The 1,044,797-nt window shown below is 45.7% G+C and overlaps 3 protein-coding genes across 7 annotated transcripts; 2 read left to right on the top strand and 1 right to left on the bottom strand.

Moving 5' to 3' along the window:
• Positions 1-68,678: 68,678 nt before the first annotated feature.
• RNFT1 (ring finger protein, transmembrane 1) lies at positions 68,679-173,431 on the top strand. The gene is made up of 9 exons (XM_069226439.1): positions 68,679-68,814; positions 72,626-73,047; positions 74,369-74,445; positions 89,820-89,920; positions 129,337-129,490; positions 157,378-157,536; positions 166,949-167,014; positions 168,463-168,564; positions 169,588-173,431. Exons 1-9 carry the CDS (start codon positions 68,726-68,728, stop codon positions 169,720-169,722), a joined length of 1,305 nt encoding a protein of 434 aa, XP_069082540.1. The 5' UTR covers positions 68,679-68,725; the 3' UTR covers positions 169,723-173,431.
• Positions 173,432-276,822: 103,391 nt separating this feature from the next.
• On the bottom strand, positions 276,823-723,176 carry RPS6KB1 (ribosomal protein S6 kinase B1). 2 transcript variants are annotated; one of them, XM_069226435.1, is made up of 15 exons: positions 722,257-722,560; positions 677,167-677,213; positions 633,496-633,616; positions 629,131-629,199; positions 610,817-610,964; positions 583,504-583,561; positions 513,317-513,417; positions 426,437-426,527; positions 426,187-426,277; positions 416,152-416,259; positions 397,645-397,707; positions 396,960-397,037; positions 363,451-363,558; positions 315,882-315,994; positions 276,823-280,181 (listed from the first exon to the last, which is right to left on the bottom strand). In XM_069226435.1, the coding sequence occupies exons 1-15, from the start codon at positions 722,392-722,394 to the stop codon at positions 279,944-279,946; spliced, it is 1,572 nt and encodes a 523-aa protein (XP_069082536.1). In that variant the 5' UTR covers positions 722,395-722,560; the 3' UTR covers positions 276,823-279,943. The 2 variants fall into 2 exon arrangements, with proteins under 2 accessions (XP_069082536.1, XP_069082535.1); XM_069226434.1 differs by lacking the exon at positions 722,257-722,560 and adding an exon at positions 723,157-723,176 and having other exon boundaries at positions 279,804-280,181.
• A 104-nt stretch (positions 723,177-723,280) lies between these two features.
• On the top strand, positions 723,281-845,498 carry TUBD1 (tubulin delta 1). Of its 4 annotated transcripts, XR_011201659.1 has the most exons (11): positions 723,377-723,516; positions 743,518-743,706; positions 744,446-744,639; positions 752,299-752,446; positions 756,071-756,287; positions 768,715-768,946; positions 781,515-781,679; positions 812,632-812,772; positions 823,498-823,671; positions 836,064-836,247; positions 845,028-845,498. XR_011201659.1 is itself a non-coding variant. In XM_069226437.1 (10 exons), exons 3-10 carry the CDS (start codon positions 744,471-744,473, stop codon positions 845,128-845,130), a joined length of 1,359 nt encoding a protein of 452 aa, XP_069082538.1. In that variant the 5' UTR covers positions 723,281-723,664; positions 743,518-743,706; positions 744,446-744,470; the 3' UTR covers positions 845,131-845,498. The 4 variants fall into 4 exon arrangements, 3 of the variants coding, with proteins under 3 accessions (XP_069082538.1, XP_069082537.1, XP_069082539.1); XM_069226437.1 differs by lacking the exon at positions 823,498-823,671 and having other exon boundaries at positions 723,281-723,664; XM_069226436.1 differs by lacking the exon at positions 823,498-823,671.
• The last annotated feature ends 199,299 nt before the right edge of the window (positions 845,499-1,044,797 follow it).

The following is a 1,044,797-nucleotide window of genomic DNA, read 5'->3' as shown; positions in this document are numbered from 1 at the left end:
TAATTGTATAGCAAATTGTCTCGGGACTCGGCTCGTGCACGGGGCTACAAGATCTGTCCCGCCACCTTTGGCTCGGCTCTACTACCCTCCCTGTTAATTTGTTGGCACCCCGCAGACGAAGTGGCCAGCTGCACTCCTCTCGTGAGTCTGTTCCCTAGGCAGGCTGGCTTAGCCTTAGCGCGCTTACACGAACCTAGGAGGGCTTCAGGGAGCAGAGATGTCGGACTTCTACAAGAAGTCGTGTTGAGGAATGATTTCTGAAGTCAGAGGACTGAGATACCAATCAGTGGACCCATGCGGCGCTCGGTGTGCTTCTAGCACGCAGTAACGCTACTTCTGTGAAAATCTGATGCCCCCGCGTGGCCAAATCACGAACACGCAGCTTTGTGTCATACAAAATGGAGCAGCCCAATTTTATTGGTCGTCTGTGTTAACTGTGAAGAGACAACGTGATTTTGCACAATAATTTAAATGTGAAAAAAGCGACATTTGAGAGAGAACCAGATAACATATTCTCTTGCTACGTAAGTAAGAAGAGTAACATCCGTGTGGTCAATTATGTGTCTGCTGTACACATTTATACAGGAACAACAAGAGGCATAAGAAACAGAACCAGGCGGGAAATTATTGAAGAGGGAGGAAAAATAGAACATACAGAAGGTAAAGAAAGGAATAGAAAAGATACAAGAAGAAAACGCGGAGAAGAAAAAAATTAGTGAGTGTATGTCTGTGTGTGGGTTATGTCTTTAAGTGTGCTGCTGGGCCCTGGCACGCTGCAGGTAATTCCTGGCATATGCGGAAGGCACCTATGGGATATGGGTGGGGGTTATTACCCGTGGGGATATTCAGGCATTAGCATTCCAGTGGGTAGTTCTTGGCACACAGGGCCACTTATGGTAAAAAAAACTGGTGCAGATATTTCGGAATTAATTCTTGCCATAAAAGAAAATTGTTATGGATTAGAGCACTCATGATGCAATGCTAGCCTTTGCATACCAGAGTTGTTGACCTACTGGGGCACCCATGGTGTATGGGGTCATTCATGCAAAAATGGTGGCACTGACATATGGTACATTATTATTGGCATAATGAGGGCACACATGGCATATGGGGACACGTGACAAAATGCAGGGCCTAGCCTACATTTGAAAATACGGGGATCATCTACGGCAACATTTTGGCCCTAGTATACTACAGGTAATTTCTAGCATATGGGATGAAACCATAACAAATGTAAAACAAAATGGGATCAGCTCCTTGGCACGTTCAGGCTTCCTTGACACACCAAGAAAGTGGAATATTTAATAAGTGCTCTTTTATGTCATGTTATGTTTATTTGTAGAGCGCACTAAACGCCCATGAGGGTATCCGGGCGCTTGAGAAGGTCTGTTCATGAGTGTCCTATGGCTTTTGAGAACACGTACGTGAAAATTGTGCTTTAAAATGGACAATGTGACCCCATTTCTTTTTCAAAATAATCTGAGGGGATAATTTTCACAAGTGGATAAGCCTTCCGCACTCTGGTAAAACAGTCACACTTCTTTCTAATTTAAATTCAAAATTGGGTCATATGACCCAGCCTCTAACAATAAGTTGATGAACCTTGCTGAATTGAATATCAATATATGGATAGGAAGAAGTGGAATCCCCATTCACAGATTTTACCATTAGCTTTACGTAGGCACCCAAATAAAAGCAGCTATTATCACTAAATCGAAGTACTATGTTTTAAAGACCTTTTCGAATGGCGAATTTGATCTGTGGCCATCAGGCCAATGAGCAGGAGCTCAGCCCACTGCACTTTCTTAAAAACAGATCTATTTGTTGGATCAGTCTTTTAAAATACATTCAAAATACTGTCAACTACTAGCTAAATTTGAGTTATTGAAAAAAAGAACATCTATCAATAACATCTTTGACATATACATTCTACAATTCAATAGATCTTCTTTTACAGAACTGCCAGGATCTTCAGCCCCTGCCAGGCTCCCACAGTTGCACATGACATTACCAACACCTACACCTTTCAAGTGTGGCATTTAAGCACCAAATTTAAGTACAAAGAGCCTGAACCTGCCTACAGACGATCTAATATCATGAGATGCTAGAGAGCCTCTCGTTCGAAAGGAAGGCCAAAGCGGAAAGTGTTAGCCCCTCGTTTCAGGGTAGGTGTAAAGGGTGCAGCCAGTAAGTATTAATTGCGCAGCATGCTGCGTTTAAAAAGTGCACAAATTGCACTCCCATTCCTATTTATGGTCTCCAAAATGTGGCACATGGTAATAGCAAATTATATTCCTATTGTCACATACAGACTGCGAATGGACACTCAGACCATGCTATATCAAGATGCTCATTAATTAAATGTGTTATTCTACAAAGCACATTAGGGGCCAGTGGCCAACACCTCACTGCAGAACTAACTCAAGCATTCATTATTCTACGGGTGATAAAATGAGTATCAATGAGTTAGGTGCTACCACCTATTACTAAGCAACAAGAACAATTAGGTTTCTGTTGTGTGCTGTGCGAATGGTGATCATTTGTTAAACTTTTTTTTACAGTTTTTCAAGTAGTATTTAATAAAACATTGTGTACTTCTTTCAATAACGCAACCAGAGACCTTGTATACACATATCACACATAATTGTCCTTCTGTGTGTCTATATATATATATATATATATGTATATATATATATATATATATATATATACATATATATGTATATATATATATATATATATATAGATAGATAGATAGTTTTAACCATGCACAGTCACGCATAGACATTTAAATTTGGGTGTAAGATGTGTTTAAATAAATATTTTGCCATGAGATCGAAGGCTAGGACAGGGGGAGAGAAGGAGTACACCCTTGTAACACATTACAAGTTGCTGATTTGGCAGGACTTATAGACTTAGCCCCTCATTACGACTTTAGCGGTGTTCCATGAAGACCGCCAAAGACCTGGGTGCCAGGAGACTGCCACTGCTGGCGGTCTCCCGCCCGCCATCTCACGTGTACTGCCAGATTCCCGCACACTTTGGGTGGAAATCCGACAGTATTCGTTCTGGCGGGCGGAGGTGCTCTGGTGGTTCCACCACTGGCCCCGCCCCACCAGTAGGGTACCGCCCACCATATTATGGGCCATAATACGGCCTGGAAGGTTCCTGGTGGCGGGGCGCTGCCGGCGGTGGAAGCGCCCCATCCTGTTCCTTGCTGGACGACCTTCTCACCAGACCAGGTAAGGTGATCATCTAACAGGGGTGGGAGGATGTTGTGTTTGCGTGTTCGAGTGTGTGGTGTTTGCGTGTGTGCATGAATGTGTGTGTGCATGGTTGTATGCATGTCTGAATATTGAGGTGAGTGCGTGTCTGCATGTCAGTGTGTATGCGTGTTTGGATGGGTGTGAGTATGCATGCATGAATGCATGTATGAATGTAGTTGTGAATGCGTGTATGAATGTATTTGTGAGTGTGTGTATGGATGTTGTTGTGAATACGTGCCTGGATGCGTGTGAGTGTATGCGTGTATGCAAGTGTAGGTGAATGGGTGTATGCATGGTGCGTGTGGGTGTCTGTGTGCATGTATGCAGGGAGGGGGGTGGGGATACTGTGGCTGAAGGGGAGGGGTGGGGAGAGGGGTGCTGTGGCTGAAGTGTGGGGTGCGGATGGGGGAGGGAGCGCTGTGGCTGAAGGGGGGAGGGACGTCTAGTGCTTGCTGGGGGGTGGGGGAGCTGTCTACCATTGACAGGGAAGGAATTACCTGCCACCGATAGCCCTTCCGCCATGATTTTCGTGGCGGTGCTACCGCTGTGGAAACCATGTCGGAGGGCTGGCTCCTAATACCACCGGCAGTATTCTGTGGACCGCTGGGTCGGAGATGATCATCTCCGGCCCGGCAGTTCCGACCGCCATGGTGGTATAAGTGGACATGTGGCGAGTTAGCCTCTGCCAACCCGCCACACTCATAATGTGGCGGTCTGACCACCAGTCTGTTGGTGATGGGACCGCCACATTTACCCTGGCGGTCAGAAGACCGTGAGTGTCAAAATGACCGCCTTAATCTCATGGGGGGATGGAGCCCCGTAAAAGATAAAGAGGACATTAAGACTACAATTACATTTGGGAGAAGGAGGAAACATAGATTTCAGATCTAAATCCAAATTTGTTCCCCCAACCGCACATGACAATGTGGAAGTCTTTTCTCCACTTATGGTTATAGAGCTAAGAAAATTACCAGTTGCAAGTTTTGAAAGGAAGAGAGTTAATTATGAATCTAAGACATTTCTTTAAGTTATGAGCAGATGGGGAGCCAGGGAAGATTGTGTGATTCGGGCTTCTGATAAAGGGGGAAATGTTGTCTTGTGGAAGAAAGAGATGTATATGGCTGAAACTTAAAACACAATTGAATGACAGGCAATGTTACTCCAGAATTTCTAAAAAAAAGAATATGAGCAGGTCCAGAATAATTTTCATGGTCAATTAGTTTAATGGAGAGATTTGGAGTTACTGAATGGGGATAAGCTTAATTTCTTAAATGTAGATGAGGTCATATTAGCTATCTTTTAGCTCAATCATAAGATTCACAAAAAAGTTAAAAAAAAAATCCTGGCAGACCCATTATAGCTGTGATTGGAAGCTTGTTTGAGAACACCTCAATTTTTTACAACCATTAGTGAGATTTTTGCCATCATATATTAAGGATGCAACAGAATTCTTGAGATTACTGTTTGATGTGGCATGGGAGGAAGACATGATTATGATGAGTCTGGGTGTGACAACGTTGTACACCGGTATACGTCATGCAGACAGTTTAAGTGCAGTGCAGCATTTTCTGGCGGTTCGCCCTCTTAAATTTTTGGCACACAACACCATGATGTTGAAAATGCTGGAATGGTGTCTGACTGTGAACATTTTTCTCTTTAATGGTGAACTGTTTCAGCAAGAGAGGGGGACTGCGATGGGTACTTGCTTCACCCCAGCTATGCTAATTTGCATTTGTGACGGTGGGAGGAGCAGGGTACTCCACAGCATGGAGATGAGTGAGTGGACTGATCAGATCTTACTTTGGGTAAGATTCATAGATGATTTGTTTGCCCTTTGGAGAGGGGGCGAAGGCACTGCACAGTGATTTGCAGAGGTTGTACACAACAATACCTTGAACATCCATTTCACATGTCAGATGAGCAACACTCAGTTGGATTATCTGGATGTGAGGGTTAAGGTAAAGGGCTCTAAATTGGTGACCACAGTATTTAGGAAACTGATAGCTGGGAATAGTACGCCACATGTGCAAAGTTTCCACCCAGTAGCCTTGAAGCAGAGGAGCATAAGGATTCCTTATAGAGAACTGGTCAGAGCATGTTGGATCTGTAGTACTCAAACAGAGATTGAGATTGCGCAGAATGAGATGGTCTCTACGCTGTAAGATAGTGGCTATTCAGATGACACTTTGGCTATTGTCAAGTCTCAAGCTTCCAACTTGAAGAGGGATAAGATTATTTTTCAACCGAGTAGAAAATATAGAAATAGAAACACCAAAAATGAGAATGTTATTAGATTATCATTAACTATCAAGATAAACACCTACAAGGGAGGAAGGCGCTTAACAAGCATTGGCATCTTATTAAAAATGATCCTATAATAGGTGCCAGTATGGGTAGGAGACCTCAGATTACTTTTAGAAAAACAAAGTCTATGAGAGATTTTTGGTAAAAAGTGGGGTGAATACTAAAAAAGGACAATGGTTGCAACCTGTTCCGGGCTTTTGACGATGTTCAAAAAGGTGAGAATGTTATTAGATTCATCAATAACTATCATGATAAACACCTGCAAGTGAGGAAGGTGCTTAACATGTTTGGCATGTCATTAAAAATGATCCTATAATAGGTGCCAGCATGGGTAGGAGACCTCGGATTACTTTTAGAAAAACAAAGTCTATGAGAGATTTTTTGGGTAAAACGTGAGGTGACTACTAAAGAAGGACAATGGTCGCAACCTGTCCCGGGTTATCCGCAATGTTTGAAACGCAGAGCATGTGAAAAGGGGAAAAATATTACAGAACTGGACACTCCCTTTAAGAAAACATTGAAAATAGGAAAATCGTTAAATTGCAAATCTAAATTTGCAGTTTATGCTTTGGTTTCTCCTTGCCCTAAAACTTATTTTAGTAATTCAGTTCTTCTAGTGCATAATTGTAATAGACCAAGTACCCAAAAGGACCAGGGGTGGAGACAGAGGAAAGGAACTGCAAAGATTCAAGTCCAAATATATACTGGATATGGATAGTAAAGAACCTTTTAGGTTAAACGTGGATAAAGAACTGTAGGTGCACCTTTGATAGTCATGAATGTATTGAAAGAATTGCTATCTGAGATTGTTACGATGTGATTTTGATGTCACATTTTCTTTTAAATCTGTTCTTAGCATAGATGTTTTTGTATGTCTTACAGTGCCAAGAATACCAACTAGTGAATATTTCAGAAATGATAGATAAGTTAATGAAAGGTCATGAGTGGTGTAAAATAATGTTTATTTCAATATGATTCAAGTCATCAATTTGGGATATGTGGTAGATTTACATAATGAGGCGATTTGGGTTTTAAATGGTTGATTGCCCACTTGGGCTCTATGTAGAAATGTCAGAGAGAGTGCTTTGCTCACTTGGGCAGCATTGAAGTGAATATTAGTGAAAATATTTCCTAATCTAACTAAAGTTTAGTATATTTCAAAGAGGAATTGAATGTTTGATGATGTTACAACAAAATGAATATATAAATGCAGCAGAAATATTGATATATTGTTGCCGAGTAGGATATGTTATACATTAAAAGATGGCAGGATATATTAGACAGCATCTTTTGTCCCTTGTTGATTTTCATGTTTTTGACGTTTACAGGTGTTGGGATAAATGGGTAATCACAGTGTAAACAATCTTTTGTCATGACAAAGGCGCTGTGAGCGCCGAACCACGTTGACATTTACTCTGTTGAATAAACTTTAACTGCAAAGTGCTCATGGAGTGCTGCGGCTGTCTTATATGGTGGCAGACAGTCACTTTTACTTATCTCTCTCTCACTCTCTATAAATATATATATATATATATATATATATATATACATATATATATATATATATAGAGAGAGAGAGAGAGAGAGAGAGAGAGAGAGAGAAAGGAGCGTGTGCTGGCAGAGAGCACTGCCAAGTAAACATCAGACTGTCCAAAGGAAATGAAACACGCTCACTTGGACTGCAGGTGTGAAGAGTTTACTCTGGAAACAGACGTGTTTCGGCCGTCACCACAGCCTTGATCACCTACCCAACCAGCTTTGTACACCATGTACATACAACATGTAAGCAGTAAAAACTGACATATCATAACACCCTATAGTAGGCGCCAAATTAAGTGGGATAAATACCCTCTCGCAGACTTTCAGAGACATGAGGCAAAATGTTGTGTAACATTGCATTGGCATGAGTAAGTGTACATACATACTCAACAAATCCTAGTAGAAATGGGTGGAGTGTCCTCACAGTGAAAGAAATGGTAGTATTTCAATTCAACACTTGACGTCAGTTCCCTCTATACTATTAATTAACACAAGGCAGGGAGTTCAGCATGTAAACATTTCTTGAGAGCTAGATCCATCAGGTTTCTGGATCACACACTCATGATTGAGAATATGAAGAGACATTGTCTGGAAAATAATATTTTTCTTTTTGATAGCAATCTGTACATCAGATCTGGGGGTCTGCGATGGGGACCTGTTCCACTCCCAGGTTTTCAAACCTTTTCCTGGGCTGGTGGGAGGAAGAAGTCTTTAGTGACGGTTCCCTAGCCAATGACTTGGATCAAGTGATTCTTTGGCTCAGGTATATTGATGATCATTTCATTATTTGGAAGAGACCTATAAAAAGCACCAAAGACTTTGTGGCAAAGCTTAACAACAATCCCTTGAATCTAGTGTTTACACATACTATCAGCAGTACCAGGATTGAGTACTTAGATGTTCTGGTGGAGATAGTAGAGGAAGCGGTGCAGACACATTTACATAGAAACTCTACAGCTGGTAACAGCCTTCTCCATGCCCAGAGTGGTCACCCTGAGAGTCTGAAGTGGAGTATTCCCTACGGGGAACTACTCAAAGCCAAACGAAATTGCAGCACAGAGGAAACTTTTTTAGGAATGAGAGTATACTTTATGGGTTCTTAACAAGGATTTTAAACGTGTATCACAAGTCGATATAGAGACCATCCTATTCAATATCAGGTTGCCCACACTGGAAAAACTTCAAAAAGGGTCATACTAACATATGATGAGAACTTAGTAGCATCAGACAGACTTTAGGAAAAAATTGGGATATTCTCAAGAATGATTGCATTGTTGGCAAAGAGGTTGTCAAAAGACCACTGATAACTTACAGGAAGGCCAAGACTCTTAGGGACTCCCTTATTTGCAAAAATATTATCCTAACAAAAAACAGGAGTTGTGAGTGAGCCTGAGGCCGGGATCACCAGATCCCACCGGTGCCGCTCGCTGCCACACTCCCTCCCGCCTAGCTGAAATCGAGCGCACTTGGCAACACTCTAAATCTTCCCTGCCGGAGTTGAGGAGGCAGGGAAAACCCTGGGGTCTACAGACTCTGCTGCATCACCCATGACCGCAAAGGCCTGCTGCCTCCGTGGCTGCAGGCCTGATCCTCTGTGCGCAGGACTGTGTGCATGACACCCTGCCATCACCTGCAGGACACCTGAACGGCTGGGTTGCGCACGGCCCATATTGGTGATTGTGGCAGCGGGAGCCAGGGCCGAACGGGGCAGTGTATGGAGGACCCGGGCTGCCGAACGAGTCAGCCCTGCCAGACACAACTGAGACCAGATAGGCCTTTTCCGTTTTTTATAGATGGACCCCCCTTGTCGCTCAGCCGTCTAAATTTTTCTGCCCCTGTGAGGGGAGCTGCAGAGGGGCCCCTCAAGGATTGTATTCACCGGATGGCATGTGGGTGCTCACCCCCCTGGGTGGATGGAGCAATTGAACTTGAGACTCTCTCCAGTGGGGCTGGGGCGTCTCAGGCAACCATCCTCCATTGCTGACTGCCACATGCCGTCCCCTGCTTGCTGTAATTACGGGACATAGAGTGTGCTTCTAACTGTGCATACATCTGATCCCCGCTCAGCATCCAGGGACCATACTCTTGGATCATTCATGGCGCTGGTGGGGCAGAAGGCATATACTTCTGCTCACCATTGGCTTGAGGAGGTACCTATTCATCTAGAACCACTTGGCCCCGCCTCATCCTCTTACGATATAGCCTGCGACCCCCTGGAGGTACTGAGCGGAGAATATATATTTGCAGCCCTTGTTGAGTCCGCCGTGCTGCAGATATGGGCAAATCAGACCCCAAGAAGCGCAGACTTACCTTTGACAGGGCTAAGACCCCGGAGAATCGGGATCCTCCCGCAGATGCTGATGAGGATGTAGGACACCAGTCCTGTGGCACACCCCCCACTGAAATATCTGCTATACTGACCGAGCTGAGCACAGGATTCAGTGCCATGAATTCCCACTTTGACATTCTCGCCACAGTATCAACAAACTGGGGGAATGCCCAAACAGACAAGAAGTAAGAATTGTGAGAACTAAGAGCACAGAGGGGAGGATCTCCGGCCTCGAGGATGGGGCTAAAACCCTGCAAAAATGCACTGACAAGACTGACAAGATGGAACGTCTCCACAAACAGGCAGCAATCAAATGTGAGGATGTAGAGGCTGGTGCCAAATAACAATATCCGCATAGCAGGCACTGCGGAGACCACCAATATGGGCCGACCCAATGCTTTTGAGGAACAACTCCTCATTGACCTATTCGACTGCTCCACTTTCTCTTCCATCTTTGCTGTTGATCGCGCCCATCACTCATTGGGCCCACGACCTGAAGAGGGAGCCCCACCCGCAACCTTGTAGCGCCTACTAAGCCATAGGGACAGAGACAGTGCCTTGCACCTCACCCGTAAACTGGGTCCGCTCCAGTACCAGGGGGCCACCATCTCATTATACCCCGATTTCACGCCTGTGGTGCAGGAAGTGCGCCAGAAGTTCATCAATGTTAAGAACATCCTTGGGAGAAAGGGAGTGAGATATGCCATGCTTTACCCAGCACGTATCAGGGTGGAGCATAATGGAAAAGCCTGCATATTTGACACTCCAGACGATGTAATTACCTACTTCAAATACCTGCACTCTCGGACATCGTCCCCTCGTTGGGAGGCTCCAGATCATTCCAGCCCTGAGCCGGCCCAGAGGTCGCCAACACCAGAACACTCATAACTACAATGAATACCCCGTCAGAGACCCTGCTGCTCTGCTCCTTTTAAAGTTGAGGCCCCATCTATGCCTCCGGGTGTTCAGACTTCTATACAGATCAGGCACAGACCGCTAATATGGCGGCTGATTCACACCTTTGTTTCAAGTATACTTTTCATGTTATGGGCCGATGCCGTTCGGGTTGTCACCGTGCCCCTGTGGTGAACACATACTTGTTCTTTGGGTAATGTTTGTTGTTCAGTTATTGTTTAAGGGGATGCGCCAGATGTTCTATCATATGGTGTGGGCGGGGGTGTTGAGAACTCACTATTATCTTTTCGTTGATGTAAAGTTGTCACTCAGCTTACACTTCCGACATCACAGCATGGATTCCACCTTTCACAACACGAGACCCACTGCGGCACATTGTTTCTACACGTCGTCATCACTTCCATCACCCTGAGTAGGGCACTAGACCTTAAGCTACTATCCTGGAATATACGTGGCATTAATAATCCATGCAAAGGGAAGCAAGTATTGTCCTATCTCAATAGACATGGAGTGGGACTAGCCTCCCTTCAAGAAATGCACGTCTCCCACCACAAACCTGCTCTTTACTAGGACATGGGGAACTCATCGCTATTTGTCCGGATGTAGTTCGTATTCTCGGGGCACCTGCATTCTATCCCCTTCACCCTACATTCCTGCCACTCCAACCCGGAGGGCCACTACGTTTCTGTTCTGGGGACATTGGTGGACAGGTGTATCCTGCACCTTAATATATATTCCTCCAATATGGACGACCTGACTTTGTCAAGAAATCCCAGACTAGTTAGGACAACTTAATGTAGACCATGTCATATTAGTGGGCAACTCCAACATGCCACAATGTTTCCACACTGACACTTCCAGCCCTCACCCCAGAGACAAACCTCGGGCTCGGGGCATTCTCAGCCACCTCAAAGACGCTTACACACTTCCAGATGTTTGGCGCACCTACTATCCATCTAACTCGGGATACACATTCTACTCTTCATTCTGTCTGGTCCAGATTGGACTATTGGTTCATCTTGATACATACATATATGTGGGTTTCGGTGGTGGAGGTCCTCCCTCCCACACTCTCAGATCATATCCCCGTCTTGCTTATGCTACACATACCGTACGTCTGGACTCACCCTGTCGGTTCTCTAGGGATAATCTCTGAGACCTACTGTTCCGGAGCAAAATCCTAAACTCCATAGAGAAGTATTTCTCATTAAACACTGGCACTGTTTACACACAAGCTACTCTTTTGGAGGCCTATAAGGCCTATATATGTAGGGTGTGTCGTAGTCCTCCGTGACATTCGCATGCAGCTGCAAAAAGTCAAGAACAGCTGAAGGATATTGACAATGCTCCCGCAGCAGACGGGGAACTCACTGCATCAGTGCTCCATCTCACTGACTGAATTCCGTGACCTTGCTGATAAAGAACTGGCATACTTAGGGAAGAACGCAAAAGCCCATAGATATTGTGAAGGGGAGCATCGGGATCGAACACACAACTACATTCCCAAACTGAGGGCGGAAGACGGGAGACGCATCATGGGTGATATCAATGTCATCACTGAATTTCAGCAATATTACACACAATTCTATACAGCCTGCATGTCGGACAACCCCACAGCGCTTTCCTCCTACTTGGACGGAATTGCAATGGTCTGGCTTACAGAGGGCCAAAGCCTGTTTCTTAGCGAACCCATCTCACTCGATGGAGTGACTCAGGCCTTCTGATGAAACAGCTTATATCGCCAGCCCAGTCAGATTTTGTACCCCACCGATCGACTTCTCTCAGTCTTAGAACCATCTTTACAGTCTTACACAGAATAGCACCAACCATCCCTGCAGTAGTGGCTTTATTGGACATAGAGAAAGATTTGATTTGTTAGAATGGCCGTTTCTGAGGGCTGTCCTGGGTAGACTGGGCATTCCCCCTTTCCTATCTTTAATCTTGTTGCTGTATACTGATCTAGTGGCACATATTCGGGTAAATGGCTTGATCTCTGACTCATTACACATTACAGGTGGTACCCGACATGGGTTCCCCCTGTACCCTCTCTTTTTTATCCTTTCAATGGACCCATTGATCCGCTACTTACAAGTTCATCATTCAAATAGGGGCCTCCTACTCACCCATGGTCCCCTGCTACTTTCACTTTACAGCAGATGACATCCTGCTCTTCGTACAGCACCTAGCTGATAATCTTGCTCCTATAATGCAAGAAATGACCAGATACAGTAACTATTCGGGTCTCCAGATCAATCTGAACTTTTTCTGTTAACTGATGCTGCCCAACCCGTCTATGAGGAATATCCATTCCAGTAGGTTGTGAATGACACAAAATATCTGGGTATCTGATTACACACAGACAAGAACCAAATATTGCAACTTAATTATGGCCCAGCGATGGCAGACCTCGACACTCAAGTAACCCGATGGATAGGGCTCCCACTGTCCATAGCAGGTCGGGTGGCCATAATTAAAATGGTGATCCTCCCCCGGTTTTTATACTTATTTTTGAATATCCCAATACCACTGACAACAGTGTTTTTTACGCATCCTACGCAGCCACCTTCTGCGCTTGGTATGGGCGGGCGACCTTTGGTCCACTGGGACTCCCTGACTGGCAGCCTCAGTCTAGAGGAAGAACTCAGTGTGCATCTACAGTTGTGTTTTCTGCACAGTGTATGTGTGTATATAGGTGGTTCTGGGAACATCAAAACAGTTTGTATTATCCTTTAGCAGTGCTCCTGATACATTGTTTCCTATTTACAGTGATCTGTTGTTACAATAGTTTATTTCAGGCTTGCTGTATGGAGTGCCAGTACTACTTCTTCACTCTGTGTTTTTGTGAAGCGTCTGTGTTTTACAGGAGGAAAGGAAGGGGTATCCTCTTACACTGGAGTCTTCGGGAGAGGCCCCCTTACCCTTTGTTCAAGTACACATGGGTCTGCACTCATCTACAGATAAAATTTTCTTGGTTTTGTTTTGCTTTCATGGGGGTAATATAGGCACCTCTTTTTGTATATTTAGAATGTGGATTGGAGAAGAAAGTGGGATTATTTTTCCTGTGCGCTGACTGGGGTTATTATTTATTGCCCACTTGGCAGTATTGGTTATAAGACATTGAACATTTATTGGCAATGCACCTGGGAATCATTATCTTTCTGGACCAGCTTGATGTTTTGTATCTTTTTTCTCAGTTTTTCTGACAGTAATACCCTGGATGAAAAGACTCATTTGTTATGTGTTTGTACAAACTTGGTCTATGAACAACATTAACAAGCATTTCTTTTTATATGGTGGACTTATGATCGCGATCTATTTTAGAGTATTATATTTGCCCACTTGGGCTGTAATGAAATACAACCATTTTTTAATTGTGGGTACACTCTATTATTTCCTACTTAGGATGTGTTGAGTTTGTATGTACAGTCATGCAGGCCAATGCAATGTTACGGCAGTTATGACTTTTCTTTTGCTTCATATCTCTGAAAGTCTGTGATAGGCTATTTATCACTCTAAGATGGCACCTACTATAGGGTGTTGTGATATGTCTATATTCACTGTTTACAAGTTGTATATAAGCAGTGTACAAAGCTGACTGGGTATGTGATCAAAGCCACGGTGACTGCAGAAACTCATTTGTTTCCAGAGTAAATTCTTTGCACCTGCAGTCCGAGTAAGCGTGTTGCATTTCCCTTGGAGAGTCTGAGATTATATATATATATATATATATATCAGACTCTCTAAAGTCCTAACTATACCTAGTTGTGAGTGCCACCAGGTACAGTTAGGACTTAGGGTCACGGTTGGACCGCCAGCACAGCCATGGCGGTGCCGCTGGTCCCAATCCACCAGGACAGTGCTGCCCTGGGGATTACGACCCCTCTCTCCACCGGAGTTTACATAGCGGTGCCACCGCCATGTAAATGCTGGCGGAGATGGGGTGCAAGGGGCCCCAGCGGGGCCCCTGCACTGCCCATGCACTTGGCATGGGCAGTGTGGGGGCCCCCTGGCCAGCCCCGTTGCGCAAATCACTTTCTGCTCTGCAGACAGTGATTTGCGCAATGGGTGCTGGTGTATCTGACGCACAACAGCATTGCCGCCTGACGTATTACGAGGGGGGGTGCCAGAGGGACCCCCTCAGAGCAAAAAGCATAAAAAAAAAAAATGTCACTACGAGTCGTGGCGAATCGCGGATCCACTGAAAAAAACAAAAAACAAGTGCCCGCACTTTTTTAATGAAGCCCCTGGGTGAGCCTGGTCTCAGGGGCATTGAAAAAGGAGAGGTATGCATTGGGCCCCCCTCCCTGGGGCGATCAGATTGAATAATGTGGAGGGGCCCCTGCAGCCCTGGGGATCACCTCCTCCCCAGGGCAAAACAATGTTTTAATGTGGGAGAGGCCCTATAGCCTCCCCAGAGCCACAGAATTGCCACCTTCCTGGGGCTAAACTGAATATGTGTGGGGGGAGTGCATGCCCCCTCAGCCTAGGGGACTTCCACCTCCACAAGCAAAGATAAAATTGTACGTGGGGGGCCGCATGGCCCCTCTACAGCCCCAGGAACCACCACCTCCCCAGGGAGAAAATAGAATTGTATGCGGGAGCCTGCACCTCCCCGCACCCCTGAGGAACAGCACTTCCCCGGGGCAAATGTAGAATTGTAGGGGGGGTGTGCGCAGCTACCCAGCAGCCCGGGGACCACCACCTCCCCGTGGCTGTTTACATGTTGGAGGGGGCTGTGTGCCCCCCACTTGTGGAGCCGTAAGTGGCCGCGGGACTGCCACCCCCTAGGGCCAGCTCCTGCTATGTCCCTGAAAAGTCCCACCAAGCAAAAGCAAACATTACTCTGCTTTCTGCAAGCAGAGCTGTCATACAGCTCCTGCTTGCAGAAAGCTGAGTTTTCAACTGTTTCCCTGCACACAAATATGCGTGCAGGGAAACAGATGAAAACATTGCTCTTGCATGCAGGGAGCTGCTATTTCAAGCAGTCCCCTGCTTGCGGGAGCACTGCCGGCTCTCGCGGGAAGCCGGCTAGGACTGCAGGGGCCTAAAGGCTCCCCGCGGTCCTGTCACTCTCTCTCTCTCTCTCTCTCTCTCTCTTCCATCGCAGAAAGTGATGGAAGAGAGAGAGATTGTTATTGCAATGCTCTTTCCATTTAATAACTTCAAAGTGTAGCTCTGGCAACATGTTTGTTTCAAATGGTATAGTCACGTTTTGATAAACAACAGACCAGGGACACTTCTGGGCTAACAGTAAAGCTTTTGGACTGTCACTCAGTAGGTTGAAAGTTCAAATGCTAGTACCTCATGCAGTGTGTCTGTATATTTTTGAGTGGTTTGGCTATTAAACATTTCTAATGGAACATGGAAGCCTTTTTCCCATCAAAATTTGTGGATTGAATATCTTAGCTAAGTCTGGACAAAACACAGTAAGCAGTCGCTTTTAGCCTAGTGGGTTAAGTGTTCAGGTCTAGATGAGTCTGTGGTCATTTCCCTGCCCTAGTTTATTTTCAACTTGAAATATTCAAGGTACGTACTGAAAGGTGATCTCACTCTTTTTAATTGGCAAATACATTTTTCTTTTCAATTTGTCGTGAAATATCTCATGCTAAGTATGTCATTCTTGAAACCCTAAAAAACTCACTATCTCGCTCCCCCTCACTCTCTCCAAAAGCCGTGCCTGGAACAGGGTTAGATGGTAATAGAGGCTTGGCCGGAGGGCCTGACCCCAACCCAGGCCCTATGGCCAATCCCCAAGATTAAGGATTTCTATGTTGAGATACCAGCCCTTCTTCTTGTTGTGCAGTACACTGGTGGTCACTCTGCACTAATGGCAAGATTCTTAAATGCCTATCTACCTGAAATAAAATTTAGAAAAGGTGTTAGGTGTAGGAAGCTGGCCTGGTTTGTTGTGGGTACCTATGGTACTCACACCTTATACCAGGTATCCCCTCTCAGTGAAGTGTAGGCAATGTCTAGAAACCAGGCTCTCCAGAGGTAGCTGTGGATGAGCAGCCAAAGCTTATCTAGGAGACATGCAAAGCTCGTGCAATATGACTACAGTCACACAGTACTTACACACAAGAAATAAAACACTTGGTTGTACAAAAACTAAAGGTACTTTATATACACACACTAATAAACAGTAAGAGGCATAAAAAGGTTAGAAAAAAGTGTAAAATAGCAATAAGCAATAGTAACCCTAGGGGGAGCCCAAACCATATACTAAGAAAGTGGAATGCAAACACAGGGCCCCCTGTAGGTAAGTAAGTCGTATGGAGGGGAGCTGGGAGTACTAGGAAACCACACAGGTAAGTAACACAGTACGCCCCAACGACCAGGATAGCAGGAGTAAAATACTGGATTTCTCCAAAACCACCCCAAAGGAGGAAAAGGAGAAAAAGAAGACACCCAGAACAGCCTGCAAGAAATCCGCAGTGGATTACCGAAGATGGAGACCTGTGGAGAGAGGGGACCAAGTCCAGAAGTGTCTGTGGAGTCCAGGGGGAGTAGGAGATATTACCCGCGCACAGGTCAGCACTGCAGCACAGAACCTGGAGAACAGTTCCTGTTGTGTGCAAAAAGTGTCCCAACCTGGAAGCTGGATTGCAGATGGGTGAAGGATTTCCACTGAAAAGCCTTGACAAAGGCAAATTCGTGGATGAAGGAAAAGAGGTGCTGCAGAGGACCAGCAAGGTCCAAGAGGACTCTACCCAGGAGGGGGAGTCACAGGGGAACCTCCGCACCGCAGAAGGCCCACAGGAGCAGATGCAGTGCCCACAGGACAGGGACACAGAAGTCGCTGAAGCGGCCCACGCAGCACCACAGAAGTAGCTCCCACGTCGTCGGAGGACCACACAGAGGCCCAGGAGTTGCAGGAGGGAGTGCTGGGGGCTGGAGCTACATATTGCCTGAAGTTCCCCTTGGAAGTGAAGCAAACAAGCCTTGGCAGCTGCAAAGAACGCGGTGCTCGGGGGTGCTGTCTTGCGTGGAGTGGAAATGACTTAACACCACCAACGTGCAACAGCTATGAGAGAGAACCAAAGGAGACTCTCCGGACTACGACCCGTGATGCAGGACCCACGACGCTCAGGATGAGAGGAGAGCCACGCAGCCGGTCGTCGTTGCAGTGAGGTACCTGTGGTTACAGGGGAGTGATGCCTTCACCCAAAGGGAGATTCCTTCTTCTCCTTGCGCAGGCTGCAGAGTTGAAGTCCTCTGGGGATGCATGGCCGAGGAAATGTTACAAAGCTGGCAGGAATTCTGGATACAATGTTGCAGAAGAGTCTTCCTCATGGATCTGCAGTTTGTAGGTTCCTGGAGGGTCCAGTTGCGGTTCCGGAGGCCAGAAGTCAAAGCAGAGATTGCAGAGGAGTCCTGCTAGAATCTTGCAAGCCGAATCAGAGGACCCACCCCAGAGGAGGACCCTATATAGCCCAAAGAGGGGGCTTAATGACCTAACCAGGTAACTACCTATTAGAGAGTGCATCTGACGTCACCTTCCTGGCCACTCAGATGCTCCTAGAGTTCCCTGCCACCCTTGGAATTATGATGGCAGAAACCAGGGCCCCTGGGGAGGAGCTCTGCGCACCACCCCTGGGGTGGTGAGGGACAGGGGAGTGGTCACTCCCCTTTTTATTGTCCGGTTACTTGCCAGAGCATAGACTGGGGGTCCCTGAACTGGTGTGGACTAGTTTATGCACGGAGAGCACCAAATGTGCCCTTCAAAGCAAACCAGTGTCTTGGGGAGGCTTCCCCTCCCAAGCCAGTCACACCTATTTCCAAAGGGAGATGGTGTTACCTCCCTCTCCCAAAGGAACTCTTTTGTTCTGCCTTCCTGGGCTTGATCAGATCAAGCAGCAGAAGGGCAGACACCTGTCTGAGGGGTGGCAGCAGCTGGGCTGCCTCGGAGCCCCTGGTAAGACTGGTTGGTGGTAGTAATGCTCAGGGTCCTCTAAGGAGCCCCCAGAGTGCATGGAATCATACTTCCAATACTTGCAAAAGTATTGGGGTATGATTCCAACATGTTTGATACCAAACATGCCCAGGTTCAGAGTTACCGTCATGTAGCTGGACACAGGTGGTGGCCTATGTCCAGTACACATATAAAATGGCGTCCCCGCACTCACGAAGTCCAGTAAAATGGGGCTGGAGTTCGTGGGGGCACCTCTGCTAGTACCTGCACCCTGCCCTCCTGGCTGAGAGGGCCTACTATAGGGGTGACTTACAGTGACCTGGTGCAGTGACCTGTTGTAAACACAGGTGCGTGCACCCGGTTCACACAGACTGCAATGGCAGACCTGCAGAACCCTTTGCATGGGCTCCCTATGGGTGGCAGAGTAACTGCTGCAGCCCATGAGGATCCCCTGGAACCTCAATGCCCTGGGTCCCTAGGTACCATATACTAGGGACTTACATGGGGACACCAGTATGCCAATTGTGGGGAGAAAAGGTTAGTAGCAACCAAATTTAGAGGAGAGAGCATAATCACTGGGATCCTGGCTATCAGGATCCTAGTGAACACAGTCAAACACACTGACAACAGGCAGAAAATGGGGGTAACCATGTCAAGAAAGAGGGCACTTTCCTACACCACTCCCCCCCCCCCAAATGAAGGACAAGAAGGCTAACCTTGCCCAGATGAGTCTTCATTGTCTAAGTGGAAATATCTGGAAAGTCCATCTGCATTGGAGTGGTTACTCCCAGGTCTATGTTCTACCGTAAAGTCCATTCCCTGTAGGGATACGGACCACCTCAACAACTTGGGGTTCTCATAGAAGGGGCTTGTGGTCTGTCTGAACAATGAAGTGAGTGTCAAACAGGTATGGCCTCTGCTCCTTCAAGGCCCAGACCACAGCAAAGGCCTCCATTTCTATAGTTGACCAACACTTCTCTCTAGGGTCAACCTCCTGCTGATAAAAGCAACTGGTTGATCCTGGCTCTCAGCGTTGAGCTGAGAAAGAACTGCCCCCACCTCTACCTCTGAACCATCAGTTTTGGCAATGAATGTCTTGGAGTAATCAGGGCTTTTTTTAACACTGGTGCAGAGCACATGGCCTGTTTGAGGTCCTCAAAAGCTTTTTGACAGCTAGCTGTCCATAAAACTTTCTTGGGTGTCTTTTTGGATGTGAGGTCATTAAGAGGGGTACAATGGAGCCATAATTCTTAATGAACCTCCTGTAATACCCAGTGAGGTCTAGCTCTTACCTGGGTTTGTGTTGTAGGGGGAGCCCAGTTTAAGACAGTCTGGATCTTCCCCCGCAATGGTTGAATCTGGCCTCCACCTACCAGGTGGCCCAAATATACAACTTTTACCTGCCCTATCTGGCACTTAGAGGCCTTGATAGTGAGGCCTGCCTTCTGCAGGTGGACCAGGTGGTCATCCCAGGTGGAGCTAAAGACATCTATGCTGTCAAGATAAGCTGCACTATAGGCTTCCAAACCTTGGAGGACTGTATTCACCAGCCTCTGGACAGTGGCAGGTACATTCTTCAAAACAAAGGGCATAACAGTAAATTGATAATGCCCTCCAATGGTTGAGAATGCAGTTTTTGGTTTTGCTTCCTGTGACAATTTGATCTGCCATGTCAAAGGTGCTTAGATACTTGGCAGATGCCAGTGTATCTGTCAGCTCATCTGCCCTAGGTATAGAGTGAGCATCAGTCTTTGTGACTGTGCCCTCTATAATCTACACAGAACCTCATCTCTTTTATCCCATTTTGTGAGTGAGGTTTTGGTACCAGCACCACTAGGCTAGCCCAGGGGCTGTCAGAGTGCACAGTCACTCCAAGGTCAAGCATCTTTTGCACTTCAGCTCTGATGCAATCTCTAAAATGATCGGGTTGCCTGTAAATTTTACTTTTAACAGGCAGACTGTCCCCTGTGTCAACGGTGTGTTCACACCATGTAGTCTGACCAGGTGTCAATGAAAACAGTTCAGGACCAGGGAGAGGGTAACTCTCTTCTCCCTATCCCTCATCAATCAATCAATCAATCACAATATTTATAGAGCGCACTACGTACCCGTTAGGGTTTCAAGGTGCTGGGGGTGGGGGTGGGGGGGGCTGCTGCTACTGGTCGATGAGCCAGGTCTTGAGGAGTTTCCTGAAGGTGAGAAGATCCTGGGTCTGACGCAGGGGGGTCGGGAGGGTGTTCCAGGTCTTGGCGGCGAGGTAGGAGAAGGATCTGCCGCCGGAGGTCTTGCGTTGGAAGCGGGGAACGATGGCGAGGGCGAGGTTGGCGGAGCGGAGTTGGCGGGAGGGGGCGTAGAAGTTGAGGCTGTTATTCAGGTAGGCTGGTCCGGCGTTGTAGAGTGCCTTGTGAGCGAGGGTGAGGAGCTTGAAGGTGATCCTCTTGTCCACGGGGAGCCAGTGGAGGTCTTTCAGGTGGTGGGAGATGTGGCATCGGCGGGGTACGTCGAGGACCAGTCGGGCGGAGGCGTTTTGGATGCGTTGGAGTCGTCGGATGTCTTTCGCTGGGATGCCTGTGTATAGAGTGTTACCGTAGTCTAGTCTACTGCTGACGAGGGCCTGGGTCACCGTTTTTCTGGTTTCCGTTGGGATCCATTTGTAGATTCTACGGAGCATGCAGAGGGTGTTGTAGCAGGAGGAGGAAACTGCGTTGACCTGCTTGGACATGGTGAGGGCGGAGTTGAGGACGAAACCCAGGATGCGTGCGTGGTTGGCTGGCGTTGGAGGGGGTCCCAGCGCGGTGGGCCACCAGGAGTCGTCCCAGGCCGAGGGGGTGCGTCTGAGGATGAGGACCTCCGTCTTGTCGGAGTTCAACTTCAGGCGGCTATTTCTCATCCATTCGGTGATGGACTTCAATCCCTCATGGAGGTTGGCTTTGGCGGTGTGTGGGTCTTTGGTGAGGGAGAGGATGAGCTGGGTGTCGTCGGCGTAGGAGAGAATGTTGAGGTTGTGCTGACGGGCCAGTTGTGCGAGGGGGCCATGTAGACGTTGAACAGCGTCGGGCTTAGAGAGGAGCCTTGGGGTACGCCGCAGATGATGTTGGTGGCATCGGAGCGGAAGGGTGGAAGTCGGACTCTCTGGGTTCTGCCGGAGAGAAAGGAGGAGATCCAGTGGAGGGCTTTTTCTTGTATTCCGGCTTCGTGGAGGCATGTTAGTAGGGTGCGGTGGCAAACCGTGTCGAAAGCTGCGGAAAGGTCCAGGAGGATGAGGGCTGAAGTTTCGCCCTTGTCCATTTGCTGTCTGATGTCATCTGTGGCGGCGAGGAGAGCAGTCTTGGTGCTGTGGTTGTGTCTGAAACCGGACTGGGAGGGGTCCAGGATGGAGTTGTCCTCAAGGTGGTGGGTGAGCTGAGCGTTGACGATCTTCTCGATGACCTTGCACGGGAAGGGGAGAAGGGAGATCGGGCAGAAGTTTTTGAGGTCGTTGGGGTCTGCCTTGGGTTTCTTGAGGAGGGCGTGGATTTCGGCGTGCTTCCAGCTGTCCGGGAAAGTCGCGGTTTCGAAGGATAAGTTGATGACCTTTCGAAGTTGGGGGGCGATGGTAGAGTCGGCTGTGTTGTAGACATGGTGGGGGCATGGGTCTGAAGGGGATCCTGAGTGGATGGAGTTCATGATCTTGCAAGTTTTCAGCGTCATCTACGTGGGTCCAGGCGGTGTAGCGGTTGATTCATTAGCTACCTGTTGAGTCCTCACCTTATGAATTCTCCCATGCGCCAGCCTTTGAGGCGAACAGGTGAAAACCGACCTCACAATAGCTCAATGAATACATATATACATAAAACCGCAATGTTGCAATAGAATCAAAACCATCATTTATATATACACATAAACACCAAAATGTATATACACTTGTAAAACAAACATCTTAGTGTAACCAGGCAGGCAAAGGGGAGGCGGGTGGGACTGTGGGGAATCCACAGGTAGCTATTGTATCCACCAGAAAAAGCGCTACAGAAGGATAAGTAACTTGTTCTTCTGATGGATACAACTACCTGTGGATTCCTCACCTTATGAATAGAGTCCCAAAGCAGTACTGCACTCGGAGGTGGGTGCCTGACTGGTTACACCAAGAAATCCTGCAATACAGATTGTGCAAAATGGCCGTCCCTCCTAACCTCTGAGTCTAAGCAGTAATGCTTTGCAAAGGTGTGAAGGGACGCCCAAGTTGCTGCCTTGCAAATATCCACCACCGGAACCCCCCTCGCCAGGGCCGAAGTGGCGGACTTAGCCCTGGTGGAATGGACTCTAATACCCTCAGGGGGAACCCCGTTTGCCAACGAGTAGCAAACCTTGATACAGAGAATGACCCACATGGGAGTCGCTCTTTTATGGACTGCTCTGCCCTTCCTCTGTCCAATATGCCCAACGAACAGCTGGTCCTGCAGGCGAAAGTCTTTAGTCCTCTCAATATAAAAACTGAGAGCCCTTTTGGGGTCCAAACGGTGAAGCCTCTCTTCCTCCTTCAAGGGGTGAGGAGGAGGATAGAAAGATCGAAGGGTAATGGTTTGACCCATATGAAAAGGAGTGACAACTTTTGGTAGGAAGCCACCATGGTTTTCAGCACCACTTTATCCGGAAAGAATAAGGTAAAGGGAGCTTTAACAGAAAGAGCCTGAAGCTCACCAACCCACCTAGCCGAGGTTATAGCAATGAGAAAAACCATCTTAAGAACTAGAAACCTTAGCCGGCAAGAATACATGGGTGCGAACGGTGACCCCATTAAAAAAGTTAAAACGAGATTCAGATCCCACTGAGGCATACGAAAAGGAGTGGGAGGAAACCTATTAACTAAACCTTTTAAGAACCTAATAACAATAGGTGATTTAAACAAGGAGGGCTGATCCGGGAGGCAAAGAAAGGCTGACAGTGCCGCCAGCTCTTAACAGTAGCAACTGCACAACCCTTCTGTGCTAAATCTAAAGCAAATAACAGAATATCGGAGAGGTGGGACCTCAAAGGATCAATTTGCTCCTCTCCACACCAAGCCACAAATTTTGCCCACCTGCCGGCATAAACGGTCTTAGTGGAGTGTCGCCTGGCCGATAGAATAACATCCACTACATCTGTGTGGGAGAGAAAAAAAACTCAGGTTGCCCTGTTCAATCTCCAGGCATGAAGGTGCAGGCTCTGGAGGTGGGGGTGTAGAACCTGCCCCTGCGACTGCGAGAGGAGGTCTGCTCAGAGAGGGAGACGGAGCGGAGGGCACAGCGAGAGTTGGAGAATGTCTGTGTACCACACCCTTCTTGGCCAATCCAGGACTATTAAAATGACCTCAGCCCGATCTTGGCGAATCTTCCTCAGAACCTGAGGAATCAAGGTTATGGGGGGAAATGCGTAAAGCAACTGGTTGCACCAAGAGGTCTGAAACGCATCCCCCAAAGCTCCTTGCACCGGATACTGGAGATTGCAGAATGACAGGCAGTGCGCGTTCTCCCGAGTGGCAAACAGATCTATCCGTGGAAAACCCCATATCTGAAAGATGTGCAGGACCAGATCCGAATGGAGATGCCACTCGTGATCAACTGAAAAATGAAGACTCAGAGTGTCCGCATGTTCGTTGAGCACTCCGGCCAGATGATTCGTTACCAAGCAAATCCGATGGTCCCGAAGCCAGGACCAGAGTCGCAGAGCCTCTCTGCAGAGATGTTACGACCCCACTCCTCCCTGCTTGTTTATATACCAGATCGCGGTAGTGTTGTACGCCAGGACCTGAACTGACAGACAGCGAAGGGACAGGAGAAGGCCTTGAGAGCCAGACGTAGAGCCTGCAATTCAAACAGATTGATATGAAAAGTCTGTTCCACTGGAGACCAATGACCCTTGATCTCCAGGTACCCCAGGTGAGCTCCCCACCCTAGAGTGGAAGTATCCGTCATGACCGTGGCCACCGGAGGCGGCAGTGAAAACGGCCTTCCTTGAGAAAGGTTGCTGTCCACAGCCCACCATTGTATATCCGCTGCAGCGTCTCTGGAGATCGTTATCGACTCTTCGAGATCCCCTTTGTGTTGAAACCACTGCTTGCGGAGGCACCATTGGAGAGCCCTCATGTGCCAACGTGCACGAGTGACCAACAGAATGCAAGAAGCGAACAGACCAAGCAGGCGTAGGACCTTGAGGACTGGAACAACCGCTCCATTTTGAAACATTGGAATCAATGCCTGGATGTCCTGAATCTGCTGAGGCGGAGAATAGGCCCGATTCAATGTAGTATCCAGTACTGCCCCTATGAACAGGAGGCGTTGTGAGAGCTCCAGGTGAGACTTGTGTACATTTATGGTAAAACCCAGACTTAACAAAAATACCGATATCCCTTTCCTTCTGAGACTTGCTGCCACCACTGCCATCACCTTCGTGAAGACTCGAGGCGCTGAAGTAAGACCAAACGGAAGGACCGCAAACTGGTAGTGTTGCGACCCCACCACAAACCGGAGATTCTTCCTCTGCAACTTGAGTATAGGGATATGAAAGTAAGCATCCTGCAAGTTGACAGACACTATCCAATCCTCTTTGTTCAACGCCAGAAGTACCTGTGCTAGAGACAGCATCTTGAATTTTTCCTGTTTGAGGAACCAATTCAAAATCCTCAGATGCAGGATTGGTCTCAAACGACCGTCCTTCTTGGGGATCAGGAAGTATCTTGAATAACAACCCTGACCCCTTTCCTGCTCTGGAACCAACGCCGAAGCGAAGTTTTATTCGCCAACTGCTTCATCCTTTTGGATTCCCTGTCCGACAGAATCACAGGGAAAGAGCCTGGTGCAGACCGTGTGGAACAAGAGGCCTGAACAACCAGACTCTTGGGGTAGGATGTTTTGATAAGAACCCCGGATCCCCAGGCGCCACTCTGTACCTCCTTGCCACAGACTATTGACAGCAGGTGACGACACAGGCTTCCTCTATAGATCTAAGATAGGCTGCATGGGACCATCATTAAACGGAAGCAGTGGATCCGCCGACGTAGAAGAAGGGTGCAGGACCTCAGTCAGAATATTTGTTTTGATCTCTGCAGCAGGCAATGGAAGATCCCAAAAATGTGCTGCCTTCCTAATCACAGTATGGAATAAAGCCATCTCTTCCGTAAATTCACCTGGCGAAGAAAGGTCCCATTCCGGGGAAGTGTCAAGCCCACTGGCTGAATCCAACCCTTGATATTCTCCCAAGGGCTCCACAATTTCCCCTTCTTCCAACAACTGCCGCTGGTACTCTTCCTCTTCCAAAAAACTCAAGGCCTTTCTACGCGACCTCAGCCTGGCCTCTAACCTCGGCGTCGACATAGAATTAGCTGCTGTTAATGACACCGGCTTCAAAACTGTAAGGTGCGGAACAGGAGAAGAAGGCTGACTTTGGACTAATCCGGCGCCGGAGCGGATCCCAACGGCGACGCGGACACCTGAGGCTCCATCATCGGTGTCAACTAACGGGGCGATGAGATCGGCGCCATAGGTCTAAAAGGCAACGTCATCGGAACCACAGGACCTCGAGGCGAAGTCATCAGCGACGAACCAGCACCCTCAGCCAGGTAGAAGGGCATAAACGGCGCCGCCTTGTAAAGAGCTGGGAAGCGCAACGAAAATGCTAACGGACCCGTGGGACCAGCCGGTGCACCAGCAGGGGCCATAGCATTAAACATCGAAAACATGGCATTTAAAAATGCAGCTGGATTTGCTCCCGGAGCCAGGAAGGCAGGATACCGCTAGTCTCCATGTTGCACCTGCACTTGCTGAACATCCGAATCCTGTGCAGCAGGTGAAAATTAAGGGCTCTCCGGAGGTGGAACTACCATCAAAGACCGACGGTGCCGGAGAAGCCTGAGGGCTCTGAGGTTGTGGAGGCACAGTTGGACTAACCTCCCACGTCGTACTGTGCCGCCGAGCTGGAGACCTTGATCTTGAACAGCTCCGAGCTGAGCGACGCCGAGAGTCATGACGACGTCGCCTCTTGTGTTTCTTCGACAAAGTGTGAAAAGAGGACCTGTGATGACTCTTATGTCCCTTCTTCGCCTTGGCCAAAAAGAGTTTAGCCTCCCTCTCCTTCAGAGCCTTAAGATTCATGCTCTGGCAGGATACACACTCCTCGACGTCATGCTCGGAGCTTAAACACCAAAGGTAATCATCATAAGAGTCAGTAACCGACATGCGACCCCTGCACTCTCGACTTGGCTTAAATCCCGACTTCCTAGGAGGAGACATTGTAACCAGAACCAGGATTGTAACTAGTAACAAGATGGAACACCTTCAACAGTAGCAAGAGCTAGGAGAAAAACTGGGAAGAAGATTTTCCGGCGGATGCTGGCGCATGGGAGAATTCATAATGTGAGGAATCCACAGGTAGTTGTATCCATCAGAATCATAGCTTTGAGAGTTTTATTAAATCTCTCAACCAAACCATTGGTTTGGGGGTGGTAAGGAGTGGTGAACTTGTAAGGAACACCACATTCCTTCCACATGGCTCTGAGGTATGCAGACATGAAGTTTGTACCTCTGTCTGATACCACCTCTTTTGGAAAGCTCACCTTGGAGAAGATTCCATTTGCCACTGCAGGAACTGTAGTGGTCTTTAGAGGTATGGCCTCTGGATACCTGGTGGCTTTGTCCACCACCACTAGTATAAATCTGTTGCCAGAGGCAGTGGACAGGTCTAGGGGGCCAACAACATCCACCCCAACCCTCTCAAAGGGAACCCCAATCACTGGTAGAGGAATTGGGGGGCCTTTGGGGTGCCACCTGTCTTGGCACTGGCTTGACAAGTGACACAGGAGCGACAACATGCCTTTGTATCTTCTGACATGTGGGGCCAGTGAAGGTATGGAACAAGCCTGTCCCAACTCTTCCTTTGCCCCACGTGACCTGTCAGGAGTATGTCATGTGCCAGTTTAAAAAAAACTCTCTATACTGAAGAGGTACTACCAACCTCGTGGTGGCACCAGGTTTGGGTTCCCTTGCTTCTGAGTATAAGAGATTGTCCTCCCAGTACACCTTGTGGGTGCCACTGACATCCCCTGCTTCCTGAAGAACAGTTTGCTGTCTTAACCCTTCCAGTGTTGGACAGCAGTGCTGTGCCCTACTGAACTCCTCCCTGGCAGGCCCCCCTGCACCTTTAAGTTCAGCTGTATCAGCGTTCAACTCTTCAGGTGTAAGTTCTACCAAGGGAGTTTATTCCTCCTCCTCAAAGGGGGAATCCTCACTGGAGTGTGGGGTAGGGGGCAACTTTTTGCCTTTCCTACCCTTGCCTTTGGGAGCCTCTTGGGCCATTGTTCAAGGCTCCAAGATTCCTTTGTCTTTTTGCTTTTTGGCCTGGGCCCTGGTTCAAGCAAAAATATGCCCTGGGATGCCTAGCATTGCTGCATGGGCCTCCAACTCCAATTCAGCCCAAGCTGAAGACTCCAAGTCATTCCCCAAGAGACACTCTACAGGTAAGTCTGTGGACACTACAATCTTCTGTGGACCAGTAACCCCCCTCCAGATGAAATCAACAACTGCCATAGGGTGGCATATAGTGTTGTTGTGGGCATCAGTAACTTAGTAATGCTGACCAAGTAGGTGTTGCTCGGGGGACACCAGTTTTTCAGTCACCATAGTGACACTGGCACCTATGTCCCTGTAGGCCTCTGCCTGCACACCATTTATCAAAGGCAGCTCCCTGTACTTACCTATATTAAGGGGACAGGCAGCAAGGGTGGCAAAATTAATGCCATCATCTGAGACTAAAACAGCCTCAGTAGTTTCCCTAACTAAGCCAACCCTCGCCACATTTCCTAAAGTGACCCCAGCTATACCCTTGGAATTGCTACTGCTGCCTGACCCACCACTACTGTTGTTACTAGGGGCCCTAATGGCAGAGGTGTGGGGTGTAATGGTGGGTGGTTTGGTGCTTTTGTTAGGGCAGGAGCTGTCTCCTGGCCTATGGCCCTTGTTCCTACAGACATAGCACCAACACTTTTTGTTGTGGGAAGAGGAAGAGGATTTGGACCCACCCCCAGAGGAATTTCGTGGGCCGTATGAAGACTCTATGGTTTTCGTTTTGTCCCCACCCTTGTCCTGAGACTTACCTGCTTCCCTTTTCTTGCTCTTGTCACCCCCAGTGTGACCCTTTCTGCTCACCCTTGTTCTGACCCATTTGTCTGCCTTATTTCCCAATTCTTGGGGAGAGGTCAAATCTGAGTCCCCCAAGTACTGGTGCAACAAATCAGACACACAGTTGTTCAGTATATGCTCTCTTAAAATCAGATTGTACAAGCCCTCAAAGTCACTGACTTTGCTACCATGTAACCAGCCCTCCAAAGCTTTTACAGAGCAGTCCACAAAATCAACCCAATCTTGGGAGGACTCTTTCCTGGTCTTCCTGAACTTAATTCTGTACTGTCCAGTGGCAAGACCAAACTCTTCTAACAGAGCAGACTTTAAATCTGTGTAATTGTCAGCATCTTCCTCTCTGACAGTAAGAAGCCTATCCCTACCCTTGTCAGAGAAGGAGAGCCAAAGAATAGCAGCCCACTGTCTCTGGGGGACCTTCTGAACTTTACAGGCCCTCTCAAGAACAGCAAACCACTTCTGGATGTCATCCCCCACTTTGTATGGGGGAACAACCTTACTAAGATTTCTTAAAATAGTCCTCCCTGACCCCAGGTTCCCTGAAACCAAAGTGACTGCTGCCACCATATGGTGCTAACCCCAATCCCTGCCTCTCTCTCTCCACTGCCAAGGTCTCCCTGTCTAGCGCTAGCTGTTGTTGCTGCAGCCTCAGCTTGGCCTCCTCCAGCCTTAGTTTCCTAAGTTCCCCGTCTAAGGAGTCATCTGGAGTTGAGCAGTTTGTCCCCTCTGTTACAGAGACGACATGAGGGTGGCAGGATGAGGATCTGTCCCTAGGCTTGGTAACCCTCTGAATTAGTCCCCTGGAAACAAAGGTGGGCCTACTGACATGGCCACCCTTGGCACTACCTGTAGTGCTCCCAGTTACACTAGGAGGTTTACTAGAGACCGTGTGATCCTCTGAGGGGCCCTCCTGAGCGTCCTCAGTGTTCAGCTCCTCTCTTTCTAACACTGGGGAGCTAGACTCTTCTTCCTCCTCCTCCTGGTTACCAGCTTCCTCCTGTCATCCTAGAGGAGCAGGCCAAGAAGCAGAGTCTTATTAGGATTCCTCCCTGTCTTCAGGTTCCTACTCTTGCACACTTACCTCAGTTCCTGGAAGGTGAGATCCTCATAGGGAGAATCCATGTTCTGAGATGTGCTAAGTACTGAAGACATGTTAGAGTAGTGTAGAGTGTGCCTAACCTCCCTAACTTCTAGTCTCTTTTTAGAGATGTTTGGATCAGGGTCTATGCCAGACCTCTCTCTTACCCAAACTTTGAGAGACTATCCCTGCTACTATGGTATAAGTGTAAATCTAACTAGTAAGTGGTTTTTCGTGCAGAAAGCACCAAGTAAAAGAGTAGATGGCGCTGCACCACCAATGTAGGAAGCTGGCCTGGTGTGTGGTGGGTACCTATGGTATTTACACCTTATACCGGGTCCAGGTATCCCCTCTCAGTGAAGTGTAGGCAGTGTTTAGAAGCCAGGCTCTCTAGAGGTAGCTGTGGATGAACAGCCAAGGCTTATCTAAGAGACATGCAAAGCTCATGCAATACCACTACAGTCACACAGTACTTACACACAAGAAAGAAAACACTTGGATCTACAAAAACAAAGGTGCTTTATTTTTGGAACACAGTTACAGAAAATACGAGAGAGGCAACCCTCCAATAGGAGGTAAGTAAATACTATATATATATATATATATATATATATATATATATATATATATATATATATATATATATATACACACACACACACACACACACTAATAAACAGTAAGAGGCATAAAAAGGTTAGAAAACAGTGTAAAATAGCAATAAGCAATAGTAGCCCTAGGGGGAGCCCAAACCATATAATAAGAAAGTGGAATGCGAACACAGGGCCCCCACCTAGGTAAGTAAGTCATGTCGAGGGGAGCTGGGAGTACTAGGAACCCACACAGGTAAGTAATACAGTACCCCCCAGCGACCAGGAATGCAGGAGTAAAACACTGGATTTCCCCAAAACCACCCCAAAGGAGGAAAAGAAGAAAAAGAAGACACCCAGAACAGCCTGCAAGAAATCAGCAGTGGATTAATGAAGATGGAGACCTGTGGAGAGAGGAGACCAAGTCCAGATGTGTCTGTGGAGTCCAGGGGGAGTAGGAGATACTACCCAGAGGTACCTTTTGGAGTAGGTAGACGAAGAAGGAAGACAGGTCAGCACTGCAGTACAGACGCTGATGCGTGCAAAAGGTGTCCCACACTGGAAGCTGGATTGCAGATGGGTGTTGGTTGCCACCAACAAGCCTTTGCATACGCAAATTTGTGGTTGGAGGAAAAGAGGTGCTGCCGGGGACCAGCAAGGTCCAGGAGGACTCTACCCAGGAGGGGAATTCACAGGGGACCCTCTGCGTCGCAGGAAGCAGCACCCACAGGACGGGGACACAGAAGTCGCTGAAACGGCCCACACAGCACAACAGACGTTGCTCTCACATCGTCAAAGGACTATGCAGAGGCCCAGGAGTTGCAGGAGAGAGTGCTGGGGGCTGGAGCTACACATTGCAGTTGGTAGAGAAGCAAACAAGCTTTGGCAGCTTCAAAGGACGTTGTGCACGGGGTGTTGTCTTGCGTGGAGTGGAGAGCACCTACCACCACCAAAGTGCGACAGCTGGTAGAGAGGACCAAGTAAGACTCTCCATACCACCACCTGTGATGCAGGACCCACGTCACTCAGGATGAGGGGAGATCCACGCAGCCAGTCGTCGTTGCAGCCAGGTACCCGTGGTTACAGGGGAGTGATGCCTTCACCCCAAGGGAGATTCCTTCTTCTTCTTGTGCAGGCTGAAGAGTTGCAGTCTTCTGAGGATGCAGGGCCAGGGAAATGTTGCAGATCTGGCAGGAACTATGGATACAATGTTGCAGAAGATTCTTCCTCATGGATCTGCAGTTTGTAGGTTCCTGGAGGGTCCAGTTGCGGTTCCAGAGGCCAGAAGTCAAAGCAGAGGTTGCAGAGGAGTCCTGCTGGAGTCTTGCAAACTGAATCTGAGGACCCACCCCAGAGGAAGACATTATATAGCCCAAAGAGGTGGCTTAGTCACCTAACCAGGTAACCACTCAGATGCTCCCAGAGTTCCCTGCCAACCTTGGAATCAAGAAGGCATAACCCAGGGACCCTCTGGAGAAGCTCTGGGCACCACCCTTGGGGTGGTGATAGATAGGGGAGTGGTCACTCCCCTTTCCATTGTCCAGTTTTGCACCAGAGCAGGGACTGGGGGGTCCCTGAACCGGTGTAGACTGGTTTATGCACGGAGAGCACCAAATGTGCCCTTCAAAGCAAACCAGTGGCTTGGGGAGGCTACCCCTCCCAAGCCAGTGATATCTATTTCCAGAGGGAGAGAGTGTTACCTCCCTCTCCCAAAGGAAATCCTGGGCTTGATCAGATCAAGCAGCATGAGGGCAGAAACCTGTCTGAGGGGTGGCACTAGCTGGGCTGCCCAGAAAACCCTGTAAGGCTGGTGGTAGCAATGCTGGGGTCCTCTATGGAGCTCCCAGAGTGCATGGAATCATACTTCCAGTTCTTGCAACAGTATTGGGGTATGATTCCAACATGTTAGATACAAAACATGCCCAGGTTCGGCGTTACCATTATGTAGCTAGACACAGGTAGTGACTTATGTCCACTAAACATATAAAATGGCGTACCCGCACTCACGAAGTCCAGTAAAATGGGCCTGGTGTTTGTGGGGGCACATCTGCTAGTGCAGGGGTGCCATCACACACAGGTACCTGCACCCTGCCCTCTAGGCTGAGAGGGCCTATTATAGGGGGTGACTTACATTGACCGGGTGCAGTGACCTGTGGTGAACATGGGTGTGTGCACCCGGTACACGCAGACTAAAATGGCAGGCCTGCAGAACCCCTTGCAGGGGCTCCCTGTGGGTGGCAGAATAACTGCTGCAGCCCATAGGGATCCACTGGAACCCCAATGCCCTGGGTACCTAGGTACCAAATACTAGGGACTTACATGGGGGCACCAGTATGCTTATTGTGGGGAGATAAGGTTAGTAGCAACCAAATTTGAAGGAGAGAGCATAATCACTGCGGTCCTGATTAGCAGGATACTAGTGAACACAGTCAAACACACTGACAACAGGCAGAAAATGGGGGTAACCATGCCAAGAAAGAGGGCACTTTCCTACATTAGGTTATTGTCAGCAGGTGAGAAATTATTAAGAGGACTCCTTACCCTATCTCTTTCTCCCTTTTGCATGCATTAATGTAAACGGCCTTACCTTCACTCTCCAGTTAATCTGTTTTTGTGGGTCATTTTTTCCAAGGTCTCAAAAAGAAATGGAGAGCTTGGGTGGGACCCGTTTTAAGTCCTGATTTTATTTACTGCAGATGCTGAGCACTAGCAGAACTGGGCCCGCTCAAACCCTTGTTTACTTGCATTCAGGTACCACACTACCTTTTGTTAGCATCCTGGATAGTCTTATGTGAACCACAGAGACACTAGCTGGGATGGTAAGAGTGTAGTTATTCTTGCTAAAGAATGAGGGGGAGGGGTGCATGTATGATTTATAGTCATTACTCAGTAGGATTGGAATTAAAACAATGCACAATGTTAACATTGTTGTATACCGCCAACATGATGCTATTTGTACAATAATGTGTAGTGGAAATCTATGACACCCTCTGCTAACTTTGTTTTATTTACTAGAAGGTGTTTCTAGATTGCTTTCTACCAATGTGTGACACAACACTGATAAAAGACTAATGGCTGAACAGTTTAATCAGTTACTAATTATCATTGTCATTCTTAATAATATAATAATAAGAGTAACAAGAAAATTAACTCTGCTACAATTAACAGTGATAATAATACAATGTGCCGATGTAGCATCTGATACTATTGTGATTGCAGGTACAATAATAAGAGGCAAGTCTGGACAGGCAAATGGACAGCAGGTCCATGCCTGAACAGTGTCTGTAATTATTTGCAATTTTTTCTATTCTGATATCATCATTGTTATTATTAACAACAGTGTTAAAAACAATAATAGCAAAAATAACAAAACAGCAACGAAATAATAATAACAACGATAAGAATAGTAATAAAGATTCTATCATATCCTGATTTAGCATCTGGTACTTTTGTGACACTGTATATTATAATAAGAAAAATGAGGAACAACTGAGTCTTCCCTTCCAGAAGTCGAATGGTTACTGGTTAATGGTTATTACTAAGACTGATGTCAAATTGAGCAGCAAGCTACTGTCAGAGATAGAATATACATTAGAAGGTTGTCAACGAAATAAGTCTACAAACAAAAATCTCAGCTCATTGGTAATAAAGGTATGCCACAGTACCAGGGTCACACCTTTGTGCATATTGTATAGAACACTGGTACACTTTATTTTTCACTTTAATCACTTTGACTGCGCCATCACTTTGGGAGCACCTATGTGTACTGAATCCTGATTTAGAACCATTATCGAACTATAAATTGAATAACATGCATGAATTACATAACAATCTTATCGAGATGAAAGATTTTGGAATATATTGAAACACACACATGCACACCACAAACACAGACACACTTGGCCACAGTCACACAAGAAGACACACAAGCATGTGAATAGAAATGTGTTACCTTGTGCCATGGTTTGCCAGGTAAAAGCGTTTCACTTAGGCTCGACTGTAACCAAGAACTATTCAGAAGCTGTGGTCTCCCAGGCTGAACGGTTCCTAGAAGTTCAGACGTGCCTTCTTTGGAATCCATTTAATTAAATGTTGTTAATTCATATACCACAAATGTGGGCTTTTGATTAGGGGCACTGGAAAAATAAGACAAAAACACATCAGTAAAATTATAAAAAGCTTGTGTATTCTACAGTAAAAGGCATTCTCAATGCTAGAGACACTTCGGTCTTATGGGCACGCTACATACATAAAAGAGGTAACTTACCTGCCCACTAATTGGGGCACATGCTAGCAACAGTCTCCAAAGAAACTGAGGAACATGGGGTTGGATTGTCAATCACTGGCCACTGTTGACCACTGCTGGGCAAATTATGAGCCTGTGGGGATCGGGTTTAAATCTAATACATTGGCTCCCCGCCTGCTCACAGATCCATTTCAAATATCTTTATATCACTCCAGTGTTTAATGTGTGCCACTGGTTGCAGGTGGTGGGCCTCAGCAGCTGTGTCTTTTTTTGGGAATGAAACCTACTTTGATCATCAGACTTCGATCCAGAGCAAGAGAGAGAAACACAAAAAAAGGGAGAACGGAGGAGCAAAAGAAAGATAAGAAAACAGTCACAAAGGCAAAAAGCAAGTATGGAAATCTTCAAGAGGGAGCTAGCTAAAGGTAAAGGACATATAGGGTGGTTAGGGTGGTTAAAGAAAGACAATAGGTGGAATTAAGACTAAGCAGCCTTGGAATTCAGCAATCGTAGCATTCAGCAACACCAGCGGCAGGCTCTAAAGAAAAACCTTCGACTGTTGCAGTCATATAAGCATACTCAAATTAAGCATCGTGTAATGGATATGTCTGCCAACACCATACCACTGCATGTTTCACAGACAAGCTCCTTATAAATAGCTGACTTTGTACATTGGAAACCTAACTGATCTCGGATGAATACAAGATAGATTTTTGTGACAACTACATTAATCCAACATTTTGCCATATGTATTCGTCTGCTGTAAATGTGCTTCGTGGAGATATAAATAAACTATTGAAATTGTCCTCAACTATTTTTCAGAATAAACTAGGAGTTATTTTTATGATGTTTTAAAGTGTGAAGAACCGTGCTTGTATATTTTGTAAACACCTGAGAATATGCAGATATAAAATAGCGGTAAAATGTGCAAATGCATGAACTGTAGTTACATTACTGAATGAGACAGTTTAAAGTTAACAGTATGATGTAGTACAGAGCATGATTTTGAAGTTCATTTTTTACAAAGAATCAATTGGTGTAGTATGTGTGTTTTATAATTATGTCAGTGAACAATAGATAGCTGGATTATTTCTAAAACATAATTTGTACTTTAACCATGGTTAGCAATTTGCATAATAATTTTTGCAAAGACAAGTATGGTAATAGTTCCTCCACCAATTTATTTACTGTGTCTGTATGGCATCCAAATACAAGAACAACGCGTTGCTTAATTGTTCAGTCAAAAGCCAGACATTGTTTCTCCATCAGCCAAGGATTAATCACTTCACATTTCTATGATTGAATCCTTCAGCGAGCCAGAAGTGCCAACTTGCAACTCTCCAGTCTTAGATTTGGATGCCATACAGACAGACACTTAAGAAATTGATGGAAGAACCTCCGCGATAACCAAGAGTTTTTAAGCAATTCCAGTGAAATATTATAAAGAATGCCTCAATAGGAGATTGATACTTGCCATAAATAATTTGGCTTATTAGTGCTACCTACAGAAATACTCTGTCCTGATGATGACCCAATGTTCAATGGATTCTATAGGTTGGGTTGAAAAGTTGAAATAGTTTGATATGGACTGTTTTTAGAAATGGTTAGTGGCTTCTGGAAACCTGGATTGAAGGGGCCATTTTGAAGAAGACGTGTTCTTTTAGCCACACCTTTGTACATATTGTATATAACACTGCTGCGCTTTATTTTTCACTTAATCACTTTCACTGCACCATTATTTTAGGAGCACCTGGATGTATTGAATCTTGACTTAGAACCATTATTGAACTATAAACTGAATAAAATGCATAAATTACATAACAATCCCATCAAGATGAAAGATTTTTAGAATATATTTAAACGACTGCAGTGGAAGTCAAGGGTTACACTTCCACCTTGGGGACCACATTTTTTTGTTATATATCTATGTACCCAGGTCCTGGTGTTTCTGGGTTTGCCTCATTTTTATAAGTACGCACTGTTCTGAAAGCAGCCTCCAGCCCACCAAGAAAATGCCAGAGTAGCAGTATAAAACTACTGTTTTGAAAATAATTCCTCAGCAAATTGTTCCTTGATTTTGCTAATTGGTTCTTCTCCTTCCTAGTGTCGAGGGACACTGGAGATGGTTTGTGTGCTTTATAAATCTTAGCACAGCAGACCTAAGTTCAATCATTTTGTCTACCATGCCAATGAATGTTGCTGCCTCGTTTGAATAAACGAAGAATCAAAAGCCATTATATATTTTCTTTAGTACAGCACACAACTTCGAAAACCTTCAAACACATTCTAATGGTGAATGGTTAAAGGCAGTGATGCCCCCATGTAAGCAAGCAAGCAGCCCATTAGGTAGGCAACAAATCACAGCAGAAGACCAGGCAGACTGCTCTTCCATTAAGCTCTTGTTTATGCAGACAACTGCTTAGGCATACCTGCAAATTTAACCGATTGGATCACTCGAAGCAATAGACATTACGATTAAAGAAAACATGAAATTCCAAAAATCTGCTTACTCCCATAACAAAGAACCTACACCCCGAATATGACTTTCTAAGCTGCTCCTGCTCACACGTGTTCACGCACACACATACACATGAATGCATGCAAGCACATAAGCAAGGCTATAAACACACTCAGCCCAAAGAAAAGCTCTTGTTGTCATCAAACAGCAGACAAGTAACTTTAATTTTGTAGAGTCAAGAAATATTGCGCCAAACTCCAGGTCAGACCAGGCGTTCTGTTGACAAATCTAGAAAAAGATTTTGAAATGTCCCAATAGACTACTCAGTGCATTTTCTTCCCACAAAGGTAGTCAGACACAACGGGCCTGATTTAGAGTTTGGCGAGGGGATTACTCTGTCACAAACTTGACGGATATTCCGTCCGCCGTACCACGATCCCATTATAGCCTATGGGATTCGTAATACAGCTGATAGGACATTTGTGACGCAGTAACCCGTCCACTAAGCTCTAAATCAGGCCGAAAGTCACAAGATCGTATATGCTGGATCCAAGAAATATGGGCCTGAATCACAAAGGTAAGAGTAAAAGTACAGATGAAGTTCTATAACTCTGCTAGAACATATTTTTACATTTCACAAGGTAGGTGTAATATTATGCCTGGAAAGCCACGTAAGGCACAAGTTTCCAGGAATACTACTGCATCGGTCACGTGATGTTTTTAGTACCATCATGACGAATTATACATTTATACAATTCTGCACAGTGGGAAGGCCAGCTTAATATGAAGAGCACCTTGGAACACATTTTCCCTAGGACAATGCCCATCCCCCTCACCCACACAAAATCTAAAACTGGGGCCGATTTCTTTATCCTTCCAATCCTGCAAGGGGAGTTAGACTTGGAAGGAATAAGTCTCCAGCCTTTACCAAACTCAGACATGCATGTGAATGTTAAAATACTTTAAGTACCAATCATGTCTTAAAACGCCCATAACACACTCCTTGCATGGGATTCACTTCTGCAAGTTTCTTCACAGACCTGGAATAGTGATCTTTCTCAGATAAGCAACTGCCTTTTCCATCTGTGAGCAAATAAAATGCATTGTCCTGGCATCATTTGAAACTCACAAAGGGTGATGGGAGTATGCTTGCAATTAGTGTAATCACTGCTTATAAAATGAAAAAATACTTCAGTGAATATGAAGAACCTATTATGAAACATTTATGAAGCATACAAGGAAGAAAATCAATGAGAGTAGTTCTAAACTTTAACCTACCTGTACCCAAACACTAAACCTTCTCCCTTGCACTAACTAAAGCAATAACCCTAGTCCAAACCTTTGTCATAATCCTAAATACAAACCCAATGCTAACACTAAAACCCAGCACAGTGAGCAAGAGACCCATGCCTGGGTGAAACTGAGCTTGGGTTGCTTGTGTTCCAGTTCAGAGGTAGCCTGGCTTGCCGGTTCGAGCTGGACTGTTCCTTTGGTGCAGGGCCAAGACTGATTTGCTTATAGCTGTGCCTAATCTGACGTGGCAAGGTGGGCAAAAGAACGATAGGTTGAAATGCTAAATAGAGCTGTTACCAGTGGTTAGACTAATTACAAGCATCCTCCTATCTCCTTTTGTGCGTTGAGAAATGATGCCAGGACAGTGCATTTTGTTTGCAGACAGATGGAGAAGGCAGTTGCTCATCTGAGAAAGTTCACTAGTCCTTGTGCAATTTATGCTGCCACTGCTTTGCTGCAGTGTGACATCTACAATTCAGATCAGGAGCTTCCATGGTCTCCTTTGAGCCTTGACTCACAACCAGGCTCCCACCTACCACAGAATGAGGACCTACAAAGGGGATGAGTCCCTTCCCTTTGTATCTACTCTGTAGAGATGACTTTCAAGGGAACTGAAGTCAGCTAGGTGATCGGACCCTTGCCAGGAGCACCTGATCTGCAGACGACCATTGTAAAGCCTGACTCACAAATCCACTGCAGCCTTTTAGTGTCATAAGCCAAGTCATGAGCCAAGCCCTTCCACCAGTCATTACATAAGCTGTGCTGCCCTAACAAGAGCTTTGAGAAAGTCAGATAGTAGTCACTGTATATAAGAACTCAAGTGCAAGCCCAGCTGCTCCCAAGCGGGAGCCACAAATTATTTACTCTACTTTAAAAGGAGGCTAGCTAGTTGTTCGAGAAATGGAAATATCACACCCCTCGTAGATCACTCTGGAACTATGTGAGGAACTGACATTCTCTTCCTATCCTTCTTGTTTTGAGATTTCAAGAAATAGGGGCAACCCACAAAAAAACAGGGGCATGTAAACACATTTACAACATGGGTCCCATGTGGGACAATCCATTAAGGATGCAATATTGAACAACCATTCATCAATAAAACAAAACATTGCTCAGGAGAACGAAGAACCAGTGCAATATCATGAAAATTTAAATCCTACTTAAGTCTACAAGTGATTCCAGTTTTTCTTTTTCTTTATCATCGGTGATTTGTTTTATTGATAAATTATTGCCCAGTATTGCATCTTGTGAGAATTGGGTTGTTGGTTAACTGGGGTGTGAGCCCTGGACAAGCAGCAATCACAATTCTTGTCAGGGTAAGCCACAAGTAAACCCCAAATTACCCTGTGCTCACCCTCTAGTAATGTGGCACAGAGCAATCACGCTTAACGTGAAGGCAATGTGTACAGTATTTGTGCCACTAAGTGTGTTGTCTCCTACATACACAGGAGCAGCGTCCCATCTGTGCACTACTATACATCTCAAACGGAGGCTTGTTAAATCTCTTAAAATTTTTCAACCCAATATTCCAAGCTTAATGGATGTGCTCAAACAGTGGTAATCAGGTCAGTAAAGTTTATTATTCATCAAGAACAAATATTTCTTCTTGTATAGTATTCCATCATCCTCTAACAACATTCATCCAGTATATCCAGTATATATATATATATGCATATATATATATATCCAACACCAACAAAGGTGTCTTTTTACACTTCTTTTTGGATAGAAGTAATAAAACTCTCCTGGAGTGCAAACAAATCAATTGTTTTGCAATTGTGGAGGAATGGTCCTTTCCTCATGCTTGCACCCGTGAAATTTGCGCGCCACAAGTTGGACCTTTGGATGGTGTAATATATATATATATATATATATATATATATATATATATATATATATGCTATATATATATATATGCTCAATAATCCCCATGCATTTTGGGCTACTGCCCTCTTAAGGGAATGTATTGCCCTACGAAACAAATAATGTGAATAATAAACAAATGTGGAGTCCCCACGAATGGAAACAAATCTGAAAGTGAATAATAAATGGGTGCCTTAGTTGATAAAACAATAAAGGTTCCATTATTGGATACAACAGGTAAGTGCCACTCTTTGTTCTCTTGTATTAAGTGTGGTTACCTGCAGGTTAATAAAGATTAGCCCACTCATTGGAATGTGCTTAAACCTGAAAACCAGAGTGTGCATGCATAAGGTTAATGTCAGTCGTCAGGTGTTTTTCATAATGGTCCACAATACCCCATTGACCTGCAAGATCAAGTGAAAACCATCTTGCATAGTGCGTAACGCTAAACAAATTTCTTGAGTAAAATGAGCAGTAAAACATGAGAACTGAACATGGGATTGAAAGAAGTGTGATAACTCCAAGTTTATACGTATGTTATTAAAAACCAGCTCATGCAATATATTCTAGTAAGCAAGCACTGAAATTCGGATTCCACAAAATGCACACATGTCATAGTGATAATTACAATCCGAGGGAACGCTGCTCCCGGAGACAATCCTGCTATCAAACATGGACTCTTGAGGGATTGATCTAATTGCAATTCGCTAACCAATAATATGTGAATTATTATTGAGTATGGGAAAAATCCATTACATGCATTGCTTTTTTTCAAATTCCACAAATTCTTCTGAACTCTTCGAACATTGCAGAATATATGTCCTGTTATTTTGAAATCTATATATATACACAAAACACTTTGCAAGTTACCCTCCATCCATTGTCCTTATATGACATCATTTAGTTAATAACGGCCATCATAAAAACATTATTGTGTCCTGGTCCATCAATTTCGGTAGTCCATATTAAAGGGACCAAACGCCAATATCCACATATACACTCTAGTGTTAAGGTCTCCATGCTGATGGTCTCCTGTTACAATTTGTTATTCTGTGGTCTTTCCAAGGATTCCTCATGAAGAAATATGTTGAAACGTTTTGGCCTCCTAATTCTGGCCTCTTCAAGACTATATAAGGATTGTGTATCAGGGCTGCTGTTACTGCTGGACTGAGTTATAGTTGAATGCCTTCATAAAAACACTGGAGGGAACATCAAAATCCCTCATTTCTGTGTGACAGGCCTTTGTAAACATGGCATAGTGCTATGCCTGCAGTATACAACCAGGAGGCAAGTAGTAGGACACGACATGTATTGTGACTTAAATTTATGCTCATGGTCAGAGGGAGATACTTTTGTGCACACAAATAATTCACTAAGAAGGCATTATTCTTTTAAGGTTTTATGATACAAGGAGTACATTGTCTATCTACATTGAGTGTTTCTAAAGCATTTGTTTAGCACTTCAAACAGGAAAACCGTGAAAACATCACACGAAAAGGATCACAGACCAGGTTAGAAAAACATAACTTAATTTGAGAAATAACAACTCTAAAAATCCAATAAGTAGAACTTGAGTTTTTAATTTTTAAACAATAAACTGTAAAATAGCACTGAGAAACCAGAAGCGCCAAACAGGGATATCTGGTTGCACCGGACCAGGAAAAAATAAAATAAAATCAGGCCTACTGCGATGGAGCATAGGCCAGCTACAGGGATCCAGTTTGGCTCACTGAAACAAAGTACCTTAAATGTGGGTTGCATAGCGATTTTTCTGTTTCTAACCATGCAGTAGAGGAGATAGTTCATGGTGGGATCCAGGTGCCGGGGCTTGCGATGCAAAAACTGGTGTCGAGGATGCGTTGGGAAGTCAAGGAGATGCATCAATTCTGATTAGCGCAGAGGCTGCAAAGGAGAATTTTTGGCATAGTCGCCGAGGCTGCTGCCGACGTGGATGCAAGAACTTTGTGCTGAGAAACGTGCTGCAGTGTCGGTTCTGAAGGCGATGTGCTGGTTTCAAGATGCAAGGTAGAGCAGTAATGAGATTCTAGTTGTGCCGGTTCCAATCCACGCAGTAAGGTCATGCGCCGATTTTCACCATGCAACAGCAGTGATGCGTTGATTCTTCTCTTGCAGCAGAGGATGCTTCAATTCCACTGAAGCAAGTACCTTAGGCCCATTTCCAAGGGTCCAGGATTAGGGTAGCACCACTTGGCAGGTGCAAGAGCAGGATGGTTGGAAGTCTGTTATGTCCCTGAGGCTTCAGATCAGGAGGGCCAACCAACCAGCCCTTAGAGTATGCGTTGGAGAGATTATGGTCCAGTCCTTCTCACTCAGAGGCAAGAAGGCAGCAGGTATAGGTTAGCACAGCAAAGCAAGAGTCCAGCAAACAGCAGTCTAGCAGAGTGGCATGCCTTCAGCAGCACAGCAGTCCTTCTTCCTGGCAGAGTATCCACAGGTGTAGAAGTGTACTGAAGTGGTGGTGTTAGAAGTCCAGTACTTATACCCACCTAAGCCTTTAATATGGGGGAGACTTTTAAAGACATGCATTTGAAATGCACACAGCCCGTGCCCTTCCTACCCTGGCTCCAGACTCACTACAGGGGTTTTATGCAGCCCTTTGTGTGTGGACAAGACACAGCCTATTCAGGTGTGAGGCCATGCCCAGCTCCTCCCCCCCCCATCCTGCGTAGGATGGCGTGCCAGGTCACACCTAAGCTCCCATTGTGTGGGGCTGTCTAGGAAGAATACATAAAGCCCTGCTGTCACCGAACCGGACAAGTGAATATAGACAGACTGCACACACCAAACGGATAAAGTAAGAAAATGCCAACTTTTTAAAAGTGGCATTTTCAGAATTGCAATTTGAAATCCGACTCCACCATAAGTTAGGATTTTAAATTGTGATTTCAGAGACACCAAACTCGAAAGGTCCATCTCTTCCAGTTTAAGAATTACTTACAGGATATATTAAGGTAATCCTAATGTTAACCTATGGGAGAGGTAGGCTTTGCAGTAGTGAAAAACGATTTTAAGTGTTTTTCACCACCAGGACAAGTAAAACATAAAAGTACATGTCCAACTTTTTAAATACACTGTTCCTTGCCCTTGGGGGCTCTCTAGGGCCTACATTAGGGGGCGACTTTGATGCACTGCATTAAAAAGGTTTACAGGGCTCTTTAATGGGTTGGCACACTCAGTGCTGCAGGCCCACTAGTAGTTTTTAATTGACTGGTCCTGCCACATGTAGTGCACTTTACTGGGGACTTATAAGTAGATAAAATATGTCAATTGGGTATATGCCTATCTAATCATGTTTTACGGAGAACACAAGCACTTTAGCACTGGTAAAGTGCAGAGTCCTAAAGCCAAAAAAGAATTCAGCAAAATAAAGACGAAGGCAAAAAATCTAGGGACGCCCCTGCAGAAAGAGACATTTCCAACACATTTCTAATGAATTGTTCCACAAAGAACCTTTGTTGTATATGTGCCTTCCTGTTCTGAAGGACTGGTCGAGCAAATCCGGCTCCATAACTGCAAATGATATGCAAATCATTCTTAAAATGGATGGCCAGAAAACATCTGCAACCCTAACGTGCTATCTGACTACACACCATAAATACATGGACGATGAGTAACCACCAAAGCTTTACACCACAAGGAAAAAATAATGACCTGCGAACAATGTCAAAAATACCAACCTACACTGTATGGACCAAGGAACTTGAGATCCTTCTTACATCAAGAGAAATAAAGCATCTAGATGGATTTAGGCCTATCCCTGATTTCACATGTAAAAGAGTAACAAAGAGCACCTTCTACATAATAAAAACAATGTGATGCATCTTCCCACAGCTTGAATACCTACAACAGCCACAAGCAGTTCTCCCACTCATAATCTTGACTATGCTAACAGACTATGGCCCTCATTACAACCCTGGCGGTAAATGCTGCCTACCGCCGTGCTGACGGCCGCCAACATACTGTGACCGCACCGGTATTCGCTACGGGTATTATGACCCACACTGAGAAATCCTCCACAATACAGACACCCACACAAGTCCGCCACACCAAAGGTCAGTGATAAACTAGTGATAGCAAAACCCACACCGTTACACCAACAGGAATGCACCCACAGTATCACGACCCACGAATCACCGCAGCGGTCTTTCAAACGCGGTAAACCATTGGCGGTACACACCGCCGCGCTCAAAATACACACGCATTTACAAAACACCACCACATTGGACAATTCAAACTACACACACCTGACACATATACACACACCACACCCACACACTCACACCACTATAAAACACACACCCACATTATCCACAACCCTTTACAGCGAAAAAAACCATAGCACACAGAGAGAGACAAGCCAGGAGCACCCACTCAATCAGAGGCACAGAACACCATCACCCATACACCATCCACGCACATCACAGCATACAACACAACACATCACCCCACACATCCTCACACATTTCACGCACACCACATCCATGGCACCCCAAAGACACCCCAGGTTCTCAGAGGAGGAGCTAAGGGTCATGGTGGAGAAAATCATCCGGGTAGAGCCACAGCTTTTTGGATCACAGGTGCAGCAGACGTCCATAGCTAGGAAGATGGAGCTATGGCGGAGAATAGTGGACAGGGTCAACGCCGTGGGACAGCACCCCAGAACAAGGGATGACATAAGGAAGAGGTGGAACGACCTACTGGGCAAGGTGCGTTCTGTGGTTGCAAGACACCAGGTAGCCGTACAGAGGAATAGAGGTGGACCCCCACCTCCTCCCCCACAACTAACAACATGGGAAGAGCAAGTCTTGGCGATAATGCATCGGAGGGCCTAGCAGGAGTAGCAGGAGGACTGGACTCTGGTAAGTCATATCTTTACTATTATATCCCCCACCCTACCTGCATGCCAACACATACCCTCACCCTTACCCTCACTCCCATCACTCCATCACCTCACATATACTCCACCATCACAACCCACCCATCCCAATATCAAGCCCTGCATGCAACACCAATGCATGGACCCCCATCACAGACCTGCATGGACACCCATCACCACAGCATGCCCAGTAAATCACCACTCACACAAGGCCAAGCTGACAGGAAATCACAATCATAGAGGGAAACACACCCATGCACAATATGGCCCATGCAGATACACTAACACTGCATTTGCATCCCCACAGGACCCATAGTCAATGTCACCGGAGAGGAGGTGCCAGCTACATCCAGCCCCCCCACAGAAGAGGCCCACAGTGACGACAGCAGCTCTGCACGCCTGGATCTCAATGACCAACCTGGCCCATCCGGGACCTCTGGACAGTCGGGTACCCAGGCACATTCCCAATTCACCACAGAGCCTCCCCCCTCAGGAAACACCACCACAGCACCTACCCAGCGGGCCCATGCCACTGTCCACAGGACACGTCAATCAGCAGTGTGTCCACCACTACAGAGACCCCGGGCAACCCCACAAATCCAGGACCACCATGGACCTGGGGTCAGTGGCAGAGGGCACACGGTTCAGGGGACAGAGGCACAGGACAACAGGGAAGCTGGGAGGACTGCTGTGTGACAGGGGGAGGACAGGCCCAGGGAACCCACTCTCCACGAGGCACTCTCCAACATCCTGGGAGCATACCACCATTCCCAGGAGACGATGGGCCAATACTGGCCAGGCTGCAGGAGACCCAGCAGCTGCAGGAGGTACAGTACCTGGGGATCAGGGAGGACCTAACAAAAATATACACGATCCTGTTCACCATTGCAGAGGTGCTGTCAGACATGGGCAAGACCATGAGGGAGGCTGTGGCACAATAACGGGCGCCTGACACTAGCCAAACCGAGGAACAGCCTTCCACCTCCACTGGTGCTTGTGGACAGGAGGCCCTGCCACAGGACCAACAGGCCACCAGCGTTCAACCCCCTGCAGAAGGAGAACCACCCTGCAAATGGTCCCTGCAATCCAGGCAGAAGACAGAGAACATTGCCAAGACCCCCAGCAGGAAATAAGACTCTCCTGATTGCCACCCTTGTGTCCCACACTGTCACCCTGTCCACCTTGAACTGCCATTACTCCCCTTCCTATGCCCCACTGGACAATGCACCTGTGATACCAAGAGACTGGACTCTACCCTTAACTTCCTTCCACCATCAGCCCACCCCCTTCTACCACCCCCTCTACTTATGAGCACCTAAATAAATACCCTTGGAACAAATACCAATCTGGAGTCTGTCAAATTACTCAAATATGTATTAGTACAACATTATCAAAGCATTGCAAATCAAAGGTACAGTGAAATATACTTTAGGATGACCTCTGGTGGGCAGCAGTACACATAGCAGGAGCCAGAGTGGGGCACAGAGATCTGAAAATGGAGATGCCAAAGGCTACAGTCAGTGGCCATAGACATAGGGAAACAGGCTGTCTTGTACAATGTCCAACAGATAACTGAAATGTTAAGTGAAGTTACAGTGTCTTACCTTTGTGTCACTGGAAGTACTGCAGAATAATATTGAATCTGTTGTCAACATCTTCTTCCTCTGCCTCCTCTTCCTCACTGTCCACAGGCTCCACTGCTGCCACAAGACCATCTCCAGGCTTATCCTCCTGCAGAAAAGGCACCTGGCGCCTCAAGGCCAGGTTGTGCAACATGCAACGATGATCTGGCACACCTTCTTGGGTGAGTAGTACAGGGATCCACCTGTCAGATGGAGGCACCGGAACCTGGCCTTCAGGAGGCTGAAGGTTCTTTCTATAATCCTCCTTGTACGCCCATGTGCCTCATTGTAACGTTCCTCTGCCCTTGTCCTGGCATTCCTCACAGGGGTCAGTAGCCATGGGAGGTTGGGGTAACCAGAGTCACCTGCACATATCGAGGGACAACTGTTAGACACACACTAACCCTTAGGGACAACCCCATACCCAGACACCTACTCATACTGTGTGGGGACCTTTGGCTCACCTATTAGTCACACCCGGTGCCTCTGGAGTTGGCCCATCACATATGGGATGCTGCTATTCCTCAAGATATAGGCGTCATGCACAGAGCCAGGAAATTTGGCATTCACATGGGAGATGTACTGGTCTGCCAAACACACCATCTGCATATTCAATGAGTGATAGCTTTTTCTATTGTTGTAAACTTGTTCATTTCTCCGGGGGGGGGGAGACAAATGCCACATGTGTACCAATGAGGTTGGGGATATGTCCCATGGCATAAAAGTCAGCTTTCACTGTGGCCAAATCCTCCACCTGGGGGAACACAATGTAGCTGCGCATGTGTTTTAGCAGGGCAGACAAAACTCTGGCCAACATGTTAGAGAACATTGGCTGAGACATCCCTGATGCCATGGCCACTGTTGTTTGGAAGGAACCACTTGCCAGGAAGTGGGGCACTGACAGGACCTGCACTAGAGGGGGGATACCTGTGGGTTGGCGGATAGCAGACATCAGGTCTGGCTCCAATTGGGTACACAGTTCTTAGATTGTGGCACGATCAAGTCTGTAGGTAATGATAATGTGTCTGTCCTCCATTGTCGCTAGGTCCACCAGGGGTCTGTACACCGGAGGATGCCGCCATCTCAATATCTGCCCCAGAGGTTGAAGCCTATGGAAGAGAACGGTGAGCAGAGGGTCATATTCACACTTATATTGCACTAATGATGAATTGTTGACTTTTCAGAAACAGTATGTCAGGTGCAGAGGGGGCAGGACTCGCGAATCCGGGGCGGTTCTGGAGTACTTCTTGGAGTTTCTTGTGGACAGTGCCGCTGTCCTCAGGAGTTTCTTAGGCCTCTGGTGGGCAGGCAGTTCTCTGGGGGTTTGGAGAGGTCGCTGGTCCTGTAGGATGCCTAGCCTTTTTGGAGCAGGGCTTCATAAGCTGCAGACAGGCCAGTAGGGCTGGTGCCAAGTCAGTTGGTGTCTGCAGTCTTCTCTGCTGGGGTCGGCTTAGCAGTCCTTCTTCTTGCTTCTCTCTTCTTCTTATTGAGGTCGCCAGGAATCTGGTGAGCTAGGTTCAGGGATGCCCCTAAATACTAGATTTAGGGGCGTTACAGAGGTCAGAGGGCAGTAGCCAATGGGTACTGTCCCTGATGGTGGCTAAACCCTTGATGTGCCCACTCCCTTTGTGGAGGGGGAGCACTTTCCTAACCCTTTTGTTCCCTGCCCTCCAAACCAAGATGGAGCATTCTGCAGGGAAGGGGTCACTTCAGCTCTGGACACCTTAGGGGTGGTCCCAGCCGGAGTGGTCACCCCTTGCTGTTTTCCTAATTTTCCCACTGTACATGCCACAATAAGTCGGGCTTAGACTCAGAGCATCTCCACTAGCTGGAGTGCCCTGGGGCACTGTAACAGGAGGCCTGAGCCTTTGAGGCTCACCACCAAGCATTATAGTTCCTGCAGGGGGAGGTGTGAAGCACCTCCACCCAGAGCAGACTTTGTTTCTGACTCCAGAGGACACAAAGACCCTCACCCCCTGTGGTCAGAAACTCAACTTTTAGTGGCAGGCTGGCACAGACTGCTCAGCCTTACGCTAAAGGTTTGGTTAAAATACAGAGGGCATCTTTAAGATGCCCTCTGGGTGCATAGCAGAATAAATCCAACCCTGGCATTAGTGTGGGTTTTTTGTTTTGAGAAGCCATGAAAATGTGGAGTTCATACTGACAAACTCCCAGCCCATGTACTTAATATTGCCACACTGCACTTACAATGTCTAAGAATGCACTTAGACACTGCAGGGGCATATTGCTCATGCAGCTTTGCCCTCACCTGTGGTACAGTACACCTCGCCTTAGGTCTATAAGGTCTGCTAGAGGGGTGATTTACCTATGCCACATGCAGTGGTTGGTGGGAATGGCACCCTGAGGGGGGTGCCATGTCGACTTTACCTTTTTCTCTCCACCAGTACACACAATCTGCAATGGCAGTGTGCTTGTGCTTGGTGAGGGGTGCCTTAGGGTAGCATTCTACATTCTGCGGCTTAAGGACCCTCCTTGGTCACAGAGCCCTTTGTACCACTGGTACCTTTTACAAGGGATTTAGCTGTGTGCCAGGGGTGTGCTAATTGTGGGGACAATGTTACAGTTTTAGGGAACAAACACTGGTGATGGGGCCTGGTAAGCAAGATCCCAGCACACTCTGAGTCAAGTCAGCATCAATGTCAGGCAAAAAGGGTGTGTGGGATGTAACCATGCCAAAAGGGGCACTTTGCTACAGCACTGCTTTCCCTGCACAAGCCACCAAGCTCTAGAAGTCACTACGAGCCAAGATTCAAATCTTTCAGGAGCATATAAACTTTAGGAGAGAGATGAAAGCATAGCTATTTGCTGCATTATTACATCCTCTCCCAACCTTGAGATAGAAAAAAGAATTGTGATAGATTATGATAGTGCCGTAAAGCACAATCTGCACTTTACAGTTCACAGGTATGGAGTCAGACCAACCAACACACTACCTCCTATATCCTACATTTATGAAGGGCTGAACTATGGCTGCCCTGGGCATTATATAGCAAGGTCTGTCCATATATAAACCTTTTGGTCCACAATAATAGTAATAACATAACACTAGGCAATTGGCAGCTATTTGTGATTCACAGAGGCTGCATAATAACTCCCTTTTACTGCGCTTGCATTCACGTAAAACAAATATCTTACGGGTCTTGTCCATCACTTCGTTCATAATACGATGAAAGCACTACTGTGGTTCCATACCAGCCCATAGACAAGTCACCATCACCTCAACAAGCATGGATTAGCTGAAGATATCTGTTGCATGCTGCTGGACAATTGGATGACTCTAACCGAGTTCACTACTGCAGGTCCCAACTAGGTACATACTATGACCGCTTCTTTACATCTCACAATTACAGACAATGGGATGATAGTGACAAAGCCCTTCCCAACATTTCTCCCCCAACCATGCCTTCTTAGGACTATTAACTTTAAACAAAATAACTCACAATGGACAACCCAGTGCAGAACAAGCTAAGTGGAGAATGATCATAAGAAATACCATAAAGTGGCCTGCTGAATTGTTCAAAGCTGCCAGTATATTGCAACCCATAAACTGTGTGCCTGTCCCCGACACCTCTTCATACACCACACTGTTAAGCACTGCGTTCCATAATACAATGACCACACTACTGTGGTTATCACACACGGCATGGAAACACTTAACACATAGAATCAAAACAAAGACAACACCTATCTAACCGCACACAGTGCGGCATAGCAAGCTACCCATGTAGGCAAGAGCATAAGCGACCCAGGTTAGGGTAGTAAGGGTTATATAAATTTGCAATACAATACAAATGCTTCTGCATGACCTGCGCATGCATGCATTTTCTCTAACTTAGGGCCTATTCAGGAGAGATGGTCAAGAACCATAATCTACAGATGTCGCAACTCCCAAACACAAGTCCAGCAGATACTGTGCATAAGCCACACAGGGAGTCCTAAAAGTAAGAAAAAGAGAAGCAAGCTGTACCTGTAGTTCAGCAATGGTAATCAACTATCTCAAAATCGTACCCTTGACCACCAGTCCACAGGTCAGACACATGCAAATGGTTAACATACTTGAAGGAATCCCCCTCCCAGAAAGCAGCACGAAAGGGGCAGGATCTCACCAGTTGTGTTTGTTTGCAGGGAAGCTTCTGTGGGGTGAATATGGTTTATGGGGCGACCGGATTGAAATGGCTACCTACAAAAACAAAGAGAATACAATGAGTATCTGCCCAACTCAAAGGTATATGCTATCATTAACGAGGAAAAAAATACGAGCCGAAAGAATGTTTGAAAAGGTAGCAGGGTTTGCAGGCAGCAGTGGCCGGGTACTGAAGGGAGCAGTAGCCAAATGTAGAATTTGTTTTTGAATAATAATACATAAGGGCACTTTAACAGCAACAAAAAATATATATTGTCTTGTTAGTGCTTTCAGCATTAGGGTATTAAAGTCGGGGATAGGGTTGGAGATAGGATTAAGCTTACTGTACTTTCAAAAGTTAGTGTTAGAACATATTATGTTAAAGTTTACAGTTAGGAATGAAGTTTGTACTAGGATTGTGGTAATTGTCTATTTTTAGGGATAGTTTTGGAGTTGTTCTTATGCTTATGATGAAGGTTTGGATTAGGGTTATTGCTCTAGTCAGTGCAAAGGAGAAGGTTTAGAGTTTGGGTGCGGCTGGGATAAGGTTTAGGGCTATTGATTTTCATCCTTCCTGTACACTTCATAATGTTTGTTTCATAATAATCAATGCCATTTACGATGTATTTCTTTACATAATGGGTTCTTAATATTCAGTTGTTCACTAAAGTATTTCTTCATTTTGCATTATTGACAATAAAGATCCAGAAGAGAGGGCAGAAGTGATCAAGAGGGAGAGATTTTTGAAGTGTCTGAAGAAAAACGATGCCATATTTTAGGCAGGTTGCAAAACTACAAAAGTGATGTAGTAACAGAAAATGTTAACTTAAATCACAGCTAAGTTGGAAATATCTAACTGCAAATACATGGGGCGGGGGCACTAGCACTTCACATGCAGCAAGCTCGGTCACTACAGCCTCGGAACATGCTTTGTGTGAGATTGAAATATACAACAGCACACACTACCCAGTAAATTAGATGTAATATAGTATACGTATCTCCATGCATCTCCGAGATCGTTCTGCCAATTATTAGACACCATATAAAATCCTAGGGCCTTTCTGCAAAGTCTAGACCAGAAGAGGTCCAATGTTGCTTCCTCCCTGGAAAGGTGCAGTCAGATGGTATTTATCTGCAGTTGTGCCCAAACTTTACTTCTGGCTTGCAGTGCAAAGGTCTGCTGTTCGGGGGCTCGCTGGGGCACACTGCGACAGGGTGGCTGGTTTTCCACTGAGCATTTATCAAATGGCCATCATCAGATGCAGAGATAAAATCTGAAGAAAAGTCATTGAGAATACCCGGGCAGCTACATAAACGTCATCAAACTAGGGAATACTTAAACACAAATACAGAGCACGAATTCTCAAAAACAAAGAATCATGAAAGACAAACAAACCGTCAAAGACAATGAGGTCAACGAACCTGTCTTTTTAAGAAGACAGACACAAGAAGTGTGAGCTGGAAGTCTGGAAAGGGAGAAGATTTTTATCTGTTTCTGCTTACTCCCATTAAAGTGTGCAGGGGGCAGAGTGCGACTGTCTTGATGATACAGACACAGCCTTAAGATTAGGAATTGTTGTACATCAGACAAACAATTCAAAGAAAAGTAAGTGTGGTTATACACAAAATAAATGACTCATTGCAATGGGTATTTCTTATGCGAATTAAGATGGCTGCCAAGCCACACGTTTCAGAGCATTTTAAGAGAACAGATACTTTATTGAGTAGGGATGAGAATAAGGCTGACAGGAATTAAGTGCATAGAATGTTAACAATCTAGCTAATAATAGCCTGATTCGAAGGAATAAAAATGAGGTTCCCCTAATAATAGTCACTGGATTACTTTTAGTGTGTAGGCTGTTTCCCATTATCAGTTTGTGGGTCTCGTGGCCCTTAGTGCTGAAATCTCTGATGGGTCTCCAACACTTTCAAAGTATTGCAGCATTTTTATTGGTGCCCTCTTCCTACCTCAGTCATCTCTAAGCTGTGTATGAATATCTACTCATGGAGGATACAAGCCCTTCACATGGGGCAGCTGTGTTAGTTTGTTTATTGGGGGTATGCTTTGGAGGACCTCTACCTTTTTGTGCTCCATTTCAGGCAAGAGAACTTAAGATTGTCCTAAAATTAATGGCCTTAGGAGTTTATCAGGAGCATTATAAAGAATTGTAAGAGGGTCTCTGGAAAGTAGGCAATGCTGGAAGAGAACTAATTAGGTGTACCCACAAGAACCGAAGGATGGTTGACCTTTTATTGAAGGCTCCGCAGTCATTCTGTGACAGTCTATGTCGCTATTGCGGGTAATTGCACAGTAAACTGAAGACAGGGAGCTGAGGATGATGCTGCAGACCATACAATGACGTATTCTCCTGAATAAACCCTACAATGATACTTGGGATACCTCTGGCTTTTGAAAAACTCTAATGGGAGAGGTCCACCTAGGCCCCCTGGACAAGCATCACCCCCACTGCCTAGCTTGTCGGCTGTTGTGGGGTTTTTGAAGGCTGCACATAGTCTGGCAGCATCATTGCTGCTGCTGATGTAAGAAAGCCATCAAGTATGTTGATGGAGATGAGGATGATGGAAGTAAAGGAGGGAGAGATATGATATTTTGTGCCATAGGACTCCAAGTCACATGTTTTAGCACTCAGTGAGGCTAAAAACCTTTTAGAGTGGCGATGTGTACCAGCAACATAATCCAACAAATGCCCTGAATGTAGTTTTCATGCTGATGATATATATTATCAGATATCATATATGTACTTACTTTGTAAAGCAACCACATCTTGATTGATGTATATGTTAGAAAATCTCTGGAATACTGTGGACTAAACCATTCTCCTGTCCCCTAGCAAATGTATCACTGGTTAAAATTACAAGATACCCTTGAAAGGAATAGGAACTAGATCTCTTCATTTTAGAAGAACTAGCTCATCATCAAATGCTTCTGTACTAATAAATGAAGGCTTCTGCATTGCAATTACCCCATCTTAACAACATGAAGGTGTTGGAAAGTGGATTATTGGAAAGGGCAGCTAAGTACCTACACGTAGCAATAGGCCACTAACCTCCACTTAGGTCTAGTTAGGTCTCAATAAATTAAACCCAGCTCAACCTTTGGTAGCTTGGCATCGAGTGACAAGGCTTAACTTAGGAGACAAGTGTGGAAAACATTTAAAAATCACAAAACAGTTAAAATGCAAAACACAACAAAAATCCTAACACCAATTTATAAAAATAGATTTTATTTTTATCTTTAAAATGACACCAAAATGATTGAAATCGAATAAGGGGAACCAGAGATAAGCATCTTTAAGGAATTAATGTTTTGTAGTGCATAGGAGCAACTAGCGCTCAAAGAGTTAAAAAAGGTCACACTGGAAAGGGACAAAGCCCAGAGTTCAGTCCACCCACGAGGTAACACTGTCACACTTACTTTCAGAAGTGTTTCTTGATTCAGGAAAGTGGTCCACAGCACCAGCCAAGGGTTCAGATGCTCTGGTTTACCTCTTGGGGGTCTGGGACTAAAACTCCCACAATGCACCTCTTCAACTTATGGAGGTGCTCCAAATGTCTCCAAACTTCTGGATCTTCTTCCAGAGATCCTTTGTGGGTCCTTGAAGTGTCCACAACGTGATCCAAGGTTCCAGAAGCTCTGAGTTGCTCCTTGGGAGTTTGGACTACAATTCCCAGAATACACCTGGTCAGAATCCATGAATGGGAGCTGGACGTTGGTCAGCTGGGCTCTTCTTGCAGGACTTGATGCAGGGGACTCTGGACAGCTCCTTTGTACCTGTAGCAAACAGGGAGTCCTTTCTTGAAGCAGTAGGAGACAGGCAAAGTCCTTTTAGTGGTGAAGCCCAAGCGTGCAGCTGGTGCAATCCTTCCGAGTGCAGTGTCCAGGTACAGGTCAGGGGTCCAGCAGGGCAGTCCTTCTTCTTCTTTGTCTTGTTCCTTGTAGTGATCTGAGGTGTGGGTACAGCTCTGCCATATTTATCCTTGCTCCTGGGTGAAAAACAGGGGGTCCTTGGTATCCAATCACAGGCAGGCTCCTTCCCCCTTTGGTGACCACTTCATGGGAAGTGTGGCAAAAATCAGTCCCAGGGAGCAACATTCTTAAAAAATCCAACATGGCTGAAAGTGGTTTTTGGAGGTTAGATCTGGCTGAGCCCACCCACTGGTGTGGCTAAAAATCCTAAGCACACCCCTCTCCTGCCCTCTCCTAATCCAATCAAGAGGGCACCTGTCTGGGGTTGCAGGGTGTGAGGGAGGTCCTGAGGTGCACCAAATGTCCTTCCCTGCCTTTGAAGACCAGTTTCGCTGCTCTCCCCCCATCCTGCTTCACCATCTGCTGAGGCAGATCTCCTCCCCCAGGCACATCTTTGGTGTTCAGCCTAGGCCACTTCATATCTCATCAAGGCAGCCTGACCAGAAGAAGAGCACTACAGAGCTGAAGTTAGCAACTTTCAGGTAGAGATTTAAAACTCTTTACCTGAACTAGTTAATTTGATACCACACTCAAGGTATATGGCACTTAAAGGGACTTTGTTAATTAAAATAAAGCCTCCCCATTTTAGCCTATGGAGGCCATTCACTACGGTGAGGGAAAATCACATTTGGCTATTTTACCTCACCAGGGCTTATAAAACTATCTTTGTAAGGTCCCTGCTTATAGTTATATGGCACCCAACCTCAAGGGCACCTAGGGCACACCTTAGAGGTGACGTGTATGTAACAATAAGGTAGTTTAAGACCTTAGAAATACTTTTAATTCCAAAGTCGAATTTGCATACAACTTTAGTTTAAAAGCAGCCAGCAAGGCAGGCCTGCCTATAAAATGACTCTGGGCGCCTCAGCAGTGCACCTATGGGTGCACTACCTATGCTGGGGTCCCTAAACCTATGTGCCCTACTATATACTAGGGACTTATAGCTAGGATGACATAGCCAATTATAATTAGCCTAATTTGCATACTCATTTTACACAGAGCACAGGCCCTGGGACTGGTTAGCAGTACCCAGGGCACTATCAGAGTCAGGAAAACACCAGCAAAAAGTGAAAAATGGGGGCAAAAAGTTAGGGGGCCTCTGCAATCAGCCCTGTTTTCTCACACAAAGATTTTTGGGGGTGCTGCATTGCCCCCCATAGAGCTTTACTTCCCACGCCACTGTAAAATGATCAATGGCTCCAGTGTAGGGACAATCTGTATACCCAATTTACAGACTAGTCCATTGTATCCGGACAAGTGGAGACAAGGATTATCTTTTGGCAGGTAATCTGCCATAAAAGTGTTCCATTTTTGTGACTGCAGAATTTTATATAGCCTCACTAAATAAAGAAAAATGGTGGAATTTTGTTTCACTCAAATTTCCAGGCATGTAAAAGTTAACAGCAAAATTCCAAGTGCAAGAGATAGCATAATTTTAAAGCTGATAGGTATAAAAGGGTGTTGTTCAGATACAAATATTTTCTGCTCTAACACCTATAAACTCTTAGTAGAAGACAATTTACATTTATTTACAGAAATTGGGCAGGACTATTCTATTACAGAAAAGTAATGGACTGGAAACTCAAATAACAATGAAAATGAGTGGTAACATTTTTTGCACGATTAATGAAACACAGAGGTAGTTAGGTCCAAATTCCCTAGGAAAATGTAATACTTCTCTTTTTTTTCCGGTCCATGACCCCAGCCCAAATAAGCTGCGCAAACATGGAGGTCGACCAAATAGCACTATAACGCGGTCAGTCCTGAGCTGAGGAACCAGCAAAATCTTTTATCACTCAAATTACATTTTATAATGCGAGACTTCGATGACACCAAAGAGATCACTCCTACCACTAAAAGTGCACTGGACTTTACAAAGAACAATACTACTTCCCCTACATCCCTGCAATGAAGTTACCAAAGGGACCACTTCTGCTGAAATAGTGTTGAGAAGAGTTTATGATTATGAAAAACCCAACACTGTAAAATGGCTTCACGGCACAAATAAGCCCTTTTCAAATAAATAAATACATTTGACATGGTATTCTTTGAAGTTTCACTGGTGTCCTGCTGATCTCGAAACCATCAGACTTAATCGATTTTATTCTCTCCTCTATAGCAACATCCCTAGCTCAACCAATCACAGAGCCAGGGCCGGCTTTTGGGCGGTGGGAGTGGTGCGACCGCACCAGGTGCTGACCTCAGGGGGGCGCTGTGTTTAGCAATATCTTCCAAAACTTGCGATTTAAAAGCACCTGCTGAAATGTTTCTTGTGCTTTTAGTCTTCAAGAAATAATTACAATGCCAAGATACCTCTTGTGATTATTGTTCCTGCTAGAGAAAGATGGGAGTTTTGCCTAATGACAGCTTTGGCTCAACATAAAGTAGCATAGAGGATTAAAATGTCTGCTGCAAAAACAGAACTATGGGGCATATTTAAGAAAAGTGGCGCTGAACACAGTGCAGCGACACTTTTCTTGCACCCCTTAGAGCCCCCTAATGCCACCATGTGTGCGTCATATTTAAAATACAGTGCACCATGGTGGAGGTTAGGGGACTAGCGTCAGAATTGTTTTATACTAGTCCGGCGCTTTGCAGGATTAGCGTCAACATTTGTTGACGCTAATCTTACAAAGCACACAGAGGCCCATTGTAGACAATGGAAACCTCCTTTTAATGCCTGCTCTGAGCAGGTGTTAAAAGTGCCGAAAAAAATGACGCAAAGAAATCTATCAGATTTCTTTTGACATTTTTTTGCCCCCCCCAACGGGGGGATGCCCCCTTTGCATACATTATGCCTGGTGCAGGCATAATGTAGCGCAAAGGGTTACAAAGCGTTACATTGCATGCATTGTGCCACTTTACAAATATGATGCAGAGTTTTTGGCCTTCTAATCCCACATTAGCTTAAAAACAATTACATTAAAGTGGCCTTAGAATGGAGCTAGGGACTCTTAAATATGCCCCTATGGGGCATATTTAAAAAAGTGGGGCTGCACACAATGCTGCACCACTTTTCTTGCGCCCCGTAGTGCTCCCCTAATGCCACCATGAGTGCACTGTATTTTAAATACTGGGCAACATGGCAGTAGTTAGGGGACTAGTGTAAGAATATACTTTGCAGGATTAGCTTAAAATGTTTTGATACTAATCCTGCAAAGCACCCAGAGTCCCATTGTAACCAACAGAAGCCTCCTTTTAACGCCTGATCAGAGCAGGCGTTAAAAGTGCAGGAAAAAAATGATGCAAAGAAATAAAGAAATCTGTCAGATTTCTTTGTGCTATCCCCCCTCCCTCCTCCCCCCCAATTGGGGAATGCTACCTTTGCATACATTATCAAATCACGTAACCATAGTCTGGACTATAATGATAGATTGAGGCACCCCATCTTTATCATCAATAGACAACAGCATGTTCAGAACGCGGCCACCAGAGAGCTTCTAAGAACAATCCTCAGATCTAGACTGACCCGACTTCTGACCAGGCACAATTTCACAATACCCTGCAGTCGTACAGCCTGCTTTGAGGTAGACGCGGTCAAGCCCTGGAACTCACTTCCAACAAAACTTTTAAAGTATGGTTTTATTGATTTTACCATTAAACAACATACAGCACTTGTATTCAGTTAGTATATTGTTGCACCTACAACATTGTATGTTATACATGATTTTGATCAAACAACAATGAACATTTTAAACTAACCCAGGTCTGTTGGTGTCATTACTTCTCATTAGGGTGGGATTATGGTTCAGAAGGGCGGTCATGTGTTTTAAGATACATTGATTTCTCCAGATGTGCACAGTTCTTCTCTATAAGGGGTGTCACTGTCTTCTTGGGTGGAACGTTCTCATATGATTACAGGGAGTGCAGAATTATTAGGCAAGTTGTATTTTTGAGGATTAATTTTATTATTGAACAACAACCATGTTCTCAATGAACCCAAAAAACTCATTAATATCAAAGCTGAATATATTTGGAAGTAGTTTTTAGTTTGTTTTTAGTTTTAGCTATGTTAGGGGGATATCTGTGTGTGCAGGTGACTATTACTGTGCATAATTATTAGGCAACTTAACAAAAAAAAATATATACCCATTTCAATTATTTATTATTACCAGTGAAACCAATATAACATCTCAACATTCACAAATATACATTTCTGACATTCAAAAACAAAACAAAAACAAATCAGTGACCAATATAGCCACCTTTCTTTGCAAGGACACTCAAAAGCCTGCCATCCATGGATTCTGTCAGTGTTTTGATCTGTTCACCATCAACATTGCGTGCAGCAGCAACCACAGCCTCCCAGACACTGTTCAGAGAGGTGTACTGTTTTCTCTCCTTGTAAATCTCACATTTGATGATGGACCACAGGTTCTCAATGGGGTTCAGATCAGGTGAACAAGGAGGCCATGTCATTAGATTTCCTTCTTTTATACCCTTTCTTGCCAGCCACGCTGTGGAGTACTTGGACGCGTGTGATGGAGCATTGTCCTGCATGAAAATCATGTTTTTCTTGAAGGATGCACACTTCTTCCTGTACCACTGCTTGAAGAAGGTGTCTTCCAGGAACTGGCAGTAGGACTGGGAGTTGAGCTTGACTCCATCCTCAACCCGAAAAGGCCCCACAAGCTCATCTTTGATGATACCAGCCCAAACCAGTACTCCACCTCCACCTTGCTGGCGTCTGAGTCGGACTGGAGCTCTCTGCCCTTTACCAATCCAGCCACGGGCCCATCCATCTGGCCCATCAAGACTCACTCTCATTTCATCAGTCCATAAAACCTTAGAAAAATCAGTCTTGAGATATTTCTTGGCCCAGTCTTGACGTTTCAGCTTGTGTGTCTTGTTCAGTGGTGGTCGTCTTTCAGCCTTTCTTACCTTGGCCATGTCTCTGAGTATTGCACACCTTGTGCTTTTGGGCACTCCAGTGATGTTGCAGCTCTGAAATATGGCCAAACTGGTGGCAAGTGGCATCGTGGCAGCTGCACGCTTGACTTTTCTCAGTTCATGGGCAGTTATTTTGCGCCTTGGTTTTTCCACACGCTTCTTGCGACCCTGTTGACTATTTTGAATGAAACGCTTGATTGTTCGATGATCACGCTTCAGAAGCTTTGCAATTTTAAGAGTGCTGCATCCCTCTGCAAGATATCTCACTATTTTTGACTTTTCTGGGCCTGTCAAGTCCTTCTTTTGACCCATTTTGCCAAAGGAAAGGAAGTTGCCTAATAATTATGCACACCTGATATAGGGTGTTGATGTCATTAGACCACACCCCTTCTCATTACAGAGATGCACATCACCTAATATGCTTAATTGGTAGTAGGCTTTCGAGCCTATACAGCTTGGAGTAAGACAACATGCATAAAGAGGATGATGTGGTCAAAATACTCATTTGCCTAATAATTCTGCACTCCCTGTATTATAGGAGGCTTTTGTGGTTTTGCGTTCTGGCTTAAGATATCAGTAACCCCCCCATTGGGTACCGGGCCAGGGGGACTTATAATTGTTCCTTTCTGTTAATTTATTATGGAATCTCATGCTGCTGTGATAGCTAAATTCACGGGGTGCATTTGGATTATTTGGAGATCATCAGTGTTTCAGCTTCTGTCCATTTCAGCACTTTTCTCCAATGTAAATGGATTTGTGGGGCATTTAGGGACTTTCGTGTCATGGCTTCTGTCTCTTGTTCTGTGGCACTTTTGTTATTTTCCATATTGTCCAAAGTATTATTAAGAATGCCTTATGTGACCCTTGTAGGTTAAGAATTTTGTTCAATTTTATATGTGTCTGGGTCTCCGTTGTGTTGCTACCTTATGTTTGTCGAATTATTCTTGTAGTGAATCATACATCACAAATTGACCTGTGGATATATAGGATCTTTGCCTAAGGTTGTCAGAGATGTGTAAGGGGCCTCCTTTGTATAGGTCTCTCAATCGTGTGAGTGCCAGTGAGGTCCACATTGTGTTTTCAATGAATTTAGCCAGTTTTTTATACGTGGAGTAGGACCACAATGCACATCTTCTGTGTGTGCTATTTCTTTTTTTGTATGTCTCTGGCACTGCTGCCAGAAATACATAGCTGTTTCTATTAATCTAGTGTGTTTTGTAGCCTTAGTTTGTTTAACAAATAACAAGTCCAGTAGTGGTATTGTATCTACTGACTTTTTAGAAATGGAGGTTTCTCCAATCTAGAGAGGTTGGACCATTCAGCAAACCCTTCTGTCTGTGTTGACAAATAATAAGAATCAAAATCTGGAACTCCCATACCCTCTCTAGTATTAATACTTTAAGTTTTCAATGCAACACTCTAGTTCTACAGCCCCACCCATATGAGGATTATTAGTAGGGTGTTGAGGGCTGTGAACATTCATGGAGGGATTACCACTTGTATATTTGTGAAGAAATGGAGAAAACACAGCAACACAGCCACTTAAGAGAATAATGTTCTACCTATTGTTAATAGTGTTCATTTCTTCCAGAATAGAGTAGAAACTCTAGTTCCTGTAAGTAAGTAACTTGCCTGTGTTCCCATATGCAACCATCATGTCATCATGGCAAGCTTGAAAAACAGAGGTGTTTCATGTTGCCATGCAAGTGATAATGAATCCATGTTGTCAAAATTAAGCATGTCAAAAGGACACAGTGGGACTATAGAAGACTTAGCGATGTTCACTAGATAAGTCACCAAATTTTCCTAGTATTTCCATAACCCGGTCTAGGTCTGTAGGAGCATTACTGAGGTATTTTAAAAACGTTACCTGCATATAGGGAAATTGCATGAGTATGGCCGTTTAACTTAATTCCCCAACTGGGATCTTCTTCACACTCACACATATGGCCAAGGGCCCTATTGCTAGGGCAAACAGGTTTAGGGTATTGGGTAAAACGGCAACTCTGGTGCATTTCCCTCAGTATCAGCCAGGGACTGATTATGATCTGCTTAGCATGAATCCAGGCTGTAGGATCCGAATACAGTATCTGTATCCCAACCATTATTTCTTTTCTGAATCCGATTTCTCACAAGACCTTAAATAAGAATTCCTAATTTTGTGTATTAGAAACTGTGTATATATTCTCCGTAGTTTATCAGCCTCAGCCTACGAGCATAGCAAATTTGGATGACTTCTTTGCATGGTCTTCTCTGGCCCTTGTACTAGTTATTACCCTTAAGTGCATGGTTTGGTTGAAGTGTCCCATTGCCATCACATGAATTGAGAAGCGCTGGAGGTGGTGTGAGGGGAGAAGGAGAAAAACATGTGTTTACAGTTGTGCAGCCACTCCAATGTGTATCCATCAGCAACTTATCTCTAACACCCCGTGTGTTATATATATGGGTGTTAGCCACCACTATGCATGGTATACAAGCTTATATTACTTCATCCTCTGTAACTGTTGTGATTCTGCTATCACTCAGGTGCTCACTTCAGGTGTTATTATTGTCAGTTTCGAATCCAGAAGCTGAGGGTTCAGTATCTGTTGGGATCTGAATGGATATCTCATATGACCACCGGGTTCGAAAAATTAACTAGACCACTTGCATTGGCGAGTCTTATTTGATCAGTTTGAGATAATTTTTAATACTTACTCGTCCCTTCTGGCGAGTTGACACTGAACAGGTGTTCTGTTCAGTTGAAAGGTGGAGGGGCAATAAAAGACGCCTTTAAATCTTGTTCTTATGTCACATTTGCTCTGTGTTCACAGAGAGAGGTCAAAAGTCAGTTTTTCTTACAGTTACTTTTCCTTCTGACTGCAGAGTTCAGAACTTTGTAAGGTGAACTGTGTGACCTGTTGCTTAGCATGTAAAATAAAAGGATATAGGGTGTCAGGTTTTTCCTAACACCCAACAATTAAATGACTAAGTCAGCTGTGCAAACATTTCAAAATATATTTCAGTAGTTGTGAAAGCCCTTTTTTATATTTCTGTGGGATGAAAACATATTTTAATAGGTTGAAAACAAATCAGAATACTTTACATGTTGATGTGCAAAGGATATGTTTTCTGAAGCCCAATTTTTACAGATTGTTAATACACTGTATAGTTTTATCAATAAAGCTGCAAGTTAGGGGAGAGGTTTTTGGACACTTCTTGGAAAGTTACTGTGTGTAGATAACAATATGTAACCACATCATGGTTTAGAAATATATTTATTAAAAGTGAGTGTTTAAACTAATTAAGAAACACTCCTGCCCTGATGGCAATGTTGTTAGTAAACTAAAAGAAGTCCTAGGTTATGTGGGCTAGACGTCAAGGGTATGTGGGCTAGATTCTTGTGATGCATGCAGCAAACTTTAGTCTACTAAATCAAACAAAAGAGTTTTTTTTTAAACTGCAGAAATGCTGAGCTCACATATTTGAAGGTGCAATCTTAGGTGAGAATTAAGAAAAAGGCGACTCTGTAAACTATTTGCCTAGGATCACACAATTTGAGACCCGTTTATGGGTCAAGTACATTACAGTTAGGTCGAGTAGATTTTTTAAGTTACTCGAACTGCAGGTCTAATAACATTTTTATGATTTTTCGAGCCCTGGACCAGGTTGCTGCAGTTGCCTAACTAAATCTTTCATTAGTCTTCTGCACAGCCATTGCTCTTTTGACTGGTCTTTTTTTGTCCTGTTCCCTCAGTTTACAGAGTTGCAAGAGTTTCCTATCTGTGATTCTGTGTGTTGCAGCCAATTGTTCTGCCCATTTCCATGCCAACTTTGGGTCTGTGAAGAAGTGAGATTTATTTTTACATCAGACCATCAGCTCGGCTGCGAAAAGTAACATGATCAAGAGCCTTAAATTACATTTAACTTCTAGGAGGGCCTCTTTGGTGTTGTACTGCAGCAGTGTAAGCCAGAAATATGAAGACAGGGCTAGGTTACACAAGTAGTGTGGGTCTGTTTGACCTGCCTATTGGAGAAGGTGGGCATAGTCCTTTTTGCTGACCAAACAGGTGATCAAAGAAAGAGGCTTCAAGCACGGGAGGGGAGGAGGCTGAACTGCCGGCACTCTATCATGTCTATATTCAAGCCTTTGACAAAGGACTGACAGGAAGGAGGGTGGGTGGGATGTAATGGCTGTGACAAGGGATGTAATGACTGTGACGAGGGTAAGATGGACTAATGGTAAGATGGACTAACTGTATTGAAGATTACTGGGAAGTAACCAGGGTATTACCCCTACCCCCCCTAGTCATTACAACGTGAGGGACACCAAAGTTGAAAGTCTTTTGACAAACTGAAAGGAATGGATCATGGTAGCAATGCAAAACTTTGGTTTTAATGCATGTAAATACCAGAAAGGAACAAAAATGAGAAAAAAGTGATTATAATGCAGAGTTCAAAACACCTGTACCCAAACTCAAATGTAAGTCAGAAACATTATTAAGGTGATAATGATTGACAAACGTATGCTCTGAGGACCAAGTAGCCGCCCTACAGATTTCCTGGATTGATACTCCCTGGGCCTCCGCACAGGAGGTGGCCATTCCTCTCGTAGACCTTCCCTGAACTGGAAGGTTTCCTGAAACATCATGCAAAATTGTAGACTTAATCCATCTACTCAGAGTTACAGAAGTTGCCTTCTTGCCTTTTTCAGGCTGCCCAAAAGTCACAAACACGGAGTAGGTTTTCCTGAACTGCTGAGACCTGGTAATACAAATCAAAAGAGCTTGTTTAACATCAACTGTAATCAACAAATATTCCTTTGGAGAGGACAGAGAGGAAAAGAAAGAAGGAATAATTATTTCCAGGGATCTATGAAAAATAGATTTAATATTTGTAACAAAGGTTTGGTCAGGTCTTAAAACAACCTCATCTTCCAAAACTCGAATGAAGGGATGTCCTGCTTTACTTCAGACGGAGAGGGAATGAAGCTAAAGAATGCGAATAATACAGCACTCTTAAGGGGTCATTACCGCCACTGGCATGGCAGACTGAACTGCCATATAAAGAAGACATGGAGGGCCGCCATAGGCGGCCCTCCTCCACCAGCAGGCTACCTCCGCCAAGCAGCCTGACGGTAGAGGGAATCATTATCCGACAAGGCAGCGCTGCTGCCCCTTGGATAATGATCCCTACTGCCACCAGCCTTTCCCTGGCGGGTTCCCCCACCAGGAAAAGCCTGGTGGAAGGGGTGCTCCGGGGCCCCCCTGGGGGCCCCTGCACTCCCCATGCATTTGGCATGGGCAGTGCAGCGGCCCCTGTGCAGTGCCCCAACGCACAGGTCACTGCTCGATTTACGGGCAGTGATCTGCGCGACGGGTGCAGCTGCAACCACCACACAGAGGCATGGAGCCGCCGGCAATAACTTGCCCATGAATTCTGCTGAGCCAGCCGGCCCAGCAGAATGTACATGATACGGCCGGCGGGGTCCCACGGGGGATTGGCGGTCAGTTAAATGACCGCCAGCATGAACACGGCGGTTAACACCGCCGTCTTCATAATGAGGGCCTAAGTCTGAATAATGAATTTATTAAGGAACTTTCCAGGTCTCAAATACAAATATACTAAAATAATAAAAACAGAAATGGGGTAGTAAGGGTGAGAGGTGCCGCACATCTGGAAAGTAAAGCACAGTACAGTTGTCGAGTGTAAGTACAGTGAGAGTCTGGTGCCAAAATGGTCAAGTGCCTTACTACCCAGTAGGCACAAACTTGAGTACAACAGTACACAGTAACAACAAATGCAATGTGACCACAGCACACAGATGTAAGTAGTCCAATAGCGTAGCAAGGATAAGTATCCCTGGTAGAACAGTTTGGAGTTTGATAAGGAAAACGTGAAGATCCCGAACTTGTTGGAGAAAAATGTCTTTAATTGCAGGCACAGTCTGCCTCAAGAATGCACATTCTTCAAAAAAACAGCCAACACGTGTTTCGTCACTCAGGTGACTTCATCAAGGCTAGGCCGTCCGGCCAGTTAAACACTCCTAGGAAGCTCGTAGTAAGGGAGTAGAACTCTTGCAAAGTAGAAGGTTCATTTGAGGTAGTAGTTTGAGGTCAAGCGAGTGCTTTGGGTACGTGTGGAAACCAGGTAATGTAAAGTAGGCCCTGATAAGCCTAAAAGAGGGAGCGTCATAATGAAGGAAAGATGGCTGCATCCAGCAATTCCTGGACTGCAAGAAAGGATGCATTCAAGACTAAACCACAGGAGAGAACGTTGTGTCCTCTGTCCTAATGACTGCAGCTCCCCCAATGGAGGCCTGCCACCTTCCAAACCCAGCACAAATGGTGAATCAGGCCCCAAAGAATGTGCAGCCCCGGCCTAGCAGGGACTTCCCTCAAACTTGTCCCCTCGCAGGAAACAAAAACCAGGAGGAGCCAGGAATACCAGACCCCTTTATGGCAACTAGGTTGGATAGGTGGAGCTAGCCTTCAAAGACCCTCCTGCTTTTTATTCCTGTCACGAGGCAACATCACCTCATGTTGTAATGACTGGTACGAGGATGAGGAACGTAGAGGTAATGACATGACAACTAGAATAAAGACAACATGAATACTAGTAGATGATGTCTATCCACTTTTTTCACAGGGTGGACGCTGTCTACCCTGCCAAGAGATTGGGCCCCATAAAAATATGCTAAACTTGTCAACACTGAGACACACTCAGCAGCACCTGCATGTTGTCTGCTTTCATAAGGAGCAGCAACGTTCAGGTGGGGAGAAAACCTATTAGATTCCAGCTGGGACCATAACAAAGGCTGAGATTAAGGGGCCATCCAACCTCCTTTTGGTGGAGTATCCTGGCTGGTAGCTATCTGGAGCCTCACAAGTAGATGCAAAGGAGGGGAAACAAAGGCACACAGCTTATTATTTCACATGTAGTTGAGACCCATGCTTTTGCCTTTCTTCAGTCCCTGAATATAAGACCTATGCTTGCACTGTAAGCATGTCAGATATATTGATTTGTCCCAGTATTTACATAAATAACAATTTTAATACTATTATTTTGTTTTATTTCTTTTAAAGTGCTTTAGCGCTACTCATCCAAATGCAGGGTGTTGGAGCACTTGACATCACATGTACACACTGTACGTTGACAATAAATCATACGTGTGTAAATCAATGTACAGGACGTGTTACATAAGACAGAGAGGGTTACAAGATGAAGGAGTCACATGACCTTCTTAGATAACTGTGCTACATTAGAAGGATTACAATTTATGAACCGCAAGTAACAAAAGGATATCTGTGCTAAAAGCAGTAACCCACTTACCCAGTTAAAGTGGACGTGCTTGGGGACTTGTTGACCAATATAAAATCTGTCATCTGTGTTTTACAAAATGTTCTTTGCAGGAGACATATTATCACTCTGTGCTACTTTGATCGAAAACTGGGACTAGACAAAACACAGATCTCTCTAGCAAATATGGTAACCTCCAGAGTTATCTTACCATTATTATTATTCCTTGAGATTTATGAGTCACACAAAGATCTCTGCTGCAAGAGTCTTAATCTCATAAGGTATTTTAATATGCAGACTTTGCAACCAACTAAGTAGAATATATTTACTGCCAAGTGTCTCCTTGTTACTAATTTTTGTGGTAGGGTTTTAAAAAATAAATATTTAAGTTGAGGCCTAAAATCTTTGCATCGCGGTTGCATCACTTTTTGGCACATTCCTGATGCAAAATCTCATTTTTTAAATATTGTAATGTGCTCAAATGTATTCAGTATAGATCTGCTTAACATGTTTGAGGTCTTAGGCTCTAATGTCACTTCTTGTGATGTCACTTCCTGTGAGGTAATGGGCTGTGATGCTACTTCCTGTGCCGGTGGTCTTAAAACTTTTTAACGCTGTGCCTCCCTCCCAGTGAAAAAAAATCATTGGGGGCCCTCTCTGAATTGTTCACAATTATTCTATGCTTAAATATGTCTACATGTATTTAAACATTGAAGTTAAGTTATGTTACTGTTTTAAAAATGCAATCAAATACATAATGCTAAACACACTATTCGGGTCAGATTGGCCTTACTAACGTGTAAAAGTTTCCACTGCGTGATTATCAGAAGTGAGGGTAGCTGTTCTGAAGAGTATTTGGAGTCCCTTCCATTTTGGCACATACTCCCATATAATGGCAAAACATGTTAGTGAAGGTCCGTTACAAAGCTGTTTAATGCTGTTCATTTTTTCAGCTTAAAACAAAGCCCTGTTTTCAATATAATGCTCCACTTGGCCAGAGCCTCATAACCTAAACGCCCCCCCCTCCCACCCCCGGATCACTTGATGCCCCACAGTTTGAATGAAGACCCCTTCCTGTAATGCCATATGCGATGTCACAAGCCGTGGTGGCACGCACTGTGATGTCACGTACCATGATGTCACTTGCATTCTGCCTTTGTCCCCCAACTCTTTTTTTTTAAGGACTTGTGCACTGATACCCACCATGCTGCGTAAATAAGGTGCTACTCCTTTTTGCAATATTCCTTCTTTAACTATTTGTGCAAAATTGTAATATCTGTAGTTACAGTGGTGCACCTTAACTGGACTAAGCAGTCGTACAAAAATAAAAAATAGTGCTAGAACAGGTAAGAGCAATTATTGGAAAGTGCTCAATAAATAATTACAAAATTAAATTGCTAGTCTGTCAATCTAATTCCACTCACGGTGCGTGAAGGGAGCTCCGAAGGACTCTGCGTTTCTAACAGCGTGCCCAGGGCCGGCGGTGACGCGTCACCATAGCAACTGTTAGGAACCTTCGTCCCGTAGCTTGCCTAGCAGTAGTAAATAAGGCGCCATCTTAGCGTGACAGCACGGTTTCCTGAAATCACAGTTAGGTACGGCAAAAAAAAAATCAAAAAAAAAATCAAACATTATAGTCTCAAAACTTCTAGAATTTACAAATAATAGATGTGTTTAACGTTTCCGCAAACAACTAGAAACATTCAAGTTTCAAAAGCTTTGATGTGATCAATTTAAAGATAAATATGATCATAAAACCTACGTGCAGCTAAAATGACTTATTAGTATTATTGCGTTCATCAGGGTAACATACAACTACTCTGGTTCATTCCAGCGTTTTATGTAACTCACCTTTTTTCTACTTGTATAGGACGGTGCCGCCCTCCTTCCCCCAACACACACACACACACATACATACGCCCCCAAATGTGACGTCACTGCGCACACACGGAAGTAGGCGGGGTTTGGATGTCAATTGGGATTAGTCCTCGTCGTCCAACTCTGGGATGGAGACTTGGGGACTTTGGGATCATGAAGCTGCGGCTTCAGAATGAGAGGTGAGAAGGACGTGGACAGTGGAGCGGTAACACAGTGTGCTAATCGTTTTTTAGTTGAATATTTGGACTGCTTCCTCGTTACATCTGTCTGCCAAGGGGGCGAGGGTGTTAATGGGAGATGGAAGGGTATATCCAAAGTTCTCAGTAGAAGTGGGGAAGCCAGAAAATTCGTAGAGAGCGCTAAAACGGGACCAGGGCTCCAGGTGGGCTCTGAGAGTCAAGTCGCGCTTTTATATGATCCGCTTCCTAAATCATACAGCAAATCTCAAGTAGAAATAGGATAAGACTCCTTACAATTAAAAATGCTGTTACCTTAACGCTTGTGTTTTAACAGTAGAGCATTAGATTGCATCGCGTTGTTAACATTAGTTAAAAGTAATAGTTTAGTTTCTGAACACGAACTTTTCCCTACTTACAGTGCCATGGTAACACTCCCATAACCAAATAAAGTGTTGCCAGTTTGTCATGTAGACCGTATATGTGGCGTTTTGTTGCATGTGGAGCAATATTATTGCCTATGAAACTTATGAACGTGAAGTGTTTAGTTAGTAGACGACCTGGAATGAGATTCTTCAGGATTTTCACAGGTTTGACGTTGAAATATAATGAGACATAGTGAACTAAAATGATTTGCTTTGGGTCATACAGTTTGGTCAAGTGGGGAAGCTGATATCAGAATCCACATATCGTGGTTATACATTGTGCTCTTCAGCTCCATCTACAAGGGTCCATCTTCTCTCTACCATTTAACCAAATGACAGTTTTTTTTGTTTCTTTCAGGAGTACACCATATTAAGTAAATAACACATATCATATGTTTAATTAACCTGATACAGAAAATCTTTCTAGAAAAAAAGTATTAAGCTGAGGGAACACCGGTTCAAACATCAGGCGCGGTCGAACACCTCAGTAGTGTTAATTATACCTTTTAGGATAGCAGAGATTTCCTTCAGAGGGTTAAAGGCCTTCCAAAGGTGAAGTACAGATGGTGGTTCAGTTGAGCTGATCGGATACTTTAAGTTTTTATTTCCCTGCAGGGGTTGGTACAACGGTTGATGGACTGATCATGAATAGGCTTGTGAGTACAGCATATAACAGCACTCCACAGCATTTTCCTGATCAGCACATGTGAATATCCATAAGGTACAGAAAACAAAGCAGAAAGGCTTAGTAGTAGCCCTGTTAGCTGGCACTTCATCTACTGCACATGTGGATGGAGGACAGTCAGGTACCGCAAGAATGAGGTCCGAGCACAGGGGCTTGGCTTGTTTTGGTCTCAAACGCCCAGGAAGGCCTGTTGCTGAGCCAGAGCCAGGTATCTAGATTGAGTCTTATTTGGGTGACCCATCTCTAGTCCTGTGGTTGATAACGGCTAGGTTGGTCCAGGAGGCACGTTTAGTCAAAGAACTGCTGTGTTATTCCAAGAGGAGAACTTTGAGTGCTCAACAAATGGTTCCAAAGGGACTAGATTGATGAAATCTCATAAAAAGTCATCCTCTGTCCCCATGGTACATTGATGTATTCCGTGCTGCCACATACAAGTGCATTTGGAGGAAAACCTGTCACAGTTGAGACAAAGCCATCTATTGTTTTGACTATCAACAACTACAGCAACTGAGTAAGTTAGCCCACACCTCTTTTTATATGAAACCTCTAACAACATTGCCTGAGGCACTTTTTCAGTCACAGAAAATATGAGATGATATACCTAACTTTTTTCAGATAAGAACACAAAAATCTATCTAAATTCCCCTACTGCTCCTCTTTTTTGAGTCATTTCTGCTCTTTGTTCCCCATGCCATTTAATAATTAGTTTTTTTTTCGTTGACTGAATTCCCCCCTTTATGTACTGTCCTGGTGCAGGGCCCGTCTGCCGGAGACCAGAACCTCCCCTTCGACAAAGATAGAAAGGTAAACAAAGTGCTCGGCAGAGAGCATGGAATGCCTGGGTGCTTCAGCACAGTAGGCAAACCCCGGGGGAAGTAGCCAGCCCCATGAAGCTTTGTAGGATAAAACCGGGTAGCACGGAGAGCAAAACCAAGCACAGCTGTTGGCTTGAGGGAGGAATATAAATAAAATACAAATGAGCCAATGGCGAAGAATTAGAAACCCTACGGTAGGGGAGGGGTAACATGGAAAGCTACTCGGGAGGTTCAGGACAGGAAGAGAGGACATGGCGTAACTGCCAGAGCTGCGGACTATGGAGCTGAGAAACTGGGTCTTAGTCTTGGCGTCAGCACAACATCCTGTGAGCTTGGACAAATCACTTAATTTCCATATTCCTACAAAAAAATGTGGCCTTGTGTAAAGCAACTAGCTCTTACGTAAAGCGCTCTAATAATACAGTCAGGTGGTGTTTGCACTATATAAAATGGTATTGAAAAAAAAAAAAGAGAACGAGTGAACTGAAAACACGAGCACTTTAGGGAGTGCTATGAGACAAAAGAAACAAATAGTTCCCAAAATAGGATCTGTGGCTGTTTACATAAACTTGGTCCATGCTCTGGTGGGAGTGTCAAACACAGGAGCAGCATGACATATTCATGCCATAGACAAATGGGCACAATGGACTTCAGAGCGATGGTCAAAAAGCAAATTGAAAGTCTGGGGGCGAGCTGAAGCCCACAGACTGAAGTCTACACGTCTCTTTGAGACAGCGTATCTGCTGTCTAGCCAAGACTTAAAAAGTGATCCTAGTATTTTAGCCAGTTTTGTACCTATTTCGCTATTACTACTACCAAATGTCCTAGGGTGACAGCCATGCTGTAAAAGACTGTTGATCATCATCATCCTACACGGCTGGTGGTGGAATATTGCACAGTTATCTCAAGTAACTATAACTCATGCCCTACAGTAACTATACCTTGTGCCCCCGCCATGCACAGTTTTTTCAGCAATTTTTTGTTTACTGCAAATATTGCATTGATGTTATCAAAGATGCCACGAGTGCCGTAATTTGTGAGGTAATTAGCAGTGCATGGCGAAGGTGTGAGTTATAGTTACCCAAGTTTGTGCATTATAGTTACTTGAAATAACGCTAAGTTGAACTTTACAGGTTTTGTGCAAGTAAATTCAGAATCTAACTATGACGTCTCTGTAACCTTTGGTTTTTTAAGTGAATTTTTAAGGTTTTTTAAAATTCGAATTCCTAACGATAATGTCCCTATAACCGATGTTTTTTCAGTGAATTTCCATGGAATTTTTTAAAAGTAATTTTCATGACTATATGTTAATCCAACCACCACCCGCCCAACCCCTATAATCACCCAGCCGTGTGTACCTAACCCCCACTGCTGTGCGCAGCAGGGGTTGGCCGCAGGGACTGGCCTCTCTCAGTTTTTTAGCCCTGGTGGGGGGTCAGGGTGACTCTACCCAGGACCCTTCGCTTTTTTTTTACTTTTTGGAAACATGGTCCTAACTACCGCCACTAGGTAATATATATATCATGATTGTATATGCATCAGAGGAGAGGATGAAACGTTTAGATCACCTATGCTCTTTATTGGCATGTTTCACGAGTAAAACAAATATAGCTAACAAATGAAATAGTATTGTGTTACTAGCCAAAGAATTGCCTTCCTCATGCCATTGTTTTTTTATATTTCTGATTCAATCTGAAAATATGTACTGTATAATTTTGTAATTGTATGTAATGTACATGGCAAGTATATGCTTAAGAAATTTAGTTTTTAATCACTACATTCAATGGCGTGGGCACTTTTGTGATACTTTTTGCACAGCTAAAGATGTGTTGTGTGTGTATATACTGAAAGTCTCTAACATGCCCCCTTTTTTGCTTGCCCCCGTCAAGGCTACGTAGCAGTGAAGCAACCGAATTTGATGAGAAGGCGGCACTCATGATGCAAACAAACTCAAGCCAGACCCATAATCAACCTGCGAATGGAAGTGGTGATAACTCTTCATTGGCTCAACCCCCACCTGTACCAAGATTGCCCCTGGATGTGCCCTCCCATGGCAGTGACCTACACATCCAGCTAGATGTGCCATTGCAGGAAGATGGAGAGAGGCGTGGCTCCAGACGACACAGGCCTAACTCTCACTCCCACACACATGGCCACACCCATACCTCATCATCTGGTGACACAGAAGACACAGAATCTGGGGAGCACAGCAGTGCCATGTCGGAGTTCCGCTATGTCTTCGAGTGGTTACAGAAAAGCCTTCCATACATCCTGATTCTTAGTGCCAAGCTTATTCTGCAGCATTTCCTTGGTAAACTCTTACTAAACATGCAAGTGGGAAGCATTAATTAATTGATGTATTATAAATAAGATGAGTATCTTACTTAAGTCAAATAAGATGACTATATGCTTTATGTCTCATGCACTAATGTTCTCATTTGTTGCGTACACCAACGGATGCACACAATACAAAAGTACAGAAACAATCACCCAGTTTAAAAATAAATTATCAGTATCGTTCTAGGTGACCCTGTAAAGCTTGAGCAAATGTGTTTTTTGCATCCAATTTCAGATTACACCGTTCGTGAAAAATCAATCCTAGATATTTTGTTGCCTGTGGATATTACTCCTGGTAATACGTGGAGAAATTTCCATGCCACAAACAATAAGCAAAGGGGAATAATTCGCAATTAAAAAAGAGTTGTAGAAGCCATTGTCAGACGTTATTTACCTTTGCCTAGTGGAAAACATGGAATCTGGCACAAAAACCAACCTGTTAAAGTGGGGTACGAGATTTTTCTGAATGGTTTCTGCACTTGAAAAACACATAAAATGAGTGGAAATCCACAGTTTCCTGCCCCACTATCCCAATTTATTGAATTAATAGAAGTGCTGACATTATGAGATTTCCCGTAGTTTCACATTGCTTCTGGTACATATCGTTATTTAGATATAACTAATTGGTCCATAGTGCAAGTGATTGTTGAAACGGGTACCATGGAAGGTGAAAGTTATTTTAATTCTGCTAGAGTAAGGCAGTTTTCATTTAAAGAATGCTGTACTGGCAGTCTTGCTTGTTTGACTTGCTAGCAGCAAATGGGATTTCAGGCCATTCACGATCACCTATTTAGTTATTCTAAGCAGCTTCGCAATGTCATTTAGACTCAGAAAACATGTTTTATTTGTAGTGAGTTATTTACTGTTGCTAGTGTTTGATGTTGTATATTTGGTTTTATTTGCCTATTACGTTTGTGTTCACATTTCAAGTCCTACCCTTACCTCTTAAAGTTCTCAAGCTGCCCCGTTGAAGGCATGATTTTTACATGTATGCATAATCCTTTCTTTACGTACCTGTTGGAGGTCTCTGGTTGCCCCAATGGCGGGCGGGAGCAGGCCCACAGCCCCAGGTTTATGCTTGTGTTCTGATTGCAGTTTTAGTTTTCCAGTTATGAGTGCATTGCTCCCAGTAGCAGGAACCAAAGAAAATACAGTTTTTGAGCCACGTACGTAGGGCAGCTTGAGTGCTTTATTTAGTATAAGTTATTTTTAAGTTGATTGCATTTCAATTTTTTTTTTTTTTTTGCTTTGATATAAATGTGTGTTTTTATATATATTTTTTTTATTTCTAATAGGCATTTCTGTTGGGATTGGCCTGCTAACAACTTTTCTGTATGCAAACAAAAGCATTGTTAATCAGGTTTTTCTGAGAGTAAGTAACCACTTTTCTGTTGGGAATCGCCTACTAAAATCTTTTCTGTGTGCAAATAACACATTTTAATTGGGGGTTTCAGAGAGTAAGTGCTGCTTTGAAATTGAAAACAGTTTGATTCGGGTGTCAAGCTTTCCTGAGAGAAAAATAGGATAACTAGTTAGTGTTGGGTTGAATATTTCAGAGTGCTGACTAACAACTTTTTGAGTGAAAGGCAAACTATTCTTTACTTGTTTATCTCCTCCACTCAATACAATTATCATTAGTGGTGCACCGAGCCGAGTAGAACTGTAAAAATACCCTCAGGCAATTAATGTTATATTAATTAGTATAGAGAGCTTTATGACGTGTTAAAGAGTGTTGGAGATGTGTAGTGTTAGGAACTGTAAGCTAGCCGTGTGTGCATATGTGTATATCTGTAACGTGGGTGTACTCTACACGTTCAGCATAAATAAATAAACATACATAATATTCAGACGGCCTCCCAGCAACCTTCTAGCAAGAATCTGGGAACACGGCACTGCATCAGCCAATGGCTACAGCAAAAAGCTTATCCTGCATCCTGATATTTTTGTCGAGGGTTTCTTTTTTAGGTCTTGACTGCCAGACAATGCAAGCAGTCTTGTTGCAAAAGAGGTATCGTGGGCTTACCAAGAACTTAAGGGACTTACAGTTCCTGCATCTCCCCTATTGGAATTAACCTATCACTGTGATAAAGATCTCCCAGTCTCCTCCTTTACAGATTTTTATCAACAAGTTTTGATCAGTTACCTTAAATAGGCTAATGCACCATCTCAACATGCCCACAGTAATGGGGGTTGCCTCCTGGATGCATTGACCACCTGCTCCCACATCCTCCCAGGCAATCAAATAGCATAAGGATACGTATCTGGAGTGTTCATTCCATATTAATGTTTTGGAGGCCTTAATGTTTTGAAGGTCTTCCTGCCTGTATGTTCGATATGTTTCTTACACCTGTTTGACCGTCCAGCCCCTTTAAAGCATGATGTAGATAGGATGCCTGCAGTCTAAATCATTGTACAGTAGACCCATTCCCCCAGATTCCCTATTCTGCATTACTTTAATGTCCAGGTATCGGAAGCAAGTTGCCTTCCACTCAGTACCAACTGTCGAGTCAGTGGTATAACATTAGGCCCTGCAGCCAAGCTCTAAGGGGCCCCCTTATCACAGTACCCTGGCCTGAGAGCTCCTGATTAAGTCCGGGGGAACCTTTATGTACTTTGCAGGGGGTGGGGAGCTTAAGTTTAATTACGCCACTGTGTCGGGTAGCCACTAACTGGTAGAGTCCTAGCCTAACCCAGTGGAAATAGTCTAGATTAGACCTTTCCAAACTTTTTAGAACCACAACCCAATTTTTCGAACAGCAAATTTTTGTGACTCATCTAGATCTAATCTAGCTTCAGTGGACCTAAGGCGGGCAGTTTCTGTAATGTAACTAAAGCATTGTGTGGTAGAGCGCTGTGATTTACATATAGTGCATTTTCCATTGAAATGGCCACCAAATGTGCACATAATAGGCTACAAGAGCAACCCTTAAACCCATAGGAACCTGGGATTTTTTTTTTTTTTTGTGGCTGGCGTTACTCTGGGGTCACATTACACCTTTTTGAATGTCTGTTTTTCTGTCTTTTGTATGGACTGATGAGATAAAACTGCTTTTAATTTTATTTGTGGTTGTCTTGTTTGAGTCCATTATTGACCTTAAAATACACATTATTTTCTGAATGATACCCATGAGAGCCCCTGTTGCTTATAAAGTGAACTAAATTTCAACAGACACAGTTTTACTGATAAAACTATGTAACACACAAGTGATAATGTGTGGGGTTTGGGTTTCAGTGAACAGGTAGCATTTGTGCATCACCAAGTAAAGTGTCTTGATCCTATTAAAATCTTTTTTTCAATCACACTTCCGAATTACAACAAACGTGCTTCATTTGTGCTTTTCCAACTGCTGAATGTGTGCAGTTCATATACAGATGGCAAAACATCCCCACCCTGAGGGCACCCATCCACTTTAGCATTGTGAATAATGATCGTGTCTGTCTATACAGCACGCTGTGCAGAATGTTCTAGGATATTATCTTCCTGGAGCACAGAGCAACAACGTTTGTTTATTTTTTATTTTTATTTATTCTTTTGGTGAAAAGGAGTCCCAGTGTCTGTCTCTGTTACTGAGCATGCTGGCAGGGACATACAAGAGCAGGAGTCATAAAAATAGAGAATTATAAACAACAGCATCAGAGATAGATGGTACTGGTTGTGTCCCAATTGCAGACCAATATAAAGACACTTCAATGTATGTCTCAATTTTCTATCTTTTGATAATTCTCTGTCTTGCTCTCCTACTTTCTGTGTTTCTCTTGCTCCCTCCATGGCCCTCTCTTACATCATCTCACATTTTATTTTTTTGTGAGGAAAGCTTGTAGTGTTTGTTCCCATGCTCTGCCAGTTTTGTGGAAAATAGGCCTGCACAGGCCCTTTCCATGCTGCAACGGTTTTGGGTGAAGGAAGTCTCCAAAGTTGCTATGTTCTGTTTGATGCATGTTCACTGCTCCTACAGATCAATTTGAGAACACCGACTTAACTTTCAACGTCAGATTGCAGGTTCCTTCACACTTAATTAAGATTGTAATTTTTTTACATTTTACATTTCAATTCTTTATTTACACACATTTATTAATCTGTTAAAATTATTATTTACTTTTCTGAACCATCAGAGACCAACTGAGTAGGCGTCACAGACCACAGTTTAAGAACCACTGCTTTAAGTCATGGCTGCTGTTTGATGTAGGGCATCAACCCAAGTGGACCTCTCTGCTACCAGAGTAACTTCCATTTATCACACACTACAGAAAAGAAAGATGATTTGAAATATCACTGCTGCTTCCATACAAAGAGACACTTCCATAAGCTTGGTTAACCAAGAGATCCTTCTTAAAATGGTTAAAAACTGTGTTTTCCTTTTACCTCTTTGAACGAAGGTCTGTTGTAAAACTGACTCTTCCCCTGAAAATTCTTTCCAAGTTTTCATGTTGCTGCCTCACTCTTTGTGTCATGTCATATCATTCCAAAGTTAAATGCTGTCTAAAATGTATCAAAATGTAGGTTTCCTCATCACTTGAGTGCAGCCCCTAAAGGGAAGGGTCGAGTTTTTTTACCGCCTTTGTACTTACTCCCTTATTGAGAGAAATGTTCATTTGTGATGGGTTTTGTGGCAGTTAAATTAGGGGAAAAGGGCATCCCCAAGTCCACTAGCAGTGCAATTGTTTCAATCCATTTTATTGCTTAATACATGGTCCATATTGATCACCTACAATAGTTAGTGCCCTACTCTTCCCTAAACAAATTTATGTGGCAAATTAACTATCTCCTCTACATCCCCCACACCCACATAAACTATACAAAACCTGCTCTTCACACTTTACCAAAGTATAAGCATTTGGAATAGTAAAGTAAGCTGTAATTGGGAGACTGCTACACATATATATATATATATATATATATATATATATATATATATATATATATTTTTTTTTTTTTCACTAAAAAAAACAAAGGTTACAGGGACGTTATAGTTACTCACATTTTTAATGTACAAAACCATAGAAAATCACCTGTTACAGTTACTTATCTCAAGTAACTATATCTCGTGGCCTAACGTAACTATAACCCGCGGCCCCACCATGCACAGTTTTTTTTTTTTGTTGTCAAAAATTTTACTGCAAATATTAAATTGATACTATCAATGATGTTATCAAAAGTGTCATGAGTGCTGTAATTTGTGGGGTTAATTAGCAGTGCATGGTAAAGGCGCGAGTTATAGTTATCTTAGGGCATGAGTTTTATAGTTACTTGCGTTAACAGGTGAGTATCTAAGGTTTTGTACATTTAAAATGTGAGCCTAACTATAACATCCCTGTAACCTTTGGTATTTTAAGAGAATTTCTATGTTTTTAATGTACAGTAATTTCTATTACTATATGTTAATCCAACCACTGCTGTGCAAGGCCTTCAACCATGTGTGGTGGTGGTTGGCAACAGGGCCGCAGGCCAACGCCCTATAAGCATCCAACCATACATCGCGCACAGCAGTGGTTGGCTGCAAGGCAGGGCTGCGGCCAACCCCCCTAACCACCCAACCCAATGCTGCGCACAGCCTTTGGCCTTGAGCAGCAGGAGTTGGCTGCGGCCTATCTGTCTGGGTGTGAGAATAGGTGTGAGAGGGTGTATCTGTGGATGAGAGTGTCTGTCCGGGTGTGAGTGGGTGCATCCGTTTCTGTAGGTCTGTGAGTGGGTACATGGGGGTTTCAGTGGATGTGTGAGTTTCTGGGTCTGTGAGTGGGCGTGTGAGGGTCTGAGTGGGGGAAAGAGATTGAAGAAATTGAGAGAGACAGCAAGTGATAGGGAGAGAGATTTTTAGGCTTTGATTGATGATATACTTAGATTGAGATATTGCTGGACAAATTGAAAAGAAAAGTGTATTTGTCAAATAAAGAGTGAGATCACCTTTCAGTATGAACCTTTTTAAACTTTTGAAGTTTAAAAGAAATTAAAGAAAGAGAATGACCAGGGACACACCTGGATTAGAACCCTCAACTTTCAGTGTCCGGGTCTGTGACCTTAACCTTTAGGCTATAGGTGACTCCTTACTATGATGCTTCCAGACCTACCTATGACAGTCAACCCACGGATGTGATTAGAAAGAAAAGTGAATGTTTCATCACCAGGTACCTTTTAACAGTCAAAACACTACTAAATATATAAACACACTGCCAAGCAACACTAGGATTTGAACCTTCAGCCTACTGAGTGACATCACAAGACCTTGACCATTAGTGACTCTGTTCTACTCTGCATCCAAACAGGAGCAGTATTTTCATCTGCCTTCCACGCACGCATATTTGCGTGCAGGGAAGACAGATGAAAACTCTGCTTTCTGCAAGTGAAAGCTGTTTGACAGCTCTCACTTGTAGAAGGCAGACTTAGTTTGCTTTTGCTTGGTGGGAACTACAGCCTCCACCCCAGGCCCACCATTGGCTCCTAGACGGGGGCCTTGCCCCCCCCACTCCAACTGTGAATTTAGCCCCATGCAGGTGGTGGTCCCCAGGGCTGCGGGGGCCTGACACGGACCCCCCTTTCTTATATATTTTTTTTTTTTCTTTCATGTTTGCCAGGGGGAGGTGGTGGTCCCCGTGGCACCTCGCAATTCAAATAGAATCAAGCCCGGGGGTGGTGGTCCTGGGGACATTGGCGGGGGTGGGGGCACGCAGCACCCCCGCATTGAAATAGAAGATAGCCCCAGGGAGGTGGCAGTCCCTGGGGCACCGAAAGGCCCAGGAGGGGGGCCCTGTGCACCCCTCCTTATTTTTTTACTTTGCCCCAAGGACCTGGGCCACTCGGTGTTCTTTTAAAAAAAAAACAAGTGTGAGAGCCCACGCTTGATTTTGTTTTTTTTTTCTGTCATTTTCTGGCCTGAATTCGCAATTTTTTAATATTTGCAGCAAAAAAAGTAACACATGTATTTATTTATTAATTTTTTTGCCCTGGTGGGGTCCTGGTGTCTCTACCCTGGCCTCCATTTTTTTTTTTCCACTTTTTTTTTTTTTTAGGGACTCTGCTGAAGCCGAGTCCCAAGATGGCTGCCAACACTTCCTTGTTGAAGTTTTGGCAGCCAATCGAACTGTGCATTTCCCTGCACAAGCTCATCATTATTCACAAAGTCATAGCGGCCAAAGATATCCAATTTGGATTTCCTTAAATTTCTCAAACTACTGGACATATTTGCACCAAGTAAGCGAAAGCTTAATCTGCAAACAGAAAGATACCTTTCTGCCAAGTTTGGTGTAGTTCCGCCCAGCGGTTCAGGCTGTAGTTTTGTTCAATGGTCCTATGGCAATTAACATGAGAAATGCAACTCCCCTCCCCCCCAGACACCCCCTCCCTTTGTTTGACGGCACAACATAAATCACCGGCAGACCTTTTTTTTTGGGAAGATTTCGTGAAGATTCGGCAGACGGTGGCAAAGATATTTGCAAGTCAAAAAACACTTTTTCTATGGAAACCTGGTCCTAACTAGAACTATCTAGTGGCGACCACCACTAGGTTATTCCCAATTCAGTACTATATGGCAGGACTGTCCATTGCATGGGATTCTACAACAAACACACAGTTATAAATACGCAAGAAGGGCCCGCTGTAAGGCTGATCTTGTAGACTCCATTGTTAAATGAACTTGTATAGCAACTTAGACAAACTGAGAACTACTTTGATTTTCTAAAAGCACTGAATTCTTTTTGGGTCTGTTAATACTCTGTTCACCTATTTCAGGAATTAGATGTTCCTCTTCTTCTGGTCTCTGCATGTGTGTGTTCCCTGTTTTGCCTGCCATGTTTTCAGTGCCATAAAGCACTTGCTGGGATGTGTTTCACATAGGAATTAAGGATTGTCATCATAAGTACTATTTTCTGTGTTTTATTTAGACTGCTGAATGTTTTTTTTTCTTGTTTTCTCTTATTCGTGAATGGTATATTCCTAACCATTGGGGCAAAAGAAGATATCACTATGTTGAATGATGTAGGCGTGAAAATGGGGGTCTCTCAAAACTCGCTGAGTAAGTTTGTAAGGCTTAGTGAGGTCCCAGAAGAGGGACGCAAGGAGTGAGTCAGAGGTGTGCTGCACATTATTTCTGCTCTCATGTACTGCACCTGTCAACTGTCTCCTAATTTCTGAGTGTGTACTGCTCACCTCCAAATGATGACAGATGTGTGTATTAGAAAGAAATTGCTCAGTTGAAGGACAAGTGGGTTTGTAAGAAATATAAAATGTTTGACCAATGAGTTATATGACTGGAGAAAAATGTCCTTGAATAGAGTACTGGGATGTTATTTGACAGCCTGCTACTCATGTGCTTCATGCTAATGTTTGTAAAATTGCCTTCCTCCGAGCAAAGATTACTGCACAGTAAGCAGAATTATGATACCCTTTTGGTAGTTATAGGTACGAAAGAGGTGTATGTTCATATATATTCTGTCTTTCCTATAGCACCATTATGTTACCTTTCAGCATCCATAGGTCAGATTTGTTCCCAAGCTCTGTGGGAACAGTGAGCCTGGTGTCTATCAGGTGTTGGTGCAACTATTTAAAAAAAATGTAGAATGTGCTCTTTCATAACCAAATTGTACAGCCCAACATTTACTTAGTTGCCCTTCACACAGTTGTTCAGTGGCTTGCTGGAAGAATCCATAACCTCCACCCATGATATGACTGCTTCTGGCTATTCCTGAATCTCAGGCAATACTTCTCAGGTGTCAGATCAGCTTTCTTCATGAGGGTGAACTTCATCTGGTTAGCTACCACATGGGCCAATAAGGTTTCCCTCCCCACAATGGGCATTTGCTTCCATGGACTAGCTAACATGTCTTTCTCTGGGTGGGTCTCTCTGATAAGTGGTTTGTAACAAGAGACAGCCCTGCATCTGCAGTGTCCTCTTCCACCACACAGCTAGGCACCATGTCTTTGGGAATGTTGACTCTTACCTTTCCTAGGCATGTCTCTGTCACTAACACCATTATCACTGAACTCAGAGGCCTTCCTTATGTTCAAGTCCAGTTCCCACTGGCTCCTCATTGGCCAGAAGGGCCTTCCTCTCTAATGCCAGTGTTAGATTTTTCTTCACAGCCAGGGCTGCTTTCCTCTCCTCTGTAGTCGGCCTCATCTCCTCCAAGGCCTGAATAGGCAGTTGTAACTTCAGGTTTCTCTCTGTCTCTGTCTGCGTCACTGTAGTGGATGGCACAATAGGTGTTGCAGTGCACTAATGACATTTAACTTATAGGCCATGTGTATATTTTGTGCCATAATCTACGGATGTTTATGTAAATTAAATGTATTAGGAATGTGACAATTAAACCATGATTAGAGGGGCCACACGTGCACTTTACCACTGGTTTGTTGTGATAACGTGCACAGAGTTCTAAAGCTAGCAAAATATAGGATCCATTCCAGCAAAAGGCGAAAAATCCGGGGTGACCACATAGAAAAGGTGGATTTCCTACAATAAACTCGAATGAAAAAGAGCCACTACTGTCCAGACTGACTTAGGAAAACAGAACATGCTTGATGCAGGAATAAGACCCTTTCCCCCTGAGTAAGATGATCGATCCAGTAGCCAAGCCAACGGTAAACAATGACAGCTTACCATCAGGTGTTTTGAGACTCTCCCACAACTCTGTGGCACAGCGTCAAAATTCCTAAGCACACAGCTGCAGCACAAATTGGAATAAGGTCCTAAAGACTCATCACAAGATAATCCTGTCACCAATAACCACTAAATAATTTTACCGGGCAAATCTATTTCTTTAGCCAACCAACACATATGTGAAAGAGGGGAAACATCATAAAAGTTTAAGGCTCTCCCAATATTTCTGTAGCCTGAACAGCAAAGATTGTTTCACTAGCTTTTAAATCCCCAAGAAAAGGGTAATTGAGGGAATCTGCTGATATGGTTCTGGCCAGCATGGATGTTGGCAATTAAATTTAGAGAACTGAAATCATTTGTAAATTGAGGAATTTGAATAATGAAGGCAAAGCCGGATAGCCTTACATGCTCAGCACAATCAACACTTGTCTGAGTCATCATAGTCAATCCTTCCTCTTGGATGCAAAAAAGGCACAGAGGTATCAAGCATTAGTGAAAAATTCTAAGCTTACCATTGAGCATGATATGGTAAACATTCTAAGGAAAAGTGTGCAATTACAAGTCTGGTCCTTTTTGGTTTGGTCATGGCTTCCTTGGCACTAGCAAAACACTCCTAAAAGCCACTGGTCCCAGCAGTTGCCAAGTTGAAGGCACATTTCACTGATAGCATAGGCTGACACCGGGGTCCACACAGCTCATCACACTAGTTGGGTACAGTGAATGTATTACTCCATCAAGAAATATTAAACAAACCGGGCCAGGCTTCTGGGGGCCTTCTTATGTATATCTATAACAGCCTTAGAGATACTGATGTAAATCTGGACCTTGAATCCAACCATCTAATGTGATTAAGTTAGAAAGTCTCTCAAAAAGCAGCCACTGGAGTAGTTTCTTGATATTAGTCCAAATGCTACCAAATATAGCGAGCAGACTTGGAGCCAGATGTAGGAACATTCCGAATTGCGACCCGCAAATTGCGAGTCAGAGCGACTCGCAATTTGTGAGTCGCAAATTGGAATGTTGGATGGTGTCCCTGACACCATCTGTGACTCGCAAGGGGATCGCAAAGGCCCACCTCATGAATAATCATGACGTGGGTCGCAATTTGCGACCCCCTTGCGAATGGTGGTCCTCACAGGGATGGTGGCCGACCACCATATCTGTGACTGCTTCTTAATAAAGCATTTTTTTTGGTAATGCAGAGACGCATTACAAGAACGAAAAATGAAACGTTTTTGTTTAATTTTTTCAGAGATTGGAGTGGTGCATAGGACCACTGCCTGCTCTGAAAAAATGTTTTCAGTGCCAATCACAACGGGGAAGGGGTCCCGTGGGGACCCCTTCCCTTTTGCGAATGGGTTACCACCCATTTTAAAAGGGTGCAAACTGTGATTGGTTTGCGACCGCATTCGCGGTCACAAACCAATCCTGCATTACACTGCTACTCGCAATTAGGAAGGGAACGCCCCTTCCTAATTGCGACTCGCAAACCCGTTTTGCGATTCGGTAACCAGGTTACCGAATCGCAAAACGAGGTTTGTACATTGCAGCGTGATTTTTGCATGTTGCAAACAGCGAATTTCGCTGTTTGCGACATGCAAACTGTTTTGTACATCTGGCCCTAAAAGCCTTGACTGGAGATAGTTGGCTTATTGGTACTGGTAGTTTAATTTGAAATGTTTTTAGAGATGATCGCAGAGAATGGTTCTGTCAAGGCAACTTGTTTTGGAATATCCCCTTTGATTTCTGTCCGTAACAAGAGAAGACATAACCTAGGTGAAGAATTGACAAACTCTTCACACTTAAATAGAAGCTTTGTACCTGACCTGCCCTTGCTCTACATGCATTTCTCCAATTAGAGATGTGCCTTGTTGGATTGTACACTTATGGCTATGGAGAACTTTGATACAATTGTTGAATTAAAAAAACTGCCAATGATATGTAGTTAGCATTGTCCTAAACACAAAATGCTTAATAGCAGTCACACCAATTATGACAAAGTAATTTTGGCTGGAACAACCTCAGACTCTGAGAATTTGAAGGGAATGAAATGGTCCCCAAGAGAGAAGGTCATATTGTTAAAGTGACAAAACTCAATTGAAACCATCATAATTTCAAGCCCGGGGCTACTCTATTTAGCTTGGACTGCCAAATGGACAGAATCGGTGTCCACATGACTATCTCTTCTTATCAATTGTTTTTCTTGTATGGCATCTCCACACTCCCAGCTTGAAGTTGAAAGAGTTTTAGAGGTAAGGAAGAATTTTGAGATTGTAAAAAGAAACTAAATATGGCACTAAGAAATGCCAGGATAGCAAACAAGAACATACCACGGGTTAAGAAGGTAGGACACCTAAGAGAGGCATATATGAAAATAATTTGGCAAAAATAAATGGGCAAAGGATTTAAGGTGCCTGCAACTCCTTGAGGCCTACTGAGTTAGGAACCAACATATCTTCTGGAACTATGTTAAGAAACTATCCTTAAGGTAAATATGTTCAGAGTGAAATACGTCCATCCAGTATTATGAAATGGCTACATAAAAGGAATGTGTGTATGAGACAGCCCCACACCAGTTGTTGTTCCCACAGTGAGCTTTAATAATACCCAGGCTTTTATCAACACAAGTGAAGTTAAGAATGTATTTAAGACTACCCGTAGTGATGGTGCACCAGGTCCAAATGGCCTACCTGCTGTAATCTTTAAATAAAAAAATGCCCTTTGGTTGGAAATTCAAACTCCTTTATTTGCACATTGCCTGGAAACAAATACTGTCCCTGACAGCTGAAATGGCCGCTGCAGAAGGGCAGTTCTCATTCCCAACATATAAAAAAGAGTTAGTATTGCTCTCCTCCAACTTATTAAATCATACCTCTGATCGACCTGGAAGACAGATGCTTTGCTCAAGTGCTACCATACGAACTTGGAGCATTAAAAAACAAGTTCCTAACCCTTCTATAAAGATGAGCACTAGTGGAGCTGTGGCTTTCACTGAAAACTTTCCAAAATGTCAGATTTAGCACAATGTCACTCGCAGTGCGATCAGCTTGCCAAACAGCACACGCCAAGGTCATGGGAAACTTGAATTTTAATTTGCACGAACAATCCAGAATCATCAGTGATTGTAATTTTTTCTTTTTGAAAAAACGTTTCAAAACATTTACTGTGGCTAGACGTTAACACGATTTCCATAATATGCATGGGGGTATGCTGCCATGAACCCTGGGCCGCATTCGTGGCTTCATTTTTTTTTATCTTGACCCTTGGCTGCATTTCGAAGAAATCATTAACCCTCTCCTGAAACAAATCAACATTCTAATTATGAAACAGGCAAAACTAATATTGTATTATGAAGGTCAATCTGAGGTAGAAAAGAGGAAGCATATGCCGAAATATCTAGATCTTCCACTTAACCTTGAACGAAAGCACACATGAATTGGAATAAGGTTCTGCTTGTTTCCAGTTTTGGGCTTCATCATTGTCTGTTACTAGGTATAGAAAACATGATCTCTCTCTTCTGTTGCTCTGGTGATGACTCTAATTCATATTTTATGCGTCTGCCGGATTTGATTGGACCACTAGGGCTGGATCTAAGATCCTGTTGAATATAAGGAAAAACACTGATGCAGTTATATATGAGTGGTGCTGACCTCTCAACTAACTGGTTGTTTTTAAAAAAATGTATAGAAACCACTTTTAGAAAGCTTTTATGATATTGTTGCTTACTTCATTTGATAGTGTACTGTATCTATCAATGGCAATAACGGATTATAGAACCCTTTTGTTTTTAACTTAACCTTTTCTTTTGTTGTGATTGCAATGATTTTAATTAATTACGCAATATATATGTATATTTGTTTTAATAATGTTGTTTCTTCCTCTGTGGCATTATTTTAAAGGAGTCCTGATTTAGGATGCCTGACTTAGAATTTGGGGGACAGGGGTTATTCCATTGGTGCTTGAATCCAAACTGAGGGTCATCTGCCTGCCAAATTTAGAGATGTCCGCAAGTCCAGTGGACCTCTCTTAACATTTTCAGGAACCACAGTGATGGCGGTTCCTGTCAGTGTATTAAAAGTTTGAATGAGGATAATTATTTTAGTAGAATTGATCCATGCTATAATACTCCTGGGTACCACTGGATCGTGACTATGCTTTTTTTGTTGCTGGAAAATCCAAAAAAGATGGTTATTAAAAAAAAAAAGTTTGATTGAGGTGTCTGTCACAGTGATAGTCCCCTCCATCTTGTTTATAATATGCTTTTGTATTTTCCCTCTTTGTTTTGTAAATACCCATTTATCACCCATGTTGCAGGGATCATTTTGCAGTTCCCACTTCTCCTTACTGCCAGGTTTTACCAGGGTAGTAAACACTGACTGCCATTCTAAATCTGGTGGGTGGCCGAATTGCTTCCATTGACCCTGACTCAGTTGGGCCGTCAGACAAGTATGTCAGTGGCGTAGACGGAGTAGTCTCTTTCGCTGACATACTTAAGATCCACATAGTCACAACAACGAGATGGGAATACTTTATCCACTTTTATATCCCTTCTGGTATCTGTTTCCTACCATGGGTTATTCTGTTCCAGAAGGATTTCCCTTTATCAATGGAAAAAACATACACACTTAATAGTGGCATGCTACATCATTGGCTAGTCCAAAATGCCGCGTTAAGGTGGTACTAAGCGTTCTCAATCGTAGCACCAGAGGAGAACTAGCTCCTTCTGGGACAGGGAGATCAGAATAATTTGTCTTCTGGTCAGTAGGGTACCAGTATGGTAAACAACATAGTTAAAACTACCTCAATATTCATCCAAAGATTTTTCTTTATTAAGTATAATGTTAGGTAGGGTTAAAATGTATTCACCCCTTCCCTCCAAGGGGTGATAACCGTGCCTAGTGGATTTATGGTGAATCCCTGCACCTTATTTGATCTGCCAACATGTTTTGGCCACCAAGAAGGCACCCGCAAGGAAAAACTATTTTTAAGGCGTTCGTCCTCCGGCCTTCTTCAGGGCGGCTGTGTTTTAATCCCTACTGTCTAGCACAGTTGTTCCCAACCTTTTGACTTCTGTGGACCCCCACTTTGTCATTACTGGAGCCTGGAGAATCCCACTGAAATTTTTTGGAATCTGGAGACCCCTCCACTGGGTCATTACTGAAAGCTTGGGACCTTATCAGTTATTATATTTAAATTTTCTAAGCAGTCGCGGACCACCTGAGGAGACTTCGCAGACCCCCAGAGGTCCCCAGACCACAGGTTGGGAACCACTGGTCTAGGATGTCAATTAAATCAAGCATGCAATTAGGTAAGACTGATTCTTACCTTTGCACTCTATACGTCTCCTACAACCATAAATCACAAAGGGATATTTAAGCCAGCCCATCAAATGATTTTTCTATTGTGTAAACTCAACAGCACGTAAATTACACACCAGTGGATAAAAACACTGCACACAGTGCACAACAATAGTGTATAAATACCCAGTGTCAAACAGTAATCCATGTTATGTTATAATTATTATTTTATTGTTCTCTCCTACCATATTGGTTTTACTTACCCTGCGACTGTCAGGGAAGAGCTTCATCAGTCTCTAGGAGGGGGGAGGTTCCCCTATAGTCACACACTATAAGTCAGAATGGATCCCTTAGCAACAGAACCACGTCATGGGAGAATTTATAAGCAAAAGAACCATCATTTTGGAGGTGATATCTCGCCCTCATTAATTCATTCTAACCCCCATATATGCTTGCTTCATTCTTATGATTACATAATCAATGCCATCCATTGTGCTTATTTGTAATGGACCCAATTGGGCTTTGTTAGAAATATCCTTCTTTACTTGATATTCAGTGTTCAGTATAAGACATTAAACAGTGAGTCATCGCATTCACTCCCGACACGCAGATATCTCAAGCATCGTGGTACCAGCCGCGTCAGCATTTTCTGCTTGTAGTGCTTGGTCCAGAATCAGGCTTTGGTCAACTAGCCTCTTGGCCCTTAAAGATATGTTTCTTTACCTTGGCCATTGGTCAGAAGAGGGCCTGCATTCACTCTCAACACCTAAGCAAACATTCAGACAGCTGTGGTATCGGTTGGGTGGGCATGCGCCTCATGGAACCTCCTTTTCTGTATGTCTCGTACACCACCGTTGTCCCTGACTCCGTGAGGCCATCAGACAAATTTTGGCAGATGGACATTGTTAGGTGGAGGGGTACTACATCACTGTTGCAACGGAGTATACTCTCTGCTCAACTTTAAATACGTCCCATAGTCTTCAAAAATATGTTTTTCTTCAGTGTATTTTGCATTTTAAAAAATAGGGGCGTGTTGTTCTCACTCTTGAAATATAAACATCATTGTGTGATCTTTTTTGCTGTGGAATACAGAATAATTTCTTAAAGAAGCCCTTTTGTTTGCAGTATGCACTACCCCAGGAAGTGCTTGCTTGTTCCTTTTTATTGGGGTGTCTTTTCAGTCTCTACAGCCAATGAGATCTATACTACCAACCCACAGTTAGTTGCATATGTTTTCATGGTGTATCTGACCCCTTTAAGTTGAAAGTAAAATTTTTAGGACAAGGAGTAGTATCGCCACACTGTAAGAATTACTGGCAAGCCAGGCACGTTGATATTGTCAGTGCGCCTTCAAAGTTGTTCTCATATACATGCCTCGGAGTGCCTCAAACCTTTGGGGTTGCTTTTTTTAGAGGAAGAGACATTACGTTGACTGAGTACATTCTGTCAGTGGGTCCTGGCATGAGGTAGTGGCCCACCTACTCATCCTCTGTGGTAAGGGGCTTATTCCCTACCACAGGAAGTTATGTTAGAGATTTGTTTATGCACAGCCACAGTGGTTTAAATCTAGTTTGGATGAGAAGTATGGCATGGGTTGATATAAACATCTAAAGGAGAAATATGTAGGGCTAATCTCACATTGGTATTTAGGAACAGGAAGGAATATGTGTATTTTGATAGAAACCTGCAAAATAATTTGAGAGTGGGTACCATCTAATGAATCCAGTGCTAGAAAATTGGCTAGTTGAGCATGTAGACTGAGATTGAATGTGATGAACTTCCCATTACTGGATATATCGTAAAAGGACACTCCAGTCATAAAATGCAATTTTCCAAACATACTTATTTGTGTTTTTCAGGAAAAAAGCTCCAAGCTCCAGTGCCTGTGGTTACTGGTGTTCCTAAGCTCCTCATCCATCCTCCTTTATTACACCTTTCTCACAGAGTCACTTTATTACAGGTAGGTGGTATATCAGCAATGTTATATAAAATGCTATTATTCTCCTGCTATTTTTTAATCAGCTATGTTTTCATTTTTGACATGAAAATGTATTGTTACCCCTGTTTTCCTTTCCTGTTGATCATTTCTCGGTATGAAAAGAGTTAGCAAAGTGTCATGCAAACTGTAACCACCAGCTGCACCAAACACTGTCCAGCAGCGGCCTTCTAGAAGTAATTGATTACTTCCTCCTTTGATACTTGCTCAGATCTTTCAGATCCCTGTACCACCAACTGTTTCCCCCTAGACTTGTGTTGTGTATGTTTATCTCTATCTGCAGACCTTTTTTCCATGTGGATGCAGCTGTATTGACGTTGTGCAGAGCGAACTGTGGGTGTGCAAAGTGCAACTGAGGGTCTGCAGAATGTAGCCAGGGGTGTGTACAGTCCTATTTGAGTCTGTGCACAGCGTGGTTGTGACAAGTGGCTGTAAGTATGCTGAGAGTAACTCAAACATAGGAAGTGGCTGCTGCTGGGCAAGGCTGTAGGAGTGCAAAGCATAAGGGAGGAAAAGTGAATATCATGCTGGCAGGTTTACAGCTTGGTTTTCAGAACTCTAAGTTTTTCAATCTTATGTTGAAGCATGCATCTAAATATGCAGATGCAATGAGCTCTATGGTTTCAACTAAGGACATTAACTGCCAAAGGTTTCAGAGCCACTGCTGCTTGGGGAGTCAGACTTGTCACGTTTGCACCCAAGTTTAATAATGATTGCGGCATGGCCAGTGCATCAAGATGACAGAGGCTCTGATTGTTACCTCCCATTATTCACTTCCAACAGTCACTGTAGAGGGGTGGAGCTACTGCCTGTCACTCCCCCACCGCATCACCTGCACCTTGGCCAGTGCAGCTGCAGGGATTTTCTTTTGCAGCAGCTGGTAGCAGACACAGCACACAGCCACAAGGAGCTCTTCAACATCGTGAAGGAGCTCTCCAACCCCGGCTCCAACGCAAACGACATCCCACCATCACAAGACCTCTACTACTCCCTAGCCACCTTCTTCTACCGCAAGATCGCAGACATCCATGACCGCTTCAGTACTCAGACCCCCCTGTCAACCACTGACCCCACAGACTCACCACCCACCAGCCTCCTGCTCTTCTGGACCCACGTCAACGACACCATCGAAATCATAAACACCATCCACTCCGGCTCACCATCCAACCCCTGCCCTCACCACATCTTCAACAAAGCAAGGTCCATCATCTCACCCCAACTCTGGAAGATCATCAGCAGTTCCTTCAAGTCCGCCACCTTCCCGAAGAGCTGGAAACACACTGAGATCAACGCCCTCCTCAAGAAATCCAAGGTGGACCCAAAGGACCTCAAGAACTTCCTGCCCATCTCCCTGCTCCCCTTCCCGGCAAAAGTCATAGAGAAAATTGTCAACAAACAACTGACCCGTTTCCTCAAGGAAAACAACAATGTGGACCCATCCCAGTCCGGATTCCGCAGCAACCACAGCACCAAAACTGCCCTCCTCACTGCCACCGACGACATCAGAACCATACTGGACAACGGCAAAACCGCAGCCCTCATCCTCCTGGACCTCACAGCTACATTTGACACCGTCTGCCACCACAACCTACACACATGCTTCAGTGACGCAGGAATCCGCAACAGAGCCCTGGACTGGATCACCTCCTTTCTCACCGGCAGAACTCAGAGTCTGCCTGCCTCCATTCCGCACAGAAGCCACCAAAATCATCTGTGGCGTACCCGTGTGCTCGTCCCTCAGCCCAACTCTCTTCAACATCTACATGGCTCTACTCGCTAACATCGCCCAATCTCACAACCTGAACATCATCTCATACGCTGATGACACCCAGCTGATCCTCTCCCCCACCAAGAACACCGCCAAGTCCAACCTCCACAAAAGAATGAAGGCCCTCGCCAAATGGATGAAGAACAGCTGTCAGAAACTGAATTCCGACAAGAGTGAGGTCCTTATCTTCGGCTCCACCCCCTCCGCATGGGATGACTCCTGGTGACCTGCCACACTGGGAACCGCACCTACACCCACCAACCAGGCACGCAACCTGAGATTCATCCTGGACTCTTCACTATGTATGACCCAGCAAGTCAATGCCATCTCCTCCTCCTGCTTCAACACCCTCCACATGCTTCAAAAGATCTACAGATGGATCCCCACTGAAACGAGAAGAACCCAAGCCCTCGTAAGCAGCAAACTGGACTACGGAAATGCTCTCTCACAGGAACCACGGCCAAACTTCAGAAAAGACTGCAACGCATCCAGAACGCCTCCACACCCCTCATCCTGGACATCCCCCGCCACTGCTACATCACAGCCCACCTGAGAGACCTACATTGGCTCCCCGTCAACAAAAGAATCACCTATAAACTCACCCATGCTCACAAGGCACTGCACAGCACTGGACCAGAATACCTCAACAGATGGCTTTTCTTCTACATCCTGACCTGACAGCTTCACTCTGCCGACCTTGCCCTCGCCACCGGCCCACGCATCCGCAGAACAACTACCGTCGGCAGATTGTTCTCGCACCTCACCGCCAAGACGTGGAACACTCTTCCCACCCACCTGCGTCAGACCAAGGACCTCCTTTCCTTCAGGATACATATCAAGACATGGCTATTCGAGTTTTCAGTTGCAGCCTCCCTGACCGCCTCAGTGCCTTGAGACCCTCTCTGGTGAGTTGTGCGCTTTACAAATTCCCTGATTGTTTGAGCCATCCATACAACAGCCCCCAGCCCTTCACGAGTGAAGCAGCACTATTCGCAGTCATTGATGAGTAGGGATGATCCCGGAGGGCTGAATTCATCGAAACAGCAGATAGGGCTGCCTACGCTCACTCCATTTGTAGGCAATGGGGCAGCCGCAGCCATGTTGTTGGCGACATAAAAGGGTATGCTGTCTTGACCCATTAAGAGTAAAGACTGACAGTCAGGCCTGGTTCTAGCAGTGGGGCCGGATGGGCCAGGCCCACCCAAACCTTACCTTTGGCCGTCCAGTCATGGCAGAAGAGGCCGTTGAGAAGACACCTGTGAAGTGCTTCCTCCATCTCAACATCGGAACAATGTAATGTGTTTTTCACTGTCCTTAAAATTGCATTCAGGCGGTGTGAGCCAAATAATTCACAGGGAGAGCCGAGCCAGAGCCAAGCCAAGGGTCTTGCTTGGCTCTTAGAGCCCATGCATGAGCCGAGCCTTGGAAAGGTTTGCAATGTAAAACGTACAACAACAAACATCAAGTAAAATATGATAGTTTCTTCAGAATTCAAAAAAGTATATTTTTGTATCAAATGCTTTGACATGAATATGTCACAATATAGCGCTGTACTGGGAAGTGGTAAAAGTGAGTTTTTAAACATGAGCTTAGAGTAATTCCTGCCCTTGTCCTCACACTGGTGACAGTGCTATTAGTGAACCAATAGGCAAGACAGTTATCACGTGGCCCCTGTTATTATAGAGCAAAATTAATCTATTAAATCAAACACATTGGGTTTTTGTATAGTTGATTTTCAGATTCATGTATTTGAATGTGCTTTTGAGGGCAAATACAAAGAAAAATGAGTTTTGGTGAAATAAAATATTTGCAGAAGATCACACAATTTAGGTGGGGATGCTGCAGTATATCCAGGTTTTAAGTTTTCACTCTGTACAAATTAGACAATAAATGGTTACGAATTTGTCTCCCCTTTATATGTTGACACTTTGTACCTTTTTCTGCAGCTTTCAACGCACAAAGTGGTAAAAACAAAACTTAACAGTTTTTATATATACAAACTCTACCTGAAGGTACTGAAGTGCTTTAGATGAACAGAAGTTACAATACACAAGGTCACAATCATGTCTTTTAGGCACTGGTGATTTACCCAGAATCACAGGTTGCTGAGCTTCAGCTAGCTTGTTCAGTTCCAAAGTTGAAAGCTCCTGTTTAACATCACTTCCTAGGTAGATTTAGGGGGTAGGCAGAAGGTACATGAAATCTCAGCTTGTTATGGGCTTGAAGTTCCAACAGCACCTCAAGCTGAGCCAGAGCTAGAGCCAGACTTCAGGCTCTAGCCTGGATCGAGCTTTCGTGGATCCACCATCTCTGGTTGATAGAGTGGGGACAGAGTTTTACCTGTCAATGATGCAGGAAATGCAGTGACACTAGAGCCCAGGCCTGTGAACGGCCTTCTACACCTCAATTATGGTCTGTGTTGGGGTACTGAGAGAGTTCATCTATTTTAGTTTGTGTAAGATGCACGCAGTAATATTCTGTAGAATGCGGAATTACAATGCCTAATAGAGTAAGGGTCTCATTCATAAAGGTAAACTCACACTTTTGTGTAGGTTTACTATTTATTTTTTGGTATTCACAAACTACAAGGTTATTTTTACTTGCAATGATTCTATAACTCTGTAGATGCCGCAGTCGGGTGGAGTGCGCCGCACATAAAGATAGGACAAGCCTAACTTTTTATGTGCGGACTCTTTGCCACAGGTGCGGAGTCCCGACCGTTATAAAATTATATTTGTAAAATTGGACTTGTAAATAATAAAAAAAGTAAACTTCCACAAAAGTGCAAGTTTACCTTTGTGAATCAGGCGCTAAATATATCTGTATGATTTCTGCCAGATGCTGCGGTGAAGTAAGTAACTGTGTTATCTCAAGTAAGATGTTGTGTTGGGCTGAATTTGTTCTCACCAGTATGGCAGAGTTACAAATGTGAGCATTACATATTCTGATATTTTGTTACAGTACATTGCACATTTCCAGGTTATAGTCGGTGCCACTGGAATTATGCAGTTTTATGGCTCTGGTGTTTTCTGCAAAATTATGCATTTTGCGTGTTTGCCACATGTGCTGCATAATCTGCAGATTTAAAAAAATGTTTCTAGCTCAAACGCATGAAAATTTACTACAAAACATTGCAATTCATGTCGCAGCACCATTGAAGACCCTTTACTAATGTTGATTGTTCACCTTTCAGATGCTTATTGCTATACTTGTGTGTTAAACTTGTACTAATGAGGTGCAACCCAAGGCCCAACAATGTTAACAAGTGTAAAAAAAAAAAAATTACAACATAATGAAGAGACACTATCACAAAATGTTTTCACATTACACTATATAATTTGCCTTTTCTTGATGCATAATTTAGTCCGCTCTGCTGCATAATGTGGTCCTCCCCTACCACATAAATTCAGTGGTCCTGGTGATACTCTTTGTCTATTCGCAATGGGACTGATCAGAATTCAGTCAAATAGAGGGCTTCCACTGGTTATGTATTGTGGGATGATATACACATGGTGGCATTAATGCTAATTGTCTAAATTTACCTCAGAACTAAATAACCCAAGCCAAGAAACTTCATGTAGTCTCCAACTGCAAACTCAACATCACAGCCGAAGAGGGCCCCATAATTGCCTTATGCTTTCACATACTGAAAATGTGGAGGAAGATTTTCAAATGGCTCCTAGTCAACACGTGGAAAATATCACCCACACTCTTGTCATCAGCAACCTAGACTACAAGAACCCCCTCTATGCCGGGATAAACAAGCACTTCATCAGGAGGCTGCAGAACTCGGCAGCCAGAATCACTCCCTGCCTCTCAAAACACTCACATATCTCTCCTCACCTTAATGAGTTACTCTGGCTACCCATGCCCAAATGAACACATTTCAAGGTCCTCACCAAACCTTTCAAGGCACTCTGACCCAGCATACCTCAGCAATCACATCTGCTTTCACCTTCTTTCCACACACCTGGGCAAGACTCCTATTTGCACACATCCCACGCACATGGACAAATAGGTAGTTGAGCATTCTCCTACATCGCTCCTAAAGGGTGAAATGATCTGCCGTTAAACATCCAAGCCTCCTCCTCACTTCTTGAATTCCACAAGAAGACTTGGCTTTTCAGGCAACCACATCAGGCCCTAGGCTTGGCTAATCTCGCACCTGCTCAGCGCCAGGATACCCTGTTGGGTAAGAGTGCGCTATACAAACCAACATAACATGACATGGCATGACATAACCCAGGAGAAGCAAATGTACTCTAAAGAGCATTCAGTTCAGACTGGTACAAAATCCAGCCAGGCTGGAGTATTCTGTATGATTGCTTTGGTTTCTCATGTTGTGTGCCCGTTTGTCTCTGCACCCACATCCATAATATGGACGGGCTAAGAGGTAAAATTATTCATACACCTTATGCAAATGAGGGAACATCCTCTGATTATAGCGCTGGCTATAAATGCGAGCCAGCTCTATCATTAGTACAGCAGGGGCTGCACAAGCATCTGCAGCCCCTTCTGTAACCAGGCACTCTATAATACGGTCCCAGAAGGTTACCTGTTGGACTACAATTACTGATTTTACACTTGTCAAACATGAAAACTGATCTTAGCTGTCGACAATACTGCTTTCTTTTTTCCCCAATTTACTGCTGTCTTTTAAACTTTTTTTTTTTAATCAATGAAAGTGCACCGTAAACAAATTACATGAGAATAAACAAATTCACAGTAAGCAAAGAAATAGGTATTGAGAAAATTGCTAAGAGTAATTAGCCAGTCTTCCTAGTGTGAAATATCAAGACTTAGGTGTGGTAACGCAGACCTCCTGAACCTTGAATGACTGTTACAATCTACTAGGAATCCAAGTGCTTGTGTTGGAGCCTGGCCTGCCGGAAATTATAAAGCTTGCACCTGTTGAGTATAGACATCAGCTCTTACTCTCAAATAACTCTCTAGATGGACTGGATGCCTGTGTGGAAGAAGATATGATGTGAATCTTGGGCTTGTAGGCTACCTCCAGAATTGACAAAAATTGGGCGCACATTGGTCCACCTGAGCATACCCTTGGCTCATCCAGAAGAAAATTCCTGAAACAGGCCTGGAGCGACTGTTGGAGCAAAACAGTTTCAAATGCCCCGTCAGCAACACTAGGGCAGAAGACTCTTTGAAGCCCAGAATTGTGCCCTTAATTTCTGTCCTGTCATCCAGAGTGGACTGCTGGGGTGCTGTGCTAACTACAAGCGCTAGTGTCCTATGGTGAGACACAGTACCAAGTCACACGGGGACGCCTCAGAGTGCTGCCTGAGGTGCTGGGCTGCACATAGACGGCTTGAGGGAGAGGGCTTTCTCTTGAGGCAGTTCAGGCCAGGCAGGCAGAAGACTCTGGGGCCCCAACCGAATGGGCACCAAGCATATCTAGCAGTGTTGTGGACCATGACAGTGCCTTTGTGGGGCAGCCAGAAGGGTGTTTAGATACTGGTGATTCACACGCCCTCGTCTTGCCCCCTGGAAACCTGGAGGCGACCACATAAGAAGAAACCGAACAAATGCAATAAAGATAGTAAACTCAGTTCAGAGTAGCAATGGAAAAGAAGAGAACCGCCAGGAAACCATTCCAACGTACCTGCGAGATACAGTGGGGCTGATCTCTGAACACCTCAGCTCCGCGACAATTTGAACACTTGTCTCAATCGTAAATATGGCTAAGCAATCTACTGGTATGTATGCTCTGTCACTGAATCGGATAGGAGCGAGAGAGGCAGTGAAACTAGTCTGATTACCTATTCAATTATGTGCATTAAGGATGGGGGTTGTGAGGAGGCAAAAGCTTGTGCACCCAACTGGCCAGGCTCCACCTTTTCATTTTAGAGAGCTACTCCCCAAGGGGAGGGGGTCGTTTCCCACTGCTGTTGTAATGGGCAACTTCTGGAAAGAAGGTCTAGGGCGAAGAGGTGTGTTTTAAAGAGGTTTATTTGCTTTTATTATTTGGGTTTAATTAGACAGTACAGCGTACCCTCCCTTCAAGTGTATCTCTTGGAAAGCGAACAGCCTCAACAGCAAAATTAAATAGGGCATGATGTGACAGATTGTAAGGTACTCTAACATAAGAACTCCACTGTTACAAGAGACACACCTTCATGGTGCCTGATGTGACTTCCTTGGACAATAAGGCTACAGTGCTGTCCACCGTGCATAATCTTACATAAAACCATTACTTTTGTAGTCAACCAGATAATACTGGATTCAGATTTATAGCTGTTGTAGGTCGATTTCATGGACGTGTATAGTCCCTAGTGAGAGCATACATTTCCTCTTCCCTCATGGCAGGATCTTGCTGGAGTCCTGACTGTCCTGCATAAGGGTGTAACAGTTATGGGTGGAGACTTCAAAACCATCATGCATAGCGAAATGGATATATGCGGGGTTGAAGAGCCTCAGTTGACAGGCAGAAAAATGTACCTTGCCACATTGGCAGAATCTTTGGGGCACAGGGTAGGGGCACATCTGTCATTTTCATAGCCGGACTACTTTCTGATGCTGGCCAGGGTCCACACCCATTCATTAGATGCATACGGGCACTCAGACACCCCCAGTCACTCACATTTATCCACACAGACACTCCCACTCACTCGCAGACATGCAGACACATACCCCATTTACGCACACATACACGCACTATAACATTCACATACATACATGCACACGTTCACTACCCCTCCTCCCTCCGCATTCACGTCCTCACAGTACTCCCTCCACATTCACGCACTCACAGTAACCCCCTCCTCATACTCACACCCACCCACCCACTCACTTAGACACCACACTCATCCGCAATCATTCACACTCCTACCCCTCCACGCATGCATACATTGCAGACTCCCAACTCTGCACACACAAACCACACACACAGGTGCCCACCCCCCCTTCCTTTCGGACGCCCACTTACCTTCTTCCTTGAGGAGGACGTCTGGAAGGGGATGGGTCCTGATGGTCTTGTACCGCCAGCACCACCAATCCAGCAGGATTCCGCCAAGACGTATTTCGGCTTGTAATACGGCAGATGGAGTCCTGCTGGCGTGGCGGTGCTGACAATGCACTTGCGTCTGCACCACCGGCCGCCAGCACGAGAGCTTACGACTTTCCACCAGTAACATGGCAGACGGCTTCCAGCACTTGTGATGTGGCGGTCTGCAGACCGCTGGCACTGGCAGTATGCTGGCGGGTTTGGCTTCGGCAGTCTCGCAAAAAGACTGCTGAAGTCAAAATGAGGGCCTAAGTCAGGAGGTGAAGATCCTCTGCTCTCACCTGCTTCGCTTGTGTTTACGAATTTGAATCAACAGAAAACCTGAAAGAAAAACAATAATAAAATAAATTACCAATCTAGGTTGCTGCGTCAACCCCTGGACCTCTCCCCACTTAGTTTTGTTGGGGGTGGATGAGGGAATTGGGTGTTCACGGGGGGATAAGATCGTGCTGGGTACTTCTTTAATGGTTGCAAAAAGGGACATAGCGGCACGCTGGAAAGCACTGGACCTTCCTGCAATATCAAGATGGAGGCGAGGGATTGATTGGTGCATCCAGATGGAACGACCAGTGCACAAGGCATGAGGATGCCCCCCAAAACATACTAAGACCTGGTCTAAATGGTTAGAAGACACTGGACTGCACAATGAAATGTGATATTACAGGAATGGCTTATCAGACTATGGAGACACTACCTAGGCATTGCACGAGACATATGTATTATGAGGGGTGTGTGTGGACTAGGTTGGGCGGGGCTCGTTCATACCAGATTTGTAACTGTGACATGTTACCATTTGTACAAAACAATAAAAAAATTGTTTAAAAAAAAAAAATACCAATGAGATGGCTAAAACACATCATTATGGAGTTACCGTTTTGGAAAATTGCGGAAGGGTTGCTCTGAGGAGTTATTTGCTGTCTCTATAAGACTACTTGACCCCAAAAAACTATGTTTTGACACCAAAATGAAGTATATAGGTCTCATGGTTCCTGTAATATTACATCATCACTGCAACACATCCACAATTTTTCAAAATGTTGCCCAGAAAAATCGGCCAGGATTAGCAATGGCTACCTAAGCTAAATTACTTCTCGAATGATACAAAAACACAAACCAAAAATTAAAATCTCTGGACAACAATATTTTTACGAAGGTATATCAAGGGGCCAAGGCTGTTAGACCAGTATAGGGTGAAACTGTGCTCTATTCAAGAGTTTAACCAGCTAGAGGCAAGGATTATTTTGAAGGCGAAAGGCAGACCTGGTATGTCTCGCAATCACTATAAATGCACCAGATACATTTAGTCCAGGGTTTTGGTAAACCTGTAGAGAGAGCTCCAAATTTCAATCTGTTGAATATAAGTGAAGACACAAATGGCTCACAGCATCGAAATAATTTAGTGGTGATTGGTTATCTTGTTGCATAGAGAAACATTGCAAATAACTGGAGAGCAGAGCAATCACAGAGTCATTTGGCATGGGTGAAAACAATGGATAACTGTGAGCAGGTTACAGAAAGGGAAATTTATTGTGCACATGAATGCCCAAACAAGCACGCCAAGCTTTGGATTTCTTGGTGGGACTATTCACATTTAGAAATGCCCTGATTGAAGAATGGTGGGATGGGATTGGATAGGGCAGCAATTGAGCGCAGTGCAGTGATGAAAATAAACAAACTTGGGTTGTGCAGTGCTTTCAGAAAAATCAATACAAATGTTTATTAAAAAAAATGATAATCATCATAGAGAAAAAGAATATATGTCATTTATTACATTTTCTAGCCAAATAATCTGTGTTTGTTCTCTTGATGAAGAGTCTTGGAGCTTCCTTGTGATAAAGGATAACATTTTATTGTGAGTCTGTTACTCCATGTGTTCTTTACCAAGATGTGTAGCCCACACCAACCTGTAAGAGGACTGGAAGCCAAACTTTTAATGTCTGGTACCACCCATCCACGCAAGCGTTGTATGTGAACACCCCCATTATCCCTTTACTACCTACAAAAAGAAACCAGTATGTTTTGCTTGATGGCTGAGGGATAGGGTGGAGGGTGTTGATGGTGAGAGAGATTCTAGGGTAGGTACCTTCATCCTATGTCTTTATCCTGGATGTTTCCCATCCCCAACATGTGTGTTGGTTTTACACTATTAAGAACAGGATAGGGAAGTGGAGAAGAATGTGGCTTTGGGTAGCTAAGTTCTAGGGAAATAGGTTATGACAAACTTCAGGGCCAAAAGGGGAACTCCCCTAGAAATAGTCACACTCGGCATACATAGGGAAATCCAGATTCTCATAGGTATTGACTGAGACAATGCTACCAAAGCCCCAGTAACTTTGTTGTCCTGACACTCCATGTGGAGGATCCAACCCATGCAATGTAGTAATGGGAGATACACGAAGTGCCCTGTCTGGTAATGGTTGCCTTACCAGCTGCCTGGCTATCATCATTGCCACCAAAGTCACAATGAGCCGGTCAGTTGAACAGAACCCTGTTGTTTCTTTCAAGATGAAAACACTAAAGCACACCTGATGATCAATTGAGTGTCTCTCTGGCTGTGGAGGCATTAGCAGTTGGGAAGAAGAGAGTGAGAAAGTCTCCTAGTTTAGTTGAAACTCTTTCAGCACTCTGGGATTAAAGGTGAGGCAAGTTCTCAGGACCACTTTGTGATAGTGGAGTATACCGTAAGCATGTTGAGACTGTAGCTATCATATTGCAATTTCACGGATGATGGATAATTACTTTCCATGCCAGTTCTAATGGACTCCAGGTTTTGAAGGTGTCTGCTAGCACATCCACATCAGTAATCTTTCAAGAAATAAGTCATAATTGCATCCACTAAGCAATGAGTGGCTTGATCTTTGTGTATTGTGCTCTGGTAAAGGACGTCCAAGCAGCTGCCACGACGTCCAAATTCTCAGTGTGGATGCCAGAATGGTTGAAATCCAACTACTCAGGAACCAGGCTTGTAAGTTGAGTGGTAGTGGGGAGGATTATAACACCTTCCTCTCTCCATGGACAACAGGTCCTTTGACTTGGAGAGGTAAATGTTATCCATGTTAATCAGATGGAGAAGGGCGGAGAACCAAAGTTAGTGGGGCCATGTTGGAGCTGCGAGGTTTACAGATTACCTTGGGCTATTTCTGATCTGCAGTACCATCAGAATCGAAGGAATGAGTGCAATGCCCTTGCCCTGTCCAACACCAGCTTGCATGTAGCCCACCATCTTAAAGTTGAAACCAGTGATGGAATAATTGAGGCAGTTTGGAATCCTAAGTGGAAGTGCAGGCGACACAATGTAATTTTAAAAAATTTTTTTTTATTTTCTTGCAATTATCTTCAAGACCGTATAGTACAATAATTATTACATAGATCATAACCTGTCTCGTCTCACTGAGCGGGTAATACACGCACAGTTGTCTATCCATCACTTTCAGTGTTGATTGTGATGTAATTCAACATTAAATTTATCTGTTTATACAAATAAGAACAAAAATAGCCAATGCCCAATCCACTCCAGTGTGTAATCTCTAAGTAAATATTTAGAGTCTCATGTGACCTAGTGTACTGTTATACGCCGCTATTGGATGATTTTGTTTAATTATGTTGTGAGTTGCTCTTGGTTGGCAAAATGTCCCTGTTCATCTTCAGGACTAGCATTAAGTCTCTGTAGCCATCATTCCATCCCTGCACAAAAGGCGGCCAGTATCTTCATCTGTTTATCCAAAATTAGTTGCCTGCGTATCCGCCTATATTCTTCCATCTTTAGGGCTGCCTTTTCAGTGGTTGCCCATTATTCCACTTCCATCTACTATGTGGAGGCCCCTCTGGTGATCGTCAATAGATTGCTGTTGTTTTGCAGTTATTAGTGCCAAACCAATTAACTTGGATCCTACATTCAGTTTGCTTTAGAAACAGGCACACAGTTCATTTGTTTGCTCTGCCTGCAATGCTTTTGAGATCAGTTCTACTATTCAACCAGTAGTTAGCAATGATTAGGGCAGAGCATCATGAAGTTTAGCATGATGATCCATCCCTTTTCAGGATGGGTCACTGTGCCAATCTTTCTGTGTGGTACTGGTTGTGTAATGAACACAACTATCCCTAGAAGAGGAAAAACCTTTATGAGACTCTTTATTAGTTGAATTATTTTTTAATGAATAACTTTATTGCATTTTTTGTAAGACAAAGCAGGTGCCATTCACCATGGCATGGTCCTTACATCCTTTAAATGCTTTTACCATTGGCACTGAAAGGTGAGCATTCAGCCTTCAGAAAGTGTGGACACCAGAACAGACACTCTTTTACCCACGTCCGCTCCCTTAAAAGTTCCTCCATGAAGCCTTCTGTCATCAGGTGCTAAAAGTCCTTTTCTCTGACACCTAAGCTCCCCATGTTTTCTGGTATTTTTGAACCCTAGCTCGGTACACTGGTATCTCAAAGGGTCCTACAGCGATCCATGCCTTGGTCCCAGTTCTCCAAGTTGGGGGACTCTATAGCACGCCATCCTTCTGTAATATTCCTCTCGGCTACAATGAGACCTATAAGAAGGAGCGCCTTCATATATCTATTTAGATTTATGTCTAGTAGGATGTTGAAAAAGGCCATCTTAGGCAATATTATTGGGCAACTCATTGCTTCTGATAAGACATGGAGAGTCACTAATGAGTGCTATAAGGAGGAGATTTTATATTTGCCATTGCAACCATTAGCAGCTTAGTCTGGCATGGCATCTGGATTTTGTAAGTGTGGAGATAGGGGTGTCAGAGTTGAAGATAGCTAAAGGATTGTTGTGTATACATGCAAAGCTCCAACTGGAGTTCAACAAAGAAGCAAGTAGTGTTGTGTCAATGCTTTGTTTCCGATCCTGGGAGGACCTGGCCTGGCAGTTCTGGCTGGATTGTTCCAATGAGGAACAGAGTCAAGACTGATTTGAATATGGCTGGGTTCAAACTGGGGGGGGGGGGGCATGGTGAGCAAAAGAACAATGGATTAAACCCAGATCTGTGACTGGGAGTGAGTGTTTGCATTGTACAGCACTCTGTCCATCATCCTTTTGTGTTGCTAAAGTGTCAATGCTTTCCGCAGCGTGGAAATACATATGGCGTCCCACTATTTGAAGCTTGAGGGACTGTAAATTAAAATATTGTTTTCTTGGCCAGTGTCTATGACTAATGTCTCTGATTTATGTTTGTTCAAACTACTATTTGTTGAGTCATAGGAATTGATATTTTGAAGTACGCGAAGGCAATTATTTACTTTTAAAATAAATGAATGCTACTACTAAGTAACAAGTATTTGTCATGTAACCTTTTCGCTAGCAACCGTTGTTCTCTTTTCATTTGGCTACCCCTGGTTCCAGGTAATGAAAAACATAGCCTCTTTTTTTCTTGTGCGCTTCCATATTGAGAGAATTGTTGCCATGACACAAGGGAGGCTTTACAGGACTGCCCACATATTGTAAGAGGAGTGGGTACATCCCACTCAGGGCACAACAGTCAACAGTATAAGTAGTTGCAGCCATTTATCCAGTCATTAACAACAATTAGCTGTGACGTACTGTAGTAGGCTTGCATATTGTTCATTCTCAGACCTCTGTGAAAATGAGGTTCAATGCATTTGTTCATTGCTACTCTAAAGCTGCCGCCATATTTCCTCAGGAAATTTCTCATCATGGAGTTCAGTTGTTTAAAAACAAATCTTGTACGATGCAGTAGGGAAAGGTTCAGAGTTTGTATAAGAAGTTGGGGAGAGGGGATACCATCTAATTTTCACTACAATCCCCAGTCAAGATAACCGGAGTGGGGCCGAGTAGGTCAAGCCTTTTCGCAGGCGTTTCAGCAGGGTTACTCTATTCCTGCTATCATATTGTCTGATTATTCAAAATCTACATCTCCAGGTAGATAAAGCCTATACTTTCTGTCTTCTATTCCGATGCTAAGCTCATCTTCCACTTATGCTTCCAAAATCGGGGATATTACTGAATTGGACTTCTTAACCCTGAGACAAAAGAAATTTCTGTTTATTTTTAGTATACGTATTGCACACAGGCCTGTCCATTTAGAGTCTATAAACAGAGAAGTAGATTACCAACATAGAGCATTCTTCTCTCTCCCACTGCCCTTGTCCACTCAAATCCCAAGAGCTGAGCATCTCTCCAGAGGCACTATGTCAAGAGCTCTATATATAGGGCAAGGAAACTGGGACAGCATAATTCCATGCCTAGTCTTTTTTCAGTTGAGAGGGGTCTTGAATTAATCTAGTCAACGACGTCAAAGGCTTTCTCAAAATCTATCATAGGTATATGCAAGGGGAATTTAACTGAACTGTCAGTGGTTGTGCAACCTACAGATACTGTTTCTTATGGATCTATTTGGTATAAAATTAATTTGATCTGGATGTACAACATGAACAAGCCAATTTGGAAGATGCTTGACAAGGATTTTCGCCTTTGTTTATAACGTATTTGGATGTGCACGAGGTGCATAAATCTGGCAGTCTGCTGTATTTGTGCATTACAGTAATTCCGGCTTCTCACAGGTTTGGCAGAAGCCACCCCTATGCCACTGATCTCTCTGCACGGAGGCCATTTGTGCCAGGAGTCTTGCCTTGCTGGTGTTGAGTATTTGGGGTAAGGGGTTTGCCGTTCTGGACTTGGCTAAGTGCCCCCGCTATCTCAGTGACTTCTAGAACTTTCTCATGTGAGACCCTGCCTGTTGCTGACAGGCGCTGCATGACCGGTCTGTAGTGAATTTAAATAGGTTTCTGGGAACAGTGGTCACCCTCTGCTGTGCTGACAGGAGCTGCATGACCCGTCTGTAGCAAATTTATATAAGAGCTCTGGTAAAATTCATCAAAGTGAAGGGCATAAGTACCTAAAATGCAAACTAGACTCAACCCACTCCCCCCCCTTCCTACTCTTCTAAAATGTGAAGTAAATGTTGCAGAATTCTAAACACCCCATGTATAAACCAGCTGTAATATAGTGCGTATCAGTACCCTGGAACAACGCAACCCAACATTCTAACTCATTAAATTGAGTATGATGAGGAAGTGCATTTGATTAAAATGGCCTTTTTGTGGCACTCCACAACCCAGGTATAAGATCCCTAAGGTGCATGCAAATATAAAGGCTACATGGCAGGATACCTCCATTATGTGCTGTCTGGCTCAGTTACTCTATTATCCCAGCAAGGTTTTCTCCTCCTAGTCACCTGTCATCATTTATGTGTAATCTGTGCCCATATAAGATTAGTCTCACCTTGAGGAAGGCCTGAGTTCGGACGGGGGTATCTGCAAATGGTTTGCCATCTTGTGTTTTGTACACTGTCCACAGACCATAGCTGGCATTATGGTGTTATGCATTTCTGGGCTGGAGGGTTTCTCTCATGCTTTGCACTATTTACAATGAAGTCTGAGTCTGGTGTGTGTGTTCTGAGTCTGTGGGCAGAGCATATGCCCCCTTTGTGTCTATCTTTTCCAACAGCTGTCCCTGAGGTGAATCGACCCCTTGTGGGGTGCCTTGCCTTGCCTGTCTGTGATTTTCATCCAGTGACCAAAACTTTCCATTTAGCAGCTGAGTCTGCAGGGTGTCGGAGGAGAGTGTACTGCCACTGAAGAGTACTTTGAGTTTTGCTGGGTAGAAGAGCATATATTAAATATTTATAGCTTGTATTTATTTTTCTCCATGAAAGGTCTTTCAAAACTGTTGCACATGTTTGGTGTAATATGGGAATATAAGGATGAGGGATGATTCATGCATTGTTGCACATTGACATGTCCCTCAGTCAGAATGGTGCCTCTGTCCTTGTCGGTCAGCATTCATGCAATTATTGACATTAAGGCACTGGGAGGTGGGACTGGGGATCCATGAATGCAACAAGGCATCTAGGAATTGTTGTGAATGTGTTTCCTTTGTCCCCTTAGGGAGTCACACTAGACGGATGTTGTTCAGATGATCTCTATCCTATGCGTCTTCTCCCCTCCCTTCTCTCCCCCCCCCCCTCACTCTACCAGGAGTTTGGAAGAAGGTGCAAGTCTCCCTGCTCTGTCAACAGTGTTTCACAAGTCTTGATGCAGCTGGACTACATGTGCTCCAACGTCCCCTATTTTGTGTGGTGGGGTATGGTCACTGGTCTGTAGGATAACTGCCATGATAGAAACTTGTGTGGCTCCTCACCCTCAACCTCTATTCCTTACTCTTTTAGGGGGCTGCAGCATGGATAAAGCGGATTTTGCAGGTTTATCAATTTTGGCCTGGTTCTAGAGCTCTTTGTTTAATCTTTGGCAATTGTATGTAGCGTTCCTCCCCACATGGGTTTGGTTTCCACAGGTTGATGGGACAATGATCTCTGCATCCCTCTACATCAGCCGTAGATATTGACTAAGAAGTTAAGTGCAGCACAGGTGAGAGCTGCACTCGGCCTATTAGTCAGCAGACTGCTATGCTTACAATTATTCACAGGGCTTCTAATCACAGCTCAACTGAGTAGGAAGGGAGACCTGTGCCGGCTGTTTAGGATGGATAAGGTTGCAAAAGTAATGGATGGTGAAGGATTTTGACTAAGGCTGTAGACACCTGCATCTGGCATCCCAGGCCTCTAGCCTGACCCCTGCATCCTTCTAGATGCCATCAAAAGGATTTTGCATAGTTCATAGAGAATCCAAGATTGAAGCGGGTACTAACGATCAGAAATAGGATAAACTCTACTGCCTTCCATGAAGATGAAGATGCCTTATGACGATGCCCTGAATAGACCATCATAAGTTAAACACCAAAGCCAAAATCTTGAGGTAGATCCTGTACTGGTTGTGCTAGTTTTCCACCATGTATGTGTTTCTGTAAGAGAGGTAGCTGAAAGCTGCACGTTCACTGGACATTCACTGAACACAGCAAGTTGCTATTTTTACCGACTTCCAGAACCTGAGTCTGCATTAATAGGAACTGATTCATATGCAGAACAGGACAGTGTCTATCACTTTTTTCCTATGAGCAAATATTAGAAGTTATAATATCCCCACCACCCACAGAGGACAGGGCAGGTTCTGTTGATGCTACATGGAAGAGCTTCAAAACCTGCAGAGGTTCCTGGGATACCACGTGGTGTAGTGGTGGCCTGGATGGAGGCAGCTGGGGGAAATTGTACCAGTAAGTGTGCCATTTGGGAGCAGTGGGGGAAACCCACTCAGTACTGTGTCGAATGGGCCACTTGAAAAGTGCCAAAGGTTGAGATGGATCACTGTGAAAATTATTGGAACTTATTAGCATCTGTTGAAGTGTAAGACAAAGCCTCTTGAACCAGCTCCTGAAGGCAGCTCTTGGAGGCTTGGAACAAATGTAGGATCTGGGCTTGGAAGGTTTCAAAGGTTTGGCTGGATAGATGGAGGTTTGTGGTCAGCTAGTATGGCTCAAATGGCACTCTGCGATTTGGCCATGACTGTACCTGACATAATACTGGAGGATTTATTTTGTAGAAGGATAGAACCAGGTCTTCTCTTCAACTGGACGTTTTTATTTTTTTGTAATATATCCTAGTGAGTCCTCCAGTTGAAGCCGGACCCCAATCATCTTACAAAAGAAAAGAACAATCAATCATTTCATATTTAGTATAGCAGTGTGACAAATGAACCACCAAATATATTTATCTCATTCCAGTGGAACACCCTCTGCCCCCCCTTGCTCTGTAGAATCCATGAGTACCGCCTCCTCTACCATCAGTACCTCTATACTCTTGGCATTCGGAGGACCAAATCTTACCATGGTTTTGCAGGCAACCTTTGAATTCAAGTCAAGTAATCTTTAGTCTGGATTCGTAAACAGTCAATTCCAAGAGCATACAATGGTTCAGTCCTTTAGCTCATCTCGCCAGAGACTGGCATGACTGATTCCCCATTTCCTAGCAATATCCCTTTTTGCCACTAACAGCCCCATTTGAAGGAGAGACATTTTGTTTTCATTAGAAATAGTAATAAGTAATAATGTAAGCTTGAGTTCAGGGTCTAACGACCAACCAACATCCCTCCCAATATCTTAAGCACCCTACATCAAAAATGATGGTCTGTGCCGGACCAAATGGTGTAGAGGAAATCTCCTTTTGCTGTCCTGCACCTAATACAGTTAGAGGAGGGTATCTTTCGAAAGTCCCATAATTTTGAGTAATATAAAGTTCGATGGCATATGTTGCTGCAGATACACATGTTGAGCACAGTCCGCTGCCTGGTGTTGGGCTCGGAGTATTACAAGTTGTTTTTCTTAGAAGAAGTCTTTTTTGGTCACGGGACCGAAGGACTCCTCCCTCTTCGGCTCCATTGCGCATGGGCGTCGACTCCATCTTAAATTGTTTTTTTCCGCTGTCGGGTTCGGACGTGTTCCTTTTCGCTCCGTGTTTCGGTTCGGAAAGTTAGTCAGAATCTCGGAAGAAAGCGTCAGTATTGTTCCGTTCGGTATCGGGATAGTTAGGTACATCGACACCGATCATCGGAAGACTTTGGGGTAGCTTCGATCCCCCATCGGGGCCTGGTCGGCCCGACCGCGTGTGACGCCGAAGCCGATGGAACGGACCCCGTTCCGTTTCTGCCCAAAATGTCACAGTAAGTATCCTTATACAGATCAGCACTTGGTCTGTAACTTGTGCTTGTCCCCCGAGCACAAGGAGGATACCTGTGAGGCCTGTCGAGCCTTCCGGTCCAGAAAAACACTCCGGGACCGAAGAGCCAGGCGTCTACAAATGGCGTCCACGCCGACAAAACAACGTTTCGACGACGAAGAGGAAACATTCTCGGTTCCGGATTCAGAATCCGGAGACTCCGACGTCGAACAACAACAACAAACAGTGAGTAAGACGTCGAAAATAAAGACCATCGAAAAAACAAAAGCCCAGGGGACGCCACTGCCAACAGGCCATGGCTCGACCCATAAAACCGGCGACCCGTCGAAGGCGCCGAAAAAGGGCACGCCCATAGCGAAGACACCCGACTCCGGTCGAGGGACCGCCATGGAGCAACCTCGGAGCCGAGATAACGGCTCCGAGAAGCAAAAACAAGATGCCGGCACCGAAAAACATCGGCACCGAGACACACTGCCGAAAGCCACAAAAATTCAGTCGGTACCGAAGCCGAAAAAAGATTCTCTCTCGGCGCCGAAAAGTTCCACACCTCCTTCCTACACAGAGGAACAAGGAATAAGTTGCCAGATGCACAGATTTGGACAAGAGCTCCAAAGTGTAGAATCAGACTACACACAAAAGAGACTGAACATCCAACAAGACACAGGGAAGATATCAACCCTTCCCCCAATAATGAGAAAAAGAAGGATCGGATTTCTCAAGGATGACGCACAACCACAAGCCAAAGTGGTTAAAAAAGTCACGCCTCCGCCCTCTCCACCACAACAGGCATCGCCGGCACAAACTCCGCCACAAATGCACTCACCAGCGCAAACTACTATAAGTCAAGATAATCAGGATCAAGACGCTTGGGACTTATACGACACCCCAGTGCCGGACAATGATCCCGATTCATACCCCACAAAGCCGTCACCGCCAGAGGACAGTACCTCATACTCGCAACTGGTGGCTAGGGCAGCAGAATTCCACAATGTCCAACTGCATTCCGATCCTATAGAGGATGATTTTTTATTTAACACCCTCTCGGCTACACATAGCCAATATCAATGTCTCCCAATGCTACCAGGGATGTTACGGCACGCAAAACACATTTTTGAAGAGCCCGTAAAATCAAGAGCCATCACCCCAAGGGTGGATAAGAAATATAAACCACCACCCACAGACCCAGTGTTTATTACTTCGCAGTTACCACCTGACTCCGTAGTAGTAGGGGCAGCTCGCAAAAGAGCAAATTCCCATACATCTGGCGACGCCCCACCTCCGGACAAAGAAAGCCGAAAATTTGATGCGGCAGGAAAAAGAGTCGCATCACAGGCAGCCAACCAATGGCGCATCGCAAATTCTCAAGCGCTGCTAGCCCGATATGACCGCGCACACTGGGATGAGATGCAACTTCTCATAGACCATCTTCCCCTTGAATACCAAAAAAGGGCGCAGCAAATAGTTGAAGAGGGACAAACGATCTCGAACAATCAAATCCGCTCTTCAATGGACGCAGCCGATACTGCAGCAAGAACAGTCAACACTGCTGTCACCATAAGGAGACACGCATGGCTCCGCACTTCAGGGTTCAAACCTGAAATCCAGCAGGCTGTCCTTAATATGCCCTTCAACGAAAAACAACTTTTTGGCCTTGAAGTGGACACAGCCATTGAAAAACTTAAAAAGGACACAGACACGGCCAAAGCCATGGGCGCACTCTACTCCCCGCAGAGCAGAGGCTCTTTTAGAAAAACTCCATTTAGAGGGGGGTTTCGTGGCCAACCCACAGACACCACCAGCCAACAAACAAGAACCACACCCTATCAGGGTTCATTCCAAAGGGGAGGTTTCAGGGGATATAGAGGGGGTCAATTCCCAAGGAGTAGGGGAAAATTCCAAACTCCAAAAACACCTCCACCTAAACAGTGACTTTCAAGTCACACAACCCCTTCACTCAACACCAGTGGGGGGAAGACTAAGCCAATTCTACCAATCTTGGCAGCAGATTACAACAGACAATTGGGTACTAGCAATAATCCAACATGGCTATTGCATAGAATTCCACAAATTCCCACCAAACATCCCTCCAAAAACACGCAAAATGTCACTACAACATTTAGAACTTTTAGGACTAGAAGTTCAAGCACTACTGCAAAAGGATGCAATAGAATTAGTACCAGTACAACAAAAAAACACAGGAGTTTACTCCCTGTACTTTCTAATTCCAAAAAAAGACAAAACATTAAGACCAATATTAGATCTCAGGACACTAAATACCTACATCATATCGGACCACTTTCACATGGTCACACTACAAGACATCATTCCACTGCTCAAACAGCAAGATTACATGACCACATTAGACCTAAAAGATGCGTACTTTCATATACCGATACATCCTTCTCACAGAAAGTACCTAAGGTTCGTATTCAAAGGAATACATTACCAATTCAAGGTGTTGCCATTCGGAATAACAACTGCACCAAGAGTATTCACAAAATGTCTAGCAGTAGTAGCAGCACATATCAGGAGACAACAAATACATGTGTTTCCTTACCTAGACGATTGGCTAATCAAGACCAACACAGTAAGAAAGTGCACAAACAACACCACATATGTCATACAAACCCTTCACAAACTGGGTTTCTCCATCAACTATACAAAGTCACACCTCGAACCGTGTCAGACACAACAATATCTAGGGGCAACCATCAACACATCAAAAGGAATTGCCACTCCAAGTCCACAAAGAGTTCAAGCATTCCACAAGGTAATAAGTGCTATGTTTCCAAACCAAAAGATACAAGCAAAATTTGTGCTAAAACTTCTAGGCATGATGTCATCATGCATAGCCATTGTCCCAAACGCAAGACTACACATGCGACCCTTACAACAGTGCCTAGCATCACAATGGTCACAAGCACAGGGTTAACTTCTAGATCTGGTGTTGGTAGACCGCCAAACATACCTCTCGCTTCTATGGTGGAACAGCAACAATTTAAACAAAGGGCGGACATTTCAGGACCCAGTGCCTCAATACGTTATAACAACAGATGCTTCCATGACAGGGTGGGGAGCACACCTCAATCACCACAGCATTCAAGGACAATGGGACGTACACCAAACAAAATTTCATATAAATTACCTAGAACTGTTAGCAGTATTTCTAGCGTTAAAAGCCTTTCAACCCATAATAACACACAAATACATTCTTGTCAAAACAGACAACATGACAACAATGTATTATTTAAACAAACAAGGAGGAACACACTCAACACAATTGTGTCTCCTAACACAAAAAATATGGCAGTGGGCGATTCACAACCACATTCGCCTAATAGCACAATTTATTCCAGGGATCCAAAACCAACTAGCAGACAACTTTTCGCGAGATCACCAACAAGTCCACGAATGGGAAATTCACCCCCAAGTTCTGAACAATTACTTTCAAATTTGGGGAACACCCCAGATAGATTTGTTCGCAACAAAAGAAAACGCAAAATGCCAAAACTTCGCATCCAGGTACCCACACCGCGAATTACAAGGCAATGCTCTATGGATGAGTTGGTCAGGGATATTTGCATACGCTTTTCCCCCTCTCCCTCTCCTTCCATATCTAGTAAACAAATTGAGTCAAAACCAACTCAAACTCATACTGATAGCACCCACATGGGCAAGACAACCTTGGTATACAACTCTACTAGACCTTTCACTAGTACCGCATGTCAAACTACCCAACAGACCAGATCTGTTAACACAACACAAACAACAGATCATGCATCCAAACCCAGCATCATTGAATCTAGCAATTTGGCTCCTGAAATCCTAGAATTCGGACACTTAGACCTCACACAAGAATGTATGGAGGTCATAAAACAAGCTAGAAAAGCTTCCACTAGACACTGCTATGCATCTTAGTGGAAAAGATTTGTTTGCTACTGCCATACCAATCAAATCCAACCATTGCATGCCTCTACAAAGGACATAGTGGGATACTTACTACATTTGCAAAAAGCAACCCTCGCTTTTTCATCTATAAAAATACACCTCGCAGCAATATCTGCTTACCTACAAACTACTCATTCATCGTCTCTATTTAGAATACCAGTTATTAAAGCATTCATGGAAGGGCTAAAAAGAATTATACCACCAAGAACACCACCAGTTCCTTCATGGAACCTTAACATCGTCTTAACAAGACTCATGGGTCCACCTTTTGAACCCATGCATTCCTGTGAAATGCAATATTTAACGTGGAAAGTCGCATTTCTCATTGCAATCACATCCCTCAGAAGAGTAAGTGAAATACAGGCATTTACCATACAAGAACCATTTATTCAAATACACAAAAATAAAATAGTTCTAAGAACAAATCCAAAATTTCTACCAAAAGTAATCTCACCATTCCATTTAAATCAAACAGTAGAATTACCAGTGTTCTTCCCACAGCCACATTCCGTGGCTGAAAGGGCACTACATACATTAGACATCAAAAGAGCACTAATGTACTACATTGACAGAACAAAGTTAATCAGGAAAACAAAACAACTGTTCATAGCTTTTCAAAAACCACACATAGGAAATCCAATCTCTAAACAAGGCATTGCTAGATGGATAGTCAGATGTATTCAAACATGCTATCTTAAAGCCAAGAGAGAATTGCCTATTACACCAAAGGCACACTCAACCAGAAAGAAAGGTGCTACAATGGCCTTTCTAGGAAACATTCCTATGAGCGAAATATGTAAGGCTGCAACCTGATCTACGCCTCATAGATTTATTAAACACTACTGTGTAGATGTACTAAATGCACAACAAGCTACAGTGGGCCAAGCTGTACTAAGAACATTATGCCAAACTACTTCAACTCCTACAGGCTAAACCACCGCTTTTAGGGGAGGTAACTGCTTTATAGTCTATGCTCAACATGTGTATCTGCAGCAACATATGCCATCGAACTGAAAATGTCACTTACCCAGTGTACATCTGTTCGTGGCATTAGTCGCTGCAGATTCACATGTGCCCTCCCGCCTCCCCGGGAAGCCTGTAGCTGTTTAGAAGTAAATCTTAAATCTTAAACATTTGTACATTTGTAAATAATTATTATAAACTTTTTATGTACATACGTATTCACTCCATTGCATGGGCACTATTTATAGCAAACAACTCCAGCCTCACCCTCTGCGGGGAAAACAATCTAAGATGGAGTCGACGCCAATGCGCAATGGAGCCGAAGAGGGAGGAGTCCTTCGGTCCCGTGACCAAAAAAGACTTCTTCTAAGAAAAACAACTTGTAATACTCCGAGCCCAACACCAGGCAGCGGACTGTGCTCAACATGTGAATCTGCAGCGACTAATGCCACGAACAGATGTACACTGGGTAAGTGACATTTTCATTATGTGAAGACTACTTAGTTGAATCACTCAGAATTGCATAGCGATGGCAGTCACTCTAGGAGCCATTCTGGCATTTTGGCACTCTTGATGTGAATGACCACATAGATCCCTTTCCCATGCCACCCGTACAATGTCTAATGTATCGGGTGAGCTATTCACAATGATACATTTTATGACCTCCTGGGCCACAAGGCTTGAGGTCTGTAGATTTCCGCCAGTCTACTGATGCCTGGACAGACTGCTGCTGTTCATGTTTTGGGACATCAGCTGTTATGGAAGAGACTTATGGCTACTTTGGCTGGAGTAGAGACATATGGCTACTTTGAGTTAGGAAAGCTTCACGCTTTCACATAGGCAAAGTGTTGCTGCGTCAAATCTCCTGAGCCCACTTGAGGACCTAGATCTTGATGGCCAAAGCAGATTATGATGTGGGAGTTGAAGCTGCCATTTCAGAATAAATGTTTTTCAGGTTGAGCTTTCGAGACCTGTTGTCTATACTTTGTGGGCTTACAACCTGGCACTGCTTTTCATTTTTTGTTTGTGTCCTGTAAAAATCCTTGCTTGCTAAGGGTCAGTACTTCCTCCTTGTCCCTCCTTTTTTTTCCACGGAGCGCTTCCCAAGTACTCTATCCTTATGTTGATCCATGCTGGTATAACTGTTTGCCTGTCTTCCCATGCCCTCCCCTGACCACCACCTCATGCCCTGCTGATTTCTGTTACTATGTGGCAAAGGTAAACAGGGCTGTAAATCTTGTTCTTATCTTGTCACAAATGCAGCTTTTTTTAGGTCGCGCTAAGCCTGCAGAGTAACTTGTTTTGAATTGTATTAATCTCCCCTTGCTGCCGTCTCTCCCCCACCTTTGCCCATGTTTTACTCTGTTGTTTTTTTTGTTTTTATTTTTTGTTGTTTTTTTTTTATGTGTGCACATGACAGTTTTTTTTATTTGGTAGGCACAGTAAAGCCAGTGCCGAGACTCGAACCCTGTTCCCCAGTTCCAAAGTCAGCAGCTCTAATTGTTATGCCACAGCCTCTCTCAAAAACAATCAGCATCTTTTTGGTTTTTTTTGTCTCCGTTTTCCACCATGCATCCACCCTTAACCCCTTTCTCCCTTTTGTTTCCCTGAGAACGGTGAGTGCATGAGAAGGGTTTTTCCTTAATTGTAAGTGTGATGTTAGGAGGTGGGCGCTGGTGATGTGTATAGCGCTTTACTCCATTTCAAGGCCCAAAGCGAGGAGGGTGGTGCACTAAATATGGAGCTTATCAGTAAGGTACTAATTTGGTATTTTTTGTCCTTGTGAAGCGCGCACACACACAGAGATACACACGTCTTGTACTTCTGAACTGAAGCCATTGGCTGTCCCCCCACCATGTGCTAGTCTAGACACACTGGCGGCTCCACGCTGCACTGACTGTTGAGCAAACAGCCTCTCAAGTTTCTTAACTCTTAAAGGTAAAATCCATCCCTTCCAACAAAGTAATTTAATCAGGTTGCACTGAAGCAGTTCACTGCTCCATTCATTCAGTCGCACAAGGCTCACCCCGAATTGAGAATGAGCATGTAGAAATCTCAGCTTTACAGGCTCTTGTTTATATCACACTGACTTCCAAGTGGTCTCTAGGCACTGTCCTATGGGTGTGGGAGATCTCGAGCAGATAGTAATGTATTTACGATGTTTGCTAATGGCCGCTGGTTCAAATATTACAACCTTACTAATACAGAGGTGCAACACACTGCTACAATAATTTATATAGCGCTTGATACCTCAGAAAGTTGGTAAATAATGGAACTGATACTCCAAGGGCTTAGTTTATGGTTCTCAGAAGAACGGACACAGACCAGGGAGGCCAGCTGTCCAGGGACTCGCAGGAGTCTCACTTAGGTGAATGCACCTCAATCTATCATAGTATGTGCTTGTTTTATCCCATCACTAAATTAGACATACAAGTACTCACATGTTCTGATCACTTACTTCCCCCTACTCCTACTACTGGTGATATGTAAGAGTCACCTTGGTTGTTTTTATTTCTCAGTAGGTTGCCAGTTCTGTTTTTACTATTTTTCATAGGTGGCATGTTTTTGATTTTAGCTTTTATAAATGTTGTTTTTTTGTTTTCAGTCCTTAAAAGAAATCTTGTGACCGCTCACATATGCTTTTATGAAGACAAGTTTCAGAGTAACACTTGCCTTGAAACTGTAACTACTATTCCCCAAAACGTTAACACAGCACCTCCAGCCTGAAATCCGGAGTAGACCACCAGTGAGCTGGTCTGCGGTGGCACCCCGTTGCGTTGCTGTTGCAGCATTTGTATTACTACAAGTAAAAAACACAGAACACATACTGTCACTCTGCAAATTCAGCTTTAAAAGACACTTCTCAATAGCTCTTGAAAAGAAAATCTCTTCCCTTTGGGACGAATTGGCTTTTGCAAAGGTTTTTAGCTATGCTGTTTCAGCACCAAGATGTTTTACAGCATAGCTAAAAACCATTGACAAAGTCAGTAGGTCCCAAAGATGAGACCTATGGGAAACAGCCTCAACAACGACATCTAAACCATGCAGTTGTTAACAACGCAAGCTTTACCACGCACTTCTAAACCTTGCATTCGCCTTAACCATGCATGTGTCTTATTCAGGTATGCCTTTACCACAAAAAAATAAGTATTCCGCAGGTAAGTCTGTGTGTGCATATGTGCATATATATATATATATATATATATGTGTGTGTGTGTATATATATATATATATATATATATTTAGTCACCACTAGGCAGTTATAGTTAGGACCATGTTTCCATAGAAAAAACGTTGTGCCTATATCTTATCTTATATATAGCACCGTTTGATGAATTTTTATGACCTTTTCCAAAAAAAGTTGCCCGGTGATTCTGGTTACACACAGAAAGGTTGGGGGTGATCCGTCAAGCGGAGGCCCAAAAAAAAAATGGTGGGGGGGGGGGGGGGGGTCACAAAAAGTTGCGGTTCCCATGTTAATTCCCATAGGACCTTTGTACACGACTACAGCTCGATCCACTAGACGGAATTACACCAAATTTGGCAGAAAACTAGATTTCAGTACACAGATTACACTTTCACTCATTTGGTGTAAATCCCTTTAGTAGTTTAGGAGATATTAAAGTTAAAATAAATTTAAATATCTCTGGTCGCAAATTTGTTGTGGCGAATTCAAAAATGCGCGCAGCAGGAATGCTGTGATAGGCTAGCTGCATCCTGACTAGAAAGTTGCAGCCGCCATTTTATGTTAGGGAAGAGGGTCCCCGGGGCTGAAACTAGAAATTATATGTGGTATAGGGGTCAGGATGGAGGTACCCTGACCCTAGGGGTGCGATATAGTGGTGTTTGAGGGTCAAATTTTGGGTTTTGAGTGATTTTTCTTCACCATGTGCGATATTCAAATATATTGCAGGATATTTGAGGATATGCAACAAAAAAAAAATTAAAAAAACATTCACAGACTCATTCATACACTAATTCATTAACTCATATGTACTCAGACACTCATACACCCACTCAGACCCACTCATAGACTCCCACACCCACTTTCAGGCTCACTCAGACACCTATGCACTGACTTGCAGATTCACTGATAGAGACAGGCCCTGTGGCCAAAGTACGTGTGCGTGGATGGGTGGTTATAAAGGCTTGGCTGCACTGTCTGGCCACATGGCAGGACCTCAGGCCAACACCCGCTCCTGTGGCCAAAGGCCGTGCGCGGCAATGGTTGGATTAACAGATAGTTGACAAATTATAGAAATTCACTGAAAAAACAAAGGTTACAGGGACGTTATAGTTAGGTTCTGAATTTACTTGTACAAAACCATAGAAATTCATCAGTTATAGTTATATATTTCCTAGAACTATAACTCGTGCCCTAAGGTACCTATAATTCACACCTTCGCCATGCACAGCTAATTACTTCACATATTATATCACTGATGACGACATCTTTTGCATCTTTGATGTTATCACTGCAACATTTGCAATAAAATTATTGATAAGAAAACTGTGCATGGCAAGGGAGCTTGTATAGTTACTTGAAATAACTCTATAACTGCTGAATTTATATGGGTTTGTACGAGTAAATTCAGAACCTAGCTATAACATCCCTGTAACCTTTGGTTTTCAAAGTGATTATGTGAATATATATATTATAATGGCAGCTGTGTTTTTAGGGTTTAGGGTGGGTGTGGGTTTTTGGGTGGGAAGGGAATTGCAAGGGTTTAGGGTGGGGAGGGAATTTTTAGGGTTAAGGGTGGGTTTGGGTTTTTGGATGGGAAGAGAATTGTAAGTGTTTAAGGTGGGTTTAGGTTATTGGGTGGGAAGGGGGTTGGAAGGGTTTTGGGAGGGTATGTGAATAATGGTTATTTAGGGAAATATATATCTGTGTGTATGTTTATGTATTTTTATTAAATATACATTTTACATATATATGTATGTATATCTAAAAATATATACACATATATACTTGAATGTATGTGTGTATGAATACATATATAAATATATATTTTAAAAAATCCATATGCCTTTACCATGCATGCCTTTACTTTGAAAATATAAATATGTCTTGGATAACTATAAAGCCTTCACATACACATGTGTTCGATGGCATCTGTCGCTGTAGATACACATGTTCTGCATAGCTCGCCATCTGGTGTTGGGTCGGAGTGTTACAAGTTGTTTTTCTTCGAAGAAGTCTTTCGAATCACGGGACCGAGTGACTCCTCCTTCTGTCTCCATTGCGCATGGGCGTCGACTCCATCTTCGATTGTTTTCTTTCCGCCATCGGGTTCGGACGTGTTCCTGTCGCTCCGAGTTTCGGAACGGAAAGTTAGTTAATATCGGAAGATTTTCGTCGGTATTGTTGCGTTCGGGATCGGCGTAGTTAGATTCAACACCGCATCGAAGATCGACGCGCTCCGGTGCCCTTCGGGGTAGTTTTCGATCCCCCGTCGGGGCCTGGTCGGCCCGACCGCGTGTCGAACAACGTCGATGGAACGGACCCCGTTCCGTTTTTGTCCCAAATGCCACAACAAATACCCGTATACAGACCAACATTTGGTCTGTAACCTGTGCCTGTCACCTGAGCACAGTGAAGAGACTTGCGAGGCCTGTCGTGCGTTCCGGTCCCGAAAGACACTCCACGACCGTCGAGCCAGGAGACTTCAGATGGCGTCCACGCCGACAGCGCACCGAGAGTTCGAGGAACAAGAGGAAGAAGAAACCTTTTCGATCCACGAATCGGACTCCGAGGAATTCGACGATCAAAGAACCGTGAGTAAGACGTCGAAAACAACACAGAAGAAAAGTGACAAGGCCCAGGGGACGCCACTGCCACCAGGCCATGGCTCCACCCATAAATTCAGTGACCGACCATCGGCGCCAAAAAAGGCCAAAACAGTGCCGAGATCGTCCGACTCCGGTCGAGACACCGGCACACAGCCTTCTCGGGATCGAGAAAGTGCTGGAGAAAAGCAACGACACCGAGATAGCGGTGTAGAAGCGGCTCGACGCCGAGACAGCGGCACCGACGAAGATCGACGCCGAGAGGTTTCGACTCCAAAAAAGACAAAAGCCACCTCGGAGCCGAAAAGAGATACAGGCAGGGTTTCGGTGCCGAAACAACCCGGAACCGACCCAGGTCCAGGCTCTTATACAGAGGAACAATCACTGTCCTCTCAGATGCGAAAGCATAGGTTTGAGGAAGAGCTGCAATCCACCGAAGTGGACCATACGCAAAAACGTATTTTCATACAGCAGGGAACGGGAAGAATAAGCACCCTTCCCCCTATTAGGAGAAAAAGGAGACTGGAGTTTCAAACAGACCAGGCGCCACAAACAAAAATGGTGAAAAAGGTGACTCCGCCACCCTCTCCTCCACCTGTAATTAACGTCTCACCAGCGCAAACTCCGTCACATTCCCCGGCTCACACCACCATGAGCCAAGGTGACCAGGATCAAGACGCTTGGGACTTATACAGGGAGTGCAGAATTATTATGCAAGTTGTATTTTTGAGGATTAATTTTATTATTGAACAACAACCATGTTCTCAATGAACCCAAAAAACTCATTAATATCAAAGCTGAATATTTTTGGAAGTAGTTTTTAGTTTGTTTTTAGTTTTAGCCATGTTAGGGGGATATCTGTGTGTGCAGGTGACTATTACTGTGCATAATTATTAGGCAACTTAACAAAAAAAAAATATATACCCATTTCAATTATTTATTATTACCAGTGAAACCAATATAACATCTCAACATTCACAAATATACATTTCTGACATTCAAAAACAAAACAAAAACAAATCAGTGACCAATATAGCCACCTTTCTTTGCAAGGACACTCAAAAGCCTGCCATCCATGGATGCTGTCAGTGTTTTGATCTGTTCACCATCAACATTGCGTGCAGCAGCAACCACAGCCTCCCAGACACTGTTCAGAGAGGTGTACTGTTTTCCCTCCTTGTAAATCTCACATTTGATGATGGACCACAGGTTCTCAATGGGGTTCAGATCAGGTGAACAAGGAGGCCATGTCATTAGATTTCCTTCTTTTATACCCTTTCTTGCCAGCCACGCTGTGGAGTACTTGGACGCGTGTGATGGAGCATTGTCCTGCATGAAAATCATGTTTTTCTTGAAGGATGCAGACTTCTTCCTGTACCACTGCTTGAAGAAGGTGTCTTCCAGGAACTGGCAGTAGGACTGGGAGTTGAGCTTGACTCCATCCTCAACCCGAAAAGGCCCCACAAGCTCATCTTTGATGATACCAGCCCAAACCAGTACTCCACCTCCACCTTGCTGGCGTCTGAGTCGGACTGGAGCTCTCTGCCCTTTACCAATCCAGCCACGGGCCCATCCATCTGGCCCATCAAGACTCACTCTCATTTCATCAGTCCATAAAACCTTAGAAAAATCAGTCTTGAGATATTTCTTGGCCCAGTCTTGACGTTTCAGCTTGTGTGTCTTGTTCAGTGGTGGTCGTCTTTCAGCCTTTCTTACCTTGGCCATGTCTCTGAGTATTGCACACCTTGTGATTTTGGGCACTCCAGTGATGTTGCAGCTCTGAAATATGGCCAAACTGGTGGCAAGTGGCATCGTGGCAGCTGCACGCTTGACTTTTCTCAGTTCATGGGCAGTTATTTTGCGCCTTGGTTTTTCCACACGCTTCTTGCGACCCTGTTGACTATTTTGAATGAAACGCTTGATTGTTCGATGATCACGCTTCAGAAGCTTTGCAATTTTAAGAGTGCTGCATCCCTCTGCAAGATATCTCACTATTTTTGACTTTTCTGAGCCTGTCAAGTCCTTCTTTTGACCCATTTTGCCAAAGGAAAGGAAGTTGCCTAATAATTATGCACACCTGATATAGGGTGTTGATGTCATTAGACCACACCCCTTCTCATTACAGAGATGCACCTCACCTAATATGCTTAATTGGTAGTAGGCTTTCGAGCCTATACAGCTTGGAGTAAGACAACATGCATAAAGAGGATGATGTGGTCAAAATACTCATTTGCCTAATAATTCTGCACTCCCTGTATGACGCCCCAGTGTCGGACAACAGTCCGGAGGCATATCCAACAAAGCCCTCACCACCAGAAGACAGCTCAGCATACTCTCAAGTGGTGGCTAGAGCAGCACAATTCCACAACGTAAACCTCCACTCAGAACAAGTCGAGGATGACTTTTTATTCAACACCCTCTCCTCCACCAACAGCTCCTACCAAAGCCTGCCTATGCTGCCAGGTATGCTTCGGCACGCAAAGGAAATATTCAAGGAGCCGGTCAAAAGTAGGGCAATAACGCCAAGGGTGGAAAAGAAGTATAAGGCACCTCCTACAGACCCTGTCTTCATCACCACACAGCTGCCACCAGATTCCGTCGTAGTAGGAGCAGCTCGGAAAAGAGCCAACTCCCACACATCTGGGGATGCACCACCCCCAGATAAAGAGAGCCGCAAGTTCGATGCAGCTGGGAAAAGAGTCGCAGTACAAGCTGCAAACCAGTGGCGCATCGCTAACTCTCAAGCACTACTTGCGCGCTATGACAGAGCCCATTGGGATGAGATGCAACACCTCATCGAGCATCTTCCCAAGGAACTACAAAAGAGGGCAAAGCAGGTGGTTGAGGAAGGACAGAACATATCAAATAACCAGATACGATCTTCTATGGACGCAGCAGACACAGCTGCAAGAACAATTAATACATCTGTGACCATTAAAAGGCACGCATGGCTAAGAACGTCTGGGTTCAAACCAGAGATACAGCAGGCAGTGCTCAATATGCCATTCAACGAAAAACAACTGTTCGGACCAGAAGTGGACACGGCAATCGAAAAACTTGAAAAAGACACTGACACTGCTAAAGCCATGGGCGCACTCTACTCCCCGCAGAGCAGAGGAACCTACAGCACCTTCCGCAAGACACCCTTTAGAGGGGGGTTTCGGGGTCAGGCCACACAAGCCAGCACCTCGCAGGCAACACCGTCCAGCTACCAGGGACAGTACAGGGGAGGCTTTCGGGGCCAATACAGAGGAGGGCAATTCCCTAGGAATAGAGGAAAATTTCAAAGCCCCAAAACCCCTACAACCAAGCAGTGACTCAGAGGTCACTCACCCCCTCCACACAACACCAGTGGGGGGAAGAATAGGTCATTATTACAAAGCATGGGAGGAAATAACTACAGACACTTGGGTCTTAGCAATTATCCAACATGGTTATTGCATAGAATTCCTACAATTCCCTCCAAACATACCACCAAAAGCACAGAATTTATCAAAACAACATTCAGAACTTCTGGAAATAGAAGTTCAAGCACTATTGCAAAAGAATGCAATCGAATTAGTACCAAACACACAAACAAACACAGGAGTCTATTCACTGTACTTCTTAATACCAAAAAAGGACAAAACACTGAGACCAATCCTAGACCTCAGAATACTAAACACCTACATCAAATCAGACCACTTTCACAGGGTCACGCTACAAGAAGTGTTACCATTGCTAAAACTGCAGGACTACATGACAACCTTAGACCTCAAAGACGCGTATTTCCATATACCAATACATCCGTCGCACAGGAAATACCTACGGTTCGTATTCAAAGGAATACATTACCAATTCAAAGTATTGCCTTTTGGTTTAACAACCGCACCAAGAGTCTTTACAAAATGTCTAGCAGTAGTGGCTGCACACATCAGAAGGCAGCAAATACATGTATTCCCGTATCTAGACGACTGGCTAATCAAAACCAATTCACTAACAAAGTGCTTACAACACACAAATCAAATCATACAAACCCTCTACAAACTAGGTTTCACCGTCAACTTTGCAAAATCCAACATTTTGCCGTGCAAAGTACAACAATACCTCAGAGCCATAATAGACGCAACAAAAGGAGTAGCCACTCCAAGTCCTCAAAGAATTCAAAATTTCAACAAGATCATACAACGCATGTATCCAACACAAACAATACAAGCAAAGTTGATATTACAACTCCTAGGCATGATGTCTTCATGCATAGCCATTGTCCCGAACGCAAGACTACACATGAGGCCCTTACAACAGTGCCTAGCATCACAATGGTCACAAGCACAGGGTCACCTTCTAGATCTGGTGTTGATAGACCGCCAAACTTACCTCTCGCTTCTATGGTGGAACAGTATAAATTTAAACAAAGGGCGGCCATTCCAAGACCCAGTGCCACAATACGTAATAACAACAGATGCTTCCATGACGGGGTGGGGAGCACACCTCGATCAACACAGCATACAAGGACAATGGAACGTACATCAAAAAAACTGCATATAAATCACCTAGAAATGCTAGCAGTTTTTCAAGCATTAAGGGCTTTCCAACCAATTATAACTCACAAATACATTCTTGTCAAAACAGACAACATGACAACAATGTATTATCTAAACAAACAGGGGGGACACACTCAACGCAGTTGAGCCTTCTAGCACAGAAGATATGGCGATGGGCAATTCACAACCACATTCGCCTAATAGCGCAGTTTATTCCAGGGATCCAGAATCAACTTGCAGACAATCTCTCTCGAGATCACCAACAGGTCCACGAATGGGAAATTCACCCCGAAATTCTAACCACTTACTTCAGACTCTGGGGAACACCTCAAATAGACTTGTTTGCAACAAGAGAGAACGCAAAATGCCAAAACTTCGCATCCAGATACCCACACAGGCAGTCCCAAGGCAATGCCCTATGGATGAACTGGTCAGGGATATTTGCCTACGCTTTTCCTCCTCTCCCTCTCCTTCCTTATCTGGTAAACAAATTGAGTCAAAACAAACTCAAACTCATTTTAATAGCACCAACTTGGGCAAGGCAACCCTGGTACACAACACTGCTAGACCTATCAGTAGTACCCCACATCAAATTGCCCAACAGGCCGGATCTGTTAACACAACACAACCAACAGATCAGACATCCAGATCCAGCATCGCTGAATCTAGCAATCTGGCTCCTGAAATCCTAGAATTCGGACACTTACAACTTACCCAAGAATGTATGGACGTCATAAAGCAAGCCAGAAGGCCGTCCACTAGGCACTGCTATGCAAGTAAATGGAAGAGGTTTGTCTGCTACTGCCATCATAATCAGATCCAACCTTTACACGCAACTCCAAAGGACGTAGTGGGTTACTTGCTTCACTTACAAAAATCTAACCTAGCCTTCTCTTCCATTAAAATACACCTTGCGGCAATATCTGCATACCTGCAGACTACCTATTCAACTTCCCTATATAGGATACCAGTCATTAAAGCATTCATGGAAGGCCTTAAAAGAATTATACCACCAAGAACACCACCTGTTCCTTCATGGAACTTGAATGTTGTCTTAACAAGACTCATGGGTCCACCTTTTGAACCCATGCACTCTTGCGAAATACAGTTCCTAACCTGGAAGGTTGCATTTCTCATCGCCATTACATCTCTAAGAAGAGTAAGCGAAATTCAGGCGTTTACAATACAAGAACCTTTTATACAACTACACAAAAATAAAGTCGTCCTAAGGACTAATCCTAAATTTTTACCAAAGGTTATTTCACCGTTCCACCTAAATCAAACAGTGGAACTACCAGTGTTCTTCCCACAGCCAGATTCCGTAGCTGAGAGGGCACTACATACATTAGATGTCAAAAGAGCATTAATGTACTACATTGACAGAACGAAAAACATCAGAAAGACTAAACAACTATTTATTGCATTCCAAAAACCTCATGCAGGAAACCCAATATCAAAACAAGGTATAGCCAGATGGATAGTTAAATGCCTCCAAATCTGCTACCTTAAAGCAAAACGACAACTGTCCATTACACCAAGGGCACACTCAACCAGAAAAAAAGATGCTACCATGGCCTTTCTAGGAAACATCCCAATGCAAGAAATATGTAAGGCAGCCACATGGTCTACGCCACACACGTTCACCAAGCACTACTGTGTAGACGTGTTATCCGCACAGCAAGCCACAGTAGGTCAAGCCGTGTTAAGAACATTATTTCAAACCACTTCCATTCCTACAGGCTGAGCCACCGCTTTTGGGGAGATAACTGCTTACTAGTCTATGCAGAACATGTGTATCTACAGCGACAGATGCCATCGAACTGAAAATGTCACTTACCCAGTGTACATCTGTTCGTGGCATCAGTCGCTGGAGATTCACATGTGCCCACCCACCTCCCCGGGAGCCTGTAGCAGTTTGGAAGTTAGCTTCAACTTTGTACATTTGTATATATATTATTTTAACTTAGTCACTCCATTGCATGGGCACTATTACTACAACACAACTCCTACCTCACCCTCTGCGGGGAAAACAATCGAAGATGGAGTCGACGCCCATGCGCAATGGAGACAGAAGGAGGAGTCACTCGGTCCCGTGACTCGAAAGACTTCTTCGAAGAAAAACAACTTGTAACACTCCGACCCAACACCAGATGGCGAGCTATGCAGAACATGTGAATCTCCAGTGACTGATGCCACGAACAGATGTACACTGGGTAAGTGACATTTTCATTATTTTTCTCTCTCTCTCTCTAGGCTTTATACTTTCCTGCAAAATACTTACATTTTTGTTGTAAAGGTATATGTGTGGTTATGGCATGCGTTGTAAAGGCATGCATGGTTAAGACATGGTCGTTGTTAAGACTGCGTTGTAAAGGCATTCGTTGTTCCTGCATACGTGGTTCGGTCATACAACTGAGACCTATAGGTTTGCCAATGCTTGTTTTGTTGGTGAACTTACATAACAAGTAACAGCCATGACCAAAGCGCATTTACATTTACTGCGGGGGAGGGGTCTCTCAATCGACAGTCTCCTCAGCCTTCGCCTGCACAGTATTGTAGTTCTTGCGAGGTGTTGGTCATCTCTGCTATTGGGGATCTCTGTCCCGGTCCCTTCTCACCCCTCCTTTCCCACAAAGCAAGGCTTCTCTAATAAAGAAGGCTATGAGATGGATGTACGCTGTCCTTCTCCATCGGCCCTGCAGGTGCATCTGCAATAGGACCTGAAGCTGGAAGATTAGGCAAAATCATCACACTTTAAGTATTCGGAAAGACTACTGAGCTAAGGATGAAGGATAACAGAGGAAAAGCCTTTGCTTAAATATGGGGTAGCTAGGATGGCCACTGCAACTCTAGATCCTGCTGCTCTTGATCAGATTGATGGGGCATGCCTGACTATACACAATTTAGTCCAACTTCTGTGAGGGCAGAGTTTAAAAGTGATTAAGTGCAGAGGACAAGAACTCCTGGCATCCTATAGACCCTGAAAAGCCCTGATCTTTGGATTGTGCCATAGCGCGGTCCACTATCAAGATCTGGCGCGGTAGGGAAGATTGCAGACTACGGGGTTCTGTGGACATCTGGTGGGACTTCCAAACAAGACTATTGCTGCTGACTGATCTGCTGGGATGACCACTCAGTGAAGAAAAGTGCCACTTAGTGCGGTTGCTTCTTACTGTGCCTCCTTTGTTTTGAGGAAGTCCAGACGAAACACAGGGGGAGGCAGGCTATTTCTTGTAATGAAGCTTACCAGGTGAGCTGTTGAATCAGAAGAGGTTTTTGAGGGTTTTCCTCTCCTGTGTGCTTGGTGCACATCTCCTGTTCCTTGACAACTAGGTTCAACTAAAACAGGTGGTTAGATGCCAGTAGATGCGAGATAGTTATGCAGCATAACACCTTCACTTTTGCAAGGGTTACTTTCATCACTTGTGTAGGGCCAGTGGGAGCGACCACTACACAAGAATGGGAGAGTTGCTGGATCGAGTGCCTTACTTCCTGTCTGGTACGGAGTGTATTCTGGGATGTGACCGCTGGCCAAAACCATATGCTACCCTCTTTACACTTCTCCGTGAAGATTAAATCCCATGCTCTCCTCTGTGATTGATGAAGTCTCTGGATGCAAGTCGTGGTTCCAGAGATACCCCGAATGAGTGCCAGCACTAAGGCCATCATTATGAGTGACCTGGGAAATGGGCTGGAATTTCTCCACTCCCAGAGTTTTCGATCCCAGAGTACTGGTAACTCTGGGGTTGGGAAACTCCAGCCCATTACAAGTTGGTCCCTCAGGATCCACTAGTAAATGAGGAATTATTGGTTAATCGGTAATCCTAAATCTCATTCCACAGATAATTCCTTGTTTTCCCACCATACTGTTACATGGTGATTTTGGCTGTTTTCAGCAGACACAAATTCTTTGTGAAAGTAAGACATCTGTGGTGCTTTTATGGATCACATAATTCAGATTACCGTCCCCATCTCAATTAAGAGGCCACTTGGAATAAGGTTATAAGTGTAGGTATGCACCAGATAGCTGTTTCTCAGGCAAAAGATATGGAAGATACGGGGTCAGCAGTAACCAACAGTCTGGGACATTATGCACAACATATAAAGCTGGAGCAGTGCATAACAAGGTAGCAGAGTGGACCTGAGACACCCTCATAAAAATCTTAGCGCAAAACTGGTCAAGAGCCCTGCAAAGATATTTACTGAGTAAGAGAAGCAGGTTCTCATTTTTTTTATTTTTTTTTATTGCCAGGCAAAAAAAATAACTGGCTAAATGTGATGTGATAGCTGTTGCCTGGTACTGGTCTTCGCAGGCTCTGTTTACAAAACAGATTCTGGTTCATCTACCTGGCAGCATGCTACTCACATTATAAGAATGGCAAAGAGCCAGGACATAAGAGAGCTGTGTACTTTTAACTGAAAGAGGAAACCCTGTTTATTTTAGGTGGTTCCTTGAGGGGATGTTGGGGATTGGTTTGTCACATTGGGCAGAAAGATGTGCAGCTGGTGGGCATGGTATGTACACCAAGCGATTAAACGCACCATTCCAAGTAATGGGACTTTTGAATAGGCAGATTAGAGGTATGACATCGTCAGGAAGTGCTACATTTTCAAGTACTGTCTTTTTTTCTAGTTTATTTCTTCATTGGGTTGTACATTTGCAGTACATATTCCTGTATTAGAGAATGCACATGCAGTATGTCTTATTGTTTGTGGGATGCACTGTTAAAGTTATTCTTACTTTGTTTTTCCATTTCTTTAAGTTTAATATTTTTAAACCCAACTTTGGGGTTCCTTCAATTCTGGGACGTGCTTTGGATTGTGGGAATCACCGATTTTGTCCTCAAATTCATCTTTATGGGCTTCAAGTGCCTCGTCCTATTGGTGCCTTCCTTTGTGATGTCTTACAAGTACAAGGTAAGAGCAGTGACATGCACATCGTGTGGGAGTCTCAATAAATAATTTGTATTTGTCTAATGGGAATCTGGTATGATTCAGCATTGTTTTCAAATATTCAATTTTGTGCTAAGCATTGCATTCACTTCGGTTGGTGTGGTCTTGCATGCCTCAGCGTTCTGCTTCTATTGTGCTGCCAGTTCCATAGTGTAGTGCCACAGCACTGACTTCTGAGCACAAGCAGGACTTAAAGACAGGGAAAGGTTTCCCAAGTAAATGAGAAGGGTCCCTCAAGGTATGTGATTACCAATATAGGAAGGGGTGCATATTAACAAAGAACTTAATGTTGCTGCAAACCAAACAGCACTTCTAAGCCCTTGGAGCATTCCTCTCAGCGTTTGCTCAGAATGGAAAAGGGAAACATCTTGGACCAAGAGAATTTAATATTTGTTAGCCACTGGAGTATTAAGTTTAATGGACCCCAGGAATTTGAGCCCCCAAAAGCCAATTAGTTATTCCAAATTTAGGTTACAGAAAGCATTCACGACTACAGGTTTTGTTTTGTTTTCTTTTGGTTGACAAACGTTTGACAGTTTTTGTTTAGCTGAGAAGGCTGAGTGTTTCGGAGGGTCAGACCTTTAAATATAAATGGTTGTTTTAACAAGAATAGCATATAAATAGTGCTTGGTCGATTTTTTTTTTTTCTGGGGGATTTTTGTTTCCCACTGCTGATTTCTAAGTTTTTTTTTTTTTTTTTTTTTTTTTTAATATCGGGAAATTTGTCCCAAGGTTTTGCCCATTATCTTTTTATTAAAGATTGTTTCTACTGCGATCTCCCGTCACTAAGTCGGTAGTTTAAGTGTGTTGTTGCTTATTTGTCCTTCGTAGAAGAGAATAGGATGAAGAGTGGTGACAGTTTTAACCTTATACTTTAGGTGAGTTGGATGAGGTGATAACGCACCTACGAAAAAGACACTCCTTCAGACCTGAGCCCTGGGTTCAACTGGGAGCATTGAAGTGATTTTGATAGTCTCACGGTTCTATTGCCTTAGTAATACTAAGGTTAAACTGAGCCATGCCACTGTTTTCTCTGTTCAGCTTGCATGTATGGCTCGACCTAAGCAGTTACTGCCTAAGACAACCCTGGCAGGTCAAACTGCTTACATAGCATATTTCTGTTGGACACATCTATTTGTGGATTCCACACCTTTTGAATGCTCTCAATGCGCCAGCGTTCAACATATATCTGGTCTTTCTAGTTCTCCACATCGACAAGAATTTCACAATGAAAATGGCTCCGCATGCGACTCCTTCTGAAGTCACTGGAGCCATAAGGAGTGCTCGCCGGCATGCTGACGTGAGTTCCCTTTTTTCTGTGCCTTCAACGCTAATAGTTTTTCTACCTCTCTAGGTGTTTTACTGTGTTGAGGGAGCTTCTTTGTTGAGTTTCTCCATGCTACAATGTCTCTGCTGAAGAAGTCGGGCTTTAAGCCTTGTCGAGAGTTTGGAGGTCATATGTCAGTTACTGACCCTTACGAAAATTGCCTCTGGTGCCGGAGTTCCGATCTTGACTTTGGGGGATGCTCTTCTTGCCAGAGTATGAACCCAAAGGCATTGAAGGAAAGAGAAGCAAACTGTTCTTGGCAAAGGCCAAAAAGGAGAAGCAGGGCGTCGAAGATCTGGGCATTGAGGGGAGTTGTCTTCTCATAGGTCTTGGAGATCACATAAGAAGGGTGTTGCCACAGCTCTCGGTGTCGCTGTTCCCGAGATACTAGCCCGAGGACTTTGTCACCAGCTTCCAAGTCTCGCCGACATTCGACCTGGGAGGTGAGCCCCACCCTTTTTTTTCTCTGCAACCAAAGTCGCCAGAGATGTCACTCGTGCCGTCTTTGGTTGAGATCTTTGGCATCGTCCTCAAGTCCTGCGGCGCAGTTTTCTCCTGTTACACCACTGGAGATTGAGTAGCGAGAGTCAAGTCAGGTCCAGCCTCAACAAGAATGTGCAGTATTCCTGACTCCTGGGGCAGATCCATCTGCCTTTTTAAATGCTATGTTCAGCATTTTTAACAGGGTGATGGCCCCCGTTGGTGCACCTGCGGGCCCCACAGGTCCTTTAGCCTTTATTTTGGGCTTCCCAGTGCTGTATAATCAGGCTGCTTTTATGCCTTTTTTGCCCACAGCTCCATCACCTTCGGTGATGACTGCGCTGATACCGACTTCGGATAATACTCGTCCAGCATCAAGTCACTCAACTCCTTCCTGGAGTAAAATCCTGGCACCAGTGGCTTCACCAGCACCGCAACAAACATCCTTGACGTCGACGCACTCTTTATCGACGCCACAATTTGAGTCTAGATTAAGATCTAAAAGGAAGGCCTTGAGGCTGTTGGGGGAGCACCAATATCTGGAGGAGCAACAAGATTTAGAGGAAGGAGAGATCCCTTTACATTCTCATGGACTTCAGGGTATTGAGGTGGGAAGTGGATTGGACACTTCTCCCGAGTGAGAGTTATTGTGACCTGGGGGTAATCTTCCTCCAGAAGTTACTACCTATCATGGTGTGGTCAGGAAGGCTGCAGACGTTTTGGAATTGCCATTACCCACATCAGATCTAAAGTCCAATATGCTGGCTGAGGTTCTCCACTCCTCTGCTACATCGTAACCTTTGCTGCTATTTAACGAGGCTTTGTCGGAGACGGTTCTGGATTTGTGGCAGAAAACTGTGCCTGCTCCAGCTATTTCCAAAGCAATTGCCAGAAGGTATAGGGCAGCGCCAGGTGACCTGCCATTCCTTAGTCAGCATCCGTCACCTGTAAGTGGTAGTACAGGCTTCTTGTTCTTCAATAGCGGCTCCTGGTCCCTTACCCATGGCTCCTTCAGATAGGGAATCGAAACGCATGGAGTAGCCTGCTAAAAAGGTATTTTCATCATGTAGCATGGCTTTGAAATCAGTTAAAACAACATGTGTATTGGGCAGATATATCCATGCACTGATGGACTCTGCTAAGAAGCTGGTTCACAAACTGCCACAAGATGTGCAGGAACATTTTAAGGAGCTGCTGCAGGATAGTAAGGCAGCAACTAAGCAGGGCATCCAATCAGGCCTGGACACTGCAGACTCTGTTGCCAGAGCCATGGGTACATCGGTGGCTAGCAGAAGACATTCATGGCTTAGGGTATAGGGTTTTCTCCTGATGTACAACCCACCTTGATGGATCTCCCTTTTGACGGGCCCAGATTGTTTGGAGAAAGGGTCAAGGAGAGCAAGGCTACGGCTAAGTCTTTAGGTCTTCAGTCATTCTATTCAACCCATAGACCGTTCTGTAGGTTTTTGGGGTTTGGCCACAGCTCCTCCTTTTGTGGGAGGCAGCAGTTCCAGGGTCAACAGCCTGCCAACCCTCTTTATAGGTCATACAGAGGTCGGGGAGACTTAGGAAACATGGTGCTGCCCAGCAGCCTTCCTCCTCCTCATCCTCCTCTGCTGGGAACCTTTCAGGAAAGCAGCCCTAGTTCTCTTCCCTTTCATCAGCATGTGTTGCCTGTGGGGAGGGAGGTTAGTTCATTTTCTCCAAGAGTGGAAGTCAATAACATCAGACTCCTGGGTGTTACGTATTGTAGGAAATAGATATGCCCTTCCCTTTTGGGAGTTTTCCCCCTCCCTTCCCCAGCATACTTTTTGTTCAGAAGATCATCTGCTGTTGCTTCAGCAGGAAGTACAAAATCTGCTTTTAAAGGGCGCAGTGGAGTTGGTTCCAGAGCAGGAAGAGGGTCAGGGATGCTATTCAAGATATTTCCTGATCCCCAAGACAGATGGTCGTTTGCAGCCCATCCTGGACCTGAGGATTTTTTATTGGTTCCTCAAGCAGGAAAAATTCAAGATGCTGACCCTAGCTCAGGTGCCTCTTGCTCTGGATAAGAAAGAGTGGATGGTGTCTATCGACTTGCAGGATGCATATTTTCACCCCCCCATTCTGCAGTCACACAGGCAGTAGCTCCGATTCATGGTAGGGATACATCGCTACCAGTTTGTGGTCCTTCCTTCTTTCCTTTTGGTCTTACTTCCGCACCGCAAGCCTTCACAAAGGTGATGGCAATGGTTGCAGCGCATCTCAGAAGGAGGGGATTATTGGTATTTCCTTACCTGGACAATTGGTTGATAAAAGCCAAGTCCCCAGACTTGGTGCTGCATCATTTTGCAGGTAACAACCCAGTTGTTGTTCAACCTGGCCTTTTGGTTAAACGTGCCCAAATTTCACCTGGAGCCCTCTCAGCCCCTTTTTTTCATAGAAGCAGTACTGGAAACAACATTGAATCATGCCTACCCTCCTCAGAGGATTCAGGACATTCAGGTTATGAATCAGAATGGAGTGGTTGTTCCAGTCTTAAAGGTCTTACGCCTGCTCAGTCTGTTAGCTTCCCGTATTTTTTTGATCACTCACCCACATTGGCACATAAGGGCTCTCTAGTGGTGCCTCTGCAATCAGTGGTTTCAACACAACGGAGCTCTCAAGGAGTCAATAAGAGTCTCCAGGGACACTGCAGTGGATCTTCAGTGGTGGAGTGTGGACTGCAATCTTTCACAAGGGAGGCTGTTTTGGCCTCCATATCCGGTGATCACAGTAATAACGGATGCTTCCACTTTAGGATGGGGAGCACATCTGGGGCATCTCGAGATCAAGGGACTTCCATCTCTAGAAGAACAGATGTTTCACATCAGTCTTACGGCTCAATCTTGAGTTCTGGGTCTCAAGGCCTTCCTCCCTTCCTTTCACAGACAGTCGGTTCAAGTTCTGACAGACAACTCTACCGCAAAACAAACAGGGAGGAGTAGGGTTGTATCTTCTCTGCAGAGAGGCAGTGCGGCTCTGGTCCTGGGCTCAGGACCATTGGATTTGCATAGTAGCAAACCATTAGACCGGAGTTCTCAATGTACATGCAGACAGTCTCAGCCGGCACTTTTCCGCCAACCACGAGTGGCAACTCCATCCGGAGGTGGTTCTTCAGGTCTTCCAGTTATGGGGCACGCCTCAGATAAACCTGTTTGCCACTCACAAGAACCCGCACTGCCCATCTTTCTGCAGTCTCCAGTTTTCAATGCAAGAGGGATTGGGGGAGGGAGTGGGGGGTGCGTGCTTCAGTTGAGCTGGAGCAACCGGCTGCTTTACGCGTTTCCTCCCATACCCTTGATTCCTCGGGTTCTGAGGAAGATTTGTCAAGACTGGGCCCAAGTCATATTAATAGCCCCGTATTGGCGAAAAAGGGTGTGGTGCACAGACTTCCTTCACCTCTCGCTGTGGCCTCCTCTCCCTCACAGGGCAGACCTCCTCCCACAGTTACAGGGGCAGGTTCTAAAACCCCACGTCCAGAGCCTGCACCTGCATGCCTGGAGATTGAAAGGAGCAATCTGAATTCCTTTTCTCTTTCCCCAGAAGTGGTGGATGTTATATTATCGACCAGGCGACACTCCATCAAAACTGTCTATGATGGTAGATGGGCCAAGTTTGTTAAATGGTGTGGGGAGAGGCATGTTGATCCTTTAAAGGCCCATTTGTCCAGTGTTTTTTTCAGTTTGCTCTCTCCTTGGCACAACAAGGTTGTGCAGTTGCGACAGTGAAAGGCTATCTATCTGCACTGTTGGCATTTATTTGTTTACCTGACCAACCCTCTTTATTTAAGTCCCCTGTAGTTCTAAGGTTTCCTAAGGGTTTGACTAATAGGTTTCCTCCCCTCTAGTTAAAAGGTGAGGAATCCACAGGTAGATGTATCCATCAGAAGAACAAGCTACTTACCTATGGTAACGCTTTTTCTGGTGGATACAGTATCTACCTGTGGATTCCTTAATATTACACCCTCCTCCCCGTCGCCTGTCTGGTTAGAAGAATGAAATTGTTTGTATATATGTATTTCTGGCAAGTTCTATGTACAGAATGTATGTTTATGAAGAGGTGCATATATATAATTGTATTGAGTTCACATATGTTGTGCTTGTGATATTGGTGTTCATCTGTTTGCCTCAAAGGCACAGTAAAAAAGTGGGTGAAACTGACATCAGCATGCCGGCGAGGACTCCTTATGGCCTCCGATGACATCAGACGGAGTCGCATTGGAGCCGTTTCATTGTGACGTCCTCGTCGACGTGGAGATCTAGAAAGAAAAGATTTCCATTTAATTATTCAAAAGGTGAGAAATACACAGGTAGACACTGCATCCACCAGAAAAAGCATTACCAAAGGTAAGTAACTTGTTCATTTAGTTAATGTTTGAACTAACTGCACTTCTGCACACAATCAGTAAAGCAGTATATAAGGTCCTATTTAGAGGGGCGTCCTAGCAAGCGAGAGGAATGCTGCATATTGATGGCATGACAGACATTGGCAAAGAGATTACAGACAAGATACCAATGAAGTGAACAAAGAACTTTACAAGGCCAAGCGAAATATACATCTCTAAATTGAGGAGCTAAATAGGGCTAAATAATAGGGGCTAAATAATAAAGGTAAATGAAAATTAAGGAAGACTATGTCTCAGCACTAAATGGTGACTTACAGGAGCCCTAGATGAAAATCACTCACTAAAGTCTGCAAACAAGAATTGACAAAGAAAGTATTAGTGATAGAAAATTTGTGTGATAATTACTAAGACAATTTGTGTGATAATTCTTAAGAAACTGATAGGCCTTTCTGAGGATTAACCACAGCACTGTTCACTGATGAACAAAATGCAGCATCCAGCTACAGTAGGCCTGAATAAGCAAGCCCAAGAGCTGCTGTTGTAACTCCCCCGTAAGGCAGCATCCAGCCACACAAGCAACATAAGTGAACACCAACTGTTCTGGGTTCACCAAACACTACAAAGTACTCTGGTGCCACTGGCAAAGGGCTCAAGGAACTGCCAGAAATATAAACTGGAAACTAGAAAACCATGGTTGGGGAATGTGAAATTGGAAGGCTAAATTGATCATATACTGGTTTTGCAGAGTGGGTCTGGAAGAACACAGCTTTTGTTGAGCCAAATCAAAGTATTTTCACCCTGAGTCCAGAGAAGGGAGTACTAATATACTATTCTTGGCCTAATTTGGTCCTGTGTCAATTAGACTTTGGAAATCCTTGAAAGTGTGGTATTGGGGCTAATAGTTTTCACTGCACTAGTACAATGTATTTTCTCAGATGCATTTTTATAGCTCTTGGTATTATTCAGCTTTGGGAAGGTTGAAAATTGCACAATAATGTCCGGGTTCCCAGTAGAACAGCCCAGTGTATTGTTGGAGCTGTAGAACAGGTATGTTTTCCATGACAAATAACTCTGCCTACCAGTAAATACACTATGAGGAGCAACTTATTTGACATCCTAGTCCTGAATCACAACCTTTACTGCTACACCCTCCTTCCCCCCTCACCCCCCCGTTTCCACCTTGTCCATGTAATCTGAAACAGACACAAGTGTTTCTCTTCAGGTTAACAATGGAGGAACGGGTCGGTGTTGACGGCCCATAAAGTATGGCATACTGATTCATGTTTATCACTTCCGTGCCAATGATACTTATAGTCTATTTTCCTTCAGAGAAATTCAACTTGTGCTGAAGTATCAGATTGTTTCACAGCCTCTGGTATTACCTTTCAATAAGACTAGATTGTCTTTCAGCTGATTGTACAAAGGCATCAGATTATAAAGTCTACTTCCCATCAAAACTGATTATTTTAACTGTGCCTTGATGTGTGCAAGTTTACAGAAAGCTTTCCAGAATAAATTGCTTCTAGGGCTCAGCCTGCTCCCAACCTCTGATTTTTTTGGCTAAGGATGATTTGAAGAGAAATGGAATGTGCTCATGATGCATAGCTGGGTCTTTACGAAGTATACAATGCCACTCAACGGCAGATTAACCACTAGAAACTCTGCAGTTTTGGGCCTGTATAAAAACAAGTCCTGACTGGGTATAAAGTATGAACTCTAGTGCAATAATTTCATAGTTCTGGGTCATTGGTCATCTACCCACAGTGTAGTGATGGATTGAGCTAAATGATGCTGTCATTGCCATTGACTAACTTGTGGTTCAAACATAAGACATACTTTGAGGCACAACCTCTGTTACTGGTAACCAGTGACATTCGCAGCTCCTATTGCTGCTGTGATCACATTTTCTCAATCTCCTTGCCAGTCCTGCATCAGCATTTTGAGCTCTTGACAATAACAGTATATTTCTTTGGATATTCCACATTGAGCTTGTTGAAGTAGTCTAGAGGTACATTTATAATCTAAATGGAGTATCATGCAACAGAAATTACATGCTTAATCTAGAGGAACATAGTACTTTCATCACCTGTGAACTCTGGGCACTTGAACAGTTAACATGGCAAAAGGTTTGCTAAATATAGTGGAGAGTTGGAACTAGTATTAGTGATCATCCTATGGCTTGCACAAGGTACATACAAACATCCTCTTTCTGTAGCAGCATGTGATGTAAATACCTTTTATTTCTCAAGGATCAGACGTCACCCCCTAGCTGGACAAGAATGTTACTTAATTGTTTCTTAAGAATCCGACAATAGTCTGTAATTTCCAACCAACAACATGGATTTGTGTGGTTTAAAAATGAGGAACCACAGAGAAGGAAAGTATCAATTTAATATGTGTGATTAACTCATTTGTGGCTGGTACCTTGTACTAGCTAGTGTAGTGTTTAAAAAACAAAACTGTCAGTATTCCCTGGCTGAGTAGTAACCACCCGCCAGTTAAGTGTGTTATAGCTCCAGCAGTCAATGACGCAAGGTTTATTGTTTACCAAAGACTGGAAGATTCATAACTGGGATCAAGTTGTTGAACTTTGGAAAACACTATGACACTGTAAGGGATCTGGTGATATCTGTAACTACAAGAATAAGATGGAAGAAAAGGTCGAAGCTGTGACTGGGAGAGGGTGGTACTCATAAGTGATACTCATAATTGCTAGTTTGACTGTGAATACAGACTCCACAGAGGGAAATTAGAAGGGCAAGAATCTCTCGGATGGAAAATAGGGCCTGGAGCAATAGAGTCCTCAGTAAAGAATATAAAAGCAAAAGAAAATTGTCAGTGAAGGCGACCTGCAGCCTAGTGGCTGAGGTCATACTAAAGAAGAATCGGAAGAGAATTCCAAGAAGATTTAGAAAATATGGGTGACTGATTTGCTGGTCTTAGGGAACCTCAGGAGGAGCACAGAACAAGCCTACAATGGGAATCTTGCCTGGGGCAGTTTGGGCACTTACTTTTCTGTGAGAACTCCGACTCTGTAGTTTGGGAACAACCCCTGATAAATACCAATGAGATGGTGGAAATTATAGCCCTGGCCATGATGGCATTACAGATGTTACATAGGAAAGCTTGATGATTTGGGCATGGCAGCTCCTGAATGTAAGGGTAAAATACAAAGTAGCCTTTCGCAGGATACCTTGTTCTTCCTATCCCTACACAATTTACGCTATAGAATGCTAAATGTAATCCCCCTAAACTCAATGGCGTGCATGGAAATGCTTTATTATATACCACATATCTTGCCATTTTTAATTCTACACCTATTGAGGTGCACAGTCTGTGGAGGCTTCAGAAAAGTATTTCAAAGCAACTATATCATATATTAATACTACCAAAACATATGTATTGCGAACAGGCCAATAAAAACCACCAATTGTGTGGAAAATGTATGACCTAAAACTGCAAGTGGTTGCAGTGCTTAAATATTTGAGTAATTTCCAACCATAAATCGACAACGCCCAAATGTTTCCAGTAACCATGTTCAGTAAGTTTTCCCAAGGGGTATTGTCAACACTTACTTGTCTCTATCACTTTACCAGTTAATAAGGTGTTTTTAAAAGTAGCCCTCTATTGAAAACCTTTTTTCCTATAGTTGTCCCAGTTGCTATTCTCGGTTGCCCAGGTCTTGTTTTAAAGCATCCCAGACTTTAAAAGTTTTGAAGGGCATGGGTTGCAGATGGAACTCGCAATAGCAGGAATAGAGGCCTAGGCCTTGAGTTGCGGTTGTATTCTCTTGTGTTATTTAATAAGGTGTAAAACTGTTTATCCTCATTAACTAGACATGGTAATCACTCAGTTGCTGATCATTGTTTAGTAGACCTAAGCAAGAGTGAAAAAACAAGTTTTGCATTCAAGACAAGATAAAAGCATAATAAATTGTTACTAAAGTATAGCCTGCATTTGACCCAGAGGCATTTTTAAATGGTTAGAGCTTGATAGTTTCGAAGAAGAGGCTGAAGCAAGTGTTTGAGATGTGTTTACAGCAGAGAAACAATTTATTCAGAATAAAACCTCTTGGGCTCACTTTCTCAATGCGAAGGGGACCTTGCTTGGTAAGTGCCAAGCCCTAACCAGAGTTACAAGCTTCTCTCTTTTTTTTGGATAGGTGTGAAAACTAACTGTCACAGTTGGTCAGGTACAAATATTTTGTCAAATGTGGCTGTCAGTTATGCAAACCAAATGAATTATTACATAATATGCATGTAAGCCCAGCATAAAAGGTAGTGTGAATTAAATTTTTTAAACCCAGCTTATGAAATATAGGCTATGCACTGTTTCCATCTGCATTCCAATATTTACGGTCACGGTTCCCATATTGTTAAATTCCACTAAAAAAACACATCATTATATTGTTTTCTTTATAGTTTTTTTTATTTAATCTGAGCTATTTTTTAACTGTATTGTTTTCATGTAGCTTTGACTTGGTAAATATATACAAGTTATTTATTTTGTAACTTGTAAAAGGACACTTGTTTGTGTATCACTGAAACGTCTTAACAAAATTTCGTACTTACTGTTTATTATTATTGGGAAGTGCATTGCCTAACAAAAAATGTGGGTGCTTTAAACTACTCTGTATGGTCCATAAATGGATCTTCTCTCCTTGCCCTCTACATTCTCAGCACAGATTCAACATCTCTTGCCCTTTGTGTACCAGAGTTTCCTAGACAATCTTCAGTAGGATTAATAGAAAACTAGAACTTTACATTGCTTTATGGTTGCTCCAACATAGGTATACATAAGTTTAGGAAACTTCTCATACTGCATTTATTTTTCCAGGTTTGTTGAATCCCACTAGTAACTTTGAAATGTCACCCTCAAGCAACAGTTGATTTTGCAAAACATTGCTGCACTGGTTTATCCATTTAACACGGAATGCCTTGTCTGGGCTGCGCAATCACCCTGTGGTCTGAGAGCCTAAAAACTTCTAGAGGACACCTACGACACCTGCCCTGCAGAGTGCATGAACGTTACAAATTTGAGCTTAAACAATCAGGTTAAGGGTTAGTGTCCAATCACAAGAGTGCTTGTTGCAGCTGTGTTGTGGCTCTAACAGGCTTGACCCTTAATACGGAATTCAGCTCAACTGCCAACTTCAGATCTTTTTTACTTAAGTGCTCTTAACCTGCCTACAAAAGCCCCTGTAGCACTGCCTATTTCCTAGCACATAATATTGCCCCCTTCAGAGGTTGTCTGGTCATCACCTTGCCTATATGGGAAGAAGTGACTTCACAGTGAACTTGTGAGGTCACAGTAACTAAGGTATCTTAGTTCTTAGAAACAGATTTTCTCCAGATCTGGAGTGGCAGTAACAATGATGCTGAGTTTGCAGCAGTATTTAAAAGAAACCTCAGCGCCATGTTAGAGACAGAAATGTTATGGCTGTTTTTCATATTTTTCCCTCTCCAGTTTGTTTTTATATACATTTATTACAAGATTGGACTACATTTTCAACAAGATATTGTGCTGAAAGAGATTCTTCATGCCCCCTGCTGCAGCCAGCTGCTTGTCACCTTTAACTGTTCGCAGGTAGGAACTATAGAAGTAGTTTTTCATGTGTGGTGAGGTGTGATCCCCACTGTTAAAAATACGTTTCTTGCAGACCACATGACAGTGGTAGTATTATTATAAAATCTGCCACAAGGTGGTGCCTTACAGTAGTAAGACCTTGATATATGTTAATAATTATCTTTTGATTTGCTTATGCACGAAGACTATTTGGCGTGTTGTCGATCTATTTTGCTGCTGACTTTTAAAATGACATGTTTAAAGGTCTTCAGCTGGTAGCCAAGGTTCTTGAAAAAGAGGGAAACTTAATCTTTATCTTCCACACATTTCCCTTCAAACGTTTGATGTTTAGAAAAAAATATGACTGTGTACTGTACACACAAGGACACACATATGGAGACTTAACGGAGAGAGTGAATATTCACCAAATAGGGGTTTATAGAGTGCATTTAGTATCTTAGACTGAACATAATGGTTTAATTATTGTTCTCCACCAATGGTTCTTTTTAAGAGCTGCAAGCTTGAAGTGCTCACATAATCTAGATACGTCTCCAGGAGTAGTAATAGGTATACTTTGAAAACTGTACTATTGGCAGCCCATCCTACTGTTATGGGCTCTGGGTGAAGCACTCATTAAGTTCAAGAAGTAGTGTACCAATGCAGAGGAACATGCCAAGGCATACACCAATAAAGAACAGACACAGAGTAAAGCACAGGAAGAGGATCTTAATGTGAACAAACAGGGAACCGAACCAGTAATGGACAAACACACTGGGTTACCACTATGGCTGTATACAGGTTAGACTCATAACTTCCCACAGCAACAGGAACGCCAAACTCTGTGAAGTTTATTCTTACAGGTAGTCACCCTGCAAACCTCATAGAGAGGAGACTGACGTGATTTTGTATCTGGACCCTGGGGACACAAAGAAGAATTGTGCACTGGACAAGTCCTTATGGGTCCAGCAGGAGACAGTGGTGATTTCTAAGAAAATAGAAACGACACACTGTAACGGTTAAGGCACACAAGACTACATGTTACACAAGGCAACGGGTGAGGATGAAAACCAGGAGCCAACCATGTGAAAAAGGAATACACTTACATAAGTGAGGACAAAATAGCACCCGTACCAGACACAAAATCCCAAGAGAAGTACACTGAGCAAGCACTAAAAAGGAGCCTAGGATCTTTAGCAAATAGTCAGGACCAGGGCATTGTAGGAAAAACTGGAGGACAAATGGGAATTTCAAACACAAAGAACAAGGATTCTAGGAACTGTAGTAAATAATAGAATGTGGAACTTCATGGGAATTAGACTACAAAAGAAACACAGAAAATGGCATATAAACAAGTAATAGTAGCTAGGAGACTTTGGGAAATACAACAGCTATGACAAAAAGAAGGACTAAGCAATGGAAAATTATAACAGGAACAGGAGGAGCACACTAAGAACATTTTGAAGGGAAGCAGCCCCAGGGGCTGCACCTGTCTGAGAGAAAAAGCAGAAGCAGAAAATAAAGAAAGAAAAATGCAGCAGGGCTGAAAGTACATTTGTAGCTAGCTGCACAGGAACAGACACAGGCCCTGGCTGAAGCAAGGCAGGAAATGGTTATGAAAGCAAGCAACAAGAGTTGTGGTACACAGAGGTTAAAACTTCAATACAAATAACAAGGAGCTTCAGTCAGTGGCAGCTTATATACAGTCCCAGGCAGCAGCAAGTCCAGGGTGGAGTCACATGACTTGGCAGCACAAGGCTAGTCACAGGTATGTGCGAGTCCCATCTCTAACAAGTCAGAGAGGAGAAAATCCATTACTGAAGAACAACAGGACTAATCCTAGTAACGAAATACACAGTGGATGCCGGTTTCTGTGAATACTTGGCAGTGCATTCTAGGATCTGTAGTCTATGGTTGCAAATATATGGGTTTCAATGTGTTCAAGACTGAAATGAGAAGCAGGCAGATGTCATGCAGGGACCTTGGCTGTGTGTCAGTGGTGATTGTCAGGCTCTTAGAGCTCCACGTACAGCACCCCTAGAGGTAGAATCATGGAATCATAACACCACCAGTGTTTTCGGACTGCATGTCAGTTATGAGATTAATGTGGGTTGTATTTGTGCCTTCCACATGGATTAGGTGACAAACTATTCCATCAATGTTACCTCCACTTATCACATAGGATCCCTTGAGTGTAAGGGACCCTGTCCACTGTTTGGTGACAATGCTCAACTATAGCATCCATTATAAACTAAGATCTGCGAAGATTCACACATCAGCAGCTAGGTACAACAGTGAGCTGCAACAGTTTAAGCTTTCGTGATCTCCAGCCAGGCTAAACTATGTTTCAGAGTGTAACTTTAAAAAAGCTGCTGGTCATGGAACTAAGTTGTCTTTTTTCCCACCAGCAATTTTCAATCCTTCCAAAGAAGCTTTTCCAATCCTTCCAAAGAAGCTTTTCCAATTGTGTCTAGACCTTTGAACTCTACTTGCTCTGTATTTTGTATTCCTGCTTCCTTAGATCCTGATGAAGATCTTTCTGCCTTTTTTCAACCTAAACAGATCAGATTATGAAGTCTTTTTCAGCCCCTTCATTTTCTTCACTGTTTAGCGGTCTTATTTCGGACTTTTCCTCTGAATTGCTTTTATTGTTTGCTCCTCTTTCCACATCGGAGACTTGCTCTAAACTTCTCTCATTCTGATACATTTAAATTGTAGTTTCTTAAGATCTACTCTTCTTATGCCAAACTCAAACACTTCAACCTCATACCTTTAGGAACCCCCAATAAGCCTAACTGCCTGCCCTCGCCACTGTCCAATTTCATCCTGTCTGCCATGTGGGCATATATTCCTTCCTTCTTGTTTATTCCCTTGCACATTGATCATCCTCTGTTAACGTTCTTCTTGCTCTGCACAGTTCTCCTCCTCAGTGTCTACCTTCCATTCCTCTTTTGGCAAAGCTGACAAGCCTGTCAAGTAGACAACACTGTTTCCCCAATCTCTAGCCTTTTAAGCAAAAAATAACTTCTCCTCACACAGACTTCCTCTCATCTACATTGCCTTTGGGACCCACCTCCACTGTAGGCTAATGATCAGTCTGATTAACAAATTAGTTCCCTTCCAAGTACTGCCTGAAGTGGTGTACCACTGATGTATACAAGTTTCACCCTCCCTGTGGCTGAGTATGGCACCTTCTCACCCCATCCTTCACCTAGAACCAAACACTATTACTTCTCTTCCTTTCCTCATTTGAAGGAGAACTGCACCAAATCCATAAGTACTTGCTTTAGCAATGGCAACAATTGGATCCCTGGTATTAACAGGTTCAGGTGGAACAACTGTGGCAGTCTCTTTCTTCACCTTCTGGGCACACTACCTCCTCCAGACCAATCGTTCTCCTTTATTTATAAGATCACAGTGGAAAAGTCCTTTTGGCAAATTGGGAAGAAAGAACGAGTAGAACTTAGCCAGTCTTAAGAAGCACCTGAGCTCGGCCTCCCCCTGTGGCTCAGATGGTTCAAAAACAGCCTTCGGCAAACTTGTCAAGGCCTCCACCACAGTCTCTGAGACCGCCACCTCTCCTGCCCCCTGCTGCCCCGGGGAGCACCACCTACCCCCCTGCCAGGTAACGGCCGCCCCTGCACGGGGCTTCATTACTATTAAGTGTGCCACAAAGCAGAGTTTTAATCTCTTTTCCCTGTACACAGATATGCGTGCAGGGTACAGAGATGAAAGCTTTGCTTCAGCAAACAGGGACCTGCTACTTAAAGCAGCTCCTTGCTTGCTGAAGCAGTGGGACTGTGGGGAGGTCTTGAGGCTTCCCCGCAGTCCTAGATAGTCCATAAAGGGCACATTATCACATAAAAAATACCAAACATGTAGGGACCACAGGGAAGCGCTTTAGAGATTCCCTGCGGCCCCAGATAGCCCATAAAGAGCTAAAGGGCTAAAAAAAAAAAAAAAAAAAAAAGAATAGCTCTGAGCTTCGAGAGTTCGAGTCCAGCCGCAGTCAGACCCTGAGGCACCCACTCACAGACACACTGACCCACTCATGCACCCACTCACAGACCTGCGCACACACTTTCACTCCCAGAAAGACACTAACAGCCACTGTCAGCCCAAGATAACCCTTTCACACCTATTCTGACACCTAGAGAGTCCGTGGCCAGCTTCCACTACGCATGGCCAAAGGGCTGTGCACAGCATGGGGTTGGATGGTTAGGGGGGTTGCCTGCAGGGTCTGGCTGCAGGCCAGGTCTTGCAGGCAAACTCCACTTCGCACAGGTGAAGGCCGTGCATGGTTGGGTGATTATAGGGGGTTGACCTGTGGCCAACTGCCGCTGCGCACTGCCTTTGGTGGTTGGATTAATGTATAGTAATGAAAATTACTATATGTAAAAAAAAAAATAACAAAAAAACTAGAAATTCTCATAAAAAACCAAAGGTTACAGGGAAGTTATTATTAGACTCACATGTTATAGTTCCAGGTTACCTCAAGTAACTATAACTTGTGCCCTAAGGTAACTATAACTCGCTCACCCTCCATGCTCAGTTTTTTCGTCAAATATTACAGTGATGTTATCAATTATGTTATTAAAGATGTCATGAGTGCAGTAATTTGTGGAGTAATTAGTAGTGCATGGCGAAAGCACGAGTTATGGTCAACTTAGGGCATGAGTTATAGTTGCATGAGGTAACTCTAACTATAACCCTGAGACATAGCAGAAGCCGGCCCTGTGGGTTGGTGGTCCCAAAGGCCATCAGTGGCTCCTGGAGGGGGGCTGCGTGGCTCCCCTCCAATGACAATAGCCCCAGGAAGGTGGTGATCCCCAGGGCTAATGGGGGTCCGAAACAGACCCCGCGTCACTTTTTTTTTATTATTAAAGCCCTGGGGAGGGGGTGATCCCTGAGGCTGTGGCAGGTGGGGGGTGGGGGGTGTTTGGTGCAGTGGGGTTCGTACCCTAGCCCTGTTTCTTTATTTTTTACTTTTTTTCTGGAACTCGCCTGGAACTCACGGATGCTTTGCGCCCCCAGATATACAAATTTGTTTCCCCTTAATTTCTCAATCTCCTGAATGGAATTACACCAAAACAAATAAGCACTCTTTCTTGACCAGGACCTATCTTTCTACCAAATTTGGTGTAATTCCGTCTGGTAGTTTTGGTGCTATTGCTGTTCAAAATCCATATGGAAAAATGAATGGGGAAAACATGTTATGGGACCCCACCCCTTTTTCTCGGACCCCCTGGACGGATCACCCTGAAACTTTCCAGGCAGCAGTTGAACTGACTGTCAAATTGTTGTGGAAAGTTTTGTGAAGATTAATGAAGCAGCGCCAAAGATATAGGCAAGTAAAAAACGTTTTTTTATATAGAAACTCGGTCCTAACTAGAACTACCTAATTGTGACTGCCACTAGGTTTTATTTATATATTTATATATGTTCGATGGCATGTGTAGCTGCAGATACACATGCTGTGCATTAGTCCACCATCTAGTGTTAGGCTCGCAGTGTTACAAGTTGTTTTTCTTCGAAGAAGTGTTTTTTGAGTCACAGGATCGAGTGATTCCTCTTCTTCGGTTCCATTGCGCATGGGCATCGACTCCATTGTTAGATTGTTTTCTTTCCGCCGTCCGGTTCGGACGTGATTCCCCTCGCTCTGAGATTTCGATTCGGAAACTTTGTAAAACGTTCTTTTTGTCGGTATTGTATCGATCGGGTTAATATTCTTCCATCGACACAGCAGTACTGTCGGGAAAACAACTTTGTTCGCCCTTCGGGCGCCCTCACCCAACTCGGGCCTATTTGGGCTGACTGCGTGGAAAGCCTCATGGATCGGACTCCATTCCGATTCTGTGCTCGGTGCCACGCGAAGTACCCATACACAGACCAGCATCTGGTTTGCAACCTCTGCCTTTCCCCAGACCATCGGGAGGAAAACTGCGAGGTCTTTCAATCCTTCCAATCGAAAAAGACTCTGAGACCGAAGAGCAAGAAGGCTCAAAATAGCATTAAAGAGCGGGGAACAGCTCGACGTAGAAGAGGAAGAATTGATGCAGACAGCAGTCTCAGTTCGAGATTCGGAGTCCGAGCAGGAATCCGAGTAAGACAGACCAGTCACAGCCGGACAATATGTGAGTACGTCTGCCCCTGCACCCTCACAAAAGAAAAAACAAAAGGCCTTGGGTACGCCACTGCTGGGAGGCCATGGCTTGGCCCAAAAAAAGACAGTTGGTGACCGACCGACCAGTTCGGCACCGAAAAAGGGCACTCCTCCGAAAACCTCGGAGACAACAAAAAGCTCAGTTTCAGACTCCAGTAGACATCAATTTTCAGAGTTGAAAATAAGAAAGCCAGTTTCGGAGCCGAAACCTTCATCCTCATCATCTTGTTCGATCCCAAAAAAGCACGCATCGGAGCCGAAAAGACCAACATACACAGAGAGGTAGAACCAATTCTACAAATTATGGATGAAAGGCAATCCAGGATCCACATCCATAAAGAAACAGGGAGAATTATTACAGCACCTCCTTTAAAAACAAAGAGGAAGCTAGCTTTTCAGGTGGAATTGAACACTATGCAGCCTCCAGCTAAAGTGCCAAAACAGAAGGAGAAACCACCACCTCCTCAGTCTTCTCCTCCTCTTTCTCCCCACCTACCTACCTCTCCTCCCACCAGCCCTACACCAATGCAGTCACCCACTCATTCAGATGACTCACAACAGGACACTGCTGATCCATGGGATCTTTATGACCCTGATCACATTCCAAGTAATGATCCAGACGGTTACCCCTCTAAACCATCACCACTTGAGGAGGGTACTGTCTATAACCAGGTGATAGGTAGAGCTGCAGCATATTATGGGGTCACCATGCATACAGAGCCACTAGAAGAGAATCTTTTATTCAACACATTATCCTCAACTCATTCTAGGTACCAATGCCTCCCAGTGCTCCCAGGAATGGTAAAACATGCAGATCAGATCTTTAATGAACCAGTAAAGGCACGCATTATAACACCTAGAAAACCTGCACCTTCTGACCCTGATTATATCACACATCAGGTACCACCTGATTCTGTTGTAGTTAGCGCTGCCAGGGAAAGGGCAAATAGTCAGTCCTCAGGAGATGCACCCCCTCCTGATAAAGAAAGCAGGAAGTTCGATGCTGCAGGGAAAAGAGTTGCGTCCCAGGCAGAAAAACAGTGGAGAATAGCCAAATCGCAAGCGCTATTAGCTTGTTATGACAGAGCCCATTGAGACGAGATGCAGGATATAATACAGCATCTCCCCAAAGAACACCAGAAAAGGGCACAACATATAGTGGAGGAAGGGCAAGCCATTACAAACAACCAGATAAGATCTGCCCTAGATGCAGCAGATACCGCTGCTAGGAGTGTCAACACAGCAGTCACTTTACGTAGGCATGCATGGCTCCGATCTTCTGGATATAAGCCAGAAATACAGCAAGCTGTGTTGAATATGCCTTTCGACAAAAAGCATCTTTTTGGGCCAGATGTAGACACATTGATCGAAAAATTACGAAAGGACTCTGACACAGCAAAAGCAATGGGGGCACTCTACTCTGCACCATATAGGGGGTCATTTCGTAAATCTCAGTTTCGAGGTGGTTTCAGAACACAGCCCTCAGAGGCATCAACCTCTCGGACAAAGCCATCGTACCAACCACAATATCAACGTGGTAGTTTTAGAGGCACATGTAGAGGACAATTCCCTGGAAATAGAGGAAAATTCCAGGCCTCTAAGCAGCCTGCACAACACCCAAAACAGTGACTTACCTCATTCCCTTCCACTCCACACATCTCCTGTGGGGGGAAGACTACAACAGTTCCACATAAATTGGCAAAATATTACCACAGACAACTGGGTGCTATCAATTATCTGCAATGGCTATTGCCTAGAATTGATAAACACTCCTCCAAATATTCCACCAAGGTTACACAGAATATCCACAGAACACACAGTTCTGTTACAAAAAGAGGTCCAATCTCTACTACTCAAACAAGCAATAGAATTGGTTCCACAGTCCCAGATAGGAACAGGAGTTTATTCACTATACTTTCTAATTCCCAATAAAGATGGCACCCTCAGGCCAATATTAGACCTCAGGCCCTTCTATCTTTACATCCGGTCAGAACATTTTCACATGGTAACTTTACAGGATGTTATCCCACTACAGCAACACAATTTCATGGCAACATTAGACATCAAAGATGTGTATTTTCACATACCGATCCATCCAGTGCACAGAAAATATCTCAGGTTTGTCATTCAAGGAAAGCATTATCAGTTCAAAGTGTTACCCTTCGGAATAACAGCTCCGAGGGTATTCACAAAATGCCTAGCGGTAGTCGCAGCCTACCCAAGAAGACAACACATTCATGTCTTTCCATAGCTAGACGATTGGCTAATAAAATCAAACAGTCAAACTCAGTGTCAAAACCATGCGCATTGTAATACAAACCCTGCACTCGCTAGGGTTCTCCATAAACTACCAAAAGTCACAACTACAACCTGTGCAAATTCAACAGTATTTAGGGGCAATACTAAATACTCAAAAAGTGCTTGCAAGTCCAAATACGCAAAGAATACAAGCTTTTCACAATATATTGGCATAAATAGACAGGTCAACAGTACACTGTCAAATTGGTCATAAAAGTATTAGGCATGATGGCATTGTGTATTGCAATTGTTCCACATGCAAGACTAAATATGCGGCCCTTGCAACAGTGCCTTGTACAACAATGGTCACAAGCACAGGGTCAACTTCAAGATCTAGTGTTGATACACCGCCAAACATATATGTCCCTTCAGTGGTGGAATTCCACAAATCTAAACAAGGGGCGGTCATTTCAAGACCCTGTGCCTCAGACCATAATTACAACAGATGCATCAATGATTGGTTGGGGAGCTCACCTAAACAATCACAACATTCAAGGGCAATGGGATGTCAAACACAAACAGCTACATATAAAGCACTTGGAGTTATTAGCTGTCTTTCAAGCACTCAAAGCTTTTCAACCTCTTCTCACACAGAAGAATGTTCTTATCAAAACAGACAACATGACAGCCATGTATTATCTCAACAAACAGGGAGAAACACATTCATCCCAACTGTCCCTTCTAGCCCAGAAAATTTGGATTGGGCAATCCACAACCAAATTCATCTATTGGCACAGTACATTCCAGGGATAGACAATCAGTTGGCAGATACCCTCAGCAGAAATCACCAACAAACTCACGAATGGGATATTCATCCTCAAGTACTTCAACAATACTTTCAAAAGTGGGGAACACCAAACATAGACCTGTTTGCAACAAGCGAAAAAAAAAAAAAAAAAAAAACTTTGCATTCAGACACCCACATCCCCTATCCAAGGGCAATGCTCTATGGATCAATTGGTCAGGGATATTTGCATACGCTTTTCCCCCTTTCCCACTCCTTCCGTTTCTAGTCAACAAGTTGCGTCAAACTTCACTCAAAATGATACTCATAGCACCAACATGGGCACATCAACCGTGGTACACAACATTATTAGATCTATCGGTAGTACCACACTCCAAACTCCTATCCAGACCAGATCTGTTGACACAAAACAGAGGTCAAATCAGGCATCCAAATCCCAAGACACTCAATCTAGCAATTTGGCTCCTGAGGTCAGAGTTTGGATATTTATAACTCCCATCAGAATGTATGAAAGTTATTAAGCAAGCAAGACAACCCACTACTAGACAGTGCCATGCAAACAAATGGAAAAGATGTGTATATTACTGTCAATCTAAAAATATAGACCCTCATAGCGTCAATACAATATATTGTATGTTATTTACTTCATTTACAAAAATCTAATTTAGCATTTTCTTCAATAAAAATACATCTTACTACAATTTCAGCATATTTACAAAATATACAACATAGCTTTTTATTTAGAGTTCCTGTCATTAAAGCTTTCATGGAAGGCTTAAAACACATCATTCCACCCAGAACACCCCCAGTTCCTTCTTGGAATCTAATTATAGTGCTTACAAGACTTATGGGACCACCATTTGAGCCTAAGCACTTGTGTCAAATTCAATTTCTAACATGGAAATTTGCCTTCCTAGTAGTAATTACTTCTTTAAGAAGAGTAAGTGAAATCCAGGCCTTTACTCTTGAGGACCCTTTCTTCCAAGTACATAAATATAAAGTTGTACTAAGAACAAATCCAAAATTTCTACCAAAGGTTGTATCACCATTTCATATAAATCAAACGGTGGAACTGCCAGTCTTCTTCCCACAGCCAGATTCTGTGGCAGAAAGAGCTCTACATACATTAGACATTAATGTACTATATAGACGGAACTAAACCATTTAGAAAGACTAAACAACTATTTGTAGCTTTCCAAAAACCACATACAGGCAATCCTATGTCAAAACAAGGTTTAACACGATGGATTGTAAGGTGCATTCAAACATGCTATACCAAAGCAAAAAGACAGCTTTTAGTTACTCCCAAAGCTCATTCTACACGGAAAAAAAGGTGCAACAATGGATTTTTTAGGAAATATACCAATAGCTGAAATATGTAAAGCAGCTACATGGTCAACACCATATCCATTCACTAGACACTACTGTGTAGACGTATTATCACGACAACAAGCCACAGTAGGTCAAGCTGTTCTAAGAACATTATTTCAAACAACTTCAACTCCTATAGGCTGACCATTGCTAATTTATGGGAGGACAAACTGCTTTTTTATGCACAGCATGTGTATCTGCAGCTTCACATGCCATTGAACGGAAAATGTCACTTGTTCTGCTGTAGATTCACATGCACGCTCCCTCCTCCCGGAAGCCTGTAGTCGTTTAAGTTACAAACATTTGTACATATGTATATACATTTACACAGACATCTCTTACTTTAAACCTATATTATCACTCCTTCCTTTAACCTCTGTGGAAAACAATCTAACAATGGAGTCCATGCCCATGCGCAATGGAACCGAAGAGGAGGAGTCACTCGATCCCGTGACTCGAAAAACAATTCTTCGAAGAAAAACAACTTGTAACACTCCGAGCCCAACACTAGATGGTGGACTAAGAAGATGTACACTGGGTAAGTGAAATTTTCCATCTATATATATATACACACACACACACACCCACCCACCCATTAGCCTTGCAAGCCAAAAAAAACTTAGTACTCTTACTCTTCTACCTCAGCTCCTGTTTCAGTGATGCATTTTGCATTGATCCTTATTACTGTGCCTTTATCCCTATTACTGTACCTGTGCAAATAGCCCACACCTTTTTTCAAAGATCACAGCCCTCCTTTAATTGTCATACCCCTGCATCTTAACATAATCTAATGCCCCGTAGCTCATCTGTTAGTACCATCAATCAATGTGTGAAATTCAAACCCCCCCCCCCACTAAATATCACACCTAATTTCCAACTAGTGCAATCTACCATGTAGAAACTGGAGTAGACATGAATGTGATGTGGTAGAGCACAAGACTAACCCCATTAACAAAGAATAACTACAAAAAAAACTAACCATGGGACCTGCAGCAATAAAGCACAACATTACCTTGTCAGGGGTAGTACGCGCTATATAATGTAGTCACAATACAATATTATAATCCACACTAAAACTAATATCATAACACCCATCAGCCACACAGCTGATTGTAGTTCATACAGGCTGACTAAAAAATTGCCATTACTGCTTGACTCTTACACTTGTTTAAAACAAATCTGCTAAGTGTCATAGCCATCACCCTGTAGTGTGTTAGTGCACAGCAATAAACCACCCATTACCATCTGAACAGGTGTGGAATAACTGAAGAGATCAGCCGCATACCACTGGGCAACGGAGGAATCTAATTTAGTTTACCACTGCAGGTCCAAACTAGCTACATATTTAGGCCTCTTCTTGGCATCTCACAATGACAATAATATTTGGGATGATATTAACAAAGTCCATCTCGCCACCTCTCTCCACCATTTCTCCCTCTAACCTATGTCTGTTCAGATGCTCAGCGCTGCCAGTTTACTAAAAAACAAACTATGCGCCTATCTCTCAGACTTCATCCATCACATTGCTAAGTGCAGCATCCCAAAACACGATAACCACACCTCAGTGGTCCTTACAACATGGACATACTTCCCACATGGGAACGTAACAAAGACAATCTTCCAGCCACACATCCTACACGGTGTAGCATGCTACTGATGTAGGCAAGCCGCTAAGTGCCCCCACAACAGGGTAGTAAGCGCTTTATAAATCTTGCAATACAATACAATAAAACGTAGAAACTCTGTATACATGACATTGGATGTAAGTTGTATTTTATTGCAAAAATCCTGTTGCTTGCTTAACCTTTTAAAGACTTCTGGGAGTCGTTTATCCCATGAAGGTCTTTCTGCTTCATTAATCTCCATGATCTCCCTTCTCTGTTAAATCTGTTATGGGTACTTGGGATCTTGCACAATTTCCAAATTGGTTCCTCTGCTTCCTCCACCACAGCATACTCAAGCTGTCTTTGGCCACATAACTAGGGGTCACTTTGCACTTAATTTGGAGATCTGCATTAAACACCTCTATAACCTCAATGAGTTTCTTGCCACATGTCATGGGTTTTACCATGCTCTATCACAGTGTCATATTGCCCATATTCTTCCACTCTTGTACCCCAGTTTGGGTCTAGGGTAATCCTAAATCTGGCATTTCTCCTATAGACGAGTCATTCAAAGTTGCAACACTAATACCGCCAGATCAAACTTTTCTACCATTAATTCACTTTTGGTGACATCCAGACTTTTAACTGAGTTTTTGGTACTACCTGTGGCATTGTACGCTCTGGCAACATCACTTTTCTTTTTGCATCTGCTATAGATTTGTGACTTTGAATTACTTAAAATATTTCTAATACCACTGTCTACATCATTCCATGGGACTGCTTTTCCTATACTCTGTTCCCTGATTCTTTCTCTTCGGATAAAAAGACATATCATTTCCAAAATCGAGCTTCTTATCAGTGGTGGGAACTGAATAACTGCTTAGGTATTTCATTATGGACTTGTGTATTATGAACTCTACCTAAAACGGGTTTCAGAGCAGTCTACAACCAGAGTAAATAAAAACAGTGGCATAGACTACAGAATGACGTGGCATGGGAAGCAAAATAAAGAGAGCAGGTTTGCTGTATGCAGGACTCATTAGCAATAAGTGCAAATAAAGGAATGAAATAGTAGAACTTACTAGCTAAATAAGCAGGGCAATTGAACATAGTGTAACTGAATAAAAGCAAAACACATAGCTATACCTTGAATCAGTAGGAACTTTAAATAACAATTAGTTGTAATGAAGTGCACCATGGGTCCAGGGCAGTGACAAATATGATATAGTAGTTGTGTTTCTGACAAAGTTTGTGAAAAAGAAACACAGTCAGCCAATGCCAGGCAAGCATAGGTTGGCAATGGTAATACAAGGACAGTCAATACACATAAAGGTTGTAGAGTAAACAAAAGTTGGAGAGTAAAGTGGATAGGAAGGAGTTGCGTGAAACAGAAGAAGGTAAGAACGAGGTATGCTATGGAAAGTACAGTCTGAAGGATCTGGGCAGGTCTTAACTGTTTGCCAGTAAGAGATGAACATAGTATAATTTGACAGACATAAAGAAAATGAGTGAGGAAGTATATTTTAGGAGAGTAGGACATCTAAGAAGGAGAAGAGTGTTATTGAGATTGAGAAGCAGCTCATTCCAGATTTGAGTTGAAGAAGCAAATCATTCCAGATTATGCAAGTATAAAAAGGAAAACTAAGAGAGATGTTTCACCTTTGCTACATAGGAAACTTTCAGATAAATATAAGAGAGGTAAGTGGTGGGTGGTTTAGAGGATTAAAGCTTTGTATGCGTGTCACAGTTCTGAAGGAGCAGCATGCCTCAAGCAGGAGGCAATTAACATAAACATGAACAAATATAATATTATACATTTTTTAGTTTAGTTTTGATGACAAAGCTGGCGGTAGCATGAAAAACAGCTGTCAGAGCAGTCTGTTTTTCAGAAGGCCTGCAAGGAGGGCATGTCCATAATCATGTTGGGAGATTACGTTGTCATTATTTGCTGTATTCAGATCTGGAGGGGTGAGCAAGAGTTTTATGTTTTTAATCCAGCTGACTTGTCCGTGGCTTGGATGTGCCCTTTAGGGTTTAGGTTTTTTCTCAAGGAGTGACCAAGAGATTTGACAATACTAGCCAGTTTAGAAGTGATGTCAATATTATATGATAGGTTTGTCAGTTTTTTGTGTTAAGGTGAAGAAATCAATCTTCAAGGCATTGCATTTTCATTGCAAATTTTCCTTCAACTGCATTTGTGGAGGCAGTCCAAGGAAGATTTAGGAGATTTAGGAGATGGAGCTAGGGTATTCCACTTTGAGATGCATGTGAGTATCTCTGGCATAACGATGAAACCAAATGCTAAGATTAAACTGTGAGTGCTCTAAGAGATATAGGCCCTCATTCTAACCGTGGCGTTAGCCGCCCACCATGCAGTAACCGCCATATGGCCGCTCCGCGGTCAAAAGACCGCTGGGGCCATTTCAACTTTCCAGCTGGGCCGGCGGGCGCTAGCCAAGTTAGCACCCGCCGGCCCAGCGGGAAAGGGGCCTGCAACACTGAAGCCAGCTCCGAATGGAGCCGGCGGTGTTGCAGGTGTGCGACGAGTGCAGTAGCACCCGTCGCGCTTTTCACTGTCTGCTAGGCAGACAGTGAAAAGCAGGCTGGGGCCCTGTTAGGAGGCCCCAGGACACCCGTTCCCGCCATCCTGTTCCTGGCGGTAAAAACCGCCTTAAACAGGGTGGCGGGAAGGGGGTTAGAATCCCCATGGCGGCGCTGCTTGCAGCGCCGCCATGGCGGATTTGGGCAACCAGGGAAAATCCGTCGGGAAACTGCCGGACCCGGTTTTCTGACCGCGGCTTTACCCGCCGCGGTCAGAATGGCACAGGAAGCACCGCCAGCGTGTTGGCAGTGCTTCCGTCACCCGCGGACCGCCAGGGTCGGAATGAGGGCCATAATATTGAAACTATTTCAAGCTAGTTCTCTACATGCCCATCCTATTTTCTGAAGTGCTTGTGATAATATTTGGTGTACGGTGTTGAATGTCTCAGTTAAATCCAGTAGGATGATAGGACAAGGGAGGCCTTCATTAAAGGTGATGACAATATTATTAATCACAGACAGTGTAGAAGATTTTGTAATGTGACGAGCCCTGAAACCCAGTTGACGGCAGCCCAGAAGGTCATTCTCCTAGATGTGATTATTTGGAAAGAAACGCATTTCTTGATAACTTGAGTGAGAAAGACGAAACTGTAGATGGAATTGTTGTTGTCAGCTTTAGAGGGATCAAGGATATGCTTGTAAGGAGGTGTTTAAGCATGCTCAACCTTAAGGTAGATGGGCACTACACAATTATCACGAAAGGAATTGGTGCTTCCCCTACAATAAGGAGGAAAGATGGGCCAGGTTATCGGAATCCTAAAAAGGTTTTGCATCTGAGATGGCCGAAAAAATTATTTCTTTAGATGGTAGAGAAAGTACTCAAAAGGCAGACTCACTCACTCATTTTGAACTGGGTAAGCAAGTGAGAAGTTCTGATGGCTCTCCACAACTTTTTGAGTCGCTTAACAGTGTTTTTCGAGGCTGGGACTGGATGAGAACCACTTCAAGGATTAATTGTGGTTTACACAGATGAAATTAAAAATAATGGATTTAGAGAAAAGTTTCTTGTTGGAGGCAAGTAGTTGATTCAATAAGGAAGATATCAGAGAGCTCAAAATGGCTCCATCTAGATGAAACCTTGGTAACAGTATTATGTCTAGATTGTATTGTAGGTAGGAAGTGAATCTAGAACTGATTGGACCAGACCAAGTTGATGAGGTCCAAGGTTTGGACACAATCTTGGTTGACAATAATGATATGGAGCCTTTGCGTTGGTAGGGTGAGACATTTTGAAACAAATTGTTCACTGAGAGACCAGTTTAGAAGTGATCTGATTTGTTAATGTAGTTTTATGCTAATTTACAGAATCACTAACAGTCTGTATTTCTCCCCAGGGCTTCTGCTATATGTTTGTTGAAGAATTTGGCCAGTATTATCGGATCCTTATCCCAGTCCCAGTGTGGTTTCGATACTTGATTGGCTACAAGGAAGCAGACAGTGTTACTGGATGGAGTCTGGGAATACTACTGGCTCTCTTCTACCTCATCCTAAAAGTAGGTGATTGTGTTTATTTTTACATTTCTTGGGAGAAGTTGCTAATCTTTTCACCTTTCAGCTAGCCATTGTTATGGTTCATTAGAACATGCCCTAAATGATTATGTACAATAGTGATATGTTGTAAAGGGAAGAAATATGTCACTTTTACCAAATTTTTATACATTCCCATGGAAGGTCCTGTTCGTTCTGGAATCATGAAGAGTGTTTCTTTTGCATGGATGCACAACAGCACTGCTGAACATAATTGGCTGGGTTTCCCAATACAGAAACAATGCTGCTTTGGTGTTATATATTGAATAACTATTGCCAAATCAAACTGTTGGGTTTAGTTCCTGTGTGGGCCAACTCCATCTTTCATTCTACTAATGACGACAAAATCCCTTATTGCATACATTCTTTGTGCTATGAAAGAGCACAATCTGCATAAACAAGGGCAAATAAAACATATTACTGTACTGATCACTTTTCAGGATGCTGTTTTATATCATGTTGGTATTTGGTATGTCATATATTGTACCTTATGAATACTCCTCCAGGCACCAGACTGTATCTGGAGATGTTTTCATCAGCAGCTGCTGTGCAACGCCACATTTGGTGCCACATTTGGTGCCACATAAATCCAGTTGCAGCTCTGTCTGGAATGTCATGATATTGGCCTGTAAAAGTGCACCTATTGCCGTTTCTTACGTATTTCTCTGTGCCCAATCAATATCATTGTTCATGACGCGGTTGAAATTTTCCCACTGCCTCCCCACCCCCAACAATTAAGGGGCAGTTGGCCCATGCCATCACTGTGCATAAGTAAGGTGATTTCCTGTTCCTCATTAGATGCAATGGTCGTGGGCCACCCCTTGTGGGGATCCTCAGTACCTGCCCAGTTGCCATCTAGCTCCTCTCCTCATCTTGTTTATGTCCCTCCAGCATAAAGCCCAGGTTGCGGGGCAGAAGGATTGCAACCCTAATGCTTCTGGGTGGCAGTTTTCTCGCCCAACCATTGTTGTCTGGTGCCATTTGGCCCCACGAATCCTCTGCTGCTGCCTGAGGTCAGGCTGACCCCACCCTTTTCCATAGCGCATCCCTATTTAGGGACCAACTGACTCCAATCACAACTCTGCTGGTGTGGACTATGACACCTTCAGTACCACCAGGACCCTCAGGGTATCAGGTTACATCACAATCACAGGAGTTAGTCCTTCAATCTAGGTGGGAAGGCTATGCTTGACCCTGTTGAGTAAGATTTTGATCCTCTAGATATGTGTGGCCCGGTTGTCAGAAGTGAGGTGTACACTTACTACTTTCCCCTCCATCTGCCTCCTGAGGTGGCCTAGTTTTTACTCAGTTATGCATAAGGTGGTAGATGTTGTAGAACTGCCATTGCCAACGTTGGAGAGCAAATCCAACCTCTTAACTCAATCAATCAGGGATTTGTAAAGCGCGGCTACTCACCTGTGAGGGTCTCAAGATGGTGGGGGTGCTGAGGATCAGTTGAAGAGCCAGGTCTTGAGATCCTTCTTGAACTGTGACAGAGTGGGGGATCGCCTGAGGTTGGTGGAGGAGGATGTTTCAGGTCTTGGCGGCAATGTGCGAGAAGGATCTTCCTCTGGCTATGGTTTTCCAGATGTGGGGGACGTTGGCGAGGGCCTGGTCGACGGAGCGGAGTAGTCTGGCCGGAGTGTAGAAGGAGAGTCTGTGGTTGAGGTAGGCTGGTCCGACGTCGTGTAGGGTCTTATAGGAGTGGGCCAGGAGCTTGAAGGTGATTTTCCTGTCGATAGGCAGCCAGTGTAGGTCTCCCAGAAGGGCGGAGGTGTAGCTGTGTCGAGGGGTGTTCTTGATGAGACGGGGGAGGCGTTGTGGATGCGTTGTAGTCTTTTTCAGGTCTTGGCTGTGGTTCCGGCGTAGAGTGCATTGCCGTAGTCGAGGCAGCTGCTGACGAGGGCCCGGGTAACTGTTCTTTTGGCTTCCGTAGGGATCCACTTGTAGATTTTACAAAGCATGCACAGGGTGTGGAAGCAACCTGATGAGACGGCGCTCACCTGTCAGTCCATTGAGAGTGATGAGTCTAAGATGACGCTGAGGTTGCGGGCGTAGTCGGTGGTGGTGTTTCCGAGGGCTTAACTGAGGTGTTGCAACCATTGGTGCAAGCTTCTGATGACTTTTAATAAGGGCTTTCTTATACCCAGTTTTGGCAGCCTGGGATAAGTCTACTTCCACTCTGGCGGTAAGCCAACTAGTAGTGAGGAGGTACAGATTATTGGCTCCGGGAGACTGCCTTTGCATGGAACAACTATTGAAAGTTTCTAGATCCAGTCTGTCACCTAGGATTTCAAGAGGTGAATAATCTGCATATAGAGCATCAACCATAAAGATCATTAACAAAAATAAGTAGCCTTTCATTATTTGTTAGACCAGTTGAGTAAATAATGGATCTTGTTGTGGTATGATGTCATATTTTGACTATTCATGAGAAGTAATAGTCATCCTGGTTGCATTCTGGGTGTGACTCAGAGGGGATTTTTAGTACATTGACTATTTGCTTGGGCTGATTTGCCATTTTTGTCTAATAATTGAGGACATTATAGTTATATTTAAGGTGAATAGACCTTGTTTATACATGTGTTACATTCTCGGGGAAGCAAGGAGTATTTAGCAAAACACTTCAACTGTTTTTTTTACAGATCAAATCAGAAGAGAAATAAAACTATTAAACATCATAGAAAGATTGGAATAAACATTGTGGACTATCTTCATTGAAGATTTTAAGCACTGAGCTATCATAAATAATAGAACAAAAAAGTTAAATTAGAAGACCCCATACCCTACTTCCTCAAGGCAATTGATATGCTACAGATGTCATGTCACTAAAGGGGGTCCTGCCTTCACCACCAGTCATCCAGGTACATAAATGAATAGAGTTATTATTTTCTGAGGACAGCCGCCACCACAGCGAGCAGTTTGGTGAAGACTCGCAGAGTAGTGGTAAGGCCTAAAGGAAGAACCACAGGTTGATGGCACTAAGATACCAGTGCTGAGATAATTGCTGTGAGCAATCTTTATTGGAAGATAAAGTAGGTGCACTGGAGATCCAGAGTCACCAACCGTTAGACCTGGCATTCTTGGCATGGTTTCCTCTGACCTTTTGCCTTCTGACCTCCTCTTTTGCTGTCTTCATTTTTGCTGGCTGTAGGATTCTGTGCACTTTGCCACTGCTAACCAGTGCTAAAGTGCAGGTGCTCTGTACTCTAAACTTGGTGATATTGTCTTATCCACAATTGGCAAATTTACTTGTAGGTCCCTAGTAAAGTGCACTGTATGTGCCCGGGCCTGTAAATTAAATGCTACTAGTGGGCCTGTAGCACTCATTGTGCCACCCACTACAGTAACCCTTTGAACATGTTTCAGGCCTGCCACTGCAGAGCCTGTGTTTGCAGTTTTATACTGCCATCTTGACTTGGCAAGTGCATCAACGTCAGATTGCAGTGTATTTAAAAAGTTGGACATGTACTTTTAATTTTAACATGTCCCGGTAGTGAAAAATGATTACATTCGTTTTTCACTACTGCAAGGCCTATCTCTTCCATAGATTAACATTGGGATTACCTTGAAGTAGTTTTTACATTTCTCTCTTTTCCCAATTGGAAATTGCACCTAGAGTTTGGTGTCTCTGGACTCACAATTTAAAATATGACTTCACCATACTTTGTGATTTTATAGTGCATGTCTGAAATGCCACTTTTAGAAAGCTGACATTTTATTACTTTAACCATTCTGTGCCTCTGCCTGTCCCTGAATACACGTCTGTGGTGGGTGACAGCTGGATTTTGTGCATTCCCCCTAGGCAGTCACACACAAAGGTAGCTGGGGTGTGACATTTATATCCTGCTGGCCCATCACCAGGTTGATGGGCCTTTTTGGGCTAAATGGGAGTGTGGAGCTGATACTTGCACCTGAATAGGGCTGTGTCTGTCCCCACACGGAGTGCTGCATAACCCCCTGTAGAGTGTCTGGAGCCAGGGATGGAAGGGTAGGGACCAGCTGCACTTCAAAGGCACAACTGGGTATAAGTACTGGACCCCAAACCCCACCACATCAGCACACTTTTAGATCTGAGGACATTCTGCCTGCAAGAAGGACTGCTGTGCTGCAAAGAGGGACTGACACTCTGCTGAACTGATTTGCTGTGTTGGCCTCTTGCCTGGAAGTGAGGAGGACTGCACTTACCTCTCTACATCCTCTAAAAATCTTAACTGACTTCAAGGGCTTGTTGGCTTGCCTCCTGTTCTGAAGTTTAAAGGCCATCAAAGACTTCCTATAACCTTGCTCAGCTGCCTATCTGTGCCAACTGTGAGTCCTGTCCTGCCAAGAGGTGCCAATCCAGTACCGGGCCTTGAAAGATACCTCTAGCTATTTTCCTGCAAGAAAATTACACTTCAGGGCCATTGTGCCGATTGAAACAGCTGCATCCTCCCTCGATGCCGATGCATTACTGCTGCCGCTGAGGTCGAGGACTTCCCACTGCTGACTGCACGACTCAGGATCAACACATCACCATCAGCTTTGGCGCATCGCCTTCTTTTCAGCTGCCGACAACACTTGGCCTTCAGCACAAAGGGTTTGACGCCACACCTCAAGAACATCGCTATGACGACTGCATGGCTTCTTGACGATACATAACCTCGACTCCACGGAAACAGAGCGGACTCATCGCCTCCTCAATGTTGACGTGACCCTCCATCCAAGGTACTTTTCAGCAGGCCCTGCGTGGGTCCTGTAGCCGGCCTGCTCTCCATCACGGTTGACCTGAGCTTCAGATTTACCCCGGTCTTGTGCGACCGCAAGTAACCTCTTAGCGCTATTGATTTCTAAGCACTCTATTGCAGTTTATTCTTTAAAAATTCTTATCTTAAATTCTATTTACTGGATTTTTGTTAATTTGGTCTTGTTGTACTCATAAAAATATTCTTTATGTTTCTAAACTGGTAAGGAGTCTTTATTGTGGTGTTTTTTTCATTGTGTTACTGTAATTTAAGTGTTACACAAATACTTAACACATCAAGTTAAGCCTGACTGCTCCGTGCCAAGCTACTAGAGGGTGAGCACAGGTTAATTTAGAGTTTGTATCTGACTCACCGTGACTAGGATTGTGGGCCCTACTTGGACAGGGTCCATACCTCTGCCAACTAGAGACCCATTTTCCAACAGAAACCAAGAAGTAAACTGAGTAAAATCCTGTATCTCTCTAATGGCAGGACTTCTATATTCCCTTTGCACAACAGTGCAGGAACTTTAGCTTCCAAGACTGAGGTGTGCACCAGACAGCATTCCTTGCAGAAAGAGAGCGGTCCGGGGGAAAGGGTGTAGGTTTGTGGTTATGCTGGAACATCCAGCAATCTGTTGCCTCCCATTTGGCCACAAAACGAGACCATTCCCTCTAGTGAGGGCCGGTGGGGGAGTTAGGACTAATCAAAGTGTTTTTGAGGTGGAAGATTCAACAAAAATATTGAGGAGGGGCAGGAGATTCTACTGCTGTTGACATTTTCGAGGCACACCTGCCAAGTCAGGTCCTTCCTAAACAGGAATACAAGCAACCTATGATGGATTTCATCCTTATAAGTGCTCATCAGCCAGGTATAGCTTGATTCCAGTGGCACTGTGAGCACGCGACCCACGTCTGGGCATACCTGTCAGACTTAGAGTGTCAACTGCAACATGGATGGAATGCTTGAATTTATCTCAGCCACTGGCAATCGCTCTTGGCCGCATCCCAACCCATTGTTTTTCGCCTGCCATGCCACCTCCGTTTAGACCCAGCAGTATGCAAATCTGTCCTGACCCTGCTCCAGTGGGAACAGTCTAGTCCGAACTGCCAAGCCAGGCCCTCCCTGAACAGGAATACAAGCAACCTAGGACTGGATTTGCCTTGATAAGCACTCATCCGCCAGATACAACTTGATTTCAGTAGACAGTACCTATGTCTGGACATACTCATTGTCTTTCGGGTGTCAGCTGCATCAGCAACTCAGTGATGGATAGAGTGGTTGAGTTAATCTCAGCCACTCGCAATCGCTCAGGGCCGCATCCCAATCCATAATTTTTCACCCACCAAGCTACCTCAGTTGGACCCAGTCATATGGAAATTAGTCTTGACCCTGCTCCAGTGGGAGAAGCCCAGTCCGACATGCCAAGCCAGGTCCTCCTGGAACTGAAATAGAAGCAACCTAGCCAGGAAGAAACGGATCCCGAGGCAGGTGGGACCACAGCTCCCTCATCATTACAAAATGAAGGGTTGAAAGGTGGAAGCTGCAGGGAACAATCTAATGCCCAGAACTTAACCGAAAGCGCAAAGTAAATTATTGGAACTTATGATAGGCCCACAACAGATAAAACTATATCAGTAGAGTGGGGTAGAACTTGTAGAATGCCTGTGAAGCCACAACTATGCTCTGAGCCCCACCCTCCAATGAAATAGGGGAGGGACCTGCATTAAGGTCACCTGTGTGAAAATGGGGATAAATGTAAGAGGCTGGGACATCCCTGATGATTGAGTTCATTCCAAACTAGAAGGAATTAGACTGCAATATTGTGGCTCTCAGAGAATGGTGGGACAGGGGCCTCATCCGCTCCCAAGTTCAACAAGAACATTGGGGAAACTCACATCCATGCCATTGTTGCAGAAGGTGATGTAGAAACTTAAAGCTTGAAAGGAGGACTGGGGTGGTTAAGCCTCTGGATACCCATCAAATATTCTCGACACAGAGAGCCCTAATCAAAACAGCCAGAGATCACTCCACACTGAAGTGAGCAACTCGATAGAAGATGAGGCAGATAAGAGGTAGCAGGGCAGGGGACCTCGAAGTCTTGCACAAGACCCAAAAGGGATAAATCCCTCAAAGACATGCTTCTGAGATTCACTACAATTATCCACACCCCCATTACCGATGAAAAACAGGGCGGATGGAGCTAAATAATGACCATCCATCCAGGGAAAAGGAAGAGATCATCACAGATGTACAGGAATGGTGTATTAGTTGAGAGGGCCGAGAACCCACCTCAAATAATATTTACAAACCTTGCCAGGGTGAACCGCACGTCATTAAATGAACCTATAGCTTGGCATAAAGCAGTCAGGCTCAACTTAGAGGCAATATGTAAAATATTTATCTAGTACTCAAATACTAATAACATTTAAAAACTCAGCACAAGAATAAGTACATTTTAATTTTAAAAAATGACATCAAAAATCCAACAGGTAGAACTGGAGTTCTGAATTTTGTAATGTTTTAAGGTTTAAAATAGCACCAAAAACTATTAAGCGCCAACCGCAGTGATCTGGTTGCTCCTGACTGGAACAAGGGTACATTTAAGGCCAGCTGCGATGAAGTACGGGTCAGGTACAGTGACCAAGTATGTCCCAGTGAAACGTTTTACCTTTGAATTTAGTCTCTGGAATGGAAGTCATTAATCCTCAGTAGGACAAGGTAGCAGGCTGTGACTGAATAGGGCTCCACGTCAGCTGATGGCTGCTGAATGAGGGCTTGGTGAAGCTGTTGACTTTTGGCGGGAAAGCTTTGAATGAGAGAAATTTGAACTTCTTACTCAGGGAAGGTCCCTCACTGGCCAGATACTTTTCGCGCCTTTTCCCAGTGAACAAGCCTTCGGCCACTGACCGTAGATAAAGTGTGTGAAAACAGGAGACATGTTCTCAAAAAGGTTGATTAAAACATTTGAATAGATTCAACGGGTTATAGCCTCTCCAACTCTGAAAGGTTAAGATATTTACAGATAGGGTACTGGATATTGCAAAAGAGAATAAAAGAGGCTGCCACCAGATATTTAACTACTTTCAGGAAACTGCTACAGAAAGTATCTGATGACATATTTGATTTCCAAACATTCTAAAATATTGTAGAAGGAAATACAGGTAATAAAACTTTTACACTGGTTTGTTGGGAGAAAGAGCTGGATTTTTCCCTGTGTTGTGAACAATGAACAACCCTGTTGCATACCACATACAAAATATTATGCATGTGCAAGGAAGAGAAGCAGCTTGTAAGATATTGCATTGCCGCCACTGGATCTCAAGACACCTGCACACCGTTAGACACTTCCATTCCCCACAGAGTTGGAGAGGTGGCAACCTTGAGGGCTCATTCACACACATCCTTTGGACCTGCCTGAAGCATAATGACTTCTAGGACGGGACCTTAAAGCAATAACAGATGCTCCAATACCAAAAGACCCACTTAGTGCACTCCAGGGTTGGGTGCCCGGCACAGGATGGGGAAAAGTTGGTACCTGCACTGCTTTCAGAAACATTCTGCTACTGGGAGCAAAATAAGCAATTCTAGCTAAATGGGGACAATGTCAGGCGCCCACTCTTGATTATTGGTGTGGGAAAATTCGGTTTAGAATGGGAATGGAATAAACTACACATATTCTTCGAAGATGAGGACCATACCTTCGTGAAAACTTGGGGTTCATCCTTGGAATATCTTGACATGCCCTACAGCTGATTGTGAAAAAGCCTAACCATGCCCCTCTAAATCATAAACACAAGAGCTTGTATATTTGTGTGCTCTACCATTACGAGGGTGTCAGTGGGCGCAGTAAAATGGGGGTGTTTGTGTTATTCTACTCTGAAAATTTCAATAAAGCCCTTTGAAACATAAAAAGTAGACATTCCACTGCAAAAGTAGGCATGAGCGAAAACATAGGACCTCACTGCAAACCTGGCGGTCTTAAGGCCGCGATGGCTGTCTGACCTCTGCCAATGTGTCGGTCCGACAGCCACATTACAGCTGTGCCGATTGCACCTCGGTCGGACCGCCAGCACTGCCAGTTTCCCTCCACTGGATGGGCTGGTGGTGCCGGCGATCCTAATCTGCCCTGGGGATTACGAGTCCCTTCTCCGCTGACGATTACATGGTGGTAGCCCTGCTATGTAAAGGTTGGCAGAGACAGGGTGCAGGTTGCCCAAGGGCCAGCCTCGTCGTGATTTTCACTGTCTGCTTGGCAGACAGTCAAAATTGCGACAGGTGCTAGTGCACCCTATATGCACTAGTGCATCGCTACCGGCTCTATTATAAACCTGCATCAGTGTTGCAGGCCGTTTCCCACTGGGCCAGGCTGACCCAGCGGGAAACTCTTGATGGGGCTGCACTGGCATTAACCTGATTGCTGGAGTTTGGCGGACGGCCTTTTCTGTCCGCCAAACTCATAATGACCCATAGTTTTGGGATAAACTAGTCCAATAAATAGTCGGAAAGACCATGTGCCTTTTGAAAAGGATTAATGCCATTTTTTCTCCTGAATTTTACAGTGGAACTATACTACATTAGATATTCTACTAGCAAAATAAATGAAGAGTACCGATAAATCTTCTATTAAAAATAGTGTTTTTTTGTTTTTCAGCTTTTGGACGTTTTTGCACGGTGGAGGACATTCAAGAAGATTTTAAGGGTATTTTATAAGCAGCCAGTAAGTAAAATTTTATATAAAGAAATATTTTTTTAAGAGATGATTTGCATCAAGAATGGAATGGTGAAGTCAATTGTAAATGTATTTACGAGGTTGGTACTTGATTGGAAATGTACATTATGCTCAGAAGCAAGTACTGATAAAAGCATATTGGTGATTGAATGAGTCCAAACCACACACATGTATTCATTAAGAAGCTGATGCAACAATATTGGCTGTCTGTAAAAACTTTGGGAGAAAGATACAAACAGATGGCGGGTGCACAATGTCTTATATCAGCTTTTTTTTTCCAACCAAAGAAGACAGTTTAACGTTTGAGTCCTGGCTTGTAGCCCAGGGGCCACCGGCTTGATTACTGTCCCGATACTTTGGGTGGAATATCCACGCTGTTAGTGTGAGCTACAACCCTCGACCACTTGAAGTCTGCGACCATTCGTATTTTTGTTCCAGCTCCGTTTGAATTATTTATTACAAAAAGCCGCAGACGCAGTGTCTCGGGAGGGGGCAGTCCAGGGTGAGAGGCTGTGCTGAGTCCCCTCTCAACACTAGTCATTGCCCACAGACCCCATGAAGTATACCACCTCATCACTCCTTCTTTGGGCTGGCTTTTTTATGCTAACCTAGCCCTCTACCTAACCTTACCATAACCAGCTGCTAACTTTCATTATGCCCCACTTATTTGGCCATGCCACTTCTTTAGAGTGCTTCTACCTTAACCTACGTTTCTGCTTCTCAGCCGCACCCCTAAGCAGCAGCGGACGCTCTTACCCATCCTGTAGGCGCTGCGGTGTTGTGACAATATCCCAACTCCATATTGAACTTGCAGAAAACAAAGACCTATTGAAACGGTCTTGCTGTGACCCTGTCCGTGTCTGTGCGAGGGTACATTCATCATTAATGATTGGGAAGTTATGGCATCAGTCTCTGAGGCAGGCGATCACTTTCCTGAGCTGGAGATCTGATTGTCTGGATAAAGTGATGCATTGTGTCCTAAAGGATGCCCGCGGCTTTCACTGGCACCGCATCAAGCTCTTACTACTCGGGCACCTTGTATCGTTGATGAAATAGGCTGAAACAGCTTCAGCTTTCACATGATCCAAAATGTTGACACATTTTTCGCAACAGGGAGAGCAGGTTTGTCATACTTGTTGGCTGAAGGTCCTCGCCCAACTTGTCTCCGCCCTGTTGGGGCAATATTAAGATAATTTGAGTAGTATAGAAATGCCGGGATTCCGTGCCAATAATGAGCAGGCTAGCTTAATGCTGTACTGGAATGTTTGCTAAGTAATGATAGTTCAGTGTAGCTACATGTATTCCGTGATAGTCTTCTATTACATATGTTGCGTGCAGTTACTTTCCATGTAATTCTTCCTCCTATGCTTGTTGAATCACGTCTTATTCTGTTACCTTTTGTGTGCCTTTACCTGCGCCTTTTATCCGTTTCACAGCAGTACGGAGTGGCCGCTACCAAGAGGCAGTGTTCTGAAGCAGATGACATTTGTCCGATCTGCCAGGTGGAATTTACCAAGCCAATAGCCCTGGTCTGCCAGGTAAGACAAGACCTTGCATCTTATATATCCAAATTACTGCTTAACAGTGACAGATTACATCACCTGCTTATATTCTTGTTTTAAGAGTTTGATTTACAAACCAGCAGATGAAAGTTTTACTTTATTATTTTTAGTTTTCTCAGTTGGCGCCTCACATTACCAGTGTGTTGTGCTACTCATTTGTCTACATCAGTGCACCCTGATACAGATGCAACATCACTTTCGCATCCACTTGCGCTTTGTGCATCGACCAGACTAATATTTTTTTTAAGTTAGCACAGCATATACGTCACTTATTTGGCATTATTGCAGGCACTCAGTATTAGCATTGACAGCAAGATGCACACTAAGTAGACAACATTTGTGTTGTAGAACACGCAGACACTGTATTTATTAAAGACCACCCACCCACCTACCTTCCTTCTCGCCTTTCCAGGCCCCAGATCTCAGTCGTGCTCCTTTCGTACAGCCGCAGTGTGCAGAGAGCAAATGTTTCATCTCAGCCTGCCACTGTGTCTGACAAAATGATAAACAGAATGGCCACCACCGCGTAATGACGCGCGTGATGTGTGGTGGCGAATGCAAGTGTATACGTTACCACGTACTGCTGGTCATTGCAGCATTTTTCCTTTTTGCCACATGCTGTTCAGCATGGGCGCCAAGCACTGGCAAACTCAATGCCTTTTTAAAGGTGAGAGCTGTTGCCTTTGCCAGTACTCATACTGTAGTGCTAAGGCTCACTTAAATTTAGTATGTGTGCTTGTGATGTATTTTACATGCGGACATAGAAAATAATTTTTGAGAACGATAACATTGCTTGCTTTGTATACGCGTCTGTATAATTTTAATGTGGTAAAGGTCAATTTTTTTTTTTAAATATGAATTTTAAAGAATGTTGTTATTTTTACTTGGATAGTGCTTGATGTGTTGGCGAAGATGTGTCAAACCTCTATGGGATAGATAAGCATTTTTTTTTTTTACTAGACTGCCCACTTAAAGGTTTTTATTTTCTTTCATTTGCAGCATATTTTCTGTGAAGAATGCATCTCTTTGTGGTTCAATCGAGAGAAAACCTGTCCCCTCTGTAGGACAGTAATATCAGATCATGTTTACAAGTGGAAGGACGGTGCCACCTCCCCTCACCTGCAGATTTACTGAGCAGGGCCAAGGGGACATGCTCATTTGGCTCAGTATGTCTACAATATTTAATACAAAGAACATTAGCAATAAAAATGTACAATTAACTACTTTTTTAAAAGGCATTAGCACTTCTAACTTGAGCAATACTTAAAAGTAATTGTAAAATGTTATACAAAGGTTCAACACCTTACTTGTGAGGACTTTCAAAGGTGTTTTATTTTATCTACTATACTATCAAGAACTTGTTTAATGCGTGTTACGTCTGTTTTGCAACAGCTACGGTAAAAAAGGTTTGTGGTGCAAATCATGAGAGAGAATTTTTCAGGTCTTTGTGCATTTGCCCTACTGGAAACTTAAAAACAAAGAGCATTTTAGTAGACCAGCAGTTTGGAAAATCCACTCGTTAGATGGTTTCCGTTTCCCTGCTTCAAAAGGATCACGTGACTAGTTCGGTCAGATTTATTTCCAGAAATATATCGAACAGAATGTCCCTTTAAAACGATAGTATTCATGCTTTACTGTGTGTTTTTCTTGGCCATTGCCTTTTTCTTTGGCTGTTTTACAAGTTGAAAATAATTTACCTTGTTGAATTTTTGATCTTTCTGAACTAGTCAGTGTGTTCCTGGCAGCCTGTAGTATTTTTTGTGGTCAGGTGATGGATTGCCCAGCAGTTTTCACACATTTTGAAATCCTTAGCAGATGATGCTACTTTCCTGCAACTTTGATTTTCTGTTATGTTACTTGAAAGGCTCACATACTTTGGTGTAAAACCCATGAAAGAGCCAAAGCTGTGGAGAAAGTTACTTCCCTTTCACAGTTTTACCTGCTTTTGGCATGAAATCTGCGGAGACCCAGTGTGGGAGAAGAGGAGAAAACCTTTCATGCTCCAGCCTGGAAATGGTCTACAGTGCTTCCAGGATCCAGTGAAAATGTTGCCTGGGGCATGGACTTTTTTAGCGTCCATGATGTAACTTGTGCACTACTGAAAGGTTGTAAAATGACATCTAAGTGTTTTATAAAGGTGCAAGGGATATGAAAAAACATGCAAATCAAGAAGGATGACATATTTTCCATCTGTTTTAAGTTGCGGTGGGAAGAGTTGGTTTTCAGTTGCAACTTATATTGTTAGGTTTTTTTTTTTTATCAGGTTGGAGATTTTGCTTCTGTTTTCATCATGTTAATCTCTCTGCTTTTGTTATTTTTTTATCCTGTTAGGAATAGTAATGATAAAGGCCTTACCATTGTTTCAGTAAGCGGGAAGACTGGAGAAGAAGGGCTGTGTTAATGCCAGTTATGTGTTCAGGATTTAAATGAGCAGAAATGTAAATTTGATGCACGTTCAAGAAAGGTTTCATAATACTTCTCAAACCAAAGACAGCTGATGGAGTTGCAAAAAAAAAAAACTGAGGTACAGCTGCAGTATCTTTTTATAGTGTTCCCGTGCATCTTGTATTACCGAAACTGGCAGGTGGGCTTGGCCTAGCATGGCTGACTGTGCAACACTGAACCTTTAAAATAGCATTTGTTTACACACTGCACCCTTCTAGCTGTCTGTTCCCTTACGTTAGTGTCCTCAAAACGTTTCATTAAAGGCACAGTGGAAACTTGTAATCCACCATTCTCGGCTGTGAGGAGTAACACTTATAATACCGGGAGGCATTACCGCCAGAGTCCTAATAGAGTGGCAGCGATAGGGAAGGGAGGAGGTGATGGGCTTGGGCTTGGTGAGGAGAGATGATTTAGACAAAATCATGTACATGAATTTATCCTTAACCATAACTCCATTTTAGTTTTAGGTGAGTTTCAGAGGTTTTTATTTTTTACTTTTACAAATAACAGACAACCTTAACTTCACTTTAACCTTTGTTTTTGTCAATGGAATGTATATAAATATATCCCTTGCCTATAAAATTAGGTGTGCAGTAAACAATACGCTATTTTGGCTAAGGTTACTCAGTCATTTACTGCCAAAGTGCAAAGGTCACACTCCATGTTACTACCATAGTGTGGGGGTAACTGACCTGAGAAAACAGTCAGCTAGTGCATGTTACCTTGATCTTACAGAGGAAAACAACTCTGCATTAGTCAGGAGGATTATTAAATGTGATTCTCATCTCACTACTTGTTTTAACCCCTAGCATCCTTGTTATGGTTAAATATCTTATTACTACTACATTTTGCATAGTACAAAGGAGCATGGCTTAAAACATATAAGTGCACTAATATGCTGTTCATTCACATTGTTGAGGAAGGTGAGGCGCATCATGGCTCACTCAAGGCGTCAACTTTTTGGAGTCATCACCCCTCCCCACACTCAGCAGCAATGATAAACAGCATAGTGCACTTGCCTCAACTGCATATATAATATGCTCAACTTGTATGTTTATGCTTTATTTTTCAAGCTGAAAGGGTGTGTTTAGCCAGAAGAGGCCTCCAACTTCTCCTCTCTCCCAGTTTAAAATAAATACTTCCATACTCTTACCCCCCCCACCTAAATCAATAGAAACATTTCCAAAAGTGGTGCATAACTACATACAATTTTGAGTTTTTTTGGATTTACTTTCCAGTGAAAACTTTTTTGAGCTGGGAAGTTGCCTGAAAGTATCACAAGGCAGGGCGTTGCTCTCCTGTCCATCAAGGGGCATTCCTTGGGTGGCACATGGGCATTCCCATGCATCCGCCCATGGGTTTTGAGCCAATGCCCATTTACTAGCAATAATAAACGGTGTTTTGCAAACAAAATAAATAAATAAAAAAAGCCACTTGAAACAGGCGTTTCTGAAGGGAAAATGCTTTTGTTTCTCTTGATTTTTCTATGTGCATTTGTACGGCATTCTAGAACACACACCGAAGTGGGGGACATTTTAAAGTGTGTCTAGGTTTACTATTTTGTACTGGAAATGCACCCTTTCAGTACAAAACAAATGCTAGACTCATGCAGACACCTTTGCACCACGTTGCAAAGGTGTGTGCATGGCGATTGGCAGCCTAATTGTGCACCAGCACTAGGGAGCGAGGATAGTGCCATATATTTGTAGTTATGGTACCTTCCTGCTCTCTCCTCATGCAGCGCAGCACAGCAACGTTTGGTAATCTGGGCCTCAGATACTTTTCTGTCAGCCAAGACATGACGAGTGCACATAGGATTTCAAAATCTATACAGTGTTAAATTCTTAGCTGTGTTGAATAAGATGTTCAAAGGTCATTGTTTTACTTATTACTCTTTGATGCTGAAAGTGTGAAATGCCAAGTATAATGCATAACCATTGCCTCAAACCTTTCCATTAGATGAAATGAGAAGGCTCTTTAGCTTTGTCAAAAGTCCATTACCGTAGCATTGTTCGGTCCTAGCATAAATACTTTAACACAGAACCGCTAAAGAAATGCCAAGACCTACAATGAGAAGAATTGGAAAAAAACTAAATCACTGCTGTATACATTTTCAAGATTGTATGTGACCAATGACTTGGCTCAATCAAGCTGAGGCTAACTTAAAATATGATGCACTCATCTTCTGCTTTTAAATTCAAGATTTTATATAAAGTTTATGGGAAAATGAATATAATCACATATTTTTCATATTTTATGTACATTTTAATACATAATCTTATAAATTGATAAAGTAACATGGTGTTAAAGGAATCTTTTAATGACCACAGTGTATTGAATGTATAGTACTTCAACCTGAAAAGCCTGTTGTGTGTTGGTGAATAAAAGGCTATTGATATCTTGTCATCTTTGTTCTGAATGTGAAAAGGTAGACGAAGGCTTCTGACCTCTAACGGTAGCTGCATCCACTTCCAAGTTTACAAACGTGTGCTATGAAACAGAAATAGAAGTTGAAATACTTTATTTCGGCAGTGTGCTCTAAAAGCATGCTTAAAAAAATACTTTATAGAAAACAATACATTAATAAATATAGACGTATATATTACTAACATAAAAATAGTAAAAATGAAATTCTCATAAAAGACAGCAAAGACTAATCGATCTCTAATCTTCTAAGGTGCTCTTTTTCTTATATTACTACGGCCATCTCTGTGAGACTTTTGTTAGCTCCACATAATCAGCTTATAAGTCCTTAAAACCTTTTCGGCAATTAAAAATACCAGTTTAAAACAGTTATGCCCCTCCTACACTACTCCGAATGCTCATTCAGAGCATGGCTTCTGTGTTAGCTATAGAACTAGCCCACTATCGATCCTCGTAAAGTGGCAGTGCAACAACGAGCCTTAGTTTACCAGAGTCCTTAAACTTCATGTGGAATAACTCCCCCAGCCCCCTCCCGAGCCAGAGCCCTATCTCTTCTAATCCACACACCCAGGATAAAATGGCTCATAGGATAGACTAAGGTCTTGTCTGTACTTGTCCTAAACAGGCGCATCGCTACTCAATAATCCCCAGGGATAAGCAAACTGGCCTAAGCCACCGCCGCCTTGAGGCTCGATGACCAGGGCAGACAATAACTATATGATTGACCGTTTCAGGCTTAGATTTACACAGGGGGCATAAGACAGATGGGCCATCTCCTCGCCACGAACTACAGAAAGCGTTTAAGGGCAAGTAGCCGTATCTAAATCGCAGATACAAACCTTTTGCCCTAGGTTGCGTAACATAGTCCAAGAAATCTTCAAACTTGGGCATAACTTTGAATTCCAGATATGTTTCGGTGAAATGACCCAGGTTAGCCCTATACTGTTGGCGCTCCCTAATATACTGCCAGTAAGCCACCTTGACTGCCTGTTTGTCTTCAAGGCGGATTTGGTCCGGCTGTTCCTAGAGTGCCTCAAGCTTTAACTTTTTAAACCATGCAAAGACAAAGCCCAGCCAAGGGACTTTCTGAGCCAAGTCTTGTCTTGGCAGGTGTCTTAGACATGCACTATACGTGGCCAACTCAGGGGTAGACCCATACCCAATAGAGTAGGGGTTTTAGCTGTATTTGATCAATCACCCGATTAATACCTATATCATATCTTAAGGGTATATGCGGGGTACTAGGTGGTATGGCTGCAAGCGCCGTAATAAAATTGTTTTCAGCTATCTCTATCCTATATGAGTTAGCATACCCCCATATTTGTGCTCCATAGGTTGCTGCATTGAGGGCCTTATTTCGATAAGCCTCAAGAGCTGGTGAGATGGAGCGAGTGCTTGTGGCTCTGAAGAATCGAAGAATGGTGTTAGATCTACGTGCTAGTGTTAGGGAACCTTTTACTACTTGGGGGTCCCATTTTAATTTTGGGGACAATGTCATACCTAGATAATCAAATTCTGACACCCTTTCAAGGTTGGAATCACCCACTTTTATGCTCCTCGTTCTGACTGTAGAATTTTCAAAGACCATAAACTTGGTCTTAGAGCAGTTTATCTCCATCCCCCTTTCTCTACAAAAGGACCCAAATTTTAACACCAGGTTTTGCAGTCCCATTGGAGAATTGGAAATTAGCAGTGAGTCGTCTGCAAACAGAAGGATGGGGATTTTCCCATCACAAATGGTGGGAGAATCATTTATACACTGTCCGAGATATTCGGTGATGTCATTCATATATAGAGAAAAAAGCATAGGGGCCAGCACACAACCTTGTCGAGCCCCCCGACCTATCGGAATTCTAGATGTTACTTCTCCTTGCCCACCCCAGCGGACCTGGGCGTAGTTTCCACAATGTAGTCTAAGCAAGATGTCCACTAGACTACTAGGGACTCCCATCTTCCTTAGAACTTGCAACAGTTTATCATGTGGGATTAAGTCAAAAGCAGCTTGCGGATCAACAAAGGCTACATATAACCTCTGACGTTGGAGGAGGACCTGTTTCCAGTACAATACTGAAAACCTAAATACCTGATTGATGGTACTTGTCTTGGGCCGAAATCCTGCCTGCAAGGGCGAGAATATTTCTACGCTAGCCACCCAGCCCAACAGTTTGTCAAGAACCTGCCTAGCAAATATTTTTTTGAGATTATCCAGCAGGCTAATAGGGCAAAAGTTCTCAGGGCAACCCGCGTTTCCTTTTTTGAACAGGAATAATTTTGGCCCCTTTCCAGATATCCGGCATTCTGCCCCCACTTACTATTGCATTAGAAAGAAGATTTATATATCCTGCCCACACTCGTGGTTCAGACTTGTATAGGTCTCTGGGAATTCCATCCAAGAGGTTTCAGACTATCGATAGCTGCCATTGTGTCTTCCATTAAAAAAAAATTAGAGGACTATCTGCCTCACCCAAAGCAATACAAGGGTTCTCTGCCCTTAATGCTATATTAAGGGGCTTCCCTGTGTGTTGATGTGGGGTACCACCAGAAACCTCCCCCTTATCATTTACACTCACTGAATATAAAGCACCAAAGTGTTCCTCCCACTTATCTGGTGCAATGTTGCAGCGCCTCAAAGTACCCAATTCAGCAGTTCCATCTGATATTATGACCCAGAAGGTATGATTATCTCTTAGCTTCAATGCCTTAAGTAGCTTTTGCCAGCTTTCATCATCTTTCTTTCCTTGCCACCCTTTGAGCCTTTTTATACATTGCTCGTGCATACTTGATATCTGCTCGATTACACTCCCTTATGGCGGTTACCAGCGCTCACTTAGCCATCCTACAATCCCAATTAAACCAATGTGGATGTTTTGCTCCCGACCTCTGGCTGCCTCGGTATTCACTAGAGAAAATCAGTTTGTTTATCAAACAGTAGACCATGAGTTTGTAACAAAAGATTGGGGTCTATATGCAGATCTGAAAATTTGCCTAAAAACTGTATGAACCACTGATAGATCCCGGCATGTGCTTCCTGATCAGCCAGGACTTTAGGCCACGTTACTCATCGCTGATTATTAGAGATAGTTGGTTCTGGCAGGTCTGAAAGTCCCTAGTTGGGAGACCTAACAAATTTCCCTCCATTAAGCCATACTTCTAGCGAGCGATGGTCACTCTCAGTGGTGCTAAGTACCTCCATATCTAGCAGGTCCGGCCATAATCGCACATCCAACAAGATATAATCAATCACACTCCTCTGGTGCCCCCTTCTAAAAGTGGGCACTCTCTCTTGATCCAAGTTTGTTCTCCCATTACAGGCACGTAGCCCGTGGGCCGCCACCATTGCCACTAACTGCAGGGCCATGTGGGAAAGATGACTTATTGGCCTACCTACTATCTGTGGGACACCCACATTGCTCTTCCTGTTCCCTGATTACTATGTTGAGGGCAAGACATGGTTCAAATGAGGTACTAAAGTCTCCAGCCACTATTAGGCTAGACTTACTTTTATAAGTTTCCACTAGCTTTTCAAGCATTGCCAAAACCAAGGACTCTGTTTGCTGGCAAAGTATGTGCATACACATTTAATATAACCAATATTAATCCCCTTGGGAATCGTAAGCTAAGCTAATGCCCATTAGGTCGGGGGAGTCTATCCTCAGCAATTCATGCCTACAGACTGTCATTTCTGACCAAGATCATAAGTACCCCCCACCTCCAACCCCTCCCCAATGCCCTGCCCATTTTCCTTGGTGGCAGGGCCTCAGCGCTATAAGTGGTAAGTCATCTAACAAACACCTTATTAACAGCCCATGTTTCTTGGAACACACAGACATCATATTTCCCTATAAGGGAGTTTCATGCTTTGCTAGCTACCTTGGGGTTCAGCCCTACCACATTCCAGGAGATTAGTGATAAGTTTGTCCTGTATTCAGCCACCTTTTCGGGAGGATCACCCCTTTGTCCATCGATATACAAGATGCCCCCCTACAGGAGCCTCTAGGGTTGATTCAGTGACAGCTGGTCCTTGGGGTGTAAGAGTTCCCCTGTCCTTCCGTAACCCTAAAGGACCTAGTCAGTTCAACTGGTCTAGTGTGGGTAGTAATGGTTCCGAATGGGTACCTTAAAGGTAGTATATTGTATACACCCAGTTTGTAGTGATCAGTGTTGGTCAGACAGTATATTCCCAAAACCCCTTGCTACTGGGGGATAAAAAAAACAACCCAGAGGTAACACTCTAATATCTCCCTTCACTTGGTTTTTAGCACCAATCATATTTAACAGGGATTGGACACTGCTAGGTGATTTGAAGTTCACAATTATACAGTCCCCTTGAGAAGCTTTTGGCATAGGTCCCACCCACGCCACCCTTCGGGTAGTGAGAATTTCCCCACAGAGGACCTGTGGCCAGCCCGACTGTTTCCGTAACCAGTGTGCAACTTTATTTAGTAATGAGTTTTGCGACTCATTTGTTCCTCTAGGTAACCGAGGAACATTCTCTAGGATAATAATGTAGGAGGGTACACTCCGGAGGAATGCTAGGTCGTATATCAAAGGTGTCAGTACGCAAACACACAGACCCAGCCACCTCAGATCCACTGCCACGGTCCCTTACCCCTTCCTCATCACCCACACGGTGTCCACTACTTGGGCATTGGAAAAGTCCCTTAAGGGGGTCATTAAATACAGGTGGACCACTTCCTTTACTTGTTGTGTGGTGGATCAACGATTCCTATCCATTCCCTTTTGGGCGTGTTCTCTGGGTGTCAGGGATTCCACCTGGCTCACGGGTCCTGCCACAACCTCCCTCCCTAGGTTTGGTAAAGGAATCTCTGTTGTCGTGGCCAAACTCAAATCGTTTAATCATAACCTCTTTTGAGTTGAGACGCTCGATTAGAGGCTGCAATTTTAAGTCAAGGATGCTACATAATTTTTCTTCCAGCTGTACAAACACCTCCCCCTGAGCCTGCTCTCATCCGTGCCCCTTCCCATTACCTGCCCCCTCTTTTTTAGAATGGATGGAGTGTTGGGCTGCCCCCTCTTTTTTGGAAGGAATAGAGCGTTGGGCTGCCAACTTGATACTTCCACAGCTTAAGCAATTATCATTCCTTTCGGGATCTGGTTGTGTCCTCTTCTCTCTTGTTACCAGCTCATCGCCTGTATTATTTGTGGGAACTAAATCCAGGGCTCCAAACTCAAGGGGATCATACTCCTGTCTCTGAGCCGGATCTGGCTCATCCACGTTCCCCTGAATCCCAACTGCCACAGGATCATCACAGGGTATCACCTCACTACTACCTCCCCTCCGAACGAGCTCTTCATCATTAGAAGCTCCTGTTAATGAGGCCCCCAGCACCCCAAGGGGCGGAGAACGTAGGGAGGATACAGAAAGCAGACGCTCTGCCAGCTCAATTTCTTATCGATTATCCCCACAGCCCTTACTATAAATGTGTCCATACTCGACTTGCAGGGACCTACTTAACCTATAGAGTTTGTAGGCCCGGGGCAGCCTTGCCAGTTGTCTTACGACAAGAAGTCTTAGCTCTAGGCATGCTGCGAGATTAAAGTAAGGGGCCCCAGCAAGCTCCAACCAGAGGCTCAAGCACTTATCTCCTAGCAAACTTCCCACTGCTCATGAGCTTGCAAATAAGAATCGAATAAGTGAGCCCAGCCCCTTTTGTGGCCCCCAACTGCCGGGAGCCGAGATCATTCAGTGCACCTCCGGTCACCGCAGGAGGCGGTATGCAGCTTCCCCTGCCGCCTGGACTTCTGTGGGATATAGTGCGGACACCCCGTTGATTTGCCAAGTTCTTAACTGATGGATGCTAAAGGGGTGGCCCAGGCCGGCCTCCTCCTGGCTCCGATGGGTGTGGACGGCCCACCCTTGGCGAGGGCTTTGCCAAGGTGCATCCTGCGCCGCGTTGTCCCCCTGGCGCTTTATAGCGCTGCTGATGAGGTGATTAGGGGCAGCTGGTGCAATGAGATGGCCGCCTCCTGGGGCCTAGAGCAGTGTGGGACTCGTAGTCCCCCTCCAATGTTCAGCGCGTCCCGCACTGCGTTGTCCCCCTGGCGCCTTAAAGTGCTGCTGGCGAGGTGATTAGGGGCAGCAGGTGCAGTGATATGGCCGCCTCCTGGGGCCTAGCGCAGTCTGGGACTCGTAGTCCCCCTTCCAATGTTCAGCACGTCCTGCACTGCGTTGTCCCCCTGGCGCTTTATAGTGCTGCTGGTGAGATGATTAGCGGCAGCTGGTGCAGTGAGATGGTGGCCTCCTGGGGCCTAGGGCAGTCTGGGACTCATAGTGCCCCTTCCGAGGTTCAGTGCATCCCATTGTAATTTTTTTCATTATGTGCAATCACCATGAAGTCAATTTGGAATTACAAAGGATCTGCACTTGAATTGCATGCCGGGAGTTGAGGAAGATGGAATGAAGTAGCAGCAGTGGGAACCAGAAGAGCTACTACAGTTTTTAAAGTCTCACACAAGGCAACCCACATGCAGTATCTCGTAGAAAACTGTTGTATCTTAAGCAACCTAAAGAGGGCTTAGAGCCCACCCACTACTTACTATTGGTTGCCATCTTTGTCAGTCTCACTTCTTTTGTCTTCATTGGTGAGCAGCAGTCGGGCTGGTTTCATTTTGTCGGCAGGGTTTTGGTTTCATTTTTTTTTTAAATTTATTTATTCAATACACACAGACAACAGCTTCAGGCTGGCACATATCACATGAATCATTACACTCCACCCATTGCCACTTTACTTCATTTTACGCTACTCCACGCCACTCCATTCCAAGATACTCTACACAACTCCATGTCGATGTACTCCACAACATTCCACTCTACTCCACTTTACTTCATGCTACTTCACTCCACCTTACCCTACACTACTCTATTTTAGGCCACACTACTCTGTTACTCTACGACCCTCTACTTTGCTTTACTCTGTACCTCCAGGCCAGTGAGAATGGAAAAGAAGAAACAAGTATATAGCTCAACAGAAAGTGAAACATAAGGAATAAAAGAAGTGAGGAAAAGGCTCACAAATGAAAATAATATATCAAAAGAAGTGCACAACTAAGGCCCATATTTATACTTTGGTAGCGCTGCATTTGCGTAATTTTTTTACTCAAAAGCAGCGCAAACTGTAAGTTTGCTCCGATTTTGCGTCAAAAAACGACGCAAATGCAGTGATAAAGTATAAATATGGGCCTAAATCTCAAACAAGAACAAAATGTCCACAAAAGAAAATCATCTGGAGTGCTAAAAACAGAACCAGATATTTTGCTATATATGTATGTGTTTCAGTTTTTACCTATAATTATTCTTGCCATAAATTAGGTGAGGCATTATTTACATTTAATTATCATGCCTGCTTCAACTTGATATATCAAAACCAATACTACACCTAATCATGCTATGTGATAAAGATTGCTAGCCGCAGATTCCTTACCTTAGAATTATCCCCAGGGATCAGATTGGATCTGGAATTGTTTATGAATAGTCCCCTTACTCACTGGTAGGTGGCACCGGTTGGTTCTGTGTGGCATTGTTGGCTCTGGAAGTGACATATGTAATGCCTATATAGATGACTCCCCACTATGTTAACCTAAGTTCCTTTTTTTTCCCGGACCATCGGCACAGATCTGGATCGAGCTCCCCTTAGTCAATTTTTGACTGACTCAGTTGAACTTTACACCAGTGGGCCTTTTTTCTGCCCTTTTTTTGACTAAGTTTCTCCCCCCCAAACCCCTCCCTCCTCCAAAACAACTGTTTGTAAGCCTGGTGATGCCTGTCGCAGGCAGATCTCCGTGACAGACCACCCCCTAGGTGCGCCTTTGGTACCTGGAGCCCCCACGACTCCAAGTCCTGTCTGGATTGCAAGACCATGAATCTGAAGGCTACCTGTGAATGAAGTATGCTTATACTTATGAATAATGTGCAAAACCAGGGGAATTATACAGTGTCATATTATAGATGCTGTAAATACTCGTCCACATTTTGAACAGTGTTATCTGCCCTTTGTTCACTTACATATCACTGCATATGAGCTGTTAATATATGTAATTTAACAGAAACCATTAGCAGTCCATTGTTCTTTTTTTCAATATTCATGTAATGTAGCAAGAACATTATGTTGCATTAGATGGTGGATTCCTCTGAATCAATAAGGGGTTTCCACGGTTTTAAGTGAGTCCCACGGGACTAATGTGTATGCTTTATAGAGTCTCGGAGGAGTCCCGAACCATACTCGCCCAAGCTATTGGGTATGGTAGAAAAGCAGTAAATTTAACTATTCACTGCAGATTTTATACCACCGTCTGGCTGGGCAGACCCATTGCTTCTATGGTGGGCTTAAACATGACACCTGGCTGAGACCAACTGGCTTTTCAAGGATGTCCAGGCATCCCTTATGGAGATACCCTTTGAGGGCCCTCATCTCTTTGGCAACAAGGTGGATTTGGCGCATGAGCGTTTTTAAGAATAGCAGGGGTACCGCTAGGTTGTTGGGCTCATCATTGCCCCCATAACAACTTCAATCTGCCTATTACTCCTTTGTTGACAACGGGAGGAGTTAGCCACATCCTTTCATCCCTAGCCATCATGACCACCAGGCAACTCAGTCCTTTTGTTGTCAGAGATGCAGCTCCCACAAACCTCGTGGACAGAGGTCTACCCAATCTGTCCCCCACAGTCTCAAAGCCGCTTAATGTCCTCATACCATCATGGGCAACTGGCTGGCAGCACTACCTGCCCCAATGGCAGACAATAAGGTCAGACAAATGGGTGCTTCAGATCAATCAGCTTGGTTAGGCCTTTCCCTGCCACAAACCCTCGTTTCTGTGTCAGTCCTCAGATCAGGTGACAGAGGACCCACCTTTTGCTCTTGCAAGAGGACATCCAAGCACTTCTGGCTAAAGGAGCCATCGAGAAGGTGCCGACGTCACAAGTAGGTTATGATTGCTGTTCACTTTACGTTTTGGTGCCAACAAACAATGGAGGCGTCCATCCTATTCTAGATCTATGCTCTTTCAACTAGTTCCTGGAAAAGCAAACGTTCAAAATGCTCAGGTCCTGTACTCCTGACACTGGATGGTAGTGCTGGACTTGCAAGATGCATACTTCCATATTTCAGTCCGGCCAGCCCACAGACATTACCTATGGTTCATGGCAGGTCAGGAACCGTTCCAATTCCCTGTGCTCCCCTTAGGCCTTGGCAGAACCCCTTGGGTGTTCATGAAGGTGGTGGTTGCAGCCTATCGGCTGGGGATTTCAGTCTTCCGCTACCTCAACAACTGGTTGCTGAAGGCAGGCTTGCCCCCAGACACTCATCTCCCACCTCCAGACCACAGTGGACCTCCTGCTTTTCATAGGGTTCTCCTTCAGTGAACCATTCACACCCGACACTCCCTCAGATGTTCCTGTTCATCTGAGCCAATCTGGACAAAGTGCAGTTTCACACTTATCCTACAGAACAGCGAGTTCAGGATATTTAGGTAATGTACTGATGTTTTAGCCTCTTTCCTGGATCTCAGTGAGAATGGTTCTGAGGCTACTAGGCTTAATGGCCTCTTGCAGGTAAAACATGCCTGCTGGCATATACAAGCTCTGCAGTGAGACCTGAAATCCCAGTGGAAGCAGCATCAGGGAAATCACTTTGATATGCCCACATATCAGAGGGAAGTGCAATAGAGCTGGAGGGGTGGCCGACGAACCTCAATTTGGTCAGCAGTAAATATCCGTCTCTCTCTCTCTCTTCTCCCTCCTCCCTGCCCCCCCGCCCTCCTGCCCATATCCAAAGCTCACAGTAGTGTCAGGTTCATCACTTCTGGGCTAGAGCAGCAATCAGGGAGAGGTGGAAATATCCTTGATCTTGGTCTAGAACAAGCCCTTTTTGTAATTTGGTGTAAATCAGTTTAGTAGTTTTGGCGTTAAACGAAAAATAATATAGATATCTAGGGATGCAGGTCCTTTGTGGATTGATCTGTTGGTGCCCATAGGGGATCTGCGGATTCGCACAAAAAGCAAGTCACTGATTGACTGGCCCAACCTGAAAAGAAAGTTGTGGCTGCCATTTAGTTTTTTTTGGCTGGACCAGAGGGGGAAAACAAACAACAACAAAAAAAAACACATAAGGGGTCAGAATAGAGGTATCCTGGTCCCATTCGACACATGGAAAGGTCTCTGAGGAACCCCTTATGGGCAAAAAGAAAAAAGAAAAAAATGTTTTATGTCAACCCACTGATCCACCACGGGGCACAGTGTGATCCCTCCCCCCACCAGTGTAAATCCACGGTCCATAGAAATTTTGCAGTTATACTTATCTGAAGAAACTGTAACTTGTACCATTAAGTAACTTTAGGTCATGAGTTATAGTTTCTTAACATAAATATAAATAAAACTATATCTGCTGAATTTCTATGATTTTGTGTGGGTAAAACGTGAACCTAACAACATCCCTGCGACCTCTGGACACACATACATACATATATATATATTTACCACTCTCCTCAAGAAAGATTTGTCAAACAGTGCCAAATTATAGTGTTGCCATTGTGAGATTCCAGTTAGGTCAGAGTTTGCATAGGAAGAGCATTTGTTTCGCTAATAACTTTGCCTCCGTTTGACAAATCTACATAAAACTTTACAAAAAATAAATTAATCCACCCTAACTCTTTCAGAGAACATTTTTTGCTGATCCATCAAGTAGGAACCAAGAAAAACATTAGGGTGTCAAAAATGTGATTCCAGTGTAAATCCACTAAGAAAACTTTGGTTTCTTCTACAGTAGTACCAGCTGAACAGCTTTACATCAAATTTGAGAAAATGTTACAATTATACATTGATAGTATGTGTTTTGTTTGTAATTTGGTGCAAACATGTTTTTGAGAAAATACCTTCAAAGAAGAGCTTGGACTGGGCATGAACGGTTAAATGCTCTGAAAAAGTTAAATATATAATGATGGTTGGTCCTGCAGTACCAAAAACGTAAAAAGTAGGGTCTTCTTATTGGATGTGGGAGCTTTTCTCCTGTCAGCCATTTTGGTACCACAGCACCCCTTGTGGTATGCCAGTACCCCAAGAAAGTTTGAAAAATATAAGGGTCTGGTTATAGACCAGAACCTCTGGCCAATTGCCATTGTGCATGCCATAGTAGAGGTTGGCCACCAGGAGTAGGTTTGGAGCAGCTCCAACCCAATGCTGAAGGCTGTATTTAGTTGGGTGTCAGTGTGGGTTGGTTACTTGCAGGAGGTTGGGCATATGCTCAAATTTGAATACAATCAAACTGAAATCTCAGAAATTTACTGAAAAACTTAAGGGTTAAAATTATGTTCTGGTAAAATATTAGCTTACATTCATGAAACCCCTGAAAATACGTTAAAACCAAAGGTAAAAGTGACATTACAAATGAGGTGTTGTATTAATGAAACCCCTGAAAATACGTTAAAACCAAAGGTAAAAGTGACATTACAAATGAGGTGTTGTAATGAGATTGAAAAAAAACTAACATTTAAAAACCAAACACTAACAAGTTATAGTTTACTGAGCTAACTATAGCTTGCGCCCCCTACCGTGCACTGCTTATGACTCCACATATTACAGCATTCATGACATGTTAAACAACATCACTGTTGTCATCCTGTCGTTGTGACAGCGTCCTAAAGGGTTTGTGAATGTGAAGTCATGCCACAAGCTATACCTGTGGCCAATTCTACCACCGGTCGTGTGATAGTGGGCATAACGTTTGTCCACATGCTGGATGCATAACATACTGTCAGTCACCCACATTTGGTGGACCACATAGTCTTTAATGGGGTAGCTTGCTTTTAAAACCTTGAATATCTGCCAGAAAAAGTGTTTGTTCTTTATTCATCTCAATAGCATCAATCTCAATAGCATCAATCCTAAAACCTTCACGGACTCACAATTTTAAGTAAAAAGGTTGACTGGTGTGCATTTGGCATGGATAACCATCTGTAGTTTGGCAAAATACACTTCACATTTCTGAGATAAGCACAATGACATGCAGTCTTAGGTGGTTTTTTTTTTACATTGGGTTGTAAGCATGGGTCTGAGTGTATCACACCTACATTTTACATTAGTTAACAATTTGCAGTGCCTCATAATCTTTAACGAAGTTTTGTCTATTAACATCCACACCATCTAAATGTTCTTGAGATATAGAATGTATCCATAGCACTTTATTACAGCTATTTAACATGGACACATGCCCAAACATCCACTGCTGGATAATCTGTTGTCAATAGGAGCTTTGGCTCTTCTCCTAGATTGTTTGCAACAGGCTTTTGCTTTAAACCACAGCCTACTTTGAAACACCTCTGCAACCCACATTGGTTGCACTCAGCCTTTAGCCTTGTTTAACATGGAGTACTACTTGCACACCAAACTTTACTGGCTTGTAAACAGTGCACTGTAGGAGGCTGGCTATTATGTGGTGGGTACCTAAGGTACTTACACCTTATACTAGGTCCAGGTATCCCCTCTTATTGAATTGTAGGCAATGTCTAGAAGCCAGGTTCTCTAGAGGTAGATATAGATGAGCAGCCAAGGCTTATCTAGGAGACATGCAAAGCTCATGCAGTACCACTGTTGTCACACAGCACTTACAAACATGAAAGTTGTACAAAAATAAAGGTGCATTATTTTTGGAACAAATCACAAAATACTAAACAGGTGACCCCACCCTTAGGAGGTAAGTAATACACTAAATATATACACTAGTAATCATAAAAAGGAATAGAAAAGGTTAGAAAACTGTGCAAATAGCAATAGCCAATAGTGACCCTAGGGAAAGTACAAACAATATACCAAAACAATGGAATGCGAATAAGGTACCCCCACCTAGGTAAGTAAATTGTATAGAGTGGAGCTGGGAGTACTAGAAAACCACAGAGGTAAGTAACACAGTATACCCCCCCCCCCCCCAGCGACCAGGAATGCAGGGGTAAAACACTGGATTTTCCCCAAAAGGAGGAAAAGAAGAAAAAGAAGACACCCAGACAGGACTGCAAGAAAACCAGTGGCGGATTCCTGAAGAAAGAAGACCTGTGGAGAGGGTGGACTGAGTCCAGGAGTCACGGTGGAGTCCAGGAGGGGTAGGAGCTACTACCCACTCAGCTGTGGATGCAGGAGTTGGTCGACGGTGATGAAGAACAGGTCAGCCCTGGAGCCAGAGAAGAGTTCCCGATGGATGCAGATGAAGTCCCCCGCTGGAAGGAAGATTGCAGACTGGTGTTGGTGCAGGAAATCTACCAACAAGCCTTGGCAAAGGCAAACTCGCGGATAGTGGACAAGAGATGCTGCCGGGGACCAGCCGGGGTAAATGTTGCAAAGCTGGCTGGAGACGTGGAAACAAAGTCCCTGATTTATACTTTTGTTTTGCGCCGCATTACCATAATTTATTAACGCAAAAGCGGTGCAAACTTACATAATACAATTGACAGTAATGCAGTGCAAAAAAGTATAAATCAGGGCCAAAGTTCATCCTAGCAGTGTTTGTGGGTTCCTGGAGGGTCCAGTTGCGGGTCCAGTTGCGGTTCCAGTGGCCAGAAGTCAAAGCAGAGGTTACAGAGGAGTCCTGCTGGAACCTTGCAAGCCGAATCTGAGGACCCACCCAAGAGGGAGACCCTAAATAGTCCTGAAATGGGGATTGGTCACCTAACGGGTAAGCACCTATCAGGAGGGGGCTCTGACGTCACCAGCCTGGCCACTCAGATGCTCCAAGAGTTCCAAGCCAACCTTGGAAACGGGATGGCAGAACCTAGGAACCCTCTGGAGGAGCTCTGGGCACCACCCAAGGGGTGGTGATGGACAGGGGAGTGGTCACTCCCCTTTTTATTGTCTAGTTTTGTGCCAGAGCAGGAGACCGGGGGAGGTTGCTGAACTGTTGTAGACTGGTTTATGCATGGTTGCCACCAAATGTGCCCTTCAAAGCAAACCAGTGGCTTGGGAAGGCTACCCTTCCCAAGCCAGTCACACCTATTTCCAAAGGGAGAGGGTGTTACCTCCCTCTCCCAAAGGAAATCCTTTGTTCTGCCTTCCTGGGCTTTATCAGATCAAGCAGCTGGAGGGTAGAAACCTGTCTGAGGGGTGACAGCAGCTGCGCTGCCCGGAAAAGTGTGTAAGACTGGTGGTAGCAATGCTGGGGGTCCTCTAAGGAGCCCCCAGAGTGCAGGAATCATACTCCCAATACTTGCAGCAGAATTGGGGTATGATTCTGACATGTTTGATACCAAACATGCCCAGGTTCGGAGTTACCATTATGTAGCTGGACATAGGTAATGACCTATGCCCAGTACACAGGTAAAATGGTGTCCCCGCACTCACAAGGTCCTGGAAAATGGATCTGGAGTTTATGGGGGCACATCGGCTTGTACAGGGGTGCCATCACCCACAGGTACCTGCATCCTGCCCTCTGGGCTGAGAGGGCCTACCATAGGGGTGACTTATAGTGACCTGTCGCGAAAACGGGTGCATGCAGAACCCTTTGCATGGGCTCCCTTTGGGTGGTAGAATAACGAAAAAGGTACAGTTTAGAGGAGAGAGCAAAACTACTGGGGTCCTGGTTATCAGGAACCCAGTAGACAGTCAAACATACTGTTAACAGGCACAAAATGGGGTAACCATGGCAAGAAATAAGGCACTTTCCTACAAATCACCCCCCCCCCCCCCCCCAAACTAAGGATAAGAAGGCTAACCTTGACCAGATGAGTCTTCATTGTCTAAGTAGAAATATCTGGAAAGTCCATCTGCATTGGAGTGTTTAGTCCCAGGACTATGTTCCACTGTATAGTCCATTCCCTGTAGGGATATGGACCACCTCAACAGTTTGGGGTTTTCTCCCTTCATGTGTTTGAGCCATAGAGGGGGCTTGTGGTCTGTTTGAACAATGAAGTGAGTACCAAACAGGTATGGCCTCAGCTTTTTCAAGGCCTAGACCACAGCAAAGGCCTCCCTTTCTATAGCTGACCAACAATTCTCTCTAGAAATCAACCTTCTGCTAATAAAAGCAGCTGGTTGATCCTGGTCCTCAGTGCTGAGCTGAGAAAGAACTGTCCCCACCCCAACCTCTGAAGCATCAGTTTGGACAATTAATGTTTTAGATTAGACAGGGCTTTTTAACACTGGTGCAGAACACATGGGCTGTTTAAGGTCCTCAAAAGCTTTTTGACAGCTAGCTCTCCATAAAACGTTTTTTTGGCATATGTTTAGATGTGAGGTCATTAAAAGGGGCTACAATGGAGCCATAATTCTTGATGAACCTCCTATAGTACCCAGTGAGGCCTAGAAAGGCTCTTGTCTGTGTGGTAGGGGAAGTCCACTCTAAAACAGTCTGGATCTTCCCCTGCAATGGTCGAATCTGACCTCCACCTACCAGGTACAACCTTCCACTGCCATATCTGGCACTTAGAGGCCTTGATAGGGAGTCCTGCTTTTTGCAGATCCTCCAAAACATCCCAGAGGTGGACCAGGTGGTCATCCCAGGTGGAACTAAAGTCAGCTGTGTCACTGAAATAGGCTGCATTATAGGCTTCCAAACCTTGGAGGACTGTTTTCACCAGCCTCTGAAAAGTGGCAGGTACATTCTTTAAACCATAGAGCACAACAGTAAATTAATAATGCCTTCCAATGGTTGAGAATGCAGTGTTTGGTTTTGCATCCTCTGACAATTTGATCTGCCAATATCCTGCAATCAAGTCAAAGGTGCTTATATACTTGGCAGATACCAGTGTATCTGTCAGCTCATGTGTCCTAGGGATTGGGTGAGCATCAGTCTTTGTGACTGTGTTGAGCCCTCTGTAATCAACACAGAATCTCATCTCTCTTTTTCCATTCTGTGAGTGATGTTTGGATACCAGCACCACTGGGCTAGCCCATGGGCTTCAGAGTGCTCATTCGCTCCTAGGTCTAGCATCTTTTGCACTTCAGCTTTGATGCAATCTCTAACATGATCAGATTGTCTGTAAATTTTACTTTTAACAGACAAGCTGTCCCCTGTGTCAACGGTGTGTTCACACCATGTTGTCTGACCATATGTCAGAGAAAACAGTTCAGAGAACTGGCCCAGGAGATTCCTGCAGTCCTCTTGCTGAGAGTCAGAAAGGCAGTCTGCTAGGACAGCTCCATCCACTGAGCCATCAGCAGCAGTGGCGGAGAAGAGGTCAGGGAGAAGGTCACTTTCTTCTTTCTGTCCCTCATCAGTAACCATGAGCAGGGTCAGATCAGCCCTGTCATAGTAGGGCTTAAGGCAGTTCACATGAAGCACCCTGAGGGGACTTCTGGGAGTGCCAAGGTCCACCAAATAGGTGACCTCACCCTTTTTCTCCACTAAAGTGTGGGGACCACTCGACTTGTAGTGCCGTGGGAGCCACAGGCTCCAGGACCCACACTTTCTACCCTGGCTGCCACCAGGTAGGACAACCTTCTGGTCATAGCACTGCTTCTGCAGTTCTTGGCTGTCCTGAGGGTTTTTAGTGGCCTTTATCATATACTCAGCCAATCTTGATGTAAGGCCAAGACCATAATCCACTACGTCTTGTTTAGAGGGCTTGAGAGGTTTCTCCCAGCCTTCCCTTACAAGTGCAATTGGACCCCTCACAGGGTGTCCAAACAGAAGTTCAAAGGGGCTGGAGCCCACTCCCTTCTGAGGATCCTCGCTGTAGGCAAACAGGAGGCATGGCAGTAGGACATCCCATCTCCACCTGAGTTTTTCAGAGAGTCCCAGAAACATGCCTTTGAGAGTCTTATTGAACCTCTCAACCACATCATTGGTTTGGGGGTGGTAAGGGGTGGTGAACTTGTAAATTACACCATATTCATTCCACATGGCCTTAAGGTATGCAGGCATGAAGTTTGTACCTCTGTCTGATACCACCTCTTTTGGAAAGCCCACCCTGGAGAAGACCACCACCATTATGAATCTGTTTCCAGAGGCAGTGGGTGGGTCTAGGGGACCAACAATATCCACCCCAACCCTCTCAAAGGGAACCCCAACCACTGGTAGTGGAATTAGAGGGGCCTTTTTGGTGCCACCTGTCTTGCCACTGGCTTGACAGGTGACACAGGAGCAACAAAACTCCTTTGTATCTTCAGACATATGTGGCCAGTGAAAGCGTGGGACAAGTTTGTCCCAAGTCTTGCTTTGCCCCAGGTGATCTGCCAGGGGTTTGTCATGTGCCAGGGTCAACAAACATTCTCTATACTGCAGAGGTACTACCAACCTCCTGGTGGCACCAGGTTTGGGTTTCCTTGCTTCTTCTCAATACGCCTTGTGGATGCCACTGACATCCCCTGCTTCCTGAAGGATAGCTTGCTGTCTTAACCCTTCCAGTGAGGGACAGATTTGCTGTGACCTACTGAACTCCTCCCTGGCAGGTCCCCCTGCACCTTCAAGTTCAGCTGTGTCAGCTTTCAACTCTTCAGGTGTAGGTTCTACCAAGGGAGTGGATCCCTCCTCCTCAAAGGGGGAATCCTCACTGGGGGGGGGGGGGCGGGGCGACAACTTTTTGCCCTTTTTACCCTTGGCTTTGGGAGCTTCTTGGGCCATTGCTTTGCTCCAGGCTCCAAGATTCCTTTTGCTTCTTGGCCTGAGCCCTGGTCAAAGTACAAATATGCCCTGAGATGCCCAGCATTGCTGCATGAGCCTTCAACTCCACTTCAGCCCAAACTGAGGTCTCCAAGTCATTCCCCAAGAGACACTCTACAGGTACGTCTGTGGACACTACAACTTTCTTTGGGCCAGTAACTCTCCCCCTCCCCCCCGTCCCCAACACCCAGCTGAAATTAACAACTGCCATGGGCTGGCATACAGTGTTGTTGTGGGAATCATCCACTTGGTACTGATGACCAAGTGGGTATTGCTCAGGGGACACCAGTTTTTCAGTTACCATAGTGACACTGGCACCTGTGTCCCTGTAGGCATCTGCCTGAACACCATTTATCAACGCCAGCTGCCTGTACCTACCCATGTTAAGGGGACAGGCAGCAAGGGTGTCAAAATCAATGCTCCCAGCTAAGACTAAATCAGCCTCAGTAGTTTCCCTAAATAAGCCAGCCCCCATCACACTTCCTAAAGTGAGCCCTGCTACACCCTTGGAATGGCTATTACTGCCTGACCCACCACTACTGTTGTTACTAGGGGTACTAGTGGTAGAGGTGGGGGTTGTAGTGGTGAGTGGTTTGGTGCTTTTCTTAGGGCAGGAACTGTCTCCTGGCCTATGGCCATTGTTTCTACAGACATAGCACCAAGGCTTTTTGTTATGGGTCTACCAAGTACTAGTTCAACAAATTAGACACACAATTATTGAGAATATGCTCTCTCAGAATTAGATTATAAAAGCCCTCAAAGTCACTGACTTTGCTACCATGTAACCATCTCTCCAAAGCATTTACAGAGCAGTCCACACAATTAATCCAATCTTAGGAGGGCTCTTTCTTGGTCTCTCTGAACTTGATCCTGTACTATTCAGTAGTGAGACCAAATCCTCGTAGCAGACCAGATTTCAAAACTGTGTTTCAGCGCCTTGAGACCCTCACGGGTGAGTAGTGCGCTTTACAAATCCCTGATTGATTGATTGATTGTAGTTATCAGCATTCTCCTCTCTGACAGAGAAGGAGAGCCAAAGAATAGCAGCCGACTGTCTCAGGGGACCTTCTGAACTTTACATGCCCTCTCCAGAGGAGCAAACCACTTCTGGATGTCATCCCCCACCTTGTATGGGGGGACAACCTTGCTAAGGTTTCTAGAATCAAAAGAGTCCTCCCTGACCATAGATTCGCTGAAACCAAAGCTGCTTCCACCATGGGGTGCTAACCCCAATCATTGCCTCTCTCACTCTACTGCCAAGACCTCCCTGTCTAGCGCTAGCTGTTGCTGTTGCTGCTGCAGCCTCAGCTTGGCCTCCTCCAGCCTCAGTTTCCTTAGCTCCCTGTCTAGATAATCTTCTGCTGGAGTTGAGCAGTTTGTCCCCTCAGATACTGGGGTGACATGAGTGGCAGGATGAGGATCTGTCCCTAGGCTTTCCAACCCTCTGAACTAGTCCCCTGGTTCCAAAGGGAGGCTTACTGACATGGCCGCCGTTGGCATTACCAGTAGTGCTCCCAGCTACACTAGGGGGTTTACTAGAGACCCTGTGATCCTCGGAGGGACCCTCCTCAGTGTCCCGATCTTCTCTTTATAACATTGTGGGGTCAGAATGTACATCCTCCTCCCTCCCCTCCTGGCTACCAGCTTGATCCTGGTCATCCTGGAGGAGAAGTCCTAGGAGCAGACTCTTATTAAGGTTCCTCCCTGACTTCAGTTTCCTACTCTTACACACTTTCCTCAGTTCCTGAAAGGTAAGGTCCTCATAGTTAGAACCCATGTTTTGAGATGTGCTGCGTACTGCAGACATGTTAGAGTGGTTTAGGGTGTACCTAACCTCACTAACTTCTAGTCTCTCTTAGAGAAGTTTGTAGCAAGGGCTATACCTAGACCTGTCTCTTACCCAAACCCTAGAGACTATTTCCTGAAACTAGATGTATGTATATTTCCCTAGCCAGTAAGTGGTCTTTCCTGTGGAAAGTACCAAGTGACAGAGTGGTAAGGCAATTGCAAGTGCTTATCCCAACGCTGCACCACCAAGATAGGAAGCTGGCCTGGTGTGTGGTGGGTACCCAAGGTACTTACACCTTATACCAGATCCAGGTATCCCTTATTAGTGTAGTGTAGGCAGTGTCTAGAAGACAGGCTCTCTAGAGGTAGCTGTGGATGAGCAGCCAAGGCTTCTCAGAGACATGCAAAGCTCATGCAATACCACTGTAGTCACACAGCACTTACACATTGAAAGAAAAACACTTGGTTGTACAAAAATAAATGTACTTTATTTTTGGAACAAATCACCAATAAATATTAGACAGGTGACCCAGACTTAGGAGGTAAGTAATACAGTAAATATATACACTAGTAATCAGAAACAGCCATAGAAAGGTTAGACAACAATGCAAATAGCAATAACCAATAGTGACCGTAGGGGGAGCCCAAGCCATATACTAAAAAATAGAATGCAAATAAGGTACCCCCACCTAGGTAAGTAAAACGTTTGGGGGGAGCTGGGAGTACTAGAAAACCACAGAGGTGAGTAACAGTACTCCCCAGCGACAAGGAATGCAGGAGTAAAACACTGGATTTTCCCCAAACCACCCAAAAGGAGGAGAAGAAGAAAAAGAAGACACCCAGACAAGACTTCAAGAAAACCAGCGGTAGATTCCTGAAGAAAGAAGACCTGTGGAGAGAGGGGACCAAGTCCAAGAGTCACAGTGGAGTCCAGGAGGAGTAGGAGCAACTACCCACCCAGCTGTGGATGCAGGAGTTGGTCGACAGTGATGAACAGGTCAGCACTGCAGCTCAGTAGCCGTCCCCACTGGAAGGAAGATTGTAGACGGGTGTCGGTGCAGGAATTCCACCAACAAGCCTTGGCAAAGGCAAACTTGCGATTAGTGGAAAAGAGGTGCTGTCACGGACCAGCAAAGCCTAGGAGGATTCAACCCAGGAGGGGGGAGTCACAGGGGACCCTCAGTGTCACAGAAAGTCCACAGGAGCAGAGGCAGCACCCAAAGGAGTCCTACAGGTAGGGGACACAGGAGTCGCAGAAGCCCACGCAGCACTACAAAAGAGGATCCCACGCAGGAAGCTGTGTTTTGCAGGATGGACTGCTGGGGGCTGGAGTTACACATTGCCTGAAGATCCTTTGGAGGAAATGCAAACAAGCCTTGGCAGCTGCAAGCGACTCAGTACACAGGGTTACTGTTGTGCGTGGGAAGGCAAGGGCTTACCTCCACCATAGTTGGACAGCTGGCAGAGAGGACCAGGAGGACTACTCTGGACCACCAACTGTGATGCAGGATCCACCCAGCTCCAGATGAGAGGAGATCCATTCAGCCGGTCGTCGCTTGTTGTAGGTACCTGCAGTTACCGGGAATTGACTCACTCCAATGGAGATTCCTCCTTCTTCTTGTGCAGGCTGAAGAGTTGCAGTCTTCTGAGTATGCATGGCCGGGAAAATGTTGCATAGCTGGCAGGAGACGTAGAAACAAAGTTGTAGAAGAGTCTTCCTCATCTGAAAACCCTGTAAGACTGGTGGTAGCAATGCTGGGCTCCTCTAAGGAGCCCCCAAAGTGCATGGAATCATACTCCCAATTCTTGCAACAGTATTGGGGTATGATTGTGACATGTTTGATACCAAACATGTCTAGGTTCGGAGTTACCATTATGTAGCTGGACAAAGGTAGTGACCTATGTCCAGTACATGCGTAAAATGGCATCCCCACACTCACAAAGTCCAGGAAAATGGATCTGGAGTTTGTGGTGGCACATCTGCTAGTGCAGGGGTGCTCTCACACACAGGTACCTGCACTCTGCCCTATGGGCTGAGAGGCCCTAACATAAGGGTGACATAGTGACCTGGTGTAGTGAACTGTATTGAAAACGGGCGCATGCACCAGTTTCAGGCAAGCTGCAATGGCAGGCCTGCAGAACCCTTTGCATGGGCTCCCTATGGGTGGCAGAATAACTGCTGCAGCCCATAGGGATCCCCTGGAACCCCAATGCCCTGGGTACCTAGGTACCATATACTAGGGACTTAGATGGGAGGGACCAATATGCCAATTGTGGGAAGAAAAAGGTACAATTTAGAGGAGAGAGCAAAACTACTGTGGTCCTGGTTAGCAGGAACCCAGTAGACACAGTCAAACATACTGACAACAGAGAGAAAATGGGGGTAACTATGCACGAAAGAGGGTGCTTTCCTACATGCACCATATAACTTTCAGCATGCAAAACCACACTTGCCTCCAGGGCATTCTATTCACCTACATGGGTACACACAGTAACTCTATGGTGTATATGATTATGATGTCACGTCAGGAGTCAAATAATATGTGAGGTCATACGCAGTGCCTGGCGGGGGTGGGGGGGCGTGCAAATTATAGTTAGCTTTTTAAACTATAACTTGTATTTTTTTTTTTAAACATACATTTTTATCTAATTTTAGCACTTAAATATAAAATTACCTTAACCTTTGTTAGTGCCTGTGTGTGTGTATAATTTATATACATATAAATCTTTTTTATTCGAACTAGTCCCAATTTCCTTTTTATTTACATTATCACATTTGTTTTATTTTGTTTGTTTTTTGTTACTTAGCATACATTGTATTACTTAACCATTTACATCATATTTCATGTCTTTAACCTTTTCTCTATGTATATCCGATTTGTGTGTAAGTATATAATAATGTTAGGAATATAGCCTTTTTTTTTCCTCAAGTTAGTATTACTTCTGTAAACTTACCTGAAATGTAATGTTTAATGCAACTAGTGGGAGTGATCAGGCACTGTAGGTGCGCCGGGGTAAGGGTGATTCCCCTAGACCCATCTTTTAGTGGTGGCACAAGCTGAAGCACAAGGCAGTGTATGGAGAGAGGTCTGGGTGGTTCTGCAACTGGCTCACGGAGCCACTCAGGATTGCTGACGCAGGTGAAACGGTGGGTGTCAGAAGGAGGCCCCCATACTAACTACCAGGGTGCGGGATCGGCACCTGGTCAATAAACATAAAAACACACCTCCCTAAGACCTGAGAACATCTTTCCTATATGGGTAACTGTGTTATACTTGCTCCTAGCGCTAAACATTGGAAGGGAGGAGACAGGAACCTCCTAAAAGGCATTGCATGACTTATTAAATGCCCTGGCATTGGTGATTTCCTAAACATAAGAAATAGAGCGCAATGTCAAAGAAGTTGATCGGATCGAGTGATCCTACGTGTGATCTCCCTTGATTCCCTATGTGGAACAGCACTGGGAAGAGCCGTTTTTGAGGTCCACCAATGGACAACACTATTACCCGGGGGGATCTGGTGAGAGAACCTGAATGGGGTAGGACAAAGCTTCACATTTATCCAATCAAAGATGGAATTGTGTGCCACAGCAGGGGGTCTCAATTTTTTACGCACTGAGAGGTACTTCTGTTCAAGAACATTCTTCCCGAGCTACTAACGAATATGACCACTGTTTTACAGTGCTAAACTTTGCTAACATAACGCTAGTGACCACCCTAAACAGGATTATCAGTAGCGACCACCCAAGCATTTCACGTGACCAACAGCTTTAAATGTATTTTGGAAATACAACATTTTGTCACATCAGACGTTGTTTCTGAAAAAACACATTTTTTTTAATTAAATACCTCTTTCTGTTTTGGGCAAACAAACTCAATTTTCCAGATTAGACTTTCTGAAAACATAACTCTGTTTGGGAAGTAAACTGTCTCAAGCATGTGCAGTACTCGCATGGACAGATCAAATGCTCAGGCATTACAATGATAGGACATGGATTCCTGTACTGTACAAATAATGCTCACCGTTATAATATGACTACCTTTGTGACAAGGCAGGACACAATAATGGCCATGTCTGGCATGTTGTGGGCATCCTGGCCACTATTATATGAAGCGTGGACACTGCTATGTCAGGGATGGCTAAAATTAGACCAGTCATGCTCTTAATATGTTAGTGAGAGCTGCCAGTATGCCACAACTAGACCAAGAATAACCAAAATATATCAAAGATTACCATTATTATGCCTTTATCATTATTATTCCATGAAACTGTGCCAGAGATAGCCTCCTTATGATTGAGGAGAGCATATACTTTTCATTAAACTAGGCATAGCTCCCATGTATTGATATTGTTGTCTGGAGGAGACATAACAGACACAAATATGCACACACACACAACACATTTAAGGAGAATACTAGTCCCAGCTCTAAACCCCGACCATGCTCTCTTAAGCTCCTAGGCTAATCTTGACTCCAACTCTCATTTTCATTCTGGCTCCTGCAATCCCACTCTTTGGTGAGTCCGCACTAGCTACTGCCTGCTCCCTTCTTTCCTTGCCCATTGTTCACACAAAAAGGGTGACTGGTAGAGCTGTGCTTACCACATGGCTAATGTCCTTGTGCCTTTACTAGATTGAGTTGAGAAAGATGGTCATGTGGTGCACCCCATAGGCTGACACAGTATGGCCCATATTTTATACTTTTTTTTTGCGCCGCTTCTGCATCAAAAAATGATGCAAATGTGGCGCACAAAAAGTATAAATTTGGGCCCATGTGTTTGAATATTATCATGAGACTCTAAAATTGGTTTGGCTGGCTGACACTTTAAACGGCTTGAGAAGAGCACTGCTTGTTTCTTTAATGAGAACATCTCTTATAAGTAGGGTACTGGGTTTGGTTTTATTTCCGAGACTTAATTCTATGGTGCTCATGAGCTACCAATACCTCCTTAACTACTACTACTACTCCGACTCCAATCCCTGAGCTAAAGCATCATGGGAAAGCGCTGCTGCCGCCCAAGACGCATCTCAAGCAGTGAGCACAAACAAACTGACCTCTTGTAAGCCATTAAAGACACCAAGACATCATTAGAGGGAAAAATGGAGGAAATCTGGGTTGTTGTGTCACTCTTACATCATGATCTTTGCAAGACAGTACAAAGCAGAGACTTGTATATAAAAGGCAGAGGATAGGGAACAGGTCATGCAAGCATCACTTTCCCATTCTACAGAGGGGTTCAAACACTTGAAGTAGAGAGTTGAAGACGCTAAAGGGAGAGCCTGGAGAAAATGTCAGGATAGTGGGTATTCCAGAGGGTGCAAAGCAGTCTCTCATTACCTGGCTAAAAACTTGGATCTTGCCAAATTCTCTCAATGTTCTGTTGTGAAAATGGCACACAACCCTATAGACCAAGGTCATTCATTGTGATTCTTCTTAACTACATTGACAAATACCATTTTTGGAGTGCGTACCAAAGACAATACTATTTTATACTAGGAAAATAATAATACTCCCAGATTAAACATGCTTACGCTTGGTGCAGCAGCAGTAATTTATGGTAGGCAAGATATGTGTGTGTGTGTGTGTGTGTGTTTTCTCCTGCCAAGCTCTATGCCAGCTTCAATGGCAGGATTTTTTTAACTGCCAGAGGCCGCATGACACTGGGATGAGGACAGAAAGACTCAGAAAGGCACATTTGAATGTCCTGGGCCCACGTCCAGTGGCAATGACAACAAGCAGCCCACGGCCCGAGGGAAAGGAAAACACCAACACCAGGAAAGACGTGAAGGAAGCAACCCCAGACAGTAGCAGCAAGAAGCGAGAGATTCTGCAGAACATGACTCCGGGGAGGAGGCTGATCCTGAGCTCAAAGAAACTATCCATTAGGAGTGTCACTTGCTCTGTCAAGTTAACCAGTTCACTCCTAAAGTTGTAAGCTCCAGACTAAGTGATGCCCTATAACAATATTCAAGACCCACCGATCCTTGTCAACATATTCCCGCTGGCCACCAGAAAGGGCAAAATGCAGGAGCCGGATCCCGATCTAGGTAAGCTTGAGAATCGAACTCAGATGCGGGGAGCAGCAGGACTGGACTTAAGTGTAGTGACTGTGGGTGACAGATGCTTCATAGGGGCAACGTATAGGGAGACAGGGTTGGGTGGTTCGGGTTGTTTTTTAGTTTGGCAGTTAATTCGGTTTTATGACCGCTGCAGCCACGTTGTGGTATAATTCAAACATGTTGGCCCATAGATGACAATGCAGAAATGACGGAGATGGCAAGACAGGGGCTTCTCCAAAGTGCAAACACACAATAGTTTATGAGATCAGGAACACGATTATGCAACCCAATGCTTACTTCTCTGAACAGGCAATCACATACAACATGGGCTTCCCAAGCTCCACAGCACGCAATGTAACCCCAGGGCAATATCTTCTCTCATCTTGGAAAGTGAGTTGGCTACATAAAAAATCAAATGGGAAGCAGTTTTTCTGTATGTCAAAATACATGACCCTGATACACTCCTCCTCAAGGACACTCACCTTTCTGATACTAAATATGACTTCCAATAGCCATGGATGCACAAGGGGTTATCACACAGGATTTACTTGAGGGGTTGCTATATTGCTTCAGAGAACCTTCCCCTTGATTGTTTCAGCAGTAGAGACAGACGCACTGGATTGGCTTCTGATGGTTGGTTGAGTACTTGGAGGACACATATGAACCCTTATTATATACTTTCCCCTTGTGACTGACTGAGAAAACTCCTACCTAGAGCTCAAGCATACTGCTAAATGATCTTCCTCTCCTTTCCCATCCTCCCCAGCCGGACATCCACAGGAGGAGACCTCAACATGCGTCATGTTTAAATGTAACAATTTCAATCTTTTTAACTGCGTTCTGCTATATCGGCCACCTGGGCCAAGAGATAAATTAATCTCAACTCTACGTGATTTTATTGAATCATGCATGGAGTTTGACAATTTCAGCCTCCTGGGTCATTTCAATTTTCATCTAGAGCTACCTGAAAGCAGCGACACTGAACACCTTGTAGACAGCCTTTGCTGTTTTAATCTTATACAGATTGTTAACGCACCCACTCACCAGGCAAACCATGCTCTAGATAGGGTTTTTACCAACTGTCCTGCTCTGAGTTTTACTAAATCCTTGCCTTTAGCATGGACAAACCACAGGGCTAGTTTTCTCTCACTTAAAGACTTAACAACTAGTTCTTTGAAACCCACGACTGCTACTATATTCAAATGTCGCCCATGGAAGAATATTGACCCCGAGGAATTAAACTACCATCTTTGTAGGTCCAAACTTACAATGGGAGACAATATTGAATTAGCTACTACTGATTATGTAAATTGAGTAGATTCTGCAGTCTCTGTACTGGCTACAGAGAAAACAGGGACGAGGCGTAGGGAAAAAAAAACCTCTCAGCTCCTTGATGCGTCCAGGAGATTTAAAAAACTTAAGCAGAAGTGTAGACTTCAAGAACGGAGATGGAGGAAGAAGTATTGTCAGAAAGAAAAAGTTCAATACAAACTTCTCCTTAATGAATATAAAACTTATCACCAAATCCAAATATTTTTGTGAGAAAATTAGCTCTGCAAAAAAAAACTCCACAAGGGAGCTTTTCAAAACTGGTAACTCCTTAGCAAATTTAAACCAAGCTAGCCCTTTTCGTCCCAATCAATCCTTCTGTAACAAACTGGCCGAATTGTCTCAGGCCAAAGTGAGCCAGATCTTCCAAGCTTTCACCGCACGTAAGAGGGATCTTATTCTGAACACTCTCTGGCCTGATATTCCAACTATAGGAAGGCAAGAAGTTAACATAGATAGGGGACATACATTCTTTGAAATGTTCTCCTTTCTCTCAGCATGGGAGGTTGCCAAACTCATCATTTCTACAAAGTCTGGAGCCCCTACGGACCTGTCTCCTCCCCACATCTTGCATCACTTCTCAGACACAGTGTCAATATTTCTTAGAGATCTACTGAATAAGATCTTGACAGAATGACTGTTTCCAGCTGCCTGGAAAAAAGTGTCTGTACTTACTCTGTTTAAAAAAAGTGTCTCTCGTTCCTCAGGATGTTAAAAGTTACCAGCCCATCTTGCGTCTCCCACTGCCAGCAAAGTGATTGGAACAAGCAATGAATGAGGAGACGTTGGCCTTTTTAGATTCAAACCACCTTCTAGACTCTTCCCAACACAGCTGTAGGTCCAAGTCGGCTTTAGTGGCGGCTTCCAAGAAGGGTGGTTGACAAGGGAGTAAAAGCGGCGTTGATTCTTCTCGATCTATCCGCCACCTTTGATATGGTCAACGACTCACTTCTCATCAGCCGCCTGGAGACCATTGGTTTCAGAGATACAGCACTTGCCCTTCTCAGCTCTTTTTGAGGGTCGGAGAGCAAGTTGTTGTCTTTGAAGATTTTCCCTCTGATCCTATCTCCCGTCCATGCGGGTTGCCACAGGAAGAGATTTCTCTTCATCTCGAGTGGTCTGTTCTTTGTTCTATTCGTCTTTATTTTTTCTTCTTTTTTTTCTCTCTTCCGGGTTCTGTTTTCATATTTTATCATGACAATTACTCTCAAGTATCAGATAATTTAGGTCTGTCCGGTAAGACTATATGTCCATCTCAAGATGGTGGAAAAAGTGCCCCGTTTAGAGGAATAGGTTCTTTTGACTGAAAGACCTGTGTCGTCATTTCTGGTCATGTGATACAGATATCATTTTAGTACTGGACTTACCGTTATATCGGTCAGGTAAGACTCTATTGAGAGCACGCACGTTTGTTCATTTTAAACGTGTTCTAGAAGCGGTTGGTGACAGGTTTAGAATGGGTTTGCGGATTATGCTTAGGCATTAGCTCGCAAAATATCACTAGCCGTGTTTCGGCCAGTATTCTTTTAAGTAAATCTACAGTTCAACAAATTGTTAAGAAAAAAAAGTTTTGGACATCACATACTAATGAGTACTATTAGTGTTGCTCTAAAGATTATATGGGCTTGTAGTATGTACTTCCTTTTCCTCATGCTAGTACTTTGGCTACTTTCAAGTTTTTGAATACCGATTCAAGCCTCATCTCCTTCCCAATGTGTGACTTCAGGACATAGCATTATGATAACGTTGTCCTGCACTTTTCGTAACTTATACAGTAGATATGTATCAATCATTTTAGATACTTTCATGCTTCTTTTGAAGTTCAATTTTATCCTGTTACCATTTGCAGACCCACAAATATCTGGTTTTTTATGCTTGACCCAGCGATATGGAATATACACCAGGGGTGGAATAGAGCGGTTAAAGCCATCTAGAAGTATCTGCACTATGAGGGTTGATATGATGCACCTCGGTGAAATTATAACAACATCACCACATCTATCTTTATTTTAATATTACTCCATATGGGTCTTTTTCCAGAATTTGTTCACCGTAGTCTGCTTACTTTCCGTTACCTCCCATCATTTGTATTTCCTATCGGGGAAACAGGAGTTCCAAAGAGGTTAGCTTGCAACCTATAAAACAGAACTGGCTAAAAACGGTTATAAGGGAGATGAATCCTAAGAAGGATGTGTAATTCACCACATGACAACTACTGTGGAGGCTACCCTTTCATTCACTTATTTTTAGTGATATCTATACCACATACACATTCTAATACATGTATATCATGTGGTGTTGGAAACTGCTGTAGCTGAAGACTTGTGATTCACTACTAAAAAGTAATTATTACTGGTCCTCACGAGCCCTATATGTTTTTGTTTCAGATTACAGAGAAAGATATCGTAGACCTGTATATCAGATTGTGAAGAATTTTCTATATATAAGTCATATAAACAATTGTCTCCCCCTGAGAGTTTGGGATTTGGATGTGTCCTGATGAAGGTGGTTCCCTAGGAGGAGTGACACCGAAACGCGTGTCAGCACTTCAATCTTCTTAAATATAAGATCAAAGCCTATCTGGGTGATATATAGTCTCAGGTTAACACATTATATACAGGATGAAATAGACTATCAATTTATGGCACTTTTACTTGACTTATCACCATAAGAATAAAGGCTATTAGGAGATTTGAAGATAGAAATCAACAAAGCACATACAGGATTTAATGGATTATGAATTAATTTAGTATTTTATGTTTGTTATATTATATTTATATATGTTGGATTTTTAACAAACAGTTGAGGGAATATGGGGAATTTCATTGATGGTGAATATATGTGGATGCCTGAGTTTGAATGGGATATGAGTGGTTGTGTGGTGTGGTATGTTTGAGGTCATTATTTATGAGGGGGTTTGTTGTTTTTGCTTATGTTGTATCATTGTTGTTATAATATATTAGATGAAATTATATTAAACAAATTAGAGTTTTTGAATTTGAATAAGTAATTATGAGATTCACATTCGAGCTCGAGAGGCATTTAATTTAATATAGAAGGTCATTGTAAGGAAATGCCTCCTTGGCATGGTTGCCCCCTGACTTTTTGCCTTTGCTGATGCTATGTTTACAATTGAAAGTGTGCTGAGGCCTGCTAACCAGGCCCCAGCACCAGTGTTCTTTCCCTAACCTGTACTTTTGTATCCACAATTGGCAGACCCTGGCATCCAGATAAGTCCCTTGTAACTGGTACTTCTAGTACCAAGGGCCCTGATGCCAAGGAAGGTCTCTAAGGGCTGCAGCATGTCTTATGCCACCCTGGAGACCTCTCACTCAGCACAGACACACTGCTTGCCAGCTTGTGTGTGCTAGTGAGAACAAAACGAGTAAGTCGACATGGCACTCCCCTCAGGGTGCCATGCCAGCCTCTCACTGCCTATGCAAGTATAGGTCAGTCACCCCTCTAGCAGGCCTTACAGCCCTAAGGCAGGGTGCACTATACCATAGGTGAGGGTACCAGTGCATGAGCATGGTACCCCTACAGTGTCTAAACAAAGCCTTAGACATTGTAAGTGCAGGGTAGCCATAAGAGTATATGGTCTGGGAGTCTGTCAAACACGAACTCCACAGCACCATAATGGCTACACTGAAAACTGGGAAGTTTGGTATCAAACTTCTCAGCACAATAAATGCACACTGATGCCAGTGTACATTTTATTGCAAAATACACCCCAGAGGGCACCTTAGAGGTGCCCCCTGAAACTTAACCGACTGTCTGTGTAGGCTGACTAGTTCCAGCAGCCTGCCACACTAGAGACATGTTGCTGGCCCCATGGGGAGAGTGCCTTTGTCACTCTGAGGCCAGTAACAAAGCCTGCACTGGGTGGAGATGCTAACACCTCCCCCAGGCAGGAGCTGTAACACCTGGCGGTGAGCCTCAAAGGCTCACCCCTTTGTCACAGCCCAGCAGGGCACTCCAGCTTAGTGGAGTTGCCCGCCCCCTCCGGCCACGGCCCCCACTTTTGGCGGCAAGGCTGGAGGGAACAAAGAAAGCAACAAGGAGGAGTCACTGACCAGTCAGGACAGCCCCTAAGGTGTCCTGAGCTGAGGTGACTCTAACTTTTAGAAATCCTCCATCTTGCAGATGGAGGATTCCCCCAATAGGGTTAGGATTGTGACCCCCTCCCCTTGGGAGGAGGCACAAAGAGGGTGTACCCACCCTCAGGGCTAGTAGCCATTGGCTACTAACCCCCCAGACCTAAACACGCCCTTAAATTTAGTATTTAAGGGCTACCCTGAACCCTAGAAAATTAGATTCCTGCAACAACAAGAAGAAGGACTGCCCAGCTGAAAACCCCTGCAGAGGAAGACCAGAAGACAACAACTGCCTTGGCTCCAGAAACTCACCGGCCTGTCTCCTGCCTTCCAAAGAACTCTGCTCCAGCGACGCCTTCCAAAGGGACCAGCGACCTCTGAATCCTCTGAGGACTGCCCTGCTTCGACGACGACAAGAAACTCCCGAGGACAGCGGACCTGCTCCAAAAAGACTGCAACTTTGTTTCAAGAAGCAGCTTTAAAGAACCCTGCAACTCCCCGCAAGAAGCGTGAGACTTGCAACACTGCACCCGGCGACCCCGACTCGGCTGGTGGAGAACCAACACCTCAGGGAGGACCCCCGGACTACTCTACGACTGTGAGTACCAAAACCTGTCCCCCCTGAGCCCCCACAGCGCCGCCTGCAGAGGGAATCCCGAGGCTTCCCCTGACCGCGACTCTCTGAAACCTAAGTCCCGACGCCTGGAAAAGACCCTGCACCCGCAGCCCCCAGGACCTGAAGGACCGGACTTTCACTGCAGAAGTGACCCCCAGGAGTCCCTCTCCCTTGCCCAAGTGGAGGTTTCCCCGAGGAAGCCCCCCCTTGCCTGCCTGCAGCGCTGAAGAGATCCCTTGATCTCTCATAGACTAACATTGAAAACCCGACGCTTGTTTCTACACTGCACCCGGCCGCCCCCGCGCTGCTGAGGGTGAAATTTCTGTGTGGGCTTGTGTCCCCCCCGGTGCCCTACAAAACCCCCCTGGTCTGCCCTCCGAAGACGCGGGTACTTACCTGCAAGCAGACCGGAACCGGGGCACCCCCTTCTCTCCATTCTAGCCTATGCGTTTTGGGCACCACTTTGAACTCTGCCCCTGACCGGCCCTGAGCTGCTGGTGTGGTGACTTTGGGGTTGCTCTGAACCCCCAACGGTGGGCTACCTTGGACCAAGAACTGAACCCTGTAAGTGGCTTACTTACCTGGTAAAACTAACAAAAACTTACCTCCCCCAGGAACTGTGAAAATTGCACTGTGTCCACTTTTGAAATAGCTATTTGTGAATAACTTGAAAAGTATACATGCAATTGAAATGATTCAAAGTTCCTAATGTACTTACCTGCAATACCTTTCAAACAAGATATTACATGTTAAATTTGAACCTGTGGTTCTTAAAATAAACTAAGAAAAGATATTTTTCTATAACAAAACCTATTGGCTGGATTTGTCTCTGAGTGTGTGTACCTCATTTATTGTCTATGTGTATGTACAACAAATGCTTAACACTACTCCTTGGATAAGCCTACTGCTCGACCACACTACCACAAAATAGAGCATTAGTATTATCTCTTTTTACCACTATTTTACCTCTAAGGGGAACCCTTGGACTCTGTGCATGCTATTCCTTACTTTGAAATAGCACATACAGAGCCAACTTCCTACATTGGTGGATCAGCGGTGGGGTACAAGACTTTGCATTTGCTGGACTACTCAGCCAATACCTGATCACACGACAAATTCCAAAATTGTCATTAGAAATTGATTTTTGCAATTTGAAAAGTTTTCTAAATTCTTAAAAGACCTGCTAGGGCCTTGTGTTAGATCCTGTTTAGCATTTCTTTTAGAGTTTAAAAGTTTGTAAAAGTTTGAATTAGATCCTAGAACCAGTTTTAGATTCTTAAAAAGTATTCCAACTTTTAGAAGCAAAATGTCTAGCACAGATGTGGCTGTGGTGGAACTCGACACCACACCTTACCTCCATCTACAGATGAGAGAGCTAAGGTCACTCTGTAAACTAAAGAAAATAACCATAAGCCCCAAACCTACCAAAATACAGCTCCAGGAGCTTTTGGCAGAGTTTGAAAAGGCCAACCCCTCTGAGGGTGGCAACTCAGAGGAAGAGGATAGTGAATTGGAGGAAGATTCCCCCCTACCAGTCCTATCTAGGGAGGACAGGGCCTCTCAAGCCCTGACTCCAAAAATACTAGTCAGAGATACTGGCTCCCTCACAGGAGGGACCAGCAACTCTGAAATCACTGAGGATAACCCCAGTGAAGAGGACATCCAGTTAGCCAGGATGGCCAAAAGATTGGCTTTGGAAAGACAGATCCTAGCCATAGAGAGGGAAAGACAAGAGATGGGCCTAGGACCCATCAATGGTGGCAGCAACATAAATAGGGTCAGAGATTCTCCTGACATGTTGAAAATCCCTAAAGGGATTGTAACTAAATATGAAGATGGTGATGACATCACCAAATGGTTCACAGCTTTTGAGAGGGCTTGTGTAACCAGAAAAGTGAACAGATCTCACTGGGGTGCTCTCCTTTGGGAAATGTTCACAGGAAAGTGTAGGGATAGACTCCTCACACTCTCTGGAAAAGATGCAGAATCTTATGACCTCATGAAGGGTACCCTGATTGAGGGCTTTGGATTCTCCACTGAGGAGTATAGGATTAGATTCAGGGGGGCTCAAAAATCCTCGAGCCAGACCTGGGTTGACTTTGTAGACTACTCAGTCAAAACACTAGATGGTTGGATTCAAGGCAGTGGTGTAAGTAATTATGATGGGCTGTACAATTTATTTGTGAAAGAACACCTGTTAAGTAATTGTTTCAATGATAAACTGCATCAGCATCTGGTAGACCTAGGACCAATTTCTCCCCAAGAATTGGGAAAGAAGGCGGACCATTGGGTCAAGACAAGGGTGTCCAAAACTTCCACAGGGGGTGACCAAAAGAAAGGGGTCACAAAACCTCCCCAGGGGAAAGGTGGCGAGACAGCCAAAAATAAAAATAGTAAAGAGTCTTCTACAGGCCCCCAAAAACCTGCACAGGAGGGTGGGCCCAGAGCCTCTTCACAAAACAATCCTGGGTACAAGGGTAAAAACTTTGATCCCAAAAAGGCCTGGTGTCGAAACTGTAGTCAGTCTGGACACCAAACTGGAGACAAGGCCTGTCCCAAGAAAAGTTCCACTCCAAACTCCAATCCAGGTAACACTGGAATGGCTAGTCTCCAAGTGGGATCAACAGTGTGCCCAGAGCAAATCAGGGTCCACACTGAAGCTACTCTAGTCTCTGAGGGTGGGGTGGATTTAGCCACACTAGCTGCCTGGCCGCCTAACATGCAAAAATACAGGCAGCAGCTCTTTATTAATGGGACAAGTGTAGAGGGCCTGAGGGATACAGGTGCCAGTGTCACCATGGTGACAGAGAAACTGGTTTCCCCTGGCCAATACCTGACTAGAAAAACGTATACAGTCACCAATGCTGACAATCAAACTAAAGCACATCCCATGGCAATGGTAACTTTAGAATGGGGAGGGGTCAATGGCCTGAAACAGGTGGTGGTCTCCTCAAACATCCCAGTAGACTGTCTGCTTGGAAATGACCTGGAGTCCTCAGCATGGGCTGAGGTAGAGCTAAAGACCCATGCAGCCATGCTGGGTATCCCTGAACTGGTGTGTGTAAAAACAAGAGCACAATGCAAGGCACAGGGTGAAAAAGTAGAGCTGGAGTCTGGAAAAATGGCCCAGCCTACCAAGAGAAAAGGAAAGTCAGTTGGGAAACCAACTGCAACACAGTCAGAAAAAGAGAACCTCTCTTCTCAGGAAGAAGTTCTGCCCTCTGAGGGAACTGAGCCTTTGGAGCTTGAACCTTATCAGGTTGAGCTCTTAGGCCCAGGGGGACCCTCAAGGGAGGAGCTGTGTAAGGGACAAGAAACCTGTCCCTCTCTTGAAGGCCTTAGGCAGCAAGCTGCTGAAGAGTCCAAGGGCAAGAAAAATGGAACACATAGGGTCTATTGGGAAGATGGACTCCTGTACACTGAGGCCAGAGACCCCAAACCTGGTACCACTAGGAGAGTGGTAGTGCCTCAGTCGTTCAGAGAGTTTATTCTGACCTTAGCCCATGATATTCCCCTTGCTGGGCATTTGGGACAAACCAAGACGTGGGAGAGGTTAGTCAACCACTTCTACTGGCCCAATATGTCCCAGAAGGTTAAGGAGTTTTGCCTCTCCTGCCCCACCTGTCAATCCAGTGGTAAGACAGGTGGGCACCCAAAGGCCCCCCTCATTCCACTTCCAGTGGTGGGGGTCCCCTTTGAAAGAGTGGGTGTGGACATAGTTGGTCCACTGGAACCTCCCACAGCCTCAGGAAATATGTACATCCTAGTAGTAGTGGATCATGCTACTAGGTATCCTGAAGCTATTCCCCTTAGGTCGACTACTGCCCCTGCAGTAGCCAAGGCCCTCATTGGTATCTTTACCAGAGTGGGTTTCCCTAAGGAGGTGGTGTCTGACAGAGGTACCAACTTCATGTCAGCATACCTAAAACACATGTGGAATGAGTGTGGAGTGACTTACAAATTCACTACACCATACCATCCACAAACTAATGGCTTAGTTGAGAGATTCAACAAGACATTAAAAGGCATGATCATGGGGCTCCCAGAAAAACTCAAAAGGAGATGGGATGTCCTCTTGCCATGTCTGCTTTTTGCTTACAGAGAGGTGCCACAGAAGGGAGTAGGATTCTCACCCTTTGAACTTCTGTTTGGTCATCCTGTAAGGGGACCACTTGCTCTTGTTAAAGAAGGCTTGGAGAGACCTCTTCATGAGCCTAAACAAGACATAGTGGACTATGTACTTGGCCTTCGCTCTAGAATGGCAGAGTACATGGAAAAGGCAACCAAAAACCTTGAGGCCAGCCAACAGCTCCAGAAGTTTTGGTATGACCAAAAGGCTGCACTGGTTGAGTTCCAACCAGGACAGAAAGTCTGGGTTCTGGAGCCTGTGGCTCCCAGGGCACTCCAGGACAAATGGAGTGGCCCTTACCCAGTGCTAGAAAGGAAGAGTCAGGTCACCTACCTGGTGGACCTGGGCACAAGCAGGAGCCCCAAGAGGGTGATCCATGTGAACCGCCTTAAGCTCTTCCATGACAGGGCTGATGTGAATCTGTTGATGGTAACAGATGAGGATCAGGAGGCAGAGAGTGAACCTCTCCCTGATCTTCTGTCATCAGACCCAAAAGATGGCTCAGTAGATGGAGTGATCTACTCAGACACCCTCTCTGGCCAACAGCAAGCTGATTGTAGGAGAGTCCTACAACAGTTTCCTGAACTCTTCTCCTTAACCCCTGGTCAGACACACCTGTGTACCCATGATGTGGACACAGGAGACAGCATGCCTGTCAAAAACAAAATCTTTAGACAGTCTGACCATGTTAAGGAAAGCATCAAGGTGGAAGTCCACAAGATGCTGGAATTGGGAGTAATTGAGCGCTCTGACAGCCCCTGGGCTAGCCCAGTGGTCTTAGTCCCCAAACCTCACACCAAAGATGGAAAGAAAGAGATGAGGTTTTGTGTGGATTACAGAGGGCTCAATTCTGTCACCAAGACAGATGCTCATCCAATTCCTAGAGCTGATGAGCTCATAGATAAATTAGGTGCTGACAAATTCTTAAGTACCTTTGACTTGACAGCAGGGTACTGGCAAATAAAAATGGCACCTGGAGCAAAAGAGAAAACAGCATTCTCCACACCTGATGGGCATTATCAGTTTACTGTTATGCCCTTTGGTTTAAAGAATGCCCCTGCCACCTTCCAAAGGTTGGTGAATCAAGTCCTTGCTGGCTTGGAGTCCTTTAGCACAGCTTATCTTGATGATATTGCTGTCTTTAGCTCCACCTGGCAGGATCACCTGGTCCACCTGAAGAAGGTTTTGAAGGCTCTGCAATCTGCAGGCCTCTCTATCAAGGCATCCAAATGCCAGATAGGGCAGGGAACTGTGGTTTACTTGGGCCACCTTGTAGGTGGAGGCCAAGTTCAGCCACTCCAACCCAAGATCCAGACTATTCTGGACTGGGTAGCTCCAAAAACCCAGACTCAAGTCAGGGCATTCCTTGGCTTGACTGGGTATTACAGGAGGTTTGTGAAGGGATATGGATCCATTGTGACAGCCCTCACTGAACTCACCTCCAAGAAAATGCCCAAGAAAGTGAACTGGACTGTGGAATGCCAACAGGCCTTTGACACCCTGAAACAAGCAATGTGCTCAGCACCAGTTCTAAAAGCTCCAGATTATTCTAAGCAGTTCATTGTGCAGACAGATGCCTCTGAACATGGGATAGGGGCAGTTTTGTCCCAAACAAATGATGATGGCCTTGACCAGCCTGTTGCTTTCATTAGCAGGAGGTTACTCCCCAGGGAGCAGCGTTGGAGTGCCATTGAGAGGGAGGCCTTTGCTGTGGTTTGGTCCCTGAAGAAGCTGAGACCATACCTCTTTGGGACTCACTTCCTAGTTCAAACTGACCACAGACCTCTCAAATGGCTGATGCAAATGAAAGGTGAAAATCCTAAACTGTTGAGGTGGTCCATCTCCCTACAGGGAATGGACTTTATAGTGGAACACAGACCTGGGACTGCCCATGCCAATGCAGATGGCCTTTCCAGGTTCTTCCACTTAGAAAATGAAGACTCTCTTGGGAAAGGTTAGTCTCATCCTCTTTCGTTTGGGGGGGGGGGTTGTGTAAGGAAATGCCTCCTTGGCATGGTTGCCCCCTGACTTTTTGCCTTTGCTGATGCTATGTTTACAATTGAAAGTGTGCTGAGGCCTGCTAACCAGGCCCCAGCACCAGTGTTCTTTCCCTAACCTGTACTTTTGTATCCACAATTGGCAGACCCTGGCATCCAGATAAGTCCCTTGTAACTGGTACTTCTAGTACCAAGGGCCCTGATGCCAAGGAAGGTCTCTAAGGGCTGCAGCATGTCTTATGCCACCCTGGAGACCTCTCACTCAGCACAGACACACTGCTTGCCAGCTTGTGTGTGCTAGTGAGGACAAAACGAGTAAGTCGACATGGCACTCCCCTCAGGGTGCCATGCCAGCCTCTCACTGCCTATGCAGTATAGGTAAGACACCCCTCTAGCCGGCCTTACAGCCCTAAGGCAGGGTGCACTATACCATAGGTGAGGGTACCAGTGCATGAGTATGGTACCCCTACAGTGTCTAAACAAAACCTTAGACATTGTAAGTGCAGGGTAGCCATAAGAGTATATGGTCTGGGAGTCTGTCAAACACGAACTCCACAGCACCATAATGGCTACACTGAAAACTGGGAAGTTTGGTATCAAACTTCTCAGCACAATAAATGCACACTGATGCCAGTGTACATTTTATTGCAAAATACACCCCAGAGGGCACCTTAGAGGTGCCCCCTGAAACTTAACCGACTGTCTGTGTAGGCTGACTAGTTCCAGCAGCCTGCCACACTAGAGACATGTTGCTGGCCCCATGGGGAGAGTGCCTTTGTCACTCTGAGGCCAGTAACAAAGCCTGCACTGGGTGGAGATGCTAACACCTCCCCCAGGCAGGAGCTGTAACACCTGGCGGTGAGCCTCAAAGGCTCACCCCTTTGTCACAGCCCAGCAGGGCACTCCAGCTTAGTGGAGTTGCCCGCCCCCTCCGGCCACGGCCCCCACTTTTGGCGGCAAGGCTGGAGGGAACAAAGAAAGCAACAAGGAGGAGTCACTGGCCAGTCAGGACAGCCCCTAAGGTGTCCTGAGCTGAGGTGACTAACTTTTAGAAATCCTCCATCTTGCAGATGGAGGATTCCCCCAATAGGGTTAGGATTGTGACCCCCTCCCCTTGGGAGGAGGCACAAAGAGGGTGTACCCACCCTCAGGGCTAGTAGCCATTGACTACTAACCCCCCAGACCTAAACACGCCCTTAAATTTAGTATTTAAGGGCTACCCTGAACCCTAGAAAATTAGATTCCTGCAACAACAAGAAGAAGGACTGCCCAGCTGAAAACCCCTGCAGAGGAAGACCAGAAGACAACAACTGCCTTGGCTCCAGAAACTCACCGGCCTGTCTCCTGCCTTCCAAAGAACTCTGCTCCAGCGACGCCTTCCAAAGGGACCAGCGACCTCTGCATCCTCTGAGGACTGCCCTGCTTCGACGACGACAAGAAACTCCCGAGGACAGCGGTCCTGCTCCAAAAAGACTGCAACTTTGTTTCAAGAAGCAGCTTTAAAGAACCCTGCAACTCCCCGCAAGAAGCGTGAGACTTGCAACACTGCACCCGGCGACCCCGACTCGGCTGGTGGAGAACCAACACCTCAGGGAGGACCCCCGGACTACTCTACGACTGTGAGTACCAAAACCTGTCCCCCCTGAGCCCCCACAGCGCCGCCTGCAGAGGGAATCCCGAGGCTTCCCCTGACCGCGACTCTCTGAAACCTAAGTCCCGACGCCTGGAAAAGACCCTGCACCCGCAGCCCCCAGGACCTGAAGGACCGGACTTTCACTGCAGAAGTGACCCCCAGGAGTCCCTCTCCCTTGCCCAAGTGGAGGTTTCCCCGAGGAAGCCCCCCCTTGCCTGCCTGCAGCGCTGAAGAGATCCCTTGATCTCTCATAGACTAACATTAAAAACCCGACGCTTGTTTCTACACTGCACCCGGCCGCCCCCGCGCTGCTGAGGGTGAAATTTCTGTGTGGGCTTGTGTCCCCCCCGGTGCCCTACAAAACCCCCCTGGTCTGCCCTCCGAAGACGCGGGTACTTACCTGCAAGCAGACCGGAACCGGGGCACCCCCTTCTCTCCATTCTAGCCTATGCGTTTTGGGCACCACTTTGAACTCTGCCCCTGACCGGCCCTGAGCTGCTGGTGTGGTGACTTTGGGGTTGCTCTGAACCCCCAACGGTGGGCTACCTTGGACCAAGAACTGAACCCTGTAAGTGGCTTACTTACCTGGTAAAACTAACAAAAACTTACCTCCCCCAGGAACTGTGAAAATTGCACTAAGTGTCCACTTTTGAAATAGCTATTTGTGAATAACTTGAAAAGTATACATGCAATTGAAATGATTCAAAGTTCCTAATGTACTTACCTGCAATACCTTTCAAACAAGATATTACATGTTAAATTTGAACCTGTGGTTCTTAAAATAAACTAAGAAAATATATTTTTCTATAACAAAACCTATTGGCTGGATTTGTCTCTGAGTGTGTGTACCTCATTTATTGTCTATGTGTATGTACAACAAATGCTTAACACTACTCCTTGGATAAGCCTACTGCTCGACCACACTACCACAAAATAGAGCATTAGTATTATCTCTTTTTACCACTATTTTACCTCTAAGGGGAACCCTTGGACTCTGTGCATGCTATTCCTTACTTTGAAATAGCACATACAGAGCCAACTTCCTACAGTCATCAATTTAATGTTGGTCATGATTTAAACAGGGTGTCTCATTATTTTAGGAATATTGATTTTGTCCCTGGTGGGGCCACTAAAGTGGGTCAGGGACCCTCTTGTTTAAGTGGCTGCCACAGGACTCTTCACTTAGCCCTACTCTTTTTATTATGTATGGCATCCCCGTTAGCCAATCTTATCTGCTGCTATGGCTTTGTAGTCGTATCTTACATAGATGACACACCGATCATGATGTTAATAACATCTAAAGTGGAGGAAGTGGCCAAACATTTCAGGAAGTGTAGGACTCAAATTGTGAACTGGATAGAGAAAAATTGTTTGAAATTAAAATCAGATAAAACTGAGGTATTACTCTTTGGGAATTATGCCACCTTCTGGGATTCTTACTGGTGGCCGTCTAACTTAGGTTTGCTTCCCTCTCCAGTGCAAAAGGCAGGAAATCAGTGCTTAATTTGTGCTTGTTGCTTCCGGTGCGGAACACGGGCACTCATTTTTGAGGGCCGGCACTTAATATTCTGTCTCATTTATTAATAGCGAACAAAAGACACATTTGGCAAACACGGGGAAGAGAAAAACAAAAAAGCGTCACAAAGGGAGAGAGCAGAAAGCTGCAGGAGTGAGCTGGAAGGGCGGGAGGGGCTGTAAACGGATTAAAGAGGCCCGTGATGGCTTCAGGATTACGCTGTCTCAATATTCCGTGTTCGCACATTTAATTGCAGCAGCCGCATTTTTAAGAGGAGGGCTTTGGGCACCGGCACCTTTTTATTTACATATTAAGCACTGCAAGAAATCTGGGAGTTATTTTTGACAGGAAACTGCTTCTCTGATCAAGTCAATCAAATCACTTCATCCTGCTTTTTTCTACTCAAAATGTGTTTTTTTTTTTTAATCTTCCCATTCATTCCTCCAGATCTTCAAAAGGCTCACTGTGGCATTGCTCAGCCTTGATGGCCGACTGGTCTGGGAAATTATACATTTTAACGCTCTTTGTGGTGGTCCATAAAGCCCTCCATCAGACATGTCCTGACTACTTTCAAAAGATGTTACTTTGGCACACACCGCGTCGTACACTTAGATCAGACTCAACTAAATTAGTTGCTGTTCCCAGAATAAAGGCGGCGAGATGGGGCGGCAGAAGCTTTTCTTTCTTTGCCTCTAAACTATGGAACTCGCTGCCCTGGACATTAAGATCCCAAGCCAATCGGCTTATTTTTAGGAAAGGGCTAAAAACCTGGTTCTTTTCACAGGCCTTCAATTAAATATTACCTGCCACTGCATTTGTGTTGGGAACACCAGCACCAAGGCGCCCTCGGGCATTTGAGCACTTTACAAGCTGGTTACCTACCGCCCAACCTTTGTTGTGCGCACAGACACACCCAGCAGACCCCGGTCTCCTAAATGGCCATCCTCATTGGGCCTGCTCTGTAGCTGTGAATGGAATGGGGAGGCAAGGCAGTAACATGATTACTCGGCCCAATCCAATGCGCTTTGCGTATGGATTATACTTTTGTCCCGGTGGCGAAATCAACTGGTGCAATGCAAGAACAATTCTTCCACCGGGGATTTCGGATAATTTCCAAGTCAATATAGTACTCTGCAGTATTGCCACAGGTACTGATGGTCCATGAACGTTCGGTGGCTAAATGTCAAGAGGTTGGGTGACTTACGAAGGAAAGCAGAAAACATTCATCTAAACGCAGGTTCTGTCCCTTTGTCAGCGCACGTTTAGGAATGTAATCCGAGGGAGGGTATGTCCTATCCTAAAGGGAAACCAACAGAAAGGGACAATGAAATTGAGCATTTTGAATACTCGATCGTTTTTTTTTTTAAATGTGATGAACTGCCAGGCATATGGAGGCCAAACTCGACATCTGAAAGCATCAAAGTCCACCCTGGAACAGAAAATCTTGTCACAGCCCGACATGCTGTGCTTCGTTCTCAACACAGATAATATGAACGGAGACGAGGAAGCTGTAGTACTGGTCAACAAGAAAACAGTAGTAAGGATCGTCCCAGCTGCACTGGACAGCAACGAGCAATTAACTAGGTGTAATGCAGCACTGCAGAAACCTTGGCCTGTTACTATAAAAGCAGAACTGGGCCGGCCAGAGCTGATCTTCCGATCACAACAATGGAGCTTCAGCAAGCAATCGCCGACATGCCCTCAGGCAAGCCCCCGGCCCCCATGGATTCCCTCTGGAGTACCTCAAACCGTACAGGTCGCGAATAAAGCACCTGCAAGAAGTGTTTAAGAAGGCACCCACTAAGGGTACCTTTCCCTACTACTTGAGTAATGCAGTCATTTCAGTAATCCCAAAATCGGGTAAATGGCTGAGTGAATTTATATTTTTTCGGCCAATACATTTTACAGACCAAGAAGTAAAGGTATTGGCCGAAACTCTAGTGGCCAAACTGGTTAAACTAATACGCACCCTTGTCCAGTGTCCAAAAGCGCTCTAAGCTAGACAGAAGCTCTCAACACTGTATCCCATGAATCCATGTCGCAGTAGTATGCGCTGAGGATTTTAGGGAGGGAATGGCTTTGTTGCCCGTCGATTTCGAAAAAGTTATATCGTGCACTGACCCTCGCTACAACAGGTGCTTCAAAAGATGGCATTCGACCAGCTGTTTCTTAGTTCTGCAACTGTGCTGTACACTGCCTCACAGGCTCAACCCACAGTGAATGGGGTACTTTTTACACCCTTTGCAATAGAATACGACCCGTGCCAGGGGTTTCCCCCCAACTCGCACCACTCCTGTTCGCGTTGCTAATAAAAGCACTGGTAGAATGGCAAAGCTGTGATGGACATCTGAGTGGTTTTCAATGGAAAGATGATCGCTAAGAAAGTGTCCTTATACGCAGATGACAAGATGCTCTACATTAAGCAATCCAATACATTAATCCATAGAATAAACCAGATTCGACAAATTTATGATGATGCATCTGGGCTTGAAGTAAACCTGTATAAAAGCACATCTGTGGCAATCCCAGGAGACCAGCCATCGGGCTTACAACATACTTGTATAAAGGTGGCAGATAATCATTTGAAACATCCGTGTCTGAGGGTCATGAGAGATAGCGACAAGAGACCGAGAATTTAATACTATCCCATTGCTGATGCACACTAAACAGGAACTGAATTAATTTGCATCCCGGCCACGAACCAACAGTTGACAAAGTACATTTTTAAGTCGAGCGCGCAAGCGATCTGACGTGTTGTCATCTGTCTGTGGGCTTTTAACCACGCCCACCTACACCCATCACCATCACTCGTCCATGGGCTTGCCTTTCAGAAAACCTTTATCATTGGTAAATGCTTTACGTTTGTCCCTCCTTGGGGCAGTTTTGTTACCGCCTTGGCCATCGACCCTGTTGCATGTATAATTGCACATTTGCCAATACGTTTGACTGCAAACAAACTTTTTCCTTTTGTGTCTCTCTTTCGTGCTCACGCTTGTGGCTGCTGTGGCAGTTTGAATCGGCTCGCTTCTGCCAACTGTTTTACTTTTCATTTTCAATTTTTGTGGCATGAAATGTCCAGTTAGGAATTTACGACACTAATAGCTCTAACTCGAGCAAACACAAGTCCCATTGCATTGCAAATGCTGGTTTTTAAATGCTCGTTACTCTGAATTTTATAGACTGAGAAAGCACCAGCACTCCACTCCGACCCAATTTATTCAAAACTTACAATTCCTATTGAATAGAACGGTGGCGCAGGAGTTTTTTTTTTGCAAATGCACAGAGGCACAGTATAACAAGGGAGGTCTAGAAAACCGACATTCAACTATATTATTGGGCCTCTCAAGTCCACGTAACAACTGCTTTTAGGCAACTGAAATGACTTAGTGGGTCAGACCAATACCAGAGCTTTTGGACCCGCACGACTTGCACTCATTACTATTCAGGTCAACAATCCCCAACACAATTCCATGCATAACTCTACCATAGCTGTGTTGGCATGAAGCACTGTGACGCACTAGGTGGCAGAAATCACTGACATTCAAAACGCTTTTATGGAACTGCTCCTGGCTAGCTTAAGTCACAAAACTTTGGGGCAGATTTAAGAAAAGTGGCACTACACCCAGTGCAGCGCCACTTTCCTTGTGCCCCTTAGTGCATCCCTACTGCCGCCAAGTGTACGCCGTATCTAAGATCGGGCACACCATGGAGCACAGTAGGGGGTCAATAGCATCAACATTTTTAATGCTATTGATGCACTGTTCAGGGTTAGCCCCAAAAATTTGTCGCTAACCCTGAACAGTACATAGGGTCCCACTGTAAAAAATGGTGTGCCCCCTTTTAACATTCTAAAAACATGCCTCTTAGATTTTTTTGCACCGTTTTTTCAGCCCCCCTAACGGGGCAACATCCCCTGTGCATACATTATGCCTGGCGCAGGCATAATGTAGCGCAAAGGGTTACAAGTAGGCGCGATGCATGCATTGTGCCAGTTTGTAAATTTGGAGCGGTTTTGGCCTCGTAGGGCCACATTAGCATAAAAAAAAGAAAGAAAAAAAAAAAGACACAAATAAGGCTTACATAGGTACTAGGGGCTCTTATATATGACCCTTTGTTTCCAAACTAGGGACCTCTAAAGGATTTCAAAGCTTGGAGGCATCTAGGCCTTCCAATAACATTATCCGACGACTTTACATCATACAAATCCCCCGTTATTTAATTACTTACAAATCTGTCATGTTTGACGGAAATGTAAAAGAAAGCTGACAAATATAACTGCTGGGAAAGAAAGGTATTTCCGGGCTATATAAATCATTGATACTGAATATGGGCCGATCTCTATGTAAGCTGCAGGAGAAATGGGAGCGAGATGTTGGCGAACTGGACAAGAGAGAAGGTTCGGAAGCACAAAAGGCTTCTTGCACCCTGGCCATATCGATGCTCCTCCAGGTCAGCTAATACAATTTCATTATTTTTACAGAATCTACATTTACTCAGCCTGCTTGCGCTTACTCCCGATTGTTTGGGTTGCATCACTGCACGCAGCACCTGCCTGCATACTATAAGGACTGCCTGGTCACTGCTCCGTATTAGAAACAAATTCATCCAACACTTGATGGTAGTCAAGCAGCCTGTCAAAGTGGACCCGATGACAGAGGTAAAAAAAAAAAAAGAGCACCTCACAGCACTGGGAGAATGGTTCAAGGAATATAAAAAAAATACTAATGATGCATGGATGAGTTGTAATACACCTGCATATTAGATGTCACACCCAAGAAATCAAGCATTTGCAATGCAATGGGTCTCAAGTTTGCTCGAGTTAGAGATATTAGTGTTGTAAATTTCTAACTGGACTTTTCTTGCCACATAAACTGAAAATGAGAAGTAAACGGTTGACATAAGCGAGACGATTCAAAGCGCCACAGCTGCAGTGAGCGCCAAGGAGAGACACAAAAGGAATTAGAAGTTCGCTCGCAGTCAAACGAATCGGCAAACGTGCAATTGTCCATCTAACAAGGGCGATGGGTAAGCCTGCATCGTCTGACGCACCTCAGTCCCATAAGGCACCTATACATACCTCCCACAACTCCATTTTCATGCAGCTGCGGTCCAAAACAGTATCCTTATTAAATTGGGGTAAAAAACTTGAGCTTCAAACATATGCACGTCTAGAGTAACTCACTGTAGCACTGACCAGGAGCTCACAATACCGAACAGCACCTTCCAAGTGTTATATATATATTTTTTTCTAGCAGGTTAGTCCTAGTCGATCTCAGAGAACGATATAGTTGGCAGGCACAACAATGTAAAGATCAGAGAGACGTAGCAAGCTCTCAGTGAATCAATGGCTGTTAAGTCAGTGAAACAAATAAGTGGAACTAAAAAGAAACGGGAACAGTCTGTAAAACGGCACAGAAACTGGAATATAGTCTATTAAGTCAGTAGTTCAAAGGTAGGACATCGTTTACTATAAAAAAATACAGAGGGTCACATCCAATGATGGCGCCATGGGTTAATTCCAATTTAAGGGCATAGTTTACGCTCAGGGAGATAAACTCACCATATCAGAAATGTCTACCTTTAGCAGAAATTACATCAACCGGTGCAATCGATATTTCAAAACTGGTGGTCTTAGATGAAATACAAGTACCATCTTTATGTCTCTTAAATGGGAAAGAGACCGAGCATGCTAGGAGATGTTTTTGTAATGGTAATTACTATATGTCTTCCATCACTTCTTTCACAGGATTCTGAAAATTTTCAGAGCCAGCAGCAAGTCGTAAGTCTAATAGTTTTAAATTGAGCTAATCAGTTATGGATCTCAGATTTCCTGCTCCAACAGCACGGATGCTCATCAGCTCAGACTGGTAAAATTGAATTGACTCCGAAATATTATTTTCATATAAAAACGTGAGGTACTACTAGAGAGGACTTGAATAGAACACAGTACAAGTCCAAAATAAATGCGATTCACATTTATTTTCTATATCCTTTCTGAGATGTTTTGGAGATAGATCCCTCCACAGCCCAGTTTAATTCTTATTCCCACCAAAGACACATGCGGACAATAGTGCGATAACATGACAATGAAGTAATAGTTTCTTACCTATAATTCTAGCTCTCTTTCAAGGGACTCTCAATTGAAATCATAAGCACTAAATAATCGCACCTATATTCAGGGTCCCCAGAGCAGCTCTTTCAAAGTTGAATCCATGTTGCCTTACTTCAGAAAGGCTAGAAGACATATGTGACACAATTGTTAAAATTTGCAGCCTTACGACAGGCTATATTGCCAATCCTATGTGATTTCTTTAAAATCTAGAAGGAAGAAAAAGTGTCAAACCCTTAAAAGTCACTTAAGTAAAATAAAAATTTAACTTTTTAAAAATGTCTTTCACAAACACATTTATTTTTTTAATTTTATTTTTTTAAGTAAGAAATAGGATAATTTATAGAAATCTAGCTGCATAGGCCGCAGCACTGGAAACAATAACAATAGGGCACTGCTCCTTTAAGAGCTTTTTGACCTTCAGTGTCTCATCATTCCCTGCAGGTGGCAATGTACTCCGTTCTTTTTCAACGAGCAATTTATCAATATAGAATTATTCTTACTTTTATGTCTTCCCTCGGGGAGGAGGGGCGATTAAGATTTGAATGAAGATTTCCTGAGGGAGAACTAGCAATACAGGTATGAAGCCATTCCTTCTCTCTCTGGGGGAATCTCTATTGATAATCATAAGCACCAAATAGATTAGCAAACTCATACCCAAGAATTCCACACAGGAGGAGATTTAAAAAGGAATTAGTATAATTAGAACAAAAAAAGATCCTCACAGAGGCTTGCCCTGCTTGAGAACCAGCGTTATCATCCAAATCAAGAGAATAATATCTTGTAAATGTGTGAACCGATCTGAAGCTGCAGATTTTAAAATCTTGGCAAGTGGGATGTTTCCAAGTAAAGCAGCAGTAGCTGTTTTGCTCCTGGTGGAATAGGCTCTAAGTCTACCAAGCAAGGTTTTGTTAGCCTTCTGATAACAAATGATTATGCAGGAGATTAGCCATCTAAACAAGGTTTAGAAGTGGCAAACCCATTCTGTTAAGGTTCATTGTTTACAAAAAGTTGTTTTGACTTTTAAAGACTAAGTGGCAGATGTATCAAAGAATTGTGCATTCGCAAACAGTGCGAATTGCAAAATTCGTCCGTTTGCGAATGCAAAATCACCTTTTTGAATGTAAGAAAGGCATCCACAGTGCAATTTTAAGGAATCGCTAAAATAGCGATTCCTTAAAATTGCGACTCCATTGAGAGAATCGCAAATTGCGATTCTCTAAATAAGAAATCGCAAATAAGGAATCCTTATTTGCGATTTCTTAAGCACATGTATGAAGCAATTCCTTAATGCGAATTGGGCATTAAGGAATCGCTAATTACCAACAAGTTGAACTTGGTGGTAACCATGTGCAAAATTTAAAAATCCATTTAAAATGCATTTTTAAATTGTACATGTAAAGCACACGCATGCCCTTTTGGCATGTGTGCACCTTATATGTCCCCAAAAATGTTTTTGGGGTGCAGCAGAGGGGGCCTTAGGCCCCCAGCACCCTGGGGTTCTGCATTTCCAAAGTTGCGATTTCTGGTTCAGAAATCACAATTTTGGAAATGCAAAAAATTTGCAGATATGGGCCAGCAGGCCCATAGCTGCGAATGGGGCCGGTATCGCAATTTGCGATTCGGTAATAGCATTTGCGTTTTTTAGAAATCGAAGTTACCGAATCGCAAATGTGATACATGGCACTTTGCGAGTCGGAAATAGCGATTTCTTGAAAATCGCTATTTCCGAATCGCAAAGGGCCGTGATGATACATCTGGCCCTTAATTCTATTAAGACAGAACCTCAAGACTCTGAAGAGTACTCTATGTAGGAGAAGGGCTCTGAAAAACATGTAGGTAATGTAATACACAGTGGCGGCTCCTCCACTATGGCGGAGAAGCGTCCCACCCCTGCCAGCAGTAACCACTGCAAAATCTTTAACAAAGAAAGGATAACAAACTAAAAGTTTATTATCCTTGCCTTGTTAAAGGGGCAGTGCATGTAGGATGATGGGCACTAAGTGGGGTCAAACAAGCATGGGCAGTGTGCTCTCTGGAGAGAGCAGGCACAGGCTACCAGTCTCCCACCCAATCTTAACGCTGCTTTGACCAGCATCAGGATTGGCAGCAGAGCAGGCTGGGAGCCTGTGCCGGCCTGGCCTGGTGCGGAGACCACAGAGGATTGAATGCGCAGTGGGACTTTTAAATTTTTTTTATTTTTTATTAATGCCCCCCCATCCACACCGCTCCGCCCCCTGCAGCCCCCGCGAGCCACGACTGGTAATACTCTGAAATAGAAATACAAGACTACTTTGGGAAGGAATGTAGGATGGGTCCTCATCACTACCCTGTTGCTATGAAACACTGTATATGGCTCAGGTGAACAGAGGGCCTGTATCTTACTAATTATACTAGCGGAAGTGATGGCTAACAAGCAGTAATCTTTCCATGGTAAGTGTTGGAGAGAAGTCTTATGAATGGGTTCAAAGAGAAGACTCATGAGGCAGGAAAGGGCAATATTTGACTTCCATGAAGGACAATGGGGGTCATTTTGACCCTGGCGGCCGGCGGTAAGGTGGCAGGAACACCGCCAACAGGCTGGCGGTGTCCCGCCAGCTATTATGACCGTGGCGCAAAAGCCACGGCCATACCGCCGGCCCCTCCACTTTACCGCCAGGTCTCCGCCTGGCGGTCATAATCCCAGGGCAGCGGTGCAAGCACCGCTGCCCTGGGGATTATGAGTCCCCGACCGCCAGCCTGTCCGTGGCGGTAAACACCGCCATGGAAAGGCTGGCGGTAAGGGGACTTGGGGTGCCCCTGCACTGCCCATGCACTTGGCATGGGCAGTGCAGGGGCCCCCAGGCATAGCCCCGTCGCGCATTTCACTGCCCGAAATGCACGACGGGTGCTACTGCACCCGCTGCACATCAGTATTGCCGCCGGCTCTATTACGAGCCAGCAGCAATGTTGATGTGACATTTCCGCTGGGCCAGCAGACGGTAACACTGTTACCGTCCGCTGGCCCAGCGGAAATGTCATAATAGGGAGGCAGGAATACCGCCGGCAATGGAGGTATTCTGTCTCCCGCGGACTCGGCGGTCTTCTAGGAAGACCGCCGAGGTCGTAATGACCCCCAATGTCTCTTGAGGGGCAGATATATATTTAATGCCTTCCAAGAAATCCTTAACTACAGATATTCTGAAAAAGGACATTTGTGAAGTTCATTTTCTGTAAGCTGTGATTGCTGCAAGGTGTACTCTAGCAGATAGGGTGTTGCCAAATGTAAGTAACTTGTTTATTAGAGACTATATCTAGCTGCAGATTCCTTACCTTATAATTATCCCAAGGTGTCAGACTGGACCTGGAAGAATTTTAGTGAGCAGTACCCTTGCATGTCGGTAGGTGGCACAGATCAGCTCCATGTGCATCATCGGCATAGTCCATGTCAGAAGTGACGTCCGCAGCACCTATATAGGCGCCACCCAGGTGCGACGACGTAAGTTACTTTCCATACATTTTCACACCAGAAGTGCTGAGCTATGAAGTAGAAGGACCACTGGTGTAGATAACTAGGGCCCTGAAAAGGAATAGCCCTGTCCCTAGGAATCTGTTCACAGAGTGGGTAGGATGGGTGGGTAAGTAAGGAATCTGCAGGTAGATATAATCCCTACCGGATAAGGCGTTACTAAAGACAAGTAACTTGTTCATCTGATAGAGACTTCTAGCTGCAGATTCCTTACCTCAGAATAGATACCCAAGCAATTCCATCCCTAGAGGTGGGTCTGTGAACCAATTTCAGACTAGGAAGTCCTGTAGGACTGAACGGGCAAAATTCTCATCACGAAAGACCTGACTGTCCAGGCAGTAGTGTTTAGTAAACATGTGCAGAAAAGTCCACATTGCTGCCTGACAGATATCCAGGACTGAAAATTCGTGTGATAACACAGTGGTCGCAGCCTTTGCTATGGTGGAATGAGTGCGCAAGGCTTCCGGGGGTTGCTCCTTGGCCAAATGCATAGCAGATTTTAAACGCTTCCTTGTCTGTACAGCAGCTTTCTGATGGATACAACTACCTGTGGATTCCTGACCTAATGAATTCTCCCCATGCGTAGCATTCAACGGAAACTTCTCTAGCTCTGCATGTCGGCGAGGACGTCACAATTGCCCGACTCCACACTGCTCCGCCTGACTTCATCGTGGCAATAAGAGGCCCTCACCGGCGTGCTGACGTCAGTTCCCTTTTTTCCGTGCCTTCGATAACGGTTACTTTTCTAGCTACCTGTATCGTTCGCTCTTCGGAAGGGATACTTTGTGTTTTTTCTCGATGTCTGCTCCAAAGAAGTCGGGTTTTAAGCCCTGTAGAGAGTGCGGATGTCGGTGACTGATCCTCACAACGACTGCCTTTGGTGCCTCAGTTCGGCTCATGACGTCCAGGAATGCGGGCCTTGTCAGAAGATGAATCCAAAGGCCTTGAAGGAGCATGAGGCTAAGCTATTTTTAGCCAAGTCGAAGAAGCGGCACCATGGTTCGTCTTCAGGGAAGTCGACACCGTGACTCTCGGCGTCGGTCCAGGAATCGGTCAGAGTTGAGGTCTCCGTCGACTCCACGCCGCAAGTCTTGGGAAGTGAGTCCAACGGTGTCCCCACAGCCAGTGACTCCACAGACGTCCCCGGCGCCGTCAGTCTTCGAGGTTGTGGAGCCTCAAAGTCATCAGGCTTCTCCGGCACATCCAGGCACGCAAGAGTCCAGCCCGACGCCGGCACCGGCTCCTCAGGGCTATCCTTCGTTCCCGGCTCCGGGGACGAATCCAGCGGCATTTCTCAATGCCATGTTTACCATATTTCAAAATATGGCTCTGGGAGGTGGTGCACCGGCTGGCCCCACCGGTCCCCTGGCATTCAATCTCGGCGTTCTGGCTCCATACAGGCCGACGCCGTTTAAGCCGTTCTGTCCGGCAGAAGACTCTAACCAGGCACCTATGCCACTCGGGAGAACCCGCACTGTCCGTCGTTCTGCAGCCTTCAGTATCCGATGCAAGGAGCATTGGGGGATGCGTTTCAGATGTCCTGGTGCGACCAGTTGCTTTACGCATTTCCCCCATACCCTTGATTCCTCGGGTTTTGAGGAAGATTCACCAAGACCGGGCCCAAGTCATTCTAATAGCTCCGGATTGGCCACGAAGGGTGTGGTATGCAGACCTATTCCAACTCTCGCTGTGCCCTCCGCTCCGTCTCCCTCTCAGGGCAGACCTTCTCTCTCAGTCGCAGGGGCAGGTGCTACACCCCCACATCCAGAGCCTGCACCTTCATGCCTGGAGATTGAACGGGGCAACCTGAGTGTTTTTTCTCTCCCACCAGAGGTGGTGGATGTTCTTTTATCGGCCAGGCAACACTCCACCAAATCGGTCTATGCTAGTAGGTGGGCTAAATTCGTTCATTGGTGTGGAGAGCAGCAATTTAATCCCTTAAGCGCCCATCTTTCAGATATATTGTTATTAGCTTTGTCGTTGGCACAGCGTGGTTGTGCTGTGGCCACTGTTAAAGGCTATCTTTCGGCCCTTTCAGCCTTCTTATGTCTTCCTGATCAACCCTCTCTGTTCAAATCTCCTTTGGTTTTAAGATTTTTGAAGTGGTTTACTAATAGGTTTCCTCCCACTCCTTTTATCATGCCACAATGGGACTTGAATCTGGTGTTGACTTTTTTGATGGGCTCTCCCTTTGAGCCTCTTCATTCTTGTCCCTTGAGGTATTTAATTTTAAAAACTGTGTTTCTGACAGCCTTTACGTCGGCTAGACGTGTAAGTGAGCTCTAGGCCCTTTCTGTTCATCCGCCATTTACAACTTTTCATAAAGACAAGGTGGTTTTGAGGACCAGGGCGGCTTTCTTCCCCAAGGTAGCGTCTCTGTTTCATTTGGGACAATCCATCACTCTCTCAACGTTCTACCCTCCTCCGCATCCATCTAAGGAGGAGGAACGACTCCATCGTCTGGACCGCAGGAGGGCTCTCAGCTTTTATATTGACAGGACGAGAGAGTTCCGCTTGGATGACCAACTCTTTATTGGATACGTGGGGAAGGGGAAGGCCGTCCACAAACGAACGCTCTGCAGGTGGGTTGTTCTTTGTATTAAAATATGTTACTCATTGGCAAAGAAGGATCCTCCTGAGGGGATCAGAGCCCATTCCACCAGGGCCAAGTCAACCTCATCGGCTCTGGCCAGAGGTGTTCCGGTGGCAGACATCTGTAAGGCCGCGACTTGGTCTTCCCTCCACACCTTTGTAAAGCATTATTGTCTTGGTGCGGAGGGATGGCCATTTTGCGCGGTCTGTGCTGCAGGAGTTCCTGGTATGACCAGACAGACACCCTCCTCCGAGGTGGTACTGCTTTGGGACTCTATTCATTAGGTGAGGAATCCACAGGTAGTTGTATCCATCAGAAGAGCAAGTTACTTACCTTCGGTAACGCTTTTTCTGGTGGATGCCCTACCTACCTACCTGTGGAATCCTCACGGTCCCTCCCGCCTCCCCGTTGTCTGTCTGGTCACACCGGGATTGCCTTGGGTGTGCACTTCAGTGTCTTCATTTCTATATTTGTATATATGTACATACATACATAGTTGCATTTCTGGTTATTTGCAAGTTTTCAAACTGGTTCATGATGGTATGCACCTTTTACGGAGGTCTATGAAGGTTTATATAAAGGTTTTCTATAAAGGTTTATTGCTTATGATCATGGAGTGTTTCGATTGTCAATGTTTTTCTATTAGTCTCAAAGGCACGTGAAAAATGCCGTAAACTGACGGCAGCAGCATGGAGTTGGGCAATTGTGACGTCCTCGCCGACGTGCAGAGCTAGAGAAGTTTCCGTTGTATGCTACGCATGGGGAAAATTAATTAGGTGAGGAATCCACAGGTAGCTGGTGTATCCACCAGAAAAAAGCGTTACCGAAGGTAATTAACTTGCTCTTTTAGCTCGGACATACCCTACAAAGAGTTTATCCTCCACCTGGAATTCCTGTTTGCGGTCAAGTCAGAACGACAACGCGCTTTTGGGGTCCAGACGATTGACAGGCTCTACATCATTGGAAGGGTGCCAGGGAGGGGGGGCTTGGCATAAAAGTAGGCAAGGTGATTGACCTACATGAAAGGGCGTGGCCACCTTTGGACGAAAGGAAGCCCTTGTGCAAAGCACCAGTTTGTCAGGGTGAATGGATGAATACAGCGGCTTGGACTTATAAGGCCTGTAATTCATTAACTCAGGCGGCACATGTTATAGCCACGAGGAAAGATGTTTTGATGGTGAGTAACCGCAGGGGACAACTGTGAACCGACTCAAAGGAAGTGCACATTAAGAATGTAAGCGTTAGATTCAAGTCCCACTGATGCATGATAAAAGGATAAGGGGGGAAAAGATTAACCAAACCTTTTAAGAATCTATATACAATAGATTTGAAGAGACAGGGTTGATCAGGTAATCTGAGAACTGCAGAGATGGCAGAAAGATAAGCTTTAAGAGTGCCAAGAGCAGAGCCCTGCTGGGCAAGAGAGAGATTGAACAGAAGCACTTGGGAAAGGAGCAGAAAGCGGATCAACATTTCTGTTGGAACACCAAGCACAAATTACTTCCAACAGCAGGTGTATGCCGCCTTGGTGGAGGAATGTCTAGCTGCTAAGATAACATCACAGATTTCAGGAGGAAGGTCAAAGGCTGTCAACTGCCGCCACTCAATCTCATAAAGAAGGTTAAGACTGCAAGGTTTGGGAGGAGAACCTTTCTGTGCTGCTGCAACAGAGGACCCTCCCACGAAGTGGTAACCTGAATGGAGGATCAATTGCATGCTCTTTAGCTCGAGATTCAAGACTCTCCAAGCCCAGTCTGGTGCCACAAGGATGACTTGGGGCTGGTAGTTCTTGATCTTCTTGAGAGCGTAATACGTACAGGAGGCATGAGCTCCATTGTAGACGAAGAGAGTTGCCAAGTGAGAGCTGCTTTGGAAACTCCAGTGCTCAAAACTGCTGGCATTGTGTTTCTCTGCAGAGGCTAACAGAACTAACCAAGGTTCTTCCCACTGCTGAAAGAGACTTTGCACCACCTTCAGATGGAGATGCCATTCGTGATACGCTAAACATCTGTGGCTGAGTTTGTCTGCCAAGAGACACACCAGGGAAATGCCCTGACGTTCCAGCCAAGTTCAGAGACGCAAGGCCTCTTGACCTACAGTCCACGACCCCGCCCGCCCTGTTTGCTGCAATACCACATGGTGGTGGTGTTATCTGTGAATGCCTGCACCAGCCTACCCTTGACGGAAGGTAGGAAGTCCTTCAATGCCAGTCGGATCACCAGTAACTCCAGCAGACTGATATGGAGACTGATATGGAGTTCGGATTTCACCAGGCGACCAGAGTCCTCTGATCTCCACCTCACCCAGATGCCCACCCCATCCCAGGAGTGACACATCTGTCATTACTGTGAGATCTGGTTGGGGAAGGGAGGAGGGTCTGCTGCTGACCCAATCACGGTTCATCAGCCACCACTGCAGATCTTAAACAGTTCCCTTTTGAGATCTGAACCATGTTGGAGATTTCCCTGATGCTGTGCCCATTGGAACTTTAGGTCCCACTGCCACTGACAATATGCACCCTGCAAGTCCAATGCTACCATCCAGTCTCCTGGGTCCAGGGCACATAGAACCTGAGCCAAAGTGAGCATTTTGATTTTCTCCTTCTTGATGAAGTAGTTGAGAGTCCGCAGGTCTAGGATAGGATGAAGGTCTCCATTCTTTTTTTGGAACCAGAAAGTACTGGGAATAGCAACCACAACCTTCTTCTGGCGTTAGGACCCTCTCTAGGTCTCCCTTGGCCAAGAGAGCCACAACTTCCTTGCGGAGAAGAGAGATGATCCTTCATCAGCCTCTCTAGAGATGGTGGCATGGGCAGAGAGGAAGACAGGAAGGGGAGGGAATAGCCCTTACAAACCAACTGTAAAACCCACCTGTCCCATGTTAAGGACTTCCAGTGGGGCAGGTGATAATGGATCCTGCACCAACTGGGTGCCCGTTATGGTATAAGGGTAGATGAGGACGGTTTGGAGGTTGCATCTAAGGGATGGGTGGTGAACTGACCCAACCTCTGGCTGCCTGATCCAGGTGGCTGGGCAGGAACTGCCACAGTTGGTAGCCCCTTCTGTAGCAGCCACGAAAGGGACAAAAAGCGTCCTAGTGGTGGCGTGGCGCAGAAGATAACACCAAGGACTAGGTTGCAGCCTGACTATCCTTAAATCTCTGAGTGCCAAGTCTGCTTTGTCTCTGAAGAGATGAAAGGCATCAAAGGGCATGTCCAACAAAGACAATGCAACATCGCTGAAAAGCTAGTAGTGCATAGCCAGGTGTGGAACCTAAGGGCCACTGTCGACAAAACCGTTCTTCCTATCGAGTCGGTCGTGTTGAGCCCACATTGGATTGTGAACTTTGCTGCATCTCTCTCATCTACTACTGCCTGGGAGAGTACGGCCCTGGCCTCCTCCTGGACCATAGGAAGCACTTGCGCAACTGTGTCCCAATGAGAGTGGTAATAGCACCCCAAGAAGCATGCTGTATTCACAGACCCCAATGCTAGGCTGGCAGAAGAAAACATTCCCTTCCCAAGTGCCTCCATCCACTTGAAGCCAGCCTTCTTGGATGACATCCTGGCACACCAGGAGGAAAACCTCAAAAAGGAAAAGAAATGATGTTGGTGCGCCACCTATATAGGTGGCGCATGTAGTAAAGTAGCGTCTTTCTGGCACAGCTGCCTCCATTTTTTGCCTGGAGTCAGTATGTTTGGACTGTAGTACACTAGGATCCTGCTAACCAGGACCCCAGTGTCCGTGCTCTCTCCCCTAAGTTTAGTTGTATGGTAACTTTTACACCCCACAATTGGCATAATGGTGCACCCATGTACGTCCCTAGTATATGGTACTTAAGTACCCCGGCATTGGTACACCAGGGGTCTCCCATGGGCTGCAGCATGTATTGTACCGCCCATGAAAACTGTGACTACAGGCCTGCCAATGCAGCCTGTGTGAAATGGTGCATGCACCTTTCACTCCAGATCTAAGGTTTGCCTCATATCATGGTCACTGCACTCTGACCCTTTAAGTCACCCCTAAAGTAGGCCCTTTGGCCCAAGGGCAGGCTGCATGGTTTGAAGTGTGAGGGTACTCCTGCATAAAACAGAGGTGCCCCTACAAACCCCAGACTCAATTTCCTGGGCTTTGTAAGTGTGGGGAAACCATCTTAAGGTATGTAGTGGACACTGGTCAACATGAGTTGTCCAGCTACATAATGGTCACCAAACATAGGCATGTTTGGTATCAAACATGTTGAAATCATGCAACTACACTGATTCAAGTTCTAGTTGCATACCACCATGTACTCTGGGGGTTCCCTAGGGGATCCCCCAAAGTCTGCTTGTACAGCCTTGCAGGGTCTGCATGCCAGCGTGTGCTGCTCCCTACCCCAGACACTGTTCTGCCCTCCTGCTGCTGAGCCTAACTCATGCAGTGGGGAGGCAGAACAAAGGATTTCCTGTAAGACAGAGGTGGGACCACCTCTTCTTTAGAAATAGGTGTTTCTGGGCTGGAGTATGGGTGCCTCTGAGCACCACCAGACTGCTGTGCGTAAACTGGTTTGCACCAGTGCAGGAACCCACACAAAAGGACAGGGGAGTGACCCCCACCCCCTTGTCCAGTTCCTCCCCTAGGGAGGTGCACAGAGCTCTGCCAGCTGGCAACTTGCTTCTGCCATCTTAGAAATAAGATGAGAGGCATCTGGGAGCATCTGACTGGTTAGTCCAGCTGGGTGACGTCCCTGACCCCCTCTGATTGATGGGTCACTGCAGTGAGTGCCCAACCCCCCTTCCTGGGTTACTTAGGGTCTCCCCTGAAGGCAAGACCCAAGCATTCATCTGCAAGACTTCAGGAACCATCTACAAGTTTCCTCTGCAAGATACTTCTGCAACCTGGACACCAGAACTGCTGCTTTTCTTCACTGGAACCAAGAGTAAGACTGTAACCAGTATGAGGGCTCTTACTGCAACTTTGTTTCCAAGTTCTGCAAAGACGTCCGCAACCCTGTGGCCGTGCATCTTCCAGAGTCACAGGGAAAGCAACAAGGAATCTCCCTTGGAGTGAAAGAGTCACTCCCCTGCATCCGCTGGTACCTCACCAACGATGACTGGCTTGTGGATCCTGCTGTCCCACTGACTCTTCAAGGCTCTACAACACAGGTGGTGGTTCTACTGAGATGTCCTATCTTCCCTGCAACAGGTAAGACTGTGGGTCCCTCGCTGGAGCCTCTTGGCTGGAACCCATATGTACTGTGTCTGCTTGTCATTGCCAAGGCTTGTTGGCTCTTCAGTCTGAAGACCCCATAGCCTCAAGATGCCCCAGCCTCCAGCACTGTCCAGCTCCAAGAACAACATACACTCTGCAATTCCTGCAATGTGGGCATTTCTCTTTGCTGTGCTGTTGAAGCCTCCTTGTGCTTGCTGCCAGAGGGCCCTGCTGGGGGCTCCATCGACTCCTGTTGGCTCTCCTGCGTGCTGAAGGCTGGTGTACATACTCCACTGTTCTGGGCATCTACAGGTGGGGGGCATCTACAGGTGGGGGCACTATCCAACCTCTCTTGCCCTGGCGGGTTTCCTTAGGGCCATCTGGGAAGGGCCCTAAAACATGAAAACTCCAACCTAGTTTACTACTGTGCACACAAGTGACTGGGGAATCCTATCTACTTACCTTTGGGGTTTAGTACTTCCTCAGACCTAATGGTCCTTGGGTGGTGGTGTAGATTGAAAGTGATTTTCGCATTCCATTTTTTTTTTTAGTGTATGGTTTGACACCCACCCACCTCCCCCAATAGGGGCACATATTATTTTATGCCTTTACTTACCTGTTGCTAAGTATATTTTTGTATGTTCATAGCTCGGGTTAGGAGATATACCAAAGTTAGTTCTAGAGTGAGCGTTACAATAAATATAACCTATTTTTCTAACACTGGTGTGGTTCTTTCCTGAGTAAACATCACTGACTGACCTGTGTGGTATTTGCAAATGCTTTACACCCTCCTGGATAAGCCTTAGTCGCTCTTCTCCACATCAACCCTTATGAGAGCTCTGGTTATCCAGAGCCACCTACTCTATCACTGGACTCAGTATAGGGTGCCTCACCTATAGGTGTACACATATACTGAGCCAGCCTCCTACACCATGGATGTCACTTCCAGCGCAGCAAAACCGATGACCCACCCGAGCTGAATGACGCCACCTACTGGCGCGCAGGGGTACTGCTCATGAAAAATGTTCCTGATGCAGGGTGATGCCTGAGGATAATTCTAAGATAATTAATCTCTATCAGAGAATTGCAATTTTGCTTTAGCCAAGTGAGGCGGCATGGGCGAGTAGCCTCTTCTTGACAAGTAAGAGGTGTGGGAAAATGCCACTGTTGGCATGGTTGCCCTCTAACCTTTTGTTGATTCTAGTTATGATTAAAAGTGTGCTGGGACACTGCTAACCAGGCCCCGGCACCAGTGTTCTTTCCCTAAAGCAGTACCTTTCTCTCCACAATTGGCACAGCCCTGGCATACAGATAAACCCCTTGTAAATGGTACCCCTGATACCAAGGGCCCTGTGGCCAGGGAAGGTCTCTAAAGGCTGCAGCATGTATTATGCCACCCTAGGAACCCCTCACTTAGCACATGCACACTGCCTCACAGCTTGTGTGTGCTGGTGGGGAGAAAAATACTAAGTCGACATGACACTGCCCTCAGGGTGCCATACCTACAACCCACTGCCTTTAGCATAGGCAAGTCACCCCTCTAGCAGGCCTTACAGCCCTAAGGCAGGGTGCACTATACCACAGATGAGGGCATAGCTGCATGAGCACTATGTCCCTACAGTGTCTAAGCCAATTCTTAGACATTGTAAGTGCAGGGTAGCCATAAAGAGTATATGGTCTGGGAGTTTGTCAAATACGAACTCCACAGTTCCATAATGGCCACACTGAATACTGGGAAGTTTGGTATCAAACCTCTCAGCACAATAAACCCATACTAATGCCAGTGTGGGACTTATTGGGAAAAGCAAACACAGGGCATCTTAGAGATGCCCCCTGTATACCAGCTATTAGTGTTATGCTGACCAGTTTCTGCTAGCCTGCCACATCAAGATGGGTAACTGGCCACATGGGGTGAGTGTCTTGTACACTCTGTGACCAGGAACAAAGCCTGTACTGGGTGGAGGTGCTCCACACCTCCCCTTGCAGGAACTGCATCAAAGGCTCAAGCCTGGTGTTACAGCGCCCCAGGGCACTCCAGCTAGTGGAGATGCCCGCCCCCCGGACACATCCCCCACTTTTGGCGGCAAGGCCAGAGGAGATAATGAGAAAAACAAGGAGGAGTCACCCTCCAGCCAGGACAGCCCCTAAGGTGTCCTGAGCTGAGGTCACCCCTGCCTTAGGAAATCCTCCATCTTGCTTTGGAGGATTCCCCCCAACATGATTGGGGATGTGCCCCCCTCCCCACAGGGAGGAGGCACAAGGAGAGTGTAGCCACCCACAAGGACAGTAGCCATTGGCCACTGCCTTCCAGCCCTAAACACACCCCTAAGTTGAGTATTTAGGGTTGACCCTGAACCCAGGAAGACAGATTCCTGACGACCTAAAGAAGAAGGAGGACTGTTGACCTGAAAGCCCACAGAGACGACAGAGACAACAACTGTCTCCAGACTCAATGAACCTGCAATAGCGATGCATCCAGCGGGACCAGCGACCTCTGCCGACTCAGAGGACTGCCCTGCAACCCAAAGGACCAAAAAACTCCTGTGGACAGCGGCTCTGTTTAATCTACAAAGAAAAAAAACATCTTTAAAGGGACTCCAGCCTCACTCTGGAAGCGTGAGTCCCCAACACTCTCCCCCGACGCCCGCCTCGTTTCTAGAGAAACCAACATGGCAGTGAGGACCCCCAGGCTACTCCCACGGTGTGGACACCCTGAGACATCCTCCCTGCACCCCCACGGCGACACCTGCAGAGAGAATCCAGAGGCTCCCCCTGACCACGACTGCCCGGTAACAAAGAACCAGTCGCCTGGAAGAAGCACTGCACCCACAGCCCCCAGGACCGAGAGAAACCAACTACTGGTGCATGAGTGACTAGCAGGCCTGAGAAGCCCCCTGTGCCCTGCCTGCATCGCCAGAGTGACCCCTGGTTCCTTCCATTGCTTTCAAGGCAAAACCAGACACCTACTTTGCACACTGCACCTGGCCACCCCTGTGCCACTGAAGGTGTATTTTGTGTGCCTGTTTGTGACCCCCCCCCCCCTCACCCTCCGGACTCGAACCAGAGCACCCCTGGTCTCCATAGGCACCTATGTTATTTGGGCCCTACTTTGACCTCTGCACCTGACTGGCCCTGTGTTGCTGGGTGTTTGGAGTTGACTTGAACCCCCAACGGTGAACTGCCTATGCCCCGGAGACTGAACTTTTAAGTGCTTTACTTACCTGATAAATTAACTTGTACTTACCCCCCCCGCCCAGGAACTGTTGATTTTTGCAATGTGTCCACTTTTTAAATAGCTTATTACCATTTTTGCCAAAACTGTGTATTTTACTGTTTTATTTCAAAGTGGCAAGTACCTTACAATTTATGTATTTACTTGAATTCTGAATCTTGTGGTTCTAAAGTAAATTAAGAAAATAATATGTTTCTATAGAAAAACCTATTGCCCTGGAGTTAAGTCTGTGTGTGTGTTCTCATTTATTGCCTGTGTGTGTACAAGTGCTTAACACTACCCTCTGATAAGCCTACTGCTCGACCATACTACCACAAAATAGAGCATTAGTATTATCTAATTTTGCCACTGTCAACCTCTAAGGGGAACCCTTGAACTCTGTGCACACTATCTCTCACTTTGAGATAGTATGTACAGAGCCAACGTCCTACAAGAGTCTTGAAAATGGATGGTCTTTTGGCTTATCTCAGCTCATCCATGCATTCCTGAGGGAGGTTTAGATGGCCATATTACATGAGTTCACGAGCCATGCTGCCAAGTTCAACAAGTGAAGGTTGGGATGTTAAATCTGGCCCCTCTACTTCTGCAGATGATTCGATCTGCACAGCAGCTTCCTGCGTAGACACTCAGATGAAGGAGATCTTGTAACCACCACCACCTGGGCCACTCTGGTGCAGTGAGAATCATTCTGGTCTTTGAGTGTGACAGCTTGGTGATCACTGTTGATAGAAGAGGGATCAGAGGAAAAGAACTGCCTGACCAGTTGATCCATAGGGCATTCCCCAGTGTGCCTGGCTGGTAGAACTTCGAGGTGAAGCTTGAGCATTTCTTGCTTTCGTCATCTCCAAAAAGATCTATCTGGGGAAATCCCCAACTAGAAAAGATGTTGTGAAGTACAGTTGTTTAGTACCCATTGGTGATTTTCTTAAATGATCTGCTCAGTGTCAGCGTGAGCATTTTGGGTTCCCAGTAGATGCATTGCTGTAATTTTGAGATTCCTGGGTGCGAGCCACTTCCAACTTGTTTGGCTAGAGGTCTGGATCTCATTTTTCCCTGCTTAATGAGATAATGCATGGTTGTTGTACTGTCCGTCTGAACAAGGAGAAAGTTGGTCCTGAATGACGGGAGAAAAACTTTCAAAGGCAGTTCATCTAGCCTTCCTTCTAAGAACACATGCCTTGTATTTGCAGATAGTCCATTTGAGAACCACAACCTGTTAGGGAGGCATCTGTCACTATGGGTTGGGTCATATTGTCTTGGTGAAAATTCTTTCCCCCAAGTAGTTTCTCTGAGCGGCACCACCATTTGAGTGATTGTTTCTTTTTTTGCATGACTAGTTAGTACCAGAAAGACTCATGACGCCACTGAACCCTGGAGGGAAGATACTTGCCTCACTGTTGGGTGGGCTTTTCTGAAGAATAGTTAATCGTCTCTCCTCTAAAGGAAGCACTTTTGTGAGTACTATGTCTAGAACAGCACCCAGGTAGTGCAGTAATTGAAAAGGATTAGAGATAGATTTGTCATTATTCATGTGCAGACCGATTGAGTTATGATAATGTTGATGTGCTTGCTAATAGGAAGATGCCTTGATGAGCCAATCATCCAGCTATGGATAGGCAAAGCTTTCATTTTTCTAAGGTGGGCTACTACAACTGCCATACATTTGGAGAAAGTTTGTGGTGCAGCCTTGAGGCTGAAAGGAAGTACCTTCTATAAAATATGGTGCTGTGCTTCTGGTTTTCACTCTGTAAGCCTGCGCCACGATGAGTACAAAGGTAGGCCATGACACTATCCATGAGCCGTATGTGTGGAAATATCAACAGCAGCACCAATCATCTGGTTTGACACCATCATGCACTCATTGATGAGCTACTGGAAGTCTTGATGTCTGCCTCTTGGCAGATCCTCTATGAATTGCTGCACCGAATCACAAAGAGATCTGTCATGTCGTTCCAGAAGTGCAGAAACACTGGCCACTTTCATTGTGACAGCTAAATTACCACATACCTTTCTTCCCACAGAGTCCAACTTTACTCTCCTTGTCAGGAAGAACAGTGAATGAAGGGGCTGTAGCAAGCCTGGAACAGGGTAAACATGTTGAAAAGAAGGATCCTGATCTGGAGGCTTGTACTTCTTCTGAAGGTGGAACGGGGCAGTCTTAATAGAAGCTGGTGTCAGGAATAAATCCACAGCAGCCTCCAACAACCCGGGTACCAATGGTAGCAGTGGTCTAGAAGCAGGCCTTTGATGAAGCGTTTCGAAGATTGCTGATGTAGAGAGGTGGTGGTAGTCGGTAAGTCAATATTCAACTTATGGGCTGTTCTGATGAAAATCTCCTGGTAGGTATTATTATCATCATCTATGGGAAATGTTTTCAGTGGAGGAGAATTTGACAGAGTAGGTGAGGACAGACCTGAAGATGAAGCAATATGAAGAGACCAGGAGGATCTCAAAGAAGAATGCTTTTATCACTAAGAGTGTAATCGACTGGAACGACTACAGCAGGCTCTTGTTCTTGAGGATGAACTAGACCTATAGTCTAGTATGAAGTGAGCACAATCTACGATGTCTCAGTGGAGATGTCACTGGCATAGGGGATTGCAGTGGCTTAGCATAAGTGATTGGCTGATTTGGTGATGGAAGGTCTGCTGGAATGGCTGGTTGTAGAGGAGGCATCAGGGGAGGAGGAGACCCCATTAGAGCCTAAGGAGGAGTTGGTGAATCTGATATGGTGACTGGAAACACTGGTCTGGACTGCAAATAGGCTCTGGAATACTAAGTCAGACTCTGCTGGATGCTTTTGAGCTTTAATGCATGAAAGTCATACCATCTTAGGTTAAAGATATGGACGCCAAAATTCTCAACATTGTATGGTGTCTCAAAATTGAGTTACCTCTCAATGTTGACAGTGCTCTTCTCCGCTAGGTTGCGTTATTGATGTTGATTCAGTTCTTGATGGTGTAGTGAGGTTATTTTAGCATCTACGTGGGTACATTATTTAGTCCTGGGCCTGAGGCCTGTGCCCGCTCACCTAGTTACATTTTGCTTTAATTCCTTTTATTATTTTAGTAAAGCCTAATTTTAGTGATTTTTTAAAAGTTCTTTTATCGGTTGTCCTTCCACGCAGAATTTGTTGCTCATTTCTTTGCAACACATATTCATCCTGTACTCAACCCAAGGCTGTACACAATATTTACTGGGTATTGCCAGTCCAAAGGGGACATTGTCTACCCTACCCACAGGTGTTGTCAAGTCAGGGCAGTTCTTAGAATAACACCTATGTTACTATAAAGTATCACACTGCCCACACCAGGGCAGAAGGGACATTCCAGCCAACTTGCCATCTCATGCTGCACGTTGCTGCAGTTTCTGCAGAAACCTTTTGATTCCCCATCATTATGTGGGAGGACTCCCTGCAGACTGACAGACCTCTTTTCCACCTTTGAATGCAGGGTTGGGCTTCCTTCTTGGGACCAGACGGGCAAATTAGGACTACCACTGCTATCTGCTCTCATGTAGCAACTTAGAAGTGTAGGTAAGGATAGTAGGAACACTTCCTGGTGGGACTCTTCTTGTGTTTCACCTTTCTGGTCACTGCTATGATAACGCTGCATTTCATTATCCTCATATTTGCAGTTCATGCCTTTTGATGTAGAATGCAGTTGCTTCAATAAAATTAATTACTGAACCAGGATCCTGCTTCTGCCTTGGCATGTATGAGACTTGTATGACTGAGAGGAAATGGTACAATCCATTCCATTACAACTTCCCTGAGGAGTCGGAGTACTGTGATAGGCTGCCACAAATCATTCTTACCTTTGGTATTGGTGGGGTCTGCTAGCTAGCCTGAAGTGTTAGGCCAACAGCTGTCACACAGTGTGGAATCGGACTCAGTCCTCTATATTCAGTGGTGCTGCCACCCAAAATCCAGCAGTCTTGTTACTATAACGGGAGTCTACGACAATGGTGAGCAAGTCGCTGCTGTACCTCTCCTCGAAGTTGATGTCTTTGACGTTGAACAGGAGTGTTGGTTTTCTCTAGACTGTCTCTTTTTAGATCTCCCTCTGTGTGAATCCTCAGAGGGAGACTTAGGGGCCCTGGTAGAGGGAGCAGTCTCTCCTCATTCTGCAGAAGACTATCCAGCCAGGGAATCATGTCTGCTCCACTTTGCCATGGAGGTGAATTTTTTCTCTCACGCTCAAAGTGCGTCTGGAGAGGGTCTTACAGTGTTGACTCATCTTGGGGTCATGAGAATATGGCTAACAAAGGATACAGATCCTGTACTGGTCTGTTTTTGCCATTTTCTGCCACATTCATGGCAGTGTGCAAATAGAGATGGCATTTGCAAAAAAAATCAAAACAGATTTCCAGTTAGGAAATTATCTAAAAATACTCTACACCCTAAAGAACAAGTTATTTATCTTCGGTAACGCATTATCTGGTAGAGACATATTCTAGTTGCAGATTCCCCCCTTCCTCAGTCTGGATTCTATTTTTTCCTCAGGTAGTACCTCTGCACACCGTTAGGTGGCGTTGGCCGGCTCAGCGTCCACCGTTGACATTGTGTGCGCAAGAATGACGTTGCGGGACCTATATAAGTGCCACCCTAGCTTGCCGTCAGTTTTTTTCCCCCCACAACTTTCCACACCAGAAGCGCGGAGCCCTGAAGAACACTGACCACTGGTGCATCAGAACTAGAGCCCTGAAAAGGAAGTCCCTGTCCCTAGAAATCAGTTTGCAAAGCAGGGAGGATGGGTTGGTTGGTAAGGAATCTGCAACTAGAATATGTCTCTATCAGATGATGCGTTATCAAAAGGTAAGTAACTTGTTCATCTAATAAAGACTTCTAGTTGCAGATTCCTTACCTTAGAATACATACCCAAGCAATACCATCCCCGGCGGTGGCTCTGCGAACCAAGATCATGCTAGGAAGTCCTGTAGGACCCAACAGGCAAGATAGCTGACCCTTGAGACCTGACTGTGCAGGCAGTAGTGTTTGGTGAACGTGTGCAATGATGCCCACGTTGCTGCCTGACAGATGTCCATGACTGGAACTCTGCGTGTTAATGCGGTGTTTGCAGCAGTTGCTCTAGTATAATGGGTGCGCAACCTCTCCAGGTGTTGCTTCTTAGCCAATGTATAGCACATTTTAATGCAGAGAATGACCCATCTGGATATGGTCCTCTTCTGCACAGCCCAACCTTTCTTCGCACCCACATAACCCACAGAGCTCATCATCCACCCAGAACTCTTTGGTACGATAGAGGTAGAACACCAATGCTCTTTTTGGGTCCAGTCAGTGGAGTGTCTTCTCTTCCTTAGAAGGATGTGGGGCACGTAATAAGTAAGCAGTTGGCCTAAATAAAAAGGCGTGACCACTTTTGGTAAGAAGGAAATTCTGGTATGAAGCACCACCTTGTCAGGATAGAAGGAAAGGATGGGAGACTTCAAAGAAAGGCCCTGCAGCTCACTCACCCTGCGGGTGAAGAAGGCTGCGCATGAAAGGCTGTTTAAAAGTTAAAAGCCGGAGCAGACAGTTATGAAGTTGCTCAAAAGGAGCACCCATTAGAAAAGTAAGAACCAGATTCAAATCCCATTGGGGCATTATGAACAGTGAAGGAGGAACCATATGGGTAAGACCCTTTAGGAATATACTAACAATAGGAGATTTAAACACAGAGGATTGGTCAGGTAATCTCACGAAAAGCAGAGATAGCAGACAAATAACTTTTGAGGGTGCCCAAGGCAGAGCCCTGCTGGGCTAAAGAAAATATAAACAAGAGGATCTCAAAAGAGGGGGAGAGAAAGGGTCAAAAGATTTGTCTATGCACCATGCCACAGATTTGTTCCATCGACAGGCAAATACTGTTTTGATCGAGGGACACCTGGCTGCCAAGATAAGGTTACCGACTTTGGGTGGAAGATCAAAAGCTATCAACTAATGCCGCTCAATCTCCATGCAAGAAAGCTAAGACTGGACATGTTCAGGTGGAGAACCGTCCCCTGCTGCTGTGACAGAAGATCCTCCCGAAGGGGCAGTCTGATCAGAGGATTGATGGCCATGCTCAATAGCTCAGGATACCGGACTCTTTGTGCCCAGTTCTCATGAGAGCTATGGGCAGAAGTGGTATGCGTGGAAAGGCATACATGAGGCCTGAGTTCCACTTCAGACGAAAAGCGGCGCCAAGCGAGTGCTGCCTTGGAAACTCCAACGTGCAAAACAGGTGTCATTGCGCATTTTTTGCAGAGGCAAGCAGCTCTCACCAAGGCTCTCCTCACTGCTGAAGAAGGCCTTGCGCCACCTCCGGATGGAGAAGCCATTTGTGATCGACCAGGCATGGACGGCTGAGTTCGTCTGCTCTGGCATTCAGAGAGCCCGTCAGGTGCTGAACCACTAGGTGAATGCCCTGATGTTCCAGCCATGTCCAGAGGTGTAGCGCCTCCTGACAAATGGTCCAGGGCCTCACGCCATCCTGCTTGTTACAGTACCACATGACGGTTGTGTTGTCTGTGAACACCTGCACCACTTTCCCTTTGAGAGAAGGAATGAATGCTTTCAATGCCAATCTGATCACCCTGAGCTCCAAAAGATTGATGTGAACCCCGGACTCTGCGGAAGACCACCTGTCTCTTGATTTCCACCTCTCCCCATGTTGCTACCCCATTCCAGGAGTGAAGCATCTATCACTACTGTCAGATCTGGTTGGGGAAGGGAAATGGATCTGCATCTGACCCAATCATCGCGGTTCAAGAGCCACCACTGCAGATCTTGCGCAATGCCCTCTGAGATCTTGACCATGTCGGAAAGATTCCCCTGATGCTGCGCCCACTGAAACTTCAGGTCCCGCTGCAAAGCCCACATATGCCATCTGGCATGTCCCACCAGTAGGATGCAGTAGACCATGAGGCCCAGCAGCCTCAGAGCAATCTCACCAAATTCGGGAGGATAGGCACAAAACTGCACTGTGTCCAGAACAGCTCTGATAAAGGGGAGCATCTTAGAGGGAGTCGGGTGTGACTTCAGCAGATTTATAGTGAACCCCAGAGAATGGAAGAGGACTGCCATAGTCTGGAGGTGGGCGACGACAACTGGCTGTTGAAGGAGGCTGTCAAGGTAGGAAAAGACTGAAACCCCTAACCAGCGCAAATGAGCTGCGACCACCACCATCACTTTGATGAACACCTGTGGGGCACCAGTGATACCAAAGGGGAGCACGGTAAACTGAAAATGCTCGGGCCTACCGTGAACCGCAAGTAACGTCTGTGAGCCAGTAAGACAGGAATATGGAAATATGTGTCCTTCAAGTCCAACGCTACCATCCAGTCTCCTGGATCCAGGGCAGATAGAACCTGAGCCACAGTGAGCATTTTGAACTTCTCCTCCCTGAGGAAGAGACTGAGACACTGGAGGTCTAGGATAGGGCAGAGGCCCTTGTCCTTTTTGAGCACCAGAAAGTAGCGGGAATAACAACCATGACCTACTTCTGTCACAGTGATCCTCTTCTATGGCTCCCTAGGTGAAGAGAGCCGTAACCTCCTCATGCAGAAGTGCCAAGTGATCCTCTGTCATCCGATCGTAGGATGGTGGCATGGATGGAGGGGTAGTCTCGAAGGGGAGGGAGTAGCCTCTACAGACTAAAACCCACCTGTCAGACGTGATGGATTGCCAGCTGGGCAGGTGAATCCTGCCTCTGACTGGTCCCTGATAGGGAAGCGTCAAACTAGGAAGATTTGGAGGCTGCAGCTGGAGGAGCGGTGGACTGGGCAGACTGTTGGCCCCCTGATCCAGGAGGACTTCGGATCCCATGTTTCTGGCCATGCAGAGGCTGGGCAGCATGTGCTGCATGGTGGTTGGAGGGAAAAGGACATGGTTTGGTGCTCCTTCTATAGCCACAAAAGGGCAGAAAAGCAGACCATGGAGGGTGAGGAGCAGCTGCAACACCAAAGGACCTAACCATAGCCCAGGACTCCTTAAAGCAATTGAGCACCGAGAGTCTGCTTTGTGTCCAAACAGACGGGTGCCATCAAAGAAAGTGTCCAGAAGCGTGGATTGGACATCCCCCAAAAAGCAACACATCCTCAACCAAGTGTGGCGCCTAAAGGCCACCACCGATGCAACCAATCTACCTAGTTTCAGTCGTATCCAGTCCACATCGTATTGTGAACTTCACTGTGTTTCTCCCATCAGCAACAGCTTGGGAGAGAATGGCTCAGGCCTCTTCCAGGACCTGTGGCAGCACCTTCACAACCGTGTTGCATAAAGTGTGGATGTAATGGCCCAAAAGGCATGTGGTGTTCACGGACTGCAATGCCAGAAAACATCCTCTTCCCAAGCTGATACACCCTCTTGGATTCCTTTTCCGGGGTTACGGAATGCGCCTGGGGACATGGAGGCTTGGATAACCAAGCTCTCAGGGGTCAGGTGTTGCATAAGGTACACTGGGTCATTAGAAGCTGGTCGTTGGTGGCAGGCGATTGCCCTGTTGATAGGTGCCCCTGTGCTGGTTTGGACCAAGTTCCAAGCAGGACATCAGTGAGGGCCTCGGTAAAGAGCAAAAAGTGTTCAGAGGAGGAAGCCCCTGGCCAAAACACCTCTGTAAGGACAGCGGCTGCTCTTCTCATCACCACAGAGTTGTACACCTCCTCCTCCATAGCCACGGTAGGGGGAGAAAGCATGCCTGTGTCAGGGAAGCGTCCAGACCACTGCCTTCACCCAGGTCGGTACGTCAGTCCACAGAGTCTTCAAGCTGGTAATTCAAAGGGTCCAGCGACCCTTCTACCGCAACTGTTGCCTCTGCAAGGATTGTTGGTGGCATTTCCACACCACAGATATACTGCAATCTTCCATCTGGAATGGGAAATTGACTGTATCCTCCGGGAACACTTCACTGACTCCAGGGCTGCATTGCTGACCATCTTCGTCCTACCGTAAAAACAAAGGCCATAGGCCAGGAGACAGCTCCTGCCCTAAGAAAGGCACCAAGCCAACCACCACTACCAACCCCACTCCTACGTCTAGTGCCCCTAGCAATAACAGTAGTGGTAGGACTACTAACAGTAGTCAATCTAAGGGTGTAGCAGGGCTCACTTTAGGGACTGTAGTGGGGTCTGAGTTGGATAGATAGACCACTGAAGCAGTGCTAGTCTCTTATGGGGCATTGACTTTGCTAGCCTTGCTGCCTGTCCCCTTAACATGGGTAAGTACAGGCAGCATCCTCTGATAAATGGCGTTGAGGCTGAGGCCTACAGGGACACAAGTGCCAGTGTCAATATGGTGACTGAAAAACTGGTGTCCCCTGAGCAGCACCTACTTGGTCACCAGTACCAAGTGACTGACACCCTTAACACTGTGTGCACCACATGGCGGCAGTTTTCAGTTGGGTTGGGCGGGGGGGGGGGTTTGGAGGGTAAGGGGGTGGTAGGTTACAGGTCCTAAGAAAGTTGTTGTGTCTACAGACACACCTGTACAGTGTCTACTAGGGAACGACTTGGAGGCTTCAGCTTGGGCTGATGTGGAGTTAGAGGCTCATGCAGCAATGCTGGGCAACCCAGGGCATATTTTTGCCTTTACCAGAGCACAGGCAAAGAAACGAAGATCAGGGAAACTTGGAGCCTGGAACAATGGCCCAAAAACTTCCCAAACCAAAGGGTGAGAAGGGCAATAAGGCGCTAACTACTCCAACCTCCAGTGAGGATTCAACCCCCCCCCAGAGGGGGGAAAAATCCACTCCCTTGGCAGAACCTACACCAGAGGAGCTGCAGGCTGACACAGCTGAGCTCTTGAGTGCAGGGGGACATGCCAGGGAGGAATTCAGTAGGTCACAAAGGACTTGCCCCACACTGGAGGGCCTGAGGCACCAAGCTGTCACTCAAGAGGCAGGGGATGCCAGCGGCACCCACAAGATGTATTGGGAAGACAACCAATTGTACTCCGAGCCAAGGAAACCCAAATCTGGTGCCACCAGGAGGTTGGTGGCCCCTCTGTAGTACATAGATTTTTTGTACCCTAGAACATATTCCCCTGGCAGGTTATCTGGGGAAAGCAAAAGTCGGGACAGACTAGTCCCTCACTTTCACTGGCACAATATGTCAGGAGACACGAAGAAGTGTTGTCGCTCCTGTCACTCGTCAAGCCAGTGGCAAGACAGGTGACACCCCAAAGACCCCCCCTTAAATCCACTTTCAGCAGTTAGGGTACCCTTTGAAAGGGTTGGGGTTGATATTTTGTTGAGCCCCCTAGCCCCTCCGACAGCCTCTGGGAACAGATTCATTCTGATGGTGGTGGACCATGCCACCAGGTACCCAGAAGCTATTCCTCCTAGGATCACTACAGCTCCTGCAGTGGCCAAAGCCCTTCTTGGAATCTTCTCAAGAGTGGGTTTCCCTACAGAGGTGGTGTCAGACAGAGGTGTAAATGTCATGTCTGCATATTTGAAATACTTAAAAGCAATGTGGAAGAAGTTTGGTGTTACTTATGAGTTCACCACACCTTACCACCCCCAAACCAATGTTTTGGTAGAGAGATGTCATAAAACTCTCAAAGGCATGGTCATGGGACTCTCTGAAAACCTCAGGAGGAGATAGGATGTTTTACTGCTGTGCCTCTTCTTCACCTATAGGGAGGTCCCTCAGCAGGGTGTGGGCTACAGCCCATTTGAACTTCTGTTTGGGCAGCCTTTTAGGGGTTCTCTTGCTCTTATAAGAGAGGGCTGGGAGCAAAACTTTCAAGCCTCCCAAGCAAGACATAGTGGACTATGTACTTGGCCTCAGATCAAGAATGGCTGAGTATATGAAGAAGGCCACTAAAAACCTTCAGGCCAGTCAGGAGCTGCAAAAGCAATGGCATGACCAGAAGGCTGTACTAACTGTATAACAGCCAGTACAGAAACTGTGGGTTCTGAGGCCTGTGAATCCTAGGGCACCCCAAGACAAGTGGAGTGGTCCACACACAATAGTGGAGAAAAAGGGTGAGGTTACCTACCTGGTAGACCTAGGCACTCCCAGAAGCTTCCTCAGGGTGCATCATATGAACTGCATAAAGCCCTACTATGACAGGGCTGATATGACCCTGTTCATGGCCACTGATGAGGGACAGGAAGAAGAGAGTGACCCTCTCTCTGACCTCTTCACCCACACGGCAGCTGATGGCTACGTTGATGGGGGGGGGGGGGAGGGAGTCCTTGCTGACTGCCTTTCTGAATTACAAAAAGAAGACTGCAGGAATCTCCTGGGACCGTTCTCATAACTGTTCTCATTGACACCTGGTCAAACCACTTGGTGTGAAACCACCGTTGACACAGGGGACAGTTTGCCAATAAAAAGTAACATTTACAGGCAACCTGACCATGTCAGAGACTGCATCAAATCTGAGGTTCAGAAGATGCTCGATCTGGGAGTCATTGAGCACTGAGGCAGCCCCTGGGCTAGTCCAGTGGGCTTAGTCTCAAAACTTCACTCCCAAAATGGAAAGAGAGAATTGGGGTTTTGTGTTGACTATAGAGATCTCAACACTAACAAAAACAGATGCTCATTCTAGCCCTAGGGCAGATGAGCTAATAGATACACTGGCATCTGCCAAGTATCTGAGCACATTTGATTTGACTGCTGGATATTGGCACATCAAATTATCAAATGGTGCTAAACCCAAGACAGCATTTTCAACCATTTAAGGGCATTATCACTTTACTGTGATGCCCTTTGGTCTGAAAAATGCACCTGCCACATTACAGAGGCTGGTGAATACAGTTCTCCAAGGATTGGAAGCCTACAGTGCAGCTTATCTGTATGGCATAGCTGTCTTTAGCTCCACCTGTGGAATGTTGTGGAGGCTCTTCAAAAAGCAGGCCTCACTATCAAGGCCTCTAAGTGCCAGGCAGGGCAGGAGAAGGTTGTATATCTGGGCCACCTGGTAGGTAGAGGCCAGATTCAACCACTGCAAGGGAAAGATTCAAACCATTTTGGATTCGACTCTCCCTACCACTCAGACTCAGATGAGAGCCTTTCTAGGCCTCACTGGGTATTACAGGGGGTTATTAATAACTAGGGCTCCAATGTAGCCCCTCTTAATGACCTCACCTCAAAGAGAACGCCGAAGAAAGTTTTATGGACAGCTAGCTGTCAAAAAGCTTTTGAAGATCTCAAACAGGCCATGTGATCTGCACATATTTTAAGACTACTCCAAGCAGTTCATAGTTCAGACAGATGCTTCTGAGCTTTCTCACAACTTAATACAGAGGGCCAGGACCAACCTGTAGCTTTTATAAGCCGAAGGTTGACCCCCAGGGAAAAGCGTTGGTCAGCCACTGAAAGGGAAGCTTTGAAGAAGTTGAGGCTATACTTTCTTGGCACTCACTTCCTTGTTCAGACAGACCACAAACCCCTTCTATGGTTAAAACAAATGAAAGGTGAAAATACCAAACTCTTGAGGTGGTCCATATCCCTACAGGGAATGGACTATACAGTGGAACATAGACCTGGGAGTAACTACTCCAATGCAGATGGACTCTTCCGGATATTTCCACGTAGACAATGAAGACGCATCTGGGCAAGGTTGGACTTATTGTCCTTCGTTGGGGGGTGTAGGAAAGAACCCTCTTTCTGGCATGGTTACCCCCACTTTTTGCCTATTGTCAGTATGTTTTGACTGTGTTCATTGGGATCTTGCTAACCAGGAACCCAGTGACTATGCTCTCTCCCTTTAAACTTGGTTGCTTGGACCACACACACCACAAATGTGGCATACTGATGCCCCCTTTTAAGTCCCTAGTTTATGGTACCCAGGGCATTGGGGCACCAGGGGTCCCCCATAGGCTGCAGCATGTATTATGCCAAAGAGTATCTGCAGGCCTGCCATTGCAGCCTGCGTGGAAGGGTGCATGCACCCTTTTCACTACAGGTCACTGCACAAGGTCACAGTAAGTCACCCCTATGGTAGGCTCTCCTATCCTAGAGGGGAGGGTGCAAGTATCTGTGTGTGAGGACACTCCTGCACGAGTAGAGGTGCCCCCGCGAACTCCAGCTCCATCTTCATGGACTTCGTGAGTGCGGGGATGCCATTTTACATGTGTACTGGACATAGATCAGTACCTATCTCCAGCTACATAATGGTAACTCTGAACTTAGGCATGTTTGGTATCAAACATTTTGGAATCATACCCCAATACTGTTGCCAGTATTGGAATTTGATTCCATGCACTCTGGAGCTCCTTAGAGGACCCCCAGCATTGCTCCTACCAGCTTTCTGGGTTTTCCGGGCAGCCCAAGCTGCTGCGACCCCTCAGACGGGTTTTCTGCCCTCCTCCTGCTTGATCAGCTCAAGCCCAGGAAGGCAGAGTAAAGGATTTCCTCTGGGAGAGGGAGGTAAAACCCTCTACCTTTGGAAATAGATGTTACATGGCTTTGGAGGGGTATCTTCCCAAGCCACTGGTATGCTTTGAAGGGGACATTTGGTGCCCTCCTTGCATAAACCAGTCTGCACCAGTTCAGGGACCTCCAGTCCCCGCTCTGGTGCGAAACTGGCCAATGGAAAGGATAGTGACCACTCCCCTGTCTATCACCACCCCAGGGGTGGTGCCCAGAGCTCCTCCAGAGGGTCTCTTGATTCTGCCATCTTAAATCCAAGGTGGGCAGAGGCCTCTTGGAGCATCTGAGTGGCCAGGTCAGACAGGTGACGTCAGAGTCCCCTCCTGACAGGTAGTTACCTGGCTAGGTGACCGCTCCCCCCTTCCAGGGCTATTTAGGGACTCCCTCTTGGGTGGGTCCTCAGATTGGGCTGCACGATTCAAGCAGGACTCCTCTGCAACCTCTAATTCTGCTTCTGGCCACTGGAACTGCAATTGGACCCTCCAGGAACAGACAATCTGCAACCATGACGAAGACTCTGCTTGCAACATTGTTTCCATGGCTCCTTCCAGCTTCTGCAACATTTCCCCAGGTGTGCATCCTCTGAGGGCGGCAAGTCTTCAGTCTGCACGAGAAAGAAGAAGGAATCTCCCTTGGAGTAAAGGATTAATTCCCCTGCATCCGCAGGAACCAATAGCAACAATGACTGGCTGCTAGGATCTACTCTCATCCTGAGAGGATCCTGTATCACGGGTAGTAGTGTGGAGTGGTCCCCTTGGTCCTCTCTGCCATCTGTCCAACTTTGTTTGTTGTAAGCCTTTGCCTTCCGACGCAGGACAGTTCCCCATGCACCACGTCTCTTGCAGCTACCAAGGCTTGTTGGCATCACCTCCAAGGGATCTTCAGGCTCCGTGTAGCCCCAGCACTCTTCCCTGCGATGCACAGCCCTCTGTGTGCTTCTCCTGCAGCATGGGACCCTTCTTCAGTTGTGCTACTTGGGCTTCTCTGCGACTCCTGGATTCTCTTCTTGTGGGTCTCCTGCCTTTTCTACTATGGACTCTTTGCCTTGCTGAGGGTCCCCAGAGACTCGCCCCTGTGGGTCGAGTCCTCCTGGACCTTGCTGGTCCCTGAGAGCTCCACTTTTCTCCTACCGCGACTTCTGCCTTTGCCAAGGCTTGTTGGTGGCTTTTCCACACCACAGACAGACTTCAATCTTCCATCCGGCATGGGAAATTGACTGTATCCTCCAGGAACTCTTCACTGACTCCAGGGCTGCATTGCTGACCGTCTTCGTCCTACCGTCAACCAACTCCTGCAACCACAGACGGGTGGGTATTGGCTCCTGCCACCACCGAACACTCCTGCGACTTCTGGACTTGGTCCCCTTCTTTTCCAGGTCTTCCTCTTCAGGAATCCTCCGTTGGTGTCTTGCAGTCTTGTCTGGGTGTTGCATTATCTTCGTTTTAGTCCTTTGGGTGATTTGGGGAAAATCCAGTAACTTACTCCTTTCTTCCTGGTCTCTTTGGGGGGGGGGACTGTGGTACACCTAGGTGGGGGTCCTGCATTCGCATTCCATTTTTTTTTAGTATATGGTTTGGGCTCCCTCTAGGGTTACTATTGCCAATTGCTATTTGCACTGTTTTCTAGTACTTTTTATGCCCGTTTCTTTTGTGTACGTATCTAGTGTGTCACTTACATCCTATTGGTGGGCTGCCTCGCTAGTACTTTTATTTTTGAAACAATGTTTTTTCTTTCATGTGTGTAGGTGCTGTTTGACTACAGTGGTATCCTAGATAAGCCTTGGCTGCTAGCGAGCCTGGCGTCTAGACACTGCCTACACTACACTAATAGGGGATACCTGGTATAAGGTGCAAGTACCTTAGGTACCCACCACACACCAGGCCAGCTTCCTACACGCCATGTCAGCTGACCGACGAGGTGAAGTCGAAGATTTGCTCTTCTTGGACCTTTACTTGTGCTTACCCGATTGTCCGGAGGATTTCGAGTGGGGTGAAAAAAATGGGGGTTCCGCAACCGTTCTGTTGACCGAGAGTGACGTGGAGCTGAGCGCCGGGGTGCCATGAGCTTTAGGGACCGCTCCCTCAAAGCTTTTGGATTAATGGCCCGGCACTCAGAGCATGTCTTCGGGTCGTGGTTGAGCTCCAAACACCACAAACACACAAGGTGCTTTCATAGACATCCTCTGATGATGGGGATTGCAGAGCTTGAATTCGGTCTTCCAGTCAAAAAGCGACTATGGGGGTAGCTCTTCTTCGGATCTGCACGAGGCTGGCACGGACAGAAAAGAACTGACATTGTGTGCAGGGGTGGCGCCTACATAGGTCCCACGTCATTCCAGCACACATGACACCAACGACAGACGTGTGGCCGACCGACGCCACCTAACAGAGCGCAGGGGTACGGCTCAAGGAAAAAATCCCCGGAACCAAACTGGGGGAAATTCTAAGGTAAGGAATCTGTATCTAGATTTCTCTATCAGATAGATGTTGCGTTAATCAATTCTTGAAAAGTTACAGATGAAAAACTGTGGTGAAAAACGTTTAAAAAGACATAGCTCTGCTCAAAGATCAAGTCAGCAGGAGCCAGAAAAGAACTGAGTAAACTGCCACCCGCAGAGCATGATGGGACACTGGAGGTCAAGAGGCCCTTAAAGGCCCAGTGTCCTTTTCGCACCGTTTTCAATACTGCAGGCTGTACAGTTATATTGCTATATATTACCATATCTGTTACATGTTTTAAAAAAAGTACAAAACATTTGTGAAGGACTTTAAAAAGGTCTCTTTTCATTTTACTTTGGTGAGTGTTTGACCTTTTTTCCTTCCAGATTTTAAAGTAATTCATTAAGATTAGCAATATAGCCAGTTTTAAGGCTGCCAAATTTAACATGTCACATATGTTTCCTGGCTTTTCCAATGTAAGGCACAATGGATGTGAGTTTAAATGAACTGCTCTGGAATCCCCACACATGGGCCGGACCATTCAGTGCTTACGATTATCAATGGATATCCCCTGAGAGAGAAAGTAATTTAGCCCACAGCTGGCAGGTCTACTTTTTTAATCATCCCACCTGCTTCAGAAAAGAAAATCAGATATTCTGCTATTCATTGAAAGCCCACATGCTTCAGAAAAGAAAAATCAGAAATCCTACTACTGATTTAAAGTTGGTGAATGCCTATGTATTGAGCCAAGATGATTTCTGGATTGTTATTTTGTGGGTGCATTTAGGACTACTTATTACAACCAATATGACTCACATTTCAAACTGGAATTTTCATATGTGCATAGAAACGAATGGCAGGAGTGGCAGACCATCATTGTCAATTTTCCCAATTTCTGCAGTACCTGGCAGTCTTTGTTGCAATTAAAAAGCAGAGAGATTGTTGTAAAGTTCAGGTGTATGTACGCCTTTGCTGATTTTCATCATGGCAAGCCAAATTCGTTAAACCGATTTTCAGACCATTTGAAATCCCCCCAAGGCTCTGCTGAAGACATACAAGTAAGAATTACAGCAAAGTGTAATTTAGGGTCTGAGAAATTATTTTAGGCCAAGAACCTCCCAAGGCACTTATTTGCTACAATGAAATCTTTCACCAACCCCCATGACCTTCTTGTAATATTTCAGACTAACTACTTTATCTTTAAAATCGAAAATGCATTTGAAGGCACCTGCCAGCGATTAGACAGGAAAACATAACATGGCAAACCTCCTACTTCACCTTCCCAGATAGAATATTAAAAGCCATTATGAGTAATAAATCTAGTTACCCGAATGAACCTTGCCCCGTACTATTCTTGCAAATGCTTGCGCACAGTTTTGTTAAGTAGTAACTGACACCAGCTTCTACACAAGAACTGTAACAGACAGCTGAAAGAAGGGTGTTATGCCACTTCTGAAACAAATCCACTTGCAAGCCTACTGACCAACAACAGCTATCCTTCCCCATTTGTCTGTATTTATCATGTGCTTGAAATCGTTAGGACTCATTGTTGTAGGGTGTTTCCTACGAAGACAACATGGAGATAACTAATAAAGTCTATATGAACACCCCCTTCTCCACTTCCAGACTTAATGACTGCCTGACAGTGTACAACTTGGGTGGGAAAAATCATAGGGTCAATAAGTTTAAGATGAACAAGTTACTTTCCTTCAATAAACATTCTTTCTGGTAGAGACTAGCCTGGAACCCTGGCATTTGAAGAATTGCTGCCACCACCACCATCATTATCGTGAGCACCCAAGGGGCACTGGTGAGACCAAAGGCAATTACAGAGAAGTGGAAATGCTCCTGTCTCACCATGAACCGCAAGTAGCTCCTAGTGGACGGCAGAACGGGTAAAAAAAAGGCAGATCCAATGCCACCCTCCCGGGACAAGGGCAGATAAGACCTAGGCCAGGGTGACCATTTTGAATTTGTCCTTCCGGAGGGAGGTGCTGAAAGGGCACAGGTCTAAAATAGGACAGAGGCATCCATCCTCCTTTGAAACCAGGAAGTTGAGGGGGTAACAACCATGACCCCCTTCCGATGCAGGCACCCTCTTGATGGTCCCTTTGGCTGTAAGAGCTCGCACTTCCAGCCATAGGACAGACAGATGGTCCTCCATCAGTCATTTCAGGTATGGTGAAAGGTGTGGTGGAAGGCCAGGAAGAGTAGGAGAGCCTTACACCACCTACCTGTCTGACATAATGGTCTGCCAATCCAGTAGTAACTGGGCGATCCTGCCACCGACTGGATGGCTATGCTTCACTAAGGCCAAGCTTAAGGTGTTTGGGTGGGTGGGGCCTCAGTGAATTAATTGGTGGTCTATAGTACGTACAGAAATATAATGGAGTATGGGGTTTGTAGGGGCACCTCTGCTCGTGCAAAGGGGCCCCCACACTGGGAACAAGCACCCTGCCCTTGGACTGAAGGGCCTACCTTAGGGGTGACTTATAGGGTCAGATTGTAGTGACCATGATATAAGGCAAACTTTATATCTGGGGTGAAAGGTTCATGCACCATTTCACACAGGCTGCAACGGCAGTCCTGTAGTCATGGATAGCATGGACCCCATGGGTGGCACAATACATGCTGCAGCCCATGGGGGACCCCTGGTGTTTCAATGTCCTGGGTACCTAAGTACCATATACTAGGGACTTACATGGATGCACCAGTATGCCAATTGTGAGGTGTAAAGTTTACTTACCAACTAAAATTTAGGGGAGAGAACACTGACATTGGGGTCCTGGTTAGCAGGATCCCAGTGTACTACAGCCCAAACATACTGACACCAATCAAAAAGTGTGGGTAACTAGGCCAGAAAGGTGCTACTTTCCTTCACACCCTGCTAAGGATGAAACCGCTGCCTGTACGAGGTTCCTCTACAAAGATGGTCCTCTTCGGCACTGCCTGACCTTTCTTCGCACCGAGATAACCAATAAAGATTTGATCATCCACCTGAAATTCTTTGGTACGAACAAGGTAGAACTTCAATGCTCTTTTTGGGTCCAGGCGCTGAAGGTCACTCCTCTTCCTTAGAAGGATGTGGGGGTGCATATAAAGTAGGCAAGGTGATGGATTGGCCTACATGAAAGCGTGTGATCACTTTTGGCAAAAAGGAAGCCCTAATGAAAAGCACCACTTCGTCAGGATAGATGGAAAGGTACAACAGCTTAGATAATAACGTCTGCAGCTCACTCACCCTATGGGCAGAAGTAATGGTCACTAGGAGGCTTGTTTTTAATGTCCGAAGCCTGAAATGAATATTGTGAGGCTCAAAAGGAGCACACATTAGGATTGTCCAAACCAAATTCAAATCCCATTGAGGCGTGATGAATGGGAATGGAGAAAACATATGGGTAAGACTCTTAAAGAACCTACTACCAATAGGAGACTTAAAGAGGGTGGGTATCTCAGAAATGCAGGGATAGCAGACAACATTTGAGGTTGCCCAAAACGCAGAGACCTGCTGGGCCAAAAAAATTATGAATAGGAGGACCTCAGATGGACCTGGGGGGAGAGGGGGAGGGGGTTCTACCCAATGCTGAAAGAGACCTTGCACTACACCTCTGGATGGAGACGCCATTCGTGATCGACCAGGCATTGTTGGCTGAGTTCATCCCCTCTGGCGTTCAGAAAACCTTCCAGATGTTCCTGCCACGTCCAGAGATAGAGCTTCGTGAAAAAGGGTTCACTACCCCACCCACCCTGCTTGTCGCAGTACCACATGGCAGTGGTGTTGTCTGTGAACACCTGCCCTATTTTCCCTTGGAGGAAAGACATGCTTTCAATGGCAGTCTAACTGCCTGGACCTCCAAACGGTCGATGTGGAGTCCTGACTCCGCTGAAGACCAGATGCCTCTGATCGCCGCCTCTCCCAGTTGGCCGCTTCATCTCAGGAATGACTCATCTGTCACTACTGTCACTTGGGGCAGGTAATTGGCGGCGGGCGGTTGTTCTGTTCACAGGAGCCCCTGTGCTGGATTTGGACCGGGTACCCAGCAGGACAACTGCAAGGGCAAAAGGGATTCAGAGGATGAAGCACCTCTGTCAGGAGGTTAATCCTGACTGCAACCAGAGGTAGGTTGAGGACCTTGGCTGCTCTTTGCACCACCCATTGAATAGGAGCCCCCTCCGTAGCCATGGTAGGGGGCGAAAGCATGCCAGCATCAGGGGAAGTATCTAGACCACTGGCTTCACTCAAGCCCATCTACCAGTACATAAGGTCTTGAAGCAGGAATTCTAAAGGGTCCAGCAACCCCTCCCATCCCTCACCATACCCCAACCAATAAGAATAAGGGTCAGGATCCAACATAGGGGGCAAGGCCCCTGCCGAAGTCTGTCCGCGTCACGCAACGTCGATCTAGCTTCCTGCGGGAGTCGGCAATAAGGATGGGGTCAACGCCACCCGGGGGCACTGGTGGCATCAGGAATGTCGATATTGTAACCAGCGTCAGGGAAGCTCGAGGTGGAACAACTGCAGCCGGTTCAGATCCAGGAGCCGATCCATGGGTGCCCTCTGGAGCAGAGGGCAAAGTCACCAGCTTGGACCCCTGCTAAACCTTGCAAGGCGCTCCTGTTGAGTTGGACTGACCAAAGATAAGGCACAAGGCCTGATAAAATTCCCTCAGTTGGGCAAGGGTGTTCCGGTACCCAGAAACTCAGAGAAGCGCGGAGCTTACCCAGACACAGGACAGAGGCCTTGAGCAACTACGGGTCCTTTCCCTCGTCTCATCGGCTGATGGACAGGGTGGAGTACAAGAATGCTGGTCCTTCTTCAACTTCTTCTTGTGCCTCTTTTACCGGACCGTTCCAAGGACTTGGAGTGGGACGATGAAGAATGGGGACTCTGATCGTTCTCAGGACCTTCCTTTAGACCGAGATCAGGACCGACGTGGAGCTGAGCGACAGGCTGCACGGAGCTTTAGGGACCACTCCTGTAGGCAAAGTGCCTCTCTTGACATGGTCATCCCTCCCTCCCCCACACTTTTTGCCTGGTTTCTGGTGTAATTTTGACTAAAAGTGCACAGTGTTCCTAGTAACCAGGACCTCAGTGTCAGATCTCTTTCCCCCAAAACTGCAAATATTTCACAATTGGCAAAAACTTTAGCACAGAGTGGAATTCCCTAGTAAATGATACCCCTGGTACATAGGGCCTGAGGTACTAAGGAGGATCCCTAAGGGCTGCAGCATGAATTGCACCACCCTAAGAGACCCCTCACCTAGCACATGACCATCTGCAATTGCAGGCAGCATGTCTTTGTTAAGATAAAAGTGAAAACATGACATTGCACACAGCCAGTGTGCAATGTCCACTGCATGCAGTATATGTAAGTCACCCCTCTAGCAGGCCTTACAGCCCTAAGGCATAGTGCGCTATATTACATGTGAGGGTATATCTGCACAAGCATATATGCCCCTGCTATGTCTTTGTTGATTCGCAGATATAGTAAGTGTCCAGGGAAGCCATTTAAAATGCAGGTGCTGGACCCTGGTCACTACAAGTTCCCCAGCTACATGATGGCTTCTCTGACTATAGTGATGTTTGGTATCAAACATCTCAGATTAATAGACCCTCCCTGATGCAAGTGAGGGATTTATTAATAACTGCACCCAGAGGGCACCTTATAGGTGCCCTCTGAAAACCTACCAACTACTAGTGGATTGACCAACTGGTCCTGACCATTTCAGCCACCACAGACTCGTTTCTGGTCCCCCGAGGTGAGAGAGTCAGCGCTCTTGAGGGCCAGAGACAAAAGCCTGCACTAGGCAGGATGGACATTCCAGGGTGGTAAGCTTCAAAGACCTAGCCCCCTTTGTAATGAGACCCAAGTCTCTCCAGAGGGTGGAGATGACCGACCGACCTCCCCACCCCCCTGTCCTAACCCTACTTTTGGTGGCAGCACAGGTGGGAAAATTAGGCAGATGACGAGATGTGCCCACTTCATGCTAGTCCCACCCCTAAGGTGGACGGGCTTAAGTAGGCACTACTTTTTAAATTCTTCCATCTTGTTTAGAAGGAATTAGGGCACTAGGGTCAGGGTTATGCCCACTTCCCAGTGGAAGTGGTCACAGAAAGGGTGTAGTCACTGTAGGAAGCTGGCCTGGAGTGTGGTGACTATGCCCCTATAGGCCTCAGCCTCAACACCATTTATTAAGAGATGCTGCCTGTACTTACCCATGTTAAGAGGACAAGCACCTAGGGTGGCAAAGTCAATGCCCCATCAGAGACCAACACAGCCTCTTTGGTCTCCCGGACTACCCCAGATCCCACTACAGTCCCCAATGTGAGTCCAGCTACACTTTTAGACTGGCTACTAAGGATGTAGAATCAGGAGAAGGGAGTTGGGGGAACTAGGAACCCCAAAAGGTAAGTACCAGGGTGCCGCCCCCACCCTAGCGATCTGGAGAGAAGAGCTAAGCACCTGGTTTTCCCCAAACCCAACAGGAGGACTTTGGAAAAGGATTGTGCAAGACCAACCAAGACAGTAAGAACCCAAAGTTGGATCCTGACAGAAGAGGACCTGCAAAGGAAGGGGACAAAGACAATTCGAGCTGGATTGTTCAGTTGTGGCAGGAGCCACTACCCACCCTTCTGTGGATGCAGGAACAGGTCGACAGTGGACAAAGGAGGCCAGCAGTGCAGCATAAGAGCTTAAGAGGAGTCCGATAAGTGATGCAAGTGATGTCCCACGTCAGCTGTCAAGATGCAGTCAGTTAGTGGTGCTGGAAAACCACCAACAAGCCTTGGCAAATGCAAGAGATGGAGAAGAAGGTTTGCAAGGCTGAAGAGGACCAGCAAGGTCCTGGGGACTCGACCCAAGGAGGGGAGTCCGGGGTGTCCCTCGGCAGCTGGGAGAGTCACAAGAAGAGGAAGCAGCCCCCACAGGTAACCAACTGGCAGCAGGCACAGGAGTAGCAGCGAGGCCCACGCAGCACAACTGGAGGAGTGTCCCATGTCACTGGGGTAGCAGGCAGGAGACTGTGCGTTGCACGAAGAAGTGCTAGAGGCTGGGGCTACACAGAGCCTGAAGATCCCTTGGAGGAGGAACCAACAAGCCTTGGTAGCTGCAAGAGTTGTGGTGCACAGGGATACTGTCCTGCAAGGAGAAGCATGGGCTTACTGTCTCCCAAGTTGGACAGCTGGTAGAGAGGACCACCTGTGACAGGATCCACGCAGCCTGTCGTCATTGCAGTTGGTGCCGGCGGATGCAGGGGAGTGACTCCTTCACTCCAACGGAAATTCCTTCTTGCTTATTGTGCAGGCTGAAAGTTCGCCACCCTCAGAGGATGCACAGCCATGCGGTTGCTGGAAGGAGCCAATGAAACAATGTTGCAGAGCTGAGTCACCGCTGTAGTTGCAGACTGTTGGTTCCTGGAGGGTCCAGTTGCAGTCCCACAGGCCAGATGATGAAACAGACGATGCAGATGAGTCCTGCTGGCATCTTCAATGTCAAATCTGTGGACCCCATCCCATCCAAGAGGGAGACCCTAAATAGCCCAGGAAGGGGGAATGGTCACCTAGCAGGGTGACCACCTATCAGGAGGGCGTGGTGACCTCACATACCTGACCTGGCCACTCAGATGCTTCCAGGACCTCTGCCCACCTTGAATTCAAGATGGCAGAATCAAGAGGCCACATGGAGGAGCTTTGGGCACCACCCATGGGGTGGTGATGGACATGGGAGTGGTCACTGCCCTTCCCTCTGTCCAGTTTCGTGCCCGAGCAGGGACCGGGGGTCCCTGGATTGGTGCAAACCAGTTTATGCAAGGAGGGCACCAAATATGCCCTTCAAAGCATACTGGTGGCTTGGGGAGCCTACCTCTCCCAAGCCATGTAACATATATTTCCAAGGGAGAGAGTGGTGCTTCCCTCTCCCACACAAAATCCTTTGTTCTGCCTTCCTATGCTTGAGCTGGTCAATCAACTTGAGGGCAGAAACCTGTCTGAGAGGTGGCAGCAGTGCCTTCTGCCTGGAAAATCCCAAAAGACTGTTAGGAGCAGTGCTGGGGGTCCTCTAAGGATGCATGGAATCATACAACCAATTCTGGCAACAATATTGGGGTATGATTCCGACATATTTGATACCAAACATGCCCAGGTTCGGAGTTACCATTATGTAGCTGGACACAGTGGGTGACCTTTGTGTAGTGCACGGGTAAAATGGCTTCCCCACACTTACGAAGTCCAGCGTAATGGAGCTGGAGTTCGTAGGGGCACCTCTGCTCAGGCCAGGGTGCCTTCACACACAGGCACCTGCACCCTGCCCTCTGGGCTAGGAGGGCCTACCATAGAGGTGACTTACAGTGACCTGGTGCAGTGATCTGTAGTGAAAGGGTGCATGCACCTTTTCATGCAGGCTGCAATGGCAGGCCTGCAGACACATTTTGCATGGGCTCCCATGGGTGGCACAATACATGCAGCCCATGGGGAATCCCTGGTGCTCCAATGCCCTGGGTACCTAAGTACCATATACTAGGGGCTTAAATGGGGGCACAGATATGCCTATTGTGGGGTGTGCAAAGTCCTGAGCAATCAAATTTGGAGAGAGAGCACAATCACTTGGGTCCTGATTAGCAGGATCCCAGTGAAAACAGTCAAAACACACTAACAGCAGGCAGAAAGTAGGGGTAACCATGCTAAAAAGAGGGTACTTTCATACAGTCAATCTAAAGGTGGGCAGCACATTGGCTACCACCTGGCACTCCCTTTAACACCCCTAAATTGAGTATCTAGGTGGCACCCCTGAACTCTAGAACTCAGATCCTAACGGACAAGAGGCAAAGGACAAAGAAGAGTCACACTCACAGAAGAGGAAAAGAAGAAGCAGCTGACTTAGAACTAGCCCCTCCGGCCTGCTGACCTTGATGGACTCTGCCCAAAAGATGACTTGTCCTGCAGCTGAGCCTCCAAGAAACCCAGGAGGACTGCCTGCCTGCCATAAAGACTCAAGACTTCTGTGAGCAGCGGCTCTGCTTTGCAACAAAGTCTTGAGAAAGGACTCTGCAGCTTTTTGGACAGCAAAGACCCGACAACTCATGTAACCTCTGCACCAGATGTTCACAATTCGAAGTGAAGCCAACCAACAGTGCCAGCAAGGTTCCCCAGCTGTCCAGAGTCCGAGTCCAATGTGGTCTCATCCATCTTGGACTCCCCCAAGTTGCCTTGAGCCCCTGCACGCAGGCCCCCTCTCCCACAGCCTTGTGGTGAGAGAAAATCCAACATCTTCAGCAACCACTGCACCCATTGCCCCTAACCCATCTGAGGTGGGTCACTGGTGCCAACGACATTCTCTAGCTCCCCTGAGATCGAGTTCACCCTAAGTCTCCCCTGGTGGACTCGCTGACGATGCCAGCAGCCTCAACACGCAGGCCCCCCCTGATCATGAGTGCTTCTGGACGAAGAAACCCAACGTCCAAAGACACCACTACATTCGTCACCCCTGGGCAGTGGATAAATGGACCAAAGGTGCACCCACATCCCTGAGCACCGCAAGTCTAAAATCCACCTGTCTGTTGTCCCCAACTGGCTTCCTAGCCAGAGCCTGCAGCATGTCTTCAAGCTCCCATAGGAAACCACTGGGCACCCAACACCTTGCTGCATCCCTGCACCCAGCTGCCCAGTTACCTGCTGGTATAGTTCTGATCAGTGCTGAGTACATATCTTAACTCTCTGAGATTGGCCTCGTAAGTTGTTGTTAATCCTGTGTTTGCGGAAAATTGTTTTCCTCCATAGGTTAACATTTAAGAACTCTGAGAATTGCAAGTGTTGATTTTTGAATCTGAAAAGTATTTATGGTTGAAAAAGTGCTTACCTAATTACGAAGTTCTTGGGTTTGAAATGTATATAAAATGAAGCGCCGCTTTTCTAATTTAGTCTCAGATTTATTGTTTGAGTGTGTCTCATTTATTGCCTCTGTGAGTACAACAAATGCTTAGCACTACCCTCTGGTAAGCCTATCTGCTCGTCCACACTACCACAAAATAGAGCATTATTCCTATCTACTTTTGCCTCTGCAAACCAACTGGGGATCCACTGGACACTATGCACTGTGTACTTCTTTTTAGTGCAGCATTTAAAGAGCCAGCCAGCTCCCTCAAAGCTTTTGGATTCATGGCCCAACACTGAGCCAAACTTCAGGTCATGGTCAAGCTCCAAATGCCACAAGCACGAGGTCCGGATCCGTCACAGACATCACCCAATGGCAGGATCTGCAGGGCTTGAACCCGGTCTCACATGATGACATCCTTAATGCACCAGGAGTGTAGCCACTCAAAAATCTTCAACAAAAAGTAAAAAAAGCCCAGTCAAAAAATGACTGAGGGGTAGCTCTACTTCGGATCAGCTCTGGCTGGTGCAGAAAGAAAAGAACTGATGTCAGCGCACTGGGGTGGCACCTATATAGGACCCTGGACGTCATATGTGGCATGTACGACGCCAGCGATTGGTGCAGAACTGGTTGACACCACCTGGCATAGCGTAGGGATACTGCTTGAGAAAAATCTCTGGATCCAGACTGACGCCTTGGGAAAATTCTAAGGTAAGGAATCTGCAACTAGAAATATCTATCAGATGTCAGTTTGGAAATGTGCCAAGGCCACTAGCATCCTGGAGGGCATAACAGTTTTCCTCGATGTAGGGTTGGCTAATTCTACACCTGTATCTTAGTCATTATCGGAACCTCTTCCGAACAGGGAATTTAGCGGTTGGGTCCTGCCATGTGGAGGGAGGACCACTAAGTGGTTCCATGTCAGAAGGCCGTTGTTTGGCAGAAACAGAGCAACATTGGTTGAGGTCATAGCAGCACAAACCCGTTGTTGGAGAGCACAATGGGCACATTCTCCTCTGGCATCAATGAAGTCTTCATCATTGGCAACATTGTGGAAATTGTCGTGGGTCATGGAACTGGAGTCGGTACGGGTGCCTGAGGAGGATTGCTAAATGGTTAGGAAGGTCCATCTGGCACAGAGGGAGAACTCACTGGCGGTATCCTAGATGAAGGCTTCTCGGCACCATGGGGTCCGTAGGCACACCAGAGGGAGTTAGAAGGGGCCTGAATAGCCAGAGCATGGCCTTGTAGAACTCTTGAACCTGACTCTGTTGCAGATGGCCCCAGAAACAGGTTGTGACGGGACAAGTTACAGGACATATTCAGCCATGGACAACACTTGGAAGCGAGATTGAGAGGCACACTCCTTCCCAGGTACTTTGAGATTGGCAGCAAAAGGCTGAGTCCAGATTGAATTTCTTATGTTTTTTCTTCGACTTACACAAGGATTTGCAGTGAAAAGAAAATCAATCTTGGAATCAACTCCTGCGGCTCATAGACCAGGAACAGAATCAAGACAGACCTTTGGACTTGGACTGTTCATACTGTTGAGTCTTCTGATGCCTGGTGACGTGCAGCTTCACCTCTGGACACATATGGCCTTCAGAATAATTGATTCACACTCACTGCAGGCCTTACACTTGTGGCTCAACCCCAGGCACCACCGGCAAACCGGATGATACTCTGTCGCATACATTTGCTTGTGACAGCCTTGCGGGAGGGGGCAATTCCCTTCACACACTGTAAAATGCGGTCAAGAAACTGCCTTAAAGAGACAACCGGTAGCTCAGGATCTATTTCTGGTGGCATGGAAAGAAAGGAGCTGATGTCAGCGAGCTGGAATGGGCCCCACACATTATTTCCAGAGCAAAATAGCATCAGTGCAGAGCCGCACAGCGTTCGCTACCGGCATTAAGAGGTACTACAAAAAACGCTCCTGATCCAGTCTGATGCCTGGGGAATATTCAAAAGGTGAGAAATCTGCTGCTAGAAATCTCTATAAGCGATATTACCTATAATGATGAAAACTGAGCGTTTGGATTCTATGCTTTGGGTAGACCACAGTACTCCTGGTAATCCTTCTAAATATTTACGAGTGCCCCTTGAAAAAGTAACAACTTTACAGAAAGACATGTATTCTGTCATCACATATTGTTCCATCTTCAGATATCCATAATTTTTGCCGTTCTAACCTAAATTTTAGCATGCCATTTTGGTAGTGACCTGCATACACTTGAGACTGGACTACAGTAATAGCCTATCTCTGGGTCGCCGGTTATATATATATATATATATATGGAAAATGTCACTTACCCAGTGTACATCTGTTCGTGGCATGAGACGCTGCAGATTCACATGCTGTGCATTATCCTGCCATCTAGTGTTGGGCTCCGAGTGTTACAAGTTGTTTTTCTTCGAAGAAGTCTTTTCGAGTCACGAGATCGAGGGACTCCTCCCCTTTCGGCTCCATTGCGCATGTGCGTCGACTCCATCTTAGATTGTTTTCCCCGCAGAGGGTGAGGTAGGAGTTGTGTATATAGTAATAGTGCCCATGCAATGGAGTATGTATGTACATAATGTGTCTAAAAGTGATATATATTTACAAATTTACAAATGTACAAGTTTTATCAACATATAATATATATAATTTGTATCAACTTCTAACGGCTACAGGCTCCCGGGGAGGCGGGAGGGTGCATGTGAATCTGCAGCGTCTCATGCCACGAACAGATGTACACTGGGTAAGTGACATTTTCCGTTCGATGGCATGTGTAGCTGCAGATACACATGCTGTGCATAGACTAGTAAGCAGTTATCTCCCCAAAAGCGGTGGTTTAGCCTGTAGGAGTTGAAGTTGTTTGAAATAATGTCCGTAATACTGCCTGTCCTACTGTGGCTTGTTGTGTTGTTAACACATCTACACAGTAATGTTTCGTGAATGTATGAGGCGTAGACCATGTGGCTGCCTTACAGATTTCTGTCATAGGTATATTTCCTAGAAAGGCCATTGTGGCACCTTTCTTTCTAGTGGAGTGTGCCTTCGGTGTAATAGGCAGGTCTCTTTTAGCTTTAACATAGCAGGTTTGAAACACTTTACTATCCATCTGGCAATGCCTTGTTTGGATATTGGATTTCCTGCATGAGGTTTTTGAAAGGCTACAAACAATTGTTTTGTTTTGCGAAATTGTTTTGTTCTATCAATGTAATACATTAGTGCCCTTTTGATGTCTAATGTATGTAATGCTCTTTCGGCTACTGAGTCTGGTTGTGGAAAAAAGACTGGGAGTTCCACAGTTTGATTTAGGTGGAACGGTGATATAACTTTTGGTAGAAATTTGGGATTTGTGCATAGAACCACTTTATGTTTGTGTATTTGTATGAAGGGTTCTTGTATAGTAAATGCTTGTATTTCACTTACTCCACTTACTCTTCTAAGAGACGTGATAGCTATTAGGAAGGCTACTTTCCAGTTTACGTATTGCATCTCACAAGAATGCATGGGTTCAAATGGTGGACCCATGAGTCGTGTTAATACAATATTGAGGTTCCATGAGGGAACTGGTGGTGTTCTTGGAGGTATGATTCTCTTTAGACCCTCCATAAATGCTTTTATGACCGGGATTCTAAAGAGTGATGTTGAATGTGTAATTTGCAGATATGCAGATATTGCTGTAAGATGTATTTTAATGGACGAAAAAGCTAGCTTTGATTTTTGTAAGTGTAATAAATAGCTTACAATGTTTTTTGTGGACGCATGTAGTGGGTGAATTAGATTATTATGGCAGTAATAAACAAATCTTTTCCATTTATTTGCGTAACAATGTCGTGTAGTAGGTTTCCTAGCTTGTTTAATGACCTCCATACATTCTTGTGTAAGGTCTAAATGTCCAAATTCTAAGACTCCAGGAGTCAGATTGCTAGATTGAGCGATGCTGGATTCGGGTGTCTGATCTGTTGTTAGTGTTGAGTTAACAGATCTGGTCTGTTTGGTAGTTTGATATGAGATACTACTGACTGATCTAGTAGAGTCGTGTACCATGGTTGGCGAGCCCAAGTTGGTGCTACTAGTATTAGTTTGAGTTTGTTTTGACTCAATTTGTTTACTAGATACGGAAGAAGTGGGAGAGGGGGAAAAGCGTAAGCAAATATCCCTGACCAACTCATCCATAACGCATTGCCCTTGGAATGAGGGTGTGGGTACCTGGACGCGAAGTTTTGGCATTTTGCGTTTTCTTTTGTTGCAAATAGGTCTAGTTGTGGTGTTCCCCAGGTTTGAAAGTAAGTTTGTAGTATCTGGGGATGAATTTCCCATTCGTGTATTTGTTGGTGATCTCGACTGAGATTGTCGGCTAACTGGTTTTGAATTCCTGGTATGTATTGTGTTATTAGGTGTAAGGAAATGCCTCCTTGGCATGGTTACCCCCTGACTTTTTGCCTTTGCTGATGCCAAGTTATGATTTGAAAGTGTGCTGAGGCCTGCTAATCAGGCCCCAGCACCAGTGTTCTTTCCCTAACCTGTACCTTTGTTTCCACAATTGGCACACCCTGGCAGCCAGGTAAGTCCCTTGTAACTGGTACCTCTGGTATCAAGGGCCCTGATGCCAGGGAAGGTCTCTAAGGGCTGCAGCATGTCTTATGCCACCCTGGGGACCCCTCACTCAGCACAGACACACTGCTTGCCAGCTTGTGTGTGCTAGTGGGGATAAAACGACTAAGTCGACATGGCACTCCCCTCAGGGTGCCATGCCAACCTCACACTGCCTATAAGTATAGGTAAGTCACCCCTCTAGCAGGCCATACAGCCCTAAGGCAGGGTGCACTATACCGTAGGTGAGGGCATAAGTTCATGAGCACTATACCCCTACAGTGTCTAAGCAAAACCTTAGACATTGTAAGTGCAGGGTAGCCATAAGAGTATATGGTCTGGGAGTCTGTCATGCACGAACTCCACAGCACCATAATGGCTACACTGGAAACTGTGAAGTTTGGTATCAAACTTCTCAGCACAATAAATGCACACTGATGCCAGTGTACATTTTATTGTAACATACACCCCAGAGGGCACCTTGGAGGTGCCCCCTGAAACCTTAACCGACTACCCGTGTAGGCTGACTGGTTCTAGCAGTCTGCCACACACCAGACATGTTGCTGGCCACATGGGGAGAGTGCCTTTGTCACTCTGTGGCTAGTAACAAAGCCTGTACTGGGTGGAGGTGCTTCTCACCTCCCCCTGCAGGAACTGTAACACCTGGCGGTGAGCCTCAAAGGCTCACCCCCTTTGTTACAGCACCCCAGGGAACTCCAGCTAGTGGAGTTGCCCGCCCCCTCCGGCCACGGCCCCACTTTTGGCGGCAAGGCCGGAGGAGATAATGAGAAAAACAAGGAGTCGTCACTGGCCAGTCAGGACAGCCCCTAAGGTGTCCTGAGCTGAGGTGACTCTGACTTTTAGAAATCCTCCATCTTGCAGATGGAGGATTCCCCCAATAGGGATAGGAATGTGCCCCCCTCCCCTCAGGGAGGAGACTCAAAGAGGGTGTAGCCACCCTCAGGGCTAGTAGCCATTGGCTACTAACCCCCCAGACCAAAACACCCCCCTAAATCGAGTATTTAGGGGATCCCAGAACACAGCAAGATAGATTCCTGCAACCTAAGAAGAGGACTGCTGAACTGAAAAACCTGCAGAGCAGACGGAGACACCAACTGCTTTGGCCCCAGCTCTACCGGCCTGTCGCCTCCCTTCTAAAGACACTGCGCCAGCGACGCGTTCCCAGGGTCCAGCAACCTCTGAAGCCTCAGGGGACTACCCTGCATCTAGAAGGACCAAGAACTCCCGAGGACAGCGGCTCTGTTCCCCAAAGACTGCAACTTTGCAACAAAGAAGCAACTTTGAAACACACACGTTTCCCGCCGGAAGCGCGAGACTTTGCACTCTGCACCAGACGCCCCCGTCTCGACTTGTGGAGAACAAACACCACAGGGAGGACTCCACGGCGACTACGAGACCGTGAGTAGCCAGAGTTGACCCCCCTGAGCTCCCACAGCGACACCTGCAGAGGGAATCCCGAGGCTCTCCCTGACCGCGACTGCCTGCTTCAAAGACCCGATGCCTGGTAAAGACTCTGCACCCGCAGCCCCCAGGACCTGAAGGCTCTGACCTCCAGTGCAGGAGCAACCCCCAGGTGGCCCTCTTCCTTGCCCAGGTGGTGGCTACCCCGAGGAGCCCCCCCCCCCCCCCGGCCTGCCTGCATCGCTGAAGAGACCCCTTGGTCTCCCATTGATTTCTATTGCGAACCCAACGCTTGTTTACACACTGCACCCGGCCGCCCCCGTGCCGCTGAGGGTGTACTTTCTGTGCTGACTTGTGTCCCACCCGGTGCCCTACAAAACCCCCCTGGTCTGCCCTCCGAAGACGCGGGTACTTACCTGCTGGCAGACTGGAACCGGGGCACCCCCTTCTCCATTGAAGCCTATGCGTTTTGGGCACCACTTTGACCTCTGCACCTGATTGGCCCTGAGCTGCTGGTGTTGTAACTTTGGGGTTGCTCTAAACCCCCAACGGTGGGCTACCTTGGACCCAAACTTGAACCCCGTAGGTGGTTTACTTACCTGCACAACTAACAAACAAACACTTACCTCCCCCAGGAACTGTTGAAAATTGCACTGTCTAGTTTTAAAATAGCTATATCTCATTTGTGTGAAAACTGTAAATGCTATTTTGCTAATTCAAAGTTCCTAAAGTTCCTACATGAAATACCTTTCATTTGAAGTATTACTTGTAAATCTTGAGCCTGTGGTTCTTAAAATAAACTAAGAAAATATATTTTTCTATACAAAAACCTATTGGCCTGGAATTGTCTCTGAGTGTGTGTTCCTCATTTATTGCCTGTGTGTGTACAACAAATGCATAACACTACCCTCTGATAAGCCTACTGCTCGACCACACTACCACAAAATAGAGCATTAGAATTATCTCTTTTTGCCACTATCTTACCTCTAAGGGGAACCCTTGGACTCTGTGCATGCTATTTCTTACTTTGAAATAGTACATACAGAGCCAACTTCCTACATTAGGCGAATGTGATTGTGAATCACCCAGTGCCAAATCTTCTGTGCTAAGAGACACAGCTGTGATGAGTGTGTCCCTCCCTGTTTGTTTAGGTAATACATTGTTGTCATGTTGTCTGTTTTGACAAGAATGTGTTTGTGGGCTATTAACGGTTGAAATGCTTTCAATGCTAGAAACACTGCTAGTAGTTCTAGTTGATTTATTTGAAGCTGGCTTTGTTGAGTGTCCCATTGTCCCTAGATGCTGTGCTGGTTGAGGTGTGCTCCCCACCCTATCATGGAAGCATCTGTTGTAATCACGTATTGAGACACTGGGTCTTGGAATAGCCGCCCTTGGTTTAAATTTATAGGATTCCACCATTGAAGCGAGGAGTGTGTTTGGCGGTCTATCAACACTAGATCTTGAAGTTGACCCTGTGCTTGTGTCCATTGTGTCGCTAGGCACTGTTGTAAGGGCCGCATGTGTAGTCTTGCGTTTGGGACAATGGCTATGCATGAAGACATCATGCCTAGAAGTTTCATCACTAACCTTACTTGATAGTGTTGGTTTGGATGCATGTTTAGTATTACGTTTTGGAATGCTTGTACCCTTTGTGGACTTGGAGTGGCAATCCCTTTTTGTGTGTTGATTGTTGCTCCCAAGTATTGTTGTATTTGACACGGTTGTAAGTGTGATTTTTGGTAGTTTATTGAGAACCCTAGCTTGTGAAGGGTTTCTATGACGTATTTTGTGTGTTGAAGACACTGTTTCTGATTGCTGGTTTTTATTAACCAATCGTGTAGGTACGGGAATACGTGTATGTGCTGTCTCCTGATATGTGCAGCTACTACCGCAAGGCATTTTGTAAATACTCTTGGTGCTGTTGTTATCCCAAATGGTAACACTTTGAATTGGTAATGTACTCCTTGGATTACAAACCTTAAGTATTTCCTGTGGGAAGGATGTATGGGTATGTGGAAGTAAGCATCCTTGAGGTCTAATGTTGACATGTAGTCCTGTTGTTTGAGCAAGGGAATCACGTCTTGAAGTGTCACCATGTGAAAGTGATCTGATTTGATGTAGAGATTTAGTGTTCTGAGATCTAAGATGGGTCTCAGTGTTTTGTCCTTTTTTGGTATTAGAAAATACAGGGAGTAAACACCTGTTTCTTTCAGATGGTTGGGTACTAGTTCTATTGCTTCTTTTTGTAACAACGCTTGGACTTCTAGTTGTAATAGATCCAAGTGCTGTTTGGACATGTTGTGTGCTTTTGGAGACACATTTGGTGGTAATTGTAGGAATTCTATGCAATAACCATGTTGGATAATGGCTGGGACCCACGAGTCCGTAGTAATGTTTTCCCAATTTTTGTAATAATCTGTGAGTCTCCCCCCCCCACTGGTGTTATGTGTTGGAAATTTGTGACATTGGAGTCACTGTTTAGTTGGTGGTGTTTTTGGGCTTTGGAATTTCCCTCTTGTCTTAGGGAACTGTCCACCCCTATACTGTGCCCGAAAGCCTCGTCTTTGGTATTAGCCCTGGTATGTGGGTCTGGCCTGTGAGGTTGAAGGTTCTGTGCTTTGGGCCCGAAACCCCCCTCTAAAGTGTGGCTTCCTAAAGGTGCCTCTGCTGTGTGGGGAGTAAAGCGCGCCCATGCCTTTGGCCGTGTCCGCGTCTTTCTTTAGCTTTTCTATAGCTGTATCCACCTCCGGCCCAAACAATTGTTGTCCATTAAAAGGCATATTCAGCACAGCCTGCTGTATCTCTGGCTTAAATCCGGAGGTGCGTAGCCATGCGTGTCTCCGAATGGTGACCGCCGTGTTTACTGTTCTGGCGACTGTGTCCGCTGCGTCCATAGCCGATCTTATTTGGTTGTTGGAGATACTTTGGCCCTTCTCCACAACTTGTTGTGCACGCTTCTGAAACTCTTTGGGAAGGTGTTCAATGAAATGTTGCATTTCATCCCAATGTGCCCTGTCATATCTTGCCAATAAAGCCTGTGAATTGGCAATTCGCCATTGATTGGCTGCTTGTGCTGCAACCCTTTTCCCTGCCGCATCGAACTTTCGACTTTCTTTGTTGGGTGGTGGTGCATCCCCAGAAGTCTGTGAGTTTGCCCTTTTCCGGGCTGCCCCTACTACCACCGAGTCAGGTGTTAGCTGTTGCGTAATGTACACAGGGTCTGTAGGGGGAGGTTTGTACTTCTTCTCCACCCTAGGTGTGATGGCTCTGCCTTTGACTGGGTCTTGAAACACCTGTTTCGCGTGTTTTAACATGCCTGGTAACATAGGCAAACTTTGGTATTGGCTATGTGTTGATGACAGGGTACTGAATAAGAAGTCATCCTCTATAGGTTCAGAATGCAGTGCTACGTTATGAAAAGTAGCTGCTCTGGAAACCATCTGCATGTAAGCAGTACTGTCTTCTGGTGGTGATGGTCTTGCCGGGTAGCAATCCGGACTATTATCAGATACTGGTGCATCGTATAGATCCCATGCATCTGGGTCATCTTGGCTCATCCCTGTGTGCGTTGGTGATTGCATCATTGGGGGTGTTGCAATTGGGGACAGTTGCGGTGAGTGCTGTGGCGAAAAACGTGGTGGAGTTTTTTCTTTAGTCACCTTTGCTTTTGGCTGTTTTTTAGTTTCCTGGAAAGTGAGTTTCCGTTTCATTTTAATTGGGGGAAGAGTTCTTATTTTCCCTGTGTCCTTCTGTATATGGAGCCTTCTTTGTGTATAGTCTGGCTCTCCCATCTCTAGTTCTTGTCCAAACATATGGCCTTGTAGTTGTGAAGAAAGGCCTTGTTCCTCGGTATAAGAGCTTTGTTTCGGCTCCGAGGCTGGATGTTTCGCACCGAAACCTTTTCAGCAGTCTTTTTCGGCTCCGAAGCAACTTTTTTCGGTTTCGGGGTGCCGATATCTCGGTGCTGAGTTTGGTCGGAGCCGGTATCTCTGTGCCGAGTATACTCTGTGCCGGTATCTCGACCGGAGTCGGATGTCTTCGGCTCGGGTGTGCCCTTTTTCGGTGCCGATGCTTGGTCACCGTGCTTATGGGTTAAGCCATGGCCTGTCGGCGGTGGCGTCCCCTGGGCTTTCATAATTTTGGAGTGAGTTTTGGCCGGGGCTGTTTTACTCACGGTTTGATGCCTCGCCGGCTGCTCACTCTCTGGCTCGTCCGAGTCTAAATCAGGAATGGAGAATGTCTCCTCTTCTTCGACATCGGGGTGTCCAGCCGGCGTCGATGCCATTTGAAGGCTTTGAGCTCTCCGGTCCCGTAGCGTCTTCGTCGACTGAAATGCCCGACAGGCCTCGCACGTATCCTCTTTGTGTTCGGGGGACAAACATAAATTACAGACCAAATGCTGGTCTGTGTAAGGATACTTAGCGTGGCATTTGGGGCAGAAGCGGAATGGGGTCCGTTCCATGAGCCTTGAAGACGCACGCGGTCGGGCCAACCAGGCCCCGCCGGGGAGTGGAAGCCCCGAAGGGCTACCGGAGCTCTTCTGTTCTTCGGTGTCGATGTGCTATTACTAACCTGATAGCGAGCGCAAACAATACCGTCGAATTTTCCCAATGTTAACTAACTTTTCCGAACCGAAACACGGAGCGAAGAGGAACACGTCCGAACCCGATGGCGGAAAGAAAATAATCTAAGATGGAGTCGACGCCCATGCGCAATGGAGCCGAAAGGGGAGAAGTCCCTCGATCTCGTGACTCGAAAAGACTTCTTCGACGAAAAACAACTTGTAACACTCCGAGCCCAACACTAGATGGCAGGATAATGCAGAGCATGTGTATCTGCAGCTACACATGCCATCGATCATATATATATATATATATATATATTAGCATCTCTCCAGTGAATTCTAACAGAGGAGGTCACTGGTTAATAAATTAAATACTTCAATTTAAATGCCAATGTATTACTGTATAAACACGTACTCCTCTAAATCGCTTTCACTTGTCATTCCAAAGGTGAAGAAATCTTGCATGGAGGAAACGATCATTTTGCTTTGTAGCACCAAGGTCCTGGAACAATTTACCATTAAACATACTGAAAATATTTTAGCCTTAAAAAAGGATTAAATCCTTCCATTTTTCTTAGCTGCAGTTTTCTTTTTTCTCTTGTTTTCTGCGCCATTGTACAATTTGGTGAAAGATCGCTTTACAAACAAAACCGAATCAAAGAGACGGGTAACTAAGATAGGTGGGCCCATAAGACAAAGAGGAGGAAGAGTGCTTGGTCTTGAAAAGACTGTAAAGGTTGGGTGTGCACCAGGCTCGAATGCAGAAAACATGTATGTAGTGCAAGAACAAAAAATGCTGCAAACAACATACACTGCGAAAATGAAACCCACACAAATAGTACTCACATCACAGGTACCTTAAGTGGAAAAGACTAAACAATGCTCAAGTAAAACAAACTCTAATAAATTATGACAGGACAAAAACAAAAAGTCCACAACTGAAGTGTTTACTCAGATTTTCATTTAATTGCTATTTACAGCTGTTCGTTCTGAACTCAAGTAAAGGTTCTCACAGTAAAAACGTAATACAAGATTAAAAAGCAATGTTCTTTGCCTCACACCACTTGTAAGGCAGCTGAGGAGGTTTATTTTTTGTCAATTTCTAAAGGCAATAAGCTGATGTAAAGCCAACTTGATATAGCAGAAAAGAACATGGAATACAAATCGTGAAGGGCCAGCATTTGTACCAAAGCACAAATATTAACATGAAATGTACTGAGGCAAAATTTGCGCTTTTATTAATGAGGGTCTTAATCACAGGGAACAACTATGTTAATACTTCATGTGCATTATGCCATACTTGTAAACAAATATGAGTGCAACTGAGGATAGGGAAGTAACTTCTAATTGTGTGAACACTCAGAAATACTGATAAATTGGAAGAATCAAATAGTATACAATTTCCACATCTTCACAGCTGAACCGTGCAATACTAGAACATGATGCACAATTACCACCTTTCTTGAATTACAAAATATATTCACCCCTCCACCTAATTAACTGGAGGACTTTAATAATAAGAGACCTCGTTTAAAAAAGTAACCACTGTATCTCTGCTGCACTGGTCCCTCCTCCAGACCTTTTTGGGTACTAAGACGATCCATGCGAGGCTTAAGATGGAGAAGAGTAACTTGACTGACTTAACACTAGGAAATGCTGAAGGTTAGAAAATAGACTGCTTTTAAATGTCCAAAGGCCTCGTTTCATAAGAGGGCTACCTTAAAGTTCATGCATCAAAACAATCAAAATGAGAATATGATTATGTAATTTAAGTGGGTGGTTATTCGCTGGAGCACTGTAGCTGTGAATAGCATGTGTAATAGCAATATGTAAGATTTTGGAAAAACATATTTCGAATTCAGACTATTAATGTTGTCGTTGAGCTGAATGTTATTATCCATGCCGTATAACACCACCATAAACATTACCTTACAACTTGCCTCACAGGGGAAGCGATATCTTTTTAAGTGACTTTTTCACGTTTCTCAGTTTCAATATTGGCCTGGTTCAGCAATACAAAATAGCCCTTTAGGCTATCCGGGTGCAAGCCAATAAACAACTTCAATGGTGTAAGGCACGTGGAATATGCATGAGTTTAAAATTTGCTTCTTACAAATACCTTCCACTCTTTACAAAAACCATACATGCTTTAGAGTAGAGGGCTTCCTTCACCGTCTCCAGAACGCATCTTTTCGAGCAAGCAAATTGAAAACATGGGTTCTTGTTACTCTGGGAGGATTATCTCCTTCCCCTCAACCATGAGGGTAATTAAACATTGCTCCTCGCGAATGCACTTACATTCATGAAATACTTCACACAACACATGCATCCTCCTCCGCTCTACATATTACTGAAGTGTGGTAGATTCTGCACCTCAAATTTTATAGTCTCTCAAGGCAATCAAATATATTGGTGCACAAGATGAGGAGTAGTATGACATGAATCTGTCCAAAACTGTGCTTCAATAATCTGCTTTCATTCAATCAACAGTTAATAAAAGCACATTATCATCCTTCGGCATAAGTTACAGACGCACTCACCAGTTGAAGGGAGCATGGCTAACAAGCTGAGTAAAATACAAGCCAGCACAAAATGAGAAACGTACAGGTCAACACATTTAATTCTGACAACTGACGTCATTTCGTTTTTTGGTTTAACTAGGAATCAGGCATGTAATTAATTATCTTGATTTACAGGGTAAAATAAGATGTAAATTAAAATTACCAACGAAAAAAGCAAGGAACAGAAACAGTGTAGTGGTGGAAATGCATTTAAAAATAGAATCACTACATAATAGTTTGCAATGTGCAGCACAAAATTGAGGTATTGCTGCCTTCCTAAACATATAAGTGAGGCAAAAGAATAGGATGCTCTCTGTAGTCTTAACATACGTGTCTGACACTTAAAGAACTCTCATATTATTAAAAAAAAATCAATGCAGGAAAGTTTAAATCTTATAATTATTTCATCTCACAGCACTGAAAAGTTTGCAGTAATACAGACAAAATTCGCTATGGTCTACTATATCAAAAGCACCATGAGAACACAAACTTCTTCACACAAGAAAAAACAAAACTCAAACCTTAACTAATTTTTTTTTTTTTTTAAAACAACAAAAAAAAAACAGGAAAAAAAAATAAAAATAAAAAAATAACTCCATGAAACATGAGTAAAAATTTAAATCTCGTTCAAGTTAAGCCTAATACTTATACATGGTTAACCTTGATAAGTTTTTAATATTCCACAGTGTGATGTACTCTAATTCCGGTAAGATACAAATTCTATTAAATCAAATCAAATGCTTGTAAAAGCAATACTTTTTCCAACATAAAAAGTTCTATCATGCTATAAGTTCAAATGAAAACAAAATTAATATCAAAAGAAATGCCACAGAGAAAAAAAGCACTTTAGGTTTCTCAAAATATTGATGCGATTTACTGAAAAGAGATTTGAAAAACTGACCAGGCTGAAAAACTTCAATCCTTGGACTTGACTCTATGCCTATGAATACTATTTAGATATATACATATATATATATATATATATTGGCGATTTATGGTTTGTTTTTTGATTAAACTTTATTATAAATAAACAGAGCGAAAATTATATTGCATAGTGTGATTTTTGCTGGGTGAGCGACGATCAAGAAGACAGTCAAAAGGTTAGTACGGTTTGGGTAGGGTATCACTTGTTTCTAACAACCCCAAACCAGTTCCTTACTAAATGACACCACGGCTAACCAAAATGTAACCATGAAAGACAGGAAAATCCAAATGATAGCAGGTATGTAAAATTTTCAACAAAAGATCTCTCCTGCATAAGGCAGAAACTGGTTTTCTGCACAGATGAAGCGAGTTAAACAATGCACTTCTACACTCAAAGCACACCATTCAAACATATGACAGAGAAAGATGAGTGGGCCCTTTCAAACCAACCAAAGCATTCTGATCGTATAGGTGAGCAATATGGTGATCATGTACCCCTCCGATCTGATGCGGACTGCAGTACAAGTCAGACTGCTCAAGCCTTGTACTTCCCCCCTAGGACTATACAAATGGCTAGTGGTATGTACACAAGAGAAGCAACAAGATCACCAGGGCACAAGTTCCATTCCAAATTGGAAGACTAGCGAGAACGTTTTGGTGGAAATGGCACTTTAATCTCATTAAGGAAAATGTACAGTTCAAGTAATTCTTTGAGGGGCAAAACATTTCAAAGCAACTAATTATGACCCAATATGTTTTTCTTTGATGGTGCCAATTACCAACAACGTGGTGGGGTGGCAATCTGTCTTTTTCAACAGTTTTTAAACCAGTCACGAGCAGTTATTATAGACAGTTAAATTTAGAATGCACACCAGAGTTAAACGTAGCAAACAAAAGGCCCAATCTTCGACATTTAAAATGGTAACAAAGCACGCTGCTAACCGGAGAGATGCCACTAACATTAATGTTGCAATACTGCTCAAAGGCAGTTTATGCATATGACCATCCACCTTATACAGACTGACCATATTTTGTATTGGATCAAAAACGTGTTATCGATTTAACTTGAACAGAGCCCAGAAAAAGACAAAATATGGTACAATATTTTGCTCGTGATGAAGGCGCTTAGCTTGACTGGATGGATTAAAGCATCATAACTCAGTTTCTTGCTGTAGACTGGATGTCACAAGCAGACAAGAAAGAGACTGAGCAAGCTCCCTCCTTCACAAATTAAACAAGCTGAGGTGTCATTGGTAAAACCTCAGAAGAGATAACCCTTAATCATTAAATACATCGTTTTTTCGAAAAGGGTGGAAGTGTATTTCTACCCTATTAAATCTCCCAGGGTAAGGTCTAACTGTTTGAGGTAAAAAAAATAAATTTAAAAAAAACACACACAGAAAAAAACGTTAACACAACCTTATAACTGTGTGGGGCTGTTTCTGTAGAACCAGAGGCTCTGCAGCACGAAAACACCTGAAACTGTGGCTTTGCACCTAACTGAAATGTTTTGTTATTTAAGTACTCACAGGATCATGAAATGTACTGAATTAACACAACAATACAACTGCACGGGATTCTGAAATTTAGGAAAGAATGATTCCTCTCTCTGGCGTACTAGTGAAAGACAGACAGATAGAAATTTGGTCATAAGGATGCATGCAGTCAATGTCCTAAACGCTAGAAGGGGGCTATGATTTCAATGCAAAACAAAGAAAAGAAGGTGCAACAGTAAAATGCTAGAAAACAACACTGTCTCATGATGAAACAGTTTATTCAGGATGGGTGCTCTGCTCATCCTCAATACACCACAACCTTTAAAGGGCCCAAGTGTTGATTCTCCCATGTTTTTTTGCAAGAGATCCAAGCAACAGATGTGACCATGGGAAAGGAAACGCATATTGTCACCCATTTGTATTAATGCTCAAATCACAAAGGAACATGCTTATATAGTCAATTTCGCTCTACATTCCTAAAAACGAGAGGTTTCATTTAACTTTACAATCACACTTTTAAACTCCTATCTGTATATAGAAGTGTGTTCATATCAGAAAATTTGGAGGACTGATCATTTACATTTTTACACAATTTTATGCATTATTATACTATTTCTAATTCTCCCTCTCACCCCCAAATTGTTCTAACATTTTCGTTTGTGCCCTATTTGAAAAGGTAACCCTAATATCAAGTTTTGTTTTTAGCACAACTTTATAAAGGACAAAAAAAAACACAGATGGTGGTGGAGTGGTGCGTAATCTTAGAAAACCAGCTTTATTCTATCTTCTCTGCAAATGCAATGCCAATAGAGTGGCCAAACCACTGAAATCAAGTCATCTGAAAATGAAGGCACACCCAGTTGGAGACAGAGGGTACAGCACTGACAAGCGTCAGACTAAGCACTTGACTAGAAATTGTTTGGAGTTATAATTCCTTATCCCAAAGCAATCCCACAACTATTATTGCAATACAGAAACTATTTGACCTAATTCAAGGGAGTCGTTTTTGGTTTAAGTTAAACTCAACAGTTTAAACTTAGTGCCTGTATTTCACGATGTGCTAAAACAGTGGTGCAGTAGTTTTGTAAATAGGAAAAACCTGAAAACTCTGGCTTGCAGTTAAAGGAAAACTATAGGTTCAGGGTATACTTTGTGGTCCTGAACAGAATCCATCTTATCAATGGATAAATAATAAATTACTTAAGCAGCAATGACACGACTAAACAATCTTTTGCTACAATGAGCTTAAGTAAACAGTTAATCTACACCTCTGCTAAATTACTTTCTCTTCGCTCATCTAAGAATTAAAATGTACAATCAAGTGGAAAATAAAATAGTCTTGCATGTGCATATGCTGAAAAGCAATACATATTCATCAAAATTCTCTGATTTTCCCGTCCGAATAACTCCTTCAGCTGAAAATATCAGAAACCTCAGCGATATGGCTTGGATCCTGTAGCTAAAAAGATGTTCCGAAAAACAACGAGCAAGACAGTAGCGGCTATTAGGAGGAAAAACAGATTAACACCTTTGTTAAGGAAAGCTGGACGACAACCTTTTTATACAACCATGGATGGACAAACAGTTGGTTAGCGTCAAAAGTACACACAAATGTGGACACACTTAACACAACAGAAAAGGTCAACAGAGTTCAGGCATTTCACTAGCGACCTTCAGGGAATTGTATGGTTTAAGGCATATAGTAAGGTAAAGCTACCTTTATGCAATTCTTTGTACCGGTAGTGCCATGTAAAAATACAAAACAAAATGTATAGTTCTTTAGCATGAAAAAGGGAAGGACAGTCCTAAAATCGTGTCTCAAATTTCTCCGTGCTACTGTGGAAGACATCAGCTGAACAGCCTAATCAGCTATGTTTTGCAATTAACACATTAATATTGTTAGCTCTGAAAATTAGGATTTGCGGAAGTTGAGATTTTATTGGTTTAATAAAATTATAGTACAAATGTATGCTAGATAACCATGCACACCTTACTAACATTATGCTTGTGCCCTGTACCACACTCCTTTTTCCGAAGGGGTATCAATTCGGACATGCTCTCGGTACATGGCAAGGATTCAGGAAGCAGAAAGTTCTTAAATCATTTTCCACTTAGCCTCTGTACTTGGCCAATAAATAATCTGTGGCCATGTTAAGGTCCTAGCAACCAGTGGAACGAAACACATTTCAAGGCACAAATTAATTGAACGAAACTAATAAATTAATCGGGATAAACCAATTTTGTAGCTACATTTGCCACAGTAAAGTGGGTTACAGAGTAGGCTTAACCAAGGAAACACTTATTCCTTTCGTAAATAAATGCCGACTACACAACTGGTCAGGAATAACCTTGCTTTCAGAGCAGACTCCGACATGCACCAAACCTCGTGTACAATTGTGTATTTCCAACAACGGGTATACAACACTTCTGACAGAGGTTGAGAATACGATAAATAGGTGCTCCTCGACCTGGACAAAACCTCAAGAGGGATCCCAACTGCAAAAGCAGTTTCATGCTCTAGATTGTGATTGCCCACCTGAAATCCTCCATCTTTTCAAATAACAATACACAACTAGCAAACATCAGCTCCCAGGCAGAGATGTTCCCTTAAGTGAGGGGCAAACTATCAGGCCTAATGAAATCTGCGGCTAAGAAAATCCAGGCCTCAGCCATAAATGTTACATATAATGAACACCAAACTCAATTTAATGACATCTAAAAACATTTCCTGGAAAGATCTATAGTGATTCCAACTGCAGTAGAAAAGCATGCAAGTGAAAACGTTTATCACATATCGCTTAGTTAAGCAAGTGTTGTTACCAGTTCAAAATTAGCACCCTGCAGCATTTAATCTTAACTACACACTGATATGGCAAAGAATCTGAAGCAAACGCTTGCCAACGACCAGGGCAGGGTGAATCTTACTGAAATATTAAACCAGTGTTCTGGAACAGAAATGGCTTTTGAACAGCCCTGCGTTGCTAACTCATTGATTCCAGTTTGCGACACTATTAGCTGCACTGAGTAAACAAGTACATTTTGGAACCCCGCACCAAAAATCTTCAATCAATCTACTCTGAAAACGTGATGTGTGCATAAGAATCTGCTGGAAGCCAGTAACTGTTCTGCCTGCTAATTAAAGCAATTACCACTTGTCTGTTTTGGATACCAAACGGATAATTATGCAAATTAAAAGTTATCTCACGAGAATAAATCAAAATGCCATAAAAATTAAACGAAATATTTATATACACACACACATAGATATGTGTATAAAATTGTGATTTGAGATTAGTGTTCATCTGGATGTCGTAAATACTTATTTCTCTACCCCCACAATTGTTTTTCACAGGCCAGTAATAGTGAACTGGTCCCATAATCTAACTACATTTGTTGAACAGTATATCCGTCGTCCTCAGACTTTATCCAAGCAAGTTAAAGGTAATAGCCCAAATGACAAAAAAACATGAATTAAGACCATTGATTCCTTAGGCACCTTCTTGCCTGAAATACTACCGTTCCCAAGTGGCTGGCTGAAAAAATAATAGGCTCAAGGCTCAATGAGGATGCTGGCAGTTCATCAAGCGCCTACCTCCTCTAATACCAGATTAAGAAACGTTTGTTGTTCTATCCTTTTCACCAATGATTGATTTTAAAAAGGGGATTTTGTATTTAGCTTGACAAGCTTTCTGTAAGTTTGTCCTTTACGGTCCAATCTACATAAGTGGACAAACAATGATTGTTGATACTGGTGGGTTTGAGGATAAAATGAATCCAAGGCTGTACAAGACCAGTTTTCGTCTCTTCCTTTCAACATGTGCACTTGTACCCTACATTAGCATCCTGTATCTTACAGAAAAAAAACACAGAAGCACTGTCATAGATTCATGCGTAGATGCTCTGGTCGTTTGGACATCATTGGGAAGGCTTGCTTTTTGTAGGATCCAGCATTGGACTGTCTTATTGGAAGAGGTGCCGATGCTTCGCCACTAACAGACACGTCCATTTGTTCCATGCTGCTCGTTTCCATCGGATATTCTGTGGCTGTCTGAGTATTCAATGCCCCAGGTGCAGCACTTCGTCCCCAGAAGTCCCCAGGAGAGATCTTTATAGGGCTTTGAAGAGAAGAAAACACACATATCAAATTATAGTAGCTCTGAAGCCACAACATTTTCTTTTTTATCTTATTGGACCTGGGCCTCGTTCTATGAATTAAGTACTTGTGCTTAAGGCAAAACACCGTGCCCAGAAACATTCACAAGATAGTGCATCATACTTTAACATCTATATCATTCATGGACAATTTTACAAGTTGTAAACTATCTAATGCTTGGTTTTAGAAATACATGGATGATGTAAGCTGAAATTTGCCAGTGATATGGATGGGACAAGAAGCAGGCATATGGCATTTGGCAGAACAGAAATTCTGTATGCATGAATGGCCAGGGAAGGAGACTCATATGCTTAAGCTGGCAAAATGCTCAGAGTTAAATGATTGCTGCTCAAACTCGTGAGACCCTCTGGGAAAACCGTCTCTTCACTATCAACATTGTGCACATTTGTATTTTATATTGTTTTATTTTTACAGAAAACAGCGGGAAAGCAGGAAGTTTTGCCAGAAGTCCTTAATAACATTTCTTAACCAATTCCACTGTCTTCTGCCTAATTTACTCATAACAGGGGGGGGTCAATAACAGGAAAACACTGTACAAATAAACACGCCTATGCCGCTGTATGTACGTATCTGTATGTTTCTTGCCATTAATTGCATTTTCAAAAACAAAACGCTCCTCAACAACAAGGATCCTGGGTTGCTCAATACATTAGCTTTTGGGAAGCATAGGAAACCCTCTACTTTGTTGATTCATCACAACTCAAATTCCACTCCTTACTCTGTATTCCGGTCTCACAGCTTCTGCTACATTGACCGAATCCCAGAACAAACCTTACCCCCAAGTATAATATGTAATTTAACAAGTTAGAGGAAGCCTAACTGTATACTTGGGCGAAGGAAGTAATGAATTACTCACCTGTAGAAGTAGTTACTGGTGGATACTCTAACCACAGATTCCTCACCTTTTGAATATACCATAGGCATCACAATGGATCCAGAATCTTTAGCAGGACCCCCGGCGTGCGAGTAGACTGTTGTGTGGCACCATGCCAACATTATTCTTCTCCAGAAGAGACACGCTGTACTACATATGCATGCCACCCACGTGTGGTGATGCAGCTGGTTTCTAGGCCATCCACACTCCCAGATGCAGAGCCTATCAACAGATTGGCTCTGACCAATATGCAGATCTCTATTCTTGGGACCTTTTTAGATACAGAAAGAATTCCCCCATACAGAACGGGGAGGGTATGAGGGTTGCCAAGGCATCTCAGGTTAAATAGAGATTTTATAAGAAACAGGGTTACTGCAGTAACTTGTACTTTGGGTGAATTCTTGTAACAGATTAATCGCCTTTTGAATAGATACCAAAGCAGTACCTCGCCGGTGGTGGGTCTCTGAATTGTCTTGGACCAAAAAGTCCTGTAAGACCAAGCAAGCAAAGTGCCCTACTCTATTCACCTGGCTGTCTTGAAGGTAGTGCTTTGTTGACACAAAGAAATGGGAATATATAGCAGCCTGGCACACTGCAAGGGTTGCACCCTTCTGGGGCTGCTTCTTGACCAGTGTGTAGCGGATTTTGGCACAGAGCATGATCTGACAGGAGATAGTTAATTCTCCTGCACTGCCTTGGAGAACTAGATTCAGGTTCCATGGGTGCACAATGAAAGGAGGAGGTGGAAAAGTATGTTGCAGACCTTTTAATAATCGCATCACAACAGGTGACTTGAATAAAGGCTGATATGGCAACAGCAAAAAGGATGAAAGAACAGACAAACTTCAACTGTGCCTATGGCAAGTTCTTACTGGGCTAAGGACAACACAAAAAGCAACACGTTTGGCATGAAGAAGGTGAATCTGCAGTATCTTGCATCAATTTCCAACAGCAGCCATATAGAAATTTCGTGGCAGGACCCCTAGTTGTCAATATAACAACCTCAGGAGGTAGGTTGAATGCGGTCAACTACTGCAACTCAATCTCCAAGGGCGGAGGTGAAGACTGCGCAGGCATGCATGCCAAACAGTGCCCTGCTGTTGCAATAGAAGGTCTCCACGAAATGTTCCCTGATCGGAGGACAGACTCTTAGGAGTGCTAGGTATCACACTCCCCTGGCACAATCCGGTGCCACTAGGATGACTTGGGAGCTGTTGCTTTTGATCTTTTTCAGAACTGTGAGGTGATATAGCAGTGGAAAGGTGCACCACGAGCCCAAGGAGGAATGAGTCTTCGAGAAAAAGCTATCAAGGAAATTCCAGAGTGCAAAAGTGTTGACATTATGTATTCTTGTCAGTGGCGAAAAGACTGAGCCAAGTTTCTCCCCACCTGAGGAAGATACCTTGCTGGAAGTAACTGCCATATGTGATCAGCTAGGTTGCTGCATCCAAGTTCGTCCATCCTGCCAGTTGTTGTACCACCAGGAAAATCCCCTGGTGTCTCAGCCACTTCGAGGTGTAGCGCTTCCTGACATAGGAGCAACAAGCCCAATCCTGTCCTACTTGTTGCAGTTCCAGATCACAGTGTTGCTGTCAATAAGCACCTGCACAAGCCGACCCTTGATAGATGGCAATTACGCTTTTCAACACCAAGAGGATGGCCTACAGCTCCAAGAGTTTGATGTGGAACTGTCCCTCCACTGGAGACCAGATGCCTCTGTTCTCCACCTCAACCCAGATGCGATGTATCGGTCATCATTGTCTGCTCTGGGATGGGTAAAGGAAGGGGTCCGCCACGGACCAGCAGCCACCACTGTGGGCAGATTGCAGTCTCCTCCTAAATCTAGACATAGTCTGAAGAATACCCCAGGTGATGGGACAATGGGACTTCAGTCCATCAGTCACTGTAGCATCAGAGGTGTCTTCACTGATATCCAGTGCAGATACTGAAACATCTGGATCATAGCCCAAACATCCTGGTCTCTAGACTCCAGGAGAAGGCACAAAAGTATACCATGTCTAGAATAGCTCAGAAGAAAGAGTTTGAGAAGGAGTCAGGTGTCACTTTGGCATGGTGATAGTGATCCCCTCTGTAGTTTGGAAGCAGGTGACGACTATCTGGGGCAAATTTAGCTTCAGTAGACAGTCATCGATGTAGGGAAAGACTGGAATGCCTGACCTCTAAAGATGTGCTCCAACCACTGCATCATTTTCTTGAACAACCGAAGGGCACTGGTGAGGCCAAAGGGGAGCACATAGATCAGAAAGTGTTTCGGCTCACTGTGAACCACAAATGGCACCTGTGGGTTTGAAGGATGGGTAAATAAGAATTCAGTAGGTCTAGCACTACATTTTCTCAGGGGCAAGGGCAGACAAGACCAGGACCAGATTGAGCATCCTGAATTTGTTCAACAAAGGCATTAAGAGACGAAGATCTAAAACAGGACGAATGTCTGTCCTTTTGACAGCACAGGGAAATAGCAGGAGTAACACCCAAATCCAATCTCAGAGACCGGGACCCTCTCTATGGCCACCTTTAGCCAAATGGGCCTGCACTTCCTGCAGCAAAAGGAGCACCACGAGCCCAAGGAGGAATGAGTCTTCGAGAAAAAGCTATCAAGGAAATTCCAGAGTGCAAAAGTGTTGACATTATGTATTCTTGTCAGTGGCGAAAAGACTGAGCCAAGTTTCTCCCCACCTGAGGAAGATACCTTGCTGGAAGTAACTGCCATATGTGATCAGCTAGGTTGCTGCATCCAAGTTCGTCCATCCTGCCAGTTGTTGTACCACCAGGAAAATCCCCTGGTGTCTCAGCCACTTCGAGGTGTAGCGCTTCCTGACATAGGAGCAACAAGCCCAATCCTGTCCTACTTGTTGCAGTTCCAGATCACAGTGTTGCTGTCAATAAGCACCTGCACAAGCCGACCCTTGATAGATGGCAATTACGCTTTTCAACACCAAGAGGATGGCCTACAGCTCCAAGAGTTTGATGTGGAACTGTCCCTCCACTGGAGACCAGATGCCTCTGTTCTCCACCTCAACCCAGATGCGATGTATCGGTCATCATTGTCTGCTCTGGGATGGGTAAAGGAAGGGGTCCGCCACGGACCAGCAGCCACCACTGTGGGCAGATTGCAGTCTCCTCCTAAATCTAGACATAGTCTGAAGAATACCCCAGGTGATGGGACAATGGGACTTCAGTCCATCAGTCACTGTAGCATCAGAGGTGTCTTCACTGATATCCAGTGCAGATACTGAAACATCTGGATCATAGCCCAAACATCCTGGTCTCTAGACTCCAGGAGAAGGCACAAAAGTATACCATGTCTAGAATAGCTCAGAAGAAAGAGTTTGAGAAGGAGTCAGGTGTCACTTTGGCATGGTGATAGTGATCCCCTCTGTAGTTTGGAAGCAGGTGACGACTATCTGGGGCAAATTTAGCTTCAGTAGACAGTCATCGATGTAGGGAAAGACTGGAATGCCTGACCTCTAAAGATGTGCTCCAACCACTGCATCATTTTCGTGAACAACCGAAGGGCACTGGTGAGGCCAAAGGGGAGCACATAGATCAGAAAGTGTTTCGGCTCACTGTGAACCACAAATGGCACCTGTGGGTTTGAAGGATGGGTAATGAAAATGTCACTTACCCAGTGTACATCTGTTCGTGGCATCAGTCGCAGTAGATTCGCATGTTCTGCAATAGCTCGCCATCTGGTGTTAATAGCTCGCCATCTGGTGTTGGGCCGGAGTGTTACAAGTTGTTTTTCTTCGAAGAAGTCTTTCGAGTCACGGGACCGAGTGACTCCTCCTTTTGTCTCCATTGCGCATGGGCGTCGACTCCATCCTCGATTGTTTTTCCCCGCAGAGGGTGAGGTAGGAGTTGAATTGTAGTAATAGTGCCCATGCAATGGAGTGACTAAGTATGCACTTATTTAAGGTTGAGATGATACATATATAAATAATTGAAGGTAACTTCCAAACTGCTACAGGCTCCCGGGGAGGCGGGTGGGCACATGCGAATCTACTGCGACTGATGCCACGAACAGATGTACACTGGGTAAGTGACATTTTCAGTTCGATGGCATCTGTCGCTGTAGATACGCATGTTCTGCAATAGACTAGTAAGCAGTTATTTCCCCAAAAGCGGTGGATCAGCCTGTAGGAGTGGAAGTAGTCTGAAATAATGTCCTTAATACAGCTTGACCTACTGTGGCTTGTTGTGCGGATAACACGTCTACACAGTAGTGCTTGGTGAATGTGTGAGGCGTAGACCATGTGGCTGCCTTACATATTTCTTGCATTGGGATGTTTCCTAGAAAGGCCATGGTAGCACCTTTCTTTCTGGTTGAGTGTGCCCTTGGTGTAATGGGCAGCTGTCGTTTAGCTTTAAGGTAGCAGATTTGGATGCATTTAACTATCCATCTGGCTATACCTTGTTTTGAAATTGGGTTTCCTGCATGAGGTTTTTGAAATGCAATAAAGAGTTGTTTAGTCTTTCTGATGTTCTTTGTTCTGTCAATGTAATACATTAATGCTCTTTTGACATCTAATGTATGTAGTGCCCTTTCAGCTACGGTATCTGGCTGTGGAAAGAACACCGGAAGTTCCACTGTTTGATTTAGATGGAACGGTGAAATAACCTTTGGCAAAAATTTAGGATTGGTCCTTAGGACGACTTTATTTTTGTGTAGTTGTATAAAAGGTTCCTGTATAGTAAACGCCTGAATCTCGCTTACTCTTCTCAGGGAAGTAATGGCGATGAGAAATGCCACCTTCCAGGTTAGGAACTGTATGTCGCAGGAGTGCATGGGTTCAAAAGGTGGACCCATAAGTCTAGTTAGGACAACATTTAGGTTCCATGAAGGAACAGGTAGTGTTCTTGGTGGTATAATTCTCCTAAGGCCCTCCATGAATGCTTTAATGACTGGTATTTTATATAGGGAAGTTGAATAGGTAGTCTGCAGGTATGCAGATATTGCTGCAAGGTGAATCTTAATGGAAGAGAAAGCTAGGTTAGATTTTTGTAAGTGAAGCAAGTAACCCACTACATGTTCTGGAGTTGTGTGTAATGGTTGTATTTGATTAATATGGCAGTAACAAACAAACCTCTTCCATTTACTTGCATAGCAGTGCCTGGTGGATGGCCTTCTTGCTTGTTTTATGACTTCCATACATTCTTGGGTAAGTTGTAAGTGCCCGAATTCTAGGATTTCAGGAGCCAGATTGCTAGATTCAGCGATGCTGGATCTGGGTGCCTGATCTTTTGGTTGTGCTGTGTCAACAGATCTGGCCTGTTGGGCAATTTGATGCAGGGTACCACTGATAGGTCTAGCAGCGTTGTGTACCAGGGTTGCCTTGCCCAAGTTGGTGCTATCAATATGAGTTTGAGTTTGCTTTGACTGAGTTTGTTTACCAGGTAAGGAAGGAGAGGGAGAGGAGGAAAAGCGTAAGCAAATATCCCTGACCAGTTCATCCATAGGGCATTGCCTTGGGATTGTTTGTGTGGGTATCTGGATGCGAAGTTTTGGCATTTTGCGTTCTCCCTTGTCGCAAACAAGTCTATCTGAGGTGTTCCCCAGAGTTTGAAATAAGTGTTCAGTATTTGGGGGTGAATTTCCCATTCGTGGACCTGTTGGTGATCTCGAGAGAGATTGTCTGCGAGTTGATTTTGTATCCCTGGTATAAACTGTGCAATTAGGCGAATTTGGTTGTGAATTGCCCAATGCCAAATTTTTTGTGCTAACATGCTTAACTGCGTGGAGTGCGTCCCTCCCTGCTTGTTTAGATAATACATTGTTGTCATGTTGTCTGTTTTGACGAGAATGTATTTGTGAACTAATATTGGTTGGAAAGCTTTTAGTGCTTGAAAAACTGCAAGAAGTTCTAGGTGATTGATATGCAGTTTTGTTTGATGTACGTTCCATTGTCCTTGTATGCTGTGTTGATCGAGGTGTGCTCCCCACCCTGTCATGGAAGCATCTGTTGTTATTACGTATTGTGGCACTGGGTCTTGGAAAGGCCGCCCCTTGTTTAAATTTATGTTGTTCCACCACAGAAGCGAGAGGTAAGTTTGGCGGTCTATTAACACCAGATCTAGAAGGTGACCCTGTGCTTGAGACCACTGTGATGCTAGGCATTGTTGTAAGGGCCTCATGTGCAGTCTTGCGTTTGGGACAATGGCTATGCATGATGACATCATGCCTAGGAGTTGTAATACCATCTTTGCTTGTATCTTTTGTGTTGGATACATGCGTTGTATGATGGTGTTGAAATTTTGAATTCTTTGTGGACTTGGAGTGGCTACTCCTTTTGATGTGTCTATTATGGCTCCCAGGTATTGTTGTACCTTGCGTGGCCGAATTTTGGATTTTGTGAAATTGACGGTGAACCCTAGTTTGAAGAGGGTTTGTATGATATGATTTGTGTGATTTGAGCACTCTATTAACGAATGGGCCTTGATTAGCCAGTCGTCTAGATATGGGAACACATGTATTTGCTGCCTTCTGATGTGTGCAGCGACTACCGCTAGACATTTGGTAAAGACTCTTGGTGCGGTTGTTAATCCGAAAGGCAGTACCTTGAATTGGTAATGTATTCCTTTGAATACAAACCTTAGGTATTTCCTGTGCGATGGGTGAATTGGTATATGGAAATAAGCATCCTTGAGGTCTAAAGTTGCCATGTAGTCGTGCAGCTTTAGCAATGGCAATACTTCTTGTAGTGTGACCATGTGGAAGTGGTCTGATTTGATGAAAGTGTTGACTACTCTGAGGTCTAGGATTGGTCTCAGTGTTTTGTCCTTCTTTGGTATCAGAAAGTACAGTGAGTAAACTCCTGTGTTTATTTGTGTGTTTGGCACTAATTCGATTGCATTCTTTTGCAATAGTGCCTGCACTTCTATCTCTAGGAGATTGGAATGGTGTGTTGTTAAATTTTGTGCTTTTGGTGGTATGTTTGGAGGGAACTGTAGAAATTCTATGCAGTAACCATGTTGGATAATTGCTAGAACCCAAGTGTCTGTAGTGATTTTCTCCCATGCTCTGTAATAATGACCTATTCGTCCCCCCACTGGTGTTGTGTGGAGGGGGTGAGTGACATGTGAGTCACTGTTTAGTAGTAGGGGTTTTGGGGCTTTGGAATCTTCCTCTATTTCTAGGGAATTGCCCTCCTCTATATTGTCCCCGAAAACCTCCTCTATACTGTCCTTGGTAACTGGACGGTGTGGCTTGTGAGGTGCTGGCTTGTGTGCTTTGACCCCGAAACCCCCCTCGAAAGGGCGTTTTACGGAATGAGCTGTAATTCCCTCTGCTCTGCGGGGAGTAGAGTGCGCCCATGGCTTTGGCAGTGTCCGTATCTTTTTTGAGTTTCTCAATCGCTGTGTCCACTTCTGGACCGAACAGTTCTTTTTCATTAAAAGGCATATTGAGAACTGCTTGTTGAATCTCTGGTTTAAATCCAGACGTTCGGAGCCATGCATGCCTTCTGATAGTTACAGATGTATTAATTGTCCGTGCAGCTGTATCTGCAGCGTCCATGGAGGAGCGGATCTGGTTGTTGGAGATGGCCTGTCCCTCCTCAACCACTTGTTTTGCCCTATTTTGGAAGTCTTTGGGCAGATGTTCAATGAGATGTTGCATCTCGTCCCAGTGGGCTCTGTCATAGCGCGCAAGTAGTGCCTGGGAGTTCGCGATGCGCCACTGGTTTGCAGCTTGTGCTGCGACTCTTTTACCAGCTGCATCAAACTTGCGGCTTTCTTTATCTGGGGGTGGTGCATCTCCAGATGTGTGAGAGTTGGCCCTTTTCCTAGCTGCTCCTACAACAACAGAGTCTGGTGGCAGCTGTGTTGTGATGAAAGCCGGGTCTGTAGGAGGCGGCTTATACTTTTTTTCCACCCTTGGTGTGATTGCCCTACTTTTGACCGGGTCCTTAAATATGTCTTTTGCGTGCCGGAGCATACCAGGGAGCATAGGCAGGCTTTGGTAGGAGCTGTGGGTGGAGGAGAGTGTGTTGAACAAGAAATCATCCTCGACCTGTTCTGAGTGGAGGCTTACGTTGTGAAATTGTGCTGCTCTAGCCACCACCTGAGAGTACGCGGTGCTGTCTTCTGGTGGAGATGGTTTTGTAGGGTATGCCTCTGGGCTGTTATCTGACACTGGGGCGTCGTATAGGTCCCATGCGTCCTGGTCTTGGTCACCCTGGCTCATGGTGGTGTGAGCTGGGGAGTGTGATGGCGTTTGTGCTGGTGAAACGTTAATCACGGGCGGAGGAGAGGGTGGTGGTGTAACTCTTTTCACCACTTTTGGTTGTGGTGCTTGTTCCGTCTGGAACTCCAACCTTCTCTTTCTCCTAATGGGGGGAAGGGTGCTTATTTTTCCTGTCCCCTGCTGAATGAAGATACGCTTTTGCGTATGGTCCGCATCAGTTGCTTGTAGCTCTTCCTCAAACCTATGCTTCTGCATTTGGGAGGTTAGCGAGTGCTCTTCTGTATAAGAGCCTGAAGCTGGGTCGCTTGCAGTTTGTTTCGGCGTCGAAACTTTGTCTGCGTGTTTTTTCGGCTCCGAGGTGACTTTTTTCCTTTTCGGGGCCGAAACCTCTCGGCGTCGATCTGTTTCGGTGCCGCTGTCTCGGCGTCGAGCCGTGTCCACACCGGCATCTCGGTGTCGAGGCTTGTCTCCAGCACTTTCTCGGTCCCGAGAAGGCTGCGTGCCGGTGTCTCGACCGGAGTCGGACGATCTCGGCACTGTTTGGGCCTTTTTCGGTGCCGACGGTCGGTCACCGATTTTATGGGTTGAGCCATGGCCTGGTGGCAGTGGCGTCCCCTGGGCCTTGTAAATGTTTCTTTGTGTGGTTTTCGACGTCTTACTCACGGTTTGTGTATCGTCGAATCCTTCGGAGTCTGAGTCTTGGATCGAGAAGGTACCTTCCTCTTCCTGTTCCTCGAACTCCCGTCGGGCTGTCGGTGCGGACGCCATTTGAAGTCTTCTGGCTCGACGGTCTCGGAGTGTTTTTCGGGACCGGAACGCACGACAGGCCTCGCAGGTGTCTTCGCTGTGCTCAGGTGACAGGCACAGGTTGCAGACCAAGTGTTGGTCTGTGTAGGGGTATTTATTGTGGCATTTGGGGCAGAAACGGAACGGGGTCCGTTCCATCGGCGTTCTTCAGCACGCGGTCGGGCCGACCAGGCCCCGACGGAGGATCGAAAAATTACCCCGAAGGGCACCGGAGCTCTTCGATCTTCGATGCGGTGTTGAATGTAAGTATGCCGATCCCGAACGCAACAATACCGACGAAAATCTTCCGAAATTAACTATTTTTTCTGTTCCGAAACTCGGAGCGACAGGAACACGTCCGAACCCGATGGCGGAAAAAAAACAATCGAGGATGGAGTCGACGCCCATGCGCAATGGAGACAAAAGGAGGAGTCACTCGGTTCCGTGACTCGAAAGACTTCTTCGAAGAAAAACAACTTGTAACACTCCGGCCCAACACCAGATGGCGAGCTATTAACACCAGATGGCGAGCTATTGCAGAACATGCGTATCTACAGCGACAGATGCCATCGAACATAAGAATTCAGTAGGTCTAGCACTACATTTTCTCAGGGGCAAGGGCAGACAAGACCAGGACCAGATTGAGCATCCTGAATTTGTTCAACAAAGGCATTAAGAGACGAAGATCTAAAACAGGACGAATGTCTGTCCTTTTGACAGCACAGGGAAATAGCAGGAGTAACACCCAAATCCAATCTCAGAGACCGGGACCCTCTCTATGGCCACCTTTAGCCAAATGGGCCTGCACTTCCTGCAGCAAAAGGAACAGATGGTCCTCCATCAGCAGCTGTGAAGGCAGTGGAAGGTGCCGCTGGGTGAAAAACAGAAAAGAAAACTCTGCTGGACAACTTGAAGGGCCCAGGAGTTTAAAGTGTTGGCTTTCCACCCTGATAAAAACATGTGAAATCTTGCCTCCAACAGGGAGGCTGCACACCTGGAAGGGCACTCTGAAGAGGTTTTGCAGCTGCGGCATGAGTGGGTGTTAGCTGTACTGAAAACCCCAACCACAGCCACAGAGGGGGGAGGACTGCTGCTGGACTGCCATACTGGAGCAGATATGTCCAAGAATCTCGATGTAGTCCTACTGTCAAAGTGCTCGAGAGCAGAGCCTGACTTTTTGCCAGAGGCGAGACACATAAAACGGCATATCAGTGAGGGAAAGGGCTGTATTATATGGTGTGTTTGTGCAAGCTTACTGTGCTATACACTTAACCCCTTCAGGACTAGGTTTAGTTTGTTAAACCTTGTAGCTTAACACTGGCTAGCTGTGGCTCTGAGCAGCAAGGCTTACACAAAGGAACAAGCATAACACACTTAAACAGCACCAACACACTTGTAGACCTCAATGAGACACTTGAGGAATCCAACACTATTTTATAAAAATAGACTATTTTTAGACACTAGATTGAAAAAGGTCCACCAAAGGGTTCAGGAGATATAGATTTCGCAGTAAATGTGCACTTTATACTCAACTGTGAACGAGCACTGAAAAATTCAACAAATCAAACAAAACGGAAACTTTTTGAGCAAAATCTTTTGGATAGTTTTATTGTGGTCGGTTAGAGTTACTTTGGCTGACCAACTCCAAAAGGGAACCAGTCGGGGGACCAGTAAGGCCAACAGAAACAATGACCTTAATTGGAGCAGCAGTCTTCAGTCAGTTCCAAGCATTTTTACCCTTTGATGTAGGTTCTTATGGAAGTGGTCCTGATGAAAGGGATAAAGGATGTTGAAGATGCTCATGGATGCTGTGGGTGTGATGCAATAGATGGGGGTCTTCCTATGGCTACCTATCAGTCCAAGGAGGGGTTGAGGTGGTCCTGGCCACGAGGCTGACGTCCCGCCAAGTCCTCTTTATTCTGGCAGAAGACCAGCCCTGTCACCCAGTATTGCGGTCACAGCCAAATCTTTCCTGGAGCAATAACTTGTTTTCTGGGCGACCAAACTGCACTCCGACAACTCTCCCGGATCCAACAGACTCTGGTGCAACTGAGCATTAGGTCCTGGTCTCTGGTGCAGCACGACAGTGGTTGGTGGCAGTGTGAAATTTCTGTTCTACCAACATGTCCCAGTAGGCTTCTTCAGCTGTTGTGGCCCTGTGCTGCTAACGGGCAGTCAGCCAACTGACTCTGAGTATCTTGCTTCAGCTGGGTTCCAGAGACTACTTCTCCACGAGCAGGACAGAGCAGGCACTGTCTCCTTTACTAGCTACCAGATTCAGCAGGTGCTGTCGACACTGGTGCAGCCTCTCTTTGCCGGTTCCTTGGTGCAGCCAGGCAGTACTCATTCAGCCCTTGTTCCAATCAAGTTGAGATCGGAGTTCAGGGTGCCCAATTTATGTTCAGAATCTGCCCTCAGGCTAGATGCAGTCAATAGTCAATGGACTACTAGGTTCCCTTCCTCCTGATGACCACTTCCTGGGATAAGTTAAATACAGTTATCCCAGAATACACCATTCTGCCTTATCTCAAGATGGCAGAACCCCTCTCCAGAGCTCTCTAGCCCCTCCCAAAGGTGTGATTCCCAAGGGGACAACATTCCTCTGAGAAACCAGTTTGTCAACGGTTTTCCCTTTCTCCAGTCTCTAGTGCCAGCCTGTCAACCTATACAATGCAGCATCCTTCCCCATGTGTTAGCCATATGCCCTTCAAAGGCAGCTTCTCCTTTGAAGTTTGCCTTTTGGGACACCACCCATGTGGCTTTCTGCAGGAGGGAAGTAACATCTCTCCAGTGTAGGCTTCTACTGTTTCCTTTCCGGGGAGTCATTAGCATATCTCTCCAGGAGGGCAGAAAGCTGTCTCGGGGACAGGCTCCTTGTGCAACTGTCCTGGGCACAGGAGATCAAAGGCAATAAAGTGGCAACTTTGTAAAAGTTGCACTTAACAACCTGTTGCATTATTTTCAACTACAGAATCTAGTCTGGCTCAAGATCAAATATTTGGTACCTTAGACTATGAACTTTGATTGCACTGTTGAGCACATCGTTCAGCACAGCTGAGGGGTCAGCGTGTAACCCTATATTCGTTAATAGGATAAGTCTTTCCGCAGTAAAAATGACAGTTTAAGATTTTTACCGTCAGAACATGTAAAATATGCTGTTCCATGCCCTAGAGCTTGGTAGGCCAGCCATAGGGGTGACATACATGTTACGGGGGGAGACTTGGCTTTGCCACTGTTAGTAATAACTGGCTGGCAGGTAAATGCTCATCTAGTCTGCAATGGTGGACTGAGAGAAGGTTTTTACATGGGTCACACTCAAGGTAGCACAACCAGTGCTGCAATCCCAGGGGGGATACTCTAACTTACATGTCCTAGGTACCATATACTAGGGGCCTACAAGTAAGTTAGCTTATACCAATCTGGTATAAGCTGATTTGACTTGCACATTTTAGTGCCGGGACACTACCAATGAGGACTGATTAGCAGGTCTCCGTGCAGTCTCAGAGTCGAAAACGAACAGCATCAGTCCAAAAACCTGGGGGTGACCACGCCAAAAATTGCATTTCTTTAAAATATCCATTAGGGAATGTTGGACATCCCCAGAGACGTTAGTGTACTTCATCCAGGCATGGCTCCTGAGCAACACAGTGGTGCCAATTGCCTGACCAAGGCAATCTGTAGTGTCCAGTTCACAACCAACTGTGAATTCAGCTGCACCTCGGCCATCCTGAATGGCTTATGTAAGGATGGGGCGTAAGTCAGACACACCAGGTAGTGCCTGAAGAACTGAATCCTGGAAGGTATGAGTGTAGCAGCCCAATAAGCATCTGGTATTGCTGAACCACAATTCAAGGCTGCTGGAGCAGAACATGCATTTCCTGAATGTTTGAAGATGCTTTCATTCTCTACCGGGTGGGGTGATAGGGAAGTCACTGGGGTTACATTGCTCATGAATATTTGCACCACCAAACTTGCTGGAATCCGATGTTATGTGAGGAAGGCAGGACTGCTGTGGCTGAGCATTAGTGTCGCACTACCTGATACAAAACATGGCTTTTGATAGACAAGAATCTCAGCCATCTTCCACATCACAACTTCAAAGGAGGCACTTTCTTCAGTAGCAGGCCCAAGTGAAGAGACCTGTCCAGTAACTGGAGAAGTTACCAGTTCACTGGCAACTTATCATACCAGTAATCTCGAGTATAGGGTTGAGCAAATTCGTTCCCTTTATAATAATATCCGTTATTGGAACTTGAACAAAAAGATTATGGATGATGTGGGCCCTTCCTTGATGCAATGATGATCTGTTTAAGTCTGATGGGCTGTAGAGCAGTGGTTCCCAACCTTTTGAGTTCTGTGGACCCCCTCTTTACCACTACTGGAACCCGAGGACCCCCACTGAATAATTATTGGAATACAGGGACCCCCCCACTGAGTCATTACTGTAAACTGGGCACATATTCTGTTAATATTATTTAATTCTCTAAGCAGTCGCGGACCCCCTGAGGAAGCTTCACGGACCCCCAGGGGTCCCCGGACCACAGGTTGGGAACCACTGCTGTAGAGGGTTGCAGTGCAGTGAGATCTGGGGGTGGCCTCCCTCAAATCGGAATCAACTCTGGAGTTGGAGAACAACATCAGCAGCGCTTTGTCGACATCAGCAACAGAGGGAGAAGGAAGTGCGCGAAGCAGCAATGCTTTGCGGAACTTGTGCATTTGCAGCAGCGTCGCTGAAGGACCTGAAAATTCAGGTTGCCCTGGATTAAGAGTTGGAACTTGCTCCAAAGGAGCATAAAGTTCGTGAGTAAGAAGCCCTTGTACATTCTCAGGCTTTTGAAAGTGACAGGAAGGGGGACTTTCTCCTCAACCAGTCTTGGTGTGGACTCTTTAGGTAGTTGACGACGTACAACTTTGCCTCTAAGTTTCAAATGACTTTCTGATTCATTAAGGACTGTCGCTACAGGCCTTGGAGTTATGTTACAACCCAAGTACCAAAGAAATCTGGTCGGGATCTGTCACAGACATTTGCTTGGGACAATACCTACAATATCTGAACTGGGTGGTTTTACAGCAAGATATTTCCATTATACACTAATTACTCTATATAGATTTTGAGTAAACAGTCTCATGAAGAGATGGGGTGTAGCACCAGATCAAAGTCTTGTGGTGTACAAAGAAAGGAACTCATATTGGCATACATGGGTCTCCCTTATAAGCTCTGCACATCACTTCTGGAGTGGAATGATGTTGGCGCAGAGATGCACAACACCATCTACCAGCGTGTTTCGGTATTAGTGAAGGTATTAGCGAGATCCAGTCTGGCACCTGGGGATATTTAAAAGGTGAGGAAGCTACAGTTGCAAATATCCATCAGAAATGCCAGCTCTCCAGCTTTGGCATCTTTCATATATTCACATTCTTGAATCATTCCTCGTCGTGGTAATCTTAAATAGTGGTAAACAATGATAAAATGGCCCTAGGCCTAAACATCATCAATTGTTTAGTAGCAAATCCACATCATTATAAGCAACCCAAACTTTAGCCAAGGAGGTGGAAGTGCTAGCTCTTCCACTCCTCCAAACCCAATTCCCCAAGGCCACAAAAGCTCAGATTTTGTAGCGCAAGCTTTAAGAAGAGTATATAATAAATGACCCTTTGATCAGAGAGGGTCACATGAATATATGAAAGATATCAATGTTGAAGAACAGGAGTTACAGGTAACTAATTTCTTCTCTAGCATTGAATCTTTAATGCAATAACATGCTTGAATCAGAATAGTAAGCAGTACGTAACTGTAATAAAAATGATGGCGGGAAACAGGTTTACCTTCAAATGCAAAAGGCAAGCCCGTCTGTGCCTGGACCCCACCCAGCACCAGGAACCCTGGTCTTCCCGCCCCCCCCACTGCTACACCACAGAGGAGCTCCAGGCCCCGAACAGACACCCCCATCAACAGCAGCTTCACGGCCTCCCTATGCTCAACCAAAGAACTCTTCATCTACCTATACTGCGGTTTCTCCTGCAAAGCGGGTCCAACTGTGCACACTAATGCCCACACTGCACTCACACAGAAAACTAGGAACTACCAAGCACCACTCCAGTGCATCCTGCTAAACGCCTGCTCCTTAAGCAAACACGCCACAGAAATCTGGGACACCATCACCACTTACGACCCAGTTGTCGCCGTCATCACAGAAACATGGCTAACACCCTCCTCAAACCCCAGCATCCCCCAGGCCATCTCTGGTGGCTACAAGCTGATACACAGAGACCGCACCAACAAACATGGCGGGGCATCATCTTCAAGGAAACCATTGAATGCACTATCACCGACGACGCCCCAATGCCCCTCACAGAGCACCTCAACTTCTGACTCCAGACTAATGGCAACACCAAGGTACCCTCGCATACAGACCCCTGGGACCACGCCAAGCCTTCGGCGACACCATCACCAACCTCACTGTCCACCTCAACATCGACTCCCTCCACTACGTCCTTCTCTGCAATCTCAATTTCCATCTGAACGACCCCAACAACATCAACTCCACTGCCCCCATAGAGAACCTCAGCCTCACCCAACTGTTCACCAAACCCACGCACAAAGCCGGACACACACTGGACGCCATCTTCACTTCTAGCGACATAATACATTTCACCCATGGGACTGAACTCACCTGGACCAACCATGTTATTGTCCACTTTACCATCTCCAATTCCCAGGACACCAACTCCAGCACCTCCCATCGAAGCCGGGGCAAGGTAATATAGACCCTAATGGAACAGGCCCTAGGCTCCGCACAGCCTGAGCACATGGCAGACCTTGACCTCAACTAGGCCGCCCAGAACTTAACCACCTGGTTCACCAAATCCGCCAAGAGCCGCCCTGCTGAAACCAGCTAAAACCAACAACACCTACAAGCCAGTGAGATGGTACACTCTGGAGCTCAGAAAATCCAAACGTGACTGCCACTGACTTAAGAAACAATTGCGCGTGATCAAGGACCCCTCCGACAGCACCTACAAGGCAGCCCTCAACAACTACCACCAACACATCAATGCAGCAAAAAGAGCAGCAATCACTGCGCGCATTGACACAGCAGTCAACCATACAAAACAACTCTTCAGAATCATCAAGGAATTCTTTAACCCAATAGCCACAGCGACTACCATCCATCCATCCCAGGAACTCTGCAACACTCTCTCAGAGTAGTTCCACAGCAAGATGACCACCATATGCCTTCGACCCCCAACCCTCCGCCTCCAGCATAGACAACATCTCTCAAGCAGCAAACACCAGCCACATTATAACCTTCTGGTCCCCAATTACCACACAGACCACCGCAGCCATCATGTCATCCATCCACTCCAGGGCACCCACGCCCGCTCCCCCCCTCCTCACTTCCCACCAGCTTTTCAACCTCAGAGCCAACTCTAGTAGCATGGAACTAACCTGCTTCTTCAACACGTCCATTTACATGGCAACCTTCCCGGACGAATGGAAGCACAGAGGTCGGACACCTCCTAAAGATACCCTCTGCCGACCCCAGCGACCTCAAAAACTACAGATAGATCGCACTGCTCCTCATACCCAGCCAAAGTGCTTGAGAAAGCCACCAACAAACAGCTCACATTCAGGATTCCAGGCCAAAAACCGTTCAGTGACTACACTGATCGCCGCCACAGATGACATCAGGACCCTCCTCAACTGAGAGTCTGCAGCTCTGATCCTTCTGGACCTCCCTGCAGCGTTCGATACAGTCTCCCACCACACTCTTCTCAACAGACTCCACAATACAGGCATTCAAGAAAACACCTTTAAGTGGGTCCCCTCTTTCCTTTCAGGCTGCACGCAAAACATCTACCACCTTCGCTTCACTTCTACACCCAAGAACATCACCTGCAGCGTACCCCAAGGATCCTCCCACAGCCCAACCCTGTTCAAGATCTACATGATCCCCTCGCAGACATTGTCAGGTCCTACGGACTCAATATAGTCTCCTGCGCCGACGGCACTAAACTAATCCTCTCACTCACTGAAGACCCCCACAATGTCAAAGACAACTTCTGCAATGCCATGACCAACGTAGCAACATGGATAAAAAACAGCTGCCTCACACTAAACACCAACAAAACGGAAGACCTGATCTTCGGTAAGAACAACTCCATATGGGACCACAACTGGGGGCCATCAGAACTCAAACCAACACCCTCTCATTCAGACCATGCACAAAACCTCAGCATTATCCCTGACTGCCAACTATCTATGAATCGACAATCCTGCTTCTACATCCTCTGCTTGCTACACCAAATCTTCAAATGGATCCCTATCGACACCAGGGAGACAGTTACACACACACCTTGGTCACTAGCAGCTTCAACTATATCAACGCTCCACACCAGAGTGTCCTCCCAGCTACTTAAAAGACTCCAGACTCTACAAAACACAGCAGCCAGACTCATTCTCAAACTCCTCAAGTATCACCTCACACCTCAGGAACCTCCACTGGCTCCCCGTCCAGAAGAGATGCCAATTCAAAATCCTCACCTTCATACAAGGTTCTCCACAACCTAAGGTTGTTCTACATCAACCATCGACTGAGCTTCTACGTCCCAGCAAGACAACTATGCTCTGCCTTGCTAAACCTCAAGATGTGGCTTTTCGACTGAGACACAGCACCCTCAGTGCCCAGACACCCTTTAGGGGTGATAGTGCTGCGCTTTATAAATGCTATAACTGATTGATTGGTTGAGAAACAGTTTTCAGAGGACTGCCTGTCCCGCTGCAATGCCGGCTGCTATGTTCACCTCCAGGAGTACTGCTTTGTGTAGGTGTGTCTGCTCTTACAGTGGGCTACATGGCAGAAATCTTGCTAAGGCACACCATCCTATTGTGCTGTTGTCATCTCATGCTTTGGCAAAAAGCATCTTACTCGTCCCTGAGGTGGAGGCTTAGCCTTATAGCAGAAGGTGATACAGGCTGACAGCCAATGTACTATTCTCCGTTTGGACAGGGATCGGCCTACTTCTGGGTGGCTTAAGGACACAAACAGTTGATCAGAAAAGCAAATGTCCAGGCCATGAACATATCACTTCTCTGCTGACATGAGGACTTTGGGAAAAAAAGAAAAGAAAATGACAGCAGAATGATAGATTCATTCAGGTGAGAATCAGTAGAGATCTTAGGTATAAACTTTGGAATGGTTTGTAAGATGACTGTCTGTAGTAAAGCAGAGAAGGGGTTTGTTCACCATAAATGCATATATTTTCTCTGCAATGCATGCAGATGTGAAGCACGGTTTTCCTGAAAAGGAACTTTAGATGTGCGCTATGGATCAGCTTGAACTGAGGCAACATGAGCCAGCCCAGTACAGTAATAAGCTCTCATGGTACCGGTGGGCGCCATACAATGCTCTGAAAAGTCCTTTCATAAACTGCTTTATGCTCATCTCTCAGAACAGAGAGATTGAGTTTTCTTCCATTCTCTGAAGATGTGATTGCTGCCAGATGGACTCATACTGATGAGTATCTTAGACCGTTTTTTGCTAGGCTTAGCAAGTATGGAAGTATTATAGTCACTGGATAGAATACTTTACCTCTGCACCAGACAGAGAAACACTTCAATTTGGCATTATAGGTTCTTACAGAAGATGCTGCCCCGCCTTATGCCAGGATATCTCTACACTCTACTGTGAGATCTAGATGATCGTTCTCTATGTTGGCAGGTACCATGCTGTCAGGCTCAAAGGCCAGAGGTCAGGGTGCACAATGTCTCCATTGTGCCTGGAAAGGAGCTTCTGATAGACGTACAGATAGATTCAGGAGCTCTGCAAACCAGTACTGTTGAAGCCAGGCTGGGGCGATGAAATTAGGGTTCAATGATCTGCCTACGCTTTCCTTAGGACTCTGGGGATCAGGGAAATGACAGAAAACTATACACAAATACCTTGGACAATTTGATTGAAAAATCATTGCCCCTGGTTGCAGATACCTACTGGCATAACACTGGCATTTCTTGGTGCTGTGAGTGGCAAACAACTCCTGTTTGGGGTTGACCCCATGTGGTCTTGGTGGAGATCACACTCCTGACAGACCAACAGTGTTCAATTGAGTACGTCCACATGATAGTTTTGGCACCCAGGGAGATGCTCCCAGCAACGTTCATGTGATGGGAAATAGCCCAGTCACACGGTAACTGCAACTCTTCTGACCGAAACTGGGACCTGGTTCCTCATTGCTTGGCGATATAAACTTCAATGTTGTATTGTCTGTTTGGACTGCTTCACCTGTCAGCCTTGTAAGAAATGCTGGGTGACTGTGGCAAAGAGTTACAAGATGTGAAGCTTTATTTCTTCATCGCATTAGAGACCTCTGACCGATAGTTCTGCATGTGAGCTCCTGAGCCCTCCATAAGCATTTGTTGTAAGCACCACTGTATCAATGAAGGGTGGAATCGAAGTCCTGTGTTGAGATGTGTGGATATCTTCCAACATACCAATGCTTATTTCAGAGGTCTTTTGACTTGGATCATGTAGTTCTGTGTGCCCTGAACTGTCCAGTTCTTGTTGGACAGGTCTTATCTGGAGTCTGCAGAAGGGTATAAGACCTCTACGTGAGGACATCCTGCCTATCAGAGATTTGTTCTGCCAGATTGAGACTGTTTGAGAGACATCTTTGTCATGGACTGACATTTTATGTGTTTTTCCGTTGAGAGGAAAGCTTTCAGAGTTGCATGTCCAGTACAGCTCCTAAGAAATGCAGATTTGTCTGAGGTTCTGTGGAAGACCTGATGTTCAGTGTTAGTCCTCGACTGTTGAAAAGAGTGACGCAGGTGACAGTAGAAGCCATTACCTACTCCCTTGATGGAGCCAGTCAGTACAGGCATACTTGGTGACACAGTCGTATGAAGTAGGTAGTAACTGAGCTAGCCACTTGGCAAACATAAGAGGTGCTGACCTGAGGCCAGATGGTAGTGCTTTGAATTGGTAGTGCTGCCCCACTGCTGCAAAGAGGAGTTATTTTCTGTGCTTCCAATGTACTGGGATGTGGAAATATGCATCCAGAAGGTCCAGGGTCATTATCAAATCATGTTGCTGGAGTACCAGGAAGACTTCTATTGAGTGTTACCATGCAAAACGATTCTCCCCCCCACCAATAAACCTTTTCAGTTCCAATGGGCTCATATAATAGGTCTCCCTTGTCCTGTTTTCTTCCTTAACAAAAATAATCTAGAGTAAAATCTGATTTCTTTGTGCTTTTGGACCCGCCTCTATTGCTCTTTTGAGAAGGATGAGACTTTCTGTTGCAGCACTGTAAAGAAATGGCTCCCTGTTGCAGTTACCCCCCACTTTTTGCCTGATACTGATGCTGACTTGACTGAGAAGAGTGCTGGGACCCTGCTAACCAGGCCCCAGCACCAGTGTTCCTTCACCTAAAATGTACCATTGTATCCACAATTGGCACACCCTGGCATTCAGATAAGTCCCTTGTAACTGGTACTTCTAGTACCAAGGGCCCTGATGCCAAGGAAGGTCTCTAAGGGCTGCAGCATGTCTTATGCCACCCTAGAGACCCCTCACTCAGCACAGACACACTGCTTACAAGCCTGTGTGTGCTAGTGAGAACAAAATGAGTAAGTCGACATGGCACTCCCCTCAGGGTGCCATGCCAGCCTCTCACTGCCTATGCAGTATAGGTAAGACACCCCTCTAGCAGGCCTTACCGCCCTAAGGCAGGGTGCACTATACCATAGGTGAGGGTACCAGTGCATGAGCATGGTACCCCTACAGTGTCTAAACAAAACCTTAGACATTGTAAGTGCAGGGTAGCCATAAGAGTATATGGTCTGGGAGTCTGTCAAACACGAACTCCACAGCACCATAATGGCTACACTGAAAACTGGGAAGTTTGGTATCAAACTTCTCAGCACAATAAATGCACACTGATGCCAGTGTACATTTTATTGTAAAATACACCCCAGAGGGCACCTTGGAGGTGCCCCCTGAAACTTAACCGACTATCTGTGTAGGCTGACTAGTTTTAGCAGCCTGCCACAAACCGAGACATGTTGCTGGCCCCATGGGGAGAGTGCCTTTGTCACTCTGAGGCCAGTAACAAAGCCTGCACTGGGTGGAGATGCTAACACCTCCCCCAGGCAGGAATTGTCACACCTGGCGGTGAGCCTCAAAGGCTCACCTCCTTTGTGCCAACCCAGCAGGACACTCCAGCTAGTGGAGTTGCCCGCCCCCTCCGGCCAGGCCCCACTTTTGGCGGCAAGGCCGGAGAAAATAATGAGAATAACAAGGAGGAGTCACTGGCCAGTCAGGACAGCCCCTAAGGTGTCCTGAGCTGAGGTGACTCTAACTTTTAGAAATCCTCCATCTTGCAGATGGAGGATTCCCCCAATAGGGTTAGGATTGTGACCCCCTCCCCTTGGGAGGAGGCACAAAGAGGGTGTACCCACCCTCAGGGCTAGTAGCCATTGGCTACTAACCCCCCAGACCTAAACACGCCCTTAAATTTAGTATTTAAGGGCTACCCTGAACCCTAGAAAATTAGATTCCTGCAACTACAAGAAGCAGGACTGCCTAGCTGAAACCCCTGCAGCGGAAGACCAGAAGACGACAACTGCCTTGGCTCCAGAAACTCACCGGCCTGTCTCCTGCCTTCCAAAGATCCTGCTCCAGCGACGCCTTCCAAAGGGACCAGCGACCTCGACATCCTCTGAGGACTGCCCCTGCTTCGAAAAGACAAGAAACTCCCGAGGACAGCGGACCTGCTCCAAGAAAAGCTGCAACTTTGTTTCCAGCAGCTTTAAAGAACCCTGCAAGCTCCCCGCAAGAAGCGTGAGACTTGCAACACTGCACCCGGCGACCCCGACTCGGCTGGTGGCGATCCAACACCTCAGGAGGGACCCCAGGACTACTCTGATACTGTGAGTACCAAAACCTGTCCCCCCTGAGCCCCCACAGCGCCGCCTGCAGAGGGAATCCCGAGGCTTCCCCTGACCGCGACTCTTTGAATCTAAAGTCCCGACGCCTGGGAGAGACCCTGCACCCGCAGCCCCCAGGACCTGAAGGACCGGACTTTCACTGGAGAAGCGACCCCCAGGAGTCCCTCTCCCTTGCCCAAGTGGAGGTTTCCCCGAGGAACCCCCCCCTTGCCTGCCTGCAGCGCTGAAGAGATCCCGAGATCTCTCATAGACTAACATTGCGAACCCGACGCTTGTTTCTACACTGCACCCGGCCGCCCCCGCGCCGCTGAGGGTGAAATTTCTGTGTGGACTTGTGTCCCCCCCGGTGCCCTACAAAACCCCCCTGGTCTGCCCTCCGAAGACGCGGGTACTTACCTGCAAGCAGACCGGAACCGGGGCACCCCCTTCTCTCCATTCTAGCCTATGTGTTTTGGGCACCACTTTGAACTCTGCACCTGACCGGCCCTGAGCTGCTGGTGTGGTGACTTTGGGGTTGCTCTGAACCCCCAACGGTGGGCTACCTTGGACCAAGAACTGAACCCTGTAAGTGTCTTACTTACCTGGTAAAACTAACAAATACTTACCTCCCCTAGGAACTGTGAAAATTGCACTAAGTGTCCACTTTTAAAACAGCTATTTGTGAATAACTTGAAAAGTATACATGCAATTTTGATGATTTGAAGTTCCTAAAGTACTTACCTGCAATACCTTTCGAATGAGCTATTACATGTAGAATTTGAACCTGTGGTTCTTAAAATAAACTAAGAAAAGATATTTTTCTATATAAAAACCTATTGGCTGGATTTGTCTCTGAGTGTGTGTACCTCATTTATTGTCTATGTGTATGTACAACAAATGCTTAACACTACTCCTTGGATAAGCCTACTGCTCGACCACACTACCACAAAATAGAGCATTAGTATTATCTATTTTTACCACTATTTTACCTCTAAGGGGAACCCTTGGACTCTGTGCATGCTATTCCTTACTTTGAAATAGCACATACAGAGCCAACTTCCTACATTGGTGGATCAGCGGTGGGGTACAAGACTTTGCATTTGCTGGACTACTCAGCCAATACCTGATCACACGACAAATTCCAAAATTGTCATTAGAAATTGATTTTTGCAATTTGAAAAGTTTTCTAAATTCTTAAAAGACCTGCTAGGGCCTTGTGTTAGATCCTGTTTAGCATTTCTTTTAGAGTTTAAAAGTTTGTAAAAGTTTGAATTAGATTCTAGAACCAGTTGTAGATTCTTAAAAAGTATTCCAACTTTTAGAAGCAAAATGTCTAGCACAGATGTGACTGTGGTGGAACTCGACACCACACCTTACCTCCATCTTAAGATGAGGGAGCTAAGGTCACTCTGTAAAATAAAGAAAATAACAATGGGCCCCAAACCTACCAAAATACAGCTCCAGGAGCTTTTGGCAGAGTTTGAAAAGGCCAACCCCTCTGAGGGTGGCAACTCAGAAGAAGAGGATAGTGACTTGGAGGACAATTCCCCCCTACCAGTCCTATCTAGGGAGAACAGGGTCCCTCAAACCCTGACTCCAAAAATAATAGTCAGAGATGCTGGTTCCCTCACAGGAGAGACCAACACCTCTGAAATCACTGAGGATAGCCCCAGTGAAGAGGACATCCAGTTAGCCAGGATGGCCAAAAGATTGGCTTTGGAAAGACAGATCCTAGCCATAGAGAGGGAAAGAAAAGAGATGGGCCTAGGTCCCATCGATGGTGGCAGCAACTTAAATAGGGTCAGAGATTCTCCTGACATCCTAAAAATCCCCAAAGGGATTGTAACAAAATATGAAGATGGTGATGACATCACCAAATGGTTCACAGCTTTTGAGAGGGCTTGTGTAACCAGAAAAGTAAACAGATCTCACTGGGGTGCTCTCCTTTGGGAAATGTTCACTGGAAAGTGTAGGGATAGACTCCTCACACTCTCTGGAAAAGATGCAGAATCTTATGACCTCATGAAGGGTACCCTGATTGAGGGCTTTGGATTCTCCACTGAGGAGTATAGAATTAGATTCAGGGGGGCTCAAAAATCCTCGAGCCAGACCTGGGTTGATTTTGTAGACTACTCAGTAAAAACACTAGATGGTTGGTTAACTGGAAATGAAGTGTGTGACTATGTTGGGCTTTATAATTTGTTTATGAAAGAACACATTTTAAGTAACTGCTTCAATGAAAAGTTGCATCAGTATCTGGTAGACCTAGGTCCAATTTCTCCCCAAGAATTGGGAAAGAAGGCAGACCACTGGGTCCAGACTAGAGTAACCAAAACTTCCACTGGGGGTGACCAAAAGAAAGGGGTTACAAAAACTCCCCAGGAGAAAGTGGGTAACACTAGAAACAAAGAAAAAGAGTCCTCTGTAGGCCCCCAAAAACCAGAACAGGTGGGTGGGCCCCAAGACACAACCCAAAACAAAGGTGGGTACCAGGGTAAGAACTGGGATGCCACTAAGGCCTGGTGCCACAACTGTAAACAGTCTGGGCACCACACCAAGGACACTTCTTGTCCCAAAAACAAACCCCAGAACAAAATTCCTGGGGTAACCAGTGTAGCCATGGGAGATGACTCCTCAGATGAGGAGGTCTTCCTAGCCTTCAACTGGAAACAGGGCCCAACAGGTGAGTTGGAGATTCCAGAGGGAAGTAGACACTTCCACCACCTACTGGTGAATGGAATCCCAACCACTGCCCTGAGAGACACTTGTGCCAGTCACACTATTGTGCATGACAGGCTGGTGCTCTCAAACCAGTACATCCCAGGTGAGACTGCCAGGGTAAGAGTTAGCCTAGACAGGGTCACTAAGAGGCCTGTGGCTTTAGTACCCATAGAAGTGGGTGGCACTCTTAGCTGGAGAAGGGTAGTAGTCAGTACAGACCTCCCCCTTGATTGTCTCCTTGGAAATGACTACCCAGAGGTTAGTCAGAGCCCAAGAGAGGAACTGGTCCAGTGCCAGTCCTCTCCCAAGGATTCTGGAAGTCCTGCCTCTGCAGTAAATGCAAGCAGGCCCCAGGAGAAGAAGAAAAGAAAACAGAGTAGGAAGGGTGGACAACCTTTAGCCAAGGTTACAGCAAGCCAAGGAGATTCTGCTCCAGTAGGGGAGAACTCCAAAAATGGCCCTGATAAAGTCCAACCTGACCCACCAGAAGTCCTGGCTAGTCAGGCAACTGTTAAACCTGAGTGGGTGGCTCCTCAGCTAACAGAAGAAAGAGTGGAAGAAGGGTGTTTACTACAAGATGTGGTAACCCCCCACTCTAATACAGCAGACAGGCAACCTGAACCCAAAGAGGCCTGTAACTTAGCCCCTTCCCTTTTAGGTGAAGAGCTAAAGGTGTGGTTCTGGGCCCTGACAGCTGTCAGTGGCCTCTGCTGGGTGTTAGCCTTTATGGCTGCACTATCCTTAGCATGGTGGTCTGACCCCATGCCAAATAGCAAGTTAGGCCCCCTGACCCTATTGGTCATGGTGGGGTTACTCCAGCTCTGGGTAACCTCTCTGGGTAAGCTAGGGGTAACCCTGGCCAAGATAAGGTTAGCAGAGGTGGATACCTCTAAGACCAAAATAGAAAGAATGGGTGGAGACATTGAAGAGGCAGACAAGAGGCAATTCAGACTAGGTCCTATCACTGTGGAAGTAGGTCAGTTCCCCAAAGGGAATGACCTGAACAGAAGGATGTAAGGCAGAGTAGGCCCTGCAACTAACCAGCCTATTTCTCCTACTCTTCCTCGCCTGACAGACTAGGAAGACTCTCCCAGCTTGGGCTGAGTCTCCTGGCCTGTGGGCTGGGGGGGGCTTGTGTAAAGAAATGGCTCCCTGTTGCAGTTACCCCCCACTTTTTGCCTGATACTGATGCTGACTTGACTGAGAAGAGTGCTGGGACCCTGCTAACCAGGCCCCAGCACCAGTGTTCCTTCACCTAAAATGTACCATTGTATCCACAATTGGCACACCCTGGCATTCAGATAAGTCCCTTGTAACTGGTACTTCTAGTACCAAGGGCCCTGATGCCAAGGAAGGTCTCTAAGGGCTGCAGCATGTCTTATGCCACCCTAGAGACCCCTCACTCAGCACAGACACACTGCTTACAAGCCTGTGTGTGCTAGTGAGAACAAAATGAGTAAGTCGACATGGCACTCCCCTCAGGGTGCCATGCCAGCCTCTCACTGCCTATGCAGTATAGGTAAGACACCCCTCTAGCAGGCCTTACCGCCCTAAGGCAGGGTGCACTATACCATAGGTGAGGGTACCAGTGCATGAGCATGGTACCCCTACAGTGTCTAAACAAAACCTTAGACATTGTAAGTGCAGGGTAGCCATAAGAGTATATGGTCTGGGAGTCTGTCAAACACGAACTCCACAGCACCATAATGGCTACACTGAAAACTGGGAAGTTTGGTATCAAACTTCTCAGCACAATAAATGCACACTGATGCCAGTGTACATTTTATTGTAAAATACACCCCAGAGGGCACCTTGGAGGTGCCCCCTGAAACTTAACCGACTATCTGTGTAGGCTGACTAGTTTTAGCAGCCTGCCACAAACCGAGACATGTTGCTGGCCCCATGGGGAGAGTGCCTTTGTCACTCTGAGGCCAGTAACAAAGCCTGCACTGGGTGGAGATGCTAACACCTCCCCCAGGCAGGAATTGTCACACCTGGCGGTGAGCCTCAAAGGCTCACCTCCTTTGTGCCAACCCAGCAGGACACTCCAGCTAGTGGAGTTGCCCGCCCCCTCCGGCCAGGCCCCACTTTTGGCGGCAAGGCCGGAGAAAATAATGAGAATAACAAGGAGGAGTCACTGGCCAGTCAGGACAGCCCCTAAGGTGTCCTGAGCTGAGGTGACTCTAACTTTTAGAAATCCTCCATCTTGCAGATGGAGGATTCCCCCAATAGGGTTAGGATTGTGACCCCCTCCCCTTGGGAGGAGGCACAAAGAGGGTGTACCCACCCTCAGGGCTAGTAGCCATTGGCTACTAACCCCCCAGACCTAAACACGCCCTTAAATTTAGTATTTAAGGGCTACCCTGAACCCTAGAAAATTAGATTCCTGCAACTACAAGAAGCAGGACTGCCTAGCTGAAACCCCTGCAGCGGAAGACCAGAAGACGACAACTGCCTTGGCTCCAGAAACTCACCGGCCTGTCTCCTGCCTTCCAAAGATCCTGCTCCAGCGACGCCTTCCAAAGGGACCAGCGACCTCGACATCCTCTGAGGACTGCCCCTGCTTCGAAAAGACAAGAAACTCCCGAGGACAGCGGACCTGCTCCAAGAAAAGCTGCAACTTTGTTTCCAGCAGCTTTAAAGAACCCTGCAAGCTCCCCGCAAGAAGCGTGAGACTTGCAACACTGCACCCGGCGACCCCGACTCGGCTGGTGGCGATCCAACACCTCAGGAGGGACCCCAGGACTACTCTGATACTGTGAGTACCAAAACCTGTCCCCCCTGAGCCCCCACAGCGCCGCCTGCAGAGGGAATCCCGAGGCTTCCCCTGACCGCGACTCTTTGAATCTAAAGTCCCGACGCCTGGGAGAGACCCTGCACCCGCAGCCCCCAGGACCTGAAGGACCGGACTTTCACTGGAGAAGCGACCCCCAGGAGTCCCTCTCCCTTGCCCAAGTGGAGGTTTCCCCGAGGAACCCCCCCCTTGCCTGCCTGCAGCGCTGAAGAGATCCCGAGATCTCTCATAGACTAACATTGCGAACCCGACGCTTGTTTCTACACTGCACCCGGCCGCCCCCGCGCCGCTGAGGGTGAAATTTCTGTGTGGACTTGTGTCCCCCCCGGTGCCCTACAAAACCCCCCTGGTCTGCCCTCCGAAGACGCGGGTACTTACCTGCAAGCAGACCGGAACCGGGGCACCCCCTTCTCTCCATTCTAGCCTATGTGTTTTGGGCACCACTTTGAACTCTGCACCTGACCGGCCCTGAGCTGCTGGTGTGGTGACTTTGGGGTTGCTCTGAACCCCCAACGGTGGGCTACCTTGGACCAAGAACTGAACCCTGTAAGTGTCTTACTTACCTGGTAAAACTAACAAATACTTACCTCCCCTAGGAACTGTGAAAATTGCACTAAGTGTCCACTTTTAAAACAGCTATTTGTGAATAACTTGAAAAGTATACATGCAATTTTGATGATTTGAAGTTCCTAAAGTACTTACCTGCAATACCTTTCGAATGAGCTATTACATGTAGAATTTGAACCTGTGGTTCTTAAAATAAACTAAGAAAAGATATTTTTCTATATAAAAACCTATTGGCTGGATTTGTCTCTGAGTGTGTGTACCTCATTTATTGTCTATGTGTATGTACAACAAATGCTTAACACTACTCCTTGGATAAGCCTACTGCTCGACCACACTACCACAAAATAGAGCATTAGTATTATCTATTTTTACCACTATTTTACCTCTAAGGGGAACCCTTGGACTCTGTGCATGCTATTCCTTACTTTGAAATAGCACATACAGAGCCAACTTCCTACAAGCACCCTTAAATGAACATAAGGTTCTTTACTGGATGGGCAGTGAAGTTCTGTGGTAAGTCTAGCCTGTTTTTAGTTGTGTGTGTGTGTCTGTGAGGTGCTTAATATTCGACAAGAATATCTACCATACCCTTGCCTGTGGTTTCTATTGGGAGCAGAACCCTGGTCGTATTTTGGTTGTCTTGGAGGGTAATACAGTGGCTTAACTTTCAACTAAGATCTTGCACAGGTGGTCTTGACCACAGTACTGACTGAAACCTCCATTATAGGTCTGGGATCTATGCGAGTCACAAAAAAGTGAGAAGCCTGAATGACAATACTGGAGGGATCCAAGGGATTTTGCTGTATTTTGTATCAGTCTTCATATTCCGTAACACATTATCAACATGTTTCCGAAATAGAGTAATTCCATCAAATGGCATGGCCAGCATCTTTGCTTGGACTTCTGGGCGGAAAGATCTGGATCATTGTCAAACTGTCTTAATACAGCCATTCCTGACAGCTGCAGAAAGTCTTTCTTTGAAACACCCATTTCAGTGTCAATGATGGCCACTGAAGTTGTTACACCCTCTGATTACAGCTCTAGCAATGTTCCTCTTATATTTTGGTATGAGATCAATTAATGGTGAGATGTATTGCCACATCTAGTGGTCGTAACCTAAAATTGCCAAGGCATTGCAAACTTGATCGAAGTTACTGCTGTGGAACCAACTCTACGGCCTGAAACATCGATACGCCTGCCATTCCTATCAGGGAGTGCAGAGGAAGGAGTGATTGGGTTTTTTGATCCATGCTGGGCTGCAGGTGCTATGACAGAGCCTAGTTTAACACTGCCTATATGGCAGGCTGGGGATTTGTCTGGGGCCCGTTACATTATCTTCAAGTGGGGCACCACTGCTGACACTGTGGCTGGAGTCTTCATCAATTGTGGGCTTCCTGACATCCAGTACAGATATTGTAGCTTTATGTCATTGCTCCTTGAAGCCATAGGAAGCATTGTTGCTCTACAGAGGTTATTGGACAGTTATATTTTTTAGCTGCTCTCTCCATAATCACTTGGAAAAAGATTAGATCATCAGGCAGATAATCTAATGGCCAGGCAATTTAGCACATTTTGTTTGTATAATATAATCATCCCACTCATCATTACTCCACCATCTGGTAGTTCGCCTTCTAATTAAGAGTAAACAGAATCTGAAGAATCCACTTCGCCTAGACCCTTAGGAGTGGATCGGACTAGTGTTGTAACTGTTCTTGGATGGCTGGTGTGCTGGATGTGGAAGGAGGGTGTAGGAGATGCTAATAGCAGAGGCAGTGGTAGAGGCAGACTGGACATTCCAGTAGGCTGAGAAATTTGTCTTTGAAAGGAGTGAAAAAATGCAACAGGTTCCTGTAACATCTCAGCATCTGTGTAGCCACAATGAAGTGCATAGTGCTCAGGGTGATCAGCTACGAACATCTGTGGCTAATAGTCATACTCCTGGTAAACCTTGTCATTGTTTATGGAATGTTCCTCAAACACCAGGTCCATTTAATGGCTAATGTCCATTTTATCATTGTCCACTGCTAGTTAAGATTACTGAGGAATAACAATAGGGAATGATTCAAGCATGTGCATGTATCCAAGAGCCAACCACATTAAAGTTCTTCTATATTTCACTGTCCCCGGTGCAAAGCCAGGAAACAGCAACAATGTATTAGCAGCATATTAGAGACTCTTCTTTCAGTTTAATACCTAGAAGATCCCATTGATTGTCCCTTAAATCTATTACTTGGAATACAAGTTTAACGCCTCCACCTTTTTCTGCCATGTTAGAAACGTGGGTACAACAATGTACAAATATAATGAAATCTATATGGTCGCTCATGCAAATGAAAAACAGGTTATTCAAACACATGAGTCGATCAACATTAAGCACAGAATGAAAATTAGAATGATACCAGAAATGTATATAACAGTTCCTTTCTGATCAGAGAACAGTGACAAGCAAAGACATTCCAATGACTCACAAATATGAATGTGACCCATTATTCAGGTTTTTAGACCCACGTTGTACTCTCATGTAATTCTTCAAAGCAAAATCGATATCCATTTTAGTTATCAGAGAAAATTAAACAAAAAACAAGGAGCCAATTCTGTCTTTCAAGTTCAAGCACACAGCAAAATCGCTGATTCTAACTGTTTTCCATAATGTGGTTGGTACGTTATACTGAATTAAATACAATTATTATAATGAATACAATTTATGCAGGCGTGCACGTGTACACTGTCATTGGAAAGCCAGTTGCTGCAGAATGTTTATTCTGCAGATGTGTGCAAAAAAGTAAGTAAAGCATCTATATTGGCTGATCATGTGTAAGCATGTAAGGGCCGTTCAATCAGTATTTTTTACTTCTCTCCTTATTTCATCAAAGACCAATGTTTTAATAGCTGCTAGAGAATATACAGATACAAACTGCGGTTTGCCTTTCAGCTTCTTTTGACTAACTACGTTGTAAACATTGTTAATTATCCACTTGTTTCTTCACGTTTTTTCAATATTCCTTGTTTAAACGTTTATCAACTCAGATTTGCTCTTTCTGTAAACCTGTACAAAGTACAAAATACAAAGTCAAGAGATTAGTCTTGAAGGTCACCAAGGACAGTTAAAAGTCCAGGACCTTATCCGCCCTCCTAACCACCACTGCATAAGAAGCTACCTCCTGCGTAGTCACACTAGAGGGAGAAAGCATGCCAGTATCTGGAGAAGTATCCAGTCCACTGGCTTCACCCAAGTCCATTTCGCTTTCATATAGCACATATCGTAAGGGTCCAGCGACCCCTCCCATTTTTCCCTGAGGCCTAGTCTGGTGAAATGGGGCTCAGGATCTGACTGGGGGGGACAAAGCCCATGCCGGAGTCGGCGGTGTCCATCCGACTACATGTCGGAGTCGGGGATGACAATGGAGATGGCTCTGCCAGTGGGCCCCAGCGGCGCCGTCATCGGGACCAGCACTGGGGAAGGTTAAGGTGTTATGACTGGAGCTGGTCTGGAGCCAGGACTGGGTCCCTGGGAGCCCAATGATGCTGAAGCCACAGAACCTAATAGGGCTCCATCCAACTCTGTGGGGCCCGAAGGTGCTCTAGCTGAGCCAGACTGCCCAAAAATTAGGCATATGGCCCCCATAGAGCTCCATAATCTGGGCAGGAGTCACTCTTGCTCCCAGAAACACTGGGAGGCGCTGAGTTGGCCAAAGCACAAGTTCTGCAGAATTAGGCCAAGAATGATGATGTTCTGTCGTCGCGCTGGCCAACGTACAAGGAGGTGTTGAAAAGCGTTTTGACTTCTTGCTTTTCTTATGCCTCGACATACCCGATCGTTCGAGGACTTCGAATGGGACTACGGCTTCAGGTCCAAGGACTTCCTCCAACCGAGACCTCGACCTGCGCAGAGTTGCGTGCCGGGCTGCCATCAGCTTAGGGACTGCTCCCTCAAAGCCTTTGAATGTATGGCCCGGCACTCACAGCACGACTTTGGGTTGTGGTTGTGGTCCAAACACCACAAACACATGAGGTGCGGATCAGTCACGGACATCGGCCGATGACAATCTGCAAGGCTTGAAGCCTGCCTTCCTAGAAGACATCCCTCAACACACAAGGAGAAAATTCTCTATTTCTTTTTTTTTTTTTTTTACAAAAGTCAAAACACCACCAGTCAAAAATTAGTGAGGGGCAGCTCTCTCGGTATTAGCACAGGCTGACACAGAAAGAAAAGAACTGATGTCAGCGCGCCTGGGCAATGCCTATATAGGGACCGCGAAGCCATTTCCGGCATGTACAATGCCTGACATAGAGCCTATCAATGCCACCTACTGGCACGCAGCGGTACTGCTCACGAAACTCTTCCGGATCCATTCAGACGCCTAGGGAGAATACAGACACAAGAAGTCTCTATTAGATCATGATTTTCATGTATTCTCTTCTGTTTCTCAAAACTGCCTTTTTTCAATCACCTTTTGTTTCGATCATACGTGTCAACAACTGATTTTAGAAAAAACTGTTTCATATGGAACTTCAAATAAAACAAATGTTTTATGGGAGGTTGAGGGCATGAACTTAAACTTTGGTAAGAATCATGAGATTACTTTATTCAGCTATGGAAGTGTTGTCATCTTATTTCCACATTCCTTCAAAGAAAGCATATTTGTCCAGTAAATCTAAAGAAACTTTAGATTCAAACACAGTTGATAAAGTCAGTAAAAACCTTTTGCATTTCTTTACAGTTATTGTAAAGTTATTAAACAAAATGTTTTATACAGTTTGTGCCTAAACAGATTAAGCAGAATTGCTTCCATGAGTGTCATACTAGTAAGTAAATTAACCTTGAATCTGGATGACTAAATAGCTGAACACCTACACTGGTGAAGTTGTTTATGAAAGCAAGCACCTAAATTTGTGACTGAATGAAGTTAGGAAGCTTCTGATAGACTAAGTAATGATATCATAGACTAAGAATTGCAGTAATTGATCTATGTTGCTTTAAGGATTTAAACTGAAGCAAAACAACGGTGCTCTGTCTTACCCTTTTAAATTACTTGACATGATTATTCCACTGTTACTTCTCTTTTACTTTAAGATAATGTGCAGGGTAAACTTGCTATAAGTTCACCTGCTGTCCATCTGATCTGGACTGAGTAGAAATCAAGTGGTGGATGGTGATATTGCTGCCTAAAAAGTTGCCCCTTCATTTCTGCCTGCTGGAAATTATGTACTCATTCAAGAAGTCCACTGAATGCTCGTCCAAACAGGGAGCAGCTACGAAGTTGGCTACTGTGCTTCTCACCTCCGTTAGAGGTCAACTTACTCCTCACTACATCCACAGCTGTGATTTACCAGCAACGTGCAACCATCACAATTCATTTCTCCTAGCCCTGAGAAGTACTGTGGTGCAGTGGTGTTTCAAGGTCTCATGCAAAACCCCCTAAACTCACTTCAATTTTTGTAATCACCCTGGTGCAACTTTTAACACTGCTCTGCTTATTCCCCACCCTGTACAAGGATTTGCACCACTTAAGGTGCTTCCTTCCATGTTGATTCTGATTAGGCTTCCTTGAGCACAAAGAGCCTCGTACTCAGAAACATCAGGCAGGTGGGCGAATGGGGCCTTCAATCTAAAAAAGAAAAAAAAAAAAAAAAAAGAAATCCTTGTTTGTCAAGAATTTTCGTGGAAGTCTTTTTTTGATGAAATTAGCTTCCCCATCTAAGGAACCAGCGTATCTAAACATGGCAGTTCAGAACCGCTCATTGATCTCCAAGAAAATCTTCAATGATGGCTCGGAGACAGAATTTTAATAAAAATTTATTTTTGTAATTATCTTTTAGTTTCTGACACTAACACAGTTAACATTTTAAATACTTCAATGGCATTTACTTTCAAAAACACATTTTGCCAAATATTTAACAAAAAAGTCACAGTTTTCAAGAGACGTGTGAAGTCAATAAGCAATCATCAATCTTCCTTTTGGCAGATCCCCTGATCCCCTCTGGCCCCACATTTCTTTGAGCCTCCCCTTAAAGATGTGACTACTACATTTTTTGAAGACTACTCTCAATGGAAGCTTTTAAGAAGCACTGGATACTTTAAGATACTATATTTAGCTACAACTGAACTACTGGAAAACCAGGACCACTCAACTATGCTGTCTCAAGCAATCTCACCTATCTCACAGACGGACCATTTACATTTTAAAATAATTATCGGGGGGCACGATACCCCAAGTCAGCTGTGAAGATTTCTAGAAATTTCTACATTTTGCTCATAAAATAACAGCAGCATTCAAGGGATTAACAGACCAAAAGTAACTTGCGCGTAACTTGAGGTTGCAAGTCTGAAATACCGCGAAATTGCTTGGTTTACAGACTTACCAATCTTAATCACATTGCAGACTAAACAATGCAATGGTTATCAGCAACAGCATATCAGTGCTCCCAATTTGACACACAATGATATAAAACCAAAATTTCAGAAACAATGCATAAACTTATGGGACAATTGTTTTGCAAACCTTTTCAACCGATGCACGAATACCAACTTAAACACAATTACTGTGCCAAGGGTAACTTATGTTTCGGCTTCAGGACTTACTCGTTACCTTAAGGGACAAGCTTGAAAGAACAAACAACAAAATAACTCTCCTACAATGCTTATTATTCATTTTGTGAAAATACAAAACAATACATATCTTGTGGCCAGCTTTGGTATCACAGTCACAGAGACGCACATACTGTCACAGACACACATTGACCCCCCACTGTCCAAAGTTAACAGACCTGACAGGAGTTCGTGGGCTGCCAATGAATCTGCGAGGAGATCGAATTTTTGGTTCAAATGAAAACTTCTCTTTCACACTTTCAAGGACAGATGGAGCAACATATGTAAAACCCTGAAAAATACACAATGTTTTAGTCTTGAATGTAAAAAAACACTTAACACCATGTTCTCTTCCATTATCAAAAAAGTCAACAAATATAAGTCAAAGATAAGCAGCTTAACATAATCCCTGAGTCGCACTACAATATCTAACAAAGTTCCTCACTTTTGACTATAGTCAGCAAGTAAGCGGACTAACAGTTAACATAAAAATACTTGCCTTTCATTTCACATAATGAAACTCTGTTTCAGTTGACTTGCGCATCTTAAATATTTTCAATGGCACCGCAATACAGATACATTACAATCATTTTCACAGGGACAGTTTTTCCTAATGGCAAAAATGAGAATAACGGAGACCAGGTCTTGGACCAGGCAGTTTGCAAGGTCTACGACTGACATGAGCCGCAGCACACGCGAGTGCCTGCTTGGAGGAACAGCGGCTGTCTGTTCCTGTAAGTGAGGATATTTCAGTGTTTTTTTTTTTCCACGTAATACTACCATAAACTCAAGAACTACCATGCAGAGAGGGGCTCTGGCAAAGACTCCTTTGAAGCAAGCTGGGTGGAAGAGAGTAGCATCCAAGGAGTCCTGCTAGAAGGTCACATGCCTAGGATAGGCCTTCAAAGGAATGCCAGACATAGCCTGGATCAGGATGGTCCCGGGACACCAACTCGCTGCATCCTTGGGGCCATCCTGGACCCATGCCATAAGTATCACAGGACAGCTGCCATGTAGAACAGGCAAGTAAAGGCCTCCGTGGTCTATAAGATACAGATAACAATTTTAGGGCTACGAGCCCAGTAGTTCAGAAGGCCATGGCTTGGTCCTCACTCCATGTGCAAGGGCAGGGATTAAAATGGAAAGGAGGTAATACATGCAATCCATCACATGGATTTGGCTAGTTATAAGGGTTCCTATACTATCTGACAAGAATCTGGTGTGCTCACACCTAAATTAAGTTAGGAACACCCCCAGCCCTTCAGGAGGATAAATGTGCCCCAATTCCAACAAGGGATTGCCAACTTGAGAAGAAAGATGGTCTATCTCGAAAGCATTTCTGGAAATATCAGGTTTAGGAGCAAGTGAGGAGCAACTAAGCTGGATTCATGGAGTAGAGAGTAAAGATTCAAATGCAAAAAATCCAGTCATGCATTGACAGTTTATCAAGGAGACTATAAAGCAGTATTATGCATTTACACGTTAGTTTTGATGTATCACCATCATCAGCAAGAAAAATGAGAATAACGGAGACCAGGTCTTGGACCAGGCAGTTTGCAAGGTCTACGACTGACATGAGCCGCAGCACACGCGAGTGCCTGCTTGGAGGAACAGCGGCTGTCTGTTCCTGTAAGTGAGGATATTTCAGTGTTTTTTTTTTCCACGTAATACTACCATAAACTCAAGAACTACCATGCAGAGAGGGGCTCTGGCAAAGACTCCTTTGAAGCAAGCTGGGTGGAAGAGAGTAGCATCCAAGGAGTCCTGCTAGAAGGTCACATGCCTAGGATAGGCCTTCAAAGGAATGCCAGACATAGCCTGGATCAGGATGGTCCCGGGACACCAACTCGCTGCATCCTTGGGGCCATCCTGGACCCATGCCATAAGTATCACAGGACAGCTGCCATGTAGAACAGGCAAGTAAAGGCCTCCGTGGTCTATAAGATACAGATAACAATTTTAGGGCTACGAGCCCAGTAGTTCAGAAGGCCATGGCTTGGTCCTCACTCCATGTGCAAGGGCAGGGATTAAAATGGAAAGGAGGTAATACATGCAATCCATCACATGGATTTGGCTAGTTATAAGGGTTCCTATACTATCTGACAAGAATCTGGTGTGCTCACACCTAAATTAAGTTAGGAACACCCCCAGCCCTTCAGGAGGATAAATGTGCCCCAATTCCAACAAGGGATTGCCAACTTGAGAAGAAAGATGGTCTATCTCGAAAGCATTTCTGGAAATATCAGGTTTAGGAGCAAGTGAGGAGCAACTAAGCTGGATTCATGGAGTAGAGAGTAAAGATTCAAATGCAAAAAATCCAGTCATGCATTGACAGTTTATCAAGGAGACTATAAAGCAGTATTATGCATTTACACGTTAGTTTTGATGTATCACCATCATCAGCAAGACTCATGGTATCGCCTCTATATCACTATTTGTAACATGTAGCAAAGCACCAAAATATGAGTTATTTCACATCAAAAAGATTTATTGGACTAATAAAGACTAGGTATAAGCTCACGTATACACTTTCCGGGTTATGGAATTATGCTACATAGGTGGGGTTAATGGTGGGCAGGGAGGTGAAGTGACCCACGGAACAAGAGGGTACAACATAATAAAGTGATCTCTTATAATCAGAGAGACTGCAAATACAAATCGAAGTGTGCTAATTTCTACTACAGCTATCACAAAATATATATTTTTCATATAAACTAAGCCATCAACTACTGGTACCAGGGAGGAATGTAGGAACATTTATTTTTGTCTACTAGAATTTATGTTGTAGTGGACGTGTCTGGAGGAGGAAACAAGAAGCTACAGGAATGAAAATGTCACTTACCCAGTGTACATCTGTTCGTGGCATCAGTCGCAGTAGATTCGCATGTTCTGCAATAGCTCGCCATCTGGTGTTGGGCCGGAGTGTTACAAGTTGTTTTTCTTCGAAGAAGTCTTTCGAGTCACGGGACCGAGTGACTCCTCCTTTTGTCTCCATTGCGCATGGGCGTCGACTCCATCCTCGATTGTTTTTCCCCGCAGAGGGTGAGGTAGGAGTTGAATTGTAGTAATAGTGCCCATGCAATGGAGTGACTAAGTATGCACTTATTTAAGGTTGAGATGATACATATATAAATAATTGAAGGTAACTTCCAAACTGCTACAGGCTCCCGGGGAGGCGGGTGGGCACATGCGAATCTACTGCGACTGATGCCACGAACAGATGTACACTGGGTAAGTGACATTTTCAGTTCGATGGCATCTGTCGCTGTAGATACGCATGTTCTGCAATAGACTAGTAAGCAGTTATTTCCCCAAAAGCGGTGGATCAGCCTGTAGGAGTGGAAGTAGTCTGAAATAATGTCCTTAATACAGCTTGACCTACTGTGGCTTGTTGTGCGGATAACACGTCTACACAGTAGTGCTTGGTGAATGTGTGAGGCGTAGACCATGTGGCTGCCTTACATATTTCTTGCATTGGGATGTTTCCTAGAAAGGCCATGGTAGCACCTTTCTTTCTGGTTGAGTGTGCCCTTGGTGTAATGGGCAGCTGTCGTTTAGCTTTAAGGTAGCAGATTTGGATGCATTTAACTATCCATCTGGCTATACCTTGTTTTGAAATTGGGTTTCCTGCATGAGGTTTTTGAAATGCAATAAAGAGTTGTTTAGTCTTTCTGATGTTCTTTGTTCTGTCAATGTAATACATTAATGCTCTTTTGACATCTAATGTATGTAGTGCCCTTTCAGCTACGGTATCTGGCTGTGGAAAGAACACCGGAAGTTCCACTGTTTGATTTAGATGGAACGGTGAAATAACCTTTGGCAAAAATTTAGGATTGGTCCTTAGGACGACTTTATTTTTGTGTAGTTGTATAAAAGGTTCCTGTATAGTAAACGCCTGAATCTCGCTTACTCTTCTCAGGGAAGTAATGGCGATGAGAAATGCCACCTTCCAGGTTAGGAACTGTATGTCGCAGGAGTGCATGGGTTCAAAAGGTGGACCCATAAGTCTAGTTAGGACAACATTTAGGTTCCATGAAGGAACAGGTAGTGTTCTTGGTGGTATAATTCTCCTAAGGCCCTCCATGAATGCTTTAATGACTGGTATTTTATATAGGGAAGTTGAATAGGTAGTCTGCAGGTATGCAGATATTGCTGCAAGGTGAATCTTAATGGAAGAGAAAGCTAGGTTAGATTTTTGTAAGTGAAGCAAGTAACCCACTACATGTTCTGGAGTTGTGTGTAATGGTTGTATTTGATTAATATGGCAGTAGCAAACAAACCTCTTCCATTTACTTGCATAGCAGTGCCTGGTGGATGGCCTTCTTGCTTGTTTTATGACTTCCATACATTCTTGGGTAAGTTGTAAGTGCCCGAATTCTAGGATTTCAGGAGCCAGATTGCTAGATTCAGCGATGCTGGATCTGGGTGTCTGATCCTTTGGTTGTGCTGTGTCAACAGATCTGGCCTGTTGGGCAATTTGATGCAGGGTACCACTGATAGGTCTAGCAGCGTTGTGTACCAGGGTTGCCTTGCCCAAGTTGGTGCTATCAATATGAGTTTGAGTTTGCTTTGAGTGAGTTTGTTTACCAGGTAAGGAAGGAGAGGGAGAGGAGGAAAAGCGTAAGCAAATATCCCTGACCAGTTCATCCATAGGGCATTGCCTTGGGATTGTTTGTGTGGGTATCTGGATGCGAAGTTTTGGCATTTTGCGTTCTCCCTTGTCGCAAACAAGTCTATCTGAGGTGTTCCCCAGAGTTTGAAATAAGTGTTCAGTATTTGGGGGTGAATTTCCCATTCGTGGACCTGTTGGTGATCTCGAGAGAGATTGTCTGCGAGTTGATTTTGTATCCCTGGTATAAACTGTGCAATTAGGCGAATTTGGTTGTGAATTGCCCAATGCCAAATTTTTTGTGCTAACATGCTTAACTGCGTGGAGTGCGTCCCTCCCTGCTTGTTTAGATAATACATTGTTGTCATGTTGTCTGTTTTGACGAGAATGTATTTGTGAACTATTATTGGTTGGAAAGCTTTTAGTGCTTGAAAAACTGCAAGAAGTTCTAGGTGATTGATATGCAGTTTTGTTTGATGTACGTTCCATTGTCCTTGTATGCTGTGTTGATCGAGGTGTGCTCCCCACCCTGTCATGGAAGCATCTGTTGTTATTACGTATTGTGGCACTGGGTCTTGGAAAGGCCGCCCCTTGTTTAAATTTATGTTGTTCCACCACAGAAGCGAGAGGTAAGTTTGGCGGTCTATTAACACCAGATCTAGAAGGTGACCCTGTGCTTGAGACCACTGTGATGCTAGGCATTGTTGTAAGGGCCTCATGTGCAGTCTTGCGTTTGGGACAATGGCTATGCATGATGACATCATGCCTAGGAGTTGTAATACCATCTTTGCTTGTATCTTTTGTGTTGGATACATGCGTTGTATGATGGTGTTGAAATTTTGAATTCTTTGTGGACTTGGAGTGGCTACTCCTTTTGATGTGTCTATTATGGCTCCCAGGTATTGTTGTACCTTGCGTGGCCGAATTTTGGATTTTGTGAAATTGACGGTGAACCCTAGTTTGAAGAGGGTTTGTATGATATGATTTGTGTGATTTGAGCACTCTATTAACGAATGGGCCTTGATTAGCCAGTCGTCTAGATATGGGAACACATGTATTTGCTGCCTTCTGATGTGTGCAGCGACTACCGCTAGACATTTGGTAAAGACTCTTGGTGCGGTTGTTAATCCGAAAGGCAGTACCTTGAATTGGTAATGTATTCCTTTGAATACAAACCTTAGGTATTTCCTGTGCGATGGGTGAATTGGTATATGGAAATAAGCATCCTTGAGGTCTAAAGTTGCCATGTAGTCGTGCAGCTTTAGCAATGGCAATACTTCTTGTAGTGTGACCATGTGGAAGTGGTCTGATTTGATGAAAGTGTTGACTACTCTGAGGTCTAGGATTGGTCTCAGTGTTTTGTCCTTCTTTGGTATCAGAAAGTACAGTGAGTAAACTCCTGTGTTTATTTGTGTGTTTGGCACTAATTCGATTGCATTCTTTTGCAATAGTGCCTGCACTTCTATCTCTAGGAGATTGGAATGGTGTGTTGTTAAATTTTGTGCTTTTGGTGGTATGTTTGGAGGGAACTGTAGAAATTCTATGCAGTAACCATGTTGGATAATTGCTAGAACCCAAGTGTCTGTAGTGATTTTCTCCCATGCTCTGTAATAATGACCTATTCGTCCCCCCACTGGTGTTGTGTGGAGGGGGTGAGTGACATGTGAGTCACTGTTTAGTAGTAGGGGTTTTGGGGCTTTGGAATCTTCCTCTATTTCTAGGGAATTGCCCTCCTCTATATTGTCCCCGAAAACCTCCTCTATACTGTCCTTGGTAACTGGACGGTGTGGCTTGTGAGGTGCTGGCTTGTGTGCTTTGACCCCGAAACCCCCCTCGAAAGGGCGTTTTACGGAATGAGCTGTAATTCCCTCTGCTCTGCGGGGAGTAGAGTGCGCCCATGGCTTTGGCAGTGTCCGTATCTTTTTTGAGTTTCTCAATCGCTGTGTCCACTTCTGGACCGAACAGTTCTTTTTCATTAAAAGGCATATTGAGAACTGCTTGTTGAATCTCTGGTTTAAATCCAGACGTTCGGAGCCATGCATGCCTTCTGATAGTTACAGATGTATTAATTGTCCGTGCAGCTGTATCTGCAGCGTCCATGGAGGAGCGGATCTGGTTGTTGGAGATGGCCTGTCCCTCCTCAACCACTTGTTTTGCCCTATTTTGGAAGTCTTTGGGCAGATGTTCAATGAGATGTTGCATCTCGTCCCAGTGGGCTCTGTCATAGCGCGCAAGTAGTGCCTGGGAGTTCGCGATGCGCCACTGGTTTGCAGCTTGTGCTGCGACTCTTTTACCAGCTGCATCAAACTTGCGGCTTTCTTTATCTGGGGGTGGTGCATCTCCAGATGTGTGAGAGTTGGCCCTTTTCCTAGCTGCTCCTACAACAACAGAGTCTGGTGGCAGCTGTGTTGTGATGAAAGCCGGGTCTGTAGGAGGCGGCTTATACTTTTTTTCCACCCTTGGTGTGATTGCCCTACTTTTGACCGGGTCCTTAAATATGTCTTTTGCGTGCCGGAGCATACCAGGGAGCATAGGCAGGCTTTGGTAGGAGCTGTGGGTGGAGGAGAGTGTGTTGAACAAGAAATCATCCTCGACCTGTTCTGAGTGGAGGCTTACGTTGTGAAATTGTGCTGCTCTAGCCACCACCTGAGAGTACGCGGTGCTGTCTTCTGGTGGAGATGGTTTTGTAGGGTATGCCTCTGGGCTGTTATCTGACACTGGGGCGTCGTATAGGTCCCATGCGTCCTGGTCTTGGTCACCCTGGCTCATGGTGGTGTGAGCTGGGGAGTGTGATGGCGTTTGTGCTGGTGAAACGTTAATCACGGGCGGAGGAGAGGGTGGTGGTGTAACTCTTTTCACCACTTTTGGTTGTGGTGCTTGTTCCGTCTGGAACTCCAACCTTCTCTTTCTCCTAATGGGGGGAAGGGTGCTTATTTTTCCTGTCCCCTGCTGAATGAAGATACGCTTTTGCGTATGGTCCGCATCAGTTGCTTGTAGCTCTTCCTCAAACCTATGCTTCTGCATTTGGGAGGTTAGCGAGTGCTCTTCTGTATAAGAGCCTGAAGCTGGGTCGCTTGCAGTTTGTTTCGGCGTCGAAACTTTGTCTGCGTGTTTTTTCGGCTCCGAGGTGACTTTTTTCCTTTTCGGGGCCGAAACCTCTCGGCGTCGATCTGTTTCGGTGCCGCTGTCTCGGCGTCGAGCCGTGTCCACACCGGCATCTCGGTGTCGAGGCTTGTCTCCAGCACTTTCTCGGTCCCGAGAAGGCTGCGTGCCGGTGTCTCGACCGGAGTCGGACGATCTCGGCACTGTTTGGGCCTTTTTCGGTGCCGACGGTCGGTCACCGATTTTATGGGTTGAGCCATGGCCTGGTGGCAGTGGCGTCCCCTGGGCCTTGTAAATGTTTCTTTGTGTGGTTTTCGACGTCTTACTCACGGTTTGTGTATCGTCGAATCCTTCGGAGTCTGAGTCTTGGATCGAGAAGGTACCTTCCTCTTCCTGTTCCTCGAACTCCCGTCGGGCTGTCGGTGCGGACGCCATTTGAAGTCTTCTGGCTCGACGGTCTCGGAGTGTTTTTCGGGACCGGAACGCACGACAGGCCTCGCAGGTGTCTTCGCTGTGCTCAGGTGACAGGCACAGGTTGCAGACCAAGTGTTGGTCTGTGTAGGGGTATTTATTGTGGCATTTGGGGCAGAAACGGAACGGGGTCCGTTCCATCGGCGTTCTTCAGCACGCGGTCGGGCCGACCAGGCCCCGACGGAGGATCGAAAAATTACCCCGAAGGGCACCGGAGCTCTTCGATCTTCGATGCGGTGTTGAATGTAAGTATGCCGATCCCGAACGCAACAATACCGACGAAAATCTTCCGAAATTAACTATTTTTTCTGTTCCGAAACTCGGAGCGACAGGAACACGTCCGAACCCGATGGCGGAAAAAAAACAATCGAGGATGGAGTCGACGCCCATGCGCAATGGAGACAAAAGGAGGAGTCACTCGGTCCCGTGACTCGAAAGACTTCTTCGAAGAAAAACAACTTGTAACACTCCGGCCCAACACCAGATGGCGAGCTATTGCAGAACATGCGTATCTACAGCGACAGATGCCATCGAACATATGTTACTGGGATAGACAGAAGTCATACAATATTTTTGTTTGCAGTTCGTCAACAGTTCATGATTGATGGAAAATTTGTGGTTATTGTATTTCATGTTAAGTATGATGCAAACAATGTGTAGCATAATCCAAACTTTCATTCTGGATGGCTAGGGAATTTTTTATTCTTCTCATTTAATTTAGATGGCTCCCTTCAAGGATAAAGATTGATTTTTAAATATCTGGCTTCTTCTGCAAAAGAGGTTGGTTGCTCATAAATTCAAGGCACACACTGATGAATTAGAAGAAGGATTACAGGTGACCAACTTCTCCATCACATAATTTCCACACATATATATATGCACACGCATGGTGTCAAGTAAGTGCATTCCAAGTAAGGGAGGTGGAGAAGCTATTTAAAAAACAAGGACTAGGGAAAGTAACTAGAAATCTGGGAGTCAAAGGAATGTTTGAATCTGTTCCCCCTGAGCATTATTTCTGTAGTCAAAGTCAAGATAGTATGTCTGGCAAAGGAATACGGTTCTTCATGTGGCTACTTTAAAAGCCTCACTAATAAAGACTATTGTTTGAGAACCGCAGCAGTGGATGGCTTATTTCTAAGTAGAACGAGCCTGCCGTTTGCCTGTAAAGTTGCAGATTTCTCTCAAATGTCAAGAAGGAATGGACAGGACTGCTTGTTATAACGGATTGCTTAGTAGGAAAAGTTCAATTCTAAAGGAGCCTTTTCAACTTCTTAACCTGAACTTTTAGTGAAATAGTATTTTAAAATTGTCTTTGCCTCTAGGGTGTGAGGAGCTTTTTCTGGAGTGGAGGGGATCAGGAAAAGGGAGGAAAGTGAAAATGTAGTTGAGGGTTGCATAGTTACTGAAAAAACAAGCGTTGGCTCTAGCCTAGGCCATTGGATCTAGCCTATGCCAGTGCTATTGGCTTTGCTAGTGTGTCTTAGCCATGTTGTTCACCAGCGTGGCTGATGTTCAGCATGGCTAAAAGTTGGTGGCATGCAGAAGAGTGGCTTGGAGTGTCAGAGAGTCAAATGGTGAAGAGTAGAGTTGCAGAGTGTCATGTATTGGAGTGGCATAGTTTGGAGTCACGCAGAGTGGCATATAATGGTGTGTTGTACAGTAGACTAGTGTTGAGTACAGTGGGATTGAGTGCCACAGCAGTGTACAATGCAGCAGCATAGAATGCAGGGGTGTAGATCAGAGCGGTACAAAGCAGAATATGGTAGGGCAGAGTGCAGTGGCATAGATCAGAGTGGTAAACAGCAGTGTGTGGTGACACAGATCAGAGTGGGGTGGCACAGAGGGAAGTCAAAAGAGGGCAGTGGTGCAGAGTCAAGTGGCACACAGTGTAGTGGTGTAGATTGGGCCAGAGTATAGTGTTGCAGAGTAGAGTGTCAGAGTGCAGTGGTGTAGTGTGTCGAGAGCAGTGGCATAGAGTGCAGTGTGGCATAGAGTGCAGTGTGGCTTAGAGTGCAGTGACGAAGGAGTGGAGTAGAATGGCGTAGAATGCAGTGGCGCAAAGCAGATTGTTTCAGAGCAGAGTGAAGTGGCACAGAGTGGCAGGGTATAATGGTGTTAGTGGTGTAGAGTACAGTAGTGTGAAGTAGATTAGAGTGGAGTACAGCGTGTTGGCATAGAGTGCAGTGGTGCAAAATGACGTAGAATACAGTGGCATAGAGTGGAGTTGTGCAGAGTAGATTGATGTGGCCTAGACTGGAGTGGTGAAGAGTGCAGTGGTGTAGAGTAGCGAAGAGTGCATTGGCATGAAATAGAGTGGTACAGGGTAGAGTAGAGAGGCATAGCATTAAGTGGCATGGACTGCAGTGGCATGGAGTGGTGCAAAGTGCACTGACTTACAGTGGTGTGAAGTGGAGCATTCATGGCGTGGTAGCAACCTGCTTTTACAAACAACACATTTTCATTTGAAATGACCATTACCCTTTCACAGACATACAGTTTTACTAATAAAACTATAGAATGCACAGACAAAAATGAGTGGAAGTTGCATCACCCACTGTAATGATTTGATCATATTAGAGTATTTCTTTCCAACACACTTACGAAATACCAAAAAAATGTGCTTCATTTGTGTTCCTAATTCAGATCTAATCTGAAATACTTACACAGTTCATTTAAAAGGTATGTGATAGAAAACGTTCTTTCCTACCCCTAGTGTCCAGCAAGACTGTCACATAAATCCACTCACTTTGAAGTCAGAGAAAGAAAAGTAACCAAGCGCCCTCAAAGACAGTACCTGACATTTGACCTTGTTCTTTGAATGCACAGCAAATGATAAGAACAAGATTTACAGGCCTGTTTACACAAAGGGAGTACTCTGAAGGATGCTGTAAATAAGGTTTGGGCAAGGGGAGGTACCAATTTAAGCTGGACAGCCTGAAACAAATCAAGCCCACAAATCTAAAGCAGGAAAATGTGAAAAACTACCAAGTCAATGGTAAGCAACGGACAGCATGCATTCCCAGGTTTGCTTTCTGATTGTCCCCAAGATGTCTTTAGCAAACGAGACAGCTGTGCAGTCTTGCAGGCTTCGACCTAAAATAGTGTATCTTATTCTAGGGTAAATGGTCTAAAGAGCACTAATCTTGTTGGCACATGCAAAGGCTCACACAAAGAGAAACTTGCAAGCCAGTGATCAGTTTCTTGTAGCTTCAAAATCAGAAGCCACCACCTCAGAAAGGGCTGTATTAAGCACTACGGTAAAGAGGGGCTCCGGAACTGAAGGTTATATTTTCCTTAGATCTTGAACAAATTCATTAATTAATGGTATTCTGATAAAGGCCCATTTTTATAAGCAGTGTTAGCTGTCAAATGCGTCTTTAGGAATGAAGAACAAGTTACTTATTTCAATAGGTGGTACTATGGGAGTATGGTTCTTCATGTGTCTACTTTAAAAGCCTCACTAATAAAGGCTATTTTTGAGAACAGCAGCAGTGGAGGGTTTATTTCTAAGCAGAACGAGCCTGAAGTTTACTGCAAAGTTGCAGATTTCTCTCAGGTATCAAGCAGGAACAGATAGAACTGCTTATTATAACTGACTGCTTATTGGGAAAAGTTCAATTTTCAAAGAGACTTTTCAACTTCTTAACCTCAACTTTTAGTGACATAGTATCTTAAATTCGTCTTTCCATATAGTGTGTGAGGAACGTTTTCTGCTGGATTGGAGGGATTCAGGAAAAAGGAAGAAAGTGAAAATGTAGAACATAAACGGATATCTGAGCTGCTTATAGTAAAAGAGAGCTGAGTGTTACAAAATGACTGAGAAAACAAGCGTAGACAAAGCCATTAGATCTAGCCTATGCAAGAGCTATTGGCTTTGCCAATGTGTTTTAACCATGCTCTACACCAGCGCGACTGCTGGCCTGTGGCATGGAGTGTTGTAGAGTCAAATGGTAAAGAGTGGAGCAGTGTTGTGGAGTGGCAGAGTGTAGTATATTTAAGTGGCACAGTTTGGAGTCACGCAGAGTGGCATACACTGGAGCAGCATAGAGTGGACTGGTGTAGAGTGCATTGGATGCAGTAGCATTGAGTGCAGGGGCATTGAGTGCAGGTGCACAGAGCACACAGAACTGTGGTGTACATGCAGCAGCATAGAACGCAGTGGCGTAGATCAGAGTGATACAAAGCAGAATGTGGTAGCACAACCTTCTCCGCCTCCGGAAGAGGCAGGGCTGAGCTGTATTGCAGCACTACTCCTGTGTGCTGATGTCAGTTTAAAACCAAGCATTCTCTGCCCCTGATAAAGAGTCAATGATGGACTAGAAACTGACAGGGTGTGAAACACAACTTGGGACCTTATTAACATACCGAAGGCCAGTCTGCAGAATGGAAAGGAGGGTGGTTAGTGAGGAATCTGTGGCTACATTGAGTGTTCACCAGAAAGAACTTTGCCAAAGGTAAGTAAATTGTTCTTCAGTTTGCTACTCCTATTCATAAATTCCCCATCTTCTGAATAGATACCAAAGCAGTACATCGCAAAATGCGGTGGATCTAAGGAGTGGAGTTCATGCAAAAATAAACGCTACAGGATTGACCGGGTAAAATGTCCTTTTCAGCGGCTCTGAGAGTCAAGAAAGTAATGCCTAGTGAAGGTGTGTATAGATGAACTGTACCAGCCTGACAGATGTTCCGCAACTAAACACCCGGGGCCAAGACTGTAGCGAAGGCCTTTGCTTTAGTAGAATGAGTCCAAAAGGCCTTAAGGAGGTTAATTTTTGGTCAGTTCATAAACTACTTACAAAGAACAATCTAGCTGGAAAAACTCAGTTTCTGGACTGCCTTTCCCTTCTGAGCACAAGCCAAACACACTGGTCATTAACTAGTGCTCCTTAATCACACCCATGCAATAGCTGAAGGCACTCCTGGGATTCAACTAATGAAGTGCTTCCCGGTTTTAAGAAAGGCTGCCAAAGGCCTGAGTAACAATTTGTCTGGAAAAAGGGGTATATATGGTGGTAACAGTGACAGCACCTAAAATGACACACAAGGAGCGCGTAAATAATAACAATGAGGAAGATAGTTTAAGTGTCAGTAGCCTCAAAGAACAGCTGTGCATAGGCCCGAAAGGCATGCACATCAAGAACACAAGAACCAAATTAAGATTCTACTGTAGCATAATAATTTCATAGCAGAGAACTTACATGTAAGCCCCTTCAGCAAATGTACAAAGGGCAAAATGGACAAGAAATAACCTTTATCCGTGCCTACAGCAAGATGCTGTTGGGCTAAAGAACAGGACATCAGAAAGTTTAGCCTGCAGTGGACTGATAGTCTCTCTCCTCCCCCCCCCCCCCCCCCCCCCCCCCCCCCCCACCAAAGAACAACCTTTGTCCAGCGTCCAGAATCGATTGACTTTATGGACCAGCGGCTAAGATGGCATTGAGTACGTCTTTGGGAAAATCCAACCTGCTTAACTGGTTCGAGTCAGTCTCCACACAGAGGTGTAGGTTATGGAGGCTTAGGTGTAGAACCCTGCCTTGTTGCTGGGAGACTATGTCTTCAAAAGAGTTAGTTGGAAAAAGCGACAGACTTACAGAACCAAGAGGTCCGTGTACCAGACATCCGAGCCCAGAAAGGTGCAATCTGAATGCGCTGAGCCCTTCCTCCCCTGGCCTCACTCAGAACCATAGGAAGCAGTGGTCGACACAGGAACTGGTAAAGTATATCAGAATCCAACAGTAGGGAGGAACCTTTATTTGGAAACTGTGTTGCTTAAACAGCTTGACAATGAGCATACTCAGTGGTGGCTAAAACATCACCTATAAGTATGCGAAAGCAAAATGTGCCCTGACTATCGCCCGATGGAGACACCACTCCCATGGTTGCCTAGATGGCAGGTGCTAAACTATATGCTCTGATGTTTAAAGTCCTTCACTCACAAACACTCCTCCCTCACCCCTGTCCGGCCAGAGCCACAACCCACATGACCCCCACAGCACCCTGTTTGTTGCAGTACTGCATGGTTGTCATGCTGCCCATCAGGACTTGCACGGATAAAAGGCAGAAAGGCCCTTAGAGTAAACAGGATCACAACTACAGAAAACTGATGTTGTGCCTATGTTTCAGCAGCGACCAAAGGTCTCTGATCTCCACTTCATCTCGGGCCCATCAACCCCACCCCTAACTCCCACCGTTTCTCACCACCACTACATACTTCAGATGTACAGGGAGACTGACCTGCCAGACGTTTTAGAAGACTAGGCTTTTGTTGTAGCATTGCCCCCCCACATTTTGCCTGGTATTAGATGCAACTGACTTAAGTACACTGGGTTCCTGCTAAACATGTCCCCAGTGTTCGTGTTCTTTCCCCAAAAATGCACAATTGTTACCTCAATTGGCAAAACCTTTGGCACCCCTATAAGCCCATAATAGATGACATGGGTAGCAAAGAGGGTCCCAGGGACTGCAGCATGTTTTGTGCCACCCTCAGGGATCCCTCACATAGCTCAATCAGACTGCCATTACGGGCTGTGTGTCTTGGTGCCGCTAAAAGTGAAAACACGACATGGCACACAGCCTGTGTGCTATGTCCAATAACACTGCATGCAATATATGTAAGTCATCCCTACAGCAGGCCTTCCAGTCCTAAGGCAGGGTGCATTACATAACATGCATGGTCATATCTGCAAGAACAGATATGCCTCTGCTATGTCTTTGTCGATTCTTAGACATAGTAAGTGAACAGGTAGGCCATTTTGAGTGCATGTGCTGGAAAATGGTCAATATGAGCTCCCCAGCTACAAGATGGCTTCACTGAAATTAGGGATGTTTGACATCAAAGATCCTGTATTAATAATCCCTCACTGATTCCATTGATGGATTTATTAATACATGCACACTCAGAGGGCAACGTATAGGTGTCCCAAAAAACCTACCAACTACTAATGTGCTGGCTGACTGGTCACCAACCAGCCTGCCACCAACAGACAAGTTTCTGTCCCCCCCCCTCCCCCCCCCCACCCGGGTGAGAGTCTCTGCTTCTGGGGATCAGGAACAAAGCCTTCTCTGGGAGGGGTGTTACACAGCCCTTCCAACAGGATTACCTGCAAATTAGCATTCCAAGGCTGGGAGCTTTAAACAGCCCACAGCGTTTGGTACGCAAATCTGTCTTCCCTCACAGCTGAGGAGACTCCGGGCCAATTTGGTGCCAGGAAAGGTGGGAAAATTAGTAGTCAGAGAGGCATGTCCACCTTCAGGCCAGTTCCACCCCTAATGTGAGCTACCTGATGTGGATAGGAAATCTGAAAGTCTGCCATGTTGGAGATAGCAGAATTAGGCACTCTGGGACAGGGTTCTGCCCACTTCCCACAGGAACTGGTCATATAGGGGGTGCAGTGAACCCAGGGGTAAGCAGTCTATGACTACAACACTATACTCCCATTTTGGCCCTAAACTCAGTATTTAGGGGAGTCCCTAGCACCAGAAAATCACATCCTGTCGACCTGAAAGAAGACAGATTCTTAAGAGTCGCACAAACAAGAACAGCAGCTGCCTTGGCCCTGGATCCACCGGCCTGCCTGCTGTACTTGACAATTGAACCAAAGACGACTTGTTCCACAACTGCCTGGACTTTAAAAGCCTGGGAGGACTGCCAGCCTTGAACCAAGACTCAGTAACTCCCATGGAGTAGCGGAGCTGCTGCCCTGCATCTTGCAGGCACCCCAAGAAGAACTGCAAGGGCTCCAGGCTGCCAAACCCTGACACCAAAAAGCACCACCGCATTCATACTACCTAGCCCGAGTTGAAGTGGGCCAATGGTTCCAGTGTGGTCACTAGACCCAACTTGGGTTTGTCAATTGTGGACTTCCTGACGCTGACTGCAGCCTCTTCGTGCAGGCCCCCTCAACCACGAGTGACCTGGAGACAAAGACCAGATGTCTCAGGACACCTCTCCAACCAGCTGCCTTGGACTGAGGACAAGAGGACCAAAGGTGTCCCCACATCCCCCAACCTCATGACACTTGAGCCCACTCAGTCAGACTGGATCCTCAGCCCACACCTGCAGCCTCTTTCTGCATGCCCCCTCTACCGCAACTGCCTCTGGTGACAGAAACCAGATGCCCCAGGACACCTCTGCATCCAGCCGCACTGGCCAAGGAGAAGGGGACCAAAGGTGTCCCTACGTCCCCCAACTTGCAGCATCTTTCTAACAGGACCATTCCCAATAGGGTAACATTAGGGCACCCGATGCTGAAAAACAATTCAGCACCTGGACGCCCCAGTACCTCCCGAAGTGACCTGTTCATACTGCCATGCACCTTGCCCTATACTTACCTAAGCGCCAGAAGAACAGTCCTTTAAATCACTGTGAAGTGCCCGAATGCAGTATATCTTCCTTTTCCAATAGGATAACATTAGGGCACTTATAGCACCCGCACTGAAAAGCACCTCTGCACCCGGATCCCCCACTACATCCCAAGGAGAGCCATTGGTGCTGCCCTGGACCCTGCCCCATACTCACCTGAAGTCCGGAAGATTAGTCCTGTAAGTCGCTGGAAAGTACCTGTATGCAAAATAGGCCTTTCCTCCATAGGGTAACATTACCACTTCAGAAATTGCACGTGCTGATTATTCAAACCTGTGAAAATTCATAAGTTGAAACCTACTTACCTGATCGTGATGATCTTAGAGCCTAAAATGTTATAAAGTTAAGAGTTCATTTTTATAAATTGGCATGGATCTCCTTATTAAGTCGTGTTTATCATTTATTGACTGTGTGCATGCAGCAAATATCCTAACACTCCTCTCTAATAAGCCTTAGGCTGCTCAACCACACTATCCCCTAAGAGAGCACATTGAGATTGCTAGAGCAAGCCCCTGTTCACTTATAAGGGAACCCCTGGACACTCTGCATGGTATACCTCATTTTGGTATACCATATGAAGAGCCAGCTTCCCACATAAGTCAACTCAGAATCCTTGTGGAAAACTCTTTTGCTGGGATGGAGTGGAAGCACTTTCTTGATACCCTGTCTGACAGGGGAATCGGCACTTCCTCCCTTAGCAGTCACAGATCTGTACCTAATTCTTCACATTTTTACTGTAGTGCTTCTTAGCACCAAGATACCTGCCAGGTGAATGTTATAAACGTGGGATAATAATAATAAATTAATAATAATATAATAATAGATGGTCACGACTAAGGATGAAGGTGAAGCAAATAGTTTAGTGGTGTTGTGAGGAATTAATCTATTACCTGTCGTATCACCAAGAGCATCAATTTGTCAGAGAGCTTTTCTTCTCACTGAGGAAGGAAGAACCTCAGTCTTCCTCCAACAGATGTTTTGTGATTGGGATGAAATAGCAGGAACGTGATTGCTTAGATGTAGAAGCATTCCTGCTAGAGCCACCTTTCCCCTTCTACCGGTGGAACTATATCCACACCTGTCATACTATCTGTGTGGTGCACGGTGAAGCTGCAACAAAGGGTACCTTTGACTGGGTAGCAATCTAGGTGTGTGTCATCTGGGGGGAGTGAGGGTTACCTGATAGTACTCACAGGGATCTTATCTCTCCCCACTGTTGTGACACGTTTGTAATGTCTGTGTGACCTGAATGAGAGGATGGGTATAGTGATGGAGGAGGTGGTGGTGTGTGGGTCCAAGGTGATAAAGCAGGCCTATTGTGTAGGGACTGTTATGGAGAACTAGTGGTCCTGCCCAGGATCTTTTTAGATGGTTGGAATGTGCATGGCCCTGGGAAGAATGCTCCTCTTTTTTTTGTTTTCTTTTTTAAAGATCTGAGAAGCATCGGTTTGCTCTGGCTCCAAGGCCTAAGAAGACAGAACTTTAAAGATCCACTTAAGTCAAAATTGTAAGGGGGTTTCTTTCCTTAACACCCTTCACAGACGTTTACCAAGTACAACTGGATTGCGCCTCAAAGTTGCTTGAAAATGAGCGCTCACGGTCCAGTGAAAATGGTGCAGAGTTTGAATGGAAGAGCTTGTGGGCTGGCATTGAAGATAATTGCTGCCCATAGATGTTTTTACATTGCTGGGGTTGAAGACCAATAAGCTGGCACCTAAGGTCATGGAGATGAAAAGTACTCTGCCCTGAAGCTGGCACTCTTATTTCAAACCTGATGGTGGAAATATTCTGAGGTAGAGTCCTTGTTCTGGCGCACTGCCTTCACCACATATCATGTGACTCCAAAACACCTCTGAAGAAAAAACTTGCAAACATCCACTCCCAACGCTACATAATGGGAGTACGCAGAGCATGAACATCTATAGTCATGCTATAAACATGATTTATTTGCCGGCCTGATAAGAAGCTTGCACAAATGTGTAGGTGAAATATGCAATGCAGACAGGCTCCTACTAGGGGAATAGGATTGGTGAAACATTTGCAGGCTATCACTCAACTCTGTATGGTCTGGTGATGCTTCAATATCCAGTCACTCCCACCTACTGAAATGGAGTGGCTGGATATACTGCTCTTCACTGAGGAATTGTTTACGGTCATAGTTCAGATCGAGTTTGGAAAAACCCTGGAATCCACTGGGCACAAGGCCTGTGTGATTTATTTCTTGCATCTACTGAAGAAGGTACTCTCCCACTTGATCTTCTAGAGGCATTTACCACAGGTCTACTGAATCCTGTAAAAATGCTTTCAACTATAAGACCCATCTCACTGATCAATATTGAGACCACAATCTTTGCCAGAGTTTTGTTTTATTGCCTACTGCCTCTATCTGATCACTAGTACGTGAGGACCAGACTAGCTTTATCCCGGGCAGATCCACCCACCACAACATCCGGAGACTACACTATGCACTAGCAATATCAACTCACATGCAAGGTCCACTGGTGGTGGTTGTTGACAGACACTGAAAAGGTCTTTAATTCAACTGACGGAGGATTCCCTCCTTACCATCTTGTAGGGGATGGGCTTTGGTGTGTTTGCTGGACAATATACATTAAGCTGAGTGCTAGAGCAATGGTACAGTGCACCCTGTCTGCTTCTTTTCTGACAGAGAAGAATTACACAGGGATGTCCTCTTCCACTGCTATAGTTTTAGCCATCAAGCCACTACTTAGTTTTCTTTGGACGGCATAGATTGCAGACCGGGTCGCTCTCTATACAGACAAACTTCTTGTGCACCTGTTGTAACCCCTCTGCTCAGGCCACAGGGTGATACAACTCCTCAAGCAACTTGTCCAAGCCACAGGTCTACGAGTCAACTGGACTAAATCACCATGAGGAGATAAGCTTGAACACAGAGTTCAAGTTTGAGGCTGTCAGTTTCAGAAGGGTCAGCTTCTTGTTACTCAAGGGCACAAAAACCCTTTGTGTCCTTCCTATAGCTGCTCTATAAACTCCAAAATGCCCCCAGTCACTAAGTCATGATTGTTTCATGTGACTTACCACCATGATTTGCTCATTTACGTGGTGAAATCCTGGCAATCTCATTGTGATGGGGACACATGCATGGTCAACACGAAAATTGGTTACTTACCTGTAACTATGGTTCTCCAGTATTGGATCTTTCATAGATTCACATGCTTGAATCATCCCCGCCGTTGAGATGGGAGTCCCACGGTAAACTTAAATATACATGGCAGTAAGTGTACTACATTAGGCCTCAATGGTATAGACAGGCACTGTTATAACCCATCCATGTTCTTTTTCAAAACGGAACCAAATCTGAGCTACAACCAATCAGGTAACAGCACTCTCTACAACACTCCCAACAGAGGCTGTTTCCCTCAGATTTTTTAGTATGAATGTGAAGTATATAGTATCCTATTTGAGGGGAGCCTCTAAGGGGAGCAGGGTGGGTTGCATGTGAAGATACCAATACTGGAGAACCATAGTTACAGGTAAGTAACCAATTTTCTTCTCCAGTATTGGATCTTTCATAGATTCACATGCTTGAATTAGAATAGCAAGCAGTAATTTTGCTTATTTTTACAATGACATCACTCATTATAACAATAATTGCAATGATGCTACATTCAGTTAATATTTGAAAGCAATATATGCATTTAGAATGATAATAGCAAGAATAGCAATAATAACAATAATAATAATAATAGTAGGTGAGTATTAAATACCTATCAAGTGGAAGGTGGGATAACCAGAGAGGCTCACCTTAACTGAATAGATGTCTTGGTACGGCTTGCCTGACGGCTGTATCTGTTTTATTAGTTTCATCCACGCAGTAGCGCTTCGTAAATGTATGTTGACTGGACCATGATGCTGCCCGGCAAATATGCTGCAGGGGTACTCCTGCAAAAAGAGCTGCGGATGTGGCCACCACTCTGGTGGAGTAGGCTTTAACCTTATTGCATAGAGGCTTACCTGCCTGAGAATGACAAAATTGTATAGTCAGTCCAATCCATCTAGCAATGGTCTGCTTAGATACAGCAGAACCTTTCCTTGCATCTCCACATGCTACAAATAGCTAGTCTGATTTTCGTATTTTATGTGGTCTTTGGAGATAAAACTTTAGACATCTCTTTACGTCTAGCGAAGGCAGAGCTTTTTCCGCTGCTAGTTGTGGATTAGGAAAAAACGTTCTTAAACTCACAGTTTGTTTGAAGTATAACACCATTTGGAGTGAACTGAAGAAATAGATCCTTGATGGTGAAGGCTTGTATGTCACTCACCCTTTTCACTGATGTGAGAGCTACTAATAATGTTGTCTTCCGAGTAAGGAATTTTAATTCTGACCTGTTAATAAGTTCAAAAGGTGGCTTCATGAGTTGTCCTAACACTATGTTTAACAACCATAACGGCGGAGGTTTACACACCGGAGGAGACACTTGAAACAGGCCTTTGAGGAATTGTTTTACAATTCTGGAAGAGTATTGCGAGGGGCCCTGCTGAGAGGGCTGGAATCTTGAAATTGCCACCACATGTACTCTTATTGATGAATAAGAAAGTCTGGATTTTGCCAAATATAATAAATAGGTAAGTATTTGCTCTGGTTGTGACGTCATAGGATGGATTCTCGCAGTAACAAACCACAAGCAGAAGAATTCCATTAAAGCTTATAGGTCTTATTGGTAGTTTCGGCACTGGCTTTTGCTAATATTTCTCTGCATTCAGGTGGAATGTTTAAGGTGGAAAACTCATTGAATTCAGGAGCCAGGCCGATAAGTGTAGAGACGAAGGATCCGGATGTCTGAGTTGAACATGTGGAGTTCTGTGAACCAGAACTGTCTGGACCATTTGGGTGCCACAAGGAGAAGATGGCATCCCTCTGCTTTCATCTTGCTGATCACCCTGGGAATCAGTGGAATTGGGGGAAAAGCGTAGGCATAGATTCCTGACCATCTCATCAAAAAAGCATTTCCCCACTACCCTTTTTGGGGATGCCAGCTTGCGTAATATGGGCATTTCTTGTTCTCACTTGTGGCAAAAAGGTCCAGATTTCCCTTGCCCCATTTTTGGAAAAGCTTGTCAATAACCTGTTGGTAGAGTTCCCACTCGTGATACAGGATGACTGTTCTGCTCAATGAGTCTGCTAGGAGGTTGGACTTTCATGGCACATGTTCTGCTTTCAGAGAAATTTGATTCTCTATGGCCCACTTCCAAAAGCTCTCAGCTTGATGTGAGAGCCCTAATGATCTTTTGCCTTCCTGCTTGTTCAGGTAGAACATACTTGTGGTGTTGCCTGTTCTTATGAGGACTGCTGAGTTTTGCATTTTTGGTAAGAAAGCCTTTAGCGCCAGATCGATTGCTTCCAGTTGGCTTATGTGAAGCTTTTTGTGCTTTTGCGTCCAGTTGCCACTTATTTGCAAATCCTGGAGGTGGAGCCCCAACCTTTGAGCGACGCCTCTGTGGTTATTACGAAGTTCGGAACTTGTTGCAGAAATGAGAGGCCCTTGGTCAGATTTGACAGTTTTTTTCCAACAAGACATGGCAGTTTTTATTCCTGATGCGATCTAAATCTAATCCTCGAAGGAGCCATCCACCTGGAGCCACTATCTAGTTGCTCCTACAGAGGTCACATATGCAGTCAGCAATTTGGAATCAGCAGAATACATGAAGAAATCATTCCCATGAATCACTTGTAGATTCAAACTGAAACAGTTTGCTGATAGCTTGTGAGCCATTTTGCAAATTTTTCGCAGTTTCTCCTGGGATGGAAATGTTTTGTTTTAGGTAGTATCCAGTAGTGCTACTAGGAAATTCAGCCGCTTTGTGGGATGGAAATGTGACTTTTGATAGTTGACGGTAAGGCCCAGACTTTTGAACAACTGTAGGCAAGTGGATGTGTGCTGCACCACTTAATGTCTTATGGATGCCTTTATGAGCCAGTTGTCCAAATATGGAAAGATCTGTATTCCTAGTTGTCGTAGATGAGCTGCTACTGGGGCTAGCACTTTGGTAAAAATTCTGAGGGCTGATTGTAGCCTGGATAGTAGGATGCAAAACTCTAGATTCATACCAGCTACCTTGAACCAGAGGAATTTTCGATGATTTCGATGTATTGGGATATGGAAGTACGCATCCCGGAGGTCTAGAGATGTCATGTGATTTCCTGTGTTTAAGAGGCGTAGAATGTCCTGAAGTGTTACCATCTGAAATGTTTGTTTTTTTCAGGAACTTGTTGAACGCGCACAGATCTATTTGTCTGATGTTATCATTGACCACTGAAGGACGTGGTAACTTATGTGGCCTCCAATCTTTGATGCGCAAGGAGATGGTAGCTGGCATGAATGTACGGTGATTGTTTTCTGCCTGTGCCTCTGCCACAGGTTGAGGCTCTTCTTGTGAGGTGCCTGTAGGCAGCTGTTGGTGGTAATCTGTATTGTTGTTGTCCGTACTACTGTTGGATGCCTGTTTGGGAAGGTTGATACTGTTGCCTGTATGGTTGTTATCTGCTGCGAAAATAATAAGTTCCTCTGCCTCTAGCCCCTCGAAAGGGCTGTCTTTTGTACTGAGGTGTGCCCAGAGATCTGGCTGTGTTGTGTCCGCCTTGATAGATTGCAAAGCCTCATCTACATGTTTGCCGAAGAGGCATTCCCCATCATATGACATATCAAGGGTCTTGCTCTGTACCTCTGGTCTAAAGGAGGTAGGTTTCAGCCAACCCTGCCTGTGCAGCAGTGCTGCCCACATCAGCTGCCTGAATCCAGTCAGGGAGATGTCAATCGCACAGTCAATTATTTGGGCTGCGATCTATTCCTCTTCCTGTAATACCTTCTGTAAGGAAATGCCTCCTTGGCATGGTTGCCCCCTGACTTTTTGCCTTTGCTGATGCTATGTTTACAATTGAAAGTGTGCTGAGGCCTGCTAACCAGGCCCCAGCACCAGTGTTCTTTCCCTAACCTGTACTTTTGTATCCACAATTGGCAGACCCTGGCATCCAGATAAGTCCCTTGTAACTGGTACTTCTAGTACCAAGGGCCCTGATGCCAAGGAAGGTCTCTAAGGGCTGCAGCATGTCTTATGCCACCCTGGAGACCTCTCACTCAGCACAGACACACTGCTTGCCAGCTTGTGTGTGCTAGTGAGGACAAAACGAGTAAGTCGACATGGCACTCCCCTCAGGGTGCCATGCCAGCCTCTCACTGCCTATGCAGTATAGGTAAGACACCCCTCTAGCAGGCCTTACAGCCCTAAGGCAGGGTGCACTATACCATAGGTGAGGGTACCAGTGCATGAGCATGGTACCCCTACAGTGTCTAAACAAAACCTTAGACATTGTAAGTGCAGGGTAGCCATAAGAGTATATGGTCTGGGAGTCTGTCAAACACGAACTCCACAGCACCATAATGGCTACACTTAAAACTGGGAAGTTTGGTATCAAACTTCTCAGCACAATAAATGCACACTGATGCCAGTGTACATTTTATTGTAAAATACACCACAGAGGGCACCTTAGAGGTGCCCCCTGAAACTTAACCGACTATCTGTGTAGGCTGACTAGTTCCAGCAGCCTGCCACACTAGAGACATGTTGCTGGCCCCATGGGGAGAGTGCCTTTGTCACTCTGAGGCCAGTAACAAAGCCTGCACTGGGTGGAGATGCTAACACCTCCCCCAGGCAGGAGCTGTAACACCTGGCGGTGAGCCTCAAAGGCTCACCCCTTTGTCACAGCACCGCAGGACACTCCAGCTAGTGGAGTTGCCCGCCCCCTCCGGCCCGGCCCCCACTTTTGGCGGCAAGGCCGGAGAAAATAATGAGAATAACAAGGAGGAGTCACTGGCCAGTCAGGACAGCCCCTAAGGTGTCCTGAGCTGAGGTGACTAACTTTTAGAAATCCTCCATCTTGCAGATGGAGGATTCCCCCAATAGGGTTAGGATTGTGACCCCCTCCCCTTGGGAGGAGGCACAAAGAGGGTGTACCCACCCTCAGGGCTAGTAGCCATTGGCTACTAACCCCCCAGACCTAAACACCCCCTTAAATTTAGTATTTAAGGGCTACCCTGAACCCTAGAAAATTAGATTCCTGCGACAACAAGAAGAAGGACTGCCCAGCTGAAAACCCCTGCAGAGGAAGACCAGAAGACAACAACTGCCTTGGCTCCAGAAACTCACCGGCCTGTCTCCTGCCTTCCAACGAACTCTGCTCCAGCGACGCCTTCCAAGGGACCAGCGACCTCTGAATCCTCTGAGGACTGCCCTGCTTCGAAAAAGACAAGAAACTCCCGAGGACAGCGGACCTGCTCCAAAAAGACTGCAACTTTGTTTCCAGAAGCAGCTTTAAAGAACCCTGCAACTCCCCGCAAGAAGCGTGAGACTTGCAACACTGCACCCGGCGACCCCGACTCGGCTGGTGGAGAACCAACACCTCAGGGAGGACCCCCGGACTACTCTCCGACTGTGAGTACCAAAACCTGTCCCCCCTGAGCCCCCACAGCGCCGCCTGCAGAGGGAATCCCGAGGCTTCCCCTGACCGCGACTCTCTGAAACCTAAGTCCCGACGCCTGGAAAAGACCCTGCACCCGCAGCCCCCAGGACCTGAAGGACCGGACTTTCACTGGAGAAGTGACCCCCAGGAGTCCCTCTCCCTTGCCCAAGTGGAGGTTTCCCCGAGGAAGCCCCCCCTTGCCTGCCTGCAGCGCTGAAGAGATCCGTTGATCTCTCATAGACTAACATTGCGAACCCGACGCTTGTTTCTACACTGCACCCGGCCGCCCCCGCGCTGCTGAGGGTGAAATTTCTGTGTGGGCTTGTGTCCCCCCCGGTGCCCTACAAAACCCCCCTGGTCTGCCCTCCGAAGACGCGGGTACTTACCTGCAAGCAGACCGGAACCGGGGCACCCCCTTCTCTCCATTCTAGCCTATGCGTTTTGGGCACCCCGTTGAACTCTGCACCTGACCGGCCCTGAGCTGCTGGTGTGGTGACTTTGGGGTTGCTCTGAACCCCCAACGGTGGGCTACCTTGGACCAAGAACTGAACCCTGTAAGTGTCTTACTTACCTGGTAAAACTAACAAAAACTTACCTCCCCCAGGAACTGTGAAAATTGCACTAAGTGTCCACTTTTAAAGTAGCTATTTGTCAATAACTTGAAAAGTATACATACAATTGAAATGATTCAAAGTTCCTAATGTACTTACCTGCAATACCTTTCAAACAAGATATTACATGTTAAATTTGAACCTGTGGTTCTTAAAATAAACTAAGAAAAGATATTTTTCTATAACAAAACCTATTGGCTGGATTTGTCTCTGAGTGTGTGTACCTCATTTATTGTCTATGTGTATGTACAACAAAGGCTTAACACTACTCCTTGGATAAGCCTACTGCTCGACCACACTACCACAAAATAGAGCATTAGTATTATCTCTTTTTACCACTATTTTACCTCTAAGGGGAACCCTTGGACTCTGTGCATGCTATTCCTTACTTTGAAATAGCACATACAGAGCCAACTTCCTACATTGGTGGATCAGCGGTGGGGTACAAGACTTTGCATTTGCTGGACTACTCAGCCAATACCTGATCACACGACAAATTCCAAAATTGTCATTAGAAATTGATTTTTGCAATTTGAAAAGTTTTCTAAATTCTTAAAAGACCTGCTAGGGCCTTGTGTTAGATCCTGTTTAGCATTTCTTTTAGAGTTTAAAAGTTTGTAAAAGTTTGAATTAGATTCTAGAACCAGTTGTAGATTCTTAAAAAGTATTCCAACTTTTAGAAGCAAAATGTCTAGCACAGATGTGACTGTGGTGGAACTCGACACCACACCTTACCTCCATCTTAAGATGAGGGAGCTAAGGTCACTCTGTAAAATAAAGAAAATAACAATGGGCCCCAAACCTACCAAAATACAGCTCCAGGAGCTTTTGGCAGAGTTTGAAAAGGCCAACCCCTCTGAGGGTGGCAACTCAGAGGAAGAGGATAGTGACTTGGAGGAAAATTCCCCCCTACCAGTCCTATCTAGGGAGAACAGGGTCTCTCAAACCCTGACTCCAAAAATAATAGTCAGAGATGCTGGTTCCCTCACAGGAGAGACCAACACCTCTGAAATCACTGAGGATAACTCCAGTGAAGAGGACATCCAGTTAGCCAGGATGGCCAAAAGATTGGCTTTGGAAAGACAGATCCTAGCCATAGAAAGGGAAAGACAAGAGATGGGCCTAGGACCCATCAATGGTGGCAGCAACATAAATAGGGTCAGAGATTCTCCTGACATGTTGAAAATCCCTAAAGGGATTGTAACTAAATATGAAGATGGTGATGACATCACCAAATGGTTCACAGCTTTTGAGAGGGCTTGTGTAACCAGAAAAGTGAACAGATCTCACTGGGGTGCTCTCCTTTGGGAAATGTTCACAGGAAAGTGTAGGGATAGACTCCTCACACTCTCTGGACAAGATGCAGAATCTTATGACCTCATGAAGGGTACCCTGATTGAGGGCTTTGGATTCTCCACTGAGGAGTATAGGATTAGATTCAGGGGGGCTCAAAAATCCTCGAGCCAGACCTGGGTTGACTTTGTAGACTACTCAGTAAAAACACTAGATGGTTGGATTCAAGGCAGTGGTGTAAGTAATTATGATGGGCTGTACAATTTATTTGTGAAAGAACACCTGTTAAGTAATTGTTTCAATGATAAACTGCATCAGCATCTGGTAGACCTAGGACCAATTTCTCCCCAAGAATTGGGAAAGAAGGCGGACCATTGGGTCAAGACTAGGGTGTCCAAAACTTCCACAGGGGGTGACCAAAAGAAAGGGGTCACAAAACCTCCCCAGGGGAAAGGTGGTGAGACAGCCAAAAACAAAAATAGTCAAGAGTCTTCTAAAGGCCCCCAAAAACCTGCACAGGAGGGTGGGCCCAGAGCCTCTTCACAAAACAATCCTGGGTACAAGGGTAAAAACTTTGATCCCAAAAAGGCCTGGTGTCGAAACTGTAGTCAGTCTGGACACCAAACTGGAGACAAGGCCTGTCCCAAGAAAGGTTCCACTCCAAACTCCAATTCAGGTAACACTGGAATGGCTAGTCTCCAAGTGGGATCAACAGTGTGCCCAGAGCAAATCAGGGTCCACACTGAAGCTACTCTAGTCTCTGAGGGTGGGGTGGATTTAGCCACACTAGCTGCCTGGCCCCCTAACATGCAAAAATACAGGCAGCAGCTCTTTATTAATGGGACAAGTGTAGAGGGCCTGAGGGATACAGGTGCCAGTGTCACCATGGTGACAGAGAAACTGGTTTCCCCTGGCCAATACCTGACTGGAAAAACGTATACAGTCACCAATGCTGACAATCAAACTAAAGCACATCCCATGGCAATGGTAACTTTAGAATGGGGAGGGGTCAATGGCCTGAAACAGGTGGTGGTCTCCTCAAACATCCCAGTAGACTGTCTGCTTGGAAATGACCTGGAGTCCTCAGCATGGGCTGAGGTAGAACTAAAAACCCATGCAGCCATGCTGGGTATCCCTGAACTGGTGTGTGTAAAAACAAGAGCACAATGCAAGGCACAGGGTGAAAAAGTAGAGCTGGAGTCTGGAAAAATGGCCCAGCCTACCAAGAGAAAAGGAAAGTCAGTTGGGAAACCAACTGCAACACAGTCAGAAAAAGGGAACCTCTCTTCTCAGGAAGAAGTTCTGCCCTCTGAGGGAACTGAGCCTTTGGAGCTTGAACCTTATCAGGTTGAGCTCTTGGGCCCAGGGGGACCCTCAAGGGAGGAGCTGTGTAAGGGACAAGAAACCTGTCCCTCTCTTGAAGGCCTTAGGCAGCAAGCTGCTGAAGAGTCCAAGGGCAAGAAAAATGGAACACATAGGGTCTATTGGGAAGATGGACTCCTGTACACTGAGGCCAGAGACCCCAAACCTGGTGCCACTAGGAGAGTGGTAGTGCCTCAGTCGTTCAGAGAGTTTATTCTGACCTTAGCCCATGATATTCCCCTTGCTGGGCATTTGGGACAAACCAAGACGTGGGAGAGGTTAGTCAACCACTTCTACTGGCCCAATATGTCCCAGAAGGTTAAGGAGTTTTGCCTCTCCTGCCCCACCTGTCAATCCAGTGGTAAGACAGGTGGGCACCCAAAGGCCCCCCTCATTCCACTTCCAGTGGTGGGGGTCCCCTTTGAAAGAGTGGGTGTGGACATAGTTGGTCCACTGGAACCTCCCACAGCCTCAGGAAATATGTACATCCTAGTAGTAGTGGATCATGCTACTAGGTATCCTGAAGCTATTCCCCTTAGGTCGACTACTGCCCCTGCAGTAGCCAAGGCCCTCATTGGTATCTTTACCAGAGTGGGTTTCCCTAAGGAGGTGGTGTCTGACAGAGGTACCAACTTCATGTCAGCATACCTAAAACACATGTGGAATGAGTGTGGAGTGACTTACAAATTCACTACACCATACCATCCACAAACTAATGGCTTAGTTGAGAGATTCAACAAGACATTAAAAGGCATGATCATGGGGCTCCCAGAAAAACTCAAAAGGAGATGGGATGTCCTCTTGCCATGTCTGCTTTTCGGTTACAGAGAGGTGCCACAGAAGGGAGTAGGATTCTCACCCTTTGAACTTCTGTTTGGTCACCCTGTAAGGGGACCACTTGCTCTTGTTAAAGAAGGCTGGGAGAGACCTCTTCATGAGCCTAAACAAGACATAGTGGACTATGTACTTGACCTTCGCTCTAGAATGGCAGAGTACATGGAAAAGGCAACCAAAAACCTTGAGGCCAGCCAACAGCTCCAGAAGTTTTGGTATGACCAAAAGGCTGCACTGGTTGAGTTCCAACCAGGACAGAAAGTCTGGGTTCTGGAGCCTGTGGCTCCCAGGGCACTCCAGGACAAATGGAGTGGCCCTTACCCAGTGCTAGAAAGGAAGAGTCAGGTCACCTACCTGGTGGACCTGGGCACAAGCAGGAGCCCCAAGAGGGTGATCCATGTGAACCGCCTTAAGCTCTTCCATGACAGGGCTGATGTGAATCTGTTGATGGTAACAGATGAGGATCAGGAGGCAGAGAGTGAACCTCTCCCTGATCTTCTGTCATCAGACCCAAAAGATGGCTCAGTAGATGGAGTGATCTACTCAGACACCCTCTCTGGCCAACAGCAAGCTGATTGTAGGAGAGTCCTACAACAGTTTCCTGAACTCTTCTCCTTAACCCCTGGTCAGACACACCTGTGTACCCATGATGTGGACACAGGAGACAGCATGCCTGTCAAAAACAAAATCTTTAGACAGTCTGACCATGTTAAGGAAAGCATCAAGGTGGAAGTCCACAAGATGCTAGAATTGGGAGTAATTGAGCGCTCTGACAGCCCCTGGGCTAGCCCAGTGGTCTTAGTCCCCAAACCTCACACCAAAGATGGAAAGAAAGAGATGAGGTTTTGTGTGGATTACAGAGGGCTCAATTCTGTCACCAAGACAGATTCTCATCCAATTCCTAGAGCTGATGAGCTCATAGATAAATTAGGTGCTGCCAAATTCTTAAGTACCTTTGACTTGACAGCAGGGTACTGGCAAATAAAAATGGCACCTGGAGCAAAAGAGAAAACAGCATTCTCCACACCTGAGGGGCATTATCAGTTTACTGTTATGCCCTTTGGTTTAAAGAATGCCCCTGCCACCTTCCAAAGGTTGGTGAATCAAGTCCTTGCTGGCTTGGAGTCCTTTAGCACAGCTTATCTTGATGATATTGCTGTCTTTAGCTCCACCTGGCAGGATCACCTGGTCCACCTGAAGAAGGTTTTGAAGGCTCTGCAATCTGCAGGCCTCTCTATCAAGGCATCCAAATGCCAGATAGGGCAGGGAACTGTGGTTTACTTGGGACACCTTGTAGGTGGAGGCCAAGTTCAGCCACTCCAACCCAAGATCCAGACTATTCTGGACTGGGTAGCTCCAAAAACCCAGACTCAAGTCAGGGCATTCCTTGGCTTGACTGGGTATTACAGGAGGTTTGTGAAGGGATATGGATCCATTGTGACAGCCCTCACTGAACTCACCTCCAAGAAAATGCCCAAGAAAGTGAACTGGACTGTGGAATGCCAACAGGCCTTTGACACCCTGAAACAAGCAATGTGCTCAGCACCAGTTCTAAAAGCTCCAGATTATTCTAAGCAGTTCATTGTGCAGACAGATGCCTCTGAACATGGGATAGGGGCAGTTTTGTCCCAAACAAATGATGATGGCCTTGACCAGCCTGTTGCTTTCATTAGCAGGAGGTTACTCCCCAGGGAGCAGCGTTGGAGTGCCATTGAGAGGGAGGCCTTTGCTGTGGTTTGGTCCCTGAAGAAGCTGAGACCATACCTCTTTGGGACTCACTTCCTAGTTCAAACTGACCACAGACCTCTCAAATGGCTGATGCAAATGAAAGGTGAAAATCCTAAACTGTTGAGGTGGTCCATCTCCCTACAGGGAATGGACTTTATAGTGGAACACAGACCTGGGACTGCCCATGCCAATGCAGATGGCCTTTCCAGGTTCTTCCACTTAGAAAATGAAGACTCTCTTGGGAAAGGTTAGTCTCATCCTCTTTCGTTTGGGGGGGGGGGTTGTGTAAGGAAATGCCTCCTTGGCATGGTTGCCCCCTGACTTTTTGCCTTTGCTGATGCTATGTTTACAATTGAAAGTGTGCTGAGGCCTGCTAACCAGGCCCCAGCACCAGTGTTCTTTCCCTAACCTGTACTTTTGTATCCACAATTGGCAGACCCTGGCATCCAGATAAGTCCCTTGTAACTGGTACTTCTAGTACCAAGGGCCCTGATGCCAAGGAAGGTCTCTAAGGGCTGCAGCATGTCTTATGCCACCCTGGAGACCTCTCACTCAGCACAGACACACTGCTTGCCAGCTTGTGTGTGCTAGTGAGGACAAAACGAGTAAGTCGACATGGCACTCCCCTCAGGGTGCCATGCCAGCCTCTCACTGCCTATGCAGTATAGGTAAGACACCCCTCTAGCAGGCCTTACAGCCCTAAGGCAGGGTGCACTATACCATAGGTGAGGGTACCAGTGCATGAGCATGGTACCCCTACAGTGTCTAAACAAAACCTTAGACATTGTAAGTGCAGGGTAGCCATAAGAGTATATGGTCTGGGAGTCTGTCAAACACGAACTCCACAGCACCATAATGGCTACACTGAAAACTGGGAAGTTTGGTATCAAACTTCTCAGCACAATAAATGCACACTGATGCCAGTGTACATTTTATTGTAAAATACACCACAGAGGGCACCTTAGAGGTGCCCCCTGAAACTTAACCGACTATCTGTGTAGGCTGACTAGTTCCAGCAGCCTGCCACACTAGAGACATGTTGCTGGCCCCATGGGGAGAGTGCCTTTGTCACTCTGAGGCCAGTAACAAAGCCTGCACTGGGTGGAGATGCTAACACCTCCCCCAGGCAGGAGCTGTAACACCTGGCGGTGAGCCTCAAAGGCTCACCCCTTTGTCACAGCCCAGCAGGGCACTCCAGCTAGTGGAGTTGCCCGCCCCCTCCGGCCCGGCCCCCACTTTTGGCGGCAAGGCCGGAGAAAATAATGAGAATAACAAGGAGGAGTCACTGGCCAGTCAGGACAGCCCCTAAGGTGTCCTGAGCTGAGGTGACTAACTTTTAGAAATCCTCCATCTTGCAGATGGAGGATTCCCCCAATAGGGTTAGGATTGTGACCCCCTCCCCTTGGGAGGAGGCACAAAGAGGGTGTACCCACCCTCAGGGCTAGTAGCCATTGGCTACTAACCCCCCAGACCTAAACACGCCCTTAAATTTAGTATTTAAGGGCTACCCTGAACCCTAGAAAATTAGATTCCTGCGACAACAAGAAGAAGGACTGCCCAGCTGAAAACCCCTGCAGAGGAAGACCAGAAGACAACAACTGCCTTGGCTCCAGAAACTCACCGGCCTGTCTCCTGCCTTCCAACGAACTCTGCTCCAGCGACGCCTTCCAAGGGACCAGCGACCTCTGAATCCTCTGAGGACTGCCCTGCTTCGAAAAAGACAAGAAACTCCCGAGGACAGCGGACCTGCTCCAAAAAGACTGCAACTTTGTTTCCAGAAGCAGCTTTAAAGAACCCTGCAACTCCCCGCAAGAAGCGTGAGACTTGCAACACTGCACCCGGCGACCCCGACTCGGCTGGTGGAGAACCAACACCTCAGGGAGGACCCCCGGACTACTCTCCGACTGTGAGTACCAAAACCTGTCCCCCCTGAGCCTCCACAGCGCCGCCTGCAGAGGGAATCCCGAGGCTTCCCCTGACCGCGACTGTCTGAAACCTAAGTCCCGACGCCTGGAAAAGACCCTGCACCCGCAGCCCCCAGGACCTGAAGGACCGGACTTTCACTGGAGAAGTGACCCCCAGGAGTCCCTCTCCCTTGCCCAAGTGGAGGTTTCCCCGAGGAAGCCCCCCCTTGCCTGCCTGCAGCGCTGAAGAGATCCGTTGATCTCTCATAGACTAACATTGCGAACCCGACGCTTGTTTCTACACTGCACCCGGCCGCCCCCGCGCTGCTGAGGGTGAAATTTCTGTGTGGGCTTGTGTCCCCCCCGGTGCCCTACAAAACCCCCCTGGTCTGCCCTCCGAAGACGCGGGTACTTACCTGCAAGCAGACCGGAACCGGGGCACCCCCTTCTCTCCATTCTAGCCTATGCGTTTTGGGCACCCCGTTGAACTCTGCACCTGACCGGCCCTGAGCTGCTGGTGTGGTGACTTTGGGGTTGCTCTGAACCCCCAACGGTGGGCTACCTTGGACCAAGAACTGAACCCTGTAAGTGTCTTACTTACCTGGTAAAACTAACAAAAACTTACCTCCCCCAGGAACTGTGAAAATTGCACTAAATGTCCACTTTTAAAGTAGCTATTTGTCAATAACTTGAAAAGTATACATACAATTGAAATGATTCAAAGTTCCTAATGTACTTACCTGCAATACCTTTCAAACAAGATATTACATGTTAAATTTGAACCTGTGGTTCTTAAAATAAACTAAGAAAAGATATTTTTCTATAACAAAACCTATTGGCTGGATTTGTCTCGGAGTGTGTGTACCTCATTTATTATCTATGTGTATGTACAACAAAGGCTTAACACTACTCCTTGGATAAGCCTACTGCTCGACCACACTACCACAAAATAGAGCATTAGTATTATCTCTTTTTACCACTATTTTACCTCTAAGGGGAACCCTTGGACTCTGTGCATGCTATTCCTTACTTTGAAATAGCACATACAGAGCCAACTTCCTACACCTTCTCTGCCTCAAGTTTAGCCTCCTCAGGTAAGTGGTCAATGTATGTGAATATATCTGACCACATTTGTCAAACGTATCTGCCTAGAATGGTTAACGAATTTGCAGCTTTGACTGTTATGGCTACAACTTAGAACTTTTTGCAGATGTTATCCAGCCGACGTCCTCCTCTATCTGGCATTCTTGGAGCGGCGTTGTGCCGCCTGAGAGACCACAGAATTCAGCGTAGGTGGTCCTATTAAGCAAGTTGGAGAGTCTTCTAGGGCTTTATATTTCTTCTCCAATCGTGGGATTTGAGAAGGTATTGTAGCTGGATTTTTCATCGCCTTCAGGCCTTCTTGCCATATAAAATCTTCGATAGGTATGACTCTCATGGATTTCTTTGTTGGCTCTTTAAAGTCATATAAGAAACAATCTGTCTCCCTAGAAAGGATGGGCAGCTCGAAGCGTTTAGCTGCTCTCTCCATTAGGTCATAGAACCCTCCTATATCCTCAGGAGTCTCTACGGGTCCTGCAAAAGGTGGCGATGGAGTAGTTAATAAATATTCAACCCACTCACTAAGTGTGGCATCTGGTATTTCTCCTTCTTCCCTTTCCTCATATGTAGTCTGAGGGTCATCCTGAGGTGGTTGGCCGAAAGGCATGTCTATATCTGGTCTGAGTGGCGTTCCCGGATGGGTAGAGTCAGGAGTCTGTGGTCCTGTTTCTAGTTCATAAGGTTGCGAGACCGGTGTTGCTGGTACTGAGGGTGGAAACCTTTTATAGTAGTCATCCAACATGTTTTGAAGACCTGTTACCAATGACCGTGGCATAAGTATGGAGGTGTCTCTATCACCATATTCAGAATGCGAAGTATCCACTTGGACACCTGCTGAGTAATAGTTGTACTGGTAGTGATCATCATCATCTAGATTTTGACATCTGATAATGAGGTATGATGGACTGTTGGCAAGCAGGCACAGAAAGTACACCCTCAGCGGCACAGGGGCGGCCGGGTGCAGAGTGCAAACAGGCATCAGGTTTTGTATTGAAAGCAATGGGGAGACCCGGAGGTCTCTTCAACGATGCAGGAAGGCACAGGGGAGGGCTCCTCGGGGTAGCCACCACCTGGGCTAGGCAGAGGGTCGCTCCTGCACTGGAGTTCGGTTCCTTCGGGTCCTGGGGGCTGCTGGTGCAGTGTTGGTTCCAGGCATCGGGTCCCTTGTTACAGGCAGTCGCGGTCAGGGGGAGCCTCTGGATTTCCTCTGCAGGCGTCGCTGTTGGGGCTCAGGGGGGGGGGAGTCGTCTTTGGTTACTCACGGACTCGCAGTCGCTGGGGAGTCCTCCCTGAGATGTTTGTTTTCCACAGGTCGAGCCGGGGTGTCTGGTGCAGAGTGGAAAGTCTCACGCTTCCGGCGGGAAACGTGAAGTCTTTAAAGTTGCTTCTTTGTTGCAGAAATTTGCAGATTGTTGAACAGGGCCGCTGTTCTCGGCAGGGCAGTCCTCTGAGGCTTCAGAGGTCGCTGGTCCCTGTCGGATGTGTTGCTGTTTGCAGTTTTCCTCGAAGTTGGGAGACAGAACAGTAGGGCTGGGGCCAAAGCAGTGGTCGTCTCCGTCTTCACTGCAGGGCTTCAGGTGGGCAGTCCTTCTTGTTAAGGTAGCAGGAATCTAGTTTCCTAGGTTCTGAGGGCCCCTAAATACTGAATTTAGGGGGTTGGGGGTGTTTAGGTCTGGGAGGGCAGTAGCCAATGGCTCCTGTCCTTGAGGGTGGCTACACCCTCTTTGTGCCTCCTCCCTGTGGGGAGGGGGCACATCCCTAATCCTATTGTGGGAATCCTCCATCAAGATGGAGGATTTCTAAAAGTAAGAGTCGCCTCAGCTCAGGACACCTTAGGGGCTGTCCTGACTGGTGGGTGACTCCTTGTTTTTCGAATTATCTCCTCCAGCCTTGCCACCAAAAGTGGGGGCAGTGGCCGGAGGGGCGGGCATCTCCATTAGCTGGGATGCCCTGTGGCGCTGTAACAAAGGGGGCGAGCCTTTGAGACTCACCGCCAGGTGTTACAGTTCCTGCAGGGGGAGGTGAGAAGCACCTCCACCCAGTACAGTCTTTGTTCCTGGCCACAGAGTGACAAAGGCACTCTTCCCCATGTGGCCAGCAACATGTCTGGTGTGTGGCAGGCTGGCAAAAACTAGTCAGCCTACACTGGGAGTCGGGTATGTTTTCAGGGGGCATCTCTAAGATGCCCTCTGGGTGTATTTTACAATAAATTGCACACTGGCATCAGTGTGCATTTATTCTGATGAGGAGTTTGATACCAAACTCCCCAGTTTTCAGTGTAGCCATTATGGTGCTGTGGAGTTCGTGTTTAACAAACTCCCAGACCATATACTCTTATGGCTACCCTGCACTTCCAATGTCTAAGGTTTTGCTTAGACACTGTAGGGGCATAGTGCTCATGCACATATGTCCTCACCTGTGATATAGTGCACCCTGCCTTGGGGCTGTAAGGCCTGCTAGAGGGGTGACTTACCTATGCCACAGGCAGTGTGTGGTTGGCATGGCACTCTGAGGGGAGTGTCATTTCGACTTAGTCATTTTCTCCCCACCAGCACACACAAGCTTTGATGCAGTGTGCATGTACTGAGTGAGGGGTCCCTAGGGTGGCTTAAGACATGCTGCAGCCCTTAGAGACCTTCCCTGGCATCAGGGCCCTTGGTACCAGGGGTACCAGTTACAAGGGACTTACCTAGGTGCCAGGGTTGTGCCAATTGTGGAGACAAAGGTACAATTTAGGGAAAGAACACTGGTGCTGGGGCCTGGGTAGCAGGGTCCCAGCACACTTTCAAATCATAACTTAGCATCAGCAAAGTCAAAAAGTCTGGGGGTAACCATGCCAAGGATGCATTTCCTTACAGTGAGAATTACCTTCACGTTTCTTGAATGTGTGCTTATTTTACACAGTCATCTCCTGGTCACCAAATGTGTTTTTCAAGTGCAGGGAGATTCGCTTCAGGCATTTCAATGGGATGGTAAGTTGCCTGGGTAGAGGACAATGGGTAGAAACTCTAATGGAGCAGGTCTTGTCCACAGGGGGTTTTCACGAGTGGAAACTCATCTATTTAGCCCAGTCACACCTCATCACATTTGTGGACCTGCAGAATGATTTTCAACTGCAAAGATCCCAATACTTCCGCTACCTTCAACCACAATATGCAATCCCCCTTATCTGAGGGACACCGAGCCCATAGCAAAGTTCAACCATTTGGAGGTTAAATTGCTGATGGGGTCCACAGAAGGTAAGAGGCTTTAGTGCTTACTTCAGCCATTAATGTTACAAGCTTATTCCTGGTACTGTGGGTGGCATGAGAGGGAGAAATGTGTGCCCTGAAAAGCAATGGCAGGATGGCAAACTGTCCGTCCCCGAATTGGCCATTTCAGCCAGGTTTCGCCCAATTCAGTTTAAATATCTTTAATACAATTTTAGTAAACCCAAGAAACTTCAGAAAATCTATAGAGACCCTTCCATGGACTGGCCACGATGGCACTCAGAAGTGGGAATGACCCATGATACAGGCATCTGGAAGTAAATATTTACTATGCAGCCATGAGTGATGCACTTGCAGGATCCCCTGTCTCCCAAGGTAGCCTTCCTTCATATTTTCAAGGACATACTGTAAACAAATATACTCAAGCCATACTGTACTAGGGTCTCGCCTTGCTGTTACGAAAACTGGAGAGCCTCCGTTACCTGAACAGGAATAGGTGGTTGAGGTGGATGAATAAACATATGCACTTGGATAGGCCCACTTACAGAAGCTAAGGATGACCACAAAGGCCCAACACAATTTAGGAGGTGCGGCAAGAACAATGTCATACAAGCTGTAATTATTGTCACAAGCACCTAGGCAAACCTCAGTGTTTTTTGCAGAAATGAACAAATAGCATCTTTGCTGTCAGTCCTTGCTCGTCATTCTAGAATGTACAGCTCAGAATGTATTAAAAGTTTTGTACTGCTGAATGATGATTGTATTTACTTTTTATAGTAAAGGGGAATTAAAATCTTTTGAAAAGAAAATTTGTTACTTACCTGTAACTATAGTTCTCCAGTATTGGAATCTTTCATAGATTCACATGCTTGAATCATTCCCCGTTGTCGAGATGGGAGTCCCCTGTACATTAAAATAGCAATGTAGAAGCAACTATAATGACAAAAGCACAAAGGCTTTCACCTTAGAAGCCTATCCTTGTCTGTGAGTAAAAAGGACCAAACCCAAGTCTCAGCCAATCAGGCCTCCCCTCCCTCTAAAACCCTCCTGTGAGAAGCTCCATTCCCTCAGATTTTCCAAAGCACGGGTGCCAAAGTATCTGAAGAGAACAAATAACGGTGAGCTTCCCAGGGGAGGAGGAAGGGTCGCATGTGAATCTATGAAAGATTCCAATACTGGAGAACTACAGTTACAGTTAAGTGACTAATTTTCTTACTCCAGTATTTGAACTGTCATAGATTCACATGCTTGAATCAGAATAGCAAGCAGTAATGAGGCACACTGTAAGATACGTATCACCACAATCACTGAAATAAACATCACCATGAATGAGAGAAGAAAACATTAAATAAGCAATTATTATGCAAAGAGAAAATCACTGTATCAAAGAAAGAAAAGAATGCTATACAATGTGCGCAAAACATACTGTGCTGGCAGGAAAAAAGAAAGAAAGAAAATACAACAGCTCACCGTTACTGGAATAAATGTCTCAATACCGCTTGTTCTACCGCCACATCACCCTGCGGTGTTTCTTCCATACAATAATGCCTTGCAAAAGTATCCGTTGACTTCCAGGTTACCACCCTGCAAATGTCCTGGACGGGCAGTCCTGCGAAGAGCACCCCGTGGATGCGGCCATTGCCCTTGTTGAATGTGCATGAGTTGGTCCATGTAAAGGTTTTCCTGCTGCTATATGACAATAGTTAATAGCAGAGGCGATATCCATCTTGCAATCCCCTGCTTGGACATTGAGTGGCCTTTTCTATGAGCACTGAATGCCACGAGAAGTTGATTTGATTTTCTGAAGTGCCTAGTTCTATCCAGATAAAATTTAAGACACCTCTTAACATCCAATGAATAAAGAGCCTGTTCTGCCGGTGTTGAAGGATTTGGGAAATACGACTTTAGCACAACCGGTTGATTAATGTGGAAATCAGAAGGAACTTTAGGTATAAACTTTGGATTTGTTTATAAGACTACCCTGTCTCTCTTGAACTGTAAGAAAGGGTCTTGGCTAGTAAATGCTTGGATCTCGCCCACTCTTCTGGCTGAGGTAAGAGCGAGAAAGAGAGTGACTTTCCAGAATAGAAATTTTAAGTCTGCCTTGTGAATCGGCTCAAACTGAGGCTTCATTAATTGGGACAACACCAGGTTATGCTGCCACGATGGTGGAGGAGGCCTAACTGGTAGGAAAGATCGAAACATCCCTTTAAGAAATAGTCTTTTGACCCTTGCGGACCACAAAGGAGGTGCGTTGTCCTTACGTCTATAGCGGGAAATTGCTGCTAAGTGGACTCTATTCGAAAAGTTTGCCAGACCTGATCTGGCCAGATAGAGAAGATAAGGCAATATCTGCTCCAGCGATGGAGAAAGGATGTACCTGAGCCCGTGTACACCATGGGCAAAACCTTTTCCACTTCAGATGATAACATTTGTTGGTACTGTCAGCTGCAGCTCTCGTGAGGATGACTCTATAGGCCGAAGAAATAGTTAGGTGAGAAAACTCATGGTGTTCAGGAGCCAGGCTGGCAAGTGAAGTGAAGCTGGATCTGGGTGGAGAATTTGACCTTTTACTCATTGTTAGTAGGGACGGCATCACTGGAAGAGGGATGCTGTGGCTCTCTGAGAGGAGAAGCAGCTCTGTATACCAATACTGCTGAGGCCATGCTGGAGCGATCAGGAGAAGTCTGCAGCGTTCGCTCTTGATCTTTGCCAGTACTCTCGGTATGAGGGGAATGGGAGGAAAAGCGTAAGCATAAATTCCTGACCATGCCATCAAAAACGCATTCCCCCAAGATCCCGGTGGTGATCCCAACTTGCAAAGAACCAACATTTTGCATTCTGTGGGGTGTCGAAAAGGTCCAGGTTTGGTATTCCCCATAGGGAGAAAACTCCATTTAACACTCCTTGATCCAGTTCCCATTCGTCATTTGATGACACTGACCTGCTCAGAGAGTCTGCTATGACGTTCTGAACGCCTGGGACATGTTCTGCTCAAAGTTTTATTTTGTGACTGATGGACCAGTCCCAAATAAGTTGAGATTCTCTCGATAAGAGGAGAGATCTTGTTCCTCCCTACTTGTTGAAAAAATGCATAGTTGTAGTGTTGTCCGTCCGAATGAGTACTGATGAGCCACTTATCTTTGGAAGGAAAGCGCAATGCGCTAGGCGGACTGCCTTCAATTTGAGGTAATAGATGTGAAAAGACCTCTGATGTGGCTTCCATTTGCCCCTGACTTGTAAGTTTTGAAGGAAGGCTCCCCAACCTTTGAGAGATGCATCGGTAATGATCACCCACAGAGCTGGTTGGAGGAGAAAAGATAGTCCCACCGACAATTCAGACTCCTGGGTCCACTAAGCCAGAGACAATATCATGGGTTTCGTTATCCTCATTATATCGTCGAAACATCCCTTGGACTGTGTCCACTGAAGGTCAGCTGTTCTTTGAGGGGTCGCATTCTGAGACGACAAGGGTACCAATGGAATGCAGGACGACATCATTCCCAACAGGGACTTGAAGAGGTGAACTTTTTTGCAGGAGCCTGGCCAGGGATATGAGCTTTTTCAGCCCCTCGCTCCTGTAGGAGTTGCCTTGTTGGTGGATTTGTCCAATATTGCCCCCAGAAATGTTTTTCTTCTTAAGGGATGGAAAGCTGATTTGTTGCTGTTGACGGTTATGCCCAGATTTGTGAATAGCTCCATGCAGGCGCATGTCGACCTCAGTGCCTGAGATCTGGACTTGGCCTTGATGAGCCAATCGTCCAAATACGGAAAGACCTGATGGTTGTGCATTCTGAGGAAGGCTGCGACTGGAGCCAAACATTTGGTAAAAATTCTCAGGCCGATTTCAGTCCGAAAGGAAGCACTTTGAACTGGAAATGCTCTCTGGCTACTATAAATCAGATATTTCCTGTGGGAAGGTGTAGGAAGTTGGCTCTGTATGCACTATTTCAAAGTAAGGAATAGTATGCACAGAGTCCAAGGGTTCCCCTTAGAGGTAAGATAGTGGCAAAAAGAGATAATACTAATGCTCTATTTTGTGGTAGTGTGGTCGAGCAGTAGGCTTATCAAAGGAGTAGTGTTAAGCATTTGTTGGACATACACACAGGCAATAAATGAGGAACACACACTCAGACAATTCCAGGCCAATAGGTTTTTGTATAGAAAAATATATTTTCTTAGTTTATTTTAAGAACCACAGGTTCAAATTTTACATGTAATACTTCAAATGAAAGGTATTGCAGGTAAGTACTTTAGGAACTTTGAATAATCACAATAGCATATATACTTTTCAAGTAAAACACATATAGCTATTTTAAAATTAGACACTGCAATTTTCAACAGTTCCTGGGGGAGGTAAGTATTTGTTAGTTTTTGTAGGTAAGTAAACCACCTACGGGGTTCAAGTTTGGGTCCAAGGTAGCCCACCGCTGGGGGTTCAGAGCAACCCCAAAGTTACCACACCAGCAGCTCAGGGCCGGTCAGGTGCAGAGTTCAAAGTGGTGCCCAAAACGCATAGGCTTCAATGGAGAAGGGGGTGCCCCGGTTCCAGTCTGCCAGCAGGTAAGTACCCGCGTCTTCGGAGTGCAGACCAGGGGGGTTTTGTAGGGCACCGGGGGGGACACAAGTTAACACAGAAAGTACACCCTCAGCAGCACGGGGGCGGTCGGGTGCAGTGTGCCAACACACGTCGGGTTTTCAATTGGAATCAATGGGAGACCAAGGGGTCTCTTCAGCGATGCAGGCAGGCAAGGGGGGGGGGGGGCTCCTCGGGGTAGCCACCACCTGGGCAAGGGAGAGGGCCTCCTGGGGGTCACTCCTGCACTGGAGTTCCGATCTTTCAGGTCCTGGGGGCTGCGGGTGCAGAGTCTTTTCCAGGCGTCGGGATCTGGGAGTCAGGCAGTCGCGGTCAGGGGGAGCCTCGGGATTCCCTCTGCAGGCGTCGCTGTGGGGGCTCAGGAGGGGCAACTCTGGCTACTCACGGTCTCGTAGTCGCCGGGGAGTCCTCCCTGAAGTGTTGTTTCTCCACAAGTCGAGCCGGGGGCGTCGGGTGCAGAGTTGCAAGTCTCACGCTTCTGGCGGGAAACTAAGTTGTCTTTAAGTTGCTCCTTTGGAAACAAAGTTGCAGTCTTTGGTGAACAGGGCCGCTGTTCTCTGGAGTTTCTTGGTCCTTTTAGAGCAGGGCAGTCCTCTGAGGATTCAGAGGTCGCTGGTCCTGGGGAAAGCGTTGCTGGAGCAGTTTCTTCAGGAGGTGGTGGGGGGTGGGGGGGGGGGGGGGGGTTGGAGACAGGCCGGTAGGGCTGGGGCCAAAGCAGTTGGTGTCTCCGTCTTCTCTGCAGGGTTTTTCAGCTCAGCATTCCTCTTCTTCTTAGGTTGCAGGAATCTGAGTTCCTAGGTTCAGGGGAGCCCCTAAATACAGAATTTAGGGGTGTGTTTAGGTCAGGAAGGGCAGTAGCCAATGGCTACTAGCCCTGAGGGTGGCTACACCCTCTTTGTGCCTCCTCCCAAGGGGAGGGGGTCAAATTCCTATCCCTATTGGGGGGATTCTCCATCTGCAAGATGGAGGATTCCTAAAAGTCAGAGTCACTTCAGCTCAGGTTGCCTTAGGGGCTGTCCTGACTGGCCAGTGACTCCTCCTTGTTTTTCTCATTATCTCCTCCGGCCTTGCCGCCAAAAGTGGGGCCGTGGCCGGAGGGGGCGGACAACTCCACTAGCTGGAATGCCCTGTGGTGCTGTAACAAAGGGGGTGAGCCTTTGAGGCTCACCGCCAGGTGTTACAGCTCCTGCAAGGGGGAGGTGATAAGCATCTCCACCCTGTGCAGGCTTTGTTACTAGCCACAGAGTGACAAAGGCACTCTCCCCATGTGGCCAGCAACATGTCTCGAGTGTGGCAGGCTGCTAAAACCAGTCAGCCTACACGGGTAGTTGGTTAAGGTTTCAGGGAGCACCTCTAAGGTGCCCTCTGGGGTGTATGTTACAATAAAATGTACACTGGCATCAGTGTGCATTTATTGTGCTGAGAAGTTTGATACCAAACTTCCTAGTTTTCAGTGTAGCCATTATGGTGCTGTGGAGTTCGTGTTTGACAGACTCCCAGACCATATACTCTTATGGCTACCCTGCACTTACAATGTCTAAGGTTTTGCTTAGACACTGTAGGGGCACAGTGCTCATGCACTGGTGCCCTCACCTATGGTTATAGTGCACCCTGCCTTAGGGCTGTAAGGCCTGCTAGAGGGGTGACTTATCTATACTGCGTAGGCAGTGTGAGGTTGGCATGGCACCCTGAGGGGAGTGCCATGTCGACTTACTTGTTTTGTCCTCACCAGCACACAAAAGCTGGCAAGCAGTGTGTCTGTGCTGAGTGAGGGGTCCCCAGGGTGGCATAAGATATGCTGCAGCCCTTCGAGACCTTCCCTGGCATCAGGGCCCTTGGTACCAGGGGTACCAGTTACAAGGGACTTACCTGGATGCCAGGGTGTGCCAATTGTGTAAACAAAAGTACAGGTTAGGGAAAGAACACTGGTGCTGGGACCTGGTAAGCAGGCCTCAGCACACTTTCAAATCAAAACATAGCATCAGCAAAGGCAAAAAGTCAGGGGGTAACCATGCCAAGGAGGCATTTCCTTATAGAAGGGTGTATAGGGATATGGAAATATGCATCCTGCAAATCGAGTGTGGACATGAAATCTACCGGAATGAGAAGGGACAGGATATCTGTTAAGTTAATCATATGAAATGACTGCTTCTTGAGATAAGTATTGAGATCCCTGAGATCTAAGATTGGGCGCCAACTTTTCCACTTCTTTTGAATCAGGAAGAACCGAGAATAAAATACCCTCTTTTTGTCTTGATGTGGAACTCTCTCTATAGCTCCCTTGAGGAGTATTGACTCAACTTCCTGTTTGAGCAGATATAAGTGTTTCACCATTTGTGGAAGGGAGGGGGGGTCTTGCAGGTGGAACCTGCAGGAATTCCAAAGTATTAGCAAATTGAATCAGGGCTAAGACCCATTGGTCTGATGTAATTTTATGCCAATTGTGAAAGTGGTCGGAAATCCTTTCCCCTATTTTTGCATCCGAGGAAATGTACGTAGCCGGAGCCACTAGAAAGTCATTGCCTGAGTCCTGTGTCCTTCACTTGTTGTCCTGCTCTTCCCCTTTGCGCTGTTCTCGAATATGCCGCTTGCCGAGGCAGTCTCTGTTGGTACTGAGGACGAAGGGACTGAGACGCAGCGAAGACAGAGGAGTATCTGTATTGGTGGAATCCTTCCCGGTAAGATGAATACCCCCGACCTCTAGCACCCCGAAAGCGCGGTCTTCTAAACTGTAGTGTGCCAAGGGACCTGGCTGTGTCCGTATCGGTCTTTAAGGACTGAAGAGCGTCGTCAATATGTTTTCCGAAGAGGGCTTCTCCGTCAAAAGGCAAGTCTAGAATCTTGTTTTAAACCTCCGGTCTAAAAGAAGTTGCACGGAGCCAATCCTGCCTTCTTAAACAGTCGCGCCTGCCAGCTGCCGAAACGCCGTGGTAGCAATATCTATCGCACAGCCTATAACCTCAGCGGAAGACCTTTCACCTTCCTGCAAGATTTTTCTTGCCTCCTTCTTTGATTCCTCTGGTAGTTGATCTAAGTAGGGAGCAATGTCTGACCACAATTGCCTGTCGTACCTGCCAATTATAGCCAAGAAGTTAGAGGCCCTTATCATAAAAGACATCAAGGAGAAAGGTTTCCCTATATTATCCAGTCTTCTACCCTCCTTGTCTGGCAGAGCACATATTGGTGCCAAAGGGTTTCTGGACCCACGCTGAGTAGCTTTGGGGTGTCTCGTGAGGCAGGCCGGAGAGTCGTCAGGTGCCTTATATTTTTTGTCTAGACGAGGCATGACAGGAGTGACGGTAGCCGGGTTTTTCATCACTTTGATGCCTTCATCCCATATATAGTCTACTATTGGCATTGATTTTATACTCTTTTGAAAAGGTTCATAAAGGAAACAATCCATTTGTTTTGTTGGCATGGGCAGCTCAAACCTCTTCGCAGCTCTTTCTAGCAAACTGTGAAAACCTCTGATGTCACCGGGAGGGGAATCTATTGGGACGGGGAAGGTGAAGATGTAGTAGTAATTTGGTAATCATCCCACTTTGTTATTGCATCCGGCAATTCTCCCTCCTCTCTGTCCTCGTCCGATGTTGACAGATCTTGTGTCGGAACTGATATGGGTGTATGTGGTGGTCCTCCTCATGGTGGTACCCCCGGAAGAATAGGAGTGGAAGGAAGAGGCACAGAAGGTGGCAAATATGGTTGCTGTACTTCCGAGCCGGCCGGCGGAAATCGCCTTCTGTAGTCCTCTATCATCAATTGTCAGTCTGCTATAGGGGGTCCCGGCAAAGGGACCATTTGTTCTTGATAAGGATAGTGCTGTGTCTGCGGTTAAAAGGATTGGGGATCATGCTGCATATCCTCCTCCAAGTCCTGGCACTTCACATGAAGTTCTGAAGGACTATGTGCAATCCCAAATGGGCCCTCATCCTCTGAATCCTCCTCGTCTAAAAGTTGTGTAGGTACCAATGATGATACCTTACTTGGTGATGTGAGCAATGGCAAAAGCAATTAAGATTTTTTATATTTTTTTTACCGTCGTTGGTGGTATCGTCAATGACGTCGTCAATGGAGTCAGCTGCGACGACGGTGAAACTCTCATTGACGAGGCGGTTGACGACAGTAATAGTGTTGTCGTCGACGATGGTCTCACCGACAGTTTCGTCGACGGAGAAGAAGCGATGAGTACATTGATGGTCGACAGCGTGACTGAAAAATCTGTCGACGAGGACATCATCGAGGTAACCATTGTTGAAGTAGAACCTGCTGTAGTTGATGTTGCATCACTCAACAATGAGGCCGTATACACTCCCTGTGACGCTGCCCTCAACGGTGTTGTTGTTGCACTTTTTCCAGATGGTTTTTTGAAAGTGTGTTTTACCACAGGAGGTGGCGTTGGAGGCTCAGAAAAGGCTTTTTTACTGGGTTCTGAGGAAACAGAACTCTTTAGAGTCTCTTTTGGATGATGCAGAACTCCTGTGAGGAGAAATGGAAGGACTGTAAGCTTTAGAAGACACTTCTTTGGTCTTTTTGAAAGCTTTTTTAGGTGGATCCTCAGAATGATGAGCTTGAGGAGATCTGCCCTTTTTGTGGAACTTTCTTGATGAAGAAGCTGACTCGTCACTATCAGAACCAGAAACACGGTTTGATCCGGGTTTCAATTTCTGTAGCCAAATCAGGTAGCCTGCCCTCCCTGTCCTTGAGGGTTTTGTTAGAAAATGTTCTGCGTACCTTTCAGTCCTTTGCTACATGATCAGGATAGAGGCAATAAATACAGTCCTTGTGTGGACTCTCAAAATGAAGTCTCTTCTTTCCACAGGATTTGCAGGCTCTAAAAAGGCTTTTCTTTTCCTTGTCTGACATGTTGAAATTTTGAGAAAATAGGATTTTCCTAGGCCGGGGAAAAAGTTTGAAGTCTTACTTGTTGAAAAAATCTTCTTTCTCTGGTAGAAAAAGCACTAGAAATGGATCTTTGCAGAGTTGACTGAGTAGAGCTCAGTGGAGACTCCCTAGCACGGCGTGCGGTATAAAATCTGAGGGAATGGAGCTTCTCGAAGGAGGGGAAGCCTGATTGGCTGAGACATGGGTTTGGTCCTTTTTACTCAGAGACAAGGATAGACTACTAAGGTAAAAGCCTTTGGGCTTTTTTCATTATAGTTGCTTCTACATTGCTATTTTAATGTACCGGGGGACTCTCATCTCGATGACGGGGAATGATTCAAGCATGTGAATCTATGAAAGTCCCAATACTGGAGTAAAGGAAAATCCACAGCACTAAAAAGAAAAGAAAAAAAAAAAAAAAAAAAAAAAGGCTGGCACATGGAAAAAGATACTGGTTACTACTTTCAAAAAATGCCTCCTCATTTCAGCAATGTTAGACCTCTAGCTGCTGTATAACATTTTTGAGGAAACATCTAATTTGCTTTGGAGCTCTGCATGCACACATCTGAACCTAATGGCACAAAAAAATAATCTAATATGATGGTCATTTGTGCATTGTAGACTTAATGTGGACGTCATAGTGAGTCATACACTCGGCTCAAATCAACACCCACTGGAGAAAAATAAAATGACTACAAACACTGCTGACAGAATTATGCACAGCATATGGATCTAGAAGACATTTCTTGCTGCAAAATGAGAAGGTGGCTTATAAATCTGGTGGAGGACGGCAGAAACCCAGATCAATTCTACAAACACAAGCTATAATGGAGAGATGTTTAATGCAGATATAGCATGGGATCCTTCACAAAAAGCTGAAATATATTTATACTATAGAACCAGAAAAAGAGTACCTAGGAGGCTGCTGGATGTTGGTCTGGTCTAATAGAACAAATGAGGAGCACTGGGAAGAAAACCTCTAAATCTCCAATACTCATTTAAAAAAAAAAAAATGATAAAGTTGATTATAGAAATGTTCATGCAACCCAACCAACATGCTCAATTTAACTGATTCCCCCTTTTGCTTTTAAATCATTATTTAAATTATGCTAGCTACAGCTTGTGATGCTAAAGAAAGTAATGTAAGAGCTGTAAATATTACACATGTTCTAGATGTAACTTACCACAAAGACCTGGTTGGCACTTTCACTAAGAGTTGAATCATCTGGGCTATCAACAGGTGTCTGGCGTGTAAATTTTGCATCAAACTGGCTCACATCTTCCTCGGATTGCTTTAGGGAAGAAAAATAGTCACTTTTATTTTAATTTTTTTTTTTTAGATGTTATTAAATATTTTTATGTCAACCAATTTTTCATTACATTGCTAATGACGACCTGCTGGTGGAACATCACAATCAACCTCAAATGATATTTTAAAATTAACCTTAACTATTGGCATTTTTATAAATCAGTTAAAATAGAAAATTTAAAAAAAAACATGATAATCCTTCCTGCTTAATCCCCCATCAAACATCATCAGCCAACAGGTACAAGTAATCTCATGTCTCGGGATAGTTGAACACAAAGACTGCAGAAAGATTAAGTTGCTGGTGTATTTGTTCCTTGATTACATTTCCCTGACTCACACAGGCGCTAAGGGTGTGTCAGACATGTTCAAGAGGTGTAACTACCACAGCTACACCAGACAGATTTGAGGGAGTTCTTTTAAGGCAGCTTCTTGTCGGATTTAGGGTGGATAATATGTAGGTATGGTTCCCAGTTGAGTTCCAATGTAGGCCTGGTTGATGTGCCAATGAGGCAAAAATCACTCAGCCTTGGCATATTTGTATAGATCACTACTCCATCTCTTTAAGATATGGGCCGAAGAAACTCTCCATTTCCTGGCTGTTTGATGTGGGCAAGAGGCAGGTGTATAAACTATGTGGTGGACTTGCCTACCTTGGCTCTTATCATGAGCATCAAAAGACAACGTTTGGGTTGAGACATGTCTTTTCTCCCCATCCATCCTGATAACTGGGCCATAAGATCCTCCCACCAATACTCCACATCCCTGCAGGACCAGACCATATTCCCTCAACCCTCCTGCCCCAAAAATGTAGCCCCAATCTTTGTTACATCGAGGACATACCATAACTTGAATGCACTCAGGATTCAAGTATGCTCTGTGAACAAACAAATGCCTGCCTTAAGCTCATCCAATTTATCAAGACATGAAGTAAATATTGTAGGACCTGGCTCCATTACATGTCTGCAGGTGGAATGTCCCACTTGGCTCTCAGAGAAGCCAACAATTTGAGTATGGTGGCTCTTATAGCTTTATAAACCAATGTTATAAACTGTCTACCATTTCTAATGTCTACAACTGGTGAGTGAATGCATCTATTGGTTGCTCCTTCCCACCCTCCTCTCCAGGTGAGCATCAAGGCTCTGGTTAATATACCATGTGTTGGAAACTGTCCTCAGGGGAGATCATATGCTTGCTGGAATTTGGCAACAGACATTGTGTGACCTGTACTGTATAGGGCTTCCAATGTGGTTATGCCCACCCAAGTCCTGGGGCATCTATTTGTGCCTTTCGCTAACCAAAAAAAACAGGGAAACTGCCAAAGTGGAACTTTGGTCGCATAAGGAGGGACGGGCTTGATCTATGGTGCAGGAAGCAGTGCCAGTTGTACCGCACTGCCAGCAATTACATGGACCCATTACATATTCCCCCTACTTCCATGGGGTCAGTCTACCCTTCAGGAATGGATGTTTTAAGGACTTACTGCCCAATCAAACATTCCAAATCAATCTAGCCTTCAGCAGTCAGATAATAAGAATCAAAGTAGGGAACTGCTGGACCTCTCCTATGCACTGGGAGATATAGTGTGTCTAAAATCACCCTCCTCTCTGTCCACCATACCAGTTCCATCAACAGTGAGGTAAACTCTTGAAAAACACATGAGGAGCCAACTGTAGGGTAATACTTGCAAAAAATAAATAAAAAACAAAACAGTAACGCCATTTTAACAAAGGTAACCCTCCCCTTTATAGATAGTTGAACTCTACACCAACAGCCTACAGAAGCTCTTGCTGATGTTAACATCCTCCCAAGGTTGCCCTGTACTTTTTGTTGGTCTCTGTAGACTCTAACACCTAAATATCTGAAGATTGTATATTTTACTGGAAGCCCCATGACCGTTTAGGCTGCTAATCAGCTAGTCCCCTCCTCTGTTAATTAGCAGCTTTCATGTGCATGCCAGAATATGCCCTGTATCAGTATTGCTCCTCGAGAAGTATTGGCAGATCTGAGGAACAGTCTTGAATATATAACAACATGATGTCCACATATGACACGCTTATATGTATGGCCAAGTATAGAGATCCCAACCCTTTCACTCTGGCTACGGATATATTGTGCCCATCTTATAACGCCACTATCAAACCCCATGTTCAGCATGGTAGCCCAAAAAGCCTTCTCTATATCTATGAAAGCCAGGACCAACTCGGTATGCAGCAACACTAATCAAGACATGGAATGGAGGTTGGACACTGGGGCCTGTACTACAGTCTGGGACAAACATGTTCTGGTCTTGATGAATCAGGTAGGGTAATTTCTTATAGATTCTGTTGGGCAGTGCCTTCCCTAAAATTTGAAAGAGGGAAAAGAGCCAACCTCCAGCAGGAATGGCCCGCATTCTGCAACATCACATCCACTGCTTCTTTTGTGATCGAAGGCAGTTGTCACCTGGTATAGGCTTCTGTATATAGGTTCATCAGAAGAGGGAATCAATTCACCCTGGAATGTCATGTAGAACTCCAGAAGTAGCCCACTGCTGCCTGGCGTTCTTTAAGTGTGCATCTGTGATAAATCTAGTACACCCCCCTCTGGTTGAAGAGGAAGTTCAAGCTTGTTACCCCCTACTCTCTAGTTGGAAGAGTTAAGGATGCCTCTTGCAGAGCGCAATCTACCTGCATCAAGGTTGTGTCATGGGAGTGGCACATAGAATGCAACAGTATGTAGCAAAGGAGACTATAACTATCTTAGTATGAGTGATCTGGCCTTATTTGTGGTGCAAACTGGTTTATTAGTATGGTATCTCAGCCTGGAACAACCAGGCAGGTAGGTGACCAATCTTGCCTCCCTTAGTGTGTCTATGGGTGAGATAATCTTGGAAATGAAAAAGACACAGCCAGTTGTTTAGTTTTGTGTGAGCCCTGTAGGTGCACCAGTTGAGTCTCTAAATCAGGTTAAGAAGTCATTGCTCGTTCTGTAGGAGTCATCTCTTGTTCTATGGCCTTAAATTGTGTTGGTAGGAACTTGCAAAACCCAATCTTAGATTTCAGGAATATCCCACATACTTTAAAAGTGTATAAAATCATGAGGGGGGGTCGGGAAAGCTGCCTGTGTTTGTTTAAAAAAAATATATAATGCATAATCTCCTTCCCAAGCGTCTGTTTAAACAAGGAGTCAGCAAGCATGGAGGTGTGCAACCACATTGTATGTATCTGAGCAACTCCATCGCCCCATTGTAAAGTCATTAACAATGGGTTGTCATCAGGAAGAGGTTACAGCTATGTATTCCATCCCCAGAATGAGAGTAGTCAGGGTGGGAGTGGCAAAGAATAAATCAATGCGGATATGGCGAAAACGTGAATGATGAATAATAAGAGTATTCTTGTTGTAACTGGTACAGTGCCCTCCAGCAGTCCAACAGTCCCTAGCCCGTGGCCCTTAATGTAAGTCTTTCCACCAGTTTCCTAATTGGGGTATCATGGATAAGTGGGTGCAGCCAATCTACGTCTATATCAGGAATAGCATTAAAGTCCCTGCCAATTATGAATGGATCTTGAGGGTATCAGGCAATCGGTGTGCCCACTCAATTCTAGAATGGCACCTACCCCCAAGTTAGGAGTGTACAAGATAATTATGTATAGTGCTTTGCCAGCTAATCTGTCAAACAGACATAACACATGTGCTTATCCACTTTACTTTCTGTGATTTTTAGGGGACCCGGAGACCTACCTAAATCGCTACCCCATGGGTATAAGCTTAGAAGGCATACCCAAGTCTTGTGCCTTCTTTAAGCATGAGATGCAGGTCTTGTACAAGCACCACACAGTCCACATCATTTTAGAAGTGTGTATGGTATGTCTGGTGGTTGGATTCTCCAGGCCCCTTATATTCACGGTTATGAAGGTATACCTGGTTGTGCTTTGTGTCATACGCCTTACCCCTGGTTGTTGTGTACTCTACCCTAAAGCTAAGACTGTCTGTCACCATGGAGGTGACTGTTATATTAGCGACTGTGTCGTCTAAGTAGTGATTTGCATTGCAGAAAAGACAGTCATGTAGTATCTACAAGTGTCCCATTTGTGATAACTACATGAATGGACCTCATACAGCAACAAAACATGGTTTAAGCCCCCTGGGTCAGGGTGTTTAACTGGCAAAACCTAACAACAAACTGTTCACCCTGCATTGCAGTAGGCCATGTAGCACTCATCGGTAAACAGAAAACAAATACATTGTGGCGCAGAGCAAGGGGTGGGTTACATGGAGAGAAGCAAAAGTTAGTGTGCTGGCGCCACCTGAAATAAGTGGAAGCTTCCCTCTCGGACGTTCCCAAGTACAGTAAACAAATTAAGCATGGAGCTGCCTCAGCAGCCACGTTCTTTTAGGTAAAGCAAAGAGGAAAACAAGTTTGAGGGAGAGTCTAGGCATCAAGCTTATGCAGGTTGCTGACATTTTGTTTCATAAATCATCCGTAAAGCCACAGCATAATGCCAGTCAGTTCGTTGCCCAGCACCATGAATCCGGCACGCAAGATCACCTCATCGTTGCTGGTGTTACTGCTGCTTTTTTCACTGACTGAACAATGAGCCATCTGAGTCAGAGCTGCTGCAGAGGCCAGTGCTTCATCTCTGCAGGAGTAGGAGTCGTCAATTCCTGGTCTTCCTGGCTAGGCATCTTTCTGATCATGTCCCGAGAGCGGATTTTTGTCAGACTCACTTTTTCGCTCATTCCCAGGAAAAGTGGGGGAAAAAAAACTCAACAAAGACTGACCATCTACTATAAGCTTTAAGAGTGCCGGAAACAGTAAAGTGTGGCAGAGCTAATGAGCTGGGCTGTCGGATAGCAGCAGTGTAAAGAGGGAAAATCATCACCCTAGAGTTTTCAATTGGTATAGGTCCCTTTTCCCTGGACTTCCCTCAGAACAGTGTCCTGGTCTCTAAAGTGAAGCAGCTTTGCTATGAAGGGTCTGGGTAATCCTCCTAGTCTCTGTAGGTGATTTGATACCTTTTAAGTCCTTTCAACAGCAAAGAAGTTACGAAGTCCATTAGACCACAAAGCTATTTCACTCCAGTCTTCGATGAATGTCACAGGATCAGTGCCTTCTTTTGGCTCTGGAATCCCCACAATACTTAAGATGTGGTGATGCATCCTGCCTTCAGCATCTTCAACCCTGTATTCATGGAATCTAACCAGCTTTAGCAGTTCAGGAAATAAGGTCTTCAGTAAGGACACCTCGGTGAGAGTTCAACAATAGTAGATTCAGTTGTCACCCTGTAGGAAAAGTACCCTCTTAGTGGCCTGGTTACCCCCACTTTTAGCCTGCTATCAGTATGCTTGGACTGTTTTCACTGGGAACCTGCTAACCAGGACCCCATTGATTGTGCTCTTTCCCTCTACATTTGGTTGCTTAGTACTTTGCACACCCCACAAGTCAGTAGTATTTGGTACTTGGGTACCCAGGGCATTGGGGCACCAGCGGTTCCACACAGGCTGCAGCATGTATTATGCCACCCATGGGAGCCCCATGCAAAACGTGTCTGCAGGCCTGCTATTGCAGCCTGTGTTAAATCGTGCATGCACCCTTTCTCTACAGGTCACCAGTCACCCCTGTGGTAGGCCTTCCTAGCCCAGATGGCAGGTTGCAGGTAACTGTGTGTAAGGGTACTCCTGCATGAGCAGAGGTGCCCCTACAAACTCCAGTTCCATCGCACTGGTGTTCGTAAGTGCGGGGAAGCCATTTTATTTGTGTACTAGACACAGGTCACGCTACCCGTGTCCAGCTACATAATGGTATAGGTGAACCTAGGCATGTTTGGTATTAAACATGTCAGAATCATACCCCAATACTGGTGCGAGTATTGGTTGTATGATTCCATGCACTCTGTGGGCTCCTTAGAGGGCCCCCAGTATTGCTCCTACCAGTCGTCTGGGGTTTTCCGGGCAGCCCACGTTGCTGCCACCCCTCAGACAGGGTTCTGCCCTCCTGCTGCTTGACCAGCTCAGGTAGAAGGCAGAACTAAGGATTTCCTGTGGGAGAGGGAGGTAAACCCACTCCCTTGGAAATAAGCGTGACAGGGCTTGGGAGGGGTAGCCTCCCCGAGCCACCGGTTTGCTCTGAAGGACACATTTGGTGCCTTTTTTGCATAAACCATTTTGCACCAGTCCAGGGACCCCTGGTCCCTGCTCTGGCATGAAACCTGACAAAGGAAAGGGGAGTGACCACCCCAGGGTTGGTGTCCAGAGCTCCTCCAGGTGGCCACTTGATTCTGCCATTTTGAATCCAAGATGGGCAGGGGCCCTTGGAAGCATCTGAGTGGTAAGGTCAGGCATGTGACGTCACAGCCTCCTTCTGATAGGTGGTCACCCTCTTGGGTGGGTCTTCAGATTCTATGTGCAAGATTCCACCAGAACTCCTCTGCATCGTTTACTTCACGTTCTGGCCAGTGGAACCGTAATGGACTCTTCAGGAACAGAAAATCTGCAACTCCAGTGACAACTCCGCTTTGCAACATTGTTTCTTCGGCTCCTTCCAGAAACTGCAGCATTTCCACAGCTGTGCATCCTCTGAAGTCAACGAGACTCCAGCCTGCACCAAAAAGTAAGAAGGAATCTCCATGGGAGTGAAGTCAATCCCCTGCTTCTGAAGGCATCAACTGCAACGACAGCCAGCTGCGTGGATCTTCTCTACTTCGGAACTGCGTGGATCCTGCATCACAGGTGGTGGTCTGAAGTGGTCCTCTTTGCCAGCTGCCCAACTTGGAAGAGGTAAGTCCTTGCCTCTCTCCTTGCAGGACAGTACCCACATGCACTGTGACTCTTGAAGCTACCAAGCCTGGTTTGCTCATGCTCCTAGAGATCTTCAGGCTCCGTGTAGCCCTGGCCCCTAGCACTGGTTCCTGCTAAGCAGCGTCTCACCTCTGCTGCTCAAGCGGCGTGGGACTCCTTTCCAGGTGTGCTAACTGGGCCCCACTGCACCTTATTGTGCCTGCTGCCAGTGGGTTGCCTGTGGGAGCTGTGACTGCTTCTCGTGACTCTCGACTGCTGAGGGTCACCCCGGACTCACCATCTTGGGTCGAGTCACCTGGGCCTTGCTGGTCCTCCTCAGCCTTGCAACTCTTTCATCTTTTGCATTTGGCAAGGCTTGTTGGTGGTTCTCCGGCACCAGTGACCCATTGCAACCCGACAGCCAACGTGGGACACCATCTTCATCGTATCAGGTACTCCTCTTCACCTCCTGCGCTGCACAGCTGGTCATCATATTCCCCCGTTGACCTGGTCCTGCATCAACAGAAGGGTGGGTAGAGGCTCCTGCCATAACAGACACTCCATCACAAACTGGACTCGGTCCCCTTCCTTTGCAGGTCCTCTTCTGTCAGAAGTCACTGTTGGGTTCTTCCAGTCTGGTTTGGGTCTTGCACGACCGTTTTTCTAAGTCCTCCTGTAGGAAGTTGGCTCTGTATATACTATTTCAAAGTAGAGAGAAGAAGGCACAGAAAGTACACCCTCAGCGGCACAGGGGCGGCCGGGTGCATTGTGCAAACAGGCGTAGGGTTTTGTATAGGAAGTCATGGAGAGACCCGGGGGTCACTTCAATGATGAAGGCAGGCACGGGGGGGCTCCTTGGGGCAGCCACCACCTGGGCTAGGCAGAGGGTCGCTTGGGGGTTGCTCTGCGGTCAGGGGGAGCCTCTGGATTCTCTCTGCAGGCGTTGCTGTGGGGGCTCAGGGGGGGTGTTGTCTGGTTACTCACAGGCTTGCAGTCGCCGGGGAGTCCTCCCTGAGGTGTTGGTTTTCTGCAGGTCGAGCCGGGGGCCTTGGGTGCAGAGTGTAGAATCTCACGCTTCCGGCAGGAAACGTGAAGTCTTTGGAAGTTGCTTCTTTGTTGCAAAGTAGCTGGTTTTGAACAGGGCCGCTGTTCACAGGAGTTTCTTGGTCCTGTAGTCCAGGGCAGTCCTCTGAGGTTTCAGAGGTCGCTGGTCCCTGTCGGATGCGTCGCTGTAGCAGGTTTTCGAAGTTGGAGACAGGCCGGTAGGGCTGGGGCCAAATCAGTTGTCGTCGTCCTCCTCCTTCTCTGCAGGTCAGCAGTCCTTCTTTCTTCAGGTTGCAGGAATTTGATTTCCTGGGATCTGGGGAGCCCCTAAATACTGAATTTAGGGGTGTGTTTAGGTCTGGGAGGGCAGTAGCCAGTGGCTACTGTCCTTGAGGGTGGCTACACCCTCTTTGTGCCTCCTTCCTGTGGGGAGGGGGGCCCATCCCTAATCTTATTGGGGGAATCCTCCAAAACCAAGATGGAGGATTTCTAAAGTCAGGGGACACCTCAGCTCAGGGCACCTTATGGGCTGTCCTGACTGGTGGGTGACTCCTCCTTGTTTTTCTTATTATCTCCCCTGGACTTGCCGCCAAAAGTGGGGGCTGTGTCCAGGGGGCGGGCATCTCCACTAGCTGGAGTGCCCTGGGGCACTGTAACACGAAGCTTGAGGCTCACTGCTAGGTGTTACAGTTCCTGCAGGGGGGAGGTGTGAAGCACCTCCACCCAGAGCAGGCTTTGTTTCTGTCCTCAGAGAGCACCAAGGCTCTCACCCCAGGGGGGCAGAAACCCGTCTCTCAGCAGCAGGCTGGCACAGACCAGTCAGTCCTGCACAGAAGGATTGGGTAAAATACAGGGGGCATCTCCAAGATGCCCTCTGTGTGCATTTTTTGATAAATCCAACACTGGCATCAGTGTGGGTTTATTATTCTGAGAAGGTTGATACCAAACTTCCCAGTATTCAGTGTAGCCATTATGGAGCTGTGTAGTTCGTTTCTGACAAACTCCCAGACCATATACTTAATATGGCCACACTGTACTTACAATGTGTAAGAATGGACTTAGACACTGTAGGGGCATATTGCTCATGCAGCTATGCCCTCACCTGTGGTATAGTGCACCCTGCCTTAGGGCTGTAAGGCCTGCTAGAGGGGTGACTTACCTATGCCACAGGCAGTACTTTGTGTGCATGGCACCCTAAGGTGGATGCCATGTCGACACTGCCTTTTTCTCCCCACCAACACACACAATCCGCAATGGCAGTGTGCATGTGTTAGGTGAGGGGTCCTTAAGGGTGGTACAACACATGCTGCAGCCCTTAGAGACCTTCCCTGGTCACAGGGCCCTTGGTACCACTGGTACCTTTTACAAGGGACTTATCTGTGTGCCAGGGGTGTGCCAATTGTGGAAAACATGGTACATTTTAAGTGACAGAACACTGGTGCGGGGGCCTGGTTAGCAGGATCCCAGCACACTTCTCAGTCAAGTCAGCATCAGTATCAGGCAAAAAGTGGGGGGTAACTGCAACAGGGAGCCATTTCCTCACACCTCCTGTTGGTTTTGGGGAAAACCATGTACTTACCTCTGCTTTCCAGGTTGCTGTGAGCCACTCTAGTACTTACCTCTTGGGGTTCCTAGTTCCTCCAGTTCCCCTCTAACCACTCCACATCCTTGGGTGGGAGACTGCATCTTGCATTCCACTTTCTTAGTATATGGTTTGGCCCTCCACTAGGGCCCTCACTATTTTCTAATACTTTGCCAATGTTTGTTGTTTTTTATGCTCCTTGCTGAATGCTATTGTGTATATAATTAGTGTTTACTTACCTCCAGTTGAGGTACTGCCTATGAGTATTCTAGTATGTGTTTTACCATAATAAAGTACCTTTATTTTTGTAACACTGTGTAGTTCTTTCATGTGTGAGAGTACTGTGCGACTATAGTGGTATTGCATAAGATTTGCATGTCTCCTAGATAAGTCTTGCCTGCTCATCCACAGCGATCCTCTAGAGAGCCCTGCCTTCCTAGACACAGCCTACACAACACTACTAGGGCATACATGGACCTGGTATAAGGTGACGACACCATAAGTGCCCCCCCACAGACCAGGCCAGCTTCCTACACACCCGATCAGCCAGTTTGTCCCAATTGGCATGCACCAGTGTAAGGTCCAGCACCACTAAATCAATATTGATCTCTAGGGCCGTTTTGGTGTCCATAACAGACTTTAATATGGTGTTCAGAGTTCTTTGCTCTGGTCGTGTGGATCTAGTTTCAAGGCTGTGATCATGGCCTTCCGAAGAATCAACTGAGGTGGCAGGTGATGACATGAACAACCACAACACCCACTCAACCACCTGATTATGGCTGCGCCACAGCTGTGAACAGGGAAGACCGACTGAAGGCCTATATGAACTGTAGGGGCATGTAAAGTCGTGTGCACTGTGGCCATCAGGGCATAGGCACTGCCCTGCGTGTTGGTCCTTGGAGCGTGGGTCTCAACTTCTTCCCCCCAGTGCTCTGGGGCTCCAATTGCCAGCATAGCCACTGCAGCAGAATGAGTTAACAGGCAATGTAATGACCAGGAGAGGGAGGAGCCAACGAGGCTTGGAGTGCAACCCCAACCCTGTGTGTAAAAAAACAAAACAAAAAAAAACACAAGACACCAGGATCTGTGATGGTAATTATAGGGATTTCCTCCGCCATCATGCAGTGCCCTTCTTGCTTGCCATCGGGCATGGCAGGCAGTGCTGTACTCTTCCAGAGAGGCACCACACCCTCATTTCCTCTCCTGCACACTGAACTTGTGGGAAGCAAGACACTGCGTCAGGGTGAACCTCAGACTCTATCCATGTCCCTCCCATACTTCACATCTCCATCAGGGATGAGGTGGCTACGCAGTGTATTGGGGAAGGGTGGAGAGTTGGGAGAGACTTCGCGTACTCGTGCGTAACTGTGTCAAATTAAGCACCTCTCCAGAACTGCATTTGCTAAGGCTGCCTAGGCTTCAGAGGCAGCGGAGTACAATTTTACAAGCTTTCTGATCAGAAATGTCCAAGGACAAGTTTAACTTCAGGGCTCTCAATATGTGTCACTCCATCAACTGTTGGTGACGTCCCACCCAGAGTGGTAGTACAATCAAATATCACCAATTTAGTAAGGTTATAACTGTGATTAACCTCCAAAAGCTTCCTTAAATTAACAGATACACTACAGCTGTGTCCTCAGGTTTTCTTGTCCTCTGTATCCAACCTGCAATAGCTGATCACATCTTCTAAAGAACTGAGTGCCACAACCCTGTATAAACCTACATAAACTATGTACCAGAACAACAATACCCTTGCAACCACCTATACCAGTCTTCCAGAAAGAATGTGCACTTGGAACAATATTGCAGCTACATCTGGAAAAATGTAAATTCAAGTCTTTCATGCTCTTCTTTCACCAACTCTTCAATTCCCTCTCCTTAACTGCTCTTAACACAGAGTTCCTAGATATAAAGCATCTCAGCACATCTTACAATGTGTGGCATACTGTTTTTAGTATAGCTCCTAGAAATAGGTATAGCTTTCAGAATTAAGTGTAGCACTACATGTAGTGCTAAGTTGGTGTGTTTCCCAGACCACTTCTTGATGGAATACACCAGGTCTACAGTGTATAAACAAGTTGCTGATGTTGTTTGTGAACAAGAACAAAACATCAGCAGGGCAAGGCAGTACCGTTAACGCTTAGATGAGGAGTTAAGATGTTCCTCAGCTGCACTGATAGTATAAGACCCCTTGACAGTTCTCCAAACATTGTCTGTATGCAAGACTGATGTTGATGTACTTCGAGAGCATGAAGCCAAAACAAGGTTATTTCTGCAGGATTAACATACTGCAGAAGGGCAGTTACTGTCAGCCCAAAGGTAAGCTTGAGAAACTGGACACATGGCAAGCATCTGCTCGGTCTACTGATACATGGAAAAAACAGTGAAGGGCTGGAAGGGTCTCAAACAGCATGGCTCTGGAAGGGCCAACTGCCAGACCGTTTCAACATGACTGGTTTATGTCTGCATAGCTTGAGACTTTACAGTAACATGCACCCAACAATTTTAGTCACTTCTCCAGCAATCAGGTGTTGCAGAATTTAACTTGGTGCAGGCTTCCCAGCCGTGATCAATCAACTGACAAAGGAGGCATAAGAAAAACATATTTTCCTCGTTTTAGTTTGCCATTATTTGATGAATTTCTGCAATAATTTATTTTATAGGCTCATTTATTTCAACCATCACTATCCTGGTTTTCTATAATTATTATTGTTCTGTATGATGGTTTCTTATTCTCAATGAGTGTGCAACTTATTCACCAGTATCACACAAATCGTACGTGACTGCAGGCAATCTGTGTAGTTAGTGAAGCTAGTACTATCCTCATGTCCATAACGCACAGTGTAAATCACGTTTCGTAATACTTCTGGAGTATAAGGTAAAACAAATCAACTACAGCAGAATGTTATTCTAGATTAACCTTGAATAAAGGTACCATTTTGGTAACTTGCACATAGTCTGTAAGCTCTAAAACATAAGAAACTGGTAGCATGCTCCAAAGATGTGACTCTAAGCTTCTAAAGCTTTCCACACCCAGTACCAACCATGTGAAAGTCCTGTTTCAATACTACTTCCTTTGTGTGCACATTTTCCAGATCCCTTCTTACAAAAATGAGGCACCTTGTGCAATTTTTAGTCCAATGGCTAAATAGCTGCCTAGGATTTGTAGTAAAAGTCGTCTTAAAAGATAAATCAATCCATCTACTATATCCTGGCCTCCTACTATCCCCTGTCCCTGTGTAGATTTATTAGCATGGAGAAGAATGTGAAGGCACCAACGGGTAGAGTCAGTCTAGAAGATTAGATTCTGTATAATTTCTTCACCAAGTTGAGCATAACTTTAGGAGGAAGTTTTAACAGGGCAGGTTCAGCAGAATGTTGTGGGCTAGCCCACATAATTGCCCTGCATGTTACAGCTGGTAGACACATTAGCCCAGGAGCAGTATGCTTGGACACCGGATACAGCGTAAGTCTTTTGCATCGCATAGCTAGAGATCGAAGATGAAATCCATCTCACGACTGTGGCCTTCCCACAGATCTTTACCTCCTTTAGAATCATTTCATGCAGTCAAGCAGGAAGGTTTATACGTCTGTACTGGATGTGTTCAAGAACCAAACAGTCAAATACACAGGTATTAAAATTGTGGTGCAGAATTTTAACTTTGGCTCTAGTCCGCAGATCCTGCCTACACAACGTCTTGTGCAATTTTCTCAGACATGAGAAGCAGGTCAGATAACTATCACTGTGCTGACTCCCTTCTGCTTAATTTCGGCCACCACATTCAGGATCAAAGGTATCAGACCAGTTTATCAGCAACGTAATCCCACATGACAGATTTTGAAAACCTGGACGTAAAGCTCAAGAATTTTGAAGTATCCGCTACAGCCAAAGCGTGTACGCATGGTTGATTCCAACAGCTGGATTCAAGATTCAGATCATAGCTGTTGATAATGCACTCAGTCTTATGATATATCTGCCCACAACATCTGCACTTGTTAGGTGCATCTCTCTGATGTTGATATTTTTGAATAGGACCAAATGCCATATTTCTTGAGCTTATTTGGATAAGATGTGGATAAGATCTTTGACCTGGTTCTTCCTTGTTTATTCAGGTAATACCATTATAGTCAAGTTATCTGTTTGAACCTGAATTGTGCCTCTTTCTTCGATTAGGAGAAAAGGTTCCAGAGGTAGATGGACTGCTTTGAGTTCCAACAAGTTAATGTGATACTATCTATATAATTGACAGTGCACCTTGAACCTGCAAGTCCACAAGATTTGGAGGTGTCTGAGACAATTGTTTTGAAAGAGGTTGCTGAAAACGGATGCCATTTATGAGTCTGCTACGATATGCCCTACCAGTAAGGCTTGCAATAATTTGGCTGATAGTGTCAATGTGTCTTCCCAACTTCCTGAACGTCAACTTCACTGGTCATCCCCGCATTCCTGCAGAGGTCTCACTGGTAGCCTCACACAATTAAGTATGGTAATACAAGAAGCTAATGACTCTAAAAGAGACTAGAATTTTCTTGCTGACTGCATTCGAATATCCTCCACGAAAGCTTTATTAACTTGATGGATGACCACCTCAGAAGAAAACACTTTTTCCAAATGTCATCAAATATGAAAAACACCCTTGTGGTAGACCTCAGACCAAACAGCAGCACTTTGAATTCAACATGCTTGTTTTAAACCACAAACTTCAGATATTTCTGAATGTCTGAAACATGGAAGTTGACAACCTTGAGATCTATGGAGCATATCCAGTCTTGATTGATCTGATGGAAAATCTGATTTAATGTCCACATCCTGAAATGCTCTTGTTCATGGTTCTGAAATCTACAATGGGTATTAATTCTTGTTTTACTTCACTCTCCTTTGTCAAGAAGTAACTTGAGTAGATCTTTGCTCTTCGGGAGAGTTTGTAATCTTTTCATGGCTTCTTTGGTCTGTAGTGATTGCATCCATTCTGAAATTAAACAGGTGCTGATTGCTTAATTTTCAGTGGTTTTAACACAGGTGGAAAATACTTGAGTCTAAAAGCGTAACCATTTTTCACAAAAGATAGCTTATCTTTGGCAATGTTTTTCCATTATGTAGGTCCTGACAAATACTCTCCCTATTGGAGTGGGTAACAGTGAGTAGGAAGACACTGCACTGTATTAGACAGTTTTCCCTGTCGCTGGTGGATTCTGCCGATTTCTACCTCTCAACAAACTTCTTATCCAAGCCAAGAGCCTGAAGGTACTGGTCATGAAGGTGGTAATAGTATTTCTTGTTCTCTAGCCCTACTGGTTTCAGATTATGCATCTCAGACTTCATTTTATATATCTGTTCATGGGGGTGGTATCTGAAATGAGAAGAAACAGAATGGGAGGCAAATTGTATTTGCTGTGCATCTGCTCTTGGTCCACATAGCATCACCTCGGAGGGCCATCTCACACAAAGGCCATGGCAGTAGCCATATGAAGAGCGATCAACAAAATCCAACAGCACTGATTTTATTTGAGACTAGCTTCCCTTTAATGGCTACTTCAAGGAAGTTGTGTCTATCCATCACCTGAAGCCTGTCCACATATCTATTCATAATGTCCCACAGAGAGCGGTGTTGCCTTTTTAAGAAAAGTGATTTAAAAGCTGCTTTAAGAGTTGTGGCTGATGTTCTAAAAATGTATGTGCTCCTCTACTTCTATGGAACTAATGAGCGTTAGCCAGCAGACACTGATTTTTATTGTGCATCATATTGAATTGAAAGATCTTCATAACTACACAATTAGCCGAAGTACATATTAACCAAATTTGCACCATATGCAGTAATAGCTTGAAAATAAAAAGGGCATTTCGAAAAGAAAACCTAGCACGCGGACAACCACCATTTGTGCTCAGATGGAAACACAGACAACAGATCTCTTAACCAGCAATTATCAGCTGACTACATCTATTACTCAACGCTAGTAACGCCAGCCAAAGACACATTTACAGCTTTAACTAAAAATAAACAGAAGAAATTACAAATAACACAGCACAGGAGAAAGATAAGGACAAGTGTCAACACACTCATTCTCTAACCTGACGAAGAACGAACACACACAAAGGTCTCACCTGATCAGGATCAGAAAAAGGCAAAGACATCTTAAGGATTTTGGGGGGCCCTGGGTCAAACTTATTTTTTGGGGGGCGGATGAGGGGTGGACCTCTTCAGAACATATTTAAATTTTTTATCCAGTTTAAGCTCGTTGGTGCCCTCTTTGGCCAGGTCACTGACAGTGCCCAGGCCAGGCACATTCATCCAAATTCTAAATGTATTTCCATCTAATATTCAGGGATAGTGATGTGTGTTTCCGATATTGTAGCACAGCAGCAGCTTACTACTATCTCTGTGATACCCTTCCATTTCTCATATGTGAGGTCCTGTTTTGAACTGAATAACTTTTTAATGGATGCTGTATGAAAAACAAAATGTGTCTGCAAAATGTCTAATAGACTCTCAAACATCACACATATTTAAAATACATTCCAGGTATACAGTATTTAAAACAATGTGTAAGCATTATTCAAGGTCATCAAGCCACGACTCTCTGCAGAACAGAGCTGGCTTGATCAGAAAGGCTCACTAGGCCCATGCCTTAAAAACTTTCCGCAAAAAACACGGAAATCATAAGGCAGTGCCCTTCTGGAAAACTGAAATATTAATGATAGTGAAACAGCTTACTGGCTTAAGTATACACCTCATCGTTCCTCTCTTCAATGCACTGGATTATCAGTCAACCAAATTCAAATACGTACAGTAGAATCCCTTTCCAGTATACAGCTACAATGGATCCCAGGTTGGAGGGCCTCACAGGACACAAAACAACTTAATGCAAATACGAGCATTTCACCTGATGTTCCACATATTTCCTTTCATGAAACACACAAAAAGTGATTGGAGGAACGCTTGCAGTTTGTCTAACCTCTGGCAATCGCTTGGGGTAGAATCCCAACTCATCGATCTTTGCTCATTGTGACACCTTAGTTTGGACCCAGCCATATGCAAAACAGTCCTGACCCTGTTCCTCATGAGAACAGTCCATCCCTAACTACCAGACCAGGTCTTTCCTGAACCGAAATACAAGCAACCCTTTTGCCCTAGTTATGGGCTCATCAGCCGGGCTCAGCTTAGTTCAGTGATACACTGAGCATGGGACCCACGTCCAGGCAAATCAGGTAGGACCTGGCCTGGCAGTTCGAGCTAGACTGCTCCCATGAGGAGCAGGGTCAAAATAGATTTGGAATGCTACCCAGAGCGAATGTCAGTGGTTAGACAAATTGCAAGCATTCCTCCCAATACCTTTTGTTTGCACATATTTTCTTTTCCATCTTGCCCTTGTACTGTCATTCCTGTGGTTGAAGATGAAACCATGGTTGGTAACTTTTTTTTTTTTTTTCTTTCACTGAAGCAACCATAACAGGGCTGGGAACTGGATTCAGTTTAAGGAAGAACTGGTGTTATCCAGAATATTTGAATTTCTTTAGCAACCTTTGCATGGCTGCTTTTAAAGTAGATGGAGCCTAAAAGAAAATAAACTAGTTTTAATAAGAATGGAACCAAACAACATCAATGATTTTGAAGGCGCTCTATATTCTGCTGAGTTAGAAAAATCACTCAAGTATTCTGCATGACATGTACCCAGAATTTTGTGGAAATCTAGCATTCTATCTTATGAGACACAGGAGAAAAAGGTAGACTGCATTAGCTCTTGGTCTGAAAAGCTTCAGTCAGCGTCATACAAATGGATAAAAAGATCTAATTCTAGAGACTCTGGACCTTTGGCTACTCATCATCAGCTATGGAGAGACGGCACATGACGCATTCTCAGAGAAGGGCTGGTATGATGGCTCAGAGATGAAAGTGTATGAGGAGAGATGTCAGTATGAGTAACTTCTTATGGGTGTTGCTGTTCATGCAGAGGCGTGGGATAAGTATAAGACACAGGAGCGTGCATAGCTTGCAGTATGCGCTACAGCACAACAACCAGAGAAGCAGCACATTTAGAGAGAGAGAGAGAGAGAGAGAAAGAGAGAGAGAAGCAGGAGTCTGGGAATATTTTTTAAAGCTTATAGTTTCAACCCTCTTCGTTGAAGGGCGTTGAGAAGAAAGTGGAGCATGCTTTTTAGGTACTGATTGACTCCGCTGAGCAGATTTCTCCAATGCAAGAATCTTAACTGCTAGCACGTCCGAATAATATAATCCTAGCAAAGGCGAAACAGATTTGCCCAAAGAAGGCTATCTTGACATGCATGACTGTCTCAATATCCAGTCTTAACAGACAATGCCTAGGTATTTATGTCAATCATTTCCTCAATATCTTTGATTTTAAATGGCATGGCACCAGTTGTCCAGATGGTAAAACAGGGAATTACTATAGTGATCAGCTCAATGAAAATCTCTCTTAATGACAAGTGCCTTGACATTTCAAATGGAAGTGAGCAGGACACTGGTGCCCTCGATGTTGACCTCCTGGACAGCATTCTGGAACACTGATACTGTTTTCATTATTTACTCAGGCACCAGGCAAAGACCTGAGGTGGAGGCAGAAGCTCCCCATGGCTCGACAATGGAGAGGCAATGGAAGAAGTCTGGAGTGGTTCTTTCCTCTTTCTTTTTGGCTCCCAATGGTGGTTCTTCACATTAATTCAGCAAGGACTCTGCTTAACGTTGCAAATATCTGGGAATCAGTTTTTCTTCCTCCCATGTTTGGGAGATTTGACAAATACTGAAGGCATGTTCCTTAAATAAAAAAAGGCAAATCTGAAGAAAAAAAAGAAAAGAAAAAACTCCTTCCAATGCCAGCCAGCACCATCCCCTCCCCCCAACTTTCATTTTCCCTTTGTTTTCTTAATTATTTTTCACATCTGTGAAAGAGTTTGTGTGTTTTTAAAATAGTATAAATAAAATAAAATGTGGTTTTAAGTTCACTGGTAAAGATTAAGTAAGTCTGAAGAGTTAGTCCTACCAAAGAGATTTTTTTCCCCCTGAAAAAGTGTTCAAGGATTGTAGGAAACTGGCCCTTGTTGCAGTTACCTCCCCCCACTTTTTGCCTGATATTAATGCTGACTTGACTGAGGGTGTGCTGGGACCCTGCTGACCAGGCCCCAGCACCAGTGTTCTTTCCCTAAAAATGTACCATTGTTTTCACAATTGGCACAACTCTGGTACACAGATAAGTCCTTTGCAAAAAGGTGCCAGTGGTACAAAGGGCCCTGTGGCCGCGGAGGGTCCCTAAGGGCTGCAGCATGTATTGTGCCACCCTAAGGGACCCCTCACCAAACACGTATACACTGCCATTGCAGATTGTGTGTGTTGGTGGGGACAAAAAGGCAAAGTCGACATGATATCCCCCCTCAGGGAGCCATGCCCACAAACTACTGATTGTGGCATAGGTAAATCACCCCTCTAGCAGGCCTTACAGCCCTAAGGCAGGGTGCACTACACCACAGGTGAGGGGATAGCTGCATGAGCAATATGCCCCTGCAGTGTCTAAGTCCATTCTTAGACACTAAGTGCAGTGTGCCCATATTAAGTATATGGTCTGGGAGTTTGACATCGTAAAACTTCACAGCTCCATAATGGCTTCACTGAATACTGGGAAGTTTGGTATCAAACTCCTCAGCACAACAAACCCATCTTAGAGATGCCCTCTGTATTTTACCCAATCCCCTAGTGACTGACTGGTCTGTGCCAGCCTGCTGCTGAGAGACGAGTTTCTGACCCCATGTGGTGAGGGCCTTTGTGCTCTCTGAGGACAGAAACAAAAGCCTGCTCAGGGTGGAGGTGCTTCACACCTCCCCCTGCAGGAACTGTAACACCTAGCAGTGAGCCTCAAAGGCTCAGGCTTCGCGTTACAATGCCCCAGGGCACTCCAGCTAGTAGAGATGCCTGCCCCCTGGACACAGCCCCCACTTTTGGTGGCAAGTCCAGGGGAGATAATGAGAAAAACAAGGAGGAGTCACCCACCAGTCAGGACAGCCCCTAAGGTGTCCTGAGCTGAGGTGACCCCTGACTTTAGAAATCCTCCATCTTGATTTTGGAGGATTCCCCCAATAGGAATAGGGATGTGCCCCCCCCCCCTCAGAGAGGAGGAACAAAGAGGGTGTAGCCACCCTCAAGGACAGTAAGCATTGGCTACTGCCCTCCCAGACCTAAACGCCCCCCTAAATTCAGTATTTAGGGGCTCCCCAGAACCTAGGAAACTAGATTCCTGCAACCTAAAGAAGGAGGACTGCTGACCTGAAGCCCTGCAGTGAAGACGGAGACGCCAACTGATTTGGCCCCAGCCCCACCAGCCTGTCTCCCTACTTCGACAAAAAACTGCAACAGCGACACATCCAACAGGGACCAGCAACCTCTGAAGCCTCAGAGGACTGCCCTGCATCTAAAGGACCAATAAGCTCCAGAGAACAGCGGCCCTGTTGAACAAACTTTAAAGACCCCACGTTTCCCGCCGGAAGCGTGAGACTTTCCACTCTGCACCCAATGCCCCCGGCTCGACCTGTGGAAAACCAACACCTCAGGGAGGACTCCCCGGCGACTGCGAGCCCGTGAGTAGCCAGAGTTGACCCCCCTGAGCCGCCACAGCGACACCTGCAGAGGAAATCCAGAGGCTCCCCCGACCGCAACTGCCTGTAACAAGGGACCCGATGCCTGAAACCAACACTGCACCTGCAGCCCCCAGGACATGAAGGAACTGAACTCCAGTGCAGGAGCGACCCCCAGGCGACCCTCTGCCTAGCCCAGGTGGTGGCTACCCCGAGGAGCCCCCCCCTGTGCCTGCGTGCATCCTTGAAGAGACCCCCGGGTCTCCCCATTGCTTTCAATACAAAACCCGACGCCTGTTTGCACTCTGCAACCGGCCGCCCCTGTGCCGCTGAGGGTGTACTTTCTGTGCCTGCTTGTGTCCCCCCCGGTGCCCTACAAAACCCCCCTGTTCTGCCCTCCGAGGACACGGGTACTTACCTGCTGGCAGACTGGAACCGGGGCACCCCTGTTTCCATTGAAGCCTATGTGTTTTGGGCACCTCTTTGACCTCTGCCCCTGACCGGCCCTGAGCTGCTGGGGTGGTAACTTTGGGGTTGCCTTGAACCCCCAACGGTGGGCTACCTTGGACCCAACTTTGAACCCTGTAAGTGTTTTACTTACCTGTGAACTTAACAATTGCTTACCTCCCCCAGGAACTGTTGATTTTTACAGTGTCCGCTTTTAAAATAGCTTATTGCCATTGTTGTCAAAACTGTACATGCTATTGTGATTATTCAAAGTTCCTAGAATACCTGAGTGAAATACCTTTCATTTGAAGTATTACTTGTAAATCATGAACCCGTGGTTCTTAAAATAAACTAAGAAAAGATATGTTTCAATATAAAAACCTATTGGCCTGGAGTAAGTCTTTGATTGTGTGTTCCTCATTTATTGCCTGTGTGTGTACAACAAATGCTTAACACTACCCTCTAATAAGCCTACTGCTCGACCACACTACCACAAAATAGAGCATTAGAATTATCTCTTTTTGCCACTATCTTACCTCTAAGGGGAACCCTTGGACTCTGTGCATGCTATTTCTTACTTTGAAATAGTATATACAGAGCCAACTTCCTACATTATGTAAAGCACATTCAAGGAGGCATTGCGATGCTAGGAGCCGGGACTAACAGTAGCCATAAAAAAGTACAAAAAAATAGAAAAGAAATCAGCTGTCACAGACTGTCTCTTAAGAATGATGTCCTAACCGGAGAAGCAACTGTGTGCACTCCTCAGAAGAAAGAGTGCTGAACCCAAAGGACCCCACAGAACAGGACTGTAAATGTTGAACAGGATGGAAGACAATGTAGATCCTTTTGGTGGTGCCACTGGATAATGCTGTCTCAGAGGAAGTGCTACTGTTTCAGATCAGTTGGTTATAAAGGAGGCAAAATAGGAAATTGCTGGCCCAGTGAAAACAGGGAATCTGAGATGGTCCAAGGGAATGTTAGGGGTGACCCTATTAAATGTTGCTGAGAGGGTCAGTTGAGTAGTCTTTCAGCCTCAAATGTGTTCAATAACAGCCACTAGCACTGCCTTTGTGCTATGTTTTGGACTTGAACCAGCATGTCTCTTGGCCATAAGATCAATTCTTCCAGGTTGCTAGAGTGTGACAATAAATTGACTCTTGGTCTGATAGTTAAGTCAACAGGTCTGTGTCAATTTTTCATCGTGGGGCAAAAATAAAAGAAAGCGGAGATCTTTGCTTTGAGACAGGGAAGAGGGAATGAGACAGACATAATTTGGTGGCTGAATTTCAAAATGTGAAACCAGATAACCTTGAATTAATACCAGATTCCCTGATTGGCCAAATTGTGTGACTATACACAGACATTTTACTTGAGTCTCCTTTTACTTTATTATCACATATAAGAGCACTTTTAAATACTTAAGTTCAGGATGTAAACCATACACGCACCTCTTATGACTGATTTAATAGACTCATCTTGTTCCATATACAATACGAATCTAGGCCACATTTAGGGCTCAATACTATATTAGGGTTTACATGGGCCTCGGGATGGCTATTCACAAACTGCATTTTCAGGGCGCTATGCAAGTTTTAGTTTATGAGGTAAATCTTTTTATTTTTTTAATCCTACTAGCCCTTTATGGGGAGTGGATAAAGAACAGGTGTTCTGTTCAGTCAGAAACTGAATTAGCAATTAAGAAACCTTTAAATCTTATTCTTGTCACATTTGCTCTGTGTTCAGAGACAGAGGTCAAAAGTCAGTTGTCTTCTTGCAATGCAAATGGTTTTCCTTGTGACTGCAGAGTTCCAGGATTTTGTAAGGTTAACTGTCTGACCTAGGTGAAACGAAAGGCTGTTGGTATCAGGTTTTTCCTAAAACACAACATTAATATAACTAAGTCAACTTTACAAACATTTCAAAATATATTTCAGTAGCTATGAAAGACCATTTTTTGTATTTGTGTGATGAAAAAAATATTTTAATAGGATGAAAAAAATTCAGAACACTTTACTTGGTGATGTGCAAATGTTAAATGTTTTCTGAAACCCAATTTTCACTCACAGATTGTTAATTTTAATAATTTTATATATAGTTTTATCAGTAAAACTAACTTAGTGAAACTTTTTGAACATTTCTTGGAAATCTACTGTCTGTAAATTACAGTGCGCTACCACATCATGCTTTAGTACTATATTTATTAAAAGTAAGAGTTTAAAGATAAACTGAGAAACCCTTCTGCCCTGATGGCAAAGCTATTAGTAAAGTAAGAGGCAAGTAATGGATGGATCATGGGTACTTTTTTTTTTTTTTTTTGGTTTTACAGCAGAAATGCTGAACACACATATTTGAAGGCGCACTCATGTGAGCATGAAGGAAAAGGCGACTGTAAAATACAACATTTGCCTAGGATCACACAATTTGAGACCCGTTTCCCGGTCAAGAACATTACAGTTAGGTCGAGGAGATTATTCAAGCTACTCGACCTGCAGGTCTAGTAACACTTTTATGATTTTGAGAGGCCTGATTTTGTAGTACATTTTGTACTAATACAATTTCAGTACTAACATACTCCAAAATACTAGCCACAAACTGCACTTCTAAAGCACTACTTTGTTTGCAGTAGTACTTTAGAAGTGCAGTTTGTGCATAGCATTTTGGAGTATTTTTGTAGTACTACTTTAATACTGCAAAATGCACTACAGAATGCAGTTTGTGACTAGCCCCCACGGTATTGGTAGAGACATGCAAGTTACTCTTTTGGAGTAAATTTACACTCCGGTTTTGTGAACAACCAAAAAGTAGTAAGCTTACTGAAAAGTGTAAATCACTCAAAAGAACAAGTTACTTAGCTTCCGTAACAAATTATCTGGTAGAGGGATGTTCTAGTTGCAGATTCCTTACCTTAGAACTTCTGGGCGTCAGTCTGGATCCGGAGATTTTTCTCGAGCAGAATCCCTGCGGACCGTTAGGTGGCATAGGTCAACTCAACGTCTTTCGTCAGAGTCGTGTTCACCGAATATGATGTTGCGGATCCTACATAGGCACCACTCCGGCACACTGAGGCCAGTTTCTTTTCACGACTTTCCACGCCAGAAGCACAAAGATATGAAGAACAATGACCCTGGTGCGTCAGAACTAGGGCCCTGAAAAGGAAGTTCCTGTCCCTAGAAATCAGTTTGCAGAGCAGAAGGATGGGTGGATCGGGTAAAGAATCTGCAACTAGAATATGTCTCTACCAGGTAACTTATTACCAAAGGTAAGTAACTTGTTCATCTAATAGAGACTTCTAGTTGCAAATTCCTTACTTTAGAATAGATACCCAAGCAACACCATCCCAGCAGGTGGGTCTGCGAACCAAGATCATATTATGAAGCCCTGCAGGACCAAACAGGCAAAGTACCCATCCCTTCGACAGTAGTGTTTGGAGTATGCGTGCAAGGATGCCCAAGTTGTTGCCTGGCAGATGTCCAAGACTGGAACTCTGCATGCTAAATCAGTGGTTGCTGCTGTTGCTCTGTGGAAGTGAGCACGCAAGCCCTCAGGTGGGTTTGCTTCTTAGCCAATGAGTAGCACATTTTAATGCAGGGAACCACCCATCTGGAGATGGTTATTTTCTGCACTACAAGACTTTTCTTTGTACTCACATCACCATCAGGAACTCTTTTGTATGATCAAAATAGAACGCCAAGGCTTTGTGTCCAGGTGGTGGAGTCTCTCCTCTTTCTGAGAAGGAAGTGAGGCCATGTAAAAAGTAGACAAGGTGATGGATTGGCCTACATGAAAGAGCATGACCACTGTTGGTATAAGGAAAGCCCTGGTACAAAGCGCCACCTTGTCAGGATGGATGGAAATGAAGGGCTGCTTCGATGAAAGCCTGCAGCTCACTGAACTTGCGGGCAGAAGTGATGGCTACAAGGAAGGCTGGATGGATTTAGAGTAAGAAGCCCAAATAGACAGTTATGAAGTGGCTCAAAAGGAGCACACATCAGAAAAGTAAGAACCATGTTCAGATCCCACTGGGGCATTATCAACGGCGAAGGAGGAAACATATGGGTAAGTGTAAGGAAATGCCTCCTTGGCATGGTTACCCCCTGACTTTTTACCTTTTGTCGATGCCAGTTATGACTGAAAGTGTGCTGGGACCCTGCTAACCAGGCCCCAGCACCAGTGTTCTTTCCCTAAACTGTACCTTTGTTCCCACAATTGGCACTGCCCTGGCACACAATTAAGTCCCTTGTAAATGGTACCCCTGGTACAAAGGGCCCTGATGCCAGGGAAGGTCTCTAAGGGCTGCAGCATGTCTTATGCCACCCTGGGAACCCCTCACTAAGCACATGCACACTGCCTCACAGCTTCTGTGTGCTGGTGGGAAGAAATGATTAAGTCGACATGGCACTCCCCTCAGAGTGCCATGCCCACCTCACTGCCTGTGCCATAGTTAAGTCACCCCTCTCGCAGACCTTACAGCCCTAAGGCAGGGTGCACTATACCACAGGTGAGGACATATGTGCATGAGCACTAGGCCCCTTCAGTGTCTAAGCAAAACCTTAAGACATTGTAAGCACAGGGTAGCCATAAAGAGTATATGGTCTGGGAGTTTGTCAAACGCAAACTCCACAGTTCCATAATGGCTACACTGAAATCTGGGAAGTTTGGTGGTAAACTTCTCAGCACAATAAATGCACACTGATGCCAGTGTAGAATTTATTGTAAAATGCACCCAGAGGGCATCTTAAAATACCAGTCCGACCAGTTTCTGCCAGCCCGCCACAACCAGACAAGTTTCTGACCACACGGGGAGAGTGCCTTTGTCAATCTGTGGCCAGGAACAAAGCCTGTACTGGGTGGAGGTGCTTCTCACCTCCCCCTGCAGGCACTGTAACACCTGCCTCAAGGGCTCATGCCTTTTGTTACAGCACCCCAGGGCATCCCAGCTAGTGGATATGCCTGCCCCTCCGGCCACTGCCCCCACTTTTGGCGGAAAGGTTGGAGGGGATAATGAGAAAAACAAGAAGGAGTCACCCACTAGTCAGGACAGCCCCTAAGGTGTCCTGAGCTGAGGTGAACCCCTGCCTTGAGAAACCCTCCTTCTTGAGATTGGAGGATTCCCCCAACAGGATTAGGGATGTGCCCTCCTCCCCTCAGGGAGGAGGCACAAAGAGGGTGTAGCCACCCTCCAGGACAGTAGCCATTGGCTACTGCCCTCCTGACCTAAACACCCCCCTAAATTTAGTATTTAGGGGCAACCCAGGAAATCAGATTCTTGCAACCTACACAAAGAAGAAGGACTGCTGACCTGAAAGCCCTGCAGAAACAACAGAGATGACAACTGACATGGCCCCAGCTCTATCGGCCTGTCTCCAGATTCAAAGAACCTGCAAGCCTCCGAGGACTGCCCTGTACCGAAGGACCAAGAAACTCCAGAGAACAGGGGCACTGTTCACCAACAGCAACATTTTTTCAACTTTGAAACAATTTTGAAAGAACTCCCTCTTCCCGCCGGAAGCGTGAGACTGCGTCCCCGTGAGTAACCTGAGACGACCCCCCTGCACCCTCACAGCAACCCAGAGGACCCAGAGGCTCCCCCTGACCGCGACTGCCTGGAACAAAGAACCCGCCGCCTGGACCAAGCACTGCACCCCCAGGCCCGAAAGGAACTGACCTCCAGTGCAGGAGTAACCATCAGGCGGCCCTCTGCCTAGCCCAGTCGGTGGCTGGCCCGAGGAGCCCCCCTGTGCCCTGCCTGCATCGCCTGGGTCCCTCCATTAATTTCTACAGAAAACCCGACGCCTACTAAGCACACTGGACCCGGCCGCCCCTGTGCCACTGAGGGTGTGTTTTGTGTGCCTCTGTGTCCCCTACAAAACCCCCCTAGTCTACCTACCTAAGACCCAGGTACCCTGTTCTCCATAGGCACCTGTGTGTTTTGGGCCCTCCTTTGACCTCTGCACCTGACCGGCCCTGTGTTGCTGGTACGGTGACTTTGGGGTTTGCCTTGAACCCCCAACGGTGGGCTGCCTATGCCCAGGAAACTGAACTCATAAGTGCTTTACTTACCTTAGAAACTTAACCTTACTTACCTCCCCCAGGAACTGTTGATTTTTGCATAGTGTCCACTTTTAAAATAGCTTATTGCCATTTTAACCTATACTGTGTGTACTACTGCTCTAATTCAAAGTCCCTTACTTACCTCTGAGTACCTTGCATTTTATGTATCTACTTCTAATCTTGAATCTTGTGGTTCTAAAATAAATTGAGAAAATATATTTTTCTATATAAAAACTATTGGCCAGGAGTTAGGTTTTTGAGTTTGTGTTCCTCCATTATTGCCTGTGTGTCTGCAACAAATGCTTAACACTACCCTCTGATAATCCTACTGCTCTACCACACTACCACAAAATAGAGCATTTGTTTTATATAATTTTGCCACGATCAACCTCTAAGGGGAACCCTTGGACTCTGTGCATTCTATCTCTCACTTTTATGTATATATACAGAGCCAACTTCCTACAGTAAGACCCTACAGGAATCTACAAACAATAGGAGATTTAATCAAGGAAGGTTGGTCAGGTAATCTCAGGAAAGCAGAGACAGCAGACAAGTAACCCTTTAGGGCAGTGGTTCCCAACCTGTGGTCCTGGGACCCCTGGGGGTCCGCGAGGCTTTCTAGGGGGTCCGTGACTTCTTAGAAAATTAAATAATATTAACAGATTTGGTCCCCAGCTTTCAATATTCACTCAGTGAGGGGTCCCTGGATTCCAGTAATGATTCACTGGGGTGAAAAAGTGGGGGTCCACAGAAGTCAAAAGGTTGGGAACCACTGCTTTAGGGTGCCAAAAACAGAGCCCTGCTGGGCAAGGGAAAGAATAAACAAGAGGACCTCTGACAGAGGGGGGTCAACAGACTTGTCTGTGCACCATGCCACAAATCTGTTCCACGACAGGTACCGTTTTGTTGGAGGGGGGCCTGGCTGCCAAGATAAACTTGCAGACTTTAGGAGGAAAGTCAAAAACTGTCAACTGGGGCCACTCAATCTTCATGCAAGAAGGTGGACACTGGACAGGTTCGGTTGGAGAACCGTTCCCAGCTGCTGCGATAGAAGATCCTCCCGAAGGGCCAGTCTGATTGGAGGATCGATAGACATGCTCAACAGTGCGGGATACCAGACTATGTGCCCAGATTGAAGCCACAAGAATTACTTGGGCCCAGTAGTTCTTGATCTTCTTTAGAACTCTGGGCAGAAGTGGTATTGGAGGAAAAGAGGCCTGAGTTCTACTTGAGACAAAAAGCGTTGCCGAGCGATTGCCGACTTGGAAACTCCAACGCGCATAACAGCTGACATAGTGTGTTCTCTGCAGAGGCAAACAGATCTAACCAAGGCTCGTCCCACTGCTAAAAGAGACCCTGCATCAACTCCAGATGGAGACGCCATTCGTGATAGATCAAGCAATAACAGATGAGCTTGTCCACACTGGCGTTCAAAGAGCCCATCAGATGTTGAACCACCAGGGATATGTCCTGATGTTCCAGCCATTTCCAGAGGGGCAGAGCCTCTTGGCAAAGTGTCCACGACCCCACACAGCCCTGCTAGTTACAGTACCACATGGCAGTGGTGTTGTCTGAACACCTGCACCACTTTCCCTTTGAAAAAACAGAAGGAATGCTTTAAACGCTAGCCTGATGGCACTGAACTCCAGAAGATCAATATGGAGTCCGTACTCCAACAGAGAACATACACCTCTGATTTCCACCTCTTCCATGTGGCCACCCCATCCCAGGAATGACGCATCTGTCACTGTCAGATCTGGTTGGGGAAGGGAGAGAGATCTGTCTCTGACCAAATTGTGGTTCAAAAACCACCACTGCTGATCTTGTGCAGTTCTTTCTGAGATCTGGACCATGTCGGAGAGATTCCCCTGATGCTGCACCCACTGGAACTTCAGGTCCCACTGCAAAGCATGCATCTGTCATGTGTCGCCAGCAGGATACCATGAGGCCCAGCAGCCTCAGAGTCATTCTCACCAAAATCCAGGATAGAGGCTGAAACATCCATATCATGCCCTGAATATCCTGGACTCACCACTCGGGATGATAGCCCCGAAACTGCACTGTATCCAGAACAGGTCTGATGAAACGGGGCATCTGAAATGGAGTCAAGTTTGACTTCTGCATGTTTATAGTGAACCACGACAAATGCAGGAGGTTCACCATGGGCTGAAGGTGGGAGACAACAGCATGGGGCGAGCCAGTCTTCAACAGCCAGTCATCGAGGTAGAGGAAGATAAACTCTTGACCTGTGCAGATGAGCTGCAATTACTGCCATCACGTTGGCGAACACCTGAGGGACGCTGGTAAGGCCAAAGGGGAACACGGTAAACAGAAAACACTTGTGATCTACCATGAAACGCAGTAACGACTGGCCAAGCAGGAGGGGAATGTGGAAGTAAGCATCCTGCAAGCCCAATGCTAACATCCAGTCTCCTGGGTTCAGGGCAGAAAGAACCTGTGTCAGAGTGAGCATTTTGAACTTCTTCCTGAGGAATGAGATGGAGGCACCAGAGGTCTAGGATAGAGCGGAGGGCCTTTGGGCACCAGAAAGTAGCAGGAATAACAACCATGACTTACTCCTGGCACAGGGACCCTCTCTATGGCTCCCTTGGCCAAGAGGCCCATAACCTTCTCGTGGAGAAGTGCCAAGTGATCCTCCGTCATCTGATCGTAGGATGGTGGCATGGATGAAGGGGTAGTCTTAAAGGGGAGCGAATAGCCCCTCTGGACTATTTGCAATCAGTCTGTCGTGACGGATTTCCAGTGGGGCAGGTGATGGCAAAACCTGCCTCCAACTGGTCCCTGATGGGGAAACGCCAGACTCGGAGGGTTTGGAGGCTGCAGTGGGAGGGGTGGTGGATTGGGCGGACCGCTGGCCCCCTGATCGAAGAGGATGTTGGAGCTCACATTCCCGGCCATGCAGAGGCTGTGCAGCAATGCTTGGCACAGTGGCTGGAGGGAAGGGGGTGTGTGGTTGGGCACCCCTTTTGTAGCCATGAAAGGGGCAAAAGGAAGACTGAGCGGAGAGAGGAGCAGCTGCGAGGCCCAAGGACCATGCCATGGCCCAGAGCTCCTTAAAGCATGCAAGCGCCAAATCTGCTTTGTCTCTGAAGAGACAGGTGGCTTCAAAGGGCATGCCATAAGCGCAGCGTGGACATCCCCCGAAAAGACAGACATCCTCAACCAAGTGTGGCACCTCAAGGCCACCATCAATGCAACCAATCTATCTAGTGAGTAGGTCGTATCCAGTCCACATCGTATCATGAACTCAGCTGCATCTTCCAGTCAGCAACAGCTTGAGAGAGAATGGTATATGCCTCATCCAGGACCCATGGCAGCACCTGCACAATCGTGTCCCATAATGTATGCGTGTAACGGCCCAAAAGGCATGTGGTGTTCACGGAAGAAAACATCCTTGTCCCAAGCTGATCCAGTCTTTTGGATTCCCTATCCAGGAGTACAGAAGGGAATGCGCCCGAGGATGTAGAGGCCTGGATAACCAAGTTCCCCCGGGGTGGGGTGTTGAGTCGGGAACACTGGGTCATTAGGCGCCGGCCTATGGTAAGGGGCAATTGCTCTATTAACAGGAGCCACTTTGCTGGGTTTGGCCTAAGTTCTAAGTAGGACATTAGTGAGGTCTTCATTAAAGGGCAAAAGGGGTTCTGAAGATGAAGCCCCAGGATGAAGCATCTCAGTCAGGAGGTTAGTCCTGACAATCACTGAATGCAGCTCGAGTCCCAGGACATTGGCCCTTCTCCTCACCACCACTGAATAAGAAGCTCCCTCCTCCATAGCCACGGTAGGGAGAGAAAGCATGGCAACATCAGGGGAAGTGTCCAGACTACTGGCTTCACCCAGGACCTGAGCCCGGGTCATCCAGCTGGTATTCTAAAGGGTCCAGCGAACCCTCCATACTCTCACCTTACCCAAAAAAATAAGGGTCAAGATCCAACCTAGGGAGCACGGGTCCCGTTGTAGTTTGAATCAGTGTCGAGTGACACTGGTCCGACTTAGAGTCGGAATCGGCAAAGAGTATGGGATTGATGCCAACCGCTGGCCCGCAGTGATGCCGGTTCGGATCTGGAAACAGATCCCTGGGTCCCCTCCGGAGCAGAGGTCGAAGCAGGCTGCACACAACCCGAGGGAGTCCCTATCAAACCCTGTGGGGCCCGAAGGCGCTCTAGCAGGGTCAGACTGCCCAAAGATGAGGCGCATGGTCTCCTAAAAGTCACACAATTGGGCAGGGGTGGCTCCAGCTCCTGGAAGCTCGGGGAGGAGCGGATCCGTCCCAGAAGTAGGTCTGAGGATGGAAGCCAAAAGTGACAAAGTTCCGTTTCCTGTGTTTCGTCATCTGACTGACGGGGTGAAGGTGAAGAATGTTCGCTCTTCCTCAACTTCTTCTTGTGCGTACCCAAACGTTCAGAGGACTTAGAATGGGATGACAGAGTGTGGGCTCTGCGAGCGGTCTTGGGACCTTCCTCTCAAATGAGACCGGAAGGGACACAGAGATGAGCGCTGGGCCGCAAGTAGCTTTAGGGACTGCTCCCTCAAAGCCTTTGGGTTCATGGCCCGGCACTCAGAGCATGACTTCAGGTCGTGATTGCGCTCCAAACACCAAAGACACATGAGGTGCGGACTTGATGACCGGTGTCACAAGGATGGAATCCTGTTGTCCATGATGATATCTCAATGCACCAGAATGTCAAAAAAGCTTCAACAAAAGTTGAAAAGTTGCGTCAAAAAGTGACGGTCTGGGTAGTTCTTCTTCAGATCTGCAAGTAGGCTGGCTCTGAAAGAAGAGAACTGATGTCTGCGCGCCAGGGTGGAGACTATATATGACTTGCTATGTCATATCCGGCCAACACTGAGTCGACTAACGCCATCTAACAGTGCACAAGGGTACTGCTTGAGAATAATCTTCAGATCCAGACTGACGCCTGGGGGAAATTCTAAGGTAAGGAATCTGCAACTAGGAGTCTCTATGAGATATGTATGTAACCTTAGAAAATCAGGCTCATAGTGACTGGTTTACCAAAATAAAATAGCTAATCTGCACCCACAGAAGTACTCCTTGAATGGGTGCACATGTACTATCTTGTGGAATTCACAAACACTGGCAGAAGATTTGGAAAGCTGTGGCAGTCTTAAGATTCCAGGCATACAACTAGTAATCAAACACCCAAAAGGTGAAGGGATGAATACTTGCAAATAGTCTAACGAGTGATTATCACTCAGGGTAGAATTCCAACCCACTGCTTTTCATCCACTGTGCCTCTCCTAATACAAATAAGTACTGACCCTGTTTTTACTCACCCCTCCACCCTGCACTACACTGTTTTAGTTGGGAAATTTGAAATGCACACACCCCAAATCTTGCTAAACTACGCCCCTGCATAGATGCATTACTTGTGCCGTTCCATTACTCATTTTTCAGATGCTGCTTTTTCGTTTAAGCATTGAGACAGCATGTGTTTTCCAGCTTTCTCACATGTACTTCTTCCCCACGTGTTCTCTTCTTGCCAACCCTCAGTTGCTATTCTTACTTCTTCCCAACCACCTTTCCTTGCCATTCTTCCGGTCCAAGCACCCCCTTTTCCGTATGCTTTCCCATACCTGACTAACGGCCTTCTGTTGTCTATGTCCCTTACTGGCCGCTCACTTGTTATGGTGCTCTGCCAGCCCCCCTCCTCACCACTGTCAATTGCCCATGTGCTTCCTCCATTCTCTCGCGTCGCCGCCTGCACCCTCCTCTCTAGCCCTCCCACCTTCAGTGTTGCCTTGTCCTCCCCAAAACCCCTCCCCCATTTGTGGGTTTTTTAGAAGCACATTAGTGCTGGCCGCATCAGAGCAGGTTTTTAAAAATTTACAGCCGTGCAGTAATGTCTCAAAACCAATCACTCTCAAAGGCGCAACCTAATAGCTTTGCCCATGCCCATTTTCAGTAAGGAGTTTACCTTCCGTTTTTTTTAAATGCTCTGGCTTAAGTTCCAAAGACTTGAATCATGTCTGCCTCTCCTTGGATAGAGCAGTGTTTGCTGTCCTGTTGGCGTCAGTAATATACTGGGACATCAACAATTTCTAACAAGCTACTTCCTTACTAAGATTAAACAAGAACACGAACAGGCTTCGTATGAAATCAGAGCAGTATACATCAGTCAAAATCAAGGTTGAGGTATAGACAATAGCTCACGATGAGGCAAGGGCATTAACCTGCCTGAGTGATAACAGTTGCTGATCACACATGAATCATGTTCTGATCCAAATTAACGGACTGAAAAAAACCAATGGTGAGGTAAAGCATTGTGTCTGCATGTGACATAAGAATACGTGGTTAGTACATGCACAAAGCGCAATCAAAAAAGTGTTTCAGGTCCTCCCACTATTTGGCTATGTATCCAAAAGTTGACAGTGCAAGAAAGCAAAGGCATGGGCAATATCAAATGAACTCCTTGTTAGCTGCGTGCCCACATATGATGCAATATTTGCAATAAGCAAACAGGCTCTGGTGCTCTTTCAGTGTTCAGCTTACTAACTCAACAGCAGAGAAAACCTTCATGTTTGTTTAGAATAAAACTTTTTTTTTTTTTTTAATAAAACTCCAACAGGGTTCTAGAGCATGCCAAAATTGGACCATGTTACCATGGTTGCTTGGGAAATTGTATTCTTCGGATATTAAAATGCATTCATTCCCAAAATAATTTCCAGCTCAAATGGAGTATTGGTATTACAAAGTTTGTCTTAGGCAAATTCACCTACATTCAGTGTGAAACGAGACTATTGCAATGAATTGATTTGCTTTAGGCCCACACAAAACCAAACCAACCTTTTCAGGAGGAGTTTGTGCAGCGGTTATTTAATGATACAGGGAAAAGTTGAAAAACAACACTAATTTCTTGGCAAGTAACAAAAATGCGTGACCTACCAGCAATGGTTTGAATGGAGGCTCCACCTTCCGAGCTAGGAGGTCTTCCCAATTAATATGCCTAAAGAAGGAATGTGCCTAGAAGATTTAACAGGGAGCTAGTAAATTGTCACTTATGAAAAAGGAAAGCAATACAAAATAAATGAATTACACCACAGCATAGTACAGTGTACCCACAATGTAATATGCAAGATTGAAAATAACTTTACAACCTCCCAAAAGGTAAAAGCTACCATGAATTCTCTTAAGCAGCCAATCCGCATTAGACTAGATAGTTGTCTAATAGATTTTATTTTAAGATGGAAGAGAGGGTTACTATGAAGCAGAAGGCCTTCCAAAGATGATGGGGTAAGGAATTGTGCTCAAATTATTTTTTCTTAGAGCTACATTAATGCCATTAAGACCCTGACCTGTCCTCCATTTCTCCCACTGCCCAGTGAAGTACATCAAACTCGCCAAAGTTTCACCTTTAGTAGCACAAGAGCACATTTCTAGAGATATTTTGCACTTTCAATTGGTCGAAGTTTCACATTTCAAAATCCAATTACCAAAACGTAAGCAGTTGAAATCTGACAACTACCCCCTACTGCCGTATAACAGTCTTTACTATGTAACTTTAGAGGTTTTCCCTCAACTTGTACATTCATTACAGCAAGCAATCACACAATGACCATTTAGAATATACCTGGACCTCTTCAGCATCAAGTGTTCCAGCTCCGAGACGTGAGGCAGCATTCCTTTTTAGCAGCTAATGAAAAAAGGCATAACACATAGATAACATTGAATAATTTAACTACTAATTTATGTAAATAAGCATTTTTACACGCAGCATGGCAAAGAAAATAAACGTAAGCCAATAAGCATGTTATATACATGAAATGTTCAACTAAACGCACATTTGCAATTTAATCACTACAGCACACCACAATGGAATGCCTAAACGTCTATTCTAGAATTCCTAAACGAAAGAAGGCAACTGGTGCCACGCTTACAAGGTCTAATTATTATAGTTTAACACTCCTATGCTCTAGTAGCGATTTAGCCTTTTTCTTTTTTAACAACTACTGCACATGAGAAAACAATTGAGCAAACCATGAAGGCTGATCCAGTGAGTGCAATAAGCAATATGCTATTTAATAATTCTGTTTGTGCTGGGAGTGGGTTAAAATGACCCTCATCTGGCACAACAAAGGTAATGATTAGAAGACTGGATTCAGCAGATCTACATGTACTTTAGGGGTTATGTATTGACGTTTATAAGCAAATTAATTTAAGAATAGTTCAGCAATGGGGTAAAATGTGCTCAGTGAGACAGAATCACATTAAGTGGGCCACACAAGTATGGTCTCAGTTTTCAAGTGTAAGTGGATTATAGGACATAATCAGTAATGCATTAAGCAGCGATTCTCCCCTCAAACAAGATGCACTCCAACAACATTGGGTTTGATCTGTACTGGAATGGTAATTGTGTGAATACACGTTCATTAGTTTCACTTCTAGTACATAAATAAGATACATACTTTCTGCAACGGTTGTTCTGGTGGATACTCTGTCTACCTGGATAGTCCTAACCTTTGGACCCATCTCATTCAAACTGCACATAGAAACGGTCTTGCAGTAGCTACTGATGCCTGTAAGTGACACCATCAGACGCCATCGTGCAACTCTGACCTACTTTGAAGGAGCATATAGGAGCCACTTCTGGGTGGCTCTGTCGATTGTTTTTTTCAGCACATTACGATGTACAGCACGAGCAATGAATCTTGTGAATGATTATCATCCAATATGAAGACAATTATGATACTGCAGCAGGTAATTCGCCACAGACTACAGGCTTCAAACCTAGTTGCACCTTTTGAAAAGCAGAAGTCTGACATTGACACTCCTGTGGTGCTGAGCCACCATTTGCATGACTATACGGCAGGGGGAGGGTGGACTGTAGGCTACACCTTGACAAAGCAGGACTTCAGGTCGCCACTGCCTAGGGATTAGCGTGATAATACACCCAAAGATGATCCCCCTTCTCTAGTATGACATGGGAATGGTACAGAGCATACAGATAATAAGGCCTCCCTTGGTCAGAGTCTGTATGATCAGAGTGGGAACAGGGCTGCGGTGACTGAGGAAGTGGAAGTGTGCAAGGCCAAAAAGTTGCTGGAGGTGAGTAAAGCCTAGTGATAGGGGGCTCTGGGTGCTTAAGAGTGGCTGTGTCCCTAATCGTCCAAGAGATTAGGAAGGATTGTTGCTCTTTCGATATCTGAATGATTAAGATGAGAATCCACTTCTTGGACACCCAAAGTATGTGGGGCAGGCATTTAGGACTTTCACTGTAGATAGCTGAATGAAAATATTTTGCAGCCGGGCACATCAGGAAGCTGAAAGGCAGGAGGGGCCTCGTTTGAGTTTGACTTCAGAGAGAGTCACGGAGTCTGATTCAAAACAGATTTAGGTTCGAGCCTGCATGGATGGATGCCCGGACTTACTACATTTGACTACAAGCTTTCCTGGAGTCCGGGGTGGTGGTGGGATGGGTGGTTTGGGTTTGAGTGAGGAACTGTTGTCAGGATTTCTTGGAGCCTGGGGTCAGAGCCAAAGGTCAGTGACTCTTAGGGCTCACTGCAGGGATCAATGCCCACTTGCTCAATAGCAGTAGTCACCCTCGATAAGAGGGTGTTTTGGAGGTCAATCCCTGGGGGTTATGCGGTGATCCTGAGATGGGTATGGTGGAATGGAGGCTACAGTCGTAGTGTTTGACCTGAGGCCAGTGCTATGGCTGAAAGGAACTTTGCCTCAAAAGCATTGGAGGACATAACCTTATGCACCAGCTGGATAACTAAAGGACCAGGCTCTTCGTTGTTGATGCGGATGAGGTCTTTGGGTCTGAACAGGTCCAGGGTCTCTGGGGAGTCTCAACTATGCATTCTGTGATGTACCAAGCACCGACTGAATTTCTAGCAGATGGTCTTTTTGTGCTCAAAAGTCTTACAAGCTAAACAGGTTGGCTCCTCATGCTCCAGAGACCTGCACATGTTTTAGACCTGATTCTGGTCAGAACAGGGAAGCTTCAAAACGCACTTAGGACAAATTTTAAAGAAGTTTTTTCCCCAGAACAACCTCCTTAATGGTCTCTCGATAAGACCTAATTGAGAAAGTCACATCGACGCTGCTTGAAGTCAAGTCATACACTTGCTGATCGTATGAAAAATGATTCCTTCTCTGGGGTCGAAACTCTGATGAATGTCCCCACGGGTCCTGAAAAAAACTGCTTGTCCTGGAGTGGACACTTTGATGTTCGAACCGGATGGCAGAAAAACAAACTGATGAGAAGCCTTTGCTCTAGAGTGTTCTGGGCCGAGGGCACTGGTCAAAAGGACGGAATGTAGTGAAATGTGTGTTTTGACCACTGACTTCGTGTTGCACCACTCTGCACCTGGCTTAGCTGTCCAGTGTTCACCAGTTACAGACTCCATTTTGTTTTCAGTTTAGCCTTAGCTTCATTCTGTCTGTTATCATAGCATTAGACACTGCCATGTTAAAGGCTACCCGTAATTTTTCACATTGTGAACTGTGTATTCTGTCTTGTTCTCGTATTAATTCCCACCAAAGGCTTCGGTTGAAAAGAATGTACTCAGAAGGCAGGGAACGGCCTTGTTTTGACTTGACATTTTGGGATTGTGGCCAAATCCCAACTTGTTATTTTCAAAGCATACCTAAAGAGCCGGCATGAGACCCAGTTCAACAGTAGGAGATTCAGAGACCTCAATCAGGATTCAGACGTCTGATGCCTGATATAGATTTCCCGTGAGGTTAGAGATCTCTCTTTCTCTGTCGAACGGGGTAATCGGCTTGCTGGCAAGAGAAAGAAGAAGCACCTGACAGGCCCTACGGTGATGCATTTTTATTACTTATTTGCTTTGCATTATAATATAGATACATATATTTGCTGTATATATTGCAGTGGAGAATCATTCATGTATGTTTCCATTTCATTGTTGTGACTATTTTTAAACGTGTGCTTTCAACATGCTAATCTCCTTTTAGGAACCTTGCGTAGTGAAATAATAAATGTCTTCTTTGGACTAAGAAGTGCATTCCAGAGATTTTTTGTCAGTGCATGAGTATTTCAGCTTGGTCATTAGTGAAGGGCGAAGCACCCAAGTATTGGATTTTGGGGTTTATACCAATACCAGTACGTTATACTTGCTAATGTACTGAAACTACTCATGTGGCTGAACGTTCATCTATGTATCTTTAAACAAGCTTAGCATGTCTGCATTAATTCTGTTCGGGCTTTTCCAGTACCAGAAGAGCTTGGTATGGCGAGCATTTGAGTTGCACCAACAGTAATCCCTTGGTAATGCAAAGTTATTTCAAAATCGTGCTCTTTTCAAACTAATGGATTTATTTCTTTTAAACAGAAGTGTTAATTCTAAAACTGCACATCTGCCTGACAATTATATTACTTCTTTCAAAGAGGACTCAGTAATCAACTTCATCACAACCAACTGACCCTTAATCAGAACTCCACAAGTTATAACTGCCACAAAACAGTGCAAAGTTAATGCGAACAGTGAATAAACCCCTAGCACAAATAGCAAACACCAAACAATCCATGAAAAGACCTCACTGGAGGGTTGAACACAGAGGAATAAGAGTGGTGGCTGGGGCCTCGAAATAACAAAAGATGGAAGAAGTACAACCCAGGATTATTTATAGTACCCTAATTCAAGCTCGGCAATCCACCTAACAGCACTTCCACAGACAAGACCATCCACATTACTATTATGTTATTCCTAGGCTCAGACAAAGAACAACTACCCATAGACTACCAGCAACTTTCTCTGTTCCTCCATAACAGCATAATCACCCAAAACACATAGGAAACAGTACCACAAGTGACCGGCTAAACTTCCACAGCTGGCTTGGGTTAGGCAGAGGCTCAGAAGACCTACACCCTACTCAGATACAACTTGCAGTGGCAACCCAATCACACCAACTCCACATACGTATGGACGACATGTTACAAGAACTATTCGCCCCCTACTCAAAACAGATCCCACATGCAGGGAGAACCCAAAACTTTTTCCACATTACACTCACTCACTGGACAAGCACATGTCCATGAGCAACCCTGCCACGTTACCTATACTTTATGGGCAAACTCACAACCATAGACAATCTATGTACCAAAGAACCGAATGGCCAAGTAATTGCTGGACATCTACTATACAAAATATGCATTAGAGTACACAATATAAAGCTAACTGCAATTTCATGTTATGTAGAAGGGTGGGATAGGAGGGTGTACAGAGATAAGGGATTCAGAAGATCTAATTGCATTGAGGCTAGCTACCACAATAAGGTTGAAATGGCATTTCTGAGAGGTTTTGGAGAGGTACTAGTGGCAGTGAACTGAACCTCATGGCTGCCCTCAATTTCTACCTGGAAAAGACTCTCTAACAGAGGAGGATGAAAAGACAACCTCTGTAGAGCTCAAACACTGTGCTTACAGCAAACAACTTAAAAGATGGTCTTCAAAGACAGCCATAATTCTTCAGGGAGGATACAATAACAGGGTTCAAAGGTAATGTTTACACAGTCATACTGTCAGTTTTCTCCAAGGAAAGTCTTCCTGCGTGTTAAGATAGTTTTGCAAAAGCTGCTTTTGAGATAGTGAGCAGCCTTTAAAAATCATAACAGGCACAGCTAAAAGATATGGAAGTGAAACGATGAGGCACATACTATGCACAAACTAGCACACAAGCTTGCCAACTACACATCTTTTGAAAGATGAACAGCGAAGGAACTGAAGAATGAAAACACGAGGAGACCAAGAACATCAGCCATTATATTACCTGAGTGAGAGGTTGTTTTTTTCTGCAAGGAAGGAGAGTGAAACTAACCGCGTACAATCTACACTGCCATGTAAAATAAAGAAATCACGAAAATTCAACCGGCAATGTGCTGTCACAAAAGCAACAGGCATGCTTTTGTGCATGGAGCCGAAAGATGTGCTTGGCTTTCATTTATGTAAGATTATGGTAGTTATTTCAAAGCAGAACACTGTTAGAATTGCAAGTGTCTGTAGCTGTACCGCCTAAGACTGCTTTCATAAAGACAGAAAAAGAAAATGTGTATTGTGTACCTAATTACCAAAATCTAATTTCTTGCAAATCTGACCTGAGTTGGAGAAAGTTTTTCAAAGCTGTCAAAAAGCAGGCACCGCTTGTCTCTGTAGCTGCTGTCTGCAGGTACTATGTTTTCATATTTTCTCTTTCAAAGCCTTCGCTGACTGTGCATTCTTTTTTATCTGTTTGAAGATTTTATTAGAGGAAATCTTGTTAATGATGCAATGTGCCTTCATCAGAAAAACTATTCGTTTTTCTGGTGAAAGCACATTTCACAAGCAAGAAGTCAAAGGGGCAGAAAAACCAAGTTAATGAGAGCTGCTGCCTCACTGCTCCCATATGATAACAGAAAGACTAAGTCAAGCGCTCATAGCCAGACTGAAAGATGAAAAGGTTGGGTATACAAATTAAAAAACAAACAAAAACAAAAAAACAGGAAAACAGGCAGGCCATCATCTCTTTATTGGTCTTACTCATACTTTAGATTGCTCACTTAAGTCCTCACTGGTCCCTCGCCATAGGCCTACTTAATAATAATCTGTTTATGTCGCTATAGAGGGGAACCTAAACTTAACTCTTGCATGGTGTTTGAAGAGAGCAAATTGAACAAGCACTTTTGCCTCGCATTTCAACAAAGCCCTAATGAAGTTAGAGAGCAGCCTCAGAAGATTCATGTGCCCCTAAACGAGATAAGCAATACACTGTGTGTGATGCTGGAAGGGAGGGGCCCTGGAGAGAGAGATTCTCTGCGATGAAATGCGAAGGCATATGGAGTTTGTTAAATAAAAGAAGCTTATTTTAGGAGCCTACAAGGACAGCACTGGAATAAAGCCAAAACAAATGTCAGCAACTTAGGGGGAGATGGGAGGAACGGAATGCTGCAAATAAGCTACCAGCCTAAAACTCGCACACAGTGAAAGGAGACCACCAAAGAAATGGAAAAAAAGTCAGTCACAGCAACAGATCGAGAAAACAAAGTGGAACTATACAGTAGTAGGCCACTGATCTGAAACATAAAAAGGAGGGAAAAAAGGCAGAACTGACCACTAGCGAGCAAGAATTTTTAAAGGACACGGAAAACAACCAATGAAATTGGGTTAACTCACAGTATATGTATACATCAGGACAAACGCTAACGCTCGACCTAAAAAGCGGAATGTGAAAAGCAGTCCCCCACCCAAGGAAGTGGAATCAGTAGATTGAGCTGGAGGAACAAGGAACCCCAAGAGGTAAGTACCTGGTTTTCACCAAAACCAACAGGAGGACTTTAGAAAAGGATTATGCCAGACCCAACCAAGACTGGAAGAACCCAAAGGTGGATCCTGACAGAAAAAGACCTGTAAAGGAAGGGGACTAAGTCCTGTTCATAATGGAGTGTGCGGTTGTGGTAGGAGCCACTACCCACCCATTTTTGGATGCAGGGCCCTAATGACCGTGGACGAAGGTCCAGCTGTGCAGCACAGGAGATAAAGAGAAGTCCCAGAGGTGATGCAAGTGATATCCCACGTCGGCGATCGAGAGGCAGTTGGTTAATGGTGCTAGAAAACCACCAACAAGCCTTGGCAAATGCAAGAGATGGAGAAGAAGTTTGCAAAGCTGAAGAGTACCAACACGATCCAGGGGACTCGACCCAAGGAGAGGAGTTGGGGGTGACCCTCAGCAGCTGGGAGAGTCACAAGAAGAGGTGGCAGGCCCACAGGCAACCCATTGGCAGCAGGCACAGGAGTTGCAGTGAGGCCCACTCAGCACACCTGAAGAGGTGTCCCACGTCGCTGGAGCAACAGGCAGGAGACTGTGCTTTGGAGGAAGGAGTGCTGGGGCTACATAGAGCCTGAAGATCCCTTGGAGGAGGAGAAAACAAGCCCTGTTAGCTACAAGAGTCGCGGTGCATAGGTGTACTGTCCTGTAAGGAGAGGCAAAGGCTTCCTGTCTCCCAAGTTGGACAGCTGGTAGAGAGGACCAAGGGGACACACCAGACCACCACCTGTGATGTAGGTTCCATGCAGTTCCAGAGGAGAGCAGAGCCATACAGCTGGTTGTCGTAGCAGTTGGTGCCTGCAGATGCAGGGGAGTAATTTCTTCATTCCAAGGGAAATTCATTCTTACTTCTTGCGCAGGATAAAGACTTGCCGCCTTCAGAGGATGCACAGCAGGGGACATTTCGCAGTTGCTGGAAGGAGCCGGAGAAACAATGTTGCAGAGCAGAGTCGCCGCTGAAGTTGCAGATTGTTGGTTGCTGGAGGGTCCAGTTGCAGTCCCAGCGGCCAGAAAATGAAGTAAACGATGCAGATGAGTCCTGCTGGAATCTTGCACGTCGAATCTGAGGACCACCCAAGAGGGAGACTCTAAATAGCCCAGAAAGGGGGGATTAATCACTTAGCAGGGCGACCACCTTTGAAGAAGGGGCTGTGACATCACCTACCTGACCTGGCCACTCAGATGCTCCCAGGGGCTTCTTCCCACCTTGAGTTCAAGATGGCAGAATCAAGTGGCCACCTGATGGAGCAATGGGTGCCACCCATAGGGTTTTGGTGGTGGACAGGGGAGGGGTCACTCCCCTTTCCTTTGCCCAGAGCAGGGACCAGGGGGGTTCCTGGACTGGTGCAAAACAGTTTATGCAAGGGGGGCACCAAATGTGTCCTTCAAAGCATACCGATGGCTTGGGGGAGGCTACCCCTCCCCAGCCATGAAACACCTATTTCCAAGGGAGAGGTTGTTACCTCCCTCTCCCACAGGAAATCCTTTGTTCTGCCTTCCTCTACCTGAGCTGGTAAAGCAGCAGGAGGGAAGAAACCTGTGTGAGGGGTGGCACCAGCGCGGGCTACCCGTAAAACCCCACCAGACGGGTAGGAGCAATGCTGGGGGTCCTCTAGGGAGTCCCCAGAGTGCATGGAATCATACAATCAATACTGGCAACAGTATTGGAGTATGACTCTGTCATGTTTGATAACAAACATGCCCAGGTTCTGAGTAATCATTATGTAGCTGGACACAGGTAGTGACCGGTGTCCAGTACACGGGTAAAATGGCTTCCCCACACTTACAAGTCCAGTGCAGTGGAGCTGGAGTTTGTAGGGGCACCTCTGCTCATGCAGGGGTGCCATCAAACACAGGTACCTGCACCCTTCCCTCTGGGCTAGAAGGGCCTACCACAGGGGTGACTTACCATGACCTGGTGCAGTGTCCTGTAGTGAAAGGGTGTATGCACATTTTCACGAAGGTTGCAAAGGCAGGCCTGCAGACTCATTTTGCATGGGCTCCCATGGGTGGCACAATACATCCTGCAACCCATGGGGAACCCCCAGGTGTACCAATGACCTGGGAACCTAAGTACCTTATACTAGGAACCTATATGGTGGCACCAGTATGCCAATTGTGGGGTGTGCAAAGTACTAAGCAACCAAATGTAGAGGGAAAGAGCACAATCACTGGGGTCCTGGTTAGCAGGATCTCAGTGAAGACAGTCAAAGCATACTGACAGCAGACAAAAAGTGGGGGTAACCATGCTAAAAAGAGGGTACTTTACTACAAACATCTTGAACTGGCACCTTTTCTGGATCGGGAGCCAGTGTAGCTTCTAAAGTTGTGGGTCAGTCTGGGAGGTTGAGGATGAATATTGCTGCAGAGTTCTGTATTGATTGTAGTTTTTTCAGTAGACGTGTGGTGATTTCTACATATGGATGACGTGTAGCCTAGAATCCAAGAAGCCGGACTGACATGCTGACATGTAAAATAGTGACTACTTTGAATAGGAATGAAGGCCAGGTCCTAAGAAAGAAACTGTCAGAAAAGAAAGTGGTATAGCTGGACACAGAGACTGAAGTTCGCTCACACATCTAGCCGATGTTAAGACAATAAGCAAAGTATGTTTGTCTTAAAGTCAGAAGTCTCCAGGGACAACTATGCAACATCTAAAAAGGGACAGAAGGGTATAGCCCCAACAGACATTTGGCTTTTGAAGGCCGAAGCATATGCCATGAAAGGGATGAACAAGTTACTTACTTTCGGTTATGCCGTATCTAGTAGAATATAACTAGCTGTGGATTCCTTACCTTAGAATGATCCCACGTCAGACTAGATCTGGGAGATTTTTCGTGAGCAGTACCCCTGTGCACTGGGAGGTGGCATCAATCAGCTCCGCGCGCATCATCGCCTGCGCTGGCAGTGACGTCCATGGCACCTATATACGCACCACCCATGTGCGCGGACGTCAGTTTCATTTCACAACTTTCCACACCAGAAGCGTGGAGCCATGAAGAACTCTGACTACTGGTGTGGAAAGCTAGGAACCTGTATCTAGAAATCAGTTTGCAGAGCAGGGAGGATGGGTGGGTTGGTAAGTCATCTGCAGCTAGATATAGTCTCTACCAGATGAGGTGTTACTGCAGGTAATTAACTTGTCCAACTGATTAAGACTTCAAGCTGCAGATTCCTTACCTAAGAATAGATACTCAAGCAATACCATCCCTGGAGGTGGGTCTGTGGACCAGTTTCAGATGAGGAAGTCCTGCAGGACCGAATGGGAGAAATGCCCATCATAACAGACCTTTACTGTTCAAGCAATAATGTTAGGGAAACGTGAGCAGGGAAGCCCATGCTGGTCCCTGGCAAATATCCAGGACCGGAACTTTGTGTGTTAACACAGTGATCGCGGCTTTGATGGGCACGAAAGCCCATAGAGGGTGCTTCTTGGCTAATGCGTAGCAGATTTTAATGCAGAGCACGACCCATCTGGAGATGGTCCTTTTCTGCACAGCATGACCCTATTTAGCTCAGACATGCCCACGAAGAGTTACTAGTCAACCTGAATTCCTGCATGTAGTCAAGATAGAACGACAATGCTCCTTTGGGGTCCAGAAGATGGAGACACTCCTCACCCTTGGAAGGGTAAGGTGGAGCGTAGAAAGTAGATAAGGTGACAGACTGACCTACATGAAACAGCGTGACCAACTTCGGAAGAAAGGAGACCTGAGTGCGAAGCACCACCTTGTCAGGATGAATGGATAATTAGGGTGGCTTAGGTGACGAGGCCAATAGCTCACTAACTTGTCGGGCAGATGTTATAGCCACGAGGAAAGCTGTTTTGATGGTAAGCAACCACAGGTGACAATTGTTAAGTTGCTCAAAGGGAGCACACATTAATGTGAGAACCTGATTCAAGTCCCACTGAGGCATGAGAAAGGGAGAAGGGTGAAAAAGATGGACTAAACCTTTCAAGAATTTATGTACAATAGGAGATCTGAAGGGCGAGGGCTGATCAATCAAAGGAAAACAGACCGAGCAGAAAGATAACCCTTAAGAGTGACCAGAGAAGAGCCCTGCTAAGCAAGAGATAGAATAAAGAGAAGAACCTTAGAAAGAAGAACAGAAAGGGGATCAACATTTCTGTCAGAACACACACACAGCCACAAATTTCTTCCAAAGGAAGGCTTATACCCTCTTTGTAGAGGGATGCCTGGCTGCCAAGATGACTTCACAGACTTCGGAAGGAAGGCTGAAGCCTGACAACTGCCACTGCTCAATCTCCATGCAAGAAGGCAGAGACTGAACAGGTTCAGATGGAGTACCTTCTCCTGCTGCAACCCGAGATCCTCCTCAAGGGGCAGCCTGATCAGAGGATTGATGGCCATGCTCAGGACACCAGACTCTCTGTGCCCAATCTGGGGCCAAGAGATAGCTCTTTGGCTTCTTGAGAACTCAGGGAAGGAGTGGCATTGGAAGAAAGGTGTGGAGGAGGACTGAGTTCCACTCTAACCAAAAAGCATTGCTGAGCGAGAGCTGCCTTGGAAACTATAGCATCCAAAACTGCTAAGACTGCACATTCTCAACGGAGGCAAACTGATTTAACCAAGGCTCTCCCCACTTTGAAAGAGACCATGCGCCACCTCTGGATGGAGATGCCATTCATGATCCGCTAAGCAATTGCGGTTGAGTTCGTCCACTCCTGCATTCAAAGAGCCTGCCAGGTGTTGAACCACCAGGGAACTGCCCTGATGTTCCAGTCATGTCCAGATACGCATTGCCTCTAGAGACAGACTCCAAAACCTCACCCCACTGTGACTGCTGCAGTACCACATGGCAGTGGTGGTGTCTGTAAACATTTGTCCCCCCCCTTGATGGAGAGTAGTAAGGCCTTCAATGCTAGTAGGATTGCCTGCAACTCCAGCATATTGATGTGGAGTCCAGATTCCACTGGTGACCAGAGCCCTCCGATACCCTCTCTCAAATGGCCACCCCCATCCCAGGAGTGATGCATCTGTCACCACTGTGTTCTGGTTTGGGGAAGAGAGAGTGGTCTGTCTTTGACCCAATTGCAGTTCGTTAGCCACCAATGTAGATCTTTTGCAGTTCCATTCAAGAGCTGGGCCAAAAAAGAGAGATTCTCCTAATGCTGTCCCCACTGGAACTTCATGTCTCATTGTATAGCCCGCATATGCCAACATGCACTTGTTACCAGCAGGATACAGGAGGCTATGTGTCCCAATAGTCTCAAAGTGTTTCACAGAAATCCAGGATAGAGGCTGAAACATTGGTATCACAGCAGCAGCACCCCCACCTAGTCCCCTTCCCAGATCCCACAAACTCAGACCAGACCAATTTTCCTTTTATGGAAGAATTGAGGCCACAGTTCGTTAGGCAATTTTCCAACTTACAAGAGATCCTTCAACCACCATTTCTTTCTTCTTCAATGAGCCTGTGCCTTCCTTACCATAGCCACACATTCAGTGTCGGCCAGGCTATCCTGGTGACCTATCACATTGGGTGTAACCATTCATTCACATTCCAGGCAAGCATTTGCTTCCAGCCTAACCTTTTGACCTTTCATTTCCAGTGCAACCACACATTTTCTTCCGGGTAAGTGTCTACTTCCAACCCAGCTGGCTGACCTTTCACTTCTGGCATAGCCAAGCCTTTTACAACCTTTTCTCCCCGGGCAAGCGTCTGCTTCGAGATTGCCGGGTGCCCCTTTACTTCCGGTGTAACTATTCATTTTGTTCAGGGCAAGCATCTGCTTCCGGCCCATGAATGAATTGGTATCCTGGGTGAACGTCTCCATCCTTCCCTTCCAGGTGACCCAGTCACCTGTATACTAACTTCTTCCGGGCCACAGGAGAAAGAGCCACATGCCAGGTGCCTGAGGTTAAATACCTTCCACCCCAGGCCACATTCCAATGGATAAATTTACAACTGGGCTGGATTCAGTGTCCTCCTGCACTGCCCTGTAACTTCCCTGCTTCCCTTTAACCCCCTCATTACTCCTGACCGGTCCGGGTTCTGCTTCCTAGGGGTGGTCTCCACTAAGGCCCATGATACAGCCATATCGCCCACCCCTTGTGGGATTGGGTTTGGAGAGGAGTGTGGGGGGGGGAGGGAGGGGGGTGTAGACAATGGGTGGGAGGGGGTTGGGGGTTTGAATCAAGGGGCATAGCCTGAACATCCTGGACTCGCTGCTCAGGAGGATAAGCCCTAAACTACACTGTGTCCAGACCAGCTCAGATGAAAGGCTGCGTCAGAGGGAACCAGGTGGGACTTCAACACATTTAGAGTGAACCCCAGCAAGTGCAAGAGGTTCGCTGTTGTCTGGAGGTGGGACATGACAGCCTGGGCGAGCCTGCCTTCAACAGCCAGTCAAAATCGGAGGGGAAAATGGCACCCCTGATCTCTGCAGATGAGCTGCAACCACAGTCATCATTTTGGTGAACACCCGAGGGGCGCTGGTCAGGCCAAAGGGGATCACAGCAAATTTATGATGCTCCTGACCGACTGTGAACCACAGGTAACACCTTTGCCCAGGCAGGACAGAAATGTGAAAATATGTGCCCTCCAACTACCATCCAGTCTCCCGGGTCCAGGGCAGAAAGGACCTGAGCTAGAGTGAACATTTCAAATTTATTCTTGAGGAAGTAGTTGAGGGACCTCAGATCTAGAATAAAGATGAAGGCCTCCACTGCCTTTAGCACCAGAAAGTGCCATGAATAGCAACTGCAACATTCTTCTGGCGTCTGACCTTCTGTATGGCTCCCTTGGCCAAGTGAGCTGCAACTTCCATGCAGGGAAGACAAAGATGATCCTATATCAACCTGTCTTGAGATGGTAGCATTGGGTGGGGGCGGGGTAGTCATGAAGGAGAGGGAGTAGTTACACTGTCCTTAAAATGTTTGAGCGCAGAGTCCCATTTGTCTCCAAAGAGACAGGAGCCATCAAAGGGCATGTCCATCAAAGACGATGCGACATTTCCCAAAAAACCTGTAGTCTTCAGCCTGGGGTGGTGCATAACGGCCACAGTAAAAAAAAACACTCTGGCCAGCGAGTCGGTTGTATTGAGTTCACAACGAATAGTGAACTTTGCTGCATCTCTCCCGTCTGTCACAGCTTGGGAGACTACGGCCTGGGCCTCCTCTGGGACCAAAGACAGCACTTGTGCAACCGTGTCCCACAGAACATAGGAGTAGGGCCCAACAGGGATGCGGTGTTCACAGAATCTAAAGTCAGGCTGGTGGAAGAAAACATCTTTTTCCCAAGCGTCTTCAGCCACTTGGATTCCCTGTCCTGAGAAGCAGTAGGGAATGCATCAGGGTTAACATGGGACCAGGTACCCAAAAAGACATCTGTAAGGGCTTTGTTAAATGGAAGGTGTGGTTCAGATGGGGATACCCCTGGCTGAAGCACCTCGATCAAGACATTAGCCTTGACCGTCACCAATGGTGGCTGAAGGTCAAGGACCTCAGCCGGCCTTTGTACTACCATTACAAAAGACTATCCTCCCTCGGTAGCCACGATAGGGGGCAAAAGCATGCCAGTATCTGGGGAAGTGTCCAGGCTACTAGCTTCACCCAGTTTCTCACATCAGTCCACATCTTGATCATTGGGCTGGCGTTCCTCAGGGCCCAGTGACCCCTCCCATTCCTTCCAGAGTCTTAACCCATAGGAATGGGCCTCAGGTTCTGATCTGGAAGCCTAGGCTTTTGAAGGTGTGGGATACAGCACTGCACAACAGCCCTCCAGCTCCGTATTCGAGTCAGGGATCAAAATGGGGATGGTACCCCCGGGGAGCATCGGGACCGGCGCCAGGGAAGATTGAGGTGGTATGATCAGCATTTCTCCAGATCCGGAAATCTATCCTTAAGGCCCAAGTGGTGCTGGGCTAGAGCCGCTAGCACAGAACCAGAAAGTGCCCCTGCTGACCCAGCGGGCGCCCGAAGGTGGGCTGGAGGGGTTGGCCCACCCCAATATCAGACACATGAGGTAGTAAAATTCATTAAGTTAGGCAGTGGTACCTTTGGCTCCCGCAAACTCGGGAAACTCTGAGTTGGCCAAAGCTCAACCACTGAGTGAGGCCTAGAATGCAAACACTCACGCATCCCGTCAGCTGGAGGACGTGGAGAAATCAAAGAACACTGATGACTTCTTTTTGTGCTGGGACTCAGCCAAATGTCCCGACGACTTGGAGTGAGATGACTACCTCACGCTCCACTGCCAATCCCGGGACCTCCCTCTTGACTGGGACCTCTAACGGTGTGGCGTTGTACAACATGCTGCCATCAGCTTTAGGGACCGCTCCCTCAAAGCCTTAGGATTCATGGCACAGCAGTCGGAACTTGACTTTGGTTTGTGGTCGCGCACAAGGCACCTCAAGCCAACAAGATGCAGGTCTGACACAGACATCAGCTGGTGACAGACATCACATGGCTTGAAGCCAGCCTTCTTCGTTGACATCCTGCCACACCAGGAGGAAACCTCATAATGCCTAGACAAAAAGTAAAAAAAGCACAATCAAAAAGTGACTGAAAGGGTAGCTCTTCCCAGATACACGCTAACTGGCACAGAAAGAAAACAACTATCTTCACTGTGCTTAGGTGACACATATAGGTGCTGTGGACGTCACTTTCGGCACAGATTATACTGACAAAGCACACACAGCTACTGGTATGCAGAGGTGCTACTTATGAAAAATCCTCCGGATCGGTTTGGATGCCTGGAGTAATTCTAAGTTAAGGGCTCTGCAGCTAGAAGACCCTTTCAGATAGCCTCTTGTGCTTGCGGAGTCTGGCACTGATGAATGTAAAAAACTACTGTAACCACAGACAGGCTGAAATTTTGGTGAATTGACTTGTGGGAGCAGAAAGGGCCAGCCAAGGAATGTGCAGTGTCTTTGCTCTACTTGAAATACTTCAAGGCAGAGTCCACAGTATTACAAAAAAGGTGAGATCCATCAAAAGGTACGGCCATTAAATATGCTTTTACGTCCCCAGAGACGTCTGTGGGCAACATCCAGGTGTGGCGCCAGAGGGCTACCCTGGTACGCCTTGGCACATCACAGACGACTGGTTGTGTCCAGTTCTTAAGGCATGACAAACTTTGCTGAACTTCAGCTCTACTAGACAGCTTTGTAAAAGATGCCCAAAGTTTGACCAAAACAGCAAGTAAAACCTGAGCCACCGTAACCCACAGGACATGGGAGTAATGGCCTAAGGGACAACAGGCATTGACTGATCTCAGAGCATGGGTTGTGGACGAAAATATCCTCTTGCCAAACAGCTCTATTCTATGGACCTATGATCAGCAGAAGTGGGGAGTGGTAGGGAACACATTCAGACTGTCTATGCTGGTGGATCTCTTTACCACCCGACTTTCCAGAGTTGGATGCTGTATTAGGAAGGTAGGGTGAATGGTGATGGGCAATTTGACTAATAATGGGCGGCCCTGAACATGGATTAGCCCAGGTGCCCAGAAGGGTTTCAGTAACCGCTCTATCAAATGGTGGCAGTGGTTCAGTTGGAGCCTGTCTAGACTGCATATCTTCCATTAATATGTTAGTTGTTCCTGCCCTTGTTGGCAGTTGCCGATATAAAACCTCCACTGTGCTTGCATCGCAGTCAAAGAGGCGCTTTACTCTGTAGCATGACCTGGAGAAGAAAAAAGGCATCCTGAAGCTCTTCATACCAGTTGTCTTCATCATACTGGGGAATATAATTGTTCCACACAGCATAGTGGTCATTCTCCATACCAGTGTAAAAAAGATTAAGTAAAGTCTGAGCCCTACTGAGTGGCAGGGGCAAGGCATCAGAATAAGAGGGGTGCACTGGGCAAAAATTAGGTCCAGTATGTGTTGGGTTAATTTCAGAGTCAGAAAACACAATAGGATGTGTGTTCTTAACCAGTACTGGTATAATTAAGCCAAGGATCCAGGGGGCACAGAAGGTGCGCAAACATAAGTCTCACTAGAGGCCCTTGTGGCTCCTGGGGTCCCAAAGGCATGCCAGCAAAGTGCTAAAAATGTGCAGCATGGCCTCTCTCAAGGTCTCTACTTGTTAAGACATCAATGAGGCTGGAAATTAAGGGTGCGCTGATTTGTTGTGTTTGTTTTTCCACTTATCCAAAGACTTCGGTCAGATCAACAACCTGCCACAAGAACAACACTTTGGAAACTGGACCTTTCTTTTGACCGGACACAGTGCCGTCTTGTGATTGGCGACGTACAGTTTGGCCTTGTACTCTTGTTTGGCCTTCGGGTTGATGCGGGTGTGGTTGCCATAGCCCTTGGAGTCGTGGTCCATCTGTTTGCATGAGTTCCAGCACCATATGAAGCCTGTACTTTTAGTGGGTGACGTGCACACTGGGGAAAATGTAATCAAAGAAATCTGGTCAAAGACCAGGAAGAGGCTCTGGCTATGTGTTTGAAGGGACGGAAAATAAGGATCTCATATAAGTGTGCATGTGTGGTGCTTATATGCGGCCCTGCCTATTGTTAACACAGTGGAACCACATTGGCGCAGAGTACCACAATGCCAACTATCAACTCACAGGAAACCTGTTCTGAAAGTTTACGGATCCAGTTGGATGCCTGGGGATTACTCAGGGTGAGGAATCAGTGGCTGGAAGTATCCATCAGAAATTCTATTAACACTAGAGGCAATCTGTAAGAAAATTAATACATTACTAAAATATCAGAGGAGGTCTGGTCTACAGAAAGCAGAGTAATACAAGACTACTAACTTGCCACTGAAGAGTTAGGTGATCATGGACCTTTACCTATGTTTACAGCTGCTGGCTCCATTACTGCTGCTAATGTGCCCCGGTATCATCACTGAGCACATCTATGATGCCTCAAAAACTACAAGACAACTCACATATAAGAACACACTATTGTAATCATACCTCATTACGCCATTATAGCATGCACATAACAGACATCACACTCACAAGCGTGCCTTAGTGAATAGATTTGGCACTGAGTCTCTACAACTTTACTAAATGCAACCGGAAACCATCAGAGGCCAGTACAACTTGAAATTAATGTAATGATTGGATGTAATATTCGAAGTGGCTAAACTTCATTCTTAAATGTACTTGACACAGATGTCCTACATCTCACTTAACAAATCCAACCGATGCACCACACTCTTGTAACCAACACAATAGCAAGGGGTCACATAGATGGCAACATGTCACAATTAGCAAACCTCAACACACTCACAGCAAACAGCTCCTGTGACTAGAACCCTAGGTTTCAGATTGGTTACAAAAATGTGTGTGAGCAAAATGTATTAACCCTGCATTGTCTGAAACACAAGTACTTCATTATGTCTGATATGTTATCATTGCATCCACTACAATGCTAAAGACTAATGATAATCTTTTGTTCTCAACAGCACACTCAAATTACCTGCAATCAGCCCAGCAAACGTGCTGCCTGAACGAAGTCCTGAATGATCCCAGCCTCACTAAACCGTTGTGCAAGCAGACAAGAACAGTGCCAAATACTAATCAATGCACAACATGCCCCTATCAATATCACACTCATACCATAAAAAAAGTTCCCTCCTGAAACTCTAAACAGTTATGATAGCATGTTAAATAAAATCAATCTGCATGTGATACAGTGTGCCTAAGCTAAAGACACCCACTGGAAAAAGTTCTGTAGCCTCCCAGAGGCATGTAGCATAGCACACTCTTACAGACAGCTAACAAATAGGGGAAACCCTTTTGAATTAACAAAACATAAGACGTATATGAACACAATGGGCATCAAATCGATCTACAAATAAAAATGCTTAGCTTACCTTTTTTAGAAGATCCCTGGCTTCTTGTGTGAGGTAAGGAGGTAAGTTCAATTTACACTTCAGGATCTTGTCAATGGTTTTCTTCCTGTTTTCCCCAGTAAATGGAGGCTGGAAAACACCACGATTGCAGAGGTAAACTTTCAAATCAAGTTGGTTTGACGGCATATTTCAAGCTGACCAACTGTGCATTCTCTGTATGGTTTAGGAAATCTGTTCCCCTACATTTCTGATGGCCACCTGGAAATGCAACTCAACCTCAGTGTAACTCCTAGTGGACTGAAGATGCCTGTTCCACTGTTTGGGGTATCCTCCAGGAATAGAGTTCTCCTGGTGCCTACACTCTCCATTGCTATGTCTCCCTTGTCAGTATTGTCCACTTCCTGGGATCTTAAGGTTCCGACACAAAGGCCTTTACCAGACCATCTGCAGGGCTCTTTGCTCTGCTGGGCAACCCATGATATCTCAGTCTGTTGGCCATCTCATGACATTTCCCGTTGCCTCCCTCTGATCTGGTATATCCGGGGGTTCATGGCCACTTCCCACAATTCACCATTCTCTCTCTCTCCACATACATATCTTTTTCAGGTGGTCATTCAGGTTCACGTGCTGGGGACATGTCAGGCTCATACTGGAGGCCCATGGAAGCCAGGTGGGGTTGTGTTTGTGTCAGTCATGAGGTGGTAGGGGACATGCAGGGGCAGAGGAAAGGCCTAGGGGTGTCCAGGGTCACAAAGTGCCAGCTGCATCACTAGTGGCAGGTTTCAGATGGCCATCTGGGAGCTGACATGGAACTGTTAAGGGCTGCTGAAGGAGTTTTGTGGAATCGGATTTGAAAGCTGGAGCTGAGTTTCTCTAGGGCACAGAAGAAAGTTTAACAGGCTCAGCAATTGGGATAGCTGGCAATTAGGAGACATGAACACGTTTGAGCTCCGAGGGGACATTTTATCTTTAGGGACATGTCATGGAACTGCTGAGGCTGACTGGTAAGGCATGGATGGCTCAATACATATGGAGTTTGGACTGGTGTTAAATGGGGATGCATGAGGCCAGAGATGGGAGAGGAGGAAGCAGATGGGTTGTTTCGGCAGTAGGTGGGAGTCAGTCTAGAGGCAGTGACGGTGAAAGGGCAGGAGAGGCACTGAAGAGGGTGGGGGTACTGGATCTACGTTTTTCACGACTTAGCTGGCTTTGGGGGATCGTTTTTTGTGGGAGTTAGGAAGCAACCGCTGGAGACGTTAGGAGGTAAGATAGATAGCTTTGTAGGCCAGGAGACAAGGTGTGGGGGTAAGTTAAGAGTATTTGGACCAGTGGGAGAAATTTGGAGACCGGTTAATAGTGTCTGAAGGCTGACACAGATGGGATTTGGCATGTCAGAACAGGACTGGGGTACCTACTGGGTATTATACCCCATGCGCCCCCAAAGCACCCTTAGCTGCACCTTGTCCAATGATTTTCACCATTTAAGTCTTTCCTTTCTTTAAACCTTCTTGGCCTTGGCTCCCGAGGTCTGCCATGTTGTTTGCACTTCCTTCCATACATTTACGACGGCTAAACCACTATTTCCCTGCTTTATCCGTAATTTTCTCCTCAAAGCTGTGGTGCCATCTTCACTTACACATCACCTCACCGAGCCCCTTCGCCATCCCTATAACATGCTTAAACCATTTTTATCAGCTAAACTTAGTGAACATCTGCACAATGTCAGACCTTTTTCATCCACATTTGTCCTTGTGAGATTGCCACATCCCCTGTTGCCTGCTACTCCTCACCCATACCCTTCCAACTACCATACTGTTACCTCCCCTGCCTAAACAGGAACAAAACATGTTTGGAAATGCTACAGATATCCACCTGACTGCCTTTAAGGTGTGTATAAAAGTCCTAAGAGGCACATACTTATGAGATTAGAGAGAGATATACATAGAAATTTCCTTTTTCTGCACTGCCATCCCAGATTTTTCACCTTTTGCTAGATATATTTAGCTTGTTTTAGAATTCTTTGCACTTTATCCCAGCAAGAAGAAAAGTGCCTGTGTGCCTCCTTTAAGCATGTTAGAACTGGCGTATTCCTATCAAACAAGTTACTTATTTTCGGAAACTGATTATCTGGTTGTAAGGAAATGCCTCCTTGGCATGGTTACCCCCTAACTTTTTGCCTTTGCTGATGTTAAGTTTTGATTGAAAGTGTGCTGGGATCCTGCTAACCAGGCCCCAGCACCAGTGTTCTTTCCCTAAACTGTACCTTTGTCTCCACAATTGGCACACCCTGGCATCCAGGTAAGTCCCTTGTAACTGGTACCCCTGGTACCAAGGGCCCTGATGCCAGTGAAAGCCTCTAAGGGCTGCAGCATGTCTTATGCCACCCTGGGGACCACTCACTCAGCACATGCACACTGCCTCACAGCTTGTGTGTGCTGGTGGGGAGAAAATGCCTAAGTCGACATGGCACTCCCGTCAGAGTGCCATGCAAACCTCACACTGCCTGTGGCATATGTAAGTCACCCCTCTAGCAGGCCTTACAGCCCTAAGGTAGGGTGCACTATGCCACAGGTGAGGGCATATGTGCATGAACACTATGCCCCTACAGTGTCTAAGCAAAACCTTAGACATTGTAGGTGCAGGGTAGCCATAAGAGTATATGGTCTGGGAGTTTGTCAAACACGAACTCCACAGTTCCATAATGGCTACACTGAAAACTGGGAAGTTTGGTATCAAACTCCTCAGCACAATAAATGCACACTGATGCCAGTGTGCAATTAATTGTAACATACACCCAGAGGGCATCTTAGAGATGCCCCCTGAATACCAACCCTATTTCTAGTGTAGGCTGACCAGTTTCTGCCAGCCTGCCACACACCAGACATGTTGCTGGCCACATGGGGAGAGTGCCTTCGTCACTCTGTGGCCAGGAACAAAGCCTGTACTGGGTGGAGGTGCTTCTCACCTCCCCCTGCAGGAACTGTAACACCTGGCGGTGAGCCTCAAAGGCGCATCCCTTTTGTTACAGCGCCCCAGGGAATCCCAGCTAGTGGAGATGCCCGGCCACTGCCCCCACTTTTGGCGGCAAGGCTGGAGGAGATAGTGAGAAAAACAAGGAGTCACCACCCACCAGTCAGGACAGACCCTAAGGTGTCATGAGATGAGGTGACCCCTGCCTTTAGAAATCCTCCATCTTGAGTTTGGAGGATTCCCCTAATATGATTAGGGATATGTCCCCCCTCCCCCCCACCCCCCCACAGGGAGGAGGCACAAAGAGGGTGTAGCCACCCTCAAGGACAGTAGTCATTGGCTACTGCCCTCCTGACCTAAACACACCCCTAAATTCAGTATTTAGGAGCAACCCAGGAAATGCGATTCCTGCAACCTGAAGAAACAAGGACTGCTGACCCACAAGCCTGCAGAGAAGACGGAAGACAATTGCTTTGGCCCCAGCCCTAACGGCCTGTCTCCTGATTCGAAAACCTGCAACCAGCGACGTATCCGACGGGGACCAGCGACCTCTGAAGCCTCAGAGGACTGCCGTGGACTAAAGGACCAAGAAACTCCTGTGAACAGCGTTCTGCTCAACACCAGAAACTTCTTTGCAACAAAGAAGCAACTTTCAAAGACTTCACGTTTCCCGCCGGAAGCGTGAGACTTAACACTCTGCACCCGACGCCAACGGCTCGCGATCTAGAGAACAAACACCACAGGGAGGACTCCCCGGTGACCGCGAGCCTGTGAGTAGCCTGAGACGACCCCCCCCCCCCCCTGAGCCCCAACAGCGACACCTGCAGAGAGAATCCTGAGGCTCCCCCTGACTGCGACTGCCTGTAACAAGGGACCCTGCGCCTGGATCCAGCACTATACCAGCAGACCCCAGGACCTGAAGGAACCGAACCTCAGCGCAGAAGTGACCCCCAGGCGACCCTCTGCCTAGCCCAGGTGGTGGCAGTCCAGAGAAGCCCCCCACTAAGCTTGCCTGCACCGCTAGAGTGACCCCCAGGTCCCGCCATTGATTCCTATCTGAAACCCGACGCCTGCTTTGCACACTGCACCCGGCCGCCGCTGTGCCACTGAGGGTGTGTTTTGTGTGCCTACTTGTGTCCCCTCCAGTGCTCTACAAAACCCCCCTGGTCTGCCCCCGAGGAGGACTTACCTGCTGGCAGACTGGAACCACAGCACCCCTGTTCCCCATAGGCGCCTATGTGTTTTGGGCACCTCTTTGACCTCTGCACCTGACCGGCCCTGAGCTGCTGGTGTGGTAACTTTGGGGTTGCCTTGAACCCCCAACGGTGGGCTGCCTATGCCCAGGAACTGAGACTTGTAAGTGTCTTATCTCACAAACTAACCTTTACTTACCTCCACCAGGAACTGTTGATTTTTGCATTGTGTCCACTTTTAAAACAGCTTATTGCCATTTTATCAAAGACTGTATATGATATTGCTTTTATTCAAAAGTTCCTAACTTACCTGTGTGAAGTACCTTGCATTTCATGCGTTTACTTGAACCTGTGGTTCTTAAAATAAACTAAAGAAAATATATTTTTCTATAAAAAAACCCATTGGCCTGGAGTAAGTCTTTGAGTGTGTGTTCCTCATTTATTGCCTGTGTGTGTACAACAAATGCTTAACACTGCCCTCTGATAAGCCTACTGCTCGACCACACTACCACAAAATAGAGCATTATATTTATCTAATGTTGCCACTATCTTACCTCTACCTGTGCACACTATTTCTTACTTTGAAATAGTATATACAGAGCCAACTTCCTACACTGGTAAAGACAATATCTAGCTGCAGATTCCTTACCTTTGAATTTCCCATGAGTCAGACTGGATCCAGAAACTTTTTTTGTGAGCAGTACCCCTGTGCGCCGTTGGGTGGCTTCATTCGGTTCCGCGTTGCTGGAGCAAGAAGTTATGTAGCAGTCACATATATATGTGCCATTCAGGCGCACTGAGGGCAGTTACTTTTCACGACTATCCATGCCCGGAGCACAGAGCCATGAAGTGAACTGACTAATGTGTGTCCAACTAGGGCCCTAAAAAGAGAAACAACCCTAGCCCTACAAATCTGTCTGCAGAGCGGGGAGGCATGGGTGGGTCTCTACTGAATCTGCAGCTAGATATTGTCTCTACCAGATAATGAATTACTAAAGATAAGTAATTGTTTCACCTGATAAAATCTTCAAGCTTCAGATTCCTTACCTTTGAATAGATACCAAAGCCATACCATCCTGGCAGTGGGCTGCAGACACATTTATCTAGACTAAGAAGTCCTGTAGGACTCAATGGGCGAAATGACTGTCTCTGCAGACCTGATTGACCAGGCAAAAGTTTTTAGCAAACGTGTGCAGGGATGCCCAGGTTGCTAAAACAACAAGTGATGGACGGAATGCTGAACATTGTCAAACACTCACCCCCAGTCATAGATCTGGGTTTGATCCATCGTTCTTTTGCTCACCATGCCACCCCAGTTTGGACCCAGCCATATGCAAATCAGTCTTGACCCTGTTCCTCATGGGAACAGTCCAGACCGAACTGCCAATCCAGGTCCTCACTGGACCGGAAACAAGCATCCTGGGACCGGTTTCGGGGTTTCACCCCTCATCAGCCAGGCTAGCTTGAATCCAGTGGCATGGGAAGCACGGGACCCACGTCTGGGCATACCCTTCCCACTTAGGGTGACAAAGCAAAAACAACAAGTTGCTGCCTGACAGATGTCCAGGACTGGAACTCTACGGGCTAACGCAGTGGTTGCAGCTTTTCCTCTGGTGGAATGGGCCCTTAATCCCTCAGGAGGCTGCTTTTTAGCTGGGGAGTAGCAGATCTTAATACAGAAAACAACCCAGCGCAAAATGAGTCGCTTTTGTACTACCTGACCTTTTTTAGCTCCTACATAGCCCGTGAAGAGTTAGTCGTCCACCCGGAACTCTTTTGTGCATTAACAGTAGAACAACAATGCTCTTTTTGGGTCCAGACGGAGTCGCACCTCTACTTTACAGGGATGTGGAGGAGCATGAAAGGTTGGCAGTGACAACTTGTCCAAATTGGAATGGGGTCACCACTTTCGTGAGGAAAGAGGCCTAGGTGCGCAGCACCTCTGTCAGGGAACACAGTAAGGTAAGGTGTCTTGTATGATCAAGCCTGCAGCTCACTCACCCTCTGGGCAGACGTTAATGCCACTAAGAATGCCGCCTTGATGGTAAGCAGCCAGAGGGGACAATTGTGTAGTGGTACAGAAAGAGCACACATGAGGTACATGAGAACCAGGTTTAGATCCCACTGAGGCATGATATAGGGCGTAGAATGAAACATATGTACAAGCCCTTGGAGAAACCTATGTTGGTCAGGCAGTCACAGAAAGGCGCACAGAGAGGGAGATAACTCTTAAGAGTGCCCAAAGTAAAGCCCTGCTAGGCAGGGGTAAGAATGAAGAGAAGAATATCAGAAAGAAAGGCAGAAAGAAGGCTGATAGATTTTTCTGTACAAAATATTACAAATCTTTTGCAGGCGTATACAGTTTTGGGGGAGGGCCACCTGCCCGCCAAGATAACTTTCAGGAGGAAGTTCAAAAGCTATCATCTGTAGCCACTCAATCCTCACACAAGGAGGCAGAGAGTTGACAGGTTCAGGTGGAGGACTTTCCCCTGTTGATGCAACAGAAGATCCTCCCAAAGAGGCAGCCTGATCAGAGGATCGATGCTCATTTTCAAGAGGTCGGGACACCAGACTCTCTGAACCCAGTCCGGTGCCACAAGAATGACTTGGGCCCAGTTGTTCCTAATCTTCTTGAGAACTCTAGGCAGAAGTGGTACGGGAAAAGGCACACAGGAGGCCTGAACTCTACTCGAGACAAAAAGTGTCCCTGAGTGATAGCTGCCTTGAAAAACGGCAACACTGCTGACATTGCAGAGGCGAACAGATCTAAGTGAACATCCCAGTGAGTCTGTTGTGTCCAAACCACACCTGATGGTGAATTTTACTGCAGCTCTCCACTCTTTCACTGCTTGGGAGAGGGTGGCACGGGCCTCCTGTGGGACCTGTGGCAGCACTTGCGCAACCGTATCCCACAAGGTATGGCAATGATGGCCCAAAAGGCATACGGTGTTCATCGACTGCAAAGCTAAGCTGGTGGAAAATAACATTTTCTTGCTTAAGGTATATAGCCTCTTGGATTCCCTGTCTGGGGGAGTGGCAGGGAACGTGTCGAGGGAAGTTGAGGCTTGAACTACCCAGCTCTCAGGAGTGGAGTGTTGTCTGAGGGAACTAGGATCACCCGGGGCAGGGCAACAGTAGTGGGCAATTGTCCTGTTTACAGTAGCACCCGTGATGGGCTTGGACCAAGAACCCCAGACGACATCGGTCAGTTCTTCATTAAAGGGCAATAGGTGTTCTGATGAGGAAGCCCCAGGCTGATGCACCTCAGTCAAGAAGTTAGTCCTGACCGCCACCGAGGGAAGTTAGAGGTCAAGGACCACCGCTGCCCTCTTGACCACCACTGTAAGATGCTCCATCCTCCGTAGCCAGGGTGGGTGGAGAGAGCAAGCCAGTATTTGGAGAGGTGTCCGGTCCACTGGCATTCCCTAGATCCTCATTACCAGTCCACTGAAGGTGGGGGTCTCTAACTGGTATTCTAAAGGGTCCAGTGATCTTGCCCTGTAGTATAGCCATTTTAGTACAGTTTTTTGGGGTTTTTTTTGGCTTTTTTTTTTTTTTTTACCAACTAGGCCTGCCACTTATGTTCTTTAGCCCAGTTACATTTTAATCAGCTTAATTTTTATTATTTTAGTATAGGCCAAATTTGTGGTGCTTTTTTATTTTATTTATCTAGTTGTTCTTTTGCCTAGGAAAGCATTGTGTTTCTAGCAAGACATTCTTTTCACTTTGTGCTTTCCTCAAGGCTGCAGCAAGGTAGAGTTGCCGGCAAAGTGGTACACTGTGTCTCCAACATCTACAGAAACATACACATCCTTACGTGGGGACATTTTCTCAAAATATCAGCTGTTTTATTATAAAAACACTTCTCTGTCCCATGCACGTCAGAGGGAGATTCCAGCCAGATGACCATGACCGCATGCTGATTGCTGGTTGCCTACATGGGAATGGTGTCTTTCTAGACAACAGGTTTCCTTGCTCAGGTATGGGGGATGATGGAGGACAGCATGCAGGGGTACTGCTCACAAAAATGTTTTTGGATCCAGTCTGACACCTGGGAAATTCAAAAGTAAGGAATCTGCAGCTAGACATCTCGATTACATTGCAGGGAGATTGAAATCCCGCCCCTCTCCTCTGCGGGTTTGGGTTGTTATAGGGGTTGGCCCCATGCCACGCCAAAAGGCCACGCCAAAAGGCCACGCCAAAAGGCCACGCCAAAAGGCCACGCCAAAAGGCCACGCGCGTCTCTGGTTGGATGAACATATAGTAATGAAAATTACTTTGTAAAAAAAAAAAAAAGGTTAGAGACGTTATAGTTAGGCTCACATTTTAAAAGTACAAAACTATAGAAATTCACCTGTTATAGTTATCTCAAGTAACTATACCTCGTGCCGTAAGTTATAACTCACACCTTAGCCATGCACTGCTAATTACCCCACAAATTATGGCACTTGTGACATCTTTGATAATATTATTGTAGTTTTTTGTAGTAACATTATAGACCAAAAAAAACTGTGCATGGCAGGGGTGCGAGTTATAGTTACCTTCGGGCATGAGTTATAGTTATCTGAGATAACTAACATGTACATTTCTATGATTTGGTTTGTTTAAAATGTGAGCCTAACTATAATGTCCCTGTAACCTTTGTTTTTTTAGGAGTGTATATAAGACATACATACATATATCTAGGGACTAAATGTAAAGTGAGATGCCACTGCAATGTTTCTATTATGTCTTCATGTGCTGCACTATTCATAGCTACACCTGTTTTGTCGACATATATTCATACACTTTACACCAACAGAGCATATTAGAAACATGCAATGGATAACTCTACAGCCCAGACAAACAAATCAAATGACAACTGCCTTCGGCATACAGATCCATAAAATTATTGCATTAAAGAGTTCTATGGTACGGTCTATGCAGCCACTATGCAATAGGAACATTCACAAACAATAGGTCAATCGATTTTAGCCGAACACTATCCATAATGAATCATCACTAAATGCTAAGTCCAGAGACAACCTTAACTCCAGGGAACAAGGATAGCAGAACAGTAATGGGTGCCCGGACTCTAAAAGTACTACAGGGACATACAAATGGCAGAAATTCACTGTACTTGTAACAACTACATTTAGAAAAAAGATTAGGAATGACATTATGGATGTTTTCAAAGTTACACTTGGTCTTGTTGGCTAGTACAGGACAATTCTGTGAGGAGAGAATAATGCTTTCAGTAACACTAGAAGCATTTCAGACACACGTCGTCTTTCCACTTCTAGCTAATCACAATGGAAAATTAAACTACACTGAACAAAAAAGATTGTCTTTCAGTTTGTGCTTTCACTATATTCCTGAATATCGCCAGGGTACATTACACACTTACTTGGTAACAGCACCAATCAATACAGTTTCCACCATTCAAGTCTACATCTGATTTGTTGGCTAGGCCATTCAATTATGCGGCCTGACAATTACTCTAAATCAACATGAAAACAATTACGATCCCGGAACCATTTGGGATCACAGGGACCAAGACACAATAAAATCAGTTGTAACTCCTTTTGTATTAAATGCATCTTATATGATATACAGCACTTGGCTTGCACAGACGTGGAAACAAATCAAAATGATCTGATGAAAGCCTTTTATGTAAGTGATGCTTACTGCTATCATCAATTTCTCCCACTTTGAATGAAACTGATAAGCTGATTGTTAAGCAGCAGACACTCGAGTCCTGCATCTAAAATGCTGTAAGCTGGACATTAACTTCACGCTACAAAGTGTGAAAATATTTATAGTGATGGGCCAGTATAATGATCAATGAAGAATAATGCATGCTTTCTCAATGCACAAAGCATTGTTACAGCTAGTTTATGAAATGTGCACCTACTGCTCCAGTCAGCATGTCATACATCAGTGCTCCCAGACTCCACCAGTCCACAGCTCGATTATGGCCACTCCTCATCAAGATTTCAGGGGCCCTAGTAAGAGGAACACAGAATTTAAATTAACCCTACAAAGGAAATACTCATGATGCAAATGACAAACACTGTGCACAATTAAGTGTTTTTAGAGTGGTAGAGAAAAAGGGACACACACAGCCTGAAACACCAAGACAATCAATTTCTGAGAGAGCTCACATATATTCAATGGTTCCACAGAACGTGTGTGTGACTGTCCCATCATGAATGGACTCCTTACACAATCCGAAATCGGTCAGCTTTACATGCCCTAGAAAGAAGAGAAGACATGCTAAAGCCAGTTGCAAATTTCAACATGCTGAACACGTTCATGTTTGAATACTGTAAACCAGACATATTTCTGACTTTAGTTGCAGTTTTTTAATCTAAGCATTCGTGCATTGGCACTATCAACGGATTCTGGATTTAGTGTTTCATGCTTTGCGATACTTTTTAGTCCACACCTTTATTAATAGGTGTGCACAGATTGGCTTAGTAAATGCACTAGTAATTAGCATTACCATTCTCTCAATAGTGTAAAGGGTCTTGTCAACCAAACTATATCCACAACAATGTTACTGTACGTCACAGCACAGTAGGCTCATTCGAGACAAGCACTGACAAAGCTAGAAAATAATACCCATGCATGCACTAAAACATATTGCCCACATACATAAGAAACAAACCATACATACAAAGACTGCATTCATGATGACACCAATACATTTTCAGGAACTCATTCACATACCGATGAACACAAAGATAGGACTTCAGTACATCCACAGTCCCATGACGTCAGAATGCATATAATCAGGTTTATGAAGATGACCATGGTTTAGGATGAACAGGGAAATTAATGAAGACTTCATTAATGGTTAGCCTCTCAGTAGAAATGACATGTGAAATGCCATTCATTCAATTTTGTAATAGTATTACAGTCTCAGGCATGGTCAGTGTACTGGAAACGTACAGTATGCTTTTCACAAGATAAGTCAGTCAGTGTCCAAAACTATCTATTTTTAAGGAGCTCCTTGAATCCACTGGCTTCTCATGCTTCTAGCTTTGACCTAGTGAAACGATGCAATATATCAATAGCAGAGCAGCCTTAATAACCTTTAGAGCTAGTGTATTCCCTGTTCCTGTCTGCACAAATTGAAAAGTAGCCTATAGACCACAACAAAAACGTATAATATCCTGCGTCTTTAACTAGGAACCTGATTGTAATTTTGAAAAGATCAGGCTACAATACATATTACATTTTTCACCTTACACAGGCAAATGAGGGAAAACTCTGGCCACATGCCAATGAGTAGGTGATTTTCTATTAGACTTAAATTTGTGTATGTTTTCACCACCAAACCCTCCCCAGAATTACTTACTGGGCAACGGGAAGACCCTTTGGCGATTTTGGCATGCAAGGGCTGAATATTGGATGTTGTGAGGCCCTGCCAACATAGTGTGGCACCCATCTCACCAAATGCTGTTGTGAGGCCAATTCTGTTTAGTATTTTGTGAAGGATGAGACATTTAATCTAACAAAGATATCACCAGTAAATCAGACATCCACCCACTAAGGAACATGGAACAGTATAGAGTCTAAGTTGGTGCAAATAAAATATGAGTAAATTGGTAAATGAAAAGGAATTTGTACCGGATTAGTGATACGTATTCAGTTAGCTGGATTCTAAAAATATTTTTAATGTCCTTCATTTGGTCAACATAATTAACTAGCTAGTGGCCTGTGGCCACCTAGCTCTTACCAGCACACCTATAAAGATCACTTTTTCCAAAAGCATGATTGACAAGAAAACGTGACAAGTCAGTGTCTGGGTAACAACCTGGGGAGTGGAAGCATTATCTTAACTTTAACAATAGGCGAGCCCCTCATCGAAATTCATAATCGCAGTAAATTCACTAACCCTCCTACTGGAAGCAAGAGAAACCAGGAACGCTACCTTTAAAGAAGTCCCACAGTTCAACTGCCAGCCAGCAGAGTCACAGGCAGTGTGTAGGATGCGTTACTTTCCTCTTTTGTCAGTTTTTGGTTTTCTCCAGTTGGAATGTTAGAATAACGTTTTATGACTAGTGGAGACAGTTGAAGACGTACGTGATGGAGGGTGGTATGAGGCTCTCACCGCAATAAATACCTGCAATTTGTATTTATGCTTCCCTTTCAGTCCATATTGTCGAATAGCACAAGAGAACCAATACCAGTTGAGTGCATCATGTATGAAGTGTTGTAACCGAGTTATGCATGCTATCACAGAAAATTGTTGCAGAGTTCAAAGTGCATTCCACACGATGGGCAAGCCACACAGTAAGCAGAGGTGAATTTGAGTTTTGTGGCAAGCTAGAGGGTGTGGGCTTACAGTCCCTGCTGCTACTGCAAACTAGTTTCCTCAAACTGGAAATGAATGCTGGTGCAGAACCAGACAGCTAGAACTCCATCCTCGTGCTCATGCATAATGGAACCTCACTCATAGGACCTCACTCTCTGGTAATATTTGTATATTATATGGGGGGGGGGGGGGCATATTTGTAAAAAAAAAAAAAAAAAAAAAAAATCTTTATCTGCCTGATATGACTGTCAAGGCAGTACTGTTCTATGAACATATGCTGAGGGTCCAGATGATGAAGTCTCTCCTCCTTTGAGGGATAAGCTGGCACAAAAAAGCTGGCAGATTAATAGACTGGCCAAGGTGGAAGGAGGTCAGAACCTTTGGTACAAGGCCCCCCTAGATCTTGGATGTACAAGGGATGTGCTGGTCTGGTATCTGTGGGAGTGACTGGGCAAGTGCCACTGGGGGCCGGAGGAGTCATGCGGACAGGCACATTTCTCTGAATTGATATGGGTAGAAACAAACAATAGGCCGCCACCCAGGGGAAAACCAGGAAGCACTACACCACCCCGGGTCCACTATATAGCCCAACACAAGCCGTACATCCAGACAAGAAGCTTCTGATCAGGAACATGCAGAGGGGGAAGAAACGAGGGCTGAGATTTTGGCAGCCATCTGGTGTTCAAGGGTGGAATTGGAACACAAAATTGAAACAATGGCCCTAGAGGTTAATCGATTGCACACAGATCTTTGCAAGGTCTCTGAAAAAGTCTGAGTGGCTGAGGGCTTGATGGAGGAACTGCAGACAGAGGTGGCCACCCTCTGCAAACAGGTGGCCGTGGCTACGACCAGATCAGGGGGCCTTGAAGGCTAAAGTGAAGGACGCAGAGCGTAGATCAGGCTGAAACAATGTGCGCCTACCTGGGTTCCCAGAACAGGCAGAAACGTCAGCAACTGAGAGATTTGTGGATGTGGAGCAGTGGATTTGAGATAAGTTGAGACCAGTTGATTTATCCCCCATGTTCATAATCAGGAGAAAGCACCAGTCTCGTCCAGGGGCCCAGCTGAGAGCTATAACTACTCACATACTGAATTATAAAGACAGTGACTGTATCCTTAGGGCAGCCAGAGACACTGACGCAGCCAGATGTGAAAGTCAAAAGATATCCATTTATCAGGACTATACAAACAAGGTGCAAGGTACCCGAAATACTTTTCTGGAATTAAAAACTAAACTGCATGCCATGGGCCTGCACTATATGCTCCTGTACCCAACCAAGTTGAAATGGCTGTCTGGAGGAAAATCACACTTCGACAACCCTGAGCAAGTGTGGCGCTGGCTGGAGGTCTAGGACAAAGGGTCAAAAGATCGCACAGAATCCTAGAAGTCCAGGACACACAGGACTCCTGCTGCAGATGGCCCCAGCAGGTGTGAAGGGGAGGATGCAGATTCAGGGGACTGATGGTCTCCTGGAGGGAGTGTCCAAGGCAGGGTGGGGATCCAAGAGGACAGAACCATGGCCTTGACCCAACAGGATCAGGATTCGGAGATGGGTCTTGCCTCGTATCTCAGAGTGGAGAACCTTGAGGAGGTCGATCCAGGAAGCTGACTTGATATCCTTGGACGCATAAATAGCTATACTGGTTAATGACCCTATTATGTTCCTTCTGCAGTAAGGTTGAAAATATGGATGTGCTGTGGTCTAACAATGAATCCTCCCTAGGCAGGAGTGAGGTTCGCATGAAAACGTCTTATACTCACCTGTTTATTGAGCATTTTTGTCTTATGCAATTTGATACTGCATGTTTAGGGGGAGGGGATGCGAGACGGGATGACCAAACAGGACTGAAAGTACATGTTGCAACTTTATAGTGTGTTGAAAATGAGGAAATGTTCTTGCTACGTTTTCTGATGTTTGGGGACTAATACAGGTTGGAAAGCTTCCACACACCAGTGATAGGCAATGGTTGAGGAGGGGTGGGTTAGGCTGTGGGTCCTGACAGCAACAGAAACACAGGATCTGCAGTGTGGTGTTATATGCTGCATGCTCGGGGTGGGTGGTCTGGTTAAGGTTACATTTTTTATTCTCCAGGCTCATTTGTTTGATTTTATTACAGTGCTAGATGCTCAAATGTACACAGATCTCAATGCACGGAGGTTTACAGTTTGATCCACAGGAAGGGGTATACTGAGGGGGCAGAATGGGGAGTGGAAGGGGTGGGGGTGAACTCAATTCCCTACTGCATCTATGGCAGACCATAGTCACATGGATTATGCCAAAAGATACAGAGTCCACCCGTTCCTTAAACAACACAAAATACAAATCGCAGTTCTTCAGGAGGCAATTGTACTCTGGCTCCTATTCCTCCTATGGCAGGAAGGTGGCAATCTGGGTGGCCCCTGGCATCCCTTTCAAACTCACATACAGTGAGGAAAATGTGGAGGGCTGCCACATACTTCTGCAGGGTACCTTAGACATTCATACACTTCTAATGATGATCAACACTGTTTTGCTGGAGGGCAGCGTGGATGCCCCTATGATCTGGGCAGGTGATTAGAACTGTATAATGGATGGGGTACTAGATTGCTATACCCACCAAAGAAGGCACTAAGTGCTGATGGCAACCTCGCTACAGAGGGTGATGCATAACTTAGTGCTGTTGGACAGATGGCGTTCAATGCAACCGGGAGGCAAGGATTCTACTTGTTACTCTCTGACTCACAACACTTATTGCTGATTGGAATGCTTCTTAATAGGGGACTAGGTCATACCAGACTAGCCACGGTGACGCACCTGTGAAGGTTTTTGCTAGATCATGCCCCAACAATTCTGTCCTTGATATGGGGGGAGAAACCGAGTGGGTATATGTCCTGGTGTATACACCCGGACATTTTCACGGATCAGGTGTGAGGAGATGTTGTGGGGGGAGCCCTGGAGAACTACCTAGATGCGAACTGGAGACCATGGACAATAGAGCAATTGAATGGGAGGCACTCAAGGCAGTAGTCAGGGGGAATTGTATTGGGACTGTTTGTGGTGTCCGTAAGTGACTTACAGTGGAACTTAAGGTGTTAGAGGGGTGTTTAGCAGTCCTGCAGGAGGTCTTCTCTGATGAAATGCGCTTAATGGCTCTTGGGGTAAATAGAGAATTACACATAATTTGGGAGTCATTAGATGGAACTATCCTGAAGGTGTATAGCCAGCAAGTACATTGGGAGGGGCTTAAGTCTGGCAAGCTTCTAGCTTGTATTTTGAGAAGAGAAACAGAGATTGCCCCCATTTTGCACATCTGTGATTCACAGGGATGACTACAGACTAGGCAAAAGGACATTCTCTCAGTTTTGCTAGAGCATTTTAAAATTAGTTTACTGGGCTGGCCCATCGAGCCCCGACAGTGTGACTGATAGGTCCCTGGCTGTAGTGGGGCTTCCGCAGCTGCATTTTGATCTCATGGGAGAACTGGAAAAGGACCCATCCATGGAGGAGGTGGGTGATGCTGTGAAAACACTCAACAGGTCCAAGGCCCCAGGCAGTCATGGGTTCCCGGTGGAATGTTACAAAACATATTCTGCTAGTTTCAAGGAGAAGCAATTTGAGGTCTTTTGGGAGGCTAAGGGGAAGGGCCTTCTTCCGCAGACCACGCGAGAGGGAATAGTGTCCCTGATGCTCAAACCAGGGGGCGACTCAGCAGACTCCTCTCCTTTTATAGACCCCTCACTATGTTGAATACAGATCTTAAAATATAATGCAAAATATTAGCATTCAGGTTGCAGGGAGTAGTCCGAGAGCTGGTTCACGAGGACCAATGCGGTTTAATGCCAGCAAGCAGCACTACTCATAGTTTACAAAGGCTGATTCACATGTTACATGCTGCCTTGGACGAGGACCGGAAGATGGCTCTGATCACCATTGAGCTTGAGAAGGCATTCAACAAAGTGGAATGGGGCTATCTAGTGTCAGTGATGCAGGGTCATGGGGTTAGGACCAAATTACTGTTCCCGGATGAGACTTCTATATTTATTGAGCCCACTAGTCGCATCAGAGTGGGGGATGAACTCTGCATCATGGAAGGTGGTCAGGGGAACTCGGCAGGTATCCCCTTGTGCCTCTTCTTTTGCGCTGGCTATAGAGCCTCTTGCACTGCTGTTACGCAAAGAGATGGAACCCTAGGGGATTTAGGTGGGCACTATCACCCATATAGCCTCATTATATACTGACAATGCGTTTGCATATGTTTATTCCCCTGGTGACTCCGTTCCACTGTTAAAGCTGCTGAGGTCTTTTGGAGATGTCTTGGGTCTGCGGGTCAATACCCTGAAATCACTACTGTTTCCTCTTAAGGGATTGACTGGTAAAAGTTTGGATCATCTGCTGAATTTGTGACTCAGGTGGGAGCTGGAGGGATTCAGATACATCGGGATTTGGGTCACACATTCAGAGACCCAACACCAGCTCAACAATGTAGATGGGATTTTATCAGGACTCACCAACTCCATTCAATTCTGGAACAAACTTCCTCTTTCCCTGGTTGGGTGAGCTGCCATAGCAAAAATTGCCTTTCTTCCACGTTGCTTATACCTAGTACAAAGTTTGCTTTTCCCACTGAGACAAAGGTTCTTTCATAGGCTGCCAGCCTACTGGGTTCTCTAATATGGGCTGGTAAGCATAGCAGAGTGTCGCTCACTACTTTCAAGAGGGACCTAGTGGGGGGTGACTGGCTATCCTGGATAAGAGGTGCTAGTAGTATGCTGCACACCTACAGTATGCTTCTAAATGGCTAACGGTCTTTGAGCAACTGGGAAAAGTGACTGCTGGGGGCTAAAGAGGTAGCCCTCTCTACCACGCAATTGATGCGTGGGGCAGGCCAGAAACTCCAGTCCTACACCTAATTACAACCACAGCTAGGATCTGAAACAGGTAGCACACTGTGTTCTCAGGAGGCTAGGTCTGCATCAAGGCAACATGCAGCATAGATAGCATTGATGGCATCTAGTAGGAATCCCTCTGAAAACCCTGCCTGTGTGAGATGTATTTATACAGATCTTGTAGGATCCTTAACGCAGGTATGCTCCCAAACAATAGATAAGACATGCATGGGGTGGCAAGGATTAGTTACTTACCTGTAAATCCTAGTTCTCTTCCAGGGGTATCCTCATCAAAGTCATAAACATTGAATATTCCCGCCCTTGTGCGGGGACCCCGGAGCATATATATATAAAATACTTACATATTATCATGTGTAAAACAGCAATGCAGGCTATAATCATAAATAGGCTAAAATGCTTTATTTCTATGCAAGTTTTTTTTTTTTTTAAATATATTATAAAATCACAATAGATCATAAATATCTACCTAAGCCCCAAAAACTGGACTTAGGGAAGTAAACAGCAGTAAATATCAGAGAAAAATAGAAAAAACCACATTGAAAAACAATGAAGCATTCTTAGCCAATAGGCTGCATGCAGGTTAACACAGGAGAACCATAAAAACTTTGGCACCGTGCCTTTAAGACCCTGAGCACCTCCAGTATCCCACCATGCCTCAGGGGTGAAGGGAAGGTGACAGTTGGTTCACAGTTAGGTCAGTACTTTTTTACGGTGACAATCTGTGTAACTGATCAGAAAGATAATCTGTCCTGCACTTCAAGGAGACTTAAGTCCGGGGAGGAGGGTGGGTTGTTTATGACTTTGATGAGGATACCCCTGGAAGAGAACTAGGATTTACAGGTAAGTAACTAATCCTTCTCTTCCAGGGGATCCTCATCAATAGTCATAAACATTGAATAGATTAGCAAGCCCATCCCTAAACTCTGCGGACTGTCCGAAAGAAGTGCAGGAAAGAATACATATTCATGCAAATAGATTTCTAAGAGAGGCCTGCCCCACCTGGGCATCCGCTCTTGCATCCGAGTCTAAACAGTAATGCTTAGTAAAGGTATGCACAGACTTCCATGTAGCAGCCTTACAAATCTCGGAAATTGGTACATTGTTAAGGAGGGCAGCAGTAGCCGCTTTTCCCCTTGTGGAATGCGCTTTTGGCCTAGCCAGTAATTGCTTATTAGCCAGTTGGTAAGTGTTAACAATACAAGACACAATCCATCTTGATATCGTTCGTTTAGACGCTGCCTCTCCTGTTCTTAAATGACCATAATTCAGAAACAAATGGTTAGAATGTCTAATCGGTTTTGTTTTGTCCAAATAGAATTTCAGCACTCTTTTTAAGTCTAAAGAATGCAATGCTTTCTCAGCCGGAGTCTCCGGATTGGGAAAGAAAGTCGGTAAAGATATAGTCTGATTGATATGGAATTCTGACACCACCTTCGGAAGGAAAGATGGGTGAGTTCGCAGAACCACTCTATTATCATGAAAAACCGTGTACGGTTCTCTGCAAGACAGAGCCTGAATTTCGCTGACCCTCCTCGCTGAAGTAATGGCCACCAAAAAAGCCGTCTTCCACGTAAGGTGCTGTAAAGAGGCCTTGTGGATAGGTTCAAAGGGAGGGCCCATAAGTTTTGACAGGACTACATTCAGTTCCCATGGAGGAGAAGGTCTCCGAATGGGAGGAAAAACCTTTTTCAAGCCTTCTAAAAAATCCTTGACTACAGGTATCGTAAAGAAGGATTCCTGAGAAGGCGACTTACGATACGCTGTAATTGCAGACAAATGAACCTTAATAGAAGATACCTGCAGACCAGACTTCGCCAGATGAAGCAAATAGGACAGTATGACATCCTCCTGAGCTCGTATGGGATTTATACCTTGTTGAGAGCACCAGATGTAAAATCTCTTCCACTTAAAAGCGTAAGAACGCCTCGTGGAAGGTCGTTTTGACTCTTTCAAGATGTTCATGCACTCCTGTGACAGCCCTAGGTGCCCATACTGTAGGAATTCAGGAGCCATGCTGTCAAGCTCAGAGAGGGAAGGTTGGGATGTAGGATTCTGCCTTCCATTCTGCTCAGGAGATCCGGTCTGCACGGCAACCTCCTGTGAGGTTTTTCCGATAAGTTGAGTAGATCCGTGTACCAGAATTGGCGGGGCCATTGTGGTGCTATCAGAATCATTCTGGTTCTGGAGTTGTAAAGTTTGTTGATTACTGCCGGTATGAGGGGAATCAGTGGAAAGGCGTAGAGAAATATCCCTGACCAGTTGATCAACAGGGCATTCCCTTGAGATCCCGGACGGCAGAACCTGGATGCGAAGTCTGGGCATTTCTTGTTTGCTTCGTCTGCAAAGAGATCCAACTGGGGTCGACCCCATTGACCGAAGATGTCCTCGACGACTTCGTCGTGTAGGACCCAGTCGTGCGCGTCTTCTAGATGTCTGCTCAGGAAATCTGCCTCTACGTTTTGCTGACCTGGCAGGTGTACCGCTGTGATAGACATTCCCCTGGCCAGGAGCCAATGCCATATCGTTTGGGACTCTCGAGACAGAGGTAGTGATCTTGTTCCCCCCTGTTTGTTCAGGTAATACATTGTGGTTGTATTGTCTGTCTGAATTAGGAGAGATTTCCCCTGAACCAATGGAGAGAAAGATTTGAGAGCCAGATGGACCGCTCTGAGCTCCAGTAGATTTATGTGATAGTTCTTTTCCTTGTCAGACCACAGACCCTGAGCTTGGAAGGAACCCAGATGAGCACCCCAACCCTGAAGAGACGCATCCGTTACCAGAGTGTCGGCTGGAATTGTCTGGTGAAATGGAGAACCTATCGACAGGTGAGGTTTGTGCATCCACCATTGTAGTGATTGAAAAGCCGCTGTTGGTAGTCGTACTCTGTCCTCCCAGCGACCAGTCTTTTGGCTCCAGTTGTTCTCTAATGCCTCCTGAAGGGGTCTCATGTGTAGCCTGGCATTCGGGACTATGAAGATGCATGAAGCCATGGAGCCCAGAAGCGATGTCACCTGACGAGCAGTAGGTGCATCGGCTGTTAATAGTTGTTGACACTTCCTGTGGATTGATAAAAGTCGTTCCTCCGAAGGATACACTCTTTGGAGCTCTGTGTTTAGTATAGCTCCCAGGTAGTGGAGGTTTTGTGTTGGAATCAAGGTTGACTTGTTGTGGTTGATTTGAAGACCTAGAGACTCGAAAGTTCTTAGTACAATGTCTCGATGTTTTCTCGCCTGATCCGGAGAGGAAGCCTTCAATAGCCAGTCGTCCAGGTAGGGGTAGATGAATATTTTTTGCCTTCGAAGATGTGCCGCTACCACTGCTACACATTTTGAAAAGACTCGGGGTGCAGACTTCAGGCCGAATGGTAGGACTCTGAATTGGTAGTGCTGTGACGCTATCTGGAAACGTAAGAATTTCCGATGTTTGGATGCTATTGGGATGTGAAAATATGCATCCTGTAGGTCGATGGAGCACATCCAGTCTCCCTGATGCAGTTGCGGAACAATCTGGTGAAGGGCTAGCATCCTGAACTTCTGTTTTCTTATGTATTTGTTCAGGAGCCGTAGGTCCAGAATTGGCCTGAAGATGCCCTGTTGACCTTTTTTCGCCACCAGAAAGTAACGGGAGTACACCCCTTTTCCTTTTTGTGCCGGAGGAACCTTTTCTACCGCTTTCTTTTGTAGGAGTGCAAGAACTTCCTTGCGTAGCAGGCTGAGATGAGAAGGAAAACATCTTGCTGGCGGCAAGTGTGGCGGAGGTTTTTTGAAAAGGAGAGAATAGCCATGTTCGACAATATTGAGCACCCATTTGTCTCTTGTGATGGAGTGCCACTCGTGAAGATGATGCGTAATACTTCCCCCCACCGGAGTGGTGCACAGTGTTGAGGGAAGCACTGCTTCATTGCTTTGTTGGTGTCTTTGCTGTAGACTGTTGAGGTCTACTTGCCCCTCGGTCTCTTGTGGGTCTACGTGCCTGAAACAGGGGACGTCCCTGTCGTTGTTGTGGCCTCTGAGACCAGTGAGGGGTTTGAACCCTCTGCTGGAATGGTCGTCTGTCGTACGGCCTGTACCTCCGCCTGAAGTCTTTCTTACGTTCCAGACGAACGAGTTACTTACCTTCGGTAACGACTTTTCTGGTGGATACATTAGCTACCTGTGGATTCCTCACCTGATGAATACTCCCATGGCGCCAGCATTTGACGGAAATCTTCTTACTAGTCTCTGCACGTCGACGAGGACGTCACTCGAGCCCACGCGACGCCGTCTGACGTCATACAGGCAATAAGAAGTCCTCGCCGACGTGCCGATGACAGTACCAACATTTTTTACGTGCATGAGAATAATAATAATAACCCAATGCAATGAAAGAGCAAATCAACATCTCTTAATATTGTAAATCACACAACATTGCAATAAAATAGCTGTAGATTTAATATAACTTTTTTTTTTTTTTTTTTTTTTAAACAAATAAATATATTTATACATACGAATCATGTATATACCCAATATATATATAGATTTATATATAAATATACACATATATACAAATATCATACATGCAAAATGTATTGCAACTTTGAAGACCAAAAGGAGCACACTCAAGGATTGCTTGGAGAGACCAAAAAGGCAACGGGGAGGCGGGTGGGACCGTGAGGAATCCACAGGTAGCTAATGTATCCACCAGAAAAGTCGTTACCGAAGGTAAGTAACTCGTTCTTCTGATGGATACAACTACCTGTGGATTCCTCACCTGATGAATAGAGTCCCAAAGCAGTACCACGCCCGGCGGTGGGTGCCTAAATGGTCAAACCAAGAAATCCTGCAGCACTGACCGTGCAAAATGACCGTCCCTTCTGACCTCAGAGTCCAAACAGTAATGTTTCACAAAAGTGTGAAGGGACGACCAAGTTGCGGCCTTGCAGATGTCAACCACAGGAACACCCCTGGCCAAGGCCGGAGAGGCCGACTTAGCTCTGGTGGAGTGAGCTCTAATGCCCTCAGGCGGATCCTTCTTTGCCAAAGAGTAACAGATTTTAATGCAAAGAACAACCCACCTGGAGAGTGTTCTCTTGTGGACTGCCTTTCCTCTCCTCTTGCCCACGTATCCGACAAACAGCTGATCCTCCAGCCTGATATCCTTCATTCTGTCGATATAGAAGCTCAACGCCCTTTTTGGGTCCAGGCGATGTAGTCTTTCTTCCTCCTTTGAAGGATGAGGCGGAGGATAAAACGTGGACAAAGTGATTGTCTGAGCCAAATGGAAGGGTGAAACAACCTTCGGAAGGAAAGCAGCCTTGGTCCTCAACACCACCTTATCCCCATAAAACGTTATATAAGGGGGTTTAACCGATAAGGCCTGCAACTCACTCACTCTCCTTGCAGATGTTATAGCTACCAGGAATACTGTTTTAATAACCAAATATCTTAAGGGGCAAGAATGCATAGGCTCAAAAGGGGACCCCATAAGGAAAGTCAGGACCAAGGACAAATCCCATTGAGGCATAACGAATGGTTTTGGAGGATATTGATTCAGAAGACCTTTCAAGAATCTGAGAACAATAGGGGATTTAAATAACGATGGTTGGTCTGGAAGACAAATGAAGGCTGACAAGGCCGACAAATAACCCTTAATGGTAGCTACTGCACAACCTTTCTGCGCTAGAGACAGTGCAAAAGACAAAACATGTGACAGATGAGCATGTAAGGGATCAATCTGTCTCTCTCCACACCACATAACAAATTTAGACCACCTATTAGCGTAGATAGATTTAGTGGAGTGTCGCCTGGCCGCTAAGATAACATCCACTACATCAGGCGGGAGAGAGAAGGAACTCAGGTTGCCCCGTTCAATCTCCAAGCATGTAGGTGCAGACTCTGGAGGTTGGGGTGTAAAACCTGCCCCTGCGACTGCGAGAGGAGGTCTGCCCTGAGAGGGAGACGGAGCGGAGGGCACAGTGAGAGTTGGAGAAGGTCGGAGTACCATACCCTCCTTGGCCAATCCGGAGCTATTAAGATGACTTGGGCCCGGTCTTGGCGAATTTTCCTCAACACTCGAGGAATCAAGGGTATGGGGGGAAACGCGTAAAGCAACTGGTCGCACCAGGTTATCTGAAACGCGTCCCCCAACGCTCCCTGCATCGGATACTGGAGGCTGCAGAATAACGGGCAATGCGCGTTCTCCCGAGTGGCAAACAGATCTATCCGAGGAAACCCCCACATCTGGAAGATTAAACAGACTTGATCTGGATGGAGACGCCACTCGTGGTCTGCCGAGAATTGGCGACTGAGACTGTCCGCACGTACATTCAAGACCCCGGCCAGATGATTTGCCACCAAGCAAATCTGATGGTCCTTTGCCCAGGACCATAGCCGAAGAGCTTCTCTGCAGAGAAGGTACGACCCTACTCCTCCCTGTTTGTTTATGTACCACATCGTGGTAGTATTGTCCGTCAGGACCTGTACCGACTGACCACGAAGGGATGGGAGGAAGGCCTTGAGAGCCAAACGTACAGCCCGTAACTCCAACAGATTGATATGAAACACCTGTTCCTCTGGAGACCAAAGCCCTTTGATCTCCAGATCCCCCAGATGAGCTCCCCATCCTAGGGTGGAGGCATCCGTTATTACCGTGGCCACTGGTGGCGACTGCGCGAACGGCTTCCCCTGTGAAAGATTGTTGCCCGCAATCCACCACTTCAATTCCACAGCAGCATCTCTGGAGATCTTGACAGTACCTTCTAAATCTCCCTTGTGTTGAGACCACTGCCTTCGGAGGCACCACTGAAGAGCCCTCATGTGCCAGCGAGCATGCGTGACCAACAGAATGCAGGAGGCGAACAGACCGAGCAGACGAAGGACCTTGAGGACTGGAACTACCGCTCCATTTCGAAACATTGGAACCAATTCCTGAATATCTTGAATCCGCTGAGGCGGAGGAAAGGCTCGACTCAATGTTGTATCCAGTACTGCCCCTATGAACAGGAGGCGCTGAGAGGGCTCCAGGTGAGATTTGGGCACGTTCACCGAAAAGCCCAGGTCGAACAACAACTGGGTTGTTGACTGCAGATGATGCGACACAAGCTCCGGGGACTTGGCTTTGATCAACCAGTCGTCCAAGTAAGGGAATACTGCTATCCCCTTCCTTCTGAGCTCCGCCGCAACCACTGACATCACCTTTGTGAAGACTCGAGGTGCTGAAGTAAGACCAAACGGGAGGACCGCAAACTGATAGTGCTGCGACCCTACCACAAACCGGAGATACTTCCTGTGCGACTTGAGTATCGGGACATGAAAGTAAGCATCCTGCAAGTCGACAGACACCATCCAATCTTCCTTGTTCAACGCCAAAAGCACCTGTGCTAGGGTCAGCATCTTGAACTTTTCCTGTTTGAGGAACCAATTCAAGATCCTCAGATCCAGGATTGGTCTCAACTGACCATCCTTTTTGGGAATCAGGAAGTATCTTGAGTAACAACCTCGACCCTTTTCCTGCTCTGGGACCAACTCTACCGCGCCCTTTGAAAGGAGGACTTGAACCTCCTGTTCTAGCAACAGGAGGTGTTCTTCTGAACAATAAGATGGGCGGGGCGGGATGAGGGGCGGGAACTCCCGAAAGGGAAGGGCGTAGCCTTTTCCCACAATGCCGAGAACCCAATTGTCCGTTGTGATAGACTTCCACTTGTGGAGAAAACGCTGTAATCTTCCCCCTACAGGAGAGGAGTGAGTGGGAAACGGTGGAAGCCTAAGGCTGCTTCCCCTGCTGCACCCCTCCAGAGGACGAGGAAGAGGCAGAGTGCTGTTGAGAGGCTCCTCTGGTACGGACCCCACCCCTCCCCCTCCCTCTAAATGACCTATAGGGGAGGGAAGAGGCGGGTTGCTGGAACCTCCCCCGAAAGGAAGAGGAATAAGAGCCACGCCCAAATCCCCGAAACCTCCTGAAAATTCTAGAAGAGGCAGAGGAAGAAGGAGCTTGCAGTCCTAACGATTTGGCTGTGGCTCTGCTCTCCTTAAATCGTTCCAAGGCTGAATCTGCCTTGGCTCCAAACAGTCTGTCCCCATCAAACGGGAGGTCCAGCAGGGTCGACTGCACATCCGCAGAGAACCCTGAGTTTCGGAGCCAGGCCTGTCTTCTTGCCACCACAGCCGTGCCCATCGCCCTGGCCACCGAGTCGGTCGTGTCCAGCCCAGACTGGATAATCTGGGTCGCGGCAGCCTGGGCGTCCGAGACCACATCCAAAAGACCCTGGGGAAGCTCCGTGAATGAAGACGAAATATCATCCATCAGCGCATGGATGTACCTCCCCAGAATGCACGTGGCGTTGGTGGCCTTCAACGCCAAACTGCATGACGAAAATATTTTCTTGGACTGCGCATCCAGTTTCTTGGAGTCTCTGTCTCCAGGCACCGTCGGGAAGGAACCAGGCGCTGACTTTGAGGAACAGGAGGCTTGCACCACCAAGCTCTCCGGCGTAGGGTGTCTAGAGAGAAAGCCAGGGTCAGATGGTGCAGCTCGATACCTCCTGGCCACAGCCCTATGAACGGCCGAGGAAGACACCGGCTTCTTCCACACCTCCAACACCGGATCCAGCAAAGCCTCATTAAATGGCAAGAGAGGCTCAGCTGCAGCAGAGGCCGGATGCAATACCTCTGTCAGCAAATTCTGCTTTGCCTCTGCCACCGGCAAAGGCAGGTCCAAAAAGCTCGCTGCCTTCCTCACCACAGCATGAAAGGAAGCCGCCTCCTCCGTATATTCCCCTGGAGATGAAAGGTCCCACTCAGGGGAAGTGTCCAGCCCACTGGCTGTATCCAGACCATGCAGTCCGTCTCCAGAGTCCTCAATCTCTCCCTCCTCTAGGACTCGCTGGTACTCTTGCTCTTCTAAAAGACGGAGAGCACGCCTCCTCGAATGAAGTCTCTCCTCGATACGCGGAGTCGACATGGCCTCCGCCGACGTCGAAGAACGGCGCCGATCTCCAGAAGCATCTGACGCCGCGTCCGGCGCCACAGGCAGCTTCGGCGCCGAGGCAGGAGCCGGAGGACGAGGTCTTGGAGCCGATGGACCAACCGGAGTCACAGGGCAAAATCCTGACTTCGACGGAGGGGCAACCTCCGGGGCCGAAACATCCGAAGCCACCGGAGCGGCCACCGACGCCGGCACCGGCGCCGAGCCCACATTCCCAAAAGGGAGAAAGGGCATAAAGGGTGCCGGCCGAAGAGGTGCAGGATCACCCAACGAAAAGGCCAAGGGCCCCGAAGGACCAGCCGGAGCAGCTCCTGGAGCCATCTGCTGAAAGATGGTATACATCGCATTAAGAAACGCGGTACTATCGGCTCCAGGAGTGGGAAAAGCCGGATACTGGGGTGCCTGGATCGAGGGCGACCCCGACGCCGGCCTCGACGTCTGCGACGCCGGAGAAAACACAAGAGGCTGCACCACCTCAATCACTGACGCCTGACCAGGTGAAGTCGGTGACGCCGGAGAGGGCAACGGCGTCGATGGATGCGGCGTGACCGTGGGGCTGACCTCCCAAGTCCTCCGACGCCGAGCCGAAGGTGACCTCGAACGAGACTCCTTGCTGGAGTGACGTCGTGAGTCTCTACGGCGCCGGGAGTCTCGATGACGCCGGTGAGACCTTGGCGAAGAAGACTTCTTATGATGTTTCTCCTTCTTCTTTGACTTTGCCATGAATAACTTGGCCTCGCGCTCTTTGAGGGCCTTCGGATTCATGTGTTGACATGAATCGCAAGTCGAGACGTCGTGGTCGGAGCTCAAACACCATAGACAGTCGGAGTGAGGATCTGTAACTGACATCTTGCCCCCACACTCTCGACAGGGCTTGAAACCCGACTTCCTCTGAGACATTGTTACCGCAGAGAAGACTACGCAGCAGACAATACACTGTAACCACGAAGGTAACAGTAACTCCCTCGAAGATAACCGTTTCGAATGCACGGAAAAAAGGGAACTGTCATCGGCACGTCGGCGAGGACTTCTTATTGCCTGTATGACGTCAGACGGCGTCGCGTGGGCTAGAGTGACGTCCTCGTCGACGTGCAGAGACTAGTAAGAAGATTTCCGTCAAATGCTGGCGCCATGGGAGTATTCATCAGGTGAGGAATCCACAGGTAGTTGTATCCATCAGAACCACTGCCCTCATAGTGTCCACCTCCGTTTTCATTCGGGCCATCTCTTCATCCGCGTGGGTACCGAACAACGAATTCCCGCTGAATGGAAGGTTTAAAATGCGTTGCTGTGCTTCCTGTTTCAGACCCGTGAGCCGTAGCCAGGAAGACCTCCTAGCGCAGATTCCGTGCGCATACCCATGCGCAGCCAAATCCGCCCCGTCCGCCGCCGCGCTGATGACCTGGTTAGATACTAGGCCCCCTTCCTGCAAGATTTCTTGGAAGTCCTGTCTATCTTCCCTGGGCAACTTTTCTGTAAATCTGTGGAGTGAGTCCCACAGAGAGCGGTCATATCTGCCCAGAAGTGCTGAGGCGCTGGAGACCTTCATAGCAGATGCCGCCGTACCGCACATCTTTCTCCCCAAGGAGTCTAGGTGTCTGCTCTCCTTATCCGGGGGGACTGTGGAAGATGATGCCACAGAGTGTGTTTTTCTGGCTGCGGCTAAAATAACAGAGTCCGGTGGCGGATCCTTCCGCAGGAATAAAGGATCTTGCTCCGGAGCTTTGTACTTCTTTTGAATCCTAGCCGGGGCAGACTTGAGAGTGGCTGGAGTCAGAAAGGTGTCCATAGTAGGTTGCAGCAAACCCAGTACTAGTGGCAGCAGTTTTCTCGAGACTGATCTGTGTTGTAGGGTCTCAAAGATAACTGAGGATGAGGTGGCCGGCTCCGGTACCTCAATATTTAGTTTCTGCGCTCCCCTTAAAAGAACCTCATTAAAAGTGGTGATATCATCCACCGGTGAGATCCTAGCAGGTGGAGAATCTGTCAGTGTGGGGGAGTAGCGCCCAACAGACGATCCTGAAGAAGACCAAGAAGGTGATCTTCTGTGTGGTGTTCGCGACCTGGTTCTCCTTCGGGAACGAGACCTGCTACGAGAAGCTGTAGCAGAGTGTGCAGGTCTTGTGGTCGGCTGACGAGAAGCAGAACGAGCCCGTCCTGCTCTAGCTGTAGGCGATGGCGTTCTAGGCAATGAGGCAGTAGGAGAATACATCCTAGAGTATTGGGAATCCGGGGATGCTGCCGGTCTATTGAGGCTCTCTAACCATCTAGGTGAGAGTGATGGGAGAAACATGCCCCGATGAGCCCGCTCTAGAATGGGATGATGCACTCCGTATAGAGACCACCGGTGAGGGAGCTTTTTCCGCTGGCTCTACTGCCTGTGACACAGCTGAAGGTTGTGTCGACGTCGATTGCATCCTCGACGTCGAAAGTTGCGATGGTTGGTCTGTTCTCGACGTCGAAGGTCTTGACGTTGAATGTCTTGACGCCGATCGCGGGACCTGGACCTACTCGCCGTCGTGTGTCTCGACGTTGAGTGGCGAGTGGTCGACGGCAGATGTTCATGCCGTCGTGGTGTTTTTGGCGTCGTGTCCTTCGACGCCAAGGGGCGAGATGTTCTCGACGGCGAACGGGAGCGCCGGAGATGGCTCGACGCCGAACGGCGGCCTGCCGTCGACGGAGATGTACCCCTGTGCTGTCCATGCTTCGACGCTTTGTCCCTCGACGTCGGTCTGGACACCGTCGACGGCGATCTATGCCGGTGAGACGGTGGCGCCGATGACGTCGATGGAGAACAAACAGGCACAATCCTACCTGTCGACGTCGATCTGGCCATTCCTTCTGTTGTAGGTTTGGGAAGTGAAGAGGATGTTGACTTTTTCCTCTCCTGAAGCCCATGTAGCCTGATTTTCTCTCTGTCTTTGAGAGTCCTCCTCGACATCTTCTTACAATACTTGCAGGTGTCAGGACAGTGACTCTGTGGCAGGCAGACAATACACAGAGAGTGTGGGTCTGACTGGGCTTTCTTCTTCCCACAAGAAGGACATTTTACAAAAAGAGATGGCATTTTCTGTCAGAAAAGACTGCCAAACTCAGACAAAAGATGTTATTTGTCGAGTAAACAGCAAAAACACTATTTTTAGGAATTTTTCTGAAGAAAAAACTCAGAAAAACTGAGAGCTCAATGCTCCAGGATCCTCTCAGAAGAAGCCGGAAAAAAGAACTGACCTAACTGTGAACCAACTGTCACCTTCCCTTCACCCCTGAGGCATGGTGGGATACTGGAGGTGCTCAGGGTCTTAAAGGCACGGTGCCAAAGTTTTTATGGTTCTCCTGTGTTAACCTGCATGCAGCCTATTGGCTAAGAATGCTTCATTGTTTTTCAATGTGGTTTTTTCTATTTTTCTCTGATATTTACTGCTGTTTACTTCCCTAAGTCCAGTTTTTGGGGCTTAGGTAGATATTTATGATCTATTGTGATTTTATAATATATAAAAAAAAAAATAAAAAAAAACTTGCATAGAAATAAAGCATTTTAGCCTATTTATGATTATAGCCTGCATTGCTGTTTTACACATGATAATATGTATGTATTTTATATATATATGCTCCGGGGTCCCCGCACAAGGGCGGGAATATTCAATGTTTATGACTATTGATGAGGATCCCCTGGAAGAGAATTATATAAACAATTCCCTGAAAAAGTACATTATGTTACTGTCACATGTAAGTGGGAAAGTACATGATATGAATACCTACATATGTCACTCATGTTTGACGCTAAGTGACGCCTTCAGAGTGGCACTGATAACGTGAAATTAAAGCATCTTTCTAACTATAAACATAGGAGCCAACTTGAAAGAAATAATTAAATAAATGTGCTAAAACAGAGCAGGCTAAGCAGGTTAAAAGTCACTAGGTGACGGGGGCACAGGCCTGCAAGCCAGAAGGCTGAACAAAAAATTAAATAGGACCCACTACACCCTACGCATAGTTTATATGGAGACGTCTGTGGTGTTAAGGAAAAATCCTCCTCAGTTATATATGTAGCACCTATACTAGTCTGTAGGTTGTTCAAGCTTGAACCCTAAAAGACTACCCCAGTTGGTGTTTCTATCGGATTTCTCCCTTACAGATATGGCACAACCAGTAGTAATTGTAGACAAGCTGTCATACAATATTTACTAGCTAATGAGTTTGCTAATGGGGTGGAGATGTTACATTTGTGGTAGAGGCCCAAAATGAGTACAAAACAAGCATTTTATTCATGGGTCAATTTTCCTGCAGTCAATGCTAATATAGATACTCTTCACACGCTGTAGCTAATGCACCTGCACAATACAGATCTTTTAATTATGTAGAAATTCTGCTATCACATCAAGAACACCAAAATTGGTTTCAAGACATCCTCCCACACATAGTTCAACATGTTAGATCAGGTCCTCTCAGCAATGAGGGCCCAACACGACCAATATTGGTCACATATACACCATATTCAGATTTACATAATCTGCAGGCAGCACATTTACAACCTTTATATAATAATTTATTAAGTTTGTACAGATGTTTAACACAATTTATAATGCAAGGGCTGCTCCAGCTGTCTAACAATTGGGAATAAATCCAATAATAAATCAGGTTACTATAAAGTCTATTATGGGTAAAGTGTTCATCTGACATGAAGAAATTCTATTATTGATGCACGAAAAACAAACCAGCTGGAAGCAGTATTTCCCCATACGGACCCCAGGATAAACAAAATTCTCACAATGTGCTTGCTACTTGGGATGGTTCTCTCAATAGATGTGTGCCATTTGGGGCACAGTATTTGCTGTAGTGTGTATCACAATGCATGGTACACCAACTCTCTCGAACTTCCCGGGGGTGTTAAGACAAATACAAAATAAACACGGGCTGCCGCGGCCCTGCATTTAGGATTAAAGTTATTGAGCAATTCTGCCACAGTATCCTCAATTATCTTAGGAAATATTAAAGGGGAAGCAGTCGCATTGGCAGAACGGCAGCTGCTCAAAGGTGTTCCTCAAATTGATCCGGAAAGCCAAAAGTTATCTCTGAAACTTATACTAGTATAGGTCGGGATAGTCTGGGGGCCAGACCAGATAAACCACAACTTAAAGGTAATTCCAAAAAGGATAACACCAAGCAAGTGCATGAGGATCCTTAATGCTTGGGCAGACAAAAATCTACTAAAGATTAAAAAAAACATCATGGAGAATGTCTGCAGTCAGAGACCTCAAAGAAATGTTATAACCTAAGAACTAGTGATAATTTGAAACCACCCAACAGGTATTAGTATAATGATACATGCCCTTCTCATTCCTTTCAGGACCCATCTGACAAATGGACCAAGAGATGTGGGAGGTCATAATGTACAAATCAGTATGTGAAACCAAAGAAAGACTCAACGCTCATGTGATGCCACGATAGATAAGAAAGTTCCACAACAAAAACCTCAATGAAAAAGAAGAAGGTTGCAGGGAATTCTGCGAAGTATGTCACGCATAAGGAGAACATTACTGAAGAACAGGACGTGGGCAGCGACACTGCTAGACAGAGCCGCAGAGGTCACAATAGTTTGCTAGAATCTTCAAGAGTTTCTGTATGAGAGAGCAACTAACAAATACCTTGATATTGAAACCCCAGACAGGCATGTCACATGTCACCCCTCTTGATTGAGTTTACAAACAAAATATTCAAATTGAGTGTGAAAAAATGCACACTATTAATTTTCTGGGAAAGATTAACGCTCAGCTGTGACATTCTTCTGGCAGAGAAAGACTGCCCGCTAGAGTCTGTTAGAACTCTCCCACAAGGGAGAGATGTAACTGTCATCTTTTCAGTCCTAATTCTGGATCCAGTAAAAGAAGACCGTGCTGCAGATTGGGCTCTAGCACAGGCACCAGCGCTGTACTGGAACCACGTGGGATCAGTTACAGACCCTCCTTATCACGTTATACCCATACAGTCCATTCCACAAGTACAAGCTCAATACCCAATAAGACATGATACAAAAGCCCCTGTGAGGGAAATCCAATCACAATTAGAGTACCAGGGGGTAACTGAACCATGTGTATTAACAATGAACAACCTTTTGCTTCCTGTAGCTAAGTCTGACCATTCCTACAGAATAGTCTTAGATTATCGACATTTAAACAGACACACAAGCACATTTGCCATTCAAAACTCGCATAGCACAGTTGTTATGAACAACACTGTCTATAAAAACACAAAACAACTTTGGATATTTCCAATGTTTTTCTGGCAAAATCTAGAACCCGAAAGCAGAGAATCAAACATTTTTTCTGTGTTAGGCTCTCAGTCATTTTTTGCAGACTCCCCCCAACGGTATAAGAACAGTCCAGGATTGTTATCAGCCCGTGTGACATCAATATTACATGATATGGAGGCACTGTCCTATGTAGACATTTATCTGACAGACGATGCCCTCAACACACATTTGGCCTGGGTAGATCACATTGTAGTGGGATTTGTCGACTACGGCTATAAACTCTATTTTAAGAAAACTAAAATCGCTTTCCTCAGTTTGTTTTTGAGATATGAGCTTTCAAATGAGGGAAAGAGATTGGCACCACACTTCCTAGACAAGTGTGCACAACTGCAACCACCAAATACCACCTAAAAACTATAATCCTTGTTAGGATTCTTTAATTTTGGCAAAACATACATACCAGATTATGCATAATGCATAAAACCACTATCATTTAATCCATCCAGATTTTTGAAGCAAACAATAGACACCACAACATACACAAGTTTGCAGATCATTAGAAAGTGACATGCTTGAAGCAAAACAGCTACACACGTGACAACAAAACAAATTTGCCGATCCGGATAATTCCAGGTGTTATCAGATTCACATGTCACATTCAATGAAGGTGACAGTACCAATTGCACACATATCACATTTATATTCAAATGCAGAAATGTGTTTTGCACCAACAGAAAAAAATACTGACTGCCGTTCAGATGACAGTTATCAAGCAGAGACCTCTAGCTCAGGTTAAGCGCACCGTTGTCGTTAACCCAGCCCTTCAGGCTGTCACCAAAGCCAGTGTTCTAAACACAAAAGCCTTACATCCACAATGGGTATAATGGGCTACCTCCTTGACTGCCACTGATGTTGACTATATTTTTGATCCAAAACTACAGACCCGAGAATTTCTCTAATATGAACTTGAATACTCCATGCACACTAAAGTCATGCCTCTAGACCACTCTAAATACATCTACACTGATGGTTCAGCTCAACCAGCTGTAGGACCACACAACAATAGTCCACGACTTGCGCAGCTGTTTACAGAGTCATCAGAGATGGTGAGTTCCACCCACACCAAACCTACACACAGTCCCTAGGGGATTGCACAGCAAAGCATTGATCTTTGCACTGGAACATATGAATCCTGATTTACACACACTTATTGTGTGCGATTTGTATTATTGTGTCTAGTCCTTCAATGAAAACGTACACTACTGGTGCCTTAATGGGTTCAGAGATTCAAAAGAAAACATCATTAAATACAAACTATTGCGGGGGAAAGTGGCAGCGTTTTTGGAGAAACTGCCACGGGCTCCCGTAATACATACACTGGGCCATCAACGTGTCGGAACACACACTGTAGGAAATTCAATGGTTGATTAAGCCACCAAATCTTCAATTGTTACTGTTGCTTCGATAACTCGTTCACATACGAGGATGGATAAGGACATTTTAGTTGCTGTGAACTCTTCGGCTGACGGCAAGCCTTCACCAAAAGCATACCCAACAAAAAATTCCTATCACTTAAGAATGTCCATAACATTCCATTTGTAACAATACCAGGGGTGTGAGACTGTGTGATCCTCAACCGAGATCATAGGTTAGACCTAATCAAAGCAGCTCATGAGGGTGTTGCTTCTGCCCATGCTACTGTGGCGGCTACTATTTATTATTGTGAAAATACTGTTGGTGGCAGGGTCTACACTAACAGACCAAACAGTGTGTCATAATCTGCGACATCTGTCAAAAAATTAAAGGTTCCGCCATCAAACGCAAACCGCAGACGCCCCTCTTAATATCAAACAAGCCTATGCAGTGAGTGTACCTGGACCACTGTGGTCCCCTAAATTCAGATGGTGCATTCAAATACATTTTACTAGCAGTAGACTGTAGCTCCAGATCCTTCAGGTGTGGCCACGATAGGGCTGATGCTCGCACTGTTATTAAAGATTTGCAAGTCTAATCAGGACATATGCATTTGCCGCATTCCGTTCAGACCATGGCCCTGCTTTTACCTCTAGGGCTTACAGGGACGCCATGGGAACGCTGGGGGTAGGAGTGCAGTTTTCTTCTCTATCCCAAAGGAAGTTTGGTTGTGGGAAAAAAACAAAAGTTAAAGCAATCATAAAATTTGGTTATAGGTTTAGGTCGTAGTTGGATCCATTACCTAAATGGGTTCCAGAGAACATAAATAACCTGCCTAGAAGATCTCTGGGAGACCGTACCACATATAAAGTCCTGTTAGGATTCCTATAAACATCCCAGATCTTGATGACCCTGGCGCAGTGGCTACAGAAACACCTTTAGACATAAATGAACATGTCACTGTCTAACAGGAATTACAACAGTTCCGAAATGCACGTACCACAACACATGCTGCCACTTTGTGAATGCGGGATTCAACAACTTCCACAGGCTGGATTCCAAACATTGGGGATCTGGTTTGAGGAAAGGTTACTGTGAAAAAGTAGTTTGGCATATTCTACCAGGCACCAGTGCCGGTTCTTGGAATACAAGGTACTCAGTAATTCTTCCACCACTGCCTGGTTCTAAAAGAAAAAACACTCCGTTTCCACTGATCACAGTAAATTGCATCATGTAGACCACGAAGATTCCAGGGTAGTACCCTTACACCTCTCACTACCAAACAGGAGACACCTCTTCCAGCATTAAACAGCGCTGAAATCGATTCCCCGAGGTTGGGGAGGTTACCGCTACAAGAAATGTTCAAAGTGTTACTTCACAATTTACTAATGCAACACAAATTGATGGGATTGTCTATGACAAACCACCATTAGGCACATCTGCCAGTTCTCTTTTGCCTGCACTGGCTCCAGTTCTGGCACAAACTGCTTCTGGTTATTTTGCAGACAGATGATTTATTTTCAACTTCAGCTTCAACTACTGTTTCAGTACATGGAACACGTAAGCTTTACAATTGGCCTAAATGAACTTATCTGATTCGAACATGGTGGATTATGAGATAACATTCGATAAATCCACCAAGGAAGAAGACTTTCTTCCACAATACAGGCTCTTTCCACTGCAGCTCTTCTTTCTCCAGCAGTGTCTTCACTCCAACTGTCCCCACAAACATTCCACACTCGTCCACAAACGCCACTAGAATCTACCTCACATCACATTAAATATCCCACTAACCATCTCATCACACATCTTCCTCCTTACACAAATGATAATTAACATATAACAATATAGTACGCACATACAGTATGACAATATCAACAATCACCTCAGCGTAGGGCTATAAAACTATTTACATAACAATCATTAAATTTCCTTGGAGGTTTCCGATTCCTTTTGCCAACCCCCAAGTGTGTTTCTCCCATTAATACATCTGTCCCCATCAGCATATGCATCTTACCCTTTACCCATTGTTCCTGCATCTGACATAGAACTTATTTGGTTCTTCCACCTTCTTCGAAGCTTTCACCACTCTATTGAGATTCTGTATTCGTACCTCCTCCATTTTTATGGCATTATTAAACACCGTCACTATTCACTTAGGTTTGCTAAATTTCAAATTTATACTGTAAGTAACAGGAGCCTTGGCCCTCACAATGTCTCTCACCGTCACCATTACCAGTTTTGCGGCATTATTCTCATTCACATACCTTTTTCTTTCCATCGTCTTGCATTTTACCCTCTCCTTCCAATCCTCAACTACTCCATTGTCTCGTGATTCATTACTAGACTTAATCCATGCAGGTGCACTCACCCTCCAAACAACTCAATTTTTCCAGTAGTAGCATGCAGTGTCACCCTATATCCTTCTACCCACTGGAATGAGTTCCTTAAGGCAATCTTTACCAGAGCTTTTCACCAACTGTATAGCCTCTTTTATTGTTTGAATCATTCCTTCCATTGTTACACTTGTCTCAGGGTGATACAAAGTGGATTTTGTATGAGTGATGCCCCTATTTCTTAAAAATTGTTCCATCTCTCTGGAAACAAACTTAACACCACTATAAGTTGAAGTAGACTCAGGCAGCCATTTTCTTGCAAATAACTGCATTAAGAATTCAATGATTTTCTTTACTGTCACTTCATTTACTACCTTTATTTCTGGACACCTGGAATATAAATCCACTAGCAGAATGATATTCCCAAAACGTCCATAGACACTTCACTCCAAACATTCTTGGGTATCTCCCTCACCATAGTGGACTGTTCTCTATTCTTACATATTGTATCACTCAGACTACATTCGATAAACCCCCTCACTACTCTCTCCATGTCTCTGTCCATGACTGGCCACCAATAGTCATCTTAAAAACATTCTTTGGATCTTGAAATCCCTTGATGTCCCTCGTGCGCTACACAGAACAACCTCTTTCTTACAGTTTCAGGGGGAGTCATTCTAGTACTCCTGTACACAAACCCATTATTACAAGATAATTCTTCCTGAACCCTCCAATGTGGTTTAGTTTCTGTGTCCAAAAGTTTTTTTTCTCCCCAACTTTCACATCACATCTTGCAACACTCTGTCCTGCGCCATTTCCTTTTTCTACTCCTCCATATGCTCAATTCCCTCACACACTGAACATACCTTTTCTTCTACGAAACGGTCTTCCTTCTCATCCTCAACAACATCCACCATTCTAGACAAGCAGTCAGACACAACATTATTTTTCCCAGGAATACATTCTACCGTGAACTCAAATTCCGGTAATGCCACTACCCATTTTGCTATCCTACGGGACACACTGTCTATAGACAGTTTCATAAAAACACCCCTTAATAGACTGTGGTCTGTCCTAATCGTGAACTTCTTTCCCCACAGAAAAAAATTAAGTTTTCTCTTAGCCCAGAATATGGCAAGGGCTTCTCGCTCATTTACTAAGTCCCTGCCATCCTGGATATGCGTGAATTGAATGTGACAATCCTTTTTTACCCTCGTTTCTTTGAATGAAAGTTGCCCTTAATCCTTTAACCCTGGAGTCCGTGCAAATTATATTTTCTTGATTAGGACAATAACTTCAAATTTTAACTCCTTTTTGAAACAAGAAATTCCCTCTTAACTATTCCTGTTCCACTTAAACACCACATTTTTCTTCAACGATCTAGGCAGCCTTAAAGTCTTTTCAGAAACATTCTCGACAAACTTACTAAAGAACTCTACCAGACTTAAATAAAAAGCTATTCCATCCTTGTTCTGGGGTGCTGGGATCCTCATTAAGCTCTGCACAATATATATATATCGGTTTCAGATCATCTTCTGTCAACGTATGACCAAGAAAGTCCAACTGGTTCTTGTGAAATTTACATTTTTTCCACCTTAAATCTCAACTCCATTTCACTCAGCTGCTTCAACACAGCAAGTACCCTGACCTCATGTTCTTCAAGGGTGTCCCCAAAAATCAAGATATCGTCTTGTAAACTCGGACACCGGATAACGCTCCAACAGACTTCACATGGCACTTTGAAAAACCTACTAGGCCAAATGGCATTCTTTTAAATCAATAGGTGGCATTAAAAGTCACAAGCGCAGTAAGATCCATCTATTCCTCATGTCATTTGATGGTACGCCGAAACAAGATACAAAGTGAAAAACCACTTAGCATCCCCTAACATGCACACCAAATCATGTATACTCTGAATCAGAAATCTGTCAACTATCAGACCTATTCAAATTCCTCAGGTGCACACAACCGGATATCTCAATTTTGTTTCCTCGCTATCACAACAGGAGATAACCATTCTGTCACCTCCACTTTCTCAATCATGTCAGTCTCCTCTAGTTTTTCTTACTTTTTCACCACAGCCTCTCTAACCTCATATGGAACCTTTGTCACTTACACACCACTGGTTTAGAACCTTCCTTCATTTTCATCTGGTGCACATATCCCTTCAAACATCTTAATGAGCTTTCAAACACTTCAGGAAACTCATCATAAAATTTACTCAAACCAAATCCCTTTTCATCCTTCAAAATCACGTCACACTTTTCAGCCTTTCGAACCTTCACGCCCTTAATATCCAGGTCTTCTCCTAACCAAATCAGTGGATCATATATTTAGCCTAAACAATTGCACCTTTTGATTTATTCCACTCAAAAAAATAATTTCGAAATTGTCAATTTAGCCCCTGAATCAAACATTCTGACCTTTTGTCCCTCTAAATTCACAATACCACGATACCCTTCTCCTACTTTATTGCTAACTTGTGATATCACTTCTTCACATTCCTCACACTCTTCACCCTCTTTTTTTTTTTTTAAACATATTTTTATTAGCAGTTTTTTCAACAAACAAGCATTAATCAGCTCACCCCGCATTCCCTTTCCTATTCCCGTTCCTCTTTATCAGCTTCTCCAATGCACACTGTCCCGCTTGGGTATTGTAATTCTGGGTTACTGGTGCCAGGTGCGCGGCACATCTCGAGTTTTTTTATTTTCTAGTGCTCCCGCTCTTCGACTGCATTTGAGTCCTTCGATGATGTGTCTTGATCCCAGGCTTCAGTGTTTGGGTCCTTATGCGATCAAGCAGGTGGTCCCATTGCCTCACCCCATCTACACTCCCAGCTCCTTTTGCTACTTCTTGGTGCAGGGCCCTTCCTTCAGCTTCAGCCCATCTGACTAGTGTGTCCCGCCATCTTGATGTATGTGGAACTCTGGGATCCTTCCAGTGCATTGTGATCTCCCTTTTAGTTAGTATCAGTGTTAAATCTATATATTTGGTTGTGATTCTCTTCAAGTGGGGTCTGGGGAATCCTCCCAGTGGTGCCACCACTGAGGAAGACCGGAGTCTCCTGTTCGTCACTATTGTAATACTATGTAGGACCTCCTCCCAGTATTGTTTCAGAGCCCTACATTTCCATAGCATATGTATCAGTCCAGCCTCCTGCTCTGAGCACTGAGGGCATGCAATGTTTGCATTGTTATACATCGATGCTATCTTTGCAGGGCTGAGGTATGCTCTGTGATATATGTATAAATGTATCCGCTTGAAGCGGGTGGAAGGAAATGCCTCCTTGGCATGGTTACCCCCTGACTTTTTGCCTTTGCTGATGCTAAGTTATGATTTGAAAGTGTGCTGAGGCATGCTAATCAGGCCCCAGCACCAGTGTTCTTTCCCTAACCTGTACTTTTGTTTCCACAATTGGCACACCCTGGCACCCCTGGTACCAAGGGCCCTGATGCCAGGAAAGGTCTCTAAGGGCTGCAGCATGTCTTATGCCACCCTGGGGACCCCTCACTCAGCACAGACACACTGCTTGCCAGCTTGTGTGTGCTAGTGGGGATAAAAAGACTAAGTCGACATGGCACTCCCCTCAGGGTGCCATGCCAACCTCACACTGCCTACAGGTATAGATAAGTCACCCCTCTAGCAGGCCTTACAGCCCTAAGGCAGGGTGCACTATACCATAGGTGAGGGCACCAGTGCATGAGCACTATGCCCCTACAGTGTCTAAGCAAATCCTTAGACATTGTAAGTGCAGGGTAGCCATAAGAGTATATAAGGTCTGGGAGTCTGTCATGCACGAACTCCACAGCACCATAATGGCTACACTGAAAACTGGGAAGTTTGGTATCAAACTTCTCAGCACAATAAATGCACACTGATGCCAGTGTATATTTTATTGTAACATACAACCTAGAGGGCACCTTAGAGGTGCCCCCTGAAACCTTAACCAACTACCCGTGTAGGCTGACTGGTTTTAGCAGCCTGCTACACACCAGACATGTTGCTGGCCACATGGGGAGATTGCCTTTGTCACTCTGTGGCTAGTAACAAAGCCTGTACTGGGTGGAGGTGCTTCTCACCTACCCCTGCAGGAACTGTAACACTTGGCGGTGAGTCTCAAAGGCTCACCCCCTTTGTTACAGCACCCCAGGGCACTCCAGCTAGTGGAGTTGCCCGCCCCCTCCAGCCACGGCCTCACTTTTGGCGGCAAGGCCGGAGGAGATAATGAGAAAAACAAGGAGGAGTCACTGGCCAGTCAGGACAGCCCCTAAGGTGTCCTGAGCTGAGGTGACTGACTTTTAGAAATCCTCCATCTTGCAGATGGAGGATTCCCCCAATAGGATTAAGGATGTGCCCCCCTCCCCTCAGGGAGGAGGCACAAAAAGGGTGTAGCCACCCTCAGGGCTAGTAGCCATTGGCTACTAACCCCCCAGACCTAAACACACCCTTAAATTTAGTATTTAAGGGCTCCCCAGAACCTAGAAAACAAGATTCCTGCTACCTAAGAAGAGGACTGCTGAACTGAAAAACCTGCAGAGAAGACGGAGACACCAACTGCTTTGGCCCCAGCTCTACCGGCCTGTCTCCCCCCTTCTAAAGACACTGCTCCAGCGAAGCGTTCCCAGGGTCCAGCAACCTCTGAAGCCTCAGAGGACTACCCTGCATCTAGAAGGACCAAGAACTCCTGAGGACAGCGGCTCTGTTCACCAAAGACTGCAACTTTGCAACAAAGAAGCAACTTTGAAACAACACACGTTTCCTGCCGGAAGCGTGAGACTTTGCACTCTGCACCCGACGCCCCTGGCTCGACTTGTGGAGAACAAACACCACAGGGAGGACTCCCCGGTGACTACGAGACCATGAGTAGCCAGAGTTGACCCCCCTGAGCCCCCACAGCGACACCTGCAGAGGGAATCCCGAGGCTCCCCCTGACCGCGACTGCCTGCTTCAAAGACCCGACGCCTGGTAAAGACTCTGCACCCGCAGACCCCAGTACCTGAAGGATCCGACCTCCAGTGCAGGAGCGACCCCCAGGAGGCCCTCTCCCTTGCCCAGGTGGTGGCTATCCCCCCGCATCGCTGAAGAGACCCCTTGGTCTCCCATTGATTTCTATTGCGAACCCGTCGCCTGTTTGCACACTGCACACCCGGCCGCCCCCGTGCCGCTGAGGGTGTACTTTTTGTGTGGACTTGTGTCCCGTCCCCCCCCCGGTGCCCTACAAAACCCCCCTGGTCTGCCCTCCGAAGACGCAGGTACTTACCTGCTGGCAGACTGGAACTGGGGCACCCCCTTCTCCATTGAAGCCTATGCGTTTTGGGCACCACTTTAACCTCTGGACCTGACCAGCCCTGAGCTGCTGGTGTGGTAACTTTGGGGTTGCCCTGAACCCCCAACGGTGGGCTACCTTGGACCCAAACTTGAACCTTGTAGGTGGTTTACTTACCTGCAAAAACTAACAAACACTTACCTCCCCCAGGAACGGTTGAAAATTGCACTGTGTCCACTTTTAAAATGGCTATATGTCATTTATGTGAAAACTGTATATGCTATTTTGCTAATTCAAAGTTCCTAAAGTTCCTAAGTGAAGTACCTTTCATTTAAAGCATTAATTGTAAATCTTGAACCTGTGGTTCTTAAAATAAACTAAGAAAATATATTTTTCTATACAAAAACCTATTGGCCTGGAATTGTCTCTGAGTGTGTGTTCCTCATTTATTGCCTGTGTGTACAATAAATGCTGAACACTACTCCTCTGATAAGCCTACTGCTCGACCACACTACCACAAAATAGAGCATTAGAATTCTCTTTTTGCCACTATCTTACCTCTAAGGCGAACCCTTGGACTCTGTGCATACTATTCCTTACTTTGAAATAGTGCATACAGAGCCAACTTCCTACAGCGGGCGTTTCTGGATACCTTATATATGTGTGATGTGATTCATCCCCATTGTGCATCATCTATAGGCTCCTCAATGTCCTCCTGCCAGTGGGTCCTCAATCTTTCTAGGGGGGGGACAATGTGTCTCTTTGTAATGTTTTGTAGAGTGTAGTTACCACTTTCCTCTCTCTCTCCCTATAGTGCAGAGGGCGTGGCAGCCAGCGTGTGTAGGGGGCTCCCTTGATCCCTGCTTCCAGTGTCGCTGTATTTGTGCAGTGGGTGATCTATGCAGTAGGAACATTCCCGGTGGGACTCCAGTGCGCTCCATCAGATCTTCATATGTCATCAATTCCCCGTCCCTGAGGTCCCCTATGATGGTGATACCAAATTATCCCAACTTTGTAATTCCCGCTATGGAATTTCCCCCTGGAAGCGCGGTCAGGCCAGCCAGTGGTAAGTTCGGTGAGTATGGGGATGTGGTTCTGGTGCGCTGTAAGCTGCGTCTCCAACAGTCGCTCATGACCTGGAGGTCAAGTGAACCTGCCACCTGTTTCCCCTTAGGAGCCAGGAGTATCCCCGTGAGGGCTGCGACTGTGTATCCCTTTGGGTGCCCTCCGGTTGTTAACAAGAGTGCTGCATGCCACGCTTTAGCCAGCCATTGAAGCTGAGCTGCTAGATAATATAATTCAGTGTCTGGCTCCGCTAAGCCTGCCTCCGTCGTGGGTCTCTGTAGTTTATGCCAAGCTAGTCTGTGACGTCCTGGTCCCCAAACAAGACTAGTGGGAATAGAGTCCATCTCCCCGAAGGCTAGGCGGGGGATCAGTATGGGCAAAGTCGAGAAGCCGTACAGCAATCTCGGCAGGGCCACCATCTTCACTAGGGCCACATGGCCTGCCACTGATCAGGGTAGAGTCCTCCAGAACAGGGCATCCGTTCTCAGTTTCCAAATCGCATTATTCACGTTGCCCTCTAGGAGGTCTTCCAGCTCGTGGTATATCTTGACACCCAAGTAGCGGAAGGTGGTCGAGGCCCATCCCAAGCTGCAGTTATTTATGATTTGGGGCGCTCCTTTTTGTAGTGGGTAAATGAGGGATTTCTGCCAGTTAATGCGGAGCCCCGGCATGTCCCCGAATTTTTCTAATAAGTTCATGGCACCTGATAGTTCGCTGCTCGGGTCTTTCAGGAATATTAACATGTCATCCGCGTGAGTGCGATTTGGTGAGTCTGGTCCTCAACCGTCAGTCCCTCAATGCTTCCCGGTTCTAGCCATCTGTGCCAATGGCTCCATTGCGATGGCAAATAGCAACTGCGATAGCGAGCATCCCTGTCTGGTGCCCCTGCCTATTTTGTACAAGCTTGATATTGTTCGGCTCGTGTGAAACCGCACTGTGGGGGTTGAGTATAGCAGCTTTGCCCACTTGAGGAACCCAGGACCCAGGCCCAGTTGTGTCATTATTGTCTCCAGATAGTCCCATCTGAGACTATTGAATGCCTTTTCAATATCTACTACTATTATTGCTGCTGTGCTGAGATTTGGAGACTCCGATTGCAGTATCTTAACCATTCTCCTTATATTAAGGGCGGTATTGCGATTTGGGATAAACCCTGTCTGGTCGGGGTGAATCAGTTTTTCCATATGGGGTAGTAATCTTGTGGCTAGTGTAGGAAGTTGGCTCTGTATGTGCTATTTCAAAGTAAGGAATAGCATGCACAGAGTCCAAGGGTTCCCCTTAGAGGTAAAATAGTGGTAAAAATAGATAGTACTAATGCTCTATTTTGTGGTAGTGTGGTCGAGCAGTAGGCTTATCCAAGGAGTAGTGTTAAGCATTTGTTGTACATACACAAGGCAATAAATGAGGTACACACACTCAGAGACAAATCCAGCCAATAGGTTTTTATATAGAAAAATATCTTTTCTTAGTTTATTTTAAGAACCACAGGTTCAAATTCTACATGTAATATCTCATTCGAAAGGTATTGCAGGTAAGTACTTTAGGAACTTCAAATCATCAAAATTGCATGTATACTTTTCAAGTTATTGACAAATAGCTGTTTTAAAAGTGGACACTTAGTGCAATTTTCACAGTTCCTGGGGGAGGTAAGTTTTTGTTAGTTTTACCAGGTAAGTAGGACACTTACAGGGTTCAGTTCTTGGTCCAAGGTAGCCCACCGTTGGGGGTTCAGAGCAACCCCAAAGTCACCACACCAGCAGCTCAGGGCCGGTCAGGTGCAGAGTTCAAAGTGGTGCCCAAAACACATAGGCTAGAATGGAGAGAAGGGGGTGCCCCGGTTCCGGTCTGCTTGCAGGTAAGTACCCACGTCGTCGGAGGGCAGACCAGGGGGGTTTTGTAGGGCACCGGGGGGGACACAAGTCCACACAGAAATTTCACCCTCAGCAGCGCGGGGCGGCCGGGTGCAGTGTAGAAGCAAGCGTCGGGTTTTCAATGTTAGTCTATGAGAGATCTCGGGATCTCTTCAGCGCTGCAGGCAGGCAAGGGGGGGATTCCTCGGGGAAACCTCCACTTGGGCGAGGGAGAGGGACTCCTGGGGGTCACTCCTCCAGTGAAAGTCCGGTCCTTCAGGTCCTGGGGGCTGCGGGTGCAGGGTCTCTCCCAGGCGTCGGGACTTTAGGTTCAAAGAGTCGCGGTCAGGGGAAGCCTCGGGATTCCCTCTGCAGGCGGCGCTGTGGGGGCTCAGGGGGGACAGGTTTTGGTACTCACAGTATCAGAGTAGTCCTGGGGTCCCTCCTGAGGTGTTGGATCGCCACCAGCCGAGTCGGGGTCGCCGGGTGCAGTGTGGCAAGTCTCACGCTTCTTGCGGGGAGCTTGCAGGGTTCTTTAAAGCTGCTGGAAACAAAGTTGCAGCTTTTCTTGGAGCAGGTCCGCTGTCCTCGGGAGTTTCTTGTCTTTTCGAAGCAGGGGCAGTCCTCAGAGGATGTCGAGGTCGCTGGTCCCTTTGGAAGGCGTCGCTGGAGCAGGATCTTTGGAAGGCAGGAGACAGGCCGGTGAGTTTCTGGAGCCAAGGCAGTTGTCGTCTTCTGGTCTTCCGCTGCAGGGGTTTTCAGCTGGGCAGTCCTTCTTCTTGTAGTTGCAGGAATCTAATTTTCTAGGGTTCAGGGTAGCCCTTAAATACTAAATTTAAGGGCGTGTTTAGGTCTGGGGGGTTAGTAGCCAATGGCTACTAGCCCTGAGGTTGGGTACACCCTCTTTGTGCCTCCTCCCAAGGGGAGGGGGTCACAATCCTAACCCTATTGGGGGAATCCTCCATCTGCAAGATGGAGGATTTCTAAAAGTCAGAGTCACCTCAGCTCAGGACACCTTAGGGGCTGTCCTGACTGGCCAGTGACTCCTCCTTGTTTTTCTCATTATTTTCTCCGGCCTTGCCGCCAAAAGTGGGGCCTGGCCGGAGGGGGCGGGCAACTCCACTAGCTGGAGTGTCCTGCTGGGTTGGCACAAAGGAGGTGAGCCTTTGAGGCTCACCGCCAGGTGTGACAATTCCTGCCTGGGAGAGGTGTTAGCATCTCCACCCAGTGCAGGCTTTGTTACTGGCCTCAGAGTGACAAAGGCACTCTCCCCATGGGGCCAGCAACATGTCTCGGTTTGTGGCAGGCTGCTAAAACTAGTCAGCCTACACAGATAGTCGGTTAAGTTTCAGGGGGCACCTCTAAGGTGCCCTCTGTGGTGTATTTTACAATAAAATGCACACTGGCATCAGTGTGCATTTATTGTGCTGAGGAGTTTGATACCAAACTTCCCAGTTTTCAGTGTAGCCATTATGGTGCTGTGGAGTTCGTGTTTGACAAACTCCCAGACCATATACTCTTATGGCTACCCTGCACTTACAATGTCTAAGGTTTTGTTTAGACACTGTAGGGGTACCATGCTCATGCACTGGTACCCTCACCTATGGTATAGTGCACCCTGCCTTAGGGCTGTAAGGCCTGCTAGAGGGGTGTCTTACCTATACTGCATAGGCAGTGAGAGGCTGGCATGGCACCCTGAGGGGAGTGCCATGTCGACTTACTCGGTTTGTCCTCACTAGCACACACAAGCTGGCAAGCAGTGTGTCTGTGCTGAGTGAGAGGTCTCCAGGGTGGCATAAGACATGCTGCAGCCCTTAGAGACCTTCCTTGGCATCAGGGCCCTTGGTACTAGAAGTACCAGTTACAAGGGACTTATCTGGATGCCAGGGTCTGCCAATTGTGGATACAAAAGTACAGGTTAGGGAAAGAACACTGGTGCTGGGGCCTGGTTAGCAGGCCTCAGCACACTTTCAATTGTAAACATAGCATCAGCAAAGGCAAAAAGTCAGGGGGCAACCATGCCAAGGAGGCATTTCCTTACACAACCCCCCCCCAAACGAAAGAGGATGAGACTAACCTTCCCCAAGAGAGTCTTCATTTTCTAAGTGGAAGAACCTGGAAAGGCCATCTGCATTGGCATGGGCAGTCCCAGGTCTGTGTTCCACTATAAAGTCCATTCCCTGTAGGGAGATGGACCACCTCAACAGTTTAGGATTTTCACCTTTCATTTGCATCAGCCATTTGAGAGGTCTGTGGTCAGTTTGAACTAGGAAGTGAGTCCCAAAGAGGTATGGTCTCAGCTTCTTCAGGGACCAAACCACAGCAAAGGCCTCCCTCTCAATGGCACTCCAACGCTGCTCCCTGGGGAGTAACCTCCTGCTAATGAAAGCAACAGGCTGGTCAAGGCCATCATCATTTGTTTGGGACAAAACTGCCCCTATCCCATGTTCAGAGGCATCAGTCTGCACAATGAACTGCTTAGAATAATCTGGAGCTTTGAGAACTGGTGCTGAGCACATTGCCTGTTTCAGGGTGTCAAAGGCCTGTTGGCATTCCACAGTCCAGTTCACTTTCTTGGGCATTTTCTTGGAGGTGAGTTCAGTGAGGGCTGTCACAATGGATCCATATCCCTTCACAAACCTCCTGTAATACCCAGTCAAGCCAAGGAATGCCCTGACTTGAGTCTGGGTTTTTGGAGCTACCCAGTCCAGAATAGTCTGGATCTTGGGTTGGAGTGGCTGAACTTGGCCTCCACCTACAAGGTGTCCCAAGTAAACCACAGTTCCCTGCCCTATCTGGCATTTGGATGCCTTGATAGAGAGGCCTGCAGATTGCAGAGCCTTCAAAACCTTCCCCAGGTGGACCAGGTGATCCTGCCAGGTGGAGCTAAAGACAGCAATATCATCAAGATAAGCTGTGCTAAAGGACTCCAAGCCAGCAAGGACTTGATTCACCAACCTTTGGAAGGTGGCAGGGGCATTCTTTAAACCAAAGGGCATAACAGTAAACTGATAATGCCCATCAGGTGTGGAGAATGCTGTCTTTTCTTTTGCTCCAGGTGCCATTTTTATTTGCCAGTACCCTGCTGTCAAGTCAAAGGTACTTAGAAATTTGGCAGCACCTAATTTATCAATGAGCTCATCAGCTCTTGGAATTGGATGGGCATCTGTCCTGGTGACAGAATTGAGCCCTCTGTAGTCCACACAAAACCTCATCTCTTTCTTTCCATCTTTGGTGTGAGGTTTGGGGACTAAGACCACTGGGCTAGCCCAGGGGCTGTCAGAGCGCTCAATTACTCCCAATTCTAGCATCTTGTGGACTTCCACCTTGATGCTTTCCTTAACATGGTCAGACTGTCTAAAGATTTTGTTCTTGACAGGCATGCTGTCTCCTGTGTCCACATCATGGGTACACAGGTGTGTCTGACCAGGGGTTAAGGAGAAGAGTTCAGGAAACTGTTGTAGGACTCTCCTACAATCAGCTTGCTGTTGGCCAGAGAGGGTGTCTGAGTAGATCACTCCATCTACTGTACCATCTTTTGGGTCTGATGACAGAAGATCAGGGAGAGGTTCACTCTCTGCCTCCTGATCCTCATCTGTTACCATCAACAGATTGACATCAGCCCTGTCGTGGAAGAGCTTAAGGCGGTTTACATGGATCACCCTCTTGGGGCTCCTGCTTGTGCCCAGGTCCACCAAGTAGGTGACCTGACTCTTCCTCTCTAGAACTGGGTAAGGGCCACTCCATTTGTCCTGGAGTGCCCTGGGAGCCACAGGCTCCAGAACCCAGACTTTCTGCCCTGGTTGGAACTCAACCAGTGCAGCCTTTTGGTCATACCAAAACTTCTGGAGCTGTTGGCTGGCCTCAAGGTTTTTGGTTGCCTTTTCCATGTACTCTGCCATTCTGGAGCGAAGGCCAAGTACATAGTCCACTATGTCCTGTTTAGGCTCATGGAGAGGTCTCTCCCAGCCTTCTTTAACAAAGGCAAGTGGTCCCCTTACAGGATGACCAAACAGAAGTTCAAAGGGGGAGAATCCTACTCCCTTCTGTGGCACCTCTCTGTAAGCGAAAAGCAGGCATGGCAAGAGGACATCCCATCTCCTTTTGAGTTTTTCTGGGAGCCCCATGATCATGCCCTTTAATGTCTTGTTGAATCTCTCAACTAAGCCATTAGTTTGTGGATGGTATGGTGTAGTGAATTTGTAAGTCACCCCACACTCATTCCACATGTGCTTTAGGTATGCTGACATGAAGTTGGTACCTCTGTCAGACACCACCTCCTTAGGGAAACCCACTCTGGTAAAGATACCAATGAGGGCCTTGGCTACTGCAGGGGCAGTAGTCGACCTAAGGGGAATAGCTTCAGGATACCTGGTAGCATGATCCACTACTACCAGGATATACATATTTCCTGAGGCTGTGGGAGGTTCTAGTGGACCAACTATGTCCACACCCACTCTTTCAAAGGGAACCCCCACCACTGGAAGTGGAATGAGGGGGGCCTTTGGATGCCCACCTGTCTTACCACTGGCTTGACAGGTGGGGCAGGAGAGGCAAAACTCCTTAACCATGTTGGACATATTGGGCCAGTAGAAATGGTTGACTAACCTCTCCCACGTCTTGGTTTGTCCCAAATGTCCAGCAAGGGGAATGTCATGGGCCAATGTTAGGATGAACTTCCTGAACAGCTGAGGCACTACCACTCTCCTAGTGGCACCAGGTTTGGGGTCTCTGGCCTCAGTGTACAGGAGTCCATCTTCCCAATAGACCCTATGCGTTCCATTTTTCTTGCCTTTGGTCTCTTCAGCAGCTTGCTGCCTAAGGCCTTCAAGAGAGGGACAGGTTTCTTGTCCCTTACACAGCTCCTCCCTTGAGGGTCCCCCTGGGCCTAAGAGCCCAACCTGATAAGGTTCAAGCTCCAAAGGCTCAGTTCCCTCAGAGGGCAGAACTTCTTCCGGAGAAGAGAGGTTCCCTTTCTTTTGCTGTGTTGCAGTTGGTTTCCCAACTGACTTTCCTGTTCTCTTGGTAGGCTGGGCCATTCTTCCAGACTCCAGCTCTACTTGTTCACCCTGTGCCTTGCATTGTGCTCTTGTTTTCACACACACCAGTTCAGGGATACCCAGCATTGCTGCATGGGTTTTTAGTTCTACCTCAGCCCATGCTGAGGACTCCAGGTCATTTCCAAGCAGACAGTCCACTGGGATATTTGAGGAGACCACCACCTGTTTCAGGCCATTGACCCCTCCCCATTCTAAAGTAACCATTGCCATGGGATGTACTTTTCTCTGATTGTCAGCGTTGGTGACTGTGTAAGTTTTTCCAGTCAGGTATTGGTCAGGGGAAACCAGTTTCTCTGTCACCATGGTGACACTGGCACCTGTATCCCTCAGGCCCTCTATTCTAGTCCCATTAATTAAGAGTTGCTGTCTGTATTTTTGCATGTTAGGCGGCCAGACAGCTAGTGTGGCTAAATCCACCCCACCCTCAGAAACTAGAGTAGCTTCAGTGTGGACCCTGATTTGCTCTGGGCACACTGTTGATCCCACTTGGAGACTAGCCATACCAGTGTTACCTGGATGGGAGTTTGGAGTGGAACCTTTCTTGGGACAGGCCTTGTCTCCAGTTTGGTGTCCATGCTGTTTACAGCTATGACACCAGGCCTTTTTGGGATCAAAGTTTTTACCCTTGTACCCATTGTTTTGTGAAGAGGCTCTGGGCCCACCCTCCTGTGCAGGTTTTTGGGGGCCTGTAGAAGACTCTTGACTATTTTTAGTTTTGGTTGTCTCATCACCCTTCCCCTGGGGAGTCTTTGTGACCCCTTTCTTTTGGTCACCCCCTGTTGAAGTCTTGGACACCCTTGTCTTGACCCAATGGTCCGCCTTCTTTCCCAATTCTTGGGGAGAAATTGGTCCTAGGTCTACCAGATGCTGATGCAGTTTATCATTGAAACAATTACTTAACAGGTGTTCTTTCACAAATAAATTGTACAGCCCATCATAATTACTTACACCACTGCCTTGAATCCAACCATCTAGTGTTTTCACTGAGTAGTCAACAAAGTCAACCCAGGTCTGGCTCGAGGATTTTTGAGCCCCCCTGAACCTAATCCTGTACTCCTCAGTGGAGAATCCAAAGCCCTCAATCAGGGTACCCTTCATGAGGTCATAAGATTCTGCATCTTGTCCAGAGAGTGTGAGGAGTCTATCCCTACACTTTCCTGTGAACATTTCCCAAAGGAGAGCACCCCAGTGAGATCTGTTCACTTTTCTGGTTACACAAGCCCTCTCAAAAGCTGTGAACCATTTGGTGATGTCATCACCATCTTCATATTTAGTTACAATCCCTTTAGGGATTTTCAACATGTCAGGAGAATCTCTGACCCTATTTATATTGCTGCCACCATTGATGGGTCCTAGGCCCATCTCTTGTCTTTCCCTCTCTATGGCTAGGATCTGTCTTTCCAAAGCCAATCTTTTGGCCATCCTGGCTAACTGGATGTCCTCTTCACTGGGGCTATCCTCAGTGATTTCAGAGGTGTTGGTCTCTCCTGTGAGGGAACCAGCATCTCTGACTATTATTTTTGGAGTCAGGGTTTGAGGGACCCTGTTCTCCCTAGATAGGACTGGTAGGGGGGAATTGTCCTCCAAGTCACTATCCTCTTCCTCTGAGTTGCCACCCTCAGAGGGGTTGGCCTTTTCAAACTCTGCCAAAAGCTCCTGGAGCTGTATTTTGGTAGGTTTGGGGCCCATTGTTATTTTCTTTATTTTACAGAGTGACCTTAGCTCCCTCATCTTAAGATGGAGGTAAGGTGTGGTGTCGAGTTCCACCACAGTCACATCTGTGCTAGACATTTTGCTTCTAAAAGTTGGAATACTTTTTAAGAATCTACAACTGGTTCTAGAATCTAATTCAAACTTTTACAAACTTTTAAACTCTAAAAGAAATGCTAAACAGGATCTAACACAAGGCCCTAGCAGGTCTTTTAAGAATTTAGAAAACTTTTCAAATTGCAAAAATCAATTTCTAATGACAATTTTGGAATTTGTCGTGTGATCAGGTATTGGCTGAGTAGTCCAGCAAATGCAAAGTCTTGTACCCCACCGCTGATCCACCAATGTAGGAAGTTGGCTCTGTATGTGCTATTTCAAAGTAAGGAATAGCATGCACAGAGTCCAAGGGTTCCCCTTAGAGGTAAAATAGTGGTAAAAATAGATAGTACTAATGCTCTATTTTGTGGTAGTGTGGTCGAGCAGTAGGCTTATCCAAGGAGTAGTGTTAAGCATTTGTTGTACATACACAAGGCAATAAATGAGGTACACACACTCAGAGACAAATCCAGCCAATAGGTTTTTATATAGAAAAATATATTTTCTTAGTTTATTTTAAGAACCACAGGTTCAAATTCTACATGTAATATCTCATTCGAAAGGTATTGCAGGTAAGTACTTTAGGAACTTCAAATCATCAAAATTGCATGTATACTTTTCAAGTTATTGACAAATAGCTGTTTTAAAAGTGGACACTTAGTGCAATTTTCACAGTTCCTGGGGGAGGTAAGTTTTTGTTAGTTTTACCAGGTAAGTAGGACACTTACAGGGTTCAGTTCTTGGTCCAAGGTAGCCCACCGTTGGGGGTTCAGAGCAACCCCAAAGTCACCACACCAGCAGCTCAGGGCCGGTCAGGTGCAGAGTTCAAAGTGGTGCCCAAAACACATAGGCTAGAATGGAGAGAAGGGGGTGCCCCGGTTCCGGTCTGCTTGCAGGTAAGTACCCGCGTCGTCGGAGGGCAGACCAGGGGGGTTTTGTAGGGCACCGGGGGGGACACAAGTCCACACAGAAATTTCACCCTCAGCAGCGCGGGGCGGCCGGGTGCAGTGTAGAAGCAAGCGTCGGGTTTTCAATGTTAGTCTATGAGAGATCTCGGGATCTCTTCAGCGCTGCAGGCAGGCAAGGGGGGGATTCCTCGGGGAAACCTCCACTTGGGCGAGGGAGAGGGACTCCTGGGGGTCACTCCTCCAGTGAAAGTCCGGTCCTTCAGGTCCTGGGGGCTGCGGGTGCAGGGTCTCTCCCAGGCGTCGGGACTTTAGGTTCAAAGAGTCGCGGTCAGGGGAAGCCTCGGGATTCCCTCTGCAGGCGGCGCTGTGGGGGCTCAGGGGGGACAGGTTTTGGTACTCACAGTATCAGAGTAGTCCTGGGGTCCCTCCTGAGGTGTTGGATCGCCACCAGCCGAGTCGGGGTCGCCGGGTGCAGTGTGGCAAGTCTCACGCTTCTTGCGGGGAGCTTGCAGGGTTCTTTAAAGCTGCTGGAAACAAAGTTGCAGCTTTTCTTGGAGCAGGTCCGCTGTCCTCTGGAGTTTCTTGTCTTTTCGAAGCAGGGGCAGTCCTCAGAGGATGTCGAGGTCGCTGGTCCCTTTGGAAGGCGTCGCTGGAGCAGGATCTTTGGAAGGCAGGAGACAGGCCGGTGAGTTTCTGGAGCCAAGGCAGTTGTCGTCTTCTGGTCTTCCGCTGCAGGGGTTTTCAGCTGGGCAGTCCTTCTTCTTGTAGTTGCAGGAATCTAATTTTCTAGGGTTCAGGGTAGCCCTTAAATACTAAATTTAAGGGCGTGTTTAGGTCTGGGGGGTTAGTAGCCAATGGCTACTAGCCCTGAGGGTGGGTACACCCTCTTTGTGCCTCCTCCCAAGGGGAGGGGGTCACAATCCTAACCCTATTGGGGGAATCCTCCATCTGCAAGATGGAGGATTTCTAAAAGTCAGAGTCACCTCAGCTCAGGACACCTTAGGGGCTGTCCTGACTGGCCAGTGACTCCTCCTTGTTTTTCTCATTATTTTCTCCGGCCTTGCCGCCAAAAGTGGGGCCTGGCCGGAGGGGGCGGCCAACTCCACTAGCTGGAGTGTCCTGCTGGGTTGGCACAAAGGAGGTGAGCCTTTGAGGCTCACCGCCAGGTGTGACAATTCCTGCCTGGGAGAGGTGTTAGCATCTCCACCCAGTGCAGGCTTTGTTACTGGCCTCAGAGTGACAAAGGCACTCTCCCCATGGGGCCAGCAACATGTCTCGGTTTGTGGCAGGCTGCTAAAACTAGTCAGCCTACACAGATAGTCGGTTAAGTTTCAGGGGGCACCTCTAAGGTGCCCTCTGTGGTGTATTTTACAATAAAATGCACACTGGCATCAGTGTGCATTTATTGTGCTGAGGAGTTTGATACCAAACTTCCCAGTTTTCAGTGTAGCCATTATGGTGCTGTGGAGTTCGTGTTTGACAAACTCCCAGACCATATACTCTTATGGCTACCCTGCACTTACAATGTCTAAGGTTTTGTTTAGACACTGTAGGGGTACCATGCTCATGCACTGGTACCCTCACCTATGGTATAGTGCACCCTGCCTTAGGGCTGTAAGGCCTGCTAGAGGGGTGTCTTACCTATACTGCATAGGCAGTGAGAGGCTGGCATGGCACCCTGAGGGGAGTGCCATGTCGACTTACTCGGTTTGTCCTCACTAGCACACACAAGCTGGCAAGCAGTGTGTCTGTGCTGAGTGAGAGGTCTCCAGGGTGGCATAAGACATGCTGCAGCCCTTAGAGACCTTCCTTGGCATCAGGGCCCTTGGTACTAGAAGTACCAGTTACAAGGGACTTATCTGGATGCCAGGGTCTGCCAATTGTGGATACAAAAGTACAGGTTAGGGAAAGAACACTGGTGCTGGGGCCTGGTTAGCAGGCCTCAGCACACTTTCAATTGTAAACATAGCATCAGCAAAGGCAAAAAGTCAGGGGGCAACCATGCCAAGGAGGCATTTCCTTACAGCTAGGATGCTACTGAGTATTTTGCAATCCATGTTAAGCATGGATAGTGGGCGATATGAACATACGTCTGTAGGTGAGCGATTCTGTTTTGGCAGTGGGACCACGATGGCTTCATTCGTGGACGGGGGCAGACTTCCTAACTGCAGTGCCTCTGTGTAGAGAGTGCTTAACTGTGGCGCCAGGAGGTCCAAGTACGTGCTATAAAATTCCGCGGGCAGTCCGTCTGCTCCGGGTACTATCCCTCTGGCCATCGTTCCCACCGCTACCGTCACATCTCGGGGGGTTATCACCTCTCCCAGGGCTGGAAGCCGGATGCCCTCCAGGCATCTTAGCTGTTCTGGTTTCATGGATGCTGCTGGGGTGGTGGGGGTGGTGGGGGGGGGGGGGGGGGGGGGGGGGGGCAGAGAGCGTCGAGTAGTACTCAGTGAAGCTAGCATTAATTTTGCTTTGCCCATATATTCTTTTCCCTGTCGAGTCTACTATTTCCATCACCAGAGGCTGCTGTCTCGGCCGAGAGCCACGCCAGCAATGCCCCTGCTCTGTCTCCTTCTGCATGCTGTCTAGCAGTATATTTCTTATAGTCAAAGCATCTAAGCTTTTCTAGAGCTGCTGCAACTTTGCTCTTGGTTTCGGATATTCTTGTGGCTAGATCTGGGTTGTCTGGTCTGTTACATTCCAGGGCTCTCAATTCTTTCTCGTTTCTAACGATTTCTCCCTCCAGGGACCTCTTGACCCCCATTACCCCATGCAATGGCCCCTGATAGTCACCTTAAATGCTTCCCACTCTAGAGCCCTGGAGGATACTGAGCCCTGATTCTGTGTGAAATATTCTTTAATTTTATCCCTAATGGTATGTTGGAAGGCACAGTCTTCCAGCGTCTCTACATTGAGTCACCAGTCTGGTATCTGGGGGCGTTCTCTTCTCCAGTCCAGTGTGAACAATAGTGGGTTGTGATCAGATACTGTGCGGCAGAGGTATTCCGCACTTCGTACTGTGCAATTCACATCGGGGATGTCAGGAACACGTCCAATCGGACATGCAGGTCATGCATGGGCGAGTAAAAAGAGTAGTCTCTCTCTCTCGCGGGTGAAGATGTTTCCAAGAGTCCGTAAGGCCCCAGTTCCTTTGCCAGACAATGAAGCTTTTGGCTGTTCTAACCACGGAGGAGCGCCCAGGGGCGGATGAGATCTGTCCCACTCAGTATTGGCAACACGGTTGAAGTCGCCCCCCCCACTATTGTTGCCGGAGTTAGATGTGGTCCCCACGTGTGTGAGATTGCGTTCATAAAGGTGCCCTGGTCATGATTGGGAGCATAAATACCTCCCAGTGTGATATCCCGTCCCCCCAGCCGACCTGTCAATAGCACATAGCGTCCCTCTTTATCTACAAGTGTTTTCGTTTTTTGGAATGGGACCCCTGGCCGCACCCACATCGGGACCCCTGGCCGAACCCACATCGGGACCCCTCTTGCATATGCCGAGTATTCCGTGGCATATACCTGCCCTCTCCAACGTTTCGACATCGCTGTGACCTCCTTCCCTGTGAGGTGTGTTTCTTGGAGAATAGCTATATGTACTCCTCGCCTTTTGAGCTGAATATAAACTTTGTATAGCTTATCCATGCTGTTCAAACCCCTGACGTTCCATGTGATGAATTTGTAGTCTACTGGTCTATCCATAGTCTGTGTGAGTGTGTGGCTTGTTGGCATGTCCGCCTTTGTTTGCCCACTTCGTGTGTGAAAATGGGCAAGTATCTAGCCAAGGGGATGTGTGACATGGAGCGGATATCCCTACTATAAACCCCTTAACTTCAAACATAACGATTCTCTTCTTGTCCAAAACGCCCTCTCCCCAGGACCGGTATTGTAACTATCCCCGTCCAAACACTCCCCAACCTGGTAAACATTGTGTGTAAGAGCCAAGGCAGGCTCCGTGTGCTTAACCCTTGGGCCTCCTCCCACACCTAAATCTCTTGTTGTCGTGTGCTTCTCCCAGGCTCCCCGGTAGTACTTGCCGTTATTGTGCAGTGGTGAATAGCTGAGGCAGCGCCGTCTATTGTGTGCAGACCCCACATGCGGGTGCATCCGGGGCCCCGTATTACACCACAGTCCCACAAGGACCCTGGCTTCCGACGTGGTTTCCTCCATGGGTCAAACCACCTCATTTGTTGCTTCCAAGCACGGCACAGGTGTCGCTGTTTCTCAGATGATCTTGTCGGATGTCCCTGGGGTGATTCTTGGTGGGTTGTCGGGTGCGTCACGTGATGACCAGGAGGCGCCACCGGACAGGGATTCCTGGTCTGATTGAGTCTCAGATGGGCTCGGGGAGACCGACCTCCTCCTCCCCAGGAACGCCACTGCGTCCAGCCATTCCTGTGCCTGCTGCGGCGACGTGAAGAAGATCGCATCTTTATTCGTGATGATCTTTAGTTTGGCCAAGAACAGCATGGCATATCAGATACCTCGTTCTCTAAGTCTTCGCTTGACCTCCAGCAAGGTGGCTTTTTGTCTCTGGGTGTCCCTTGTGAAGTCCAGGAAGATCATTATCCGCCAGTCACCCATCAGGATCTCCCCTTTCTTTCTCGCCTGTAATATTATGAAGTCCCGGTCTTTGAAATGGAGCAGCTTTGCTATAATCGGGCACGGTCTAGCACCCGAAGGGGGAGCTTTCGCCGGTACTCGGTGCACCCGTTCTATTGCAAAGTATTGCGACAGGCCCTCCGGAGCCACCTCACTGCGTATCCACTTCTCCAGTTATGTTTCCATATCAGGTGCCTTCTGTTCTGCCTTCTCAGGAAAACCAACCAGATGTAGGTTACTTCTCCGTGCTCTGTTTTCGGCATCTTCCGCACGTGCCACGCGCAGTGTGTCTGTGCTGAGTGAGAGGTCTCCAGGGTGGCATAAGACATGCTGCAGCCCTTAGAGACCTTCCTTGGCATCAGGGCCCTTGGTACTAGAAGTACCAGTTACAAGGGACTTATCTGGATGCCAGGGTCTGCCAATTGTGGATACAAAAGTACAGGTTAGGGAAAGAACACTGGTGCTGGGGCCTGGTTAGCAGGCCTCAGCACACTTTCAATTGTAAACATAGCATCAGCAAAGGCAAAAAGTCAGGGGGCAACCATGCCAAGGAGGCATTTCCTTACAGCTAGGATGCTACTGAGTATTTTGCAATCCATGTTAAGCATGGATAGTGGGCGATATGAACATACGTCTGTAGGTGAGCGATTCTGTTTTGGCAGTGGGACCACGATGGCTTCATTCGTGGACGGGGGCAGACTTCCTAACTGCAGTGCCTCTGTGTAGAGAGTGCTTAACTGTGGCGCCAGGAGGTCCAAGTACGTGCTATAAAATTCCACGGGCAGTCCGTCTGCTCCGGGTACTATCCCTCTGGCCATCGTTCCCACCGCTACCGTCACATCTCGGGGGGTTATCACCTCTCCCAGGGCTGGAAGCCGGATGCCCTCCAGGCATCTTAGCTGTTCTGGTTTCATGGATGCTGCTGGGGTGGTGGGGGTGGTGGGGGGGGGGGGGGGGGGGGGGGCAGAGAGCGTCGAGTAGTACTCAGTGAAGCTAGCATTAATTTTGCTTTGCCCATATATTCTTTTCCCTGTCGAGTCTACTATTTCCATCACCAGAGGCTGCTGTCTCGGCCGAGAGCCACGCCAGCAATGCCCCTGCTCTGTCTCCTTCTGCATGCTGTCTAGCAGTATATTTCTTATAGTCAAAGCATCTAAGCTTTTCTAGAGCTGCTGCAACTTTGCTCTTGGTTTCGGATATTCTTGTGGCTAGATCTGGGTTGTCTGGTCTGTTACATTCCAGGGCTCTCAATTCTTTCTCGTTTCTAACGATTTCTCCCTCCAGGGACCTCTTGACCCCCATTACCCCATGCAATGGCCCCTGATAGTCACCTTAAATGCTTCCCACTCTAGAGCCCTGGAGGATACTGAGCCCTGATTCTGTGTGAAATATTCTTTAATTTTATCCCTAATGGTATGTTGGAAGGCACAGTCTTCCAGCGTCTCTACATTGAGTCACCAGTCTGGTATCTGGGGGCGTTCTCTTCTCCAGTCCAGTGTGAACAATAGTGGGTTGTGATCAGATACTGTGCGGCAGAGGTATTCCGCACTTCGTACTGTGCAATTCACATCGGGGATGTCAGGAACACGTCCAATCGGACATGCAGGTCATGCATGGGCGAGTAAAAAGAGTAGTCTCTCTCTCTCGCGGGTGAAGATGTTTCCAAGAGTCCGTAAGGCCCCAGTTCCTTTGCCAGACAATGAAGCTTTTGGCTGTTCTAACCACGGAGGAGCGCCCAGGGGCGGATGAGATCTGTCCCACTCAGTATTGGCAACACGGTTGAAGTCGCCCCCCCCACTATTGTTGCCGGAGTTAGATGTGGTCCCCACGTGTGTGAGATTGCGTTCATAAAGGTGCCCTGGTCATGATTGGGAGCATAAATACCTCCCAGTGTGATATCCCGTCCCCCCAGCCGACCTGTCAATAGCACATAGCGTCCCTCTTTATCTACAAGTGTTTTCGTTTTTTGGAATGGGACCCCTGGCCGCACCCACATCGGGACCCCTGGCCGAACCCACATCGGGACCCCTCTTGCATATGCCGAGTATTCCGTGGCATATACCTGCCCTCTCCAACGTTTCGACATCGCTGTGACCTCCTTCCCTGTGAGGTGTGTTTCTTGGAGAATAGCTATATGTACTCCTCGCCTTTTGAGCTGAATATAAACTTTGTATAGCTTATCCATGCTGTTCAAACCCCTGACGTTCCATGTGATGAATTTGTAGTCTACTGGTCTATCCATAGTCTGTGTGAGTGTGTGGCTTGTTGGCATGTCCGCCTTTGTTTGCCCACTTCGTGTGTGAAAATGGGCAAGTATCTAGCCAAGGGGATGTGTGACATGGAGCGGATATCCCTACTATAAACCCCTTAACTTCAAACATAACGATTCTCTTCTTGTCCAAAACGCCCTCTCCCCAGGACCGGTATTGTAACTATCCCCGTCCAAACACTCCCCAACCTGGTAAACATTGTGTGTAAGAGCCAAGGCAGGCTCCGTGTGCTTAACCCTTGGGCCTCCTCCCACACCTAAATCTCTTGTTGTCGTGTGCTTCTCCCAGGCTCCCCGGTAGTACTTGCCGTTATTGTGCAGTGGTGAATAGCTGAGGCAGCGCCGTCTATTGTGTGCAGACCCCACATGCGGGTGCATCCGGGGCCCCGTATTACACCACAGTCCCACAAGGACCCTGGCTTCCGACGTGGTTTCCTCCATGGGTCAAACCACCTCATTTGTTGCTTCCAAGCACGGCACAGGTGTCGCTGTTTCTCAGATGATCTTGTCGGATGTCCCTGGGGTGATTCTTGGTGGGTTGTCGGGTGCGTCACGTGATGACCAGGAGGCGCCACCGGACAGGGATTCCTGGTCTGATTGAGTCTCAGATGGGCTCGGGGAGACCGACCTCCTCCTCCCCAGGAACGCCACTGCGTCCAGCCATTCCTGTGCCTGCTGCGGCGACGTGAAGAAGATCGCATCTTTATTCGTGATGATCTTTAGTTTGGCCAAGAACAGCATGGCATATCAGATACCTCGTTCTCTAAGTCTTCGCTTGACCTCCAGCAAGGTGGCTTTTTGTCTCTGGGTGTCCCTTGTGAAGTCCAGGAAGATCATTATCCGCCAGTCACCCATCAGGATCTCCCCTTTCTTTCTCGCCTGTAATATTATGAAGTCCCGGTCTTTGAAATGGAGCAGCTTTGCTATAATCGGGCACGGTCTAGCACCCGAAGGGGGAGCTTTCGCCGGTACTCGGTGCACCCGTTCTATTGCAAAGTATTGCGACAGGCCCTCCGGAGCCACCTCACTGCGTATCCACTTCTCCAGTTATGTTTCCATATCAGGTGCCTTCTGTTCTGCCTTCTCAGGAAAACCAACCAGATGTAGGTTACTTCTCCGTGCTCTGTTTTCGGCATCTTCCGCACGTGCCACGCGCAGTGTGTCTGTGCTGAGTGAGAGGTCTCCAGGGTGGCATAAGACATGCTGCAGCCCTTAGAGACCTTCCTTGGCATCAGGGCCCTTGGTACTAGAAGTACCAGTTACAAGGGACTTATCTGGATGCCAGGGTCTGCCAATTGTGGATACAAAAGTACAGGTTAGGGAAAGAACACTGGTGCTGGGGCCTGGTTAGCAGGCCTCAGCACACTTTCAATTGTAAACATAGCATCAGCAAAGGCAAAAAGTCAGGGGGCAACCATGCCAAGGAGGCATTTCCTTACAGCTAGGATGCTACTGAGTATTTTGCAATCCATGTTAAGCATGGATAGTGGGCGATATGAACATACGTCTGTAGGTGAGCGATTCTGTTTTGGCAGTGGGACCACGATGGCTTCATTCGTGGACGGGGGCAGACTTCCTAACTGCAGTGCCTCTGTGTAGAGAGTGCTTAACTGTGGCGCCAGGAGGTCCAAGTACGTGCTATAAAATTCCGCGGGCAGTCCGTCTGCTCCGGGTACTATCCCTCTGGCCATCGTTCCCACCGCTACCGTCACATCTCGGGGGGTTATCACCTCTCCCAGGGCTGGAAGCCGGATGCCCTCCAGGCATCTTAGCTGTTCTGGTTTCATGGATGCTGCTGGGGTGGTGGGGGTGGTGGGGGGGGTGGGGGGGGCATAGAGCGTCGAGTAGTACTCAGTGAAGCTAGCATTAATTTTGCTTTGCCCATATATTCTTTTCCCTGTCGAGTCTACTATTTCCATCACCAGAGGCTGCTGTCTCGGCCGAGAGCCACGCCAGCAATGCCCCTGCTCTGTCTCCTTCTGCATGCTGTCTAGCAGTATATTTCTTATAGTCAAAGCATCTAAGCTTTTCTAGAGCTGCTGCAACTTTGCTCTTGGTTTCGGATATTCTTGTGGCTAGATCTGGGTTGTCTGGTCTGTTACATTCCAGGGCTCTCAATTCTTTCTCGTTTCTAACGATTTCTCCCTCCAGGGACCTCTTGACCCCCATTACCCCATGCAATGGCCCCTGATAGTCACCTTAAATGCTTCCCACTCTAGAGCCCTGGAGGATACTGAGCCCTGATTCTGTGTGAAATATTCTTTAATTTTATCCCTAATGGTATGTTGGAAGGCACAGTCTTCCAGCGTCTCTACATTGAGTCACCAGTCTGGTATCTGGGGGCGTTCTCTTCTCCAGTCCAGTGTGAACAATAGTGGGTTGTGATCAGATACTGTGCGGCAGAGGTATTCCGCACTTCGTACTGTGCAATTCACATCGGGGATGTCAGGAACACGTCCAATCGGACATGCAGGTCATGCATGGGCGAGTAAAAAGAGTAGTCTCTCTCTCTCGCGGGTGAAGATGTTTCCAAGAGTCCGTAAGGCCCCAGTTCCTTTGCCAGACAATGAAGCTTTTGGCTGTTCTAACCACGGAGGAGCGCCCAGGGGCGGATGAGATCTGTCCCACTCAGTATTGGCAACACGGTTGAAGTCGCCCCCCCCACTATTGTTGCCGGAGTTAGATGTGGTCCCCACGTGTGTGAGATTGCGTTCATAAAGGTGCCCTGGTCATGATTGGGAGCATAAATACCTCCCAGTGTGATATCCCGTCCCCCCAGCCGACCTGTCAATAGCACATAGCGTCCCTCTTTATCTACAAGTGTTTTCGTTTTTTGGAATGGGACCCCTGGCCGCACCCACATCGGGACCCCTGGCCGAACCCACATCGGGACCCCTCTTGCATATGCCGAGTATTCCGTGGCATATACCTGCCCTCTCCAACGTTTCGACATCGCTGTGACCTCCTTCCCTGTGAGGTGTGTTTCTTGGAGAATAGCTATATGTACTCCTCGCCTTTTGAGCTGAATATAAACTTTGTATCGCTTATCCATGCTGTTCAAACCCCTGACGTTCCATGTGATGAATTTGTAGTCTACTGGTCTATCCATAGTCTGTGTGAGTGTGTGGCTTGTTGGCATGTCCGCCTTTGTTTGCCCACTTCGTGTGTGAAAATGGGCAAGTATCTAGCCAAGGGGATGTGTGACATGGAGCGGATATCCCTACTATAAACCCCTTAACTTCAAACATAACGATTCTCTTCTTGTCCAAAACGCCCTCTCCCCAGGACCGGTATTGTAACTATCCCCGTCCAAACACTCCCCAACCTGGTAAACATTGTGTGTAAGAGCCAAGGCAGGCTCCGTGTGCTTAACCCTTGGGCCTCCTCCCACACCTAAATCTCTTGTTGTCGTGTGCTTCTCCCAGGCTCCCCGGTAGTACTTGCCGTTATTGTGCAGTGGTGAATAGCTGAGGCAGCGCCGTCTATTGTGTGCAGACCCCACATGCGGGTGCATCCGGGGCCCCGTATTACACCACAGTCCCACAAGGACCCTGGCTTCCGACGTGGTTTCCTCCATGGGTCAAACCACCTCATTTGTTGCTTCCAAGCACGGCACAGGTGTCGCTGTTTCTCAGATGATCTTGTCGGATGTCCCTGGGGTGATTCTTGGTGGGTTGTCGGGTGCGTCACGTGATGACCAGGAGGCGCCACCGGACAGGGATTCCTGGTCTGATTGAGTCTCAGATGGGCTCGGGGAGACCGACCTCCTCCTCCCCAGGAACGCCACTGCGTCCAGCCATTCCTGTGCCTGCTGCGGCGACGTGAAGAAGATCGCATCTTTATTCGTGATGATCTTTAGTTTGGCCAAGAACAGCATGGCATATCAGATACCTCGTTCTCTAAGTCTTCGCTTGACCTCCAGCAAGGTGGCTTTTTGTCTCTGGGTGTCCCTTGTGAAGTCCAGGAAGATCATTATCCGCCAGTCACCCATCAGGATCTCCCCTTTCTTTCTCGCCTGTAATATTATGAAGTCCCGGTCTTTGAAATGGAGCAGCTTTGCTATAATCGGGCACGGTCTAGCACCCGAAGGGGGAGCTTTCGCCGGTACTCGGTGCACCCGTTCTATTGCAAAGTATTGCGACAGGCCCTCCGGAGCCACCTCACTGCGTATCCACTTCTCCAGTTATGTTTCCATATCAGGTGCCTTCTGTTCTGCCTTCTCAGGAAAACCAACCAGATGTAGGTTACTTCTCCGTGCTCTGTTTTCGGCATCTTCCGCACGTGCTTCTAGTGTTTTAATTCGCGACGTCAGTTCAGTCACTGTTTTGGTGATCTTCAGGCATTCCGGGGTGAGTTGCTCCAGGGACTTTTCACTGGTGATCACTCCGTCTGTTAATCCTCTGTGGTTGTCTCTGAGGAGCGTCAGGTCCACGGATGAAGTGTCTATTTTAAGTTCTAGAGCGTCCCTGGATGCTTGTATGGCCTGCAATATGGTGTCGAGCGTGGTTTCCTGGTGCAGTCTTGTCAGGTTCGCCGGTTCCTCCTCCTTTCTGGGAACCACTGTTATCCCCAGGGCAGTCTCGTTTCTTTGGTTTGCCCATGTTTTGCAGTCTTCTCTCTGTTCCTGGGCTGGGGCCCCCCTCGTTTCTGCCCCGTTTGCTCTGCGGCCCCTGGTAGCCTCACCTCTTCTGGTAGGATCTTCTTTGGGCTGTTTCCCTGGTTTGTCTGTGCAGATTGTTGTTGCGGTGGCTTCTTTTTATTTAAATCTTCAAGTTAGTGCCCTTCGCGCCTGCTCCGGCGCCCAGTCTCCGCCCGGGCCCCTCTGCGCTTCCCGCACCGGCTCAGCCTTGTTCCTCAAGGCCCGGGTTTCAGGCCACAGGCCTAGATTTCTTATCCCTGTCCTCACAGGGGCATTGTTGGTGTCCTGCCCCCTGGGATCACCGGCTGCCTCGCTATCGCTCCCCGGTTACTGTGTGGGGGGCGCCCCTCTTTCCAGGTCTCAGAGGAGGCCGACGACCCCACTCTTCTCTGTCTGTGGTGCGCGGGATTCAATGCGGGCCCCCAGAGCGGAGTCCGTCGCCAGGCCCGCGGTCCAGGCCCGGTCCACACTCACAGGGCAAGGGTCAGGGAGACGCCCCGGGACCTCGGGCCCCACCGCGGGTCAGAGCCATGCCACAGGGGAAGCGCCTCTTGTCCGCTGACGGCCGCCGGGCCCTGGCGGGTCCGGTACAGGCTCCGCCCGGTCCCTCCGCTCTGCCAGCAGTCGTTAGCAGCGGGTCAGGTTCCGGTCCTCCAGTTCACGCCCCGGGCTCACCTCTAACTTCCCTCGGCCGCCACCATCTTGTCTGTCGGCCCAGCCTCGCGGGCCGGGTCTTCTGACCGCTTGATGGTGTCCGAGCCCTCCTTCGCTCGGTTCGATTTTTGCCTTACGGTCCTTGCCACCCGCGTCGGGTCATTTCAGGTGATGACCAGGGGCCGGGGAGACAGAATTAATGTGGGATGGTCGGAGGCCGCCGGGAGCTCCGCGTTACGCGTGCTGCTCCATCGGCCTCAAGCCACGCCACTCTTCACCCTCTTCATGCTCTTCTGATAGCTCATTATTTTTTCCTTGGTCACTTACTTCTACAACACTTGCTCATAGATCCTTTTTTCAAACAAAACTTACATGTCACTTTCCAAGCGGGTCATCTTACATTATTTGCCCCATGTCAACACCTGAAGCATTTCCCTTTAAATTGTTTATTTTTATTTTGACTTTGCTTCCTAATACCTCTATCATACATCTCCTTATTTATTACAGTACCATATCAGTTCCATTGCGTGAAACATGTTTAGCACCTCAACACATGCCAAAATACGCTCTAATCTCTTGGCTCAGTTAATCATCTCACCAAGAGAATGATCACCCTGCGTCCATAACTCATCTCTAGCTTCATTATTACACACCAGCATAAATTGGTTTCGTAAGCGTTCATCCAGGGTATGTCCCAACTTGCCAGTGAATGCCAGTTTTCTCAACACCGTAATACACTCCTCGACCGGTTCACATTTCCCTTAAATGTGTTTCCCAAAATGAAAATGTTAAGAGCATAAAAGACACTTTGGATAGGAAATGAGTCCAACTTCTTTATAGAAACCTCAAAATCATTCCACTCATCAATTTTCCCATCTGGTAAATTTAGCAAATGGTCATACACATCCTGGCCCTCCGGCCCCAGATAGTGTAGTAAAAGTGATGCCTTTATTTCAACGCTCAGACTAGTTCCACACACCCTCACATACCTCAAATACATTTTTCCATTTTTCCCCACTGTATCAGAGGCTCTCCTGGAGGTGACAAGAAAAAAAGGAGGTGGCAAAATGTTTGGCATTTCAGCAAACAGATTTGACTCAAATCAACTAAAATGAAATTGTAAGTGAAATGGTAAACTTACAAAAAAAATCCCACAGGCACAGCAATAATGAGATACTTGCAAATATAAAATTACAGTGCCAATAAAATGATCACAGTAATATCACCTCAGTGCACTGTAGAATAAAAAGGTGTGTTTCACTGTTACTAATTAGTCCACTGAATGAGATGAAACGCAATCTATATCGGGTGTGCAAATCATGCAAAACATCAGAGGCAATCTGCTATGTGCTTCAGGTGTGCGAATCACCATTAATGTCAACACTTTTCTGGCACTGAAGTCTGTTGATCTTCAACTCTTGTGTGCGAATCATCGTTCGCTCTAACTTGGTGCATGGATCACTGTACGATTCACCGAAGATGGCGAATGGAGCATCCGACGAAAAAACACCCTAGCTTGAGACCCCATCTGTCCTAGGCAAGTACAACAGTACGAGTCACATGCACTGCTAAGATGACATGCACCTAGCGCGTCGACTTTCAAAAGTAGACGGTGCCTGCTGCAATGAGATGGCACTAAGTGCAGCGGCCGGCAGCAGGGAGATGGCAGCAGGTTGACTCTCCTAAAACTCACAGCAGCCAGCAACATGTAGGTGAAGCACGAGCGCATGCTGTACCATTACAAACACTGATGACAACTCGCACACGAGTGCCTGAGTTGTAAAGACTGCTCCAGTCGTGGCTTATGTGAAAGTCCCACTTTGGCCCCCCACATTATAATGTCCAAATGCAGGATAAATTAAACTGGTGCCATGTATCTTGAAAACAGAAGATTACAAGCCTACAGATCATAAGAAAGACGCAGTCCACCATTACCAGACGTATTGAGGAAAGGGTTTCCTCAATTAGAAAGGGAATATAATCCAATCCTGAATATTCCCAACACCAAACTTGTTACATATAACAGAGCTGTGTTAGAGCCCGTAAGTCCCAAAGTTGGTTCCCTCATCACAAAAATAAGGCCATATCTGCTAGATCCACCAAGTAGGCAAAATAGCAAACAAGAAATTAGTTTATTCCTCAATACAGGCTCTATCCACAACAGCTCTTCTCTCTCCAGCAGTGTTTCCACTCCTACAGTCCCCACAACATTCCAGATTCACCCTCAAACACAATTGGAATCTACCTCACATCACATTCCATATTTCACTAACCATCTCAAGATACCCCAACTGGATTGGTTATTGTTTTCGTTTTACTAATACAGGGGCATTATCTTCCTGAATGCTCTGCTGTTGAACTGGTGAATGAGGTTTTAAAACCTTACTTATCTTCCCACGAAATGCAAAGAGACTTGTCCCTAGTGAACATTTCTGCTGTTCTAGTTCCTGATGGGCTTGTCTGGGAAAAAGTTTCATGTGATATATTTAGTCCTACTGAAATGTTATATATTCCATATATTTTAACATTGCCATGAATGACACTGTTACACCTAGTTTTGTGTCTGAAAACTGGGATGTTGAAATAGTTGATTTTATGATTTCTGGGCCTGACTATTATATTGTATTTGAAAGTGAAGATATGTAGTTGAACTCAGCAAATTATGGCAAAGTTTTCTGTTACCATCATTACGGACATCACTATTTACACAGAGCTAGTAACCCAAAGAACGTTTTTTTTATTTTACATAATGGGAGCATTGTCAGACTCCACCAGTGGGGAGGTCCAACATAAGTGGGAAAATTCACTTATTTTTATGGCCATGATGCTGCTAATCCAGAGTAATATTATTTCGAAATTACCCACAGCAAAATCAAGAAACACTTTGTTTACGGACACTAAATAAATTTTTTCAGATTCATTTGTTTCAGTTGGCCATATATGGCTATGATTACTGGCAAAAGGCAACTGACATAAGAACAGTTTGGGGAACGAACGTTTGGCAGGGACAAGTCATGGAAGCCTTATTTAGAGCATGTTTATTTCTTTTACACATGAATTACCTGAACGAAACAGTTCACTCAACAACTTACCTTGGGGTAGCAAAAATTAAAGAAATGAATGTGCCCAGTATTCTCTTGATAGCTAAATTTGACAACTGGCAAAAATTGTGACGTTTTTCAAAAGACCAGCTCAATGGTATGGTTCAGACCGGTACATTTAATTCAACACCTTCAGGTTTGAATAGATGGTTATTGTGGCCAGTGGACACAAATAGTTATCATGCGCATTTTATTAACTCCATGTGGGGTTTTAGAGCAAGCAGACTGGACCCTCATTACGTCACCACACAACATTCAGGCATTGTGATTACATGTATTGTGGGTAAATTAGGTCAGCAATAGCAGCTACACTCCACATTAACAGCTGTAAAAAAACATTTTGCTGTCCTTATTCATGATGTACACTTACAAGATTTCTTGTTGGGTCCTAAAAAGCCAACATTGTGTCGTCTGCTACTGTCATTATTCAAAATGATGCGTAATTTTTACAACATGGGCAAAGTCTGCTTAGGTCCATTTTGCAACTGAGCTGGACTTTGTGAGTTATTAAATCAAGCCATGTGCCTTGGAAGCAACAGCAAAGAGTGTTTTGCTGCATTCAATCTTACACGGAAACAAAAGACTATGGCAAAAAAGGAAGCTAGTTACACCATGCTTAACATACACAAGCTAGAAAAGTTGCCTTTTACAGCAACTGAAACACCATCAACAGTGTGGTTAATACATGGGGTAATATCCCTGCTGATATCTACATTTCAATTCACCTGATGCTTGAAACACTTTTCTATTGGTGGTTTGAACATTTATGGGACAGTTATATTCATGAGGTGTTGAAATTGCCTTTCGATTGCAAATGTATTAATGGGGAAAAAAAAAAAAAAGTCGGTGGTAGAACCAAAAAGCTGGTGGAGCAACAGAAGACATTCAGGCACAACACTTTCTCTAGCCTGAAGCTAAGAATGTAGGGAACCAGATGTGCTAGAATGGAGTTGGATTGTGACTTAAGCGTTGCGGTTTTAGGTTAGGGTCAGGCATCAGTCTTGCCAGAGGATCTAATGACGGGACCAGCAGCGGCAAAGGTGAATGGCACAGGTCAGAGTCAGAATAGAAGTGGGCACAGGAGTCTGTCTGGAACGTGAGGTAGGTTAGGACATATCCACTGGGGCTAACCCAGCTGCAGGCCCCAGTAGACCTTTGGGGCTTGAAAGAGCACTACAGTGAGCCGGCGGAGTACCAAAAATTTGCTGCATGCCTCCTTAAAGGCTTAAGCCGGCTTGGTTGTCACCTATGGCCTCAAAGTGCATAGGCATCAACCGTGGGAATCTGTTCTTCATTCTGAGCTCAGGAGTTAGAGTTTCACCTTAACGTCATTGTGACGACTTAGGTAGAGTGGTGGGATGGGGTTGAGTCTCACTTCGCAGTGTTGTGCTTCAGGTTTGACTTTGACTTTCTGTATGACTTTGAGCGCAGAGTACCAGTCGTGGATCAGCCTTGAGTGCAGGAACGGGGTAAAACCCTCAACATGGAGCGGCAGTTGTGTGGCTTCTTTTGATGTTTTAAGATGTACAGCTTCCCTTCATGGTTCTGAATCTACTTTAAGTGCACAAGGGCACATTCCTCACACAGGAGAGTTGTGCTCCAAGCACAAGCACCAGAGGCACACCTTGTGCAGGTCTGTCACTGGCATATGTTTATGACAGTCCCAGCATTGTTTCAACTCTACAGTTTTATGCGAGAACATCTTTCCCTTGCACACTGGAATTCAGCTTGAAAAACATATCAAACAGATGAAAAAGGTAACAGAGCTCCGGATCTGTGTTCTAAGGCACTAACAGAAAGGAAGTGATGTTGGCGAGCAAGGGTGGCACTTATATGCGGCTCCACTCTGTCCCTTCTGGAGCAAAACAAAGTAACTGTGGAGCCACACTACACCACCTCACAGCAAGGAAGCACTGTTAAGCAAATTACCATATCCAGCCTAGTGCCCGGAAGGATAGTCTAGAGCTGAGGCATCTGCGGTTAGAAATAACCATCAGAACTGGGTTTTGGGGTCTCGTGCAGAGGACTATTAGCATTGTGGTAGTGTACTGATAGTATTTCAGTCACTTAGTTCAGACAGGGACAGGTCAGGGCTGCTTTATCACTCCGTGTTTTCTTGGTGCCAATCATGTATTGGACAGGAAATCCTTTGTAATGCTAGGTCTAAACACCGCTCTCTTCATTGTCTTATGAGTAGCAAGGTTTCTGTCCTCAAGCTTCCTCAACTCTTTCAGTCTTCTTATGCAGTGCCATATTTTTGCATTCAGCAACCTTTCTTGCCTCTGAATTCTATTTTTTAATCCAACTGCCCCATGACACCCAACCAACACCAAGTTTGTTACGATCTGTTGTTTTGTACCCAGGCAAGGTCTACAAATTTGTTAGTGGTCTTTCTCGCCTTCAGCCACTGGATTAGGCCAGTGAACATGGTTTGATGTTAGCTCCACTCACCTATCTGTGGCTGCACTTATCAACACCACTTCTACCACCTTTGGGTCCGTGTAACTCCAGATCATAAGAGAACACTGCCTCTGCATCCCCACCCTTAGGACAATCTGTCAGTGTGCTATTCTATGGGGGTGAAATAAGTATTCTTTAGTATTTTAAACTGTAGTAGTTTAAACAAGGTCTTAAACCTTGTGAAGAGTGCCGATATACAAGTGACACTGATCAGCTACCGTTACATAGAGTGCATATCTCTCGTAACCCTTTGTGTACTGGTGGTTCAGTATCCACTTGCCTTCATGTCAATACTTTTAGAGATCATCAAGTAAGAAAATGTCCTAGTGGAATCCTGTTGCTAGCCATCAATTTTTTATGAGTTTTAAGAGCTCCCCCGTCATACAGATCCCCCATAAATTCCATCCCTTTCCCTTCCAATCTTAACTTCTGCCATGATTTCCTTGAGCATTCCGGCTGTTCACCTAAGGTGGTTAACTGCGGATGCTACTATGGTGTTTGTCCTGTATGAGCAAAATGCCCAGCATCATTTGACAAATAATTTGAGATCCCGTTGTCCCCAGCTGCTCCTGGGCCTGTGTAATTCATCTATGATATTTACTATTCCAATTGTCTTGCCATCTCTATACATTTCCTTTTCTGTCAACTCTCGCAATTCCTCTTGAAGCCTACTCAAGGAGGGACACCGGGTTGTATGGTTAAGGATCTCGGACCTCAGACTCTCACTTAAGCCCATTCATATGCAAATTAAAATTGCCTAAGATCAATGCATTGTCACATGCCAGGGTAGTAGCAAATTCCACAAGGAATTTGATTCAAACGAAGCAGTAGCTTGTTCCAGAGGTATGAAATAACACCTCATTAAGTGATAATGTAGGCTAAGGGGGAATTTGAATAGATATGAAGTGCTCTAGGCTGGTTACCTTAGAATAGTCTGTAGGCAGTACCTTAAAATAGTCTGTAGGCAGTACCTTAAAATAGTCTGTAGGCAGTACCTTAAAATAGTCTGTAGGCAGTATCTTAAAATAGTCTGTAGGCAGTATCTTAAAATAGTCTGTAGGCAGTACACAAGGATGACTGCAGCATTGCAGCCACAGGATCTGACTTTCCATATGCAGGAGTATTTATCTTGCTCCTAAGGGCTGCCATCAAGGTGAAATAATACCACACATTAAGGCAGCATTTAGAAATAGTCATAAACGCAAGACATTTAGAACCAAACAATTTGCAAAGTTGCCAGCTGTATTTTCCCCAAATACCACACGCTGTGATGGGAGGAGGAAAGCAACAAGCTGGAGTTGGAATAAAATTTAATAAAACAGAAAGTCTCAAACATTTGCCACATTGACAGATAATGCCACCCAAGTATTAGTTGGTAGAAATGAAGGCACTTCTAAGAGAAAGACAAGCAATTTTCATTATGAAAAAGCCAAAACTACTGGTTTAGCCAATGCTCACAATGATGTTAGGAGTAGCTGTTCAACACCGCACAATCAACCAGGTTATCTGGATAATTGCTGAAGAGATATACTATTATGGGCTTACAACATGAAATCTATTTCAAAGCGTACTTTTGAAATATGAAAGCATAACTAAATGAGTTTCATTACCGAGAGATATGCGCCATGGCAGTGAAAATAAAAGTGGCCCAATAACCTGTTACTTAGAGCAGCTGTACTGAGAAACAGCTGTTCACTCATTTAATACTACAAGGCAAATGTTCACATTTGAGTTTATTACCGCAGTACAGCTAAAGTGAAATGTAAAACACTTTTTTACTTCCACAGATTGCATGGTAAGATTACTTTACAAGGACAAATATCCAAATTGCATTCATTTGGTACGAGACTTGGCTTGCATGGCTGTTGTGCAAATTACATGTGACGGTCCTAAGTAGAGGATGCACATTTCAGTAATTCTTCACACTTAATTCATAACTATAGCTGGATTTCAACTGTAGCTTTTATGGGAACTTGAACATTTTTAAAAAAATACATTAAAGTGTTAAACTCCTCACTCACATGACACAATGGAAACCCACTGTCCCTTTGACTGGAAGAACATTTGCTTTTATCCCCATAATCAAGGACTCTTTAGCTCACGGTTCAAAATTCTGAAAACAGGAGGAAGAGATACAGGACATTTTCCTGCTCCCTATTTATGATCCCACCTGCGCTTTGATCTTTCTTAAGAATGCCTCGCCTTCTTCGCCAACATCATTTTACTCCCTCATAGTCAAGCACCTGAAGTACAGATATAGGGCACTACTCCATTCAAAGCAGGATGCAACTCCATTATTTTTATTTCTGCAAAATTATTAACATGCCTGCCTTTGACTCAAATGTATTCTGCCCTTAACTGTCCAAGAATCGTGAAAGTGTCAAAGTCATTTAGATACAGACGAACAAAACACCTAAAGCAACACCAAATAAATCTACACCGAAAGTCAAGGCATCTCAAAACTTTTAGCAATCCTGAGGAAGCATATCAGTTTAAATGCACGACTATCAGTTTGCTTTCTGCATCAGCTGTTTTCAAAGAGTGGTAGAAAATGTTTAAGAGGGTTAATTGTTCCAAGATGACCTCCTGATCTTTGGTACTGATCAAAAGGTTCATAATGCTAAAGTGCAATGCGTTTTGGAAATTATGGTGCTCTAAGTCTAGATTATTAAGGTTACGAAGTAGTCCACAAATTATATTGAACCAAAAGAGTCTAATAAAATCCATTGAAGAATTTGCCACTCTGAAGCATAAGGATCAATGAGATCCTTTATGGGAGTGCTGTAATTCTATGCCAGATTGATTCCAAGATGTTCTGAAAGAACTTACAATATGCATACATTGTTGACAACGTTAGATATTTGCCTGGGATGAATATTGCGTACAAGAGTTTAATCTGATGAAGAGGTTGACTGAGCCATCCCTGTAAAACCTTTTGACACAGCAGTATCATCATGACTGACGCAAGACCGCTAGGCTAGAGAGCTGTGTTGCTCCAAAAATTGAACAGCAAACTATTAGTTATCTTTGCCTTACAGTTTGTAGAGTGCTGAATCATCTTTCTGTCACAGAATGTGAGGTACTGGCATGTTGGTGGTGGATAGCTCATTTCAAGACCTGTTTATGGGGTGCAAAGATTACAGTATGTGTGGACCACAAGCTGTTGACAGACGATTCACGCCCAGGGAAGCTGGCAAATCCACCCCAAGAACTGCCAAGTAACTGTGTAGACTACAAGAGCATGACTACAAGGCTAAAAATATCCCAAGGGCCAAGAATATGCTTGCTGACTGCCTGTCACGTTTGCATAGGGAGCACATCAACACACAATAGTGAATCTTTGATTTAGTCTCTGTGTGCACAGTTAATAGTTACACCGACAAGGCAATATTTGAGAAGGAATGGTTGAAGGCCATGCACAAGATGTGGAACTAAGGCACATAAAAGAATGTATGGTTCAAGGATAGACCAGAAATAAGGAGATGGATAGTTCAGTGGTAAAATATAACCATGTGCCTGATGAGGTATCTTTAGAAAATAGAACAGTTTTTCGTTCTGATTTGTTAATAGTGCCTGCAGGCTGGAGGGATATGGTTTTGGCCCTGGCTGATGAGGGACAAATAGGTATGCATGATATAAAAAGACAAATAAGAGAATTTCTGGTGGCCAGGACTAGAAAGGTCTATGTAGTATCATGTGCATAGATGGCTGCACTGTGCCACTAAATATATAAATATGAGATCTCTGTCAACCCTGTAAAAGGGGTATTTGTCCCCCAAAAAGACCATGGCCAAATTAGAGTTGCACATAATTGGGCAGTTGACTGTTGGTAAGGGACTCAAAAAGTATGCAACTGTCATGCTAGATTACTATCATTGTTGGCCTGAGATCTAATGTGTGAACATTGCCAACAGTGTGAAGGCCACATAACTTTTGCCATCTGCATTTTCTAGAAAAAGGATTCCTGATGAAAATGCATTTGACAAAAGGAGTTCTTTAGACATTTGACAGTAAAGCATATCAAGATGTCATAGCATCCCAGATGTAATGACCTTGGTTGAAAGATACATCAGGGTTATCAAGGATAACTTGCAATTGTACAGGGCCAATGGGTTGGATGGTTTGCATGAAATGAGAAGCTGTGGTGGGATGTAAGGACAACACCAAATGCAAATAGACGTGCATCATGTTTCTTTTTACTGAGAGGATGGGTACCTTTAACCAAGTTGCTATGACCTTGGATGGAAGAGTTTCTGATTCAGAACAAAAGCTAAGGGAGGTGACAAGGAGAAGGCACTGTACTTAGACCAAAGGTATCTATTGCTGATTTTATGAGAGCCAACATAGAAGGAATAGTACCAAAACTTAATTCAAAGGTCTCTGCTCCCAAACATATTACTGTGGTGCAAAGCTGTGTGGATCAATTGGAGGATGGCAAATGCTGGAACAAGTATAAGTTATCTTTGGTGCCATATTTGTCCAGGAGGTTAAATAATGTGTATGTGGATGAGATAGATGGTGTAAGAAAATTTGAAAGTCATGCAAGTAATGCATGCCACTTTGGATAAGGTTTGTGCAAAGGAATTCCAAGACTTTATGTCAAATGGAGGCGAGACCTGCACGTGAAAAGCAAACTTATTTGTATGTGAATACCAAAGACATTTATATTTCTTTATGCTCTTTATGCTGTCAGTGTATTCCCTAATTGTTTGTCTCACGTTTGTCATTGATGAGTATAAGGGCAAGATGTGTTGAGTCTTAATGTTGTTGATGCAAGTAAATGTGCAACTAATAGAAGCTGGAATGTAGGTGAATGTGCTCTGTGCTCAGGTGGAATAAAGAATGTAGAAGGAATAGAAGGGTTAGCTCTTGGGAATGAATTGGTTTAAAATGACGCTATGACTTCTCTAACAGCCCTATTTCCTGTTGGTCTCGCCTGTGCCTGAAGAATAAAGATTTAGAATATAGACTGATAAACTGTTATTTTTTCACATCTTTTCTTTTTATATGTTCGGACATTTAATTAATGATGTTCAGCATCTAACCTTGAATTAATTACATTCAGCATTTTTTTTTAAAGAAATTTGTTGTTAGAGGGAACAATTTTAGTGTTAATTTTCAATAAATTAAAAGCCAATCAAGAGGTGATAGGCTTGTAAACTGAATGATCCATTCATAAAGAAACCCAGAATGTGCTGAGGATACAGACTGAACAAAATAGGAGCAACAAAGAGGTAATGTTAATCACAGACACTACGCTAAGTAGTCAAATTCAGGCCACAGAACTAATGAGTATTTCCAAGGCAGAGCTCTTCAATGCATCCATTAACCAATACTACAAAAAATGTAGTCTGGAAACCATGTAGGGGAGTCTGGTAAGAACGACCAGAAAAACAAAAGCTTGTCAGTTCCCATATGTCCTCTAAATTTTATGAATTAAGAAAAATCAGTCACCGTAGACCACTGCACTAAGCCGACTAATGGAAAGCTACTGCACAATTGAATAACTGTCCAATTTTAAGAACAGTTGAAAGATCTATTTGTTGAGGATACAGCGGTATGGTATTTTATAACTAGAGCGTCTGTAATGAATTTCTGTATGTTTTGTAGGCTCTGGTGTAATTTTAATTATGCTGGAGTAATCAAAGTAATGTGGGCAAATCTGTGTTACTCACTGATGCGGAATTATGGATAACACTATTACACCCGCCTGCACAAATAGGAGTAATTTTTGGGAATGCAATACTACCATGAGTGCATATTTAGCGTCCGCGAGCATTTGCTTGCGATCACTATTTGTGTTCTGCTGCATTTAGCATTATTTCTTAATGCAAAATACATCCTTGCGTCCATTTTGGAAGCAAATGTGCATTTTGTGCTAAAAAAAATAAAAATAGCCAGGAGTAACTTGGGGGAAAATTCTACTCCAATATCACATTTAGCTCTAATTCCTAGCCCAAAATACTTTATGCCCATTCTGGATGTGAAGGGGTAATTTTGAGATAAGAAAATAGAGCTAAATGCGGGAGGGGGTACGTTAGGGGAATAATCCTACCTCAAAAGCACATTTAGTGGGCGCAACCAGCTGCTTGCGCTTGCTATTCGTGTTTTGTTGCATTTAGCACTATTTTTAAAATATTTTTTTTTAAAGCACAAAATGCATTCTCGTGTCTATTTTGTACACATTTTTGTGTTAAGAAATAGCACTAAAAGCAGAATTATGTGTAATCTCATGGAATTTTATTTCTAATTTCATATGATTACGCTACACTGAATTACAGGAGTTATGTCCACCCCATATATTATGTAAATAATGAGTAAGCTAATGGGATAAACTGTTTCACTGGAGTGCAGCCTTGAACTGATTTTGAGCAAGAGTCCAGGTCACTTGCTTTGGCCGAAGGTGGCTGCTAAGTGTAGGAAGTTGGCTCTGTATATACTATCTCAAAGTAAGAGATAGTGTGCACAGAGTTCAAGGGTTCCCATTCGAGGTAAGATAGTGGCAAAATTAAATCATTCTAATGCTCTGTTTTGTGGTAGTGTGGTCGAAGAAAAGGCTTATCAGAGGGTAGTGTTAAGCATTTGTTGTAAACACACAGGCAATAAATGAGGCACACACACACACACTCAAAGACTTAACTCCGGGCGAATAGTTTTTATATAGAAAAATAGCTTTTCTTAATTTATTTTAGAACCACAAGATTTGAAGTAAATACATAAAATGCAAGGTACTCCACACAGGTAAGTAAGGAACTTTGAATGAAAGCAGTAACATACCCAGTTTTAGCTAAATGACAATAAGCTATTTTAAAAGTGAACACTGCAAAAATCAACAGTTCCTGGGGAAGGTAAGTATTGGTTAGTTTTTCAATTAAGTAAGGCAAGTTCAAGTTCCTGGGCGTAGGCAGCCCAACGTTGGGGTTTGGGGGTTTAGGGCAACCCAAAAGTCACCGCATCAGCAACACAGGGCCGGTCAGGTGCAGAGGTCAAAGGAGGGCCCAAAACACATAGGTGCCTATGAAGAACAGGGGTGCTCCGGTTCCAGTCTGCCAACAGGTAAGTACTTGCATCTTCGGAGGGCAGACCGGGGGGTGGGGGAGGGGGGGGTTGTAGAGCACTGGGGGGGGACACAAGTAGGCACACAAAACACATCCTCAGCTGCACAGGGGCAGCCAGCTGCAGTGTGCAAAACAGGTGTCGGGTTTTCAATACGAATCAATGGAGAGACCCTGGGGTCACTCTAGCGGTGCAGGCAGGGCACAGGGGGGCTTCTCTGGACAGCCACCGACTGGGCTAGGCAGAGGGGCGCCTGGTGGTCACTCCTGCAGTGGAGTTCGGTTCCTTTTGGTCCTGGGGGCTGCGGGTGCAGTGCTTGGTCCAGGCGTCAGGCTCTTTGTTCCAGGCAGTCGTGGTCAGGATCTCTGCAGCATCTCAGGTTACTCACGAGGTCGCAGTAGCCTGGGAGTCCTCCCTGTAGTGTTGGTTCTCTGGAGCTCGAGAGGGGGCGGGGTGGTCGGGTACAGAGGGTGAAGTCTCAACGCTTCCGGCGGGAAGAGTGAAGTCTTTAAAAGTTGCAAGAAAGTTGCAAAGTTGTTGCTGTTTGTGAACAGTGCACTGTTCTCGGGAGTTTCTTGGTCCTTCGGGTTCATGGCAGTCCTCTGAGGCTTCAGAGGTCGCTGGTCAATGTCGGATGTGTCACTGTGCAGGTTCTTTGAATCTGGAGACAGGCTGGTAGGGCTGGGGCAAAGTCAGTTGTCGTCTCAGTCGTCTGCAACGCTTTCAGGTCATCAGTCCTTGTTGTAGGTATCTTATTTCCTGGGTTCTGGGGTGCCCCATAATACAAAATTTAGGGGGGTGTTTAGGTCAGGTGGGCAGTAGCCAATAGCTACTGTCCTGGAGGGTGGCTATACCCTCTTTGTGCCTCCTCCCTGAGAGGAGGGGGGCACATCCCTAATCCTATTCGGAGGATTCCCCCATCTCAAGATGGAGGATTTCTAAAGGCAGGGGTCACCTCAGCTCAAGACACCTTGGGGGCTGTCCTGACTGGTGGGTGACTCATCCTTGTTTTTCTAATGATCTCCTCCGGCCTTGCCGCCAAAAGTGGGGGCAGAGGCCGGAGGAGCGGGCATCTCCACTAGCTGGGATGCCCTGAGGTGCTGTAACAAAAGGCATTGAGGCTCACCGCCAGGTGTTACAGTTCCTGCAGGGGGAGGTGAGAAGCACCTCCACCTAGTACAGGATTTGTTCCTGGCCACAGAGTGACAAAGGCACTCACCCCATGTGGCCAGAAACTTGTCTGGTCGTGGCAGGCTGGCAGAAATTGGTCAGCCTAGCACTAGGAGTTGGACTGGTATTCAGGGGGCATCTCTAAGATGCCCTCTGAGTGCATTTTACAATAAATTCCACACTGGCATCAGTGTGCATTTATTGTGCTGAGAAGTTTGATACCAATTTTCCCAGATTTCAGTGTAGCCATTATGGAACTGTGGAGTTTGTGTTGACAAATTCCCAGACCATATACTTTTTATGGCTACCCTGCACTTACAATGTCTAAGGTTTTGCTTAGACACTGTAGGGGCATAGTGCTCATGCACACATGCCCTCACCTGTGGTACAGTGCACCCTGCCTTAGGGCTGTAAGGCCTGCTAGAGTGGTGACTTACCTATGCCACAGGCACTGTGAGGTGGGCATGGCACTCTGAGGTGAGTGCCATGTCGACTTAAGTCATTTTCTCCCCACCAGCGCACACAAGCTGTGAGGCAGTGTGGATGTGATGAGTGAGTGGTCCCCAAGGTGGCATAAGACATGCTGCAGCTCTAAGAGACCTTCCCTGGCATCAGGGCCCTTGGTACCAGGGGTACCAGTTACAAGGGACTTATATGTGTGCCAGGGCTGTGCCAATTGTGGGAACAAAGGTACAGTTTAGGGAAAGAACACTGGTGCTGGGGCCTGGTTAGCAGGGTCCCAGCACACTTTCAATCATAACTGGTGTAGGAAGTTGGCTCTGTATGCACTATTTCAAAGTGAGAAATAGCATGCACAGAGTCCAAGGGTTCCCCTTAGAGGTAAGATAGTGGCAAAAAGAGATAATTCTAATGCTCTATTTTGTGGTAGTGTGGTCGAGCAGTAGGCTTATCAGAGGGTAGTGTTAAGCATTTGTTGTACACACACAGGCAATAAATGATGAACACACACTCAGAGACAATTCCAGGCCAAAAGGTTTTTGTATATAAAAATATCTTTTCTTAGTTTATTTTAAGAACCACAGGTTCAAGATTTACGAGTAATACTTTAAATGAAAGGTACTTCACTTAGGAACTTTAGGAACTTTGAATTAGCAAAATAGCATATACAGTTTTCACGTAAATGGCATATAGCTATTTTAAAACTAGACAGTGTAATTTTCAGCAGTTCCTGGGGGAGGCAAGTGTTTGTTAGTTTTTGCAGGTAAGTAAACCACCTACAAGGTTCAAGTTTGGGTCCAAGGTAGCCCACCGTTGGGGGTTCAGGGCAACCCCAAAGTTACCACACCAGCAGCTCAGGGCCAGTCAGGTGCAGAGGTCAAAGTGGTGCCCAAAACGCATAGGCTTCAATGGAGAAGGGGGTGCCCCGGTTCCAGTCTGCCAGCAGGTAAGTACCCGCCTCTTCGGAGGGCAGACCAGGGGGGTTTTGTAGGGCACCAGGGAGAAGGGGGTGCCCCGGTTCCAGTCTGCAAGCAGGTAAGTACCCGCGTCTTCGGAGGGCAGACCCGGGGGTTTTTGTAGGGCACCGGGGGGGGCGGGGGGGGAGACAAGTCCACACAGAAAGTACACCCTCAGCGGCACGGGGGCGGCCGGGTGCAGTGTGCAAACAAGCATCGGGTTCGCAATAGAAATCAATGGGGCTCCTCGGGGTAGCCACCACCTGGGCAAGGGAGAGGGACACCTGGGGGTCGCTCCTGCACTGGAGGTCGGATCCTTCCGGTCCTGGGGGCTGCGGGTGCAGAGTCTAAGCAGGCAGTCACGGTCAGGGGGAGCCCGGGATTCCCTCTGCAGGCGTCGCTGTGGGGGTTCAGGGGGGTCAACTCTCGCTACTCACGGTCTCGTAGTCGCCGGGGAGTCCTCCCTGTGGTGTTTGTTCTCAACAAGTCGAGCCAGGGGCGTCGGGTGCAGAGTGCAAAGTCTCACGCTTCCGGCAGGAAACGTGTGTTGTTTCAAAGTTGCTTCTTTGTTGCAAAGTTGCAATCTTTGGGGAACAGCCGCTGTCCTTGGGAGTTCTTGGTCCTTCTAGATGTAGGGTAGTCCTCTGAGGCTTCAGAGGTTGATGGACCCTGGGAACGCGCCGCTGGAGCAGTGTCTTTAGAAGTGGGGAGACAGGCCGGTAGAGCTGGGGCCAAAGCAGTTGGTGTCTCCGTCTTCTCTGCACGTTTTTCAGTTCAGCAGTCCTCTTCTTCTTAGGTTGCAGGAATCTAGTTTCCTAGGTTCTGGGGAGCCCCTAAATACTGAATTTAGGGGTGTGTTTAGGTCTGGGAGGGCAGTAGCCAATGGCTACTGTCCTTGAGGGTGGCTACACCCTCTTTGTGCCTCCTCCCTGAGGGGAGGGGGGCACATCCCTATTTCTATTGGGGGAATCCTCCGTCTGCTAGACGGAGGATTTCTAAAAGTTAGAGTCACCTCAGCTCAGGACACCTTAGGGGCTGTCCTGACTGGCCAGTGACGACTCCTTGTTTTTCTCATTATCTCTCCTGGACTTGCCGCCAAAAGTGGGGGCTGTGTCCAGGGGGCGGGCATCTCCACTAGCTGGAGTACCCTGGGGCATTGTAACACGAAGCCTGAGCCTTTGAGGCTCACTGCTAGGTGTTACAGCTCCTGCAGGGGGGAGGTGTGAAGCACCTCCACCCAGAGCAGGCTTTTGTTTCTGTCCTCAGAGAGCACAAAGGCCCTCACCACATGGGGTCAGAAACTCGTCTCTCAGCAGCAGGCTGGCACAGACCAGTCAGTCCTGCACTGAACGATTGGGTAAAATACAGGGGGCATCTCTAAGATGCCCTCTGTGTGCATTTTCTAATAAATCCAACACTGGCATCACTGTGGGTTTATTATTCTGAGAGGTTTGATACCAAACTTCCCAGTATTCAGTGTAGCCATTATGGTGCTGTGGAGTTCGTTTTTGACAGTCTCCCAGACCATATATTCTTATGGCTACCCTGCACTTACAATGTCTAAGGTTTTGCTTAGACGCTGAAGGGGCCTAGTGCTCATGCACCTATGCCCTCACCTGTGGTATAGTGCACCCTGCCTTAGGGCTGTAAGGCCTGCTAGAGGGGTGACTTACCTATGCCATAGGCAGTGTGAGGTTGGCATGGCACCCTGAGGGGAGTGCCATGTCGACTTAGTCATTTTCTCCCCACCAGTACACACAAGCTAGCAAGCAGTGTGCCTGTGCTGAGTGAGGGATCCCTAGGGTGGCATAAGACATGCTGCAGCCCTTAGAGACCTTCCCTGGCATCAGGGCCCTTGGTACCAGGGGTACCAGTTACAAGGGACTTACCTGGGTGCCAGGGTTGTGCCAATTGTGGAGACAATGGTACATTTTAGGTGAAAGAACACTGGTGCTGGGGCCTGGTTAGCAGGGTCCCAGCACACTTCTCAGTCAAGTCAGCATCAGTATCAGGCAAAAAGTGGGGGGGGGGGGGTAATTGCAACAGGGAGCAATTTCCTTACAACTGGCATCAACAAAAGGCAAAAAGTCAGGGGGTAACCAAGCGAAGGAGGCATTTCCTTACACTAAGGTATTTCCGACAGGGTTTCTTCATGAGCTTAAACCTCTTAATTACTTTCCCCGTGCCCCATCCCTTTACAAGGGGAAAGGGCAGCAAGTCCTGTTGACGCTTGTCAAATGCACAGTGCTTCTAAGAAGTGAATAGTTAAGGGTGTTATTAAGACTGAGGGCCTTTTACCATTACATACTAACCTCCATGCTTGAAGCATCTGAAGCGCTGCTTCATAAAGTGCAGTTCTGGACGTGTAGTGACAGGCAAGCTTTTGCAGATGCATACAGCATTTCCCCAGAAAGCCTTGAGCAAAATCTTCAGTTACACACCGTTTTTACAGGGAATATCCAGACTTATTTTAGGTGCCATTAATGCGGTCATATTGGACAAGAAGAGGAAGAAATGAAGGGACAACCAGGCTGCTTCGGATCAAAGCACTTATTTTCTTTACTTTTTAAAAAACTTTTTATAAACAATTGTTATTGGTTTTGTTGAAAGAAGGAAAGTAAGGAAGAGGACGAAAGAGAACATTGCACAGGTAAGGTCTGGTGCCACCAGCCTAGAGTCATACTTACAATGACAATCTCTTTGAACCATATGACAGATCCACAACACTGCTATACAGTAAGGAGACTCACATGCATGTTTGGTTCACGGGATAAGACCCAACCATTTTCCCCACACCTTCTTGTGTTTATGGGGGCAGCCCCTCGCCTGGTAAGCAGACTTTTCTTGAATAGCAGATAAGTCCACTCCGCGCCTCCATTTTTTGAGGGTCGGCCTCGTGGGAGAGTTTCAGTTAGCAGCAATGTCTCTCTTGGCCACCATATGGCCGTACCAACTAATGCTCGGTGAGATCTTGTGCCCTCCAACTCCTCCATCATGCCCAGCAGAACCAATTTTGGGGACAACTGTTGTTCCCTTCCCAACACAACATTCAATTCGCAATTTATCTCACCCCAGTATACCTGTGTTAGTGGACATGTCCAAACCATATGAAAGAAGTCTCCCGAGTCCCCTGTACACCGTGGACATTGAGCGGAGGGGCGAAGCTCTGCCCAATATAGTCTGTCAGGAGACCCATACAAAAAGTATAACTGCACCAAACGCGGTCGTGCGGACACCGCCAACGTTCTGGGCGCCATTAGCACCTCCACCCAGTCAGTCAGTCTCTTCAATGGGTCCCAGCCAGCCCTCCCATTTCTTCCTGATTTGGTTTAGGTTGCCTGGAGCATTGTTAATTAACATTTTATACATTTGGGCTACTCCTTTCTTCCCCAAGTTACCCATGAGTATCTTGGCCTCTAGTGGACTAAATACAGGCACTGAGTCTGTGTGGGACAAGTGCTTTCCCAGGGCATGCCGCAGCTGGAGATATTTTAAGAACTGTGTGCGGGACAGTTGAAAGTCAGATTGCAAATCGTGAAAGGACCACATGGAGTCCCCCTCCATACATCCCGTAGGTGTGAAATGCCCACAGGGTCCCATTTTGCAAACCCTTCCAGCATTGCAGACTCGCTCAGCCACCTGCGTGCCACTGTGGGGTGATAACATTGTTCCATCGGGTATGCCACAGTGCTGCTCGCCAAGTGAGGAACACCGCTCTGGTCACTGGATCCATGCCTCAGGAAGCAGCGAGCTATAAAGAAGATCTAGACTATGTGGAAATCCCATTGAGTTTAACTCTAACTGATGGGCCGGGTCTTCCCATTCCCCATTAAACCAGTCGTGCACCACCAGGAGTTGTGTCACCAAGTAGTACAGGTCTGGGTTAGCCATACCCATCCACCCCCCCCCCCTTCATCGTAAACCCCCCCCCCCCTGACAGTGTTGTATTGCTACCTGGTGCCTCACGCCATACCAGAGGAACGAGGTGGTGGCTCTCTCCAGTGACTGGAACCAGGGACATGGGAAAAAAAAACTTAAAATTTTGGAGCACATACAAAAGGCGTGGCAGTACCATCATTTTATACAGGGCCACACGGGCCAGGACACTTAACGGCAACGCTTGGCATCTTTGTAGATCCGCCTTGGTTCGGGATAATAATGGGGCCAGGTTTAGGGACCATAGCCGTGCCGGAAGGAGAGCCACCCATATATCAAGGTACTTAAAGCTCAGCCTGCGTATGGGCACCACTCCCTGCCAATCATACCAATCTCGCGACAGCATTAGGGGCACCAACACCGATTTGGCGGGATACATTTTGGACCCCGATGCCGCTACTCTCTCAACCCCCAGGAACACTTCAAAGGGGACCAGGGTCGCAGCAGCCGCCTTCTTTTATTCTGGGCCTGACACGCACGTCAGGCCTGGCCGGTACACTCTAGGGGCCTGCGACACAGCTCGGGCTCCCTGCTGTCAACACTCCTTAATGTTCCTGCCTTCCGCTGGACGCCACCCAGGTTGTTCCTTCCACCAGGTGGCCTCCTCTCATGCGGCAGCGGGTCACTCCCTTTTCATGCACGCTGGTGCCGCAGAGCCCCAGCCCGGCCGTCAGCCGTGCGCCCCGCAGACATTTTAAGTATGGCCCATTCCACGTTGTCCCGTAGCCTGCCTGGTCCCCGGGGTTCCGTCTCATGGCATGACCGCTCCGGGGGCAGCAGACAGTCTCCTAGCTCTGGCCCCGCTCCTGGGATGGGCTAAGACGGGTGCTGCCTAAGGCGGATGACTGAGGGGTCCGGAGTACTACGAAAGTGCAACCGCCATCTTGATGCCTTGGCCATGCCCCCATTTTCTTAACTTTAAAGCCATATTGTACAGCAGCGCAGCTGGACAAAAACAATAAATCGGTGATAGGCAAGATCTATTGGCTTTGCCAGTGCTGGTTTATTTATTTACCATATCACAGAAAGAGGCTATCGGAACGTCGAAAAAAAAATGCACAGCTGCCAATCACTCAGTATTTTATTATTATTTTTTTGCTAAATGAAAATGTATGGCTAAGCTGTTACTTTGTTCCTTTTCGTGGAGTTGTATTCCTGGAAAGACTTCCATGGCTCAACCCATATAAATTGGTGCAGAGCTACTAAAGTTAAGATCAGGGTAGTGCAAAGCTCAGCATAAATTTAAGAAGCAACCAAAACACAGACAACTATGGAACTATTAATAGAATTAAAGATCAAAACACCTGGAAGAGGCTTCAGATTCTGTCTGGGCACTAAGGCGAATCACATGAAAATACTGGAATGTGCGGCAGACAAATGTGTCACTTCTTAATAAGTAACATGTTAGTTTACACAGAAACTACCGAACATTTCACATGCATTTTCTTTGCTGATTCTAATTGCTGCTTTTCGGTATAGTCTAGTGGCGGTTTAATATCACCATTGTAAACTACTGCACTCTTATTCCAATAAATAGAATGAACCTTTAAGAAGTGATAAAATTAAAATATGCTTGTGCGACAAAAATGGCCGGCCACCTTGCCCCGACTCGCCAATGTTCAAAGATGATCCAAAATACCCTGACGGTGTCGTCAGGCAGTCCCAACGGACGTAAAGCAGAACAACCGGAGAAATCCGAAGTTTGTCATTGTGTGGAGATTGTGAGATTGCACGCATGGGTCCAAGGGCAGTGTAAAAATGTAACGTCATGTACAATAAGGAAAATGTTACTTTCCCAGTAGACATCTGTTCTTGGCATGTAGTGCCTTAGATTCACATGCTTTGCAGAAGATTGCCATCTAGTGTTGGGCTCGGAATGTTTTAAGTTGTTTTTGTTCAAAGAATCTTTGAGTCACAAGATCGAGCAACTATTCCTCTAGGTGATACTACGCATGGCCATCGAGTCCTTTTTTAGACCGTGAGAGATTCATATAAATATATAGCATAGAATAAGGATGTCAATGATGTAAATATACATGTGTACAATATTTGTAAAATACTTCTACTTTAACGACCACAGGCTTCCGGGGAGGAGGGCGGGCGCATGTGAAAGTATTGGTGAAGTACTTGTGGGTGAGGTTCCCATTCGTGGACTTGGTGCTGCATCCTGCTTAGGAGGTCTGCAAACTGGTTGCCCATTCCCGGGAGATATTCTACCAGTAAGTGAACGTGATGGTGAATTAACCATTTCCAAATTGTATGAGCAAAAAGGGACAATTGAGACGAGTGTGTCCAACCCCTGTTTTTTTTTTATTTCATTTTTTATTTATTTATTGAATTTTCAAATACACAAACAAAACGTACAGAAACACAAACTAGCCCCCACACCGTAACCACAAAGTACATGTTACAGTCCTCTTCAGCGACAGCAAGGTCCCAACTAACAAAAAAGGCAATTTACGAATATTCCCTACAGTATGCATCAGTATCAAGGGACAATACTCCGGACCACCACATCAGGCGTCCAGTCGACATAATCTGCATAATAAATCCAGGAGGTTGTCGAATCCGACAGCATATTCACTATATCAACGACAGGGGGGCAATACAACAAAGAGAACAACCAAAGAGGCAGGTGGAGCGCACATCCAGCCAATGTCGGCATATCTCAGCAGCATAGAATCTAACCCAATCGAGAAAGGTTATGTGCAGCAGCTTGGACATCATCAATCATTCCACCTTCACATTCGAGGCCTTCAGATACTCGCTCAGAGGTGCCCAAATATCCCGTGGCCGGGAGCCCTCAGGCATAAGGTCCCAGAAAACCATCAGCTGATCATGACAAAAGGCAGCATCCCGCAGCCATTCAGATCTACGTGGCACTCGCCCCCTGCCCCAGCACATGGCAACTCTGCGCTTGGCCAAGAGCAAAAGCAAACCTACCAGTCGCCTATGCGGTCCCTGAATCTCATCCACACACCCAAGCAGTGCAACTCTGGGAGAGACCGGCATCACCGAGCCGGTTATCTCAGTAATCGTTTGCAACCCAGAATACATAAACTTCCGCACATTCCCACGCCAGGTGCAAAAAGCCCGCATCCGGCGCATGACAGCGCTCACAGCATGCATCCGCACGCAAACCCATGGAGTGTAGCCCGCTGGGCGTGTAATATAGGCGATGCAAAAATTTAAAATGTAACAGTAGCAGCCTATAATTGGGGGACAGCACTCTCATATGAGCACAGCAGCTTCGCCACATGGCCTCTGTGATAAGCTCCCCCACATCTCTCTCCCACGCAATCCTAGAAGACTCTCCAGAGTCCAGAATCTCTCTCTGTTCCTGCATACAATTATACAATTTTGTAATCAGCTTACTCGGAGACCGCGCGCTACACAGCGCCTCCAGGGCACGGAACTCCAGAGGCGCCCCAACCGGGCCAATGAATCGGTCTCGCAACAAAGCGCAAACCCTAATAGCATACGTGCGCTGCAGCGCCGTCTCCTGAGCCTCAGAAAGGCCAATCAGACGACCATCCACAAGCCAAGCCCCCAGCTCCGTCAAGCCCGCATCACGGAGAAACCCACGCACCCCGCCATCCCAGAACATCTGGGAGTCAGCGACCGCCATAACGGGCAACGAGGGAGCAAAAGGTGCAGTTACCCCAGACCACTACTTCAACACCTCCCAAGCTCTCATTGTACATGCTACCGTATCAATTCCCTTAAATCGAGTCCGGCCCCCAAGCAGACGCAGCAAGCCATCCGGCCACACGGCATCATTCTCAGGTGCCAAATGTGGCAAATATCGAATCGGATTCAGCCAATAGTACGCAAAGTGCGTCTGCGCACAATTATAATATAACTCCAGGTCCGGAGCTGCGAGCCCGCCCAACTCAAACGGCAGCGTCAGCCTCTCCCAGGAGACACGAGCCCGACGTCCCGCCCATACCAAACGAATCAACGCTGAGCGCAGGCGTCGCAAGAAACCTCACGTGAGCGGAAGAGGAAGATTAAAAAACAAGTAAAAAAATTTAGGAAGAACCACCAGCTTCACGATGGCAATACGCCCAATTAACGATAGTGGTAAAGCACGCCAAGTCTCAACCTTTTCCTCTAGCCACGACATTGCAGCACCATAGTTAGCCAACCAAAGTGTATCAGCATCACAACTCAGCTGAACACCTAAATATCGCACCGGCCCCTCTGCCCAGGCCAAGGGGTATCGGGAATCAAACCGTGGTACAACTTGGGTCAAAGGCAGGACCATCGACTTCGAACAATTGATCGAGATACCAGAGAAAGCGCCAAAGCGCACTATCTCTTCCAGTAAGATGTCCAAATTGCGATCAGGGTGCCGCACGTATGACGCAATATCATCAGCATACAGAGACACCAAGACAGGTCGCTGACGAAACTGCAAACCTCTATCATTATACTTCTGTTGCAGCCCCGCCGCCGGAGGCTCCATCGCAGCCGCAAAAAGGAGTGGGGACAGCGGGCACCCCTGACGAGTGCCACGCGCAACAGGAAATGGGGCCGACACACACACACGTTAAGACGCAGCCGCGCAGTAGGCAGTGTATACAACAATCTAATCCAATTCACAAACCGCGCACTGAGTCCCACCCGGGCCAGGAGTGCAAACATATAATCCCAAGCCAGGGAATCAAAAGCCTTGGCGGCATCCAGAAATACCGCCGCCACACTATCCTCCGCCCCCAGCGAGCCCGCCACTGCGAAAAATGTATGCAAGTTGTGACATGTGGACCGCCCAGGAACAAATCCCGACTGGTCCGGTAGCACCAGTTTGGGGAGAAGCGGCTGCAGACGCGCCGAAATCATTTTTGGCAGGATTTTATTATCAATATTAATCATGGATATCGGGCGATACGAGTCACATCGCGTTGGATCCTTCCCAGGCTTAGGAATCGTTACTATCAAAGCCTCTCGAAGAGAAGCCGGAAGCGACCCAGTCTCCAGCGACTCCGCATACACCTCCAAAAGGCACTGAGCAAGAATATCCACGTATTCCTTATAGAACGCTGGGGTCAGCCCGTTGACGCCCGGAGACTTGTCACCAGGCAAACTACGAATCGCCGCCGTCACCTCCTCCACTGAGAACGGTACATCCAGGTACGACCTGTGGGCTTCATCAAACCACACCAGCGCAACGTCCTTAAAGTACCTCTGCGCAGCTGCCGCATTCAGGCCCTCCGGAGCAGCATAGAGCTGCGCAAAGTAGTTCGTAAACACTTGCATTACACCATTCGCTCCCGTCACCTTCTCTCCCTCAGCATCTACAACCTCAGTAACAATTACTAGCCCAAGGCCTGCGCAGCATATCTGCAAGCGTGCGCCCCGCTCTCTCACCCTCCCCGTAGCGACGAGCCCGCGCATGCCTCCCCGTGAAACAGATTTCCCTCAGGGAGGCCTCCTCATATAAGGACACCTCTCGTCGTATCTCCGCAAGCACCTCACCGGACCAGCCCACAGCCAGACGCCTCTCCAACTCCGTAAGCCTCCCCTCGATGTCAGCCATCTCCCGCCTCAAGGCCCTCACTGTACCATGTTGTTTCGAGAGGCATACTCCCCGAATCACTACCTTAAATGCCTCTCATAATGTACCGGCAGACCTCACAGATCCCCGATTCTCAGCAAAAAACAGCTTAATAGCCTCAAGGACTTCCTCCCTAAAGGTCACATCACGGAGCGCCCCACAGGGCAACCGCCACATAACTGACTGGCGCAGCTCACCAGGTATCTCCAACTCCAATCTGACCGGCGAATGATCCGATATGGTGTGAGGGAGATGATCCACTGCTCTCGTCCAAACCTCCACATCCCTAGTACCCAGCCAGCGATCAATACGGGACCAACTGCCATGTACATAATTCAGACACGTACCCTCTCTCGCATCTCCATGCTTCTGCCGCCACAGGTCTACTAACGCGCCACTCTGCATCACCGCCGCCAGAGATTTTGCTGGCCAACATGCTGCACCCTAGCCGCACTCTCACGATCCATCCTAGCGTCCAGAATCACCACCCCAAATCACAGCACCAGCACACAGCGATTCCACCAAGCGCCACAGCTCCAGAAAAAACTCTGGACCATCCACATTCGGCCCATATACCGCAACAAGCCGTCAGGCTCTGTCTAGTAGCGTACCACTCATTAGGACGTATCTGCCATCTGGGTCGACAACTACCTCTCGAGTGTGCCACTGCAATCCCTTAAGAATCAATATGGCCACACCTCGAGCATATCCAGAGTATGTGGAACAATGAGTCTCGCCAACCCACCCAGCTCTCAATCTACCCAGCGCAGCCGCCACCAGATGCGTCTCCTGCAGCATACAGATGTCAATTTCATGCCGCTTAACATATGCAGCCACCAACCGAGCCTTCCGCCTATCATTAAGCCCACGCACATTCCACGTCAAACATCGGACCACTGTCATATCAGCTCCCACCATCCCTCCCCTGCATACAAACAATAGCTCACATGCGAGCGCATCTCCACCTGCCAAAAACTTAAGAAGACAACAACCAGAACTGTATATAGAACAGTCACCCGCATCCCAGAAAATCCTGCACCCCCCACCACCCACTAAGGCCCCACAAACGGACCCTGTCAGTAACAGCACGCCCCACCCCAGCACGCCCCCCATGTAGTCAAAGCGAAAACTACCAGGACTCATCCCAGGGGTGATAGCAGGCCTAGTACCTCTCCCCCTAATGAGACCAGGGGAGAGGGGCACATGGGCCAATCAGCGAGCTATACACCAGGCGGTCACGTGCACGAAAGCAGACCCGGACACCCCACCGCCGCAACCAGTACCATAGGTCCAATCAAGCCAGCTAGTCATTGTCACTTAAGGCGGCTCTCTCCTCTCCCGACCCCCCCGGCTCCGCAGCCCCCCGTCCTCTAGGCAATTGCCGGGCAAACCTGGACGCCTGCTTTGGGTCCGTAAAGTACTGTACCTTCCCCTCATGTCGCACCCTCAACTTGGCAGGGTACAACAGGGCGAACCCAACTCCAGCCTGACTCAATAATTGTTTGGTCGGCAAAAAAGCACGCCTCAGAGCCTGCACGCCAGGAGTAGTCAGGGTAGAAATTGAGTTCCGAGTTCTTGTACACCAGCGGCTTCCTCTCCCTCGCCAGATGAAAAACAGCATCCTGGTCCCGGTAATTCAAGAGGCGCGCTATGATTGGGCACGGAGGAGTTCCCGGAGGCGGCCGAGGCCCCAAGGACCTGTGCGCCCTCTCCACCACCAGCATCCGAGAGAGCTCGCCCGCAAACAGCTCTGACAGCATACCCTCTACAAAATCCTACATGCGGCCCATGTCAGTAGCCTCCGGCAGACCCACAATGCGAATATTATTACAGCGCGACCTCGCCTCCAAATCCTCATTCTTTTACCGTATCACCTCCAGGATGCGCTCCATTTGTGCAATCTGATCTCTATCTCTCCGGCGTGCATCTTCCATTTCCGACGTGCGCGTCTCCAGAACCTCAAACTTGGAGTCGTGATCATCCACACGGGCTCTAATGCGGTCAAGCTGTACCGTTACATGGTCCAGCTTGGCGTCAATACCAGCCAAGCTAGTCTTAAGCTCCAAGAACATGGACCGGACACACACCTCCCGGCTCCCCTCTTCAGTCTCATCAGTACAGGCCCGGTAGGCAGAAGCCGTACTCTTCTTTTTCCCACCTTCAAAGGTGAGTTTTGCTTGACGATGATCAGATTTGCCCATGATTCAGCTCCGCTCGTTAGGGACTCCCGTCCGAGAGGAAGGCAAGATCCAGAGCTATGTGTATCCGCAAACAGGCAGCTCGTACCCAGCCACCCAATTCGCACCACAGGTCCACCAGCCAGCACCCAGGGCAACAAGCCCGCACCAGAGCTCCTCGCCCAACAGGCCAGTCCGTGCCAGCACCGCAATGTACCTTCACCAGCACCAACTCCAACTCAATAAGCTTGCGGCGCGCAGGGTCACCTCCAGGTCCCCGCCTCGACCAGTACTCCGACAAGGAGAACACCCTCCAACTCCAGGCCCTCCGGGACCACCACGGACCAGCCGCCGTCTCCTGCACCAATTCGCCACTACCGACTCTCCGGCATCAGTCTCCAGCGTCTAGCCAGGTGTTACCAAGTACCACTACGCATGGCCTCTGGTTTAAATCTGCCAGACCATGCCTGGGCACCGCCCTCGGGGGTCACTCCTCAGCAGCACACCTCGTCCCACTGGCAGTCCACACACCAGTGTCCGGCATGTGTAGGCCACCTCGATCAGCCAGCCAGCCCCACCTCTCTCAGGGCTGGCCCGCTGGCAGCGCAAATGCAGCCCCTCACCTGTACGTCTGCCACGCCAGGCCACCCGCAGCCCCGGCGCTGCAGAGTCCAGAGGGTCTCAAGGCCCAAGTAGGCCGCCGCGTCCACGCGGACCGCGAAGGCAACGACAGCCACGGGGCCACAGGGGGCCGTGGCCCGATCCAGCCACCGAGCAAGCCCCCCCCACGATCCCTGCCCGCACGCGGCCGCGGGTATCAGCTCTCCGGGGACTCCCCACCTTCCGAAGCGAGCGGGCAGAGGCTCAGAGTCAAGCCCACCCGCGCGAATCAGGTCCCCGCATCGGCATCGCCGCATCCAATCTGTCACTGGGGCTCGCTCGGGGCTCCGCTCAGGTCCGCTCCAGCCGGGAATGCCAACAGAATAAGTACATAAAATAATCGCCCCGCGGCCCGGCAGAGCCTCACTTAGTGACGGCCATCTTGCCTGGCAGCCAGGCCACGCCCCCCAACCCGTTTTTGCAGATAATACATGATTGTCATGTTGTCTGTACACACTAGAACCCCCTTGTAAGAGTTGTGGCTGAAATGCTTTGAGCGCTAGAGAGACTGCTAGTTACTCCAAGCAGTTGAAGTGATAAGTTTGTTGAATGGGATCCCATCTGCCTTTTATTGTAAGGTTGTTGAGGTGAGCTCCCCAACCTATCTGTGATGCATCAGTAGTGAAAGTGATCTGAGGCACAAGGTCTTGAAAGTGCCACCCCTGGGTAAGGTTGGTAGGATTCCACTATTGCCGAGAGCAGTGAATCCGGCAGTCCAACAACACTAGATCCTGGAGATGACCCTGTGACTGAGACCACTGACGAGACAGACACTGCTGTAAGAGATGCATGTGTAGTCTGGCATGAGGAACAATGGCATTGCAGGAAGCCATCATCCCTAATAGCTGCATCACTAGTCTTACTGTGTAAGTGTGGTTCTCCTGTAATTGAGATAGAACAGTTTGGAAAGCTTGAATCCAAGCTGGATTTGGATGTGCCAACCCTGGGTGAGAATTGCTCCCAGATAAGGCTGTATCTGTGAGGGTTGGAGACGGGATTTGAGAAAGTTGATGGTAAATCCCAGATTGTGTAGAAGGTCTGCTGTGTACCGAGTATGATTCGGACATTGTCTGACAGTCTTCGGAGGAATGCAGCAACTACTGCTAGACATTTTGTGAATACCCTGGGAGCAGTTATCACCCTGAAAGGTAAGACTTGATAATGTTTTCCCGCAATGACAAATCTGAGGTATATGCGATGTGCTGGATGTATGGGAATTTGAAAGTAAGGATCTTTGAGATCTAAAGCGGTCATGAAATCACCATGCTGTGATATAACATCTTGCAGAGTGACCATATGAAAATGTTCTGACAGGATGTATAGGTTGAGTGGTCTGAGATCCAGAATTGGTTTTAGTGACCCACCTTTCTTTATAGGGAATATACTCCTAACCTTTGCTGAGACAGGAGAACTGGTTCTATAGCCCCTTTGAAAAGAAGGGATTGTAGCTCTTCTTTCAAAAGAATGAGATGGTGGTGTGAAAGTTTGTGAACACGAGGGGGAATATTTGGTGTAGTGGAGATTAGTTCTAGACAGTAACTATGTTGGATAATTGATAGAACCTATTGATCTGTGGTAATATTGGACCATTGGGGATAGAAATGTGCTACTCTTTCCCCCCTACTGGAGAGGTGTGTGCTGGAGGAATTTGTAGGCAGTCACTGGCCTGTGTTTGAGGCAGAACCTCTAGAGGTGGACGCTTACCTCTGCCTTTATTGCCTTTATTATATGTGTCCCTGTACGGAACCTCTGTTGTAAAAGCGTGTTCCCTGTTTGGTCTAGGAGGTGGAAGGCTCAGTGGATGATGTTTTGAAATCTCCCCTAAATTGTGGCCTACGAAAATTACCCCGAATTGGTGTAGTTAGTAGGGCTCCCATAGCTTTAGCTGTGTCTGAATCTTTTTTCAGCTTGTCTATGGTGTTGTCAACTTCTGGACCAAACAAGTGTTCTTTATCGAAAGGCATGTTGAGAACTGCCTGTGGTATTTCTGGCTTGAAACCTGAGCATCTCAGCCGAACAGGTCTTCTTATCGTAACACTGGTATTTACACCACAGGCTGCGGTATCCGCTGCATCAATAGCACATCTAATGAGTTGTTCGAGATGGCTGCCCTTCTGAAACTATCTCCTGTCCCCTCTTCTGATGTTCATCTAAAAGGTACTGAATCAGATCTTCAATCTCATCCCAGTGGGCCCTGTTATTCTTGTCAGAAGTACCTGCGAATTGGCAATTAGCCAATGATTAGCTGCCCGTGCAGCCACTCTTTTCCCTAGGCATAAAGTTTGGTGCTACTTTTTTTTTTTTTTTTTTTTTTTTTAAATCGACCCTTGGGGGGGTAATAACCCTTGCCCTAACAGGTTTGTTAAAGATGTATGTTGCATGCCTAAGCATAGCTGGCAACATGTGCAGGAACTGACTTTCTTTGTGAATTTTAGTCAATGTATCAAAGAGGCAAAGAGGAAATCCTCTTCAATTAGGTCAGTGTGCATGTGTACGTTATGGTATGCAGCTGCTCATGCAATAACCTGATGGCATGCTGTTGCATCTTCAGGACGTGAAGAGCGTGCTGGGTACCAATCAGGACCATTAGGCAGTATGGGATCGGGATCATATAAATCCCTTGTATCTAAATCCTGTGGAATTTCACCCTAGTCATCTCCATGAGGTGGTGATGACTTTTCTGGAGAAAATTGTGGCTCTATAACAGACATAGGAGATTGTGGTGGCGATGGAGGAGTACGAGGAAGTACAGGAGAGCAAGGTGGAGAAGGCAGAGGTTGAACAGGAGCCTTGTCTTTGTCCTTGGAGACTTTTTTTTTTAGGAGGAGGAGCAGTGTCCAAGGTCTCTTGAAAAGCAAGTTCCCTTTTCATTGGAACACTGGGAGAAGCAATTATTTTACCTGTTCTCTTGTATGTGGAACTGGCGCTGACGAGGATCCATTACTTCCAGAATTGGCACTACTGGTGAAGCTGCTCCAGATGAAAGAGTTGAGTCTTAAGGAGACAACATCCTCGGTTCTGACATTTTCAGAATGGAAGACTTCTGTCAAGTAGAAGGTGTTGGCTCCAAAACTGGTGTGGAAGGCTTTTTTTCTCAGAGCCGAAATGCTTTGATCGAAAATTCTACTCGATCCCCAAACTGTGTGGGATGCTCTAGAATCCGTGGTCGACGGCGAAGACATCTTGGCAATTTTCAGTGCTGAGCTGGGGGGCGGGCGTCCAAATGTAACGTTTGGATTCAACCATGCCTGAAGGCAGTAGTGGACAACCAGTTTGGATGGTTTTACTTAAGTCTTTAGATGGGAGGATGGGGCTGGTGTATTCACTTGTTGTGCTGAGGAGAGCGGCTGACTTTCGATATCAGATTCGACGTCTGACTTGGAATCTCAAATAGAGAGGGCTGCCTGATATCGGATTTCCTCCTGTGCATGCTCCTCTCCGAAAATATCATGAGTGTCGTCCGGTGTTTTCGATGCCATCTTCAACTGATGCACTCTTCAGTCCCAGAGAGTATTTTTAGATCGAAACGACTGACCGGTGTCGCAGTTCTCTTCTTTAAATTCTGGGGAAAAGCACATGTTACCCACCAGGTGTTGATCGGTGTGTGGAAATATGGAATGGCATCGAGGACAGAACCTACATGGAGTCCGTTCCATTCCAGCAGCCCTGCATATTCTGACAGCATCTGAAGGAGAAGGCCCAAGAAGGGCGTTGACACCCAAGGGCAGTTAACCGACTCCCAACGCAGGATTTCAATTTGAGTACGTTAAGTTTTGAAAACACAATCAAAATACTATACAGTCGCTGAAAGAAAGACGGAAGGGAAGAGTTCAGGATAGACTGAGCTGAGGAATACCAGAGCGAGAGGAAACACGTCCGAACCCGACGAAGGAGAGAAAACAATCTAACAAAGGGGAAAAAAAAAAAACGTGCAACACTCTGAGCCCAATACAAGATGGCGAACTTATGCAAAGCATGTGTATCCACAGCCACACATGCCATTGAACACAGCATTCAACTTGGAATCCACGGCCATTGCAATTGGGAATGTACATTTAAAGTTACATTACAACAACTTGCCTCACTATAAAGTATGATGATGTGACTATCAGTGTAACTATTACATCAATTTGCAAAAACCAATTGATAAACTACTGCATTATAACTTGAGAAACATGTTCCATCCAATGGGGCAAGAAGCAATTCTCAGACTGTAGTCCTTTTCACTGGTCGTTTAGTATTGACTTCAGGTGTTTAGCCTCGTGTAAATTCAGGGGGTGGAGCACAGGACGTGGAGCACCTGCTGCCCTTCGAAGGAGAAGTCTCTTCTCTTCATCTCATTCTTAAACTGCATTCTTTGCTCAACACTACTGAGTGCCAGGGAAACCTGTACTGCATGTGTGCTTTTATCTTGCATGCACGGTGTCCTGGTGGTGTGCGAGGAAAGCTTGCACTGCTGCTGCCTCGTGTGTTACACTCAATCAGGGTGAAAAGCTTAGCTGATTGGTATGAGTGCCTTTGACGCAGTAGGTTGAGTGTTAGATAGAGCGGGAAGAGAAAGGAGAGAGCAGAGAAGGAGAACGGCAAGGAGGGAGGGGAGAAACAAAAGGAGAGGGAACTCTGAGATGAGGGAAAGAAAAGGGGAGGGGAAAAAGGACAAGAGATGAGGGCAATGTGCGGGAGCTGAGGGGGATACGGGGAAGCGAGAGAAGAAAAAAGGACAGTTATAAAATAAAAGAGTGGGATGTACAGGGAGAGGGGAAGGAAAGGGCGAGGAGAGAGAGGAGAAAACTGGAGAGGAAAAGGTAGACAAGAGCAATGGGGGGAGTGTTCAGGAGGGAAGAGAAGCAGGGAAAGGAGAAAGAGTAAAAGGGAGTGCAGAAAAAGGAAACAAAGGAAGAGAGAAAAGTTTGTAAAATGTTCATTATTTAACTGAGAGACATCTGCAAGCACAAAGTGCTAAATGTTTAACCTTAGAAACACCAAATCAGGGAAGAGACAGTGAAATGTCACCACTTATAGAGAGAAAAGGCAGTCCATTATCAACCAAGATAAACTTAACTCCAAAGATAAAATGGAAAACATACTAGATGAGAGTGCCTTTGCCTCTGGATATTGAAAAAGGGTACTTTACCTAGACATGAAAAAGTTCCTAAATAGACAAACCTCTGCAATTCGCAAAGCAGCACATTTGAATATCATCTACATCTCACTTACCTTGATGATTCAGCATGATGTTCTCTGGCTTCAAATCTCGGTAGATGATCCCTTTTTGATGCAGATGCCCCAAGGCCATTGAGATTTCAGCCAAGTAAAAGCTGGAGAAAATACACTGATCAAAATTAATCTAAATAAGAAAGTTCATGAAAGCCTACAAGGACATTAATAAGACACCAAAAATATGTCTATGTGGAAATGAACATAAGGACATGCAGAACGGCATTTGAAAAAATGAACACTGCTCCTGTCTTACTACTTCAAGCTCAACTCTTATTAACTCTTTGCAAACTGCAATTTTGTTGCATAATTAATAATAATCACATAATACACTAGACAAATTATTTGAATACATATACCTCTAACATTCCAGGTTATATATTCATCATTACACACACACATATATATATATATATATATACATATATATATATATATATATATATATATATGTGTGTGTGTGGAAAATGTTACTTACCCAGTGTACATCTGTTCGTGGCATGAGACGCTGCAGATTCACATGCTGTGCACATCCCGCCATCTAGTGTTGGGCTCGGAGTGTTACAAGTTGTTTTTCTTCGAAGAAGTCTTTTCGAGTCACGAGATCGAGGGACTCCTCCTCTTTCGGCTCCATTGCGCACGGGCGTCAACTCCATCTTAGATTGTTTTCCCCGCAGAGGGTGAGGTAGGAGTTGTATATATAGTAATAGTGCCCATGCAATGGAGTAAATATGTATGTACATAACGTGGTTTAAAGTGATATATTTACAATTTTACAAATGTTCAAGATCAACTTAACGGCTACAGGCTCCCGGGGAGGTGGGAGGGCGCATGTGAATCTGCAGCGTCTCATGCCACGAACAGATGTACACTGGGTAAGTGACATTTTCCGTTCGATGGCATGTGTAGCTGCAGATACACATGCTGTGCATAGACTAGTAAGCAGTTATCTCCCCAAAAGTGGTGGCTCAGCCTGTAGGAGATGAAGTTGTTTGAAATAAAGTTCGTAGTACTGCTTGTCCTACTGTGGCTTGCTGTGTTGTTAACACATCCACGCAGTAATGCTTGGTAAACGTATGAGGCGTAGACCATGTGGCTGCCTTACATATTTCGGTCATTGGTATGTTTCCTAGAAAGGCCATGGTAGCACCTTTCTTTCTAGTTGAGTGTGCCTTTGGTGTTATAGGCAGTCTTCTTTTTGCTTTGATATAGCAGGTTTGAATGCATTTAACTATCCACCTGGCAATGCCTTGTTTGGATATTGGATTCCCTGTATGAGGTGTTTGGAAAGCAACGAACAATTGTTTTGCGAATTTGTTTTGTTCTATCAATGTAGTACATTAATGCCCTTTTGATGTCTAATGTATGTAATGCTCTCTCAGCTACAGAATCTGGTTCTGGAAAGAACACTGGTAGTTCCACTGTTTGATTTAAGTGGAACGGTGATATGACTTTAGGTAAGAACTTCGGATTTGTTCGCAGAACTACCTTATGCTTGTGTATCTGAATAAAGGGTTCTTGTATGGTAAATGCTTGTATTTCACTTACTCTTCTTAGAGATGTGATAGCAATTAGAAATGTAACTTTCCATGATAAGTATTGTATCTCACATGAGTGCATGGGTTCAAAAGGTGGACTCATGAGTCGTGTTAAGACAATGTTGAGGTTCCACGAAGGAACTGGTGGTGCTCTTGGTGGGATAATTCTTTTCAGACCCTCCATAAATGCTTCTATGACTGGGATCCTGAATAATGAAGTTGAGTGCGTAATTTGCAGATAAGCTGAAATTGCGGTGAGATGTATCTTAATGGATGAAAAAGCTAACTTTGATTTTTGTAAGTGTAGTAGGTAGCTTACAATGTCTTTAGCAGATGCGTGTAATGGTTGAATTTGATTATTATGGTAGTAATAAACAAATCTTTTCCACTTATTTGCAAAGCAATGTCTTGTGGTTGGTTTTCTAGCTTGTTTTATGACCTCCATACATTCCTCTGTAAGGTCTAGATGTCCGAATTCTAAGACTTCAGGAGCCAAATTGCTAGATTCAGTGATGCTGGATTTGGGTGTCTGATCTGTTGTTTGTGTTGAGTTAACAGATCTGGTTTGTTTGGCAGCTTGATATGAGGCACTACTGAGAGGTCTAGTAGTGTTGTGTACCAAGGTTGTCGTGCCCAAGTTGGTGCTATTAGTATGAGTTTGTTTTGACTTAATTTGTTTACTAGACATGGAAGGAGTGGGAGAGGGGGAAAAGCGTATGCAAATATCCCTGATCAACTCATCCATAACGCATTGCTTTGAGACTGAGCCTGTGGGTACCTGGATGCGAAGTTTTGGCATTTTGCATTTTCTTTTGTTGCAAATAGATCTATCTGCGGTGTTCTCCATCTTTGGAAGTAAGTCTTTAGTATTTGGGGATGAATTTCCCATTCGTGGATCTGTTGGTGATCCCGAGAGAGATTGTCTGCCAACTGGTTCTGAATTCCTGGTATGAACTGCGCTATTAGGCGAATGTGGTTGTGAATCACCCAATGCCATAGTTTCTGTGCCAAGAGACAACTGCGTTGAGTGTGTCCCTCCCTGTTTGTTCAGCTAGTACATTGTTGTCACGTTGTCTGTTTTGACAAGAATGTGTTTGTGGGCTATTATAGGTTGAAATGCTTTCAGCGCTAAAAATACTGCTAGTAGTTCTAAGTGATTTATGTGAAACTGTCTCTGTTGATTGTCCCATTGTCCTTGGATGCTGTGTTGGTTGAGGTGTGCTCCCCACCCTATCATGGAAGCATCCGTTGTGATTACGAATTGAGGCACTAGGTCTTGAAAAGGCCACCCTATGTTTAAATTTATAGTGTTCCACCATTGAAGCGAGGTGTAAGTTTGGCGGTCTAGCAACACTAGATCTTGAAGTTGACCCTGTGCTTGTGACCATTGTGATGCTAGGCAGTGTTGTAAGGGGCGCATGTGTAATCTTGCGTTTGGGACAATGGCTATGCAGGAGGACATCATGCCTAGTAGTTTCATCACAAATTTTACCTGTAACTTTTGTTTTGGGTGCATGGCTTGTATTACGTTTTGAAATGCCTGTACCCTTTGTGGGCTTGGAGTGGCAATCCCTTTTGTTGTGTTGATTGTTGCTCCTAAGTATTGTTGTATTTGACACAGCTGCAGGTGTGATTTGTTGTAGTTGAGTGAGAAACCTAGCTTGTGAAGGGTTTTTATGACATACTTTGTGTGTTGTGAACACTGTTCTTGCGTACTGGTTTTGATTAACCAATCGTCTAGCTATGGGAACACATGTATTTGCTGCCTTCTGATATGAGCAGCCACTACTGCCAGGCATTTTGTAAAAACTCTTGGCGCTGTTGTTATCCCGAATGGCAACACTTTGAACTGGTAATGTACCCCTTGGAATACAAACCTTAAGTACTTTCTGTGGGAAGGATGTATAGGTATATGGAAATATGCATCCTTGAGGTCTAGTGTTGTCATGTAGTCTTGTTGTTTGAGCAATGGGATCACGTCTTGCAGTGTCACCATGTGAAAGTGATCTGATTTGATGTAGATGTTTAATGTTCTGAGATCTAATATAGGTCTTAGAGTTTTGTCTATTTTGGGTATGAGAAAGTACAGGGAGTAAACTCCTGTTCCTCTCTGATGAATTGGTACTAGCTCTATTGCATCTTTTTGCAACAACGCTTGGCTCTCCAGTTGTAAAAGATCTGTGTGTTGTTTGGACATGTTGTGTGTTTTCAGTGGGACATTTGGAGGGAATTGTAGAAATTCTATGCAATAACCATGCTGGATAATGGCTAGGACCCACGTGTCTGTTGTTATTTCTTCCCATTTTTTGTAGAACTTGGTTAGTCTCCCCCCCCCACTGGTGTTATGTGTTGGGGATTTGTGACGTTGAAGTCCCTGTTTATTTTGTGGAGTTTTGGGACTCCGGAACTTCCCTCTACTCTTTGGGAACTGCTCCCCTCTGTATTGTCCCCGAAAACTTCCCCGCTGATATTGACTCTGATAAGTGGGTCTTGTTTGTGAGGTTGAGGCTTCTGTGCTCTGTCCCCGAAACCCCCCTCGAAACTGTGTTTTCCGAAAAGTGCCTCTGCTCTGTGGGGAGTAGAGTGCGCCCATGGCTTTGGCCGTATCTGTGTCCTTTTTAAGTTTTTCGATAGCAGTGTCCACCTCCGGCCCAAACAACTGCTGTCCGTTAAACGGCATATTCAGCACAGCTTGTTGTATTTCCGGCTTGAATCCTGATGTACGCAGCCATGCATGTCTCCGTATGGTCACTGCTGTATTTACAGTCCTAGCAGCTGTGTCAGCTGCATCCATTGATGACCGTATCTGATTTTTAGAGATACTCTGTCCTTCCTTCATCACTTGTTGGGCTCTCTTTTGGAACTCTTTGGGTAGGTGTTTTATGAAATGTTGCATTTCGTCCCAATGAGCCCTATCATATCTAGCCAGCAAGGCCTGTGAGTTGGCAATGCGCCATTGGTTGGCTGCTTGTGCCGCAACTCTTTTCCCCGCAGTGTCGAACTTGCAACTTTCCTTGTCTGGAGGTGGTGCGTCTCCTGAGGTGTGTGATTTCGCCCTTTTGCAAGCTGCCCCTACTACCACAGAGTCTGGTGTTAATTGCTGCATGATGTACACAGTGTCTGTTGGTGGCGGTTTGTACTTTTTCTCCACCCTTGGAGTAATGGCCCTGCCCTTCACAGGCTCCTGAAACACCTGTTTGGAGTGTTTTAGCATTCCCGGTAGCATAGGGAGACTCTGATACTGGCTATGTGTGGACGACAGTGTATTAAATAGAAAGTCATCTTCTATAGGTTCTGCGTGCAGGGTGACATTATGAAACGCAGCTGCTCTTGACACCACCTGTGTGTAGGCAGTACTTTCCTCAGGTGGTGAGGGTCTTGCTGGATAACAGTCAGGGCTGTTATCTGATACAGGCGCATCATAAAAATCCCATGCGTCGGGGTCATCTTGACTCATTCCTGTATGAGTTGGAGACTGCATCATTGGTGGAGTGGCTACCGGTGATGGTTGTGGTGAGCGTTGTGGAGATGGTGGCGGAGTTACTTGTCTTGCCACCTTTGCTTGTGGCTGCTTGTCTTTTTCTTGGAAGGCAAGTTTCCTTTTAATTCGAATTGGAGGGAGAGTACTGATCTTCCCTGTGTCTTTTTGAATGTGGAGCCTCCTTTGAGTGTAATCTGGCTCCCCTGCCTCTAGTTCCTGTCCAAATCTGTGTCCTTGCATCTGTGAGGACAGGCCCTGTTCCTCGGTGTAGGAACTCTATTTCGGCTCCGAGGCCGGATATTTCGACGCCATTTGTAGTCTTCTTGCTCTTCGGTCTCTTAACGTCTTCCTCGACCGAAACGCTCAGCAGGCCTCACAGGTATCCTCTGTGTTCTGGAGACGAACACAAATTACAGACCAAATGCTGATCTGGATAAGGATACTTGTTGTGACATTCGGGGCAGAAGCGGAATGGGGTCCGTTCCATTAGCCTTGAAGACGCACGTGGTCGGGCCGACCAGGCCCCGCCGGGGAATCGAAAACCCCGAAGGGCCACCGGAGCCCTTCCAAATTCGGTGTCGATCTGTTGTAACTAACCCGATACCGAACGCAAACAATACCGTCAAATTTTCCGAGATTTAACTAACTTTCCAAACCGAAACGCGGAGCGAAAAGGAACACGTCCGAACCCGATGGCGGAAAGAAAACAATCTAAGATGGAGTCGACGCCCATGCCCAATGGAGCCGAAAGGGGAGGAGTCCCTCGATCTCGTGACTCGAAAAGACTTCTTCGAAGAAAAACAACTTGTAACACTCCAAGCCCAACACTAGATGGCGGGATGTGCACAGCATGTGTATCTGCAGCTACACATGCCATCGGACATATATCTATACACACACACACACACAAACACACCACATACATTCATACATATCTATTTCTCCACAATCGTTACTCCTTGTAACAACAATGAGATACACTCAAGGGCCGGGATGTCATTTTATTCAAGAAAAGAAAGGGAGATGGCAAACAAAACCCTATGCTTTCAGGTCCCCATGGACCTTTCTTTCAAAGACCAATATGTATTTTAATTATTCCACTTCACCTCCAATTAAGACCATAAAGGGAAAGTATGATTAATAACAGACCATCCAGGATCTTCAAGGCATTCAATTTCGCCCAGAGGCATCCACGATCAGCCCAATCAATGCAGTCCGGAAGGTAACAGAGCACCAACATAATTCAGTCAGTTGACTTCCGAACCACAGAGCAATACAGTGGTCCAACATGGAACAGCCTCTGTAAAAGTCTACCAACTCTATAGGTAAGAGATTATTATAATCCACTCCTCCAGGTATAAGATTATATTTGTGATTAACGTATTGTGATCTTCAACACTAATCAGAGTATAATTACTTGGAAAACTTCCTTCTCCCTTTTTTAACGATGGGTTTCACTACAACTCCTGTCCATGACTTTGGAATCTGTCCTGTTTGTACTATCCATTGTCAAAAGTGTGCCTACATTTCAGCCCACCATTCTATATTGGATTAGATTATTACAGCTAGGAGGTAGATTGTCTGGGCTGGCTGCTTGATTTAATATCAGAGATAAAATAGTGTCCTTGATTAACATTTTTTATATATTCTGAGGCAGCAAAGAGCGTGCCTTAATTGTTTAAAGAGAGAAGATACTCTTTAAACCTAGCAGGAAGGCCAATGGTCAAAAGGAAAAAAAACAGGGCAAGAATATCAGATTCTTTACTAATTACCGCAGACAACACAGGCAGCTGAGAACCATCTTAAGTAAGCATTGGCACAAATGAACGCAGTGGCCCAGTCGGCTGTCGATTGTACACGTTGTTGTATTTCACATAATAAAGAAATTTAAATTAAAAAAAAGTAAGCATTGGCACCTACTGAGGAGTGATCCGGTGATAGGTAATTTATCTCTAGGAAAAACGTAATAACATACATAAGATCACATTTGATGAGCGATAGACTGGTCAAAAGTAACATGACTACAGATAATAAAAGACCCAAATGGCTTAAAGCACTTGTAGGATTTTTTAAATGCAGCCAATGTAAAGCCTGCAACCATGGGCAGAATGTGAATGAGATTGCACCACCTTACAGCAGAGTGTTTAAAATGAACTTCTGATCTGCAAAAGTGAATTTGCAATATATATGCTTACACGCCCTTGTCCTAAATTCTACATCGGGACAGAATTTTACCTGCTCTCAAAGAATTCTACAACATTTAAGGGCTATTAAAAACAAAGATCCTAGTTATATGCTGTCTCCAGACACTTCCACTAGTTTAATGAAGGGGCAAATTAATCTCTCCATTACTCAGTCACTGAGAACGTCCCTAAGAATAGTTGAGGGGCGACAAACAACTGTGGTGATTGGAATCAAGGTGTATCTTTTTGAGGAACTGTAATGAGCTTAGAGATTTTAAATTATGATGAAGAACTTCATGCACATCTATAATGTTTTCTGAGTAGCATACTCTTTGAATGTATGTGCATTTATTGAAATGTAATTTAATAAGTGTTGGGTAGTTTTTATATGATGTTTTATAGATAATGATTTTTTTCTTATGTATATTTTTAAAGGTTGTGGAAGATGAATTTGGATATTGAATTTTAGAATAGTGATCTGAACAAGGTGTAGAAGATAATTAAACTTACTGGGTCTACTTGAGTGGAGAATGCTCGGAATGGTGGTATATTAATCATGTTTGACACTAGTTGCACTTTTGTTAGTAGTGAAGAGACCACTAACAAGCCCACTGGGGCAAATATTTGTCTGCATTTAAAACTGTGAAAACGTAAACAGAAATATTAAACTTGTGTGCTAGTCATTTACCTATGTGTCTACATTTCACATTGGTATTTATTTTTGGTTTGTTTGCAGTCTATCTTCCAGGTTTATGGATTCCACAGGAGTATAAGAGGGCATTTTAAAATGGCACCAAGTGTCGTGAACAAGTTCAAGAAGAGCTGCAACGCGTTGACACTTATTGCACCATGGCCTGATTTGGAATGAAATGATACAATACATTTTGAAAAGCTACAAATAGCTATTTAGTTTTCCTGAATGGTTTTGTTCCATCTATGTAGTACATTAGAGCTCTTTTAATGTCTTATGTATGTAGAGCTCTTTCTGCTACAGAATCTGGTTGCGGGAAGAAGACTGGTAGTTCCACTGTTTGACTGATATGAAAAGGTGATACTACTTTAGGAAGGAATTTAGGGTTAGTTCGTAGTACAACTTATGTTTGCTTGTATACCTGTATGAAGGGTTCTTTAATAGTGAAAGCCTGAATTTCACTAACTTCAGAATGATGCAATTGCGATTAGGAAGGCAACTTTCCAAGTTAAAAATTGCACTTGACATGAGTGCATAGGTTCACATGGTGGGCCCATAAGTCGCATAAGCACCATTTTTACATTTCAAGAAGGAACTGGAGGTGTTCTGGGTGGAATGATGCGTTTTAAGCCTTCCATGAAGGCTATGGATTACAGGTACTCTAAATAAAGAAGTGCACTGTATATTTTGCAAATATGCAGAAATTGCAGTGAGATGTATTTTTATGGAAGAGAATGCTAAATTTGATTTTGCAAATGAAGCAAATAACATACAATATCTTGTATTGATGCTGAAAGAGGGGCAATTTGTTTAGACTGACAGTAATATACAAATCTTTTCCATTTGTTGGTATAGCGCTGTCTGGTAGTGGGTTTTCTTGCTTGCTTAATTACTTCCATACATTCAGTTGGTTATTGTAAATATCCAAATTCTATGATTTCAGGAGCTAAATCGCTAGATTGAGTGTGTTGGGGTTTGGGTGCCTGATCTGCCCTTTGTTTTGTGTCAACAGATCTGGTCTGTTTGGGAGTTTGGAGTGTGGTACTACTGACAGGTCTAGTAGTGTTGTGTACCACAGCTGACGTGCCCACGTTGGCGCTATGAGTATCAGATTGATCGTGTTTTGACGCAATTTGCCGACTAGAAATGGAATGAGGGGGAAAGCGTAAGCAAATATCCCTGACCAATTCATCCCTAGAGATTGCCCTTGGACAGGGGATGTGGGTATCTGGATGCAAAGTTTTGGCATTTTGCGCTTTTGCTGGTGGCGAAAAGATCTATGTCTTTGTGCAAAGTATTTTTGAAGTACTTGAGGGTGAATCTCCCCCTCGTGTGTTTGTTGATGATTTCTGTTGAGAACATCTGCTAGCTGGTTGTGTATCCCTGGAATGTATTGTGCTACCAGGTGAATTTGATTTTGTATTGCCCATTTGCAAATGTTTTGAGTTAGGAGGGAGAGTTGGGACAAATGTGTCCCTCCTTGTTTGTTTAGGTAGTACATGGTGGTCATGTTGTCTGTTTTGATCAGGACATTCTTGTGAATAAGGAGAAGCTGAAAAGCTTTGAGTGCTAGGAAGACAGCTAACAGCTCTAAGTGATTTATGTGTAGCTGTTTGTGTTGTGAATCCCATTGTCCTTGAATGTTGTGATTGTTGAGGTGAGCTCCCCAGCAAATCATTGATACATCTGCTGTAACTATGGTCTGAGGCACAGGGTCTTGAAACGGCCACCCTTTGTTTAGATTTGTGGAATTCCAACACTGAAAGGACATGTGTTTGGCGGTCTATCAACACTAGATCTTGAAGTTGACCCTGTGCTTGTGACCATTGTTGTGCAAGGCACTGTTGCAAGGGCAGCATGTTTAGTCTTGCATATGGAACAATTGCAATACATGATGCCATCATACCTAATAGTCTCATGACAAATTTGACAGTGTATTGTTGACCTGTCTGTATTTGTGCTAATATATTGTGGAATGCTTTTATTCTCTGTGTATTTGGACTTGCAAGCGCTTTTTGAGTATTTAGTATTGTCCCTAAATACTGTTGTATTTGCGCAGCCTGTAGTTGTGACTTTTGGTAGTTGATTGTGAACCCTAGCGTGTGCAGGGTTTGTTTTACATAACACGCATGGTTTTGACACTGCGTATGATTGTTTGATTTTATTAGCCAATCGTCTAGATATGGAAAGACCTGTATGTGTTGTCTTCTTAGGTAGGCTGCGACTACCGCTAGGCACTTTGTGAATACCCTTGGAGCTGTTATTCCAAAGGGTAACACTTTGAACTGAGTGCTTTCCTTGAATGACAAACCTGAGATATTTTATGTGTGCAGGATGGATGGGTATGTGAAAATACGCATCTTTGAGGTCTAATGTTGCCATGAAATCGTGTTGCTGAAGTAGTGGGATAACATCCTGTAGTGTTACCATATGAAAGTGTTCTGACAGAATGTAAAGATTGAGGGTTCTGAGATCTAATATTGGCCTTAAGGTGCCATCCTTTTTGGGAATGAGGAAATACAGTGAGGAAACTCCAGTTCCTACTTGATTTTGTGGCACGGGTTCTATTGGTTGTTTGAGTAACAGAGATTTGACCTCTTCCTGTAAAAGAGTGACATGGTCTGTGGATAACCTGTGTGGTTTTGGTGGAACGTTTGGTGGAGTTTGTATCAATTCTAGGCAAAAGCCATTGCAGATATTTGATAATACCCAGTTGTCTGTGGTAATGTTTAGCCAATTGTTGTGGAACTTTTGCAGTCTTCCCCCCACAGGGGAGGTGTGAATTGGAAAGGAATGGTACAAGTCATTGTTTACCTTGTGAGGCTTGTTTTGATGTCTGATATTTTCCCGACTCTGGGGTATTGGCCTCTATAACCTCTGAAACTACCTCTTTGATATTGAGGTTGGTAGGATGATTTTGGCTGTTATGTGGGTGGCTCTGTACTCTGGGGCCTAAATCCACCTCTAAACTGTGGTTTCCGAAAGGATACCCTGTATTGTGTGGTGTATAGCACACCCATGGCCTTTGCGGTGTGTGTGTCTTTATGCAATTTTTCAATTGCAGTGTCCACCTCTGGGCCGAAAAGTTGTTTTTTATTGAACGGCATATTCAACACCGCTTGTTGAATTTCAGGTTTGAACCCGGGGAACCTGAGCCATGCATGCCTCCTGATTGTTACAGCAGTGTGGACGCTCCTGACAGCTGTGTCTGCGGAGTCCAGGGCAGACCTAATTTGGTTATTGGAGATGGCTTGCCCTTCCTCTACTATCTGCGGTGCCCTCTTTTGATGTTCCTTGGGGAGATGCTGAATTATATCTCATCTCATCCCAATGTGCCCTTTCGTATCTAGCCAACAACGCCTGAGAGCTGGCTATTCTCCATTGGTTGGCTGCCTGAGATGCCACTCTCTTCCCTGCAGCATCAAATTTTCTGCTCTCTGTCTGGTGGGGATGCATCACCTGACAACTGCGAGTTTGCCCTCTTCCTAGCAGCGCTAGCTACTACTGAGTTTGGAGGGAGTTGAGTTATATACACAGGATAAGAGGGAGGTGGCTTGTATTTCTTCTCTACTCTGGGAGTTATTATTCTCGCTTTGACAGACTCGCTAAAAATTTGATCAGCATGTTTTAGCATGCCTGGGAGCATGGGGAGCTACTGGTATGTTGTGTGCGTGGAGGTGAGTATTAAATAAAAAATCTTCCTCCAACTGTTCAGTGTGCATGGTGACACTATGGTATGCTGCAGCCCTGGCTAGTACTTGATTGTACCCTGTACTATCTTCAGGTGGTGAAGGCTTTCAGGGATAGCAGTCTGGGTCGTTATCGGGAATGGGATCTGGATCATAAAGATCCTATGGAACTATTTTGTCGTGCTGTGAATCAAATGAATGTGATGGTGAATGCATAGGTGTAAGGCTGGTAGGAGGAGAGATATGTGGAGAGTGAGGAGGAGACTGAGAAGGAGAAAATTGAGGAGGTGGAGGTCTCTCCTTTGTTCTTGGCACTTTAGCTGGAGGCTGTGCAGTGTCCAATTCCTCCTGAAAGGCTAATTTCCTCTTTGGTTTTGGAGGAGGTGCAGTTAAAATTCTGCCAGTTTCTTTGTGAATATGAATCCTGGCTTGCCTTTCATCCATTTTTTCTATGATAGGCTGCATTTGTGAGTCCTCCTCAGTAGATTTTTGGCTTTCTCTAAGTATGTTTGAAAGTCCATGCTCTTCAGTGTAAGCCAGTTTCTTCGGCTCCGAAACTGGCTTTTTCAGGATCGAAAAAGATGGAGTCTAAGATGGTATCGGTTCAGAAAAAGATTTGAGATTTCGACTTGGAAGAGCGGTGTTTGCTCGGTTTGGAAACAGAGCTTCGACTCAAGTCCAATGGCTTCAGAGGAGTGGCCTTTTTCGGTGCCGAACTTGTGGGTTGGTCACCGAAGGTCTTTTTTCGGGTCGAGCCATGGCCTTCAGGCTGTGGCGTCCCCAAGGCCTTATGTTTCGGCTTGGATGGGACAGGGGCAGGCGTACTCACGTACTGTCCTGCCGTGACTGGTCTGTGCTCCTCGGATTCCTGCTCGGAGTCGGATCCTCGAACTGAGACAGCAGTCTGCATGATCTCTTCCTCTTCGACGTGGAGCTGTTCGGTGCTTTTGGATGCCATCTCGAGTCTCCGTGCTCTTCTGTCTCGGACCGTCTACTTGGATCGGAAGGATCTGCAGGCCTCGCAATTTTCTTCCCGAGGTCTGGGGAAAAGCAGAAATTACAGACGAGATGTTGGTTCGTATAAGGGAATTTAGCGTGGCACTGAGGACAGAATCGGAATGGAGTCCGGTCTATGAGGCTTCCACGCAGTCTGCCCGACGAGACCAGAGTTGGGCGCGGCCGCCCCGAAGGGCTGGTAAAGATGTTTGATCCGCCGGTACCGAAGTGTCAATAGAAGGTGTAACGCGATCTAAACAATACCAACTAGAAATAAAGAGTTCAAGCTTTTCCGAATCGAGATATCGGAGCGAAAGGAAACACGTCCGAACCCGATGGCGGAAAGAAAACAATCTAACATGCAGTCGATGCCCATGCGCAATGGAGCCGAAGAGGAGGAGTCACTGCAGATTCACATGCTGTGCATTATCCTGCCATCTAGTGTTGGGCTCGGAGTGTTACAAGTTGTTTTTCTTCAAAGAAGTCTTTTTAGAGTCACAAGACCGAGGGACTCCTCCCTTTCGACTCCATTGCGCATGGGCGTCGACTCCATCTTAGATTGTTTTCCCCGCAGAGGGTGAGGTAGGAGTTATGAATATACTAGATGTGCCCATGCAATGGAGTAGGTATGTATATAATGTGTATTAAAATAATATTTATTTACAAATTTACAATTTTCATTCAACTAATAACGGCTACAGGCTCCCGGGGAGTTGGGAGGGCGCATGTGAATCTGCAGCGTCCCATGCCACGAACAGATGTACACTGGGTAAGTGACATTTTCCGTTCGGTGGCATGTGTAGCTGCAGATACATATGCCATGCATAGACTAATAAGCAGTAACTCCCCAAAAAGCGGTGGCTTAGCCTGTAGGAGTTGAAGTTGTCTGAAATAATGTTCTTAATACAGCCTGTCCTACTGTGGCTTGTTGTGTTGCTAACACGTCTACACAGTAATACTTAGTGAATGTATGAGGCGTAGACCAGGTGGCTGCCTTACAAATTTCTGTCATAGGTATATTCCCCAGAAAAGCCACGGTGGCGCCTTTTTTCCTAGTGGAATGCGCTCTTGGTGTAATAGGTAGATCTCTTTTTGCTTTAATATAGCAAGTTTGAATACATTTAACTATCCATCTGGCAATGCCTTGTTTGGATATAGGATTACCTGCATGAGGTTTTTGGAAAGCTACGAACAATTGTTTTGTTTTACGAAATTGTTTTGTTCTGTCAATGTAATACATCAGTGCTCTCTTTATGTCTAATGTATGTAAGGCTCTTTCAGCTACTGAGTCTGGTTGTGGAAAGAAGACTGGGAGTTCCACTGTTTGGTTTAGGTGGAATGGCGATATGACCATTGGTAGGAACTTGGGATTTGTACGGAGAACCACTTTATGTTTATGTATTTGTATAAAGGGTTCTTGTATAGTAAATGCTTGTATCTCACTTACTCTTCAAAGTGATGTGATAGCTATTAGAAAGGCTACTTTCCAAGTTAAGTATTGCATTTCACAAGAGTGCATGGGTACGAATGGTGGTCCCATGAGTCGCGTTAATACAATATTAAGGTTCCACGAAGGTACTGGTGGTATTCTTGGGGGTATGATTCTTTTTAGTCCCTCCATAAATGCTTTGATGACTGGTATTCTAAAAAGCGATGTTGTATGTGTAACCTGTAGATAGGCAGATATTGCTGTGAGATGTATTTTAATTGAAGAGAATGCTAGCTTAGACTTTTGTAAGTGTAATAAGTAGCTTACAATGTCCTTTGCGGAAGCATGTAGTGGTTGAATCTGATTAGTGTGGCAGTAGTAAACAAATCTTTTCCATTTGTTTGCGTAACAATGTCTTGTAGTAGGTTTTCTAGCTTGTTTAATGATTTCCATACATTCTTGTGTAAGGTGTAAGTGTCCAAATTCTAAGACTTCAGGAGCCAGATTGCTAGATTGAGTGATGCTGGATTCGGGTGTCTGATTTGTTCTTTGTGTTGAGTTAACAGGTCTGGCCTGTTTGGTAATTTGATGTGCGGTACCACTGATAAGTCTAGCAGTGTTGTGTACCACGGTTGGCGAGCCCAGGTTGGTGCTATGAGTATTAGTTTGAGTTTGTCTTGACTTAGTTTGTTAACCAGATAAGGAATGAGCGGGAGAGGGCGGGGGGGGGGGGTGGGGGGGGGGAGCGTAAGCAAATATCCCTGACCAACTGATCCGGGTGACCAACTGGACCAACTGATTGAGGGTGTGTGTACCTGGACGCAAAGTTTTGGCATTTTGCGTTTTCTTTTGTTGCAAATAGGTCTATGTTTGGTGTTCCCCAGCGAAGGAAGTGATCCTGTAGGATCTGGGGATGAATTTCCCATTTGTGAGTTTGCTGGTGATCTCGACTGAGATTGTCGGCTAACTGGTTTTAAATGCCTGGGATGTATTGTGCTATTAGGCGAACGTGATTGTGAATTGCCCAATGCCAAATGTTTTGTGCTAAGAGACACAGTTGTGACAAGTGTGTCCCTCATTGTTTGTTGAGATAATACATTGTTGTCATGTTGTTGGTTTTGACAAGAATGTATTTGTGGGCTATTAGTGGTTGAAATGCTTTTAATGCTAGAAACACTGCCAACAGTTCTAAATGATTTATGTGGAGTTGTTTTTGTTGATTGTCCCATTGTCCCTTTATGCTGTGCTTGTTGAGGTGTGCTCCCCACCCCATCATGGAAGCATCGATTGTGATCACATCTAGAGGCACTGGGTCCTGGAATGGCCACCCTTGGTTTAAATTTATAGGGTTCCACCATTGAAGCAAGAAGTGTGTCTGGCAGTCTATCAACACTAGATCTTGGAGCTGACCCTGTGCTTGTGTCCCTTGTTTTGCTAGGCAATGTTGTAAGGGCCGCATGTGTAATCTCACGTTTCGGACAATGGCTATGCATGAAGACATCATGCCTAGAAGTTTCATTACAAACTTTACTGGGTAGTGTTGGTTTGGCTGTATGCTTGATATTATATTTTGGAACGCTTGGACCCTTTGTGGACTTGGAGTGGCAATCACTTTTTGTGTGTTGAGCGTTGCTCTCAAGTATTGTTGTATTTGGGATGGCTGCAGGTGTGATTTCTGGTAATTTATAGAAAACCCTAGTTTATGTAGAGTTTCTATAACGTATTGCGTGTGAAGAAGACACTGTTGTTGAGTGCTGGTTTTTATTAGCCAGTCGTCTAGGTATGGGAATATTTGCATGTGCGGCCTCCTTATGTGAGCGGCTACTACTGCAAGGCATTTTGTGAATACCCTTGGGGCTGTTATCCCGAACGGTAACACTTTGAATTGATAGTGTACACCATGTATTACAAACCTTAAGTATTTTCTGTGAGAAGGATGGATGGGTATGTGAAAGTAGGCATCCTTGAGATCTAATGTTGACATGTAGTCCTCCTTTTTTAGTAAGGGAACCACGTCTTGAAGTGTTACCATGTGGAAGTGATCCGACTTGATGAAGAGATTCAGTGTTCTGAGATCTAATATAGGTCTTAACGTTTTGTCCTTCTTTGGAATTAGGAAATATAGTGAGTAGACGCCTGTTCCTTTATGATGGTTGGGTACTAAATCTATTGCTTGTTTTTGTAATAATGCTTGGACCTCTAGTTGTAATAGGTCTAAGTGTTGTTTGGACATATTGTGTGCCCTTGGGGGCACATCTGGTGGGAAATTTGTGAATTCTATGCAATAACCATGTTGGATAATGGCTAGGACCCATGCGTCCGTAGTAATGTGTGTCCAGCTTTGGTAGTATGCGGTAAGTCTCCCCCCCACTGGTGTTAAGTGTTGGGGTTTTTTGACATTGAAGTCACTGTTTGGTTTGGCTTGTCTTAGGTGTCTGGAACTTTCCCCTTCCTCTTGGGAATTGTCCACCTCTATAAGAGCCACAAAACCCTCCCCTCTGGTATTGTCCCCGATAGGTGGGTCTGGTTTGCGAGGTGGAAGGCTCTGGTATTTGCATTCGAAACCCCCCTCTAAATTGTGGCTTTTTGTGGCTTTCTAAATGTGCCTCTGCCCTGTGGGGAGTAGAGCGCGCCCATGGCTTTGGCTGTGTCCGTGTCCTTCTTTAATTTTTCAATTGCTGTGTCCACTTCCGGCCCAAACAATTGTTCCTGGTTAAAAGGCATGTTCAACACTGCTTGTTGGATTTCTGGCTTGAATTCAGAGCTTCGTAACCATGCATGCCTGCAAATGGTTACCGCAGTGTTGACCGCGCGTGCTGCTGTGTCTGCAGAGTCTAATGCGGACCTTATTTGGTTGTTGGATATTGCTTGTCCTTCTTCCACAACCTGCTGGGCATGTTTCTGGTGTTCTTTGGGCAAGTGTTGTATAATGTGTTGCATCTCGTCCCAGTGTGCCCTGTTGTAGTGAGCAAGTAGGGCTTGTGAGTTTGCGATCCGCCATTGACTGGCTGCCTGTGCTGCCACTCGTTTGCCCGCTGCGTCAAACTTCCTACTCTCTTTGTCAGGCGGTGGAGCGTCTCCTAACGATTGAGAGTTTGCCCTCTTTCTTGCTGCTCCTACAACCAGAGTCTGTTTAAGTTGCTGTGTTATAAACACAGGGTCCGTTGGGGGAGGCTTGTATTTTTTAGCCCTTCCTTTAACTGGCTCCTGGAATACCTGTTTTGCTTGTTTGAGCATGCCCGGGAGCACTGGCAGACTCTGGTAGGAAGTGTGGGTGGATGCCAAGGTGTTGAACAGGAAATCATCCTCTATTGGCTCTGAATGCATTGCTACATTGTGGAACGTAGCTGCCCTTGATAGTACCTGCGTATATGCAGTACTGTCCTCTGGAGGTGACGGCCTTGTTGGGTAACAATCTGGGCTGTTGTCTGATACTGGTGCATCATATAAATCCCATGCATCAGGATCATCCTGGGTCATCCTTGTATGCGTAGGTGACTGCATTGGAGGTGTTCTTACCGGGTACAGCTGTGGTGAGTGTAGTGGGGAAGGTTGTGGAGAAAACCTTGGTGGTGGGGTTTTATTTCTGGCCACCTTTGCCTTCGGCTGCATTTCTGACTCATGAAATGCCAGCTTTCTTTTGGTTTTGATAGAAGAAAGGGTTTGTATGTTTCCAGTCTCTTTCTGGATATGCAACCTCCTTTGAGTATGGTCTGGTTCCACCATACTTATTTCCTGCTCAAATCTGTGTTTTTCATGCATTTGGCTGGAAAGTCCTTGCTCTTCTGTGTAAGTACCGATGCTTCCGATAAAGTCTTTTTCGGTTCAGACGTTACTTTTCTCACCTTGGGTGAGTCGAACTCTCAGTGACGAGATAGCTTGATGCCTGAATCTCGACCGGAGTCAGATGTCTTTGGCATTTTTCGGTGCCGATGTTTGTTCACCTTCTTTTTGATGGGTTCAGCCATGGCCTGCTGGCGGTGGCATGCCCTTGGCCTTAACGATCTTTGTGTGAGTTTTGGACGGGGCAGTTTTACTCACTGTTTTCTGCATCGTCGTGGGTCGCTCACTTTCGGATTCGAAACCGCAGAAACAACCGGACACTCCATCACAAACTGGACTTGGTTCCATTTCTTTGCAGGTTGGATCCATCTTTGGGTTCTTCCAGTCTTGGTTGGATCTAGCATAATCCTTTTCCAAAGCCCTCCTGTTAGTTTTGTGGAACACCAGATACTTACCTCTGCTCTCCTGGTCACTGGGGGTCACTCCGGTACTCACCTCATGGGGTTTCTTGTTCCTCCAGCTCCCTTCTACTGATTCCGCTTCCTTGGGGACTGCCTTTTACATTCCACTTTTTATTTTTATTTTTTAGAATATGGTTTGGCCCTCCCCTAGGGTCCTCACTATTTGACTTAGCTGTTACCAATGCTTATTACTTTCTATGCTATTTACTGATTGTTAATGTGTACATAATAGTGTGTTTACTTACCACCAGTTGGGGAATTGCCAATTCAGAATTCTGGTATTTGTGTTACTATAAGAAAGTACCTTTATTTTATAACACTGTGTGGTTCTTTCATGTGTGAGAGTGCTGTGTGACTATAGTGGTATTGCATAACTTTGCATGTCTCCTAGCTAAGTCTTGGCTGCTCATCCACAGCTACATCTAGAAAGCTGTGGCTTCTTAGACACTACCTACACTCCACTAACAGGGGATAACTGGACCTGGAATAAGGTAATAACACCATAGGTGCTCACCACACATCAGGCCAGCTTCCTACAACAGTTAAAAAGACAATTTCTAAAAAGGTTCTCTTAGCCACCAGGGTTCAATGAACCTTCCCAAGTGACCAGAGATAAGCTCTCCAGAAGGAAGATTGAAAGCCAGCCTAGCTGCTGAGAAAGATTACAGTTACAAATTATACCTAATGTTTATGGCTTGAGAAATAGGTGATGGTGAAGCACCCACAGACTTGCCTCCAACAGTTCAACCAACCAGAAGGAAAATGTTGCATACTCTGTAAGCATTTGTTTGTGGCATGTAGTGCTGTAGATTCACATGATATGCATTCTACCGCCATCTAGTGATAGGCTCAGACGTGTGCAACATTTGTTTCCTTGAGGAAGTCTAGAGTCAAAAAGTATTACGAGTTCTCCTAGGACTGTTAATGCGCATAGACATTAGCTCTATTATTAGATCCTTTTCTCTTGTGGCTGGTGAGAAGAAAGAATGAGCACAAAAGTGAAAGATGGCAATGGAAGTAAATGTAGAAAGAAAAGAAAGTATTTGTAAGAAACAAAGGCCTCCAGGAAAGAGGGTGGGCATATGTGAACCTACAGCACTTCATGCCACAAACAGATGCTTATAGTCTAAGTAACATTTTTTGTTTATGGCATGTGTAGCTGTTGATAAGTATGCTGTACATAGACTGTACAGCGATTGGTGGTGGGACTTGACCACCTTTTTTTTATTGATTTTTATCAAGATCCAGCAAAACGAACGAAAAAAAGCATTACAATTCCAAACTATATCTTAAACATACTCCCCAAGGGATTTCTAACAGGATAACTCCAGATACTAACAATCCGGGTAAGTGACTGAAATAAAAGGGAAAGAAGAGAGCTTCCCTTCTTTTTTACACATTATACACCATTGTCTAGAAAACATTCCCCCCAAATCCGTGAAAGCTTTTTGCCCCTGCCCACTCTCCTAGCATATCTCATTTCCTGAGTTCTGACCTGTATCATTTTACTCAACCATTCTTGAGGGCTGGGAGTTAGATTGGAGCGCCAATTTCTTAGTAAAAGAGATCTGGCAACCACAGTGGCTATAAAGACTAACTTTTCCCACCGAGGTGGGAGCCTTACCCCAGGGTCGTAGCCCACACCCACCAGTCACACAGTAGGAATTATAGGGATCTGAGCAATAGTTGTTAATATCTTAAACAATCCTGAATTAGTCGACATTTTCCAATCACATGTATCCAGCCAGCCACCCCTATTGCCTTACAACGAAAACAGATCAGGGCAACTCGGCATAGCTCGGGAAAAGGCTTGTGGAGTACGATATAATAGGCATTTACTAAAAAATATAATGCAGTGCCAATTTGCACCTCTAAGTACTGAAAATTTTAGATGATTGATCTTTTCCCAGCACTCCCTTGAAAGGTCAAGATCCTCTTGACCAGTCCATTATCTCGCCGCTTTTGCCTACAGATCCGTCTTATCCTGCTCAAGAAGCAGCCTTCTCCATGCCCACGCATGCCTTATCCCAGAGGGGGCCACCAGCTCGGAAACTACAGCCTGCATATTAATGACTGAATCGACATCCAAATCTCTCAGACTATGGAGCATGATACTATAGGATCCTCCCAAAAGAAAATCATTTTGAACAGCTGACAGAATATTTGAGGGGGTTTCCCCAATTATCATTGATTCGAAAATCCACGATTTTACTAAATCCTTCATAATACCATCTCCTTACTGTCTCTGAATCGAGCTGAAAGCCCGAGTGCAACGCAAAATGTTTGAGAGGAGTAAGAAAATGCAAATATGGGATTGAATATCTTCTAAAAAAAAAAAACAGATTTCTTTTTAAACAGCCATTTAAGAACTTTATATCGAACTTTTTTGGGGAGATTTCACCAATAATGCAGGATTCGGAATATCATGTTCCTTGCAGACTAATTTGCGGAAATGTTTGGTTAATAGGCCACCCATAGATTGGTTACCTACCAAATTGAAATGAGTCCGATAATGTGCAAAAAAGGCAAAGTAGTAATATTTAAAATTTGGTAGTGCTAAACCCCTCTTTTCTCTATCAGCATATAATGTACTTAAAGCAGCCCGTGCCTTCTGGTTTTGCCAAATGAATGAGCCCAACATAGACTCTAATTTCTTAAAAAATGAAGATGCTAATACACAAGGAATGGCCAAAAACAGAAAGTTAAATAACGGTAGTATGGACATTTTAATCAATGCAATTCGGCCAAGGATAGAGGGGGGGAGGGACCCCCAACGTGCAAGTAGGGCCTGGGCTTTCAAAAGTAAAGGAACATAGTTAAGATCGTACAGATCTCCTATTTCGGATGAAAAATGAATCCCCAGATATCTCTCTGGCCTAGTGTTTACACAATGCATTAGTTTGGGGAGCAATTTAATAGAAGAAATGCCAGAGAGAATAATATCAGTATTAATCATGTTAATCTTATAGCCCCCAATTTGCTCAAATTTAGCGAACACTTTAAAAGCCTCCTCCTGGGAGGATCGTTCTTCATCTAAAAACATGATAATATCATCCGCATAAAGTTTGATCTTCCCCATTGACTTCAGCGGGGGATGAATTTGATTATTCTGTGTGATTTTAATCGCTAAAGGTTCAATGAAGTGAGCAAAAAGAATAGGAGATAGCGGACATCCTTGACGGGTCCGTCCCGCGTCGAACTTGAAGTTGACCAATACAGGCGGAGTTAATTATGATATTGGCCTTAGAGCCTTGATACAACCTTTGAATTAGTGCAGCGATCTGGGAAGGCACCTTGTATCTGGACAATATTTCAAACACTGCCCCATACAACCAAATCAAAGGCTTTTTCTGCGTCTAATAAAAGGATAATAGAAGAATTTTTATTAGAAGCGAAATAGTCAAGAGCCTCAGCTAAGTAGTGTGTGTTAGATGCAAGTTGCCTACCAGCAATAATCCCATTCTGGTCAGTGTGCACCAGTTTAGTAACAACCCTACTGAGCCCGTTGGCCAAAAGTTTGGTAATAATTTTATAGTCTCTAACAAAGAGATTGGGCGATATGCATTAGGATCTTCCTTGTCCTTGTTCTTTTTAGGGAAGCTGACCACATTCCCAGAATACCAAGAGTTGGGGATCCGCTCACCCTTCAGCACGCCATTAATTAAAGACAGAAAGTCGTCTATAAATATATCAATGAAACTTTTGAAGAATTCAGCCGGGAAGCCATCAGGTCCGCAGGCCTTCCCCATGGGGAGATTCTTAACGACCTCAAGAAGTTCCAACTTTGTAAATGGCTGCCGTAAAGCCTCACTGTCTTCTTCCGCAAGAGTAGGAATGTCTAATTTCCCCAAGAAGTCCCTAATGGCCCTATGATCAATATCCTGGGTTTCGCTATAGATTCACCTATAATGTTCTAACATAATTTTTTCCACATCTCTGAGATCTATATGCCTAACCCCGGATATTGGACATCTCAGTGCGTGTATCATATTATTAGCGATTTGGTCACGAGCTTGCCAGACCAGAAATTTACTCTCTTCATATGCCTACTGTCTACAAGTCTGATATCCTATGTCGACCCTCTTGAGGAAACTGTTACACCGCGCCCGTTTAGCTAATTCAAAAGATTTTCTATTATTTTCCGTGGGAGCATGGACATAGATAACCAGACTCCTCTGCACTGCTTCTTCCAGAGCCCTTGCCTGATGTCTCTGGTAAGATTTATCTGCTGCCCCCTTAGCAATTACCAAATCCCTGAAAGAGGCCTTAAACGCATCCCAGACCATATATGGAGTTGAAGACCCCCGATTACTTTTGAAGAATTCACTAATTTCGACTTTAAAGACCTGTACCCAACCCTTCTCGTGGAAAAGCTGCTCATTGAACGCCCACCTTCTAGGTTGGGGCGTAGAATGATCTGGAAGAAGAGAAACTTCCAACACTAGGGTGGCATGGTCAGATAAGCCAGAATGTCTCACCGACTGATTCTTAAAGTGCAGTAATTTGGATATTAGAAAGAAATCAATGTGGGAAGCGTCATTAAACTGTCTGGAGACGCATGTGTACTCTCTCTCCTTTGGGGCACTTATTCTCCACGGATCACAGAGCATCAACACTTTAATATAATCTTACAAAATCTTAGCGACTTTAGGTTTATGATGTTTTTTAACTTTAACAGTGGAATCCAAAAATGGATAATGCAGAAAATTAAAATCCCCGCCAATAATAATTTTGCCTGAGAGTTGCAAAAGGGATTGAAAGAGTTCCAGATAAGGGGCTGGATCTATCAAGGGTGCATAAAAACTGACAAAAATAAATCTCTCTTTGGCAATTAGGCAATGTACCCAGCACCATCGCCCAGCAGGGTCGGCAAGAAAATCAAGTACCCAAGCTCCAAGATTCTTAGCTAGAAAGACCGCTACACCTATGAGCAACTGGCGCTGCGGCAACAACCTTAAAATCAACCGAGCTTTTAAACATATTGAAGCCCGCTACTTTCTTGACAGGGATATGAGTTGTAATAGGATAACAGAGGGGTATAAAGCATTTACCCTATCCTCGATTGCAGCCCTTTTTCTGCGATTATTTAACCCATTAACATGCCAGGAAACTATTTTTAATGAAGAGTTTTACCTTGCCATTACCTTTTTATAAAGAATTGCCTAAATGTTAAGTGATCAGAAACCACCAGTAAGCATGAGCTGAGGCGTGAGCCTTGGCCTGGATCAAATGAAGTTATCCGCACCAGAGACTAATAATTCTGCGTTGTGAAAACCTATATTTTAATCTGAAAATGAAGGATCTTGTACCTCTAACCCCCATGCGGGGATCATCCCCTTCAGTTCTCTCCTCCGGTGTGCAGCAGCGACTGACATATCCGAAAAGATTTTAAAGGGATAATCGCCAGGGATCTGGTGGATTTTACTCTTGATTGCTTGCTGTAGAATACGTTCCTTAATACGGAAGTCGCCGAAGCTGACGAGCACAGTTCGAGGATACTTTGCGTTGGATGGCTGTACTGCAGGGACTCGATGGGCCCGCATAATAGTGAGATCCAAATGTTTATCCTTTGGTTCTGAGAGAACATGCTGTAAAACGAGATCAGAAATTAAATCTGTAACAGTCCGTCCATTTTCGCGTCCTTCAGGGATCCCCGTGAATCTCAAATTAGACCTGCGTGAGCGGTTCTCAGCATCATCTAACCAAATCTGTAGATCAATAAGATCTGCTTGACATTTAGCCACTGACCGATCCAAGGAAGAGCATGAATCTTCCAAATCGGATACTCGCTGCTCTACCTCTTTAATATGTAAATTAAGTTGCTGAATATTACTAGATATTACATTTAATTGCGATTCCGTTTTCTGATTTGCTTCTTCTTGCGAGATTTTCAAAGATCTTAGTTCAGATAAAATTTGAAGGAGCAAGCTTTCTGAAGGAGTGCCAGCGCCTGTCTTGTCTCGATATTCCTGAGATGAATGCTGAGCTTGTGAGCTCCGCTGCTCTCGAGCCTCCTGAAGGGGCTCAGTTGCGCAGGTATTCCTAAGGGACCCCATCATAGTATTAATCCCAGGGATATGAGCTAGGCCACAGAGTACATTAGAAGAAGAACTGTCCACCTGGGAGGCACAGATGGCGTTGTTAATTGGCAAGGAAACAACCTCTTTTGAGACCCTCCCCATTCCTCCACTTAACAAAGGATACAACAGTTTGGATGCAGAGCCTGTGTCCTGGATCTTGCTGTCATTAGACTCGGAATTCAAGCTGAGCGTTGAGCGATCCCAGGGTGAACCAGCTTTATCAACGGATTCTGAGTTCAAGTCTGGGTCAGGATCTAAGACTGAGATAGGATCTGGTTCTCTGGCCAACTCAGAAAGAAAATCAGAGCTAAGGTGCTGATCTGCCGTGTTACTGATTGGAGGCGGGGAGCTGTAAGGCAGGGTAGTACTGTAAGTAGAATTAGTAATTAACGAAGCAGCAGTGGCAGGAACTGAGTTAAGATTTATATGGTTGTCTGAGGGAGTAGGCCGCTTAACTTTCACACTTCGTGCCATCTCAACAACCTTGGAAGCAGGGTGTCCTTTGCCCTGAAACTAATGCAGGGATTGACGCATTATGTTTTATTTTCTTCTCTTCCCCTCCCTTTCTCCTCCCCCCTCCTTTTCTTCTATTTTCGTCGTCCTGCCCGGGAAACTCCTGTTTCTAACTAGTGGGTATGTGGGTAGAATACTCTAATCTGCACGCAGCAATTGGAAAAACAATGACCCTTCAGGCAGAATAAGTCCCACCTAATTCACATCCAAATCAGTGTCTCTGGGTAAATTTCCAACCAGAAATTATTTCTCAAAGAAGAGGGGGGAAGTGGAGTAGCCATATACTTCAAAATTATTGAAGAGTTTCCTCGTTTGGAGACAGCCTTTAAAAAAAAGAAGAAAAAAAAAAACAAAAAACACAACCGAGTCCCAGCGATCCCCTGCCTCACCTCCCTTCTCCTTGTGCTGGTTTGATCAGGTCTGATCTGGCCTGGGTTTCCTCCCGTAGGGATGAAGGGCTGAAGCAGGGTCCAGCAACAGAGGCCCTTTCTGCCTCCCCTGCTCTGCTGAGTCCCAGGTAGAGAATGCAGTACATCAAGCTGGGGGGGCAACTGACATTCGGAGAGGCATTCCACGCTTCTGTGATGAGGGTGCGAGCGCTGCAGCCTAGCCCGTCGGCGCTCCAGCTAGCATACTTTTCTCTGAGTCAACGGACTAGCCGCTGAGCATGACGGGAGCTCCTACACGGCCAGGACTTGACCACACTGATAGTAAAACCTTGATCATATACAAGCGGAGATGAGTGGCTATTCTAACGATTCGATGGGTGGTATTTACTTCAGAACTTTGAACTGTAAGTGCCTTCCCTTTTACCACAACATGAGGTAGCGACGATGAGCAAAGTGGTTTGGAATGTGATAATAGGCATCCTTCAGGTCATGGGCAGTCAAAGTCTCCATACTTCAATTAATGAATGACACCCTGGAGCTATGTGTAAGAGGAGCTGATGTTCTGTGGCAAGAGTGTTTGCCGGGGGTGGGAGGACTGTTTGGCTGGTTGGCAAAAATCAAAACAGGTCACTGTTTGCCAGCCATGGTTCCCTTTGCCGCAATGTCTCTGCCCCTGTCTTTGGTATTATTTCCTCTATAGGTACCTCTGGAGTAACCTCAGGAGGGATGCCAATTATGCTGCTGCCTCTGCTAGGGGAGGTAGCCTCTGGGAAGGTGGCATTGGCACTGCCACAAAAATGGAACTCTGAAAGGACTCCTGTGGCAAAGGGACTGAAGAACCCCCGTAGTCTTAGCCGGGTATGTGTCTTTCTTAATGGTCTCTAGCATCTGATCAACCTGTAGCCCAAAGGGGTGTTCCCAGTCAAAAGGTAGGTTGATCTGAATCGGCTGGACCTCTGACATGAAGTCAGAGACACAGAGCAAATGAGGATACTTGAGTTATTACCTCTGACGAGGGAGTAAGCCATGTCAAGGGCACACATGATGGTGGTGTAAGGAAATGCCTCCTTGGCATGGTTGCCTCCTTGGCATGGTTACCCCCTGACTTTTTGCCTTTGCTGATGCTAAGTTTTGATTTGAAAGTGTGCCGAGGCCTGCTAACCAGGCCCCAGCACCAGTGTTCTTTCCCTAACCTGTACTTTTGTTTTCACAATTGGCACACCCTGGCATCCAGGTAAGTCCCTTGTAACTGGTACCCCTGGTACCAAGGGCCCTGATGCCAGGGAAGGTCTCTAAGGGATGCAGCATGTCTTATGCCACCCTGGGGACCCCTCACTCAGCACAGACACACTGCTTGCCAGCTTGTGTGTGCTGGTGGGGACAAAACGAGTAAGTCGACATGGCACTCCCCTCAGGGTGCCATGCCAACCTCACACTGCCTATGCAGTATAGATAAGTCACCCCTCTAGCAGGCCTTACAGCCCTAAGTCAGGGTGCACTATACCATAGGTGAGGGCACAAGTGCATGAGCACTGTGCCCCTACAGTGTCTAAGCAAAACCTTAGACATTATAAGTGCAGGGTAGCCATAAGAGTATATGGTCTGGGAGTCTGTCAAACACGAACTCCACAGCACCATAATGGCTACACTGAAAACTGGGAAGTTTGGTATCAAACTTCTCAGCACAATAAATGCACACTGATGCCAGTGTACATTTTATTGTAACATACACCCCAGAGGGCACCTTAGAGGTGCCCCCTGAAACCTTAACCAACTACCCGTGTAGGCTGACTGGTTTTAGCAGCCTGCCACACTAGAGACATGTTGCTGGCCACATGGGGAGAGTGCCTTTGTCACTCTGTGGCTAGTAACAAAGCCTGTACTGGGTGGAGGTGCTTCACACCTCCCCCTGCAGGAACTGTAACACCTGGCAGGGAGCCTCAAACGCTCACCCCCTTTGTTACAGCACCACAGGGCACTCCAGCTAGTGGAGTTGCCCGCCCCCTCCGGCCACGGCCCCACTCTTGGCGGCAAGGCCGGAGGAGATAATGAGAATAACAAGGAGGAGTCACTGGACAGTCAGGACAGCCCCTAAGGTGTCCTGAGCTGAGGTGACTAACTTTTAGAAATCCTCCATCTTGCAGATGGAGGATTCCCCCAATAGGGATAGGAATGTGACCCCTTCCCCTTGGGAGGAGGCACAAAGAGGGTGTACCCACCCTCAGGGCTAGTAGCCATTGGCTACTAACACCCCAGACCTAAAACCGCCCTTAAATTTAGTATTTAAGGGCTCCCCAGAACCTAGGAACTCAGATTCCTGCAACCTAAGAAGAAGAGGACTGCTAAGCTGAAAAACCCTGCAGAGAAGACGGAGACACCAACTGCTTTGGCCCCAGCTCTACCGGCCTGTCTCCCCCCTTCTAAAGACACTGCTCCAGCGACGCTTTCCCCAGGGACCAGCGACCTCTGAATCCTCAGAGGACTGCCCTGCTCTAGAAGGACCAAGAAACTCCCGAGGACAGGGGCCCTGTTCACCCAAGACTGCAACTTTGTTTCAAAGGAGCAACTTTAAAACAACTGCGTTTCCCGCCGGAAGCGTGAGATTTGCTACTCTGCACCAGACGCCCCCGGCTCGACTTGTGGAGAAACAACACTTCAGGGAGGACTCCCCGGCGACTGCGAGACCGTGAGTAGCCAGAGTTGCCCCCCCTGAGCCCCCACAGCGACGCCTGCAGAGGGAATCTCGAGGCTCCCCCTGACCGCGACTGCCTGCTTCCCAGATCCCGACGCCTGGTAAAGACTCTGCACCCGCAGCCCCCAGGCCCAGGACCTGAAAGATCGGAACTCCAGTGCAGGAGTGACCCCCAGGAGGCCCTCTCCCTTGCCCAGGTGGTGGCTACCCCGAGGAGCCCCCCACTTGCCTGCATCGCTGAAGAGACCCCCTGTCTCCCATTGATTTCCATTGGAAACCCGATGTGTTTGCACACTGCACCCGGCCGCCCCCGCGCTGCTGAGGGTGTACTTTCTGTGTGGACTCTCCCCCCCCCGGTGCCCTACAAAACCCCCCCGTCTGCCCTCCGAAGACGCGGGTACTTACCTGCTGGCAGACTGGAACCGGGGCACCCCCTTCTCCATTGAAGCCTATGCGATTTGGGCACCACTTTGACCTCTGCACCTGACCGGCCCTGAGCTGCTGGTGTGGTAACTTTGGGGTTGCTCTGAACCCCTTAACGGTGGGCTACCTTGGACCCAAACTTGAATCCCGTAGGTGGTTTACTTACCTGCAAAAACTAACTAACTCTTACTCCCCCAGGAACTGTTGAAAATTGCACAGTCTACTTTTAAAATAGCTATATGTGATTTATTTGAAAAGTGTACATGCTATTTTGATTATTCAAAGTTCCTAAAGTACCTACCTGCAATACCTTTCATTTGAAGTATTACATGTAAAATTTGAACCTTTGGTTCTTAAAATAAACTAAGAAAATATATTTTTCTATACAAAAACCTATTGGCCTGGAACAGTCTTTGAGTGTATGTTCCTCATTTATTGCTGGTTTATGTACAACAAATGCTTAACACTACTCCTTTGATAAGCCTACTGCTCGACCACACTACCACAAAATAGAGCATTAGTATTATCTCTTTTTGCCACTATCTTACCTCTAAGGGGAACCCTTTGACTCTGTGCATACTATTCCTTACTTTGAAATAGTGCATACAGAGCCAACTTCCTACAGGTGGTATAAGAGATGGCCTGGCATTCAGAGTCTACTCTGATCCTTGAGGTGTTGGATCAGTTCCCCCATCTCATCCCACTAGGCCTTATCATATTTGGAGAGTAAGCTAACGGAGTTGGTGATGTGCCAGTGGGTAGCAGATTGAGTGGCCACCCATTTACCCACCACATCAAACCTTTTACTCCTCTTACCTGGCAGCAGGGCATCCTCGGTATCTTGGGCATTAGATGTGGGAGGAGTGGGGGGGTGGGGGTTTGGGGGGTTGACGAACCTGTAATACTGGTTCTATCACGGACATGTGGTTTCTATAATTTATCTCCAATTAGAAATCAGATTCCACTGTCTTATGTAGGCACATTCCTGGCATACCAGCAACTTTCCTAGACAGCATGCCTCCCCTTGTCAGAAATGAACATTTGACGTGAGTTAACATATTAACTGGTGCACAGCAGTATTTTGACAAATTGATCACTAAATATATCAACATTTATTTGACAAATGGCTGCATTACTGGGTGAGGGAGTCTGTACTTTTTATACTGCCTCAGAGTAACCATTATGGACTTCATAAAGTCCTTAAAGGTGTCCGAGCAGTCCTTAAAATGGCTTGAGCCTGGGGAGATACTGGGTGTTAAAAAGCATTTCAATAAGAAAGTCATCCTCCTCTGGGATTGTGTGTAGATCTACACTGTAAAGAGTGGCCGCCCTGTAAATAAACTTATGGTAAGAGGTGGATGGCTTGGCACAAGTCAGGGTCATTGTCAGTTTGGGGAACAATGTCAATCGTCCCAGGGCACAGGGTCATATGGAACTTCATAAGGGTACAGAGGATGTAGAGGACTACCCTTCCCCTAGGACGCATAAGGGGTACCCAGTAGAGGAATTGGTGCTAAATGCGATAGAGAGGTGGAGAAGATGGTGAAGGAGAAGAGGGGGCGAGTAGGTGAAGAAGAGGAGAGGGGGCAGGAGGAGATGAGGGGTGAGGAGAGAGACAGAAGTGGTGATACAGGGGTGAGCAAGTAGAGGACTAGTGACCCGATCAGGATGTTGCTCCCCAACCTGCTCTTTGTTAGGGCGAGTCTCTTGCACCTTTGGTGGTGGCTTCGCAGAAATCTTGCGTGTTAGGGAGTGAATAAAAAGCTGTTTCTTCTGAGTGTCCAACAACTTCTGAAGCAACTGCAAAACGTGTTGCTCATGTTCATTAGAGTCGGCCAAGGAATGAGCAATCTATTGTTGACCTGGTGCTAAAGTTTGTTTCAGCTTTGACTCATGGTGTTGTCCTGGCTCAGAAGGGCCCTTCTGTGACGGCATCGAGGGGGGTCATCAGCGCCTAGGAAGGCTGGCCCTTGTGCAGCTGTTACGGCACAGGCAGTGGAGTTTAAGCCAGCTCCCAAGTTTTACGATTGTCTTGGCTTAGAGGCAGTGGTGGACTTGAAGGCTGCTTGCTGGGTTGTGGGACGGAGGCTCGACCCCCAAGAGAGGCAACGTTCCATCTGCTGGCAATGCTGTTGAGAACCAGATTGTGGTACCATTCTCACAGTAGACATCTTCTGTCATTAGGATAGCTGAAGCTGCTGATCTTTGGTTTCAGAGCTGGAGGGATAAACTCTGCTCTGAACTGAAAGAAGGTGGCTGGTCAGCAGAAGGGTTGGCTTCTGCGTCCACATCAACGTCCTTGCTGAAATGTCAGGTGTGTCAACATCTTGTAGCAGGACCATGGAGTGTCGAGCTGTTAAGACGATCGCGCTAGTACCTGAAACTCATTTTGGACAAGAAAGAGCAGCTGGCTGGGCAGGAAGTCTTGTTGTGGTCCCACGACAAAGAGGTTTCAGACCTGCCGATGATCTTTCCACAGGTACTTAGAGTGACATTGTGGACAGTACTGAAAAGGAGTCCTTTCAAACATTGACTGTGCATTCTCAAGGATGAAGATTGATAAGAAGACTCCCAGGCCCAGAAAGGGGTGACGACGAGCTCCCAGGTGCAGTACTGGCTGAACCACGGCAAAGGCAACACAAACTGCAGAAAACAACTCCCTCTTGCCAACAGGAGCAGAGGAACTGAAAGGCCCCAACGACGAGCACCATGTAGCACTGACTCAGAGTTTAAGCAATGCACGTCTGAACCAGATGGATGAAGAAAACAATCTAAGAATGGAGCCGATACCCATGTGCATTAACAGTCATAGATGGAGTCAATATACCTTGAACTCTAAAGACTTCTTTGAAGAAAAAACAATTGAACACATTTTGAGCGCAACACTAGATGGCAGGAATATGGACAGCATGTGTATCTACAGCTACACATGCCACAAACAATATTATCAAAGATTTAGAGCTAAGCTTTACAGAGCTTAAGATGACATATGTTCAGGCAGCAAAAGATCAGACGCAATCATTAAGTAGTTGCTGAATGGATGGTGCTTCAAATTAGACTATCAGCTGCCTGTCATCAGCGTAGCTGTAACACTGGAGGCCACTTCAACTTATCAAGGCTGCCATAGGAGCCACTTCAATACTAATAAGAGTGGGGCTCACAGAAGAGCCAATGCAGCATTAACTTCAAAGGGATGGAGAGAGACAGCTTGTGTCCAGATGGATGAAAAGGAATAGGCAGCACAAGATTTAGATAGAAGTATGGGCTTGCAGACGTAGCTAAAATACCACCAAGAGGACAAGAACCACCCATGGCTGTCTCACCCCCCATCTCTACCCTATTACTGCTTGCCTCCCCCACCCCACAACACTATAGTGATCCAAAGGTCTCCTAAAGTAAAATAACCACTGTTTGTGTCCTATGAGTCATGCATAACAGAGCTTCACCTGGACAAAAAAAAAAAAAGCATTTGATTCCAAGACAAACAATAGTTGAAGACTGACTGATCTATTAGTAAATTCGGTTGGAACTGGACAAAGTAAAATGGGATGGAAACTGGTCAAAACTGAGGAGTTAGCTCCAAGTTTGAGTAAGCCTGAGATCTTCTTCCAGCAGGCTGGGGTAGCCTGTCTCTCAGTTGGTGTAGTAGCATCAGTGTATGTGCCATCCCAGAATTTTTTATGCAATAGTAACTGGCACCCATCCACAATAGATACATACTCAGGCATACACAACAGCTAGATATCTATTGACTGGAGACAGGTGTGTAGTGCTATTTGTACACCCTTCGTTCCAAAAAGAGCTTACAGTTTGCTGGAGGACTGAGGAAGAAGCCCTCCACAATGTGCTGGGAGGTTAAAGCACTAAATTCCAATGCAGCCAGGTCTAGGATGTTTGGATTCTTGGCCTGATCTTAGGGTGCTGGGTTGTGTGTTCTGGCACCGCCTCAGTTCTCTAGCTTCCACTAGGGTTGTAGGCTCTGTGGGAGTCTGTCTATCATGAGTTAGTGGATGTAGGATGCAGAATGGTGTCTGTGCCAGTCTAGGAGATTTGAGAAGACCACAACTGCAAATGCAATGTAATTGCAAAGCGCTGGGGGGGAGCAGTCAGCACATATTTGAAAAGGCAGATTGTAAGGGGTAAAAGGTTATTTGATTAGGTAGATACTGGTGAAGTATCACTACTGAAGATGGCATATGCATGTAACAATGTGGTACACTGGTTGATGTCAATCAGGAATTCTCATGCAGATACATCCACTGGTGGCGCACACAGTCACTTATTATGGGGAATCTTAAATTAAATTCATTTTTTCAAAGGCTGCTAGAAACAACAGCCTGAATAAGCAAATTGATTTAGAAACTGAGAATAATCACTTTGTATACATATATTATTTTTCTAAAACGCTAACATAATTCTTTAATAAGTTGCTTAAATCCTCGATTTTGGACTTGGTTCTTGTAAGAGGGGATGTAGGCTAGCAAAGGACCAATGACTGCAGGCAGGATTTGTGGCAGACTTGATGCCAAAGCATAAAGTAATAACATTTTTTATTAATTTACTTGCTGGGATAAAGCTACCACAAAGGATCTGGAGTAAGAACTTTAGCTATCATTCTGAAACAAGAAGTCAAAGCCTACATTTTTTAAAATCATTTTTAAGTCTAAATACTGACAAGCTTAAAATGTGTGTAGCAAAGGTATGTCGAAAGTTAACCGAGGCACCAGCTGGAATACTTCCTTTTCCCTTCAGTTTGAGGAGCAAAACAGAAGACAAAGCAGACAATGGCATGTACAAGAAAAGAGAAAGGGAAAAGGCACTCTGGTGCCTTAAATGAAAATACAGAAGGTTAGCTACTTAAAAATAATTCTGAGGCTCCAACGCTCAGTAAACACCACAGTGGTTGGAGACATTTATTTATGCTTTCATGCTTTTATTGACTTATAAACATTCAAACAGGGCTCAAAAGATGAAGCCTGGAGGCAGTTTCAAAGTCTCAAAAGTCCAAGGGCGATAGGGGTTGGGTCCAACGCCAAACAGAAGCACCAGACTTAAACTTTTGACGCTTATTTGGTGTGCTGACTTGTTCGAAAGACACAAGCATAGCCATGCTGGTACTTTCCACAGATGCATCAAACCCCTTTGACACCCTAGAACTGGATTAAATGCATGCAGTGCTAGAGTGCTTCCGATTTGGACCCTCTTTCCGGGGATGGATTTGCCTTTTATACCAAGATCCAGAGGCCCCAGTGAGAATCAATTGGGGAACATTGTGCACTTTCACACTACACTGGGGAACACGGCAGGGGTGCCCTCTCTCTCCCCCTTGTTGTTCACCCTAGCATTAGAACCTCTAGCAGTGTGGATTAGGGACAACCCGCTCGTTTTGGGGTCACCTGGGGAAGTCTTGGAAGAGCATATATCCTTATACGCAGATGATATTTTGCTATATGTCACAGACATGCAATTCACTATCACACAACTAATGCAGATCCTCTGCATATTTGGGTCCTTCTTGTGACATACCATTAATTGGAGAAAGTTCCTTATATACCTAGTGATGGGCTCAGCACCAACAATCAGGACGGGCCTATCAATGCCCATATGACTGAGGGGTTCAAATACCTGGGAGTCTATGCTATCCAAGATCCGTTAGCCTTTTACCATCAAAACTTGCAGCTGATTTTAGAACGATTCAAGGCTGATCTACGGCACTCAAACACTTTGCTGCTCTCTCTTTTGGGGCAAGTGGCAATTTTCAAAATGACGAAGTTGCCTTGGATGATCTATGCTTTACAAACACCCCATACCCACTGCCCAAAGAATCTTTCCATAAAACAGAGGCCGCACTGCAGCAACTCCTTTGGGGAACCAGTACACCTTGCATTGCACTCTAGAAACTGACTGGGGTAGGGTTGGGGGTGGGGTGGGTAAAGGGTTCAGGTCTGTGACGGTGGAATATGACTTCCTGACATACAAAGGTACACTTGAGCTTCAAAACGGACAGCGATTAATTACTGGGTGTTTGCCCCTGTACGAGCAATGAGGACTGACAGACTCGCCTGGGTCAAAGAGGGTTATGAGGGAGCACTCGACAAAGCTAAGTTAGTCCAGACGCTTCCCACACATACCAAAACTGTAGTATCCATATGGAGGGAGACAACCGCCTTCCTCAGTTGGAAAGACTGACTGTTCGAAAAGAGTTCCCTCTGGTCCAGTGATATGTTATCAGAGGTGAACGGCTTACAAGGCTTTGACAGATGGAAGCTGATAGACATCACTAAATTAGGGTATGTGTGACGGGGGATGTCCCCCAGGACCACGGATGACATGACAGACCACTTCCAACGTGTGCACATGCAAAGCTATAAATATATGCAGCTAACACATGCCATAGCAGCCCATATATCAAAAGGCACTGTTCTGGAAGAGTCTTGCACCTTGGAGGATTGTATCCTTTCCAAAAGTCTCAGTACCAAGGCCATCTCTCTCTCTCTCATCTATAAGAAATTGATCAATAATGCCCGACAAGCTGCAAAAGCTCAGGGCCAACTGGGAGGCAGATATTGGGAATTTGAAGAGGGGGAATGGGAAGAGGGACTGGGAGCTCCCCGAGAAACCACCATCAAATCATGATTTACACTGGTTCAATTACACCTGCTGCGTCATTCCTATTACTCCTGCACGGCTCTCCACACTATCGGAAGATACACCAGCATGGCCTGTTAAAGGGAGTGTGAGGAGGTAGGGACGATCCTTACCGTGGTCTGGAGCTGTCCTCACGTACAAAACTACTGAACAACCATTTTAGACACCATGCAAGAACAGGGTACACCATCACAGTCACGGCAAAATGTTGTGTGTTAGGTATTTGGGGGTGTGGGTAAGAACCGCAAACACAATCCCATAAAATATAGTTATCCCTGGGACTAGCAGTGGGAAAGAGGAAAATAGAACATGGCAGGGGGGCGTCTAGACCATGTGCTTGAGGGAATGGCAACAAGATATGGACTGGCGTATGCCTGTTGAACAAACAATATATCAAAGCCAGGGATGACCCAGAAAATGGAAAAAGTTCTAGGCCTCATGGAGAACTCCCAGGGTATAAGGGGTTGATTAGGATGTACTGGGGGTTGCAAATATGTCTGAAGATTTACCGTGCACAGAAGTAACTAAATATCCTGCATTGTTGGAGTGCAACATAGAATTTCCATTGTTACTTAGTTGTTTCACTGATTATGACTGCGGTAACCTTTTCTTTATTTTTGTAAACACAATTTTACTGTCAGGTTTGCATCATAATCAACAGTGCAGTTACATCCAATACATATCAGTTGGTCTGCATATAGTCAATTAAAGCCCCTAGCCAGAACATTGTCATAAACAATTATAACCTAACCATTCTCTTCTTATCCCCAGTGAGTCAAGTCCAATGCATATGGAATGTGGTGTATTAGTGAGTTACCTGAGGTTAATCTTTCCTTAGGCAGGGGAGGAGTGTGTGTTGCTCAAGTCTGGAAATTGCCATTTTAGGGAAGGCATTCATTCTGTGAGTCATCCAGGGAAGGACCGGGGGTGTTCTGGGTCAATTCTTTCATGCAATCCATTATGGTTTCCCATGCCCTTGCCATGTCTAGGGGTCTCAATCCCCCCTTAGCTTCCTGAAGAGAGACTCAACCAAATACTGTCCATTTCTCCAGTTCCCTGGACCACTGAGTTATCGACGGGCCATGTGGGTTTTTCCAGTTCATGGTAAACTCTCTTTTGGCCAGAATGTAGGCTAGATCCTGGAATCTACTAGTTGCCTTTGTTTTAGGGGCATGTGGGGACCATCCCAGCAGGGAATGGCCTGGGGTGCAAGGGACTTCTCTATCTATGACTTCAGCTACTGTAGGAGTCACCTCTTCCCAGTATGTCCCTAACCGCAGGCAATCCTAGAATATATGTTTCAATTCCGCAACCGTTCTTCCGCATCTTGGGCACTTTGTACCTGTTGTATTCAACTGCTGGTCGATCTGTCCCGGAGTCATGTACACTCTATGTAATATGAAGAAGTTCACCAACTTAAATCTAGCATTCCTCAAGACGTTGGGAACTCTTTCCAAGATCATTTTCTAGGAGTTATCTGGTATGTGGTCTTCCAGGTCATTCTCCCTTTGGAGTTTCATCCGTTACAAGGGCGTGGTTGAATAGGTTCTTATTCTATTATACAAATTTGTGACTGCTCTATATGTGCCAGACGATACTGCCAGATAGGTACAGGAGGCCTGCGCGGTGGGTTCCACTAAGCCTGTCCCCCAGTGTTGTCGAATGATTGCAGTGACAGAGCCATGTAACAGAAAATGTCCTCTGGGTAAATCGAACTCTGCTCTGAGATCTTCAAAATACATTAAAGTGCAGTCTCTAAAAAGATCACCTATACCTAAATATGTAATCCTTCCCAGTTATACCCATGCAGTAAAGTCTGCAAGAACAGTAGAGGGAAATCAGGTGACTAAGGAGTTTTGCTCTTAGTTTTACGTATATAGTGCTCTCAGCATTGGTTGAGAACTTTCAATTCTGGCATATCTTCCCCCTTGGGTTGTTTATCTCTCAACAGGACTCCCACCAGTGTGTTTAAGGTGGATGTAGGAAGTTGGCTCTGTATGTGCTATTTCAAAGTAAGGAATAGCATGCACAGAGTCCAAGGGTTCCCCTTAGAGGTAAAATAGTGGTAAAAAGAGATAATACTAATGCTCTATTTTGTGGTAGTGTGGTCGAGCAGTAGGCTTATCCAAGGAGTAGTGTTAAGCATTTGTTGCACATACACATAGACAATAAATGAGGTACACACACTCAGAGACAAATCCAGCCAATAGGTTTTGTTATAGAAATATATATTTTCTTAGTTTATTTTAAGAACCACAGGTTCAAATTCTACATGTAATATCTCATTTGAAAGGTATTGCAGGTAAGTACTCTAGGAACTTTGAATCATTACTTTAGCATGTATACTTTTCACATAAAACACAATAAGCTGTTTTAAAAGTGGACACAGTGCAATTTTCACAGTTCCTGGGGGAGGTAAGTTATTGTTAGTTTTCACAGGTAAGTAAGTCACTTACAGGTTTCAGTTTTTGGTCCAAGGTAGCCCACCGTTGGGGGTTCAGAGCAACCCCAAAGTTATCACACCAGCAGCTCAGGGCCGGTCAGGTGCAAAGGTCAAAGAGGTGCCCAAAACACATAGGCTTCAATGGAGAGAAGGGGGGTGCCCCGGTTCCAGTCTGCCAACAGGTAAGTCTTCGGAGGGCAGACCAGGGGGGTTTTGTAGGGCACCGGGGGGGACACAAGTCAGCACAGAAAGTACACCCTCAGCAGCGCGGGGGGCGGCCGGGTGCAGCGTGCAAACACGCGTCGGGTTTTCAATGGAAGTCAATGAGAGATCAAGGGATCTCTTCAGCGTCGCAGGCAGGCAAGGGGGGGGCTCCTCGGGGTAGCCACCACCTGGGCAAGGGAGAGGGCCTCCTGGGGGTCACTCCTGCACAGAAGTTCCGTTTCTTTAGGGGCTGGGGGCTGCGGGTGCAGGGTCTTTTCCAGCCGTCGGGAAATGGAGTTCAGACAGTCGCGGTCAGGGGGAGCCTGGGGATTCCCTCTGCAGGCGTCGCTGTGGGGGCTCAGGGGGGACAACTTTGGTTACTCACAGTCGTAGAGTCGCCGGAGGGTCCTCCCTGAGTTGGTTGTCCTCCACCAGTCGAGTCGGGGTCACCGGGTGCAGTGTTGCAAGTCTCACGCTTCTTGCGGGGAGTTGCAGGGGTCTTTAAATCTGCTCCTTGAAACAAAGTTGCAGTTCTTTTGGAGCAGTGCCGCTGTCCTCAGGAGTTTCTTGTCTTTTGGAAGCAGGGCAGTCCTCAGAGGATTCAGAGGTCGCTGGTCCCTTGGAAAGCGTCGCTGGAGCAGGTTTCTTTGGAAGGCAGGAGACAGGCCGGTAAGTCTGGGGCCAAGGCAGTTGGTGTCTTCTGGTCTTCCTCTGCAGGGGTATTTCAGCTCAGCAGTCCTTCTTCTTGTAGTTGCAGGAATCTAAAATCTTAGGTTCAGGGAAGCCCTTAAATACTAAATTTAAGGGCGTGTTTAGGTCTGGGGGGTTAGTAGCCAATGGCTACTAGCCCTGAGGGTGGGTACACCCTCTTTGTGCCCCCTCCCAAGGGGAGGGGGTCACATCCCTAATCCTATTGGGGGAATCCTCCATCTGCAAGATGGAGGATTTCTAAAAGTTAGAGTCACTTCAGCTCAGGACACGTTAGGGGCTGTCCTGACTGGCCAGTGACTCCTCCTTGTTGTTTTCTTTGTTTCCTCCAGCCTTGCCGCCAAAAGTGGGGGCCGTGGCCGGAGGGGGCGGGCAACTCCACTAAGCTGGAGTGTCCTGCGGTGCTGTGACAAAGGGGTGAGCCTTTGAGGCTCACCGCCAGGTGTTACAGCTCCTGCCTGGGGGAGGTGTTAGCATCTCCACCCAGTGCAGGCTTTGTTACTGGCCTCAGAGTGACAAAGGCACTCTCCCCATGGGGCCAGCAACATGTCTCTAGTGTGGCAGGCTGCTGGAACCAGTCAGCCTACACAGATAGTCGGTTAAGTTTCAGGGGGCACCTCTAAGGTGCCATCTGTGGTGTATTTTACAATAAAATGTACACTGGCATCAGTGTGCATTTATTGTGCTGAGAAGTTTGATACCAAACTTCCCAGTTTTCAGTGTAGCCATTATGGTGCTGTGGAGTCCGTGTTTGACAGACTCCCAGACCATATACTCTTATGGCTACCCTGCACTTACAATGTCTAAGGTTTTGCTTAGACACTGTAGGGGCACAGTGCTCATGCACTGGTGCCCTCACCTATGGTATAGTGCACCCTGCCTTAGGGCTGTAAGGCCTACTAGAGGGGTGACTCATCTATACCTGCATAGGCAGTGAGAGGATGGCATGGCACCCTGAGGGGAGTGCCATGTCGACTTACTCGTTTTGTTCTCACCAGCACACACAAGCTGGCAAGCAGTGGGTCTGTGCTGAGTGAGGGGTCTCCAGGGTGGCATAAGACATGCTGCAGCCCTTAGAGACCTTCCCTGGCATCAGGGCCCTTGGTACCAGAGGTACCAGTTACAAGGGACTTATCTGGATGCCAGGGTGTGCCAATTGTGGAATCAAAAGTACAGGTTAGGGAAAGAACACTGGTGCTGGGGCCTGGTTAGCAGGCCTCAGCACACTTTCAATTCAAAACATAGCATCAGCAAAGGCAAAAAGTCAGGGGGTAACCATGCCAAGGAGGCATTTCCTTACACAATCCCCCCCCCCCCCCAAACGAAAGAGGATGAGACTAACCTTTCCCAAGAGAGTCTTCATTTTCTAAGTGGAAGAACCTGGAAAGGCCATCTGCATTGGCATGGGCAGTCCCAGGTCTGTGTTCCACTATAAAGTCCATTCCCTGTAGGGAGATGGACCACCTCAACAGTTTTGGATTTTCACCTTTCATTTGCATCAGCCATCTGAGAGGTCTGTGGTCAGTCTGAACTAGGAAGTGAGTACCAAAGAGGTATGGTCTCAACTTCTTCAGGGACCAAACCACAGCAAAGGCCTCCCTCTCAATGGCACTCCAACGCTGCTCCCTGGGGAGTAACCTCCTGCTAATGAAAGCAACAGGCTGGTCAAGGCCATCATCATTTGTTTGGGACAAAACTGCCCCTATCCCATGTTCAGAGGCATCTGTTTGCACAATGAATTGCTTGGAGTAATCTGGAGCTTTTAGAACTGGTGCTGTGCACATAGCTTGCTTCAGGGTGTCAAAGGCCTGTTGGCATTCTACAGTCCAGTTTACTTTCTTGGGCATTTTCTTGGAGGTGAGTTCTGTGAGGGCTGTCACAATGGATCCATATCCCTTCACAAACCTCCTATAGTACCCAGTTAAGCCAAGGAATGCCCTGACTTGAGTCTGGGTTTTTGGAGCTGCCCAGTCCAGGATAGTCTGGATCTTAGGCTGGAGTGGCTGAACTTGGCCTCCACCTACAAGGTGTCCCAAGTAAACCACAGTTCCCTGCCCTATCTGGCATTTGGATGCCTTGATAGAGAGGCCTGCAGATTGCAGAGCCTTCTAAACCTTCTTCAGGTGGACCAGGTGATCCTGCCAGGTGGAGCTGAAGACAGCAATATCATCAAGATAAGCTGCACTAAAGGATTCCAACCCAGCAAGGACTTGATTCACCAACCTTTGGAAGGTGGCAGGGGCATTCTTTAAACCAAAGGGCATAACAGTGAACTGATAATGCCCATCAGGTGTGGAGAATGCGGTCTTTTCTTTTGCTCCAGGGGCCATTTTGATTTGCCAGTACCCTGCTGTACAGTCAAAGGTACTTAAGAATTTGGCAGCCCCTAATTTGTCTATTAGCTCATCAGCTCTAGGAATGGGATGAGCATCTGTCTTGGTGACAGAGTTGAGACCTCTGTAGTCCACACAAAACCTCATCTCTCTCTTTCCTTCTTTGATGTGAGGTTTGGGGACTAAGACCACTGGGCTAGCCCAGGGGCTGTCAGAGTACTCAATTACTCCCAATTCCAGCATCTTGTGGACTTCCACCTTGATGCTTTCCTTAACTTGGTCAGACTGTCTAAATATTTTGTTTTTGACAGGCATGCTGTCTCCTGTGTCCACATCATGGGTACACAGGTGTGTCTGACCAGGGGTTAGGGAAAAGAGTTCAGCAAACTGTTGCAGGACCTTCCTACAGTCAGCCTGCTGTTGGCCAGAGAGGGTGTCTGAGTAGATCACTCCATCCACTGAGCCATCTTTAGGGTCTGATGAGAGGAGATCAGGGAGAGGTTCACTCTCAGCTTCCTGGTCCTCATCTGTTACCATCAACAGATTTACATCATCCCTGTCATGGAAGAGCTTAAGGCGGTTCACATGGATCACCCTCTTGGGGCTCCTGCTTGTGCCCAGGTCCACCAGGTAGGTGACCTGACTCTTCCTCTCTAGTACTGGGTAAGGGCCACTCCATTTGTCCTGAAGTGCCCTGGGAGCCACAGGCTCCAGAACCCAGACTTTCTGCCCTGGTTGGAATTCAACCAGTGCAGCCTTTTGGTCATACCACAACTTCTGGAGTTGTTGGCTGGCCTCAAGGTTTTTACTTGCCTTTTCCATGTACTCTGCCATCCTTGAGCGAAGGCCAAGTACATAGTCCACTATGTCTTGTTTAGGCTCATGAAGAGGTCTCTCCCAGCCTTCTTTAGCAAGAGCAAGTGGTCCCCTTACAGGGTGGCCAAACAGAAGTTCAAAGGGTGAGAATCCTACTCCCTTCTGAGGCACCTCTCTGTAAGCGAAAAGCAGACATGGCAAGAGGACATCCCATCTCCTTTTGAGTTTTTCTGGGAGCCCCATGATCATGCCCTTTAATGTCTTGTTGAATCTCTCAACAAGGCCATTAGTTTGTGGATGATATGGTGTAGTGAATTTGTAAGTCACTCCACACTCATTCCACATGTGTTTTAGGTATGCTGACATGAAGTTGGTACCTCTGTCAGACACCACCTCCTTAGGGAAGCCCACTCTGGTAAAGATACCAATGAGGGCCTTGGCTACTGCAGGGGCAGTAGTCGACCTAAGGGGAATAGCTTCAGGATACCTAGTAGCATGATCCACTACTACTAGGATATACATATTTCCTGAGGCTGTGGGAGGTTCTAGTGGACCAACTATGTCCACACCCACTCTTTCAAAGGGGACCCCCACCACTGGAAGTGGAATGAGGGGGGCCTTTGGATGCCCACCTGTCTTACCACTGGCTTGACAGGTGGGGCAGGAGAGGCAAAACTCCTTAACCTTCTGGGACATATTGGGCCAGTAGAAGTGGTTGACTAACCTCTCCCACGTCTTGGTTTGTCCCAAATGCCCAGCAAGGGGAATATCATGGGCTAAGGTCAGAATAAACTCTCTGAAACTCTGAGGCACTACCACTCTCCTAGTGGCACCAGGTTTGGGATCTCTTGCCTCAGTGTACAGGAGTCCATCTTCCCAATAGACCCTATGTGTTCCATTTTTCTTGCCTTTGGACTCTTCAGCAGCTTGCTGCCTAAGGCCTTCAAGAGAGGGACAGGTTTCTTGTCCCTTACACAACTCTTCCCTTGAGGGTCCCCCTGGGCCCAAGAGCTCAACCTGATAAGGTTCCAGCTCCATAGGCTCAGTTCCCTCAGAGGGCAGAACCTCTTCCTGAGAAGAGAGGTTCTCTTTTTGGTGTTGTGTTGCAGCTGGTTTCCCAGCTGACTTTCCTTTTCTCTTGGGTAGGCTGGGCCATTTTTCCAGACTCCAGCTCTACTTTTTCACCCTGAGCCTTGCATTGTGCCCTTGTCTTGACACACACCAGTTCAGGGATACCCAGCATGGCTGCATGGGTTTTCAGTTCTACCTCAGCCCATGCTGAGGACTCCAGGTCATTTCCAAGCAAACAGTCTACTGGGATATTTGAGGAGACCACCACCTGTTTCAGGCCATTGACCCCTCCCCACTCTAAAGTTACCATAGCCATGGGATGTACTTTAGTCTGATTGTCAGCGTTGGTGACTGGATAAGTTTGTCCAGCCAGGTATTGGCCAGGGGAAACCAGTTTCTCTGTCACCATGGTGACACTGGCACCTGTATCCCTCAGGCCCTCTACACTTGTCCCATTAATTAAGAGCTGCTGCCTGTATTTTTGCATGTTAGGGGGCCAGGCAGCCAGTGTGGCTAAATCCACCCCACCCTCCGAGATTAATGTAGCTTCAGTGTGACACCTGATTTGCTCTGGGCACACTGTTGATCCCACTTGGAGACTGGCCATTCCAGTTTTAGCTGGATGGGAGTTAGAAGTGGTATCTTTCTTGGGACAGGCCTTGTCTCCAGTTTGGTGTCCAGACTGACTACAGCTACGACACCAGGCCTTTTTGGGATCAAAGTTTTTACCCTTGTACGCAGAATTGTTTTGTGAAGAGGCTCTGGGCCCACCCTCCTGTGCAGGTTTTTGGGGGCCTGTAGAAGACTCTTTACTATTTTTGTTTTTGGCTGTCTCACCACCTTTCCCCTGGGGAGGTTTTGTGACCCCTTTCTTTTGGTCACCCCCTGTGGAAGTTTTGGACACCCTAGTCTTGACCCAATGGTCCGCCTTCTTTCCCAATTCTTGGGGAGAAATTGGTCCTAGGTCCACCAGATGCTGATGCAGTTTATCATTGAAACAATTACTTAATAGGTGTTCTTTCACAAATAAATTGTACAGCCCATCATAATCATTTACACCATTGCCTTGAATCCAACCATCTAGTGTTTTTACTGAGTAGTCTACAAAGTCAACCCAGGTCTGGCTCGAGGATTTTTGAACCCCCCTGAATCTAATCCTATACTCCTCAGTGGAGAATCCAAAGCCCTCAATCAGGGTACCCTTCATGAGGTCATAAGATTCTGCATCTTTTTTAGAGAGTGTGAGGAGTCTATCCCTACACTTTCCTGTGAACATTTCCCAAAGGAGAGCACCCCAGTGAGATTTGTTCACTTTTCTGGTTTCACAAGCCCTCTCAAAAGCTGTGAACCATTTGGTGATGTCATCACCATCTTCATATTTAGTTACAATCCCTTTGGGGATTTTCAACATGTCAGGAGAATCTCTGACCCTATTTATGTTGCTGCCACCATTGATGGGTCCTAGGCCCATCTCTTGTCTTTCCCTTTCTATGGCTAGGATCTGTCTTTCCAAAGCCAATCTTTTGGCCATCCTGGCTAACTGGATGTCCTCTTCACTGGAGTTATCCTCAGTGATTTCAGAGGTGCTGGTCCCTCCTGTGAGGGAGCCAGCATCTCTGACTAGTATTTTTGGAGTCAGGGCTTGAGAAGCCCTGTCCTCCCTAGATAGGACTGGTAGGGGGGAATCTTCCTCCAATTCACTATCATCTTCATCTGTGTTATCCACAGAGGGGTTGGCTCTATCATACTCTGCCAACAGCTCCTGGAGCTGTAGTTTGGTAGGTCTGGAGCCCATTGTTATTTTTCTTATTTTACAGAGTGACCTTAGCTCTTTCATCTGGAGATGGAGGTAAGGTGTGGTGTCGAGTTCCACCACATTCATATCTGTACTAGACATTATTCTTCTAAAAGTTGGAATGCTTTTTAAGAATCTAAAACTGGTTCTAGAATCTAATTCAAACTTTTACAAACTTTTAAACTCTAAAAGAAATGCTAACAGGGACTAACACAAGGCCCTAGCATGACTTTAAAGACTTTAGAAAAATTTCAAATTGCAAAAAATCAAGTTCTAATGACAATTTTTGGAATTTGTCGTGTGATCAGGTATTGGCTGAGTAGTCCAGCAAATGCAAAGTCTTGTATCCCACCGCTGCCACCAATGTAGGAAGTTGGCTCTGTATGTGCTATTTCAAAGTAAGGAATAGCATGCACAGAGTCCAAGGGTTCCCCTTAGAGGTAAAATAGTGGTAAAAAGAGATAATACTAATGCTCTATTTTGTGGTAGTGTGGTCGAGCAGTAGGCTTATCCAAGGAGTAGTGTTAAGCATTTGTTGCACATACACATAGACAATAAATGAGGTACACACACTCAGAGACAAATCCAGCCAATAGGTTTTGTTATAGAAAAATATCTTTTCTTAGTTTATTTTAAGAACCACAGGTTCAAATTCTACATGTAATATCTCATTTGAAAGGTATTGCAGGTAAGTACTCTAGGAACTTTGAATCATTACTTTAGCATGTATACTTTTTACATAAAACACAATAAGCTGTTTTAAAAGAGGACACAGTGCAATTTTCACAGTTCCTGGGGGAGGTAAGTTATTGTTAGTTTTCACAGGTAAGTAAGTCACTTACAGGTTTCAGTTTTTGGTCCAAGGTAGCCCACCGTTGGGGGTTCAGAGCAACCCCAAAGTTATCACACCAGCAGCTCAGGGCCGGTCAGGTGCAAAGGTCAAAGAGGTGCCCAAAACACATAGGCTTCAATGGAGAGAAGGGGGTGCCCCGGTTCCAGTCTGCCAACAGGTAAGTACCCGCGTCTTCGGAGGGCAGACCAGGGGGGTTTTGTAGGGCACCGGGGGGGACACAAGTCAGCACAGAAAGTACACCCTCAGCAGCGCGGGGGCGGCCGGGTGCAGCGTGCAAACACGTGTCGGGTTTTCAATGGAAGTCAATGAGAGATCAAGGGATCTCTTCAGCGTCGCAGGCAGGCAAGGGGGGGGCTCCTCGGGGTAGCCACCACCTGGGCAAGGGAGAGGGCCTCCTGGGGGTCACTCCTGCACAGAAGTTCCGTTTCTTTAGGGGCTGCGGGTGCAGGGTCTTTTCCAGCCGTCGGGAAATGGAGTTCACACAGTCGCGGTCAGGGGGAGCCTGGGGATTCCCTCTGCAGGCGTCGCTGTGGGGGCTCAGGGGGGACAACTTTGGTTACTCACAGTCGTAGAGTCGCCGGAGGGTCCTCCCTGAGTTGGTTGTTCTCCACCAGTCGAGTCGGGGTCGCCGGGTGCAGTGTTGCAAGTCTCACGCTTCTTGCGGGGAGTTGCAGGGGTCTTTAAATCTGCTCCTTGTAACAAAGTTGCAGTTCTTTTGGAGCAGTGCCGCTGTCCTCGGGAGTTTCTTGTCTTTTTCGAAGCAGGGCAGTCCTCAGAGGATTCAGAGGTCGCTGGTCCCTTGGAAAGCGTCGCTGGAGCAGGTTTCTTTGGAAGGCAGGAGACAGGCCGGTAAGTCTGGGGCCAAGGCAGTTGGTGTCTTCTGGTCTTCCTCTGCAGGGGTTTTTCATCTCAGCAGTCCTTCTTCTTGTAGTTGCAGGAATCTAAAATCTTAGGTTCAGGGAAGCCCTTAAATACTAAATTTAAGGGCGTGTTTAGGTCTGGGGGGGTTAGTAGCCAATGGCTACTAGCCCTGAGGGTGGGTACACCCTCTTTGTGCCCCCTCCCAAGGGGAGGGGGTCACATCCCTAATCCTATTGGGGGAATCCTCCATCTGCAAGATGGAGGATTTCTAAAAGTTAGAGTCACTTCAGCTCAGGACACCTTAGGGGCTGTCCTGACTGGCCAGTGACGACTCCTTGTTGTTTTCTTTGTTTCCTCCAGCCTTGCCGCCAAAAGTGGGGGCCGTGGCCGGAGGGGGCGGGCAACTCCACTAAGCTGGAGTGTCCTGCGGTGCTGTGACAAAGGGGTGAGCCTTTGAGGCTCACCGCCAGGTGTTACAGCTCCTGCCTGGGGGAGGTGTTAGCATCTCCACCCAGTGCAGGCTTTGTTACTGGCCTCAGAGTAACAAAGGCACTCTCCCTATGGGGCCAGCAACATGTCTCTAGTGTGGCAGGCTGCTGGAACCAGTCAGCCTACACAGATAGTCGGTTAAGTTTCAGGGGGCACCTCTAAGGTGCCCTCTGTGGTGTATTTTACAATACAATGTACACTGGCATCAGTGTGTATTTATTGTGCTGAGAAGTTTGATACCAAACTTCCCAGTTTTCAGTGTAGCCATTATGGTGCGGTGGAGTTCGTGTAAAACAGACTCCCAGACCATATACTCTTATGGCTACCCTGCACTTACAATGTCTAAGGTATTGCTTAGACACTGTAGGGGCACAGTGCTCATGCACTGGTGCCCTCACCTATGGTATAGTGCACCCTGCCTTAGGGCTGTAAGGCCTACTAGAGGGGTGACTCATCTATACCTGCATAGGCAGTGAGAGGCTGGCATGTCACCCTGAGGGGAGTGCCATGTCGACTTACTCGTTTTGTTCTCACCAGCACACACAAGCTGGCAAGCAGTGGGTCTGTGCTGAGTGAGGGGTCTCCAGGGTGGCATAAGACATGCTGCAGCCCTTAGAGACCTTCCCTGGCATCAGGGCCCTTGGTACCAGAGGTACCAGTTACAAGGGACTTATCTGGATGCCAGGGTGTGCCAATTGTGGAATCAAAAGTACAGGTTAGGGAAAGAACACTGGTGCTGGGGCCTGGTTAGCAGGCCTCAGCACACTTTCAATTCAAAACATAGCATCAGCAAAGGCAAAAAGTCAGGGGGTAACCATGCCAAGGAGGCATTTCATTACAGTGGGTGTGAATCGTTTCACCAGGGCTCCAGGAGTGTACCTGCTCGCTAACCATTGTGCGAACCACTGGAGTTGTGCTGGATTCACAATCAGGGACTGCCAATCCTTTGTCTGTTGATTGACTTTGCAATTTTGACAGGGCCACCTCCTTCCGATTCTCCCCCATAGGAATGATATTACCAGAGTATCTAACTCCCTAAAGGTGGATCTAGGTATCCACACCGGTAGTACTGTGAAGTAGTATAGTAGTCTCAGCAGCACTATAATTTCAGAAGTGCTACTCTACCTGCCAGTAATAAAGGCATCTGCCAGAAGGTCATATTTGTTTAGAGAGTCTGGATAACATGCCCCACATTGGCTTCCAGGATGTCAACGTGTGTTGTGGTATATTTTGACACCCAAATATGTAATACAGCGTGGTTCCCACAATAAGACGCCCAGATCTGAGGGTGCCAACCCTGTACTCCCTAAGGGGAAAAGGTGGGATTTATGCCAATTCACTCCTAGTCCTGATATGCGCCAAAACTGGATAAAAGGAGCCAGGCCTTAGGCAGATCTCTCCTCATATTGCCTAGGAAGATAATCAAGTCATCTGCGTATAAAGCTATTCGGTGGCACATGCCCCCACTGTATATACCCTGCTCCCCTTCTCCCCCTCAAGCCAGAACTGCCATGGCGATTGCGAACAATAATAGGGATAAGGGGCATCCCTGTCTAGTACCTCGCTCGACGACGTGTGTGTCTAAGATTGTTTGGCCTGTGCGAACCCTAGCTATTGGGATTTTGTAGAGCAGCTCCACCCACTTCACAGTCGTCCCCAAACCCCATTTTTGCTATTACTGCGTAAAGGAAGCCCAATTCAAGGGTGACAAATGTTTTTTCAATATCAACTGCCAGGATCCCTCTCTCAATCTTTTCATAGGAGGGGTCCTTCAGAATTGTCAGTAGTCTACAGATGTTGCTAGCCATGCTCCGTCCTGGGATAAACCCCGCCTGATCCAGACGCACTAAATGTGTCATATGAGGGATGAGCCGCGTTGCTAGAATTTTGCTAAAAATCTTATAATCCAGATTCAGCATAGACAATGGTCTATATGCTATGCACTAAGTTGGGGTCTTGCCAGGTTTCAACAAGGGCACTACCAATGCTTCCTGAGTTGTGGCCGGTAAAGTTTCTTGTTCCTTTGCCTCTTTATAGAGGGTTACTAGCTGTGGGGCCAATCGGTCGGAATATGTGGCACAGAATTCGACAGGAAGGCCATCTGTCCCCAGTGTCCTTCACCTCGCTAATTCCTTATTATTCCTATCGCTTTCAGTTCTAGTATTTCATGTTGGAGATCTGGATGTCCTGGTCTATCGTTTTCTTCTTCTCTTAATTTAGCTTCCGCCTCTAGTGTGTTTTTAATCAGTGTACGTGTAGGAAGTTGGCTCTGTATGCACTATTTCAAAGTAAGGAATAGTATGCACAGGGTCCAAGGGTTCCCCTTAGAGGTAAGATAGTGGCAAAAAGAGATAATACTAATGCTCTATTTTGTGGTAGTGTGGTCGAGCAGTAGGCTTATCAAAGGAGTAGTGTTAAGCATTTGTTGTACATACACACAGGCAATAAATGAGGAACACACACTCAGAGACAAATCCAGGCCAATAGGTTTTGTTATAGAAAAATATATTTTCTTAGTTTATTTTAAGAACCACAGGTTCAAATTCTACATGTAATATCTCATTTGAAAGGTATTGCAGGTAAGTACTTTAGGAACTTTGAATAATCACAATAGCATATATACTTTTTACATAAAACACATTTAGCTGTTTTAAAAGTGGACACTTAGTGCAATTTTCACAGTTCCTGGGGGAGGTAAAGTATTGTTAGTTCTTGCAGGTAAGTAAACCACCTGCGGGGTTAAGATTGGGGTCCAAGGTAGCCCACCGTTGGGGGTTCAGAGCAACCCCAAAGTCACCACACCAGCAGCTCAGGGCCGGTCAGGTGCAGAGTTCAAAGTGGTGCCCAAAACGCATAGGCTTCAATGGAGAGAAGGGGGTGCCCCGGTTTCCAGTCTGCCAGCAGGTAAGTACCCACGTCTTCGAAGGGCAGACCATGGGGGTTTTGTAGGGCACCGAGGGGGGGACACAAGTCCACACAAAGTACACCCTCAGCAGCGCGGGGGCGGCCGGGTGCAGTGTGCAAACAAGCGTCGGGTTTGCAATAGGATTCAATGGGAGACCAAGGGGTCTCTTCAGCGGTGCAGGCAGGCAAGGGGGGGGCTCCTCGGGGTAGCCACCACCTGGGCAAGGGAGAGGGCCTCCTGGGGGTCACTCCTGCACTGGAGTTCCGATCCTTCAGGTGCTGGGGGCTGCAGGTGCAGGGTCTTTTCCAGCCGTCGGGATTTTAGAGTCAGGCAGTCGGGGTCAGGGGGAGCCTCAGGATTCCCTCTGCAGGCGTCGCTGTGGGGGCTCAGGGGGGACAACTTTGGTTACTCACAGTCTCGGAGTCGCCGGAGGGTCAACCCTGAGGTGTTGTTTCTTCACCAGTCGAGTCGGGGTCGCCGGGTGCAGTGTTGCAAGTCTCACGCTTCTTGCGGGGATTGCAGGGGTCTTTAATTCTGCTCCTCTGTAACAAAGTTGCAGTCTTTTTGGAGCAGGACCGCTGTCCTCTGGAGTTTCTTGTTCCTCTTGAAGCAGGGCAGTCCTCTGAGGATTCAGAGGTCGCTGGTCCTTGAGAAAGCGTCGCTGGAGCAGGGTTCTTTAGAAGGCAGGAGACAGGCCGGTAGGACTGGGGCCAAAGCAGTTGGTGTCTTCTTCCTTCTTCTGCAGGGGTTTTCAGCTTAGCAGTCTTCTTCTTCGGTAAGTTGCAGGAATCTAAATTCTTAGGTTCAGGGAAGCCCTTAAATACTAAATTTAAGGGCGTGTTTAGGTCTGGGGGGTTAGTGGCCAATGGCTACTAGCCCTGAGGGTGGGTACACCCTCTTTGTGCCTCCTCCCAAGGGGAGGGGATCACATTCCTCTCCCTATTGGGGGAATCCTCCATCTGCAAGATGGAGGATTTCTAAAAGTTAGAGTCACTTCAGCTCAGGACACCTTAGGGGCTGTCCTGACTGGCCAGTGACTCCTCCTTGTTATTCTCATTATCTCCTCCGGCCTTGCCGCCAAAAGTGGGGCCGTGACCGGAGGGGGCGGGCAACTCCACTAGCTGGAGTGTCCTGTGGTGCTGGAACAAAGGGGGTAAGCCTTTAAGGCTCACCGCCAGGTGTTACAGCTCCTGCCTGGGGGAGGTGATAGCATCTCCACCCAGTGCAGGCTTTGCTATAGGCCACAGAGTGACAAAGGCACTCTCCCCATGTGGCCAGCAACATGTCTCGAGTGTGGCAGGCTGCTAGAACCAGTCAGCCTACACGGGTAGTTGGTTTAAGTTTCAGGGGGCACCTCTAAGGTGCTCTCTGGGGTGTATTTTACAATAAAATGTACACTGGCATCAGTGTGCATTTATTGTGCTGAGAAGTTTGATACCAAACTTCCCAGTTTTCAGTGTAGCCATTATGGTGCTGTGGAGTCCGTGTTTGACAGACTCCCAGACCATATACTCTTATGGCTACCCTGCACTTACAATGTCTAAGGTTTGGCTTAGACACTGTAGGGGCACAGTGCTCATGCACTGGTGCCCTCACCTATGGTATAGTGCACCCTGCCTTAGGGCTGTAAGGCCTACTAGAGGGGTGACTTATCTATACTGCATAGGCAGTGTGAGGTTGGCATGGCACCCTGAGGGGAGTGCCATGTCGACTTACTTGTTTTGTTCTCACCAGCACACACAAGCTGGCAAGCAGTGTGTCTGTGCTGAGTGAGGGGTCCCCAGGGTGGCAGAAGGTATGCTGCAGCCCTTAGAGACCTTCCCTGGCATCAGGGCCCTTGGTACCAGAGGTACCAGTTACAAGGGACTTATCTGGATGCCAGGGTGTGCCAATTGTGGAATCAAAAGTACAGGTTAGGGAAAGAACACTGGTGCTGGGGCCTGGTTAGCAGGCCTCAGCACACTTTCAATTCAAAACATAGCATCAGCAAAGGCAAAAAGTCAGGTGGTAACCATGCCAAGGAGGCATTTCCTTACACAACCCCCCCCCCCAAACGAAAGAGGATGAGACTAACCTTTCCCAAGAGAGTCTTCATTTTCTAAGTGGAAGAACCTGGAAAGGCCATCTGCATTGGCATGGGCAGTCCCAGGTCTGTGTTCCACTATAAAGTCCATTACCTGTAGGGAGATGGACCACCTCAACAGTTTTGGATTTTCACCTTTCATTTGCATTAGCCATCTGAGAGGTCTGTGGTCAGTCTGAACTACAAAGTGAGTACCAAAGAGGTATGGTCTCAGCTTCTTCAGGGACCAAACCACAGCAAAGGCCTCCCTCTCAATGGCACTCCAACACTGCTCCCTGGGGAGTAACCTCCTGCTAATGAAAGCAACAGGCTGGTCAAGGCCATCATCATTTGTTTGGGACAAAACTGCCCCTATCCCATGTTCAGAGGCATCTGTCTGCACAATGAACTGCTTGGAGTAATCTGGAGCTTTCAGAACTGGTGCTGTGCACATTGCTTGTTTCAGGGTGTCAAAGGCCTGTTGGCATTCTACAGTCCAGTTTACCTTCTTGGGCATTTTCTTGGAGGTGAGTTTTGTGAGGGCTGTCACAATGGATCCATATCCCTTCACAAACCTCCTTATAGTACCCAGTCAAGCCAAGGAATGCCCTGACTTGAGTCTGGGTTTTTGGAGCTGCCCAGTCCAGAATAGTCTGGATCTTAGGCTGGAGTGGCTGAACTTGGCCTCCACCTACAAGGTGTCCCAAGTAAACCACAGTTCCCTGCCCTATCTGGCATTTGGATGCCTTGATAGAGAGGCCTGCAGATTGCAGAGCCTTCAAAACCTTCTTCAGGTGGACTAGGTGATCCTGCCAGTTGGAGCTAAAGACAGCAATATCGTCAAGATAAGCTGCACTAAAGGACTCCAAGCCAGCAAGGACTTGATTCACCAACCTTTGGAAGGTGGCAGGGGCATTCTTTAAACCAAAGGGCATAACAGTGAACTGATAATGCCCATCAGGTGTGGAGAATGCTGTCTTTTCTTTTGCTCCAGGTGCCATTTTGATTTGCCAGTACCCTGCTGTTAAGTCAAAGGTACTTAAGAATTTGGTAGCACCTAATTTGTCTATCAGCTCTAGGAATGGGATGGGCATCTGTCTTGGTGACAGAATTAAGTCCTCTGTAGTCCACACAAAACCTCATATCTCTCTTTCCATCTTTGGTGTGAGGTTTGGGGACTAAGACCACTGGGCTAGCCCAGGGGCTGTCAGAGCGCTCAATTACTCCCAATTCCAGCATCTTGTGGACTTCCACCTTGATGCTTTCCTTAACTTGATCAGACTGTCTGAATATTTTGTTTTTGACAGGCATGCTGTCTCCTGTGTCCACATCATGGGTACACAGGTGTGTCTGACCAGGGGTTAGGGAAAAGAGCTCAGCAAACTGTTGCAGGACTTTCCTACAGTCAGATTGCTGTTGGCCAGAGAGGGTGTCTGAATAGATCACTCCATCTACTGAGCCATCATTAGGGTTTGATGACAGAAGATCAGGGAGAGGTTCACTCAGCTTCCTGATCCTCATCTGTTACCATTAACAGATTTACATCAGCCCTGTCATGGAAGAGCTTAAGGCGGTTCACATGGATCACCCTCTTGGGGCTCCTGCTTGTGCCAAGGTCCACCTGGTAGGTGACCTGACTCTTCCTCTCTAGCACTGGGTAAGGGCCACTCCATTTGTCCTGAAGTGCCCTGGGAGCCACAGGCTCCAAAACCCAGACTTTCTGCCCTGGTTGAAATTCAACTAGTGCAGCCTTTTGGTCATACCAAAACTTCTGGAGCTGTTGGCTGGCCTCAAGGTTTTTACTTGCCTTTTCCATGTACTCCGCCATCCTTGAGCGAAGGCCAAGTACATAGTCCACTATGTCTTGTTTAGGCTCATGAAGAGGTCTCTCCCAGCATTCTTTCACAAGAGCTAGTGGTCCCCTTACAGGGTGGCCAAACAGAAGTTCAAAGGGTGAGAATCCTACTCCCTTCTGAGGCACCTCTCTGTAAGCGAAGAGCAGACATGGCAAGAGGACATCCCATCTCCTTTTGAGTTTTTCTGGGAGCCCCATGATAATGCCCTTTAATGTCTTGTTGAATCTCTCAACAAGGCCATTAGTTTGTGGATGATAGGGTGTAGTGAATTTATAAGTCACACCACACTCATTCCACATGTGTTTCAGGTATGCTGACATGAAGTTGGTACCTCTGTCAGACACCACCTCCTTAGGGAAGCCCACTCTGGTAAAGATACCAATGAGGGCCTTGGCTACTGCAGGGGCAGTAGTCGACCTAAGGGGAATAGCTTCAGGATACCTAGTAGCATGATCCACTACTACTAGGATGTACATATTTCCTGAGGCTGTGGGAGGTTCAAGGGGACCCACTATGTCCACACCCACTCTTTCAAAGGGGACCCCCACCACTGGAAGTGGAATGAGGGGGGCCTTTGGATGTCCACCTGTCTTACCACTGGCTTGACAGGTGGTACAGGAGACACAAAATTCCTTAACTTTCTGGGACATATTGGGCCAGTAGAAGTGGTTGACTAGTCTTTGCCACGTCTTGGTTTGTACCAAATGCCCAGCAAGGGGAATATCATGGGCTAAGGTCAGTATGAACTCTCTGAACTCCTGAGGCACTACCACTCTCCTAGTGGCACCAGGTTTGGGATCTCTTGCCTCAGTGTACAGGAGCCCATCTTCCCAATAGACCCTATGTGTTCCAGTTTTCTTGCCATTGGACTCTTCAGCAGCTTGCTGCCTAAGGCCTTCAAGAGAGGGACAGGTTTCTTGCCCCTTACACAACTGCTCCCTTGAGGGTCCCCCTGGGCCTAAGAGCTCAACCTGATAAGGTTCTAACTCCATAGGCTCAGTTCCCTCAGAGGGCAGAACTTCTTCCTGAGAAGAGAGGTTCTCTTTTTGTTGTTGTGTTGCAGCTGGTTTCCCAGCTGACTTTCCTTTTCTCTTCTCTTGGTAGGCTGGGCCCTTTTTCCAGACTCCAGCTCTACTTTTTCACCCTGAGCCTTGCACTGTGCCCTTGTCTTGACACACACCAGTTCAGGGATACCCAGCATGGCTGCATGGGTTTTCAGTTCTACCTCAGCCCATGCTGAGGACTCCAGGTCATTTCCAAGCAAACAGTCTACTGGGATATTTGAGGAGACCACCACCTGTTTCAGGCCATTGACCCCTCCCCACTCTAAAGTTACCATAGCCATGGGATGTACTTTAGTCTGATTGTCAGCGTTGGTGACTGGATAAGTTTGTCCAGCCAGGTATTGACCAGGGGAAACCAGTTTCTCAGGCCTTCTACACTTGTCCCATTAATTAAGAGCTGCTGCCTGTATTTTTGCATGTTAGGAGGCCAGGCAGCCAGTGTGGCTAAATCCACCCCACCCTCAGAGACTAATGTAGCTTCAGTGCGACACCTGATTTGCTCTGGGCACACTGTTGATCCCACTTGGAGACTGGCCATTCCAGTTTTAGCTGGAGTGGAGTTAGAAGTGATATTTTTCTGGGGACAGGCCTTGTCTCCAGTTTGGTGTCCAGGCTGATTACAGCTACAACACCAGGCCTTTTTGGGATCAAAGCTTTTACCCGTGTACCCAAAATTGGTTTGTGAAGAGGCTCTGGGCCCACCCTCCTGTGCAGGATTTTGGGGGCCTGTAGAAGACTCTTTACTATTTTTGGATGTCTCAACACTCTTCCCCTGGGGAGGCTTTGTGACCCCTTTCTTTTGGTCACCCCCTGTGGAAGTCTTGGTCACCCTAGTCTTGACCCAATGGTCCGCCTTCTTTCCCAATTCTTGGGGAGAAATTGGTCCTAGGCCTACCAGATGCTGATGCAGTTTATCATTGAAACAATTACTTAACAGGTGTTCTTTCACAAATAAATTGTACAGCCCATCATAATTATTTACACCACTGCCTTGAATCCAACCATCCAGTGTTTTCACTGAGTAGTCTACAAAATCAACCCAGGTCTGGCTCGAGGATGTTTGAGCCCCCCTGAATCTAATCCTATACTCCTCAGTGGAGAATCCAAAGCCCTCAATCAGGGTTCCCTTCATGAGGTCATAAGATTCTGCATCATTTCCAGAGAGTGTGAGGAGTCTATCCCTACACTTTCCAGTGAACATTTCCCAAAGGAGAGCACCCCAGTGAGATCTGTTCACTTTTCTGGTTACACAAGCCCTCTCAAAAGCTATGAACCATTTGGTGATGTCATCACCATCTTTATATTTAGTTACAATCCCTTTAGGGATTTTCAACATGTCAGGAGAATCTCTGACCCTAGTTATGTTGCTGCCACCATTGATGGGTCCTAGGCCCATCTCTTTTCTTTCCCTTTCTATGGTTAGGATCTGTCTTTCCAGAGCCAATCTCTTGGCCATCCTGGCTAATTGGATGTCCTCTTCACTGGGGCTATCCTCAGTGATTTCAGAGATGTTGGTCTCTCCTGTGAGGGACACAGCATTTCTGACTATTATGTTTAGAGTCAGGGCTTGAGCAGCCCTGTTCTCCCTAAGTAGGACTGGAGGGGGGGAATTGCCCTCCAAGTCACTATCTTCATCCTCTGTGTTGCCATCCTCAGAGGGGTTGGCTCTTTCAAACTCTGCCAAAAGCTCCTGGAGCTGTAGTTTGGAAGGTCTGGGGCCCATTGTTATTTTCTTTATTTTACAGAGTGACCTTAGCTCCCTCATCTTAAGATGGAGGTAAGGGGTAGTGTCGAGTTCCACCACATTCATCTCTGTACTAGACATTATGCTTCTAAAAGATGGAATACTTTTTAAGAATCTAAAACTAGTTCTAGGTTCTAATTCAAACTTTCACAATCTTTTAAACTCTAAAAGAAATGCTAAACAGGATCTAACACAAGGCCCTAGCAGGTCTTTTAAGAATTTAGAAAGATAGTTCAAATTGCAAAAATCAATTTCTAATGACAATTTTTGGAATTTGTCGTGTGATCAGGTATTGGCTGAGTAGTCCAGCAAATGCAAAGTCTTGTACCCCACCGCTGATCCACCAATGTAGGAAGTTGGCTCTGTATGCACTATTTCAAAGTAAGGAATAGTATGCACAGAGTCCAAGGGTTCCCCTTAGAGGTAAGATAGTGGCAAAAAGAGATAATACTAATGCTCTATTTTGTGGTAGTGTGGTCGAGCAGTAGGCTTTTCAAAGGAGTAGTGTTAAGCATTTGTTGTACATACACACAGGCAATAAATGAGGAACACACACTCAGAGACAAATCCAGGCCAATAGGTTTTGTTATAGAAAATGAAAATGTCACTTACCCAGTGTACATCTGTTCGTGGCATCAGTCGCTGAGATTCACATGGTCTGCATAGCTCGCCATCTGGTGTTGGGTCGGAGTGTTACAAGTTGTTTTTCTTCGAAGAAGTGTTTTCGAGTCACTGGACCGAGTGGCTCCTCCTTCTGTGCTCATTGCGCATGGGCGTCGACTCCATCTTCGATTGTTTTCCCCGCAGAGGGTGAGGTAGGAGTTGTACTATAGTAATAGTGCCCGCGCAATGAAATGTGTAAGTATGTACCTATTAAAGGTTTAAATAATATATATACAAATGTACAAAATTGAAGGTAACTTCTGAACTGCTACAGGCTTCCGGGGAGGTGGGTGGGCCCATGTGAATCTCAGGGACTGATGCCACGAACAGATGTACACTGGGTAAGTGACATTTTCAGTTCGATGGCATCTGTCGCTGTAGATACACATGGTCTGCATAGACTAGTAAGCAGTTATTTCCCCATAAGCGGTGGTTTAGCCTGTAGGAGTAGAAGTTGTCTGAAATAGAGTTCTTAATACAGCTTGACCTACTGCAGCTTGTTGTGCGGATAGCACATCTATACAGTAGTGTTTGGTGAATGTGTGAGGCGTAGACCATGTGGCTGCCTTACATATTTCATGCATTGGGATGTTTCCTAAAAAGGCCATTGAAGCACCTTTTTTCCTTGTTGAATGTGCCCTGGGAGTAATGGGCAGTTGTCTTTTTGCTTTAAGGTAGCAGATTTGGATGCATTTAACAATCCATCTGGCTATACCTTGTTTTGATATTGGGTTACCTGCATGAGGTTTTTGGAATGCAATAAATAGCTGTTTAGTCTTTCTGATGTTCTTTGTTCTGTCAATGTAGTACATTAATGCTCTTTTGACATCTAGTGTATGTAGTGCTCTTTCAGCCACAGAATCTGGCTGTGGGAAAAAAACTGGTAGTTCTACCGTTTGATTTAGATGGAACGGTGAAATAACTTTTGGTAAAAATTTTGGATTAGGTCGTAGGACGACCTTATTTTTATGTATTTGTATAAAAGGTTCCTGTGTTGTGAACGCTTGAATTTCACTTACTCTTCTCAGAGATGTAATGGCGATGAGAAAGGCAACTTTCCAGGTTAGGAATTGTATTCCGCAAGAGTGCATGGGTTCGAAAGGTGGGCCCATGAGTCTTGTTAGGACCACGTTTAGGTTCCATGAAGGAACAGGTGGTGTTCTTGGTGGTATAATTCTTTTAAGACCTTCTATGAATGCTTTGATGACTGGTATCCTATACAAGGAAGTTGAATAGGTAGTCTGCAAGTATGCAGATATTGCTGCAAGGTGTATTTTAATAGAAGAGAAGGCTAGCTTTGCTTTTTGTAAATGGAGCAAGTAATTTACTATATGTTTTGGAGTTGCGTCTAGTGGTTGTATCTGATTATGATGGCAGTAACAAACAAATCTTTTCCACTTACTTGCGTAGCAGTGTCTAGTGGATGGCCTTCTGGCCTGCTTTATGACCTCCATACACTCTTGGCTAAGTTGTAAGTGTCCGAATTCTAGGATTTCAGGAGCCAGATTGCTAGATTCAGCGATGCTGGATCTGGGTGTCTGATCTGTTGGTTGTGTTGCATTAACAGATCTGGTTTGTTCGGCAGTTTGATGTGGGGTACTACAGAAAGATCTAGCAGTGTTGTGTACCAGGGTTGTCTTGCCCACGTTGGTGCTATTAAAATGAGTTTGAGTTTGTTTTGACTCAATTTGTTTACTAGATAAGGGAGGAGAGGGAGAGGAGGAAAAGCGTAAGCAAATATTCCTGACCAGTTCATCCATAGGGCATTGCCTTGGGATTGCTTGTGTGGGTATCTGGACGCGAAGTTTTGGCATTTTGCGTTCTCTTTTGTTGCAAATAAGTCTATTTGAGGTGTTCCCCAGAGTGTGAAGTAGGTGTTCAGAATTTGTGGGTGGATTTCCCATTCGTGGACTTGCTGGTGATCTCGAGAGAGATTGTCTGCCAGTTGATTCTGGATCCCTGGAATAAACTGTGCTATGAGGCGAATTTGATGGTGGATTGCCCACTTCCATATGTTTTGAGCTAATAAGCTTAACTGCGTTGAATGTGTTCCTCCTTGTTTGTTTAGATAATACATCGTTGTCATGTTGTCTGTTTTGACAAGGATGTATTTGTGGGTTATGATTGGTTGGAAAGCTTTTAGTGCTTGAAAAACTGCTAATAATTCTAGATGATTTATATGCAGTTTTGTTTGATGTATGTTCCATTGTCCTCTTATGTTGTGTTGATTGAGATGTGCTCCCCACCCTGTCATGGAAGCATCTGTTGTTATTACGTACTGTGGCACTGGGTCTTGGAAAGGCCGCCCTTTGTTTAAATTTATACTGTTCCACCATAGAAGCGAGAGGTAAGTTTGGCGGTCTATTAACACCAGATCTAGAAGGTGACCCTGTGCTTGAGACCACTGTGAGGCTAGGCACTGTTGTAAGGGCCTCATGTGCAGTCTTGCGTTTGGGACAATGGCTATGCATGAGGACATCATGCCTAGGAGCTGTAGTATTGTTCTTGCTTGTATTGTTTGATTTGGAGACATGTGTTGAATGACTCTGTTGAAATTGTGAATTCTTTGTGGAGTTGGCGTTGCTACTCCTTTTGTCGTGTCTATTATGGCTCCTAGATATTGCTGTACTTTGCTTGGCTGAACGTTGGATTTTGCAAAGTTGACGGTGAACCCTAGTTTGTAGAGGGTTTGTATGACTTGATTTGTGTGGTTTGAGCATTGTGTGAGCGAACTGGTTTTGATTAGCCAGTCGTCTAGATACGGGAATACATGTATTTGCTGCCTTCTGATGTGTGAAGCGACTACTGCTAGGCATTTTGTGAATACCCTTGGAGCGGTTGTTAAACCGAAAGGCAATACTTTGAATTGGTAATGTATTCCTTTGAATACAAACCTTAGATATTTTCTGTGTGATTGATGTATTGGTATATGGAAATATGCGTTTTTTGAGGTCTAGGGTTGTCATGTAGTTGTGTTTTTTGAGCAATGGTAACACTTCTTGTAGTGTGACCATGTGAAAGTGGTCTGATTTGATGAATGTGTTTACTACTCTGAGGTCTAGAATTGGTCTCAGTGTTTTGTCCTTTTTTGGTATCAAGAAGTACAGTGAATAAACTCCTGTGTTTATTTGTGTGCTTGGTACTAATTCTATTGCATTTTTTTGCAGTAGTGCTTGAACTTCTATCTCTAGAAGCTGTGAATGGTGTTTTGATAAATTTTGTGATTTTGGTGGTATGTCTGGAGGGAATTGCAGGAATTCTATGCAATAACCATGTTGGATAATTGCTAGAACCCATGTGTCTGTAGTTATTTCCTCCCATGCTTCGTAATATTGACCTATCCTTCCCCCCACTGGTGTTGTGTGGGGGGGGTGAGTGACGTGTGAGTCACTGCTTGTTGGTAGTGGTTTTGGGGCTTTGAAATCTTCCTCTATTCCTAGGGAATTGCCCTCCTCTATACTGGCCCCGAAAACCTCCCCTGTACTGTCCCTGGTAGGTGGACGGTGCGGACTGTGAGGTACTGGCTTGTGTGGCCTGACCCCGAAACCCTCCTCTAAAAGGTGTTTTGCGGAAGGTGGTATAAGATCCTCTGCTCTGCGGGGAGTAGAGTGCGCCCATGGCCTTGGCAGTGTCAGTGTCCTTTTTGAGCTTTTCTATGGCTGTGTCGACCTCCGGACCGAACAGAAGTTTTTCGTTTACTGGCATGTTAAGTACTGCCTGCTGAATTTCTGGCTTGAATCCAGACGTTCTGAGCCATGCGTGCCTACGGATGGTAACAGACGTATTAATGGTCCTTGCGGCTGTGTCTGCTGCATCCATAGAGGAGCGTATTTGATTGTTGGAAATGTTTTGACCCTCTTCAACAACCTGTTTTGCTCTTTTTTGTAGATCTTTTGGGAGATGTTCAATGAGATGCTGCATCTCATCCCAGTGGGCTCTGTCGTATCGCGCTAGCAGCGCTTGTGAGTTTGCGATGCGCCACTGGTTTGCTGCCTGGACAGCGACCCTCTTCCCGGCTGCATCGAACTTTCTGCTTTCTTTATCTGGGGGAGGTGCATCCCCAGAAGTGTGTGAATTTGCCCGTTTTCTGGCAGCCCCTACCACCACAGAATCTGGTGGCAGCTGAGAGGTGATGAATACAGGGTCCGTAGGAGGCGCCTTATACTTTTTGTCCACTCTAGGCGTTACTGCCCTACTTTTAACTGGCTCCTTGAAGATCTCCTTTGCATGGCGTAGCATGCCTGGGAGCATAGGCAGGCTTTGGTAGGAGCTGTGGGTGGAGGAGAGGGTGTTAAATAAAAAGTCATCCTCTACTTGTTCAGAGTGTAGTTCCACATTATGGAACTGAGCTGCTCTAGCCACCACTTGTGAATAGGCTGTGCTGTCCTCAGGTGGTGATGGCCTAGTTGGGTATGTGTCTGGGCTGTTATCAGACACTGGTGCATCGTACAAGTCCCACGCGTCATGATCTTGGTCGTCGTGGCTCATGGCGGTGTGAGCTGGCGAATGTGACGGGGTGTAAGTTGGCGAAGCCGGAGTTACAGGTGGAGGCGAGGGAGGAGGTGTTACCGTCTTTGCTGTTTGTTGCTGAGGAGCCTCTCGTGCTACAAACTGAAGTGTTCTCTTTCTTTTGACAGGTGGAAGGGTACTGATCTTCCCTGTCCCCTGCTGAATAAAGATACGCTTTTGCGTGTGATCCACTTCAGTGGATTGCAGTTCCTGTTCGAATCTGTGTCTTTTCATTTGTGAAGACATAGAAAGTTCTTCAGTATAGGAGCCTGAAACTGGGTCTGTTGGTGCTTTTTTCGGCTCCGAAAACCCTGTTGTTTGTTTTTTCGGCTCCGAGGTAACCTTCCTCTTCTTTTGTGCCGAAAAATCTTGGCCTCTATGGTCTTCGGCGCCACTGTCTCGGCGTCGATCCGTGTCGACACCGAACTCTCGGTGTCGATGCTTCTGTTTAGCACTCTCTCGGTCCCGAGGAGGCTGCGTGCCGGTGTCTCGACCGGAGTCGGACGATCTCGACACTGAATGGGCCTTTTTCGGTGCCGATTGTTGGTCACCGTGAAGTTGGGTGGAGCCATGGCCGGTTGGCAGTGGCGTCCCCTGGGCCTTTTTGCCTTTTTTAATTTCTGATCTCGACGTCTTACTCACAGTTTTTGTATTGTCGAGTTCGTCGGAGTCTGAATCCTGGATGGAAAAGGATTCCTCCTGTTCCTCTTCTGTCTCGAACGGTCGATGCTCCTTTGGCGTGGACGCCATCTGCAGTCTTCTCGCTCGACGGTCGCGAAGAGTTTTTCGGGACCGGAACGCCCGACAGGCCTCACAGGATTCTTCGCTGTGCTCGGGTGACAGGCACAGGTTACAGACCGAGTGTTGGTCCGTATAGGGATATTTGTTGTGGCATTCAGGGCAGAATCGAAACGGGGTCCGTTCCATCGGCGTTGTTCTCCACGCGGTCGGGCCGACTAGGCCCCGACGGTGTGCCGAAATCTACCCCGAAGGGCACCGAAGCGCTTCGATGTTCAATGCGTTGTCGTCTGTGTTTATCTCGAACCGGATCGCAACGATACCGTCGAAAATCTTCCGTTTTCAGCTATCTCTCCGTTCCGAAACTCGGAGCGACAGGAACACGTCCGAACCCGATGGCGGAAAGAAAACAATCGAAGATGGAGTCGACGCCCATGCGCAATGAGCACAGAAGGAGGAGCCACTCGGTCCAGTGACTCGAAAACACTTCTTCGAAGAAAAACAACTTGTAACACTCCGACCCAACACCAGATGGCGAGCTATGCAGACCATGTGTATCTACAGCGACAGATGCCATCAAACATATCTTTTCTTAGTTTATTTTAAGAACCACAGGTTCAAATTCTACATGTAATATCTCATTTGAAAGGTATTGCAGGTAAGTACTTTAGGAACTTTGAATAATCACAATAGCATATATACTTTTTACATAAAACACATTTAGCTGTTTTAAAAGTGGACACAGTGCAATTTTCACAGTTCCTGGGGGAGGTAAAGTATTGTTAGTTCTTGCAGGTAAGTAAACCACCTACGGGGTTAAGATTGGGGTCCAAGGTAGCCCACCGTTGGGGGTTCAGAGCAACCCCAAAGTCACCACACCAGCAGCTCAGGGCCGGTCAGGTGCAGAGTTCAAAGTGGTGCCCAAAACGCATAGGCTTCAATGGAGAGAAGGGGGTGCCCCGGTTCCAGTCTGCCAGCAGGTAAGTACCCGCGTCTTCGGAGGGCAGACCAGGGGGGTTTTGTAGGGCACCGGGGGGGGGGGGGACACAAGTCCACACAGAAAGTACACCCTCAGCAGCGCGGGGGCGGCCGGGTGCAGTGTGCAAACAAGCACCGGGTTCGCAATAGGATTCAATGGGAGACCAAGGGGTCTCTTCAGCGGTGCAGGCAGGCAAGGGGGGGGGGCTCCTCGGGGTAGCCACCACCTGGGCAAGGGAGAGGGCCTCCTGGGGGTCACTCCTGCACTGGAGTTCCGATCCTTCAGGAGCTGGGGGCTGCGGGTGCAGGGTCTTTTCCAGCCGTCGGGATTTTAGAGTCAGGCAGTCGCGGTCAGGGGGAGCCTCGGGATTCCCTCTGCAGGCGTCGCTGTGGGGGCTCAGGGGGGACAACTTTGGTTACTCACAGTCTCGGAGTCGCCGGAGGGTCCTCCCTGAGGTGTTGTTTCTCCACCAGTCGAGTCGGGGTCGCCGGGTGCAGTGTTGCAAGTCTCACGCTTCTTGCGGGGATTGCAGGGGTCTTTAATTCTGCTCCTCTGTAACAAAGTTGCAGTCTTTTTGGAGCAGGTCCGCTGTCCTCGGGTGTTTCTTGTTCCTCTTGAAGCAGGGCAGTCCTCTGAGGATTCAGAGGTCGCTGGTCCTTGAGAAAGCGTCGCTGGAGCAGGGTTCTTTAGAAGGCAGGAGACAGGCCGGTAGGACTGGGGCCAAAGCAGTTGGTGTCTTCTTCCTTCTTCTGCAGGGGTTTTCAGCTCAGCAGTCTTCTTCTTTTGTAAGTTGCAGGAATCTAAATTCTTAGGTTCAGGGAAGCCCTTAAATACTAAATTTAAGGGCGTGTTTAGGTCTGGGGGGGGTTAGTGGCCAATGGCTACTAGCCCTGAGGGTGGGTACACCCTCTTTGTGCCTCCTCCCAAGGGGAGGGGGTCACATTCCTATCCCTATTGGGGGAATCCTCCATCTGCAAGATGGAGGATTTCTAAAAGTTAGAGTCACTTCAGCTCAGGACACCTTAGGGGCTGTCCTGACTGGCCAGTGACTCCTCCTTGTTATTCTCATTATCTCCTCCGGCCTTGCCGCCAAAAGTGGGGCCGTGACCGGAGGGGGCGGGCAACTCCACTAGCTGGAGTGTCCTGTGGTGCTGGAACAAAGGGGGTAAGCCTTTGAGGCTCACCGCTAGGTGTTACAGCTCCTGCCTGGGGGAGGTGATAGCATCTCCACCCAGTGCAGGCTTTGTTACAGGCCACAGAGTGACAAAGGCACTCTCCCCATGTGGCCAGCAACATGTCTCGAGTGTGGCAGGCTGCTAGAACCAGTCAGCCTACACGGGTAGTTGGTTTAAGTTTCAGGGGGCACCTCTAAGGTGCCCTCTGGGGTGTATTTTACAATAAAATGTACACTGGCATCAGTGTGCATTTATTGTGCTGAGAAGTTTGATACCAAACTTCCCAGTTTTCAGTGTAGCCATTATGGTGCTGTGGAGTCCGTGTTTGACAGACTCCCAGACCATATACTCTTACGGCTACCCTGCACTTACAATGTCTAAGGTTTTGCTTAGACACTGTAGGGGCACAGTGCTCATGCACTGGTGCCCTCACCTATGGTATAGTGCACCCTGCCTTAGGGCTGTAAGGCCTACTAGAGGGGTGGCTTATCTATACTGCATAGGCAGTATGAGGTTGGCATGGCACCCTGAGGGGAGTGCCATGTCGACTTACTCGTTTTGTTCTCACCAGCACACACAAGCTGGCAAGCAGTGTGTCTGTGCTGAGTGAGGGGTCCCCAGGGTGGCATAAGATATGCTGCAGCCCTTAGAGACCTTCCCTGGCATCAGGGCCCTTGGTACCAGGGGTACCAGTTACAAGGGACTTACCTGGATGCCAGGGTGTGCCAATTGTGGAATCAAAAGTACAGGTTAGGGAAAGAACACTGGTGCTGGGGCCTGGTTAGCAGGCCTCAGCACACTTTCAATTCAAAACATAGCATCAGCAAAGGCAAAAAGTCAGGGGGTAACCATGCCAAGGAGGCATTTCCTTACAGTACGCCTCACCCCCACTGACTCTCCTATACACCTCTCCCTCAGCACTACCTTGAAAGCGTCTAACTAAATTAAGGGGCTGCTAGCTGTGTCTAGGTTTTCAGTAAAAAAAAAAAAAAAAAAAAAAATGCTGTCTCACTGCTTCCCGGTAACCGGGGTCTTCTAAAGATCCGGGTTTTAGTTTTCATATTGGAATGCTAGGAATGGGGCAGCCCCATCCCAGTGACATTAATATGGGGTTATGATCAGATACGGTGCGGGCCAAATATTCCATATTTTGAATGGTTGTGAAAACCTCAGGAGTGCAGAGAAAGGTGTCCAGACGTACGTTTAAGTCATACAAGTGTGAAAAATATGAGTAATATCAGGTTAGTGTGTACGATCTTCTCCATGAACCTACGAGCCTCCACTGTGTCTGCCAGGTTGTAAACTGTTGTGCTATCTTTGTTACTGGGGAGTGTTTCAGTGGAGGATGTGAACGATTTAGAGCAGGATCCGCCACACAGTTAAAATCTCCACCCAACACTACTGTGTGTATTAAGAGTGGTGCCAAACTGTCAGAAAGTCTGGAAAAAACAAACCGTGGTCCGTATTGGGCGCGTAGACATTGATCAGAGCTAAATCACGGCCTTCAAGCCTACCTCTTCCTGCTATGTAGCACCCATCGGGGTAATAAAACTATCAATTGGTTGGAACTGGACCACAGCCCTCACCCAGATCCTTGTGCAAAGGCTAAGTGGTGTAAAAGACCTGTCCTGTCCAATGTTTCTGTGCAGCCCTTGCCTATCTTAGTGTTGTATGCGTTTCTTGGAGCGTAGCTACATGTATGCCCCGGCGTTGCAAATAGGAGAAGACTTTATACCTTTTGACATTGTATGCATTACCCGGACATTCCATGATATAAACTTATATTTCTGAAGTGTAATCACTGTTTGGCCTTAATCCTAGGTTCCTTTGTATCCCTCCTACCCACCTCCTTTCCATCAGTTTAAACATGACCCACCACATGTCTATATGTGTTCCCTCCGATGCAGTAGACTCATAATCCCCTATAAAAACATCATAACTAACTATTTCCCAAATTCCCTTCCCCAGGCCAAAAAGACAACTGCCTCTCATACAAAATATAAATTTAGTATAAGCGCTTACAAAAGGTAGCAGCCGGCTATTTAAGACATTTCAGTAGTGGCACTTCGCCGCCGGTATCCCGCACCCCCTATCTTACTTTCTTCATAGTTTCAGCTGTTCACGATCTTCCTAGACAACTTTTCCTCTCTTCTCCCTTCCCCCAGGGAAGCTCATTGTACTAAAACATCATCATACCCATGTGATAGTTCAGGTTCCAACATTTTCAAAGAAGCCAGAATATGCAATCTGAAGTCCCTGGTGTCACTTCTGGTCCAGCATCTTCAGATAGTCGAGTGATGACTGTCTCGATCCAAGCTTGCCTGGTCCATCTCCTCTCCGATCAGTGGGGATGAGCCCATAGCCCGGCTATTCAGGGATGCCATTGCTTTAATCACTTTCTGGCATTCCTGCTGGAGTTCCGTTGGGGACGGGGACGTCAGTTTGTGCTGGAGTCTCTCTCGAGGGCGTATTTTCTGTTGGCATCTCCTTCGGTAACTAGGCCGTTTGTCTCGCAGAAGTCTATCTATTGCGAGACGTCCTCTGAAGAGTGAAAGAATTGCGTTCCTTTTTTCGTTATGATGCACAAGCGGGCTGGAAATACCATGCCATAATGAATGTTCAATTGACAACTTTTGTTTTGCTTCGCAAAAAGTAGCTCTCCATTTCTGCACTTCTTGTGAAAAGTCTGAGAATAGGCGGACTGTGCTATTCTCTACTGTGCAGTCTCTGTATTTCCTCGCCTGACTCAGAAGGTAGTCTCTGTCACTATAGGGTAATAACCTTGCGATGACTGGATGCGGTGCGGCATCTGGCGGGGGAGGGCGTGCCGGGACCCTATGTGCCCTCTCCGGGGCAAAAAAGGGGGAAAGACCCTTCTCTGCTACCGTCTCCCAGAGCCAATGTTCTAGGAAGTCCACCATATTATTTTGAAATCGCTCCGGTAAACCAAATATGTGAATATTATTCCTCTGTGATCTATTTTCAGCATCCTCTGCTCTTAGTTCCAAAGCATGCATTTTTCCCTCCAGCTTTTGTAGTTTATCGGTTGAATCATTTACAAATGGTAGGATCTCTGATTCTTTTCTCTGAGGTGATAATCTTTCTGGTAGTCGAAAGTGGTAATCACGTATTAGGGTCGGATCCGTCGCCAATGCATCAATCTTCCCCTCTAGGGCTTCACGAGAGGCCGTGATTGCCTGCAGGATGTCCTGGAGGGTGGGGGTGTCTGGGTCTAACATGGGGTGAGGGCATTTAATCTCTGGGCGTGGGATTTGGGAGTCCGCGGTTACTCCCCCAAAATACTTTTTGCACCCGGTTTTCCCCCCATGTTTAGCCCCTGATGTGGTTGCAATATCAAATCCCGGCTCCTCCTGGCTCCTTCCGCCAGGGCCCCAGAGTCAGAACAGTTAGTCTAATGGTATGGGTTATAGATCACGTTCATTGGGCTTTGTCAGTATATTGCGGCAGTAGTGACTTTGTCGGATCTTCCAGGAGGCCCCACTTTGCGTGCGCTCACTCAGTTAGCTTGCATGCATCTATGAAGCGCCCGGTGTCAGGAACTAGTCAGGGTCCTTGGGCCAATGTCTCCTGGTCCACACCCTTCTATGCCTCAGTGGGCCTCCAGAGTTCACGTCGTCTAGGTTCCTCTCCGATCGTCCTCCCAGGGCCCTTTGTATCAGGTGTCTCGCTTTCTTTCGCAGACCCAAGGCACCTCTCGCCCGCCCCTGCTGTGTGCAGAAGCTCCTCTCCACCCCTACGAGCGTTTCAAACTCTCTTCTCTCACCTCGCATGCAGCCTATTTCTACTCCACCGCGTCACTTGGGGGCTGTACAGTCTCAAGGTTGATCTTTAATGGAAGCTCCTGGTCGTTAGGGGAGAGGCACTTTCAGGAGTTGCCCTCTGCCGATCTCAAGCAGCATCACCCCATCACCTGCTGTGTGAAATTAACTATGTTTCCTTCAGAGGGCAGCGGCCGCCATCTCCCGCACGGGCCAGCCTGTGCTGCTCCCCTCATTTCTGCTGCTCTCCTTATTGCAGGTTCAGGTAGTTCATCTCCCACTTGGGGTTGCTAAAAGCCCGACTGCCTTCCTTCTATCATCGTGCCGCCTTCTCCTGCATCATCTTTGGCTTGGCGACATACGCAGGATGGGCCCCCTGCTCCTATCCCGCATGCGTCTCTGAAGCCTCCTCCTCACGGCACGCTCTTACTGCACTCCACCTCACTGACTGGGCTGTGGAGTTGCTGGGACGTCTGTCGGCAGTAGTCTCCCACCTCTATGAGGTAGGTATTTTCGGGAGTCGCGTTCCTTTGGTGTCCGGGTTAGCTTCTCGCTGTTTGTCACCCGGATCGTCATCCTTCCCTTCACTGAGCTCCGGTCGCCATCTTGGTTGTAGCTCGGCTGCCGCTGTTCCCACCGATTCTGCCTCTTACTTTGTCGCAGTGTTGGCTATCGTTCCCTCATTACGCGTATGAGTCGAACACTGGCAGTAGCCTCACGGAGAGGCTTCCTTCTGCATTAACGATAAGCCACCCCTCCTATGACTGCCGTAACCTTGATGCCTGCCTGTTTATGTTTTTGCTATGTTAAACTAGTCAAAATAATTTTAAAAAAAGGCTGATGGGGGATGTTTGCGGGGTTGAGAATACAGCAAACCCTTGAGCTACGCACAAGTGGGATCCTTTTTGTATTTGTATTTATTAAGCTTGAGTACCCCTTTGAAGAGATGTTCTCCATTAAGAGACAAGTAGCCACAACACCATGGATTGCATAATAGAAATACAGACACTAAGAAGTAATGTCATAAAGACAACCTTTATCCTAAGCCAAAGACAGGCTACACGTATTTAAAGAATAATTATTTAAACTAGGGAGGATTGGGCAGACCTAAATGTGATAAGTCACAGGGTGGATGGTAGAAAACGGGGGATGGGCATTAGAGCTTTCACGGTCTTTAAATTCAGTAAGTAATCTTGTAAGTCATATGGGGCAGGGGAGGGTGCTCACAAGTAGTGGTCTGAGCTTCTGGGAAAATCTGGAAAAAAAACATGAGGTGAGTGTTTCAGTATCACTGGTACAGAATGACATTTAATTATGACATGAAAGTATCACAGCTGTATAATCAGACACCAAACTATGGATAGCTTTGCACACAAGTGAAAAATATTAGTAGGCTCGATAGCGGACAGCGTGCCAACCCAGTCTATATCTCTGGGATCTAATAGTGAGAAGATGATTATTATTCTAGTAACAACACTAACTGGGTAGATCAGTTAGTAGACTTACAATAATTTAGTGTACCCATCAGAGAGATCATCATGGACTTTGCTATGAGGAATGGGAGGTGTGCGTGGATAAGGTCCATTCTGCAGGAGTTAAGTGTTGGTGATCAGAGGTACTCAAGTGTTTGGGGGCTGAGAGACAGCTGAATATTTAAAAATGACAGGTGGATGTGAGTGACTGAAAAGATAAGAACATTTGCTTATCAAAGTGCAAGTGATTGAGAAATGAAGGGGGGTTCTGTCACGAGGAGCGCACAGTGAGAAGTCCCAACAAGCACAGACTAGTTTCAGTAGTTTTGAGAGTGTGGCATACCATAAGCCAGAAGAGCCTTTAGAGATTTACTGCAATTATTGCAGATTCCCAAAAGAGGCAACTGTAATATGGCAGAGGATGCAAAACCAATACATATGGAGGATTCAGTCAGATACATTGCTGGGTTCAGGTAAAGTATAGTGGATTATCCTGCAAAGCTCCCCTCCATCACCAGCCCAGCAGATAAGGAAAAACAGTTTGAAGTGCTGTGTTGGGTGTGCTTAGATGAGGCAAAGTCATTTTGAAAGTCAAAGAGATTTGTTTAAAACTGAATCTGTGTTCCAATACGAGCCAAAGGAGAAGGAACATTTGCTTTTTTTACTACTTACCAGGCTGTATCTTCCATAAAAATGCCCTCTCTCTCTAACTGCATAAACAGTTCTCCACCTGCATGAGGAAAGGATAGAATATGAAGTTAATAAACCATTAAAATAATACATGTAAATCTGTTCCAGAAAAGTGATTAAGAGTCCAGATTATGCAATTTTGTATATTAATGCAGAAGCCAATAATAAATAAATAAATATATATATATATATATATATATATATATATATATATATACATATACACACACGGAAAATGTCACTTACCCAGTGTACATCTGTTCGTGGCATTAGTCGCTGCAGTCACATGCTGTGCACAGTCCGCCATCTGGTGTTGGGCTCGGAGTGTTACAAGTTGTTTTTCTTCGAAGAAGTCTTTTCGAGTCACGAGACCGAGGGACTCCTCCCATTTCGACTCCATTGCGCATGGGCGTCGACTCCATATTAGATTGTTTTGCCCGCAGAGGGTGAGGTAGGAGTTGTGTATGCTAGTAATAGTGCCCATGCAATGGAGTGAATGCGTATGTACATAATAAAGTTTTAAGTAATATATTTACAAATGTACAAATGTTTAAGATCTACTTCTAAACGGCTACAGGCTCCCGGGGAGGCGGGTGGGCGCATGTGAATCTGCAGCAACTAATGCCACAAACAGATGTACACTGGGTAAGTGACATTTTCCGATCGATGGCATGTGTAGCTGCAGATACACATGCTGTGCATAGACTAGTAAGCAGTTATCTCCCCAAAAGCGGTGGTTCAGCCTGTAGGAGTTGAAGTAGTTTGAAATAATGTTCTTAATACAGCTTGACCTACTGTTGCTTGTTGTGCAGTTAGCACATCTACACAGTAGTGCTTGGTAAATGTATGAGGCGTAGACCATGTTGCTGCCTTACATATTTCGTTCATTGGAATATTTCCTAGAAAGGCCATGGTAGCACCTTTCTTTCTGGTTGAGTGTGCCTTTGGAGTAATAGGCAGTTCTCTTTTAGCTTTAAGATAGCAGGTTTGAATGCACTTAACTAACCATCTAGCAATGCCTTGTTTTGAAATTGGATTTCCTGTATGAGGTTTTTGAAAGGCGATAAATAGTTGTTTTGTCTTTCGAATTAGTTTTGTTCTGTCAATGTAGTACATTAGTGCTCTTTTGATGTCTAATGTTTGAAGTGCTCTTTCGGCTACAGAATCTGGCTGTGGGAAGAACACTGGTAATTCTACCGTTTGATTTAAGTGGAACGGTGAGATTACTTTTGGTAAAAATTTAGGATTGGTCCGTAGAACAACTTTATTTTTGTGTATTTGAATAAATGGTTCTTGAATGGTAAATGCTTGAATTTCACTCACTCTTCTTAGAGATGTGATGGCAATTAAAAATGCAACTTTCCACGTTAAGTATTGCATTTCACAAGAGTGCATGGGCTCAAAAGGTGGACCCATGAGTCGTGTTAGGACAATGTTGAGGTTCCATGAAGGAACTGGTGGTGTTCTTGGTGGTATAATTCTCTTTAGGCCTTCCATAAACGCCTTTATGACTGGTATCCTAAACAATGAAATTGAGTGCGTAATTTGTAGGTAAGCAGAAATTGCCGTAAGATGTATTTTAATGGAAGAGAAAGCTAGGTTAGATTTTTGCAAATGTAGTAAGTATCCTATTTCTTTTGCAGATGCTTGTAAAGGTTGAATTTGATTATTATGGCAGTAATAAACAAATCTTTTCCACTTATTTGCATAGCAGTGTCTAGTGGTAGGTTTTCTAGCTTGTTTTATGACCTCCATACATTCCTGTGTGAGGTCTAAGTGCCCGAATTCTAGGATTTCAGGAGCCAAATTGCTAGATTCAACGATGCTGGATTTGGATGTCTGATCTGTTGTTTGTGTTGTGTTAACAGATCTGGTCTGTTGGGTAGTTTGGCATGAGGTACTACTGAAAGGTCTAGTAGTGTTGTGTACCAAGGTTGCCTTGCCTATGTTGGTGCTATTAGTATGAGTTTGAGTTTGTTTTGACTCAACTTGTTTACTAGATATGGAAGGAGAGGGGGAAAAGCGTACGCAAATATCCCTGACCAGTTGATCAATCCCAAGGCAATGCTCTATGGATGTTGTGGGTACCTGGATGCGAAGTTTTGGCATTTTGAGTTTTCCTTTGTTGCAAATAGATCTATTTGAGGTGTTCCCCAAATTTGAAAGTAATTGTTTAGTATTTGGGGGTGAATTTCCCATTCGTGGGTTTGTTAGTGATCTCGAGAGAGATTGTCTGCCAACTGGTTCTGAATCCCTGGAATAAATTGTGCTATTAGGCGAATGTGGTTGTGAATCGCCCAATGCCATATTTTTTGTGTTAGGAGGCACAACTGTGTCAAGTGTGTCCCTCCTTGTTTGTTTAGATAATACATTGTTGTCATGTTGTCTGTTTTGACAAGAATGTATTTTTGGGTTATTATGGGTTGAAATGCTTTCAGCGCTAGAAATACTGCTAACAGTTCTAAGTGATTTATGTGAAACTGCCTCTGATGTATGTCCCATTGTCCTTGGATGCTGTGTTGATTGAGGTGTGCTCCCCACCCTGTCATGGAAGCATCCTTCGTTATGACGTATTGTGGCACTGGGTCTTGGAAAGGCCGCCCTCGGTTTAAATTTGTACTGTTCCACCATAGAAGCAAGATGTATGTTTGGCGGTCTATCAACACCAGATCTAGAAGTTGACCCTGTGCTTGTGACCATTGTGATGCTAGGCACTGTTGTAAGGGCCGCATGTGCAATCTTGCGTTTGGGACAATGGCTATGCATGAAGACATCATGCCTAGGAATTTCATTACCATTTTGACTTGTATCTTTTGTGTTGGATACATGGCCTGTATTACCTTGTGAAATGTTTGAACCCTTTGTGGACTTGGAGTGGCAATCCCTTTTGCTGTGTTGATTGTCGCTCCTAAGTATTGCTGTGTTTGACACGGCAAAAGGTGTGACTTCGCGTAGTTGATGGAGAAACCTAGCCTGTGAAGGGTCTGTATGACATATTTTGTGTGCTGTGAACACTGTCTTAGCGTGTTGGTTTTGATTAACCAGTCGTCTAAGTACGGGAACACATGTATTTGCTGCCTTCTGATATGTGCAGCCACTACTGCCAGGCATTTTGTAAAAACTATTGGCGCAGTTGTTATTCCGAATGGCAACACTTTGAATTGGTAATGTATTCCTTGGAATACGAACCTTAGGTATTTCCTGTGTGAAGGATATATTGGTATATGGAAATACGCATCTTTTAGGTCTAATGTTGTCATGTAATCCTGCTGTTTGAGCAGTGGGATTACGTCTTGTAACGTGACCATGTGAAAGTGATCTGATTTGATGTAGGTATTTAGTGTTCTGAGATCTAGTATTGGTCTCAGAGTTTTGTCCTTTTTGGGTATTAGAAAGTACAGTGAGTTAACTCCTGTGTTTTTTTGTAGATTTGGTACTAATTCTATTGCGTCCTTTTGTAGCAATGCTTGAACTTCTAGTCCTAGAAGATCTATATGTTGTTTTGACATATTGTGTGTTTTCGGTGGGACGTTTGGAGGGAATTAGAGAAATTCTATGCAATAACCATGCTGGATAATTGCTAAGACCCAAGTGTCTGTTGTTATTTCCTCCCAAAGTTTGTCAAATTGGCTTAGTCTTCCCCCCACAGGTGTTATGTGATGGGGTTGTGTGACTTGTGAGTCACTGTTTATTTTGAGGAGTTTTGGGGCCTTGGAATTTCTCGATTTCTTGGGAATTGGCCCCCTCTATATTGCCCCCGAAAACCTCCCCTCTGATATTGACCCTGGTAAGTAGGCCTTGTTTGTGAGGTTGTGGTTTCTGTGGGTTGACCTCGAAACCCTCCCCTAAAAGGTGTTTTTCGAAATGTGCCTCTGCTCTGCGGGGAGTAGAGTGCGCCCATGGCTTTGGCTGTATCGGTGTCTTTTTTGAGTTTCTCAATGGCAGTGTCTACCTCCGGCCCAAACAATTGCTGTTCATTAAATGGCATATTGAGCACAGCTTGCTGGATTTCCGGCTTGAACTCTGAAGTGCGCAGCCATGCGTGCCTTCGTATCGTGATTGCGGTGTTTATTGTCCTTGCAGCTGTATCTGCTGCATCCATGGAAGACCGGATCTGATTATTTGAGATACTTTGTCCCTCTTCTACCACCTGTTGCGCTCTTTTTTGGAACTCCTTGGGTAAGTGTTCAATGAAATGTTGCATTTCATCCCAATGAGCTCTGTCGTATCTTGCCAAAAGTGCTTGTGAATTGGCAATACGCCATTGATTTGCTGCTTGTGCTGCAACCCTTTTTCCCGCAGCATCAAATTTGCGGCTCTCTTTGTCTGGAGGTGGTGCGTCTCCTGAGGTATGAGAGTTGGATCTCTTACGAGCTGCCCCGACAACTACTGAGTCTGGTGTTAGTTGTGTTGTAATATAGATCGGATCTGTTGGCGGTGGCTTGTACTTTTTCTCCACCCTTGGAGTTATGGCTCTGCCTTTAAGTGGATCCTGAAATATTTGTTTTGAATGTCTTAGCATTCCTGGGAGCATGGGAAGGCTTTGGTACTGGCTATGGGTGGAGGATAGGGTGTTAAACAGAAAGTCATCCTCAATTGGTTCAGAATGTAAGGTGACGTTGTGAAATTCAGCTGCCCTTGCGACCACCTGTGTGTAGGATGTACTGTCCTCAGGTGGTGACGGTTTTGTGGGATAGGAGTCTGGGCTGTTGTCAGACAAAAGGTCCCATGCATCGGGATCATCCTGACTCATTGTAGTATGAGCTGGTGAGTGCATCAGTGGTGGAGTTGTTGCTGGTGATGCATGTATTGATGGTGGTGGAGACGGTGGTGGGGTTGTTTTCCTTGCCACTTTTGCCTGTGGTTGCTTGTCCTTTTGTTGAAAGGCAAGTTTCCTTTTTATTTTGATTGGGGGAAGAGTAGTTATCTTCCCTGTGTCCTCATGAATATGAAGCCTTCTTTGCGTGTAGTCAGGCTCCACAGCTTGAAGCTCCTCTCCAAATCTATGTAATTGGGAGGTTAATCCTTGTTCCTCTGTATAGGAACTAGTTTTCGGCTCCGAGGCTGGATGTTTCGGAACCGAAACCTTTTCGGAAGTCTTTTTAGGCTCCGAAGAAACCTTCTTTGTTTTCGGCGTGGTGTCTCAGTGCCGAAATTCTTCGGTGCCGCTGTCTCTGTGCCGAAGTTTCTCGGAGCCGCTGTCTCGGCTCAGAGGTTGCTGTGTGGCGGTATCTCGACCGGAGTCTGATGACTTCGACACCAGCATGCCCTTTTTCGGTGCCTTGGATCGGTCACCTAGTTTTCGGGTTAAGCCATGGCCTGTTGGCGGTGGCGTCCCCTGGGCTTTTGTGGACTTCTCCCGAGTCTTGATTTTTGACGTCTTACTCACGGTTTGGGGTGTTTCTTCGGCGTCGAGTTCTTCAGAATCCGACTCGTGGATGGAGAAAGCTTCTTCCTCCTCAAAACGTTCTTGACCTGTCGGCGTGGACGCCATTTGTAGTCTCCTGGCTCTTCGGTCTCTCAGCGACTTCCTCGACCGAAACGCTCGACAGGCTTCACAAGTATCCTCCTTGTGCTCGGGGGACAAGCACAAGTTACAGACCAGATGCTGATCCGTATACAGATACTTGTTATGGCATTTTGGGCAGAAGCGGAATGGGGTCCGTTCCATCAGCCTTGAAGTCGCACGTGGCCAGGCCGACCAGGCCCCGACGGGGGATCGAAAAAACCCCGAAGGGCCACCGGAGCTCTTCAAAATTCGGTGTCGATTTGTTCTAACTAACCCGATACCGAACGCAAACAATACCAACGTTTTTTTCCGAGATTCTAACTAACTTTCTGACCGAAACACTGAGCGAAAAGGAACACGTCCGAACCCGATGGCGGAAAAAAAACAATCTAAGATGGAGTCGACGCCCATGCGCAATGGAGTCGAAATGGGAGGAGTCCCTCGGTCTCGTGACTCGAAAAGACTTCTTCGAAGAAAAACAACTTGTAACACTCCGAGCCCAACACCAGATGGCGGACTGTGCACAGCATGTGTATCTGCAGCTACACATGCCATTGAATATATATATATATATATATATATATATATATATATATATATATATATATATATATATCTCACACTCTGAATATCTCAGGTGATAGACTTTTAGAAAACTTCTGGCAAGGCTCCTCTACCCTCTCAGGGAGCGCTGGCACCATCTCAACAAAAGACGTGGAGATGTCACTGAAGCCATAGAGCATCCACCCAGACCCACAAGGTTAGTTCCATGTCTGTTTTTATCCGCACCCTTAGAGGCGGTGTACTGTAGCAATCTAATGTGGAAACTTGGTAATCAAGTCTACAACTATTCTTCAGAATGGGAAGATGGGCAGGATCGGTTAGCAATCTGCAGATAGACAAGCACATCCTCCAGAAGGACTATCTCCGAAGGCACATAACTTTCTTCTCATGGTTACTTCTACCTGCAGATCTTCATCTCTTCAACACACCCAAGCAATAAACCTACCTAGTGGAGGGAGTGGTGAAGGAAGTCAGATGAAGAAATCTTGAAAGGGCTACCCCTTCACCTCTGAACTCAAAGAGCATTGGTTGCTAAACGTGTGAAGGTAAATTCATGCACTTGTTATGCAAATCTCAGCCACAGGGACTCGCCTTGCAAAGGCTGCAGAAGAGTTTGCCTTGATGGAGTGGGTCCAAGTTCGCCCAGGCAGATGCTTCCTAGAAAAGGTATAGCACATCTTGATGCACAACAAAATCCAATGAGAAAGTCCTCTCCTGGACCGCATTCCCCTTTCTTGCTGCCTACGTACCCTATGAATTGCTGGTCATCAGACATGATCTCTTTAATGCTTTAGATATGATAGTTAAGTTCATGCCTTGAGTTCAGTCCTCTGAATGGATGAAATGAGGGGGGTAGAGTTGGAAAGAAGAATAGGTTGCCCTAGGTGGAAAGGAGTCACCACCTTGGGAAGAAAGCTGCTTTAGTTCAGAGAACAAACTAGGCTGGGATGAAGCATTTGAATAGATGTGGGGATGTTAAGTACCTGGAACTCACTGGTGTGCCTTGCTGAATTAACAGCAATCAGAAAAGGCAGTCTTGAGAGTTAACAAATGCAACTCACATCTGTAGAAGGGTTCAAAGAAAGCACTCAAAGTCGAAACCAAATTCAGATCCTATTAGGGTGCAAACATAATAGTCAGCCACTCCATAAATGTCATCACTAGAAGTGGCTGGTCCTGTAGACATAGAAATCAGTATTGGTGGCCTTGATCTAGCTGCAGAGAGGTGCGCTGAGGTGGCTGGGGGTAGATCCAGTGATGGTTGACTGTACAATGGAGTGATCGGACCAGGTAAGTTCTGTGGTGCGACTGCATCTGGTTCTGTTGCTGGCTATAATGATGGGGTCTAGTGTAGGTCCAGCTCTGTGTGTGGGGTCTGAGGCCAACTGCGTGAAGCCAATGTTGTTCATACATTCCATGAGGCTGGTGGAGTTGGGGTCTGTGAGGTCATCCAGGTGAAAACTGAGGTCTCCCAGGAAGATGAAGTGTTTGAATTCTAAGGTGAGTGGGGTGATGAATTTCATGATGGCAATGGGTTCCTGTTCTGGGTGTGGTCCAGGTGTAGACCGGCTTGCTTTTGGCAGGCCTTCGTACAGCTGTGCTGCAGCCTTAATTAAGAAGGTCCTGGGAGCGGTGCTGGGGAGGCGGTAGAGCAGGAAAAAAAAAAAGAGCAGTGAGGGATGGTGTGGGCAAAGGTTCCTAGGAGCAAAGGTTCGTAGGGGCACTGGAACCCTTGGGTGGCAGCAATACCAGCTGGCCGCAGAATTTGCAGCTGCTGACTGGAGGGTAGGAGTACATCGTTGGCTAGCTAGCAGCAGTCAGACGGAGGCAACTGTCCTCTGGTGGAGCTGGACTGGAACTGCTCAATGGAGCTGCGCTGTGGCTTTCATTAAGTAGGTCCTGGGAGGAGGAGAGGGAGATTGGGGAGGAGGGAAAAAAAGGCAGACAGGGTTAGCAGGGGCAAAGGTTCATAGAGGCACCAGGATCTTGGGTGGCAGCAATACCAGCTGGCAGCAGTTCTTTAGCTGCTGGCTGGAGAGCAAGACTACGTTGCTGGTCTGGCTGGCAGCAGTCACGCAGAGGAGACTGATCTCTGTGGGAGCAGGACTGGAACCGGAGTTTCCACTCAAAACAACAGAATCCTATATTAAATGACACAAGTCCTCTGAGAAGGGAAGTCTTAAAGTGATGTTTTATCCTTTTGAACTATAGGAGCTAAGAGGGCTCTAGGTTAAACTTGGGAACGTTAACAAAAAAAACCTAAGTAAAAACATGAGGGATACTGTTGCCTGCAGGTTATGCAATCCCAACTGTGGCAACCTGCCTTTGAGCAGCAAGATGTCGAGATGCGGAAACACAGGTATCCTCAAACCACTTAAGATGGGCCACAACCCCCACTAATACCTTTGTGTAGACTTGAAGCGCTGATATCAGTCGGAACTGGAGGACCGCAAACCGTTAGTGGGAGGACCCTTCCACAAAGTGCAGGATACTCCTCCGGGACCACTGACATGGTATGTTGCAGTACCAGTTTTGAAAAAATGAGGGAAATCATTCAGTCTCTTGCTTCCAGTGGCACAGAAAATTGAGCCAGGGAAAGCATTTTGAACCTCTTGTGCAGGAAAAAGTACAGAGGCCTAGGATCGGACAAAGACCCCCATCCAAGTGTTGCACCCCTGCCCAATTTTCTGCTCTGGCACTAACTGCGGGCTCCTTTCTGCAGCAGGACTGCCACCTGCGGCAGCAGAATCAGCAGGTGTTCCTCTGAACGAAAGGAAGGGACTGCTTGGGTGAAATATAGGTGGCGGCAGAGTCTGCTGGAGAAAGGCTAGGGTACAGCTACTTTCTACAATTTTTCAGACCTACAGGTCAAATGGTATAGCCTTCCAGGCCTGTTGAAAGACAGATACCTGTTCTCCAATGGTCCATACATGCGCCTTCAAAGGGACACAGTATGTGGAAGGCTGGGTCTGGCAACACCTTCCCTTGGAATGCTGCAAGAAGGGATTCTGCTACTGCTGGGTGATCTGTGCAGGCTGGGGCTGACTGAACTGGAATCACTAAGAGATGTCAATAAAACCAGAAAAGTCCTTTGTTGATGATTGAAGCCCATGAGATCGCGCTGTGGCCCTTCAAGCCTTTAAGTACTCGAAGGTTGAATCGTTTTACTAAGAGGAGTACTGCAGCCCGGCATGATAGTGCAGGGGTACCAGCTCTCACCGCTTAAACTGCCATATTGGACACGTCTTGTCTTTTGCAGACTACCTCCGCAGAATAATCGTTCAGATGGTCAGGAAGATTTAGATCATTGCTGCTGTATGCCACTTGGGTGATAAGCAGCTAATAAGGCAGGTGGCACTGAGGGAATAGAATGCTAGGCTGCCCACCGAGAACACTTTTTTCCCCATCCCTTCCAGTTTTTTTGCCTATCTGGCAGGGGAGTGGGAATGGATGCTAGGTTAAGTTTGGTGGAGAAGGAATCCCATACCACAAAACTCTCCAGTGAAGGGAGAACAGAAAGAAATGCGGAGTCCCCCCAGTGCTGGCCTATAAAGCTTAGCCACTGTTCTGTTCCCTGTCTGGGCTTTGGTTGGTTTTGCCTAAACAGTTCACAGATTCTAGAAGGCCCTTATTAAATGGTGACAGCTGATCCATTGAGGGAGTGGCAGACTGGAGACCCTCAGTGACAATGCAGCATCTCAGTTGCAAAGAAGTGAGGGGTAATTTAAGCACCCCAGCTGCTTTCTTAAGAAACCCTTAAAACGATGCCATCTCTGCAGGAGTAGGCATTAGAGATAGATCAATATCAATATCTGAACATGTATCCAGATCACCTGCATTATAGAACACTATACAGCCCCAGAAGTGGAAGTGGTATGAAGGTGGTGACTCTCTGCCATCTGTGTCCCAATGTCCCTTATATATATGCAGGGGATTGGAGTCTGTGCCAAAAATTCAATGCATGGTGCGCCAGTAACACTGGTGGGCACATATCAATCCTCCCCTCATTTCTCGTCCTCTAGAATTCTCTGTGCCTCCCTCTTGTACTGCAGCATCTTGAATTGGGCCAGCTTAGCATCCATTATGAGGTGTAGGCTGTGGTATCAGAGGAGGGGGTGTCAGGGGCCCCAGAGCCTGCATAGGCAATGGTGTTAGAGAAAAACTAATTAGCAAAGGTCTCAGTGCTGCAATAGCAGCAGATGGTGTTGGGGGCAGGAGCGGTACGAGTGCAAAAAGAGAGAAGCTTGGTGCTAGGAGAAGGCTCACTGATGACCACCCTGCCTCCACCCCAAGAGGAGCCCCGAACAATCCAATGGAACCTTACGTGGGCTTGGTCAGCCCAAAGAACTTTGTGTAGCCATCTGCATGTGGGGTACTACTCAAGTTGGCATCACCAGTATCAGAGAAGCCTCCTGCGAAGGAAGAATCTCCTTCCATTTACGACCAAGCCAGGCAAGAAGAGCCTGGTGATAACTTACCTCTGTGATTAGTCGGAGTGCTTCCTCTTCTTATGCTTATTCCTTGTATCCTTGGAGATCTTGGAAGAAGGTAAACTGGGGGAAACAGACCTGCCTCTTGACTGCCACTAAACGAAACTACTCTCTCAGGTGCAGGCCATAAAACGTTTGACCTATCTTTCCTTGATTGCCTTAGTGTTCATGCGAAGACACTAGTATGACCATTTAGAATTGTGCCTATAACCTTGACACCAAAGAGTCATTTAGGGGGGCAGTAATCAATATTTGGCCTTCATAGCTATGCCAGGGCTTAAACCCTGAATTTTTTAGTTGTGATATACCCCAAAACACTGCCCTTGTTGAGAAATGAATCAGAGAGATAACTTGGCCTCAAACCTAAAAAGAGAAGCTCTGGATCCACGTCTGAAAGTACACAAAAAAAGAGAACCTGACATCAGGGCGCAGACGCTGCATGGCTCAAGTGAGATATCCATGACTCTAGTTCTTACGCAAGAAGTAAGGGAGGACTAAGTAAGACGTTTTTAGATTCAGTCTGGGTCCTGGGATATTCAAACCGTTAAGATTCTGGCGGTAGGCGTATCTATCATAAATAAATTATATTTATCAGGGACCTGTTATTATTATGAACCTGTGGAGGAGTACCTCCACAGGTTCATAATAATTTGCCCAATGGGTTCGATCTTGCAGAGAACCTACAATGAAAAAAAAGACATGAAGGGAAGAAAACATTTTCTGTCATAATTTCAGTACTTTTAGTCTTTGCCCTCTTATCATTCACAATAAGCTAGAAACTGCAGGCAGGGAAATCAACAAATTGTAAAAAAAAAAAAGAAAAAAAAAAAAGTGCTGCTACTACCACTACTGCAACCCAGTCCTCAAATCAAGAACCACAGCTTGCTGAGGCGTAATCAACTGCAAGATTTAGCTCGAACATGTTTGGTCAGATATGTAGATTTGTGGCACAGAATATGCTAAATTAGAGAGTAAATAGATGGATGCTGTGTAAAAGGGAAAACAGACTTAAGAGTACTGGAAGCACAAACAAGGTATCTTGTCCTTTTCCACCACCATAATCTGCCTTACATGCAGCTTACTTCAAAGCTCTTTGCACAGGGAGAGGAGTAGACCACATATGCTCAGGGCTTTTTACCCAGTTCACTGCCAGAATACTTGTGCAATTCTGTGCCAGTGCCCTTAAACACATGTAAGTTTTTGATTTTGCTGTGTGCAGGTAATTGTATTTATATAGCGCTTACTAATCTTGACGAGGCGTCAAAGCGTTTTCTGGCGAGCAGCACACTATTGCGGAACCCAAAATGATTAGTGGTGGATTAGTATAGAGAAATATGAGTACAGTATTAGGAGGAGTTGATTTGAGCAGAAGTATTTGTGAGTTTGTTATTAGGTTTGAATAGAATAATGGAGGGTTAGAGGAGGGAAGAAACCAGAAGTGTTAATTGAGAGTTTATAGTAATAGGTTGAGGCTTGGGATGAGTGAAGGAGGACAGTCTTTAGAAAGGGGTTATGGAGATCATAGTAGTAGAAGGGGTTTTGATGAGTAAGTGGTGAGAAGTGAGGGGAAATTTAGTAGGGTTGTTTGGGAGATCATAGTAGTAAACTGAGATTCGGGTGAGCCAGGAGAGGTAGGGGGAAGAGCTTAGGCAGGGTTATTTTGGAGATCATAGAAGTAGAATCTGTTTGAGATGATTCAGAGATTAGGGATGGAGGACAGAATGATAGAGGTAAAGGTTGATGGGGAGACAGAGTGAAGATTTTTTCTTTTTTTATATAATTTATTTTCCTCTTGCACAGTAGGACTAAAGTAATAAATAGATATGTGAATACATAGTAAAGGAATATATGTGTAAGGAATATAATAATGGATATACTACTTTGAAATTTTAAGTTGTGTTGTATAAACACAGAATTTCAAGCTTAGCAATATTTGAGGTTAATTTATTTGTGTACTTTTCTAGCATTATTTTACCTTTCCTCAATTTTCCATAGCGAGATGCTTGCTCATTAAATTAGGATGACATTTGCTCATTGCGATAGTTAAAATGAAAGTAGGGATTCATAAGTATCTAACCTAACAACCTTTCTAGGAACTTAGCAATGATCTATGAACAAGTTAAGCACAGGATAGTATACACATATATATGTATACACAGACACATACATTGTATACATACCTGTATGTACATATATGCACACATACTCACACACACATATATATATATATATATACACACACACACACACACACACACACACACACACACGTACATTTAACTGTGAATATACATTTGTTAAACAGGCTTAAAGGGTATGTACATATTTTATTATTATGAAATAGTAATTATATATATTTTTCAAAGAAATACACACATATACACACATAATCAGATTATAAATGTTTACCAACACAGGCATATGCAGTCTGTTTGGATATGGTGGTTATGAAGGAAAGAGCCAACTCTTGAGTAGTCTTCTGAAGACATGATAGCTATCCGTGGATCTTATATTTAAGGTAATGAATTCCAGTTTGGCTGCTTGCACAGAGAAGGGTGTACAACTTATAGTCTTTTTCTTGTATAGTGGTGTTTCAAGGCGGGGTGCTAATCTTGAGCGGAGGTTTCTTTGTTGAATGTAATTGGTGATTTTATTCCTGGTGAAAGGTGGTCCTGTTCCATGTATTGCTTTGTGGGTGATACAAAACAGGTTGAAGGCGAATCTTCTGGCAACTGGTAACCAATGTAGTGGCTTCAAGGCAGGGGCGATGTGGGCTTGAGGATTTATATGTAGTATTAGTCTGCCAGCCAAGTTTGAATGTGTCATAGTTTTTTCATAGTAGATAGAGATGATCCATGGTAGAGGCCATTGGCGTAATCTACTTTAGACAATACAAGTGAGCTAGTAGCCTGGACCTTGTGTGGAAATTTAAGGTGGGAGGGAGGATGTATCGCAGTTTCCAAGGCGATGAAGCTTGATGGTGCTAATTTGTCCACTTGGGCATTCATTGTTAACTTGGAGTACATGGTAATTTCAAGGTTTTTAACTTCCTTAGATACTTGAGGAGGTGGACCCAAATCGTCAGGCCAGGCACACAGTGGGTCACTCTTTTCCAGTCACCACATGTGAATATTTACGTTTTGGAAGCATTTAGTTTGAGATGGCTCTAAGCCATCTACTGACCAACGATTCTAAGGCAACTGAAGATTTGCGAGTCTGCAATGTTTCTGGGGCATTCCAATTTAAGGACCATTTGTGTCTCATCTGCATAGTTGTAGCAAGAGAGTTGAAGTTAATCGATCAATTCTGGTAATGGCATGATGTAGATGTTGAAAAGCATAGGCGAGATGATTGATCCTTGAGGGACCCCTGCTTTTGTGAAGCAGGGTTTGTACAAGAAAGGGGGAGAACAGATGACGTTTGTTCTGTTTTGAAAGTAGGACATGATCCAGTCCAGAGCAGTTTCTTCTATGCCAGCTTTGTGGAGTCTTAATTAGGATGTCATGGTCAACAGTGTCAAAGGCAGCTGAGAGGTCCAAGAGAAGTAGTGCATCAGCTCCATTGCGGTTGATTGGTTTTTTAAGATCATCCCAGATTGTGATTAGTGCAGATTCAGTGCCTCTCCCTGGGTGGTATCCAGTTTGGTAGTCTGAAAGTATGGAGTTATCTTCAATGAATTGTGACATCTGGGTGAATACCACTCTTTCTATCAGTTTGAAAGGTCCATTTGTAGTTGGTCTGTAGTTGTTGGGGGGTCCCGTGAGTCCAGGTTTTTAAATCTTTTTTTTATAAATGGCATATGTATGCCTTTTTAAGGCCTTCAGGAAAGATTCCCGTAGCTAAAGAATTTTTGATGATTCTTCTTACAGGTGTGGCAGCAGAAGAAGATAAAAGAATGTTCTTGAAGATGTTCACTGGACAAGGGTCTGAAGGCCTGCCATAAATTAACTTTGTGATATCTGTTTGAAGGAGTGCAGACAGGGGGCGTAGTCAGAACAATGAAGAATGTAAAAATATCTTCATTTTTTTTTTCTTTTTTCACATATTTCAATGATGCCTCGTATGTCTTGATAACAGCAATATCAAATAACGAAATGGTTACTTGCCAGTCGGAGTAGATTTGCAGCTTGAGGAGTTTTCTGAATTCATATGCTCTGCATTATTCTACCATCTAGTGGTTTGGTCCGGAATGAACTTTTCTCGTTCTTTCTTCTTTGTTGCGGGCATCGATGAGGACAATTAGGTGGTACGTCCATCCCTTGAGTGATGTCTGATGGTGTTGCAGAACTTCCTGTGCGTAGTCGATACCCTTTTTTCCCCCCCTCTCCCTCCTGGTTGCATTTTCTCTCATTTCTGGGGAGGCGGGTAGGTCGCATGTGAATCCAGAAAACTCTTCAAGCTGCAAGACTACTCCTACTGGTAAGTAACTATTTCGTTTTGCAGCATGAATCCTTTTCTGGATTCCCATTCTGTGCATTACATTATATAGCGGTATCCCTTCTGTGGGTTGGTGGCGATGAAATGAGGAAGTGTTAGCAAACAGGTGTTGTAGCACATTCTGTCTCATCTTGTTCATTTGAATGTGAGCACAATGTTTTGCAAAGGTGTGTGGTGACGCCCACATTGCTGCTGCACAGATTGCGTCCATGTGTACATTTGCTAAGAATGCCAGTGTTACTCTCTTTTCCCTAGTTGTGTGGGCTTTCTGGTATGTGGGAAGTGTCATCCACGCCCTGGAATAGCAGGTCTGTATTATTTCTACTATCCATCTTGAGATTAGTTACTGGGAAAATCTTGGTTCGCTTGGCATAGGAAACAAACAACTGAATGCCTTTACGGAACTTTCGTTTCTTGCAAATATTACATTAAAGCCATCCTTACATCCAACATATGGAGAGCACTTTCAGTCTACCTTAAGTTCTTTGCAGAAAGTTGGTAATTATATGCTGTGGTTGAAATGAAAGTGGGTCACTACTTTGGGCATAAACTGTAGGTTGGTTCTAAGACACACCTTGCCCTTAAGTATTTGTAGGTATTGTTCTGGTATCGTTAGTGCTTGAAGCTCGCTAACTCTGCATAGTGATGTGATTGCAATTAGAAATGCTGTTTTGAGTGTGAGTGATTTGAGGTCCGTTTTGTGCATAGGTTCAAATGGGTCTGTCATTATCTGTGTTAGCTCGATGTTTTAAGTGCCACAATGGTGCTGGTACTGATCTGCTTGGTGCAACTCATTTAGAACCCACCAAGAACCTCTTCAAAACAGGAGATGTGATGAAATTGCTACATGAAATGCCTCTGGTGTAAGTTACTACTGCTGCAGGTGTACCTTTAACAATGTATAGGTTATTCCGTTATCTAACAGGTGAGTGAGGTATTTCAAAACAGTTTCCTGCTTTGTCATGGTCTCCATCTTTCTGTTATCTGAGCACCAGTGAATGTATCTGCTCCTTTTTGCAGTGTAACATTTCCTTGTGCTTGCGTTCCTTGCCTCTTAGGATTTCCATTGTTCTGGGCTGCAGCCGAAGACGCCCGAACTCTAGATATTTAGGAGCCAGTCTGCTAGGCTGAGTGTTACTGGCTCTGATGGGCACACTTTCCCCTCTTGCAGTGTCAGTAGATCTTCTTCTGCTTTGATTGTGATCATTTGTCCCCTGGACATCTCTAGAAGGTCCGAGTACCAAGTCTGTCTGGCCCACTGTGGGATTAGGAGGAAAAGTCTTGTCCCTGGTTGTCTGGATTTATCCAGCACCTTTGATAAAAGGGACATATACAAATCTCCCTGACCAGTTGATTGACAGGGCTTTCCCTTCTGACTGGTGGTGGGGAACCCAGGAGGCAAAGTGTTGGCTGTTTGTTGTTGCGAACAGGAATGTTCTTGATCTCCCCTAGACCTTGAAAATTTGTTCCAGTGTCTCTTGCTTTAGTTCCCATTCGTGGGAGCTATTTTCCGGTCTGCTTAGTTTGTCCATATCCATGATCTGTATTGCTGGTAGGAGGACTGTTGTAGTGTGATCTTCCTTGCTATTTCCCATTTCCCTATTTCTTGGGCCAGTTTACTCAGGGTGAACAATTTTGTGCCTTCCCGTTTGTTGAGATAAAACATGGCTACTATTTTGTCTGTTTGTATTAGTACGATCTTGCCTGTTGTGTGTGCCTGGAAAGTCTTAAGGGCTAGGAAAACTGTCTTCATTTCCAGGCAGCTAATGTTTTTCAGTGCATCTGAGATGTTCCACTGCCCCCGTACCTTCAAGTTGCTTGTGTGCTACCCAACCTTTATGGGATGCATCCGTTGGGATGGTCACCACTGGAGTTTGTGCTTTGAATGGTCTCCCTAAAGTGGAGTTTTTTTGATTTGAACCATTGTATCTCCTCTGTATTTTAGCTGTGACAACCACCAGATCCTCCCAACTCAAAGGGACTTGTGACTACTTGTGGCAAATCCATTCCTGGAAGGGGCTCATGTGCAGTCTCGCTTGTGTTATGAGTGGTATGTATGATGCCACAATGCCCACTAGCTCCATGACAGGGCTCACTGGCAGAGATCGATCTCTTGGTAGAAGTGAATCTGCCCTCTGACCACCTTTGCTCTCCTTTTTATTGGGTATGATTGTGCTGTTCTTGAGTTTAAGGTTGCTCCCAACACCACCTTTACCTGTTCTGGTTGTGGTGACTTCTTGAGGTTTATTGTGATGTACAGTTGTTGCAGTGTGGCCATCATCGTTTGAATATCCCTTTAGCAATTTTGTTTTGATTGTGCTTTCGCTAGCAAATCGTCTAAGTATGGGTAGACATGGATATGCTGTCATCTTAAGTGTGCTGCGAGACACATGGGGCTGATTTAATGCTGAGTGGTAGCACTGAATTGGCAGTGCACCTTGTCCAATACAAATCGGAGGACTTTTGTTTTCTTGGTTCATAAGTAAGTGTAGGTAGGTGTCCTCTAGATCTAAGGTTGGCATATAGTTCCCCTTCCTTAGGGGTGGAATTACTCTCTGAAGTGTTGTCATCTTGAAGTGTTGCGTACGAATGAATTTGTTTAGGACTCTGGAGTCCATAATTGGTCTCAGAGTTAGAGCTAGTTTCAGGACCAGGAAATAAGGTGAGTAGTTTCCTTTGTTTGCTTTCCTTGTTGGTGCCCATTCCATGGATTTCTTTCTTTTGTCTTTTTTTTTTGTCTTTTTTTTTTTAAAGAGTTCCTCGACTTCTTTGCTGAGATGTGTGCTGTCTTGTTCTTGAATTTTTTTTTTGGTTAAGGAGGAATTCATGGTGGTTCCTTGATTAATTCTGTTAAGTATCCGTGATGCATCACGTTCAAAATCCAATTGTCTGAGGAGATTTGTCCCCCCCCCCCACTTCTGTGGATAATCTCCTATTCTGCCTCCCACTGTTTTTTTGTGGTGGCATGTTTTGTTCTTGGGCACGACACTTGCTGGTTGTTCTTCCCCTTTTCGAGGGTCTGGCCTCTTCCCCTCCCTCATCCACAGAAGCGCTGCCTAGCAGGGTGTAGCCACTGTTGGAAGGATGTGTGCTGCATGGCTTGACATGAGATGCCTTGCGGCTGCTGCTGTTGTGCCACTGCGAATGGTGCTATGCAAGTGGGCCTTCTGGATGCTGTTACTCCTCTTCTGAAGAAACCTCTGAATTGTAGTGGCCCCATTGTCCCTACAGTCTCGTTATATTATTTGATTTGTTGCAGGGACTCATCCAATGCCGGTCCAAACAGGGCGTCTACAGTGTACAGCATGTTAATTATGGAGGCTTGCACCTCTGCTTGAACCCAGAAACTCATAGCCAAGCATGTCTTCCAAGTACGGTACCCATGCATATCTGCCTGCTGGCAGTGTCTGCTGCATCCAAGGCTGATTTCAGGTAGGAGTTGGTATTGTATCTCCCCTCTTGTGCCACTGCCTTGGTCCTCTTCTTGCACATCTCTGGGTCATCTAATCACGGATGTCCATACCTTTTCAAAAGGGTGTTTGAACAGGAAATCCACCACTGGGTTGCAGCCTCCCTCTTCATTTTCCTTCCCACCAGGCCCAATCTTTTACATTCCTTTTTCAGGCAGTGCATAGCTATGTGCACTGTTTCTCTTCCTGGCAGTTCCAACGTTGACTGGTTCAGCAGAAGTGTTTTCCCGGATGTACTTGGAATCTGGAGTAGATATTTATTTTCTAGGTGTAACAGCCCTTGGCTAGTACACGGTTTGCCGCTTTCCCTTGGTCCAATATGCCAGGGAGCATGGGTAAATAAAGGTTCCCCTTGTTTGATGGCATTAAGGTATCAAGGAGAAAACATGTCTTCTTTTTCCTCCTCTAACTGGACCCCATAAGTCTCTGCAGCCCTCTTTTTGAGGCTGTTGTAGAAGGATAGGTCATCTGGTGGAGATGGCTCAAAGGGTAGACGTCCAGCTTGTGCTATAATTCTTCCTCAAAGCCTTTTGTCGCTTCAGCCACATCAAGTTCATAGAACTTTTCCTGCTCCTCTTTGGGAGGCTCTGGTGTTGCTGGGACCTCCAAGGCAAATTTGGAGTCCACAGTTGACATAGAAGGCTTGGTTGGGATCCAAAATTCCCTCAAGGAGTTGTTGAACTCCTACTTCCTTTGCAGGAGTGTGACCATTTTGGCCTCAAGCATTCTCTTCTTTCTTTCAACCTCTAGTGCCTTTTTTTCAGCGTTCAGCATTGGTGAAGGTCACTTTTACGGTGTCATTAGGTCTACCGTCTTCACCCTCACTGCCGCTCAAATGGGTTGAATCATCGACGGTGTCTTGCCTCCATCATTATCCTTCGTTCGGGATCTCTGTGGCTCTTTGGGTTTTGACTGGCCTTCGGTCGAAGAGGGTTTTAACGTCAAGGCTGCCTTGTAAGACTTGTTATCCAGGAGTTTTGGTCAGGGCCGTTTAGAGGTTTTGTTACCTTAGGCAGCTTCTTTTAGGCATCCTTCTCTGACTTTTTCGCCGTTTATTTTTTGCGGCGTCAGCCACATAGATCTCAACGTCCAACTCCCCTTCATGTGCGGTCTCGGCTTCTTCGACATTCTCCTTGTCGTTGCTGGACAGGCTGAGTTCCTTCGGTGAAACCTGCGTCTTTTGAATGGTGGCCATGGTGGTATAGGGTTCAGCCTCTGTCTTTGACATACCTTTAGTGTCTTGGGTACGAATACAGTACAGACCTTGCAGTTCACATCTTGGTGGTCTTTGGGAGACACAGATTGCATCCCCCCCCCGTGAGGGTCTCTCAAGGCAAACTTGTGGTGGCAGTTGGTGCAGAATTTAAAGGAGCTGTTTTCAATGACCCATACCCACCTTCATTCTCTGACCATATGGCTGGTACAGACTGGGTGCCCTGTTGGGTGGAACAGAGAAAGGTCTCGTCTCTCTCTCATCATCATCCCTCTCGCAGTCTTCGGCAAATCGGTTGATTTTCTTCAAAAACATTTGATTTCGCTAGAAACTTTTCTAAGCTTCTCGGTTGCTTCCAGACCCAATGGTGAAAAAAAGAATCTGAAGAAGAGGACTATACACAGAAAGTTACAGGATGCTGTCATACGCGAGACAGGGGGATGGACATACGACCAAATGGTGGTCGACGCCGCCCACAAAAAGGGGGAAGGGGAAAAAAAAAAAAAGAGAAAGGCAATAATTCCGGGACCAACCACTAAATGGTGGAGTAATGCACACCATGGTAATCCAGAAAAGGATTCATGCTGCTAAGGTGTGGATTTTACTGTAAAATGTAGTCTGCACAATCAATTCAGTAATATTAGCACAGATCATAAAACTGTGGCAAAATCACTTTTTACAGTGCACTGTCCATTTGCTGAGGAGTACATGAAAAATATAAACTATATGTTTGTTAAATCTGAACGGCCCAAGGAATCTTGTTGGTTGGAGCCAGGCAACCCTTACCCTCAATGGCTGGACAGTAGAACACGCTGAACTACATTATCAGTTGTCAGCATTTTTCTTTTCCGTAACATGCCAATTCTCTTCAGTCATGCTCATGCAGGGACAAATCGATCCCAAGGCACGATGTTCAACACTGCTGATCTCAGCCTCATGACTGTGGGGTTATCAAAAATTTAGGAGTTTTCGATGGGTTCAAAGTGCATCACTAGCAATAAACTGGGTACAGAGCATTTTGAAAATGTTGAAAGTAACTGTAAGCTAAATGCCTATTTAGGACATCTTTCGTTTGGTCACAGGTATAAAACCTAGGTTGTATGAAAACATACAACAGGCTTGTACTGTTAAAATCTAGATATCCTAAGTGAACAAAGCGGGCTCTGTTTAAACTATCTCAAAATGAGATAATGAGATCGGCACCAAACACACACCCTCGGCAGCACAGGAGCAGCTTGGTGAGGGGGGTGCAAACTTAGCATTGGGTTCCCTATGCTTTTCAAAAGAGGGACCCCGGGGGTCACAAAGATGCTGCAGGCTAGGTCGAGGGGGTCTGTTCAACAAAACCACAAGCTGCATAAAGTGGAGGGCCGCCTGCTGAACGTTGCTGGACCAGTGGTCAGATTCCCCAAGGTAAGGGGGTGTGGATGTAGGGGTACCTTTAGGCGTCAGGAATCTTCATTCGGTTCTGTCGCAGTCAGGGGGGTCCTCCGGAATTAGGCTGCAGGTGTCATATTGGACAGAAGGAGTCAACCCCAGGTGGACGCTAGGACAGAATCGCCTGGGGACCAGCTCTAGTCATTTGGGCCTCGTGGACACAGACCATGGAGGTCGGGTGCAGAGTGGGCAGGACTCGCGGATCTTGGGCAGGTCTGGAATCATTTGCTGGAGTTTCTTTCTGGACAGGGTCGCTGTCCAGGGAATACCTTGGTCCTCTGGGGTGCAGGAAGTCCTCTTGAGGCTTTTAGGAGGTCGCTGGTCCAGCCTTTCTGTAGCACGGATTCAGAAGCTGGAGACAGGCCTGCAGGACTGGGCCAAATCACAAGTTAGGTTCAGGTGAGCCATTAAATCCTGGATGTAGGGATGTTACAGGGGTCAAAGGGAAGTAGCCAGTGGCTACTGTCCCTGAGGGTGACTACACCCTTCTGGTGTCCACTCCCTTTGGGGAGGAAGACAGAGACCTAACCCTATTGGTTTCTGTCCTCCAAACCAAGATGGAGGATTTTGCAAGGAAGGGCGTCACCTCTCCTTGTTTTTCCTAAGTATCCCGCTGGACTTGCTGCCAAAAGTGGGGCTTTATCCAGGGGGTGGGCATTTTCACTAGTTGGAGTGCCCTGGGGCGCTGTAACAGGAGGCCTGAGCCTTTGAGGCTCACTGCTAAGTGTTATAGTTCCTGTAAAAGAGAGGTGGGGGGGAGGGGGGAGGCGGAGGAAGAGGAGGGAGAGGCGTGTAACGCACCTCTACCCAGTGCAGGCTTTGTTTTTAGCCTCAAAGCACAAAGGCTTTCACCCTATGGGGTCAGAAACTTGCCTCTTAGTGGCAGACTGGCACAGACTTGTCAGTCCTGCACTAAAGGATTGAGTAAAATATAGGAGGCATCTCCAAGATGCCCTCTAGGTGCATTTTTCAATAAATCCAACACTGGCATCAGTGTGGATTTATTGTGCTGATAAGTTTGATACAAAACTTCCCAGACTTCAGTGAAGCCATCATGGAACTTCGTAATGACAAACTCCCAGCCCATGTCCTCAGTATGGGCTTAGACACAGTAGGGGCATATTGCTCATGCAGCTTTGCCCTCGCCTATGGTATAATGCACCCTGCCTTACGGCTGTAAGACCTGCTAGAGGGGTGGCTTAACTATGTCACAGGCAGTGGGTTGTGGGCATCGCACCCTGAGAGGGGTGCCATGTTAATTGTCTTTCTCCCCACCAATACACAGAAGCTGCATTGGCAGTGTGCATGTGTTTGGGGAGGGGCCCTCAAGGTGGCACAATACATGCTGCAGCCCCTAGCGGCCCTCCCGGGTCACATGACACCTGGTACCTTTACAAGGGACTTAGTTGTGTGCCAGGGGTGTGCCAATTATGGAACAATGGTACAGTTTAAGGGAAAGAACAGGTGCTAGGGCCTGGTTAGCAGGATCCCAGCACACCCTCAGCAAAGTTAGCATCGGATATCAGGCAAAAAGTGGGGAGGTTTTGCAAACAAGGGGCCAGTTTCCTACACTAAGGTCTGAATGTCTAGGTGTCACCATCCTTGGTCCTCATTGGCTGGCCAGTACAACATGCCCATCAAGAGGTTGGTCAGATTTTTAGCTTTTTTTCTTCAAAACAGGACATGTGCCTGTGTGTTAACCGCTGGTTAACCAAGTGACCAAACGTGCAACTTTCAGCATGAAAATACTATGCAGGATATTTGCTTGCTGAGTCAATCCCACTAGGTTGCGTCCTCAAGAGCGCTAGTCTTGTCATGTTTCAGCTATACAAACAGGTTTTATACTGAGCTCATAAGACACCAAAACAAATTGTAATAGATCCAGAATGCTGGAGCTAGACAAGTACTAAACTTGTGAAAGGCAACTACATCACCTCTGCCTTAAATACTGCACTCTTAGTGCCTATCTGACTGGAACATTACTCTGCAATCACCTTGGTTTCATGAAGGTAAGAAACATAGCTTTTTATTAAAACTTAAAACTAACCTGAAACAACCTACAGGTTTATATGACTAGGGTCACTGCAGAACATAAAATGAAAAGACAATCTTCTCCAGAATTTAATTTTCAAGCCATTTAGGGTTTTTTCTTTTCCTAAATTTCGTTTTATTTTTGAAGGGGTGGGTTATGTAGGAAGTTGGCTCTGTATGTACTATTTCAAAGTAAGAAATATCATGCACAGAGTCCAAGGGTTCCCCTTAGAGGTAAGATAGTGGCAAGAGATAATTCTAATGCTCTATTTTGTGGTAGTGCGTTCCAGCAGTACGCTTATCAGAGGGTAGTGTTAAGCATTTGTTGTACACACACAGGCAATAAATGAGGAACACACACAGTCAGACAATTCCAGGCCAATAGGCTTTTATATAGAAAAATATATTTTCTTAGTTTATTTTAAGAACCACAGGTTCAAGATTTACAAGTAATACTTCAAACGAAAGGTATTTCACTCCGGTATCTTAGGAACTTCGACTCAACACAATATCATGTACAGTTTTAGATTTTTTTTTTTTAAACTAGACAGTGCAATTTTCAACAGTTCCTGGGGGAGGTAAGTTTTGCAGGTAAGTAAAACACCTACAGGGTTCAAAGTTGGGTCCAAGGTAGCCCACCGTTGGGGGTTCAGGGCAACCCCAAAGTTACCACACCAGCAGCTCAGGGCCAGTCAGGTGCAGAGGTCGAAGTGGTGCCCAAAACACGTAGGCTTCAATGGAGAAGGGGGTGCCCCAGTTCCAGTCTGCTAGCAGGTAAGTACCTGCGATTTCAGAGGGCAGACCAGGGGGTTTTGTAGGGCACCGGAGATGATGGGGGGGGGGCAACAAGTCAGCACAAGAAGTACACCCTCAGCGGCACAGGGGAGGCAGGGTGCAGAGTGCAAACAGGCGTCTGGTTTGTAATAGGTTTCAATGGGAGACCCAGGGGTCTCTTCAGCGAAGCAGGCAGGCAAGGGGGGGGGGGGGCTCCTCGGGGTAGCCCCCACCTAGGCAAGGGAGAGGGCCACCTGGGGGTCGCTTCTGCACTGGAGGTCGGATCCTTCAGGTCCTGGGGGCTGCGGGTGCAGTGTCTTTACCAGGCGTCGGGTTCTTTGAAGCAGGCAGTCGCGGTCAGGGGGAGCCTCTGGATTTCCTCTGCAGGCGTCGCTGTGGGGGCTCAGGGGGGTCAACTCTAGCTACTCACGGGCTCGCAGTCGCCGGGGAGTCCTCCCTGTGGTGTTCTTTCTCCGCAGGTCAAGCAGGGGGCGTCGGGTGCAGAGTGGAAAGTCTCAAACTTCCGGCGGGAAAAGTGGAGTCCTTTAAAAGTTGTTTCTTTGTTGCAAGTTTCAGTCTTTGTGGAACAGGGCCGCTGTCCTCACGAGTTCTTGGTCCTTTTAGATGCTGGGTAGTCCTCTGAGGCTTCAGAGGTCGCTGGACCCTGGGGGATGCGTCGCTGTTGCCGTTTTTCTCAAATTGGGAGACAGGCCGGTAGGGGTGGGGCCAAAGCAGTCGGTGTCTCCGTCTTCTCTGCAGGGCTTCAGGTCAGCAGTCCTTCATCTTCAGGTTGCAGGAATATATCTTCCTAGGTTCTGGGGGGCCCTAAATACTCAATTTAGGGGTGTGTTTAGGTCTGGGGGGTTAGTAGCCAATGGCTACTAGCCCTGAGGGTGGCTACACCCTCTTTGTGCCTCATCCCAAGGGGAGGGGGCACATGCCTAATCCTATTGGGGGAATCCTCCATCTGCAAGATGGATGATTTCTAAAAGTCAGAGTCACCTCAGCTCAGGACACCTTAGGGTTTGTCCTGACTGGCCAGTGACTCCTCCTTGTTTTTCTCATTATCTACTCCGGCCTTGCCGCCAAAAGTGGGTCCGTGCCCGGAGGAGGCAGGCATCTCCACTAGCTGGGATGCCCTGTGGCGCTGTAACAAAGGGGGTGAGCCTTTGAGGCTCACCGCCAGGTGTTACTGTTCCTGCAGGGGGAGGTGAGAAGCACCTCCACCCAGTACAGGCTTTGTTACTAGCCACAGACTGACAAAGGCACTCTCCCCATGTGGCCAGCAACATGTCTGGTGTGTGGCAGGCTGGTAAAACGAGTCAGCCCATACTGGAAGTCAGGTATGTTTTCAGGGGGCATCTCTAAGATGCCCTCTGGGGTGTATTTCACAATAAAATGTACACTGGCATCAGTGTGCATTTATTGTGCTGGGAAGTTTGATACCAAACTTCACAGTTTTCAGTGTAGCCATTATGGTGCTGTGGAGTTCGTGTTTGACAGACTCCCAGACCATATACTCTTATGGCTACCCTGCACTTACAATGTCTAAGGTTTTGCTTAGACACTGTAGGGGCATAGTGCTCATGCACCTATGCCCTCACCTGTGGTATAGTGCCCCTGCCTTAGGGCTGTAAGGCCTGCTAGAGGGGTGACTTATCTATGCCATAGGCAGTGTGAGGTTGGCATGGCACCCTGAGGGGAGTGCCATGTCGACTTAGTCATTTTCTCCCCACCAGCACACACAAGCTGGCAAGCAGTGTGCATGCGCTGAGTGAGGGGTCCCCAGGGTGGCATAAGACATGCTGCAGCCCTTAGAGATCTTCCCTGGCATCAGGGCCCTTGGTAACAGGTGTACCAGTTACAAGGGACTTACCTGGATGCCAGGGTGTGCCAATTATGAAAACAAAGGTACAGTTTAGGGAAAGAACACTGGTGCTGGGGACTGGTTAGCAGGCCTCAGCACACTTTCAAATCATAACTTGGCATCAGCAAAGGCAAAAAGTCAGGGGGTAACCATGCCAAGGAGGCATTTCCTTACAGGTTAAGAATAGAGGATACAAAGGCGTTGTTCTGCAGACTTTCCTGTGCAAGTTATCTGGGGTTGCATCCTTGTCTAAATTCCCTTTCACCACATACAGATTCGTCTTGATCCTTGTGCTGAATCAGTGATATCCAAATGGCTCATGGCACCTGATTTTATTCTTTGCAAGTGTGACTTCCAACCATTCGTGCTTAAAGACCTACTCAGAGGATGGTAAATATTTGCTCATGGATGCTTCAATGAACCATGTGGACGTTTTTCAGTCTTCCCCCAGACAGTTACATTGGAACTACTGTGTCTGATCATCATTTCATTTGGTTGCAGAGAAGTCATCCACTGAATCCAGGAAGTTTGGCAAGCTGTAGCATCAACAAACACATGTTCACATTTACATATTTGATCAGCATATTTTTCTAAGAGTGCTTCCCCCAAAACATGTACTGACATGTTAAAAGAATTGCAGGTACAAAGAAGAATCATTTGCTTTACTTCCCACATTTAGTTTTTTTATTTATCCCCATTTCCCATAATGAACCAGTCACATTATATTACTTTAACTAAAGTACTGATTATACTTTTCTTGTAAATTGTTAATCCAGATTCCGCCACAGCAAATAAAGGCAAAGCTAAAGTTTGAGAAGGCCGCATACAAGGACATTTGTTTTTGTTCTGAACTTATCTGCTGAATAAGCAAGTATAAATGCTTGATATGGTCAGATATGAACAGACAAAACCATGTAGCTCTAAGTCAGTGGACTTTCCTTTTCATACTACTCTATGTGTGTATGAATACAGAATATTAGAGCGCAAAACTAAATAGAGACACAAAAGGTCTATGTTGAGCGCAGGGAACAAACAGGAAAGGAACTAACCACAGACAGGTGGAAGATAGGGAAGATGATGGGGGGGTGGCATAGAGGATGTGGTGGTGCATGGCAGTCATTTTGCCTACACAAGATTAAAAGGTGATAACTTAAGCATCTTGTATGGAACCAGACGTTGTGCACCAAGGCTGGACAGCCCTGGTGCAGAGTGTAGATAAAATTAACAGCTTATGTTTTTTTTTTTTTTTTTAAAAGCACCCAAATTGTTAAGGCTGGACACTGTACTTCTCTGTACATTCTCTGGAAGAAGTATGATGAATAACGGATTCAGAAAAACAGAGGGGATATTTTGCAAATTTTTTCATGTTTTGAGGCATGGATACCCTTTCAGTGGAAAGTCAATGTATTCAGATAACTGTGCTCACAACACACACGTATTACCTACAGTATTATGCCAATATGCAACAGTTGCAGTTCTAGAACATCTTACACACACACTTACCACTGAGATACTCAAGAATGAGGTAGAGTTTTCCACCAGTTTGAAAGGCATAAATGAGATCTACAATAAATGGGTGTTTCACCTCTTCTAGAATATTTCTTTCAGCTTTTGTGTGAGCCGTGTCTTTTGCATTTCTCACAATCATGGCCTGCAAAGGAAAGGACAAGCTCATTAAAAACTGAAGACTTATTATTTTATTGGATAACAAAGTAACAAAATCAACAGCTAAACAGACAATTAAGTTGAGCTGATGGGAGAAACCATTAATAATTCAGATCAGCAAACGAGGTGTCAGAAGACCATAATGTGCTTGAGCCTTGTTATCTAGCACTTAACTCAAAGTATTTGAATTAATCACAGAAACAATCCAAGCACCACTGCTAACACCTTTCAAAGAAAGAAAAGAACTCCCAATTAAATCACTGTGGAAAGGGATTTTCCCCCCGCCCCCATCAGTAACCATCCCCTTCCCCAAGCCGCCTCTTACCCTACATCAGCCCAATTCACAGGCCCTCCTATCTAACATTAACACTTTTAAAAACAAAAAAAAAGCTGGTTGTTTCCCACATAACTATTTCCATGCAAACCATCCTACCTCTAAATTTTTAAACTGCCAGTTACGGATGGTGATGCTGAATCTTGCCTTAGGCTAGGGGGGAGGAGAAGGGGGCTTCTGGAATGGTGAACTACTCAGAAATCAGCAGGGTGCACAGTGGCAGAACAGCAGGAGTGTTTTACAGACCCGGATAAAAAAAGCTATTTCGCACCAGATGGAGCAAAGATAGAAAGCCTCGTATTAAAAGAGACTTCAGTTTTTCAGGCTACAAATAAGATGCTATAATATAACATTTAAGGCATCTTAGACTAACTTTCTCAGTAGTGGCATTTACAAAGCCCATGCCTTTTCCCACCAGCACTCTGTGATAAACAAGGACCAGTATTTTAAGTAAGATGACAAATTTGCTAAACTTCATTTCCATCTACTAAGTTGTATTGCCTGTTGGTGGAAATGGCCCTTTCTGCAGGGTTGTCCCCAAACGTTTCGTCTTCCTCCTCTTATTTTTCTGACCCTCTTTTTGTTGGCTTTATGACTCTGGGCACTTTATCACTGCTAACCAGTGCTAAAGTGTATGTGCTCTCTCTTCTAAAACATGATATGACTGGCTTACACCTGTTTGGCCTATTAAATATACCAACAAGTCCCTTGTAAAGTGGTATACCATATACCCAGGGCCTGTAAATTAAATGCAGAAGTAGCCCTTAAAACCTGTCTCGGGCCTGTCACTGCAGTGCCTGCGTGCTCAATTTACTGCCACACTGGCTTGCCATTTAAAACTACTTGCCAAGGCCTACACTCCCTTTTTACTACACCTAAGTCACATCTAAGGTAGTCCCTAGCTAGCCCTATGGGCAGGGTGCTGTGTTTATAAAAGGTAGCACATGTACTTTTATGTTTTACATGTCGCCGCAGTGACAACCGACTCATTTTTCACTACCGTGAGGGACGCTCGCCTCAAAGGTTGGCTTTGTGAATTCCCATATACGTTTTTAGGTTGTAATTTATGATCTGAAAGGAGTAACATGGACATGTTTGTAATGGTAGTAAAAAATCCTGTTTACTATTTTATGTGGAATTTGCATTACTATTTTAGAAATGCCATTTAGAAATTGGGGTGTGGCTTGGCCTAAGCCAAGATGGCCGCAGCTTGAGACTGCTCTAACCCCACCATCCCTCCAGACATCCGCCTGTATCCTAGCAGAGGTGGCCCCCATTGTGAGTGCCTGGAGGTACGGAACACTTTGAGACCCACCAGGCACTGCAGCTGCTGAGGAAAGTGAGATACCGAATCCTGGGCCTAGTGGCTGCGCATCCCGGCGGACCGCAGACATTGGAGGGACCCGGCAGCAATGCCAGGGGCGTGACTCCCCTGCCTCTCCTCCCGACATTACTAAGAGGTCTTGTTTCTGGGCACCTCAGAGACCCTTGGCTACCACTGTCGCACACATCCAGGTGCATTGCGATGCAGTGGAGAGGCAGGCCTCCAATCTGAGCTTTGAGGAGGCCTACCACGAGGAAGGCGGGCTGCTCCAGACCGCTAGCATTGAGAGAATGCTGACCAGCGGCTGGAGTGGTCGAGGGCGCCATTCCTGAGTCGGCTTGGTCCTGAAGAGTATGGGCCTGATGCCGGCTGGAGCTGATGATAGGAGCAGGAGCTCCAGCGTCCCAAGGAGGGAGAGAAATGGGAGGGCACCCCACTCCCCCAACCACCTAACCAAGATGAGGTTGCCCTGAGGGGCCCAGGGGTAAGGGGGGCCGGGAGCCCATGAAAGGAACAGACTGTGCAGTGAGGTTGGGGGCATAATCGCTGAGGATGAAGAGAGGTGCCCAGTGAGGCCATCCGGGCCTGTGTAGTCGCACCGCTTTACATTACAGGATTCCTTTCCCTATAAAAAGACTAGGCCTCTCACTTGCACTGGCGCAGCTCTCCCCCAGCCCTGCTGGAAGTGGGCAACCTGCACTGGGTCCCATAATGCCGAGAGGCAGTTGAGACAGGTGGGACCCGGTGTGGGGAGGTGGTGAACGGCCCTGGTGGCACAAAGTGTCTACTCACACTGGGGCCTTTAGGATCCACAGGTGCTTTGGGGCTCCTACAAGACTGTTGGTTCTGGACTGTAGCCTTCTCACCAGTTCACCCTGCTGTAAGCCACAGCCACAATGGCGAAATCAAAGGGATTTCCCCAAACCCCCACACACAGACACAATCCAACCTAATGGATAAATACCCTGTAACCTACCACCCATGAACGTTGAGGAGTTGGGGCATGGGACGCCCATGGTGCAGGATCCCTCCTTGGGTGCCATTATGGCTGCCATTCAAGACCTCTAACACCCTCTTGAACTAAAGATAGATGCAGTGACAGTTGATGACACCCTCCTGAAGGCGGACTTCCAAACATATTGGAAAAAGTCACAACTGCTCAATCGCACATTCACATGCTTCAAGCCACTGCGAAGCAGACTGAAGACCAGGTTTAATTTCTCACTAAACAAAATGCAGTCACAACCGCCAAACTAGAGGATCAGGAGGGAAGGGCCAGAAGAAATAATATCAGAGTCGGGTGGGGTCAAGGGGCCCAGTGTAGACCTCTTCCCGCACAGGGCACCCATTCCGCACAGAGACCGAGATGCCATATTTATGGGGTCAGTTCCCTTGGCAATCTACCTTATCAGAACTCCGTGATACGCTTCTTTCCAAACTTTACCCTCCAGGTACAACACAAATGCTGGGGTTTCGACAAGGTTAAAAAGGTGCTCCGAGCTAATGAGATTAAATATAGGTTACTCTACCCTGCAAAACTGTGAGTACTTTTAGAGGAGAAGTCGTGGTACTTCACCACGCCGGCGGAGGCTTGGGAATCGTTTGAGGGACAGTAGACACCCAGTGTGCAGTTCCCCCGGGGGTCAAAAAGGGAACCCCACTGGAGCAACACGGAGGGGATCAAATAGAAGGAAATAACAGTCAAGACTCAGGCAATGAAAAATCTAGAGTTTGAGAGCGAACTATGGAAGACGAGAGTGACGTAACTCCTTTGCATGTACTCAAAGTTACCTACAAGGAAGGGAAGTGGAGTTGCCCCACAGAGATGGACTCTGGGGCACTATTTAACTAAATAGCTTTCACGAGTTGAAAGTGCCAGTTTTTGCATTGTAATAAACTTTCAGATGCGGGAATATAAGACTGTCTTATCAAGTGGCAGCTTATCTGTCCTATTACCGCACAGCAAATTGTTGTTGCGGAGCTGGCCACTCCTTGATTGACTTCTTTCTTGTTATCTACTGGGCGACAGGCGCTCTGGTAGTTGGGGAGCTGGTGGACAATCACCTAAAGTGCAGAGTAGGAGGTTGGGGAGGAACTGGTTGTGGAAAGTTACAACACTATGTTTTGATTGCTTATACGGTTTGTTGCATTAGTGCTCAAATACATTGGGTATCATGGGGTAGACCACCAGAATTCTTGTGGGTGAGGGTGATATTATGCATTCAGGACTAGACAAGGGGTGAAACGCCCTATCCTGCGCTACAAAATGTTGTGCAACGTCAATGGCGTTGGCACCAAAATCAAACGCACCCTTGTTCTACAGTACATCCGCAGACACTCGCCAAACATCGTCCTATTACAGGAAACGCATCTTAAGGGTAACCGGTAAAAAGCCCTGGGTCGCTTAGGATACTTTCTTGTGGCCCACTCAGGCTTCGTCTGTAACTCCAGTGAGGCGAGCATCCTCATTACATCTTCAGTGCCATACACGCCACATAACACAGGGTACAATCCCTAGGCCGCTACGTGGCTAAGACGAGCACTTGGGAGGGCCACACTCTTAATCTCTGCTCAACTTACATACTGCTGTGACTCCATGCTGCCACTCTCCCAGCGGTCAGCACACTCCTGCTAGACTTGCCAATCGGGGTTCTGATACTCAGGGGAGACATGAATGCCACCATGACATCAGGCATGAACAGGATCTCTGGTTCCTAGGGTGGGATTGATAAAGCTGCCCTTCGGACCTTTGCAGAAGTGATGGGCCTAGTGGATCTATGGAGCGGACATCACCCATTGACGCAACAATATACACACTTGGTAGCACAATGAAGTTGTGAGAAACTGTTGTGGTGGCAGCACACAACAATTTCTCACAACTTCATTATCTATTCACCCACACTACAAATGTGGGTTATTTTCCTAGTGCTATGCACCTGGCGAGAGGTTTATCTGACCACGCCCCGGTTGAGGTGATGCTCACCAGTCTTCTGTGGAGCCAGTCGCAGGCCCCCAGGATAGATCTGTGGTGCCTAAAGGATGGATCGCTCAGTGAGAAGCTCCGGGAACGCATGGAGCAATACTTTCAGGAAAATGAGGGTACAATTGTCTTGGCCTGTACCCTATAGGAGGCCTTCAAGACGGTGCCAAGCGGCCGTGCCCAGGAGCTATAATGGGGGGCTGAGAAAGGAACGCCCTGGAGAAGTACATAGCTGATCTGGAATCAATGCTGTTAGACGAGGGAACACCCTACTCTGCACAGGTACATTGGCTTAGACTTCTCCAACAAGATCTTAAAGACCTGGCGGAAGACTCTGCCCGGTCCCAGGTGCTGGCCACGCAGCGACGCCTTTACGACATTGGTGAGAAGGACAGCAAGCTACTGGCCTTGTTAGATAGAAGAGAAAAAGGTAGAAACTGGGTGGTGGTGACCAAAGATGTAGACAGCGTGATTCACTCAACGAGGGGAAGCGATAGCAGAGGCCTTTGCGACATACTATGATTGTATATATGCTACAGCCAATGTGAGCACTGGCAAGGACTACACGGAAACTCTGGGAATATCGTTATCAAGACCCTATCTGAGACAACAGGAATGTGCCTGAGTTTGATCTAACGGTGGAGGAAGTGGGGAGTGATATCGGCGGACTGCAGTCCAGAAAGGCGGCAGGCTCCAACGGCTTTCCCCTGGAACTATATAAATGTGTGTCTGACAAAACGGCAAAGTATATCCTGGGTATGTTCCATGAGGCTTGCCACAAGGGTGTTCTTCCAGAGGATCAGAGACTAGCTACTATTGCTGTGGTCCCCCAGAGGGGTAAGCCACCCACTGAGTGTCACTATCTCACTCCTCAATGGAGAGGCTAAGGTCCTGACTAAGTTCCTGGCCACTAAGCTACAGAAAGTACTAACTACAGTGGTACACACATCAATCCGGCTTCAAGCCCCATAGAAGTACATGCCTCAACCTTAGATGACTCTTTGGCATCCTCCATATGACCAGCCCCCCCATCCCCACCCCCAAAGAGAAGGCAGTGCTACTCTCTTAGGTCACAAAAATGGCGTTTGATAATGTCGTATGGCTGTACCTATTTGCAACGTTGGACAGACTAGGTATCGGCTCCCAGTTCTGTGGCTGGGTTCACCTCCTCTATCAAAGACCCCTGGTGAGAGATAGTGAATGGGGTCTTGTCTCAGCCTTTTGCTCTTTACAGGGGCACAAGACATGTCGGGTTGCCCTCTGTCTCCAATGATCTTTGCGTTGGCCCTGGAACAACTGGCTGCATGGGTGCGACAGGACCCGCTTGTGTGGAGCATCGAGGGTGGCAGTGGTTGGGAAGAGAATCGCTCTATAAGCGGATTACATCCTAGTATATGTCAAGTGTCCCCACATTACAATAGACAGGCTACACTATATTTTCCAAATATTTTTGGTACCCACTCTGAATATACCATCATCTGGGACAAATTCCTGTTTTTCCCCTGGCAGGGAGGGTAGACAGATGTGTGGCCCCAATAGAGGTAGAGGGTTTCCAGTATCTAGGGAACTACGTAACACGAAATGCTGAGGAGTTTCAGAGTAAAAACCTACTTCCACAGCTGAAGCGCCTCTGCAGCTATGTAGCCCATTGGCCAAGGCTTACGGTGTCTAATGGGACGAGTGGCACTCCTTAAAATGAGGTCGCTCCCATGCCTATTATATGTGCTGCAAAACACTCCATACAAAGTGTCAGCGGACTTTTTCACCAGGGTTAACGGTGAAGTATGTAGAATCCTGTGGGATGGGGCAGATGGCACATTTCACTGACCAAACTTCAGTGCGGTTTATTGAAGAGTGGCTTGGTGGTCCCTGATATCCATGCCTATTATTGGGCGTCACAATTGACCACAATCAATGGTGGGTATTTGCCGATGTCAGGGACCCAGCCTACAGTGTAGACAGGGAGGCCATGGGGACCCGAGGCTACCCAGCCATCCTATATGACGGGTGACAAGAACATTTGCTCCTGTTACACATGCAAACTATTTTAAGGACATAAGAGGTCACCAAACACTTGGGTTGGGAGGGTAACCTTACAGACATGACCCCACCCACTGTGGGACAGCAACCAACTCACAAAAGTGAGAAAGCTAGATGGCTTCCATAAATTGAACCTCATTGGTATCAAACGCCTAGGAGAGGTTGTGGGTGGGGGGGGGATTTGGGGGGAAGGGACTCTGAAATGAGGGACTCTGAGGACTTTAAATATTTACAGCTAAGGCATGCAATGGGTTGTCCGATACTGGAAGAGGAGCACCTGCCAGAGTCATCGCCATTGGAGGACCGTCTCCTTATGGACCTCATGGCAGAGAAAGCCATTTCCCTGAAGCTGATGAATAACTCCCCCAATCCCATGTGCACAGCGCAGAGGGCGAATTTGGGATTCTGGAGGATGACGACTAGGTAGAGGCGCTACAGAGCCCCAAAGAAATTGAGATCAGAGCTTACTACCGTTTAATACAGATCTCAATACTGCACCGTGCCTATCTCTCCCGAACACTCTTACATCGCCTGGGGCGTAACAATTCCGCTCTGTGTGCTAGGGGGAGTGTGTAGGAAGTTGGCTCTGTATATACTATTTCAAAGTAAGAAATAGTGTGCACAGAGTCCAAGGGTTCCCCTTAAAGGTAAGATAGTGGCAAAAAGAGATAATTCTAATGCTCTATTTTGTGGTAGTGTGATCGAGCAGTAGGCTTATCAGAGGGTAGTGTTAAGCATTTGTTGTACACACACAGGCAATAAATGAGGAACACGCACTCAAAGACTTACTCCAGGCCAATAGGTTTTTATATAGAAAAATATATTTTCTTAGTTTATTTTAAGAACCACAGGTTCAAGATTTACAAGTAATGGTTAAGTTCACAGGTAAGTAAAACACTTACAGGGTTCAAAGTTGGGTCCAAGGTAGCCCACCGTTGGGGGTTCAAAGCAACCCCAAAGTTACCACACCAGCAGCTCAGGGCCGGTCAGGTGCAGAGGTCAAAGAGGTGCCCAAAACACATAGGCTTCAAAGGAGAACAGGGGTGCCCCGGTTCCAGTCTGCCAGCAGGTAAGTACTTGCATCCTCGGAGGGCAGACCCAGGGGGTTTTGTAGGGCACCGGAGGGGACACAAGCGGGCACAGAAAGTACACCCTCAGCGGCACAGGGGTGGCCGGGTGCAGAGTGCAAACAGGTGTTGGGTTTTGTATTGTCAACTCTGGCTACTCACGGGCTCGCAGTCGCCGGGGAGTCCTCCCTGTACTGTTGGTTTTCCGCAGGTCGAGCAGGGGTGTCAGGTGCAGAGTAGAAAGTCTCACGCTTCCGGCAGGAAACATGAAGTCCTTGAAGTTGTTTCTTTGTTGCAAGAAAGTTGCAGATGGTTGAACAGAGCCGCTGTTCACAGGAGTTTCTTGGTCCTTGGGTGCAGGGCAGTCCTCTGAGGCTTCAGAGGTCGCTGGTCCCTGTTGGATGCGTCGCTGTTGCAGTTTTCTTCGAAGTTGGGAGACAGGCCGGTAGGGCTGGGGCCAAAGCAGTTGTCGTCTCCGTCTTGACTGCAGGGTTTCAGGTCAGCAGTCCTTCTTCTTTAGGTTGCAGGAATCTAGTTTCCTAGGTTCTGGGGCCCCCTAAATACTGAATTTAGGGGTGTGTTTAGGTCTGGGAGGGCAGTAGCCAATGGCTACTGTCCTTGAGGGTGGCTACACCCTCTTTGTGCCTCCTCCCTGTGGGGAGGGAGGCACATCCCTAATCCTATTGGGGGAATCCTCCTTCTACAAGATGGAGGATTTCTAAAAGTCAGAGTCACCTCAGCTCAGGACACCTTAGGGCAGAGGTTCCCAAACTGTGCGCCGCGGCTTCCAGGTGCGCCATTAAAGCCAGCCAGGGGCGCCGTGAAAAGATGCACTTTATGATACAATTATGTGCTGATGGTGCCAATTAATCTTATGACCTAATAGGAAATCAAATTTTAAAACTGTAAATTTATATAAGAATCGTTTTTTTGTTCATTCCTTTGTTACTGGAGTTCGTTAAATTGCACAAAAGTCACATAATTCAAATATACAAACAGATACCAACGCCCTAATTTGGCATTTTCATCGAGGACTATGCTAGTTCCATAGACAGCATTTCACAGAGACGCCACCTACTGGAGAGGGATTGAATATTTCATGTTAAACTACTTCATTTATTTCTGTATGATATACATAGCATGGTTATTTATTACCTAATGAACTTGGTTATTCCAATGCTCAGCATGTGGGCAACCTGCCGGTTGAGGGGGAAACTGCTTACATATATTTTGTTTTTTATTGAGCAAACACATTCCTGCGCATGGGTAACAATCCGCGTTTCTCAACTGAGAAAATTCCTCTGTGATGTTAGCCCAGTTTGGGTCTATTGTTTTAAAAAAATCCAAATGTACACCCAAGTGTTGAAGAGTATTGTTTCTGACTTTACAAATTAAAGTTTTTTTTTTTTTAAATTAAACAATTGTTACATTTTAATTTTGTTATATGTATGAATATGGTACCTTCATCGGCTCCATCCCAATTAAGTTTTAGAGTGAAAAAAGGAACTACTCCAGAGGCCGGGCTTACATCCCCCCGCCCACCAAAAAAAAGTAACATAATGGGGAGCCATGGCCAGTGGCCAATAGGTCAGGGGAGCCGCGGGTCAAAAAACTTTGGGAACCACTGCCTTAGGGGCTGTCCCGACTGGTGGGTGACTCCTCCTTGTTTTTCTCATGAACTCCTCCAGCCTTGCCGCCAAAAGTGGGGGCAGTGGCAGGAGGGGCGGGCATCTCCACTAGCTGGGATGCCCTGGGACGCTGTAACAAAAGGGGTGAGCCTTTGAGGCTCACCGCCAGGTGTTACAGTTCCTGCAGGGGGAGGTGAGAAGCACCTCCACCCAGTACAGGCTTTGTTCCTGGCCAAAGAGTGACAAAGGCACTCTCCCCATGTGGCCAGCAACATGTCTGGTGTGTGGCAGGCTGGCAAAAACTAGTCAGCCTACACTGGGAGTCGGGTATGTTTTCAGGGGGCATCTCTAAGATGCCCTCAAAGTGTATTTTACAATAAATTGCACACTGGCATCAGTGTGCATTTATTGTGCTGAGATGTTTGATACCAAACTTCCTAGTTTTCAGTGTAGCCATTATGGTGCTGTGGAGTTCGTGTTTGACAGACTCCCAGACCATATACACTTATGGCTACCCTGCACTTACAATGTCTAGGTTTTGCTTAGACACTGTAGGGGCATAGTGCTCATGCACCTATGCCCTCACCTGTGGTATAGTGCACCCTGCCTTAGGGCTGTAAGGCTTGTGACTTACCTATGCCACAGGCAGTATGTTGTTGGCATGGCACTCTGATGGGAGTACCATGTCGACTTAGTCATTTTCTCCCCACCAGCACACACAAGCTGTGAAGCAGTGTGCATGTGCTGAGTGAGGGGTTCCCAGGGTGGCATAAGACATGCTGCAGCCCTTAGAGACCTTCCCTGGCATCAGGGCCCTTGGTACCAGGGGTGCCAGTTACAAGGGACTTACCGGAGTGCCAGGGTTGTACAAAGGTACAGTTTAGGGAAAGAGCACTGGTGCTGGGGCCTGGTTAGCAGGGTCCCAGCACAGTTTCCAATCATAACTTAGCATCAGCAAAGGCAAAAAGTCAGGGGGTAACCATGCCAAGGAGGCATTTCCTTACAGAGTGGTAGGGTAGGATCCTTTTTTCATATATTTTAGGAGTGTCCAGTAATTCAGGCCTATTGGTGGGAGGTGGCAGCAGTCCTGAATAAACTATCCGGCCTCACAGTACCACTAGAGGCCAGATGGCTTTTGTTACATATAACTGGGGAGAGGTGGCCTACTCCTCAGAGGATGTGGCTGATGTTGGCAGGGTTGTGGCCAAGAGGAATATTGTGAGGGCATGGGGGGGGGGGGAGCAGTAGGGAGGGGGCGGCAGTAGGGAGGGGGCGACAATGCAACTGCCAGCTCTCCTAGATTGGAGGAGAGACCTAAATTGGTGCCAAAGAGCCATAATGGTGATCTTCAAGAGTCAGGAATTTGAAAAGATCTGGACGGCCTGGGTTGGGTATAGAGGCTAACATAACGCACTGGGGCTTGGGTTGGGAAATGCCTGAGGCAGAAATGTACCCTTGCGTAGGCCTCCATGGGGTAGAGGTGTTCGAACAGAGAATTTAGCAGCATAGGTAGAACTAAATTAAATACAAAATAAAGGTCAGGTCAAGAGTATAATTAAGACCTTCAAGAATATTTTTAATCACTAATGCAATGACTAGCAAGGTTTGTGAGGTTAACATGTTATAACCTATATACACTCTAATGGTTGCGAAGTTAACATTTTGTGAAGATAACTGAAAATTATATGGATTTAAAAACAAGAGATAGTCCGTTTATGATACGTCATTGGATAAAGATTCTCTTGAAAGCATCACATTCATAACCTCAACTTCGAAGTTCGTATCATTCAGAGTGTTTATGTAATCATCTGTAAATTTAAGTGTTCATTACTAATCAAATATGGCTCTGCACCTTTGCCTGGTACTTGTTTTCCTTACGAAGTATCAAGTTACGTGGATATTTTGCTTTCTATGCAGGTTTCACTGCTTGCCTTTTGCTATAAAAGGTGAATGTCATGTGCAAAGGATGGAAGTATGTTAAGGTTTGGACAAATAAAATGATAGTAAGAAATATGTTTCTTATCCTGTAAGCATCTGTTTGTGGCCTGTAGTGCTGTAGAGTCACATGCCCTGCATACTCCTGCCATCTAATGTTGGGTCTGGAGTTGTACAAGTTGTTTTTCTTCAAAGAAGACTCGAGTCACAAGGTTGGGTGACGACTCCTCTCTGCGACATTGCGCAAGGGAATCGACCCCATTGTTAGCGTTTATCCCCACAGACAGGAGTGTAAAGTGTGTGTAAGTAATGCAATGACCATGCTAAATGAAAATATACATGTGTAATGAAAAAACTGCAACGGCCACAGGTGTCCTGGGAGGAGGGAGTGTGCATGTGAATCTACAGCACTACATGCCACGAACAGATGCTTACAGGATAAGCAACGTTCCATTCAATGGCATGTGTGGCTATAGATACACATGCTCCGCATAGACTGCAAAGCAGTCCCTCCTTAGCAGTGGCTAACCTGTCTATATTGAAGTGGTTTCAAAATGGATACATAGCACTACCTGACCTACATTGGCTTGTTGGCGTGCTACACCATTCACACAATAGAGATTGGTGAAGGTGTGTGGTGTGGGCAGTGTAGCTGCCTTATAAATGTCACATATGGGGATGTGACCAAAAAAGGCCATGGTTGCTCCTTTTTTGCAAGTGGAGTGTGCTCTGGGGGGGGGGGGGAGAAACAGCTAAAGGCTTTTTGGCCTTAAGAAGCAAGTCTGAATACATTTGACTGTCCATCAAGCTATGCCTGATTTGGCTATGGCGTTGCCTTCATGAGGTGGTGAAAAGGCGACAGAGTTGTTTAGACTTTCTAAAAGTCTTGACTCTCTCTTATGTAGAACATGAGTACTCTTGACAACTAATGTGTGAAGACATCTTTCCGCAACTGAATCTGGTTGAGGGAAAAAACTGGGAACTCAATGGATTGGTTGAGGTAGGACAACCACCTTGTTTCTGATATTTAGAAGAAGGGTTCTCCTAAAGTTATAGCCTGAAACATTCTAACACACCGAGTCAAGTGTAAGTGAAGCAGGTAGCAGACAATGTCTAGAATCGTGGCTTTCAAAGGATCAATTTGTTTAGATTAACATTAGCAAACAAAACGTTTTCATTTCGCTGCGTAACAGGCTCTAGTGGTGGCTCTACGTGCTTCCTTGACAATCTTAGTTTGTCTGACTTTGAATGAGACTATCCAGCCTGTTTGGTAGCTTCTTGTGTGGAACTACAGATAGGTCTCTAAGTGTTGTGAACCAAAACGGACATGCCCCTGCGGGAGCTACCAGAATTATTTTAAGAGACGTTTGTCGGAGCTTCTGAACTAGAAACGTTAGGAGTGGGATTAGCGGAAAGGCGTAGGCAAATATCCCTGACCAACTCCTCCATAGAGTGTTGCCCTTGGATAGAGGGTGTGGGTACCTGGAGATGAAATTTGGGTATTTGGCGTTTTCTGCTGCAGTGAAAGTCTATCTGAGGGAACCCTCACTTTTGGAAGTATGTGGTTGGCATTGCCATTCGTGGACTGCCTCCTATAGCCTGCTGAGCAGGTCTGCAAAGTTGTTGTCTGTTCCCGGAAGGTATTCTGCCAACAGATACATTTTGTGATGTAAAGCCCACTTCCAAATGGTCTGTGACAGGTGTGATAGTTGTAAAGACCATGCCCCCATCCAACCTCCCCTGTTTTTGTAGACAAAACATGGCTGTCATAAAGTATGTCCGGACAGGACAATTTTAAGACAGGTGAGGTAGGAAAGCTTTCAGTGGCAAGTAGACCTCTTGAAGCTTCAGGTAGTGGATGTAAAGAGATTGATGTTTGGCATTCCAGAGACCCTGTATTACAAGGCCTTGTAGGTGAGCACCCCATCCCATTTGTGATGCATCCGGGATGAGTGACATGAGGAACAGGGTCCAGAAAAGGCCACCCTTTTAACGGATTGTTGTTGTTCCACCACCGCAGAGAACGGCAAGTGTGGTGGTCTGTCAACACTAGATTCTCCAGTTGACCCTGTGACTGAGGCTACTGACGAGATAGACATTGCTGCAGGGGATGCATATGTAACCTTCCATGGGGAACTATGGCAATGCAGGAAGCCATCATTCCTAGCAAATGTATAACTGTCCTCACTTTGAGAGTCTGGTTTGTCCCGAAGTGGGACAAAGCTGTTTGAAAGTTCTTAAATCGGAGCAGGATTGGGGTAAACTAATCCTAACTGTGTGTTTAGGATTGCTCCTAAATATGGTTGAACATGTAGAGGTTGGAAGTGAGACTTGAGGATGTTGATAGTAAAATATTGGCTGTGAAGCAGATCTATTGTCGTCCGAGTTGGTGGCACTCCTGATGTGTGCTGGCTTTGATAAGGGAAATATGTGGACCATATGTGGAGCTGAGGCCACTGCCAGACATTTGGTGAACACTGGGGTATGGTGGTCGCCCTGAATGGAATAACTTTGAGCTGGTAATGCTTACCCTTTATGACAAATATTACATATTTGTGGTAAGCCAGGTGTATTGGTATGTGGAAGTAGGCTGGGGGAATGGGGGGGAGAATAGGTTAGTCACTGTTTGGCGGAGGCACCCTTACACCCTCCTACCCTTGTTATTGATGCCTCTGAATTAGCTTCTGTATTAACCCTTGGTGTAAGAGGGGCTGCTTCTGTTGTAAAGTGAATACCTTTGATGATGTGGACCTGTAGGTACCCGGGTAACTGGGCGACGATAAGTGTCCTGGGAATACTGGTTTGCAATGTTCCCATAGCTTTGGTCGTGTCTGTCTTTTTTCATTTTTTCTAGGCTAGAATCTACCTGTGGGCCAAGGAGATGTTCCTTGTTGAACCGCATGCTGAGAACAGCCTGTTGGACCTCTTGCTTAAAACTGGAACACCTCAACCAGGCATGTCACTTAAGAAGTCTGCTTGTGTTGATTCCCCGAGCTGCAGTATCTGCTACATCAAGGGCACAGCGAATCGAAATGCTGGTGATCGTTTGCCCCTCTATAACAATTTGATTAACCCTTTTTCTGTGAACTTCTGGGCGGTACTGGAGGAGCTCCCCCATTTTGTCCCAATGGGCTCTGTGATAAAGGGCCAAAAGGGTCTGAGAATCGGCAGTACGCCAATGGTTAGCAGCCTGAGCTGCAGTGTCTATGTGCTTGCTTTCTATCTCTGGGAGGTGTGTGGGGTGGGGGTGTTGGGGGGTGGGGAGGGGGTTGGGGGGTGGGGACAGTGGAGAAAACAAGCATATCCCCAGGTGTTTGATAATTACCACTGTTATGCGCTGTAAAGGTTACAATGGAATCCAGTGGCACTTGACTCTGAATAAAATAAATATAGGGTCTGATGGAGCTGCTCTATAATTCTTATCCACCCTACGGGTGAGGATCCTGGCCCTAACAGGGTCCTTAAAAAAAGTAATCCGCGAATCTCATCATGCCCTGTAACATGGGGAGTCTCTGTGTGTATGTGTAGAAGCTAAGGTGTTGAATAGGACAACCTAAACAGGATCATCTGGAGTAGTAGGATCTGCGTCATATATGCCCCATGGGGCCAGATCCACTGATGTGTCCCCACCAGTGTCAGACTGAGGTAACCCCTAAGGTGAAATGTCCAGAGGGTGGTGTGGTGGGGACAATGGTTGGGGAAAATGAGGAGGGTGTGGGGGTGTGTAGGTGGTGGGGAAGATGGAAGGGCAGATGTGGAAGGAAGGCAGTGACCTGGTCCTTGGTTTTCTTTCTGGGAGGAAGAGATACACCTAGAGCCTCCTCAAATGTCAATTTCCTCTTTAAAGGTGGAGAAGGGGAAGGCAAAGCAATAATTCAACAAGTTTCCACTTAGATTTTCAACTGCCGAATGTTCACCTTTTCCGAAATGGGTTTGACATGAGATTTGGAAGGCGATTACGTTTTAGAGTCTTTGAACTCCAAGGGTTTTGGTGCCAAGGGTTTCGGCTTCGAAGTGTGAGGTTTTGACAGTGCTGAGGTAGAGGGAGTCGGCCGCTGGGTTGGCTTCAAAGATTGGGTAGGCGCTGAAGCATGTTCTCAGTCTGAAGAGAGCGATGCCAAAGGCTTGGCCTTGGTATGAATCTTAGGCACCGAAACTGAGGTTGGGGCGTTCCAAACACTTTTTCTGATCTGACCATAGCCAGAAGGCAGTGGTTGTCCAGCGACCTCTAAGAGTGGGAAAGCTGGTGCCGAAGATGTTTTGGTTGACTTGGTGGGAAGAGCACGGGTTAGAGTACTCGAGTGTTGAGCAGTGGAACTTCCTGCATCTCTATGTCTACCTCAATGTCAGAGCCAGAGCTCTTCTTGATCAAGAAGGCCTCCTATTCCTCAAAGGTTGGTTCTTTTTGGGCATGCTCTTCGCCGAAAATGTTGGGAGTGTCGTCTGTGGCTCTTTGAGACATTTTGAGGCAACGAGCCCTGCGGTATTGTAGTGTTTTCTTCAACATAAACAATGTACATGTGTTGCAGCCAGCTTCATCGTGGTCGGGTGAAATATGCAAATTGCACACCAGGGGTTGGCCTGTTTGCTATTTTACATGGCAACCCAGGCACAACCTAAAGGGCATGTGTTCACCAGCAACGCATTGTCTAGCTGGCAATATACTACAGTTAAGTCCCAAAGGGTGATGCCTCAAAGGCTTCTCAGGTCAAACAAATTTGAACCTGTGAAAGTTTCAGAAGGTACAGATGTAGAAAAGCACTAACAATAACAATACAGCTGAAGACAGATAAGAACCAAAGAATCAAACCAAACGAAGTTGAAACATGAAGCGAAGGCACATCTGTATTAACCTGATGGTGGAGAGAAAAACAACAGATTCAAGGCCCATGTGCAATATCACTGTGAGCAGTCACTTAACCTTGTGACTCAAAAGTCTTCTTCAAAGAAAAACAATTTGCACAACTCCAGACCCAAAACTAGATGGCAGAAGTATGTACTTAGATCTTTTTTTTAGTTTTTTTTAACATGACTACTCTTAACACAGTGGATAATGGGGAGGCTTGAGTAGGAGGGTTATTTTAGGATGTGACGGTATTGTGCCTCTTTCTTTCAAATGTCTTCAGTTTGGGTACTGTGACATTTTGTATTGTTGCTGTTAGCACCAACACTGATGAAGTTTCTACAGGTGGTAACAGCATTTCAACTTGTAGTGTTTATTATTCTCTCTCTCTAAACCTGCAGCTACCGAGTGGCTGCTACAATTTTCATGTAGTGCTTTCCTTCACAAATGTGTCAGAAAAAGGAAGACTTAGAATTTTGTATTGGGCGCTCTGCTTTAAGGATGCAAGAGGTAGCCACGAAGATCTCTGCACAGATTTGACATTATTTATTCAAATGCTGCCATATCTACAGCACTGTCTGATTCAGATTATTTGATTAAATGTCAGCAAAGCATCATTTGTCAATTCCAGGAACCCCAGCATTTTGTCTATGGGGAGGCCATTAGCAGACCAGCTCTTACAATGAGCCAAAACATAATGACCCAAGCAGAACTAGTTTTATGTTTTTAAGTCAGCGTATTATATTCACAGTTTTCACGGTCAAGCGCGTCAATCTACATCAACAGTTAAAATACCTTTTCTTGACCAGAGTATTAATGAGTTTACTGGCAGATGACTTCAAGTGGTTTGGTCATGTGTAGGTGCCTTATACTTTCTTTACAGACTTTAAGACATTTACCTTGTTTGTGCTGGTATGATGGGTTTTACCAAACCTGGGATCAAAGGATCCAGTGACTCGTTGGGTTGTATTAACATGACTTAGCTGTGTGTCACTTCACATAGCACACTAAATTTAGGGGAACCCCTTTCAAGAACCTCCTGAAAAATCCTAATATCAACAGACGCTTGTCAGTGGTCTGGTCAGGGAGGCAGGGTGTACAAGAATCCATTTTAAATGGAATCATCTGCATTTACTCCCTTCAGAGACGAGCGGGTGTCCTCTTAATAGGTAAGTAATGAGGAACCTCAATTTATCTTACTACTTCTGGGAGTTTGCTGTGGTGGCTTGACTGTGTGGTTGTTGGGCATTTTTTGAGATGGAGGTGTTTGCTTATTATGCAGAGCTTCCTGTTGTGGGTCTTCAATCAATGTCCTATTTGGAGAGAAAAAGAAACCACCAAGGGAAGTGACAATGAGCAAGACGTTTATGTTCTAAACTCCGTATCCTGTGAATTATAGATTAAGGTTTTCTGTTATGAATGCAAGATCCTTGATGTGGAACGTCTTGGCATCCAATTCGACCCTCTCTACATGTTAAAGGGGATTCGATTCTGAGGAATCTGAACGTTACACAAAGTGCAAAGATCGGAACAGGCTATTTGCTTCTTATTACTCGCCTTGGGAGGTGGGTACAAGGTGGTCTTGGATGGTGCCAATGGGGGCAATCTAAACTTCTCCTTGGTCAATGACCCATTTGTAACAGACTGCAATATTTTCTACTGCAGATGAGAAAAACCTGCTTGCCCTTCACAGTTATCCTAGACATCACTTAATTTGTTTGGATGCAAAAATAATGTATATGTGTGATTTCTTTATAAGATTTAGTTTGAAAACACATTGTTATGTTGTAACAATGTGAAATCATTTCAAACAATTGATTTGTGAATAAATTATTTTGAAATTGAGCATATTAGGCTGATTTACAAGTACAATAAAATATTTACTTTACCTTATGTACTGCACTAACATTATGTAATGGTGGACACCAAACACTGACAACACAGTGTAACACTATAAATACAAGCTATGATGCCAAGACAGTAGAATTAAAACAATATTACCTTCTTAAGTACTTTCATAGCAAATATATTTCCAGTATGTGCTCCAGCTACTTTTCTCACTTGGAAAACCTATAGAAAACACAAATGGTATGCATTTCTAGCACGGAGTTCAATAAAGCCCACCTTCTCATGTTCAATAACAATAAATAATCCAGATTCACTGGTCTAGAAGGCTTTCATATGCACTTGCTATAAAGAAGATACTGCACAATCGAAATATTGACGTTACAGACAATGAATTTGGTGTCATAGCAGCAGTCTTATCTGACACCATCAAGCAGCATTGGCTGCAGCAAGGTTTACAAACATTTGAAAGAAAAAAAAAAAATATTTACAGCTTTCAATATAGCACAATGTACCATTATGAGCATCGGGTAGCAGAGAGCAGATTGTGTGTACTAGGCCAACTCTCTCCTGTATATCTCTCCCTCCTGCTATCTGCCTTGTTTTCACTGCTTTCTCCTACCTTCTCTGTTTTTTTTTTGGTGTTTTTTTTCCTAATTTTTGCATCGTTTACACTGTTTTGCCTTACTTGCCCCCATTTTTCTGAGTGCTTTCTCCTGCCTTTTGCCTCATTTTCACAGCTCTCTGTTCCTCTCTCTCATTTTTCTGAGTGCTTTCTCCTTCTTGCCTTGTTTTTGCTGCTTTGTCGCCCTCCCCCCTCATTTTTCGGAGTGCTTTCTCCTTCCTTTCCCCCGTTTTTCTGAGTGCTTTCTGCTTGGTCTCGTTTTCACTGCACTTTCTCCTGCTTTTTGCCTCGTTTTTTCACTGTTCATCCTTTTTTTCCCCATTATCACTCCGGTCTGCCATCCGTTTTCCCTCCTCAAGCTTAGTCCCGTCCAATGTCTCACAGTAGCTCTCCCTCCTCTTAGGACCTACTTAATGGAGGCTACATCATGGCTGTGCAGCGGACACACCAAAGTCAAGCCCTTCTGCACATGGACAGCGCCCAGCGCCAGGACCCCTGGCTCTTCCAACCAACAAAGATGCACAGCCACTGACCTCCAAGCCTTGGACCCCGGACGCACAACAACCACTGCTGCCACACATCCCTGCGTACTACCAAAGGACCGTTTTCCTGCCATCAGTGGTGCCTCACCTTCAGCACCGAAGAAACCAAAGACACCAGCAACACCACAGATAGAGCCGCACCAGACACATGGACAGAGACCACCACAACACAACTCCAAGTGCATCGTATTCAACGCACATTTACTCGATACACACACCATCTCCTCCCTCACTCTGGACGTCATCTTCCTGACAAAACCTGGCTAAACCCCACCTCCGCACCAGACATCACCATCTCCATCTCAGAAGGTTACAAGATAATACACCAGGGCAGAGCCAACAAGCACAGAGGCAGAATTATCATCATCTACATGGACACCATCTGTTGCACAACATCCCCTGATGACCCGGCACTGGGAATAGAACAACTCATCTTTCAACTTCGCACAGATGGCAAAGGGACCATCATAGGCACCACAACCTACAGACCAACAGGACCACGCCGCAGCTTCTGCAACAACATCCCAGAACTCATCGAACTGCAAGCAATCGACTTAGAACACTACATATTCCCTGGGGACCTCAGCTTCCACTTTGACGACCCCAACTTCACTGACCTTCTGGAAAGCATGAGCAACATCGGCCTCAAGCAGCTCCTCCTCAACCCTCCCCCTGCAAAATAAACACTCTACTGCATCTCCACCCCCCCCCCCCCCCCCCGGACCACTCTCAACCAGCTCTTGGCCACTGTGAAGGAGTTCACAAGTCTCACAGCAACAGAGTACGACATCTCCCTCTCCCAGGAACTGTACAACAACCTCACAGACTTTATCCATGACGAGTTCTCAGCGTTTTACAAAAATTTAATCACCAACCCTCCACCACAGACACCATCAACCAGCTCACAAGCACGAACACAAACCCTAAACACATTCTTATCCACTGGGAACTCCTCACCACACAAGACACTATCTGTTAAATGCACTTTGGACCACCCACATTCCCTTGCCACCATCACACCTTCAACCTGGGAAGCAAGGCAATCACTGACTAGGTCAGGAAGGTCTTGAATACCTCCATCACCACGGCCTCATTACCAGAGGAATGGAAGCACTCCGAAGTGAGGCCCCTCCTGAAAAACAATCCGCTGACCTAGCCAAATTGAAGAACTACCGGTCCATCTCTATGCTCCCTATCCAGCAAAAGTCCTTGAGAAAGTGATCAACCAGTAACTCAACCAACACCTAGAAGACCACAACCTCTTGGACCCCTCCAGATGTGGATTTTTAGCTTACCACAGCACTGAGACAGCCCTGACTGCAGCCACAGATGAAATCACAGCTCTCCTTGAATGTAGGTAAACAGCAGCCCTCATCCTCCCAGACCTGTCTGCCGCATTTCACACTGTCTCCCACCACATCCTGATCAACAAACTCGATCACAACAGGATTCAAGTAAACTCCCTCAAATGGATCACCTCGTACCTCACAGGCAGAACCTAAAGGATTCTGGCAACCTCCGCATCATCCTGGATAGCAAGCTATCCATGAAGAAACAAGTCAAAGCAGTCTCATCAAGCTGCTTCCACACCCTTTGTATGCTCCACAAGATATTCAGGTGGCTTCCAGCAAACAACAGAAGCACCGTCACACAGGCTCTCCTCACCAGCAGACTGGACTACGGAAACACAATCTATGTAGGAATTACTGCAGGCCTCTTGATGAGATTACAGACATACAAAACTCAGCATTAAGACTCATACTTAACCTCCCCAGAAGGACCCACATCACGGCCATCTCAAGAAACTACACTGGCTCCTGATTCAGAAGAGATGCCAGTTCAAGATTCTGACCCACACCAACAAGAACCTGCACAATGAGGGACTAGCATACATCAACAAACACCTGACCTTCAACCAACCTAGCAGACACCTCCGATAAGCTTCCCTCTTCCTCGCAGACAACCTACGAATTTGTCGAGCAAACAGCAGAGGACACTTCTTCTCACACCTGGCAGCCAAAGCCTGGAAGAACCTCCCCCTGCACCTCAGGACTGCAGCGCCACTCCAGCAATTCTGAAGAGAACTAAAGACCTGGATGTTCGAATGATCATACCTCTACACAACAGCATACGGCACTAGCGCTTTAAGACCCCCACGGGTGACTTGCCATGCTCTATAAATGTTTGATTGATTGTACAAGACATTAGACACATTAGTGTTACACTAAGGCAGAAGTTGTCACATGGATATGGATAGAGGAAGATGAGGGGTCTGTGATTTAAAAAAAATAAGGGTGAAAACAGTTACATACTTCCTAGGGGAACAAGGATCTGTTCACTTTTAGGAAAGTAGATGGACCAAGGCACATGGCAAAGTTACTGACAAAAATTATTTACTGGAAATTAAGGGCATGATTTACAGAAGCTTGTTGCAGTGCCAGTAGTGTGAAAAAGTAAAGACTTTGTAACCATAAAATTTACACATTGCAACTTAATGCAATTTGCGATGAAGAGGGTTCATGAAAGGACTCTTATGCCTTGCAAATTGCACTGAAATACATCAAGGTCTTGTTTAAGTGTGGATGCAAATCATAGACTGAACCAACACTTTAAGGACGGTGAGTTTTCAGTCGCAAAACGGAAGCTGTCCACGATGGCAGCTCCCACTTTGAAAATGTAGGCTGCAGGCATGGGGTGGGTGTAATAGATAGCAGCCCAGAGGACCACTGCATGCTTGTTTCTCGCGATTACCCTTTGCACTGAGCCTTTCTATTTTCAAATTACAACACCATTCTCCTTCGGGGACGGAGACTGCAAAATGAGGGGTTCAGAAATGCAGGCCTACAAGTCTGTTGTCTCTTAGGCCCCTATACCTGCAAACAGACATTTAGAGGAACTTGCAAGAGGAGGCCCTACTTCGTTTGTATAACTGAGGCACAGATGAAGCAAATCTTAATAAATTGAATTTTTTGCGCAAAATTAGTGGGTTGCAATGCAGATGGTGCAGAAAAATAGCATCAACAGTGCGACTTAAGAATAGTATACCGGATCTAACTGCTTTATCTTGAATCCCAGGGACCATGCTGTAACTCCTTGGGTAGAGCCTGGATTCCAAACTGAGTTATAACCCTGGATGAATTGAATTATTAAATTGTAACCAGTGCGTAGATTTCTACAATTTGAAGCAAACATGACAAGTATAATTTAAAATTGAAATTTGAAACTTTCTGGCAAGAAACACCAAAACAAGAGAACAAAAAAAAAAAAAAAAGGAAAAGAAAAATCACTGTAAAAAAAAGTTTTTCTTTTTAAGAGTGTGAATGTGATAGAAATTGCATTATGCAGATTTCTTACCTTGCCATAGCCACCTTTGCCCAATACTCTTAGCAGCTCAAAGCATTCTGGCCTTATCTTTTCTGGACCTCTATTAACGCTGGTTTCAGATATCTCAAACTTTTCGCAGTGCTCCATGTCGCTGAAAAAATGTAAATATGCAACAATTGTTTAATTTTGTAACCGAAGGTGACAAACCAAAACTATGACGCATATAGCTAATTTTAAATGTTTCAAGAAATTGCAAAACAAAACACATCATTTTTGTCTTCTGACAGGGGTGTAGAATTCCTATATATTATTTGGAGTGAGGGACAACAATTTTTCATGTTTATCTCGTCCATGGGACAAATAGGCCCAATCCCCTACAGCAGTGGTTCCCAACCTGTGGTCCGCGGACCCCCAGAGGTCCGTGACACATTCCCAAGGGCTCAGCAGACCTGAGCTGGCAGGAAGACACCTCTCCAGCTGGGTCCTCACAGAAACACAAGCATGTTTTTCTATTCATTACTTTATTTATGCAGCAGCTTAAAAAGCACTGCAAATTCATCCACCAACTTTCACACAAAAAATAAAAGCATCAAGAGAACTCAGGTGATTAATGTTCCTGCAGGAGAGAGATTGGAGGTTTGACTAGTGGCAGTTTTGACTCATCTAAGGTAGCTCATAGGGTTAACATGCCTGCTGCAAAGAACATATATTATGCAAAGAACAGTATTTTATGTGCATAGCACAGTGGGTTACTGCTTTTGTGACAGATTATTTTGTCACTGTGTGTTTCATAAATTAGAATCGTAATGTAGCACAGTGAGCTATGAACTGCGGTCAAAGAGCTGCATGCAACCTGCATGGCAGAAACTAGAAAGTTGTGTTTTTACCCGGTCTTCCATTATCCTAATGCTTGTAAAAAATGTTTGCTTCCATAGACATACATTCTTATTATTAAAGTCAACGCTAACCACAGTGTTATGTTCTGAATCCCGAGTTTGCACATCTCCAAACCAAGCACGCTTAGAAAATGCCTACCAGTATAGATGACATGTGAATCCTACACTTTGAAGTCCACTGTAAAGCGCTCCGACACCCTGCAGTGGTATGAGAGGTGCTATTAAACACATGAATTACATGTGACAGAGAGTTTATGGAGAGAAGAGAGGGCCTTAATGGTTTTACTTTCTTTCCCCACCACATTTATATGTGAAAAAGCTTCTTAGATCTTATGTACCTAAAAACAGAAACCAATGGCTTGGGAAATGTAGAATCTGACCAGAGGATTCTGCTTCCCTACATAAAACCAAACATTGAAAAGTTAGTCATCGCGATGCAGTATCGACCTTCTCATTAAAATCTTTCGATTTTTGTGCATATTTTCAAAATAAAATAATTATATCTTTAGCAATTTGAGTATTTGTTTGGTGTGTTCTTGTTTGTGTATTTTTGCGAATTACTGTTTTAATATTTGAAATTTAAATTGTACAAATTGCTTGGGTGTCCCCGGATTTCAACAGTGATTCAGTGGGGGTCCACGGGAGTCAAAAGGTTGGGAACCACTGCCCTACAGCACAAACCCTTTGGCTACCAGCTTACAGGGAAGGGAACTGTCTGCAGTTGAGGTAATACTTCTTTCCATATATCTTAATGCTGTTCGAATTTGTATTTATGGTTCATTAATGCAAGCCTTTATTATTAGGGTGAGCACTGTAAATAAATGTATGTTCACGCTGCACTACTGACGTGTTACAGTACAAAAAAAAAAAAACAAGTGTCCACACATTTGAAAAGATTAATATGAGGCTACGTATAATACTGCCAGAACGCTCTCTGATTAGATGCAAATGTTTGCAAAAGCTTGTAAAATTAATGATTCTCTGTTTTCAAAATACAATGTTAAAAAAAAAAAGGCAAGTAGAAAAAAACGTTATGCTATATTTCTGTGAAATTTTAGATATATCTTTGAATCATCATAGTAAAAATACGTTGATGCACGCCGGTATTTCCAAAAAATAATCATAATGGAAAATCAATGTAACCACTTTCAACAAGATTATGGGAAACATGCAAATAAACAAGCACTGACAAAGCCAAACAATCCAAAATTGGTGGTCAATCTTTTGGTTTTACCAATGTGTCTAGTTTTAACAGAGCTTTTGTATATAAAAAATAAAAATATATACACACACACACACACATATATATACATATATATATATATGTATGGAAAATGTCACTTACCCAGGGTACATCTGTTTGTGGCATGAGACGCTGCAGATTCACATGCTGTGTATTATCCTGCCATCTAGTGTTGGGCTCGGGGTGTTACAAGTTGTTTTTCTTCGAAGAAGTCTTTTCGAGTCACAAGACCGAGGGACTCCTCCCTTTCGGCTCCATTGCGCATGGGCGTCGACTCCATCTTAGATTGTTTTCCCCGCAGAGGGTGAGGTAGGAGTTGTGAATATAGTAAATGTGCCCATGCAATGGAGTAAGTATGTATGTACATAATGTGTATTAAAATAGTATTTATTTACAAATTTACAATTTTCATTCAACTTATAACGGCTACAGGCTCCCAGGGAGGTGGGAGGGCGCATGTGAATCTGCAGCGTCTCGTGCCACAAACAGATGTACACTGGGTAAGTGACATTTTCTGTTCGATGGCATGTGTAATTGCAGATACACATGCTGTGCATAGTCTAGTAAGCAGTAATCTCCCCAAAAGCGGTGGCTTAGCCTGTAGGAGTTGAAGTTGTCTTAAATAATGTTCGTAATACAGCCTGTCCTACTGTGGCTTGTTGTGTTGTTAACACATCTACACAGTAATGTTTTGTGAATGTCTGAGGCGTAGACCATGTGGCTGCCTTACAAATTTCTGTCATAGGTATATTCCCTATGAAAGCCATTGTGGCGCCTTTTTTCCTAGTGGAATGCGCCTTTGGTGTAATAGGTAAATCTCTTTTTGCTTTAATATAGCAGGTTTGAATACATTTCACTATCCATCTGGCAATGCCTTGTTTGGATATAGGATTCCCTGCATGAGGTTTTTGGAAGGCTACAAACAATTGTTTTCTGAAACTGTTTTGTTCTGTCAATGTAATACATTAGTGCTCTTTTTATGTCTAACGTATGTAAGGCTCTTTCGGCTACTGAGTCTGGTTGTGGAAAAAAGACTGGGAGTTCTACTGTTTGGTTTAGGTGGAATGGTGATATAACTTTTGGTAAGAATTTGGGATTTGTACGGAGAACGACTATGTTTATGTATTTGTATAAAGGGTTCTTGTATAGTAAATGCTTGTATTTCACTTACTCTTCTAAGAGATGTGATAGCTATTAGGAAGGCTACTTTCCAAGTTAAGTATTGCATTTCACAAGAATGCATGGGTTCAAATGGTGGTCCCATGAGTTGTGTTAATACAATATTGAGGTTCCACGAAGGTACTGGTGGTGTTCTCGGGGGTATGATTCTCTTTAATCCCTCCAAAAATGCTTTGATAACTGGGATTCTAAAAAGCGATGTTGAATGTCTAATTTGCAGATAGGCAGATATTGCTGTAAGATGTATTTTAATAGAAGAGAATGCTAGTTTAGATTTTTGTAAGTGTAATAAGTAACTTACAATGTTCTTTGCGGAAGCATTTAGTGGTTGAATTTGATTATTGTGGCAGTAGTAAACAAATATTTTCCATTTGTTTGCATAACAATGTCTTGTAGTAGGTTTCCTAGCTTGTTTAATGACCTCCATACATTCTTGTGTAAGGTGTGAGTGTCCAAATTCTAAGACTTCAGGAGCAAGATTGCTAGATTGAGCGATGCTGGATTCGGGTGTCTGATCTGTTGTTTGTTTTGAGTTAACGGATCTGGTCTGTTTGGTAATTTGGCATGAGGTAATACTGATAGGTCCAGGAGTGTTGTGTACCACGGTTGGCGAGCCCAGGTTGGTGCTAGGAGTATTAGTTTGAGTCTGTTTTGACTCAGTTTGTTTACCAGATAAGGAATGAGTGGGAGAGGGGGAAAAGCGTAAGAAATATCCCTGACCAACTGATCCATAAGGCATTGCCCTTGGACCGAGGTTGTGGGTACCTGGACGCGAAGTTTTGGCATTTTGCGTTTTCTTTTGTTGCAAATAGGTCTATTTTTGGTGTTCCCCAGCGTAGAAAGTAATCTTGTAGGATCTGGGGATGAATTTCCCATTCGTGTGTTTGTTGGTGATCTCGACTGAGATTGTCGGCTAACTGGTTTTGAATACCTGGGATGTATTGTGCTATTAGGCGAATGCGATTGTGAATTGCCCAATGCCAAATTTTTTAACAGTTGTGACGAGTGTGTCCCTCCTTGCTTGTTGAGGTAATACATTGTCGTCATGTTGACTGTTTTGACAAGAATGTGTTTGTGCGCTATCAGTGGTTGAAATGCTTTCAATGCTAGAAACACTGCCAACAGTTCTAAGTGATTTATTTGCAGTTATTTTTGCTGAATGTCCCATTATCCCTGTATACTGTGCTGGTTGAGGTGTGCTCCCCTCCCCATCATGGAAGCATCTGTTGTGATCACGCATTGGGGCACTGGGTCTTGGAATGGCCGCCCTTGGTTTAAATTTATAGGGTTCCACCATTGAAGCGAGAAGTGTGTCTGGCGGTCTATCAACACTAGATCTTGGAGTTGACCCTGTGCTTGTGTCCATTGTCTTGCTAGGCACTGTTGTAAGGTCCGCATATGTAGTCTTGCGTTTGGGACAATGGCTATGCATGAAGACATCATGCCTAGAAGTTTCATTACAAACTTCACCTGGTAGTGTTTGTTTGGCTGCATGTTTAATACTATATTCTGGAACGCTTCTACCCTTTGCGGACTTGGAGTGGCAATCGCCTTTTGTGTGTTGAGTGTTGCTCCCAAGTATTGTTGTATCTGGGATGGTTATAGATGTGATTTTTGGTAATTTATCGAAAACCCTAGTTTGTGTAGAGTTTCTATAACGTATTGCGTATGAAGAAGACACTGTTGCTGAGTGCTGGTTTTTATTTACCAATTAGTCAAAGTATGGGAATACGTGCATGTGCTGTCTCCTTATATGAGCGGCTACTACTGCAAGGCATTTTGTGAATACCCTTGGGGCTGTTGTTATCCCGAATGGTAACACCTTGAATTGGTAATGCACGCCCTGGATTACAAACCTTAAGTATTTCCTGTGAGAAGGATGTATGGGTATGTGGAAATATGCATCCTTGAGATCTAACGTTGACATGTAGTCTTGTTTTTTGAGTAAGGGAATCACGTCTTGAAGTGTTACCATGTGGAAGTCATCTGATTTGATGTAGAGATTCAGCGTTCTGAGGTCTAGTATGGGTCTCAACATTTTGTCTTTCTTTGGAATTAGGAAATATAGGGAGCAGAAACCTGTTCCTTTGTGATGGTTGGGTACTAGTTCTATTGCTTGTTTTTGTAACAATGCTTGGACCTCTAGCTGTAACAGGTCTAAGTGTTGTTTGGACATATTGTGTGCTCTTAGGGGCACATCTGGTGGGAAATTGATGAATTCTATGCAGTAACCATGTTGGATAATGGCTAGGACTCATGCGTCCGTAGTTGTGTTTGTCCAGTTTTCGTAGTATGCAGTAAGTCTCTCCCCCCCCCCCCACTGGTGTTAAGTGTTGGGGGTTTGTGACATTGAAGTCACTGTTTGGCTGGAGATGTTTTAGGGCTTTGGAATTTCCCCCTTGCTCTTGGGAATTGACCACCCCTGTATGAGCCCCGAAACCCTCCTCTTTGGTACTGCCCCTGATAGGTGGGTCTGGCTTGTGCTGTGGAGGGCTCTGGGGTTTGGGTACGAAACCCCCCTCTAAACTGTGGCCTTCTAAAAGTGCCTCTGCTTTGTGGGGAGTAGAGCGCGCCCATGGCGTTGGCTGTGTCTGTGTCCTTTTTAAGTGTTTCAATTGCCGTGTCCACCTCCGGCCCAAACAATTGTTCCTGGTTAAACGGCATATTTAACACAGCTTACTGTTTAAAATCTGAGCTCCGTAACCATGCATACCTGCGAATGGTTACCGCAGTGTTCACTGTCCGTGCTGCTGTGTCTGCCGAGTCCAGTGCCGACCTTATCTGGTTGTTGGAAATTGCTTGTCCTTCCTCAACAACCTGTTGGGCATGTTTCTGGTGTTCCTTGGGCAAGTGCTGTATTATATGTTGCATCTCGTCCCAGTGTGCCCTGTCGTAGCGAGCCAGTAGAGTCTGTGAATTGGCAATCCGCCATTGGTTGGCTGCCTGTGCTGCCACCCATTTGCCCGCAGCATCGAACTTTCGACTTTCCTTATCGGGAGGTGGTGCATCCCCTGATGATTGGGAGTTTGCCCTCTTTCTGGCCTCTCCCATGACTACCGAATCTGGTGTCAATTGCTGTGTTATAAACACAGGGTCCGTTGGGGGAGGTTTATATTTCTTCTCCACCCTAGGCGTGATAGCTCTGCCTTTCACTGGGTCCTGGAACACCTGTTTTGCGTGCTTGAGCATGCCTGGGAGCATTGGCAAACTTTGATAAGAGCTGTGGGTGGATGCCAAGGTGTTAAATAAGAAGTCATCTTCTATTGGCTCCGCATGCATTGCTACATTGGGGAAAGTAGCTGCCCTTGATAACACCTTGTAAGGAAATGCCTCCTTGGCATGGTTGCCCCCTTACTTTTTGCCTTTGCTGATGCTATGTTTACAATTGAAAGTGTGCTGAGGCCTGCTAACCAGGCCCCAGCACCAGTGTTCTTTCCCTAACCTGTACTTTTGTATCCACAATTGGCAGACCCTGGCATCCAGATAAGTCCCTTGTAACTGGTACTTCTAGTACCAAGGGCCCTGATGCCAAGGAAGGTCTCTAAGGGCTGCAGCATGTCTTATGCCACCCTGGAAACCTCTCACTCAGCACAGACACACTGCTTGCCAGCTTGTGTGTGCTAGTGAGAACAAAACGAGTAAGTCGACATGGCACTCCCCTAAGGGTGCCATGCCAGCCTCTCACTGCCTATGCAAGTATAGGTCAGCCACCCCTCTAGCAGGCCTTACAGCCCTAAGGCAGGGTGCACTATACCATAGGTGAGGGTACCAGTGCATGAGCATGGTACCCCTACAGTGTCTAAACAAAACCTTAGACATTGTAAGTGCAGGGTAGCCATAAGAGTATATGGTCTGGGAGTCTGTTTTGCACGAACTCCACAGCACCATAATGGCTACACTGAAAACTGAGAAGTTTGGTATCAAACTTCTCAGCACAATAAATGCACACTGATGCCAGTGTACATTTTATTGCAAAATACACCCCAGAGGGCACCTTAGAGGTGCCCCCTGAAACTTAACCGACTGTCTGTGTAGGCTGACTAGTTCCAGCAGCCTGTCACACTAGAGACATGTTGCTGGCCCCATGGGGAGAGTGCCTTTGTCACTCTGAGGCCAGTAACAAAGCCTGCACTGGGTGGAGATGCTAACACCTCCCCCAGGCAGGAGCTGTAACACCTGGCGGTGAGCCTCAAAGGCTCACCCCTTTGTCACAGCCCAGCAGGGCACTCCAGCTTAGTGGAGTTGCCCGCCCCCTCCGGCCACGGCCCCCACTTTTGGCGGCAAGGCTGGAGGGAACAAAGAAAGCAACAAGGAGGAGTCACTGGCCAGTCAGGACAGCCCCTAAGGTGTCCTGAGCTGAGGTGACTAACTTTTAGAAATCCTCCATCTTGCAGATGGAGGATTCCCCCAATAGGGTTAGGATTGTGACCCCCTCCCCTTGGGAGGAGGCACAAAGAGGGTGTACCCACCCTCCGGGCAGTAGCCATTGGCTACTAACCCCCCAGACCTAAACACGCCCTTAAATTTAGTATTTAAGGGCTACCCTGAACCCTAGAAAATTAGATTCCTGCAACAACAAGAAGAAGGACTGCCTAGCTGAAAACCCCTGCAGAGGAAGACCAGAAGACAACAACTGCCTTGGCTCCAGAAACTCACCGGCCTGTCTCCTGCCTTCCAAAGAACTCTGCTCCAGCGACGCCTTCCAAAGGGACCAGCGACCTCTGAATCCTCTGAGGACTGCCCTGCTTCGACGACGACAAGAAACTCCCGAGGACAGCGGACCTGCTCCAAAAAGACTGCAACTTTATCCAAAGGAGCAGCTTTAAAGAACCCTGCAATCTCCCCGCAAGAAGCTTGAGACTTGCAACACTGCACCCGGCGACCCCGACTCGGCTGGTGGAGAACCAACACCTCAGGGAGGACCCCCGGACTACTCTACGACTGTGAGTACCAAAACCTGTCCCCCCTGAGCCCCCACAGCGCCGCCTGCAGAGGGAATCCCGAGGCTTCCCCTGACTGCGACTCTCTGAAACCTAAGTCCCGACGCCTGGAAAAGACCCTGCACCCGCAGCCCCCAGGACCTGAAGGACCGGACTTTCACTGCAGAAGTGACCCCCAGGAGTCCCTCTCCCTTGCCCAAGTGGAGGTTTCCCCGAGGAAGCCCCCCCTTGCCTGCCTGCAGCGCTGAAGAGATCCCTTGATCTCTCATTGACTTCCATTGCGAACCCGACGCTTGTTCTAACACTGCACCCGGCCGCCCCCGCGCCGCTGAGGGTGAAATTTCTGTGTGGGCTTGTGTCCCCCCCGGTGCCCTACAAAACCCCCCTGGTCTGCCCTCCGAAGACGCAGGTACTTACCTGCTGGCAGACTGGAACCGGGGCACCCCCTTCTCTCCATTGAAGCCTATGCGTTTTGGGCACCACTTTGAACTCTGCACCTGACCGGCCCTGAGCTGCTGGTGTGGTAACTTTGGGGTTGCTCTGAACCCCCAACGGTGGGCTACCTTGGACCAAGAACTGAACCCTGTAAGCGCCTTACTTACCTGGTAAAACTAACAAAAACTTACCTCCCCCAGGAACTGTGAAAATTGCACTGTGTCCACTTTTAAAATAGCTATTTGTGAATAACTTGAAAAGTATACATGCAATTGAAATGATTCAAAGTTCCTAATGTACTTACCTGCAATACCTTTCAAACAAGATATTACATGTTAAATTTGAACCTGTGGTTCTTAAAATAAACTAAGAAAAGATATTTTTCTATAACAAAACCTATTGGCTGGATTTGTCTCCGAGTGTGTGTACCTCATTTATTGTCTTTGTGTATGTACAACAAATGCTTAACACTACTCCTTGGATAAGCCTACTGCTCGACCACACTACCACAAAATAGAGCATTAGTATTATCTATTTTTACCACTATTTTACCTCTAAGGGGAACCCTTGGACTCTGTGCATGCTATTCCTTACTTTGAAATAGCACATACAGAGCCAACTTCCTACACACCTGCATATATGCAGTGCTGTCCTCTGGAGGGGATGGCCTTGCCGGGTAACAATCGGGACTGTTGTCGGAGACCGGTGCATCATATAAGTCCCATGCATCCGGGTCATCCTGTGTCATCCCCGTGTGTGTTGGTGACTGCATTGGGGGTGTTGTTACCGGGGACAGCTGTGGTGAATGCAGTAGAGAAGGCTGTGGCGAAAACCTTGGTGGTGGTGTTTTGTCTTTTGCCACCTTTGCCTTTGGCTGCATTTCTGACCCTTGAAATGCCAGCTTTCTTTTAATTGGAGGAAGAGTTTGAATCTTTCCAGTCTCTTTCTGCATGTGCAGCCGTTTTTGAGTATGGTCTGTTTCCCCCCATACTTATTTCCTGCTCAAAGCGATGTTGCATTTGGCTGGAAAGTCCGTGCTCTTCTGTGTAAGAGCTTACTTTTGGCTCCGAGGCTGCCTTTTTCGGTACCAAAGGTTTGGAGACAGTCTTTTTCGGTTCCAAAACAACTTTATTTACTTTGGGTGTTTCAAACTCTCGCGGCCGAGATGGTTCGGAGCCGGTATCTTGACCGGAGTCGGATGTCTTCATCTGTTGTGTGGCCTTTTTCGGTGCCGATGTTTGGTCACCGTGTTTTCGGGTTAAGCCATGGCCTGTTGGCGGTGGCATCCCCTTGGCCTTTCTGATTTTGGAGTGAATCTTGGACGGGGCTGTTTTACTCACAGTTTTCTGTGGCGTCGTCGGTAGCTCACTTTCGGAGTCGTCCAAGTCCGATTCTTGTACGGAAATCCTTTCCTCCTCCTCGACGTCGATCTGTTCTGTCGGTGTCGACGCCATCTGTAGTCTTCTAGCTCTTCGATCGCGTAGGGTCTTTTTTGATCGAAATGCCCGGCAGGCCTTGCAGGTATCCTCCCTGTGTTCCGGTGATAGACACAGGTTACAGACCAAGTGTTAGGATACTTGACGTGGCAATTCGGGCAGAAGCAGAAGGGGGTCGGTCCATGAGTTTCGACGATGGACGCGGTTGGGCCGACCAGGCCCTGCTGAAGAGTGGAAGCCCCGAAGGGCCGCCGGAGCGCTTCTCCTATCGGTGTCGATGTACCAACACTAAACCGGTACCGAGCGCGAACAATACCGTCAAATTTACGATAATTAGCGAACTTTCCCGATTCGAAATACGGAGCGAAGAGGAACACGTCCGAACCCGATGGCGGAAAGAGAACAATCTAAGATGGAGTCGACGCCCATGCGCAATGGAGCCAAAAGGGAGGAGTCCCTCGGTCTCGTGACTCGAAAAGACTGCCTATTGGTGGCGAACGCCGACACCGGACCACTGGGGCTGGAGAACATCGTTCGGGCCGTGCCCCAACTGGCTACCCCCGGAGGAGTAGCCTGCCTCGCTGCGCTCTCCTGACGCACAAGACACCGAGGCATAATGTAAGGCCTGGCCGGTGGCCAAAGATGCAGCTGGAGTGGGGAGCAGCAGCGAAGGGCTCCGCGATATGCCTGGACCCACATCAACCTTATTGACCTAGAGGAATAGGTGAGAATGATTACTGGGGTCTGGGCAGACTGAATGCTAGTAGATTAACGAGCAGCCACTTTGTCTTTCATCAGCTATAGGACCACCAATGAATGTGGCCGGGGAGCTGCGGTGCAGGTGAGAGACCGCATATTGGGGGTAATGGGAATTTGAGGGGGGGCATAGTTCTCCCACTACCCCCATACCAAGTTTACTTACTGCTGCAACTCATTTAGCTCGGCAGCAGCGGGGGGGGTACCTTGAGACCTGGAAAGTGAGGGGCAAATGTGCCGTCTGGCTCGGAGATCTGTACTTACTCTGAAAGGAGAAGAGAGTGGGAAAACTGACACTTAGACTGGGCACGTGGGGCAGCATGTCCACTCGTAGAGTGTCAACCTGCTACCGACCTGGGGACGTGTTGCGAACCACCCCTCCCACCATGTCAACGCAGCAACCCAAGAGGGTTGCCTCCCTAAATAACTTCCTGAGCAATCCTCCCCCCAAAAAAGGTGATTAACCCCTGATTGCGCCGCCGCCCACTTCCCTCAAGGAAACGCCACCCATCACAGACGAGCCACCAGCGGAAGACTCTGTAACATGCACATTTCTGGAGACTCTTTGGGGCACTCAGGGAGGACATTGCTGCCTTAAGGAGAGATGTGGCCTCCGACGTCAAGGCCATTTAGAAGGACCTAGGATACATGAGACAGCAGGTGGATTCCCTCCAGTGCGCTGGGGATCAGAGAGAGGAGGAACTCAATGCTCACAGCACAGAATTGCTGGAGTTGAGAGACAAAAATGAAGACCTGCTATTCCGGCTGGACGACCTTGAAAACCACTCACTCCACTCTAACCTTCGCATCAGAGGTGCACCACTACAAGCAGACGCAGGTAAAGTAGAGGGATATGTAATACGACTCTTCATACACAATGCCAGAGCTGAAGGATGAATTCATCATACTAGGCCACACACACATGGCAGGAAGGCCATCTAGAACACCTGGAATGCCGCAAGATATTCTTACATGCCTCCACTCATCTAGGCCAAAGGACCTCATTATGATGGTGGCAAGAGATAAAACCAGTATTAACTTTGAGGGAGCAAAACTGAGCATCTCCCAAGATCTGTCCTGATTCAGCGACCAGCCACCACCTTTGTCCGGTATCAGAGAGTTAGTTATAAATGGGGCCATCTTTTTCACCTTAAATTTGTCTGGCATAACAAAACCCACGTGGTTTGAACCCTGGAAGAAGAGCAATCGATATTGGGTTTCGAAACTCCACCCAAAGAAGATACGCAAACGTCTGGGACACAGCGTTCAGCAGCAGATACCAGGAATCAGAAACTGCGGCAATGTGAAAAGAAAAAGCACCCCATGAAACCTTCTGAAAGCAACAGCATTAAAGAACAGACAGCATTACTGAAACAAGTTGTGTACCTCAATTCCATCTAACCTACTTGGGAGAGGCTGCCAGAATGACATTGTTGCCCGCATATAGGGGGTGAAGCTCTGCTCCTCCTCAGTATCCTGAATGGGGACTTGTCTGGCCCCTGGCGACACCGACCCCTGCCAAGTGGTAATGTTCATTTCCAGCAGAGGAAACTTGTTTGGTTCAAGGTTGTTATTGTTTGTTTTTTCCTTATTGGTCAACAATGCCCCTCTCTTTGCATCATATTGATGCGCAGTAGACACGCATTATGGAGGCAGAGTATATTGGTCCCCAGATATCAAATGTTGAAGACACTCGCTATTAAGAGTGCTCAATTTCTCCTCTGGTCATGTGATTACAATACTTAGCCTCAATGTTCGAGGCCTTAACTCTCCGGTTACATGTTTAGCAATGCTTTCCATGCTCAAGGAATCCAAATGCAATATATGTCTCCTCCGGGACGCACATACTCAGGAAAAATAAAATAGAAAAAATAAAAAATGGCCACGTCTACAATCCTGGTGATTCAACCACCAGTTCCTTTCGTCAGGCCCAAAGAAGCAAGAATGGGTAGCCATTCTCATGGCTAAACATTGTCCGAGGGCAAGTAATCCAAACCTAAGCAGAACTCCAGGGTAGAATGCTATCACTTCACATTGCTCTCCACACTTTTACCTTCAAAATAGCCATGATCTACGGCCCTAATGACCATCAAGAAGCCTTTCTCATGGAAGCTGTGGGCCGAGTAATGGCATCCACAGATAAAGATGTGCTAGTGGGGGGCAACTTCAACTTACTACCAGACATGATTATGGATCGCTCAGCCCAATGGACAGGACAAACTGGGGCATTCACCTTGGCAGGCCTCCAGTGGTTTAAAGACTTAGGCCATGTTGACATATGGCGTGAATGTGTCATCCTACTGAATGTACACTTTTTACTCCGCGGCTCAAACATATACTAGAATGAACTTCTAGTTGGAGATACTCTCCAACTATCGCCCCTCCCTTTCCAAGGTTGCCGAGAAACTAGTCAACGCCCACCTATCCCACTTCCTTGATGCAAACAACACTCTTGACCCCTCACAATCCGGGTTCCGCAAGAACCACAGCGTGGAAACCGCCCTCATCGCATGCACTGACGACATCAGGAACAAAGTCGACAAAGGCGAGACCGTCGCACTCATCCTCCTAGACCTCTATGCAGCCTTTGACACCTCTGCCACCACACACGCCTCCACAACATAGGAATTCGCCACAAAGCCTTAGACTGGCTCACCTCCTTCCTCACCGACCGCACCCAGAGAGTCCGCCTTCCACCTTTCCACTCCACCGCTACCAAGATCATCTGCGGAGTCCCCCAAGGGTCCTCCCTCAGCCCCACACTCTTCAACATCTACACGATCCCCCTAGCCAACATCCTCCGAGCACACGGAATCACTATCCTCTCCTACGCAGATGACACCCAACTCATCCTCTCCCTCACCCGCAACCCTACCACCGCCAAAACCAACCTACACGCTGCTCTCCTCGACACCGCCAACTGGATGGCCACTAACCACCTCAAGCTTAACTCCGACAAAACCGAGATAATCATCTTCGGCCCCAACAAAACCACATGGGACTCCTCCTGGTGGCCCACTGCCCTAGGCCCTGCACCCACCCCCACAAACCACGCACGCAACCTCGGCATCATCCTGGACCCCTCCCTCTCCATGACACAGCAAATCAATGCCCTAACCTCCTCCTACTTCCACACACTCCGCACTCTTAAAAAAAAAAAAAAAAAATCCTTCAAATGGATTCCCCCAGAGACCAGGAAGACAGTCACCCATGCACTCATCAGCAGCAGACTAGACTACGGTAACGCCGGCACCACACTCAAACACAAACTCCAGAGAATCCAGAATACAGCCGCATGCCTCGTCCTTGGCCTCCCCTTCCACGAACGAATCTCACCACACCTCAAATCCCTTCACTGGCTCCCCATAGACAAGAGAATCACATTCAAGATCCTCATCCACGCTCACAAATCCCTCCACAACACCGGCCCAACCTACCTCAACAAAAGAGTGAACTTCCACACTCCCACACGCAACCTCCGATCAGCCGACCTCGCCCTGGCCACAGTCCCCCGCATCCAACGCACCACCACAGGAGGCAGGTCCTTCTCCTACCTCGCCCTCAAAACCTGGAACTCCCTCCCCACCAACCTTCGCAAAACCAAAGACCTCCTGCTCTTCAGAAAGAACCTCAAGACATGGTTGTTCGAACAATGACCCTTCCTGCCCCCTCGCCCCCCCACCCTCCCAGCGCCTGGAGACCCTCACGAGTGAGTAGCGCGCTCTATACATTTTTTTTGATTGATTGATTTTATACCTCTCCATGACTTACTGCTGTGGCCAGTTTCTGACCACTTCACCATCACATTAACATTGCGCCTCCCATACCCCCAACCCTCAATAAATGCTTGGCGCCTTAATGCAAAACTCTTGCAATACGAAATGGTGATTTGCAGAAATCACATATCGATCAATGCATACCTAGCTACTAACAAAACCCCAGATACCCTAATTGCCCTCCTCTGGGACACTTTGAAAGCAGTGACACAAGATACATTTATAGCAATTTCAGCCCGGTATAACAGGGAACTTGGGGATAAAAGACTGCTTTTAGAAGGTCGCATGCAAGAACTTGAGGCAATGCGTAATCAGACGCACACAGAATATGTTGTCAAGTTATGGTAGACCGTGCGGAGCTCAGGTCACTAGACATGGATAAAACCCTGTTACACTTTAAACAAAAATACTATTGGGGGGGGCAATAAGGCAGGTACATTATTTGTGCACCGCCTAGGTGCACAAGTGGTTTGTAACAGAATAACAGTAATTGAAAGGAAACAAGGTGAGAAGCTCTATCAGGACTGTCATAATGCACAGGCGTTTGCGCACTTTTATGCCCAGCTTTATACAGAAGAGGCATTGACTGACAGATGCGCCCCAATATCTAGACTCCATCCACACCCCTAGACAGAGACATACATGTGGATGAAATTGTGGCAGCTATCAATAAACATGCACCAGGTAAGGCCCTGGACAGGACGGTCTTCCCTCAGACTTTTATAAAGGCTTTGCTCCAACACTCGACCCCATACTGGCTCACCTATATAATTAGTTTAGCGAGACCAGCCCCTTGCCAAAACCATGTGCCATGCCACAATTACAGTGATTCCCAAATTTACCAGCCTATCTCATTGTTAAATGTGGATGCCAAAATCTTTACCACCGCGCTGTAGCACAATTGCCTCCCTTTATGCAAGGGATCATAGACCCAGAACAAACCGGATTCATCCCCGAAAGTAGTTGCAGTGACAGCACCAAACACCTATGTCACCTTACAGCTAAGGTTCGTCGCTCTCATACACCAGGGCTTTTGATGGTGGTCAATGCCGAGCAGGCGTTTGATGGGATCCATCAGCCGTATCATAGAGCGGTACTAATGAAATACGGGCTAGGCCTTCGCTATGGTAGATGGGTATGGTTCAACTATGTGGCTCAACAAGAGGAGGTTTGGGTAAATGGCATACTGTCACAACCCTTTGAGATAATGTGAGGCAAGAGGCAGGGTTGCCCCTTATCCCCCTTGATTTTTGCGCTCTACATGGAGCCCCTAGCGGATAGAGTAAGGCAACACCCCAGATACGAGGCATCCATATGGGGGGCAAGGAACACAAACTAGCAATGTACGCAGACAACGTAATAGTCTCTCTCACACATTGCTTTCATCACCAATAGCGGAGTTGGGGAAAATTGGCACAGTATCTGGGTTTAAGGTCAACCTCCAAAAGATGCAATTATTGAGCCTGACTATTCCGCAAACAGATCAGCAACGCCTCACACAGCAGTTCCCTTTCACCTAGACAACACAGGGCATCAGTTACTTGGTCCTCCAGATCTATTCAACATTAGAACAGACAGCCAAGCAAAATTGTGCTGGGCTACTAACCACTGTGAGCTCAGATCTCCAAACATGGGTAGGAGCTACTCTTTCTTGGTTGCGACGCCTGGCAGCGATACAAATGACGCTTCTGCCTAAGCTCCTATAAGTGAGGCAGAAGCTACCCCTCACGCACACGCCCCACACCATAGGGAAAATCCAACCCCTAATCGTATCATATATGGGTGAAGAAAAAGGCTTGCATACCAAAGAAACAGGCCTACTTGGCCAATGAAGGAGGGTGGACTGGGGGGGTCTCACATCTACTCTATTATCAGGTTGCTCAGCTCCAATATATGAAGGAATAGTCCCGACCTAAGACAGAGAAACACTGGTGCTTTATAGATCAAGAGATAGCTGGGATTCATATCTAGAAGATCCCATGGCTTCCTAAGCAATCTATACCAGTCAGAGTGTACTTGTTTCCAGTTCTCCAAGCAACAGTGGGCACGTGGGACAGAGTTCAGACCACAAAATCCTTGTCAACACGACTGTGCTCACAGACACTGATAATTGGTAACCCGGGCTTCCCACCAGCAATGAACGACGCCTCATTTAGGCACTGGCAGACATCCGGTAGCAAAAGTGTGGGGGATTTCTTTGATCAAGCAGGGGTCTTGGAGTTTTCCCAATTGCAGTCAGACTTTGGCTTTCCCTCAAGCACCCACTGGCAATATATTGCGATTCATCAATGGATTATGCAGCCTCACATATGCCCACATGCCAGTCGCCCACTCACATCTTTTGAGCAGTGGCTAACCAGGGACACAGCTAGACGTCTTGTATCTGATCTTTAACCCTTCCTCAACACACACGGAGGACAGTGTCCTCGGCATAGAGACACTGGGAACGAGACTACAAGTGCGCTTTTACACCCAAGGAGTGATCAGATATACTGCAGAGAGCCAGAACGATGGCGCATAGCACCAATGGCCTAATACACTTTTTGAAGCTAGTACACTACTGGTACTATACTCCAGCCAGAATAATCAAATGAAAACAAGGTGCAATGGATAGATGTTGGTGGCACTGTGGGCAACAGGGGCCATTGACGCACATTCTTTGGCACTGCCCCAAATTGAAAGACTTTTGGCTGAAGTCTTGACTGACACTGACCAAATGTATGATACAGAATTACCATGCTTCCCTAATTACATCCTGCTGGAACTGCCCAATGCATTTACCTATCCCCCTGCGCTCGGCACGGGGGTCTAGCCATATCCCTGGCACGGAGTGCAGCCCGTCAAGTCATCCTGGCACAATGGGGCACAGACAATATACCAATGATTTTGGACGGATGTTACAAATCATGGGGCGTATCAGGGACGGAGAAATGAATAGCAGTAGTTGAACGTAGACTCCCACAATTTGACAAAAATCTGGAGACCTTGTATTAGATACTTATATCAAGAAGACCGAGAACTTACCTGCCCACAATATTTGAGACTGATTTGCTTCACACATACAGAATAGATAGCAAAAAGATAGAGAATAGATTTCATTCCAAAACTCTGCCTCTTTACCTTCAATACAAGGATTACACCTACTTGCTTTGACCCATATTTACAGCCAAATGCACGGCTGACCTTCCCCGTTATCGTTGCTATACCTGTCCTGTCTCCCTCTCCTTCCTAGCCTGTAGTATAATGATATGTTGTTTGTACAGACCTGCCGGCCTGTGGAAGTAGGCAAGAATGTTGCAAATTATATGTTTGCTCCTAAAACCAATAAATAGAGTTAAACAATAAACCTTCCATGAGACCACATGAATGAAGAATTATATTACCTGTCCAACACCACTGTTTTAAACCGGAAACTCATATTTTCAAGGCAACAATGCTGAACTAATCTATATAAGCTCAACCAGAAAAAGCGTTACCGAAGGTACCTTGTTCTTCTGGTACAGACTTCTAGCTGCAGATTCCTCACCTTTTGAATAGATACCAAAGCAGTACCTACCTGGAGCTGGATCTGTGAATAGACTCAAACCAGAAAGTCAGACAGGAGAGAGCAGGCAAAATGCTCTTCTCAGTGAAAGTGTCTGTCGAGACAATAGCGAGCTGTACATTTATGGAGGGACACCCATGTAGCAGTCTAGCAAATGTCCAGGACAGAAACGCTACCTGCCAACACAGTGGTAGCTACTTAGGCTGTAGTACAATGAGCACCTAATCCTTCTTGAGGCTGTTTTTCAGATAATGTGTGGCAGATCTTAATGCAAAGCACAATCTAACAGGAGATAGTTCTATTCTGTACAGCCTTTCCCTTTTATGCTTCAGAAAATGTTTTCTTCTGATGGACAATTCTATCAACAGATTAGATTTCCGAAGCAGTCCCCAGCCAGGGGTTTGGTGCACAGCTGGTTATACAAAAATATTCCAAAGGACTGAGTACGCAAAGTGTCCTTCTCTCCTCTCTTCTAACATTGATGCTTCACAGAAGTGAAGAAGTAAGCCCAGGTTGCTGCTTTACTGATGTCAGTTACTGTCACTCCACTTGCACTGCAGAAATAAAAGTCTTGTGGAATGAGCATGAAAACCTTCTGGTGGCTCTTTGTGCACTAGAAAATAGCACATCTTGATGCACAGGATTATCCATCTTAATAATGACCTCTTATGCACTGCCTTGCCCTTCATCTTCCCCACATAGCCCAGAAAAAGCTCATCATTTATTCTGAACTTGTGCTCCCTCCACATAAAAGCTCACTGCTCTCTTAGGAGTCAAGACAAAGTCCCTTCTTCTTTTGTTTGGAGGGTGAGGGGGTCATTTGTTTGGTAGGGTGACAGACTGGCCTAGGTGGAAGGGGTAACCACCTTTGGCACAACAGCAGCCATGGTTCTTACCACAAACTTATAAGAAAAGTAGATGAAAGGAAGTTTAACACTCTAAGCCTGAAACTTGCTAACATAACAAGGTGATTTTTTTTAGTGACCAGAAAGACTGTTGAGCGTGAGCATACCTAAAGAACTACTGTGCAATGGTTCAAATGGTGAACACATAAGGAACACCACAAGAACCAACTTAAGATCCCATTAAGCCATAATAAAGGGAGAAGGAAGAAACTTGTTTGTATGCCCCTTTAAGAAACTCATAACGATGGGTGACAAACTGAGACAACAGGTCAGGCCAGCAGAGTGAAGTGGACAAGGCCAGTAATTTGCCCTTTATATTTTGTTGCATACCCTTTCTGTGCAAGCAAAAAGGAAAAATGTTGAATGTCCAACAGGGGGGCATGAAGAGGTCTATCGAGTTGTCCATACTGTAGGAAAGTACCATCTTGCCTGGCATGTTAACCCCATTTTTCACTGTATATATGTTGTTTTAGTTGTATGTGTCACTGGGACCCTGCTAGTCAGGGCCCCAGTGGTCATAAGTGTGCGAGAATGTGTTACCTGTGTTATGACTAACTGTCTCACTGAGGCTCTGCTAACCAGAACCTCAGTGGTTATGCTCTCTCATTACTTTCAAATTGTCACTAACAGGCTAGTGACCAATTTTACCAATTTACATTGGCTTACTGGAACACCCTTATAATTCCCTAGTATATGGTACTGAGGTACCCAGGGTATTGGGGTTCCAGGAGATCCCTATGGGCTGCAGCATTTCTTTTGCCACCCATAGGGAGCTCTGACAATTCTTACACAGGCCTGCCACTGCAGCCTGAGTGAAATAACGTCCATGTTATTTCACAGCCATTTTACACTGCACTTAAGTAACTTATAAGTCACCTATATGTCTAACCTTTACCTGGTAAAGGTTGGGTGCTAAGTTACTTAGTGTGAGGGCACCCTGGCACTAGCCAAGGTGCCCCCACATTGTTCAGGGCCAATTCCCCGGACTTTGTGAGTGCGGGGACACCATTACACGCGTGCACTACATATAGGTCACTACCTATATGTAGCTTCACAATGGTAACTCCGAATATGGCCATGTAATATGTCTATGATCATGGAATTGCCCCCTCTATACCATCCTGGCATAGTTGGCACAATCCCATGATCCCAGTGGTCTGTAGCACAGACCCTGGTACTGCCAAACTGCCTTTCCCGGGGTTTCACTGCAGCTGCTGCTGCTGCCAACCCCTCAGACAGGCATCTGCCCTCCTGGGGTCCAGCCAGGCCTGGCCCAGGATGGCAGAACAAAGGACTTCCTCTGAGAGAGGGTGTTACACCCTCTCCCTTTGGAAAATGGTGTGAAGGCAGGGGAGGAGTAGCCTCCCCCAGCCTCTGGAAATGCTTTCATGGGCACATTTGGTGCCCATTTCTGCATAAGCCAGTCTACACCGGTTCAGGGACCCCTTAGCCCTGCTCTTGCGCGAAACTGGACAAAGGAAAGGGGAGTGACCACTCCCCTGGCCTGTACCTCCCCTGGGAGGTGCCCAGAGCTCCTCCAGTGTGCTCCAGACCTCTGCCATCTTGGAAACAGAGGTGCTGCTGGCACACTGGACTGCTCTGAGTGGCCAGTGCCACCAGGTGACGTCAGACACTCCTCCCGATAGGCTCCTTCAGGTGTTTCTAGCCTATCCTCTCTCCTAGGTAGCCAAACCCTCTTTTCTGGCTATTTAGGGTCTCTGTCTCTTGGGATTCCTTAGATAACGAATGCAAGAGCTCATCCGAGTTCCTCTGCATCTCTCTCTTCACCTTCTGCCAAGCAATCGACTGCTGACCGCGCTGGAAGCCTGCAAAACTGCAACATAGTAGCAAAGACGACTACTGCAACTCTGTAACGCTGATCCTGCCGCCTTCTCGACTGTTTTCCTGGTGGTGCATGCTGTGGGGGTAGTCTGCCTCCTCTCTGCACTAGAAGCTCCGAAGAAATCTCCCGTGGGTCGACGGAATCGTCCCCCTGCAACCGCAGGCACCAAAGAACTGCATCACCGGTACCTTGGGTCTCCTCTCAGCACGACGAGCGAGGTCCCTTGAATCCAGCAACTCTGTCCAAGTGACTCCCACAGTCCAGTGACTCTTCAGTCCAAGTTTGGTGGAGGTAAGTCCTTGCCTCCCCACGCCAGACTGCATTGTTGGAAACCGCGACTTTTGCAGCTACTCCGGCCTCCGTGCACTTCCGGCGGAAATCCTTTGTGCACAGTCCAGCCTGGGTCCACGGCACTCTAACCTGCATTGCACGACCTCCTAAGTTGTTCTCCGGCGACGTGGGACTCCTTTGTGCGACTTCGGGTGAGCACCGTTTCACGCATCCTCGTAGTGCCTGTTTCTGGCACTTCTCCGGGTGCTGCCTGCTGCTGAGAGGGCTCCTTGTCTTGCTCGACGTCCCCTCTGTCCCCTGACGCAATTTGCGACATCCTGGTCCCTCCTGGGCCACAGCAGCATCCAAAAACCCTTACCGCACGATTTGCAGCTAGCAAGGCTTGTTGGCGGTCTTTCGGCAGGAAAACACTTCTGCACGACTCTCCACGGCGTGAGGGATCCGTCCTCCAAAGGGGAAGTTTCTAGCCCTTGTCGTTCTTGCAGAAACCTACGCTTCTACTGTCCAGTAGCAGCATCTTTGCACCCACAGCTGGCATTTCCTGGGCATCTGCCCATCTCCGACTTGCTTGTGACTTTTGGACTTGGTCCCCTTGTTCAACAGGTACCCTCGACTGGAAATCCATCGTTGTTGCATTGTTGGTTTGTGTCTTTCCTGCAGAATTCCCCTATCACGACTTCTATGTCCTCTGGGGAACTTTAGTGCACTTTGCACTCACTTTTCAGGGTCTTGGGGTGGGCTATTTTTCTAACCCTTACTATTTTCTAATAGTCCCAGCGACCCTCTACAAGGTCACATAGGTTTGGGGTCCATTCGTGGTTCGCATTCCACTTTTGGAGTATATGGTTTGTGTTGCCCCTATCCCTATGTGTCTCCATTGCATCCTATTGTAACTATACATTGTTTGCACTGTTTTCTAATACTATTACTGCATATTTTGGTATTGTGTACATATATCTTGTGTATATTTGCAATCCTCATACTGAGGGTACTCACTGAGATACTTTTGGCATATTGTCATAAAAATAAAGTACCTTTATTTTTAGTATATCTGTGTATTGTGTTTTCTTATGATATTGTGCATATGACACTAGGTGGTACTGTAGGAGCTTCACTCGTCTCCTAGTTCAGCCTAAGCTGCTCTGCTAAGCTACCATTATCTATCAGCCTATGCTGCTAGACACCCTATACACTAATAAGGGATAACTGGGCCTGGTGCAAGGTGCAAGTACCCCTAGGTACTCACTACAAGCCAGTCCAGCCTCCTACACATACCCCTTCTGACAAATGTATTCCATCTACTTGAGGATACCATCTTGGTGGAATGTCTATAGGCACTTAAAGTGACATTCACCACTTCAGGGGTCAAGGATTAAGAACTCAAGATATCCTGTTCAATCTCCATGCATGTAGCTGGAGGCTGGGGTATAGAACCTGTTAATGCAACAGGATGTTTTTGTGAGTGGCAAAGAGGTTAATTTAAGGAATTCCCCCCAGAACTGGAATATATTGTGGACTGCCTTCGGATAAAAGACCCTACTGGTGGTCGGCAAAATGAAACTGTTTGAGACTGTCCACTCTCATGCTAAGCGTTCCGGTCAGGTGATCTGCCACCATGCAGATCTGACAGTCCTAAGCCCAGGATTAGAGCTGTAGAGCTTCTTTGCAAAGAAGGTCCACCCGTACTTCTCCCTGCTTGTTGATGAACCACACTGCGATCGTATTGTCAGTCTAGACCTGGACAGACTGGTCAGGAAGGGAAGGAACGAAAGCCTTGAGTGCCAAAAGTATTGCTCTTAATTCGAACTGATGTGAAAGGTCCGGTCTTCTGGAATCAGAAGCCTCTGAGCTCCAATTCCTCCGGAAGCGCTCCACACCCTAGAGTGGAGGCATCCGTGATAATGGTCATCAGACTGCGTTCTCTGGCAGAGACTGCTGTCCACCCTCCACTACTGTAGATGCTCGGAGGGGTCACTGGAGATTCTGACACAGGATTGTAGATCTCCATTGTGTTAGAACCACAGCCTCCGGAGACACCACTGGAGGGACCCCTCCTGTGCCAATATGCATTGGTGACCAAAAGAATGTAAGGAGCCAGCAGACCAAGCAGGCCTGGAAAGATGACTCATTTGTGAAACACTGAAATCGTAGCCTCAAAGAGGCGGAAGGAAGGCTTGATTTGTGGAGGTGAACTGCCACTATGAACAGTATGCTTTGAAAGGGCACCAGGTGTGACTTGGGATTGTTGACTGAAAAACCCACATTGAGCAATAACTTGGCTATAGAGTGCAAATGGCAAGACACCATCTCTGGAGAGCTGGCTTTGAGGAATCAATCATCCAGGTAAGGAAAATACTGGGATTCCCGCCCATCTCAGATGGACCACAACCACAGCTATCACCTAAATGAAGGCTCAAGGGGCGAAGTGACTGGTGGTGTTCAGATCTGGCTGAGAAGCAAAAATATTTCCTGCGTGACCGCAAGACGGGGTATGGAAGTAGGCATCCAACAGGTCAAAAGACATGATCCAGTCTTCTGCTTCCAGTACTAGCAGAACCTGAACCAGGGACAGCATTTTGAACTTTTCCTTTTTGAGGAACCAGTTCAGACCCCTAATGTCTAGGACTTGACTGAGACCACCATTCATTTTGAGTACCATTCCTGACCGTCCACTGTGCTTTTTAGGAGTACAAGCTGAACTTTCAGCCGTAAGACATGTGGATGTTCTGGTGGGAGTGCCTGTGTCTGGGGAGGAATGGGAGGAGGATTCTGTTGTAACATTAGATTGTACCCCCTTTACATAATCTGTAAAACCCAAAGTCTGAAGTGATATTCCAACGGCTATGCTGTCTTTAAACCTCTCCAACTCTGAAACAGTTTTTGCTCTGAAAAGGCAGGAGTCATCAAGAAGGGCTGTGGTATGTACAACTTCAGGGAGGATGTTAGATTTCGCCTCAGTAGATGGTTGCTGGAAGACTAACATCTCCGCTGCTCTTCTAAGAACTGAGTGACAGGAGGTAACTTCTGGTGGAGGGAGCCCAGTAGCGGATAAAGGTTTCCCTCTGAGGAGGTATCCGGTCTGCTGGCATATTTATGGTCTGTAAAGCCTTTGTCCAGTATACACTGGTCACCCCCCTCATCAATGGCCCCAAAGTATTCTCGATGTGCAAGTACAGAAGAAAAATTTACTTTCCTCCATTAAACTCTCAGCATCTCTTCTTGAGAGATGCAGCAAGTGCACTAAAAGGCAGAGACTCCAGTGTAATGTGTTGTGACTCCAGCAGAATCTGTTTAGCCACAGGAGACAATAGATGTGTAAGCGGGGAGATTGTTAGCGAGGCCAGTGTTGTTGTTGTCTGCCATGCCTATGAGGTGACGGAATCCTGTTCCAAAGGTGACTTAGATGGGATGATAAATGTTGGTAGTGTCAATCCCAATGGCTGGGATGACAGTGGTGCCAGAGTCATGCTCTGTGTAACTGGAGGTAAAGGCAGAAATGATGTTAAAGGCACAGAGTGTTATAGCGTCGGTAAGTCTCCATAAGAAAAAGTCCGATTCATGGAGCCAGTTGGCGATCCTGAGGAGGTCACACAGATCTGCTGTAGATGTTGAACATTAGGTTCAGGAATATATGTCTGAATCAATCTCTGGAAGGAGGAACTCTCTGTAAAGCTGACCAAGCAGAGGCACTGGAGTAGGCACCACAGGAAGTAGAGTCCCCAGACCGGTGACTGGTCAAATGAAGCAACAAATGCCAGATTCTCCACGAGGTCCTAAGACAGTTGCTGGTCCACTGGTGATTAAGATGAAGCAGGGGTTTTTGGCAACTTACTCATTGATAGTGGATGGTGTCCAGAATCATACTGCCTCTTTCCTTGTGTTTCTTTTTGAATGACACATGAAATCGGTTAATCTGGGGACTTCAACTTGAGGCGCCCCAGCATTAGTCTTGCTTTCTGGACATAAAAATCCTAGACTGTCTTTCTTTGAATGCCTTAGGATGTATCATCCAACACTACTAGCAGGCCTTCAAGTTGTGACTGGATCACAAGCACCAAAGGGGGATCTCACAGGGGTCTGTGATGGACATCTGGCTATAACAGTGAACATGATTTGAAACCACACCACTTGGCTGGAGACACTTTGGAAAAAAGACTGCACCTTAAGAGAGAAAAAAAACTGAAAAGCTTAACAATTCCTGAGGTGATTGAGAGAACTCCAGACCACGTCGAAGGAATGTAAAAAAGGGAAGGGACACCAGCACACGGACATGGGCAGTTTATGGCTTCAGTTACATCACAGGGACACTGCACACAGATCCAAAGTGGAGCCAGCACACTTTACTGGTACAGGAGAGATATTTAAGAGTTTTTGGATACAAACAGATGCCTGGGATCTTCAGAATGTGAGGAATCTGCAAGGAGAAATAACCATGAGAAAAAAAAAACATCTACTAGCCAACTACTAGTCAACATTATCCTTAACTGGTTGCAAATTTTTACCCACTTTCAGATGACGGTGGATGGGTCAGATGTGAATCCTGAAAGTCTTCAATCTGCAACATTACTCCTAGAGGTAAGTAACCCTATTCTGTTGTAGAGACAGCAAGTCCTTCCGGAGGAGCAGCCTGATCGGGGACATATGCTCAACACCAGGAGTTCTAGATACCGGTCCTTCCTGACCTTCTTCAGAACTCGAGGCAGTAGTGCTAATGGCAAAAAGGCATATAGGAGTCCTGAATACCACTTGAAGTCAGAGTCTACAAAAGTGAAGGACCTTGGAAACTCCAATGTGCAGATGTTCTTGGCAGTGGCAAAAAGATCAACACAAGCTTCTTACAATTCAAAGAGTCCTTGCGCCACTTGTGGGTGTAGCTGCCATTTGTGAACCGCTGGGAATCGACAGCAGAGTTTGTCAACCATGGCCTTCAATGGTACTGCCAGGTGGTTCACCACCAGGAAAATTCCTTCATGATCCAGCCATTTCCAGAGGTGCAAGGACTTCTGCAACAGGGTTCATGACCCCACATCACCCTATTTGTTGCAGTACCACGTGACAGTGGTATTGTCCCTGAGCACCTGTATGAGCCTCCCCTTGATGGAGCGCAGGAAGGCTTTCAAAATCAAGAGTATGGCACACATCTCCAGATGGTTGATTGGAAGCTGGGACTCCACTTGAGCCCAGAGGCCTCTGATCTTGCCTCTTCCAGATGGCCGCCACAACCCAGAAGCAGTGCATTAGTCACCAATATCTGCTCTGAGTGGGGAAGGGACAGGGGTCTGCCACTGACCTAGTAACTGTCCAGTAACCACCACTGCAGACCGTGTGCAGTCTCCTCCAAAATATGAACTTGATCTGAGAGGTTCTCTTGAAGTTGGGCGTACTAGGAATTCAGATTCCACTGCAGAGCCCGCATATGCCACCTGTTAGACTCTGCCAGCAGGAGGCCATTCGTCCCAGCACCCTCCTAGTTAACCTCATTGAAATCTAGGACAGAGGCTGAAAGATCAGCTCATAGCCTGAAAGTCCTGAACTCACTTTCCTTGGGAAAAGGCAAGGCACTGAACCATATCCAGAATAGCTCTGATGAATGGAAGCATCTGAGAAGAAGCTTGGTATGACTTCACACATTGATAGTGAGCCCTAAAGATGAAATGATGTTCACCATAGTCTGCAGATGGTTGAGAACTGCCTGGGTGAGCCCACACTGAACAGCTAGTCGTCGAGGTAGGGGAAGATGGAGGCTCCTGACCTCCAAAGCTGTGCTGTCACCACAGGCATCACTTCTATGAAGGCCCGAGGGGCGCTGGTGGAACAAAAAGGGAGCACATCAAACAGACAATGCTCATCTACCACCACAAACCACAGGAAGCCCAGATGGACAGACAGGAATATGGAAATAAGAATCCTGCAGATCCAACACTACCATCAAGTATCCAGGGTCAGGGGCAGGCAAGACCTGGGCCAGGGGGAGCAGACCGAATTTCTCCACTTGGGGAAAGGCACTGAGAAAGCCCAGATCTAGAATAAGCTTCAGACCGCCTGTCCTTCTTGGACACCAGATAGAAGCAGGAATAACAACCAAATGCTACTTCTGGCACTGGCACCCTCTTGTAGCTCCTTTGGTCAAAAGGGCTTGCACTTCATGCCGTAAAATAGAGAGATGGTCCTCTGCCGGTTGCTAACGGGATAGTGGAAGGTGCTGTGGAGTAGAGAATGCGGGTAAGGCACATCCTTTGTGAACAATACCTAGGACTCGCCTGTCTGATGTGATCACTTGCCCGTGAAGAAAAATCTGCGTATTCTGGCTCCCACCAGGTGGCTATGACCCTGGAATTACACATTAAAAGGATTGGAAGGTAAGACGGTAGGCTGGGTGGCTCGCTGACCATGGCCATCATCACAACAGATCCTACCACAACATTACTAAACTCACTGTGGGGTGCTGGATGCGTTAGCTGTTAGGGATGCCTCCGCAGTTGGAGAGGCGGGCCGGAAAGGCCCGGAGTGGTGACATTGCCCTCCTTAAAGCATTCATGAGTGGAAAACACCGCTCACTAAATTAGTTGCAAAACATGAATGCAAGGAGTGTTGCTGAGGTTGTGATAATTTAATCTGAGGAAGCGTTGCCTGGGCCAAGAGATTGATCGAGGTCAGACCGATGTCAGAGAGGACATTCAGGACTGCTTCTTCAGGTGGCGAATTCAGCATAGATGTGCTCGAGGCCAGTGTGGGTTGTGGCGTTAGCAGCAAAACAAGTGTTGAGAGTCCAGTGGGTGCAGAGGCAAAGCTGCCAGCAATATCTCAGATGGAGGGATTCTCAGCTAGTTGGGGCCCAAAAGCACGCCAGAGAGAGTTTTGCAGGGATCAGAAGAGCCAGAGAAGACCTAGAGCCAAAGCTGCGCAGAACTCTTTGATCTGACAAGGCACGATTAAAGACCCCAGAAACTCAGGCTGTGCCAGAACCAGCTGCAGGACTAGCTGAAGCAGCCAACTTCCAGAGTAAGATTGAAAGGAGTGGTGCCGCTTTTGTGCTTGCTCAGGTGAATGCAAGTGCTGCGAGGGAGTGATATTCCACTTCGACTTCTTAGGTTTCTTAAGCTTACTTGAGCAATAGAAGAGTGTTGAAGACCAACCTCTGGAGTGGCTGTCAGCTCAAGAAATGGGAACAAGACTGAGAGCAGGCCTTGGACGTCCAGTGGGACCTAGAACAGTCCTGTCACAGAGTCTTCCTATGCTTGGTGACAAAGTTTTGCCCTGAATTCCGATGGCCTTTGGATTCATCAACGTGCAGTCGCTGCTGGCCTTTAAATCGTGGCTCAACCCTCAAGGAACCACAGGCACACTGGATGGGGATCTGTCAGACATTTGTTTCAGACAGTCCATACAGCACTTGAAAGTTTCAAGAGGTGACATATCTTGCACGCTGTAAGAAATTCTGTGACAATATTAAGGTAAATGTCTCTGACAAGAGGTAGCTTCGGATTTGTGTCTGGTGGCACATGAAGAAAAAAAAAGGAACTGAGGTCAGCAAGAGGGAATGGTGCCTAAATAGGCATTATATGTAATATCCTGAACTGCGTCAAGGCGAAGCTGCAAGTCACTACTTGCCCGTCCACATGAGTACTGTTGAAAGGTTTTCAGATTCAGTCTGACGCCTTGGGGAATATTCAAAAGGTGAAGAGCCTCCACCTAGAAGTCTATCAGAATCTGTGTCTTCAGGGGACATGCTGCTGAGTGCTTTTAGTTTCAGATAAAACACTTGACCCTTCTTCATGAAAAGAATGTCTAGCGACAACAGCATGACCTTGTCCTGGGTCAGCTCCACTAGGTTGGAGAGCCATGTTCCCATTGTGGGGGAATGAGATTGAGGGCCATGGTTGCTTGCTTGTGCTTCTCTATCACTAGGGGGAGTCCTAAGGATCGAGGGAAAAGCGTGTTGATATTTCCCTGACCATTCTATCAATAAGCAACTGGTGGCCTGGGTATCTGGATGCAATCTTCTGCCATTTAGCGTTTTCTCTGGATGCAAACAGATCTAGATGAAGAGTTACACCCCTCCCCACCTTTGTAAGATCATGTCTACTATCTGTTGTTACAGCTCTCATTTGAGCAATGCTTTCTGTCTGCTTCTGTATGGAGGACTCCTGGGAGGTGGATTGCTAATATTGTTGGGTCTCTGAATGGGCCATGTCCTTATATCCTGTGCAAGGACAGATAGGTGGCACATGGTGCCCACCCCAACCCAAAACCTCCCCAACACCACCACCCCACACAACACCCCCCAACCACCCCCACCCACCTTCCTCAACAACCCCACCACCCTCCCCCCAGATTTTCCCCAACTCCCTGTTGTCTTTGGCCACTTTGTCTGTAGCCACTGCTCTACTGCTCTCATGTGTACCCTGGCATTTGGTGTGAGTGGTATGCATGCTATCATCACACCCAACAGCTCCCCCACAGTCCTCACTGTGAGGTTGCCCTTTTCGGTAAAGGCAAACATGCTTTGTCAATGCTTGAGTTCTTTGCCAGGAAAAGCTATCCCTTCTTTGGAAAACCAGTTTTGTCTGTAGGTATTTCTTTTCCATTCTGGTCTAGGGAATGATTTTTCACAGCTGACGAGTACCCTCTGATAGTCTCTAATTTTCTGTAACTTAGGCTTGGATTTGTGGTATTTCTTCACCCTGCTGTGCTCTCGATCGCCCTTCAGTGTACAGGTCGTTGCAGAGGTTTTGCCGCCTGTAATATCCCTGGATTTGCATGAGAGGGGCTCATTGAGCTAGTGTTTGCCCTCCACCACCGTGGAATTTGCAGCTGGATGTTTTTTCTTTTTTAGTGTCCTAGGAGTCTAATGTTCTTGGCTCTTTTCCAAGTTAACTTTGGGTTGTTACCTTATGCTAGTGGCTTTGGCATCTCAATGCTCATTTTTTCAGCATCTTTCCCTTTCAAAATTGCTGCTTTTGGCATTGGAGTCTTGTGTCTGCACCATCTCAGTATCCTTCCATGTCCTACTGTCGCGGTAGACCTCTAGTTCTTTCCTTGGGGTGCGCTTCAGCTCCTGTGCCAATGACGCAATGTGCTCCCCTCTGTTTCTCTCTAGCCTCAAGTATTTTTGACAGGAATTCTGCTCTCATATTGCAGTCCTCCATCTGGTGGTCTTTCTGTAGTCCGAGGTTACACACTTGGTGGCCATCTTTGTACGCAAATTTGAAGTGGCAGATCGGGCAGAACCTGCATAGTGTGTTCCGTACCACAACACCATTCTCCGATTCACATAGCTGATGACCTCATGGATTATATGACTTGGAAACCCAAATGTTTTTGGTGCAAAACTGATCTTCCTTAGCATCATTCGGTGGCTGATCTTCAGTGATGAAGAAAACCTGTGTTAAATACTCCAAATTCAGTTTCTTTCTGCTGTCTCCTCTGCAACCAGACCAAACGACAGGGAAAAAAAAAAATCTGAAGATGGCAACCATGCTGTGAGACTTTAGGACATACATCGGACATAAGTACAAGAGAAACCTAAGACTGAATGGTCAACATGGAAAACCGTTTATAAAAAAACAAAACACACACTAGAAAAAGACAATTTCGGACCAGACTACTTGTTAGCAGAATAATGCACAGAAAATTAATTCAGAAAGATGTGCGTTGCAAAACCACCAAAATGTTGCTGTCCAGTCTAGAGTTAAATAAGATTGCCTGTTTGCAACAGCCTTGTTCTACACCTTTGTGTAAATTATCTACCCGTTAAACATTGTACTTTTTTAGTCAATGTGCTGTGGGGAATTGATCACAACCCTCCTGTTCATTGGTGACATGGCAAATACTTTAAAGACTCCAGTAGTACTTTATGACATCCTTGGCAGTATTTTGGACTTGAGAAGCATGAATATCAATAAAATACAAAGTACATGGCCCAGAGACAGTAAAGCTCCCTTAGGCAAAATATCTCCCTGGACCGTGTCCACTCAAAAGATTATCTCAGGGTATGCTGAAGAGCTGCTATTAACGGTATAGCCAAATGGTAGTGCCTTGGCAAGAACGGCTGTGAAAAGTATAGCATGAAAAATAGCATTGTAGCTGTAAGCAACCAATGGAAAAGCCATCCCTGTGGCTGGTTGAGCTCTTTGGTCACATTCGTCAATTTGTTTTTAGGTGGCTTCCTCTCCTATCCATAAGTGTACCTTTAACTTGTAAACAGGATTCTAGACCAGAAATGCATCCTACTCACAACTGGTCTTAAACCGGCATACGATGAGACCCTCAGTGGGAGGATGTTGTCTCCCTCTACACAGACAGCATAATCGTCTGTCTGACCGATCCAGAGTGTTCCACCCCCAAAGTAATGAAAATCCTAGAGGTTTTTGGATCATATTCGTTGGTACAAGTCAACTGCATTCCCACTGTTAGAGGGCAACGAGGAGTGGACCCGGCATTAGCCCTTAAGATGTGAGCCAAAGGGACTCACCTACCTTTATCTTTATAAAGAAGGATCGAGAATTATTCTTCAGGTAAAGCTCTTGAATCTTACAGGGCTGATGTGGGACACTAGTGGAGACTTCCACTAAACCCGCTGTAGCCATGTTGTACACTGTGGTTGCTGATCAGCATGGATAAAAGTTAGTGGTATAGAACAGAGTGGGGCAGAGTGGCATGCAGTGTTTGTGTAGTAGAATAACGTACAGTGTTATGGAGTGGGGTGGAGCATCATGGAGTGGGGTAGAGTGGAGCGTCGTGGAGAGGGGTAGAGTGGAGAGTCATGGATTAGAGATGAAGTAGGATAGGGTGAAGTAGGATAGGGTAGAGTGGAGTGTCGTTGACTGGGGTACAGTAGTGTCAGAGAATAGGGTAGAGTAGAGTGTCATGTCATGACCAGACAGTCATGAAGCGTGGTAGGGTGGAGTGGAGTGTTGTTTGGTGTTCTAGAGTGGAGTGGGTTAGAGTGTAGAAGAGTGGTGTGTTGAGAAGGGGGTAGACTGGACTGGACTTTGGTATAGTGGATTGTCATGACATCCAGCTGGGTGGAGTGTTGTGCCACAGAGTGACAGAGTGGGGTAGAGTGGAGTGTCATGGCATAGGTGGGAGTGGAGTAGTATTGAGTGGCACAGAGCAGAATAAGGTGGCAGGAATGGCATAGAGGAAGTTGCCTGGAGTGGAGTAGAGTGTTGTAGAGTGGAAGGGCATAGAGTGTCAAGAGTGGAGTGGCATACAGTGGAGTATGCATGGTGTGGTTGTACACTGCCTTTACAAATTATTTTCAATTGAAATTGCCATTGCATCCTTTCCACAGACAGACAGTTTTACTTACACAACTATACAGCGCACAAATGATGTGTGGAAATGGCATCACCTCGTGTATGGATCGGTTTCAATCGTGTTAAAATATTGTTTTCCAGTACACTTCAGAATTACCAAAAAAAAAATGTGCTTTATTTGTACGGTCCTAATTCAGATATATTCAGAAATATTTGCACCGTACATTTAAGGCCTTTTACATTTAGTGGTGTACCAGATAAAAGACATCCTTTCACACCGTCAGATTGTTAGATACATCTTCTCACTTTGAAGTCAGAGAAAGAAAAATAAACATGAAGCTCCCTCAGAAAAGAGAGCCCGACATTTGAACTCGGCCCTTGAATGCACAGCACATGTGAATAGATAAGAACAAAATGTATAGGCTTGTTTACAGAAAGCAAGAACTTCTGGAAGATTACAGTACACAGGCTATGCTTCACAGGAGGGACTAACTCAAGCTGGACAGCCTAAAACAAATAAAGCCAGCAAACAGAAAACAAGCTAATGTATGCTACAACATACAAATCCATTGGTAATCAGCAGACTGCACTCCCAGGGAAGCTTTCAGAATGTTCCAAAGAAGTGTTATGCAAACCAGACAGCTGCACTGTCTGATATGCCTCGACTTAATGATCTTACTACCAAGCACAAGACCGCTATACACTTCTATGTTGTAATATTGCTGTGATGGTGTCAAGATGAGATGTGATCAGAAAATAGGGGCAGGTCAGGGTCTCAGCCATACACGCCTGGGAATCCAACCTAGACCAGTGCATGGGGGCAGAAAAACTGGTTTATCAGGTACAAGGCTTCCCTAGAATGTTTGACAAAATATGGGGGTCCCCGAAGAAATACCAAGGATGTTATTCCCTAGTGGAAACCAGAGGTAAGGAGGCCCAGCCAGAGGGTGGAAATAGGGGGTCTCATTAACAAAATGGGGGGAAATGTTCTTGCATAATCACAATGAATCAGGGAGGGGTGTTTAACCGTATGGCAACCAGAGTGACATGAAAGCAGTTAATGAATTGATAAACACATGTTTCAACATAATCACTCCAAGCCCTTGATTCCACTAGCAGAATGCTTGAAACATAGGCTGGTGAGGATTGGAGCCAGGCTGCCTGCTGCTTCCCGGTGTACAAGAGTTCCAGGATTGTCTAAGGTGACCTGTCTGACCTGCTGTGAAAACTGTGAATTGAAAGAGTAGAATCACTAAAAGAAGAGGATATTAACTCATAAGGTTGGATATACATCATAACGGAGAGAAAGTGGTGCCAGTGCCCCCTGACAGTCCTGACGAGGCCCTGAGTGTTAAGGCCGAAACGCGTCGACATCCTGCTAGTGGAATCAAGGGCATGGAGTGATAATGAATTGATAAACATAAGTAGTTTAGCACTACATAATACCTTTCCAATAAACATTTAGGTATTGTACAGCTGGGTGCAAGACCCTTGGTTACCAGATGAGATTAGATCACATTGTGAATTGTGTTAATGTGACTATCTGTAAAAAAATCTTGGAGATGGGTGTAAGGAAATGCCTCCTTGGCATGGTTACCCCCTGACTTTTTGCCTTTGCTGATGCTATGTTTTGAATTGAAAGTGTGCTGAGGCCTGCTAACCAGGCCCCAGCACCAGTGTTCTTTCCCTAACCTGTACTTTTGATTCCACAATTGGCACACCCTGGCATCCAGGTAAGTCCCTTGTAACTGGTACCCCTGGTGCCAAGGGCCCTGATGCCAGGGAAGGTCTCTAAGGGCTGCAGCATATCTTATGCCACCCTGGGGACCCCTCACTCAGCACAGACACACTGCTTGCCAGCTTGTGTGTGCTGGTGAGAACAAAACGAGTAAGTCGACATGGCACTCCCCTCAGGGTGCCATGCCAACCTCACACTGCCTATGCAGTATAGATAAGTCACCCCTCTAGTAGGCCTTACAGCCCTAAGGCAGGGTGCACTATACCATAGGTGAGGGCACCAGTGCATGAGTACTGTGCCCCTACAGTGTCTAAGCCAAACCTTAGACATTGTAAGTGCAGGGTAGCCATAAGAGTATATGGTCTGGGAGTCTGTTTTACACGGACTCCACAGCACCATAATGGCTACACTGAAAACTGGGAAGTTTGGTATCAAACTTCTCAGCACAATAAATGCACACTGACGCCAGTGTACATTTTATTGTGAAATACACCCCAGAGGGCACCTTAGAGGTGCCCCCTGAAACCTTAACCGACTATCTGTGTAGGCTGACTGGTTCCAGCAGCCTGCCACAACCGAGACATGTTGCTGGCCCCATGGGGAGAGTGCCTTTGTCACTCTGAGGCCAGTAACAAAGCCTGCACTGGGTGGAGATGCTAACACCTCCCCCAGGCAGGAGCTGTAACACCTGGCGGTGAGCCTCAAAGGCTTACCCCCTTTGTTCCAGCACCACAGGGCACTCCAGCTAGTGGAATTGCCCGCCCCCTCCGGTCACGGCCCCACTTTTGGCGGCAAGGCCGGAGGAGATAATGAGAATAACAAGGAGGAGTCACTGGCCAGTCAGGACAGCCCCTAAGGTGTCCTGAGCTGAATCGACTAACTTTTAGAAATCCTCCATCTTGCAGATGGAGGATTCCCCCAATAGGGATAGGAATGTGACCCCCCTCCCCTTGGGAGGAGGCACAAAGAGGGTGTACCCACCCTCAGGGCTAGTAGCCATTGGCTACTAACTCCCCAGACCTAAACACGCCCTTAAATTTAGTATTTAAGGGCTTCCCTGAACCTAAGAATTTAGATTCCTGAAACTACAAGAAAAAGAGGACTGCTGAGCTGAAAGACCCCTGCAGAAGAAGAAAAGAAGGCACCAACTGCTTTGGCCCCAGTCCTACCGGCCTGTCTCCTGCCTTCCAAAGAAACCTGCTCCAGCGACGCTTTCTAAAGGACCAGCGACCTCTGAATCCTCAGAGGACTGCCCTGCTTCAAGAAAGACAAGAAACTCCCGAGGACAGCGGCCCTGCACCATAAAGACTGCAACTTTGTTTCAAAGGAGCAGATTTAAAGACCCCTGCAACTCCCCGCAAGAAGCGTGAGACTTGCAACACTGCACCCGGCGACCCCGACTCGACTGGTGGAGAACCAACACCTCAGGGAGGACCCTCCGGCGACTCCAAGACCGTGAGTAACCAAAGTTGTCCCCCCTGAGCCCCCACAGCGACGCCTGCAGAGGGAATCCCCAGGCTCCCCCTGACCGCGACTGCCTGACTCTGAAATCCCGACGGCTGGAAAAGACCCTGCACCCGCAGCCCCCAGCACCTGAAGGAACGGAACTTCAGTGCAGGAGTGACCCCCAGGAGGCCCTCTCCCGTGCCCAGGTGGTGGCTACCCCGAGGAGCCCCCCCCCCTTGCCTGCCTGCACCGCTGAAGAGATCCCTTGGTCTCTCATTGAAATCCATTGAAAACCCGACGTGTGTTTGCACACTGCACCCGGCCGCCCCGCGCTACTGAGGGTGTACTTTTTGTGCTGACTTGTGTCCCCCCCGGTGCCCTACAAAACCCCCCTGGTCTGCCCTCCGAAGACGCGGGTACTTACCTGCTGGCAGACTGGAACCGGGGCACCCCCTTCTCTCCATTGAAGCCTATGCGTTTTGGGCACCACTTTGAACTCTGCACCTGACCGGCCCTGAGCTGCTGGTGTGGTAACTTTGGGGTTGCGCTGAACCCCCAACGGTGGGCTACCTTGGACCCAAACCTGAAACTTGTAAGTGATTTACTTACCTGCTAAAACTAACAATAACTTACCTCCCCCAGGAACTGTGAAAATTGCACTGTGTCCACTTTTAAAACAGCTATTTGTGTTTTATGTGAAAAGTATATATGCTACTGTAATTATTCAAAGTTCCTAAAGTACTTACCTGCAATACCTTTCAAATGAGATATTACATGTAGAAATTGAACCTGTGGTTCTTAAAATAAACTAAGAAAATATATTTTTCTATAACAAAACCTATTGGCTGGATTTGTCTCTGAGTGTGTGTTCCTCATTTATTGCCTGTGTGTATGTACAACAAATGCTTAACACTACTCCTTTGATAAGCCTACTGCTCGACCACACTACCACAAAATAGAGCATTAGTATTATCTCTTTTTGCCACTATCTTACCTCTAAGGGGAACCCTTGGACTCTGTGCATACTATTCCTTACTTTGAAATAGTGCATACAGAGCCAACTTCCTACAATGGGCACACGTTTTCTCTTAGTTTCTTTCAGATTTTTGTTATGTTTGAAATTATCGGTGTATTGTTTGTAAGAAATGTGTGTTGTAAATACGAATGCATTTAGAATTGTATATATTTTCGCCATGCTGTTAGAATAAGAGACAAGTTACTCTCCAATGAGTCTGATGCTGTATGTTGTGAATAAATGGAATGGAATGGAATAAATAAGGGCAAATAATTTACCCCTTGAAACCAAGAGTTAATATTGGTTGTTCGAAATAATCATTGTATTTATCCCTTGCCTGCTAACTGTTGTGAGTTTGCTTTGGTTAGTATCCTAAGCAGGCGGGGGTTATAGGATACTTCCCTTTTTAGGTCTGATTATGTAGAAATAACATAGGCATCATCACAATTATGTTCCAAAGCTCAATTTTTACTCACTGAAAAATATTTCTCACCTAGACATCTTAATTTGAGAATTGTGTTCCCAGATGATTTTTGAGATACCACAACCAGTTGTCTACCTGCACATAACCACCTACGCTTCCTTCTAAAGTAAACTAAATTGATTACATGCTGGCTAAGGATGCCCTTTATTTCTACCTTTGCTTTAGATTTTGGGAATTAGACTCCAGGTGATCTGCACCTCCAGCCTATAAAAGGATCTTGGGTATTAGAATATTCAGACATCTTAAGGTATTTCTGGACATTAACCACTCTGTAGAGGACAAACACTGCTTGAGTGTAATGTGCTCTATGAATTGAAAAGCAAGCTGCCACGTACTCTTCAAATACAACTACACAGGCACCCACTGCACACAAAAACAATCAATGGCAATAAAAACAATTTCTAACATTGTGATAGAAAGCCATAAGGATGCAGGAAGCATACAAATTCAACAAATATTACACATTCCATATAACGCTGCATCTATACTGTTTTTAATTTGACTACTTAATTTAGGAAGCCACGTGGTAGTACTAGTTTGTTTCAATGCAAACAATTATAACTAAATCACCTATATCAAGCAAGAACTTATGACGGGCAGAAAAAGTTAGGGCAGTCAGGATACAACCAGAAATTAATTATCCTCTAAATGTGTCATAGAAAGAAGGAAAACTGGCAAATTAAAACAGGCCTGTTATAGGCTAATAATGTCGAATGTGGTGTGTAGAATGTTGAGGGGGTCTAGAAGATGGAATGTGAAGCAGAGGTATTACTTGTTGGACCTTGGTGACGGAAGGAGTGTACTGTGCTGTCTACCATTAAACACACACAATACTTTCTGTGTGTGTGTGTGTGTGTTTGGAATTTACAAGTGGCGACGAGGGACGACACCCGTTACTACATTCAACAGCACAGGAGCGGTGTCAAATCTAGGAGCAGCATAGGCTCCACCGAACTCAGTTCATGCTGTTCGGGCAGGCACAGCACCGAGTGGCTGTCAGCGGTCGGGTGACGGTAGGAAGCCCTTTGTGTGGTGACACTTATGGCTGCATGCTGTTTTGGAGGAGAGCTGCAGCGTTGAACTATGTGTTAGTTATTTAATATAAAAGACTTTCCGGCCGCCGTTCCAAGCCGTCGCATGCATCTGTCTTTTAAAAGATGCACCGCGCAACGTTCTCTACAGTTTCCAGGGAGACGCGTGTGGATTCGAGGTGAAACAAAGTTTACATTCCGGTGCTTGCTAGTCCTTTGATGCGAAAAACGTGTTTAAACGTGCACACTGGATGTGTAAATAAAGGAAAAAAGAAAAGGGAGGAAAACTTACCTTCTCGTTTTATCGTTCTTCCTTTAATTTGTCCCTGTTTTCAACAGGAAGTGACTATTATATTTTTTGTTTTTTCCTCTACCACTTCCTGGGGAACTATAAACACTGTTGAAGGACAATAAGAAAGTGAGGAAATGTTTTTGTTTTTTTTCTCTCTACCACTTCCTGGTGAACTATAAAAACTGTTGAAGGACAATAAGGAAGTGAGGAATTGAGAAATCTGGTTATTCTGAATGAAAGAGGGAAACAACAAGTTTGAGTTTGTGGTTTGTTTAAATCAAACAACATCGTTATATTTTTGATCTTCTGGAACAATTTAACAACAAGAAACAAAATTGAAATAAATTTTTTTAAAAAACTATTGGGACCTATCCGAACCAGGAGGTTTGAACTGGAGACTTCACAGTGATTTGCACACTTGCTGTTGGTGCAGATTTATTTCTTTATTTTTTGCAAAAGAAATAGAAAGAGCAATGCAATTCGAACCGCCTGCAAAGTTTTTGCAAAACAAAGGAGATCCACCTATGTCATGGTCGAGATGGAAAGAAGAGTTTCTGACTTATATGAAGGCTATTGATGATGAGGATGTGTCTCAAGAAAGGAAAAAATAAAATGTTGTTGCATTGTCTAGGTTCGGAAGGACAACTGGTGTTCAGGACTTTACCAGAAGTTGTCATTCAGGGACAATCTGATGAGGAGATAGATGAGATTAGAGATTAGGTTTAAGCTTACTCCAAGCATAGCATTAATTAGATTTAAATTTTATACAAGAACACAGCAATCTGAAGAGACGTTAGATGAGTTTTTAACTGCATTACGAGAATTGTCTATGTATTGTAACTTTGGAGAGATGACAGATGGGACAATACTTGATCAGATAATAGTGCATGTTAAGAGCAGGAAAAATCAAGAACAATTGTGGGTAACGGGAGATCCCAAGTTACATGATGTTATTACCACAGCAAAAGCTTTAGAACAGTCGGAGAAATGGATAAAAAAATAAATCTATACAGGATTCAGATAAAGTTAAAAGTATGGAGTTTGAAGTTGTGGGTGCAATGGGGAGTAGTAGTAGTACCAGTGGTAACCGTAACTCCAATTCCAGAAATAATATGTTCAGTAAGAAATGGGATAGAAATGAGAAGATGGAAAGGGTATCATGCTATTGCTGTGTTAATATCAATCATGTTGCAACTTCACCTTGTTGTCCTGCTGTTGGGAAGAGGTGTCAGAAATGTGGTAGAATTGGCCATTTTGCTAGTGTATGTAAAGATTTAAAAAAAAAACTAAAAAAACAGTAGTGGAATGAAAGAAAAAAGGGGCTTATATGAATAGTGGAAAATATGATGAAGGGTGGCACGGACAGGAGGAAGAACATAGAGGAATGGTCCTGTTGCTTAAAAATTGTGATGGAAAGGTGGAAGGTAGTATTAGACAACACAGGTGTGAAGTACAGGTAATGGGAAAGAATTTAGATCTTATGGCAGATTCAGGATCACCTTGGACAATTGTTACACAAGAATACTTTAAGCAGAAATGTGAAAGAATTTGGAAAATGCCAGATTTGAGTGCATCTGACATAATAGCTGAGCGTTTTGATGGTACCACTATTGATGTTATTGGTTATGTGGAGACAGAAATAGTTTTAAGGGAAGACGTGCTGCGATTAAGTTGTATGTACGGTAGCTAAAAAAAGAGTTAATGTCCTGGGATGGAGAGACCAAGGCAAGTTGGGAATTCTATTGAATCCCAGATGTAGAGAACCGGTCTAAGCAACAGAGAATTGTGAGACAAGGGAGTGGATTATATTGAAGTTTCCTCAAGTTTTTTCTAGCAGGTTGGGAAAGTTAGAAAATTACAGTCCTAAAATAAAATCAGAATTAAAGCAAATGCTAAACCTATGGGGCAAAAACTTAGGAATGTTCCAATAAGCGTCAGAGAAGAATTGAAACAAAGTTTGTCAGAAATGGTTAAAGAAAATGTAATTGAAGAAACTGAATCGTCTGAATGGGTTTCTCCTATTGTTTTGGCCCGGAAGGCTGACAAATCTTTGAGATTGTGTGTGGACCTGAGGGCTGTTTATGCAAATATCATTGTGAATTGTCATCATTTGCCCAATATAAATGAGGTTATCAGTATGTTGGAGGGAGCAAGCATTTTCTCCACTCTGGATTTAAGGTCGGCTTATCATCAGATAGAACTGACAGAAGATTCTAGACATCTCACAGCATTTATCACACCACAGGGTTTGTACCAATTTAAAAGGATGCCGTTTGGGCTAGCCTCTGCGGCGTCAGTGTTTCAGAGAGCTTTGTATCATCTTTTCAAAGATATGGATAGTTATGTGAAGTGTTTCCAAGACGATGTTCTGATATTTTCAAGGAATGAAAGTGAACACAGAGAGCATGTAGTAAATGTTTGAGAGGTACTAAGGAAGAGTGGTTTGACTTTGAAGGAAAAAAAGTGCCAATTTTTCTCCAAATCTCTGGAATACTTGGGTCACACAATATCAGGAGAAGGAGTGGTTCGTAAACGATCAATGGCGGAAGCTATTGTCAATGCTCCTGACAATCGTGATAAATTGTTATCATTCACAGGTCTTTGTGAATATTATAGTAAGTTTATTGAAAGTTTTGCAGCTAAAATGGAGCCACTGAGAGAACTTGCACATAAAGGGGTTCAGTATGTCTGGGCTGATAGACAAGAGTCTGTGTCTGTGGGGATTAAAAGAGAAATTGTAGATGCCCCTACTCTGCAACCTTTTAGTGTGGGGATGCAGTGTATTGTAATGGTGGATGCAAGTATGTATGGTATTGGAGGAGTATTTTCTCAGTGTTATGGCAAGGACAAGTGTAATGTTTCTGTTGCTTCTCGTACACTAACTGATGCAGAGAGGAGGTATGCTGTGATTAAAAAAAAAGGAATTGCTGTCGTGTGTTTGGGCATTTGAACATTTTCGGAACTATATTTGGGGTTCAAGATTTATTTTGCAGAAGGATCATAAACCAGATTAGTGTTTAGATTACAAGAGTACTGTTTAAAGGTCGAGTATGCACCTGGGAAGAGTAATGATGTGGCGGATTGTTTGTCACGTCTTCCTCAAGATGATGTTAAGGAAGTTGAGGTGTTTCGTAATAAGTTGGAAAATGAGGTTGTGTCTGGTTCCTGACAAAAGAGTTTGGCGGTATAGAAGAGGAGATGTGGAAGAAGTGTGATGAGGAGGATTTGTTATTGCAAGTGGTAAAAAAATAATTGCGGTGTGGTTGGCCTGATAAGAGGAGGGTTTCAGAAGAGATCATGTCGTTCCAGAGAGTCGAGGATGAATTGGAAATAGAAAATGAACTTTTGTTCAAAAAAGGGAAGTGTGTTCCTCCTAAAGGACTGCAGGAAGTTATTTTGAAACTGGCACATAAAGGTCATCCAGGGATGTCTACTATGAAGAGGTTGATACGTATGTGTTTTTGGTGGCCGGGGTTGGATAAAATGGCTGATAGAGTTGCGAGGGAGTGTAGTGTGTGTGTGTGTGTGTGTGTGAATGCAGAAAAAAATGTTAAGAACGGTCCCAGCTCCTCTTTTGTCAGTGACCTGGGCGGATTCACCCTGGCAGAAGTTAGGGTTTGACAATTCTGGTCCGTTTTTGTCGCTTTCTGAAGAGGCCCGTTATGCATTGGTTTTTGTTGATTATTAAGTGGCTGGAGGTGAAGTTGGTTTTCTAGGTTACAACAAGTACGGTTATTGAGTTCTTCAAAGATGTGCTTGCCAAAGAAGGATATCCTGAGGTGCTGATTGATGTCTGACAATGGGGTTCATTTAGTGGCAAAAGAAATGACAAGTTTTTTAAGGTATAGTAATATCAAACATGTTACCACTCCTCTGTATGAACCGCAAGACAATGGTCAGGAGCAGAGATTCAACCGTGTACTTAAGGAAAGTATTGGATGGGCACGTGGATTTGGAGGGCAGTGGAAGGAGAGATTAAGGGAAAAGTAATGGCATTATCGCATAACACCACAGAGTACTACAGAAGTAAGCCCTTTTAGGTTACTGAAAGGAAGACATCCTGTGTCTAAATTGTGCCCGTGGTGGTTCAAGAAGAAACAAAGAAAAGAGTGGGATAATGTGTGTGTTGAAGAGGTCAGAGAAAGAGGAAAAATTTCAAGGAAGCATATGATTACAAATAGAAAGTGAAGGAATCTGGAATTGCTGTAGGAGATTGGGTCAGAATACACAAACCAGGGTTTGTGAGGAAAGGTACGTCCACGTTTGAGAATGCTTTGAAAGTGATAAAGGTATATCACAAGAGTGTGGTGACACAGGATGGGAAAGTGTGGAATGTGAGGAGAGTGGCGAAGTGGAATAATGACAAGGAATGCTTTGGTCGTAGAGTTATGAAAGTTATGTAATAAAAGCAGGAAATAATGTTGGTATGAGAGGAGTGCCGTCAGCAGGATGTTGTGTTGAGAGTGTGAATCCAGAACAGATGGTTGTTGCAAATCAGCTTAATAGGGAAGAAGATTACGCTGAGACTGTTGGTAATGATACTGATACAGTAGAAAATAGTAGTTCTATAACGTCATGGGTGAAATCTGACGCTAGAACAAGATTTTGGCCAGCCAAATTTGGGGACTTTGTCTCAGGTTGATAATGTTATGTGGCCAATCATATTTAGGATCTTCTTAGTATGGTTAAGGTAGAATATAACAAATGTAAATATAATATAAACTTCATTGTATTTAGTTTATTTTACTGTGTTTGTTTAAAGGAGGGAAATATGTTATAGGCTAATATTGTAGAATGTGGGGTGTAGAATGTTGTGGGGTTCTAGAAGATGGAATGTGAAGCGGGGTATTACTTGCTGGACCTTGGTGGCGGAAGGAGTGTACTGTGCTGTCTACCATTAAACACACACAATACTTTCTCTGTGTGTGTGTTTGGATTTTAAACCTGTTTTATTCACTGCTTTTAAACAGTGTATTCTCTTAATACAAGAAGCCAATCCCTTTAATACAACAGTGTTCAGCTATTCAGATTTAGATACGAGATTCAGTATTTGTCTACGTTCACAGTGTATGAATGTTGTGACAATACAGTAAGGCATTTAGTTTACATTATATAACGCACCAAGGCATATGCTAAACATATCTTGCAATGACTGTATGAGCACAGAGTTCTGCAGAGGATCAGACTTACAGTTCATATGGCACACCACCATGGTCCATGAAATCGATGAGCTGCCCCTGAAAAAAACACACACATTATATTTTAACTACTAACAACATATACCCTGGGCGATAAAGGCGTACATTTACATGGCTTCAACGCTGAAAAAGTTATGAAGGTGAAATATTGCTCATAAATCTTTTGACATCGGTTTAGAGAAAAGTTTTCACGCGTTTCAGAAAGAAAGATAGAAGAAATACGCGGCATTTAATATGTAAGATGCCTCGCACACAGCGACCTTGCACAGGCTCTGATGTGGCAGTGCACATTTGTTTTACAAAGGCACAAATATTCGAGTACTGAAGTGGCATGAGTGCAAACCTCTATTGCACAAAACAGGTGCAACTTGTGCAGCAGGAATGCAAGCTCCCCTCGCAAAAGACTTATAGGCACTTACTACTGGTTAGCAGTGGTAATGTGCACAGTTCTAAAGCTAATTTTAAAGCTAAAATTTTACTCAGAGAACGGATAAAGTGCAAAAGGAAGATTGCTAAATTTGCCACAATCGGACACAAATCAAATCGAGCAGCATAGAACAAGTACAGAACTTAAAACGAAGTACATCCTTTCCCTGCACACACACGAAACTGGGATGGGGGTCTAAAGGCATATCAAGGATGTTCCATCGTCAGTTCTTTATTTCAAAGGTGAAATGAATGGCCTGAATTCACCTGACAACCATGGAGACTGGGATGAAGGAAATAAGGGTGTGGCTGGAGACCGCCTCATCAGGGGTAGTAAGTGATATATAAGCACTATTACAATACAATAAGGTACCAGAATCAACAAGAGGTGTGAGGGCGGTGCTGGACAAAGGAAGCCAGTAACAATAGTGCAATTTTAGCAAGGCTGCTTAAATTCTGAGTATACTTAATGTGCAATTTTTACAAGAGTGTAAATGAAGGTGCGTTAAAATTAGTGGTTCGAGGAGGCGAGTTGCCCACAAGATGAGGACATATGGCAGGACCACTAAGGAAAAAACAAATATTGGTACAGCCAATATACCGAGGCAGGTTATGCAACAGAAGAAAAAATGTAGTTTACCATAAAAACATTTATATTTAAAAAACATTTGCTGATGCAGATTTTCAAATCACAGGGAGCGATTTAGAACAAGGTTTAAAGAACGAGTGCAGGCAAAATAAATAGTTGGTATTTAAAAATAATAAAGACTATTTGGTGGACATGAATTATGTGCACAGGCACTGTGCAATCACTCACAGTGAAAGAAGCCGGTGGGTAAAATGGGATGACTGTTTCCCCCATGATGTATGTTGGGGATAAAGAGAAGCAAAATGTGAGTAAAACTGAACAAACCAAAGGATGAAGTGCACTGATCAAAAGCCTCTTAATATATGTGTACTGTGTATTTTTTTTTAAATAGTCTACCAAGACACAGAAGCCATCTCAAAAGGTCAGATCTAACAACGTGGGACCACCAAGGATTTGAGTACAGCCAGTGGGCCTGTTTCTGCTGGGACTTCGCACAGGCAACTGAAGAAAGGTTATTGTGGCCACAGGGAATCTGCGTTCACCCATGAAATGCTATAGAAAGAGGCTGACAGGAGAAGGCAACCTTTGAAAGCCACATTCACAAAGTTACAACTGCCATTTCTATATTTCTTCATTTTTTTGTTCTGTGTATTCATTCATTTTGGGTTCTCTATTCTCAAATAGTCCAGAGCATTTCTGCTCACTTGACAAATGCCTTTGGTTACTCTGCCAGGGTTAGGCACACATCAGAGATTGTTTTCTGCAAAGCTGCCAACCACTTCAATGGCCTGAAAAAGTAGAGCAACCTTCTTGAACATCTTTCTGTTTTAGTTCAACCTTGTGTATACTTTTGGTATACTTCTTATGGCTTAAAGCAATTTCATTTCTTGGCTGCAGTGTCTGTTAAAAAATTATTGCTCGCTAGAGGTAATTTCAGCATTTTTCTCCCCCTTTTTCTTTTTCAGAGCAGTGCCCAACTACTGTATTATTCCACTTTGTTTTCTTTATCTGTTGTCGTGACGGACTACTTTTGTAATTTCTTTGTTGCTAACTTTTCACTGTGGGTGTTTTAGGTTGGTAGCTGTCTGCGTTTTATTGCAGCATTCCGTTCCTCCCACCTCCTCGCATGACGCTGACATTTGTTTTGGCTTTATTCCAGTGCTGTCCTCGTTTCTATATAAGCTTATATAACAAAAGAAACACCCGGTGCTTAAACATTTAGCTTATTGCTCACGAAAGCCACAAGTATGCTTTTAAATGTAGCTAAAACTAGAAGCAATGACTTTAAATGTAGCTAAAACTAGAAGCAATGAAGTGGAACTTGCAAGAGAGTCTCTCTCTCTCTCTCTCTCTCTCTCCTGCCAGCCTTCAGAGACATCTGCACATAGGGCATTGCTAATCTCCTTTATTGGGGCCATAAGTCTTCTCAGGCTGCTCTACAATTGTTACAACACCATTAGTGCTTTTTTTTTAAATGCAAGGCAAAAATGCTTACAAGACTTATCATTCTGTTAATTTGCCAATTTCTGTTCACACATTTACACAACTCGAAGTAGTGCAGTCAACTTCTACTCTCTCCTCAAAGGCTTGTTTTTATTGTAGCCGGGACATCCTCAAGATGAGTCGTCGTATGTGAAACGATGTCCGATGTTCTGCTTTGACCAGATTGCAGACCTCAAGGAATGCTGTGGATGGGGTCACTAGAAAGCGTGTTCTTGGTGTTTTTGTACATACTTGCATAGCGCATCCTAAAAACACAAGAAAATACAGATATTTCTTATGTTTTTGTCTGCCGGAAACTGGACACTGCAGGATCAGGGGCTTGGAGCATGCCCATACTCTAGTCTGCACCTGCACCCCATGCCCCCACCTCCGCCACTCCAGTGTATAGACAACTGGTTGCTGCCTGGTACCTTAAAGGTGTACCAACAGCACCATGTAGAGCATTCCCAGAGCAGTGAGAAGGTACTGTAGCCTCAGAGTACTGCTCTGACGTGTTGTAATCTATCTGTGGGCTTTTAACCATTCCCATCACTATCACTCGTTTATGGGCTTGCCTTTCAAAATTCCATTATGATCATTGGTAAATGCTTTAAGTTTATCCCTCCTTGGGGCAGTTTTGTTACCACCTTGGCCATCGACCCTGTCACATGGATAATTGCATGTTTGCCGATACATTTGACTGCAAGCAATTTTCTTCCTTTTGTGTTTCTTCTTTGCCCTCACAGCAGCCATGGCACTTTTAATTGGCTTGCTTATGTCAACTGTTTTACTTTTCATTTTCAATTTATGTGGTAAGAAAAGTCCAGTTGGCTAGTGGAGGATCTGGAACTTCATAAAAATTGTGGATCTGGATTCACAATAATTTTCAGGTAACCAGTATGAACGGTTTTCCAAGCATGCACAACTGAGTGTTAGAGACACCAGTATTCGTCTCGTCTAATGCAAGACATACCTAACTGTCTGAGAAACTTTAAGTCCAGATGAAAGCAAAGAACATGATGCCCAGATGATGGTGACTTAACATACATAATGCTCAGTTACCTAATGAACACTACAAGCAGCACTGTTGTGTAGCATCTACAGGATGGCCATGTATATTCACATGACTATCAGCTTGGACTATTGACAATGTGTTGACTGTTTGAAAGCAGTACGCCAGCAGAGGCGCATTCAGACTGTTGTCAACAGTGGCCACACCAGTATAATGCTTCAAGTGTAGTGGTCACAGCTTTTAGACATGGTTTTCATCAACTCCATATACAAATAACTGAGATCTTGTCCAGCGAATCAATGTGCTCCAGAATGGACATATCTCAAAATGATCTGATTGAGCCACACATAATCAGGCACTGCCTGAATGGTATTCACATCCCAATGGATCGGTATATGCAACAACTCACATGATACGCAGGCACTGCAGCTTTATCGTAATATCCACAAGATCAGTAGATAGTATGGGGGGTCAAGAGGGGCTCAGGTTGTGGTACAATATTTCTTTAGTTAAGTGTCTGCTTGCCTCAAGCACCAGGGTAGAAACCCAGGGCGAGAAGTGAGTTTGTGCACCCAGCTCCGTTTACACGTGGGTAGATCCTCTGTGGTTCTTGCACACACAGGAGTCTTGTTCTCTAGGATGCTTCCCTGCTATTATGCAAGCCCCACCCAAACAACCCCATGCCAAATCTTCATCCACAGCACCAGTCACGACCTGGGCACATCTGTGATCTGGGCTTGAGATCAGGATATTGGCTTGGACTCTGGATTACAGGGCCACTGCCGTACTCAGCGCAGCTCTTTCCGTATATATTGCAAGAGCACTTTAAGGCATAACATTTAAAGGTGGTTTGTGCAAGAAAAATATGCCGATCCTTTTGCTTAGGCATATTTTCCATCCATATGAAACAGGATTTGTACTGTAAACGCATACCAGGAAAGACAATTGTGAAACATACAAAGCCAATAGGATTTTATTTGGATGGCAAATAGTTCAAAGTGCTCAGATGACGCAAACAGTATTCCTCTCTGTTGACTTTGAATATGTTGAAAGCTATTAGTTTAACAGGCAGCCGTAGTCTTTTATTCACTCATTAATTTTTCACACCACACAGTAAAAGGGATACATGACAACCATGAACAAGTTTCCTCACTGTTCCAGCTACAGATCCAAGTATTTACACAGATAACTACTTAGTTGTTTGTGTAGATGGGAGCTGATCATTTCAGGTCAAATACCGTTGATGTTGCACATTCATGTTTGAATGCTTGATTGCTTTCCATGGCAGGAAAATTAAAACAAAAAAAATAGAGATCAGCACCTTCGTTACGGACATAATGCTGGCTAAGTACTGGGCCAGCTTTTCACAGAGCTTGGCTTAAATATACCAGAAAATACAGGACACAGAGGAGGAAACACTTGATACAGCAAGGCCGAGAGATTCAAAATAGAGGGGCAAATTTAGTGTCGAAAATAGTGCTACCATTATCAAACCATAAATCTACTTGACTTGTAAAAGTGTGCTAAAAAACAACAAAAAAAAAAAAACACTTGACGATTCGTGAGAACAAACCTCTGTAGTTATTGGAAAAAAAGGAAGCTGTATTCAACTTTAACTGCATTTGTATAGCTCATAATGCGGTCGTCGTACAACAAACTGCACAATATTAAGTGCCAAGAGCTATTCATGCTAAACAGTATAAGATACACAAGTGGAAAACTTAACTTTACATGTTTACTTTGAAAACATTTAGTTTGGAAAATAAAAGTCTTACTTGACCATCCCCACATCTTATGACAATGGATTGGCTCCAGTATTGAAACTGGTTGGAAGTGGAATTAGAACTACAAATCTGTCCTTTTAAAGTAATTGTAAAGGGCCAGGCGACGGTGAAAGTCGAACAATTTTTTAAATATTCTTTATAGTAATCATTTAAAAAAGCAGTGTGTTCGCATTTACACAAATAATGTTTTTATAATGATTCAAAAGAATGTCTTTGAGGCTAATTTTAGATATTTTTGAATTTAGGAAAGAGCTTGCAATGCACCTCTATTCTATGCAGTAAGGAGAAATCACAGTGAAAAAAACTAGCTCATGGAACGGGGCACACCCTTTTCCTACAATTCCTGGGCCACTCCAATAACTGCAAGAGAAGAAAGGCCACAGCGAAGGTGCTCATAAGACAGCAACTAGATGCAAGAAACGTTTTGGAAACCTATGCAACTCTAGAAGCAAGGCAAAACATAAGAGGAAGATATGTACACCAGGAAGGAACCTGAGCAATTGAGAGCACCAAAACCTCTTCTTCCTGGCATGTTGCAATAACATTCCTGTAAAATAAAGTTCTGATGAAACAATGTCAGTTGACTCCACCCTGATTTTCTTACTGCAGCTTTGGGAGCAAGACTGATAGAAGTCTTACTTTTACAGAAGCCATTCACATTATTGAGGAGAAGAATTATTTAGATCACAGTCCAAAACTCTAATCAGGACAACTGTGAATATGATGGTATATCTTCTTGGATGCCTGGATACAGAGATTGTGATGATAACATAATTCTATTTCTTGGGGGGGGGGGGGGGGGAGGGATTGGGGTGTGACCACAGCTTGCAGGATTGGGAACAGTGACCAACCAGATATTTCACAAAAATGACTGACAAAATATCATCATGACAAGATAGCATACACAACACAAAAACCTGACCTATTCAAGACAAGGAAGGTAGGTGTATATAGGTAAATATAGATTCACTTTTACTATTATTCACTCCATATATAAGCACCCTGAAGATGCACCTATCGTTATCCTAGGGAATAAGGGGGATTTACTAAAAAAACACTGTCAGGAAAACAATTATCAATATGCCTCCAAAAAAGCACTGGTGCAAAGGAAATACAGGAGTGGGGAATTCCTATAGCCCGACGACACCCAAGACATATAGTTGGGGTCAAGGACAAGTTTTCAAGTTTATTTTGTACTTGGGACAAGTAGGTCCAGTGCCCTGCAGCACATACCCTTCCTTTGGCTGCAAATTTACAGTACCACATTACAGAGCAGGGAAAGGAATTGTCTGCAGTTGAGATAATGTGTCCATATGTGTAAGGAAATGCCTTCCTTGGCATGGTTACCCCCTGACTTTTTGCCTGTTGTTGATGCCAGTTATGATTGAAAGTGTGCTGGGACCCTGCTAACCAGGCCCCAGCACCAGTGTTCTTTCCCTAAACTGTACCTTTGCTCCCACAATTGGCACAGCCCTGGCACACAGATACATCCTGTGTAAATGGTACCCCTGGTATCAAGGACCCTGTTGCCAGGGAAGGTCTCTAAGGGCTGCAGAATGTCTTATGCCACCCTTGGGACCCCTCACTCAGCACATGCACACTGCCTCACAGCTTGTGTGTGCTGGTGGGGAGAAAATGACTAAGTCGACATGGCACTCCCCTCAGGGTGCCATGCCCAACTGCCACTTCCTATGGCATAGCTAAGTCACCCCTCTAGCAGGCCTTACAGACCTAAGGCAGGGTGCACTATACCAGAGTTGAGGGCATATGTGCATTAGCACTATGCCCCTGCAGTGTCTAAGCAAAACCTTAGACATTGTAAGTGCAGGGTAGCCATAAAGAGTATATGGTCTGGAAGTTTGTCATGCAAACTCTACAGTACCATAATGGCTACACTGAAAACTGGGAAGTTTGGTATCAAACTTCTCAGCACACTAAATGCACACTGATGCCAGTGTACATTTTATTGTAAAATACACCCCAGAGGGCATCTTAGAGATGCCCCCTGAAACCATACCCGACTTCCAGTGTGGGCTGACTAGTTTTAGCAGCCTGCCACACACCAGACATGTTGCTGGTCACATGGGGAGAGTGCCTTTGTCACTCTGTGGCTAGTAACAAAGCCTGTACTGGGTGGAGGTGCTTCTCACCTCCCCCTGCAGGAACTGTAACACCTGGCGGTGAGCCTCAAAGGCTCATCCCCTTTGTTACAGCACCCCAGGGCACTCCAGCTAGTGAAGTTGCCCGCCCCCTCCGGCCATGGCCCCATTTTTGGCGGCAAGGCCGTAGGAGATAATGAGAAAAACAAGGAGGAGTCACTGGCCAGTCAGGACAGCCCCTAAGGTGTCCTGAGCTGAGGTGACTGACTTTTAGAAATCCTCCATCTTGCAGATGGAGGATTCCCCCAAAAGGATTAGGGATGTGCCCCCCTCCCCTCAGGGAGGAGGCACAAAGAGGATGTAGCCACCCTTAGGGCTAGTAGCCATTGGCTACTAACCCCCCCCAGACCTAAACACACCCCTAAATCGAGTATTTAGGGGCTCCCAGAGCCTAGGTAACTAGATTCCTGCAACCTAAGACAAAGAAGGACTGCTGAGCTGAAAACCCTGCAGAGAAGACAGAGACACCAACTGCTTTGGCCCCAGCTCTACCGGCCTGTCTCCCCACTTCAAGAAAAACTGCAACAGTAACGCGTTCCACAGGGTCCAGTGACCTCTGAAGCCTCAGAGGACTACCCTGCATCTAAAAGGACCAAGAACTCCGGAGGACAGCGGCTCTGCTCCAAAGAAGAAACATCTTTGCAACAAAGAAGCTACTTTGAAACAACACACGTTTCCCGCCGGAAGCGTGAGATTTTGCACTCTGCACCCGACGCCCCCGGCTCGACTTGTGGAGAACCAACACTACAGGGAGGACTCCCCGGCGACAGCGAGCCCGTGAGTAGCCAGAGTTGACCCCCCTGAACCCCCACAGCAACGCCTGCAGAGGGAATCCAGAGGCTCCCCCTGACCGCGACTGCCTGCTTCTAAGAACCCGACGCCTGGTAAGGACACTGCACCCGCAGCCCCCAGGACCTGAAGGATCCGACCTCCAGTGCAGGAGCGACCCCCAGGTGGCCCTCTCCCTTGCCCAGGTGGTGGCTACCCCGAGGAAGCCCCTTGCCTGCATCGCTGAAGTGACCCCCTAGGTCTCCCATTGAACTACATTGCAAACCAGACGCCTGTTTGCACACTGCACCCGGCCGCCCCTGTGCCGCTGAGGGTGTACTTTTTGTGCTGACTTGTGTGTCCCCCGGTGCCCTACAAAACCCCCCTGGTCTGCCCTCCGAAGACACGGATACTTGCCTGCTGGCAGACTGGAACCGGGGCACCCCTTCTCCATTGAAGCCTATGTGTTTTGGGCACCACTTTGACCTCTGCACCTGACCGGCCCTGAGCTGCTGGTGTGGTAACTTTGGGGTTGCCCTGAACCCCCAACGGTGGGCTACCTTGGACCCAACTTTGAACCCTGTAGGTGTTTTTACTTACCTGCAATACTAACAAACACTTACCTCCCCCAGGAACTGTTGAAAATTGCACTAAGTGTCCAGTTTTAAAATAGCTTATTGCCATTTGTGTGAAAACTGTATATGCTATTTTGCTAATTCAAAGTTCCTAAAGTTCCCAAGTGAAATACCTTTCATTTAAAGTATTGTTTGTATATCTTGAACCTGTGGCCTGTGGTTCTTAAAATAAACTAAGAAAATATATATTTTTCTATATAAAAACCTATTGGCCTGGAATTGTCTGAGTGTGTGTGTTCCTCATTTATTGCCTGTGTGTGTACAACAAATGCTTAACACTACCCTCTAATAAGCCTACTGCTCGACCACACTACCACAAAATAGAGCATTAGAATTATCTCTTTTTGCCACTATCTTACCTCTAAGGGGAACCCTTGGACTCTGTGCATGCTATTTCTTACTTTGAAATAGTACATACAGAGCCAACTTCCTATAATGACCCTATGGGTCAGGCATGCATAAAGCATGATGCCTCTGAGCTCCTTAAATATATCACAATGTTATAACGTGCAATAACTCATCATAAATGATGCAAATTAATATTGGCAGTTAGCTAGGCAACCCAATCAAAATACAATGTCCACAACATGATGTATCACTAAACTAACTAATAAAACACTAAAACATTGACCAACAGGTGTGGAAGGTGGGTGCCTGTAGACATTAGGGCATAATGTCTTCAGTTCACACTGCTCTGGTAGAATACCATTTTCGTGCACTAGAGACTGCAACTAAGTTACTTCTACAATTCCAATACTTCTCACAGAAATTGAAGTCTTTCACATAGCAGGCAAGACTCATGGACAGTTCCTAGCAAAGGATTACTCCTTACAAACAAACTAATACAGAGAATAATTAGCTCCCCCCCTATTTTGCAGACAAATGAGACACTAGCCTAATTACCTCACAACAACCCGGCTAATGTAAGTAATGCAAAATTTCCAAATCCCAAGATACTGTGGGCCTGTATCACTGATTTCGATACTGGTAACCCAACCTGGAGCTCTTGGGAACTATAGGAAGGTTGATCTCTTCGCTTGCAGCTTATCCATGAATGCACAGGATTCAGAAAGTCTGGTTATTAGCTTTACTGGAACTGAATCCATTCTGGGGCTGCTTATGTTTTCTTTCAGAAGTAATCAAGCCAGGCAGTTAAGATTAGACTGTAGTTTTTGGAGGCGTTAAAGCCTGATTTGATAAAGAAACGTCTGGAAAGTGGACCAGTGTAATAACCAGCACCACTTTTTCTCAGTAAGACACCTATTTTTCAAGGCATTCATACATTCCTGTCCCCTTTGAGACTTATGCATTCTGGTGAAGTTGTATGTGTAAGCAAATCCATTTACCAGTAACAATGTATGTGCTGTGAATAGCAAATGTGAATTCAAACGCTCAAATATCGATACAAAAGTATCCCATTTCTGCTTAAGTACAAAAAGAGCTTATTCAATAGGGCCCAAGAAGATTACTATTTTCCCACACCACACTCTCGGAAGTATCCCCTCATATTGCAAACATGAGGTCTGCAAGGACATTACTAACACCTCATCACAGAACGTCTTTCTCTAAGGGGCTGTTGCTGGGCCCCAATCTACATGCCCTAAACTTGGCTGCACTTTCCTATAAATAACCTACAACTTCTCACTGCTTGGCTGTATACAGTATACACTGACTGCAGAGTAGCGAGATCAGGCCAAAACAAAGAGGAGAAAGTGAGTAAAGATTTACTGTCATTTAACAAGTAAACATACAGTTATCTTTTAAATTCTGCCCGTGTCATTTAAGGTGCATTCCTTGACTGCTTTCTCAGGGCAATAGGAAAAAGCAGTCTGCCATTCTGAGGAGAGCTGTATATACAGGCCGAATTTTAAGAAATGTAATTTAGTTGAAAGTATGTTTTGAAGAGAAAAAAAACAAAGATGTTTAAGCAACTGTGTCCGGGATGTGGAATTCCTATCGCCCGACGCCCGGGGCATCTTGTTTGGGGTCAAGGGCAACAGGTTTTTATGTTTACTTTGTCCTTGGGACAAGTAGGCCCAACCCTCTGCAGCACAAACCCTTTGGCTGCCTGTTTACAGAGAGTGGAACTCTCTGCAGTTGAGGTAATGTGTTTCCAAAAAATAATGCTGTTCGAACTTGTATTTATGGTTCATTATTTGAAAGCCTTCATTATTAGGGTGAGTGCTGTAAATAAATGTTTTAAGGTCACACTTCACTACTGACGTTGGTTCCAGTGCAAACAAAAAAACGTGTATACACGTTTGAAAAGTTTAGGCCAGTGGTTCCCAACCTGTGGTCCGGGGACCCCTGGGGGTCCACGAAGCCTTCTCAGGGGGTCCGCGAGAGCCTAGAAAATAAAAAAAATATTAACAAATATTGACAAATTAGGTCCCCAGCTTCCAGTATTGACTCATGCGGGGGTCCCCGCATTCCAATGATGATTCAGTGGGGGGGTCCCTGGGTTCCATTAATGTTAAAGTGGGGGTCCACAAAAATCAAAAGGTTGGGAACCACTGGTTTAGGCTATGAGGCTAAGTATAATGCTCCCAGAATGCTCTCTGATTAGATGCAAATGAAGTGTCATTTAGTAAAATGTGTTGATGCATGCTAGTATTTCCCAAAAATATTTCTAATGGAAAATCAGTGTAACCATTTTCAAAACGAATATGGTAAGCATGAAAATAAACAAACACTGACAAAGCCAACTGGTCCGACATATTTTTTATAAGTCTTTTAGTTTCATCAATGCGTGTCTTGTTTTGACATGGCTTTTGTAACACTTTATTGTTGTGGGAACTACCAGGCCCTCAACATTGGCAAAAACCCCCCAAAAAGTTTTTGAACTCTAAAAACACACGTTGCCACCAGTGGCATAACAAAGGCCCCGCTGCTGCCCTCCAGGGGGCCCCTTCAGCACAGCACCTGCCCTGAGTGAGTCTGGAGAGGGGGCTCCTCTATGTTCTTTGCAAAGGGGCACCCTCCAGTTTCTTTACGTCACTGATTGCCACTGTAGTTCCTGACACTGAACAAAACTACTTTGTGTGCCAATATGCTCCTTGTGGAAGAGCAGAATGCGATCACTCACAGTAAAGCCAGCCGAAAGAGAGAGAAATAGAAGTTTAGTAAAAACAAAATGTCTTTGTTAACACCAGACCTAATTAGGGACCAAGACCCACATGTAGGTAGCTTTTTGCATGTCGCAAACAGCGACTGTCGCTGTTTGCGACGTGCAAAAAGCACATTGCGATGCACAAACCCAGTTTTGCGATTCAGTAACTTGGTTACCGAATCGCAAAACGGGTTTGCGACTCGCAATTAGGAAGGGGTGTTCCCTTCCTAATTGCGACTCGCAGTGCAATGTAGAATTGTTTTGTGACCGCGGGCGCAAACCAATCGCAGTTTGCACCCATTTCAAATGGGTGATAACACTTTCGCAAAAGGGAAGGGGTTCCCATGGGACCCCTTCCCCATTGTGAATGTCACTGTAAACATTTTTTCAGAGCAGGCAGTGGTCCTGCGGACCACTGCCTGCTCTGAAAAAATGAAACGAAAACGTTTCATTTTTCGTTTTTGTAATGCATCTCGTTTTCCTTTAAGGAAGCAGTCACAGACATGGTGGTCTGCTGTCTCCAGCAGGCCACCATCCCTGTGAGGGCCGCTATTCGCAAGGGGGTCGCAAATTGCTACCCACCTCATGATTATTCACTACGTGGGCATTTGCGAAGCCCTTGCGAATCACAAATGGTGTCAGGCACACCATCCTACATTCGGATTTGCGACTCGCAAATTGCGAGTCGCTCTGACTCGCAATTTGCGGGTCGCAAATCTGAACCTACCCACATATGGCCCCAAATTCTTAAAGAAAGTCACAAAAGTGCACCCATGGTATATGGCGTACCCCTATAAAATATTTGTGAACTGTATTTTAGCATGGGTAAATACGCATGTGTAGATTTGCTAATGTGAAAATCTATTGAGCATTTGCAAGTTCATTTTCCCTCCGGCCACTTTCTTCCCAACCCTGGAAGAAGTTCTAATTTTGCCATTGTCAGGAGTAAATGTCCAACCTTTCTTATTATGGGAAAATATTAGAGAGAAGCTGCTGAAAATCTTTAAAACATGCAGGTTGTAGGTTTGCAGACTCAAAGGCATTCCAGCCCTGGAACTATTGCTTACTGCTTCCTCCAGCCCCAGTATGCAGATCTGCAGAAAGGTGGCAAAATAAGGAAATTGCTACAGTAGGGATTGAAACTGCAAGTATTCAAGCCCTACTATGGTAGTAGCCCTGGCATAATCAGAGAGGCTATTATCAGAGCTCTTACATAATGATATTGCTGCCATAATTTGTCACCACACTACCTGGCACCAAAGGGACAAGTAGATCTTTTTACAGGACAAGTAGATTTGAGAAGCAACCTGTCCCTGGACAAGTAGATATTTTAATAAATTCCACACCCCTGTGTGTACACTTCAAATCTTGCCAGATACCTGTTTACCAACCAGGCAGCACATTTTTCAAACTAGATAATTATGGACTTGTTTAAGAGAATTGAATATACTGCTGATAAACATTTCATGAATGATTAGTTTTCAGAGCATTTGAATGTGTTCCTGGAGAAGATAGTATCTTACACAATTAGATATTAACTCCAATTAAACTTTTAGTTGAGTTGCTTACTATTTGCTTTATGGGTGTAGACAGCATGAAATATAAGGTGTTGATAGAAATTCCAAGGCCTTTTTAAGTAATGGCCACACCAACAGTTATGATTTATTCATGTGGAGATCCCAAAAAATGTGTAAAAAATTTTTTTTTTTTTAAAAAGTGCAGTCAAGCAAAAAAAAAAGTGACAGAGAATTCTGCTTGTCTGGCAGTTTAACAGGACGGCACCCCATACGTTTGTGATGGATTAGAAACCGGGTGGCCCTTACCTGGGGACTGCTTACATCAGAGCAGTACACAACAAGCCTACACCAAATAATGCCAAAATCTAGGTGACAACAGAGAAGGCAAGATTTTGTACCATGATCACAACTTTTTAGTAAAATTATTCATTTAAAAACTGAAACGTCTGTCACAATATTGACACTGTTCCATTTTCAGAGTCCTAGACTATTCCACACTAGCCAATAAAGTCTCTGTGCACATTAAAGTACAGATCTTATATAGCACTGTTCCAAAAGTTTACTGCTCTCAACTTTTATCCTTTAGCAATATTACAAAGTATTTACATAGTGCTGATCCAGCCACTAGTCAACAGAGCCCTCTATAAGTAACAAAAGAACTATAAAGAGTTAGAAAAAGAAAAAAAACAGAGCAAACAGAAACTGAGTTGTTCGGAGGTATAAACTGAAGAGGTGTTTTAAGTCTTTCTTAGAAGCAAGATAATTAGGATTTAGCTTCATCTGCTGCGAGCACAATTCCACAGTCTAGGGGCTAAGAAGGATAACGCAAATTTTGATGCTTTTGTTTTTAGAGATTTCCAAAAATTAGGCGGTTTCGGTCTTGCATTTTTCAATTTCCACTTGTGAGTTTGAGATTATTACTAAGATACAGAGGTAGGGTAGTGTTGATTATTTCGTGTGTGATGTATGCAATCTTGAGGTCTTCTGTAGCTTAAAAACGTGAATAAGCTGCTTAACAACTACTAAAACAATTCCTAATTTGTGCTTTTGTATTATTCTAAGAAGGCATCTCTCGCAATTCACTACATTTGTAGTAGTTCTGTAACTTAGCATCTGGACTCTATCTCAGGCAAAAATTAAATAAACCTACTCCTTGAATTCAGACCAGTTCCTAGAAAAATCATTGTAAAAATCAACAAACTTCACCTTTTCATAGGACATGTAGAAACAGAGCCGGCCCTCACCTCAGAATCTCCCCTCTCCCACTAATAACATTCCACACTCAAATCCAAAACAGAGCACCCCAGCCTAAGTCCTGCAACCGGAACCCAATTAATCCCACTAACCCTTGTGCAGCTCACCTCCAGATCTAACTCTTATTTCCTAACTCAACAATACATTATCAAAAAGCTAAAAGTCAAGTCAATTCTTACAGCCTCAGTCATAAGATCAGTTGCAAACATTTGAAGCACTCCTCAACCACCATCCCTTCTCAACCCTACCCATTCATAGCACTACTATACACCACAATATACAAAACTCCTGTCTATCTAGAATCAAATACCACATAAACCATGTCAATGAGACACAAATCACAGCACTACCAGGTCCTACCGAAATGCTAATGTGTGTTATAAGAAAACCAATAACATTACATCATTAGTTTGTTTAGTGTGGTGGCTATAAAGGATGGTGAATGCTTAGTTGCAGTAATACCTACATGTTACATTTGTTGTAACAGGTATTACCTTGAATGTTTATTGAAGATATATTCTAAAATACAATAGACATTAGGCATGTGCATTCAGAGCACTACATAATGTGAAAGCACCTAGTTTAATGTACTCTCCTTCAAATGCTTCCCTGTGACAAGCATATCATTTGTTCAAATAAAGTTTGTATTGTGCTGAAGTCTTTGTGCATATACCAAACAAACTGCACTGGGCAAGGACTGGGTGCATTCAGAAGCCGCATGCTCAGAGCTGTCTTTTCACAGGTAGTTAATAAGTAGATGTGGCGCAGATGAGGTGTAGTTTGTGTCACCTGGCCATTGCACTGTGTCAAGGTGTTTGTGGACGCAATGCCCTTGTGCAGGTTTCTTATATTCCATGGCTGCACTGATAGCACTGTGCCGAAAAACACACACACGATGTGTATTACGGACCTGTACAGAATTAGCATTCAATGCTGCAGGGCATGCTTTAATACTGTACATTCTACTGCTTAAACGTTGTGCACCACAAGTAGTGCATCTTGGACTATGCAACCTGGAGAGAACATCTCAAAGTTAGCTGTGGGCTATAAACGTGGTGATACACATTCTGGTGTCAATCACCAATGTGTACATGAGCTGTTTTTAATGGTCAAGTATCAATGGATGGACAGTACACACACTGAACGTTGGGCTATGCATTCTTCAAAAGGCACTCCCATCTACTCAATATGGGCTGCTAAGACTGGGAGCCATGAATTTCAGTGTATTCCATGTTGTAGAGCAGACTCTGTCTTGTATTGAAAATGTGGAGCTGTGTACCACAAGCTGTGCATTAGTTGCTGCATACACTCAAAATTGTGCATTGCCCTTTCAGTTATGCTTCCTGGGTCTAGCATGATTTCCTAAAAGGTTGCACAAGAAGTATACAAAAAGTGATAGATGGAATGCTTGAATTAATCTCGGCCACTGGTAATTACTCAGGTCGCATCCCAGCCCACTGATATTTTGCACTCCATGCCACCTCAGTTTGCGCCCGGCCATATGCAAGTTAGTCTTGATCCTGCCCCAGTAGACACACCAACCCTAACTAGCAGGCTAGGTCTCCCCTGAACTGTAATACAAGCAACCCAAGATTTGTTTTGCCCTTTTTAGGGTTTTTCTGTCAGGTATACCTTGGGTGCAGTGGTACAGTGTGCACAGGACCCACATCCGATATTCCAGTTCGTCCCAATTAGGGCATCAAACTAAAGTATACAAAAAAAAGTGATAGATTGAATGCTTAAAATAATCTCACCCACTGGTAATTACCTAGGCAGCATCCCAGTCCACAAAGGTTAAGGATGTGCTTTAAACTGAACTACACATGGTCACTTCTGTGGTAGGAGTGCTGTATTGTAAAAGGTGCGCAATTACAACTCTACATTCTGTTGTACCTCATGGACATCAATTAAGTAGGCAAAAAACAATCTAGAGTTGCTTGTGTTACCATCGATTAAAGAGCAGAATGGCTTCCATAATCAGAACAAACAGTGTTAACTGGTGTGAGCGGAAAGCATCAGTCAGGTTTGTATGAACTGTCTTGCTGAAAAATTCTTATGAGGAATCCAACACAGTGGTAAGACTTGTTTTTCCCCTTTTAGGTGGAGTCTAGACAGGACTTGCTTGTTGCAGATGGTTTGTGAGGTTCAGCTCCACTCAATCACTGTGATTTGTGTATGCCAGTGTCCCATAAAAATCCTTGCTCGCTACTGGGTAATCTTACTCTTTATGCCACCTTTTTAATTTTTTTTCTCTTCCCAGGAGATCGGACCAACCACTATTTAAATACACTGCTCACCATTTTAAGATGTGTTCAGGGACTTCTTTCTTTCATCTGGAACACTGGAGAGGAGTGCTCGTTTTTACAAGCTCTGCTGTAAACAGGGCTGTAAATATTTATTGCCAAATGTCCCTCTTACCGCCTCTCAAGACAGAAAAGACCATCTGTTGTGCTCCAATCAGAGCTACTGCGAAGGGTGCTCTGCAGCACGGAGAGGGTATATGCGCTCTCTTACGAATATCTCTAAATATACTTCAAGTTTTGTTAATTTGTTTGGCGATACATTTCAGAATAAATGTTCTTGGGTTCACATTATTGCGTTCAAAATACAAGGACAATATGGAGGTTTAAAAATAGCTCAGACAAGGTTCACTTTTTTTTCCCTTTATTAACATGCAAAGATGTCCGCCTAGCTGACATAAAGTTGACTGGTAGTTTCACAAATGCATGTATATGGCGTTAGGAGTCCAAATGCACAGATCGGAAAACGGAGAGCAAGATGGCGGCCGCGTAACGCAGCCGCGAAGCGTCTGCTCCGACCAAGGAAACCTCCCAGTGTTGCGGCAGCTCTCCCGCGGGTCGGAGCTTCCTTCGGCAGTCGCGCTTAGAGGAAAACAATGTAGCGGCATTTTAGCAATATTGTGCTGACTCGCGTTGCTTCACCTGCTCCCTCTTTTTTTGGGGATGACTGTCCCAGGACTCTCAGGAGGGCCGGCACAGGGGAAATATTGCGGGTGACATTGCTTTTTGAAGGACTGCTTTTCATGTGAGGATTGTTCTAGGCTACTTGGCTCTTGGTTTCTGCGGGGCCTTTTTTTTCCCCTGGGAGAAGTAAAACTACGTGGTTTTGCTGACGGAGGTTAAAAGGATTGCAAAGTGTTTTCCCGGGATGCGGTCTGGACTGCTCCTGCTCCTACCTGAAGACAACTACAGGTCTGTGCTCACGGGTCCCAATTGGGGTCAATTTTCGACGTGGACTCAAAACGGTCAGAGTTTCTTTATTTTATTACAAATATTTGACACTGGGCGTATATTATAATAACGCATTTTGCATTAAAAAGCAAAAAAAAAAAGGTCAAAATGCCACCTAAAGGAGTGAAAAATGTGACTCTGTCTGGACGAGGCAAGCCGGTAAGAGTAAGCCTGTCGGCACGGCAAGGGGGGGGGGGTACGAATATAAAACAAGGCTTAGGTGAGAAGGTTGTCTCTAAAAACAAGAGTGCTTCACTGGACAGGTATTTTGAGAAAGGGAAGGACATACTGGTGGGGGGCATAGATACCCCCCCCGCCGCCGTGGAGGAGGCTGATCCCCTAGTGAACGAAGAGATGACGGCTATAGATGTGCCCCCCCGCATGAAAGTGGGCAGAGTGATGCTGAAGATGTGGCAACTTTACAAAAACAAGCTACCGGGAGTCAGATGGAGCAGAGGGAGCAGAGGGAGGGCGCACAAGGCGCTAGGTCATTATTACAGGTGGAGCGGAGGCCAGTGGAATTACGCGATAATGAGACAATACAAGGAGACAAGTTTTTCTCACTATCAGATCATTCAAGTTGGTCAAGCAACGAGCAGCTGGATTTGGAGGCGGATAAAACTTCTTCTGAATTCGAATCTGAGGTGTCCTCTTTGGCACTGGGAAAGGAATTACAGGAGAGTGGCAGGAGTGCCACTGTTAGGAAAAAACAGAGGAAGAGAAGTGAGCAAGTAGGATCTAATAAGCACTCCACTAACCCATTGGACATTAAGGGTCTTCAGGGGCTTCAGTGGGAGTATTCCAAGGATGATTTAACTCTATATGATAATGGTGAAAAACAGCCTAATCCTGTGTCACTGGAAACCATATATCAAAGCATTATGGAACATCGAGAGGAATCTAAATTAGAGAGCCGTAGGACTCAAATGGCTTGCCGCAAGATGCAAATCCAAATTCGTCGAGTAGCTAAGACATGTTCAGAGTTTACTACACGGATGGAAGAAGCAGAGACCCGGATCTCACGTCTGGAGGATGAGGCTGGAGCTGGCCAGTCATCTCGAGAAATGATGGAGAAACAACTTGAGGACACTCAGTGGAAATTGACAGATTTAGAGGACAGAATGAGGAGGAATAATCTGCGCCTCCTGGGTGTACCAGAAGGACTTGAAGGATCAGATATACATAGCTTTATGGTCGCACTTTTTAAGGAAGCTTTTCCGGACTTACACCAGTGGGACTGGGACAAAGAGGTTCAAAGAGCCCATCGATTTCCTTTTAGCAAAATAGGACCAAACTCAGAAGGAGGAAGTGGTAGACCTAGAGCAATATTAATCTCTTTGCTTAATTATCAGGCAAGGCAGGCTATATACGACCGAGCTCGACCCAATGCTAGAAGTAAGGCTAAGGGATGTGAGTTTTTTGAGAGACCAGACTATTGCCACATTACTGTTGAAAAAAGGTGGAGGCTCCGGCAGTTAATTCAGCCACTTCAAAGTAAGGGGGCACAGGTTTTTTTATTAAATCCGGCTAAACTGAAAGTAGTAATGGATAATAGGACTTACTTCTTCACGACAGAGGAGAAAGCAAGGGCTTTTTTGGGTGGACTTAACGGTCCGGTTCCCTAAGATAGATTTTCTGGATTGGGACATAGGGGTGGGGGTAAAGTAGAGAGGGTTAGGAGTTAAGCCCTGAGAAGTCGAGCCGGGGGTAAGATATTGTTTTGGCTGAAACAGGGTTAGATAGAGAGAGATAAAGACAAAGAAAGTGAGAAAAGGTAAAAGAAAAAAAAAAAAAAGAAAAAGAAAATCATGCACTGGGTAGGGACGGTCGGAGCGGAAGCTTTACCATCATTAGGGACAGTGAGATCCCATACTCTCCATAAATTGGGTGTAAGGGTAGGGGTAAGGGGTGTAGGGGGGTGGGGGGGGGTGGTCGGTAGCAGGGTTGGGGTACAAGGGGTGGGAGGATGGGAGAGGGGGGAGAGGGGAGGTGGGGAGTGGGGGGGGGGGGCACTAATATAGGTAGAAATGTTCAGAACAATTTAATGAAGACATATCAAAAGAAGAGGATGTATAGGATTCAATATCAACAAGTTGGTTTCTTTAAGGGAGAAAGTATTGACGTGAGTTTGGTACATCAAACTGAGAGATATGGCAAATAGATTAAGGATTTGTACACTGAATTTTTGCGGTCTAAATAGCCCCCAGAAAAGGAAAAGAGTGGCAGCTGGTCTTAAACTAATTAAATCAGATGTATATGGCTTGCAGGAAACACACATCGCATGGAGTAAGCGAGAGCTCATACGAGAGCTTGGGTTGACGCCTCTTGTTTGTACCAGACGGGAGGTTTCGACACGTGGGGTGACGATACTTGCCAGAAATAACAATGTACAAGTTTGTAGATCTCGAACAAGTAACGATGGGCGGTGGGCTCTCTTAGAATTATCCGTGAATACATTTAAATTTACCCTCTGCACTATATATGGATCAGTTTTGGACGAGGCTGAGCCTCTGGATACGTTGAATATGGAATTAGTTGGATGGCACTTACCAATAATTATTTGTGGCGACTTAAATATTCATTTAGAGGTAGGTAGCAGGAGCATGGACACCCAGAGTTTATATCAGGGACGAAAGCCTAAAGTATGGAAAGCTCTAAGGAGGTTAGTAAGGGAACATGGGTTGAGAGATGTCTGGGAAAATATTAAAACTGTAGATCCAGGGTATACCTATTACTCGTTCCCTCATGCTAAATTGGTAAGGTTGGATTATTTTTTCGTATCACAAAACTTAATCCATGGGGCTGAAATAGAATGCAAACCCAGATTCTTATCAGATCATAATCCATTAATATTGTCCATAACAATTAAGGGACCATCTAATCCGCGTCGTGTATGGACATTTGATAGGAAATTGTTGGTTGACCCAGGATATATATCCCATATGAAAGAGTGGATTCACCACTTTTTTGATATCAATAGGAATACGGCAGATCCGGGGATGGTATGGGATTCATTTAAAGCTGCAGTGAGAGGTGAAACTCTTAGCTATAGTTTGGGAATACAGAAAATTAGGGGGAAGGAAATTGTAGAACTTCAAGAAAGATTAATAATAAAAGAGAGGGAATTAGCTAGTAAAATTACTAGTAGAGAAGACATTACTCTCACTCAGACCCAAATGGTGATTCTTAAGGCTAAAATAAATGCTTACTTGAATAAAACAGTGGCAGCCGTCTATCAAAGTCACCGATTGGAGTGTTATGAATATGGTGAATCCACAGGAAAAGTCTTAGCTAGACGGGTCAGACAAAAGGCAGTTAAACAGAATGTCTTGAATATAATTGATGGTAATGGGCGGAAACATACAGAGTTAGAAGGAATTCTAGAGGTTTTTAAGGGTTACTATCAGGAGCTGTATAGTGAAGATATAGTGTATTCTGAACAGCTACAAAAAAAGGTTAGTGAATTTCTGGGGGGATTAAAGAGTACAAGGCTCTCTTCTGAGGAACAAATTACATTAGATGCACCAATTCGTATTGATGAGATAATTGAGGCAGTAAGCTCCCTGGCAACAGGGAAAGCTGCTGGACCGGATGCAATACCACTTGAATTTTACAAGACCTTCCTGATAGACATTAAAAAGGATATGCATAGCATTTTTTGTATAGCGCAGGCAGGTCAGGCAACCTTATCGTGGGAATGTGCAAGTATTATAGTGCTAAAAAAAAAGGATAAATCAACAGAGTTCCCCAGTTCATACAGACCCATATCTTTGTTAAACGTAGATGGAAAGATTTATGCAAAGATTTTGGCCAGTAGAATGGCAAATGTGATAGTCAGGCTGGTTAGAAAACAACAACATGGGTTTATTCCGGGTAGAGATACAATAGATCATATAAGAAGAATAATAGCCATGTTTGATCTTGCAGAACTATATCAAACAAATTTAGGATTATTACTTTTGGATGCCGAGAAGGCATTTGATCGTGTATCGTGGAAGTTTCTATGGGAAGTCATGCGCTGGAAAGGTATAGGGAGTGGATATATCACAGCTATAAAAACTTTATATGTAGCCCCAAAAGCTAGAATTTGCATTGCTGGTTTGGAATCAGATACTATCTTAATCTCTAGGGGGACTAGACAAGGGTGTCCATGTTCCCCCTTGCTCTTTGCTCTATATATTGATTATTTCCTGCTGAGATTAGAAGAATGCAAAAATATTCAACCTCTATTATATCATGGAGAAACATATAAGGTGTTTGCATATGCTGATGATGTAGCTATAGTGACAAGCAACACGGAGGAAGCTATTAAGGCAATAGAAATAGAGGCAAGAGAGTTCGGAAAATACTCCGGATATAAGCTGAACTCAGATAAAACACAAATAGTATGTTCTGGGCACGTTTCACTAGTAGATAGACGATTGGTATCTGAAGCAGTGTATTTGGGGGTGAAGATTACATCAGTGGTTAATCGGTTGGTGGAAATTAATTTTATCCCATTATTAAATAGAATAAAGAGGGATTTAGACCGAATGCATAATTTGCACTTATCGCTAGAGGGTCGCTGCAATGTATTGAAAATGATGATTCTGCCAAAAATCCTATATTTATTTCGGGCTATTCCCCTTGAGGTTGATAAAAAATGGCTTAAAAGATTGGAAAAGATGGGGAATAATTTTTTATGGGGATATGCTAAAACGAGAAGGGCAATGAAGTATATGACACTTCCCAAAGATCGAGGCGGGTGGTCAGTCCCTAATTTTACACTGTATTACTACGCCTGTTGCCTTCAACATATGGATGAACTTATAAGGGGAAGTTTTAAGGGTAATGAAGAAGTAAAATCAACCCCTATTTATACTATGATGGCGGGTGGGGAGGCAAGTGGTTGGTTATCAAAATTTGAGGAACCAAGTTACTTTAAAAAAGTAAGATTTAAGCCTTTTTTGTCCGCCTTCAAGGTTTGGGCTCAGATAAAACGGAGTATGGGACTGGGAAAGATTACGGCTTATACACCAGTGAAATTTTCAGCTATCCCAAATCATATCTTTAGGGATCCCATACTAGATTTTTGGCGTTCTAGGGGAATAAATAAAGTCGGAGACTTGTATTGTAAATCTGGTTATAAATCATTTACGGATCTGCAGTCTCAATTTGGCTTACCTAAGACCCATTTTTTAAAATTTTTGCAAATACGAAATTTTTTACAGTCTCAGAAGTGTGTTACAGTACAGTTGTCGGAGATCCCGGTAGTTGAGGCTGTTAAAAATGGGGCAAAGATTGGCAAGTTATATAAGTTACTAACAGAGTTACAAGTAGATGATAAGGCACAACAGAATGAGAGATGGATTGCACGATTTGGGGTGGCTGGAGAGTGGGTGGACCAATCCTTAGCCATGGCTGAGACAACATTTCTATCAGCTAATTTGAAAACCCAGCATTACAAAACACTGATGGACTTATATTATACTCCAGCAAAACTGAAAAAGTGGGGGATATCCTCTGGAAGCTGCAATCGATGTGGGGAAGTTGAAGCTGAGATAATACATATGTTTTTTGTATGCCCAATGTTGCAGGGAATATTAAATGAGATAGAGGTATTCCTTAAGAAGATCACGTATTGCAATATTCAGGTTACTGTTATGCTGGTAGTATTGGGAGTCGTGGACTCACCTGAAAGTACGGAACCTGCACTGTATAAAATAAGGCAATTTTTATTTTTGTCCATGGCAATATACCGCTTATGTATTGCTACAGATTGGCTCAAAAAAGAACCCCCCACGTTTGAGAATTGGCGCTCTAGATTACTTACCATCTATAATACTGAATTAAGTCTTTATAAGTTAAAGGGTCATAAGAAGAGACAGAGGAGAACGAATGTGGGCACCACTGACTAGATGGTTGGAATATCAAGACACAGTTTAAACAAAAACAAAAAAAAAAAATGCTAATTGTTTCGATATGTGATATATATAACTGAGGTTTTTTTAAAAGGTCTTCTTTCTCCCATTGTTTTGTTTACTTTACTTTCTTCGCACGGATATATTATGTCTTCTTTTTTTTTTCTCATGTAACCCCCTCCCTCCGACATATTAAAATAAATAAAAAAAATAAATAAAAAAAAAAGGAGTCCAAATGCACAAGACTGGCATTCTCTCAACCACACTGTGCACGTGCATGTTTGTTGAAGTAGGGAAAGTTTTCTTGGCAGACTTCATTACCCTAACCCTCTCTCTTTTGCGTTCAACAGATTGTCAAGCTGTGACAGCAGGCGCCAGGTTGGAGGATGAATTGGGCAGTCTTCCCCATCTTTGACAGCAAGAAGAGAGCTCTGAAACTCGGAGAGGGCTTCGAGAAGCAGCCACACTGTGGCATCCACACTATCAGATGTAACAACTTGGCAAAAAGCCACTGACACTGCTTTAAGAAAGCAATGCAGCGTATGGAAACCAGTTACTGTTATAACAAGACACTGGCATATGTTGCGTTACAAATATATAACTTTTAAAGTACATGTAGCAGTGATATGTGCCAGTTAACCCTGTTTACCGTATGCATTATCAGTGGAGCTTTATTTTGGATGTGGAAGGCATATAAGAGATGTCCGGCCCAAGTAATATTAGCTGAGTGCACACCACAGTCGAATAGGTGTTTTGGCATTGATTACTGGCTGATTTTGCTTTTCGGCAGCTTGTTGGGATTTGCTGTTCTAATCCTACTTGGCCAATGCGCTGTTCAGTTAGTCCGTTGCTTAAAAAATAAAAAAAAATAAAAAAAAGTCCCTGTAATGCGAAAACATAAAAAGAGTCATCCGGATCCTAGTCATATTCGGAAAGTGCACACAATGGTCGAGTACCTATATTGAGGGGAACATTAAAAGATAGTGCACCTATATTATCGCGGATGTAAAATAACTTGAAAAACATTTTGCCAATATGCTAAGTTTTTGTTAAAAATAAACCCTATAATAGAGAATTAATTTTAGGTCTCATTTGTACATTTTTATAGTCTGTTTTTTTATAATGTACATTGTGTTACTTTTGCTTCATCTACAAATGAAGGGGAGCCTTCTCTTTTATTTATATTAACTAGTTTATTCCTAATTTAACAAGGCTGCATAGCTTTCCATATTTTTATTTAATTTGGAGTGGGCTTGTAATACAAAAAAATATTGGCTTTCTAAGACTTCCAAAATAACCATGTATTGGGGGGGGAGGGCGTGGCCAAGATGGGAGAGTGAACGGACACGCTACTGGGACCTCTGCCGCCTGGGGAAAAATGACATAGCAGCCCAGAGACCCCCTGCAGCCACCCCCGGACACTTGGTGCCATCAATCCAAAATAGGGGGCTGGCAGGAAGTGACGAAACCGAAAAGCGGGGCCCGCGGAGAACCCGGCATCCTGATGGGCACCAACGAGAGGTCCTGGTGCTCATGGGCAGTGAGGCCTGGGTAGCAGCCTAGGCACGCCCCGGAGAGGCGCCGACGAGCGGCAGGGCTCCTGAGTGCCTGTACAGAAGAGCAGCTGAGCAGGGGCCCGGAGGTGAGAGCTCAGCAGCGTGGATCGAGGCCGGGCCCAGCAGTTGTGGTGGGAGGCGCTGGGTGTCAGGGCATCCGGACCGCCAAAAGAGACGAGGCCCCGGGCACAGGTCCCGGGAGGTGCCCGCGCGACGGCCGGCCACACACAAGAAGGAACGCTTGCGATGGCTGGAGATCAGAGTACGCCACCAACAATCCGCACTAGAGCGATGAGGCCAAGATAGCCCAGTGGAAAGAACAGAGTAGCGTGGAGCCAAGGCTGGGTGTAGGACCCGCATGTACTGAGGGCATCGGCGGTAGGGACCGGACCGCAGTCATGATTTACTCGGGCGAGGCCTGGGCGACCACAGCCTGAGGAATCCAACACTTCTAGATCGCTTCCCCCAGAGCATCTGAACAGGGGCCTGTGGGCGAGCGGGCCTCTGATTTGGAATAGCAGCGGGAAGAGAGAAGCGAGTATCTCCCTGAGCAGCGCTTGGCCTTGCCCGCCCAAGGGCTTACGCCACAGCAAACAAGTAACAATGTCCTCATCAAACACTAAGAAAGATCAGTCAGCCCAAGAGATGCTGACCAGATCCACACACCAGCACAGAACACACACATGGATACTCCCCCACAAACACACACGATGGCAGAGAACTGGGGTGTGGAAGACAACGAGACGGCACCAGTCACAAGGGGATTCCTTACCTCCCTGTTCAACTTCCTAAAGACTGATCTCCAGGACCTGCAAAAAGATCTCTCACAGGAACTGTGCGAGCTTCGCGCCGACGTTACCTTGTTAGGGGACTGGGTGTCAGGCCTGGAAGACAATGAGATTACCAGAGGAGAAGATGTCGAACAACTCGAACAAGAGCTCCTTCGTTTGCGAGAACAGCAGGAGCAACTACAGATCATGACTGAGGACCTGCAAAACCGCTCCCGCCGTCATAACATAAGAATCTGTGGAGCCCCCAGCGGGGCTGAAGGTGATGATATCACAGCTTTGTTCTAAACACTTCTGGGTCCAGAGAATAATCAGGAGATCTTATTAGACCATGTGCACAGAGCAGGCCGCCCTGGAGGGACTGGGCCTCGTACCCCAGACATTCTAGCCTGCACCCACAACTTCACGACCAAGGAAGACATCCTCCAAAGAGTGTGAAATCAACCCCAGATTCACTTTAGGGGCCACACTCTATTATACCAGGATCTCTCCCTGCTCACACTGCAGCAACGCAGGTAGTTTAAACCCATTAAAGAGCTCCTCCAGTCCCACTCCGTCTCATATAGTTGGGGACACTCCTTCAGACTCATATTCCATTGGGATGACTAGACACGACAAGAGAGATCACTTAAAGAGGCCCGACAAATACTAAACGTGACAGAATACCCCTCTGTAGTAAGGAAGACCATCTAGCCGCCCTGGGGACTCCAGCCCGACTAGCTTCGACACAGGGCCCAGGGTGGCGGAACCAATGGACGACTTACCTAGACCCCACTAAACGCCTCTGATCTTTGCTCGAAGCCCCGTCTATAATCAATCCTGCATTGAGGTCTTGGTTATTTGTTAGGTTAAGCACCTGTTGTGCCACACTGTTAATGATGATATTTCCCTATCTCAAGCAATGCAATAAGAACCACATCTCATGGGGGTGGGGGGGGCGCAACTTTAACCTAGTCATGAACAAGGATTTAGATTGCTCGGGACACAGACAAGGGTAGATAGGTGCTCTCTCCCTGGCAGGGCTTCACTGGCTCGCAGACTGTGACTTGGTGGATATATGGAGGACCACAAACCCAAAATGCTGGGACTATACCTTCTACTTGGCAGCAACAAAAACCTACACTCGCAAAGACAACTTCCTGGCCTCTTTGGCTTTCCGAGCCTGTATTCAAACGACTGTCATTGAGCCTTGCGCTCTTTCAGATCATGCACCCCTCACTCTAACAGCCCAAATCGATATGGACCACTCTTGAGCCTGTAGCTGGAGATTTAGGGATACTATACTACAAACACAAGACACTGTGGAGTCCTTGAGATGCACGATTAAAGACTACATTAGCTACAACGACGACAAACATACCTCAATAGTGACAATATGGGAAGCCCTCAAGGCAGTGGTGCGAGGGGAAGTGATCTCTTAATCGGCAAAAGAAAACAAGGCCCGGAAAGAATGGAGAACACTGCTTGAGGAGAAAGTGGGTGAATTGGAGAGCACCCATAAACACACTGGAGCTCAAAGGGTCTGGAGGGAGCTAGAGAAAATGCGTCTTTAATTGAGACGACTGGATTGGGACCGTGCTGAATTCGCTACTGCACGGCTCAAACATAAATATTATGTAGGGAGCAACCGTTGTGGGAAGATCCTAGCCCACAAATTAAGAGTGCCACTCCAGACTAACTCTATTAAGATGGTGCACTCCCTCTTCTGGGAGAAGAGTGCACAGATCCACAAATCGCGACGGCGTTCTCCAGGTGCTATACGGAGCAGACACCTCCATCAAAACCGATCTCTCCATATACCTAAACAACTGTACACTTACCCCACTCCCACTCAAAGATGCAAATCTCCTTGACAAACCAATTTTAACAGAGGAAATTATATCGGCTATCTCCTGCCTCAACATAGGGAAATCGCTGGGCCCAGACGGCTATACCCCTCTTTTTAACAAAACGTTTTGCTTCGAACCGGGCCCGATACTCAAGACTATTAAGCTCCTTCACGGAGACCAATTCCCTCACCACCACTATGCTGGATGCAACTATCACTAATTCCCAAACCAGGCAAATATCCGGACGACTGTGGCTCCTATCGGCCCATCTCCCTCCTAAACAGACACCAAGCTGTTCACGTGCAATTTGGCGCATCGTTTCAATCCTTACATCACCGGGCTAGTTGACTCTGAGCAGGATTTATACCACATCGACAATGCGGCAATAACACAAAACTGCTTTTACACCTTATAGACAAAACGCATTGATCACAAAGAGAGGCTCTACTACTCACTACAGATGCGGAAAAGGCGTTCGATAGAGGGCATTGGCCCTACCTATTCAAGGTGTTGGAACGCTTTGGACCGACACTCGAAGTGGATAAAATTAGTTTATAAAGAGCCCAAGGCGGCTGTCAGGATCAATGGTACGCTGCCTCTGTCTTTTCCGATTCAGTGAGGAACGAGGCAGGGCTGCTCAATGTCCCCACTCCTCTTTGCCCACTACATGGAGCCTCTGGCACAGAGACTTCAGGCAAATCCCCTCCTCACTGGCATAACATTTGAGGGTGATTGCCACCTCATTAGCCTCTACGCAGACAATGTAATCTTAGCACTGTCAGAACCCATGTTTTCACTACCAGCCTTGACTGACGCCTTGCAGGAGTTTGGATCGGCCTCGGGCTTCAAGGTGAAAATAAAAAATTAAAAAAAATAAAAAAAAAACACCTTACATTCTGAACCTTTCAGTCCCCCTCACACATGAAGCAGAACTTCGCTCCTATAGTTTGTCCTCCTCTTAAGTCCCATACCTTGGCATTGAACTTGAAACACGACTACAAAAACAGCTAACAGGAACTATGCCGCCCTCTCCAAAGCCATACTGAAGGACCTGGAAATCTGGAGCAAACACAAACCCTCATGGTTAGGGATAATAGCAGCAATAAAGATGACGATATTGACATGCATCCTTTATCTATTTCAAACAATCCCACTTACCCCACTGGCTAAAACATTGGCGTCATTGCAATCGGAGATACTTAAATTGATCTGCGACCAGAAACCGGAGCGCATAGGCGCCGTACCCTGTCTCTCCCAGAGATAAAAGGGGGGTTGCGGCCCCCTGCCTTCTGAAATACTACTAAGCTGCCTAACTGCGGTTCTTAGTGGAATGGAGCCAGCCGTAAACCGATAATCACTAGTGTTTCATGGATCAAGAAGGCGTAGGGTCACATATTTGGAAAGAGCCCTGGCTGCCACCTTCCGGGTCTGGGACTCAGTGGCAGTTAAGAATGGCCTGACATCCTTCTCCTCCCCATGACACTGATCTGCGCCAATCCAGATTTTGCCCCTGGCCTCATCACAGAGCACTTTCAAAGATGGCATGCAAGGGGTTTCAAGAGAGTGGGGAGCGTATTCGACCCAGATGGCATGATACCTTTTGACCGCCTAAAAGACGATTATGGGCTCACGGAGGCAGATAGAATGACCGTTAAGCCCCTAGTAGCAAGACCGCTCACAGCATTTGAAAAACGGCTAACACTTAAAAGAGCTGATAAATGGCTGATCTTAGAGCTTTACACAAACCTTATGGTCGCTACACACATACCCAAAACCAATGGACAAAAAAGATGGGAGGCCGAATTAGGGAGAGATCTAACAGAAGAGGAATGGGTAGAAATACAGTACAGGGCCCACCACACAGCTCATAGCATGTCGGGCACTGAAACAGCCTATAAAATAACAACTTATTGGTACTATACACCCGCGAGAATCCATACATGGAACCCCACTAAACCGGAGCTATGCTGGAGAGGCTGTGGCAATACTGGCACCCTAATTGCCTGCTATGGCACTGTCCCAAATTAAAAAGATACTGGAGTAGCATCCTAGACTAAATCGACAGAGCGTTCCACACAGAGATCCCTAGACTGCCAACATATACCATACTGGGCCTATCCAACACCCTCACCTTCTCTCTACGATCACTAAGAGGCTGTCAAATGGCTCTCGCCCTTAATGCTGCCTACCAGACAATATGAGCACAATGGGGCACAGACAGAACCCCAACTTACACTTCATGGCTACATATACTATGCTTTCTTCTGTGGAAGGAGAAACTCTCTCTCGCAGCAGAACAGTAAGCAGAAGTTTGCACACCATGGGAACTCTTTATACAAATTTTGCCCACAGAATTCAATGAAATCACATGCCCTACAAATTAAAAAATCCTACGCCTGCTAATGGACCATTGACCTTGTCAACTATACTTAATACTACTCAGCCAACTACTGTTGGGGGAGGGGGGGGGACCGAACAAGCTGGCTCACACATCTAAGGGAGAAGACTATGACATGGACATAGTGGGGAAGAGATCAGTTGTATACCACATTTCTACGTTGATTGTTCTTGTATATGTAAAGCTCTTATTTCATTGGTTACAATGCCGACCCTTTGAGGAAGGCTTCAAATACGCTGCATGTGTTATGAGCGCCATTATTGTTGCCGGCCTGTAAGGTTGTAGGCACACAGCTGTGTTCTTTCTTTCTCTCTTTAAACTAAAATATCAATAAACAGAATTGATCCATAAAAATAACCATGTTTTATATAATATTTTTAACTTTACGAAATAAACAAATTAAGGGGAAAAATACATTAGCTTTGATATTGACAACAATGGCTTGCCAGCTTCAGAAAAAAACGTAGTCTCTCTGGGAAGTTTGCGATCCTGTTGTTCATGGTAACTTACTCAATTTATATTACACATAAGCAGCTGCAACAAAGATAAGGATCTTTACAAATAGGTTAATTAGACTTTGATATCCTGTCACTGTTTCCTTCCGGGGCAGGTTGCAAAACCATTGAAAGCTTTCACAATAGTCCAGAATCTTTGGCGCATCTCTTTTTAGAACCAAAAACAAAAGTGAGACTATATTACAAATATGTTGACATGTTATGTTTAAAATTTGCTTTTGTGTTAATCAAAGGCAGCGCTCCTTTGAACTTACGTATTCTTGTTGTGTTGGCTCTCATACTGAGACTGCTAGGTCCGGGCGGCGGCACCACCAGGTTGTGGGGGACTGAGACCAGTTCAAAACCGTGTGACAACTGTCAGCCTAACCCTTCCAGCCAGCTAGCAGTACCTCACCAACACCTGAAAGCAGTGGTGATTTGTGGCAGCCGTGCGCATCACATTCTAATTTCTCAGAAAAATCGTACTGTAACTGATCTCATCCTTTTCTCTCAGTTACATTCGTTTCACACATGCAAAGACAAACAGAAGCAGGAATTGGTTCAATATATTTTATTGAATCACCTGGGTTCTACGTAAAATAGCACATACTTGCTGTCCCTTGTGTGTAAATGTTTTGCTGCAAGCACCTTTACTTGTAATGCTCTGATAATGTGTGTGTGTTTTGACTGTCGAACATTTTCTTGAAAAGTCGGGCGTATTAAATTATATAATGGCTTAATGTGTTGTGCAGAATCTGGAATATAAGTTCTGCCAAAGTTTAAAAAGCCCAATAAAGACAGGAGCTTTTTTGGTGGTTGCAATTGTGCACTCTTTTCTAGAAAGTGGGGGGTAGGCTCTTGCCTTCATCTAATAACCTGTATCCCAAAAAATAGGACACCGAGAAAGGCAAATTTTGTTTTCTTGAAATTGAAATCCCACAACAGCAGGTAGATGTCATCAACATGGAACAACACCTAAGGGTCAAATCTGTGTAAAAATGGATGTTACACGTGCTGAAGACAGTCCATGACTGTTTTTATACCCCTGTGGGAGCCTACAAATTTGTTTGCGAGCATAAATGCTGTTAAAGCCCTGCTTTCAGGCACTATATTTTGACAGAAGAAGCTGCTGCAAATATCCAACTTTGTTTTGTATTTTTTTGTGCACTATATTGTTAATGAGCGCTGTGCTATGTGCCTTCTGAACAGCAAATGTGAGTGTATGACTATTTAAAAGGTCTATAATCCAAGACTGTTCTATATGAATGGCCCGGTTTAACAGGAAACAGAGGATTATTCATTGGTGAGACACAGGTCTCAATTACATTCTGGTGCTCTAATTGTGCAAGAATTTCTCTCACAGGTTTTAACATGGACTTCACGTGCAAATTCTGGCAGCCAATCTTTTTCAGCCAACAAAATGTCATAAATGCCAGTTAATCGTTTCCAAAATATAATGTCAATTGTGCGCTTGATGTCTCACTCTAATTGTATTTTCATTTTATACACCCATTGGGAGGGGAGACGCACATGTCCACAGTCTCGACTTCTATGAAGTTGAAAATGGCTTTCACCTGGAGATGCACTTGAACAGTGGTTCCAAACCCTTTGACTTCTGTGGACCCCCACTTTATCCTTACTGGAACCTGGGGACCCTCACTGAATCCTTATTGTAATCCGGGGACCGCCTAATGAGTCATTACTAAAAACTGGGGACCTAATCTGGTAATATTACATAATTTTCGAAGCAGTCGCAGACCCCCCCCCCCCCGAGGAGGCTTCATGGACCCCCCAGGGTCCCCAAACAACAGGACGGGAACCAGTGCTCTTGATGATTCCGGCAAACTTTTGTGACCTCTGCTGAGCCGTCCAGCAGAGCCAGTGCTCAGTTTCTGTTCTTCAATAAAACCCTCATCTTGCGTGACATTTTTAGCAGAAATAGCTGCCACCTTCTTTTTCAATTGGGGTTTTTATTGAGGAAGTTTCTCTTCTTTTTAAATTGAAAATTCTGCTGAGTGTTGTGAATCTTTTTTTGGTTTCATGTACTCTGTTCATTGTTCCAATCGCCCAACTCGCTCACTACATTTATCTGGTGAGCCCTGAAAGGAACGGGATTGGTGTGCATCAGTATACTGAGATCTAATCAGGAGTTTTTATATTATCCCTATTCTTCAGTTATAACGTTTCTTAGGGGGTCTCCGAATGTGGAGATTCTCCCTTGTCTTTTTTAAATCTTTGTTTTATTTATCCCAGTGTTTTGTAGAACCCTCAGAGGCTTGCTTGGTAGAATTCTTGTTGGATTTACCTTGCAATTGTGGTTCACTACGTCTGGCTCCTAAACTACCCCGACCTATACTTGAAAAGATTTCAGCAATAATTTTAAGCAGCTCACGTTCTGGATCCTGGGCAGGAACATCCCAGAGTCGCAAGCACACTGCCTGTGCTACTGCTTACCCTTTAAGGTTACTTAATATTAATTGAGGACACTGTAGCAAAATTGCCCATTCACTGCACCCCAAATCTAGGGCCAGGGCAGTCCCATATTCATATTGAATCTATTTAAACACTTCTGGAAGACTGGCAAGTGTCGGTGTACTGTGTGCAATAGTGTAAAGCGTGGCAAATACCATGCCCCCAGTGTTATAGTTATCCACTGCAGGAACCATCCCAAATGACAAGCACATGGTGAGAATTCTGTGTTTATCTTGAGGTCTCATATGGGGAAATGCAGCTTCCAGTGAGTTTTTTTTTTTTTAACTAACCAAAACAGAATTTCTTCACATTCGGCGGGTATTTTACCCATGATCAAATGCAGCTTTGCAGGCTTAATGCCTGGTGAACCCATGTGAGGTTGTGCTGGAGCGGCACGTGCTGGGTTTGTATTTATGGTTTGCATTACAAATTCCACTAATAGTCTATATATTGCTACATGTCAATGTATGAGCGGCAAACCTCAGCTACTGCGAAGGTGCCTGCATCAGGATGTGGTCAATTAAGGCCAGGTAGGACCGTCATTACTGAGAGGACATAGCCTAACATGTAGCGTTGTATGGGGTAGGGCGCCATCAGGCCAGTTCTGGTGGTCTTGAAAAGATAAAGGTACTTCAATGTATTTGTATGCTATGTATTGTGGAGGTGCATTAGCATGTGCATAATGATGAAATGTATTAGTGTTCCCATCAAACGCTGAAAAATGGACCCAAGAGTAGAACATTTCTGTTCTATAAGCTGCATGACCCTCAAAAACACATAGCAGCACCCCCCTGGGCTCTAAGGCCATTATTTAATAAGTGATTAGTGAGAAGGGTGTCATGTTTACTGCAATTACCACCTGTTGCGGGTTTGCCATATTAAATGTACTGGTTCAGTGATAAGTACAGCAATTGGGGATTAATCCTTTTAAGGTTCAAGCTTGAACAACCTTCTGTGTGCTATCTATCTAGCTGAGGAGGAAATAATCAATACCACAGCATCTCCGTATATAGTATTGAGGTGCCTTTAACACGCACTGAGACAGACAGACTCCGGATGATCGGAATTCAGTGCCTGAACAAGCGGCGGCGCCATGTTGTGTTGACTCTCACTATATTATTGAGACTACTGGATTCGGGTGGCAGCACCACCAGGTTGTGGGGAACAGAGTCCAATTCCACACCGTGTGACAACTGTCGGCCTAACCCTTCTGGCCAGCTAGTAGTACCTTACCAGCACCTGAAAGTGGCAGTGATTTCTGGCAGCCATGCGCATGACATTCTGATTTCTCAGGGAAATCGTGGTGTAACTGATCTTATCCTTTTCCTCATTACATTAGTCTCACACATGCAAAGACAAACAGAAGCAGGAATTGGTTCTATATATTTTATTGACTCAACTGAGTTCTAGATAAAATTGCATATAATGCAATGATTAGGTTAATAAAACATAATAGCAATGCAATGACAAAGAATGTGAAACATAAGAAAAGTCCCAACAGAGCGCTAAGTGTTGGTATCCCTATCTAAGCCACTGAAGCACTACTTGGAGCACAGCAGTGTTAGCCCTAATCCGCCTGTTGTGTGTTGATTTGCAAGTGGCATAATAGAGTGCATACAACAGAATAGGCCAGACAACTGTTTATAGTAACAGATTATTATAATTGATTTTATTGTGGCTGTATGTGTCCATCTTGGTTCTCGTATTTTCCTCACTATTCGTCTTTTATGTCTCTCTGTATTCTTTCCGTGTTTTCTGTTACTTCAGTTCTTGTTGACTGTTTCCGGGGCTGTCATTTCAGAGTTCCTTCTCTTTTCACCTTGTAGGTAGTGTCCCAGAGTCACGCCGATATGCTCCGGCAAAAGGATGGATCCCAGAAGAACAGGGAACAGACGGAAAACAAGGTAGGTGAACTTTTGTATTAAGTGCTAACGTTTTAGAAGGGGGAGGGGAAAAGAAGAACAGAGGAGGATGAAGAGGTAAGTAATATAGCAAGACCACTACAGGAAAAAGTGACTCCGTTTTAGGAAAATGTGCTAGGTAGCATGCACTTCACGGTGTGTTATTCCTTTAGTACGGTTTTTTATGGTACCGTAAGCTTCTGCCAGTGAACTATGTGCAGTCCAGTGACTCAAAGTGCCTAGCGTTGTATGAGAATTTATTTTATGTACTAATCAAGATTTCTTTTTCGCCCTCTCCGTTCTCCCATCCTCCCCACTTCCACAAATAAATACCAGGATATTGCATGCAGGCGCGTACCTGCATGGGCCACGTCATGCTGGAGATGTGGCGAGTTACTTCGCTTCCTCTGACAGTTTGGCTCCCTTCTGTTCGATGGCCGCCTCTCTCTTGCTTTCTCCTCCGGGTGTATCGCTGCTCTCTGCATCCTTCTCCGTCTCTTCCTCGCTCGTCGCTCCTTCCGAAATCGACTTGCTTTCCCTCTCCGCCTCTCTTGTTGTTCCACCCGGTGATACCTGGATTTCTCTGTCCGATTCTCCAGCGCCCTCTCTCCTCCCCGTCCTGAGCAACCACTCGCGCTGCCTCCAACACCCGGATATCCGAGTCTGTACATGCGCTTGACTTCCTTTCACCATTGGAAGTGCCCTAGGGTACGTAGTTGTCGGCCACACTCCTGTGCTGACATCTACAGGTGGTGTTACACCGCCCTTCTGGATCTCCAGAAAGACACCATCCCCCCCAATACCTGGATATGCAAAGAAGGATGTTGGTCTATTAAGGGTCCTCATTTAAGTGTAGGAGACGTCAAGTTTCAGCAGACAGTAGCAATGAAGCCACAGTATGCGGTGGCAATTTTCTTGCTGGAACTCTCCTTCAAACATTTAGGGGGCAGAAGGATGTTTTATAAAATGTTACAGCTGGTGTTATGAGAAAACTGCCTTAATGTAACAACACATACGTTTCTCATGAAGTGGCAGAGATTGTGGGTGCCACTTTGTAATGACAACAATATCTGGTACAGCCTAGAGCAACGCACAGAACGAGAATGTCAGACTCAAAAGAATGAAACCAGTTTCTAGGCTTAAAGTGTTTGAGATAAAAAAAATAAAAAAAAACATCACCACAAATGAAGCTTCTCCTCAGAAAATAAAATGAATGAAAATAAATGGTTACTCAGCTAAAGGGCACAAACTGCAGGCCTACGGCTAAAACATTGTGCCCATAAAAAGCTGCTAAAATAACCTCACAATACCCTTCCCTAGTCAGTTCAAAGTGTAGAGGAAAACTCAATCAATGCTCTATTAAAAATAAAATGAACTATATAAAATGTCCAAGTTGACAAAAATAGCACACTGAAGCAGGCCAAATTAAAACAGTCAATTTCAAACAGAACTATTTTATTGTTAAAAGCTGAATATCATATTTAAAAGTCATTCTCATTTGGACAAGTGCCAAATATATCCAGGACAATTGAATCAAGAAACGTTCCCACTTCAGCAGATGTTAAGGTGACCAAATCAGTGCCAAGGAAAATCAAAGAGCACTCGAATTCCAAAACCTCAGCTCCAGCCAAGGCGGCAGCATTCCACGTAGTGCCAGATGTTAAAGTACCAAGAACCACTTGATCTACAAAGGGCGGCTCATAGGAAGCTTCCCGTAGCAAATGCACCTTCAAAACGCATGTCTGGTAATGAGCCCTCAGTGAGAACATCAACAGATGTTTTGCTTTCCTTCTCTTATGACCGAACTTACAAAACTTCTCTGGAACGCACTTCTTAGTTTAAAGAAGACATTTATTGTTATTATTACTTCACCACGTGGTTCTTGAAAGACGAGATTAGTAGGTTGGAAGCACACGTTTAAAAGTAGTTGCAGCAATGAAAGCAAAATATTTCAAAGTACTTCTCAGTTGCAATGTACACAGCAAATACATGTGATTACATTATTATAGCATAATTTCAAAGCAAAGCATAAAAGTCAAAATTGCATCACCGTAGGGCCTATCACTCCGCTTCATCTTTCTTATGCCTGCAAGTTGATGACTCCGGTTCAACTGCGAGAAAGAGATTTTCCACCCAAACGGGAGACAGGCAGCTGACGTCTGCTCCTGCCTGAAGTCCTGGAAGATCTTTCTCTCTGCTGCCCAGGGCCACCGTTAAAAGCAAAAATGCTGGCTCAGTGTGGGAAGTGAATAAACCTGGAGAGTGGCCAAGTCTCCAAACTTCACTCGTTCCCAGACTGGATTGAGAGGTAAACACAAAATCTACGCTCTCTTATCAGCTAGGGTTTGGTGTGAATTCAATTTGAAAAACACAGCTTGGTCTACCATGTGGAAAAACACAGCTTGGAAAAACACAGCTCATCTGCAATGTCTCAACTGTAATGTCTAACTCCACGTTAAAGCCAATAGGCCTAAATACAGAATGTAATGTATAATGCCATGTTAAAGCCAATAGGCAGCTGACCTACATACCAAATGTAATGTCTAATGCCATGCTAAAGCCAATAGGCAGCTAAACTGAATACAGAATGTAATGTCTAATGCCATGTTAAAGCCAATAGGCAGCTAAACTGAATACAGAATGTAATGTGCTACTGGTGAACATTGAGCAACTAATATGCGCAGTGGTGAAACACAAAGTCATTGGTCAAATACAATTAATAGCATAACAACAGATTAGCCTCCAGTGAAAGTAAGCCCCGCGTAGAAAGACACAGTTGTAGTGCACATTCGAAAAGGCACCAAAGGCAACAAAACATGGGCTGCACAGAGTCCAGGACCGATCTAAACGACAAAGACCAGTTGCACTCCAGTTCCTCAAGGAGTGGTGCTGGGAAATACTACACTATGAATTCACAACACAGGGCTCGAAAAATCTACTCGACCACTAGCGAGTTTTATTTTATGAGGTCGAGCTATTTTTAGAATCTACTCATGGACAAAGAACAGATGATCCATTCAGTCAAAAACTGAATTAGCAATTAAGATGCCTTTAAATCTTATTCTTGACATGTTTGTTCAGTGTTCAGAGACAGCGGTCAAAAGTCAGTCTTCTTGCAATGCAAATACTTTTCCTTGTCACTGCAGAGTTCCAGGATTTTTTAAAGTGAACTGTCTGAAAGTAATGATTGAAAGGCTTTTGGGATCAGGTTTTTCCTAACACACAACATTTATATAACTAACTCAACTTTACAAACATTTCAAAATATATTTCAGTAACTGTGAAAGACCATTTTTTTTATTTCTGTGTGATGAAAAAATATTTTAATAGAATGGAAAAAAAAGTCAGAACTCTATACTTGGTGATGTTCAAATGATAAAAGCTTTCTGAAACCCAATTTTCACAGATTATTGTGATATACTATACTATATAGTTTTATCAGAAAAGCTGCAAGTTAGTGGGATGGTTTTTGGACATTTCTTGGAAATTTTCTGCCTGTAAATGACAGTACACTACCACATCGTGCTTTAGTAATATATTCATTAAAAGTGAGTGTTTAAACATAAACTGAGAAACACTCCTACCGTGATTGCAAAGCTATTAGTAAACGAAAAGGCAAGTCTGCATGGATGATGTGTACCCTATATGTAGGCTAGATTTATTATACATGGAGCAAATGTTTAGTGCAGTGGTTCCCAACTTTCTGACTTCCGTGAACCCCCATTGTATCATTACTAGAACCCGGGGACCCCCACTGAATCATTACTGGAATCCAGGGACCCCCCAATGAGTCATTGGGGGACCTAAACTGTTAATATTATTTAATTTTCTGAGCATTCGCGGACCCCCTGAGGAGGCTTCGCGGACCCCCATGGGTCCCCGGACCACAGGTTGAGAACCACTGGTTTAGTGTATTTAATCAAACAAAAGAGGATTTTTCTTTTACAGCAGAAATGCTGAACTCACATATTTGATGGTGTACTTATAAATGAGAATGAAAAAAAGGTGACTGTAAAATACAATGTTTGCCTGGGATCACACAATTTAAGACCTGTTTCCGGGTCAAGTACATTACATTCAGGTTGGTTAGATTATTCAAGCTACAGGTCTAGTAATATTTCTATGATTTTTTGAGGGCTGCAACATATTTGCACTAGAGGGAAGTGCCATCAGTTCTCCTTGTTTAGATGGGGCAGCCGCTGCAAATAAAAAATAGCAATAGCAAAATGCCACCAATTAAAGCCAAAGTAATTAGGAATCCCATGAATACACCCAAAAATATTGAATGTATGCCTGAAGGTATTATGCCAAATACAGATGAAAAGGTGCTGACAAACCCAGAACCAACAGCTTAAAGAAGTGTACAATCCCAGCAGTATTGGATGCATCAAATAGGTGCCCCACAAGTTTACCAAAGTGTATTGGAAAGTTTGTATTTAAAATGGACTGTATGTCCGCATACAACCTTGCTACTTGAAGCACGTAGGTCTCGCGGGCAGATTTCAGTGCTACATGTTTCTGAAACAAGAGTTTTAGTCTGCTCAGCTTGTCAAAATTTACATTACTAGTAGCAATGAGGCCAAATGTCTGCTGCGTAGGGGGAAAAAAAAAAAAAGGGGGGAAAAAAAAAAAAGGGGGAAAAAAAAAAAGATTTTACATCTTCAAGTGACAATTTGGGAGACCGAAACTACGAAGGCAATGCCAGCTCGCATTCCACAACAGCTCTTGCTGTGAAGATGTACATAACTTCCATTTGAGAGCACCTGGAATGCTGGTCAAATCAAGGGGATAGGAGTTCTCTTCAAATAACAGGGCAAATTCACTGCAGAAGCGTTACAAACTACATGTAAGGACAGCTGATTGCAAACCAATCAATGGCTCACAGAAGTCTCACATTAGCTGCCGCTAAGAAAGACCTCTTTGATGCCATTCAAACATTTCTACAAGAAGGATAGCTCCCACACCTAATGAATGTAACTATCTCCCAGCCTTTCATATCAGCCTACATGAATGTGTTTAAGTAGGATGTGAACTGGAGTATTGAAACGGGCAGATTGATAACCCCATGAATTAGCTAGACTGCAAATATAATTTAAACCACAGTGAAAGGCAATTTTCTAATATTTTGATGCTTAGCATAATATAAGTAGCTTCTTTCTTAGCTATTATGTGTTGCGTCAAATTGCACGCAGCAAACAGGTCTTTGGACAGAATCCCATGGGACGCAACCATTTTTCAATGTCTGTAGTGTCCAATCTAACTGCACAATGGACCTAAATTGACTGTCCATGTTATAAAGACAGTAGATGTGGATGAGCACTTGGCCACCTTGCGTGCCTCTACTATCATCACTGGTGATTTTAAGGAATTTTTCCATAATGAGTTTTCTTGTATGTTTGCTGACTGTATTGGCTCAGTTAAAGGTTTCGAGCATCACATCAAGCTTAAGGAGGGGGCCATTCCTGTCCTACACAAAGTGAGACCAGTTCCCATTTCGGTCAGGGGGCAGTTGAAGGATCTACTCGATAAATTGGTGGAAGACAGAATTATCATCACCACTGATTCATCGGGATGGGTTTCACCTATTGTTTTGACAAAGAAAAAAAAATGGCACTCTTCGCCTATGTGTGGATCTTATATCTCTTAATAAAAATATTATAGTTGACTGTCATCCGCTTCCCCACATTCAGGAACTCATTTCGTGTCTGGAAAATTTGAAGATCTTTTCTACTATTTATTTACACTCTGCCTACCATCAGATTTGCCTTAGTGAAGCTTCTCAAGATCTTACCACCTTTGTTACTCCCTATAGAGCTTTTAAGTTTCTGAGAATGCCGTTTGGTCTGGCATCTGCGGCCAGTGTTTTTAAAAAAATGATGGACTCATTGTTCGGCCATCTAAGCAGTGTTTGTGCATTTCAGGATGACATCTTAGTACACACCAAGGACATAGAACAGCACAAAGAACTGCTGAACAAGGTTTTCTCTATTCTTCAGGAGGTGGGCATGACTATCAAAGAAGACAAATGTACGTTTTTAGTTGATAATGTGGAGTATTTGGGTCATTCTATCTCTGCGGATGATATCCAACCTAAACAGAGCAATTTGGAAGCAATCAAAGATGCACCATCACCTTCCAATAAGGATGAGTTACGTTCTTTTCTAGGCCTTTGTGAGTATTATTCTAGGTTTATGAATAGCTATGCTTTAATAGTTCAACCTCTAAGATTATTACTTAAGAAAGGCACCAAATTTGTCTGGGATGAGCAAGCGGTTAAAGCATTTGATTCTGTCAAACAAGTAGTGTTGTCTGCTTCAGCCTTAAGACCTTATATGCCTGGTGTGCAATCCTTTATTACTGAGGATGCCAGTTTGAAGGGTCTTGGTGCTGTTTTTGGACAATGGGTTGATGGAGAGGAACACACTGTAGCTTCTGCCTCTAGAGCCCTATCTATGGCTGAATCCAACTATAGAGAGGGAGGCCATTGCATGTGTTTGGGCAATTCAAAAATTTAAGACTTATGTGTGGGGCACATTTTGTATCATATATACGGATCCGCTTGTGTCCTTCATGAGTGGAAATGAATTAGGTAAAGCATTGGCTAGACTGGTTCGCTTACTTTCGAAATTGCAAGAATATAATTTGGAAGTGAAGTATGTTCCGGGTGGGAAAAACAAACGAGAAAGGCAATCTGGACGCATGCCACTTCCCTATTCTCAAAGCATGAGTGAGAAAGATGACACTGAACGTGTAGTAGGTGTATTAGATGTTGTAACGGCTTCAGAGGGCATTTTCACTGAACGAGATTGGCAATCAGCAATGTCAAAGGATGAGATCCTATCTCAAGTATTAAACTACATCAAACATGGGTGGCCTAACAAAACAAAAAAATATGACAGGGAATTGGGGACTTATCAGTTGGCCTCAGAATTGTCCTGTGAGAATGGGATTTGTATGAGGGGTTCAGTTTGCATTCCTTCTGCAAGATCTCAGACACATTGGTGAAAGTGGGACATGAAGGTCTTCTGGGTATTTCTGCAACTTGCAGAAGGTTGAAAACAAAGTTCTGGTGGCCAAATTTGGACAAACATGTGTCAGATTATATTAATAATTGTCCATCTTGTGTTGTGTCCGACAAACATTGGAAAAGTAATACTAAACCCTTGTGCACCGTACCTTTCTCTAGTAAGGGTTGGTAAAGTATTGCCATAGGTTTTTCGGGACCTTTTCATTTATTACCGAAGAACATTAAATTCTTAATTGTAGCCATTGATTACTATTCAAAGTGGATATACTATTTGTTTGTGGAAAGTGTTGATGCGGAGACGGTTGTTTCATTTTTATCCAATCTTTTCGCATTGGAGGATGCACCCTCAAATATAATTACGGACAATGGGGTACACTTTGTGTCCAAGAAAGTGGACATGCTAATGGAGAAATTTGATATCAAGCATTCGTGTGTTGCCTTGTATAGTCCAGCTTCCAATGGGTTAGTGGAAAGAGCTAATCGCATCTTGAAAGAAGGGATACACTGCTTTGGCTGCCAATCATGATGTAAAGACTTTCCTTAAAGATAAGGTGTGGGCATACCTTAATACTCCTCATTCTACCACGGGAGTATCTCCTTTTCGTCTGCTCAGGGGCAGATAGTCTAGATCTAAACTAAGGCCTACTTGGATGGTTGACACGTTGGGTGACAAATGTGAAAATTCAGAAGTAAATATAGATGATTTACGGGACAGAGTATGTTTGAAACAATTGTTACAGAAAAGAGATTATGATACAAGACACAAAGTTAAGGACAACAATATTTCTATTCATAATTGGGTTCTGATTAAAAAACAAAAAAAAGTTGTTAAGGGGGAATCAAAGTTTTCTCCTCCTTCTAAGGTACTTCAAGTTTCTAAAAATTCTATTTTATTGGAGGGTAAAGGGTGGTGGAACAAGAACAGTGTTGTTCCCATCACCAATGCTCAAGCTGAGATTTTTTTAAGCTTGTGTATTTAAGAAAAGGATTTGACAATGATTCTAATGCAGTGTTCTTTGTTCATTTGCTGATCAGTCAGGCAACGGATTGTGGGTCAAATGTGCAGGCAGATGTGCAGGCTTGTCCCACTACTGACACAGAAGAATGTTGTGGCAGTAACAGTGTTATCAGGTCCGAGTGTGTACGCACACGTACTGACAGATTATTTAAGTTTCCATCTAAGTTTAAGGATTACGTTATGGGCGTGGTTAAAAGTCCACAATACTTACAACAGGTCAAACCGATGCACACTCAACATAAAAATGAACCCTGGGTATGTACTAGTGCCGCACAAAATGTGATCTTTTGTTGTAACCGTAAAACAAGAAGTGAAAGATGATAAAGAAAATGCAAGATTACATAATAGAACAAGCACAGAGGACGGAATGACTCACCAATAGTCAGATTGAAGGGGGGGTGGACAAACTGTGTTTTGTGTCAACATACGCACAATAACCAAAAATATACATATAACAGATAGCTGCACTCAAATGTAAACAAGATTTTGACCATTCTTTAAGGACTGTCAGTATTCAGCTGGTTAGACTTAAAAATCATCATACCGCCAAATTCAACTGCAGCAACAAACATCACAGGATTCATAACTTCTGATGGAACATTCTGTCTTAAAAGCCTTAACATTTAGATTAGCTATCGCAGCTCCTAGGCTTCAAAAGGTTGGTGTGAGGTTTGTTCAAGAAGGAAAAGCGCTTGCATTACTTTCAAGGCAACACTAGTCTACACGATTAACAAACATGACGAAGAATTGAAGAGGTTGTTTGTGATCTTAGAAACCACATTTCATTCTTGACAAAGAAAAGTGCAAATTTGGATTGAGTGAAGTGGAGTATCTAGATCATGTGATCTCGGGACATAAAATCACTCCTAAACAGGATTTATTGAAGGCAATAGGGTTGACTCCTGGGCCTGAGAATAAAGAACATATCTGGGAATAACTCAATATTATGCCAAGTTTGTGTCTCACTACAGTAGCAAACCATGGCATGCCATGCTTAATTTACATTGTGTGCACAGCAGTCTTACTTCACTACTGACACGTTAACAAATTATTGCAAAGCCTCAAAAAAAAAAAAAAGCTAGTTGACATAGGCTGATGGGGAGCCCAAGATTTTCTCCGCTTGCCTGGTTTGGGCCTTGTTGCCCTATTCCCATTTATAGCAAATTATAGCTACCAGGGGATATGCAGGAAGTCTCAAATTGGACCGTCAGCAAATGGCTTTTGGGAGACAGACCAAACAAGTCAGTGGATCCAAAGATTATGTATTCACACTTGAAGTTTATAAATTACGTACTTTCGCAGTACTGAGCCTTGCCGTCACCATGAAGCACCGTCGACCTGATGCCATGTGGTCTTACGGCTCAACAAAATAAAGCAAGGCTTCATTCGCATATCTGAGGATCCATGAATATGTATATTACGTTTTTGACATATTGGCGGGGCGCCTATAGAGCTTAACTCGTTTTCCTTTCTTTTAAGCACCAATCTCATACTCGTGGTGCACTTTTGGTAAACCTAACATGTAACTCCTACATTATGGGGCTACTCTTTATGTGGATATTGGTCTCCAAATCCAGACTTCGGCTTACTCCTCAACAACTCACTCCTCTCCGTAGACCTACCTATGCACAGAGGTCTGTGCTCGTCACCCTGCCTAAGCCCTGCCAACTGAGTTCAACCCTCTGTCCCCACTGGAGTTGCACGGATCCTTACCCCTTCCTCCTCCTCCTCGGAGCCGGCCTCATCGGGCTGGTCCAGGTCGATGTCGAACACGCCAGCCATGGCCTCTGACCTGCGCAGGCCGCTGGCCCCGTCCCCGGGAGCCGCCACTGCTGCGTGTGCCCGCCTCATGGGCTCTAACACACAGTCGCCATTAACCGGCTGCAGAGGCCTCAGCTGAACTGCACCCGTACCGCGGAAGTACGAGCCTTCTCTCTCGCCGTCCACAGACAGGTATGGGCACGGAGCAAGCGCAGAACAGCCGCTGAAGGCGCACCGCAAGCTCTGGTCCTGCGCACTAAACACAGCCAGTCAATGCGGACGTGCGCACGCGGCAAAGCTGCAAACGGGGAAAAGTGAAAGGTGCCCTAAGTTCTCTCGAGACTCAATTAGAGTATAAATAAAATGTCAACGAAACTACAGGTAACGTGAACACTGAAAACATACCAGCTTAAAATAGTTGCGGTGCTTCTTTAAGCCCTTGTTATGACGAAAACTACAGTCACAAGCCAGTCAGTTTCTTGGTTTAGCTGTATTTTTAGTATTATCACCTGTCCTTTTCCAGCACTGATAATATCAGTAAGGTAGTGTAGTGTGGGTGCCAGTATCCACTGATCTCACATCAGAAGACCGAATAATACAGAACTGCACAGGTGGTTTCTTAATGCTTACAGCAAGGGCGAAGGCGTGGGCGATCATTTTCTTGCACTACAACGCAACTTACACAGGATGCGGTGAGAGAACCAAGAAGAAATCAACAAAAATTGTTCTAAATCAGTCTTGGGTCTTTCAGTATATTTACTTAGATTGATGATCGTTTGGCGATTTGTAAAACATATTTGCATGGTGCTACTCCAGTTTGTATTACTTATATTTTCTCATTATTTTACCTACAATGAAGTGGAAGCATCGCTATTACGAGATGGCCGCTGCGTTGGACGGATTCGGATGTATTGTCTAAATGGTCATATTCAGGCGAAACCACGTTGACGTGGAAGGCCGTTGGACTTTATTTGGAACACTGGGAGTTTCTATCACAAGGGGTATCTCGGAACTGTTGCTAAGTAAGAAGTCCCTTTTTTGTGTCTTTAGTGGCGACGTTGCCTGACAACTTGTATCCGTTTCTGAGTTGTAGAATAAGCTTTACCAGTTTGTGACTCCCTTTCTGTGTATCCGTTTTTCGCTCAGCCTGCTTCGACGGTTTAGTTGGAAGACAGACACAGACTGGAAAGTCGAACAGGAACCGCGGAGGAGGTATAATGGCTGCGCGAATCTACTTTTTAGCGGCAAAGAAATAACTTAAATTAGTGTTTTGCCGTCCTTGCTAGTCTTATCACGAAGGTTCACCCATCAGAGGCTCAACTACAAAGTGCCCACTGGCCATGTGTCACACCCGTATCAGGTAGCGTTCTGGAATTCGGAGTTTCATTTTTAATATGGTATGCGTACAGAAATCCGAATGTAGAAATCGCGGGCGGTAAAAAATCATAGACTGCATTTAAAAGCGATTTTATGTGACAAGAAGCCTGTAATATTCCATGTACGCCAATTGACCCGATTCAGACGGGAGACTCACGATTTTTGAAGCAAAAAATGACTTTATTTTGTCTGCCTCTTGCTGAAATTGCCTGTCCTTAAATAGAAGTCAATTGGGGAAATGCATTCCACTGATTATTTTTTTAAATCTCCCACTTTCCTGACTTAGAATGTTGACGTGTGTCTGTCCTGCATGTCCCTGTTGCTCTGTATGTCTGAGCTGGTGTCTGGAATGCTGCGATAAAGGATGTAAAAGATTGTTTGGCGTATGGCAGTGTACGTTGAAAAACACCTGCACGTTGTCTTCTTTGTGTTCTGAAGTGTAGGTGGTGTTTTCACTTCCTGCTGGGCCCACAGGAAAGGCCTGATTTAAAGAACCATCAACCCTCTTTCTGAGTACTGGCTCCCAGACAGTAAGTCTATCAGTAACCTAATACCTAGGTGGCATAGCAAACAAGGGACACAGTGTATCACAAATGCGTAAGAGAAACTATCATTTGGAGGCAGGTTTTTGACTTTGTTCAGTCCCTGTAGATAAGAACAGTGGGTAATTAGTAAATACAAACGAGCTAGTGCCCAAAGTTCTCCTTTGGAACACGTGGCTGTAGCAGTCAATTGTGCGAGCACAGAATACTGAGGCAGCGTAACCCTAAAGCCATTTTGGACCACTTTAATCCATTTACAGCCATTCCCTGCCTCTTCGGCTCACTCTTACAGCCACTTCCCACCTCTTCAACTCATTCTTGCAGCCACTCCCCACCCCTTCAGCTCACTCTTGCAGCTTTCTGCTTTATCCTTTTGTGACCCTTTTCACTCTTTCTTTGCTGCCTATTTCTCAAACGTGTCTTTTGCTCGCAGTAATAGCCTGATGCAGAAAAATAAATGCTGGTGCCCTCCACTGGCAACCACGACTCAAAATAAGCCCTGGGTAAGAGATGTGCACAAGGTTTAAGAATGTCGGATTTATCTTTGAGTAACTATATAATTAATGATTTCAATAGTACTCATTATTTTTATTTTGTAACTTAATTTTTTTTATAGACCTTCGTTGGTTGCCACAGCGTTTTACATCACATACGTGCTACATGTAGGAAGCTGGCTCTCTATATAGTGCACTAAAACGAAGTACACTGGGCAGAGAGTCCAGTAGATCCCCAAGCGTTTGCAGAGGCAGAAATAGATAGTCCTAATTCTCTATTTGTGGTCGTGTGGACGAGCAGTTAAGCTTATCAATGAGTCGTGTTAAGCATTTGTTGTACTCAAAGAGGCAATAAGTGAGGCACACTCAAAGAATAAATCTGAGATCAAATTAGATAAATAACATTTGCTTTTGTACATGCTTTAAACCAAAGAACTTTGTTATAAGGTAAGCAGTTCTTAACTTAAAAATAATTTTCAGTTTTCAAAAATCAACACAGTGCTATTTTCAGAGTCTTCAATGTTAACCTACGTGAGGAAAATAAGAATACAGTTTTGCAGCTAAGTAGCCGACTTACAAATCCAGTCTCCAGGTTTTAGGTAAACACCAGGCAAGGTTCAAATCAGCATCAAAAGTGCACCTGCGGTGGCACAGGGGCGGCCAGATGCTGAGGCAAAATTCAGGATCGTGTGCCCTTTGGAAACTGGGGTGAACGAAGATAGGCTGCTCACTGGTGAGTAAAGCAGTGTCAGGGGTTGATCTCCAGGGGTTGAGGTAAGTACAAGGGGGAGGCTAAAGGCAGCACTAAACTTACACCCTCAGTGGCACAGGGGCGGCTGGCTGCAGAGTGCCAACATAGCGTCAGGCACCCAATGTTAACCCTTGGAGATTGGCGGGGGGAATCAAAGAAGCACTGCTTACTGGTGAGTAAAGCAGTGACGGGGGTTGATCTCCTGGGGGTGAGGGAAACGCCGGAGGGGCCACAAGGCAGCACCAAACCTAAACCCTCAGCGGCACATGGGCGGTCTGGTGTAGAGTGCCAACACGGTGTCTGGCGCCCAGCGCAAGTCAGTTGAGGAGGTCAGTTTTGGGAAAAAAAAAGGCTGCAGGCTCGGACTAGGAGGCTGAATGAAGAAACCCAACAGCTGCCCATGTAAGTTCGGATGTTGAAGGACTTGGGGACACAGTCGGTCCAGCTCCCCAAGGTCCAGGGGCTCCGGATGCAGGGGTGTACTTTGATGTTGAAAAACAGCTTACTGGACAGTCGCGGTCAGGGGGAGTCTTCAGATTGAGGCTCCAGACTTTGAAGCAGAGTCCTGCAGGGGGCAACCCACGGCGGACTTGGGCTCAGAATTGCTGGGGAACCCTCAGAGGACCGGTGGGCCACTTTGTCTCGGGCCGGGTGCAGGGGTGGGTGCGGTTTCCCGGTTCCTCAGGGCAGAGTTTTTCTTTAAAATTGGTTTCTTCTGGACCGGTCCGCTGTCCATGGGAGATCTTGGTCTTTGTCGAAGGCAGATAGGCCTCCCAGGGCTCTGTAGGTCGCTGGGCTGCAGAACTGGTGTCTTTTGATGCAGAATCGTTGAGGGCTGCAGAGAGGCCGGTAGGGCTAGGGGCAAGTCAGTTGGTGTCTGCAGTCTTTTCTGCTGGTGCTACACTGTAGTGTCTGGCTCTTCTAAGGTCATCAGGAATCTGAGCTCTAGGGCACAGGGGTGCCACCTAAATACTGAATGTAGGGGCGTTACAGGGAGTGCCTGGTGGTAGCCAATGGGCTACTTACCTTTAGGGTGACTACACACTTTTTATGAGTACTTCTGATGGGGAAACTGGCATAACCCTAACCCTGATGGCCTAATTCCTTCCATACAAGATGGAGGAATTTAAAAAGTAGTGTCCACCTTGGCTTTTCCACCTTAGGAGTAGGACTGGCATGAAGTGGACATTCCTTCTAATTTAACTAATTTGCCTGCCTGTGCTGCTGCCAAAATTGGGGTCAGGACAGTGGTGTTGGTCATCTCCACCATCTGGAGAGACCTGGGTTGCATTACAAAGGCGGCAAGACCTTTGAAGCTCCCCGTTCTGGAATGTTCGTCCTGCCAGGGAGAGGAGGTAACACTTCTGCCCAGTGCAGGCTTTTGTCTCAGGCCCTCAAGCGTTGTGGCTCTCACAATGGGAGGCCAGAAACATGCCTTTGGTGGCTGAACTGGTCAGGACCAGTCAGTCAGTTCACTAGAAGTTGTTACGTTTTCAGGGGGCACCCCTAAGGTGCCCTCTATGTGCATTTTTTAATAAACCCATCTCTGGGGTCAGTGAGGGTTTATTATTCTGAGATGTTTGATACTAAACATCCCAGGGTCCAGAGATGCTGTCATGTAGCTGGGAAACTCGTAGTGACCAATGTCCAGCAAATGCATTTTAAATGGCTTCCCTGTACACTTACTATGTCTGAGAATTGACAAAGACATTACAGGGGCATATCTGCTTTTCCAGATATGACCTCACATGTAATATAATGCACCCTGCCTTAGGGCTGAAAGGCCTTCTAGAGGGGTGCCTTACATATAGGAGTGCAGGCAGTGTTTAGGGGACATGACACACAGGCTGTGTGCCATGTTGTGTTTTCTATTTTAGAAGCACCTTGTCACGCAGCCTGCAATGGCAGTCTGCATAAGGTTGATGCTGGAGCCTTCAGAACGGCACAAGTTGTGCTGCAGCTCTGAGGGGGTCCTCTTCTGTACCCATGCCCCAGGTACCATGGGTACCATTTACTAGGGGCTGAAGGACATGGTCACTTGGGGATCAAGTGACCAGGTGTCTTTGTTTTAGGAAAGGGACACTGGCACTGGGGACCTGGTTAGCAAGAGCCCAGTGTACTTCAGTCCAAGTTGCATCTTAAAACCAGGCAGAAAGGGTGTGTGTGTTAGGGTACTGCAACCAGAACCCAGCTCCCTATGCTATACAAAAACAACAAACCATACAAGTGTGTAAATTATTGTACATGAAATGTTACATACTACATTGACTGTTACAAAGTATAGGAGTCACATATGTCTTTCCTGGTAGTCATTGTTATGTTAAATGCAATGGCAGGAGAAACACAACGTCCAGTTTTAAAGCATAACACAGTGGTTGGGAGTTGTCTGCACCGATAAAACTTTAGTACTACCCAAAGAAACCCTCTTTAGCTACCTTACAAAAAATAAAAGATTGTGAAAAAAACAATAAGGTTCTGAACCTATGCCTTGGATTTTGCATGGAGCTCCTTGGTTTATTTTAAAGTGAGCTTATACAAGTTCTTACTGTGCATATAATCCCGAGATGTCTGCAGATAGGCTTACTTTGACTCCACAAGAGTTGCTCCCTCTATTAAATGTTTATTTGGGACAGTTGTGTTCTAGCTCTAATTTAAATCAACCAGGAGTAGTCAGATAATACAAGGGAAGCAGGAAAGTATGCAGCTGCACATCAAGTAACTGAAGATTTAAATGTTTCTGTAATTTAGGCTCAAGGGCTAGCTTTTGAGTCCGTTTTTAACCTATACAGTGGGCTTAACAAACCGTTTATATCAAGCACATAGCTTTGTAGTGCAATTGACATGACTGGATAGTCAAAGAAAATTCTTCTGGTGGAAACATGAGTGAACTTTCTTTCCTTTTTTTAATAAATGTTGGGAATGCGAGTGAAAAACTTCCTTTGTGTCCCAGTACTATTTTTTGCAATCACTGTGGCGCACAGCATGCTGATATCAATGATTTAAAGTGAAACCAGATGCCAACTGGTTTTATTTTGTTTGGTGCTCAGGAGCATATATGAGCCGAGAGCACTAATCCCAGTGGGAGAGGTACCACTGGAAAGGGGACTGCTTTCCATTGGTACCTTTCTCAAGTAGAACCCTGCTTGTTGATTTATCCATCAGAGCAGTCACAAAGCAAGGATCCACCCGAGCACTTGTCCAGCCAGGCATGAGCAAGTGCCCCCCCACTGACAAAATGAAGTCTTTCTGCCCCTGTATGGAGGCTTTTGAGGGGATTTACCCCCAATCGCGTCCCAGGGTAAAGAAAGCCCACTGAACAATAGGGGTTCATTTATTTTAAAAAAGGAGGGTGGTGGTGGTGCAGCCTAGCATCATCGGACCATGGTCCCAACCAATAGCATCACTAACAGTCTTCCTGCCCCCGATGAGCCAGGTTAAGGAATTTTCTCCCAATCTGACCCCCTGACTAGGCAGAGAGCCCAACCGACACCAGAGAAGATTAAATAATGGTGGGGCATCCCATTTAGGTATCAAGCTGTTTCCTCACCCAAAACAAGACCAGTAATCTCTCTTCTCCCTATGAAGCAGAGTGGTGGGTTTACCTCGTTCTGCTACCCATCCATGAGAGCAGAAAGCCCACAATAAACACTGGAGAAAATATTTTTAAAACAAATCAGTGTGGATGACGTGGTCTAGCATCAGTCTCTCTCCACCCAAAACCCCACCGAAGCCTTTCTATCCCCAGGGTGAAATCAAGAGGTTCATTCCCAATCTGCAACCCGGTTGGCAACTCCCCCAGAAAAAAATGCAATATGAGAAACTTGGTGGTGGAGCAGCCTGCACAAGCATTGCACCATGCCACCCTGTATCTGCACCTGCTGTCTTTTTGCCTTCCGTGCCCCCTCCTCCCCCGGCATCAAGCTGTTCCCTAACTCATAGTGGGCCCAGCAGTCTTACTAAACTCCCATCTCCTTCCAGGAAGCAAAAATGTCCCCTTGACAGCACAGAAATTGCAATTTAGAAAAAACATACGGTCGGAAGCAGTCGACCTAAGCATTGGGTCATGTCATGCTTATGTCCCCACCCCATATCTGCACCTGCTGTCTTTCTGCCTTCACCCCTGCATCAAGTTGTGCCCCCTGTATAATGAGTCCAGTAGTGGAGGGCGATGGAAAGGTGAGGGGTTACTGCCAGTCTGTAACCAAGGAGGGGGCAAAAAGTCCAACAGACACCGGGGCAAAAAATGTTTTGGGGAGGGGGGGAATATGGTGTGGCAGTAGCCCCTGCGGGAAGAATTGGGTGTAACCCGACCCCTTAAGCCTCAACATAATTTTTTTCCCCTCCTGGGTGTCGGTTGGGGTTGGCCTCAGCATGCCTCCACTAGGTGAGGCACAAGATCCACCTCAACCACACATGCTTAAAAAACAAAAGGAGGTGTGGGCTGACCCACATCAGACCTTGGCCCCATCACTAAAGCCCCTATGCAGTTGGGGAATTTACACCCCTCCCCCACCAGTCTGTCCCCAGAGGGAGCAGAAAGCGAACTAGATTCCATGAATATTTTTTTAAAAAATGTGATAGGGACTGGGACCTCTAAAGCCCCAATAGGCTTTCTGTGTCCCAGGCATAGAGCATCCTCATAGCCAGCGAGATGAAATTTGGATTCTGTTGGGCATAGAATTGACGTATGGGCCAGCAGAGAGAGGGGTATATCCGATTTTCTCAATTTGTCATGGTGAATGGCCACGTTATACGAACTCTTGATCAGCAGACACCAAGATAATCTTACAAGTTCTGGGCATTTCTGAAACCTAGACACCCAGCCAAATCCAATGTGGTGTGACTTGCGTGGATCCCACTAGGTTGTGTTAAATAGAATGCCCTTCAGACATAGAACTTTGGCTAAACACACACTTTTTTCTGTGAGGGAAAGTTCTGAAATCTGCAGGAATCCACAAAACCCCCATCACCAAGCATCCTCACATGTCTCCTGCTAAATAATGGTACCACACCTGAGTGGGTGGGCCTATCACCCGGGACAAGGCCCTAAATGGGAGCAAGTCCCCCTAGCTGTCAGTGTGTAGAGCTAAGCTATTAGCGTGGCAGTCTTGGCTGACAACACTTACAACAATTAAAACAAGCTTTGTCAAAGCTAGTAGGTGTGGCCTTGACAAGCTGTGTTTTTTTTATTTATTTTTTTTTTATTTTTAAATAACCAGTGACATTTTCTTAATAAGGAGCCTTCCAGTTATGCCATGCATTTTATTATTATTGATATTATTTATGAAGTAGAGAAGAAGTCACCACCAAATCCTCAAATCCTAGGCAGCTGCAATATAACAGTGTTATTAAACACTTTATAACATACATTTTTAAATCAATACATCACTGTCTAACTGTGCATTCAAAAAGAAGTCAAAAGAATCAGTGAGCACTTAAAGTTAATATAAAAGAAACAATGAAAAATATACTTTCAAGTATCTAAGAAGAGAAAAACTATTTTTAGGCAGATGTAAACAATGTGCACAGGCTTACTGCAGTCATGCAAATTGAACAACGACAATGGATAAAGTGGGCTTAGCCATTGCCCCATATTGTATACTGTGGTGGGTGGAAACAAAATGTAAATACATTTGTTTCTTATAACCAATTTCTTTTCATTAGTAATACAACAATAAATACAGTACAATCAATCACTACAGGGAGTGCAGAATTATTAGGCAAGTTGTATTTTTGAGGATTAATTTTATTATTGAACAACAACCATGTTCTCAATGAACCCAAAAAACTCATTAATATCAAAGCTGAATATTTTTGGAAGTAGTTTTTAGTTTGTTTTTAGTTTTAGCTATGTTAGGGGGATATCTGTGTGTGCAGGTGACTATTACTGTGCATAATTATTAGGCAACTTAACAAAAAAAAATATATACCCATTTCAATTATTTATTATTACCAGTGAAACCAATATAACATCTCAACATTCACAAATATACATTTCTGACATTCAAAAACAAAACAAAAACAAATCAGTGACCAATATAGCCACCTTTCTTTGCAAGGACACTCAAAAGCCTGCCATCCATGGATTCTGTCAGTGTTTTGATCTGTTCACCATCAACATTGCGTGCAGCAGCAACCACAGCCTCCCAGACACTGTTCAGAGAGGTGTACTGTTTTCCCTCCTTGTAAATCTCACATTTGATGATGGACCACAGGTTCTCAATGGGGTTCAGATCAGGTGAACAAGGAGGCCATGTCATTAGATTTCCTTCTTTTATACCCTTTCTTGCCAGCCACGCTGTGGAGTACTTGGACGCGTGTGATGGAGCATTGTCCTGCATGAAAACCATGTTTTTATTGAAGGATGCAGACTTCTTCCTGTACCACTGCTTGAAGAAGGTGTCTTCCAGGAACTGGCAGTAGGACTGGGAGTTGAGCTTGACTCCATCCTCAACCCGAAAAGGCCCCACAAGCTCATCTTTGATGATACCAGCCCAAACCAGTACTCCACCTCCACCTTGCTGGCGTCTGAGTCGGACTGGAGCTCTCTGCCCTTTACCAATCCAGCCACGGGCCCATCCATCTGGCCCATCAAGACTCACTCTCATTTCATCAGTCCATAAAAGCTTAGAAAAATCAGTCTTGAGATATTTCTTGGCCCAGTCTTGACGTTTCAGCTTGTGTGTCTTGTTCAGTGGTGGTCGTCTTTCAGCCTTTCTTACCTTGGCCATGTCTCTGAGTATTGCACACCTTGTGCTTTTGGGCACTCCAGTGATGTTGCAGCTCTGAAATATGGCCAAACTGGTGGCAAGTGGCATCGTGGCAGCTGCACGCTTGACTTTTCTCAGTTCATGGGCAGTTATTTTGCGCCTTGGTTTTTCCACATGCTTCTTGCGACCCTGTTGACTATTTTGAATGAAACGCTTGATTGTTCGATGATCACGCTTCAGAAGCTTTGCAATTTTAAGAGTGCTGCATCCCTCTGCAAGATATCTCACTATTTTTGACTTTTCTGAGCCTGTCAAGTCCTTCTTTTGACCCATTTTGCCAAAGGAAAGGAAGTTGCCTAATAATTATGCACACCTGATATAGGGTGTTGATGTCATTAGACCACACCCCTTCTCATTACAGAGATGCACATCACCTAATATGCTTAATTGGTAGTAGGCTTTCGAGCCTATACAGCTTGGAGTAAGACAACATGCATAAAGAGGATGATGTGGTCAAAATACTCATTTGCCTAATAATTCTGCACTCCCTGTATATTGAAAGTAATTCAATAAAAACGTCATCACCCATTTCAGAATTTGCTCACTAAACCATAGTAATCCTGCCTTTTTGCCCCCTCCTCTCCCCCAGTTTTGTATATGGGCTCCTCTCTTTTTTTGCGCACCTTTTATTGACATGCAACAAATGGAGGAGGTGATCTGGAGAGTTCCAATGTCTTGTAATGTCCGTTTTGTCAATCATGGTACTAATGTTGTCCAAAGCATGAGCCCCTGGACTCTCCCCCACGTCATTTAGAGTACCCAGGAAAGCAAATCTTGGTGAAGGGTGTGTTGGTCTCCCCAGTGCTCCAGATAGGATGTTTAGAATTACTAACCAATATTTTGCTATGGCCGGACACCACAGACCATGTGGAAGAAATCACAATCACTAGCCAGACAGCAAAAGCATGTAGATGAGGGAAGTTCATTTGTAAAATGTATTTGAGCTGAATAGGCCGGAGCCGCACTGAGATTCCAAGTTCATGTGGAGCCATTTTTGCCTCCCTCCACTGGCTTTCATCCAACTGACCCATCCACGCCTCCCATCTCTTTTTTAATTCTAGGAGGAGGTATGAGACCTTAATGAATAGGGATCTATAAATATGTGCTATTCTTCCTTTCCCCTAGGGGGGCCATTAAAATTTTTGCCTTGTGTGGGCTGCATTCTGATACATTAGACAGAGTATCATGATAGTCTGCCAATGCGTCTCAAAGCTGCAGATATTTATAACATTGGCATTTGTAGAGTTCAATGTCTGTCTGGAGAACCTGAGATGACTTCATTTGTGAACATTGCCACACATCACCCAACTTCGTATTCCCAGTGAGGTGCCATCTCTCAGTCTTCGAACTGGGTAATGGATGTCTGAGCCATCTTTCCTCCCACTGGACAGTCTCCATCATGAGCTTTTGACCCACTGTAAAGCTGACCACCTACTTATGAAAAACACTCTGGTTGAGCTGGGGAGTGATTGACTGATGGGACTACCGTACAGCACCCTCGTTATACTATTGCAACCAACGAAGGAAACTTCAGATGAGAATGTAGGCTCTTGCCACTCCCATTCAACCAGTCGTTCAATACCATACGTTTAAATAACCAGGAATGCAAGCATAAGCCAGCCATGCCTGTCCCTCTGCCATAGGTGGTTTGTGTACATTTATCAGACTGAGTATGCAAGGTTTGACTTGCCCACATATACGACTGCGTCCTGGCCAACAGGTCTTTAATCCACCCCTGTGTGATTGAGTGCAATATTTTGCAGGATATAAAGGAAACAAGGCAGAGCCATTCTGCCAAGGATGTTAAGTGGTAGCTTAGCCCACCCTGTGAGATCACCTTCTGTTTTGGTCAGCAGTGTGGTAGGACTGAGCTTCCACAAGGGGCTAGTTTCCAAGGTGATGTGTACATCTTGATATTGATAACTAAGCAGACCTATTGGAAGGCAGGATTGCCAGCCTGTAACTTTCCTACCCTTAGTATGCAGGACAAGGAGGGACTTGGACTAGTTGACTCTAAGTCCAGATGCTTCACCATAAAGGTCAAGCATCTGGATCAGTCAAGGGACTGCAACCTGGCAGTGGGTCAAAAATAGTATTATAACTTCCACGTATAATGCAGTGCAGTCTTTCTTGTTGTCACCTCATTTGAAACCCCACACCTGAGCTTTACATCTGACCCAGACTGCTGTTGGTTCTATTGCTGGGGCAAACAGGAGGAGGAACAATGGGCATCTATGTCTGGTTCCTCTACAAATCAGGAATGGGGGTGAAACAACTCCATTTACCTTCACCTTTACTTGGAGATAATTGCAAAGTGCCTGAGCATATGCTGTGAACTGGGGCCCAAACCCCATGCTCAGGAATCCCCTAATGGAGAGATACAAAAGCATTTCCAAAGATGATCGGCATAAGACCGCTAGGCCCCCTGAGCTGGTGAAGCCTCTCTAGGGCAGTATGTACCCTACGGATGCAGTGCTAGGATCTGCGATGGGAGACACAGCCACACTGGTCTGGATGTACCAAGAATTATCTTCCATAAGAACCTGTTTGCTAGGACTAGGGCAGAAGGAGATGTATTAGTCAGGTGGGTGTCCTGACTTGTGGATGACCACAGTTGTGGCCAGGTCACGTTCAGGAGGAGGACAGCCTTTCTCCATGAATTAATTCTACACTGCAGTTGCAGGTAAGGGGTGGGGGGTTGACATTTCTGGTAACTTTTAAGGAGAACATGATCTCGCCCATATTCCAGAGTTTCATCTCTTTCAGCCCTCCCCCCACCTTAAATCTCCCTTAGGCTAATAAGTTGGTGCAACACATCCCTGCCAAGTGTGCTGAGTAGCAAGGGGAGGCCTACAATAAGCACTTACAGCCCACATACAGGATCTGATAATATCAGCAAAGGAAGAGGAAATTCCGACTGCTTTATACACCCGCTCATCATTTAAATCAAGCAGGTTAGAGATCAACTTGGATACAATATCACTTTTTGCCAACCAGTGTAATATTTCATAGACTTGTCCACCCATCCATAGACCTGTCTGATTGAGGCTGTCCAGCATACCCTGTCTTTTTCAACACAGATTTACCTCAAGGAAGCCATGCCATCCTCTGTTGGGTGTCGGACCTCTTCCTCCAGATCCCCACTACTCTTGTGTACAAGTGCTAGGATGTTAGTTTCTGACGTTATGATCAGTTGGGATTTCTCCCTCTCCTTTGCTTTTAGAAAGTATAGTGGCCTTCCCTGCTTCCCAAAGCGTGCTAATAGAGTCCACCTTACCTTAACTGACATCCAAGCAAGCTTCCTGTGCCTACATTAAGAACTGTCTACACTGCTTGTCCCTCTGGCGCCTTGCATTAAGTCACTACATTGGACAACACCCCTCTTCTGAACCCTGAGCTAGCCAGTAACTGGGGAATGATCAGAATTGTCATGGGGCAGAATTTGTGTGGCTTTTGTAGACAATATGTCAGTTTCTGAGATGAGCAACTCAATACAAGATATAATCATGTGTGCAGCAAAAGTGTGGGTGTACTCTGCATTGTGGGAATCCCATAATCTCCAGTCATCACATAGCCCAAGAGAGGTTACCCACACAGCCAGTGGGGTGGCCCTGCCTGGCCCGGTTGCCCTGGACCTAGCACAGTGCTTTGTGGGATCTAAGGTGGTATTAAGTAACTCTTAAGCACCTCAAAGGTGGGCCTAGAAAGCAGCAGAGGGACATAAACACTAAGCAAGTTGTATTGTTTCCTTCTAAACACTCCCCCAAGATCACATATCTCTCCTGTGTGTCAGAGGTGATGCATGAGATGAGGAAAGTTCTTATGTAGCAGGACCGCTCCCCCTCTGGACACATTGATATGTCACACAGGAAATATCCTACCATACCCAGATCTACCAAGGAAAGGGCATCTGGAACCCAGGCAGTGGGTTTCCTGAAATAGCAATGCCGTTTGTGCTTCCTGAATCTAAAAACAGCTCCCCTTTTGATGCGATTGTTAAACCCATTCACATTCCCTGACATCATGGTAAGATCATTCTTCGGAGCTTGAGAAATTGGAGTGAGAGTGAGGTAATCTGAGCTGACAGGACTTGAATCACAATGAATAATGAGGGCTTACACTATGCTGAGCAAGTGCAAATAATATGTAACACAGTGCAGCACCATGTAGAACCACTGCATTTGGAACCATACTTAGTAAAACCAATGACCAACTGGCCTAGCACTACCCTTTCTCCACCCTAACACTGTACCCCACCGCATACTTCACCCTAGAAGCATCTGTTGTCCTAATATTGCCCATGGAACAATTAATATTAGCCTTAAAGACACTTCCTGTTTAGACCTGTTGCAATCATGATACAGTGTTGCTGGCAGAACAGTATTAGTGAGTCACAACTCTCCTTGACGACTATTAAACCATTGGGACTGGGCTTATTCATGCTATCCTCATAACCAGTGTTTCATTTGCCAGGGGTCTAGGAGGCTTCAGGAATGTTTGTGCTGAACTCATCTCATTGCTATCATCGACTCCCGGATGTCTGTTTTCTGTTCTGAGGACTCTGGTGAGCCTTCGGATGGGCCTCACCACATACATGCTCTCTTCTGCCTCTTCAGCTTACCTCTGCAAGTGTTGGGTCCTCTTCTACTATTTTCCTGGGTGATACTTGTGGCAGAGATGGGTTGCATTTGATTATTGTCTGTTTGGTTGCCCATTCTCTAAACTTGTATCCAGGGAATTGGTTAAAAAGGTGAGGATATAAGAATGTACTGAAGATTCATAGCTCTTACTTTCTGTTTGATCATATCTGAGGAATTCCTTTTCTTCTGCACCTGGCGCATATAGTCCAGGAAGACCATAATGGTGCTAGATTGAAAAGGCAGTGTTGTGTGTGTATATGTGTGTATGTATATATATATATATATATATATATATATATATATATATATATATATATATAGCTCTCTTTCTCTATCTCCCGCATCCCTATAGTTAAGTTCCGCATCTTGGTGATCATTGGACACAGAGGGGCTGTGTCACAGTCCTGAGGAATTTCTCTGGATATGGGCTTTCTACACCTGCTTGGAAAGCAATAAATCAGAGGTGACTCCTCTCTGCCTTGTTTTTGGCATCCTCTCCGTGTTCCTCCAGAGTTTCTGTCAACGTTGTGAGTTGCAGCACTTGAGCTCATGCACGGTATCTTTCATTTCCACTGTGCATCCCTCCACCTCCGAGACCCCTTTAACCACAATGTAGGGGTCTTGTTGAAGAAGTGTTTTGTTTTTTTTCCCCCTACTTCGGCAATCTTTGTCTCCAGCGCTGCCCTGGAAGCTTGTCTAGCCTGCAGGATAGCGCCAGTCTCTTAGGAGTTAGAGCATTGGTGAGCCTGGGCTGGTTCACCAACATTTTAAGATGCCACCACCACTGGGGCTGTAAGTGTAGCTATCTGTTTGTGCCTGTGAGGAGTAAGTCGGTTTCTCCCTGAGTTGTCTGCCAGGAGCCTGAGCCATATCATTGTCCACAGATACAGTGTCATCAGTGGGCCAATTGAACCCAGCAGTGGGACCAAATCACATACCCCACAGCATTCGGTAACGGAGCCTGCGCCCCGGCAGGGAGTAGGACTTACACAATTGCAAGCTCTCCACCTCCAACAATCTAGGCCTGGCCCCATATAGGGGTAGCCCAACTCCATTTGATGGAGTGGGCTGTGCACTTTAAAGTTTGTTCCAAGTCGGAGAGAAGCACCCTCCACTTAACACATTGAGAGGGACACCCAAAGACATCCCCTAACCCTCAGTCACAGGCAACAAGAACTACCACTGCACGGGGTCTATCGGCTTCACCAGCGCTCACTAGTCTGAGGTCAGTATCACTGTAGGCTGTAGTTGCATTCCTCAGCCCACTTGCTCGGTGGGCCTCCTGGTCGGCCATGGGCAGTTCTTGCAGTTGGGGGTTGTATGTCCGTTTCACCTAACAGAATGTGCTGACAAACAGGTGGGGACCCAGCAAGGGAACAAGACTGCCCCTTAACCACTTTGGCTGTCTCTAGGTTACCACTACACTGTATTTAGGCTGTCTAGTTCCATTGTTCCAGCTACAGAATCATCTGCCCAGAAGCTGTCGCTTCTCCGTGCGAGACCTCAGGGTCATATGAGGGGAGAGTTGGGGGGACCTGACCCCTCTGCACTCCCCAACATGCTTGCAACCTTAAGGTACTTTAAGGTCCTGTGGGCTTTCAGTCTCACTAAAGGCCTGTGCACTTTGTTTCTGAGCCGGGCCAAACCATGTGTCCCTTCCATGTGTCATCAGCAAGATCATCGAGAAAGCAGCCTACCCTTAACCCCAGCATAACAATAATGCCAGTCATCACCTGCACGACTACTAATATGGCATCTGATCATGTTGCGGCATGTAGACAGCTATAGTATAAATCATAGAAGGTGCCTTCCTAACTATGGATGAAGATCACCCCAGCCTCTTTATATTGCCTAACCTCTCTGCTGCCTTTAACACCATTGACTATGCTCACACTGAAATCTTGAATGGTAAATCATTGACAATCTCTTTCACTGGTTATCCTCCTGCCTATCCAGCCAACACCAAGTCATCTACTTGTGTTCCTCCAGGCCCTAGAAGCTCTTTATCAACTGTAAAGTCCCCCAAGGTTTCCATCTTGCTACCAATCATTTTTAGCCTTTACATTACGTAGAGCCCAATGGGGCGCTACCACTGATAATAGCAGTAAAGTTCACCAACGATACACAACTGTTCTTGAAAGTCTCCTGCTCCACACATCCTATAATTCAGACAGTGGCTTCCTATCTAAAAAAAAAAAAAAAAAAAAAAGTAGGGTATGGGAAATGAGGGTAATAGAGACACTGCTTAACTGAAAGTAAACAACAAAATACTCTATAACTAGTATTGTCAGAAGGGGACAGAATAGTCAGGATAATCAACTTAAGAAACCAATATGATTAGGTAACAGGCACAGAGTCAAATATACAGCTCTTTATCAACTGTAAAGTCCCCCAAGGTTTCCATCTTGCTACCAATCATTTTTAGCCTTTACATTACGTAGAGCCCAATGGGGCGCTACCACTGATAATAGCAGTAAAGTTCACCAACGATACACAACTGTTCTTGAAAGTCTCCTGCTCCACACATCCTATAATTCAGACAGTGGCTTCCTATCTAAAAAAAAAAAAAAGTAGGGTATGGGAAATGAGGGTAATAGAGACACTGCTTAACTGAAAGTAAACAACAAAATACTCTATAACTAGTATTGTCAGAAGGGGACAGAATAGTCAGGATAATCAACTTAAGAAACCAATATGATTAGGTAACAGGCACAGAGTCAAATATACAGCAAGGAATATTATGGTGTTGGCTTAAATTATGGAACACCACCAAAATGTGTGTCCACTAGCTTTTTAATGTCCATTCTTTGGTCTACACAAGAGGGATCGATATTTTAATTGATGCCTTCTTCGTGATTGGGACTATTTTTGTGTCCTGATAGTGAAATACTGCTAAATTATTTTTTCACCATTGCAAGGCCTGTCTCTCCTGTAGAGTAACACGGGATTGCCCTGAAATATATCTTAAGTGTAATTTCCCATTGGGAGCAGATAGAGATCTGGAGTTTGGGGTCTCTGAACTCACAATTTAAAAATGCATTGGTTTTTGAACTGTGAGTTTGAAAACACCACCACCTATAGAAAGTGGGTGTTTTCTTGCTTAACCATTCTGTGCCTCTGCCTGTCTGCTGAATACATGTCTGGGTCAGGATGACAATTGGTCTGTTTGTGCATTCACTCTAGACAGTCACACAAAGGGATCTGAGACGTGCCCTGCATATCCTGATAGCCCATCACCAGGCTGAGGGGTCTTCCTGACTTAGAGTGGTAGGAGGAGCTGACACTTGACCTAAACAGGGCTGTGCCTGTCCTCACACAAAGCAGTCTCCAACTCCCTGGAGTGTGTGTGGGGCCAGGGCGAGGAAAGACAGGGTCTTTGGCAGTTCAAAGACTTCTCTTTGAAGTTTGCCTACTTCAAAGGCAGAAATGGGTATAAGTACTGGACCTCTGATGCCATGTAGTTAGAATACTTCTAGACTGAAGAAATTCTATCAGAAAAAAGAGCTGGATGCTGTTGGAGGGACTGCCTGTCTGCCTGTTGCTTTGTTGTGCTGGCCTGCTGCTTGCTGTTTCTGTCCTGGGAGTGAAAGAACTGGACTTGGCTTTCTACATCCAGCTTTCAAAGGTTCTACAATGCCTTGGACTGAGCTTGCCTCCTGTTAAGATGTCTCTGAAACATCAAAGACTTCACCTGCCACCTCGCGGGTGGCGCCGGACTGTTGGAAGCGACTCCGTCAAGCCGTTTGGATAGCCCCAGTTGGAGCTATTGTGTTTCTAAGAGCTATACTACATTTGATCTTTGAAAATTCGTGTCTTTACTTGTATATCTTGGATTTTTGTCATTTTGGTCTTTTTTTACTCGGATAAATATTGGCTATTTTTCTAAACTGGTGTGAAGTACCTTTGTGGTGTTTTCACTGTGTTACTCTGCGTGTGTACAAATACATTACACATTGTCCCTGGGATAAGCCAGACTGCTCTGGCCAAACTACCAAGGGGGTGAGCAGAGGTTATCTTGGGTGTGTAACTCCCTTACCCTAACTAGACGGTCCCTACTTGGACAGGGTTCAAATGACTGCTACATAAAGACCACATTTCTACCAATGATGCTCACTGAATAAAGCACAGTGTCCTTAAAAGAACTGAAACTTTCTTTTACATTAGGAGGACATTTTTCATTCACCCTGGACACAAACCTCACTCTCAAGAAAAAAAACATTGCTGAGTTGTATGATCGTTCTAGTGGAGACCCAATATTGCTGCAGATTCTTCACTAACCCCTTCCCCGTTTGATAGACAGTTACAGTGAAAGATAATTAGATTCCAAATATGTATATATTTTGGATCTACATTACTCTGTTTTCCATCACTGTATCCTTTCGCCTCAAAGGCTGGGAAAACATGGATGGAAACTGGCGTTGATGAGCCAAGGTGGGTGCTGTTTGACTTCGGTGATGTCACCTCACTCCACTTCCGGCGTTGATCGAAAGACACTACCAAACAGGTAAAGTCAGCTACGAAATTTCCTTATTCAGTCTGTGGCCTAGGCTTATTCTGTAGGTGGGGAGTCAGCAGGTAGATAGAGTAGCCACCAGCAGGATTGTTACAGCAGGTAAGTAACTTGTTCTTAAAGAACACTGTATGACGGTGCAGTAACAGTCTAGTTCTGCTGCCAAGATTCTGCTGCCTTTTGACTACGCTATTCAAACACACATACATACATACACTTTGCTGTTCACTGTGTGTTTCTGATAAGCACCCACCCAGACACCACCTTAAAGACTTATCAACCACCAGAGAATGGACACCCACCAAATTGCAGCCATGTCTCAAAAAATCATAACAATGTTGCAAGACTCACAGCTCTAAATGATCAAACATCAACAAAACAAACAAAATCTAATTAGTAACGTGCTTAAGCTATGAACTAAGCACAGTCTTGCTTTTATTGGAAAAAAAATCAATGAGTGATGCATTTTCACATTTAAGCCATTCTACACAACAAGCACCACCCTGACAAGTGACAATGAAATTAGTAAATCTGAATTGTATTCACGCAGACCTCCTTTTTCTCAACAGTAGTTAAACACACAAATAGAATTGAGAACAAATAAGGGACTAGTGCAGCCCTTTAGAAGTGTACTTCAAGAGTTGGAAATATAATATTTTAATACAACTGTGACAAAAAAATGCAACTTTCTATTCCTTACATTTAGCAGCATGGCTGTTTTGTGAGTTATTTCCCCCCTAGTGAGATGGGCACGCCTCTGTTAGTCATACATTTGACTCCCAGCAATGCTATTTCAGCCTCTATCATTCCAAGGTGAGTAAATTGAGTACAATTAAATTGGGGCATAACACCTGTCACGTACAGTAATAAGAGCCAGCACAAGAGCAGGATGAAGTGCAATTTTTATGTAGCATTTGGGTGAAATCGCTTTTAAAACATTGCCAATGTCAAAATCAAATTACCACCCAGTGAAACAAAAATGCAAAAAACTTGCTTTCAAAACCTATGCTTGTGCTAATTTACAGTACAAGGAAGCAGGCAGTCAAGGCTTGGTATTCCTGGAGCATCTGACGCTCATTGTCCACTTCCAGCTTTTTAAGAAGAGAAGCCATACTGTGCACACTGTCAGAATTGCTGTTAATAGACTGCTTAAGATGGACGGCTGTCAAGTGCAAAGTTCACAGCAGTTTACTTATAGGTATGCGTAAACAGGAAACTTAATTCATCCTGCCATGAAGCAGGTCCAAAATCTAGCGGAGAACAGTATTTGTTTTAATTCTGAAAACTGCATCGTAGGGTGAGGACTTCATAGCAGCAGCAAGGAGGGAGTACTAACACACTACTGAGTAGTGGCTTTTGGGATGGTGTATAACCCAGAAGGAATGTGCAACAGGGGAGGTAGACCGTCCACTTTAAGAGCTAATCAATTGGTGAAAGCATCATCTGTAAGTGGTGTGATAGCAAAGGTGAAACTTTTGAGGGGGTGGGGGGGGGGGGGGGGTATGCTTTAAGACCAGAAGAAGTGTAGACAAAGATGTACCTTATTTGTCGACCCTAACCCCTTGAAGCAGCACTTCATACCACAGTATTCAACTTAAGAGAATGCTTTTTGTCTCCAAGGTTATTTGTCTCCAAACTAAACCCCAACCCTCCCGACCCCAAGAAAAGACATACCATTGGTATTTTGTTGATAAAATCACAGCTAACGTGTGCAGTCTAAGATCTTTTCCCATATTTCTTGTCAGCTAATTGAGTGCAGTCACTTAACTTAATGGTGTCACCCAAAACAGGACTGTTTTATTGAAGTGCAGTGTATTGTTTGTATGTCGAATGTGTTTCACTTGTTTGAAATTTGTTTATTAGTATGTTTGTTTGAACAGCAAATAATTGTAATGCAATAGCATACTGTGTTTGGCACATACTCATCTGAAATAATGGTGCCCCTTTATGCTCCAAGACAAAGGTTCTCTTCATTGATCTTCAATGGTGCAAAGCAAAAAGGGTTCTGTCAATGGTTGTATGACAAGCATTTTGTCACACTCCTGCTATAAAAATAATGTGAATAATTGCAAGAATTCTAAACATGATCTGTCGTCACTTGTTTGTTCTATACCCTTTTTCAAAAACAGATTAGTGGTGTCTGCATGAAAGCATGAATATTTGCTTTAATTCGAGGATCCCTGGAAACCAAACTCAGTGTGACTAAAAGTGGCGGTGAAGGACGTTCACGATGCAACCCTGATATGATCCACTGCTACATAGATAGGCAACTACATTATAGTGTCCGTTCTAGCAGATCAGTAGGACTTTCTTACCTGGTGAGTATGTGAATGTTTTAATGCCACTGACAAGTGTGAAAATGTTAGTGAGAAGGTCTTAACCCCTTTGTTTTAAGCACTGCGAAGTTATGTCTGAGATGACTTCAATGAGAACATGTTTACATCTTTTTAAAGTCCTGTAAAGTATATAGTACAGTGACTTGTTGGTGTTTTCTATCCTTTCTGTCATCACTAGTATTCACGAGTGAGTGTTCACACTTAAGCTTCTGTACATAGATTGCAGTGAGCATACCTCGAGCCCAGTGACGCTCCATCTACCTCCGCTATTAAAGGACTGGAGTTAGGATAGTGGTCTGTCAATTCTGAGAACGTTATAAAAAATGTACCTGTAAACTGCTGCATAAATGGTTAGAATACCATCGGCTAGAAACTGCACTTTGTCTATGGCCTTTGCGAACTCCCATATACCCCCTCAAAAGTAATAGAATTCTAGGGCAGAGGGGAAACCTGGCCAGTGCATGCTTTCCCAGGCTTGGAGTTGGAGAAAGGGGAGCTGAAAGAGGGCGCTGATAGTGGTAGAATGGCAATGTGTAACAGGTGGTACTTGCAGATTATGGCACTTGCATCTCAAGGATCTCAAGTGTTTTCAAAATGGTCCCATTTTAGGGTGCATGAGTTGAGAAGTGACGTTGTTAAAAAAAAAAATGGATAGATTTCTTCCTTAATTTGAGCTGCTTCTTATAAATGAAGCACCTAAATGCATCAGTTTCATTTTCAGGTATGAGTGCACCTTGCCAGGTTACATGGCAGTGATATCCCTGCAGCTCGGCCAGTGTGGTAATCAGATCGGATATGAAATGTTTGACATCATCTGCAATGACCTCAGCACGAATGGACTGTGTTCGAAGAAGGAGAATGAATCCTACCAGATGTCTTCCAAAGAGCGTTTCTTCAGAGAGGGGGAATCTGGAGGTACCAAAAGCTTATAACATTGTGAACTGCATGCCACTGCTTTTTATAGTATTGTACATGGTACTCCACTCAATCGATAAAGCCCATTTTAGCAGAAGCAAAATCATAGTTGCGCTAGATTTGAGTACAAAATCAACCAGGTACAGCCCTTTTTTTTTTTTTTTTTTTTTGTAATTCTGGTCTCTTTCTCAGTATTCATTCATTAGAGACCAATGTAAAAATGTAGAAATGCCATTTGGAAAAGATCAGCTCTTAATTATATCTTCCCGAAATAAGGGTTAATTAACAGAGAGCCCCTACTAATATATTGTTACATCTTACCAAACAAATGATAATGTTGGTTGCTTCAACTCCATGCTCTAACCTATTACATTACATAATTGTACTTACTATAAAACTATTTACTTCTGTCCGCTCAACCAGTCTGTTCAATCTTTTCTGTTTGTATGCTGGCATACTGCTATTTCTCATTGTTTCTCATTTCTACACTACATTTTAAATCCAAAGCATTAATGTTGCTCTACAGATGATCATTTAACAGCACACGCACCTGTTTAAATCATTGTTGGCATTCATTAGACAAAATGACATGAAAATTGAAAGAAATGATAATATGTTAATACATTACTTCAAACATGCATTGACACGTCTACAGGTTAGGTTTAGACTATGTCAAACATTGATAAGAAATCAGATTCACGCTGAAAGTGTAGCATGGTCTAGTATTGTTCGTACATTTCAGAGCTGCAGCATCATGAGGTAGGAAGAAATTTGGTCTTTAAATATTTGAATCTAGACTTGCCCTAAACATTAGAAGGTATTACCCGTGTAGCACTGTCATTGTAAATATTCACTTTATGAAATGTCCAAAATCTTTACATGAAACTTAGTAATTCAAATTCTGTTATATAACTAAACTGAGCCATTATTCTCTATGATCACACAGAGTCCAAAGTTAGCAAGTTAACATCTAGACCGCATCTTCTGAGTGCACATATTTTTTAGATACTTAGAAAATTAGGGTTAAAGTGCTGGGACTTTTAGCCCCGCACTGCTTCTCTCCACTAGAGCCAGATGCTTTTCTAAGAATTAAGTAAATCTAAAAAAACAGTGTAAAGCTATCGCTATCAATTTTTCTTCATAAATTATAAATACAGCATTCAATCATATCCTTTGGAAATTCAAAAGACGGTAAATGCAATTCATTCTTGTATTTAAATGTTATGCGTTTTGCTCCATTACTTTATAAACAGATCTCACTTTTCACACTGATAACCAAATCACGTTGAGAGGACAAGGGACTGCATTGACAATAGTCGCCATTTAACGATTTGCATGGATCGCGCTTTAAAAACCTTTGAACAATAGCAATAAATGTTTTTCCTTGACCATTGATTTAAAACTTCACAGCAACAGCCAGCACATATTGAACTGTAACATCCACATTACCAGAGATGTGAAATGAAAATCACAATGTTTTGATTTCGGCTAAAGTGACTACAACAAATAGTTAAAACTAATGTGATGAAAATTATGTAATTCAAGTAAAATGAGAGTATTATTTCTGTTGTGACACCATTATAAAAAAGCTTCCTTTTGGTGTCTGGATACGCGAAAAAGCAGGCAGCTAAGGTAACACAACAAACACCATTCATCAATTTCTAGACACAAATCTTCTACAATTATTTAAAAAAAAAAGTAATTCGTGTTACTTACAAGTTAACTTAAATAATGGATTAGTCGCAGGATAGAACTGTAATACTTACAATCCATTTTAGGAGGTACCTAAAGAAAATAGATGAGATAGTACTATAATGGCAGTATAGTGACAGGATATATGAAAGATTTCGTCATGTATCTTTAAATGAAACATTTATAGCTCTAAATATGTAACTGTCAGAAAAAGGATGTTAAAAGTATGCTTACCAAGAGCTTTTATTTTAATGTATAATGGACCATAAGGTAAGGTGAGTGGAAGTATTTTCAGCATGATCGTCGGCTTTGGTAAAAGTTATATGGATTGTAGATTTAATATTTTAAAATAAGTAGGCAAGCAATTAATTGTAAAAGGTGATAATTGAAGTGTGTTGTGCTGTATTCCCAGTAAAAAGGACATAATCCCTCAATGGTGTCAGGTGTAGGAAAGTAGCCTCTCTTTAGCATGGTTACCCCCACTATTTCCCTGTTGTCAGTGTGTTTTGACTGTGTTCACTGGGATCCTGCTAACCAGGACCCCAGTGACTAGGCTCTCTCCCTTCAAACCTGGTTGCTTGGACCACATAACCCACGTTTGGTATACTGGTGCCCCTATGTAAGTCCCTAATATATATTACCCATGGCATTGGGGCACCGGGGGTCCCCCATGGGCTCCAGCATATATTGTGCCACCCACGGGGAGCCCATGCAAAGTGTTTCTGCAGGCCTGTCATTGCAGCCTGCGTGAAGGTGTGCATGCATCCTTTTCCCTACAGGTCACTGCACCAGGTCACTGTAAGTCTCCCCTTTGGTAGGCCATCCTAGCCCACAGGGCAGGGTGAAGGTACTTGTGTGTGAGGGCACCCCTTCATGAGCAGAGGTGCCCCCATGAACTCCAACTACATTGTCCTGGACTTCGTGAGTGCGGGGACACCATTTTATGCGTCTGTTGGACATAGGCCACTACCTATGTCCAGCTATGTAACAGTAACTACGAACCTAGGCATGTTTGGTATCAAACATGTCAGAATCATACCTTAATACTTTTGCCAGTGTTGTATGATTCCTTGCACTCTGGCAGCCCCTTTAGAGGACCCACAGCATTGCTCATACCAGTTTTCTGGGGTTTTCCGGGCAACCCAAGCTGCTGCCACCACTCAGACAGATTTCTGCTCTCCTGCTGCTTGAACAGCTCAAGCCCAGGAAGGCAGAACAAAGGATTTCCTTTGGTAGAAGGAGGCAGCACCCTCTCCCTTTGAAAATAGGAGTAGCCCCGCCAAGCCACTGGTTTGCTTTGGAGGTCACATTTGGTGCCTTCCTTGCATAAACCATCCTGCACTGGTTCAGGGACCTCCAGTTCCTGCTTTGGCACGAAACTAGGCCATGAAAAGGGGAGTAACTACTCACCTGTCCATCACCACCCCAGGGGTGGTGCTTAGAGCTCCTCTAGAGGGCGCCTGGATTCTGCCATCCTGAATCCAAAGTGGGCAGAGGCCTCTGGGAGCATGAGTGGCCAGGTCAGGCAGGTGATGTCGGAGCCTCCTTCTGATAGGTGATCACCTGGCTAGGTGAACAGTCCCTTTTCCAGGGCTATTTAGGGTCTCCCTCTTGTGTGGGGCCCCAGAGTCGACTTGCAAGTTTCCAGCAGGACTTCTCTGCAACATCTACTTCGACTTCTGGCCACTGGAACCGCAACTGGACTTCACAGGAACCTACAATCTGCAGTTCCAGCGACGACTTTGCCCTGCAACATCGTTTCTCCGGCTCCTTCCAGCTTTTCCAACATTTCCCCAGCTGTGCGTCCTCCGAGAACACTAAGTCTTCAGTCTGCATGAGAAGGAAGCCGGAATCTCCCTTGGAGTGAAGTAGTCACTCCCCTGCATCTGCAGGCACCCACTGTAATGACGACCGGCTGCATGGATTTCCTCTCATCCTGAGCTGCGTGGATCAAGCATCCCCTTGGTCCTCTCTACCAGCTGTCCATCTTTGATGACATTAAGCCCTTGCTTTCCTATGCAGGACAGTACCTCTGTGCACCTCGTCTCTTGCAGATACCAAGGCATCTTTTCCAAGGGATCTTCAGGCTCCGTGTAGCCCGAGCCCCCAGCACTCTTCCCTGCGATGCACAGCCCTCTGCATGCTTCTCTTGTGACGTGGGACTCTTCTTCAGTTGTGCTGTGTGGGCTCCTTTGAGACTCCTGGGTTCTCATCCAGTGGGTCTTCTGTGGGGGCTGCCTCCTCTTCTTTGGACTCTCTGCATTGCTGAGGGTTGCCTGGGACTCCCCTGTGGGTTGAGTCCTCCCTGGACCTTGCTTGTCCCCGGCAGATCCACTTTTCCTCCAACCACGACATTTGACTTTACCAAAGCTTGTTGGTGGTTTTTCCACACCACAGACTGATTGCAATTCCTTATCCGGCGTGGGACATTGACTGCATCACCAAGGAACTCCACAGACGGGTGGGTAGTGGCCCCTGCCACCACCGGACACTGCAACTGGAAATGGACTTAGATCCTGGAAGAGGAAGGCCTGGAAAGGAAGGGGACTATCTTTGGTTTCTTGCAGTATTGTCTGGGTCTTGAAATATCCTTCTCTGAAGTCCTGTGGGTTAGTTTGGGTATAACCAGTATCTTGCCTCTTTTCTCCTGGTTGCTGGGTGGGGTGGGGCACTCCTTAGTACCGCCAGCTCTCCTCTACCGATTCCACTTCCTTGGGTGGGGACCCGACCTTCCCATTCCACTTTCTTAGTATATGGTTGGTTCCCCCATGCCTTCATTATTGCCTATTGCATCTCACTGTTTTCGATTGCCTTTTATGTCTTTTTCTGTATATACAATAATGTGTTTACTTACCTCCTATTAGAGAATTGCCTCTCTAGTAATTTTGTATTTGTGTCACTAAAATAAAGTACCTTTATTTTTTTAACACTCTGTGGTTCTTTCATGTGTGTAAGTGCTGTGTGACTATAAGTGGTGTTGCATGAGCTTTGCATGTCTCCTAGATAAGCCTTGGCTGCTCATCCACAGCTACCTCTAGAGAGCCTGGCTTCTAGACACTGCCTCACTTCACTAATAGGGGAACCCTGGACCTGGTAAAAGGTGTAAGTACCCACCTCACACCAGGCCAGCTTCCTACATCAGGGACAAGCACAAAGGTTTGTGTGCTAACAGGGAGCGGACATTGTTTGCTTCTGAAATCAATATCCATATCAATATATTATCAATATAAGAGAGGATTGTGAAAGTAAACAAATTGCTAAAGACCATTTTTAAGAGTTGTAGGATACAATAGTGAACTATTCAACTCCTAGATATAAGATTGATACTTTGCAAACAACACATTTACAATATCAAAACTCATATTGCCTGAATGAACTTGTAGCACTAAAAAGGTGATACATTTGGAATTGAAGTACTTACATTGCCAAATGGCAGTTTATTTGTGATTATTTACCATTGAGAATAGGATACATTAAACTGAGTTTTACTCCTTGGGTGATTTTTCATCTGTAGTTTACTTATGGCTCTTGAGAGATAAATATGAAACCGGTGAAAGGAAAAAATCATGAAATAATAGAAAGAGCAAACAATATTGTTGTAAAACGAATTAAAGAAATAGTTTAAAAAAAAAAAAAGGCTTTTTTTTTATTTATTTTTTTATAACTATGATTACCTCTGAAAATACAAAGCACCACAAGGGTGCCGTTTTAGTGTTAAAACTTTATACAGCTGTCAAGGAACTGAAAGTAAAATTATACACAATTTAGATTTAGTCTTTCAAAAACGGAGGGAGTTTTTTGAAACATAGATTCTTTTTTTTTTTTTATCTCAAATTGAAGCATTGAGAGAAGTACTTACATAACGTTGTGAACTAAACTTGTCACTATGCAACAGATTGAACACTACCACTATTTTGCCAGGGGCTTAAACACCTGCTATTAGAAATGGCATCTTATGTAATTTCTGAATTAGAAGCACCCACTGAAGCAGTTCATTTAAAAAAGGTCTTTGTTTATCTCACCGTTTAAAATGTTTGTAAGTGTGTGTGTGTAGCAATTTATTTTAAAAAGTAGTTTTTACAAATTATCATTTAAAACCCAATTCAGTCAAAAATAAGTGCAATAAAATTAAAGACCATTAAAAAAAAAAAAAAAAAAATAATAGTGAAACAGATTCAAACCCTAAATAAGGGATGTACGAAACTAATATTGTAACTTATTGAGCCACTATATAGCCTTCACCTATCCTACAGATTAGTGGAAATCATTAGATATTAAACAGGGGAAACAAGTGATACAAGTAAGTTCAGTCAGAAAATCCAAGTTATGTTCTGCAAATTAACCCAAACTTAGTGCCAACAGAACCAGGTCGGAAAGACTTCAGTAGTCTAAAAATATATAAAAACACTTTAAAACGAATAACTGGAATCATTTTTAGTGGAGAAGGAGTAACAGCAGGACTAGCGCTGGTTTTGTGAGATCTGAACTCCATGCGCAAATGGTTAACCTATCCTTATTGGCCCTTGATGTTTGGGTGACACAAAAAGTATGCAAAACAGTGATGAATGGAATGCTTGAATGAATCTTAGCCACTTGTAATCACTCTGGCTGCATCGCAATCCATTGTTATTTTGCACACAGTCCTCAGTTTTTCACCAAGCTATCTGCAAATGATTTCTTGACCCTGCTCCAATAGGAACAGTCGAACCCGAACTGCCGAGCCTGGTTCTCCCTAAACCAGAACACAAGCAACACAGGACCCGTTTCACACTAGTTATAAGCTCTTCAGCCGGGTACAGCTTGGTTCTAGTGACAGTGTGCATTGAACCCACATTTGGGCATACTCGTTCCACTTGGATTGACAAAATAAGCAGACAAAACAGCGATGTATGGAATGCTTGAATTAATCACGGTCACTGGTAATCTCTCAGGTCGCATCCCTATCCATCTTAATTTTGCACACCATGCCACCTCAGTTTGGACCCAGCTATATCCAAATCAGTCTTGACCCTTCTCCAATTGAAACACTCCAGCCTGAACTGCCAATCCAGATCCTCCCTGATCTGGAACACAAGCAACCCAGGACTAGTTTTGCCCTAGTTATGGGCTCATCAGCCATGTACAACTTGGGTCCAGTGACACAGCGTACCTGGCTTGGCAGTTCGGGCTGGACTGTTCTGATTGGAGCAGGGTCAAGAATGATTTGCAGATAGCTGAGTCCAAACTGAGGAGTAATACGCTTCTAGTAGAAATATTACTATGGGTTGATCCAAAGTTTATGATCTGTATGCTTGTAATATAATAGTGGTTAATGGATAATTATTAGATCTTTAATTTACTTTGTTGCAATTTACATTTAAAAGAGATTATTGATAAGATTTGTGACATTGTAACACCCACATAGACATTAAAAACACCTCAACAATATCACTATGGAGAACTAATTGTTTGCATCAACTCGGTTATATCATTGTTGTAAAAAACTTTACACACAACTGTTTTTATTGTGTAGAGACACAGCTAATATAAGTGAGACTGTACTTGTAAATGTTTCTCAATTAACCAACATAATGTCAGTACTTTGAACCAATATTTTGCACCCATTCACGTTCCTCATAATATTATGATATTTCGGTGTCAAAAGTTATTTGGGTCTCCCTTCTAAAATCTTCTCTGGGAATACTGCTTGGAAGTTGCCCAGGTTCTGGCAGTGTGAACAAGGTTGGATTTCATAAAGTATGTGTCTTCTTATAACTACTAAGTATGTGTTATAGGTGCAGAACCCTTTCTTTAGCCAGTGCCATAGAAGAGTCTAGCTGTAGTACCTTACCAGAGCTGGCAGGTGGCTTTCAGGAGCAAACTGAGCTAGAGTATTTTGCTGTATTAGCCTGATTTGTAAGTGATCCGAACCTTGACTCGGTGTTTGATGAAATAACATGTAAAATGTCTTTCCACCACTTCTCTTAGTACCAGTTGCCAGGACTGTACTTGTTGACATGGAGCCAAAAGTCATCAACCAAACCTTGTCTATGGCCACCAGGTCCGGGCGCTGGAAATACGATTATCAATCACAATTTTGCCAGAAACAGGGATCAGGAAACAACTGGGCAAACGGGTATAATTTATTTTTTAAACTCTCCTTGTACTTTGTTATAAAGCTGATGCTAAAATGTGTTTTTTTTTCAATGTTTTCTGCACTGCAGTCTTTTAGTATTGGTTTTATTAAATCAATTTACAGTGAAAAAAATATAAATAGGTCTGAACTCTGACACATTACAATCAAAGCCTCTGGTATTAGTAAGTGTGGGGTCCTGAGTTTTTTTTTTTTTATTGCTGATGAACGGTGGTATATATTTAAACCAAAGAAATACATCACCCCCCCAACCACTGCCCTCTAAACACACAACATTGACAACAACTACAGTGTTGTATCTGCTTTGCCAATGCCAGTGTATTTCACTTAAGGCAGTAGAGGATAAGTCCTGTGGGAGTGGAAATTCTTTGGTACCTTCGAACATGGCTGCCTGTATTCAATGTAGGGGCCCTAATGCACTACATCAGTCTCCCTATACTTGAAAAGCATTTTTTATGCCATTTACATTGGCTTCAAGTAATGCATCATTTACAGCTGGCATTTTTCAGCTGATCTCCCTTTTGTCCTTCCATTGTAAGTGTTCCTCAATCTGAAAAAGACTCCCACTAAATGTTCCTCAATCTGAAAAAGACTCCCACAGAGGAAAAGCTTCAGAAAAAAAGTTGTTGTTTAGACATCAACATCAACACCATTCTCTTTAACATGGATTGTTGACTTGAAACCCACAGTGTCATGTTTTGGGGGATCAGCACGTACATGTTCGCCGTTGAACGAGGGACTGCTGCACTGATCGACAACACTCACCATCTCCCTCAATGCTGACAATCACAACTGCATTCTTTCTCTCACCACTACGCAGCAGACAGTCAACATCAGCAGTGCCGTCTACAGCATCAAAAAGACCTACATCACTGTCAACTTATCCACCATCGATGTAGAAAAAAGCTTGTACAACGTCAAATCTGTCTCATTTGACGTCAAGAAGAACTCCAGTTGTGTTATCTTCTATCACCTACCACGCATTCTGCAGCTTCACAACAATATTTCGGGGAACAAGGCTTGCAAGTGGATGAAAATAAAGATCTAACTTTTTTACCACTTTGTCCTTTGAAGCTGATAATTCCACTGGAAATCTCATTCAAACACATCTAGAACCATTAGTCCATTCACCTGTCAAAAGGGTTTCTAGACTTTCATATCTCCAGTCAGAAAATAGAAACCTGCTTCACTATTAAAACTACACCATCCAGAACACCGTCCAATAAGAAGTATAGATCTTACTCTCTCTGTAGATCATAATCAAGATCATCTTACACTGCCTTAACGAATGCATCCTATACATTGACATCACCGGCACAGTAGCCATCTACAATATCTCCTGTAGATGATATACTGATGTTCCTGGATGTCTTAATTAAGCATCACTTTAGACAATCCTCAACTAGCAGTCTCTGTTATTCTAGAAATACTTCAACTAAGAGCAACACCAAGACCTTCTTTGCCTCCTGTACCAGGTTTGCTGGATTTTGTAGAAGAGAAACTTCAGACTCTCGCGACTGTAAAAGCTGCTGCTCCCCAACTTTTAAAGAAGTATACGTCTTCTCTGCAAGACCTTGACCTAGATTTTGACTCCATCATAACAGCAGTCAGAAGAAAACATGCCTCCGCTTCAGAATCCATTGCTCCCCCAGACAGAGAAAGCAAAATAGTGCACGCCATGGGAAAGAAAGATATGCGGCATAGCTTCCACATATCTAAAGAACACCAGTGCAGCAGCTCTCCTTGGAAGACATAACAGGGAGATGTGATACTGCATGAAAGTTATTGTCTCCGACTTACCATCTCATTGACAATAAGTTTTCTTTATAAATGGGTAAAGAAAGGTTCTTTATTCTCGAATCAATCAATAAGTGCTGCAGTTGATTCACATTAGCTGTCTACGACAGCATATTGTCACAAAATCTCATTAAGGAGATCATCATGGCTTTGTGTATACTCTTTGAAACCTGAAACACAGTTACAAATTGCAAGTTTACCGTTTTCAGGTTCAACACACTTCAGACAGCACACGGAAGACAAAATGATTAGGATGAAGCAGAAATCTTAAAAGCTGTAAAGCTAGAAGAATAGAAAAAAGTGTAAACATCAGTACTAACTAATGAATAAAAGGTTTCCCTATCAGAGGCCTCAAACCCTTAAATGGCCATACCAACCTCAACCGCAGCAGAGGCAACCACAGAGACAATACCAAAGGAAATATAAAAAAAAGTAAATCAACTCCTCCAAAATCCTCGCTCTCCAGAGGACGAAACTCTTAAAGTGAGAGCAAACAATGAAAATCAGACACCCGCTACAGGTTCCCACTCTTGTCACATGAGGTGTGACATTATTTCTGGAACAGTGGAGAAACATAACTACCTACAGCACTCGAAGACTGGTGTTGTCAGTTTGTTCGTACATGCATGTTTTTAGCATGCACACTGTTAGTGTGCCCTAATTGTGCCTACAATACAGACAGATGAGTACTAGCTGTCATTCAGAAGGGATACTCAATCCAATTCAGGATTATTCGTTTTTCTGTTCCACTAAAACCACCATTGTGTCATCTGTCTGACCTACAAGACCAAACACGACTATTACTTAAAAAACAGGCAATAGAAAATGTTCCACGAAACCCACCCACTTAAGGAATCTATCCAGAATATTTTCTTGTGCTACAGAAAAGCCAACCAAAACAATTTTGTCCGATTCTAGAGCTTCAGTTCATAAACATATTTAGCATCTAAATATTTAGAATGTTATCTATTCATCAAATCTGCTCGCCCACAAGAGGCAACTGGTTATGTACAATAGTTGTGCAAGAAGCATACTTCACCTTCCAATTTCCTGTCCGCACACTTTGAATTCTTGTAGGAAACAAACACTGTCAGCATACTGGTCTGAAATCAGCACCACAAACTTTCTCAAAATGCATGGTAGTAGGCGCAGTTCAACGATTGGCTGATAAATGTGCAGATTTGAAGAGTATGAACAATCCCTCAGTTTGTAAAGTATCACTCCTAAGATCCATGGCATTCTGCATATTTATGGTACCAAATGCAAGACTGTTCATGAGACCTCTTCAACAATGTAACCGGGCATTCATGCACTGCAGGAGCACAGTGCTATCAGTAGTAACACTTAGAGATATTTGGAGGGCTAAATCAGTCCATCTATGAAGTAAATCTTTAGATATTGGACACAAGGTTGCAGTTCTTTTGTCCATGAGAACAGAGTGTTCAATTTATATATCATTCATTGAAATGATGAGTACAAGTGTACAGGTTCTGCTACAGTGTTCACTTTTATTTTTCCTCAAATGAAAGCTTCATTGATATTTGGCACCAGGTCTCTGGCTACTCTAGGTGACTGAGATAAATGCTGACTCCCCAGAGGTGGTCCAACTTAATGAGCATTTGTAGTTTACAAAACACTGGTCTCTGAGGAGCTGCCACTACTTCAGAGCAAATGTACTAATGGCATTCTAAAGCTGTACCAAACATAAGCAGGATTCAACAATTTTATGTCACCTATTCAGATTTTCCCTTTTGTTGATATGTTTGAGTAGTGCCAGTAGACAATCTCTGTTTATTTTGTATGTTCTAGATACTGCGTGCATGGACCCAAGCACAAGGAATCCATCATGAACCTCGTTCGCAAAGAGGCAGAAAAGTGTGATCGCCTCAGTGGGTTTTTTACTACCATGAGCATGGCAGGTGGCACCGGATCAGGGCTGGGAACATATGTGACCCAATGTTTGCGAGATGCCTATCCCAACAGTTGTCTGCTCAACCAGGTTATTTGGCCTTATGGAACTGGGGAGGTAACTAGCCCCCTTTCTTTCCTGTACCTTCACATTAGCTTTCAGTGTTAAGTTTGAAATACTCATTTGTATTTCTTGTGTTGTTGTTTGTTAAAGTGTATACTGCTACGCTTATAGTTAGTCTCCACAGGCAGCCTTGAAATGGTACGCTATGCATAGCACAATGATAACTTGCATTGTACATACTTGGTACATTGTTGAAATGGTGGGTGTAGTTCAGGGACCTGATATACTGAAGTCCTTCCCTTGAGACTTCTGTAATTTGAAAAAGCCTCTCAATTGTTTTTGCTTGATAAAGTGAATTACATTCATAATAGACACGTTGGGACTGACAAAGGTGTTGCTTAATTTATGCCCATATGAACCTCGTTTGGTGTTGTATATGAATATTAACACGGCCTTGCCACCTACATTTTCCCAAGGAACCAGAAATGAGCCTAACACTAAAGGAAACCAGATTTGCTTTGGGTTGTGTTGTGTATTTATTTGTCAGCACTCATTTACCTAGGACCAGAGGCTGAAATGGTTCTCTACCATGGATTCGTCATTAATTTTCCTAAACACTACCTATGCCTCCAAGCAGGACCCGGAACAGAGAAGGAAATCTTGCTAAGCAAAGGAAGAACTTAGCACCAATGTAAAAAAATATTTGCCCCCCACCTCCCCTTTTGTATTTTAGACCAGCTGTTTATGCAAAATCTTAAAACATCTTGTAAAAAATGAAAACGTGGGTATGGGAAGAAAAGCATGTTAAGGTCATTGCAGGCCTTGGGGGTCTATTGCCTTTCAGAGTTTCCGGTTTGTTTTATCATTAGTAAGGGTAAGTGCAGCTAAGGGGACATAGAAGAGCTGTTCTACAACTAAATACTTACTGCACTTCTCATTATAGTACACCAAACACCTTCCTTACAGGGAGAGCACCATTCTGCAAGCCCCTTGATATCACAAGAGAGTGCCAACATTAACAGAGACATAAGGTGTACAACAGAGACTTCATGAGGAGGTTCTTGAGGTGGGATGGTGGCAGTTGCTGGAGTTTCCCATGAGTTGTTCTTAACATTGAAGTTATGTCAACCACACGACATAGAATTTAGGCCAAGGAAAATGGCTACATCGAATGGGCAAACCAAAATCCAGACAAGATTTGCTACGTATTCTGGCTTTGGCAGGCACTGCATGGTGCACAAGCCAATTTTAGCACTTGGGAGAAGCCTATGAGTGGGTTATACAGCAGAATGCCAGAGTTAGATGGCAGTAGTAAACAGTGTATTACAGAAGTGATGGATAGCTCTTAACATCATCCATTTGGGCTATTGAGGAGCTGTCACTACTTTCAGAGCACCATCCCACTTGTGTGCTATGCCAGCATATGGCCAAACCACCAGCGAGTCAGATTTCTGGAGGAAAACATCTTCTGCGATCCATGCATCTAGATCATTAGACGTCATGCCTTAAAAGAGCAATGCATCATAACACCATCCAACCAGATGCATAGTTTCTTTTAGTGTCTGTAGGAAGCTGTCTCTGTACATACTATATCAAAATGAGAAATAGTGTGCACAGAGTCCAGGGGTTCCCCAGATGCTTAACAAAGGCTAAAGTAGATAATACTTATGCTCTCTTTTGTGGTAGTGTGGTCGAGCAGTTAGGCTCATCAGAGGGTAGTGCAAAGCATTTGTTGTACACACACAGTCAATAAATGAGGCACACACTCTACTAATTCCAGGCAAATGTGTTTGTATAGGAAAAATGTATTTTGTTACTTTATTTCTAGAACCAAAAGGATTTTGTTGTAGGTAAGTACATTTGCAAGTAAGTATCAAACATATATATCAAAGACACTTTGTTTAGATTTCGTAAATAAAACAGTTTACAGGCAAGTAACACTTTTCATTTTTAAATTGCAATTTTCAGAGCAGTCGTATAGGGGGGTAAAAGTGTTAGTGCAGTTTTGAGGTAAGTACTTGACTTACAGTTCCAGTCTCCGGGAGTTAGGATGTCCATAGGTCGGGGTTCAGGGTGACCCCAAACTTACACCACCAGCAACCCAGGGCCGGCCGGGTGCAAAAGTCAAAGCTGAAGGTAGAGTTAGAATGAGATCCTATGGAGACTGGGGAACTCAGAAACAGATTTGCTAGCAGGTAAGTACCCGTGACTTCGGAGGGCAGACCTGGTGGGTGTGGGGGGAGACAGGTCAGCACCAAACACACACCCTCAGTGGCACAGGGGCGGCCGGGTGCAATGTGCAAACACAGCGTCGGGGCTCCCAATGCTTTTCAATAAGGGGATCCCGGGGGTTACAAAGATGCTGCAGGCTGGGTCCAGGGGGTCGGTTCTGGAAAACCACAGGCTGGACAAGGAAGAGGGCTGCCTGCTGAATGTTGTTTGACCTGTGGTCGGATTCCCCAAGGCCAGAGTGCTGCAGGTGCAGGGGTACCTATAGGCGTCGGGAATCTTCATCTGGTTCTCTCGCTGTTGGGGGGATCTTCCAGATTTAGGCTGCAGGTGCCATCATGTTGGCCAGGAGGGGTCAAACCAGGGTAGATATAAGGTTTGAATCGCCTGGGAACCTACTTTGGACCGGGGGCCATCTGGACACGGGCCATGGGCGTCGGGTGCGGAGTGTGCAGGACTCGCAGATCCTGGGCAATTCTGGAGTCCTTTTAGATGGTTTCTTCAGGACAGGGCTGCTGTCCTCTGGAGTTCTTGGTCCTCTGGTGGGCAGGCAGTCCTCAGGGGGTTTGGAGAGGTTGCTGGTCCTGCAGGATGCGTCACCTTTTGGTAGCAGAGTCCTTGAAGCTGCAGACAGGCCGGTAGGGCTGGGGCCAAGTCAGTTGTCATCTGGAGTTCTTCCCTGCTGGGGGTTCGGCTTAGCAGTCCTCCTTCTTTCTTCTTCTTGTTGAGGTTGCCAGGAATCTGGTGAGCTAGGTTCAGGGGAGCCCTCAAATCCTAGGTTTAGGAGTGTTACAGGGATCAGAAGGCAGTAGCCAGTGGCTACTGTCCCTTAGGGTGGCTACACCCTTCCTGTGCCCATTCCCTTTGGGGAGGGGGACACACTCCTAACCCTACTGATCCCTGGCCTCCAACCCAAGCTGGAGGTTTCTGCAGGGAGGGGGTCACTTAAGCTCTGGACACCTTAGGGGTGGTCCTAGCTGGAGTGGTCACTCCTCCCTCTTTTACCTAGTTTTCCTGATGGACTTGCTGCCAAAAGTGGGGTTTGTCCAGGTGGGGGTGGGGGGGAGGGAACATCTCCACTACCTGGAGTGCCCTGGGGAACTTTAACAGGAGGCCTTTGAGGCTCACCGCCAAGTATTCGCCAAGTTCCTGGAGGGGGAGGTGTGAAGCACCTCCACCCAGAGCGGGCATTGTTTCTGGTCTAAGAGAGCACAAAGGCTCTCACCCCATGAGGTCAAAAACCTGTCTTATAGTGGCAGGCTGGCACAGACTGCTCATCCTTACACTAAAGGGTTGGTTAAAATACAGGGCACATCTCTAAGATGCACTCTGGGTGCATTGTACAATTAATTCAACACTGTCATCCATGTGGGTTTATTGAGCTGAGAAGTTTGTACCAAACTTCCCAGCCTTCAGTGAAGCCATCATAGAGCTGTGGAGTTTGAGATGACAAACTCCCAGCCCCTGTACTTAATATGGTCACACTGCACTTAAAATCACAAAGAATGGACGTAGACACTGTAGGGACATATTGCTAATGCAGCTATGCAATCGCCTATGGTATAGTGCACCTTGCCCTTGGGCTGTAAGGCCTGCTTGAGGGGTGACTTACCGATGCCACAGGCAGTGGTTGGTGGGCATGGCACCCTGAGAGGGATGCCATGTCAACTTTACCTTTTTCTCCCCACCAGCATACAAAAGCTGCAGTGGTAGTGTGTATGTGGATGGCGAGGGGCCCCTTAGGGTAGCACAATACATGCTGCAGCCCTTAGGGGCCCTCCCTGGTCACCAGGCCCTTGGTACTACTGGTACCTTTTACAAGGGTCTTGTCTGTGTGCCAGGGGTGTGCCAATTGTGGAAACAATGGTACAGTTTTAGGGAAAGAACACTGGTGCTGGGTCCTGGTTAGCAGGTTCCCAGCACACTTTGTCAAGTCAACATCAATATCAGCCAAAAAGTGTTGGGGGGGTAACCATGCCAAAAGGGGCACTTTCCTACAGTTTCAGTGGAAATTGGTTTTGATCATGATGTACAAACTTGACAAAAAGCACAATACTAAATGCTGCCAAACAGTTTGTCTCACCGCCAGAAGTTATGCTACCAAAGTATAACCCTTCCAGTGTGGGGGCGTGGCCAGCCAAAATGGCAGAGTAGATGTGCCTCTGCTGCGCTCTGTCCAAGAGGGAAGAAATCCTGCAGCGTAAAGCTTCCTATCTACGTGACCCAGCATATTCCCTACATAGGGGACCATTGGCACCATAAATTAATGAAGCTGCTCCGATTGCTGGTGGTGGTGCTGACGGTGGCCCAACTCCCTGGGTCAGGCTGAGAGCAGCCCTTCTGCTCCTTGCAAGCATACTGGCATCTTGTGGGGCCCCTGGCGGTGCACTACTATCAGTGGACTCATGCCCTGCTCGACGTCCTCGATGGGGGCCAGCAGCGGCGGTTGTGGCGCAGAGGCGGCTCTGAGACTTGAGCTGCCCGAGAGGTAATGGCGACCCGGGTCGGCGCAGACTGGGAAGCAGTGGCAGCAGAATGTGGATCCCGAGGCTTGCACACCTTGGCCTGAAATGAAAAGAGGTAGGAGAGGGCAGCAGTGGGGAGCACAATGGACGCTGATGCAGCAAGAGAGAGGATCGCAGTGCACATTGCCCTTGTTTTGGAGGGCCTGGTTTGGTATGCTCCGGGCCGGGGGTGCCTGCCATTTTGAAGTCGCTACACAATTGAGTCTACAAACTTCTCTGAGATTCTGGACGGGGCTGAGTTCTTCGCCTTAGGGGCGCCCTACCCCTGAAAAGCTTGATTTGGGAGCCCCTACGCCACCGGGCACGAGCCCTAGTCTAAGTAATCCCTGTGAGAGTGCGGCCTCCCCCTGGTGTCCTCCGGCATGAAGAAGGACAAGGGTGCAAACTCCATCCAGGCCAATACCATCATCCAGTACACGATTCCGGGTCCGACCCCCACCGAGAAGGGGGCGGAGAATGCTATGGCCCAGGAACTCGGAACCCCTCCCCCCCCCACCCAGTCACCCGACAGACATTGCTGAAATTCTAGCTGCGATACAGTGTACCAGACAGGCCCTAGAGTTTAAAATGGGCATCATGGCCATGGATATCAATCAGCTCCTAATGGACTTACGTAAAGTAGCAGAGCGGGTGACCACCACTAAAGAAGATGTTGCTGCCCTTAAACTAGAAATTAAGGAACTTAAAACAACGGTGATTGGCTTTAATTGCAGTGCGACTCGAGCGGCGGAGCAAATGGAAGATCTGGAGGGGCGCTCCTGGCGAAACAACCTGCGATTTATTGGCCTTCCAGAAAAAGCAGAAGGCCCCTCTGCTGAACTATTTCTTGAGGAATGGATAACGGCCACGCTCCAGCACAGGCACCTTTCAAAAGTATTCTCAGTTGAGCGGGCACATAGAGAATTGGTGCCAATGCTTTGCCTTGGGGGAGCTTCTTAGGGCACAGATAGCCCGCATGTTTAACTACTGGGACCGTGACATTAGATTACTAAACGTTTGCATCCACTGTCTACCTCGATATGAGGATAAGCAAATACTCATCTTCGCAGAATACACAAAACGAGTACAAGACCTATGAAACACATTTCTATCCGTAACAAGACACCTGAGGGAGCAGAATATCAAATACAGTTTAATGTACTCAGCCAGACTACGCATACAACATGAAGGTAAAGTGCACATCTATGACACACCAATGGCAGTAACGCAGTGGCTTGAGTCCCTGGAATTACCCTGTGTTAGTCATTTTATGGAGTGGACCGGAGCAGGCGAGGCATGGCACACGACAATCGCAACATATCAAACCGCCACCTCCAGGCCCAGATGGATTAAAGATAAAAAAAAGGTTTGAAAGAGCGTATCTTGGTTGATCCTAATGGGACACTGCGATTGGCAATTTGAAAGAACATATCTTGGTTGATCCTAAAGGGACACTGCAAGCAACATTAGAGTCGATGGAAACGCAGAATCCCTACTCTCAGTTGAGCCATATCCCGGAGACGCCAACAGACTAACTTGGAATGGGGCAATCACTGTGATGCAGCTTGGACCCAGATACTTCGACTTGGCGTTGAGGAGGAGAAGTTCACAGACTGGCAATACTGTGTTGTGTATATATTGGCAAGCCGGGTTAAATTTACCTCTTGATGGGCAGATACCAGGGGCAAGACAGCCATGACTTGCTGAGCCCCAACAGGGATCGCAAAGAGTGGATGTCTTGGCAGGATAATCTACTTCAGTTGCTCACCACTAGGTACATAAGTTGATTGGGTGGGGCAGTGAGGGCGGTTGGGATGGAGTTTGGGGTCTTCTACAGCTGCTTGTTGAGTCAACAGAGACCACAGCTACAGCCCGAGGGAGGGTTAGGGGTGACATTCAAGTTTTGGACTGTTTATACAGTTTTTCTTAGCAATGAGACTTGCTTCCATTATTATTCAACTACTTTCCTACCAATACGAAATGTACGTGTTGCCTACACAAGTGCGTCCGACTAGAATGAGTAACTGCAAATACACTAAATATAAAATGATAACCTGGAACGTCAGGGGTCTGCAAAATCCCATAAAGCAGAATAGGGTGTATCCATATTTGTGCTGCAATGACTTTGCAGTGGAGTTTCTACAGGAGACCCACATATGGGGAGACTAAATCACCTCTTTAAGAAGACGCTGGAGAGGACAAACCTATGCCATGTCCTACTCGGGCTACCCCCGTGGGGGGGGGGGTCCTGATTTGGGTTCCCCTAGGGATACCATTTCACCATATACAGACCCGGATGGATGATACGTTATACAGGAGGACATCTTGGAGGTACACAATTTATGTCTTATATATGCGCCAAATACAGATGACAAAACTTTTTGGGTGAGATACTTTTAGCAGTGCAGAGTTCACTAGATGCACAGGAGACTTCAAATGTGTCGTCGATGGCACAACAGACAGATCCCCTCCCTGACAGGACACAAAACCACACTTGACAGCTGCCTTGAGACAAACTATGACCCATCTTGGACTTGTAGATGTCTGGCGGGTGCAACACCTGAATGCACAGGAGTACTCCTGTTAAATCCCAGCAGCAAAAACACATAGCAGACTGGACTATTTCATGATTCAAGCAGCTGCGACGAATAGAGTGCGCAAGACATGTTACCCAGCTCACTATATTTCAGATCATTCTCCCCTATTACTTAAATACACCCTAGAGAGACTGATACCCAGAGTGCCCTTATAGGGACTTAACGCAGAGGCATTGGTGGATGGAGCTTTCCAGCAGACAGTGCCTCCGCATGCATCATCCTGGACATCCCCCGCCACAGCCATATTACAGCCCAACTGAAAGACCTGCACTGGCTGCTCGTCAACAAGAGAATCACGTTCAATCTCCTCACCCATGCTCACAAGGCACTACACAACACCGGACCAGAATACCTCAACAGATGGCTCTCCTTCTACACCCCGACCCAACAGCTTTGCTCCGCTGACCTTGCCACTGCCCCACGCATCCACAGAATGACCGGCGGCGGCAGATCGTTCTCCCACCTCGCCGCCAAGAAATGGAACACTCTTCCCACCCACCTACAACAGACACAGGACCTTCTTACCTTCAGGAGACACCTCAAGACTTGGCTGTTCCATCAGTAGCAACCCACCCCACCCCACCCCACCAGCGCCTTGAGACCCTCATTGGTGAGTAGTGCGCTTTACAAATGCTTTGATTGATTGAGATACTATCAAACGCTATTTTGACAGAAACTGTAATAGTACAACCCTTAGGGCAACTGAGTGGGAGGCAATAAAGTGGTACTGAGGTGTGTGTGTGTATGGCGACGACGGTTGGGACATGTCCGACACTTAAAGAAGACATAACATGTCATGAAGAAGCATTGAAGGACCTGGAACAGGCACTTACAGATGACAATACTCTAGAGGTAATATGGGACAAACAGCGCTCTAACCTATGTGACCTGTGGGATCAGTTAGAGACGCATAAACCCCAGACTGGGCGTAGAAGATGCTACATGGGGGGGAGACAAGGCAGACCGCTTACTGGCGTGCCTGATACGGTCAGAGACATCAGTCCATCCAATACTTAAAGACAGGGATGGGTGTACGGTGTCCACACAAAAGGCGATCAATTATGTTTTTATGGCACACTTGAGTGAGACATATACTGAGACATCACCAGTGGCAGACTACCAACAGTTGCCAGGCTACCTCGCAGACCTCCTACTGACACAACTCACCTCTGACAATAGGGAGATGCTGGAGGCAGAGGTAACCAGACAGGAACTGCTCCAAGTCATCGACGTGCTGAAAAATGCCAAATTGCCGGGTGGAGATGGATTCTCGACGGAATTCTACAAAACTTACGCTGGCAAAATAGTAGATCACCTCTTAACAGTATACAACAAGGCCCTTGGACATGGGGTCCTGCCAAACTCTGAGGGAAGCCCTTATTGTTCTAATACCTAAACCGGGGAAGAACCTGCTAGAAGCTAGCTCATATAGACCTAAATTTATGCTAAATATAGATTTAAAAATCCTCAGACCAGTCTGGATTCATACTGCATTGAAATACATCACCTAATCTTTGCCGATTGATACACATGATGCACGCTTCAGTGCTGGCGGACGACCAGTATGCTATAGCCCTATTAGACACAGAGCGAGCATTTGACTCTGTCCAATGGAACTATTTATGGCAGGTCCTGAACAGAGCGGGGCTGGGACGAAGATATATTCATTGGATAAAACTCCTATACCATGGTCCGTGAGCATGTACGGACTGGCAGGTATGTTTTGGCAGAAATCCTATTACAGCAGGGCACCAGGCAATTATGCCCCCTGTCCTTGCTCTTATTTGCTCTTTCATTAGACCCCTGGCATGTCAACTCTGTCAGACACTGTACCTCTGTGGTGTAAAAGTGGGGAACACAACACATGTAGTGTCCCCATGTGCGGATGATGCACAGTTGTATTTGCGTCAACCGGACATTTCCTGTCCCATATTATTGCAGGTGATGGCTGAGGTTTGGGAGTTCTCGGGCTTGCAAGTGAACAGGACAAAATCAGTCTTTTTTCCCTTGGGTAGGCTGAGGGAGGTGAAGTACACCCGGTTACCCAAGGTGGGGATATCCTGGCAAACAGATAGGGTTAAATATCTCAGAATGTATATTACTTATGATGAACAACTGGCATATGACCTCAGTTTGTGCTGAGTGCTGCAGGGCATGCGCTCCTCAATAACATTTTGGAACATACTAAAATTGTCCCTGATGGGTAAAATATCCCTGATAAAAATGGTGGTGCTGCCTGGTAGTGCTGCCTAGATGCCTGTACGTCCTACAAGGGACCATGTATGAACTGCCATGTAGGGTGTTCCATGAGCTTGATAGCCTACTAATAGAGTTATTGTGGGCTACTGGACGGAAGAGAGTAAGCCTCAAGGTGCGTCGGCATGAATGGGGAAAAGGGGGGGAATGGAAGTCCCTGATCTGGAGCTGTACTATTTGGCATCGCAGTTACAGCACGCAATCTACTGGCTGGACGCAGAGCCTAGCTGGTAGAGAGGGCCTAATTCGATGGGGGACTACAGCTTGGTGTGTTGCTGATGCGAGGAGGAGCAATCCCGGACACGTTTTCCCATATTATTCGACTGATGGGCCGATTATGGGAGGAAGCAGTGAGATGGGTGTTGGTTAAGGCTCCATACGCCCCCGGCCTTGATACGTGGATGATACGCCCGTTTGAACAGATATCTGGGGTGATGGCTGTAGATCATTGGCAGGAGGGAGGCTGCCTTATGCTCATGGACCTGTACCCGGAAAGGTCCTTTATCACTCTCGCTGATGCGATATAGATGCATTAGTTAAGGGACAATTTCATCAATATGCAAAGCTGGCAGCTATGGTGTGGCAGCTTTGGTTGACCTTTCCTGACGCCATGACCCCTCTGAGACACTGGTGACACAGTTATCTTTGGTGGGATGTTGAGGACATGCTACACAATTATACCAGGCACTGCATGCAGATGGGAGACTGGCCCTGCTCCGTGTCGAGGAGGCGTGGCAGGAGGTCAGTGGAGAAACATTTGCAGCCAAAGACCGTACTAACATACAAGCAGCAACACGCATGGTCTTCATCAGTGCCCGCTTTAAACTCATCCAGTACAATATGGTCCACATGGCGTACCTTTCCCCAAAGCGGCTTCGTGCCATATATCCAACTAGGCCACCTGATTGCCACAGGTGTGCGGACATGGAGGCTGACGTTTTGCACGTGGTGTGGAGTTATCCACATATAACATACTGGACAGCCATGTTGAGTAGCATTCAGGAAGTAACAGGGTGGACTGTGCCAAGCACAGTGAAGCAGTGCATTCTTGGACTACACCCAGATAACCCTCTCCATTCCTCCCCCCCCCCCAAAAAAAAAAAACGGAGTCGCCGCTTCACAGTGCTAGGATTGGTGGTGGCCAAACGTCAGATAGCAATTAGGTGGAAGGACTGGCGGAGAGATCTGATGGTATAGGTGGGGGCGGAAGCAGGCCACAGGCGAAGGGTTCGCACAGACGACCAGCTACTAGATGATATCCTTGCCTGGGAGACATTGGTACAGGCCCTGGCGGACTGTGCAGATGGCTAGGACAAGCGGGACCCAATTTATGGGGCCTCCGACGCTACATGAGAGGCGTGCCCTCTTGCAGACCACAAGTACCTACAGAAAGCCCTGATGACAATTGTAGGGAAATACTGATAGGCTGACTATTATGACATAGCTGTAAAGAAAATTGAAAGCACTGGGGTGGGCAGGTTGTTGGGGTTGTGGGGGATAAAGTTATGTTTGGACCCACCATTTGCTATATATCATAATGTTGGTGCACTGCCAGATGCTAATCTTATTGAACTCAATGCACGATGCCTGTGGTGGATACTGTTTATTACAATGCACAACTATGCACATCTCAAAACACAGGACCATTGAGATGCGGAAATAAAATGAAGCATTAAAGTGCTACTGGAATTTACCGATACACTATATTATCCTGGACGAACTGTTAATTGGATATGTACCACTATATACTGATAAGTGTGTTCGCTTTGTTTACTAAAAAAACAATAAAGAAATATATTTTTTTTTAAAAACTTAAGTGTGTAGTGTCTTCTACCACAATGAATTAAAAACTCCAAAAGAACTTTTCTTCATTCGTCCAACTTGAAAAGTGACTTGCTAGGTTAGGAACTCATTACGTCTGAAAGGCACATTTCAGAAGTATTCCCAGATGTTTGGATGACAGACAGCGTTTATGACACACCATGAGGAAAACAAAATGTTCACTAATATGTGCAATGGAATTGAAAGGCTTGCAATAATTTATGATGGATTAAACCCAGATCTGTAACTGGGTGTGAATGTTTGCATTGTCCACCATCTGTTCTTTTTGCTTTTGTTGCCCTAAGTGGAAAGGGTAAGCCCAGTCATGGGTCCCTTGCTCGCTGTGCCGCTGGATTCAAGCTATCCTTGCTGATGAGGGGTGATACCCTGAAACCGATCCCAGGATGCTTGTTTCCGGTCCAGGGAGGGCCTGGCCTGGCCTGGCAGTTCGGGCTGGACTGTTCCCATAGGGAGCAGAATCAAGACTGATTTGTGTATGGCTGTGTCCAAACTGGGGTGGTGTGGTGAGCAAAAAAAAAAAAAACAATGATTTAGACCCGGATCTATAACTAGGGTGAATGTTTGATTTTATTCAGCATTCTGTCCATTATCTGTTCTTTTTTGCTTTTGTTGTCCTACGTGGGAAGGGTATGCCCAGACGTGGGACCCATGCTCACTGTGCGATTAGATTCAAGCAAGCCTGGCTGATGAGGGGTAATACCCTGAAACCGGTCTTAGGATGCCTGTTTCCCATCTAGGGAGGACCTGTCCCGGCAGTTTATGGTGGACTGTTTCCATGGGGAGAGGTGTGAAGACTGATTTGCATATGGCTAGTCCCAAACTGGGGTGGTGTGGTGAGCAAAAAAAACAAAAATAAAAACGATGGATTAAACCCAGATCTGTGAATGGTGGTGAATGTTTGATTTGTTAAGCATTCCATCCATCATCTGTTTTACTACTGGAGCACTGATTAATTCTAAGGATGCAAAATAGTAAGGAACCTTTATCAATGTGAAGTAATTCTATTCCTGCCAGTTCAGTACAGTCACCACTTCTCTTTTCTTTGTCTTTTAGGTTATTGTCCAGAACTACAATGCTATCCTTACTCTTTCTCACCTGTACCAGTCATCTGATGCGCTTCTCATTCATGAAAATGATATTGTCCACAAGATTTGTTCTCAACTTATGAATATCAAACAGATCTCCTTCAGGGATGTAAATAAAGTGATAGCACATCAGCTGGGGAGTGTGCTCCAGCCCGCGTGTTCCTCCGAAGAGGCCACACAGTACAGCAGAAACCCTCTAGGTATTTGCTACACCTCATCCATATAACTGGTGGCATGTTACACAACTATTGTTTAACGCTTTTTCAAAGGATGTTTTTGTGCATAAGAACTCATTGTGCTTATCTGGCTCCTCCTTTTCTCTTTTTACTGGAAACTTTTAACGACCTTTTAGCAAGAACAAAAATTGGTAGAATGGCCTAATAGTTCTTATAAAATATTATTTATGTACACATATATTGCTCTCGGCTGTCTCTCCTGTCATTTATATAGCTGTAAATAACAAGTGTTACTGCTAACCAGCCGAATTACACTCTGAGTTTGAAGCATGCAATGATGGAAGGATGGATCTTCCCTGTGGGATTCGAAATTGTGATCTGCATGTGGCATGCTGCTCTCAATAGTAGGTGCTAACTCACTGAGTCATCTTAGTGATGAAGTCTTCTCGACCATGATCGATCCATTAAGAGCACCAGTTAATTTTCTTCTGGACAGGCCCTTTTGTAAATATTACCAATATATGGATTAAATTTGTACTTTTCTTATGGGAACGTGTTTGGGTTATTCATTGGTGAAAAAGGCAGCCCAGGTTCTTATCCGACCTTTCTCATTTAATGAAAGAGAGAGATCCTGGGCAAATAAGTCTGCCGCCCTATGCCGATTTGTTTTAAATGCATGAATTAGAGCGCTGGGAAGATACTGATAAACCATAGGTGCTGTACTAAAATCTGAATTTTTTTAAATATTTACAAGTACAGCAAAACTTGAGGCTCCAAGTTGAATCACAAGTACATGTTGTTACTTGCGACATCATAGATAAACAACAATTTTAGGCCGTGCTGTGATAGCATAATGTTCTAGATTGCACTTTGAACAACACACCTACTTTTGCACTCTTCTTGCCCAGTTCAATGACTTTAGTATTTTAGGCTTCCTCTTTGAATTGTGTTTTTTGTTTAGGAACTGAAAAGCTAAAAAGCTAAGTGTGCATTGCAGCACTGTGTGATGGGGTAGAGTCTGACAACTGTAAGTTCTTATCTGGAGATTTCTAAGGAAGTCTGTTCAGAAATGCCTTTGGTCTCAGCCTAGTTGCTGTTTATGCATTATGAATTATTTCAGCTTTGTACATTTTTCAGTATGTACTAATTCCTCGATATTTGGCCATGTGAAAAATGTGGCTTCCCTAGTTACAGATTTATTTCATGAATGTGTGTGATTACTAATGGAATCTGATTGTTTTTCTCCACTTAAGTAGTGTCAAAAGAGGAATAAACTTACTAACCTTACTCCAAGTATGCCCTGTCACAATTGAGCTGTGGCGCTAGTTGAAATTGATTTAGTGGGGCGAAAAAATATTTCTGTTGACAGTGGTCTTATTTTGTGTAACATCAGGGACAATTGAACTGATGAGGATATAGGAGGTGGGTAGTCTCCAAAGCACCCTCTAAAAGACAATGCTTGTCCTCTGCTGAACTTCCAGTGTGTCCTAATATCTGGGAAAGCACATTTCTATAGTGCATTGTCAGCTAGAGGATAATTGCATCAGAAATGTTAAGTATATCACTGTGCCTGCAATCAATATTAATAAATAAGGTAAAAAAGAAAGTAATGTAAGAAAGTATAAGTAATACCAACTCTCCCATTCGTACAATTGTAAAACATATATGAAACACATAAGAAAGGGGCAGATGTAAGAAACTTTTTAGCATTTGCAAACCCAACACTTAATTTGTGGGTTTGCAGCCACCAAAATGGTTTTCCCTATGCTCAAATCCCATTTGATCTTTATCTAAAAAAAAAATGGGTCTGCGATTAGATACCAAATTGTAGTTTTGAAGGGGCATGTTGGGAGCACCCTTTATAAATTTAGATTCGGTGTCAGGCATTCTAGTGGTCTGCAACCATTATTCCTGTTGTAAACCTTTAAAAAGTTACCATCCATAAAGCTGCAAAGGAAAATCATTTGTGCATTTTTGTAAAAGTTTCTGGAGCAGTAGGGAGTTGTCTAGGGGAACACAACTCACTCTCAAGTGAAACATACAAAAAAGAAAGGTTTTTTGTTAAGAGCAGATCCGTTTTCTTTAAGAAAAACAGGCTGCTTTAAAAAAAAGTTTGCTTTAAACACGACAGACATGGTGATCTTGATCACTTGCTGGCCACTATCCCTGTGATTGTGGCAAATCAGTCTGAGTTGCAAGTGGTAACTTCACTCATCAATATTAATGGAGTAGGTCGGATTGCGACCCAGTCTGAATCAGAATTTTGTGAACCAGTGTAGGAAGCTGGCTCTGTATATACTATCTCAAAGTGAGAGATAGTGTGCACTGAGTCCAGGGGTTCCCATTAGAGGTTGATAGTGGCAATAATAGATAATACTATTGCTCTATTTGTGGTAATGTGGTCGAGCAGTTAGGCTTATCAGAGGGTAGTGTTAAGCATTTGTTGTACGCACACAGGCAATAAATAGGAACACAAACTCAAAGACCTAGCTCCAGGCCAATAGGTTTTATAAAGAAATATTTTATTTTCTTAATTTATTTTTGAACCACAAGATTCAGATTGCAGATAAGTACATAAATTGTTCCTGGGGGAGGTAAGTAAAGGTTGTTTTTTTGGGTAATTAAAGCACTTACCAGTTCAATCTCCAGGGCATAGGCAGCCCACCGTTGGGGGTTCAAGTTAACCCCAAACACCCAGAACCTACAACACAGGGCCAGTCAGGTGCAGAGGTCTAAGAGGGGCCAAGATAACATAGTTGCCTGTGGAGACTAGGGGTGCCCCGATTCTGCTAGCAGGTAAGTACCTGCATCCTCTGGGAGCAGACCAGGCTTTTTTTAGAGCACTATGGGGGTCCCAAATAGGCACACAAAATACACCCTCAGCGGCACACATGCGGCCGGGTGCAGTTTGAAACAAGGTGTTGGGCTTTATATTGAAATCAATGGAGGGACCCGGGGTCACTCTGACTATGCAGGCAGGGCAAAGTGGGGGCTTCTTGGGCCAGCCACCGACTGGGCAAAGATGAGGGCTGCATGCTTGTCCACTCCTGCACCGGTAATTGGTTCCTCTCGGGCCTGGGGGTGGCGGGTGCAGTGCTTCTTCCAGGCATCGTGCTCTTTGTTACCGGGCAGTCGCGGTCAGGGGAGTCCTGGATTCTCTCTGCAGGCGTCATTGTGGGGGTACATGGAGGTCGTCTCAGGGTGGACAAGTTGTTGGAGTCGCCTGGGGGTCCTCTCTGCAGTGTTGGTTTCTCTGGACACGGGCCTGGGGTGTTGGGTGCAGAATGGTGGGGTCTCACGCTTCAGGAGTGAGGTGGGAGTCCCTTTAAAAATGGTTTCCTCTTTGTTGCTTTGGACGGAGCCGCTGTTCACTGAAGTTTCTTGGTCCTTTGGAATTGCAGGGCAGTCCTCTGAGTCGGCAGAGTCCGCTGGTCTCGCTGGATGCGTCACTGTTGCAGGTTCATTGAGTCTGGCGACAGGCCGGTAGGGCTGGTGACAAGTCAGTTGTTGTCTCCGTCGTCTCTGCAGGGCTTTCAGGTCTGCAGTCTTTCTTCTTGTTTCAGATCATCAGGAATCTGATTTCCTGGGTTCAGGGTCGCCCCTAAATACTAGATTTAGGGGTGTGTTTAGGGCTACTGTCCCTGAGGATGGCTACACCCTCCTTGTGCCTCATCCCTTCAGGGAGGGGGGTTGTAGCCGGACGTCTCCCGACGCCGGTTCACGGAAAGATACGGCAGCTGGGATGGAATACCCCGGGGGCACCCGAGAAGCTTGGGACGTCATGACGTCGGACGCCATGCACGTCATGAGGATAATGGAAAAAAAGGACAGCGGATCAAAGGGAACGAGAAAGAGAGAGAGAGAGAGACGCCCGCGGAGCCCAACAAGGAGAAAACGAACGGCGAACCGCGCGCACCGGCATCGAGGCTCGCCAAGCAGGAGAGGAGCGACTCCGAAAAGGAGAAAGACTCTGGGGACCTCCCGCCCCTCCTCCAGTGAAGTCGGGAGATTGCCGAGAAGCCGGCCACGTCCCTGGAGGGGCGTGGCCCCCACAGGTACGATCGCACCGCAAGTGGGAGTGGGGCTCAGGATGGTTACTGGGACTAAGGGGGGCTAAGGGGAAAGGATTGAGGTCTTGCAAGGAAGGGGAAACGGTCTAAAGGGAACCATTAAAGCCCTCTAACCTCACAGAAACCCAACCCTAAAATAATAGCTGCTACCAAAGAGAAGGGGATTTCGACGAACGCACGGGGAAGAGAAACACAAGACAAAAGTAATCCCTCACCTACCTGCACTCATGCCTATTCCCCCACCACCCTACTAAACCTGAAAGATCATAGATACTTACTTGGTCCCCACTTACCTGTTCTTTATTTTCTTCTTTATTCTGGGGAACCTGGCCCGCTGACATAAGGGAAGACCGGAACCTTCTCCAAGTGGACCAGACAACACCAGGACCATTACCCGAACCCTGAAAGAGAAAAGGGATTTTTTTTTTTATTGTTTGCGTTGATGGATTAAACCCTTACTGACATTGCAAACGGTTGATAACTCCATCTTAAAAACGAACAGAAATAAATTAGTAACCCCTTGAGTACGCGTCTGTCGCCTTCTTCCAATATCCCTCCAATCCTGGATAAAGAACCCGTCACAGGGGTATATCCCTAATCCTATTGGGCTAAATCCTCCGAAGCAAGATGGAGGATTTTCTAAGGAGGGGGTCACCTTAGGGGTGGACCTGGCCGAGGGGGTGACTCCTCCTTGTTTTTCTCATTATCTCCCCGGACTTGCCGCCAAAAGTGTGTGGGATGGGGTGTCCGGGGAGCGGGCATCTCCACCAGCTGGAGTATCCTGGGGCATTGTAACACGCAGACTGAGCCTCACTGCTAGGTGTTACAGTTCCTTCGGGGGGAGGTGTGAAGCACCACCCAGTACAGGCTTTGTTTCTGGCCCCAAAGAGCACAAAGGCTCTCACCCCAGGGGGTCAGAAACTCTTCTCTCAGTGGCAGACTGGCTCAGACTAGTCAGTCCTGCACTGAACGACTGGGTAAAATACAGGGGGCATCTCTAAGATGCCCTCTGTGTGCATTTTTTCATAAATCCAGCACTGGCATCAGTGTGGGTTTATTATTCTGAGAAATTTGATACCAAACTTCCAAGTATTCAGTGTAGCCATTATGGAATTGTGGAGTTCGTTTTGACAAACTCCCAGACCATATACTTAATATGGCCACATTGTACTTACAGTGTCTAAGAATGGACTTAGACACTGTAGGGGCATATTACTCATGCAGCTATGCCCTCGCCTGTGGTTTAGTGCACCCTGCCTTAGGGCTTTAAAGCCTGCTAGAGGGGTGACTTACCTATGCCACAGGCAGTATTTTGTGTGCATGACATCCTGAGGGGGATGCCATGTCTACTTTGCCTTTTTCTCCCCACCAACACACACATTCTGCAATGGCAGTGTGCATGTGTTAGGTGAGGAGTCCCATAGGTTGGCACCATACATGCTGCTGCCCTTGGGGACCTTTCCTGGCCACAGGGCCCTTGGTACCACTGGTACCTTTTACAAGGAACTTATCTGTGTGCCAGGGGTATGCCAATTGTGGAGCAATGGTACATTTTTGGTGAAAGAACACTGGTGCTGGGGCCTGGTTAGCAGAGACCCAGTACACTTCTTAGTCAAGTCAGCATCAATATGAGGCCAAAAGTGTGTGTGTGGGGGGGGGGGTGGAACTGCAACCAGGAGACATTTTCCTACATTTCTCCTATGCAGAGTAGTTACTCCTCCAGATCCTTTTCTGTTTCCTACAGTTCTTTTTCGTTTATCTGAGATTGGGGGAGAATCAAGGGGCTGTCAGTTTATTTCTAAAATATTTAATGGATTTAACAGGAACCAATATATTAAGAGCTAGATTGAGCCCCTCCCTATATTCATCAGCAGCAGTGTTTGAGTTGCCTATCAAGGATGGTTGGGTTGCCTCCAAAATATGACTGAGCTCACGCAGGTTTATTTTATTCCAAGCCCTTACTAACTCAGTCTGTCCTGGATGGATTCTTGGTATTGGGTTTGCCTGAGTCGAAGTTAAAACTAAACCCCCACCACCATGTGATGTGACCAAGTGAGGGGAAAGATTTCTTCCAGCTGTTGATCTGGATGATTTGTAAAAATGCCATCCAGAATGCATCTGGCAGAGTGTGTAACACCATTGCCCCTTTGAAGGTGGTTGTAACAAGTTAAATTATCAATCAAGATTTTGGTATCTCTCAGGGTTGTGGAATTTAATAAAATATCTTCTTGTCCATAGCACAGGTTGCTTCATAAATCTACTTGGCCTGTAAAAAAATATACTTGCCCCTTTGGTGCCATGCAGTGTGGTGGCAAATTATGGCAGCAGTCTCATACTAGAGCTCTGATAATCTCCTCTCTGATTATGGCAGGGCTTGTACTATAGTAGGGCTTGAATACTAGCAATTTCTTTTTTTGCCACCTTTACACAGATCTACCTACTTGAGCCGGAGGTAGAGGTAAGCAATAGTGCCTTTGTTAGTCTGTGCAAACCTAATAATGTGCATGTTTTAAAGGTCTCACCAGCTCTTCTCTAATCATTTCCCATACTGCAAAAAGTTGGAAATTTACTCCTGACAAGGGTCAGAAGTAAAACTTCTTCCAGAGTTGGGAAAAAGTAGTTAAAGGGAAAGTGAACTTGTAAATGCTCAACAGAGTTTTGCATGAGCAAATCTACACCTTTATATTCGCTTGTGCTAAAATATAGTTCACAAATATTTTTTAGGACTACGGTTTCCTGGTTAACTTCTGTAAATTCTTGTGAATGCATGAAATACATAAATCTGCACTAATGGGAAGAACTATACCATGGGTGCACTTTTGTGATTTTCTTTAAGAATTGAGCCCCTAATTATGTTTGGTGTTAACCAAGACCTTTTGTTTTATTAAAATTATATCTCTCTCTATCCATCTATCTGCTGGCTTCACTGTGACTATCCGACTTGCAGAACGCGCTCCTACTCAGCATCTGGATACACTCACATGTGACAAGTTCCATGCTCTATAAATTTATGTTACATTACATTACATTACAGTGATCACAATCTGCTCTTTCAGAAGGAGCATACCAGCACACAAGTAGTTTTGTTCAGTGCCAGGAACTACTGTGGCAATGTGTGCTAATTGCAACCAAAAATATTTTTGCTGTCTGCTATTCGTTACAAAGGTGAGTGCCCAGAAGCTCCCACAACAAAGTTTTACAAACCATGCCTAAACAGACACACATTGACAAAAGACTGACAACCAATGTTGGACCGATTCGCTTTGCCAATGCATGTTTATATTCATGTTTTCCATAATCTTATTGAAACTGGTTACAGTGACTTTCCAGTATGAATATCTTTTTGCATGCATAAGCACATTTTACTAAATAATGCTTCAAAGAAATGGTACCTAAATTTCACAGTAGTTTATCAAAATGTTTTTTCTGTAGTTGCATTTTTGTGAAGATTTTATTTTGAAAACAAAAAATCACCAATCTTGCATTCAAGGTTCTGCAAAAGTTTGTATTTAGTTGGAGAGAGCATTCTGGGAGCATTATAGGTAGCCTCATATTTTAAACTTTGTAAACATGTGTGCACACTTTTTTTTACTTTCATCACTGTCTGTAGTGCAGTCCAAACTTACAACATTTTTTTAGAATATTCGCCCTAAAAAAGGCTTTGCATTAATGAACTTTACATACAATTTTGAATAGCATTAATATATGGACACACATTATCTCAACTGAAGACAATTTCTTTCCCTGTTCTTTAATGGAGTACTATCAATTGGCAGCCAAAGGGTATGTGCTGCAGGAGGGTTGGGCCTACTTGTCAAAAGGACAAAATAAACTTGAAAACTTGTTTTCCTTGACCCCAAAAAATATGTCCTGGGCATTGAGCTATAGGAATTCCACACCCCTGGTCTCGGTTCTTTAGATCTTGCAAGTGGTTTACAAATTGGATGCTAGATTCCAATAACTCATTGAGTGCTTCCAGGAACTTTGTTTTGGGGCATGGGAGTCTTTAAATGAGTAGTCCATGACGCGTGCAGTAATTGTCCACATCACACTCAAAGTAGAAAGCTTCACAATCCTCTATTTTGCATCGTCACCAGTGAGGTTGAGGTGTTTGCAGCAAATTATCGCTAGGTCCAATCCTTGCTCTCCTACTCAATCTAATCTGACAATATCATAGCCAGAAGGCAGTATGGTGGCTATATCGGAGTCAGAAAAGCAATCCGCCTAGGTTTCTGTTACGAATGCAGTGTTGGGGCATATGAGTCCAAATGATTGAACAGTTCAATTTTGTTTTTACTAGTTGAACAAGTGTTCAGCAAAACACATCTTAATTTAGGAATCTGAAGATTTTGGTTAGGGGGAATGCCGAGAGCGGTCTTGGTTAAATGTAGCCTAGGATGGAAGAGGCTTAATGTTGCAGGAGTAATGATGATTTCTACAAACAAAACTGTTGTGTTCCAGATTGAATTTAAGTTTGGTTCATAATCAAGAAGCCTTACCAGTTGCTTCAATTGGAAGAAGCCACTCTGCATGCAGTTTCAAAGGACGGCTTGGGGGCTTGGCCTATAGGCCGAGCGCGAGTCAGCGCCTGGGATACAAAAGCAATTGGGCAAACTAAGAGCCTTACTGGGGTCCAACAACCCCTGACACCTGCATTCAGACTCCCCTAAACCAGGTGCCTACTGGTAATAGAAAGTAAAACTAAACTAAAAGTGCCGAAGGCAAAGTCATAAATATAAAAAAACTGGGTCTGGCCCATTTCATGCAAAAGTCTAAATCAGGAGCCAGGCACATTCTATAAAGTAGACCACTGCTTTTCCTGATGTACAAAAATCCAAACTGCATCCCATCCAAATAGCGATTTCTAGTGTTATGTATCAAGGTTTAGTGACTGAGATGCGGTCACAAAACCTTGATATTACACCACCAAATCAAGGTGAATGGTAATGCATTCATTATTGGGAAGGGACCCATGGCACCCCTTCCCCTTTGTGAATGCCGGAAAATATATTTTTAAGAGCAGCCAATGGCCCCACAAACAACTGCCTGCTCTCAAAAAATAAAAACAAAATGTTTATTCTTTTTTTTTGTTTTTTGTTGAAATGCATCCTGTTATCCTTAAAGTAGAACCGGTTGCATTCCAACCAAAATAAATAAATAAATAAATACTTTTGGCCTTTTTGATGGCAGCCTTTCCAGATGGGTCGCAAACTGTGATCTACCTCGTCAGTACTCATTAGGTAGGTCTCTTTGCAACCCACTAGGAATCACAAGTTTGAAACAAAACGTTTCATACGTAAGGGATAGCCATTTAGAAAAAAGCGATTCGGATAAAATGGCTATTTGGAAATTCCTGTTCCTAATCTTTATACATCTGAATTAGGGCAAAGGCCCACAACCGAAGGGTGTTCGAGGGGCTGGAGCGGAAACCCCACCGAGGCCCTCGAGTAAAATCGCACCAAAATGAGATGCAAACAAACGAGGGGGACCGGTAGTGGTGTCCCCTCGACACCACCACGCTTACAGACTTCTACAGGGGATAAAAAAAAGTAACGTTGGGAAATAAATCCTGCAGCCGAAAAGAGGCAAATTGGGGTGCGATAGGGAAACACACCCTCAGTAATCGCAAAGACAAACTCTTGCAAACTTTATTCCCAGCCAAAGGAGCCAATTGGGCTGGGAAACCAACTGAACCCTTTAAAAAAAAAAAAAGACAAGAATTGCTCTGGATTTTCTGAGAGCTTCGTCCCTTTTTGAGAAAGAGCAGAAACTCTGTGGGGCAACCAGGGACAACCTAAAGGTAACGTGACCTGTGTTGACCAAGAACAAAGCAAATTGAGCATCCAGGGACAGCCCGCAGGGGCGACGCAACCTGGCTGCGATCACAACTGCAGGCAAGAAGAGGCAATGCACAGGAACAGCAAAGCAGAGCCGATGGCCAGGGACGGCCCATTGGGACGACGCGACCTAGCCACAGCCGCAAGCGCAAACAAATGCAACGCGCAACAAAGCAGAGCCTGCAGCCATGGACAGCCCACAAGACGACGCAAGCACTGACTCAACCGGGGACAGCCCAGTAGGCGACGCAACGCAACCCGAATAGAGCAACAAAACAGCAACAGGGGACAGCCCAATCGGGGCGGCGTGACCCTGACACCCGCAATCCGAGGGCTGGCAGCAACACAGCTCAACATGGAGAACCACAGCGACAACCAAGATCTCGACATAAAAGAAATCATTAGGCCAGCAAGGGAGGTGGCGGTGACACACAGCAAAGACTGGATCCTGAACCAGATTAGGGAGATGGAGCAAGCGAGGTGCCAACACAGGATGGGCACATTGGTGACAGACCAAGCGGTGCAGCCAGGGATGAGGAGGAGACACGGAGTGAGGCAAAGCAGCAGAGGAACGCAAGCAGAGGGGCCAAAAAAGGGGCAAGAAAGAAGCGGGCGAACTCCCAGAAGCAGGGACCCCAAGATCAAGCAAGCGAGCAAAAGTTAATAATGGTGAGCAAATCAGCGCAATTGTACAAGAATGTTTAAAATCAATGGCGCCGCTGCTATTTGCGAAGACGGGGTGCGCATGACACAGAAGGGCCTGGGGGCAGAACCCGAGGTGGACACTGCCTCACCCGAAGAAAGGGGGCCCCAGCGGTTAGACCATGCCATGCGAGCAATGCCCATCACCCGACCGGGGGGAGGAAGAGGCAACATCTGCTGGTATCAGGGCAACACCAACCCAAGTCTGGGGTGGTGACACTGCAAAAGACAGGCATAAGCGGCGCAGCCCATCAGCAGGTGGGCTGGCCCCGGTGGCATACAAAAGGGGGAGCCTTGGGAAACCATACATGGTAGTGAGAGCACCTGGCCTGGCAAGCATGATTCCATTGGCTGTGAAGGAGCGAATTTGGCTCAGGGAGTATTTTGACATATTCTCACTCCTAGAGATTCAGGTAGAGGGCTTAGACTTGACTACAGTTGACAAGAAAGAAGAAGAAAGAAAGGAGAGAAACAGGGTAAGGAAGGAGAAGAATTTTGATAACTGGCTGGATGGGATCATGGCAAGTATCATAGTGGAAAAATTTCCAGACTGTGCAAAAGATTTATGGCTCCGAGTCAAAAATACACGAGGCGCAGAGGCAATTCACGGGGGACACATGGCTAGATTACGACAAAGGGTTCAGGCTAAAAATGCAAGCTCACCCAGACATGGAATGGGATGAAGAGGATGTAGCAGGCTACATGCACAAGATGATGATAGCGAGGGAGGCCAGGAGCTGGGCAAGTAAGGGCGAGCAGCCCTTTCGTGGGAGCTACCACAAAGGAAGGCAGGAGAAATCAAAGCCCTTTTACAAAAAGCCACAGTACACACAGTGGAGAGGGTCACAGGGTGGGAAGGGAGCAACGCCGGTATGCTTTAAATATGACAAAGATGAGTGCACATGAACTCATGACCCCATTTGCATGTCCATCTGAGATGACGGAATGATTTATGGCCCTCATGAAAGCAGGGCAAACATGCTGTAAATCAACGTTAATAAACTGCGGACAACATTTCCCTAACCAATAAACAGAGTCAGGTACTACTTATATGTTACTAGAATGGGCTGTCTGGAGGGGTTTTAGCTTAGTCCCTCATGGAGCATAGTCTCCTCAGCTCCAGGGCGCACTGGCAAGCAGTGTCAGGAAACTTAGACTGTGTGCAGGGCCTCATGCTTCAGCCTGGCACGTTTCATACAATGCTTAATTTGTAAATAAAACGGTGCCGGTGCCCAAAGCCCTCCTCTTAAAGACGGCTGCTGCAATTAAATGTGAGAACAAGGAATACTGAGGCGGCGTCAGCCTGAAGCCATCTCGGGCCTCTTTAATCCAGTTAAAGCCGCTCCCTGCCCCTTCAGCTTACTTGAGGCAGAAGAATAAGCCCAGACCCTCAAAAATAAGTGCCGGTGCTCAGCACCGGAAACAACAAGCACAAATTAAGCACTGGTTTCATAGATTCACTCAAGCTCGTGCGGGCACTTCAGTTCACCATGTGAGCGACACAACTCCTGGTGCAGCATCACTGATCACGAGGAGCCACGGGATGTTGTCAGTCTTCTGGACCTCCTCCCCCTCCCCCCACCTCGCTTTCTGCACGAGTCATCGTCCCTTGTTCTTTTATTCTCTGGTATGTGCGTTTATGTAAATCACTGGCACTCGGTGATCCCCGCTCATTCCCCTCACAGCCCACGAATGTTTCCCCTTTGGTCTCTAGCCTGCTGTGAATGTGCCAAAGTTGTCATTCTGGGCAGTTCGCCACTGGAGTGAATGTTGTGTCTGTGAATCGCTGGCTCATTCCACACTTGCGCTCAGTTGCCCCTCATAAATCTTTACAGATGGGACGGAGCAGCCGCCTAGCATTCTCAGTGCACGACCCACTTAGGAGAACATGAAATGGCGCATTGACAGAAATGATCTCATCGTGTGTCAAGTAGAGAATTTTTTACTTTATCCCCCCTCCAACTGTTTTCTTTTTCTTTCCAGGGGACCTGATGGAGCGCCTTGTGCCCCACCCTGAATTCAAGCTGCTGGGCCTCCGGAACATTCCACAGATGTCGGAATCCTCCTTGGCGTACAGTGCCTTCACGTGGAAAGGGCTCCTTCGGCACCTCAGGCAGATGCTGATTGCCAACGCCAAGATGGAAGAAGGTGAGGATGTGTTGGCGGAGCCTTGTAATAACTTCGCTTTCAATGTGGCCCTTATCCCATGCTGCAGGGTGCCTCTGTTTCCCTTGGATGTTCTCCTACCCTGGCTTTGGCCAATTTGAAAGGAGGATCTTGTTCAGCAGTCTGCGGCCAGCACGGCCTCAGGAGACCCTTTCAGCGGCGGCGCGACCAAAGCACTGCGGTTCCCAGAACAAGCCAGGCCCAGTAGTTTTCAGTTCCCAGACGCTTTAGCTAGTATGACTAAAATATGTCTTAAGACTCGCTTCTTCACTGTTAAATAGGGAAATGAACGCAGAACTGTCTAGAGTATTCCACGCGGATTCCACCTTTACGCCCAAATCTTTATAGGAGCTTGAAGCTAAGCTGTGTGTGTTTGGGGTTTATTTATACGATGCCTTTGTGTATAGCCAGGCTTACAGTAGGGCGTCCTGTACCCTAGCCACTCCGGGAAAAAAAAACATTTTATAGACCACATCAGAGCTGGCTACTTTGAAGCTTTAGAGGGTAGTAATATTTTAAGTACCATTGGGCACAATTGGTGTATCCAGCTCCTTTTTTAGCCCCCCTGGACGCTTCTGCTCCACGTGCTCCTAGCCATCACAAGGCTCGGGAGCGTGGTGCCACGTAAACGAGGAAAGCCGCGCCCACGTTGTGTTACAGACACAGCAACAAAGGCAAATGAACCGTCAGGTGGCGTCCTGATCTTGCTCGAGATAGAGCTGTGACAAAGTGAGTGCACCAAAAGGGCCCTGCCTCTCCCCCCGTTCGAGGGCGCCTCATAGGAAGGGGGCATGTGAGTGGTCATACCTACCCCTCCACCCTCCCTCCTACTTGCAGGTGTAGGCACTCACAGCCCCCTTACTGTAGAGAAAGGCAAACCTGGAGCTTCAAACGCCCGGTCTGCCGTTCACTAATATGCTGTTCCATCCGCGGCTGAGTCTGTCTACAGCGCGTGCAGTGTAATGCGATATACTGTCCTCGACAGCTCTGGAAGCACCCAGTTAAGCAAACATTCACTGCACCTGACCTGTAATACATGCTGGAATGGTAATGCAGCATTTCCAAATGATGTATTAAAAATAATCATTGAAGCTAAAGATGCCAATTTAATTTTCCCAGGAGAACTGCAAATTAAATACCATATTACAGGTAAAAATATTTAAATTAAGGATGTTGATCACGTTGCTTGTTGAACGCTACCCACTATGTCAATGTCTTTGCAGACTTTTATCAAAGTACTCTATTACATATTTATGGCACTAACAGATGCTGTGGATAGATGTGCATTTTATTTTTTGGTTAATGTAACCCAACTTTACCAAATAATAATAGAGACAAACAGTACGTTTAAATGTCATTCAAAATAAGTTACAAAACAAGTCAATGACCAGAACAGGTGGTTGTACTCTGCCAAATGACACTAAATCATAACCCCAGTCATGGAACTAGAAAATACAGAAAGCTGAAGCCCACGCAGCAAAAGCTCACAGCCCTGACATTCCAGTAGCAAGATCCTGCCCACAGGAAATCCAGGCAGACTGTAGGTGCAGCTGACCTCCTGCTACGTTAAATGTATGACCCGGCTCTCCCCAAAGTAGCCTCTTTCCATGCTCTACTGAGGAAGACATAAGAGGTGTTGGAGTTAGCCCTACCTACATTGGTGGCCAGGTACAACTTTCTCACTAAGGTCCTACAGCCTGCTTTGGCAGCATAGGAACAGCTGACTCTCATTCAACAAGGTAATTGCTTGATAAAGACGCCTTGGAACACCCCACTTCTGACCCAGGTGGCTCATTACCCTAGGGTACAGGAAGGCTCCAGTGGACCCTACTTTTCTTTGCCACCCATACCTCACCTGAAATTTTGCACCAAACAGAATAGCAGGGCTTTTCCCACTGCTCCATCTGACATGGAGTCTAAAAAATTGGAGGCGATAGGCAAGGTTTTCTCTGCTGGTACCTCACCCTATTTTAAATGAATGCCACATCTGTTGGCTAGGTACACCACCACCTTGTGGGAAATGGCATGATGGTGTCAATCCTGTCAACCCCTTTGAAAACATGGTGAGAGATAGCCAGGATTCCTCTCAGGCAGATCATCAGGACTGACCTGGACACAGTTGACTCAGCCAAGGCCATGTATTTTTGTGTAGCCCTGAGGATGCGCATATGCCTGAGTCCCACCATCTTCTCTGGTGAGGGACAGGGGAGTCTAATGAACATGCCATTTGATGACACTCATCTGTTCAGAGATAAAGCTTACCCAACCCTGAAAAGATTAAGATCAAGAAGGGCTACTTCCCAGTCATTAGGTCTGGCGTCCACAACCTGAGACTAAAGACAGTTCAGGAAGCTTCAGCTTTTCGAATTGTTGTGTCTTTGGTTAGCCTCAGCCCTCTCAGCTGGTCCAGAAACGTAACTAATTTCTGAGGCAATATAGGAGCAGAGGCAAAAGAAAAGTCAGACAAGCCCACTAACATCCCTCCTCCTCCTCTCCTGCACCATCTGGAAAGCTGCTTTAGTTTCCCCTTAAGGGAACACACATGGCCAGTTGAGGGAAGTTGTCTTTATTTTTTACAGGCCGAGAAGGCCTTTTTTTCAGACTAGTGGGTCTTGCAGGTGATAGAAAATGTGTATTCCCTTCCCTTCCTTACCAACAGTCAACTCCTAAAGTCCTTCCCTGCAGTCCTTATTGTGAGAGGACAACCTTGGAATCCTGCAGCTGGAGGTGACAGCGTTTTTGCGGATAGGAGCAACGCAGTTGGTCCTGGAGCAGGGGTTTGGACAGGGATGCTACTCTCAGTATTTCCTGGTTCCCAAGAAGACGGCGGTATGTGTCTGATCTTGAACCCCAAGATCTCTAACTTTTACATTCACCAGAAAATATTCAAAATGTTGTCTGTGTATCAGGTGATTTTGGTGCTGTAATCAGAAGATTGGATGGTGTCTTTAGACTTCCAGGGCACATATTTTTACATATCAATCTTGCAGTCATACAGGAGGTAGGGTCAACCCACCAAATCTGTAGGCCTCCTATTGGGACTAACATCAGCACCCAATATTTTCATGAAGGTGCTGGGAGTTGTTGTGTCACATCTGCATAGGTAGTGGAGTTCTGTGTTCCCACACCTCGATGATTGGCTGCTTATGATGGACTTGCTCCCTTTGGTGTCGGATCACTTGAAGGCCACAGCATCCCTGCTGTTCAACCTGGGCGTTACAGTCAACCTGCCCATTTCTCACCTAAAGCCCTGTCCACACCTCCTATTTAGAGGGGCAGTAATAGATGCAAGCTTTTTGAGCGTCTTCCCTCTTCCTCAAAGGATCCGTGAAATGTTGGATATGTAGGCAGTCTATGCCGATTGATAGAATCATTTTGTGGTCATTCTATTCCAGTTGAAAGAATCATCTTGTGCTATGATGTGCAGAGCAAAATACAGACCCTCTGAAGGCATACCTGTCTGATTTGTTGTGCTTTTGCTTTTCTTTAGTCCAGCAAGGTCGTGCAGTGGGCTTTTTTAAAGACTCTGTTGCTACTTTTCAGATTTCATTTGTATTGCTGAAAAACCATCCTTGTTTAGGTCCCTATTATTCTAAGGTTTTTGAAGGGGCTAACATGTTTTTGTTTTCGCCTACACCCATTGTCATGTGCTAATGTGATCTGAATTTGTTTTTGACTTTTTTGATGGGAATTCCTTTGCACTTCTGCACAGTTTTTGGTTGTGTTTGTTGACCTAGAAAATTATTTTTCTTGTGGCCATCACTTCAGCTTGTCACATTAGTGAGCTGCAAACTGTATATGCACACCCTTCACTTGCTTTCACCCAAACTTGTTTTGAAGACTAAAGCAGCTTTCCTGCCTAAGACGGTGAATGCTTTCCATCTGAGGCAGTCCATTACTCTCACCACATTGTTTCCTCTATCCCACCCCACCAAGAAAGAGAGGCTATATTGGCTGGACCTTTAAGACATGGTCAGTTATTACGTTAACCAAGTGAAGGAGATCAGGTATAAAAACCATTACTTCATTGGGTATGTGGATCACAAACCGAGAAAGGCAGTTCAGAAGAGGACCTTCTCACACTGGATTGTTTTCTGCATTAAAAACAGTTATGCAATTGCTAAGAAGGGACCGCCAGAGGGAATCCCTGTTCACACCACCAGATTGAAGGCTTCAAATTTGGCATTACTAAGGGGGAGCTCTTACTGTGGAGATTTGTCGACTGGCGACATGGGATTTCTGTCAAGCCTTGCTGCTTGGATTGGAAATAAGAAGAGATGGCCATTTTGTGAATTCCATGCTGCACAATTACTTTGTCTGACTACTCCTTCAAACCCACCCCCTCGGAGAGGTACTGCTATAGAATCTGTTCAACATTTTGGGAGTCTGCAATTAGAAGTATCTATCAGAAGAAAAAGTTACATGCATTTGGTAACAATTTGTGCGTGGTATGTGTGGCTGCAGATACCATGATCGCAGACTCCTGCCAACTAGTGTTGGACTTGAACATTGCAAGTTGATTTTCGTTAAAGTTTTGAGTCGCAGGATTTTGTCTGACTCTGGCCTCAGTGCACAATGCTAATGGGCACTGACATTACCTGAGATTGTTTTTGTCCGCCATTGGGTTTGGATGTGTTAAGTTAAAGATCACAGCGACTTCAAGCCCCGCTACAACTGTGCAGCTCCGGCGACCGGTAAGAATCACAGCACCCATTCTACAGTACACTACCCATGACCACAATTGAATCACTTGATGCTGGCAACAAACAGCTCGGACTCCGACAGCCCCAGTCCCCTTTGACCACTGAGGTCTTCTCCTAAGAGAATGTCAGCAGATTGACTGCACACGTTCTAGTTCTGCCCTTAGTGTATTGCCAAGTAACCCTAGGCCAAACACCATGAGGTCTGTAACCTCTTTCTCTCCCCAGATCACAAGGAGTCAACTTGCAACTGCTTCCATTGCAAGAACACTTTGAGGTACTGGAGAGAAAGGTGCTGGGCACAACTGAAAATGTAGCATGGTTTGTTATCTAATACACCATACAGCATTGCTACCCTACAGACTTGTATTGCAATCCTGCAAGAGGCTCGTAGATCTAGTACTTGTACTGCTACACAGTCAAGTGGAAAGGTTTTGTCCACTACTGCATCTCCAAGCAATTATACCCGTTAAAAGTTAAAGTGCAGGATATAATTTCCTACCTTTTGTATCTACGTAAGGCAGATGTAGGTTATACCTCTATAAGCCTACATTTAGCAGTTGTAGCTGCAGACAGGCAGAACAGGGGACTCTGATTCCTTCTTAGGATTCTTCTAGTCAAAGTCTTCATGCAGCAGGGTCTCAAGACGGTGATACCCCCAAGGACACTTCCAAGCACCCACCTGGAACATTAATGTAGTTTTCACAAGGCTCCTGGGGCCGGCCGTTGAGCCTCTCCTCATGTCATTTATATCTGGAAGCTGGCCATTCTTGTAGCTATAACTTTTCCCAGGCAGTTCAGTGAATTACTAGCTCTTACTCTTCAAGAAACATTCATTCAGGTACACAAGGGCAGAGTAGTCCTTAGAACTAATCACAATTTCTTACCTCTAAGAGTGTCTCAACTTTTCAAGGTAATCACAGTATTGCACTCCCCATTTTCTTTCCACAATCTGTTTCTGTTCAGGGAAGAGCACTACACACTTCATATATTAAAAGGACACTCATGTACTATATTAATCAGACTGAGGGCCTGATCACGAGTACGACAGTCTATAGGACCATCGCACCCATGGTGGTGGTCCGACTGCCGCCTCTCTGGCGATCTGACCACCAGATTACGATGCTGGCAGTCGGACCGCCACAACACCCTGACACTGCCAGGATCAGAGATCCCACGGTACCGGCAGAGCGGAAAGCCATGGTCAAGCATGGCGGTGCCCATGGCAGCACCGCCGTGCTGATCACAACTTGCCTTTTCGGTAGCCTTTTCATGGCAGCATCACTGCCATGAAAAGGCTGGCGGAAAGGCAGAGATGGGGCCACAGAGAGACCCCTGTGCTGCCCATGCCTATGTTTGTGGGCAGTGTAGGCCCCCCCCCTATTGGCACACTCTGAATGTGCAATGTCTGCAGTTGCTACAGTGCGCATTCCGACTGTGCTGGCAGTGCAGATAGTGCAGCAGCGTTGCCCTCTGCTCTCCCTGAGAGCCGAAGCCAATGGTGTCACATTCTGTGCCACCGAGAACATCGTAATACGGCAGTCGAGAGGCTACTGGCTTGGGGGCCACTTCTCGACCATCGTAGTGGTGGTCCGACGGTCAGAACGCCACCATCATAATCAGGCCCTAAGTCTTTTTATGACACTAACATACTTTTTATTGGTTTTGCTAAATGCTATGTGGGTCACCTTATTTCTAGAGAAAGTATGGAAAGATGGATTGTCAAATGCATTCAAACATGCTGCATCTAGGCTAAATGTGTATACCCTAGGAGGTACACTTTACATTTTAATAGGGAGCCACCATGGGCTTCTTAGGTAACATCCTCTTAACTGATCTCTGCAAAGCAGCTGCTTGGTTCACAAAGCACTGCTCTGTGGAAATTCTAGCTCACCAACAAGCTATGGTTTCCTAAATTGTATTAAGGACTTTGTTCCAAATATCTGCATCGACTGCCTGCTAGCCACCAATTGGAAGTCACTGCTTTACAGTTGATGCAAAACATGTATCTACAACAATTAATGCTATGAATGTGAAATGTTACCATGTAAGCATCTGTTCGTAGCAGGTAGTGTTGTAGATTCGTATGCACCCACCTTCTTCCACGAAGCTGACAGTGATAGCACATGTTTTTAATTAAGTACACCTTAAATAGAACTCCTCTTAGAGCTCGCCACCTCTTGTAATGGCAGAAGTCTTGAATCTTGCTTTGGCTCCTGATTCTCCAAAGTACCCCTCCAGGAGATGTCAGTCACATCACCAGGAATTGAATGGAAAGACATGATTGTTCCCTGTCATTAGAGGGTGCATTTAAAGCTGTCCATGACATAATAAGTTGTGTATTTTGTACATGGGAGTAAGTAAATCTAAAATATGCTATTAGGATATAGCAAGTTATAAAGGTGTTCTGTCACCATTTTGTGGAATGAGGTGTTCAGTCCAAAATCTGTAAGATGCTATTCAGCCACTATATCTCTTGGACAATAATGTATCTCCGGTTTTCTCACTCTAAAACCACTGTGCCCTAAATCAGCACACATTAGGAAAAGAGTCACGTAGTTTTAACCTTACCCTCTCCCTCTATGACAGCAATCTGAAACCCCCAAAAATGGCTCATGAGTAACATCATAAACCCTTTTTTAGTCTGACTCAGTTTCCTTAATATCGCCGATTTATGCAGTTGCTATTCTTATGAATTACTTGAATTTACAGCAGTGGAATCCCTGTCTAACTCTCCCACACTGCAGCTCCCTAGATAAACTCCCAAATTTCAGTGGTGTCCTGTACCTTTTCTAATCAGCGTCCATCTCCTCTCTCTTTTGTTGTATGATTTTCTGTCATCCTTTTTTGCCAGAGATTACCCTCTTTCTGCCTTGCACTGAGAGTCCTGCATTCCTCCCAAGCACATACTTCTTGTAATGAAAGAAAGAACCTAAAGCTAACACTTTCATATTCTTAACGTTTGCAAGAAGACCGCATTGCTTAGATTGCATCTCACCTCTGAAAATTATTACCAGCGATTTTGTTCTAGAATATTGTTTGAATGTCATGTTTTTCAAAATCAAGTATGTGGCCGGACCTTTTTCTTTGACTTCTTCCAGGATGGCAATGCACATTTGCTAATATGGTTTTTGGGAGTGTGCCTTCTGGCAGCCTTTGGACCTATCTCTGTAGCACCTTTGATAGTGAAACATTATCTTTCTTTCTTTTGCCACTGTTCCATGATTAGCTTGGGATTCCTTCCCTTGGGGTGGGGGCACTAATTGCAATTTATTCCTCCAAGATCTGCCATCTGTTTCTCGAGCACTACCTTCCATTATCTGATAGAGACATTAGCCGCAGATTCCTTATCTTAGAATTCTCCCCCAGGCATCAGACTGGATCCGGAAACTTTTCTTCAGCAGTACCCCTGTGCATCAGTAGAGGGAAACTTTTCTTCAGCAGTACCCCTGTGCATCAGTAGAGGGCGTCGTGCAACTCCGTAGCGGCACCAAGGTTAAAGAGTGAACCTTCTTGTTTCATCAGTGTTAGCAGTGTGCCATCTACCTTAGATTGTGTCTACTCTTTTTCACTCAGTCTGGAGCTATTTTGTCAAGATCTTGAAATACAAGCCCCATCTCTTCTCTGATATTACCAGAATTCTATTTCAAAGAACTCCAAAGAGCCGCCATTATTCTTAGATTGTCTGCATTGTTGGGTCCAGCATAGCTGGAGAACAGCAATAATTGCCCACTTTCTGCTCATCATAAGAAAAGATATGCGGCGTAGTGGAGCGTTTTGTTCAGTAGACATATTCAAGGTCTGTTTTCTTTTGCATCATTTCTCTGATAAATGTTTTAGCCCCCAAATGAAGCACTATGTGCCACCAGCAGGTATCACAGGGTTCAACCTGACCACCAGCAACGGCATCAACGACAGATATCTAAACAACATTTCCAGTATAGACAGGGAATGCCTATGAGAGATGAAAGAAGTCATTAACTGTAGCAAGAAAAGACCAGCTGGGCTACATTTCTGTGAGAAGCTCCAAAAAGAGTGAAATGCCTATCAGGAATTACACTCCATATATTTGTGGTTCTACAGAGGTCATAATGCATTTTCAGGCGCTACTGGGGCAAAACACTGGATATGTAAAAGGTGAACTGTATGACACATAAGTATAAGGTCCATATGCTAAAGGAAGACTAGAACCAGAAAGGACAATATGATGTGCATGGTCCAAAAACATGGACATGATTTGACAGTGTGAATACCCCAGTGTTTTTTTTTTTTTTTTTTTTTTTTTTTTAATGAAGTGCTGGATGTTGAACTCCAGCAAGGCAAATATCATCAGTACTGTGGTCAGTGGCTTCCTGCATTCCAATAGCTATGTATGCAAAGCTATGCTTTAACACGTGAAATCAACACTCAACGGAGCTGGGAAGACCAGTTGACATGGACACATTGTATCCCTTCCCCTCACAGATAAACAGGAGAAGTATCATGAAGGATCATCATCTACACCAGCCTTTGCCTACACATATAATTTTCACAGATGGTTTCAAGGCTGCAGTGAACACTTTGCAGACTTGCAAATTCAGGCAGCATGGTTTTGAAAAACTCACATTACAAGAACATGCTGATGCACATTGCACTTCATGTGGCTTTGAAATCGGTCTTCCCTGAATGAATGTCAACAGAGTCCTTATACATACAGGCAATTCAACAACAGTGCACTGCCTCGACAGATAGTGGGGAACCAGGTAGAGGATTCTTTTAAATGAAGCACAGACATATGGCATTAGGTAGTTGGCACGAATATCACTATTAGGGGGATGCATCTGCCAGCTGTAAAAAACTGCCAAGCACACCATTATAAGCAGACACACTGCAAGAGAGTACAAATGGGTTATCAGTTGATTCTCTTCACGTCAACAGTTTTGCAACACGAAAAGCTCAAACTGGCAAGGTTTTGTATACAGGTTAACGGAGCCAGGATCCCTGTGAATATTATGGTTGTATTGGTGCAAATAATTATTTATCTAGGAACAATTGTTTATTCAAGTTTTGCAAAAGAAGTGGAAGAAGAAGTGGTTGTTATCCTTGCAAATGAAATACAGAATGTTGGTCTCTATTAAGAGTTAGTTACAGAGGCAGATATCGTAGCTTCTGTGGTCAGTGGCCTCCTGCAATAATTCTAATAGCTGCCTGCAAGGCGACATAGGAAGCTCCTGGAACCAGCATAGGACTGGCTCACTACATCCCTCTCCACTTCGGATGTTGTCTTGCAACCAGTTTGAAACATCCTCTGGGTTTGCCGCTCAGAGTCCACTAAACACACAAAATCTTTGAGCCAGCAGCTGGGTGTCTGATTGGGACACAGACATTACTGCTGGCTCCGGGGAGAGTGGTGTCCCATGGCTCGCCACTGATGGATTGGACCCTGTGTAGGCACCCTTTGGTGGTTTGGGACCACCAATATACTGTTGTTAATGCTGAGGTTGTGAGATCGGCCTCTCCTATTCTTCCTCTCTCCTTCTCTGATATCATTCAGTTGAATTAGATTGTGCACCGGAGCCTGCTCAGTGGTGGGACGTAATGGTTCAAGTGTTTCTGCGCATCTTCATCTGGAGATCAACTTGAACCAGGAAACATTCCGGGATTCCAGGTCACATTGCTCTTACAGCCATCACCATACTCCCTTTTATGTTTGTTAGGTCCATGATCGATTCTATTATGGGATGCAGAATTTTCCACAACGATGCCTGTCTTTTAATAGTGCACTGTCATCTGCTTGTAGACTTGTGGGGGCAGCTCCCTAATGCCAACCAGCCTTGATGTTGTTTCTCTGTGTCACTGCTTGCTAGGGCATTTAGGCCCGCATTACAACCTCAGCGCTCTTCACAGAAGACCACCGAGGCAGTGGGCGCCAGAATACCGCCAGTGCGGGCAGTATTTCTGGCTCCCTATTTCGACTTTTCTGCTGGGTCAGCGGAAAAGTCACATCAACATTGCTGCCGGCTCGTAATAGAGCTGGCGGCAATGCTGATGTGCAGCGGGTGCAGTAGCACCAGTCGCACAAAATGCGCTATGGGGCTATGTCTGGGGGCCCCTGCACTGCCCATGCCAACTGCATGGGCAGTGCAGGGGCACCCCAAGTCTCCCTTACCGCCAGCCTTTCCATTGCGGTGTTTACCACCATGGCCAGGATGGCGGACGGGGATAGTGGAGGGGCCGGCGGTATGGCCGTGGCTATTGCACCACGGTCATAATAGCTGGCGGAACACCGCCAGCCTGTTGGCGGTGTTACCGCCAGCTTACTGCCGGCCACCAGGGTCGTAATGAGGCCCTTAGTCTGGATAGTTATCACTATGGAGATGGTGAAGTGTCCCTACTGGGATGACCGAAGAGTAGGATAGCCAGTGTGCACTGTGTAACAGTGTGGTGCGTTCCTATAGAGTCTCCGGAATGTTTTTAGGGTCCATTGTAGGTCTTCCCCTGGGCTTTCTCCTATATACAATGCTTTATTAAGCACTCACATAAAGCATTTAAAATCCTTATTGGCCTGCAGTTGTTGGGGCAGAATCTTGCAGTGACAGATGTTTAGTTGATGTAGGTAGCTTTAAATCTCCTGCCCTTGCATGGGAGAACATTCTTACTTCCTCCAGCAGGCCATAGAAATGTATGTTGGCCCAGGGTGCACAAGGTCTCTCAGTGATGATAGAGGCTGTTCAACTGACAGGCGGCACTTTCGTTGACTGCCTCCTCTACAGCCCAGTCCATTCCCAGGAACCACATCTTCTCTCTGTCTGCCTTTAGTGTAGCCATGCCTTACTGCACTTGGTGACCAAGCATTTCTATGGTGTCTTGCAGTGATCAGGAGATTACCAGGCATGAGGGACCATTCTGTTGTCATACTCAGTTCTGCATAATCCCTCCACAACTCTGTGAGATCACCTCTGTACCTGGTATCATGCACTTGGATCCTGGTCATGAGCATCTTGACCCCAGGGTAGGTCGCTCCCCTGTCCTCACAGCGCCACCAGATCCAGATCCCCTGTTCTGCCTTCTCTTTTGCCTGCATCGCTGCCTGTGCCCCGAGTGTCTGTGTTGCCGTGTGTCTGCGTTCGCGCTCCCCTTTTTTTTCCTTCTGTATCCCCGAGTGCCTGTGCTGTGTGATCGCGCTCCCCTTTTTTCCTTCTGTATCCCCGAGTGCCTGTGTTGTGTGATCGCGCTCCCCTGGTTTTCTTCTGTATCCCCGAGTGCCTGCATCTTCTGAGTGCCGTCCCCCTTGCCCTCCCGCCGTCTCCCCCTTGTTTTTCCTGTTTTTCTGCGCCTTTCGGCACTTCGCCATTTTTCTAGGCCTCCTCGCCTTCGGAGCCTTTTTCCCGCCGCTTTTTTGCCGCTTTTTTCGCCCTACCCGCCCTCCTCCCGCCTCCCAGCTGACCCCGCCTCCCCGGCTACCCCTTAAATGGCGGCCGCTGCGAGGCAGTAGTAGCGACCCTTGACCCCAGGGTAGGTCGCTCCCCTGTCCTCACAGCGCCACCAGATCCAGATCCCCTGTTCTGCCTTCTCTTTTGCCTGCATCGCTGCCTGTGCCCCGAGTGTCTGTGTTGCCGTGTGTCTGCGTTCGCGCTCCCCTTTTTTTTCCTTCTGTATCCCCGAGTGCCTGTGTTGTGTGATCGCGCTCCCCTGGTTTTCTTCTGTATCCCCGAGTGCCTGCATCTTCTGAGTGCCGTCCCCCTTGCCCTCCCGTCGTCTCCCCCTTGTTTTTCCTGTTTTTCTGCGCCTTTCGGCACTTCGCCATTTTTCTAGGCCTCCTCGCCTTCGGAGCCTTTTTCCCGCCGCTTTTTTCGCCCTCCCCGCCCTCCTCCCGCCTCCCAGCTGACCCCGCCTCCCCGGCTACCCCTTAAATGGCGGCCGCTGCGAGGCAGTAGTAGCGACCCTTGACCCCAGGGTAGGTCGCTCCCCTGTCCTCACAGCGCCACCAGATCCCCTGTTCTGCCTTCTCTTTTGCCTGCATCGCTGCCTGTGCCCCGAGTGTCTGTGTTGCCGTGTGTCTGCATTCGCGCTCCCCTTTTTTTTCCTTCTGTATCCCCGAGTGCCTGTGCTGTGTGATCGCGCTCCCCTTTTTTCCTTCTGTATCCCCGAGTGCCTGTGTTGTGTGATCGCGCTCCCCTGGTTTTCTTCTGTATCCCCGAGTGCCTGCATCTTCTGAGTGCCGTCCCCCTTGCCCTCCCGCCGTCTCCCCCTTGTTTTTCCTGTTTTTCTGCGCCTTTCGGCACTTCGCCATTTTTCTAGGCCTCCTCGCCTTCGGAGCCTTTTTCCCGCCGCTTTTTTGCCGCTTTTTTCGCCCTACCCGCCCTCCTCCCGCCTCCCAGCTGACCCCGCCTCCCCGGCTACCCCTTAAATGGCGGCCGCTGCGAGGCAGTAGTAGCGACCCTTGACCCCAGGGTAGGTCGCTCCCCTGTCCTCACAGCGCCACCAGATCCAGATCCCCTGTTCTGCCTTCTCTTTTGCCTGCATCGCTGCCTGTGCCCCGAGTGTCTGTGTTGCCGTGTGTCTGCGTTCACGCTCCCCTTTTTTTTCCTTCTGTATCCCCGAGTGCCTGTGCTGTGTGATCGCGCTCCCCTTTTTTCCTTCTGTATCCCCGAGTGCCTGTGTTGTGTGATCGCGCTCCCCTGGTTTTCTTCTGTATCCCCGAGTGCCTGCATCTTCTGAGTGCCGTCCCCCTTGCCCTCCCGCCATCTCCCCCTTGTTTTTCCTGTTTTTCTGCGCCTTTCGGCACTTCGCCATTTTTCTAGGCCTCCTCGCCTTCGGAGCCTTTTTCCTGCCGCTTTTTTGCCGCTTTTTTCGCCCTACCCGCCCTCCTCCCGCCTCCCAGCTGACCCCGCCTCCCCGGCTACCCCTTAAATGGCGGCCGCTGCGAGGCAGTAGTTGCGACCCTTGACCCCAGGGTAGGTCGCTCCCCTGTCCTCACAGCGCCACCAGATCCAGATCCCCTGTTCTGCCTTCTCTTTTGCCTGCATCGCTGCCTGTGCCCCGAGTGTCTGTGTTGCCGTGTGTCTGCGTTCGCGCTCCCCTTTTTTTTTTCTTCTGTATCCCCGAGTGCCTGTGCTGTGTGATCGCGCTCCCCTTTTTTCCTTCTGTATCCCCGAGTGCCTGTGTTGTGTGATCGCGCTCCCCTGGTTTTCTTCTGTATCCCAGAGTGCCTGCATCTTCTGAGTGCCGTCCCCCTTGCCCTCCCGCCGTCTCCCCCTTGTTTTTCCTGCGCCTTTCGGCACTTCGCCATTTTTCTAGGCCTCCTCGCCTTCTGAGCCTTTTTCCCGCCGCTTTTTTGCCGCTTTTTTCGCCCTACCCGCCCTCCTCCCGCCTCCCAGCTGACCCCGCCTCCCCGGCTACCCCTTAAATGGCGGCCGCTGCGAGGCAGTAGTAGCGACCCTTGACCCCAGGGTAGGTCGCTCCCCTGTCCTCACAGCGCCTCCAGATCCCCTGTTCTGCCTTCTCTTTTGCCTGCATCGCTGCCTGTGCCCCGAGTGTCTGTGTTGCCGTGTGTCTGCGTTCGCGCTCCCCTTTTTTTTCCTTCTGTATCCCCGAGTGCCTGTGCTGTGTGATCGCGCTCCCCTTTTTTCCTTCTGTATCCCCGAGTGCCTGTGTTGTGTGATCGCGCTCCCCTGGTTTTCTTCTGTATCCCCGAGTGCCTGCATCTTCTGAGTGCCGTCCCCCTTGCCCTCCCGCCGTCTCCCCCTTGTTTTTCCTGTTTTTCTGCGCCTTTCGGCACTTCGCCATTTTTCTAGGCCTCCTCGCCTTCGGAGCCTTTTTCCCGCCGCTTTTTTGCCGCTTTTTTCGCCCTACCCGCCCTCCTCCCGCCTCCCAGCTGACCCCGGCTACCCCTTAAATGGCGGCCGCTGCGAGGCAGTAGTAGCGACCCTTGACCCCAGGGTAGGTCGCTCCCCTGTCCTCACAGCGCCACCAGATCCAGATCCCCTGTTCTGCCTTCTCTTTTGCCTGCATCGCTGCCTGTGCCCCGAGTGTCTGTGTTGCCGTGTGTCTGCGTTCGCGCTCCCCTTTTTTTTCCTTCTGTATCCCCGAGTGCCTGTGCTGTGTGATCGCGCTCCCCTTTTTTCCTTCTGTATCCCCGAGTGCCTGTGTTGTGTGATCGCGCTCCCCTGGTTTTCTTCTGTATCCCCGAGTGCCTGCATCTTCTGAGTGCCGTCCCCCTTGCCCTTCCGCCGTCTCCCCCTTGTTTTTCCTGTTTTTCAGCGCCTTTCGGCACTTCGCCATTTTTCTAGGCCTCCTCGCCTTCAGAGCCTTTTTCCCGCCGCTTTTTTGCCGCTTTTTTCGCCCTACCCGCCCTCCTCCCGCCTCCCAGCTGACCCCGCCTCCCCGGCTACCCCTTAAATGGCGGCCGCTGCGAGGCCGCGCAGCGGACGCGCCGCTGGCGCGCCTAAGGCAAGCCCGTCTGCGCCCGTCCGCGCCTGGACCGCGCACAGCGCCCAAACCCCTGGCCCCCGCGCCCTCCGCCTGACCTACGACTCCGCCACCCTCGTCAACCTCAACCCCGGCCGCACTCCGGGCTGCTACCGCGCCCCCCCCAAACGGACCCTTCACCTGCAGCAACTGTCACTTCACGTGCCTACGGACCAACACCGCTCCCGTCAAGAACGACTCCCCCGGAAGCAATCTCCACTGCATCCTGGTCAACACCCGATCCGTCCACAGGCACGCCATCGAACTGTGGAACCTCATCAACTCTACGAACCCGGACATCGCCTTCCTCACCGAGACCTGGATGAATCCCTCCTCGGCACCCGACATCGCCATAGCCATCCCCGACGGCTACAAAATCATCCGGAAAGACCGCACCAACCGCATCGGAGGAGGAATCGCCATCGCACACAAAAACTCCATCTGCATCTCAACCGACGCCGACAACTCACTCCCCGACGCCGAACATCTCCACTTCACGATCCACAGCGACCCCAAGACCACCCTCAGAGGCACCCTCATGTACAGACCACCAGGACCCCGCACCAAGTTCAGCGAAGACATCGCAGACTTCGTCAACCCTCACGCACTCTCGTCCACCGACTACATCCTCCTAGGAGACCTCAACTTTCACCTGGAGAACCTCACCGACAACAACACCACCGCCTTACTGGACAATCTCACCAACCTGGGACTGAATCAGCTAGTCAACACCCCCACCCACTACGCCGGACACACGCTCGACCCCATCTTCTCCTCCAGCAAACACATCATCTTCAGCCACACCACCGAACTCACCTGGTCGGACCACAGCTGCGTCCACTTCATCTTCAAGAAGACCACTGTGCACCACCACACCCAGCAACCACCAAGAAGACACTGGAATCGTATCACCACGGATCAGCTCGCATCAACCCTCTCCCAGAACCGACCCACCAGCACCACCGACCCAAACGAAGCCGCCAACAACCTCACCAACTGGATCTCCGACTGCGCCAACCTCCTGGCCCCCCTGAAAACAAGCCAGCACCAACAACCACAAGAAAAACTCCTGGTTCACCCCCGACCTCAAGGACTCCAAGAAAGAATGCCGCGCCCGCGAGAAGACGTGGCGCCTCAACCAGACCGAAGAGAACATGTCAGCTCTCAAGGACGCCACCCGCCAACACCACCAACGCCTCCGCGCCGCACAAAAAACAGCCTACCGGATCAGACTTGACAACAACGCCCACAACAGCAAGGAACTATTTGGCATCGTCAAAGAGCTCTCCAACCCGGACGCAGAAAACAACTCCATCCCTCCATCACAGGACCTCTGCGACTCCCTCTCGACCTTCTTCCACCACAAGATCACCGACATATACAACAACTTCCCGACCACCGACGCAAACCCCCCCCCCCCCCCCCCGGAACCCGCTACCGACATCGCCACCATCCTCACCTGGAGCCCAACCACCACCGAGGAGACCACCCGCGTCATGAACTCGATCCACTCCGGATCCCCATCGGACCCCTGCCCGCACCACATCTACAACAAAGCCGACGACATCATCGCACCGCACCTCCGAGATGTCATCAACGCCTCCCTCATCACCGCCACCTTCCCGGAGAGCTGGAAACACGCAGAGCTCAACGCCCTCTTAAAGAAACCCACAGCAGACCCCACCGAACTCAAAAACTTCCGGCCCATCTCTCTCCTGCCGTTCCCCACCAAAGTGATTGAGAAAATTGTCAACACTCAACTCACCAACGCCCTGGAAACCAACAACTCCCTCGACCCCACACAGTTCGGTTTCAGGACCAACCACAGCACCGAAACCGCCCTCATCGCAGCCACGGACAACATCAGAGCCCTGACCGACAAGGGTGAGACCGTGGCCCTCGTACTCCTGGACCTCTCCGCAGCCTTCGACACGGTCTGCCACCGCACCCTGATACGACGCCTCAGCAACGCCGGCATCAGAGGCAAGGCCCTCGAATGGATCATCTCCTTCCTCTCCGGAAGGACTCAGAGAGTCCGCCTGCCCCCCTTCAGATCCACAGCCACGGAGATCATCTGCGGCGTACCTCAAGGATCCTCCCTCAGCCCCACTCTCTTCAACATCTACATGACCCCCCTGGCGAACATCGCACGCAAACACGGACTCGACCTAATATCATATGCCGACGACACCCAGCTCATCTTATCCCTCACAAACAACCCCACCTCAACTAGGACCAGATTTCATGAAGGAATGAAGGAAGTGGCGAACTGGATGACAGACAGCCGCCTGAAACTGAACGCCGACAAGACGGAGGTCCTCATCCTCGGCCCCACCCCCACCGCATGGGACGACTCCTGGTGGCCCCCCGCCCTAGGCAGCACTCCCCAACCCACCGACCACGCACGCAACCTCGGCTTCATCCTGGACTCATCCCTCACCATGACCAGACAGGTGAACTCGGTGACCTCAGCATGCTTCAACACCCTACGCATGCTCCGCAAGATCTTCCGCTGGATCCCCACCGACACCAGGAAGACTGTCACCCACGCCCTCGTCACCAGTCGCTTGGACTACGGGAACACCTTGTACGCGGGCATCACCACCAAGCTGCTGAGGAAACTCCAACGGATCCAGAACGCTGCCGCAAGACTCATCCTGGACATCCCTCGCCACCACCACATCTCAGGACACTTGAAAAAACTCCATTGGCTCCCCGTCAACAAGAGGATCACCTTCCAACTCCTCACCCACGCACACAAAGCCCTTCACAACCTCGGACCCAAACTCATCAACAACCGCGTCTCCTTCTACACTCTTCCGCGCACTCTACGATCCGCCGGACAGGCCCTGGCAGCCGTACCCCGCATCCGCAAAGCCACCGCCAGAGGAAGATCCTTCTCTTTCCTGGCAGCGAAGACCTGGAACTCTCTGCCCAGCCACCTTCGCGCCATACATGAACACCTCTCCTTCAGAAGGCAGCTCAAGACCTGGCTCTTCAAGCACTGACCCCCCCCCCCCCCCCAGCGCCTTGAGACCCTTTATGGGTGAGTAGCGCGCTTTATAAATGCGAATGATTGATTGATTGAGCATCTTCCACACATTTTGCTTGATTGCTTCTGCTACTTTTACCCAACTGGGTCTCTCTGGCAACGTCCTCAATATCCATGGCCCTAGAACCCACTATTTTTACATTTTTACTATTTTATACATTTTCATCTGTGGATTTTTCTTGCCTGCAGGCACGTAGTGTTGCTTCTCCAGGTTGTATGGATAGGTAGTCTGGAGGGTTGTCAGTCTTTGGGCGGTATATAACCTTGAAATGGTACTGCTGCAGCTCACTACTCCTCTTTCTATCCTCGGGTAGGACCCTGATGTGCCCTGGAACATGTTTACTTATGGCTTAATGTCTGTGATAACCTTGAAACTGTGACCATGTTCTGTTCCTGCAATATAACAGTGCCCAGCTCTGCTAAGCTAACATTCACAACCTGCTCTGAGGACTGAAGTAGGCAGATTTGGTGTTATGTGGGAGTCGATCTTTGTTCTGGAATGCTACGCCATGTGTTTCACCCTATTGTACTCAGCCAGGGATTTACAGAGAGCCCTAAAGGGTTCAGCCAAGGTTGCCAAGTCGGAATGAATCAGCTGCAGTAACTACCCATTCCCAACAAAACCCTAACTTCTGTGGCAGATTTGGCGCAGGTGCATTTTTTTAATATCATCTGACTTCTCTGGATAAGACTGCACCCTCTTTTTAGAGAAGATCTAGCCATAGAATTCCACTTGATTTCTGAAAAATGTACCTTTCTCCTGGTTGAACGAGAGTCCTAGGTCTGACAGTATTTTCAGCCAGGCTGTTAGGTGGCAATGGTGTTCCTCAATTGTCTTTAAATATATCAGGATGTCTGCACTTATATGCAAAATGCTCTCCATCCCAGAGAACATTTCATGTTTTGCTTTCTGAAATACATTTGAAGAGGAGAATTTACCAAAGTTGAATCTTTTTTTATTTTCAAAGCTACAAGTGAGTTCAGACAGTAGTTATGTGCCGACTTGCTTAACCTAATAGCAGCTGGTGGGAGCTGGCATTAAGATGTACTTTGGAAAACCACTGGACTCTGTTTAAGTCTGCTGTATTTTCATCCATAATTAGCTTAATGTGTTTCCCATATCTAATGGCACAGTCAGGGAGCTGCATTTCAGTACAGAATTGCACCACACCAGGTTGTTTTAGTTTTTGTGTGATGACAACAAGGGGGAGACCCATGGAGTGGATCTAGACACTTTATCTCTGACATCCATCGTCTCTAGTAGTTCTTTCTCCACTTATGCAGCAGATGTAACGGTACCCATCAGAGTCAAAGGGACACTGGCTGTATTGTATCGTCTGTTTGCAGTTTTGTTAGTTCCTTCTTGAGACCCTCTTGACGTTTGATAAATGTTCATACTCTTTCAGTATATTCTCAGTCTGGGTGTTATGAATGTACCTTGTGGAGAATACCAATCTTAGGTTATCTGCTGTGTAGCAGCTCAGCAGAGTTCATCCTTCCTTCGTGGCAACATGGAACTTCGTTTCTGTTGACCTAACTCCAGCCTGCTCAGGCTCATTGTAGATTCCCTTTAGGGGTTGTGGCTTTTGTTCCCAGTAGGCATATATCCATGTATGTGTGGGGTTTAGCTTGGGGCAGGGACTTATGGTATTAAAACTGGTCAAAGTCCATAACATTTACGAACACCACTGTGTCTATGAGGGCTGTGACTGACGTGCTTAGTACTACCATCTTGCACACTGGTTGTGGTCTTCTCTACCTTCTCCTTTCTCCGCTTATGAACTCCAGGATATTTCTCAATTTTTGTCCATGGTTTTGCCTTCCATCCTGGTTTCTGCTCTGGATTTCAGTTTACATGCAGCATTCATTGTAATAATGCGAATCAGGAGCTTCTGATGAAGTTGTTTATTCGGCCACGCGTAAAAACAGGATTTACCTTAGGCAGGACATTTGTTTGTTGGATGGGCCTCCAACCCACAGTGAGAACACGTCTGGCTTGCCTTGTGACTGGGAAGTAGACCTGGTAGGTGGTTTCTTCCTGATAGCATCATCTCTCTCAGTCTTTATTTTCACAGCAACACACGAGATAGGGCCATTTCTATTTATTCTACCTGGCTGCTGGAAAGTTTGTGGAATCTAGCTAGAACTAATATGTCTTCTACTTTCATTCCTGGTTCAAAAAATATGAGCTCAAGGAGCACTGAGCATTTGCATGCCAGTACGATTTGGGCACAAACTTCTATGATTGCCTAATCATCTGTACATGTGCTCACCGTTTCAAACAGGCACACACAGAACCAATCAATTTATCTCAACATCTCATTGTTTGGCTTGGTGCAGCATGAAACTGTTGTGGTCTGGATTGAGCTGCATCTCAAAATGCGCATTCACCAATGTGATGGCTGCAACTATACCTGTGCTGGAAAGGTTCTCAGATAGTCTGTAAATTTCACAGTGAATCAACAAAGATTGGTTCACCCCAAGTGGTTTCAAAGTAATTGTTCAAACAGTCCAGAAATGTATTTTTCAGCGTGGCTGCCATGATCAGATCAGCTACTTCAATGAAGAGCGGAAACGCCACTACCGAGGTGTGTGCTAAAGTATTTCCAGGTTTTTGTGCCAGAGTCGCTGCTGCTCCCCCCTCACAGGTCGTGCACTGGGTCAACCCCTTGTAATGTGGCCATCTGCCATGATGAGGCAATGCTGTGAGGTGTCTTAGGCTCAGTGCCACTAAAAGGTTTGTGGTTGCCTCCTAGGGCTGTAGCATGGTTTGTTTCACATGCAGCAGTGTTCTTGACTTGTGGAAGGACTCTTCTTCATTCACTTGCCCCCATCCACATCAGGGTGCGGTGGCAGTTTCTCTCCACTATGTGCCGCGGTGCCAGAGTGCTAGGGTTGTCTTGTACTCTGACTCCTCAACCAACAACAAGAACAATGCCTCTGTGCCACACCTGAGCTGATTCACTGCACCCTGCAGGCATGGACTGGTGGGCAGCCACTGCTAGCTTTAGGGTGACCACCCGTCCGTAATTTTCAGACTGCCCGTAATTTAGCCCTACCGTCCGTTGTCCGTGATGAAAGGCTTAACAGACCGCATTGTCCGTAAGTTTAGCCTTTCATCCGAAGGACAAAATGTAATTAGAACAGATCAGTTTCTGCAGCTGGAGTGTAAGGGAGGGAGTCTCGTGTGCTCTGAGGGAGGGAGGGGCAGACAGATAAGAAGAAGGCCTTTTGCCAGGGTGTCCCCTTCCCTAAAAGAAATGTAAATTTGTGCAACTGGTAAATCTGCAAAGGGACTTGGAAACCTATATTTACTTTAATCAAAGGAATTACTTAAAACTTTCTGATGACAAAGATATTTTCTTTTAGAGAGGTACTGTAAGGGTGTTTCAAGGTAAGCTGTGGATTGTGTGGTTTTAATGGACTGTTATAAAAAAAAAAAATGTTTGCACTAGGTATAATCTGTATATAATTGAAATTTGTATTTTAGAAGGACTTTTTTTAATTTAACCTAAATGTATTTGCACATTTTGTAGCAGCCTATATTATGATGTGTGTAATGCATATTTAAAATAAGGACTTACACATTCACAGTTCTTTCAGGGACCTTGGTACCTCATAGTACTAACAAACATTGGCAAAGTCAATAGGTCTCGTCTACGCAAGACTTATTGGCTTTTCCAATGTGTTTTAGCCATGTTATATACCAGAGTGGCTGCTGTTTAGCATGGCTAAAAGTGGAATAGAGGAGAGCATCGCTAAGTGTCACAGAGTGGAATGGCAAAGAGTGGCATAGAGTGTTGTGATTAGGAGTGGCATGCTGTGGAGTCACGTAGAGTGGCATATAGTGGGGTGGTATGCAGTGGAGTTGACTGATGTAGAGTGCACTGGTGTAGATTGTTGCAGAATATAGTGGTGTAGAGTGAAGTGGCATTGAATGCAGCGGCGTACAGTGCAGTGTCAGACTGCAGAGGCATAGATTACAGCAGTGCACAGTAGAGTGTAGGGATGTAGAGTAGCATAGAGTGCAGCGGCGTAGAGTGGCAGAGTGTGCAGTAGTGTAGAGTGCAGCATAGGCTTGAGTGGCATAATGGAGTGCTGTAGAGTATAGTGCTGTATAGTGCAGTGGTATAGAGTGCAGTGGTGTAGAATGCAGTAGTACAGAGTAGAGTGGTGTATAGTACAGTGGCGGAGAATGCAATGTTGTAGAGTGTCAGTACAGCGGTGTAGAGTGGAGTACAGTGGCATAGAATACAGTGGTGCAAAGTAGTGTGCAGTGACGTATAGTGCAGTTGTTTAGAGTGAACTGGCGTACAGTGCATTGAAGTAGAGTGCAGTAGGGCAGAGTGCAGTGGCATTGAGAAGAGTGTTTCAGAATAGAGTGCAGTGGCATAAAGTGGAGAGGGGCAGGATAGAGTGCAGTGGCATTGAATGCAGTGGCGCAGAGTGCAGTGGCGCAAAGTAGATTGTTTCACAGCAGAGTGAACTGGCATATAGTGGAGAGGTGCAGGGTAAAGTGGAGTTGAGTGGAGTGGCATAGAGTGAAGTGGTGTGGAGTGCAGTGGTGCGGAGTAGATGAGTGACGTGCAGTGTATTGATGTAGATTGCAGGGGCATAGAGTTGAGTGTTACAGAGTAAAGTGCACTAGCATAGAGTGCAGTGTTGCAGAGTGGCATAGGGTGGAGTTGTGCGGAGTAGATTGCTGTTGCCTAGACTGGTGTAGCGTGCAAAGGCGCAGTGGTGTATAGAGGCATAAAGTGCATTGGCATGGAGTAGAGTGGTACAGACTAGAGTAGAGAGAAGTAGTGTGAAGTAACATAGACTGCAGTGGCATAAAGTGGAGTGCTTCAGAGAAGAGTGCAGTATCCCACAGTGCAATGGCATTGAGTGGTGTAAAGTGGAGTGGTGCAGAGTAGGGTGCAGTAGTGCAGAGTGGTACAGAGTAGAGTAGAGAGAAGTATGCATGGTGTGGTAACAAGACGTGTTTGATTGAAATGACCATACAGTTTTTCAAATACAATTATACAGTGCACAGACGATGATATGTGGAAATTGCCTCACCTAATGTAATGATTTGTTTTAATCATATAAAGGTATTTGTTTCCAGCACAGTCCAGAATTAACAAAAATGTGTTTCATTTGTGCTCCTAATTCTGAGATATTCTGAAATCCTTGCACAGTTTATTTCAATTTTGTGATGTGATAGAAAAAAACGTGTTTCTACCCCCAGTATCCTGCAAGATTTAGCATAAATCCTCTCACTTTGAAGTCAGAGAAAGAAAAGTAAACACTAAGTTCCAACCAAAGACAGAACCTGCTATTTGCCCTTGTTTTTTGAATGCACAGCAAATGTGATGAGATAAGAACAACATTTACATTTCCGCTCTACTTTGTTTCAGTGTTTTTTATGGTGCAAGCCACCGCTTTGTTTTGACCTTACTGTGCAAGCCTCTCAATAACTATGATCAACATCGGCCAATGCCCCGTTTTTTCAGTCGGAAATACTGGACAGTATATTTATATATATTTTTTCATTTATAGATAATTTTTTCCCTTTTCTTTTTACTTTTGCTTGGCAATTATATGTAGTTTTCACTTTACACCATCACTGAGAATGTCGATTTTTAGCATCTACTGTACAGCAATGCCTAACATTAGACACTTCTTTGTACATTATTCAGCACTAAGGTAATGTTGTTACCTGCACTATAATGCCGTCAAGGCATGGTGATCTACAAATCTAATGACCTATTACAATCATTGGTTTCCTTGGCTATCCACAACGGTTAACTATTCATTATTTATTAATAGCTCAGTGAATATACTCTAAACTAATCAGTTTTTGCACTAATATATGTTCCCATTCACTGAACTTTATATGTGCATACCAATTGACTTATTAACTCTCTTATTACCTAGACTTCTTGATTTATATTTTTTTCTTCACAATATTTTTAGGCTTATCATGGCTACTTCCTATGGTGGCACTCTCTGAAGTACAACCGAGAATCCAGTTAAAATTAACAATAACTATATGCTCAAGACCTCTCAAACACATCCTCTCATTACAACTGGGGACATATGTACCACCTAATTCTCCTGGATACCATCTCCCAACAATATATTATTAGGTATGTTGTACATTTCCAATAGTATTTAAATTTTTCACTGGCACCATGATGGCACTACAATCACAATAAAGGTTTCTAATTTATGTACACTCAATGATTTCATAGCACTATATCGGTGTCTTCTATGACCTTTTTCTTCCTGGTCTCCACCATATACCTAAGCCGCCCATCATCAACCACTCCCTATAGATATATCAATAAGCCCACTGGATGGCATGATCCCCGCTAAAGTTTTTCTCTTCTTCCTCCTCTCACACTATATGATGAGAATCCCCTGTTACCATTTACAAGGTTCTTATTGTCATTCTTTTTTCTGCCCATTTAATCTGCAGCCTTGAGAAAGTCAATATGACGAAACACGTGTCAGCTGTTTTTGGATGTACCATTGCTTAACTAATACATTTCTATCAACCACATTAACCTGCTTTATGGACTTTTAATTTACTTCTCCACTTTGGATGAACACTTCTGGACTACATTGGTGTGCCCTGGTATACATCAAACATTTACAGGACTGTTTACAGAAGCTGAGCACTTGGAAAGATACTGTAAATAAGGTTTGGGCAAGGGAAGGGACAATCTCAAGCTGGATAGCCTAAAACAAATAAAGCCAGCAAATTGAAAGCAATGAAATGTGAGGTCCATACCACAAAGCCTATGGCAAGCAACAGGCAGAATACATTCTGAAGGAAGCTCTGTGAATGTACTTAAAGTGACAGCCGTGGGATACTTTGTGCGGAAAGTCCAGTATTTTAGTCCATTTTGTATCTTGCAGAGGTTTGGCCACATCAGTCACCCAGGTAGTATGACAAGACCTGGAGTGGTTTCCATGTTGTAGGAAAGGTCTGTACACCCATATCATCAGTTTGCCACTAGTCCCTATGGTGTAGAGCTTCTGGTACACCTCATGTACGGTTAGTGTTAGGTGGCAGAACTGAAATAGGGCATTTAATGAATGTTTAAGGCGGTTGTAAGGAGTTGACCGGGGTGAAGATGGTAGTTTGCCACAAGGGTTTGGAAATTTAGTAGCTTGCCACCCAGAAACAAATCCCCCAATTTTAAGACACCTGCAGCATAACACTGACGGTGTTGTTCTGAGCACAGCTGTCCTGTGCAAGTTGGGAGGCCTAGCAAAGGTAGTGCAGGAGCACAGGGTTTCTTCGTGTCAGTGAGTTTACAGGTTCTAGCAAGGCAAGAGAAAGCTGTGCATGATAACCCCGGATGGTGTTCTGTAGAATGGTCAGTAGGAAACAATGAGCTGTGCAGTAAGCCCTTCTTAAGTCTTTACAGATAAACCCAATCTCATGCAGGGAGGCAGGCAGACAGCCAGCGAGCCACCCATTGGACCTGTGCAGCTAAATAATAGCTTTTTAAGTCCAGAAGGCCTAATCCACCCGCAGTCACGGGTAGCTTTAAAGTGGAAAGAGCTACCCGACGGCGGCCCAGCAACCAAATCAGATGTGTGGCGTGTCTGAAGAAGGAATGAAGGACGAACAGGGGAAGGTTTTCAAAATAATATTGGTGTAGCACACCATCTTCACTAGTGCCAACTGGCCCATTACAGAAAGCAGAAGAGAAGACCAAAAAGCAAACTGGGCTCGAAGGGACCATGACGCTCTGCCGAGATTTCCATCCTGCAAATCAGTGGGGAAATGGTAGATATTAATCACTAGGTATCGAAAGGTAACTGGTTCCCAGTTTAATCTCAGGTCTAATTGTATATAAAGGGGAAAACAGTACCATGTGTTAAAGAAGCATCAATTACATTTTAAAATCTTTCTCATGTTCTTACATTTTGTTTGTGCAATTTACATTCCAAACATTTTGAAGATTCTATGTGTACTTGACACTTAGGGATAACCCAGATCATTGATTTGGCTTTTGCTCAATTGCAAAACCATTTTAAGACATAGACAGAGTGGGGAATTGCCTTGCACAACCTTGCAAGGGGTCTGGCCCCTGCTCACCCTTCACAAGCATGAATAGCGAACCATTGCAACAGAAGAGTTTGCCAATGTGGGTTGGTGCTGCTTGTTCAACTACTTGACAGTGCCACTTCTGGTTCTCTCCTGTCTGCAGAGACCACTCTCCAGGTACGCAATACCTTCCGATAGTCTTGGTGAACCCATCTTGTCTGATTTTACGAATTGTCCCACCTTGTTTTTCTCTTCCTTTTATATATCAAGTTCTTAGCAATAACCCTTTGAATCATTGCCGTGTATCTCCCATTTGATTTCGTTTTCATTCTCCTCTTTTATTATCTTTGATTAGTAGTCCGGACTCCCAGTTTTGAGATCAATGTAGAGTCCAGGACGTACACTGTAGTGCTGTGAGACTACATGCAAGTTGTGTGTACCTCACATCCTCACATTAGGTGTGAAACTGTCGCTCACACCATCTGCTTTGTCACAATACATTTTTTTAGGTTGAAAGTCCATTGGAGGTTAAGGTGAGCCAGATGTTTTTGTTCCACCTGTTTAAATTAGCATAAGATTACTTACCTTAATGTTTCCCAAACTGTTGCCAGGGGGTTTAAAATGTTTAGAAACATAATCAAAATGTTGCTGTTGCTTTCTCTCCAAGAAAGATTGGGTAGATTTTGTTAGGGTGATGGCCTTTATACAGTGCTGAAGGGCATTAATTTACTACCAAACAAGGACGTAATGTGACACCTGAATGTAGCATACCAGGAGGGAATCACAAAAAGACCACAGTGAATAAATAGTGCTACGTAGAAAATAGTAAATAAATACACTGATAACGTAGTGGGGTATGGCCTCTCCTTGGATGTGTCTGGAAAATGTATATTTGTTCTTGAATGTTTGTCTTGATTTTTGATCCTCCGTCCTGAATTTTTGTCCTGAATTTTGACCCTTCGGCCTGAATTTTTTACAGTCCTTTCCAGAATTTGCCTCCATGCCAGGTGGTCATCCTAGCTAACTAACAGTATGCTCTATCGTGCCTGAGAAGCATAGGTGTTGACTACCACCAGGGATCGTCCTCCTGTGGGGCCATGCACTGTTAGGTTTCTGGTGCTGAATTTATCACCACTTCAGCTACACAGAATCATGGTATTCTGACACATGTATCATTACCATTCTCATTGCCACTGTAGTGTGTATAACATTGAGGGCCGACCCCGAGTTGGGCACCGCAATAAGGGACACCCAACACTCTGGTTACTGGGTATGGAACTGGGCCACAAGCAGTCCCTGCAAGCCTTATTCAACACTTTGACTGAGCCTACCCTCTAGGGTGCATGGGATGCTCTTTATGTTGGAGCTGACTGGCTCACTACAATAACCACGGTTGTACATGAACATAACCCTCCTCTTCAAATCCTTCAAAACTTTGGATTGAGCTTGCTATATGCCTAGGACCTTGCTTTCCTTTTGGAATATCAGAAAAGGTCTGGTGACGCCTCTTTACCATCTTCCAGATTCCTCTTTCCCCTGAAACCAATCCAACACCCTCCTCCAACACACAGCTGGTTATTATATGCTGCTTTGTAGTATGTACACGTGCAAACCTTTCTCTGTAACCCTGTATACTTCTGTAAGGAAATACCTCCTTGGCATGGTTACCCCCTGACGTTTTGCCTTTGCTGATGCTAAGTTTTGATTTGAAAGTGTGCTGAGGCCTGCTAACCAGGCCCCAGCACCAGTGTTCTTTCCCTAACCTGTACGTTTGTTTCCACAATTGGCACACCCTGGCATCCAGGTAAGTCCCTTGTAACTGGTACCCCTGGTACCAAGGGAAGGGCCCTGATGCCAGGGAAGGTCTCTAAGGGATGCAGCATGTCTTATGCCACCCTGGGGACCCCTCACTCAGCACAGACACACTGCTTGCCAGCTTGTGTGTGCTGGTGAGGACAAAACGAGTAAGTCGACATGGCACTCCCCTCAGGGTGCCATGCCAACCTCACACTGCCTATGCAGTATAGATAAGTCACCCCTCTAGCAGGCCTTACAGCCCTAAGGCAGGGTGCACTATACCATAGGTGAGGGCACAAGTACATGAGCACTGTGCCCCTACAGTGTCTAAGCAAAACCTTAGACATTGTAAGTGCAGGGTAGCCATAAGAGTATATGGTCTGGGAGTCTGTCATGCACGAACTCCACAGCACCATAATGGCTACACTGAAAACTGGGAAGTTTGGTATCAAACTTCTCAGCACAATAAATGCACACTGATGTCAGTGTACATTTTATTGTAACATACACCCCAGAGGGCACCTTAGAGGTGCCCCCTGAAACCTTAACCAACTACCCGTGTAGGCTGACTGGTTTTAGCAGCCTGCCACACTAGAGACATGTTGCTGGCCACATGAGGAGAGTGCCTTTGTCACTCTGTGGCTAGTAACAAAGCCTGTACTGGGTGGAGGTGCTTCACACCTCCGCCTGCAGGAACTGTAACACCTGGCGGTGAGCCTCAAAGGCTCACCCCCTTTGTTACAGCACCACAGGGCACTCCAGCTAGTGGAGTTGCCCTCCGGCCATGGCCCCACTTTTGGCGGCAAGGCCGGAGGAGATAATGAGAAAAACAAGGAGTCGTCACTGGCCAGTCAGGACATCCCCTAAGGTGTCCTGAGCTGAGGTGACTCTGACTTTTAGAAATCCTCCATCTTGCAGATGGAGGATTCCCCCATAGGGATAGGAATGTGACCCCCTCCCCTTGGGAGGAGGCACAAAGATGGTGTACCCACCCTCAGGGCTAGTAGCCATTGGCTACTGACCCCCCAGACCTAAACACGGCCTTAAATTTAGTATTTAAGGGCTCCCCAGAACCTAGGAACTCAGATTCCTGCAACCTAAGAAGAAGAGGACTGCTAAGCTGAAAAACCCTGCAGAGAAGACGGAGACACCAACTGCTTTGGCCCCAGCTCTACCAGCCTGTCTCCCCCCTTCTAAAGACACTGCTCCAGCTACGCTTTCCCCAGGGACCAGCGACCTCTGAATCCTCAGAGGACTGCCCTGCTCTAGAAGGACCAAGAAACTCCTGAGGACAGCGTCTCTGTTCACCCAAGACTGCAACTTTGTTACAAAGGAGCAACTTTAAAACAACTTGCGTTTCCCGCTGGAAGCGTGAGACTTGCTACTCTGCACCCGACGCCCCCGGCTCGACTTGTTGGAGAGCCAACACTACAGGGAGGACTCCCCAGCGACTGCGAGACCGTGAGTAGCCAGAGTTGCCCCCCGTGAGCCCCCACAGCGACGCCTGCAGAGGGAATCCCGAGGCTTCCCCCTGACCGCGACTGCCTGTTCCTCAGATCCCGACGCCTGGTAAAGACTCTGCACCCGCAGCCCCCAGGACCTGCAGGATCCGAACTCCTGTGCAGGAGTGACCCCCAGGAGGCCCTCTCCCTTACCCAGGTGGTGGCTACCCCGAGGAGCCCCCCCCCTTGCCTGCCTGCATTGCTGAAGAGACCCCTTGGTCTCCCATTGAAACCTATTGAAAACCCGACGCGTGTTTGCACACTGCACCCGGCCGCCCCCGTGCTGCTGAGGGTGTACTTTCTGTGCTGACTTGTGTCGTCCCGTCCCCCCCTCCCTCCCCCCCCCCCGGTGCCCTACAAAACCCCCCTGGTCTGCCCTCCGAAGACGCGGGTACTTACCTGCTGGCAGACTGGAACCGGGGCACCCCCTTCTCCATTGAAGCCTATGCGTTTTGGGCACCACTTTGACCTCTGCACCTGACCGGCCCTGAGCTGCTGGTGTGGTAACTTTGGGGTTGCTCTGAACCCCCAACGGTGGGCTACCTTGGACCCAAACTTGAACCCCGTAGGTGGTTTACTTACCTGCGAAAACTAACAAACTCTTACTCCCCCCAGGAACTGTTGACAATTGTACTGTCTAGTTTTAAAATAGCTATATGTGATTTAGGTGAAAACTGTATATGCTATTTTGCTAATTCAAAGTTCCTAAAGTACCTACCTGCAATACCTTTCATTTGAAGTATTACATGTAAATCTTGAACCTGTGGTTCCTGAAATAAACTAAGAAAAGATATTTTTCTATACAAAAACCTATTGGACTGGAATTGTCTTTGAGTGTGTGTTCCTCATTTATTGCTTGTGTATGTACAACAAATGCTTAACACTACTCCTTTGATAAGCCTACTGCTCGACCACACTACCACAAAATAGAGCATTAGAATTATCTCTTTTTGCCACTATCTTACCTCTAAGGGGAACCCTTGGACTCTGTGCATACTATTCCTTACTTTGAAATAGTGCATACAGAGCCAACTTCCTACAACTTCTCACATATTCCTTTTGCTTTGTCGATTACTCCTTTGCTCCTTGGGGCTAGGTTTGTGATCTGTAGGATGTAACGAACGTAAATAAAATGAAGACGCTCAGCATGCACTGACAGCTTTGTTCTACAGCATATACAGAATGAAAACTTGGTAGTATAACCAGTGTACATTGTGGAGAGAAGCTAAGATAGGGGCGCTTGAGCATTCCAAGTGTAAATGGAGAATTTAATTATACAGCCAATAAATGTTCATTCCTTTCATAAAAATGACTGCTAAGCCTTCAGATCTGTATTTGTTTATCACACTGACTATTAGGGATGTTTAATGCACATGTCTCTTCTTAGGCATTGATTGGCAGGTGCGGGCACCGTCTTCTGGGGACCCAGTGGCAGCAAAAGTTTCTCCTAACAAGGAGCTACGCTTCAACACCTCCATTGCTAATCTACTTGTCCTACGGGGGAAAGATGTACTTGGTGCATCTGCAGGTGAGAGGAAGCCAGAAGGTCTGGTATTTCTGATTTACAGTTGTGTGAGTGTAGTTGACTTTCCATTGAAACATGCATACTTTGCAGCTCCATCCAAAGTGGAGATTAAAGACTTGAGTCACCATCGAACATTCAAAGCTGTTTTAAAGTGGTGTCCAACTCCGTACATGAAAAGCTTTCATTCTAACACATGGCAGATGATGGATGGATGGATGGTTTCCCGATGGGGAACAGGGTCAAGATTGATTTGCAAATGGCTGGGTCCAAACTGAGGTGACGTGGTGAGCAAAATAATGATGGATTAAACCCAGATCTGTGACTGGGGATGAGTGTTTGAAAAATTTCAACACTCCGTCCATCATTTTATTTTGTTTTGGGATGATTTTTCAATGTCAGTGTTTCTCAAAGTTACGGGATACCCTTCCAGCCTTGGTTTATCATCTGACCTTCAGGAGTTTAAACAGGCTATCTCGCAGCAGTTCAGAGGACAATCAGAAAAAAGATTTTGATTTGCTGCTTCCATAAGTAACCTTAAATGGCACTCATACACCCACATTCACTCTCAGTCAAGCATATCCTCTATAATCACTCACTGCTGTCCAGATATTTTTATCACCATATTCACAGTCACTCATACTCAGTCATCAGCGCTGTCACTTAGAGCCTGATTTAGATCTTGGCGGATGAGAATACTCCCTCACAAGCATGACAAATATCCCATCCACCGTACTGTGAGCCCATTATATCCTATCGGGATCGTAATACTGGACAGGATATTTAAGTATTCCATCCACTTCGTTACACTCACTTGGCCTCTTGCACATTCAGTTAAGTACACATGGCCACGCTCACTCACACACCTCACTTACTCAGCTATCTACACTTCTTTAGGTCACACTCACAAAATTATCCATCAACACTTGTACCATCCAGTTGTACTGAATAGCACAATCCCATTTACCTTATTCAGTCTCACTCCAGTGGTCACCTTCAGTCTGTTCCACTTATTAATTTCCACTTCAGTCATACTCAGTCACTTACTCTGCACTGGGTTGCCCTGTCACATAATTACCCTCACTACTGCAGTCATACGTGTTCAGCCACATACTGATTCACTTACACTCTCTACTGCTGCTTTAAGGCAAATATGCTATTTTAAGGCACTTAATAGTTCCCAAGTCCTGCATCCATTTAACTAGTTCAAAAGGTATAATTTGTTTTTTCAAGACCATCATCTCTTGATGGTACATCCTGGGGTTAATAACAGTATTTTTGTGTAAGTAGAGTAAATCACTAAGTTGCCAAATGTTACTCCACTACAAAGGGGAAAATGAGTAATCCTACAGTTATGTCTTTATAATGGGTTGTGTTTTAGAATCCTTGGCAATTATCCCAGCGATTGTTACTATTTTATAGATCCAGAAACTGTAGTCCCTCTAAGATCACTTACATTTTAAAAAACATTTTTAGGAAAAAGATACACCTGTCTATAACCAGAGTTCGGTGGGGAACAAAACAAAAACCGGTCAAAACCTGAAACCTACTTTCTCATTTCTCCCTTCTCCTCCCACCCATAGTTAAGCTTAAAGCTGCACCTATCCCATGAAGGAGCCCAGTGGTCTGTGATGGTCAGAAACTCTTACTCCGTCCAGCTACTTGGTTTCCAGCCACCAGGGTGGTCAGGCGTAAAACTTGGCAGTAACTTGGGCATGTTAATTCAATAAATTCATCCAAGAAGATGACAAGGATCCCAAAGAGTAACAAAGTTCTCCACTCCCTGTTCCAGTGCAGAAAATATTTTTCCATTCTCAGGTGGCATTCTTGGCAACAGAATGATGGGTTGGAATGCTACCCAGAGAGCTTTCAGGTGGTTAGACTTACTGCAAGCATTCGGCCCATCACCTTTTGTGTGTTTGATGGAACATCTTTTCCGTTGCTATCAGATCCCAGACTCTATACAGGCCTCGAAAAATCATAAACATGTTACTAGACCTGCAGGTCGAGTAACTTGAATAATCTACTCGACCTAACTGAAATGTACTTGACCTGTAACTGGTCTCAAATTGTGTAATCATAGGCAAATATTTATTTTGAAGAGACACCTTTTTCTTCATTCTAACATATGAGTGCACCTTCAAATATGTGATTTCAGTATTTCTGCTGTACAAAAAACTCATTTGTTTGATTAAATAGACTAAACATTTGCTCCATGTATAATAAGAATCTAACCCACATATAGGGTACACATGCTCCCTCACTTGCTTATTAGTTTACTAATACCATTGCCATCAGGACAGGCGGGGTGTTTCTCAGTTCATGTTTTAACACTCACTTTTAATAAATATAATACTAAAGCATGATGTGGTAGCACGCCGTCATTTACAGACTGTAAATTTCCCAATGAAATGGCCAAAAACCTTTCCACAAACTTGTAGCTTTACTGATAAAACTGTATAGTGTATTAAAGATAATCTGTGAATATGGGGTTTTAGAAAACAGTTATCATTTGCACATCACTAAGTAGTGTTCTGATTTGTTTTCATCCTATTAAAATATTGTTTATATTCTACAGAAGTACAAAAAATGGGCTTTTACAACTACTGAAATATATTTTGAAATGTTAGTACAGTTTACTTTTTTGCTATTTAAATGTGTGTTAGGACACCCTGTAGCCTTTCATTTCACACTCTCTACAGCAGGTCAGACATTTCACTTTACAAAATCATGGAACTCTGCAGTCAAAGAAGTAAACTGACTTCTGACCTCTTTCTCTGAACACAGAGAAAATGTGACAATATGAAAAGAAGATGTAAAGGCATTTTATTGCTCCATCAATTTTATGAGTGAACAGAACAATTTTTTTTTTGTCAACTCGCCCGTTCTGGCGAGTAGGCTCTAAATTCAGCTCGACCTGCTAAAATCTGATTTGCCATAGGGAGTGGGTGAGTAGATTTCTTGAGGCCTGCTATATATATATATATATCCAAAGTCTGTTCTCTGGAGGCTTGTCTGAAACCCATAGCACTAGTACATAAGGATAGGGAGCCCAACCTGCCCTTTGGAAAAGGCAAAGGATAGGTCTGTCTGTGTGGTAGACCAGAATGATATTTGTGGGAATCTTGGTAAGGTGGTATTTATTACCTTGTCTATTATCTTCCAGAACCAAGCCCCAAAACTACTGCAGCTTAGGGCAGAGCCATAGAAATTGTAAAAGGGATTCTGGGTTACAACACCCCCTCCAACACTCTCTGGATTTGGAAGGATCTTACGTGCTGATTCTTACTGCTGTATACAGCCAGTGGAACAGGAATTTTGTCAGAGTTTCCCTGCCTACTGCAGAGATTGCAGTCATAAGGGCTCTTCTGCAGATGTCATCCCACTGCTTATTGTATAACGTAGGACCTAGCACTTCCACCTAGCACCTTTGCCCATGGTTCCCTTCTCCCTCCCATTCCAAAACCGTAGAAATGTATATGTGTCTGATAAAATGTGTTTTTCATCTTTTTTTTCTTCTTCTTAGTGAAGATCCATCTTGCTAGGGGTTTGAATATCTTTCTAGGTGACCCAGTGCCGGATCTGCAGGTATTGCAGGTGCTCCTATTCAGCAAGGCCCTATTCAGGTTAAGGGCCTGATTATGAGTTCAGCAGATGGGACGATATGTCCGCCGAACTTCAGAAGGGCGAGGTTGCCCCCTTACTGGCTACCTCCCTGCTGGGTCCGTTACGACTTTCCAGATGTGCTGACGGGCAGAAACCAATGTTTCCGCCAGTCAGCCCAGCAGGAAAGTAGGGGTTGCATTGTCGCCAGCTCATAATCGAGCATGCAGCAGTGTTGCCGCCTACAGGGTGCACAAGCAGCCTCGCATTGCTTACTGTCTGCAGAGCAGACATTGAGCATTGCGAGGGTGCTGGGCAGGGGGACCCCTGCACTGCCCATGCCAAGTGCATGGGCACCCATGTACCCCCCTGCACCTGTTCTCTGCCAGCCTTTTTTTGATGGCGGTAAAACCACCTTGAAAAGGCTGGTGGAGAACTAGGTTGTAATCAGCAGGACGGCGCTGCATGCAGTGCCACACTTACTGATTGTGACCTGCACCAGCCGTCAACCCGTCGGTATCACCAATCCCGGCAGAGACAGCAGTACCATGGCGGTCTGACCATCAGGGTCATAATGTGATGGTTGGACCGTCACAGCAGTGGTAGTCCTGACCGCCACTGCGAGTCTGGCGGCAGGCCCTTAATCTGTTTAAGCGATTTGAACCCAGATAGTTGTAAAAGTCTCATAATCTCTTCAGTTTTCTTCTTACCACCTCGTATAAGCAGCTTCAGATAATGCAGGGCTGAAATCAGGGTTGTTTGTGAATGGTATAATGGGGAAGGCAATCATTGTCCACCCTTTCTTTGGGGCCACTTTTTTGCAAGCCCCCAGTTCTTGTGACTGAGGAGTGGAGGAGTACAAACCCCATGCTCTATACTTCTTAGAAAGCCAGCAGGGGTTTTCCAGATGTGGATGGCTCTATCGTTTGGTCAGTGAAGCACTAGTATTTCTCAGATTTGTGGAGTTTGCACTCCAAGATGTATCAGAACTGAGCAACAAAATAATAGTGAGATTTGGGGCTCGGTCCTTCCCTCTCATGGTGCCTGTATGCTGTGTCCTTGCCACCCTCGGTTTCTTGCTTCCCCGAAGGAAGGACTTGATATATTTTTGTAGTTTTGAGAGCATCCACAATGAACGTTGAAACTGGAGAGCCTGCATAAGGAAAGGGATTTGTGGGAGCATATTGATTCTTAGTGCCTTAGGTCTGCCCATCCACAACAGTCTACCTGACTGCCAGCTATGAGTGTCCCTCTGAATGTCTGGAGGTGGTCTTTATAATTTAGTTGCACTGTTTTGCCCAAGGAGGCTGTAATCTTAAGGCCCAGGGGCTATAGCCTGCCACTCGGAGGATAGTAAACTGACCCCGAAGTTTGCTTTCTGATGGATACAACTACCTGTGGATTCCTCACCTTATGAATTTGTTCCTTGCGCCAGCATCCGACGGAAAGTCTTCTTCCTAGCTGTCGACGAGGACGTCATAATGGCACGGCTCCGCGTGACTCCGTCTGACGTCAACGTGCCAATAAGAGGTCCCCGTCGGCGTACTAACATCAGTTTTTCCTTTTTCCGTGCATTCGACTCCTACGGTTTTTTCTTCCTGGCCCGTTGGTAACTGTAGCGATCTCTTGAAGTTACAATGTTGCCTCCGAAGAAGTCCGGGTTTAAGCCGTGTAGGGAATGCGGGGGTCGGATGTCCGTGACCAACCCCCATTCGGATTGTATTTGGTGTTTAACCTCCGAACATGATGTGGAAGGTTGTTCTTCGTGCCAGAGCATGAATCCGAAAGCTCTGAAGGAACGTGAAGCAAAGCTCTTCTTGGCCAAGGCAAAGAAGAAGGAACACAAGAAGGTTTCTTCCCATACTTCTCCCAAAAAACATAAGAAGCGGCGTCATCATGACTCTCGGCGCCGTCATGAGACTCGGCGCCGTTCGGAGCGGAGCCGATCGAGGAGTCGTTCGAGGTCGAGATCTCGTTTGTCACGGCGCCAGAAGACGTGGGAGATGAGTCCTACGTTCACGCCTCAGCCGGAGAGTCCGTGGTTGTCACCAGCGCCGTAAGTCTATGAGGTCACTCAAGGTAGTCCTCGCTTCTCACCGGCGCCGAGGGATCCGGATGTTCCTCAGATGTCTACACAGCAGTACCCGGCTTTCCCGACTCCAGGGACGGATCCGGCCGCATTTTTGAATGCGATGTATGCTGTTTTTCAATCCATGGCCCCTGCTGGTGCACCGGCGGGTCCCACGGGGCCATTGGCATTCAATTTGGGCTCGCCGGCGTCGTACAGGGCTGCTCCATTCATGCCCTTCTGCCCTACAGAGACTGGTGGTCCGGCGCCGGGGGTTTCCCCTGGTAGGAGTCCTTCGCCCGGGACCGTGGATCCGTCGGCTTCTCATCCGACTCCTTCTCCGCGCCATCCGGCGTCATTGATGGCCTCATCCAGACCGGCTCCATCTCCTTCTGTACATTCGGCGTCGAGGAGGTCATCTGCCGACTTCGGGCCGGCTCCGGCGCCGGTTGCATCCGGGAGCCTTCCGGAACCAGTTCAAGGTCTGAGATCGTCTGCGTCGATGGAGTCCTTGTCGACGCCGGCTCTGGAGACGCATTTAAGATCTCGAAGGAAGGCGTTGAGGCTTCTGGAGGAAGAGGAATACAGAAGGCTTGAGGAAGGTGAGATAGAGCCTTCTGATGATTTCCAGGGACTTGCCACTGCAAGTGGTTTGGATACTTCCCCGGAGTGGGACATTGCTTCTCCGGGGGAGTTTACTGAGGAGGCCGCCTCTTTCCATGCTGTGGTGAGGAAGGCAGCTGACTATCTGGATTTGCCTTTGTCCACGGCAGAAGTTAAGACTAACCTGCTCACAGAGGTTCTTCATCCTTCTTCCTCCAGTGCTGACCCTTTGTTGCCTTTTAATGAGGCTTTGACTGAGCCTATTATGGACCTATGGAAAAAGCCGGTGACATCTCCTGCGGTGAACAGGGCAGTGGCGAGAAGGCATAGAAGTGCCCCAGGAGATCCAGTTTTTCTATCTCGTCACCCGACTCCGGAGAGTTTGGTGGTTCAGGCATCATGTTCTGCGAAGTCTGCCCCCGGTACATTCCCTGGTGTTCCGACAGACAGAGAATCCAAGAGGATGGAGCAATCTTCGAAGAAAATTTTCTCTTCTTGCAGCATGGCCCTGAAAGCTACCAATTCCACCTGTGTGCTAGGCAGATACATTCATGCCCTAATGGACTCTGCTCTGCTAAGGAGATGGCAAAAGATCTGCCACGGAAGTGCAAAAATCTTTTGGGGCCCTTTTCTTGGATGCGCGAGCTGCTGCACAGCAGATTATTCAATCTGGCTTGGATACTACGGATTCTATTGCCAGGGCCATGGGGACATCGGTGGCTACGAGAAGGCATGCCTGGCTAAGGTCTTCGGGCTTCTCGTCGGATGTACAATCCACTTTAATGGACCTTCCATTTGATGGGGAAAAGCTGTTTGGGGACAAGGCAGACTCTGCCCTTGAACGGTTAAAGGACTGTCGGGCTTGCAGACCCCTTCTGCTACATTGTACAGGCCTTTTTGTAGGTTTCGAGGGTTTGCTAGAGGTTCTGCCTTTCGTAGGTCCCAATCTTATGCCCAACAACCTGCCAACCCGCCCTATCGTGCCTTCAGAGGGCGAGGTAGGGGTAGGGCTAGAGGTCCAGCCCAGCAGCTCTCTTCTTCTTCATCCTCCTCTGGTGGACAACAGCAGAAGCAGCCCTAGTTTTCCCCACTTTATCAGTCACACTTCTCCTGTAGGGGGAAGATTGAGTCTTTTTCTGCAGCAATGGAGGTCAATTACAACAGACTTGTGGGTGCTAGGAATTGTGGAAAAGGGCTATGTTCTCCCCTTTCAGGAGTTTCCTCCTCCCTTCCCTCCCCGTCCCTCCTTTTGTTCAGAAGAACATCTTCTGTTGTTGCAACAGGAGGTTGTAGTCATGTTGGCAAAGGGCGCTATAGAGTTGGTACCATTGCAGGAAAGGGGTCAGGGGTATTATTCAAGATATTTCCTGATTTCCAAAGTGGACGGTCGTCTAAGGCCGATCCTAGACTTGAGGATTTTGAATTTGTTCCTCAAGCAGGAAAAATTCAAAATGCTGACCCTAGCACAGGTGCTATTGGCGTTGAACGAAGGAGACTGGATGGTGTCTGTCGACTTGCAGGACGCGTACTTTCATGTTCCCATAATCAAGTCGCACAGGAAGTATCTCCGTTTTGTGGTCGGATCGCAACATTACCAGTTTGCGGTTCTCCTGTTTGGTCTTACTTCAGCACCCCGGGTCTTCACAAAGGTGATGGCAGTTGTTGCAGCACATCTCAGAAAGAGGAAGGTAGCGGTTTTTCCCTACCTGGACGATTGGTTGATCAAAGCCAAGTCTCCAGAGATTGTGTTGTCTCATCTGGGAATTAAAACACAGTTGTTGTTCGATCTGGGTTTTTCGGTGAACGTACCCAAATCTCACCTGGAGCCCTCTCAACGCCTCCTGTTCATAGGAGCAGTATTGGACACAACAAGGTTTCGGGCCTACCCCCCGCCTCAGCGGGTACGGGACATTCAGGCGCTGATTCCTTGGTTTCAAAGAGGAGCGGCAGTTCCAGTCCTCAAAGTCTTACGCCTGCTAGGTCTGTTTGCTTCTTGCATTCTGTTAGTCACTCATGCTCGCTGGCATATGAGGGCTCTTCAGTGGTGTCTCCGCAGACCGTGGTTCCAGCACAAGGGGGATCTCAGGGATTCAATAAAGATCTCCAGGGATGCTGTAGCAGTTCTTCATTGGTGGACAGTGGACGGCAACCTTTCCCAAGGAAAACCGTTTTCACTACCACCTCCGGTGGCCACAGTGATATCGGATGCTTCCACTCTAGGGTGGGGAGCTCATCTGGGGGACCTGGAGATCAAGGGTCGTTGGTCTCCAGCGGAACAGATGTTGCATATCAATCTGTTGGAATTGCGGGCTGTACGTTTGGCGCTCAAGGCCTTCCTCCCTTCCCTTCGCGGTCAGTCAGTTCAGATCCTGATGGACAACACTACTGCGATGTGGTATATAAACAAGCAGGGAGGAGTGGGGTCGTATCTTCTTTGCCGAGAAGCCCTACGACTATGGTCCTGGGCTCAGGACCATCAGATTTGCTTGATGGCAAATCATTTGGCCGGAGTGTTGAATGTACATTCGGACGTTCTCAGTCGTCACTTCTCATTAGATCACGAGTGGCGTCTCCATCCGGATCTAGTCCTCCACATCTTCGAGATGTGGGGTACTCCTCAGGTGGATTTATTTGCCACTCGGGAGAACGCGCATTGCCCGTTATTCGGCAGCCTCCAGTATCCGATGCAAGGGGCATTGGGGGATGAGTTTCAGATGTCTTGGAACGGCCAGTTGCTTTACGCGTTTCCCCCCATACCCTTGATTCCTCGGGTTTTGAGGAAGGTTCGTCAAGACCGGGCCCAAGTCATATTGGTAGCACCGGACTGGCCGAGAAGGGTATGGTATACAGACCTACTTCAACTCTCTCAGTGCCCTCCGCTCCATCTCCCGCTCAGGGCAGATCTCCTCTCTCAATCGCAGGGGCAAGTTCTACACCCCCACCTCCAGAGCCTGCACCTTCATGCCTGGAGATTGAACGGGGCAACCTGAGTTCTTTTTTTCTCCCACCGGATGTAGTCGATGTTATACTATCGTCCAGGCGTCACTCCACTAAGTCTATTTATGCTGGAAGGTGGGCAAAATTTGTGTTGTGGTGTGGAGAGAACCAAAAAGATCCTTTAAAGGCCCATCTTTCAGATGTACTTTTGTTTGTTCTCAGTTTGGCGAAGAAAGGCTGTGCTATAGCTACAGTTAAGGGTTATTTGGCAGCTCTGTCGGCGTTTCTTTGCCTTCCGGATCAGCCGTCTTTATTCAAGTCTCCCATTGTACATAGGTTCCTTAAGGGTTTGGTGAATAGCTTTCCTCCTACTCCTTTTCACATGCCTCAGTGGGACTTAAATCTTGTTTTAACATTCTTAATGGGTTCGCCTTTCGAGCCCATGCATTCATGTCCATTGAGATATTTAGCCTTCAAGACTGTTGATCGCAATTACTTCTAGGAGGATTGGAGAGCTTCAGGCACTCTCCGTTAAGCCCCCTTTCACTATGTTTTTCCCTGATAAAGTGGTTCTGAAAACCAGGGCTGCTTTTCTGCCGAAAGTTGTCACCCCTTTTCATTTAGGGCAGAATATCACTCTTCCTGCTTTTTACCCTCCTCCCCACCTGTCTAAAGAAGAAGAGAGACTCCATAGGTTGGACCCTAAGAGGGCCCTGAGTTTTTATCTCGAAAGAACTAAAGACTTTCGTTTGGATGAGCAACTGTTTGTTGGATATGCTGGTCAGCAAAAGGGCAGAGCTGTACAGAAAAGGACACTCTCCAGGTGGGTCATCTTGTGTATCAAGATCTGGTACTCTTTGGCAAAAAAGGTCCCTCCTGAAGGTATCAGGGCCCACTCTACTAGAGCTAAATCTGCATCCTCTGCTCTGGCGAGGGGAGTTCCATTAATAGATATATGTAAAGCTGCAACTTGGGCGTCCCTCCATACTTTCGTGAAACATTACTGTTTAGACTCTGAGATGAGGAGGGACGGTCATTTTGCTCACTCGGTATTGCAAGATTTCTTAGTGTAATCGGGCGGGCACCCACCACCGAGTGCGGTACTGCTTGGGACTCTATTCATAGGGTGAGGAATCCACAGGTAGTTGTATCCATCAGAAGAACAAGTTACTTACCTTCGGTAACGCTTTTTCTGGTGGATACACTGACTACCTGTGGATTCCTCACGGTCCCTCCCGCCTCCCCGTTGCCTGCCTGGTTACACTCTTATTTTGCAGTATTTAGATTAATATTTATTCTTATATTTTTATATTTATATATATATTTGTATATGAAAGCGCATATATATGTATATGTATATTTATATGTATATAGTAATATTTCTCTATTTATTTTTGTATATTTATGTATTTCAGCTCTCAATAAGAATGGATTGTTTAAATGGTCAAGGTTTTTGTGTGTGTTTATCTTTCTATATTATTTATCAATTTTCATGGTCGGTTTACTCCTACTTATTTAAGGGCACGAAAAAAGTGAGGTGAAACTGACGTTAGTACGCCGACGGGGACCTCTTATTGGCACGTTGACGTCAGACGGAGTCACGCGGAGCCGTGCCATTATGACATCCTCGTCGACGTAGACAGCTAGGAAGAAGACTTTCCGTCGGATGCTGGCGCAAGGATCGAATTCATAAGGTGAGGAATCCACAGGTAGTCAGTGTATCCACCAGAAAAGCGTTACTAAAGGTGTAAGTAACTTGTTCATTTGCGCAAGAGGCTTGTTAATATTTAGAATTTTAGTTTTTCTTTGTTTATGTTGAACCCAAGAGGTCTTTGAAACTGTCCAACTCATAAAATACTGCAGATACTGAAAGTGTCAAATTAGTAAAAGCCAATAGAACATTGTCCGCATACAAGCTTATTATATGTTCAGTGTACCGGACAAACAAGGCAGACAGGGGAACTGTTTCTTATGCCTCTCTAAATTTGGAACGGTGTCGAGGAAGTTCAGTTCACTCTAGCCCTGACATCGGGCAGGATTTTTATACCTGCTAAATAGCTAGGCTGTTAAATTTGGTCCCTAACCAATTGTTTCCGGTAGAGGTTTTCATCGCCGGTCTGTCTCTGGTGGATTAAAGCATACTGTAGAATACCGGAAAGACGCTGGCTATTTCCATATCATCTGATAAGACTGACCGCGTGTGATTTTTTTTTTTTTTAAGGGTAGATTCTGTCCCTGTTCATTTTCGCCCTCATCGTACATGCCAGTAGCATACCTGCAGTATTCCTGCCATTGAGGAGTAGGGCATATTCTGGCCTTTCATATCTAAAAGCTTGAACTGTGCTCAAACTTTATTTATTAAGCGCCAAGTATTATGTGCTCCAGCTCTCGCTGGCCTGCTTTTCGTGCTCTGAAAGTTTCTCCTTTTTCTGTTTGTTTTTGTGGGCCGCAGTAGCAATAAGTATTCACCTGACTACCACCTTCATGGCATCTCACAGTGTACTTACTCTGGTATTCCAGTGATCCTTTTCAGAGATATTAGAAAAATGCCTATTGGATCTAATTATTAATTAAAGCATTGCTGCATATTTTTTCATAGAGACACCACATGTTGGCTCTCCGCTGCTTAGCTGCGATATTTAGCTTGACATCAATGGGAGCGTAGTCAGTAATGGCGGATGCTCCTATATCAGCATGTATAATCCTAGTGGCTGTCTGAGGGGTGTTCCCCACCTCCCCCCTTAAAGTAAGCCAACCCAACTCACCACAAAATCAATATAAAAACAGGTTTGCACCCTCTCCCCATCTTGAGAGATTGTAGGTGCAGGAGCCAGCATCTTCCTCGAGTGTACTGTGTCTGCCATGGTAAAGTCTTTCAGACAGAACAGGTTGAGGGTGCAGGCTTCTACCTTGGCATTGCACAGGTACTCTTGTCACATCACTGGAGCCATAAACTGCCCCTGTCAATGTGCTGATGTCCGTTCTCTTTTTCCCACACAATGGACACAGTCTGGAGCTGTTCAACGCTCCTCAGGAGAAATTCGTTTTTTAGACTTTTTCCCAAATTCCTTAGTTGATTAGGTGCAGTTTTCTTCAGTGTTGCTGCTAAAACGATCTGTATTCAGTTCGTGTTGTGATTGTGACAGCCAGATGTCCATAACAGACCCTCATACTCCCTGCCTGTGGTATCAGGGGTCTGACCAAAACATCTGCAACTCCTGCCTGCCAGAAAATGCATCTTAAATATCTCAAGGCTGTTTATGGCCACAGCAAAGGGTGGACAACGCCGAAAATATTGTCCAAGGACAAAATCTCCATTACCTCATTCTTTCAAATCATTGAAGAGAAAGTATAAGAAACGACGTTTTGAGCCCTGGTGTTGGTCTTCCAAAAGCAAGACTCCGAGGGCTTTGACTTCAACCATTCTGGCATCAGACCAAGAACAGCTGGAAGAAGAGTAAGATCTGGTATCAAGCAATCCATTGATGCCATCGGACCTGGTGCCAGCGGGTCCATCTAACTCTGCATCATCCAAAGTTCCTCTTATGGTGCCAAATCCAGGGCCCTTGTTTGGACACCTGTATCCGGAGTTTCACACCTCTGGGACGGATCCATGTCTGTATTTGAATGCCAGGTTCAATATTTTAACACATCAGTGGTCCCCTCTGGTGCGCCGACTGGAACAGTTGGCATATTCTTTGGAGGCATTAACGCCATTCCTTTCATTGCCTCCAGTCACTTGGGTGCCTACAAATTTGATATCAGTGGTGATCAAAGTCAACTCTGCCTTCATTATGTGCTCCAACATCACCCCCTTCGCATCACAGCATAAACTGCAAACAACACTTCGTAGCCTCAAACAAGATAACCGGTTATCATCTGAGTCATTGCCTTTTATGACTCATCACTCTGGAAGAGAAGCACAGAGGTATGAGGAAGAGAGGTTCTTCTTTGGAGAAATGGAACCCCAATGCGACCCACCCTTTGTAGGAGGTACAGAACAACGTTTAAGGACCTGAACTCTGAGGTCTAAGGGATGCAAGTCTGGACACTTCTCTGGAGTGGTAACGTGTTTCTCCTATATGTATTGCCCCACCTGAAGTAACCTCTTCTCATGGTGTGGTGAGAAAAGCAGCATAGATTCTTGACCTTCAATTCCCATCCACAGAGGGCAAGTCAGATATTCTCACAGAGGTTCTCCATTTTACCTCTCACTGTGCAGAGCTGCCTTTTCCTTTTAATAAGTCCATCACTGGGCCTATATTATCTGTCTGTCAAACGCCTACAACATCGAAAGCTATATATAGAGAAAAAGCTTGCTGTTATAAGCCTGCTTCAGAAAGCTTGGTTGTGCAAACTTTTTGCTCTTGCAAATTGACTCCCGGCTCTTTTCCATCTACACCATCTGACTGAGAATCTAAAAAGATAGAACAATACGCCAAAAAGATGTTTTCCGCTGGGTGTATGGCCCTCAAATCTATCAACAGGACTTGCTTTATGGGATGGTATGTACATACCTAATAAGACTCTGTGCAGTCTGTCATTTCTAACATATCAAATGAGCTTCCGGACAACTTCAAGAGCTCATCCATGATGGCCAGGCAACTCCAAAGCAGATCATATTATCTGTCCTTGACACAGATGATTCAGTGGATAGAGCTTCAGGCTCCCAACGAAGACATGACAGTTTGTGGAATTCATGCTCCTCTCAAGATGTCCAAACAGCACTCATGGACTTATTGTTTGATGCATCTTGTGTCTTTGGTGCTAAAGCGGACTGCCCACTTAAGAGATTCAAGACCAGCAAGGCCACTGCTAGACCCCTTGGTTACAAACTCAACCCAGGGATTGCCATCAATTTAAGAGGTTTCGAGGAATCAGTGGAAACTTCTCCTTTTAAGGGCACAAACAGTACTCTGCTCAGCAACAACAGCAGCAGCAAACAAACCCTCTCTACAGAAAATTCAGAGGAGTGGCAGAGGAAAGCAACGTGCCTTACCCCGCTCTCTCTCTCTTCTTCATCCTTTTCTTTCCTAGTCATAAAAGGGAACAAGCATTAGTTCTGCCTTGTCAGATTACATGCTACCAGTTGGAAGGCAAGTAACCTCTTTTCCACAAATATGCAGGGCCATCACATCAGACCTTGGAGTTTTACAAATTGTGGAAAGGGAGTGCTCTCCTCTTCTAACAGTTTCCACCTCGGATTCCTTCCAGATCTGTGTTGCTTCCACAAGACCATCTACACATCGTACAACAGGTGATGTAATCCTTGCTACAAAAAAGTCCACCGAAGTTCGTTCCTGTGCAGGAACGGGGCCAAGGATTGTAGTGTCCCGGTGGACACATAACACATACTAGTGTTTATTACACAGCTTCTCCCGGCTAGTCTTTGAGGGCTAACTTTTACACCCATCCAACACAGGTGTCACCGGTCAGGTGACCCTGCTAATTATGGAGCCCAAGTGGACATTCTCATGGCCAGTTCATGATAGCATGCATACGTGTCCGCGTTGCCCATGACGCAACAGTGGCAACGGGGCTTGTGTCCCCACCCCGTGCTGTTTTACAGCTCGCCGCTGTGCCTGCTGAGACATGTATTGGTTTGGCTGAACTTGCCTGCCCTGAGGAGGAGGCCGCGTCGCCCGAGTAGAGGGGACTTTCTCCTTGCTGTGACGGGGAGAGGAAAGTGAATGTTTCGCCTCCGACTCCTCACCAGCATAGCTGTCACCCGTGCGAGCGCCGAGAAGGGTGGATAGTGCTATCAGCAGGACTATTAGGAAACAAGCGCCCTGACCCTCCCAGGTAAGTCTGGGCCCACATGCCCCTTCCTGAGAGGCGCCAGCAAGCTGCCCCTGCATGCCGTTTTCTGTTCTGGCAAGAGGGGAGAGGAGCATCCTCCCAACGAAAGGGAGCCACACAGACAAACCCCCAGCGAGGCCCGTCAGCCAGAGCAGCTGCCTTGCATCGTAACAACCAACTTCGGGAGAGCGAGATTGCTGAAAGGGGGAGAGTGCTGCTGCTGGCGCGGTGCACCCTCAACATTCAAGGTGCCTACACGCAGGTGACCTGCACCGCGAGAAGTGGACCCCCATCCACGCCTGCAGGGGAGAAAATCAAGGCCTCACTCGAGTGGTGCATGGCCCCGCACCTTCATCTCCAGCACCTTCGTGGGTGAGACCTGCCAGTGCCACAGCTGCTCCAGTGCCGAGGTCGTCATCTGCAGGAGTCTCGCTGTCGTCATGGTGGTCACTGCCATGACGCAGAAGTGCCCCAGGCCAATTACCTCTGTTGGGAGCGAATGCCTAGGAGCGACTCCAACCCTTTCCCCACAGCTGGTGCCTCCCTCATAATGTAAAACCGCTGGAGCCCATCGCGGGCATGAGGAGTGCCGCAACAGGGAGGAGCCCAGCACACATCGTAAACATTTACCCCGCAACTGAATCTCCAGCGCCGGTGTGACCAGATGCACCAGGATATCCAGCCCTCGCGTGGCCCACAGTCCTGGGAAAAACTGTCACAGCTTGACAAGAGCAGCTGAAGTGCCACCTAGTGGTCATTTGACTGCACGAGAACAAAGTAAGAGACTTGCAGAGGGGCGGCCGGACACTCTTAGGAAAAAAGAAAAGAAAGCCAAGACGCCCAGCATGAAAGAGAGAGTCGAGGATTTTTGATCACCGATGGGGGAGGAACGTTTCCTCTCGCTCCTCGACCCCAGTCACCCAGCAAAGCCAGCATCACCTTGGAAAGCTAAGGTGCTAGAGACAGATACTCACCGCTGCTGTGAGTGCCCTGCACCACCAATGCAAACAGGTGCTGAGGAGCACTACACACCCTCTGGTGCATACCTGCTAAAATTGGGGAAATTACAGAGGACACAAACTGGCTATCTGCTCAGGGGGAGAGTCTATCACTCATCCGACAAAAAAAAAAAAGAAGGTTAAGTGTAAGATCTGAGTGACGGAATCTGCCATTATACTCTCCATTACCTGAGCCCTGACACACTCAGGCGCCATCACATGAGAAGAAGGAAACTGGTTTCCAACACAGGAGAGGTGAGCAGCCTCACCATTGCCTGAAAGAGCACCAGCTCGCCAGGGCACACCCTATCACAGAAAATACACATAGAGTGCACAAACTCAGGAGGCACTGAGACCATGTACGGAGGCACCAGAGTGGTGTAAGGAGAACACTAGTGACATATGTCCCCACAATACCATACACCTGCACAAAAGAGGCCGCGCCAGCCGGGCGCCTGGCACCAAAGGCCATCAGTGGCCTATCAATGAGAAAGTGATCAACCCCGCCAAGGACGCCCAACTCTAAGCATGGCCAGTCGCCGTGACGACACAGCCTTGATGTGCAAGCAGTGTGCCCTTGTGCATTCATGGAGCGGAGCACAAAGGAAATCCTAGAGGAGAGTTTCCCAAACGCAGGAAGCAGATCGTATTCACCCTAACTGCCCTAGCACTTTCCTGCAGTGAAGCAAAGACTGTTCAGGGAGTGTCCTTCCCCACACTGCACTAAGACGGTGCTGCCAATGGCCATTACATGCAAGAGGAGAGTCACACACCCCTGAGTGGCAAGCTAGCACTAACATAACACAAAGAGAAGAAGACACCCAGTCCACAGATAGGACAGGACCTGCGAGAGGTCCACACAAAGAGAAGTGAAGACTGGTGGCCTGACACCACCTTGCATCATGTGCAAAGAAGGCATGCGACATGTGACCGGATGCCACATCACAGCAAGCCAGAAGAAGAGAACATGGCACAGTGCCACATTATGAAGAAGAAATGAAAAGGAGAGGAGAGAAAGGTGTTTGATAAACATGCCACACTGAAGAACCGGACGACCACAGGTGCATAGAAGGAATGAACAGGATGACAAGACTGAGGACTTCTACCTCTACCCGAGAGTGCTTCTGCCAACACAAGCCAGCCACGGGGGTGCAGCGACGGCAATGGAGACAGCCCAGCAGGAGTACCAAAAGTAACCCACCTGCATGTGCGAACCGTGTCTCTGCCCCACGCATCACAGTGCGATCAGCCAGACACCTGTCACTGGCTGCTTGAAGCAGATGGCATTCCTGCTAGTAACCACATATTCAGAAGGAGAAGAACTGCACCAACTATGCAGTGAGCCACGTGGCTGCAAAGTCCCTCCAGTCACCTTTACTCCAGGCAAGCAGTGGGAACCGGTCGTACAGGTTGTCAAATGGCAACAGCACCATCATTGCCATGTGCATCACAGTAAACGGCAAAGGAGCATCACACCACCAGACTGGAGTCTTACACACGCAAACCACCAAGACACCAAGGATACGCTCCTGACATTCTGAAGGACCCATTGCTAGCCCCACAAGCTCCTGTGTCCTGTTGGCAAGCACACCCAACCATGTGTCATCCACCCTTTCAGTTGCACAAACAACTTGGCAGTGGTTTCTGTCTGCGATCCTGCAGCTGCCCCTTTGTGGCCCACACGCAGCCCTGCACAGTGCACGCAGTCCCGTGACGACCCATCGAAAGGGGCTCAATAAAATCCCTACACAAGAGATGGTCTGGAAGCTGCTTCACCAACAAGGTTTCCTAGGGGCACCAGTGCCTCAAAGGAAGACATCCAGACATTGTCAATGTCATTCCAGTTTTGTTGGATTGTCCTTCATGGGGTTAGGACAGCCTAAAACAAACCTCTGCAGCAGACTCCACCAATGCTCCTGATGCACCAAGTTTGAACTGTTTGACACCAACTACATCACCGCGAGTGCATGCAGGACCGATCAACAGTGTATGAGTGGGCTTTGACCAAACTGATATGCTGTCTAAGGATCCGGACTCCATCTATACTGTGTTTGTGCCCAGTGTAGCTGGTTAAAGCATGTATGTGTGCAGAGATACCTGGATGCTCCCAGCTGCATCTGTCCATTTGTCACTGCTGACCTGCAGATGCCTCTCGAGGCTGAGACTAATTTAGTGTCTAGTGTGTTTTTGTTTCTTTTCTCACAGGTTGGATTTTGTTTAATTTATTTTTTAATAATAATGTGTGGCAGGAATGTAGTGTCCTGCTGGACACATACTACTGTTTGTTATGCAGCTACTCCTAGCCACTCCTTGAGGGCAGGCATTTACAACAATCCCACACCTTTTCAACACGTCTCACTGGTCAGGTGACACTGTCAATAAAAGAGCCCAAGTGGACGTCCTCATGGTCAGTTCATGATAGCATGCATATGTGTCCTTGTGGTCCTTTAGTCAGCAAGAGGGCCTAGGGCCCACAACACAGATGTTACTCTTGTTGCTTCTAAATCCCAAAAAGAAGATGGCTGTCTCCTGACGACCCTTAACCTCAGGATTTTGATCTGGTTCTTTAAAAATGGAAACGTTCAAAATGCTGTCCCTAACTCTGGTTCTACTTGTGCCAGAAGTGAACGAATGGATACTATCTGTTAGTCTTCAGAGTATACCCATTTTCACATACACCATCCTGCAGTCTTACAGGAAGTATCTTTAAGGTCATGTCCAAACATTACCGGTTCTCAGTCCTTCCGTTTGGTCTCACTTCTGCAGCCCAAGACTATAGGAAGGTGATGCCAGTGGTTGCGGCTCATCTCAAACATTTGGGAATTCCAGTATTCTTGATGACTGGATCTTCGAAGGCAGTTCATTGTAGATTGTCTCACTACTTTTTCTACCAAGGCTTTTCGACCAATAGCCCAAATCTCACCCGGTGTCCGCTCAGCGCAACCTGTTCATTAGGGCAGTACTGAATACCCCATTGAGTTGAGACTGTCCTTCTCAGAGAATTAAAAACATTCAGGTTATGATTCAATTGTTTCAGGATGGAGTGGTTATCCAAGTCCTGACGGTCTTACACCTGCTTGGTCTGCTAGCATCCTGCATTCTGTTGGTCACCTATGCACCCGGACACAAGCGCACTCCAGTGGTGCCTGCACACGCATTGGTTCCAACACATTGGATATTTACCGACCTGCATCAAGATTTCCAGGGACACTGCAGCAGAACTGCAATAGGGGTGTGTGAGCAGCAATCTTTAACAAAGAACACTGTTTCACCCGCTCTGGTGACAACTGGATTACGGATGCCTCCATTCTAGGGTGGGGCGCTCATTTGGAGGAGTTGCAGTTAGGAGGCCTCTGTCTCCAGAAGAACAGATATTGCACATCAATCTGTTGAAATTGCAGGTAATGCATCTGACTCTAAAGGCCTTCCTTTCGCCCCTTCGTGGTCAGTTTAGTCCAGATCTTGACAGATAACATGATCACTATGTGGTACATTAACAAACAGTGAGTAGTGGGTTTTTCTCTTCTCTGCAGAGAGGCTCTAGGACTCTGGTCCTGGGCTCAGGGCCATCAGATTTGTGTGGTTGTAACTTGTTTGGCCAAGGTGCTCAATGTACAAGTAGACAGTCTCAGAAGGCATACTGCTGCCGACCATGAGTGGGATCTCTGCCCACAAGTAGCCCAAGACATCTTCCAGTTGTGGGATTCTCCAGATAGACCTTGTTGCCATTATCAAGCGCTTAAAGCCTTAAATTCTGTGCCTTCCAGTATCTAGATCAAGCAGTGTTGGGGACGCCTTTCACTTGAAATGGAACCTGCGACTTCACTACAGTTTTTCTCCTAAATCTTTGATTCCCCTTGTGATTAATACTGATTGCCCTGGACTGGTCACGCAAGGTTTGATATGCAGACCTCATCCATTTCTCCATGTGCCCCAGGTCCGTCCCCCTCAGAGCCTGATCAGGCTTCATCTTCCTGACCACGAATGGGTCTCTTCCCTCAAGTAGTCCAGAACACCTTCGAGTTGTGGGGGACTCCTTAGATAGACCATTTTACCACTCTCAAGAACACTCTTTGCCTAAAAATCTGTGCCCTTCAGGTATGCGATTGAAGGTTTAACCTGAAATGGAACCTGCTGCTTCACTACGTCTTTCCTCCCATACCGTTGATTCCTTGCGTGTTGAGGAAGATTCTACTCAACTTGGCCCAGGTAATCACGAATGCCCTGAACTGACCCCACAAGGCATGGTATACAGACCTCACTTAACTTTCCCTGTGCCCCTACTTCATCTCCCTCACCGGTAATAGCTCCTTTCGCAGTCACAGGGACAGGTTCTATAATCCAGCCTCTAGAGCCTCCACATACAAGCCTGGAGATTGAGCTTGGCAACCTGAGTACTTTTAGTTTCCCTCCTGAAGTGGTGGACATCATTAGGTGTTCAAGACAAATCAATTTGTTATGGCAGATGGGCCAAAATTGTTAAATGGTGTGCTAACAACTCTATAGATCATCTTTAGGCTCACCTATCAGACACTCTCTTTTTGCCCAGCAGGACTGTGTGATTACTACTGTTAAAAGTTTGTCCGCCTTATCAACTGTTTTATGCTTACTTGATCAACTATAATTTTTTTTAAATCTCCCATTGTTTCAAAATTCCTCAAGGGTCTCACAAACAAGTACACTTGTACGCCCTTTATTATGCTGCAACAGGATCCTCTATTAAGTTCTTACCTACCTCATGTGCTCCCTGTTTGAACCTTTACATAGTTGTTCTTTACAATTCTTAACATTATTCAAGACAGTCTTTTTGTTGCTACCATGTTGGCTAGACAGGTAAGCGAACTTTAGGCATTGAGGGTAAAACCTCCTTTTACCTTGTTTTTTTCCTGACAAATTGGTGTTGAGCATCATGGCTGCCTTCCTGCCTAAAGTGGTTACCCTCCCCTCTTCCACATAGCCTAATCTATCATTTTGTCCACTTTGTTTCCTCCTCCGCACTCAACTAACTAGAAGGAAAGACTTCATAGCCTTTACCCTAAATGAGCTATCAGTTTCTATGTGGACAGAACACACGAATTCAGACTGGATGCCCAGCTCTTTGTGGGATACATTGGAAAAATGAAAGGCAAAGCAGTACAAAAACGAAAGATGGATTATCTTATGTATTAAGTTCTGCTATGCCATGGCACAAAAGGAGCCTTAGAATAAAATTGTGCTGTTACTACCAGAGCCAAATGTTTGACCTTAGCATTGGCAAGAGGGGTGCAGGTAGCAGATATTTGCAGAGCGGTAACTTGGTCACCCCTTCATATTTTTGCAAAACACTGTTGTTTGGATTCCGAAGTGAGGAGTGATGGTCACTTCGCTCATTCAGATGTGCAGGATTTGGTGTAACCAAACATGCACCTGCCTCCGGGTGTAGGACTGCATGGTGAATCTATTTAAATGAGAGTAATCTGCAAATAAAATTATCCCAAGAATAACATGTTACTTCCCTTTGGTAATGCTTTTTCTGGTGGATACTGTATCTAACTGCAGATTCCTCACCAATCCACCCACCTCTCCGATGCATGGCTATATATACCAATATAGTCCTGTTCTTTTGTACTCTATACATTACTAAAACCTCCACCTATCAGAGTTAGATGTTAAAATTGTCTTTAAGGCGTGCTAAAAAATGGATGGAAACTGATGTTAGTACATCCAAAGGGCACTATGGCTCCAGTGATGTCACAAGGGGCCCCACCCCCTATTGGCATGGGAGATCTATCGGAAAGTTTCCAGATCCAGACTGACGCTTGGGATATTTAAAAAGTGAAGAATCTGCAAGTAAATACAGTATCCACTTGAAAAAGCAATACCAAATGTCAGTTACACGTTCGGGCGAAATGCATGTCTTTTCAGCAGTTTCATGGTTTATAGTTCCTGATAGATCCATACGTTAGCTTCTTCAGATGTCATCAGGGTAGCTACCTCACTGCTGCCAGGAGCTAAAGATGCAGGATCAAATCAGGCCCAGGGCCCTTTGCCGCCAATCAGGATTTGGCCAGCCATGCCCACCTAGCCTCTCTTCTTTCTGTACTGCGGGGCCCTGGCCTCAGACGCGCACCATGTGTAGCCTGCCCCTCCGACCGGTCCCCGCATGAGACCTGGAGGTGGAAAGAGGGTTGGGAGGGGAGTGATCTAGCCTGCCCGTCTCACTTGGAGAATGGACCTACTCACAGAGTCTCTGGTGGACGCGCCTCTGCTGGGCTAGGCTGTGTTCACTGTGCTGCTGCTTCTTTTCAGTCCAGCCAGCGCACAGCCAAAGCTTCCACCACAGTCCCACTGCGCCTCCAGTCTTATTTCATTGACTGGCGGATCTCCCCAGCTCATGGACTCACCAGAATGGCAACTGGGGACCTAGAGGATACAGGAGGGCAAGATATCTTGGAGGCTCAGACAGGGAGGTTCAGGAAGTGACTCACTCCTCTGCCATCTTGGCACCGCCTCCAATGGAGTCATTTTAAATTGTTAGGATAATCTTTTTGAGTGGGCATTGTGGTGATACTTTGGTGTGCCAAATAGGTATATCTTAGATTTTTCTGGTTCAGTCAACGTTCTTTATAAGTTATACATGGGTAAAATGTTTAGAGCTTTGAGAATTACCTATCAATAAATATCTCAAAATGACATCAGCCCAAATACAACCCAAATGATCAATTAGACAAATACAGAAAAAAAGAATCAGTGTGAAAGTCTAATGAAAACAGCTTCGTTTTTGTACTGTGATGTCTGGGGTAATGCATCCAAAAGAAAGTTTGACAAAATACATTGTTGCTGAGACCCCAAATAAAACTCAGACCTGTCCATGCCAAGGTCACATTTAGAAGAGTTGTAGTGGTAAAAACAGGCGCAAATTGCATGTGTGCCCATTATTTCCCACTTCATCTATTGAGATGTGAGAGCAAACAGTGCCCGCTTGTTGATATTTTGCACTACATTTTTCCACCAGCTAAAAGCACTTGCAAGAATCATCAGAATTAGGTGCAGAGTGAATGGTAGTAAAAACCACTTGTGCCAGTTATTCTTCTTCTGTTGTCAAAAACTCTAAACCAGGCATATAAATAGTAGCTGAGCACAATAGTGAATATCCAATTTAGCACAAATTTAGTTGTTGAATGCCAACGAGAATGCTACATTTTGAGTAGATTTTTTGCAGATTTTGAAATGACGCAAATGAGATCAGTGTATTTCTAATTAAAAAAAAGCCTTTGTATCCAGTGTTTTTATTTGTTTTCCGATCACAGAAGGGTTTAAAGATCCTGCTTTGTACACTCCTTGGTTAACACCTGATGATGCCTTCAGCGTTTGGAAATCCCCACGAGCTTTCAACAAATATGAGAAATCAGCTACATTGGTTAGTAACAGCCAGTTCTTGTTGAAGCCTTTGGATACCATCGTGGGAAAAGCATGGAAGATGTTTGCTTCAAAGTAAGTTAAAAGATTGCTCCTTCACTTACATTAAAATAACAAGCACTCGCAAAGCCAATAGGTTGCGCCTTTTGGACCTGTTGGCTTTGCCAATGGATTTTGGTGGTGCTGCACCCAGTGGGTACTCGCAAAAAATTCCCAGGGGCCAAAAGTATGGTCTGTGGTGCTGCAGAAAGCTGCATTGGTGCTAGCAGGGCGGGGGGTCTGGTGACAGTTGGGTGTAAAGTGGAGGTGAATGCAGGTGGAGCAAGGCATGTGCATGGTGTGGAATCATGGAGTTATTTGGAGGATTCATTCCATAATGCCATCTAAATTATGCTGCTAGCCTCTAGAAAAGACACAGATTTGACAATGCTGTATCTGTGTCACATAACCACACTCTGGGGTAAGCCATCTCTGTTCGCTATCGTTACCTTTAGTGATTCAAGTGTGCAAGGGAAATAACTTGATGATTGAATTGAAATAGAATTTTAGGCCTCACAATTTCCTTGTTCCTCTAGTCGCTTAGCTATAAACACAAGGAATGTATACAGACAGTATCAGGTAAGGTTGCAACTCCTTGACAAAGACCTCCCGCTTCGTCGAGACTTGCACTGTAAAACTTGCTGGTAAGAGCAGAATGTTGGTTGGCTTTCCCAGTTGTCGTTTGTAATGTCCGTGCACACTTCCTTTATTGGTTTTGTTAATATTACTGTGTAGCTTTAGATTTTTCACAGTCTCTGTGGCTTCAGTGATGTAACAATAATGGCAGCACCCCCACTCTGAAAATTGTTCCAGAATCACTGGTGCATGCCAACTGCGAAATGCCATTCATGCATGAGCCCTTAATGGTACACTTCATTTCAACTATTCTGTTTCTATGCAGGTCTTTAACAAACCAGTGAAATGTAATTTAAATAGCAGTTGCTGAAATATGTACCACATGTTTCAGCTTTTTAGCGCTTCAATGCCTCGTCAGGGGTAGTAAGCGCTATATAAATACAATTACTTCAGTAAGTCAGGCTCAAACTCCTGTGCTCCATCTGTAGAGGAAAACAAAACTATGACAAATATATGCACTAATTTGGCTACAAACGTAATGGCCGGAAGCTCTAGTACTGTGGTAAGACATTATAGCTGTGAAACTCTATTTTTGAGCTCTTGCAAATTGAAAGAAGCATAAGAAGGGGATGATGATTCGAGCAGATGACACTGCTGCCAAGGATTCAGCTGATTCGGCTGCTCATGATAAATGTCATTGTCTCTCAATGTGGTGCTCATCCTGGCTGAGGCTCACTTCACTGACAGCTGAAGCAGAGCAGAATATTGACTGCACCACTCTGTGCCATCATTATTTGGTGAGCCAATGGACGAGAAGAGACAGTAGATAGAAATGGGATCTGAGAAGCTGAGATTTATCATAGAGAAGATGAGAGGTCCTTACGTTACTTAGACTCAAGGCCAACAGCATTCTTATTCTTATGGAAAAGATGGCAACAAGTACACCACCAAGAGCATCAATATCAACAGCAGCAGTGTTTTTCAGAATGTCAAAACATTTGCTCTAGTGGCACAAGATAACTAAACACAATTGCTTGCTTAGTACTGTCAGGGATGGATACAAACTAAAATGCCATTCTTCTTCACCACACGTTCCTTTAAAGGAGTAGAGGTCTCTGCATCACAATTAACTGAAACAGGAGGTCTACATTTTTCTATGCAAGAAAGTAGTAGAGAAGGTTCACAAATTTAAGAAGAGTTAGGCTGTCTCCTCAAGTTCCTAGTAAAGACAAAATGTCAAACCTAGGCTACTGTTCCTACTTGGATCTGAAGTATGCAGACAAATCGTCAAAGAAGTGAAGTTCTGCATGTTAGCTCTACATAGAATCTTCCCATATCTTCAGTAGGGAGACTGGATGGCATACATAAATCTATATGATGTTGGTTGGTAGGGCTATGTTTTGTGACTATTACACAAGCATAATCTGCGTAGAATCTGCCAGATGAGTTGCCCTTAGTTTGCATCATTTCCTATACAGACGTTTAATTTTATTGCTAGGCAATTGTCTGACTGACTGGTTCTCACACATTTTTTATGTCCAAGAAGGGTTGTAATGCCTGTGTTGCACTTGAAACAGTTTCTTTGCCATGTTTTGTATTTCAGTGGACAATTGTGTCTTCCCTCAATAAAAACAGTATGTTTTCCTTGACTGATGCCTGTATTTGAATATTTATCTTACACACATTTTTTAATGCAAAAACATGCATAAAGTAGATATATTCCACACATTTTACATGCGACAGAGAGGACAGTACACAAGATGAGGCAAAATAATTATAACAATCTAAATACTGCAATAAAAAATTGCAAAATAACTGGTTTCCATGGAATAAACATACATTTCTAAACTATGCACAATCGTAGTTTTTGCAGGATCTAAGGATATTCCGCGGAGGGAGACTACTTGTCTTAATGTAGCCCTACAAAAACCAGGGAATTGCAATAACTAGCAGAAATGTATCGTATTTCAGATAGGAATCTGTAATTACAATCTCGAGTTCTCCTCCTTATCCTCAAATCAGCACTTGAAGAGTTTTTCCAAGTTCATGCCTGGAGTGGTAGCTGGTAGGCGGAGAAATGGCGTATTTGTCACAGTCTTAACAGAAGGGTAATAAAGACTAGTTCAGAAACACCAACACTGCACAAAAACAGCGCTGAATCTTCTCTCTGAAATAGGCATATACATCAATCTGTCAAAATAGATTACATGTAATATCTAGGAACTAGAAAATGCATCAGTCTGAGGAAAGGCTTTTATCTATTGTTAGGGAGAGTCTCTTTATGAAGACAACCACATTTGTCACCCAGAGAGGTGTCATCGCTCCTGAGTAGCATGTAATTTAGGAAATGTTATAATCCCAAATGCCAGGCTTTATTTCTGACTACTACAGGAAAGCCTAGAAGATCAATGATTCCAAAGGCCAGTAAACTGGGAGGAAAGGATTCAGCCATCCAGCAACACACATTCGTTCCTCCCATGGTGGTGCAAGATACCCGACATGTTGCAAGGAGTTCTATCGTGAAACCTCTGATAATAGCACTTTGCTCTATAGGAGATTAGGTAACACACTGGAGCTCCCTCGGTTCAGGGCAGATGGTCTCTTCTAGAGAAAGTTTATCATGATTTGAGGGCAGTTACCTTGGTCGTGAAAACATTTCAGTGCCTTCTATCCTATTGCATACAACAGTACATGGCAGTGCATTATCAAAACAACGCAGCGGGAGCAACATTGAAATTCATGTGAAATGAAGCACATTTAACTTGGAATCTGGCTCTTGTGAGGAACATTTTCCTGACAATGGTACACCTCTTAGGTCTCCATAACTTGAAAGGGAATGAGCCCGGCAAGCATGTGTTAGTCGAACGTGAGTGGGTGCCGAACAATGTAATTCTTCAAGGCTTCTTTCACGGGTGCTCAACAAATCAACTTGAGTGCCACATAATAATTACCAAACCCAGTTTGGCGGAAATGCCCTTTTGGTCAGACAGATTCACTTACACTTTTTGCTCCATTTTGATTGTTTCATAAGATACCTTATAAGATAATGTAATGGCAAGTGATAGTAATTCTTATCTGATCACGTTGGCAGAGACTACAGTGGTTCCCAGACCTGCTCCACCTGTCAACGCAACTTCACAAGAGATCTATTTGCAGGCAATATCCTCCATTACAGTCTGCAGTGACTAAGCCAGGGCCTTCAGTTTGCCCATTTGAACCTACCATATTATTTCATGAATGTCTAGAGGGAGTCCAAACACCTTTACATTTTTTCTTCATAAGCATTCAAGAGGAAGAGAGTCTGGATGTGGCATCTCCAGAAACTGTCGGACCCGCAGACATGCAAAAAAGTGACAGTACTACCCTATCTCCTTATTTGGTAAAATCTGACCATCAGTTATCTTCCAAGAAATTATATTTTCTGCCATCAGTGCTTATAAGAAAAGTCTCTCAGAGACATGCTTTATCACAATCGTTGTGATTAAGGATTTCCTGGAAGGTATGGGGCAAACTTTCTTCCCCTTACCAGGAGTCCCATTCCACCTTAAGAACCTAACAGTCCTTTTGAACTTGCACACAAAGCCGGTCTCCACTGTGTTCCTTGGAATTAGACTTTTCAGTGGATATAACATCAGTTGGAAGGGCAGGTGATATTTATGACCTTTCAATGGAGGAACGAGATACGGCTTTGTACTATAATAACGTTTTCTTACCAACTCATCTTTCTTTTTTTCTATTCAAGGTTATCTCGAATTTTCATATAAGTCAACTATTTCTTTTCAGGCCTTCTTTCTGGGCCCCGTTTCTCCAGCAGAAAAAATCCTTAATATTATAGAAGCACCTGGGAAATTATGGTCGATTTTTTTTATTTTTTTAACAATGCTTCTACTGTTTATTGTAACACCAGATGCTGCGTAAGGTACGACTGTCTAGGTTCCACCACTTGGATTGCTGAGATACGAATGTAAACCCAATCTACCACAGGAAAGTGAAAAAACGTAAACAGATTGAAATATTTGCTTGTGGATTTCTCTATTTCTCCCTAGTAATTATGTTTAAGCACATGGGCGCTAGATTTACAGAAATATTAGTGGGCCCCAACCCCGTGCTTATGAGCAGATCCCTGTATAAGATATGACTTGCATGGCCCTTTTTTGTACATTAAAAAAGGTAATTTTGTAAAAATAGTGCTTCATATATAAATAGTTTGTGCTGGGGCCCGAAGGTTTAATCAGATATCCACAGCCGGTTCTATTGAATGTCAGGCTTTCCAAATACCAGGATGTAGAGTCTTGATTGCACCTCATGCCTCGTTCATCCACTACCAGAGACACTCTTCCGTTTATCTCATGTTTTCAGGTTCTTTTTTATACCTGCTTCCTTCCTTTGTCACTGTTATTCTGTCTTACACTTCATCCTCCTTTCCCACCTTTGTGTTTTTTTGTTCTCTTGCTCTTTGTCAAAGTCTGATGGGACAAAATAAGTGCCAGTCCCCAAAATGAGTGCTTGTGGGCCCCACCTGCATCCACTGGCTCATATTAAACACACTGAGATTCACTCTTACACTTGATCTTTCAGAAAGCAGTCACCTGGCGGTAGAGTTGGAGCTCACCTGTATTTTTTAACTCCTCCCCTGCTCACAGTCTCAGGAAGGCATCTCTGCTTTCCCGGAGTGACTCACGGCGCATTTACGTGACAGGGCAGCATGTGGCGGTGGTGGTGGTGGGGTCTTCGGGGAGTGAGAAGAAAAATGTATGTAACCAAAAAAACACTTACCTGAATAATCGCCACCTCCACCTCTTGTCTTCACTGCATCCCCAGGCACAGGCTCCCAGCCTGCCCTACGGCCAATCTGAACGCTGTTGTCATGCTGCTGGCAGCATGACAGCAGCGCTCTGATTGGTCAGAGCTGTAAGCTAGGGTGGTCAAGGCAGAGTAGGAGTCTCTGCCTGCTGTCTCCAACCTGGCAACACAGTGCCGGGTTGGAGAGAGCCTAGTGCGCATGTGTGTTTGTCCAGCCAGAGACGGCTGGCCAAATATACATGCGCCCTGAGGGGGAGTGCTGTGTGCTCCCCCTCAGTTCCTGTCATCGCCTCTGGCCCGCCCCTTTTACAAGAAAACAATAATAAACATAAGTTTATTATTTTCTTGTAAAAGTTTAGCTGCTGCTGGCGGGGGGTTGGGGGGATGCCACACCTGCCTGCTTCCACTGCCAGCTACATCCAGTCAGTTTGAACAGTGTGACGGTCTGGACCTGGCCATTCACTTGGAAGTCCTAAATTATTGGTGGTGCCTTTGCTACCTGCTGGCCATGCTGACACTCCCCTTCAGCAAAGCAAGAGGAGGTGCTCAGACATCCATGTCTTGAAAGGTAACAGCTGTTAGAAAAATGGGGAGAGGCGCCAAGGGAGAATTAAGCTGTTTTCCCCAGTTCTTTTAGTGAATGGCAGCAAATTCTATTCTCCCTTCCCTATTTTGGGTAGGTGGCTATTAGGTGGTGCTAGTAGCTTTATTGCTCTTACCTGCAGGACAGTAGCACTTATTTACCTCATCTCACCCGTAATTGACAGCTGTTAATGCCTGAAGGTGCACACAATATCACTTAAATAATTGTTAATAATAATTACTCTTCAGGCGCAGCTGAGTTACATGTGTTTTGTCGCAGTTTGTTGTAGCCAGATTATTATTCAGATTCCTGGTTTCATCAATGGATATCTATCTGAAGTGGAACACATTATCTATTTTTCACTTAACTAGAATTCCTGAAATGGGATTTTTGTTAGTGGCAACCTTCTGTGGTTTCTCCCTGATCATTTACCTGAATTTTATTCAATAGTATTTATAAAGAGAGGTTGTAGATAGATGAATCTTCTTGATTTGCTGCAACTGCTCTGATATGACTAGTTGACCGCTATGGGACTGTTAGAACTTGCATGTAGCTCTCCACTAATTCCTGTCCTGAAATTGGATACTGTGGAAGTCCCTGTTATTATGGTTGAACTTCCCTCACAACTATATACAATGTAAGTTGGAGCAATTGTAGACCTGAGGGTACTATGTGTTAATTTGGGGACTACTACAATTTATGCTCGCCACTCTCGAGGAACCGTCAAGTCAGTGCAGTCTTCTCTGCTTGTTTCAACACCATGTGCATGCTCTGAAAGATCTTCAAATGTATCCTGTAACAGGGTAATCTGCCCTGCCGGGACGTACGATGGATCGGGGCCGATAAGATGGTGCCCCAGGGGGACAGAATAGGGAATCGCGTGTCGATGTCAGCACGTTCAAAATATTAATCCCGAAGAAGAAATGGCCAAGAGGCACGGGTATGACGGACAGACGAAAAGCCTGAAAACCAGGAAGTAGAGGGAGTCACAGGCAACATGGGAGGAGACGCAGATCGAGCCTGCGAAGGGAACGCCCAAGGAGAGCAGAAGACTGAACCGTAGGAGGACAAGAAAGTGAACGCCTTCGAGCACGTTGAAGACACGGACCAAAGGTGCAAGGAGGGCTTCGAAAGAAACCAAACCTCTGAAGAGATTGAAGAACCCCAATTTCTGGACCCAGCAGCCCACCACGTCCCAGGAGGGACGTGGCTAGCCCAGGTACATGCCCATATTCAGGGCTCTGCTACCTCATTACTAAAAAGGGCGAAAAGGAAATGGGGAATGGCAATAAAAATAAAAAGGGCAACTACAAGGTGAATTGAATTCATATGAAAACGCATGTTGTTGGGACACATACACACCTATACTATATGTGAGCACAATCTTAAGAGCATACACGGAGTAATCACCTTAATCACTAGACCCTCACCTACTATAGATAACTGTAAAAATATACCAATCACCAGAATAATAAACTTACCTCTCGCCACTGTATCTTCTGTTCTCTTCTCATGCTCCTTTGTGACGGTGTCGCAACTGCGGGGTCCATCTGAAAGTTACCAGAAGGAGACTAAAGTAAAGGACTATCAAGAAGAGACAGAAAAAGAGAGAGAATAATATGAGCACATAATGGACTATTAGAGGGACACTATTAAGAAGTGTGGAAAGTGCACAAAGACTAAATAAATATCCTTTGGGGACGAACTCACGCAAGTTTATCCGGTTTGTGACTTATAACGTCTAAAGGAAATAAACCCTCCCTGGTGGTGTTAAAGGCCTCCCTAGAGTAACCCGCTACAGATCCCAACTGAATCCAAAAGAACAGTCACCCAGGCCCCTTATCAGCAGCTGCTTGGACTACAGCAACGCACTCTACACTGGAACCACCACCAAGGTACAGAATAGACTACAACGCATCTAGAATTCTTCAGCCCGTCTCATCAAAAACGCCCCAAAACACAGCCACTCCCCCGGCCTACTGAGAGACCTGCACTGGCTCCCAATAGATAAGAGAATCACATTCAAACGTCTCACCCACGCATACAAAGCCCTCCACAACGCCAGACCAGAATACTTCAACCAAAGACTCCACTTCTACACGCCCACCAGGCAACTCCACTCCGCCAACCTCGCCGCCGTCCCACGCGTACAGAAGGCCACAGCTGGAGGAAGGTCCTTCTTCCACCACGCCACGAAGACCTAGAACTCCCTTCCTATCCACCTCAGAAGATCTCCCACTCTATCACAATTTAGAAAGGACCTCAAAACTTGGCTGTTCACCTGATCCCGTCTGACCTTCACGTTCGTCAAATCCTTCCACCCCTCTACCCACACTGCTATGTGTTGTTTTGCAGTTTTCTCTGTGTACCAAAGCTGTTCATTTACCATCATACTGGTTATCTTGTCCATAGACCATAAATGAACCATTTACTAAACAATGTGTGCCAATATCCCGCGTTGGATGCTAGAGTATTGGTAAAATTATGGAGAGTAATATGTGCCATGCGTCTCAAGACAATCATCTAGTTCTTTAGTTAATCATGGCAAATTTGAAAAAAAAAGTTATCCACTAACATCCCTACATTCCTATTGTGCAGCGCTAAAGCTCATTCCAAAGGAGCTACTAGAATCTATTACAAGAGCAGAACTGGAAAATAGATCTAGACATCTCTGAGGCCGGACCTAGAACCCGGTCTATGAGAAGCGTTATATACCATATCATTAATAGCATTGAAAGAGATTATATAAGTGAGTACAAATATATATAGTTTTCATAGTTGGCCTTGCAACATCTAGTAACATACTACCACCTTCTCATGTTCTTTAATGAGAATATTTTCTTCCTGTTCTCAGAGCCTACGTTCACCACTACACAAAGTTCGGTAATGAAGAAGAAACCTTTCTGGACAGCTTCACCGCCCTGGAACAGGTGATTGCCAGTTACTCCAGCCTCTGACATTCCTCCTGGCCTCTGTGAGTGAATAGGATCTTCCAAGGAAGCAACACACTTGTGAACAGGCTGTCTAGAACTTAACCACAGCAAATCCACTGTAATACCCAGCATCTGTTCTGTACTGTAATTTTGACAGGGTAAAACAGATATGCTGTACATTCCCGCAATGTTAAGAAACAGGTGTACCTTTGAAGCCAGTACATGTAATTAGTAGAAGGAGCAAATGACATTTTAGTAAGGACTAAAGCAAAACCCTATCTGAGCACCATATTCAACTGTATTTATTTCAACAGTGTGAATTCATAGAAGCATTTCTTATTGTCAATTATTTATAAAATGATTTAAAACATTAAAGTATATTTTTGGTCTAACTTTTGTGTTTAATATTTGCTTATTGCTACATTCGCACGAAGGCATATTTTGGTTACAAATGTGTTTCTGATACAGGATCTTTTAGCAGTGCATGTGATTGCCCATGGTTCGCAAAGACTAGAATACAGCATATTGAGAAAATCTCACATTTCAGAATAGATTCAGCACAAGTCGCAAATAGAGGATTTCTGTGACATCCCACGCAGCAGATCTCAGTTGACTACCTAACAATCATCATCTTTATAGCTCTCTTTAAAGTTTATATTTGATCCACACAACACACTCACAAGATATATTGCTCTTAGGAGACAAGCCCCCATCCATATGAGGGAATGTCCAGTCCCTACAAAATGTATTTTTTGTTTGTAAACACTAGACACAGTGTGTTGTTTGCAAACTTGTGAAAAGTTTTTTTTTTTGTGTGGTGTGAGTGGGATGGCTTTGGAAGGTCCTAGGCTTTGTGCCAGTCCTAGCCTGAGGCACTTGAATTCACAAAAAAGCAAAGCTTTTGAGGATTCCACTGATATCTTGATGAGGTTTCACACCAGGAAATGGAGCCTCTTAACAATTAGCTGGAACCCTGCTTTTTGCAGGTGGTCCTATGAAGCAAGCTAGTATTGTGTGACACACAGTGGTACTATGTGAGTTGAAAGGTTTTATTTTCACTTTTACAAATAATTTTGTATTACTACCATCTATGTATTTTCTCTTTTAGGTATCACACTTTCAAATTATATACGTTTGTTTATTCAGGTGTATGTTTTAAGTACAGATTCACATTTATCAATGTTATTTATTGCAATGTGATTACTCAGTCTGCTTGAATATATTTGTTTTTTTTTCTGTATAGTTTGAATTTTTTTGCAGTGACAAGGCTTCATAGAAATTGACATTGCGATATCTCACTTACTGTTTTTAAACAATAAGCAAGGTTTCACAGAATGTAATTAAGTGAAAGGTTAAAAGGCCTTTACTACTAATGATTTTTCTAGAAAATGTTCCACAATTTACAGACAGAATATATAAACTTGAACAGAACGTTATTAAATGCGGAGGAATTTCGTACCAAAGATTTGAGACTAAGGGTCATATGTAGCCGTAATCAACTCTGCTTATCTTGCGGACAAGGACAGCAGTGGCTGTTACTTTGCTGAACGTATGTTCAGTTTTTTAGAATGGTATAACGTGTGAACCACCTATGTAACTCAAAGTAGGCCTCCTTTGGTGCTAAGTTTAGCTTAGTTAGCCATGAGCTCGGTGGGGTTAAGGACACAGAGGTAAGAAGCTTTATAATACATCACAATTTTACAGTAATTTGTATTATTATGACAAATAACCTTGCCACTATTTGTTTATTTTTTTATTTGTTTTTCTTGTGTTCTTTAGTGTGTCTATTCATGATGAAAGAGGGCTTGGGGGTTCACTAACTATTCTTGAGAAATCACACAGACTGATTGTTGCCTAACGTGTACCTCAGTCAAATAATACTCCGTGAATTGTGGGGTGGTTGCAGTCTACATGTCTCTCTCAGGATGGCATATTGACTAAGTCATTAGTTTCAGAGTATCTAGGAAAACCATTTTTAGGCTAGAAAATGTATCATTAGCGCCCAACTTGGGGCACGATCCTTTAATAATCTTGGCCAACACATTTGAAATTTTACCAGTTTTTAATAACAGCAGAGACAACTGTTGTAATATTAGCTAGTTCCTTCAGTTCAGATAAGTGTTCCATTTCTGCTTAAGGTTTGGCAGGTACTTGATGTTTAAAAGGTTATGCCTCATTTTGATTTTAGTTTTGAATCTTTTTTTATAATGGCACGCCAACTTATTCCAATAAGAGTGCATTTTACGGTACCCGTGAATCATCCCCTCTTGGCTAAGAGTTTCCCTTAAACAAGGGTTAGATAACTTTCTTTGTAAATGCACATGCTGCATACCATTTTGTAGTATCTACTCATGTCTGGAGTTTAATGCTGCAGATTCCAGTACAGGAATGTTCATACTTCCAGAACTGCTGCAATACCTTTTAATTTTTAACCCTAACTCAACTTAGAAGCCCGGTTAAGATACCAGGAAAAAGAAGCATTGTTTGAAAGACAACTTCCACATATATCTCAGAATGTTAGAATGGGTCACTTGAGTAATGAAGGGGCTACCATGCCTTTATTAGCTGTGCATGTATCGACACAGTAATCAGTTAGTGGCTATCTATAAGTGACTTCCACAATTTGTTTTACAGCCGACTGCTACAGGGACATCTGTTCCTGGCCCTACACAACAAGCAAATCCCGTGGTGTAAGCAGTTAGTCTACAGACTATTAATGACAGCATGGGCGCAAAGTACCACAAGATTCCATTATGGAGTGCTCAATAAGCTAACCATTGCAAAGCAGTCTCTTCTCAAACAACACACCAGAGTAAACATAGGATTTTAACTATACTTGTTCCACTCAGTATGGTACCAACAGTAGAAGAGTGTACCACATGGGGAACAATCTTTGCAAGTATCTGCACTACTACACATGGCACATCCTCATTGGCAGTGTTACCAAAGCTTGTAAAATAAATGCAGAGTGACCGCTGTACCTGCTGTAGATATAGGAGTGAAATTAAAGCAAAACAAAAAAAGAGGACTGGATCCTCTTCAAAGCAGGTGACAATAAGAAAGGTATTATTTACATTTACTGCAAGGCGTTAAAGGGCACTAAAATGGATGTTGATACCTCAAGCACTCACAGCATGTCAGAGAGATGAGACACCTGTAGCTCGCGATCAAACGATTGAAGACTCCTGGAGTAAAGGACTGCTGTCTGACTTCCTACAGAAGTGTGATACTGTACAACCTCTGAGCACATTGAGGAAGCTAGAGCTCTAACGTGGTCTCTTAACTTCGGGAGAGCCTTTTCATTATGCGGAGCTGGGTATGCCATTGTATGAAGTTATTACTCCTTTGATTTCTGGAGGAAAAAAATAGACAAAAACACAAACTGTTATCTTGTGTGGACTGCTAGCAGATATGTTTGAGACTATGGGGCATATTTACATGCCCCTAGCGACACGGAAGCGTCACTTTTTGTGACGCTCCTGTGGCACTGTGCACTGCACCATATTTACAAAACTGCCTAAGCCACTTTTTGTGGCTTAATGCCGCCTTGTAAATATGGTACCATCCGATGCAGTTTTCTGCAGCAGAGGGACGTGCAGTTGGCAAAAACTAACATCACCCCAGGGGTGGCGTTAGCATGGCACAACAAGGACAAATACTTTTATTTCTCCTAGTCTTTGGTTTTTCTATGTGTGCTGCATTCTGTACCACACATAGGAACAGAAAAACGCCATGAATTATTTTTTTATGTGCAGGAAGGTGTTCCTCTCTGCATATAAACAATCATTCAATAATGATTATTTGCTACTATGTGTGCTGCATCCTGCAGCACACATAGAAATAACAAATTTCCATTTAAGATTGTTTAAACAATCATTCCAGTAAACGCAGACACCCTTGCACTATGGTGCAAGAATGCCTACGTTGGCAGCTAAATTTAGCGCCAGTGTTAGGGGAAACACAGGGGAGCGCCGTATTTGTGTAAATACGGCACATCCCTGCATTTCAGAAGTGATGCAGTGCGGTGCTGCCAATTTTGGCAGAGCATGGCGCTGCACCACTTCTGTGTAAATATGCCCCTATGTATTTACAGACACAGGACAACAAGACATACCTAGTGATTAGGGCTGTCCCTAGCACTTCAGGCTACACTTGCATAGTTTACAATGAGGGACAGAAGATGCCCATTGCATGCAAATCACACTTGTACTCAGAGACGTTTTAAGGCATGGGCAAAGTGGGCTCTGGCCCATGGCCCAAGCCTTTCAATGGGCCTCTAATAGAACTAGCATTGTTCTGCAGAAAGTCTTGCCCTGATGACCTTGAATAATGCTTAAACAGATTGTTTTAAATGCTGTTTTTCTTTCATTTATTCTTAATTTGAGTGATGTGTGAGAGACTATTAGAGGCATATTGAGGAAAAATTTTGCATTTATGTTTCATGCACCATGCATAATAAAGTTTCTTTTAGATCAAAACAGGACCTCACATATGAGAAAGGGAAGGGTGTCACAGAAATTATTTGCAGTACTATTAGTGAGCTGCTGCTGTGTTAAAATACTGAAAACACACGTCACTATCCCTGGATATTAGATGTAAATACATTTAGAATTTGGGGGAGTGTACTTGTGCACTGTCAGTGACCTGACTAAAGAGGGTATGAAAGAGCTAACATTGGATCATAAATTCAAATGTGTTCCGAACAGGGCCCCCCAAATTATATTTGGCCTAGGTCCCCCAAAATCCTTAGGATGTCCCCGTTTGTACTAGTTTGCTGATGAATGATTTGTTCCTCCTTAGAAAATGTGCACTGCAGTCATACAGCTATACCTTAGGAGTGTCTTTGTGCAGAGGGCAACAAATTATAGTTTCTCTTATGCCTACACTGGAAGTAGCTACAAAAGCTAATGTTCCTTATGTATCTGCTCTACACCTTTGTTGGGTGTATATTATATACAGATAGGTAGTTGTGACAATAATTAAAAGATACGTCAAAGACTATGGGAGAAGCACTCTGTGCATATTATTCCAAAATCAAATATTGGTAAAGCAAAAAATTAGTTGAAACAAATAGGTCTTGTGCAAGAGTCAAACTTCCTGGTCAAGATACCACAGACAACTGTCTGTGTTTTATAAGTTGTTCTTTATTTTCATCCTGTGAGACACAAAAGAACATAGGCACAGCCAATGAGTTTAGTTCCATGGACAACAAGACTAATTCAGCGCTGATAAAACATATAAAACACTACAATAAGCTAAATACACGTGTACAAAACACAATTCAGTTAAAAACAGATAAAACACAGTAAAATGCAAGCAACCAAATTATAATCAGTTTAGGATTTGGAACCTTAAATTCAATCCTAGCCAAGAAGAAAACACACAACACATTTTGATGAACTTGACAAATATATACACCCATTTAACAATGGAAAAGCAAAGTATCTTGGTATTCATGATTGATGTCACAGAACATTTGACACTACCTATACTCCTCATTATATTTTTAGGCTGTCATGAACAACCTAATTACATTTCTGCAGTGGTCTTATTGATATACATCTCTGTTCTGTAAAAAAAAAAAAAAAAAAAAAAGGTTCACCCAAAAGCGCTAGACAAAATGTGCATCTTACCACATAATGAAACTCCAACATTGAACATATATGGTTTGTAAAATCTCTTCATCAATTCAGTAGCAGCAAGAGTCCCCTAAACATATACATATTGTTCTACAGTATTTAAATACTATGTGCATTCCTAAGTAATCAAGAGCACCTAATTGTCAACAAGTATCAAGTCAGACAATACACAAATTAAATCAGAAAGGGACAGCATCATTAGTTAGTTTTCTACATGTGTCTAACAATCTCTGGCAAACCCATAAAAAATAGTTATATCATTCTGAACCTAAAAATTCCAAGGACAGCATCACATCAGCACTGCCCGTTCTCACACACACATCCACACGCACCAAAATGAAAATCACAGGCACTTCTCACACATCTCACAATCCAATTATTTAACCTATACCGAGAAAAATAATCCCAGTCACCCAAAATTGGCATGTGACCAATAACATATCACAATTCAGTAATGAGCCAAATTCAGGACCCGAACCAAGCATAACAGCAGCAGCCTTGGATCAGAACCGCAATAGTACTATCCTATCGCACATTAAAACTTTAAAAAACACCAACATTCAAACACCACATACACCAAACGTCGACAACTGCCAGGCATCTAGACTCAATTCGCAAGTCTGCCACGCCTCAGTGGCAGCACAATTAAATTCCAAAGAAACAGTATATAATCAACATAGTGAGCACCCCAGCCATCACACCCCATCTGTCATACCCAGCCGCAACATGATGATCAGGCCATAAGGTTTAAGCCTGCAAACACATATTAGCTAAACTATAGCAGGCCTAATGCGCTAACTAGTCTTCTTACCTTGTAATGCACAAGCAGAGAGTAAAGTTGTAATTGCGTGTGTAAAGGGTGCCATATTGCCAACTCCCCATGCTTATAGAGGAATTAAACTTACACAATTCATTATATTGGCGTGCACAACCTACAAAGGGAGTCATCTAAAAGAGTATCAGAAACAACAATCCTATGAGATAACTCAGAAAAAGAAGAATTCAACACTAACCAAAACCAATCACAAATAAAAATAATTTCTTATGTCTAAGAAATAATTTATTAACCCCACACAAAAAAAAAAAAAAAAAAGAGTTGAGAGTCGACTTTTGAATACTTCCTAATAAAAATTGTGAAAGAAAGGGCTCTCTACGCTGGTGTCCCCCATGACTGAATAGCAACACCACCTCATTGTGAGCTTGAGAATATTGATGATAAACAGATGAGGGCAACTATATTTGTCTTTAGGGAGAATCCAACAGGCGAAGGAGAGATCACCTAAAAGAAACTCATACTCTGGCAGCTATATAGTCTTACATAATGTATTCTTGTTAGAGGTGTTGCGTAGGCTCTCATTATCCTTATGAGACTACTGGATTTGGGAGGCAGAATCACTTGCACTGTGGGGGACTGAATCTGAACCCACTACAGGTGACACCTGTCGTCTAATCGGGGTTTTGTTCCAGCTAACTAGCAGTACCTCATCTCCACCCAAGAGAAGGGATGATTGGGCAACCGAGTGCATGACACAATTGACTCTTCAGGGAAATCGTGGTCATTCAGATCTCATCCGTTTCTCTTAGTTACATTAGTCTTAAATATGCAAGGACAATCAGAGGCAGAATATTGTTCAATAAAGTTTTATTAAAGTAACTGCATCTTAGATAATAAAGCATGTAATGCAATAACTAGGACGATGAAGCATGACAGGATTAAAATTGTGACAAGTAGAGTAAAGCATATAACACTACCATATTGTCACTATGATCGTTCAGAATAGTCCTACCTAGGCTATGTTAGAACACAGCATGTTAAGCTCTAATACTGCCCTTCAGGTAACTCTGGGAAGACATCATACCTGAGCAAGAGGCCTGTAGTGCACATAAGCAGCTGCAGCGACGCGCGAAGCAATCAGCATACAGTCGTGGCCATCTGGCTGGAATCTCCCTCTAATGTACATGGGTCAAAGTAGTGTTTTTATAATAAAAAAGCTGATGTTCCAAGAAAAGATCCCCACGTAAGAGTGTGTATGTTTCTCTGAACATTAGAGACAAAGCGTACCACTTTTGCCGGCAACCTATTTTAGTGCAGCCTTGAGAAAAGCACAGAGTGAAAGAAATGTCTGGTTTAAGAACACAGTGCTGGCCTAGGCAAAGAACAACTAGTTAGAGAAAATAAAAGAAGACAGCTAATGTGGCTATTGATAAAATAATAAAAACAAAGCTGAATAAAATATGTCTAGGTTAAAGTGCATGGCGGCAGGCCTAGTTTGCTAAAATAACGTGTGAAAATATAGCTACAATGGCTACAGAACAGAGGAATAAGAAATGCAGTTTGTAGTCACAAACCTTGAAAACGTCCCGTTGGGGATGAAATACATGTCGGCTGATGATTATGTACTTGGTTGGAAGCATGTAAACACAATAAAGACAATTAAAATATAACACATGACCTTGAACTTATGGACTGACTTTTCTGGTTATTTGTCCTCAAACAGTGTTATTTAAGTAAATTGTTTTACATTGTTTGAATTTTCCAGTCAATTGTTTTATAATCTGTTGGATTTATTGGACTACAATTTTGGATATGATCCAATACTTCGCACTCAGAAGCATTATCAATGTACACAAAATATTCCTCTAAACTACAAATTTGCTATCCATGCATGAGTACACAAACATGTTCTACTAGCACAGCTCTGCACAGCCAGTGGCTGGCATGAAATAGAAGTACTTTCTGGCTTGTGCAGTGCAGGGAGTTTTTGAAATGGTGAATTCAAAGCGCAACGTAAACACTGAACTGGGTGACTCCACTGTCAGCTAGCAGGAATAAATACCCTACTACTTGCCATTTAGAAAGCTGATCAATCAGTTCCCACACTTATTGTATCAGACTCCACATTTTGTGGATTTACCACAATGGCACTTAAATGGATTCAGAGATTCAAAGGGGAAGTCAATAAAAAGTATACAAGTTTAGGGAAAGGTAGTTCTATGGAATAAGCTTCCTTCGTCCCACTATGGCCCATAATGAAGAAATTCACACTAAAGAGAACTGTGCAGCAGATGGTTGCAAAGACAGCAGTGCAAATCTTTAAGGTATCTGCTGTAACTGAAACTAAAATTGATGCAGACATTATAGTGGCAGTACTGATAGGAGAAAAGCCTCCTGACTTTCCCCTCCAAATACGTTTGCACTGTTACTCCCATGATTTTTATACCTGAGGTTAGAGATAGGCATAGTCCTAATGAGTGAGCTACATCAGATTTAGTCAGGGCAGCTCATGAAACAATAGCAACAATGCTGATGGCCATATTTATCATACCTTAAGAACACATGTGCAACGCACTATTTGTCAACAAATAAAACATTCAACTGCTGTAAGACCTGTATCTACTCCCCTTCCCATCTCCGATAAACTGTTCATGGTACTTTTCCTGGACCATAGCAGGCCACTCCCAAGTATCAAACACTATAAGTATACATAGGGTGTGGTACAGTTGATACATGCTCTAGATTTCTATGTGTTTGGCCAAAAAAAAAACTGCCTTTGCTCAAGCAGTCATAAAAGACTTGCAGTGTCTAGACACTGTGGGAGCAGTCCATACCTTTCATTCAGATAGTGGTCTTGCCTTTGCCACTAAGGCATTTATGGATGCTATGTCTGCTCTGGGAGTACAACTGCTATATTCACACTCTTTTCAATTTTGTTGAAGAGGGAGCTAATGGTATGTTTAAACAACCCTTGACTGCAGTGAATAATTTGCTTAGAGGAATATTAGGTGGTCACACCCCATACAAACTACTCTTTGGAGTACCAATGTGTGTGCCTGATCTTGATTTCCCTTCAAAGGTGACAGAGTAGAAAACTAGAGCATCTGACCTTATTTCATAATTAAATCTGTTACAGACTGTTAATAACTAGAATGAAATTGTCCAGCACAAAAAATGCAGGCCCTGCCATCAACAAAGATAAGGCTACTACAGTTGCTGGTGGATGAAGTATCTAGTTCAGGAAAAAAAAAACTGACAATCGAGTCTTTGGACCCTCATACATGGCACCTGTTCCAGTTCTTATTTTAGGTTGTACCTGGACAGTAATTTTGCCTCTACATCGTGGTGCAAAGAAATATAGGAATGTGTTGTTTCATCACATGAAAAAGCATTATGGGGATTATTTACAAACCCCTTGCGTCATTGGTGCACCACTTTTTATATGGGAAAAAGTGACGCACCAGCGGTGCAAGGAGCTTGTAAATAAGCCCCTATTTGTCAGATTCTGATCAGCAGTCCTCAATCGACACCAGCGTGCCTGTGGAGTAGATCAACAAATCCTCTCCATTCTCTGGCAGACTTACTCTAAACAAGTGCATGCATGTTGAAATATTTAACCTCATTCTGGGGTTTGTGAGAAAACATAGGTCTCTCAAAGTCCAGAAACATCAATTGATGAATGAAATCATGCAATACAAGTGCCATTTTCAACAAATTAACCAAATGCTGCAACATAAACAAACACAGCCTCTGCAAATGTTGTTTATTATGAAATACAAACTGACTCACATCATTTGAAATAATACTGCTTTAAGAGTTTATGCTATATGAAAATGATTCCTATTCTGGTTTTCGAACAAGAAAAATAATCATCCCTCTAGTCAGTAGGCGCTACAGATGGTTTCTTGCTTGCTGTTGGTTCTGTGACAGATACCTTCTACCACTATGGTCAATTATATGGATTGTTAATGGAGACCTGTCCATTTTAATGTGCATTATAATGTTGATTATAAGTTGCTATTGTCATATGGGAACTACATTCCTGATGAAACAGTACAGTTTCCTATGGTTCAGGTCTTGCAACCGCATTCTTCTTCTTACAGAGCACAACTGTCATGAACATCACTACATGTCTTGTGCTGGACAGTGTTGCCTGGGAAAGAATTTCTTATCAAATAATGGTTCTAACAGCAATTATTCAAATCCCCTATGTTTTAAAAATCTCCCTGGATGATATTATAATTCCTCGCTGTTTTGCATATTCATAGGACATAAATGCAGTAAAACAATTAAGGAAAGAGTTGAGTTCATGCCCCTCATTGGACAATGAGGATCCCTATTTAAAAGCACAACATAACCAGGAGCTATTTAGTCTGCAGCATAATGGACGCCATTACATTCATTGACTAGACGGCCCCAGAGAAATATATAATTTAAAACAATGGGAGCATTGTCCGACCTCGCATATAAATAGTCCTACAAACTCCCAGAGAAGGTTTCCCTAATTTAATGGTGATGGCATTACGTATACTTTTTATTATCCCCAAAAACCAGATTTTTTTTTTTAAAGATCCTAATCACACGTTTATTTATTCCAGATAGTTTATTGATTCATTTACAAATCAAGGATATACAAAGTGGAAAGAAAGTATAAATTAAACAGTGTATGGGTGGCTTCATTTTGGCAAATAAAGGGCACCAAAACCATGTTCACGGCATGCATGATTCCCAAAGAAATATTGTTTCTAAACAATATAGTGCAGCAGACAACTGGCATGAGGTTTGTATTTTTTTACTACTCTAAAGACACCATCATTTGCAAAAGTTAATTTGACCCATTTGTCAGGTTGCCAATCGAAAGAAAACAATGCTGATAGCGTTTTAACTGAAATGGTACAGAGTGGAACATAGAACTTACCAAGGTTTAGTTCAGATGGAATAGCCATGTGGGAATAGATACTGATGCGTGTGCATGCACACATTTCTGTCTGAGGCTGCTGTTCCATTATCAAACAGCCAAACCTCTGTACAACATATATTCCCCTGTGATTGTAACTATGTATAGAGTTGTGAAAGCTTAGTGGAGCCACATGTTATAGATTATAAAATGTATATAAATAGCCTAATATATGCTGCTATGAAACAAGCACAGGCAGAAAGATTAAGAGAAACTGACAAAGAAATAACGAAGAGCACATTTAAAATTGACAATGGTTTTCAAACACTTCTAAAACACATACACACAATATCAACCATTATTTATTCTGCTCTGAATCTTTTAAAATAAGATTTGGATCTTGTACAATAGGGGCGGGCTCAGGTGGGAGCATTAACACAATTTAATTTTAATTGGGCATTACAAAAACATACATCTTTGGGTTGGTATAAAAATATAAAATGCCTATTTTCAACAAATCTGGAAATTTCCTTTTGAGTTCAGCTGCAGGACCAAACACAATCTTACATTCATTAACACATCTGCATGCAGTTACCTTCTAGGACATTCACTCCTGTGTTACCTTGGACACCTGCTTTATTAATTTCTTCTTATCTTACACTCCTAAGAAATACTTTGCGTTTAATTAGAACTAATTAAACATGCTGTGGGTTGACCCCAAGTTTAGTGTATGTATTAACTGTTAAAAAAAGAAAACAGTGAAATATGGGATAACATGTTATCCTCTCCTGAGGAAATTGTTTTAAAATGTTCCTTGGTCAAAAGTAGACATGATAAATATGTGCTTTGATAAATTAAACAAAACTGTTAAGATTCTCACACTGAAAAATGATGTTTTTAACATTTTGTTACAAAAACATTTGAACTACAAACAGCCCAGCCTCCATCCAGAATTCAGCAGCTTCTGCAGATTCAGTTGCAGACACATTTTGCTGATTTATTGGGCACAATCTTTCATAAATCAAACAGAGCTGGCATAGTCCATGTTTTAAAAAGTTTGGAGCTAGTGGTCTATTGACTGGCTTTAAAACTATTATTGGATTAATTCCTCCTTTTTTCAGTTCATTGTTTTCAAATCTGTTTGTCGGAATCTCATCTACACTTCTGACAGTTGGTTGTGCAATTGTTATATTTTTTTGCTTAGTGAAGAAATAAAGCTAGCATGAATACCAACGTGGATGAAAATTAAATCTGTCCGACTGAACAATCTCATGCCATTTTACTTATGAGGAGAACTGTTGAGCTATGTGAAAATTTGACTGTCTTTTCACAAGTTTCAAGTTCCCCAAGAGAGACCTGCTTTCTATTGCATAATCTATTTTGAAACCGTTTATTTTACTATTCCTTTGGAGCAACCTCCAAAAATGTCTCTGGAATAAACCGATTTCCAAAAAGTAATATTATTAATACAATATATCTGGATGTTTGAGAAATAATTTGACTAATCCTAGTGCATTAAGCATAGTGTACTGCAATGCAGTTGCCCATGGTTAAAGAAGCTACAGTCATTTGCAAAAAATACACAAGCAAGTTCGCACCAAACAAATACTCAAATTACTAAAGAGATGGGAAGGTTGACGCTGCATCTAGACAACTAACTTTTCAATGTTTTTTTTTTTTTTAGGATTTTAAATCCTAAGGTCAGATTCTACATTTCCCAAGCGATTTCTGTTTTTACTTTTTAGGTACTTTAGATTTAAGAAAGCCTTTTCACATAAATATGTGGTGGGGGAAGGAAGTAAAAGCAAAAGGGCCTCTCCTCTTTCCATATCCTCTCTGTAACATGTAATTCATTTGTTTTATATCACCTCTCACACCAGTGTAGGGTGTCGGAGCACTTTACAGGGGACTACAAGGTGTAGGATTCACACGTCATCTACACTGGTAGGCATTTTTTTTAAAGTGCTTGCTCTGGGTAAGCACAAACCTAGGATTCAGAACACAACACAGAGGTTAGCATTGACTTTAATAATAAGAATGTATTTCTACGCAAGCAAACATTTTTTAGCAGTGTAAGGAAAATGAAAGACTGGAAAAAAAAACAACCGTCTAGTTTGTGCCTTGCAGTTTGCATGCAGCTCTTTAATGGCAGTTAATAGCTCACTGTGCTAGATTACAATTGCAAATTATGAACTGTAACAAAAGAATCTCGGTGATAAAATCAGAAACCCACTATGCTATGCACCTAAAACACTGTTCTTTGCCTTATACACGTTCTTTGCAGCAGACATATTAACCATCTGCGCTACTTTTGAGTCAAAACTGCACTAGACAAAACTCCCATCTCTCTCCAGCAGGTACATTAATCACTAGAGTTATCTTGATGCTTTAATATATGAAGGCACTTTTCAGTGCTTTTAAAAGTGCTTCACAAAGAAAGTAATAAATATAAAAACACACGTGTTTGTCAGAGGCCCCAGCTGAAGAAGTGCCTTCCTACGTGCCCAGACCTGCAGACACCCTTGGAATGTGTCACGGACCCCTGGGGGTCAGCAGACCACAGGTTGGGAACTACTGAACTAGACAATCAGAAGTCATTATTTTTTTTAAATTATAAAGAGCATTTTTAATTAGGCTTGTGTTTTGTAATCACATTTTATTTTATTTTGAATTCTTTTTGCATTCAGCCGCAATCATTGAAAACGACATACACTATAGCATTCTTTCATTTTTCGTTTGTTATAATGGCTAAATATAAACATTCACAGCATTCATTATCATTCCGGGGATGCTATAATCATCATATATTTTCTCTTTTAGGTATCCTCTGGTCGATTATATATGTTTATTCATTCTGGGGTATATTTTCAAGTATAAGTGCACACTTATTAATTTAGTGCTGGTATTCATTGCAACATGATGATTTACCTTTCTTGAAAATGCTCATTTTTCCGGTATGGTTTAAAATGTATTTTCCAGTGATTAATTTAAATAATGAACAAGGCTTAACAGAAGTTGATATCTCAACTTCTCACTTATTCTTAAACAATAAGCTAGGTTTCACAGAATGTAATTAAGTGAAAGGTTAGGAGGGCTTTACTACTATGTCTTTGTTTTGAAAATGTCCAGTTGGAATATATAAGCTAGAGCAAAGCATTATTAGATCGTACCAGGGATTCAAGTCTGAGAGCATCTACTAGATTGTAAACCGAGACAGCAATGGCTTTTTCTTTGCTGAACATTGGTTCAGCTGTACATAAACGTATATGGGTATGAAACCCAAACTAGGTGCTATGTTTAGGTTAGTTAACGGAGAGAAAGGTGGGGTTGGGGATATTGAGGTAAAGAAGCTTTATAAAAACATCATAATGTTATAATATTTTCAATTATTCTGCCTCTTGACAAGTATAATTGCCACTCTCTTGTTTATTTCAATAATAGTTGCAATTCATATTGTGTGCAGTAGGATAGGATTTTGATTTTAATGTATCTTGCAGATATATTCCTGGTTTCCTAGTGTTCTTGAGTGTGCCTTTTAATAATGAAAGAGGGTTTAGGTTCCATTAATTATTCCTGTGAAATCTCACAGGACACATCATTACCTAGAATGCACCTCACTCAAGTAATGCCAGGTAGTATGATTGGTGGTTGCAGTCCCCTGGGTTTTCTTTTTCAGGTTGGCATATTCACTAAATTGTTGATGCCAAAGGGTCTCGAAAACCCATTTCCGGACTGTGTTCTGGAATGAAATACAGAAAACATACCAATTTTGTGTCTACTTTGTAATGGATACAAATCATACGCAAGTGCGAGAATGCGAAATACTGCTGTGCGTCCATTGGTGCTACATTGAATCTGAAGTGCTATGTGAATGTACATGAGACTGAATGTAAATAAGATTAGGATTAACAATCATTTATACAGTGCTGAGTAATAAAAGAGTAGAATATGTAAAAAAAAAAAAAAAAAAACTAAACTCTTATTTAATATACCTATCTGGTAGAGCATTGTGCTTTTGTTTTCACAATCCTGTTTGCAATGTGTATTATACCTGTGATATGTATACTGCATTGAGCTGCATTTTTTAGGTCCTGCCTACAGACAGCTTTTGGCTGTCTTTTGTCAAAGTCCAATTGTGGACAGTACTCATACTGATATTGGGCTTTGGGTCTGCACATTGCTTACCATTGGTTGACTTTCTAGTCAATCTCATTGCTTGATTTTTCTTTCCTCTTGTGTTTGTCCCTTCCCTGTAGTATCCCTTGATTGGATGACTTGCATATTTAAAATGCTTACATTGTTTTCTTCCATTCTCCTTTGTGGGTTGCTTTCCCTCATATCCCTACCACTTTGCACTTTCCGTGTTGCTTAGAGCAGTAAATTAAAGCAAAACACAAAATGGTCACTTTATCTGTAGAGGTGTGGTGATCCTGGGGCTGCTGCAGCAACACACATGTATACATGCATCATTGCACTTTTTGTAAGGATACATTTTCCATTGCTGTTCAGCATATGCAATAGCCATTTTTTTAATTATCCTGAATTGCATTGGTAGAAGCCAATAGGTCAACATTGACAGAAATTCAGCCTATTGGCTTCCCAAGACTATTTTCAAAATTAACACATCTAATTTTATGACAGGGTTGAGATGCTTTACTCTTTAATTACTTTCTGACAACAACCAGCAATACAAAGTTGAGTAATTGATCAGCTACATTTCCCAGAAGACCCAGCTAAAAGTTGTATTGACAAGATTTCTTCAAGCTTCAGTAAGTACCACATGGTAATTAACAGGGTAAGCCTTTCTTCTCCTTGATCTTCTTAGAGGTCTCCTGCTAAATGACTCTAAGTAAACAATGTGACACGGCAGTTATAATAACCACAGTAAAGTTGGGGCGTAAAAGAAGAGGTATAACTAGTAATAAAAGTGAAGTTGCCTTGTACTATGCACATTTCTAGGAAGGCTTCATTGGATTGTGTTCCATGCTAGGGGTTACAACTGTAGTGTTGTGTCCAGTTAAAAAGCCCTTATCTCACTTCCGGAGGCTGCATCTGCAGCAATGTATTGATTTAGAGCTTCACATTGAGCCCTAAGATCCCTCATCATTCTGCATCCTGACGCAACATAAGTGACTTCCACATCATGCAACATAGAGTTGGCCCTTTCCTAAACCTCTGAGGGACCATTGTTTCTATTTTGGAGCATGCCCTGCCATGAGGGCTCTGAATTGACTAGACCATGAGGCATGCAATAGAAGTGGAGCCGTGAATGGTCACATCTCCAAGGAAGCAAGAGGTCTCAAAAGGTGAAGAGCGAGAAGATTGCCATACTGTGTTGCTTACCCTGAAGTTTGTGACTGGGACATGTCACTTGATCGAGGACAAGTCTTACACCCAGATTTGAACCCCTCCAGCAGCTGCCTGTTGTGGGATGGGTCTCCTGCACGGGAGGCTCGGGTTCCCATTGGAACAGTCCCCAGGGGGTGGAGTCACAGTGCCTTGCAGCTGGTAGCACTGGTATGATGTCCTGTAAAAAGGGGTAAGGGTGGTTCACCAGTACTTATTGTAACAATCAGTTCAGTGCCTTGTGTGGCTGTAGATACACATGCTCTGCATTATCCTGCCATCTAGTGTTGGGCACGGAGTGTTGCAACTTGTTTTTCTTTGAGAAGTCTCAGATCAATTGGCTCCTCCTTCGTGACACAGTGCACGGGCATAGAGTCCTTTTTTCTCCACTGTCTGGTTTGGACGTGTTTCTGCTCGCTCCGTATTCACTCACTCCGGTTCGAGAGTCCCTTTCTGTCTGTTCTGTATATCAACATTATTGTACTTCGATCGCGTTTCTTTCACCATAATCTCGATCAATTTGGGTTGAACTTTAACCACGTACCCTTCGGGGCAGGCTTTTCCCGGCCTCGGGCCTATCTACACATAGCGCAGAAGAACATAATACTGTGATGGAAAGGACGACATTCAGATGCTGCCTGTGGTGCCATGCCAAATTTCCACACACAATATGGCAACACACAGATCACCATCAAGTGTGTAATCTCTGCCTTTCCGTGGACCAAACCGAAGCCACCTACGACGCGTGCCGCTCGTTTCGGTCCAAGGAAACACTCCAGGGCTGATGAGCTTGCAGGCTAGAAATGGCACACTTAACCCAAGAACACACCCCAGACATTTTTGGAGACGAACATGCCCAGGAGGAGCCGGAGCAAGAGGAGGCTTTCTCACTTCAAGACTCAAACTCTGACCTGCAATCCGATATCGAGAGTCGGGACATCACTTCAGCGCAACCTGTGAGTAACGTTGCCCCTCCTCTTCTTACAAAAACCCATAAAAGAGGTCGCCGGACCACCACTGCCCTCGGGCCATGGTCGGTCATGGAAACTTGATTTGGCTGCCCCGCCCCTAGGCTTGGCACCGCAATCTGGAATGACTATGGTTGGGTCTTCCCTTTTTACCTTTGTGTCAGTCAGAGTGAAAACTACTAAAGCTTTGGCACCGAGTAGAAGTACCGTATCCATCCCTTCGGGCTCAAAAAATTTACAATGCCATAATATTTCATGACCAAAAACCCATACTACTGCTGCTGAACATACAGAATCTGCTCATTCCTCCAGTTCAATATCTCCAATTGAACCGATTCTTGAAACTACGGAGGCTAAGCAGCGCCAGCTTTATATAGAAAGTGGCACAGGGTGAATTGAACCATCCCTGTTAAAAAGAAGCTCATGTATTAGAAGGTTCCAGACACCTCACCTCATTCTAAGAAGCCTCATAAAGACAAGGCTACCACTTCTGCAGACCCCCCTCCTGCTCCACCACCACCTTCTCCATCTCCATCTCCACCTCCTCCATCTCCTCCATTGCATTCTGCTCTTCTTTCACCTACTTCTAACGGTGAAGGGGACTACAGTCCACAGGTTCACCTGTTTATGGTAGGGGAGACCTAGGGGATAGTCTACAAGACCCAGACCCTTGGGATTCCTATGATCCGGATCCTAAAATATATACAGACCCAGATCTCTACCCTGTGTGCCCCTCCCCTCCAGAGGACACCACAGGGTTTCAGCAGGTTATAGCCAGAGCTGCTGCTTATTATAATGTACAATTACACAAAGATCCCATAGAAGAACATTTTGTATTTGAGGCTCTCAACATACAGGGGCATCCAATATCTCCCTATGTTGCCTGGAATGCTTCGCCATGTTGAAGATATTTTCAAACAACCTGTGCGCCCATATATAATTACACCAAGAGTAGATAAGAAATATAAAGAAGCACCCTCTGACCCACTTTATATCCAGTCACAAGTTCTGTCAGATTCCATTGTGGCTACCACTGCCAGAAAAAGGGCAAATAGGCTACTGGAGATTTGGCTCCTCCAGACAAAGAAAGTAAAAAACTTGATGCAGCAGTTAAAAGGGTTGCTGCACAAGAAGCGAACCATTGGCGTGCTGCCAATTCGCAGGCATGGCTTGCGAGATATAATCGGGCACACTGGGATGAAATGGAAGACCTTATTCAACACCTCCCAGAGGAACACTGTAAACGTGAACAGCAAATTGATTTGTTTGCAGTTGTTTGACATTCAGAAACAATCAGATGTGCATTAAATGCAGCAGGCACAGCTGCACGAGGGGTGAACACTAGTGTCCTGCTCAAAAGGCATGCGTGGCTCAGGTGTTCCGGTTTCAAGCCAGAGGTGCAGTAAGCTGTACTTAATATGCCGTTTGATAAGGAACACCTATTTGGACCCCAGGTTGACTCCGCCCTGGATAAACTAAAAAAAGACACAGACACTCCTAAAGCGATGGGTACTCTTCAAACCCAAGCCAGCGGGATTTTTTTTTTCACCATCCAATGTACAGGGGTAGCTATAAGTCAACCAAATCCTCTGACCATTCCACCTCACAACATCTCAAGGCTTCTTCCTCATACCCCAGAGGTTTTTTCAGAGGCACATATCGAGGAAGCGATTCCAAAGGGAGACGAAAGACCACCAGCACTCGTGGCTCACCCTCCTCAGCCAAACATTGACTACCTTCAAATTTCCCCTCCCTATTCAACTCCAGTCGGGGTCCGCCTTCAACTTTACCACAATCGATGTACACACATAACATTGGACCTTTGGGTACTATCCATTATCTAACATGGTTATTGTGTGGAACTATCATAAACACCTCCAAACATTCCAACTTGCAGAAACAAAATGTCAGCAGAATACCTCACTCTTTTAAAAGAAGAGGTTCAATCTCTACTGTGAAAATGAGATATAGAGCCTGTTCCCATCCAATACCAAAGGACAGAAGTATACTCCCTCTACTTCCTCATTCCCAAAAAAAAGACGTCACTCTCAGACCTATTTTGGACTTCAGGCTGCTAAATCACTATATTCTCTCAGAACATTTTCACATGGTCACCCTTCAAAACGTAATTTCATTGCTACAAAAAGGCAACTTCATGACAGCTCTAGACCTGAAATATGCCTACTTTCACATTCCTATTCACCCTGCACACAGCAAATATCTACGTTTTGTAGTAGCGGGCCAACACTATCAGTTCAATGTTCTGCCTTTCAGGGTCACAACCACTCCCAGGGTATTCACCAAATGCCTAGCTATGGCCGCAGCATGTCTCAAAAGACAACAGATACATGTATTTCCTTATCTGGATGACTGGCTGATCAAAGCCAACACTTTACACTAATGCCAATCTCACACCCAAATCACAGTAAACGTTCTTGACAAGCTAAGTTTTACAATCAACACCCTCAAATCACAACTAGAACTGCTCAAAATTCAACCGTATCTAGAAGCTATTCTGAACACACATTTGGGGTTGGCTTTCCCCAATCCAGCATGTGTTCACAACTTTCAGGAAACAATCTCTCACTTACAGAATAAATCACACCTACGAGTCAGGACATTAATGTGTCTCCTAGGAACGGTTGCATCCTGCACTGCCATTGTCTCTCATGCCAGACTTCATATGCGTCCCTTACAGCAATGTATCTCTCGTCAATGGTCTCAAGCTCAGGGCCATCTTCAAGATCTAGTGTTGTTAGATTGTCAAGCTTACCTCTCTCAACTATGGTGTAACTCCACCAAACTACTGAGAGGGCGGCCTTTTCAAGACCCTGCTCCTCAAATAGTCCTGACCTTGGATGCTTCTCTCACAGAATGGGGCGCTCATCTCTACAACCTCACAGTGCAAGGATCATGGAATCGCAGTCATCAGCCCATGCTCATCAATCTTCTGGAACTTCAGGCAGTGTTTTTAGCCCTAAAAGCATTCCTACTGCACTTAATGCACAAGACTGTCTTACTCCGTACAGGCAACATGACAGCAATGTGTTACCTACAAAAGAAGGGGGGGGGGGCACGATCTCGTCAGCTGTCTCAACTTGCACAAGCACCACATTCATCTCCTGGCAGAGTATCTCCCAAAAACAGACAATGACTTTGAGGACCTGCTCAGTAGGATGCATCAAAAATTACACAAATGGGAACTGTACCTAACAGGCTTTCAAAAGTATTTTCAAAAGTGGCGAACTCCTCACATAGACCTGTTCGCCACAGCAGAAAACTCAAAATGCCCAAACTTCGCACAAAGGTACCCACACCCCCAATCCAAAGGCAGTGCTCGAGGGATCAACTGGTCAGGGATATTTGCTTATGTTTTTCCACCTCCCCCTTATTCCATTTTGTGGTGTGCAAACTCAAAAACCTCTTTCAAGATGGTCCTTGTAGCCCCTACTTGGGCTCTCCAACCATGGTCTATGACAATACTAGATCTCTCCCTAGTACCTCACAAGAGACTCCCCAACAAGCTGGATATTCTCACACAGAATTTCGGACAGATCAGACATGCAGATCCAAAATCACTCAACCTTGCGATATGGCTCCTGAAGTCATAGAGTTTGGTTATCAACAATTACCCTCAGAATGTATGGACATTTTGAAACGGGCATTTAGACCAACAACTAGAGCCTGCTATGCGGCGAAATGGAAATGTTTTGTCAGCTATTCTCAGTCCAAACACATTGATCCCTTAAAACCATCAGTACAAGACATTATTTGCTTCACCTGTAAAACATAAACCACGCTTACACATCAATAAGACTACACCTAGCTGCCATTACAGGGTACTTACAAAACAGACAACATATTTCATTATCCAAAATACCAGTTATTAAAGCTTTCATAGAAGGTCTTAAAAGAGTGATCCCACCCAGACTGCCCCCAGTACCATCCTGGAATCTTTGTTTACTTAGCTCATGGGCCCTCATTTTGAGCCTCTTCACTCTTGTCCCATACAATTCCTTTCTTACAAAGTGGCTTTTTTAGTCGCTATTACATCACTTAGGCGTGTTAGCGAACTACAGGCCCTAATACTAGAAGAACCTTTCTTTCAGAAACGTAAGAACAAATGAGTCCTTCGTACAAACCCAAAGTTCCTACCAAAGGTTATCTCACAATTCCACACCATTGAGTTACGGGTTTTCTTTCCACAACCTGACTCTGTGGCAGAAAGAGAACTCCACATCTTAGATGTTAAAAGGGCGGTCATTTATTACATTGACAGGACTGAACAATTCAGGAAAACCAAACAACTTAATGTAGCTTTTTCAGCACCTCACAAAGTAAATACTATTACAAAGAATAGCATAGCTAGATGGATTGTACAATGCATACGGATCTGTTATGCTAAAGCCAAAAGACAATTAACACTTACTCCTAAAGCACATTCCACAAGGAAAAAAAGGTATCACTATGGCATTTTTAGGAAACATTCCCTTAGCTGACATTTACAAAGCAGCTACTTGGTCTATGCCACAAACATTTGCAAAACACTATTGTGTAGATGTACAAGCACGGCAACAAGCTAAGGTAAGACAAGTGGTCCTAAGAACACGTTTTCAAACAACTGCAACTCCCACAGGCTAGCCACTGCTTCTTTAGGAGTGACTGCTTTACAGTCTACTCTGCGTAGACTGTAAAGCAGCCACACATGCCATTGAACGGATAATGCTACTTACCAGTAGATATCTGTTTGTGGCATGTAGTGCTGTAGATTCACACGTGCCCCCTCTCTTCCCCGGAAGCCTGTGGCCATTCCAATTATTCTATATTTGTATATAATTATACATAGTTACTTATACTCGCATGGACATATTCTTTTCTATCTCCTCTTATGCTCTCTTTCTCATCTGCCTGCTGGAAAACAGTCTAACAAAAGACTCGATCCCCATGCATAGTATCACCGAGAAGGAAGAGCCACTCGATCCCGTGACTCAAGAACACTTCACGAAAAAAACAAAAAACAAAAAACAAAGTTGCAACACTCCTAGGCAAACACAAGATGGCAGGATAATGCAGAGCATGTGAATCTACAGCACTACATGTCACTGACAGATGTCTGTTGGTAAGTAACATTTTCCTTCTGTGGTGTTGAAGGGGTGCACAAGGCCCAGTGGATGACTATTAGGGGGGGGGGGCTTACCTGGCAGGGACCCATAGCCCTTGAGCATGTACTTCAATCTGCTTGTGATTTCACTCTCCCACTTACAGCAGTCCCCACTAGATGGGAGCTAGGTTAGGATCAGAGTGGGACATCCCATCCCATGATCATGAACTGATTCACAATGTTGCTCCCAGATCTGAGTAGCTAAGGGAGTCTGTTGCACTAACTGGAGGACTGAAGTCTTCAATTGATCTTGCTGGAAGCATCAACCACAACAGAAGTAGAGTCCCTTGTGGAGCAGATATATCCCACCCATGTCTAACTGGTCCTGAGCCTGCACCTCGCAGGTGCATTGACGGAGATTGGGCATACTAGCCAGTTGTGCCTGAGGTGTGTGCCACTTGGAGGGGGTGTGATTAAGGTACTCCTCCCCTAAACAGCTGATGGTGTGATTGGGGGTCACTGCTCAGTGCCTGTCCTGTTGAGCCTTGGTGACTAGCACATGTGCTCTGTGTCCTCATTGCTGTCCTTGCAATAGCTGCTGAGGGACTAAAGTAGGGAGCATTGGCCTGGATGCTGGCTGAAACTCATGACATGGTAAAAGACAGTTAAAACGAACTACTCTAGCAGTGAAAATGTAAAAGTTCACAAGTAGCATCACTATGGGTCAGGTTGATTTCTAGGCCACTCCAATAACTTGTTCAGTTCATCTAGGCATTCCAGGCTGCATTTGAGAGGAAGATAGGCCATGTAGGGTTGGACATAACCCTCCATAGCCAAGATCGTTTTACCACTGGAAACAGGGTTACTCAAGCTTTGAGCCAAATCGCAGATCTTGAAGACCAGATCCCGATCCCACAGAGATCTGTGGCCCACTTACCTGCAACCTCTAAAACCCTAGATGAAAGGGCCTAATACAACTGTAGAACTACGGCTGAGTGACAAGGTCCAAGTGGCAACACTGGCATTGTGCTTTATAGTCAAGCCAGCACATCTGCCCCGTCTCAGATGTCTAAGTTATAAGGAGCAGGACGGAATCCTACAGCATATAAAACCATTGCAACAATCCTGATATGAATCAACCTGTAACATTGTGTTCCTGGATTATATCCAACAGGTGCAGTTGATAATAAAGTCCTTTTAGGCAGTAAAAGTTGCATCTTTGGACCGCCACTAAATGCTCATCTACCCAGACTGAAAGTCATCTTTCAATCCATATCCTTGTCTGCCCCGCCCATGCTTGAATTGGCATGAAATTGATGGCGGAGCAACATTACTGGAGCGGCAGTCCAGTTGGCACACTGGGTTTGCAACCCTCAACAGCTATAATAAGTACTGGGTGTCATGGCGCAGGTAGGTGCCCCTTGAAGCGACACAAATTTAGGCATAAGGCATGGTAGTCCAAAGAAACAGGATTCACGCGGAAACTCACAATTGCATTTCGCAGCCTCTGGTTTCACATTGCCACCTAAGACGTCTACCAGATGCTCGAGAGTCGACCCTGGGCCACTGGATATCGATTATGCCTTCCTGGCCATTTGGCGGCTTTCAGGAATGTCAGGGAGACACTGGAGAAGACTCCAGGTAAGCCCAGAATGCCACTACAAAACGAAAGAGTTCTGCCATTGTTCTTAAAGATGATACTTAGGTTGCAGGGGCCTGATGTTTAACCCCTCATAGGTATTGTTTCTAACCCCGTTGCTCCTTCAGGGCGTCACAATCAATACACCTACCAATCCTAGGATAATTGTTCCTTTCAGGGCGCTTTTTTGTTGCTTTTACTAAGGTTTATGTTTTTTCTAATTCTTTTGTAACTGGGTGGTTGGTTCTTTGATGTGCAGGACCTTGTACACAGTGTACCATGAGTTTGTTGTTCACTGGATGGGTTTATTGGGTCGGTTTCAGAGGAAATGGGATTGAATACTCAGGTCTCCTTCTATGCAGATGATTTAATTGTATACTTACGCAACCCATCGATATCGGGGCCCTGAGTGATGGATCGTGGTCCTCTTTGGAAGGGCTTTGCACTCACAAGTTAATTGAGCCACATCTGTTCTTTTCTCAGTCTGCGGTGCAGGAAGTGCTTTTGGGAGCAGATATCAAGATGTGCCTGACTACCATGCTGAAGATGTCATCTCTGCTGAAGTTGCATTATAATCTTTAAATCTACCTGTACCACATCCCTCTGTCCTTCTTTCAAACTCACAATGCTCTGTCTTGGTTTTTTGTTGGGGGGGGGGGGGGGGGGGGGGGGAGTGGCACGCTCAGAGTTTCCATACCTAAATGCTACAAATATCTGTGGGAGGGCAGGCTGGAAATAATCGATATAATATATTACCATGCATCATATCTCCTGGAAATAAATGATTGGCTGCTGTGCCTCCTGCCTGACCAGCTTTTCAGACAGAGAGGAGGATCATGGCTGACACCTATCCTCATAATATGGGGAAAACACGTGATGGGCCTCCTCCTCCTCCAAGCTGGTCTTTGATATGTGGAGGGCTTCAGTACATGTGACCTTGATGGGCGGAGGGGCTAACGGGGGATTGGCTGACTAGGAAGACTGGATGGAAATTAGTTTACCCCGTGTAAATTCTTTTGGGGTTTTTGAGGGTGGAACCTGATTGGTATCACAGACCTTTAGAATAAGTTTGCTCTCCACAAATCCCAAACTTTTTCATTATCTACAACTGAGCCATGTCATTATGCCATACGTAAAAGATGCTAGCAACATCATCCAAGATCACATTACAAAATTTGCCGATTATATAAATCCATGGTCTTTAACTCAATTGACTTTTTCCCTGTGCTGATGGAGGCCTGGGATGGAGATGTAGGTGTATTGGTTGAGGAAGACTGTTAGAGATCCACCAATGGCATCACATTCAGTGGCAGTTTCAGCTGTTGATCATGTTCTCCAATGGAGAGGCCCCTTTTTCATTTCAGTTTGAAGACATGTTTTTTAAACATGTAACAAGTGATGAATTGCGTGTTTTGCACTGGAAAGTAATCCAAAATAAACATTTTGTGAAGGACGGTGCTTTTGTGATGCCAAGCACGCTCAACAAGATTGTAAAATTGCCCAGAGTGTTTCACACAAACTGCTATTTAAGTTTTAAGTACCTTCTCCCGGCCCTCCCATATGTTCAGCATACCTAGAAATTATGAGTATTGTGCTCAGAGAAATATGAAACCATTCCTGCAGGTCTTCAAAGAAGACAGTGACTCATGGTTATAACTTTCAGCCAGATGCACTCCTATGGCATCAACAGACTGGTATACAACAGTGTGTGTGTGTGATTAACACTTCTGAAACATGAGAATACAAGCTTCCCTCCCTCACCGAATAGGCACAACACACCATCTGGAGTGCAAGTGTCACTCACATAGCAGACACAGCCAGGCATTAGCAGTATGTTTCCCTCTCTCACAGAACAGATTCACCATTTGCACCAGTTGACAAGCTTCTCATCTTCACATAAAAAGTACACACTACATTCCTCACACAAAAAGGTACAGCTAGGCATTAACACTGCAGGTTTCCATTCCTCACGGAACAGGTACAGCGTGGCCAAACGGCCAAGCTTCCCTCCTTCAGGGTACAGGTACATCAAGGTAACAGTAGTGCATGCTTCTCTCCCTGACACCACAGCAGCAGTACAAGCATCCTGCTGTCACAGAGCAGAACAGGTAAAAGTCAGGAAGTATTAGTGAAGCTGCCACTCTCAAACAGCGGGTACAGTACAGACTGCAGCAAACACCATTGCCTGTCTGATCCTTATATCTCTATATCGCTGTGTGGATTGGTAAGTAAAACTGTTAGGTATGGATGATTGTGAATAAACATCTCTTATTTTAGCACCAATATGCCGACAAGGTTGAACGTTGCTTACAAATATATATGTTGCATTGTGTTGTGTTGTTTGTGGAAGGGTGAATGGTTGGATTGATACATGAATAAATTGGCGGAGAAGTGTGCCCGTTGGTGAAAAGTTGGATGAGTCGGAGGCTTAATTTATGTTTGGATGACTAGTGAATTTGTGTGGACAGATTGATGTGTAGTTGACTGGATAATGTGGATGAAGGTTGCATGTGAAAGGACAATGTTTGTGGATTGATGAGCATCAGTGCAAGGATGTTTGATGGATAGTTTATGTGTATGGGTGTATTAAATGTCACTTGTATGTGGTATATGCAGAGCCACTGAAATTATGGGATTCTGTGGCTGCTGTTTTTTTCGCAAAATTGTGGATTTGCCACATTTGCTACATAGCAAACAAAAGTTTCTTGCTCAAACGGATCAGAAGTTACTGAAAACATATACACCCTCAAATTCCCTTAGAGGAAAAACTATGCTGCAGTGGGAAAACATAATTTAAGAGCTAATTTCAATAGCTGAAGCACTGTGCCCCAGGTGTCCAAGCACACTCACTGTGTCCCAGGTGTCCAGGTCACACATAAAGCCTGAGAGGGACAAGAGGGTATAACACTGTATGCAGATCAAATCACTGTGGTCATCATCCCAGGTAGCCAGTGCTTTAAGTGTGTTGAAAAAAGTGGAGAGTCTTTAAAAGGGACACTGGCGAAGTGTAACTAGGAATTGTTTCCATGGACTATGTAATTAAGGCTGTGGAAAACTAAAATCCTGTGTTTTACAAAGCATGACACCTGGTCACTATTTGGGTCCCTCTCTCATATTGCACCAGACATGTAACAGAACAATAGACATTTGCCTAAAAAGCAGTCCAGTCCTTTTGGCTTTGCCACTGTTTTTAGCAGTAAAAATGAGTGTGTGACAATAATGGTTTTGTTATAAATAATTTGAATTGAAAATTATCTGTGGAAGAGGAGGCTGTCTTCAGAGTCTCAAGCATTTCCGTTTCCCTTCACACCACTTCCTTCTGCAGTCTTCAAGGCTGTTCCACATTTAGGGGCATATTAAGGAAAAATGGTGCTGCACACAGTGCAGCGCCACTTTTCTTGCGTCCCTTAGCACCCCCGTAACGCCACCATGCGTGGGCCGTATTTAAAATACGGCGCACCATGGTCGTAGTTAGGGGACTAGCTTTAGAATTTTTTATGCTAGTCTGGCCCTTTGCAGAATTAGCGTAAAAAATGTTGACGCTAAACCTGCAAAGCACCCAGAGGCCCATTGTAACCAATGGAAGCCTATTTTTAACGGCTGCTCTGAGCAGGTGTTAAAAGTGCCCAAAAAATTATGCAAAGCAATCTCTTAGATTTAATTGTGCCATTTTTTCAGCCCCCTAATGGGGGAAGACCCCCTTTGCATACATTATGCCTGGCGCAGTCATAATGTAGCGCAAAAGGCTACAAAGTGGTGCAATGCACGCATTGCACCACTTTGTAAATATGGCACAGCGCTTTTGGCTTTCTAACGCCACATAAGCATAAAAAAATGACACTAATGTGGCGTTGGACCGCCGCTAGGAGCTCTTAAATATGCCCCTTACTTTTTCTTCCCACATCTTTCTGAAATCATCTACATATCTCACACTTCATTTTTTTTCACTTGACACGTATTGTCACTCTTGTCTTCTGCACATACTTCTGTTCATCTCTTCATTTGACCATTTCCCCCACAAACAATCAATCAACTCAGATTTAAACACTCCATTTATTTTCTTTTGGTACTGTCAATATTTTGAGTTGTGCACCTCCTTTACACACTTTGCCATAAGATGACTGTTACAAGTGGCACTTATGTGACCATCATTCTGTGCCCTCTACAGAGAGGCCAACAATTGAATATGCATGAAGTCTGAAAAAATTTATGACTCACTGACAGACACTGTGAGAAATTCACATTACTTTCAGACTCGCTCCTACTTCAGCTCTTAGACTTGCCCCTTCATGAACCCTCACCCACAATGCACTCAGACGCCAGGAGGTGACTCGGCTGATGTATAAGGGACATATTTTACATGAAAAAACTACAGAAACACTACATGTGGAATAAAACAAATACTCGTAGGGAATGTAAGATGAAGCTAAAATGAAAGGCAAACTGGTAATGCATCACTGTTATGGTTTGTCTGTAAAGCACATGAATGTAGAACCCAATAGTGACCAATTTCAAAGACAGTTTTGAATTAATGCTGTATTTGAGACCTGGCAGGGCTGGACTCACTTAAAGCCCTGCTGTTGGCACATTCCAACTGACTGACGAGCAGGGGCCAATCTGATCCATGCCCTCTGGTGTGCCTGCGCATCATACACATCTTCTTAGGTCACTAGGATCAATCCCGGCTTCTCTTCTTGAACAAATTGTGTGATCCTTGCAAATATATCTAATTATACTAGCCTCCCTTTTCATCATCATCACATATAAGAGTACTTTAAAATATGTGAGCTCAGAAAATGTGATGTACAAAAACCTTGTGTTTGATTCAAAAGACTATACCTTTTCTCCATTTAAACTAGGTGTAAGGAAATGCCTGCTTGGCATGGTTACCCCCTAACGTTTTGCCTTTGCTGATGCTAAGTTATGATTTGAAAGTGTGCTGGACCCTGCTAACCAGGCCCCAGCACCAGTGTTCTTTCCCTAAACTGTAACTTTGTCTCCACAATTGGCACAACCCTGGCACTCAGGTAAGTCCCTTGTATCTGGTACCCCCGGTACCAAGAGCCCTGATGCCAGGGAAGGTCTCTAAGGGCTGCAGCAAGCATGTCTTATGCCACCCTGGGGACCCCTCACTCAGCACATGCACACTGCCTCACAACTTGTGCGTGCTGGTGGGGAGAAAATTACTAAGTCGACATGGCACTCCCCTCAGGGTGCCATGCCAACCTCACACTGCCTGTTGCATAGGTAAGTCACCCCTCTAGCAGGCCTCACAGCCCTAAGGCAGGGTGCACTATACCACAGGTGAGGGCATATGTGCATGAGCACTATGCCCCTACAGTGTCTAAGCAAAACCTTAGACATTGTAAGTGCAGGGTAGCAAATAGGAGTGTGTGGTCTGGGAGTTTGTCAAACACGAACTCCACAGTTCCATAATGGCTATACTGAAAACTGGGAAGTTTGGTATCAAACTTCTCAGCACAATAAATGCACACTGATGCCAGTGTGCAATTTATTGTAACACACACCCAGAGGGCATCTTAGAGATGCCCCCTGAATACCAATCCGACTTCTAGTGTAGGCTGACCAGTTTCTGCCAGCCTGCCACACACCAGACATGTTGTTGGCCACATGGGGAGAGTGCCTTTGTCACTCTGTGGCCAGGAACAAAGCCTGTACTGGGTGGAGATGCTTCTCACCTCCCCCTGCAGGAACTGTAACACCTGGCGGTGAGCCTCAAAGGCTCACCCCTTTTGTTACAGCGCCCTAGGGCATCCCAGCTATTGGAGATGCCCGGCCCTCCGGCCACTGCCCCCACGTTTGGCAGCAAGGCTGGAGGAGATAATGAGAAAAACAAGGAGGAGTCCTCCACCAGTCAGGACAGCCCCTAAGGTGTCCTGAGCTGAGGTGACCCCTGCCTTTAGAAATCCTCCATCTTGAGTTTGGAGGATTCCCTCAATAGGATTAGGGATGTGCCCCCCTCCCCACAGGCACAAAGAGGGTGTATCCACCCTCAAGGACAGTAGCCCTTGGATACTGCCCTCCCAGACCTAAACACACCCCTAAATTCAGTATTTAGGGGCTCCCCATATCCCAGGAAATCAGACTCCTGCAACCTGAAGAAACAAGAAGGACTGCTGACCTACAAGCCTGCAGAGAAGAAGGAAGACGACAACTGCTTTGGCCCCAGCCCTACCGGCCTGTCTCCAAACTTCGAAAACCTGCAACCAGCGACGCATCCGACAGGGACCAGTGACCTCTGAAGCCTCAGAGGACTGCCCTAGACTAAAGGACCAAGAAACTCCTGTGAACAGCGGCCCTGTTCAAAACCAGCTACTTCTTTGCAACAAAGAAGCAACTTTTAAAGACTGCATGTTTCCTGCCGGAAGCGTAAGACTTTACACTCTGCACCCAACGCCCCCGGATCGGGATTCAGAGAACCAACACCTCAGGGAGGACTCCCCGGCGACTGCAAGCCCGTGAGTAACCAGAGACGACCCCCCTGAGCCCCCACAGCGACGCCTGCAGAGAGAATTCAGAGGCTCGCCCTGACCGCGACTGCCTGTAACAAGGGACCCGACGCCTGGAACCAACACTGCACCCGCAGCCCCCTGGACCTGAAGGAACCAAACTTCAACTCAGGAGTGACCCCCAAGCGACCCTCTGCCTAGCCCAGGTGGTGGCTGTCCCGAGAAGCCCCCCCCTGTGCCTGCCTGCACCGCTAGAGTGACCCCCGGGTCCCTCCATTGTTTTCTACCTAAAACCCAATGCCTGCTTTGCACACTGCACCCGGCCGCCCCTGTGCAGCTGAGGGTGTGTTTTGTGTGCCTCCTTGTGTCCCCCCCCCCCCCCTAGAGCTCCTCAAAACCCCTCTGGTCTGCCCCCGAGGACGCAGGTACTTACCTGCTGGCAGAACAGGGGTGCTCCGGTTCCAATGTGTTTTGGGCACCTCTTTGACCTCTGCACCTGCCCGGCCCTGAGCTGCTGGTGTGGTAACTTTGGGGTTGCCTTGAACCCCCAACGGTGGGCTGCCTATGCCCCAGAGCTGAGATTTGTAAGTGTTTTACTTACCTCCTAATCTAACCTTTACTTACCTCCCCCAGGAACTGTTGATTTTTGCAGTGTCCACTTTGAAAAAAGCTTATTGCCATTTTTACAAAGACTGTATATGATATTGCTTCTATTCAAAGTTCCTAAAGTATCTAAGTGAAGTACCGTACATTTAAAGTGTTTATTGTAAATCTTGAACCTGTGGTTCTTAAAATAAACTAAGAAAAGATATTTTGCAATATAAAATCCTATTGTCCTGGAGTAAGTCTTTGAGTGTGTGTACGTCATTTATTGCCTGTGTGTGTACAACAAATGCTTAACACTACCCTCTGATAAGCCTACTGCTCGACCATACTACCACAAAATAGAGCATTAGAATTATCTAATTTTGCCACTATCTTACCTCTAAGGGGAACCCTTGGTCTCTGTGCACACTATTTATTACTTTGAAATAGTATATACAGAGCCAACTTCCTACACTACGAATATAGGCAACGTGCTTGTTAAGCATGAAAAATGACTTGCCTCTGATTTCACAATCAGGGTCATTCCCAAACATTTTGCCTTTAACCCTCAACATTTTGCTGAATCCGTTTTTGTTGGCCTTGGGGCTCTGTGCATGTTACCACCGCTAACCAGTGCTAAAGTGCTTGTGCTTGCTCCTTAAAAATGTTAATTTGTTTATATTCAATTTGCATATTTAATTTATGTATAAGTCCCTAGTAACTGTGTCCATGGGTTGTAAATACTACTAGTGAACCTGCAGCACTGATTGTGCCTCATACTTAAGTAGCACTTTAAAAATGTCTCAGGCCTGCCATTGTAGAGCCTGTGTGTGGAGTTTTAAACTACCATTGCCAGGTCAAAACCTTTCTTTTGAATAAATATGTCACCCGTAGGGTAGGCCCTAGACAGCCAGAGGGCAGGGTGCAATGTATTTTAAAAGTAGGATATGTACTTTTGAGTTTCACATGTCCTGCTAGTGAAAAACTCTTACATTTGTTGTTTTTCATTACTGCAAGGCCTACCTCTCCCATAGGACAACATTGGAGTTACCTTATTACATTTTATAAGTATAATTTCCCAATGGGAATAGATAAGCAGTTTGTGTTTGGTGTCTCTTGAATCACAATATAAAATCCTAACTTTTGGTGAAGTTGGATATTAAATTGGAATTTTGAAAACACAATTTTTAGAAAGTTGGCATTTTCTTCCTTAGCCATTTGGTGCCTGTAGCCTATCTCTGGGTCATGTGGCTTGATGTGGCTGACAGTTGGGCTTTGTGTGTTCCTCCTAGACAGCCACACACAATGAGGAGCTCAGGTGTGACTGGATGGGCCATCACTGGCAGGTTGGGAGGGAGGAGCTGATCCCAACCCCACTTACAATTGAATAGACTGTGTCCTGCTTCCATACAAAGAAGAGCTGCATAGCCCCTGTAGTAAGTTTGGAGCCAGGGAAAGGCAGGAAAGCAGGGCCCCTATGCACTTCCAAGGCATGCCTCTCGAAGGCACAACTGTATATGAATACTAGACCTCAGACACTACCACTTCAATTCACTTCTAGATCTGTGTATACTCTGCTAGGAAGAAGGACTGATGTGCTGCTGAAATGACTGCTGGGCTGCTTCTCTGAAGGAACTGCTGCCCTGGTGTGCTTACCTGCTGCCTTCTTGCAGGGGGCGATAGATCTGGACCTGCAACTTCATCTTAAAATCAGGGCTCCCACAGTGACTCCAAGGGCTAGTCTGCTGGCCACCTGATCTGAGTCTCAGGGACATAAAAGGCTCCCCATCATCCTGCACCAGGCCCTGGACCCAGCTGCAGTGAGTACCGGACCCCAAGTGGTGCCCCTCTGGTCCTGGATCTTTGGTGTGGCTCAGTAAGCTGAAAATTAAGCTTTTGCAACTGCAACTGAGGCCTTTTGTGCTGAGATGTCACCGCTCACACCATGGTTCAATGCAAAGACCCCTCTCTGGGCCTGCCAACACAAAGCTCCAGCAACTCCTGCCTGTGATGCCAGCTGCCTCTTCACGCTGTGTGACAGCCTCCAGTGATGCTCTCTTTGCTCCTCATGGCCCTCTTCAAAGCAAAAATGACTCTTGGCACAAACCTGAAAAGTTAAACTTCAGCGGGCCTAACCTGGTGACCGTATCCGACCTGCACTCCATTGCAATTGGCCTGAAAGTATGCCTTTGACCCAGTCTAGCACGATATCCTGAGTTGGAGCTTTTTGGCACTATTTTCACTAAATTCTTTAAAAATTAATGTTTTGGATTCTACTGATTATATTTATGTTTATTTTAGTTTTGTTTTATTTATTCAATTATGCTCTATTTGTCTAACTTGGTGTGGGATCCTTTTTGTGTAGTGTTTTCACTGCATTACTGTTTGAAGTATTGCACTTTAGTATTTTATACATTGAGCCTGACTGCTATGAGCCAAGCTACAGGTGGCTGAGCACAGTTTAATTTGGAGTTTGCTTGTGCCTTACCCTGACAAGGATTATGGTTGCTGCGTGTCTAGGGCTCACACCCCAGTCAACCAGTAACAGGGGCGGCTCCTCCATTAGGGCAGAGGAGCGTCGCCCCCGCCAGAAGCGGCAGTTGCAAAACCTTTGAAAGAAAAGGATAATAATTATCCTTTTCTTTAAAGGGGCGGGGTCACAGGGGTGACGAGCAGCGAGGGGGGAGTGCTGTACTCACTGCACATGTATGTTTGGCCTGCCATCTCAGGCCAGCCAAACATGCATGCACAGTAAGCTCTGTCTAGCATGGCAAAACAGTTGCCAGGCTGGAGAGAGCCAGCCAGGCTTCCAGTCAGCCTAGGAGCTCCCAGCCAATCCTGATGCTGCTTTGAGCAGCGTCAGGATTGTCCAAAGGGCAGTCTGGGAGCCTGTGACTGCAGCCTGGAGCGATAAGGGAGGAGGTAAGTGTTTTTGTTTTTATTTTTTTTATTTACACCCCCCCCCCGTGCGCTGCCCTGCCCCTTCTTGTTTTGCGAGCTGCGACTGACCAGTAACCCAATTTCACACACTTGATATTAACAAGATGTATATTTACATTACCCAATGGTGTCATTTGTCCATTTTAGTTAGTCGCTTTGGGCACAGTGATAGCCTAGCCTAGGCTTGTGGCCTGTGCCCTTTTACCCAGTTATTATGCTCTGCTGTTTTTATTCATTTTATTGTTCTAATCTTTAGTGGTATTGTTTTAATTTCAATATCAGCTGCTAGTCTGCGAAAGCATCACTATCAGTGTTATGGATGACATACTTTGCCTTATGTTCTTCTCCTTAGAATTGCACAACTTGAATGCTTGGCACACAGAATAATATTTTGTATTGCCAGCTCCAAGACTGCGTGAACAGTCCAGCGCTTAGGTACATACCCGCGCTAGGCTTCTGTGCATGAACATAAACATGTTCCCTATGAAAACATCTTGTAGAACAAAGGGCATTAGAGGGGGTTCCAGACAGGATTTCCATCAATGCTGTATGCCGGTTTTTGGTGGATCTCAGCCTTTGTGTCTTCACGGATCCTGATCTGGAGACTGGCGACCTGACCCTGTACCAAGGTAACGGGTGGGGTGTGCTTCTCATGGACCCTGTACAGACAGATTTACCTTATATCAGCATGATGTCGCTTAGGGGGTAGAGATTCGGCTTTTAGGTAGGAATTGTGTGCTCATGTTATTACAAATATGTTGGGATTGTTTATATTCACCTCTCTAGTTCTCACAATCCTGATTCTGTTAGTCCTCATTGTCCTAATCATTGCAACTCATGTATTTTATCGTTGACTGCAGTCCTTTCAATAAATGTATTGAAAACTGTCCTGCATCTCTTTTGCCTATGTGTGTCAGAGATTGTATGTGGAGAGAAAAGAGTAAGACTTGTTTCCACCATGATTTCCCTGAAAAATGTTTTCAGAGTCCATGCAAGGCTGCCACAAATCACCTTTACCGGTTGAGTTTTGGTAAGGTACAGCTAGTGAGCCATGATGGTTGGGCTGACAGCTGCCATCTGGTGTAGGAGTGATTCAGTTGCCTACAACGCAGAGGTGCTGCCACCTCAAATCCAATCTCTGTAGTTTGTGAGAATCCTTATGACAGTGGCAGTCACCACTGGGTAGTTCTAGTTAGGACCAAGTTTCCATAGGAAATAGATGTTTTGGTTTGCCTATAACTTTGGTACCATTTTACGAATCTTCATACAGGGAGTGCAGAATTATTAGGCAAATGAGTATTTTGACCACATCATCCTCTTTATGCATGTTGTCTTACTCCAAGCTGTATAGGCTCGAAAGCCTACTACCAATTAAGCATATTAGGTGATGTGCATCTCTGTAATGAGAAGGGGTGTGGTCTAATGACATCAACACCCTATATCAGGTGTGCATAATTATTAGGCAACTTCCTTTCCTTTGGCAAAATGGGTCAAAAGAAGGACTTGACAGGCTCAGAAAAGTCAAAAATAGTGAGATATCTTGCAGAGGGATGCAGCACTCTTAAAATTGCAAAGCTTCTGAAGCGTGATCATCGAACAATCAAGCGTTTCATTCAAAATAGTCAACAGGGTCGCAAGAAGCGTGTGGAAAAACCAAGGCGCAAAATAACTGCCCATGAACTGAGAAAAGTCAAGCGTGCAGCTGCCACGATGCCACTTGCCACCAGTTTGGCCATATTTCAGAGCTGCAACATCACTGGAGTGCCCAAAAGCACAAGGTGTGCAATACTCAGAGACATGGCCAAGGTAAGAAAGGCTGAAAGACGACCACCACTGAACAAGACACACAAGCTGAAACGTCAAGTCTGGGCCAAGAAATATCTCAAGACTGATTTTTATAAGGTTTTATGGACTGATGAAATGAGAGTGAGTCTTGATGGGCCAGATGGATGGGCCTGTGGCTGGATTGGTAAAGGGCAGAGAGCTCCAGTCCGACTCAGACGCCAGCAAGGTGGAGGTGGAGTACTGGTTTGGGCTGGTATCATCAAAGATGAGCTTGTGGGGCCTTTTCGGGTTGAGGATGGAGTCAAGCTCAACTCCCAGTCCTACTGCCAGTTCCTGGAAGACACCTTCTTCAAGCAGTGGTACAGGAAGAAGTCTGCATCCTTCAAGAAAAACATGATTTTCATGCAGGACAATGCTCCATCACACGCGTCCCAGTACTCCACAGCGTGGCTGGCAAGAAAGGGTATAAAAGAAGGAAATCTAATGACATGGCCTCCTTGTTCACCTGATCTGAACCCCATTGAGAACCTGTGGTCCATCATCAAATGTGAGATTTACAAGGAGGGAAAACAGTACACCTCTCTGAACAGTGTCTGGGAGGCTGTGGTTGCTTCTGCACGCAATGTTGATGGTGAACAGATCAAAACACTGACAGAATCCATGGATGGCAGGCTTTTGAGTGTCCTTGCAAAGAAAGGTGGCTATATTGGTCACTGATTTGTTTTTGTTTTGTTTTTGAATGTCAGAAATGTATATCTGTGAATGTTGAGATGTTATATTGGTTTCACTGGTAATAATAAATAATTGAAATGGGTATATATTTTTTTTTGTTAAGTTGCCTAATAATTATGCACAGTAATAGTCACCTGCACACACAGATATCTCCCTAACATAGCTAAAACTAAAAACAAACTAAAAACTACTTCCAAAAATATTCAGCTTTGATATTAATGAGTTTTTTGGGTTCATTGAGAACATGGTTGTTGTTCAATAATAAAATTAATCCTCAAAAATACAACTTGCCTAATAATTCTGCACTCCCTGTAAAACGTTCCAAAAACAAAGTTTCACCATCTAAGCTCCTTCTGGAAAGTTTCAGGATGATCCGTCAAGCGGGGGCCAAGAAAAAGGGGGGGGGGGGTGCAAAATGTTTTTTTCCCATTAATTGTCCTTAGCAGCAACAGCCAAAACAGGTGAATGGAAATACACCAAATTTGGCAGAAAGCAAGATCTTGTTCCTGAAAGCGTTTTTTCTTTCTGATTTGGTGTAATATCCTTTGGTACTTTTTGAGAAATTAAAGTTAAACTATATATATACATATGCAAAAAACAAAGGATTACTCTGGGAAGTTCCCAAATTTAGGTGGAGAGCAGCTCTAGTAAGGAGCACTCTGCAACACTAGCAACACTCTAGATTTGCTGACCTCAAATGTCTGCTTATCTAGCAAATAGATAAATATAGGCACAGTATTGGCAGCAATTTTAGGACTCTGGAACTCAGTTTCCCGCCCTGAAAAAAAGTTTAAAAACATAAAAGAGATTCTCTGACCCCTAGACCTGGTGGTGGTGTTTCTGAGTGACACCCACAGGCGCCACAAACATTTTTTTTTTTTAAATGTTACTGCAAATCCACAGAGAATCTGCGGTAACATTTTAAAAAAGCACAGTCTCCTGTACAGCATTAAAAAAAAAATCCCCATGGTGGGCCATGGTATGATGGTGTGGGAGGGTAGAGTGATATATTTAGAAAGGAAAGGGGTCCCCCTCCCTGGGCCATTTCCAGGTCCCAGAGACCCCATCTCCCTGGCCAATTCATTAAAAAAGGGGAGGGGGTCTGCACCCTCCCCCCCCGGGCCATTTCTCCTCCCGGGCCATTTCAGGACTGAGTTAGAAGATATGGGGAGGGGGGGCCAACACGACATCCTCTCCCTGAAACTCTTTGAGGCCCTGATCCCCATCACCCGTGACAGTCTCATTAAATTGAGGAAGGGAGGTGTGCAGCTCCTCCCTTACTGACCTAGGCTATGATCCCTGACACTCCATTATGTTCCGAGGACACCATCCCCAGGATACCATCTTTTCTCTGCCTGTAACAGCGTGGGCAGAGAAGTCTCCTGTGCTCTCACCCAGTGGGAGCAGACAGGCTCCCGCCCGTGGTGAGCATACAAATTTCTCCTGGCCCGTGCTCTCCTGGGCAGGGAAACGGAATTGGTCCCACCTGGGAAGAAGAAAAGCTGCTCCTGCTGGGTGGGGAAAATGCTGGCTCCTACTGTACCCAGGATGGCTGTTGTAAGGGGAGCCTCGGGGGCCGTGGGGATCTTGAGGTTCCCCCGCTGCCCCCACTGTGGAAAAATACTGTGGGTTCCATCGGGTGCGCACCTGGGGCACCCCTGATTTTTTTAAACTTTTAAAACAAAATTGTTGCCAGCTCATGCATAGCCATAGGGCCACTTGCAGGGAGTTGGTGGTGTTTCGGGGGCCCTGGGGCTCACCCTGCACCCTCAACAAAATGTAAAGGTGTGGGTGTCCCGAGTGGGCAATGGGGCACCCCAAAAAATAAACAAACAAAAAAATAAAAGATTTATGAATGACTGGCAGGAGTCCCTCATTTGTTATTCACTGCTCTGGCATGGAGCACCCCATAATGCTCTGCAAGGGCTTGTTATTTAGAATATTTGGATTCTGGTGATACTCCAGACAGTGCAGGGGCACAACCAAGCATTTTCTTTAATGTTGTGGGGAGCTTCAGGTAGGACAGAAACATTGAAATCTGTGAATTAATTTAAAATAGACCTGATTATATTACTTGTGATTTTTTGACAAATGCAATAGGTCTCCTTTATACATGTTGATATGCTGACCCCTCGATAAAGCCAATAGGCTCACTTTTTATATTTTGGTGTTCAGCTCGTTGACAAAGTCAGTAAGTCTGCTTTATTTACAATAACACCCTTTACATTGTAACATCACGTTGTCAGCCTGTGGGGTTTGGGTGCAACCAACCACCTGTGCACATGGTCAAAGGCTGTGGGGTGCCAGTGAAAGTAACCATACTTCACACCCTTGCCCTGCACTGCTGTCAATTACCTCGTATATTACATCACTCATGACATGTTCAATGACATCACTGATAACATCACTGCAATTTCTGAAATGTCAGTAATGACAAGACTGTGCATGGGATATATATATATATATATATATATATATATATATATATATATATATATATATATATATATAATTTTCTTTTTTCCAAGATTCAATGGGCTCTAATTTATTAGCTGTGGCTAAACGCCCTTATCAACAACAGTAACAAGTACAACCTCACTTCAAGATAAAGTGAACTGTGCATAGACACGGATGGCAGACTACATATTGTTATTAAAATAGTGCCAATTCATTGCAAGTGGGCAGAAAATGACCCATAACATCATATTACCAAACGTATTTACTTGTTGTTTTAAATATTTAGAACTGTAATATAAGTCAAAAATAAATTGAAAGTGGACTATTGCATTGGAGTGTCACATTTGGATGTGCATAAAAACCGTGAACAGATTGCCAAGAGCATTCAACGTGTCACATAATATTCTGTTTGCAAATTTCATAATTCTAGTACCCCAAACATTTTAAACTGTACCATGAGCAAAGTATTGTAATTAGATGCAGACTATTTCCATTAAAGTGTAATATCTGGGTGTGAATAGAAACTGACCACTATGAATATTCACATACTTCAATGAAATAAATAAGTTGATGATGGTTCAGAACAAATCCGACTGTATTAATGTGTGATGATGCAGGGCTATGAGTGTCATACTATTATGCCTTTAGTGTCAATAATATTCATTTTAGAGCCAAGATATGCCTAGTCTGTTAATAGTGTGACATTATGATAATAAAGTGAATGCGTGCATGAGAAGAAATCACATATATCATACCAAGGAAGGGGAACAACTTTTACCACAAGTGCCTTTACAATGTGATCTTTACCATGCATGGGCAATTGCCACGCAAGCATTTATTACGCATAATGGTAAGTATATATTATTGTGTTTTTTGATTTATAGTTTGGAATAAATTAATTTGTCAATCAATTATATATGTTTATTTATTTTTATTAGTCATATTTGTTTAAAATATTCATAATATTTTTTAAGGAACCACATGTAAAGGATCTAGGGGCAATGGGTGGTGAAGTGTATCAATACTTTGCTATTAATTAAAACACCTGGTTGTAATACTTCAAGTTAAATTACAATTACTAAATTAGTATGTAGTGGCTTAAAAATGAAAATTTCGTTTTTAGGGATGGGTCATAAGGAATGTAGGTGTAATGGGTGGGGAAGTGTATTAATACCAGGATATCAATTAAATATCTGGCTATAAATAGTTCAATTTAATTTATAATTATTAAAATTAAAATGTATATTTTTATGTTTAAAATATGCCAAATATGCCAAATTATTTTTTAGGGCTGGGAATTAAGGGATCTAGGGGGAAATAGGTTAGGAACTGTATTTATTTTACTCTAACGTGACTTGCATCATTCTTTGACGCACAAACCCCAGTCTTCCCTACGCCTCAGCTGCCCAGTTAGCATCAATTATTTTGACGCTAACGAGGCCACAGCGCCGGCTACCGTCATTCATTAAATATGACGCCCGGCTGGTGCATTGGAATGGAGGTAGCTGGCGTTAAACATTTTGACGCAAACCTGCGCTAGCGCAAGTTTGCGTCAAAAAGTATAAATATGGGCCTTTGTGTGATATTTTCAGCTTCAGGATGTCTGACTTCATTTATATATTTATCCTATACTCGACACAACACTTAGGAAAGACAGGAGTAATGCCCACCACCCCAATGGCCAGCACAGGGGAAAAGTGTCCCCTGGCTATGGCCATTGCACCCTGTGCCATGCAGGGGGCCCTACGTTAGGGCCCCAGATACAAAATGAAAAATACTTACCCAGACTTACCTGGTATGGGGTCCCCCAGCCTCCGGTGTCCCTCTGGTGGAGGTGGGGGTGTTTCTGGGGCTTGGGGAGGACACCTGTGGACCCATTCCATCGTGTTTAACAATGGAAATGGGTCCACAGGTCCCTTAACGCCTGGTCTGACCCAGGTGTTAGATAATGGTGCAAAGCAAGCTTTGCACCATTCTTTGGCCCCCTCCTCCCACCCGTGCATCATTTTAGCACACGGGGATAAATATGGGGCTATGAGGATAGCACCATTTTTAGATGGGAATGCCTACCTTGCATCTCATTGATGCAAGGCAGGTGCACACATCCAAAAAATGGTGCAAACTCCTATATTTTGATGTTAGGCATGTCTAACGTCAAAATATAAATATGGAGTTTGCGCCGAATTTAAGTTTAAAAAAATGATGCAAATTTGGCGCAAACAGAATATAAATCTCCCCCTTTGTGCCTGTAAATGAGCAATGTTAGTGATACATTACTTTATTCATTAGCTTGTCATATTTGGCTGGGTAGATTTAAGCATATAGTGGCTGGTGGCGGACAAGTGCAGATTGACTTGCCTGACGTCCTGGGAGGGTGACACATCTAAGAATACTGCATGCCTCCCAAGACTGTAATTCTGCCAAGAAGGCCGCCACACTTTCCCCGACTTGGAAAGCACAGATCTGACTGGTTGCCAAAGGCGGTAGCCACCAAGCAAATGAAAGGAAACAAGAAGCTAGGTAAGCCCCAAAAATGTATTCTCAGCTTGCCCTCTACCCTTAATGGAAGTAAGTCCCTGGTCTTCGATCAGAATAGAAAAATCGGGTAGCACAGTAATGTGATGCCTGAGGAACAGAGGTTTTCCCTCAAGCAGCACCTGAATCCTGGAAGAACAACACATGAAAGACTTCTTGAGTGCCTCCCATACACACCCTGTTGTAAAACATTAAGAATTGGAAGATCCTTTAGCTATTAAATCATCGCTTGCTCTGGAGACTCCATTCCATTGTTGAGTCCAAAACCTGTTTGTGGTGAGGGGATCCCATATAACCATTTCACTGAAGGGTTGAGACAGTCTCTGTGATGCTATGGTCCAATTGCACTGAAAGGTCTACCCTGTCTCCCAGGGAACTGTGCAGGGGACATTACAATTGCATTTGCTGTGCCTTGGCATTAGCTGAGTAAAAAGGCTAAGAATAATGGTGAATGCAGAAAAGGACAGGATGTGGTCATAAGGGATGGTTAATACACTTTTTTCTTGTAAGGTACCATTAAACAAGGGTGAGTTTAGAGGTAGAATAACCCGGTGAGAATTGGGGAAGTAGGTGTGGTTGTGGCTTGATAGAACAGTCCTTTTCGGTGGATACAATAGTGACCTAGAACAAGGGGTCATGTAGATTTTACTCGAACATGCTCATTGAGATGGCATGCCCACATTCTTCATTTCGATAACTATATATGGAAAAATGCGCTGTTGCCATGCTGAAGATTATATTTGCTAACCAGTGATTTTTGCTATAGCTCTTGATTTGTTCATTAACAGACATTGTCATTTTAAGGATTTTTGGACCCCCGGGCAAAACATATTTTGGGGCCCAATGTTTACAAAAAATAATAATTTGACTGACCATTTTCTGCCAAAATAGGGCCAAACGTTAGTGAATTATTGAAAACTTTGAGAAAAGGGGTCACAGAAAAATAGCTTAAAAGTCTAGCGTGGGTGCTCTGTGTAGGGTCACTAAACCAGAGGTAGGCAGAGAGAGGGAGAGGTTGAGATAGAGAAACTGACAGAGGTGATGAAGATCATTTCCCAAGGCAGCCCCTTTAGCGGGTGGGATCCCTGGACAATTGCCTGCTTTGCCTATCCCTTGAAGCTTCTCTGTGAACAGCACCTGTTTCACTAATGTTTACTCATTTTATTGGCTGTGTCAGATCACATATATTTGATTGCAACAGCACATTAATGTATGATTTATGCAATAAGTGAGTTTGGGGACATGCTGGTTGCCAAGGGCACCCAATAATTATGTTTTTTTTTATTTTTTATTGAATGCTTCATATAAATACCAGTTTCACGAAATGTACTCGGGAGTAGATGTTGAATTTTCTTTCACGACAAAGTCTTAGTTTATTTTGGTGATTCAGTAAACTTACAAAGAGGAGTGAAGCGCAGATCCTTTACAGTCAGGCTATGTTGCAGTTTCGACGTTATTAGGTAGGCACACCTCCTGCCTCCGCTCCCTCCCGCCCCCCACACTGTGTAGCACAGCTACTGAGAGAATAACCTACACAGTGGGCGGAGTTTCCCAGCACAGGAATAGGCACAGGGTACAGCCCTCTCTCAGTATTCGATCACACCGTCAGTTCCACCTACCCCCGAAACATAAGAGGTATGAAAAGCAGCAGAGACGCCCCCGCTACGCTGGACTTCCAGCCCTCTACCCCTGACACAGCGACAGGACTCTTAGCAGTCTGTACTGCGACAGGACTCTTAGCAGTCTGTACTGCGACAGGACTCTTAGCAGTCTGTACTTGTACTGTGAGTGTCTCCTCAAGACTCAGTCCTCTGTTGATTCTCTTCTCACACTTTCTCCCTCGGGAGTTGTGAATTCATGGCAGATAGACCAGGCTTTGCCGGAGCCCTCTACCTCCCCTCAGATCAGACTACAAGTTTTGCCTCCATTCTGTCCTCAGTCCTCCCCCTTTTTTCCTGGTTGCTCTTAGTGTGAAACTGAAGCCTAAGAAGAACCCGGCGGTGTCTATCCTGGCCGCAGTGCAGTTCTTGGTGCAGCTACTGTAGTCTCCGGTGCTGCTCCTGAACACAGAGAACACGGCCAGTGCGGCAGAGGCTCTGTCCCTTCTGACCCAGCCTCTGATCCTGACCTCAGACCCTGCCACTGCAGCTGTGCCATCAAGCAAAGAGGATTGGCCCATGGATCCATGACAGGAGCACTCCTCACAAGAGGGCTCATCTGAAGGATTAGTACACTGATACAGAAACATGTATTGAAAATCCACGAAGATATGTCTGACGCAAAAATGTTAAGGTGGCCAAGAAAATGGCAGCACTCCACATTAAGACACTTGGAATTGCTGCAGAGAATTATGGAATTCAGACAATGGTGGATGGAATAATTCTCCTATGAAGGTCATCACTACCCATAAGCCAGAAATTTCAAAAGAATTTGACAAGTACCAGATCCCTAGAACATTAAGCTTTTTTGACCAGGAATAGCCTAAGGTCAGTCTTTGATGTTGATGGCATCTTCCCGACAGAGTCAAGCACTTTCCTCCCAAATGGAAAAAGCGGTCAAATGTATGGAGACCTGCAGGAAGAGAATGTACCAGTTTAGAAGTCTTTCACTGACGCAAACCAACACCTTATTGGCAAGTTATGTTCAACTGTGGTGCAGACCTGAACATTACAAGTCCTTGCTTCTGAACTTTGCCCAGCACAAATGTAAGTTCATATTTAACCTGGGCGAAGGTGCTTTGGAACAGAAGCTGCTGCTGTCTCAGGATCTCATTGACACAGCCACCAGGACCATGAACTATAGTCTGGCATCTTCTGTTTTTCAGCTACCAAAGGCTTTCCAATCAATGGCAGCACTGGAGTCTTTTCACTCCAAGATCAGCTTGGAAGAGGTGGTACAAGGGAAAGTACAAGTGACTGCCCTGACTGTCACTGAGACCAAGAAATCCTGTGGAATTCTTATGGACCTGCTATCTTCCTTGGCACCACCTATGGCGGCACACTTCACCCACTCACATTTGGAAGGGTTTCCATCCTCTAGCACTGCTGGACCCAGATAAACAAAAACAAGGAGGTTCCCTTAGTGGTGAACAGATGTCTTAGCCTCCCCAATCCAGGCCACTATTACCTCCCCTGCAGAGGTTCATGATGCTGACTTTAGCTCACGGCTCTGGAGAACAACATCTGGCTATGATCAAAGGACCTTCAGAATGCCTACTTCCATGTGTCAATCCTGCAGGATTAATAGAGGTGGCAGTACAGGATACTACCAGTCAACTAACATTTCCAATAGGGTCCTATTTGTAGTAAGTTTATTCCATATTATTAGTCCTACGTTCCCGCCATTTACAATTCCCCACCATTTTTTGGCACCGATCTGACTGAGCTGTCCTATCAATCTTCTGACCGATGGTTGTTAAGGAGACTGTGGGCTAGAGTACATAGTGGACGCACAGGGCCTGATTCACAAAACCATTTGAAGTTGTGTGTCATGTTTATGTGCGCAAATGACAATATTTGCAGCTGCTGGGTATTCACAAAATGTTACCTAGCAGCCATTCATTCATTCATTCACTTCTAAACCAATCACAGATATGAAATCTCTTGCTTTAAATATTATGATAATAGACTTGGTGACAACTTTAAAATCTCTCACTTCAAATATTATGAGAATAGACTTGGGGGCCAGACTTATGGAAAAGTGGCGCAGCAGGCTGCTGCACCAAAATTGGCAGCGCCGTGCTGCATCACTTTAGAAATGCAGGGATGCGCCGTATTTAAGTGAATACAGCACACCCCTGTGTTGTTCCCTGCGCTGGTGCTAAATTTAACTACCAACGCAGGCATCCTTGCACCATCGTGCAAGGATGTCTGCGTTGAGGGATGTGATTGTTTATGTGCGGGAAGGTGTCCCTTCCAGCACATAAACAATCACTAGAGGCGCTTTGGCACTTCTGTGTGTGCTGTGGAATGCAGCACACACAGAAGTGCCAAAGCTCCATTTTGAAATGAATGTTTATGTGCAGGAAGGGACACTTTCCCGCACACTAACAATCATCTCTGGGATTTTGCAAAAAGCGAGGAGGAATAAAAGTGACGCTCCTGTGGAAAATCAACGCATGCACTTTTGAGTTCCCTATTTTAGAGACTTAGCACCTTTTCTGCATCAATCCTCAGGGTGGCGCTGTTCTCGCATGTTATGATAGGAGAGGATTAGGGCAAAGCGTCCCGCGGTTGCGCCACGCCTTCTTTGTTCTTTATATTTTAATTGTGCATCTGTGGTGCATTTTTAATTGATTTATTTTTCGCAGGGTCACAAAAGACCCTGACTCGTAGGTAAGGTTCTTACTTTAAAAAAATGAGAAAAAAATACCACAAAGTTAGGGAAAATATGGAACGGTCGGTAAAAGAGGGAAAGAGAGGCAATCAGCATCGATTGCACGGATGTAGCAACAGCTTAACAAGCACATTTTGTTTGTTGTGGAGGATATTTAGAAACGCCTTGGTCTGTTTATGAAACTTAACATGATTTCTTGGAAACCTTCACAAATTGTTTCCTGATGTCTGTAACATACATTTCTTCCTGGGAAATGCCCCAGGCACAGTTTTTCTTCCTTGTTTGTTTTAAGATCAGAACGCTTGGCACGTGAATTTGCAGAGATATTTTAACTTCCTCTTTCACTTATTCCGAGGAAAACCTGTGTACATTTGCCACCGTACTGACAACCTTACCTTCAATAAGCACAAGATGGCGCTGTTACTTTACTGCACAAAAGAACTTTGTTTAGCAACACGAAATTGCTTCTAGGCTTGGATTACGTGTTAAATATATATATCACACACTGTGGCCCTGATTTATACCTTTTGCGCCGCGATAGCGTCAAAAAAATAACACTAATGCGGCTCAAAAAAAGTATAAATCAGGGCCTGTGTTTCACATTTCAAACATATTAGGAATTTAAGAGACGGCCCGAGTATCAAAAAAGAAGGGAAATGGGCCCATTAGGACTTGTCAAGAAGGAGGGTTTTATTCGAATTTCTTTTTTAATAAGGGGCTTTCAGCTGGCACCGCTGCCAATGAAATGGCCCCGTGTAGTTTGCGGCGCCTTGATTCAAGTAGCTTCACTTTTGAGTTCTGGGGCCTTCACGAAGCCTACCGTATTTTAAAAGTGCCCTAGAAGAGAAGGATATTTGACCTTGAGTTGTTACCCCTTTGTAGTGTTTGGCACCTTTGACACTGGACTGACGCATAAATAATCACTCGACACACGTTGTTTTGTCAACGAACCGTGGCCGAAGCGGTTTAGCAGCATGTAATGACATGGACGCGACTCACTGTGCCGCTCCGTGTTGCCAGCCTCGCCTCCCTTGGACACGCCTTTTATTTTATACCTGCCCTGACGATATCAGTGCAAACCATTGTTACGAGCAACAAAAGGTGGTGTGGGGGGAGGGTGGGGGGGGGGGCAGGTGTTGGGAGGGGGGACAAAGGGGCACGTAGCATTCCGACCCCATGCCACACCCCCTGATGGTAGTGTCCGAGCACCAGTTGCATCACCACTTGTGCACAACACTACGGGGCATATTTATACCCCGTTTGCGCCGAATTAGCATCGTTTTTTTCGACGCAAATTCGGCGCAAAACTAACGCCATATTTATGCTTTGGCGCTAGACGCGTCTAGCGCCAAAGTATGAGTAAAGAGTGTCATTTTTTAGCGTGAACGCCTTCCTTGCGTTAATGAGATGCAAGGTAGGCGTTCCCGTCCAAAAAAATGACTGCGACGCAAATGCGTCGTATTCATACTCCCGGGCAAAAATCACGCCCGGGAGTTGGCGGGGCAGAAAACCCCGCATTTGCGCCACTTTTTAACGCCTGGGTCAGGGCAGGCGTTAAGGGACCTGTGGGCTCAAAATAAGCCCACAGCTGCCCTCCCATGCCCCCAGGGACCCCCCCTGCCACCCTTGCCCACCCCAGGAGGACACCCAAGGATGGAGGGACCCACCCCAGGGACATTCAGGTAAGTTCAGGTAAGTATAAATATTTTTTTTTTTAATATTTTTTTGTGGCATAGGGGGGCCTGATTTATGCCCCCCTACATGCCTCAATGCCCAATGACCATGCCCAGGGGACATAAGTCCCCTGGGCATTGCCATTGGGCAAGGGGGCATGACTCCTGTCTTTACTAAGACAGGAGTCATGTAAATGGCGTCTAGGCGTCGTTAAAAATGGCGCAAATCGGGTGGAGGCGATTTTTTGCGTCAACCTGACTTGCACCCTTTTTAAGACGCCCTTGCGCCATTTTTCCCTACGCCGGCGCTGCCTGGTGTACGTGGTTTTTTTCCACGCACACCAGGCAGCGCCGGCTAACGCCATTCAATAAATACGGCGCCCGCATGGTGCTTCAGAATGGCGTTAGCCGGCGCAAAATTTTTTGACGCTAAACTGCGTTAGCGCAGTTTAGCGTCAAAAAGTATAAATACGGGCCTACATTCTTACAAACAAATCTAATAAACGAACAACACAAACTCTAAGGAGTCATCCATCAACAAGATGATCACGCAGTCTTAGAGAGGGAGTAGGGTTGCTGCGCAAGTTGTATTTTGTAGCACCTGACCTTCCAAGGACCGTGCTCTGACCGAGGTCACTACAGGAGACATCATCATGGACAGGGACCTGCCCTGTACTGCCTGACACTGGCAAACAGGGACTGCCACCAGCATCTCCATCAGGTATGGACGCCACATCATCATTCACAACTGGGGAGCCTGGGTCTTGAGCATCGGCGGCTGGAGGATATAATCTTTTGAATAGAGATACATTACGGGTGAGACATCAGCTCCCTGCTGTGCCACGACAGAGGATCTGTTCCGACTGCCGATGGTCCAAGGAGCTGTGCCAAAAGGCATTCGGAACTTACTGCCAGACGATAGCTCCTTCAGCAGCACCTTATCACCCACCTTGAGATCGGAACTCGCAGCTCATCTTCTGCGGCTTGCATAGTTGTTCGTTGCTAACCGTCGCTCAATGACTTGATCGCGGTTTATAGTTGGAGGGACCCAGGACCGGTAATGTGGGATGGAGTCAACCACTGCTCTTCCGAAAATCACATGTCCAGGAGCTCGGTTGATAGTAGAATGAGGGGTCTGGCGATAATTACGTAAAAATTAATAAATGGCATAGTCGCTACTCTGACAACTTGGATGAGCGATGCGTATCACTTTGTTTAGGGTTTTCATAAAACGCTCCACTTCCCCATTGGCTTGGTTCACCGGGGTGTAATCCGACGATGTCGAATGCCAGTGTTCTTAAAATACTTGGCCATTTCACGACTCTGAAAAGGTGGGCGATTGTCGGTTTTAATTTCAGCGATGAGACTATGGGTGTCTACAATTTTCTCCATGCGAGATATCACCATTTCAGCTGTAAGAACAGGTACGATTTCCACCTCCGGATATTTGGAGAAATCGTCAATCACAACCATAGTGTGGCGACCATCTGGGAGGCTCCCAAAATAGAGACTGGCCGAAACCCAGGGTGCATCAGGGCTGGGTTCAGTCTCAACTGAGACTGGGCGGCTAGGCTCTCCAGAGGCTTGGCACCACACGCAGGATCTTACCACCGCTTCCACCTGCTCATCAATGAGAGGAAACCATACTTTTGATCTCAGGCGGCTCTTTGTCTTGACCATGCCCTGATGACCATGGTGAGCAAGCTGCACCACTCTTGCTGTGAGAGACGACGGTATGACCAACCTGCACCCTCGAAGCAGACATTCATCGGAATCCATGGTAAGTTCATCTCGAACATTGTACAAACTTCCGAGAACGCTCTGAGAATCAGAATTTAGACTTGGCAGTTGTTTCTTCACAACGTACCATTGATTGGTCTGGACAGCAGCTAACGCCTTTTGGAGGCATTCGTCACTTTCGCTTAGCTTCGACTACCTCACTAACAGAGAGAGGCAATGGTCTTGATCAGTCTGAGACATACTTGACGTTGCTCCGTCATCTGGGCGTCACATACCTCTTCATCTGAAGCTGTTCGCGGATGTCTGGATAGATAGTTTGCCGGATTTTCAGAGCCAGGGCAATATTCTAACCCACACCGGTAGTCCTGTAATTGGAGCATCCACTTCTCTATCCGGGGAGGAGGTTTTGATGCGGTGCTGTTGAACAACGGTAACAAAGGCTTGTGGTCAGTCGTTACCATAGATGTAAATTTGAAAATGTCTACAACCGCAATGCACAGCAATTGCTTCTTTTTCTATTTGAGAATATCTTTGTTCAGTCTCAGTCAATGATCTGCTGGCATACGCTACTGGGGACCAGTTCCTGCTATCCTGTTCCTGGAATAGCACGGCACCTAAACCTTTTGGATCCGCATCGACTGCGACCTTAGTCTCTTTACTGGGATCAAAATACCTCAAGGTGGTATCACTGGACAGAACATCCTTGATGGTTTCAAATGCCGTCTGCTCAGCCGAGCCCCAAGTCCGTGGCTCAGATGCTTTGGTCAGGTTCCGGAGTGGCTGGGTGAGAGATGATAAGCCTTTGATGAATCGGCCACAGTAATTCACTATTCCCAAAAAGCTTCTAACTTACGTTACGCACGTGGGCCGAGGTGCATCTTTGACGTCACGCACCTTCGTTGGGTCAGGTGGAATGCCATTGGCAGAGAAGATGTATCCAAAAAACTGTATTTTATCTCTCAAGAATTTGCACTGCCGTTGATGCAATGTCAGTCCAGACTCCTGGATTCTCTGTAACACACCTCTGAGGCGGGAATGATGTTCTGCAATTGTAGGTGCGTGGTTTAGAATGTCGTCACTGACATTGAGTGTCCCTGGCAGATCGGCTTTAGGTTCATGTATCGCGTTTTGAAATACTTCAGCGGCACTGGAGAGTCAAAAATGTAAACGTTTGTACCTCCACTGCCCTACATGGGTGGAAAAAGTTGTGATGTATTGTGATTCTTTGAACAATACCAGTTGGTGATACCCTGATCAGAGGTCAAGTTCCAGCACGACCCGCTAAGTTCGCCAATTATGTCGTCAATCGTAGGTTTCAAATGCCGTTCACGTTTAATGGCGGCGTTAGGGAGGCGCATATCCAAACAGATGCGGACTTCTCCCAGTTGCTTGGGTTCGTGGGTGACAACAATAGGCGAAACCCACGGAGTGGGTCATGTCACTCTCTCTATAATCCCCGCCTTCTCAAGGTGATCTAATTCTTTCTCTACTTGGGGCCGTAGGTGAAACACAATGCGTCTGTGGCGAAGGGCAACAGGTTGCACTGTCTTGTCAATATGTAGTTGGACCTCTTTGGTTTTCAAACATCCAATCCTTTCAAACACTCCTCGATACTGGCTCAGAAGTTCTGTTATCGACTCCTGGTGTATGCTGAGTGCGAATGTTATGACCCCAAAATCTTCAGCAGCTTTGCAGCCTAGCAACATACCGCGTACTTCTTCTGTCACATAAACCTTAGCTAGGATTGTCTTGGACTCATGGGTAATGGTAGTGTTGAACACTCCTTTCAGGGTAAATGGCGTGCTCTGTCCATAGGCATACACTTTGACTTTGGCTTTGGTTAGTACTGGAATCGGGGTCATTTTGCAATGTTCTTCAGCTGCTAGAATGGCACCTGTGTCAATCACTGCTAGAACCTCGTGAGTGCCTAACTGGATTTGGCGTTTTGGTAACTTTGTCGATAGATGAGAAGCGTTTCCAGTTGTGAATATGGAATGAACAACGTGCACTTCGGCTTCATCATCATCCATGTCGCTACCATGTTCTGACTGGCCTGTCGTCACATTGATGGAAGCATTTCCGGTTCGAGTTTTTCTTGATCTACACACTTTTACAAAGTAGTTTAGCTTCCTACAGCCAGCACACTTTCTGCCCCTAGCCGGGCATTCAGATGGTCTTTCTGAGTGTCCGCCAAGGTACCCACATTGTTTTGTCAGTGGTTTGTTTGCACAGTACCTCATCTTGCTTGTGGTTGGAGCTACTGCGTTGGTGGCTTCTTCCTTTATTGGTCTCTGCAAGGCAGCTTCCATATGAGACGCTCAGACCTTGGATAGTTTTTTTGTGCATCCCATTTGTAGAATGTCGGGTAGGGACTTTCCAGACTCCTCCAGGAAACGTTCTCTAAGTTTTATGGAAGAACACCCTTGAATAATTTGCCCTCTTATCTCTTCAACTCCGTAAGCGAATCTACACGTACTGGCCAGATCTCTTAGCCTCATGTGGAAAGAGTATATTGATTCTTCTGCCTATTGGCGGGTTTGCCTAAAAACAAACCGTTCATAGTCCGTATTGGCCATAGGCTCAAAATGTCTATTTAAGGTGGCAATTAGAGTGGTGTGTGTTTTGGAAGCATCTTCAATTAGGTTTCTAGATGTTTTGTAGATGTCTTTTCCTCCTAAATGTAGGATCAAGGCGCGCTTCTGAGTGTCTTCTACCTTGGTGGCCTCAAAATATAGCCAACTCTCTCTACCCACTCTTTCCACTTTGGGGCCTGGGCAGACAGGGCCCCATCCACGATGAATGGCTCAACGGGTGGTATGGTTGACATGACAACAGTAGGTAGGTACACTTATAGTGTGCTGATATATACTGGGAACGGAACCACTAGCACTAGTAGTCACTGGGTTGCTATCAGCACAGACAGCCTTGGAGGCAGTGGGGGTGCACAGTCACTGCTAGAAGCACTCACCAGGTGGCTGCAGGCACAGATGGGTGTGAGGCTGAGCTGGGAGGTGGGTTCCACGTCAAATCGCTGTGTTGTGGGCTGAAATTTGCACAAATGCCCCTTCACAGCAAATGAGGAGTGGCCGGGGGCCAACAGCTGCAGAGGAACTTGTTGCAGCCAAATCTCTGGGTGAGAAGAGAAGACAAAAAATATTTCTGTACTAGGAGCAGTGCACAGGGCTGAGCAGGATATAGTCAGCGTGTCCAGGCCAAAAGAAGAGAGAAAAAAAATAATTATACTGGCTGCCAGTCACCAGACAAAAAGAATCGCAAGGCTTCCGCAATCCTCAGCACAGGGATCCCCCAACGAGGGGGTGGCAAGAAGACAACGCCTCCACGCACCAGCTCCCACGTGACACGAGCACCGCGATTGAATCGGCCGCCACGGGGCAAGAGAGGGTGGTGGTTTGTACCACACACCCTCGTCGCCAATGTAGTGTCGGCACCTTCTGACACTGGACTGATGCATAAATAATCACTCGACACACGTTGTTTTGTCAACGAACCATGGCCGAGGCGGTTTAGCAGCATGTAATGACACAGACGTGACTCACTGTGCCGCTCCGTGTTGCCAGCCTCGCCTTCCTCGGACACGCCCTTTATTTTATACCCGCCCTGACGACATCAGGGCAAACCATTGTTATGAGCAACAAAAGTTGGGGGGGGGGGCACAAAGGGGCCCATAGCATTCCAAACCCATACCACACCCCCAGATGGTAGTGTCCGAGCACCAGTTGCGTCACTGTTGCGCGGCACTACAACCCTTGTAAGGAGGCTTTCACAGGTGAACATCAGGAAGCTGGAAGGTCTGACACTGTGCTATATGAGATTGCTTCAAGGTATGTTACATTAAGATGATGCATAACATCCTTGTTAACAGTAAATTTATGCCGTTTAGCATGATGTCAAGGGAATCACCACTACCCAGTGCTTAATTTGTAAATAAAAACATGGCGGTGCCCAAAGCCCTCCTCTTAAACATGCGGCTTCTGCAATTAAATGTGCGAACATGGAATACTGGGGCAGCGTAATCCTGAAGTCATCTCGGGCCTCTTCAATCCATTTACAGCCACTCCTGCCCCTTCAGCTCACTGTTGCAGCATTCTGCTTTTCCCCTTCCTCCATCTTTTTTTATATGTGTCTTTTGCTCACAGTAAATGCTTGAGGCAAAAAAATAAGTGCTGGCCCTCAAAAATAAGTGCTGGTGCTCCGCCCTGGAACTAACAAGCACAAATTAAACACTGCCCCTACCCATACCTACCCAATCTTTCTTGGAGAGAAAGCAACAGCAACAGCAACATTTTAATTACGTTTCTAAACATTTCAATACCCATGGAAAACAGTTTGGTAAACATTAAGTTAAGTTCTGCTTACCTCATCCTCCACTAGACATCAAACCTAAAAACATGAATGAGGCGGACGATTGGTGTGGGTAACAGTCTCACACCTAGGGGCATATAACTGGAAAGTGGCGCTGCACCGAGTGCAGTGCCACTTTACTTGCACCCCTTAGCACACCCTTACTGCCACCATGTCTGTGCTGTATTTAAAATATGGTGCACCATGGTGCAGGGTAGGGGGTAATAGTGTCATTTCTCATGGCGCTATTGATGTACTCTGCAGGAGTAGCGCCAAAATATTGGGGCTACTCCTGCAAAGTACATAGGGCCCCATTCCAAAGAATGGAAGTCCCCTTTTAATGCCTGCTCTTGAGTAGGCGTTAAAAGTGCCTTAAAAAATGGTGCAAGGAAATCTCATAGATTTCCTTATGCCATTTTTCCGGCTCCCCTAACAGGCAATGCCCCCTTTGCATACATTATGCCTGGCACAGGCATAATGTAGCTCAAAGGGTTACAGAGTGGCGCAATGCATACATCCCGCCACCCTGTAAATACGGCACGAGGATTTCGGCCTCGTTGGGCCACATTAATGTAAAAAATAATGACATTAATGTGGCACAGGGTAGCGCTAGGGCATTATAAATTAGTTCTCCTAATGTCAAGTTCTGAGGTACCTACAACGTTTCTGTACTCTCACAGCATTCAAGAAGACCTGAGTGATACATTAGAGTGTGTGTCAGGGTCTCTACATTTACCTCGATCCTGGGAGCCCAATCACCAGACAGAGGATTAAAGCACAGGATAAAATCAAGATCAGATGGGAGATCCATAGCAATTGATTCAAAGGGTAATTGCAAAGAACTGGAGAACTAAGGGAGAGAAGAACAAGACAAGACAATTCCTAAAATCAGATGGGCCCTCCATGAGTATCGAAAAGTATTGCATACACGTTGAGTATTCTCAACAGAGTGTCCAAAAAACAGAAGAAACACTATCAAGTGGTACAATAGATAGCACCCACCCATCCTTGCAAACTCTGCCGGTGCAATGGTCCATTTGTGGTGCTTCTGGAAGGCGGGCAGGGGCTGGCAACTTGGACATTTGTGCCCAGAGCAATCGTCCACTCTGTCCATGTCTTGAAATGGCGCTGCAGTTGAGCCAACCCAAAACAAACTGTATGGCTCATCACTAAGTGCTAAGAACATGTAGAATCTTCAGAATATTTGGGATGCAAATTACACAACAAACAAAATCTAAGAACATGATAAAGACTGAAGTGTAGGAAATGTTTCTTTAACATGAGGACGTGTTTCAGTGTAGTATATTAGATCACAATATTGCACTGATAATTATTTGAAGTGGTGTTTCTATCTAAACATGAACTTTAAAACATTTATTAACCTTTCCTTCTGACAAAGCCATGAGTGAAAAAGTGAACCAATTGTGTGGTGTCCCCAATATTAGGGCCAATAATATTTTTAGGGCTGCTGGAACATTTCAAACCAAGAATGTACAAGTGAGATTTTTGTATGGGATCCATCTTGAACTTAATTACTTGAAAGTGCTCTCAAATGAAGTAAGTTGATTTGACTTAAATCACACAATTTAGTCATGTGGGTGAACTGGAATTTGAACCCAGGTTTCTTAGTCACTCATAGCATATTTAAGCATCTGACTAGATTATTTTCTTTTTCTCAGTCCCCTTTAGCACTAGAGGATAATGGCTTTATGCAATGCTGTTAGGTTAAAAGTAGACTGTGTTAAGTAAATACAGATGACAGGTTAATTTGACATACATCTAAAAAAGGTACATAGTGAAGGTGAGGGACTATGGGAAACGATATGCTAACATCACTGGCTTTCTCAGACTTTACATAGCTAGTCAGGTCGAAGTGCATTAAAAAAAAAGTATGAGGTCAGTGAGGATGGGCTCAGTGAGCATGGAGGCAGAATTATAAGTGTGGCTAAAAAGAATAAACTATTCCATGACTATTTTGCTAATCTTTCACTGTCAGGTAACTGCATATAAAATAGTTCACACCACAAATGAAAAATAAATGCAAGTTATACTAATCAGTGAGAAATACACTATTTTATATAACAAAACCTCTGTTTATTAATGTGATCACTGCAGATGTATGTGTGGGCAACTAGAGGCACATGGAATTGAATTTTGTTAGTTAACAGGGAATTCCCAGTTACTTACCGGTAACATTACTCTGAGTCCTGGTCTTCCAGTTCCATTCCTTACACATGAGCAGTACTCCTGCTTCACAGAAACCAGTTACCAAGCTGAGATCAAAAACCTCTCCCAATATGACGCCAAACCACCCAACGTGCATAAAGCGAAAGTGCATCATAGAGACATCATGAGCATACCATAGCTACAAACATATGGAAAGAAATTAGCACCTGAAAAATGAGATGGGTGGGAAGAATGGACTCTGTAATGTAACGGGAAGACCTGGACTATGAGTAATGAGGATTACCAGTAACCCAGCATTTCTTCCTCGGCCGTCTTCCCGCTCCTTTCCTTAAGAATAAGACCATACCCAGGCGCATGGTGATTGGTTTAAACACAAGAAAACCATAAACATGGGTTGAAACAACACACTTCAACTTTTAATAAAAAAACATAGCACCAATCATTCAGACGATGAAGCCATTCACAACTGAGGGACAAATGTGTTGGGATAAGCCCATGTAGCTGCATTACAAATGTTTCGGAGAGAAGTTCCCTTAAGTATTGCCCAGGGCAAGGACATGCTTTGTGTAGAACAACCTTAGACAGAATAAAAAGGTGAGCATCCTCATAAGAATGAAGGATAGCCAATTTCACCCAACGAGACAGAGTGGACAAAAAAGGCTTAAGACCTCTGCCAGAGAGACCAAAGGTGACGAACAAAGAACCCACCTGTCATAAAGAGCTAGTACAGTCTAGGTAGATCCTAGGGGCTCTGAGAACATCTGGAGAATGAGTACAAGGGTCAAGACACAAAACAGGGAGAAAAATAACCTTCTGGCAGTGGAAATTCAACAATACTTTAGGAAGAAAAAACTGACTTGGGTGCAAGATCAGTTTCTCTGAACAGAAACATAAAACAAGAGTAGAAGCCATCAATGCCCCCAATCTCACTGACCCTGTGACTTGCAAAAATGTCACTAAACAAAAAACCTTTGCAGAAAGAAACTTAAGATCCACTGAAAAAAGTGGCTCAATGGGAAGACCTATCAATGCTTGAAGCACCAGAGGGAGATCCCAGGGGGGAATAGGTGAGCAAGAAGCAGGTTGCTGAAGAAGGAAACTCCTCAAGATACATGTTACCAGAGGAGAAACTGAAGACATATCCGAAACGGTGAAGGCTAGGATGGCTGCCCATTATGGCCATAGAGTAGAAATGGCTAGGCCCCATAGAAAGCCACCCCATAAAAAATCCAACGACCTGTCAGGATCACAGGAGTTAGAGAACAAACCTTTGTCCTTGCACTAGTAATCAAAATTTGTCCAGTGATGGCTGTAGATCTTAAGGTGGGCGGCCTACGAGAAAGCTGAATACTGTGGGCCACCTCAGTAGAACAACCTTGTGTCAAAAAATGAATCCCCTAAAGTGCCATACCCCCAGCCGAAGGTGGAGGAGAGAGACTAGACTGAGGGGAGGAGCCCATAACGAAGATGGATCAATGTTGAAATGCTAATGGGGGATCACTTCCAAGGCCAGAAGACATCAGATAAAAAGCAAACTTGGAGTTCAATCAAGGACAGCAGGGGAGTCATCTCCACACTTTCAATCATTTGCTGTGTGTAAGGAAATGGCTCCCTGTTCCAGTTACCCCCCCCCCCCACACTTTTTGCCTGCTACTGATGCTGACTTTACTGAGAAGTGTGCTGGGACCCTGCTAACCAGGCCCCAGCACCAGTGTTTTTTTCACCTAAAATGTACCATTGTTTCCACAATTGGCACACCCCTGGTACACAGATAAGTCCCTTGTAAAAGGTACCAGTGGTACCAAGGGCCCTGTGACCAGGGAAGGTCTCTAAGGGCTGCAGAATGTGTTGTGCCACCCTAAGGGGCCCCTCACCTAACACATGCACACTGCCATTGTAGATAGTGTGTGTTGGTGGGGAGAAAAAGGCAAAGTCGACATGGCATCCCCCTCAGGATTCCATGCCTACAAAATACTGCCTGTGACATAGGTAAGTCACCCCTCTAGCAGGCCTTACAGCCCTAAAACAGGGTGCACTATACCACAGGTGAGGGCATAGCTGCATGAGCAACATACCCCTACAATGTCTAAGTCTATTCTTAGACATTGTAAGTACAGTGTGGCCATATTAAGTATATGGTCTGGGAGTTTGTCAAAAACGAACTCCACAGCTCCATACTGGCTACACTGAATACTGGTAAGTGTGGTATCAAACTTCTCAGAATAATAAACCCACACTGATGCCAGTGTTGGATATATATAAAAATGTACACAGAGGGCATCTTAGAGATGCCCCCTGTATTTTACCCAATCCTTCAGTGCAGGACTGACTGGTCTGTGCCAGCCTGCTGCTGAGAGACGAGTTTCTGACCCCCTGGGGTGAGAGCCTTTGTGCTCTCTGAGGCCAGAAGCAAAGCCTGCACTGGGTGGAGATGCTTAACACCTCCCCCCTGCAGGAACTGTAACACCTAGCAGTGAGCCTCAAAGGCTCACGCTTCGTGTTACAATGCCCCAGGGCACTCCAGCTAGTGGAGATGCCTGTCCCCTGGACACAGCCCCCACTTTTGGTGGCAAGTCCAGGAGAGATAATGAGAAAAACAAGGAGGAGTCACCCACCAGTCAGGACAGCCCCTAAGGTGTCCTGAGCTGAGATGACCCCTGCCTCTAGAAGTCCTCCATCTTGATTTTGGAGGATTCCCCCAATAGGAATAGGGATGTGCCCCCCTCCCCTCAGGGAGGAGGCACAAGAATGGTGTAGCTACCCTCAAGGACAGTAGCCATGGGCTACTGCCCCCCAGACCTAAACACACCCCTAAATTTAGTATTTAGGGGCACCCCAGAACCCAGGAAATCAGATTCCTGCAACCTTAACAAGAAGAAGGACTGATGACCTGAAGCCCTGCAGAGAAGACGGAGACAACAACTGCTTTGGCCCCAGCCCTACCGGCCTGTCTCCCAACTTCGAAGAAAACTGCAACAGCGACGCATCCAACAGGGACCAGCGACCTCTGAAGCCTCAGAGGACTGCCCTGCACCCAAGGACCAAGAAACTCCTGTGAACAGCGGCTCTGTTCAAAACCAGCTACTTCTTGGCAACAAAGAAGCAATTTCCAAAGACTTCACGTTTCCCGTCGGAAGCGTGAGACTTTACCCTCTGCACCCGACGCCCCCGGCTCGACCTGCAGAAAACCAACACCTCAGGGAGGACTCCCCGGCGACTGCGAGCCCATGAGTAACCAGAGATGACCCCCCCTGAACCCCCACAGCGACGCCTGCAGAGAGAATCCAGACCGCGACTGCCTGTAACAAGGGACCCGACGCCTGGAACCAACACTGCACCTGCAGCCCCCAGGACCTGAAGGAACCAAACTTCCGTGCAAAAGCGACCCCCAGGCGACCCTCTGCCTAGCCCAGGTGGTGGCTGTCCCGAGAAGCCCCGCCTGTGCCTGCCTGCAATGCTAGAGTGACCTCCGGGTCTCTCCATTGTTTTCAATCTAAACCCCGACGTCTGCTTTGCTCACTGCACCTGGCCGCCCCTGTGCCGCTGAGGGTGTACTTTGTGTGCCTTCTCGTGTCCCCCCGGTGCTCTACAAAACCCCCCTGGTCTGCCCCCGAGGACGCAAGTACTTACCTGCTGGCAGACTGGAACCGGAGCACCCCTATTCCCCATAGGCGCCTATGTGTTTTGGGCACCTCTTTGACCTCTGCACCTGACCGGCCCTGAGCTGCTGGTGTGGTAACTTTGGGGTTGCCTTGAACCCCCAATGGTGTGCTGCCTATGCCCCAAACTTGAGACTTGTAAGTGTTTTACTTACCTTCAAAACTAACCTTTACTTACCCTCCTCCAGGAACTGTTGATTTTAGCACTGTGTCCACTTTGAAAATAGCTTATTGCCATTTTTACAAAGACTGTATGTGATATTGCTTACATTCAAAGTTCCTAAAGTATCTAAGTGAAGTACCTTACATTTAAAGTATTAACTGTAAATCTTGAACCTGTGGTTCTTAAAATAAACTAAGAAAATATATTTTTCAATAGAAAAACCTATTAGCCTGGAGAAAGTCTGAGTGTGTGTTCCTCATTTATTGCCTGTGTGTGTACAACTAATGCTTACACTACCCTCTGATAAGCCTACTGCTTGACCACACTACCACAAAATAGAGCATTAGAATTATCTACTTTTACCACTATCTTACCTCTAAGGGAACCCTTGGACTCTGTGCACACTATTTCTTACTTTGAAATAGTATATACAGAGCCAACTTCCTACACTGTGCCAGTGACTAAAAGCCTTGCAACAGGAATTGCAACATGTATGTAGTATGGGCTGATGCACTTATTGAGAAATTAAAAGCGGAATAAGACCGCTTAATTGGGGCATCCTCAGAGATTACTATGCCCTGGGGGGATAGGCCAGCCATTAGGTTATGGACCTTGACAGAATGGGGAAATTCCTCAGAAAACCCCTCCAAGGGGTAACACTTGCAAAGGAACCAAGGAAAGGCTGATTTATCAATGAACTTCCATTTATTTGAAAGCACTTTGTGTACTACACTGTGCAAAGGCAAAGAGTCTGGTCAGGGCACTGGTACTGTGTAAGGAAATCTTCCCTCATTTCATTTTTAGTTGGAGTAAGGAAACCCAGATTGTCTCTAATCTGGGTAAAACGATGAGAAAGCTCTGCTCCCTGCACAAATCAACATCACTGTTCAGCTCCTCATCTGGGTCATCCAGATCATCTGGGTAAATTAAGCATTTCAATTTGTGGAGGAGGCTCTTCATATTCCCTGGCTTTGAATGCTGCCTTATATTTCAGGAGGCGCATGTGTAAGGAATAAAATGACAAGACAGATGAGGAGGTAATAGTAATTAGTGTATTTTTATTGCTAAGAAGTCCCTGCCCCTCACAGAAAACACTGTGAATGTGTAGTTCACTATTTTACATTTGCATTACACACAGTATTAGATTAGCTGCCACAAAATGCAGAAATAAATGTGGGTTAAAGACAAAAAAGTGTTTACAAAGAGTGGATTTTTGCAGATTATACCTGGTGAAAATACTTTTACAGCTGTCCGTTAAAAGCACATACTACACAGCTCAGCTTGGACACCCAAACAATACAAATCTTTCGGGTCAGGCAGCTGAAAGTGAGCTCTATCAATTAACATCTATAGGGGCATTCAAGCAGCTGTTACGTGAGCAGACTAATAAGTTGCACACATTTACATTTCTTCAAGGCAGCCGGCATCCTGGCAAGAAGGCTGGTTTCTAGTTTAGATGCCTGCCCCTCCCTCAGGATCACTGTCCAGGAGACTCCCTCCTTTCTTCTTCAGCTGAGCCATCTCAGCTGTTGGAGTTAACATTTGTCCCTTAGTACAAAGGCAAAAATTATAGACAAATGTCATCCGTGGAAGCTTTCTTCATGGAGAACAGACATTTAAGTAAATTCATGGACAGTCAATGAAAAATTACGGACAGGTGGTCACTTTAGGTATTTCCAAGTTTGGCTGCAGGATAGGAGGCTATTTCCAGAGTTGGGTGGGCTGCTAAGGCCTCATAACAATAACCCCATATTTAGCCTCATTGTATTTATGACCTCCCGCAGTGTGGGGTAGGTTTGACCCTTTTTACCATGGCTGGGTTGTATTACCAATCCGGCCCTGGTGTCAGTACTGTTCATGCTGGGACTTGTAGTCCCATACTTACAATGGTAAATGTGAAATTACATTTCCCATTAGGCTTTATAATGGTGGCTGAGAAAGCAGACCTGACTCAGAATCACATCACTGCAAGGGGACAGTTGACATCTATGCTTCTGCTATGTAAACAATACATTTGCTCATATTTTGTATGCTTTTTATAGTAATTTCTGCCCGGTTACTTACTGGTAGTCTTCATTATTCTTAGTCCATTATGTCCTTGTCTCAGTCACTGCTTCATTCAAGCATTTGTATAGCACGTCACTGTCACCCCGGGAGCATCTGGGGGCTGGGGTGCGATGTCCATGTCAAAGAGCCAGGTCTTGAATCTCTTTCTGAAGTCTGCCTGAGAGGGTGCAGTTCGGAGGGGGAGGCCGTTCCAGGACTTGGGGGTGAGGTAGGAAAAAGAGTGGCTGCCGCTGCAGCAGATCCTGGGTGTGTGCGTGAGGGCCAGAGAGGAAGAGAGCAGGTGCCTGGTGAGTTGGTGGTGGTTGATGTAGTCCAGTCCTTGTTTGTGTAGGGCTTTGTATGCATGCACAAGTGGATGAGGAGCCAGTGGAGGTTTCTGAGGTTGGGGGTGATGTGGGTGTGCCTAGGAAGGTCTAGGATGAGTCTGGCAGTGGTGTACCGTAATGTCTGTAGGGTCTTTAGGAGCTGGGAGGACATGCTGACATTTAAAGCATTGCCATAGTTGAGGTGGTTGGTGACGAGGGCCTGGGCGACGGTTTTCCTGGTGTTGTCTGGGATCCATCTGCAGATTCTGAGCAGGAGGAGATGACTGCGTTGATCTGCCACTTCATGGTCAGCTCACTATCAAGCATGATTCCACGGTTGCGAGCGTGGTCTGTAGGCATTGGAGTGGGTCAGAGTTTGGCTGGCCACCAGCTATGGTCCCAAATGGAGGTGTTTTTCCCAAAGTTCAGGACTTCCATCTTGTTGGAGTTGAGCTTCAGGCAGTTGGTTTTTATCCTGTCGGCTACAGTGATCATGGTGTTGTAGAAGTTGGTTCTGGTGGTAGAGGGGTCCTCAGTAAGTGAGAGGATCAGTTGAGTATTGTCTATGTAGGAAATTATGTTAAATTGGTGGGATCTAACGTTGTCGGCCAGGGGGGTCATGTAGGTATTGTACAGAGTGGGGCTGAGGGATGAACCTTGGTGTATGCCGCAAATGATGCACTTGGGCGCGGAGGTGAAAGGGGGGAGTCGGATGCTCTGAGTGCATTCTGTCAGGAAGGAGGTGATCCATTTGAGGGCGTTGTTTTGTGTTCCGATGCTGTTGATGAGGGTGTGGTGGGAGACGTGTTGAACGCATCTGATAGGCCGAGGAGGATCAGGCCAGAGGTGTCCCCGCAATCGAGGAGTGCTCTGATGTCATCAGTGGTGGTGACGAGTACTGTCTCGGTGCTGTGGTTGCAACAGAAACATGATTGGGAGATGTCCAGTAGGTTGTTTTATTCCAGGTAGCTGGTGAGCTGCTGATTGATGGCCTTCTCAAGTACTTTGGTCAGGTAGAAGAGTAGAGATATGGGTCGATAATTCTTGAGTTTGTTGGGGTCAGCGGAGGGTTTTTTCAGGAGGGGTTTTATTTCTGCATATTTCCATTTGTCTGGAAAAACTGCTGAGGTGATGGAAGTGAGAAGCTAACTCACCTCTGAAATTAGGAAGAACAAGAAACATCAACAAACTCTCCCCACCCTGTAGACAAAAAAAGATTGTGTCATTGGTTGCACTTCCTGTAAATACCAAGGCCCGTATTTATACTTTTGTTAGCGCCGCATTTGCGCCGCTTTTTGGCGCAAAACGGCGCAAACCTACAAAGTACAATGGTATTTTGCAAGTTTGCGCCGTTTTTGCATCAAAAAACGACGCAAATGCGGCGCAAAAAAAGTATAAATACGGCCCCAAGCCTCTTAAGGACAGTAACAATAGGGAGGGTGAGAAGGTTGTAATTACTGTGATGAGGACATAGCAGACTAAGGATAATGATGATTACCAGTAAGTAACCGGGCATTAAACGTATGTCCTACATCCTCGTCCCAAACATTACTTATGAGGTATACCAAAGAAATAACTGGTCATCAAGAGATACAAAAGAATATATAACATCTTTACTCAGTTTAATTGCACAAATTCCTCAACTCTTTATTTAAGACAATTATTTATTTATCAATGAAGCCAAAACCTAATGATCAAATAAACTTTCTCACAACCCTACATCCTCAATTCTGTAGCGTTTAAAAAATTTGTGAGTAGAGGGCCATCTTGCTGCTTGACACAAGTCCATCGTATAACATTAGTAGAAAAGGGAATTTACACCATATAGCCCAAGGTTCTCCAATCCTTCTATCTGAGGTGATTGCTACTAAAAACATCAATTTCATTGTTAAGTATGTCAGGTCCACAGAAGAAAAAGTCTTTAAAGGTCTTGCAATAGTACAGCTTTTCAAGAATTTCACATCTAGCTCTTCATCTTGAAACACTCCACCATCTGAAGGTCCAAAACTTTAAAAGCAGCCCGTTGAGCTCTTAACATAGAAACTGCTAAATTTGTCTCAAAACCATCCTGAAGAAATTGTAAAATAGCTGAAATCCCACATCAGACAGAAGAGATAGAATGTAAGGAATACCAGTGCTCAAAATGATTCTAGTGTTTTGCACATGACTCCAGAGTAGAAATCTGACAGGATTTCTGAATTTCTTTACCTAAATGTAAAGGAATCTATCTACTCGGAAGTCCTATTGTATCAACTTTCAAACCAAAAGTGATAGTCAAGATAGAGGAAGACATCTGAGCATTTGAAGAGAAGGTTTTCGAGGAATTTTCCAACAAATACCCATTAACATTGCCTTCAACAATGGGAAACAGGATCTGCATGGCCAAAATTGTCCCACCACTATTATTTCTGATTTTCCCCTTCTTATTTTCAGAAGCAAACATACAATTAGAGGAATTGGCAGCAGTGGCGGCTGGTGACATTTGAAAGTGGTGGGGCGTAATAGTCTGGGTACGACTTTTATGTAGCGAGCAAGCTCAGTGGACAAACGTGGGGTCCAGGGTGGGTCCTCCACCCATGAAAAAAATAGAAAAAAGATTGACAAGTGGTCCATTTGAAAGGAAATACCTTTAGTGAGAAAGCAAGGTTTATAAAGCAGTGGGAATGTATAGTCTTGAAATATTAAACACATATCTTACTGCATTAATACTTTCACCCTTTACTTTAATGTGCGAATTGTGCACTGCAACAGCTTCAGGCCCTTTAAAGTGTGTGTTTACCCACTGTCTTGCACTCCATGCGGCATCAACTTTGGAAGAATATGTTCTAACCAGGCATCAGGAAGCACACACAACTGCTGGCTGCAACCAGTCATACAGAAATATGTGCAAACAGGTCTTTAAGTGGGATGAAAAAAGTGGGGGCTCTCTAAAAGGGAAAATGCAAAATGCAAAATGAGATGTTATTGCATCCAGAAATATAACACAACAATTGACATCACGTAAAGCCTGTCAGTACAGTTGGCTTTGTCAATGGTTGTTAGCTGTGGAAGATAGATGAGTAACAACTATGATTAGTTATAAATAATTAACATTGAAAATGTTTCAATTCTGAAATTGTAAGACTATGAATTAAATATTTTTGAGGCCTGCGGAAGGAGTAGGGCCTTCAGTTATTTGTTCTTTAATGTTAGATATGTTTGCCCTATTTCTCTTCACATCTCATCCATCTGCACATTTTCAAACTCCTCTCTCCTCTTCAGCGCCCTCTTTTCACTCTACCCTGAATGCACTCCCTGCATCTCCCTCATTTTACCACCCCAAACATACATTGCACTCATTCACATATAAGCACTTTATTTCCTTTTGCTTTTGCCTTCTAAATATTATGACCTCTGTGCATCCTCTTCACACACATTTACACTAAGGGTGCGAATGCCCGTTTACGAATGCAAAAAGCCAGTTCAGAATGAAAGAAAGACACTCTGAACTCAATTTCAAGGAATTGCTAAAATAGCAATTCCTTAAAATTGCGACCCTGTTTAGAGAGTCGCAAATTGCGACTCTCTAAATAAGAAATCGCAAATAAGGATTCCTTATTTGCGATTTCTTAGCACATGTATGAAGCCGTTTCTAAATGCGATTTGGGCATTTAGGAATCGCTATTTACCACCAGGTTGAACCTGGAGGTAACCATGTGCAAAATTAAAAAAAATGCATTTTAAATGCATTTTTAAAATGTACATGTAAAGCACACATGCCCTTTTGGCATGTGTGCATCTTACATGTCCCAAAAAATAATTTTGGGGTGCAGCAGAGGGGGCCTAAGGCCCCCAGAACCCTGGGGTTTTGCATTTCCAAAATTGCGATTTCTGTTTAAGAAATCGCAATTTTGGAAAACAAAAAATTTGCAGATATGGGCCAACAGGCCCATAGGTGCGAATGAGGCCAGTATCGCAATTTGCAATTCGGTAATAGCATTTGGGATTTTTAAGAAATCGCTATTACCGATTCGCAAATGTGATACATGCCATTTTGCGAGTCGGAAATAGCGATTTCTTAAAAATCGCTATTTCCGAATCGCAAAAGGCCTTCATGACACATCTGGCCCTGAATGTCAAATGTAACTGGAAAACGTGACCATTGTTCTGTGTGCTTTGTGAAGACGCCAATACACTGACAGGCACTTTTCTTTACCTTCAGCCTCAGCACCAACACTCTCAATGAAAGCCCCTCATAAACACCTGGCACGAATCAAAGTGTGCACTAGGCAAGACAGAAACAGATCATGATGAAACAGCTAACTCTCTTGGTGAAAGCAACATTAATTAAAACATGTGAAATAAGAGTAACTAAATCACTTTTTAATATTCATTGTTTGCATATCATTTCATGTTTTTGGCATTAATGCTAAGGGCACGATGATAGGGACAGTTTTAAGGCCATACAGCAGATAAATGCCTTTACTGTAAGCACATATTTCTCTCTTTGTGCTTGAATCCAATATTTGGATCAATTTTGCAAGGGAACAAGAACCATGCTCGTCTTTTGGATCAATTTCATGAGGGAACAAATGTAGCACCTCCACTTCTAAAGGAGCCAGCGATTTGCAGCCAGGGCCTGGGGCGTCACAGTGGGGGAGGAGGTTAGTGTGGCAAGGGGTCTCAGTACCATAAAGATAACATAACATTAGCATTATAACACTTACCATTACCAAAGACACCAAGTTACTCATGCTTGCATCCACTTCTACTGCGTGAGGAATGGGGGAAAGAGTGGGCTCTATGTCAGTGTATGTTAGACGGCTGGGATGAAGAAGTTTCAGTGATAAAAGGTACACGTTTATTTGAGCTGCGGATTACATGTTTAATATGACATATCACGTCATTAGTCTGCAGGAGAAATAAAACGAGCATAACTAGCCATGATAAATTACTGGAACCATTACTGCCTTTGAGAGGAGAAATCACCTACAGAGGCAGTGAAAGGAGAGGAGAGCTGAGAGAACAGATTTTTTTCTTATTGTCTGTAAAAAAGATAGAGCTCCAACTTACTTGTGTGCAGGGTTGTCTTTGGCATATTTATGACTTGTGGTCTTCAGGTCACACTCCTGTCTCCCAGAGAGGCTGGATGGAGTTATTTATTGTATTTATTCCATTTCTCTGCCACAGACTGCTTGTAATGCAGGAAAAGGGGATTTTCTTTGCGCAATGCCACATTCTTTTAATATAATGTGACCTCTGGTACGTAGACCCTTCTGATCACACCCCACCATTTGAGTAAATAGGAAAGGGTGGATAATAATATCGGAGTGACATGAAGTTTTCAGAAACCCGGGCTGAACAAAAAACGCTCCAGGCTGTTTACTATCTGGGCTTCTGGTGGAGGAGGAGATAAGCCAGGGACGTCACTGCATTCTGAGAAGACGTAAGGGCTTTGCGTGGGCACGCCCTGTCAGCCCTACTGTGCAGCTTTCAGCCACATACTGACGCAGGCGCAGTGGGGCTTTTCAAAGTGCAAAACTTTCACTCGGAAAATGTTGTGCAGAAAAGTTTACTTTCATCATGTAATTAAATATATGCTTCACTAGACAGGCCAGAAAAGGCTAGGGGCGCAGCCCCTTAGCCCTTGAACACCAGCCGCCCCTGATTGGCAGAAAGATACAGCGAAGTTGATGAGGCCAATGTATAGATAGGGCATCTAGTTCCAAAGACCCTGGAGCTGAAAACTGACAAAATAACCTGTGCACTTGTCTGTCTGCTGAAAAGACAAACACGTCCAGAACAGAAGTTTCAAACTTTTGGCATATCTTTGCAAAAGTTTTGAAGTCAATGACAGATCCTGAGAAGAGAGGATCTACTTTCGAATTATCCTTCACTTTAACATGAACTGCTTTGAGGGGTAAGATATGGGTATCTACCCAAAACCCAATATTCAGTGCAGAAACATCCCGAGCTGCAGATTTAGGCCCATATTTATACTTTTTTTGCGCCGCAGTTGTGTTATTGTTTTACATAAAAGCGACTAAAAATTACAAAATACTATTATATTTTGTAAGTTTGCTCCGCTTTTGCGTCACAAAATGATGCAAATGCAGCCGAAAAAAAGTATAAATATGGGCCTTAGTTCTGCCCTGTCTGTTCTCATACAACATTGCAACCATGTTGTCTGTCCTTATTACCACATGTTGTTGCAGAATTACGTTCTGAAATCCCAGGTTAGCATGGAAAATTGCTATCCATTCTCAACAATTCGATAACTTGTTCTTCTCCAGCGTAGATTCATATGTGGTGTCTTCAAGTACCTCAGAATATACATTGCCACAGTCTCAGATGCAGCCATGGCAATGAGACTAGAAGCACCTAAGAGGCCATGTGACATTGTACTTAAAGCCATAACCTCGCCGTCACTTGTTCACTCTCCAAAAGTTGTAGTACTTAAGTAAGTCAGTAAGTAAATAGTTTACTGTTTTAGTTTATATTAAAAACATATACAATAAAGGGCAAATCAGACATATATTCCAAATTGATCCTGCTGCAAAACATATTGTCAGAGCATAAATACAAATTACAAAATATGAAATCCAGAATATAAGAGAATAAGGCCCAGATTTAAGAGGGCCGTGCACCATTCTAACAACACATTAGTGTGATTTTTTTTTACACTAATGAGGCATAAGATGGCCATAAACGCCATGCCATATTTATAAAGTGACGCAATGCATACATTGCACCACTTTGTAACCCTTTGCGCTACATTATACCTGCGCCAGGCAGTATGTATGCAAAGGGGGCGTGCCACAGTTAGGGGGGGGCGAAAAAATGGTGCAAAGAAATTTTTGTTTGGCACTTTTAATGCCTGCTCTGAGCAGGCGTTAAAAGGAGGCTTCCATTGGTTACAATGGGCCTCTTAGTGGTTTGCAGGATTAGCTTAACATTTGTTTATGTTAATCCTGCAAAGTGCCAAACTAGCATCAAAAATTCAGATGCTAGTTCCCTAACTACCACCATTGTGTGCCGTATATTAAATATGGTGCACACTTGGTGGTATTAGTGGGGAGCTAAGGGGTGCAAGAAAAGGGGCGCTGCACTACTTGCAGTGCCATGTTTCATAAATATACCCCTAAGAACTGCTCAGTGGCCAACAGTCTCCCAAATTTTGTGAGCGTTGCCTCAGTCTTGAATCGTCCTTATGACATCTATTGCTTTAAGTAAATTTAAAAAAACTTGAGCAAAGCTGCACATAAACAGAGAATATGCTCCAAGATTTCTACTTCCCCACTCAGTCTGCACACCGATGATGAGCCACTACACGCGCGCTAAATGCAATCAACCTGCTTAAATTGTAAATATAATAGTTTGAGGAGCAAGAATGACTTATCTTGTAGCAGAGTTCATGGTAAGATCTACTTAGGCCGGCTGCTGCATGATTAGTGTTTCCATTGTATTTATTGTAATTGGTAGCTCTTGGTATATCTTACACTTCTTCTGCACCATAATGCTTTAGTATATTTCCTTGCACTTTTAGGCAATTAATAAAGTAATTCATATAATTGATACTAACTATGGCATCAATAGTTGAGAGACCAAACTTCACCCCCCCCCTCACCACAGGGGCTACAGTGGCCTCTGCTATGCCACTGGTACTTAAGGCCAGATTTATGAAAAGTTAGCGCCGCTTTTTTGTCATTTTCTGATGCAAAAGCAGCGCAAATTAAAAAAATATAATTATATTCGTTTTTCTGCTCTCTGCTCCGAGAGAAAAACCTTGTCCAACCTGCACCTGAAATGTGCTCCAATGAAAACTAAGGCCCTCATAATGAACACGGCGGTAAGAACCGCTGTGTTCATGCTGGCGGTCGAAAAAAATTACTGCCAGCGTCCCCAGATCCCCGCCGGCCGCATAAATGACCTTCCTGTGGGCCGGCCGGCCACAGGAAGGCCTGGCTGGGACACTGACGCCGCCAATGCCTCTGTGCGGTGGGTGCAGCTGCACCCGTCGCGCAGATCACTGCCTGAAAATCGGGCAGTGATCTGCGTGACGGGGCTCTGCACCGGGGCCCCTGCACTGCCCATGCCAAGTGCAGGCCCCTCCCCCATGCAGGTGCCCAAAGGGGTGCCCGAGTGCACCCCTTCCGCCAGCCTTACCCTGGTGGGGAAACCCGCCAGGGAAAGGCTGGAGGCTGCCCTGTCAGATAATGTTTCCGCCTGCCGCCAGGCTGCCTGACGGAGGAAGCCGGCGGTGAGTGAGGCCTGCAGATGGCGGCCCTCACCTGGTTCATTATGTGGCGGTTTGGCCCGCCATGCTGGCTGGTGGTTTCACCCGCCAACTCCGGCATGGCAGACCAAACCGCCATGTTCATAATGATCGCCTAAGTCTTGTGCTGGATTAATTAGGCATTTCTGAATGTTTATCAGCAGACTGGAGACACTCTTGTACTGCTATCTAACCTCAAAGGGCTTCCTCCTCTGTAGATGTCTGAAGTAACCAATTGCCTTGGTGTGGATAAATTCTTCAACACTTTGGAAGCAGGGAAGCCATCACCATGGTGGATACCCCTGAAGTTAATTTCTTTCCAAACGGGAGGAGTTGAAGCTGAAAGTAGAGTCCCCAAAAACAGAACCTCTGGAATTTTCGGATAGTGCACAATGCACATTCATAGGCACACGTAGATAAGCGTTCACAGTGATCATGGAATCCCCCTTCATTATTAAGTTCTGGAGTGTTCTCATTTTGAAAAGTGCTCTTCTGATTAACCTTTTGACTTTCTTAAGGTTCATGTTTAGTCTGAACTTTCCTGATGGTTGCGGCACTAAGAAAATAATAGAATAGCATATTTTTCTTTTTTCCTAGCGGGGCTCAGGTATGATTGCGTCCTTCAATAGGAGAGCCTGGAAGGTCTACCACATTTTTTTTTGTTTTGCTCATGTCTCATGGAAATAGGGTAGTTATGGTCGCAGTTTCTGGTGGTGTGGAAGTGAACTTGACCTAATAACCCATCATTATCATACCCAGGAAGCAGGCATCTGCAGGTGATCTGCCTCATGCTATCTTGAGCAGCTTTTATTGACCCTGAATGGATGGAGATCATTCTTCTGCATAGTCAGGATCAATGATGTTTAAGTGGAGAAAGTGGCATTTACTTTTTGTCTGGAATATTCTTAAAATTCCTATTTCTCTGTCTTTTGGGAAAAAACAGAGTAATGTTGATGTGATTTCCTAGAGCTTTGATGAAAGATGTCCATGAAGATTTACAATTCTGCTATAGCGTAGTAGGTTGTCTGAAGGAAGAGGAATGTGTTTTGTTCTTAAATAAGCATTGTAGCTTGACTTCCATTTCTGCTTAAAACAAGCACAACAAAAGACAAGTGCTTCAGGAAAAGATTTCTTCTTGCTGCCACATTAGCTCCTTCTTGAAATGCTAAAGCAAGCACCACATCAAAGGAGATACCCAAACACGAACTCTGCTTGTTTTTTTTTTTGCCTCCAGTAAATTAGAACATTCAGTTTCATCCTGTAATAATTTCTTAATATCAGAAATGAGAGAGTGGCTTGTATAGGAGCGATATATCCTTGCTCTCATTGCAGAATCAATCTATGTGTCCGCTTGGTCCTTGAGGATATTGTCCTCTGTAATAGAAATGGTCCAAACCAAACTAGCCACAGTCAAATCCATCATCACAGTCTCTTGAATCTTTTTACCCATGTTCTCGAATAAATGCAGTCTAGACATGAATCTGGTCACCAAAATTTTATATGGGTTGTTCCACTCACACATTAGCACACATTACACACACTAGCACACATCAGCACATGCAAACCATGGTGATAAATCGGTAGGTCCCTAGAAGGAGCCTTAAAAAACTGTCTGAGAACTGTATCCTAATAAGCTGACGGTATATCACCTTAAGGAAAGCCTGTGATAGGACATATTCTCACTAGAATTTCAGGTAATATTTTCTTGTCAATATATTTTTCCTTCTGCTCCGCAGCAAGTTTTTCTAACTCCTCCTCAGAGTCAGAGACAGAGTCTGAAGAGGATAAACGCTGTGTAGTCTGTGGATCTACAGTAGAATGACTGCTCTCCATAGTTTTTAATACAATTCTCCTGATTTTAATCTTCAAAATCTTCATCATGGCCTCCACAAGGTCTTTTGGAAGAAGAGCAGGACCTCGAGGATGAGCCCTTTTCCTAAAAAAAATCTTTTTTATAGAATATTTCTCCATTATAAAACTATGAGGAAATATATTTTGGACAAGACCTGTAATCTTTGGTTTGCGACTATCAATGTTTCACCAGCGGTTACACAAAATGTCGGAAACAGAAATATGGTGGGACATAATATAGTGTCAAGAATATCTAGGACAAATATATTGTGAAGGTAAGTTTCTAAAGATAAGCAAAGTTTTACTGTATATAACTCCACACATATGTACCGTGACGATATATCTATCTGTAAGGTATGTAGATGTGGCGTTAAGAATAGTAAATCCAAACTTACCTATTTGCACTTACCTTCTCGATATTTTGGCCCTCAATATTTTTGACACAATATTCTGTCCACAAAATATGTTTGTTTCTGATATTCTGTCAGTGATCCGTTTCACCATTCCCAGCAACAAATGGCTCCAATATGTGGTGAAATGACAGTAGGAAAGATGGGACCCCAGTTTCAGATTTCCCTACAAAATGTTGCACAGCTCTTTCTCTCCGTGACAGGCACAAAAAAATCCCCCCGTGACCGGTGGAGCCTCAAGTCTGCCAGGGGCTCCTACTTCCTGGGGAGTTTTTTTGATACTTCCTTTTCTTTCTCATGTTCGAGATGAGTTCACGTCATAAGTAATGAATGGGATGAGGACGTAGGATGTAGGGACACGTTGCCTTCACAGCCTCCTCCAACTGGGGCAGAATGGAAGTCTAGTTCCTGATTTTCAAAGTATTTGTGCTTGTAAATGAGGTTCCTCATTGCAAATGGCAGGATTTATTGGCCGCTAGGCATTCAGAGAATTGACCAAGAAGCCGTAAATCCTTTTACTGCTATAATATCCTCCACCGCAAGTGCCTTGAATTACACAGTGGTAAAAACCAAAGCAATGGGTAGTTAGTGTGTTTTCAGAAGCATAGATTGCATTGTGATGACGCAGAAATGAAGGTTTTTACATTTATTAGCGCATAGACGTAGTGCTGCAATAATCAAGTGTGACTTTAACCGAACTAATAAAGATTGTACGGGGACAAATGTGCCCTCAGAGTAGTTTGTCAACATTTGTAAGCGTGCTTTATATAACGTGATGTATTAGAATTGTACTAGTTTGACATACCCGTAAACGTATGCCATGATTTGCTTGTTTGAAATGTTTTAGCTTAGCATAACTTTAGTGGAGGCTTCGGCCTAGTTGCCTTGTCTCACGGTTTAGATGCTCGTATTTTTCCAATGTGCTAATAAAACGTGTATTCTTGCTTGAAGCTGTACTTTTCCAGTGAGATCGTTCACATGCTTATCTTTAAGGTTTCGTGCCAGCCTGGCATCTTCTTCTTTGCTCCAAGGTCAATCTGCAGGTGCAGACAATGGACGCTCTGAAAGTGAGTTAATTGGTAAAATATGTTGCAACTTACGTTCCCGACTCCAAGGATAATGTATGCCTAGGTAGAAGCTTGTGAACTGTTGTTTTTGATTGGACAATTTGAAGCCAACCTATGAACCCTCCAATGGAAGACCCTTCTGGATTTGAACTGTTGTCTATTTAAACCAGGTGCACAAGAAGAAAGCAGCCATTACCTATTGCACCCATTGAGACATTGCAGACATTGCAGCTATTATGGCCCATCTTGCTGCGACGCCATTTTGAAAGAGACTTTGATGCTTTCTCTAATCGAGAGGAAGAGACTTTAAGTAATTCTCGCCCTAGAGACTTTAACTTTGATTTGCCCCTTTGCATGAAGTAATAGTTGTCCTTTTACCTTGCCGCTGTGAGGCAACTGCCCCGTCCACCCTGCCCCTTTGCCCCGTCCCATGCCGATCGAAAACCGGTACCTGTGAGACGAAGACTTCCTTGAATGCTGATTGAATTTGGTAAATATGAAAGGAAATTGTACAATTGCATTGTGTTTCTTTTAGGTAACCAACTGCTGATTTTTGATAAGAGCCCTAGTTAGGAGTTTTCCAAATTAATGTTGCTAAATTGTTTTTGCATGAAGTCAAACATGCAGATGCTAATTTGAGGTTAGATGAGGATTCATTTGATGCACGATGCAATTTGAGACTTTGTTATGCTGACCAATGTATGCAATTAGCTCATTACAGATTATAGTTTTAGTGGTTTGCGTTGCTATTATCGAATGCATTGTTATTCAAATGCTGCATAGATTGCATCTTTTTCGCCGTTATGGACAGCTATTAATGTTCATTTACATATATCATTTGGTGTTGAGACACATTTATATTGTGCTAGCTTTGTTAATATAGAGAAATAAATTCATTAACTTTGAATAAACTGGTGTGGTTATTCATGACCGAAAGGTCATGGTTCGCCGAAATGTTTTCTGGATTAATTGTGAAGTGTTATGTTGATCAAGATATTGCTTATGTTCGTTATTGATTATTGATTTGATTGAATTGATTACTCTCGGGTGAGGAGAGCCCCACTTGGTCAAAAGATTCATCGACCCAAGAGCGTCCAGATACAGGTAATTTATTAGGCTGGAACGCTCTATCAGTAGATGGTAGCAGAGGATGGTTTAGACTTTTGGGACCCCACTCGAGAGGTATATGGTGTTGAATTAACGGTTGCGCTCTTTGAGACCCCACTCGAGAAGTTGAATTAGATTTTTCTTGGGTAAAACAGATTGAGAGAATGATGATGGGCTAAGTCCCCCGCGACTTTCCCGGGATCTCGGAGCTTGCGAATGGAGAGAATGGAGGTGTGGAATCGGCGTTGGCGGTACTAGTGACGGTATGAGTGAAGTTAGGGTTTTGCGCTTGCACAGCTTATTGCCGCAGATTGTGTGAAAAGGTTGCGAGGATTTTAGAGAATAGCGGAGGTGCGACTCCGAGTGTAGGAGTAGGGAAGTCGTCGAACTTCATAGAAAATAGCGGAGGTGCGACTCCGAGTGTGAGAGTAGGGAAGTCGTCGAACTTCATGTGTATGTGGCGCTTTGTGCAGAAAAAGGTCCACGTGGTTGTTGTTGTTGAGACGGGCCCTGCGAGGTCAAGAGACTCCGGAGTATGTTGAAAAGTGTATGAGACACTTGTTTTATGTTGTGTTCTGGTCGGTTTAATAGGTTGACCGGGCGTGGTCAACGAGTCGGTACGTGTGTTAAAGGGAGTGAAAGAAACTTCGACTTCGGGCTTTGACAAATTCTAAGTGCACTAGAATAGATCATTGACAAGTTGAGAGCAGAGTCTGCGGGTCAGATTTGCTTGCGAAAGTGGGGACCGAGAAAGATGGAATAACTGCTGAGGCTAGTGAAAAATCCCTAAGGTCCTGAAGCAATTGTGTTACCCTTCCTGTAGTAAACCGACAGATCTGTTTTATTATTATTTGGTTGCTCGCGATACATGCTAGAAGTTGTTACGAGAGGAGCTGAGTGAAGGAGGACAAGCCGCAAGGCTTTGTCAGCCGCAGTGTGTGTGAATGTGACGTCACTAGGAGCCGCGCTGGGATAGGTTGGTTGCAGAGAAGGGTCGCGCACGGATTGGACGCAGTCCGTGGGGCTCGATTGGAAGGGGAAAGGCAAGCGAAGAGTATTCCGGGAATTAAAGTCACCTATTGATTACAAATTTTGTGAAATAAAAGACGAGAAAATGAAATTTTTTAAAGCATTAAAGAGTGCGATGAAGGGGGAGTCTTACATTAAAGCGAGCGTAGGAGAGGAGACGCCACCCGAAGGTACACCAGCTTACATTGTAATGGAGGAAAAAGGGGTAGCTCCGTGCCTTTGGCTAAAGCAATGGCACAAGCTGACAGAGAGACATGGGAGCGTAGCGTTCCCGATCCATGGGACATTCAATATACGGATCCTAGAGAATTTGAGATTCGCGATGTACGACATGAAGGTACCTCCAAGGCCAGCACAGTTTGAGGCTCTAGCGATTTGGGAACTAATGGCTAGACAGCAACAGCAAAAGAAGTTCGAGACCAGGATAAGAAAGGTAGAAAAGACACTAGCGGACGCTAGGTGGGATAATGCACAGAAGGTGTGGAGGTCAGATATATTGCAGGGAATAAAATTGTTTCCCGCAATTGCTAAGGAAGAAGAGGCGACAGGTAAGAAAGCTACCTGTAAGACAAACAGGAGGTGTTCCAAAGATAGAGAGGACGAGTCAGATGATGAGGAGTTCATCATGCAATTGCTGAACGACCGTCCACCACCTTATGCAGAGAGTGGACAAGGTCCAAGTACCAGTTCTGCCCCTCCGGCACCGGTACAGAATAATGAAACTCTGAATTCAGAAACGCCATCGGGATCTAAGGACCCGAGTTTACGGTTCACCCCGCAGATACCGCAGGTTAGGAGAATATATCCAGATGTGCCTATGTTGAAACCAGCAGAAAATTATCAGCCGCAGGTCCCAAGGTACTACAGCAGTGACAACAGTACGGGAATGATTCTAGATCCAACCGTAATGGGAGTACAGAATGGTCACAACCCGACATTGGCACAAGCTGAATCAACCCAGTTTTTGATGCCTCAAAAGCAGATGCAGGGGGGAACCGCACATGCTCAGATGACGGGGAGTCAGACGGGCATGCCGGCAATGATGACCCATAGTGTGGGAATGAACATGCCTCAGAACATGGGGAATGGACAGAACCCAGATGCGATATCCCTACCCATTACTGTAGGTCCACCGGTACCTTTGTACGTTCAGCCTAACTCGGGTATGAGCGGTCAAGGATCAATGGTGCAGAGTGGGACGGAAAGGAGGTGCATAGAAAACACTCCAGAGACAACTCCGATAGCGGCTCTGCCAACTGGATCTGGGTCCTTGATGGAGTTTAGTCCCATATGTGCTCAGTCAACAGTGGTGAGGTCAAGTCCCCCACTGATGATACCGCTATCATCGAACACTGAAAAGTTGCCGCAACCATCAATGGCAGTCGATGTGAACGCTACACTGATGGGGTTGAATGCGCAACAGCTGACACAGTGGTTCAACAGTCTGAATTCCACACAAAGCTCAGCTAGTGGGAAGGGAGAAGACTATCTGAATAAGGTCAGGTTGAACATGGAAGCAGAAGAATTGGTGGAAGGGACTATGGGTTTGAACAGGTTAGAGTCCTACTCGGAAGAAGAGCTAAGGTATCTATGTCCCAGGATTACGAGAGAAGTGAACAAGGTACATAGAAGGTTGCAAGAAATAGCTGACAAAAACGGGGTTCAGATAGACAAGACAAAACACTTGAGCAGGAGCTATAGATTAGATTTCGGGACCACAGACTTTGAACACATGAGGTCAGCAGGCATGAAAACGCACCTTAGAGAATTGCTGCAGAGTGCACAAGTGTGGAGGTGCTTAGACAAATGGGAGAGCAGGTGGGCAAAGAAAAAGGAAAACAAGAAAGACAGTGTCCCAGAGCACAAGGAGAAAAGACCACAGAGTAGTGATGCAGTAACCATGTTACCAATGAGGGAGACAGCAGGGGGAAAATTAATACATGTACCGTGGCACAGAAGCGACATTCAGTCTTTTACGGATGATTTTCCCAAACTGAGAGAGAAGCCGATTGAATGGTATCAGCAGACTGATAGGTTTGTGAAGCTCGCGAAGTGTCTTTGGGAAGACCTGAACACCCTCTTTGAGATTGTGGTTCCGGCAGATTTGTGGGAAGATTGCAAAAGGGCTGTAGGTTGGCCGACAAGTGAACCAGAGAGAGACAGGGATACGGGTGCACCATCACCTATTGAAGACGAAGGTTGCCGCGAAAAATGTGGATTGGCAGAAGATTGATCGAACTGCCCAAGAGGCTAAAGAGTCGATTCATGGTTACTATGAGAGGTTGTTGAAGGCGTTCAAGAACTACAGTGGCACGGAAACAATAGAGGCGAAGGACATGCTTCATTTTGTGTTTAGATTTGTGGAAGGGCTGAGACTAGAGATAAGTCAGATGATAAAAACGCATTTGATTTGTTGGCAGTCAAAACCGATTGATGAGGTGTTGAATTATGCGAAATACTGTAGCGACGAAATTGAAGTGAAACAGAAAAGGTTGAAAGAGAAAGTGATGATGATGCAGCTTAAAGCAGCTCAGACAGGTTTGCAAGGGTTGCAAGGGTTCCAACAGCAGGTACCGCAGCCGCAGCCGCAGCCGCAGGGAAATATGGTGTTTCAGCCACAGGCGAGAGGCAGAGGCAGAGGAGGTTTTGTGAATAATGGTCCGGATTTGAATACTGTTGCGATTCCGAATGGTGTGCAGGCAATGAAAAGGGTGATGCCGTGTCACGTGTGCGGAATCGTCGGACATTGGAAACGCGAGTGCCCGATGGTGGTGCAGGAAGGTGCAGGTGTTGGTCAGCAAAACAATGATGTCAATGCATTACAGACAATGAGGGGACCGAAAATGAGAGGTCCAAACCCAAATTTTCAGACCATAAATCAGCTGCAGGGATTACAGCCTATGCAGCCGCAGCAGATGCAGATGCCCCGTATGCAGATGACGCAAATGCAGCCAATGCAACAGCAGTTTCCCATGGTACCTAATCAGCAAATGCAAATACCTTTGGCACCAGTGAGTCAGCAGCAAGTGATGGTTCCTCCACAGGTCTCGGGTCAGGTGATGAATACAAATGGCACAGTACAACAGTTCCCATTACACAGTGAGAATGGAATAAACAATGCATGGGAGAGTGAGAATTCAGATGAGGAGGGAAATTGTGTGCTTGCAGCATCCTTGGAGGTTGATCAAAAGGGTCCGTATGTAGAGGGAAGAGTCATGGGTCATCGTGTTTCATTCTTGGTTGACACAGGAGCCACACGTTCAACTGTGAGGAGCATTGAAGTCCCAAATTTGCCACTCTCAGGGAGAACAGTTCAGGTAGTGGGAGTAGCAAACAGGTACCTGACGAACCCAATCACAGATCCAGTACAAGTCAGTATTGGTAACTATCAAGGGACACATAGTTTTGTGGTATGTGACTCAAGCCCGATAGCACTGTTAGGGAGAGACCTATTGTGCAAATTGGGATGTTCGATTATGTGTTCGGACGATGGAATTAGAATTCAGACGAGCAGTGATGGGGAAGAAGAGGAAAGTGTAGAAGGGGACGAGATGGAAACTGTCGATGAAGAATACCCTCTGATTAATCTCTTCCCGATGATAACTGAAGAGGATATTCCAGCTGAGTTACGAGAAGCAGTCGGAAAGGAAGTGTGGGATATGACAGGAAAAGAGGTGGGATTGGTGAAAGGAGTGGAACCAGTGAAAGTGACCGTAAAACCCAATGTAACTTTTCCCCAGACCCCACAATATCACATGGCACAAGACACCCTCATGAAAGTCGCCCAACTCATTGACGAGTTTGTAAAACAGGGAGTGCTGAAAGAAGTGTTAAGCAGTCCATGTAATTCACCAATCATGGGACTAATAAAGCCGAGTGGAAAGGTCCGAATTGTGCAGGACCTGAGGAAAATAAATGACATCATAGTCAAATGCTGCCCTGTAGTACCGAATCCAGCTGTAATAATGTTTCAAATCCCTTGCGATGCCGAGTGGTTCTCAGTCATCGACTTGTCACAAGCATTCTTTTTGGTGCCTCTTCATGAGGACAGCCAATTTCTCTTTTGTTTCAAATTCCTGGACAGAGTTTACAGTTGGTGTCGAATTCCTCAAGGGTTTTCTGAGTCACCGTCAATTTTCAATCAGATTCTAAAGAAAGACTTGGAAGCGTTAGAATTGCCATTCGAGTCAACCCTAGTACAGTACATTGATGACTTACTGATTGCATCTAAGACAGAAAGTGGCTGCACAGCCGATACCATTGCCCTAATGAACCATTTGGGAAGGAATGGACACAAGGTGTCTCCTTCAAAGTTGCAGTTCTGTCAGAAGAAAGTGAAATACTTGGGTCATCAAATAGAGAAAGGGTCACGGAGAATAATGAAGGAAAGAATAACAAGTGTACTTCAAATGAGTCCACCAAAGACAAGGAGGGAGGTGAGGAAGTTTTTGGGGATGGTGAGTTACTGTCGCCAGTGGATTCCCAACTTCTCAACTCTAGCAAAGCCTTTACTGAAACTGACCCAGAAGGATGCCTTGGATGAAATTGAGCTGAAAGGAGATGAGATGGATGCTTTTATTGAATTGAAAGAATGCATGTGTAGGGCTCCAGCTTTAGGTATGCCTGATTACACAAAGCCTTTCACATTGTTTTGTCATAAACGTGATGCATGTTCTTTGTCTGTTTTGACCCAAGCCCATGGTGGCATAAACAGACCAGTAGCGTATTTTTCAGCTACTTTGGATCCGGTCGCAGCAGCACTTCCAGGGTGTTTGCGCGCCGTAGCAGCAGTTGGTATCAGCCTCACTCAGAGTGAAGGAATAGTGATGGGACACCCCTTAACAGTCATGGTACCTCACTCAGTTGAGATACTTTTGACCCGCTCCCGAACGCAACACATGACTGGAGCAAGACTCACAAGGTATGAAACGATAATTCTGGGCTCACCGAATGTGCAGCTGAAAAGGTGCACTACGTTGAATTCAGCAACCTTGCTTCCCGGTGAAAATGCTGAAATTGAGAACGCTGAGGACGTCGAGCATGACTGCCTTCAGGTGACTGAATTTTGCACAAAACCCCGACCTGACATTAAGGATACTAAGCTTGATGAAAATGACCAAATTGTTTTTGTTGATGGGTCATGTTTAAGAGATGCATTGGGAATATTGAAAGCAGGATATGCTGTATGTACTGTAACAGGTGTCTTGGAAGCGTCCTGGCTTCAAGGAGTCTATTCTGCACAAGTAGCAGAGCTTGTAGCCCTTACAAGAGCATGCCAACTGTCTACATTGATGAAGGTTACCATTTACACTGATAGTCAGTACGGGTTTGGAATTGTGCACGACTTTGGGCAATTATGGTCACAGAGAGGTTTCCTGACTTCTTCAGGGTCCCCAGTGAAAAACGGGGAGAGAATAAGGGAATTGTTACACGCCATTCAGATGCCAGCCGAAATTGCAGTGGTAAAGTGTAGTGCTCATACAAAAGGACAGGACTATGTTTCTCTGGGAAATGCATATGCGGATCAAGTCGCAAGACTTTGTGCCTTGAACTGTATATTGCTCAGGGATGAATGGAATTCGATAAGTGAGCCAGAGCTTGAACCAGCTGAAGCATTTGCCTTAAAGGTCGTGGATACAATGGATGAACTAAAAGCATTACAGAATAGCGTCAGGGAGGATGAAAAAGCCTCCTGGATTAAATCACAATGTATAAAGAGACCAGATGAGTTATGGGTTTCAAATGAAGGAAAATATGTTTTACCAAATTGTCTCTTATCGCAGCTAGCGCGGTTCTATCATGGGCAGGCTCACCTAGGGAGAGATGCCATGATAAGATTGTTCAAAACTGATTGGTTTAACCCCAGATTTCGTCAAGCTGCAGAAGCAGTTTGCCATCGCTGTGTCATTTGTCAGCAGATGAACCCAGGAAAGGGAACAGTTGTGAACGCGAGCCACATTGGCAGGGCGAGCGGCCCGTTCAGCAGAATGCAGATGGACTTTATTGAGATGCCTGTGCATGGAGGTCTGAAGTATGTGTTGGTGATTGTGTGCATTTTTAGTCACTGGATTGAAGCATACCCTACACGTAGAAATGACAGCCTTACAGTTGCAAAACTATTGTTGAGGGAGTTGATACCACGTTTCGGATTCCCGATCTCTTTAGAATCAGATAGGGGAAGTCACTTCAATAACGAGGTGATAAAGTTACTTTGCGCAGCGCTGAACATTGAGCAAAAACTGCATTGTAGCTATCGCCCAGAAGCCTCAGGACTGGTGGAACAGATGAATGGTACACTGAAATCAAGAATGGCGAAAATATGTGCATCGACAAATTTGAAATGGCCTGACGCATTGCCTTTGGTGTTAATGTCAATGAGAAACACCCCTGACAGAAAGACTGGATTGTCCCCGCACGAAATCCTCATGGGCAGGGCCATGAGACTTCCTGCAGTTCCCGCAAACGCGCTTTTGAATATTACAGATGATATGGTGTTAGACTACTGCAAAGGTCTGGCTGACGTGGTTCGCTCTTTCTCTCACCAGGTGGAAGCAACCACCTTGCCACCGATCCAAGGTCCAGGACACACACTGAAAGCAGGTGACTGGGTCGTGATAAAGAAGCGCGTGAGGAAGTCGTGTCTGGAACCCCGTTGGAAAGGCCCTTTCCAAGTGATCCTGACAACCACTACCGCTGTGAAGTGTGCGGGAGTTCCCAACTGGATTCACGCCAGTCACACAAAGAAAGTGTTGTGTCCCACAGATGAGGAAGTTGAAGCGCTGAAACTGCCAGTACCTGATGACAAAGTGCCGAGCGCTGAGACAGAGCAAAACAGAACTAGAAGCGAACAGACAGAAATAGAGGAGAGAGAAATATTCTCTGAGGACGAAACAACCGATTCACTTGGGGAAGACCAAGGAGAAACTTCAGACAGCGACGAAGCAGCTGAAGGTAACAAAGAGCCTGAAGCAGCTGAAAGTGACAAAGAGCCTGAAGAAAGTAACAGTGACAAAGGGCTCGAAAGAGGTGAAAAAGCAGGAGAGCCTGATCAGAGGAGGGCTTTCCCAGAAGCAGACGGTACAGAAAAAGAAAAGGAAAACCTGCTTGACTCCCCAGAAGGAATGGACAAGGCAGAACAGAACGAAACTGTTCAAACTCCTTCAGAAGAGATCGCAGGTCCATCAAGTGGACACAGTGCAAAGAGAAAGCCGAGTATATCACCAGTAAAACTAAGAACTAGAGAAAAGTTGAACGACAGTGAAGGGCCAAGAGTGAAAGAGAAAAGAAAGGAAGTGTCTGTCGTGGTACCAACCTCAAGTGAAGAAAAGAACTTGGCCAAAGAGGAAAGTACCAGTGAGGCAGAATCAAAGAGAGATGCAAAATTGAAAAGGATACCAAACAGGAGATATTCCGGTCCAGAATGGGCATATGCAGTCAATGACGATTGGACTGACGAATTTGTATCTCTTAGCCTCGAGAACGAAGAAGAAGAGATACCAATAGAAAAGAAAAGCTTTATGGACACTATTGACTGAAAAAAAAAAAAAAAAAAAACCTGATAAATGACATTGCTTGCTATAATCTAACGTGATACAACCAGCTGAGACATTGCTAAACCGGATGAGACATTTGCTAACTTGATAAGGCTTTGATAACCTGATTGACTCTTAAACCCGATTTGAGACAACGTTGCTAACTTTGAGAAAAAAAAAAAAAGGGAGACTGAGTTATTGCCAAACTGAGTTGTTACCGAATTGAGACAATTGCCGAATTGAGACAAATGCTGCTAACCGATAAGTGACTGGGCTCCTGAAGAAAACTGTGTGAACATTGCGCTCGTTCAGCTTTGTAACTGAATTGCTAAATCGTTTCTTTTTACAGGTGCTTCTAGCTCTCTGATTCTATACAGATCATGACTAGGTACGCTACACAAAACAGTAGAATGAAATATTGTAAATATGCGTGTATAGGCTTGATAATTGCATGTGTACTAATAATAATGGCAATAGTGCTTGGAATGCATGGTAAGGGTGAGAATGAGAAAATTGATGCTTCTACTTCTGTTCCTGTTACTGTCACTGAACTAACCGCATTGAAAAGACTAGAATTAGATGAGAGACACTTGCATGATAAGAAGGAGCTTTCGTATAATGTTTTCTATCGCTTGCTAACAGAATATGTTGAGACTATGGATGCGAAAGATTGTTATGTGTGTACACAGATACCAACATCGGTAACGGAAGGGGTGACTTATCATCACATGCCTCTTACATATGGGATTACATGTAGTATAGTAACTTCTAGATTTTATGGTCAAACCAACATACAGTATTTTTACTCAAATTATGATGTTACCTTTGCATATGTTCCTATAATCACGCAGCTAAGCCAGATTGCTAAAGATTGGGATGCTAAAATAATGAGGGAATTTTTTGAGCCAATGCAACCTTTTGAAACAGCTCACGCACATAGGGAAAATCTTACCTGCTCGCTCTCTGCAGTAGAAATAAGCTTTTTAGATCGCACAGATGATAGAAGGGCACAAATGAATGCGAAATTAGAAAAAGAGCTAAGTAAAAGGACTTCAGTAGATAATTATGCTTTTGCCGCAATAAAAACACAAGGGAGAATAGCTTTAGACGCTTGGCATGTAGGGAAATTTTGTATATATCGTGGTGAATCTTATTATGATAACATTTTCGTGGGAGCGAGTGAATGTAAACATACGTTTATCTTTAAGGCCAAATGGACATTCATGCTGAACGGACTTGACCCTGTCATACCAGGTGTATATTACATTTGTGGGCATAATGCCTATTATCGTCTTCCAAAGGGATGGTGGGGGAGATGTTATTTGGGTATAGTGTTCCCAAAGGTTTATCAACTGGATGACCTATCGATGATTCCAAAGACATCTGGATCCCATCGTATCCAGAAAAGAGAGACCGCAGCTGCTGTGGTAGGAGATATATTTGGAGCCATGATTCCTTCATTGGGAGTTGTGCTGAATTCCATCAAAATAAGAAAGTTGTCTACTATAGTGGATAACATGTTGACAAAGTTTTCAGGTGCTATAATCCTGATGGATGCTGAACTTGCAGCGGAAAGAGCTATGACTCTTCAAAACAGGCTTGCCCTAGACATTCTTTTAGCAAAGGATGGCGGCGTTTGCAAAATGCTTGGTGCGCGCCACTGTTGCACCTATATACCAGACAATAGTGTGAAGATCAAAACAATGCTTGCTAATCTAACGAAAGAAAGTGCAGACTTGAAGGAATTGAAGGAACCAGGAGTGTGGGAGAAGGTTGGAAAGGGAATTGCTTCAGTGGGAAATTGGCTTGGTGGCATTTGGAATGGAATACTATTAAAAATAATACAGGGAATATTAATAGTACTGATTTGCATCTTTGGAATTTGGGGAATAAAAAGGGGAATATTAATGATCATGGCAAGAATTAAAAGAAGGAAGGAAGAGAAAATGATGAAGAGAATGGCAGAAGAATACAAGGCAAGAACAAGGGGAACTAAAAGGCAGAGAGAACTGACAGAATTTTAATGGAATAAAATTTGTGGGATTAGTTTGTGTGATGACAAGTAGTCATCAGAGGAGGGATTGATGACGCAGAAATGAAGGTTTTTACATTTATTAGCGCATAGACGTAGTGCTGCAATAATCAAGTGTGACTTTAACCGAACTAATAAAGATTGTACGGGGACAAATGTGCCCTCAGAGTAGTTTGCCAACATTTGTAAGCGTGCTTTATATAACGTGATGTATTAGAATTGTACTAGTTTGACATAACCGTAAACGTATGCCATGATTTGCTTGTTTGAAATGTTTTAGCTTAGCATAACTTTAGTGGAGGCTTCGGCCTAGTTGCCTTGTCTCACGGTTTAGATGCTCGTATTTTTCCAATGTGCTAATAAAACGTGTATTCTTGCTTGAAGCTGTACTTTTCCAGTGAGATCGTTCACATGCTTATCTTTAAGGTTTCGTGCCAGCCTGGCATCTTCTTCTTTGCTCCAAGGTCAATCTGCAGGTGCAGACAATGGACGCTCTGAAAGTGAGTTAATTGGTAAAATATGTTGCAACTTACGTTCCCGACTCCAAGGATAATGTATGCCTAGGTAGAAGCTTGTGAACTGTTGTTTTTGATTGGACAATTTGAAGCCAACCTATGAACCCTCCAATGGAAGACCCTTCTGGATTTGAACTGTTGTCTATTTAAACCAGGTGCACAAGAAGAAAGCAGCCATTACCTATTGCACCCATTGAGACATTGCAGACATTGCAGCTATTATGGCCCATCTTGCTGCGACGCCATTTTGAAAGAGACTTTGATGCTTTCTCTAATCGAGAGAAAGAGACTTTAAGTAATTCTCGCCCTAGAGACTTTAACTTTGATTTGCCCCTTTGCATGAAGTAATAGTTGTCCTTTTACCTTGCCGCTGTGAGGCAACTGCCCCGTCCACCCTGCCCCTTTGCCCCGTCCCATGCCGATCGAAAACCGGTACCTGTGAGACGAAGACTTCCTTGAATGCTGATTGAATTTGGTAAATATGAAAGGAAATTGTACAATTGCATTGTGTTTCTTTTAGGTAACCAACTGCTGATTTTTGATAAGAGCCCTAGTTAGGAGTTTTCCAAATTAATGTTGCTAAATTGTTTTTGCATGAAGTCCAACATGCAGATGCTAATTTGAGGTTAGATGAGGATTCATTTGATGCACGATGCAATTTGAGACCTTGTTATGCTGACCAATGTATGCAATTAGCTCATTACAGATTATAGTTTTAGTGGTTTGCGTTGCTATTATCGAATGCATTGTTATTCAAATGCTGCATAGATTGCATCTTTTTCGCCGTTATGGACAGCTATTAATGTTCATTTACATATATCATTTGGTGTTGAGACACATTTATATTGTGCTAGCTTTGTTAATATAGAGAAATAAATTCATTAACTTTGAATAAACTGGTGTGGTTATTCATGACCGAAAGGTCATGGTTCGCCGAAATGTTTTCTGGATTAATTGTGAAGTGTTATGTTGATCAAGATATTGCTTATGTTCGTTATTGATTATTGATTTGATTGAATTGATTACTCTCGGGTGAGGAGAGCCCCACTTGGTCAAAAGATTCATCGACCCAAGAGCGTCCAGATCCAGGTAATTTATTAGGCTGGAACGCTCTATCAGTAGATGGTAGCAGAGGATGGTTTAGACTTTTGGGACCCCACTCGAGAGGTATATGGTGTTGAATTAACGGTTGCGCTCTTTGAGACCCCACTCGAGAAGTTGAATTAGATTTTTTTGGGGTAAAACAGATTGAGAGAATGATGATGGGCTAAGTCCCCCGCGACTTTCCCGGGATCTCGGAGCTTGCGAATGGAGAGAATGGAGGTGTGGAATCGGCGTTGGCGGTACTAGTGACGGTATGAGTGAAGTTAGGGTTTTGCGCTTGCACAGCTTATTGCCGCAGATTGTGTGAAAAGGTTGCGAGGATTTTAGAGAATAGCGGAGGTGCGACTCCGAGTGTAGGAGTAGGGAAGTCGTCGAACTTCATAGAAAATAGCGGAGGTGCGACTCCGAGTGTGAGAGTAGGGAAGTCGTCGAACTTCATGTGTATGTGGCACTTTGTGCAGAAAAAGGTCCACGTGGTTGTTGTTGTTGAGACGGGCCCTGCGAGGTCAAAAGACTCCGGAGTATGTTGAAAAGTGTATGAGACACTTGTTTTATGTTGTGGTCTGGTCGGTTTAATAGGTTGACCGGGCGTGGTCAACGAGTCGGTACGTGTGTTAAAGGGAGTGAAAGAAAACTTCGACTTCGGGCTTTGACAAATTCTAATATTCGTGAGGATGTTGGCACTCACAAGCTCATGTAAGACCCTTCCTCACCCTGGAAACTGTTGGCGTTCTGCTACAGCACTCAAAAACTAGATGGGGATTTAAGAAAAGCCGTTTAGCGATGAAGGAACTTGTTTTCTGCGTGTACAACAAAAGACAAGAAAAAAATGTGAATTTGCACATCAGCTAAATCTCAAAAGCGCATAATAGTATACTGTGACAGTTATGTTTTGGGAAAATAGCCGCTTTTAAAACAAGTATTGGTAAAAGCAAATAGGTCAGTTTGCATTTTGAGTCCTCCTCATGCAAATGTTTTTTTTTTAAGTCTGCTGCAGAAAAAAACAGTTCTGTGAATTTTGTGTTGTATGTGGAGATTAATTGTAGTTTTGAGATGTTAAATAATCCCCCATGCATTTCATTGCAAAAACTAAATAGAAGACATAATGAAGTAATATAAAACCAACAGCATGGAGGGATAGGAGAAATACCCCACTGTGTGTATATTGTAACGCAATGGTAATAATAGGTGTGTGGGCAGCTGTGCTGTTAAAGCAGACCTAAAAATAATGTCTTACTTAGTACCATACTTAGAAACTGTGTCTTGCGCAGCTTTCCTTGTGTGGATTGGCACAGCTTTCCAAGGGTACTACTGCTGAGATTTATGGCTGGGAGGAAATCTTAATCCTGGGCACATAAGTATTAGCTCTTATATTAGTGCAGATTTACGATTCCCTTTGTGAAATGGGGCGAGTGTGTTTACAACACTGGATAGTACCCTTGTTTAATGATAACTCAGGTTCCTAGGTCAGTAAAGATAAGCTTTACAAGCAGTAAGTGTGGGAGATCCAGTTTGTGTCCGTAGGGGATGAAGCCTACAGGCCTATGCTAAGAACAGTAGGCTACAGCAGCACACAAGGAGCTTTCTTTAACCTAGTTAGTTTTACAGACAAATACTATTCAGCATTCCATGGGCTTGGTCCCTGGTAACAAGGCTGCTGGGACCCCAGGATGGCTTAACACACTGGGTTTAACCAAAGCCACCAAAGACGCTGTGATAAGGCCCTAGCCAATTCTCCTGATTTTAATCTTCAAAATCCTCATCTTTCCCTCCGCAAGGTCCTCTGCAAAAAGAGCAGGACCTCAAGGATGAGCCTTATTTAAAAAAATGTCTTTTTTGTAGCACATTCACAAAACCTAGTACTCCTATGCCTCTTTTCAAATCTCTTCCAAGTAATGTTATTCCATGTATGATATTCCTCTGCAAACGCACTATGAATGCTGCAACTTGAAGACCCATTCTTACAAAAGGCAAATGTAATCTGAAGAGAATCAGAAAGCAACAATATGTTGGCTAGAAAATCAGGACTTGGTAAAGATGCCACAAAATATTGTCCCACTTGGCATTTATGATTCTCCTCACAGTACTTTTTTCTCATAGTTTATCATGGTTCGGAGAATTGAGGAGTCCAAATAAATGGGAGTTGGATTTATCACAAGACATATATCTCAATGCCTTCCTCACGTTTGCCTGCAAGAAGCACAGTAAAGTAAAGGGGGTGTTAGCCACTTGTGTGGCCTCTCCAAAGGTCTTCTTGGCCTAAGCAGAACTAAGCCCACTGCTTGGCAGTTAATTACAGGCTATTTGTCTGTAGAACAGAACTCCAAGTGCGTATCCCAGATACTCTATGGTTACCACACAACTGTATGTTCCAAGGGAATACTTTTTCCAGGCCTTGACTTCAGTTTTACAAATATTTTGTTTTCAAGTGTGATACTTCACTGGGCTTCACTTTAACTAAAGCAAACAAATCCCAGAAAAGGCTATGTGGAAAAGGGGCATCTAGGACATAAAATAAGTCATACTTGTTACAGGGAATCATATAACAATCCTGTGAAACCCTTAATCTGAAAGCTTTAAAAACATTAGTCAGTAGATCCTAACCTTTTGACTTCTGCAGACCCACATTTAATCATTACTGGAATCTGGGGACCCCCCTACTGAATCATCATTGGAATCTGGACAGCCGCCTAAGCAATTTTGATGATATGAGATGAAAAAAATAATACATTCAAATACAGACACAAGGATTCATCAAACCAATATGCAAATGGTGAAATATTATATTTAATTTACAACCAATAGTGAAAAAAGTCAAAATTTGTATTTCAATTGGAAGGTTGGATATTTTCAAAATTCAGTCAAAGCCACTCATTTTCCGTACTATATTCTATTTCATGCACTTGCACAGCTCCCACGAATCAATCTGAGAATACCAACATAGGGGCGTCAGGTTTGCACCATGCAATGTGGTACACATGTGACGCAAACCTGTTGGTCAGATTTGTGAAGTCACTCAAAGCCACTTCATGTGGCTCGGAGTGGCTTCAAAAATCTGGAGTAAAGCAGCATAAATGGCTGCCTTACATTACTGTCCCCTGGGAAGGCATTCCATCAACGTTGCATGGGTGTTCCCACACAACTCCCATGGATCTTGACACATCCCCAAATTTACAAGAACTTGTAAACCTGGGGATGTGCCAAAGTTTTACACCTTCCAAGAGGAGGTGTAACAAGGAGACATATCTCTATTTCTCCCCGTTTCTTCCTCTTTCTGTGTGTGCTGCGTTCTGCAGCACACACAGAGACATGAATTTACTTCCCAGGATTGTTTTTGTGCAGGAAGGTGTCTCTTCCTGCACAAAAAAACAACCTGCATGCAACAGACACCCTTGCACCATGGTGCAAGGGTGATGGTGTTGGTACTAGGCATCCAAAAGGGCACCAGCACATGGGAAATGCCAGAAATGTGCCCTATTGTGATAGGTATGGTGCATTCCTGCCATTTCCCTGTCACGCAGCGCAGCATGGTGACTTGCTGCACTGCACTGCAGGGCTTGGCCATAAATATGGACCTTCATTTTTACCCTCCAATTTCAAATTCCTTCGTGTTTATAAAAGGTTTTGAAATTTTCAGTTTTTCCTTTTACATCTTTATTATTTATTACATAGACTTTATTTATCTGTTAGTACTATTTTATTTTCTAAGCAGTTGCTGATCCCCTGAGTAGGTTTCGCGGACAACAGGTTAGAACTGCTGCATTAGTGTGTTGTGATACATCTCAGAGCTGTAGGCATGCTCATGATGTGTGCATCATGGTCCTGGAACACCAAGTTTCCAGGAACACATTTTTTATTTAAGAAACACATTAATTCTGAGAGTTCTAGTTTTGATCCCAATAAAAATAACAACTGAGCTACAGCACCCAGAAAACAACATGTTGTTGAAGGAAAACAAAGGAATGTAAACATGGTGTTAGGGTCACCGTGAGCCGTATGTGTTGATCACCCAAAACAGGCTGAGTTTGCGTCATTCTGGATGCGGTAGCAGAACACACTGATCCTCAAGTGGGTCTTCCAAGGAATCTCAGTTAAGTCGTTCAGTGGTGCCTTGAGCATCAGCTTAGAAGGGGCACATCTGTGCAGTAGTGTTGCACATCCTTACAGTTGTGCAGTGCAGAGGATCAGTCACAGATGGGAGAAGAAAGCATAAAGAAGACCTAATGATGAACGGTGGGACAGTTAAACATACGTGACAGAACGCACAAACACCGGGGAGGTAGCAGCACTCATATGTGTTAAGAGATTATCCATGAATAACTTTGTTGAATAGAGGGAGAAAAGTATATGGTGCCTGTAGTTGGCCAACACCCGCTCAGCCTGTGTGTTGAGACTCAGGTGCATTCAGGTTTAAAAGAATCCTTCAGGGAAAACTGATGAAGGGTAATGTAGTGAGTGAGTGTGTACTTAGGTAGCCTCATCAGTCTATCACAGCTATACTACTTACTGAATGCATCGAATGTGCATTTTACAGATTTAAATAAAAGGTGCTGCGTGGTGAGCAGTTTAAATGATGAAGAGTGCCGGCCCATCTTCAAATCAAATCAAATACCTAAGTTGCTGGCAGTGGGGGAGTGTCAGGGGGAAATATAATAGGATGCGGAAGGGAAGGGTGGAAGCCTGTAATGCAACAGTGAGGTATCGAGTGTCTAATGGCTGTGATACTGATCGATATTTGGGATTGGAGTGGGCTGCGTATTTTTGGGACAGTACTTAATTTGTAATCGATTGAGTGCCAGTGCCCAAAGCTTTCCTCAGAATCTTGCGACCAGTGCTATTCAATATCAGTGTGCCAAGTACACTCCCTGCCTCTTCGTCTTACTCCTGCCAGGTTCCTGCGTTCTCCTTCTGGTGCTGGTTTTCCATCTTTCTCTTACTCCTTCTTTATCTTTGTGTTGTTGTTCCCCTCTCCTGCTCTCATTAAATGTCTGATGAGGCAAACTATGTGCTGGTCCCAAACATGAGTGCTGGTGGGCTCCACCGGCAATGACCAGCTTAAATTAAGCACTGGCTGGGGATGAAGCTGAAGTAAGAAATGATGTCACTGGGGCAGGTGGAATGGAGGGTGAACAAAAGAGGACACAGGACTCATCCGAATGGTCTCCAATCCACAAGGGAGTGTGAGCAAAGAGGGTAAAACAAATTGACAAAGTGAAATAGAGACTGGAAAGGTAGCAGGGTAACCACTCAAAATCTCCCAGAAATGCCCAATGAGGTAAAGGTATGAAGGATAGTGGAGTGATTGACAGTGAACAACTGCAGATTTAAAGCAGTCAATCTAGGTATGGGATAGGGAAGAGGCTAAAGACTGAGGTGAGGCAGGGACGAATGTTGGATGATAGGACAAGTAAGTTTGTTTACAGTGGGGGGAGAAAGGATAGGAGGGGGCATATGATGGATTGAAGGACTGGTAAAAAAAATGATCAGATGGAGAGGTCGGGTAAAAGATTCACGTTTGAAGGTGTAGGAGGCGGTGATTTTAAGATGTAGGTGGGTAGCTTTGAGTTGAGTGCCAAGTGTTTTTTTCTGAGGGTGTGATTTGCGGTAGGAGATGGGTTGGCCTGGTATTTACATTTGACATTTTCAAGTGCACTTGTCAGTGCAGTAAGGAGCTCGTTGTAAGAGTCAAGATATCTTGGGCACAGGATGCCTTCCGTCTGCCTAGCCAGGTGCCCACTTGAACTTTGCTGCTTAAGATCTAGTGATAGTTGCGACTACTGGATGAAATGAATGTTTGCAGATGATAATGGGAGTTGAAAGTGGAGTGTTACTGAAGTGTGCAAAACTCTGTGTCTATCCTAGTGTAGACATATACAATTTATTGCCCGGAGTGATAAACAGTGTTACCTGTACTGGCAAGTGCATTAGGGAAAGATAGCAGGGGGAAGGGTTTGTGGTAGGAGAGAAATTTGTAAGTGATGTAAAGGCATGGAGGAGGTCTAGTGCATTACCCTGTGTGAGGGAAGTGCTATAAGCAAGTGGACATACAAAAACTGCTTGAAAAGAGTGTCTGGGTAGTATTTCTGGTGCAGGGAGGCATAAGGGACAGAGCCAAGAAGGGCATTGGAGCCCTCAAAGAAGCAGTTGATGCTTCCGGGTCAGAAGTCAGAGACAAATCATTAGTAATGGTAATGGTGATGTGTTCTACAGATGGTAGGCATGACTTATAGGGTGCGTGGCTTTATGTTAGAGGGATCTGTTTAGAAGGATCCCAACACTTTCACCACTGCAAGATGTTTTTGGAGAAAGGAAAAAATGAAGTAATCAGTGCGGAGCGTGTCATCTTTTTGATCAATATACGTCTCAAAGATGGGTAAGAAATGGAGAGGCGGGAGATGGAGATCAAAGTACTCAAGGATTAACTAGATTTTGTTATATGTAGATTAGGTGTTCTGTACACAGTGTAACACTGAGTTGGTGGAGGGTTTTCCCCTAATGTGGCTGGATGATCAGTTATATGGGTGTAATAAAATTGTGGGAGAGAGCTATACACAAGCATTTATGATGGAAGAAGTTGTAGGTGACAAAGTTGGCAATGTGAAGGATGGGAAATAGGACTTTAGGAACAGAAAGGCATAGGGGAGAAGAGAGACAGTGGGAGGTATCATGGTATTTTATTGGGATGCAGTGGAGCCTAGGGTGGCACGCAATATGAACGGGACAAGGCAATGTGCAGTTTACACGTGGTTAGAGGCTCTGCTTACATAGGACTGGAAAAGGGGGCCTTAAAATTAGTACATAAGGGTGAACTGAGCACCAATCGCATCATTAGTGTTGAATTTGTGGATTGTCAAAATGAAGTTCATACAGATGCACTCAGTTTGCAAGGCAGTGTAACAGAGAAGTGCAAGGGGGTGGTGTGGAAGGCAGCCACTGATGGCCTCACAGAGTAAGAATATGCTAGAGCATTTTCATCCTTCGCAGGAATCAATGCTCATCGTGATCAACAGATCCTGGGACCCTGAGTAGGATGTGTAGAACCATACAAGATTTCAATACAAACCAAATAAGTTACACAGTATGACCAATGTGGCCATACAATGAAAACTCTAGTCAGGAATAAAGTTAATGGATGTATTACAAATTTAAACTCAGTCATGAAGACAATTCACAAGAAAAAGCTATGAAGATACAGAATTACCAAGGGTTGACCGAGGCAATCAAATAAGTTCAGGCAAACTAACATTAAGAGCATTAGACATTCAACGGAGACTATTCAAAACAGAAAAAAAGAACTTGATATACAAACAATAAACTTTGCTTATTCTTAATAAGCACAAAGGTACTTTCAGATCATCAATTTCAATTTAGCTAGGCAGAGAGAAACCCTACAGTTTAACCAATCAGGGAAAAACATATGTGGGGTGGAAAACATGTGGGCAAAAAACAAAAGAGCAAAAAGGACAAAAAGAATATGGAAACAGGTAATCTCTGGCAACAAGGTACTAACTAGGGTGAGCAAAAGATAGGTAAAAAGGGAAAGGGTCAGCATGTCAGAAGCTTGCTGAAGAGTCTTCTGTAGGAGTTAGAAAGGAAAATCTCTAAGCCTCAGCAAGGCATTTCAAAGGGCAAAGGCAGAGAGGAAGATACCACTTCATGAGGCTCAGTATGCAGGGTTTGTCATCTGCAAGGACTCTGGTGGACTCTGACCAAAGGGGATCTTAATAAATCCTGTTGGGTATCAATATATCAAAGTTCATAAGGCAATCTTATTCATCAGGGCAACAATATATTTGACACTGAAGGAGCACCATCCAATAGAAATCGATCACATTGCTCCACATTGAAACAACTCCATTGTTTCCCAAGTCTGTCATGAGAACAGTGTTCATCCATGTAGCCCCACATGAGATTGAAATAACTGTTTATATTGTTATTCTACAGTCCAGGATGCTCCATATCCAAGGTCGAGTTCTTACAACTCTCTATGTGTAAAACAATAGGCATCTATTACCAAACTCATCTTCTCATGGGAATGAAGTCTGAAAGGAAAGTTCACGTTAACAGAATGACATGACATTTTGTGCACAGTCATGAAATCCAGGGCCTAGCAGGCCTCAATTAAGCTAATGCAAGTGAGTTAATACACAACATTAATACATTCAAATAAAACACATTTTGATATGCAAACTATTAGTCTAGACTCTGAATTATACCATTATGTCAGTCAAATCCATCTAACATTTAATTAAACTTCAATACCACCAGGGTGTAAGTCATGAGTCTAAACGAATGCACATCTAAAATGGCTTCTCAGTGCTTCACTCTACAAACGTTTAGTACTTTGGCTAACATAATGCATAAACTGTCACATATAGATGATCACTGTGACATGAGGGACAGCACTAAAATTTCTGCTACATCAGATTCAAAAAGGCAACAAAGGTGTAGTGGCTGTGTGTGCATGATGGTGTTAATGTGATATGCATACCCTTGGTTTAATGTTTTCCGTAGCATAATGGTTGTAATTCTTGGCGTGTTGTGAGCATCCATGGTATGATGGAGCCACTGCCATCACCTGTAAAATGATGACTGCAAAACTTACTGAAAGGATAGAGGTGGTAAAATAAAAGGAAGTGAAATGTACAGGTGGAGAAAAATGCTATGAAAAATGATAGGCCATTTGAAATTGTATTTTCAGAACTGCCTAAATCACCTGTATTCTTTAGAAATGTAGAGCACCATTGTGCTGAAAATGCCTAATTTTGCCAAATTGTTCATGTGTGGGTGAAAGCACAACATTCTTTGCAGGTTCAGCCAAGCCTGGCACAGAATGAGCATAATGCAATATACCCGCCCCCTCAAGAAAATACTGCATCTTTGCAAATGATTGTGAAGTGTTTGCTGTGAAATGTACTATTTGGCCTTATGTTTTTGTTTAAAAATAAAGTTCTTAAAGAGAAGCCCCTGGAACTCCAATGAAAGGAGTCGGGTTCGCTCTCTTGGGCAGGTGTTTATAGCTCACCATTTTCATAAATCAGTAGCTGCACTAGCATACAGCAGCAATCACTCCATTTAGAGAGGGGAGAGCAACATACAATACATTGGGCTGTGTTACGTTGGTTGTGAGTCAATCCAACACCTCAGCGTATGAGGCTAATAAAATAGGTTGAGGCTCACACCTTGTGGTTAATAACAGCAAATAACTTTTTGAGTGTTTTCTTTCAATGGGTGGGATACATTTGCAGGCCCTGTTCACACACACACAATGCAACAAACTGGCAACAAGGGCAGTGTTCGAGGTCCATGCCTGTAGCCGTATTGCTGCGTCAGTGCCTGCCGTTGCTGCCGCTGCCCGACTCACTGTCAGTACACGAGTGAGTCACGGTATGATTCGAGCCTTGTTGCTGGCTACGTTTTCATAACTGGCTGTCAGAGCCCCTCTACCGCTGCCTCCCTCAAGGGGAATGTCTCCCGGCTGGGGAACGTCTTCTGCTGCTTCCAGCCATCATTTGCGATCTTATGGTGTGCTTCCATCAAGTACTTGTGTTTCCCGCCCTACTTCAGCTGCGGGGGTGGCACTCCAGTACTGTCTCTTGCCCAAAATTCTCTCCCTGGTCACACAGTATACCATATGGATCAAGAATGAAATCACATGCTGTGCATGAATCGCACCCTTGGTGATGAGTCCTGAACATTCCTGTCCAGAACAGACTACTTTTCTTCAGAGGAGAGCGAGAGGCCCTGGCTCAGTAGTCACGTGGTGAGCACCTTTTTGCACATCTGTGTTTGTCCACAAGCCTCTGTCACTGGCGACTCCTGCCTGAACCATTCGGACACCAATGGTGTCCATCCCCGTGCTTGATGGGCCCCCATCTGCTTGGAGACATATTTTGCAGCTGTCGCTCTCGACTAAGAGAGGTGGCGTCCTATGCTGCTACATCTAGGAGGGGTGGCCATTCACTAACTGGGAAAATCTGTCATAAAAGCTGGCCCACCATTTACATACACTACTTTGAAACAAGCACTCACAGCTCATTTTGAGACTTTAGCAAATCCCAATTATGAATGGTTTTTGCAACTCCCAGAAGGGTCATTGGACACTTTTTATGCTTGTTTCAAAGATCTAGCCAGTACCTGCATGTCGCCGGGTGATAATGATGAGATTCAAGCACAGCTCATCCAAGGCTGTTTTTCTGTGAAGCTGAGGGAGAACATCCTACAAGTCCCAGGTATGTCAATGGGTGACATAGTAATGATGGGATGCTCCAAAGAACTCCGCACATGGAAGTAGCACTCCAGCCTCACGTAAAGAATGAGCCTGTCAATGCAGTGTCAGCATGGGCCACAGAAAGGAAAAATAACTACTCCAAGACTGCATCAAACCTAAAGACATGTTACGGATGTAGAGGACCCTATCCACATCAAGGACCCTGCCCAGCCCAAAGGAAGAAATGTTCAGCATGTGGTAAATTGAGTCACTTCACCAAGGTTTGGCGGTCGTCTACACGTCCCAAAACTATCAGACCCAAGTCAGTGAATGTTATGCAGACACCTGGAATCCCTGAGATCGAAGAGGAGATGGACGATGATGACATGGAGGGAGTTGTCCATGTTACACATGCTATGCAACCTGGTGATTACCCCAGAGAGGTATCCCGAAATGCACCATCTACTTGAAGGTCATCCGCTCCCAGCCCTCCTGGACATGGGAGCAACCATCAATATTTTGGCGCAATCTGTCCTAAGGATTCTTCCCATACATCCAGCTCTTTGGGATACCTCCACCCAAGTTTATGCATTTGGATCCTCAACATCACTGCCTCTGGCAGGGGTTTTCACCACAGAAATTGTTCATGAGTCACACTTGACACATGCCAAGGTATACCCAAATAAAGGAGAATCTGAAATGTTATTGAGCTGTTGAATGGCAGAACACCCCAAGTTGGCGTCTTTCACCTCCAGTGTCCATCTAGGGAGTGTGGAGGATCTGGTGGCTGAGTTCTCCCAGCTGTTTAAGGGCATTGGGTGTCTCAAAAACCACCTAATCCACCTCCACATAGATGACTCCATCCAGCCAGTTTGTTTGAAACATTGCAGGGTGACGTTCCACCTGCCCCCTAAAGTAGAAGAAGAATTACGGAAACTTGAAAAGGCTGATATCATTGAACGGGTGGATGGGCCAACACCCTCTGTGTCTCAAATTGTGGTGGCTCATAAACTCAAGCAGACATGGGAGGTCAGGATTTGCGTGGACATACGTTTACCCAATCTGGTCATTCAGCGTGAATGACATCTGACGCCCACAGTCAGTGATTTTGTGGCAGAACTCAGTGGGTCGAGATGGTTTTCAAAGATGGACCTTGGGTATCATCAACTTATGCTGAATGCAGAATCATGAGCTATCACAACGTTCTCCACTCAAGTGGGTCTGAGAAGGTACAAATGCCTCCGTTTTGGGGTGTCCAGTGTGGCTGAGATCTTTCAGGACACAGTCAGAGGAGTGCTTGCTGTCCTGGCCGGAGCCCTTAAAGTCAGTGATGACATATTGTGCACGCTTCCTCTCTAGCAGAACACACACTTCCACTCTTGCAGAACACCTTGATAGGTTGAGAGCAACTTTCCAAAGATTAAAGGACAATGGTCTCACTCTCACAAAGAAAAGTGTGAGTTTCTCCAAACAGATATTGCTTTTTTGGATACTGTTTTTCGGTCAATGGGGTCATGTCTGATCCTGCGAAGGTACACGACATTCAAGCTACAGTTGCTCCTTCCAGGTTCACAGGTGTACACAGCTTCTTGGGGATGGTCAACTATTGCGGGCACTTCATTCAAAACCTGACCACCCTCACTGTTCCACTTTGAGAACTGACTAAAGCTAACATGGAGTGGAACTGCGGACCCGCCCAGAAAGAGGCGCTTTAGGCAACAAAGTGAGCTGTGTCAGACAATACTACTTTTGTGTATTTCGGGCCAAGTTGTGAATCTGAACTTTCTGTAGATGCGAGTCCCACTGGCCTTGGGGCTGTTCTGTCACAGAAACAAGAAAACGGTGACTGGGAACCAGTTGCATATGCTAGTCATGCCTTAACAGAAACAGAGCAGATCAAAAATCATAAATCAAAAACATTTATAAAGCGCGCTACTCACCCGTGAGGGTCTCAAGGCGCTAGGGGGAGGAGGTTACTGCTGCTCGAAGAGCCAGGTCTTGAGTTGCCTCCGGAAGGCGAGGTGGTCCTGGGTGGTCCTGAGGTTGGAGGGGAGGGAATTCCATGTCTTGGCCGCCAGGTAGGAGAAGGATTTCCCACCTGCCGTGGTGCGGCGGATGTGAGGCACGGCGGCGAGTGCGAGGTTGGCGGAGCGAAGTTGACGGGTGGGCGTGTAGAAACTGAGGTGACGGTTGAGGTATTCGGGTCCCTTGTTGTGGAGGGCTTTGTGTGCTTGGGTAAGGAGCCGGAAGGTGATCCTTTTGTTGACGGGAAGCCAGTGCAGGTGTCTCAGGTGGGCGGAGATGTGGCTGTTGCGGGTATGTCGAGGACGAGGCAGGCGGAGGCATTTTGTATTTGCTGCAGACGTTTCTGGAGTTTAGCGGTGGTTCCTGCGTATAGGGTGTTACCGTAGTCCAGGCGGCTCGTGACTAGGGCGTGGGTCACAGTCTTTCTGGTGTTAGCGGGGATCCAACGCAAGATCTTTCGGAGCATGCGGAGGGTGAGGAAGCAGGAGGATGATACGGCGTTGACTTGTTTAGTCATGGTGAGAAGTGGGTCCAGGATGAATCCGAGGTTGCGTGCGTGGTCTGAGGGGGTAGGTGCGGTGCCAAGGGCCGTGGGCCACCAGGAGTCGTCCCAGGCGGACGGGGTGTTTCCGAGGATGAGGACTTCCGTTTTGTCTGAGTTCAGTTTCAGACGGCTGAGTTTCATCCATTCTGCAACGTCGTTCATTCCATCTTGCAGGTTGGTCTTGGCGCTGGTGGGGCCCTTCTGAGGGAAAGTATCAGCTGAGTGTCGTCGGCGTAGGAGGTGATGTTGATGTTGTGTTTGCGTACGATGTCGGCGAGGGGGCTCATATAGACATTGAAGAGAGTCGGGCTGAGCGAGGAGCCCTGTGGGACGCTGCAGATGATCTCGGTGGGGTCCGAGCGGAACGGCGGGAGGTAGACTCTTTGGGAGCGGTTAGAGAGGAAAGAGGTGATCCAGTGCAGGGCCTGTCCTTGGATACCGGTGGAGCGGAGGCGGGATATTAGGGTTGGGTGGCAGACGGTGTCGAAGGCAGCCGAGCGGTCGAGGAGGATGAGGGCGACTGTTTCTCCGTTGTCCATCAGAGTTCTGATGTCGTCTGTGACTGAGATGAGGGCGGTTTCTGTGCTGTGATTGGCTCGGAATCAGGACTGAGAGGGGTCGAGTAGGTTGTTGTCTTCAAGGAAGTTGGTAAGTTGCTTGTTGACGGTCTTCTCTATGACTTTGGCAGGGAAGGGGAGGAGCGAGATGGGGCGGAAGTTCTTCAGGTCGCTGGGGTCCGCCGTAGGTTTCTTCAGTAGGGCGTTGACTTCCGCGTGTTTCCAGCTCTCGGGGAAGGTGGCAGAAGCAAACGAGCTGTTGATGATGGTCTGGAGATGCGGGGCGATGATGTCGTCGGCTTTGTTGAAGATGAAGTGTGGGCAGGGGTCCGAGGGGGCACCGGAGTGGATGGAGTTCATGGTCGCTTTGGTTTCTTCCGTGCTGATGTGAGTCCAGGCGTTGAGGGTGATGGCTGGGGTTGTAGGTTCTGTGGTGGTTGGCTGGGTCTGGTGTCCGAAGCTGTCGTGTAGGTCGGTGATCTTACGATGGAAGAAGGTGGCGAGGGAGTTGCAGAGGTCTTGTGAGGGCGTGATGGCGTTGGCGTTAGGATTGGAGAGCTCTTTGACAATGTTGAAGAGTTCTTTGCTGTTGTGAGTGTTCTTGTCCAGTCTGTCTGTGAAAGAAGTTCTTTTGGTGGCGCGGATTAGTTGGTGGTGTTCGCGGGTGGCGTTTTTGAGGGCAGACATGTTTTCTGCGGTGTGGTCCTTGCGCCAGGCTTTCTCGAGGGTGTCTGTGAACCAAAGAGGTTTCCTGGTGTTGGTCTGTCTTGGGAGGCGTCTGAGGGGTGCGAGGTTGTCTGCGCAGTTGGTGATCCAATGCGTGAGGCTGAGGGCTGCGTCGTTGGAGAAGGTGGGTTGGTTGTCGTTGAGAGTGGAGAGAAGCTGTTCCGCGGGGATTTTGTTCCAATGTCTGCGTGGGATGGATTGTGTGCGGAGGTGGCGAGTCTCGCGTCGGAAGGTGAAGTGGACACATCTGTGGTCGGTCCAGTGTATTACGGAGGAGTGGCTGAAGGATACGTGGTTGCTGGCGGAGAAGATGGGGTCGAGCGTGTGTCCGGCGATGTGGGTGGGGGTGTTCACCAGTTGCTTGAGACCGAGGTTGGCGTGGTTGTCGAGCAGGGCGGTGGTGTTGGGGTCGTTGTCCTGTTCCAGGTGGAAGTTGAGGTCACCGAGGAGGATGTAGTCCGGCGAGGCAAGGGCGTGTGGGGAGATGAAGTCAGTGATAGAGTCGCTGAAGAGGGCGCGTGGTCCAGGGGGTCTGTAGATGAGAGTTCCTCTGAGGGTGGTCCTGGGGTCGGCGTGGATCTGGAAGTGCAGGTGTTCGGCGGCGAAGGGGGTGTCTTCGGTGGAGGTGGTGACATTGATGGAGTCCTTGAAGACGATGGCGATTCCTCCACCGACTTGGTTGGTGCGGTCTCCCCTGGAGATTTTGTAGCCGTCGGGGATGGCTATGGCGATGTCGGGGGCCAAAGAGGCGTTCATCCAGGTCACAGTGATGAAGGCGACGTCCGGTGCAGTGGAGTCCAGGAGGTCCCATAGTTCAACGGCGTGCTTGTGGACAGAGCGTGCATTGATCAGGATGCATTTGAGGTAGTTGTCGGCGCGTGGTCTGGCGGGCAGGGTGGTTTCGCGGTGGAAGGTGAGTTTGCAGGTGAGGCATGCGAAGGGTCCATGGGTGCGTTTAGGGTTGGCTACGAAGCAGGTACTGGAGCGCCCGGTGTTGAGGGCGTGGAGGGTGTTGGGGTCGTAGCGGTGCTGAGGGGTTTGGGAGTGCTGGGGGCCAGGGGTCGTGGCGCTGGGCGCGGTCCAGGCACGGACGGGCGCAGACGGGCTTGCCTTTGGCACGCCAGCGGTGCGGCCACGCAGCGGCTGCCTTAAGAGGGAGGAGGGGGGGAAGGGGGGGTCAGCGGGGGGCGGGAGGGGGGCGATGAATGGGAGCAGGGGGGGCGGGCCGAGCAGGAGGTGGCGGCGGGAAAGCGGATGGTGGGGGGGGTCAGGTAGAGGGGAGGGGAGAAAAGATAGGGGAGGGGGGATTACAGAGGAGGAGGGGAGTCAGGAAGAACAGAAGAGGAGAAGAGAGAAGAGTCAAGAGAGAAGAGTCAAGAAGAAGAGTAAAGAAGAAGAGGAGAGAAGAGTCAAGAGAGAAGAGAGAAGAGTCAAGAAGAAGAGTCAGGCAGGAGAGGAGAGACCTGAGAAGCAGAGGGGAAGCGTCCAGAAGATGAGGAGAGGCCACAGAGGACGAAAAGGAACATGCAGAAAAAAGTACAGAAGAGGAGAAGAACACGCAGGTCGGGGTGCAGAGGAGAAAGAAGAACACAGATGAAGAAAGAAGAAAAGAACACGCAGGTCGGGGTGCAGAGGAGAAAGAAGAACACAGATGAAGAAAGAAGAAAAGAACACGCAGGTCGGGGTGCAGAGGAGAAAGAAGAACACAGATGAAGAAAGAAGAAAGAACACGCAGCAAGTGGGCTGCAGAAGAGGAGCAGAGAGCGAAGGGAAATGGACAGCAGAGGTGCGGAGAGAGGTTGGAGGAGAGAGCGGAAGGCAGAAGACAGAAGTACAGGAAAAAGAGAGGTGAGTAGCGCTGGGCTGGGCGAGGGGCTGGGCGGGGGGAGTACTTACTGTTTTAGCAGGTCTTGCTGGGAGGTGTCAGGAGCCTGGGCTGGTGGAGCTGCAGCGGCAGGGGGAGCGACCTACCCTCGGGTATTGAGCAGAGATATTCTCATATTGAAAAGGAGGCCATTGCTGTGCACTGGGAATGCCACTATTTTCAGATATATCTCTATGGCCAACCATTTGTTGTACACATTGACCACAAACGTTTGATCCTATTATTCACTGATTCATCATCTAAACCTCTGCTGCTGTTTGAGACGTGAATCCTCCAGCTGCAGGAGTATCATTTTTCACTGGTATATAGACCAGGTACTCAAAATCCTGCTGATTACCTTTCTTGACATGCCAGACTTGCCGCTGCAGGCAAAGAGTCAGATGCTAAAGAAGTGGAGGAATATGTGCGAATTGTTGTTGAATGATCTCCACCACTGCCTATTTCCTTATCCAACATCATCACTGCCACCCAATCTGACAAGTGTTTACAGCTATAAATCCCTGCAGTGACATCAGGGAACTGGTACACCCTCACTCAGAAAGTGTCTTATTGAACGGAAGAAGCAAGGCAGACACTGGCATCATTGCATAACGTCCGTTTAGAGCTGGTTGTCTCATCGGAGAGGTGTTTGATGAGAGGTCCCCATCTGGTGATTCCACGAACACTACAACAACAGGTGGTGGACCTAGCCCACACTGCCCATCATGGGGTCTTTAAAACCAAGTCTAGGCTCAAGGTATGGTTTCTTGGTGTGGATAACTGGGTAGAAAGGACAGTGAGCCAACGCCCTCTGCATCAGGTGGCTGGTCCTGCAGATTCACCCGCACCCTTAATTACAGAGCTGATTTCCTTGTTTTCTTGAAATATAGCTAGTGCTGACTTTGGAAGCCTGCCAAATGGCCGACACATGTTGGTGGTAGTAGATATCTTCTCAAAGTACTATGAGGTTGAGATCCTTGAGTTCATGACAGCTTGTCACCCCAGGTTATGGTCACTCGTGGTTTACTAAGTGAACTCCAGACTGATAATGGGCCCCCTTTCTCCAATCAAGAATTTGCAGGGTATATGGCATCCCATGTATCCATCACCAGAAAATCACTCCAAGTTGGGCGCAGGCAAATGGTGAAGCAGAGAGCTTCATGCAAATTTTGAATAAAGTTTTGAGGATTGCTTTGGCCAATGGTCAAAATATTGAATGTGCTCTGTACAGTTTCCTCAGAGAGTATCACCTCACCCCGCATGCCACCACCAGGGTGAGTCCAAGTGCCCTGTACATGAGCCAAATGGTGAGGGACACCATTCCTCATGTGGAGGTACCTTCAGCACTTCGAAATGATGTGGCTGAGGCATTGCGTCAACGTCAAATAAAGAATGATAAAATGTCCCTGAAGAAAAGAGCCCAACAAAGACATATTCTGGTTGGAGATGGGGTACTTGAAAAAAATCGTTATCCTGGGAGCAAATTCCTTTTGTCTTTTGAACCAGACCCGTGGAGAGTAAGCATAGTCAAAGGGACAATGATCACCGCAAGGAAGGGTGGTGTCTGTCTTTTGGTCTGACAACCTGTCTTTTGGTCTGACAATAACCAGGATTTGTCTCAATATGATAACCTGGACAATTAAATACATACCCAAGGCATTGAAGAGATCACAATTTATTCCTGACGTGGTATCGCACATGGGCGCTGAGAGTTGTCAGCAGCCTGCGGACTTGGATGGCCGAGGTGCCAGTTGGAAGAGCGAAGGATCCCTTGACAGTTTGTCCACTGAAGTCCCTCTGCACCAGGAAGGTCCAAGAGGTATTGATGCTGAACTTGGTTGGCAGGGAACAGAAAGCTATCACCTGAGAGCTCGTCAGTAGGTGTACACACATCTGAAAGACTTTGCCCAAAACTAGCCATGGCCATACACTGATGGTGTTCTTCTTCACACGCATTCAGCTAACTATGACCAATGTGTTTTCTCTTCTGCTCATTTTAGATTTCTTTTACATGAGAGTGTTTTGGGTATTTTGGGACTACCTCCATATTTTGATTGTGTTGTGTTTTTTTGTTTGGCGTAAAGGAGGCCTGTTATGTTGGTGGTGGGTCTATCCAATACCCTGACATATGAGGGGAAAAGAGAGCCCTCACCCCAGCTGTGCGAGTAAAATGGTTGGTTCCCATGACGTAATGGGATGTCTAATAAAAGAGGTTGAGGCTCGCGCCTCGTGGTTAATAACAGCAAATACCTACGTGTGTGTTTTCTTTTAACGGGTGGGATACATTTGCAGGCCCAATTCACATACACAAAATACAACAGGCTGCAAGTGCAACTTTTCAGCCCATTTTGGGCGCTGAGGGGGTTCGGGCTAAAGCAATGTATTGCACATACAGGTGCAGTGAGCAGTAATAAGTCACTTTTGAGAGGGAGGCAACATAATAAAGTACATAATGCTACAGAAAATCAGTCTGAGGTGGGGGCAGGAGAATTTGGGGGAGGGGAGGGAGAAGAAAAATATAGTACACAGAGCAGCCATGAACTCGCAGTGCCCTGGGGACAGCACATTCATTTGAAAAATGGAGCTGCAGCTTTGAGGCTGCTCCGTGTTTCCCAGTTCAGACAGGAACCCGTCTACATTTTTAGGGGAGATTCGAGATCCTCTTGCAGGCGGGTGCAGTGAGTGATTGCGCCCGCCTGCACGGGAATGTCCGGAGGAACCTGGCGACCCTGTTTCCCCATCCATTGGGCTGCCATCAGAAGGCACACTGACAGAGTGTCACATTTTAGGTGGCGCACTATCAATGCGCCTCCTGACAGCTTCTTTGCCTCTGCGCCTGTATCTATAATACGGCGTGGATGCAAGGAGCAAAGAGATTCCCTCATTTGCATGGGGCCACACCCCCATGCAAATGAGGGAACGCCCTCTGATGATAGCGCTGGCACTTAATGTGAGTCAGTGTTATCAGTATTACAGAAGAGGATGCACAAGCATGTGCGGCCCTTTCTGTAATACCAAAATGCCCTAGGGGCGTGCGAAGTGGGCACTTCCTTAATATGGCCCCAGGAGTAAAGGTAAGATGGCAGCACAGATAGTTGTAAACAATCAGTGCCCAAACGATGGCTGGTGCTTCTATTAGTGCCTTCATGGTGTGCTACAGGTCCTGGGGATGGCCTGTACCTCAGTCTGCCGGTGTTCAGTAAGAGCAAATTCATAACTTTATGGTAATGGTGGGGAGCCAGAGGAGCAGCTGGGAAGCTGAGATTGGACACAGGCCGTCTTTAAAGCCCACACAACAGATTTATCTGAGTTGACGTGAAGGAAATATAAGGTTTGATGAGTTCAGTGGCGGGAATACCGACTCCAGCCATGATGACCAAGAGTAAACTGTTCCAGAGAATGGGGCAACACACATGAAGGAGTCTACCAGATTTGCACAGATATTTGCATATAATCTTAAGGATGGTTAAACGATTTTGGAGGCAGAACGAAAAGGAATTAATGAAAAATAAATAGTAAAGAACATTGAACATGTATTATGAGTTCCTTAGGGTTAGGTATTTCTTTAACAAATGTAGGAGGTTACATCTAACCTTAAGAGTGCCACACAATGCCCTCAGGGGGCAGGGACATGATCCCTCATCTTTAAAATCTAAGGTTAATGAACAGGAATATTCCTTGATCTGTATTTTGTGAATAAATGATCTGGGAAGACCCACGTACAAAGAAATAATGCTGCTGAGGTGTGAGGTTACTTTTTTTAGAACCATTTTTATTAGCGCATTTAGAATGTCATGAGGCTGAACATTCACTTAACAAGCATATCGGGGTCGACCTGTGAAGTCAGGAATAAAAGCAGAACCAGTAGTAATAATAAGAGTAATATTTGAAATAATTTGAGCAAAGTGCTGACATTAATTACAGTGCTCCCCCTATCTCAGCATTGCCACCCTGCAGACCATAAGATCTGTACCATAGCCCCCAGATCTTTGCAATCTCTTCGGAGCATCCATGGTTTTCTTATTTACACTTTTCAGATAATATACACCAGTCCATGCCCTTCGACCCTTGCATTTTACTTGAACTTTTCAATTTGTTTCACTCTGGCAATAACTATTTTTACCACCATCAGACCGAAGTCGAAAGTTAAGCGGTGATTTGGCAGATCAACATTATAGGGCATGTACATGGCAGCTGTAGGAGGCAAGTCTCCATTCATTTCATTACAAAATGGAGAGAGATGTGAGTTTATTGATCATTTTTACCAAAGAGTGTAATTAGCATGATGGAGAAGCTGCACGAATAGCATATACAAGCTACAATTAATTCTAAATTGACTTTTTAAAACTTTATTTATACAGTTAACTTAAACAGTTGTGACAATGGAAATAATCAGAAATGAACTATAATGAATATCACAGAATTATCAATCATGTCCCACATCACACATTTTTTATGTGATAAGTTATGCTCTGGGACTGTGTACAACACAATCAGGCAGTATAAACTTTGAGTGTGCACAGATGCAGAAAATGACATAATGACAGATTGGAACAAAAAATATGATGGTGACTGTACACTAGCAGTGACAGACAACTATCTTTCTGATGTAATCCTTTGTAAAACCCAGATGTGTGTGCAACTAACATGTGTATTTCAACAGCTCATCACTCTGAAGTCTGCTTTCCATGAAACAGTGGTAGCAGATCTGATGTTAATTCTCCATTTGTGAGCATGTAGTAGGATGCATGAAGTGCAATCATTGACACTCTTGTGTTGTATGCTATGTGTAGATGCTGACCACTGTGGAGGGTGAGACATGCACCTGTTGACCTGCCAACAATGGAAGAACGGCACATCATCTCCAACTATCGACTGAACTGTGCTACAATCAGGGAGCTGTGTACCCATTTGGAGTCTGATCTGCTGCCAGCCATTCGACAACCTACAGCCATTCCTCCAACTGTGCAGGTGCTATCCGTCTTCCACTTCTTGGCCACTGGCTCATTCCAGGGGATAGTGGGAATGGCAACAGGCATGTCTCAACCAATTTTCAGCAATGAGTTGAGGAATGTCTTGTCCACCTTAGTAAAACATACAGAAAGCTACATTCGATTTCCCCATACTGTAGATCTAGCCAGTGTAAAGGCTGGTTTCTATGCAATGGGACATATCCCTCATGTGATAAGGGCCATAGAAGGCACCCACATTGCATTAATACCACCCAGGGCTGACGAGCAAGTGTACAGGAACCGTAAGAGCTTACACTCCATTAATAGTGCAGATGGTCTGCCTAGCAGACCAGTACATCACTCAGATGACTGCAAACTTTCCAGGGTCTGTACATGATTTGTACATCCTCAGGAATAGCACTGTCCCACGGTTGATGGCGCTTCTACAAAGAGTGAGGGCCTACCTCATCGGTGAGTATGATGAGTGTATATTTAATTACTGTTACCCCAGCCTTCCTACTCAGCCTGTATGTGACATAGTGGATTGTAAGTGTTAGTTTACCCTATCCACGGGTGATTCAGGTTATCCCAATCTCTCCTGGCTACTGACGCTGGTGAGGAATCCAAGGACCAGGAATGAAGAGCAGTACAATGAGACTCATGGGAGGACAAAAAGGGTGATCGAAAGGACATGCGGTCCATTGAAGTCAAGGTTCAGATGTCTGCACTTCTCTTGGGGCTACCCGCAGTACTCACCACAGAAGGTGTGCCAGATTGTGTTGGCCTGCTGCACGCTCCACAATCTGGCACTAAGGAGGAACATCCCATTGCTGGAGGAGGATTGAGTCAGGGACAATCCAGTGGCAAAGGAGGGAGGAAATATGAGTGACGAAGATGGGGATAAGGAAGATGTAGGCACAAGGACAGAGCTCATCCAGCAGTACTTCAGCTAAGCTTCTGGTAGGTACATTTCTACATTTAACATGTCTCATGTTGAAGTACAGGTTGGGTGTACTTCCTTATCCATTCCTGATATGAGTAGGTGTTGATCTCATTTGGGTATCAGATGAGTGTATACAATAGTGGTCTGACAAGTAGGTCAACAGTCCCACTGTGATATTATCTAGTTCATCTGTCTGTGTTGCATATACTTCAGACATCCTATCTACTTCTGAACACATTTGTGACTACTACTTTCCAGTATCATATGTTCATATGCATAGTTTGCTGTTTATTGTGACTTCAGTTGATGTAACTACTTGGCATCCAAAGGTGTGAGCTGTGTCGTACGACTACAATGAGTCTGTATTACACAGTTCATTACTGTTAGATGCAATGATTATCTTGTCTTATTGTTCCTGAACGGGGCTGTGGCCATGTGTGCAATAGCATTGGATTGGCTATCAATGTGTAAACCTACATTGTAAATCGTTTAACCATCATGATGTGCAGGGCCATACTGTTGGCAACAGTGCAATTTATATATGATATACCTTCTCTGCTATCAATTGCAGAAGTCCTGTGGATGATGTTTGACTAGTCTTCCCTCTCTGCTACCTGAGGACCAAGGGATGTGTGGACACTGACTTTGCTGCAGGGAACCGGATGTCAGGATGACACATTCACATCTTCACTGTGTATTAATACTCAGTTTCAGTGATATGTCATACATTTGTTCCACTATTACAATGAGTAAACACAAAACAACATAACTTGTGTGTAAGTGTATTTATTGTGAATACCAACGGGTGGATAGGGTGCAAAGAAGTGGGACCATGGTGTTCAAAAACATTGGCCTGTAAGGCCAAGCAGTTGGTAGCACAGGTCCAGTATCCATGTGGCATTTGAAAATGGGGCTATGGCAGTAGAGGCAACAAGGTTTCTCAGTGGCACACAAGTTAGACAGTTCTTTAGAGGCTCATTTCCTGGCAGTGGGGTTGGTCTTGGCTTCAGTCCCTGCAGGATTTCTGGCTCTGTGACCATGTTTGCGTGGGGGTTCCTCAGCTACAGGGGGTGGCTCAGTAGTGGCTTGTGAGTCCTTAGACATGGCCACCATCCCACTAACTGCAGCAGATGTAGAAGGCTGGTCAGTAGGTTGGCTAGTGGAAGGGGCCTGGTGGTAGGTCGAGGACTCACACAGGACTGTGATGAGCTCCTGCATCAAGCCTTTCATGGAGGCCACAGTGGCATTGAGAGCATGCCACTCCTACGTGGCCTCCGGGTGATACTCCCTCTGCAGCCTCCAGTTTTCCCCCACATGTCTAAGATCCAGGCCCATCTTGTCCTGGGATAGGTTGTATGCTTCCAGGACTTGTACTATTGCTTCATGGGCAGGTGGCTCTCGGGATTGCCCCACCCTGTGGCCCCTAGGTGCCCTCCCACTGGTCCTAGCCCCCTGTGCCTGTGTCTCCGGCATGGTGTGCCCATTCCTACTTACACCAGGACCTTCATCGTCTTGTGTGGTGGGTGTTGACTCAGGTCCTGTTGCCTGGAGACACTGGTGTGGGGGCATTGGGCGACAGGTGTTGTGGTGGCAGATGTTCTGGGGGGCTCTATGGTGTCCTGGGTGAGGCTGGTGGAGGTGGACTGCCCAGAAAGCCCGAATGGGCTACATAGGCCTTCCAGTTCCAGACATCCTATGTCGCTGTCATCGCTAGGGTCTTCATCTGGTGGAGGACTGGCTCTACGTGGCACTGGTTGACTGACTACTTTCTCAGTGGCACCTATGGATAACAGGGATTGTTATTCACATCTACCTGATGTACTTTACAGGGGCTGCGAGGTGAGTGCTATATTTCATGCCTCAGTACTCAGGTGTAGTTATGCGAGGGGAATGTGCATTGCTAGTTGGCTAAAGGGTGATGCATTGTGGGAGTTGTAGTGCTTCATGCTGTACATGCATTGGGTGCATTTGGGTGTGTAGACTTAGGGATTGGTGTTACTGGGGTAGAGTGGCCATGCAGGGGATGGGGATGCATGCATGACAGATATACTTGATACAACAGGTGGTGACTTACCAGTTTCCAGTCCTCCAGGGATTCCTGTGAGACCCTCAGGGTGCAGGATCGCCTAGACCTTCTCCTCCCATGATGTGATCTCCAGGGGAGCAGGTGGGGGCCCACCGCCAGTCTTCATGAGGGCAATTTGGTGTCAGGACACCATGGACCAGACATTCCCCCTCAAGTCGTTCCACCTGTTCCGTGTGACGTCCTTTGTGCGTCGGTGGCTTCCCACTGAGTTCACCTTGTCGATGATCCTCCGCGATAACTCCATCTTCTTTGCCATGGATGCTTGCTGGACTTGTGCCCCAAACAGCTGTGGCTCTACCCTGATGACTTTTTTCTACCATGGTCCTTAATTCATCATTGGTGAAACAGGGGTGCTTTTGTCGGGACATGGTGAGTGTTATGAGTGAAAAATATTTTAAGTGAAGTGTGATGCGATAGAGGCGTGATGTCTATGTGCAGTGCGATCTTCAGCGTGGTCATGCAATGTATGTTATTTGTTTGTCGTAGCAAAGGACTGTGGGTTTTGTGTGTGTGTTTTATAGTGGGGGTGGTGAGTGTATGTGTTTCAGGTGTGGGGTATTTGAATTGGCCAATGTGGTGTTGTGTTCTAGTGGAGGTTCTATTTTGGCTCCTGTGGTTCAGACCACCAATGGATTACCATTGCGCTAAGACTGCTGTGTTGATTTGTGGGTTGTATTGGGGGGCGCAGTCTTTTTCTGCCGTGGTGGGACTGCCTCTTTACCGTCTTTGTTCGGCCTGACGATGTCAGATTTGTGGCTGTATTCTGGCGATTTTGTTTTTGTGTGTCATAAGTGGGCGGGCGATTTACCGCCACCACTGCAGTCCTTTGGCGTCCGCCAGCACGGCAGTCTTCGGGAATGACCGCCAATGTCATAACGAGGGCCTAAGTCTTTTGTATTGAAACAGAATGTCATCTTTGGACAATGTTTGTATGATTTCGGTGCTTTGGCATGCCGGCTTTTTTTTTACTTGCATTTTTCTTAACTCTCCAACAGCCTCATATTTTTCTGAGATAAACATCTACATGGCACAACCATCTTCCTTACTTCCTCCTGATATTGAGGCAGAAGAAAGGTTTGACGATGATTTCCATGACAATCAACTTTGTTCAGTGCTGATGTCGCTGTTTGGCCTTGTGGGCATATGTCGATCATTGCTTCTGGAAAGTTCTCACAGCCAGTTTGTATTTGCATCTTGAAGCACTTATTTTTTCCTTCTCTTTAAAAACTGTCACTGGGACATTTACCTTTGTGTTAACGAAACTCCACATCTAAAACATAACTTCTTTTTACGTGTAGACATCACTTTGTGTCCTTCAGTCTGTTGCTTTGGCTTACTTTTCACACTTGTGACTGATTCACTCTGAGGACCTCCAGCCTCCATGTCAGCAGTTTTTCAGGTCTGGCAGCCATCAATACTCACTCTAGACTAAGAGTTTCTCTCAGAATTTGTCGTCTGAATGAATCTGACAAGCATCCATCAATAACTCTAATACATATCACTCCATCATTAAATGCATTAAACTTACAGTGTTTGATAAGTGTATCGAGTCTCTTTGCAAATTTGTATATGGTTTTACCAGCTCTTTGGCGTTCTTGACTGAAAATGTATCTTTCACAATCAACGTTTGGTACTGGACTGAATTTCAGATTCAACATTTCTTTATTCTGTTGGTATGTGACTTCCTCGTCAGTTCCTGGCATTTTCTTTATGACTACTTTCACACCATCACCAGCAAAATGTTTGAGATACTTGATCATTTTTCTCTAAAAGTGCATCAATTAAATCATCAAATGCCACTACCCAAGCAGTCCATCTATCACCAATATTTTGCTTTATGGCTGTATCGAAAGGTGGTGGTTTCATGATGGTGGCAGCACAGTAACTAGTTATGGGAGTGGCTGTCATTGAAAGTGGAGTTCTTTCAGATGCTGTCCAACAGGACCTGTGTCATCACTGAGGCCTTGCAAGGGATCAGCCTCTGTGACCTGCTTCTTAGTCTCCATCTGAGCCATTTCACTTTTGAAGACCTCTGAAGTTGTTCTGAACTGCCACCTGGCAGCTTTGGTAGTATGCCGCTTCAGGTATTGGACAGCTCCATAGGCACAACCCCTGTGCTTCTTCTGTGGTCTCCCCACCTGGTGCTGAGATCGTAACGCTCCACTTATCAAGACTCTGGTAAGCGTAATGACAGTATGTTTCCTTCTTACTTGTTCTGTCAACCAGTGTTTCTATATATTTTATTGGTGATTGATTACAGCAGTTTCTTTTAGAACTCCTTGTTAGTTTCTGAATGTAACAGCATTTGCAGTAACGCTCTGTATAATGTACAATTGTATCTTGTGTGGCAGCACACTACCTTTATCTACAGCCTTGCTCGTAGCTTCTTGACCAATGATGATAAAGTTCTCAGTAAAGCTTGCATTATCTTCCAATGCTTTACATCAGCTAGAGTTGCGCATGGACTCCACATGCATGAAGCATTGATTTGTTACTTTGACAGTGACACACGTGGCATGCACAAGTAGTCTGCTTTAACCACAGCAAACTCTCAGGGAGAGCACACTCGTTCTTTGGGTTACTAAACTCCTGGTGAAGGCAGTAGCCTTCTACCATAATGAGGGTAGTGCTTTGTGCGCCCCTCCCGGTCCAACAAAACCTCAATCCGTGAAACAGGCTTATGTTGTGGCACATACGCATTATCTGTGCTTGCCTATGAAAACGAAAATCAGCATTAGAGATCCAGACAACAGTACAGTTGGTCACCCAGGTCGAGTGTACACATCAATTACCATGCAGAGGGTTTTTCTATCCCAACACTAAAAATCTTCTGCCAGAGTTCACTATATCAGCGTTTCTGAAGACTGGCTGGCTGTGTTTGAGCCTCAAACCAGGCCGCACAATCATAATTAATGTTCCAGAGCTTCAATAAAGGTCTGTAGTGGTCTGTAAGGTCTGTAGTGCTCCCCTCCAACCCACACAGCTCATGTCAGCACATGGGGATGGAGAGAGTGGCAACAAGTAGTCACCCTCATAATGCCAATATTACCTGTAGCATGGCAAATCTCCATTAGAATTAGGCCTTTAGGCCTGCCACTCCATCGCACACAGGAAAAACCGGGGCATCCCAGAGCACATGCATCCAGCAGCCCAGACATTTCCAAGGCCAATTGCAGCTCAGCTCCAGTCCCTCATAGGCAGCAGCCTGCAACATTAACTGACCCATGTTTCAAGAGCCAAGGCATCCAGTGAAGGGCGGCCGCATTTTTGTCCCCTCAATGCCATGTAGGACCCACATCCCCCAGCTCCATGATTCTGCAGCCTTCCCGGGCAGCTTAATTTAGAACGAGGTGAGAGGAGGAGGGGCAGGCACTCACCCCCACACCACTGGCACCACCTTCAACTTTGCAAATCTATCTCAGGATAAGACTGCCAGGTTTGCCACTCTATTACATCTGGGAAAGGCTAAGGCGTCACAAAGTGCCAGCACCCAGCAACTCAGGCATCTTCCGAGCCCTCTGCGGCCAACAGCACCAACAGTACCAACTGGCTCGTGTAGCGACCCATGGCATCTGCTGAAGAACAGGTGCGCTTCTCCCCTAGGGCTGCACGGTGATGGGGTGTGCGACCACCATAACGATAAGGCTTGCTTTCCTCAGCTCCATGCTAGGCAACATTAAACAGGCGATTGCAGTGTGATTCACGTTCTGACATTCAAGGGGGATGCCTTTGGCTTGAGTTCAGCCCATTCAGGTATAGGATGCTGCTGGATTTTGGTGAGGTCTTGTGGAGTCTCGCTCAACACGTGCTGTCTGCCATCTTGGCAGACCACGTCCCCCGATTCAAAGCTGACTTTATTTAAAAAACGTTATTTAAGAATCAATTTAAGTTTGGCATTAAAGTTACAGAGTGGGAGTCCAAAGAATGAAGGCAATGTTCATATTGGAAGCCTCTAATCAGGATATTCTTATTTTTGCTGAGTTTAAGGCAACTTAAAACTATCCGAGATTCGTAAATTGATAAGATGAACTAGTTACTTGAACATAAATCTGTGTGTCATCTGCATACAACTCATAGTTAACTTATAAATCTGAAATAACTGAGAAGGGGGTATGTTTTAAAGAGGAAGATAGAAAGCATAGTATCCTGAGGGTTAAGTCAATGCCAGGAGAGGTCACTAAGATATATACCTTGGAAGCAGCCAAAAGAAAGATGCAAGCACCAGAAAACAGTATCCGCTACTGGGTCCAGGTCAAAGGTGAAAGAGCAGAAGCTATTATTGGCCATATCGAAGGAGACAGACTAATTGAGCAGAGAGAGAAGTCAAGGTAGACCTCTGCCTGCTAGGTTGCTCATCCGTAGTGTTATCAGGGAAGCTTCTGTATCATGAACTGGGTGAAAAGCTGACAGAAATAAGAGAAGACTATGGGCCTGATTAAGATCTTGGTGGAGGGGAATACTCTGTCACAAACGTGACGGATATCCTGTTCGCATTATATTATATGGAGACAGTAATACAGCATACTGGATATCCGTCACGTTTGTGACGGACTATTTCATCCTCAGATCTAAATCAGGCTCTATAACTAGTTTCAGCAAGAAATGTAGTTGGTGAGTTGCTTGGATAAGATTGTTCTGCAATATATCTTTTTTTTAGCTATTGGGAAATGATGCTAAGGTAGCACAGAAACGTCTAGAGAAAGTATCATGCCAGATGTGAGAGGAATCTTGTACTTGTGACTACATCAAGAGATGAACAGGTACAACAAGCTAAAGCATGTGGGCCCACTAAGCCTGTAGATTAGGGGTTAGATTTATTATGACCTCTAGAATACTGGTTAGATTTATTATAGCTTTATTCCCGCATTAGTGCAATACAAAGATGGACATGCTATCTACTATCCAGAGAAAAAGGTATTTGGCACTGAAAAGGTGACCTTTTCAGTGTGCCAAACCTGATTTGCATTAAGAGATGAGTTACTGGGGTGGATCAGTGCAAACACCCGTAGGTTTTGACACAAAGGCCAATCTAATAAGATCGCTAGACCTGGTATTGCTTCGAAAACTAATGTCTACTTGAAGCAGACAAGGGGAGATGTCTTCACTTCTCAAAAAAATCAATAACAGATCGCATGCGTGCTGCAGTGCGTGGCACACATCTAGTGTGTCTAACCCTTTTGCTGATGTCCATCATGCATAGATATTTGTCCTGGAAGAGCATGCTTCCCGTACAAATTCTGTGCTCGACAGTGTACACTCTTTACGTCTACACCCATAATTACAACCTTTCATGTATATAGCCGTTCTTTAGAGTATTTATCAGTTCTTCTATCAATGTACCCACCTATTCAACTTTATGCTCCCCATCTATTCATTTTTAATCCTTTTATTCATTCACCCTCTACTTTCTCGGTCCTATCACTCTCCAATTAATCTTTTCACCATTCCATCCGCCCTTTCACCCTTCCATTCGTTCACTCTCCTTTCACCTTTCCATCTTACCTATTACCTTTTCTAACTTATTTCCTTTTACATATCTTTCTTTCTGCCATTCTTTTCTCCTCCTGGTCTGCTTTCCTTTTTCTACCCATCTTTTGTCCCTCATCCTTACTTTTTCTTTTCTTTCTCTCTCATACTAATTTTTCCAGTTCTCTCTCTCTGTTTGGCCTATTTTCACAGTCCCATCATTTCTCTCTTTCCTTGCTTTCTGCCAGCCCACCCCCCATGCCCCTCGCCCATAGTATTGTCAAACACTATCATTTATGAGCACTTTGTCCGTAGACAGAAGAGGTCCAGGAATGATTAATATGTTAGTGAGACCTAGCTCACCAGGCCCCCGGGGCCTAGTGGCGGCCCCCGCTTGCGCTGCGAGAGTGGGGGATTTCCTGGGCCACAACTTACTTATAACGGGACAGGTGAAACTGCAAGTGGCTGAATGAAGCTGGCTGACTTCGTGGTAGGTGTTTTGTAACCGCGGGAGAGTACACTTCTTATCTCCCAAGGTCAAACCGGCAGGTGCACGTAAACAGTAATCTGACGGCATCACCTCATACCCACAGAATAATCGCCTCCCACGCAGGGCTCGACGCCTGCACGCCACCCCTGACACCCACGGGCCTGCAAGCAAGCAGGCTGCGTGATTCACGAGGGCGAACCGAATACCAGAGGATTTGTGTATCTTATCAGCTTATGGGCAGTTAAAGAGAACCTCTGCATCTGGGCGAGTCCTATGAAGGAAGTGCGCCATCAGGCCTGCACGGACACATAAAGAATTCACTTACTTTGAAGTGACTCAGTAGTGACCATTCAGAGAGCAACCAGCAGGCGGCTCTCTGCCAGTGCTGTCGTTTCGCAGAACCAAAAGGCCCATTTGGCACAGGGTGAATCAATTAAAACCCCATTTTGACATGGAAGCCCATCACCCCTTGTGCGGTGGATGGCAGAGCGGTGGGCGAGTCATCAAATTAACAGGGAGAGCCGAGTCAAGGATCGGGCTTGGCTCCAAGAGCTCCAACTTGAGCCGAGCACACTTCTTTCGGCCCTAAATCATACAAATACGGCATTTAAAAGTAAGATAAAGACTCTTCAAAGTTAAAAAAAAATATATAAGTGTGTTACTATAGACGGAGCAACATCAATGCATATCGAAATAAACAAAACAGGTTTTTGTACTGCGCACATCCGGTGCTTTCAAAGGTGAAAACCACAGTGTAACACGGTAATTGGATAGGAGCACACAATTTGGTGATGCGGGGAAGCAGAGGTTGGTGCCACGTTTCTGGTTGAGCAATCCAGCCCCTAGCTCGGAGTCTCTTTCTCCCACTGTAAATCACAGGCTAATGTTTTGACTTTAATTATTTAAGGGCCTATATCAGGGCGCTGCGTTAAATAAATACACGCATTATATGTTAAAGCAAGTTGAAACAGGAAGCCTCGACTCGGTGTTGGTTCGTGGTTTCAAGAGGACCTCGAGCTGAGACAGAGCCAGGCAGCTGGTTCAAGCCTTTAGTGACTCGCCCACCTCTATTAGCTGGGGGTCCTGGTATATTTCATCACAAGGTTGAGCTCGGTTGGTAGGATGTCTGAGTGTGGAGTTTCTTATGTGAGATGCATTTCGGGGGTTTGTACGGTGACCAGAGTGATGCTACTGTCTGGTCAGATTTCATGGAATTTAAGCATGTGCTGGAGGGAATAGGCGTGAGGGATTCAATGCATGCTCTTTACATTAATCTATAGCAGTATATCCTTGAAATAACGAGGGATGTAAGTGTGGCCTATGTGAAAAGGTTTTTGGCGTAATGTATGGTGAGTAGCAGAATAAAACAGTATCAAATGAAGGAGCCTCCTAAACAGTTTAAGCAAATGATGTGACTATAGTAGGTCTGCATCCTTAGATCATAGTATCTTATAGGACCTAGACAGACATTTCATCATAAACTGTTAAAAGGTTTTACATAAGCATTGGCAAAGCCAAAAGATCTTGCCTTTTGGAGAGCTTGGCTTTGCCAATGCTGTTTGCCAATGCTGTGCGGCACCGACAAAAAGCATTTTATGCCAATACTGTGCAGTACTGGCCAAGCTAATGACATGGCCGCTGCTGGGACAGTGTCATTTCATAGTTGCACACATGTGTGATACAGTATGCTCGCAGGCTTATCATGCATGCACACCTACAAAATGATGCAGGTGCCATTTAAAAAAAATAATTGGATTTGAGTAATGTGAATTAGCTTTTTGTGAGGCAGAGGTGCCCGGCAGCAATTTTCTGCCACGCCCTGCAGCAAACAATTTTTTATTTATTTTTTCAAAAGGACCACAGGAAGTAGCTGGGGGACAAAGTAGGGGCAGGTGGAGCGAGCGGATGAGGTGGAAGTAACATTAGGGAGCACTTGAGCTAGGACCAGAGAAGTCCAAAAAAACAAAATATTGAAAAAGCCAAGGAGAAAGGACATTGAAGGAGCTTGGGGGTAGGGATGGTGGAGAAACGCAGAGCATGTGGGATGGGTATTTGTGGTAGAGAACCAGCACATGAGGGAGCAAGCTGGAAAACACATGCACTCTCATGGAGTGCTGAAAGGAGAGGAAAAAGTAGTTCCGCTAGTATGTCTTCAGGGTGCGGATTACTTCAAGGAACTTCTAGACAGTTGACTATTCATATCAGACACGGTAGGGAGCAGTAAACGCTTATTAACACTGGTAAAAGTAGGTGCCAGTCATGTGGGAGGGCTGTGTGTTAAAGAGTAAATATGAAAGGTGCTGTGGCATTTGGAGGAAGATATTTATCTGGATCAGGTAGGGGTAGTGGTGTACTGCTGTCCGCCTGCGCCCAGTGAGCTGAGTGTGATAGAAGGGGGTGAAGTCAGTTAACATGGACAGGTGGTGGGTTGGTCCACTGTTGATAGGGGCTTTCTTCACTCCTATGCCTTTTTAGGGTCGAGCCTGCGTTGCATGCGCTCGCGTATCGCAGCAAGACGCTTTTGTACTTCGAAAAGGGCTCGGAGCCCTGTCAACTTCACGTCAGTGTTTTTTATTGGTTCGTGGGCTTGCCTAATAAAATCTGCTTGCTTTCATTAGTCGAAGGAACGCATACGTCATGCCTTTTCCGGTGGCTAGCCCTCCTCGAGCGCAGCGACCAAGTACAGAAAACATGCGAGGCTCGCTGTTTTCCATCGGGCTCGTGGACTTTTGTTTCTCTAATTTACGAGCGCGATTTCGCTTGGCAGAAGTCGAGCACTTTGCATAGTTAATTTCACTTTTTCGGGTTATGTACATAAATGCACTTTTGCCCGATAGGTGAAAAGTCGGGTTAGGAGTTTACAACACGATCAGCTCTAACATGAGCAAACGCGAGACCCGTTGCATTGTAAATGCTTGTTACTTGTGTGGAGGCTCAGGAGCTGCCGGTGGAAATCAAACTTCTGCTAAATGACCGGCAGATAAGTAACATTTCCCAGTCAAATGGGAAAGATTTTAGGTTTGGAGAGGATGGTCAGAACCGAATTACAGGTAACTTTCATGGCGGATTGTTGCACAGCACTCTTTGCTCCTGTAGCCCTCCAAGTCAAACAAGAAACACTTTTTTTTCATTAACAACACAGAGTTGTATTTCTCGCCCCGTAGAAATGATTTCATGACTGAAAGATTTTAATAATTAAAGCTGCAGAGGCAAAAGTAATTATTCAGCAACTGGAGCTCAAGGCAGAGTGAAAGAAACTCAAAGGGTTCGTGGATTGGGAAATGCCACTAAAGGCTTGGAAAACGGTAATAAAAAAGTTTAAAAAGTCATGTCTTCGAATGAAAAAACTAGAGAAACTAAAAGAGAAATCACATCATACACTCTGAGCAGGAGAAAGTGTATTTCCTTACCTCCAAGCAGGTTATATGCGCCCGAGTAACTCATAATTAACTGTGTTTAAATAACACCAACAAATAATATTTTGATCATACCAATGTTATTTCTGATTTAAAGACATTTTAGAGGGGTGATAATCCCCTTGTCTAGAAAATGTATGTGTGGCTCAATTTGAAGAAAAATTAGCTTACGTGATTACCAACCGTGCAGTGACCACTTTTCACATTGGCTCAGATACAGTGATGATATCTACTTTATTTAGAAATTTACATATGGAAACATGATTTATTTTAGAGTGAATTTAATGATTTGACTGTCGTTTGCTTCCCTGTTTCAGCTACAAAATATGAAAGTGAAACTCGTCAAATTGACTTATTTGTAAACATGAAGACAAATATTAGACAACTAAATAATATTAGTTTCTTCCCATCATGTCTACCTGACAACCTTCCAGTGGGCAATTTCCAGATAATAAAGTGAATGTTAAGATTGTGAACTACAACTTAACATACATTTATTGTTCAATAGCATTTCAAAAATGGAGTTGGCCAGAAAAGTGGCGGAACGTGCTTAAAATAGCTCAGTACAGTCTCAGAGCACGTCTTTGTCCCCAGATCCAAAAAAAAAGGTCAGAGTATGAACTAGCCTGTGCGACTTCTGTGATTACTAAAACCGGATACTTCTCAATACCAATCAAACTCAAAGAAAATAACACCCTTTGACGAACACAGGAAATTGGTAATAACCTATATATGGAAACCAGGAAATGTCTCATAACTGAAGCCCGGGGTTTTCCACAGATAGAGATGTAGTCGTGGAAACTGTGCTGCTCCCCCTTCCCCCACCCCGCACATGTAATGAATACTGCTACAAACAATTCAGCTGCAAATTAACATTTTTCACCTCTTGCAGAGTGGTAGTTCCCGATTCCCTTTCAGTTGAATAAATATGTTAAATATGGTTTTGGTAAAGCATTAAGAATATCTCAACATCTGCAGTTTGAGAGCGTTTGGTCAAGTTTTAGATTTACTTAAACAGTTTTGCGGTAAAAAAATGTTCCGCCAACAATGAGAGAGTGCAGGGAAATTAAATACAAAAGTCCCTGGGGGAACTTCCCCCGCCCCCCAAAGAAACCCACGTCTCCTCACAATTTGAAGGCTACTTCTATCTCTTCAGTAATCTTGAAGTGGGTAGGGCCACAATTCATCTAAAAGTGACTCCGTTTCTGTTGAGGACCAGACCCAAATTTTAAGAGCACATAGTTCCATCTAGTTTGTAAGAATAAAATATATTTTTGGAAATGGAGTCAGGCCATTCCAGGACTTAAGCGCAATATAATCTGTGAAGAGTACTAACCCATTCACATAGAGCGGGCTCCGCAGGAAACCTCCAATCAGACTCACACGTTGATCAGTTGTTACTAAATTTCTCAACAGTCACCTCAGCATGAATTATCTCAGGAAAGCTAGATAAAGTGACAACCATGACAATAGCATTTGCTGAGTGCAACACATATTCAAACTGGATCACCTGGTTAAATACCTTCTAAGATTTTCATGTTGACCCAACCATCCAAGAGCCATGCCAGAGCACCGTAGGTAATAAGTGGAATTGGTTTAGCCCTATGTGATTTGTTGACAGACGCAAAAAACAAGCCCCTGAATTTCAAATTGCCTCCTTAACCTAGCTACAGGAGGAGCATTAGCTCAAGTTTCTCCTATAAACAGAGATAGATGTCAAAGCAAGATTGCAAACTGGTGGGTAGCAATAACAGTTAACCCTCTCATCAGTAATCTCACCAGTGCTCCAAATGTTTTCCAATTGGAGGTCATTGTTTTGACCTCTGGAGCCCAGAATATGAGACCACTGGTCGTACATATAATGCAATAATGATCCAAGGTATTGATTGAATCGCTGTAGGCCCACTGGAGTATTGTCAATCAAAACTCTGTTATCATTGCAATTCAGTGCAAGAAGCAATCTCACTCAAGGCTCTAGGGAAATACCCATTCAGAACAAACACCTCCAGTAGGTCGGAGAAGTAAATATGGAACATCATCTGGCCGAGAACATATCCCTACTTGACTCGGTTACTTTTCATGTACAGGGATCAATATAGATCTCTTCAAATGAAGTAGGATCACAACAGATGTTCACAACTGCCTTAAAGACTTGGGTTCAGAAGAAGTTGCTATCAGTGAGGCTACATGTTAAATCTACATTAACCCAGCCATTAGCTTTAGTGCCATTAAATCATAACTATTAGTACGTCCTTACATTCTTCTAGTTGTTAAGTGGCTAGATACACCACCTTATACAGTTTGTGGCTGTAATTCGATAGAAATTGCTAATGTGGTTTACTCCCCTCCCACCACCCATACATCAGCCCGAATGAGGTTAGTATAGTAAGGGCTTTCCTTAAGCTGAAACAGACCATACGATCTTCCAGAATGACCAACACTCGTTGCTACTGATCACAGATATCATTTATCTCAGTTTCCTGAGCTTGATTTGCTTTCTGAACACGATGTCTAATTATGTATCTGATATCTTTAAGAAGTTAATGGATATATCTCCAGATCCTCTTTCTATTTAGTTCATTGTTGAACAATACAGGCTTCACAGTGCTACCAGAATTATTTTCCTTATAACATTTTTATTGATTTTTAATTTACTAACTCAGCTCACAATAACACTTCATTCTGCACAGTGTTAATGGTAAGTACAATTCCAAGAATTTCAATACATCACCCGGGAGTGCCATATCATGGACCTTTCCCCTTCTTCGCCCCAGTGAGTGCCGTATCACAATCCCAAAGTGACCTAATCACAGTACCCAATTCTTAACATGTTTTTGCAGGGATCCTCTTGCCTAGTCAGTATGCTTTTCTAGCAATGTGCACCTATTTATTCCCCGCAGTCATTCACTCAGAGGTGGGCAGAGGTTGACCTCCAGTATTTGACAATGCCCCCTCGTGCCAATAAAGAATCCAGTGACAAATGAAACCAACAAGCATACGGCAGTACACGAAAATCCCACCTCATCCATGATTCCCAGCACAGGCAGTTTAGAGTAACAGCCAATGAGCCGAAGAAGCACAGTCATCTGACATCCAAGGTGATATGGGATGGCATCAGGCTCATTTTCCAGAGATGTTCTGGTATGAGATATCCTCTATGCATACATTCAAATCGAATCGGGTGAAGCTTGGGATGGATTGTAAGATCCCCAGAGACCATCTTTGACTCCCACCAGTCACTTGTCCAGGAAGGGTGCAATTGGTGGAGTTCCAGGTGTACTTGTCCGCCATATAACACAAATAACAATGCTGCTACTGAGGTTCACTTTCTGGCAAACATTTGCATTTAATTAATCACACGTACTTATTTCGACATCAGCTGTAGGAGAGCACATGACAATGTATTTCCGTATCGGCAGAGATCAGTAGAGTGGATTTAATTCATTAATTTTTGTGAAATTTTTGCCTGTCCCAAAATTCGTTCCTTTATACTTAACTATTGCCACTGATGATGACTCTGAAATAAAATATATTTTTGGATCTGTAAGCTCTTATTTTGTAGAAAATGATGGCTCTACATTCACTCAAATATGGAATGAGAAGAATGCTTTGCCAAATGTTAAAGAGGTGACAGCTGCACCTGCACATTTAGAGGGGGAATCTGTAATATTAGCAATAACGCATCCATTATCTATACTCAGGTTTGCTGTAGATTATCTGAAACATATTTCTGTTTCTCCTATTAGACGACGTGGTTTTTACTATTGGGTATAGATCATCCCAGGAAGCACTTTTAACATAAATGTATGGTCATCACTTGCAAATAATGTAATTTTAGCATTAAATCTCTTTGTGCCGATGATAAAACCATTAGGGAACTATTTTTTGATTTCATATCACCAAACATATTACAATAACAAATAGAGAGCAAGAGGATCAAAGCAGAAATTAAAGAAAAACGTAGTCAACGTTCTTTATGCACCATTATCATTATAAACTTAATTAGTACTTGGAAAATACCTCATTGATGAGTCCAGGTTCAGCAAAATTGCTTGAAATGACTTGTTTGGGCATACCTTTCTGTATTTGTAAGATAAACAAGATTTTGGTCCTCCCAACAATCCTGAAAAGTGGGGACTCTCTACTGCCATTATAGTCAAAGCAGTTAAATACTAACTGTAGATAAAGCAAGGGGTGTCACACTAATTCTAAACATAAGCCAAAAATCACTACCCCACGGCTTTGTCTTACTGGCTTCCAAAAACCAACAGATGTGGACGCATGAGGCACCTGAAATTCATATTCTCCTGGCATTCCACCATTACATGAAGTAAAGTGCACACAGCTTCACATCGAAAGGATAAGAATAAAGAAACATTTGGATACGTAAGTGGGGCATAATGTAGCCCGTACATCACAACATAGTCTGATAAATAATTAGATGGGATAACACATTTCACATTTCAATAATTTGGATCAAAATTTGTCAAAGTTAAAAACGAATGCCAAATTCCATTTATGTGAAATGTTACAATTATCTCATGTTTTGCTACCCATCATGTTATTATAGAATTGTGGGATGTGGCCGGCAAAAACTATGTGACATAAATTTCATACTTAACAGCCTCCATACCCATTACACCTCTGCCCATGTAAATTTTAATAAATCACCCGAAAGTCCTAATAATGTAGATCAGTAGTTCACAACCTTTTGACTTTCCTGGACCCCCACTTTATCAATGCTAGAACCCAAGGACCTCCACTGAATCATTATTGGAATCCAGGGACCCCCCACTAAGTTATTACTGAAAGCTGGGGACCTAATCTGTTAAAATTATTACATTTTTGTAAGCAGTCGCCTAGGAGGCTTCACGGACCCCCAGGGGTCCCCGGACCACAGGTTGGAAACCACTGATGTAGATAGTTGATTTGATGGGTTGTAGAATGTCCTGAAACAGATATTTTTGTATTTCTTCCTAAACGGTCTTTAACATATTGAGAGAGAATATCAACAGTTGATAATACATTTCTGGAAAAGGTTGCAGAAATTTCTGATTTCCCCGCACAATATACATCTGATAACTGCAAATATTACGTCTATTTTGCCAGGCTTTAAATAGGCAACTAACCTTCCTCTGAAACACTTTTCCTAAAAATACACAGGGACTGCATTTTTGAACAAGTAACCAAAGCTATCTAAAGGTGTAACCAGGTCTAAGGTTCAACAACTGAGGACACTAGTCAGGCTTGTATATAATTGTAAAGAGAGGCCTAGTCTTACTATTTAAGATCTACAAGACCAAGTCACCTTACAGTTAAAACTATATAAGGTTTTCTTAAAAGGTTCAGTGAATTTGCAAGGCCTACACAATTTCTTAACTTACGAGAGTAAGGACCGAAAAACGGAATGAGGAATTTATGTTTCCACATACTCAAAGAGAAACAAGAGCTGAGGAAGACATGCCACTTGATGTGACCCATAGCGAAAATTGCATGCTACCTAATCTTTTCAAGTGACCTTTAAGACTGTTGATTATGGGTTATTAATTAGCGGAGGAGACCTTGTGGGCTCATACACAATATGTATACCCAAGTAGAAAAACTGTTCTCAATATATTAGCACTAGGCATTATGGGCTGTGTTGCACCTAGCCCTTTTTGCAGGGTCATCCCCAATCTTTTTGCCTCCTTCCTCCTAATTTTTCTGACCAGTTTTTGTTGGCTTTAGGACTCTGGGCACTTTACCACTGCTAAACAGTGCTAAGGTGCATATGCTGTCTGTGTAAATTGCACTGCTGATTGGTTTATCCCTAATTGGCATTTTTGATTTACTGGTAAGTACCTGGTAAAGTGCACCAGAGGTGCCACGGGCCTGTAAATTGAATGATACTAGTGGGCCTGCAGCACTGATTGTGCCACCCACATTAGTAGCCCTGTAAACCTGGCTCAGACCTGCCACTGCAGTGTCTGTGTGTGCAGTTTTAAACTGCCAATTCGACTTGGCAAGTGTACCCACTTGCCAGGCCTAAACCTTCCCTTTTACTACATGTCAGGCACCCCTAGGGTAGGCCCTAGGTAGCCCCAGGGGCAGGGTGCAGTGTATGTTTAAGGTAGGACAGATACTAGTGTGTTTTCTATGTCCTAACAGTGAAATACTGCCAAATTTGTTTTTCACTGTGCAAGGCCCATCTCTCGCATAGGTTAACATGAGGCTGCCTTTAAATATCCTTAAAGCGCAGATTTCCCTTTAGAGCAGATACAAATATGGAGTTTAGGGTCTCTGAACTCACAATTTAAAAATACATTTTTTATTGAGTAGGTTTTTAAATTGTCTGTTTGAAAATGCCACTTTTAGAAAGTAGGTATTTTCTTGCTTAAACCATTCTGTGACTCTGCCTGTCTGTGGATTGTCTGTCTGGGTCAGTTTGACAGTTGGGCTGTTTTGCACCTCTCTAGACAGTGACACAAAGGGGGTGGGGGTGGGGGTGTAGGCTGCATATCCTGATGAGCCATCTTAGCTAGAGGGGATGGCGGAGTTGTCATTCACACCTGAAAGGACTGTGCCTGCCCTCACACAACGTGGTCTACGACCCCCTGGTGTGTGCCTGGGGCCTGGCCTGGACAAGGAAGGATCTTGCAAACGCTTGAGACTTTGCTTTTAAGTTTGCCAACTTCAAAGGCAGAAAGGGTATAAGAAGAAGGCCCAAAACCCAAGACTTTTAGAATCTTTCTGGAATCAAGAGGAACCTCTGCCAAGTAGAAGAGCTGAAGAGCTGGAGGAGGAGTACTGTCCCTTTTCTGTGCTGCTTTGCTGGACTGGCCTTCAGTTGCTGCTTCTGCCTGAAAAGAGTACAAAGGGTGAACTTTGCTGTGATTCCTGCTTGAGAAAGTTCTCCAATGGCTTGGAGTAGAGCTTGCCTTCTGTTGGAAGTCTCAGGGACACCAAAGACTTCAGTTTCCTCGACCTGCAGCACTGGGAATTGTGTGTTTGTGCTGTTCAAGAGGAGAAACCACTGCGACGCCGCCAACGATGCCGCTGGCCTGCACCGTGACCTGCCCATGCCGCACGGAGTCGCATTGCCCCGCTTCACACCGCGACCCTGGTCTCACCGATGCTGTCATCAGACGACCTCAAGAGCCGCTGCACGCACATCGACCCCACACTCTGGCATCGCCTGCTCACACTGCAGCCTGGGCCTCCCTGCCGCCGCCGCTCCTGCTGACACTGGTGCCGCTGCCTGCACTGTGGCCTGTGGATACCGCTCGTGAGGAGCACAAAGCACAATCCCGTCCCGCACCACAGCCCCGGTCCACCGACGCCAGCACCATCGACTCCAGTGTCATCACCAGGCACGCCTGCATGCACCATGCCATGTGGATACCGCTCGTGAGGGTCACGAAGCACCATCCCATACCGCATTGCTGGGTTGGTACCTACCAACGACAACGCATCTGCTACGACAATGCCGCTACTTGCACTGTGACCTGTGGACACCGAATGTTGCTCCACCCTGCTTCACACCGCAGCCCTGATCTCACTGACGCCACTGGACGCCATCACCGAGCCGCTGCCTGCACTGTGACCTGTGAGCACCGCACGTCGCAATGTCCCGCTTTGCATCGCCGATGCCATCCACCCCAGCCCTCCTGACTTTATCAGCCCGGAGTTCAATCTGCACAATCCCGTCCCGCACCGCAGCCCCGGTCCACCGACGCCAGCACCATCGACTCCAGTGTCATCACCAGGCACGCCTGCATGCATCATGCCATGTGGATACCGCTCGTGAGGGTCACGAAGCACCGTCCCATACCGCATCGCTGGGTTGGTACCTACCAACAAAAAACGATTCTGCAACGACAATGCCGCTACTTGCACTGTGACCTGTGGACACCGAATGTTGCACCACCCTGCTTCACACCGCAGCCCTGGTCTCACTGACGCCACTGGACGCCATCACCGAGCCGCTGCCTGCACCGTGACCTGTTAGCACCGCACGTCGCATTGTCCCACTTTGCATCGCAGCGCCGATGCCTTCCACGCCAGCGCTCCTGACTTTATCAGCCCAAAGTTCAATCTGCAACGCGTGTGACTTCAAGGGCCCGACAACTCCTGCACTGACTCTGGAACCGACACCGCAAAGTCAGCAACGCCGCTCTCCGGAGCTCACCACTAGGATCACAACGCCCTACAAATCCAAGGTACTGTTTGGGTCTTCCCGACACTGTAGCTGGCCCGCGATGCCGCGGCCGGCCTGAACTGTTGGTTTTGTTGATCACAACGCTGTGATAGCCCCAGGTGGAGCTATTGACTTCAAGGAACTGTATTTTTGAGTAAATCTGGAAGAATTTATATTTTTATTAATGTATGTTCGATTTTTATCGTATTTGGTCTTGTTTTAAATAGATAAATATTTTCTATTTTTCTAAAACTGGTGTGGTGTCCTATTGTAGTGTTTTCACTGTGTTACTGTGTTTTATGTGCAAATGCTTTACACATTGCTTCTGAGATAAGCCTGGCTATTCGTGCCAAGCTACCAGGGGGGTGAGTCGGGTTTATCTGAGCGGGTATCTCCCGTAGCCTGACTAGAGTGAGGGTTCCTACTTGGGCAGAGTGCAAACTGACTGCCAACTAGAAACCCCATTTCTAACAGGTTGTATGTACAAACCTTTCTAGACATTGCAAATGCGCAGATTCGCAGAATCTGGTCGTTTGCAACCACTAAAAAGCTGTTTGGTAGCTACCAAGGCCAAACTGCGATTCGTTTACCTGCTACCGAATTGCAAATTGGTTTCGCGATTTGGTATTAGGAAGGGCCGTGTTTAGGGTGTCTCTTCCTAATACCAACTTGCAGTGGTATGTATTACTGTTTTGCGACCGAAATGAGATCACAAAACATTTGTAGTTTACCACTAATACAAATTTCAAATAAAAAATGAAATGAAAACTTTATTATCTTTTTTTAAATGCATCATGTTTTCCTTTAACCCCCTCGATGCCTTGGACGAGGTGGTCTCGTCCCAGCACACGGTTCCCGTGTGCCTGGGACGAGACCACCTCGTCCTGCACCGGGCCCACGGGGAAGCGCTAGCGCTCCCCCCGTGGGCCCCCTACCCAGCCCCCGTCAGGGATGAAAGGGGAATCGCTTCCCCTTTCACCCCCGATCCCCCCCATGACGTCTGATGACGTCAGCACGCAATCGTGTGCTGACCTCATCAGAGGTCGCCTCCCGGATGCTTAGCATTTCTCTTCCGCTCGGGAGGAGGGGCGGGAGGGACATCCGAAGAAAGGAAAGGCTTTTCCTTTCTTCCGATGTCATTCTGAGCATTGCTGCTGCCCGCTCACGATGCGATCAGGCAGCAGAAATGCCCACTAGACACCAGGGAATTTCGTTTTTTAAAAGAATTTACATGAGGGGAGCGGCCCCTTGGGCAAAGGTCGCTCCCTCGGGGGTCAAATAATTTTTAGGTCATTTCTTCCCCCAGGGGGGCAGAAATGCCCACTAGACACCAGGATTTTTTCTTTCTTTTATGTGCAGGGAGCAACCCCTTGGGCAAGGGTCGCTCCCTGGGGGGGCCAAATTGTGCTTAGGTCATTTCTGCCTCCCCTGGGGGCAGATTGGCCTAATATAATTAGGCCGATCTGCCCCCAGGGGGGGCAGAAATGCCCACTAGACACCAGGGATTTTTTTTCTTTGTGTTTTCAAATAAAGGGAGCGGCCCCTTGGGCAAGGGTCGCTCCCTAGGGGGCCATATTATTTTTAGGCTCTTTCTGATCCCCCGGAGGCAGATCGGCCTAACATAATTAGACCGATCTGCCTCCAGGTAGTGCAGGAACTTCTAGTCACCAGGGATATATTTATATTTTTATTTACTTTATATTTCTATGTATGGGGAGTGACCCCTTAGGCAAGGGTCGCTCCCCTGGGGGGCAAATTGTATTTAGGCCATTACTGCCCCCCGTGGGGGCAGATCAGCCTATTTTTGTTAGGTCAATCTGCCCCCCAAAGGGGGCAGAAACCACTAGACACCAGGGATTGGTGTGTGTGTGCATGTGTGTGTTTTGTTTGGGGGGGCAGCCCCTTGGGCAAGGGTCGCTCCTCATGGGGACACCTTACTGTTGGCCATATCTGCCCCCGTTAGGGGGAAGATTGGCCTATTTTTGGAAGGCCCATCTGCCCCCAAGGGGGACAGAAAGCTCACCAGAGACCGGGGAAGATTTGTTTTTCAAAATGAGAGGGTGGGGCTATGGCCATAACCCCACCCCAAATAAATGGGGCCAAAGTTGTTTTGCCCACCAGTGGGCAGATGGGGCAATTACCCCGATCCACACCCCGGGGGAGCAGAAAGTCTACTAGATGCCATGAAATTAAAAAAAAAAAAAAATAGTGGGGTGGTGATTACCAACCAGTATGGGCCTGGTTATGCCCTCACCCGAACTGAAGGGGCTAACAGTCATTCAGCTCTCCCCGCACACTAAAACATCTAATCCCATGGCAAGCAAGAGGACATTTGATTTTTTTGTTTTACATTTGGGCCATGAGAGCTTGACAACTCTCAAAATCGTCCCACTTGGAATGGTGAGGGCTGCACTTTTTTTTACTTTGGGACGCTGCCTTGTAGAATAATCCACAAGACCTAAACACATCTGAAAACTAAACATCTAGTTGATTCCAGGGTGGTGTGCTTCACATGCACCCCGCACCATTTCCTTACCCACAATGCCCTGCAAACCTGCAACTTTGCTGGGAAGCACACATTTTCCCCACATTTTTGTGATGGAACCTTCCGGAATCTGCAGGAATCCACAAAATTCCTACAACCCAGCATTGTCTCATCTATACCGATAAACTTTCTGCTGCACTTGTCAGCCTTAAAATGTTTTGTTTCAAACTGCCCTTTTGGACCCACTTTGGTTCCCCCTCAATTTCGACGTGTTTTTGGCTCTTCCCTGTCACAAACACTTGGCCCACCTACACAAGTGAGGTATCATTTTTACCAGGAGACTAAGGTGAACGTTGGGTGGTAGGAAATGTGTCCTGGTGCGGTGATCCCACACAGAAATGTGGGAAAAATGTGATTTGTTAGCTAAATTTGAGGATTCTGGGTAAGAAAACATTGGGGGATCCACGCAAGTCACACCTCCCTTGAATCCCTCGGGTGTCTAGTTTTCAGAAACGTCTGGGTTTGGTAGGTTTCCCTAGATGGCTGCTGAAACCAGGACCAAAAACGCAGGTGCCCCCTGCAAAAACAGGTAGTTTTCTATTTGATAATTCTGATTTGTCCAGATAGTGTTTTGGGCCATTTCCTGTTGCGGGCACTAGGCCTACCCACACAAGTGAGGTAACATTTTTATCAGGAGACTTAGGGGACATTTGTGGCTCCTCTCAGATTCCAGAACTTTCTGTCACCGAAATGTGAGGAAAAAGTGTTTTTTTAGCCACATTTTGAGGTTTGCAAAGGATTCTGGGTAACAGAACCTGGTGAGAGCCCCACAAGTCACCCCATCATGGATTCCCTTAGGTCTCTAGTTTAAAAAAAAATGCACAGGTTTGGTAGGTTTCCCTAGGTGGCGGCTGAGCTAGGGGCCAAAATCCACAGGTAGGCACTTAGCAAAAAACACCTGTTTTCTGTGAGAAAATGTGATGTGTCCACTTTGTGTTTTGGGGCATTTCCTGTCACGGGCATTAGGCCCACCCCACAAGTGAGGTACCATTTTTATTGGGACACTTGGGGGAACATAGAATAGCAAAACAAGTGTTATTGCCCCTTGTCTTTCTCTACATTTTTTCCTTCCAAATATAAGACAGTGTGTAAAAAAGACGTCTATTTGAGAAATGCCCTGTAATTCACATGCTAGTATGGGCAGCCCAGAATTCAGAGATGTGCAAATAACCACTGCTCCTCAACACCTTATCTTGTGCCCATTTTGGAAATACAAAGGTTTTCTTGATACCTATTTTTCATTCTTTATATTTCAGCAAATGAATTGCGCTATACCCGGTATAGAATGAAAACCCACTGCAAGGTGCAGCTCATTTATTTGCTCTGCGTACATAGGATTCTTGATGAACCTACACGCCCTATATATCCCCGCCACCAGAAGAGTCCAGCAGATGTAACGGTATATTGCTTTAAAAAATCTGACATAGCAGGAAAAAGTTACAGAGTAAAACGTAGAGAAAAATGGCTGTTTTTTTCACCTCAATTTCAATATTTTTTTATTTCAGTTGTTATTTTCTGTAGGAAACCCTTGTAGGATCTACACAAATTACCCATTGCTGAATGCAGAATTTTGTCTACTTTTCAGAAATGTTTAGGTTTCTGGGATCCAGCATTGGTTTCACACCCATTTCTGTCACTGACTGGAAGGAGGCTGAAAGCACAAAAAAATCGTAAAAATGAGGTATGCCCCAGTAAAATGCCAAAATTGTGTTGAAAAATTGTGTTTTCTGATTCAAGTCTGCCTGTTCCTGAAATCTGGGAAGCTGGTGATTTTAGCACTGCAAACCCTTTGTTGATGCCAATTTCAGAGAAAAAAAACACAAGCCTTCTTCTGCAGCTCTTTTTTTCCATTTTTTTAAAAAAAAACGAAATTTTTACTGTATTTTGACTAATTTCTTGGTCTCCTTCAGGGGAACCCACAATGTCTGGGTACCTCTAGAATCCCTAGGATGTTGGAAAAAAAGGACGCAAATTTGGCGTGGGTAGCTTATGTGGACAAAAAGTTATGAGGGCCTAAGCGCGCCCTGCCGCAAATAGCCAAAAAAAGGTCTGGCACCAGAGGGGGAAAAGGCCTGTCAGCGAAGGGGTAAAGGTAAACGGGCTGTATTAACAAAACAAAAAAGTTTCCTTTTTTAAAAGCAATCACACACTGAAGGCCACCATTTCTGTGACTTTTTCATATTCCAATGAGTCGCAAAGTGAGACCTACCTCATGAATATTAATGAGGTAGGTCTATTTGCGACCCACTGGGAATCTCAAATGAAACTCAAAACAGTTTCATACATTTGAAATACTGATTTCATAATTGCAATTCGCATGGAATCGCAATTAAGAACTGGCAATTTCAAACGTTCGTACATGTGGCCCTAGATTCCATAAGAATCAGCCTCACTCATTTTCAAGACTGTCTCAGCATATTTTTGTATCCACTAAAATGTTTTTGCTTTACTAGCATTATTTGCAGACTACATTATCTTGACCTGGTCCACCTCACCTGTCTATCTATCTAATTCTACAGGCATTAGATATGTGTAAGCAAGTAAAAGGATTCAAAGTTAATGTGATGAAGTCTGAGGGCCACAGAGTATCCCTGGATAGAGCAGTATCAGCTTGTATAAAGCGTATCACCCCATCTAAATGGTCCACTTCGTATGTACAATATCTGGGCATTCATATAGTAGCAAGCCCACTTGTAGAAAAGGTATACTGCCCTCTGTAGGTCAATCAAGGTGATGCTACAGGGTCGGCATGCACATACAGCATCATGGGCAGGCCAGCTAGCAGGATTCAAGATGTCTGCACTCTCCAAAATAGTTTATGTCTTGAAAGTTTCACCATTACATGTAAGAAAATTGGGTCCTTATGGGATGGAGGGAGGCCAAGAATGAGGGAGATGCAATGCACATTGCAACCTAAGGAGGGGAATTGGGTGTCTTGAAGATTACCTGCAACTATCAAGCTGCCCCACTCAGATTCTTGACTGACTGGGTGAGGAAGGAGATGGGAAAGGGATGGATTATGCTAGTTCACAATCTAGAAGGAAGGCCACTATGGGAAGAAGCATGGAAACGAAAATGTCAGCAAGGCGGTCATTTACACAAATTGCCTGGGGTGACCACATACCCATCACCCTTCACAACTCTGTGAGAAAACTCGGTTTTCACTCCTGTGATAAACAGATGAGCTTTTATCATGGAATGAGGTGGGATGCCTTAGATTAGGGGCATGTTTAGCAAAGGGTAGGTAAAAGGGTTTGAGGAGTAAACAAGAGTGTGGGCTATTAAAGACTGAGGCCCTGATTTATACTTTTTGGTGCAAAACTGCACTAATGCAGTTTTGCACCAAAAAGTTTAACACCAGCTTGCACCATTTCTGTGCACCAGCCAGGCACTATATTTATGAAATGGTGTAAGTCGGTGCAAAGGGTAGGCTAGTGTAAAAAAAAAAAAAAAAAAAAAGACATTAGTCAGGTGGGGCTGGCGGTATGGAAGAAGGGGGTTTTGCACCCAAAAATGACGTTAGGCAGGTTAGAGTAAAAAAATAAAATGACTCTAACCTACCTAGAGTTATTTTCTGACGTAAAACCATCCATACCACGACTCCTGTCTTAGAAAAGACAGGAGCCATGCTCACCACCCCTGGGCATGGCCACTGCACTATGAGCCATGTCCGGGGGCCCATTTCAGGGCCCCCTATGGCACTTTAAAAAATAAAATAAAATACTTACCTGTACTTACCTGGGATGGGGTCCCCCATCCTCTGGTGTGGGTGGGGGTGTCACTGGGGCCTGGGAGGGCACCTGTGGGCTTATTTCATGGTGTTCCACCAAGAAAATAGGTCCACAGGTCCCCTAACGCCTGCCCTGACCCAGGCATTAAAAAATGGGGAAAAGCAAGCTTTGCACCATTTTTTGACCCCTCATCCCTCCCATGCACCATTTTTGCACGGGAGTATAAATATTGCGTTAAGGCCATAGAGTCATTTTTTGCAGGGGAACGCCTACCTTGCATCTCATTAAGGCAAGCTAGGTTTCCACATCCACAAAATGACTTTAACTCCATAAATTTGGCATTAGATGGGTCTAGCGCCAAAGTATAAATAGAGTTAGTTTTGCGCCGAATTAGAGTAAAATAAAATGACACTAATTCGGTGCACACAGAGTATAAATATGCCCCTGGATGCTTTAGATATACACAGGGTATTCCCAATGTGAGCCGTGGAGCAACTAGAAACCTCACAGCGATAGAGGTCAAACCGAGGTGACCAAGATGAAACAGATCATGCTATCTCCAAAATCTATATCGTTTTCTTGGCAAAGAAATCAGACCACAAGTCCATATTCCAAACTGTGTGGGAGAAAGAATTCTGAATTCAGTTAGGTGGTGAGCACTGGCAAGAGATACTCATCAGAAAAATATTAATTATGCTCACCATGAACAAGACAGAGAAACACTTCCAAATTGTATATAAGCAAGTTTTAACACCAGCAGGACTCCATAACATAAGACCTCAAATGGTCAGAAAGTTGTTGGAGAAGATATTCTGAGCAATGCTTCAATGATCAAAGCTAGAGAGCTTCCTTGATTGTCTTGCTGGTGAGTCCTTCAATGGTGATCTTCCGCCTGCACAACAAAAAAGTAAACTTACACCGTACTAAGAGCGCACATGCTTTTATTACAAAGTAGGAGTGGTTGGAGATGTGGGTCAGGACATTAACATTGATCCCAAACACAGGAACCTGGCTAATGCAGATCGGTCCCCGCTAGGCTTGGAAAAGATAACATAAAAAATAGAAGGGATGAGCATGATATTTATGAAGACATGGGCCCCTATGGTAAGGTACTTATCCAAGATCCCCAGTGAACATAGGAGTTCGAAAAGATTGGGCTACTGATGGGGTTACAGGTTAAAATGCCAACACGTGATTGTTGAAAAGACACCTCAGTGCGGCAAGAGGAAAAGCATCATAGGTGGGAACGGGGAGCAGGTTTGAAAGGGGAGAGTGGGGGGATTATTGTTGCACCGCTTTTCTTTTCTTTCATCTTATGTCAATACAATGTGTAATGCTGCTGTGACCCATCAAAGCGATACAAGTGAGTGAAACTAAAAAGTTCTTGCTTAAACCTGAAAAGGTGGTCAGATCACCTGCACATGCTGCTTTTATAAAAAATTATTGAAAGACCATAACACGTGTCTCTCTGAAATTCGAGTATTACATTTGACCACTGGATCAAATTTAATTACATAAAGAAGAGAGAGAGCAAGTTGTATTTTTATGTGCTGCTTATAAACGAATATGACTGTGAATAGCATGTCTTCCATAGTAACATAAGGTAATTTGAGGATGCTAGAATATTTTTGGCACAGCTCTCCATATACAATTGTGTCTGAAAGAGGACTGTGATTGTTGTATCTTGTTCTTGACAGGGACTTAGTTGCTAGTTGCCTTAAACGAGCCATATCTGGAACCCAGTGTATTCAATCAATTGTTTGTGCTGATGATGAGAAATTCAGTCTTTGTCTCATTGAATCTAATTCTGTCCACTCACCCTTGAATTTTATTAGTTAAGCCATGCAAGTTCAGATACCTTCCCAGACAATCATAATTTTACAAGAAATGAAAAAAACAATTGGGTGAAGGTTTGATCTCTTTGAAGGCCATTTAAATTGCATGAGAAAAGAGTGTTGTATAGCATTTTTAAATTTCCGCTCTTCAAAGTCCAGGAGTCTTTTACCAATGAAATGTTTGGTAAACACTATGGCCCTCATTACAACATTGGCGGTATTGAGGGCCTACCGCCACGATGACGGCCACCAGCATACCGCCGCCGTGGCTACCAGCCATCAACGTGTATTATGACTGCCGACGGTATTCCGCCAGGATGCTGGCGGAACACTGCCGATGGTCATTGCGGCGGACGGCGGTAAGGCGGCGCTGCTGACAGCAGCACCGCCACGCCAGCAAAACACAGCCGACCGTATCATGAGCAATGACACGGCCTGGCGGTGTTTTACTAGCGGATGCTGCTGCTGACAGCAACGCCGCGGACCGTCTCCAGCCAGAGGACCCCCTGCAAGCAGGTAAGTCGGGTTCTCCAACCGGAGAGGGGGGTGGGGGGTGTTTTGTGTATGTGGAGAGGGTGTGTATGTTTTGGTGTGCGTGCATCCGGGTGTGAGTCATGTTGGATGCATGCGTGAATGAGTGATGGTGAGTGTTGTGTGTGTGGATGCATGTGTGTGACAAGCTATGTTGGTGTGTGTTGTGGTGTGTGTTGTGGTGTGTGGGTATGTATGTGTGCATGCGCGGGTGGTGGTGGGGATGCGTTTGTGCATGTGTGTATATGTGTGCACGTGTGGGTGTGTATATGTGCGGTGGGGGCAGGAGCGGGAGGAGGAGGGTGGGAGAGAGCTCTGGGGAGGGGGGGAGACCCCTATCAGTCCCTGATAGTGCCTACCGCCATAGTTTCTGTGGCGGTAAGTTTGCCACAAAAACCATGGCGGTAGGCAGGGTCGTAATCCCGAGGGTGGGATTGTGACGCCCGCCGGGCTCGGGACCAAAGTCGGTGTGTTAAAGTGGTGGTCTTGGATGGCGGTAACCGCCAGGGTCCAAATCCCATTTTTGTTAATGCCAGCCTGTTGGCGGTATTACCGCCGCTTTAAGACCGACCACCAGGGTTGTAATGAGGGCCTATATGATCAAATGCCTCTACCCCTTCCAGTTTCAAGGCAACATCCCAGATAGTTCCAAGTTATTCTTACAGAAGGGGGTTTCAACGCTGTACGTCTAAGTTTTGTGGTTGGATGACACTTCCTCCACAGACTGGGTATCTCAGTCTTAGAAAGCATTGCCAATCTTACCTCAGGCAATGGAATGGTAAAGAGGCGTGTCTTAATCTCTTCACAAACATTGGGGCAGTCCTGATGGATACATCGATGTTGTTCCAGATCCTATGTGCTTAGATGGAAAAGGCCTGATGCTTTATTTTTCCTTTTTTACGCCTTTTAATTTCCATAGGTTGTTTGCAAGATAAGTGGGCCCTGGTCCTGATGGCTTTGTAAATAATGTGGCTAGTTTTGAAGGTGGTGCATGTTGGCAAGGGGAGCCAATGGTGTTGCATCAGGATGGGGTGAGGTGATCATATTTCTTCAGGGTCTGAAAGAGATGTGCTGCGATGTGAAGCATGTCCTTAATGGGTGCCAGTGTGGAGTCTGAGAGGCCATGAAGGAGGGTGTTACCCCCAACAAGATGCCATGGTATGAGGGCTTGAACAGCAGTTCTGAAGTCACTTTGTGGAAAAATGGTTTTGCTTTCTTTAGAAGAGAGGATGGTACCTTTCACAAACCTTCCAGTCCAGAGTAATCTTCTCATCCAGACTCCTACTTGCACACATTCCAGGCATTCGGAAAACCAGAAATGGTGATCACGCCTTTTCCTACATTGCTTCTAAAGCATGAAATGGCCTGCTGCTACACATAATAGCCTCCTCAGTTCTTGAATTGCACAAGAAGCTGAAGACCTGGCTTTTTGAGTAGTCCCAGTAGGCCCTCGGTTTGTCTAAACTCACATCTGCCAGGATACACTCCCAATGTGATAGTGCACTCTGCAGTCCTGCATAACATATGTGTGAGTAGAACACCAAGCAGCTCCATATAGAGGTTATACCTGACAGGGTACAGTATGTAACCATAGGAGACTCCGCAGGTGAAAGGGATAGTTTGGGACCTAGAGGTGCTCATGTGAACAAACTGGTGTCAGTTGGAAAGGTAGGATGAAAACTTATGAACAACATTGTTACTGAATCCCATTCAAGACTTCAGGGTTCTTATGAGGGTGGGATGGTCGACTGAATTAGAGGCAGCTGAGAGATCCAGCAAAATCAGCCGGCAGGGGTCATCTTCATCTGTGGGAAGGAGGGCACTGCCTAAAATGTATAAAGTAGCAGTCTCCATGCTGCAGCGTGATCTGAAGCCAGAATGGTAGTTGTGCAGAAGATGGTTGGCATTAATGTGAATTTAGAGTTGAATATAAACTGACTCTTAATGATCTTGCCAATTAATGGGAGGTGAGCGATGGGCTAGTAGTTGGTGAAGTCGTCAGGGTCAAGTGCAGTTTTTGTTTTTAGGAGTGGGAGGATCTGGCCTGTTTTAGGAGCTTCTGGGAAGGTGAGGAGGCATTAATAATTGTGAATAGGGGACAGTGTAACGCCGCGCTCTGACGCGGCGTCTCTTTCTGTCCTCGCGGGTGGAACGTGCTACCGATATTCGGAGCGCCGTTCCCCCGCGTTTTTTGACTAAGCTTTCTGGGAAGCATATATTTCGCTCCCGGTCGCGCTACACTTACTTGTAGCCTTTTTTCTTCTTTTATTGTTGGTGGTGGGTTTTTTATGTTGGGCCTTTTGCCTGTCTCTATCCATGTTGTGTCCATCTTGTCTTCTTCGTGTTTTTGTCCCAGCATGCTCTGTTTTTCTTTTATACTACTTCCTTTTTCCTATACTGGTCTATGGGCTTTTCCCAATCCAAGATGGTGTTACTTCCCTTTCCTGTGATGTCACTTCCCTTTTCTCAGTGTATAAGTCAGTCAGTCTTGTTCCTCCTTGCGTTGCAAACACTTCCTTCTGGTTGTGCTGTTCGCTCCTGTTCTTTGTTCCTGCTTTTTTGCCTTGGGAGATTTTTGCCTGTTCTTTGTTCCTGCTTTTGCCTTGGGAGATTTTTGCCTGTTCTTTGTTCCTGCTTTTGCCTTGGGATATTTTTGCCTGTTCCTTTTTTCCTGCCTTGTACCCTGGATATTGCCTATTTTTGTTTCCTGTTGTCAAGTCCAGTTTTTTCTTGTTTTCCTTCTGGAGTTCCTGTTAGAGGTTTTTTCCCCAGTGTTGGGGTTTTTTCCCTCTGGGACTCCTTCTGGAGGGTACGGTCTGCTTTGGCGTAGCCTGTCAAGCGGCACCGTGGCTACTAGAAGGGGTCGCCCTTATCTGGGAGCATCCAGGACCTGTAGAAGACTTGGTGTATTCGCCAATCCGAAATCCAGAGGTGAGAAGTCCAGCGCAGTACGTGACAGATTGCAACGCCAAAAGATTCTGCGTTGCGAGAGCGCCATGGAAGATCCACAGGGAGAGGTGTCAGAAAATGCTCAAGCTATGTTACAGACTGTCCAACAACAAGCCCAAGAGTTACAACAGTTACGGGCAGAGAACACTGAGCTACGACAGGTCTTGTCTTCCCGATCAATGGACATACCACCCGTATCTGCTACTATTCCTCGATATTCCGGAGATCCTTTAAAGATGAAGGAATTTTTGGACGCCCTGACGGTTTTCTTTGCCTTTCGTCCACTCCAGTTTTCTTCGGATAAGACTAAGGTGGGCTATCTGATCAGCGCCTTGTCTGGTCCAGCGCTTGCTTGGGCGACTCCTCTGGTTTCTGCAGATGACCCAGTCCTGGCTAACAATTCCACTTTCCTGACTGTTTTCAAACAAATTTTTGAGAGACCTGGGGTAGAAGCAGCAGCTGAAGAAGCCTTATGTGACATTCAGCAAGGTAATCAGGATGTACTACAGTATATAACCCGCTTCAAACACCTGGCAGCTGAAACCTCCTGGGTAGAACGCACCTTCATAACCCTTTTCCGCCGAGGCCTGCGTGAAGAAATTAAAGATGAGCTTGTACACTCTTCCCCAGCTTGTTCTTTGAAAGAATTAATGGATCAATCTATGAACATCGAGTATAGACTTCGAGAGCGCAAGATGGAAAGATGTAGAACTAGAGCTCCATACCAGCCCGGTACCTTCCGTGCTAGCAGTCGGCGAACGGAAGATAGTCCATCTGAAGCCTCTCCACCTCCCCATGAAGAGCCCATGCAGATAGATCTGGTTCGTGGGCCATTGATGGAGTCAGAAAGAGAGGAACGACGACGAAGGGGACTTTGCCTATATTGTGGTAAGGCTGGCCACCTGATCCGTAGTTGTCCGGTACGTCCCTCAAGGTCTGCGGGAAACGCCATCTCCCGTCCCCTGTAAGGAGGAAGGAGACGGGAGGAGCTGAAGTACCATCAATATGTTCCTCCAAAGAAAGCATGTCCACCCTGTTTATCCTCTCGGTCAAGTTACAGAGTTCACAAGATCAAGAAGAACATCTTCTGGCTCTCCTTGATTGTGGAGCCAGTGGACTCTATCTGGATGAGACCAGGGCTACTAGTAAAGGAATTCCCCGCATTCCTAAAGAAACCCCTGAGCAGGTTCACACAGTGGATGGCTCTCCGTTAACTTCAGGACCTGTGGTGGCCTCAACTCCTATTCTTTGTATGACATTTGGGGGGCATCAAGAACACGTTGCCTTTGATCTCATAGCCTCACCAAATCACATCATGATTTTGGGAATTCCCTGGTTAGCTCCACACAACCCCTATATCAATTGGGAAACACGAACTATATCCCTAACGTCTTCATTTTGTCAACAGAATTGTTATTCTACTACTTCTTATTGGACTCCAAAAAGGTCCTGTCAGTCAACTAAGGATAACTCTATCAATATTATCCAGGGGGTTCCAGATTGTTATCAGGAATATATCAGGATTTTTCAGAAACCTAGTAATCCTATTTTGCCACCTCATCGCAGTTATGACTGTGCTATTCCTTTAATTCCTGATGAAGTCGTTCCCTTCGGTCGAATGTATTCTCTGACAGACCAAGAAAAGAAGGTGTTAAGGGAATATTTAGACGACAACTTACACAACGGTTTGATTGCTCCTTCCACGTCCCCCGCTGGGGCTCCTCTCTTCTTCGTCCCAAAGAAGACTAAGGATCTGCGTCCTTGTGTGGACTTTCGTGAACTCAACAGAATAACGATTAAGGATCGATATCCACTGCCTTTAATCAGAGATATACTGGATGCCATTCAAAGAGCCAAGATATTTACTAAATTAGATTTACGGGGTGCCTATCATCTCCTCCGGATCAAGGAAGGAGATGAATGGAAGACTGCTTTCCGTACCCCTTTTGGGCACTATGAGTCTTGTGTTCTGCCCTTTGGACTGACCAACGCCCCTTCTGTTTTTCAACGATTTATGGATTCAGTGTTCTCTGATGTACTCAATCAATATGTGGTCATTTATTTGGATGATATCTTGATATATTACCGTGATCTTGAGCACCATGTAGATCATGTCCTGCAAGTCCTGGAAAGACTCAAGAAAAACCAATTGTTTTGTAAACCTGAGAAGTGCGAGTTCCATAAATCTGAAGTAAGGTATCTCGGGTTTTATATTAATCAACACGGAATATCCATGGACCCTGACAAGGTCAGTGCCATATTAGATTGGCCTTCTCCAACGTCCATTAAAGAAACGCAATGTTTTCTTGGGTTATCAAACTTTTATCGTCAGTTTATTCAGAACTTTGCCCACCTACAAAGTTTCATAACACAAACAATTAAGAAAGAGAACCTGAAGAAGGGTTTCATTTGGACCAAGGAGGCTGAACACGCGTTTCAAGAATTAAAGACAGCCTTTACCCAAGCACCCGTGTTGCGTCATCCTGACAATACCAAGAAATTTATCGTCGTGACTGAGGCCTCAGACAGAGCTATTGGAGCGTTTTGCTGCAGAAGCAAGACAATGATGGATTGGAACATCCAATCTTTTATCTGTCACATATTCTATCAGAGGCTGAACGAAATTATTCTGTACTGGAACGAGAGCTACTCGCTCTCAAAGTAGCTTGTAAGGAATGGAGGCATTTCCTGATAGGTTCCAGAGAGCCTTTTGAAGCTAGGACTGATCACCGTAATCTCCAGTGTCTTCGGAGCTTTCAGTGTCGCAACAGTCGTCAGGCTCGATGGGCTTTCTTCTTTAGCCAGTACGATTTCGTGATCACGTACATACCTCGTTCCCAGAATTTAGTGGCAGATGCCTTATCCCGCAGATATCCTGACATAGCCCAGAACTCCTCTCCACATCTTATTGAGTCTAGCAGGATCATCGGAGCTACTCAATCTTTTCAAGAACGCATTCAATCCGAGTACCAGTTTCTGTCTGCTTCAGAATGGGATAAAGTGACTCCTTTTTTGCAGAAGAAGGACAACTACTTCTATCATCAACATGCTCTCTTCCTACCTACCAAGAAAGTGCAGACAGAAGCCCTGCAAATGTGCCATGATTCTCCTATAGCCGGTCATCGAGGTATCAGGAAGACCCAGGAACTGCTTCAGCGATCTTTTTGGTGGCCTTCGCTAAAGACAGACACTGAAACCTATGTGTCAGCATGCCCAGTCTGTGCCCAGACTAAGACACCCCGAACTAAGGTGGCAGGTTTATTAAGACCTTTACCTGTTCCTTCCGCTCCTTTGTGTACTCTATCCACTGATTTCATATGCTCTCTACCTACTTCCTCTGGTAACCAAGTAATCATGGTAACCGTAGATTCATTCACCAAGATAGCCCATTTTTCAGCCTTGAAGAAACTACCAACCCAGAAATGAGTCGCATTTTTCTACAAGATATTTTTCGCCTCCATGGTCTTCCTCTAGAGGTCATTTCGTACAGAGGGCCTCAATATGTTTCACGTTTCTGGAGAGCCTTTTGTGCCTTCTTTAACATTGAGATTTCTTTATCCTCGGGTTTCCATCCACAAACGAATGGGCAAACTGAACGAGTGAATCAAGAACTTCAGCAGTATCTGAGATGTTACTGTAATGCCACACAAAGCAATTGGTCAGAATATCTTGCTCTTGCCGAGTTCTCCTATAACAACACAATACATAGTGCGACCAAGACCACACCCTTTTATTGTACTTATGCATTTCATCCGAGGACTTTCACTACTGTTTCTCAAACATCCTCTTCTGTGCCTGCAGTCACTTCTTTTTCACGTCAGATCCGTCGAATCCAGGGCTTACTTCACACTACTCTCCTAGCTTCGAAACAAGATATGAAGCGAAAGGCGGATCGTTATCGGCAAGCCGCACCTTTGTATCAAGTGGGCCACAAGGTATGGCTTTCTTGCAGATTTCTACCACCCCGGTTTTACACCAATAAGTTCAAACCACGTTTTTATGGACCCTTTCGAATTTCGCACATCCTGAATCCTGTAGTTGTGCGTCTCCGTTTACCTCATACCTGGAGGGTTCATCCTGTTTTCCATGTGTCCCAGTTAAAACCCTTCGTTCCTGATCCTTACCATCGCCAGTTCCAACGTCCACCTCCTCTTTCTATCAACGGACAGCCTGAGTATGAAGTCCAGGAGACCTGTGATTCCAGAATTTTTCGACGCAAACTACAGTTTTTGGTCCACTGGAAAGGATACCCCCTCAGTGACTGTTCGTGGGAAGATGCTTCCTCCGTCCGTGCTCCCCGTTTGGTTCGCCTGTTTTTTGACAATCATCCTGACAAACCTGGAGCCTCGGGGAGGGGACCTACTGTAACGCCGCGCTCTGACGCGGCGTCTCTTTCTGTCCTCGCGGGTGGAACGTGCTACCGATATTCGGAGCGCCGTTCCCCGTGTTTTTTGACTAAGCTTTCTGGGAAGCATATATTTCGCTCCCGGTCGCGCTACACTTACTTGTAGCCTTTTTTCTTCTTTTATTGTTGGTGGTGGGTTTTTTGTTGGGCCTTTTGCCTGTCTCTATCCATGTTGTGTCCATCTTGTCTTCTTCGTGTTTTTGTCCCAGCATGCTCTGTTTTTCTTTTATACTACTTCCTTTTTCTTATACTGGTCTATGGGCTTTTCCCAATCCAAGATGGTGTTACTTCCCTTTCCTGTGATGTCACTTCCCTTTTCTCAGTATATAAGTCAGTCAGTCTTGTTCCTCCTTGCGTTGCAAACACTTCCTTCTGGTTGTGCTGTTCGCTCCTGTTCTTTGTTCCTGCTTTTTTGCCTTGGGAGATTTTTGCCTGTTCTTTGTTCCTGCTTTTGCCTTGGGAGATTTTTGCCTGTTCTTTGTTCCTGCTTTTGCCTTGGAATATTTTTGCCTGTTCCTTTTTTCCTGCCTTGTACCCTGGATATTGCCTATTTTTGTTTCCTGTTGTCAAGTCCAGTTTTTTCTTGTTTTCCTTCTGGAGTTCCTGTTAGAGGTTTTTTCCCCAGTGTTGGGGTTTTTTCCCTCTGGGACTCCTTCTGGAGGGTACGGTCTGCTTTGGCATAGCCTGTCAAGCGGCACCGTGGCTACTAGAAGGAGTCACCCTTATCTGGGAGCATCCAGGACCTGTAGAAGACTTGGGGGGTTATTCCAACTTTGGAGGAGGTGGTAATCCGTCCCAAATGTGACGGATTTACCACCAGCCGTATTACGAGTTCCATAGGATATAATGGACTCGTAATACGGCTGGTGGTATATCCGTCACTTTACCTCCACTTTTGGGACGGATTACCACTTCCTCCAAAGTTGGAATAACCCCCTTGGTGTATTCGCCAATCTGAAATCCAGAGGTGAGAAGTCCAGCGCAGTACGTGACAGACAGAGAGTGTTCCAGGAGAGAGGTTTGATGAAACACAAGGGTACAACATCATCTTCCTAAGAAGTGACTTTAAGTGAATTGAGTATGTATGAGAGATATGGAAAAAATAGAGCATTGAAGGATGATCATTGGAGGATTCTACGTAAGGGGTGCGGTGTAATAGATGAACTAGGCTTGCTGTTGTTGATGTGCTTTCAAATTTTCCGTATGTTTTTCACTACAGAGGTTGAAGTAATTGCACTTTTTTGTGGCGTGAGGAATAGGTAGTTCTGGGATGAGGTTTGTACACTGGTTAATTATCTAGAAAAGTGTTGTGCTTCAATTGGTGGCTCATAGATAGTGTTGGTATTGTACTTTGCTTTGTCTAATGTCATCAGCAGTCTACATGTTGCACTGAGGTGCTTCATTATCATGATGTCATCATGGGTTTTGGGTTTTTTCTATTTTCTTTCCTAGGGTGTTGATGTTCATTTCATGGAGTTTTCTGAAAACGTATTAAAGTTGGTTTGAAGGTGCTGGATGTGGAGTTGTGTTTGATCTTCTCTTTTTGATTGACCTCAGTTTGTTGGTAGAACTCTGAGCAGAAAAATAGTAATGCAAATTGGTCTGTCCAGTACAAGGGACTGGATGGTTTTCATTGGATTGTTGTTGATTGTTAGACCTGTCAGCTCATGATCTGGTTTCCCCTGTCTTTTTGCTTCTGACCTCCTGGTATTGATCATGTGCTGAATTTCATTTTTGCTGGCTTTAGGACTCTGGGCACTTTACCACTGCTGACCAGTGATAAAGTGCAAGTGCTCTCTGTCTAAATTGTTTGTGATTGGGTTTATCCATGATTGGCATATTTGATTTACTAGTAAGTCCCTAGTATAGTGCACTATGTGTGCCGAGGGCCTGTAAACCAAATGCTACTAGTGGGTCTGTGGCACTGATTGTGCCCCACACCCGAGTAGCCCTGTAAACATGTTTCAGACCTGCCACTGCAGTGTTTGTGTGGGTAGTTTTAAACTGCTGTTTCGACCTGGCATGTGCACCCACTTGTCATGCCCAAACCTTCCCTTTTAATACATGTACGTCACCCCTAAAGAAGGCCCAAGGCAGCTGCATGGGCAGGGTGCAGTGTATCTAAAAGGTAGGACATGTACTGGATGTGTGTTCCATGTCCTGAAAGTGAAATACTGCTAAATTCATTTTTCACTATTGCAAGGCCTATCTCTCCCGTGGGGTAAAGTAGGGCTTGCCTTGAAATATCTTTTAAGTGTAATTTCCCGTTGGGAGAAGATAAAGGTATGGAGTTTGGAGTCTCTGAACTCACAATTTAAAAATACAACTTTTGGTGAGGTTGTTTTTTGAAGTGTAAGCTTTAAATTGCCACTTTTAGAAAGTGGGCATTTTCTTGCTTAACCATTCTGTGCCTTTGTCTGTCTATGGAATACATGTTGGGGTCAGGATGACAGTTGGGCAGTTCGTGAATTCTCTCTAGAAAGTTACACAAAGGGTGCTGAGGTGTTGCCCTGCATTTCCTGGTGGGTTTTCCTGAGCTAGAGTGGTGGTAATAGCTGACACTTGCACCGGAAAAGGGCTGTGCCTGTCCTCACACAAAACAGTCTCCAACTCCCTGGAGTGTGTCTGGGGCCAAGGCAGGAAAAGGCAGGGTCTTGTGCGCTACAAAGACTTCTCTTTGAAGTTTGCCTACTTCAAAGACAGAAATGGGTATAAGTACTGGACCTCTAACCTCCCATAGTTGGAATGCTTCTGCTCTGAGGACATTCTGCCAGTAAGAAGAGCTGGATGCTGTAGAGGGGACTGCCTTTCTGCCTGTTGCTTTGTTGTGCTGGCCTGCTGCTTCTGTCCTGGGAGTGAAACGACTGGACTTTGCGTTCTACATGCTGCTTTCTAAGGTTCTCCAAGGACTTGAGTTGACCTTGCCTCCTGTTAAGAAGTCTCAGGGACATCAAAGACTTAGGCGGTCATTACAACATTGGCCGTAAAAGCCGCGTACCGCCGTGCAGAAGACCGCCAACACACCGCCACGGCCCCGGAAAACCGCCTCAGCTATTATGACCCACAGCACAGAATCCGCCAAAATTCAGACACCCACACAAGTATGCCACATCAAAGGTCAGTGATAAACTGGCGAAAACAAAACTGACACCGTCACGCCAACAGAAATACGCCGACACTATCATAACACACGAATCCACGCTGCGGTCTTTCAACCGTGGTATTCCATTGGCGGTACACACCACCGCGCTCAAAATACACACACATCTCCAAAACACAGCCACATTGGACAATTCAAAATACACACACCTGATACACATACACACACCACTCCCACACACTCAATACACTATAAAACACACACCCACATCACCCACAAACCCTTACGACAACAAATCACGAAATAAAGCCAGAGAGAGACACCACCATAAACAACACTAGCATCCACAGGCACACAAAACCATCACCCACAGAACTTCCATGCACCTCACACAACACCCCACTACATATCAGCACACTTATCACCACACACACCACCCCACACACCACCTACACCACCCCATGGCACGGCAAAGACACCCCAGGTTCTCGGAGGAGGAGCTCAGGGTCATTGTGGACGAAATCATCCGGGTAGAGCCACAGCTATTGGGATCACAGGTGCAGCACACCTCAATTGCAAGGAAGATGGAGCTATGGCGAAGAATAGTGGACAGGGTCAACGCAGTGGGACAACACCCAAGAAATCGGGAGGACATCAGGAAGAGGTGGAACGACCTACAGGGGAAGGTGTGTTCCGTGGTCTCCAGACACCACCTGGCGGTTCAGCGGACTGGCCGCGGACCCCCACCTTCTCCCCCACAACTAACAACATGGGAGGAGCAGGTCTTGGCGATTCTGCATCCTGAGGGCCTCGCAGGAGTAGGTGGAGGAATGGACTCTGGTAAGTCAAACCTTTAACTACTTCATCCCCCACCCACCTGCATGCTATCACCTACCCCCACCCTCGCCCTCACCCCCATCACTCCTAGTCCTCACAAATGTCCCACTATCACAAACCACACATCCCAACACCAGGCCCTACATGCAAAAACAAAGCATGGACACCCATCACTAAAGCTTGCCCACTGCACATACCCATACACCCCCCTAAACCACCCTCACACAAGGTTCCACACAGGAATGCAAGCACTGGGGTACACGGTCACCCACCCATTGCACACCTTGACACACACAGATGCAATAATCATGCCTTTATACCCCTGCAGGACCCCTACCCAACGTCACTGGACAGGAGGGTCCACACATGTCCACACCACCAACAGAAGAGGCCAACAGTGATGACAGCACCTCTGTCCAACTGGATCTAGATGACCAGCCCGGCCCATCGGGGACCTCGGGACAGTCAGTTCCAATCACACAGTCACAGGCCACTACAGAGCTTCCCCCCTCTGGAAACACCAGCACAGCACCCACCCAGCAGGCCCATACCTCCATCCCCAGAACACGTCAATCAGAAGTGTGTCCACCACTACAGGGAACCCAGGCTAACCCACCACCCCAACAACACCAGGGAACTGGGGGCAGTGGTAGTGGGCACACGGTCCAGGGGACAGAGGCCCAGGAACACCGGGGAACTGGGAGGGCTGCTGTGCGATAGGGGGCGGACAGGCCCAGGGAACCCACTCTCCACGAGGCCCTCTCCTCCATCATGGGAGCCTACCACCACTCCCAGGAGACGATGGCAACGGTACTGGCCAAGTTTCAGGAGACCCAGCGCCTGCAGGAGGAACAATATATGGGCTTCAGGGAGGAGCTCAGAACCATCAATTCCACCCTGGGCACCATCGTAGGGGTGCTGAAGGAAGTACTCAACACCAGGAGGGACACTGTGGCACTACAAGGGGCCCCTGACACTAGCCTGGACGATGAACTGCCCACCACCTTTGCCGGCGCTAGTGGACAGGAGGCACCGCCACAGGACCACCACACCAGCACCCCACCCCCTGCAGTGGGAGAACCACTTCGCAAACGATCCCTGAGATCCAGGAACAAGACAGAGAACGATGCCAAGACCCCCGCCAAGAAATGAGACCACCCTGATTGTCATCCTACTGTCCCACTTTGTCACACTGTCCATCCTTAAACTGCCCCAGCTCCACTTCCTATGCCCATTTGGGCAATGCACCTGTGAGACTAATAGATTGAACTCTGCCATGGACATTCCTCCGCCATCAACCCTCACCATTTTGCTACCCCCTCCAATTTTGAGCACTAAAATAAACACCTTTAAAGCACAAAACAATTTGGAGTCTGTCTGTGATTTCGGAATACTGTATTAGCAATAACTGTGGCAAAAAGCTCTTTCATTTGTAATGTCAACATACCTATGTCACACAGCTCTAGTCCATGAGGAAACAAAGCAGATGTCACACAGTGGGACCCACATCTGTGAAATGGTAAGGGAAAGTGACAACTCAGCGACCATACACTGGGTGAAAATGACAGACAGTAGAGAGGTAGTAGTGTTTAAGTACATGTAGTAGGCAGGTTTGTATTCTTACCTGTGTCTCATTGGAAATATTGCTGGATCACTGAGTCCCTGTTGTCCAGGTCTTCTTCCTCTGCTTCCTCGTCTTCTCTGTCCACAGGCTCCAGAGCTGCAACAACACCGCCATCTGGACCATCCTCCTGCAGAAAGGGCACCTGTCGTCGCAAAGCCAAGTTGTGAAACATACAGCAGGCCATGATGATCTGGCACACCTTCTTTGGTGAGTAGAATAGGGATCCACCTGTCATATGGAGGCACCTGAACCTCGCCTTCAGGAGGCCGAAGGTGCGTTCGATCACCTTCCTAGTTCGCCCATGTGCCTCATTGTAGCGTTCCTCTGCCCTTGTCCTCGGATTCCTCACTGGGGTCAGTAGCCATGACAGGTTAGGGTAACCAGAGTCACCTGCAAAGGACGAGGGACAACTGTTAGACACACACTAACCTGTAGGGATATCCCCAGACAACCATTCCCACTGACTTGCTTCCAGGTGCTCACCTAATAGCCACACATGGTGCCTCTGGAGTTGACCCATCACATAAGGGATGCTGCTATTCCGCAGGATGTTAGCGTCATGCACTGAGCCAGGGAACATGGCATTCATATGGGAGATGTACTGGTCTGCCAAACATACCATCTGTACATTCATCGAATGATAACTCTTCCGGTTTCTGTACACCTGTTCACTCCTGTGGAGGGGTACCAAAGCCACATGTGTCCCATCCATGGCACCTATGATGTTGGGGATATGTCCCAGGGCATAGAAATCACCTTTCACTGGAGGCAAATCCTCCACCTGAGGGAAAACGATGTAGGTCTGCATGTTTCAGCAGGGCAGACAACACTCTTGACAACACGTTGGAAAACATAGGCTGGGACATCCCTGATGCTATGGCCACTGTTGTTTGAAATGACCCACTTGCAAGTAAATGGAGCACTGACAGCACCTGCACTTGAGGGGGGATTCCTGTGGAATGGCGGATAGCTGACATCAGGTCTGGCTCCAGCTGGGTACACAGTTCCTGGATTGTGGCACGGTCAAGCCTGTATGTGATTATCACGTGTCTTTCCACCATTGTCGACAGGTCCACCAACGGTCGATACACCGGAGGATGCCGCCATCTCCTCACATGTCCCAGCAGACGCTGTCTATGAAGGACAACAGCAAGCACAGAGTCAACCAACTCAGAGGTACGTACCCACAGCTTACACAGAACACCATTCATAATCTAAAAAGTGGCCTGTATGTGTGTTGAGTCTAGGCCAAGGTATGTGTGACGCAGTTGAAAATGAAGCCATGTGGGCCCCTGAAATGGCGGCTGCCTGACTTCTAAAATGGGACAATGGGATGTGAGGTAACTGCGCTGGCGTTGTGCACCGTCGCGGTAGGCGGTCGAAGACCGCGGCGCAATGCTGCATTGGTTAACATTGGACCCTATGGGTTCCAGGAGCCAATGACAATGTACGCTGGCGGTGATGGTACGCACCGCCGTGGACGTGACCGCCATTTTCTATCTGTTCAATCAGTCGATACCTGATCTTCGACAGGAGAGGACCTACACTGCAAGTGCTGCTGTGACTTCGGTCTGGAAGAGACAATGGCTCGAGTGTCTGTGGAAAGGGCCCCTGCCTTCACATCGGAGGAGTTGGAGAAACTCGTGGATGGGGTCCTCCCCCAGTACACGCTACTCTACGGTCCTCCAGACAAACAGGTAAGTACACTGGGAGCATGCTGTATGGGCTATGCCTGTGTGGAGTGGGGTGGATGAAAGATGGGGGGGTAGATTTAGGCATGCATGAAACGACGGTGAGTGCATGTGCCACATGGCAAGGGTAGGTATGGGGGCCAATCACTTTGACGGTGCAGTTAGTAATAACTTTCTCTTCCCCCTGTACAAATCATGTAGGTCAGCGCCCACCAGAAAAAATAAATTTGGATTGCCATCGCCAAGGACGTCCGGACGCTGGGGGTCTACCACAGACGGAGCACCCACTCCCGGAAAAAATGGGAGGACATTCACCGCTGGAGCAAGAAGACGGCGGAGGCTCAGCTGGGGATGGCCTCCCAACGTGGGAGGGGTGCCCGTCGCACCATGACCCCCCTGATGTTCAGGATCCTGGCGGTGGCGTACCCAGAGTTGGATGGGCGCTTGTACACTCGCATTCTGCTGACTTTGCGCGCAGTGGAGGGGTCTGGGTGGGGGAGGTGGGCTGTGGGTTTCCCTAGGCCAGGGCGAGTTCCGTAGGCAAGGTCCCGCCGTAAGGCAGGCCATGTGGCACCCCAGCCCAACTCTGTAGAGTGCCAAGTACACCTAGTCATGACCCTGTGTCATCTATGTGTGCAGATGTCATCCATAGCCTTGTAGGCCATTTCCCAGGAATTGAACAGTGGAGCCCAAGAGCGCGGCGTAGTGTAGAGGGCTTCTGCGTCTGTCGTGTCCACCAACGGTAGCGGTAATGCATGCACTCAACATGTCTTTCTTCTGTCGTCGTCCCCCTTTTTGTGGTCTCACTGTTCTTGTGTGCATTAGCATCACCAGGCGGAGGAGCAGTGGCACCGGAGCACAAGGGAGCTGCATCCCACATGGCCATGGAGGGCCACACTACGGACTCGGAGTTCACCAGTGGGACAGAGGGCGAGGGGAGCTTCACGGCGGGGACAGGAGCTGAGACCAGTGACACTGACTCGTCCTCTGATGGGAGCTCCCTTGTGGTGGAGGGCTCCTCTGTGCCCCCCCCATCTACAGGTACACCCGCCACCCCCTCTTCCAGCACCGCCCTCCCAGCAGCCCCTCAGCCTTCGCCCCGTGCCCGCTCACCCGGGAGGGTGGGCATCACCCTCGCCCCAGGCACCTCAGGCCCTGCCCCAGTCACCCCTGCTGCTCTCAGTGAGGAGGCAATTGACCTCCTCAGGTCCCTCACTGTTGGGCAGTCTACCATTTTGAATGCCATCCAGGGTATAGAAAGGCAGTTGCAACAAACAAATGCATTCCTGGAGGGCATTCATTCTGGTCAGACGGCCCTTCAGCGAGCTTTTCAGACTCTGGCCTCAGCAGTGATGGCAGCCATTGTCCCTGTGTCTAGCCTCCCCCCTCCAACTTCCTCCACCCCTACCCAATCCCCTGTACCTCAGCCTATCCCAAGCACACCTACAGACCAGCATGCACACACGTCAACACACAAGGGAAGCTCAAGCAAACATAAGCACCACACATCTCACAGGCACTCACGCAAGCATCACACACATGCAGACACACCAACATCCACTGCCTCCACTGTGTCCCCCTCCTCCTCGTCTCCCTCCTCCCTCCCTGTCTCGTCTACACTCACACCTGCATGCACTACATCTACAGCCACTACTGCCATCACCAGCACACCCACCACCACACCCCGCTCACGTGCAGTCACCACCACCACTACCATTCACACGTCCCCTGTGTCCTCTCCCAGTGTGTCTGTGACGCCCCCTCCCAAGATACACAAACGCAGGCACACACCCACCCAACAGCCATCCACCTCACGACAGCCTCCAGCACATGCACCTTCACCCAAAGTCAGTAAACGAACACCTCCTACAACCACAACCTCTTCCTCCACTCCCAAACCCCCTCCAGCTACCCGTCCCAGTGTGTCAATTTTGTTTTTTCCTGTCCAACCTTGACCTCTTTCCCACACCTCCCCCACCCCATCCGTCTCGTAGGTCCTGCACTGGCACCTCAGCCACAACATCTCCGGGACCAGTGGTGGCTGTAGTCACCGGAATCTGGAGTGCACCGGCTACCAGGGCAGCCAGTGTGGCACGGAGCCACAGCACAGACAGTCCCCCACCTGTGAAGCATCAGAAGTTGGCCAGTGCCCAGCGGGAGAGGGGGAAGACTCCAGCCACCAAAGCCGCTCCCAGGGGTCCCCGTGGGAGTGTGGAGTCAGCTGTGACACCTTCCAAGGTGGGGAAGGGCCACAAGAAACCCGGCAAGTCTGGGAAGAGCAGCACGGCGGAGAAGACCGCCATCATCCCCGCTGCCCAGGGGGCCACCGACATCATCCCCGTGCCCAGGAGGCCACTGCCAGCACAAGCCCAGCTGCCCAGGAGGCCACCGCCAGCACAAGCCCAGCTGCCCAAGAGGCCACTGCCAGCACCAGCCCAGCAGGCCACCGGCAGCAAAAGCCCAGCTGCCCAGGAGGCCACCGCCAGCACCAGCCCAGCTGCCCAGGAGGCCACCGCCAGCACAAGCCCAGCTGCCCAGGAGGCCAGCACCAGCCCAGCTGCCCAGGAGGCCACCACCAGCACAAGCCCAGCTGCCCAGGAGGCCACCGCCAGCACAAGCCCAGCGGCCCAGGAGGCCACCGCAGGCACAAGCCCAGCGGCCCAGGAGGCCACCACCAGCACCAGCCCAGCTGCCCAGGAGGCCACCGCCAGCACAAGCCCAGCTGCCCAGGAGGCCACCGCCAGCAAAAGCCCCGCTGGGCCATGAAGGACCGCCAGCAGCGGAGTCCCTGCAATGGAGACCACCGTCTCAGGCACTGCTGAACAGGGCACCGGCGCCTCAAGCACCACTGAACAGGGCACCACCATCTCAAGCACCGCTGAACAGGGCACCGCCGTCTCAAGCACCGCTGAACAGGGCACCGCCGCCTCAAGCACCGCTGAACAGGGCACCGCCATCTCAAGCACCGCTGAACAAGGCACCGCCGTCTCAAGCACCGCTGAACAGGGCCCCGCCGTCTCAAGCACCGCTGAACAGGGCCCCGCTGTCTCAAGCACCGCTGAACAGGGCACCGCTGCCTCAAGCACCACTGAGTCCGTCACGGGCAGAATGAAGCACTCTGGGCACCCTGCCCCCTCCAGAACGAGTGGAGAGATCCATCCACTACCTCTGTCCTTAGCAGGATGAAGCACTCTGGGCACAAGGCCCCCTCCAGAACCAGTGGAGAGATCCATCCACTACCTCTGTCCTTAGCAGGATGAAGCACTCTGGGCACAAGGCCCCCTCCAGAACCAGTGGAGAGATCCATTGACTACCTCTGTCCTTAGCAGGATGAAGCACTCTGGGCACCATGCCCCCTCCAGAACCAGTGGAGAGATCCATCCACTACCTCTGTCCTTAGCAGGATGAAACACTCTGGGCACCATGCCCCCTCCAGAACCAGTGGAGAGATCCATCCACTACCTCTGTCCTTAGCAGGATGAAGCACTCTGGGCACAAGGCCCCCTCCAGAACCTGTGGAGACTGTTATCCACTTGAGAGACTGTGTCTTTGCACTCCCCAGGATTGAACAGTGGGCAAGCCACCCACTGTAGAGACTTGAGAGACTGTGGCTTTGCACTCCCCAGGATAAAGCAGTGGGAAAGCCACCCACTGTAGAGACTTGAGAGACTGTGGCTTTGCACTCCCCAGGATTGAACAGTGGGCAGACCACCCACTGTAGAGACTTGAGAGACTGTGGCTTTCCACTTCCCAGGATTGAACAGTGGGAAGACCACCCACTGTAGAGACTTGAGAGACTGTGGCTTTGCACTCCCCAGGATTGAACAGTGGGCAGACCACCCACTGTAGAGACTTGAGAGACTGTGGCTTTCCACTCCCCAGGATTGAACAGTGGGCATGTTGCCCCCTCGTGGATTTGGCGTCGTGCAATCAAGCGGCTGAGGTGCCTCCCCTTTCCCTCCCCCTGAGGTGCCTGTTTAGTTGCTCTCTGATGCCCCTGCAGTGTTCTCTCCGTCATGGTCGGGGATCTTGTGTGGGCCTCGCCCATACCGTGTGGGCCAGTGTTCCACGGACTTAATAGGAGCACTACCTGGACTACTATGCTTGGTATATATTTTGTAAATGGTGTATATATATATTTTTGCCTACTTGATCTTAATATATTACAATGATTACACTCATTTTCTATTGTCTTTGCATTCTTCCGGGGGGATTGGGGGTGTAACTGTGATGTATTACTATGCATTAGTGTGTGTGTTGTAGTGGGTGAGGGTGGGGGTGTTGCGTGTCCCTGTTTTTTCCCTCCCCTGTGTCGTAGGTGCAGTACTCACCGTGGTCTTCACCGCCGGCGTTCGTGCTCCTGGTAGAGGAGCAGGAAGACTATCGCAGGTAGAATTTGAAGTTCCGGGTCCATGGTGTCCTCGTTCCTCGTGGGGTGTGTAGAGGTGAGCGTTTTCCCTTCGAAATTCCTGTTTCTGCTGTGTTTTTATCCGCTGTGAATCCACCCCGGAAAAGGTGGCGGGTTGGCGTGTCATAATAGTGTGGGCGGTACATTGTCTCCCGACTGTCTGTTGGCGGTGACCGCTGCGCTGTTTGTTTGTGCCGCCGTGACGGTCGGAGTGTTAAAGTGGCTGTCTTTGTTGGCGGTTTCCGCCACGGTCGTAATTGCAAAATTATTACCGCCGGCCTGTTGGCGGTCTTACCGCCGCTTTAACACCGTCCGCCAGGGTTGTAATGACCACCTTAATCTGCCACCACCTAGGCTCCTCTGCTGAGAGCTCTGCTGTGTCAAGTGGTGATAAATCCAGTTCTGGGCCCTTGAAGGAGGTTTTTGGTGGTACAAGAAGAAAATCTACACATTGACTCACAGCATCATTCCGAACCAACCCATCGCTTTAAAAATTAGACGCATCACTGCTGCATGCATGGGAGCGTGGTCCCCGCTTGATGCATTGACTGCGACTTTCAATGCATCCTCAATGCATCGCGTCTGGGCGCCATTTTCTTCATCAACACCGCACCTCAGAGAGGAACCAACGTTTTGTGTCAACACATTACCTCCCCTGTGGTGGTAAGGAACCGACTCATTACCTCCCGTGCCTAGCAGTAATGAACTGACACATCACCCCACCTGCAACAGTAAGGAACCAATGCATCTCCGGTTCTTTCGACTCATCACTTCCCCAGCAACCCACATCGTCTTTGTTTTTGTCGCATCTCAGACACTTTGCCTCAGTTCAGCGCTTCATTGATTTCAAGGAACTACAATTACATTTCATCTTTTAAAAAGTATATCTTTGCTTGTGTATGTTGGATTTTTTCAGTCTGGTCTTGTTTTACTCAGATAAATATTGGCTATTTTTCAAAACTGGTGTGGAGTACTTTTGTAGTGTTTTCACTATGTTACTGTGTGTGCGGACAAATACTTTGCACATTGCCTCTGAGATATGCCAGACTGCTTGAGCCAAGCTACCAAGGGGCTGAGTAGGGGTTATCTTAGTTGTGTGACTCCCTTACTCTGACTGGAGTAAGGGTCCCTACTTGGACAGGGTACAAACCACTGCCAACTAGAGACCCCATTTCTAACACTGATGTTGAGAAGACAAGGTCGAGGATGTGGCCTTTGGAGTGAGTTGGCTGTGTGACTTGCTGTACCAAGTTGAATGTGTCATTGAGCTTTAGGAGGAAGTCTCTTGATTTTTTTTAGCTTGTGTTGACTGGGAGGTTGAAGTCCTTGGGGTAAATGATGATGTCCTATTTATGTACATATTTGGCAGACCCAAGAGTAACAGAAAGCTACGCAAGGGAAGAAAATGTTGCAACCAACCCTAACCCCCAAAACACCTATCTCTCTCTTCCCCCAGCTGCAATACATGACCTTCAACTGTGCACTTGAGAAGTTAACTGTGGAGCCTGTACACAGGTCACGTCCTGGGCCAAATCCACTTTGCAGTTTGTGTTCATGCTGTATACAGCCTTGACTGTGTGCAGGATGGATTTTCTGCAGTCAACAGACCTCCCATGCAACCAACACACTGCCGCATATGCAGATGGCAAGTTAAGCCAAACACTAAGATTTCAGATTGCATGCAGATCGGTCATATTGTGCAATGGTTATTGGCTAATCTAACCAATTTTGACGCCCCCTCCTTATTATGTTCCTACCTCTTCACGGATCTGCATGAAACTTGAGATTCCTACACCAGGCTTAACTTCCTGCTGCCTGCCAAATTCAATTCAGACTCATCAAACAGTGGCAAGGATATTAACAAATAATATTCTTTCACAAACCTCTCACCCACTCCTTTATCTTGTTCCCTACCCTCCTACCTGAAGGAAATGTGACATTTCAACAGAAAAGGAAACATACATATATATATAGTTTTATGCAAATTTCTGAAAGGGAGCCAAGAGTATAAGCAAACACACACCAGTTTGGTGAGGTTGAAAAGTACAGTAACTGAATATGGGCATGCATTTCCATTCACAGCATGTAAAGAAAAAATTACTTATGTAAAACAATTAGCTTCAAGTTGTAATGTTGTAGATCCACGCCTGCTATCTAATGTTGGCCCAGATGTTACAAGTTGTTTTTCATCGAAGTAGAGATTTCGGTTTTGAGGTGACTTGTAATCTTTCCCCTGAAATCCACAATGCACTAGGGTATAGATTCCAGTTCAGATTGTGTTTTCCCATACAGGTGAAAGTGAGAGTGTAGAGATGAAAAGCAGGACAGACTATGTTTATGGGTGTAATGTAAAAATGAGCTGAAGAGATAATGAATGATAAAAAAGATCATACTGTGAACTCTTATCAGAGGAGGTGGGAGTGCATATGCGAATCTACACCACTACTAACCGTAAACCAATTGTCACAGCAACGTTTCCAATTTGCAGCATGTTCTGCTGTAGATCAAATGCGTTCCACTGTCTGAAAGGCAGTGCCTTTCACACTACGGGGTGATTTGTGAGCTGTAGCAACAGACATTAAAAATAAGCTTAAGGACAATTGGCCCAAGTTGAACTGCTTGGAGGGTATGAATGTCCATAAATTAATGCTTATTAACAGTGTTAATTGTAGAGCATGTTGCAGCTTTACATATGTCTGCAAGTGGGATATTACCTAGGCAAGTCATAGTGGCTTCCTTTTTATGAGTGGAATGTACCTTAGGCACAGAGTGTATTTATGTTTGTCTTCCACATAGCAAACTTGAATACAATCCATCTGGCAGGGCTCACCTTGGAAATGGGTATTTCTATGTGGGTCCTGCTAAAAGCTGCAAAGACTTTCTTTGTCTCTCTAAAGGATTTAGAGCCTGATTTAAAAGTTGATGGTGGGCTGTCCTCCGAGAGGGTGATGGAGTATTTTGCATTGTCACCCAGACGGAGGTCCAGACTGCCAAATTGAAAAAAGTCAGTTGGGCCGAAGGACCCAATGGGCCGCATTTACAGGAACTGCTGTCAAGGCGATTCCTGTGAATGCATCATAACTTTGATGCATGGCTATGCCAAACATGACGATGCCCTACGTCAAAGATACAACGTTTTTTTTATTTTAAAAAACAAAACTGCAATCTAGGATTTTGTTTTGAAGAAAAAAAAAACAATGCCCGTCTTGCTATGGGAGTCATCTGCCTTGGCGAGGGGGGAACTTTTTATGTTTTTACTGCCCCTTACTGCCAGGGTTTTTCTAGCGGTGAAAGGTAGTAAAACAATGCCTATATGTCCACCCAACTAAATTAGGCAGACAGACATAACCAATTCTCCAATGGCCCTTACTCCATCAGAGATGTTTGGCCACAGTGGAGATGGAGTAGTCTCTGCTGTTACCAAACTATGGTTTGTCCCGATATTGGCAAGAAGAGTATTCAGTCACCTTTGCAGTGGAATAACCTTTTTGCCAACATATAAATTGGGCCCTTATTCCCTACAAGGATCTCTGTGTACGGCCCTTTCCCACTGAGGAATGGGGGAAAACAGAGGCAAATAAGACATTTGAGTGACATGGAACAGGGAGAAGACCTTAGGCAAAAAACAAGGGTTTGTTCTAAGGATGACTCAATCTTTGAGCACTTGAGTAAATGGCTCTACCACAGCTAGAACTGGTTGTTAATTAACTCTGCAAAGGGAAATTATAGCAATGAGGGATGCCATCTTCCATGAAAGAAACTTTAGCGGGCAAGTGTGTGATGGGCCAAATGGTGGCCTTGTTTGCCTAGTGAAAACAATGTTGAGGTCCCATGAAAAGACTGGTGGATCTTTAGGAGAATTATTCTTGAGACCTTCCATAAAAGTTTTGATGACTGGTATTTTGAATATTGACTGGTGGTGTTGATTTCACAAGTAAGCTGCCACGCCACTTTAGCCACACCAGCTAAAGGTATCTTGATTGAAGTTAGGGTAGCCATTCCTTCTGTAGGGGCAACAAGTAACGGATAATATATTGCACCAAGGCCTGCAAGGGCTGCTTATTTAGGCTAAAACAGTACTGGGCAAATCGTTTGACCATGTAACAAGCTTGTGTTGTGGGCTCATGGGTATTAGCGTGCAATTGAAGACACCCAAACTCCAAGATCTCAGATTCCAAATTGCAGGATTCAATGCCCTGAGGCAGTAGTGTTGCAGCTGACTGTCTTGTTGTGTGAAGATGTTTTGTGTAGCAGCAGCATCTCATGGGGATGTACATAAATTCTCGGGGGCAGTGAGTACCAAGGCTGTTTCATCCGGGTGGGTGTTATGAGGATAAGCTTTATGAGAGCCTGCCTTATTTTCCCCAGAATGTGCAGTATAAGTGGCAGTGAAGGAAAGCGTACCCAAATATCCTGACTGGTTCATTAATAGAGATTCCACACTGACTGTGGGAATTGATACCTGGAGACAAAGTTTGGCATTTAGGTCTTCAGGAGTGGTAATGAGGATGTATGCTGGGGGTTCTCCAGCAGCAGGCATATTGAAATGCTGAAGTGCCTGGGTGTTGATCTCCCATCCATTTATATGTTCATGGCTCCTGATGAGCAGGTCCACAAAGTTGTTGTCTTCTCTGGGAAGTTTTCTGCCAGGAGAAGAACTTGATGGTGGATGGCCCAATGCCAGCTTGTCTTTGCTAGCCTGGACAATTGTGGCAAGTGTGTGTCCACCTGCTTTTGAAAGTAGTACATATCGGTTAATTGTCTACGTCACTCACCCCCATTTTGTTGCAAATCAGTTTGTAAGATACTCTGAACAATACCTGAATGACTATTGGCTCCAGTACGTTGATGTGCAGGCACTTTTCCGAATTAGTTAATTGGCCATGGATTGTCAGTTGGCCTAGATGGGCTTCGTATCCTGTGAGGGAGGTGTCTGTATAGAGGGTCTATTACTGTTGGAGATCAAGGAAGGTCATACCCAGTATGTAATTGTTGTTTTACCACCAACAACAGTTTGTGAAAAACTCTGGGCTCCACCAGCACAAGATCTTCACTCTCATTAGTGACTTATGACCAATGTTTAGCAAGGCAATCCTGCAGAGAGTGCATTTGGTATTATTGCAATAAAAGACACCATCATACCTAACAGCTTCTTTATCAATATGACTGTTAGAAGATGTAACATCTGGTGAAGGGGAAGCAGCCTCTGACGTGCTATCACTTTCACATTGTTGGAGTAAACGTTGCCTATTTCTGTGTACAGAAGAACCATTGCATTTGTTGGGGACAGAGGTGTATTTTTTAATTTTCAGGGCACTTTAAGGCATTAAAGAGACACTGCTTGTTGAGTGTGAGTGATGCATTGATCTCAGCTGCTGTTGCTATTTACCAGTCAGCCATCCAAACATGTGATTAGCATTGCAGCAAAGATGCGCTGCAACCTCTGCCAATAACCATTGGGCTATGTGACGCCGAAGAGTAGTATTTTGAATTGCTACTACTTTCCACTTAGCATAAACATGAGACATGAGATATGGCTGGTGTAGTAGGAATCTTCAGGTAATAGCCATCGGCGAAGGTGGAAAATACCATCTTTGTGGTCATTTCTTCCCACTGGTGAAGATGAACAAGTTACTTGCCTTCGGTAACGAGGTATCTGGTAGAGACTCTATCTAGCTACAGATTCCTTACCTTAGAATTCCCTGGCGTCAGCTTCGAATCCGGAATTTTTTCTGAGCAGTATCCTGTGCGCACTCCGTCGGGCGTCGTCGTTCGGATCCGCGTGCGTCGACCAGCTCCGCGTGCGTCGTCAGCGTCATTGGAGCCGTCTATGATGTCACAGTTGTCTATATAGATGCTGTCTCGGCACTCCAGAAGCGCAGAGCCATGGAAGAACCAACCATTATGGATTTTACCTCTTTGACTGTTTGAAGCAAAAATTCTTTCATGCCTTTAAGAAAGGCAAAAATGCCAAGATCAAAAATATACATATGTACACATAAATACATATATATATATACATATAGATATATCTACATAAGAAAAATATCCGCAGAGCGGGGAGGCTTGGGCGGGTGTAAGGAATCTGCAGCTAGATAGAGTCTCTACCAGATACCTCGTTACCGAAGGTAAGTAACTTGTTCATCTGATAGAGACTTCTAGCTGCAGCTTCCTTACCTTAGAATAGATACCCAAGCTATAACCCATGGCGGTGGGTCTGAAGGAGATTTTTACACCAGAAAGTCCTGCAAAACAAACTGGGCAAAATGCCCCACTCTTCTCACCTGACTATCCAGGCTGTAGTGTTTTGCAAACGTGTGCAAAGAAGCCCATGTTGCAGCCTGACAGACGTCCACCACCGGTACGCCACGTGCTAACGCAGTGGTAGCAGCTTTCCCCCTAGCAGAATGAGCTCTCAAGTACTCGGATGCTGCTTCTTTGCCAAAATGTAGCAGATCTTTATACAGAGAACGACCCAGCACGAAATGGATCGTTTCTGCACTGCCCGGCCCTTCTTTGCACCAACGTACCCCACAAAGAGTTGGTCGTCCACCCGGAACTCTTTAGTGCGGTCAAAGTAAAACGATAACGCTCTTTTTGGGTCCAGCCGATGGAGACACTCCTCTTCCTTAGAGGGATGCGGTGATGCAAAGGTGGTGGGCAGGGTGATATTTTGACCCAGATGGAAAGGGGTCACCACCTTGGGGAGTAAAGAGGCAGGAGTTCTTAATACTACCTTGTCAGGATATATCGTGAGGTACGGTGGCTTTGAAGATAAAGCCTGCAGCTCACTCACTCTCCTGGCAGATGTAATTGCCACCAAAAAGGCCTCTTAATAGTAAGCAGCCAGAGAGGACAGTTATTCAAGGGCTCGAAGGGAGCACACATAGGGAAGGTAAGAACCAAATTAAGATCCCACTGGGGCATAATGAAAGGCACAGATGGGAATGGATGCACAAGCCCTTTCAAAAACCTCTGTACTATAGGTGATTTAAACAGAAATGGTTGATCGGGCAACTGAAGAAAAGCTGATAAGGCTGCAAGATAGCCCTTGAGAGTCCCCAAGGGGGAACCCTGCTGGCTAAGGGACAATATAAACAAAAGGATGTTAGACAGAGAAGAAGAAAGAGGATCAATAGACCTCTCTGCACAATATGAAACAAAGCGTTTCCAACGGCAGGCGTAGATCGACTTAGTAGAGGGACGCATGGCTGCCAGATTGACATCACAGACCTCGGGAGGGAGGTCATAAACCATCAACTGTCACTGCTCAATCTCCACGCATGAAGGCGCAGAGTTGACAGGTTTGGGTGGAGAACCTTCCCCTGCTGCTGCGACAGAAGATCCTCCCGAAGAGGCAGCCTGATTGGAGGACCGATGCTCATTTTGGGAAGCTCTGGATACCAAACTCACCGTGCCCAATCCGGAGCCACTAGGATTACTTTGGCCCGGTCATTCTTGATTTGTTTAAGAACTCTTGGCAGAAGTGGTATAGGCGGAAAGGCATACAAGAGGCCTGAACTCCACTCGCGACGAAAAGCGTCGCCTAGCGATAGCCCCCTTGGAAACTCGAACGTGCAAAACTGCTGACATTGCGCATTCTCTGCGGAGGCGAGCAGATCTAACCAAGGCTCTCCCCACTGCTGAAAGAGTCCTCGCACCACCTCCGGATGGAGACACCATTCGTGATCCTCTAAGCATTTTCGGCTGAGTTCGTCTGCTCTGGCGTTCAGAGAACCTGCCAGGTGTTGAACCACCAGGGTCATGCTCTGCTGTTCCAGCCATGTCCAGAGACGTAAAGCCTCTTGACAAAGGGTCCACAACCCCACACCGCCCTGCTTGTTGCAGTACCACATTGTGGTAGTGTTGTCCGTGAACACCTGCACAACCTTCCCTTTCACAACAGGAAGAAATGCTTTTAATGCTAGCCAGATCGCCCGAAGCTCCAGCAAGTTGATGTGGAGCCCTGATTCCGCTGGAGACCAGTGACTTCTGATCTCCACCTCCCCCAGATGGCCACCCCATCCCAGAAGTGACGCATCTGTCACTACCGTTAGATCTGGTTGGGGAAGGGAGAGGGTCTGCCTTTGACCCACTCGCAGTTCACTAACCACCACTGCTGATCTTTCACTGTCCCCTCCGAGATCTGAACCACGTTGGTAAGATTTCCCTGATGCTGTGCCCATTGGAACTTCAGGTCCCACTGCAGAGCCCTCATGCTCCATCTGGCATGCTTAACCAACAGGATGCAGGAAGCCATGAGTCCCAGCAGCCTCAGAGTCTGTCTCACCGAGATCCAGGATAGAGGCCAAAACATCGGTATCATAACCTGAAATATCCTAGACCCGCTGTTCAGGAGGATAAGCCAGATACTGCACTGTGTCCAGAACAGCTCCGATGAAAGTGAGCTTCTGAGAGGGAGTCAGGTGTGACTTCGGCACATTTATAGTGAACCCCAGAGAATGCAAGAGGTCCGCCGTCGTCTGGAGGTGGGTGATGAGAGTCTGGGGTCTAGGAGCCTTCAACAGCCAATCGTCTAGGTAGGGGAAGACTGAAATTCCTGACCTGCGCAAATGAGCTGCCACCACCACCATCACCTTTGTGAACACCCGAGGGGCACTGGTGAGACCGAAACGAAACACGGTAAACTGAAAGTGCTTGTGGCCCACCTTGAACCGCATGTAACACCTGTGGGCTGGCAGGATAGGCATATGGAAATACACATCCTGCAAATCCAATGCTACCATCCAGTCTCCTTGATCTAGGGCAGACAAAACCTAAGCAAGAGTGAGCATCTTGAACTTCTCCTTCTTGAGGAAGAGATTGACGTGCCTTAAATCCAAGATAGGGCATAGGCCTTTGTTCTTTTTGGGAATCAGAAAGTAGCGGGAATAACAACCACTGCCTACTTCTGATATCGGGACTCCTTTTAAGATCCCTTGGCCAAGAGAGCTGTAACTTCCTCGCGGAGCAAAGCTAGATGGTCCTCCATCAGCCATTCCTTTGTCGGAGGGATAGAAGGAGGGAAAGACTGGAAGGGAAGGGAGTAGCCCTTCCGTATAATCTGCAGGACCCACTTGTCCGTGGTGATAGAAAGCCAGTGAGGGAGATGAAAACGAATCCTCCCTCCAACTGGATGGACATGATCCCACAGAACCATACTAGGAGGGCTTGGGCGCAGTGGAGGGGGGCTGTTTGGTGGCCGACCTATGGCCAGACCCTATGGGTCTGATGGTACCACGACCACGTCCTCTTCCGGGATGCTGTGAAGCCTGAGGATGGTGGCTGAACTGTGGCTGGTGTGGTACCACACCCCTTCCGAAGCCTCGAAGGGGGCGAAAGACAGACTGCTGTTGTGCTGGCGCTGAAAGGCCCAAGGATCTGGCTGTGGCTTGAGAATCCTTGAACCTCTCAAGCGCGGAGTCTGCTTTTTCGCCAAAAAGGCGAGAGCCATCAAAGGGCATGTCCATCAAGCTGGACTGGACATCCCCTAAAAAACCAGTAGAACGTAGCCAAGCGTGGCGACGTAGGGCCACTGACGATGAAATCGCTCTGCCCAGCGAGTCGGTCATGTCCAAATCACACCGGATCGTAAACTTGGCTGCATCTCTCCCATCCTTGACAGCCTGGGTGAGAGTGTCCCGCACGCCCTCCGGGACCTGGGGCAGCACCTGTGCCACCATATCCCATAAAGTATGGGAATAATGGCCCAATAGGCAAGAGGTGTTTACAGACCTCAATGCCAGGCTGGTGGAAGAAAACATCTTCTTCCCTAGCTGATCCAGCCTCTTGGATTCCCTATCCGGGGGAGCGGAAGGGAAGGCACCACAGGAAGTAGAGGCTTGGACAACCAAGCTCTCAGGAGTGGGGTGTTGTGTCAGGAAACTAGGGTCACTGGGAGCGGGCCTATGGCGGCGGCCGACCGTCCTATTCACAGGAGCCCCTGTGCTGGGTTTGGACCACGTACCCAGAAGGACGTCTGTAAGAGCCTCATTGAAGGGCAGCAACGGCTCCGATGTTGACACCCCCGGCTGAAGCACTTCTGTCAGGATATTCGTCTGACTGGCACCGTAGGCAAATCTAGGTCCAAGTCCTCAGCTGCCCTACGCACCACCATAGCGAAAGAAGCACCCTCCTCCGTAGCCACATTAGGAGGAGAGAGCATACCAGTATCTGGAGATGTGTCCAGTCCACAGTCCTGTTGCAATCCAGATTCTAAAGGGTCCTCAAACCCCTCCCATTCCTCTCCTGCGTCTGGCTGATTTAAATAATGCTCAGACAATGATCTGGGCTGTACGACGTCGCTCCGGCTCCAGATCATCCGGAATAAGGATGGGGCTGCCACCGGTGGGTGCCGGTGGTGGAATCGTCGATGTCGGACCCGGTGCTGAAGGAGGTCGAATATGAGAGACTGGTGCCGGTCCGGATCCGGATCCGGTATCGGATCCTGGGGTCCCCAACGGCGCCGAGGCCGAAGCCACCGGCGAGGAATCCGAAGAGGCCCCTGCTGACCCCACAGGGCCCAAAGACCCACCCGAGGGTGCAGCCCTCTAAAAAACGAGACGCATGGCCTCGTAAAACTCTTTTATTTGAACGGGGGTTGATCCGGTCCCCGGAAAGGGGGGAAGATGCGGAGTCGACCCTGGCGACGGCTCCGCAGAACCGCGCTCGGAACGTCGACGTTCCCTAGACGCCTCGCCGGCCGACGGGCGTGACGAAGACGAAGTCCGCCTGGACTTCTTCTTCTTCTTGTGCCTCTTACCTTCGGATGACCTCGAATGCGAGGAATAGGACTTGGGGCTCCGGGAGCGGTGCCGCGACCTCCTCCTACTGCGGGACCGTGACCTCTGCGGAGTCACGCCGACCGAAGACGAGTGTCGGGCCGCAAGAAGCTTAAGGGATCTCTCCCTTAAGGCCTTCGGCGCCATGGCCCGACAGTCGGAGCACAAGGTGGAATCGTGGTCCTTCTCCAGGCACCAAAGACAAACACGGTGCGGATCCGTCACCGTCATTGTGTGATGACACGCACCACACGGCTTGAATCCTGTCTTTCTCGAAGACATGACTTCAAACAGTCAAAAAAGCGTCGACAAACCGTCAAAAAGGGTATCTCTTTCCAAAACTGCGCTTAACCGGCGCGGAAGGAAAAGAACTGACGTATGCGCCGAGACGGTGTCTATATAGACACCCGTGACATCATAGACGGCTTCAATGACGCTGACGACGCACGCAGAGCTGGTCGACGCACGCGGACCCGAACGACGACGCCCGACGGCGCGCGCGCAGGGTACTGCTCAGAAAAAACTCCGGATTCGAAGCTGACGCCAGGGAATTCTAAGGTAAGGAAGCTGCAGCTAGAAGTCTCTATCAGATATAACCATATTCATCATGTGACAGCTGTTGTGTAATTTGAGGAAGTGTGGAAGGTAACTGCTTTGAGATATTGGTACCTTTGCTTTTGACACTTCTGGACTTACCATAGTTGTTGCCTCAGAAACTCCTGTATATTAGGACTTGGGTGAATGACCCTCTTCAAAGGACTGTTGCGCTCAGTATTGAGGGTGTCAGGAGAGAGATGAGGACTCAGCTCCAGCTTGCACTTGTTGCCTCTGAATCCCTGATCTTGCAGAGTGCCCTTATTGATTTGGCTGTTATTGTCCTTTTACATCTTATTTAGTATTGAGTCCATGTTAGGACTGAAAAGATGCTCCCCATTAGAAAGCCCATTTGAAAGTGTTTCTGGACTTCTTGTCGTAATCCAGAGATTCTGTCAAGCATGCTTTTGGCCAAGAATGCTGGAATGAATTTCTCAGAAGGCAGTGTCAGTTGTGTCCTGGGAACACCTGATCTTAGGAGATGATATTCCCCTCCTCAACAAGCTTCTTTCTATGCTTCTTATATGTCTCCACATAGTGTTTTACCAGCTGCTCAATCTCCCCCAGTAGTATCTGTAATGCCAAGACAGTTGGCCGTTGCCAGCAGCAATAATCCACTTGTCTTTTTGTTAGGTGGAGGGACAACCCCTGTGTCCTGGGCAAAAACCCTGTTCATAGAAGTATGGGCCACAAGTGAATCGTGTGAAATATGACCCATGGTCCTCTTGGACCATCGTATACATTTTCTAAATCTGTGGTGTGACCACCCTAGTATCACTGGATATTTAAAGTTGTCAGATAAATATTTTTATGTGCTTTGTTCCCATCAACAAGCAACTCACAATCCATCTCAAACTTGACCATTTGCAAGAAAACACTCATCCAGGATTCAGAAAGAATCACAACAACGAAACAGCACTCATCGCGGCCACCATTTACATTTGAATCGTCCTGGACTGATGAGGAACATCAGCTCTCATTCTATTCAATCTCCCTGCAGCCTTCAACACTTTCTCCCATAACACCCTCATCAGAAGAGTCCAGAAGATTGGCATACAAGGATCTGCTCTCAGATGGATCTGTTTCTTCCTCACAGGAAGAACCCAAAGGGTCAGGCTGCCACCCTTCACATCAGAGACTAAGAAATTGATATCTGGAGTCGCTCAGTAAACCCCTTTCAACTTATACATGACACAGCTCACCAGCATCATCCAGTCACAAGACATCACCAATATCTCCTACGCGGTGACACCCAACTCATCTTCTCCCTGATGGAAAAAACGACCACTATCAAAACCAACTTCACCAACTGTATGACCATGGTAGCAGGCTGGATGCGAATCAACTGCCTGCAGCTCAGCTCTGACAATACAGAAGTACTAGTCTTCGGCAACAAAACGTCCCTATGGGACTCCACATGGTGGCTGTCTGAACTAGGCCCAACACCCACACCCATAGACCACACAAGAAATCTAGGGATCATCCTAGATGACAAGCTCAACATGACAGCTCAAGTCAATGCAGTATGCACCCCCTGTTTGCACATCCTATGCATGCTGCAAAGAATCTTCAAATTGTTGCCTCAGAACACAAGACAGACGGTCACCAAGCCATCACCACCAGCAGGCTGGACTATAGCAACACACTCTATGCTGGAATGTCCAAACAACTCCTATACATACTTCAGATCATCCAGAACACTGCTAAAAGACTCATACACAACCTCCCAGGCCACACCCACATCACACTGCACCTCAAGAAGCTTCACTGGCTCCCCATTCACAAGTACAGCCAATTTAAACTTCTCACACACACATACAAAGCCCTACATAACACAGAACCAGAATACCTGAACAGCTGCATAAACTTTCACCAACCTACCAGACAACTACGCTCTTGTCTGACTCTCACTTTCACACATTCCCTGCATCTTAAAAATCAAAACTGGAGGTCGCTTATTCTCTTAGATTGCACCCAAGAATTGAAGGACCTCCCTCTCCACATCAGAACCTCCTCCTCATTTCTTGAGTTCCACAAGAAGCCGAAGACTTGTTGTAGGAAGTTGGCTCTGTATGTACTATTTCAAAGAGCATGCACAGAGTCCAAGGGTTCCCCTTAGAGGTAAGATAGTGGCAAAAAGAGATAATTCTAATGCTCTATTTTGTGGTAGTGTGGTCGAGCAGTAGGCTTATCAAAGGGTAGTGTTAAGCATTTGTTGTACACACACAGGCAATAAATGAGGAACACACACTCAAAGACAATTCCAGGCCAATAGGTTTTTATATAGAAAAATATATTTTCTTAGTTTATGTTAAGAACCACAGGTTCAAGATTTACACACAATACTTTAAATGAAAGGTATTTCACTCTGGTACCTGAAGAACTTTGAATGATCACAATAGCATGTACAGTTTTGGCAAAAATGGCAATAGGCTATTTAAAAAATGGACACAGTGCAAAAATCAACAGTTCCTGGGGGAGGTAAGTATTTGTTAGGTTCACAGATAAGTAAAGCACTTACAGGGTTCAAAGTTGGGTCCAAGGTAGCCCACCGTTGGGGGTTCAAGGCAACCCCAAAGGTGCCACACCAGCAGCTCAGGGCCGGTCAGGTACAGAGGTCAAAGTGGTGCCCAAAACACATAGGCTTCAATGGAAATAGGGGTGCCCTGGTTCCAGTCTGCCAGCAGGTAAGTACCTGCGACTTCGGAGGGCAGACCAGGGGGGTTTTGTAGGGCACCGGGGGGGGACACAAGCAGGCACAGAAAGTACACCCTCAGCGGCACAGGGGCGGCCGGGTGCAGAGTGCAAACAGGCATCGGGTTTGCAATAGAGATCAATGTGGAGACCCGGGGGTCTCTTCAGCGATGCAGGCAGGCAAGGGGGGGGGCTCCTCTGGGTAGCCACCACCTGGGCTAGGAAGAGGTCCGCCTGGGGGTCACTCCTGCACTGGAGTTCGGATCCTTCAGGTCCTGGGGGCTGCGGGTGCAGTGTGTTTCCCAGGCGTCTAGTTCTTTGAAGCAGGCAGTCGTGGTCAGGGGGAGCCTCTGGATTCCCTCTGTAGGCGTCGCTGTGGGGGCTCAGGGGGGTCAACTCTGGCTACTCCCAGGCTTGCAGTCGCGGGGAGTCCTCCCTGTAGAGTTAGTTTTCTGCAGGTCGAGCCAGGAGCGTCGGGTGCAGAGTGGAAAGTCTCACGCTTCCGGCGGGAAACGTGTGGTCTTTAAAAAGTTGCTTCTTTGTTGCAAAGTTGCAAGTTGGTTGAACAGGGCTGCTGTCCTCGGGAGTTTCTTGGTCCTTTTAGATGCAGGGTAGTCCTCTGAGGCTTCAGATGTCACTGGACCCTGGGAGACGCGTCGCTGTTGCAGTTTTTCTCGAAGTGGGGAGACAGGCCGGTAGGGCTGGGGCCAAACCAGTTGGTGTCTCCGTCTTCTCTGCAGGGCTTCAGGTCAGCAGTCCTTCTTCGTCTTCAGGTTGCAGGAATCTATCTTCCTAGATACTGGGGGCCCCTAAATACTCAATTTAGGGGTGTGTTTAGGTCTGGGAGGTTAGTAGCCAATGGCTACTAGCCCTGAGGGTGGCTACACCCTCTTTGTGCCTCTTCCCGGTGGGGAGGGGGGTCACATCCCTAATCCTATTGGGGGAATCCTCCATCTGCAAGATGGAGGATTTCTAAAAGTCAGAGTCACCTCAGCTCAGGACACCTTAGGGGTTGTCCTGACTGGCCAGTGACTCCTCCTTGTTTTTCTCATTATCTCCTCTGGCCTTGCCGCCAAAAGTGGGGGCCGTGGCCGGAGGGGCGGGCATCTCCACTAGCTGGGATGCCCTGTGGTGCTGTAACAAAGTGGGTGAGCCTTTGAGGCTCACCGCCAGGTGTTACAGTTCCTGCAGGGGGAGGTGAGAAGCACCTCCACCCAGTACAGGCTTTGTTCCTGGCCACTGAGTGACAAAGGCACTCTTCCCATGTGGCCAGCAACATGTCTGGTAGGCTGGTAAAACTAGTCAGCCCACACTGGAAGTCGGGTATGTTTTCAGGGGGCATCTCTAAAATGGGTGTATTTCACAATAAAATGTACACTGGCATCAGTGTGCATTTATTGTGCTGAGAAGTTTGATACCAAACTTCCCAGTTTTCAGTGTAGCCATTATGGTGCTGTGGAGTTTGTGTATGACAGACTCCCAGACCATATACTCTTATGGCTACCCTGCACTTACAATGTCTAAGGTTTTGCTTAGACACTGTAGGGGCATAGTGCTCATGCACCTATGCCCTCACCTGTGGTATAGTGCACCCTGCCTTAGGGCTGTAAGGCCTGCTAGAGGGGTGACTTATCTATGCCATAGGAAGTGTGAGGTTGGCATGGCACCCTGAGGGGAGTGCCATGTCGACTTAGTCATTTTCTCCCCACCAGCACACACAAGCTGGCAAGCAGTGTGCATGTGCTGAGTGAGGGGTCCCCGGGGTGGCATAAGACAGGCTGCAGCCCTTAGAGACCTTCCCTGGCATCAGGGCCCTTGGTACCAGGGGTACCAGTTACAAGGGACTTATCTGGGTGCCAGGGTTGTGCCAATTGTGGAGACAAAGTTACAGTTTAAGGAAAGAACACTGGTGCTGGGGCCTGGTTAGCAGGCCTCAGCACACTTTCAAATCATAACTTGGCATCAGCAAAGGCAAAAAGTCAGGGGGTAACCATGCCAAAAAGGCATTTCCTTACACTTGTCTCTTGTGATAATCACTTGGGGACATCAAAACTACATACTTTCCCAAGCTCCTGGATACCCTCTTAGATTATTAGTGCGCTATACAAATCAATATACACATAACATAACAATATAACATTTGGAGGTACTCTACCGACCGTTCTGCTTTTGAAAGATTCTTAATGAGGAAGTCCTCCATTTCTTCGAGTACATGGAGTGTGATATTGTGATAACTCATCACAAGCTGTCAGTGGAGATGGCTTGACTTTGTATGGTTCTACGGAATGGGTTACTTCAGATTAACATTGTAATCATGCCTAGGGTTGTCGACATTGTCTGTAAGGAAGGGCTGCTCATGAGGTCTAGAAAATACATTGATGCATCAGGCTCAGAATATGTGTGGACAGAGTATGAAGGGGATTGAGTCTGTAGAGGTGTCGGTCATGGTGGTGTTCTTTGCTCCCTGGGCCTAGGCTTTATAGGGATTGGAAAGGTTCTGAGCTCTTTACAGATCACCTCTCAAAGTTCTTAGTGTTGGATTGGCCTGGGGTGTAGGTTGTGGTGGATAAGCTAAAACACTCATGACCTAGTGATATCCTCCTCTGTCTCACACCATGCTGCTCACATTGCTTTTCTGGTGGTGTGAGCCACTTGGTGTCGAACTCTGTGCAGGTTTTGAGGTTGATTTCATAGTCAACTTTGGCTCCAAGGTGGGCAATTCAAACTCTTGGGCCAAGACAGTGTCCCTCAATATCGAGATTCATTCCTTTTTTGTCGAGACATCTGCAGAGTTGAGATTTACTTCTGAGGCACAAATGACTCTTGATCAGTGGTCGGTGTCGACTGTTGAGGCTTTTTCTGGGAGGGTCTAGGGCTCAAGGCATGGTCATTTTTCCCTGGAGCTGAGGTTCTACTTGAGGTCGAACCATGGAAGGAAGATCCTTGAAAGGAGTTGACTGGGGAAGCCAGGGTACAGTCAGAGCCAATGGAATTATGCAGCAGGGGAGGTACACATTATGTGTCAGGGTTAACTAAGTTATATGGCAATAAAAGCAAATAATGCAATGTAATGCAGCACATTTGTGGCAGTATTACTGCGCTCTTTTGATTTTTACAATGCTAACATTGTCTGGGCGGAGGTTGCACCTCTCCGGTATCAGTTTATTAGCTAAATACGGCAATTAGCAAATGAAAGATGACCTGTCACAGTGCAGTAAATGGACTGTTACTCCGCAGCAACACGTGTGGCAGTGGTTTTAGTAAATTTTGATCCATCTGAGCTAGAAACTGTTCTTGTTCAACACATTTTTATTACAATCGAAATATTCACAGACAAATTATGTTTTCTATTATATAGGGTTTCTCGCAGTGCTAAAACATATATCAATTGTAAGTGTAAAGTGATGTGTTGAATGAATATTGAACTACATTAAAAAAACATACAAAACAAAAAATACCACACAAATGGATTATTCGTAGACATTCCAGGAAACTAGAGATAAAACGTCACCTATGATGGTTCTCCCTTCTAAAATAAAAGAATGGAAAAAAAACCTTTTGATAATTCCAGTGCATAAATTAAACGCACGCCCCAGCAAGGAAAGGAGCCGGACTTGTAGTAATAAAGAAAGTTATATTTATTACTTTATAGGGTGGGGGGGCGTTGAACCAAGGCTGGATACATTTTCACTTGGCATTCTAGGCTGCAGGCCAGGGTAACCAATGGGTTTATGACTTCAATAAAACGAATGCGATTCATCAAAATAAGATTTGCAAGGCGAGTTTAAGAGGGAAAGCGATGTTATACTTGGGTAAGTGAGCAATCATCCTTCCATGGAAGTGCCAAGTGCATGAGAGGCCAGATGTATCAAAGGGCTTCACCCATTCTGTGTCTATGGGTAAATTTGTTCGTACATATAGGCCAAAGGTGGCTGTTCCACGAGCTATTACGGTATCAGTAGTGCAGTATCCCATCCCAAGCTCTGCAGAGAAGAATTACTCCTTAGTGTCACCAGGCAGGTTGCTCCCCCCATCTGCCACGCAGCCCCCTGTGGGTTGAACCTCCATTGCCGCTTTTGCTGCCTGACTACTCGCTCCCTTTTATCTGTACCCCTGCGCTTGGCTTCTGTGCCACTTCGTTTTTTCATTCTGTGCCCCTGTGTTTTGCTTTCTGTACCCCTGTGCTCTGTTGTCCCTCTCCCGCTGTCTTTTCCCACCGTTTTTTCCCCGGGTTTTTCCCTTGCTGCTGAGCCCCTGCTGCCCCGCCCCCTTCACTCCCATTGGCCGCCCCGCTCCCACCTCCCAGCTGCTCCTCCCTCCCTCTGCCCTCATATGGAGGCCGCGAAGCGGGCGTGCTGCTGGTGCGCCGAAGGCGCGCCTAAAGCAAGCCCGTCTGCACCTGTCTGTGCCTGGACTGCACCCAGAACCCCTGGAACCCGCACCCCCCGCAACACCAGACTGCACTACGACGCAAGCACCCTCCACGCTGACAACACCACACGAGACCACCCCTGCTACCGGGCCACCCCGAAACACACCCAGGGGCCTTTCACCTGCCGGAACTGCAGATTCACCAGCATCCAACCCTCAACACCACCAGCCAGAGAACCCAAACACCTCCGCTGCATCCTCCTCAACACCCGCTCCGCTCGCAAGCACGCCATCGAACTTTGGGACCTCCTAGACTCCACCGCCCCCGACGTCGCCTTCCTGACGGAGACCTGGCTGAACGCCACCTCAGCACCAGACATCGCCATAGCCATCCCACAGGGCTACAAGATCTCCCGCAGAGACCGCACCAACGGAGTGGGAGGAGGAATCGCCATCATCCACAAAGACTCCATCAAAATCTCAACGAACACCGATGACACCCTCACCACCGCCGAGCACATGCACTTCCAGATCCACACCGACCCCAACACCACCCTCAGAGGAACTCTCATCTACAGACCTCCCGGACCCCGCCCACAGTTCAGTGACACCATCGCCGACCTCATCAGCACCCACGCCCTCGCTTCCATGGACTACATCCTCCTCAGGGACCTGAACTTCCACCTCGAGAACAACAACGACGCCAACTCCACCACCCTGATCGACAACCTTGCCAACCTCGGACTCAAACAGCTCGTAACGACACCCACTCACGCCGCTGGACACACGCTCGACCCCATCTTCTCCGCAAGCCCCCACGTCTCCTTCAACCACACCACCGAACCACACTGGACCGACCACAGATGCATCCACTTCACCTTCAGAAAACCCACCACACACCACCGCACCCAACAGCTACCACGCCTCTGCTGGGGCAAGGTCACCGAGGACCAACTGACTACCCCCCTCGCCCTGAGACCACCCACCGACCCAGACACCGCCGTGACCAACCTCACACAGTGGATCAACGACTGCGCCAACACCCTCGCCCCTCTCAAGACCTTTACAACCAACCACACCAACAAGAAAGCCGCCTGGTTCACCGAGGACCTCCGGATCTCCAAGCACACCTGTCGGAAGCTGAAGAAGAAATGGCTCCACGACCGAACACCAGACAACCACACAGCCCTCAAGAGCGCCATCCGCAGACATCACCAACTCATCAGGATCGCCAAGAAGACCGCCTTCAATGACCGCCTAGACAACAACGCACACAACACCAAAGAGCTCTTCAGCATCGTGAAAGAACTCTCCAACCCCAGCTCCATCACCAACGACATCCCGCCATCTCAAGACCTGTGCGACTCCCTGGCCACCTTCTTCCACCGCAAGATCACCGACATACATGACAGCTTCAACCCCGACCCCCCCGCACCCACCACCGAGTCCACCGCCCCTGCGACTACCACTCGCACCAGTCGCCTGACCGTCTGGTCCAGCATCAGCGACGAAGACACCATCAAAACTATGAACTCCATCCACTCCGGATCCCCATCGGACCCCTGCCCTCACCACGTCTTCAACAAAGCCAGCGCAGCCAGCGCGCCCCACCTCCGGAAAACAATCAACTGTTCCTTCGAGACAGCAACCTTCCCAGAAAGCTGGAAGCACGCCAAGATCAATGCCTTTCTGAAGAAGCCTAAGGCGGACCCCAAGGACCTCAAGAACTTCCGGCCCATCTCCCTGCTCCCTTTCCTGGCAAAAGTGACCGAGAAGATTGTCAACAAACAGCTGACCCGCTACCTCGAAGTCAACAACATCCTGGACCCTTCCCAATCCGGTTTTCGCAGTAACCACAGCACCGAGACCGCCCTCATCGCCGCCACTGACGACATCCGGACCCTGATGGACAAAGGAGAAACAGCCGCCCTCATCCTCCTGGACCTATCAGCAGCCTTTGACACGGTCTGCCACCGCACCCTATCAGCACGCCTCCATGACGCCGGTATCCAAGAGAAGGCCCTGGCCTGGACCACATCCTTCCTCTCCGGCAGAACCCAGAGCGTCCGCCTCCCACCCTTCCGCTCTAAAACCACCGAGATCATCTGCGGCGTCCCACAAGGATCCTCCCTCAGCCCGACACTGTTCAATATCTACATGGCCCACGTCGCACGACAACACAACCTCAACATCATCTCCTATGCCGACGACACCCAGCTGATCATATCCCTCACCGAAGATCCCCACACCGCCAAAGATAACCTCCACCGAGGAATGAAGGCCGTAGCGGACTGGATGAAGGACAGCAGACTGAAGCTGAACTCAGACAAGACGGAGGTCCTCATTCTCGGACCCACCCCATCAGCCTGGGACGACTCTTGGTGGCCCACGTCACTAGGCACAGCCTCGGAACCCACGGACCACGCACGCAACCTGGGGGTCATCCTCGACTCCACTCACTCCATGACCAGGCAAGTCAACGCTGTCTCCGCATCCTGCTTCAACACCCTCCGTATGCTCCGCAGGATCTTCAAATGGATCCCCCTCGACACGAGAAAAACTGTTACCCAGGCCCTCATCACCAACAAACTCGACTACGGGAACACCCTCTACTCAGGAATTACAAACAAGCTCCTGAGACGACTCCAACGCATCCAGAACACCTCGGCCCGACTCATCCTCGATGTCCCCCGCCGCAGCCACATCACACTCCACCTGAGAGGCCTGCACTGGCTCCCCGTCAACAAAAGGATCACCTTCAAGCTCCTGATCCACGCACACAAGGCACTGCACAACACCAGACCCACCTACCTCAACAACCGACTCAGCTTCCACACCCCCACCCAAAGCCTCCGCTCAGCCAACCTCGCCCTCGCCACAGTCCCCCGCATCCGAAAAACCACCGCCGGCGGCAGATCCTTCTCCTACCTCGCCGCCAAGACCTGGAACACTCTCCCCACCATCCTACGACAGACCCAGGACCTGCTGGCCTTCAGAACACTCCTCAAGACCTGGCTCTTCGACCAGTAGCACCCCCCCTCCCAGCGCCTTGAGACCCGCGCTTTACAAATGCAGTGATTGATTGATTGAACAGGACGGGGCATAAACCTCACTAGTTCCTCTAAGTATGATGGACCGCAACCTGGAAAATATGTCATCAGTTCCAATATATCATTGGCTTTTTGAGTGAAATACATGAATTTATTTTTATTTAATGCTGCAACCAGCTAGGTGCATTTTGAGGTTGTTAGAGCATACACACTAGAGAGGAGAGCATGATTTTCAATGTTGAAGGTGTTTACAAAGTTCGGTACTTTGGTTTGGGAGTTGGGTAAAAAAAAGATGACTGTTTTTTTTTTACCAGTTGTCCTATTTTTTAAAAATATTTTTCTCCTTTTGCAGTCTATAAAAGAAGAAGCCAAGTAATGTCCCATGATTCATCTGCACAGAAAGTAACATCACTGCACTTTCCATCACATCTGCACAGGACATAATTGGTTTGCCGCCAAAATCATGGTTAAATGAAGAAGCTAAGCAAGAGGGGGTAATTACCCATCTTCCATCTGCATTCTTCCCACTGCCCCTGCTCTTCTCCCTCAGCCCAGCACCTAATTAAAGTCAGCTGGAGCGTGAGCGCACACCAATCGCACACAACGAGAGTGCCACTGGCGTTTCAAAGATGCACCAAAGGAAAACCTGTCTGCGCCATCCATGCCTGGACTGCACTCAGTGCCAGAAACCTGGTTCTCCTCCTACCCTGCCACACTCCTCCACGCTCTCACGCCCCACTGCACCAGACAATACTGAGGGAGCTTTCACATGTGCCTCCTGCAGGTTCTCATGCACTCTCCACACCTACACCCACCACTCCTGCAGCACAGCATCCAGCACCCCCTCACTCACACTAATCAGCCACTCGCTCACACAGACCAACCACCACCCATGCAACACATCACATTGGCTTGCATGCTCCTCAACACCTGCCTGCTCACCAAACATGCCATAGAATAAAGCACCTAGTGCATGACTATGCTATGGCCCTGCTCTTTCTCACGAAAAATTGGCTAACCCAACCTCTGCACCAAAAATGGCTACGGCCACCCCAGCTCACTACATGATCACCAGGCAAGACCACCAGCACAAGCCCCAAAGTGGAGTCGTTATCAGATTCAAAGACACCATTAGCTGCACCACCTACATGGACACCACCACAAGCCACATGGAACACTTCACATTTAAGATATGCATCACAGCCAACCCGTATATAGATAAAAACATCAGATATAAACCACCCAGGCCCATGCACCAATTCGGCCAGCTTCATCAAAGACTTCATCACACCTCTCTTTATCAACACCAGCACATTCATCTTCCTTGGAGACCTTAACTTTCACCTAGAAGTCCACGCCGACCAGCTGTGGCCCGTCCTTTAGGTCCACACAAGGTCAGCCTGACAGACACTCTTCATGTCCAGCTCAGGCAGCCAGGAGCGAGACATGGGCGATTTGCGCAGACTCCTGGCTGCCTGAGCTGAACTTTGCTGGGCTGAAGAGGTCACAGCTCCTATGGGGGTGACCTCCTCGACTCAGCAAAGGTGCCTCGAGGCCATCCCCCCAAGGGCAAGTGTCAATCAGTGACACCTCGTCACAGAGTGGGGAAGGGTCAGCAGTCTCACTGACCCCATCCCACTCTGTGACAAAGTTGGGACGGCTGCCTTCCCTCACTGGATGACCTAAGGTGTGTGTGTGTGTTTTAAATGAATGTTTGGTGCGTGGGCGTAAGTTTGAATGTTGAGTGTTGTGAATAGATGTGCATGCGTGTGTGAATTAATTTATGTGCTTCCCGCCCACCCTCTCCCTCCTAAACTTACCGGCCGCCACTGACGCCGACCCAAACTCTACTGCCATTCTAAAAAACCTAAAGCACATAAACGAACCCACTCATACTGCCAGCCACCTGCTGAAGCCAATTTTCTCCTCATTCAGCAACATCACAGTTGGCAAGCCAGCAATTATGACCTGGACAGACCACAGCCTCTTCAGATTCAGCCTACCCTTCCTGCATCAACACAGACCACACCAAGCACACAGCTCTCGAAGACTGCATCAACACCAGGACAAACAACAGCAAGGAAATCTTTGCTACCATCAAATATTTCATCACACCTCCTGTGTCCTCCAGCAACATCACCCTCTTGCAAGACTTTTGCAACAAGATCTTTTTCTGCAACCAAATCACCTCTGTATATGGCAACTTCGCCCCTCAACCGGATTTTGTCACTGTTGCAATTCATCTTCCCATCACAGCAGAAGAATGAACCCCGACCTTGTGGCCCACTGTCACCCCCATCAAAATCGCTGTCACAATGAAGACCATCCACCACCCTATTGATCAAGACGCCAGATGATTCTCATATTACTTTTGAAACCCATGATCAATTTTTTTTTATGTTTGTGAAAAACTGAGATCCTTGTCGAACATTTGTTCTTGTGTATCATTAAGAACGATAGCCATCAGAGGTATGGTGGCACGGTGGGGTCCCCAGACCACCTTTTCTGTGACTACTTTTAAATAAGGCAGTCTTTTTTTTTTTTTTTTTTTTTTAAAGCAACCTGTTTTCCTTGAAGGAAAACAGGATGTGTTAAAAATGAAAAAAATGATACTTTGAAGTTTCAGTTTCTAAGAGTAGAGAGTGGTCCGTGGGAACACTGTATGCTCTTAAAAACATTTTTTTTCCATTTTTAAAGGATTTGAAAATGGGTTGCCACCTCCTTCAAAGAGTCAGTAAAGTAGTCATGTTTTGCAACTGGGAATCTGGTCGCAAAACAATACATACATCCCAATCAGGGGCCAGATGTAGCAAAAATAAAAATTGCGACTCACATTTTGCGAGTTGATGCGACTCGCAAAATGCGAGTCGCAAATTGGAATGCCAGAAAAAAAAGCGATCCGATTTTGCGACTCGCAGCCGGACTCGCAACGCTGTGTGCGAGGTCGCTGTTTGCGAGTGTGCAAAAACGAACTCGCAATTAGCGAGTGGGTGTCGCAAATTGCGAATACCTTCAAAATTGCTTGCAGATGCAGCAGAACACTCCAGAAAGCATACCAGAACACCCTGGAAACACTTCCTGGCACATGATGATGACATCACAGCCATGAAGTTAACAAATACACCTGGGAGGAGGGCTCAACAGTGAGCAGTGTCTCTGCCACTCACAGTAGGGTGCTGAGGAGTGGTAGGCACAGCACCATGGACGCAGCAGGGACCAGCCAGGCTGGCAGGAGGGGCAGGAGATCATAGATAACAGCCAGGACAGATTCATGTGGCACATGGCGTTAATGTGCCACATGACTGGTTGGCATTTTCCTGCCCATGGACAATTTCAACTTGTATATAGTTTCTTCATGACATTAATAAAACAGTTATTTTTGTTCCACTTAACAAATGGTTAATAGGTGAGTATGGTGGGAGTTGACACGTACCGTCCAGAATATTGCGTTGCAATGTGGTCCCGTCTCAGTCTGCCTTGATTAGCTAGACTCCTATCCCCATGATGGCGATGTGGTTGTTCTTGCTCTTCATCATCAGGATCTGGGTCTGCAGGGGTGAGAGGTAGCCCACGTCGGGTGGCTATGTTGTGGAGGATGGCGCATGCGACCACAATTTTGAAAGCGGTAATGGGGGTGTATTGGAGGGCGCCTCCGCTGCGGTGGAGGCATCGGAATCTTGCCTTCAGGAGTCCGAAGGTGCGCTCTATGAGGTTCCTGGTCCTCTTATGCGCACTGTTGTATTGCCTCTCTGAATCATTGCTGGGTGTTAAAAATGGAGTCATGATCCATGGCCTTAGAGCATATGCACTGTCACCTGTTGGGCACAAAAGTACACTGTTAGTAAGTCCAGATAGTCGTGCACAGTGACCTGTGTGTATGTCTGCAAGGTGTATGCAGCTCTACCTAGGAGGTATCCGTCTCCAAACTCCCCACGTTCCAGGCGTTGATGTATCCCACTATGTCTAAAAATGTATGAGTCATGGGTACTGCCTGGAAACTTAGCTACGATGTCCGTGATGACGTAATGGGCATCACAAACAACATGTATGTTGAGTGAGTGGGTACACTTTCTGTTGCGGAAAATATGTTCCAGATTAGCGGGGGGGCATATTTGAATGTGTGTCCCATCTACACATCCAATGACATGGGGGAAGTGGGCAATGCGGTAAAAGTCCAGCGTTGTGCTGTTAATTTCTGCCTCATTCCTTGGTAAGTATATGAACTGAGACCTGTGCGCTACTAAGGCATCTAGGAATGCCCTGAGGAACCTTGACACTGCACTTTGGGATACCCAACCTGCCACGGCAATGACCCCCTGATAGCTCCCTGAGGCCAAGAGGTGCAGTGCGCATAGTACTTGCACATGCGTAGGGATGGCGCAGCCACGCAGAGTCTTGTGTTCTAGCTGTGGTTTTAGTAAATCTATTAATTCTAGAATGGCAGCGCTGCTAAGGCGGTATTTATCATAGATCTCCTCTTCAGTTTGCTGGAAAAGGGTCTGCCTTGTTCTATATATCTTCTCCTGTCTGTGGCCCCTCCTCCTCCTCTGCTGGGCTGCGTAGACTCTCCTCCTCACTGCTATCAGGTATATCTCCGCCATCTTGAGTAACCCAGATGCCTTCTGGGTCCCCTTTTATACTTTGGTAATGGTTACCACCTGCTCTGAGTTAGTGGTAAATGGGACATGCAAACTGGGCTTTTTGCGACTAGTCGCAATTTGCGAGTTGCAATTGCATAAGGTTTGCGACTCGCAAATTGCGACTTGCAATTTGCGGGTCGCAAAATGGGGTCGCAACGGATGCGACTCGCAAACGGGTCCCATCGCTTTTTGCGAGTCGGAAATGGGCTTTTTGCATCCCATTTCCGATTTTGCACTGTCGCAAATTGCGAATCGGCCCGTTTGCGAGTCGCAAACGTTTGCTACATCTGGCCCCAGATTCGGTATTTGGGAGGAACGTCCAAAACACACCGATTCCAAATACCGAATCACAAACACAAAATGAGATTCAGTAACATATGTAACAACATTTTTGTGGACAGAATGGCTCGATCAGGACGTTTCTGACCACAGAAAATGCTTCCGTACATCTGGCCCTTAGAGTCTTCGAAGAAAAAGTGTTCTTAGTTATGGTTCATGTGGTTGTCTGGTCAACAATAGCCAAGAACACTATTTCCTCTAAGGCAACTACAGTGAATGAACATAGCCCTAATCAAAACGTTCTAAGACCAGGCCCTTTTCTCCCCTGCTTAGTGCACCAATAATATTGTCACCACAGACATATCGAGATTTTACCAGCTATTCGGACCATTTCTGAAGACTTTTTTGAAGCCTCAGTCTAAATAACTGGTGAATCACCTTGAAAACACCCTATGCCTGCGCACTGCAGGGGGGGCGAAGCACGCGTCGGATGGTCCTAAATCGCTATGCTATGTTAAAAGTCTGAAGAGCACTAAGGATTACAATAATAAAATGCTAAACTAAGAATAAGAAACTCATTTTGACTTTTACCTAATGTAAATGGAATAACCCCAATAAATTAATAAAGATATATATGTTGGTTTTCACTAATTTATACCCTTATTCACGTTTTTTGATTGTGGTTAAAACAGGCCATTGTTGTACAGTATGCCAGGATCCACTTCAATATCAATAAGGGAGAGCACATGCCCCAGAAACGTTACTGAGCCTCTTGAGAGGTGTATTTAGTCTGTAAAATAGAACAAAATTGAGCTAAAAGGGTGGCATAAGGCTGCAGCTAGGGTAAGGTCAAGGAAGTTGCCTGTGTGAGCGCGGCCCTGGTTACATAAGACAGTATGATGGATAGCTCAGTGATACCTTGGACGTTTTGTAGTTTAGCCATCAAATTATATTGGCATGGCTCCAAAAAGGAGGAAAATGTATTTGGACCAGTGTATGTCTTTGGACGCGCTGTGCATGAGGCAAATGCCATGAGATTAGCAGTAAGCAGATCGACAAGGGGGTCACTGGCGAGTCAGGCTGACATGCTACAACTTCACCGAAGGGGCTGTCAAAAGCTACTGCGTTCGGATGTGTGGAGGTTGAATCCACTGTACAAGTCCACCTTCTCCTCTGGAAAGGTATCAAAGGTGGTAAAGAGGACCCAGGTTTAGGGGGAAATGGTGTTAGGAAAGAAGGATGTTTGATGGAACAACGAGTGCGTTTACAATGCATGCCTTTACAACGCCGTCTTTACAATGACCGGGTCTTTACCATGCATGTTTTTACCACGCGTGCCTTTACAACGAATTTAGTTGTAAAAGCATGTTTGGTAAAGTAACATGCTTTGTAAATTCTCCCCCGCCCTACCCCCTAAACCTGACATCATACTCCACCTGCCCAAGCCCTTAAAACTGCCCCTTCCAACCTCTGCCCAGAGCCCTGAGTCCCCGGCCTACCCTTCCCTGTCCTAAAACCTGTCCCATCCTTTAATAAAAACTACCCCGATCCCCCTCCCTGCCCTAAACTCTAAAAACAACCCTGGCCTAAAAACGACCCGACCTGTCCTAAAAACTACCCTGATCCCTGCCCTAAACATTAAAACCTACCCTGGCCTAAAAACTACACTTCCCTGCCCTAAAAACTACTCCCACCCTCGTCCCGAAAAATAAAACTACCCAACCCCCTACCCTAAAATCTTCCCCGTCTTAAAATCTACCCTGCCCTGTCCTAAAAAACTACCTGACCCCCTGCCCTAAACCCTAAAACCTAACCTGCCCTGTCCTAAAAACTACACCTCCCCGCCCCAAACCCTAAAAGCTACCCTGTCCTAAAACCTACCCTGCCCTGAAAACTACCCAGCCCCGCCACCCCCGCCCTAAGACCTACCCTGTCCTAAAAACTACACCACCCTTTCCTAAAAACTACCCAAGCCCCCATCCTGAACCCTAAAACCTACCCTGCAATGTCCCTGTCCTAAAAACTACCACAATCCCCTGCCTTCGCCCTACACTCTAAAAGCTACCTTGCCCTGTCCTAAAACCACCTTCCCCCTGCCCTAAACTCTAAAACAAACACTGTCCTGTTCTAAAAATTACCTGAAACCCCCTGCCCCACCCTAAATCCTAAGAACTACCCTACCCCGTCCTAAAACCTACGCTACTCTGTCCTAGAAACTACCCAGCCCCGCTCTAAACCCTAAAACCTACCCTGTCCTAAAAACTACCCTGACCCCTGCCTTCACCCTAAACCCTAAAACCTACCCTTCCCCTGTCCTAAAACCTACCCCGCTCTGTCCTAAAAACTACCCAACCCCCGCTCTAAACCCTAAAATCTACCTGGTCCTAAAACCTACCCCACCTTGTCCTAAAAACTACCCAACCCCCACCTTCACCCTAAAACCTACCCTACTCCTGTCCTAAAAACCTACCCTGCGCTGTCCTAAAAACTACCCTGACTCCCCCCTTAACCCTAAAACCTACCCTGTCCTAAAAACTACCTGACCCCCTGCCCTAAACCCTAAAACCTACACTGTCCTGTCCTAAAAATGCCCCGACCCCTCACCCCATCCTAAACCCTAAAACCTACCCTGCCCTGCCCTAAAACCTACCCCGCTCTGTCCTAAAAACTACCCGACCCAGCTCTAAATCCTAAAATCTGCCCTATCCTAAAACCTACCCCACCCTGTCCTAAAAACGACCCTGTCCCCTCGCCCCACCCTGAATCCTAAAACCTTCCCCACCCTGTCCTAAAAACTACCCCGCCTTCACCCTAAACCCTAAAATGTACTCTTTTCCTGTCATAAAACTTACCCCGTTCTGGCCTGAAAACTACCCGACTCCTAAAACCTACCCTGTTCTAAAACCTACCCCACCTTGTCCTAAAAACTGCCCTGCCCCCGCCATCACCCTAAATCCTAAAACTTACCCTGTCCTAAAACTTACCCCACCCTATCCTAAAAACTACCCCATCTCACCGTCCAGCCCTAAACCCTAAAACCTACCCTGCCCTGTCCTAAAACCTACCTCGATCCCCTACCCTGTCCTAAAAACTACCACAACCCTCCCTCCCCAGCCCAGGCCCCACTTACCTCTCTCCTCTGCTTGCTGCTCCTTTTTGCTTGCTTCCTTCCGCCCGGCTGCTCTCTCTACCATTACCATGCATATGCTTAGTAAACGTATATGCGTGGTAAAAGGCAGCGTGGTCAATGCATATTGTTGCATTGACCGCACTATTAGTGCTGTTTCCTGTGAGAACGGGCCAGGAATCCACCAATAGGTTAGAAAACACACATCAGTGAAGGAATTATGACAAACCAAGATGGATAACATACACTCATAGGATACACATATGGACATAGGCCCATATTTATACTTTTTAGCGCCTCATTTGTGTCATTTTTTGACGCAAAAGCGGTGCAAACATACAAAATATAATTGTATTTTGCAAGTTTGTGCCGCTTTTGCGTCAAAAAATGATGCTAATAAAGTTCTAAAATAGTATAAATACGGGCCCTAGTGCAACAGGAGAGAAAGTGTAACAAGTCCTTGGGCGTATAAGGATGGCACATCGCTGCATCATCTTGAAGGAAGATGCCTGGTAGAGGGAAGATAACTAACAAATTAAGGACACATTGTAGGATACAAGTAAGTTGCAGATCTGGGAAACCCATGGGGTCCAAGGAAAGTGAATAGGAAGAAAACAATATAGATGGGGAGTGTCAGAGCTTAATTTGAGCCGGTGGTTTCTGGTGCGGGGCACCAGCACTTATTTTTGAGGGCCGGCACTTATTTTTCTGCTTCAAGCATTTACTGCAAGCAAAAGACACATATGGGAAAGACGGAGGAAAAGAAAAACAAAAAAGCGTCACAGAGGGAGAAAGCAGAAAGCTGCAAGTTGGAAAAGACACATATGGGAAAAACGGAGGAAAAGAAAAACAAAAAAGCGTCACAGAGGGAGAAAGCAGAAAGCTGCAAGAGTGCGCTGAGGGGGCAGGGAGTGGCTGTAAATGGATTAAAGAGGCCCGAGATGGCTTCAGGATTACGCTGCCTCAATATTCCAGGCTCGCACATTTGAATGCACAGCCCCGTGTTTCAGAGGCTAGGTTTGGGCACCAGTACGTTTTAATTTAGAAATTAAGCACTGGAGAGTGGAACAGCCAAGCTGTGAACTAAAGCAAGTGTCCAGAGAGTCAAAATAAACGATGTTGCCAGACAACTTGCCCTTGTAAAGTCTCATATAATTTCTGACTCTTTGTGTCTGGAAGTGTATCTTTGACGAACGCCCCGCATGTGGTTGCAAGTGTGACTCTGGAAGTTGTAGTAAAGGTGATGTAATTCCTATTCTCCGTTGTACAATTTCGCACCTTCTCAATGCACCCTGTTTCTGTGAACTTTTATGTCATAATCCTTCTGGTGACCTGAAAGGGATTAGCCTGTGCTACAGAAGGTGACGGTGGGACTCAACTTTGCAAATGGTTTACTTTACCAGGGCTTTCTGCTCTGATGTTGTAGTTCCCTTTGTATGACTTATACAATGTGTGACAATGCTGCAAATTGTTCTTCTAGTGCATTCATTATGGCCCAGCAATCTGTCATGAGCAATGTAGCAGACTGTGCCGATTATCCACAAGTCTTCCAATTTCCTAATGCCCTCATTCCTATTTGTAGTGTAGAAGCTAGAGGTGTAGGAGAGGAGGTGAGAGGGTTAGAGTGGAAAGAGAAAACAATGTTGGTCCAGTAGCTCAGTTAAATAAGTCATGACCACGCCACTTCACCATTAGTCCTTAGCGCAGCTTGGACCAGGAGGCAGCTTGATACAGGCTCCTACTGGTAAAACTGCAAACAGTTTCACATGAACCTGAAGTGAGACACAAAAATAAAAAAAAGGTGTGTAAAAGGGAAGGGGCCAGGTGAACAGTCTGCAGCGGAAAAACCTACCAACTGCGCACATTTCCAGGCATCGACTGGAAGCCATTGGTGGCTTATTTACTGTCAGAATCCTTTTTTATCCTGGAAGTGAAGGATCATCAGTACAGAAGTCAATGACGCCGATTTTCGTATGGCACATCAACAAATAAGGAAATAGATGTTGAAGGAAGCTGGTTTTGTATATACTATAGCAAAATGAGGTTTTTGTGCACAGAGTCCAGGGGTTCCCCGGATGTTTAGCAGAGGCTAGAGTAGATAATACTAATGTTCTCTTTTGTGGTATTGTGGTCAAGAAGTTAGTCTTATCAAAGGGTAATGCAAAGCATATGTTGTACACACACGGTCAAGAAATGAGGCACACGCTCCTTTGGCTTTATTCCCACTTCATATGCAGACGATGCGCAAATTATTATCCCTATTGATAAAAATCTTGAAGAAGTGGCTATCCGTTTCAGCGCCTGCATGACAGCAGTCAATCACTGGATGAAGTCCAACTGGTTGAAACTCAACTGTGAAAAAACTGAGATTCTGTGCTTTGGAATTGAAAGGGTACATTGGTCTTCTAGCTGGTGGCCTGAGGAGTGTGGGATGCTTCCTGTTCCACGGTCTACCTCAAGAAATTTAGGAGTAGTATTTGATGAGCAACTGTCATTTAAACCTCAGGTCAATCTGACAGTTAAGTCCTGCCTGTGGATTATGAAGAAATTAAAAAAAATATTTCCTTTTATTCCACAGACCTGTAGAACCACTGTCATTTTGGCTTTAGTTATTTCCAGATTGGATTATGGAAATGCACTTTTTCTCAATCTGGATAAAGAATCTTTACACAAACTACAGTTGATGCAGAATACTGCTGCCAGGCTATTATTAAAATTGCCTCGTGGGGCCTCTGTTAAGAGCTGCCTTAAAGATCTACACTGGCTGCCGGTAATTCATCGGCTCTCTTTTAAGGCTCTCTGCATCACTCACAAGGCTGTCCATGGGATTGGGCCTATGACACTTACCACCAAGCTGCAATGGCACAGGCCGAATCGGCTGTTGCGCTCGGCCTATGCCTATCAAATTCAAATATCCCGCACTAAGAAAGTAAAGTGCGGAGACAGAGCATTTACCATTGCAGCTGCTAAAATCTGGAACTCTTTACCGCTGAATATAAGGCAAGAACATAACTATTTAACATTTAGGAAATTGGTCAAGACCTGGCTGTTTCCTCAATAAGTTTGGGAGATCTCCGGTCTAGTTACCTCGCCTCACCCAGTTAGCGCTTCGATGCCCTTGGGCCGGAATGCGCTTTATAAATACCCAATACATACATACATACATACATACACTCAATGACTAACTCCAGGCCAATTGTTATTTTTGTTTGCTGCAGGTAAGTACAGTTGTAGATAGGTATCAAGGATATGTATCAAATGTAATTTGTTTGGTTTTTGCAGATGAAGCAGTTTACAAGTAACACATTTCAATTTCAATAGTTGACACTTAGTGCAATCTCTCATACTCGATAGAGTCCTAGGGGAGAAAAGTGTTAGCACAGTTAACAGGTAAGTACACAACTCACTATCCCATCTTTGGGGGTTAGGATGTTTACAGGTCAAAATTTAGGCTAACCCCGAAAGGCGCACCACCAGCAACACGGGGCAGCTAGGTGCAGAGGTCAAAGTTGGCGTCAGGTTTTCAATGGAATCCTAAAAGGACTGCAGTGCTCTGTAGCAAGCAGATTGCAGCAAAGTACCTGCGGTTTCAGGACACAGGCCTGTGGGGTTTAGGTCAGCACCGGGAGGGGGGTGGGAAGGGGCCACAGGTCCACACCAAACACACACCCTCAGTGGCACAGGGACGGCTGGGTGCAAACAGAGCTGGGCGACCAATGCTTTTCAATGGGGGGAAACCGGGGATCACAAGACATGCTGCAGGTTGGGTCCAGGGGGGAGGTTCTGGGAAACAAAAGGCTGGACATGCAGCAGAGGTGCCAGATGTTGCAGGGCCATCGGTCGGATTCTTCAAGGCCAGGGAGCTGTGGGTGCAAGGGGTCTTCTTTGATTTTGGGAATCTTTGTCGGATCTGGTTGCGGTCTGGGGAGTCCTCTGGATTCAACCTGTTGTTGTGTTGGCCAGGAGGGGTCAACACAGGGCGGACTCTAGGTCGGAATCACCTGGGGACCTTCTCTGGACCAGTGGACCACCTGGCCTTGGGCCATGGGCATCGGGTGCAGAGTGGGCAGGGCTCATGTATCCGGGGTGGTTCTGGAGTCCCTTTGGAGGGTTTCATCTGGACAGGGCCGCTGTCCTCAGAAGTTCTTGGTCCTCTGTTGGGCAGGCAGTCCTCTAGGGGTTTGGAGAGGTTGCTGGTCCTACAGGATGTGTTGACTTTTTGGAGCAGGAGTCTTGAAGTTGCAGACAGGCCAGTAGGGCTGGGGCCAAGTCAGTTGTCGTCTGGAGTCTTCACTGCTGGGGGGGTCGGCTTTGTAGCCCTTCTTCTTTCTTGAGGTCGCCAGGTATCTGGTGAGTAAGGTTCAGGAGTGCCCCTAAATACTAGATTTATGGGCATTACAGGAGTCAGGAGGCAGTAGCCAATGGCTACTGTCCCTGAGGGTGGCTACATTATTTCTGTGCCTACTCCCCTTGGGGAGGGGGACACATTCCTATCCCTATTGGTCCTTCTCCTCCAAACCAAGATGGAGGATTCTGCAAGGAGTGGATCACTTCAGCTCTGGACACCTTCGGGGGTCCTAGCTGCAGTGGTCACTCCTCCTTGCTTTACCTAATTTTTCCACCGGAGCTGCCGCCAAAAGTGGGGCCTGGTCCATGGGGCAGGCATCTCAACTAGCTGGAGTGCCCTGGGACACTGTAACAGGAGGCCTGAGCCTTTGAGGCTCACCGCCAAGTGTTACAGTTCCTGTAGTGGGGAAGTGTGAAGCACCTCCACCTGGAGCAGGATTTGTTTCTGATCCCAGAGAGCACAAAAGCTCTCACTCCATGGGTCAGAAGCTTGTCTGTTAGTTGCAGGCTGGCACAGACTGGTCAACCCTGCACTAAAGGGTTGGGTAAAATACAAGGCACATCTCTAAGATGCCCTCTGTGTGCATTTTACAATAAATCCAACATTGGCATAAGTGTGGGTTTATTGTGCTGAGAAGTTTGATACCAAACTTCCCAGTCTTCAGTGAAACCATCATGGAGGTGTGGAGTTAGTAATGATAAACTTCCAGACCATGTACTGAATATGGTCACACTGCACTTACGATGTCTAAGAATAACTTAGACACTGTAGGGGCATATTGCTCATGCAGCTATGCCCTCACCTTTGGTATAGTGCACCCTGCCTTAGGGTTGTAAGGCCTGCTAGAGGGGTGCCTTACCTATGCCACAGGCAGTAGTTTGTGGGCATGGCACCCTGGAAGGGATGCCATGTCAACTTTAACTTTTTCTCCCCACCAGCACATACAGTCTGCAAAGGCAGTGTGCACGTGTTTGGTGAGGGGTTTCTTAGGGTGGCACTATACATGCTGCGGCCCTTGGGGACCCTCCCTGGCCACAGAGCCTTTGGTACCACTGGTACAGTTTACAAGGGACTCAGCTGTGTTCCAGGGGTGTGCCAATTGTGGAAACAACAGTACAGTTTAAGGAAAGAATGCTGGTGTTGGGGTCACGTTAGGAGGGTCCCAGCACACACTAAGTCAAGTTAGCATCAATGCCAGGCAAAAAGTGGTGGGGTAACCATGCCAAAAGGGCCACTTTCTTACAGAGGTCATAAAAGGTAGTGGCCATTTTGAATCAGGCAGAATAACACTGGATCACTCCAGCTATTGTGTACATTAAGCGGAAAATTTAGAGAATATAACAGGTGAATCTTTTCCTGAAAAGACCCTTCCAACAACACCATTGGGCTGAAACATGCTGACGTATTTTTGAACCAGGTTATGTGTCTAAAACTTTCAGTGGTTTTTCTCCAAGGTACTTCACTATTCAGGAGTGTCAATCTTCATTCTACCGACACAGTACGGCCCTGACACCGTTCCAGTCACATGAACCTTTTAGTGTTTTTGCCATTTTATTTTCATTAACTACATGGAATCTTTGGTACATCTTGAGAATTTTGAGAACTGATTTTGATGTTCCAATTTTCTACATGAAATATATGTAAACTGTTTTGCATTCGACTGAGCACAAGTGGTGGTTCTCTCTTTCATTTTGCACTATTTCTGCTGTATATTTTCCAAAGTAATTGAGCTGTTTCTCGTCATTGATTTGTAACAAATGTCTCTCTCTCACACAAAGCTACCATAGATGTTTGTGGAATTTAATTTCCAGTGGGTACCTTTCTTATTGGTCACACTGTTTGGATGGGGTCCAACCTCTTGAACACCCATGGGCATATTTATGAATCCCTTTGTGCTGCTCTTGCACCATGCAACGTGGTGCAAGAGCGATGCAAAGGAAAAGTGAAATTTATCAAGCCATGCAAGGCCAGCTTGCATGGACCTGTGTGGCTTCATAAATCTCAAGTAGTGTAACCCAGCACAAATCCCGGCATTGCATTACTCCGCACCAGGGAGGCATTTCCATGGGTGTTGCGTGGGTGTTCCCATGCAATATCCATGGTTTTTGACGTTTTCACAGATTTACAAGAACAGGTAACCTTTGGAATGCGCCAAGACGATATGCCTCCCCAGCAGAGGCATAACAAGGAGAAATATCTTTGTTACACCTCGTTTTTTTCTTTATTCTATGTGTGCTGCAATTTGCAGCACACATAAAAAGAGGAAAAAGCCTCTCAGGATTGTTTTTGTGCAGGAAGGTACACCTTCCCGTGCAAAAACAATCCTTCATGCAACCAGGCCTCCTTACACCATGGTGCCTGGGTGCCGACATTGGCGCTAGGCAGCCCATTGTGCACCAGTGCTGGTAAAGGACAGGAATTACCTTAAATATTGCACATTCCTGTGCTTTCCCAGTGACGCAGTGCAGCGCAGAAAGGTGACTTGCTGCGCTGCTCCACTTCATCATAAATATGCCCCCCTGTATTTTTTATAATATTAAGGCACATCCACGGCATCTGGAGGGTGGATGTCCTTTATTTATGAGCTCCAAGAATATCTGCTATACATATAGGATGATGCTCCAAGAAATATTTAGAGGCCCTTATATAAGGGGATTTGTGGAGTCACCTTGCTGCGCTGCCCTACTCCAAAGTGAAATGGCAGCAATGCACCGTATTCAGTGCATTTCTATCCTTTTTGCCTGTGCTGGCGCCGTTTCGGCAGTCTAGCACCTACACAGGCACCCTTGCACTATAGTGAAAGTGTGTCTGAGTTGTTGGCAGGATTGTTTTTGTGCAGGAACAGGCACCTTCCTTAGTAGAAAAAATCCATAGAGGCATTTTCCTCTGTCTATGTGCGCTGCAGAATGCAGCACATGTGGAAAGAGGAAAAAACAAGGACAAATAAAAAATATTTCTCCTTGTTACGCTCGCCCTTTGGGAGATGTAAGGTTTCAGTGCATCCCTAGGTTTACAGGCTCTTGTAAATCTGGGGATGTGTAAAAATCCATGGGTGTTGCGTGGGAAAACCCACTGAACATGGAATGCCTCCTTGGTGCAGAATAAGGCAACACAGTGACTTGCACTGCCTCGCCTTACTCCATATATATGAGGCCATTGAAAGCCATGCAAAGTGGCTTTGCGTGGTTACATAGATATGATTTTGTAGTCTGCGTCAGCAGAGCATCAAAAAATGTGCCGCTCCGGTGGTGTACAGGGCTCGTAAATATACTGCATAGTACTCGAGTACGAGCCTACTCTGTCTATGAGCTGCTAACGTGAAAGATGAGATTCAAAATCGTCTACACAACATCTGGAGTATGGGTGTCACCTGCTGACGAGCTGTGATATCCAAAATTGAGATGCTAGAAACATTCACAGAATGATTTATATGTACTTTGCTTATGAGCTTCAGTGGCCACAGACAACCTCCGCTGAACCTCTGGGGTATGAATGAAATCTGTTGATGAACTACACTGGCCTCAGATGAACTCGTAAAAACATCTGGAGCGTCGATGTAAATAACTGAAGACGTCAATTATCCCGCCCCACTCCCGACGCCCGAATGCCTAGAAACATTGACAACATCTGCAGGAAGAACACGTTTATACACTGGTCCAAGAAACCCCTTCCCACTCCGCCCACTCCGCCCACACAGAGCCGTCCAAGGCCACAATTCAAATGTCACAAAGGGTTGCAGAGGAGCGAATTCAGAGATGCCTGCAGTATTTATGAGCTATTCGCTGCATCTCAAAGAGGCACTAAAGTATATTGAAGCGGATTCTCTTTGCAGATGAATATCGCTAAGTTGCTCCTGGTGTCCCCAAATGTGCTCTTGTGCAATTCAAATCCTCCTGGCACATTCGCAATTGCTCCTCTGCAATTCATTGCGAATAAGGTGTAAAAAAAAAAAAAACTACTGCTGTAAATCTGACATAGTTCAAAAAGTTCTGGTTAGTACAACATTTTAATTAAAGACATAAACAAGTGCATAGTTTGGGTCCCGCTCTGCAAAGTAAAAACTGTCAAGTCATCGACTATGAGATTAGCTTTTTTTTTTAGCTTTCAAGGTGCTAAGGGCCATATGTACGAAAGCTTTTTCCCATAGACACAGAATGGGGAAAACCCTTTGGTACATCTGGCCCTATGGTCTAGACATTCCTCTATGCGTATTTTGGCAGTATCAAGCGCATTTTCATGTACATAGATGAACCTTTTCATGTGCATTTCTTTGGCTGCGCTGTGTGCAGGTTTTGTGTCTTCCCCTCTGCAAATCAACAGTATATATATATATATATATATATATATATATATATATATATATATCAATTCACTTAGAAAACCAAAGGTTACAGGGACGTTATACCAACTGGGAAGTGAGCATGTTTCCAATTATGTGTTTTTGAATGGGATACAAACAAGCGATACTTACACGCTTGGTAACGGTGACACTACGGATTGCTGAGCCTCGCAAGCAAGTTTCGTATCCTAATGACTATAACTAGGGTTATGGCAATTTTGAATGCATGAGATTATTTTAATTGTAAGGCAAGGTAGTTTGCATTGATGGCACGCACTTGTTACATGAGCCTCATGAATACAATGGTGACACTCACGAAGGTGGTCTGTCAACTGGTGGGACATTAGACTGTTGTGGTTTTATTGCACATACCAGTAAAGTACGTGGGATGTAGTATATAAAGAGCTTACCTGTAATAACAGTCTTCTGTTTTGTTTTTAATTATCAGGAGAAGCCTCTTCAACCTGGATCATCCCGGCAGAGCAAGGAAGAGTAACTTTATTCTCTGGTAAACTAATGCCTTTTTGGTGCTACTATTGGAGGAGGTTTTTTTAACTTATTACTTTAATGCTTACTTGACGTTTTGTTTCTTTTAAGGTGGCTCCATAATATCTGCCGCCCCGATGACGACCTTGCACTGATTAATCTATTATTAGGGCTGAAACGTTGACAGAACACATAAGTGTGGACTGGTTTATAGAGTTTGTAATGGGGATATTTAAAGGACAGATATCCTGTCGGAACACATCATTTGTTCCAGTCACATGTATATTTATGTATAGCACCAGTGCACTTTTTTCACCTTGTCACCCTGCACTGCGCCATCACTGTATTGGAGCACCTTTGTTATTATATTATGACATTCTTGTTCTGAAATCAATAAAATTGTATATAATCTTTAAAGAATTTCCTTGTAAAAGGGGTTCCCATAGAATAAAAAGAGTGGCAGTGGAAGTCAAGGGCGACACTTCCCCCCTAGGGACCATTTGCGCCTGAAACACACCCTACTATGCACATTCATCATCTGAGACAGAGGACTGACAGAAAAACTAGTCAAAGTGTACACCCCGCTAATCACACCCACAACTGAGACAGAGGTCTCATTGAAGGTGGCAGTCTTTCTCCACACATCCTACTATGCACACCCCTCATCTGAAAGAAAGGTCTGGAAGGAGAGGGTAGTCCATGTATGCACCCTACCAAGCACAGCCATAATCGGAGACAGAAAAAGGACTTAATGGAGTGGCAGTCTCTCCATACACCCTACTACGCAAACCCGTCATCTGAGAAACAAGGTCTGAAACAAGAGGGCAATCAATGTACACACCTTACTACGCACTCCCATTATCTGAGAAAGAAGTGTGTAAAGAGAGGGCAGCCAATGCAGACACCCTGCTGCGCACACCTTTCATATAAGAAAGAGGTCTGAGTATAGAGGCCATTCTCGACTTACAACTTACTACAAACACCTATCATCCAATAGAGGGGTCTCACTATAGGGTTAAGAGAGAGTAACAGGCCATCTTTTGGTTTTTTTTGGCAATGAGAGGGTGAGGTTGGTGTCCAGGGTTTATCCAATAAGTTGGGTTTTGAAGTTGTCAAGTGTCAGGTCATTGAGACTATTTCTTGTTTGTTCTTGGCAAGTGACAGGAATTCTGTCTTAATTGGGTTGAGCTTCAAGTGCATGCTGAACATTCACATCTAATGATGTTCAGGCACTGTTTTGAGATGCTGGATGTTTGAAACAGAGCATACTTTTAAGTAGACCTGTGTATCATTGGCTTACGGTCTCAAAGAAGAGCTTGCATACAAACCACATTTTGAACTTTACAAATTTTTGTTTTGCTCTCCTCTCACTATGAGCAAGTATTGAACTCAATTTAAATTTGAATATATCTCACATTTTGTTAGATTTTAGTTCATACTTAAATGATGACATGGATTTTAAATTTACTGCAAGTTATATTTGTTTCTGTACAACTTCAACTTTATTTCACATTTAATTGCATGTTTGCACTTATGCAATATGAGCTACAAACTAAAACTAACAAACTATTTACTGTACGAAATTTGTTTTGTCGAGGTGACATAAATATGTATAAGCAGTGAGCTTGCGCTGGTCTAAAGGCCTACAGAATACTAAATCTCCCTACACGGTAAAGGGATTCTACTGGCACCTAATGGAAAGCACTTAGGCCCTCATTACAACCCTGGCGGTATATCCCGCTTTCCGCCGTGCTGAAGACCGCCAACATACCGTTGAATTCAGCTACAGGTATTACGACACACATCTCGGAATCCGCCACAATACAGACACCCACACAAGTCCGCCACACCAAAGGTCATTGATAAACTGGCGATAACAAAACCGACACCCTCACGCCAACAAGAATACGCCCACAATATCACGACCCACGAATCTACGCAGCGGTCTTTCAACCGCAGTAATCCATTTGCGGTACACAACGCTGCGCTCAAAATACACACACACTTACAAAACACAACCACATTGGACAATTCAAAATACACACACCTGATACACATACACACACCACACCCACACACTCACAACACTATGAAACACCCCCCCACATTACCCACAAACCCTTACAACATAAAATTTTGAAGAAGGCCAGAGAGAGAGATTAGCAAACACAACACCAGCATCCACAGACACACAACACCATCACTTATACAACAACACACACCAACACATCCCCCCACACATCACAACAGACAGCACCTCACACATCACCCACACCACATCATGGCACCTCAAAGACACCCCAGGTTTTCAGAGGAGGCGCTCAGGGTCATGGTGGAAGAAATCATCCAGGTAGAGCCACAGCTTTTCGGATCACAGGTGCAGCACACCTCAATTGCGAGGAAGATGGAGCTATGGCGGAGAATCAGCGACAGGGTCAACGCAGTGGGACACCATCCAAGAACACGGGATGACATCAGGAAGAGGTGGAACGACCTACGTGGGAAAGTGCGTTCAGTGGTTTCAAGATACCAGATTGATGTATAGAGGACTGGCGGTGGACCCCCACCTCTCCCCCCACAACTAACAACATGGGAGGAGCAAGTCTTGGCAATACTGCATCCTGAGGGCCTCGCAGGAGTAGCAGGAGGACTGGACTCTGGTAAGGCAAATCTCTATTACTATATCCCCCACACCCTACCTGCATGCCATCACATACCCCCACCCTTACCCTCACTCCCATCACTCCATCTCACATATGTGCCACTATCACAACCCACACATCTCAATACCAAGGCCCTGCATGCAACACCTATGCATGGACCACCATCACCAAAGCATGTCCAGTACAGATACCTACACAGACCCCAAAACAACTATCACAAATTAAGCAAGCACAGGATTAGAGGGCACCTCACCCAATGCACAAGATGGCACACACAGATACTAAAACTATGCATTTACACCCCAACAGGACCCATACCCAACATCACCGGACAGGAGGTGCCAGACATATCCAGTCCCCCCACAGAAGAGGCCCACAGTGATGACAGCAGCTCTGTACGCCTGGATCAAGATGACCAGCCCGGCCCATCAGGGACCTCAGGACAGTCGGTTCCCCTGACACAGTCCCAAACCACCACTGAACCTCCCCCCTCAGGAAACACCACCATAGCACCCACCAAGTGGGCCCATCCCTCTGTCCCCAGGACACGTTAACCAGCAGTGTGTCCACCACTACAGGGAACCCAGGCAAACCCACCAACCCAAGAAAATCAGGGACCTGGGGTCAGTGACAGTGGGCACACAGTTCATGGGGCAGAGGCACAGGATAGCAGGGAAGCTGGGAGGACTGCTGTGCGACAGGGGGAGGACAGGCCCAGGGAACCGACACTCCACGAGGCACTCTCTAGCATCATGGGAGCTTACCACCATTCCCAGGAGACCATGGGCATGGTACTGGCCAAGTTTCAGGAGACCCAGCGGCTGCAGGAGGAACACTACCTGGGGATCAGGGAGGACTTGAAGTCCATTAACACCACCCTGGTCACCATTGCAGGGGTGCTGGCAGACCTTGTCAATACCATGAGGGACACAGTGGCACACCAACGGGCCCCTGACACTAGCCTGGACGATGAACAGCCCTCCACTTCCGCTAGTGGACAGGAGGCACTGCCACAGGACCAACAGGCGACCAGCACCCCATCCCCTGCAGAAGGAGATCACCCGGCAAACGGTCCCTGAGATCCAGGAACAAGACAGAGAACATTGCCAAGACCCCTGCCAGGAAATAAGACCCTCCTGAATGTCACCCTTCTGCCCCACTTTGTCACCCTGTCCACCTTAAACTGCCATAGCTCCACTTCCTATGCCCCATTGAAAAATGCACCTGTGAGACCAAGAGACTGGACTCTGCCATGGACATTCCTCCACCATATCCCCAGCCCATTTCACAACCCCCTCTACTTATTTGCACAGAAATAAACACCCTTGAATCACCAAAAAATGTGGAGTCAGTCTGTGCTTTCACAAATGTGTAATTGCAAAATCTCTGGAATATAGCAATGTCAATGTACTTGTTCACATACCAATGTTACACAGCTGTAGGCCAGGAGTAAACATAGCAGAGGGCACAAATTGGGACCCAGATCTGTGAAATGGAAAGCCAAAGTGACAAGTCAGGGTCCATACACAGAGGTAAAAAGGCAGACTTATGCTAGGTTCTAATTAGTATGAGATGTGGGAAGCAGTTCCATCTTCTTACCTGTGTCTCACTGGAAGTATTGCATGATGATGTTGTTTTGGTTGTCTACATCTTCTTCTTCTACCTCCTCTTCTTCACTGTCCACAGGCTCCACAGCTGCCACAAGACAAGCATCAGGCCCATCCTCCTGCAGAAAAGGCACCTGCCGTCCCAAAGCCAGGTTGTGCAACATACAGCAGGCCACAATGATCTGGCACACCTTCTTCGGTGAGTAGTATAGGGACCCACCTGCCAGATGGAGGCACCGGAATCTGCCTTCAGGAGGCCGAAGGTGCGCTCTATTATCCGCCTAGTTCGTCCATGTGCCTCATTGTAGCGTTCCTCTGCCCTTGTCCTGGGATTCCTCAC

Source organism: Pleurodeles waltl, chromosome 3_1 (assembly GCF_031143425.1).
Source record: "Pleurodeles waltl isolate 20211129_DDA chromosome 3_1, aPleWal1.hap1.20221129, whole genome shotgun sequence".
In the NCBI taxonomy this organism is placed as follows: Eukaryota; Metazoa; Chordata; class Amphibia; order Caudata; family Salamandridae; genus Pleurodeles; species Pleurodeles waltl.
This window is presented reverse-complemented; position numbering and strand designations above follow the sequence as displayed.

Coding starts and splice junctions, on each gene's coding strand:
- RPS6KB1 (XM_069226435.1), bottom strand. CDS start 722,394: ATGAGGCGGGCACACGCAGCAGTGGCGGCTCCCGGGGACGGGGCCAGC. Junction 633,617..677,166: donor GGTGGTGTGCCATATGAACT/GTAAGTCTGATC, acceptor ACATTTTTTCAG/CGACATGGAGCACTGCGAAA. Junction 280,182..315,881: donor AGCCCACGAACTCCTGTCAG/GTCTGTTAACTT, acceptor TTCTCTTCAAAG/CCCTATAAAGATCTCTCCTG.
- RNFT1 (XM_069226439.1), top strand. CDS start 68,726: ATGTCAATTGGGATTAGTCCTCGTCGTCCAACTCTGGGATGGAGACTT. Junction 157,537..166,948: donor TCTTCTACCTCATCCTAAAA/GTAGGTGATTGT, acceptor TTTGTTTTTCAG/CTTTTGGACGTTTTTGCACG. Junction 168,565..169,587: donor CAATAGCCCTGGTCTGCCAG/GTAAGACAAGAC, acceptor TTTCATTTGCAG/CATATTTTCTGTGAAGAATG.
- TUBD1 (XM_069226437.1), top strand. CDS start 744,471: ATGGCAGTGATATCCCTGCAGCTCGGCCAGTGTGGTAATCAGATCGGA. Junction 768,947..781,514: donor GTACAGCAGAAACCCTCTAG/GTATTTGCTACA, acceptor TTTTCTTTCCAG/GGGACCTGATGGAGCGCCTT. Junction 836,248..845,027: donor TGGAAGATGTTTGCTTCAAA/GTAAGTTAAAAG, acceptor TCCTGTTCTCAG/AGCCTACGTTCACCACTACA.